This window comes from Choloepus didactylus, chromosome 1, assembly GCF_015220235.1.
Source record: "Choloepus didactylus isolate mChoDid1 chromosome 1, mChoDid1.pri, whole genome shotgun sequence".
In the NCBI taxonomy this organism is placed as follows: Eukaryota; Metazoa; Chordata; class Mammalia; order Pilosa; family Megalonychidae; genus Choloepus; species Choloepus didactylus.
Genome location: NC_051307.1, coordinates 119,106,985 through 120,260,417, shown reverse-complemented (window position 1 = coordinate 120,260,417; position 1,153,433 = coordinate 119,106,985). Strand labels below are relative to the sequence as shown.

Genomic DNA, 1,153,433 nt, shown 5'->3' with positions numbered 1-1,153,433 from the left:
AACTAGATACCAAATCATACATTAGTGTACTTGACTGCTGACGTTTCTATTTCCAACCCACTAGCAGACCTTATCACTGATGACAAACAAGAGGTATCCCAGCCCCTGACCTGCCTGGGCACAACAATCTTAAACTACAACCAGGTTCCATACACAACATGCCTGCCCCACATGCTGGGAGATGATCATATTTTATGCCCAAGCCCCAGATTTTGTTTCTCTGGCTTAAAATAGATACATGCATTTGTCTAAAAAAGCACAGATTTTTGCCTTCTCTTCCATATTTCCTTGGAAAGGAATCATTTACGGGAGATTAACACCTGTATAATGCCAATCTTGGGATGGCAGCTACTAATTCATTCAAAAGTTTTAATTTAATACTTATTCTAGACTTGCCATGGTTCTAGTGGAGAAAATAACCGCTTAACGAAAAGTGATGAGGTAGTGTAAGTGCTAATAAAGGATAAAGCACAGGGCGCTGAGGAAGCGTTGTGGAGGCCACTGACCCATGGAGGATTTGGGGATGTAACCTATATGTACAGAATGGACAAGTGTGTGTGGGGGTGAGGGAAGGTGAGTTACGCAGAGGAAGATGGGAGGCTGAGTAGGTAGACATGGGCATTCCAGACGGAGGTGTCAACATGTGCTGCGCTGCACCTTGAGAAGAAAGCAAACAGGGCACTTGCAGGGGATTGCATGGAGTTCAGTGAGACTGAAACAGTGAGTGAAGGCACAAGCAGTGGCAAAGGATGAGATGCAGAGCTTAAGCCAGCACCAGGCTGTGATGGTCTTGAATGCCATCCTCAGGAAGTTAGAAATTCCTAAGGATCTAGAGAAAGTATTAGAAGATTTTGAAAACAAGAGTTGTGTTTTAAAATGCTCACTCTGGCTGCAGTGTGCAGTATGGAAGAGGGACCACACAGGAGACAGGGAGACAAGCTAGCAGCTATAAGAGTCATCGAGGAGAGTGATCATGGTGGCTTGAATTAGGCAATCAACAGTGGGCGGGGAGGGAAACAGACAGATTCAAGATATGTTAAAAAGGAAGAACCTAAGATTCAGTGTTTAATGTTAAAAATGTCAGACAGAGGGATAAATTAGGAGTAATTTATATACATATATAAAGTTTCTGACTTGAGCAGTTGGGGTGCTAAGGATGCCATTTACTGATCTGGGGAAATTCAGAGACCTGGGAAACGGTAGGTGCATTTACACCAGGGCAGATGAGTAGGTGTCAAGTCATGGTTTGCCTGTGTGCAGTTTTGGACTCTACTACATATCCCAGTGAAAATATCTAGCAAACAGTTGTATGTATGGGTCTAAGGTTCAGCAGAGAAATCTGGTCTATAATTCTTCAAATTGTGACTGAATAGATAATAATTGAGGCTATTAATCATTGAGATTAAATCATGGAGGGAGAATACTTAACAGAAGAGAAGCAGGCTGAGGGTGGAGCCCCAATTCCTGACTTTAAAGGGAGAGGCAGAGCAGCTTGATTGCAGACAAAGAAAGAATTGGGGAGGAAAATCAGGAGAGTGCAATGTCACAGGAGCCACAAGAAGGTTAGAAGGACTAGTCACAAGTATCACACGGACTCAAAAGTTCAAGTAAGAAGAGGACTAAAAAGCGTTTATTGGATTTAACAAAAGGGTATCATTGATGGCTTGACAAGGGCAGTTTTAGTAATATGGGGAGGGTGGGTGAGATGTAAGGAATTGAGAAATAGATGGGAAGAGAGTAAGTGGAAGTAACCAGTATAGAAAAGGTTAGAAAAGTTTATTTTAAGATGCGTGAGACTCAGGTAGGCTAAGTGCTGGTGGGAAGGAAGCTGAAGAGGGGAGTTGAGGGAACAACAGGGAGAGATCTGAAACTGAAAATCAGTTCTCTGCGGAGGACAGAGGGTTGGAGTCCAGGACACAAGTGGGACTGAGCCAGGTTCTGATGACTCCCTCCCTCTCTTTTCCTTTTTCTGTCTCTCTCTGAATAGAAAGAAATGTCATATGTTGAGAGTGACAGATTAGGAGGTGCAGAAGGAGGTGTGAGGAGAGGGAGAAACTGTAAAATTGCCAATTTGATACTAGAATCGAGGGTTGCCTAGGGAAACACAGGTTTGCTAGGCAGTGGTGAGTGCCCAGTGGATGTGGAAGCCATAAACTGGAATTGGAATCGATTCTAGAGTTGTGTGATTTTCTCCATCAGTGCTCAGAAGCGCTGATGTAGAGGCAAAGGAAGCAGGCAGTGAAATCGATCCCAGGCTGGGGTGTGCCAAGCCCTGTGACAGATGAACAGAGGGCTCCAGGGCAGAGAGGTAGAATTCAGGGAACATGGAGCCTAGATGAAGAGGAGCTTCACCTCTTTAAATAAGATGCCCACATAGGGATTTTTGGATTGGGAAGACAGTGTTTACTGAGATTTTCTTAGGAAATTTATAAACTAGAAATAAATTAATTATAAATAATAATTCAGTTTTGAAACATTACATGGTTACACAAAGAAGCTGTATCCTCTCTCCTGGTAACATTTTAACAGTGGGCTCCTAAAGACAATTTATTGTTCAGAACATATTTTAGAAGGATATAAATGTTTAGCATTTTCGCAATCAAGAAACACATATTATAAACAATAGGAAATCATTTGTAAAATTGATACAAAGTAAGTATAGAAATCAGAAAATAATTTCTGATCATACATACATAATTTTCAAAGTCCTTTATCATTTATAAACTTTAGTTGTCAGCATAAATATTTATTAGGACCAATGAATATTGAGCAAAGCATATGGTTGTTTATGGTTCCTGAAAAATAAATAATAAACATATTGACAATTTAAAATATATAATATTGATAGCAATTCACCCCTGAAGTAGTTTAACTAATGTAAAAATTATGTATATTCCAGGTTAGAAGCAAGTGGTTTTGGAAATGAAACATTGCAAGATAGGGAGAAAACATTGTTTCCTTCAGAGTCTTTGTAAATACTGTTAAATTTCACAGTGCAAGAACAGTATAGAAGTCTCAGTTGGAAGGTACAATTATTCTTATTAAAATGTATTTTAAATTGTAATCAGAAAAATACTAGAGACTCTACAGTTGTTTAAATCTCATAGAATCACCAGGACAAGCCACTCAAGGACAAGTTGGCTACTTTTTAATGTTTCACTTAGTTTTTCTGCATATTACAGAAAAAAAGATGCTTTTATGCATTTAAAAATATTTCTAGGGAAAAAAAAAGTGAAAATGTTCCTTGGCAACCATTCAACCTATACATGGAAATCTGACTGAACCATATTTTAATTCAAATTGCTGTTAATACCACTTGAAGTTTCATGTTTTAAAAATGGCTAATAGTCACATTAGGTAATTTTTTTTCATAAATGCTTTAATGGTTTTAGTGTTGAACTCCATTAAGGTCAATAAGAGTCCTACAAATATAGCCTTTTCCCAGAAATTATTTTTAAGCAATTTGAAAAAATAGAATAATAGACATAAGGTATACACCAGTGATTGTTATCTTTTTCTGTGAGTGGTATTACAAAATTTTGCCTTTCCTCAAATATCTTTTATCTTGTTGTGATGTGTCTTCTGTTTCACATTATCAAAAGTCCACTTCATAGTAGCAAATTTTCTGGTATATGTGAGGAGGGGAGTGTTGTCGTTTGGAGCCCACTGTTAAAATGTTACAAGGAGAGAGGATAATCTTCTGTTATTCTTCCAAAAGCCTTCATCCCTATATGTAGATACATATGTGCATATACATGTGGGCAACTTCCTCTTCTTCTTCGTTGAGTGTAGGGGGACAGGGCAGTGGTATTACTACTGTGGAAGTGTGAGATATTGGCAGATATGGGTGAGATGACAATAAAGAGGGTGTGATAGTTAGGTTCATGAGTCAATTTGGCCAGGTGACTATGTCCAGGTTAAGCACTGGCCTAACCCTTACCGCAAGGACATTTGTGGCTGGTTAATAAACCAGAAGGCTGATTTATTAAATCACCAGTCAACTGGCTGCAGCTGTGACTGATGATGTCAACAAAGGGCTTGTCTTCCACAAGGAGAGAATTCAGTCAGCTGGATTTAATCCAATCAGCTGAAGACTTTTAAGTGAGACAGATAGAGGACCTTCACTTTTCCTTTGGCTAGCCAGTGAAGTGTTTCCTGAGGAGTTCATCTAACACCTTTTTTGGAGTTGCCAGTTTGCTACCTGCCCTACAGAATCTGGGCTCGTGCATCCCTACAGTTGTGTGAGATAGTTTTATAAAATCTTATATTTAGATATCTCTTGTTGATTCTGTTTCCCCAGAGAACCCTAACTAATACAGAGAGGAAGCATGGAAAAGGGAAGAATAATAAAATCAAACATTATCTATTTTATCTAGCTTTGCCTAGAGCTAGTCCTTTATTCTTGCATGCATTAGGGAAAAATGTAAAATCTTGGGGGCCAAAAATGGCTTAACATTTATATAGCCTTTTCAGCTTGCATACAGTATCTCTTTAGGGCTGCACAGAAACCTAAATAACAGATAAGGATCTCAAAACTCATTCTAAGTTACTTACACAGCTCTCATAGGGAGCACAGGGATTTGAATTCAGTTTCTGACGTTAGAATTTACACTCTTTGCATTACATGACAATGTCTTATAAAATGCCTAGTACAGTAGTCCAACTGTAGCAAAAATTATAAATGTTAACTTCATTTAATTCTCCCTCCCTGCTTTTATATCGTCTCCTTTTAGCTCTCTACATTTAAGGCTTCTAAATCCTGGGGTTAATACCATATTATTCAGCCTAACATTTTTGCAAGTGCTTTCCTCAAATGAGGGGGGAAGAGAAGGAGACACATACACACACACTTACTGGGAAAGGGGTGCTTTTCAGTGAACACTTAGAAATTCATAGAAATGTTTTTTCAGTTGCACATAGATTTTAGTTTTTATTTAAATAAAAGTTTTCTAGGGTGTAAAGCCCATGTTTTATTCTTAGCCTTGCCACTGACTCATTCTATCCCTTGGACACCTCCCTTAACACATTGTAACCTCGTAAGAGTTTTTTGCTTTTTTTTTTTTCAAAAACAGATTGTGTTTGGAAAGAGCAAACTTGAGTTTCCTTAATGTGATGTTCCTCCATTTTCTTAAAGTACTAGAGACCCTGGGTATCCTTCTGTGACTTGTTCAAGCATAATTTGCCACAGAAATAAGGTTGAAATATATCTGAGATTGCCCAGATTTAGTGTGAGGATCTCTTCAAAAGGCCTCTTTAAAGTTGAAGAATGGCTAACCTATAATTTTCTGTTCTATTGCCTTGCGTTGAGTCATCCCACAACAAAAGAACATTCGACCATCCGCTGCCCATTTCCCTATGAGCCTATAACAGTGGTTTGCTATGCAGCAAAGACAACTTGGTTACCTACACTTTTACCTGAACTTTGCATCATAAATAGGAATAGGATTAAATTGTGGTTCTCATTTTTAAGGTTAATAACTAATTTAGGTCTCTTTATGGCTATTTTCTTACTCGTAGTCCTTGTCCTTTATGACTGGCACCACATTTTTCCCCTCATAACTTTATGACTGTATATGCACTTAGGTAATTAGTCACTCACAGTTGTGAATACTAAGATCACAAAAGTTGACCATTAAACTTGATTTTCCTAAAGCATCTTTTTAATTCAATGTTAACTTTGCAACACATCTGTGTTACTGATTTTGTTCATTATTGGTTTTAATTGGTGTTTTGGTTTTGATCAAATTTTGCTTATATTTGAATACTCAATAAAAATTTTATTTTTTTGGAATACAAAAATACATTGGGTAGGTTGGAACTCATATGGGGTTGTAGAGTAAATGTACATTTAGACATGAAAGTTTTGCCTTCATTTCTGTATAGTCGGTACTTTAGATGGTATCAATTTTATTGAGATCTATTCACACACTATATAATCCATCCAAAGTATATAATTGATGGCTCACAGTATCATGTAATTGTGCACTCATTGCCACAATCAATGTTAGAACATTTTCATTACCCTGAAAATAACAAGTAAGTAAAAATAAAAAAGAACACACAAAACATCCCATACCCCTTATTCCCCTCTATTGTTTATTTATTTTTCTTAACTTTATTACCCATAAAATGGGTAGCAGGAGTGTCCATCACAAGGTTTTCACAATCACATGGTCACAGATAAAAGTTACATAGTTTTACCATCATTATCAAGGACCAAGTCTACTGGATTAAAGTTCAACAGTTTCAGGTATTTCCTTCTAGCTCTTCTAATACACTAGAAACTAAAAAGGAATGTCTATATAATGCATAAGAATAATCTACAGAATGACCTCTTGACTCCATTTGAAATCTCTTAGCCACTGAAATTTATTTTATTTCATTTCTTTTCCCCTTTTGGTCAAGAAGGCTTTCTCAAACCTGCAATGCCAGGTCCAGGCTCATCTCTGGGAGTCATGTCCCATGTTGCCAGGGAGACTTACACCCCTGGGAGTCATGTCCCACATAGGGAGAACAGTAAGTTTATTTGCAGAGTTGGCTGAGAGAGAGGCCATATCAGATGGTTTTTTGAGTGGTATCTATATGATAGGTACATTGTGAATGTTGTATTATAACAGTATGGAAAACCAGTTCCTACTTTCAAGGTAGTTATACTCTAGCTGAAGAAATATTGAATTTACACTAAATATCAGTGAGAGTTGAAAGCTATATTCATATAAGAGCAGTCACAAGGTAGTATATGATTAACTGTGAAAGGAGTGACCTAGGTAATAAAATATCATCTATGAGCTGGGAATTGAGAAGGTGTAGATAGGAGAGATGGACTTGAACTAGATATTGAAGGATTATGAGAGTATTTATTAGGAGGATAGAAATAGGGAAGGCCAAGCAGGCATTTGGAACAACCTGAATAAAGCAGGACATGACAAGGAGTATACCAGTTTAAGCAGAAAATACTTCCTAGGGAGAAGAGGAAATGAGATTAGTTGAGTAAGATGTATTAAGGAAACGGATGAGTTAGAGAGACAGAGAAAAGTTTGAGTATAAGGAGCCAAAGAAGACTTGATGGCAGAGGAATCACATGATGAAAATATCATTTATGGATGATCATCAAAAGATCATTTAAAAGGTATAAAGGATGAATTAGATAGAAGAGATTCATACAGAGACACCAGTTACGAGGAAGTTGCAGTAGTTATATAAGGAAATAAGGGCTTGAACAAAGCCAGTGAGAGTGGGAATGTTTATTTATTCATCCAGATATTCATATACAAAGCACAATATAGCAATATATCTAAATTTATTCAATTGAGTAAAGTAATAAGGACCTAAGAAAAAATAGGTCTGTAATAATGGTGAGTAATATAAATACCAAATTTATTTCATTAAAAAATTATTTATTTTTGTAATCTGTGGTAGTCAGCTTCTAAGATGGACACCAATAACCTCTGCCTCCTGGTCTTTATGTAATCCCTTCCCCCTTGAGTGTGGGCTGCACTTAATGAATGGATTAGGATCAGTCCAACGGACTAATGGTCTGGTCATTCCAATGACTAGTTTCAACGGATTAGTTGTAAATAGCCAAAAAAGTTTTTATGGCTTTATGAGCTTTTCTAAAGTCTAGAATATGGTGAAAGTGATGGGATTTCACCTTCAAGATTAGACTAAAAGAGATTGTGTCTTCTGTCTCATACACTCTTGCTCTCTCTTTGGTTTACTCTGTGGGAAGTCAGCTGCCATGTTACGGAGAAGCCCATGTGGCAAGGAGCTGATGGCTGACAAACCATGGAGGTATCTCAGCAAGGGAATGAGCTTGGAAGCTTATCCACTCCCAGTTTAGCCTTGAGATGATAGCAGCTCTGTCCAATACCTTGATTGCAGCTAAGCCATGCATGGATTCTTGACCCATAGGAGCTGTGAACTAATAAATGCTTGTTATTTTAAGCCACTGAGTTTTGGGATAATTTGTAACATAGCAATAGATAACTAATACAACTTTATAGAAGTAATACATTTTTCCACATTTACAGAACAGCTGACAAAATTCTAAAGGACCCTTCTACTATAATATAATAAAATTCAGCCAAAATACATTTTTAAAATGCATAACTAGGTTCACTACAATCATGGAAAGCAAGAAATAGCTACAAAAGTTAAACAAACAAGCAGAACACTATGGACCAAAAGCTTACCCTAGAGTAAATATCTGATTCATTCCTGGGAATAGAAGAGCAAGCCTGGATGGGGATCAGAAGGGACTCCTAAATAGCACTAAAGAGATTCCATGCGCCCCTAAAAGGTGTACCCAATTCAGGCCTTTAGGAACAACTCTGCCACCCAAAAAATATGAACTTACAATTAAAAGAAAAACAAGATATCTTAAACCACAATTTTCCTGATCTGTCTATTTTAGACAGTATTGCTTGCATTTTCACAAAGTAAGTTGAGGGATTTAATGTCCATATACTTTCTGCCATCTTTCTTTTACCCTCCTATTCTCAACTGCCACTTACCACATGATTATATTTTATATTACTGACATTCTGTTCTATAACTATATTTCATTCTTTCTTGCTATGTCTATAGGTAGTGTCTAAAAATAGAAATAATCATTGGCTAACGTGTATAAAATCACCCTCATGTACATATTCACTGCATATGATCACTGTTGGCCAAGCAGTGGCTTTTATTATTGCCTGCTCATGTGAAACTTGATCATAGCTACTGATAATATCATTACTTCAAGTGAGAGATGCACACTGTTGGCACTACATATGTTGAAGTTAATTGCTATTTAAAATATCATCAGGAAGAGTGCTCTATGGTTCAGAAACAATTTGAAGAGTTATTTTGTACACAGAAAAGCAGGAAACAGCAGTACGATAGGTGCTGAAATGTACATATAAAAGTTATTGTAATCAATATAAAATTTAAAAACTCAAAATAGTAAGAAACCATTGTTCCATAGTTTAATTAATGGCCTATTATTTTTGCTTAGTGGTAATAAGATAGTAGTACATCATTTAATTCATAGCTTTCTAAAGTCCATGAAATCTGGTTTAAAATTGTGTTTATTACAAGATGCTTTTATTTTCAGAAATATCTTTCATCTCAGTATTTGTGATAGGAATTTGCTTTCTTGTTGAATTTTGTACAGACCCCTTTAACATCTTGATCTAATTTGATTTGTGGATCTCTCTGACTGAGGCAGTGGCCCACCCCCCATATCTATTACCCCTTTCTAGAATAATAGAAGTTTCATTTGCACACATTTTCAATCTCTCTTGCAAGTAGGTATGAAAAATGACTAGGTTTTGCCCATGTGATGTGAGCAGAAGTGTTATATGGGATTCTTGGCTTATGCAAAAGAGAATAAAGGGAACTTTTCCCACCTCCCTCCTCTCACTGACCTCTTTCCCTCATCCCTGGGGCTGGAATGTGGATGTGATAGGGAGCCATCTTTGACAATAAATCCAAAGACAGCAAATCAAGGATAGCAAAATAAATGAAAGAAAAAGCCCTAACTCTATGAGTCCTCTTACTAGCATTGAATCATCTATACTTAACTGATACATGAGAAAGAAATACATTTTTGTTTAAGTTAATGTATTTTAGGGGACACTTTCAGAGTGAGAGTGTTCACAAAATTTGGGAGGATTAAACATAACAGATTTTCTATACCAAAATCTAATTTCACCTTTTAAATAATTTGTTCCTGGGATAAAGTTATTGAGTTTCAATCCAAAAATTACATTCCCTGGTGTTTTAGTGTCCTAGGCTGCTGAAAGTAATATACCATGAAATGGATTGGCTTTTAACAATGGGAATTTATTAGCGTAAAAGTCTACCTTTTTGAGTCTGTGAAAATGTCCAGATTGAGGCATCATAAAGGTGATGTTTTCCTCCCAAAGACCAGCTGCCAGCCATCCTGGACTGCTCTGTCGTATGGCAAGTCACATCGTGGCATCCGCTGTCTCTCCGTTCTCTTCTGGGTTTCACTACTTTCAGCTTCTTGTTTCTGTGGCTGCCTCTCTTTGTCTGAATTTCATTCTTTTATGAAGGACTCCAAGTAAGAGAATTAAGACCCATCCTGGAATGTATGGTTTGTGAATGAAACTGTTTAAAAAATAAACAAAGGGATACAAGTGCTGGAGAAAATGTGGAGAGGTATGTACCTAATCACTGTTGGTGGGTAAGTAGAATGGTGCAGCTCATTTGGAGGGCAGTGTGGTGGTTCCACAGGAAGCTAAGTATGGGGTTGCCATATGGTCCTGCAACCCAGTTATGTGGTATATACTTGGAAGAACTGAGAACAGGGCCATGAATGGACAGTGGCATACTGTTGTTTATGGTGGCAATATTCACTATTTGCAGTGGATGGAGGTGGCCTAAAGGTACGTCGATTGATGAACAGAACGGCAGAACGGTGGTGTATACATACAATGGAATATTCAGTGGCTACAAAAAGGAATGAAGTTGTGAGGTATGCAACTAAATGAATGGACCTTGAGGGCAGTATGTTGAGTGAAATAAATCAGAAATGAAGAGGCAAACATACTTCACTAATATGGACTAACTATAATGTGCAAACTCTGGTAATTGAACCTGAAAGCATAGGTTATCAGGGAAAGGCTTATGGTAAAGGTTCCTAGACTGCAGGCTCTTACAGCAGTCACATCTATGCCTGAGTTGTACTGGTTATTTCTAAATTCAGAGATGCTGAGCTCATTGTGTATAACCTGGTCAGTCTCTGGAACTTTGGGTATCTGTGTGACACCCGAGACTCAGAGACAGAGTCTGGTAGGTGTAAATGTCAGCATTTACCCTATACAGCAAGTGTTAAAGAAGATGAAAAAGATACCAAACTTCAATTAGAGATATGCAGAAATTGGACTTGGTTAGGACTAAGGTTAACTCAGACTAAAGGGTAAAGGATGATATTGACTATGTTTTAAAAACTACAACTTCTCTATGAGACCAAAGGAAGAGATGTTTATTTGGTGGAAAATCTTTATTTTCTGTAGCATGCTATATTTAACTTGTATGGTGAGTTTATTCAACCACTATAACTACATTGAACTTTGAAAAACAAGTGAGATCTTATTGGTTTTTCCAGGTTAATGTGTAGCCCTGATACATCCCAGAGTAATTTGAGCAGAGAATAAAAAAGTATTTGCAAATCCCCCATGAGGGACTGGAGAAAAATGTGGAAATATTAAACTTACCCACATGTGGAATTACTTATATTCTTGCAAGCACTGGGGACTACCAATTTTGTAGGCTGAACCCTCAATCTTGGGGCCTGCCCTTATGAAGCTTATTGCTGAAGAGGAGAGGCCAAAGCCTAATTTTAATTGTGCCTAAGAGTCACCCCAGAGAACCTCTTTTGTTGCTCAGATGTGGCCTCTTTCTCTAAGCCAACTCTGCAGGTAAACTCACTGCCAACCCCCCTACATGGGACATGACTCCCAGTGGTATAAATCTCCCTGGCAACATATGGGACATGACTCTCAGGGATGAGCCTGGCATCGTGGTATCAAGAAAGCGTTCTTGACCAAAAGGGGGAAGAGAAAAGAAATAAATAAAGTTTCAGTGACTGAGAGATTTAAAATGGAGTCAAGAGGTCATTTTGGAGGTTATTCTTATGAATTATATAAATATTCCTTTTTAGTCCAAAGTGTATTATAATAGCTAGAAGAAAATACCTGAAACTGTTGAACTGCAACAAAGTGGCCTTGTTGTTTGAAGACAAGTGTGTATAACTATATAGATTATACAGTGTGACCATGTGATTGTGAAAACCTTCAGCTCACACTCCCTTGATCCAGTGTATGGACAGTTGAATAGAAAAAGGGGACAAAAAATAAATGAATAATATGAGGGAATGGAGGATATGGGATGTTTTGGGTATTCTTTTTCACTTTTGCTTTTATTTTTATTATTCTTTTTTTTTTTTCCTTTTTGGAGTAATGAATGTGTTCAAGGACTGATTGTGGTGATGAATGCACAAATATATGATGATACTGTGAACAATTGATTGTACACTGTGGATGATTGTATGGTATGTGAATATATCTCAATGAAATTGCAGGGGGGATAAAAGACCCATCCTGAATAGAGTGGGTCACACCTTAATTGAAGTAACCTTATCAAAAGATCTGTTTACAATTGGTCCACACACAGGAATAGATTAACTTTAAGAATATGCCTTTTGGGGGTACATATAGTTTTAAACCACCAGAATTGCTAAATAATATTGGATTCTAATTTTGGATATTTATGAAAAAATCCTATGTAAATAATTATTCCACACTTACGTCTAGAGACCCAAGAACCATAGGGCATGAGAGAAGCAGGAAGATACATGTGTTACTTAAGGTAAACACAGTAGCTACTGTAACAGATATACCCGGAAAGCTCAGAGACTTAAATGCTTGTTTCTTGCTCATATCACAGTATAATATACGTCACTGCAGTATGGCTATGCCCTTATAAGTCTTCATAGTCTTTCTGTTCTTCAGTGGAAGGGGAAAAGTGGTGAAGATCATACCTGGAAAGCTTTCATGAAGTGGCACACATCACTTCTGCCCATATCACTTTGACCAGAACTGAGAAACATGGGACTGTCTTCAAGGTCCAAGCACATAGACAGAAACTCCCTTTAGGATCTAAAACAAGGGATTGGTTACAAGGCATTTAATATAGCGAATATTACATTTAATATAGCGAACCTGTGAAAAGAGCTAAGAAGCCAAGCAGCCAAGCACGGAACAGTAAAGCAACTCAGAGTTTAGCAATAGCAGGAAGCTGTTGCTTCCTCTGTTTGTAGTAGGCAGTGTAACTAGAATCCAGGTAATGCTGCATGTTGGAAGCTGGAATCATGGTGGGGTTTTCTGGATGGAACTGGAGCTGTTCTGAACATGTAACCACTGATGTAGATGCCATTCTGTTCTTTCCCCTAATACCTTTCTAGTATTTCTCATTTGCCAAGTCTAGTTTAAAACCACTATGCCAAGACTGGGAAAAGCACGCTTTAGGGGTCAGCACCCTTCAATGCAGAGCTGATCAGGTTAGGATCTGAGAGCAAACAGGACAAATTCCCTTTGGTCCTTGCTGCAAGAGAGGCTAGAAAATATAGTCTGTGTAGCCAGAGGGAAGAACACTGATGCTGCTGAGCTCTGTGAGTCTCTCCTAAGTCATCTTCTCTTGCATTCACTCCTGCACTAGATAAGGAAGGAGTCCAGAAGAACCCAACTTAAAGGAAGGGACTGAGAACTTCTAAAGTTGATTGGAGAATCCTTATTAAAAGATATCACATCACCACAGATAGTTTCTTTAAGCCAGCTTCTTGATATATATGGGATCTAGTCTACCAAAATCAGTTTAACATTCCAGAACTTTAAATTAATTTGACATATTTTTAGTATATTTTGAATAATCTTAGTAATTTCTCAGAAAATACTTTATTGTCAAAGAAAAGAAAAGAAAGATTTCCATTTGAACCGAATTAACTGTGCTAATATTCAATTTGTAGTGAATTGGGCAAGAGAAATCTGGGAATGTTAATTTCACTAATTAGAACATTTCAGTGTCTTCAATTCTGGATTCTAGAGCTAAAATATGTTTGGTGGTTTGCTTTTAGCTAACACAGAGGTTTCTTTTAGTATTGGTTAGAAATCACAGTAAGAACTCTTTCATCTCTTGCCTGGAGATTCATTGTAACAATTTTTCAAAGTATACAAATAAGAGTCACACCCTCCCTTCCTCTGACTATTGCTTTCTGGCTCTTTCCTTCATTTGACCCTTCCACTTACCTTACACACACCACCACTGCATGTTTATTTAATAAGTATCTTCAATAACTGATCTGTGACAAAGGATTGTTTCTGGTTGAAAAGAGCAGAGGGCTGTTCTAATCTAGTAAAGTGATCACTGTGGAGAAGGGATAAAATATGGATTTCAGTTTCAAAAAGGCAAAAAAAAATTGAGTAGAGATGATTGTGTGTCTCATATTCCTTTATTGATGAGTAATAGTCCATTATATGAATATACCAGTGTTTGATGCTCTCGTTGATGGAGTTCAGTTCCCAGTTTTCGACTATTATGTACAAGGTGACTTACAGTCATTCTTTCTGTGGACATAGGTGTTCATTTATCTTTGGTAAATATTTAGGAGTAAAATTTATGGATTATAGGGTAGCTATACATTTAACTTTACAAAAATTGCAAAACAGTTTCCCAAACTGGTTATACTACTTTATGCAACCAACAATGAAGAATGAGAACTCCAGTTGCTCCCCATATTTGACAGCATTTAGTATTGTCATTTGTTTTGAATCTAAACATTATTACAGTTGAGAATGACATCTCTTTGGGATTTTTAATTTGTAATTTTCTGATGACCAGTGATTTCAATTGCTTTTCATGTATTTATTGGCCATTTGTATATCTCCTTTTAAAAAATATTTGTTAAAATATTTGTCCTTTTTTTTTAAATTGGGGTTTTCACCTTTTTATTGTTTATTTGTAGGAGTTCTTTATTCTGGATAAAAATTTTGTCAGGTATACATCCTGCGAACATTGTTGTCTAATCTCTTACTTGTATATTTTGAGAAGCTGAATATTTTAATTCTAATGAAGCCAATTTAACATTTTTTTCTTTTATGATTAGAGTTTTTTTGCATACTGTCCAAAATGTAAATGTCTTTTATGTCAGACATTCTATTCTTTTTTATTTTTACTTGCTTTTTTTCTCTTTGTGTCTTCAAGGTCACTGATACTGCCCTTTCTGCTATTGATTCTATCTGATGAATTTATAATTTCTTCTGTCATATTTTTCATATGTAGCATTTCCATTTATATATTTAATATACTTATAATGTCCTTGCTGAAATTCCCCATTTTCATGTTTTTATCCACCATTTTTACTATATTCTTTAGCATTTTAGTCATAATTATTTAATGCCCTGTTTTATAATTCCAACATCTGAGCTATCTCTGTATCTGCTTCTATTGACTATTTCTTCTCTTGTTCATTGTTCATATCCTTTTGCCTTTTTTGCTTGTCCTGTAATCTGTCATTGCATGCCAAATATTTTTTATAAAAGAAAGGTAGAAACTGATGTAAATAAGTAGCCTGTAGAAAAGGGTAAACTTTTTAGTGCAGCCCCTAGAGTGGGAACTGAATCAATCATAGCTATATGGCTGGGTTTCTACTTTACTGTAACAATAGTTAATTCACTTTTCCAGCAGACTGAAATGTTTTAAGGATGGAATCAGGATTTCTCCCTCTATGGATCTTGGTGTCAGAGCACTACCAAGATCTGGAGACCTGCCTGTGCATCACAGCTGAGCCACCAGGTTTTGGATCAATGGGACACTTTTCCCTAGTTTCCAGCCTGATTGCTAGGTTTTTCATTTGCTAGAGAGTCCTCTTTATTCTCCAGGCCCCTGCTCTCTGAGCCTGTCAGGCTGTTGTTCCTCTCCCAGCCTTTTGACTTCTCTTTCAGCCTTTTGACTCCCCTTTTCTGAAGTAGACTTGTCCTTCGAAGAGGACGTGAACTCCTCAAAGAGGCTGTCTCAGCTCTCCTTCTCTGCCACACACTCATTGCTTTTGGTGTCTTACTCCCCACACTTGGTGAATGCCCACAAGTAAAAGTTGGTGGATGGAAGACAGATGCAGGTTTGGTCTGATGTTGGGCTTCCTCCAAATACTAGCCTGCCATGCCAAGCCAACCTACATGTGGCTATTACCAGTTATTTAAATTTCTGTCTAATTTTTCTGTATTCCCTTTACAATAACCGCACTCTTATGGCATATGCCTCTTCCTCAGTGGCTATGGGTCTATCGTCTTTCATGAAGAGCTTGGCACTTTTTGGATTTTAGTCCATATAGGTTTTCTTGAGTCCTTGGCTTTTCAGTGGGTTTAAAAACTATGATTATTGTTGTATATCTGGCTTTTTGTTGCTGCTATGATGGGAGCAACAGTCTCTTGTAATTTTCTTTTCTGATTGGAAGAGGAACTAGATTTATTTTGTTTTTAAAAACTAAAGTGAATTCATTATGTATGGGATCTCTAATATATAGATGCAAAAGATGTGGAACAGAAGAATCAATTTAAACTTCCTATTCTCACTAGAAAATGCTTACAGGAAATTAGGGTTTTTGTTCTCCTTAGCAAACTGGATTTTGTAGTACTTAAAACATGAGGGAATTCTGGAGAATGGCATCTCAATGACCCATACTCTACTTCTGGTTTCCTAAAATTCAAATTTGGAAACATTTAGCAGAAATATTTTGGTGTTCTGAAATGATGATGGTGTATATAAGATGGACCCTAATTGTCACTGACTCATTCTACAAAGAATTTTCTGTCTTGCATTCTATATCTTTACTTCTCTAATCTCCAAGAAATATTTTCCAATACTTAATTTCATATAATGCTCCTGTTTTACTTTACAAATTAAAACATCTTTCATATTTGTGGTCACAACTTTTTCAGACATTACATAATGTAATTATGCTATTTTTTTCTTTTTACTTCCAAACTTCATCTATTTACTTATTTTCTTCTTTCTTTATAATCAGTGTCTTAACTGCTTAATTACTTTCACTGTTACTTGAATTTGACCCAGTTTGTTTATATATGACTTCTGGTTCACTTAATGAAATACACCCAAACATAATCATGTATGTATGTATGCATGTATGTATATTCATATACATGCACATATTTTAACAGAATTTCTGTATCCACATAAAGATTTTGTGTTACATTAGTATCATTTAGACTCTGAAACAGAATGTACAGTTTTGTAACCTGTTTCCACCATTCAGTAGTCATATACTTTTGTATATATATTGACGGCCTAGTTTTCTTTCTGTTGTAGGAATTGTCATCTTTACAACTTCGAGAGGCACCTTGCCCTGATTGAATTCTGCCTGGACAAGGATTAAGCAGCTATCTGACACATATTTGTTTTCTTTTAGTACATATAAATCTTCTATTCTTGGAATGGAGAATGGGTCTCTCTCTCTCTCTCTCTTTTTTTTATTTTTAAATCATTTGTTTGCAAAACCTTCAGAGAAATTCCCATTCCTAAAATCTGCTTTATTGGTTTTATATTGATGGGTTTTCTGGGTATAATGGAAAATAAAATTGCATAGAAGTTGTGATGAATTGCTTTCTTTCTTTTTCCTTAATATCATGAGTATTATTTTAGTCTGATTGTCCAGTGTTGGATGGGGCCCAGTGGACACTGCTCCACAGATGATTTACTCTTCTAGGTTAAATCAGTCAAGATAGGGTTTGAAATATTGCATACAATTGCCAAAGAAAAGTGGACAAAAGTAAATCATGTATGGAAATCCTGATTAGGTTAAACTTGAAACATCATAAAGGGAATTTTCCTAGCTTTTGCAATTGGCTTCTTCTTCAGCACATGCTCCTCTGACACTGAAAATAACCTAGGATCTCTAAACAATGCTACTCTAGACCTGGGAAAAAGCATCCCTTTCCCTGGGCTAGCACATTAGATATTCCTGTATAGCACAAACACACACACAAATACAACATATGTACCAAAACAAACACAAAAACAAAAAGATGGCTCTGTCACTTGAGGTCTGCCTCTTAACACTGGTCCAACATGACCTATGACCCTAACATCCATTTTTGTGGCTAACTCTATACAGGCTCCAGGACAAATCTCCATCTCTTTGGCCTTATGTCCTAGAAATCCCAGGAGATTGCCTCTGAATGCTTATGCCTTTACCAACATCGGAAATTGAATCTGCTTTGTGATACAGGGAGGATCTGAGGGACAGAAATGCTTTAGTGAGAGAAAAGACACATTAATTAACTTGTCAAATACTTCCTCCCAGATAGCATGAGCGTAATAGATTTTGCAGTATTGTTTCTCAGTAAATGATGAGAGTTCTTTATTTTGCTTATTTTACTGTTCTAATTCATGGTTCTGGAGTTACTAATGAAATAGTGTGAAATTTACAACAGTTGCATATGATACAACAGTTACAAGAAGAAACCATTTGCATTTACTCTGAAATGGTAATTTGGTGAAAAGTGACACCAGATTTTTACATTCGCAACAGAATGGCCATTAAATGCAAGAATTGAGAATTGTTGTGGTTTTATTAAAAATTTTAAATTTGAAAAAATACAGATTGACTTTGAATATTGGCATTAGATCTTAATATTCATTATGGTTACTATGCATTTTAAATTTTAATAGTCTATTTAGAATATTTTAGAAGAAAAATAACTTTTTTGGAAGACATGGAAACAACTTTAAAAATTTGACAACACTGATGACATATATTAAAATTTTGTATATTTTAGAAATGATTATATTTATTTTTAATGATTTAAATCATTACCATCAACAGAATATAGATTATGTTAAAATCATGATCATAATGATAAAAATCACTGTTTCTATTGAAAGCAATAGAAATAAATTTATGTAATAAGCATATAATGTATGAATTATATTTGCATTTATATTTATTTTATCAAACAAACATTTTCATTTTTCTTTTTATTGTCTTTGTGGAACTCAGTGTTTGAGAAGGAAAAGAAGTATGTATATACTCCATTTTAAAATTAGGGTTTCACAGAAAAGTTAACTATTTCACTTATGAGGAATTTTAATTTTATCTTTGCCTTAAAAAATGCTTCAGAGGCTCTTTAAAAAGCTCTGGAGGCATTAGAGCACAGGAGTTAAAGCCCATGTGTTTCAAAATCAGTCTAACATGGATTTTAATTTCACATTTTCCCAGGTTGTTGACGTTAAGTTATTTAGCCATCCTAAATTTCAATTTTCTCATTTCAGAAATGACAGTAATACACTAACAGATATCATAACATCACAGTGAGTATTAAACAAAATAATGTATTATGCTTAACACAGTGCTTGAAACATAACAAGCACTCAGGAAAATGAGGGCTACTTAATAGTGTCAGCCAACATTAGTTTTGGGTTATAAGAAAATTATTTAGATATGCAATTGGTTGGTTTCCTTTGTTTATGGAAATAGATTATTGGTAATGCTTATAAAGCCTTTTTGTTTTTCCTCAGACGCTTAGTTAGTACTCAACTGAGTGTAGTTTTAGTCTTTCTTTCTTTCTACCATAAATTCCTGAAAAGAAAGTGGCTAACTGGTTTGGACCTGGTGAAGCTCAGAAATTCTGGGGTTCTCTCATTTGATATTTATGGTTGAGAAGACAACACTGTCCTGTTGAACTGAAGTGGCTGGTAGGGAGAGAGGTGGAGATGAGAATGGAAAGACAGGGAGAAAAGAGGAAGAGAGAAGAATAAGTTAAGGATTTAAAAAACTAAGTAAAGAAGACTGCCTCTTATCACTTAAAAAGGCAGACATAGGAGGAAAAATCTTCCAATTTTAAAAATAATTAAAATTCTCAAATTCCATAAGATAAGTAATTTTTTAGTATTAAAAATAAGATAGGATATACAAGACATACAAGATATACACAAGAAAGCTGAAGGTCAGAAAGAATTAGAAAACACATGTAAAAGTTAATAGCTGTGCCTTTTGCTCATAGCCTGGGATCAAGGTGGCTGAGAATTTCACTTATGGTATCAGTTAAGACAAAGATTGTGCAGAAAAAAAGATGTTATCAGTGGGCCTATTAATCAACAGACCAATTGGTAAGTTATTAGCACTTATGATTTTTCTGTAGCATGGCACAATATTAACTGAATACAAGAAAGTACTCTAAGGACTCTGAGAAAATTACACTGGGTTAAGCAGCTCATTTTGAATATCCACAGGGTGATTCCTAGATCTTCCTACATATAGTACTATACTCCTCGGCTATTGTTAGGGACTCCAGAAGCTCTGGGATGACTAGGACGGTATTCAAATATGTCCAGAAAAGTCTAAAATCAATGATATATGAGCTTTCTGGCTAAAACCTTGGAGCTATTTGCAGCACCATTCTCTCCACCTCACATTCCTCTATAAGTTATTCTTATATCGCACTCAATTCTCCTTTGCAGTTTCCAAAGAAAACCATAGTCTATTTTATTCCCATGCTGACAGTCTTTTGCAGTCTCAAATTCCAAGTGATATAGGAGAAGCAAGGAATGCTACCAAGGCGAAAAGCAAAGCAGTATATTCCTGGGCAGACCAAATGCCTGTGAGAGAAGGTGAATTCCTTTGTGAGATTCCACTGCATATTCTCTTAGTGTGAGGCTATAAGAGAAGGGGTTGATATCTTGTTTAACGCTAACCTTCTATAGAAGGTTTTCTGGTTGGTGAGTAGGAGAGAATGGGTCTTAAGTACCAAGGTACTTCTTCCCCGTGTAAACAGGAGCTGCAAAGAGATGATTCCCACAACAATTTATAGGAAGAAATATATCAGGGGAGCTAAAAAATTACCCCCCAAAACCCATTAAATTTGAGCATGGTGGCATCTCTTCCAGTGATCTATAGCATATGTGCTATGCCTGTATTTTGCTTTGGATGATCATTTGCTATGTGTGCTACAAATGAAGTTAACCTCCATGCTATAGGAAATGTGAAAGGGAAGCTTTGACAAGCTATCCTTTATTAAAAAGGGTTATTGTCCCTGGATGGTTACAGGAAGTACACCAGATATACATGGGAAAATCAATGACAAGAAGTTTGTAACTCAGTAAAAAATGACAAAGGAAAACAGCAATAAAACTAACAGAGATAAAATGCACAAATATAAAACCTATGTACTTTGGGAATTTTTGCAGTTATAGGACTTTCTATTGAAGTGTTTGAGGACTGCTTGAAGAAGTCACATATTAGTCTCACTGATGTACAAGGGAAGAATCATAAGCTCTACCACATGGGAAGAATCTTCTTAATATCCCGGGAGGAAAAAACTTACCATGATGACCTTCATCTGATGGTTAAGAGGCAGCTGCAGGTGACCCTGACCTGGGTGTGAAGAAGGCTTTTCACATTCCCTGGTCATGAGTCCAGATAATGGAAAACCTGCCATATTAGTTTTCTATTGCCACATAACAAATTACCATACAATTTGTGGCTTAAAGCCACACAAATTTGTTAGCTTACTCTTCTTTATGTTGGAAGTCCAGCTGGGTACCTGCTTAGGCACTCCCAAGGCTGAAGTCAAGGAGATGGTCAGGCTGGGCTCTTACCTGAAAATAGGGAAGAAATGGCTCATTCAGGTTTTTGGCACAATCCAATTCTTTACTGCTATAAGGCTGAAGTCCCTGTTTCCCGGCTGGCTGTCGGAGCAGGGCTGCTGTGAGGCTGTGTGCATTCCTTCTCACTGGAACCTTCCACCTTCAGAGCAGCGATGGCTCATAGATTCCTTCTCAGGCTTCGGAACTCTCTTACTTTCCCTTCAGCCCCAGTCGGGGAAAGCTCTTCACCTTTTTGGGTTCATGTGAATAATTGGGCTCAACGGGATAATCCAGGATAATCTTATATTAAGGAAACTGTGTGAGGTAACATATAATCATGAAGGTGATATTTCATCATCCTCACAGGTTTCAGGGATTATGGAGAGATGTCTTTGAGGGGCCATTTTAGAAGTTCTGCTCACCACACTTTCCAGGAGTTATCAGATTTGCTAATCCCACTACATTTAGGCTCTTTGACACAAGGGCAAACAATAAAGTTAGGGAAAAAAAAACAAAAAACCTGGGATATATCTTGACTGACATTGAAATCTTAGATAGAGGATGTTGAAGAAAAGATTTGATTTTCTGGTTTATATTCTGTACTAGAAAAGAAGGGCTCCTTGCAGAGAGTGCAAAGCCCCACAAAGCCCCGGGTGATCATGTTTGGCAGGAGGTTTAACATTAACAAAATCAAGAAAGCCTTAAATTTAGAAAGGAGAGGAAGAGAAGGAATGAACTAGTTATAACATCTAACTGGATTCTGCCCAGGACAAGTGGTGCAACAGATGAAATGTACATTAATCTTAGGAGAAATGAGTTGGAATAAAAGGTAAGAATTTATTTATCATCTTAGATGTTTAAATATTAATATTTGCTTGATCCTCTGCTCCCCCATTTTTCTTCTCACTTTAATTGAGGTCATTCTATCCCTACCTGCAGCTTTTCCCATCTCTGCTTCAAAGATCAATTTTGTCCTTAGAGGGAATGAAGGAGTTCCACTTCAGGAGTTTGCTTATTGCCTATAAGGACAGCCTCCATGCTCTTCTTGCCATTATTATTAGCTCCAATAGCAAGGCTTTTGTTTTGTCCCTGAAATCAGGCATTTGTCTTACAGCCCAGTTCTAAAAGTGTTTTCCCTCATTAAATGAGTTAATGCCATGTGCCTGGCATGTAGTAAGCTCACGTTAAATGCTAGTTTTTTATTAATCCTACATCCTTGACTCAACATGCAAGTATCTTTCATGTACACCAGTTGTACCTGTAGAAAGTGTTGTGATTGTGCATCTTTGTTCATTCCAGTTGTTCTGGAATATTTATTAGTGTACTTTTTTGCTATCAAAATTGTCCCAGTTTGGGCAATAAATTATATTGTCACCCTATCTTTAGACAAAAAAGAGAACATGGTTTAAGAAAAAATGGCCAGCTCTAAAGATGTAGTTTTGCTTTTCTTTCCTTTTTTTTTTTTTTTTTTTTATTGTTACAAAATTATGGCTAAAATCTTGAAGAAGAAAAGAGGGCAGTGGTTAACTACTACCCAGAGACCACTGGAATGGACTTCTATTTTGAAAAGGCCCATAATAAAGATAAAAGGGGGGACCCAAAACCAAAAGCACATGAATTTAGAATAATAAAGGAAGATAAAGTCTAGAATCACTGAAAGTTATACAGTTTCTAAAGCATAAAAATTGTGTGTATGTGTGTGGGGTGGGGTGCAGGGAGAGTTAAGGTCTTAAAAAAATCTACGTTTGGAAGAGTGTCCAGACCATGATTTTAGGTAGCTTGTATAATACTGATGAGTAGTAGAGAGAAAGCTGAGTCATCAACTCCTTTATTTAACTCTTTTCTTCTCCACTAAGGAAAATACCTTAGAACCTTCAGAATAAATCCCAGTGTAAAAGAGGACACCTCAAACTTCAAATGAATTTAAGTCTGTAGACTTGGACAAATCACATCTCTGAACACTGAAAACATTTGCAGATTTGATGGTTGAGTCATTCCCTGTCAATAATTATCTCTGTAAATGCATAGAAAATGCGAGAAATGCTGCTGCTGATTGTGAAATGTTCTAGTTTTCAAAAGCCTGAATATTTTATATTACATCAATTCAATATAAGTTTACATTGATCTTCCTTACAAAGATTAAAACATTACTAAAGAAGTGGTTTGGGGCACTTGAAAAAGAAAAAAGAATTACTTAGGTCAGATGGATTAGGCGAACAAGTCATTTTGGATGAATTGCGTTTGTTTCCTTTTTCTCCGTTCTTTTGGACTAGATTATTAGACTGACAGGAATGACTTTCCAGGTGAGTATGGGAAGGGTGGGAGAGGGTTCTGGTGTGATCTGGTATTTGGGGAGTAGGGATGGGGACTGCGTGGTGGGAATCTTGGAAGGAGTGAGTGTTAGAGCAAGAGTAAGTGAAAGAGGCAGTCTAAAAGTAGGATGCTCAGGAACCACAAAGCAGTCAGAAGAAGTACACAATCTAATAGGATTTATAGACAGGTGAAAGTAATCAAAGTGAAAACCCTAACCAGGATCAACTGTTGAAGGAGTTGGAAGAGTGAACCAGAAGACCAGCTTCCTTGAATCACACTGATATATGCAGAGGGAGGGAGCTTTACAAGTTGCCTATGGCTTCCCTCATTGTGCAGCAAGGAACCTTGGAGAGTACCCAGCAGAATCAGGAAGCCTCCTTCATTTGATAGACATGGAGCTCAATGGGGAAGACGCAGGAATGAGTGGGATGCAATGCTTCTCCATTCTTTCCTTCAGTTCTCATAACTGTCCCTAGCAAGTACATAAAAGTCTGATCAGAGACTACCTTAATTCCAGCTCAGAGAATATTTTTGGTCTCACTCTGCTTTCATAAACTTTGAATTTTTATCAGTTCATGCTTCATCAATTCCTGATTCATCAGTTCCTGACCTGTTTAGCTTGAGATCTTGGTCCTTGACATTTCACTTTATGCTGTTTGGATTAGGTCACCCTGCTTCAGCCTGTGCACTCTGTTCCCATGGAAGGAACTGCCTCTGGTAACTGCCTCTTAGCATTCTGAGCTGCCAGCATAGCTACAAGGCCCTGCTTCCTGGGACACTGCTGGCTGGATCCATAATGCCACTCAGCATCCTCTCATCTGATACCAAGATGCTAGAAGTAGAAACAGGAACCTCAACTCAGAGTAAGTAAGTGCTATTATAGGGGCACAAAGTGCTCTGGGAACCCAGGGGGTGGAGCAGAAAAATAGGCTTGTTTTTATTTGGCCTGTTTTTAAGACCTCTGAAAAGGAATTCAGCCTATTCAATGGGCAAGATGGTGACAAACTGTGTGAAAAGAAGTTGTGTTTTTTTTTTTTTTTTTCAGTTGTACTAACATACTCAAAGAAACCAAATAAAGTTGATCAGTGAAGTGATTGAGTGAAAACCTAAGTCACAGGATTTAATCAAAAGTAGAGTGAAACAAATGGATGTGGTAATGCTGACAAGGGCTCACACTTAGGGAAATAGCACGTACCACTTATACTTTAGTTCTACTGAAGCTTTGCATATGTTACCTCAATTAATCCTCTCAAGAATCTATGAACTAGATTTTTATTCTTATTTTTGACATTTTGGAAGGTGAAGTGACTTACCCAGACTTGCACAGCTAGTAAACACCAGAGTAAATGTTCCTCTCCCACACTGCATTGCTATTCTTGCATTTACTATGTGGTGTGGGATCCATTACTTATGTTGACCCATATCATCCTCAAAAAACCCAATTAATTAGGGTCTATCATTGTATCTATTTTACACATGAAAAAATTGAAGCAAGCTTAGCTCCAGAGTTTGGCTATCCACCATTAGAATGTACTGTTAGTTGTAATAATAACAGGTAAACATTTGGTCCAAGCTAATAGCAAAAGCTTGGTTAGAATAAAATCAAGGCTTGAAAAAACACACATGATTTATTATTTTGTGGACCAGAAAAGGGAAGACCTGGGTTGTGGTTCTTTTTATCATTTATTAGCTATACGTATTTATTGGCAAGTACGTTAAACTGTCTGTACCTCCATTTCATTATCTTATAAAGTGTGGAAAATAACACCAGCCTCCATACCTCATAAAGCTTTGGAAAGAGAAAATGATACAAGTTATATAGAATTGATTTTAAATTGTGAATGCTATGCAAATCTGTGCTTTTTTTTTTGTTATTATTTTGAAAAGACAACTTGCAGGGTAGAAAAATACTTAATAACCTGAAAATGTTGAAATAAAAAGGGTTATTTTTATATAAATTAAAATTGTTCAGACATGATTTTAAGATCTAAGGAAGTTGAAGTTTGTTTTTTCAATGAAAGTGAAACACATTTAAAAGTCAAATATAATAAGATAACATATGGGCCTGATGTATAGGTCTCCTTAAAATTCCTAGGGCTTTATACATATCAACTAAAGGTAAGAAACAAAACTTGTAAACAAGATAATTTGTGGGTAGCCACAGCCCAAAGGAACCTCCCCACTAGACAAGTACAATTTAGACTTGTACTTTCTTTTTTTTTAGTCTGACTCTCTGAAATGAATATAAATTTTCTATTTAGTTATAGAATTGCAAACCCACTTTCCCAGCCTATTATCAAGGCACAGTATTATTAAAAAAAATTTATAATTAATTATGTAAATTTTGCCTTTCTTAGAATTAAAAAGAATATATATATAAAAGAGAAGTTAGATAAATACTTGTTAAATTCTGATAACAGGTTTTTAAAAAGTTTATAATTTGAAATAAAACCTGAATTCCCGTTTTGTGGCTTCTTTTCCTTTTAAAATATATGGTCTTTTCCCTAGTTTAATAATTATATTCCAAAATCACTGGGATAGAAGCATCAACCTTTCACTTTTCCACATGCTTTAATCTTTGTAACTACCATGGAGAATGACCAAGTCTCAAGGATGTTCTCAACTTTGAAGGTTTTTAAAATTAGATGAAAATTTTTACTCCTATCGAGTCCAGGAACTTCCAATATCTGATAGCAATGAAAGGGTCTCTTGTATTTATATACAATACCAAAGAAGATGAAATCTGTGTAAAACTGACCATGTATGTCATCTTTTGAAGCTGTGACCCATGTGGGTCAATCGCAGAGCAATCTCTCTTTCAGAGAAGCATAGTCTAAACAAGAATTTCATTCTTTCTTCAGTTTTCTAGAAGAATATAAAGAATGGAGCCATATTTCACAGAAAACCTTATAAAAATTCCAGGTTGACTCCTAATATCTAAAATCCCACATCACTAAGTTGTATCATAGGGATTGTTCTGGTTTGCTAAAGCTGCCATTATGCAAAATACCAGAAATGGATTGGCTTTTATAAAGGGGATTTATTAGTTCACAAATGTCTATAAAAGTGTCCAAACTCAGGCATGAGCAAGAGGATACCTTCACTGAAGAAAGGCTGATGGCATCCAGAACACCTCTGTCAGCTGGGAAGGCATGTGGCTGGCATGTGCTGGTCCTTTGCTCCTGGGTTGCATTTCAAAATGGCTTTCTCCAAAATGTCTCTGGGCTTCTGTCTCTATTAGCTTCTCTCATCTCTCTGCTTCATTCTCCTGGGGTGTTTCTCCCTAAGCATCTGGGAGTCCTCTCTTAGCTTCTTCCAGGCAAACTCTGGGCTTCATCTCTTAGCTCCCATGCATCTTTGCGTGTTCTCTCAGGACAAACTCTGAATTACATATCTTAGAATCTCTCTAAACTGTCTCTTCCAGCTTCTCTGAGCTACTTCTCTCCTTGAGCTGTCTTAAAGTACTCCAGTGAATTAATCACTGGATGGGTGTGTCACACCTCCGTGGAAACAACATAATCAAAAAGTTCCACCCTAATCAAAAGGCTAATAAATCTGCCTCCACAAGATTGCATTGAAGAGCATGGCTTTTGTATACAGGAGACATAATAGTTTCAAACCAGCACTGGGATATTATGAGAAAGAAGTGATATTTATTGAATTAACTCATTATAAGCACCAAATAAACATTAGCAATAATTGACATTAGTTTAGAAGACTCATTCCCTGATCCATGGCTTTCCATCCTCCCCATTACTCTTCTTTTCCATCCCTAAAAACAGACTTCGCCCTCCCAATTAATTCCTCTTGAGTCAGTTTGCCTCCATCCCCACCTCCTCCCTCTTTGCCCACTGCAGAGCATGGCTCCTCTGTTACTCCTATTGTGTTTCTGTCTACAATCTACCAGCAAAATTGTGGCCTTTTTATGACTGGACCCTTTGTTTCCAACTCTGCAGTGCTGAAATCCAAGAAACTAGTCTGACAAGTGGCAGAAACTTCCTTAGAGGGCTGGGAAAGTCCAAAAACTGAACAGGTAGAGCCAGGACACCCTTTGGCAAATTGAGGGAGAGAAAAGATTGAGAGCATTTTTACTTCACATGTACATAGGGTCAGGACTTTGAAGTTAATTTCTCCTAGTCAGAGGGGACAGGCAGGACAATGACCTTTAAGGAATGCATACTAACTGGCAGCCCCCAATTTACACAGCAATTAATCATGGCCTTGGATTATAGCCAGAATCCTCAGTTTGCCGATTTGACAAACAAAAATCTGTTTTCTTTAAATTTGCATTTTTCTTTGGATCACTAGTAATGCTGAATCCCCCCACCCCCACCCCACTCCCTGAGGGATGTCTGTCTCATCAGTGTTGAATATTGCCATATTTAAAAATTTTGGCTGATTTAGTAATTGAAAAATAGTGCCCGTGTCTTTCATTGTTCTTTCTTTCATTTTTTATTAGAGATGCTAAACATTTTTTTTTCGTGTTTCATTGGCTATCTGGAAAATGCATTTTTCTAATTGATTTGTATGGGTCTCTAAATATCCATAATACTGAAGCAGAAATCTTTTAAATTATGAATGTTTGGTAGTATAGCAAAGACTTTCTCTTTCCTCCGTTTTCAACCACTAACATAAATATATAGGCTTATTCCAACTTCATTAAATTTGATAGCTGGTGTCCCATATTGGAAATTCTTTTAACTTTTTTTCTTAGATAAAAATTTACTACAACTTATAGGAAGAACTAGGTTTCTATTTTAACATATATATACATAATTAAATATAAATGTATATATGCACACATATCTATAATTAAATATATATATACGTAAAGCACGCATATATATAATTAAATATATATGTATATAAAGCACCCACATATATATAGTTAAACATATGTGTCTATAAAACACAAACATATATATATTTAAATGTATATGTATATTAAGCACTGTGATGATTAGGTTCATGTGTCAACTTGGCCAGATGATGGTGCCCAGGTGTCTGGTCAAGCAAGCACTGGACTAACCATTAGTTCAAGGACATTTGTGGCTGTTTAATAAACCAGAAAGCTGGCTTATTAAATTACAAGTCAATTGATTGCATCTGTGACTGATTACATCAATGAAGGGTGTGTCTTCTGCAATGAGAGAATTCAACCAGGTGGATTAATCCAATCAGTTGAAGACTTTTAAGGGAGAAGAAAGAGAACCTTTCCTGCTTCAGTCAGCCAGCCTCTCCTGGGGAGTTCATCAAAGATCTTCAATGGAAATGCCCCTCACTGCCTGCCCTACAAAATTTGGATTTGTGCATCCTGCCCATGGAATTTCAACTTGTGCATCCTGTGCTACAGAATTTGGATTCTTGCATCCTGCCCTATGGAATTTGGACTTTTGCATCATGCCCTACAGAATTTGGACTTGTGCATCATGCCCTATGGGATTTGGACTCGTGCATCCCCATAGTTGCAAGACACTTTTATAAAATCTCGTATTTACAGGTACCTCCTGTTGGTTCTGTTTCCCTAGAGAACCCTAACTAATACAGCTTGGTACCAGGAGTTGTTCTTGAAAAACAAAATCTTAAAATGGGCTGTTACAATTGGTTTTCTACTCTGATTAGATTCAAAGGCATTATTGACTCCATTTCCAATAACCAAAATGGCACTGAATCCATGGCGTGAGTTGGCAATGGAGATACGAAAATATCACCATTTGATTCTCCTAATCATACTCTTGCATGAGGCAAGGCTCTGGGCGATAGTGTTTTTGACACCTTAACAGAGATTTGTGGAGTTAAGAGGTATAATGTTGTTGGCTGGTTGTTCTTAGATATGCTGGATAAAGTTATAAGAAAAGGAGATGAGCTGAAGGCTTCAAATTTGAAACTTAAATGCTGTTTAACAGATGTAAAGGTTTCTACGCATGCCTTGAAAGAAATTCTTATTTCCTGTGGCTGCAGACTTGAGATCTCTGAAAACCAGACCCAGAGTCTCATTGTGCAAGTCACAGATTTACAAGGTAAACTAAAATCTCAACCTCACTGGGCATCTTCTGTTAAAATAAAGGCAATTGGAAAAGAATGGGATCCTGGAAATTGGGATGGGGACATACGGGATGATAATAATGGCAATGGGGATGTTGGAACCCTGGATTCTGCTGAGTCTTTGCTAGATATACCTTTAATGGTCTGTCCTGAGGAGACAGCACCCTCACCTCCAGTCTGCCCTGAGAAGCCTGCCATCCAACCACCTAAAGAGATTAACCCTTCAGTCCCTGCTAGACCTGTGTCCACTCCCCCTTCACTCCTCTGTCTGGAAACAGAAGAAACTGCAATGGAATGTCCTGAGGTAATTGGCTTAAAGGGCACTTCTAATTCTTTTCATGACCCACCCCCATCACCACTCTTTACTTCAAAACCTAAAAATAGATTAAAGTCCCAATGGGCCTTGAAATGTGAGGTACAAAGTGTAATCCATGAGGAAATATGCTATAATCCAAAAGAACTGCATGAGTTTTCCAATTTATATAGACAGAAATTAGGGGAATATGTGTGGGAATGGATATTAAGGGTGTGAGATAATGGTAGAAGGAAAATAAAGTTGGATCAGGCTGAATTTATCGATATGGACTGACTAAGCAGAGATTCTGCATTCAAAGTTGTAGCTTGAGGTGTTAGAAAGAGCATTAACAGTTTGGGTGGTTGGCTGAAACATGGATGAAAAGATGGCCAACATTAACTGAGGTCAAAATGCCAGAACTACCCTGCTATATGGTAGAGAGGGGATCCAAAGGCTTAGAGAGATTGGAATGTTAGAGTGGATTTATCATGGGAGACCTGCTCACATACCCCAGGAATGTCCAGAGGACACACCTTTTACCATGACTGTGAGGAATAAATTTTTGAGACTAGCTCCATTATCCCTGAATAGCTCTGTAGTCACCCTTCTCTGTAGGTCAGATATTACTGTGGGAACTGCTGTCACTGAGCTGAAATCCTTAAGCACAGTGAAGAAAATCAGATCCTGAGTTGGCAGAAACCATGTGGCAGCAGTTAACTGCCAAAGGCAAGGCAGGTGTGGCTACCAAAATGGACAGCAGGCTCAAAGCAACAGTCAAAATACTCTGACTCACAGAGACTTATGGAATTGGCTAGAAGATCATGGAGTACCTAGAAGTAAAATAGATGGGCAGTCTAATAAATTCTGATTTGATCTGTATAAGCAGAAGAATTCTAGGTCAAGTGAACAAAACTCTAACTTGAATTACAAAACCAGAGAGTCATGGCTTCTTAATCAATTCCCAGACTTGAGACAGTTTACAGGACCTTGAGCCCCTTGAATGAGGGGAAGGCTGTATACACCTGGGGAAGGAACCTGTTACACTGCCAAAAATTTATACTGTTAATTTTCTTCCCAGCCTTCCCCAAGGGGGCTTATGATCTTTTACCAGGGTAACTGTGCATTGGGGAAAAGGAAATGATCAGATATTTCAGGGATTATTAGACACTGGCTCAGAAGTGAAATTAATTCCAGGAGACCCAAAATGTCACTCTGGTCCACCAGTCAGAGTAGGGACTTACGGAGGTCAGATGATCAATGGAGTTTTAACTCAGGTCCATCTCACAGTGGGTCCAGTGGGTCCCCAGACCAATTCTATGGTTATTTCCCCAGTTGCAAGGAATGTACAATTGAAATAGACATGCTCAGCAACTGGCAGAACCCCACATGGGTTTCCTGATTCATGGAGTAAGGGCTCTTATGCTAGGAAGGTCTAAGTGGAAGCTGCTAGAATTGCCCTTGCCTAGCAAATAGTAAATCAGAAGCAATACTGGATTCCTGGAGGGATTGCAGAGATTAATGCCACTCTTAAGGACTTGAAGGATGCAGGGGTGGTGATTCCCACCACAACCCCATTCAACTCTTCTATTTGGCCTGTGCAGAAAACAGATGGGTCTTGGAGGATGACAGTGGATTATTGTAAGCTTAACCAGGTGGTGACTCCAATTGCAGCTGCTGTTCCAGATGTGGTATCATTGCTTGAGCAAATCAACACATCCCTTTGTACTTGGTATGCAGCTATTGATCTTACAAATGATTTTTTTCTCAATAGCTGCTAGTAAGGACCACCAGAAACAGTTTGCATTCAACTGGCAAGGCCACCAGTATACTTTCACTGTTGGGGTATATCAACTCTCCAGCCCTATATCATAATATTTTCCGCAGGGACCTTGATGATTTCTCCCTCCCACAACATTGCAATGGTCCAATATATTGATGATATCATGTTGATTGGACCTAGCGAACAAGAAGTAGCAACTACTCTAGACTTATTGGTAAGGCATTTGCATGTCAGAGGATGGGAGATAAATCCAACAAAAATACAGGGGTCTTCCACCTCAGTAAAATTTCTAGGTTTCCAGTGGAAGGGGCATGTCCAGATATACCCTCTAAGGTGAAGCATAAGGTGTTGCATCTGTCCCCTCCTCCAACCAAAAAAGAGGCATAACACCTAGTTGGCCTCTTTGGGTTTTGGAGACAATATATTCATTATTTGGGTGTGCTACTCTGGCCCATCTACCAAGTGACCAGAAAACTTCTGGTTTTGAGTGGGAAGTGGAACAAGATGAGCCTCTGCAACAGGCCCAGGCTGCTGTGCAAGCTGCTTTGCCACTTGGACCATATGATCCTGCTAATCCAATGGTGCTGGAAGTTTCAGTGGCATAAAGAGATGCTGTTTGGAGTCTTTTACAGGCTTCTGTAGGAGAATCACAATGCAGGCCCTTAGGATTTTGGAGTAAAGCCTTACCATCCTCTGCAGATAACTACTCTCCTTTTGAGAGATGGTTTTTAGCCTGCTCTTGGGCCTTAATAGAGACAGAATGCTTAACCATGGGCCACCATGTTACAATGAGACCTAAGTTGCCTATCATGAGCTGGGTGTTGTCTGACCCACCAAACTATAAAGTTGGGTATGCCCAGCAGCACTCCATCATAAAACGGAAATGGTATGCACAAGACAGGGCTTGAGCAGGTCCTGAAGGCACAAGTAAGTTACATGAGGAAGTGGCCCAATTCCCATGGCCTCCACTCCTGCCACATTACCTTCTCTTTTCCAACCCAGAGCTATGGCCTCTTGGGGAGTTCCTTACAATCAGTTGACTGAGGAAGAGAAAGCATTGCAGCCCCCTTTCTAGGATGTCCCTGAAGGAGAGTGGTGAAGGCAAATCCTCCCAGTGGGTAGAATTTTGAGCAAAGCACCAGGATGTTCGTTTTGCTTGGAAGGAGAACTGGCTAGAGGTGTGTTTGTATACTGATTCATGGACTGTTGCTAATGATTTGGGTGGATGGTCAGAGACTTTGAAGGAACATGATTGGAAAATTGGTGACAAAGAAGCCTTGGAAGAGGTATGTGGGTAGACCTTTCTGACTAGGCAAAAAACAAGAAGATATTTGTATTCGATGTGAATGCCCACCAAAGGGTGGCTTCAGCAGAGGAAGATTTTAATAATCATATGGGTAAGATGATCTGTTCTGTGGATACCAGTCAGCCTCTTTCTCTAGCCATTTCTGTCGTTGCCCAGTGCTCCTGAACAAAGTGTTCATGGTGGTAGGGGTAGAGGTTATGCATGGTCTCAGCAACATGGACTTTGTTCTAGTGTGCTAATGCTGCTGGAATGCAAAACACCAGAAATGGATTGGCTTTTGCATAAGGGAGCTCATTTGGTTACACAGTTACAGTGTTAAGGCCATAAAGTGTCCAAGGCAACACATCAACAATCGGGTACCTTCACTGGAAGATGGCCAATGGTGTCCAGAAAACCTCTGTTAGCTGGGAAGGCGTGTGGCTGGCATCTGCTCCAAAGTTCTGGTTTCAAAATGGCTTTCTCCCAGGATGTTCCTCTCTAGACTGCAATTCCTCAAAAATGTCACTCTTTGTTGCTCTTGGGTGTTTGTCCTCTCTTAGCTTCTCTGGAGCAAGAGTCTGCTTTTGACAGCCATTTTCAAAATGTCTCTCATCTGCAGCTTCTCTCTCAGCTCCTATGCATTCTTCAAAGTGTCCCTCTTTGCTGTAGCAAGCTCGCTCCTTCTGTCTGAGCTTATATAGTGCTCCAGTAAACTAATCAAGGCCCATACTCAATGGGCAGGGCCACACCTCCATGGAAATTATCCAATGAAAGATCCCACCTACAGTTCAGTGTTCACGTCTCCACGGAAACATCCAATCAAAAGTCTGCATCCCAATCAACACCAAAATGTTTCCTGCCCACACAAGACTGCATCAAAGGTAATGGCATTTTGGAAGACATAATACATCCAAACCAGCAAAGACTTCTACTCACAAAGGCTGACATGGCCACAGCCACTGCTGAGTGCCAAATCTGCCAGCAGCAGAGAACCACACTCAGTCCCCAATATAGCACCATTCCCCAAGGTGAACAGCCTGCTACCTGGTGGCAGGTTGATTACACTGGACCACTTCCATCATGGAAGGGGCAGTGATTTGTTCTAACTGGAATAGACACATACTCTGAATATGGGTTTGCCTTCCCTGCATGCAATGCTTCTGCCAACCTACCATCTGTGGACTTACAGAATGCCTTATCCACCATCATGGTATTCCATACAGCATTGCTTCTGATCAAGGAACCCACTTCACAGCAAATGAAGTGAGGGAATGGGTACATGCTCATTGAATTCTCTGATCTTATCATGTTCTCCATCATCCAGATGTAGCTGGGTTGATAGAATGGTGGAATGGCCTTTTGAAGACTCATTTATGGCACCAGCTACGTGGCAACACCTTGCAGGGCTGGGGCAGTGTTCTCCAATAGGCTCTGTATGCTCTGAATGAGCATCCACTCTATGGTGCTGTGTCTCCTCTAGCCAGGATTCAAGAGTCCAGGAATTAAGGGGTAGAAAAAGGAGTGGCACCACTCACTATCACTCCTGGTAATCAACTAGGAAATTTTTTTCTTCCTGTCTCTGAAACCTTAAGCTCTTTCAGTCTAAAAGTCCTACTTCCAAAAAGAAGGAGTGCTTGCACCAGGAAACACAACAATAATTCCACTGAACCGGAAGTTAAGACTGCCACTTAGCCACATTGGGCTTTTAATTTCTCTGAATCAACAGGCAAGGAAGGGGATTACTATACTGGCTGGGGTGATTGATCCTGAATATCAAGGGGAAATTGCACTGCAATTATACACTGGAGGTAAGGAAGAGTTTTCCTGGAATACAGGAGATCCCCTAGGGTGTCTCTTAGTACTACCATGCCCTGTGATTAAAGTCAATGGAAAACTGCAACAACCCAATCCAGGCAGGACTACCAATGGCCAAGAAACTACAGGAATAAATGTTTGGGTCACCCACTAGGAAAAGAACCATGGCCAGCTAAAGTGCTTGCTGAGAGTAGAGGGAATATGGAATAGGTAGTGGAAGAAGGTAGTGATAAATATGTACTATGACCATGTGAGCAGTTACAGAAAGAAGGATTATGATGGCATGAAGATTTCCTCCTTGTTTTGTTATGAATATGTTTGCATTTGTATATAAAGCAAATATCTTTGTTTTCTTCTCTATCTTATCCCCTTATCTTATGACATAAGTTGTATTGTTCATTTCATAGTATTTAAGTTATAGCATATCAAGTTTAAGAGTGAATGTTACCCAAGGACTTGCACCCTATTCTTGAGAGATTTAGTGCTTTTCCAGTTGTATACAGGGCAGCTGAGTATTGTTAGGTGAAACATGTGTCTGTTATTGTGTTCTATTTAGAGACTAAGTATGGTTTAAGGTGATGTGTATAGTTTCCAAGTTGACAAGGGGTAGATTGTGATGGTTAGGTTCATGTGTCAACTTGACCAGATGTCTGGTCAAGTAAGCACTGGCCTAACCATTACTGCAAGGATATTTGTGGATGTTTAATAAACCAGAAGGCTGGTTTATTAAATTATCAGCCAATTGATTGCATCTTGGCTGATTACATCAAAGAAGGGCATGTCTTCTGCAATGGGAGAATTCATTCAGCTTGATTTAATCCAGTCAGTTGAAGACTTTTAAGGAAGAAGAAAGAGAATCTTTCCTGCTTCAGTCAGCCAGCATCTCCTGGGAGTTCATCGAAGACCTTCATCAGAGTTGCCCCTCACTGCCTGCCCTACAGAATTTGGATTTGTGCATCCTGCTCTAGGGAATTTGAACTTGTGCATCCTGTGCTATAGAATTTGGACTTGTGCATTCTCCCCTATGGAATTTGGACTTGTGCATTCCCACAGTTTTGTGAGATACTTTTATAAAATCTCATATTTACAGATATCTCCTATTGGTTCTGTTTCCCTAGAGAACCCTAACTAATACATGCACACGTATCTAATTATATGTATGTCAAAATAATAGTTATAGAATAATAAAGTTATGAACAATTCACTAAAGTTAACAAGTGATGGACACATATACTTAAGGTAGAAAGCTTTGCACTGAGAAGCAACATTATTAACACGGATGTCAATTTAATCGTGTTTTTTTTAAACCTTTTCTCTAATGGTTATAAGGAAATAATATTATGGAGACAATGCAACTGTGAATGGACACTGGAAAGTAAATTGCTATGAGATTGAAACCTAATGGAAAGTAGGCACGAATTGGATCCTTAATGGTAACTTCTAAAAGCATTGCTAATCTGTCAGCATGAGGGTTTGATATTCATAGTATTTGCATGCACATTCACAGAATCCAGGCTCTATCAAACTTTTTCCATTAAGGAAAAACTCTTCTTCCATTAAGCAAATGAGAGGAATTGTTATGGTTTCAATCAACAAATATTAGCGTGCACATGCAAAACTTCTAAGGTGTATAAGGACAATTAGATTTTGTCTCTGTCCTTGTTGGGGAGGTTAAGATATAAATAGAGTTAAGCAATTCAAGAAAAGTTCACCCAATGTCTTAAAATCATAGGGGAATTAACTGAAAATAAATACTGGTATAAAAAAACAGAAAGCATCTGGAATTGAAGAAAAAGAAGGTTAATTGGTATGGCTACAGTGGCCTGGAACTCAGTCCTGGAGAAAATGAAATTTGGCAGGTTCTGAACAGTTTGTGTAGTCAGAGAGGAAAGGAGAGAGCATATTCCATTCATGAAGGATATAACTAACAAGGTTTGTTCAAGAAATTTGTTTGCTACAGAAATAGAGAAGTAAAAAGTTATAGAATTAAGGCTTCTGGATCCTTTACTCAGCCGAGAAAAGATTTGGGTGCAATGACTTAAACTAAGGCTTGTCAGGTTTGGGCTCTAAGGGGAGCAGCTTTGGACTATGGAGCATAGAATCAAGGGATATCTGAAAAGACAACACCAAGGACAAAAATAAATGAAAATCAAAGTGGCCAGGGCAGAAAACAATGTCTGAAGTAAAGGGACTATTTTTAGGGGGAGAAGAATGAAAGGAGCAAGTTTAGATGGGCACATGATAGGTAGAGGTTGAGGACTTTTCCAAAGTACTTAATGTGCAGTAAGGGATGAGACCTGCGGCCTCATCTCTGGTTGGTGATGGAGCTGTTAAGTATACCATGCAAGTTCCAACATAAAGTTGGAATGCTAGTTTGGGACCAGATTATAAGAAATCACGAATTTTAGGCTGGGGGCAGATATGAATTATGCCCTGGAGGCAATGATGATCTAGGGGTTTTTGAATAAGAAACGTACATGATGAAAAAGCTGTGAAAGGATGATAAAATCTGTAGTTTGCGGTAGAACTAACTGGTGCAAGGAACGAATAAATTTAGCAAGACCACTTAGGAGGTTATTTGTGTCTTCTAAGGTAAGTGGTGATAAGGATATGAACCAGAAAACTGGAATTGGGAATGGAAAGGATAGAAAAGATATGAAAGGTATTGACAAGGAAGAATCATTAAGATTCAATGACTACTTGGATTCCAACAGTGAGATCAACAAAACGAAATACATCAAAAATAATTCCAAAAACCTGATAATTGGGGACCAGGAGAATCTGCTGGGGCATGGGGTGGCTGATGGAGGAGAATGTGAAAATAACATTAGTTTCAGGTGGCAGATGTTGAAAGTAAAGTGTAGAGATAAATTTATTTACTGAATTTAACCAATGTAGAATTTGTGACTAATCCCATTGAATGGTATTCTTGGGAGCTAGGATGGGAAATGGGGCAAGTTTATGTTGTATATTTGTTCCCATGATTAAAAACAAAGAAGAGACAATGACAATTAAATGCAATACATTATCCTGGATGGGATCTAGCAAGGAAGGAGAAAAGGCTCAAAGGGACATTATTGGGACATATGAAAAAATTGGAATATAGACTTTAAGTTTTTTTTTAATTATTCAACTTTATTGAGATATATTCACATACCATGCAGTCATACAAAGCGTACAATCAGTTGTTCAGAGTACCACCATATTGTTGTGCATCCATTACCAAAATTAATTTTTGAACATTTTCATTACCACACACACAAAAGTAATAAGAATAAAAATTAAAGTGAGAAAGAACAATTAAAGTAAAAAAGAACACTGGGTACTTTTTTTTTTTTTTTTTGCCCCCATTTTTCTACTCATCCATGCATACACTGGACAAAAGGGAGTGTGGTCCATATGGCTTTCCCAATCACATTGTCACCCCTCATAGGCTACATTGTTATACAATCTTCTTCAAGATTCACAGGTTCTGGGTTGTAATTTGATAGTTTCAGGTATTTACTGCTAGCTATTCCAAGTCATTAGAACCTAAAAAGGGTTAGCTATATTGTGTGTAAGAGTGCCCACCAGAGCGACCTCTCGGCTCCTTTTGGAATCTCTCAGCCACTGAAATGTAAGTTTTTATCAATGTTAAATTTCTTGAACTTGATAACTGCATATAAGGTGGTAACAGAAGTGAATATCCTTGTTCTTAAGAAATGTATGTGGCAGCATAAAGTGTTCAAGGAGCAAAATGTATACACTCTATACTCAAGTGTTCAGAAAATGGATTGATAAATAGTTGAATAGATGGATAGATAAATATGTCACATGTAGCAAAATGTTGAAAGTGGTGGATATGTGTATCTAGGTGGGGAGGGGTATGTTGGAGTTCTCTGAATGGGGTTTATTATTATTGTAACTGTCCTGTCAAGACAAGAAGTTAAAAAAAATCTTCTATATAAATTTTTGGAAAAGTATTATGCAGGATGTACTATAATCTGCCTCTTTTATTCAATAATGTATTGTGAACTTTTGTCCATATCAATAAATATACTTTTAAACATTAAATATAAACATAGGGATATGACATTTATATGAAAATTAACAGGGATGAAAACCCCTAATTTTAGGTCATCTCTATTTTGTTTTTTGAGTTAAGTTGAATTCCTATTTTTCCTTTCTATCTAGCATGGTCTAGGGGGAATTTATTTGACTTATCTGAATTTATTCATCTGCAAAGATGGAAATATTATCTCCTCCATCTGTCACAGGGTTGTTTTGAAGAATCAGCAAAATATGCAAAGGAAGTGCTAGCACAGTGCCTGTCCAGTTGTAGGGGTTCACCAATAAATATGTTTCTTTCTGAATCATGAAAGCACATCTAAATTAAAGAATGACTATTTGAATTAATTCCAAAACATATGATTGCCTATTTATATCACACCAATAAATATTTCATTTTAAATTCTCCAGTCACTTTTCATTCATTCAATGTTTATAGGGCATTAATTGTGTGGAAAATATTGTACTGAAGTGGCAAAGAAGAGTGGCATTTTATACTGTGTTTCATATTTTCATACTGAAGGACACATTAGGCCTAAAACTGGTAAACAACAGACTCTTTGGGCAACTAAATTACAGTTTTTCTCCTTTGTAATGAAAATATTCTTTATATAGATGTCCAAAAATAAATGCTGTTCTCTGGTTGTTTGCAGTATAGTCATTTATGTCTCACTGACTAGAAGACAGATATTTGAAGAGCAGAAATCTTAACAGTTCTGCATTCCTCAAGTGCCTAACAGAAGTGTTAGGCAAGGAATGGAAACTGAATAAATTTGTGTTGATTGATGTAAAATAATGCATGTAATCATGTGGATGTTTAGTGACTTGAGCTGATGTAGCATCTGCAAAATTGAATTTATATTTATGCCCCTATTTAGTTGCTCTTTATACATACTCTTAAATTGAAACAAGCCTTTATTATAATCATACAATTTCTAACTATAGAATAAGTTATAAATACTATTATCAAGTCTTTGAAAAGCTCAGTGTGGGAAATTTCTGAATCTGGAATTATTTTCTATCCAAAGATTGAGTTTTCTCTTTCAGAAAAGTAAAATGCCCAGGAAAGACACTAGGAAGACAATCAGCAGAATGTAGAACACAACAAACAAAGAATAACTTTTAAAAATCCAGCAACACTACTTTTAGATAGTTACACTGGAAAAGAACTGAACTGCCATGGCATAGTTTGACCAGAGAGAGAACATATATAAAAGTGACATGGCATGAAGTATGTTAGTGTCTTCACAGCAGCTGGCTTACAGAGAGGCTGACGGGAAGGTGCACCCCGAGGAAGGCAACAGTGGTACCAGCTCTAGGACTCACTTTCTATGCCAATTTTTTCATCTTGTGTAGAAACAGAAAACATACGGTGATGGGTGCAACACATGTTGAATTGTTTTCAATGTGCCAAGCTAGAATGGGCTTTTCAGCTTTTGAAACAGGGTTTAAAAAGGAAATAAGGAGAAAAATGTCGCACAAAAGTAAGAAAGAAAAATATTTATGTAAAGAAAACTTCACAAGAAATGCTGTAAATTCTTGCTTGAAAATAGGTTGGCAAGAGGCTTGATGACATAGCTGAGGGAGACAGACAGGAGTTTCTGGATTTTATTTTTTCATAGTGACAATTAGAGACATCAGCAATTTGGCACAGTTGGGCTTTAGGGACGGCATAATTTTTGTCACACATGTTCCCGCTGCTTGCTGATTTATTGAGAGACAGTGGCACTGAAGTAAAGGAGGGTAATAGCCTATCTGTCTAGGGTGAGGAAGGTCCTATATAATGTGGCAATCACAGGGAGGTGGCAGGAAACTGACGGAGGGTGGTAGCTTCCCATTCCCAGAAGTCAAGGATGATTTAACATCAAACACAAAAGCTCACAACAATGAAATGAGAACATAGAACATAGATGATGTGAGTATAAAAAGCCTAGAGAGGAAGCCAAAAGACATAATTTCTGGGCCAAACTGAATATAAGTACATATAACAGTCTAGGAAATTAATAAAATGTCTATGTTCAATATTGAATACTGGTTATTATTAACAAATAATTCCTCAGCTTCCTGCCTGACTCTATTGGTGAGGATTGACTCATAATTTGTTACCTACATTTACCATTTAAGTACTAATCAACTATGGTCCTTTCTTACAGTCCATCACTATTGTCAGTCTAATCTGATCCTGTTGTGGAGTGGGTTGGTAACGAGTGCCAGAATGATCATGAAGAAGAAGCTACCTGTAGAAGAAGTTACCCGAATATCTAAGAAGTAAGTCTAGAAAAACAGTGACTTCTTTATTTCTTGTTCTTTGGAATCACTCATGCCCTTTGGAATAACTCAATACATTCATGATAGACCCTTAAAAAAGGAATATCAGTTATTGAACAATTATAAAATGATGGTTTCTTTACAGTTTGCAAATTGATGTTGCATTTGTCAGGAATTCAAGGGATTAGAATCCATTTTGAAAGGAAATTATTCTAATCTCTATTAATACTAACAGATGCAGGAGCCAAATTAATTCTGTTTCACAAGTGAAACAGTTGCTGTGGAAAAATAATTTTAAAAAATTTAAGAAGAAAGGAGCAATGGTAAAAAAAAATTCTAGAATTACAAAGAGAAATAGGAAAAAAGTGGGAGACTTTATTTCACATATTACTGTCCATGAATAAGCTAAATAACAAAATGAATAAGGTATACATCAAAATATGTATACTAAAACCATGACCTTTTCACATGTATGCAGATAATTCTCAAAAATCACAGACTAATCTAAATAAAGTTGCATAACCTAAACAGATTAGTTGCCATGGGAGAAACAAACTAAGTTTCTTAGAGAATCACCCAATACCCATGCTCTTTTCTCCCAGGCATCAGGACTAGAGGACCAGGTAGCATTACAAATCTTTAAAATTAATATATCAAAAGATAAAAGTAAAATGATTATCTCTATAGATTCTGAAAATGTATTAGATTATATTAAATATCTAAAATAAGAATTGATGCCTACTTCTATAGTATGATAAAATATGAATAGAGAAAATATTTCTATGAATAGTAATAGATGGTATTTCTGCAATATTGTAAAATTGGAATGGATAGAATTTTCACAAAGAGAGAATATAAAAATGATCATTATTAGCAGACAATGTGTTTACTTAGTAAACCTAAGAGGATCTACGAAAAACTATTGCAGATAAAAACTGAGTAGATGGCTATGTAAAAATGTAATATACAAATCAATAAAATTCAACTATAGAACCAAAACTAGAGGATCTAATAGAATAAATATCCCATTTACAAAAACAATACCATGATTATGCACCTACAATTAAACCTATTGAAAAATATGAATTATATATATATATATATGTATACACACACACATATACTTTTACATCTCTCTGAGGGATACAAAAAAGAGACATAGATGAAGTTCTTAGAAACAATCAATATTAAAATAATTTAAAGGGATAATGTCACTTAATCTACAAATTTAATGAAAGCTCAATGAAAATATTAGCAAGATTTTTTTTAAACTGGATGAGCTGATTCTAGAGTTAAAAAAATGATCAAACAAGAAGAGTCAAGAGAATTCTAATAAAGTAATGAAAGTGTGGAGCAACTAGCCCTACTAGAAATAAAAATATTTCAAATGCTTCTGGAATTAAAAACAGTGAGGAACTTGTGCATGAATTGACAGAGCAGTGGAACAGAGTAGAGAGTACAGAAACCAATCCAAACAAGTATGGAAATTAGTACAAATTAACATTTTAAAATTTTGATGAAAACAATAATTCATCAATAAATGGTTTTGGATCAATTGATTATTTTTTTAACATTTGAACAGGATTGCTTTATTGTGTAATTTAAGACACAACTGTTACATGAATTTAAAATGAAAATTTGAAAGATTCAGCAGCTATAAAAATCAGCATGCTAGATGTCACACCTCCCATGAATACTTTTAGCCTGTGTTCAATTACAGTCGATTCTGAATTGGCTCACCTCTGGATTAGACTTCTAAAGTCTGCACACAGAGTAACAAAAATGGATGAAGATGAAAGATTGTATTCTATCCTGTACTTCGACCCTGGAAAGGTATGGGTCTGCTTAAAAAGGAAAAAGAAGAAAACATACACATAATCGCAATAAAGCTTAACACTATGCGGAGCTTATAATCATTTTCAGCGACGAACAGCAAGCTGCGCTGTGAAGAAAATGCATAGCAGAGGAGAAAGCTGGGAATTTGGGAAACAGGTAAGGAAAACAGTGTCAACATAGTGGAAGAAGTGATTAAAACACATCTGCATCTACTGCCCAGCTAGCAGTCCTTAGAAGCCACTGTGTCAACTAGGAATGTCCAGTGTGCCCCATTAAGCTGCCTCCTCCAAAACTGTCTGAGAACTGAGCAGTTCCAAGGACAACAGAATACACACACTTTATGGTGTAACCAACATCAAGTGAAAAGGCTTTTTTTTGTTGTTGTTGTTCGTTTTGGATGTCTACTTTTAATACAAATTAAACGGAAACTTTCTATAAAGTTGGGCTTCCATGCAATCCCTTGCCTCAATTTCCTTAGGAAGAACTGAATAATGGAAGCAAGCAAAACAAGATTATAATCATGAATGATTGCACTTTAAACATGATTATCAATTTTAAGGGACAGAGACACTTGAATGTTTGTAATACCAAACATAAAAAAAAAAAAAAAAAAAAAACTTACAAAAACTGCAATTTTGTCCCCCTAATGTTTCTAAATATTGGTGTTATTTCTGCACAGACAGATTAATATATTAAATTAAGCCAAGATTTTAAAGACTGGCAAAGTTCTATTATTCTATTCTAGAAAACAAAGATGTTTAAAAACAAAAAATACAAGTTAGTTTCTCCATGTTACATTTCACAACTATTATGTTAAATGTTTTCTTTCTACAAAAACAGGGTCCTTGATGTCACAACTGCAATTATGTACTGCTAGATGTTGAAAATTACATGGGCCAGTGTTCGCCTGGAACCTGTTGATGGTGATGTCTTGAGGTTTTCTGAGTTTCAACCTAGGGTGTACCAGGTCCCCTCCTGGGACAACACTTGCAAGGGGGAGGGAGGGAGACAAAATCACAAAACAAGTTCCTAAGATTGTTTCATTCTCTTCGTGGCTTTCTGTTTCTCCGTGTTCTGTTCAAAATCTCATCCTCCTCTGCTTTAGATTTTCTATCTTCCTCCTCTTGACTGACAGAGCTGCCATCTTCTTCAGCATCACTTTTTTGCTTCTCTTCAAGTTTCTCTTCACCCTCCTCTTCATCTCCCTTGTCCTTTTCCTCCTCCTTCTCTTCCTCTTCCTCCTTCACATCTGGCTGAGGAGCATCAGTCTTCTTATACTCCACAGCACTGGGCTGTTTCTTTCCAGAACAGCAGAAGAGGATAACAAGAAATACAGGCGGAGCTACAGTCAAAATGTACACCACCCACAGCCACCCGCCCTCTTCCGCTGCCTGGAGCGTCTGCCCCACCACACCTGGCTCGGCAGCCCCATCAGCAGCTTTTTTCAGACCCCATCCATCACCGGCCCAATCATCAACTACTTGCCGATCGCTACAAATTATAAAGTCAAAAAAAATATCAGAGGTCATGGACCACAGCTCCAAACCAATGGCACTAAAAGGGGTCATTTTGAAAGGTTCCAAGATCTTCAAAGAAATCTGGATTTGGCATTTTTCTTGGTTTCAAGAGTCCCTAGTGGTTAGGATTGTCAATCATGGGAGGCTTCCATTTACGCTTATAATTGGGGTTGTCAATCATAGGTCGCTGCCCGACCCCACAACCAGGGGCCGATTTGTACTTGGGGTTGGCAATCTCTGGAGCTTCCCACTGCCCATCCATATCTTCATCCCAGTCCTCTGGTTCCTCTACATCTGGGTCAGGAATGTACTATGGCTCATCATCTAACCAGCCTTCAGGTTTCGTGGCCTCTTCATCTGAAATCTTAGCAGGGGCATCTTCATGCCAGTCATCTGGTTTGACAGTGTCCGGATCTGGAATTTTTGGTCTTTCTTCCCAGTCCTCAGGCTTCCAATCTTCTGTGTCCTCAATCTCACACGAAGGATTTACCGGAGGAGTCATGGCATTCAGCAGAGTTCCACTGTTCACGACAGATTGGTCAACTAATATTTCAAAACTATTATCTGGAGTCAAGATTAATGTATAAAGATGTGTTTTCTTATCAGTAAAATACGTCTTCAGATCTGCATCTGGCCTCTTAGCATGCTTTTCTTCATATGTACCTGTCCTTGGATTTTTGTGCCAGAAGATGAAGTGCAATTTATAGTCCTCTCCACATTTATCTGGACCAAACATAATCCTATAGGGTCGTGTCATGGAATTGATTCAGGCTGAGTTCTGGAGTTTTGAAGAGTAGTTTCACATAGGCACCACCACATTCTATTCCATTTGGAAATTAACCTCACACTGAACAAGGAGGGGCTTGGTATCAAACAGGAAAGACTTGTTCAGTTTTGCGGAGATGGCATGGTGCTTGGCTCGAGACAGCAATACGAGTCCTTTATCGCCTGGAAGCTTTGTTTCCTTCATTTCATCCACCTCCCAGTTTCCATCATATTTGGCAATTTCATCATCAGTATCTTTTTTTGGCTTTGGATAAGATCCACCCTGACAGAGTTCCTCTGTCAAAGGAATCAGCAAAATACACTTCCCCTGTTGGAACCGGAGCTTTGTAAGTGACCTTTGGAGAGAGAGGAGGAGCGCTGTTACCTGGTTTCGGCTTTGAGTCCTCTACGTTTTAAACGACATCATCGAGGTCATCCTCTATATCAATCATATTGTCATCATGTCCATCATGAGCTTCAACAACAGCGTTTCCAAGGACCAGGAGTACACACAGCAACCACTTCCCTTCCATGGCCTCCAGCCTCCCAGGACCGCCGGCGGCACTCGCGCCTCGTCCTGCGCGCACGCTCGCCCGGCCCCCGCGCTGCAGTGGAGACGGCTGCGGAGGCGGCCGACCGTCAGGTGCCGCGGCAGCAAGAGGCCTTGGCGCCCCCTGCCCTCAATTGATTATTTAAGTAAAGAATTTGAATTTAAACTTCACATTTTCCACCAAAAAAAAAAAAAAAATCCACATGGAACAATAATTCCAATATCATTAAAAAAACTTAAAAGAAGAAGGAAAAAAATTATGTAGGATTGAGGAAGTTCTCATTCATTATCACTCAAACTCTAGAAGCAATAAAAAGAATTCAATAATTTCACCATATAACTGCAGCATAATAAAAATAACCATAAAATACAAAGGCAAGTAACAAATTGGGGAAAATATTTTTGAATTACATCACAAGAATAATTATATCCTAATATATAAAAAGTTCTTGCAAATCAAAAAGTTATGTATAAAAATAGGCAAAGGCACAGTTTATAGAAAATAAAATATGATTTTTTTCTAAACACGTAAAAATATGCCTAAGCCCAGTCATGGTAAAAAAGAAAAATCAAAGCATTCTTAAAAATAATTTTCAATTATTAGATTGGAAAATATATGAAAAAGTTTGATTATAAAATTTGTTGATGAGAGTATGAAAACATGAGAGTATAATTTAGCATATTGCTGGTGTTTGGTAATACTGTGTTAAAATGTATATATCCTTTGGCCCAGTAATTCCACTTCCAGGATTTCATACTAAAGATATATTTGTACACATGAGAAATGACATACAAGAGTATTTGTTATAGATAAATTTTAACAGCAAAAGTGGAAACAGTAAAATATTTTTCTATAAGCAATTAGCTAAATACATTATAAATTCATCCATTCAAGGGTTATCTATGCAACTATATAAATGGATAAGAATGTTCTAAAGTAATGAAGTGGAATTACCTCAAAGACAGATTAATATAAAAGGTAATTTCAGAACAATGCAAATGCTATTGTATGTGTATGTGTAATGCTATATTTATTATTCTATTATATATTAATATATATTTACTTAAGCAAAAACATATTTACATATATATGCTTGCCTTTGTGAAGGATGCCTCTAAAAACACACACCAATTGTTAACAGTACTTGGCTTTGAAGTGGTGAGTTGGTTGAGAGACAGCAGGAGAGGAAAAATCACTTTTTATTGTAACTTTTTTTATCTCTTGAATTTTGTATGATGTGCATTCATTGTTTAAATAAGAACAACAAATCCAGACAGCTCTCACATCTCATGGTTCTGATATGCATGAATTTCAGTCATCAAGAATTAGTTAAATACTGTCATTCCCACAATACAGTTCAAATTTCAGTTACCTTTGGATATTAGCTATGAGTAATTGCATGAAGTACAAATTTCACTGCCAGCTCCTTCATTCACAAATTATTACATAAATAACAGATGTACATCACAATCAGTGACCAATCTTATCACTTCTTTTGTAGTTTGTTGGTGATTAGTCACTGCTCATCTGTTATTCACGCAGACAGTGTACCAGTTTGAATGTATTGTGTCCCCCAAATGCCATTATCTTTGTGGTCTTGTGGGACAGACATTTTGGTGCTGGTTAGATTTGCTTGGAATGTGTCCCACCCAGCTGTGGGTGGTGACTTTGGTGGGATACTCCCATGGAGGTGCGACCCCACCCATTCAGGGTGGGCCTTGATCAGTGGAGCCATATAAAACATGCTGACTCAAAGAGACTGGACGGAGTGCAGCTGTGAGTGATGTTATTTGAAGAGGAGCAAGCTTGCTAGAGAGGAATGTCCTGGGAGAAGCCATTTTGAAACCAGAACTTTGGAGCAGACGCCAGCCACGTGCCTTCCCAGCTAACAGAGGTTTTCCGGACGCCATTTGCCATCCTCCAGTGAAGGTACCTGATTACTGCTGTGTTACCTTGGACACTTATGGCCTTAAGACTGTAACTGTGTAGTGAAATAAACCCCCTTTTTATAAAAGCCAGTCCATCTCTGGTGTTTTGCATTCTGCAGCATTAGCAAACTAGAACAGACAGCAAACTTGTAATTGTGTTGTTGCTTGTCTCCAACTGATAAAACCATGTCATTTTACAAAATTGGATAATGTAAAAAGGGAATTGGCCAACAAAAATGGAAGTGCAGCAAAGAAATAAAAAGTGATAATGCTAAGTGAAATTTTAATGTAACATAAATACTTTATGGAAGAAATGGCTGACTATACCGCTGCTACTCAAAAGACTCTAGATATGTAGCTAAAGGAGCATAGGTGAACATTAATTTATTGACATAATGGGGAAAGTAGTTGTGATGAAAAAGGATTAAGAATTCCCAGAAGAGCTGAGACTGGCAACATACATCAAAATAAAGCAAATCTCAAGGATGTTTCATAACATTGAAAGCACAAAGGATAAAATTTTGCAAGCTGATACAAACTTAGAAAGGGCTATGTTTTTCCAAGGCATAGAAAAGATGCTCGCTCTTTATCATAACTTATACTATGAGAAGCAGAAGGCAAGAGTTCATACCAGTCTTGCTAAGTTTTTACAAACATATAAAACACTTAATTCTCAATATTTCTAATGCTTTTATTTACAGCATACTGAATATATATTGGTTTTACTATTTTTTTTTCATTTACCTGTACATTTATAACTGACAGGAAGAAATTTTTAATATTTGACAAACATTTGTAGGGGCCATGGAACATTTGTAATTTTTCCCATTGATTAAGATTGCTTTGCAGCTTCTTCTCAGCTTGTATGGTCATTTTAATGGCCCAGTACTACTAAGTAAAGCAGAGACTGCCTATACAGCATTTTAAAGAAACAACTGTAGCAACACTCCATCAAGATTTACTAAAGTCCTGGTTTTCCAGGCTGCTATCACAAATACCACACAGTGTGTTAGCTTGAACAATGGAAATTCCTTGACTCATGGTTTTGAGATTAGGAGAAGTCCAAAATCAAGGTGTCAGCAAGGCAATGCTTTCTCCACAATGCCTGTAACATTACAGCTCTGGCTGTCAGTAATCCTTGGGGTTCTTTGGCTTGTATCCCTGCCTCATATTGCATGGTGATGTCCTTCCCTTTCTCTTCTGGGTTCCATTGACTTCCAACTTCCAACTCCTCCCCATGGCTTTCTCTGACCATATCTGAATTTCTTCTGTTTACAAAGGATTCCAATAATGTGAATTAAGACCTAGCCTCATTCAGATGGACCCCACCTTAAATAAAAATAACACCTTGAAGAGATCTTATTTATAATGGCTTCATACCACAGAAACCTGGATTAAGGTTAAGAACGTGTCTAAATGGAGGTACATAATTCAACCTACCAAGCTAAATTGATTTAATAAGTAGATTTCTATAAACTATATAAAATCATCTTTGTTCTCCAGCTCTTATATGAGCAGGGACTTTTAATGTCATGACCTGGAAGTTGCACATATCACTCACACTTTCATCCCATTGGCCAGACCTGGCTTCAAGAGAAGCTGGGAAATGTCTCTTCTAGCTGGGTGACCAATTGTGCTGAGAGAGTGAAGGAAAATAGGAGAAAATGTAAATTCAAGGATAATCATAAGCCTCTTTGTCACCATATGTTAAATTCTCAACATCTGCTTCCAGGTGACAATTGAAAATGACTGAGGCTTTCTCTAATGAGCTACTTAGAATGGGAGAGAAAAAAAGAAAAAGAAAATAGTCCCTTTTCAGAGCCATTCCCCAGCTCCCCTGTTTTGCCAGTTAACTGGAGTTGGTACCCAGTTCTCAGTGCCCCTTTTCTTGGGGCACAGCCATTTTCCAGTATTCTGAGGTCAGCCATCTCCAAAAGCCTCTTTTTTTATTTAATTATTTTTTTTTTTCTCCAGCGACCCCACCTTCTCTCTGCTGGGAAAGACCTGTGTGTTATATTCCTGTTTGCTCCAGGATTCTCTGTGCCTGTAGCTTGTATTGAGTTTTCCAAATTTGTTAATTATAACTGCAATTAGAGCTTGGTTGAGTTACTTTCCCTCACTCCTGGGAACCTGCTTCTTTTTTTTCCACAGGGAAGTGTTCCAGCTCAAACTGCCACACCAGTGGGGGAGGAGTGCCAGCTTTGCAGTTCAGGGGGCTTTACTTACAGTTCTATGCTGTGATCTCAGCTGTTCCACCAAACAACTGAACACCATAAGCTAACCAAGTTGACACATAATATTAACTGTTACACCAAACAAGCAACTTATTCAAAAACCAGGTAGGTATGAAAGGATAGTTTAATAGTATAATTCAATAAAATACTCCACTCTATCAACAGAATAAAGGAGAAGAACCATATGATCATCTCAATAAATGCATAAATAAATAAAAAGGATTCCATAAAATTCATCACCTTTCTGTCATTAAAAGGAAACAAAACAAAATCCTGCCTTTTTTTTTTTTTTGCCATAGACCAATAGTTCTCAAATTTCAGGATGCATCAGAATATCTAGAAGGCTTGTTAAAAAACAGATTGTTCTGCCCCACACCCATTGTTTCTGATTCAATATATCTGAGATGGGTTGGAGAATATTCTTTCCAACAAGTTCCTAGGTGATGCTGATGCTGCTGGTCCAGGCTTGACACTTGGAGAATCACTGCCATAGGGGATGTGGGCCTTGTATAACTTGAGTTCTGATTTTTGAAAAGAAATCAGAAATATGGGTTTTATGTAAAATATCCAATTATTTGAAATATTGAATGATCCAGATCAATCATGTTTGAGGGCAATCTCTGACATCTGCATATTGCTTAAAAATCTAGGCATTGGTATGTTGCAATTCGTAATTTCCTTGCTTGCTTATGTCTGCCTCAGTTTATATTGCTATTGAAGAAGGCCTCTTCTACCCTTCCTGCTTACTCTTCAGCTGCTTTATGATCACTGATTTGACATACGTTTAATTGGTTCCCTATCACTGATTCTAGTAGGCTTCCAACACATAAATTCACTTGCTTTGGACCATGCACTGTGTTTACATAATTTCTTTTTTTCTTTCTTTTTTAAAATAAAAAATACAATGGTTTTTAACAGAAAAGAGGATTTTTTTTTTTTTTTTTGCATATAGATTTTTTTGCTCAATGGAGTTACTGCTCCGGTTTGCTGAAGCTGCTGGAATGCAAAATACCAGAAATGGATTGGCTTCTTCAATGGGAATTTACTAGTTTACAAACTTACAGTTTTAAGGCCATGGAAATTTCCCAATTAAGGCATCAATAGGACAATACCTTCTCTGAACAAAGGCCAATGGCATCTGGGGTTCCTCTGTTACATGGGAAGGCACATGGAGAGGTTTGCTGGGCCTCTCCTGGGGTTAGCTTCTGGTTTCCATTGCTTTCTCCAAAATATCTCTGGGCTTCTGTCTTAACTTCTCTGTCTCAGCTCCTGTGCATCCTTGCTTGTTTCTCCCAGGGCATTTCTCTCTAAGCACCTGGAGTCCTCTCTTAGTTCTCTGGGAAAAACACTAGATTTCATCTCTTAGCGTCTCTCCTGGTTCTGGTTCCAATGACTGTCTCCAAAATGTCTCTGGGCATTTTCTCTTTAAGCATCTCTGAGCTCTCTTCAAAATGTCTCTGCTTTTCATACTCTCACAGAGGATGCCAGTAAAGTAATTAAGACCCATCTTGATGGGCAGGGTCACATCTCCATGGGAATAATCTTATCAAAAGGCCCCACCCACAATTGGGTAGGTCACCTCCATGGAAACAACCTAATCAAAAGGTCCCACCCAGAATAGGTCTTGCCCCACAAGATTAGATTAAAGAACATAGTCTTTTATGGGGTACAAAACAGATTCAAACCAGCAGTTACTGATTCATTTTTATTCAGAGGAAAAAATAACACATATTAGAAGTGGAAAGTAGCTCTGTATTAGTCAGCATTCCACAGAGAAACAAAACCAACAGATACATACTAAAAGATACAGGAAATGCTCAGACGACTCTGGAGATTGGAACATCCAAATTCCATAGGGTCAGCCACACATTGGTAACTCCTGTGAAGATGAAGTTAAATTCCCCAGAAGAAGCTGAAAACTGAAAACTCCAATGAAGATGACATTGTATTCCCCAAGAGAAACTGGCTGGCTAAATAGAGATAGAAATTTTTCTTCTGACTTTTGAAACCTTCAGTTCTGGCTTTTGGGCCTCCAACTGATTGGATGAGAAGACTCCCCTCATTGATGAGGACAATCTCCTTTTTTGACTGTAGATGCATTCAACCTTAGATGCGGTCAACTGGTTGTAGATGCAAACCCATCTATGAAATACCCTTAGAGAAACAATCATGGCAGAGCTTGCTTGACTAAACAACTGAACACCGTAAACCTAGGTAAGTGGAAACATGAACTTAACCATTACAAACTCTGTATGCATTTAACCAGAATTTTTTGGTTATTCATGTGGGAAATCATGAGCAAGAATACAAGCATGTTAAAATGAGGAAGGTTGATAAGTGAATCAGTAAGCATTTTTTAAAAAGGTGAACATAAATAGATCTTATCATATAGTCATTTTCCCATGTCTTTCCTATTTTAGGTTTGTTGTTTCTGGTATCCAGAAGTGATGTTTATCATAACATATTGAAGTAGGATAGCAAGGGAGAAAGCATACAGTTTTTTTGTTCTTTAGCAACACTCTAGTTGATTTTTATATAATTATTTTTGTTCTGAAGACATTTATCTCCATGATGCGTTTGAAAACATGTTTCTTAAAGCTTAAATTAATATTTAAAAGGAAACAGTGATATTAATAAGTCTATGTTATTGACATTTTTCATAAATGCAAAATAAGTGTATTTTTAAAAAAATTTAGTGTTTTATTTCCACTTAAAAGGCATGGTGGCTGCTAGCGCTCCAGCAGACATGGTGAACACCCTAAAACCTGCTGGACCTTCTGTAAGAAGTGTGGCAAGCACCAGCCCCACAAAGTGACATAGTACACAAAAGGCAAGGACTCTCTGTATGCCCAGGGAAAGCGGCCTTACGACAGGAAGCAGAGTGGGTATGGTGGGCAGACTAAGCCAGTTTTCCGGAAGAAGGCTATTCTAGTTTGCTGATGCTGCTGGGATGCAAAACACCAGAGATGGATTGGCTTATATAAAGGGGGTTTATTTGGTTACACTGTGTGCCAGTTTGAATGTATTATGTCCCCCAAAATGCCATTATCTTTAATGTAATCTTGTGTAGGCAGACCTATCAGTGTTAATTAGATTGTAATTCTTTGAGTGTTTCCATGGAGATGTGTGATGAATCTGATTGGATAATTTCCATAGAGGTGTTCACCCACCCATTCAGGGTGGGTCTGAATTAAATTACTGGAGCACTATCTAAGATCAGACAGAAGGAGCGAGATAGCTACAGCCAAGGGGGACGCTTTGAAGAAAGCACAGGAGCTGCAGATGAGAGACATTTTGAAGATGGTTGTTGAAAGCAGACTCTTGCTCCAGAGAAGCTGAGAGAGGATAAATATCCCAAGTGCAACTAAGAGTCACATTTTTGAGGAACTGCAGCCTAGAGAGGAATGCCTTGGGAGAAAGCCATTTTGAAACCAGAACTTTGGAGCAGATGCCAGCCACGTGCCTTCATGGCTAACAGAGGTTTTCTGGACATAATTGGCCATCCTCCAGTGAAGGTACCCGATTACTGATATGTTACCTTGGACACTTTATGGCCTAAGACTGTAACTGTGTAACCAAATAAACCCCCTTTTATAAAAGCCAATCCCATCTCTGGTGTTTTGCATTCCTGCAGCATTAGCAAACTAGAACACACTGTTACTGTCTTAAGGCCATAAAGTGTCCAAGGTAAGTCATCAACAAATGGGTACCTTCACTGAAGGGTGGCCAGTGGCATCTGGAAAATCTCTGTTAGCTGGGAAGGCATGTGACTGGCGTCTGCTCCAAGTTCTGGTTTCAAATTAGCTTTCTCCCAGGATGTTCCTCTCTAGGCTGCAGCTCCTCTCCAAAATGTCACTCTCAGTTGCTCTTGGGTCATTTGTCCTCTCTTAGCTTCTCTGGAGCAAGAGTGTGCTTTCAAAAGCCATCTTCAAAATGTCTCTGTAAGCTGGAGCTCCTCTCTCAGTTTCAGTGCGTTCTTCAAAGCATCCCCCTTGGTGGTAGCTCCTCTTCAAAATGTCACTCTCAGCTGCACTGAGTTCCTTCTGTTTGCCAGCTCATTTATATGGCTCCAATGATTTAATTTAGACCCACCCTGCATGGGTGGGGCCATGCCTCCGTGGAAATATCTCATCAGAGTTATCACCTACAGTTGAGTGGGGCGCACTCCCATGCAAACAGCCTAATCCAAACATTCCAACTTAATCCCCACCAACATTCTGCCCCACAAGATTGCATCAAAGAACATGGCTTTTTCTGGGGGACATAAGACATTCAAACCGGCACAAAGGCTATAACTACAAAGAAGATTGTGCTGAGGTTTGAATGCATTGAGCCCAACTGCAGATCTAAGAGAATGTTGGCTATTAAGAAATCCAAACATTTTGAACTGGAGGAGACAAGAAGAGAAAGGGCCAAGTGATCCAGTTCTAAGCTTTATCTTTTGTTTTATTATGATAATAGAATCTTGAGTTTACGGTCAAAAAAAAAAAAAGGTGTGGTAACTTTAAAGGTACCTGTACGTAATTAATAAAGGACAGTAAGTGTCCCCACCCTATACTTCAGCCTGAGAATGGGACAAGTGCAGGGCTGCCAAAGGGCCAGGGGATGCGCTGGACCAGGCTCCAAATTGAACCTTATGTGTTGCTGACAGGGCGGCAAAGGAATGAAACATGGACACAGAGATAAGTTTTTATGGGAGCAGGGGACTCAGTGCCTAGCTGACAAAGAGTGCCTCTGCTTGCTCCACACCATGTTTATTAGCTTTATTTTATCACAAGAATTAGAGGAGTTAGTAACAGATTGGAGAAGGCAGATAAAGAAGTTAGTAAGATAGGGAAGTCAGGGACAGGCTATGCTTCTTGTATCAACAATGCGGGTGCTGCCCTGGACAGTGTTCCGTCCGGGCAGGATTTGGTGTTGCGATATCTGTATCCTTGAATATGTCAAGGATGCATTCAAAGCTCAGGCTATTTTCCCACACTTATATTGAAGAAAACTGTTTCTAAAATCTAGAATCTTAAAGAATATGATAAAAATATCCTGTGTCTTTATAATGTACTATTTCTTCTGTTGATGTGAACAAACCTTTAATCATCGAATAAAATTTTGGTGGTTTCAAGAAATACATTGATTGGTTATTGGTCTGAATTGAACGTAGTCTATTTCACTGCTAGGTGAAGAAAAAAGATATATTTTTGAAGAAATGTAAATTCAGTTTCTTCATGAAGACAAACACTTGAAAGCAGGGATTAGAAATGAATTGGATAATGGAAGTTATTTCTTTCATTTCCCTTGGCTTTTTTAGGATGGGTTTTCAAAATAAAAATGAAAAAGAGGAGAGATTTTGAATTTGGTATGTACAGTCAATTATTTGCATCCTCAGAATGTTAATTTTGATCTCTAATAATTAAAGTAAATCTTGATTCCATGGATTACTGTAAAATTTCAACTATCATTTAGACTTCTTGTATTTGGGTAGAGTTCTTTTTCCATGGGATGCTTTTTAAGTGACTTATATCCTATGATTTTAAATTATTTTTCCTCAGATCCGTTTGAAATTCAATTTTTAATTTTATCCCCCTTTCACTACCAAGGAAATCTGTACTTTAGTTTTATGTTCTCTTTGTATTCCCACATTTCTAGGTGTACATGGAGTTCTTTTTGATATCTTTTGACTTTCTACAACATGACAGCTTCATTTTGACAGATGTAGCCTCTAAAATTAGATGTGTGATACACTCAAACCTAAAATAAACTATTATTTTAGGATTAGGTGTGTCATACCTGCAAATAACCTCATTAATCTAGCAAAATGTATTTAATGCGTATTTTATAAATACCACCATTTCAGTGTGCTCTATAATACCATCTGTCACTTCTTTTCCTATAACACACAATTCAGTGTACCCCTTATTCCATTTTTTTCAGATGCAGAGTTCTTACACAAATCTCTACATACTGTGACAAGAATCCAGATGTATTATGCAAATTATATCAAATAATATCCAAGAAAAAATTTTAATGCATATTGAATCAAGTAGTATCTCTGTTGCTAAGATGCACGTCAAGGTAAGGTTTTATCATTGGCATCTTTCACCAACCTCATTTAAAGTATATCTGAAACACAGTATTCTAGAAAGTAGGAAAGTAATTGGTAACTGCTGTTTCTATTAGAGGAATGCCAGTTGATCTCTGGTTATGCCACAGGTTTCCTCTGCTAGAGAAGCAGGAAGAAGGAGAATGAAAACTTAAAGTTGGGTAAGTGGCATGATTTTTTTCTCATACCTTGCTTGAAACATTTTTTTTTTTTAACAGATAAGAATAAGGTCTTAATTAGATTGATATTCATAGGAATATAGATCCAGGATATGTATTACAAAAGGTTAGATCAACAAACATACATGGATCGAATGCTAAGAGCCAGGCTTTGTGCTAGGTTGAGGACCCTGAAATAGATCAGATCCCAGGTGCTGGTGCTCTAATGAGGAGACAGATGTACACGGGACTGTTACAGGGCACTGGGGTCAGTGATACAGTGAAAGACAGCCTGGGGGCTGTGGAGCTGCTGAGAGATGTTCCTTATTCATTCAGCCTCTGGAAAGAAAATGGGGCCAGGGAAAGCTTCCCAAGAGAGATTTTAACTAAGCTCCATTTTGAAGAATGAGTAGGAGTTAATTGTTTAAGTTGTTTTTAGATCATGTGTCTCCTAAGTAGTTTTAGAAAGAATGAAATAGAAATTCTGAAATTATCTTGTCATGCACAATTCTGTAGGTTGGATCAAAGAAGAGAGTTCATATCTCTTCCCTTTTGCTTCTTATACGTATATCCTTACGACACACCTGTGCTCACTCACACACGTGTAAACAAATGGAGGGACTGATTTTTATGTGTGGCTTTACTATCAACTTTGTTGCTTTATAATTAGAATTGTATGGTGTACATGTATGTGTAAGAAACATGGTAGGAATTACATATTAGATTATTACTTTATGTAGCTAAAATTACCTTCTAAAACATAATTGTCACACTGGCCTACTCTCTAAACACAATCAAACATGTTCTTAGAACGCAGACAATTCTAATGGCTGTGCTCTGCATTTATTTTGGGCACATTATCTCATCATTCTGGCTGATCCCTCTTTATTTCATATATCCTTAAAGTGAAATGAAGGGAATGAATGTATGTTGGCTTTGTGGGGTCCTTTCTGTGGAAACTAACTTTGATACTTTTCCATTCCACATTTTTGGAAGAAGAATTGATATCCTAGTACACATATCCTTTTAACCAAGGTGATTCACATTTTGTAAATATTCTTGTCACTGTAAGTCAGGTTGGTCTTACATACATTAAACAAGTCTAATCTTTGGCCAGGAGTTCACTTTTATCATGGATAGAAGCAAGTATCTTAAGAGATTATTTTAATCAGTTCAATACAAAAGCCTAGAGAAAAATACCCCTTTGATAAGTTGTTTGGCTGTCTTCTTCAGAGAAGAGCCTCTGGCAGGTAAAAAACAACAGGCAAAGATTCAGGAAGAGTGAAATACACTTTCTGGCATTTATTCCTGAAAGACTTTTTATTGATTCTTCTCAGATCCATCTTTGTAAGCTCTAACTAAGCCAACATAATTACTGTAGACCATAATGAGCAGTACATTTTCTCCTGTCTGGCTGGATAGTTTCATGGTGTTTCATTTATTTTGCTTATTTATTTGTAAAAAATACAAAAATACTACACTATCCTCCCTTGTGTCCACTACGCTTAACAAAGAAAGCATTACAAATACAGATGAAGTCCCCTTGTGTTTGGCTCCATGATTTCATTGCATGATTTCACACTAGTAACCACTATCCTTATTTGTTGTTTAATCTTCTACATCTCTTCATATTTTTACCACCTAAAGTGTGTATTTTTAAATAATATATAGAATCATTTTGCATACTTTAGTATCATAATCTATACATCTCCTGGCAACTTACCTCTTTTACTCAATTTATGTTTTGATTATATTTCATATTGATATATGTGGCTCTAGTTCATTCATTTGCATCATTGTATAATATTCTATCACATGAATTCACCACAATTTATTTGCCCATTCCCATGTTAATAGACTTTTAGATTCTTTTCAAGTTTTTGCTATTGCAAAGAAAGTTATAAATGATATTTTGGTGCTTATCTCCTTGTGCATTTGTTAAAAGTTTTCTAGGTCATATAATATAACAGTGAACTTGCTAATTTGGAAACTATGTCCCTTTAAAACTTTATGAATTACTGGCAAATTGATCTCCAAATCTTTTGCGTCAATTTAAACTTCCAACAACAATTTGCAAGAGTTCCTGTAGCTTCACACCACCACCAGCACTTGGTATTTTAAGACATTTTACTTTTTGTCAGTCCTGAGTATAAATCAATATAATTATTGTGGCATTTAATTTTTTCTCTAATTAGTAGCAAAATTAAGCCTGTTTTGTAAATGCCTGATCACCTTTTGTCTCTGTTTTTATTGCATTGTCGTCCTTTTCCTTGTCGGTTTCTAGAAGCTTTTTAATGAATTCTGAATATTAAAACTTTGTCCATTTTAGGAGTTGCAAATAACTTTTCCAGTCTGGTGCTTTCTTCTCACTCATGGTAATCTGTTACATTGGTGGCCACTGATGACCTATACCTACTGATGTTTCCTCCCTGTATAGTCCCTTCCATTTGTGTATCTGGGATGAGCCTGTCACTTGCTTTTTTTTTTTTAAGTATTTTTATTTAGATATACTCACACACCATACAATCCATCCAATGTATACAATTAGTGGTTCACAGTATCATCATATGGTTGTGCACTCATCACCATGATCAATTCTAGAACATTTGCATTACTCCAGAAAAAGAAACAAAAAGAAAAAAGAAAACTCCAAACATCCAATACCCCTTAAGAACACCCCACCCCCATTATTAATCCCTAGTATTGCACTCTACCCAATTTTAAGACTTACAATAAAGGTAGTTTAACTAAGACAGAGTAGTATTGTCAGAGATAAATAAATAGATCAGTGGACCAGAATAAAACATCCAGAAGTAGAGCCATACAAACACAAGCAACTGACATTTTTTTTTCTTTTCTGGTATATTGCTGTACAATCATTATCAAAGATCAATGCCACCAAATTACAGCTCAACAATTTCCAGTATTTCCTTCTAGCTATTCTAATACATTAGAAACTGAAAAGAAAAATCCATATAATGACTCAGTAGTCATAATCATTTGTTAAATCCTAATTTCTCAGTCATACCTCCTCCTTTTCATTTAATCATTCAATCTTCAGGGCTTATCTGGCATAGGAACAATCCAGAGGCCTTAAGTTTTTGAAAAAATAAACTTACTAGGTAAAACTTTTATAGAGTCTTAGATAGAGCTCAGGGTATTCTTTAGTGTTTTCAGGAATGCTGTTGGTTGGGGCTTGGCATACTGTGGTAATTTGTAATATCTGGCTGAAGCTTGCATTAAAGTAAGCTCCAGAATGACCTCTTGACTCTATTTGAAATCTCTTAGCCATTGAAACTTTAATTTTTTCCATTTCTTTTCCCCCTTTTGGTCAATAAGGCATTTTTAATCCCACGTTGCTAGGGCTAGGCTTATCCTTGGAAGTCATGTCCCACATTGCCAGGAGACTTACATCCCTGGGAGTTATGTCCCATATAGGGGACTGTTTAGTTGCATACCATGTATTTAATGTTGTGTTTTTATTTTCCATAAATTCAAACATTTTAAAAATTTCCCTTCTGATTTCTAATTTTCCCCAAAAGCTATTTATAGTTTTAATTTCCAAATTTCAGATATTTTTCTGTTATTCATTCTACTGTAATGTCTTTTGGTCAAAGAACATACTTTGTATGATTTCAATACTTGTACATTTACAGAGACATTTTTTATAGTTCAGCATATGGTTTATCCTGGTGAATGTTTCATTTGCACTTGAAAAGGATGTGCATTTTGCAATTGTTGGGTGAAGTGTTATGTAAATATTAATTTGCTCAAGTTGGTTGAAAAGGATAGTTGTAGTCAAGTCTTCCATGTTCTTATTGACTTTATGACTTGTCTATTAATTTCTATGAGTGGATGTTGAAATATTCAACTATAATTGTGGATATATTAAATTCTCACATTAATTCAATCAGTTTTTGCTTCATGTTTAGTGAAGCTCTGTTACTGATTGTTTACCCATTTAGGAATGTTTTGATCTACAGATGAATTGGGCCCTTTGACGTTATGAAATGGCCATTTTTGTCCTTGGTAATCTTCCTTGTTTTGAAGTCTGCTTTGTCTGACATTAATATAACCACTCCTGATTTCTGATGATTATTTTGTTTTCAGAAAGACCCTGGATATTAGGGTCAGATAAACCTAGTTCAAATCTTTACTCTGTCAAATGATATCTCTGAGTCTTGTTTTACTTATCTGTAAAATGGCAAAGTAGTGAGCTTTACATAGGTTGTTGTATGAATTAATATAGTAAAGTATCTTATATAAAAATCTGAATCACAGCAAGTACCCAGTAAATATTGTTCAATTCTTCTAGTCCTTTCTCCTTTCAATATCTAGATAGGTGGGTTTTCTTAGGTGTAATAAGAAAAGTTAAAATAACTCTCTAGTTCTCATATCCCAGTCAGCTGTTCCAGTACTTTGGTCCCCAGAAAGACACACCTGTTCCTCCTGCCCTCACAGATCAGAATCTATGATTAATGTTTTCATGGTACATTTCTTTCTATACTTTCACTTTAAACCTATATGTGCCTTTAAATTCTAAAGTTGTTTTCTTGTATGCAACATACAGTCAGTCTTGTTTTTTTTACCCAGTATGTCAGTCTCAGCCTTTTCACTGAAGTGTTTAGAACAGTGACATTTATGTTACATTTACATTTAATGTAAATTATTGATGTAATTATATTTAAAACTACTTTCTTGCTTTTTGCTTTTTGTTAATCCCAATAGTCCTGTTGTTCCTTCCCTCCACCCCCATTTTCCTCTTTCCTTTTGGAGTAAGTATTTATTATTCTGTTTTATCCCTACTATTGGCTTATTAGATATACCTCTCAGTTTTACTTCATTAGTGGTTACTCTGAAGTGCACAATATGCATCTTTAGCTTATTGTAGTCTATCTTGAGATAGACATCTTCTTAAAGAACAACAGAACAATTCTATTTCCTTCCTTCCATCCTTTGTGGGTTTTCTGTTATACATTTTATTTCTACATGCTATAAAACTCAAAATATATTATTATATTATTATTAATTAGGAAATTAAAGAATCTAAAATTTTGAGAAATTTAAACTTTCAAATTTATCAATTTATTTGCCATTTCTTTTCTTTTTGTAGAGTCCCCAATTCTATTTATTCCTCAAGAACTTTTTTTAACATTCTTTATAGTGTAGTTTTCTTGCAACAAATTATCTCAGGGTTTTTGCCTGAAAATTTTTATATTTTTCCTACTTATTTAAAAGATATTTCCACTGGATGCAAAATTCTATGCTGATGACAGAGGGGCAAGATGGCAGCATAGGGAGGAGTGGAATTTAGTTAGTCTCCTGGAGCAATGAATAAACATCCAGGAACAATGAGTAAATAATCTGGAACAACTGCCAGGGGACTACTGTGACTGTCCAGACATCTTACACCAACCTGGATTGGGTGGAATGGCTGAGATCACAGCATAAAATCTGTAAGTAAAAACTGCAGAACCCTGCCAGGGGTCCCCTCCCCCCGTGGCAGACTCTGCCACAAGACCTCACTGTAGGAGAAAGCAGCAGTCCCAGAGCAATGAATATAGCTCAGCCCAGCTCCAACTGGGGTTTTAATTAACAAATGTGGACTGCTGAATACAAACTACAAACATAGACAAACCCCTAACAAACAGACAGAGGCTTTTAGAGATGACTGACCTTAAAGAGACAGAAAATGCCTGTGTCCCAGGAAAGGGAGCCCAGAAGACTAGTTGTTCTCTCTGACTGACAGGCAAAGCTGGGGGGCCATGGACTGGCTCTGAAAGGGGGCTTTCTTGCCCTTTTTATCTCTCTCATCCTGAGTGGCTCAGTGGAGAGAGCCTGTGCCATTTTCAGTTCCCAGCACTCTGACCAAGACAGGGGTGGAGTTAACAGAGTCAGAAAGACAAAGGAGCTATTCAAATGCAGAAGATAGCTCCCTAGGGGTGTATCTTCCCTAAGAGGAAGGAGAAGGGGACCAGCTCTAGTGCCAGCCTCAGACCCCAGAGCCTGGGGGAAAATAGCCAAAACAGAAACTAAAGGAGTCATACCTCCTTACACCAGTCAGGAGTGACAGGCTGACAGGTGCCACCTGCTGGGCAGGTTAGGAAAAGCGGAGCAGCAGAGGCCTCACAGGATGATCTGTCATTCTTCCAAGACACACCCTCAGGGAGACTCAAAATTGAATATAATCTCATTCTGAGACCTGAACCCTTTCAGGTCTGGGAAAATCTGATTGGGCAACCAAGGACACCAGATGCCTAGACAACAGATAACTGAAAATTACACTAGGGAAAAACAAAGATATGGCCCAGTCAAAGAAACAAACTTACACCTCAGTTAAGATAGAGTTGAGATATTGTTTCCTTTAATGAAATAATCAATTAAAGATTTTCAAAGAAATATGCTAAATCAACTCAAAAACCAAACCAATGATTTAAAGGAAAATATGGCAAAAGAGATGATGGATATAAAGAAAACACTGGGTGAACATAAGGCAGAAATTGAGAGTTTGAAAAAACAGCTGGCAGAATCTATGGAAATGAAAGGCACAACAGAAGAGATGAAAAACATAATGGAGACACACAACAGCATATTTCAAGAGGCAGAAGAAAACATTCAGGAACTGGAGAACAAGACACCTGAAATCCTACACACAAAGGAACAAATAGAGAAAAGAATGGAAAAATACGAGCAATGTCACAGGGAATTGAATGACAACATGAAGCACATCAATGTACCTGTCATGGGTGTCCCATAAACAAAAGAGAAAGGAAAAGGGGCAGAAGCAATAATAGAGGAAATAATCAATGAAAATTTTCCATCTCTTATGAAAGACATAAAATTACAGATCCAAGAAGTGCAGCATACCCCAAACGGAATAGATCTGAATAGACCTATGCCAAGACACTTAATAATCAGATTATAAAATGTCAAAGACAAACAGAGAATCCTGAAAGCAGCAAGAGAAAAATGATCCGTCACATACAAAGGAAGCTTGATAAGACTATGTGCAGATTTCTCAGTAGAAACCATGGAGGCAAGAAGGAAGTGGTGTGATATATTTAAGATACTGAAAGAGAAAAACTGCCAACCAAGAAAAATATTCTCTGACAAACAGACAATGACAGAGTTTGTGACCAAGATACCTTCTCTACAGGAAACACTAATGGAGCACTGCAGACAGATAGGAAAAGACAGGAGTGAGAGCTTTGGAACACAATTTTGGGTGATGGTAGCACATAAATGTAAGTACACTAAACAAAGATGACTGTGAGTATGGTTGAAAGAGGAGGGTTAGGAGCATGTGGGACACCAGAAGGAAAGAGGAAAAATAAAGACTGGGACTGTATAACTCAGTGAAACCTAGAGTGCTCAACAATTGTGATAAAATGTACAAATATGTTTTTACATGAGGGAGAACAAATAAATGTCAGCCTTGCAAGCTGTTAAAAATAGGGTGGTATTGGGGAAAAAAATGCAAACTAGAAACTATAGTTATCAGAAATATTGTACTATGTTTCCTTTAATATAACAAAGACAATATGCCAAAGCTAAGTGCCTGTAAGAGGGGGACATAAGGGAGGGGTATGGTACTCTTGGCATTGGTGATGTGGTCTGACTCTTTTATTGTACTTTAGTGTAATTCTATCTTTCCTTATGTTGCTTTTTAGTTGTCATTTTTTTTATTTCTTTTTCTTTTTCTTTTGTCTCTCTCCCTTCTTTGACTCTTCATCCTTATTTGTGGATGAAATGGAGATGTCCTTATATAGATAGTGGTGATGGTGATGATGCATAAATACATGATTATACAGGGAACCATCAATTGTTTACTTAGGATGAAATATATGGTGGGTGAACAAAACCACCTTAAAAAAAAAACGGGTTGATGAAGAAATCTTGAGGGCACTATATTGAGTGATATAATAAGTCGGACACAAGTCAGACACAAAAGGACACATAGTGCAGGGTCTCACTGATATTAACTAATTATAATATGTAAACTCATAGATATGAAATGTAAGTTACCAGCATATAGCACAAGGCTAAAGAATGGGGAGCAGCTGCTAATTATGAGCAGAATGTTTAACTAGGTTGAACCTAAGTGTTTGGAAATGGGCAGAGGTGATGGTAGCATGTTATTGTGAGAATAACTAACAGTGCTGAATGGTATGTGAATGTGGTGGAAAAGGGAAGCTTAGAGTCATGTATGTCACCAGAGGGAAAGTTGTAGGTTACTATATGGTAATGTGTAAAACAGTGAATCTTGTGGTGGACAATGTCTATGATTAACTGTACAAATATTAGAAATCTCTTTCATGAACTAGAACAAATATATGACAGTATAACTAGAAGTTAATAATAGAAGGGTATATAGGGAAAAATATACCTATCATAAACTATGTACTGCAGTTAGTAGTATTTTAACATTATTTCATCAACAGTAACAAATATACTATACCAATACTATGAGTCAATAATGGAGGGGAGGGTGGTTAGGGGTATGGCAGAATTCAAGTTTTTTTTGTCTTTGTTTCTTTTCTGGAGTAATGAAAATGTTCTAAAAATTGAAAAAAAAAAATGTATTGTGGTGTTGGATACACAGCTGTATTATGGTCCTGTGGGCAATTGGTTGTGTGCTTTGGATCTTTGGATGATTGTATGGTATGTCAACAATCTCAATAAAATTCAGAAAAAATTCTATGCTGACAGTTTTTTCCCACATTTTAAGTATGTTATTCCATTATGTTCTGACATCCTTAATACCTTACAAAAAATTGGCAATAATTCTTATCTTTGTTCCTCTGTATATAATGCATCCTTTTTCATTGGCTATTTTTAAGATTTTTGCGTTTATCCCAGGTATTCAGAAGTTTATGATATGCATTGTTGTGATGATCATGTTTATACTTACTTATATTTACTACATTTCTTGGAAACTTTTACCAAAATAATTTTTTTAAAATGATGAACTCCTTTTCAATTCCTCTAGTTTCTGTTCAATTTTTATGAGTTACTCTTACTAATTTATTAAAATTAGACCTTTTACTTAAGGAGTCACACAAATATATAGGGGCTCAGTTCTTCCATTTTTTGGTACAGCTTGGTTCTTTTACTTACTTGTGTTGACTTAGTTCTTTGGCATGTTCTTTTATCATTGCACAAAACAGCTGTTAGATGTTTCAGATACTAGTATTCCTTTCCATCATAGCTCATTTTCTACTGAGTCCTCAGAGCTGTAGCTTCATATCTGTGATACAAAAGGCAATGATTGAACTATCAAAAACAAGGTTTGCCAGTTTCTTAGCTTGATGGATTTTCAATGTTGCTCCCCACTCTACTTCTCCTCAGCAATTACACATTTTAGATATTGCCATTTACAGTGCCATTATTTCTACTGACCTATATTTGCGACATTTAAGATTCTTTTTGTCGAAAGTTGACCAAACTGTCTTAAGCACAAAGCTTTGTTGGTTCCCACAGTGTAATAACCCAGGGCAGGCTTTCTAGTATGGCTTGATTTGGAAGCTCAGATACGTTTTCCTCTCTTTGTTATTCATCCCTGTTGCATTTATTGGTTCCATTTTCTATCAGGTTCCCTGCTCATGGTCACAAGTTTGTTGCCACAACTCTGAAAATTGCATCTTCATAAATTCAAATTTGTTCAAGAGAGCAACTGTTTTCTCATTAGACTAATTTAGGTGGCAGACTGACTCTGAATTTATCATAAGGGCAAGGAAATGCAATACTGATTGATTTAGGACTGGATCAGATGTCCTACCTATGGTGACTTAAACCAGTTTTACTGTAGGACAAAGACAGAAGGTGAGTTGTTCCTCTGAGAAAATGGAGTACAGTAACCAAGTATTGGAAACAGATGCTGAGCAGCTAATAAAATAATAAAAGCCACCATATTCCAGCACTAGAAAAAATTTCTACTAGATAAATCATTAATTCTTCTCACCTAAACATTTCTTATTTATAAAAATACCATCTCTTCTAGCCATACCAAATTATTTTCAGCACTTCTAGTCTATCACACTGTTTTATGCCTCTAAGATATTGTTCATAAGGCTCCCTCTACTTGGAAAGCCCTCTCTTCAACTCTCTCTTTTTGACCTCTTGTCCATCAGCCCCCAGTGTCAAGATGCAGCTCAAGTATTACTTCCTTGGTAAAGACTTTCCCTGGTACTTATCACCCCCTGTAACATTAAACACCAATCCTTTGTGTTTTCACTGAGTGCCTTGGAAGCATCTATCTCAACACATATTTTAGAAGATTTTCTCAACAATAAAACTAAATGAAGTGCTAGCTGTGGAATATTGTGGAAAATTAACGAAATGCCATTTACAACCTTCCTCTCTCTTGCCATCCTTTGTTGCAGAAGCTGGAAACCTAAGCTCTCTATTTCCCATCTTCCGTTATAGCTATGGTGGCCATGTGACCTGTTTCTGGTCAATGAGCTGCAAGTAGAAGTGTGTTAGGTATGTGTTTCAGCAAACTTCTAAGGGTAAAATCTTTTTACTCCTTTTGACCTCCTCCTTTTCCTACAGAGAACAAAGATATGATGCTTGGAGGAACCATAAATATTTGGTAACTATGAAGTGACGAGCAGAGGATGAAACGCAATAGAATGTTAAAGTAAAAAGATAGAAAAACTCAGTACATGGTAGCATTAAGTTGCAGCAGTAACAACCCTGTAATGCCTATCTTCAGACTTCTTGTTATGTGGAAGCAAATAAATGTTTATAGTTTAGGCAGATAATTGGATGCATAATTATTGACTCACTACTTAATCATACATAGAGTTAAAACTTTATATATTAACATGACTCAAAACATTTTTGTGACAATTCACACTAAATTATACAAAACTACTTTCTAATTTATTTACTCAAAATACTACATTGTAAATCATTATATACTTACTGCGTAGACCTAAATCTATTCAGTATGGTTTTACTCTTTCTCAGGAAAAAGATACTGGTGACAAGATTCATTAGGACATTTTTCTATGTTTTCTTTGCACATTCTACCGAGGGGAAAGAGATCATAAACTAGAACCATAAGAACCATCTTAGAAGGTTTCTGATACTTGGTCATAGCAGTTTGCGTGCCTCTCCTCATGCATCAGATTCTGAGTTCTTTGGGGGCAGTGACTATTTTTTATTTGCCATTTTAGCTCCAACAAGAAGCACTGTGATGGGTATAAAATAAGCATTTAATAAATGTTTGTTGAGAGAAAGAATCAACCAATTAATGGACTGATAAAATGATTGAATAACAGCTTGACAGGCTTTTGGGAGATGATCTAGTCCCACTGTATTTTCAGGAAAATAAATGTCTAAATTAGGATAATAGAAATCCAAAATAATTCATTTTTTTTGCAATACAAAGTTTGTATTAAATTAAATTTTCTTCTTGAATAACCATGTTTAATAAATAGCTAGATCTTACAGAAGAGTCCAGATAAGATTTGTGCTGTATAATAATTCTGAAGATTTTAAATTACTTTGAGGAAATTGCATTCATTTTTTTCCCTCAAGCCAACCATACAGCTGATATTATATAAAGATGTAATTGTCCACGCCTTCATGGGGCTATTAGATTTAGTTGGTGCTTTAGAAATTGCTTTCTTTTCTCCTTCATTATAAAGATCTGCAAAGCAATTGCCCATTTATAAATCCTATATAATATATATAATATATAATCCTATATTATATATATATATATAGCATATATATATATATATATATATATATATATATATATAGCATATATATAGCTTATTTATTCCTTATTCTTTCTACAAAGGTCATAGCAAATTGGATAAGACTGCCATCTTCTTCATTATTTTAAAAACTCCTTGCCTGGGAGAAGAAGCTAGATGCTTGCTGCATGGCCTCTGGACAATTGCCACTTTAATCTAGTACTCACTGAGCTTGTTAACAATTACAAAACCTGGTGGGATGTCAGCAGCATTCTGGAAAATTTTTTTGTGGGTTTTGTGAAGTTAAATTTCATAATATTCTCTACTTTTGGAGTTATTCCTTGCCTTTGAAACAAACTTATCCTAAAGCAGTGTTTCCCAAACTTCAGTCATTTATGAACTACCTTTATGATTTTTGAAAAATCCTGGGTATGACTGTATCTTTAAATATTTTTTCTTGAAATGAATCATATTTTTACTTAAATATTATAATTAAGGAATATTTATCTTTCTACCGGAATGGAAAAGTAACGTATCTTTTTTATAGATAGGTTACTGTAACAATAAATTCAATAGAAAGAAACAAAAGCAAAAATTAAATTCAAGGTAGGTGTCATTGTCTGCTAAAGTATGGGAGCTTGAAATCTGATATTTATTTATTAAAAGAAAAACAAAAATTAGCTCAGATTAGAGAAATGTTAAATAAATGTCAGCCTTAAATTGTGACTTCCTCTTTGACATGGCTAAGTTTGAAAGAAAAGGAAATAATGTTCTTGCTCTCTGGTTAATGTTATTTTTGCCATATCCTGTTATCAGATTCCAATGTTATCAAAAGCCATGTTTCTGTCACCAATGTAGTTCCTGACCTTCAATTTTGGGAAATACCATTCTAAAGAAATATCTTCAGGTATGTCTAACACTGGTTTAAAATTGCATGTGTGATGCATATGTTTTATAAAGGCATACAGATATCAAATGCTTATAACTTATACATAAATAAAAATATCTTTACAGAGATAGATCAGCATCATCAAATACAATTTTATGTATCCTATATTTTGTATAAACATCTTCCCCCAACTTTCTGATTTAACTGACTGATTTTTATTTAAATAGCTATATTGTCCCATATCAAGAAAGATCACGTTTTGCCCATTTTTAATATACAGAATGGAATTAAAGTTAATTCTGATTTTCCTTTTGCCCATTTTTGCCCTTAGGTCTCTTCTTCTCCTCTCACCTCCCCTCCCAGCCCTTCAGTAATTCATTCTCCACCCAACTGCCAGACTGATCCTTTAGGAAATCTGATAAAAAATCTTGGCTCTGCTTGAAAACCTTCCATATTTTTCCCATGCAGTTTAGAATAAAATTCAAGTGGATGCCTCATCCTAAGGATGTTCCCCAATCCTAGTTCCCTAGCTCTCCAGGTGGAGCCATCCTGGCTTCATTTCTGCTTCCAATCATGCCAAGTTTTCCTGCTATAGATGTTTTCCACTTGCTGTTTTTCTTTTTTCCTTCTTTTTCCTTGAAATTCTCTTCCCCTGGGACTTCACTTGTGGTGCTTTCTCTTCCTTAAATCTCAAGTATCTTTCAGTTTGCCCCTGTATGCCCTTTATAAAGTGGATCTATCCCTCATGTGGCATTCTTTGCCTGTTTCCTCCCATACTTAGCATTTTGAATTATATATTTGTTTCTTACTTGCTTATTTTCTATGTCCCTACTAGCTTTAAGCTCTGAGAGGGCTGGACTGATGGTTGTTGGTTTGAATTTCCATTGCATGCCATGTTCCATGTTCCAATAAAATCCTCGGTACATAGAAACATTCAGTAAATGTGTTGAGTGAATTAATCCTTTTCAAATAGTTGTTTTATTTGTTTGGTAGGCTGCCCTGATGGTAATCTCACTTTTAAAAAATGACTTGTTTAGGAAAGGAGTATGCACTGTGTTCAGTATTCAGAATGAGTGGAGTAAGCAATTGAATAAACAGCTTTCCCTAGTTCATAATAGTGCTTAAAACTAATTGTTGTGACTGAGCATAAGGGGCAGCATAAGCATCAAAGATATATGGTTTTGCAGCCTCAAAGGCAAGGCAGCAATCCTGTTTTAAATCTTCTTCTAATGATCTCCTTATAATTATGAATCCCTAAGAAGAAATTCAACTGCCTTCTGTGTTTGAAAAGCTGCTTAACTATGCTTAATTCTTTTGCTTTGGCTCATCTCCAGACTCAGAAACTTTCTTTGCTTAACTGGAATTGCAGTTGGACTTTCGGAGGAAACAGTTATTGTTATGCATTTGAAGGTATGAGCAGCAGCTTCTTGTGGAAATTAAAATTCATTATGTGATTTCTTAAAATTGTTCTTTTTTTAAAATTTTGTATCCATGGCTTTAGCCCTTAGACTTGAACCTCAACTTCACGATTGATTTGCTGTGGAAAATTTAAGCAATTGGTCAACTTTTTAGTATGTCTGTTATTTCACTAGTAAACAAAATTATTTATTCTTACTTTCCAAAAGGGGCCTTACTCAATATTTCTGGAAAGCATTTGGCAAATACACATAATAAATATTTGTGTAGAACAAACAACACACATCCACACCCATATTTTTGGCATGTTTTTTGTTCATGATGTGGCAGATATGGCCAGCTGACCATTAACAATTTGTTCCTCCCTTCCCTTGTGTGGAGTTGTTGCTGGGCAGTGGTCATCCTTCAGGGGACTACATTTCCCAGCCTCTCCCCCTTGCATCCATGCGGCCCCGTGACTAGTGGAACCTGGTGCATGGCTCCCCGGCAGAGACAAGCAAGCCTGGGATATACGACCCTCAGTGCTCTTTCCCTTCAAAACTGCTGGCTGGATGACCCTTGTGAAACTTTGAATGGGGTAGCCACAGAGGGAAATTAGGGTTCCTGAGTCATAGCTCATAGGTGAGCTGCCCTAGGTAAGTACCTCTCATAAGCATCAGATTTGAATTTCATGTGAGTGAGAAGTAAACTTTCATTTTGTGTACTACTGAGATTCTGGCTTCGTCCATTACAAAAATTGCAATATTTACCCTGATGAATACAATATAAATGTATCTGATGTATTATATAAATGTATGTATGTGTAGTATGTATGCATATACTACTCATTGTACACATGAGGAACCTAAGGAAAAAGGATGCTTTAAAGTGTTAAGCAAACATACCCAGGTTTCAGAATACATTGGTTAATGACTAAACTAAATCCAGTGCATTATCCAGTCTACAAGCTGTCAATAAAACTATGATCCTGTGATCAGATAGGGCCCAATGCCCATTTTTACAAATAAATTTTTTGGAACACAGCCACTCATTCATTTACATGTTGCCTATGTCTGCCTTCTGTTCTCAAAAGCAGAGTTGAAAGTTGTGACAGAGGTCACAGGGCCTGCAAAGCTTAAGGTATTTACTACCTGGCCCTTTACAGAAAAAGTTTGCAGATTCCTGCATTGTGTTATTCTGCTACTGACTCCCCAAGCTAACTATGAATATAAAACATAATAAAATAGTAGGCTCTAGATTTTACATCCCTTCCACATTAGTGGGAACATAGGAGGCTTCTTTAAGTCCTACTCCCTCCACCACTGCTGCTCCAGCTGAGGGGAAGAAAGTAGAAGCAAAGAAAGAAGAATCTGAGGAATCTGATGATGACATGGGCTTTGGTCTTTTTGACTAAACCCCTTTTGTAACATGTTCAATAAAAAGCTGAACCTTTAACAAAAAAGAAAAAAGAAAAAAAAAAGGTGCTCCATATTTCTACTCTTTGTTTTCTTTCACCCCTTCTGTATTTACCTAATGAACCAACCTACCTCTTTACTGCTATTTGGAAACTGCTGGATTCAGCATTTCCTCTTGCTTCTGATATTATCTAAGACACTGATTATAGAGACAGATTTCAGAGCGAAGCGCTGAAAGAATAAGTTGTGCTTTTCCAACTCTGCTCCATCCCCACCCTCATGCTGAGCCTGGGTACATGCTAATTAGTGCATTCCATCATTCTCTACTCCAAGGTATGTGATCAAAGGCCCAGGAAAACAAGAGATCTAGCATTTCTATTAAATTCAGAAAATTTTGCCCTAGTTTTTCCTGCCTACAAAGACCTGGTCTTTCTCTAAAGAGGTGTTTCTGAACATTTTTTACACACTGTCAGTCAGGACATATGACCCATGGGTACACTGGTAGGATAGCATGTAGGCACTGCCCAGTTCCAAATTTTTGTATATGTATGTATATAATCCCATCACTTTCCCTTCCACTTTACAAAAACATAGCAGAATGCAAGGAAGAGGTCCTTATTACAGGATTATCTTAAATCCATTACAATTTATTTCCAAAATTATGTAGACCTGTTGTTAATCAAACCATTTATAATTAAAAAAAAAACATTGTTCCACCAATCACAGCTGATTCTGCCAAACAAGCTTGCTGTAACACTATGTGTTATGGGTTGAATTATGCCCCCCTCAAAAAACATTGTTCATGTTCAAACCCCTGGTATCTGTGAATGTGCCTTTATCTGGTATGTTAAGATGAGGTCATACTGAGTTAGGGTGGGCTCCAGCCCAGTATAATTGCTGCCCTTGTGAGAAGAGACACAGAGTGAAGACAGCCATGCAAAGACAGGGCAGAGATTGGAGTTATATTCCCGCAAGCCAAGGAAAGCTCAGGCCACCTGAAGCCATAAGAGGCAAGGAAAAATTCTTCCCTAGAGTCTATGTAGGGCAGCATGGTCCTGCTGACAACTTGATTTCAGATTCTCGGCCTATAGAATTGTGAGACAATAGATTTCTGTTCTTTTAAACCACCCAGTTTGGGATCATTCATTGTGGCAGCCTTAGGAAACTAACACACCATGTATGAAGACAAGTCTGCATGAAAAAGAAAAATTTGAGACCCCCACAATAGGAAGTTCTGTTTGTTTCCACATTGTAAGGTGCAGTAAAAATTTATTTTATTGGACAACCCCCCCCCCTCCAAAAAATAAAATAAAACATCTTGGGAAGTCCTTTTGGGTTTATTTAGGTTAGGGAAAGTCAAATAGGAGGAAAGATGTGAGATCATGCTATTCTGTTTCCAAGGGGACATGAGAGGGAACAAATCCAAGTCAGATTCCAAAGGTAATGTTTTCAGAAATATAATAGCCTGACCCATCCTTGGGGCTGACAAGAAAAAACAAAAGATGTGTGGCAAATAGCTGGTGAAGTGTTTCTAAGACATCGTAACTTCATTGGGGCCAGGTCTTAGTGATGGCCCTTTCCAACTTTTCTTCCTCAGTGACAACTCTCATAATTCCTGCGTCATCTTGAAGCTGATGAAACCACTGTTCTAACTGCCAGGTAATTAGGGATGGGGTTAGAAGGGAATTTCCTACTCCATTAAAGCAAAATAGGATGTATTCCTGACATTTCTTAAAGAATCAATAACTGTAGTTTTCCAGAGAATCCTATATTTGCATAGTGTAAAATTTCCATATTTGTCCTATCATTCTGGAATGTATGGGTTAAATTTCTTTCTCTGAGCTGACCTGAGCATATATCACCATGGAAATCAGTGACAGTCTGCATTAAAACAGCCAACTAAATGTGTTTTAAGACACAACGCGTTGGCAATTTCAAGATTTTCTGTACCTTTTGCCTTTGTAATGAAAAGTTTGGTTTAGTGAGTGGTTAAGACTAGGTGGATTAGTCTTGGATGCTGTGTGTGTTTGCTTAGTAATATAATAACAACTGCCATAACAAAGGCCTTTTAATGGTGGTTTCATTTATAAATCAGCCCTATGGCATAGGTTATGAAGCCATTGCCAGAGAGGAAAACAGGTCCCTTTGTTTTATCAGTTTTAATGTGAATTACTAAGAAAATTTAGAACTACACGGCTATCAAGGCAAAGCTCCTCATTATGAAGCAAGTGGTCTCTGCAATACCTTTTTCTACTTTATTTTTTCAAAATTCTTTTCTTAGGTCCATCAAAAGTTGCTAACATTATTTAGCATTATGTATGACATAATGTTGACATTAAATCCATCTTCACTTGAGTATGTTCTTTACTTTTGACAACTTGTTTTAAGTGTTGACCAATAGATGGCCTTTGCAATGAAAGGGAAACACTCAACGAGAGCTTATTTTATTTGACAAACACATGCCTAAAATGTTAATAGCTTTTCTACACAGAAGAAAGTAAATACAATTGTTATGTTATCATAAAAAAATCCACATGCAAATAGTGACACAAGAGGGCAATTTTAGGAATATTTATAATGTGATGTGCTGACACTAACATAATAACTTTTCTTTTTTTATATCTAGCTTCAGTTGATATGTTTCATTTTTGTAAGTACTAAATCCACCAAATCTGTTTTTTAGAAAATTTATGCAAGAAATCAGACTATGGGTAAATAATAGTGTCCTTCCTCCTGATGTATAATTGCATTTTCTTCAATAATACAATTGGGAGTGAGATATAGTAAAGGAAATCAAATAACTTTTTTGGAATAATACAAAGATTTTTTTCTTCCTTTCAGATATACTTGCTTTTATTTTTAGAAAGCCTCCTCACCATTTTTTTTTTTTTTTTTTTTAGTTTTTTAACATTAACCTTCCTGTTTCATAGGAATGAATGTTGTTTTTTCTTTTTTTTTAGTTTTGCAATGCCAGCCCATCACATTTACATTTTTTTGAAGCAAAGGTATAATTTTTAAATTTGATTATAACTTAGCCTAACATTTTGAGCAAACAATTTTGCTGATGGTGAAAACTTCATTTTTGCTGATTCAGAATACAATAGTCATTTCTGTAATAAAACTTAGGCTTTTTGCATGTAAAATTCAGCTAAATTTAGTTCTTGTCATTTGTGGTTGCATCTTTGTGTTGGCGTCTGCTGAAATAATTTATCATCCATTCTCTTGTTCTTTCCCTATGAACTTTGACTCCGCCTAAAGGTGAAACAGGAAGCATATGAAATTTAAGAATCAGGGCCCCTTAGACCCATTGTAAGGCCTTGGAGAGACCCCAGAAATGCAATAAATTGTCAGATATATATTTTTTAATTTGCAAAAGTAAGAGAGTTTAACTGAACTTAAATCTTTACATTCTTTACCTTGAAAGAATTCTGAAAAAAATCTCAAATTTACAGAAAAGTTGAATATCCAGTACAAAGAACTCCCGCCCCCCCACCAAATCATTTGAGATTATGTTGCTGACATGGTGCCCCCATCACTCCTGGATATTTTAGGATTTTTTTCTGACAAATATTTTCTACATAATTACAATATAACCATTGAAAGTATAAAATTAATATTTATACATTCCTCAGGTCCCTTTCAAGTTTTGTTGATTGTTCCAATAATCTTCATTATAGCAAAAGTATTAGTTCAGAAATGTGCTGCCTTTAATGATCTTTATTCTACTTTTACATGAAGGACTTCCTCAGTCATTTCTTGATTAGATTGCAGGCCAATTAATTTGAGAATATCCTTCAATTTTGGTTTGTCTGAGGGTTAACTTCTGGTTATGTGCTTTCAGCAAGACTGTAACAGTTGTGATGCTGTGTTCATCCACTGCATCCTATCAGGAGGCACACAATTTCAATTTGTCCTAATATTAGTGGCATTAACTTTGACCACTTGATTCCAATGGTTTCTGTAAAGCTTCTCTACACTGAAGTTACTGTTTGTAATTATCAAGAGGAGGCACTTTGAGACTGTATAAATATCCTTTCCTCATCCCACTTTCCCTTTCCTCATCCCACTTTCCCTTTCTCCCTCTCTCTCTCTCGTCATAATGGACTCATTTCTTCCTATGTATCTTCTCTAACTATCATTTATTGTGATATTTAATCTGTCCCAGATTTCTGTGTTCTTTTGATATGTACCCATCATTCTTTGAGTACTCACTTAGCTTTGTGCTTTGCTTAGCAGAAATTCAACAGATGTTAATTCTATTCTTCCTTCTTTTTTTTTTAATTTTTTCTTTCAGTATCCTACCAACACATGGTTCAAGTAACCAAATCACCCAAGTAGATTTTAAAATTAAACTTACATCTTGTAGATTATTTTGTATATTCATATACACTATCCTAATTGATCTTCCCACCGACATAATGAGGTTAGTGGAAAAGGCAGAGAGGGTGCCAATCAAAATGGGCACTAACACACACACACACACGCGCGCGCACACACACATACACACAGGTTTAGATATGTTGGTATAACCCAGTTAATTATTATCCAATTTTTATGGATGCACAAACTGAGGTCCCAAATATTCAAGGTAACTTTATCAAAGCTGTATATTCCCTCCCTTTGTCATCCTTTATTTTGATTAACTCCTATTTGTCCTTCAAGACTAAATCATGTGTCAGTTTTCTCACCTTCCCTGCCATCTCCACCTCTGCCCATCTGGGTTAAGTGTCCCTCCTCTGTGTTCCCACTTCTTCCTATGCATCTTTCTCATAGCATTTATCACACTGCTATAATTATCTGTAAATTTGCCTGTGCCCTTCAAGAGATTATATGTTCCCGAGAACAATGAACATTACTTATGCATGGTCTTTTTGCACAGTGTTTTTAATGCAATATATTTAAATATTGTCCATTGAGTGAAAGAACAAAGGTCAGTAGTGCCTGGGAGATTGAGATTGTCATTCAGATGTATATGTGAGAAAATCTAGTGATTTCTTAAATTAGATGGAAAGAACTGGGGCCATTGATCTTTATTTATGGGACAAGGAGGGTAAAGACAAAGAGTATAGTTTTATTACAGATACTGGGAACTATATTTCCTTATTGCATCCTGAGGCTGGTATAATATGTGTATACAGACTATATCATGCTAAAATAGAAATTGTGAGCCTTGGAGAGAAATAGAAGTCGCACAAGGGCAGAATGAAAGTTATGTGTAGAAGAGGGAAGAGTCAAACTCATCTTTTGCTCTACTGACGGTGTTTTGCAAGAGTGAGTCATACTGAGGGAAGATTGACTCATTCTTCCCAGTCCCACCCCTCAAGGGTAACTTTCTTCTTCTTTCCTGAGAATCTCTGCTTTAGAGAAGTTAAGAATGGGGGGGGGGTTGTTTTGAGGGATATGGGGGACTTTGATAGCCTAATCTGACTCTAAAGGAGAAGAGAGAAAGGGAGAGGAAACTTAAGTCCAAATCCAAAGAGACTCCTTATTTTTCTTGATTCTCCAAAGGCTTGTCTACAGGGAGAGCTGGGAACGCCATGGAAGACTTTCTGAACTAAAATGGTCCAGAGTTCCTACTCAAAAGGCATGGTTATGTTGAGGAGAATCACTGTAGACTACATTTGCAGCTCTGCAGGAGGCTGCCCTCAGCACCCACTGTAGGGACAGTTTTGAATCCACCCACACTTTATAAAAAATAGAACAATTGCCCACAGATTTCACTTTGCTCAAGTGTCTTAATGATCTTCCCCTATGCCTCTGATAGACTTAAACATAATAGAAACCAATTTTGACTCTAATTCAATGTTCTTTGTAGGAGAGGATGACTGAAGTTTAATTACAATTCTTTTATACCAAATGTATGTATGTTCTCCAGCATTTGATGTGATTCCTCCAAATTTTCCATCTCAAGGTCAGCCTATCAGTAGAAGAGTCACATGCAGACCAGATAATTATAATGGGAATGTGATTGTTTGGGGCAGTATTCCAAACAGAACACTGTGGCATCTATGAAAACAGGCTTTTAACTAATAAGCCAAGGGCCTTTGTGCTATTTCAAATGTTTTTGTTTTGCTCTTCTCTTTTCCCCTTATGTGAATATGCTGAAGAGAGACTAATAAGAAAATGTTGGTTATACAGTCTTTTCTTGTGTTTGCCGGCCATTTCACTGACCCTAATTTTCTCTATCTCTGATGTGTAGCTAGTGATAAAGCTCACAGTTCCTCTGAGACCAAGAAGTTCAAAACATTTTCTAGCACATATTGAAATTAAATCATGTCCGTGGTTACCTTTAAAAACTAAATTTCCCTCATATCTTATACTTTTAGAAGAGTACATATAATGGACCATGTAGTGAGAGCAAGAGCCAAGTTTTATGCTTAATTTGTATCTCTTAAATCACAGACACAATGAATAATAGATACTAAATAGTAAATTACATTTCATAGATTAAATTTTTATTTTGTGGATTACTATGTATATTTTAAACATATGTATGTGGAGTGTGATGGTTTGGGGCTATATTACCCAAATAACACAACATAATAAAGTAAACAGAGAAGGCAGAGAGGCACCAAGTTGAATGGACACTATCAAAAATGTTGCTGGGTGATTTCTGGAAGTTGTATAAAGATGAAAATATCTCAGAGGCACTGAAAATCTTGAGGTGGGCTGTGGTGATTTGGAGTTATGTACCCCAGAAAAAAAATGTTCTTAGATTATACCGTTTGTGTGAATGTGAAATAATCATAAGTAGGACCCTCCAATGAGGCTGCTTCAGTTAAGTTGTGGCCTGCCTCAATCAAAATGGGTCTTAAACCTATTACTGGAGTCCTCTATAAGCAGAATGAAATTCAGACAGAGAGAAAGAAAGCCACAGAGGGAGCAGCCAGAAACTGAACATCAACAGAAACCAGAAGAGAAGTGAGAGGCCACAAGAAGCTTCCATGTGTATTGCCATGACACAGAGGATCCCAGAGCCAAGGATCACCAGCAGCCAGTTTGGGAAGAAAGCATTGCCTTATTTACACCTCAATTCTGGAATTATCCCAGTCTCAAACTGTGAGTCAATGAAATCCTATTTCTTTTGCTAACTCATTGCATGGTATTTGCTTGAGCAACCAAGGAAACTAAAACATAGACAAAATTCTATTTACTGGAATTCATCTGGTTCAGAGAGAATAAAAAACATATCCCAATATTTTGATGGGCCTCTTGGAGCTGAAGGTGAGATCCCAAGCTGTGTACTTGAGTGACAATAGATTACCAATAAACTGCCTCTAAGGAGGTGAGTCTGGTTAACCTAAAAGCTGTTATTTTGGTGAATAATGATATAAAAACATTTCACCAAAGCTGAATTTTTTTCAGGAAAGTAAGGCACGGTGCTCATTTTTCTCTCTAAATAAATGTTGAATGAATGCTTAAAGAATTCCATTTTAATGAGGTATTGTATTATGCACCTGTCTGGGATGCTCACAGGAGCTCAGTTGTGTATTGTCCTGTGTATGCAAGAGTTCAGCCTTATGAGTGGGACTGTACAAAGAGATCCAGAATCAGAAATGGGACAACTTCCAAGTAAGCATTAATGTGCTCTTTCATCTATGATATGGTCAAAAGAATGGCAAATTCCCTATGTAGAGGGCCTTAGAGGTTAAGTTTCTCAGTACTCTGGCCAAGAAATTGGATGTTGATGACATACAAGGTGAAGTGAGTGGTTCTAACAGGTGTTGGTTTCCCAAAGAAGCCAGATCTTTCCTTGTCTAATTGGGAGAGAAAAGGCATTTGGGTCAATGGATCTCCACATATCTTATAGATCTTACAATGCAGTAGTGAATCCTGTTTACATATCCCAAAGTAATAATAATTTTGTCCTCCCTTTGTGGATCTAGCTTGGATAGGCCCATTTCATATAAAGCATGGCCAAGTATTCTGGACGGGCCTACTCAATTCTTATAAACTATGCATCTAAAATCCAACTAATTCACACTTTCCAAAATAATATTAGCACTAAATTCAGACTGTTTTGCTATAAACACTTTGCATCAGTCAGTCTTATATTTAAGGTCCACTAACTTTAACTGCTTTTGTGGGTAATCTAGGGACTAAAAAATAAGTCTTATTATAAAGTGAAGTTTTTCTGGGGGACCCAAGGTCCATTGTGTGGTTTGTGTTGGGGAAGGGGAAGGTATCAATCACATGTGAAACAAACTCTCTCAAATGAGGCAAAAAGCATTTCAAAAATAGATTTTTTATTGTTTAATTCAATAGAAATTTATTGAACAATTTCTTTGTACAAAATACTATATGGAAAGTTAAGAGGAATTCAAATGAACTACAAATATGTCACCTGTATGAATTAGGATACTTTTGTTTATGCGAGTCAGAACAGGATATTCTTGCATAACAAGATGTTTGTAGAGAAAGTAGTTCCAGGGTCGTCAATTCAATTACTCAACAGGTTAACTGAGAACCCCAGATCTTTGCATGTTTCTCATCTGCCTTTCTGGGCATGTTTGTCTCAGGCTTGTGTCCTCACAGTCGCAAGATGGTCTCTATCTTCACACTTTAGCTTCCAAAGGCAGAAGAGAGAACTTTCATTTTAGTTCCTACTTTTGTAGTTGCTAGGAAACAACAAATCCCTAGCAGACTTCCCCACTTGTCTCACTAACTAGACTAACAGCACATCCTTATGTGTAAGTCAAACACAGGTAGGGACATGAATTGACTTAGGTAGCAATCATGGTCGTTGAGCCAAATCTGGCCTGGTCTTTGTATGACCCATGAGCTAGTGATTTTTACATGATTAATTGGTGAGGAAAAAAATCCAAATAAGAATACTTTTTTGTGACACATGAAAATTATGTAAAATTCAGTGTCCATAAATAAAGTTTTATTGGAGCACCATTATGCACATTCATTTATTTATTGTCTATGGCTACTTTCATGCTACAACAGCAGAGGTGAGTAGTTGCAACAGAGATTGTATGGCCGGCAAAGGCTAAAATTTTAACTCTCTGGCCCTTTACTGAACAAGTTAGACCAAACACAGCCACTCCCTAGGACTGAGGAGCACTCATTTCCCTGGGCTTTTAGGACTTTGCTAATAAGAGAGAGAGGGTGGGGGAGTGTTGTAGATTTGGATAAGGAACTAACAGTGTTTGCTATAGTATATGGCTTTTAAAACAAGATTCTTATTTTGAAAAACTAATAAGGTGGTTTCGAAATATTGTGGTATAATTAAGTTCCATTGGGTAGTTTTACAGAAACTTGCAAATTAAACATTTGAGAGTATTTTTAAGCATGGTCTTTAAAAAATTTACAGTTTTTCACTTAAAGGAAAAATTTTCCTGAGTCTGAAAATAGTGCTATACCATCCTGGAGCTAACAATAAAAAACTACACAAACCCATTGCAATTCAGAAGAGAGATCTGAAGAAGTTTCTCAGAGTTACCTCATAAGGACAAGTGATCCAGTCAAGCATTCATTGGTATTTCCTAAGGTATTTATAATGATGGGAGGATTAATCAGGGAAAAGACCATCAACTTGAAGGGACTTCTATGCATGTTACTCATTCTTTTTTTTTTCACTTTTTAAATTCAGTTTTATTGAATATACCATACAGTCATCCACGGTGTACCATCAGTTGTTCACAGTATCATCATATAGTTGTGCATTCATCACCACAGTCAGCCCTTGAACACATTCGTTACTCCAAAAAAAAAATTAAAATAATAATAATAAAAAATAAAAGTAAAAGTAAAAATAAAATAAAACACAATTAAAAGGTCAGAAAACAACACCACCACCAAGAATCCCATACTCCTTTCCTCTATCCCCCTCTTATAGACATTTAGCTTTGGTGTATTGCCTTTGTTACAATTAGTGAAAACATATTACAGTGTTACTGTTAACTATAGACTCTAGTTTGCATTGATTACATTTTTCCCCAATACCATCCCATTTTCAACACCTTGCAATGTTGACATTCATTTGTTCTCCCTTATGTTAAAACATTCTTATATATGTACATTATTAATCACCATCATTGACACTGTAGGTTTCACTAAGATATAAAGTCCCGGTCTTTATCTTCTATCTTTCCTTCTGGTGCCATACATGCCCCTAGCCTTCCACTTTCTACCATCCTCACAGTCATCTTTGTTCAGTGTACTTACAGTATTGCGCTACCATCACACAGCATTGTGCTATCCGTTTCTGGATCTATACAATCAATTCTGAAGAACATTCTTTACTCCTTCAGCATCAAATGCATGACCTCTGCCTTCCTTCTATCTCCTGATAACCTGTTCTCAGCTTTAACTCTCAAAGTTTGCTCAATAATATTAGTTCATATTAGTGAGACCATACAGTATTTGTCCTTCTGTTTCTGGCTAATTGCACTCAACATAACGTCCTCAAGGTTCATCCATGTTGTTATATGCTCCATGACTTTATTCTGTCTTACAGCTGCATATTCCATCATACATGTTCCAGTTTTTTAGAGCAGCCATTATGCAAAATACCAGAAATGGATTGGTTTTTATAAAGGGAATTTATTTGGTTACAAATCTACGTTCTAAGGCCACAAGTGTCCAAACTAAGGCATTACAAGGGGATACCTTCACTGAGGAAAGGCTGATGGCATCTGCAACACCTCTGTTAGCTGGGAAGGCATGCGGCTGGCATCTGCTGGTCCTTTGCTTCCAGGTTGCATTTCAAAATGGCTTTCTTCAAAATGTTTCTGGCCTCCTCTCAGAACTCTGGCTTGGTTCTCCTGGGGCCCTTCTCTCTAGGTATCTGTGAATCCTATCTTAGCTTCTCCAGGGCCAACTCTGGGCTTCAACTCTAAATTTAGCATATCCAAACATCTTTCTGTCTTCATCTCCCAGCTTCTTCAAGCATCTGGGTCTGTCATCTCTTAGCTTCTCTCCAAAATGTCTCTCACAGCTTCTCTGAGCTTCTCCTCTCCATGAGCTCTCTTAAAGGACTCCAGTGATCTAATCAAGACCAACCCTGAATGGGCAGGATCATATCTCCATAGAAATAATTTAATCAAAGATCTCACCTACAGTTTTGCGAGTCACCTCTCCATGGAAACAGTCAAGTGTTTCCATGCTTGCCCCAGAAGATTGCAAAAGAACATGGCTTTTGTGGGGGACATAATAAATTCAAACCATAACAGTATGTATATACCACAGTTTGCTTATCCCTGCATCTGTTGGTGGACATTTGTGCTATTTCAATCTCTTGGCAATCATGAATAATGCCGTTGTAAACATTGGTTTACAAATGTCCATTCATGCCCTAGTTTTAGATCCTCCAAGTATATATCTAGCAAACAGATTGCTGGATCATGTGGCATTTCTATCCCTAGCTCCCTAAGGATCAACCACACTGCCATCCTGAGTGGCTGCACCATTCTACATTTCCACCAACAGTGAATAAGTGTGCCTCTTTCTCTACATCCACTCCAGCACTTGTAATTTTCTGGGCTTTTTTTTTTTTTTTTTATAATGACCATCTAGTAGGTAAGGATGATCTCTCATTGTGGTTTTAATTTGTATTTCCCTAATAGCCAGTGAAGTTGAGCATCTTTTCATATGTTTTTGAGCCACTTGTATTTCCTCTTCAGAAAAGTGTCTGTCCATGTCTTCTGCCCATTTTTAAAATTGGATTGTTTGTCTTTTTGTTGTTGAGATGTAGGATCTCTTTATATATTCTGGATATTAAACTCTCATCTGATATGTGGTTTCCAAATATTGTCTCCCATTGCGTAGGCAGCCTTTTTACTTTTCTGACATAGTCCTTTGATGCACAAAAGTGTTTAATTTTTAAGAAATCCCATTTATCTATGTCTTCTTTCATTGCTTGTGCTTTGTATATAAGGTCTAGGAAACCACCTCCTATCACAAGATCTTTAAGATATTTTCCTACATTTTCTTCCAAAAGTTTTTTGGTCTTAGTGCTAATGTTTAGGTCTCTGATCCAGTTCTAGTTAATTTTTATATAAGGTGTGAGATACGAGTCCTCTTTCATTCTTTTGTATATGGATATTTAGTTCTACAAACACCATTTATTAAAGAGGCTGCTCTATCCCAGTTGCATTGGCTTGACTGCCTTATGAAAGATCAGTTGTCTGTAGTTAAGAAAAGCTATTTCTGGACACTCAATTTGATTCCATTGATCAGTATATCAATCAGTCTTTATGCAGTACCATCCTGTTTTGACCACTGTAGCTTTGTAATATTCTTTAAAGTCAGGTAGTGTGAGACCTTCCATTTCATTCCTCTTTCTCAAGATATTTTTGGCTATTCAGGGCACCCTACCCTTCCAAATAAATTTGGCTATTGATTTTCCTATTTCTGCAAAGTAAGTTGTTGGGATTTTAATTGGTATTGCACTGAATCTATCAATCAATTTAGGAAGAATTTATATCTTGACTATATTTAGTCTTCCAATCCATGAGCACCAAATGTCCTTCCATTTATTTAGGTCCTTTGTGATTTCTTTTAGCAATTTCTTGTAGTTTTTTGTGCATAGGCCTTTTGTGGACTTGGTTAAGTTTATTCCTAAATATTTGATTATTTTGGTTGCTATTGTCAATGGAATTTTTTCCTTGATTTCCTCCTCATTTGCTCATTACTAGTGTATAGAAACACTACTGATTTTTACATGTGGATCTTGTATCCTGCAACTTTGCTGTATTCATTTATTAGCTCTAGTAGCTTTGCTGTAGATTCTACCAGGTTATCTGCATATAGGATCATATCATCTGCAAACAGTGCCAAGTTTTACTTCTTCCTCTCCAATTTGGATGCCTTTTATTTCTTGTTCTTGCCTAATTGCTCTAGCTAGAACTTCCAGCACAATGTTGAATAACGATGGTGATAGTGAGCATCCTTGTCTTGTTCCTGATCTTAGAGAGAAAGCTTTCAGTCTTTCCCCTTTGAGTATGATGTTAGCTGAGGGTTTTCATATATTGCTTTTACCATAATATGGAAGGTCCCTTCTATTCCTATCCTTTCAAGTGTTTTCATCAAGAGAGGATGTTGAATTTTGTCAAATGCTTTTTCTGTATCAATTGAGATGATCATGTGATTTTTCCATTTTGATTTATTGATATGGTATATTGCATTAATTGATTTCCTTGTGTTGAAACAGCCTTGCATACGTGGAATAAATCCCACTTGGTCATGGTGTATAATTCTTTTAATGTGCTGCTGGGTTCAATTTGTGAGCATTTTTTTTTTTTTTTGAGGATTTTTGTATCTATATTCATTGAAGAGATTGGTCTATAATTTCTTTTCTTGCAGTATCTTTTTCTGGCTTTGGTATTAGGGTGTGTTAGCATCATAAAATGAGTTAGGTAGCTTTCCATCCTCTTCAATATTTTTGAAAAGTTTGAGCAGGTTTGTACTCATTGTCTCTTGAATGCTTGGTAGCATTCACATATAAAGCCATCTGGTCTTGGGCTTTTCTTTTTGGGGGAGCTTTTTGATGACTGACTCAACCTCTTATTTTTCATTGGTTTGTTGAGGTCATATATTTCTTCTTGAGTCAATGGTAGTTGTTAATGCTTTTCTAGGAAGTTGTTCATTTCATATAAGTTGTATAGTTTATTAATATATAGTTGCTCATAGTATCCTCTCATTATCTCCTTTATTTCCTCAGGGTCAGTAGTTATATATCTCCTTTCCCATTTCTGATTTTATTTATTTGTGTCTGCTCTATTTTTTTTGTTAGCCTAGCTAAGGGCCCATAGATTTCATTTCAAAGAACCAATTTCTGGTTTTGTTGATTCTCGCTAATGTTTTCATGTTTTCAATTTCATTTTTTTGTGCTCTGATCTTTGTTATTTCTTTCCTTCTGTTTTGCTTTGGGGTTAATTTGCTGTTCTTTCTCTAGTTCCTCTAGAAGAACAGTTAATTCCTTGATTTTTGCTCTTTCTTCTTTTTAATATAGACTTTTGGGGCAATAAATTTTCCTCTCAGCACTGTCTTTACTGCATCCCATAATTTTTTTTTTTAAGATATGTAAAACTTTAGTTTTTAAAATGTCTTCATTTCAAATTTAAGATCTGGGGATTCTCTATTACCTTATTGAAAGAATTAATCAACATGAACTACAGAGAAAATTCATTTAAAAATATTACTAAACTGATAAAAGATTATATCATAAGCATTAGTCCAATTTCCAAGAGTCAGTACAATCCTCAATGTAGCCAGAAATACAAGAGTTAGTAAAGTTGCCTCATGCTTTGGAATCATAACTTAATTCCTTCCTTAGAGCAAGGGATAAGAAAATGATATAATCCAACAAGGGAAAAACTGTTCCTGTAAGAAAGAGAGAGAAACAGTCATGTACTTGTACTGATGGGAAACTATTACACACAAAAAAATGCTCAGATAATTCACTGTGGTTCAATAAGTGGGGAATACAGGGATTAGGTGTGGAACAGTTTCAATTTTAAACTACAGAAGCTATTACAATATTGTACTGATTTAAATATCATTGATATATTACCTATTTGCAGTTGTTATTAATTAAATGTTAATTGGTTTTAACAGTAGTATCGCAAATTTTAATTTAAGGAGGTCAAAAGATCCTTGAAAAAAAATTTTTTTACAAGATCTGAACCTTCAGGAATGGTAAACTCCAAGGGCTATGAACCATTTGAATAATTCTTCTTCTGTCTTTCACATTTGAGAAGGGTCTTCTCTTCACTTAGTCTGAAATGACTCCCTTGGGTTGATCCCCACAATTCCCACTTGAGATGATGTTGGCTTTTCCCTTACCACTGATGTAGATATTTCCCCAAATGTCCTGTTATCACTCTTTATCTCACTTTTCAGCTGGGCAAATGGAAGCTTTCTTGGAACAGAATATGATATCGGGCAGTAAGATTTCATGTTTAAAAACACCGGTACATATGTGACTGAACTTTCAATGAAAATGCCCAACATGCTATCATATTTCCTGATGCTGCAACTGGTTAGAGGATAAATGAACTCAAAATAATTAAGCATCACTGGTTACACCACATCTGTTTCCCAGAAATAGTTCATAATGCTGGGGTTGTAGGTTATCCACAGTAGGCGATCATATAACTTTGACCCAGAGCCACAAATCAGCACAGGTTACAAACACATCATCTAAACTGTGAGTCAGCACCAAAAGCAGGAGGAGCCTCCCTAACACAGCAGAGACCGTCATCGCTTCAGACCATGATCCAAGGTATCACAGGAAACAGGAATCCCCACATATTTTGATATGTTGTTTTCATTTTTATTTGCCTCAAGATATTTACTAATTTCTTTTGTAATTTCTTCCTTCACTCACTGGTTGTTTGAGTGTGTTGTTCAGCCTCCATATATTTGGGAGTTTTATGGCCTTCTACCTGCTATTGATTTCCAACTTCATTCCGTTATGATCTGGTAAAGTGTTTTGTATGATATCAATATTTTTAAATTTTTTGAGACTTGTTTTTTGAACCAACAGTGGTCTATCCTGGAGAATGATCCATGAGTACTTGAGAAAATATGTATCTTGCTCTTGTGGGGTGTAGCATTCTATAAATGTCTGAGTTTAGTTCATTTATCATAGAATTCAACATCTCTGTTTCCTTATTGATCCTCTGTCTAGATGTTCTGTCCATTGATGAGATTAGTGTATGGAAGTCTCCAACTATTATTGTAAGGGTGTCTACTTCTCTCTTCAGTGTTGTCAGTGTTTGCCTCATGTATTTTGGGGCACTCTGGCTCAGGGCATAAATATTTATGACTGTTATGTCTTCTTGATGAATTGTCCCTTTTAATACACAATGTCCTTCTTTGTCTCTTTTAATTATTTTACATTTGAAGTCCAATTTGTCAGATATAATACAGCTACCCCCACTCTTTCTGGTTGTTGTTTGTGTGAAATATCTTTTTCCAACCTCTAACTTTCAACCGATTTTTGTCTTTGTGTCTATATTGAGTCTCTTGTAGACAGCATATAGATGGGTCCTGTTTTTTAATCCATTCTGTCAGTCTATGTCTTTTTATTGGGGAGTTTAATCCATTAACATTTAATGTTATTACTGTAAGGGCAATACTTTCTTCTACCACTTTGTCTTTTGGATTTTGCATGTCATATCTTATTTTTTTCTCTCTTTCCTTTTACCCTTCCTGATAGTATTCATTTCTACACTCTTCTACAAACCTCTCTCTTTCCTGTCTTTTCCTATCAGCCTGTAGCACTCCCTTTCTTGTAAAGCCAGTCTCTTGTTCAAAAACTCAGTGTCTGTCTGAAAATATTTTAAACTCTCCCTCATTTTTGAAGGACAGCTTTGCCAGATATAGAATTCTTGGTTGGCAGTTTTTCTATTTCAGTATCTTAAGTATCTCATATGACTGCCTTCTCACCTCCACGTTTTCTGCAGAGAAATTCATACCTAGTCTTATCAAGCTTCCCTTGTATGTGATGGATCACTTTTCTTTTGTTGCTTTCAGAATTCCCTCTTTGTCTTTGACATTGCACAATCTGATCAGTAAGTGTCTTGGAGTAGGTCTGTTCAGATCTATTCTGTTTGGGGTCTGCTGCACTTCTTGGAACTGTAATTTTATGTCTTTCATAAGAGATGGGGAATTTTCAGTTATTATTTCCTCAACTATTGTTTCTGTCTCTTTTCCCTTCTCTTCTCCATTCTGGGACACCCAAGACACATACATTCTTGTGCTTCATGTCGTCATTCATTTCCGTTAAATGCTGCTCATATTTTCCCATTCTTTTCCCTGTCTGTTCTTTTGTGTGTAGCATTTCAGATATCCTGTCTTCTAGTTCACTGATCTTTCCTCTGCTTCTTCACATCTGCTGTTGTATGTTTCCATTGTGTTTTTCTTCTCTTCTATTATGCCTTTCATTCTCATAAGTTCTGCCATTTGTTTTTTGAAGCTTATGAATTCTTCTTTATGGTCTCCCAGCATCTTATTTATATCCTTCATCTCTTTTGCCACATTTTCCTTCAGCTCATTGATTTGATTAAGAATATTTGTTTGAACATCTTTAATTAGTTGTTTCAACTCCTGTATCTCAGTTGAAGTGTTAGTTTATTCCTTTGGCATGCCCATATCTTTTTTTTTTTTTTTTTTTTTTTTGGCACAAGATGAGCCATTCATGTAAGGAAAAAAAAATTGTTTCCATAGGAACATATTGATAAAAAGAGAAAAAAAAGGTAAGATGTGAACAAATGCATACAAAATTTAGAGAAGAGATTCTCTCCTTGTCTGATGTTTTAACATAAACTTTTTGTTTTGGAATAATTTTAGCTTTACAAAAAAGTTGCAAGAATAATACAGTTCCTATATACCCCTCACCCAGTTTCCCCTGTTGTTAACATCTTAACATCAACGTGATACATTTGCAAAACTAAAAAACCAACGTTGGTACCTGACTATTAACTAAACTCCAGACTTGATTCAGATTTCACCAGTTTCTCCGTAATGTCCTTTGCTGTTCCAGGATTCACTCCAGGATCCCAGATTGCATTTAGTCATCACATCTCCCAGTCTCCTCTGCTCTGTGACAGTTTTTCAGTCTTTCCTGGTTTCCCATGACCTTGTCAGTCCTGGGAGCCCTGGCCAGGTATTTCATAGAATGTCCCTCAGTTTGAATTTTTTTTTAATATTCATTTTATTGAGATATATTCACATACCACACAGTCATACAAAACAAATGGTACATTCGATTGTTCACAGTACCATTACATAGTTGTACATTCATCACCAAAATCAATCCCTGACACCTTCATTACCACACACACAAAAATAACAAGAATAATAATTAAAGTGAAAAAGAGCAATTAAAGTAAAAAAGAACACTGGGTGCCTTTGTCTGTTTGTTTGTTTGTTTGTTTCCTTCCCCTATTTTTCTACTCATCCATCCATAAACTAGACAAAGGGGAGTGTGATCCTTATGGCTTTCCCAATCCCATTGTCCCCTCTTGTAAGCTACATTTTTATACAATTGTCTTCAAGATTCATGGGTTCTGGGTTGTAGTTTGATAGTTTCAGATGTCTACCACCAGCTACCCCAATTCATTAGAACCTAGAAAGGGTTGTCTATATTGTGCATAAGAGTGCCCACCAGAGTGACCTCTTGGCTCCTTTTGGAATCTCTCTGCCACTGAAGCTTATTTCTTTTCCTTTCATTTCCCCCTTTTGGTCAAGAAGATGTTCTCCATCCCACGATGCTGGGTCTACATTCCTCCCCGGGAGTCATATTCCACATTGCCAGGGAGATTCACTACCCTGGGTGTCTGATCCCACGTAGTGGGGAGTTGCCCATATCTTTTTGCTTCTTAGAATGACTCAAATTTTTGCTGTCTAGGCATCTGGTTTTCTTGATTACTTTATTCTTGAGCTCATTTTCACTCTTTTTACCTAGGGTTTTCTTGTTGGTTGGCTTTGTCTCTATCTCTTCTCTGGCATTCAGTTTAACCTATTCTAGATCTCTAGCATAGCTTCTGTTTAGTTGACCAGAATTTTCAGATCTTGTATTTCTGGTTCTTGCCCTGCCAATATGTAACTTTTTAATGAGGGGATCTCTCCAGATATGATCAACTCCAACCAGATTTTCCCAGTCTACATAGACTCAGGTCTCAGGAGGAGGGTATAATCCATATTATGTTTCCCTAAGAATGAGACCTAGCAGGTTTTAGACCCTCTTGTGTTGCCTCTAGACTCTGTGCTTTTCCTATTCTGCCCATCAGGTGACACTTGTCAGCCTGCAGCTCCCCACTGGTGTACAGAGATATGATGCCTCTAATTCTCAGCAGTCCCTGTCCCTGCCAGGTGTGTGACTGACTCAAGCTATTTCTGTTTCACTGCCCCTGGGATCTGAGTTCTGTGAAGGAGGACTGCCACCTAACTGGGCCCCTCCTACCCTTTTCTTGGGGAACGTATGCCCTTTAGGGAAATATCTCCCCCACTTGACTCATTGCTTTGTCTCTCAGACCTATCTTAGCTCAGCCCTTGCCTGGGTCTAGCTGCCAATTGAAAAAATCTGAGGCTTTTTCTAATGAGCTACTTAGAATAGTTTTTAAAAGAAGAAAATCTAAAATAGAAAAGGAAAAAAAATCCCTTTTCAGGACTTTCTCCAGCCCCCAGTTTTCACCAGTCAAGAGCTGGAGTTGCTACTGGCTATGCACCATCCTTCTTGGGTCACAGCCCCTTTCCAGCTCTCTGAGCTTGGCCAATTACAAAAGCCTCCATCATTATTCATTTTTATTAAATTTTGTTTTATTTTTTTCTGTCAGCCCTGTCTCCTCTCTTCTGGAATTAAAGCCAGAGTTGTAGCTTTGCTGAGTTACTTTCCCTTGCTCCCAGTAGAGAATACTTAAAGATGCACCCTTTAGGGAATTGTCTCCTTCATCTGACTAGTTACTCTCAGATATACTTTAATTCAGCCCTTGCCCAGGGCAGTGCTGAAACCTGAGAGTTCTAGCAGCTCTAATGGGCTATTGAAAACAAAAAATTAGGAAACTGAGAGAAAGAAAAGAAAAGAAAAAAAAACCCATTTCAGAGGCAGACCCCAGCTACCCAGAGCTGGAGTTGGTACCCATTTCTATGTGCCCTTTTTCTTAGGGTCCAGCCCTTTTCAAGTATTCTGAGCTCCTCCAACTCCAACAGTCTTTTTTATTTATTTATTTATTTATTTATTTATTTATTTATTTATTTATTTAGGTGGTGGTGGTTGTTAGCCCCATATCCTCTCTGCTGGGTTGAAATATCCTGGTTCCTTTCATGTTTGCTCTTGATTTATCTGCGCTCAGAGCTTTTATTCAGCAGTCAAAATTTGTTAATTAATTCTGCAATTGGAGCATGGTTGAGCCACCCACCTTGCTCCCAGCAGAGATTGCTTCTTTTTCCCACAGGGAACCAGCTCCAAAACTGTCTGCCATGCCACTGTGGGAGGGGTGCCAGCACTCTGGCTGGGGAAACTTACAGTTCTTTGCTACAATCTTAGCCATTTCACCCATTCCAGACTGGTGTACAGTGTGTGTCTGGTCACAGAATTCCCCCAAACTGTTGTTCCAGACAGTTCCTGGCTATTTACCAGCTGCCCTAGAGGAGTAACTAAATTCCACACCTCACCAAGTGGCCATCTTGCCCTGCCCCCTACTTATTCTTATTATTTATTCAGTATACACTTATTTATCACCTATTGTTTGATAGACCCTGTTCTAGGCACTGGGACAAGTGTGATGATTAAGAAAAATCAGGTCCCTGCTGACATGGAGCAACACATGGGAAAACTATAGTAAAATAGTATAAGGAAATAAAAAAAAAGAGAGAGAGAGAGAGATAAGCTTTAGGACCAAGAGAGAAGCGTTATGACCAAAAAATTAAGGAGAGAAGTTTTAGGACCAAGGAAATTAATATTGGAAACTAATTTTGAGGAGAAAAATAGAGCACAAAAAAAGCAGGTCATCAAATCTTATCTAGGTGCCATAATTAAGCTTTAGATTTGATTCTGAGTTTCCTAGGAGTCACAGCAATAAAGGGAAACATTATACATTGAGAAAATCCTCAAACCTCAAAGAAGGCAAGGTTTTTCTCAGTTCTTAGTTTTGAAAGAATGTTTCAGTTGGGTCTTTATGATAGTGTTATTGTCACCTGGGATGATTATGTAGCTAGAGAGTGCTGAGAGAATCTGATGTAACATCCATATTGTCATCTGTCTCACAAGTACAGAAAAAGGGTGTCTATGCTTATTCACTTACCTGTATTTATAGCAGTTAAAGACACCACTCCAAATATAGTCTAGGAAAAGGAAGCCTGTGGAGGCAGAACTTGGAGTTGAAGATGAGTATGTCAAAATAAAGTGCAACTATATATATACATAAAAGTAATGATTATCAACATGAATGATTCAATAATTTAAAGTTGAAGGTTAATTCATGTTAGTGTAGGTGATCAGATCAAACTATTTGTTATAGATAGTTTCACTCCAGTGTTTTGATACAGTAAAACCCAAAATTTACCCCAAGGTAGAACTTTTCCCCAAGTTTTTGCTTTGTGAATTTTATGCCTTTATTAATTTTATAAACTAAAAATGTGATAAAAATTTTAATTGCAATAAGCTGCAGTGTGTTTGTATAGTTCTTTACACTTTATAGAGAACACACACATTAATTCTTAATGGAATTAAGAGCGGTACTAAAATGTGATTTTTATAAATGTAATGCCCTCTAACAGATATAGATGTCTAATTTGGACCCCAGTTTTAACAAGGTACTGTAATTTTTTCAGTAAATGAGCCATAATTAAATTTATTCTTCCAACCACTGTACAAGAAAATTATGTGTTTTCACATTAAACAGAATTAGTTGATTATATTAATGTTATTATGATAAATGTAGATAGAACCATGTAGATGTATTATTTTATACTTTAAATACTCTTTCAGAGTGTTCACATTTAGTTTACAGTCCACAATGTTGCTGTTACAGTTAATGATGCAATGAAAATAATATGCAAATTGTTATCCACCTTGTCCCCCTTTTTACAGGGAAGCAAAATTGCTTGAGTAATGACTTTTAGGAAAGATATTAAGAAACACCTTATATAAATAGTAGTTGGCTTTGTATTTTCCTTTTTTTGTCTCCTATACCTCATTCTCATGTGAGATGAATGATAGAATTTCCCTGAAAGAGTATGTGGATATGAAAGTCTGGAGGGTTTGCAAGACCAAATTGGGCCCCCAATTGCATCACCCTTTGACATGTCATTTCCATCGTTAAAGATATATTCCTTAGGGTTTTGCAGATTTAGCTTACAAGAGAAACTTATTGAAATACTAGTATTCCTGGGAGAAAGAACATCTTAAAATGTAATCATCTGATGATTTCTTAGCTATTAATTAACCATAAAATGAGAGAAGAAACGAGACATGGGAGAGACTTTAGAGGTACAAGGGAAGAACAGTTAAATGGAGATAGGGAGGTGGATTGGCATCAGAGATGATGCATTATACCTACACTTTTTTAAGACTAACCATCTCATTTTAAAAGCTTTAGATTTTCCAAATATGTGGAAACAGCAAATTATAAAGGCTAATATATAATTGTATATATAAATCCACAACTTGGGATTCTGCTTATGAAATATTCATTAGTCAAGTGAATGGTAAAAATTCAGCTCTAGAATCCATAAAGAGAAACTGATATTTCTCATTATGAAAAATTTTTTGTAACAAAATTATTAATAATGCCTTGGGAATTATTTTTCTTTTGGTAGCCTGAGGTTTCCACACCTCTGTACCCTGGATTAAGATTTCCCTAGACTGCAACACCAAAAACACGAACAACAAAAGAAAAAAATGCATAAAATGGACTTCATCAAAATTAAAAACTCTTATACATCAAAGGACCACTATCAAGAAAGTGAAAAGACAACCTGCAGAATGGTAGGAAATGATTGCCAACCATATATCTGATAAAGGTCTACTGTTTAGAATATATTAAAAAACTGCTACAACTCAACAACAAAAAGACAAACAGCCCAATTAAAAACCGAACAAAACACTTGAATAGATATTTCTCCAAGAAAGATATACAAATGGCCAATAACCACATGAAAAGATGTTCAATGTCACTGATCTTCAGGGAAATACAAATCAAAACCACAAGGAGATACCACTTCACACCCACTAGGATGGCTATTATTAAATTAAAAAAAAAAAAAAAAAGCAGAAAGTAATGAGTGTTAAGAATGTGGAGAAATTGGAACCCTTACACATTGTGGGTGGGATTTTAAAATGGTGAGACACTGTAGAAATAAGTTTGACACTTCCTTGGAAAGTTGAATATAGAATTACCATAAGTGATGGTTTGAAGCTGTATGTACCACAGTAAAGATCATGTTCTTTAATCCATTCTGTGGGTGTGGAACCTATCTGTGGGTGGGACATTTTGATTAGGTTATTTCAGTTGATGCAGGCCCCAGGTGTATCTTAATCCTCTTACTGGAATCCTTTATAAGAGGATAAAACACTCAGAGAAGCATAGAGAAGAAAGCCTGAGAGAAGCTGAGAGAGGAAAGGACGCAGACACTCAGAAAGAAGGCCGTACAGATGGAGCAGCCAGAAGCAGAAAGCAACGAAGCCTAGGAGAGAAGGGACAGACCAGTGGAGGTCGCCATGCGCCTGGCTGTGTCACAGGGGAACTGAGGATCGCTGGCAGCCTTTCCTCAGGAAGAAGGATCATCCAGTTCATGCCTTGATTTGGACATTTTCACGGCCTGAGAACTGTAAACTTGTAAGCTAATAAATCCCCATTGTTAAAAGCCAGTGCATTTCTGGTATATTACATTTTGCCAGCTTTAAAACACTGCATGACCTGGCAATCTCACTTCATGGTATACACCCCAAAGAATTGAAAGCAGAGACTTAACAGACGTTGTACCCCAATGCTAATGGCAACATTATTCACAAAAGCCAAAAGGTGGAAGCAGTCCAAGTGTTCATCAACAGACGAAGGAATAAACAAATGTGGTATATACAAACAGTGTGTTCCTGTGAAAAGGAATGCAGTTCTGATACAGGCTACAACACAGATGAACCTTGAAAGCATCATATTGAGAAAAATAAACTGGGCACAAAAAAAAAGAAAAGAAAAAAAACACAAATATTATATGATCTCACTTATATGAAATATCTTAGAATAAGCAAATTTCAGAGACAGATACTAGATTATAGGTTACAAGGGGTCAAGAGAGGAGATGAAGAATAATAGGTATAGAGTTTCTGTTTGAGATGATGAAAGAGATGGGGTAATAGGTGTCAGTGATGGTAGCACGATATTGTAAATGAAATTCATATCACTGAATTGTACACTTGAAAGTGATTAAAATAGGGAATTTTGAGTAGTATATATGTTACTACATTTACAAGTTAAGGAAAAAAAGATTTCTCCAATCTGAAATAGCCATTCCCATTTCTATACCATAGCTCAGGCAAACCCTTTACTGCCAATCCTTCTGTGATCTTTGCAGTACCAATAGATTGCTCCATTCTCTTTTACCTCACATGTGTGGCTTCTCCTCCTAAGTTTGCACCTATTTAATTTGGACTTTTCTGATATTTAACTTGTTTTTCTAATTTGATTATGAGCTTCTTGTAGAGTGTTACCTTTTTATTGATATTTCCATCCCTGTGGTTTACATAACATTGTAGAAATGTTATACATTTATTATAGAAAAGAAATTTAGGAAATAAAAAGGAAAAAAAGAAAAATTGCATGTAATCTTACAGTGGAAATCAGAGCCTGTGGGAGTCAAAATGCTGATAAAGGGGAACCTTTCCTTCTGATTGGTGGAGTTATAATCCCAAGAGGGTAGGGGCAACCCATGTTGCTTTTTTCTCTCCGTGATCTGCCACTTGGCCCCTAAGACAGGCACAGGTGTGGATGTGTACAGCAGACCAGGATAATGAAAGCCCCAACTTTGAGGATAGAGGACATAAAAGGGGATCTCCAGGTCACTAGGAAGTATAGTAGAGACCATGGAGAGAGAGGAGCTTGGGGTAGTGACTCAATAAATTTATTTATGAACTCCTGAACTTACTCCAGAGCTTTCTGTAGGTGGATATGATCCTAATTAGCATGCCAAGACCTTGATAACTGAGCTAATGGATAGAGCATTGTCAAGGCCCAACCCTGGCCAATGGGTGGTATACAAATGGAACAGATGCAAATAGCACTGCAATGGCTTTGAAAACTGAACTGATATAGGAATCCACAGCCTATAGAAAGACTTGAACTTAACCTACTTAACCTGGTCTGTTGCCTACTAAAACAAAAATATTAACATTTCCCATAGGTTTTAAATTAGATGAGGAGTCTCAAAATATAATATACAAACTGTCCAAGATAGAATATGTATTTACTCAGCATTTGAAGAATCAGGAAGATCTCAACTCACCTGAGATAAAATAATTAATAGATGCCAATACTAAGATAACAAGAAGTTGAAATTATCTAACAAAGATGTTAAAGTACTTATTACCAAATTGCTGCAGCAAACATTTGTGAACACTCTTAAAATAAGTGGAAAGATAGAGGGTCTCAGAAAATAATTAGAACATACAGAGTACTAAATGAAAATTTTATAATTGAAAAATACAATAACTGAATGAAAAACTCACTGGATGCACCCAATAGTAGAATGGAGATGACAGAGGAAAGAGTCACTAAACTTGGAGACAGATAAATAGAAAAGATCCAGTCTGAACAACATAAGGAAATATAGATAGAAAAAAAAAAAAATAAACAGGACCTCGGGGACCTGTGGAGCAAGACAAAAAGTCATACTTTTATGTCATGGAGTCCCAGAAGAGGAGAAGAAAAGAGAGCAGTGTAAAATAATTATCTGAAGAAATACTGGGTGTTAGGGATTGAATCATACCTTAATCAAGTCCTAAGCCCTGGTCTTGCGTGTGTGAGCCCATTTGTAAATAGGACCCTTTAAAACATTATTATTAGCTAAGGTGTGGACTCATTATGAATATGATGTTCAAAGATACAATGCAGATGAAGCCAAACTGAATCAGGGTGGGCCTTAATCCATAGAATCAGAGTCCTTAAAAGCCAGAAGAAATTCGAATGCCTCAGTCAGCAACAGCCACAGGAGTATATTAAGGACATTGATATGTGACAGGAAGCAGAGATGTGAGGTAAAGAACCCCAAGGATCTTGGCAAGCCAGTACCAGAATGCTACAATCTACAGGGAGAAAGTACAGCCTTGCTGATGCCTTGATTTTGGACTTTTAGCCTACAAAACTGACAATAAATGCTGTTGTTTGAGCCAATACAATGTGTGGTATTTGTCATAGCAGCCTGGCAAACTAAGACACTTGGAAACAGGAAAAATGGACAAACCTAAATCTGTTCACACCAACGTACATCAAAATGGAACTGTTGAAGGCTAAAGAAAAAGGAAAAAAAAAATTGAAAGCATCCAGAGAAAACCAGCATATTACTTAGAGTGGAACAACTATTTGAGTAGTTAAATTTTTCGTTGGGAATCATGGAGGCCAGTAGGAAGTGGAAAAACATTTTTAAAGTGCTGAGAAAAGAGCTGTTAACAGAAAATTCTATATCCAGTGAAAATACCCTCCAGGAATGAAGATGAAATAAAGACATCTTTAGATAAAGTAAAACGAGAATTTGCAGCCAGCAAACCTGCTCTAAAAAAAAGAAAAAAAATGCTAAAGGAAGTTCTTTGGATAGAAAGGAAATGATACCAGACACATTAAATTTCAGCAAGAATGAAAGAACAGCAATAGAAATGGTAAAGGGACATTAGAGCAAACCTTAATACTTAATAGAATAGAAATCTCATAAAGTATATTTTGTGATGATAATGGAATTACACTAGAAATCAAATATCAGGAAGATGGCATCTCTAAACTTCCACTAGGGAAGAAAATCTCTAAATGCTTGGAATTTAACCAGCAGATTTCTAAATATTCCACAGGTCAAAGAGAAAGTCTCAAGAGAAATTAGAAAATTTTTTGAACTGAGTGAAAATGAAAATATAGCATATCAAAATTTGTTGGAGTGCTTATGGCAGTGCTTAGAGGGAAATTTTTAGCATTAAATACTCATATTAAAAAAGAAGAAAGTTTTCAAATTGATATTCTGAACTTTCACATTAAGATAGGTTAAAAACTTATGTAAAAGGACAAAATAAACCTTAAGCAAGCCAAAGGAATAAAATAATAAAGATAGGAGTAGAAATCAATTAAAGTTAAAACATAAAATAATATAAAAATCAATTAAATCTAGTCCCTTGAAAAGATCAATACATTTGATAAAATTCAATCAAGAGGATAAAAAAAAAAAGAGAAAATACAAATCAACAGGAGTAGGAAAGAAAAAGGGATATCAGTACTTACTCCCAAAATGTTAAAGGACATTAAAAGAATAGTACAAAAAACTGTCTGCATATAAATTTAACCACTTAGGTGAAAAGGATGTTGAAAACCACAAACTACCAGCATCATCCAAGATGAAAGAAATAAATGAATAATCCTGTAACTGCTTAAAAAATTGGATCAGTGGCTGACACCCTTCCAAAAAAGAAATCTCTAGACCCAAGTGATTTAACTGATCAATTTTAATTGTTCTGTGTTCTAATTATAATGGTGGTTTTACAATTCTATACATATTTTACAATTCATAGAACTGTATACCAAAGATTTCCATTTTACTTTATCATAATTTTAATAGTGAAATTTAAAATGTTAGATATCTTTCACTGGAAGGGTTAATTTATTGCCACTAACACTAACCTGGTTTATATATGAGATTCACATATTTTCTGACAGCATAAACTTTGAAATACATCAGGCTAAAAGAATAGCTATTTTTGTTCCCCTGGGCTGATCTTGTATCAGTGTTCTATTTATATAGCCTTAGGCAATGACGTCTACAGAGGCCCTATTTTAGGTAGATTGTAAACAAAGAGACCCCCCCAAATACAGGGCTCATACAAATTAGAAACTTATTTCTCTCATTTTTCTGCAGGGCAGGTAAGCATCTTGCCTCCATGTAATCTGGGGATCTAGATTCTCCCTATTCTATAGTTCTATGATTCTCTAGAATTTTGTAAGGTATGGTCACCTCCTGCTGGTGAAATTTGGGGGAGCAGGGGTTTACTTTAGGATTTATTTAAGGATCTAAAAAAATCAAGCCTTGATAGACCAAACAGTTAATCTTTGAAAGCATAGTCCCTTCAGAACCTGACTAGGTTTCCAGTCTCTTTGCATGCAGTCAGTTCCATTGAGTAATCAAAAACACAGATTTCATCTAGATGCAGATGTTAAGCCTTCCAATGCTCTTTTATTGACTTATTTTTGTAATCAGCTCAGCTCACCTCCTCTGCCTTATTCAGTGGCAGCTGCTGGAAAGAAATGTGTACTCCAATAAGAAGGCAATACTTTTAATATGATTTTTGAAACTGGGCTGGCTCCAAACTGTATGGGTAAATATGACAGTTGTCACCTGCTGTTTCATGTTTAGAAGCATTGGTTTTTCCAACCGAGGCCCCACTCTACTGGACTATCAGTCAATTAGATAAGGGCAGAAGGAGCCTTTTTTGGCAGAACTGTTATCTCTTCTATCTGTGCTTGCCAACTGGCTAATTCCTGTCTTTCTCCTCCCCTCTCCTTTAGCTCCTTGTTAAAAGTAGCAAAGAATTGTCAACACATTAATCAATAATCACCCCCTTTTCAACTGCTTCCCCTAGTGCTTTAAGGATAAGTGGCACATAGTTAGTCCTCTGATTGCTTGAAAATAAACGTTTGACTAAATGTTTTGCCATGCGGTAACAAACATCACCAACTTTCCAGCCTACAATGTCTATTTTCTCTTTGCCTACTGCCCAGCTACTAAGTCAGTGCCACATATTTTAAGGTTTTATTATGTAGCAGCCTACTTCTGGGTACCAATTTCTATATTAGGTAGGATACAGGTGAAACTGCTGGGAAAAAGAGGCCCAGGAATACACTAGCACACCAAAATAAAAATTTATTTCCTGGTCAGAGGAAGACAAATGATACAAAGCAAGTGGCTGTTTGCTCATGAAATCATCTAGGGGCTCAGGTTTCTTCTTTCTGGTTGCTTCTCTATACCTGGTATGTTTGCTGAAGGTGGCCCACCATCAGCGTGCCATGCTCTGCAAGAGGGAAAGGACTAGCGAGGGAAAGCAAATTCTTTTTAAAAGATGAGACCTAAACACTGCACAAGTAACTTCTCACATCTCATAAGCCAAAATATAACATGGTCACACTGAACTGTAAAGAAACTGAGATGTAGCGTCTAGATAAAGGCTCACATGTCAGCTAAATATGGAAAGTTCTTTTACTAAAAGGAAGGTGAGAATTTAGTCTCTGCCACAATCCCCTTCTGCTTCTTGGGTTTTCCTCCACCTGACTGCAGTACAAGGGAAAGTAGAAGACCTCAGAAAGGAAGGGCTACCCGGGTAGAGGTTCCTGTACCCCGAACATGGCAAAGAAGCAGCTGAACCGGAGAACGTCAATGCATTATTCTAGCTTGGACCATGAGTTAACAGCAAAGTGTCTGGAATAGAAATGTGGAGGGCCCTGATTATAAGACCCAAGACCTATTATGACCCAGATAGAGTTAAAAGCCTCAAAATGACTGAATTTGAAACTCAACTAGGGGTGTTATAATCAGACTCAGGCTCATAGAAAGAAATTAAAAATTTAAGCTTTCCTGCAGCCTAAGTTTGTGTTGGCAAATTAATATCCACTATAAGGGCCAAGGTTATCTCTGGGTGGTCGAGTATATTAACCATATGCTTTCATTTAGACATAATGTTCATGTTGAATGTGTTGCATTCTTTGCAGGTGAATGTGCCGGAAAAGTTGACTTTTGCACTAACATTTTTTTCTTTTCCTTTGTTTTGACTACTAAGTTCTACTCAATCCTTCAATTATCCCTAAAGTGAATATTAAATATTTAAAATTATTATTCTAGCTCTTATTCTATACCATGCTTTAGTTCTTTCACCATGTTTTCACCATCTCTCTTTCTATTTTCAAAATATTGCTTTTGTATTCTCTGAAAAAGATTTGGTGGCCCTAAGACTTGGCAGGTCACAGTCAGGCTTAGACTGAACATTGCTTGATTTTGGAGAGACATGATATACTTCTAGCCTAGTTTAGTCCTGCTCCTGAACCTCTTTATGTTTATGGTTGATAATGTTGCACATATCTAAAATATTTTTAGCTCTAAATATGTTTAGGAGGAGATTTGTCAATACCAAAAGCTGTTAATTAGGCATAAGAAGGAAAATCATGCTGATACTTTACTACCCAGAACACAGTAGGCCCAAATTAACACTGGCTGACTACATAATGGTGGCTACATATGTATATATGAGATGGATTGACCATTATTTTATTTTCCTGACTTTAACAATAATAATTAACTAATGGCTTACTGGTACAAAGCCTCCAATCTATTAATGAGTACTTTACATACTTTAACTTATTTAACCCTCACAACATCCAAGTGAAGTAGGCATGATCATTTTTCTCATTTTCCTGATGAGGCAGAAAGAGATTAAATAACTTGCCTTGGCTCAGGAGTGGTAGAGCTGGGATTTAACTCAGGTTGCCTGGCTCCAGAACCCATACAAGTAACAAGGACATACTCAAAGAACTCTAGAAACTTAAGATCTGTACTCTTCAGAATGAAAGAAATTTATGTTTTAATAGTATATTGCCCAGAGCACTCTCCCATGTCAGGCAAATCATTCAAAATATTTTCTATAGTGTGGCATTGTTAAGTAGCTAGTCTCATGATAGACTGTTAAATGTATGTATGTGTGCTGAGAGACATTTGAGGATCTGACCTCTGTAGGGAATTCTTAATCCTTTTGGAAACTCCTTTGTTGAGAGGCCTCTATTTAGTGATTGATTTTATACTTTGTATAACACAGATTTGCAATAAAAATTGGTTAATTTTCAGGTGTGAAAACTTTGGGAATTGGTAGCTTCTCCTTGAAGTAACAAATACCTTGATTACAAGACTAAAATTTCAAATAACATCCCTGCCATCACAATCAGGAGGCCTCATTTGATAAAGCCAATAAGATGTAATTACATCAGAGGTGTTATTGAAAACAAAAACCGACAAATTTAATTTATGTTGCAGAGGGTTATGGAGAATTTCACACACATATGTCTTTCCATATATGCACATAGATCATTATAAACTGTAATATGAAACAAATCTAAAAGTCAGATACTACTGAAACTTTACAAGATGATAACAAGAAATAGCCCTATCCCATATTTTAAAAAAGCAACAAAGAAAGCATTTTGCCTTTGATTTTATCACTTAGCCATTGCAGCTTATTTCTAGATATTGTCTAGGCTCATTTTAAATTTTGTATTAATTTCCTATTGCTGCTTTAACAAAGTACTGCAACTTTAATGGATTAAAACAACACAAATTTATTATCTTACCATTCTGAAGGTCAGGAGTTCAAAATCAGGGTTGCTGGGCTTCAAGTTAAAGTGTCAGAAGAGCTGGTTCCTTCTGGAAGCTCTAGGGGAGAGTCTGTTCCTTGCCGTTTCCAGCTTCTGGGACCTGCTGGCATTTCTTGGCTCCTAGCCACATCTCTCTGACCCCTGCTTCTGTCACTCTGCCTTCTTTACGTTGAGTTTCCTGCCTCCCTCTTATAAGCACCCTATGATTATATTCATCTCACCAGGATAATCCTGGATAATCACCCCATCTCAGGATCCTTCATTTAATCACAACTTCAAAGTCCTGCTCACCATATAAGGTATCATATTCACAGGTTCTGAGAACTAGAGCATGGGCATCTTTGGGGGACTTTATTTAGCCACCGAAAATCCTAGCATAATTTTTTGTATTTTATTTGGCTCTACCCTAATTGTTTCACTTCCTCATTTTCACCTGTTAGATAGCATTATTGCAAGAAACATTGAATAGATATTTTCTGAGATGTAAATTAATCAATCAGTTAAATCAGCCCATTTGAGCATTATAAACATATTCCAGAAAGTTTAATGGGGTTCTTCCACTTTGTTATCTTGTCTACCACCAAGAATTGGATGAATAGGACCCTTTGTATATTTTAATAGTATAAAGCATTTATCTTTAGTTGTTTGGCCTACATGTCTCCTTTTCTAGAGGTTTCATGTTTTTACGTTTATTCGATTTTAACAAGACTCCCTATTAAAAGCTATTGAGTATGTATGAAAAAGTAATGTCTTTAATAGCTGCCAGAAAGTACAACAGAGTTTAAAAGCTGAATAAAAAGTAAATAAAAGCAATTCAATAAATGCATTGCTAAAGTAACAGAATGGTGGGAGCCATGGGATTATCGCAAACCTAGGGAGCCAGTCATGGAAGAACGAACGGCAGACCACTGTGAGCTACTCTCATCAAGGATGAGTGTGATTCTGTGTCAGACCACCTGCACGTCCATTAATGAAACCTGAAGACATTTTTCTTTTCTTTTTTTTTTTTTTTGCCCATCAAACTACATAGGATAAGAATAAGTAGTTTTGTTTATTCACAGCAAAACATCCTATGACAATGAGTAAGGCTTCACAAAGGGACACTGTGGCACAGATTGAGAGCAAAATACCTGTTTTCTACCTTGTCAGGAGAGAAATTTTATAAAAATAAAGGAGTTAGCAGTTTTTACATAATCTTCTGGTACTTGAAGGTGTTTTGATTTGTTTTGGGAGGTGGTGATGGTGCTGTGAATTCTAAGGGATCTTTCTGGAAAGAATAAAAGGTTGTGCCTATAATTATCAAGAGAGTGAGAGAAAAAGGGTGCTTGGTAAATTAGTGAGCATTTTGAGTGCAATCTCTAGCCATTGGCCTAAGAAATAAACAGTTGGGAGAGAGGCTAGAAAAGAGCAAGAGCTCAGTGAGATTCAACAGATGTGGACAAGGGATCATAAATAATTAGATAGTACATGTAATTACGTATTGTGTACTTGATGTTCAAGAAGATGATAATATACATCTTGAATGAACAAGTCAGTTCTTGAGGAAATAAATAACTGGTGTTTCCCATCTGTTTTCTCATTATACTTTTTTAAAAAAAGCATTCAGAAAGTGTCTGAGTGTTTATCACGTACCAGGCACTCTACCAGGTCCTAAGTCAACAAAAACAAAGACCTAACTTTTCTGGGGCTGATAGCCCACTGGAAAAAGATGAGCATAAATAGATAAGTGTTGTTCTGGGTTAAGAAGATGGGTTGAAATTGCATCATAGAATTTTTCCTCTTCCCCAACACTTCACAAGATGGAAAATTTTAAACCACACAAGAAGAAAATGATCAACAGCAACCAAATAAGGAAATAAGCATAAACTAATGTAATAGCTTTGGAAACTGGCACCCTTGGAAAGAAACAAAATTCTGGAGTGGAATAGGGATGTTTAATAAGGCCATGAGCCATATAAATAGACCAAAAATTTACTGTATTGCAGGTTCTCACTAATATCCCCCAAACAGAGGAGAAGCAAATAAGTGGGTATCCATATTTTAAAAATTCTTACTGGGGAGTAATAAAATCAGCTGCTGGGAAGAAACAGGTAGTATAGAGACTAAGTTGGACTGATGTTTCTTATGAAAATGAAGGCTCCACAGCTACATATCCAGTGAATGAATAATCCAAAGAGGCGGGCACCCTCTGACTCCAGGTGGAGTGAGTGAGCTTTAGTATAGTATATTTAATAAAGTCTTAGAGAAGATAAAGCCCAGTTATTCCTAACAAGACTACAAAGATACCTCAGCTGAGCTTTTGCCACTACCGGCCCCAGGCTACAAAATGGAGATTGGATCAAGGACTACCTAAGTGTAACTAATGTGTAGTGGGATTGAGAAAAATTGGTTTTAGGGGGAGAAAACATAACCCAATAAAAACAAATATAGCCAAGGTGTTCATCTCACAGATGAGAGAACTCAGGGAAAGTAAGAATTTCCTGATTCAAAATAAAGAAGCCAAGGGGAAACTTTGGAAAATCTTCTTGTGTGTACTCATTAGCAAACAGAACTATTCTGGGGACACTCTGCAAAATAACGGACTTGTGTGCTTCAAAAAGGTCATGGTCATTAAAGAAAAAGACTGAGGATCTGTTAAAGATTAAAGTAGACTAAAATGACAACAACTAAATGCAGTGTATGATCCTGGATTGATCCTAGACCAGAAAAAAGGACATTAGTGGGACAGTTAGTAGAATCTGAATAAAGTCTGGAGATTGGGATAATAGTATTGAATCAATGTTAATTTCCTGATATTGATAAATGCATTGTGTTCATTTAAGAGAATGTCTTGCTTTTAGGAATGCACAGTGAAGAATTTGGAGGTAAAGAGGAGTTGTGTATATAAGTCACTTTCTAGTATTTCAGAAAAAAACAAAACAACAACAAAAAAAACCCAAACACTGGAAAGAATGAAAAAGCAAGTGTGGTGAAATGTAACATTTGAAGAATCTAGATATAAGGTAAATGGAACTCCTTGCATGATTTTTGCAAATTTTTTGTGGGTTTGAAGTTATGTCAAATAAAAAGTTTTTTTTTAAAATAAAAGAAAATAAAGTGAAGGTTAAAACCTGGACAATATAAAATTAATTTCATAGTTAATAGATATAGAAAGGTAATGGTAAAAGATTGATAGGAGTATCAGGGTGGTTATCTATTCATGTTCCAAGTAGGACATTAATTAAAACCATCTAAATCTAAACCATATTACGAAAAAAAAACCCCAGCATGAGTTCAACATCTTAATGCTTTTTGTAAAGTGATTTTGTATACTTGGGAAAATCTTGTAAATAATAATATCCCTTATAATGAAGAAACATTTATTTGAAGTTTAATAGTTCCTAAAGGTTATTTTAGTTTCTTATTCTTCTGTTAAAATTACATAAGTAAAAAAAAAAAAAATTACTTAAGTAATATCTATTATATGGTTATATTTTAATAAAATGTCAAAAAAAGCTACCTTTCTCATCTTATATATATGTATGTTTTGTATAATGGCTTGAATGATAATTATCTAATGGCAATAATGTTTCTTTCTGGGTGATAACACTTTGATTTTTTGAAAACTTTCATGTTTCTGATTTTCCATACTATTCAGATTATTTACATTGAGCAGAATTCATTTTACACAAAACAGATTTTCTTTAAAAAATAAAAAAGACCAACCAAAGGACTAAAACAAATAAATAAAAATTTAAAAGTGAGGGAATATAGATGCTTGTTACTCTTTTCTTTGTACTTTTCTGTATTTTTTAAAATTTGCTATATTTAAAATAAATTAATAACATATAACATAGTACAATATAATTTTACTGACAGTGACTTAGAAGCATCTAGTGTCAAGTGGGATAACACACCAGGATATGGTCAATTCTGAGCGGTCAGGAAATACTTACAATGTGTAGGATCCTTGAGCTGAGGCCTGAAAAATATAAGTGGATAGAGATAGGAGGGCATGGGGAATGCAGAAGCAATCTTTGGGATTGCAGAGTTGTGTATGTGTGTGTGTGTGTGTGTGTGTATGTGTGTGTAAGAGGCAGGGGGATATTGGAGTTTGGAGGGATGGACAGAGCAAGAGATCAGAATAGAAAACTAGGAACAGAACTCTGATGAGCTTAGGATGCCATAATAAAGGATGCAGACTTTATCCCACAAGTAGGTTTAAGATGGGGTTCTCCCTCCACAATGAGATCAGCAGCTGCAGGGGCTTCTGGGTGATGGAGTGGGAAGAGAAGGGGCAGAGGCACAAGCAGAGTTCAAATGCCCAAGCCAATTCAACAAGAGCAACTCTGAGTTTATCTCCTTGTCTTACTAAACTTTTGCTTTAAGGAAGGTTTTCTTTCAATATGCTCCAGGATCTACACCCCTTATAGTCATGATCTCTAAGCTCCTGAAGCAATTAAGACAGACAGCATTTGGCTTACAGTTTCTTAGAATATCTTATTACACAGATTACATTCCTCATGCCATAGTGTCACAGAGTACTACCTGGGTAGCAGAGGGGGTAGGGTAGGGGGCAATTCTGCTTATTCAGGTACCTGTGATTGTTGTCCTGAGAGTTTTGATATATTTCAAAATAGGCTATTACCAGACTCCTCATTGCCCCTTGGTAAAAACAAACAAATAAGAAGTCTCAATATTTAACCCTGATATGGGGAACAAAGGAAGAAATCTATTAGTGCTGATATCTGGCTATTAAAAGCTGTTCTGACATGAGGCTTTGGTGGAGTATAGAAAAGGTAGCAGATTTGAAATTTTTTCTCTGATTTTATATCAATTCCACTTTAGAATTAGATACCAGAAAGATTATTAGTGTTATAACTCATCTCCTGACACCTCTTGTGCCCCCCACCCCAGTATCTGATAATGGCCTTAGAGGGCAATGAAAAGCCAAGGGAGATATTTCAGCAGGGAAGTAATGGGATCAGAGTTGCATTTTAGAATCTTATTCTGGCAGAAATGAGGAAGGTATCTACATTTTCTGGAAATGGTACTAGAGGCACAAGACAGGAGATTACTGCAACAAGATGATGAGGGCCTGAGATGGAGAAGTCTATCCAGAAACACTTGCTAAATGAATGAATGAATGTGGAGATGAAAGAGCGCCTACACTGAGGCAGTGACAAAGGCAAAGTAACAGATCTAGATGTAAGGAGGCAAGGTTTACTAAAGAGGAAGAATACGGGGTTGCATGGGCTGGGTGTTGAAAGAAAGAGGAAGGAGGAGACCTGGTAAATTTATGGTGCATCATGTGATCCTTTTTTTTTTCCCCTAAGATAAGGAAATAGAGGAGGAAGTGAAGAAGAAGATAATAAATTCTGTTCTGGATAATTTGTGTTTGAGATAGGCATGAGATATCCACATAGTGATTTCATCAGGCTCTGCTGAAAGAATTTAGGGAGCCATCTAGTCTGAAAAGGAAGTTCTAGGGCTCACCAGCATAGAGCAGGTAATGGAAGCTTATTATAGGGAAAGAAATTGCTCAGGGATAATGTGTAGTGAGAAGAGGAGAAAAAGATGCTGAGGAACACCAACTTTAAAGAGAAATCAGAGGACGAGGAGCTAGTGAAAGAGAATGAGCAGAAATGATCAGATAGGTAGCATCCTACTCCACTCTTATGATAGGTTGAGTTATGTATCTGGACAAATACAATTCTTAATCTTAATCATTCCTGTGGGTGTGAAACCATTGTAAATAAGACCTCTTGAAGATGATACTTTTAGTTAAGGTATGGCCCAAGTGAATGAGGGTGGTCTTAATTTAGATTACTGAAGACTTTATAAAAAAGAAGACCGGGGAAGCCAAAAGTTGGAGAATTCCACACAGGAAGAAGCTGGAAGTCAGCAGAAACCAGAAGAGCAGATATTAGGAAAGAGGGATCACTGTGTGACTGGAGGCAGAAATACAAAATAAGGAATGCCAAGGATTGCCAACAGCCAGCACCAGTCCACTCTAGCACCAGGATGCTCAGACTCCAGGAAGGAGAAAGCAACCCTTGCAGTTATCTTGATTTTGGATGTTTTCTAGGTTTAAAACCATAAGCCAAGACAGTCTTGCTGTTTAGGCAAACCCGTGTTATTTGCTGTTTGTCATAGCAGCCTGGCAAACTAAGATTAGCCTGATCACATTGTTTGAGTATGTATCTTTTCTGGACTATGTTCTTTAAGGAGTGGAGCTGTTTCATATTTTCTTCCAAAACCTAAAATAGTGCAAAAACTAGATAATTAATAAATATTTTTCCCAAGTGAATATATATCATTTTTCATTATATAATTTGGTAACTCTTTACATGCTATTTCTCTATGAATTTGAAGAATGTTAGTATTTATAACTTTAAAAGATTATCCATTTTGTGTAGCATTTCATTAGTTATAATTATCGATCTTGCATAATCGTAGCTAGGGTAAGATTAGCCTAACAAGGCTGAATTTTAGGTCCAAACAGTAGTGGCAAATAGCTTGAAAGAGCATGCATGCAATAGCAAATAATTTTCACTGATACTTTTCTGCTTTTATAAACCACCAAGATGCCAATGTATCTCAGCCACAATTTGACTATGGAAGTAAAATACATGGAAAATAGGAGGAAAAAAAAACCCTTTTCTTCTATAAGGGTATTTGATATTCTGTACCACTCTTATAAATTAATTTGCAGTTAAAATAATAGTGTTTCTATGTATGCATTTTGCATTAATATGAATGTAGTTTATCATATTGAGGAAAATAATTTTACATTGTTAATATTGTGTCTAGCTATAACCTGTTCTGACTGACATTTGCTGCATACAAGGATGATTTCAGGAGCACTTGAAGGGTCCCCTCTTTCTTCAAGTAGAGTCCTCACCTGCTCTTTGACTCTTCTTATTTCCTTATTTTGTACAATGGTTATGAGATTTAAGGATTTTTCCCAAATACCCAGTGTAAAGAAGGCACAACAACTTAATTTTTAAATAACAAGTTATATGCAAATGTCAAACTTGGAAAATGGAATAGCCTTAGATTTGAGCACTGTTTTTAGAGAAAAATTGTCAGCTCTCATAGTGTAGTTAATCTTTGTCAATTATGCAGGAAAATATGTTCATTTGATCAATTTTTATAGCTTTTTACAATTGAGTCTCTAAATCCCAATTAAGAAAGTTAAGACCATTATATTGCAATCTCTTTGAAGGTAAGAACTGCATCTTAATCACCTTTATATCCTACCTTGACACTAGTGGTGCTCACAGAGACTTGCATAGAGAGAAGGGGTAGGGTGGTAAATACATCTCTATCACGAAGGGATTTAAGGTAGAGAGTATGTTCCAGAGCAGGAAATGGGTAAAGACGAAGGAATCTGGGAACACCAAAAATAAATGAGCCATACAAAGATCTGAAATGATCTGGTAACATGAAATATAACGATGAAGAAAAAGATAGGAAATATTTTTCCTTCGAGAGACTGTGCCCAGGATTCTTCTTTGGGAAGGAGGCTTCATCACAGCCATTGTTTTCTCCACAGGACATCAGAGAGCCACAGACAAGGGAAGGAGAAGCACCAGGGGATCGAAAACCTGATGCTAAGTTTATGCATGCTATTTATGAGACCAAAATGACATCTCTTTGGAGTCCTGGCTTTAGAGGAAATTGATAGAATTAAAAGTACATTTGACATGTTCATTAATCAGGGATATTAATCCATTATGGCAATTAATGTACTCTTCTGCAAACAAAAGTCTAAATACTAACTGAAGGAAGTTATAAAGATAAGTGATTTCAGGGAGCATTGTGACGTTTCCTTTTCACAAAGAAAACTGAGTACAATTTGATTTAAAAATATATATTTGACTCCTCAGAAAACAGAAAGAAAATGTCTGAACAAATGAGTGTTTTTCTCATCAAAAAATGATCACATACATCCAAGTTCCACTAAGTTTTTTAAACTGCTGTCATTTTTATTACAGCAGACATGAATAACAGCAGAGTATACTTTCCAAATGAGGACTAAGTCATCTCAATAAATGTTAAGCCAAATATATAAAGTAATATTTCAAATATGTAAAACAGAATTCAAATATGCAAAGTAACACTAATTTAAAGAAATATTCAAAAGACTAATGCTAACATGTGAGTGTGATTTTATATAAGGTCTATGAATTGTAAAGTAATGCATGTTACAATACTTATCTTCCTGAAGTTTCAAATATGCTCCAGTAGATTGAGTTACCACTAGGCGGCAATGTATTTGTTTACTATGTCCAAAAAGGAGTTGAGAGGGCAGATGGTAATATCACATATAAGTATGCAATAGAGATATAAAGGACTTTTCTTATACTGATTCAACTGTTCATAAGCAAAATATTAGGATATGGTTATGTAAATTTTGAATTTGCATATTGGAAACAAAATAGCAAAGAACATTTTTTCCCCAGCATAAAGATATGCTTAAAACATTAACATTTAAATTGCATGAATTTTAATAATGTATGTAAACAATGTATTTTCTGGCATTTATTCAGGACTGAGTAACACATGCTAAAATTTGTTTTGGTCAAATGCTTTATGGAGACTCTTTCTTGCCTGGTGTGCTTAGGAATGCCGAAGGCCATGGGATAAAAGATCAAATATTGAACTGAAATCAAGTACCAAATATTAGCCAATCCTAATATTTTATTTGTTAAATATACATGCAGAAAAGTGTACATATAGAATTTTCTGGATTTTCACAAGCTTAGTACATTTGTGTAGTGACTCTCCTCAGATAAAAAAATAAAAATAAAAAATTATGAGCACTATAAAAACCCCCTCTTGTTACCCTCTCATCATGATTTCCCCACTGAGGTAAACCACTGCCCTGATTTCTAACAGCATAGTTCAATTTATCTTGTTTTTACTCTTCATATAGATAGAATCACATGATATGCTTTCTTTTGTGTTTGTCTTCTGCTTAACATTATATTTATGAGTCATCCATAAGATTACCTCTAATTGTAGGCCATTCATTCTTCTTATTAAATAGCATTCCTTTGTGTGCATATGTGCCAGTTTGAATGTCTTATGTCCCCCAAATGCCATTATCTTTGATTAATCTTGTGTGGGCAGATTTATCAGTGTTGATTAGATTGTAATTCTTTGAGTGTTTCTTTGGAATGTGCCCCACCCAGCTGTGGATGATGACTCTGATTGGATAATTTCCATGGAGGTGTTGCTCCGCTCATTCGGGGTAGGTCTAAATTGATCAGTGGAGCCATATAAATGAGTTGACATAACAGAAGGAACTCAGTGCAGCTGTAAGTCACATTTTGAAGAGGAGCTACAGCCAAGAGGGACACTTTGAAGAAAGCACAGGAGCTGCAGATGAGAGACAGTTTGAAAATGGCCATTGAAGGCAGACTCTTTCTCCAGAGAAGCTGAGAGAGGACAAATATCCCACGTGCAACTAAGAGTGACATTTTTGAGGAACTGCAGCCTAGAGAGGAACATCCTGGGAGAAAGCCATTTTGAAACCAGAACTTTGGAGCAGATGCCAGCCACGTGCCTTCGCAGCTAACAGAGGTATTCTGGACATCATTGGCCATCCTCCAGTGAAGGTACCTGATTGCTGATGTGTTACCTTGGACACTTTATGGCCTTAAGACTGTAACTGTGTAACCAAATAAACCCCCTTTTATAAAAGCCAATACATTTCTGGTGTTTTGCATTCTAGCAGCATTAGCAAACTAGAAGAGCATGTATCACAATTTATCTGATCAACTGTGAGAATCCTTTGTGTAGTTTCCAGTTTGAAGCTATTTGGCTAGTGCTGCTATGACTATTTTAGTGCAGATCTTTTGGTGAACATATTCATGCATAAAGATAAATACTTAGGAGTGGAATTGCTGGGTATGCATTCAACTTTAGTATAACAGATGCTGTCAAACCAGTTTGCAGAGTGGTTATATCCCATCTTAATTTTTAGTCGACAACTTAGATTTGCCATCTACATGGACTTTTCCTATTTACTGCATCCCTGGTTCAATCTGAAATCATAAGCAAACCCCCAATTATTTCAAACCAGATTCTTGGAGACCAATGATTTCAAAACAAAGTGAAGTCCTATAGATTAAAGATATTATACAATCTACTTTATGTACCACAAAATGAATGAGTCTTGCCTCCTTACTTTGGTGACATTTCTCATCCATACCATTGGAATGGGCATAGTATGTCTAGGGAAATAGTGATTGCAGTTCCCATACTCTTAATATACATTATATATTCTCAATACTTTTTAGAGGAATCTCAGGTATTATTTTCCTCATTGTATGTGTAAGGAAACCAAGTCTCAAAGAGGTTAAGTGACTGCCCAAGGTGAAGTAGCTAGTCAGGGGCAGTGCAAAGATTCAATCTAGCTCTTGTCTGATTCAAAAGCCCAACCACTTCTACTTGGACAATTGCCTCTCACAGCACTATGCCACTGAGTGACTCTTTCCATCCTGAATGATGTAATAATGGTCCCTTTGACACATGGAGTGAGTTAATTGTGAACATCTTTGTTACTGATTCTGCCATGTTTATTGAGAATGCTTGCTTTCTGATAGATCATTTCCCATATAACTTTTATAATTAAGCATATGCAATATGAAAAATAATTTGAAATGTCATCCAATCTTTTCTCCAGTTAATACATATATGGACATGCAGTACTGTATCCACAGATGCAGAAATGATGTCATTACATTTTATTCTTTGTGTTTTTAGTAATGGTCACAATTTCATATTTTCCAAATATTACAAGTATAGGTATTAATACAGCTTCTTAAAAATCTCTTCCTCTTCTTGAGAAGATATGACCAAAGGTAGTTGGTATCTGTGACTATGATCAAAAAGGCTGTTCTCCCTTCCTGAATGCATTGAGACTGCATACTGGGTTACAACCAGAATCACTAGTCACAGACACATTTGTGGGTTGCCATTCTAATTCTCCCTTTTAGTTTTATAATTTTGCTCAAAATGTACCATTTTTCTTATACTTGTCATATTCCAAGATGTCAGACCCACGTGTTTGAAATGTTTCTTCTATATATTAGCTCCAACTCATCTCATCATACAGCTACTGCCTGAATATCCATCCTCTGTATATGTCAATCTCGTGAAGTTTTTGAGGCAAATAACATTAGTGGACTCTAAATACTCTGGTACCATTTCAGGACCTCCAAGTTGGTGATCCTCTCTTGTTAGTTAGTGTAATTACGACTTTAAGTGATGTTGGCAAGATGTGAAAAGAATAAGATGTGATTAATATAAGGGGACCAACTCTCTCACAAACATAAAGTAGATTATACAGTATTTTCATTCTATAGGCCTTTATTTTGCTCTGAAATAATTTCCTTAACTTTTTTTTCTTTATCATAATTAAGAAATTATCCTGAATGACCATGTTTGCTGTGAGAATGAATAGAATTATTTTACTGTGCTGTCATTCCACCCCATAGAATAAACCTTTGCCCTTGAATACCATTTGCCATTGAGTGCCATGGTGTTCTGTCCTTGGTCCTATGCATATCACTGTTGTCAGCAACATTTGGATGAAAGGATGGGACAACTGTTTATTAAATTTTCAAAATACTGGGAAGTATACTAAATTCTGTAATTCAGGGTTAAGCTTTAAAATTATTTCAGGAGACTGGAATACTCTAAAATAAATGGAATGGCATTTAAAATAGAAAAATGGAGAGTTGTGAATTTAAATGTAAAGGATTACTTGTATGTGTGAAAGATGTGGAACCTGTCCTGAAAGAAATTTCTGTAACAATTAGGAGGATTTAGTTCAGCTGGAATTAGGTATTATTCAAAAATACTCTCCAAGTACAATCCCTCCACAATTTTATTAAGAGTAACTACTGTTGTCAAGTGACTACTACGTATATGGCATCTTACTAGGCAATTTTATTTGTTTTCTGCAGAAGATAAAGAAAAGCATTCCAAGTGGTAAATCCTTAAACCTTGCTTAAAACTAGGAGCATAACACTTAGAAGTAAGTAACTGAAGGCATTTCTTTAGGAATTTAAACCAACGTATTCTAGGAACATGCCTTCTAGGCATGTAAATGAATGTAAGAATGAAATAAAGAACTCTGGTGGTTCATTAATGCTTTCTTTGACTCTAACCTTTTAAATTTCATTTGTTCAAGCTTGATTTTGGCAGTCTTGGTGAATTTATGTTAGCATTCTGGCACGTACCAGAAACAATATAATATAACTCTAGTTCTATTAAAAAGTAACTGCAGATATAGTCAGGGAAAATTTTTCCTCAAAAGATTTTTTTTAAATACACATGTTCTTTGCCAAGTGTTTGTGTGACACCCTAGAGTAATGCACCTTAAAACATAAAATAAGTTATTTCAATTTAGAATTGTGTTGATAGCTATTAGCCACCAGCTCCCTCATCTATAAAATGAGGTGACTGTTGTTCTGTCAAACTTTTGTGGGTGAATAGAACTGCACTTGATGAGTGTTTCAGTATGAGTTTGCTTCAAAATATGCCCCCAAGTTAGTTAAATTATCCGTGGCACACCGAGGAGACAGATTCAAACGTGGCTGGGCTCACCCTCAGCTAGGAATGCTGTAGTAGTGTCTGTATCCTAGGTCTCAGATTATACGTGCTGAGCTCTTCAGTCTTAGAAAGCCTATATTTAATGATTCCTTGTTTCTAGCCATTTATGAACATGGTGAATGTTAGTCACTTAAGCTCTGTATAACAGTATTAATACCATTCTAATTTCTGTTCATATCTGTTCATCCAACAATACATAAATTGATTCTAGGCATAGATCCAGTAGTATATTTGAGCACTTGGGTGAAATGGGGGTGGGATGACTAAAAAAATATGAAAAAGAATGAATTTTTATCATGAGAAACTTAATATTCAGTAAAAGCTTTAAGTCATTCCTATTACTCTTATTCAAGGGAATGGAATTTTTGTATGCATCTTATGAACATTATGGCATGGCCCTTAGGGTCCAGTTATATTTAACCATCTTTGGACCAGTTTCTAAGAAGCGTTCACAAAGCAACCAATATTATTCCAAATTGATTTTATGCTGTATAACATGGATGTCCATGAGAAGTAATACCAGAAATAATTTTTTATTAAATTATACCCCTCTTGAATATTTTTAAATTGCAGGCAGCAACTGTATCCTCCCTCTGGAATATATAGATATGAAGGGTAATAATTCTTATCTCTACAGAATCTAAAATGAGCCACCATAAAGGAATAGTGAGTGAAAGTTAAAGAGAACATCTAGCCCCAGAGGCAAGAGGTCAGAAATTAAATCTGCCTTTAGTTAAGGAGACCAAGGCAAACAATATCTAGGTACTAAAGCTGGTGGGTTTGAAAATACACTGAGACAGGACAATTTGAGTCAGGAAACCATGAGAACAGAAGAGTTTTTTGAGTTCCTAAGCACATAGAGAATATTTTAATAGAGCATGTCATTCTTCTATAAGCATTCTGCTTTCCCTTACAAAAAAGGCACACCTTGCTGTTTCTTCTCCTACACAAGTAGAACATTTTAAAAAAAATCCTTTATACTTCTTGGAAATGCCACCTTATACCGACTTTAAATTTATTTATTTTTTTCTTTTAGCAGTTACTTTATCCTACATTAAATTGAAATCTTTCAGTTTCTTTGTAAACCCATCTCAGATCTGAAAACAATGACATCTTTAGTCAGGTAAATTTCCATCTACTTTTTTGGGTCTCTTTTGCATTGGAAAAAAAATTGCCTACAAAAATATGATTAGATTTTTGGAGTTACGTGTGGAATGGAGCCTTTTTCTGAAGTACACCCCTACCTCATTATGAAAACAAATAGTTTTTTTTTTTTTTAATTTTCTTCTTAGTTAATTGCATATTTGGGCATCCTGGAATCAAGGCCCCCTGGGCTTGGAAGGAACATTAGATATCATTTAGTTCCATTACTCTCACGTTACTAAATGTACAGCATTTCTGTGAAATGTATGTTTTGTCTGACTCAATACTTCAGTGAAGGGAAATGTATTACCTTTTGAGATGATCTATTCATTCTTTGAAGAGTTCTGACCTATCTGGAAGTTATAATTGAATAAAGCCTCTGTCTAAAAAATAAAACAAACATGGTTTCTCTTCCCTTTCTCTTCAACCGTTTGCAGGTTGCTATCATGACCCTATGACCTCTCCACCTCGCCCCTATGACCTCTTCACCTCACCTCAAGTCTTTTCTTCTTCATTCCTTCCTAACATATACAGGTCTTTCAGCTGAATACTGTTTTGAATTCCTTCACCATCTCGGTTGCTCAACTCGGATAATTCTTCTTGCTGTATATTATGTGAAGCTTGGCACCTATACCTGATCACAATTGTCCAAGAATGTTTTGGCCAGAACAAAGTAGAAAAGAACTGCCACTTTGCTGGTTCTGTTAGTAGAAACTAAGATACTGTTAGACTTTTGGGTGACCGTATTTATTCCTCCTTACTGTGCACTAAAACCCCTAAAACTTTATTTGCACTTAAAGCTCCTAAGGAATAGATCTGATTCTCTATTTCCTAGGAGTTTATGCTAGTTTGGATGTATTATGTCCTGTGAAAAGCCATATTCTTTGATGGCTTTTAGATTGGAATCCTTTGAGTGTCTTTGTGGAGATGTGACTCAATCAACTGTTGGTGAAACGTTTGATTGGATAATTTCCACAGAGATGTTACCCCGCCCATTCCGGGCGGGTGTTAATTGAATCACTGGAGTCTCATAAAGGAATTCACAGACAGAAGGACCTCAGAGCAGCTGAGCCACAACTAAGAGAGGATAAAACGCCCCAAGAGCAGCATTTTGGAGAATGCCATTAGGAAATGCAACCTAGGAGCAAGCAGACACCAGCCATGTGCCTTCCAAGCTAACAGAGGTTTTCCGGATGCCAATGGCCATCCTTTAATGAAGGTACTCTATTGACACCTTACCTTGGACTCTTTATGGCCTTAAGACTGTAACTGTGTTACCAAATAAACCCCCTGTATAAAAGGCAATCCATTTCTGGTATTTTACTTAACAGCAGCATTAGCAAACTGGAGCAGATTTTGGTACTAGACAAGTGGGGTGCTGCTGAGTTTGCAAATACCAAATATGTTGGAACGGCTTTTTAGATGGATAAGGGGAAAATTCTGGAAGAATTGTGAGGAACTTGATAGAAAAAGCCTATATTGCTTTGAAGAAACTGTGGAAATATGGACTCTAAAGATACTTCTAATGAGGCCTTGAGCAGAAGCAATGACTGTGTCATTGCCAACTGGAAGAAAGACGATCTTTAGTTTAAAGTAGCAGTGAATTTGGCAGAATTGTGTCCTGGTGCTAGATGGAAGGCAGAATTTGAAAGCGACAACCTGGGATACTTAGCTGAAGCGATATCGACACTAAATATCAAGAATATGGCCTGGCTTCTTCCTGCAGCTTATAGTAAAATGCAAGCAGAAAGAGATAAGCTAAGAACTGAACTCTTGGGTTCAAAGATACCAGAAACTGATAGTTTGGAAAATTCTGGGCTTCCAAAAATAAGGCCCCAGAGGATACAGCCCCACATGAGGATTTAACCAAACATGGAACCCAGCTGCCATTTCAGTACATGCCAGGATTGGAGATGGAGTTATCCAGAAAGGATTTGTGGAAAGTTCTACTGTCTGAAAGTTTTGACCCTTATAAACTTCATGCCAAGCCAATGAGATTTTTGTGAAATCTGTATGAACAGAGCCACTGCCAGTCTGGACTGGAAGAGATGGAAAAGGAACAAATTGAAGGAAAAATTTCTTCAAAGACAGAGCCATGGAAATTGAGGTCTGGAGTCAGGACATCTCAGGCAGGGAGAACAGAGAACCCCATGCACACATGGAAAGGGTGAGTTTGCCCCAGAGGAAGAGCACAGGCCTTCTGCCTTGCTGCTCAGGAAGAGTGCTGCCACCCCAGTCCCCAGAGAGGTGGAGCACATTCCCTGGGGATTGAGGAGAGCCTGGCTGTCACCCCATTGTTCAGAAAGGGGAGAGCCTTTGCCCCAGAGAGACAGAGTCTGGGTGGCACCCCAATGTTTGAGGAGGGTGGGGCTGAGAAGAAGGTGGTCTTCCGAGTGTGTGGATATATTGGAGCACTCACCCCAGCATTTGGAGAGAAAAGGGCTGCTGTGTAAGCCTTTGGAAAGGGTTGGACTCCTTTTCTCTCAAGCCCCAAGCATAAAACATCCTTTCTATAAATGACTCTCAGACTTTGAAATCTAATGGAGTTTGCCCTATGGGTTTTAGGAACTGTTTTGGTCCCTTAAACCCTGTTTTCCTTCAGTTTCTCCCTATCGTAATGGGAATGTTTATCCTATGAATGTCCCTCCTTTGTGAATTGGAAGCAGATAACTTTTTCTAACTTTCACAGGTCCACAGCCGGAGGGGAATTTTGCATTAGGACAGATCATGTCTGTAACTGATTTTGAGGGGATCTTGTACTTACCTATTGTTACTGAAATGACTTAAGTTTCTGTGATATTGTGGTGGGATGAATGTATTTTGTATTTGGAAAGAATATGTCTTTTGGGGTCCAGGGAGTGGAATGTGCTAGTTTGGATATATTATGTCCCACCAAGAGCCATATTCTTTGATGCAATCTTGTGGGGGTAGAGGTATTAGTGTTGATTAGATTGGAATCCTTTGAGTGTTTCCATGGAGATGTGACTTAGTGAAATGTTTGATTGGATAATTTCCTTGGAGGTGTTACCCCGTCCATCTGGGTGGGTGTTAATTGGATCACTGTATGTGCCGGTTTGAGTGTATTGTGTCCCCCAAATGCCATTATCTTTGTGGTCTTGTGTGGGGCAGAAGTTTTGGTGCTGGTTAGATTTGCTTGGAGTGTGCCCCACCCAGCTGTGGGAGATAATTTTGATGAGATGTTCCCATGGAGGTGTGGCCCCACGCATTCGGGGTGGGCCTTGATCCCTGGAGCTATATAAATGAGCTGACTCAAAGAGAGGAAAGAGAGTGCAGCTGGGAGTGATGTTTTGAAGAGAAGCAAGCTTGCTAGAAAGGAACGTCCTGGGAGAAAGCTGTTTTGAGGCCGGAGCTTTGGAGCAGATGCCAGCTGCCTTCCTAGCTAGCAGAGGTTTTCCGGACGCCATTGGCCATCCTCCGGTGAAAGTACCCGATTGCTGAGGTGTTACCTTGGATGCTTTGTGGCCTTAAGACTGTAACTGTGTAGTGAAATCAACTCCCGTTTTATGAAAGCCTATCCATCTCTGGTGTTTTGCATTCTGCAGCATTAGCAAACTAAGACACTGTAGTTGTATAAAGGAATTCACGGACAGAAGGACCTCAGAGTAACTGACAGTGACATTTTGAAGAGGAGTTGCAGCTAAGAGAGGACAAAATACCCCAAGAGCAGCCTAGGAGCAAGGGGACACCAGCCACGTGCCTTCCAAGCTAACAGAGGTTTTTCAGATGCTAATGGCCATCCTTCAGTGAAGGTACTCTATTGATGCCTTACCTTGGACACTTTATGGCCTTAAGACTGTAACTGTGTAACCAAATAGCCCCCCTTTATAAAACCCAATCCATTTCTGGTATTTTGCTTAATGGCAGCATTAGCAAACTGGAACAGTGTTCAAAAATGTGCCAGAAATTGCTATTCAACAAGCAACTCATAGACCATCAAATAATCTTTGTTAACCTTATATAGTTACTTTAAAAGTTTATTGAGTCCATATTTAAGGTTAGAATCATAAAATAAAGAACTTACAACCTAATTCTTGAAATGAATAAGAAAATTTTAAAGAAATGCTGAAATGAGCTCACTAAAACACAATTAAAAATACTATGCATTTGAAAGAGTATCTTTAGCTAGGTATATATGCCTAGTTTGGACAAAATTATAGCTTCTTTAACATGTCTATCAAGTGCAAGTTTTGAGAAACCTTCATTTCTTTTACTTTCTGTGATTTACTTTAGGACTTATATAAAGACAGCCCTAAAAATAATGAATATAATAGAGTAAATGCAACTTTTGAATTTTTAGCAGCTCTCTCTCATTCTGGGTCTTAACTGGCTCAAAGTATTCGGTGATTTTATTTGTTTTAATAATGAAAGAGCTCTTATTCAAATCCTATTACCACTGTATTTTATTTGTTCTTTTAATTTCCTGAGCTCCAAAGTAAGGATAATCCTATCATGTTCATGTATGCTCAGTTGGCGTATATAAGCAATCAAAATAAAATGAGTATTTTAAAAGTCAATGGAACAATCAAGCAAAAGAAATTATGCATTTTACTTTGTCAGGTGATTTAACATCTGAACTTATCTAGAACATTGCCTGTATTGGCTCAAAAATACCATGAGCCATTAGAGCACAGGTTCAAATCATTAGTATTGCCCTGGTTCATTGGAATCAGCTAACGAAAACTATATTACATGTCAATCATTAGCGCTAAGGTTATATCTGAGAAAAGACTTGCTTAAAAACATGCATTTACAGGGAAAAATTTTAAATCACAAATAATAGCTATATTAGTCAGGGTTCTCTAAGGAAACAGAACCAACAGGAGGTATCTGTAAATATTATGAGATCTTATAAAATTGTCTCATGTCACTGTGGGGATGTGTGAGTCCAAATTCCGAATGGCAAGCTGCAAGCTGGGAACTCTGACTCTGATGAAGGCTTTCGATGAATTCCCCAGGAGAAGCTGGCCGGCTGAAGTAGAGTTGAAAATTCTCTCTTCTGACTGAAGTCATCACTTATCCTTTTAAAGCCTTCAACTGATTAGATGAAACATCTCTCATTGCCGAAAGCAATCTCCTCAGTTGATTGTAGATGTAATCAATTTACTGATGATTTAAGTCCATGAAATGTCCTCACAGAAACACTTAGGCCTGTGCTTGCTTGACCAGACACCTGGGTATGATAACCTGGCCAAGTTTACACATGAACCTAAAAATGACAATAGCCAAATGTAAGAAGTTTTATATTATATATAATATACACATATCAGTTCTTAAAATCACATGTGATTAAGATCCTATTAGCAATCCTGAAATGCATATCTATATCCATGTGTATAATATACCTATCAGGCATCTCTGAGATACCCAAGTTATTATGTGCTATGCTGACACACTAATGATTTACTCATTTAACCAGTAAGAATTGCTTCAGTCCTAAACAACTATTTTTGGCAACTCAAAAGACATTTAAATTAGTTTGGAAAACAAAAGAGTAAATATAATCACAACATAGCAGCATTTTAACCTTAGTGTATATATTATTCTAATAGGTTAATATCAGCACCTAATGGCAGCAATCATTTGAGTAAGCAAAATATTGGTTTGTTTTGACAACACGGGTACAAATTTCAAACAATACATATATTATATATGGACAACTATTAAGGTTCAGAGAAAGAGAGAGAGAGATTTAAATAATGTCAAGGCATGCCATTTCACTCTGAGTACATACCCCAAGGTTTGACTCCACTGTAGTTCAAAAGTAGTTCCTATTTGAGTCAGCATATAAATACACAGTTTTCATTATCCTATTATTTTCCCTTTTATGTTTCTACAGTAAAAAAGCAAAGCATTTCTACTATTTTCCCTGTAATAAAATCTCATATTTATGTAGCACTATATGCTAAATGCTGTTTTAAGGGCTTAATATTGTAATAGTAACACATTTAAATTTCAAAGCAAACTGTTAACCTAATTATTATTATTATTATTATTATTATTATTGCCCCATTTTCAAGATGAGAAAACTGAGGCACAGATCAACTAACTATCCTGTTCTAGGTCACATAGCTGTAAGTGTTCATGTAAAAGTTGACCCCAAGCAACCTGATTCCAAAATCTTCCCTCTTAACTACTATGCTTACACATAATACACAAATTCGCATATACACGTACACTATACAAATTGTTCCACAGCCATAAGGTGTGTGGCTTTCCAAAATTTATGTTTTAGGGTAATTACATGGTAGATTTTAAACCTCTGAGGCCACAGACCATGTTTTATTGATCTTTGTATTCCCATAACTCCTAGAGTAGGAATTTGCATACTTTGTGCTCTAAAGACATGGCTAGCTTATCAATAACTAATGATACTAATTAACATTATTTTTAATCTCATTTTTCCCAATTCCAACCCAATGAAATATAGTTTAAGTTCACTAAACTGGGACACTTTTGAGAGAGAAAGAGAGAAATTATTAACATTACATTAAGGCAACAAGGGTAAGCTTAGACTGTCCCAGGCCAATCAGGAAGGATGATCAACTTTTTTATATGAAGGTGAAAAAACAGAGACTCAAAGACATTAAATACATTGTCCAAATGGAAAAGTCAGAACTTGGACAGGTTTTATGGTTGACAAAGACTGTGCTTTTGCAAAATTATAACTTAGAATTGAAGAATTATAAAATTTTAGAAATAAAGACTTCAGAAACTGTATCATTTTCTAAAAGTATGACAGACCACCCACAATTTGGTGGCTTCACAATATCAATTTATTTAACTTGGGATTCTGCAGAGCAGTTCCTCTGGATTGAGCTGAGTTTAGCTGATCTCATATGGGCTCATTTACTTCGCAAGTTGGACTGGGAACTGACTAGTATCAAATGGTCTCACCAGACCAGGATGGTCTGGTGGTGGGCTGGCTGTTGACTAGGGTAATGGGTGTGAAGTGGACTGGCTGAAAGGTCTCTCATCCTCTAGCAGGTCAGCTGGAACTTGTTCAGATGTCAGGGTTCAAAGCGCAGCAAGAGAGGGCAAGCCCAAATGTGAATGCACCTTTCAAGTCTCCTTGTGTCACTTTTGCTGTTGTACCACTGGCCAAAGGAAAGCACATGGCCAAACCAAGAATCAGTGAAGGAAGAGCTGTTGAAGGGCAGGGATTCAGGGAGACTTGAAAAAAATTGGAGGCTATTATTATACCAAGCCCCCACAGAAACCCTGTGACCCTACCTCGTTTTCACACTTGAAGAAATTAAGATCCAGGGAGGTCAAGCGACTTCAGCAAGGCCACATAGCTAATTGGTACAATATCCTGAGCCATTATGATGCCTCAGGCCACTTAAGTAACAAATTAATTTGAACAATGTCTCTTCCATGTAATGAAATTTATTTTGGATCATTTGTATTGTACTATACTATGTGAGGTTAAATTTACTTGAACTGATCATCTAAACCCATAAACTTGCTATGAGTAAAAGCTGTTACATTTGTCTGATATGGTTTTGTGAATATACAGATATTTTAAAAGAATGTAAGAATTTTATATGTAATAAAATTAAGTGAAATTATTGGATGTGATGTTTCTTTTGTGAGATTACATTCCCCTAAAATTATTAAAAACTGTTCTTTTAAATCCCCTGTGCTATGAAAAACATACAAGGAAAACATATGTTGGTTCTTAAGGGAACACAGCTGTAAATCATACCTCAATTTTACCTATATTTTTGGTATGTTAGTCAATGAGTATGCTGATTTTATTGTCTCTAAACTTTGTTATGAATGTGTGGTTTGCATTGACATTTGTGGGATTAATATTGGTTCCTACCTATATTTTCCCTACACTTTTGTTATGACTGCTGATAAAATATGTCAGTTGTAGTCAAGGACCTGGGACCTTCCACACAAAAAGTTACTACACAGCTCTTGACTGTCATTAATGGAGTGAGTAGGGACATTAGACATAGATCCAGACAGTTTCACTATTTTGAACACCTTCTAAAGGCAGGATTTCTCCTGAATAAATCCAGTTTTAGGGTCAAGACACATAGTAGAGTAGGTGGCTATTTACTGCCATAAAATTATTATTTATGAACTAATTGGTGAAAAAGAACATTATGGACAACAGGGGAGAAGCAGTATTATATTTAGCTTATATCTAAAGATAATTGAAAGTTGCAGGCATTACTTAAAGGAAGAGCATGTTATGATAATTTTAGTTGTGCTAACCAAAAACCCCAAATAACAATGGCTTGAACAATTTAGAAATGTGCTTTTTCTTTTGAATACTAAGATCAAAGATTAAGTAAATGCTCCAGTGCTAGCATGGTATTTCACCATGCCAGAGACTCAGATACCTACGTTTTTACTCCACCATACATAGACTTGATCTCATGTCCGAGATGAAGAAACCCACAATTCAGGAACAATGATGATGGAAGGAAACAAAAAAGAGGGTAAAGGGGTCATATGGCATACTATGATGTCTGGGACCCAGAATTAGCTTGGGTTGCTCTCCCATATGTAGCCTTGACCTCATGGTTCTGGATGACAGCATGTGCTTCATGCAATGGGTGGGAAAAGGAGTGAAGGAAGGCAGATGGTATGTTTGTATAGTCTCTTAAAGACTATTCCTGAAAGCTCTCACAGGGCACTTCTACTTACATTACATGAACCAAAACATAGTAACGAGGCTGCAGTTAATCACAAAGGAGACTGGGGAATATAGTCTTTATTCAGAGTGGCCATGTGCCAGCTAAAAATTCTACTGTTATTATGAAGGGAAGAAATGGATATTGGAAGGCTACTAGGAGACTCTGCCATGTATGACTCTTAAAATCATACATATGAACTGATATAAGAAAATTACATATTTACACACACATTGGAAATTATCAAATAATAACATATATGATTTATTTTTTCTAACATTGCAAAGCATAGTCTTTCAAAAAATAAAGTTAGAGGCCAGTTAAACTTTACTAAGCACTTTAAAGCAGTACCTGAAGAAATAAAATAATCAGAAACAGACTCTTCCATTTGTTTAGTTTCAAAAACTGATTTGCAATTCTTGTATTATGTTTCAAAATTCTAGGTAGCATCTGTGCAACAGTGGTTGAAGCCATTCTTTCATATTTTTAACATCACTTAGTTCCCAGAGGACCATGCTTGCTATGAATCTAAAGTGCAGAGAAAGAGAGGGTAGATGGAGAAAGGGAGAGAAAAGAGAAAGAGAAAAGAAGAGGGAGAGGAAAGAGAAGTCCTTCAAGTTAGGAATAAATAAGAAATGTGATAACTTTTATCACAATAAAATGTGATAAATTTTATTGGAACTTGGATAACATCATCCAAGGTCATGTTACTAGAAGAGTGACAATCTCTTGCTTTGTAGTTTATAGTCATTTATGTCTTTGATGCAGGTCATATATGCAGCATAAGGAATCTAAGAAAATGAATTACTTCAAAATTTTAATATGTATAGTGCGTGGTACAATGAGTTTTACAGCAACTGGTAACACTTTGACAGTGTGTATTGTTTTAAAGCATCTTTTACGAAAGTCTCAAACCACTTTACATTTAAAACATTGAAAGCTCAAAAGAAAAACGTTAAAAATCTGAAGCAGTGGGAAGCAGAGATCAATTTGGGAGTAATTACTTCAATTATTTCTAATGAAATCATTTTGTATTAAGTGAAAATAGTCTTAAGTTTAAAACATTCATTAAGGATTAAGAGCGGCAGGCTCAAGTCTTTATCTTTGCATAAAAAATTGAGTCCCATTTTTCTATATTGAGTTTATAGATTTTGTAGGTTTTTTTTGGATAAAGGAAAAACACGATTTCTTAGACTAATCAAAGGGGGCTGCAATTCCATTTTTCTTAAGTGCAGTCACATTGAAATAATGGAAAAGCTAAGAATAAGGATGGCAAAATTCCTTCCAATGGTCATAAATCTGGGATGTGATTCCAACCCAATATTGTTACCCCCATTGTGATACTGTCTACCTTCATTTCTCTGGGAATGACCATTGGATTTACAGTGGTTAACAGTACAGACTCTGGAGCCAGAGTCCAATCTCAAAACTTACAAAAATGTGTGACTTTGGGCAAGAAACTTAAACTCTTTATGCCTCACTTTCCATCTCTATATAATGGGAACAATATCTTATCCTATTGTGTTGTTGCCAGGATCAAATATGATGAGATATTTAATGTACATAAAAAGTGTCATATAACAACATTTGTTGAGTTTAGCTATTGTTATTATTATCTCTAAGGTTCCTTTAAGCTCTATTGTTTTATGAGTCTATGATTTTCTTTATAATCTTCTTCACATCAAAACATGTTATTGACAGGTGCTTTGTGTGTTAGTGCATTTTATAAGCACTGATTGACATCATGCTGCAAATGTAACAGCTCATGATTATAACATATAGTAATTCAGTAAGAAATTAGCCTTAATATAGTATCTTCTGGGAAGGGTGCTGCTTAATTGGGAGGCCTATTTTAGGTTTATAGTACTCAGGTGGGATCCACAAGTCCAGGCATCTTTTTGTAAGAAATGTGTCATTTTTTTCCAACTCTAAATTATATATATATGTATGTATGTATATACTGTTCAGTGATGGACATTTCTAATTCCTCCTCAGTGAAGAACTGGTGAAATTCCTTAGGCAGTTGAAATTTCAGGAGAACTGTTACCCTTTAGGACCCGTTCAGGTGTTTATCTATTAGAAATTTCTTCTCTTTGTGTGCAGTTCAGATTCTTGTAATCATTTTTTTATTGTTTCCTAAGGCATTCTTGTTAAAGATGTAAGCTTGGCTATTTATGTGCTTGTAGCAAATAATTTAATCCTAAATACAAACAATTTTCAGCCATCCAGTCTGACATTGTTTAATGTTCAAATTTTAATTGCAGAGTTTTTATGAATTTTGTTTATGTTATTCTGACTATTTCTGTATTTCAGAAGGCTCCATTTCCTTAGCGTATCCTTCAAAGTATGGGGTAAAATATTTTCCTTCGTTACAGTATCTGATTGTATAACATGGTAATTATCAGTTCTGAGTTCCTTATAAGTTTTTATTTTGAACCATGTAAATGTTTTACCTATACAAAAATTTAATCAGTAATTGGGGTAGCTGGTGGTGGATACCTGAAACTATCAAACTACAACCCAGAACCCATGAATCTCGAAGACTGTTGTATAAAAATGTAGCTTATGAGGGGTGACAATGGGATTGGGAAAGCCATAAGGACCACACTCCACTTTGTCTAGTTTATGGATGGATGAGTAGAAAAATAGGGGAAGGAAACAAACAGACAAAGGTACCCAGTGTTCTTTTTTACTTCAATTGCTCTTTTTCACTCTAATTATTATTCTTGTTATTTTTGTGTGTGTGCTAATGAAGGTGTCAGGGATTGATTTAGGTGATGAATGTACAACTATGTAATGGTACTGTGAACAATCGAAAGTACGATTTGTTTTTTATGACTGCGTGATATGTGAATATATCTCAATAAAATGATGATTTAAAAAAAAAATTTAATCAGTAATTTAAAAAATACAAAAAAGAAATGAAAAGATATTTCCCAAATGGAGGACTTTGTCTTAATGTGTAAGGCAGTTTTAATAAAATATAAATATTAGATGAAGTTTTAATAAAAGCCTCTCCTTGCGCAAACACCTAGAGTTTTATTTTTACCAATTTTATGATTGCTCTCATGTAGGCCATACTCTCATCAGTATATTTCCAAATTAATCTTTTAAAGTTTCATTGCATATGAGAAACTTCTCTCCAGTTTTACAGAAGCTTTATTTTATAAATCAACTGGGTGCTCCGGCTACAGGGTGGAAGAACAAATTGATCTTCCATTCAGTGGCAGTAAAATCTGAAGAGTGTCAACTTTCTTCATGATGAAAAATAGTTTCCCATGAGGCTGACACAATGTCTGAAATTCCCACCATCAACATTGCTCCTTGAGGACTTCGTGGAGACATGCATTTTAATTAGATTAAGGCATTATATTTCCTGGATAAATCATTTGCTACCTAAACACAATAGCATGCATTTTTTTCCATCTTATTAAAACTCATTACCACACAGCAGAACACTGAGGAAATGACATGAGATAGAAAACAAGTGAATATTGCAGAGAAATGAGGAGGTAGAGAAAGGTCAGCTTCACAAGAGCTGCCAGGTCCCAGTGGGCATGTCTGAACCAAAGTGAACAGCATGGGGGTTCAGAAGTCTCTTCTGGTTTCTCCTAATATTTTCACTGAAATATAAAGATTGCAGCTTATTGGTTTTGTTGTTGTTGATGTTTTGTTTGTTTTTATAACTGGCTCCCTAAGACAAGAGCTACCCTTTTGGGATGAAGCGTAGTCTTACCCCTTTGCTGTTTAGCCATGATCTTAGATTCCTAGTTCTATCTTTGTGGTGCAGCAGGGACCTTCTTTTGGTCACACAGTTCCTCAAGATGCTGTGAATGCCTTATAAGACAAAACAAACCAGTAAACAAGATGGTAATGACACAGGCATGCAAGGGAACTGTGGTAGATTGAATTATGTACCCACAGTTGAACTTCTTTCAAAATTGGAGTCAAATATCTCAAGCCCAATGCTGCTGCTTTATCAACTAAGTTTGTGTAATATTCTAAATCCTTTGTTGCCATTTCAACAATGTTCACAGCATCTTCACCAGGAGTAGATTCCATCTCATGAAACCACCTTCTTTGCTCATCTGTAAGAAGCAACTTCTCATCCATTAAGGTTTTATAATGAGATTGCAACAATTCAGTCACATCTTCAGGTTGTACTTCTAATTCTATTTCTCTTGCTATTTCCACATCTGCTATGACTTCCTCCACTGAAGTCTTGAACCCCTCAAAGTCTTCCATGAGGGTTGGAATTAACTTCTTCCAAACTCCTGTTAATGTTAAGATTTTGACCCCTGCCCACGAATCACGAATATTCTCAATGGCATCTAGAATGGTGAATCCTTTCCACAGGGTTTTCAATTGACTTTGCCCAGATCTAGTAGAGGAATTACTATCTATGGCAGCTATAGCCTTACAAAATGTATTTCTTAAATAAGACATCTTGAAAGTTGAAATGATTCCTTAATCCATGGGCTGCAGAAAGTATGTTGTGTTAGCAGGCATGAAAACAACATTAATCTCATTGTACATCTCCATCAGAGCTCTTGGGTGACCAAATGCATTATCAATGAGTAGCAATATTTTGAAAGGGACCCTTTTTTTGAGCAGTAGGTCTCAACAGTGGGCTTAAAATATTCAGTAAACTGTGTTGTAAATAGATGTGCTGTCATCCAGGCATTGTTGTTCCAATTAGAGAGCACAGGCAGGGTAGATTTAGCATAATTCTTAAGGGCCCTAGGATTTTTAGAATGTTGAATGAGCATTGGCTTCAACTTAACATCACCAGCTGCATTAACCCCTAACAAGAGAAAAAGCCTGTGTTTTGAAGCTTTGAAGCCAAGCATCCAATTCTTCTCTCTAGCTATGAAAGTCCTAGATGGCATCTCCTTCCAGTATAAGGCTCTTTCATCTACATTGAAAATCCGTTGTTTAATATAACTACCTTCATCAATTATCTTATCTGCATTCTCTGGATAATTTGCTACAGGTTATACATCAACACTTGCTGCTTCACTTTTATGCAATGGAGATGGCCTCTTTCCTTAAACTCCATGAACCAACTTCTGCTAGCTTCACACTTTTCTTCTGCAGCTTCCTCACCTCTTTTGGCCTTCATAGAATTAAAGAGCATTAGGGCCTTTTTCTGAAGCAGGCTCTGGCTTAGGGGAGTGTTGTGGCTGGCTTGATCTTCTATACAGACCACTAATTTTTCTCCATATCAGCAATAAGACTGTCCACTTTCTTATCATTCATATGTTCACTGGAGTAGCACTTCTAATTTTCCTTTGCATTCACAACTTGGCTAACTGTTTGGTATAAGAGGCCTCGCCTTTGGCTTTTTTTAGCTTTCAACTTACCTTCCTCAATAAACTTAATCATTTCTAGCCTTTGGTTTAAAGTGACAGGTGTGCAACTCTTCCTTTTACTTGAACACTTAGAAACCATTGAAAGTGTATTAATTGGATTAATTTCAATATTGTTGTGTAGGGAATAAGGAGGCCTGAGGAGAGAGAGAGAGATGGGAGGAGAGCCTGTCAGTGGAGGAGTCAGAACACATACATTTATCATTTAAGTTTGCCATTTTATATGGGCACAGTTCATGGCACCCTCAAATTACTATAATTCTAACATAAAAGATCACTGACAACAAATCACCATAACAGATATAATAATGAAAAAAAGTTTTAAATATTGCAAGTATTATCAAAATGTGACACAGAGACATGAAGTGAGCACATGCTATTGAAAAAATGGTGCCAATGAAGGGTTGCTTGATGCAGGGTTGCCACAAACCTTCAATTTGCAAAAAACACAACATCTATGAAATGCAATAAAGTGGAACACAACAAAACAAGGTATGCTTGTATAGAATTGGGTCCATCTGTTATTTAGTTATTTTTGTATTCTTACAGAAGCTTTAAAGATATCTTTAATATTAAATATATTTAGAAAAACATAGGTAAAAGAGGGATCATTTTTAGAGGATTTAGAAGAAAGAATGAGAACAATTATTGTATCAGAAACCTTGGACAATATTATAATTGTAGTTTAGCAGAAAATTTTATCTGAGCATCTTGGCAGGAAAGAAAAGGCATGAAGTTATATATTTCTCATAGTAAGCATAAAAGTTAATCTTAACTGAGCAATCACTATATATAAGATATTATGAAGTGCAGTGTCTGTATTTTCTATTGGGCTCTCACAAGCCACTGATGGTGTTCCTTTTTTAAATATAAGAAAACCAATGTTTAAAAAAGTTAAACAGTGTTCAAAGTCAGAAAGAATTGGGACTAGGTCTCAAATCCCATTCTATCTGACTCCAAAGCCCATCATCTTAACTACGGTGCCAGTCTACTTTCGTCAGGTTATAGAAAACATAAAAGTTTATCTAGTGAGACAAATGCTTTCCTGTCCCTAAATTCTAGAGGAAATTTATTGTGTGGATGTTGAGTAACAATGATGGATAATATCTTCAAACCAGGTTTTACAGAAAATAGGGTAACATTTTTTAAATGGCCATTTCTTGTATCAGCCTTTGATAACAGCTCAGTTCATAACATTGAATCATAACTTAGTGCAGGCATTTCTATGGACAACTAGGCTGATATAGTTTAGATATATTGCTATCTATGACCAACTTGGCTTAGGGCAGTATTTGTCATATGCCTACTATGGCGGGGGGGGGGGCATAGGGAATCAGAAAGCAGGGCTTAATTTAAAAAAATCAGGCCAATTTCAGATTCCTTTAGAGAGGAAAGAAGTCCATACAGAAAAGCCAACGTGAGTTAGCAGTTATCTGTCCACAAAACATCCAAGATAGTCCACTAAAGGAAGGGCAGAGTTGGAACACGAAACTGGGTTGATTACTTGTTATCTGGATGTGAAACTCTAAGAGCTATGTGGAGTTCAACTCTGTGCCAAGTGAAAAAATGCTAGAGGGTGTGAGGGGCTTAAGAAACCTGCCTGCAAGATTCACCACTGCATCCTAGCACTCAGCAAACTGTTGGGCATAAAATGCATATTAGATCAGTATTTATGAAATAAATGAATGAATAATTGAATGAAAGAATGAATGGATGAGATGACCTACATATCCCAAGGACATAATTATCTTGGCAAATTTTTTATTAAATAGCTGTCTATGCCTCTTCCTGGCCATTCTCAGGACCATATCAAAAGTTTCAGACAGTGTACCAAGATTTGATTCTGGTTTAATTTTCAATGATGGGATATTTTTCCTGCAATTAATAATGGCAGCAATTATACTTTTAAATACAGACACTGTATGAAATTGTGGTTTTTTTTTTGTACACCATTTCAATAAATCTCCATCAAACTATTATATGTTAGTTTTTTTTTTTCTTTTACAGACCAGGAAAACAAAGGCCCAGTGAGGTTAAGGATCTTGTCCAAGATTACATAGCTGGCAAGTAGAGAAGCTAGAATTTGTGTCCAGTCTATGGCATCCATACCCATGCCTTTTATGATTCTGTAAACCAAACATGGGGCCACCATTTTTTTTCCATTTTACCTGTTTGAGAAATGCTTGTTATAAAGTTTCAACTAATCCTGATTCTAAAGTGGAAATTGCTTTCCTCTATGGGATCCTTTTTCCTTAGGTGGCAACTGACTAGCACAACTCAGGGACTACATGAACTGAGCCAATTATTTTTTTCAGAAGTAACTCATGCAGATGAGCAGAATGTTTTTACTATAGATACCCATTATCTGATCTCTAAAATGAGGATCCAATCCTGCTCAGCATTCTGTTTATTTACCTCTCTGTTCTTAGAAATATATGTTGTATAACTTTTACTTTCCTAATTCTTTCAATCTCTGCCAAATTCTAAGCCATTACTGTCCAGGTAAGCTCATACTTAATGTAACATAAGTGAATATAAAAGTGGGCTGACAGAAAATCTCTCCTGTTTCCACTACCAAATCTACCAAGCAACCTGGATCTGCCTCAATGCTAGTTTGTTTGGGATTCAATGGAGAGAGAGCAGGACATTGTGACTTTCTGATTTTAAAATTAATGAAAATGTGCTTGTTGGCCCCTAAAAATCCCAGGGGCCCTAGGCATTGTGCCTACTCACCTAATGGATAAGTCAGCCCAGAGAAAGAGACTTTCTTACTATCAAATGCTTATCCTTTTCTGTGCGCTGGATTACATTTCCTCCCACCTGCTCAAGGGGCACTCTATTTTTGTTCCCTCTTCATTATATCATCCACTTTTTCAAAAAATGGATTATTGCCATCAGTCTGATAATGAGCTTTGAAGCAAAAAAGAACAAACAACCCCTGTCCCCACTTCCATCTAGAGATAAGCTTCTCTCTGTTCTGCCATTCTTTGTGATTAATCAAATACTTTTATCAATAATTATTTTCCTTTATTAACTTATAGTCATACCTTATTATTTTAATGTTTATCCAAGAGATGTGCTCTGTCTCTAGCCTCCAGTGTGAACTTGAATATGGATGATGGGAGCAGTCATCCTTGCCTTTTTCATATCTTAGGGAGAAAGCACCCAATGTTTCGTTATTGCAAATGATGTTAACTGTAGGTTTTTTGTCTTGTTTTGTTTTTTCTTTTGTTGGAGATGCTTTTTAACCAAGTTTCGGAAGCTCCTTATATTCCTAGTTTGCTGAGAGTTTTTTTTCAGGAATTGGTGTTGAATTTTGTCAAATGTTTTTTCCACACTTTTTGAGATGATTTTATGGTTTTCTTCTTTAAACTACTGATGTAGTGAATCTCACTGATTGAATTTCGAATATTGAACCATAGTTGTATCCAAGGCATAAACCCCACTTGGTCATTGTGTGTTGTCTTTTTTGTATAAATATATGCATTTGTTAGCATATTGTTGAGGATTTTTGTCTTTATTTTTCAAATCAGAATAATGCTGGTTTCATGAAATAAGTTAGAAAGTGTTCTTTCTTCCCTTATATTTTAGAGGAGTTTGATAGAATTGGTATTTTTTCTTCCTTAAATATTTAGTAGAAATTGCCAGTGAAGCCATCAGGGTCCAGAGTTGCTTTTTTTTTTCTTTTTTTTAGGAGACATTTCAATAGCAAATTCCATTTTTTTTTGATACATATCAATCTAATAAGCTTATTGATTTGTTTTGAATGAGCTGTGGCCATTTGAGTTTTTCAAAGAATTTATTCATTTCATCTAAATTGTTAAATTTATGGACAAAATTATTCTTAGTATTACTTTATTATCTTTTCAGTGTCTGTAGTATTTGTCCTGATAGGATTTCTTTAATTCCCTATATCTGCAATTGTGTCTTTTCTCTTTTTCTTGGTCAGTCTGGCTAAAGGTTATTAATTTTGTTGATCTTTATAAAAGAAACAACTTTCAGTTTCATTGAGTTTTTCTTTCCTCAATTCATTGATAGCTGCTCTCTCTTTTCTTTCTTCTGATTTACTTGGATTTAATTTGCTCCTCTTTTTCCAATTTCTTAAGGTGAAAACTTGGATCATGTATTTGATTGAAGGATTTTTTTTTCACTCTTTTTACTCTTTGTCTTTCAGGGTGAGTAATTTGCATTGAATCAACATCTAGTTCACTAATTCCTTGGCTGTGTCAAACTTGCTATTGAGCCAATTAAAAGCATTCATTCTTCTATCTCTGATACTGTGTTTTTCATTTCTAGCATTTCCCTTTGACATTTTACTGATATGTCCATCTCTGCTAAAATTTCACACCTGTTCATACATTTTGTCCAACTTTTCCACAAAGGTCTTTAACAAATTATCCATTATTCTTTTAAATTTCCCAGATCATATATGAATCTGGTCCTGTTGACTGCTTTGTATCTTGACAGAGTGCCATATTTTTCTTGCTTTCTTGTGTATCACATAGTTTTTGCTTGAAAGAGTATTTTTGAGTAGAACTGTACAGACAGAGGTAAATAGTAAATAGTATATTCTTTTAGTAAGTAGTAAATAGTATGTCTGAAAATGGAAATGTCTTTTTTCTTTTTTTTTTTTTTTTTTTTGCTAGGCCTTTAGTGTGAGAGGTTGAATCTATTTAGTAGGGACCCGAACTTTTGTTATTTCTATGGTTACTCTCAGGGCACCACAGCCTCAGCTCTAGGCTCTTGTGCTTAGGGTGACTGGTTTATCATAGGGTTTTTCTCAATGTATGTTCAACTTGGGCCCTCAACTTTAAATCTTCTCCTTGCACTTGTACCTCAGAGTCTTTCTCTATGCTCTTTCCCTTCTCTCAGCAGTAGACTACTATTATATGTTACTCTAGTCTCGGTACACTAGTGGTGGGACAGAAGGGAATTGTAATTCTCTATTGTCCTAGTTAAGCTTCAGTATGAGGCAGGCATTGTGTCCCTGGACACCAGGAGAGGTGTCTTCTCAGTGATCCTGCCCTTCTCCCACAAGGGGGGCTCACTGGAGGTCTAGGGCCCACTCGCATTCCTGCCATGTGTAGAGGTCTCTCTGTTGTGTCTTCCTTCAGCTGTAAGGGTCTCCCGTTGCCTGAGAGTGACAAGGTATTTGTTCCTCTCCCCTAGGCTTTATGCTTTTTTTCCCCGGGGATATAGAAGAGAAGAATCTGGGTGGGCTTTCTTGCCATTCCTGCACTGGCCGCTGTTCCCCTTCCCCAGGCCTCCACCTTGAGGGCTGCTTTCTCAGATCTCCTTTGGGGTCCTCAGCGTTTCTCAAGAGCACTCAGCGAGGTCCTGCTGAAAAGCCACAAAGTGCAAATGCCCTTTGTGTATGTGGCCCCCAGTGAATGTAAAAGCGCAAACTAGCTCACATTCATCTTTTAGCCGTTCATTAAACATTTAGGGGAATATCTTCTTCCCGGCTTCTATAGGGTCTGGCATCTGCTTCAGGAAAGCAGGTACTCACATCCTGTCTCCTCGGAGGTATCTATTTTTCCTTAGATTTAAGGTTAGTTGGGGGCTCTATGACCTCAGCCTCTCTGATGAAGTCGAGAAAAGTGATTTTGCAGATAATCTGTTTGTTGTTGTTATTTTTGTCAGGGTGGAAGCAATACTTGCTCCAGCTCTCTCCATCTTGAGGGGACGCTAGAAGTCCTATAGCATGTTATGTGAATTTGCATTTCCATGGTGATTAATAAAGGTGAGTGCTTCTAAAAATGTTTTATTTTGTTAGGTGTTTATTAATTCCCTTGCCTATTTTTAAGGTCTTCTTTACTTTACAAGAGCTTTTAATATAGGTTCTGGATCTATTTGGGTGGACGATATATAAATTGTAAGTATATTCTCACTCTCTGTGGCTTTGCTTTTTCACTTTCTCATTTTATGTATTTTGAAGAACAGACATTCAAGACAAAGTTCAAGACAGCTTTTTTTGTGTGAGTATTGCCAAGGTGATTATAAAATTTATAGGGAAATGCAAAGAGTCAAGAATAGTCAAGGCAAACTTGAAGAAGAAAACAAAACTAGAGGACTTTTTCTACCAGAAATGAAGGTTTATTTTAAAGCTATAGTGATTAAGGCATTGTGGTACTGACACAATGATAAACAGACCAGTGGAACAAGACCTACAAATAAATCCAGAAGAAGACCTACAAATAAATATATCACCTTATTTCTGACAAATATTATGCTACCATGCAATGGGAAAGAATGTTCCTTTTAATAATGGCACTGGGTCAAGTGGATAGCTATATGGAAAAAACCCCCACAAATTTTGACACTTGCCACATTCATACACAAAAATCAATTCTGATTGTATATCTATATATGAAACACAAAGCAATAAAATGTTTAGAAGATTATCTAAATTGCATGTTTGAAAGTACATTTTGTTGATGTTTGTGATTGATGATAATATTCCGGGTGAAGATTTGTTTTTACTTGCATTGCTTGTGGGTTACTGAGTTTAATGAAACCAAGGAATCATATTTTTCATCATTTAAAAAATTCCCAGCAATTGTCTCTTTGAATAGTGCATCACTGACGTTCTTTTTACTGCTTCCTTATGGAACTTAGATTAAAGATAGTTCCTACCTGTTTACTCAATCCATTTTATATCTTAATTTCTCTTTTGTATTTTTTGTATCTTTGCTCTTGAGCCCTATCTTCCTAGTCAAGAATTCCTCTTTTCTGATATACCTATTCTGTTGCTTATCACAGCTAGAGTTTTTGTTCTGAATTTTATATTTTTCAATTTTTCTTGGTTTTGTTCGATTATTTCACATTCTGTACATATTCCTTCATTCTTTCCTTTGTTTATTTCTTTAAACATTTAAAATGTAACTAACCTGAATTCTATACTCCATTATTCCATTATCAGACTCCATAAATGTCTACTTCTGCTGTTTGTTGTTTCTGCTGAATATTGCTCCTGTTGCCTTTGATATTTTATGTGCTATGCCATTTGGGATTATGAGGTCCTGTTTGGTGATACTTTATGTTTTAGATTCTTGTATTGTAAGGCCTGTGCTGAAAATCTGTCCCTTCTGAGAGAATTTATGTTTGGTTCAGTCAGGCACCTGGATGGCACCAAGAAACACTTTTGTACTTAATTTTTCACTGGTGTTATAAATTTGAACCCTAAATTCAAGTGGGAGGGCACCTTTGAATTCTCAAAGGATCCATTGTTCCCCTGACAAAGACAAGCTAAGAGGTAAATTTCCTTGCTTTTTGACCATGATGGCAGGTGGAAAATTTTTATATATTTTATTTATTGTAGTGTAAGAAGTCTTTAATCTTCTATGTTACTAGAAATAATGTCTGTGGCTTCAGGATCTGCCCATAATGCCACCTGCAGTTCTAATGAGAAAATATCTAATTTTAATTTTTATTTTTATCCTTGAATTTTAGGTGTGTCCCCATAAATAGCATATAATATAATAGTATATAATAGCATATAATATGTGTGTAATATTTTATATGATACATATACATTAATCTAATCTAGTGTATATATGTATACAAACTGTCAAATCTAATATTTATGTGTTTTAAACGATGAGTTAAATGCTTTTACATATATTTTTATTATTGACATATTTAGACTTAATTTGTGCTTTCTATGTGTGATAGTTAGGTTCATGTGTCAGCTTGGCCGGGTGATGGTGCCCAGTTGTCTGGTCAAGCAAGCACTGGCTTAACATTACTGCAAGGACATTTGTGGCTGGTTAATAAACCATAAAACAAGCACTGTCCTAGCCATTACTCTATCCTCCATGATATGCTTTTTTTGGGGTGGAGGGGGGGCTTCTGTTTCCCTACTTTTTGTCATCTCTTAGATTAATTTATCATTTCCCCTTTCCTCTAATTGTTTGGAAGTTTATATTGAAATTTATTTGTTTGGTATTAGCTTCTATTTATTTATTTAGTTTTTACATTTTTTTTTTCTTACAGAAGTCATTTACAGAGAAATCATGTAGAAAATATTGGGTTTCCATATACTAATCTATTATTAACACCTTGCTTTGTTGTGGTGCATTTGTTACAATTGATGAAAGCACATTTTTTATAATTGTACCATTAACTATTGTACATGGTTTAACTTAGGGTTTACTGTTGTGTCATGCAGGTCCATAGATTTTTTTAAAAACTTTTATTCTAGTAACATATTTACAACCTAAAATTTCCACTTTTAACCATATTCAAACACATAATTCAGTGCTGCAAATTACATTCACAATATTGTGCACAATCCACCATACCAATTAAAGACTTGGTACATTTTAAGCCTTAAATCCTTATCCCCTACCCTCACCCAATCCCCTGATAATCTATATTCTAGTGAGATCATATATAATTGTCCTTTCCTATCTGGCTTATTTCACTCAACATACTGCCTTCAGGGTTCATCCATGTTGTCTCATGTATCAGAACTTCATTCCTTTCTATGGATGAAAAATGTTCCATTGTGTGTGTATTCCACGTTTTGCATATCCATACATCGGTTGACAGAAACTTGAGTTGCTTCCTTCTTTTGGCAACTGTGAATAGTGTTGCTATGAACATTGGTGAGCAAATATCTGTTAGAATTCCTGCTTTCAGTTCTTTGGGGTATATATTTATAAGTGGGCTTGCCAGGTCATATGTAATTCCATGCTTAATTTTCTGAGGAACTGCCAAACTGTCTTCCACAGCAGCTGCACCATTTTACATTTGTGCTAGCAGTGAATGAGTGTTCCTGTTTCTCCACGCCCAGTGCTTGTAATTTTCTGATTTTTTAAATAGTGGCTATTCTAGTGGGTATGAAATGGTATCCCATTAGGGTTTTGATTTGTTTTTTCCTAATGGCCAGTGATGTTGAACATCTTTTCATGTGCTTTTTGGCCATTTATCTATCTTCTTTTGGAAATACCTACTCAAGTATTTTTCCCATTTTTTAAAATTGGGTTGTTGGTCATTTTGTTGTTAAGTTGAAGGATTTCTTTATATATTCTGCATATTAAACCCTTATCAGATATGTGGTTTTCAAATAATTTCTCCCATTGTGTAGGTTGTTGTTTCAGCTTCATTATAAAGTCCTTTGAGGCACAAAAGTTTTTAATTTTGATGAGGTCTCATGTAGCTATTTTTTCTTTTATTTCTTGTATTTGGGCATAAAGTCTAAAAAAACTATTGCCTACCACAATGTCCTGAAGCTCAGCCTTCCTATCAGGAAGGTCAGCTCAAGGTAAATGCAAAGTGCAGGGTCCTTCCTGCCTTTTCTGGGCCTGTGTCTTTTCCTGGGCTTGTGCTTGCTAGTGGCCTAGGAGTTCCCCTGTTCACAGGAATTTGAATGACCTCTCTACTTCCCAGGTTCTTCCACTGCAGGACTTAAAGCAGGTAAGCCTTCCCCCTAGATCGTAAATTGTCTCTCTGGTCAGCTCCAAACTGTCCTGTGGAGGGGAGCAGGAAGGGGTCCGGAAGAGTCCCAGGAGCTTCTTCCATGGCTCCCCAAAGATGTGCTAGTTTTGACTCAACGCCTGCCCAGCAAATGCAGCCCCTCACTTCTCCTCTGACGCTCTGAGGAAGCTTATCGCCTTCAAGTTTCTTCTTCTACCTTTGTCCAGGGCAAGTTGGAACAACGGCCACACACAGAACTGGGCCCCCAGCAATTGGAAGTTGCTAATCAATAGCTGGGATCAGTGATCAGTCCACACCCTCCCTCCAGTCTTGGGGACTTGGATTTTTAGGTCCATCTCTGGCAATAGCAAGACATGTCAGGGCCAGGACCCTACTGCTGCCTACTGTGAGAGCAGGGAATGGACCATGGTAACTGCTTCATGGAGAGAGCAATTTACTTTATTTACCATAATTTACCAATCTCTTCCTCCTGCCCTTCCCTGGGTGCTGTACTGTGTTCTACTGGACTCCAGTGTTTTGAAATAGTTGATTCAGGCAGTTCCTGCCTGTGTAATAGTTGTTCTCGTGGAGGGACTGATTTCCGGAGCTTCCTACTCTGCCACATTCCTGCAAATTTTCCTCTGTCTTTAAATTTTTAACACTCATATTTGGCTTAATACAATCTGAGATTAAGCAATATTTCTACTCTACTCCAAAACAATACAAGGATTTTGGAATGTTTTATCTCTCCACACCTTAGCCCCATTTAATATAATAGTGTTGTCTAATATTTTAGCTCCACCTTTTTTATTTTTCAAATCCCTTTTAAAATGTCATTATGATTATTTTATCATTATTCTACACATTCAGTAATTGTTTAACTTTGCCCACAAGTTTTGCTCACCATAGCTTTTGACCTTTCCTGATGCACAGTATCTTTTTTATTCAATTTTATTGATATATATTCACATACCATACAATCATCCACAGTGTACAATCAGTTGTTCACAGTACCATCATTCAGTTGTGCATTCATTACCATAATCAATTTTTGAACATTTTCATTACTCCAAAAAAAAATAAAAATAAGAATAAAAATAAAAGTAAAAAAAACACCCCTAACATCCCATCTCCCCCATTATTTATTTAATTTTTGTCCCCATGCTTCTACTCATTTGTCCATACACTGGATAAAGGGAGTAGGAGCACAGTATCTTTAAAAAAAAAAAAAACTGTATAAAAACCAAAAACAAAAAACCCTCTCATTTTCTTTGTTTAAAAGAAACTGTTCTTATTTCCCCCTTAGTATTGAATGATAACTTTACAGATATAGGTATCTAGGTTTATGGTTATTTTTCTTGTAATACTTGAAGATATCATTCCACCATCTTTGGCCTTTATTATTCCTTTATTATTATTTATTATTATTCATTCTAATTAGATTATATATCTTTTCTCTCTTTTAGTCAAGACCACACTCTCATTTTCTTACATCTTTGTTTATCTCGTGGTATATTCATTTCTATCTGACTTTTAAATATTGCAGTTATTCAGGGATTTGTCCTGTTTCTGCTTTCCTTCTCCCTTCTCTCTTTAACAAATATCATCCTTTCCCACATCTTTACATATTATTTATATGCTAACAATTCCCAAATTAATATTTCTAGCCCACTTTTCTTTTTTATGTCTCTGTTTGCTATGTCCATGCATTTCAATTTTAATATGTCCAAAACAAAACTCTTGAACTTCTTCTCTAAAACTGTTCCTTTAGCAGTCTTCTGTGTTCCAGCAAATGGCACAACTAACTATTCAGTTGCACTTGTCAGAAAAGTGATCATCAATTAACTTTCAGCTTCCCAATGTCATCCAGGACTAAGTTCTGTCTAATCTACCTTCTAACTCATCATTTATCTTTTTTACCTCTGTATACCTATTTCACTACCAACTTAGTCCAGGTCCCCATCTTCTCTTGTTTGATAACTGACAGATCTTTTTAATTGATTTCCATGATTTCATTCTTGTGCTCTTAGGAAATCATTCTCTATATAGCAGTGATATTCATTTTTTTTAAAGCATAAATTGGATCACATCACCTTTGCATTTAATATTTTGATGAATTCCCTTTTCAGAGAAAATGCAAAATAACCTACAAGTTCTTAGAAAATCTGTTTTCTCTCCTCCTCAGTGAAGTTATTTTATGCTAAACTCTCCTCCATTCCATGTGCTCTAAGCAAACACAGCTTCTAAAAATTCTTCACTTGTATCAACTTCCTGTCCATTTCCAAGCCTTTGCATATACTTTTTTTTTGTTCTGTCTGAAAAATACTCCTACTTTACCTGGCCAACTCCTACTCATTTTTTAGGACTCAATCCAAATGTCACTTTCTCAGTGAGACCTCCCCATTTGTTCCCAAAACCATTAAACTGCTGGGAAAGACAGATAAAATAGTCAATTTTGAACATCACTATATTTCAATTTTATTAGTATTCATTGTGTCTTAAGAAAAAAAAATCATAGATAGTGGTAGTATACCAATAAAAATAGAAATAATAATAACATAAGCTAACATTTACTGAAAACATACTAAGTTCCAGATTGATCAGTCAATCAAAAAATATTGAATGCCCCCAAAAAAGGTCAAAAACTTGCAGAAGCTGGAGATAAAACGATAAATGTAAGATATAAATCCTTTGTCCTCATGGAGTTGGTAATCAGTTAGGATCCCAATAATCAGAAAGAAAGTTAGGATAATTTGAGAAGGATTTGACTAAAAGAACTATTCACAAAAGTATTGGCAAGATTAAGGGAACCACAAAGAATAGTGCAATAAACTGGCTTTAGTAGAACTGGGGCTGGTACTGACCTTTAGCCCAGAGAAAGGGTGTAATTGCTGGAATCAAGTGTTACACAGACCATAATCCTTGAACATTAGCATACCTAAAATCACCTGGGAGTCTTTGTAAAATGCAGTTTCTGAATCAGTAGGTCTGAGTTATGGCCTGACATTTGAAATATGCTCAGCTTCCAGGTGATGCCAATGGTGTGGTTCCTTGGACCACACCTTGAGTAGCACAGATGTAGAGGAGATTACCCTTGAGAAGAGAAGTGACCTTCAGGGGAGAAAAATAACTAGCCTGAAAGGATCAAGGGGAATAAATAACCTAACTTTGTTTTTATCCCTCCTTTATTCTGTTGGGGTTCCCCGGGAGTCAAACCTGACTAGATGTCAGAAGACAAGCGAGTCCTTTGATGTAATCAATACGGATGAGCCTCCTGGGGGCAAGAAGCAGAGCAGAGAGGGTGGAGGTGTTGCTTGAGGATCAAACAGAAGATTTCTGATACAAGAAAGATAGACCGTAAACAACAAAAATGCATAATATGCTAGGCATACTAAATGTCAGAGAGAAAAATAAAGCTCTGTTAGGGAGCAAGGAAAGGTTGTTAAAGAGGAGGAGCACTTAGTTGATCTTGAAAGAGCTCTTAACTAGGGTGATCACTGAGTTAAGAATTAAAGGAGGTGAGTGCAAGCCAAGTGTATATCTGGGGCAGGAACACTCCAGGAAGAGAGAACAAGTGAAAAGGCAAAGAAGGGAAGGGAAATGTGACTGGAACTTAGTTAGTTGGTAGGGGAGAGGGCAGTAGGAAATAAGGTAAAGTAAGAATGGGCTAAACCTGGGGAGACCTTTGGGTCATTTCAAAGACTTTGGCTTTTACTGAATGAGTAGTGGGAGCCAAGGAAAATTTCAAGAATATGAGTGTCATAATCTGATTTATGTTTTAAAAGAATATCTCTAGAAATATTGACTGTAGAGGGCCAGAGTTGAAACTGGAAAATCAAGTAGTCTATTTATGCAATGTTCTTGAGAAGAAAATGATGGCTTGTATCATGGTGATGGCCGAGGGTAAGTCCTATTTTAGGTGTTTTACATGTATTCACTCATTCAGCCCTCATAACTACCCTACAAGGTAGATGACATTATTATGTCAGTTTCACAGATGAGACATCTCTAGAAATGATGGCAAAACTCAGTTATTCAGACTTAGATAAATCTGTCATGGGAGAAGCATTTACTTTGTAATCCCAGAATCAATGTTCTGAACACTATCTTCTCTCTAAGACATGGAGCCCATGAGCACTTTTATAGATTACTGTGTTCTATGCTAATTTAGCTGCAAAATATTGTGAATATTATTTTTTAAATTCTGCCTCAACTTCTTGCCCTGTCTTTTAATGTCCCTTATCTAGCTCCTAAAAATCATTTACACTCCATCTATGGCTATGACTTCCTTTGCTGCCAACCAGCAACAGTTTGAATATGCTTCAGTTATTCTTTAGAGTTGCTGAGGACCACCAATAAGTTAATAAATTCATATCTAAATCTTTCTTTAAGTTTAAAGTTGAAGGATTTTGTTGGTGGTGCATTTGTATCTTGGGCACTTACTGAACAATTCAAATACCTGCTGTTAGTTTTTATTTTCATTTCAGAATTTATGATACTTTCTTAACTTCATGCACTGACTTCATGTATATACATGAGCTCTTTATTTATATTTCTGTAATAAATCTGTTTGGATTATTGTCTTTCGATATTCACCTCATTGTTTGCAGTGGCTGAGGCAAACATAGTGATGACTGTGGCACCAACTTTGTTTTAGAGCTAGGTGAGGATCAGGATGGGGAAGTTTTTCTGTCTTTGGTAAAATGAAATGTACTAAAATATATATATACATATACATACACTAAATTATATGTATATATACACTAATTTATATATATAAATATATACATATATAACACACTGTACTCTCCATAGGATAACTAAATTATATGTATATATACACTAAGTTATATATATATAAATACGTACATATATAACACACTGTAGTCTCCATAGGATAACTATACATTAAACAAGGTAAATTATTCCAGTCATTCAAATTCTATTAACATAATTTTTAAAAGACTCATGTCTGTGTCAGAGATTTGCTGACAGGTTAATAAAACCATAAGCAATGATTTTCAAAATTATCATGTTTCCTTGCTCACATGCTATGTAATTGATCTCTAGTGTTTAATTGTTAATGTTAAGATATATATATGTTCTTCTTTTTCTATGTTTTTAAAACTTACAACAGTTTACAAAATATGAGTGGGCAAAGACTAGAATGCTAGCTGTCCTGTCTTTCTCTTTTCATACTTTTTCATATTAAAAATTATGTTTCTAATGCTTTAATCTGCTTTGTAAATTTTGGCTGACATTACATCTGACAATAGTTAGGGTGCTGGGGATTGAATCATGTCCTCCACAAAAGGCATGTTTGGTCCCCAACCACTGGTCCTGTGGGTGTGAACCCATTTGTAAATGGGGACTTTGAAGATGTTATTAGTTAACATGTGCCCAAGCTGAATAAGGATGGGCCTTAATCCAATATGGCAGAAGTTCTTATAAGCAAAGGGAATTGGACACACAGAAAAAGTCACAGGGAAAGAAGCTGGAAGGCAACAGAACCCAGAAGAGGAAGGAGAAGACACCACCATGTGCATTGACATGTGATGGGAAAGCAAAGGACCTGAGGACCGCTCACAGCGAGACCCTGAATGCTGCAGTCTTTGGGGAGAAAGCACTGTCTCGTTGATTCCTTGATTTTGGACTTCTAGCTTCAACACCATGAGCGAATAAGTTTCTGTTGTTTAAGCCAACCCATTGTATGGTATTTGTTTTAGCAGCCAGAAAACTAAAACACAGGGCATGGTCTAAATTGTGCTGTAATAATAATCAGAAATTAGAGCTCCAGGAAGTGAACAGGTATTCAGCAAACTATGGAGAAAAGGTCAATGGCTAAAAAGATTCTTTTGCATCTATTTTGGTATCTTGAACATCTTTTGGCATTAAATCCTAGTCCATCAATACACGAATTCACTTTTTGAATCATGAAAATATAAGAAAAAAAATTAATCTTCATTAAAATTCCATTCAAAAATCTCCTCATTGTACACCATTTCTCATTGTACACCAATTCATTGCATGCTATTCCATTGTAATTTTTCTGGAAAAAAATGATAAATCTACTTTCATTCATTTCCCTTACTCTAAATAAAAATTTCCAAAACAATATTGACCTACCCATCAATCAATAAAAATGAATCTATACTGACCCCAGTAAGAAGGATCTGCAGTTTAGGTCTTATTATTATTTGTGGGTAGACTTTTTATAAACCATGTGCACACTCTTGTCCAGTGCTGTTAATAGTTATTTTAACAAGATGTACAAGAAAATCACTAGATGACCTCATCTATTGGATATACAACACAACTGAAATTTTATTTTCCTTATTCATGGATGTCCAAGATAGCATAATTTATCATTTATAAAAAAAAAATCAACAAAATTTGCTTTATACTTTTAGATGTCTCAGGACAAAGATTAAAACAGGGTCTTAATAATTCATGTTATGTCTTGGGTAATTTCTAGTGATAGGTATGTTGAGTAATTGAAAATTGCAAACAGTGAGCTATGGGATTTTAAAAAATTTCTAAGTGAATTGACAGAAGAATGTTATTAGCAGCAGATATAAAAATGTTTCAGAATTTATCCTTTACCTGAAAGTAAAGTGCCTTTTAAAATCACTCAGACATTGTTCTATCACAAACATTTTAAAATCACAGTTATTTTAGAGTCACAATTTTTCTAATGAATAAAATTTTGAGAAACAATTCTCCATGGTAAATATGCATAATTTAGTACATTTAATCCTTGTGTTTTATGCATTTAAATGAATGTAAATTTATCTATGTCACTTCATTGCTTTCTTGATGGTCATTTGGTTTCCAAATATGCATTAATTGGCTATCATTAATTTTAAATGTTGAAAAAGAAAACATTATCTCATCTGCTCTGCCCAATGGCTGAAAAAAATTGTAATTTAAATTTTGTGAAGCAAATTTACTAAAATTCTTCAATGGAATTTGATATTTTCCTTGAGACTGATTTTTTTTCTCTACCTGTTTTTTGATTCTTAGCTTTTTGTGTTTTCAATTAAGTAATTAATTTGATTAATTTATTTTATGGGCTCAGGACACCCAATTAAACTAAACTAATGATTTAAGTATTTACAGCCACATTTTGTTTCCCAGTTTCTCAATGTAATACTCTTAGTTCTACACCAATTTGATTAGTCACTCCTTTTTTGATTTTATGGAATTGTTATCACGGTGCCTTCTACGTAGAATGGCACTCCAGCTTCTTGGTTGTCCCTTTTCTCAGCAGTGAAGACTATTATCACTAGTTTAAATTAATGATAGTCTCCAACTTTACTGACTCTAACATAACAGACCAATGCTATATCTTTTGTTAAGAGTACTTTTTGGACTTCTTATCTGAAAGCCTTAATCGACCACAGGAACTCCAACATATGTCTCTTGCTGAGAAAATATTCTTTTGGCATCTGACATTGCAAATGATTATAGAATTTTATTCATTAGTTAATGCTGGGAAGCAATTTTATAAGTTGGCTTATATTTTATCTATGACCAAAATTAAACTTTTCAGCTTTTTTTTTTCACTCTGTAAAAACCTTTATTTGAACAAAATAGATAAAATTGGAATTGTTCTTGCTAAAATAAGAGTGGGTGCTCCCCTTCCCAATCTCCTTATCTATCTCTAAAAGGACTCCACAGAACACAACTTGAGAGAGAGAGAGAGAGAGAGAGAGAGAGAGAGAGAGAAAGAGAGAGAGAGAGGGAGATTATTTATATTGATTGCTTTTTGAAAGAATCTAATTTATATGGGGTTTGTGTGTGTGTATATGGAATTACCATTGACCAGCATATTTATTAATGTGGAAATATGTTGTTAAATGAAAGCAATAATAGAATAAGAGACTATGTATGCACACAGTAAATTCAGACCTCAGTCACTGTCTACCTATGTAACAGTAGGCATGTTATTTGTCCTCTATATTCCTTGGTTTTCTCATTTGTGAAATAGGACTAGTAATAATAACATCCTCATAGAATTGTCAGGAGATTTAAATGAATTACGACATGTAAAGACACACAGAATAGAGCTTGACAGCATCTACCAAGGACTCTACAAATAGTATTTGCTATTTTTCTCTTTGCTTTTTTATAATTTCTGATTTTTGTACATTAATAAATCATACCTATGTGATTTAAAAATTATCAAAAATGAAATATGAAAAATACTGATAGTGCATGTGAGCATGTGAAAATTCTTGCATTCTTAATCCTTAAAAATGTAAATGTCTACATTTTTATTACACCTCAAGTGTTAAGATTTCAAAATGTTATGGCTATTTTTGTATTTTGTATTTTTAAAAGAGATTGAAAATCTGGGTTTGTCAGGGCTCTGTGCTAAGGGACTTTTTGACTTAAACTAGAGACCTTTGATCTTGCTTCACAGAGCATTGGGGGTTCTGCTGAGGTTCATCTGGGGTTGGAGCAGAGAATGAAGGGAAGACAAGTGCATAGGGCCTGAAACACTCCACCTGTTCTTCAACTTGAGCAACTTATTTTTATCTGTTTTATATAGTAACTTCTGAAAGAAAACGAAAAACAATTGTAATGCATCAAATAGAACATGTCTTACAAATGTTTGAAGCCCCTGTAGCTTAAAAAGATGACTCGTATAAATGAGAAATATATGTGCAATGAACATTAGAGAATTTTCTTGGAATAAACACAACCTTTCAATTTTATGAGAATGATTAATGGGATCATTCTTTAATAAAAAAGGATTCCACAATGACCCAAGATCCATTAATTACTGTACAAAACTTCTGAATTTTACAGTGACTGTCATCAATTTTCTGAGTCTATGAACAAAAATGATTATCAGATCTTCTTTTATATTCTTAGAATTTTGAAGTTCAAGAAACCCTGATGCATGCAGTGCCAGTTTTCAGAAAGAAACTCAATTTCAAAAGAACCTGTAGGATTGCTATCCCAACAAGAGAGGCTTTTCCAGACATGACTCACTAAAACTCATTTGCTGGCTCAAGGTGGAGCCTCAGAGCCTCTTTGCAATACTGAGATTTTAAACTAGATGCCTCCAATCAAGGTCAATTCCAGGAAATGCTTGCCCAGCTTATACTCTTAAAAAACTGTCCAGAACCTTTTGGACTACACTCACCTATTCATGGAATGTTAAAAATAGAGGGAAAAGAATCTTTCTTTAGAAATCATTCAATTTTTCTCAAAAACCTCCTTGTGACATTGCACATGTTTGTCTTCCCAGCGAATACGAGGAATTAAAAGTGGATTTAAAGAGGTGGTGATTTTGCATGGTTTCTCATTTCAACTGGATGCCTTGATAAGTGACAGGTGCTTTATCATGAAGTTTAATGGCCATGTTAGAAAAACAGTATGTTTTCTTCCCTGTAACAAGTACTTTTCTGATACAGCCTGGAAGCTTGTCTTTTCAAATCCAAATGCTAGCATTTTCTAAGATGAAGATAAATAATCCTTGCAATTTTTCAGAGAAACAATGCAAGAGCAAACCACAGAGAGAAAGACCCAGATGGAAGTTCTAGGTCCTAGGTATGGAGATATGCTGAACAGTATGGGCAAGCAACAGCATTAAAGAAAACGATGTTGGTGTGAATGGAAAATTCAGGGGAGTTAGAGAAGAGCAAACACCAAAACAAAAAGGAAAAGGTGTAAAAGAAAGAAATCTTATAAGAAACATTGCACACTAGAAATTTATGTCTTCCCAAGTTTTAGTGTTTGCAGTGGAAGGGCACTGTTTGCTGCAACATAATACCATACTGATTAATATTGTTTAGTAATACTAATAACATTGATACTGTAAAATTTAATTAGCAAGATCAATACAATGTTAGGCTTAAGGTGGGAGTGATGGACCAAAAAGTGAAAAACAGACTGAGACAAACACCTAGTTCCAGACCAGAAAACAGTTTTTGTCTCCCTAGGGTAGAAGGAATGATGGTTCAGATGAACTTAAAATTGTATAATTGTCTTATCTATATTTGTAATGAAGTTGGGTACATTTAATTTAGCTGCTTCATTTGGGTATAATTTATCCATACTTCAGAGACTGCAGAATTCTCAGATAATTCATTTTTTATCTAAGCTCTTTTTTAAGAATAACTAAAATAGGTTTTTGGTTTTAAGGATGCTTCCATGTTGCTGCTAATAATGTTTCTATTTATAATAGAAATAAATGCATATGAGTTCTTTCCCATACTCAAAAATTGTGACCATTTACTTTTTCAAAAAGAACTTCTACCTCATTCTATTGCAGTAACTAGAGTATTTTAGGAAGTGACTTTCTTTATCAGTTCCTGGCACATATTAGACACTCAATAATTGTTTGTTGATGGAACAAAAGACAGATTCATTTCTTAACCACCTGCTACTTTTCCAGACTACACATAAAAAATTATTAATAAAAAGATCACCAAAAGATTACTAAATTTAAATAAAGAGAATCCTTGTGTTTTACTTCTTGATTTGTTTTTCTAGTCCAGAAATTTAAACTGGTGGATTTCTGTGTGAAATTATTTTTTTTAATTTTTCTTCTTACACTTTTATAATTTCAAGCTAATTGCAAAATTAACTTTGATTGAATTGACTTCCTGAAAGCAAGTTTATGCCTAGGCTAATTTAACATGATATGTTTGTTTTTTTTAAAAAAAATATATAGTCAGAGTAACACAATTTATTGTAACTTAGGCATAGATGCAATGTTCCAGGTCTAAACCCAAATTTGCAAATAGCTTAGAAACAAAAGTGGAAAAGTCATTAGTTAATGTTTTAAAAAATACTATAATTCATGGAATATTATTTTACCTATCAGTTAAGTTGAGTAGGGAATAATCAGTTCATTGTGTTAGTTGCCCTGATCTTTACTTCAACCAGCCAGCTTCTCCTGGGGAATTCCTCAAAAACCTTCAATGGAGTCCCCAGCTTATGGCCTGCCCTATGGAATTTGGATTTGCCCTATCCCCACAGTTGCATTAGCCAATTTCTACAATAAATCTTGTAATATTTACATTACATTTATTTCCTCTTGGTTCTTTTTCCCTGGAGAACCTTGACTAATGCAGTGGGTGTCAGTCAACAGCCATATCGTCAGACTTCTGCAGTTCCCTGTCATAACCTTGGCTGGGACTCACCCTTCTTAAACATAATTAACATCTGGTTGGACATTTCTCTACTTTGAACTAAGCGAGGTCCTGGCACTGGGGCCTTTGTTAATAATTGTCCTGACTTCTGGCATTCATAGTTATTTTAATTAGGAACACAAATTTAGGTGCAAAAAGCTTAATACAAAATCTAATCTATCTGGCAATATTGCAGCTTCTCTTACCTAGTACATTCTGTGCAACACTCTAACCTGACTCTCAGGTTTCCTGTATCCCATCTATATCTTAACATACTGAAAATTTTATATTTGGTACTTATGTTAGTCTTAATTAAGATAATTAAGATCAACAATGTTCTGTTTAATTATGACCAGAGACCTACAGACATCCTACAAATAGACTCATAATTTTCTATTAAATAATTAATTAATTACAGAAAATCATTTAAATGTTCTAGGTCATGCAGGGAAATTGTGTCTGGAATATTACATGAGTTGTGAGAACCAAATATGCTGTCATTTCTATCAAATAATTGATTTGAGTCATTCTATTAATACATTTTGTTTATTGAATATGGACTCTATTATGGGAGATTAAAAAGACAAATAACATAGGTTCCCTACCCTTAAGGCACTTACAGGCTAATGGATGGATGTGTCAAACAACTAACAAAATACAAATATTTAACAGAGAGACAAAAAAAAAATGGTCATGAGAAGAAGAAATTATATCTGCACCGAGCTTTCAAGCTTCAGTGACTCAGAGAATTATGTATTAACAAAAACAGACAAATCAATAAGAGACACTGGTTGGGTGGGGGAACAGGGTGAAGATGAGTTTGGTCTTGAACATATTAAACTTTAGGTACAAGTGACACATCATGATGGAGATAGTTGAAAAACTGTACTGATTTCATGAAGCAAAGAGAAACAATGTTTGAACTGTGTTTTGTTTTTATTGTGGAATATAACATAATTACAAAGAAGTGATAACTTTCCAAGTGCAATTTAACAAGTGGTTAGAGAGCAAATTTCAAAGAATATTATAGGTTATAATTCCATAGTTTCAGTTATTTCCTTATTGTGATATAATATACATGCAGAAAGGTGACAACTTTCAAAGTATGATGTAACAAGTAGTTACATAGGAAATTTCCAAGAATGTTATGAGTTATAGTACCATAGTTTCAGTTATTTCCTTATTGTGAAATATAACATATATACCAAAAGGTGATAACTTTCAAATTACACTTTAGCAAGTAGCTATATAGCAAATTTCAAACAATGTTATAGGTTACAGTTCCACCATTTCAGTTCTTTCCTTCTAGCTATTCTAATACCCTAGCAACTAAGAAAAAGAAAATTATATAGAGATTCAGTATTCATAATCCTTTGTTAAATTCTATCTTGTCTATTGCTACCACTTCCTCTAGTTTAATCACCTTCCCCATCTTCAGGGATGTTTAGGCAGTGACCACCCTCACATTTTCATGTTGAAAAGGGGTGTTAATATTATGGGAAAAGGGGACACAACTGATGTTGATGTTCTTGAAGAGGCTGTTGCCTCTGGGTTTGGGGACTTAGCTGGCATAGGAGCTCGCTGAAGGATTTAAGTTTCTGAAGAATAAACTTAGTAAGTGAAACTTTTATAGAGTCTCGTATAGGGACCTGGGTATTCTTTAGGGTTTTGGGGACTACTGTTGACTTGGGCTTATCATACTGTGGTCATTTGGGATATCTAGCTGAATCTTGCATAGGAGTAACCTCCAGAACAGCCGCTTGACTCTATTCAAAATCTTAGCCTGTAAAGCCTTATTTTGTTGCCATTTTTTTTGTGCTTTAAAGCAATGGTTCTCAACATTTTGGTCTCAGGACTCTTTTGTACTGTTACAAATTATTGCAGTCCCCCAAGAGAACCATTATTGTATCTAGTTTATGTCTATCCATACTTACCAGGATAGAAATTTAAAATGAGAAATTTTAGAAATTTTTTTATTAAATAAATTTAGCAACAATAAAAACCTTACATATCAAAGCAACGTATTTTATGAAAAACAACCACATTTTAAAAAAAAAGTGGTATTGCTTTATGGTTTTGCAAAACTCTTGAATGCTTGGCTTAATAAGTGATATTTGGATTCTTATATCTGCTTCTGTATCCAATCTGTGTGATACCGCACTTCATGTAGTCTCTGGAAAACTCTACTGTATACTTGGGATAAAATGAGAGTGGAAAAGGGCAAATAATGCCTAACTATTATTATGAAATAGTTTGATCTCACAAACCTCCTGAAAGAGTGCCTAGATCAACTTGGAGAACTATTACTGAAAAGGATCAGTAGGTTTAAACTGAAGAAAATGGGAGACAGAACAATTCAGGTGAAAGAAAGTGCTTGAAAAAACTATGAATTAAAAATGTGGGAGTATATGTAGAGAATTTGGATGCCTCAGTTTGGCTTGGAACATATAAAATAAATTATTAGAAGTAATGAAGTTTGTGACCAGAGCCTAAAGAGTGTCCAATGCCCAGTTAAAAGATGTCTACTTTATTTGGAAGGTATTAAGGAACTACTTACTGATGATAGAGATCAAACCTTGGAGCATTTTCTTCTTAGTAAAATATAAAATGGTGATATAAGTTTCACCTACCAATGATCTGATAATATTGTTTCCCATATAGTTTGCCTTTAGGGAGAGATTGAGCTGTACAACTGAATCATAACGTCTACTCTACTTGGCAGTTTTACTTCTTTCAAAATCTGTTTTGTCATAATAGATAGATATAGATAGATAGATAGGTATAGAAAGATGAATTATCTGTATAGTACATGATCTGAGGTTTGGTTCAGTGTGAGAGTAACAGAAATCCAAAACCCGCAGTGGCCTAAACAAAACAGAAATTTCTTTCTTTTTTGTGTAAACCATGTTTGGAAGCAAGTATCCAGATTTGATGTAGAGTTCTCATAGCATCAGGGGCCAAGGTTCCTTCAATCTTGTTGCTATGTTGTTCTTGGCTTTAATTCCCAAATCATCTCATGGTTCAAGATGGCCATTATAAGCAATTTCTGATCAACAGGAAGCAAGAAGAGATTAAGAAGGACATGCCACACCCTCTTAGGACACCTACCAAAGTGGCCTATAGCTGCTTCCATTTATTGACCAGAATGCACTACATATTCACACACTGCTGCAAGGAAGACTGGGAAATGTAAGCATAATTCCAGGTAGTCATGTAACCAACTAAAAAATTCTATCACTATGGAGAAGGGAGTTAAGTCATGGGGGACTATAACCAGCAGTTATAGACTAGCAGTCACTGCCACATTCATAAGTATTCCTGCATATAATTGACTCATACATAGAACACACTCACCCCTTCCTCAGGCAAGAGGACAGCCAAGTCCTATCCACTGTTGGGCTTCATCTCTCCATCCAGCACCTCTTGCAGATCAGACGTGTATCCCTCTCAGTCAAGTCCAGATGCAATGACCTATCAACATATCAACTATAAAAAAGTTGTCTATCTCCCACATAGGTGAAATGGTGGATTAGGATAAGAAAATCATAATAAAATCTCCCAATCAGAAAAGTGGACAAACTGGTCCTCAGTGATTTAATCCCACAGGGCAAGTATTACAAAACTACTTATCCTAGTTGTTTGTTCATTCTGGAAGCCCTAGATTCCTTTTTCCTGTGTGTGGCTTTCACAGCCATCATCTTGCTTGTTCAGGGGCCTGAGTATGTCTGGCGGGTTGGACAGCTATAAATTTTTCTGGAGATCAAACTTGTGATTTTGTTTTTATATTCTCTCAACACTGACTAAGCTTCCAATTTATTTGAATTCTAGTCATTTGCATCTGCAAGTAACCACAATCAAAAGGTTTTACATTTTTGTTTTTTCTAATTATTTTCTAATTATAATGAAAACTCAGATTTTGGTTATTGATCTCTCTGACTATCTCTAAACACTAACCCCATTCTAATAGCTTTATTGCTATAATTGACATGAAATAAACTGCATATATTTGGTAAGTTTTGGCACATGCATATGTCTTTGAAACCATCACCACAATCAAGATAATGAACGTATCAATTACCCCCCAAAAGTTTCTCTCTGCCCCTCTGTAATCCTTTCCTCCCATCCCTCATCACCACCACCCCATCTTTAGGCTACCACTGATCTGAATCCTGTAACTATAAATTAGGCTTCATTTTCTCAAATTTTATATAGAAGAAATCATGCAATACGTACTCTTTATTTGTTTTGTTTCTTTCCCTTAGCAATTAATTTGAGATTTATTCATTCTTTATGTGTATCAGTAATTCATTCTTTTTATTGCTTTGTAGTATTCATTCATTTTGTTTATCCATTGTTTATCCATTCATCTGTTGACGGGCATTTGAGCCCGTCATATGCTTTCACTTCTCTTGGGTAAATACTTAGGAGGGTAATGACTGGATCATATGGCAAGTGTGTGTTTAATTTTTTAAGAAATGGACAGATTGTTTTCCAAAGTGGTTGTACTATTGTACATTCACACCAAAGTGTATGATAGTTTCAGCTAAATTCTTGCCAATACTTGGTATGGTCAGTTTTGTTGTTGCTGTTATTGCCGTTTGTTCCAGTTTGCTAATGCTGCCCTTTTGCAAAACACCAGAAATAGATTGGCTTTTATAAAGGGGGTTTATTTGGTTACACATTTACAGCCTTAAGGCCATAAGGTGTCCAAGATAATGCATCAATAACCAGTACCTTCATTGGAGGATGGCCAGTGGTGTCCGGAAAACCTCTGTTAGCTGGCATCTGCTCTGGAGTTATGGTTTCAAAATGGCTTTCTCCCAGGATGTTCCTCTCTAGGCTGCAGAGCGTCTGGGCCTGTGTGGCTTTTTTTAAAGTACTCCCTTGATCCAATAATAATCCACGCTGAATGGGTGGAGCCAGACCTCCATGGAAACATTCAGTCACAAGGCTCCAACCTATTCAACACCAATACATCTGCCCCCACAAGATTGCATCAAAGATAATGGCGTTTTAGGGGACATAATACATCTAGACTGGCACATCATTCTAATAGGTATAAAGTGTTACTGGATTGTGGTTTAATTTGCATTTCCCTAATGACTAATGGTGCTAAGCAATGGAGCATTTCTTTATGTGGTTATTCACTATTCAAATATCTTTTGTGGTTCAGTGTTCAAATCTTTTGCCAATTTTTGAAGTTTGTCGTATTGTTTTTTCTTAATGAATTTTGAGAGTATTTTATGTGTTCTGAATAAATGTTTTTTATCAGATATGATCGACAAATATTTTTCCCAAGTTCTTTTGAGTTAATTTTTGTTTACAGTGCAAAGTAAGTTCTTTTTTTTTTGCATGTGTATATCCAATTTTTCCAATACCATTTATTGAAAAGATTATCCTTTCTCCACTAGACGTTTGTCAAAAATCAGTTGTCAGTAGAAGTGTGTGACTATTTCTGAATTCTTTACTTTGTTCCACTGACCTATTTGTCTATTTTTACAAAAATATCACACTGTTTTAATTACCGATGCTTTATAGTAAGACATGAAATCAGGTAGTTTTAGTCCTCCCACTTTGTTCTTTTTCAGTACTATTTTGACAATTGTAAGTCTTTTGCATTCCTATACAAAATGTAGAATTATTTCCTCAGTTTCTACCAAAAAAGTATGCTGGGATTTAGATTGGGATTGCATTGAATATTTAGATCCATTGTAGGATAACTGAATTAACAACATTGAGTCTTTCCACTAGGAACATAGTATACCTTTTCCTTAATTTAGTTAAAAATTTCTACAATTTAAAATTTCTACAATTTAAAAAATTCTCTGAGAATTTCTGTTGGGAATGTATATTGTATTTTGTCAAATATTTTTCTGAATCTCTTGAGATAATCATATTTATATTTAAAAAATTTTTTTTGGTCTATTAATATGGTGATATCATGGGTTAATTTTCAAATATTAAACCAACTTTGCATTTCTGGGATAAACCACACATGCTCAGCATGTATGATCATTGTTTTATGTTGTTGGATATTATATGCCACAATTCATTTAGAATTTTTACATCCATGTCCTGTAGTTTTCTTTTCTTGAAATATCTGGTTTTTATATCATAGCATGTGGATTCTCCACATTAGGATGTATTAACTCCTTTGTAATTTCCTGCAGAACATGTATAGAATTGGTATTATTTCTTACTTGAAAGTTATTAACTAGTGAAGTAAATTTGGCTAGGAGTTTACCTTGTGGAAAGGTTTTAACTAAAAATTCAATTTATTTAATAGTACTCAAGTTTTCTGTTTTTTTTTTTTTTTTTTTTTTTTACCCTGAATGAGATTTGGTAGGTTATGTCTTTCAATGAATTTGTCAAAGTAGTCAAATACATGGGCATAAAGTTTGTGTTAGCATTCTATTGCTATGTGGCAAATGACCACAAACTTAGTGAATTAAAACTTCATAAATTTATTATCTCACATTTTCTGTAAAACACAAGTCCACACACAGTGTAGCTTGATTTTCTGCTCTGGATCTTACAGATTGGAATTATGGGGTCAGTTAGAGCTGTGATTCTGATTTGGAGCACTGGGTCCTCTTACCAGCTTACTGATTGATGGATGAATTCATTTTCTTGTAGTTGCAGGACTGAGGGCCACATTTTCTTCCTGGCTGTCAGCCAAAGACCTCATTCTCCTACCAGAGGCCCCTCATAGGTTCCTGCCACTTGCTCCACACAGACAGTTTCCAACATGGATTTTGGCCTTCTTTCAGACTTGCCAGAGCCTGTCTCTCTCACTTTCTCTTCACGACTAGCTGAAGAAATTCCTCTGCTTTTAAAGGGATCACCTGATTAGGTCAGCCTCACCCAGGATAATTTCTCTTTTGCAATATAACATAATGTAATTATGACCGTGATAGCTCACTGTATTTACAAATTCCACCAACACTCAAAGGATAGGGGATTAAATAAGGACAAGAGTCAGTGGGGCCCCCTAAGATCAGGAACAAGACAAGGATGCCCACTATCACCACTGTTATTCAACATTGTGCTAGAAGTGCTAGCCAGGGCAATCCAGCAAGACAAAGAAATAAAAGGCATCCAAATTGGAAAGGAAGAAGTAAAACTGTCATTGTTTGCAAATGATATGATCTTATATCTGGAAAACCCCGAGAAATCAACAATACAGCTATTAGAGCTAATAAACAAATTTAGCAAAGTAGCAGGATACAAGATTAATGCACACAAGTCAGTAATGTTTCTATATGCTAAAAATGAACAAACTGAAGACACACTCAAGAAAAAGATACCATTTTCAATAGCAACTAAAAAAATCAAGTACCTAGGAATAAACTTAACCAAAGATGTAAAAGACCTATACAAAGGAAACTACATAACTCTACTAAAAGAAATAGAAGGGGACCTTAAAAGATGGAAAAATATTCCATGTTCATGGATAGGAAGGCTAAATGTCATTGAAATGTCAATTCTACCCAAACTCATCTACAGATTCAATGCAATCCCAATCAAAATTCCAACAACCTACTTTGCAGACTTGGAAAAGCTAGTTATCAAATTTATTTGGAAAGGGAAGATGCCTTAAATTGCTAAAGACACTCTAAAAAAGAAAAACGAAGTGGGAGGACTTACACTCCCTGACTTTGAAGCTTATTATAAAGCCACAGTTGTCAAAACAGCATGGTACTGGCACAAAGATAGACATATAGATCAGTGGAATCGAATTGAGAATTTGGAGATAGACCCCCAGATCTATGGCCAACTGATCTTTGATAAGGCCCCCAAAGTCACTGAACTGGGTCATAATGGTCTTTTCAACAAATGGGGCTGGGAGAGTTGGATATCCATATTCAAAAGAATGAAAGAAGACCCCTACCTCACACCCTACACAAAAATTAACTCAAAATGGACCAAAGATCTCAATATAAAAGAAAGCACCATAAAACTCCTAGAAGATAATGTAAGAAAACATCTTCAAGACATTGTATTAGGCAGACACTTCCTAGACTTTACACCCAAAGCACAAGCAACAAAAGAAAAAATAGATAAATGGGAACTCCTCAAGCTTAGAAGTTTCTGTACCTCAAAGGAATTTCTCAAAAAGGTAAAGAGGCAGCCAACTCAATGGGAAAAAAATTTTGGAAACCATGTATCTGACAAAAGACTGATATCTTGCATATATAAAGAAATCCTACAACTCAATGACAATAGTACAGACAGCCCAATTATAAAATGGGCAAAAGATATGAAAAGAGTTTTCTGAAGAGGAAATACAAATGGCCAAGAAACACATGAAAAAATGTTCAGCTTCACTAGCTATTAGAGAGATGCAAATTAAGACCACAATGAGATACCATCTCACACCAGTTAGAACGGCTGCCATTAAACAAACAGGAAACTACAAATGCTGGAGGGGATGTGGAGAAATTTGGACTCTTATTCATTGTTGGTGGGACTGTATAATGGTTCAGCCACTCTAGAGGTCAGTCTGGCAGTTCCTTAGAAAACTAGATATAGAGATGCCCTTAGATCCAGCTATTGTACGTCTCGGTATATACCCGGAGGATCGGAGAGCAGTGACACGAACAGATATCTGCACGCCAATGTTCATAGCAGCATTATTCACAATTGCCAAGAGATGGAAACAACCCAAATGTCCTTCAACAGATGAGTGGATAAATAAAATGTGGTATATACACACAATGGAATACTACTCGGCAGTAAGAAGGAACGATGTTGTGAAACATACAACAACATGGATGAACCTTGAAGACATAATGCTGAGTGAAATAAGCCAGGCACAAAAAGACAAATATTATATGCTACCACTAATGTGAACTTTGAAAAATGTAAAACGAATGGTTTATAATGTAGAATGTAGGGGAACTAGCAATAGAGAGCGATTAAGGAAGGGGGAACAATAATCCAAGAAGAACATATAAGCTATCATGGGTAAATTTAATGTTCTGGGAATGCCCAGGAATGACTATGGTCTGTTAATTTCTGATGGGTATATTAGGACCAAGTTCACAGAAATGTTGCTATATTAGGTTACTTTCTTGGGGTAGAGTAAGAAAACGTTGGAAGTAAAATAGTTATCTTAGGTTAGTTGTCTTTTTTCTTACTCCCTTGTTATGGTCTCTTTGAAATGTTCTTTTATTGTATTTTTTTTTTTTTTTTTTTTTAAAGTCAATGGGGATCATCTTAGAATTCAGCCTACTGAAATTTTTCTCATGTTATCCTGCTAATATCTATAGAATGTCACCTCTCTTCTTCCTTATATTGGTGATTTGTATCTTGTCTCTCTGTTTTTTGCTGACCAGTCTGACTAAAGCTTTACCAGTTTTATTGATTTTCTAAAAGTACCTGCTTTTGGTTTCACAGATTTTTCTTTTATTTTGATTTTCACTCTGATCCTTTCCTCTATTTAATTTGAGTTGAAGTTCTTGATGTTACTAATGTTAAAAGATGAAGATGAAGATAAAGATGAAGTCATTGTTTTTTAGATCTCTCTTCTTTTCTAATATAGACATATAGTACTATATTGTTTCCTAAAAGTACTGCTGTAGCATTATCTCCAAAACTTTGGTGTATTGTTTTCCTTTCCATTCAAATGCTTTCTAATTTCCTCCTTTCATTTTCTTCTTTGACTTACAGATTATTCAGAAGAGTGCTATTTAGTTTCCAAATATTAGTGGATTTTCTAGAGGTCTTTTTGTTATTGATATTAAATTTAATTCTGTTATGGTCAAAGAACATCCTTTGCATGACTTGAGTCCTTTACATATATTGAAACTTTGAAGCTTGTTCTATGTCCCAGAATATGGTATATCTTGGTAAATATTCCATGTGCATTTGAAGAGAATGTATGTTCTGTTGTATTATGTGAAATGTTCTATAAATGTCAAATTGTTAAGGTGGTTGATAGTGTTCAAATCTATGTCCTTGCTGATTTTCTATCTACATAGTCTATTAATTGTTGTGAGAGGAGTATTGAAATCCCTGATTATAATCGTGTATTTATCTGTTTCTCCTTGCACTTCTATCAGTTTTGCTTTGTGTATTTGTATTTTGAATTTCTGTTATTAGGTACATAAATATTCAGGATTGCTAAGTCTTCTTAATAAATAAATTTAATTCTTTATCATTATGAGAGGTCCTTTTTTTTTTTTAACCACTGTTAATACCCTTTGCTTTGAAATATACTTCACCTGATATTAATATAGCCACTCCAGGTCTCTTGTGATTAGTGGTAGCATGTATATTTTCCCCATTCTTTTAATGTTAACCTATTTACTTATATTTAAAGCACGTTTGGGGGAGTGCATCATATAGTTGGAAGTTGCTTTATGTTCAATATGACACTCTCTCTGTTTTTAATTGGGGTATTTAGACCATTTGCATTAAATATAATTATTGCAGTTAGGTTTAAATTCATCATTTGCTGTTTGTTTTCTATTTGTCCCATTTGTTCCTTGTTCCCTTTCTCCTTATTTTCTGTGTTTTTATAGATTCACTGCATACTCTTGTGATTCCATTTTATCTCCTTTGGTGGTCTTTGGTGGCATATTAGCTATAATTTGTTTATTTTTTAAGAATTTAGTATACAATTTTTACTTATCACAGTATACCTCCTAGTGATATTATACCACTTCATGTACAGTATTAAAATCTTACAATAGTATACTTCCATTTTTTCCCTGCTGATCTTTATGTTATTGCTGCCATGCATTTTACTTTTATATATATTGTAAATACACTATATTGTTTTTACTTTTGCTTAAACAGCCAATTACATTTTTTAAGTGATTTTCATAATATGAAAAATATTTTAAACATTTATCCATGTGGTCACCACTTTCAGTGCTTTTCATTCCTTCTTCAGATCCAGATTTCCACCCAGTATTATTTCCTTCTGTCTAAAGACTGCCTTTCACATTTCTTGTAGTATGGGTCTGCTAGTCATCAAAATTTTCAGTTTTTGTATATCTGAAAAAGTCATTATTTCCCCTTCACTTTTGAAAGTTGTTTTCAATGGTTATAGAATTCTAGGTTTGCAATTTGTTTCTTTCAGTACTTTGGAAATGTTGCTCTCTTGACTTCGTGCTAGCATTGTTTCTTACATGTAAGAAATTTGCTGTCTTCCTTATCTGTATTCCTCTGTACATAATGTGTCATTTATCTGTGACTATGTTAAAATTTTTTTTCAAGGTCTTGATTGATTACGGTATACCTTGATGTTATTTTCTTCATATTTGTGTTAATATTTGTTGAGATTCTTGAATCTGTGGGGTTTTTGTTTTTGTTGAATTTGGAAAATTTTTGACAATTTTTCTTCAAATATTTTTTCTGTAGCCTCCCCCATCCTCTCTTTTGAGGACTCCAATTAAATGTTCCATAAGTATACTGACGTTGTGCCACAACTCACTTATGCTCTGTTCATTCTAAAATGCTGTGTACTCTCTTTCTTTCATTTTAGATAGTTTTATTGCTTTGTCTTCAAATTTGCTAAACTTTTCTGCTATAATGTCTAATCTGCAATTAATCCCATACCATGTACTTTTAACTTCTAACATTGCAGTTTTCATCTCTAGAAGTTCAATTTGAATCTTTTAAAAATCTCTTCCATGTCTCTACTTAATATATTCAATCTTTCCTTTGGTTTCTGATTCTATAAAACACAGCTATATTAACTGTTTTAAAATCCTGCCTGCTAATTTTAATATCTGTACCAATTCTGCATTGGTTTTGACTGATTGACTTTTTTCCTTATTATGGGACATATTTTTCTGCTTTTTTGCATGCCTGATAATTTTTGATTGGATGCCAGACACTGTGAAGTTTATAATCTTGGGTCCTGGATATTTTTGTATTACTCTAAATATTCCTGAATTTCTTTCTGGGATACAGTTAAGTAATTTGAAAACAGTTTACATTTTGGTAACAGTCCCATAGCTATCACTGCTGTTTTCAATTGCTGTTCTCCACTTCTGTTACAAATTATGTATTAGTTAAAAATCAGTTGCTGCAACAAACACAAGTCTAGTTTGAGTACAGAAAAAAAAATGATTTGTTATAAGGCAGTTATCAATATCATTGGAAGGGTTAGAGGAGCATACTACAGTAAGCTACTAGGAATAACTCAACACAATCACATTGTTTCTACATGATTAGGAAAGCTACTCCTGCTTTCACAGAGAAATATCAAATTTGGAAATGCTGACTAAAGAATCAAACTGCCTTTGTTATGATGTATATCACAAAATGGATTCCTTATGACCTGTGTTTTTTTTCCCACTCATTTCTGAATTTAACTTTAAGGTAGGACATCTAATTGAGCAATGTTTTTACCATCAGCAACAGCTGCAGCAGGGAGCCTGGAAATGTAGTTCATAGCTTTAAAGCCTTTGCACTATAGAAAACCCACTAATAAAAGGCTGGAGTGGATTTCATCTGCCAAGTCCACAGTTTTGGGCCCCAGAGTTGTAGAGATAGGAATAACTATAGTCATTGATCTAAATATAGATTAGATAGAGGTATAGACATTAATTTCCGTAGGTTTGGTTTATGGTATGCAGATAGATAAGTTTCTAAAATAAAACACTATGGACCAGAATGTAAGCTACAATGAATTCACCTAAACAGTATCACATGTGGGGACCTGTTTCAAGAACTAGCCAGGCTTCTCCAGGTGACATTTCCGATATCTAATTTCCTCTCTTCCTTTAACCATAACTGGGATATGACTGTGAGAAACAGGGAGATGAGAGATCTGAAAGCCTGAGTACAAACAGCAAACTTAGCAGGGGTGTGAATGGAAAATAAGACTATATGGTTTTTAGAAAATGCATTACCATAAGTTAAATAGTTCCAGTTGATAACAGTTTAACAGCAGAGACTAACAAGTAAATATTTAAAATTTAGCATTATGATTGCCATTGTATTATACAAGACACAATAAGAGCAGAGAGGTAAGTTATTTAATCTTCCTGAGGGAGTCAGGACTGAGAATAGAAAAAAGTGATGATAGGCAAGAAAGTCACTGGTTTTGAGGAGACCAAGGACTTGCAGGGTCAGAGTATTAAAAGCGATACCATTATTAAATCTGAATTTATTGAACAACATTTCAAAGAAAAGGAAATATTTTTTAAAGAGCACAGACACATAGAAATTAAAGAGTATTTAATTTAATACAAAAATGTCACGAGGCAGTGAAAAAATAATTGTTAATACAAATAGTTATGGTGGTTCAAAGAATACGTATGCGTTAGAAATGGTTTCTGTTAAAGCTCCTTGCATCAGTACAGCAGTGCAGTGTCAGTCAAGGCAAAATCTAAAAAATTAAAAGAAAAAATACCAAACAAAAACAATGAATACAAATTTAATGCAGAAAAATGCCTTCATTTTAGATGGATATTTTTATACCTATCCATTCACTCAAATGCTTATGATAATAACATAAAGGTGTCCTCCTTACTAACTGCTGAAGATGTTTTTTTTATTTTTTTTCTCTCTCTCTCTCTTTTACATGCAAGAGTTCAGGGCCAGCAGACATGCTAGAAAATAACTCCAGGATGAAGAAGATGTTTAAAGATTGCTCTAAAATAACACAATCTGTGTTTAATCAAATGTAAAGATGTTCTCTTTTGGGCAAAAGTGTCATAAATAATGCAAAGAGTAAATTAACCTGTACATGCCAGCATAAATAACTACACCGTGACTTATTGTGTTAAGGAACTGAGAGGAAAAAGGAAAATATATTTTTCTTAAAACAATTATGAGCATTAAAAATATATTTAAGTATTCACAATGACAAAAAGCTAAAAGAAAGTAAAGCACACACATCATACACAAACCCACATCTTCTTTCTATCTATCTGTCTATCTATCTATCTATCTATCTATCTATCTATCTATCTATCATCTATTAATCATCTATCTATCTAAATATACATATATTATCAGGTTTGAAATACTGCTCTCAATTAGCACAGCATTTAAAAGCTAGAAGGGTTATCTTGCACTGTATTCTATCTCTGCATATAATAAACCTTCTCATAATACCCCTGCTTCTTACTTCAAATCTCCAAGTTTCTTAGATCTTGTGTCATTGTCCATCTTCTATGTTTCTTTTAATTCTTATTTATTGTACCTAATGACAGGATTGCATTCTTTATCTTTCCAGTTTTTCTTCTTCATCTGGTGGGCACTTTTATTCATGGTGATGAGGTTGCTCATATTCATGATCTTGTCTTTATCCTGGTGACTTCATTTCCTCTGATACGTTTGGTCTTGTCTATGGGTCCCTGCTCTCAGGTTTCTTCTACCTCCTTCATCTAACATCGTCCTGGCCTTTCTCAAATTTACCTAAGTCTTTAAGAAATTGTCATTTTTGAGGTGTAATTTACAAATATAATGTTCAGACTGAAGAGTTTTGGTAATTGTAAACTTGTACAAATTCAGCTCCAATCAAGATAGAGATGATTTCATCCCCAAAACTTCCCTCGTGCCCCTGCTTGGTCAATTTACCCCTACCAAGGATAATCGCTATCCTTCTAATACAATAGATTACATATGCCTTTCCATAGCTTGCATATAAATAGAATCAACTGGTATGTACTCTTTTGTATCTGGCTTCTTTCACTAAACACAATGTTTTTGAGATTTGTCCATATTGTGGAAATTATCAGTGGTTTGTTTAATTTTATTCCTGAGTAATATTCCATTTTGTGAATATATTATAATTTGCTTATCCATTTATTTCTTCATGGACATTCAGGTTGTTTCAAGTTTTAGATTTTATCAATAAAGTTGCTATCAATATTTTTAGATAAGTCTTTGTGTAGACATATATGTTCATTTCTCTTGGATAAATATCTGGTAGTAGAATTGCCAGATTATAGGATGTATTTATATTTAATTTCATAAGAAACTGCCAAATGGTTCTCAAAGATATTTGTACCATTTTACACTCCAACAATAAAATAATGACAGATACAGAGATGCCACAAACCTGCCAACACTTATAGTGTCATTCTTTTATCTTAGCCATCCTACTGGTCATAGTTATAGTTAGTATTTTCCTGAGGATTGATGATGCAAAACACCTTTCCTTGTGCTTGTCAGCTTTTCTAAATCTTCTTTTGTGAAATGACTATTAACATTCTTTGCCCTTTTTAAATGAATTATGTCACTTTATTGTTGATTTCTTTTCTTTATACTTTCTGGATATGAGTTATTTTTCTGATACGTATTTTGCAATTTTTCCCAGTCTGTAAGTTGACTATTTTTCTTAATATTATCTTTCAATATTTGAGATTTTTACCTTAATGAATGACAGTTTATTAATCTTTTTTTCTTTTATGTTTAATTCTTTTTTGTGGTGTGTCTAAGAAATCTTTGCTCACACCAAGGTCATGAGGATGTTCTCCTATGTTTTCTAATAGGCAATTAATGGTTCTACATTTTACATTTATATTAATGATTCATCTTAAAATGATTTTTGTGGATATGGTGAAGTAAGAGTTGAGGTTCGTTTTTCTTTCCAATGAATTTTTCTTTCCTTCCAAATTGTTATAATGCCATTTGTTAAAGCAAACAAAAGAAAATAAAACTCTTCTTTCTCAATTGAATTAACACCATACATACCTTGGTCAAATGCAATTTTCCATATATATGTGTGGATTTTACATGTATTTTCTGGACTATATGGTCTCGTGAGTTGATCTTTAGTCTCTCCTTACACCATTTCTGCACTGTCATAATTACTGTATCTTTATAGAAAGGTTTGATACCAGATTCATGTCTTACCACTCTTTAATTCTTTTTAAGGTTATTTGCACTTCTGTATAAATTTTAGAGTTGGTTTATTAATGTATAATGTAAATGTACTATTTTACACTCCTACCATAAAATAATGACAGATACACTACTGGAATTATGATTGGATTTGCCTTAAATATATATAGATCAATTGCAAAGAAATATCATGTTAACAATACTGACTTTTCTAATTCATGAGCACATTATAGCTCTTCATTTATTTAGATTTTCTTTACTTTCAATAATGCATTTTAGCTTTTAGTTTTAGGTCTTGCACAATTTTGTAGATTTATTCTCTGTAGTATTATGAGGATTTTGGATAGTATTATAAATGGCATTTTAAATGCAATTTTATTGAGATATATTCACACACCATAAAATTTATCCAAAGTATACAATCAATGGCTCACAGTATCATCATATAGTTGTACATTCATCACCACAATCAATTTTAGAACATTTTCATTATTCCAAAGTAAAGAAAAAATAAAAACAAAAATAAAAGAACACTCAAGACATCCTATCCCCCTTACCCTCCTATTCTTTATATATTTTTTGTCTTTATTTTATTACTCATCTGCCAATATGCTCGGTAAAGGGACTGTTAGTCACAAGGTTTTTGCAATCACATGGTCACATATAAAATCAAGAATCAAGTGTATTGGTATACAGTTCAACAGATTCAGGTATTTCCTTCTAGCTATTCTAATACACTAGAAACTAAAAAGGAATATCTATATAATGCATAACACTAACCTCCAGAATGACCTCTCGACTCTATTTGAAATCTCTTAGCCACTGAATCTTTATTTTATTTCATTTCTTTTCCCTCTTTTGGTCAAGAAGGCATTCTCAATCCCATCATGCCAGGTCCAGGCTCATCCCTGGAAGTCATGTCCCACATTTCCAGGGAGACTTACATCCCTGAGAGTCATGTCCCACTTAAAGGGGAGGGTAGTGAGTATGTTTGCAGAGTTGGCAGAAAGAGAGGCCACATCTGAGGGACAAGGGAGGTTCTTTGGGGGTGACTCTTAGGCATAAGTATAAGTGGGCTTAACTTCTCCTTTGCAAGAATAAGTTTTATAAGGGTAAGTCCCACGATCCAGAACTCAACTTATTAAATTGGGAGTCTCTAATGCTTGTGAGAATATTAGGAATTCCCCGGATGGGGAAGTTTAATATATTAATGGCATTTTTAAAAATGTATTTGTTTTTCCTATTCCTTTGCTTTGTTTTGTTTGGAAATGTCTTTTTTTATATATATAAATAAAGTTAATTAAAAAAAAAAGAAAGCAGATAGCAGGGTTTAAGGTTGGGGGTGCCCCAGACTAGAACACAGACACCAACAATTTAGAGAATAAGGTACATCGGAAGCTGTCTTTAAATAAACAGCAGCCTGGGTTACAAAGAAGGTGCTCAAAACAATGAGGTGAAGCAGGCCAGTGGAAGAAGCCTTTGATTGGCTCTGTCTGGATGGGATCTTCAACACTGTGGAGAAAATATACACATAAGGGACCACAATACGAACTAAACATGAAAATGCATAACAGACACCAATGGCCACACTGATGTTGATGGAGACATGTTTTTCAGAGCAAGTGAACTTTAGTAGGGTGGAACATCACAGAAGAACTGATGCATCTTCTTGGAACCACAGAAATTCAGAGAGAATGTCACAGCCAAGTACAAGATTCCCAAGATCCCACCATTGAACCAAGACACTGCCATCATCTGGACACAGACCCCTTTGGTCATGACAGCCTCATAGTGCAGAGGGTGGCAGATGGCAACATAGCAGTCATAGGACCTCATGGAGAGGATGCCAATCTCAGACTCTGCAAGGAATACCACCAGGCAGAGTTGCAGCAGCTTCAGAGCTAGAGTCAATGAAGGTGAAGGAGTTGAGGATGAATTTGAGGACTGTGGCAGAAATGAGACACAGATATAAGAAGGACAAATGCCTGAGGAATAAGTACATTAGGGTGTGGAGGTGTCAGTCAAGAACTGTGGGGAGGATGATGAGAAAATTTCCAACACTGTGACTAGGTAGATCAGTAAGAAAAGTACAACTAGTAGCCTCAACAGCATTCAATTCTCAGTAAGTCTTGTGAGCAAGAATTCCGTCATCACTGTGTGACCAATCATGCTTTAAATCATGTCATCTATTGAGTAAAGGAAATAAAGTTCTAGTAATATAAAAAATGTATTTCTCAAGAATTAATTGATAACATATAAGGATACAATATATTTTTGCATATTTATCTTATATCCTGCAACCTAGTCAATTTTGCTTTTTAATTGTAGTTAGGGTTTTTTTGAGGATTCATAGGTTTGTTAAAAAATTTTTAAATCTGGTAACAAAATACATGTTAAATTTCCCACTTTATCCACTTTCAGATATAAAATTTAATGGAATTAATTACATTCAAAATATAGTGCCAATGTTACAAGCATCCATATGAAAACTTTTCCATCACCCCAAAGAGAAATTCCATACCAATTAAGCATTAACTCCAATTCCCCACTCCTAACTGGTTCCTGGTAATGTGTATTCTAATTTCTGACTCTATGGACTCATGTATGAGATCCTACGATATTTGTCCATTTGTGTCTGGCTTATTTCACTCATGTTCTTTTCAAGATTCATCCATGTTTTAGCAAGCATCATACTTACTTCCTTTTTACAGCTGAATAATATTCCATTGTATAAATATCTCATATTTTGTTTATTCATTCAACTATTGATAGACATGTGTGTTGCTTCCATCATTTGGCAATTGTGAATAATGTCACTAGAACATCTATGTGTAAATATCTGTTTGCGTCCCTGCTTTCAATTCCTTGGAGTATATACCTGTCCAAAGATTGCCAGGTCATATAGCGATTCCATACTTAACTTTCTGAGGAACTACCAGGCATTTTCCACAAAAGCTGTACCATTTTACATTTCCACCAACAAGTATCAGGGTTCCTATTTCTTCACATCGTCTCTAACACTTGTTATTTTCCATTTTTTTAAATAGTAGCCATTCTGGTGGGCATGGAGTGGTATCTCATGTGATTTTTATTTGCAGTTCCCTAATTGCTAATGATGTTGAGCACCTTTTCATGTGCTTTTTCACCATTTGTATATCTTCTTTAGAGAAATGTCTATTCAAGTCTTTTGCCAATTTTTAAAAAATTGGGTTGTCTTTTTGTTCTTAAGTTGTAGGATTTCTTTATATATTCTAGATATTAAACCCTTATAAGATATGTGGTATCAAAATATTTTCTCCCTTTCTATGAGTTGTCATTTTATTTTTATAATGAAGACCTTTGATGCATAAAAGTTTTTAGTTTTGATGAATACTTGCCTAACACACATCCTGAATATGCTTCCCTATGTTTTTGCTTTGGTTTGCTAAAGCTACCTTAATGCAATATACCATTGATGTGCTGGATTTTACAATGAAGATTTATTAGCTTATAATCTGCTGTTCTTAGGCCATGAAAATGTCCCAGTTAAAGGCATCAACAGGATGATACCTGGACTCTGAAGACAGGCTACTGGCATCTGGGGCACCTTTGTCACAAGGCTGGTGTCTGCTGGTCCTTTTTTCCTGGGTTTCATTGCTTTCAGCTTATGGCTTCTGTGGATTCACTTTCTACCTATTTCTGCCTTTGAATCTAAGGTGAATCTCTTGTAAACAGCATATAGTTAGGTCATGTGTTTTTATCCATTCTTCCAGTCTCTGCCTTTTGGAGGGGAGTTTGATCCATTTACATTTAAAGTGACTATTTATAATGCAGGACTTTCTTCTGCCATTTTTCTATTTGACTTTTGTAAATCTTAAACTGTTTTGCCCCTCAATTCTTCCATTACTGCCTACTTTCATATTTATTTGATTTTTACATAGTGAGCCATTTTGTGTCCCTTCTCATTACCTTGTGTGTTTACTTTTCAGATATTCTCTTGGCAGTTACCATGGGGCTTAAATTTAGTATCCTAAGTCTATAGCAATCATGTTTGTTTTAATACCAACTTAACATCAATAGCATACACAAAGTATGTTACTATAGCCCTCTGTCCCCTCACCTTTTTGTTGTCTTTGTAACAAATTATATCTTCACATACTGTAAATATCTAAAATCATAGATTTACCATTACTTTTTATGCATTTTCATTTTAGAAACTGTAAGAAGTAAAAACAGGTGATACATACCAAAAAAAAAAAATACAACATAATAGTCCTCATATTTATTATTATCTAAAGGGCTACCTTTACCTGAGGTCTTTATTTCTTTATGCCAGTTCAATCCAGTATCTCATGTTCTTTCCTTTCAGTCTGAAAGGATGGTGGTCCACAGGTCTTTTGGACTCTGTTCACTTTTCTTCATTCTTTTTTTTCCTATTCTTTAGCCTGACTAATTTCAATTGTCTTATCAAGTTTACTGATATTTTCTTCTGTCAAATTCATATGCTGTTGAACCACTTTGAAATCTCTTACTATTTGAAATAATCTTTTGCCCGAGACCTCTTTGATTTGATTGTTTCTCACACTACTTAACTGTCCATAAACTGCCTCTGCTTGAAGGGCAAGTTGCAGGGTGGTGAGTCAGAGATGAATGTCCCGGTTCAGTCCTTCATGTTGCCAACCAACAGATCAACACTGACATATAGGCACCCCAGTATGTGCAAAGGGTTTATTCTGCTCCCTCAAGGACACACAATGATAGCACAGGCTGGCTCCACACCATGTTGGGGAGGGGATGAGAGAGGGATCTATGAGGGTGTCACAAGCTGTTCCCACTATTTTTAAATTGTGTTTTCTGGAGTCAGAGCTTGTCCAGTTACTGAAGCCCTTTAATTGTTTACTGGAGCTCTGAGGAAGATGGCTCTGCCAGCTTTTTTTCAGTTGTTCAAAGATTCTGTGGGAGAATGGAACACTGAAACATCTTCTGCTGCCATTTTTGTGGAACTGAACTCATCATAGGGTTTCTGTAATATAAAAGCTTATGTTGTACATGGAAAACATTTTACTTCTAAACTTCTCAGTTGTCTATGAAAAACATTTTTACTTCTAAATTTCTCAATACTTCATCATTATTTTGATTGAGGAATTTCTATATCTAATTTACAGAAAGTCTTATTTATGAATATGCAGTGAATATTATCAAATTCTTTTTGGTATTTACTAAGAGGATCATATGATTTTGCTTGATTATATTGTTAATCAGATGTATTTTATTAAGCAATTTTTGATGATTAAACCAACTTTTCATTACTGGGTGTTGAGGATTGAATCATGTGCCCCCAAAAAGCCTAAACATGCATTCTGGTGGGTATAAATCCATATTTAAATAGGTCTTTTGAAAATGTTGTTATTAATTACAAAGTGTGGCCAAGCTAAATGAGAACAATCCTTAAACCAATATGACTGAAGTCCTTAAAAGCAAAGGAAATTGGACATAGAAGTCAGAGGTCCAAAGAAACCAGAGAATGAGACAAATATTTATGTGGTGGAGACAAATATTTATGTGCTGGAGACAAATATTTATGTTAAGGAGCCAAGAACTCCAAGGATTACTGGCAGTCCAGCCCCAGAATGCTACAGATTCTGGGACAAAACATGGTTTGTCAAGACCTTGATTTTGGACATCCAGCCTCCAAAACTGTGAGACAGTAAATTCCTGTTTTTAATCAACCCATTGTGTGGTATTTATCATAGTGGCCCTGGCAAACTAAGACACTGGGATAAAACCTTCTTTGTCATATTGTATTACTATTTCTCTGTTATATAATGGGTCTTTTTTCCTCTAGGTGCTTTAGGATTTTCTCTTTGTTACTGGTTTTCAGCAATTGTGATGCACCTTAATATAGTTTTCTTTATGTTTCTTGTCATTGGAGTTCATTAAGTTTTTTGGGTTTGTGGGTTTATAGTTTTCATCAAATTTGGAAATCCTTTAGAAGTATTTCTTTAAGTTTTCTTCTGTCCTCTCATCTCTCTCTTCTACTTTAGTGACTTCAATTATACATGTATTAAGTCACTTGAAGTTGTACCACAGCACATTGAACAGAACAATTCTGTTCGTTTACTTTTTGACTTTTTGTCTTTTTCCTCACTGTGTATTCTTTTCAATAGTTTCCAATTGTTATTCTTCAAGTTTGTAAAATTTTCCCTTCTTTAGAGTCTAATCTATTTTTAATCACATCCAGTATATTTTAAATCTCTAGATGTTTTATGGATAGATAGGTAATCTTCCATATCCCTACCTAACATACTCTATCTTTTCTTTACCTTCTTGAAAATATTAAAATAACTATTTTAATGTCCTTGTTTATGGATTTTATCATTGAGATCATTTCAGGGTCTCCTTCTATTTTTTGATTATTATCCTCCTCATGTGTTGAATTTCCCTGCTTTTCCATGCTTGCTAATTTTTATTGTGTGGTAGATATTGTAGATTTTACCTTGTTGGATGCTGAATATTTCTGTATTCTTATGAATATTCTGGAGTTTGTTTTTCCTCGGGAGCAGCTCAGACTAGGATATTGTTTGATCCTTTTTCCCCCAGGTCTTAGGTATTTTTATGAGAATATAAGTGCTAATCAACACTCATGTGAAGACTGCAAGGGAACTTTCTGTAGATTTATACAGAGCTCTCTTTCTGTGCTGCTCTTTACTCTAGCCACCTTGGCCTTCATGGATTCCCAGCTTCATCTTATAAACACAGAGCACTCTCCCCTCCTTTTGCTGCTATCTGTAAGCTCTCTCCTGGCAATAAACGAGGGAATTTCAGGATTCCCTTTTTTACCTATCTTAAGAATCACTGTCCTGCATTGCTTGATTTCCAAAAATTGAAGGAGAGAGTTAGATATGATCTCTGTTACTTCATCCTAGCTAGAAGTTGAATTTCTCCTGCCTCATTTTGATCTCCTGCTAGTTCTCCCCACTGGTAGATCTCAACTTAGTCAATGGGCAAGGGAATCCCTTAATATAGACCATGAAGTCTGGTATTACGGAGTAGAGTGCAGAGTGGTGAAGGGAAGAGAGAGGATGTGAAGGAGCAAAAAGATGATAACCAGTATAATTGACCTCTTATAATTTGATTTTCATCTTAGTCACTTAAAATTTATTCTCATAGATAAACTCGACTATGTCTTTTGCCCTCATTTTCTATTCTAAGCTTTCAAAGACTTTGCAACATATGATAAAATCAACTATCCTACTATCCTACAACTCCATAGTTGTGAAATACAGGAATGTCCTGCTTTTTACATGTTTTTATTCCAATGCATAATTTTGAATATATAATTATTTCTACTATTTGTTTACCCACATGATTTTTTAATTCATTTTTATTGAGATACATTCACATACCATGCAGTCATACAAAACAAAGTGTACATTCAATTGTTTACAGTACTGTTATATACTTCTGCATTCATCACCAAAATTAATTTTTGACATTTTCGTTACCACCGACACAAAAAGAATAAAAATTAAAATGAAAAAGAACAATTAAAGTAAGAAAGAACACTGGATGCCTTTTTTTTTTTCTTCCCCCATTTTTCTACTCATCCATCCATAAACTAGACAAAGGGGAGTATGGTCCATATGGCTTCCCCAATCACATTGTCACCCCTCATAAGCTACATTTTTATACAACTGTCTTCGAGATTCATGGGTTCTGGGTTGTAGTTTGATAGTTTCAGGTATTTACTGCTAGCTATTCCAATTCATTAGAACCTAAAAAAGGTTGTCTATATTCTGTGTAAGAGTGCCCACCAGAGTGACCTCTCAGCTCCTTTTGGTATCTCCCTGCCACTGAAGCTTATTTCATTTCCTTTCACATCCCCCTTTTGGTCAAGAAGATGTTCTCCATCCCACGATGCCAGGTCTACATTCCTCCCTGGGAGTCATATTCCACGTTGCCAGGGAGATTCACTCCCCTGGGTGTCAGATCCCATGTAGGGGGGAGGGCAGTAAATTCACCTGCTGAGTTGGCTTAGCTAGAGAGAGAGGGCCACATCTGAGCAACAAAGAGGCATTCAGGAGGAGGCTCTTAGGCACAATTGTAGGGAGGCCTAGCCTTTCCTTTGCAGCAACAGTCTTCCCAAGGGCAAGTCCTGTGGTATAGGGCTCAGCCCATCAAACCACCAGTCCCCTATGTTTGTGAGCAGATCAGCAACCATTGAGGTGGGGAAGACCAACACCCTTGCATTCTCCACGAGCTCCTCAAGGGGGCTCTGCATATTTTTTCATTGTTTTATCTTGTTAATTAACATTTTTTTCAAATCAACTATATCAAAAAAATTTAAAATCATTCAATAAAAAAACATTTCCAACAAACCATAACAAGGGAGTAAGAAAAAGACAACTAACCAAAGATAACTGCCTTACTTCCAACATGTTCTTACTCTACCCCAAGAAAATAACCCAATATAGCAACATTTCTGTGAACTTGTTCCTACCATACCCATCAGAAATTAACAGACCATAGTTATTCCTGGGCATTCCCAGAATGCTAAATTTACCCACGATAGCTTATCTGTTCTTATTAGGTTATTATTCCCCCTTCCTTAATTGCTCTCTATCACTATTCCCCTACATTCAACATTATAAACCATTTGTTTTAAATTTTTCAATGTTCACATTAGCGGTAGCATATGATATGTCTCTTTTTGTGCCTGGCTTATTTCACTCAGCATTATGTCTTCAAGGTTCATCTGTGTTGTAATATGTTTCACAACATCGTTCCTTCTTACAGCTGCATAGTATTTCCTCATGTGTATATACCACATTTTATTTATCCAGTCATCTGTTGAAGGAAATTTGGGTTATTTCCATCTCTTGGCAATTGTGAATAATGCTGCTATCAATATTGGCGTGCCGATATCTGTTCCTGTCACTGCTTTCATATCTTCCAGGTATATACTGAGAAGTGTAATTACTAGATCAAAGGGTAACTCTATAACTAGTTTTCTAAGGAACTGCCAGACTGACTTCCAGAGTGGCTGAACCATTATACAGTCCCACCAACAATTTCTCCACATCTTCTCCAGCCTCTGTAGCTTCCTGTTTGTTTAATGGCAGCCATTCTAATTGGTATGAGATGGAATCTCATTGTGGTCTTAATTTGCATCTCTCTAATAGCTAGTGAAGCTGAACATTTTTTCATGTGTTTCTTGGCCATTTGTATTTCCTCTTCACAGAACTGTCTTTTCATATCTTTTGCCCATTTTATAATTGGGCTATCTGTACTACTGTCCTTGAGTTGTAGGATTTCTTCATATATGCAAGATATCAGTCTTTTGTCAGATACATGGTTTCCAAGTATTTTTTCCCATTGAGTTTGCTGCCTCTTCACCTTTTTGACAAATTCCTTTGAGGTACAGAAACCTCTAAGCTTGAGGAGTTTCCATTTATCTATTTTTTCTTTTGGCGCTTGTGCTTTGGGTGTAAAGTCTAGGAAGTGGCCTCCTAAAACAAGATCTTGAAGATGTTTCCCTACATTATCTTCTAGGAGTTTTATGGTACGGTCTTTTATATTGAGATCTTTGATCCACTTTGAGTTAATTTTTGTGTAGGGGGTGAGGTAGGGGTCCTCTTGCATTCTTTTGGATATGGATAGCCAACTCTCCCAGCCCCGTTTCTTGAAAAGATTGTTATGTCCCAGTTCAGTGGCTTTGGGGGCCTTATCAAAGATCAGTTGGCCATAGATCTGGGGGTCTGTCTCCAAATTCTCAATTTGATTCCATTGATCAATATGTCTATCTTTATGCCAGTACTATGCTGTTTTGACAAATGTGGCTTTATAATAAGCTTCAAAGTCAGGGAGTGTAAGTCCTCCCACTTGGTTTTTCTTTTTTAGAGTGTCTTTAGCAATTCGAGGCATCTTCCCTTTCCAAATAAATTTGATTACTAGCTTTTCCAAGTCTGCAAAGTAGGTTGTTGGAATTTTGATTGGGATTGCATTGAATCTGTAGGTGAGTTTGGGTAGAATTGACATCTCAATGACATTTAGCCTTCCTATCTGTGAATGTGGAATATTTTTCCATCTTTTTAGGTCCCCATCTATTTCCTTTAGTAGAGTTTTCTAGTTTTCTTTGTATAGGTCTTCTTTGGTTAAGTTTATTCCTAGGTACTTGATTTTTTTAGTTGCTGTTGAAAATGTTATCTTTTTCTTGAGTGTCTCCTCAATTTGTTCATTTCTAGCATATAGAAATGTTACTGACTTATGTGCATTAATCTTGTATTCCGCTCCTTTGCTAAATTTATTAGCTCTAACCCAATTTCTCAGAGTTTTCCAGATATAAGATCATATCATCTGCAAACAATGACAGTTTTACTTCTTCCTTTCCAATTTGGATGCCTTTTATTTCTTTGTCTTGCCAGATTGCCTTGGCTAGCACTTCCAGCACAATGTTGAATAACAGTGGTGACAGCGGGCATCCTTGTCTTGTTCCTGATCTTAGAGGGAAGGCTTTCAGTCTCTCACCATTGAGTACTATGCTGGCTGTGAGTTTTTCATATATGCTCTTTATCATATTGAGGAAGTTTCCTTCAATTCCTACCTTTTCAAGTGTTTTTATCAAAAAAGGATGTTGGATTTTGTCAAATGCTTTTTCAGCATCTATTGAGATGATCATCTGATTTTTCTCTTTTGCTTTGTTAATGTGTTGTAATACACTGATTTTTCTTACATTGAACCATCCTTGCATGCCTGGAATGAACTACACTTGGTCATGGTGTATGATATTTTTAATGTGTCTTTGGATTAGATTTGCAAGTATTTTGTTGAGAATTTTTGCATCTATATTCATTAGGAAGATAGGCCTGTAGTTTTCCTTTTTTGTAGCATCTTTGCCTGGTTTGGGTGTTAGATTGATGCTAGCTTCATAAAATGAGTTAGGCAGTGTTCCTTTCTCTTCAATGTTTTGAAAGAGTTTAAGTAAGATTGGTGTCAGTTCTTTTTGGAAAGTTTGGTAGAATTCCCCTGTGAAGCCATCTGGCCCTGGGCATTTATTTGTGGGAAGCTCTTTGATGACTTATTGGATCTCTTTGCCTGTGATTGGTTGGTTGAGGTCCTCTATTTCTTCTCTGGTCAGTCTAGGTTGTTCATTTGTTTCCAGGTCATTGTCCATTTCCTCTACATTGTCCAGTTTGTTGGCATACAGTTGTTCATAGTATCCTCTTACAATTTTTTAAATGTCTTTGGGATCTGCAGTAATGTCACCTTTCTCATTCATTATTTTGTTTATGTGAGTCTTCTCTCTTTTTGATTTTGTCAGTCTAGGTAGGGGTTTGTCAATCTTGTTGATCTTCTCAAAGAACCAACTTTTGGTGTTCTTCATTCTCTCTATTGTTTTTTTTTTTGTTCTCTATGTCATTTATTTCTGCTTTAATCCTTGTTATTTCTTTTCTTCTACTTGGTTTAGGATTGGTTTGCTGTTCATTTTCTAGCTTCTTCAGTTGATCCATTAGTTCTTTGATTTTAGCTCTTTCTTCCTTTTTAATATATGCATTTAGTGCTATAAATTTCCCCCTTAGCACTGCTTTTGCTGCATCCCATAGGTTTTGGTATGTTGTGTTCTCATTTTCATTCATCTGTACATATTTAGCAATTTCTCCTCTAACCCACTGATTGTTTAGGAGCATGTTGTTTAACATCCAGGTATTTGTGAATTTTCTAAGTCTCTGATGGTTATTGACTTCTAATTGTTTTCCATTTTGGTCACAGAATGTGCTTTGTATAATATCAATTTTTTAAAATTTATTGAGACTTGTTTTATGTCCCAGCATATGATCTATTCTGGAGAAAGTTCCATGAGCACTAGAGAAGAATGTGTATACTGGTGATTTGGGATATAATGTTCTATAAATGTCTGTTAAATCCAATTCATTTATCAGATTGTTTAGGTTTTTAATTTCCTTATTGGTCTTCTGTCTGGTTAATCTATAGGAGACAGTGATGTGTTGAAGTCTGCCACAATTATTGTGGAAACATCAATTGCTTCCTTTAGTTTTGCCCGTGTTTCTCTCATGTATTTTGTGGCACCTTGATTGGGTGCATAAACATTTATGATCATTATTTCTTCTTGTTGAATTGCCCCTTTTATTAGTACGTAGTTTCCTTCTTTGTCTCTCATAACATCCTTGCACTTAAAGTCTATTTTATGTGAGATTAATATTGTTACTCCTGCTTTCTTTTGGCTGCAGCTTGCATGAAATATTTTTTTCCATCCTTTCACTTTCAATTTCTTTGTGTCCCTGTGTCTAAGATGAATCTCTTGTATGCAACATATTGATGGTTCATTTTTTTTTTGATCCATTCTGCCAATCTATATCTTTTGATTGGGGAATTTAATCCATTTACATTCAATGGTGACACTGTGAAGGCATTTCTTGAATCAGGCATCTTATCCTTTGGTTTATGTTTGTCAGATACATTTTCCCCCTGTCTCTTAATGTCCTTTAATGTACCCATACTGAATCTCTTTAGTACTGAACCTTTCTCCACATCTCTCTCTCCTTTCTTCATTTCTCTGTCGGTAGGGCTCCTGTTCTGGTTTGCTAATGCTGCTGGAATGCAAAACACCAGAGATGGATTGGCTTTTATAAAAGGGGTTTTATTTGGATACACAGTTACAGTCTTAAGGCCATAAAGTGTCCAAGGTAACACATCAGCAATTGGGTACCTTCACTGGAGGATGACCAATGGTGTCCGGAAAACCTCTGTTAGCTGGGAAGGCACGTGGCTGGCATCTGCTCCAGAGTTCTGGTTTCATAATGGCTTTCTCCCAGAATGTTCCTCTCTAGGCTGCAGTTCCTCAAAAGTGTCACTCTTAGTTGCACTTGGGATATTTGTCCTCTCTTAGCTTCTTTGGAGCAAGAGTCTGCTTTCTCATCTGCAGCTCCTGTACTTTCTTCAAAGTGTCCCTCTTGGCTGTAGCTCCTCTTCAAAACATCACTCACAGCTGCAGCTGCACTGAGTTTCCTCTGTCCCTCATCTCATTTACATGGCTCTAGTGACTCAACTTAGACCCACCCCAAATGGGCGGAGCAGCACCTCCATGGAAATTATCCAATCAGAGTCATCACCCACAGCTGGGTGGGGCACATTCCAAAGAAACACTCAAAGAATCACAATCTAATCAACACTGATAACGTCTGCCCACACAAGATTATATCAAAGATAATGGTGTTTGGGGGGACATAATATATTCAGACTGGCACAGCTCCCTTTAGTGTCTCTAGTAGGGCAGGTCTCTTGTTAGCAAATTCTCTCAGCATTTGTTTATCTGTGAAAAATTTAAGCTCTCCCTCAAATTTGGAGGAGAGCTTTGCTGGATAAAGTATTCTTGGTTGGAAATTTTACTCTCTCAGAGTTTTAAATATGTCATGCCACTGCCTTCTTGCCTCCATGGTGGCTGCTGAGTAGTCACTACTTAGTCTTATGCTGTTTCCTTTGTATGTGGTGAATTGCTTTTCTCTTGCTGCTTTCAGAATTTGCTCCTTCTCTTCAGTATTTGACAGTCTGATCAGAATATGTCTTGGAGTGGGTTTATTTGGATTTATTCTATTTGGAGTTCACTGGGCATTTATGATTTGTTTATTTATGGTGTTTAGAAGATTTGGGAAGTTTTCCCCAACAGTTTCTATATATGAATACTCTTCCTAGACCTTTACTCTTCTCTTCCCCTTCTGGAACACCAGTGAGTCTTATTATCTATCATATCCCTGATGTCCATTTCGATTTTTTCAATTTTTTTCCCCATTCTTTCTTCTTTCATTCTTTCATTTTCCATTCTGTAATCCTCTAGGTCACTGATTTGCTGTTCAGCTTCCTCTAGTCTTGTACTATGACTATCCAGAATCTTTTTAATTTGGTCCACAGTTTCTTTTATTTCCATAAAATTGTCTATTTTTTTTTATTTACTCTTGCAGTCTCTTCTTTATGCTCTGCTAGGGTCTTCTTCATATCTTTTATATCCTGTGCCATGCTCTCATTGTTTGTCTTTAGTTCTTTGATTAATTGCTCCGAGGTACTGTGTCTCCTCTGATCATTTGATTTGGGTGTTTGGGCTTGGGTTATCCATATCATCTTGTTTTTTCATACAATTTAAAATTTTCTGTTGTTTTTGGCTCTTGACATTTGCTTAATTTGATAGGGTTCTTTTAGTATATGTAGACTGATTCAAACCCTTATCTCTAATTTGTCAGATCTACAGCTTTGTAGAGTACACTTTCTGTAACTAACCAGAAGATGGCATCCATGATCCACCTGTTCCCCTCAAGCCAGTTCTCCCCTACTTTGTCTTTGTGGTGAGTGGGGGTGTGAGTCTTGTGGGGTTCAATTGGTGCACCAAGCTTGCATGTATAGTTGGTGTTGCCTGCCCTGCATATGGGGTGTGTGTCTGAGTGGTTAGGAATGGGGGGTGGCTTTAATAATCAAATCTCCCAGGGAGGTTCTGGGCTGCAGGGCTGTGTAGGGGCATTCTCAGTCTGTTGAAAGGATGGCTGAATGGGGCATGTTAATTCCCCCCTTTTCACATAGCTCCACCTTCCCAGCTCCGGGACAATCAGCTGAGGGTGCAGAAAAGGCTATTGTCCGTGCCCAATATTGTGGTGTGTGCATGTGTTGTTAGAAACACTTCCTGTCACACTGGGTTGTTTGGGGAAGCTCTGGGCTATGGCACTGGTGCCAGGCAGGAGTGTTCCCAGCCCACCGGGAAGATGGCTGTAAGGGGATGCCTCCCTTTTCTTGGGAAGTTGTGCTGTTTAGCAAATTTTCTCAGCCACTGGGCTTATTGCTTTGAGTCTCAGAGCTCTCTTAGCTCTGCTCTTGTCTGGCCCAAATTGCCAGTCTTTGAGGCTTTCTGTAATGGGCTTCTTAGAGGTATTGTTTTAGAAAAAGAGGAAAAGATTAAAAAAAAAAAAAAAAAGAGGGGCCCTCCTTACAGATCTAATGGACTATTTAAATGCTAAGAGACAAGGAGATTAGGGCAATTAAGGAACAATCAAGAGAGCAGAGAAACTGGCTCTTCAGACAAGGAAACTCAACCTCTGGATTTGCATATGAGCCTGACTCTGTTGGAGTGGAGCCCTGCCCTTCTCTGTTCTATGTTCACCAGAACTCCAAAAAGTCTCTGTTTTTATTTTTGGTTTTTCTTTTTGCTATTTTTGCTAGCCCTATCTCCTCTCTGCCTGGCTGACTGCTCCCAGATTCTCTGGTGTCTGGTCTTGGTCTATCTGTGCTTGGAGTTTGGATCAGTGGAATGAGTTTCCAATAAGAGCTGCAACTGCAGTTCTCCCTCCTCATTCCCAGAGCTGACAGCCCCTCTTCCCATGAGACTGAGCCTGGCAGGGAGGGGTGTGGGTCCCCTGGCCACAAGAACTTACAGATTTCGCTGAGCTCAGCTTTTCCACGCACTCATGAGTGTTGCATGAAGTATGCCCAAAGTCAAATTGCTCTGCGGTGTCCGGTCCATGCAGTTCCTGGCTTTCTACCTCCTACCCTGGAGGAGTAACTAAAACCTACACCTCACCACTCTGCCATCTTGCCCCACCCTCCTCTTACCCACATTATTTAAAATAAAATATCAGTTTTATGAGTCAAAGAAAGAATTCAGAATTCAGTCTCTGTTTTTAATTTAGTTGTTTTTTGATATATAAACCCAAGTTCAATATGTGTATTCATAATTTATTAAGGAATGTCTGCGTAAAAAGGGTATAATATATGACTTACAGGTATTTTAATTGTTTAGTCCTCAAAGTACCACTATAAGGTAGTCATTATTATTTTAATACCTAATTTACAGATGAGAAAATTGAGATTAAAGTGATTAAGTATATTCACAAAGATTATGTAACAAGTAAGTAGTGGTTTCAATTCAAGCTCTAGTCTTTCTGACTCCAAATCCTGCTCTCTCGTTGCCTCTTTCTGCCTTGATGAAAGAGTAAGAAATGAGTAATACAGGTTCAAAGACTGTTTTCATTGTTGACAATGGTATCTAGAAAAAAATAAAGAGAAAAATCTTTCACATTTTCAATTACCATATGACGATTAACCCAAGTGTTCCTTTAGGCAACTTTCCAAGACTTTACAGTTTCTCCTCCATAACCAGTTCTTTCAGTCATTTGTGCCTCTCTCATGATAAAAGATGAGTCCACCTTCAACATTTTTCTGTAGTGAAAGAGAGAGTACTGAGCTCCAAGCCTTTTATTTAGTTGCAGCTTCTGAAATATTTTCAGGAATAAAGGCTGCAGAATTATACTCAAAAAAAGGGTTGTTTGGCATTTCAAAATGGTGCCAACTATGTAATGTTAAGAGCATGCTATACAAATCTTCCTTAAGATAAATTATATGATGTTTCAAGGACTCTTTTAATCCTAAAACTGAAGTGGTTATCCCTGTTATTTTCATCTTACAGTACTGCATTTGAAGTGACAAAAAAAGGAAGTGTGAGTCCAGCTCTGACTACTAGTGTGTTGTTATACCCAAATGGAGAAAAGAAGTCAACTCCTTCCATATTAGCATTAGATGACCTTATTGGCCTATGTACAATTTCAGTATTTTTTCCACTTCTAGGAATAATTTGTGATTTGTGTGTTGTGTTGTGTGTGTGTGTGTGTGTGTGTGTGTGTGTGTGTGTGTGTGTGTGTGAAAACAACAAATAAAGGAAAAATACAGGATAGACGATGAATGAGAAAAAACAAGAGGAGAAAATAGCTGTGTTTTGCAAACTGTAAACACAGGGCAGGTGAAGAGGAAGGGGCTTTCACTGTCTTTACAGTAAAGTCCCTACAAGTTATCACCATCTATAGCTGGCATCAAAATAAAACTCGACTACTTATGGGATCTGATATCAACAGGTGGACACATAGATAGCATGCGTTTATGAATTCTCTGTCATGGGAGATGTTCAAGAAGAAAGACAACTTTAGGGATATATGGATAATATTACACCAAATTAGAGGTTTGATTGATTGTGCTCAGAGGTTCCCTTGCAATTCTATTATCCTATGATCTAAAGTGATAGTTGGGTTAGTAAGTAATTCCACCCATATTATTATTGGTGTTACTGATGGAAAGTTCTCAGCATCACTAAGACAGCAGCATAAGTACATTTCCATTGCAATTCACATTTCTGGCCTTTCTGTTGCAATTCATAAAAGAAGTAAATTACAGAATTGTGATATTTTAAAATCATCATATCCAACTCTTCATTTTACAAAAGATAAAAGAGACTAAGAGAAGTGAAATGACATATTAAAGTTCCCAGAGCTATCTTGTGGTGGGCCTGGTAATTAAACCATGGGGGCTTTGTCCAGTGCTCTATCTTCTATATGTAATAGGATATTTTGTATTCATAGTTCCAGCATGCAACAAAGGGCTATGAAGTTTACAACTTCTTATGACATCATTGTTACATTGGTCACTAACATTCTATATGTTCATGATTACAACAATATAATGGATAAACTAATATCTTCTTCTAAGGCATATGAATGCTGGTTCACATTTGTAATTTTGAAATGATCTTATGGAAGCTGCTCCATGTATTCTAATTGTTTTACATTTTCATACATCAAGAAGGAGATGAAAAAGATAATTTTCAAAAACAAAGCATGGTCTTTCAGAAAACTTTAGGCATATCTGGGCATATAATAGGTTGTACTACTCATAATAAGCAAAGCATGAAGAATATACACCTTCATAATTGCCTTGAGTTACTTGCCGATTATCTTTAAACAGCCTACATCAATAGGTGGTTTCAGATTCTCTTAGCTATAGACTTGGTTATCTGAAACAATACTTGCATTCTGAGCCATCATGATAAATCACGATGATTCCACAACCCAGATTGTCAGATGAGAGACCATCTGCTCCTTGGAGATCTTCATATTGTGTAGAAGAACTCAACTCCATGACTTATGCAAACCTAAAGCTCTCCCAAGATTTCTGCAGATTTGCAGTGGGTTAGCATTCTCATGACCTCCTCTATCACCTGGTCCCCTGATTTCCCATGCTAATCTCTTACAAAATCCAACTCCCTTGACAACTGGACCTACAGCCACTCCAGCAAAAAACATCTGCAACATCCCTTTCAAAACATTCATGAACGTGGTATGATTATGGTAGAATTTCCTGAAGTGCTAAAGAAACTGGGTAATGGGAAGAGTGAAGAGGTGTCTTTCTATCACCCAGTAAATACTTTTGAAAATATGATTAGATATTCCCCTTCTCTGGAGTCCATAGGGTTCCTTTCTTGGCTTTCTCCCCATGTAACACTTGGTTACATTTTTCCCAGGCTCTTCTCTTCACCCTCCTCTATTCCCTTATCTTCTTCCTTTTCTCTGTCCTCTCTGAAGGGGAAGAAATCCTCTTCTTGACCTAAACACAGAAGTTTCACCCTGTCCTCTGAAGCTTTTGGAATACCTTAAGACCTTGTATAACAAGCTTCTGTAACGATACCATAACAAGTTATGTATATGTTTCTAAGCATAGACAGTTCTTTCTCTAGGAGAAGTTCTGGCATATATTTTAAGATGATAACTCAGTCATCACTTTTCCAGTTTGTGAGGCTAAAAAGAAACTAGAAATCCAGAATCAGCCTATAAAACACCCCAAAATTACCACAATGCTATACTAGAGCAAATTACATGCCTCCAGATATAGGGGAGAAGAGAGAGAATAGGGTGTGCGAATGACCATTTACCTCACTGAATGTTATTCAAGATACACTTTTATAAAGGTTATTATGCTTAATATTTTTTATTTAAAATAATCATAATATTGAAATCTGTAACCATTATAAGAAGTATATAACACTCAGTGATTTTATATACATCATTATACATGAGCTTCACAGAAACCTTCTGAGACAAATAGGAGAGGAAAAAAAAAAAATTAGTTCAGGTGTGTAGAGTATAGACTCCAAGAGGGTAAGTAAGTTGCAGAAATGATATATCAACTTTAGTCTTTCTGCATTTAGCTATTCAAATTTAGCTACTTTTTTATTCGTACTACAACTACTTCCTAAATGGTGACCTCCCTTCTGTCTTGAATTTCTCCAATTCAGATTTCCCTTTGCAAAGAGATATTTGAAAAATCCAGATCTGCTCATGTCTTGTCCTTTATTAAATTACTGCAATGCCTTCCCATTTCCTATAAGATTGAAGTTAAACTTCTCAACATAGCTTTTAAGGCCTTGTAAGATCTGACCCCAAGTCTCTCTTCATCCTCCTCTCCGTTCTTCTCAGCACTCTGTTATAGCCATGTGAAAATTTTGTAACTTCTCAATTGTATCAAACTAACTCTCTCTGTCTCTGTCTCTGTCTCTGTCTCTGTCTCTCTCTCTTTCCAGCCTTTCCACATACTGTTCTATTCACCTCTAACCCCCTAGCTCCCAACATGATGTTGTTTGGCTGCCTTCAACCAATTATTTCAGCACAAATTGCCTCACTTTTGAAGTCCCACCATGGCTTCCATAGCAAACTGTGCTTCATCATGGTGCTGGATATACCATAGTATGATTGTATGATTGCTTTTTCATTCATCTGTCTCTAACAGACTGGATGTTTATGAGGGCAGTTTTATTTGCTTAAAAACGTTTATTGAATAAATTACTACAGGGGTCTGCAAACTATACCCATAGGCCAGACCCAGCCAGCAGATGTTTTTGAATAACCCACAAGTTAAGAATAGTTTTTACATTTTTAAAGAGTTATAAGGACTGGGAAGAGAGGGAGAAAAGAGAGAGTAGTAGGGGAAGGGAGAGAGGGAGAGAGAAAGAAGAATGAGGAGAAGGAGAAGGTTTAAGAGGGTATGCAACAAAGACCATATATGACTCTGAAAGCCAAGAAATAATATTTATTTTCTGTCCCTTTTGCAGAAAAAGCTTGTTAACTTCTGAGTTAATAAATTAAATAGTAAAGGTATTTTGATTACAAATTCTTGCCTCTTTCAATAAGCCAGTGTACTCCTCAAATATATTCCAAATATCTTTAAACTCTTCTGATTACTGGGGCAGGGGAGGTGGAGTCACTATGTCTGTTATATGCTCATTGTAAATATCAGTTCACGTTATTGCTTAACAACAGTAATAAAAATCTCTGATGGGTATTGCCAGGTAACAGTGGCTGCTGCTGGCATTAACTAACTTCATAGATTGATTCAAAAGAGGCTGCCTTTTATCTGCCTAAAGTATAAGCCTGGCAGACTATGAGAAAGGGAGAATAAAACTGTTTTTGAGAGCAAAAGCAACCTGGTGATTTTAACTTGCTCTTTTCCTTTATTTCTCAAAATATTTTAAACATCAATTGGGAGCCCATATGTGAAAGAGAAGAAACAAATCTTTCATTTTTATTTGGTGGCACATCCTCTACTGTTTTTACAAGAGAAGTGTGGTCTAGGTAGTTTTCAAAGGAGGAAGACAGTTTTTTTTGTTTCTGTTGCTTTTTAATATGTTTTCAAAGTTGTTATTTAAATAGCTGGCATTGTTAAGGTCTATTATGCATTCAACCATGTACAGTTTTATGTATTTTGCCCTTAGCAACCATAGTTTCTTTCTTGATTGCATCAAAATGCAGTTATTTATGCAAAATTTCCCACTCTCCAATTTTCTCTGTACTTAGCAAATTTGCTGCATGCCTGCTGATTCTCTAGAACATCAATTACAGATAAGTGTCATTAAATAAAAAGAATCTTATTGGCAATTGATAACTATTTTGAAAACATACTGGGCACCAGAGTTTTTTGCAAACGGATGTAAAATATTTTAGTGCACATAGCCTTTCTTATGACAAAGTGTTTTAATAGGCATTGGGAAATAAATTCTAAAAGCTTCTTTTTATTAATTATCTTTATGATACTTATTAATTTGCTTACATGAATAATGCTATTAGAAAACTATAGCTCAACAGATTTTACAGTGCAATTAATGAAAATATATCCTTTTGTTCACTGGGTTGTTTACTGAAAGCCTATCAGTTTTGGGGTATGATTTATTCTCTGACAAGCAAGAGTGGAACCATAGAAACTGGTGGAGAGCAAGCCTGCCAAAGCTGGTCTGTCAGGGTTGGGGGAAGGTAGCTGGGATCAGGGAACAAGTAGGCTCTGTGCTAAAAACCTTCTAAGTTACTTCATATGGTGAGTATGAGTAAAACATTGATTGCCTGTAGTCTTAACATGCATATTCAGCTAATAGGGGAAATAAAATCAGAACGTGTAAGTTTGTTTATTGTTATTTGTTTAAATTCTCAGTTAATTTCTCTCTATTACCTGTAATAAGTGATAGGTAACATACAGTGTAGACCCAAGCTATGGTCAGTTCCCCCAACAAATCCGTTATTGGGACAGTCACAGAAAATGCAAGACCTGTTACTGGCTTAATTCACTCAAGTATCACAAACCATAGGTTCACCATTCAGGAATTAGGTATAGATATGGCTAAGAATATAGTAGCTGTCTTTATAAAAAAATAATTGTGTTTGTTCATTCAATCATAGCATCTTGGGGCACATAACATACACAGGAGATTTCAAGATGAATAAGATGCTGTGTCTTCCTTCAAGGAGTCAACAGTTTAATTTGGGAGAACTAACTATAAATACTGTAATTGCAAACTGTTAAAATGAAAGTATGAAAAATGGATTGTGAAAATACAGGGCAGTCTAGTCTGTCTAGTAGATGTTATAATGATGTTCACATTGGCCAATCACCAGATAACTGTGATGAAAGGATAAGAAAGGCAACTTCTAAATTGAAAAACAAAAATCCACAGAGAAAAATACTGAGACTTTTTCTATTCCTGCCCAGGTAATGACATTAAGGACAAGAAAGGTCTGGCAGACCCTGGTTTCATAAAATTCAATTTATAACTTGAGTTCCTTTGATAAAATGTATTATGGATGTGCTTGTTTAGTAATTTATTACTGAAATATAGTGAATAGTTGTTCATGATGCATCCCTCTTAATGTGAATGAAATAGCTGGTAATAGTAATGTTAATATCATCTACCTTTAATTCAGCCTTATGTTAGACACTTTGCTGAGGGTCTTATATACATATTTCCATTTAATATTTTCAACAGCATTATAAGCTAGGAACTATTATTATCAGCATTTTATAGATTAAGAAACTAAAGCACTTCAAGTGCAGATAGGGAATGTACTGGGAGAGAGAAGAGCTGGGATAGAGACCCAATGTTTGACTGGCTGAAAGGAGTGCTTTTAACTATGCATGTAAAAATAAAATAAAATTTTATGCATGTAAAAATAAAATAATACTCAATATGCTTATATCCAAAAAGTCAACAGCAAAGGACATAGGCCTAGAGTAACACATTTATAATTTGGGCATAGTCACTTAACATTTGTTTCTTTGAGAGTAAATAAAAATATCTTTTGCATTGTTTTCTCTGAGATTTTTTACCTACTGATTCCCAATTGTATGACTTTGCTTTTTCCTTATAGTCATTTTAGACTTGTGTATAATCAGTAAGTAGTAATTTTTGGATAGAGTGGGAAAGCACTGTTGGAGACAAACCAAAGAAAGAGGATTGATAAACAATAGTCAAGTGGTAGCTTTGAAACATTGTTTGTGGGTTTGATTACATAATATAAAGTCAAAGATGCTGGTTGATAAACAGCAATTTTTCCTGTTTCTCAGAAATATTTTTATATGCACTGTTGCCAGGGGTCACAAACTTGGACGAATCGTGAAGCTCGATGCTCCCTTTCCTCTTCCCACACCTCAAGACCCTCCTCCTACATGTTCCTTGCACCGCTGCACTACTTTTAAGGGACAGCATATCCCTGGCACCTTCCCTACTCCCTTGTGTGTCCCATTCCTATCAGTGTGTTCATTTCAGCATCCCCATTTTGACTCCATTGCTCAGCACCCAGATCTTTCTGCTGCATTGGAATTCAGAAACCTAGTTTTACATTTTCACCACAAAATAAGTTTTCACTATAGTTTCTCTATTAGTTTCTGATTGCTGTTGTAACCAATGAACACAAATTTAATGACTTAAAACAACACAAATATATTATCCTCTACTTCTGAAGACCAGAGGTCTGAAATGAATCTTACAGGGCTAAAATCAAGATGTCAACTGAACTGTGTACCCTCTGGAGGCTCTAGGGGAGAACTCATTTCTTGCCTTTTCCAGTTTCTAGAGTCCTCCTCCAATCCTTGGCTCATGGCTGCGTCACTCTGACCACTCTTCATCACATGTCCCTCTCTGACTCTGACCTTTCTACCTTCCTTTCTCCCCTATAATGACCCTTTGGTTACATTGGGCCCAGCTGGATAATCCAGGCCAATCTTTCCGTCTCAAGAGCCTTAATTAAATCACATTTGCAACATCTCTTTCACCATGTAAGATAACATATTAATAGGTTCTGAGGATTCAAATGTAGACATCATTGGGGGAGGGTGACATTATTCCATTTAATAGAGTATCCTTTATTTGGGACCATTTGATACTGCAAATTACATGGCAAAGTTTTCAAGGAAAGTATGTTTGTAATTTGTAAAATTTCATCAATCCTCTTTTTAGTTATAATTGGCCGCAAATAGTCACATTAGTTCTACCTGATTATTTCTATTCTCTTCATTCCTTTTATCAAGTGTTTGAACTAAAGCAATTTATTATAATATGATTAACTTTATAAAGTTAAATTATTTTTGTTTTCCAGCCTTTGGTGCCTCTTGCATTCACCAATGAAAATTACTTCACAGCCATTGTAAACTGTGGCATGGATCTTCCTTATACATCCATATTTTATGTTTCAGGAATTACTTGGACATAAAAGTCCATTGAATAGCCAACAGTAAGCACTGGAGTGAAGTTTATCCTTGCTTCCTTCATCCCTCTTAGAGCCTAGCCAATATTTGAGGAAAAAGTCCATCTTTTATTGAATGGTCATTTTGGTCATCCCAAAAGTCCATTCCAGATCTTTGTAAGGAGGCTGGTTTCATTGAGATACTTGGATCTCTTGCATTCCTTAGCAGAAATGGCTTCAGTCCTTCACCACATGATGCATAAAAGAAGATTAATGGGTTCCATATCCTTGGTTACATTCTTGACTTCTGCATTATGAAACACAACTTGGGCTGGAAGATTCTGAGAATAGGAATTTCATGGTGTGGAATAATGTGCAACTTATGAAGTAAACTGCCCCCTCTCACTTTGCCTCCTGCCTCTTTTTTTAAAAAAATCATATCCTCCTTTTGTAGAATGCAACACATATGCATAGAAGCGACAACCCTTCAAGTTCAATTTAACAAGTAGTTACAGAGCAAATTTCAAAGACTATTATAGGCTACAGTTCTACAGTTTTAGCCTCCTGCATCTTCAAAAATAAATTTCTGCATAGAAAACAAGAAGCAAAAACAGAGCTTGCTTTTGATTGCTTGATGCTCCAACACTTGCTTCACTTAAAACTTGTAAAATGTCATTTTATTTATCCATATTTTCACTTTAATAAAGGATCATTGACATGTAAATGACATTTTGTTATTACAGAAATAAGGGAGAAAAGATTATACAAAGTATATTTTATTTCTTTCTATTTTTTAAAATCAAATGATGGACATATATGAGTAATGTTTTTCATTTTATTTAAAAGAAAAAAATTGCTTAGCTTCTTTCTGTGGGCTGTCTTGCTCATGAGCCCATATCAGCTGAACACTATGAAATCCTGATACTTATATCTGGAAATTTGTCTATATATTTAGTTAGGTTCAATAAACAGCTGCTGGTTGCCTGCCTTGAGTTTAAGTACTATGTGATAAACTAGTACTGCAAATATACATAAAATATAGACCCTGCCTGCAAGTGTATAGTCCAGCACAACATAGAAATTCTATTCAAATACAAGTACAGCACTCCTGCCCAGTGGTGACACCAATGTAATTAAGCCTGATCCTTGCCCTGGGGAGATCAGAATCTAATGTGGAAGGCAGACAAGTGAATAAAAAGTAAAATATATTATGAGTGCATATGTGTTAAATGGAAGAGCTTTAGCTGTGAAAGACTCAGCAGGCAAGTGGCATCACAGGATTGAATGACATGAGGTGAGCAACTAGGGTCCAGAGTGTGTTTGTCACCCTTGAATATCCAGAACCTAGAAAATATCGATGTGCTCAGGAAGATGATCAGTCTCTCAGAGAAAGAAACCTAGCAGAGTTATCTGGTCACTGATGGGTAAGTCATCAAAGATGTGCTTTGGCCATGGTCAGAATGTTCATATTCTTTATCCATGTCACTCTTCCTTCTCATTATCAAGAATAATAGCAAAGATTTATAAACAGCTTATTATGGGTAATATATTTGCTCATTTAATCCTCACCATAAGCTTATGAGGTGGGAAATAATCCTCATTTCACAAGTACAGAAAGTAGAGTATAAAGAAGTTAAGTAACTTGCCCAAGCTCCTGTGGCCAGGAGAAGGAAGAACCAAGATCTGAACCCTGTTTTGGCCCTAAAGCTGACATTTGTAAATTTGAAGCTATATCACCTAATGGGTCTTTGGAACAGTTAATTTTAAAAATGCTTTCTTTATATGGGTTGTTACTACCAACTACAGTACAAGTGGCTATTTCAGGAAGATATTATATCTTCCCAAATTATGTGTTAATTTAAATAGTCTAAAATTGCAGAGGGAAAATTTATTTCCCTGGCCCTGTTTCTCATATCCCTAAATATTCCTTGAAGAAGCAGAATAATAAAAGTGTGAACCAAATACGATGGAAGCAAAATAGAGAAATGTAAATGTTGTTTTAAGGCCACATCAATGGACACATATAAATTAGAGAATATTTTATCTCTGTCATCCCAATATAGCTGACAGTAAAAAGACTCCAATTGGTGGAGGCAATATGTATATTGATAAGAACATATTTAATTTTCCTCCTCTCAGGGTTTGTCTGAAGGATCGCTCAGTGCCTTCCAGCCGTAAAAACTGGTTATGATTCCATAAACATTCCTTCCATTTCCTTGTGTATATAAAGTTCTTGTCTTAATTGTAGAGTTAATGTTATTTCCTGCCATAGCTATTAGCATTACTCTCTATATACAGTTTGCTTATTACAGTAAAGCTTGGCTATCTGGAGACCAGATGTCCTAAAACTTTAGGCTTTGATCCAGATCTGAAAAAAAGCTGATGAAAACATGCATACTCAGTATCACATCTACCCATTTCCCTCTTATCATAGAGACCTGTTTTCCATAGCCACTTGAAATAAACAAATGAGCAAGCCCAGAAGAAATGAAGACTCCAAGGTTACCTCCCCGTGGTTTGGAACTATATGTACCCCAGAATATCAAAATCATGTTCTTAAAGCTAATCCATTCCTGTAAGTGTAAACCTATTATAAGTAGAGTTTCATGAGGTTACTTCAGTTAAGGTTCAGTTAAGACCCAGAGTGGGTCTTAATCTTCTTACTGGAGTCCTTTATAAATGGGATGAATACAGGGAGAGAGAAAGCCTTGGAAGCAAGAAGCTGAAATCAAAGAACCCCAGAAGAGAAGGGAGATATGAGCAGACACTGCCATGTGCTTGCCACAAGACAGAATAGTCCAGACATCCTCAGGAAGAAAGCATTGTCTTGATGATCTACCTTGATTTGGACATTTCTCTCAGTTTCAAAATTGTAAGCTTGCAAGCTAATAAATTCCCATTGTTAAAGCCAACCCTGGTAACTACCTTCAACAGCCTAGAAAACCAAATGAGATTTTGGTACTAGAAGAGTGAGGTGCTGCTATTGCAAATAACAAAAATGTGGAAATGTTTTCTGATTGATAATGGGTAGAGCTTGGAAGAATTATGAGATGCTTGATAGAAAAGTCTTAGATTGCTTTGAACAGACTGTTGGTAGAAATATGGAGGCTAATATAAGGTGATTCCAATGAGGACTTAGACAGAAATGATGAATGTGTCATTGCCAATTGGAAGAAAGATGACCTTGGTTTTAAAGTGACAGAGAACTTGGCAAGATGGAATCCTGATGTTGGATGGAAGGCAGTATTTGAAAATGATGAGCTTGGATATTTCTCTGAGGAGATTTCCAAACTAAATGTGCAAAGTGCAGCCTGGCTTCTCCTTGCATCTTATAGTAAAATGAGAGAGGAAAAAGATAAGCTGTGAAACGAACTCCTAGGTACAAAGAAACCAGAAATTGATGCTTTGGAAAATTCTGAACTTCTGGAAAATAAGTCCCCAGAGAATAGTGCTCCATGTGTGGGTTTAACTGAACATGGAAACAGTCAGCCATTTCAGTGCAAGTCAGGATTGGAAAAGCAGTTATCCAGAAAGGATTTGTGGAAAGTTCCCTTCGTCTGATGGTTTGGACCCCTGTGTACTACGTGGGAAACCAGTAAGTTTTTTGTGAGACATGCATGAACAGAACTGCTGCCGTCCTGAGCTAAAAGGGACAGAAAAGAAACAGATTGAAGAAAAAATGTCTTCAAAGGAGAACCATGGAAGCCAAGGTCTGAACTGAAGACATCTTCTCGGGTCAGTAGAGTGAGCCCACCCATGTGTGTGGAAAGGGTGAGTATATCCAGCACTTGAACAGGGCAGGGCTTCCATCCCATTGTTCAGGAAGAATGTTACCACCCATTGTTTCCAGATGCCTGGGGGATTGAGGAGAGTTTGGCTGCCACCCCAGTGTTTGACAAGGGTAGAGCCTGTAGTCTGATGGCTGTCCTGATGCTTGATGAGGGTGGAACCTTTAGCCCACTAGTCAGGGAGAGCAGCACTTCAGTATTGGGGAGAGGATGACCACTGCACAATCACTTGCAAAGTGTGGGGCTGCTGCTCCATCACACCAGAGGACAAAATATTATTCCATAGATGACTCTCAGATCTTGAAATCTAATGGAATATTCCCTGAAGTGTTTTGGAATTTTTTGGGACCCCTGTTTTCCTTCCAATTTTTCCCTATGGGAATGGGAGTGCTTATCCTATGACAGTCCTTCCATTGTATATTGAAAGCAGATAAGTTTTCTCTAAGTCTTATAAGCCCACAGCCAAGGGGACTTGTGTCCCAGGACAGACCACACCTATAAGTGATTTTGAAGAGACTCTGTACTTAGTATTGTTACTAAAATGATTTAAGGCTTGTGGGATATTGTGATGGAATAAATGTATTTTGCAAATGGAAAGAACGTGTCTTTTTGGGGTCCAGAGGGTGGAGTGTGGTGGTTTGGAACTGTATGTACCCAAGAAAATCTGTTCTTAAAGCTAATCCATTCCTGTGAGTTTAAACCTATTGTAAGCAGTTTCATGAGGTCACCTCAGTTAAGGCGTGGCCCAGGGTGGGTCATGATCTGTCTACTGGAGTCCTGTATAAATGAAATGAACACAGGGAGAGAGGAAGCCATGGAAGTAAGAAGCTGAAATCAGAGAGGCCTGGAATAGAAGGGAGAGACCAGCAGATGCCACATGTGCTTTGTCATGGGGTAGAGGAGTCCAGGATCGCCAGCAGCCAGTCTTCCAGGAGAAAGCATCATCTTGATGATACTCTGATTTGGACATTTTTCTCAGCCTCAAAGCTGTAGGATTGTAAGCTAGTAAATTCCCAATGTTAAAGCCAACTCATCTTACGGTATCTGCTTTCAGCAGCCAAGCAAACTAAAACAGCATGTTTTAATTGACTAGTTTTTCAAGCAGAACAATAAAATCTACATAAAAAAAGAAATTTTGTGAGAAAGTATCATAAATTATACAATAGGAAACAAAGAGATGGGAAGGAAGAAAAGCAGAAAGAAGGAAGAGAGCAATGGAAATCAATAGTCCCTGGTTCCCTTACTGAAATGGGGAAAATGAGGGTAAGGATGGGCTGGTCAGTAATTAAATAAGGAATCCCAATTAAATACAATATAAGGCTGGAGGGATAAGTTCACCCAGAAAATTTTCTGTAGAAAATATCCAGATGTTGGGGATGAGTGAAGGATTAGGAAAATTGCTCAATCACCAAAGGGCCAGAGCCAAGATCAAAGTCAGCTTGGCCACCAGTATTGGAACCAGAGAGCAAGATGGAATAGAAACAAACTGAGATCTGAAGTAAAGAAAGGGGAGAGGATTTCTAAGCAATAGTTTACAACTCAGCATCATCTGGGGCTTGCTTGTTGGGTCAGCAGGAACTTTTTGCAATGGTGGATTAGTGTGGCTTAAAGAGTCAATGATGGGTTTACTTGCAGTCAAAGTTGTGATTAAATATTAATGAAGTCATTGAAGGCTGTGGACAGCAGACACTTGAACAGAGCTACAATAAAAAGCATGATTAGTTACAAAATTCATTATACAATGATAAAGACTTCCTAAACCTCAATTCCTAGTACCTAACAATATATTACTCTGTGTGTATGTGTATATGTATCTATGTATTAACAGTGATCTGTGAATCAATGCTGAAAACATCATGACACCACTGACACCTCAATGCAAATTGCCTTGAAAGCTCTTGCTCTGTATTAAACTTGGTTGAAACTACCTCTCACATGTACCACTGAACTAAGGAAAGATGAGACCATATGCTCAGTAACTATAGCTTGAGAACCAGTGCCCTGTTAGCTCTGATGGGCTACAAAGTCTATGCTGACATTCACTTCCACCAGCTTCCTCAGGTCATGTCATTATCTGTGTTAAATCCGATGGCCAATCATTATACTACTTCTTGGTATACATGCTTGACTCCATTGGACTCTCCTTTTATCATAAACACTTAGGGAAGCTGCAAAAGCGGTTAAGTCCATCTGTTTGCCCACTTCATGCCTATATCTGTGCAGCTGCATATGGTTGAAGAAAAACCCAATGCCCTGCAAATCTCAAGTGACTCCTTAATACTATTTCACAATACTACCATACTTCCCTAGTTCAATTATCCTCTCACTCTTCCAAAGTGAGAATCATCTAAATCCTTACTACTCAAAGCAATGACCATAGACCAGCAGCATTTTCATCACCTGTGAACATTTTAGAAATGTAAGGTCTTAGGCTTCATGCCAAATCTATTGAATCTAAATCTGCATTTTAAAAAGATCCCCAGGTGATTCATCTGCACATTAAAGTTTGAGAAGCATGGAAGTTCTGACCTCATCTTCTCCTAACTTCTCTCTTATTTATGCCACACTAACCACACTGGACTACTGGGTATTCCTCAAATATACCAGCATATTCCTGCTTTAGTGTCTTTGCACTGGTTGGTCCCTTTGCCTGCATTCTCTTCCCTCAGGTTTCCATATAATTAACTCCATCATTTCCTTAAAGCTTTGTTCAGATATAGCCATTTCATTGAGTCCTAACCTGACCACTCTATGTAGCATTCTAGCTCATTCTCCTCCGCACACATCATGACTCCCCTTATAGGGATGGTTTGTGATTATTTTTTCCATTCCACTCATCATTTTCTAGCATACTATGTCATTTCCTTGTTTGTTATATATGTCTGCTAGCCATTTGTTTATCATCTTCATCCTCTTGAATATAAATATTGTGAGAGCAGAATTCTTTGCCTATTAGTTCACTAATATATTACAAGCACCCAGAACATTGCCTGGCTCATAGTAGGCACTCAACAAATATTTGCTGAACAAGTGAAAAGCAGACAGTGTGGAAAAGAAGTGCCTGGGCCTATGCCCCAACCTGTAGGCCTTGGTTAAGGCTGCAATTAAATTCTGTTAAGGTTGGAGTATCCGCCATTATATAAGATGCTGACGGGACAGAAGCTATCTTTCCAACTTTGTTTTTTCCTACAGACTGATTCTAGTCCACGTAGCTTTCTTCTTTTTCTTTTTCACACAGCTACAAAAAGGTGTATACTTCTTCTTTGACCTAATTTTTCTTTAATTCCCTCTTTTCCTGAGCCCATGGAACTCCATGATTAAAATGTTCCTTTATGTTCTACACCTTTTCTCAGAACATTCTCTCAACTTTCTTTTCCTAACTGAAACTTGGCTATCCCCTGCAAACAACACATTGCTTGCAGAACTCTCACGTGGAAGATGCTTGTCCTTCCACTTCCCACTCACCTCAGGTGGTATTCTTGTCCACCTTGCTCCCATTAGCTACTTCCAGGCCATCATTACTTCCTTATATTGCACATCTCGCTGCTCCTATGCTATCTCACTTTCTCTGCCCTCACTGCTGTTATCAACCTCCTGATCATTCTTTCTCAGTCTTTAATGACTATGGCACAGTTCACTGTGTAAGTCCAGACAGACAGTCATTCAGTACTTTAGTGTTCATAACCTCCAGTTCTCTAGTGACACCCTACATTTCTCCAACTCAGCTACCTGACTTCTATGTCTATGCTCCTGATTTGTATTTCCTCAAACTCTGTTGTGATATCACTAATTCAAGCATGTCACCTCAGAGGACAACTTTCTGCCTTCAATTTATTTGCTCATCTACATCCACTACAAGTTTTCTGATTTCATCAGGATTTCCAGATATCTGTTCTGTCTACATTCTTCCTGTTAGTCACCTTCTGTTACCAGTTCCATCTTTATCCAACGTAAAGCCCGTGGACCGTAATTTTAACCACCTTTCATTAATACACTGAACCCCCTTGTCACTTATCTGGCTAAGCTGCAAACTTGAATGAACCCAAGTATACAGTTTTCCCTTTTCTGGTTTCTTGAATCTTATTTGAGAAAACCACACAATGAAGAGCTTTTTTCACTCTGAATTATTCATTATGAACTGATCAGTACTGCCAGGGAATTCTATTATGTTTCTAGCATCAGATCACTTTCTACTCTGTACAAAAATTATTTGAGTTTTCTGAATACCTCTTCTCTCCCCTCTATTTAGGACTTGATGTTGCCTCCTAATTCACCAAGAAAAAAAAAAAAAAAGGAACAAGTTGGTCTTTCTCGGAAAAGGCTTCTGTGACTCCCTAAGCAGTGTTCCCCATCCCCTGCCCTACTTCATATTAGGTAATTGCCTACTATTACTTGCTTTTAAATTCCCCTTTCTTCTCTTTCATTCTTACCACACATATAATTACTAAGCATTTGTGTAATTTGTTTACTATCAATGTCCCATACCAAACTCTCTGAGGTCTATGTTGCTCATTTCTATTTCACTAGAACCAAATACAGTATTGAATACATATAGTAGGTTCTCAGTGAATGCATGGAGGAATGACCATTCTTTTGTGTTCTATAATTACAACAGTAGCCACTCTTAATTGAGTGCCTATTGCGTGTCTGTAACAACCCCACCTGCTCTCTGTGTATTGCTTCCCAGCAGGCCTATCAGCTAAACGTTATTGTTACTGTATTACAAAGGCAGGAGTCAAGGCTCTGAAAAGTTAAGTCATGTGAGCTCATGTGCATGGTGGGAATGTGGTGTAGGTGGTATAGCACAGAGCTATTTGCTTCTTGATACATTGTTCATTCTGTCAGACTTGGGCTTGAAGAGAGAAGAGAAATCTCTTCCTTCCTTGAGAAACTCATAGTCCGGTAGAACAGCCAGAATATATAATTACAATAACATGGGATACCTGACAGGACACAATTAAAGACAACCTGTTAAGGGGCATGCATGCTTAGCATCCTGCCCAGGTGCATGGATTTAGGGTTATCAAAGAAGAAATTCTGATGCAGGTGAAGACTATTTCCTTGGTGGCAGTCATAGCTCATCAAGCCAGAATTCACTCATCCAAATCATCCAGAAAAGTATGACACTAATTGTAGTATTTTCTTTTTTCCCAGAAATCATTTCTGCCTGTAGCCTACAGAAAGTCAGCACAAACAGCTAAGCACGAAAACTCCAGTAACTAAGGTTGGAAGCAATCAGAGGTGGTGAGCAAGTAATCTGGATTCCATATTTTCTGTAGAGAGGGAGACTTTGTGAGCTAGGACTCAACCTGGAAGCTCCAATAAGCTATTGTTGAGCAAAAATGGACCAAACTGCCCTCTTCCTGCCAGAAAGCTTTAACAAGTTGGCTTCTAACAGCTGCAGCACAGTTCAGAGTGGCCGAGAAAGAGTCCAAGGCAAAGACCTGAAAACATGCAGGCAGAATGAACATTCCCAGGCAGTAAAGTGGCTGCAGCTGGCATTTTTCAGAGCCTTTAGAAGAGGAGCAAATCTTCTTAAATCCCAGGATTGTGCACACAATGGAGTAGCAGTATATCATAGCAATGTCATTGATAAAGCCTCCAAAGAGTCTGAATGTAAGGCACGTCTAACCAGGGAATCTGAGAATTCTCTACTATTAAAATTAACAACCTCGGCTCTAATATAATGTGGGACACAAAAAGTGTGGGATGCAAAAGAGGTCAGCAGATGGCAGCACCAGATGATGAGGAAGAAAATCCAAATGGCCCAAGACAGAACTATTTCCCTTGGGCCCCTAGTTAAGGGTTTCACAGGAGTATACACACAGAATGTATTATTTGTAGTTTTTGATATATATATATATAATGCATAAATATATATATATATAATGCATAATATATATATATAATGCATAGATTGATAGTTTTTTCAATACTGTATATGGATATTTTTACACTCTATGTGTTCTGTTATCCCATACTAATCTTTTTGTTTCTTCATCAATTTCCACATAGATTATTATCTTAAAAAATTATATTCCTTGCTGTGTGCTCTGCTTTACACAAGCACCATTCAATTGCTGAGTGGTCTTACAATGCTGACTAAAGCAGTCTGGTTTGGTATATTAAAGAGAAAGAGGAAATTGGCTTTCTTTATATGTGATAATGGCTACAAAATTCCATTAAGTTTATTGGTAGTTGTCAGAAAATACCATTACCTTAGAACCTTCTATTATGGCCAACATTTTAAAGAATCTTGAGGGTTGTTCATGTGGATGTTGAAGTTTCCTATGATGATGGGGAGGGACTGTAATGGAATGGAAAACCATTAGTCATTTTGTCAGAATTTTCAACAGGAGGAAGTGACCAGGATGTCAGTGATGACAGTAGCAAAGAATGATGGCAGTAAATATTACACATTGAATGAGGAAAGAATTTGCATTCAAGAGAAAAAGTAATATATCTGGCACCCAGGGATCCTCTCCTCTTTCTCTACCTACCACTTGGCCTTTAACAATTTAAGAATTTAGTGAATTCTTCATACTCACTTGCACGGCACCCAGCTGCCATAGCCTAGTGCTTTTATGCCCTGTACATTTGTTTTCCTCAGGTCAGCTATTCTGGTGGCAAATCTTATGCACCATGCAAACTAAATCCTTAAAATGATAGTCAAGTCCATTTACAAAAAAATGAATTTGTGCCTAGAAGAATCTCCTAATGGAAATTTTCCCTTCTGTAAAGATTACCTGTGGAGAGAGGAAGACTATTCCCCTGGTGAAATATGACTCTAAAGTGGGGAGCCCTGGCAAGCAATGTGCACATGAAGGAGCATTTCATCATTCTGGTTCATACTCCATTCTTGCAGAGGCCGGAGGGATCTCCTTCCTTTTGAAGTTTCTTAAGAATTTCAGATATGACCCTCTCTATCTCCATATACTCCTAATAAAATGCAATGCACAGAGGGTGGGGAATGTGGGGACAACATACCTCCATGAATTATGTCAAGTATTTATTTCTCAGTCTCATCTCCCACTGAACTTCAAGCAACCCTGGCTGGTAGCCAGATTCAACAATTTGCATACTTGTACCCTGTATGCTTTACTTCACTCTGTTTTCCACTCTTGGAGCATTCTCTTTCCTTCCCTCTATCTTTTACAACCAAATACAATACCTCATGTGTATATATCTCTTCTTCCCATGCTTGCCACAACTCAAGCAGGCTCACCAACTGTCTGCATGGAATGATCTGCCCTTCCTTGGATTTCAGGCTGCTTAGTTATCCTGCAAACTCAGCTCTCTGATGGGTTCCAGAAAAGTTACTATCTTGCAGGTTATCTGGCTTTTTCTTGTTCTTAGAGTAGGAGTGACCCTCTTTCCATATTTCTACAATGTAGGCAGAAGCACCAGACTCTGTAATGTCTTTTAGTATTTAATATATACTTTCTTTTCTCATGTTATGTTTTGGGTGAGATCTTTGGCTTTGTCCAGACTCGAGTATTTATGTCTTTGTTTTTGGATTTTTTAGTGATTATAATTTTCTTCTAGGATTACTTATTTTTCATATTTATCTGTTCTTGATTCATATCTAACAGGTTTTTTCCCTTATTTCAATTTTTTACTAATACCATTTCTTCCTCTGTTCTTTGACAATATTAAATATATGTATGCCAAGGTGATTTTTAGATTGCTCTGTTATTTTCAATTCACTAGAGCAAATTCTTCTCTTGGATTATAATTTTTGTTCATTGCTTTTCATATTAAATTTTTTCAGTTGTGCTTTGGAACTCTAATTTCAGCCTTACTTGAATAATTTATTTTTTTCTCTCTCTCTGCTCATCCCCTCTGTCAACAAGTTTTATTGGTGTCTCTACCCCTGGGTCCCTAATCCGGGATGAGATCTTATTTTTGTAATGTGGCACCCCTGCCATGTGTAGAGATATTGCAGATCTCATCTGCATACTGTTGGATGGCTTGGCCCATGCCCAGGTTGCACAGCTGCCTCTTCCCCTGCCTGGAAGACAGACCTGGGAAGGACTCACCATTTTTGTGAGTCCCAAGCTCTGACGGGGCCTGGATCTGTTCCTTGGCCATGCGTGGGATGCTTTTAGTCCCTCTTATTTTTAGGAATTGAACTCCTCTTTTGCCTCTTAAGTTCTTCCATTCCCAGAAGCCATCAGGCCTGTGGCATAACCCTTCTTACCACCGGATTTCTCTGGGACTTTTGGCCAGTGAAAGTGATTATCTTGCCTTGAACATAACCATGATGCTTTATTTCATTTCAAAAAATACTTTATCTGTTATTTCTATAAGTTTGCTGTGGAAAAGAAGACTTAAACATTTAACTCACAATGCCATTTGACCACAAATCTGGACCCGATCAATTTTACACTTACCTTTTGTAAAACAACTTGGATAATTATACATGGCACATACTGCATGATTAATAATAATGCCATACAATTTTACCTGAAGTTAATGAGTAGATAGACAGATGTAAATATGAATATATATTCCAGTCCCAGCAATTACTTGCTATGTGGTAGTTGCTGATTAAAATTTTTTCAAGTTCTTTAATTTCACTGTCTCAGTTGCTTTGTGATATCATGGAAATAGTAAATAGTACGTATTTCATAGGATTGTTGTGAAAATCATATGAAGAGCTTAGAATAGTGTCTGGTGCATAGAAAGCTCTTAATAGATGTTTTCTCTTATTGTGACTACTATTATTTTGCTTGTGTGTGTATGCAAAATTCGATGTATGTCTTTCTTTGCACTTTTATCTATTCCTAAGGCAAAGCCCGGGCATGAAGACTCAAGCGGCCATAGCCTCATGCTTTTATGCCCTGTGTACACTTGTTTTCCTCAGACCAGCTATGTTGATGGCAAACCTTATGCACCGTGCAAACTAAATCCATAAAATGATAGTCAAGTCCATTTACAAAAAATGAATTTAAAATATGCTTATTCATGACAATATGTTTAGTTTTAATAACTATTATATTTATACACATACATATATAAATATGTGTATATATATACATACATGATGTATTGTATTTGGTTGGAAAAGACAGAGGGAAGGAAAGGGAATGCTCCAAGAGTGGAAAACAGAGTGAAGTAAAGCATACAAGGTATGAGTATGCAAATTGTTGAATCTGGCTACCAGCCAGGGTTGCTTGAAGGAGTTCAGTGGAAGATGAGACTGAGAAATAAATACTTGACATAATTCATAGAGGTATGTTGTCCCCACATCCCCCACCCTCTGTATATTGCATTTTATTAGGAGCATATGGAGATAGAGAAGGTCATATTTGAAATTCTTAAGAAACTTAAAAAGAAAGGAGATCCCTCTGGCCTCTGCAAGAAAGGAGTATGAACCAGAATTATGAATTGCTCCCTTGTGTGCACATTGCTTGCCAGGGCTCCTCACTTTAGAGTCATATTTCACCAGGGAAATAGTCTTCTCTCCACAGGTAATCTTTACAGAAGGGAAAATTTCCATTAGGAGATTCTTCTAGGTGCAAATTACCTCCCTGTACCTGAAAGAACAAATACCCAGTGCTTTCTAGTGATCAAAATGTTTTAGTTAGCTCTAAGTGGCTAGTTAAATAAATAAGCAGAAATTTTAGCATATAAGAATATGGGTTTAAGGTAAAGCCTAAAAGGCTCCTTTCCATAATTACATCACAAAGGACACATCTTCTAATACATTTTCCACTGCTAGAGCACTAGAATAAGTATAAACCTGCTACTTCAGTCTTGGAATCAGGTGAATTTAAAAATCATGTTTATTATTTCTTATATCAAAAGCAGTACATTTATTTCTCTGAAACAGAAAAAATGAGAAAGAAATATGAGAGGGCAATTATCTCCAGCTTGAATCCTAAGATACTTTAATCATCTGTTTCCTTTGCATTGAATATTTATATTGATTTCCTAATACTGTAAGGGACACTTAACACCTCTATTTATATATAAATATTTATATAGAGATATATAAATGACTGGAAGAACACTTTTATACTTTCAACTGAAGTAGATATTACGAAAGAGGCACTTGATATTGCATGAGGAAGTAGATTGTTACTTTAATGTAGTCCATAAATTATAATTGAGCATATTTAAAACAAAACATACAGTTAGTCATTACAAACAGGGAAATGCTCTCAAAACCAAATTTTTGCTGTTTAAATTTTAACCCAGTCATTTAAGAATAGGCATTTTCCTATGGCATTTTCTTGCTCCTTAAAAAAAAATCTATTCAAATATTTTTATTTACAGAAAAAAAAAAAAGGAGTTGGATTTAAAACTCCATTAATGTTCTGGATCTCATCTTCTTCTCCTTTTCTGGACCTAAATACACATCTATCCTCTTTTTTTCTAAATGAATTTAATGTTTTCTGCGTAATATTTCTCTTCTTCTGACAAGCTCAGTTCTCCTCTATTTTTTTTTCTAAATTATCTTTTCTGGTCTCCACTACTCTTTCTGGTTAAAAGCCTAATCTTTCTTCCTTTTTTTGATAATCTAAATGTTTATGTCTATCTGTTTGTTCATTTATATCAGTTCATTCATTTGTTCATCTATTCATTCAAAACAAATATATACTGAATTTCAATCACTTTCAAGAGCCAAATCAAATACTTCCTTCTTCACAAAGAATTTTCTGAGTCCTTTTCCCCCTCCTGTCAGATGTCCTTGATCTTTTCCTTCTCTGAATTTCCTTTGCTCTTTCTTATTCACTTTAATTGTCTTGTTTCACACTTTGGTTATTTGTATGGACACTTTCTCTAAACTTCTAATTAAAAGTTTTTTTTTCTTTTTTTTTACAAAATTCCATTTTATTGAGATATATTCACATACAATACAATCATCCACAGTGTACAATCAATTATTCATAATACCATCATACAGTTGTGCACTCATCACCACAATCAGTTTTTGAACATTTTTATTATTCCAAAAAAATAAGAATAAAAATAAAAGTAAAAAGGAACACTCAAAATATCCCTTTATTATCCACTTAAATTTTGTCCTTATTTTTCTATTCATCTGTCCATACACTGGATAAAGATCATGTGAAAACAAGGTTTTCACAATCAGACAATCACACCATGTAAGCTACATTTATACAATCGTCTCCAAGAATCAAGGTTACTGGGTTGTAGTTCAACAGTTTCAGGTATTTCCTTCTAGCTATTCCAATACACTAAAAACCAAAAAATAATATCTATATAAGGCATAAGAAGAACCTCCAGAATGACCTCTTTACTCCATTTGAAATCTCTCAGACACTGAAACTTTATTTTGTTTCATTTCTCTTCTCCCTTTTGGTCAAGAAGGCTTTCTCAATCCCATGATGTGAGGTCCAGACTCATCCCCTGGAGTCATGTACAGTGTTGCCAGGGAGATTTACACCTCTGGGAGTCATATCCCACTTAGGGGGGAGGGCAGTGAGTTTACCTGCAGAGTTGGCTTAGAGAGAGAGGCCACATCTGAGCAACAAAAGAGGTTCTCTGGGGGTGACTCTTAGGCACAATTTTAAGTAGGCTTAGCCTCTCTTTCACAGTAACAAGCTTCGTATGAGAAAGCCCCATGATTGAGGGTTTAGCCTTCTAAACTGGTAGTCCCCAATGCTTGTGAGAATATCAGTAATTCCCCAGGTGGGGAAGTTTAATATTTCCACAATTTCCCCCAGTACCTCAAGGATGTTTTGTAAATATATTTTTATTGTCTGTCCAAATTACTTTGTGATGTATTGGGGCTTCACATTAACCTGTACAAACCAACCAGCTCTCACACCCTATTCAAAGTTTGAATCAACTGACCATACAAGTTAAATTATATATTGTGCTACACAAAATATATATATTAAAAGTTTTTTGAAGGTAGTGACTATGACCTGTGAATATTTGTCTCTTGTGTGCCTACTGATACTTTACTTAGACAATTCCCTTCATCTTATTAAACACTTACTAAACACTTATAAAACTTATTAAACACTTAGCATATGCATGACATTAGTTTCTATACTTTCTATTTCATCAGGCACAGTTAAAGAAGGAACTCAAAGTAGGATAAACAAACTAAACAAAGACTCAGAAGTGGCAAAGAATGAGATGTGGTCAAGCTGATCTGTTTATGCTAGTTTGAAGGAACTACACAGAGGCTAATGGGAGCAAAGTTGAAAACAAAATATGGTAATCTATGTGGCTATAGTTTATGTCTGCCCAGCAAGCTTTTTTATCTCCCTTTATCTGATGGTTATCCTAAGCTTTTCCCACATTAAATTCCACTGTATTTATCGTCACCATGGGCCCTCTTACCCTGATTTAAGGGTATAATGTGTCTTGGGCTTGGTTAATCAAATTACCTCCATCTCCAGCCACAGAAAGGAGCATGTGACCCAAGCAAAATCATTTAAAGTCCTCCACAGGATTTCTTTGCTGGAGATAACAAGGTAATTTTCCTTGGGGATATCTGGCTTGGAGTGAACTTGTGGAGTTGTTAACAGCCAATCTGCCCCCCACATGAAGAGACCTTGCCTGAAGACAAAGTCCAGCCAAGCCAAGGATTGAAGAAAGAGAAAGGAGAGAAACTTATGACATCATTTAGACCTCTGAATATAGGCATGATAATAATGATATGCACCCTGAACCTCTCAGTTATGTAACTCAATAAATTAAGTTTTGCTTTGGGGGAGTTTGATCGTTTTACGTAATTGGATTTGAGTGGGCTGTCAGTTGCATTAGAAAGAAGATGCATGATTTTGAAAGGTATCTGTATTTTTACCGTGAAAATGAAAGACCATTAAAAATTTTGAGAAAAGTGTAGGGTAATCAGAATTACATCAATTTTCTATTCATCCATTCTCTGATTAGTCTTCTTAACTCCAGCTTTCTTCCCCTTTTTTTCCTACTCAAAACTTTCCTTGAAGATAGATGCTAGATTCAATGACCCTTTCTTGGTTTGCATTTTCCTAGATCTCACTGAAATGTGTCATGATATTTATAATTTACTCTTAAGATATTGTCTAAGGATAAAGAGAATGGGCTTTGTTGCCAGACTTTAATTTGAGTCCCAGCTTTACAACCTTTTAGTAGTGTGACCTTGAACAATTCACTTAAGCAGCATGGTGGTGTTGGAGGTGGGGGAGGGGGGCTTCAGTTCCTCATCTATAAAATTGGGATAGTAAATCTACATCATAATTTAGGTGTAAGGATTTATAAAGAAAATAAATGGAGAGACTGAAATAGTGTAAGTGTTCAAAGTAGGATATTTATACGGTATAAAAAGTAGAAAGTGTAATTCCCCTTTCTCTCCCCATGGATAACCACTGATAAAGTATATGGAGTGCATGTTTTCATATCTTATTTTTATGTTTATGTGCAGTATTCTTTGACTTCTTTCTTTTATTAATGAATAAAATTCCAAATAATTAGTTTAGTCCCTTGAAATGTCTCAGACTTATCATTTCCTCTCTATTCCAACCCAGAAAAATTTCTTAGCCCATATATCTTCCTCTTCTGGTCTATGATGTTTTCTGCTGTTAGATTAATCTTTCTTAAACCTGAACTGTTTTCATAAACAAAACCTATACCTTTTTTTCTACTGTTGCCCACACCAAGTCCAAGCTCCTTTGCTTCAGCTGAACTCTTCCATAAAATTTCACATTAGTTTTTCAACTACTGATTATTTTTTAAACATTTTTACTTAGCTCTACTAGGGTAAATTTTACATAAAAAATCAATCCATTTTTAAGTGCAGAGTTTGATGAACTTTGGAAATTGTATGTAGTCATAGAACCACAACACAACCATCAAGATACAAAACATTTCCACCATCCCCAGAAGTTCACTCATGATCCTTTGCAATTGATCGTCTGCCCCAACCCTGGCCCTAGACAACCACTGATCTTCATTCTATCATTATAGTTTTTCATTTTCTAGAATTTCATTTCAGTGGAACTATACAATCAGCAGATTTTTTTGTTGGACTTCTTTCAGTTAGCATAATGTTTTTGAGATTTGTTTACATAGCGTGTTTCTGAGTAGTAATCCATAGATGGATGCAACACAATTCGGTTATCCATTCACCAGTTGATGGCCATTTGGGGTGTCTCAAGTTTGGGGTTATTTTGAGGAATGTTATGAAAACTCACATATGAATCTTTGTGTGGACATACTCATTCATTCTTTGTGTGGACATATTCATTCATTCTTTGTGTGTAAATATTTGTGAGTGGAATTGCTGCATCCTATGTCAAATATATGTTCATCTTTATAGGAAATCAAACTGTTTTTCAAAGCAGCTGTACCATTTTGCATGACACTAGCAGTGTATAAAATTTCCAGCTGCCATTTATACTTCAGATTTTTTTTTTGCTTCATTCTGTCACTCCTCTCCTTCTGGAACTTCACATACACATGTATTTGACTGCGTAACATTACATTTATTTTCTTTAATTCTCTCTGTTCTTCACATTGGATAATATCTATTGTTCTAGCTTCAAGTTCCCTGACTCTTCCTCATACACCTCTATTCCACTTTTAAGTGCATACTGTGAATGTTTTAGTTCAGGTATATTATTTTTCCATTTTAGAATATCCTTTGGTTCCTTTTTATCATTTATATTTCTCTGCTTAAAATAAAATAGGATTTTTTTCATTCACTGTGAGCATATATTTTACTTCATGAGGATATAGTTATAATAGCTGCTTTTATATATATGCTTTTTATATATATGCTTGTCAGCTCATTCCAACATGTAGATGATCTGGGGGTTGGTCTCAGTTGACTTTCTTTTTTCCTTGACAACACAATCCATTTTACCAGATTTTTGTATGTCAGGTAATTTTGTAGTATATCCTGAACATTATTAATGTTAAGCTTTTGAGGCTCTGAATTTTATTGTTTTTTTTCTCCAAAGGGTATTTATTGTTTCTTTTATTCTAGCAGGAAATTATCTTGATTAGACTCAAGTTGCAAACTGTTTTTTCGGGACAACAGCTCCAATCTCCTTTCAGATCTTTTTTTCTTTAACTGAACTGTTATGTATCTGTCCCACATGTGTGTGTTTCATGGGTCAACCAAAGATATGGACAGACAGGATGTGAGCATCCTCTTTCTGTCTTTTTTTTTTTTTTTTTTTCTTTTTCCTGGGATGCATCCTTTCTTTCCAGTTTCCTCTGAATTCAGTCTTCTGGTTCTCCAAACCAAGAAGTCTGCCGTGTTTATACTGCATTAACTGCTCTTGGCTCCAGGCTAACAACTACAAAAATGGAAACTCACTTTGTACAACTTCCCTTCTCTGTGTGTGGATTTGCTGTAAGAGTCTGCCTGTTTCTGCTTACTCTCAAATATCTTTAGGTAGCTGATTTTTGTCTAGAATTTATAATTGTTATTTGAAAGGGGATCAGTCTAGAAGGATCTTAGCCATTACCAGAAGCCAGCCCTTCATATTTCTTAAAAACTCTTGGGTCTATTTAGAAGATGGATTTATTCAGGCCCCTCACTCTCTATTCCTTCCTCCACAAGTTTAATTTTGTAAGACTAAAAATTTCATTTCTCAATTGAGCTTTTTCTAGAAGCAGCTAGGATTGCTCATCTCACTCTCTCTCTCTCCTATGGATGCTTATTAAGTTTTAGACAGTTCCTGACATCAAACACATACTAATCTCTTTTTAATTAACAACACAAACTATCTGGACTTCAGGCATATGCTAGAGATCTCCAGTTCAAATAGTTTTCTCCTGAACTCATATTAAATATCAACTTGAACCAACTAATATTTGAAAGCCATATTCTCAGAACTGTTCATTCCTTTAGGTTCAGGAGAGTGTGTGTTATTGGTAAGTTCATTGATCTTATAGTCAGAGGACATAGATTCAAGTTCAAACTGCTATACCCTGGATGTAGTCGCTTTACCCCTGAGTCTTGGTTTCCTCATCTGAAGAAGGATATTCTAAAACTCCTTACTTCATAATGGTGATATCATTGACAGCACCATTCAAGCTCAAAAATCAAGTCTCTCTAAACGTTCTCTCATGTTCTACAGCCAAAAGTTCCCAAATATTTTTTGTATTGAACCACTAAGTTTAATTTCTTGTGTTGTTGCTGTTGCTGCTGCTACATAATTCAGATAACCCCACCTCTTTTGTACTATTGCAGTAATTCATAACTGGCTTCCTTATCTTCAGTTTTGTCTCTCCTTCTCCAATCCACTCTCCATGCTGCTACAGATGAACCTTTCAAAAGACACATATGGTCACACTACTTCCTTGCTTAAAGCTTCGATGGATTTACTTGAAGGGTCAGGTCCAAACTTCCTTGCTTGACACACAAATCCCCTCACTGTCTGACCCTGCTTACATATAAGCTTATTTCTTGCCACTCCTCTACATGCCTCCCATGCTCCTGTGGAGCTGAGTTGTGATTTTTATACATGCTGCTCCTTTCCTTGGAATGTCCTTCCCTGGAAAGCCTTTTTATATTGTGCGTGAAGGTATCATATGGTCTAGCATTACCCTGCTTCACAGATAATGTACATTTCAAGTGGGAAAGCACCATGTCTCAAGGTTCATTTGAACCTCCAATAGTACAGTAATTTGGCAGAGTAGGGACTCAAAGGACTGGTGAGGATTCAATTACTGAATAATATAGAGCATTTTTGAATGAATTTCTAACTGCACAGTATTTTATAAATATGATATTTTGTTTTGAAAACTGCTTCTATTAATTGCAAATTTTTAAATAATTAAAAAATTAGAACCTAAGAAGGACATCACCTAGATACATTGTTTAAAACAGTAAAACTGAGAAAACAGCAAATGTGGAATCTAAGGTTTATGTAATAAAGTGCCATTGGCTCTTAAGTGAGCAAAGCATCTTTGCAAACACCTCATTGTTACTTGGTGGACACATTTGGGGCTCATACATGCTCATTCTAAACATTATCTCAAAAAGAGGGACCCATGCACTAAAATTATGCCTTTAATATATTTTAAGACATGCAACATAAAAAATTGTTTTTCAAGAACTTCTGAGCAAATTCTTACATCTTTATGCTCAACTGTTGGCCAAAGTTAGAAGTAGCCCATTATCATACCCCTGAAATTGCTATTAGTGAATCAAATTGACCTCATTCATTCATTTATTCAACAACACCACAATAAGTCAGGCATACTTCTAGGTGCTGGGAATACAGCAGTAAACAAAAAAGACTAAGCCTCTGATTTCATGGCACTTATTACCTTCTTGGAAGGTGGGAAGCAAATAATAAATAAAGAAACATAATCAGTTTGTAATAAGTGCTATGAACTAATTATAAGAGTTAAGGAGACATTGAGAGAATGGGGAAGAGAGTGCTACTTTACATAGTGAAGTCAGGGAAGACCTCGTTTCAAGATGACATCCAAGCACAGACCTATGTGAATGAGGGAAGGAGCATATAACCATCAAAGGGAAGAGACGCTTGGTGGAGTAAATGGTGAGTACAAAGGTACTGGGGTGAGAGAGTGTTCGATATCTTATAAACAAGGTAAGGAAGACAAAAGATGCAGAAATAATGATGTATTAGTCAGAGTTCTCCAGAAAAACAGAACCAACAGGATATATATGCATTATGTATACATGAAAATTAAGAGATTTATTATAGGAATTGACTCACATGACTGTGCCAGTCTGAATTTCTTAGGGCAGGCTGCAAGTTGGGAACTTGATAGTGACATTGAATTCCCCAGGAGAAGCTGGCTGGCTGAAGTAGAGATCAAAATTCTTTCTTCTTTCTTCTTTCTAACTGCTGAAATCATCACTTCTCCCTTTAAGACTGTCAACTGATTGGATGAGGGGACTTCTCTTATTGCTAAAGGCAATCTCCTTTGTTGACTGTAGATGCAATCAGCCATAGATGCAAATCAACTAACTAATAATTTAAATCTATCTAAGAAATATCTTCACAGTTTTGTTTTGTTTTGTTTTGTTTTGTTTCTGGTAAATAGAGTTGGTGGTTTCATAATCTAAAAGAAGAAACCAGTAGACTTGTCCTTGGAGATCAATAAATAATATCGTTTGGAAGAAATACAGAGATTAGGAAGGAGAGTAATGGGAGAGAAAGCTAAATAAAAATGTGTGGAATCGAGAGCACCCTGGGTTTGAATCCTAGGGTAAGAAGTTTGTATTTCACATGTTAGGAACTCCAGATTCATTGAAGATTTTTTTTTAAAGGGCTTGACTTGGTCAAAGCTAGAGAAAAAGATGACGAATTTGGCCATGCTGTACAGGCTGTGCAGGGCAGAAGGGTGGTTTGTAGGGAGATTAGAGTTGGAGACCAGGTGGACTATGTCCAAAAAGACACTACATGCAACCAGACCACACTGGTGATCCTAGAAGTCAGAATCTGTCTGTTCAGTACTAATAATGTCTGTATCTTTCATCCAGGTCTTAATAAAATGCTGCCAGGAAGCTATGCTACTGGTCCACTTGACAATGCCACAACAGATTATTAGGCTTTATTTTTTATTTCTTTCAGAACAAATATATGAGCTGTCACTGCCCCTATACTCTCTCAGTATATTATTTATCTTTAACTCATTTTAAGTACATATAATTTATGAGGAAATTTTCAGTAAAATTTCATCTAAGCATAACATTTTATTAATACTCTTTTTTCTTCAGCCCTTTGGAAAAGAAAAAAAAGTGCTGATCTGCTGTGAGTCTTTGGGATTTTCCAAAGAATGAGTAATACTCTTGCTATTTCTTTACTTTAGGATAACACACCATTTAATTGTCTTCATATATATATATAAAATTAATGGGGGAACAATCTTCCCACTTAATGACCTCTGAACTCAAAGTAAAGTGAGCCTGCATAATACAGTACCTGAAAATACAATATGATATTTACCTTCAAGTCTACCTTCCTTTTCCAATATACTCATTTTTATTTCTGGAAAAAAGAAATTTTAAAGCCACAACAGTTAGGCAGTACATATATACTTATAATATAAAGTTGACTTCACTCCTCCTCTAGTGACTATTTCCCCCATTCTCACCCAATAGTTTGGTTTTTCTACCAAGGCTCTTGTGTAATTTTGAGGTCTCCTTTCAAACCTACAGATAAACAGATGTGTTTGGGCAAAACTTCACAGGGTTTTTATTTGTATTTGACCTTACAGAGACTTCCAACAGTGCTCGACATGGTAAAAGGCAGTAAACTCGAGCATGGGTAATGCCAAATCCAGAAAGCCACATGATTTGCAATGTGAATTAAATTCATTTTCCTACATTTTATTAGTGCCATCATTACCAAGTCACATCTGTTTAACGTGACTCATCATCCACTTTTAATATAATCCCCCGAACTAGAATTAAATAATAACAGATATATATAAAATCTTAAGAAAAAGAGAAGGCAGCAAGGACCTAGCAATTACTCTTAAATAACTGATGACTTCTAAGTTATGGATATGATGTATTGCAACAAACTTTCCTGGTCTGTTTTCAACACAGAGTCCAAATGCCCCTACATATACTGGTGTTTGTATCAGAAAAGGGAACATACCACATGGATACTAAAAATAGAGTAAACAATGAAGAATTACTATCTCTTATGCCAAGTGCTTTACATGCATTATTTTGGATTGCATACATTAAGCAATATGCACCAGACAGTAGCAATTTCAAGGCATATCCAGGATTTGAACTCAGGCAATCTGATTCCAGAGTCCTAGCTCTTAATTGCATACCAACAAAAGGCATTAAAAAAAAAAAAAAACATATCTTTTTGCTATTTAATTGTTTAGGGGATCAGATAGTTTGCGATCCAATGGTTTGGGTTTAATTCTTCAAGGAGGTTTGATTGAGAAAGTGGAGAAGAATGGGCGAGAAAAGTTTGACTTGTTTGCCTATATTTACATGATTGTGATAAGTGCTGCTTGTGTGACAATTCTATATTGTTAAAATTCTTGGATTTTTTGTTAGAATAACTCATAAAAATGGGATAATAATACCCAGCTGTTAAAGTGTAACTGTGAAAGAATAACAAAAAACCACAATGGAACTTTTTAAAAATTGTTGATCTCTTACTATAAAAACCAAATATTAAAAATGAAAAATGTTCAGTTAGTACCTTTGGAGTTCTGATATTAACCTCAGTAGAGGCATTTAGTAAGTGGTACCCACAGAGAATTCTTTTGAGCTTTGCCATACAAGAGAGTATCTAAAACATTATATTTTATAAATTACAATGGACAACTTCATCCTTATTTCTTTTTTTAAAAATTTGATTTTGCAGTTGTCATACTGGTACCTTATTCCAGGTTCCCTAATTGTGTAGCCTAGTGAAAGTTGAAAGGATTCAATTAGTACTTTTTAAAATATTGGAATACATCTTTATTTCTCAACTATCCCAGGAAATTCCAGAGATGCTTCTCAGGTTTTCTCTTGTCAAATTAGAGAGACTTGGGGTGGGGGCATGGGGTGTTACTAGATCTGTTACCAAAACTCAGACACATGTTTAGTCTAATGAACTTTTACTTTCTTGGGAACAACATTGAAATCTACTGGATTTGCAGGCACATGATTTATAGGTCACTTAAAGAAAAAGGAAAAAGGACAAAGTGGACTGAATTCTAAAACTATGTCAGGAAAACGTGGCACTGAATTCCTTCTAAGCTAAATGAATTGTTACGTGATATTTACAATTGTTTTTAAAGATCAAATCAGATATGCTCGAATCTTAGGTTTCTTTTTTATTGTTTTAATTGTTGATACGTCAAGAAAACAGAATTCGAAGTATTGGTTAAATTCTATTTTAAATTTTCTTCCTTTTACCTGAAATTTAGAGATAAAAGCATAAACGCAATTGAGAACTATTAAGCAAGCTGTTAAGACAATAAGGAGAAAACACTTCTCTAGACCAAGTGTCACTGATTCCTTTGAGTGATTTCCTACCCGTGAATCTTTTATGGGGATATGTTGATTACAGGTTGCAATCAATTAATGGTTCTGTTGGCAGGGCCCTGTCCCTCAACTCACATTTAAAAATTTGCAGGGTGGTGGGCAGTGGGTAGTTGCAAACAACGTGCTATAGTGAATCACACCAGTCACAAAAACCAACACTGATTAGCTGTGATTTTTTTTTTTTTTAAATCACCTATCCCGTGGCAGAAGATATACACGCAGCTATAGAGGAGAGGCCCAAGGCAGTGGCACTACATTAACTCTACTCTCTCCAAATCGGGGCTACAACCGACGCTTCGATAGGAGGCTTACTCTGCCTCCAGCTGGAGAAAACGGGAAAATGGAGGGGAGTGGGGTGCAGGTACCGAAGAGGCGCAGTGGAAGGCGGCTGCCTCCAACTCTGCGCTCTTCTTCACCCAGACGAAAACGCCTGGAAGGGGAACACAAAGATGCCGACGAAAGGGAAACTCAGTGCGTCCGCGGCCTCCCGGCTCCGCGGCGGTTATCGGCTCATCACACGCTCCTCGGAGCGGTTTGGTGAACGTCACACGTGACGCCCCGGGCCCTTAACCCCTCCTGCCGCCGCGGGCGCTGCGGGCGGAGGCTGCGCTGACGCCGCGGGGGAAGGGAGGGAAGAGCGAGGCACTTGTAAAGGGAGGGACAGCCACCAGCACCGCGTCTGCCATCGCCGGCCTCGCGCCCCCGAAGCCCACCCCCATCACGATCGCCGCTTCGACCCCGGGGGCGGGGTGGCACAGGGGAGGGGACGCTGTGCAATAAAGCGGACCGGGAGGGGGAGACAAGGGAGGGACCCGGGCTCCGAGGGGGCAGGTGTGGGTCTAGCTAGATGCAGACTCCGGCACCAGGCATTGCTTCGGAGTTGGGGAGGGGGGACAGGGTGAGGGAGAGTGAGGGAGAGAGAGAGGAGGTTGTGCTGTGTGTGTGAGCGCGAGTGTATGCGCGTGTGTGTGTGTCTACAGGTAGCGGCGGCGGCGGAGACCGGAGCAGGGGACTCATCTGCAGCCACCTCCCCGCCTGTGATTTTCGGAGGCGATTGCTCACTTAGCTGACGGATCTGTAGCCACAGGAGATCTTCTCTTCCACTCTTCTTAAAGCGTCTTCCAGTTTCAAGTGTGTGTTTGGGGGATTTTATTTTGTTTTTTTCCTTCTCCCTCTAAATCTTCTCGGGAATTCTGCATATTGAAGCAGGTGGCTCCTGGTACGAAATCTTTGGATACATTTGGCTTGCCAAGTTTTTCACTCCCTCATCCCCTCCCGCTTTCAGAGGCATCTGTGGTGCTTTTCTTTTTGGATTTATATGCAGAAAACGTATATATATTTATATACCAACCGCATAATATATAAATACATATACACGTGCCCAAGAGCCTGGTTTTCGTCTCTCTTCCCGACAAAGCGGAATGTTTTGGAGCCGATGGATAAGGAGAACAGTACTAACATTCTTTTGAGTCTGTTTTTTAAAAGGGGGAGGGAGCGTGAAGAATTGTTTAACATTCGGTCATCGTTTGGCTGCACACTAAGCATCACGAAGTGTTTATGGTTGCAGATCAGGTGCAAACGGGGCTTAGAGAGAAAGGTAAGGAACCTTCTTGCGACCGCCGAGCTCCGACGTTTATCTTAATCCCAGGGATTGCCGTAACTTCTTACTCCCTGCCTCTCCCTCTCCTTCCCCACCTTCCACTAACCCTGCCCGTTCTCTTCTGTACACTCTTCCCCTTTTTCAATCCTATTGGGTTGTGGGGGAGGGGTTCTGGAAGTGTAATCGTCTGCTAGAGTTTAAATGGTACCCCCCCCCACTCTTTTAACTGTGGAACTCAGTTTTCCAATCCTTCTTTTAGTGTTTTGTTGTGTTTTTAAAAAATGCTGCTACCCAGACTAGATTACTGTCTTTAACATCTCTTGGTGCTAACCGCTCATCTTATCCTTTGGCAAAAATAAAAGCAATAAAAAAAATGAACTTTAATGAACTGGGTGATTTCTTTAGCACTTGGGTTCATAGAACCTCCCAAATGCTTATTTAATTTAAAAATAAATATAAATGGCAAACATACCAATACCTAAGGCTAAGTCCATAGTGGAGGAAATTCAGCTTCCGTTTCTATATAGAGTCAATTCATTTCATTTTTTGGAGCATAATTTTCCAGAGTTGAAGGAGATGAGCTCAGTCTAGGATAGAAAAAAACCACAAGGCAGTTAATTCCTTTTTAAGACCACCCTTTACACCGTGACCAGTTCCTGTTTAACTCCTGGTTTAGAGCCGTTTTCAGACCAGACCTTTTGGGGAGAGATGAGAACTTCCCCTTGTTTTTCCTTCTACCCGTTCACCCCCATTCCTTCTCCGCTCAGTAGCTCTCCCCCTGGCAGTTTGTAAATTGCTGGTTTTGCCCACCCTGCCTGGTGGGTGTTCTTTCTCCCTTCTCCACTCCTCCCCCCTCAGTCCTTTTATTCACTGGCGCTTTCAGAGCAGATTCGTCTTCTCTTTCCTTGAGCTCCCTCTCCTGCTCCCCCCGCTCCCGCTCCCACCTGCCCCAGCTCCTCTTGCTCCTCCTCCCCTCCTCCCCGCCGCTATTGACCCTTTAATCCCTAGCCCGGGCCTGCAGGCTGGGGGCGCCGGGTCAGTGCGCGGAGCACTAGGCAGCAGCGCCGGGAACGCGCCGGGCGGCGGGCGCCAAGTGCGCGGAGCTGCTGTGGGGAGAAGCGGCAGGAAAGGCGAGCCGGAGTGGATGACAGGAAGCCAGGAGAGCCCGTCCGAGCTAGAGAGACCCGGAGAAAAGGGAGAAGCCGAGTGTGCGGCGCGCACGCTGCCAGAGCCGGGGCTGACGAGCGCTGTCGCTTCCAAATCCTTAGAGCGGCGCCCCAGTCACTGCAGCTTTTCACCCTAGAGCTCTGCCTTGGGACCGCAGAGACCAAGAGCCGGGGGATCGGCAGAGAGGTACCAAAGACTTAAAGGAAAGATTACGAGAGCGCCGGGAGGGTATCCTGGAGAAATACGGAGGCTGAGCAGATAGAGGAACAAAGCCACCTCCAGAAGAAAACCCTTGCCTGGACCCCAGGCGGAGCGATAAGGAGCTGTCTTCAGCTCTCCGTTCTCGCCAAGGCCCTCAAGCTAGTTCTGGGGTTGGTTCCGCCTCTTAGTTTGACAGGGATAAGAAAGTTGCTCTTCATCCCCACAACATTTCCTGCGAAGCGATTTTCAGGTCTGCGTGGTTCAAGTCAAGATGTCACTCCCCAGATCTCCCGGGATGAGCAAATAGATGATGTATTACTGGGCACTAAACTCCCCTGGGAAGAGAAGGTAGTCCAAACATTTAAAAGGTTCTCCACTGGCTCCTGCCCGCGCCTCAGCACAATGCCTTGTGAGTAGAAATGGCAAACAGCCTGCAGTGAATTTAAAATTATTTAGGTTGAGATTTTGAATTGGGAGTAATTTATTCCAGAGGAGGTTGATAACGTGTTAAAGAGTTGGGGGAAATTATTCGTCCAATACTTGCTTTAGTCATTTTAAATCATAAACAGTTGGCTTCCACACAAATATTTTACTCTTTCCTTTTTCATTTCCAGACCATAGTGATACATGGAAAGCATGAATTCAGACAGCGAATCCTGTATCTATTACTCTGCTTTTCCATAGGCACTTTATACACTTATTTTTCTTCTTTTTATACTAACACTACAGTAGACTGATTTTTGATTAAATGAGTTCTCAGGCTGTTCATGAAAATAACTAACAATATATTTCTCAAAAATTAATTGTGCTCATTATTAATAGGATCACAGATATAAAAATGTCACTAAGGAAAGGTGTGAGTACATATGTTTGAGTGTAAAGTCTGTAAAATGTCTGGGCTTTTCAATCAGCCATTGTAACCTTCTAAGCTAGGAGAACACCAGCTCTTTGAAATGAGCTCAGTAGCAGGGCCATGTATGTATTTAGAATATTAAATATTAAATGTTAAATACAAAAAAATTTAAATTTACTTTGCCCTTGGCAAGAGAATGAATCTGAGTCTACCTGCACTGCTGAGTGAGTGATTGAGTGATTCTCAGAGATTGATTCATTGATTCTCAGGAAGTTAATCATTACTCAGGTCTTCTGATGACATGGTTTGATTAAAAGAAGTAACTGTTTTCTGTAAGCCTATTCTAGTTAGTCTTTCCAATCCTCTTAACATAAGCAGGAACTGAGGGGGGCAATCTTTCAGCAGAATATACTAGAGTTCCGGTATCTGGCATAAAAAAATAAAAGCTCTTTTTAGTACCCCTCCTTTCCATCATCTTCCTCAAAGTACTTTTCTGTCAATCTTTTTTGTATTACCTTAGTTGGGTTTCATTTTGTGAAAATTGCCATTTATATTTAGGTATAACATATTTTCAGTATTTTTATATTTTCAATATAAATATTTGAAAAGAGTCAAAGCAAGAATTGTTTTGAAATTGAAAGTGGAATATGCACTCATAGAAGGTAGGCTGAGAACTCCACTTGCTGCAAGTAAGGTTGAAGGCTTGATGACTGCATGGTTGGATGTCTTCCTTGAATCACTCTCTAAAGTCTCTTTCAACTCTGAAATGGTTACTGCTTATATTTTATTCCATTTTTATTACTTTTACATGATTATCCAGTGGCAGGATCTACTCTTCCTTCAGTTTCCTTCAGTTAAGTTATGTTAGTTTTTTTAAAGGAAAAATGGCAGCTGGAGCTAGAGAATATTGATATTAATTTAAGATCTCTCCAGTTTAAAAAAGTTACCATGTAAAATTTTAATGTTATTGACAAATTTTTGTGGGAAAACATTAATACAGATATAGGTATAATTGATAAATACTTCTATGGGTTTCCATGTGTTTAAACAAAACATTTTTTAGCATTTTAGCAAACCATAGTAATAATTTATCTCTAGAATTCTTTTTTTTTTTACTTAAGAACTTAACACAAAGGAATTATGCCATGCATTACTTAACATACTAATTTATAGTGTTTGTGGGTAAAACACAATTGAATCAATAGTAAGATTAGAAATGATAACAGTTCAACAATATACTTTTACCACATTGAAAGTTTTTTGGAGTGAAGTTTGATGACTTTCCATAGTTTTAGAGAGATTATAAATAGGAAGATAAGATCTTTGGTAATATTTTAATTATTTGTGATTGGAATCACCCAAGTCTAGCCCGTAGGACTTATTTTTTTTTTCCTACAATACAAGTTTGATGTTGTGGATATCTTATTAACAAGGGCCAGGACTTCTTGAGGCTACATGCCCAGAACCTGAATATTGCTTGTCTCCTATCATGTTTTCCTCAATTTCTCTTTTTAGACCAGAATACCCTCCACATGGCACTCCAACCCGGTTATATGCTTTGTTAATGTTAGCCTTTCTTTATGGGTTCCATCCACCAATCCCCACCCCAACCTCAACAATGGAAAGAAGATCTTTTATGTCCTCTACTACCTGGCTTCCTTCCATTCTATTCTTTCTCTGAACTCTCAGAAAATGTTACCCATGCCAGGAGTAGCTCACATTTCACACTTTATGATGGCTTATGATGGCCCCACAATACAGGAAGCTCCCTCACTAGGTAGTTCCCAGAGGTCAAAAACCATGCCTGATTTATCACTTCATGCCCCCTGTCTGAACGTAAAGTAGACCATAAATAAATGAATGTATCATTTAGAAATACATTTCACTATAAAGTAACAGGAAACCAGGAAAACAGTGGATTAAGATTTATGGGTTATCTCACATAAAATGTCTGGAGAAGACCATTGTTTAAGCTTGTGATCAGGGAATCCGGCTCCTATCAGCTTGGTACTTTTCTTTTTCATGATCACGTGATTGCCGTTGTGCCTCTTCCATTGAACAACATGTCTGCTTTATCACAGCCTGAACTGTATCAGATGGCCATTCCCAGGTTCAAGAGAGGTTGGGATATCTCATGATTTCAGTGTGGTATATTGCTAATTTGTATCAAAACATTCTGTAAGAAGGGTAGAAGGGGAAATGGGTTTGGAATTGGAAAACTGGAAACTGGCAGCATTTGTCACTATGACAGAATAAATTAATTTGTAAAACTCACCTAAATAGAAATTCAAATGGAAATGGAATTCCATTGAATTCAAATTCAAATGGAATTTGTAATACTCACCTAAATAGAAATTCTTTCGATTAACATAAAAGTAAATATCCATAAATGAGGGTAAATACAATTTTTTTTACTTGCTAAATGTTGATAAAATAACAATGATAATACTGTGATTTCCCTTTGGATACTTGGACAATAACTGGGCAGAACAGTGGTATTTTGTTCTTCCTAACATTTCTCTCATCAGATAGAGCCCTACTTCCTCCAGTCTACTGAATCAAGCAATAATGTTTGCTATTCCTACTTACAAATTAGTGGTCAATCATGTGAGAAATGTCAAAAAAGATAAAGAATATGGTTTGTTATTTTAATACCACTTTCAAGTGTTTTTATTTCACATGTTAGTGATGGCATTAGGTAAAATAATGCTTTCTTAGTATAAATGTGTTAGCAATGGACTATAGTAACTTTAAAATAGGCCACGTTAACCTTAGTTTAATAATAAGTACTGTTGGATACTTTTTTTAAAGACTTATCCACATTGCTGTGAATGGCAATTGTCTGATTACAGTGTGTTTTTGTTCCTCTTATCTTTGTCTTTCATTCTCTATGAGTTTGATGGATGACAATTTTTGCTTAGTTCTTTGTGTAATACAGAAGAATAAAATACTGCATCTGTTAGAAAGTATGCCCCTGCAAGTAACAGAAGACCCATCTAAAGGCATAAGCAGTAAAGAGGTTTTATTATCTTATAAAACAAGGATTCTGGAGGTGGGCTGGTCCAGGGTTGGTTAACTCAGCAGCTCAAGTTGTCAGGGCTCTGGGTCAATATTGCTGTAATTCTCTTGACTACCTATCGTGGAAGCAAGATGACTGCCATTGAGTCAAAGATCACCTCTTTACACAGTCCTACTCAAAGTAAAAAGAAGAAAGGGAGTCTTCTTTTCATCAGCATTTCTCTTTTTACCAGGAAGGAAAATTTTTCCAGAAGCTATCAACAGGCTTCCCTTTATGCTTGATTGACTAAAACTATGTCTCATCCCATTCCTAATCTAATCACTGTTAAAGAAAGAACACAACGCCATGACTGCTTTTTATCAATCATGGTTGATCCATTGAGGAAGGAAGAAAGGTCTGTTTTCCCTGTGCATGTGGCAGTGTCACACCTACCCAAAATCAGAGATCTGTTAACTGGCAAGAAGGTAATAATTGTAACCTAGGGCACTTAACAGGGTATGCCACAAACATCATGCCCTCAACTTTCTTACAATATGGAAAACCTACATTAGAATTAAATTTTAAAAAGTACTAAATGTTCTTTGAATCCATCGACTTTCATTATATACTACGGCTGGCTATGCGCTTCTTTGCTTTCATGATCTTCCCAGGATTAAAAAAAAAACAACTACCCGAAAATTAAAAAAAAAAAAAATGTAGGAATGGGTTAGAACAGAAGAATTGCAAACACTAAATTATGCTACACTACAGGTCTAAATAAAAAAACCCATCTTTTAAACTTATACCTGTATCATATAGTATAAACAAGAGTATGTCCTCCTTACCAAACAGATCAGGCATCCTCATCTTTGTTTGTCACATGATATTACCATTGTAATTCAGGAATCCTGTGAGAAACAACTGAATCCTTTTGCCAATTACTGTTATGAAGAAGGTATCAATTACACCCAAATAAAAGCTACCCCTCTGTTTTTTATAACTGTTTCTTTACTTGAGGGACCCAGGAGAGGGATCTGATTTTCAGCTGACATACCATCTCTCTCACTGAACATTTTTTTAAATAAGGAAAGCTTTGTTTTCATTCTTTTGCCTGGTTTCATAAAAGCTCAGAGCCAATTTTGTACCCAATTGATAAAAGTTCCTTAACAGTCTCCTTTTACCTCGTTTCATTATTTGAATCTGTTCTTTAACTTTGCTTTAAGATTTGATTGTATTTGGGCTTTTTATCATAAGAAGCTCCAAATTATTGTTGGAAGAAGGCAAAATATAATAAACAACTGTACAAACAATGGATACTGTCACACATCACTTAATAAATGTCTGTTTCATGAATGACTGTATGTTCAGAAATTAAAAGATACTTGCGTGCAATAAACTGCTGAATTTATGGTACACATATATGCAATAATATTTCAGGCAAAGGAGAGACTAGTGGTGCTGGAACAATTTTGATAGAAGTACATGGTATAGTTTGCAGACAGGTGGAAACTCAGGCAATATAGTTGAGAGAAAGTGTAAGTAAGATGCACTTATTATACTTGTTTTGCTCTATGATCACATATCAAGTTTTTTCAATTTTTTCCCTCTAGACTTAGAATTTCAATAACCTCATTTCTACCCCATAATTTCTTCCCAGATATAAAGGGACACATTATCTTTAACCAAAGCAAATGTAAAAGAACTATGAGCTAGGAAAAGAATGGGTTTGACCTTTTTCTCTCCTTTCATTCTTTCAAAGCAAATGTGATTGACATTGGGTAGCTTCTCAGTTTGTCTTCAGAATTTTAGAATGGGCTTTCACAGTGCCTCATCCTTCCCGTTGCAGAGGCTCTGTTTCCAAGCTCCATGCCTAAAACTTTTTGCCTCTGCAGTCATCACTTTACTGGGCTCCTCACCATTAAGGGAACTGATTTTTTAATCAAAATTGAAATGATAATTAGTAACTCCATGGTGTGTGTTGGTGACACACCATTACTTAAGAGTTCTCCATGATTGTGTTCAGAATTTTTTTTTCAAAGCTGTTGACAGCTTCTGAAAGATTCAATGCTGGTGTTTTGGCAACAATAGAAGATTTTCAAACAACGGTCAGGATTCATATTCTTTCCTTAAATTACCCTGAAATTTTGGGAGTAGTGGTTGTCTGGTCATGCCAATAGGAATACAACCAATTTTCACATACATAATTAATGGAAATTATGTCTCCACTACTGCTTGGCCATAGAAATTACAAAATGCATTTTGATTAAGAGATGTCAAGAGTTAAAAAAAACATGTATCATAAGGTCAATGAAATATGACCATTTTAACAATAAATATTTTATATAAGTTAATGTAATAATGATTAGAAGTTAATCAAACTAATCTCAAAGTATTTGGATAAGAGAGATTACTGTATAATTTTCAGAGAGTTTCATTAGAATCTAATTCTATTCCTTTTTATTTTCTTCTCATCCTCCCATTATGCAATACATAAAATATAGCTAGCTTTCCAAAAGTAAAGAATGGTAGGATGAAAAATGCCTTAGGCTGGGAATCAAGAGACCTGTGTTTGTAACGAAGATGCTTCTAATAACTGTATTACTTCCTGTAATTCACTTTAACTCTCTGGGCCTTGATTCCACATTTTAAATGGATGTGTTGGACTAATTATGTGTCTTTTGGATCAAAAATCTGTTTTGGATAAAGATAATCAGTAATAAAGAATGTTTACATTGATAATGCATTACATATTTTTAGCTGGTAGTAGATTTTATAGCTTTCAGATTCTACAGTTTTTTGGAGGCTTGCATTTACATATTTTATTTGTTCTTTAAAACAACTGTGAGCAATGCAAATGGTTTAACAGAATAAGAGTTAGGATTTCAGAACCCTGCTCCTCAAATATACCTAATGAGAAAGATTAGTGAATAAATTAAAGCCAAATAAAGGATATGAAAGTGGGAAGAGGCAAAGAGAAAATGCATTATCCATCAAGAACAAAGAAAACTTAACCAAGGAATTAACTCTATCACTATATATAAATGTTCTAATAAAAAGAAAGTCATCAGTAAAAAGTAAGAGAAAATTGGCAGGTAAAAATGCATGTTCCCCCTTTGATTTTATCATTCTTAAACCGTATACCACTGATTTTAAAAAATGTGAATAAAGAGAGGAGTCTTTGGTTGGACCAGTCAGATACTTTTTGTGGATGTATTTTGGCAGTTCTTACTGTGCAATTCCACAGACAACAGTGTTCCTTCCCTTGATTGTGTTTGAAAATTGCCACTGTTCTTAAGTGGTCCGAAAGCTGGGCACTTACTTTCTGATGAATAACAAGCTCTCCAGAGGTGTGCCACTCTCCTTTCTCTCATTGTAACTATAGTCACCAGAGAGAAAACACAATGTTGCCTCTCAAATACCTGTTTTGCTAAAAAAGTGAGTTGATTTATAGAGCATGAAGAAAACCCTTCTCTATTTTTTATTTTGACTAGATAATCTGGAATCTCTTTTTTTAATACAGCATATTAAAATGCTTAATACACAGACATAATATTGCTGCAAGAGAGTAGGTTTTAATTGAATTATTAATTAAATTATTTTAATCCTCTACTTAGGACACTTTGTCCATAAGAAAAATATTCAAAATACCATTTTTAGATGGAAAATATTAATGACGTAGAGTCTTAGACCACTGAATAGAGGGCTCTGAGACTATAGTCCCATAGCAATCATTTTTTTATGACTGTAGGAAAAATCGCAATTTTTGACCCCAGGTGTTAAGTAAAACACATTGTGAAAAGGAATAACTGATTTTTAAAACTTCAGTAAATTTATAATGGCCTTTTCAGATGAAAAGCTGAAAGGGCCATATGACTATTAAGACAATAATAGGCCAACCTCCTCAGTTTTCTGGTGACAAAACTGAGGCCCAGAGAAGAGAAGTAACTTGCTCTGTTTATACAGTGGTAGGGCTTGGACCTGAAACCCACTCTTCATGAAATGCCTCCCTATGTCATTTTTACATATAAGACAGTATTAAATACATCAGCTCCATATACCCAATATGATACAGATATAATATTACCATAATTATAGAATTATTAGAAGTATAGGCAATAATCATTAGATAAAAAAGGGAATTATATTTTTAGGAAGGTTTTGTGGAGAAGGAATTACTTAAACCGAATCTTGAAGGAGATTAGGATATGAATAAATGGAGAAGAGTGAGCAAAGCACTGCTTGAACTAAAGCAATGAAGGACAAGCAGAGGTCATGTAGCAGAGTCAATTGGCCATCTAGAATTTTTCAAAGATGAAAAAATACTAATAATTGAGAAATATTATTGTAGAAAAGAAAGAAAGGTAGTCATTGGGAAGCTTTGTATCATTCTGGTTCTAGTTTGGTTTAGGACTTCTGCAGATCAGAAATACTGAATATACTTTTATCCTGGGATAAAAGTCTTGGGAAAAAATGGTTCATATTAACCATATCAGAAGATGCTCATTTCTATGAGAAAACAAATGAAAACAAATGAAATTATTTAAAGTGGGACATATAACTTTCTGAATAAATGATATAACTGGTTAAGTCAAAATCAATTTTAGATCATTTGATTGTTTGTCATTAAATGAGGAGATGCTTCTTATCACATTCCTACCCAGATGCTCTTTTCTAACCTGGACATCCTCTCCCTGGGAAGTATTAGAAACACTCTGTACCCCTAAATATATCTTCTTTTTCATGCTCCCTTTCAATACTATGCACCAACCAGTCCTTTCAGATCTACTGATTATAATGCATTTGTAATCAAATGTCCTGTTTGCTTAAGAGAGAGAAACTAGTTGGTGCTAATCTGTCTTCTAACACACAGTGATCATACTCACCATCATTTAAACAATTATAAACTTTTAAGTATATGAGGTGCAATTTAAAGTGAGATATATTCTGTTTCTACTAAATTTCACATGAAATCAACGCATCTCCCCTGACTCTCCTTGAAGCAACTCTTCTGTAAAAACAGCAACTCATTTTGGGAGTCAGTGGCTAGAATAACCAGCACCCAGGGAACAGGAAGGGAACCAGTCAGGAGAGCATGAAGATGTTTCTATAGAACTCCATAAACATGGTCATAATTTCTCATAAATTGGTACATTACAACTCTGCCAGTCAGCAATATATTGGGAATAGTCCTAGCATTACATTTTGAATGTCATTTCATCACCAGTCTTCTCTAAAACTCCAAAGACATGTGAGATTTCACAGAACTACCTCCCTTCATGGGGCCCTGTCTCTACCACACAGACTCAAGAAGAAAAAGGGTGGAGTGATGCTGCTACAGGACAGAAGGAAGGGGCAATCATTGGAAACTGAACAATCTGTCAAGGAGATATGGAAAGTATCAAGAGCATCTTTAATTTTGCAATATCCTTTAATTCTACTGCTCCATTTAAGCTTGCAAACCAGTAACATATATATATATATATATATATATATATATATATATATATACACACATATGATTTAATTCAAGATAATAGGTGAATGCCTGGTATGAGAAAGAGTAAGAAACAAGTACTTTTCTTGGAAAGGTTATTAATATCTCATACATTCTATAGATGAGAGGGGAAAAGACACTGAGAAGCTTGTTCCTGTATACCAGGAAAATAAACCCAGCATTCATCTATCATTCCATATACTCTTTTCTTATTGTCGTGGATATTATTTCTTTCCCCCATACCCATGCCTACTGATCCCTGAAGTCAGTTAACAGCCTCTTCTGCTGAACCCAAAACCAGAACCCAAACTCAAAATTTCCCATAGCATTTGTACTATTGCAAATGCCTCCTAATTGCTAATGTCAACAATCACCACTCCAATGTGAATAAGTTTGTCTGAATTTTCCCCTAATGTGATATTTGGCTAAAAAGACAAAAACATAAAATGAATAGATATTGGTGGGGAAGGGCAGGAAGATCAGTTTAAACCAAGGCCATTGCAAATGAATCAAGCTGATGTTCATTGCCAGGTCCTTCCAGAGGATGCTTTAGAGACCGGTAGCAAGGCCAAAGGGAATCCCTAGGAACGGTAGGGGTTGAGGAATTGGAGCATGGAAAGAGCTGGAAGAAAAATAACCAAGTCTGAGGGGGCAGAAAAGTTGTTCCTCCTCCTTTAACCCACAGGGTGATGCTGCTGCTAAATGAATATTAAAATGCATCATTCTATGTGGCCTCTAGTCTAGTATTTAGTTTTTATATCTATAAAATAGGGTTGATAATGCCCATCTCCTGGAGCTGTTATGGGGATTAGATGAAATGATGTATTAAAGCACTTAGTGCCCCACACATAAAAAGTGTTTGAAAGTGTTCTCATTACCACAATAACCTTCCATATGTACATACAAACGTAGTCTCTGCTCACTCAGTATTGGCCATTTATCTAACTCTATGTATTAGGTCAGATGCGGTGCAAGTACAGTGGAGGAGGTAAAGACGTCAGGCACTTTCTCAAAGATTGTGGAGATCCTTTTTTTACCCTGGAGCTTTAGAATTTAATATATAGCATGTTCTACATCCCAATTTTGGCTAATGCATGGAAGTCAGGGCTGTTTTTATTTCACTAGCATATGGAAGGAAGGATAAAGCATTTAGAAATGGTGAAATTGGCAGCTTTAAAAAAATCAAGGACTCTATCAACATTAGAATGTGGAAACATTTGAGTCACAGGCTTGCTAGGGAGTGAGTGTTTAATAGGCACCTTTGTAAAATCTCCAAACTAAGCTGTATCATTTTCTATACATGCTTAAATCTCTTAATTACAAAGCAACTTTAATTATACATGAAGTATGCCTCTTCAATCATGTTTTAAACTTAAATTTATCCCAAAGTTATTTTCTGCATTTCAATTCTGATTTTTAAACTCTGGCATATTCTGTACTAAAAATTTGCATTAAGCTAATGTTTATGCTTGCACATAATCCCACACTTTCAAGGCAACACTTAAAATATTCAGAAGAGCTTCACAAGAGGGAGTAGTTTAATTCTGTTGTTGACTAAGAGCCATTGTTCTTCACAGTTACAACTCCACTGGCATAGGCTGCATATGGTCACTTGTTTTCTCAGTGTACAGAGTGATAATGAATTAACATTCTGGCTGGTGTTGGAGACTACAATGTGCTTTAGAGAAATAGATCAGGGAGGATTGCTGTCTCTTAGGCAGAAAGGGCAAGATCAATATGGGGGGAACCTATGGATTGCTTTAGACTAATCACTGTGGCTTTGTACCATGGTGAGTGACCTAGGAGATGTATCATTCCCTGCAGAGCTTTAATTTCAAGCACTGGCTGTCTGAGGGTGAGACTTATATTGAACACATGGTCATCAGAAACAATTATGCATTACAGACACAGGAGGAGATTATGCCAACCTCCTCCATCAAGGCTATTCTGGAGCCTTCAGTTGCCATTTGGAAAAGACTTGGTGATCCCACTTTTGCTCTTATCACTGCTATGTAGGCTGCAGGTCAAAGTGAAGTCCTGGGCTGGGGACTGATGTGTGTGCCAAGGTCCATTAGCAGTACTTTTGTCATTTCTTAGAGCATTTTCAGTAACAAGAATGGGAGACTCAAGTCAGAGTTTAATGAACATGAGTTTTCTTTTTACCCTTTGCAGTTCCCTTTGGTGTTTAGGAAATGAAGAAAAAGAAACCAAGGAAGGTACTAAGTGACAATGCTTATATCAGAAATGACTTCTCTCCATCCAATTTTATTCCATGTGAAATTGCATCCCTGGAATCATTTCTAGTAATGCAGGCCCTGAGGGCTTCTACCTACCTTTTCCTACTAACCTGGATTACATCTATGGTTGTGAATGAAAGAACTAATACTTGTAGCAGCACCAGAGGGAGCCACTTACATAGTTTTGTCTGAAACATCAACACAGCTGACAGTAAGCCTAGAAATGCAGAAATATTAAGATTTTATTGAATTTTCTAAAAAGCAATGGGAAAAAAAGTAGATGATATGTAAAATCTGTTAGCAGCAATTCCAAATTATGGGGCTAGTAGCAACCACTTCATTTCTCCCACTTGAAATATTTGCAAATGGTAATTGCCTGGCTGCAATCCAGAAAGTAAATCATATTTTAAAATGTAAAATTGTATTTGGAGCAAGAGGTATTCTTTCTGATCCTGGCATTGTCCCTTTTTCAGAATACCATTAGCAAGTTTGTATGTTTGAAACCTATGCCAGCGTACTGTTTTTGTAATGTAAATGATGCTACCAAAAATAAAGATGAAGAATAAAACTCTTTAGATGCACATGCCAATGCCCAACATTCTTTCTTGCTCCTCCTCCTCTTTCTCTCTCTCTCACTCTGTCTCACACACACACGCACACATAGACTCACAGAGACAAGCACACACATCCACATTATGCACACACATACACTTATTTACATCAGTGATTTGGATGTAAAACAATAGAACCAGGATTTCTGTATGGACATCATATAAGCTTGCTTTTGAGTTCTACAGCAGGAAAGAGGAATCAATACAAAAAAGAAAAATTAAAAAAGTATGTATCTTTGTGAGTACATTGACCTTTTTCATTAATAAACAGTGAAATGCATATGGTCCTGATTACCTTAATTACCACTCTGACAAAATATTTCAGGAAAATAGTTTCCATCAGTCCATTCTTGGAGGGGAGTCTTCTGTTATATCTTGGCCAATTCCAACCCAAACCATAAAAATACTTGGAAGGCAGAATTGCTGTCATTTTTCTTTGAACAAAGGGGCTACTTTTCTACTACTCCTCAGTCTCCTCAACTTTGGATTTACATCAGGTAAATCCCATTACACAGAATCACAAGAAATAAGGATTCTATAAAATAAAGTTATCTCTGTTGGCTCATGTGACGATACTTTGTTGATTTGGTTATAATAAAGTCTGTGGTGCAAAATGCTGACAACAAATGCTTTATTAGGTCTCTTTGCATGTAACAATTACTCTCTTCAAGAAAGTACTTGATTATTTGTGGTTTGCACTACAGATGGAAGGAGAAAATGAGAGTGAAGTTTGGTTGCACTTAACTTTCTGGCAGTCCTTTTCCTTTTCTCTCTGTAACAGCCCTTTACTCTCTTCCTGCTTTGCTCACCCTCCTCCAGGCTGCTCCCCTCACAAACTCCCCATATCTAATCCATTCATGAGGGAAGTGGACGGTGGGGGTGCTACTGGGGAAATGCAATGTCAATATGATTAAGTGTCCTTTTGCCTGTGGGGCTTTAGGTGTAAAAATTTGCCTCTGAGGCAAGGAAGCACATATTGTTTTATTCTGATGTTTGTTTTACCTATCTATTATATTTTTTGTTTTTAAAATAATACTTCTTAGTATAAAAAGAACTGTTAATTAGGAAAGGAGCCACATGAATTCTGCAGGGGTCTGGCAGGCATTCATTAGTACTTTCTCCACGAGTCCGGGCCCAGATGTCTAGAGATGCTCTGGACTGGGGCAATGGATTGAGTGAGAAGCCCTGGACCTGAAGACATCAGGAGATCTGCCACACCATAAGCAAAAAGATGAAAAGAAATATCTTATACCTAGGAAGAGAATGAGGGTGAAAGCAACGGTGATGGAAGTATGTCAGGTGGCTGGCGGAGGCCGAGGTGTTGGCATGAGTGCTGCATGGAGAGGGTGCCCCCAAAGTGCCTCAGTGGCATCTCTGTACTTACGTGGTATCAGCATCTGTGATGTATGGGGACAGGACTGGAAAACCAGAGAAGAGGGGCATGTGGTCATCTTGGGTCTCAGTGCCTCTGAACTATGTCTGGTAGCTGTATCACTGACTGAAGAGAGAGGACAATGTCTGAATATTGATTTAACCTTGAGAAAGGATGTGTTTATTACAAGTGCTTTTCTTGGTAGCATGCAGAAAGCTCAGGGAGGGCAGGGGGCAGGTTGAGTAAAGGACGCAGTTCGTTGTCCAGGAATAAGTAAATGACTATATTTGGATTGGACTGGAGAGGGAGTAGTCCTCCCAGAGCAAGGATACCAATGGATTTAAGGAATCAGTGTTTCTTCCTTTGCAATCTTCCCGGCGCTAAGGCTGTAGTTGGTTTAGCAGAGGGCCACAGACGGGCTTCAATTTTATACCTCAGAGGGAGATCAGGAATTTTGGATAAGAATCTAAAACAACACTGTATGCTTTATAACTTCTCTATTGTTAGTTTTGTTTTCCTCTTTTTTGCTTACCTCTTGTGATTAACAATAACATTCTTGACAGGAAATGGAAATGCACATTTATGTCTTTGGGGAGAGCATGGAAAGAGGATCTGTGGAGCTACATCTCACTTTGAAGTTGGATTGGGAGGAGCAGGACCACAGGGGAGGAGTAGGTGGTGGAGAGAAGGCTGAGGGTCTAGGACAGAAAAAGATAAACAATAGGACATGCATAGGAAGTCTGGCCAGGAAGGGATCCTGGGACAGAGCAGTGGAAAGGCCCTAAGACATCTACATGTGAATAGCTCCATCAGAAAGCTCATCTGAAACCCATAAACAAATTAAAACAAGAATTCACAATATGATGCAGAAGGAGGTAAGGTGGCAATGAAGGAGGAAACTGCAAAGTGAGTGAAACTTTTCCTTGGTCTTTGGTTCAGTGTTTGTCAGGCAATGTCAGAACATTTGGAATACTTTAACATCCAAATTTGTTTTCCAAGATAATTGTGATTAAATGGTGTTTTCAAATACTTAGATTTAACGTCCCTCCAAATAAGTGTACTAACTCAATTGTATATGGTTAAATTCTGGACCTTCAAGCCATGCTTTCAGCAAAAACCTTCTTTGTCAAGTGCAAAATAGGCAAATTTATAGCTCCCTATTATATAAGAATTGCTATTTAAATCTAATGAGATGGCAGGAGGTGGGAGGGGGTGACAATTTAAGGCAACTGAAAGGCATTATATATCTTTCTCTGATCCTTAATTTGGAACCCTCAACAAGTATGTTAGCAGTATGAAGACAAATCTTGGTTGTTCCTAGAAAAAGTAAGATGGAAAAGAGCTTGGTGTAATGGATAGTGCTCTGAACTTGAGGTTTGATGATGTAGATTTAAGTTCCACCTTTTCTATGTATTAATGATTTGGTGGAGGCTGCTTAACATGCTGAGCCTCAATGATTTCATCTATAAAATGAGAATGATGTGGGTTTTTTTTGCATGTTTCGTAGAGAAGCTTTAAGGATCAAATGAGTCAAAGTCTGAGAGGGATTTTATAAACTGTTAAGCTCTATACAAATATAGAATACTGTAGAGCACAGCAGAACAAAACGCAGTATCCCATAGTGAAGTCAGTAAGTATAGGGATTCAGGGCATAAGCCTCATTGTCAGAGGGGTCCACAGTTGAATTCCGGCTCTGCCATCCTGATGTTTCGCTGGTCTATGACTCAATTTTCTTATCGGTTAAAGAAGATAAGGATAGCTCTACTTTTGGAGCATTGCAAGGTGTAAAGGAAAAAGCATGTAAAATGCTTGGTGCAGAGCCAAATCCACAATTTGGTGCAAAAATAAAATAAGTATTACCTATCACTACATGTGATTATTGTGATTGATGTCACTGAGTTTATTTATCCTGGAAATAAACCATGAACTTTACGTAAAGGGACCTTGAAGCTTAGTATATTTTTGTATAACATTCACATCAGTTTATCTGGTATGTAATTTAAAATTTGAGGACTGAAAACTGTACATTTTACAACTAACAGTGTACAGGAGTAAAAACAATATATAGATTTTTTTTTTCATATGGGGAATTTGGTTACTCAGAATTTAGTATTATTTTATTGGGATAACTTTATCTATCTACCCATCCGTCCACACATTTATCCATCCATCATCTCTCCTTTATTATGTATTTGTCTATTAATTTTGTGGGTTGTTGCCTCCTTGGTCCTTCTGTAATAATCTGTTGTAGGTCATATATTTTTCAAGTGGGTAAATGAACATCGTGCTGTTTGGCCACAATGATGGAATCCTGAGAACACTCCTTCCACATTCTGTGGCCTCAAATGTGTTTGCTAAAGCCCCAAGGCAGAAAAATTTGTGATTCACTAATAGTTGATAGTTTAAAAAAGAGAAAGGCAGAGTATTCTTTCTTTTTCCTGTGTTCTTTCTTTTCCTTTCCTCTGCTATGATTTCCTTTATATTTTTCTTTCCTCCTTTTATTTTCTAACCTTTACTGGACCCTGAACACATTCTTCCCACCTCCTCTTCTTTTATTTTATCATTAACATAGACAGTTTTCTTTCCAGAACCATTATACATGTATTTATATTTTTAATACTTACAATTTTTTGCCAGCTGGTTGGTTTCTGCTTTTTTAAAAATCTTCTTACTTATGACTTGGCAGGTGTTCCGGTTTGCTAAAGCTGCAGGAATACAAAATACCAGAAATTGATTGGCTTTTATAAAGCGAATTTATTAGGTTATAAATTTACAGTTCTAAGGTCATAAAGGTGTCCAACTAAGGCATCAACAAGAGGACACCTTCAGGCCAATGGCATCCGGAACATCTCTGTCAGCTGGGAAGGCATGCGGTGGGTGTCTGCTGATCCTTTGCTCCCAGATTGTGGTGCTTTCAGCTTCTGATTTCAGTGGCCTTCTCTTTAAGTACCTGTGGGTTCTCACTTAGCTTCTCTGGGGCAAACTCTGGGGTTCATCTCTTAGCAACTCCAAACACCTGGTTTCAACAGCTGTCTCCAAAATGTCTCTCTCTGCTCTCTTCAAAATGTCTCTGTCTTTTATCCTCTCATAAAGGGTGCCCATAAACTAAAGACCCACCTTGAATGGGTAGGGTCACACCTCCATGGAAATAATCTTATCAAAATGTTCCACCCACAATTGGGTGGGCCACATCTCCATGGAAACAACCTAATCAAAAGATCCCATCCACAATACGTCTGCACCCACCAGAGTGGATCAGAAGAACATAGTCTTTCCTAGGGCACCCAACAATCTCAAACCAGCACAGCAGATGTGGTTTGAATTATGAACTGCAATTTAGACATATTCTTGGTCTTGATCTGTATTCCTGTGGGTGTAAACCCACTGTAAATAGGATCTCTTCAAGATGTTATTTTAGTTAAGGTGTGTTCTAGCTGAATGAGGGTGGTCCTTAACTCAGATGACTGGTGATTATGAGAAGAAATTCAGATGTAGAGAACACACTGCATCAAGGAGCCAGAAATTAACGGAACCTGGAAGATAAAGGAGAGGCCATCACCATGCAATGGTGAGGCAGGGGTACAAGCCAAGTAATCCCAAGGAACAGTAACAGCCAGCACCAGAATATTACAGACTTCGGGAAGAAATCATCATCTTGCTAATGCTTTGATTTTGGACATATAGCATCAAAACTATAAGCCTATACATTTCTATTATTTTAGCCAACGAATTATGTAGTATTTGTTATAGCAGTGTGGAAAACTAAGACAGCAGGTTTGCAAACAAATTCTCAGAAGTATAATAAACGCAAAGATTTATTTTATACCCTTATCTTTGTTGGCTTCCCTGGTTCCCAAAGTCTGCAATTCTTTCCAAAGCTAATATAAATGGAGCAACAGCTGCAACCTGGATTTCACCATAAATCCTCAGAGTATGTGCATTAAAGCAGGTGTTTAAAGAGCTCTGGGGTTTGAGAGTGCCACAAGTTAGTGATAATTTGACCTCTGCTTGGATTCTGAGAAACCATTCTAATGTCATCCTTCAGTTTGTATGGACCCCTAAAACTTGCCTGAGACTGGAGTCCAGCTACCTGCTCTCAGGTTCCCCTCAAGCTTTGGACATCAGTTCCCTCATCTATCACTTATATTAGTAAGTGCCCAGTATGTTGAGATAGGATGAGCACAAATGGTTTACAGCATTTCATTCTTAACTCAGCTTTTCCTGACTGAATATTGACTTGCTTTACTGGGAAGTTTATGATAGCTTTCACCAGAGGCTTGATATGTTAGATACTACTGGTGGCATCTATCCTTTCTCTTTTATTCTATTCCCTACATTTTTGTAGAACTCTTTTCATTCTCTAGATCTTGAGACATTAATTTCCATGGCAACAGCATACATCTTTGATGACGTGCCTTGGTAAATAACTTTTCTGGTTTATTCTTGTATTTGCATTTATGCTTCACTTTACTGTTTGTTTTTCACCAGATTCTTTAACACATCACCCTTTTCCTTTTACTTATTTTATTCTCCTGATTGTAAATTCATACCTCCTGACAGAAATATAAAATACAGAATTTAGACATTAAGATGGGAGTCTCTGGAAAAAAATAGCTGATACAAATCCACTAAGAGGATGAACATATATTCATATTATGGTTCCGACTGGTTGGTTAAGTCATGGACATTTTTAAAAATCAAGATTCCATTGCAACTAAACAATCAAGAGGTTTGGATAACTGTAATCATTTCAGAGGTATTTAAATTCAGGATAAAATTCTCCTTGGTGAGAGATGAACACAGAGGAAGGAGAGATGTGGGTTGAGCGAATTGAATCGTGAAAGATGACTAGAATTTAAAGTTAGATTCACTCATTCATTTATTCAAAAATATCTGTGGCACTATGATCAGTTCTAATCTCCAGGGTTACAACAGTGAACTAAACAGACAAAAATCCCTGTCCTGGCACTTACATCCTAGTTTGAGGGAGACAGACCATACACAAAATGAATAAATAAATCATATAGAATGTTCAAATGTTATACATGTGGTGGAGAAAAATAAAGCAAGGAAGGGATGTGGGAATTGTTGGCAGGTATCATTTTGATTCAAAGTGGGATACCAGAGTAAGCTTCACTAAGGTGATGGATGGAAAAGGTGTGAAGAGAATGGAGCAAGGCGTATGTGTATCTGGTGAATACACTGTCCGGATGGAGAGAATGTCAAGTGCAAAAGACTCCACTGTGAGACCATGGCTGTTGTGTTCTGGGGACGTAACAGGGAGCAACCAAGTCTGAAGAGAGGGAAGAGTCATAGGGACAGGAATAGGCTATTAGGTTATAGAAGTGAAGAGTGTGTGTGTGTGTGTGTATGTGTGTGTGTGTGTGCAGATTATGTTGAGCCTTATAGGCCCTTGTGAGAACTTTGGCTTTTACTCTGACTGAGATGAGGCCACTGAAGAATTTTGATCAGAAGTGACATAATCTGACATTTTTGAAAGGATAGTTCTGGTTGTCGCATTGATAATAAAGTGTGGGGAGAGCAAGTTTTTAAGCAGAGAGACAAGTTATGACACTACTGCAACAATCCAAGTAAGAGATATCACTAGGATCATAGTTTAGAGGTGGTAAAGGTGGTTAGATTCTGGACATAGTTTGAAGATAGAGCATACAGGCTTTGCTAATGGATCAAAAGTAGTTTCCAATAGAAGAGTTGAGTCAAGGATGACTCCAAGGCTTTTGGCGTGAGAATGAGAAAGATGAAGTTGCCATCAGCTGTGATGGAGAAGGCTGATAGTGCAGCAGGTTTTGGGAGGTGAAAACCAGGAGTTCAATTTTGGACATGCTGAGTTTGAGTAGTTTTTTAGATATCCAAGAGGGGATGTTGAGTAAGCATTTGGACAAAGGAATCCAGAGTTCAGGGAAGGGGTCTGGGCTGTTGTTGTTGCATGAGACTGGATTAGCTCATCAAGAAAATAAGAATGAGTAGAAGTCCAAGATCTGCATTCTGTCCCCCAAATTTATGGACTATATGACCCTGTTCAAGTTCCTTTTCCTTTCTGAGCCTCATTTCTTTATCTATAAAATGGAGCTAAGAAAACCTTCCTCACAGGATGAGAGGATTAAATGAGATAGTGTCTGTAGAATACATGGCACCTCGTTGGATTCATTTCATCCTGTTTTTCCAATGGTAACTTAACCTGCAGAGATGATACAGAAGAATCAAAGAAAAACAGGGCATGAGAAGCAGTTTCCTCATTAGTTTTAGTGCATGTATTTGTTTGTTTGTTTTGACTCACATTTCTCTTACTTTCTCAATTTCTAAATGACTCCCTGTTTCAGCTCAGAAAATACTGCCTTCAATCACAGAGCTGTTGGATATAATCCTGAGGCTTTGCCTAGTAAAACCAGAATTTACATGAAAAACAATGTGTTTGTTCCCTACTCGGATATCTTTCCAGAACATATGGGAATCACAATTGATAGTCCAAATAATAGTTGTATCTTTTAGAATTTAATATGATCAAGTGGATGTTGGCATGATCCACGTTCCTTTAAGATGTATAGTTGAATTGAATCTAATGCCCTTTGATAGAGATATAAGGAAACCCAAGAGTTTATTTTGAGCTCTTCTAAAAATATGTTTTAGAACTTCTTATAGAAGAACTGTGACATTTTGCATGTGTGTTTCAATTCCACTCTTGTGTCTAATAATATCAATATACATTTTTCTAATTATAACATTAAAACTTTTTAAAAATACAAATTGGTGACCAGGAGAATCCATTACTTAAAACTAGTACTTTGTGTTATTTGTGTTTGCTTATAGAAAATGATATACTTTTTCTTGTAATAGATATTACATCTGGCATTCTTCCATGTCACAAGATATTCCATATGGCCTCACAAATTACATTTGTATTTTTCATTCATATCATTGAATTTAAAAATTCTATAAAAGTCTAAGAGAGTTTGTGACCATAGAAAGCAAATGTAAAATATTTTTTTCTGATGATTTTTTAGATGGTCTTTTCCATTTTAAGAACATTGAATTAAACAATCATTTTAAAGTTCACTAATTAAAATCACTTAAAATAATTCATGATATGATGCTTCAGCTCAGTTCTCTAAAGAATCTATTTACATTGAAAAACAGTGCTTTCCTATTTTGATTAATTATCTGAATCATATGAACATTTATTTTTAATAAAATTAGTAATTCATATTTTTCTTATGTGAATTTAAATACTCTCTTAGAAAATATATATCAAATAATGTTAATTCTTTGGGGCTGCTTAATTTCATATCATACACTTGATAGAAATACAATAATTTATAACAGATTGCTTGTAAACAATGACTTGCACTTTCAGTGATAAGATGTTTGGGTCTCTATCAGTTATGGAATTCTTTTGTAACTTATAAATAGTTCTGCTACATGTAAGTTGCACAACACATATTTAATGCAAAATACGAAGAGAATGCATAATATGAAAAATTACCTACATTCCTTAGATATTTTATTTCTTCTTTAAGTAAATTTTTATTTTGTAAATTTTCTGCCTCATTTCTTAAATAAGTTTTCCTCACAACTTTATGTGGCTTTTATTATTTTTATTAAATAGGAAATACATGGTCATTTTATAATAATTAGGGAAAAAAACAGTTGTGCAAATAGAAAAAAAAACTAGAATCCTGTCATCCTGAAATAACTCCTTTTATTTTCCATTCTCTTTTTTCTCTGGCTTTCTCCTATTCTCTAATTCTCTTTCTCTCTCTCTCTGAGTTTCTATCATCTATATCTATCTATCTATCTATCTATCTATCTATCTATCTATCATATATTATATCTATCTATAGATATATCTAAATACAAAAATGATCTCTTAATGCTCTATCATACTTTAATCCATATATTTATATGTAAAGTATTAAATGACATCATTGTTAGTTCATTTTTGTATGCCATAAGTTAACACCTTATTATTTGAATTTTTCATAGTTTCTGTTTTTTTTTTCCCTGAAATCAACAATGAACATTGCATATACAGTTTTGCTGTTGCTCAGTTGTTTAATTATTTCCTTAGGGTAAATTCTTGGTGGAGATTTTTGAGTGAGGGGTATGAACATTTAAAATCCTTTCAATGTATGTTCTCAAGGTGCTCTTCCAAAAAGTTGTAGCCATACGTAATTCTTTTGGCAGAGGTTCCATGTGCCCTCCTCGATGCTATATGTTACATTATTTTTTGTATTTACTGATCCTCTAGGTATTTGAACTGCTTTTTATTGCCTTAATTGGCAGGTCTTTTGTTACTAACACAGTAAAATATTTTAAATATATTTATTTGCAAAATGAATTTCATCTTTGAGATTTATCTAATTTTTCTAACTGTTGTATCTTCATTCTGTTTATGTGAATATATCTGTATATTTCAATTATGGTTTCTTTCTTTGACATCATGCTTAGATTCTATAATACCAAATTATACACACACACACACACACACACACACAAAATAACCTATATTTTCTTTAAATACCTTTATGTTTTGCATTTTTTTTACAATTAAATTTTTATTTCAGTCAGAATTTGTTTTTTTGTAAAGTATGGTCTAGAGATCTAAATAATAATGTTGAAGAGCTCATTTTTTCCACACCTTTGAAGTGTGTTCTTTATCATACAAAATTCTTACATGTACTTGAATCTTCTAGATGTCTATTCAGCAGTGTTCATCTATCTGTTTATTTGGGCACAAATGTGCACTATTGCTTCTAAGGGGATTGTAAGATACTTTACCAAGATTAAAAAAAACAAAAAACAAATCATTATAACGTTAAACTAACAAAATAGTTTTGAATAATCTTTATACCACTGAATCTTCAGAGTCAGGAACACAGCCTATTTGTCAATTTATTCAAACAGTTTTTGTTATATTCTCTTTATTTTAAAACAATCTTAAGCTTACAGAAAAGTTGCAACAGTTCAAATAACTAATTTTTTCCTGAACCATTTGAAAGCGTTACCCCATTTCCCCTCCAAATATGTTAGTGTGTATTTCCTACAGATAAGGACATTCTCTTTCCAAATCATAATATAGCCATCAAAAGCGTAAAGTTAACATTGATATATTACTCCATCTAATCCTCAGACCCTCTTCAGCCTTTGCCAATTGTTTCTTTCCTAATGTCCTTTACAGCAAAAGGATCCAGTTTAGAATAATGCTTTGCATTTAGTTGCCATGTCTCTTTGACCTATTCAATCTGAGGTGGTTTCTCTATCTTTTCTTGATCTCAAAATCTTGACATTTGTAAGGATTACAGGACAGTTGTTTTGTATTCCCTTAGTTTGAGTTGGTCTGAGGTTTCCTCATGGTTCACTTTATAGCATGCATCTTTGGCAGGAATATCACAGATGTGATGCTATGCTCTTTTCACTGCATTCAGTCAGGTGGCACTTGAATAAGTTTTCTCTCCTCTGAAGTTATTCTCTTCCTTTTTGTAATTAATAAGTATTTTGGGAGAGCTACCTTAAAGCTATGTAAATATCCCATTCCCTACTGTTCTAGTTTGCTAATGCTGCCAGAATGCAAAACACCAGAAATGGACTGGCTTTTATAAAGGTGGTTTATTTGGTTACACAGTTACAGTCTGAAGGCCATAAAGTGTCCAAGGTAAACGCATCAGCAATTGAGTACCTTCACTGGAGGATGGCCAATGGTGTCCGGAAAACCTCTGTTAGCTGAGAAGGCACATGGCTGGCATCTGCTCCAAAGTTCTGGTTTCAGAATGGCTTTCTCCAAGGACATTCCTCTCTAGGCTGCAGTTCCTCAAAAATGTCACTCTTAGTTGCACTTGGCATATTTGTCCTCTCTTAGCTTCTCTGGAACAAGAGTCTCAACAGCCATCTTCAAAATGTCTCTCACCTGCAGCTCCTGTGCTTTCTTCAAAGTGTCCCTCTTGCCTGTAACTCCTCTTCAAAACGTCACTCCCAGCTGCAGCTGCACTAAGTTCCTTCTGTTTGTCAGCCCATTTATATGGCTCCACTGAACAAGGCCCACCCTGAATGGGTGAGGCCACGCCTCCATGGAAATATCTCATCAGAGTTATCACCTACAGTTGGGTGGGGCACATTTCCATGCAAGCATCCTAATCCAAATGTTCCAACTTAATCCCCACTAATATATCTGACCCACAAGATTGCATCAAAGAATATGGCTTTTTCTGGGGGACATAAACACATTCAAACCAGCACACCTACTAACTTTTAATAAGTTTTTATCAGTATGCACTTAGGGTTTCATATTTTATTTAATGTGTTGTAATCTGTTGCTATCATTTTTTTTTTCCTTTTTATACTCATCCTTGGAGCACTGCCTTACTTTCTGCACAAGAAGATATTCCAGATTCACCTTGTATTTTCCCTTTCCCAGCCTTGAATACAGTCATTTCTCCAAGGAACTGTTTTCTTTTAGGGAAAAAGGTTTTTAGAAGCCAAGATCTGGGTGCTAGGTGTTCTCATTTCTATTGGGATATCACTTCTCCCAGGCCCTCTCAGTGGATGGTGTCAGGGAATATATATACTGTATTAGTTAGGGTTCTCCTTGGAAACAGAATCAATGAGAGATGTCTCTGATTATCAAATTGTAAAGTGACTCACGCAACTGCGGGAGCGCCACGAGTCCAAATTCTGCAGAGCGTTGACAAGCTGTCAACTCCAAGGAAGACGTCCAACGATCTCCTCGGGAAATGAACCGACAACTTTGACAAACTCCTCAGGAACGAAACCAGCCAACTTCGATGAGCTCCCCAGGAAATGCTTCACTGAGCAGCTGAAGAAGAAGTGAAGGTTCTCTAACCATCCAGCTTATAAGCCTCCAACTGATCACCCGGACCAAATCCAGCCAATTGCATTCTCTCACTGTGGAAGCATGCCCCTTGATGAGTCATCAGTCAGCTGCAGTCAATTGACTGATGATCCGACAAACCAGCCCGTTGGTTTATTAACCAGCCTCAAATATCCTCACGGCAATCGTCAGGCCAGTGCCCACTTGACCAGACAGCTAGGCCACCTAGCCAAGTTGACACATGAACCCAACCATCACATATACATACACATTTGCATCAGCATCTATCTGTCTGTCTGTCTGTCTATCTACCTACCTACCTGTTGAAGACGATGAGTTTACATTTACACTCATGCTTTTAATTCCAATCAAATGCTACAGAATTCATTGTTTTGTTTTGTTTTTTTCTTTTTGCATAACTCTAATTTTCTTATCTGATAGTGAGAAACATAGCTTCCATTATGCTTAAGATACTTATTTATTTGAGTAATTTCCCTGTATGGAGCAATTTCCCATTGCTGTCACTGCTCCCTCCTCTTCATAGATGCCATCTTCACTCCACCTGGGCTCTGACACACCTCACTGGGCTGCCCCTCTGCACAAACACCCTCCTCATTGCCCTGGGATCCAGTAGCTTGCAACAGGCTTGCCCTTTGGTGGATGCTCTCCTTACCCTGCTAATATTATCACTCCTCAGACTGGGTTGCTTCCCTGCATGAAACGCCTGTCTTTGGGCCATCATGGAACCACCCTCTCCCCCATGAGGATATCTACTCTACTCTGCATAACTAATTACTCTCAGACTTAATTGTTCAGTAAGGGAAAAGAAGGATTCTGGGGAAAGAGTGCCAAATGTTCTCTTATGTTCCTTAGTAAAGTTTATACATTTGTTGTTGTTCTTCTTAGATTCCTAGAATTTTGTATTTTTGCTTGTGTCATGAACAGTTCTTTTTTTCCCTATTTTCTCTTTACTGATGGTGTATAGGGAAGTTTTTATTTATAGAGTGTTTAATTTACAATTAGCCAACTTCTTGAGCTCTTTTATTAAATAGTTTTTCAATTTAGGAATCATAATTTCATCTTCAAACAGTGATCATTTTGCTCCCTCCTCATATGTATTTAATCTGACTTTTCCTACAACATCAGTTTCTATATCATTTTATGCTTTTTTAGGAAGTTTTCCTAAACAAAAGTTCTTTGTAGATGAGAAGTTCTTGACTTAGGTTATATAATTTGTATTTGTATGAAAAAGATTATTTAAATAAATTTTATTGCTTTTTTATTAGGAATTATTTCTGAATTAATTTATAAACTTACGAAATTGCAAAGTGTGAGAGTCTTGTAAAGAGTATTCAAGAATCAGCTGAAATGCTTTTTGATTTTTAAGCTTAGCTTATTTTTTTTTGGGGGGGGGGACCAGACTACATAGAATTCTAGAATCAATTTTTTAAACATTTTTTTGTTGTGAAATATAACATATATACAGAAAAGTCATAACTTTCAAAGTATGATTTAATAAGTAGAGAGCAAATTTCAAAGAATGTTAGGGGTTACATTTCCACCATTTCAGTTATTTCCTTATTGTGAAGTATAACATATATATAGAAATGTGATAACTTTCAAGTACAATTTAGCAAGTAGTTATATAGCAAATTTCACAGAATGTTATGGGTTACTATTCTGCAATTTCAGTTATTTCCTTATTGTGACACATCACATATATACAGAAATGTGATAACTTTGAAAGTATAATCAATTATAATCAAAGTATAATCAATCAATTTTAATGCAAAAGCCTTAACCATAGGTGGGAGTTGGGAGTGTGGGAATTCTGAAATAAAATGATTTATTATGGTTGATTCATATTAGACAACTTTTAGTCATATCTGAATTACTCAAAGTATTCTTGCCTTAACTTTCCATTTTTCCTAAAATCTTTTAAAGATCTCAAAAGCAGAGCACAGTAGATTCTAATTTTCATATTCTTACTTCTGAAATAATAACTCAGCTCTCTTTACAGCAATGATTTTCAAATTTTAACATGCATCTGAATTACATGGATGTGGGGGCTGGGAATTTGTATTTTAATCAAACACTCCAGGTGATTGCAGATCCATGGGCTTAAGAAACATTTGATTTTGAGAGAGAAAATGCTTAAAGAAATATTTCAGCCAGTACAGTTTCAACATGGAGAAGAGTAGAGGTATTTTTCCAATGAAGATATCAGAAATTAGGAAATAAAGGCTGTCATGTAGTTGGAATCAACTGCACTCCGTTTTACCTGCTTCCCCAACATGCCATAGAGGTTGTTTGTCTATGGCAAAAACAGCTAAGTTCCCTTGAATGTTTCTGTCCTTTCTGAGCTTTTCAGCAGAGGGACACTTTATAAGAGAGTCTAAAAGGAATTGCAAAGCCACTCTGTTTTGTAGTTATTTAACCAATTTTCAGTGTTTAAGAAGCTTTCTTCTAGTCAAGAATAAGTTCAAAATTATCTGTGAATAGAGACAAAATAATAGTTGCTTGGAAGCTCCTAAGTATAGCACATGTTTTGAAGGAAATTATTTGGTCATTTGGTCTAATATAAAACTGAAAAGGTGGCCTGAAGTTCTCCCAGCAATTTAAAATATGTTGGTGTTCAGTTCCGCGTTACTAATGCTCCACATTCTCTGTTGGTCTCCTTGCTTTTTGTCACTTCTGAAGACCAGAGCTGTGAAGCTTGAGGCCACTCAGGTTCCAAATTTGTGACAAATCCCCCAGGGCTCACTGGAGTGGCAGTAAGTTCTCACGGTTTGATTTCCTTTCAACCATTGAAGTGTTAGAAAAGTAGCAACAAAGGCTCCCAGGAAAACAGCAATTCTGTTTCCTATCTGCCATAGTCATGACTTACCTCTTTTGTTCCATTGACTTTTTTGTTGAATAATTTTAATACATTTCTCCATATAATATATATGATAAAGCTTTCACAAGCAGGCATAATCCTTTAACTGTGCACTAAATGTAGCCTCTATTTCTCACATTCTCCCTCCTTCTAACCTCCATCATCTGCCACAGAAAAGTTGATCCTATTTTTTTAAAGTTCATTTACCTTTTTAAATTGTTATTTTCCTTTTAAATATATGATGTCTTTATGTTATAGAGTTTGGTTCTCTTTTAATACTACAGATGTGTATAATAATCTCAATATTTACTGTAGCAGCATTTTGCAATATTTTATCATTTCAATTAAAGCAAGTCATTTTTAGGGAAAAATGTAGTATAAGTCTATACCCTGAATCCAGTTAAGAAGGAAAGCAAACATCATTTTTAATGAGGGAAAGATATGCTGAAGAGGAAGTAATGGCTTTTGGGTCAGAGAGAGCCATCCTGGACCCAGTACAAAACTGAGTCTCTGCTCTTTGTAATTATACCCCCAAAGCAAACAAACTAATCTAAAAACAGCAAAGAACAAAATCAGATGGCACATCATCTACATTATTAGCCATATTGTTCTTTTTTAGACACATCTAAAACTCCCTTTTTAAATCAATGCATCAGATATTCAGTGAACTCAACACTTGTGCTGAGAAAAAGGACAAAAACGATATAGCCTTTGCAAAGAAATTAAGAAACAGTTTTAAATTACTAGCATTTAAAACAAAACAAATGTTCATTTCCACCATTCAAATATGCTGATAAGAATCTATAATATATTTCCATCTATTCAAGTTATTTCTAAGTATTTAGAAACAAACAAAAATTGCTGCCCATCACACATCTTCTGTTTGCTTTGGACAGTGGCTCCCATTCTTTGGCAGACAATGCCTAGAACACACACAAGCTCTGGAACACGTTTTAATAACTCTGAATTTCTTCCCACTCATGGCTCATTTCCCATAATTTGTGGTTCCCTACTATAGGTAAGCCAAATGGGGAAGGCTCTATGTTTTGGGCCAGGAGAATTTATTGGCATGGTTTAATTTCAAAGGAGATGCCCGATTGATTTTGATTGGATATTCATATAAACTTTTTAAAGAGGTGAGTTGATAGAGCTAACCCTTACCAGTAAGTTTTGAATTTATGTTAAGTTCTACTAAATCTGCTGGTTATTATTTGTTTGTGACCCCACACCACCTAGATCCATGATCCATATTCTACCATTGTCTCTGCCTTGTTCTATACCCTGATAGGCTGACCTTGATCTCTATAAGCTGCCTCCACCCAATAATTTAATTTGTTTTCTCACAGAAATGAACTTCTTCTTTTATGAGTGATATGAACTAATGTTTCCAAGGAGCAACCTAGGATAAATGTATAATTGATATTTCTGATCTGCAGAAGTCCCAAGCCAAACTACTGAGCCAAGATGAGATGTATCTTCTCAATAACTACCTCATCCATGCCTCCAGATCTAATAGCATTCCAGTAACACTATTTTTTTGTCTTGTCCCTAGGTTGGGTAAATAATTTCCTTCAGTTGATATTCTCTGGGTGCTGCAACATTCTTTTTGCGTTCCCTTAACTCTGCTCACACCTCTGTAAATCGTCCTTTATTAAAGTCTCTTGAACTGGATTCTGTTTTCTGCATGAATGACCAAGCAAGGGATATCTGTAAGATGCACTGTGTAACAAATTTGATTGTCAGAAATTTTTTTTCATTAATTTTTCTTATTAGAGAAGTTGCGGGTTTACAGAACAATCATGCATAAAATGCAGGATTCCCATATACCACCCTGCCACCAACAAATGGTATGGAACATCTGTCATATTTGATTGTATCACTTTTTTGTAATTGTACTATTTTTCTAACAGTAGTTACCTTTGTTACAACTGATCAAAGATTATTAAAATAGCACTATTAGCTATCATCCATAGTTTACATTAGGCATATTTTTTCCCATATACCACCCTATTATTAATACTTTGTGTTAATATTATACATTTGTTATAATTCATGAAAGAACATTCTTATGCTTGTACTACTGACTATAATCCATATTCTACAATAGGATTCACTGGGTTATACAGTCCTATGTTTCATCTCTTAATTTTTTACTCTTGTAACATATACAACCTAAGGTTTCCCCTTTTGCCATATTTACCCATATAATTCAGTGCTGTTGATTATATTCACAATAATGTGTTATCATTGCCACCATCTATTTTCAAACCTTTACACTAAACCTAAATCGAAATTCTATAAAAATTAAGGATCAACTCCCCATCCTCTAACCCCAATCTATCCCCTGGTAATCTATCTACTAGATTCTAACTCTTATGAGTTTGCTTATTATAATTAACTCAAATCAGTGAGATCATACAATATTTGTTCTGCGCTTGGCTTATTTCACTCAGCATAATGTTCTCAAGGTTCATCCATGTTTCTGCATGCATCAGGACTTCATGTCTTCTTATGGCTGAATAATATTCATTGTATGTATATATCACATTTTGTTTATCCATTCAGATCTTGATGGACACTTAAGTTGCTTCCACCTTTTGTAATGTGATAATGCTGCTATGAACTTCGGTGTGCAAATATCTGTTCAAGTCTCTGCTTTTAGATTTCTGGATATGTACCCTAGTAGCAGAATAGCTGGGTTATATGGTCCTTCCTATACTTTGCTTCCTGGAGGAAACTGCTGAACTGTCTTCACAGAAGCTACACCATTTTACATTCTCACCAGCAATATTTCTTTGATAGAGAAATAGGGTGGGAACTTAAGGAAGATTCCCAAGAAATGGAGTACCCTCTATTTGAAATAGCTTGACTGTTGCATTCCCTACAGCTCTTCAGTTCCTGCTTTCTCAGTTAACCTGTAGCCGTCTTCTTGCTGCTGGCATTCACTACCATGCCCAATGCCACCGTGCCTACTGTGGCAACAACTCCATCATCTACAGTGATGAGAAGCCTTTTAAGGTGGGATGAGGGAAGATGAGACTTTTTCTGGAACATTGGCGAAAGACAGTTGAAACAACCATGAAATATGCGTTGAGATTTATCCAGCACTTATGTGCATAGCTCTCTGCTCCTCTTGATATTAAACCTTGATGGATATGATATGGGTTCTAATCTCAGTTGTGCTTCTAGTACTTGGTATAGAGGTGGCTCTCTCTATCCTTACTTGTCTATTTATGTAGCTTAGAGCTTAGTGGACTTAGCCTCTTGATTAGTTACCGACTTTTAACTCCCTTCAATCCTATCTCTAGACTGCAAATATGCCAAGTATCTCTCAGGAGCCACGACCTTTGCTTCCTCCATTGCTGCTCCTGTGGCTTTGCACCTGTTGCTGCTTTTACTTCACACCACCATGTACAACCTGTACCTTCATTACTGCAGCTTCTTGGTCTGCCATCTTTGCCTTCTCTGACATAGCCTTCCGTACTATCAATCACCTGTATTAGCCACGGCTACCATCATCTCCACCGTCAAATCTATATTTTACACCTACTGGCAATTTAAGAGTGCCTTTCTTTATTTCTGCCACTGAACTGAGCTCACAAACATCTTAGTCCCCATGGATTATGAGGTTTGGGATTTTGGTATTTCTTTTATAACACTGTAGGCTTGATATAAAAGGAGGTTAGTTCTCATGGATTCATTAGTTTTGAGATTATAGCAGACACACATGAATTCATTTTTCTTTTAAGGCAATCTGAATAGCGTTTGATCACCTGGTTATTTTAATATAAATTCCATTTTAACAGTCTTTTTTCTCCCTCAGACTGTGTTTTCAAATAAAAACCCATTCCAATTGATAGTGGAGGAAATCTTATATCCTAGTTGCATAAATGTTTTCTGTGATAAAGTTTCTATAGCAGAAATCTAATTTCCAACTAAGATAGGAGTATAGTTTAAATAAGGTAATGAGAAGTGAATATTGAATACACACTTTGTCTTTCCTACTAAAACCATGTGTTAGATTGAATTCTATACCCCTAACATAGACATTTTTTGAAATGTTTTGTTGACATGCCTGCCCCTCTGAGACATAGACATGTTCTTAATCTTAATCCACATTCTTGTGAGCATGAACCCCTTATAAATAGGACCTCTGGGAACTATTTTTAGTTAAGATGTGGCCCAACTAAATGAGAATGTGTCTTTATAAAGAAAATAAATCAGAAACCAGAAGTTGGAGAAGGCCACAGGGAGAAGGCAGAAGTCAGCAGAAAGCAGAAGAGTAGACACAGGAGAGAGATTGCTATGTGCGGGGAGGGAGGCAGAGATGCAAGCAAGGAACACCAGTGATAGGAGCAGGCAGCGCCAGAATGCAGGCCCTCCTGCAATCTTGATTGTGGACTTCTAGCTTCAAAACAGTGAGCCGATAAATTCTGTTGTTAAACCAAACCAGTTTGTAGTGTTTGTGATAGCAGTTCTGGCAAACTAAGATATCACATAAGGAACAGAATGGAAGAAAGAACCAAATGAAAGAGGTCTACCAACTTTCTTCAGAATCTCTTCTCCAGATTCTGGGATATGCCTTAGTGTTGGGATCACAGGCCTGGTATAGCATCTTTCCTAAATAGTGTGCAATGTAATGTTCTTGTTTAAAGAACTAACATGATCCTGCTGTCTGTCAACAACTATGAAGCACTGAAAAAATTTTTACTTAATTTCTATAGTTTTATTTTCAAAAGTTAGAACTCTGGTTTTTAAGAAAGTCATAGACAACTGTAGAGGATTTAGGGAGCATTAAAAATGACTCAATTTTTAAAATGGGGCCTCTGAAGAAAGCTTAAGAGAATTAGAATTATTCAGTGGAGAGAAAAGATAAAGAAACTACTGCTTCAGGGGGTGAATGGATACTGGATATTCCTTTATTCTTCCTTGAATTTAAGAGGAGGGAACAGTGGTATTTGTTAGTGAGAAAAGCAAAAACATGGTTTCTGGGTGGGTATTTTTTAAATTCTCTGAAGTTTTTAAAAAAATAGGATTCTCTAGTAAAATTTTCAGCATTTCCCAAATTATATTCAGGAAATTACAATTTATCAGAGATACTCATTTTTTCTAAAGTTGCCTTGGAAGCTTAGGAAATGCTGCATATTAAATTTCCTTCTTGGATGTTAGCAATACATATTAGCATGTTAAAAGCTCTGAGAAATTCTGGAAAGAAAAGAATTTAAACACGCACGTCTGTTTAAAGCTTAAGCAACCAAGTTTCTTTGCATAAGGGAAACATGTTTTTCCCCATGGCACACATTAAGTTCTCTAAACTTGTTTTCCTTAACACCTATTTAGGAAGCCGTGATTTTAAGCCTGATGAATTAACTTTGAAACCTGCTGAGGCTCACTTAATGAGTTTTATGATTATATTAGGACATGGTTTATAAAATTCTGGAATTTAATCCAAGGAATGAATGGAAGTTTAATAAGAAATATGTGGGAAAATATAGGGAGGAATTACCTTGAAGATGAATAAATGCTTTATGATTCCATTCCCTTGAAATATGTATCCCTGGATAGAGAACACAAGGGAAAATGTGCTGGCTCCACATAATTGGAGAAACTGAGGTTTATTTCACACTGTCAAAAGCACTATCCAGTCACCTATAAAATAATGTATATGAAGTGTATGTTAAATCTGTGAGACCTCCAGGCCATGATGTAAATGCCTGAATGCCTTCTGCATTAATCTAATTTTAGTATTTCAAATACACTTAGAGAAAATTTTATTACAGAAATTTGTGGTGCATGTTAGTCCTGTTAACTACACAATGATGTCACTTGCACTCAAATTAAGTAAAAATATTTGTAAACAGCAATTAACTTAAATTTAGAGGCATGACAATGTCCTTATAGGTTAGAAAAATGCTAAAACACTTAGGAACTTAACACTGTTATCCATTTCCCTCCATGCAATGATTTCTGTTAAGTACATTATCAACCTAGTCTTGATTTTAATAGTGTTTTGGATATATGCAAAGAATTGAGTTCTTGTACTTACATTTAAAATGTGTTGAATGTCTATTTTCCCATGAAATTTCTAATCAGTTTTTCCATCACATTTTTCCAATTATTTTATTGTAGGATTGACTTGGTGTAGCCCCTCCTTGTAAAAAAGCAGATCTCATTTTTCTCATACTAAGCAAAAATAGTATCTAACAATTAAAGTGTGTAGTGTTCTCCAAGTAAAGAAACACTGATTTTTTTGTAATTTTACTGGTAGCCCATACATGATTGCATATAGATATGTGTGTTGAATTTGTTAAATCTCACGAGCTTTATTGTATATTTACAGAAATAATTGATTCTTAGCACTAGACTAGAAACAATTATAAAACATAATTTTCATGATTATAGTAAAACTTTTAAAAGAATTTAAGTTCTTTTGAAAGATACTTGATTATTCTATTAACCAAAATTTTGGGAGGGCCTAACATGCAAGATTTTATGATAAGATTTCATGGTAAGGAGATGAGATAACCTAGGATTCATGAATTTAAGAATATTGATAACTTGGCTGCCATGAGTATTGGTTATAAATATTTTAAAATTTTAGAAGTCTGCCTGATTAATGGATGACTTGGTCAAATAAATAGGATCCACATAGATGCTGACACACACACACACACACATTCACATATATATCTGTAATTAAGCAAACAGCCTTCACTACTAACTAAATAAAATTCTAATCAGCTTAGAGAAAATGGTTTGAAGTGGTTTGGAGCCATCTGTAATAAAACACTGTATCACTAATCTTTCTAGGGGAGGAAATTGGTTATATTTTAAATTGGAAACAGGAGATTGAAATTGAATGCCACATTTTTAGTTTTCCTTTTGATAGCATATGTGTTCCTAAGACAAATTGATTATGATTAAATTTTTATTTTTTAGAAAATGTACTTTATTCCCAATTTGTTTTCCATGATTATATCATTTATGAGTTCTGTTGCATTGAGATTTTTTGAAAACCTATTTCCTAATTTTGGAAGCATTTAACGAGAAATGGGAGATGCAGAAATAACATGTATTTGTATTTGCAGAATCAGTAAGATTTGACCTTGAGTATCTATTGAATCATGTGATTTGACTATATAGAGCCATTATATATTTGATTGTTCATAACAGATATTTTAAATTTACTTTCAGACTTGGATTTTGGATATTTAATTCCCAACTTCCAGCAATATTTACTTTTCTGACAGTTTATGAATTTCCATTGCTTTAGGAGAAAAAGAAAGAGTAAGCATTACTATTAAGATGGAAATTTTTTTATAGAGAACAATTTCATTGTATTTTATCAGTAGAAAAATTATTCCATAAGTTAAATCAATAGCCATTACATATTGTAAATCAAAATTCTATAAAGAACTAGAAGAGATCAAATTCTTTTAAGGTAATGTCATTTTGAAATAGATAATTTATACCTACTTGTATTTATTCATTGATAGCTTGACACTGTAAATAACTGACCAGTGAACATATCTTCTTGAGTAATAAGCTACATAAGACAACTGATACCTTAGTATTAATTGGCTCATGATTTATGCTCCACTTTATTTTTGGTGATATTAATATAAATTTTTAATTTGAAAAAATCTGCAAAAATACAGTTTTCAAAACCTAGCACACACTGGGCGTCTTTTAATGAAGCTTGGCAATATTACTGGAATACAATACTGAGATTATGGAAATTTAAAATTCAGTCTTTCTTATAAAACTCTGACTTAATCATTTTGTCAGAAAGTTCAGTGCCTGATATTTTAAGGTTGTTATAGAATCTGTTCCATCTTTGATATTATGTTGAATGCCTAGATGAAATGACTGATAGATTTCTGTGGCTACCTGTCTGTATAGCTGAAGGAGAGCAGGTAATGCTGCTCATCAAAATGGATAGGCTCTAATATCTATAAAATGGAAGACAAAATTTAGGTGTCTGCTTGAATTAAATTAGCCACTGATGTCACTTCATGCAGGTCTGGTATACATTGATTCCACTTTTACTTCTGCCATTCTCTTCTTTCAGTCCTGTCAGGGTAACTTTTGCATATTTTATTTATGACCCAGAAATTACAACTGTTACTTTAAGTAGAAGTATGTAGATATTTTCTCTAAAAATTTCCTTCCCCTGGTTCTCATTACTTTGTAAAAGTAAAATCAAAAGCCAAAAATAGAAAACCATTTTACTTTCTTCAATTTGGTTTCCCTGCAGAAATGGGTAATGCCATTATCATATTAGTTTTTGTTGTTGTTGTTCTTTCTTATCTCAAATGCTACTTGTCTGTAGCTATAGGCTTCAGGATCATGCTCAGATAGCTAATTTATTTTTTCATATATATCTATACACATATATGTATACATAAATCATATCTTACAGTTCTTTGACACTATAGAAAAATTGTGGAGTTTATATAAAATATTTTCTTTGGTATTTAGCTCTGCTGCTTCAGAAATCTAATATCTAAGGAAATATAAAAAAAACTTATGCATATGAAGAACCATTATGGTTTCCTGTCAATCAGTACCTTTTCTTAAATCTGGTATTATGTTAGAATGACCTGTTCCATATGTATAACATTCTCAGGTTAATTAAAGCTTAATTTCCAGGCTCAAAACTACTCTTCAAGGAAGGCGTAGATATTTCATATTATATAAGCAAAAAGTGAGACTTGGGGAGATGAGATAATTTAGCAGTGATCACACAGCTAGTAAATGACTGAGCTTGTTGTCCTCCCCATGCAGTGATCTCAGTTGTTACCCTCTTCAGTAATACATTAATACTTTCAGAGCCTGCTGAGGTATGCTGGACAGTTTGCTTCCACATTAAATGGCTTCAGATTGCTAAACCTTTGGAGCCATTGTGATTTCTATATAGCAGCAGCTGCCTTAACATTCTTGGTTGAACACAGTATGGTCTGCTTTCTTTGTGCTTCCACCAGGCAGCTGAGCACAGTTGGAGGAAATCAGAAAATAGGGAAGTTTGGGAATACTTTAAATCTATACTGACCGATCTCAGCTGGGCCCACAGCAACTACTGCCCTTCTATGCTCTCTCACTCTGTGCAATGAAGATTTCAAAACTTCTCCACCTTAACAGATATTTGATCTACTCACTCTCTCCCTTACTGAGAGCAGATTTCTCTCTTCCTTCTTCACAGATAAAATACAAGCTATCAGATGTAAATTCTGTCAACTTTCTTGCCAGTATTCACATTCATATTATCTTATTGCTGCGTTAAAAAGAAAGTCATATTATATTGAATACTTAAAATATGTGAAGTTTATTCTAGGCACTGTGGGTACAGATATAAACAAGCCCAACAGGTTCCTATTCTCATGGGATTGTCATTCTATACTAGAGACTGCTGATAAACTTGTATAAAGTAAATATAAATTATAATTTTTAAAAGTGGTAGGCTCTATGAAAAGAATAAAGCCAGTGACATAAACAGAGACTGGGGTGGGAGAAGGAAGCATTCATTAGGGCAAAGGACAGATGCCTCTTGGAAAGCAGTCTAGCATGGTGGTTAAGAGCAGACTCAGGTAAGATTCCACCACTTACTGGTTGGGTAACTTTGGGGAAGTTACTTAGACTCTGTTTCTGAGTTTCCTCATTTGTAAAGTTGAAGGTTTAATAGGACCTACATAATAGGGTTAATGTGAGGATTAAAGACAGGTAAAGTGCTTAGAATAGTGCCTGGATTACAGGAAGTGTACAATGATCATACCTATTGTTTCTCTTAACGAGCAAATGGCACACTCACAAAACTTCATCTGAAGAGTGTAATGAAAGGGCTGTTTATAAAAGTGTGAGTTTAGCTAAGGGAATCAATAGGAGAGGGTGAACCACCCTGGCAACAGCAACAGTGGGACACCTGAAGGGAGAAAGGGTAGTAACGTTGTATACCAGAGCCTGGTGGGAGCTGTGGCTGTAGAAGAGGGAACCCCTTACCCCTCCCCAACAAGAGCTGTGGCCATAGAGAAACTCAGCCACTGTCAGAAGAATGGATTGGTAGGAAGAGGTGAGGGAAGGGAAGATAGGTATTACTCTAGCCTCTCTTTTTCTACCCTCCAATTTCCCACCAGTGCATGCTTTTGGGGAACCCAACCAGAATTCAGGGACAAGGGAGTGGAGATGATGCAGTCGGTAGAGGTCATTCCTCTCAATGCACTGAGCAAGGCAGAGAAAGGTGGAGGATGAATTGGGGAGGGAATACAGTAAAGTTTCTTCTCCTTCCACTCCTCCTCCTTCTCCTCCTCTTCCTCCTCTTCCTCCTCTTTCTCTTCCTCCTCCTCCTCCTCCTTCTCTTTCTCCTTCTCCTTCTTCCTGAGAAGTCAGACCACTCAGAGATCAGGGGGAATAGTATAAGACAGAGAGAACAGCAAATGCCAGTACTCCAGTCAGGTCTGATGCATATGGCTGTGCAGATTTTGCACCATGTAGCACTAATGTTTGGAGCTCACAGAGGCTGTGTTAACAAAGTAGGGAGAAGAGTGTGGTTTGAATAAAATAAATAAGGGGCATTAAGGTAGAGATGCAATTGGACAAGTAGGCAGGGGCCAGATCAGAGAGATTCTTATAGTCATGATAAGGAGTTTACATTTTATTTTACATGCCATAGAAAGGCCCTTGGGGGTTTTAAGCAAGGAGATTACTTGATTTGATTTATACTTATAAGAGACAACTTTAGATGCTACCTGCATATTGAATTGTGGGCAGGCAAGAGTGGAAGCAGGCAGATTGTCACACTAGTCTTGGTGAGAGAATGTGGTGGCTTGGACTAGGGTGGAGTTAATAGAGATAGAGAGAAGTAGACTGAATCTGGATATTTGGGGAGTAAAGCCAATATGACTTCCTGATAGATTGACTATGGGGGGAGTTGAGGATGATGAAAAAAGAGGACTCAAAGATTATTCCAGGTCTTTGATTTAAATAACTAGTGGATGGGATTGGCATTTGCTAAGAGAGAAAGTTTGGCAATAGAAGAAATGTGTATTTTGTAGGTGGGGAGTGGGGGTGATAGGTAATAGTTACACAATAAAGAGTTCTGAGTCTTTGAGGCATCCAGATGGGCATATTAAAGAGACAATCAATCCAGAAGTCAGGGGTGGAATAAGACCTGAAGTATTCATTTGGGTATCATAAGCATATAGATGGAATTAAAAGCTATGCAGTGTATAGATAAAGAAAAAGATTAAGGACTGATAAATCTCAATTTTTAGAGTTCTAGCAAAGGTGAAGACAGCATAGGAGAATGAGAAGAAGCAGTAAGCAAGGTAGGAGGGAAACTAGAGTGTTTATGTCATTAATGTCAAAGAGAAAGTATTTTAAGAAGAGAGAGTGATCACCTGTATCTGGTGGAGCTCTCTTTTCTCTCTTTTCTTTCAGTCTCAGGAATCTTACCCCATTCTTTCTTCTGTGTCATTTATCTTATCTGAATCGGATTCTTCCAATCATCACTTAAATAGGCTGAAGCCCCTTCTCTCTTAAAAAGAAAAATGAAGGAAAAAACAAACAAACAAACACAAATACATCTTCAAACTCCAGATCCGGTAATACTTCTCCCCAATGTCTACTTCTCTTCAAAGAGCAGTCTAATGTTTCCAGGTCTTCATCAGCCAATAATTTCTCAATCCACTTAATTGAGTTGGGATTCTTTTGGTAGCAAGTTGCTGAACAACCAGTTCAAAATGATTAAAGATAAGGATTTATTTTTCTATGTTGGAAGAAGGCTAGATACCTTAGTTTCCAAGGTTTTTTAGTTCAGGAATTCAGGGATGTTGGTGCTCCGTGATGTTCTTGGGTTTTCCCTAGGGATTGCAAGGCAGCTGCAGCAGTGCTAAGGATTACGTCCTCATGTTACACTGTCTAAAGAAGAAAACGGAGGACATTTTTCTTCTTTCTGTTTCACATTGAGTTAAGGAAGAAAAACATTTCAAGAAGCCACCAGGGGGGATTCTGGGAAGATGGCATAGAAAGAAGTGGAAGACTTAGTCTCCCCCAGAACAATTTATAAATAAACAAAAAACCAGTAAATAACCTGGAATAACAGCGGGGAGACAAATGTGACTGTACACTCAACATCCACCAACCTGAATTGGGAGGAATGCCCGAGATCACAGCATAAAATCTGTAAGTAAAACTGCGGACCCACGCTGAGAGCTGAGAACCTAGAGCCAAGAGCCCCTCCCTTATGGAAGCCGTGCCGTGCACTCTCTCAGCCCAGCTCCAAGTGAGGTTTTAATATTAACTGCTCAATACAGACAGCGAATCCTCAACAAGCAGACAGAGGCTTTTGGTGACAACTGACCTTGGGAGAATCGGGGGACATAACTGTCTCAGGACAGGGAGCCCAGAGAATCGGGTGCTATCTCTGGCTGATGGGTGAACCTGGGAGTTTTTCTGTCCCTCACTCTCTCTCTGTGGAGAAAACCTCAGCTGTTCTCTGCCCGCAAGGTGTTGCAGTAAAGACAGCCTCAGACATTCTGCATTCTGAAACGAGCTGAGAGCCCTGCGGCACAGCCCAGCGGCCCAGGGCTTCCCTTGAGGGATGGTGCACACTGATGATGTAGCATGGCATTCCCTCGGCTGAGCTCCTGGAGAATCGCAGCTGGGAGGGGGGACCTGCTCGGAGAACCCAGGGGCGCTACGCCAAGTCTGGTGGTTTGTGTGACAGCGAGAGAGAGGGTCTGGGGCTAAACTGAAATGAAGGTGGCCTTGAATCTCCTGGAACCTGGGAGATTTGAATCGTAGAACTGCCCTTTCTCCCTGGCCACCCGTACACATGCCCCACATTCAGGGCGGACGGCTCCAGCAACACACCCAAACTGAGTTCTCCAACTGAACCCACAAGAATCGTTTCCCCACACACCATGGGAAAGATTGAGAACTGATTTGAGGGATATAGGTGACTCACAGACACCATCTGCTGGTTAGTTAGAGAAAGTTTACGTCACCAAACTGTGTCTCTGAAAAATTAGATCGATATCCTTTTCTTTGTTACAACTTGAAAGAACCTTATCAAGCAAAACAAATGCCAAGAGGCCAAAAACAACAGAAAATCTTAATGCATATGATAAAACCAGACGATATGAAGAATCTAGCTCCAAACACACAAATCACGATTTCGGAAGAAACATTGTACCTCGCACAATTAATCAAAGAACTACAATCGAAGAATGAAAACATGGCAAAGGATTTAAAGGACATCAAGAGGACCATGGCCCAGGATATAAGTGCCATAAAGAAGACCCTAGAAGAGTATAAAGAAGACATTGCAAGAGTAAATAAAAAAATAGAAGATCTTATGGAAATAAAAGAAACTGTTGGCCAAATTAAAAAGACTCTGGATATTCACAGTACAAGACTAGAGGAAGCTGAACAACATCTGAGTGTCCTAGAAATCCACAGAACAGAAAATGAAAGAACAAAAGAAAGAATGGAGAAAAAAATCCGAAAAATCGAAATGGATCTCAGGGACGCGATAGATAAAATAAAACATCCAAACTTAAGACTCATTGGTGTCCCAGAAGGGGAAGAGAAGGGTAAAGGTCTAGAAAGAGTATTCAAAGAAATTGTTGGGGAAAACTTCCGCAATCTTCTACACAATACAAACACACAAAGTATAAATGCCCAGCAAACTCCAAATAGAATAAATCCAAATAAACCCACCCCAAGACATGTTCTGATCAGACTGTCAAATACTGAAGAGAAGGAGCAAGTTCTGAAAGCAGCAAGAGAAAAGCAATTCACCACATACAAAGGAAACAACATAAGACTAAGTAGTGACTACTCAATGGCCACTATGGAGGCAAGAAGGCAGTGGCATGACGTATTTAAAATTCTGACAGAGAAAAATTTCCAGCCAAGAATACTTTATCCAGCAAAACTCTCCTTCAAATTTGAGGGAGAGCTTAAATTTTTCACAGAAAGACAAATGCTGAGAGCCTTTGCCAATAAAAGACCTGCCCTACTTCAGATTCTAAAGGAAGCCCTACCAACAGAGAGACAAAGAAAGGAGAAAGAGATATAGAGAATTTTAACAGACATATATAGTACCTTACATCCCAAATCACCAAGACACTCATTTTTCTCTAGTGGTCACAGATCTTTCTCCAGAAGGGACCATAAGCTGGGACATAAAACAAGCCTCAAGAAATTAAAAAAAAAAAAAAAAATTGAATATACTCACAGAACATTCTCCAACCACAATGGAATACAAACAGAAGTCAATAATTTTTGAACTGTAACTCCACTGTTTACTTCCTACATGATAGAAAATACGCAAACTCTAAGGACAAATCAGTGGTTTTGAACTCAATGTAAAATATGTAATTTTAGACAACTATATAAAGGTGGGGGAATGAAGGAGTATAGGGACATAGTTTATGTGCCCTATTAAAGTGAAGGTGGTATCAAAGAAAAGCAAGATTGATAGGGATTTAAGAGGTTAATTTTAAGCCCCACAGTAAACACAAAGAAATTATCAGAGAATATAACCATAGAGATGGAAAGTAGTTTGGGTTAAGAGAAATGGGGGAAGGGGCAATGGGGAGTTAAGAAAGGAGTGTAGGGTTGCTGTTTGAGGTGAAGGGAAATTTCTAGTAATGGGTGGTGGGAAAGAGCCTAACATCATTCTAAATGTGATTAATCCCACTAATGGAAGGCTAGGGAGGGGGTGGAATGGGAAGATTTAGGCTGTATATATGTTTCCACAATTGAAAAAAGGAAAAAAAAAAAGAGACAGTCTAACTAGACAACAATTGAATGCTAAGGATGAACTTGGATGGGATTTGAGGGTGGAGGACAGGTGGCTTGAAGGGACACAGTTGAGACATAAGGAAAAGGAAATATAGAATGTAAGCATTGTATCATTGTTGACTCTCTTATACTTCTTAGCTGCGCTTAATGAAATTACATAAAAGAATGTTCTTGTTCATGGGAAATGCATACGTGAATTACAGTGTATGTTCAAGGATGTGTGCAGCTAACTCTCATATGTTCAGAATACAGAGCAATAGATGATGGATGATAGGGAGGGAGGGAAAGAAATAGTGATGTGACAGCATGTTAAAGTTGGTGGATTCTGCTATCGGGGGAGGGGGGTCAGGGTATGATGGAATTCTGTGTATGGGGCTAGTATTGTTTTTGCAACTATTCATGTAACTTTGAATTTATTTCAAAAAAAAAAAAAAAAAAAAAAAAAAAAGAAGCCACCAGCCCATGTTTCTCAGGTTCCATTGGCTCCAATATTGGAACATATGATACATCCCTTCTCTGTCTGCAAAAGGAGGCTAGTAAAGCAAGGATCTAGCATCTTTAGCCTACGTAGTGGGAGAAGGGCTTGGTCAACATGAAAGAAAAGAGAGCAATTTTGTCGGATAGGCAACAGAACATTGTCTATCACAATATTCCAATATTATTTCCACCAGATCCCTCCACCAAAATAGCTCCACTGTAGTTTTCAGAAAATTAATGTCTGATTGCATTTAAGGAAACAAAATAAAACTATTACCAGAAAGGTATTTATGATAATGTTTACCTGGAAATTATCAGTCATACACTGACCCATTTCAAGAAAGTCCTTATAATAGGTTTGAGAAAGACAAGACCTAAATAATCTGGAATTAAACTCTATAACATGTTTTGTAAGAGTATCATACACATATTTTTAGTTTGTTTTAAAAGAAATTATAATCAGAGATCTCATTTTTAAAGCTTTATCCAGGGTTTTTGGGAATTTTTGAGCTATTATTTAAAAGAAAGATAGATGAGAAGCAAGATTTTTTTTAGCATATGTGGAAGAAAGTTGTTGATGCAGAATTATTGTTTTTGCTTTGAAAGTTCTTAGATACATAACACTAAAGAATAATTTTAAAAACAATATTTATTAATTAGTATGGTAATTAACAAATATTTAGAGAACTACTAATATAGGTCAGGCACTGTGGTAATTAAGAGTTGAATGCAAATTTCAGAGTTGGAATATGTCTTTTCATAATTCATGTAGGAATTTTTCACGTGCTGTAACTACCCTTTGTACTTACAGTAGTGTATTATAGGCATTCCTAGTTATTTGTGAAATATTCCTAAAATACCTGAAAGCATACTGTCAGAAAGAAAGAAACAATGTTAAATTAGAGGAGCCTATGTGTTTCATAACTAAGAAAACTGATGGACATATCCTCCAGAAAACTGTAAGCCTTCAATTGGCGTACAACTTAGTTGAGGTGAGCAGACAAATAAAAAATGATTTAAAAAATAAACTGGAATAGTAAAATGAAGACTATTACTCTATATACTTTTTTCAAACTCCAGCATTCCTTCCTCCTATAAAGACAGCTCAGATTGAACTGTAAAGGTGTTGGATGTTTTAGTCAAGTATTACCTCAGAGCTCAAGAATTCAAGGCATTTTTTATTGATTTTTCCGGGGAATCAGTAGGCGGTAGAACAGAGCAGCCAATTGATTGTTTGGAAAGCTTGCCATTGTCTATATTCCAGAATTTTTATTTCCCTGGCCCAGACATAAGTTGGGCCTATAAAGGGTAAATAAATTTTGATTTGGTCATAATCAGTGTGCTTGGTGTATATGATAATAAAAGAGAGGTGTTCAGAGACAAAGTGTCTGTGAAGTATGGACACTGGACCCAGTGTCCCAACCCCAGTTGATACTTATGTTCCAACATCATGAAGACTTGTCTGGTAATTTTCTCTACCCAAATCTCAAGTGCAGCTCTGTCCAATCTGAAACAGTCTTGCAGAGTTGGGTTTGACAGAGACTTAGGCCTTTTCCCCAGAGACATCTGGACAGCATCCCACCCCAGGATGAATCAAAGAGACAGGAGTCTGCTCTAGAAATTATTGAGCACCAGGGAGGTCCATTACAAGCAAGTCAGATACATCTCCCAGTCACCTCCAAGCAATTAACACCTATATGAGCCTTGATGTAAGGAAATCAATCAAACAGATTGAACTGTCTATGCATGGCTGAAATCCTTGATTTTGAATTAAAAGGGTGGTAAAGTACCAAAGTCAGAGCTTTTAGTAAGCACTTGGGGAATTTTACACTGTAGCCACTCATGAGATTATTAAATCCTCTTGGGGAAATACAGACTCCCTAGTTTACTAATTCCCCAACCCACCCCATTTATTCTTACTAATATTTTTTGAGACCTTGCATTAGCCAAGCACCATGCTGAGTTTTACAAGTACCGCATCATTTATTTCTCAAATGAGGAAGATTCCATTATCACGGCCATTATACAGAGGAAGCCACTGAGTCTTAGAGAGGTTATTAGCCTACTTATTTCACCCAATTAAAAATATCACTTGACTTTAGTACTCACTTTTCTGCCTAGTAATGTTGTACATGTAGTAGATCTTCAATACATTTTTAAGGAATTGAATAATAATAACAACCCACAGGTCAGCATTAATCCCATTCTTTCCATTTTCAAATTGGTTTTGGCATTGTCCTATAGTCACTTGTCATTTAGTCCACAATTATTGAGCCATGCTGCAGGCACTCACAAAGAAAACTAGATTCTTTCTCCAAGTCATGTTTTCTTCCTACCCTGAAAGTGTGCTGCAATATTCAATAAAAAATATCTTCCCTTTCTCTGCTGTTCCTTCCTCCTCTTTACTGTTCCAAATTTTCACTACCTATCTAGGTTAGTTTTCTTATCATTTAGTAGCTGTATGAGTTTGCTCAATGCCTCAACTTCACCTATAAAATGGACACAATTATAGCACTTACTTCATGGCACAGCTGTGAGAAATAAATCTGATAAATCATATAAACTGTGCTTTTCAAACTATCAATGGTGAAAGACTACTTTGTATTATTTATCATCACTTGCACACTGATACTTTTATAAGCACCAAAAATGAATTACAAGAAAACTGGAATGGGAAATTTAAAAATTGTTATTATTAGTTTCAGCAGGCAATGTTACTACGTCGAATTGCTATAAAAGTTTCTTAATGCTTACTCTCGTTTCTCGAGTTTCTATACTAATCTCACTGCAGACTGGTATCAATTAGTTCACTGACTGCAGCAATCTACTGACCCCATTTTGAGTAGCACTGATGTAAAGCTGCTAAAGAATGCCCCACACATATTAAATGTTCAATAAATATTTGCATTTCTTTTGAAAACAAACAAGGTACCAATGTCATTCTGAGTTCTCACTTTTCTTGACTTTTTAACTGTCTTTGTCCTCCAAGTCATTCTTCTTCACCCCAAATTTTCTTCCTTGGATTTTACACTTCCTGTATTTCTCCCTGCCTTCATTGCTCTTGCTAATTATTTTGAATGCCCGTTGAAGCTTAGCCCTTGGACTTGAGGCTCTCTCGTTTTTCATGTATTCCCTTGGGTAGTTCATGTCACTGCAAGATCACTTCTAAATCCATTTCAAGTCCCTCCTCCCTCCACCACCTCCTCCCTTGGTTCTGTTTCTTCCTACAGCCAGGCTACTATTCAGGAAATTCTTCCTCCAAGATGATTTTAACTTTCTGCCTATTTACTTCATTCCCAGATCAATGCAACCACCTTCTATTTCTCTCTCTACCGTTACTGTCTTTTTGTTTCAACTTATTTTGCATGCAGTGTTTATTATTCTCAATCACCATTTTAATATCCCCTTTCACTTCAAATGATTGACATTATCTCTTCTTTATTTTTTAATTTATTTTCTTCTGAGTTTATTTTGACCCCAACAATAAGTCATCTTCTGAGCTATTCTACAGAAATTCAAAATCATTCTCTTCTTAGTTTTCTTTAGCCACCCAGCATGCATCCTTCCATGTTCTTTGAGTTCTGCTTATAATTATGGTCATGCTGAGCTCTTTTTTGTAGGAGAGACACACTCTCCACCTTGTCCTGGTCCCTCTGAGACTAAGGTATTTTCTCAAATCTATCTCTGCAAAAAAACAAAAAAACAAAACAAAAAAAAACAACAACACAAAAAACAGTTATTCCCAAACTATGGAGAGTTCTAGAATGTTTGTAAGTGCTCTGTGACTCAATGTATACCTCAAGCATTGTCATCAAGTATTCTGAATAATTAACACTATGTTTTCTCTAAGAAGAGTCACCTTAAAAACCATCTGTAGAACATTGTTTATTCTAAGTATTTTAAAAAACAAATCAACACAAAATATAAATCAAAATATAATACTTATTTCCAATTGTATTCATAAACTTTAGCATCCCACATCTTCCCCATCCAATTTTTTCTCAGTTCTCATCAGTACAGATTATTACTCCTGCTAGCTTTGTCTTCTCATGGCATTTTAAATTGGATACAGTCAACTTCATATTCCAGCCTTATCCTCAGTCATTGCCACCACATAGAATATTCTCTTGTGGTTTCTCTTCCAATTACTATTCAGTCATCATCATCATCATTGTCATCATCATCATCATCGTCATCGCTATTACAACTGATTTGACTTAAGACTCTTTTCTTCCAAGCAGCTTTCTTGACTAATGTCAAGCAAGCACTTTTCAAAGTATATCTGAGGATCCCTCAGGGTTCCTGAAACCCTCTCAATTATATATCTGTATTTGGCCAGATTTTCTTCTAAAACTTCTACCAAACAACATATCACAATGGATTGAATGCAGAAGCAGATATGTCTTCTGTTAGATGTCTTCTTTGAAGCCCAGCATGAAAGCCACTTAGGAAAATGTAAACCAGTGCCATTCTTTTAAAAACTCTTTTTGTTTTTGAAAATACCATTATTTTATGTAAAGATGTGTTATTTATATTAATATGTAGTGGGTTTAATGTTATTTTAAAATGAATAAATAGCTGAAGGAAGATGGGGGCATAGAGAGGAATGGAAGCTAGTTAGTTCCCCTGCAACAACTAATAAACAACCAGGAACAACTAGTAAATAATCTGGAATAACTGCTGGGGGACAAATGTGACTGTCCACACATCATACACCAACCTGGATTTGGAAGAATGCCCAAGACTGTAGCATAAAATCTGTAAGTAAAAACTATGGACCCGCACTGAGAGCTCTTCCCCCATGGCAGCCCAAACTGTAAAGCCTCGCTGTGATAGAGAGCAGCACTCCCTGAACAAGCAAATATACCTCAGCCCAGCTCCAACTGGAATTTCAATTAACAAATGTTGACTACTCAATACAAGCTATGAATCCCCAACAAGCAGACAGAGGCTTTTAGTGATGACTGACCTTGGAGAGCTGGAGGACCTCTCTGGGAGGAAGAGGGGGCTCAGGGGACCAGGTGCTCTCTCTGGCCTATGGGTGAAACTGATGGTGGCCATGGACTGGCCCTGAAGGGGGGCTTTCTGTCCCTTTTTAGGCTCAGTGGAGAAAGCCTCAGCCATTTTCAGTTCCCAGTGCTGTGACCCAGACAAGGGTGAAGATAGCAGAGTCAGAGAGACTATTCAAATGCAAATGGTATCTCCCTAGGGGGTGTATCTTCCCTGAGAAGAAAGAGGTGGTGTCAAGCTTTACTACCTGCCTTCAATTCAGAACCAGACCCCAGAGCCTGGGGGAAAACAGCCACGGGCCTTACAACAGTCTGGGCTATAGGCTGACAGGTGCCACCTGCTGGGCATAAAAGCACAGTGGTTTGAGGCCTCACATGGTATATCAATCTTCTAAGACACACCCTTAGGGAAAGGGAAACCTTTTGTCTCCTGAGACCTGAGCCTGTTCTGGTCTGAGAAAACCTGATTGGGGTAATGAAACCAGATGCCTAGACAACAGAAAACTACAACCCACACTAAGAAAAATGAAGTTGTGGCCCAGCCAAAGGAACAAACTTACACTTCAGCTGAGATAAAGGAATTTAAACAACTAATGCTAAATCAATTCAAAAAGTTTAGGGAAGATATGGCAAAAGAGATGAAGCATATAATGAAAACACTGGGCGTACATAAAGTAGAAATCAGAACTTTGAAAACACAGCTGGCAGAATCTGTGGAAATGAAAGGCACAACACAAGAGATGAAAGACACAATGGAAACATACAACAGCAGATCTCAAGAGGCAGAAGAAAATACTCAGGAACTGGAGAACAAGACACCTGAAAGCCTACACACAAAAGAACAGATATAGAAAAGAATGGAAAAATATGAGCAACATCTCCAGGAATTGAATGACAACATGAAATGCGGGAATGTACATGTCATGGGTGTCCCAGAAGGAGAAGAGCAGGGAAAATGAGGAGAATCAATAATGGAGGAAATAATGAAAATTTCCCATCTCTTATGAAAGACATAAAATTACAGATTCAAGAAGTGCACCATACCCAGACAGAAGCGGTCTGAATAGGCCTACGCCAAGGTACTTAATAATCAGATTATCAAATGTCAAAGATAAAGAGAGATTCCTGAAAGCAGAAAGAGAAAAGCGATCCATCACATACAAAGGAAGCTTGATAAGACTATGCGTGGATTTCTCAGTAGAAACCATGGAGGCAAAAAGGAAGTGTCGTGATATATTTAAGATACTGAAAGAGAAGAACCACCAACCAAGAATCCCATATGCGGCAAAACTGTCCTTCAAATATGAGGGAGAGCTTAAAGTGTTCTCTGACAAACAGACAATGACAGAGTTTGTGAACAAGATACCTGCTCTACAGGAAACACTAAAGGGGACACTATAGACAGAAAGGAAAAGACAGGAGTGAGAGGTTTGGAACACAGTTTTGGGTGATGGTAGCACAGCAATGTAAGTACACTGAACAAAGATGATTGTAAGTATGGTTGAAAGAGGAAGGTTAGGAGCATTTGGGACACCAGAAGGTAGGGGGAAAGATAAAGACTGGGATTGTATAACTCAGTGAAGCCTAGGGTGCTCAACAATTGTGATAAAAGGTACAAATATTTTTTTTTTTTACATGAGGGAGAACAAATGAATGTCAACCTTGCAAGGTGTTAAAAATAGGGTAGGATTAGGAGGAAAATATAATCAATGCAAACTGGGGACTATAATTAACAGAAACATTGTATTATGCTTCCTTTAATGTAACAAGGGAATATACCAAAGGTAAATGCATATGGAGGGGGTATAGGGGAAAGGTATGAGACTCTTGGTGTTGGTAATGTTGTCTCACTCTTACTTCTACTTTAGTTTAATGCTATCTTTCCTTTTGTTGCTTCCAAGCTGTCATGTGTGGGTTTTTTTCCTCTTTCTTTTTTCTTTTTCTTTTGTATAACTCAGTGAAACCTAGGGTGCTCATCAATTGTGATAAAAGGTACAAATATTTTTTTTTTACATGAGGGAGAACAAATGAATGTCAACCTTGCATTCTTTGCCTTCTTTGACTCATCCTCCTTCTTTATGGAAGAAATGGAGATGTCCTTACATAGATAGTGCTGATAGTGGTGAATACATAAATACGTGACTATACAGGGAACCATTGAGTGTTTACTTAGGATGGAATGTATGGGGTGTGAACAAAACCATCTTAAATAAAAATGGGTTGATGAAGAAACCTTGAGGGCACTATATTGAGTGAAATAAGACAGACACATAAGGACAAATATTGCAGGGTCTCACCGATATGAACTAATTATAATATGTAAACTCATAGACATGAAATATTAAGTTACCAGGATATAGAACGAGGCTAAAGAATGGGGAGTGGTTGCTTATTTTGAACAAATGATAGCACATTGTGAGAATAACTAACAGTGCTGAATGATCTGTGAAAGTGGTGAAAAGGGTAAGCTCAGAGTCACGTATGTCACCAGAAGGAAAGTTGGAGGTTAAAAGATAAGAATGTATAAAACAGTGAATCTTGTGGTGGACTATGTCCATGATTAACTGAACAAATATTAGAAATCTCTCTCATGAACTGGAACAGATGTATGACACTGTAACTAGAAGTTAATAACAGAGGGGCATATAGAAAAAAATGTATAGCTATTGAAAAATATATATACTACAGTTAGTAGTATTTCAGCATTCTTTCATCAACAGTAACAAATGTGCTATACCAAAACTATGAATCAGTAATGGAGGGGGGAGTGGTTAGGGGTATGGGAGGATTTGAGTTTCCCTTTTTTGCCTTTATTTCTTTTCTGGAGTAATGAAAATGTTCTAAAAATTGAGAAAGAATTAATTGTGGTGATGGATGCACAGCTGTATGATGGTACCATGGGCAATTGATTGTACACTTTGGATCTTTGGATAATTGTATGGTATATAAACAACCTCAATAAAAAAATGAATAAATATTTTTAAATTTTCAAAATTTGATGTTTAATATTTGATAAATATTCATGGATAATATCCCATGTAAACAAAAGCCCTTTGGGCCTTTGATAATTTTTAAGGTGTAAAGAAGTGCAGAGACCAAAACTTTTGAGAACTGCTACTTCAGCAATAAGGCACAAAGGGCATTTTGTTCCTGTGTATCTGCTCACAGTCTCTCGTTTCATAAATAATAACTCCCACTAACTGAGAGTCTACTATTGTGAGGCATGTTATGTACATTATGTATAATCCACACACTACCATTTTTATTCTAATTTTAACATGTGGAAATGGGGTTCAGAGAAATTAAGGAATCCCTCCAAAGTTTCCCAGAAATGAAGTGGTAGCATCAAAATCACAGCCTTGCTTGACTCCAAATGCCTAGTATCTCTTACTGTTTAACATTAGTTTTCATAAATGCATGCTATTCCTCAAACCACCTTCCATAGTATCAGTTACAGTTCTGTACACAAGGAGGGAATGAACAAAATGATTATTGAATATCACCAGCCCATTTTTTTTTATGTCCTTAATGGCCAAGGTTAATCTTCAATTACCTACTTATTTTCAGTACTATTGTTTTTTCTATATATTATTTTCCATTCTAGATTGCCTCCTATAGACAAGGGCAACCAATAGGTTTCAAAGAATGAACAAAATTCATTCAACTTTTACTTAAAGTAAGCTTCCAAAGCTTAATTCTATATTAATTCACCTTTAGATACATAACTTGATGTGAAAATATTTCATAATTCCATTTCCTGATAATATACTTAGTAACTCTTCCAAAAAAGGAATTAAGATTTTCAAAGGATCAGTGCATAATTAAGATTTGTTCAATTCACTTGCCTCCTGCCTTGCTTGCAGGGTTTTTGCGTCCAGTGACTCAGGAAACTGACACAGCACCACAGAGGGGGCAGGGTTTTACAGACTGAACTAATATGAAAAACCTAATGATCAGAAGAGAAAACAAACACAAACACAGAAAACCTGACCAATCTATTTTATTTGTTCCTGAGAACTTCTTGTAGAAATGAGCTTTGCAGAACCACTGACTGAGCTTGTAATAAGGTTGTAAACCCTGAGCTAGGAGAGATTTTGGGAGATAAGACATGCTAGGGCAGCAGGGAGGAGAGAAACCCTTCACCTAACATACAGAAACACTGGAGCTGTCTGAGGAAGGGAATTTCAAGAAAGATAATAATTTTAGTTTTAGCCAAATTTGATGTAAAGTTTAGACTTTCAGGTGGATATGTCAAGTAGGCAGTTCAAAATCTCTGAGAATAGGCAAAGAACAGGACTGAATTCAAAGTGACTGTTTTTGGATTAGAGGTGAGAGATGAAGTCATACTTTAATTGGAAGGAAATCACAAAGAAATAAACTCAAAGAGATGGCTGCTAAAACTTGTTTAAAACCATTGTTAGACTGAGGGACAAAGAAAAGTATAAGATAAAGATGGTGTTTTGGTTTGTTAAAGCAGCCAGAATACAATATACCAGAAATGGGTTGGCTTTTAACAATGGGGATTTATTAAGTTACAAGCTACAATTCTAAGGCTGTGAGAATGTTCAAATTAAGGCATTAACAAGGGGATACCTTCTTTGAAGACAGGCTGCTGGCATCCGGGGTTCCTCTGTCACATGGGAAGGCACATGGCCACAGTCTGCTGGTCCTTCTCTTCTGGGTTTAGCTTCTGGTTTCAGTGGCTTACTCTCTCAGCTCCTGTGGGTCCTTTCTTCACATCTCCAGGGCAAACTCTGGATTTCATCTTTTTGTTTCTCTGAGCTCTCTGAGTTTCATCTGTCCTTTATCTTCTCACAAAGGACTCCAGCAAGGGTTAAGACCTACCTTGAATGGGCTGGGCCACATCTCCAAGGAAACAACCTAATCAAAACGTCCCACCCACAATAGGTCTGCCCACACAAGAATGGATTAAAAGAACATTGTTTTTCTGGGGTAATAATAGCTCCAAAATAGCACAGATGGTAAAAGAAAATATGGTAGAATATGAAATTAGAATATGCAGTGCCTCCAAAGTCTAGTGAGGAAGAAACTTCAAGAAGGAAGCTTCCATCAACAGTATACAATGTTCCAGAGAAATTGGAATAAAAAGGGGAAAAGAATATTGAAATTGTTGATAAGGTGGTCATTGGTGATTTGAATTGTTGGCATAGGAGCTAAATCTTATGTTCAGGAAACATGAGAATAGAAATAGGGAAATAGCTTAAGGAACTACTGGAAAGACAACAGTTACGAATAAAAAGGGAAAATGAATAAACAAGGTCTAGAGAAGGCTGGAGAGATGAAGTCAGAATGATGCAGATGAGTTGGGAGAAAAATGTCTTCATCTTTAGGTTGTGTGGTAAAAATATGAAATACATATTTATTGAGCATTGATGATAAACAGATACTCTTTTAGGTGCTTGGAAAATACAAGTGAAAACTGTAAGCCGAGATCTCTGCTATGGAGAGTGACATCTGTTTTGCATACTTACCAGATTCCTGGCCCTAAGCTAATTAAGCTCCATTAAAAGAGTCAAATTCTTAAGTTACATGTAATGATGTACTAGAAAATCAGCTCACTGGAAATTGGAAAAAAAAAAAAAAAAAAAAAAAAAAGGCCTGTTATTGTGTTTGAGGACTTCCTAGGTGTAAATATTCCCACCTTGTCCAATTTCAAACTTCCAACATGACACTACATGTGGAGTTTGGAAAGATGTTCAGAATGAGCTCTCATGAGTCAGTAAAAACCAGTATGAGCTGGTATGAACCGGGTTCAACATGTCACTAGTACTGGCATGCCTTGACTTATATTCGAGGTCTATTAATATATCTTTGCCTTTACTTGATTCTTCTGTAAAATGGGGAAAATATCTTGTAATTATTATAAAGAGATAATTTGTTGAATAGTTCAGGTGGAATCAAAAACAGGGGAAATGAAAACTATCAGAGTTATATGTGAAAATAATTTTAAATTTAGATTTGAAAACCACAGATAATTAAAAAATAAACTCACAGATGGTAAACAACTTTTAGAAATGCTGTAATAACACCTCATTTATCTAACATCATGAGGGAATGAGCTGTTTCACATAAGTAAATTTTCCAAATAAATATAAACTTACAGATTTAAGCACCAGCACTTTATTTTAACAGGTTTACGTGGAAACCTTTCAAAATGGATTAAAAATTTCTTTGCCATCTTTATTTTTATAACATATATTTTGAGTTTAAAAATAATGCATGATCGTTATATAACACAGTGAATATGCAGAAATATATAAAGGAGAAAATAAAAGCCTATTCCTAATGTCATCATCTAGAGATAATAAATGTTAACATGCTGGATTATTTCTTTTCCATTCTCTTAATTGCATACATATTTTTTAATTTGAAATATGTTGTATCTAGCATATACTACATAAATTTATTTGTGATCATTTCATCATTAAGTATTTCTAGAATGCTTGATTTTAATGACTGCTTACTATTTCATCAAATGGCTATATCAGAATTGTTTTAACTATGTACATATTGCTATTCAGTTAGGTTGTTTCAGTTTTTCATAATTTTCATAATTAAAGCTTGCTGCAACCTCATTTATCTATGCATACATCTATGACATTTCTAATAATAAATTCCTAGGCGTGGAAATAGTGGGTCAAAAGATAAGGTCATTGTTTTAGAATTTAATACAATTAGTCAAATTGCCCTTCAGAAAGTTTATGGCAATTAATACTTCCACTAGAAATGTATGAGAGTACCCAACCCTCTGTGTCCTTGCTATCAGTAGGTGTTGCCATCTTTGCATTTTAAAATGTGTTGAAAGTCATAATGACTCAGAGTCATCATCATGTATATATGTGAAATAAGTGAGATAATGTAAGGGAAAGCACCTAGAATATTTCTTGGCACATAATCACTATTTAGTAAATAACTGTATAGACTAAAGTTGTAGTATAGCACAATGAAGGTTTTTTCATCATTTACATTTCAGTATGGGTCAGTGAGGAGTCTGCTCCGTGTAGTCACTCAGGGATCCAGATTTCTTCCATCCACTGCCTCCACCATCACTTAGGACCTCAGAATCCTTTCAAAACTCACATTTGGCTAGTGGTGATCACAAGCATCTCTGTCATAGTTTTTAAATCAAGAAATCTTTGTTCTATTCAGATACAGTGATGATGCACTCATGATTTATTGAGGGCTGTAAACCTGTTGGTCATTGTTGTAATACATTCTGACTTTTTTCAGGGGAAGAATTAACCATTCTCTTCCTTGGGTTACCTTTATACTCCAGGCTAAGAGTTAGAGTATATGCTGCATGTTTGTCACTCTGCTAGATTAGAGGCACCTTAAGGCCAGGGGCTGAGTCGTATTCATCTTTGTTTTTTCAGTACTTAATATAGTATCTGGCACACAATAGGTACTCCACAAATGATGGTTGAGTCAATGAACAAATCATAGATTTATAAATATGCTGTTTGATCTGTTTTCTGCTTTTGTCGTTCTTAATTCTTTTCATGTGACATCAATCCATGTTCGTTCAGTAAGTCTCCATCCACTGAAATTACCCTAATTTTCTTCAAATATCTTGAAAACTTTTGGAATTGTATACCCAAAAAGAGAATACCAACTCACAGTGGGGCTGAAAAACTTTTCAAGGAGTTAAGCTTAGTAACTTTAATAAAATTATTTTAAATGACACTTGCTTATGTCCTGGACCATTTTTTTTTGCAGGACTTAACTTTATTTAGAGGAGAATGAAGATTTTCTAAGTAATGGAAGTCATATAAATAAATGTAAATGAGTGAGGCATATTTATAAATCAATGTAGGCAAGTACTCTATTACCTAACGTGCGTTATCCTATTCCTTCAGCAGTAGTATTTGACATTTTAATTAACTATGTTTCCATATTCTGTGATCACTGAGGGTCTTTTCTGGAATAGAAGTAAACAAAGAGCCCTTAACTCAGGATATTAAAAAAAAAAAAAATTCTGCCCATACTTTGAAAATATAGCACACCTGTAATAAGTGAATTTAATCAACTCAATTTCATTTAATTGTTGAAAAAACTGAAAATAAAATTTGTTCTAATTATTATTCACTACAGTTGAATTAAAGAGGAGTATAACAGTGCAGTGCTCTGCTCTGTATTCTGGAGTTGAAGAACTGATCTGACTCGGTGTATGACTAGGATGTGGTAGAAAGGGCTGCTACTTCCACTGCAACTAAAAGTGTGGTCTTGGGGAGACTTCATCGGAAAGATGAGTTTTGTAATATCTGTTCTGTCTTCATCATGAGATTATTAGGCTTGGGATTGAGATTAAGTATTCAGAAGAAATAATGTTATCAAAACTTTAAATATTACTACTTATTTAAAATAACACACTATTTATACTTCTTGTAATTGTATATTTTACTCAGAGTTACAGTATTTACTCTTAACATTGCACATAATTAATGCACCTTTTAAATAGTTACCAAAATCATTCTTAAAGACAGCAACTTTGTAACTTTCCAATTAGGCCTTTGACCACTGGTAGACCACTAAAATATGGTGACATGTTCCAATTAGTTCTCCTACTCCCACTTAACACTGATTGCGTCCTCATCGCTAGTGGTTCCTGGGGAATTGGTCCGATTACACAGGTTGTTGCATATTCAGTTGACCAGTTAATAACTGTCATTTCAAACTGCTCTTTGGCTTGTAGCACTTGTTTCAATAACCTTTAAAGATTCAGAAGAGTATTCCTAGGGTAGCTAGATTGAAACTGGCATTTGGGAGATGTCCGTGAAACAGAATTAAGTCCTCAAAATGTTGGTATATATACTTTTAAAAACTTTTTATTTCTAAATAATTTCAAATTTATGAAAAGTTGCAATAACAGAAAAGAATACATAGAACACCTATAAGCTCTTTACTCAGGTTCACCTATGGCTAACATTTTACCCTATTTGCTTTATCATTTACTTTCACTCCATATATACATTTATATAAAATTGTAATGTGATTATATATGATATATATTATAAATATATAATTATTTTCTGAACCAATCGATGGTAATTCACAGATGCTTCTGTGATCTCTGAACATGTGTTCTCAAATTCAGTTTTAGAATTCACTGGCCTTCTTCCACAAGCCATTGTGGTTGCATCTAAAACATAGACATAGTTGAGTGTCTCATGTTGAAAACCCATTGATGTGTCCTTTTTTATGCAGAGGGATCTCCATACTTCTTTGCAGGGCCTTTATTGTGCTCTGCATCTTGTCTAGGCTCCTGTGCAGTCTCTCTGGCTGCCACTAGGCCCCAGTAGGCCCTTATCTATCATCAGCGCCACCCACCCTGAACTTCTCACAATTGCCTGTGTCTGCAACCAGTTCTCTGGGGATTTCTTCCTCCAAATATAATCATTTCTGTTTATCCACTCATCATATTCATATTTAACCCAGCTTAAATGCATATTTTTTTTGTGATGACTTCCCTAACCTCTTCCCCCACCCCTAATGCATATGGCATTTGTAGCACAGTGACTAAGAGCATGGCTTTGTTGAGTTGAATCCTGGCTCTGTCATGTGTTAGCTGTGTGCATTTGGGTGATTTCCTTGTCTTCTCTTTTCTTCTGTTTTCTTGTCTGTAAAGTGAATATAATTATAATACCCAGCTCTTAAAGCTATTATGGCTAATATGAGATAATGCTTCTCAGGTGCCTAGGACAGTCCATGGAAGATAGTAAATGCTGGATACATGTTAGGTAGAGTTATTACAGCACATTGTCCAATGTGTTTTGATTAGTTATTTATATATTATTGTCCCTTCGCAGGTTATAAGCTTCTTAATGATGAAAAACCTTATTTATTCATCTTGATATCTCTAGCCCAGCCTTCAGTAGCGTTTACTCTTGAATGAGAAATACTGATATACTGGATAGGTAATGCCCTTCTTTAGACACAGGGGTTGTACAGGAGCCATCTCAAAAAGACACAACCAAAGACAAAGGTGAAATATGCACTGAGGAGTCTAGCTCCTGACTGCTTACACCCTCTGTAATGAGGAAATGAGAATTGTAATTTTTTTTTTGGATAATAATCAAATGAAAGACTAAGTTGAATTACAGAAAAACAATACTATTCAAGCTCTTGTTGTGGAGCGAGTTGCTACATTGTGGGTCATGGGGACACAGGCTGAGGCACAACAGAAACATTCAGCAAATGACTGCTTTATTACTTACACAGCACAGGAGGTACAAAAGAGCAGAAGAGAGCCTATCATGCAGGTGTCCCAGCTTGGTGGATGGCAGCTCCACAAGCCTCACTTTAGGTTGGAGAGGAGAGACCAATCTGTGCTGCCTGAGGGCGGGTTATTTAAACAAACCCAGGGGTATGGAGCCCTGCCACTGAGAGATACCACCCTGAGAAGCAGCTGGGGCTGCTTGTCGGGTGTGGTCAGGCCTTTTCATGAGACCTAAGGTCTCTTGGGGGCTGCACAATGGAAACACTTTGAAACACCTGCACACAATAGAAAGGAGGAAGAGCTTAGGCAACCGCTGGCAGAAGGCCTCCAGGTGTGCCCCTGACTTCCCCAGCACTTCTCATTTCAGCAGTTTATTGAGAGAAGATATACTTAGGGATGCCCATGGTTGGGTTCAGACCAGCCTCAAAGAAATACAGGCAATTTCTAGGAAATGACTCTAGGGCAGTGAAGGTGGCAGATATTTGAGGGAGACAGACTACAAAGAAACACATCCATTACAATAAAAATTCACAATAAGCCAGAAGTACCTCAGAATGAGACAGTTACAGTCAAAGTTTATTACAGGCTTTTAGAGAACATGTTTAAAGTTTATTAAGGCAGACTTTCAAGGCATGTGATTTTGTTCTTCCACTGTGCCTCCAATGAAATTGTTTTTGATATTGCTTTTGATAACCAAAGTGCTAAGATACTTAATATACTTAATGTTTCTAAATGTGTGTCCGTGATGTTTGATATTCCCGTGCAGTAGAGAAATTCCTTTCCGTACAGTTAGGTTTAAGATTGCTTAGAGATCACAAATGTGAACTTTTCTGAAGCAGGCCAGTTTGCAAATTTTGGCAGGGTTGACATTCCAAGAAGGTAATGAATTCCAGGTTCCAGAAATTCAAATATGATTATTAAGGCAAGAGTAGTTGGGGTTAATATAAAACTCACCCAAAATAAAATATTTAGAGGAACTGTGAAGGCGTCTTAGAAATAAGGGAGTTGGGGAATATGCAGAAGACCTTCTCTTTAGAAAGGGTAATTGTATCCAAAATAAAGCACACAGTATTCTCAGGCCCAAACACAAAGACAGGATGCTGGTTACATTAAGTACAAAATAAACTTGAAAATTCTTGGCCTCTTACTGAGCCCAGTGATATCTCTTAAAATATGACAACAAATGCATTTAACTGTCCCTTTCTTTTTTCTTGCTTTTTTTTCTTTTTACCTACAAAGAAAATCTCCCTTCTTTCTTGTTACTTCATCCCCAAATGGCATTTCAAAATGTCTTCAAGAATGATTTTACTGTTTTACCTCCTTAAATCTTGCCCTATATAGAATGTGTAAATGTGAGCCATAGAGGGAATGATGATACTTGCCTACAAAAGATATTTCAATTCTGAGAATTGAGTCTGAGAGCATAGGGTATCAGGGGAAGGCTTATTGTAAAGGTTCCTAGATTGTAAGCTCTTATAGCAATTAACATCTATTCCTGAGCTGTAACGGTTATTTCTAGACTCTGAGATGCTGAACTTTTTGTGTATAACCTGGTTGGTCTCTGGAACTTTTGATATCTATGTGACACCTGAGACTCAGAACCAGAGTCTGGCAGCTATGAATGTCAACATGCAGCCAATGTGAAAGAAGCTGAAAAAGAGATCAGACTTCAATAGACATATGAATAAAACGGACTTGTTAGGATTAAGGTAAATCAGACTAAAGGGTAAAGGATGATACTGACTGTTTTAAAACATCAACTTCTATGTGAAACCAAAGGAAGAGATGTTTATTTCATGGAATATCTGTATTTTCTGTAGCACACTATATAATTCAACTTGTGTGGTCAATTTATTCAAACACAGTAATTATATGGAACCTAGAATAAGAAGTGAGATCTGGTTTGTTTGTACAGGTTGGTGTGAAGCCCTGATGCATCCTGGAGTAATTTGGGCTGAGGATGAAAAAGTATTGGAAAAGCTCCCTTGAGAGACTGGGGAAAAATGTAGAAAAATTAAATTTACCCACCTAGGGAATTCCTTATATTCTCGCAAACATTGGGGCTACCAATTTAGTAGGCCAAGCCCTTGATCTTGGGGCTTGTCCTTATGAAGCCTGTTCCTGCAAAGGACAGTCTAAGCCTACTTACAATTGTGCCTAAGAGTCACCGCCAGAGAACCTCTTTCATTGCTCCGATGTGGCCTCTCTCTCTAAGCCAACTTGTTAGGTGGACTTGATACCCTCCCTGCTACATGGAACATGACTCCCAGGGGTGTAAATCTCCATGGCAATGTGGAACATGACTTCCGGGCATCATAGGTTGAGAAAGCCTTCTTAACCAAAAAGAGAAATTAAACAAAATAAAGTTTCAGTGGCTGAGAGAATTCAAATGGAGTCAAGAGGTCATTCTGGAGGTTATTCTTATGCATTAAGTAGATATCCCTTTTTAGTTTTTAGTATATTAGAATAGCTAGAAGGAAATACCTGAAACTGTTGAACTACAATCCATGTAGCCTTGATTCTTGAAGATGACTATATAACTATATATAGCTTACACGGTGTGACTGTGTGATTGTGAAAATCGTGTGGCTCACACTCCCTTTATCCAGCGTGTGGACAGATAAGTAGAAAAATGGAAACAAAAAAATAAATGAGTAATAGGAGGGGATGGGGGACATGGGATGTTTTGGGTGTTTTTTAGTTTTTATTTTAATTTTTATTCCTATTTTTATTTTTATTACTCTTTTTTTCTGGAGCAATGAAAACGTTCAAAATTTTTTGTGGTGATGAATGAACAACTATGTGAGGATACTGCAAATAATTGATTTTACACTTTGGATGATTGTATGGTTTGTGACTGTATCTCAATAAAATTGTGGGAAAAAAGATGTATCAAGAGTAAAATTTGCTTAAGGCAGAGTTAGGAATTATGTTAAATAGTTGGAATGGTCAATAGCTTCACTTAGCAAATTGTACTTCGAGTCTTTTGTTCATTTTTTAATTTGGCCATTTGTCTTTTTGCTCTTGAGTTGAAGGATATCTTTCTATATTCTAGATATTAAACCTTTATTGGATATGTGGTTTCCAAAGTTTCCAAATATTTTCTCCCATTGTGTAGGTTGTTGTATTACTCTCATGATAAAGTCTTTTGAGGCCCAAAAGTTTTTAATTTTGATGAGATCCTATTTATCTACCTTTTTTGTTTTTTTGTTTTGTTTTTTTTTTTTTTTTTTTTTTGGTTGTTTGTGCTTTGGGAATAAACTCTAAGAAACCATTGCCTAACACAAATCCTTAAGATGCTCCCCTATATTCTCTTCTAGGAGTTTGATAGTTCTGGCTCTTGCATTTAGGTCTTTGATCCATTTTGAGTTAATCTGTGTGTAAGGTGAAAGGTAAGGGGTCCTCCTTTGTTTTTTTTAAATGGAGATCCAGTTCTCCCAGCACCATTCGTTGAAGAGCCTATTCTTTCCCAGTTGAGTGGTCTTTGCTCCCTTGTTAAAAACCAGTTGGCCATAAATGTGAGGGTTGATTTATTTTGATTCTATTCCATTGTTCTATATACTTGTCCTTCTGCCAATACCATACTCATTTGATTATGGTGGCTTTGAAATAAATTGTAAGATTGGAAAGTGTGAGCCTTCCAACTTCATTTTTCTTTTTCGAGAGCTTTAGCTATTTGGGCCCCTTACCCATCCATATAAATTTGATGACTGGCTTTTCCATTTCTTCAAAGAAAGTTGTTAGAATTTTTATTGAGATTGTGCTGAATCTATAAATTGCTTTGGGTAGGATTCACATCTTAGCGATATTTAGTTTTCCAATCCATGAACATGGAATGTCCTCCTTTGATTTTTCTTTGATTTTTCTTGTAATGTTTTATAGTTTTTTGTGTACAAGTCCTGCATGTTATTGTTTAGATGTATTCTTAGATATTTGATTATTTTAATTGGTATTCTGCATGGAATTTTTTTCTTAATTTCTTCTTCTGATTGTTCATTGTCTGTGTAACTACTGGGTTTTTGTTGTTGATCTTGTACCCTGCCACTTTGCTAAATTCATATTTAGCTCTATGAGCTTTGTTGTGGATTTTTCAGGGTTTTATGTTTATAAGATCATGTCATCTGCAAATAGGGAAAGTTTTAGTTTCTTTTCAACATTTAGCTTTTTTTTTTTTTTTTTTTTTTTTTTTTTTTTGCCTAATTGCTCTGGGAAGAACTTCCAGTACAATGTTGAATAACAGTGATGATAGTGGCCATGCTTCCCTTGTTCCTGATCTCAGAGGGAAAGCGTTCAATCTTTCATTACTAAGTAGGATGTTAAGTGCGGGCTTTTCATACATGTCCTTTATCTTGTTGAGGAACTTTCCTTCTATTCTAGTTTTCCAAGTGTTTTTATCATGAATGGTGCTGGATTTTGTCCAATGCCTTTTCTGCGTCAAGAGAGATGATCATGTGGTTTCTTTCCTTCATTGTGTTGATGTGTATTATTTTAATGGATTTTCTTATGTTGAAACAACTTTGCGTAAAAGAGTTACATCTCACTTGATCATGGTGTATAATTCTGTTGGATTAGGATGACTAGTATTTTGTTGAGGATTTTTGCATCTGTATTCATAAGATGTACTGGTCTATAATATTCTTTCCTTCTTGTATCTTTATCTGGCTTTGTTATGAGGGTGATGTTGGCCTCATAGAATGAATTAGGGAGTGCTTCCTCTTCTCCAATTTTTTGGAAGAGTTTGAGCAGAATTGGAGCTGTCTTCTTGAAATGTTTGATAGAATTCTCCCATGAATCCTGTGGTCTTGGGCTTTTCTTTGTTAGAAAACAAAGTTTTTTATTGTTGATTCAATCTCTTTGTTACCTATTGGTTTGTTGAGGTCTTCTACTGCTTCTTTATTCAATGTAGTTTGTGTATTTCTAAGAATTTGTCTATATCATCTAGGTTTTCTAGTTTATTGGCATACAGTTTATTCATTGTATCCTTTATAATTCTTTTTATTTCAGCAGTTTCATTAATAATGTACCCTTTCTCATTTCTGGTTTTTGTTATTTGTGTCCTTTTTTCTTTTTTTATCTTTGTCAATTTTGCTAAAGGTTTGTCTATTTAATTTATCTTTTCAAAGAACAAACTTTTGGTTTTGTTTGGTCTCTGTTGTTTCTTGTTTTCTAGTCCATTTATCTCCACTCTAATCTTTATTTCTGACCTTCTCATTTTCGATCTAGTTTGTTCCACTTTTTCTAGTTCTTTCAGTTTTGAGATTAGTTCTCTGATTTGAAGTCTGCCTTCTTGTTTAATGTAAGCATTTAGCTATCAGTTTCTCTCTCAGCATTGTCCTCACTGCATCCCATACATTTTGTTATGTTGTATTTTCATTTCCATTTGCCTTAAGATAGTTCATAATTTCACCTGCAATTTCTTCTTTAACTCATTGGTTAAGAGTGTGTTGTTTAATTTCCACATATTTGTGATATTTCCATTTTTCCCTCTGTTATTGATTTCTAGCTTTATTCCCTTGTGGTGGGAGAATATACTTTGTATCATTTCAATATTTTTGAATTTATTGAGACTCCTTTTGTGAACTACCATATGGTCTATCTTGGAGAATGACCCAAGTGCATTTGAGAAGAATGTGTATTCTGTTTTTGGTGGGTGAAGTGTTCTATATATGTCTGTTAGGTCTAGTTGGTTAGAGTATCATTCCAGTCATCTATTTCTTTTTTGATCTTCTGTCTAGATAGTCTAACCATTATTGAAAGTGGTGTATTAAAGGCATCTACTATTAATGTAGAACTGTCAGTTCTGCCAGTATTTGCTTCATGTATTTTGGAGCTCTGCTGTTAGGTGTATATACACATATACTTGTCACATCTTCTTTTTGAATTGTTCCCTTTGTTAGTATATAATAGCTGACTTTTTCTTTGTAACTGTTTTTGACTTAAAGTCTATTTTATCTGATATTACTATTATCACTTCAGCTTTTTGTTACTAGCTGCATGGTATATTTTTTCTCATCCTTTAACCCTCAAATTACTTGTGTCTTTGACTTTAAGGTGAGTGTCTTGCAGACAGTGTATAGTTGGGTCATGCTATTTTATCCATTCTGCCAATCTCTGCCTTTTGTCTGGAGAGTTTAATGTGTTTACATTTAAGGTCACTACGGATTATGCAGGACTTTCTTCTGCCATTTTGCTGTCACCAGTGAGCTAGTCAGGGGCTGGACACCATGGTGGCCTGCCATGAGAGTGGGGGATGGGCATGGATAGCCGTCATGGGGAAAAAATAATTTATTGTTCCTTAGCATAATTTATCAGCCTCTTTCCTCTTCTCTTCCCTGGATGCTTTACAGTGTTCCCCTCACCTATACAGTTTCAAAATAGTTGTTTCAGACAGTTCTTATCTGTTTAATATTTGTTCTGGTAGAAGGATTGAGTCCTGGAGCTCCCTATTCTGCCATTTTCCCATAATTCTCCCCAACTATCCTTTTAAAATCTTCCTCATATTAAGGTTTCCCCCTTAATTATTTCATTTTTGTATGAAAAAAATTTAAATATTGTCTATAAGTTTGTGAATTCAAGCTATTACAAAGCAAATTTATATATGGGAGAGGAGAATCTGTGTTTTGGTAATTGTTGCAAGTTGAGAAACTGAAGTGTCCCAGCAAGAGAACCTGGCCTTTCCTAGAATAATGAAACTGTGCTTCAAAGACATTAATTTCTCTGTTCATTAGGATTGTTGGACATTGCATTTAAAGAAGGGATTAATTTCCTATTTGGGAAAATAAGCATTGAAATAAGGAAAAATACTGATTTGCTGAAAAGATTTTTAAAATAAATTCAGCTTTCCTGATTTAACCTTCAAATATGGGCCTTGTGTTCTAGGGAGAAAAATTTATCAACATTAAACTTCAGTAAAATAATTGCCAATTCAGGAATCTGAACTTTGTGGAGTATTGCTCTTCGATAGTATACAAACATGGTCTCTTCCAGAAACTCTCTTTTGCTACTCTGCTCCTCCCCATCTCTCCCCTCTCCCATTATCTGTTTATAAATAGAAATATAATAAAATGATTTTTTTGCAGTGTGCAATAATTCTTAGTCAATTTTAAAGTGTGCATTCCCTATTCAGTCCCTGTAGAAGTATTCTTAAGTCAGCATCTCAGCATTGCTTTGCCGGTCAGGAGGATAAACCTGCTGTGTGCTCTACAGCTGCTGTGATGCTGCCAGGCTAATCACACAGCACTGCCTTTAATGAGATGGCAGATTTCCTACCTCCTAAAATTAAGAACGTAGGTCTCTGCAGTAATTTGGCACAAGATTGCCTTTCCCTTATAAAATTTTTTTCTAGTATGAGTAGAAGGAGTGCCACTGTTAGCCTCAAACACAGAGCATACTAGAAGTAAAAGACGCTGTTGGCTAGTCTGGGTCTAAATGAAGTTAATAACACTGTATGTAATTTTTCTTCTTCTCTCCTCCCTTCCTCCCTCTCTACTCTACTACCCCCCCCCCACGCCCCGCTGCTCTTGCTTCTGAAGTTTCCTGTTTTTACTTGGGAGTCTTAAAACCACCCTCAACTAGTGTGCTCCAGGATCGTCAGTACTTTATAAAAGAATTGTTGTTCCTGTACTTGTGTACTTACCCAAAGTAAACCTGATTGACTCCTGACCCAATAAGCAGCTCTGGAATTCACACATTGGGAAAATGCTGTTTATTCTGTGGAATGTTGCATTATTCTAAAAATAATTAATTCCAACTCATTTTCCCAAAAATACGTATATTGTTACCTATATATAGCTCTATACATTATATATTAAAAGCATATGTTCTCACATATATGCAGCATGTAAATGAAATGTTTGAAGTTATTTGTGAAAACAGTTAAACCTGAGAAACACTTGCCTAATACGACATTTTAGAAGTTTTCTGACATACAGTTTGATTAATTCATGGTACTGATCGTCAGTTTTTCTCCGTTAGTTTCCTCATAAACATCTAATTTATTTTATGTCCTCTTGAAATAGCAGAAATTATGCATAGCAAGTTAATATAATTCTGATATCTGATTTTATTTGCAATCTAAAAATAGTTTTCACCTTATTGTTAATATAGCATCTGATTTACCAAAATAAATTTACACCTGGCTAATAGATTTTCCAGTAAAGAATAGAAAATAATGCAATTTCACTTTTTACTAATTACTTTAGACTTCCAAGTCATCACCTCTATGATAACTAAAATTCATGAAAAATAAGAGTATAGTTGGGAAAGTAATGTTACTGAAGTAACTTGTTCTTGTAGTTCATGCTATTTATGTAATGCATAACAAGTTACATGTATATAACGTTTTAAACACTTTTCTAAGTTAACATTCTGTTTTCTGATTAATTAGTAAAATCCTTCAATGAGATTATAACTAAGTATAATTTCTGTGTGTATGTTTGTGTGTTTATGTATACAAATATTCATTATTCAGTATTTAACATCTAACTACTCAGATCTCTTACATGCTATCTCAGACAGGTAGCGCTATTCATTGTTACTTTCATATCCAAAATCTCCAACAAAAAGTAGGAATTAAAATCTGCTGTCCAAAAGAAAAATACTTCATATAGTATGCTAAATTTTGCTTATAAGACTGGCCTCTCATTAGAACAAACCTTTTTGGGAGCGAGTTTACATCTTCTCGACTTTATGGTGACCAATATATGGTGGGAGCTCAACAAACATTTGTAGCATGAATTAATGAATCATTATTTACTTAATGAACAACAATTACTACTAATTTTCCCTCAATGTATGTTTTATCTTTTCTGACTAACCTTGCTACCCTTGGAAAGATTTATAAACTTTTGGAAGTGATGTAAATACTTTAATCTTTGAATTTGAAACAGTTTCTAAAAGAGACCAACTGCTAAATGTTGTTAGAAATCCATCAATTGGGTCTATTTATTAACTAAACAAGCACTGTGCTTTAAAAGTAGAGGTGGTTAAGTCCAGCTAATGGATGAAAGGAAAGGAGAAAGCCATTTTCTTCTCAGATAAATTGGTGGAGTTGACATGGTGTTATGATATTTTACGACTGTACTCCTGTGCCTCCAGCGTCTCATAAATATTTATTACTTGAGCACAGAGTGAGAGTTAAGCTGGAGAATTACCCAAGGAGAAGGCCAATAAGAAACAAAAACCCATGTGGCCGAAGACATAATTCAATTTGGCAGCAAGCTGATGTCTCCCTTTTCACCAGTACAGCATAGTCTGAGCAGGGATTCTGTTCTCTTTAGATGGTAGTATTGCTAGGAGATAAAAATAGGTTTCTGGGGAGATATTGGGAAAAAGTAAAAATTTTGCAGTATTTATATAAAGTGATTTTTCCAGTATTAACCCATATGTAGAAGAAAGGTTTGGATAAGATTAGTGTTTAGCTTTTAGAAATTAAAACAATTAGACAAAAAAAACCAAACAACTACATACATAATTATAAGTCTATTTGCCATCTATTTGAAAAATTGCTTTAAAGATTTGATTTTTTTTTTGTTTTATTTAATTATTATTATTATTATTGTTATTGGTGTGTTTGTGAGCCTGCCTGACACTGGGCTGAGGTTCCAGTAAGAACCAACAGGACAGTAGAGCCCTGGAGACATAAGAGGATATGGAGCATTTAGGGAACTATGTCAGGAGTAATGTCACCGGTGATGGAGAGAAGACTGAAGAAGTAGGAGGGGCCAGAGGATGAAGGTCCCTGTGTGCTAAACTAAGGATTCTGTGCTGTATCCAACATTAAACTGGAGGATCATGCTGACATCTCTAAGGAACATGAGTGAATGGGGCTTCACCAGAGAGAGAGACCAGTAATAGGATATTTCAATATGCTAGAAGAGGTAGAAAATTTATTTAAATGCAGGAAGTAGAATTGCTAAAACTTGTATGGTTTGATTATGAGTTGGAGAAAGAAGGAATAGGCTAAGGTATTACCCAGGTAAGGTAATTGAGGGAGAAATGGTGGTGACATTGACCAAGAAAAAGAAGGGAGGAGGAAAAACAGGTCAGGGGAAAAGACAACAAATTCAGGTTTTAATTTGTTGAACTTGAGATATCTGCATAACATCCAAGTGGAATGAGCATCAGTAGCAAGTTGGATATATCGCTCAGCATTCAGGAGAGAGATCTAGACAAGTAATGCAGGTGTGGGTATTGTTTATTTATAGGTGGTAAGGGAGCCAAAGAAAGTGAGATGAGACCAAGAATGAAATCCTAAGTAATGGCACATTTTAAAGGATAAGCATAGAAAGGGAGCCCCTGAAGATCCTAAGATTGTGTAATGTGAGAGGTAGGAGGGAAACCAAAAGAGGATGGGAGTATGGAAGCCACAAGAAGAGAACATTTCAAGGACTTAGTAATCAACAATGTCACATGTTGTAGATATGCCAAGTAAAACAAGGACAGAGAAGTGAACATAGGATTTTTAAAATAGTGTGCTAATTATGACCAATGCATGAGGCATTTCAAAGGAGTAATTGGGGTTGAAATCACTTGAAAGTGAATGAGCAGTAGCAAATGAAATATGAAGTAAAAAACAAAACAAAACAAGTATAGACTGTTTTTTCAAGAAGATTCTTGTAAAGGAAAATAGAAAGAGTGGAAGATAGGTAGAGCAGGATTTGCCATGGAAGATTTCTGTGTTCATTTGCCATATGAGAGAGACTGTATTTGTGCTTACTGAGAGCTCCAGATTCCCCTAGTCTTGTTTTAACAACCCCAAGGGAAAAGACTCTTCTACTCTCAATGTTGGTCTCTTGATCCAGAAATGATCTCTGTTTGACCCATCCTGGCCTTGAGTCTGCCCCAGATCAGACAAATTTGGGGGTAAGGGATCATGACTGACAGCCCAGCCAAGACCACAGATGTACAAGGGATGGGAGAGGAATGGTCTAAGTCTCTGAGACAAGGAAAAAAAAGCATCTGTCCATAACAAAGATAAGAAAAATATGGAATGATGTAAGAAAGGGCCTAAGTTTGAGAGAGTAAATACATGACCAGTTTTACTTTTATTGTTTGTTATTTACTTTTGTGAAGTAGAAAGATATGTTACATAGTATGGTTTGGAGTGAAGTCAGGGATTTGCAGATGGTGATGAAGATTTGTGGAGAGATTAAGAAAATTGAAAAGATACTAGATTTGGTTCAGAGGGATAGGGGTGTATTCTAGTGCTGACCCTTATCATCTGTATGAGCTTAGGCAACTCCTCTTCTCTGATCCTCAATTTTTCTCTTTTCATTTGTGCAAATGAAATGTGCAAAGCATGTGAAGCTCAGTGCTGGCCTTGAACTAAGTATTATATTACAGTGTGCAGAATCAAAATTGGGTGAATGACATTAAAGTGATATAGAAGACAAATGCATGGCTTACTTCTTGGGAAATAAATGAAGAATGAGTTTCCATTTGAAATTAATATATAAATTTCACTGAAGAGAAAATTTAAAATAAACCAAAGTTCACATTCCAATCTCCAGTTTAAAAATATATAAAAAATTAAGCTATATTGGTGAAGTCCTGCACACATGTGCTCATATTTAAATAAACCAACAGAGAATGTAAGAAGCGGAACAGGTCTGTGCCGGTTTGAATGTATTGTGTCCCCCAAATGCCATTGTCTTTGTAGTCTTGTGGGGCAGACATTTTGGTGCTGGTTAGATTTGCTTGGAATGTGCCCCACCCAGCTGTGGGTGATGATTTTGATGAGATGTTCCCATGGAGGTGCGGCCCCGCCCATTCAGGGTGGGCCTTGATCAGTGGAGCTATATAAATGAGCTGACTCAAGAGAGGGAAGTGAGTGCAGCTGTGAGTGACGTTTTGGAGAGGAGCAAGCTTGCTAGAGAGGAACGTCCTGGGAGAAAGCCATTTTAAAACCAGAACTTTGGAGCAGATGCCAGCCACGTGCCTTCCCAGCTAACAGAGGTTTTCCGGACGCCATTGGCCACCCTCCAGTGAAGGTACCCGATTACTGATGTGTTACCTTGGACACTTTATGGCCTTAAGACTGTAACTGTGTAGCCAAATAAACCCCCTTTTTATAAAAGCCAATCCATCTCTGGTGTTTTGCATTCCGCAGCATTAGCAAACTAGAACAAGGTCCACAACATTACTCATGGAGTCTGTGTAGATACTAAGACAGATTTATAGCAGTTACTTTCTGTATCTTGTTACATAATTACCCAATCAAGGACATCAACAGGATTTAGTCTGATTAAATTGGTAGTAAATGTAGTAAATTTTCTAATTTATCAATAGGAAAACTCTAGATAATTTGGCTAGGTGATAGCTCTTGCTATTTAATTATTCCATTTAATCAGTCAATCAGTTATCTGGTTTTCTAAGCTCTTTGGATAAATGTTACTTGCATTTAGTAACTGTGGGGTCTTTGAAACTACCTAGACCATAACCAACTGCACACTGTTAAGTTCATTTGTGTTCATCACAGGAAGTAAGATAAGATCAATAGGGTAATAAGTAACTCCTGTTTCACAAAAGCAACTAGCTTGTGTATGTGTATGTGTGTATGTACATAAATCTTTGTATTGTGTTTATTATGTGTCAAGAACTCTTCTAAATGTTTCATATATATTAACTCATTAAATTTTCAGAAATACCCTAAGACAGATATTATCTTTATTATTGGTAGTAGTAGTCCAGTTTTTCAAGTGAGGAATTGAGGTACAGAAAGTTGGGATTCAAACCCAGGCAGACTTTCTCCAGAGTTCATATGTTCAACACTACAGTAGTTAAGCTATAAGTATATGCTAATGCAGAGAGATTATATATAAGAATTTCATTTTTCCAACATTGATAAAATTTGGTAATGATTCATAACAAATAAAGAAGTATTTATAGTGGAAAGCCTCCTATTTTAAAGTAAGGTTTATTGTTTTTCTGATTATATAAATAATATAAATCATCATGGCAATGATAGAAGAGAAACTAAACATTACATGTAAAATACCACACAGTTAATAACTGTTACTGACTTTGATTTATTTCCTTCTAGTCTTTTTATTATGAGATTAATCTTTTATTTTACAAAATTTGAATCAAATTGAAATAATTTTTATATTTTGCTTTTTTCATTTAACATTTGTCGAAGACTATATTCTTATGCCCTCATGTATTTTTCAAATCAAGTGCATTTTTAGATATAACATTTTTATGTGGGCATATGTTAAATAAGTCTTTTATTGTTGGATACTTTTGAATTTCAGTTTTTAATTATCTTAAACAATAATGTGATGATCACTGTTTTGCATTTTGAAAAATTTTAAGGTCGCTACTTAGATATGGATTTTTTCAATTAAAAGATATGAAGACTTTTAAGGCTTTTTAAAAGATGCTCCCATATTGTCCTCTGAGAATATCATGCCAGTTTACATTCTCACCAGCAAAGTGTGAAAGTACCATCTCATTGTACCCCAATTAACACAAATATTCTTTGACATTTTGGTAAGTGACAAAATTACATTACATTGATGCTGCATTTCTTTTATGTTAATAAAATGAGATGCTTTTTTATGTTGGCTAATCATTTGTATTTCTTTTACAAATTGCCAAGGTCTTTGTTGTTTATATAGTTCTTGTTAATTTATACATAGTAACATTGTTCAAATCCTTTACTCTCTCTAAACTGTCATTGTTCTTCTAATTTTGTTTGTGGTTATAATTGATGTTTCAGTAGTAGGTAATCAAATCAAGTGGTCTTTCACATGTTATTTCTGATTTTGAGAGCATATGTGGAAAAGCCTTCCTCAAAGATTGTATTTATCTGTATACATTTCTAGTACTTTTATTTTTTCTATAATTAAATTCTGAAATATAAATTCTTTTTTTAAGTAGTATGTAAAGGGGCACAATATTTTTCTCCAAAATTCTTTTGACAATACTAAATTATCGTTCAATATAAATTATGTAATATACTTGTCCCCGCCCCATGCATCTTTTGGATTTTGTACTCTTTTAAATACCACCCTCCCCACCCTCACCAACTCTACACTCAAATATATGTAAATATTTTCCTTTATAGCTGAATTATAGGAACATTTGTCTCATTCTTCAAAATATCATGTAAGAATTTCAATTAAAAATTGGTTAAATCTCTTGGTATGTTGAGTGTGATCCTGAGCTTTAAATTTTTTAGGGTTTTTGCTTTTCTCCCTTTATTAGAGAAGCTGTGGGCTTACAGAACAATCATGCATAAAATACAGGATTCACATATGCCACTACACCACCAACACCTTGCATTGGTGTGGAACATTTGTTACAATTTATGATAGCACATTTTTATGATTTTACTTACTAATTAAAGCCCATGATTTAACTTAGGGCTCACTGTGTAGTGTATGTAGTTCCTTGGACTTTTTAAAAAATTTTTATTCTGGTACCATGTATACAATCTAACATATCCCCTTTTAATCACATTCAGATATATAATTCATATATTTCAGTGGTGTGAATTATATTTGCAATGTGTGCTACCATCACCACCATTGCCAAAAGTTTTCCATCACACCAATTTATGTACCAATTAGGCATTAACAATCCATTCCCTACACCCACTCCAGTCCCTGATAAACTGTATTCTAGTTTCTGACTCATGATAATTTCCTTATTCTAGTTATTGCCTATGAGTTAGATCATACAATTATTTGTCCTTTTGTGTCTGGCTTGATTCACTCAACATGATGTCTTCAGGGTTCATCCTTGTTGTTGCATGTATCAGGATGTCATTGTTTTACCATGGAATAATATTCCATCATATGTATAGACCACATTTTATATATTCATTCATTGATTGAAGGATATTTGGGCTGCCCCATTGATTTTTTTTTTTAATTTATATATATTTTTATTGATATTGTTCACATACCATACAACTATCCAAAGATCCAAAATGTATAATCAATTGCCCATGGTGCCATCATACAGCTGCGCATCCATCAACAATATTTTTTTTCAATTTCTAGAATATTTTCATTACTCCAGAAAAGAAATAAAGACAAAAAAAGGAATCTCATATCCTCTCATACCCCTCACCACACCCCCCTCCATTATTGATTCATAGTTTTGGTATAGTACATTTGTTACTGTTGATGAAAGAATATTAAAATACTACTAACTGTAGTATATAGTTTGCAATAAGTATATATTTTTTTCCCTATATGCCTCTCTATTATTAACTTCTAGTTACAGTGTCATACATTTGTTCTAGTTTGTGAGAGAGATTTCCAATATTTGTATAGATAATCACGGACATTGTCCACCACAAGATTCACTGTTTTATACGTTCCCATCTATTAACCTCCAACTTTCCTTCTGGAAAAGTTCTGAGCTTACCCTTTCTACCACCTTCACACACCTTTCAGCACTGTTAGTTATTCTCACAACATGCTATCATCACCCCTGTCCATTTCCAAACATTTAAGTTCACTCTAGTTGAACAATCTGCTCATAATAAGCAACCACTCCCCATTCTTTAGCCTCATTCTATATCCTGGTGTTCTAGTTTGCTAATGCTGCTAGAATGCAAAACACCAGAGATGGATTGGCTTTTATAAAAGGGATTTATTTGGTTACACAGTTACAGTCTTAAGGCCATAAAGTGTCCAAGGTAACACATCAGTAATCGGGTACCTTCACTGGAGGGTGGCCAATGGCGTCCAGAAAACCTCTGTTAGCTGGGAAGGCACATGGCTGGCGTCTGCTCCAAAGTTCTGGTTTCAAAATGGCTTTCTCCCAGGATGTTCCTCTCTAGGTTGCAGTTCCTCAAAAATGTCACTCTTAGTTGCACTTGGGATATTTGTCGTCTCTCAGCTTCTCCGGAGCAAGAGTCTGCTTTCAATGGCCATGTTCAAAATGTCTCTCATCTGCAGCTCCTGTGCTTTCTTCAAAGTGTCCCTCTTGTCTGTAGCTCCTCTTCAAAACATCACTCACAGCTGCACTGAGTTCCTTCTCTTTGAGTCAGCTCATTTATATGGCTCCACTGATCAAGGCCCACCCTGAATGGGTGGGGCCACGCCTCCATGGAAATATCCCATCAGTTATTGTCTGCAGTTGGGTGGGGCATATCTCCATGCAAACAACCTAATCCAAAGGTTCCAACTTAATCCCCACTATTATGTCTGCCCCACAAGATTGCATCAAAGAATATGGCTTTTTCGGGGGACATAATACATTCAAACTGGCACATTCCACCCCCTGGACCCCAGAAAAACATATTCTTTCCAAATACAAAATACATTTACTCCATCACAATATCACAAAAACTTAAATCATTTCAGTAACAAAAGTTAAGTACAAGATCCCATCAAAATCAATTATAGGCGTGGCCAGTCCTAAAGCATAATTTTCCTTTAGCTGTGGATCTGTGAACTTAGAACAAGTTATGTGCCCCCAATATACAAAGGAGAGACATTCATAGGATAAACATTCCCATTGCCATAAGGAGAAAGAGTAAGGAAAACAGGGTTAACAGGACCAAAACAGTTCCTAAAACCCGTAGGACAAACTCCATTAGATTTCAAAGTCTGAGAGCCATTTACAGAACAACGTTGCATCCTTGGGGCTTGAGAGAGCGGGAGTCTAACCCTTCCTAAAGGCCTTTGTGGCAGCCCTTTCCTCTCCAAACACTTGGGTGAGTGCTCCAACATATCCACACATTGGGGAGACCACCTTCTCGGCCCCACCCACCTCAAACATCGGGGCAGCTCCTGGATTCCCTTCCATCTCCAGGGCACATGCTCAACCCCTTCAGAACAGTGTGGTGGCAGCCAGGCTCTCCCCAATTCCCTGGGAATGTGCTCCACCCTCTTTGGGACCTGAGGTGGCAAAACTCTTCCAGAGCATCGAGTGGAAAGCCCGCCCTCGACCTCCAGGGCAAACTCACCCTTTCCATCTGTGTGGGCTGCTCTGCTCTCCCAGCCCGAGACCTCCTGACTCCAGACCTCAACCTCCATGGCTCTGTCTTTGAAGAAATTTTTCCTTCAGTTTGTTCCTTGTCTGTCTTCTCCAGTCCAGACTGGCAATGGCTCTGTCTGTGAAGATCTTACAAAAATTCTGTTGGCTTCGCATGAAGGATGCAGGGGTCAAAGCCATCAGACAATAGGACTTTCCACAAACCGGCACACCTGGTAACTCACATTTAAAGTCTATGGTTTACATACTATAATTAGTTCGTGTCAGTGAGACCCTGCAATATGGCCTTTATGTGTCTGTCTTATTTCACTTAATATAGTGCCCTCAAGTTTTCTTCATCAACCCATTTCTTTTAAGATGGTTTGTTCACACACTATACATTCTGTCCTAAGTAAACAATCATTGGTTCCCTGTATAGTAATGTATTTATGTATTCAGCAGCATCACACTGTCTATATAAGGACATATCATTTCTTCCACAAAGATGGAGGAAGAGTCAAAGAAGGCAGAGAGGCAAAAGAAAAAGAAAAGAGAAAGAGAGAAAAACAAACAAAACAAAACAAATTGATAGCTAGAAAGTGACAAAAGGAAAGATAGCATTAACCTAAAGTAGAAGAGTCAGACAACATCACCAATGCCAGGAGTCCCATACCCTTCCTCTATTCCCCCCCTCCCCACCTTTTGCATTTAGCTTTGGTATACTGCCTTTGTTATAATAAAGGAAGCACAATACAATGTTTCTGTTAATTATAGTCTCTAGTTTGCATTGATTGTATTTTCCACCCAATCCTACCCTATCTTTAACACCCTACAATGTTGACATTCATTTGCTCTACCTCATGTAAAAATATATTTGTACCTTTCATTACAATTGTTGAGTGCCCTAGGTTTCCCTGAGCTACACAGTCCCAGTCTTTATTGTTCGTCTTTTGTTCTGGTGTCCCACATGATCCCAGCCTTCCTCTTTCAAGCATATTCACAGTCATTTTGTTCAGTGTACCTACATTGCTGTGCCACTATCTCCCAAAATTGTTTTCCAGGCTTCTCACTCCTATCCTTTCCTTTCTGTCTGCAGTGCTTCCTTTAGGGTTTCCTGAAGAGCAGGTATCTTGTTCACAAACTCTGTCATTGTTTGTCAGAGAATATTTTAAGCTCTCTCTCATATTTGAAGGATGGTTTTTCTGGATATGAGATTCTTGGTTGGTGGTTTTTCTCTTTCAGTATCTTAAATATATCACCCCACTTGCTTATTGCCTCCATGGTTTCTATTGAGAAATCCGCACATAGTCTTATCAAGCTTTCTTTGTATGTGATGGATCACTTTTCTCTTGCTGCTTTCAGGATTCTCTCTTTGTCTTTGACATTTGATAATCTGATTATTAAGTGTCTTGGTGTAGGCCTGTTCAGACCTGTTCTGTTTGGGGTACGCTGCATGTCTTGGATCCATAATCTTATGTCTTTCATAAGAGATGGGAAATTTTCATTGATTATTTCCTCTATTATTGCTTCTGCCCCTTTTCCCTTCTCTTCTCCTTAAGGAACACCAATGACACATACATTCTTGATTTTTATTTTGTCCTTAAGTTCCCAGAGACATTGCTCATATTTTTCCATTCTTTACTCTATCTGTTCTTTTGTGTGTAGGCTTTCAGGTGCCCTGTTCTCCAGTTTCCTGACTGTTCTCTTCTGCCTCTTGAGATATGCTATTGTATGTTTCCATTGTGTCTTTCATCTCTTGTGTTGTGCCTTTCATTTCTATAGATTCTGCCAGTTGGTTTTTTGAACTTACAATTTCTACCTTATGTATGCCCAGTGTTTTCATTTTATGGTTCAGCTTTTTCGCCATATCTTCCCTAAACTTTTTGAATTAACTTATTGTTAGTTGTTTCAATTCCTGTATCTCAGTTGAAGTGTAAGTTTGTTCCTTTGACTGGACCATAACGTCATTTTTCTTAGTGTAGGTTGTAGTTTTCTGTTGTCTAGGCATGGTTTCCTTGGTTACCCCAATCAGGTTTTCCCAGACCAGAATGGGCTCAGGTCTCAGAAGGAAGAAATATTCAGTATATGGTTTCCCTGAGGGTGTGTCTTAGAAAATTGGTACACCCTGTGATGCCTCAGGTCACTGTGCTTTTCTGCTCAGCAGGTGGCACCTGTTAGCCTGTAATTCCAGACTGGTGTAAGGAGGTGTGGCCTGTGGCTGTTTTCCCATGGCTCTGGGGTCTGGTTCTGAATGGAAGGTGGGTGGTAGAGCTGAGCCCCACCCCTTTCCTCTTAGAGAAGCTAGACCCCTTAGGGAGAGGTCATTAGTATTTCAATGGTCTCTCTCTGCCTGTGCTATCTCCACCCTTGTCTGGGTCAGAGCACTGGGAACTGAAAATGGCTGAGGCTTTCTCCACCGACCTGAAACAGGGACAGAAAGTCCCCTTCAAGGCTAGTCCATGGTGACCCTCCAGTTCTCCAAGGTCAGTCATCACCCAAAGCCTGTGTCTGCTTGTTGGGGATTCATAGCTGGTAATGAGCGGTTCACACTTGCTAATTAAAACCCCAGTTGGAGCTCAGCTGTGCTATATTCGCTTGCTGGGAGAGTGCTTCTTTCTAGCACCACGAGGCTTTGCAGCTCGGGCTATAGGGGAGGGTTTCTGGCTTCGATCTGCAGTTTTTCCTTACAGATTTTATGCTGTGATCTCAGGCATTCCTCCCAATTCACATTAGTGTATGATGAGTGGACGGTCACGTTTGTCTCCCCGCAGTTATTCAGGACCATTTACTAGTTGTTCTTGGTTTTTTATTAGTTGTTCCAGGGGGACTATCTAGCTTCCACTCCTCTCTATGCCACCATCTTAAATCCTCCTGCCCCATTGATTTTTTAATATATCCTTGGATGCTGGCAATGACAATCCAGTAGAGAACTGAGTAAGTGAGAATGCTCCAGAACCATGCATACACATGAGGGAAGAGAGTTCTAGTTAGAGCTTGGTTAAGGAGATCATGAAACCTGATACAAACACTAATTTACTGAACACTTAAAACTGTGTACAGACACTTAACTATTAATAGCCATTGTCACATGGACAGAATCTTAGACCACTAAAAACTGGAAGGCAAGTTAAAGGTAACCATCTAGTTTAATACCTCTTTCGCTGGTAAGAATAAGAGTCTTGCAGAACTTAAATGTCACATAATAGGTCACATAATCAGTGGTAGAATTTAGAGTAGAACCAAATCACTTCACTCCCTCTTACATGTCCATTTTTCTTTATATCCCACCCTCCAACAATAGATTCTGCAATGGTCATGTGTTAGGAACTGTGGATTACTTATTACCTGTAAGAAGCCCCTCAGTGATCTGATGTAGTTTACCTCTGCATCTCTAAAAGACATATTCTAAACTTCCAAAATGTAATTAAAAAAACAGTTTTAATGAAAATGCAGTTTTCATATCAGTATATAGTGGTTAATATGCTTATAGTACTTATATTTCAGTATGATCTTTTCCATCAAATATATGCCAAGCCCATCTGATCTTTTATGACTTGACAACATTACAATTCCAGATGTTACTGTTACAGATTAAGTAGAAAATTAACATTAGCATTGTCTTTGTTTGCTGGGATGCTATGAGAAATTCCAGACAGTGGGTTGGCTTTAAGAACAACTCTCTCTTTCTGAGGTTAGATAGCCAATCAAGGTGACTGCAAGACCTTGCTTTCTCCTGGATTCCATAGCTTTTGGTGCTGGCTTGCTGCAATCCTTGAGGTTCCTTGGCTTTTAGGTCTGCCTGTCATCCTATGATGATGTCCTTGTCTCCTCCTGTATTTCTCTTTCTGTTTCTGTTGACTTCCAGCTTCTCTCTGTTATCTCCTCTAACTCACGAAATCCAAATTTCTTTTGCTTATAAAGAACTCGAGTAATACAGTTTAAGGCCCCGATACAGTTGGGTCATACCGCAATTAAAGATAACATGTTCAGAAGGTCCTATTTACAATGAATTCATACTTAAAGGAATGCAGATTATTATGACTGAGTACATGTCTTTGTTGAGGTACACAATTCAATCTTCCACAAGCATTGATGAGAAAATTAATTTAATCAATGTCATTAATCCTGCCCTATAACCTTAAATGTAAGGAAAATAACTTATTGTTTAAGAAAACAACTGATAATGTACTTAATAATTACATTTCATTTTAAAATGAGAAAATATAGAATCTACAGTTAAAGACAAGGCTAACTTTATTGAATTTTCCAAATATTGAAAATTTATTTAAAATTTCTTCTAGTGATTCTTAGAAAATTGTTCATATTAAAGAATTAAGCAAGCATTTCCTGATAAACTGTCTGAGTCCACTGATTTACAGTGTGGTAGGTTTCCTTTAAGATCATCTAGTCCAGCAGACAGATGAGGAACTGACCATAAGAAGGGCCACCTTTGCCCATGACCCTAAATGCCAGAAGCCTTGTGTACCACCCCCTCCATCACAGTCACTGTTCCTTTGAACTATATAAATGGACTTTCTGGACAGATTGAAGGGCACGCCCATCTCCAATTTTATTGAATATTGCCAAATTGTGCCAATTTACAATACAATCAGCAATATATGAGAGTTCTCATTTCTCCCATCTTCCCTGACTTTACGAAGTCTTCTACTGGTGGAGCTGAGCATCTTTTCATAGCTTTCTTGCCCTGTGTATGATTTTGTCCCCATCCTCTTTTTAGGTTTTATTTCTCATATAATTTTGGTTACTAAATTTTTAAGGAATATATGTATGTATTGCCCATAAACTCACTCAGTCTGTTGATCACCTTAGTACTTTGCTTGTGGAGCTTTTTAAGATTTAAGTGTTTTAATGAATCCATATTTATCAATATTTCCCATACAGAACGGATCTTTAATATTTAGTTTAAGAAATTATCCCTCTCTTAAGATCAAAAAGGTGCTATTTTTCCTAAAATGTTTCAAAGTTTTGAATTTCATATTTAGCTTTTCAATTCATTTGGATGTGATTTTGGTGTCTGTTGTGAATTAAGGTTATATTTATCTTTTTCAGAACAGATAACCAAATATCCTAGTACCATCTGTTCAATCAGTCACTCTCCACTGATGTATTCTGTACCAAAAATACATAGATTTAAGTTCTTTTTATTATTTCATTAGTCGATTGTCTATTTTTATGGTGATAACACATTATTTACTTTCTTATGGTATGATAATATATATTACTCTATGGCAGAGCTCTCCTTCTTCCTCTCAAAGTGATTGTGTTTATTTTTTACTCTTTTTCTTCCATTTGAATTTCAGTATCATCTTGCCACATCCTTTAAAAAAATTCTGTTTGAATTTCATTTGGAATTGCATTGAATGTGCCATGTTTAAAATATTGGCTGTTCCCATTCATGTACATCATTTTCAGCTCATCTTTTACATCTTTCATTCAATCCAGCTCCATAATTTTCTGCATAGAGTTCTTATACAGTTTTTAAAGAATTGTTTAAAGTGACTTAATTTTTTGTTGCTATTGTAAACAACAGTTATTTTTATAATGCCCATGCCCTAATAGATATATGGTTTATTTTTTTATATTTCCCTTGTATTTAGCAAGATTTTTTGGAGCTAGTTTTTCATATGTAAGTAATCAAATAATCTAAAAATGTCACATTTCTTTCTTTTTACTTTTTAAACATATTTTTTTCTTTTTCTCTTTCATTGATTTGGCTAGATATTTCAGTAAATGTTGTCTTTCTTTCTTTGAGGTCCTATCTTTTTCCTTTGTCTCTGAGTAATTTTTCCAGGCTCTCCAGTGTACTGTTGAATAGTACTGGTTATTTCATCTTAGTCTTCCCTTATCAATTTGATTTTTCTGTTCTACAATTACTGAATTTGAAATATTCAATCTGTTGTTTATTTTTAAATAGCTGTGCTCCTCAAATGTCTGTATCTTTCTTTTTCTTCCCTCCTCTCCCCACATGTTCATTTTCTTGTGAATAAATTGCCTACTCTGTCAAGCAAGGCTTGTAGGGGAAGCTTAGATGATAGCTCCCATTATCCCCCCACTGAGCCAGGGACTGAGGGGTGGGTGAACCATAGGGTGCAGAGTGAACCCCAGACAACACAAAATCACAAAAAATTATCTTGCACCATAGAATAAATCCTCATGACAAACTTTGCTCTTTGACCCTGGGGAGAAAAAAATCCTTCATATCAGGGAGCATATGAACACATGAAACAAAATTACATCTCTATTTTCACTATTCTCTAACTGAATTAGCATTTCTTTTAGTGATGGATGGAGGCACTATCACCAGTATGTATCACAGATGTTTTCATGTAATTTATAGTTATTGGAGATAACTTAAATATTATTTCTGCTTATTATTACTTTGAAAAATAGGTATTAAACTTGAGCTAACTTATTTTTTGCTCTATTTAAAAAAGTGCACGTAGTCATATGTCACTCATTTTAAAATATTTTGATAACTGAACTTCAACATAATTTATTTCCTTTGTAATGTTATCCTTTATTTTCTGTTTTTACAAATATTTTGAGATGAGATTTATCAGTTAGTTCACCAGATTGTCAGAGGTTGATGGTACAGAAAAGGGCTGAGAATCTTAGATTGTAATTATCAGCCAAGGGATTTGGAGCAAAAGCTGTGATAAAGACTTCATAAAGCCAGTTAGTTCCCCTTGTAATTTTCATCTTTTCACAAGCATAGGGATCTGGGACACTCTTGATTTTCTACTTTAGACACCTGAATCACAGCTCTGAGTTACTGCAACTCTTAGAACAGTCATTGTTTAGCTCAATACAATGGCAGGAGAAAAGACCATAATTTTAATCATTCTTTCCTATTTTGTCTTCCCATATTCATGGCTGGTTGCCTTCTGCCCAAAATACATACCCAAGCAAAACAGACAACTTCATTCCTGGAGATTGTCAGTTTTCTCAGTTTCTTTTCAAATAATCAACTTTGGGAGATTTATCCTCTCTATTGTAAGTTATTTATATTTTTCATTAATTTCTGTTCAAAGGGCTTTCCTTTCTTCTAATGATTTTCAATTTTTATATATATACACACACACATATATCTATCCTTTCTTCTAATGATTTTCAATTTATATATATAAATGTATATATTTCTTTAATTTTCTAACTTCAAGTGAAAAGATTAGTTCATTCTTTTTCAGTCTATGGTTATTCCTCTAAGAACTGCTGTAGGTATATCCCACAAAACATATGTTGTGTTCTCTTTGCCATTTCAGATCTTTATATTTACTAATTTCCTTTATAATTTCTTCTCTGACCCATAAATTATTCAAAGATATATTTATAAATTTCACACCATAATTTGGGGATTCTGGGGTTAAATTTTTGTTATTATGTTCTAATTTTGTTGCGTTGTTGTTAGAGAAGGTGGCTTGTAAGATATCAGTTCTTTACTATTTGTTAAGACTTTCTTTGTGATCAGTTTTTGTAGATGTTCTATGCATGTTTGAAAATAATGTTAATTCATTAATTGTTCTGGCTAGAGTTTTGTCCATATCCATCCATTATATATAATTATTGTTGTTTTCAAGTTTTCCTTATCCTAATATTGCTTTTGTTTGGTCACCTGCATTAAGAGCACCATGTTAAAATCTACAAATTCAATTTTGGTTTTTGCCACATTTCTCCTTGTAATTCTCTCATATTTGTTTATGTATTTTGCAGCTATGTTGTTGGGAATACACAGGTGAAATATTGTATTCCTAGTGAATTGTTCTTTTAATCATATGTAAATACCCATTTTACCTCTAATATTTCTTTTTGCCATGAAGTATATTTTGTCTGAAATCAATGTAAATATGCCAGTTTTCCTCTCAATTTCCCTAATTTCTCTTTTTTCATTCCTTTCTTTTATACTTTTTCTCTCATTATATTTTAGTTCTGTTTCTTTAAAGCAGCTCTGTGTTGTCATTTTTAATGTGTTCTAAGAGTATCTGTCTCTGGACCAATGAGAGTAATTTATATTAATTATGTTTATTGATCTATTAGAATTTCTTCTTTATCATCTTATTATATGCTTCATAATAATTAGTTTTCTTATTTTATTTTTTGTGTGTTTTTTGTTTGTTTATTTGGGTTTGGTTTAATTTTTTGCTTTTCATTCTCCATTCCTGCCTTCTATTTGATAGATGACATTTTCTTTGTTCTATTTTGAAAGTATTACATTTTATTTGTATTTTTAATAGTTACTTAATTTTTTTTATATTTTTACTTACCAAAACAGTGCCTAACATTAAGCAGTAGCTATACTTTCCTCTTTAACAGTACAAGAATCTTATAATACCATTTAACTTTAATCACTATCCTTTTTCACCATTTTATGTTTTATTGCTTCAATTTGTTTTAGTTTCAATGAGTTTTAGTATTTTAATTTCAACCTAAATTAACCCTGTGATGTGCTTTTATTCCTTGCAGTCAATAATTTTTTATATACATGCATATTTTCCATTTTTTTTGCTAGCCATTGTTTCTTATGTCCCACACTTGCCTCCGGAATTGAATTCCTGTTTCCTGAAGTGTGTTCTTTAACCTTTTCTTTGATGAGAGTCTATGAGTAGTACACTTGTGCAGTATCTGCCTAAAAAATCTTTATTTCATTCTCAGTTTTGAATTATGATTTAGCTGAGTATGAATGTTTAGGATAGCCATAATTATTTCCTGAACACTTTGAATATATATTCCATTGCATTCTGGTTCCCATTGTTGCTGTTGAGAAATCTGGTGCCATCTAATTGTTATTTGAAAGTAATATTTTTTTAAATTACTATCTCTGACTGTTGGTACCCACAGTGTGTTGTATTATTATTGTGATATGTCTAAGATTGATTTTTATTTATTCTACTTATGACTTTCTCTGAATCTGAAAAGTAATGTATTTAATCTATCATGAAAAAATTCTCATTCATTATGCCTTTTGAATTTTTTTTCCCTCATATTCTCTCCATGTTTTTCTTTTAGAACTGCTATTATCTGGTCCTTAAGTTTTTTCCAGTTTCCATGTCTTTATTTCTCAGTATTGCAGTGTGGGTTAATCCTTTAGATTTTTCTTTAATTTCATTAATATCTCTTCAAACATACCAATCTGAGTTTTAATTTAAATTTCTGATTTCCTTCCTAACTTCCTATTTGCTCCTTTTCAGCCCCATCCACCTTTATTTTTTGCCTACCTATTAAATATTTTTCTCCTCAGTTTCATCTTTGCTCATAGTATCTCTGGGAGACATGTTTGTTCTAGCCTTCAAGCATCACCTATTATATTTTTAGGATGGTTCTTTCTTAGATTATCTGGCTTGATACCTCAAAGCCACCTCAAATTCAGTACCAAAGTGAACTCATTTCCTTCCCTAAATCTGCTCTTATTAAAGCAGAACATGAGGTGCTGAAGGCAGTCTAAGGAGTCATGATAAATTGCCATTAATCCCTCAACTATTACATAACACCAGTCACCAAATCCCATTCATTCTGCTCCTTAAATATGACCTACCTCTATTCCCTCATTGCCTTAGCCCTCATTATTTATCACCTGATCCCGGGGTTCCTCCTCACTGAAAGGGAGGTAAGATAGTGGATAAGGGACAAGATCATTAAAAAAGGAACTGGATTTGAATTACATCTCTGGCTTTAATCTGTGATTTTGTATGATTTCTCCAAGCCTCAGTTCTTTATCTCAAATGGAAAGATAGTAACATGTGCATGGTGGAGCTGATGTAAGCCTTTTAAAAAGAAAATGAATGAAAAGTGTTTAGTGCAGTGCCTGGCATATGGGAAGTATCAATAAGTATTCACTCCTATTACTATTACGGATTGGCCGCCCTGTGTCTGCATTTAACAATAGCTGTGTGTAAGGTAGCCTAAGTATTTAATGTTATCATTCTTAGATATGGTGCTTGATTCACTTATGAATAGGGGCCTCAGCACAGTAATTGGTACATAAACACTATCACTAGATAGATGCTTACTTCTTATGAGTCAATCAAATGGTATTTGAATGCAAAAAGTGGTGAAAGTTATAAATGATAACATTTATTATTTTAGTATGAGTTGTATATCTAGGCAAGGCTAAATTTAGTGTGCATGTATGTCATTCATGTTTCTATTAAGTTCAATTAAGTTATAAAGAGATTAGAGTAAGAAGTTAGTCGTATTTATATCATGATAAACAAAATTGGCAAAGGAAGATATTTTAAAATATATTAAATCAAAACCCATTGCAAATGTAGTAGTTCACTGGATTAGAGAGCCAAAAGAAAAGTAGAATAGGTTGGAAGAACATGAAAAAAGAATAAAGGAACTTGTGACATTTGATTAAATCACTTGTACTGAATTACTAAAACAAATTATGGCATGAATAAATTGTTTTTTAGTCATTGAGCAACGAGACAACAAGAATGGTATCTTTTTGAATTTTCTTTGTTGGTAGGAAATGCACAGACATTAACAAAATATATACTCATTACTCTAAAAATAATTATACTTCATTTTTAAATTCTGGAGAGACTAATAAAGTACCTAAGAAGATGGTATCAACTCAAAGTAATAAAACATTCAAATTATATATATATGCATATGTATGTGTGTGTGTGTGTGTGTGTGTATATATATATATATATATACAGTATAATGTTCCAAGCATAATCCTTCTATATTTCTCAGAAACTTTTTTTAAACAGTCCATAATTTTTCTTTCAATTAATTACAGAGTCTTTAGGTTTATTCTACAAAAGTAACTTAGTAAAAAGACAAATAGTGTTCTCAACTCCTGGAAATTTAATTGCCCTAGTGCAACCCTCTGCTGTAGATTTAGAATTCGTAATACCAATATTTATCTTGGCAAACAGGAGTATTCACCTAGAAGTCCTGAGAGTAGGAACTTTCTGGATCTGTGTACCTGTCTTTCACCCACAGGACATTGATAGTGGTCCCTAAGACATTTCATCATTATATATCAACAAATATTTGTCAAGGAGTAATAAAAATAAGAGCCCCGCTTATTGAGTTTATATTATGTTATACTTTGTATTGAAAGTTTTAGATGTGTTAAATGTCATCATTCCTAAATTTATGCCTATGGGGTATTACCAACCTTATTTTACAAATGAAGAAATTGAAGTTCAGCAACATTAAATATCATGCCCTGGGTTACACAGCTGTTGAGTCACTTGTCTGAGAATTCAATTGTGGGGTGTTTACGAGGTATGAGCCACAGTCTCTGCCTTCTGGATATGTGCCGTATTTTGCCTAAGTAGTAAAGGGATTCATTTTCACATGCTCTCTGGTCCAAAGAATATAAAATAGTGTCATTTCAGCATCTGCTAACAAACATAATTTGTGTTAATCAGTTAAACCTGATAATAAAAATGAGCACCAGTTACCAAACAATGTAATGTGCCCTCTTGCCTGTTGTAAATATACATGGGTGGGGAGGTACGTAAGAGTTAATGTATATATATGTAATAATATAATAGATAACATTTTTAAGAATTTTCCATATGCTAGGCAAACTTCCAAGCACTTTATATGCATAAGCTCTTTTGATGCTTACAACAACTTATGAAAATGGTCTTCTTATTACTCATATATTATAGATGAGGAAATTGAGGCAAAGAAAGGTTAAATACTTTGTCCAAATTTACACAGCTAATAAATGAGAAACTGGGATGACAACTCAGGCAATGAAGAGCAAGAACTTAGACACTTAACCACTACTCTGAAACATACATAATGTTTAAACACAATATATTGAAGTATTTAATTAAAATACATAAAAATAGTATTTTCTAAGGGTATAAATCTTATTTTTTAAACTTTTTTGAAAATTTCTAAAGATTTATAAAGGATGAAAGAAAACTCTAATGAACTTCCATAAACCCAGATTCAAAAATTACAGCATTTTGCCTTATTTGTTTCATCTATCCCTTCTTTTTTCCTCCTCTTCTCTTCTCTTTTCTCTTCGTTTCTTCTGCTGTAGTAGTTTAAAGCAAATTGATGACATCATATCACTTCACCTCCTAAAATTATTCTCTATGCATCTGTAAAATATGAACACTTTTTCCATAATATGGTTGTTCTGGTTTGCTAAAGATACCATTATACAAAATACAATAAATGGATTGGCTTTTATACCAGGGAGTTTATTAGGTTCCAAATTTACAGTTCTAAGGCCATAAAAGTGTCCAAGCTAAGGCATCAACAAGAGGATGCCTTCACTGAAGGAAGGCCAGTCGTGTCCGGAATACCTCTGTGAGTGAGAAGGCAGGGGGCTGGTGTCTGCTGGTCCTTTGCTTCTAGGTTCTGTTTCCTGTTTTCAAAATGGCTCTCTCCAAAATGTCTCTGGGCTTCTGTCTTTCTTAGCTTCTCCCTCTCTCAGCTCCTGTGCATCCTTGCTTGTTCTCCCAGGGCTTTTCTCTCTAAGCATCTGGGGTTTCTCTCTTAGCTTCTCCAGGGCAAACTCTGGGCGTCTTCTCTTAGGTTAGCATTTCCAAACATCTTTCTTTCTGCATCTTCAAGGATCTGTGTCTGTGTCACCCCCTGAGCTCTCTTAAGGACTCCAGTAAACTAATCAAGATCTACCTTGATTGGGCGGTCAGACCTCCATGGAAATCTACTCAAAAGGTCTCATCTATTTGGGTGGGTCACATCTCCATGGAAACAACCTAATCAAAACATCCCACCCATACTAAGTCTGCACCCACAAGATTGGATTAAAAGAACATAGCTTTTGTGGGGGACATAATAGATTCAAATGAGCACAATCATTATCACATATAACACAGCAGTAACTTTCAAATATATAAAAACTATTGCATATTCAATTGTCTCCAATTGGCTCAAGAAATGTCTTTTAATTTTGGACAGATAGAAACAGGATCCAAACAAGTTCCACATGTTTGACATATTTGGTTGAATCAAACTGTAAACTCTTTCTTTTGGGCACCAGCTTCAACTTCAGTTTAATTCTTTTTTTTCTTTTCTTTGGATGACCAGTTTATTTTCTCTGTTGATGCATGATTCATAGGTCACCAGAGATTTGGACCTAGTTTATACACAGAATTTATAGCTCCTCTTCTCTGGCTCTCTCCTTTCTGGGATTCCTCACCTCTCTAGCAACTATGGTTGCCCTGAACTCTGTACTCTGGTTCTTTAGGCCAGAAAGATTGTGGATAATCAGAGTTTTATCCATTCTATGCAATGTGTGATTGTGGGCTGTCCTCAGTCTAAAAACAGAAACAATGGAAAACTCATCCTATTATCTGTAATTTTTTTCAAATTTCCACTGCCTTCCTAAATCTGCTTGGTTTTGTTTATTCTCTCAAGCTTTGTGGTTGTTGTGTTTGTGTTTTATCTAGGATAATTACTGTGTTCTGTGTGAGATACAGTGTGTGTGGAGCTGAACTCTTGCTTTGGATAATTTTTATTTTATTTCCAGTTGAAATCAGCATCAGAAAAGTGAAGTTATCACTGTTAAATGTGGTTCATTGCTAGAGTAAATTTCCTTTGCATTTAATTTAGATATCTTGCTAAATTTTCCAGGCTTCTAAAGTGCACATAAATGCAAATAAAATTTCCAAAGAAACATCAGCATCTTCAAAATTCAATGGTTGAATAGTAAGTATCCTATTTTTCAGACAGTTCTTTCCTAGAGAGGGAACTTGGCGTAGAATAAAAATTGCAGACTTTATGATCAGAGAAAATTTGGTTCAAAACCTGACTTTGCTTTTAGTATACCTTGATGAGTTATGGAATTCTTAGAGGATTTCCTCAGTTAAAAATTAAAACAAAATAACTAACTTCTGTTGTCATTTTGAGGGTAAAATATTTGTAAAGTGTCCAGAATCATATCCATTATGTCAAACTCAATCAATAAATCATAGCTATTAATATTATTGTAAAATTATCTTAGAAATATAATTAAATCTTGTTTCAGAAACTTGGAAAAAATCATGAAAGAATTTAAAGAAGGAACCGTTGCGTTTTTGGTCAAAGGCTGTTATTGACTTAAAGAGTAGCTAAATGTGATCTTTAAGGTAATCTATAAAGAAAAAATTGATGAAAATTTAATTCTCTCTAGGGCTATCCACATTCAATGGTATTTGAAGTCGTTTTTCATCCAAAACTCAAAAATTAATTAGAATTTAGTTAGTAAGAAACTATGTGTTAGACCCTGCAGGTTTTCTAAGAAATACAGGGTATAGCAAATTCAGAAGACAATTAGATAAGTAAAATATAACTATTAATAGAATATATTATCTATTATGTGTGTATATATATATAACAAAATGTGTACACACTGCACAGCACACCCCTATATCAGGTTTAAAAAATCTTGTTTCTAAATATTTCATTCTACTCCTTCAGAGTCAAGGTTATGCCTTACCTACAAAATCATGCTACACTCTGATTAAACTTCTATTACAGCCTTACTCCCGTGAATTACAATTATTTGTATCTATGTCTTAGACTTTGACTTTCTGTGTTTAGACTTTGACTCTAAACTTCTTTATTTCTGAGGTCTCTAGATAGATTTTTCCCCCAAAACAAACACTCACCCTTCTCCCCCTTCATCCTCTGGTAATATCTATTCTAGTTTCTATCTCTGCAAATTTGCAATTTCTTGTCGTCTCTCACAAGTGATATCATATAATGTTTGTCCTTGTGTGCCTTGCTTGTTTCACTGAAAATAATGTTTTCAGGATTCTTCCATGTGCAGCATGTCTCATAACCTCATTCTTTCTTGTGGCTGAAAACTGTTTCATTGAATGAATGTACCACATTTTGTTTATTCATCTACTAATTGGACACTTTGTTTCCACCATTTGGTTATAGTGAATTTTGCTGCTGTGAACACTGATACATAAATATCTGTTTTGAGACCCTTTTTTTTCACTTTCTTTGGATATATGCTTAGAAGTGGAATTGCTAGATCATGTGGTAATTCTGTATTTAATATTTTGAGGAACTGCTATATTGCTTTCCACAGTGGCTGCACAATTTTATATTCCCACCAGCACTGCACTAGAGTTCCAATTTCTCTACATCCTCTTCAATGCTTTTTATTTTCTGTTTTTTAAATAAGAGCGTCCTTGTGAGTGTGAAGTGGTATCTCATGGTGGTTTTGATTTGCATTTACCTAATGCCTAATGCTGTGGAGCAACTTTTCGTATGTTTATTGGCCATTTGTATTTCTTCTTTGGATAAATGTCTATTCAAGTCTTTGGTCCATTTTAAAATTTGGTTGTTTTTTTGTTATATTGCAAAAGTTCTTTAAATATTCTGGATATTAAGCCCTTATCCAAGATATGGTTTGACTCTGTTTCCTCCCATTCTGAAGTTGTCTTCTCAGTTTCTTTATAATTTCCTTTGATGCACAAATGTATTTTCTTATTTTGATAAAGTCAATTTATCTATTGTTTCTTCTGTTGCTCAGGTTTTTGGTGTTATATACAAGAATCTATTGCCAAATCCCATGTCATGAAGACCTGCTTCTATGTTATCTTCTAAGAGTTTTACAGTTTTGTCTCTTATATTTAGGTCCTTGATTTGTTTTGAGTTGACTTTTGTATGTGATGGGAAATTGGTGTCTAACTTCATTCTTTTGCATGTGAAAATCCAGTTTTCCCAGTACCATTTGTTGAAGAGACTTTTCTTTGCGCCATTGCATGTACTTAGCATCCTTGTCAGAAATCAATTGGCTACAGTTCAACTAGGATGAACTTAAATGTTTGGAAATGAACAGAGGTGCAGTAACAAGATGTGAGAATAACTAACAGTGCTGAATGATGCGTGAATGAGGTGGAAAGGGGAAGCTCAGAGTCATATATGTCACCAGAAGGAAAGGTGGAGGTTAAAAGATGGGAATGTATAAAACTGAATCCTATGGTGGGCAATGTCCATGATTAATTGTACAAGTATTAGAAATCTCTTCTATGAACCAGAACAAATGTATGACCCTACAACTAAAAGTTAATAATAGAGAGGTATATAGGGAAAAAATATATACCTATTGCAAACTATATACTACAGTTAGTAGTATTTCAATGTTCTTTCAGAAACAGTAACAAATGTGCTATACCAATACTACGAGTCAACAATTGAGGGGGGTTGGTTAAGGATATGGGAGGATTCGAGTTTCCTTTTCTTTTTTTTCTTTTCTTTTCTTCACAACTCTGATCAGTCCCTAACTTAATGTCCTTAATGTCTTGTACAAACAACATATTCCTGAGTTGAATAGTTATCTATAAAAATAGTTTTATAATTAGGTGCATCCTCACTTTTAAATGTTTGCCATCCTGCTCATTCTTTTTAAATCTCTAATATATAATCACTTGTGCAAAATATGATTTCTAAACCAAATGTCCAACTTCTACCAAAATCCTAAAATTTTATTCAAAAATTTCCTTATTTAGTTCATTTTTTCAATGCTTAGCAGCCCATTGATAATTATCTTACCCAGTTGAATGAGACAGTTGTAACAGATCTTGGTAATTGTTTACACATTGTATAGAATAGTGGCTTAAAATGTTAGTGTGCATGTGAATTGATTGAAGATCCTGTTCAAAGGAATACTGTGATTCAGTAAGTCAAGGATGATGCCTGGGTTTCTGTGTGATTGGCTTCCAAGTAGTGCTGATGTTGCTGATTCAAGAACCACACTTTGAGAAGCAAATTTCTAGAGTATACTTGGATTTGGAGGCGGGTGAAAGCTAGTGCAATAAATATTTCCCCATATGATGCTAGCAATAGACAAAATTTTATGTAAGCAAATAAAATATTGAAATTTATCTTCATCAAGAAGGTAGAGTATGCTGCAGGTGAACAGAACTCTCTACACACACACACTAAATTTTATTTTTCTTTACTTTGCAGAAAATGGGAATCAATTATTTCATATATAAATATATTTATCCAACAGTAGGAAAATCAGAGATACATTGAGCTCATAAACAGTGGAGATAGTGGAGATTCTTCAGTCAGAGAAACATTAATATTTAGCCTATTTTGTGTTGGTTGGCAAAGATGCTTTGGTTATAAGCTTGGAATATGAACATAATATGGCTGAGGGAGAGAATAAATACAGAATTTCTCTTAATGAGACTATATAAAACTAGATTGATAAGACTAATTAGTATTACTCATATAATTCAACAGAACACATTTATTTAGAGTAAGATTTAAAGATACATGACTTTTTATTTTAGCTAGAGGTCTTATTATTAATCTTTATTAAGTGCTAAATCCCTTTGTTAATCCAACTAAGGAATTTTGAAGCCTTGGGGCTTCTGTTATTCTACCAGCAGCTTTTTTCAGCTTTTCTTATCCTGTTCTTTAATATTTCTAGTAAAGAGTACTAATTACTTATAAAGTGTCAGGAAAAGGAAGTTATGCAGCAGTGTGAGGGCACTATTCTCCACGAATCACTGTAATTACATTTTCTTCAGACAAAGAATTTTTGTTTCTGACCAGGTTTTTCATTGTTTCTTCAGAAAGCCTTATTTATATTCTCTCCCAAACTTTTACTGATACACAGTAAAATAGCAATATTAGCTCACAAGATAATTTAGACACTCCTGTCTATAAAGATCTTGGTATTAAAATCACACATACACACATACAGCCCTTTCACAACATAATGCTTAATGCACAAACTGTACATAACAAAGTTATTAAGCAGCTACAAAGTGGTTTGTAAGCTACAGAAATTTTCTTTGAATCATTCCTTACATTTGGAAAAACCACGAATGCCAATTTGACATTTTATGAATTAATAGTCTATTAAAATTCAGTAATAGAATGACCATTTGCATTAGAAAGAAAATAAATCTGTATTTAAGATCATATTAGCCTAGGCTAAATATTTTTAATGTTTGCTTTAAAATTATGATCTTCATTGACTGTATCACTTAGTTTATTTTATGGTATCTAGGAAAATTAATAGTCTACATAAACAATGCTGCAATAAATTTCTCTATATATATATCTGAATAAATATGGTAATTTTAACAATGAAAACTCATTTGTTGGTCAGAAGATTGAAACTCTTTATAAGGCTTTAGCTATAAATTATATGAGGAAGCTATGATTGCCTCCCCTCAAATTTGTGCTAATTCACTCTTCCACCTGCAGCATGGGGAGTGCAAGTTTGCTTAAACAACCCCTACCCCCTTCTTTTAAATAGTTTTATTTTTCTCTAACTTCCTATTTTGGGTCCAGTCCTTTTGCTACAAGTTCTGACATCCTAGGCTTACCCTTTCTCCAGCACATACTTAGGACAGGTAGTTGTATCACTTGACCTACTGTTTCTATTCCTTGCTTTGCTGTAAGTGCTGTAAAGACATGAACCAGGTGTTCCTTATTTACCTAGACCCCTAACACAGTGCTTGGTACATGGGAGGCACTAAAGAAAATACCTGCTGTTTTCTAATGCTAATCTAATAATTAACTGACATCTACTGATTAGCTGACCTTCCAAGGTGTTGTCCTTCAGGTTTGTTGAGCACATTGCAATAAGATATCTTATTGGATGAACTTAAAAGTTTATGTCTCTCATTTCCACAGGTTCCTGTGATAATTACTTTGTAAGAATCTAGCAAACATTAAAAAACAATTGTACAAACAAACCAAAACAAAACCTAAAGTTAAAAATTGGAGAGAGCTTTCCCTATCTATTTCTTACTTAGAGCTCCTTTATCCTAGTACAATGGTTCTGTTTACTATATACATAACCATTCTTAGTAATTCTGAGTGACTGTTTTAGTCCAGTTTTGAGAAATGGGGGAAGGGGATGTGAGGAGGGAAATGACAGATAATTCCAAACATATTAAAACATATTAAAATTTTATTTTTTGCATTCAGTACATGTAAAAAACTTAAAATGGGAAAGACAGATAGAATTTTAATAAAAGAAAGTTGATTTCTTCCTGGCCCATTAATAATTGCTGAACAATCATTTAAAGAATATTGATTGGAAGGGTTCCAAACTATTAGCCTGCTCGGTACACCCAAATACCTTGGTGCAGTCATGATCCTATAATAAGAAGACAGTATATCTGAGAACCCACAGTTTGTAAGTCTATGGCAGATCCTAATACCTTATTTTCTCACTTACACTTGATTTAACTATATCTGATATGATCTGGACTTTGAGGTTGCTAAACATTAAAATTCCTATATTTTTTAATACTTTGATAATTTTCCCTTTTTTTTTTTTGTAAATTTAGACATTTCAAGTGGTTGGTAGTTCATCTTGACAGCAATCAGAGTCTGTTAGCAAGAATGGGAATTCTCTTTTTCAGTGTTCAGTAGTGATTATTAATTTTTTTGGCCATGAACATTAAAATCTAGTTCTTGGCAATTTTCCTAGAGACTTAGGAAGAGAGGATATGTCTCAAAATCTCTGAAGTGTATAAATAAATCTTCAGGTCTAAAGGAGTAATTTCAATGAAATGTGATACCTTTATTCATATGCGAACTCTTAAATGACACAGATTAAGTTGATTTGAGGTTTGTGCCATGTCAAGCTGTGTTTTGAATAAATGCTTCCAGAGAATATGAACTACTGCTCTGATGCTGCCACAATTCTCATTTTTTCACAAGAGGGCTATACATGTTGTCTAACTAATGTCTTCATCATGCCCACATGTTTCAAGTTGTGTGTTTGTGTATGTGTGAGTGTCACCAACTACTTATGTTGATTCTTTATGCTGAAAAGAATATGAAGGGTTTCTTTTTTTTTTTTTTCCATAAAATCAGTCACTTGCAGGACAGGCATTAATAATGTGCTGCAGCATATAAATATCGGGTGTAGATCAACTGTAAAAGAGAAATTGTAAATGGCACACATCATGGAATATTAATTGACACCCTCTTCCCTGGCAGTACTTATAAGTGCCTACATGACCTTCACAAAGGAATTTCATGTTAAAACATTTAGAGGAAACAATCATCAGTCTAGTAAAAGAATCTAGGAAATCCACTTCCAAGCTGTTCTGCCTATTTATATTTGAATTGCCATTCATTGTAGTTACATAAGCTAAAGATAAATTATGCATGAATTACATCATATTTATGAATTATATATAATTCTGTAGACCTTATTTGCAACTTATGAAGTCTTGTCATGAATAATGTCTCCTTTGTTCCCCAGAATTAACATGCAACGTATCTATTACTAACCCTATTTTACATATGAGGAAACTGACACTTAAAGACTGAATGACTAACTTGAGAATGCACAGCTATAAAGTTCCATATACAACTACTTGGATATTTAGAATCTTGATTAAATTCTACTAAATAAATATATAAGAACTAAACTATATGGCAACAAATAAAACAAATCCAGTAGCAAGTATTTATTGAGTGCCTACTGTGGACAAATAAACAGTGCAGGAGCCTCAATTTCTCAGTGCTAAACAGCACTTTCTAAACCCCTTGGCTGCTTTAGAGTTGCGTTTTCCATCATTATAAAGACATGACCCTCTCCTGGGCTTCAAGCCAAATACTGAACAGCATGAGATAATGTACAAAGGTTTATTCTTGTCATCTGATAATTTATAAAAGCAAAGCTATCCATGAGAAAGCTTTCTATAAATGTTTTCTATTAAATCATTTGTAAAAGATTTTACTTTTTGAATTAAACCATTTGTTTACACTCATATTTTAGATTTTGATAAATTTGGCCTACTAAGTTTTATAGAACCGAACATTGCTGACATCTACTGTTCTCCCTGGGAATGCTTGCCACTTCGTAGGAACCACAGTATTTTTAGGCCATCTGAGGATAGTTTATTAATTTGTTGTTTTACTACTCTCTAATTATCCTGAAAGATTTAATGCCATTTTCAAAGGTGCTATGGGAAGCAGTACTCTAGATCTGATACTTGTTGGTGATTTTCACTTTATATTACCTTTCATGGGAAATTCAGAATGCAAGTACGGGAGGGAGCCCTGGCTGGGATTCTTTTCTTCTTTCTTGTTATTACCTATTGAAGGCATTTTGTTTCCTTTGTTCTTTGAAGAGAAAAAAAATAACACACATGAGTTATTGGCAGAAAAATGGGAAAATAGCAACAGCAGAAATGTGGTAATTAGGAGGTTGATAATCGCACATATTGTGTCATAAACTTCCAATTAATCTTGATTATAAGAGAAGTAGTCAATTTTAGTTATGGATAATTCTGTCTTTCCAGAAGATCTTAACACCAGCCATTGTCTTTGCAGTGCCTAACTTTGCTTCTGTTTCATTGACCTTCTATGGGAATGTCCTTTTAATTCACTTCAGATTTTTAATCTGTAGACTATAGAGTGTTTCTAGTCATTAAGTATAATCCATACGGTTGCTTACTTATACATTATATACAACATATGTATATATGGTGAATTCATGAAAAAATATGTGTTCCACATTTTGAGATTTATTAAATTGATATATGTGCATAAGCATTTCCAGAAATTGCTGTTTTGATTTCCTTTAAATCAAATTTACTTTGAACTTACTTTTTCATCACCTCAATGATTCAAAATCCATCCTAAAAAGAGTAAAAATAGAGTTTGCAAAATATATATCCTACAGCTGAAATATTCTTATAGTATGAGAATCCTTGAAGACCTCTTAACCTTACGTCATTCTCTGTACTAGTCTTCAGCCATTCACAGCCAAAGGTTACGAAAGATCTATTTATACACAATATTTCCATGTCTTAAATTCCTAATCACTCTTCAGAATACTCCAATATGGCTTCACACAAACTCTGCACCAAAATAGTCTCAGAACACCAAGTCTCAGAACATGATGTTACCAAACATCTTTCATCTGTCTTCATTCTTCATCTCTTAGCAGCATTTGAACTCCATTGACCACATTCTCTTTCCATTATCATTTCTTCTACCACTCTCATTTCTTCTTTTCAAATTCTATGCAGCCTCATCTTCTTCAGTTTGGCTATTAATTGTCAAAGTTCCTCAAGACTTACAACTCCCAAATAGATATATACAGCCAACACCCTAATTCTGAGCACCAGGCCAGAAATCCAAGAGCCTGCATGGTATCTCGAGTTGGATATCTCATAGGTGTCTCAAGTTCAACAAGTCTATAACTATACAAAGTGCCTCCCCCCACACACAGACACACACCATATCTGGTCTTCCTTTTTTTGTTTTGTATCTCAGTAAATGACATCTTTCTTCAACCATTGCTTGTGACAGAAACAGCCATCCCCATTATCTAATTGCTGCTTTTAATTTCTAAATCCTTCTTCATTTTGCATATTTCCAATTTCCACCTCCATGACATGAGTTCAAGCCATGTTCATCTCTTGCTTAGATTAATGCATTAGCAGATCTTAACTGAGCTCCTTGCATCTAATCTAGCCACAGCATTGCAGCCAAAGTGAACTTTTTTTTTTTTTTTTTAGAAAAGCTGTGGGTTTGCAGAAAAATCATGCATGAAATACAGGAGGCCCATAAAACACCCTATCTCTTACAGCTTGCATTAGGGTGGAATATTTGTTACAATTGATCTTAGCACATTTTTATAATTGTACTATCAGTTAAAGCCATGGTTTAACTTGGGGTTCACTGTTTGTGTATTGTAGTTCCAAGGATTTTTATAAGTTTTTATTCTGTTACCTTATATACAATCTAACATTTCCCCCTTTTAATCATATTCAGGTATATATTTCAGTGCTGTTAATTGAATTCACAATGTGGTGCTACCATCACCACTATCCATTAACCAACATTTCCGTCATTCCTAATAGGAACCCTGTAGCCTTAACTTCCCATTCCCTATCCCCACCCCATTCCCTGGTAACCTATATTGTAGATTCTGACTCTTTGGGTTTGCTTATTCTAAAGGTTTCAAATCAGTGAGATTATACGATTTTTTCCCTTTGTGTCTGACTTATTTCACTCAATATGATGTCTTCCATGTTCATCCATGATGTTGCCATGTATCAGGACTTTGTTCCTTTATGCAGCTAGATAATATTCTGTTCCATGTATATAACACATTTTATTCATCCATTCATTGGTTGATGGACACTTTCATTGCTTCCGTCTTTTGGCAATTGTGAATAATGCTGCTATGAATATCAGTGAGCAAATATCTGCTCAAGTCCCTCCTTTCAATTCTTTTGGGTATATATACAGAGTAGTGGAATTGCTGGTCATGCGAATTTCTTTTATATTCTAGATATTAAATCTTTGCTGGATATGTGGTTTCCAAATATTTTCTCCCATTGAGTAGGTTGTTATTTTACATTCATGGTAAACTCCAATGAGACCCAAAAGTTTTTAATTTTGATGAGATCCCTTTTATATGCTTTTTCTTTTGTTGTTTATACTTTGAGGGTAAAGTCTAAGAAACCATTGCCTAACACAAGTTCCTGAAGATGCTTCCCTATGTTTTCTTCTAAGGGTTTGATAGTTCTGACTCTTATATTTGGGTCTTTGATCCATTTTTTTTTTAAATATGGTGTTGGGTTGGAACTCTCCTTGTGTTTTTGCAAATGGAGATCTAGTTTTCCCAGCACCGTTTGTTGAAGAAACTGTTCTTTTCCAATTGAGTGGTCTTTACCACTTAGTCAAATATCAGTTGGCTATAAATGTGAGGGTTGATTTTTGAGCTCTCAATTCGATTCCATTGGTCTGTCTGTCCTTGTGCCATTACCATGCTCTTTTGATTACTGTGGCTTTGCAATAAGTTTTAAGATCAGGCAGTATGAGTCTTCTAATTTCATTCTTTCTTTTCAGGATGACTTTAGCTATTTGGGACCCCTTACCCTTCCATATAAATTTGATGATTGGATTTTCCGTTTCTACAAAGAAGGTTGTTGGAATTTTTATTGAGATTTCATTGAATCTATAAATTGCTTTGGGTAGGATTGACTTCCTAATGATATTTAGCCTTCCAATCCATGAAGGCAGAATGTACTTCTAATTATTTAGGTCTTCTTTGATTTATTATAGCAATTTTTTTTTTTAGGTTCTTATGTACAAGTCCTTTATATCTTCGGTTAGATTTATTCCTAGATATTTGGTTCTTTTAAGTTGCTATCATGAAAGGAATTTTTGCCTTGATTTCTTGTTCTGATTGTTCATTGCTTGTGTACACAACACTACTGATTTGGGGGTGTTGATCTTGTACCCTGCCATTTTGATGAATTTTTATTAGCTCTAGGAGCTTTGTTGTGGATTTTTCAGGATTTTCTGTATTTAGGATCATATCATTTGCAAATAGGGAAAGTTTTACTTCTTTCTTTTCAACATTTGTGCCTTTTTTTTCTTGCCTAATTGCTGTGGCAAGAACTTGCAGTACAATGTTGGATAACAGTGGTGGCAGCAGCCTTTTTCCTGATCTCAGGGAAAGCGTTCAGTCTTTCACCATTAAGTTAAATGTTAACTGTGGCTTTCATATATGCCCTTTATCATGTTAAGGATGTTTCCTGCCATTCCTAGTGTTCTAAGTGTTTTTATCATGAAGAGGTGCTGGATTTTGTCAATGCCTTTTCTGCATCAATCAAGATGGTCCTTTTTTTTTTTTCCTTATTTCTATTAACATAGTATTTTACATTAATTGACTTTCTTATGTTGAATCAACCTTACATATCAGAGATAAGTCCAACTTGATCATGGTGTAAAATTATTTTAATATGCTGTTGGATCTGGTCTGTTCGTATTTTGTTGAGGATTTTTGCATCTATATTCATAAGAGACATTGGTCTGTAGTTTTCTTTTCTTGTGGTATCTTTATTTGGCTTTGGTATGAGGGTGATATTGGCCTCATAGAATGAATTAGGGAGTGTTCCCTTCTCTTCATATTTTTGGAAGAGTTTGAGTATAACTGGAGTTAAGTCTTCTTGGAATGCCTAAGTGAACACTTTAAGACCGTAGATCTATCACATCACTGCCTTACTTAACCCTGCAGTAGCTTCCCATCATTCTTATAATATAGTATAATTACCAAGTGTTTAATATAGCCCCTAATGCTCTGTGGACTTTAATCCCTGCCACCTCTCTAGCTTTATTCTGTACCACTCTCCTATTAAGCGTCTTTCAATGTATCAAGCTCCTTTCTGGCATATTCCTTTGGCATGTTCCATTCCCGCTATCTGGAAAGATCTCTGCACTCTGTTGTCTCTTATGACATCTCACTTCATCTAATGAATTCCAGCATATTCTTCAAAGATCAGTGAAGATGTCTCTTCCTCAGAAGCCTTTCCTGACCACTGAGGATCCTCCTATTGTAATTTCTCATTTGCTGGCTGTTTCCTAATGCTGCATTTAGCACAACTATTATTAAATAATGAATAAAATAAATAATTGTTTGAAGTTTTTCTCTCCTGATAGAATGTGTGCTCCATGAGATAAAGAACTGTATTTATCTTGCTCACTACTTTACAATACCCAAATAGTGCTTTGCCTATGACAAATTTTATGTGTATGTATTTAATGAATGACCAAATGAACATATAACATTTTAAACTATAACTGATGCTGGGTATTTCTAAAATCACCAGCATGTAATAGGTACTAAATAAATGTTTGTAAACAAATTAATGAATATAATAAAAATAGAGAAAACATTTTTGTTTAAATAATATTCCTGACAAAACTTGAACCCTGACCAGACAGTTAGCTATACCTTTACTGTCAAAATGATGTCTTCTACTTTTTGCTTTGGCAAAGGGACTTTTCCATCCTCTTGAAAACTCATTTATCAGAGAAGAGACCCCGGAATACTTGAAGGTCAACATACTAAAGCGAATAGTTACCACTGTTATCTAGGAAGTTTCGATAAATCACAATGTACATATTTCAGATTTTAACATAATTTGCTTGAATAAAATTGTCTGCAGCTCTCTGATTTAACTGATTTTGTCCTTATATGATTCCAGAGTTTTTTTAAGTCCCTAAGTGTTCATGGACAAATTCATCATTCTCTGCTGAATTATAGTATTTCCTTTAATCATGAACTTAGGCAACAAACCACAGTGGTACTAGATGTAATTGCAACTTTATCACCTATAGAAATCACAAATGTTTTCATATCAAATTATAGTTGATGCATAAACCTCAAAATGGCATTTTCAGTCATATCTACTTTGAAATTTTGGTGATTATTAGACCTGCTATTATATGTTGTTATTTAATGTGCTAACACCTACATAGATTACCATATTACAAATTTAACATATTTAAAATATTGATAACAATATGATTGGCTTCTTTGGAATCCTAGCTTTAAAAAAAAAAAGCATTTAAAAACATTATTCTGGAAAGTGATTCATAGGCTTCACCAGTTTCTCAAGTGGTCTACATGACAAAAATGGTAAAGAACTCCTGCATTACTCTATTTTTCAATTTGTGTTCTTCATTGTGTTTAATGTTTATTCAGGAAAACTCTTTAAGGAGGGATTCTGTTCCAGTTTGCTAATGCTGCTGTTATGCAATATACCAGAAATGGATTGGCTTTTATAAAGAGGGATTATTTGGTTACACAGTTACAATCTTAAGGCCACAAAGTGTCCAAGGTAAGGCATCAGCAATAGATACCTTCACTGAAGGATGGCCATTGGTGTCTAGAAAACCTTTGTTAGCTCGGAAGGCATGTGGCTGGAGTCTGCTTGCTCCCAAGTTGCATTTCAAAATGGCGTTCTCCAAAATGTTGCTCTTGGGGCGTTTTGTCCTCTCTTAGCTGCAGCTCCTCTTTAAAATGTCACTGTTAGCTGCTCTTTTTATAAGACTCCAGTGAACTAATGAAGACCGACCCTAAATGGGCATGGCCACATTTCCATGGAAACATTCAATCAAGAGGTCACACCCTAATCAAAGGTGACACTCACAGTTGGGTGGGTCACATCTCCATGGAAACACTCAATCAGAAGTTTCCAATCTCATCAACACTAATATGTCTGCCCACACAAGTTTGTATCAAAGAACATGGAGTTTTGGGGGACATAATATAACCAAACTGGCACAGACTCCAATCTTCAGAGGAAGAGTGAGAAAAAAAAAAAAAAAAAAAAAAAAAGAGTCATAAGTCCTTCATTCAAATTTTCTTGTGAAACTTTGGTTTTTCAAACTGTTTTTTCGGCTTCTTGCTTTCATATGCACTAGTTTTCTCCATCCTATCCTGTGTTATTCCCAAACTCTGCTCTCTTCATGCTGAAACTGAGGTTTTTAAGTAGAGCTAGGCCCGCTGAACACCTGCTGGTTCACACTTCTCTGCAGGGAAGAGATTGTTTAGGATTAAGTTTTTCACTTCCACTGATGGGAATAAATGCATGTTTGCTGGTAATGAGGAAGAATTAACCTCAAGCTCAGTCTATTCTGAACCCACAAATCCATGCCTCTGAATGGAAGGAGGATCCAGGAAGCACCCTTATCATTTCCTCACACTGAGAGTGGAGGAGTTGGTGAAGAAACCTTTTCATGGTTGGTAACTTGTCCAATTAAAATGAGAAAATGGGAGCACAATTACCCTTCTCTTATTAACTGGATTTTGTCATGGTTTAAATGGATTTTTTTCATTTCTTATGCTCATTTCTACCACTCATTAAGAGATAATATATTTAAATTCTATGGTTGCTGTTGAAATGATTATAGTTCCACACAATTTTTATCATGGTACAATGGCTTTCAGCAAACTGTCAATTAACCATTTTTTTCAAGTGAATCTTTCAGGAAATTTTTGATTATTTATGTAACTGCAGTAATTTTGTTTCATATATTTTATTGATGAAATTTGTTCCAAATACATTACATTCTTCCTTGCTTTCCGAAACACAGCTAGATGAATATATAGATATATAGATAAATGTTAATTCTTATCTGTATTCTAAGATGATTTAATTGCAATCATAAATATTGCATTATGTTAATTTTGGACCACTTTTTCTGACACTTATTAGATTGACAATAAATGAAAGCAAATGTTGGGTTTTGGGGAGGGCATTGATTCCAAAGAGGGCATCTTTGAAGTAAGATGCCTGGGTTTGCTTTCTGGCTCTTCTGAACATGCAGTTTTGTGACCATGGACAATTTATTTATCCACAGCTCAGTTCATTCAACTGTAAAAGGCAGGTGTTAATACTACCTCATTAATTGAATGAAAGAGTAGATACACAGTGAAAGGCACATATCAGGTAGCTAATAAATGGTAGCAATAGAATTAGTGTGCTGTAAAATACTGTCTTCAGGACAACTGAATACTTAGTGTATTTTCCTATTCTAAAGATCCATTCTAGTGTCCTTTTGTCTACATTTATTGGCTAACTTGTCACTGCTGAAAGAATATTTGTTACTTGTATCTGACTTCCTCATTTTTGCATTTGCTTTTCTTCCTCTGTTCTTTACTGAGGCTCGTAATTTTTAATGTTATGAGTAGCAGTTCTTTTGTCTTATAGCGAATGTTAGCCAATATGAGTGTCCCTTTGATTTGATCAATGAACTAATGAATCATGTCATGATGAATGTGTTTTTTTTTCTTCCTCACAGATTCTATTGTCTTGGGTAATTTTATGTTGTTAAGGGGCTTTTCTTTTTCATTTTTGATTAGTCTTGTTTCAGATTATGGAAACAAAGATGAATAAGCAAATCTAGTCTTGGGAAGTTGTCCAGTGTAATCTTCAATGTCCTCTAAGCTCTCCAGGTCATACATCTCAGAGAGTACCATTAAATCTTTAGGAGTGCCGGGGGATAGAGGGTTGGGGTGGAGGAACATGATTTTCCCTCTAGGGGTGCCTGCAACTCTACAGTTCCTCTCCTCTGAAACCCACCACCACTGTTTTCCCCAGTCCTCTGTGTGCTGGTGCTTGTGGACATTTGCCAGACTCCCCTGACTTGTCCATATACTAATAATTCAGAGAGAAGCCCACAGCCCTTCAATTTGTAACCCCCAGACATATAGTTCTTCAATGCCATCATACGTTCCTCTCCAGGACAGACAGTGTAGGCTGGGGGAAAGGGAGGCAGGCTGGGTAACGGTGCGGTCAAGCCCCACCCAAAGTCTATGCTTGGACTGACTGCTCATGCTGACACCTCGACCTGCTGCTCTACAAGCCTTTCTCCATCAAGTAGCTTCTCACTCATCAAGGAACAATTTTCCTTGAGAGTCCTGATGTCCTCCTGACATCAGTCTCATTTTCATAATTCCATCATCCGAAGACCATCAGAAAGATAGTGCTTCTGGACTGGGTTCAAGTTCTTTCCCAAAGGGTCCATATTTTGTGACAGTAAGTTCCTCGAATATTCTCTAATAGCTAAATGCACCCCTCCCTCCTATTCCCAAAGCTCTAAGTAAAATTGGATGTTTCCTATTCAGGTCTGTCTTAGCCAGAGCATACTGTTACAAAAATAAGTATGTATATGACAAGTCTTGGTGTTTTCAACATTTTAATACTTAAAAATTCTTTTAAAGTTGTTTTCACTCCAGTTGAAGCTTTCACCATTCAAAATTGAACCTGAGGACAGGTTCCTATTACCCTGTCTTGATGGATACTTTTTTTTAAATCCTCAGTCAGATTTTTGCTGTTAAAAATGTATTTTATTCATAAATAGTATTGCTCTATCCTGGATTTTTCATATTTTTTAACTAGCAATCAATAATTCAGGATTTCTCACTAAACAGTCTAGTATGTAACAGCAATTCCAAAATTCTTAGGTAAATTAATGAACATTAGAAATTATGCCTCATATGAAAATATAAAGTTTTATGTGCACGTGTTTTGAATTTTTTAAATATTATTGAACACTTTTTTCTTTTTCTCTTTTTATGAATCAAGTGTATTATGAATTTTTCATAAAGAAGTTGAGCTTAAGAGAATGAATTTGCTTTAGAAGTACGGAGCAAAATATCTAATTTCAATATTCAAATGACCCGTGATGTGAAGGAGATAAACATGTGGAAGTACGCTTCAGTACACAGAACAGGGTAGTCATAGTAATAGATTTGGTAGAAGTTATATAAAGATGTAATAGGAATTTACAATGTATCAAAGTGAAATTTTCACTTAAAGGATAAAAATATAGAATTAAATAGCTTCCATGTTTGCTTATTATGATGAATATGATGTTACTCATCATCTTTCTTTCTTAGGAATTATCTGCATGTGCCTCTATGTGAAGGAAAGTTAATTATTTTGCTATTATTTATTGTAAGCTGTTTATCTTTTCATCAGTGTTCACAATTTCATTTAACAAACATTTAGTCCATGAGAAATCTGATAAAGCTTTTTCAGGTTCTGTGGAGAGACAGAAATGAATAAGGTGTGAACCTGCACTAGCCCATAACCTAGTGGGGCAGAGAGACATACAGACATATAGAGCAAAAGGGAATGTGAGCCTTGAGAGTTATGCAGAAGAAGAGTGCTAAATCGGGCATGGAGAGGATAATGGTGTGTTTCCTGAGCAGATCCTTGAAGAAGGAATGGGATTTGTGGTTGCTGGGCCTAGCCTTCAATCAATAGCTTGTGAATAATATAGCTTGTCATTATGGATTGATTTTTCTGTTTTCAAGTATGATAGGTGCAAAAATTAAAAGACTGAAATCTAAGATTTGTGATAGGTGGAAATACATATGAAGCAATATGGCCACATTAGCTTCTCTTTGGGGAGCAACATGGAGTCAAGTCAGAAAATAAGAGAGTTGCTTTTCTCTGAAGGGTTCTTCTAGGAATCACTGAGCAATTCCAAGTTGAAGCTAGGTAATTACTCCAAATACATATAGCTTTCATACCAATGGTTGTGTTTAACTCCAAGCAACTCACTGGGCAATCTATCTAGTGAACAGAAATATGAAATTTCACATTGCTAGAGACAGATAGGAACTCCATAATTGCCTATTCTTGTCACTGCAGTTACCATTTCAGACAATCCTGATTAACTAAATCTGAAAGTTTGTTTTTTTTTTTGCTTTTTTCTTTTGTTTTGTTTGTTTTGTTTTTTGATAAATCCAACAGGGACACATTAAAAAATTGAACAGAGAAAAGATTTAACTAAGGCATGTTTCATATGTCCATTAGTTCAGTTACTAAAAGTTTTGCCACTTTGTTATGATGCAATACTAGTAAGTGCCTATATTCCCTTCTTCCAATTGCTAGATCTGAGAAAAGTATTAATCTTCCTTAGTACTAGAAAATTATTCACAAAATGATAAATTATGAGGTCAAGTTCAGAAGGAAAAGCAACAAAATATGCAAGAAAACCATGCTTCAGCATTCTCTCTTCCTTCTTCTCAATTTGATGGTAGTTTAGCATATTATATTTATTTCTGTACACATTCTTCTTTGGAGCAGGGTTATCTTTGTTTTCCTAGCAATAATTAAAATGATCCTTTTCTATAAAAGACGTTCGGTGAATACTAGATTGACCACATAAATTTTTGTTTCTCTAATGTCAGAAGTGATCAAATACCAATAATTTAAAATGACTCAACCTAAATTGGTTGAATAAATGAGGAAATCTGTAGAACCTACACTCTATAGATTTTTGTCACATAAACTCACCGCCTTCACTGGGTAGTATTCACTAGTGAGCCTTGTCACTCTAGAACAATGCTCTCTAAGCTCTCCAAGCTCTTTGAACACACACCACCATCAGTAAAACATGTTTGAGATTACACACCCAAACATTGATTTTTATAGCTTTATATAGTATGTGTATAAATAGATATAATAAAATAAGGTAGCAAATACTTATATAAAATAAAACATGACATATCAATGTAAAATTATTAAAAAGCAAATAAATAGAAAATTTTCCTTATCTTTTTCTTGCAATTCTATGTGTCATCTAGTACACCTTCTGGGGTATACATATGCCATTCTGGAGAATACTACTAACTGTTGACTTTTCTGATCCTTTCAGACAACTGTAAGTTTATTATAACTGGTATTCAAAATTAATCATTTCCAAATAATAAAACCCAAAATATAACTTCTGTCAAAATATTTAATGATGGATACTAATCAAAGTTTTCATAGCCAGACACATTAATTAGATAGCAAACAAGGGAGGCCTTCATACCTTCCAGCAAATTCTCTCTTCTATTTTGATTCAATTAAATTCAACCACTTTTTATTTCAAGAAGTGTTATTTTTAATTTGTGTCTAATGATTATTTCGTAAATAGCAATGTATTCTAGATAAGACTTAGGATTTATATAATTTTTACTTTCTCAGAAAATGTCTTCAATACTCTAGTCTACATGTATTTCTCTTTAAAAATTCAATCACAATCATAGCCATATACTGTTTTGTGTTGGGAGAACTAAGGAAGGGGTAGGGGCTCAAACTTGTTGATCTGCTAAGTTCTCTTCAATTCTAAGATTTTATACATCTCAGTTTATGAAAATTATTAGGTCTTCAAAGTCACCTTTCTCAATCTATACAAACCATAATCACAATTACTTTTCCATTTTTTTTAAATGAAAAGAGAATAAAGGCCTCTGGAGGAAAATTAGAGAAACTGAGATTTCAGAGCTTCCTTTTTCAGTGTGGTGATTGATACCACTCACCCGTCATATCACTTGGTGCTCTACATTTGGCAAAGATGACTTTCCATTAGGCTCAGTGAGTGACATCATCACTGTCCATGATTAAATGACACTTACGATATTGATTTCCCAAATTGTGTAATATCTTCCTAGTATGTCATCACTATCCCTATTTTATATGCAGAACATGGGCAAATTTAGCTCTGCGGTTAAAGGTTTGGATAGATAAATGGCAATATGAAATAGGGAGGTTTTAATTTGGCATTGTCATTTTTTAACATTCATAAAAAATTGTTTTACTATCCAGATGTTGGAAATTTATTAATTATCATATTGGCTCTTGGGCCGGGTTCTTGCAAGAACTATCATGAGTGCCAGAAGCTAAATAACCTTTTGTCATTCTGCTGAATAAAGGATGTTTGTGCTCTCTAGTTGATGAATAATCTCTGTGCCTTGTCATTATACAAAGAAACTCATCTTGCTCACGGGCCTGGCAGGAGATGAGAAGGCCCCTGAGAGAATCCAGAGAGTTTTTCCCTTCACAAATCATGTGTGGGTACTGTCTGGAAATACATGTGGAAAGAACCCACTACAAAGCTTAAGACTTTCATTATTACTGCTTGATATATGATAGATTATTACAAACTTACATGATTAAACATCTGCTTTTGCCAATACTAAGTTATTTTAAGTCTAGTAACCAGTTCTCATACAGACAAATGTACTTTGTATGTACATTGGAAAGAAAGGTAAAGCTTAAAATTCTAATACAGCTAAGATACTGCAATTGTTTTATGATCATTCTAATAATTTATGACAGAGAATGATAGAAACATATAGCATCAAAGCATATCATTGAGAATTGAAGAAAGTAAGTTATTCTTAAAACCTTATGATTCCACTAAATCAAGTGTGTTAAAACTTGTAATTTGGAGAATTGTTTTTTGTTTTCTTAATTAAGTAAGAAATAGTAGGCTCTTGTTTTTTGGTAAATCTTCCATCAGTTTCAATAATACATATCAATTAACATTGCTATGTGAAATAATAGAATTATATTGCAGTAAGTTATCTGCTGTCCATTTAAAACATACTAATAATTACACACACCAAACAATGCTTAGTATATGTCTGTTGCATCCTGAATGAGTTCAAATGATATTTTATTAGCATGTTTTTAAAAGCAATACACTAACATTTTTTATTAGAAAAGTTTTAGGTTTACAGAAAAATCATGCATAAAATACAGGATTCCCATATACCACCCTATTCTTAACACCTTGAATTGGTATGATACCTTTGTTACAATTGATGAAGGCACATTTTTATAATTGTACTATTAACTATAGTCTGTAGTTTAACTTAGCATTTACTGTGTTGTGCAGCTCCATGGATATTTTTAAAATTTATATTCTTGTAACATATATATAATATAAAATGTCCCCTTTAAAACACTTTAAAATATAAAATTCAGTGCTATTACTTTTGTTCACAATGATGTGCTACTATCACCACCATCCATTACTAAAGCTTTTCCATTGTCTCAAATAGAACTGTAAATTTTAAGCCTTAATTCCTTATTCCCCACCTACACCCTGTCCCCTGGTAAACTATGTTGCAGATTCTGACTCTGTGTTTGCTTATTCTAATTATTCCATATCAGTGTCTGGTTTTGTGTCTTGTTTATTTCATTCAGCATGTCTTCAAAGTTCATCCCTGTTGTCATATGTATCATAATTTCATTCTTATTTATGGAAGAATAATATTCATTGTGTGTAAATACAACATTTTGCTTATCCACTCATCAGTTGATGGATACTTGGGTGGCTTCCATCTTTTGGCAACTGTGAATAATTCTGCTCAGAACATCTGTGTGCAAATATCTGTTCAAGTCCCTGCTTTCAATTTTTTGGGGGACATATATACCTAGAACTGGGATTGCTGGGTCATATGGTAGTTCTATACTTAATTTTCTAAGGAAGTACTAAACTGTCTTCCACAGTGGCTGCACCATTTTACATTCCCACCAGCCATGAACGAGTATTCCTATTTTGCCACATCCTCTGCAACACTTGTAAATTTCCTTTTTTTTTTTTTTTTTTTACTAGTAGCCATCCTAGTGGGTGTGAAATAGTATCTCCTTATGGTTTTGATTTGTTTTACCCTGATGGCTAATGATATTGAGTATCTCATGTGCTTTTTTGGCCAGTTGAAGGATTTCTTTATATATTGTAGATATTAAACCCTTATTGGATATGTGTTTTTCAAGTATTTTCTCTCAATGAGTCAGTTATCATTTTACTTTCATGATAAAGTCCTGTAATGAGTAAAATTTTAAAACTTTGATGAAGGCCCACTTATGTATATTTTCTTTTGTTTTCTGTGCTTTAGGTGTAAAGTCTAAGAAACCTTTCCTAACATAAACTCCTGAAGATACTTCCCTAAGTTTTCTGCTTGGGATGTTATAGTTCTGGCTCTTATATTTAGATTGTTGGCCTATTTTGCACTCATTTTTGTATATGGTGGTGGTAGGGGTCCACCTGCATCCTTCTGCATATGGAGGTCAAATTTTCTCAGGGTCATTTGTTGAAGACCCTATTAATCTCAATTGAGTGTCTTTATCACCTTGTCAAATATCAGTTGGTCATAAAAATGAGAGTACATTTTTGAACTCTCAGTTTGATTCCCTTGGTCATTATGTCTATCTTCGTGCTGGAACAAACTTTTTTGATTGCTAAGGCTTTATAGTAAATTTTAAGATCAGGGAGTATTAATCTGTCAACTTCATTCTTCTTTTTCAAGATGACTTAGTCTATTCAGGAACCCTTTACTTTCCATACATATTTGACAATTGGCTTTTCCATTTCTGCAAAGAATGCTGCTTTGGAATTTTGATTGGAATTGCATTGAATCTGTAAATCACTTTGGGTAGAATTAACATCTTAATGAAATTTAGTTTTTCAATCCATGAACGCAGACTGTACTTCCATTTATTTAGGTATTCTTTGATTCCTTTTAGGTTTGTAGTTTTCTGTGTACTAGTCTTTTACATCCTTGGTTAGATTTATTCCTAGATATTTGATTCTTTTAGTTGTTATTGTAAGTGAAATTTTTTTCTTGGCATCTTCTTCTGATTATTCATTACTGACGTATATCAACACTACTGATTTTGGGGGGTTGCTCTTGTATCTTACCACTTTGCTGAATTCATTTATTAGCTCTAGGAGCTTTGTTGTGGATTTTAGAGGATTTTCTGTATATAAGATCATGTCATCTGCAAATAGTGAAATTTTACTTCTTCCTTTCCATCTTCGATGTCTTTCTTTTCCTGCCTAATTGCTCTGGATAGAACTTCCCATACAATGTTAAACAGTGGTGGTGACAGTGAGCATATTGTCTTGTTCCTGATCTTAGAGGGAAAACTTTCAGTCTTTCACCATTAAGAATGATGTTTGCTGAGGAGGAGCTAAGATGGCGGTATAGAGAGGAGTGGAAAACTGTTAGTCCCCCCGGAACAATTCATAAATGACCAAAAACCTAGTAAATAACTTGGAATAACTGTGGGGAGACAAACATGACTGTTCATTCATCATCCACCAACCTGAATTGGGAGGAAGGCCCAAGATTGCAGCATAAAATTTGTAGGTAAAAACTGTGGACCCACGTTGAGAGCCAAGAGCTGAGAGCCCTCCCTCATGGAAGCCTCACAGGGCTAGAGAGCAGAACTCTCCAAACAAGCTAGTGTAATTCAGCACAGCTCCAAGTGGGGTTTTAATGTTAACTGCTCAATACAGAGAGTGAATCTGCAACAAGCAGAGGCTTTTGGTAACAATTGACCTTGGGAGAGTCAGGGGATATATCTGTCTCAGGACAGGGAGGCCAGAGGATCAGGTGCTATCTCTAGCTGATGGATGAATCTGGGAGGTTTCTGTCCCTTTCTTTCTCTGTGGAGAAAGCCTCAGCCATTTTCAGCCTGCAGCGCTTTGCAGTAAAGAAAGCCTCTGCCATTTTAAAATCATAGCACTTTGACCAGCAGAGTCAGAGAAACAAAGAACTTACTGATATGCAGATGACCTCTCTGGAGGGGGCATAGCTTTCCAAGAGGAAAGGGAGGGGCCCAGCTCTACTGCTTGCCTTACCGGAACCAGACCCCAAAGCCTGGGGGAGGAGAGCAGTGGGCCACGCCTCCTTACACCAGCCTGTGACAGGCTGATAGGTGCACCTGCCAGGCAGAAAAGCACAGGATGTGTCAATTCTCTAAGAAAAACCATCAGGGAAATTGGATACTGAATATTACCTCCTTCTGTGACCTGAGCCTGTTCTCGTCTGGGAAAACCTGATTGGGGTGGCCTAGGAGGTCAGATGCCTAGACAACAGAAAACTACAACCTACATTAAGAAAAACGAAGTTATGGCCCAGTCAAAGGAACAAATGTACACTTCAACTGAGATACAAGAATTTAAACAACTAATGCTAAATCAATTCAAAAAGTTTAGAGAAGATTTGGCAAAAGAGATAAAGGGTATAAAGAAAATACTGGGCATACATAAGGCAGAAGTCGAAAGTTCAAAAAAACAACTAGCAGAATGTATGGAAATGAAAGGCGCAATACAAGAGACAAAAGACACAATGGAAACATACAACAGCAGACCTCAGGAGGCAGAAGAAAACACTCAGGAACTGGAGAACAATATACCTGAAAGCCTACATGCAAAGGAGCAGATGGAGAAAAGAATGAAAAAATACGAGCAATGTCTCCAGGAACTTAAGGACGAAACAAAGTACAATAATGTATGTATCATTGATGTCCCAGAAGGAGAAGAGGAGAGAAAAGGGGCAGAAGCACTAATAGAGGAAATAATCAATGAAAATTTCCCATCTCTTATGAAAGACATAAAATTACAGATCCAAGAAGTGCAGTGTACTCCAAACAGAATAGATCTGAATAGGCCTATGCCAAGACACTTAATAATCAGATTATCTAACATCAAAGACAAAGAGAGAATCCTGAAAGCAGCAAGAGAAAAGCAATCCATCACATACAAAGGAAGCTTAGTAAGACTATGTGCGGATCTCTCAGCAGAAACCATGGAGGCCAGAAGGAAGTGGTGTGATATATTTAAGATACTGAAAGAGAAAAACTGCCAACCAGGAATCCTATATCCAACAAAACTGTCCTTCAAATATGAGGGAGAGCTCAAAATATTTTCCAACAAACAGACAATGAGAAACTTTGTGAACAAGACACCTGCCCTACAGGAAGTACTAAAGAGAGAACTACAGAGTGATAGGAGAAGACAGGAATGCATGGTTTGGAACACAATTGTGGGAGATGGTAGCACAGCAATGTAAGTACACTGAACAAAGATAACTATGAATATGGTTGAGAGAGGAAGGTTGGAAGCATGTGAGACACTAGAAGAAAGGAGGAAAGCTAAAGACTGGGACTGTGTAACTTGGTGAAATCTAGAGTGTTCAACAATTGTGATAAAATGTACAAATATGTTCTTCTATGAGGGAGAACAAGCACATGTCAACCTTGCAAGGCTTTAAAAATGGGGAGAGATTGGGGGAGGGATGCAATCAACATAAACTAGAGACTGTAACTAACAGAACCATTGTATTATGCTTCCTTTAATATAACAAAGGTGATATACCAAGGTAAATGCAGATAAGAAGGGGTATGGAGAGGCATGTGAGATATTTGACATTGGTGATGTTGTCTGACTCTTTACTCTACTTTGATTTAAGATTATCTTTCCTTTTGCTGCTTCCTAGCTGTCATTTTTTTTCCTCTTTCTTTTCCTTTTGCCTCTCTACCTTCTTTGACTCTCCCTCCTGCCTTGTGGAAGAAATGTAGATGCCCTTATGTAGATAGTGGTGAAGGTGGTGAACACGTAAGTGACCATACAGAGAACCACCAATTGTTTGCTTAGGATGGAATGTATGACATGTGAACAAAACCATCTAAAAAAAAAAATGGGTTGATGAAGAAACCTCGAGGGCAATATCCTGAGTGAAATAAGCCAGACATATAAGGACAAATATTGCAGGGTCTCACTGATAGGAACTAATTATAATATGTAAACTCATAGACATGAAATATAAGGTACCAAGATACAGGAGGAGGCTAAAGAATGGGGAATGGTTGCTTAGTAAGAGCAGAATGTTCAACTAGGATGAACTTTAATGTTTGGAAGCAAGATGTGAGAATAACTAACAGTGCTGAATGATGTGTGAATGAGGTGGAAAGGGGAAGCTCAGAATCATATATGCCACCAGAAGGAAAGTTGGAGGTCAAAAGATGGGAATGTATACAACTGAATCTTATGGTGGGCAGTGTCCATGATTAACTGTGCAAATATTAGAAAACTCTTCCATGAACCAGTACAAATGTATGGCAATACAACTAGATGTTAATAATAGAGGGGCATATAGGGAAAAAATATATACCTATTGCAAACTATATACTACAGTTAGTAGTATTTCAACATTCTTTCATAAACAGTAACAAATGTACTATACCAATACTACGAGTCAACAACTGAGGGGAGTTGGTTAGGGATTGGTTAGGGATATGGGAGGATTCAAGTTTAATTTTCTTTTTTTCCTTTCTTTTCTTTTTTTTTCCTTTTTTCATCTTTCACTTTATTTCTTGTCTGGAGTAATGAGAAGGTTCTAAAAATTGAACAAAAATTAAATGTGGTGATGGATGCACAGCTGTATGAGGGTACCAGGGGCAACTGATTGTACAGTTTGAATCTTTGGATAATTGTATGGTATGTGAACAATCTCAATAAAAATTAAAAAAAAAAAGAATGATGTTTGCTGTGGGCTTTAAATATATGCCCTTGGTTATGCAGAGGATGTTTCCTGCCATTCATAGTTTTCTAAGTGTTTTCTTCAATTAGGATTGCTGGATTTTGTCATATGCCTTTTCTTCCTGAATTGAGATGATCATGTGTTTGTTTGTTTTTGTTTTTTTCTAACTTAAATTCCATTAATGTGGTATATTACATTAACTGATTTTCTCATGTTGAACCAGTCTTGCATGCCTAGGATAAATTCCAGTTTTTCATGGTTTATAATTGTTTTAATGCACTGTTGATTTCAGTTTGCTGGTATTTTGTTGAGTACTTTTGTATCTTCATAAAAGAGATATTGGTATGTAATTTCCTTTTCTTATGGTATGTTTGTCTGGTTTTGGTTTGAGGGTGATATCAGCCTCAAAGAATGAATGACGGAGTGTTCCCTCCAATTTAGTTTTTTGGAAGAACTTGAGTAAGATTGCTATGAATTCTTCTGGAATGCTTAGTTAAATTCCCCTGTGAAGCCATCTGGTCCTGGACTCTTCTTTGTTGTTTGGTTTTTGAATTCTGATTCAATCAGCAAATTCAAACATCTCTGCTGTTAGGGGCATATACATTTATAATTTTCACATCTTCTTGTTGAATTGATCCCTTTCATGGCTTTCTTATCCCTCATAAAGCTTTTTGACTTAAAGAATATTTTATCTGATATTAGGATAGCTACCTCAGCTTTCTTTTGGTGACTATTTGCATGGTATATAGTTTTTCATCTTTTCACTTTCACCCTCCTTATATCTTTGAATTTAAGGTGAGTCTTTTGCAGACAGCATATAGTTGGGTCATGCTTTTTTATCCATTCTGCCAATCTCTGCCTTTTGACTGGAGTGTTTAACCCATTTACATGTCAAGTCACATGCAGGACTTTCTTCTGCTATTTTGCTATTTAGTCTTTTATAACTTTTTTGTCCCTCAATTCTTCTGTTAATGCCTACTTTTTTTATTTATCTGTTTTGTATTGTACCTTATTGTGTCCCTTCTCATTTCCATCTGGATGTATTTTTCATCTCTTTTCCTATGGTTACCAAAGGATTAAAAATTAATATGCTAAATGTATAACATTCATTTGATACCAACTTGACTTTAATAGCATACACATACAGTTTCCATACTCCTCTGTCTCCCCACCTTTTTTTGAACTTGTTACAAATAATATCTTTATACAGTTTATGTCCCAGACAATAGAATTATCATTACTTTTTATTCATTTGCATTTTAACATCTGTAGGAAGTAAGAAGTAGTGTTATGAAACAAAAATTATAATACAATAGTACTGGCACTTATAATTATCCATATAGTTACCTTTACCAGAGGGCTTTACTTCTTTATGCTGTTTTGATCCACTGTGTAATGTCCTTTCCTTTCAGTCTGAAGAACTCCCTTTATCATTGTGTATAGATCAGATCTCATGGTAATGAACTCCTCAGCTTTTGATGTGAGAATTTCTTTATCTCTTCCTCATTTTTGAAAGAGAGTCTCATAAGATATGAAGATCTTGGTTAGCAATTATTTTCTCTCAGCCCTTTAAGTATCTCAACCCACTGCCTTCTTGCCTCCATTGTTTCTGATGAGAAAACAGTACTTAATCTTGTATTTAACACTTTTTCTCTTCAGCTTTCAGAGCTGTATCCTTGTATTTTTAATTTGACAGTTTGATCATTATGTGATGGGGTATTTTTTTCACATTTATCATGTTTGGTATTCTCTGGACTTCTTGGATACGGATATTCACATCTTTCCCTAAGTTTGGGTAATTTTCTCTCATTATTTCTTTGCATATTCCTTCTGCCACTTTCTCTCTTTCTTCTCCATCTGTGATTCCTAAAATGTGTATATAGGTACACTTGATTGGGTCCCAAAGGTCTCTTAGGCTATTTTGGCTTTTTATAATTATTTTTCTTTTCTGCTCCTTAGCTTGACTCATTTCAATTGTCTTGTCTTTGAGTTCACTGATTCTTCCTTCTGCCAGCCCCAGTCTAGTGTTGAAACCCTCCTGGACATTTTTCATTTCAGTAATTGTGGTCTTCAACTCCAGTTTGGTTCCTTTCTAAAAGTTCTACCTCTTTACTGGGATTATCTTATTGTTCATTCATTGTTTACCTGATATTCTTTAGTTCTTTTATGTATTTTCCTTCATCTCCTTGAGATATTCAAGATCATTTTTAAAACTCTTGGCCTGGCATGTCCACAACTTTGTATTCTTCAGTGATATTTTCTGGATTTTTATCCTCTTCCTTTGGATGAGTCATCATTTACTGTTTATTTGTCTTATAATCTTTTCTTTTACATTGTACTTTAGTATTTTAAAATGTTCACTCAGGGATTTATTCACTAAGATGTGTGTTTCTTGAGTTTATATCCAGGTATGACAGATTTTCTTGAGTGTCAGGAGTGAACAATACCAAGCAAACCCATACAACACACACAAAAACAACACCTTTCACCATCTTTGCAAATCGGCTTAACATTGGCTGATGCTCTACTGTTGAGCTAGTGCTTAACTTCTTTTCTTGGCCTGTGTCTTGTCCTGAGCTTGTGCTTGCTAGTGGCCTCAGGAGTTCCCTATTTTTAGGAGTTTGAATGCCACCTTTATTTCCCAGGAAACAGACCTTCTCCCTCTAAAAGTCAAGCATAGCATGTTTTTAAAAGATTATATTAATGAATAATTTTTATTTGAATTTTATTTTAGATACAGATTCCTTTGACTTCCAGCTTCCTTTTAATTGCTCACATGGTCATTGAGCATCTAATACGTGCAAAACATTGTCATAGGTGCTTCAAAGAATATGCTGATGAGTTAAACATCATTGCTGACAGGTGACAACTTAGGAAAAAATATAGCCACATATGATTTAAAAATGGAAAAAAGGAAGACTAGGGGACGAGATGGACATTCTAATCTATTTTTATTCATTGCATCCTTTAAACATTTTTATTGATTGTTCCTGAATCAAAATGTATAAACTGTACATCACTATTGAATTCCATGTCCACATTTCCAAATACTAGCTTCATATCTCCACCAGGATAGCTGCAGGATTATCAAGTTCCAGAAGGCAAAAACAGTACACATCCTCTACTTAATGTGCTCTTTTTCTTGTACTCCCTAAGTCAGTTATTAGTAAGTCAATTTATCCTGTCAAATTTTCACCCAAACTATTGAAATTAACTCTTCTTCCCACCTCCAGATTTTTCCTTCTACCACATGGATGCCAAAAATGATCCTTCTGTAATCTCAATCTGGTTATACCTATCCCACTTTAAACCCCTTAAAGGCTCCACAATGTCTAGAAAATCATGTCTAACTTTCTTAACACCACATTCAAATGCTGGTCAACTTATTGAGCTCTTATGTATGTTCTTCTAGGCAGTGTTGACATGGTACCCTCCATAAAACTGGTCACCTCTCATCATCCTGACACCAATAGGTTTTAGGATGCAAAGCACTATTAGGAAAAGAATATGAGTTTTAAACTCACAAAGAATTGAATTTAAAACCTGTCTCCAACCATTTGGTAGTAATGTGACACACAAATTGATTAACGTCATTAACTTCTTAGGATTGTGTTGAAGATTCAAAAGACTCATTCCCTCCCTCTCTCCCTCTCTCCCCCCCATCTATCTATCATTATCTATGTATCTTTCTTTTTATCTATCATCTATCTTTTGTCTACCTATCAATCTATTGATCTCTCAATCTATCATCTATCGTTACCTTTTTATTTCCCTATTCACCTAAGTATCTAATCTATTAATAGTCTATTCATATATCTTTTTTCTTGATCTTTTTTTTATTGGGAGGTTTTTGATGTCTGATGCAAACTTTTTCCTTATTATACTTTTAATAAGATACTCTATTACTTCTTTTTTTCTTTCTTTTTAATGCAATTTTATTGAGATATATTCACACACTGTATAATCCATCCACAGTATACAATCAGTGGCTTGCTGTATCATCATATAGTTGTACTCTCATTGCCACAATCAATTTTAGAACATTTTCATTACTCCAAAATAAAGACAAAAGTAAAAGTAAAAATAAAAAAGAACATCCAAAACATCCTATACCCCTTTTCCTCCCTATGATTTATATGTATTTTTGTGTTTATTTTATTGCTTATCTGCCCATGCACTGTAGTGTCAGTCACAAGGTTTTTGCAATCACACAGTCACATGATAAAAGCTATATAATTATCCAAGTCTATTGGATTACAGTTTAAAAGATTCAGTTATTTTCTTCTAGTTCTCTGATACCCTAGAAACTAAAAAGGAATATCTTTATAATGCATAAGAATAACCTCCAGAATGACCTCTCAACTGTATTTGAAATCTCTTTGCCACTGAAACTTTATTTGATTTCATTTCTTTTCCCCCTTTTGGTCAACAAGACATTCTCAATCCCATGATGCCAGGGCCAGGCTCATCCCTGGGAGTCATGTGCCATGTTGCCAGGGGGACTTACACCCCTGGGAGTCATGTCCCAGATAGCAGGGAGGGTAGCAAGTTTATTTGCAGGTTGGCTGAGAGACAAAGGCCACATCTGAGCAACAAAAGAGGTTCTCTGAGGGTGAATCTTAGGCATAATTATAACTAGACTTAGCTTCTCCTTTACAGGAATAAGCTTCATAAGGGCAAGCCCCAAGATCAAGGGCTTGACTTACTGAATTGGGATTTTCTAATGCTTGTGAGAATATCAGGATTTCTTTACATATTCTGGATATTAAACCATTATCTGATATGTGGTTTCCAAATATTGTCTCCCATTGGGTAGGCTGCCTTTTTACCTTCCTGACAAGTTCTTTTGATTCACACCATATCCAGTTGAGGAGAGCCCATTTCTTTTTCTTCTTTCATAGCTCATGCTTTGGATATAAGGTCTAGGAAACCACCTCCTATCAGAAGATCTTTAAGCTATTTCCCTACATTTTCTTCTAACAGTTTTATGGTCTTAGCTCTAATGATTAGATCTTTGACCAATTTTCAGTTAGTTTTTATACAAGGTGTGAAATAAGAGTCCTCTTACATTCTTCTGGATATGGATATCCAGTTCTCTAGGCATCATTTGTTAAAGAGGCTGCTCTGTCCCAGTTAAGTCTACTGGACCCCCCTATCAATTATCAGTTTTCCATAGATGATAGGGTTTATTTCTAAACACTCAATTAAATTCCATTGGTAGGTGTACTTATCTTTATGCCAGTACCATGCTGTTTTGATCACTGAAGCTTTGTAATATCATTTAAAGTCAGGTGGTGTGAGACCTCCCACTTCATTCCTCTTTCTCAAAATATTTTGGGCTATTTGGGGCACACTATCCTTCCAAATAAATTTGGTTATTGGTTTTTATATTTCTGCAAAGTAAGTTGTTGGGATTTTAAATGGTATTGCATTGAATCTATATATCAATTTGGGTATAATTGACATGTTACTCATATTTAGTCTTCCAATCCATGAACACAGTATGTCTTTCCATTTATTTAGGTCTTCCTTGTTTTCTTTTAGCATTTTTTTTGTAGATTTCTATGTATAGGTCTTTTGTGTCCTTGGTTAAAGTTATTCCTAAATCTTTGATTCTTTTTTTGCTGTTGTAAATGGAATATTTTTCTTGATTTCCTCCTCAAATTGCTCATTACCAGCATACAGAAACACTACTGACTTTTTTGTGTTGATTTGTATCCTGCCAGTTTGCTGTACTCATTTATTACTGTAGATTTTTTTTGGGGGGGGGGAATTTTCTACATATAGGATCATGTCATCTGCAAAGAGTGGAAGGTTTACTTCTCCCTTTCCAATTTATATGACTTTTATTTCTTTTTCTTGTGTCGTTGCTCTAGCTAGGATTTTCAGCACAATTTTGAAAAGCAATGATGAGTTGGGTATCCTTGTCTTGTTCCTGATCTTAGAGGGAAAGATTTTAGTCTTTCCCCATTGAGTATGATTTTAGCTATGGGTCCCTTTATCTGTTGAGGAAGTTTCTTTCTATTCCTATCCTTTGAAGTGTTTTCATCAAGCAAGGATGCTGAATTTTGTTAAATGCCTTTTCTGCATAAATCTAGATTATTATATGGTTTTCCCCTTTGATTTATTGATGTGGTGTATTTCATTAATTGATTTTCTTGTGTTGAACCACCCTTGCATATGTGTAATACAACCCACTTGATCACAGTTTATGATTCTTTTAATGTGCTACTGGATTCAATTTGCAAGTATTTTTTTGAGGAGTTTTACATGTATATTCATTAAAGAGATTGGTTGTAATTTTCTTTTCCTGTAGTATCTTTGTCTGGCTTTTGTATTTGGGTGATGCTCACTTCATAGAATAAGTTAGGTAGCTTTTCCTCCTCTTCAGTTTCTTTTTGAAGAGTGTGAGCAGGATTGTCACCAATTCTTTCTTGAATGCTTGGTAGAATTCACATGTGAAGCCATCTGTTCCTAGAATTTTCTTTTTTGGGAGCTTTTTGATGACTGATTCAATCACTTTGCTTGTGATTGGTTTGTTGCGGTCAGGTCTTCTATTTCTTCTTGAATCAATGTTGGTTATTCATAGTTTTCTAGGAAGTTGTCCATTTCATCTAAGTTTCTAGTTTGTTAGCATATAGTTGCTCATAGTATCCTCTCATTATCTCCTTTATCTCCTTGGGGTCAGTGTGTCCCCCCTCCCATTTCTGATTTTACTTGTTTGCATCCCCTCTCTTTTTCTTTTTCAGCCTAGCTAAGGGTCCGTCAATTTTACTGATTTTCTCAAAGAACCAGCTCCTGGTTTTGTTGATTCTCTCTATTGTTTTCCTATTCTCAATTTCATTTATTTCTGCTATAGTGTTTGTTATTTCTTTCCTCTGTTTGCTTTGGGGTTAGTTTGCTGTTCTGTCTCTAGTTCCTCCAGATGAGAAGTTAAGTCCTCAATTTTAGTTCTTTCCTCTTTCTTAATATAGGCATTTAGGGCAATACATTTCCCTCTCATCACTGCCTTTGCTGCATCCCATAAGTTTTAATATGTTGTGTTCTCATTTTCATTTGCCTCAAGATATTTACTCATTTCTCCTGTAATTTCTTCCTTGACCCACTGGTTGTTTAACATCATGTTTTTTAACCTCCATATATTTGTAAATTATCTAGGCTTCCACCTGTTATTGGTTTCCCACTTCATTCCATTATTATCTAAGAAAGTGTTTTGTATAATTCCAATCTTTTTAAATTTATTGATACTTGCTTTGTAATCTAAAATGTAGTCTACCCTTGAGAATGATCCATGAGCACTTGAGAAAAATGTGTATTTTGCTGTTTTGGATGCAGTTGTTCTATAAATGTTTAAGTCTAGTTCATTTGTCATACTATTCAAAATCTCTGTTTCCTTATTGATCTTGTGTCTAAATGTTCTGTCTATTGAAAAGAGTGGTGTATTGATGCCTTCAACTATTATTGTAGAGGTGTCTACTTCTCCCTTCAGTGTTGTCAGTGTTTGCCTCATGTATATTGGGGCACTCTGGCTCATTGTATAAATACTTACAATTGTTATGTCTTCTTGATGAATTGTCATTTTTATCAATACATAATATTCTTCTTTGTGTCTTTTAATTATTTTACATTTGAAGTCTAATTTGTCTGATATTATTATAGCTACCCCCACTTTTTTTTTGGTTGCTGCTTGCATCAAATTATCTTTTATCCATCCTTTCACATTCAACCTATTTTTGTTCTTTGGTCTAAAATGTGTCTCTTCTAGACAGCATACAGATGGGTCCTGTTTTTTAATCCATTCTTCCAGTCTACATCCTTTGATTTGGGGAGTTTAATACATTAACATTTAATGTTATTTCTGTAAAGGCAGTGCTTTCTTCTACCATTTTGTCTTTCGGATTTCATATCATATCTTATTTTTTTACCGTCTTTTTACCCTTACATAATCTTCATTTCTGTACCCATCTCCAAACCTCTCTCTCCTGACTTTTCCTATCTGCCTGAAGCATTCTCTTAAGAATTTCTTGACGAGCCAATCTCTTATTCACAAACTCTCTCAGTGTCTGTTTGTCTGAAAATATTTTAAACTCTCCCTCATTTTTGAGGGACAGTTTTGCTGGATATAGAATTCTTGGTTGGAAGTTTTTCTCTTTCAGTGTCTTAAATATGTCATACCACTGCCCTCTTGCCTCCATGATTTCTGCTGAGAAATCTATGCATAGTCTTATCAAGCTTCCATTGTGTGTAATGGATCACTTTTCTCTTGCTTCTTTCAGAATTCTCCCTTTATCTTTAACATTTGACCATCTGAATAGTAAGTGTCTTGGCGTAGGTCTATTCACAACTGTTCTGTTTGGGGTATGCTGTGCTTCTTGGAGCTGTTGTTTTATGTCTTTCATTAGAGTTGGGAAATTTTCAGTGATTATTTCCTCCGTTATTCTTCCTGCCCCTTTTCCCTTCTCTTCTCCTTCTAGGGCATCCATGTCATGAATATTTGTGCACTTCATGTTGTCGTGCAATTTCTTGAGACCCTGTTCATATTTTTCCATTCTTTTACCTGTCTGTTCTTTTGTGTGTAGTATTTAAGATGTCATGTCCTCTAATTCACTAATCCTTTATTCTGCCTCTTCAAATCTGCTGTTGTATGTCTCCTTTGTGTTTTTCATCTCTTCTATTGTGCCTTTCATTCCCATAAGTCCTGCCACTGGTTTTTTTCAAGGTTTTGAGTTCTTCTGTATGGTCACTCAGTGTCTTCTTTACATCCTTCATCTTTTTTGTCTCATTTCCTTCCACTTGTTGGTTTGATTTAGAAGATTTGTTTGAACATCTTAAGTTAGTTGTTTCAATGCCTGTATCTCATTTGGAGTGTTAGTTTTTCCCTTGGACTGAGTCATAACTTTGTGTTTACTGGTATGAGTTGTGATTTTTTGCTGGTGTCTAGGCATCTGATTTCCTTGATTTGTTTAATCTGGAAGTCTTCTTTTCACTTTACCTAGGGTTTTCCTGTGGGCTGGCTTTGTTCTCTACCTGATCTTTGACATTCGGTTATTCTAGATCTCTAGCATAGCTTCTGCTTAACTGATCAGAATTTTTCACTTCATGTTTTTCTGGTTCTTGCCCTGCCTATATGTGATTTGAAGATGGTCTCCTCAGATAAGGTCAACCCCAATCAGATTTTCCCAGACAAGACAGACCCATGACTCAGGAAGAGGATGTAATCAGTATCTAGGTTCCCTGGGGATGAGACCCAGCAGGTTGCTAGGCTTTCCTGTGAAGCCTCTCAATTCTGTGCTTTTTCTGTCCTGCCCAGCAGGTGGCACTTGTCAGCCCACAGCTCCCCAGTGGTGTAAAGTGGTGTGATCTCTCCAGAGCAGCTAGTAAATAGCCAGTAAAATCCTTTTCAGAGTCTGTCCCAAGTCCCCCAGTTTGCCGATCAAAAGCTGGAGTTGGTACTGATCTCTATGTCCTCCTTTTCTTGGGTAACAGCCCTTTTCTAGTATTCTGCATTCAGCCAACTCCAAACACTTCTGTTTTATTTCCCATTGGCCCTGCTTCCTCTTTGCTGGGAGACACCTCTAGCTTCCTCTCCTGCTTTCTCTGAGTTTTTCTGTGCTTAGAGCTTATATTCAGCTGTCCAAATTTGTTAATTAAATCCACAATTGGAGCTTGGCTGAGCTACCTTCCTTTGCTCCTAGTAAATACTGCTTCTTTTTCCCACAGGGGAAGGTGCACCAGTCTCCACAGATTGGGAGACTGACTTACAGTGCTGTGCTGTGATCTTGGCCCTTCCAGATGTTCAAGACTGGTGTATGATGTGTATCTAGTCATGGAGGTTCCCAAAACTGTTGTTACAGTTACTGGCTGTTTACTAGTTGCTCTGGAGGATGAATGAAATTCCAACCTCCCTATGCTGTCATCTTGCCCTGCCCACCTATTCATTTATCTTTAAGCATTGGCTCTGGCACCTAATTGGCTCTCAGTAATTGATCAATGTAATTATTTCTATTTACCACTTTTTTGTTCTCTCATAACACATTCTACCAATTTCTATTTAATATATTACATGAACTCTACTGCTTTAAGAGGGATATCTGTACATTATTTTCTAATTACTTAAATACATTGTCTCTCTCCCATGATAAACTTCTTTTTTTGCTTAAATGACTATAATGAGAATGGAATGCAGGATTTAGCATGGGAGAATTATTTTGGCCTTCCTTGGGGAAATAAAAGAAGGGATGAATGGGCTACACATTGTGGAAGTTTATTCATGGTTACTATCATCTCTATTCCCCCTTCTCAAAAACCTTGCATAGGTTCTCTGTCTCTGTTTTCTGCCTATCAACATTCTCATTTACTGCTCAACAAAATACAAAATTAATTCTGCTTACCTTACTCATTGATGAAATTACTTGTGGTTAATTTAATGGATTAAGTTTTAATACTTCTTATTTATCCCCTCAGCTATATTTGATAGGTACAGATTACTCCCTTCTTATTGAAATATTCCCTTCTTTTGCCTTCTGTGATACTATAGTTATTTATTTTCCAACTTTTCTTTCCATTCTTCTCTGTCTCAAATTTTTTATCCTCTCCTACCCCATAAGTCATAGTGCTCCTTAGGACTTGACTTTAAAGCTTCTTCTCTCTCCCTCTATGCATTTTCCCTGAGCAATCTCATCCACTTCCATGACTTATATTTTCAACTTTTATAGTTATGACTCCCATATCTATACTCTGGTTTAAGTCAATCTCTAACAGCTGCAGACCAGCATATTGAAGTGTTTTCTGGACAGCTCCACTAGGATATATTTTAGACAGCCCAACTCCAGACACATAACACTGAAGTCAAAGTTTTTCTCTCTAAATCTAGTCCTCCTTTTGTATTCCTTATCTCAGTGAATGGTATCTGCATACTAAGTTTCTCTAACAGAGAAATTTGCAATAATTCTTAACAACTTCCTCTTTCTCATCTCCAATATCTAATCAATTGCCAGATCTTGTGTATTCAAACTCCAGAAAATCTCTTGAATCTGTTCAATTTTATCCATATTTTCATATCCATTTTATTATCATCTGTGAATGGAATTGCTGCCAATATCTCCTCATTGGTCTTCTTCTTTCCAGTCTTTCTACCTTCAAATCTCCATCCTTCTTCAAACTCTCTGATAACCTTTTTGATGTTTCAGCCACTTTAAACTTCTTTTAAATGGATCAATAAGTTTTCTATACCACTTAAGTATATATTCATGTGGCTTTCCTTGATGGGAACTCATTTTCATTTCTCATTCCCTCCTTTTTGTCTTTTGGGTCTTCCTTAAGAAATCATTTCACAGCCATTCAAGTGTGAGTGGGGTACCCCTTCTATAAGCTACCACATTGTCCTGTGTCAAAATTATCACACTGTTTTATCACTGACTGATTGGTTGTCTCCCTCAATAGACTGTAAACTCCATGAGAGCACAGAGTTTGGCCCTTTTCACTATTGTGTCCCTGTAATCTACTACAGTACAAGACACAGAACAGGTGTTTAAAAATATTTTCTTAATAGACAAAAACTAAGATAGTCTACTAGAAAACAAAAATAAAAGTAATTGCAGAGATTTTTTGTTTATTTTTGCCTTTTTTGCAATTCTTCCCTCCAAAGATTTTTGTTCTTTAAAGACAGACAGAGGAGCCAAAGGAGAGGCAGCATTTCAAGCTGCTCGGGAAGGGGAGGAAGGGAAAGAAAGGAGGTAGCAGTAGGATGATTCTTAGGAAAGAGGTGGGAGGAAAGCATTGGAAAGAAGGGATAGTTCTTATTTATAATTGAAATTTTAAAAATATTTTTGTTTATTTTTATCAGCTAATATATACACATGGTACAAAATTCAAAGGTACTAAAGGGTATACAGTGAGGTTAATCTCATTGTGTCCCCTGTCACCCAGTCTTCCTTTTCCCCACCCTGGGGAAACCCCTGTGACTAATTTTCTTTTTTCCTTCCATATACAATCAATGTATTTCTAAACATATATATATACACACACACACACACAGACATGTAATTTTTATTTTTTGTATTTTATACAATCAGCAGTATAATACAGCTCTGTTCTCCACTTTGCTTTTGCAATCTCTCTATATCTATCTGTTTATCTATCAATCTATCTACCAATCTGTTTATCTATTATCTACCTATCTGTCAACATCATCATTTATCTAATTTGGAGATTATTCCGCATCAGTAATATAGTATGGCCTTGTTCTTCTTGAACTCACATGGAGTATCGTTATATGAACTTGTCATATTTTATTTAATCTGCTCCACAATGATGGACAATTTGTTCTCAATCTTTTATTATAGCAAAACACACTACAATGAACATCCTTATACAAGCATCATTTTACACAAAGAAAGAAAGAAAGAGTTAAAATTGGAAAAAGTGTGCATTTTCAATGTACATTTTTAATTGTGAAAAAGCTTACTAAGCTGGCCTCACTAGACACTGTACTGATTACACTACTACCAGTTGTGCCCTCATCTGCCTTTATATGTACTTGCACCAATGTGCTGTGTCATCAGGCAAGTTTATTTTTACCAAACAGATAGATTAAAAATGTTTCATTTTAGTTTTAATTTTCATTTCTGATAATATGAATGAGGTTCCTTCTAAGCTTAGAAGCCATATGTTGTTGCTTTTTTTCTTTTTGGTAAACAGCTCATATGCTTTGCTATATTTTCTTTTCTCTTATTAATCTCTGAGTCGTGTGATGATTATAACTTAAATATAGTTTTAAATAGTTATTTTTATAACCAATTGTTTTAAGCTTACTTAGCTATATATAACTATAACTACCTAAAAAATTATATATCTGTATACACATACCTTTTTGATATGTTGCAAATATTTCCTGTTTATCTTTCTTAAATTTTTTTATTAGAGAAATTATAGGTTTGCAGAAAAATTATGTAAAAATACACAGCATTCCCATGTACTCCCCATATTATCAGCACTTTACATTAGTGTGGTACCTTTGTTATAATTCATGAAAGAACATTTTTATAATTGTACTATTAACTGTAGTCTATATAGATATACTAGTCTGTATAGATATACTATTAACTGTCTTCTGAACTAAGGTAACATTTATCTTTCATCTTTCTATTTTGTTCATGGAGTCTCTCCCCACCACCCCAGGAGAATATTTTAACTCTATGTAGTCACATTTATTAGTTTTTCTTTTTTTGCTTCCGAGTTTTGTGTAATTCAGAAAGTCCTTCCACATTCTAAATTATGTTTAAAAAAATCCTTCTTTTTTCTGAGTAATTTTACAGTTTCTTCTTTTTGTCACATTTAGATCCTTAATTCATCATAAGGTGTGAGGCTGTTTCCAATGTTTTGTGTTTTTTTTTCCAGATAGCTACTCAGAGTCCCAACATCATTCATTGTATGATACATACATTCTCTACTGATTTGAAATATCATTCTTATCATATATGCCATTGATCATTTGCTAAATTGTCATATTCATATGCAATTTTAAGCTTTCTATTATATTCTAGTCGATGGATCTTTCTGTCTACTCCTCAACCAGGACAATAACTTTTCATTATTATAGATTTATAATATATTTTCATATATAATAGGGCTACTTCTACTGCATTACTCTTTATTTTTTACTAGCTAGCTTTGATAGGTAAGTTCATGGGTCAACTTTGCCAGCTTATGGTATCCAGTTGTTTGGTCAAGCAACACTGCCCTGATTGTTACTGTGAGGACATTTCGTGGACTTACATCATCAGTAAGTTGATTGCATCTATGACTGAGTACATCTACATTTAACTGAGGACATTGCCTTCAACAATGAGGGAAGTCTGATCCAAGAATTTGAAGGCTTTAAAAGGAAGTGATGATTTTAACAGTCAGAAGTGAGAATTTCTATCTCTACTTCAGCCAGCCAAACTCTCCCTGGAAATTTATCGAAAACCTTCTACAGAATTTCCAGCTTGCAGCCTGCCCTACAGAATTTGGAATTGCTCATTCCCACATTTTCATGAGACAATTCTTACAAAGATATTATAATATTGACATAGTATATACAAATACACATCTATATATATACAAATATATATTTATATACATATATATACATGTATGTATGTGTATATACACACACACACATATATATGTTTCCTGCCAATTCTGTTTCCCTAGAGAACTCTAATACACTAGCCTTGATTGTTTATTAGTTTATGTGGTCTTTAAATTAGACTATGTAGTTTAAAAAATTCTATTGATGTTTTTATTAAAAGCATGTTAATTATATAGATCAACTTAGGGAGTATTAACAGCTTAATGATTGCACATTTTCCAGGCTAAGAATATGGTTTCTATTAGCTTAAGTCATCTTCTGTGTCCCTCAAAGCCTTTAAAATTTTTACTCATATAAAACTTGTACATTTCTTCCTCATTTATTCTTACATATGCAATATTTTGTTGCTATTTAAGTGGTGTGTTTTCTTTATTATAAATTATAACTGGTTGTGTATATGTATGAAAGCTGTTGATTTCTACATTTTGTACTCAGTCATTGATTATTTTTGGGTATACAGATAAAACAGTTATATCAATTTTTATCGGAATTTCACCACCTCCCTTTCAATTTGTATTTCTCTTCCTTGTTTAATTGTATTGGATAGTACCTCGATGCCTATAACAAGTAATATTTGTAATAGTGGACATCCCTGTCCTTTTCCGAATTAACTGAAATATTTCTAGTGTATCCCCATTAAGCATGTTGCTGGCTTATGGTTTGCGGTAAATGTGTTTCATTCTATTTAGGACAAAATTTGCCATCCTTTATTATTAAGAATTATAATTAAGATAATCATATAATACAATTGGGAATATTCAAATGGATTTTGATTTATATAAAATATCTTTTAGTATACATGCACTTAATAATAATCATCATATGATCCTTCACTTTAGATCTGTTAATATTATGAATTGTATTAATTTCTCAATATTTAGCCTTCTTTTCATTTCTGGGGAAAAATCCCTCTTGGTCTTTGAATATGCTGCTGATTTCTGTTTGCACTTTGACTGATATGATAGGAATCGAGACAGAATTATTTTGAGGTACAGATGAGCAAATGTGGGAGCTTGTTGATTAACTTGGTCATTTCAATACTGAATTAAGAGGAGTTATAATCTGTTTATTCTTAAACATTTTAAAGCTCATGCTAGAAGCAGGTATTCCACTTAATGCTGGGGTTAAGAAGATGGACAGGACATTATTTCTATCTTGAAAGACCTCATAGCCAAGTGGGTCAGAAAAACATTCAACAAATCATAATGCAGCACAATTAATGCTCTTAAAGTGATAGGGACTATGGAAATTCAGAGGTCATGGCAATCTGGAATGTTTGGGAGAGTTGGGGAAGGCATTACAGGTGGTGACATAGGATGTGGTGTGAAAGGCTAAGTTGAAGTTTGCCACAGTAACTAGAGGGAAACAAATTCAAAGGAGAGAGGGCACAGAAGATAGGACATCCTGGAGTCATGATGATGTGCTGGAGAATTGAAAGCTTGATGGGAGATATCTCCTGGAGGAGCAACATGGTGGAGTTTGCTAGGAAACAAAGACATGGTTTCAGGTAACCCAGACAAAGACATGTCAACTTGAATTTAAAATATATGATTTTTATAGAGGTAAAATTTACAAATAGAGCATTTAATATAAAGATTGAAAGGAAATATAATATCCATTCCTTTGTATTTTGGCCACCTGGGTAGATAGCATTCTTCTCTGGCCCATGAATAAAAAAGGAGGGAGGGTGCTAGAAGAGACTGGTATAACAGCGTAGAACAGAAGTCGTGTGAAAGAGTCTAATGAGGTACTAGGACATCATGGCAATTAGCCCTGAGAAGACTAAGAATTACTCCACTATGTAAGGGAGAGGTATTGAGTACAATAACTCTGATGGTGTGAGACATGAGAAAGTTTTTGGATAGGGAGACTTTATGTAGCTAGTATTTAATGACCACCTGTTGAGTGCCAGGAAGGCACTGTTTATGTAAAATCCCTAAACTTCATGGCAACCCTGAAAGATAAGTATTTCATAAATTCATAAATGATGGATCAGATACACTTTTCAATTTGCCCAAGGCAAAAGCTGGTAAGTGACAGAGCCAGGATTTTCCATGTCTGCCAGGTTCTGCAGTATAGGCAGAGAACAGAAGCACTAAGCATAACACAGTCCAGGGTATGAGCAGGTTGTAGTGGAACACATGTGAAGCCAGAGTTCAACAAGGAGAAGATCTTCCTGAGGGACTAGACTTCTATCCCTGCAAATTGCCTCTGTTGGACCCTGGTTCTCCTTCTTGTGGCCACCGCGTCCGTACAAGTAGTGAACACCAACATGAGGGAAGAGCTCTAAAAGAGGGCAGGAAAGCACCTGGCTTTTTCCTAGAATCAGCACTGTGCTTATGGTATGATCTCTTGTTTTTCACTAAGTTTCCAACTCATGAATTCTTGGCCCCTTTTCTGATCCACCCAGTTTTGTCTGCTCCTGTAGAAAATTTGAGATCTTGTTTATTAGCACTTTATGTCCAGAACCTCTCAGAATAGTTAGGATTTCTAAGCCTAATAATACTAAAATGATAATATTTACATAGCATTTATTATTTGCTTGACACAGTTCTAAGCACTTTATATTTTAACTCATTTAACCCTCCCAACAGAACTAGAGATAGGTATTATGTCATCAAGAACTTTTCTAATGGAAGCAGATTTTGGACCCAGATCTTAACAGTGATATTAATTTACTGAGCATTTCTGTGTGCCGAAACACACCAGGTACTTTGTCTGCATTGCTAACTCTAATTCTCCATGAGGTAGGATAGCTGAGAAAGCATCTTACAGGTTATGCAATTTTCTAGTAGGTGACAGACCCAGGGTCCTTTAAGCCCAGGCCTGTTTGACTCCAAAGCCCATGATCTCTCATTCCCGCTATCCCTGAAGCCTATCCCTCAGTCTGAACTAGCTTGCTCTATCCATGTTAGCTTGTGAAAGAGGAGAATAAAAAAAGGGTGGGGCACTGACGGGTCTAATCGGTGGCCATCCAGAATACTGAATGGAGACAGCTGGAGTGTGAATGAAACAGAAGCTGAAATCCCCTGAGGGTGGAATGTTTTTTGCTGGGCAGTAGGTGTCACCCTCACACACAAGTTACCTGGAAAGATAATTTCCTCAGGTGTGCTTATTTAGATTGTTTTTAGATATTTAACCATCTGAATGAATTAAGAATTTCACTCTACGTAGTTTAGCACTTTTGACTGAGTGTTGCTGGTGTTGTCTTTTATCAGCAAGGAAATACTGAGTTAATCATCATTTAAGGTATTCATCTGCTGGTTCTATAATTTCTCAGCTTTTTACTCATAAATCTGAATCGATGCTAAGCAAAGTTCTGCTCTTTGCTTTAATCCTGAAGACACAGTCTAAATAATTACTTTATAGGTGGACTCTTTCTACTTTATCACTTTTCTTTTGTCAGTTGTTTAGTGTATAATTATATATAAAATATTCTTTGGTTTTAGCTGAAATGCTTTTCAGTGTTTGATGCTCTTTTCTAAATAAAAAAATTGACTTCTTCAGGTATTTTGATTGTCTTGGATTTTGTTTTAATTTGCATAACCCTCCAGTTCTCTGGCTTTTTTGAACCTTTTAAAAATCCATTTTTTTCCCTCTAAAATCTTTGCTGTTGCTTTATGCTTTGACCTATACTGCTCTTCACTTTTAACATATACTATTACCCTATTAGAAAATTTGTGCATTAATGTTTAATTTCTTCAAAATAACATACATTTCATAAATTTTATGATTGGACATATAAACTTAGAGAGTTATTTTATCTTGCTTTCATTATGTTTTTTATTGCTATTGCTTTTTTTTTTCCAAATACCTTGATGCTGAAATATTTGTGGGAAAATAGGTAAGGGTACATAGAAATGTAATATATGGTGATCTTGACTTTTCAAGAACTTTGAAGTTTGATGTAAACTTGGAAAAAGAGCCTGTGAGCAGAATCACATGTGCTATGCTAGATGTTGCAAAATCTTTTCTAGAATTTCAAATTATTGCTTACTCTCCAGCATATTAAAAACATGAGGAGCCTTTATGATATTCAATTTTAATAAAAAATATGTAAATCTCACTTTAAAATTTTCTTCTGTTTAGTTTTTCTAATTTAGATGTCTTGACTTTGATTCATTTTTATTTTCCTTTATATTGTTTATTTCATTCTTACCTTTGTGGAAAAATATAAACACATTTTTATAGATATCATGTTATTAGTCAAGTTTTCATTTCCATATCCCAGCTAAACTTCCAACTACCTATAAATCCAATGCTTCCTTTCATTGAAAGTCAAGGCAACCAATTATTTAAACATGTAATTCTCAATAGATCAAAGATTCCACCTTTGATTGGCAGCCAATCTAAATCTCTACCTTACATTTTATTCCTTTAAGCTGCCAGATAGGGTATTTGATCCTTGTCTAAGTCCTCTGCTCTTTTTTGCCCCATGTCACTCATCTGCTTGTAAAATCCTGCATTTCATTATTAGTTTCACAGAGACACACAAAACGCTGGTTTCTCTTATTATATTTCCTTTGGGCTCTTCAGCTAAATGGAGCTCTATTTTATAGAAATGCATTTCTACTCTTAACTATTAATATTTCCTTTCACTCATTTGCTTCGATTTCATTTTTACTAGATTTCTTTTGAATTTCCTTTAATTTGATCCCTTTACACATGAACTCACTGAAGTTACCCTTCAGATGTCACTAATAATCATTTCCTGGTAAAAACTTGAAGCTTTTTCTCTGTTCTTGATTTTCTTACACTCTTGAATATTTTGGGTGTATTTAAAACTCTCTCTGTCTTTGTCAATTAACTTTTTCTCAGCTCCAGAACTCTATATAATAGCAGATACATCCTTCAAATTTTTTTTTTAATCATTTATTTCTTTTGGGCTCCAAAGGCCCAACTGTGGATATATTGAGGTATAGCTGAGTCTTCTCCCTCTTTTTTTTTTTTTCAGGGTCTGGCAAAGTGAAGGATAACGAGAACTGCATTATAATTTATATTCTTTTTGTCCTATACTTTTTTTTTTTTCTCACTTCCCAAAGGGCATATCCACCAGGATAACTCATTGCCTTCCAAAATCAAATCAGAATTTACAAACTATCTAAGACATTGGACATTGTCTTACTGTGTATATGTATGTCTTTTCAGGAAATCTTACTAATTAATTAGATAGTATGTACTGTCTATATAATAATTATAAGCGAAGTCTCCTGTGTCCAGCACACAGAGCAGATTTCCCTTAAAATGATGTCAAAAAAGAACATGGTATCTAATTAATCAGTATTGAGCACTTGAAATGTGACTAGTGCTGCATGTTGAAATGATAATATTTTGGATGTATTGGGTTCAATAAAATACTATCACAATGAACTTTTCCTGTTTCTTTTTGTATTCTTAAATGTGGCTACTAGAAAACTTAAAATTACATTTGTGGCTCACAATTTACTTGTATAGTGATGGGATAAGGTTACACTGCAGTGATAAAATCTTAGCAGCTCACAGCTACAAAGATTTAATTCTTCCTCTTGCTACTTGTCTATTGGATGTTGACTCAAAGTTCTGCTCCATATCCCTTGACTCCAGAACCAAAGTTAATGGAGCAGCCACCATCTCCAACTCTGTTGGTCGGTGGGGCAGAGGGAAAGAGAATTTTGAGGGTCTTCCACTAATAATAAAATGTCCTGGCCTAGAAGTGGCTCCTTTATCACCTCCATTCTTGTTTTATTGACCAGAAAAATGTCACTCACTGTCTTTGCTCGCAACAAGACGATCAGGAGATACAACATTATTATATACTCAAAAGATGGAGAGCCAAAAATGTATGTCAAACAGCACTAATTAATAATATATAGTTTTTTTTGGAAGTTGTTTCTGATTGTGCTTCTCTGTTGATTATAGTCACTTTAATGCAAAATAGCCTCTATTGGATTGCCTGTTTTCCTATACTTGCTTACCTGAAAATGATACATTGGCACTCATACCATTATTTTTTATATCATAATGTTAATTTATTTAATCAGAAATACCTTGAATTGTCTTTAATATCTCATCAGGGCTTAGTCATAATTGGATAAGCCACACAAAACAGCTTTAGTTGAACTAAGTATGTATTAGAAAATTTAGATATGCAAATCATTGAAAAATTATAGCACTATCCTCTACGCTTGTAGATTGACTTCTTCATATCTTTTGCCCAAATTGAAGGACTTTGCATTCTTCAAAAGACTACAGAGATGTGTTTCTAGTTTAGTAGAGATTCTATAGCAATTAGCATTGTCATTAGCTAAAGTCATGAGAAGAACACAGCAAATACTGAGCTGTTTCCCCAGGAATGTAGGGGTAGTCACCCAGTCTGCAAGACTCAGCTGGCATTGGTGTCTCCTGGATCTTATGGAATATTATGTCTGTAATCAGATTCGCTCAAGTTCACTTTATGTCTCACTTAAAAATGATTGTGAATCCTATATATGGGGTTCACACTTCATGTAAACCCCTAAATCATGTTTGACATGATCATCAAGAAAGATCACTTAAGATAAAGATTGGGTTGAGAGGTGAAGGATAATAATGAAAACATCAGTTACTTTGAAACATAGACTTTGTAGCCTAGAAGCATCTCTGTGCCACTATTTGCTAAGCTGATTTTAATCAGATATTTAATCTTACTAAGCTCCATCTCCTGCCTGTAAAATGGGAATAATTCTTACCTTGCAGAGTTGTTATTTGTCTAACAGACTTCCTGGCATGTATTGATTACATGGTGAATGCTAACTATTATGAGAAGAGTTATAATGTAGCATCAGATCCTAATTGTTGGCAGCATAGAAAGCATATTACTTTTCACAGATGGATTCCTTTGCAAAAGAAGTGTTCTCATTACTAGTTTCTTCTTGATAGTGTTGTCTTTTTATCTTCCAATTCGTCTCTCCAACCTGTTTTTTATAAAGTGGTGTTATTGAGATATAGTCACATACCATACAACCCATCCAAAGTGTATAATCAATAGCTTTTAGTACAAGCACAGTGTTGTCCATGCATCACCACAGTCAATTTTAGAGCGTTTTCATTACTCCAAAAAGAAAAACCCCATAACCCTGAGCAGTCACCTCTCAATCCTTATTCAGCCCTGCCTAAGCACTAATCTAATCTGTCTCTGTAGATTTATTTAAGTTTACATTTTATATAAATAGGGTCATGTAAAAAAATACAGCATTCACATATATCCCCCTATAATTGACACTTTGCTTTATGTGGTACCTTTGTTACAATTGAAAGAATATTAAAATATTATTGTTAGCTATAGTCCATAGTTTACATTAGGTGCACCTTTTCCCATACACCACTTTATTGTCAATACCTATTATACTGATGCACATGTGCCATAATTCATGAAAGAATGTTCTTATATTTGTACTATTAACCACAGTCATCATCCACAATAGGGTTCACTGTGCTATACAGTCCCAACTTTTATCCTCTAACTTTCCTTCTAGTAACATAAACAGCCCAGAATTTCCCATTTCAAACGCATTTGCAAACATAATTCAGCCCTGTTAATTATACTCACAACAATGTGCTACCATCACCATCGTCCCTTTCCAAACATTTACAGTCAACCTAAATAGAAATTCTTTCACAAATTTAACTCGCCATTCTCTACCCCCATTTTATCCTCTGGTAACTATATTCTGAATTCTAACTCTATGAGTTTGCTTATTATAATTAGTTCATATCAGTGAGATCTTACAATATTTGTCCTTTTCTTTCTGACTTATTTCACACAACATGCCTTCAAGGTTCATAAATGTTGCCACATGAATCAGGGTTCCATACCTTTTTACAACTGGATAATATTCCATCATATGTACATACCTCATTTTGTTTATCCATTCATTGATTGATGAACACTTGGGTTGCTTCCATCTTTTGGCAATTGTGAATAATGCCACTATGAACATCAGTGTGCAAATGTCTGTTTGAGTTCCTGCTTTCAGTTCTTCTGAGTGTACACCTAATAGCAGGATTGCTGAAAAACATGGCAATTCTATATTTAACTTCCTGAGAAACTGTCAAATTGTCTTCCACAGTGGCTGCTCCATTTTATATTCCCACTAGCAGTGAATGAGTGCTCCTGTTTCTCCACATCCACTTCAACACTTGTAAATTTCTTTTTTCTTTTTAAACACTGGCCATTCTAGTAAGTGTGAAATGATGATCTCATGGTTTTGACTTGCACTTCCCTAAAGGCTAATGATGTTGAGCATCTTTTCATGTACATTTTGGACCTCTGCATATCCTCTTTGGAAAAATGTATATTCAAGTCTTTTACCCATTTTGTAATTGGGTTGTCTTTTTATTGTTGAGTTGTATGGCTTCTTTTTATATACTGGATATTAAACCCTTATTGGAGATGTAGTTTCCAAATATTTTCTACCCTTGAGTAGGTTTTTATCACTTTCTTAACAAAGTCCTTTGAAGTACAAAAGTTTTTAATTTTGAGGAGTTCCTAATTATTTTTTTCTTTCATTGCGTGTACTTTGGGTGTAAAGCCTAAGAAATCATTGCCTAACACAAGTCTAAGAAACCATTGCATAACACAATATCTTGAAGAAGCCTCTAAATTTTCTTATAAGAGTTTTATATTCATGCCTTTTATATTTGGGTGTGTGATCCATTTTGAGTTAATTTTTTTATAAAATGTGAGATAAGGGTCCTCTTTCATTCTTTTCAATATGAATATTCAGTTCTCCAAGTACAATTTGTTGAAGAGACTATTCTGTCCCAGTTGAGTGGACTTGGCAGCCTTGTCAAATACCATTTGGCCATAGATGCGAAGGTCTATTGCTGAACTCTTAATGTGATTCCATTGGTCAATATATCTATCTTTATACCAGTGCCATGCTGTTTTGACTACTGTAATTTCTAATATGTTTTAAAGTAAGGAATCAGGAAGTGTGAGTCCTCCAACTCTGTCCTTATTTTTCAAGAGGTTTTTGGAAATTCAGGGCCTCTTACCCTTCCAAGTATATTTGATGTTTGGCTTTTCCATTTCTCCAAAGTAGTATGTTGGAATTTTGATTGGAATTGCAGTTAATCTGTAAATCAATTTGGGTATAATTGTCATCTTTACAATATTTAGTCTTCTAATCCATTAACATTAAATGTCCTTCCATTTGTTTAGGTCTTCTTTGATTTATTTTAGCATTACTTTGCACTTCTTGGGGTACAAGTCCTTTATATCCTTGGTTAAATTTATTCATATATATTTGATTCTTTTAGCTGCTATTGTAAATGGAATTTTATTCTTGATTTACTCCTCAAATTGCTCATTACTAGTATATAGATACACTGCTGATTTCCACATGTTGATCTGGTATCCTACTACTTTGCTGAACTCTTTTATTAGCTCTAGAATCTTTGTTGTAGATTTTTCAGGACTTTTTATGTAGGATCATGTCCTCTGCAAATAGCGGGTTTTGCCTCTTCCTTTCCAATTTGGATGCCTTTTATTTATTTTTCTAACTAGATATCTAACTGCTCTAGCTAGAATTTCTAGCACAATGTTTAATAATGGTAACAGTGAGTATCCTTATCTTGTTCCAGATCTTAGAGGGAAAGCTTTCAGTCTTTTACCATTGAGTACAATGTTAGCTATAGGTTTTTCATATATGCTCTTTATCATGTTAATAAATTTTCCTTTTATTCCTGTCTTTTAAAGTGTTTTTATCAAGAAAAGATGCTGGATTTTGTCAAATAACTTTTCTGTGTCAATCAAGATGATCATGTTTCTCTCTTTTGATTTGTTAATGTGGTGTATCACATTCATTGATTTTTGTGTATGTGTTGAACCAACCTTGCATATCTGAGATAAAATCCACTTGGTCATGGTGTATAATTCCTTTAACATATTGTTGAATTTGATTTGCAAGTATTTTTTGAAAATTTTTATATTTATATTCATTAAAGAAATTTGTCTGTAATTCTCTTTTCTTGTAGTTTCTTTATCTGGCTTGGGTATTAAGGTGATGTTGGCTTCATAGGATGAGTTAGGTAGTGTTCCTTCCACTTAATTTTTTTGGAAGACTTTGAGCAGGATTGTTATTAATTCTTTTTGGGATGATTAGTAGAATTCACCTGTGAAGCCACCTGGTCCTTGGCTTTTCTTTGGAGGCTTTTGAAGGCTTTTTCAACCTCTTTATTTGTAACTGGTCTGTTAAGTTCTTCTGTTTCTTCTAGAGTCAGTGTAGGTTGTTCATGTGTTTCTATGAATTTGTCCCTTTCATCTGTTGTTTAATTTTTTGGCATATAGTTGTTCATAATATTCTCTTTTGATCTTTTTCATTTCTGTGGGGTCAGTAGTAAAGTCCCCCTTCTTGTTTCTGATTTTATTTGCGTCTTCTCTCTTTTTTCTTTGTCATCTAGCTAAGGTTTTATCAATTTTATTGAGCTTCTCAAAGAACTAACTTTTGGTTTTGTTAATTCTATTTTATTATTCTTAATTTCATTTATTTCTGCTCTAAACTTTATTTCTTTCCTTTTGCTTGCTGTGGGTTTAGTTTGCTGTGTTTTGTCTGGTTCCTCAAGGTGTGCAGTTATGTCTTCAATTTTAGCTCTTTCTTGTTTTTTTAGATGTATGCATTTAGGGCTATGAATTTTCCTCTCAGCACTGCCTTTGCTACATCCCATAAGTTTTGATATGTTGTGTTCTCATTTTCATTTGCCTTGAGATATTTACTGATTTCTCTTGCAATTTCTTTTTTGAACAACTGATTGTTTAATAGTGTATTGTTTAACTTCCATACACTCATGACTTTTGCAGTTCTCTGGCTTTTATTGATTTCCAGCTTCATTCCATTATGGTCAGACAAAGTGGTTTGTGTAACATCAGTATTTTTAAATATATTGAGGCTTGTTTTGTGACACAACATGTGGTCTATCCTTGAGAATGATCCATGAGCACTTGAGAAGATTATATATCTTGCTATTTTAGGGTGCAATATTCTGCCTATATCTGTTAGGTCTAGTTCTTTTATCATATTAAGTTCTCTGTTTCCCTACTGATCCTTTGTCTAAATGTTCTATCTACTGATGAGAGTGTTATATTGAAGTCTCCAACTATTATTGTAGAGTCTATTTCTCCCTTTAGTTTAGCAAGTGTTTACTTCATGTATTTGTGGCACCTTGGTTGGGTGCATAAATATTTATGATTATTTCTTCTTGGTGGATTACCCCTTTTATTAATATATAGTGTCTTTCTTTGTCTCTTATAACAGTTTTGCATTGAACAGCTCCTTTGTCTATTATCAGTAAGCTATCAGCTCTTTTTTGGTTATGGTTGTGTGGAATATCTTTTTCTAACCTTTCCCTTTCAATCTATTTGTGTCTTTGGGTCTAAGTTGAGTCACTTATACTACAGCATATAGGTGGATCATACTTTTTTATCCATTCTGTTAATCTGTGTATTTTGATTGGGGATTTTAATCCATTAACATTCAGTGTTGTTACTGTAAAGACAGTACTTACTTCAACCATTTTATCCTTTGGTTTTTATATGTCATATCTTATTTTTGTCTCCCTTTTTACCCTTTTAGTTGTCTTTACTGATAGTCTTCATTTCTGCACTCTTCTTTAAGCCTCTCTCTCCTGTCTTTTCCTTTCAGTCTGCAAAACTCCTTTTAGTATTTCCCATAGGACATGTCTCTTGTTGATGAACTCTGTTTGTTTCTGTTTATCTGTGAATATTTCAAACTCCACCTCACTTTGGAGGGACAGTTTTACTGGAAAAAAGAATTTTGACTGGCAGTTTTTCTCTTTCAGTATCTTAAGTATTATCATGCTGCTGTCTTCTCACCTCCATGGTTTCTGGTGAGAAGTTGACCTGTAGTCTTATTTTGGTTGCCTTTTATGTGATGAATCACTTTTTCTTGATGCTTTCAGAATTCTCTTTTTATCTTTGGCATTTGACATTCTGATGGGTATATGTCTAAGAGTAGGTCTTCTAGGATTTATTCTGTTTGGAGTACATTGGGCTTCTTGTATGTTTGTGTCTTTCATAAGAGTTGGGAAATTTTCAGCCATTATTTCCTCAAATATTCTTTCTGTCCCTTTCCCCTTCTTCTTCTGGGACATCCATGATGCATATGTTTGTATGCTTCATGCTGTCATTCAAACTCCTGAGACCCTGCTGAATTTTTTCCATTCTTTTCTGTATCCATTCTTCTGTCTGTGAGATTTCAATTTTCTGATCTTCTGGTTTGCTGTTTCTTTCTTTTGTTTGTTCAAACTCTGCTATTGTATTTTGCTAGTGCTAATTCTTCTATTGTTCCCTTCAGTCCCAAAATTTCTGTTATTTTTCATACATTCGAATTCTTCTTTATGCTCACCCAGTATCTTCTTAATATCCTTTATCTCTTTAGCTATATTTTCCTTAATCTCCTTGAATTGATTTAGGAGAGTTGTTTGAACATCTTTGATTAGTTGGTCCAAGTTCTGTGTCTCCTCCAAAGTTTTAATTTGTTCCTTTCACTGGGCCACATCTTCCTGTTTCTTAGCATGGCTTATAATATTTGATGTTTAGGCATCTGATTATCTTGTTGAATTTAATCTGAAGGTCAGTTTCTCTCTCTGGCCTAGGGTGTTATTGTTGTTTGGCTTTGTTATGGCTCTTCTTTGACACTTGGTTCAAATTATTCTAGACCTTTAGGATTGCCCATGTTTAACTGATCCTATTTTTTCAATTCTTATTATCTGATTCTTGCACTCAATATGCAGCACAATATTTAAGATTGTACTATATGTGCATTTTTTTTTAACCCCAGGGAAGCTTCCTTTCCTCTGTTCCTGCTCCAGGAATCATTATCTGTTCTGTTCATTTTTGTTCTACTTGTATAGTATTTTTCTTTTACTTTCCTAAGTTTTGATGTACCTTCCATATGTGTTCTCAAACTCATTAGGTATCCCTTCATTTAAATATTAGAGACTTTCTCCCCCAAGTTAGCCTCACAGCTGGATCTCTGACTTTGTTTCCCTCTTCACGACCCATTCCCCTTAGAACTTTGATTATGCCACTTTCATGGTATTTATTGCATGTGCCCTTGAACTGTATAACCTTGTGTATATGACATATTGCTCTGTAGATCTTAAGCTTTTGGGAGCAGGAACTATCATAATAAGAATCAACTAAAATGAATTGAAATATATTCTGTACTAAGTTCTCTAATGTCTTATCTAAATTTAAATCTCTAAATTACTCAATGACATAGGCTCCATATTATTTTCATTTTATGGATGACAGAAACTGAGGCTAAAAATAAATACCTAAGGTCTCATCAAGAAGATGTAGCAGACCCAAGATACAAATCCAATTCAGTCTTTTTTTGGCAGCTTAAGTTCTAAACCACTGCCCACATATCCTATTTCTACCCCTGTCCAACTCTTGTGGAATTCTCTACCTACTACAATATTCAACATAGTGCCTGGCTTCATGCTTTTTCTTGACTAATAAATGAATTCAACTTTTCTTAACTGCCATGACTTTATCAGTAGGTAACACTTATATTATTCACAAACGTCTGAGGTAAAAAAACAAAATGAAAGAAAACAAAAAGCTAATAACTTAAATTACAGAGAATTATATCCCTCTCCCCTATTGTCTTAGTGGAATGAGACCAATCACAGGGTACACTGAGAGGGCTTGTTTCAGTGATGCAGGAGCTGATTTCTAAACTGTAGTGCCATGCTCTTGATCTTTCTTCACTGTGTATGGCTAATCTTCACTATTGACAATATTTTCTTGTTATAGCTTTCATTTTCTCTTCACTTATTGCCTACTTATTACTTATACTTTTTAACTCTGGCTAAGTTTGTGGTGGCTTGCAAAAAATGCATACAATTTAACAGAATAGCAATGAATGATGAAAAAAAATTAGAGTAAAGGAAAATAAGATTAAAAATCAGATACTGCAGGGGTATGGTTAGTTCAAAAGGATACAAGTCATAAGAACCTATACAGTGACAGGAAAAGGACTTCAAATTTATGATAACCTTCTTTACAACAAAGTAAAGTAGAAATACAAAATGTCATGAAATTTAGTGTTCCAAATATGGAAAAGACTGCTTACTCAGGAAAAATTTGTTAACATACAAGGAAACTTTCTGATAGAGTGAAAAATATCCTACAGTAAATACAACATTACTTTTTCCATAGCTACTAGATACATTTTGCTTTGTGACAAACCAACATAACAGACTTATTTATTAAACACTGTGTATCTTCTTTCTCAATCACTGACTATTTTATTCTCAACTACATTTAGGTATCAGGCTACAATGACAGTACTGAGGTGGGTGCTTTGAGCCTTAGTAAGAAATAAAATGATATATGAGAGAAAAAAATGGAAGTATGGCTGAATCTGTGCTGTCAAGATTATCAGACACCACAATTGGGGTGATTTGGTCAAATCAATGTAAGCAGTGGCTGCAAATGTTGACTCACATTTGGCCATGATAGACACACCTTTTTAGTCATGGTTTCATACATGTTTAATACTTGCTTATATTTACATATTGTTTATTCAGTAACCATAAGTAAGTGTTATGATCAAAACAAGTAGGAAAAGCTGAAAATCAAATGACTATGGGATTTTGTACTTCAAAACAGATATTCAACTTAACTAAAGCCAAGGCCACATACAGATGGGTTTTGACAGAACTAAGAATAACTTCACAAATGTTATTCTCTTGTGGTCTGAGACTGATTTACCAATTTGCAGGTTGAAGAATATAAACCAAATTTTCCTCTGGATTGCGCTTTCACAGTGAGGTGGGGGCCTCAGGAAACTTGACTGCCTTAGAGAATCCCTTTCTCTTGACCCCTATATGCCCCTCCTGCATGTATCTATGGGGATGACAGGCTGGCATTGGTCCAGTTGGCTTCTCACCAATCACTGAGTTCTTCTAAGAGGTGAACAAGTACAATTCTTAGTTTCCTGCTACATTTTAATCAAGTCAAATTTGAGCTGGTTAATCATCCCTGATAATGAGAATTTAGTTCTATTTTAATTGTGATTTGGAGTTTACCTTGACTTTCCCCCAGCTTCCTTTTTCATCACTTTTGTTCACTAAGAGTTAATTACTCATCTACATTTGGGGAAAATGATCTTCTGAATTTTGATGTGTAAACAGTAAAATACTAGGGCAGTGTTCTCAAAGTGAGTCTGAGGATTATTCACATCAGATTATTTTCATGTGCTTATTAACATTCAACTTTCTGTCCCCTACCTCAGATTCTTGAGAACCACTACCATAGATAAAACTAGTGTAGCACAAAAGTGTTTTTTACTTAATCTTTATGATTCCAATTATTTAATCTTTTACTAGCTGCTTTTGTCCATGACTTACTATATTTTTTTTATGGAGATTATGGTCCAAGCAGCCTTACTCATCTGGGGTTCTGCAAGAGAATTAAACCCGAATTACTTAAGACTTGTATTACATATAACAAATTAGCATTTCTCTTGTGTCTCTAGAACAGTAATAGCTATGTACCACCATAGGGAGAATGAAGAAGATAATCACTCAATTTTCTGTCTTGTGAGGTTCAGAGCAAGAACCTTATTATGAAGGAGAATTAAAATTATTTTGTTGAACTTACACATTTGACATTTTTTGTCCATTAACAAAGAATTATGGTATTTATGTTATTTAGGAAAAAATAGAAACTTTGATTTTGATGTTTTAAAATATCTTTTTATCAAAATAAAACATGCACATGGTGAAAAAAATCAAATAATATTCTGCAGCTAATTTTTTTAATTTCCTCTTTTTTAAAAATTCATTTTTATTTAGATATATTCACATACCATGCAGTCATACAAAGAGTACATTAATTGTTCACAGTACCATTATATAGTTGTGTGTTCATCACCGAAATTAATTTTTGAACATTTTCACTACCACACACATAAAAATAATAAGAATAAAAATGTAAAAAAGAACAATTAAAGTAAAAAAGAATACTGGTTCCCTTTTTTTTGTTTTTTTTTGTTTTTTTTTTTTTTTGGCCCCCATTTTTCTACTCATCCATCCATACACTGGACAAAGGGGAGTGTGGTCCATATGTCTTTCCCAATCACATTGTCATCCCTCATAAGCTATGTTTTTATACAACCATCTTCAAGATTTATGGGTTCTGGGTTGTAGTTTTATAGTTTCAGGTATTTACTGCTAGCTATTCCAATTCATTAGAATCTAAAAAGGGTTGTCTATATTGTGTGTAAGAGTGCCCACCAGAGTGACCTCTCAGCTCTTTTTGGTATCTCTCTGCCATGAAGCTTATTTCATTTCCTTTCACATCCCCCTTTTGGTGAAGAAGATGTTCTCCATTCCACAACGCTGGGTCTAGATTCCTCTCTGGTAGTCATATTCCACGTTGCCAGGGAGATTTACTCCCTTGGGTGTCAGATCCCATGTAGAGGGGAGGGCAGCTATTTCACCTGCCAAGTTGGCTTAGCTAGAGAGAGAGGGCCACATCTGAGCAACAAAGAGGTATTTGGGAGGAGGCTCTTAGGCACAATTATAGGCAGGCTTAGCCTCTCCTTTGCAGCAACAGTCTTCCCAAGGGCAAGTCCTGTGGTAGAGGGCTCAGCCCATCAAACCACCAGTCCCCTATGTCTCTGAGCACATCAGCAACCATCGAAGTGGGGGAGCCCAACACCCCTGCATTCTCCACCAGCTCCTCAAGGGGGATCTCTGCAGCTAATTTTTGCTGCAGTGACAAGCAACCCCAAAATTACAGTGGCTTGTGCTGGCAAAGGCTTATGTCTTGTTTGTACTACATTTCTATCATGAATTGTCTGGGAGCTAGTGCTGTAGCATGTATTCTCATTTTGTGCTCCAGCTAATGGATCGACCACCAAAGTTTCTGACTGATTACAGAGAGATAGAGAGAGGGTAATGAATCATGCACTGGCACTTAAAGTTTCCACCTGGAAGTGGCTCATGTCACTTTCATTCACAAGTCATTGGCTGTCACTTGTGTGGGGACTATTGGATTTATAGAAAATGAAATATAATCCTACTATACGAGTCAAGGATGCAGCAAACTATATTTGTATCCCTATCATCATAGTGATAATATTTATTATGTTTTTGAAGTTTAAAACTAATGTAACTTGCTTTCAGAACATATGGTTTCATAATGTAAATATAAAAGTATTTTTAAGATGCCAATACTTGGATACAGCAGAGGAGGAGATGGGAGAAGGTGAAAGCCTTATTACCCTTCCTCATCCTACAAAATGGGGAGTCAGTGCATATTGTCTTGTTGTTTGTGCTTCATGAAATTTGAAATAGAGGTTTAGTTATACTGTTTGAAATAACAAGGGTATCTGCTGGGGAACTGAGGGTAGTGATTTAATTATATGTGGGTGGGGAGATTAACTTCCTGTGAAAAGAAGCAAGAAGAACAAACTTTCTGATTCTTTGCATATCTAGAAAAGTCTTTATTCTGCCCTCATACTGAATTGGTCATTTGATTTTACAAAGGATTCCTTTCTCTTTCCTGTTACAGGTCATTACTTCAAAAGTTTTATTTGTTTTCATACATCCAGTTATACTAGAATCCAGTCTGATACCTATTCTTTCTTTGGTGACCTAATTTTTCTCTTTAAATGAGTATGGGATCTTATCCTTGAATTCAAGAGTGTTAATTTTTGCAAAGGTGTTGTATTAGTTACGGTCTCTAGGGAAACAGAATCAATGAGAGGTATCTATGAATATAAGATAAAAGTGATTCACGCAACTGTGGGTTTGCACGAATCCAAATTCTGTAGGGCAGTCAGCGAACTGTCAACTCCAATGAAGATGTCCAATGAACTCCTCAGGAAATGAACTGGCAACTTTGATGAACACCTCAGGAAATGAACTGGGATCTTCGATGAACGTCTTCAATGAACTCCTCAGGAAACCTTTGCTGGTCAGCCAAAGAAGTGAAGGTCCTGTATCTGTCTCGCTTATAAGTCTTCAACTGATTAATTGGATTAAATTCAGCCAACTTCATTCTCTCATTGTGGAAGACACACCCTTTGGTGAGTCATCAGTCACAGCTGCAGCCAATTGACTGATGATTTAATAAACCAGCCTGTTGGTTTATTAACCAGCCATAAATGTCCTCACAGCAATTGTTAGGCCAGTGCTTGCTTGATCAAACAGCTGGGTATTATCACCTACCTGGCCAAGTTGACACATGAACCTAACCATCACAGTCCACCCCTTGTCAACTTGGCAGTTATACACATCACCTAAAACCATACTCATAACAACAAGGAGGAAATATTCATGCCATCATAGTCTTCATTTCTGTAACTGGTCACATGGCCATAGTTCATATTTATCATTACCTTCTTCCACTACCCATTCCATGTTCCCTTTACCTTCAGCAAGCACTTCAGCTGGCCATGGTTCTTTGCCTGGTGGGGTGACCCAAACCTTCATTCCTGAAGTTTCTTGGCCATTGATAGTCCTGCCTGGATTGGGTTGTTGCAGTTTTCCATTGACTTTAATCACAGGGCATGATAGTACTAAGGGATGCCCTAGGGGATCTCCTATATTCCAGGAAAACTTTTCTTTACTTCCATTGTGTAGTTGCAGTGCTATTTCCCCTTGATAGTCAGGATCAATCACCCCAGCCAGTACAGTAATCCCCTTCCTTGCCTGTTGATTTAGAGGCATAAGAAGACCAAAGTGCCAGGTGGCAGTCTTAACTTCCAGATCAATGGGATTATTGTTGTGTTTCCTGGTGGATGCACTCCTCCTTTTGGAACAAAGACTTGTAGACCAGCAGAGCTTAAGCTTGCAGGGACAGGAAGCAAAAATTTACCTAGTGGATCACTAGGAGTGACAGTGAGTGGTGCCACTCCTGTTTCTACCCCTTGATTCCTGGACCCATGAATCCTGGCTATGGGAGAAACAGCACCATAAAGTGGATGCTGATTCAGAGTATACACAGCCTGCTGGAGAACACTGCCCCAGCCCTGCAAGATATTGCCTCCTAGTTAGCACTGTAATTGAATCTTCAACAAGCCATTCCACCATTTTATCAACCCAGCTGCCTCTGGATGACAAGGAACAAGGGAAGACCACAGAATTCCATGAGCATCTACCCATTCCCTCACTTCGTTTGCTGTGAAGTGGGTTACTTGGTCAGAAGCAATGCTGTGTGGAATACCATGATGGTGGATAAGTCATTCTGTAAGTCCACAGATGGTAGTTTTGGCAGAAGCATGTTGTGCAGGGAAGGCAAACACATATCCAGAGTATGTGTCTATTCCAGTAAGAACAAATCGCTGCCCCTTCCATGATGGAAGTGGTCCAATGTAATCAATCTGCCACCAGGTAGCAGGCTGATCACCTCAGGGAATGGTGCCGTATCAGAGACTGAGTATGGGTCTCTGCTGCTGGCAGATTGGGCAATCAGTGGTGGCTGTGGCCAGGTCAGCCTTGGTGAGTGGAAGTCCATGTTGCAGAACCCATGCATAACCTCCATCCCTACCACCATAACCACTTTGTTCATGAGCCCATTGGGCAATGACAGGAGTTGCTGGGGAAAGAGGCTGATTGGTATCTACCAAATGGGTCTTTTTATCTACTTGGTTATTAAAGTCTTCTTCTGCTGAAGTCACCCTCTGGTGAGCATTCACATGGGACACAAATATCTTCATGTTGTTTGCCCACTCAGAAAGGTCTATCCACATAACCCTGCCCCAGACTTCTTTGTCACCAATCTTCCAATCATGTTCTTTCCAAGTCCCTGACCATCCAGCCAAACCATTAGCAACAGCCCATGAATTAGTATACAGATGCACCTCTGGCCAGTTCTCCTTTCAAGCAAAGTGAACAACCAGGTGCACTGCTTGAAGTTCTGCCCACTGGGAGGATTTCTGCTCACCACTGTCCTTCAGGGACATCCCAGAAAGGGGCTGCAGTGCTGCAGCTGTCCACTTTTGGGTGGTGCCTGCATATCATGCAGGACCATCTGTAAACCAGACCTGAGTTTTCTCTTCCTCAGTCAACTGATTGAAAGGAACTCCCCAAGATGCCATAGCTAATGGGCTGGGAAAGAGAAGGTAAGGTGGAAGGAGTGGGGGCCATGGGCATTTGGGCCACTTCCTCATGCAACTTACTTGTACCTTCAGGACCTGCTCAGCTCTATCTCGCATATACCATTTCCATTTTATGATGGAGTGCTGCTGTGCACGCCCAAGTTTATGGCTTGGTGGGTCAGACAACAACCAGCTCATGATGGGTAACTCAGGTCTCATGGTAACTTGGTAGCCCATGATTAAGTGTTCTGTCTCTACTAAGGCCCAGTTGCAGGCCAACAGCTGTTTCTCAAATGGAGAGTAGTTATCTGCAGAGTATGGTAAAGCTTTACTCCCAAATCCTAAGGGCCTGCATTGTGATTCTCCTATAGGAGCCTGCCAAAGGATCCAAACAGCATCTCTATTTGCCACTGACACCTCCAGCACCATTGGGTCAGCTGGATCATATGGTCCAAGTGGCAAAGCAGCTTGCACAGCAGCCTGGACCTATTGCAGAGCCTCATCCTGTTCTAGTCCCCACTCAAAACTAGAAGCTTTTCTGGTCACTCAGTAAATGGGCCAGAGTAGCACACCCAAATGAGGAATATGTTGTCTCCCAAATCCAAAGAGGCCAACTAAGCATTGTGCCTCTTTTTGGTCATAGGAGGGGCCAGATGCAACAGCTTATCCTTCACCTTAGAAGGAATATCTTGACAGGCCCCACACCACAGGACACCTAGAAATTTTACTGAGGTGAAAGGCCCCTGTATTTTTGTTGGATTTATCTCCCATCGTCTGCTACACAAATACCTTACCAACAAATCTAGAGTAGTTGCTACTTGTTGCTCACTAGGTCCAATCAACGTGATATCATCAATATAATGGACCAGTGTGATGTCTTGTGGGAGGGAGAAACAATCAAGATCCCTGTGGACAATATTATGACATAGGACTGGAGAGTTGATATAACCCTGAGGTAGCACAGTGAATGTAAACTGCTGGCCTTGCCAGCTGAATGCAAACTGTTTCTGGTGGTTCTTACTGACAGCTATTGAGAAAAAAGCATTTGCCAGATCAATAGCTGCATATCAGGTACCAGGGGATGTATTGATTTGCTCAAGCAGTGATACCACATCTGGAACAGCAGCTGCAATTGGAGTCACCACCTGGTTAAGCTTTCAATAATCCACTGTCATCCTGCAGGACCCATCTGTTTTCTGCACAGGCCAAATAGAAGAGTTGAATGGGGATGTGGTGGGAATCACTACCCCTGCATCCTTCAAGTCCTTAAAAGTGGCATTAATCTCTGCAGTCCCTCCAGGAATCTGGTATTGCTTCTGGTTTACTATTTTTCTAGGCAGGGGCAGTTCTAGTGGCTTCCACTTGGCTTTCCCACCATAATAGCCCTCACTCCACAAGTCAGGGAACCAACGTGAGGATTCTGCCAATTGCTGAGTATTTCTATTCCAATTATGCATTCTGGCAGTGGGGAAATAACCACAGAATGTATCTGTGGACCTACTGGACCCACTGTGAGATGGACCTGGGCTAAAACTCCATTGATCAGCTGACCTCTATAAGCTCCAACTCTGACTGGTGGGCCAGAGTGATGTTTTGGGTCCCCAGGAATTAATGCCATTTCTGAACCAGTGTCTAATAATCCATGAAATATCTGATCATTTCCTTTTCCCCAATGCACAGTTACCCTGGTAAAAGGCCATAGGTCCCCCTGGGGAAGGCTGGGAGGAAGATTAACAGTATAAATTTTTGGCAGTGTAACAGGGTCCTTTCCCAAGTTTACCCAGCCTTCACTTCATTCAAGGGGCTCTGGATTTGTAAATTGTCTCAAGTCTGGGAATTGATTAAGGGGCCGTGACTCTCTGTTTTTGTAATTGAAGGGAGACTTTTGTTCATGTGACCTAGAATTCTTCTGCCTATATAGTTCAAACAAGAATTTAGTCAACTGCCCATCTATTTTACTACTTGGTACTCCATGGTCCACTAGCCAACACCTTAATCTCTGTGAGTCATATTATTTTGATTGCTGCTTTGAACCTGTTTTCCATTATGGTAGCCATGCCCACCTTGTCTGTGGTGATTAACTGCAGCCACTTGGCTTCTGCTGACTTGGGACTAGATTATCCCCATTGTGTTTAAGGATTCCAGCTCAGTGACAGCAGTTCCTATAGTAATATCTGACCTACAAAGAAGGGCAACTACAGAGCTCTTCAGGGATGATGGAGCTAGTCGCACAAATTTATTCCTCACAGTCCTGGCCAAAGGTGTGTCCTCTGGACATTCCAGGGGTGTGTGAGCAGGTCTTCCATGATAAATCCACTCTAACATTCCAATCTCTCTAAGCCTTTGAATCCCCTCCTCCACATTGTACCAGGGCAGTTCTGGCATTTCAACCTCTGGTAATGCCGGCCACCTTTTGATCCATGTTTCAGCCAACCACCCAAACAGACTGTTAACACCCTTTCTAACAACTTGAGCTACAATATTGAATGCAGAGTCTCTGCTTGGTGGGCCCATATCAGTAAATTCAGCCTGATCCAACCTTATATTCCTTCCACCATTATCCCACACCCTTAATATCCATTCCCACACATATTCCCCTAGTTTCTGTCTGTATAAGCTGGAAAACTCATACAGTTCTTTTGGAGTATAGCATACACACTGTGTACCTCACCCTTTGGGGCCTGTTGGGACTTTAGTTATAGATCTTGAAGCAAAGACTGGTGGTGAGGGTGGGTCATGAAAAGAGTTAGAATTATCCCAAGCCATTTACCTCAGGATATTCTGCTGCATTTTCATCTCTTAAAACAGGATTAATCTCTCCAGACAGAGGAGTGAGGGCTGCTTTCTCAGGGGAGGTGATTACAGCATTAGCAGGCACTGAAGGGTTAATCTCTTTAGGTGGGGGTTGGATGGCAGGCTCCTCAGGGCAGACTGGAGGAGGGGAAGCAGCTTCCTCAGGAGAGCCCTCTACAGGTAAATCTAGCAATGACTTAGCAGAATCCAGGGTTCCAATGTCGTCACTGCCATTATTATCAATCCATATGTCCCCATCCCAAGTTTCGAGATCCCATTCTTTTCCAATCAATACCTTTACTTAACAGCAGACACCCTGAGAGGTTGAGATTTTAGTTTATGTTGTAAATCTGCTACTCACACAATGAAATTCTGCATCTGGTTTTCAGAAACCTCAAGTCTGTGGGTACAGGAAATAAGATTTTCTTTCAGGGTACACATAGAAACCTTTACATCTGTCATATGGTGTTTAAGTTTTGAATTTGAAGACTTTAGCTCACCCCTTTCTCTTACAACTTTATCCAACATATTTAAGAGCAGCCAGCCAAAATCATTATGCCACTTAATTCCACAAAACTCTGTGAAAGTGTCAAAAACATGTAGTGTCTTCTTAGATCTCTATGACATCTCTAAAAACAATGAGATGTTTTTAAAAGTCTCATTCTGTTCTCTATATGTTCTTTTGGAGTTGATTGTTGGTTTCTCTGTTTGTTTAGTTTGGCTTTTTTCTTTTATCACATTGCTTGTTTTCCTCAAATGTCCACTAATTATTGGTTGCCTTTCATGGTTAGAAAACGAGGCAAGTAAGTTTCCTAGAATCTGCATAGATACGGGCAGACTTGGTCACTATCTTCTTTTTATGGTGAACAGGAAAGAAGATAGCCTGTATGAATTTTCTTCATACATTTTCTTTAGAGAAGAACCCTCTAATTTTTTTAAGCCTGGAATAAGTGGTGAACTACTGGGTATTTTGCTGGATTAGTACTTTTGTTTAGAGAATTTCAATTAACCTTCTCCCCTTTTAGCTCCATGTCTGATTCTTCTATTCTGGTGTTATTTATCTGTGATTTTCCTTTATATTTAAAGATGTTGCTACTATAGTCGTCAGCTACTACTCTAAGAGTGACAGAAAATACATGTGACATGTCTATTATCCTTTCAATTTTGAATTTCTGTAAAATATATCCTTTTGTCTAAACAGCAATATTGGTTTCTGATGTTCTGATTAACGCTTCTTTAATTTTCCTATCCATCATGTTCAGCTGACCTTTATCAACTCTCAGTTCACAGTAGGTAGTCTAGTATAATGTACTGATGAAAACTCAATATTTGCAGATAGCATTTTATCTACCTCTACCGCTAGTATGCCTTTGCACAACTGAACTGAGTAGATCTGTGTTGCATACAACTTAGCTTAATTCTGCTTGATTTCAGGACATAATTGTATATTTTTCTTGCACAATAAAATGTCAGAAAAGTATGTGTTTGAATGAGAACTCTTCAGCCAGAAAAAAAAGAAAGTTACTTTTATAGCTTCTAGCTAATTTCACAGCATATGTTCTGATTTTCTACTTTTGTCTATTAGCATAACAGTTAACAATGTTTTACAAAGATAGCGAAAATGAATGTACTGCTTATGAAATCTGTCACTTGGATATGGGGCTTCCCTGGCACAACTTAGTAAAGAACTTTGAGCCTCTTCAAGATAATGATTCATTCCCAGCACTATTCTGCCTTTGCAAAGCAGTACATAAACTCCTGATGTATACTTATGAGCATACCCATTAAGATAAAATAGTTCTTGAATAATTGTTTTGAAGATTTTTGATGACTGTGACAGTGCCCATTGAGTGGAAAGTTTATTAGAAGATAGAAAGTATATCCTAATATTATCTTGTCTTCCGAAACATGGCTAAAATAGATTGAATAAAAGTCAGATCTCATAAGGGAAATTCTTGTGAGAGTAGCCAAAAAGCCTTGGATTTCTGAGAATAAAAGCTCAGGATTGATAACGATGATTCATTCATTTATACATGCAATTAAAATATTTGTTGAACTCAAAATCTGTGCTAGTCACTACATTAGAAGCTAGCAATGCAATAGTAAAGAAAATAGATGAAATTCTTGCCCTCATGAAATGTAAAGATGAGTAAATCAAGAATTATATTAAAATGTGATAGGTATAACAGCATTTCATTTCTATGGAAACATAGAGCATCAACACAGTAACCAAAACTTCAGTCCAGGGGTGAAGTCAGGAAAGACTTCCCAATGGTAATAACATCTTAGCTGAAACATGAACAACATACAGAAGTTAGTCAGGCAAACAAGAGGCCAAAGTTGAGTGCTTTACAGAAAAAAAAAAAAAAAAAACAAGGAAAATTTAGAAGTATGGGCAGGAACATGGTATAATTGAGTAACACAATTATACGTTGAATGACTGGAGTATCGTGTTGAATGTGGCATAATGTGGTAAGGCATAATACTGTGTGTGATGGTTAGGTTCATGTGTCAACTTGGCCCAGTGATGGTGTCCAGGTGTCTGGTCAAGCAAGCACTGGCCTAACCGTTACTGCAAGGACATTTGTGGCTGGCTAGTAGACCAAAAGGCTGGTTTATTAAATCATCAGTCAATTGACTGCAGCCGTGACTGATTATATCAATGAAGGGCATGTCTTCTGCAATGAGAGATTTCAATCAGCTGGATTTAATCCAATCAGTTGAAGACTTTTAAGGAATAGAGGGCGAGGACCTTCATTTCTTCAGGTAGCCAGTGAAGCATTTCCTGAGGAGTTCATCAAACACCTTCATTGGAGTTGCCAGTTTGCTGCCTGCTCTATGGAATCTGGACTCATGCAAACCCACAGTTGCATGAGACATTTTATAAAATCTTATATTTATAGATATCTCTTGTTGATTCTGTTTCCCTAGAGAACCCTAACTAATACAGTGTGTTAAGTTATAATAAAGATGTTTCTTGTATCCTAAAAGTAACAGGGAGCTCTTACTTACTTTTAAGTAGGAAAGTACCATGATTACATTTGTGTGTGTGTGTGTGTTGTGTGTGTGTGTTAATTTATCTGGCTTCTATAAGAAGAATGCTTTAGAGAGGAGCAGCATAGGATGGGAGGGTGACAGAAGGCTATGTAGTTATTTATAAAAGGGATAATTATGGTCTATATAAGGAAATGGTAACGAGGACAGAGAAGAGTACATAGAACAGAATAAAATTTAAAAGTTCTAGTTACTGATTGGTACAATGAATCTGGATAAAGGATTCAAGGAAGCACCACACTTCTAGCTTGGGCAACTGAGTGACTATCAGTACAATTTCCTGAAAAGGGGAATACAAGGAAAGGATTGGGTTTGAAGAACTCCCTTTGGACAAGTCTGAGATATATTGAGTTTGAAGTTCCTGTGGGAAATCCAAATAGAGATATGTAGTAGGCAGATAGAAAAATATAGATTTAGAAATTATCAGTGTACAGGTGCTATCTTAGTTTTCCAGGACGGCTAAGACAAATACTCCATGATGGGTTGGCTTAAAATGGGTTGGAATTTATTGTCTCACAATTTGGGGGTGAGAAGTTCAACATCAAAGTATTGGAAGGGCTTGCTTTTTCCAGAAGTCTGTAGCATTCCAGTAATTCTTTGTCACATGGTGATCTCTCTCTCCTTGTGTCTACTCTTGTGCTTTGTGCTGACTTCTGTCTTCTACTGGCTTCTGGCTTCTACTTACTGACTTTGTCCAAATTTCCTTTGCTTATAAGGACTCCAGTCATGTGGATCAAGGCCTGCCTTCGTATGTGGGAATTGGCCTTCTTTGAAGTGTTGTCATAGAAGAGTAGTGATAGATCAAGCTAGATTGATAAATAGATTAATTTTAAGTAAATTTTGTGACTTTTATACAAGTGACAATAAAATGAAAAGGCATATAAATTATATTCCACTAGATCTCTAAGGTCCCTGATTTTTTCCAAGCTATTGTTCTATGATTCTAGTATATTTCCCTTCTCATATACATGGGAATGATAAGCTTTGGCAATTGAGTTGTGCCATCAAATCCACTCTTATTGTTCAACTGATAATGAAATGATAACAAGCATCCAATATTTTTCCTTTACATATGCTTTCACTTGCACATCTAAAGTTTAACAATATTCACAAATCTACAAACAAAAGATATTCTGTAGCTTGGATAAAGAAGAAAATAATGAAATTCTTACATTCCTTAATATTTTTCCTTTTTAAGTACTATTTTTAAATTATAAAAGTAATATAGAAACATGCTAAAAATAGCAAACAATACAAAATTACAAGGAATAGAGTCTTTGAACCATTTGTTCTTGGGTTCAATTGCTATTTTCTTTATTTCTATTATTTTCATGACTAACTCAGTGAATATCAGTCTGAATCTCTCCAAATCTCCTTTTTTTTCATACCACAGACCACCATAAGCTGTCATTTGAATTCACTCTCATTCTGAACTACCATCTTCTAAATCTTTTATTCACTCAACAGGATTATAGCCCATACTTTGTGAGAAGCACTTCATCCTAATTAGTTCCACAGGTGCCTTTCTTTTAAAAAGGAAATAGTTTCCACACTGTCTCCAGAAGAATGTTTTTGGTCATTATCCCTTTGATAAATGAACCCATTGCAGAACCAAGGTTTCCCTGAAGGGTCTCTGTGATGCACAGAAATGCTGTGTTACAACTTTTGATCCGTGATTGCTCTAATTTTCTCAATTTATCCAATATTATATCCAGATATGCAGTCCCAGATCACCAATGAACCATACTGATGCTTCCTTGTTGATTGTATGCACTTATTTTTCCTCAGGTTGCTACTAAACATAAGTTCTTCTCTTCATACTGGGTATTATATGTCAGCTTTTACAGAATTAGATTGTTTATGGCCTTGGTATGAGAATAAAGTACTTACATACAAGGATTAATGGTTTGAATTCTTCCCAGGCCATCAGTAATCAACAGTTGTTAGTAGTCCTTTGGGGTCTATGTAAAATGAAGATATTCTGATTACAATTCCAGGTACTCATGTACTTCTTTCTCCAATACCCCCTATCTCAAAAAGTTCTTTGAGATTGTTTCCATTTTTCTTCTTCTCGACCAATGCTCACCAAAAACAAATACCTTTGACCTCTCACTTAACGTAGGAAGCCATCCTCATACCCGCGTTTCTCTGGACCTCATAGCTTATTACTTTGTCAAATAAGGGCTGTAAATCTACCTTTTCTCTATTAAATTAATTGCTGATCAATATAACAAGGAAGCTTTGGAGACATTTGACCAAGTCAAACTAGGAGATGAAAAACTTAGATGATTGAAAGGCTTACTAATATATCAGCCAGACTTTTAAATTCTGCATGCCTTAATATAATAAAAAAGTAAAATATATATCATTGAAGAAATTCAAGCAAACTGGAAACAGTGGTGCTTGGAAACTAGAATGTTTATGTGAAGCCAGCACTTGAACTTTTCTTTCTAGATCATGTGACACATCTGCAGTGGTTATAGAGGTAATTTGATCTGCTTGAAGAGCTAATGGGAGTCAGTGTGTTTTAAGTCAATTTTCTGAAGGAAAATACAGTATATAATTTCAGTTTGGTAATAAAGACAAAACTTTGATATTTATTGAAGTAATTTTCAAATTTTTTGACCAGGACCCACCAAAAGAAATACATGTGTTTTACATTAGCATCTAATACACATACACAAACATACACACATCCCCACATGTGTATAAATACATGTATGTAAATATATGTGTGTGTCTATGTGTTTGTGAAATAGATTTTATTAGACAATTCTTATTTTACTGTATTCACAACCCTCTGACATATTTTATTCCCTTCTATTCTGCTCTATTCCTTTGATAAATAACTGATCACATTCCATTAGATTTATTCCATTTCTTATTGATAGGTCATAAACTGAAGTTTGAAAAACATTGATGTATTGTGACTCCTTGAGAATTGCGAATATGTATTTCTATAGTTTGTCCTTCCTAATACAATTGCTTTCATTTCAAAGAAGATTTATGATGTCATGGTTAGGCACTGGGACTTTTTTTTTTTAACCACTAACTCTGAATTTCTGTTAGATTAAGGGCAGTGCATTTTTTCAGTGATGATTACAAATATGTTCACTATCCTTGTTGATTATAATAGTAACTATTCTGCTTTCACACAACTGGGTAGTACATCCAGATAAAATATGTATTTAGAGTATCAAGATCTTTCTGATTCATACTTATCTGTTCCCTGAATAAATGAAAGAATTTGCTTCCTAGAAAATTAACCCAATATTCCTAAAAACTCTAAATATTCCACAGCAAAAGACAAATGTAAACAATTCAAACTTTGCTTAAGCAAAAAGATATCTATCTTTCACCTTGTACATCTACTTCAATATAGTTTCAATGAGCAATATATTTTTTCCCTTGCTTACTGGTCCATACTCCCATGTCAATAAAAAAAGTTGCCTCTCATTTTATACTAAAATTTACCTTCACCCTGAGTGAAAATAGTGTGTCCCCTTTTTTTTAATCAGGTTAGATTATTTACAGAAGAGATGCTAAGTAATGCAATGCTTGTTATAAAAAGTATTTGGACCCGTTTTTTATGGTGTTTATATGATGAGTGGAAAATGACCATGCATATTTCTGAACCAAATATGGCTAGATCACAGCATTAAGCCCTAGGGTTTGGAGGACCAATCTTATAAATTTATCAATTATATTCATATTTCCTCTGCTTAGAAGTCACCCATCATTGCTCAATCTATTACAGAAGTCACTCACACAGTCTCTCGTAAAAGCTAACCTTTCCCAGGAGGATGTTATTGGTGACATACCTTATCTTCTAACTCAATGATGAATTCCACAGGTCACTGAGAAATGATGATTTTCAAAATGCAGAGGTTATGAGGAGATTATGAGAATCTGTGTCACTTGTGTTAGACTCTGAAAGCTGCAAAGGTGTCAGGAATCCTATTTTTGGCTCAGTCAAGATTTGACTTTTAATATCTCAATTAAACTTATCCATCCTGCTTCTTGCACACACCGTTATTCTAAGCTTTGCTTTAGCAAACTTATAGAGATTTTTTTTCCAAGGGAAATGTGTATAAGAATTATATTTAGACAAATAAGATGGAGAAAAGTTTGTTTTTAATATATACAGAGATCCAGATTTTAAAAAAATCAGTCATAATGTCTTTTTCTACCCTTAATTAGGTATGAGGTGTGCACATGTCATGTTTTTATAAAGAGCACATTTAGGCACACATGCAAGGAAGCATTTTCTGTTGTTATATCTTGCATCAGGCTTCATAAAGTGTTCATCAAAGAGTTATGCTAGATACTTATCTTACATTTTCCTTCAACACACACATCACACAAAGTTTACAAATGAACGAGGATATTAAGTAAATTTGAAAAGCCTCTGAAAAAATAGTGCTTGCTAAAATACTTTGAAAATTCTCAAGGTCCATGAACCGCGTTAGTAATCTGCAATGTCTTTTTGAGACCATTATTTCTGGGGGTTGAATCATGTGCCCCAAAAAATACATGTTCAAATTTTAATCCAGGTTCCTGTGGGTGTGAACCCATTTGTAAATAGGGCCTTTTGAAGATATTATTAGTTAAGGTGTGGCCAAACTGATTCAGGGGGTGTCTTAATCCATATAATTGAAGATCTTATAACAAGAGGAAATTTAAATGCAAGCAGTCAGTAGAAACCAGAAATCAGAAGAAGCCAGAAGTCAGAAGAACCCAGAGAAAGGAGAGAGATCACCATGTGGCAGAGATCTGCCATCACCAGAGACTATCTACCCTATGTGAAAGCATGGCCTTGCCAACATCTTGATTTTGGATTTCTAGCCTTCAAAACTGTGAAACAATAAATACTTGTTGTTTAATTCCCAGTGTGTGGTATTTGTCATAGCAGCTATGGCAAACTAAGACAATTATGCTACTATTCAGTGAAGTTAATTTTACTAATGTAGACTTTTATGGTAGACCAGTGACTTAACAATGGAATACAACCTAGCATACTCTTACGAAATACCTGAGACAGTGAGATATTCTGACTGGTTAAAATCTGCACTATGGTTTATTAGTTTATGGCTATAGCCTATAAGGAATGCATTTTGTTCTAAACTCCATGACATTCTTCCAAAATTTTCTCCATACATATATGATACCTTGTCTTTTCTCATCTTGAAATTTCCCATAAATAGAATCAGTTTTCCTCCTTTGCTACACTGTCACTTTTAAAAACCATTCTGATTTTCTTATCACCCCTACTTTTGTCTCACCATATTCTGCAACTTTAACAGCAGAGTCCCAGATTAAATAGGGCTGGAGTTACGGAAATGAAAAGAAGTGATGATCAAAGAAATAAGAGGATTATCGACATCTAGTTTAATTTTCAGGGTCTTACCAAATATTTTTATATGAAAGAAGCAAAAATTGGGAGAAATTAAAATTAAAGATCATTATGTCTTGCAAAATAAACTACAAAGCTAGGTCAGCTCAATGCTAACTTAAACACAGGAGCTTTTAGTTCTAGTAGTATATGTATCATGAATTCATTTGACTGGTTGGACACTCTTTTCCACTTGTTAATATGTGAAATTTAAATAGCTTAAAAATGGACTAATTGTTTTGTGTTTTAAAAAATACTGTGTTTGACAAAAATTCTTTAAAATGATCTCTGCTGTTAAGAAGTCTTATATGCTGTAAGGACAATCGGCATTTAAGAGATATTTGTCTTTTACAAGTACCCTGGATTTTTAGCAAGACAGAGTCCCTCAGTTTTAAAGTTTGTTATTTTCTTTAATAGGAAAAACATGTTATGCATCAATATGAAATCTTTCCAAAGGCAGGCAGGGTTGCATTGTGGTCTTGTTGCCAAAGTCATTTGGCTTCAAACCCAGCCAAACCATTTATTACTCGTATGATCCCCCTCAAGCTACTTCATACCTGTGAACTTCTGCTGCTTTTCTATAAAGTAGTACAAATTACACTTACTTTTTCAGAATTCCATACACATGATTACATTGTATGTAATAGACTCTCAATAAATGGTTAGTGGCTGTTGTTGTAATTAAAAGCTCTCTATATGGTTCCTAGGCATCTGTTAGTAAATGGTAGAAAACTAAGTACTAAGTATATCTGAAATGATAGAAAATGCTCTTTGTAAGCCAGCCACAAGAGGACAACTGTTAAGCAATCAAAAGATCCTTCCCTTTGTGAACATTACTTTTCCATATTGGAATAGACAAATTGGAAAAAGTCATGCCGTTGCCCATGAGAAAATTTCTGCAGTATGTATGTCAAATCCCTGGGAGAAGAAAATTCATTTTCACCCTTGTAAAAATATGGAGAAGGCATTTGATGGCAATAGTGAGAGTGGGCCACTAGGGAGGAAAGTCAGCCTACAGAAACCAGACTCTTGATTAAGAGTGTCTGAAGAAGTTATGGTGGTTTTAATTACTAGAAGTTTTGAGCAATTACTGGCCTCTAAATACGTCAAGCTAGTTTGAGAGAATACTTTTTTCTAGCTCAAAGAATCCGTACAGTAGATAGTAATTATTGGTAGTGGAGGACTAAAGTGATAATCTAGTTTATCTGACAAACTTGATGTTCTTGCATTAAACTCCATCATTTGTTTGTATTTGTGTGCTAATGTTAATGTTTTCCTTAATTATATGTTTACATAAAGTACAATGGTGTGAAAAAACATACTACATTTCTGAAACAATGAAATTTCTAATAAGGAATTCTATTTAGACACTAATTCCACAAAATGCCATCTGTGGATTGGAAACATAGGAGCTTGATAAAAATACATAATCTCAGGCCCTTCCCAAGAGCTATTGAATCAGATACTATATTTTAATAAGATTTCCAGGTAATTCATTTGCACATTATAGTTTGAGAGGTATTGGGTTAGATCACAAAGCTGTCCCTGACTTTGAGATCCATATAACTCTAAATTATAAATCCTTAAAGAATTTGCCTTACAAATATAAATTTCCAAAGTGAAGGGGTGCCTCACAGTTAACTTAGTACATTAAGAAATAAATCTAGAAAAGAAGAACTAATTGCATGTAGATATGTATGAAAAGGAAATCATATTGTTTACTAAGCCTGATACTAAGATCCAAATAACGACTTGAAGAGATTCTAAATATATGAAGGACTGTCCACTGGAAGAGATATTGAAATTACTCCATGTAGGTCCAGAAAGAAAAAGTAGGCCTAATGGATAAAATTTACAAGAAAAGAGATGTTGGTGCCAGATATTTGAAATGTACATAGTACAACACACTTCTTTACAAAGTAATACCCTTCCAGATACTACCCAGTTATCTTTCGGGGGCCTTTGTTGAAACAGGTTTGAACTGGAAGACCTCAGAGGTGGGTTTCAACTTTAAAATTCTAGGATTTGGCCACTCAGGTACTAACCAATGCTTGTGAATAATTGGATATAGTGTCAAGTGAAAAGAGAACTGTTTGAATGAACATAAGTAGTGGTTAGGTTTAACAACTAATAAGAATAATCAACTATGCTGCCTGTGCAGATTTAAGAGGCAAATTACATGTTTAACAAAGCTGAGTAACAGAGGTGCTCTTAGCTATTTTGTGAGGAATTGGAAATTCACTTATTGAGCCCTCTGCTGGGTGATATGCAGGGCAGTACTGATTTTTAGTTAGCAAAGGAGACTAAACATTTCCCCTGGGCATTATCTTAGTTAGTATTTGCTCATGAAAGAGTGATAGTGAGAAAAAACTGAATTAAATTGAGTTAGATGGCCCATGAAAGCCACACTTGGAAATTTATTTTTTTTTATCTTTGTAACAATAGTTGATTCTATTTCTGTAATATGGTAACACCAGCAAATAAATTTTATTTATTTTTTTAATATTTAAATCAACTTTATGTTCAAAAACCATGCTGAGAACAAAATTATAAAAAAGCTTTCAAAAAGTATAATTAATTAATAGTAGTTTCCTAAACTAAAAAATGAGAGAGAAATCAAAATTAGTTTTGAAGAGTAACAAAACTGTCTAAAGCTCCCTGTGGCTCTGGATGCTTAGAAGTAGGTTTGTTTGAAGACTGAATCAGCACTGAAACTCAGTCACTAATATTTTCCGAATATATGGTGATAGTGATGGTGGAATCCAGCATATGGGAGAAAAAGATATGCCAATATGGAACATTTCCATCAACTCAAAAAGTTCTTATTGTGTTGTTTTCTAGTCAATTTCCAATGCCTGCACCCCCAAGAAACTACCCTCCTCATTACACTTTAAGCACCATAGATTAGTTTTTCCTGTTCTTGAACTTCATTATAAATGAATGTAGTCTCTCTCGTCTTTATCTTCTTTCAATCTGAGAGATTCATTTAAGTTGTTGAGTTTATCAGTAGCTTGTTCCTTTTTATTCATGAGTAGTATTCCACAATTTGTTTATCAATTCTGAAGACAGACATTTAACTTGGTTTCAGTTTTTGACAAATTTAAATAAGGCTGCTATGAATATTCTATGCTTTTTATTTCTCTCATGTAAATATCTAGGAGTGGAATTGCTGTCTCCTGGATAAATGTGTAACCCTATAAGAATATACCATATTGTTTTTCATATGTTTTTCATGTGTCGAATGTTTCCACTTTCCCACCAGCAGGTTTTGAGAGTTCCAGTTGCTCCACATCTTTAGCAATATTTGTTTTTTTCAGTCTTTTTCATTTTAGCCCTATTAGTAGCTCTGTGTGTGTGTGTGTGTGTGTATGTGTGTGTGTGTCATTCTTATCTCTTTTTCAGTGAGAGGTCTGTTTAAATATTTGGTTATTCTTCTTGAGTTGTTTATGCATTGTTGTTTTGTTTTGTTTTGGCTAGTTGAAGCTATATAATTGGCTTAAGAAATCTTACAGCCTGTATGACAGGCTTCAGGGAGGAATGTAAAATGAAGCCTTTCTGGAAGAAATGCTGAAAATAATGAGCAATGCAGATGGACCAGATGTGCCTATGTTAGTGTGAACTGCTCATGGCCACACTAATCAGATGGGTTAGGATTTGAAAGGAGCTCTAGAAGTTTACCCCAGGAGCAGAAGCAGCTGTAGCCAAGAGTGAAATTCAAAAGTTATTTTGTTTCTTTACAAACCCCGGGATGAGCCTGAGTGGAAGAGGGGTATGGATAAGGTTTTTGTTCTCTTTAGAACAGTGCTGTCCAATGAGTGGAGCATTCTGTGATGATGGAAATGTTCGTAATCTGTGCCATCCAGCCTGGTAGCCACTAGCCACATGTAGCTACTAAGCATATGAGATGTGGCTAGTCCAACTGAGGAGCTAAATTTTAAATTTTATTTAATTTTCATTAACTGTACTTAAATTTAAATAGCCACATTTGGCTATTGGATAGTGTAGGTCCAGAATATCAGCTCTGAGCAGAGCCAGGCTGTCTTGGAGCAGTGGGGGTGACAAGGGCTCCACCATGCTGTGTTCCTAAGCAGGTGCCTCATGGGTCTCTCATCAGGAGGCCCTGGGGAATTTGGGATGGCTCTTGATCTGCAGAACCAAGCATGTTTTATCTTCCATCCATGGACACAGTCCCAGATCCTCCCTGTGCTGTTTGTCCTAACGTACTTTTTCCCACTTCTCTAGACACAGATTGTTTGTATTCCTTAATGGAACTGTCCTTGGCTCCTTCTGTAGATCATTCTCCAGTTTGGGGGTGAGCAGTAGCACCTACTGTCCCTGCTCTCATGTCCAACCTCAGTCTCCTTCCTATATTTCCTTGTACCATCAGTGCAAATATGGAGACCCAATTTAAGAATTGAAATTATCAAACATAGACTGTCAGAGCCAAAGGTGACCTCAGAGATTCTCAAACTAAAGGTGCATTAAAATCACTTAGACAACTTAATAAAATGAGGATTACTGGGATCCAACACAGAAATTCAGATTCTTTCCCTCTGCAGTAGAGCCCAGGAATCTGCATTTCCAGAGATTCTGAGGTAACCACATTTGGGCAACCAGCTATCTAGTTTGGGGAGGAGAAGGGACTTGTCCTTGGCCACATAGCAAGTCAAGAGTGGGGCAGAGGGCAGAAGTAAGGTCTCCTCTGCACTCTTTCTGCCCCAATAGGGGTGTGGCTGATTTGGTGTGAGCAGATGCACTGGTTCATAGCTCTTGACCTTCCAAATGGGGACTGTGGAAAGCAAATGTTTTGTTTTATTTTATATATTTATTTAATATTTTTATTAGAGAAATTGTGGGTTTACAGAAAAATCATGCATAAAATACAGGATTCCGATATACCACTGTTATTAACATCTTGCATTGATGTTGTGTATTTGTTACAATTGATGAAAGCATATTTTTACAACTGTAATGTTAACTATAGTCCATGTCTTAACTGAGGTTCACTGTTTTGTACAGTTACATAGACTTTTAAAAAAATTTTATTCTAGTAACTTACATATGTATATAACCTGACATTTCCCTTTGAAACCACATTCAAATATATAATTCAGTGCTGTTAATCATGTTCACAATGTTGTGCTACCATCACTGCCATCCATTACTGAAATTTTTCCATTGTCCCACATAGAAACTCTGCACATTTTAAGCCTTAAATCCCTATTCCCTATCCTAACCCATCCCTTGGTAAGCTATATTCTAGATTCTGACTCTCATGAGTTTACTTACTCTAATTATTTCGTATCAGTAAGATGGTATAATATTTGTCCTTTTGTGTCTGGCTTATTTCTTTCATGATGTCTTCAAGGTCCATCCACGTTGTTGCATGTATCAGGACTTCCTTCCTTGTACAGCTGAATAACATTCCATTGTATGTATATGCCACATTTTGCTTATCCATTCATTGGTTGATAGACACTTGGGTTGCATCCATCTTTTGGCAATCGTGAATAATGCTGCTAAGAACTTCAGTAAGAAAATGATCAGTTTGAGTCCCTGCTTTCAATTCTTTTGGGTATATACCTAGTTGTGGGATTCCCAGGTCATATGGTAATTCTATATTTTTCTGAGAAACTGCCAAACTGTCTTCCACAGCAGCTGCAATGAATGTATAAATAAAATGTGGCATATACATACAATGGAATATTGTAAAAAGGATTGAAGTCATATTGATTAATTATACAGGTTAGTAGGTCACCAAAACCAGTGTAATTGGACAAACCAAGTGCAAATCAATACTAAATAATCTGGGAATTAAATGACACTTGCAAAATTGGATTATTTGGTGAAACTCTTTAATAAAGTTCTGTGAAATTCTAAAATTTTGAAAATAATTTACTTTCTTTAAAATATTCTCACTCATTGCCCCATCTAATTTCTCATTAACTCCTACTCATCCTCCATGCTTTGCCTTTCTCAAGTTGTTTCCCCTACTCCCTCTGTACTCACATTCTCACAAATGATTAAGCATTTATTTGTCTGTGTGCTATTGATATGTCTGCTTCAGCAGTTACACACAGACTCACACTTATTTCTTCATGTGTATGTCTCCCCTCCTAAACTGCACATTCCTTAAGGAGTAGCTAACTATATTTTAATCACCTTTTTATCTCTAGGACTTGACAGACTGCCTGGTACATAGTGTGTCTACAAGAAATTTTAATTGCTTTAAAAAATGAATACACAAAGGAATGTTAAGAAATAAAATATTTCTATATTTTGAAAAATTAGCAAAGAGATGTATTCTCTATCAGATAAATGTATAATAAATTATTCTGATGTCAGATGGTGCCATAAGATGACACTAATGAAGAAGAAAAAAAGGATTGAATATAAGTTTCATTCTATGCTCATGTAGTACCTAAGGAAATTCACTTAACTTCTTTATTCTTGCTAATCTGTAAAATAAGGATGATACTACCTAGTCCTCTTATCTACTTTATCCTTGCTTGGTGGTTAGGAGGATTGAGAGAGTGTGTGTGAAAACTCTGAATACTGTAAAGGGACATACATGTAAGCATTTATTGCTATTTTGAAGAGGGCTAGTTTTCAATGAAAAAAAAGTTAAGGGAGTGATGACATAAGTTTGGTGACATAAGACATCCCTTGGACAATCTCCCCTCAGAAACAACTAATAAAAGGACAAATCCCACTTGCTTGGAACTCTGGATGATCATAGAGACTGTAGAAGGACTCCAAAAATGCCAAACTGAAGAAAAAGAGAACTAATTTCCAAAATCAGATAAGAGAGTTCTGTCCCTGACCTAGTCTCAACCCCTCCCTCTCACTCAGTCTCACACAGCTTGGGAGTTGCACAGAGGCAGCACAGCCTGGTTCCCTCTTGCCTTGGATGCAGATTATAGAGCCACTCATAGCAGTGAATTAGAACCCCAGGGATATCTAGGCATAGGGACCCAAGTCCACAGGAACCCAGGGCAGAGCACATACAAAAGGGCCCCTGGGAGGAATAAAGAGAGAAAGATTGCAGCAGAAGTGTTGGCAAGAGGTGGGTCCAGTCTGTTTTCTGGACCACCTAAATGCAAAAGTGGACATTTCTGGATTGATCCATCTTTGTATGTTGCCCCCATCTGGTTCTCTGGGTTGGGACACCCTAATGGGGAAGAAACCAGAAGCAGAGAAGCCTCACAGACAAAAAAAAAAAAAAAAAAAAAAAAAAGTGGGGGTGGGGTGGTGGGAACTGAATGGCTGTAAGAGAGGATGGGTCACAGAACCAAAAAGAATAAGGAAAAGGGGACATTGAGTGAAGGAGATAATTTAAACAAATCAAAGGAGCTGGATAAAAATTCTGCACAAAAGCAAACAGAACAGGTCAAGATTTCTGGAGAAGGAACAGAGGAAAGGAAACTCCCTTGGAGGTGAAGCAATTGCACAAAAAGTGCAATATTAAAAAATGTATCACATTTCCAAGGCATGAATCAGATGAAGAAGAGCTGAGAAAATCCGAACAGTTAAACATGGGCTTCTCCAAAGGTCTCAAATAAGTTGGACCAAGCACTGCAAAAGAGCCTTAACAAAAGCCAATCAACAATAAAACCCTAGGTGAGAGGGAAAAACTGACTTTCAGAGCCAACATATCAAAATAATCAGATCCCAGACATCAACAAAAATTACAAGCATTACTAAGAAACAGAAAGATATGGCTCAGTCAAGGAACAAAATAAAACTTCAGAAGAGACAGACTTTGGAACAACTAATCAAAGAAGTTCAAACAAATCTCCTAAATCAGTTAAAGGAGATGAAGAAAAATATGGATATAGAGCTAAAGGATATTAAGAACACAATATGTGAGCATAAAGAAGAATTTAAAAGTTTAAAAAGATACATAACAGAAATTATAGGGATGAAAGACACAATAATGAAGATTAAAAATACACTAGAGAAATACAACAGCAGATTTGAACAGGCAGAAGAAAGAATCAATGAACTAGAAGACAGGACAACTGAAATCATACAATCAGAAGAATAGATAGAGAAAAGTAGAAAAAATGAACAGCGTCTCAGGGATTTGAATGATAGCACAAAGCACTCAAATATATGCATCATGGAAGATGATGCATCTTTCAGAAGAGAGAAGGGAAAAGGGGCAGAAAGAATATTTGAGGAAATAATGGTCAAAAATTTTCCAAAACTTATGAAAGATATAAATATACATGTCCAAGAAGCATGATGTAGTCCAAACAGAGTAAATCCTAATAGACGTACTCAAAACACACACTAATCAGAAAGTTAAATGACAATGATAAAGAGAGAATTCTGAAAGCAGCAAGAGAATAATGATTCATCACATAAGGGATCTGTAATAAGACTAAGTGCTAATTTCTCATCTGAAACCATGGAGGTGAGAAGGCAGTGGTATGATATATTTAAAGCACTGAAAGAGAAAAACTGCCAGCCCAAAATTCTTTTTCCAGAAAAACTATCCTTCAAAAATGAGGAAGAGTTTAAAATATTCACAGATAAACAGGAACTGAGAGTGTTCAAAAACAAAATACATTTAGTAAATAAGAATTACTAAAGGGAGTTCTGCAGGTTGAAAGGAAAACACAGGAGACAGTGGCTTGGAGTAGTGTGAAGATGTGAAGATCTTCAGTAAAGGTAACTAGAAGGGTAAATGTAAAAACCAATACTACTGTATCCTCAATGTACAGCTCTACTCTTTAATTCCTGTATGAGTGAGAATACAATTGAACAAGAAAAAAGCATATTTCCTGATAATGGACACATAAAATACAAAGAAGTAATGTGGGACAAAAACAACATGAAGAGGGGAAACAGATATAAGAGCAGAGAACATGCATGCTATTGAAGCTAGGTTGTTATATTTTCAAATTAGTAGGTTATAGACATAGGTTGTATAATACAAACCCCAGGGTAACCACAAAGAAAGTATTTTAAAAATATACAAAAATAGAAAGGAGAAAAATATCAATCATATACAATTGATTTGTTTTGTTTTGTTTTCTTTTTTTTTTTTTTTTTTTTGAGATACAATTGATTTTTGACAAAGCTGCCAAGTCCACTCAGTTGGGAAAGAATAGTCTCTTCAGACAAATGGTGCTGGGAGAACTGGATATTCATATGCAAAATGATGACAGTGGATCCTTATCTCATACCATATATAAAAATTAATTCAAAATGGACAAAACACCTAAATGTAAGAAGCAGGAATATAAAACCCCTAGAAGAAAATGTAGAGAAGCATCTTTAGGATCTTGTGTTAGGCAATGGTTTCCTAGAGTTTACACTCAAAGCACAAGCAACAAAAGAAAAAATAGATAAAAGAGACCTCATCAAAATTAAAAGCTTTTGTGTGTAAAATGACTTTGTCAAGAAAGTGATAACGCTACCTACTCAATGGTAGAAAATATTTGGAAACCACATATCAATAAGGGTTTAATGTCCAGAATATAAAAAGAAATTCTGTTCAACAATAAAAAGACAAACATCCCAATTAAAAAACAAGTAAGTCTTAAACAGACATTTCTCCAAAGAGGATATACAAATGGCTAAAAAGCACATGAAAAAATGTTCAACATCATTAGCCGTAAGGGAAATGCAAATCAATACCACAATGAGATATAATTTCATACCCATTAGAATGGCTACTATTTAAAAAAAAAACAACATGAAGTTACAAGTATTGGAGAGCATGTGAAGAAATAGGAACACTCATTCATTGCTGGTGGGAATACAAAATGGTGCAGTTGCTGTGGAGGACAGTTTGGTAGTCCCTCAGAAAGCTAAGTGTAGAACTACCATATGAACCAGCAATCCCTCTACTAGGTATATACCCAAAAGAGTTGAAAGCAGGAATTCAAACAGATATTTGCACACCAGTATTCATAGCAGCATTATTCACAATTGCCAGAAGATGAAAGCAACCCAAGTGTCCATCAACTGATGAATGGATAAACAAAATGTGGTATATAATTATAAAGGAATATTATTCAGCATTAAAAAAGAATGAAATTTTGGTTCATGCAACAACATAGCTGGACCTCAAAGACATTATGTTGAGTGAAATAAGCCATAAGCAAAAGGACAAATAGTGTATGATATCACCAATATGAAGTAATTAGAATAAGCAAATTCATAGAGTTCTAATCTCAAATATAGGTTATCAGGTGCCGGGCTGGGGATAGAGAATGGGGAGTTAATGCTTAATTTGTACAGAATTTCTATTGGGTTGATTGTAATGTTTTGGAAACGGGTGATGGTGACAGTAGCATAACATTGGAAGTATAATTAATAGCACTGGATTATAAATGTGAATGTAGTTAAAAGTGGAAATTTTAGGTCATATATATGTTACAAGAATAAAAAACAACAGAAAAACAGAGTTTTGTACAACACAGTGAACCATATTGTAAACCGTGGGCTATAGTTAATGGTACAATTATAAAAATATTTTTCCATGGATGATAACAAATGTACCACACTAATGCAAGATGTTAACAACAGGGTAGTGTATGGGAAAAATACACCTTAATGTATACTATGGACTATATTTAACAGTATGATTATAATATTCTTTCATCAATTGTTAACAGAGGTACCACACTAAAGTGTTAATAATAGGGGAGGTATATGGGAATGCTGTATTTTTTACATGATTTTTCTGTAATACTATAACTCTCTAATTTAAAAAATCAAAAAAGAGAAAAAGAAAAAATACACAGAAAAGAAACACAGAAAGATAAAAAGGTAGAAAATATAGAGGAGAGGATAGGAGATTTAGAAATCTAGTAAGTAGGTCTAACATAGATTTAATTGGAGCCCCTAAATGGATAAGAGAGAGATTTGGGGAGAGTATTTTCTGAAGAGATAATGGCTGAGAAATTTCCAAAACTGATTGGAGACATCAATTCACAGATTTAAGAAGCCCTCCAAATCCCAAGTAGGATTAAGAAATATACACAAGTAAAAACGTTACTGAAACAGTGAAGAAAATAAGACACATAGGAAATTTTAAAAGCAGCCTGAGAAACAAAGAAAGAATACTTTTAAAGGAGTAAAAGTTAGGTTGACAGCTTGCTTCTCAACAGAAATGATGGAAGCCAAAAATTAATGGAAAGATATCATACAAATGATTAAAGATTATAACTGTAAATATATTATTAGATATAATATGTAAACGTTCAAGCTATAAGCTCTAAGGAACCACTAAATGAATAGTGTAAGATTAAATTTCTGATTCAATAGAGGAAAAATGTAATCATAAAAAGTCATAATAATTTAAACACTATTTTATGAGCAAGATATTATAATTTGAAATTCATATAAACCTAATAATGTAGCCTCCAAGTATATAAAGTGAAGACTGAAAAAAAATCAGGACAAATAGAAAAATCCACAATCATAGTAGAGTAGGAGAATTTCCTACTTATCTCTCAGTAAGTGATAGAAAAAAAGAGGCAAAAAATCACTAAAGGGGAGAGAAGTTCTAAACAACCCAATTTTAAAACTTGACCTAATTCATACGTAGAATACTGATATACAAATGCATAATTTTCACATTCTTTACAGCACATGGGACATTTACTGACCATATGTTGGGCATAAAAAAAAATCTTGATTGATGTTAAAGGGTTGAAATCATTTGTCATATGACTGTGATTAAGATAAAAATCAATTATGCAAATATAGAAAATACCGATATTATTGGAGACTTAAAAATATAGCTTGATATAACCAGAGTCAAAGAAGAAATTGTAATAAAAATAAGTAAACGTTTTGAATTGAATGATAACAAAAATCAAAACAACTGAACAGTGCTAGAGGAAAATGATAGCTTAATATTTAAAAAGAAGAAAATGCAAGAATTAATAGATTCGAGCCTACTTCAATATGTTAGAAAAAAGCGAAATTAATCAAAGAATAAATTTTTAATAAATATGACATTAATGACAAAAATAAATATGCAAATAGATAAGTTAATAAAGCCTTAAGTTAGTATGGTGGTTATTCTGTTTGATCCCCAGATTCATTCTCTGCCCTTGTCTGTCCCAGGGAGCTGATCTCTGTGTGCAACAAACAGGCTTCCTTGTGCTCTAGCTTCCGTTAGAGCTCAGACAAAGCAGGCACTGATAAGTGATAGGATGATACGAGGCAGAAAAGGACCAGAGCAATTATGCTCTTGTTTCCTCCCTGCCTCAGTGGCATAGTTATAGCAGGGGCTGGGTCCCTCCTCAAGTATACCCCCTGTCAGAAGACTGTCCTCTTTCCTTAACTCCTGCATTCACAGGGTTCCTTTCCATTGATGCTTTAGACCTAGTAACGGCAATGACTTCTTGTTAGTACCTGATTGCTTCAAAATTCCTTGTTGGTTTCCTTAAACCTGTCCGTACCTCTGGATGTTTCTAGTCATTAAATTCTCTATGACATAATTTTTAAGAAGTTAAACAAGACAGATTCATCAATTTCAAAAATCCCCATTTGATGTCAGGACAGAGTGTATGAATCATAATTTTGCTATTGACATCAAACCAAATTTTATTTATTTATTTTTCTTTTAGGGGTAATCTTAATAAGTTTGAGCTACTGATGGGAAAGAAGCAAAATTCTTTTGATTTTTTACGTTTTAAAAATCTGTTGTACTAGCTTCATTAAAATAAATAGAAATAAGAGAGGTACATTCTCATTCAAAGATTTTAATTTATGTTCTCTAGAATTCTTCAAATTCAAATGCTCACATTTTTATGTAATTGAAATCATAGCACATACTTAATTTTGAATAATGTTTCTTTCACTTAACATTGTATCTTGAACATTTTTCCATATTGATACATAATCTAATAATGTTTCATCAAGTGCATGTATCATAATTTACTTAAATATTCCAACATTCCTGAAGATTTTGATTATTTCTAATTCTGCTATTATAAATTATATTGCAAGGAGAATCTTCCTGTATATAGATTTTCCTTCTCTTGGTATTATTTCTTAGGATTAAACTTCCAAAGAAAGCATAATTAAATCACTGAATTAGGTTTACCTGCAGCAAATACCCAATCAGAAAAGGGGAAATATTTTTCTTCTTAATATTGAGCATGAAACTCCAATGCTAAATAAAATGAATGACAATTAATGATCATATTTCATAAATGATCAAACTATTAAACTACTAATACTACTACTACTAATAAAACAGGTAAATAAAGATAGCTTTGGAAGGAACGTAGTTTCCAGGACTTATTTCTTAACACTAGTTGTTTGTTTTCTCAGTGCTTTTGCCTGAGGGGAAAAATACGAAAATACAATGGAAATGTTACGATTCTTAAAAGTGTGATAAAATTACTTTCCAAAAGGATTTTATACTAATAATATACCAGTTTATCCTATCAGTTTTATGAGAGCATTATGCGCCATTTGCAAGTATGTTTTATTAGACAAAATTTTTAATAGTATTATTAAATTAAGATTTCCATGTAAATGTTTCTTCACAATCTATTATGTATTAGTTCCTAAATGGGAGCTTTTCACTTCATCTTTCAGTTTATGAATTAATCTACAGCCTTATACATTCAGTTACTAGGGGCTTCTATTAAATTTTTTCATTTCAGTATTTAAATTCTGTAAAACCTCTTCATTGTTCTCTTATGGATATATTTTTGGATAAGCCTATTTTTTGTTTTCTTAAAGCAATAGTTCCTCAAATCTCTTTAATATGTATTTTCTTCTGTTTTCTTAAATATATTTCTCATCACAGTAATTTTTACTATTTTATTTATCTGTTCTTTCTTTTTAATGCTATTGGTTTTCCTCAAATGCTTGCTATTTCTGGCTTTCTGTTTAAATTTATGAATAAAAGATTAGGCTGTTTAATATAGGTATCTGGCAAGGTTTTTCCCTCATGGTTAATGGAAATTTTTAGAAGCTGCTGAGGATCATGACTGTCCCATTTTTTGGTGATATGACTATAGCATATGCAGCATGTTCCACTGAAGCCCACTTCTGTGAAATGTACACAGTGTCCCACATCCATGCTTTTTAAAAGAAATGACTTGGAAGCAGTATTCATTCTTTCTTGCATTTCATCTTTCAATACTCTTATTGTGCTAATCAATAGGTTCCAAATGCTGAAAAACAAAGGAAGGAAAAGTAGATGACATTGTCCTTTTGGGAGCTTACAAAGAAGTGAGGGCAACCAGCAAAAGTGCAAGTGTGATAAGAGATAAAGGAAAGCATAGATTGAGTAAAATAACCCTAATCCAGCAGGGGTGGGGGGTGGGGGTAGGGGGCGGAGGGTTGATTGGGGTGGGGTTGGAGGGGAAGGAGTTCTGGATAGATTCCCAGAGGCAGTGCCGCTGAGGAAGTTGGAAAGGTGAATTGGTTGGAGGAAAGCACATCTAGAGAGAGAGCTTTCCAGTCACAGAAAACCATGTGCCAAGATCAAATACTTGCAAAAGGGCTTGATGGATTTGAAAAAAAAAAGCAAGTAGCTCAGCGTGCTTAGAGAGATAGTGTATGGCAAGAGGTATGGCCAAACAGAAAAGCAGGCCACTGATTTGGAGATGGAAGCTGAGACTATTAGCACCCATATGACCTTGGAGGCATCATAATATAGAGAAAAGAGCATTTGATTACCATCAAGAGGCCTGAAATCACAAGCTGGGTGGCTTGGCCCAATCACTTGATTTCTGAGGTTTCAATTTCCTCATCTGTTAAAAGGGCATGCAGGTTTCAAACAGGAGCCCCTCCTAGGAGCCCCTGGGTGCTGCTGCCAGTGGGAATGGAGGGGGTTGGTGGGAAGGACTCTTGGTTCCTCCCCCTTCACTTCTACCAGATCAGTTCTATTTTTACAATTTCATGTCATTTTTTTGTTGTTGTTAAAAATTTACCTCCACCAAAAGTATTATGTAACCACAAGACTAAGAAATCTCAGGACTTTCTGTATTCCATGCCAATTTAAAAAATACAGCAATGTCTGCTATTACAAAGAGCATTGAACTGGGTGTCTGAAGGTCTGAATTTTACAGTTGGCAACTCCCCTAAAGACATAGGAAGTCGATTTTCCTTTTAGTCAATTACTTCAGTTGTAAAAAACAAAAAAGGAAACAGTATTATCTCCCCTTCCTGTTAAAAGATTTTTTTTCATAAGTCAAATAAAATTATTTATGTTAAAGTGCTTAGTGAACTACAAAGTATTTTATAAATATTTTATATTATTAAGAAAAATATCATCTGTGGTAAACTGTGTGAGAATCTTAAATGTATGAGAATCTCATATCAAAGATGTCCTTGCCATAAAGGACCAGGTTATTTAATGGATACTCTCATGTCACATTTTACTTGGCTCAAATTCCCTTACCTAGACGGGAGATAAAAAAAATCTGTACTAGGTAATTTTCTCCAAAGCTTGCAATATGTATCAGAATGAGTTTCATTAAAAGAAAAATGATTATTAATGAGCATTATATATTTCATTGAAAAGTGATGGCGACCTTATATCCTAAGATGTTTCTTTGAGTTATTCATTCAGTTTGTGAGCATGTATTAAGTTGGCATGCTATCTATCTGCTGTTCATGGTATGCCTGAACAAAGCTCTGGAAAAGCAGGTTTAGATGTTTGGATTTTTTTCTTTGTTATTCCAATAGAGCATTTACAAAACCAACAGTCCTTTCTGTTATCATTACTGATCTTTCTCAATAACAAAACTTAGACACATGTTAGGTTAAAAGACACTTCCCTATCCAGTGTAAACAAGAAAAAGAATAAAGGTAAGGGAGATAGATAACTCTGTCTTTCCACAAATATTGCAGTCATTCCCGTGTTACAGATGAAGAAAGAGAAACTCAGAGGGAATAATCTAGTCAAGTAAGTGTCACTAGGAAATGACAAACCCACAGTTTGAACCAGGTCTTCTTGGAAGCAAATGCTGTGCACATCCCACCATTTGTAACCATTCAATGGGGTCTAAAATGTAACTTCTGGTCAGTGTTCTTAAACTTGGCTGCACACAGAATCATCTGGGAGAGTTTTTAAGATGTTGATGACCTAGACCTAGCTTCAGAGATTCTGATTTAATTGGTCTTGCAGGGAGCCCAATTAAAAGTATTTTTAAACCTACCCTCAAGAGACTCTAATATACAACCACGGTAAGAACAAACAATTCTAATAATAATTAAATAGAGAATTGATTTAATCAAATTTGTATTATAAAAAGGTAATTTTGGTGTCTATGTGAGAAATGTCTTGGAAAAAGTTAGATGAGATGAGGGGAGGCCAATGAGGAGGGTGTAACAGCCATGCAAGCGTGGCCTAATATGGGTTCTCATAAAAAATTCTGAGTGTTACTTGCAATTCCTGGTTTAAAAATCTTTTTGTTCCCATTATCTGTATTTTGCTTCTCTAACCTTAGTTGGCCCTTCTTCTGTCACAGTGGACCTATCACCCTCTCCTGGTACATTTGGCTACACATTTCTGTGCTGGTCTATCTGGGGTTTCTAGCTAGTACCCTTTCCCAGACAGTCAGGGAAACCAGCACTTTTGCTTGGGAATCCAAATTGTTGGCTTGGACAGCCTGGGTATTACTCTCATCTGACCAGTTATTTTAGGAGGTTTTTTCTAACTGCTCCCAAGTTGCATGGTCAAGAATGCCCTCCTCATGTGGTCCATTCATTGACTTGGCACCTAGTTCAGCTTCTTCTGGAGATGAAATCACGGTGCTTCACTCTTGGGAGACACCATCGCCTACTGCTCTTCAGAACAGTCGCAACACTAGTCTTTTGACAGTTGGGGTGACTCAAACTAACCCATGTCTTGGTATTATTCTTGCCACTAGAGAAGTGCTTGAGGTATCTCTTCCCCAAAAGGTGATGCCCTCTCTTATTGGGGGGACCTGAAAGACACTCCCACTGTCCATTCCATTCATATTAGCTCCTGAATGCTGAGTCATTCCTTCAGTATCCATATTCTTTAGCTCTGAGTTCACCACCCTTCACAGTGAACAGGAAGTGCAGGAGGCTTTGATTTATACTCAAGTTAATCTGTTTTTGGTGGCAGCAAATCACTTATTGTTACTGGGTTTCAGTTTCATGACCTGCAAAAATAGGAAAAAATAAATATGACTTTCAAGTGTAAGAACCGAATACAATATTAGTACAGAGGATGCATTCAACAGATGAGAGTTGGAATTATTTTGTTATTTTTATTAAGTCTGCAAGCCTTCATATCTGCTGAGAGTAGGTAAAAATGTCAGTCTTTGCAATGGTCAAACAGGGATATGTGTATCCCCATGTTTATTGTTATGTATGAATATAATGTGTATTGTATGTGTGTTGACTATATTTAAAATATTGAAATGCGTTTAATATATTACATAATATAAACATATTATGTATATGATATGTATAGGAAAAACAAGGAAGAGAGAAAGTGAGGGAGAGAAAAGAGGCAGGCTATACTGAAACCTTATTTTTTCTTTTCTGTTATTTTCCTTTGTCTGTTATATTAGCTTCTTTTATATTATATCTACTTCTTGATGTACTTGGGGAACAGGAGGATAGAGCAAGATTTTCTAATTACTTCAGGATTAGGGACAAAAGAAACTAGAGAATACTGCCATTATATCATAGAAGTTAACTTGAAATGTTTGCAGCCAAAATTAAGATTGAATTGTTTTAAATTTACATTAATTTCAAAACTTTGAATGTACTCTATTTACAATCTAAAGTTCTTTATAACTCAATTAAATACCATCAAGAAATGTCTTTTATAACAAAAATATAGTTAATTAATAAATTAGAAATCTTTGTGCTGTATCAGGGAGAAAACTAAACGAGTAGCCTTTGATTTCTATGTTGTAATTGGGGATAGAAAGAGAAATCTAGAGTTAAAATTTTATTAAAATGAATTAAAATTGATTTTTAAATTTAATATTTTAATTATTTAGACTAACTCCTTAGTAATAAGTGGTTTGAAAAGGAGTCATTGAAAACACTAATTCAAAAGACAGTTGATGGGTTCCAGTAGTCTGTTTCAAAGGCGAAAATCTAAGGTATGCTCCTACTGAAGCCTCTCATTTATATCCACCGTTAGACTAACTTGGTTAAAGGACAGGCCTGGTTACAAAATAAATTCGTTTGGAAGTCAAGGAAACCAACACCAATGACTTTTTTGATCTGCCATTCATAATTTTAGTAAAAAAAAATCTAGTAAAAAATAAAAATGAATAAAGAAATCATATACTTAATGAATACATGTGAACATTCGTTCTAGAATTTTGGATAATGTCAAGACTAGTAATCTTCAGTTTCTAGAATCTTGTTTGGAAACCAGTATAGTTACTAATTTTCATGGCACTTTTCCATGGTTCCTCAAAGATAATAGAACATTAGTTCCAAGAACACATCTTAAAGTATTTTTAGTGCATGATTAGGTAACTGATTTGGACCTGGAATCTTAAAACTAATTTAAGCCACCTTCAGGCTTTCTTATCATTTCCTCACCATCATATTCTTTTTTTAGTTTGAACATAATTCTTCTCTATGGAGAAACTGGAAACTGTAGTTTAATAGTTCTGCTTTTCTCTTGGTCATTTGTTCATATTACATCTTTGGCCCCAAGCAATGTTATTCTTACCCCATCTTTGGTTATCATTTTGCTCTGAAAATAGGAGAGAAATTTCTTTTCCTACTATCCTTAGCATTTTTCACAAACTTCAGCCAACTCAGTATCCTTAAGTAATCATACTCTTCTTTCACGATCTTTTGATTTTGTGTTTCTTTTTTGATCTTTCTTTTTAAATAGTTATTAAACATGAAGTTGTAGGAAAACTGCCTGTGTAACCATCCTGATTTCTTTAGTTCCCTCTATCATTCTTTATCTAGGTTATTACAGATAAGAGAATAATGTTTTAGAATCAGCTATGGAATAATAGATGAATTTTTTCTTTTTAGTTTGTTTCTTATCATCTAAGGCTATACTATCCAATAAGGTAATCACTAGCCATTATGAAGCTTTTGATCACTGGAAATGTAATTAGTCCAAATTGAGATGTGCTCTATGTGTAAGAAACGTAATTAGTCCAAATTGAGATGTACTCTATGTGTAAAATCCACATTGGATTTTGAAAATAGTATTAAAAAATGTAAAATATTTCATTAGCAATTTTAGTGTTGATTATATGTTGAAATAACATTTTTGATGTTAGGTTAAATAAAATACATTATTGAAATTATTTCATCTGATTCTTCTTCCTTTTTTAATGTGGCTACTAGAAAATTTAAATTTACACGTGTAGCTCACATTATGTTTCCATTAGGCAGCACTGATTACTCCCAGAATAAAAGAAAGCCTTTTGTGGTTTTTAATTAAGTATGTTAATTCCTGTTGCTGCTGCAATGAAACCGCAAAGTTGGAGGCTTAAAACAGCAAAATTTATTACCTTACAGTTCATGAGGTCAGAAGTCTAAAATGGGCCAGTGGGGTTGTGTTCCTCCTGGAAGCTGTAGGGCAAAATTCATTTTCTTGCTTTACTGGTTTCCAGAGGCCACCTGCTTTCCTTGGTTTGTGGCTCCTTCCTCCATCATCAAAGCAGTGTAGCATCTTCAAATTTCTCTCTCCTCTCTCCCTCTCCCTTTGCCTCTCCCTCCCTCTCTCTCTCTGACCTCTGCTTCTGTTGTCACATCTCTTATTCTGACTCTAACTGTCCTGCCTCCCATTTGTAAGACCTTTGTGTGTACCCTAAACCCACTGCTATAATCCAGGGTAATCTCCCCATTTCAAGATCTTTAGTCACAACCACAAAGTTCTTTATGCCATGTAAAGTAACATATTCACAGGTTCTGGAGATTAGAACTTGGGCATCTTTGGGGGTTGCATTATTATGCTTACCACATTAAGTATAAGGTTGTACTTTCTTGGTTTGTTAATTTCAGTTTTAAAACTTTGGTTGTAGTCAAATATTTAAGAACAGTGAAGCTTTAACACCAGCCACCCAAAATAAAAAGCAACAAGTCAGAAGTGACATGGAACAATGACTTTTCATTAGCAGTTCCACTAACCTGCAGTGTGGCCTTAATTAAGTCATAATTGCCTCCTTGAGCTCCCCCTGTTTAGTACAAGGTAAAGGTTGGATTAGATCTTTGGAGTCTATATGGGGGCTATAAAACTTCAATTCTTTGGGCTCTAATTCAAATCCATTCTACTTGTTTTAATGATAATTTGAGCCCCAGTGAGATGAATTTTCAACTCTAAGACGTTCTCTACATCTTCACCCGTCTTACCGATGATGAGAATGTGAGTTACAAATTGGTTTAATGTTCTGCACACCAGCCCAGAATTATACTCTGCCTCATCATACTTTCTGTTAACATGCAGAACTAACCTGGTAGTCTATCAACCTTGTGACTTATAACAAATCTTGCTTTGAATTTTTTTGATATTTCCTTCTCCGCGTAATCTACTTAAGCAACTACTGTTCTGAAATAACCGTTCTCTCTCCCAGTATCCTATTAGAATTTAGAATTAAAGCATCAAAATTTAAGTCTTTTTTAACAAACACAATTTATTAGCTTGGTTTGTCTCTGGGGAGGGTTTAGGAAATTTTTAGAGGAAAGGTCACAATTCTTAGGCTGAGTGGCACTAATTGCAGAATGGACAGTTGTAACATTCAACAACTCCTTATGTATTCGGTGTAATATGGCTTTATAATTCTATGTAAAGTATTATTTCCAGGTCATCAGAAATAATTTTATTCATGTGCAATCAGAAAAGCAAGCTCTAAAACCAAATGAAAGTTATTTTAGGAAATTATTTTTGAAGTATTTGTTGCATAATTCCCCAGTTTGGTGTTAATAATTGAAGATAAAGTAGTGAGTTTATGCTGAGAGAGAGATCCATTCTTTTGTGAAATGTCATTTTATGGTTTACTTTATTTGATGTTTTAAGAAATTTTGGAACTAAGTATTTTGAGACAGGTAGAAGATGCTCATTAAAATACTAATTGAACAATAATAAAAACTTAAGCTAACATTTCTTTTTAATTGTGTATTTAGCATAAAATTCTTTCCAGAGAAGGAAGAGTACCCAGCCCATGTCTGTGAAGTCAATGAGATGGGAATGCCACTGGGATATAACTAAAAATTTCCTTTTTCAGCTTGAACTCAGAACATTAATTTTTATGTGACATTTCCATAACTAGGTCAAATTTTATAGTAAATTTTGCTAATACTAGAAACATAGACTCAAATAAACTAATATGAAACAATAAATTTTAATGAATCATGTTCAATAGGATGCTTTTCTGGTTCTATTTTCTACGTACTAAAGGAAATATAAAGTTATTTTATATAATTTAACTTATTCTAGACAGTACTGCAATGAATTAAAATCATTAATGCTATAATGGAGTCAAAAGCAGCTAAAATATCAAGAGAACCTGCTTCTGAAGCAATTATAGGTCAGTATAAATACTATTTAATTATTTAAATATTATATACATATATACATTAAATTAACTAAAAATATCCTACAAAATAGTAATGTATCAAGCTATTCCCAGATAAGGTCTTTGAAGGTGAAAATTTATGTTTTTTTAAGTAAAGAATAATTGTATCAATTATACGTAAATATACTTTGTAAACAAAAGGAAGAAAGAAAGAAAGAAAGCTCCTTCAAAAAGAAACTAAACAGATTCTTAATTATAACACAATGGTACCAATATTTGGAAGTTATTATCAGGTCAAAATATTTTACAGTTGTTTTGAAAATCTGGATTTATTTCTGGCTTAAGCCCTTGAGGAGTCTCTTTGAGAATGTGTTTCAGCATCTCAAACCACTTAATGAAGAAGCACTCATTTCTTGATGTGGCAAAAGCATCCTAAAATATCTAGTCTTTATCATTACTTCCTTGACTGCCATTACCAGTCTTCAAACTATGGAATACAAAGATATATCTGGTAAATTTAGCCTCCAAGCAGGTGTGTTCTCCCAAGCTATAGCTGAAATATTCAGTATCAGTCAAGTATTTTAAGTAGTCTATTCTAATTAAGCAGAATTATGAGTACAGATTCTCCCCTATAGAAAGAACCTCTCGTGAATAGCCACCTTTGCAGTAGTTACGACTTGTTATGTTGCAACACTTTTTACTTTATGCCTTTTATAACTCCCAGTTGCCATTCATTTAGATTCAAGTCTTGAGCACTTAACATGAGATTGCATCAGGGGAGTTCTGAACATGGTACAGGACTTTTTTTCCTCAGACTTCTTTAGAAATGCATTTTAGTATTTTCTATTATTTCTTTTTTTAGACATAGAATACCAATCTTTGACAATATCCCAAAATGTTTGCAGCCAGGAAGAACTTAATTGATTTGAACTGGTCATAAAAGATACACATTTACATAATTTATCAAAAAACACACAAAAATCTTTTTCCATAATAATTCTTGGATTAAAAGCAAAGATAAACGCATGTGCATCTATATTTTTAGTTGAACATTTGTCATTTCTTCGCATAATTCGTTTGATAGAAATCAACAAAGCATTTTTTTAAAGTATAGAAATCAAGATAGTAAGTGTAACCTACCATGGGTTTAACCAGAACTGCAAATATAGTGACAATCATATTGGAACCCCTCATAGTTCTCAGGTTCCAGTTGCTGATCTCGGTCCTTAATTTACTATTATTATTAGGAGAAGGAATAGTAATTTTTCACTTCCCTCTCTATTAATTTCATGCCCGGAAGAGAAATTAGCAAACTCATCTAATTTAGGGAGTGAATTTAAGTTTTCTTCATATACCAACTAGTTTTATTGTTTAATCCATTTACTCATTCACCATTTGTACCAGGAGGGATACAAAAATTAAGTGAGTTTCTTTATCTTCTGTAAAATAGATACTCAAGATAAGAAAAGAATTTGATTCTTATTTTATCGTTAATTTTCTCCTCCTCTCTTTCCTCTGCCCTGCCTCTTTCTCTTAACTTTCTGTTTCCTTTTCGCCCTCACCCTTCATTGACAAATTTGACACGTCAAAGCAGTTTGCATTTAAATATAATGAAAATGAATCGTCATTATTAACTTCTAATACCTGTCCAGTATGGATGCTGAGGTATTAATTCAATATGATAACCACTAACTATTTACAATCAACAAATTAATCATCAATAGCACACCAAGAGTTTGCAGTTGTTCGTTTGTTTTAAATTCAACTCTCCTATGATATGTTTTACACTGTGTTCAGTATGCAGGAGGAATTAAATAAGTGGTTGCCAAAAGAATTTTTTGCCTTCTCCAAATTTCGGAAATACTACGTCTACTTATGCACTCATGCCCATTCTATCATCAAAGGAAATTAAATCTTCCTGTCACTGCTTTGGTTATTTCCCAGGAACTCTCAGGAAATGAGCTGTTTGATGATTCTTCAGGCATGTTTCCTGAGTTCAACATGAGTTGAGTGATATTAAGTGATATTTTACTTCTAAGATTGGGATCTTAGGAAATTCTTTCCTAATATATGGTATCTCCTCCTATTTTGTATTAATTATGAAAAAATATTATTTAGTAACTTTTAAATGAGGTTTATAGTTCTCATATTTCATATTAACAAGGACACCCTATTTCAATTCATATTTTAAATATTCTGGAAGAATTTTCTTTTGTGTTGTAGTTTAACTTAGGGCTACTCTGTCTTTGGTAGTTTCCTATTAACTAGTCAGAGCTGAACATGATCAATCGATTGCCTGTTTTACTGTTTCAGAGGTCCTGTGACTCTTAGATCAAAGAATACTACATGAAGGAACTAGTTGGGGGTGATATATGTTTTCCTATTTAAAGCATATTTTTCTCATTTAGTCAATATGTTTTAGTTTCTAACTGAAAATTCTCATACCCATCATAGAAATAAATACCAACCCATTTCCTGTTCTTAAAAAAATAAAAAAATTAATAACACAACCTTTACTTATAAAGCCACATTATGAAATTTTGAACTCTCATACTATATTTTTTCATTCTACCTATAATTATTACTTATTATAATTAGAAATTTTTATAACACTGTAAGGGTTCAGATAAATAATCTATTATAAACCTTTCATTTTAATGAAAAATTGCAGGCTTACATACAATTGAGAAAGTAATATTATGAACACTTGTGTACCCAAAATTCAGCTTGAGAAATAAAGCACTGCAGATGCTCATTGAAACTGTCTGTGATTCCTTCCCAATTCCATTAACCTCCATCCTCCCCAGAAGTAACCTCTACCCTGAATTTGATGTTGAGTACTATCTTCCATGTTTAAATACTTTTGCTACATATGCATATCATCATAAAAATAGATATAATTATTTTAGATGTTTTTAAACTTTATTATCTAAATGCTATCTTCCCACAGGCATCTTTCTGCAACTTGCTTTTGTTGTTGTTATTCTGCATTATAGTTTTGAGAGTCATCCATGCTAATTCACATAGCTCTGGTGCATTCATTTTCCCATTTACAGTTTCTGATACTAGAGTAAGTGAATATCCTATAAATTATTTGCCTACTTATTTATCCAAAAATGTCAGGTTATGTCCTGTTTCTTTTTGAAGTAATTCTGGAGTGAGCATTTTATGTACATGTGTCTTTTATCCATGTATGAGAATTTCCCTAGGAGTGGAAAGATGAGATTTTAGGATAGAGCATCTTCAACTATTGTTAAACTGCTCTCTGAAATTGTTGGACTATTGTATATTCTCCATGATTTCTCCACATACGCATCAATATTTGGTATCGCTGGACCTTAAAATTTTTGTCAGTTTGATGTCTGCAAAATGATACCTCATCATTTTAACCGGCATTTCTTTAAAACTAGGGAGCTAGTTTTTCAGATGTTTCAGATGTTTTTTCAGATGTTTATTGGACACTGAGAATGCTCTTCTCTCAATTGGCATCATCACTTTTGCCCATTTTTTCTATCATATTTTTTGTCCTTTTAGATTTATAAGAAATATAAGAAGTATTTTGTATATTAATACTTCTTTGGTTATATGCATTGCAAATATCTTCTCTTGGTCTTTGATGTGACTTTGTGATGTTACATACATTTTTAAAATTTTAATATATCAAATTAAATTTTTTTTTTGCTTTATGGACTTTGATTTTTGTGTCTTGTTTAATAAACCTTTCTCCTCCTACCCACCCAAAATCATAAAGCTATTTCCCCCTAAGAGTTGTAAGTTTTTCTCTTGCATCTTTAGATCTTTAAACCTACCTTAAACACATAATGCAGGTGTGACATGAAGTTGGGATGTATTGTTATTTTTTTCATATGGTTAATCTATTGTGTAAATAATTCATCTTTCCTCACTGCTCTTTAATGCCACCTGTTATTTATCAAGTTTCTATAAATGCATGGAGAGTTTTCTCAGCTCTCTATTTTATTCCATTGCACTATTTTCCACCACTGAACCAAAGTTACCCTGCTTTAATTATTACAATTTTATAGTAAGCTTTAATAGTTAATAAGGAAATTCCTCTCACCTTACTCTTCAAAATTATCTTGACTATTTTTGACCCTTTGCCTTGTAAACACATTTTAGAATTAACTTTTCAAGTTCTATAACAAATCGTAATGGGACTTTAATTTTAATTACATTAATTTTATAGATTAATTTATAATATTGAGTCTTCCCATCCAGGTACAAGTACACTTGTCTATTTGGGTTTACTCCTTAATTTTAACAGATAAATTAACCATGGACCAAAAAGTAACTGCTCAAAATCAGGGAGCCCATAAATAGAAAACCAGTTGTTGAGGGCATGTCTATTTATGAATAGCAGCTCTTACTCTAAGAACACTCATTTATTCAGTTAAGAAAGAAGATCTTGGATTCCTTGCACTTACTGCACCCACCAGCATGAAAGTGAACCCAACTTCCCTGATTTCCTGGGCCCTTATTAATCAACGTGTGTTCTGGTGTCTTATTAGAAATGCAGAAACTTAGCACCTCCCTGAATCTACAGAATCAGACTCTGCATTTAAAAAATATTCCTCAGAATGGGGGTAGGCAATGAGGAGATAATGCTTAACATGTATAGAGTTTCTATTTGAGCTGAGCGCACAACACTGTGAACATAATAAGCAACACTGAAATATATGTTTTAATGTGGCTAAAAGGGGAAATTTTAGGTTGTATATATGTTAGTAGAATAAAATATTTTTAAAAATCATAGGACTTTACATCTTTAACAGTGAACCCTATTGTAAATGAGGGACTATAGCTAATAGTACAATTATAAAAATATTCTTTCATTAATTGCAACTAATGTACCACACAAATGCAAGGTGTTAATAGGGTGTTATATGGGAACTCTGTATTTTCTGCATGATTTTTCTGTAAACCTACAACTTCCCTAATAAAAAACCCCATATATGTTTGTGAATATATATATATATTCCTCAGTGATTGGTAGGCACATTAAAGTTTGAGAAGTATTGCTTAGCACAACGGAGTCTGGAAATTCATTGTGTTGCCTCTTTCTCTCTGAAACCTGTCAGAAACACTAGTGGTAATCCTGAGTTACTGAATCGCAAAGGGTTCAAGTAAGCAGCATTGAGACCCACATAACACCCCTTAGATCTTGTTCTTTGACCACAGGCTCCTATGAGCCATACCTGTTTTGCAGAATGAACATCTTCAATTTAAAATGAGAAGAGATTGTTATATATATGTGTATATATGTGTGTGTGTGTGTATATATATATGTATACATATATACATATATATATAGTCTAAAAAGAAAGCAAAATGTTAAGGGTTTTTTAAAAGCAGCATCACTCAGGAAGACTGAGGCTTCTTTTGATCACTACACTTACTCAGGAAACAAATTCATTTGTTTTGAAATAACAGAGCCACCCCCAAATTGGCATTTTAGCTATTAAATACAATTGGGGAAAATACTGAAGAGAAAAGATGCAATACTGGAGAGACTGCAGCACAGAAGATCCTGTCTTTAAAAGTAAAAACAAAGGAGAAAGATCAGACGATTTATTTAAATAGTCATATACTATTCACGTTAATCTCAGTTCAGCCTTCTTCCTGTTTAACTACTACAGCAGCCAGTTATGTACTGGGGAAGGAAAAAAGTGAGGCCAGGGGATGAAAAAAAGTGAGATCCCTGCAATATCGTCTCCAGCCACTAGGGGTGTCTTTGTACCATTTTTCATCCTGCACCGATTTGGAGTAGAAACCTGTATTAGGGGAAAACCAGGGTCCTCGGCATTTTTTGCGAGCAGTGCACCCAGAATCCAAAAAGATTAAAAAAAAAAAAAAAAATGACGAAAGAAGGAAAGAAAGAAGGAAAAGAAAGAAACCACAGTTCTTTCGGTCACCGGAACAGGGCTACGAAATCGCTCCACTAGACATCAGCACCGAGAATTCATTTTTGAGGTCAATTTCCAATCGAGATAAATTTATTGGATTAGTAGGATTATTTGATTGCAGCTAGGAAGCAGCGTTGTTTGATCATTTGTATTTCTTGCCTGATGGTCGGATTTACATGGAGGTGGCTTTGGGTCTCGAGGATTCTGGATCGTGGTTACATCTGGAAAGGAAAAAGGATCAATCGACACGTTTTGGAATTGTCCGTGGGTGAATGAAAAGGTGGGGGGTTGAGGGGTGGAAAACTGGGGTTGCAGTTGCTTAGAGGGAGGAAAAAAGGAAGCGTTTTGAATCCTGAAACAAGAATTACGGAGTCCTCAAGATTTAAGAAAAAGCGTCTAGAAACTGGAAAATACTTTGACGATTTCAGCTTGAATTTGACGGCGAAGTGTTGTAAAAACTGTCTCCTTGAATTCTTGGAAGGGGCCTGGGGGAAGATGAGGGGACTTCCTCCGTGGATTTATTTTACTGAGGGTAAGTTTGTGGCTCTTTTATTTGGGAGGGGGCTGCCTGGGCTGGTGTCACTGCGCGGAAGGTGATGGGGACGCGGTGCCTGGCGATGAGAAGGGAAATGGGGACGTAAAACCAGCTCGCGCTTCTCCGGGTGGATCGCTGGGGAGCTACCCAGATCCTGGCGTCGGTGGGGAAGCCCAGCAGCCCTCCAAGCTCTCAACTTTGCCTTGAAAATCTCGCAGATGAGAGCTCCCTCCTGGATCCAGTGACTTTTCCTAATGATACTTTAAGGAGAGGAGGCAGCGGTGCCTTGGAGGAGCTGCATGTGTAGGGGAAAGCCCAAGTAGAAATTGCTCCTTGCTTCCAGGCGCGGTTTCGGCGACAGTCTTGCTTCTGGGGCAATTTTGCTGGGGGAATTGGCCGCTTTCATCTTGTCTCTCCTTCTCCCTCCTTCTCCGTCTCTCATCCTCTCCTTCTCCCTGCCCCCTTCCTCCTCCCCTTTCTCTCACTTGAGCACTAAAGGGTTACAGGGTCGCTGCATCGGATGGAGACAGTAGAAGCGGGTGACTGGCCACACATGTTGACTTGTAATTCACTTGCTTGACTTTCCATGATACAGTCCGAGGTAACTTTCTTCGAGTTGAACGAGTCCAGGACGGCGTTGCAGCGTTTTTGTCGAGGGCCCAGGCTGGCGAGTGCGCCAGGCAGCCGGCTGCATTTCTGATGCATCCCTACCCTGGTTGCCTTGCCACTTACTGGCTTTTCATTCCGACTGAGCTGTGAGCGCGTTCCCAGACATTTTCCTACATCTGAATTCAGGGAAATTGTTTTCCTATATTTTTATTTTGTTATTTTTTATTTTGTTGCTCTTAAGAAAAACTCATCTTCATTTGCAGACGAAAAGTCAATTTCAACAGATATAATTAAAATTAGTCACTCAAATGAGTGAATATTAATTGGCTTAGAAAACTGAAAGTTCCTTTAGAATCGAGAAAAACATATTATTCTATATCAATTTTGGAGTCTACATGGGTTCGGAATAATTACATGTAAATAACTAATTTATTTAAGAGATGGATATAGATTTCCCAGTCTTGTGTTAAATAGGTTAATGAAAGCCCCCCCTTCCCTCTGACCCCTCAATATCATCAATTTAGTTGGATTTTTCTATTTAAGACCATTCTTTAAATTTTTAAACCTTCAGACATTCAAATGCAGTGGAATAAAGTAGAGATAGATAATACTTAAAATATAAAATAATTTTGTATATTTTAATATTTTGAAGAAAGGCATCAAATATATTTTTAGGGGGTTCTATTTACAGATTGTGAAATATATACAGATACCTTTATGGTTTCAGCACTGGAGTGTCTCCATTATGTGTGAACTCAACAGAAGGCAACTCTTCAATGTCATCTGAAGCACACTCATCCTTCCAAATACTTAATTCAAGAATTCCACCTATATCAGACATTCTGGTTACTAAAAAAGGAACTTCAGCAAACTTTCTTCCTGGATTTGTTTGTGTATGAGTTTCTTAAATCTAAACCATACCTATATATTTTGAAGATGAAACAACAAAATATACAACTTTTGTCTCCCAAGAACACTGAAGTGGAAAAGTTAGATATTTTCTGTTTCTGCAGACTCTGTTCAAGCTTTTCAAAGGATTATAGAAATAACAAGAAATAGTTTCTGTGAGACCAATTGTTAGTCTTTAAGGAGATATCTGGGAGGCTAAGTTTGCCTTTAATTCATGCTGTTCTAAGTCACGTGCTTCACATGTGGTCTGGAACTAGTAGAATGGATATTACTTTCTAGCCACTGCTCTGGCCACACAATTCAGTAATATTTAACATAATTTTCAAAGTTTTAATTTAAAAAAAGGCAGCTAGCAAGTAACATATTTAATGAAACTAACCAATAAATAATGAAAGTGAATAGTGGATGGGTTGAAATTTCCCTTTTCAGAGTAATAGAGAATATGGCTGTTCATAATTGACTATTGATTTTAAAGTAAATGGAGAATTTAAAATATGGAAAAGCAGCATTTTAGAGGTTAATTTGCATATTTTGTATCCATTGAACTAATGGTCCTGGCATGTGTCATACATAGGGCTAAAGCAGAAGCCTTAGCTGAGGGTGCCTTTTAGTGGTTGAACAATGTTTTTCTCTGTCAAGAATAATTAATATTTTCTACTGACTCATTACATTCTCTTTTGGCAGTGAAAAAGAAGAGGGGGAAATTGACCTACTCTCTGGTATCATCTGCTTTGGAGGGGGGAGGTCTTCTTTGTGTCTTCAAGCAGTTCCTACGCAAACCTTGGATTAACTTTGTAGGTAGTAGATCCATCTTGAAAGTAAATACACCAATAAAGATGGAAATAAATATGAACAAACTGACACATGACAAGTTTTTAAAGCCATAGTCAGTAAATGAAGAGCAAGGTATCCAATTAGATAAATGTTCTCCACTAATAGAGTGGATGATTCTAAGAACTATTGAAAAAAGTGAAGAATTTCCTTGAAAAATTAATTGCATTTTGCTCTATCTTATCTAAAAACATGTTTTTGGTCATGATTATTAAAAAGAATATGGTGGCCTTGGTCAGTGGTTTTTATTTTGCTTCAGAGTAACACAAAATGGGTTAGTTTGGAGAAAAGGAATGGAATTCCTCAACTGGCTCTGAAAATTGGAAGCACATTTCCTAATGGAAATGACAAGAAATAGCACTGGATTCCTCAAAGCTTATCATTAGGGAAAAACTGATGTTGCATTTGCTGTAACATTGCTTGACAGATGCACCTGTCCCTCAAAAGCTTCCCATGTGTTCTAACTGGCCTAACATTTCAGGGAAGGCTGACACATTTGCTAAAGCTTCCTTCTCTGATATTGAGATGCTTAACTGCAGTTAAATGTTATTTTATATTAACCAATATTTTTAAAAAGAAAATTACTACACATATTTAATTGGAAAAAAAAAGAAAAGGGCAGTCCTTTTTTGAATGATATGTTGCAATTAAGTACATGGCATTCCAAAGTGTAAATTTTCCATCTCTTTTGCTTTATTAGGAAATGCAGAGGAAAAAAAAAAAAGGAAAAGAAAACTGGCAGTGATTTTGAAGTTTCAATTTTTAGATCTCAAAATTTCAAAGCTCAAAACAACAAAAATTTAAAACAGTGAACACTCTTAATGAATCTAAGGTATCCTTTAGTAATACCTTTTAGAAGATGATTTAAAAATTTTTGACCAAAGATAGCTAAACTCTTAATCTTGTGGCATAGCAACATTTCACATGTTTCTAAGAATGAGTCCTTAACAGGTTTGGTTATGTTTGTTTTGTTATTAATGAAATCACATTGACAGTAATTCAAGGATGTGAATGATCATTGCCTTCATGAATCCCCTCTCCCATCCTACACCCTTTTGTTAGCAAACCTGTATGGGAGAGAAAGACTGCCAACTCACTGTAAGCTTAGCTGAAGTCAGAGGAAATAGTAAATCACCCCAGGCATTTGAAATTATTAGACATTAAACTTTTGGGGGATTTTTATATGAATTCTTTTTACAACAGTCAATATAATCTCTTCTGTGCTTATTTCGTTGCATGTAAGAGAAATTCTAGTCAATGGCAAAACACTTTACTGCTGCCATTATTGCAGACTTTATAGATCAGAGATGTGTCAGCATGTTAGCTTTAGCAGTAATGCCTCTTTTGTGTGAAACCTTATGGGCCTTGCAGGCACTCTCTCATCCTGACACTCATAAAACGTTCAAGTTCCCGTATTTATTATTTAATTTTCTTCCTATATATAGCAATGGAGCACTTCAGTATATGAATGTGTAGCCAAAAAATGACAGGCAAGCATGGATGGGACCAATGAGTTTTAATAATACACATGTTAGGAATTCTTAAAGGAAGTTTAATTAAGAAAAACAAGTTGAGCATGAAATTCATTTTCGAACAAATGCAAGTTAAGTTGCTGCTACAGATGTAAAATCAAAAACCACAGTGATACATCACAGGAAATAAAGTTCTAGGCTGAGGCTAGACCTACTTAATGCAGTTAACACCCTAGGCCCTCCCTTTAAGATGATGAGTTTGGATTTGAAGTATTAAATAGAAAAATGTATACTTTTCACAGTGTTTTCACTTTTCTCTGGTTTCTATAGCAATTTTAGTTCAGTATTTTAACTATGTATCCAGCCACACTTTTTTTTTTGTGGTACAAAATACTGGTTACTTTAGCATGGGCCATATAGTAATCTTTTCTATTTCTGTAGCCTACTTTTCTAATGCTACATATGCCTGCAATTGAAGCTATCTGCTGCGGCCCATGCCCTGCCTTTGGGTGTGTTACGGGTGGTGCTTCAATAAAAGATCGGCTTATTTATCCATTTACCTGCATCTATAATTCTATTTAATTTTTTGGCATGCTTTAGAAAATAAGTAGATGCATTTATTTGCTTGTTTTCTTATTTATTATGGTAGTGGTAGTGTGTGTGTGTGGGTGTAGGAGTTGGGGAGCAGGTAGAACTTGGGGCAAAGATTTTCTTAGAATGAGGTTTTCTTACCTTTATCCTGCATCTAAATAGCATAGATGCATCCTGGAAAAAGTGAAGAAGTTAGGCAATAATAAGAAGGTCTTATATTTGTACCTCAACAACTGCCTCTTTGGAAATAGATGCTTGGGATCACTTATGTGTAACAGAAGTGCTTCTCTTTTGTTCCTTGATATACCCAATGAATGTTGGGTCTTCAGAAAAAAGAAGTTAGTTGTAATGTTTCAAAGAGATTTGAAAATTATTGTTATTTTTTTAATAGCAGTGGTGAATACTTTCATATTGTCTTATGAAATACCATGCTTGAAAATTGAACAAGGTCAAACATGAAATCAGAGAGACTGATTTCATAGACTCCAAGTTGGAATTACCACTAGTATAAATTTCCCTTATAGTACAATGACCTCTTCTGTGCAGAACTGACCAAGAAAATGTGATTGCTACATATGTCATTGACCAACAGTTGTCATAATAGTCACACCTGAAAGTAATACTTGGGCCATTTAATAGTTAACCATAGTGCTAAAAGGAATAAAGGTTCTGTTCAGTAACCGTTATGTTTCAAGTCAGTGCATCTGTCATTTTTAATTTAAATCCATATTACTTAGCTGTCCAAAACTTTACACACAAGTGACAGTGTTATCTATCCTCGTTCTCATGTATGAAAAAAGTCACCAGTTTCGTTACCTCCTGAACAGTGCCAAGTGTTCTTATGCATATGTGATTATGAGAACTGATGCCAAAATTCCTATTATTTAGAGCTGTGGTCTTTACTAATGACGTCTGAGGATTTGTGTATACAAAAGCAAAACAATTTGTATAGCTGAAAGAATACTGTAGTAGTAGTCTCTATGACTTCCATGATTGCAGGAATTTTTGTATGATTTGTTCAATGTTATGCATTTCTCCCCAGGACAGAGAACAGCACCTGGTACAATTATTAGTTATTAATAATTATTTGTTGAATGAATGAAGAGACATGTGCTCTAGTTCTAGAGGTCAATAACTAAATCTATAACTCCTTTACTTGACTAATACTTGGTATCCTCACTTTTGCTTTTTTTTAAACATATAATCAGTTATTATTTGAATTGACCAGAAATTTTGAAGTCATTTACAAAAAAAGTAGACAGGGATATATTTAAAAAATTGAGTTTTAATCCAAGATAAATAATTGGAACTTTTTAGTGATCTTTGTATATTTCTATATAATTTTTTTCTGATAAATTATTCACTCAAGCCTTACATTACATAATGGGATTATTTCTATTATAACTTGCTAAAAATTGCATTAGAGTCATTTTCTACCACAAAGAATATATGCTATCTTCATAATTAGTAAAAATTATTCAAACAGGTAGGAAAAATGGGCTGTAAGACAATTTGATTTAAAATATGAAATTTGGAGTTTGAGTCATTTAAGAATTTCTATCTTTTTTAAAAATATTTCTAAATTTCTAAATTTTACAAATATGCTGAACCCACCTAGTAGCAAGTGCCCTTCCCCCCTCCCTCCATCTCTTTTAACACTTTGTATGTCCATGCTTCCTATTGCTCAATATTATTCAAATGGTGAATTCATTTAGCAACTTATACTCCGTGTCTATATTGAATTCTTGATGACATCTATTCGATAATATTCCACTACACAAATGGCCCAGGAATAGAGCATTGTTTGAATATTGTTATTTTTATTGTTACTAATAGAACTGTAACATAGGGAAAATGAAAGATGTGGCTAACTGAAGAATGCTAGTGTAATATTCTTTGCCCTTTGCAGCACTGATTGAGATATGAGCTATGTCAGGAGAGACAGAAAGCCATTATTGCTGTTTGGTGCCTTATGTGAAAGGGTTGATAGTCTTAGTCCGGTTCCTTGTAGACAGCTACTCCTTAAATAATAGTCATTATAGTATTTGCCAATTCCAGTAGAAGCCTGAGACTGAATGGGGACAAAGGTTTAACTACCCTCTCTCTGCTAATCATCCTCCACGGGGTCAAGATCGACATTTCCTGGCACAGGGCCATGCTGAGAGACTTAGCACTAACTCTGCCAAAGTTGTAGCTATTCTCTGGCAACAAGGGATTTTTTAAAGAGGACTTTAATTAAGCAGGGCACCAGGAATGGCAATTCTCCACTCTTCCCAGGCATCAGCAACTCACTAGAAACAAAAGTAAGCTTAAAGAGGGAATTAAGAATGAACCACTGCTCTTAGGTTGTGCTAGCTTCTCTATAAAGACACTGGCAGGCATAATTAAGTTGCTTCTGGAAGCATGATTTGTGACCCAAAGGTGGCTCCCTTCAGAGAAAAGTATCAATTTAATATCAAGGGAAGTAATCAGCTCTACCTAGTTGTCGCTCCTGAGCTCTTGAGTGATTATTCATTTTCTTCTGGGGGTATCACAAGGTTGCCAACTGGTTTTAAAAACATGTCTTGCAGTATTTTACATATACATTAAAACTGTTGCCCATGCCTTTAAAACAATATACTCTCGCCGTGATTAGGGCCACTTGCACCCCTTTCACCCTTCTGTTCATTTGAAAGTAAGGATTCCTAAGTAGAATCTAAATGTAAAACTTTGTATTTGGAGATTTTACCTGAGAGTAGGTTCAGAGTAAATAGAATGTAAAACTTATTTAATATAGTTAAACGTTAAATAGCTTGTTTCAACTTTTTAGCTAAGCACACACATACAAATCAAAACCAAACAAAAGAAAACAGAGTACTCCAATACTTTAGCCACTAGTTTAATAATGGTAAGGCAGAAGGAAATCACTTTTAATCACTTTGTCTTTGGGTTGTCAGAAAAGCTGTTATGACATCTTATAATCCCATTGTGCACCAGAAAATAATGGAATTAGCCACCAGTCTCTATGGCCATCTACGCATACCCCCATGGGATGAGGAATTTTCCTTGAGCTTTAATTTGTTCCAGCCTCTTTGTTTTACTCAGTCTTGCTGCAACTCTGATTAAACTAATGCCTCCTTAGAGGCCAGGTATTACATACAGATGGATAAATAAAACATGGTTACAGGGTTAATTGATGAAAAAAATGGTAAGCTAATGAGTGGGTGTTTCATTAAACAAATATTCTCTGAGAACCCGCTATGTAATGCATTGTGCCATGAGTGGGTATTAAAAATAGATGATTCAAAAGACGCAGGCTCTATTGGCAAAAAGTAAAACCAGTCTGATTATGTCATTTTTGTGCTTATAACACGTCTCATTATACTTGGGGTTAAGATCTCAGATCCCTAAAATGGCCCTCAAATTCTTGAGTTATTGACTCTTCTGTCACCTTCAGTCTGTTGCCCCACTCTTCTCTCAGGTCACACAGGCCTCTCTGTTCTTGGAAACCCCACACTCCGTGGCAGTCGGTCTCCTCTCTCCTCTGCCTGACACACTGTGTTCCCTGGTCTTCACCTGCCAATTCCTACTCATCCTTTAGAACTCAGCTCCCAAGTCACTTCCCAGGAAGCTCATCCTTCCCACTCCAGACTTGTTCACTTCCCCTCTCTTCCCACCGTGTAGTCACCCTCATGGCACTCTGCATTATCCTTCTCGGTATGGAATTTATGATTAAATATTTTCTGAGTAATTATTTGTAAAATGTTTGTCTTCCCCATTGAACTACAGTCTCTATGAGAATGAGCACTAGGCCCTTCTCTTTCCTGTTAGCTTCCCCAGTGCCTGGCACCAAATATCTTAGTGAAAGGATGGAGAGGAAAGCTGAAGTTACAAATTACTGTGATTCAAAGGTACTAGGTGTTCAGTTACTAGAAAGGTACTACATACTCTGAGAGTTGAGAGAAGAGGGTGTTTCTGTGACTGGGAGGATTAAGGAAGGAATCCTCGGAACTAGGCCCTGAGGGATGCTAGCAAGGGTCCCTCCAGGCAGAAAGTTATGGGGAGCACATTCCCTGGGGCAGGAAACTCTTCGTGAACAAACTGGGCTCCATTCACTGGCCCAGTGCAGTGTGTTGCTTTGTGATGTCAGTATTGTTTAGTCCCTAGAGAGAGTTTGCTACAAGATATAACCTCTTCAATGTACTCATATTTTATTCCCTGTTAGTCTTTAAAATGTTTTGCTGGTAAAATCATTTCCCTTAATATTGTCAAAATCTTAGCTTGCCTCTTTTCTGTAACATTCTATTTTCCCTCTCATTTTTTGAAATCACTGAAGAGGTATATTTAGAGTGGAAGTAGCCCAAGGGATAAGGGGATGGATAGAAGCACTTACATTTTCTAGAGGGGAGGGAGAATGGGATGTAACTCTGAGAAATATTGAGGCCAGCCCATCCTATCTCCCAGAAGGAGGCTCTCGGCAAGATTGAGAAGTAAGCAAGGTTTATCTTTAGAGTCCATTAATTCTTCACTTTGTACCCCCTTCTATTTGTTGGAGCTCACTATGCCCATAAAATTTTGCTCTTGCTTTCTAAAGTTCCCATGGCTTTGAATTTCTGGCCTTTAATTTAATTGCCTGTTAAGTTATCAAAGAGAAGATCATTTCTATCCCATGGTATTTAGACACAGTTAAATGAGAGGTTACAGTTAACTCAGTGTCTGAGTACATACACATTGGTGCTAGGTGCTAATCCAGTTTTTAATTAATGATGGTCTTGGCAGAATACACTTGTCACCACATCAGTTCTCAATAGCTACATGTTGATATAGTCACAACATGGGCCACAGCATCCTTGGACTTCTACATGATGAAGGTCTTAAACTTTGATATTCCCATCCCAGAGTCTTAGAGTAGACCATATTTAACCTCTCTCTTTCTCTTTTTCCTTGTACCCTTCTGGTACTGCTTACTTCCTTACTCAGATTGAATTAATCCATTCAACAATAGATCTTCCATTTACAATAACCCTTGCTCTTTGAAATTCTATTGTTCTTGCTTTATTTTTCCCTAATTCTTACTTCTATCATCTACTGTCCCTGCCCCAGGCTATGAAACTTTGCCAGAAAGAGTCTGAATGCCACACTGTTTGTAGCTGCTGTAAATTATACTTATTAATTAACCCCAGCAACAGCATCTTGATTTCCCTTCTGTTGATGTTCTGTGTGTTTCAGTCCCTTAAATCCTCAATCTGGGCATATGACTTCTTTGAATTGATCTCAGTGGGGAGCAAAGCAAAATGGTGTGTATAATGAAGGTTCAGAGCATGTGCTTTAGAGTTAGACAGTTCTAGGTTTCTTTCTTAGATCTGCCTTTCCCTGGCTTTGTGGCCTTGGGAGAATAATCTAGCCCCCTTAAGCCTTTGTTTCCTCATATGAAATAAAAGTAATTGGCTTACAAATTTGTTGTGAGGAATAAATGCCTGAAGCATGTAAAGTATTTTGGACAGAACTTGGCAACTAATTGTTGATCTTGATATAGTTGCTTTTGTTATCATCATAGTAACATAAATGTGGAATCATCCAGCTGATACTTTAAATTGAATGTGCATTAACATTGTTTCTGGTTTTTTTCTCACTAACATCATTCACTAAGGTAGTGATTCTCACACTTTTGTGATCATGTAATCCTATGTTTTGGATAACCAAACCCTAATGAATATGAAGTATATACATATAATCCTACATAAATATCCCTATTCACATTGCAAAAATACCTAAAAATAGGCATTCAAAAGCCGAGAAAGATAAAGTCAATATTTTAAATGCCCTGTTTATTCTTGATGCCTTCATTTCATCATTAGTTAGTTTCTCAAGGCACATAGTTCCTTAGAGCACAGTTCACAGTTAATGAAATGGATATAAAATCCATGTTTCAAATTATCTTCTTGATGTTTTCAAATATTTTTATCTGACTTGTTATTATATCTGATTAGATAACTTTTGCTTTTAGTTGGGCAATGTAGCTGAAGAGCTTGTACTAGAAGTTTCATTTCTGCTAGTTTGTTTTTCTTTACTTACAGTTGTATTATTAGTATTTTCTTTAATCTATATTTGCCTTGTGAGAAAAATTTTAATGTACTCCAGTACACCATTTCATGAGAGTTGCTTTAATTACGTTGATTTTAAAAAAATCTATAAATCCACTTACCTAATGATGCACACTCTAATACATCTCTGTTCTTTGAAAATGAACAACAGCAGCGATGACAAAATGACACTACTGACAATCCTACTGCATTGTGGAACTGCCCCTTTCCCCAGAACACCTTGAGTTCTATATATGTATCACATAGCCATGTGAAGCTCCTAATAATTATTTATGCTTTGGGATTTTTAAATCTAGTTTAAATCATATATTCAGATCGGTGAAGTTTAATTTCTTTCTCTTTTCCTATTATATAAATATTATGATAAATAGAAGTTCAAATACTTCTCTTACCTCAATTGGTCATCTTATGGTGGGGTATATGCTTTGGAGATCCCTGCTACAAATACTGCAGTTTAATTTTTGAGTGAATAAATTTGAAAATATTATTCCCATGCCAGGAATATTTAATGACATTGCATCATCCAGTGAATAAAAATCCAAATTCTTAAGACTATTAAAGAAGGGCTTGCTTGATTTGCTCCAGCCTATCTTTACAATCTCATCCAATGTTCATTCACCCTTATTTCCTCTGTGGTCTAGCCCAACTAGACTGTATCTCTAACAAGTCTTCTTCCCTTCTGTCATAGGTCAGTTTTCTTGGGGTAGTGGGAGGAGGAGGGAAAGACTCTGAGATGGAGGTTTGTCTGCAGGAAACTTATTGGGAAATGTCGTTAGGAACAACACCTGTGAGGATGTGAGGGCATCACAACCAACTATTCCTCTGCCCAGTTCCACAGGGAGCTCTGGAAATGGGATGGCTCTTCAGAGTCATTCTGCCTTGAGGCAAGAAGGTTAGACCTTTGTGCACTTATGTGGGCCAGTCATTGAAATATGGGCTATCCCCAGGGATTGTGAGTGCCACAGTATGTGCTACATGTCCTTTCCTTCATTTCTAGAATGTGCCTTCTGCCTGGCATCCCTTCCAGGTCCATCGAAGTTTGTCCAAACCGTCTCCATGTCTTTGAGGTCCAGCTCAAATTCCCCCTGATTCATAAACTCTTGCCTGATCCATGAGTCTTCTTTTAAACCCTAGCCACGCTTTGTGCATAACTCTCTTGCATTCGTTTATTCATCTTATTTTTGAGTGCTTACCACATGAGTAAATTAAATATTAATTACCTTAAGTACTCATTTGCTGAAAAGACTCACAGGACTCAAATAGTTTATACTCATTGGCAAAAAATACAGTACAGCAACAACAGAAGGAGGAGATATGTATTGAGTGGAGTCGGGAAATTTCAGACTTTGTTGTTGTTCTACCACTGAACTACATGAGACATTCTTTGCCTCCAGGTCTTGAACCACCACCTGTATGCATATGAAATATCTTTGTACAAGGAGGCCCCAAATTTGCTACTAGTTGGGTGCTCTTATAGTAAGCTGGTCACATAGGCACATTTTAGCTATGCCACCAACCTTGGCTATCAAAAACCACTGTGCTCCATTGAAACCATGTGTGAATCATAAATCTAATTACTACAACTATACTCTTTTGATGCATTGGTGTGTTCTGACCTCAAACAACTTATAGACCCATGGTTATAGAACATTATCTTTAGTTAATATACTATATAGCATTGGCCAATTGTCACCATCATTCTCCCAGCAGCTCTGGCAGGATAGGGATGCAGTCAATCCACATCAGTTGAGTTTAACTCATGCTGGCACTATGTAAAGGATGTTTACATAGATTTTATGATGGATATTAATATATTTTTTAAAAGCCAAAATCTTTGCCCTCTAAAAGGAGATTCACTAGGAGGGAGTTGGGTTCAACAATAAAAACAAAGCAAGGTAGATAATGGTAAGTTGGTGATACATTTTTTTTTAAAAGATACATAAAAGACTACATAAAGTTAGAAGTCTGAAACCTCCTGCTGGGTCTCCCCATTCATCATGTGGTTATCGAATGCATGTCACATTCCATCCTGAATTAGAGCCATTTTTATGCAATTTATTCCTCTTTCATAATTGTAAGATACTTGGGAGCAATGACGAGTTCTTTTTCATCTTTAAATTTTCCATAGCATTAGAACAATAGCATGCACATTGTAGATACCTAATGAATGTTTGTTGAATGAATGAAAGATTGGATGAGTGTGGCTACCACTGTGATTGTCTAATGTCTCAGACAGTTTCCTCTACTCTTCCATTATCATATTTTGATCTGGGTCTCTCGGGAATAAGCTAGTTGACTGACCAGCTATTCTGAAGAATTAATGCAAGCAAGATAACATATTCCCAGATTACACCATTTTAATGTTATTTTTATTTCATCTTATTCCTTTTAATGGGACAATACATGCCTTAATCAAAAGGGAGGAATAATGGAGTAATTTACTTGCTAGTACCTCGACTAACTGCAAAATCAGGCAAGGCTAGTGCTATGTGGATGGGTAAGATAATTTACTGCTAATGCGTAACTTGTCTGGTCTGCTGTATAAGGCTTTTCTGACCCCATATAGTAATGTATTTATTAAAAAATATTTAAAATATGCAGAAAAGTACAGATAATTCCATGACAGGTGTGTGTTTATGTGTGTCTGTATTTGTCTATGTGCCTGTGTTTATGTATCTTCTGACACTATCAAATATTAAGGTATTGTCATACATGCCATATATTCCTCCTTACCTCAGTTATTCAATTATCCTCCTCCTTACCCAAGGATGATAACTACCTTCTTACTACATATTCATGTATCTGAATAATGTGTAGTAACATTTTGAATATTTTAAACTTTATCTAAATAGCATTTTACTGTATCTAACCTTCTGCATCTAGCTTTGTTCAAAAAATTTTGAAATGTATCTATGTTAATGTATTTTCCTCTAGTTCCTTTACTTTCACTGCTGTGTAGAATTTCAATTTGTGAATATATTGCAATTCATTTATCAATATGTATTGATGGACATTTAGGTTGTAGTTAATTTTATTTTGTTGTTGTTGTCTACTATTATTTAACATGATCTTGTGCAATCACATATGAACAGGACATCATTGCATTCATGTATAAACTTGTCATCACTGCATTTTACAGTAAAAGAGGTAAAAAAATGTATATAGCAAAATAAAATCTAAACATCCAATGAGAATAGGGTTGACTACCTACATTTCTCTGTTTCTATGATATTGTCAGGGAGTTCACCTAGACACTAACTTCTGAAGGGACACAAAACACTTTTACCATTCATTTTTAAATGCACCAGAATCGATTTTTGAAAAGTATTAATTGTGAATTGAGAGACTATATCATGTGCAATGACACAGAGGATGGCCTTTAAGTCAGATGCCAGTGGGTTTCTGGGTCTGCTATTGATTAGCTGAGAAACTCTGATCAAGGCATTTAACCTCCTTGAGTCTCAGTTCCTCATGAGTTAAAAGGGGATAACCACTGAACCTATTTTATAAGGCTGTTATAAGTGAGATGCGAATGTATGAAAACCAAAAGTTTGGCACATACTAAGCAAGCATCAATAAATATGTGAAAAAAATCTGTCAGCAAATTTGAGTGTCTGCCTAAGCGTGTGTGTATGTTTAATTTCAGTGATTGAAAGAAACTATATTAAACATAATATATTTTTATATTGTGCTATTTATGTTTTATAAATAGCAACTTTTCAAAAATCTTTGGGGTCAATACTGCAGGTCTCAATAGGGGCAAGCCCATATAAAGTATTTCTATAATCTCAGGAGAGAGGTGTTCATAGATAAAATTTGAAAATTCACCGTAGCATGCAGAATTCTATTCCTCCCCAAATTGTGTGAAAGTAGTGCATCAATGAGGAACAGGAGCCCCTTTATTTTTAACACAGTTCAGGATTTGTGAATACAAGAAGGAGTGTTATTTTGTTAATAAACAAAAGCATTTTTATTATTAAGGAGATACTAAATGTTTGAAAAGGAACTTTTGGAAATCACTGTACTTGAAAATTAGGCTGAATAAGATTCGGTGATGGAGACTTTAAGTCCTCACCACAGGTTCTCCATTTTAAGTGTCAAATGGTGTACTTAAACACCAAAAGGTAACCTAGGGAAGACATAGCCGTGCTGTGGCCCACCACGATGCTGCATAAGAATAAGCATAATATACTCTTAACAGAAATGGGTTTGTGTTGCTAAATTTTCAATAAATGCTGCAGATCTGGGCAGGAATTGGATGAGTCTAAGCCTGTCTTGCGAAGGTTGCTGTGCTTTTACAGCAAAGGAATTTGAATTAACACAGGCTGAAGTATTCTTGAAGAGAAACGTTTATCTCCTTATTGCCTTCTGAGATGGATTGTTCAGAGCTAAAGGAACACCAGGCCAGAACCAAATCTCCTGCTGCCCTATATAGTGTTTGCAATCTCCTTTTAAATAACACAGTGAGGGCAGCATACCTGCCAGACTGGCATGTTTTCAGGAATCATCCCATATTGTGAGAGGATAGAAACATCTCTAATACATATCAACACTATTATTTTCAAAGTGAGCACTTTAAAGGGTTGCTTGAACAAGGGAAGACACATTCTCTGAGTTATATGCTATTTTGCAGTTAATGTAAGATTACACTGTGAATTGCATTGCACTGAGTGTTAAATCTTATTCTGATGCATTTTAAGTTGAACTGTGTAAACAGTGTTAGATGTTTGATTAGTTGTTAATATGTAAGATGCAATGATTAGGTATGATTGTTCTTTTAAAATATCAAACTTTTTTGTATTCCTCCTTTGCTCTCTAATAGACTGAGAGAACAGCATTTGTAATTTAAAATATATTGATTTTGATCCATAAATTAATCTTCAGGTTACAAATTTATTGTTATCTAAAATAAATAGCTAGATGGTAAAATAACTTTTGTCTGCTAAAATGATGCCAGCTTCTATCTCCTACAAATTGCGTTTAAAGCCATTTTGTCATTTCAATTCTTAAAGCTTAATTTAAGGTGGGGGACTTATAGTGAATTATTTTGTAAAAACATTTGAGACAGCAAGGAGGTTGGCCTTGTAAGGGAGTTGTACCTGAATGATCATAGTTGAACTAATATTAGCTTTCTTGTTCTAACTCTGGCTTTGGTTTTTCTTTTTTTTTTTAGAAAGCAAGGAATAGTAGACATGTTTTTGTTTGTTTTTCCATGTGTACAGTTATTCTCACAGAGTTTATTTATGTCCCCCTAATTCTTAACTAATTTTGAAACTGTTTTTCTGTTGTTGGATTTTGATTTTGAGTATATCTGCTGATTCTCTAGTCACTTGAAGTGATTGACAACTATCAATAAAGGGGAAATTTCACACATAGTTGTCAATATTTTTAAAATACTGTATTAAAAAATACTGAAGCTGTGTATTTTAACAAGGCCTGCATCCGTTTAAATGTATGTAAAGTCTGCAGGCAAGTTTCTAATCTAATGATCAGTTATGTCCCCTGTCATCTCATATCAAACCATAATTTTCCTATAGTAGTATTTAACTTACCCGACTCTAGCCACTATTAATGTATTCCTATAGCTTGTAAAACACCTAGTTATCACTCTGTCTATTTTAACTTGTTCATACTAATGATTTATTTTCATTTCCTCTAGGATATAGACCACAGCTAACTGGATTTGATTTATAAGTGGGGAATCTACGGTCAATGGCCACTCTCACCACGTTGCTACTATGGGAAACAGAATGGTCAATAGAATATGGTCTGATAAATAGTGATGACTGAAGATGCTGCTTCAATACATGTGGAATCAATGGGAGATACTTGCTGCATGAAGAGCTTTCTGAGCTTTTCTTGATCAGCTCACTTTTAAGAAATCAGAGGCATAGTCTACCGTTACACGTTCTTTCTCAAGTGGATACAAATACGATTACCTCACTGTAACCAGACAAACAGACAACTAATGTGGGACCATGGCACTGCCCAGATGCACATGGCCAAACTTTGTTTGGAGAGCAGTGATGGCATGCTTGGTTCACAGGGGATTGGGTGTCTCGTTGACTCTCTGTATGTTTGGATGTTTGCTTCAGGCTGCCCATGTGCTCTCACAGAAATTGGATGATGTGGACCCGCTGGTGACTACCAACTTCGGCAAGATAAGGGGGATTAAAAAAGAACTCAACAATGAAATTTTGGGGCCTGTTATTCAGTTTCTTGGGGTTCCATATGCAACCCCACCAACGGGAGAACATCGTTTTCAGCCTCCGGAGCCACCATCTCCTTGGTCAGATATCAGGAATGCCACTCAGTTTGCTCCTGTGTGTCCCCAGAATATCATTGATGGCAGATTGCCAGAAGTCATGCTTCCTGTGTGGTTTACGAATAACTTGGATGTGGTTTCTTCCTATGTACAAGACCAGAGTGAAGACTGCCTGTATTTAAACATATATGTCCCAACCGAGGATGGTGAGTTTATTACAGGAAAACAGGGAGATACATTTATACTTTTCTTTTCTGTTCTCAGTTCTAACAATATTAATTCATGCATACTGGTAGCATGCATGGCTTTTCCTGTTGGCATGTAGACATATTTTACATGCGTGCATGCTGCTCTTTTTGTTATGTGTGTTGGTGTTATCTGTTATTTTTTTTCCTGTGCCTACTCATTTTCTTTCCTCCACAGCACGTATCTTTAGGTAGAAATGGGTTCCTAATTTCCATTTCCTACCAAATGACTTCTGAGAAGATGCATCAACATTTTTCCATTGCATGTGCAGGCTCAACGAATTGGGGATCTTTCGCACTCAGTATATGCAGGAGCATATTAAGTTAGATAGTGGTGTTGCATGTTCCAGCAGTCTGTGATGGAGCGCCATGTTATTTTCTAGTCTTCTATTCATTTTTCAGTAAAAAGAATATCCAAGGAATGTGCCAGAAAACCCGGCAAGAAAATATGTAGAAAAGGAGGTATGTATAAAAGTGGAAATAAAAAATGGGGGACAAAGCTTGCAGAGGAAGAACAAGATGCTCTCCCTAAGGATGATTTGCTGATGCTGGAAAGTGAATGGTTAGGTGATATTTGGAATTTAATGAGGCTGGTCAAGCAATAGAAAGATGGCTAAGGAAAGCTCTAGCTGAGCATGTAACACTGGCAAAGCTATTGATGGTGCTTTGTGTTCTTTCTGGTGCTAATAGCATCGACAACAGTTGAATCTGCTTTGAGTTTGTGTTTGGAGGAGAAGATACATAAGATACTGTATTGCCTGCAGGGAACCCAAACAAAGTTGCATTACCAACTGATAGTGATTTCTGTTCCTCTCAAAATTTATCAGTTCAGCCACGAACCTAGTTTTTTTGTTTGTTTAGCCTTACCTTCTTCTGAACACCCAATGGACTTTCTCATCAAAGGGGTAAATTTACGGAAACTATTGAACAATTGCCACTGTTAAGTAATGGTATTTTTTTCCAGAGAATCTTTTTACTGTCATTTACTTGTCCAGAAGAGACCGAGATTTTGCAGGTTTTATACTAAATATTTACAGTCTTAAAATTACTGTAACATTTTTATATTTGCGTTAAACAATTTTAAACAGAGAGAACATGACTCAGAAGCTACAATTAAATCAACCTTCAAATCATCCTCTAGCCAGATTGAACAAATGTAGACACTGACAGCTGCAAGCTTGCATCTGAATGTGGCTTGTCCACACTTCGGCTTTTTATAACATCCAGTAAATCACTCACAGGAGAGTACAATTTTCTATGGCAGTGAATCATCTAAGTGTTATTTTGACCTTATTCGTAACTTTGTGGAATTTCCAATCTTCATACAGAAGTCATATTAATACTCTAGTGCTGCACATTCTCTCTCTCTATGTTCTTCTCATCCCTTGACTAGACCAAGTCAGATTTCATTACAACATCCTTGTGGGGGTGGGGGAGTGCCTAAACTGTTCTCTTTTACTGGACTATATTATATTGAGGAAGCTTCATATAACAAAATTCTCAACTGCAGATCAGAAGTATTTGCATTACATTGAGTTTTGTTTCTTTGTTTATTTTGTGCTTATTTTTTTGATAATGCTGGTACTAATGGGATTCAATCTTTATATTTTAATCAATGCCGTGATTTGGATTAAAAGCCTGGGATACTTAAGCAGATAGATATGGAGGCAACAAGAATGTTTGAAGAAACTTAGAAAAGTCTCCTATCTTTCCCCAAACAAGAGAATAATAACTGCAGTAATTTACATGCCTTCAACTAATGTACAATACTGCAGTGGTTATTATTATGCAGCTCATCAAGCATGTGTAATTAGCTAAGTGACTTTCGCCTCCTATCACAAAGATGTTGATTCACAAAGTCATAAATAAAGATGCTATTGAAGAATGCATAAATAGAGCATAATACATAAAAATATGAACAATCAAGTAAAAGATAAAGACATGGAAAAGTAAGCTAGTATGCAAGAAAGTGACCTTTCTTCTCATATGCAACTTTTAGAGGGAAAGGGATTCATTAGAAAATTCCTCTTCCTTCATTCTTCTTAGAATTGTTGGTTCCATATTCTTTATAAGAGAATTGGCAAAGATGTATGTAGGCCTCTGCTATTTACTTGGCAAACTTTGAGTTAATTTATAATTAGCCTGTGGACAACATCTGTAGTTGCACACTTTAGTCTGTATTGTCTAGTCCTCATCTATGCTGTAAACATTCTGAAAAAAAAAATAGTTTGCCTTGAGAATTAATATGCTATTATTATTCAGTAAGTTCTGCTCATCTATTAGCAGTTTGCTTATCATCTCAAAGTCTAAAAAAGAAAGAATTTAAATGCAATTTTCCATATAATTTTTAAAAAATAAACAAAAACTAAAGTTTTGGTCTTTTTAATTGGAGGAGTAGAAGGTTTTTCCCAAACTTTTCAGTTTGTTTTTCTTCTTCTCTGTCATGAGGGGTCTATTTAGGTGACTTAAAAAATCATATTGTTTTGGTTTAAGAAATTATTAGTCATTTCTTATCTAAAATGTGCATATATATGAACATATATTATATATGAGATATGAGTTCTTCATCAGAATTCCAGAAATTTCTGAGTGATGGTTCAAAATTACAGGAATAATGATGTAGCTTCCTATCTAGGTGCTAATGAAATTATCGTTTATCTGTTTTTTAACTGCTAAGTACACAATTATCTGTGCATACTATATTCATTCAAAACTATTCCCTAATTCCATTTTATAGTCAGGTAGTATTCAAGGGAAACAGTAATGAATGACATTGATGAAAATCCCTCTTCCTGTGGAACTTACATTTTAGCAACTTTACAAAGAACAAACCATTTTCTTTGGTTTGTATAAAAGGAGGAAAATCTCCTCCCTCCTCCAAGGGCAGCCTCTCTTTTAAAACAGTTCCCATTTGTACTTTTTAATCTATCTTTCTATATTTTATAGATTTTGTTTTAATCATTTGTTAATTAATCTCTAGATATTTTTTTAGGGCTTTATCCTTGCTGAATTAAAAGGAAGAATGAATGCTTAAAATGAAACGACTGTCAACTTTAGGGCAGATAGTCAGAAAACATATATTTTGTTTAAAATAGTTTTATTCACACCCCATACAGTCTTACCAATGTGTATAATCACTGGCTCTCGGTGTAATCACAGAGTTGTGATCTATTGCCAAAGTCACTTTGAGAACATTCTCATAGCCCCAGAAAGAATTCTGTACCCCTTATATCCCCCGTTATTGACACTTGGCATTGGTATAGTACTTTTGTTACAATCTATGGAAGATTATTACAGTATTACTGTTAACTATTGTCCAAGTTTGCATTTGTTGTATTTTCCCATATACCACCATATTATTAACACTTTGTAATAATGACATACATTTGTTCTAGTTTGTGTAAGAACACTCTTACATTTGTACAATTAACCATAGTCATCTTCCACAACAGGGTTCACTGTGTTATACACTCCCATGTTTTGTCCTCTAGCTTTCCTTCTAGTGACATATACGACCCAAACTTCCCCTTTCAACCATAATCACACCCATAATTCACCACTGTTAATTGTACTTACAGTCATGTGCTACCATCACCTCTAACCATTTCCAAACATTTACAATCAACTTTATTAAAAATGGGAGATAATATTTTGACAGGAACTGGAATTTGGGTGGGAAGGACAGACACCTACTTTTATATGTTAGGTGCTTTGTATAATTTTTCCACTTAATGATCATAACAACTTAATGAGAAAAGCATACTTCTACATCTGTTTTTACAGAGAAGGAAGTAGATTCTGAGAAGTTAGGCAAGCTCACCCAGTTTCTATCGTTAATAAGTAGAACAAAGTTTGGCCTCAGTTCTTCCTTATATTAGATGTGTTTCTATTATATTAGATAACTTCCTGTAGATAGTTTCTATAGCAAAGGCTTGCATCTCTCCATCCTTTCTCCATCCCTTCTTTTGTACTTGCTAACTTATTGTGCATGCTTTTATTCTGTCCATTGATATAATTATGCAGCCTTAATGCTGACCTTAGTTGTTTTAGTCAAACTGATGTTAGCAACTGATTTCCAAAAAACATGCTCAGTATCCATTTTAATCAATATTTTTAAATGGCATGTAGGTTTCCCCTGATCACAGTCCTGAACATGATCCCAACAAACTCTTCCCTGCTGCTTTCACAGAGTTCTTTAACTTTCTTAGGTTTCACTTTGTTTCTCTAGGTTGCTTTCTTGTGAGAGTTGCTTATAAACCATAAGGTAGCCAAATATTAGGCAGTAAACATGAGAAGAAGGAACAAGGGATTCAGAGAAGCCACAAACAAATTGGCTTATGGATACTTTAGAGTTGTGTAGCCTTCTATGTCTCCAGCACTCTGATTATAATACAGAATACTCCTCTGAAATGAATACAGAATTAGTTTTCATTTCTGCAGTTGTGAGAAATGTTAACCCCCTTTTTTCATTTACCTCAATTTTTAATTTAGCAAAAAAAAATTAGAAACTTTGTACCTGACTCTGGTACAATTCTTCACTTCTTGAGCATTTTATTCCTGATTTTCATAAGTATTCTACTTTCTCATTCTCTGTTTAATACTGTTTACCTGAGGTAATATTGCTTTCATTCAAGAGCCTTTCCATAAAGTTAGGGTTCATTTTATTGGTTGTAGGACCAAGAGATTGATTTTTCCCTAATTAAATATGTATCACAATGACTCCTGTCATCTATCAGTGATTTTAGGATTTTTAAAAGGGAATTATTTTCTGGAATGCCCTTTTATTCTTGCTTATAAATCTCTAATTTATTTGTTCATTAAACAAATATTTATTGAGTGCTTACTCTGAGTAGGTTATTGTACTGGGTCCAACATAAATATCAAATATCAGTGTACAAAACCAAAAAAACCAAAAAAACAAAAAAAAAAACTTGCCCTCATAGAATTTATCCTGATGACAAATTGTATTCAATAAACACAATAAACAACTAAATTAAAAAGATGTTAGAAAGTTAGAAATTAGTAGAAATTAGAGGAGTATGGAGGACCCAGAGTGCTGGTGTGGTGGGTGAAGCTAATTTTTAAAAAGATGGTGAGGAAAGATAGGTCTCATTTGAGCAAAGACCTGAAGGGGATGAGATGAAGATTTGGGAAAAGAGCTAGTGCAAAGACATGAGGGTGGGAGAAAGCCAGGAACTATGAGGTTAGTGTATCTGGAATGGAAGACAGAGATGAAGTTGAGAAACGGGTGCTTGGAACACATCATGTTGGGTCGTGTTGGCGTATATGAGGACTTTGGGTTTAACTTTGAGTGACACAGGCAAACATTAGAGAATTTTAACACAGACATGCTACCACTTAACTGTTTTGGAAAGATCACTCTGGCTGATATTGAGAGTAGACTGTAGGAGAGCACGGAGAACCTGGGAGAGCAATTAGAGGGCTTCTGCAGACAAGAGATGACCCTGATCCAGTCTCAGACCATGTGGTAACAGTGGAAGTGGTAGATTCTGGATATATTTTGAAGACCGGGTTTCCTCATCAATTTGTTGTGGGCTGTGACAGGAAAAGGAAGATCAAAGAAGATTCCTAGGTTTTTTGTCTGAGTAACTGGAAGAATAAATTTGCTGTCAATTAAGATATAAAGGGAGGAATGTAGAACGGTTTGGAAAAAGCAAGGTAGAAAGATCATAAATTTAATTTTTAATGTTAAATTTGAGATGACTCTTAAGACATCTAAGTGTAGACATCTGTTTGAAGTTCAGGAGTGCAGTCTGGGTATAGGTATAAACGTGGGAGCCATTGCACTGTAGAAGGTAAATATTTGAATTCATGAGGTTGAGGGAGAATAAAAGGAAGTGAATGGAGATAGAGAAAAGAAAAAGACACCAAGGAATAAACCATGGGGGCATTCCAACATTAAGAGGTCTAAGAGAAGAGGAGTATGCAAAGGAGACTGAGAAGCAGTTACCTGTGATATGAGAAGTAAACCAAGATTTTTTTTATTGTCCTGGAAGTTAAGTAAAGAAAGTATCTCAAAGTAGACAAAGTGATCAACTCAGTCAAATGCAGTTTATTGGGATGGTGTGAATCTGACACACTGGAGTGGGTCTAAGGTAGAATCGGAGATTTAGAGGCTGAGCATAGATAACTACTATAAGGAGTTTTGCTCTAAAAAGCAGAACAAATGGGGACGTGAGGTCAAAAAAAGTTGTTGTAGATGAAAATGTAAGAAATAAGGGAATATTTGCATGTAGTAGGAAGGGAACAACTAAAAATGTTGGAAAGAGATGGTAGAATTGCTGGATCAATATCCTTGAGTAGGTGAGAGAAATGGGGTCTGTGCAGAGTTGGAGGTTTTGGATTGAAAAGAGCATGGATATATAATCAAAATTAATGTGCATAGGCAGAATATAAGAGTACATGGGTACAAGTTGTAGTGGGTTACCATCAAGTTTTCATCTGATTGTTTCAATTTACTGTTTGGCATGTAATATTAGGGGAAATGGAGATAGAATGAATATTGGTGAGCTCTTGCTATGCCCTAGGCATTTGGCCTTATTGATTTATTTACTATCACAGCAATCCTGTGAGATTCTTATCCTCACTTTGTGAATGCAGAAATGGAGGACTAAAGAGGTTAAATGCTTTTCCAAAATACACACTTCATTGGTGGTCAGCTATATTTCCTTTGAGGAGATTATTTTAGAGTGACAAGAATAAAACAGAACAACAGAAAAAATGCAAGTGCAACAGTAACAATCTTGTCTATATACAATCTCCAGATCAAATAGGAAATGAAATTGGTGACCAATATGCTAGTAGAAAACATCACTACACACTGTAGTTACAGTTTCTGGTTCTTTTAGGGTTTGAAGATGAATGGGAAACCATATTGAACCAGATTTGACTTCATATTTGAATTAGTAGCCTTGAACAAATATGGTCAGTTCTTCTAAAAGCTAAACAGCCTAAGTTGGAGCTCTGAAATGAAGTAGATCTAAAGGTTGTAAAATTTTAAAAGAACATCAATTGTTCCATTGTTTACTGACAGGCAGAGAGAGTCTCCTGAAGTAGATGATTAAAAGACCATTATAGTTGTCTTACTCAATTGTTCCAGAGAATAAATAGTTCTTTTTTTTCTTATAGAAATTGGGATTGAAGGTGAAAACGTTTAAGACTTATGCCATCAGTAGAAGAGTTATGCCACAAAATAAATCCTCTGTAGAAACTGTTATCCTTTCTCCAGTCCTACTCCTATCCAATGTAATAGCTTTTCCTTTTATTGTTTTCAAATACACTAGCTTCACAACTATGATGTGATCTTTGTTTTAATTCACTTCTATATGACTTATTATCACAGATTTGGCCTTTAATATTTTTTTTCTATAACTATCCCTCCCCCCCACCCTGCCTTGGTGATACCTACTAAAGTATTTAGGAAATGACCCACTCAAAAATCACGCAAGTATATAAATTTGTTAGTAACAGTCACATAATCTCATTCTGGATCTGATCATCTTAACCTTTGAGCTAGATATGGGAGAATATTTCTACCAATAAATCTTCACATAGCCCTTTATAAGTGGGCAGAGTACTTTATGTGACACTTCCACTTACTCTTTTTCAAACTGAATCCCTAGAATGATCCATCAAAATGGTGCTTTCCTTATGTCCACTTTCTGGTTGGAAAAGTATTGCTCATTGTAGTTAAGTAACTTGCTCAAAGTCACATGGCTACCAGTTGGGAGCACTGGGGCTCCTGTCCAAATCAAGGCCATACATTTCATGTGACATCCACCTTCACCTCAGTGGTGCTTCCTTTGCTTTCCTGAGAAGTTTCTTTAATTTGTTTTTAAGTATTTTTTCTATCGAGGTAGGGTACTATGTGGCACACCAGATGCTTCTACATATCCAACTCTTTGACTCTGTGTAGACAAAACGATCCAGATTTTTTTTCCTTTCCTTGCATTTTAAACATTTCATCCAGATGGTTGCTTACATGGAAACATGGTTTTAGTTAAAATTAAGATTCTACCAATTTAAAGAGTTGATTTTCAATTTCATTTCTTTTTGTCACATTTAGGTAATTGGACAAAGGTCTTTTAAAAATAATTTTTAATTTAAGATCTATTTTTTTGTTTACTGTAATCCTATTCATCTGGTACTATGTAATGATAGCATTAGAGCAACTTAATTATAGCCCATAATGTTCATTAGAGCATGCAAAATGCTGCAAAAATAAGTTTTAAACAATGAAAAAAGAATTCTTAATAAAAGGAGCTGGGATCATTGTGACCATAATGTAGTTTTCCAAAGCAGAAAATCTGATTAATCAACAACAGTCTTAATTTTATGCTTTGCCTCCCAGGACTGAAGGAAGAAGTCTTCATTCTGTTATTCACTTTTCTTTGAGGCAAAGGTCTTTGAGGTAGTTACACCTGAAAGGAAATGACATATTGTCTCCTTGCCCTAGCAGGATGACACAAAATACTTTCTTTTCTCTTTCCACAAAACAGCTCCCATTCTGGTTTCCCCAAAAGCTTCAGACTCCACTTCTAGAATCTTCTTTCCCCATTCCTTGAATTGGGGGGTGGAGGGAGGAGGAGAGGGTACAAGTGGATAGGAAGCCAAGCGGATAGGAAACCACGTGGATAGGAAGTGTTTGCAAATACCTTTCTCTGAGGGAAAGGGAAATTGGGGCCTTGTATGTTCTTCCTGATTTGGACTTCTGGGCCTCTCAAGAATAAATATGTTCTGTGAGGGTAATCCTTAAAAGAGGAATGCAGATAGCTAGTTCTAACTCACCATTTCTACTACTGCTAAGTTCCCCCTCACCATCTTCCTCTGTTCTCCATCTTTCCAGGCAGTGAACAGGTCAGGTCACCATTGTAGCTGCAAGCTTTCATCAAAGTGCCCTGCTATGTTGACTTGGGACTATAATTTACAAGTTGGGCAGATCCTGAGGTTGCTGAGGTATGTCTTTCTAGCAGCAAATTAGCCTGCTAAAACCTCTCTTGATCTTCCCCCAACTCCCCACCATCACGCACATCCATGCTCACATACACATACCCAACACTATCAGAACAGTTTTGCTTTCATCTCTTATACATATAAGGAGAGTTCACTTAGAATACCAAGATTTATTTATTTTTTTTTAAAATGGGGATGTTAGTGGATTCTATTGCTTAAAGAAATTTTAGAAGTCAGTTATTTTGGGAATTAAAATCATTTCAATAAAAATATTTTTTTAATTTATAAATTTGGATTCTAAGGGAAAAATTTCTCCTGTAAGGGTTGTGTTTTGGTTTGCTAAAGCTCCCAAAATGCAATATACCAGAAATGGGCTGGCTTTTTCACTGGGCTTTTATGAGATTACAAATTTGCAGTTCTGTGGCCATGGAAATGACCTAATTAAGGCATCAAGAGGAAGATATCTTCTCTGAGGAAAGGCTGCTGGCATTTGGGTTCCTCTGTCCAATGGGAAGGCACATGGTGATGTCTGGTCATCCTTCTCTCCTGATTCTGGTTTCAATGGCTGCCTCCAGACATCTCTGGTCATTTCTCTCTCTGCTCCCTGGGCTTTTATTATCTTTTATCCTCTTCACAAAGGACTCCAGTGAAAGATTAAGACCTACCTTGAATGGTGTGAGTCACATCTCAATTGAAATAGGCTAAACAGAAGGTCCCAACGACAATAGGTCTGCATCCACAAGAATGGATTAAAAGAACATGGCCTTTTCTAGGGTATATAACAGTTCCAAACCTGCACAGACTGCTTAAAATATTTTGTAATCAAACTTATTCTGAAAAATCAGGGAAGAGATTTTTGTTTTCTGTTTTATAAAGACCTTCAGCCACCTGTGGAGTTTAGCAAAGCACATTTTAAGAGGAAGAAACAACTTTGTGGAATGTTACTGGGGTCTCAGACTTTCATTAAATGGAAACTTTGACCATCTCAAGCAATGCTTTACTGTAATTAATTTATGCATTCTTCTTCTTTTTGATGGTATTCCTCTGTTTTGTGCTTTTGCCCAAAAGACACTGCCTCAGTTTTCCTTGTGTGGCTGTTGCTACTCTTATCTCTCAAAGAGATATCTAGCACTGCTGATACAGTTGGGCCAGACATATTCTTTGCCCTCAGGGAGCTTGCAGTACAATAACAGCTTGCTAGTAACAAAAATCAAGATATTTTTGTTGGCAGCCATGTCCATATTGCCAAGTAAATGTAAGCCTAATTTGTATTAAAATTTCAAAATAAAATGAGTGAGTTCCTATGGGTGGGGCTGGGAAGGTAACAATGCTGCTATTTGGCACTGTGTTCCCTATAATAAAACATTTAATTAAATCTTTAAATGTGTGTGGAGCACGAACTATGCACATCGGAATAAAATACATCAGGGGTAATGAAAACTATAATTATATCAGCCCTGTTTACTGAGTCCACCTTAGTTGTTCTGCCAAGAAGCAATGTTAAGTTTAAAACTTTCTATTCATCTGTTTCAGGGAAAGACAAAAAAAAAAAAAAAAAGGAAACAAAAGCCTACACCATACCTACACGAATCTCTTTAATGCTTAGGAATGCTTTGGCTACTGATAGAACAGCTGCTGAATTACTGGACTATAGGTTGTTGCTTCCAGAGGTAAATTAACAGCTGCTGCTCTTGGGTTCTTTTCACACTTTTTTTGAGTGTCTGCTCTGTACAGGGTCCTGTAGTAGGCCCCAGAGATACAGAGATGAAGCAGACATCAAAAAGCTGCCCTCAAAGAGCTCACTGCTCCTGAGGGAGGCAGATACAGAAAGAGAACATGGCAATGCAGTAAGTGCCCTGGGGAAGGGAAGCAAGGAGCATATGGGAACACAGAGGAGGAGAGGCACCTATGGTTTAGAGACATCAGAGAGAAAGGTGTCCCTCACATGAATGCCAATGATGAATATCATAGTCCGTCAATGCGTTTCAAGTCAAGTGCAGTTTCTGTGACCATTCCACTAAATAAATCCAGATTAAAATATTTTTGAGTGCGATTTAAAATTTTTTTTGTTTCTTTGTGTAAGTATATATGTATGTCTTCTCTTTCATCCAGATATCAGTTATTTTTTTCTCAGTTTTGTAATCCTGTCTGGCTTTAAGAATGCTATTTTCCCACTTCCTATGTGCTCCATCTGATCTGTCATGGCTTGGAAAACTGAGTAACCACATTTATTTTTTAAGACTTGTTTGTGAAATAAGAAGAAATAGACTCAAAATGAGAATCTCTACTGTGTGACACATGACATCTTAAACATACAGGCTTTGTTAAAAGGTCATTTTTTTGTTTTTTTTCAGATTTTATGTTCTGAATTACTGAAGCTGGTAAAGAGATAGCCTCCAGATGAGTGAGGTGTTTACTAACAGTGACTCTATAGGGGCCACCTCTCTCTTCACAGGTGACCTTCCAGAAGCATGCACAGGTATCATTCCTGATACCCAGGACACCTGCAGGCATGGGCCTTCTACCTTAGGTCACCCCTTTCTGCCTACTCCAGTACCCTTAGCCTTATCCAGACCCACCATTATTTCTTGCCTGAACCACTATAATAGCCTCGAACAGGTCTTTCTGTTTCCATCCCTGCCTCTTGCAAATTATATCTTTCACATAATAACCAGTATAAACTTTAAAGTCTGGAATCATATCATATCACCCTTTTCTCCATCCCTTTTGAGTGTTTCCTGTTGTTTTTAGGACAATGTAGAACTCCTTCCCTTGGTCTATAAGACCTTGCATGATGATTCATACTCACCTGTCTTATTTTCTGGTCTGCTGTGACAAATACCACATGACGGTAGGCTGAAACCACAGGAGTTTGTTGTCTCACGGTTTTGGAGACTAGAAGTTCATGATTGTGGTACTGCCTGACCATCCTTTCTCCTGGAGTGTTTAGTGTTATGGTGATAGCCTGCCAGCAATCCTTGGTGTTTCCTGGCTTGTAGTTGCATCGCATCTCATCACATGGTGATCTTTCTCTGCTTCTCTGGCTTCTTCTAACTGACTGTATCTGAATTTTCTCTGCTTATGAGGACTCCAGCCGTATGTATTAAGGCCCATCCGGATTCTATTTGGCTTCATCCAAATAGAATCTTTGAAAACCCTATTCACAAATGAGTTCACATCCAGAGGACCCGAGGTTAGAGTTTGACTATATCTTTGTGGGGGACATAATTCAATCTACCACATCACCTCTCCAATCTCCTTCCATCTGTTTCCCCCCTTGCTCTCTGCATTGTAACCTTGCTGATCTCCTTTGGATTACTGGAACTAGCCAATTTCTAGCCTACCTCAGGCTAGCATTTGCTATTCCATATACCTTGAATGTACTACATCTACCTCTTTTCATGCCCAGGTCTTATATATAATTCAAGCCTTGGCAAAATGCCACCTCATCAAAACAGCCTTTGCTGACTGTGCTCTTTCACCAGTTATTCTATTTTACATCACCCTGGTTACTTTCTTCATTACATTTTAATCTCCATATGAAATTATCTTGTTCATTGGTTTGCTTACATGTTTACTCTCTGCTCCAGGAGAACATTTCTTTTTTGTTCACCGCTATATCCTCAGCACTCATTCTAATGCCTGGCATGGGGTAGGGACTCAATAAATATTCATTGAAGATATGAACAGTTTTAAAAAACAATGCACCTTGTTGGAGAGAGCCTTCATGTCTTCCACCATCTGCATTTATTTGAGTAATTCTACACCTGCTATCATTCCTCACCAGACATAGTTTGTAAGAATAAATTCTCTTTCTCTGTGCTATGCAATCACCATTTGTTTATGGAACAGCATTCTCAAAATGAAGAATGTTTCAAAACCAACATCCGAGTCCTTAACTAAGAAATAACAGTGTTCGGTGGCTTAGTGTCTGACAGATATAACCTGGACTCTGTTGCAGGGGCCCTTGGGGCCGAATGGCTGCCAACAGCCAAGGCTCTTGGCTCCCAGCCTGTGCATGTTACTGCCAGCCTTGTTGCCTCTGCACTGAATTTATATTTCAATACAGGACACCAACAATGCATTTGTGTAATAGGAGCACGGAAAATGATTTTCCTTTTGTAGGCCAGAAGTTTCACTGTTCCTTTCCACCTTCTAATTAAATTTTCTTTACCTCTTACCCAACCCCACTTCCTTCCCCTAACAAGTAACTCTTTGATTCTAATCCTTTCATTTCCTTTCTCTTTGTTCTACCACCTACCTCTGTGATAGGGCTTTTTGCCGCTATTTCCTCTAACGCATTTCATTCCGGGTTACCAGAGGGGTAGAGCCTGAGTATTAGGTGATCTGAGAATAGATCTAATTGGGTGTGTTTGAGAGGTTTTCTACTTATCATGGCCTTTAGTTGGATCATATCACCATTAATATATACATCTGGCCAGAGGTTTATTTTGCTTTTTTCTTCTTTTATTAAGTATTAGCAACTACCAGCTCTCCCAGGAAAACGAAAAAATCACTTTATAGAGTGGAGCAAACCAGGAAGGAAGACCTTATTATATATGCAGCAACAGAAGCAGAGTTTTTGGAATGTGGTTGTTGCCCAATAAATGGTTGATAAGTGAAGGAGCATTTTAAGCATGGCAAATAATAGGTAGCTTCAATAAGAGAGAGAAATGGAGAGGCCACTGGCTTTTTCAGTGAACTGTGGAGGCTGAATCCTGGACAGCTACAGATGGAGAGGCATAGAAAGAGGAGTATAAACCTAGAACCTCTCAATCGAGTTCAAGAGACAAAGCTGGCAGTATGATAGACTAGAACTATGTCTTGGAAAACATTGCAGAGCTAATAGAGAAGGGGTGTTAGCTTCCCAGCAGAGCATCACAGGCAGGCTGGCTGTGCAGTCACACCTAGTCCTGTTCTCAGAACGGCCCCATATTTGGTTGAATGCTCTGCTGTCACTGTCCTGAAATTCTCAATAATTTTTGAACAAGAGGTAGGTCCCACATTTTCATTTTGCACTGGGCTCTGTACATTATGTTAGCTGGTCTTGCTTCCTGTCTTAGTTGGTATTTTCCCCACGCTGTGTAATTCTGGAAGATAGTAGAATAGAAACTCTCTGTGCATGTTGGGTAGTTAAATTAAATTCTCAACTAAAGCACAGAATGTTCGTATTTGTACCCTTCCAATTCCCTTCATATCAAAGGGGAATGGTGAAAAAAAAAGAGAGGTGTTGTGACTTGGAGAAATACATTTTTTTTCCTCCTCTTCCATCATCAAACAGTTATTGAGCATCTAGTATATCCTAGGGACTATGCTGGATGCTGAAGGTATAAATGATAAGACATGCTATTTGTCCATAAGGGACAATCAAACAAGGGATAATAAAACCATTATTATAGTAGCTACCACTTGTCCAGTGCTTACTGGGGCTGGGCATTGTTTTAAGCTATTTATATTAGCTGACTTAATCTCAGTCACCCTATGGAATAGTTATTAGTATCTCTACTTAACTTATGAGAAATATGAAGCAAAGAAAGTCTACACAGACTGTACAAAGGTTAGAAAGTGGCAAAGCCTGAATTCAAGGCCAGAAAGTGGTAGAGCCAGAATTCAAGGCCAGAGAATCTAGGTTCATTGACTGTGCCCTTAATCTGCATGCACCGTGATGGAAGTAAGTGAAGTAAGTATGGTAGGGTGCCATCCAAGGTAAGGAGTGGTCAGTGCTATCTTGAATGGGGACTGGTAAGAAAAGGCTTTATCATAATAGTCATACTTGCAATGGACTGTGAAGCATGAAGTGTCCTACCCTCTGAGGATGGGGATGCATGGGGATGGGGTGGGAGAGGGCTTTGCTAGCTAGAGTACTGCCTGTGATCAAAAGTACAGTAAGAGATGAGCCTGTCTGAGGAGCTTGGAGATTTTTTCTAAGTGATGAAAGGTCATTGAAGGCTGGACGTGGTCAGATGGGTGTTTTAGATTGTTCTCTCTCACAACAGCATTAATGGTGAGATCCAGTAATAAGAAACTAATGTAAGGACTACTTAGAAGATTGCTGCAATGGTGTATGTCAGTGACAATAAGGGCCTTATCAAAGGCAATAGCTGGGGGTGGAAAGGAGGAACTGGGGGATCACACTGGTTTATTGGCAGCTTGATAGGATTTGGAGATTGCTTACTTCTTGGGGAGGGATCAGGAAGGGATGGAACCTAGGATGGCTCTGGGATGATGCACTGTCCAGCCCTTTATTTCCTGACCTGCTGTCTTTATTTTTTCCTGGAAATATCAAATAATATTTTAATTTCTCAGTACCTTCAATTTTCCTTGGAATATAGCACACAAAGACAAAGACCTGACCAAGCAGTTTATTTATTACAACTTACAGTATACAGAGATGCTACTCTAAAAAAAAAAAAAAAAGCAAAAAACAAAACAAACCAAAAAAAACTTCAATTTTTTTAAAAACACAAACTATAAAACTCTAAGATACTGAATCAATCACATTAACTATAAATGCCAACAGTGTTATTCTGTCATGCTGATTTCAATAGTATTAGTTAAAAAAGGGAAGGTATCAACAATTACATCCAGGCTTCTCTGGCATGGCTTCTTCACCAGGACTCAAGAACAAAGGGCAAGACAGAGAGTGGGTTAGAATAAAGAAGCAAAATTGGAAGAAAAGGTAATTCTCGAAGGTGGAGGAGAAAGAGAAAGGTGGGGGCGGGGAGGGGTAGGCTCCGGAAAACGAACAGAGGGGTAGGATGGAATACTGAACAAATTTTTAATTACCTATATGACATATTTAAGATGAGCTCTTAAAAATAATGCCACACATATATAGATTTATTTTACTGAGTCACCTTTTAAAAATAGATGTTTGGAAAGAGATAAATACGTCAGAACAGGGCAGAGACATATGATAGAAGAGTGTGGCAAGGAGAGAGAGGAGAGTCATAACTATAACCTACTCTTGATTAGAGTAAGCTTGGAAAATGAGGATGAAGACATGCATAGACAGAAAATCACAAACTGTCAACTGGAAAGAAAGCAAAATCATTTAGTTAAATACAAATTACTAAAAAGAACAGACAGGTGCATAATTTATGTAGATTTGTATTAATGACTAGACGAATGAACATAATATTTCAGAACACTGGTAACTCAGAAAATACATGTTGACTGAATGCAACATGTATTTTCTGAGTATTTACTGGGTGGCAGGCCCCCTAGAAGGTATTCAAATACAAATCGAGTCTGTACAAACTGGCAGCACATGGAGACATACATATATACATACATTTGGGAACTTAAAATCTGGTATGAAGACAAATTATAAATAATCAAATAAATATGCTACAAGAGCAGAGAGCTCCTTAGGGAGATGAAAGGTAATGGATCTTCATAAGGACATAATATCTTATCAGGTTGGGCATGAGACAGAAAGTTTTCCTAGAGGAGGTAGTATTTTGGATCAACCTTAAAGGATGGGCAGGCTCTCAACAGGAAGAGTTGTGGGAATTTTGTCCAGCAAGAGGCAGAGCCTAACAGTGAGGGAGTCTGTAGTTAGTAAGTGGCCGGTTGGTTAGATCGCAGAAAATATTGGATTGTGATGAAATATTAGAGGTTCTAGAAGGCCAAACCAAGGGTATTGTACTTCATCAACTAGTAGGCATTAATGATTTGTTGACAAGGAAACATAATAATAGAAAATGGGCTTTTAGGGCAGGATGGACAGGGAAGTGCAGGCGGGGCAGAATCGATTACAGGGAAGGAGACTAGATAGGGGGCAATGGTGAGAAGTGGCTGACAAAGGAAATGGAAAGGTGACAGATTTGAGAGACATTTCAAAGTAGAGATTAACAGAATTAGAAACTAATTGCATTTGGAGGTGAAGGGTGAGCGAGGAGGCATTGGCAAGATTGACTGAAGATTGAATTCTATATGGCTGGGAGAGTAGTGCTGAAAATGAATCATATCTCCAGATCTACATCAGGGGTGGTAGACTTCTGAAATTTTCAGCAAAATAGATCATGGGAATGAGTTTACCATCCTTTTCTTTTAGTGTTATTAATATGAGGGTATAAGAAAAGCTATTTATGTCTGTGTAGTGTGTTCAAGTAAAATATTGACCTCATCAACTCAAGGAAATGCTCTGCAAAATCCCATGTTCATTTTTTACCAAAGAAAGGGGAAGAAAAGATGATGCATCTCTGCACTGAAATTTCACTATTACTGTCATTTCTAGTTGTATATAGCTCTAGATTTCCAAAAGAGAAATGAATAGGGTGCATAATACTTCTCTCAGAAAAAGGCCACCCACTGCCATAGACTTTGTGAGCATAATTCTCATTGACAAGCCAAGATTGAGAAATTTATACAAGGCCAATTGTACAAACTCTGCCTGTTTTCCCAGTTATTTAGGCTGTTATCAAGTGCTGTGTTTATTTGCATGGAAGTGGAATGGACCCAAAGAATTTGAAAGCAGTGAAGCTGCATGTGTTTCACTACACATGAGAAGTACCAATATGACTCTTTCCTAGAACTTGTACACCTAGATCATTAAACCTACATAAACCTCAGAGAAAGATTGAGAATATAGAATGTGGTACATGAAGTAGAAAATTATCTAAAGCAATAGCAGGACATCTGGCAAGATCATAGTATGATAGAATTCCCAAATCGCCTTTTGATGAGGACCTACTGGAATAAAGAAGAGAAGTAGTCCCAGGAAAAAGAGAGAGGAAAAAAATCAAACTCATCTTGAAATTTTAGGAATGTGAATGAACATTTGTCAGGTAATTGTGCTAATGTCAGGGCTGGATTGGAGAAGTGGTTTTATTTTATTCTATGCAGTCTAAAATGGCAGGCATCACATCCTGCATTTAGCTTTTTGGAAAATTATTTTCAGAAACAAATCTTGTGAAAATAATGTGAACAGTTTTCATACTTTGATTCAAATTAGAAAAGTATGTATTTTTGGCATTTCTTAAACATAAAAAAGGGAACAAAGTTACCAGCTGACCCAATTAGTAAACACAGCAGTTTCCCGTATTTCTGCCCAATAACAGATGCAGGCCTTAGGGAAGCTGCACGATGTCTTTCAGATCATTGAACAAATGACTTCTTCAGTACGCTAATTATGCTGAAAGAGTTAACAGAGCTTCTAAATGCATTCCAAACCCCAAGGGAGTGTTGAGTCCCTGGAAAGCTCAGCTGAATGAAGAACCAGGCTATGCCAATACCGTGTCTCATCTCCATTTCACAGCACTGTGTATTTCTCTCTGTTCACCTTGCTTGTCCTGTCCATGTTGGTGGCCTATTTTGTATTCTGTCCTTAAATGCTTAGGCATGAAAGTCAACAATACTGATGGGATGCTAGCATTAGCTAAGCCTACCTACTGTGTCCTCAAAAGAGCGCAATCTAGTGGGATAGGCAGTGAGGGCAGGTGCGTGTGCAATGTGAATATAAGGGAGAGTGTGATAATTTTCTTGAAAGGAGAAAAAGCAGTCTTTGGAGGGCTAAAGAAGGGAGGTATAGTATCCAGTTGTGAATGTGTGGACAAACAGAAAATTTAAGATGACCTTGAATAATACAGGTTTTTGACAGGTAAAGGTAAGCATGGAAGTGGGAAAGAACAAGGGCTGTGACCATCATGTAGCTGGAATTGAGCTGAAGAAGAGGTAACACATACTTGGGAGAAAATACTGATTAAGGGCATGTTGGGAAGGGCTTTGAATGCCAGCGTCAGGATTTTACATTTAATTTGGTAAGCAAAGGGAACCACCAGATGTTTGTGCATATGAAGGTGATGTGATTAAAACTATTTTGGAGAGATTAATTTGGCAGTTTCCTTTGGTTAGATTGATGCTGCAAGAAGCTGATGCCTGAGAAAAAAATAGGTAATAAGCTTTTGCAATAGTGTCCTCTGACAAGAAGCTGATCAGTAATTTTTTAAACATTTTATGACTATTTACATTTTCCTGCAGTCTCACTGATAACTATTTAAAAGACTTCAAAGGAATGGCAATAAACAGCATTAGCCACCCCCTTTCCTTTTTTTTTTTTTTCCCAAAGGAAGAGAGAAAGACATGATGTAAGAATCTGCACACAGTTGAGAGATTGTTCTCTGGGAAAGGGACAGCGTGCTCCAACCTCCAGCCAGTGCACTATGTATGGAAAGAACTCTGGACTCACAACTCCCTGTTTTGGCTCTGTTGTTGCATTGCTGTGTGACTTGAAGCAAGTCATTTTATCTGTTTGGGACTCAGTTAAAAATTGATTGTGGTGATGAATGCACACAAAAATTGCAATCAGTTTTATCTGTTTGGGACTCATGTCTATGGAATGAGGGTTTGGGCTCGATGCCCTTTTAAGTCGTTTCCAGATCTTACATTTCCAGGTTCTCTATAGGAATATAGGGCAAGGCAATGGATAAAAGGTTTAATATCTGTCTGTGCTTTCTTCTGCCTGTCTCGCTAACTTGCCAAAAATTCTAGTGAGGCAGATGAGTTGAAGACGTCACTTCATGCATGGATTTAATGTAGCATAAACTTGTTTCATTTGTTGCAACAGTTTAAATGCCATCTTTAATGTTTTCTTGTCATGCTACTGTTGCTGTTTTTCCTCTGCTTCCAAGAAGCCAAAATTTGCAGATGCCTGCTTCAGCAAATTACAATGAATTAAGGATACATTTTCTTCTTTGTATTTAAGAAGATTTAGGATACCAATTTAAATAAATTACCTATTGTGTAATATTGCTATATCTTAGTTTTATCTGCCAACATCTTTGAAATTTAGTGTGATTAAGTTTTCTTATAACTAGAAATATAGCTTTGGTAACTGAATTTATATTAGTAACTATACCAAAATGCATTTGAAATGTGTGGAGATCATTCTCTGTTTATAGCCGATGGATCAGGTCTATTTAGTGGAACTTTCTATGGCCAAAGAAATGTTTTATATCAGCTCTGTCCAATATGGTCACTTTAGTAGCCACACGTGGCTATTTTGAAACATGCTAATGTGACTGAGGGACTGACCACTTAATTTTATTTAATCTTATTAAATACAAATTCAAAGTTAAACAGCCACATGTGATTACTGGCTATCATATTTTTTTCTTTTTATATGCAATTTTATTGACTTATATTCACATACCATACAGTCATCCAAAGTGTTCAATCAATTGTGTATTAATCACCACAATCAATTTTTAAACATTTTTGTTACTCCAAAAATAGATAAATAAATAAATAAGAATAAGAATAAAAATAAAAGTATAAATGAACATCCAAAACATCCCATACACCCATTCCCACCTCTTATTGATTTACTTTTTGTCCCCATTTTTCTACTCATCTGTCCATACACTGGATAAAGGGAATGTAAGCTACAAGGTTTTCACAATCACATGGTCACACATTATAAGCTATACAGTTATACAATTGTCTTTAAGAATCAAGGCTGCTGGGTTGCAGTCCAACAGTTTCAGGTATTTCCTTCTAATTATTTTAATACACTAAAAACTAAAAAAGGATATCTATATAATGCATAAGAATAACCTCCAGAATGACCTCTTGACTCCATTTGAAATCTCAGTCACTGAAACTTTATTTTATTTCATTTCTTTTCCTCCTTTTGGTCAAGAAGGATTTCTCAATCCCATACCAGGTCCAGGCTCATCCCTGGGAGTCATGTCCCATGTGGGGGGGCGGGGGGAGTGAGTTTACTTGCTGAGTGCTTAGAGAGAGAGGCCACATCTGAACAACAAGAGATGTTCTCTGGGGTTGACTCTTAGGCACAGTTAAAAGTAGGCTTTGGCTATTGTTTCTGACAACCCCGATAAAGATGAATTTTGGTATCACCAGAAGAAAGATAAAAAATAACCTGCGATTTCCAAATATGAGTAAAAACAATCTCTGCATTTTCCCAATTTTTGCATTTAGAAGATGATAGCCAGCAATTATCACATGAAAGGTACTGGTTCAGCATAGGTTTATTTTAAATTTCTGACATTTAAAAAATAGACAATATAAAATGTACTTAACTATTATCAGATTATTTTTGCTGAAATTTAACCATCAATATTTCAAGATTAAAACAAAAATCATTCAAAGTAGTCTGCTAAATCAAGGACTGTTTTACATAGGGTGCTCTTGTCAGTATATATATGCATACATATTTCTTTTTTTTCCAGGAAGATATGTAGCTAAGAGCTTTTTTGTTTCTGGATCAAGGTGTTTAACCCATTTTCTCCCAGGGATAGACATCAATATGGGTCATATATACTAGCTACTTTTGAATTGGTCCCTGAGAAATGACTTCCTCATTTGGAAATATTTTTATTTATTGTTTTTATGGCTCTCAGCTTACAAACTTGTCACACATTTTATCTCTGGAGACTTTTAATTACTCAATATAACTTGACTTTTGAAATCATTTTCTAAGACTGTGCTGATGATTCATAATCTATTCGTCATTTCAGAAAAGTAGGTATTGCCCCAAATGGCAAAACTATTCCATTGGGAGAGAAAGGTAGATTTCACTCAGAAGCTCTTGAAAGTTTCTCATTGGGAAGCAAAGATATTTTTCCTAAGACCAGTTCATGAGTAAACCCATGTCATAAAAAAGCATCGTCTTCTCTCTTGGATTTCTTTCTTTATTCTGATGCCATCACTTTAAGTTGAGCACATTCTATGAAAACATTTGCAATTTGTGATTTTTAAGCATATTAGCCTGAGAGCCACAAATTCTTATTGTAACACATTATTTCACCTGGTATTGTGTTTTTGTTTTTAGAAAATGAGTTCATTCCAGCCCCTGGTACAGAAACTTGTACTTTTAAGGTCATTATTCTGTTGTTCATCATTTTCTAAAAAGCATCTTGAGTTTTTCTTAATCTTTAGGATGATACATGCTATTTATTTAGCATGAAGTCTATGCTACCTTTTCTTAAAAGGACTTATGATTAAGTTATTCAAGTGCTGGCTGTATATTTCATCCCTGTGAGACTTTTTTTTTTTTTTTTTAATTTGTTGCCTGTTCAGCAAAAGAAGTCATTCCTGAATATGAATTATGTCTGATTTCTTTGGTTGTCTTCCTTTAATGCTTTTGTTTATGCACTTGATTCCAGTATTTGTCCACTGTGCTCCACTCTTTTGTATTTTTCTCTCTAAAGTGAATGCTTGCTTCTCTTACTGTTTGATATTGCTCTCTTTTATCCATTTGCATAGCTGGGAGTTTAGGCAGTGAAAAAAAACCTGTGCTGACTTGAACTGGGTCTGTGTAGATAAGCAAGCTTCATGCGGCCCTGCGGTCATCTGGAAGTCTTTGATTCCTCACCCCTGGGATGACCTTGTGTGTAACATGCTTTTCTTAGTGGATACTGTTTTCTGTGCTTGTTTTTAGACCTGAGAATGCCATTTGGCATTAACCTTAGGGTGAGCTCACTCAGCTGGAAAAACAAAAACAATAACAAAATCAAAACCTCTCTTTTATTCTCATCACTGATTTTTTCTGCCTAAAATTTATGTGAAAATGCCTTAGGTTTTGCCTTTTATCAATAGTCATAGAGCACCCAACCTGTACTGAGCAAAGTACTTGGCCTTGTGAGAAGTTAAATATGAAGAAATCAGTGTAAGTACACAAATAGAGGAGTTAGAGGATAATCTAAATGAAAATTTTAAATATATATTCAATAAATATATAAAATATTATAGAGTTACTCTCTAGTAAATATGGGAAAACTCTTAGAGATAATTTGTCTTAATTTTTTAGGAGATATACTTACTTCGTCCTTGTTTTAACTTTAAAATGTTGTCCTAACACCTGAATATTATATTTTAGTTACTAACTTCACTGAGGTTGAAGCAGCTTGAACATTGCAGAGCATTATACAACTAGTTATTATTGCTGTAAAAGCAATTTTAAAGTATCTACATTTATTTTCTTTTCTTGATTCTTCAATGTGTGAAAGCACATACCTGAGTTGCAGAATATCTTGCTGCTTTTTTGTTAAGTCTTCTAAATAGGAGGATCTAATTATTTCCTCATGCATGGACAAATTCCCAGATTGGTGTTGATCCAATATTATTCAATTTGAGAAACATCATCATTTATGTTCCTAAATATTAGACTTCAAGAATAGCTAAATTATTAATTAACAAGTACATTCTAAATTAAAAATATATATCCTTTATTCAGAGGCATAGCTTTAGTTATCATTTGAAAAAGGAAAATAATAATTTAGGTTTAGAGAAAAAGCCATGTAACAACAGGTCTTAAAATATCCAGAGAAAGGTTATTTGAAACTTGGGAATCAGATTAATGATATTGCAAGTTGTATATTAAGTTACTATTAGACAATGTCTTTTGAATTATATATGCTAACTAATCCCTCTATCTCCAACTCATTTACATCTTGTTTAATATTGCTTGCTGGGGTAAATGTACCTTCATCACTTAAAAAAGAAAGGCTTGCCTGTGTTAAAACATCAAAGGTTTTATCAGTTCAGATTTTACCATTTCAGATTTTATCAGACTTATAAAATTTTAGTTGAAGAAGTCTTCAAAAATCAATAAATTCTTTTTCTAACCTTTATAGAAAAGGTTTTCTAAAATAACATAGTACAAAAATTCAGGACACATTGAAAAATTCTGAAGGTTAAAGAAGGCAGGTGTTATTTGATAAGGTATTTTCTGTTTTACAGACAAAGGAAAAAAGGAAAAAAAATGCATGCCTTTAGAATAAACTATGTTTCTCAGTTACTTATGAGACAAGCCTGAGAAAGTGAACAAAGGCAGAGCCAGTCAAGTGTAATTGGGAAGCTAAGCTATTTTGGAAGGTTATTACTAAGTCTACACAGACAAAGGGAAAAGTATTTTCACGTAAGTACTTAAATGGCTGGCATTCTTTCCAAAATATGGGAAAGAATTTTAAGGTACTGAGCTAATGTTTCCTTTTCATTGGCATCATGACAGTGAACAGTGATCACTATTTGAATAATCAATATGAAATTTCTAGAATCTCTAACTGTAATATTCACACTTTTTTTTTTTTAATTTTGGAGTAAGTCTGCTACAGTTAAGGGACAGCAAGTAATGGACATTTCAAAATAAAGCTGTGTATGATCTAAAAATGAAAACAAATTAAAAGTTAAAATGCTTTGTTAGAATATATGTGGATAGCAAGTTTTGCATTTTCCAAAAAATAAACTGGTCCAGTATTTTCATTTCAAGCAGATTCTTCCGACCTTTATTTTTTTTTTGTTAGTTTCACCATTTTCTTCAATCAGCCATTTTAACATCATTCTTATTTGATGACATCATCCTTCAAAACGTCTTCTCTACAGAAAGAAGCTTTACCCTTCATGGGGCTTATTTATTATCTCTGCAAGGCCATGTCCTAGTAGGCACCACTATTCCTTAAGAGTTCCTTCCTTACATGTTTCTATAATACAGAGTAACATTCCTTGCTTAAATTTCCTTTTAAGTGCCATAAATCTCTTGAATTTATTACCCCAGTTGACATGGTACCCAAATATCAGAGTTATTTGAGTTCAAAGAAGGAGACTTGGGAAAGGTGAGATTTTGGAGGTGTCTTTAAGAAGTGAAAGAGAGAAGAGGTGTGGTTTGGTGGAAGTTGGTCCAGATAAGGAGCTTTAGAGAAAATCCTAAATTAAGAGCTGGTAGGTAAGATGCCTTCTTGGGGCATGAAGGAAAGGTGTGACAGTTCTTAGTGATCTTTTCTGATTGGTAGCTTATTAGGTGGTTTTAAATTTAAATGATTGGGGGAGACAAGTCCAATTGTGTATGTGTGTGTGTGTATAAATCAAATTTGTAAACAAAATTCTTCTAAGCATGGAAATGGATGACTGTCACAGTGGAGAAAGATTGTTTATGACACTAACTGGAGTTGATCAAACTGAGAGATTAAGATCACAATCTAGATAGTATAGATGGTAACAGAGGAAAAAAAAATCCATAAAGCTATGCTACAAAAACAGTGAATCCTAGGTTAAACACTGGACTGTAGTTAAATAGTACAATTATAAAAAGGTGCTGCCATCAATTGTAGCATAAATGTTCCACACCAATGCAGGCTGTTAGTAATAGGGTGTTACATGGAATCCTGTACTTTATACATGATTGTGCTGTAAACCCACAATTTTTCTAATAATAAAAAAAAAAATCATAGCCTTCCAGATTGCCAGGTCTGCCCAAGACTTTTGATCCTAAACAAAAGAGTTAGAATCCAGCAACAAAGTTAAAGAAAAGATTCTACACAAGATCACCTTCACTTCTAACAACAAGTGCATATTCGAGGGTTTCTCAAAATCACCTTCAGGTTTGATAATTCGCTAGAAAGACTCACAGAACTCACTGAAAGCTATTATACTCATGGTTACATTTGTTACAGGGAAAGGATGATGTCAGCAAAGGGAAGAGACACATAGGGCAGAGTCTGGGGTTCCAATTGCGAAGCTTCCATTGTCTTCAGGATGCATTGTCCTCTCAGTGTAAATGTGCAACCACATGCATGGAGTATTGCCAACCCAGGAAGCTCACTTGAGCCTCCATGACCAGGGTTTTCACTGGGGTTTCATTACACAAGCAAGATTGATTAATTGCCCAAGTGTTGGAACTCAGTCTCCAGCCCTTTCCCTTCCTGGAGGTTAGGCTGATAATATGTGGCCCAAAGCCCTCACCCTAAATCATATGGTTGAGACTATCAAGTGTAACTATCGGGTATGGCTGGTCCTACCCTGACTCACCTTGTTAACATAACTTAATCAGTTGTGGTGGAGGGGCCCACATGAGCAGAAAATACACTGCTATCACTTAGGAAATTCCAAGGGTTTAGAATGCTTTCTTTCCTCTCCTCCCCTCTTTTCCTCCATCCCCACCCCCCACCCAGGAGTTAAGGACAAAGCCCAGACCTCTCTGGGGGAAACCAAGAGAAAATTCCTTACTACACAGATAAACAGATACTATTTGTCCATCCTTTCTAAGTGTAGAAGATTTTTGTCTTATATTGCTTTCTTTTGTTTTTGATTTGCAAAATTTTCCTTTGTTTTCTTTATATATATATGAATATATAATATAAATATACATATATATACATATATATACAAATATATAATATAAATATACATATATATACATATATATATATATACATATATATATATATAAAGCTTAACTTTCTTTTGGTTCCTAAATAGCAAAAATAACAACAAAAGGCTTTGTGTATGGCATGTGTGCATCTGTGTGTGTTCGTGAGTATGTATATTAGGGAAGGGTGTTTGTGTAAATTTATGTATATATGTGAAAAAGAAAGAGAGGCTACTAAGAGTCTCTCTTTGCACTTTATGAATGCTGATTTCGCCCCAGAGTTATTTTTGAAGTATATCATTTCACAACTTATCAATAAGCATAGATATTCATAATTATAATCATGGTTACAAGAGTAAATCTAGTCTAGGAGTAAAATAAATTCTGGATTAGTATAATTATTTGCTTGAAATTATTTCCAAACCTGCATTCAGAGTAGGTGAAAATGGGTTTCCATTTCATAAATTTCTGGTCAGTAGTTTTCTTGCATTATTTATTAAAATTTTGTTGTGGAACAAAAATCTTGAAATTTCTGTGTTTTGTGATTTGCAATTTCAAGATGGCATTTAAACTATTCTCTATTTCATAATAAACTTTAATATTTTTTCTCCTTTCTTAAGCCTCAAAACTTGATCCTGGAACAGATTTTTTACAGCTGGGTAATAAACTCTTAGAAAATGGTGTTTAAAATAGAAATGCTGCCATAACTTAAAATCTAGGAATGCTAGAAGGCAAGCTTCAATCTTCATGGATTTGCTGACAACATGGAAGTTTGTTTTCAGATACATCGGTAATGTCTATCTTGAGCGTTCCAGATTGTAGGAAATGAATTTTCTTACTCTCTAAGAGGAAAAAAGAATATATTCATTTTACTGAGAGCAGTATCTGTAGAAATGGGTTTGGTACGCTGTCCATTTCACTTAGTGATTTATAAATTTTGCAACATGGGGCTTCCCAAAGGGTCACGGTGCATACATGTGTTTGGCTTCATGTTTTCTCCGGATTGTCTGGGAAGAGTAGCTATGAAATTGCTGAGAACACAGTGAAGAACTTCATCTGCTTTTCCTTTCGAAAATTTTGGTATATTTTTGCCTTGTGAAACATTTCTGAAGTCATTGTGAGTTTATTTTATCTGAAGGAATACTTGTATCAGTGGTCTAAGTGCAGAAGCAAAAAGTGATGTTGGTTTACTTTTAGCTCTGTCATTTTATGCTTTATATTCAGATGAGGGTCAGAGATTTCAGTTAATTGGTTACTCGATATTTGAATACTTGGTGTGTGCTTGAATATTTTCATCCCCTGAAAATCTCAAGGAGGCAAGATTTTCTTGCAGACTCCAATTTTCCCTCTGGTGATTAAAAACCAAGGAAAACAGCCAGACATTTGTATTTCTCTAATATTGTGGAATCACCAGTGTACAAATGGGATGTTAGATAGCCTCAAAGGGCTTCCCTTGAATGAGTAGGTTTTATAGAGTAGTTTTTATAGTTGCTGTCTCCTAAAGAAGGGATGAGATTGGGCAACTTTAGGGTATTCCCTCTGAGAGCAGTGCAAGTCTAATTGCTTCAAGAATATTATTTGTACCCAAAAGTTTATACTTTGCTCTTAAACTATTTTTGACTTTTGCTATCATGAGATATTTATTGTGTAAAAGCATGTAAAGCATGGGGGAGATTACTGGGAGATGAAGTCAGAGAAATGGGGTGGGGGCGGGGTCAGGTCATAAAAGGCACTGTAGGATGTTATAAGTACTTTGGCTTTTATTCTGAGATGGAGAACACTGAAGAGTCTTGAACCAAGGATTGACATGAACTAACTAATGTTGGCCCCCTGTCATTCTGCTCTCAACACTACAGCCAAAGTGTCTTTCTAACATGATTCTGATTATTTCCTCATCCTCCTATAAACTCCATTGCCAGCTGAAAGCTCTTCTGTTGCTTTCAGTTGCTCTTCATATAAGATCCTCCATTGTTTGGGCTCTGCCAACTTTTCTAGCTTCGCCTGGTCCCTGCTCTCTTTGCTGCAGTCAGTTAGTCCTAAAAGAAGGACTGTCCTGATGTATCCCCACACTGGGTCAGTTTCCCCTATTATAGCTCTTGTCCACATGTAGCTGCCCTTCCTATAACCAAGTGACAAAATGACATGTTTGCAATTAACCTGATAGGAAATAGGAGATTTTTGTTAAGTTCTTGAAAAGAATAATTACATGGTCCAGAAGCTCAGATATGGAAGGAACTTCAGAGTTTCCTAATTCAGACATTTTATCATTGCATTATGAAATGGCCACAGGGTTCTTTGTATATGATTGCTGTGACAGACAGCGAACTCCCCACCTGCGAAGGAAATCCAGTCAATTGAGGAAGTGCTCTAGCTGTTAGAAATAACTTTTCAGAAAAACAGATTTCTGGCAAGGTCTATTGGGTGAGGAAAATTATAATTTTAGAGCCAGCAACAAAAGGGAAGTTCTTCATTCTCCTATCTTCTTATTCTCGTTGAATGGTACAGTATTTACAGAAAAGAGAATATACTGGGCTGAATTTCTTTCTTTTTTTTCCATAACCCTTTCTGATCCCCATAGCTTGTTAAATTTCTTACAATAATCCACTTATATTAGATTACACTCACAACAACACTACAAGGCATTGTTCTGTTACCCATTTTAATAAAATTCTGAGATGTGATAAATGACAATTTGCCTAAATAATTCCCTACTAGAATAAAGACAACCTAGTCAAGGCTAGATCTGCCAATAAAGGTGACCTTACCTAAATCCATATATTTAATTAAAAACACTCATGGCTTTTAAGTATGTCAAATTGCTGAGGAAATTACATGTTTCTTGTTAAAAAAAAGAAGCAACAATACAATATTAGATAAAATAAGTGAAACTCTTCCATTCACTTCCTCAATCTCACTAAATAATTTGTTAAGAATATCTATGGAAGATGTAAAAAGCAAAAATGAAAGTTAAAAAGCACATTATATACCCCTTTAAAATACGTGAGTAAATAAATGAAATATCTTCTACTGTGTTCCCCTAATACTGTCCTAGAGGTGTTATCACTATGAACAAATGCATGATCTCCTGAATTTATATACATTGCAGTGCCTCATGTGTTATATTTTACATATATATTGCAAATATCTATTGTATACATAAATATTTAATTTATTTTTTTACAAAATGTGGTGATGTAATTCATATTGTTCAGTACCATGATTTGTTTAACCATTTCCTAATCAGAAATATAGTTTTAAAATGCATGCTAATTATTATTTTATTTATTGAATTTATAGTTGAGCTTATTTACTGTTTTTAATGAAAAACATGCTTTAAGAAGATTGTTCTGTCATCAGAGTACAGGATGAATTTGAACTGGGGGAGAATGCGCATGGGAAGAGTGGTACATTTTTTCTCCCTGCAGTAATCCTGAGCTGTGATAGAGTAAGATCGACCTGGGTGAAGCAGAGGAGGGCCTGGGCTGAGAGGGGGAGGAGGCAGAATTGGGGAGGGAGCCCTAGGATGACACTAGAGCAGCTAAGTAGACATGTAGAAGGAAAGGGGAGAGTGCTTTGCTACACAATGCAGGAAAAATATCATTGTAACACATAGGTAAATTAATTTAAACCTGGGTTTTTTCTAGAATACAGCATACTTAAAAAAACAGAGCTGTTCATTGCAAAACTCTGCTTTAATTTTTATAGAGTCTGTGAGCATTTATTTTGCCTAAAAACATTAATAGTAATAAACAATAACAGAAATAATATGAACAATAATAAGAAATACCTACAGGTTATTGTATGTTACCAAACTGCCATTTTATTGTTGTGCACATACTGTCTACTCCCCACAATCCACCATGAGATAAGCAATATCATTCCTATTTTATTTTATCCATGTGGCTCAGAGATGTTAAGCAATATGATTTTATAGGGAGTTTTCTCTGGCACTGAACTGCCTCAACAGATATGGACAAGAAAGCTCCTATTTGCTGTAAAAACTCTCATTTGTTCTCAGACAAATTTCAGATAAGGCATAATGGCAATGGAAGTAGAGCCCTTTCCCTACTTTTGAAATACTATTATTCCTCTATTCTGTTTTTAATTTAAAGTTTGGGTTCACTTTTTCAGTTAGGTTCGCAAGAAAAAACATCTATAGTTTCTTAACTGTGTTTCTACCAGAAACACAAATAGCAATTTCTGAAGAAAATGACTTCAGAAGACACTTTTTTGAAAATAAATGTTTACCAAACCATTTGGAGAACTGACTAACATTTGAATTCTCTTTTATTGTTTGGGTGTTTTCTATACTCTATTATCTTAATTTTCTCATTACTGTTATTAATTATAAGATGTATTTTATGTCAATGAATAACTTGAAATATCATTTCTTCTTCCTCAAAACTATTAGAGAAGATATCTATAGGGATTTAAATTAATTCAATAACACATTTTTGAAAGGAGTGAGTTTTATGTTCAGTAAAAATGAGACCCACAATTCTATTCAATTACTTTTTACTATTAAATCTGTTAATAATAAATAGGCTTGGAAGAAGATAGTGATCAGGAACATTGGCCAGGCTCACAATGCAGAATTGCAAAGTAGAGAACTATGGTTTATTTATTGGCCATGCAAAGACATTAATAGTTTTTTAATTCCCAGCTTTGAAATTATTTTAATCTGGTGTTCGGTAAATTGCCTACTTTAGTTTCTGTATTTCTACTTAAAGATTAGAAAAGAACTTGGCCATAGTATTTATCAGTTTGTTGTTTAGTATAGTGTAACTAATTCATGTAAGGCAAAATGCCATATCTAAATTATATCTGTAGTTCTCCCCTACCCCACCCTTGCTTGCACTCTGCATGGGTTCCACATTTGGTCATTGCCTTTTGGTACTTCCACCAGTGGCAGAAAAAAAAAAAAAAAGGAACAGAAAAAGGAAAACAAACCCCAAACAACTTTTTAACAACAGCCTTTTCCACTGTATAACTACTAGGTCAGGGAAGTGGCTTTATTCTACTTAGGGATATTTTAGGACCCCAGAGAAAAGTAAGTCTCAAGGGGCAGGGGTGGGATGGAGAATAGATCATCCAAGGAAAGCATCATAACTGTTGTTCGGATTAGGAAACTGAGGTTCAGAAGTTGGGTATCTTCCCCAAGGTCACAGTTTCAGAGTTGGTTGGTGACCATTTCCTCTCTCTCTATCCTCCTTTCTTTTTTCCTTTCCTTTCCTTGCCTCCCTCCCTTCCTTCCTTCCTTTTTCTCTCTCTCCCTCCATTTCTCCCCTTCTCTTCCTTCCCTTCCCCTCCCTTCCTTTTCTCACCAGAACACCTTAATTCCACCTATAGAAGTCTTTTTTCTTTTTTCTTTTTTTTTTTTTTAATTTTACTGGTCAGATTGGGACATTCTCGAGTACACTATAGCTAAATTTCTAAGCTAAGAGAATTGGGTTCATGGCATAGCATTTCAGAAAATGATTACTGTACTTTCTGTTCTCTCCTTGGACTAGCTGGAAAAGTTATATGGAGGCTTAACATTAACTTGATGCAACTTTAAGGATGGATAGGATAACTATCCTCTTAGATAACTAATTACTCATATTTCTCTGAATTTATTCACCATTGGGGCCATTAAAAACCATAATGAAAAAGATTGTAATAAAAAATAAAATTAGAAATATTAAAAAAAAAAGAATTAGAATGAAATTATTTGTAGTAAAAAGAGATCAATAGGAGACACTTGGGCATCTCCCAACAGTGCTGTGCTTAAACTAATACAAAAATACATAAATTCTTAGTTGTTGACTTAAAGATTCAAAGTAAAAATAAAATAAGATAAATTCCCAGTAATTTTTTTTTCTGCCTCCCTACATTAGTCTAATAGTGAATAAGATAATTCAGATTGCCTTGTGATACCATCATAAGAAAATTGTTTGAATTGCAAACACTGGGTAATAAGGAAGACTCTTTATTCCCAAGAAAAGCAACTTGGTTGTGTTAGGTACTCACCTATATTCAAAATATGAAGGTTAAGGACAATAATTAAAAAGGCCTATGAGACTCTTTGAGCATATTATAAAAGGAGTGATTAGTTAACTATATATAGGAGATTGTATTATCATAAAATATCTTTGTAAAAATTCACAATTTAAAATATATTATGAATAATTTCAGTTTTCTCCCTGTTTTATCATCTGTCCTGTTGTTAATAATACATAGAGGAAATAGTGGTCAGAATGGTCCATAATTTGTCTCCGAATAGAATTCAAATAGAATCAACTATACTTGGTGCGAATCATATTGAAAATGATTTTTACCATTATTCCTTCATATGTAAGTTTTTTGATATGCTTTTGTTTTAGTTCCTATGAATGGTGAAAGTGAAAGATGAAGACACTAGTCAAACAAGATTATGTTAAGGCCCCCAGTATAACCAGAATTTGGTTTGTATTACCCTTAAAGGCTTACAGAGTGCTTTTACAAACATGGTTCATAGTTGGGATACTGAAGTATTGGGGTGATACAGCCCTGTCTACAGTTGCATGGATGCTCGCTCTCTGGAGGTTAAGCTCAAGGAAGCTTCCGTGATACCTTAAAACACAGAATTAATTTATGGGTGAAAAGACCCAGGATAAATTACATTGACCATCTGTACTGTTATGCAGGACCATGAAAACAGTTTTGAGCCTGGGTTACCAGATATAAACATCTATAGGTAGTTTTGTTTCTCTACATCGGTGTTTTGGGTTTGGCTCCTGGACCCAAATTCAAATCACCAGAGATGCTGTTTCATCCCTTACCTTTCAACATTTGGAAGTGGGAAATTGTGAAAGTTTTGCGGTAAACCACTCACTGCAGTTAAAGATATATGTTATTAGGTATATTTATTAGGTTAGATTTTAATAGAGACATTTGCCTTTCTACATGACCCAGAGATTTAAAACCTGGGATGTGATTTTTTTTTTTCTGTATAGGATAAAACTCTTATGCCACTTCACTTTTGTCAGTATGGTTCATTTTTTGTTTTTTTTTCACCAGTGAATAGATGGTGTAATACATTTGTTAGAATATTTATTTTAGGCAGCCATAAAGGTGAAAGAGCTTGGCTGTGCCTCTGTTTGATGTTCCAGGCTGAGAAAGTGTAACTGTGGTGGGGAAATGAGGTAGATGTAAAATGAGTTTGATGGCTCAGTCGCCTTCAGTAGACAGATGTCAATTTTATCTTTAAAAGGGAAAAGGCTATGCAAAAGTAATTCTAAATATAAAGGGACAATAAATTGTGTGTAAACATTATTAGAAGTGTATACAAGAAATTTAAAAATAAAACTTAACACCATTTCCTTTAAGTGTTTTGTTTTATTTTTAAATAATTCCCTATCATTTCTCCCTAAGTATGTGATGTTAGGTCTGGTAATCTCTGTAATATTTATATTCCTCACTCAGAATATGGAGATGATCCTTACCACACCATGGTTGATGAGCAATTAGATGAGAAAATAAGAAAGAGTTTTAACTCCAATGCACTTCTCATGCAAGGGATTATTTTATCACAGATGGAAGTTCCATGAAGGGAGTCTTCTTTATGGAATAACTATAAAATATCTATATTTAAATATGATTTCTAATCTCATAATTATGAGATAATTTCTCCTAAGAGCATTGTGAAAAGTATCCAGAGCATCTTTGGAAGGAGAAGTCATGGGTCTAGAGGACAATCATGCATAAAAGCATAAAATACCAGATTCTCAAATACCACCCTATTATTAATATAAAATATAATATTAATAATATGTGGTTAATATACCACCTTACTAACACCTTATATTGGTGTGGTAATCTGCTACAATTGATGTAAGCACATTTTTATAATTATTCTATTAACTGTAGCCCATGATTTAACTCAGAGTTCACAGTTTGTGAAGTGCAGTTCCATGGATTTTTAAAAAAAATGTATTCTATTACCATATTTAAAACTATTACCCCTGTTAAGCATATTCAGATATATATCTCAGTGCTGTTATTCACAATTACCAAAAGACAGATGCAACCCAAGTATCCATCAACTGATGAATGGATAAGCAAACTGTGGTATTTACACAAAATTAGATGCATTCATTTTTACACATTAATTTTTATATATGAATTGTAGATATTAATTACTATGAATTAATGATGGAATATAAGCATGTATTACAGGAAAGCATTTGCGACACACTGAAGGAAATGTTTGCAAATTGAAGTATATTCACAGTGTTAAAAACTCAAGAAGTGAGAAATAAAGGACAGGACGAATTTAGCTCTAGGTTTTATACCACCCATACATTTAAATTCTAGCATATACCTATTTACTGTTATCAAAGATGAATAATTCATGTGAAATGTTAGTTATAGGATTTTTTTTTTGGTTGAATAAAGGAAAGATGCTTATAAAAACAGAAAAAAAGATTTGGAATTTTAAAATGAGTGATTGTCATGTCTTTGTATTATTTCTAGGTATTTTCTGTGCTTAACGGGAATGCAGAAAAGATTGTTAGCACCAAGGAGATTGGGGAAGCGATTTTGCTGAGATTGAATCTTTGATACCAGATCTTTAACCCAATTATTAATATTTTTTCACTATGTTTGCTTTCTTGATCTAAATGTGAATGAAGCAGGTCACTATGAATAATCTAGTCTATCAGCAGTTTTCTTCGTGTGCATGTTCCTTCAGGCGCAGTTAGGGCTAAATTCTAGGGAAATGCTTCCAAGCGGCAATTTCTGTCATACCTTCCCAATAGGATGAGGCAGTCATTTGGGGTATTGTTGTCCTGAAAGTTCAACCAGGTAGGTGGCTGACTTGGGTCAAGAAGCAAAGTAAAGGATACAGAACTTGGTCAGGCAGCAAGCTAGGTTTAAGGCGAGCAAGCCATTGAGGCATCATGGAGGGTTGATAGAACTGAGCTACAACTCAGCTGCTGGGTGGCCCTGCAGCCCTGTGGTCTTTTGAAAACTTCGATGGTGGCGTGGTGGACATCCAGTCATGTGGAACAGAGCTGGGCATCTTCTCAAGTCATTGTTAGACATGGAGATTTGGGATAGGGATATAGTTACTGAAAATGAGGTTCAAGTGCAGAAATGCAATTTCTAGACAAGTTTTAAGATGGTTAGAATAGGACCAGCAATTGCTTTGACCTACGAATGTGACTCCTGAGCTACTGAGCTAAGTGTCCTGAAAATCTCTCAGCGCAAGACAAGGTTGATGCTAGAATATGGCGCTGGGTGAGCCCACAATTGGAAACCCTTGGCGCTGGTTAGGGAAAAAGTTTGCCATTTGGGAGCAATGAAAATTTTATAATGTTCACTGTGCAACCATCTGCCTGCTAACTTCCCTCTTTTCTATTCTTTTCCTTCATTTTTCTTTCCTCTCCTCTTCTTTTCTTTTTCTTCCTCTCTTTCTTCCTCTTTTTTCTCCCTGCTTCCATTCTTCTCTAACTCCCTCTCTTTCTTTTCTCTTCTTCCCCTTCCTTCTCCCTACATTCCTCCTTCCATACTTGGTTTTTAGTGTTGGTCTAAACTTCAATATTCTAATTCATTAAAAACAACAACTTTTTAATCACCTGTTTGCACGATGCTTAATATGTCATCTTTCAAGGATAACAGGGTGCATAATATAATGATGCATAATGCACCATGTATGTTACTGATAAAAGATGAATTGCAGATTATTTCCTAAAACTGCTTCTCAGTAAAATTATTCAGTGAAACAAACTAGTGATTGGATAGACTGTAAAATCAGTCACCTAAAGCCTGTTTTAATGAGGAGGGGAATTTTACATTTTATAAGAAAGTTCTACATTCCCCAGCAAATTTCATTTTGGACATTTAAAAAATTATAGAAGAGTACAATAAACACTCTCATATTCTTCACCTAATTCACCAATTGTTCAATTGTTAGCATTTTTTACATTTAATTTTATCCATCAGTCTGTCTCTTGATTTTTTTTAATTTTAATTTTTTTTACTTTTTGAATCATTTGAAAGTAAATTGCAGGTATCAGTAAATGTAGTATATACTAAAATACTTCAATGCACATCTCTAAAGTATAATGAGGCTATTATCATTTCTAAGAAAATTAGTATTGATTCAATAAAATAATCTAATATACAGTCTGTTTTGAAAATGTGCCAACTTATAACAAATAATATACTTTATAGCTTCAATACTTGAATTTTTCATCCAGAATCCAATCAAAATTCATTAACAGTTTATTTAATATTTTTAATCTAGTTCTCCCACATTTTTATTTTTTGTTTTTGTTTTTCATGACACTGATGTTTTTCAATAGTCTGTTCCAAGTGTTGTTCATAGTAACAAGCATTCTGTATTTGTTTAATTTGTTTTTTATAGTGGGTTGAGGCTAAACATTTCTGGCAAAAATATTACCTCGGTGATGTATATTTCTATCAGGATGCAAGTATTGTCAGGGTATACTAACATTGATGATGCTATATATTTGAACACTGTTAAGATAGTGTCTATTCTATCTTTCCATTTAAAAAGTACATTTTTTTCTCTTTTAATTAATAAGTAAACTGTGAAGTGAAATTTTGAGGTAGTTAAGATACTTTGAGATTGTGCGGATGTTCTATTTCCTGGTATCCATTGAGCCCTTTAGTGAATAAATCATTATATTAGGTGATGCAAAACACTGATTTTCTAATCCCTAGATATTCATGATTCTGTTTATTTCTAAATTGTTATAAATTACAATCATTAGTTTTTCTTACACTCTAATTTCCAAAGTTTGTCTAGTGGAAGCCCCTACAAGTCAGATCCTGTGTGTCCTTTTGATCCAACTATTATCTGAGTATTTTTTGCTTTTTGGTATAAGAAGTCCTAAGCTCACTTTTTATTTTTCCTGCCTCAGACCCAGAACACACATTTCTTCAGTAAGGCCTACTTTCTTTCAATGGAAAATAATATATTGTAAGCAAGTTGCTGATACTTAAAGGATTGCTCACTGATATTGGGTGGCATTGATCTAGATCAGAAATAGAAAAACTATAGCCCATGAGTCAAATCCGACTGGGCTCCTGTTCTTGTAAACAAAGTTTTATTGAAACACAGACATGCTCATTTGTTTATGTTATCTATTATTGCTTTTGCACTATAGTGGCAGAGCTGACTAGTTGAAACAGTGAGTCTAGCATGCAAGGCCTAAAATATATACTTTCTGACCCTTTACAGAGAAAATTTTGCCATCTAGATGCTTTCAGTGGATTATTGAGTACATTTTTTTTTTAATGTCATGATTTCACCTCTGCATTTGGCAGAGTAACAGAGACTGGATTTAACTTCTGTCTGAAATAATAAAAAAACAGCGAAAATTAGACAAACTACTTGAGACAAGGAGATTCAAGACATTGAAAACAGACAATGAAGATGAAAGAGGGTAATCCTTGAGAGACATGAAACAAACAAGGATCCCTACAACTGGTCCAGTTTATTGCCTTGAGATAGTTTCCAGAAGGGGGACCCAGGTGGAATCCTGTCAGCTCTCAGAGTTAGGGAGATGGAATTGAGTCCAGAACACCAAGGTGGCTGTGCAGTATGAAAGGTAAGAGAGTTGGATAGGGGGAGAACACTTTTGAGTACCTGACAGAATGATGAACAGAGCATGCATATGAGGAAACTATCCAAGAATATTTTGAATGAATTATCCAAAAGGATTAAAATGAACAGTGCATAATGTACACACAGGGTTAGAATCAATGTATTTTCTTACTAGCCAGATTGTTCAAAATCATAATTCATGAGGCATGGGGTAGATATCTTAAGAAGTTCTTGCCTCAGTCATGGGAAATAATGAGTCCTAGACTGAGCACTGCTCTGGACGCACCTAGCAAATCTTAAAGCAAGACATGAGAGACCAAATTGTTTCCATGTGACTCAAGTGAGTCCCATAAAAGGCCAAGAATATTTATAGTGATACAAACATAGTAAGGACCCTACAAAGTGATATTCAAAATGTTTGGTCTGAAATCACATCTTGCCAGAAACGTAAAGAAGCAAGTAAACATGACTTATAATAATGAAAATAGTCTGTTACCATCAAATTAGAACTGACCAAGATGTTAAAATTAGCAGACAAGGACAATGAAACAGTTATTATAACTGTATTCCAAATGTTTGAGAGATATGGAAGATATAATAAAGACCCATATTTAACTTATAAAGATGAAAACCACAATGTGTAAGATGAAAAATGCATTGAATGAGATTAAAGGCAACGTGGCATTGCAGAAGAAAAGATGTGAACTTGAAGACTAGTGATAGAAACAATTCAACATATAACTGAAAGAAAAAAGAATTAAAGGCATGAACAGAGGGACCCGAGGGACACCACCAAGAGGCCTAAATGGGTGTATTATATACATAGCCCTTATCTGTTGCAAATATTTGATTTGAGTTGGTCATTTGTCTTCTGTTTTTGCCTATGGTATGTTTAAGTATATAAAAAGTTTTTTTGTTGTTGTTTCTAAGGTAGTTGATTTCATCAGTCTTTTCTTTTAGTGTTTCTGGATATTTAGTCATAATTAAGAGCACTTTCCCCACATTCAGTTTATAAAGGAATTCATTCACCCATATTTCCTTCAGGGTATGTATGGTTTAATTTTTGTACATTTAAATTGTGGTTCATTTGGGATTTTTCTAGTGCATAATGTGTGGTGAAGATCCTGTTTAATTGTTTTACAAAGGAGTGTCCACTTATTTCAATGTAATATAAAAAAAACTAATCTTTTCCTCTATATTTTGAGATGCCACCTTTATCTTACACTAAATTGCCATATGTTCTTGAGTATATTTCTGGTCTATTTTGTTCCACTGAAACAGTATCATAGGGTTATGATTATAGTGGTTTTAGAATATGTTTTCTATATGGCAGGACTGGTATATCCAGTTTTCTTTTCTAGGGATTTCTTAGCTATTCTTACATGGTTATTTTCTTATGTAAACTTTAGCATCAAATTGTCTAGCTCAAGAACACAAAACCTTAGCATTTTTATAGACATCATGTTCAATTTATATATTGATATGGTTGATTAAAGATGGCTGCAAATTCTTTGCTACTCATTCATTGAGATGTGGAGTCTTATCCCCCTTCCCTTGAACCTGGGCTGCCTGCAGTGACTTGGTTGTGCAATAGAACGCAACAGAAGTGACATTATGGGACTCAGAGGCTAAGGCAGAAGAAGCCTTTCTGCTATTGCCTGGGCTTCTTGGAACTTCCTGGGACCCAGACACCACACTGTGAGGAAATCCTGGCAGCTTCATGGAGAGGACTGCTCCTGGCCAGCATCCCTGGCTGAGTCAACAGCCACTACCAACTTGCCAGCCATGTGAGAGTCTTCTTGTACATGGGTCCTCCAGCCCTAATCTAGTTACCCCAGCTGATGCTTTATGGAGCAGTGATGAGCCATCTCCACTGAGCCCTACTCAAGTTGCAGATGTGTGAACAAAATAAGTTATTAAAGATTATTATTGTTTTAAGCTCCTGATTTGGGTTATAGTTTGTGATATAGCAATAGATTGTCAGAGCAATTACCTTAGGAAGAATTAAAAATAGACAATTTTTAACTTCCCATCTAACACTAAGAAACCATTGTAAAGTCTTTATACCTTTATTTGCTTACCCTATTCTATAAAATAAAAAGAATACTGGGAGGATAGTGGTATGGTTTTTTAAAATAAACATTGAAATTTAAACACATCAGCAATGCTAGTAATCTTATACAACTTTGATACTGAATAACATAGCATTAGGTTTTTAAAAACGAGTAATTACTAACCATTAAAAACAATTTGTTTTACTACTTTTATCCTATCTCCTTCGAATAAGTGTTCAAGGCAGCTAAAACTATATATGCATTTGGTCCTTGCTGTAACAAATAGAGGGAAAAAACCTATAAAAAATAAAGAGGGAATTCAAATTATTACATTATTTTTTTGATTCTAAGGTTCATCTTCACACATTTTACACTTTTACATTTTAATATTTTAAATATTTGAAGCTGAGTGTTTCTTATGATTGACATAGGATTGAGATAGTGTTTCTCCTCCCTCCAAAAATTATTATTAAATCAAAGAAATATCTCAGAACTGAGGAACTATGCATACATCTTGAGGCATTTTCCTTTTCTTTCCAATATAAAATTAGCTTCTGTCAATAGCTATCCAGTAGCTGCAGGAAGATTTCTTAGGAACTTTGAAATGACAAGTGTAGACATATAAACCAGTTTGCACAGAAGATGAAATAATGTGCAGCAGTGTTCATTTTTCTCTGTTAAGATGTTGCCTTTTCAGCCAGATAGATAGATAGCAAAGACTTTATAGAGTGTGCCGAGGTCAAGAGCACAGATGCTTAAATCATACTGTGTTCAGATCCCAGCTCTTTCACAGTAGTTATGTGATCCTAGGAAATTTTGCTGGCATTATAATGTATGAGGATTAAATGAGATAATATTTATAAAACACATAGGAAAGTATCTGCATATAGTAAACAACATGTGAAAGTTTGTTAAATTAAGTAAAATAAAGGGTGGACAGAACCTCAAACAGCAAACATAGATAAATAAAGAGAAGGAAAAGATAACTCACAACATCGTAACAGGATTTATTTACGCAGCTGCTGTTCATTTACGTCAACTCTCTTTCACTAACCTGTAGCATTTCTATGACACTGGCCAAGTAGAGAAGGTGCTTATGAAAAGTTTTCAAGCCCTTAGAAAGTTTGAAGCCTAAATACATACAACTTTTTTGTATTGCAGCAAATTGTTCTGTTATGTACACATTTTAGTGCAGGTGGCTATTTTGAGAGCATGTGAGCAAAACTGGTTATAACAAATGAATATTGTAATCCCAAGATTTGTTTTTCTCTCAGTATGTTACCATTTTGGGCTACAATTTTGGAAGCATATATGTCAGGTATACTTACCAACTGTATCTGAAAGGATTATGTCTTGAAAAAAAAATCTGCCACTACAAACCTCTAGCTTCTTGTCCTTTCTTCATATCAAAATTATTTCCACATCAATTTGTTTACTTCATTTTCCTCAGGTGTATTTATTTATAATTTAAACCCTGCCTACTCCCCAAATGATTTTAAGATGGCTTATTAAAATTCATATATAATAAGAAAATTAAAAATTGCTCAAATGTAAGTGTATGTGATGAATGTTTCTCAGATGGAAAGTACACATGCCAAAAACCTTGATGATTTCTACTAAATTTAGTTTTGAACTCTCCAGTCATCAAGATGAAAAGGAACACCCATAAAAGGAGAAGTTTTCCAAGTTTATTAGAATTAATAACTATTTTTTTTCCCCTTCTCCTGAATTCGGAGAAGCCTTTGTTAGGTGTTTCCTGCCTATTCAGGAAAAATATCTTCCATAAGGCATCTTCAAAAGATGCAGAAAAGTTTCTTACCTTCCCACCCTTGATAAGGGTCAAGGTCGTGTCTTGATAATGTCCTGTCCTTCAAGAACATGCTAGTTGGGATTTTGTTTCTGACTTTTTTCTTTGTTTGTTTTTGGTGTTTTTGTTCTGGGGAGACTTGGCTAATTGTCTTATGCTCTGGGTACAATTAGAAAATTTAGTGAAGCATTTCTTGAAGGATCAATCCCCATCCCCACCCCTGCATTAGAATCACCTGAAAAGCTTGTTAAAATGCATATCCCAGGGCCTTTCCTCAAACTTAGTATGTTTTGGGTATGGGTCATCTAAATAAAACTCCCAGATGATTCGGTAAGCACTAAAAATGGCAAATCATTTTCTTAGGAAATTAAACCTATGGGGAGTTATCAGAAGGTAATCTAAGCTATAAGGAATCTGAGGCATGCAGACTTTGGATGCCATTATCCATGCTTTTACACCCCGTAAGTTGAATAATTTCACCTCAGTTTCTTCCTCATGTAAGAATGAGGGAAATGATTTTTTCTCATCTACCTGAATCATTATAAGGATTACATTAGGTAGACAATAAATGTAAAATGCTTTGAAAACCATGAAATAAAAAATGAGGGTTGGTTTTCATTGTTATGGTAAACTTGGTTTAATAACCTAACACAGTGGTCGCATGATGTAGGAGCTTTGGGATCTCATGATGGGTTTGATTCCTGAATTCACTGTGGGATTTAAGGTAAAAGCCTTAACTTCTGAGGGTGGGGGAATCTGGGGATCCTTCTGTTTCTTAAACAGACTTTCAAATAATCTTAACTTTTTTTAGACTTACCTTCACCACCTTTCCAAGTACTTGTACTGCCAATTCCTGGGCCATTTGGAGTTCTGCAGTAAAACTGGGTTGTTTTTTGGCTTTCTCTGCTGCCAGCCTAAGAATCAACTTTCTTAGCTAAGTCTATTCTCATCTTCCTGCATTCTAGCTTCCAAAATAGTGTTCTTTTCTATTTCCCCTTCTTTTGCTATTGTGGGGTTTTGTCTCTTAAAAAAGGTCTCTAATGTCATTTTAAGGGATATTGGGAGATAGGGAAGATTTCTAATCCAAATATATTGTTTGAATTTATTCTTTTAAAATGTAAATGCTTTCTCTTTCAAATCATTAGTTGGAAACTTTATTCACACTCTTATTTTAGAATGATTTAAAATATGATATATATATTTTGCCTTCAGTTTAAAAAGTCGGAATCATCCCACCCACTCCTAGTCCCAGATCCATTTACTTCATTCTCAGTAACATTAAAAATAAATAAATAAATAAAACCGCCAAGGCCTCCTGAGAAAGGAAGCTTGCATAATGGATATTAAGTTGGAAAAGTACTGGGTGGTGATCCTTGCTGGCAATATTCTTCCCAGAAGTTTCTTATGGTTTCACTCTTTTTTCTTATAAAAGCTGATAAATGTGCTCATAGGTGGACACCAGAAGCTACTAGGAGAGTGAGAAGCCTGAATCTGAAAGTGCATGGAGATTTTCACCCAAATCCAGTGAAGGGGACTGAAAGAGCATAGCAACCCAATCAATTAAACAGAAGTCATTGAGGAAAGAAAAATGGGCTACATAAAGGCAATTTAACAGAATGTACATATTATCATTCTGACATTGTCAGAGACCTGGTGAAATATTTGTAAAGGTGGTTTCAAGTATCTGTGGTGTATTTATAAAATACTCCTGCTGATAACTCATCTTTTGGTGGTACTTTTTTTGTTTTGTTTTGTTTTGTTTTGTTTTTGGCAAGAGGTTAAAGTTTTTCTGAGCCAATCTGAGGAAGAATGAGGATGGCACAGCTGAAAAATGGTTCAGCTGGATAGATTTCAGAAATGAAATGTGATTAAAAATGGACACTGGCTTATCTGTAACTAATAAACAAGTTCTAAAAATGGCTCCAAGAAGAATTTATAAAGATGTTTTGGAGCAATGAGCACTTTGACATTGGTTCATAATGTTTTGGGATGACCATTTTGAAAGAAAAAAATGTTTATCTATTTGTCTGGCAGGTGTCTTATTGGATTGTAGAGCTGAGGGGAGGGGAGTAACTTAGATATCAATAACTTATTTTACAGATTAGGTATCTGGCACTCAGAGAAATGAAGTGACTTTCCCAAGCTCATTGTACTGCTTTGGGGCTCAGTATTGTTCAAAGGTTAAAACAAATGAAGTTTTGAAACTTTTATTATCAGGGACATATTGTGCGGATAACACTTTAGTGACAGTATGTTTAGTGAATATTCATTAGATAGAATTAGCATTTCACTTTTGCACAAAGTGAACAATGATAAATTCATGGCCAAATGTTTGAGAGTTAAGACTGTGGCTATACATTTCTAGACTGTAAGTCCATAGATACCACATAATAAAACTATTAAAATCATGAGGGTCATAGGCCCTTGCAGACACAGGTCCAACTTCTCATTTTCTATAGGCCTGTCGCTACCAGGTCTTGTGATTAAGAATCTATGATACCTTAATTACTCTTTCATAGACTTCCTATTGAGTGTAATTGCATTAATTGTTTTATGGGGGAGAGAAGTACTTTGGGACAGGTAACTTTTGATGAAAACTAAGAAAAGCAATCTGTGGCTTGGGGTAATCCAGGATAATGGCATACAAGAATGATAATCTGAATTTGTTACATGCTAGGGTAATACTACTTCTTATCTCCATACTGAGCACTATGGCTGACTTTGAAGTTAATTTGGTAATAGCATATAACCCTTCTGTTCCTTTCAATGGCTTCCAATGTGTCCACTCTCAATTGTGCAGGCTCGTGCAGAGCTGGCAAAAATCAATCAGGGTAAAGAAGGTAAAAAAGTTCTGCCACTTTGCTTTGGTTAAAAGCTAAAGGCACTGCTAACCTTAGACTTTCCTGGGGGTTCATAGTACTAGTCCATCACCAGGGCCCTATTTCAAGGGTATGAAAGTGTGGTATTTGTTCCTGTGCTATAGAACAGTGTCTCTAAGTAGGGGCACCAAATGATCCAGTGAGCCCTAATATCTGTGTGTGGTTTATGATGTACATTATGAGCTACTCATACTGCACTACAGTTATATGATTTATACACTTGTGCACTTAGAATGGATGTCCATGCTCAAAACTGTAAAACAATCCTAAAAAGTAGGAAAGTTATTCAAAGAGAAAGAATCTACCAAGTATCCCTATATGATACTTCTTGGAAGACGATCACATTTGCAGTCATCTCTTCTTCAGTGGAGAAATATAATTCCAGGAACTTGGAGCCGAGGTTTGTCTGGGTAGGCAGGTGAATCCCTCAACTTCTATTACCTTTATTTATATATTTTAACCAAAGAATCTTGGCTGACCATTATTGTCAATGTGAGCGACAATAGAGACAAGTAACAATAAAATATCTGATGAAAATAAAACACAAATGCAGAAGAATTTAAGAGTTCAGAAAGATGCCAAATAAAACTGTGTGCATCCTCATATAATAGTTAATAGCCTTGTATAAGCTATCATTACAAAGTGAATTAAAGAAAAGGCATTTAATTACAAATTTTTAAATAAGCAAGTGGTGACTTCTAAGTCTGTTTTGTTTGTTGACTCCTCTTTTTGCTGAAATGCCAACTCTTCGTGAGAGCTGAAATGACAATCACTATATGACATAACCATCTCGCAAGGGTATGTCAGAAATATTAACCATAAGGGAATCATTTAGAAAGCAAGTAAGTATGATCAAAATCAGTTAGCACTAAGAAGATTCCAGAGCAGCGGTTAAATAAAATAGCCCTGGGCCGCAGGGTCTTCTTTGCCAGCTATTGTATTGGGTTTATTATATAAAAGGGATAATGTGATGATTTGATCCCTGATTCAAAACTCTTATAGCATTGCTAGCTTTAGATCTCGATGCCTGCATTGTGGTTGCCTATCTGTGACTCCTTGGGCTTCTTCCAATGTCTTTTTGGGGGGTGTGTGGTTTCTTCATTGCTTTCATCATTTGCATGCTTATATTTGTTTTTAGCTAAAAGTTTTATGACCATAGTTCTATATTTTGTCAGAATTCCTTCTAACAGCAGTCCCCCAATCCAATATCCATCTTGCAGGTTTAAGTGTGGTGCAAATGTGTTTTATTCTGAATTTATTTAAGTAAGTACTTCACTGATAGAAATTCAGTTTCCTTCCCCTGTACTCTGTTGGTTGGTTTAGTTTTCCTATTCTAGGGACACAGTGAGAAAAAAATGTGGAGCATGTTTTAGTAAAGTAGTGGTTTTTCTTGCCGTTCTCTAGAAGTCTCCATGACAGAGAGACAGCTGAGGCAGTGAATTATGTTCCACTATGTCACCCCTTCGTTAAATGGAGCTTTATCTTTTCCACCCAGTGAAAACATCTAGAGGGACTGAAAAGTAGTTTCCATTGTACAATGATTCACTCATTAAATTCAGTTGACCCCCATGGAACATTTGTTTCAGATATCAAAGCTATTGGGGAAAAAAAACACACAAAAACCTGGTTATCCAAGAAAGGTAGAATATCACAGTGGACCAATCATTCCTTTATTTTCTTTTCAAGTGAAAAAAAATACTTGGAAGGCCATTAAATACATTTTCTGGATATTTGCATTGAAATTCATGTCCTTCAACTTTCAAATGCTGTGTCATAAGTTTCTGAACATATTTGCATTATTATAACCTCTAGAAAATTATTGAAACTTTAAAGTGCTTGGATAATTGAAGAGCAACAACATTATAATCAATTAATATGAGAATACCATTTTGAGTGAAGACCATCAGAATATGATGTTTTATATACTGATTCAACTTTACAACCTGAATGCAAAACTTAAAAGAGTTACATGGGACGAAAACTGTTTTATTGCATTATTTCTTTTCAAGTAAACACCATTTGAATATTCAAACCTTACTACTAGTCTTAACTTTGAGGAATGCAGACCAAAATACGTAATGTTCTTCACTGCCATTCCCTTTGATGAAAAAAACGTTGGCTCATGTTTTACCTGAATCTCCCCAACCCATCCTCTTAATGTTATACTTGGAGATACGTTTGTATTCAGGAAAGAAGTTTGGCTCAGTTTCAGACTCATTCATTTACTCTTTGCATGTCTTCAAGTTAGTAAACTTCTCTGGAACTGAGTTTCCTTGCCTGTAATGAGGAGAATGCGAGAGTTCTCACAACACATCACTTGAAGAGACTGGGGAAGAAGCATGAGTGAAAGTGTCCAGTTCAAGGCCTATTACAATAGTCTACTTGAGAATGATCATTCCTTTTACTAGGTTTGGTAGCAGCAGAGGTAGAGGGCAATGAACTAAATACATATTGAAATGAATAAGATCAAGGGAATTCAAAGTAGAGAAGTGAATGAGCTAAAATAAATAGTAATTGCTCTAGGATTTCTAGAAAAGAAATTCATTTGATGACTCTATACTAATCATAATACCTAATATTTGTTAGAGACTTACTACTAGGTGTCCTAATACAAGGTAAGTGGCATTATCCACATATTTCAGATAAGGAATCTGAGATCAGAGAAGACAAGAACCTTGCCTAATGTTACATGTCTGATAAGTGGGAAGGTCTGGATTTAACTCTACACCTGTCTGACATCAAAGACTAAACCATTGCTTCTTAACCTATGTGGTAAGAGTACATCATTGTTTATCATACCACACAGTGGTTAGTGGGAGTATAGACTGCTACTAATTCCCTTTAGGATAATTAGTTTACTTTCCACCATTTGAAAAAAGAATTTCTTCTTTGATTAGATATTTGTCATGTATTTCACAGAACTATGTTTCAACAGACATAAGTCTTTGTTATGATTAGAGAAATATATGTTATTCCTTGTCCTAAGCTATCTCTCAATGCAGCTGCATTCATGACTATAAATTAGCCAAAATCATTAAGTAAACAGCATAATCCAGCATATATATGGCCACTTAGTACATGTCATTAGAATACCATTTTGTTGATTAAAAATAGAAGTTTACCAATATAGTTAATGTAAACATTGATCTGTTTATGCCATGTACCTGGTAACAGGGCAAATCAGAGCATGAAGCAGTGTTTGCTATGGCATTTGTGATCCTGGCTAAGCAGAGAATCACAGCTTTTTATTATCTGTGTTGCTGTAGGTTGATTGCCGAAGGCCCTGGTCTGTTGGAGCACAAATGGCAAGACTCATGCTTGTTTGTATATAGTAAATTCCTTAATCATTTCACTCTTCATTGTATAGCTTATAATTGTTACCCTTCCAATGAACAATAAAGGAGCATCTTTCACTTTAGCCCTGGTTGCTGAAGATCCCTTTCAGCTAAGCATTCATGATGAAAAACATTATGGGGTCTTAAAAAGAAAAATATTAAGGGTATCCAATTCAATTCCATTGTCAAATAGGCCCTTTCAGCGCTATTTGTGTTATCTTAAACCTAGTAGTATAGGATGGAATAATGAACTCAGACTCAGATAAGTTGCTGGCAGGCATAGTTCTGCTCCTTTATTCTTTATTTCAACCTTGACCAAATCACTTTATCTCTGATTCCTCATATATGAAATAAGGAAGTTGTACAATTTAAGGTATCTTTCAATGATAATATCCTTAGACCTGCCCATTCAACTGTGTTTAATTTAAATTAAATTAATATTTTAATTAAAAAATAGTGTAATAATCTATGTTCATTAAGGCTGATTCAGAATTTATCCGAGTATCTATTTTTTTCAGGCTGGCTACCTGCTTTCCTATCCTGTCCTGAATTATTCTTTATAAAATATCAGATGTTTGAGTCTCTATGGAGAATTGGAATCTTTTTTCAGCATTAGAATTAAATTTCATTAATTTCCCTTAACTAGGTCAGTGATTCTCAATGGGGGAGGCATTTGTCCAAACCCACTCCCAACCCCACTCCCTGGAGACATTTGGCAATGCCTGGAGACATTTTGGGTTGTCACAAATGGTATGTAGTGGATACCATACACTGGTATGTAGTGGATAGAAGTGAGGAATGCTGCCTTACATGCTACAATGCACAGGACAGCCACTGTACAGCAAATAATTATGTTGCCCAAAATGTCAATGGTGCAGCGATTGAGAAACCCTAAATTAAATATATATTCTATACTAGGGAGGAACTGCTCCAGAAGTCTTATTTTTGTACAAAATATTATAAAGCATAGTGTGGGGAAAACATCAATTACTTTATTAAGCATTTTAAAAACATCAGGCATTAAGTGAAACCCAAATGTAAATAATTATGTTCAGTTTCTACTGAGTAATTTGAAAGGCAGTGGGATGGATGATAAGAGTAGGAATTCTGGATTAGGCAGATAGGGGTTCATATCTCTACTTTGCCATTTGATATTTATATGACTTTGGATAATTTTTTTTTTTTCTTCGAGCCTCAGTACTCTCATCTGACAAGATGTTTAATTGTATCTGCCTTCCATTTTATGTAAGACTTAAAATAGATATTAAGTGCTTGTAAGTTAAAACAGTTTAAAACCAGCAAATGGCAATAATTATGTTAATGATAATTTTAGTGAATAGTATGGCTTTGTTAATTGATTTACCAAAGAAAATATCCTATGAATCAAAATTTTCTTTGCACAAAGTTGTGTGACATTAATGCTTTACAACAGAAAAAGAATACTGATACACTTGGGTTGCTTGTTGAAACAAAAAGAGAAAATAGTACAAAAACAACTTTTTAAAAAGTTTTCTTGTGTTTAAGAAATATGGAAAAAATGATTTCATATGCTGTAAAATTGAAAGTACTTGCATATGTAGCAATTGGTGCCAAAATAATAAATAGCATTTGAAATATAGTATAAAGAACTATGCTGAACAAGAGAAGCTCCTAAAGAGATCAAAACCACCCACACATGAATCAGTAAAAAACTGCATTTGAAAGATGACTAGAATGGTTGGCAGATGAGCCGAGAAAAGTCTTCAAAAGGCCTCATTTCTAAACATTCCATCTTTTCTGCACTAAAATGCCCTGTAAGGGTCAATAACTATAAAAAAAAAAATGGTCAATCATAGAGCAGTGAATTCACTGACACCTGAAAGCCAAGCTATTTGGAAATCATCAGTTTAAAATCTGTGAATCATTGCTATTCTTTTTCAATATGAGCAGTCTTTCTCCCAAAGGAATGCTGCCTGATGAGTAGGAGTGCATTGTTTGAAAGAACTGCAGAAGTACTTCTTAGGTATTTTTCCCCTTTAGCAAACTGTTGGGAAGATGGAGAAGTATTCAGCAGGAGGTATACTGTCATTATATTTATTCTGGGCCTTTTCAGCACTGTAATTTATTTCTGTGCCAAAACAATGTGAATTGTTAAAAAATGTACTTCTCCACAAAATGAAACAATAGGACTGGATCCCTATTGAATTATGTACATATCTTAGCTAAAAAAATAGTATTTTCTGAATAATAAAAATCACATCCATGTGCAAAAACAAAATACTTAAAATCTTTATGAGTGGATTTTTTAAGGGCTACTCTCCTAATTGACCCTAAAATAAATGTGAAAAATTTCAGTGGTTCTCTGAAGGCCTACCACATCTTTAATCCGCTGTCTCTTTACTACGACTGTTCCTTCTGGAAGTGAAAACTTAAATGGAATCAATCTCTAATTTTTAGAAATAGAGGTTCATTTTTATTGTACATAAAGACTCCTCCAGAATAAGTATGGGCAGATCATCCCCTTTATGACAAAGAAAAGGGCAGTTAAATGAGAGAAGAATTAATACTTTAAAAACTGAGCATGAGGCACAATTAGCAATTCCTGATACTGTGATCCTAAGGTAAAGGGTTCCGTTCATTGAGTTCCCACTGACACCTTCACAAGTGTTCTCATGGAATCCTCACAGCTGTGCAAATGAGTGAACTGTATTATGTGCATATGATAGATGAGGAGACTGAGCCTCCGAGAGGTCAGAGTTTGAATCCAGCTGTGAAAGTCTCCCAATTTTAATGTCCTTCCCTCTAAATCATACTGCTTGCAGTATTTATTGCTATTTTATATATTTTTCTTTTTAAATACTTCCTAAATTGCTTTGAATCACCACTGCTAGATGAGTTCTTTGATGTCAGGGGCCATGACTTGAACGAATTTCTGTGTTCATCAAATATTCAGTATAGTGACTGGCATATGGTTGATGTTTATTATAAATATTTATTAAATAGGTGCCAAGATTGAAAACATTATCAAAATGCATCTTCCTTCATTTGTCAAAGAAAGGTGATAAAATGGCATACTTGTCAAAGCATTTAGATATTCTGAAGGTCGATGTTATATAAACGTATAGTTATATTTCTGCTGAAGTGACAAGATTTACATAATTGATACTGAAGACTTCAACTTGTGTAAACAGTGCTTAACTTGCATCTACTCTGAATCACTTTACTCTCCCCCCAAATATCCTTTGAGTGTGTGTTCAGAAATAGTATTTGTCTAGGACAACATGGGAATAATAAAAAGATAATTGTTTGAAGAGGAAGCATTCACTTTTTACCTATGTGGCTTTGTGCATTTCTTAATGTTCAGAGGGAAAAATTAAACCATTAAAAGATCTAAAATAGTAGTGGCCAAATACCTTTGATAAATCATTTTGTTATAATTATTCACATTTTTTTTTGAATTCTTAATTGGTATTAGTTTCTAGCCCCTTTTGGCATTATAATGGAGTACTGCCCAACGCATGTTGTTTATATACCTACATTCTTCTGAATACATGGAGGGCAGAGACTGGCTATGCATCTGGTATCTCTGCAGATGGTTGATAGATGAACTCATACTTTGCCAATACTGTTGTATGTGATTGAGGAGGTGCACATTGTGGTGTGGTAGGAAAAGCATCATGCCTGGACTGGAAGCTTTCACTCCCAAATCTTCTTTTAAGTATCTCTTGATCTGGGGTTACTGATAAGTGAAATCAAGGAGTTGGAGTAGCTGTTGTAAAGCCTCTACCTGCCCCTCAACCCCCAACAGTGCTATTCTAATGACATAATAAACACAAGCTGGAGGATCCTCTTTGAAAAAGTTAAGTTCCCTATTAATGGGATCCAACAGATACAATTCTGGACCAAACCATAAGATAATAGTCATTTTCCCAAAAGTGTGTATAATGAGTTAAAAAAGAAGTTACATATGAAGGGAATTGAAAGCATGCCTGATTTACTGTTGTTGAAACAATTTATTGGTTTTGAAGGAAAATTGTGTTATGTCAGGAACAACACAGTTCCATTTTAATCAGGAGATGTCAGAGTTTAAGGATATTTTCTTCTGCACAGAGACGTGATTAACAGATCAATCATTCCCTAACAGGGACTTTCTTGATGATGCTCTCTTTCTTTGAAAATGATCCCAGTTCTTTTTGGATGTGTCATAGATTCGTTGCTATCCTGAGGGTGAAAAGTCAGTGCTCCAGTGACAAATTTTTAAAAAAACTTACATTTGCATGAATACTACAATGGCAATAAAGATGAGCAGTTTTATTTTTAGTATTAATCTTTTTTTTTATGGTCCCCACCACCAAAACATTTAGAATTCCAAAAACAACGTAGTTTTTAATTGCAAAATTAGAAATATTGAAAAAATAGATTAACACACAGAAACATTCTTTATCTTACCTCACAGAAAAGCAAATGTTAGCATTTTATTTTACATTGTTCAAGATAAATTCCTTTGCTTATATTCAGAAATAGGAACTTTTTGGACTTAAAAATAGGAAAATAAAGGAAAATATATTAACATAATAATAGATTTACTGTAGATGTATATTATTCTGCTTTTTGCACATGACAGTTGATTGTAAACTTCCCTGTAAGTCAATTAACCCAAAGTAATATCATTTCTATAGCTGCATAAAGATTTGCAAGGATGTAGCATAATTTATTTATTGGGTACTTAAGTTACTTCCATTTGAATTTTTTTAAACAATGCTTCAATGAAATACACACAAACACACACAACACATATGGCTTTGTGAACTTCTCTGAATTTTCCCTTAGAATAAAATTGATGGATCAACAGGTATGTACACTTTTAAAAAACTTTTTTTAAATAACTAACTTTAGTCTTAGAGAAAAATGGAAAAAAAACAGTGGAGAAAGTTTTCTGGTATCTTTCACTGACCTTTCCCTAATGTTAACATCTAGCATAACCATTAGTACAAGTATCAAAACCAGAAAAGTAACACTGATTACAATACTGTTATCTAAACTGCAGACCTTAATTGAACTTCAGTAGTTTTTTCTGTAATGCCTTTTTTCTGTACCAGGATCCTATAGAGACACCCGCACTGCATTTAGTTGTTATTTCTCCTTAGTCTACTCCAATCTGTGTGTGACAGTTGCTCAATCTTTTCTTCTCTTTCATTACTTTGACACTTTTGAAGGATATCAGTGAATTATTTTGTAGAATATCCCTCAATTTGAATTTGTGTGATGTTTTCTCATCACTAGATTGAGCTTACACATTTTTGACAAGAATATCACCAAAAAGATGGGTTTACTCAGTGCATCATATCCAAAGGCTCCTAACGTGCCTACGTCTTATTACTGGTGATATTGACCATGCATAACTAGTTAAGTGTGGTGTCTGCCAGGTTTCTCCACTGGAAAGCAGTGGTTAACAAGCACCTTGGAGGAGCTACTTTGAGATTAAGTATCTTCATTACTTATCAAAATTTTCCCCATTGATTTTAGCATCTGTTTCAGTTTCCTAATGCTGCCAGAATGCAAAATACCAGAAATGGATTGGCTTTTATAAAGGGGGTTTATGTGGTTACAAAGTTACAGTCTTAAGTTCATAAAGTGTCCAAGGTAATGCATCAGCAATGATATCTTCACTGGAGAAGGGCCATTGGCATCCGGAAAAACTCTATTAGCTGGGAAGGCATGGAGCTGACATCTGCTTGCTCCAAGGTTGCGTTTCAAAATGGCATTCTCCAAAGTGTTGCTCTTGAGGCATTTTGCCTTCTCTTAGCTGCAGCTGCTCTTCAAGATGTCACTCTCAGTTGCTCTGGGTTCCCTCTGTCTGTGAACTCCTTTATACCACTCCAGTGAGCCAATTGACACCCACCCTGAATGGGGCAGGGTAAAACCTCCATGGAAATTATCCAATGAAAATTTCATTCACAGTTGATTGGGTCACATCTCCATGGAAACACTCAAAGAATTCCAATCTAATCAACACTAATACCTCTGCCCCCACAAGATTGCATCAAAGAACATGGCATTTTGGGGGACATAATACATCCAAAATTGCACAGCATCCAGGAGTGAATCCCGTCTGTAACAATCATTACCATGATGTTTGCCAGTGGTGATTTTCTAGTTCCTTTTTCTCCTTTAATTTATGCCACACTTTTTAAATGATCTGTTTTTATTTTATTTATGGAAGATTTCCAAAAATAGGAGTATGCAAAGAGCAATAAAACAGGTATTTGTGCACTCCCCACCCTGATAAAAAAGATGGTAACATTTTGCCACACTAACTTCAGATATTTTACTTTTGCCTCTGGTTTTGTTTTGCTTTTTTTTTTTTTTTAGAAATAAAACAGCTAAAGTCTCTTCTTCAGTCCCTTTACCCACCTTTCCTCTCCAGGAAGCCAGTATTTACCATTCTCATGCATCTTTAAATTGTATGCATATGCATATAATCATAAATACTGTAGCATATTATCTGTTTAAAATATTATCTAAACAGTATCTTTTGTATGTGTGCTTTCTCTACTTGCTTTTTTACCTGTCTACATTATAGTTTCTTGATTTATCAGTGTTGATAGATATGGATATAATTCATTCACTTTAATTGCTGGATAGTAATTCACATTTTCAAGGAAATATGCTTAATATTCAACATTTATTCAACACATTTACTGAGCACCTAATATAGGCCACAAAATTTTCTAGTCACTGACTTTTTAGAAAGGACGCATTAAAGAGAGAGAGAATTTAAATTTTCTTTCAAATGTTGTAGCATTACTTGTAATAGCAAAGTGACAGTTTTTGAGTCTTGAAATATGAGACAGTAGTTGTCAGTTTGGTTGGGCTTTCTAGCAGAAGTTAAAAAAATAAAATATGAGCAGCAGTAATGAGCCGGGAAACTCCCAGTACATTAAAAGGCTTGCAATTCAGAATGGATGCAGAGATGGCAGATATGATGGTGGAGAAGGCTGGAAGAAGTGGAGATATCAAATTGAAATAAAACACAAATAGAAGCCATTTCAGGAAGGAACTTGCAGTTACTGTAGTTTTTCACTTGGTGGCTAACCATGTATGCACTGGAGGAAAAGAACCCTGGATGAAATCCTGCCTTGAACAATTCACTTCCTCACTATCTCAATTTCTTTATCTTTAATATGGGAATATTAATATTTAGTTCAAAGGATGTTTTGAGGATAAATAGGTATGGACAATCCCTAACATAATACCTAGCCCACAGTCAGTTATCAATAAACGTTAAAAGCAACATTGTTATGTTTGCATGCAAGGTTTAATGTTTTTCCTATAGACATTGGGGAGCCATTACATGGGTAAAATGATTAGAATCTCAATTTAAGGAAGAATAATGTGCTGACAGTTTGAGGAATGACCTGAAGGGATTTAAGAGACCATGAGATTTCTTAGAAAGAGCTACATTTCTTGGGTATGTAGAAGGTGATGTAGTGTAAACTTGCTACATATTTTTCTCTGATTTCAGAGTTAGATGGTCCTCTCTAGCCATTCCCCATCACTATGGTAATGATTGCAGGTGGGAATTCATAATTATTTTTCTGTTACAATAAAAGTTTTGTAATGGAACCAGCTGCCTCTGCTCATTAGTGCAAATGGCAAACAAACCCCACCATCAAATACTGGGCAAGTTTGGTATAGTGGAAAGACCTTCAGCCACGGGCTCAAGAATCTTCCCATTAGCAGTGTGTGCCTGAAAATATCATTCAGTGTTCTATTTTATCATTGGTAAAATTCCTTCCAACTTTGTATAAAATCCCTTTCAATTTTAAGACCCTATGATTCTAGTGTGTAGTGTTCCTTGAAGGCAATAAAGTAGAAAGCAGATATAGACATTCGATTCATATTGTTGGCCCAGAGCAGCTCAGAAAATGATTTTTAGTAAAGATATCTCTTCTATCTTCATGTTTACTTAGGCACAGTTATCTTTTTTTTTTTTTTTTTTTTTGGAGCACCAATTATCAATCCCACATTGGTGTTAATTAAGTGTCAAAAAATGTCATTTGTAACCAGTGAATCAGTGGCTCAAATATAGCTTTACACCATTTATCCCATTTAGTTTCAAAGAGCACACTATACTGCACACTTTGAAAAGGTAGATGTATATAACTTCTGTTATCTTATGCATGCATTCTTAAATCAGTCTGTTTAAAATGATTAAGTGATGGGACATCTTTAAAAAGCAAAATGCAAAGCCTCATTTACAGGATAATTAAAACTATGGAAGGAATATCCATGACTGAAATTTAATATACAAAGAAAGAAGAGTTGTTTTTGTTATAGTGGTAAGATTATGAAGTTTTAATCAAAATTGACCTTATACTATTTTTCCTATAAATAAGGAGGAAGCAGATAAACTCAGAACATCAGCTGATATTAAAGCTTTGAATCCTGCATCTTGATTTCCATGCAGTTTGAGAACTATCATCACTATTCTGAGTACACAGAAGCAACTTAATAAATGCTTGGTGCCTTGACGTGCTTATTAATATCACATCTCAGACGTGACATGGAAAGTGGGTAGAGTACTGGACTATCATATTGCATTCATTACATTTTTATTTTAGCTATTGGACCATTGTTTGATGCTGAAAGAGTTAACTTTACAATTACTTAGTCTCAGCTTAAAGTAAGGATGAAAAAGTGGCATGTGCCACATTCATTTACAGGAGGATTATGAAATATCATGGCAGTTTTTTCTGAAAAAATAATCTTAGGCACAGAATAAAAATACAGTGCTTTTGAGTGTGATGGGATGAGACATGCAAGTGCAATATTTGTTAATTGTGAGTTATTGGTGGTATTTTCAGAAGTTCTGTAGTAGATCTATTTAAAAATTTTTAAATGGACAACATATGAAGTTATTTTTAGGAACAAAATATCATTACTGAAGGTGTACTTATTCATATATTGAACCAATAAATAGTTCAGAAAGTCCTTTGCAAGTTTATCAAAATGTCATCTTCGGGTACTGGATTGGAAAATTAGTAACTGCTGGAGTGTGTTAATGTTGAAAGGAGTCACTATATGTGGGGCCTATCAGTCGTTAGCTTCTGGCACAAAGCAAAGATGTTAATCACTAGTGGGGAGATTTAAAATGTGAGAAGTTCTTCTCATGAAAATAAAGGCTAAATGCTAAGCATCTATTGTACTGTAAATCCTTGTGCGCAAAAGAAAACCTAATACTCAAAAGTACTCAGATAAGTACTTAAACAGTGCTCAAATAAATGATGATAGCTAAGAATGACATAGGCAGCAAGCAGCTTTGTACAGCATAATGTGAGATTCCTTAATTTTATTCTTAGGAGATGGTTTGCACTGACTTTTAATTACTATAGGTAGTCTGAGGGATGGTAAATCGTGAGTACACTCTTCACATCTATACCATTCACTCTGAATTTCATGTGACCATTACTACATTTGGGCAATATAGTTTTGCTTCCCTGAAAAATTCTTAGCAAGTGTTAGAAGCAGCATAAAAACTCAAATTAAATAATACAGGAATTGGATCATTGTACCTTAACCTGGTTAACCACATTGGAAGAGAGAAGACCTACATATGAAATAACTCCTTGCTTCACTATCCTTGTAATGATATTTCTCCTACCACTTTACATTTGGCACTTTGTTCAACTTCCCAACAGTCTCATACATACTTTTTCATTTGCTCCTCTCCATGAAAGGAGATAGGTAGGGAATCCCATTTTATAGATGAAGAAACTGAGGCTCTGATTTTAGGTATCTGATTCAAAGGCAAATAAAGGCTAATGCTTGAAAGACCTGGGACTAAAATTTGTGTCTCATAGGAGTTAGTACACCACTGCAAAGCATTGCAGTTGAAGTCATATTTCAAATGAAAAAGAAATAGTTATTTTTAGTCATAAATCTGTACTAATCTTTAAGGTTTTAGCAGAGAAGCACTTGGGGTTTATATACTATTTTTCTTCCAATGGGAATACAGGAAATGTTCAAATTTTATTAATCTACACCTGAGAGGTAAATATTGTGGCTGTCATAGTAGGTGAAGATGGCCCAGACTACTCAAGGGATCTCCATAAGGTCATTGTTAACAGCAGAGCCTGTTCTGACACCTGATGATATAGAAGCCCTTGACAGACCAAGATTAAATATTGACTGCATTTTCACTGGATTTGGACAAGTTATTTAACCTCTGAACATCTCTATGCCTCATCAGCAAAATACAGATTGGTTAGAGTTGACATCAAGATTAAATGGGAGAGCACATGTAAATTACCTAAAAGAGGCCTAATAGCTTTAAGAAGATACAGTCCTCCCTCCATCTCCTAACCACCTAAGCCACTTGCTTATTATTTCAACTTAGATCTTAATCAAGCCTAGTGACTTTATCTCATTATTATGTTCATAGTATTTTATAGTTTTATCCTCAAGTTTGTTTTTTACAATGTACTTCTTGCAACTGTTTTATTTTATCCCCCCCTGCTGAAAAATAGAGGTCAATGTCACTTCATAACAGCACAAATGATTATGTATTACTCATTTCTCAGGGGACATTTTAGAAGCAGACAGACCTTTAGGTAGTCTTAAGTTTTTGCTGGTTTAAGACTTGTCAATAATAAATGATTGATTTATCAGAGTACAGGGATTTATAATGAGTGAGTTGTATTTTTTAAAACTACTATGTTATGACAGGGGAGGTGGTTTTTGAAAAAGATTGCATTTTCTTTTTTGCTTTTAAGGACTAAATGGAGATTTTAGGAAATTATATGGGTGATTCAAAGATTTATGGTATCAGTAAGGATTTCTTTGCTGTCATAAACAATATGGGTTACTGAGCATGATCAGAATGACATTTTCTTGAAGCTATGAAATATACCCCTAGGTAACTGAGCAAGCTAAGTCACCAAATGCCATTTCATAGAGACTAGTATAATTATGAAGAAGTCTCCAAATATAGTGATTTTAATTTGAGCATAATTCACATTGAGTCATTCTTTTGGCAGTAACTAGGTACTAATATTAGTTAACCTTTAATGCAAGGCCTAACATGTAGTGATATGGTCATCTCATTCATGTAGAGGGAGATAATTTTTTCCTATTTGCTATGACAGAACATTTGTGCATTTATTCTGAAAGCATGATCAGAGCATTAAGTTATATGATAAGAGAAGAGGTGTTGAAATACAGCCTGTTTTCCTCCTTTTGAAATACTTGTGTTGTCTGTGAAGGTAGTATACCTGCTGACCACGATTTTTACAGTAATATTAAAATGAAAATTTGCAGAGTAGCAGGCATGGTGCCACTATCTCACCTTCATTTTTGCATTTAGTTCCCAAATAACCCTGTGATCTCAGTGGCATTATCCCATTTTACACATGAGAAAACCGGGTCTTGGAGAGAATAATTGTCTTGTTGATGTCACACAACTAGTTATATATCAGAACACAGTCACTATATGACTACAAAATCCATTTTTGTTTTTTGTTAATTACACTCAATTACCCAATAATCATAGTGTCTTCAGATACATGTCAAGACTGTAGAGTTTTGTTCCATTTTCTGGAGTAATGAGAGATCAATTAGAAGTATAAAAAGTTATAAACTGCTTTTGGCAAATTTCTGTAAATGGTTTCTGTAGGCTTTGGCTGAATATATGAGAACATATAAGAAAAGTCAATAATAAAATGGTTTTGTCTGAAATTCACATGTGAATTATTAGTCATTGTGTTAAGAATATTTATTTAGCCTGTATTATGTACCAAGAACTATGCATTCACATTATTATCCCAGTGAAAATGACTGAGGCATAGGAAGCTTAAATAACTTGCCCAAGGTCACAAAGCCATAACTGGAAAAGCAGGAATTTGAGCCAAATTCAGGATGACTCAAAATGTGTGCCCTTAATCACTATGCTACATCTTGGGCTGAAAGAGAAAGCCCTGTAGGAAAAAAAAAAAAAATGTGATAAGTTTTGAACATGTTATGCAAAACTATAGGAAAATTTCTTAAAGAAATAGAAGACTGTCCTTTCAGAAATGAATGGCTGACTCTTTATAACTCTACAAGAAACCAGCACTGGGAGTTAATTAAGGCAATAGTATATTATGGATAGAAATCATTAATTATTAGAATAGTTGTATAAATTTCTAGTGGATAGATCTTTTCTTAAATTATTTTTTTTCTACTTGAGGTAAATACAACATGGTGAAAAAACTTAGGGTCCCAGTTTGGGTGAGATAGGGGTTCAGAAACTTGTAGAAAAATGATTCAGGCATTGTTAGGTTTTCTGGTCTGCAGAGGTCTGTAAAGGTAGTGTATTAGTTAGGGTTCCTGATGAAAGCACTCTTCCTTTTGGAACAAAGACTTGTAGACCAGCAGAGCTTAAGCTTGCAGAGACAGGACACAAAAATTTTCCTAGTGGAACACTAGGAGTGATAGTGAGTGGTGCCACTCCTGTTTCCACCCCTTGATTCCTGGACCCATGAATCCTGGCTATGGGAGAAACAGCACCACAGAGTGGAAGCTGATTCGGAGCATACACAGCCTCCTGGAGAAAACTTCCCCAGCCCTGCAAGATATTGCCACCTAGTTGGTGCTGTAGTTGACTCTTCAACAGGCCATTCCACCCTTCTATCAACCCAGCTGCCTCTGGATGATGGGGAACATGGTAAAACCAGAGAGTTCCATGAGCAGGTGCCCATTCCATCATTTCATTTGCTGTGAAGTGGGTTCCTTGGTCAGAAGCAATGCTGTGTGGAATACCATGATGGTGGATAAGGCTTCTGTAAGTCCACGGATGGTAGTTTTGGCAGAAGCATTTCGTGCAGGGAAGGCAAACCCATATCCAGAGTAGGTGTCTATTCCAGGAAGAACAAATCACTACCCCTTCCATGATGGAAATGGTCCAATGTAATCAACCTCTCACCAGGTAGCAGGATGATCACCTTGGGGAATGGTGCCATATTGGGGAATGACTGTGGGTCTCTGCTGCTGGCAGATTGGGCACTCAGCAGTGGCCATGGCCAGGTCAACCTTGGCGAGTGGAAGTCCATGTTGCTGAGCCCATGCATAACCTCCATCCCTACCACTATGACTGCTTTGTTCTGAGCCCATTGGGCAATGACAGGAGTTCGTGGGGAAAGAGGATGATTGGTATCCACCAAAGGGGTCATTTTATCCACTTGGTTATTAAAATCTTCTTCTGCTAAAGTCACCATCAGGTAATCATTCACATGGGACCCAAGTATCTTCATGTTTTTTGCCCACTCAGAAAGGTCTATCCACATACCTCTTCCTCAGACTTCTTTCTCACCAATCTTCAAATCACATTGCTTCCAAGTCCCTGATCATCTAGCCAAACCATTAGCAACAGCTTATCCTTCACCTTTGAAGGGATATCTTGACATGCCCCACACCACGGGGCACCTAGAAATTTTACTGAAGTGGAAGGCCCCTGTATTTTTGTTGGATTTATCTCCCATTCTCTGCCATGCAAATACCTTACCAACAAATCTAGAGTAGTTGCTACTTCTTGCTCACTAGGTCCAACCAAAATGATATCATCAATATAATGGACCAGTGTGATGTATTGTGGGAGAGAGAAATGATCAAGATCCCTGCAGACAATATTATGACATAGGGCTGGAGATTTGATATACCCCCGAGGTAGCACAGTGAATGTAAACTGCTGGCCTTGCCAGCTGAATGCAAACTGTTTCTGGCAGTCCTTACTAATAGCTATTGAGAAAAAAGCATTTTCGAGCTCGATAGCTGCATACCAGGTACCAGGGAATGTGTTGATTTGCTCAAGCAATGATACCACATCTGGAATAGCAGCTGCAATTGGAGTCACCACCTGGTTAAGCTTATGATAATTCACTGTCATCCTCCAATACCCATCTGTTTTATGCACAAGCTAAATAGGAGAGTTGAATGGGGATGTGGTGAGAATCACCACCCCTGCATCCTTCAAGTCCTTAAGAGTGACATTAATCTCTGCAATCTCCCCAGGAATCCAATATTCTTTCTGTTTACTATTTTGCTAGGCAGGGGCAGTTCTAACAGCCTTCACTTGGCCTTTCCTACCATAATAGCCCTCAGTCCATGAGTCCGGGAACCAATGCGAGGATTCTGCCAGTTGCTGAGCATGTCTATTCCAATTATACATTCTGGAACTAGGGAAATAATCACAAAATGGGTCTGGGGACCCACTGGACCCACTGTGAGATGGACCTGAGCTAAAACTCCATCTATTGCCTGACCTCCATAAGCCCCAACTCTGACTGGTAGACCAGAGTGATGTTTTGGGTCTCCTGAAATTAATGTCACTTCTGAACCAGTGTCTAATAATCCATGAAATATCTGATCATTTCCTTTTCCCCAATGCACAGTTACCCTCATGAAAGGCCGTAGGTCCCCCTGGAGAAGGCTGAGAGGAAGATTAACAGTATAAATTTTTGGCAGTGTAACAAGGTCCTTCCCCAAGGGTACCTGGTCTTCCCTTCATTCAAGGGGCTCTGGATCTGTAAACTGCCTCAAGTCTGGGAATTGATTAAGGAGCTGTGACTCTCTGTTTTTGTAATTCAAGGTAGACTTTTGTTCACTTGACCTAGAATTCTGCTTATACAGCTCAAACAAGAATTTAGTAGACTGCCCATCAGTTTTACTGCTAGGTACTCCATGATCTACTAGCCAATGCCATAAGTCTCTGCAAGTCAGATTATTTTGACTGCTGTCATGAGCCTGTTTTCCATCATGGTAGCCATGCCCACCTTGTCTTTGACAATTAACTGGTGCTACATGGCTTCTGCTAACTCAGGATCTGATTATCCCCATCGTATTGAAGTATTCTAGCTCAGTGACAGCAGTTCCCACAGTAATATCTGACCTACAGAGAAGGGCTACTACAGAGCTCTTCAGGGATGATGGAGCTAGTCTCACAAATTTATTCCTCACAGTCCTGGTAAAAGGTGTGTCTTCTGGACATTCCAGGGGTGTGTGAGCATGTCTTCCATGAGAAATCCACTCTAACATTCCAATCTCTCTAAGCCTTTGAATCCCCTCCTCTACATTATACCAGGGCAGTTCTGGCAGTTCGATCTGAGGTAATGTCAGGCACCTTTTGATCCATATTTCAGAGCTAACCACCCAAACAAACTGTTAGCACCCTTTCTAACCCCTCGAGCTACAACATTGAATGCAGAATCTCTGCTTAGTGGGCCCATTTCAGTAAATTCATCCTGATCCAACTTTATATTCCTTCCACCATTATCCCACACCCTTAATATCAATTCCCACACATATTCCCCTGATTTCTGTCTGTATAAGTTGTAAAATTCATACAGTTCTTTTTGGAGTATAGTGTACTTCCTCATGTATCACACTTTATACCTCACCCTTCGGGGCCTGTTGGAACTTTAGTCTAGTTGTACATCTTGAAGCAAAGACTGGTGTTGAGGGTGGGTCATTAAAAGAATTAGAAGTATCCTTCAAGCCATTTACCTCAGGACATTCTGTTGCAGTTTCGTGTGGTGAAACAGGATTAATCTCCCCAGACAGAGGAGTGAGGGCTGCTTCCTCATGAGAAGTGATTACAGATTTATCAGGCACTGAAGGGTTAATCTCTTTAGGTTGTGTTTGGATGGCAGGCTCCTTAGTGTAGACTGGAGGTGGGGAAGCTGTTTCCTCAGGGCAGACTGGAGGTGGAGGGGGCTGTTTCCTCAGGACAGACCACTATAGGTATATCTAACAAAGGCTCAGCAGAATCCAGGGTTCCAATGTCCTCACTGCCATTATTATCAATCCATATGTCCCCATCCCAAGTTTCAGAATTCCATTCTTTTCCAATCACTGCCTTTACTTTAACAGCAGACACCCTGTGAGGTAGAGATTTTAGTCTATGTTGTAAATCTGCTACTCACACAATGAGACTCTGGGTCTGGTTTTCAGAAATCTCAAGTCTGTGGCCACAGGAAATAAGATTTTCTTTCAAGGCACACATAGAAACTTTTATATCTTTTATATGGTACTTAAGTTTTAAATTTGAAGCCTTTAGCTTGTCCCTTTCTCTTATAACTTCATCCGTGTATCTAAGAGCAACCAGCCAACATCATTATACCTCTTAACTCTGCAAAACTCTGTTAAGGTGTTAAAAACACTGTCACTCAGAGCCTTGCTTCATACAAGAGTATAATTAGGAGAATCAAACGGTGATATTTTGCATATCTCCTTTGCCAACTCACACCATGGACTGTCAGTTCCATCTTGATTATTGGGAATGGAGTCATCAGTGCCTTTGAATCTAATCAGAGTAGAAGATTCTGTTTTTCAAGAACCACTCCTGGTACCAAGTTGTACTATTTAGGGTACTCTAGGGAAACAGAATCAACAAGAGATATCTATAAATATAAGATTTATAAAAGTGTCTCAAGCAATGGTGGATATGCACAAGTCCAAATTCCATAGGGCAGGCAGCAGACTGGCAACTCCAATGAAGATGTTCGATGAACTCCTCAGGCAGCAAACTGGCAACTCTGATGAATGTGCTCAATGAACTCCGTAAGCAATGAAGTGGCAACTTCAGTGAACTCCTCAGGAAACACTTCACTGGTCAGCTGAAGAAGAAGTGAAGGTCCTCTATCTGTCTCGCTTAAAAGTCTTCAACTGATTGGATTATATCCAGCTGATAGCATTCTCTCATTGTGGAAGACACGCCCTTCATTGATGTAATCAGTCACAGTTGGAGCCTGTTGACTGATGAGTTAATAAACTAGCCTTCTGGTTTATTAACCAGCCACAAATGTCCTTGCCAGTGCTTGCTTGACCAGACACCTGGGTACCATCACCTGGCCAAGTTGACACATGAACCTCACCATTACAGGTAGTAATAGGGATTTGGGATCTACTATTATCATTACAAAAAGCTTAAAAATTTTTCATTTTCTGTTCATGATTAAATTATTCAAGCTCACTAAATTTCTTTGTTTTATTACTCAAAGTACATCAACCATGTGATAGCATTATTTTTCCCATACTGAGCAGATGTTTTGATTGGCAGGTATATGTCTTTAACTTATCAAAAGCATAAATATGCCAATTATTAATAAATGGTGCTAGTCATTAAGAACAAAAAGTCTTTTGATTCAGTATAAAATAGGAGGAGAGAAGTAACAAAAGAGAAGAAATCCTTGATGATTAAATGTTTGGAAATGATTGCACTCTTAAGGAAATATTTTTATCCTAACATGGATGAATGTCAATAGAATATCCCCCTTTTTTGGTGTTCAAAGTAGTTGATTTTCAAAATGCCAGAAACCTTAGCCTCATTTCATTCCACATTCTTCTCTCAGTTGCCCAACCAGTTCAATTTCTAAAACTGATCATTTTATCTTATCTAGAAGCTCCAGTTAACATATGTAAACTGAGTAATTTATTAGAACATACAAAAAAGCTCTGAGAAGTCCTTAGTAGAAGAACTCAGAGTAAGTATCAGTCTTATATGGTTAAACATCTTTTTAAAGAAAAAGTGGTTGCAACTGGGGAGAGTATCATTTAATCAACAGTTTTAACTAATTATTTTATTCTTAGTGGCTGATAATACAATATTAGGTACCATTTATTGATGCCAGGAACCATGCTAGATACTTTGCAAATATATAACAATATTGCAAAAGCCCTTTGAGCTAGGTGTATACATGCAAAAGAAGGTTAAGTAACTTCCCCAAGGTTAAATATCTTGGAAGTGAATGCAAACTTATCTGAGGCAAAAGTCCATTGTATTAATTAGGGTTCTCTAGGGAAAGAGAATCAATGAGAGGTGTCTCTGATTATCAAATTGTAAAAGTGACTCACGCAACTGTGGGTATGCACAAGTCCAAATTCTGTAGAGCCGTCAACAAACTGTCAACTCCAAGGTAGATGTCCGATGAACTCCTCAGGAAACGAACCGGCAACTTCAACGAACTCCTCAGGAAATGAATTGGGATCTTCGACCAACGTGTTCGATGATCTCCTCAGGAAACAAACTGGCAACTATGACGAACTCCTCAGGAAATGCTTCACTGGGCAGCCGAAGAAGAAGTGAAGGTCCTCTATCTGTCTTGCTTATAAGTCTTCAACTGATTAATTGGATCAAATCCGGCCAATTGCATTCTCTCATTGTGGAAGGCATGCCCTTTGATGAGTCATCAGTCACAGCTGCAGTCAATTGACTGATGATTTAATAAACCAGCCTCAAACGTCCTCACAGCAATTGTTAGGCCAGTGTTTGCTTGAGCAGACAGCTGGGTCACCTGGCCAAGTTGACACATGAACCTAACCATCACATCCATGGTCCCTTCTCTTATGCTGCTTTTAAACACAATGTACTGAAAAATGTAGTGATGGCACATCCTTACCATGGAATGCCACTCAGCAATAAAGATGACTGAATTATTGATAAACCTAACTTGCATAGCTCTCAAAGGAATTATGCTGAGAAAAAAAATGCCTATCTCAAAAGATGATGTGCTATGTGATTCCATTTACATAATATTTTTGAAGCTATTCTTGAAATGACAAAATATTCTTGAAATGACAAAATTATAGAAATGGAGAACAGATTAGTGGTTGCCAGGGATTAGGTAGGATGCATTGGGTGGGGAGCAAGAAGGAGGTGGATGGTATTATAAAAGGGCAATCACAAGATCCTCAAGATTGATATAGCTATTCTGAATTGCTTCTGGTTATGGGCATAAATGATATAATTGCATAGAACTACACATACACAAATACACACACACAATGAGTCCAGGTAAAACTGGGGAAATCTGTATAAGATTAATGAAGTGTATCAATGTCAATATCCTTACGTGATATTGCGCTATAGTTTTGCAATATGTAACTATTGAGGGAAAATAGGTGAAGAGTTTAGCAGATGTATTATTTCATACAACTTCATGTGAATCTATAATTATCTCAAAATAAAAAGTTTAATAAAAAAAATGGTGTGGCAAAGGAAACCTGGGAAGGGGAAATTTTGGTGAGCTTAGGGGCATGTTGGTCAAACAGCTAGGTGGCAATGATTGACAAATCATAGGATCTTAGCAGGCTAGCAGGCAGATCAACAGGACTGCAGGTCCACAGAGCCCAGATGGAAACTGGTATGTTTCAAATCAGTACAAATCCCATGTAAAGAATTTTAGCCAGTCCACCCTTCTTTCAGGGCTGGAACTACTCTTGGGCCCTGAAAGTGGCCATTCAGCCCTCAATAACTGCTAAAATATGGAGACTATAAATGCTGTCTTTTCCAGATAATATGGATTTTTTGCTGGCTTTTTCCCCAATATAGATAACATATTAATTGTCTGGCTGATTTATTTATATTTTTATATATTTTTATATAAATTCACAAATTAGAGAATGTACTTAATTGAAATGTGATTTCTATTGTGAAAATACAGTCATTACATACTAGAATCATTAGTAAATAATCTAGCTTTACTCTTAAGGATGCTTATGTTTCCACTGCACATTTCAACATACCCCAAATTAACCAATTGAATATTGTCTTATAATTACTTGTTTGCGTGTTTCTCCACTAGACATCAAGTACTAGGATTGTGAAGCAATTCTTTGTCACTGTTTGTATCTTTTTACTTCCTTTGACCACCATCATTTATCCTGGGCCCTTATGTCTGGCATGATACCAGACAAATGGTAGGTACTTAATATATCTGCCTGGAGCTAGAAGCTGTAATGTCATCTGGACATCCAGCTAGTTTAGAAACATGCTCAAAATTTAGTTCTTTCTTGCTTGCAACTCCATGCATCTCAATTAAATTTCTTTTGTCTCCTTTCAAAACTTTGTTTTCACTTGTCTGAATTTATTAATAAATGTCATTTAAAATCTTAAAGTTGCTTGTATGACATTTAGGAAAGAAGCTGATTTTGACTTCCTTAAGTGCATTTTTTTTAACCTAGAAAATTTCCTCACAGATGGACAGAAATACTGTTGCCTAGAGACCGCTGTATAGATTTGATAACCATATGTGAAGCTTATGCTGGGAGTGGAATTCTAACAATATTTTCTTATTTTATTGGCAGGACAACATGCTTTCTAATATAAACCCATTTTAACATTTATGTATATATATGTAAAAATATTGAAATCATGGGAGAAAGCACTACCATAAACAGACTGTCCACTCTGAACCAGGCATTGTGTGATAAGGACTCACAAAATCCTTTAGCAATCCCCCCTGAATTGTGAATTAATGTCCACATTCTGTAGGTATAGCAGTCAACCCTTGGAAACATTAAGTGATTGACCAATCGTCACACAATATTGGAGAAGGGGTTAAATTCCAAATCTGACTCCAGAGTCATATTCATTCTGCAACACTAAGTGGCATTTTCAAACCAAACAAACAAAAAATAATTGTCACGTATCTACAGTTTGTTGAAATATTTTTCTTTCTGTCTGATACTGTGTACATAAGTATGTATGTGTAATTTCCTCATACGTATATGGAAGTAATTACAATATATGGTAGCAATTACAGTATCAATTGTTGAAATAATTCTGAATTGAAATACAGTACATCTAGTTACCCTGAGGGCCCACTGGCCTTTAAAGTAAAAGGTAGTTCATTCTCACACTGTCTCTGATACAGTCATTCAACAAGTGTGTTTTAAATGCCTACTGTTTATCAAGACTGGTTCTATGTACTGGGGAAACTAAGATGAATAAGACACGGTTCTTGCTCTTAACGAATTCACACACCAATAAGAGAGACATGTAAGAAATGGCCACCACACAGGTAGTGAAAGCACAGAGTGGTAGAGGTAGAAGAAAAGGCTGGTGGTTGTTCAAAGAAGGGAGAGCCTAACTTTGCCTTATTATTTTGAGGGGCTGGGGAAAACCAGGCAGGCTTCACAAAGGAGTTGATGCTTGACCATGTATTAAAGGCAAAGTAGGAATTATCAAGTGGACAGGAGCTACTTCATTCCACAGGCTGTTTCATTCCAAACAGAAAGATCCGTATCATGGGGGTTGCATGGGTACAACAAATAGTTCATTGTTGCTATAATGACTGTAGAGTCAGAAAGTTAAGGACATAGTTGGAGATGAGGCTAATTTTTTTTCAGAAGAGTAATGTGTTCGGATATGAATTTCAAACAATCACTTTAGAATAGCGTAGGAAAGACTGGAGGAAAATGAAAGCAGAATACTAGTTGGGGGCCACAGCAATAATCTAGGTGAGAAACACTGGGGCTTCAACTGAGGAAGTGACAAAGGGAATTGAGAAGAGGGGTGTGCTTGTTTGAATGTATTATCTACCCCAAAATGCCATTATCTTTGATGTAATCTTGTGTGGGCAGACGTATCAGTGTTGATTAGATTGTAATTCTTTGACTGTTTCTGTGGAGATGTGCCCCACCCAACTGTGGGTGATGACTCTGATTGGATAATTTCCTTGGAGGTGTTACCCCACCCATTCAGGGTGGGTCTAAATTAAATCACTGGAGCCATATAAGTGAGCTGACAAACAGAAGGAACTCAGTGCAGCTGAGAGTGACATTTTGAAGAGGAGCTACAGCCAAGAGGGACACTTTGAAGAATGCACAGGAGCTGAGAGAGTAGCTGCAGCTGAGAGACAGTTTCAAGATGGCTGTTGAAAGCAGACTTTTGCTCCTGAGAAGCTAAGGAGGACAAACACCCCAAGAGCAACTAAAAGTGAAATTTTTGAGGAACTGCAGCCTAGAGAAGAACGTTCTGGGAGAAAGCCATTTTGGAACCAGAACTTGGAGCAGATGCCAGCCATGTGCCTTCCCAGCTAACAGAGGTTTTCCAGATGCCATTGGCCATCCTCCAGTGAAGGTACCTGATTGCTCATGTGTTACCTTGGACACTTTATGGCCTTAAGACTATAACTTAATAAACCAAATAAACCCCCTTTATAAAAGCCAATCCATCTCTGGTGTTTTGCATTCCGGCAGCATTAGCAAACTAGAACAAGGGGCATGTTTTAGACCCGCATAGGAGAAATTTTAGCTTAATAACATGTTGGAATTGAAGAGTTCGTAATAACTGGGTGGTTCCACTAATTGAGCTAGAAAATATAGTAAGAGGAACAGAGTTTGGTTGTGGGTTAATAAGTTTGTTTTAAATGTGTTGTTGAGTTTGAGAATACTCTGGAAACTGCCAAATGTGTTGACTTCATCTCAGTACAAAAATTTCCATTTCACTGTGTAATGTTATCTAGATGCAGGAAAATACAAGTAAATTTTAGAAATGATCTAGAGTTGATGAAAGCAAGCAGATGAATTGATTGAGATTTTTGGTGAGAGAAAGAATGTTATTCACCAGGACAAATAAAAATGAATGAAGACAGGAAGAAACTAATAGATCTCAGAGAACACAAGGCTCAAGGAATTAGAGGTTCTAGGATTTCAAAAAACAATAAGAAATAAAGCAGCTGAAAGTAGTTTTAAGATTTTATAGGCAGAAAAATTCTGAGTCATATGATTTTCTATAGATTAGAGTTATATGAACACATAGCTGAAATGATTTGGGACTAAATGTTATTAGATGGAGGAGATCAAAACAATGAGAAACTAGGAAATTGGATAGGTTATCACTATGTATTGAAAGCATTCAAGATTATTATGTGAGTTAGGGCAGAGAGGGAAACTCTAAGCCAAGAGTAATATTTTTTATGAATGTAGGGGAATGAACTAGAAGTCAGTAGAAGAAATTATTAGAGGGAGGACTGGAGGGTTGTATAGTCAAATTGTGTTGGCATGAAGAAAAGAAAGACATTTTTCAAGAATGGATTAATTGCATGCTAAAAGTTGAAGCCAGAGGCTGGGAAAATGCCAGGGCTGGTCCCTGAGTCTATTTTAGTAATTACTATACCATTGTAAACCAATCTATGGGTACCGTTGCCCAACACCGACCATGGATGAATGAGACATGGAAACGTGATCTACATATTAAACACTATGGCATGTTTTATGTTTAAGAACACTTTGGTTCTTTGGAAAGCAAAGGAAGTGGAAATTGCTAAGGGAATAATTAATTGATTGGGAGAAGAAGTTAAGGAATGTTCTTCAAAAGAGAAAATATTAGACCAATACTTTGAAGGTGTATAGGATTTTGACTGGAGGAAAACAGAGGAAGATGTAGGGGGACATCTTTTGGAATAGTAAATATTTTGAGGCTAGAGCAAAAAGAAGATAAAGATAGAAAGACTTTATCCTGCAGAGAAAATGAGGTTTGGAAAATTGTTTTGTTTTGTTTTGCTTTTTTCTTAGAAGGGGCATGAAAGGGGCAGCTTGTGGACAATAGAGTGGGAGAATTGTTTAGAACTCACAAAGAATAAAGTAAAAGATGCTGAGTTAGGGGTTAATTTATGTTAACAAATTGTCTCTTTCTTAGCAATTTTGCTTATATATTGTTTTTTGATAGAGTAATTTCTGTAAAGGTAGCTTAGCAGTAATTTTAAAAATGAAGGTGCTAATTTAAGTATGATCAGAAATATACTTTTAGCATAATAAATTACTACTGTCACAGTTCATGAAAGTCATGAAGTAAAAGCAAAGGGTGAAAGGTAATAATGTAATCTCTGAATTACTTTTAAAGACAATTGTGCTGGTTTGAATGTATTATGTCCCCCAGAAAAAGCCATACTTTTTGATATAATCTTGTGGGACAGACATTTAGTGGGGATTAAGTTGGAACGTTTGGATTAGGTTGTTTGCATGGAAATGTGCCCCACCCAACCATATCCTTTGTGTTATGAAGATGGTAAATGCTTGAAATTTTAAAAACATAAATTTATTTTAAATTCAAATTCTCTGAGTGTCAAGCAGCAGTATGGATCAAGGTCATGATCTTGTGTTTGCTGAATAACACCATTTTATGACAATAGTGATATCCCAGCATACATCTGAAATGTGTTAAGGCCAAGTAATTGAAGGAGAGGAAATTGTTTGACAATCAGCTTAGACCTATGTCCCCAGACGATATGCATGGGATCTGAGGTAACTTTAGGAACTGGATTTAAAGAAAGTTCTGATTAATTAAAAATTTGGTAAAATTATATGATATGATATGTTATATGAAATGATTGATATGATATGATATATCATGTCAGAGAATGCTCTTGACCAAGAATTCAAACAAGTGCACCTGTTTTAGCTTCAGTTAACGGGTTTGACATCTTGGAATTGGAATCTGAGACATGGGAAACTGGGTCAGATTTTCTTTCTGCTTCAGGTTACATTAAAAAAAAAAAAAAAAAAACTAGAACAATTCATCCTAAAGATTGCTCTTTGCTTCATGATAAAGCCATATTTATAAAAAAAAATAATGTTTACCAGTAGGGATTTTAGCTACATATTTTTATTTGAAATTTGTTAGACTATTGGATACATGATGACAGGTTTGACTGTCAACTTCTTATATGTTGAGACTACTCTCTTCAAAGTATATGCAGCATTTTCTGTCCTGTGAGATGAGATAAGCAAGCATAAGTTGTTTTATATGCTGAGCACTTATTTTTTAATATGGTAAGGAAATAGAAACATGAAATGTTTGCTCCAAGCCAAGGTAACAAAATGCCTTTATGGTCAGTATTGGGGATATGGAAGAGGAATAGAAGATTGATGCTCTGGAGGATAATAATCGACTCTTAGCTGTTCTCATTCTTTTAAAGGGAAGGATGAATTTGCACTGATGCTTCCTTGCTGTCATTCTAAACAATATATTTCCATCGCTCAAGCTGTTATCAGTAATCGTAAGTAGGTGTTTTTGTGACAGTCAGTCCTCTGGAGGCTGCGTTGATGAATCCGTCCTTGGCCTCTCCAGCCCTCCCTGGCTGATAACACTTGAAGTTTGCATCTGTGTGCTCCCCATCTCTTGGGGTGAGACCTATGCTGCTGCTCTCAGGCTGTTTTCAGGGGGAACTCCTTGAGCAAGAGGCATTATAAATTCTGTAATTGGAGAAGTCTGGACTCAGACTGCCAATGACCTCTTACTTGGTGTATGATTTGGTGCAAGGTATTTAAGCTCTCTATGCAGTTTTCTCCATTGGGAAGGGGAATATTGACAGGACCTACCTCACAGGGCATGTGGTCAGATTGAATCAGCAGGCATGCAAGGCCTTCAGTACACTGCTAACAAGGCTCAGTAAATGCTTCTTCTTATACCTAGTATGATGTTTTGGGAAGTCGCTTAACTACTCCAGTCAGCCTCCTTATTTCTGAAACACTTGAACATAATATCTGTAAAGGCTGCTGAGATTTTTGAAAGGAGCTTACTAAGAATTGACAGATGGCATAAGCCTTATTTAGTAGGAAAGTGGGCTGTGAAGTCTGTTAGACCTGATTTGAACCTGACTCTGCCATTTACTAGTGTTTGTCTCTGGGCAATTGTTTAAACTCTCTTTGATATGTTTTCATCTTCAAAACAGAAATAATAATAATAATAATAGTATCCACCTCTTAGGGTTGTTGAAAGAATTATATGGGATAGTGTATATAAACCACTGAACATATTTGCTGATTTATAATATTCAATAAATTATGACTGTTGTTATTATTAATATTATTTTGAAAATTTTCATTAAATGATTCCCTTTATGAAGTCATTTCAGCCCACCTATGATAACAATAGTTATTTCTACATAAGCCATGATTTTCCATATCTAAGAACTTAAGTCTTTTAAATTGTTGCCTGAGGTGTCAATGAATTATATACTAGAATTTCAAGGAAAGTTGAAACCTGAGGTTCACATCAAATTTAGATATCTCTTTGGATGAAGAAAGCAACCAAAGCCATTGTAATTTAAGGAGTTTTTTCCAGCATGAAGGATATTTGGAGATTTTTATTAAATTGTCATCCCCTATAAGTTGCTGTTCTTGCAAATGTTGACAGAGGTTAAAGCTACATTTTTCATTACAGGGCATTCTGTATACAGCATGTATTTTTGTGGTTAGTTTTACAAAGATAAATTTAAATGTTGCTTCCTTCCATTTAGTATTAACATGCAGCTGGCATGTATTTATAAATGATGTATAAGTAGCTATTTTTTTACTACTTTCAAAATACAGAGATTTCATTTGATTTGCTTTTCTTTCATTTTTACCCCCTTGTGTTCTCAGTGGAAGAAACTATCATTCCTGCACATTTCAACTGTTCTCCTTCCCCTCGTCCGCCTCCCCACCATGACTCTTATGCTGCTTCATGTACTGTGTGTTTGAAAGCACCACATTCAGTGAGTGCTGGTATTATCTTCTGGGAAATAGAGTTGAAATTTCTCCAGATCCCACTAAGCTCTCCTCAGCCTGTCACTGCTGTATATGTGGAACTGATTCCAGATTGAGGAATCTCCAAGTGACAGCAGTAGCAGTCGCTGAGACATGTAAAAAGTAGAGAATTACAGAAGAGACTGCATATGATGATCTAGAAATAATAACCTAAATTATGATTTCCTTTCCCTCTTCTTCTCACCCCCTATTTTCATGGTAATAAAGAAAACCTTAAGTTTTTAATTCTAAGTTAATCACTTAAAGTGAGCAAATTATTTACTCTTATTCAACCTCAAATACCATCCATACAATTAGAATACAAATAATTCTTCTGATTTGGTTGAGAGGATCAAGTAAGTCAATGGTTACTAAGACACAGAATAAACTGAGAAGTTAGGAGGGTGTGTTAAGTATATGCTTTTACTTTGCATATATTTTCAAACCTAATCATCATTTCAACCCAAAGAAATAAATATTATCACCATTTTTTAAATGAAGAAACAGAGACTAAGAATATAAGCCTAGTAAATGGTTGTAGGGCTTGGTTTTAATCCATATCTATGTGATTCCAGAGCTAGTGGTTTTTATTTTTTATTACAATGTGCAAATATAAGATATTATCTAATAATATGTAACAAGGGTACCTTATTTTACTTAGTGTATTGAAATTCAAAGTTTCTAAAACAGAAAATAGTTCCGAGGCATCATTCCCTTTTCAAAATAATACTTTGCTTTTGAAAACACGATAGCGTCACTTTAAATAGAATATTTTTTCTAGTGAAACTAAGATACAATTTGATTTTTAAAGACTTCATTCATATATGAGTTTCCAGGAACACGTGTGTTGGATATTCAAATGTGCCTCTACATTGGGTTCAGAAAATACATGAGGCACACTTGAAAAGGATAAGTGTGAAGGTTAAAAGTCAGAACTTGCATAGTGTACTTAAAACATGCTCACAATAGTGATAAGTGTACCTGGGTAATAAGATGTAAAAGAAGGTTATTGCTTTAATTTACTTACAGGCCATTAGCTTTCCACATACGGGATTTGAAGAACTAGGCCAAAAGAAAATATGCTTATTAAGTCCAAATAATTCAATTTTTAAAATGTGTCGAACTGTCCCATTAGATCTTTGAGCCCATGTGATACCCAATTTAGATCATATTGGAGTATCAGTGATTGAATGAGTTTCACTTCCTTGTTTGAATATCATATAATGTGAATTTACAAGACATAAGTATGTCATGGTAAAGGTATTTGAAATTTTAAGGTTATGCATTAGTTTAATTGACAATCTATATATATTGATGTCAGTTTATTATTTTCCTGTCCATAGAATGTAAGATCATACAAAGCTATTTTGAAACGTAGTGAAATGAACAATGGAGCATTAAAATTCAGTCTTTAAAAGTAAATAATCTAATCCTATCTGATCATTTAAAAGTTATTGTTTTTAATAAAGCTCTTTTGCATTGTAGATAATATATTGTTTCATACTGATAGAGCTTAATTTAAATGCCACCATTTTAATCATCTATGTCCCAGTATGGTGCCAATTGATTCTTAGCATTATGTTAGCTTTCATTATTAGACCATCTGAGGGCCTTTGCCTTTAATGATGGAAACTCATTTAATAATGTATGGTTTGTGTGACATAAAAGATAATTACAGGATACGTAGTAGTTGCTCCAGTTGAAAACCAATTTAAATAAGTTGCTCCCAATATTACAATAGATAAAAAATGAAGCTTATTGGTAATTACTAATCATGAGGCAAAATCATTAAGAACCCTGTGGACAAGGAGAGAACAGATTTGAATCATTTTTTATGTATGATTAAGACATGTTCCCAGGTTTTACGAGCTTTGTGGGCTGAGCTTACTAATACCTTATGAAAATTAAGTGCTAAATGTGTTTTAAATGCATCAATAATTTTAAGTGTCCTAAACACTATGGTAAAGACATTCCCAAGATTCCTACCCAAACAATATTGCTGGGCGATATTCAGTTAATCATTCTCACTGCCGCATCTCAACCCCTACATAGAAAATGGACAGCCAGGCAAACATAAAACCTGAAATAAAGGGAACATTAGTGCCCAATGATCAGACATAGGCTGGAAGTGAATGATTCAAGACAGTAAGCTATAAGCTGATAGGGCAGGAAGATAGCTGTGTCAGGTAAGGACCCAGAGCCAAGAAATTTGGTGAATCGATACCCAGATTGGGTGATTCTGGGTGACTCTGCAGCAAGGACTGGACTTTCTGTATATGCTGTGCCAAAAATGCAAGCATAGTGAGAGGATTTAAGGACAGATCATTTAACAATCCTCAACCTCTGATATCACCCATACAAGTGAAATAAAATTAATACCTCTCTAACTTGGTTTAGAGGATGGAAACCTGAACTCATGAGGGTGGGTGGGTGGTGGACTGTATCAAGCTGTAAGAAAGGTAGAAAGAAGGGGGAAAAAGAGAGGCATGGAAGATTCTGATCATCACTGAACATGCTCGCTTGTGGAGGTGTGTGCCAGTTCAATGTATTATGGCCCCCAAAATGCCATTATCTTTGATGCAATCTTGTATGGGCAGACATATTAGTGTTGATTAGATTTTGGAATCCTTTGAGTGTTTCCATGGAGATGTGACCCACCCAATTGTAGGTGATAACTCTGAGGAGATAATTTCATTTGCCTAAGAAGAAAATTAAAACAAAAACAAAGTAAAATAACTCCAACTGTTTGGAGTTTTTTTTTTTTTTTCTTTACTTTTTTTCAAAAAGAGGTTTAACTTTATTTCACTTTTATTGCACTTTTATTTTAAAATGAAATCAGAATACTGCATCCTTAAAGTTCTTGAATTCTGGAACTTAACCTAATAGGAAGAAAATGAAGGAAATGAAGTTTCTTGGTGACTTAATCAAACTATGCTTCCTGGGGATTTCCTAAGGATGGTTAATTTTTATGTTTTTCTCAATGTGTAAATTTCTGACAACTTCTAACCATAGATGTCATGTTGCTAATTCCATGCTTCTTTCAGCCATATGGAACAGAAGATCAGTAACCACACCTCAATGTCCTAGCTGTAAATAGACTCTCAAGGACCTCAACATTAAATCATAATTGTGTGTGAAGTGTAGTAACATGCGACAGGAGGGGTGGTTAATGTGGGTGGGAGAATGTATAGCACTGGGACTGCTATAGTCTACACATGCTGGGTTCTCCTGTGGTTGGAAAGAAACTCCAAATGGAATCCACAATCAGGTTGCTTTCCTTGGATTTTGGACTTAACCAAATGTTCATAGAATATATGGGGATGGATACTGTGCCCATTTGAATGCATTATGTCCCCCAAATGCCATTATCTTTGATGTAATCTTGTGTGGGCAGACCTGTCAGTGTTAATTAGATTGTAATTCTTTGCGTGTTTCCATGGAGATGTGCCCCACCCAACTGTGGGTGATGAATCTCACTGGATAATTTCCATGAAGGTGTTGGCCTGCCCATTCAGGGTGGGTCTGAATTAAATTACTGGAGCACTGTATAAGATCAGACAGAAGGAGCAAGCTGCTACAGCCAAGAGGGACACTTTGAAGACGACCGTTGAAAGCAGACTCTTGCTCAGGAGAAGCTAAGAAAGGACGAACACCCCAAGAGCAACTAAGAGTGACATTTTTGAGAAACTGCAGCCTAGAGAGGAATGTCCTGGGAGAAAGCCATTTTGAAACCAGAACTTTGGAGCAGACACTGGCCACGTGCCTTCCCAGCTAACAGGGGTTTTCTGGACACCATTGGCCATCCTCCAGTGAAGGTGCCCAATTGTTGATGTATTGCCTTGGACACTTTATGGCCTTAAGACTGTAAATGTATAACCAAATAAACCCCCTTTTATAAAGCCAATCCATTTCTGGTGTTTTGCATTCTGGCAGCATTAGCAAACTAGAACAGATACCCAGGGCAGAGGTTCTCAACCTGATCAGGCCCAATGTCTCCTTGCATAATGCACTTTTCACTCTACTGAAATAAAACTAATAGATGATATTCTTTACCTACACATGTGATTTAAAGAATTTAAAAATAATATGTACTTTATTATGTAAACATGTGGCTGTGGCTTCAGTAGAAGATATAATGAAGTTGTCAGATGCTTGCACTGATACATAGAATCACTAAGAAGGAACAACCAAAATGTAGACAGATATAGGTGTGCTATGCCATGCTGGTGACTCAGATACTACCAGCAATTCTGCTGCTAGTAGCTTGATTTTCCTAAATGATAAATGACTTTTGATAAAGTTCTGAAGAACAATAAAATAAAATAAGATAAAATAAAATAAAATCTTCCCTAGATTTATAAATCAGTTGCTTCTTAGGAAAGTTCATCTTTGTATTAAACTATCACAGAAATAAAATGTTTCAATGAGAATATGTAAAAAGGAGTTAGGTTATGGGCTCAGATAACTATACATAGTTCTTGCACATACATATATGTGCAGCGAGGTGTTTGAAAGTTGCTTGAAATGTGGATAATTCTTCATTATAGGAATTGTTCTTTGAATGAAGATATCTTGCATCTCTAATCCCCACCCATAAAATGTGAGTAGTGCCTGACAATCAGTGAGAGAGCCCTCAAAGTAAAACCAAATCAGTCCAAACCAAACAGTGAGAACTGTTGTTCTATACTAGTGTACCAGGTTCATTTAATCCCAATTAAATTTCAGGAAATATTAGTTCTCTGAGAAAGGTCAGAGTGGTAGAGAATGTACTACTAAGACATACTACAGGGTCTAAAAGGTCTGATATTATGGACATTTTATAGTTTATACATAAAAAATGTATGTGTTTAGTTAGGTTATAGACCTGGAATAAGTCTGAGTGAGTTGTTGCTGGTCATGTGCCTTGACTTTCAAAGCTCTTTTCTTCAAATACTAAATGATATTGCATGTTCTTTCTACTTAAGGGTCACATGAGATAATGTATGTGAACATGCTTTGTAAATTGCTAAGCCAACCATATATGTAAGCAATTCTCTTATTTAGATTTTTTTAAATACTGACAAGAAGATTTGTTAATGGCTCCTGAGAAGGCAACGAAATCCTCTTATTTCATTTGCTCTCTTGGGGTAGTAAGTTTTAAAAAGCATAGATAAATTTAATGATTCATTAGGCTTTGAATTCTGGCCTCCAAAACAACACTGTTTTCTTACGGCTTTGTATTCCTTTGAGTGCTGCGTGGCTGGGCAATAGAGAGTGACTAAAAGGTCATTCACATTTTCTTTGTAATCTTAGCAATACACTAGAATCATAGAATCACAGCTATTCAGAGAATCCTTAAATTGTTCAGTCATTAAAATAAAGCTGCTTATTGAACACTAAGCATGCTAAGTTATTAAAGATATTTTAGGAGAGACGTATTATTTAACTCTTACTCCTGCTTGGATGTTGTGGTGGTTTGAAGCTGTATGTGCCCCAGAAAGACATGTTCTTAAATTTAATCCAGTCCTGTGGGTGTGAACCCATTGTAAGTAGGAACTTTCGATGGGGTTACTTCTGATAAGAAGATGTAGTCCACCTCAATCAGGATGGGTCTTAACCTTTTCACTAAAGTCCCTTATAAGCAGAATGAAATTCAGAGACAGAGAGAGATTGCCGCAGGAAGCAAGAGACTGTAAAGGAACCCAGGAGAGAAGGAGGAGACCAGGAGATGCCGCCATATGCCTTGCCATGTGACCGAAGAATGGCGAATAACCAGCAGCCAGCCCCAGAACATCACAGTCTCTGGGGAGAAAGCAGCCCCTTGATGATGCCTTGATGTGGACATTTCCCCAGCCTCAAAACCATGAGTGAATAAATTCCCATTGTTTAACCCATCCCAATTCATGGCATTTGCTTCAGCAGCCCGGGAAACTAAAACAGATTCATAGGAAAACTAATTTGACTTGCCTCTACTCGTTAAAGATTAATTAAATATCCAATCTGTTTTCAATTTTAGGCCAAATATGATATGATAAACAGAAATTATATTGAGTATTCAAAATCATTGTTCAAAATCTCGTGGAAAAAAATGCTAGTTTCTGAAATAACCTCCTACTGCCTTTTCTCTCCCCAAAATAGTGTCAGGGAGAATTGGGTAAGAGGGTTACATAGAACACCTAATATCTGTAGTGAAAAAAATTGAGGTTCTCTGTTTCAGCATCCTCTTGCCACATTTGATCTGGGCACCTGTCACCGGGGTGTGCCACTTCTTCTGTTATGTCTGACAGCAGTAGCTGGTACAAATCATGTTCTGTTCTGATAGATCTGCTCTGACAGCCTGCCTTGGTGCCACTGGGCTCCATGGAAGGCAGACTTTAGTTTCTGCCCTGACCCACCTTCACCCTATGCTTTGGAGTCCTCTATATTACTTTGGTTGATTCCTTAGCAACTCTGCTGGTTTTCAACTTAACATCCTGGCTATATGGGATTGAGCTTGTAACATGGTAAATCAAAATCTAACAGTTTTCTTCTGTCTGTCCACCTCTGTTGTCAAGTTTATGAGATTTAGCTGTGTCACAGGACAATATGGGGTAGCCTAAAGTTATAAACAGAGACTGGGATAATGGTGGAGCTTGCAGCTAGTACAAGCCCCAATCTGATCTTAAGGTCACTCCTGCTTATCTAATGCATTTCCCCATCTCTTGGAAAATCTGGGAAAGTCAGGATATATATCTGTTGGAATAGCTGTCCTGCTTTACATTTCTCCTTCCTAGTGTTCTCTGGGGCCAGAAAGGGAAGAGTGGGATTTGGCCCCCCAGCCTTTACTTGCTGACAATGCCAAATCTAAGCCAAAATATTTTGACAGTCATTTCTGAAGATAATGGCTCAGTTCAAAAGGCTCATGTCTGCTGCAAAATCATATTTTGGATGTCTGAAGCTGAATTTTAACTTGATTTTTCTCTTTGCATTCCATTTGAACCATTCCTACAACTCACACTCTCTCTTGCCTCATTCAGTTAGGTAACTTGGGTAAACCACAATAAAAATTTTGTTCTCAAAAATGCAAATGAGAAAAGCACTTTAATAATTTTCAAAATATATCTTCCAGTAACCTTGGTTTGCGAATACAGTGGTGGAAGATAGATGCAGTCTCTACCCTCATAGAATCCACGTTCTATTTGTAGAGAATAGACATATAATAAATATGTACAAATGAAATAAATTGGGGTCAGTGTTAAGAAAGAAAGAAACAGAATTTGAGTTTGAGAATATTGAAGGTTTGAAGAGAACTGGGTGGCTGTTGGGGGACTGAATCATGTCCCCCACACAAGGCATGTTCAAGTCCCAACCCCTACCTAGTCTTGTGGATATGAATTCATTTGTAATTAGGAACTTTGAAGATATATTAGATAAGTGTGCTCAAACTGAATGAGGTGGACGTTTGTTCTATTTGGCTGGAAATTAGACATAGAAAAGGAAGCCTTAGGAAGCAGCAACAGGCTGGAAGTCAATGTAACCTGGAAGAGTAGGTAGAAGACACCATCTGTGTTGCAGTGTGACAGAAAAACCAAGACCAATGATCCCCAGCAGCCAGCTGCAGACTGCCAGTCTTCAAGAGAAAGCATCATCTTACTGAGGCCTCAGTTTTGAACTTCTTCTAGCTTCAAAATCATGAGCCAATAAATTCCCTTCATTTAAGGCAATCTTTGTATGGTATTACCTTTGTATGGTATTAAACAGTGGTTCTATTCTTTTGTTTATATTTGAAGAAAATAAACCTGGAACTTTGCAAATATCAATCATTTAATTACTGGCAGGATCAGGACTAGAGGCAGCACTCCAGAAACCATTCTGAGAGAATCCATTTTACAGGGGACTTTAAACAAAACATATCAAAACCAGCTCTGTGTTAAAGGTTCTGGCATGGATCCAAGTTGAGGTGGCTTTCCATAAATACTACGGTATAACATGTTACAAAGCCTCTGCTCCAGTTAAACTGTGTGGCTTACCACCCTCCCTCATTCATTAACCATATTTTCCTATCTCTATGCCTTTGTGATTTTTGTTTCTTCATTCCTGAATATGATGTCCTCTCACCTCTATGTATTTTCATTTTTGTTCCAGCTCAGATACTTTCTTATTCATGAGTTTGACTCTGATTACCACCTCTAGCAATAATCTCTTATCTCATGAAATTACCTTATGTGGCATTTTTTACATATGATCTGTATAGTTGGTTTGTTTCTCACTGTGCTGAAAAACCGCTTTGGTGGTCCAAATAATATACACTGTGAATTTCAGTAGGTCTTTTCTCACAGTTATCAGTAACTATTTGATGAGTAAATACATGAAGTATGTAATGAAAGCCCATAACTCTAGATTCTATAGAATCTCCTAGCACATAAATGGTCCAAAGACCTCATATAATCTAATCTAGTTAATGAAGGAGAGTTTATGCTTCTGTTTGCAACAACATTGACTGTGTGCAAGAATAAAAACAAATAGGAGCATAAACAAAGATACATGACTAATTACAGTTTGTATATGGAAAGATCAGAGTCAAGTGCAATTAGCAAAGAGAGCCAGATGCAGAACAACCTGAGTTTTAAACCATTTTTGAGGTAACAGGCTGAACAGGTTGTGGTGCATTAGGAAAAATGTCTTAAGAAGAAGCTATAGAAATTTTGGAAGACGTAAAATGGTGAACTAAGTTCTGTGTAGAGGATATTAAGCGGATAGGCCTGACTGAACTATTAGCTGGGGAATTTAGGTGATGGGGGAGTGGAAGCTTTGAAGCCTGTGATTAGGAGTTTTAATTATATTCAAGGGATAATTGGGAGCCATTGTTGGCTTCTAAGAAGGGGAACTTGAAATAACATTTAGGGAGTACCCCTACTCCTGTCCTTTGCTTACGCTGTTTTCTCATCTGGAAGATTTCTTTTCCTTTCCTCCCAACCTCTTTAGCCCATCTTCTTTCCAATCTTACTTCAGGTCCTCTATTTCTGAAATTTTTCTGATAATTCTAGGCAGAATTCTAGTCAGTCTCTCTCTCTCTCTCTCTCTTTCCCCCCTCCCCTCTTTCTCTCCCCACACTATCTGCATTTATTTCTCGTACCACAAAATTAGCACCCTCTCTTTTTAATTCTTAATTGGCTATTTAAAAGAATTTTGTTATTTATTATTGTACAATTATTCAACAGTCCAGATGTTGTTTATATCCTATGGAAAATAAGGTCTTGCAGGGATTGTATATTACGTTCTTGTATTTACCATCTAGCATAGACCTGTGGGTGTTTAATATGTGCTCTTTAACTTAAACTGGGAGAGCCTATGACCCAAGTATTAACTCAGAGATAAATGAAGTTTGAGAATTAGAAGGGACCTTGGAAGTCCTCTCCTGAGCTTGTTTTGGGATCACATATGGAATTAGTACCAACAGTTTGAATCACATTTTTGACTTTTAGTGGTGTTAGCTAGATAATTACGTAATTTATACTTGGTTATACATTATATAGGCTTGTCTCAAAAACAAACCAAAGTGAAACAACAGCAGCAAAATATTTCCTTTATGTGAAGTGTTTTCACTATGAAGATTTTTTAAAGCAATGTGTTGCTTAGGTATGGTAACTGAAAGTACAAGATAAATCCTCATTTGTGGAAGGACTTTAGTAATATGAAAGGCAAGATTTGTCAAGCACAATGCATCCATTTGTAAGAGAATACAAAATTAATTTTATTTTTCTTAGATACATGCAGTATTTTGGACACTGTATAATAAATAGATAAAAAATAAGTAAAAGATTTATTTTTCTGGTAGCAATAATCAGTAAATAAAATTCAAAGTACTGATAATTATGTCAAAATCTGACATCATTGTGGTCTCTTGATGTTTAATTATTAGAGGCAGGAAATTCTCATTTGAAATCAGCATTTTGTTAAGTCCATTCGTGTTTAAAGAACGAAATTGTTCTGCCATTAACCTGGTACACTTTATTACATCACTTACTTATATAGTCACTATCTCTTCAGATATAAAAGGAGGAAGCCGTAAAACTTGTTTGGCAGTTACCACTTCTCTGTGCATGGCAAGAGTCCATTTCTACTCAATTAATTAAAGAAAAAATAGCAATGACCTACTCAATTTGTGGAATGAGAATCAACTGAGAAGTATCTCTATAGCCCCCAAATGCCACGTGACTGACATATAATAAAGCAAGTGATTATTTATGCCTTTGAAAATGTAAAATACTATATAAATGCAAAATAAGACTTTTTCAACTACATTTCTCTGCAATACAGAGGTAAGATTGGACTTATCAAACATCTGCTGTGGATGTTGAAAATCCTTGGTCACAGACTACTTTAACTTTAATACTGAGTATTTTAGAAATGCATTTGATAGATGAGATTTAGAAGTGCACAGAAAGCTGCAGGCCCCTGAAGGCAAAGATGAGCTGCTTGAATTAAATATGAACTAATATGATAATACCTTATACTTAAAAGCCAACTTTTATGCAAGATACTCAAAAGTCTTTAGCTGCATTATCTCTAATTCTCAGGACACATCTGTGAAAACAGTCTCTGTGAACAGGGTTAAATGGAATGGAAAGAATACTGATGGAAATAAGGAGGGGTCACTTCCCATCAACAACTACTGTGTAGTCTCAAAAGTACATGCCTGATCTCAGAAAGAGCTGATCACAGAAATACCATCTTCACTGGCAGGGCAGTTCAATCAGAATCAAGTAGCCTTGCTGTTTTCACACGGCACCAATTTGTTGCCTAAAGAGATTTGTTACCTGATTTCCTCAAAAATACACTGTGAATGAGAGAAAGAACCAGAGTTATGAGAAACTGGCTAAGGAAACTTCATCAGGTAATTTTGTGGAAAAATAATAGTGAGAGATTTTGACATTCTAAGGCAGAATGAGGTGAGATGCTGGGGATCTTGTGACAGTGGAGGACATATTTTGGATGACCATGTGCCATCTGACCATAATACATTTTAATCATGAATGTATTTTAATCATGAAGTTCAGGGAGGAAATAAAACTTACTTACCAACTATGGAAAATGAGTATCATTAATGGAAATGCCTTCATGTGTAGGCAGGTAGCATAAATAACTTGTCAGAGTAGGAAACAATGGAGGATATTGGAACGTGGATAAAGGAAGAGTACATGTCCCACCCACAAGTATTCAAATCCAACTTAAATTTTACAATTGTGCCTAAAAACACAAAACACACGCAGATCTAATGTCAGGCTGCAGGATTCTCATTTGAACCCCCTGACATATGTCAAAGGGGTTTGCCAGAAATATTAAGATTGTAATTAGAAATTAAGTGAAGATATCTGAAATACAAGCTCATACTTTACCAATAGCTTCAAAAACTACAGAAGAACTTACTCTATGATATTTACAAATTTAAATTATCTGTACATTAAAAAGAATTTTTCTTACTAGGCATCACTTTGATGACCTAATTTTTTTTGTGTGTTTTATTAGAACTTTAATTCATGATAATCTTACTCTTCCCTGTACCCATGAATTCAATATCATGAACTAGAGACTTTTTTTCCTCTAATACTGGTTATAGAGGAAAGAATCACAAGTAAATAATTTTGGGGAGAAAAGATGGCCTGTAAAATAATGAAAACAAGAAGACAAGGAAAATGTGATTAGGAGAAGGAAGAGAAAAAAAGGTGAATTTACCAAAAAAGGTAAGGAACTAGGTTTTTCTTGTGTTTATTTTGGGTCTCTGGGATATCCAGAGCATATATTTTTAGACAAGGTTGAAATTACTGAATTAGAGAACAAGATTAAGGTGATTAGAAAACTATTAATATGGGGATTTTGGTTTAATCTATGCCACAGAATGAAATTTGTAGAGAAAGTATAAGGAACACACTTTAAAGACAAAACACTTGTGACACTAGGAAGAAAATAGTTCTTGGAAAAGTATAAGAACTCAGAGCTAACTGAAATCTCAGAGTATCAAGAGAGAGAATGTCTTCACATTGATAGACCCCTTTCTGTGGGATATATATTTGTTGTTACAGGTTGGAATGGTGAAACTTGGGAGTTTTTCTCTTTGTATTCTGAATTAAATAAGAATAGTTTCTAATTATGTTTCTTCTTCTATATGTTTAAGTCAATAATTCATTGTGATCAGAGTAGGTCAAAACATGACAAGGTAAACTACTGAATATATAATGTTGAGGTGCTAACCTAACTGAAAGTGGTTTGGACACTGGGCGCCAAGCAGGGTGCCAAAAACTTGTTTACAATGACAAAAATATCATTTAAAGTCTTCATTGGGACACTTTGATGTATGCAGTGGTTTGGAACTGTATGTACTTCAGAAAATCGTATTCTTAAATGTAATCCATTCCTATGGGTGTAAACCTATTGTAAGTAGAATCTTCTGATGAGGCTACTTTAGTTAAGGTGTGACCCACCCCATGCAGGATGGGTTTTAATCTTTTTACTGGAGTCCTTTATAAGCAGACTGAATATATATAGAGAAAGCCACCAAGTCAAGAAGCGGAAAGCAAAGAAGAAACGAGGAAGAGAGGGGAGAGACCATCAGAAGTCACCATGTGCCTTGCCACGTAGCAAAGGAACCCAGGATCGCCAGCACCAGTCGTTGGGAAGAAAGCACTGCCTTCATGGTGCCTTGATTTGGACATTCTGACAGCCTTTAACTGTAAGCTAATAAATTCCCATTGTTTAAAGTCAATCCATTTCATGGTATCTGCTTTGAACAGCCTAGGAAACTAAAATAATGTGTAAACTATTCATGGCTTCAAGGAAATCAAGGTATGAGTTGATTCAAAAGGACATATTATACTATCATACTACCTTTTACAACAAAAGCAAAGCAACATGCACAAGGTTAGGTTGTCTGTCAGACTGTATGGTTGGTAAAGAAGATGTGCTTGTGTTAATAGTTTCTGGTATCCAGAGTGAAAACTAGGCATTGTTTCACAGGTGGCATTGGAACTATTATTTGCCTCATAGATTCCAGCTTTTATTGTAAATTGAAAACAAGATAATTAACCCCGAGTCTACAGTGTATCCATGCAGTGTTCTTGATTGGATGGTAACTCATAAGTGCAATTTTGTGCTGCCTCTTATTGACTATGATATAGCACACAACAAATTCCTGCCAAAAAATTAGTCAAAAATTAATTCCAAAGGTAAAGAAAAGAACTATTTTTCTCTGCCAGGAGTCCACTAATATGTGAATAGATAGTTGAGATTAGTAGATTTATCAGATTCTACTAATGAATTCTACATTTATCTTTATTTGCCCTCAACTTTTTCAGTAATGGTATTGAGGTATTTTTCAGAGACCTTAGCTACATCTGTAGGTTCTTACAATCAAGAATGTGTAAGTGAGTCCTTCAATGAATCAATTTTTAAAAATCACACATTTTATAACCTAAAGTTGCCAAAAAATATTGCACTTCAAGATGAATTACTATGTAGGAGAAAAAGAAAATAATGTCTGCCTTTAGTATTTAGAAGCACTTTGAACACATTTTCTATAATTTTAAATGTTCTAACAAATTGAACATTATTAATAAAGTCAATCCCCAAGTTTCAAAGGAGTTGTGTTCTAACATTCACTTGTTAGTCAATAACTTGAAAATAAAAACATATTTTTATATAGAAAATGTGCTTTGGTTCCTTGACTGACCCACAAAATCTTCTTTAAAGAATAGGGCCACCCATGGGTTATCTTCACATATGGACTTTTTTTAATCATCTTTTTATTGTTTCGTCATTAGTAGTTTTAGTTGTAAAACTAGGCCTCATATTTGAGCCTTTTGATCCAATTATTTTCCAATGCTACTTCCACTAAAAGGTCTTTTTTTTTATTTTTTTTATTCTTGTACTCATTAGTAAGTAGTTCAGAAATTTTCTCCAAGTCAATATTATAGGAAACTTGTCTGCAAGTATGTTTTTGTTTTTTCATCACCACTTGCTGCAGTGAACCCTTTGGCAACTTAATCTCTCTGAATCTCACTCAGTTTCTCTACCTATGAAATGTAGAGACCAATACCTGTGACATGGGATGTCTGTGAGCATTAGTGAGAAAATTGGTGGAGTACCTGGCACAAGGCCCAGTACCTACTGACATACTCAACATATAGTAGCCATTTATTGGGATTCTTTATGCTGCCTGTGAAGAACCAAGTTCTAACCAACTTGACCAAGAAAGGAAATCTATTAGATCAAACAATCCAAGAAAAGAGTGAAGAGTATAACAGTGGCATGGGATAGGAGAAACTGGCCCTTAGAAATAACCACAATCGAAGATTCAAACACCAACAATATTCTCCCTTGAGCTTACATTTCTGCTTGTCTCTGTATCTCGATTTCAGTGCTGACCTGGGCATGCTAACTGCTCCCCATGGCATACTGGGAAAATGACTATGTTTAACTCCCAAGTTTTATATTTTACAGTTATGGCTGCTAAAAGACTCTCTTTTTCAGTCCTTACATCTTGGGACAGGACTTTGAGCAGCCCTTTTGATTCAGGTGGTCCACCCACTGCTAAATTAATCATGGCCAAAGAATGGATCCATTCTGAACTGATGTGAAAATTCATATGGTAACTGTCTATGAAATGTGTAGAAGATGGGAGAGGGTACTGGGCAAGCAACCTTGTATATGACACTTCTTTACTTCTTTTCTTTCCTCCACCTTCTTTCTTTCATTTAAATAAGAAGAATGTGGTACATTGACAATGAAAAGAATACCCATTTGGCTTGTTTATTATGAATTTTAGTCATATAAGAATGTTACTTTCTGTACACAAGAAAGCATGAATTTGTAAACAAGCCACACTTCCATGACTGTAGTACAATCTTTTGTATTTACCTGCAGGGTGTTCTGCAGATATTATGGGGTAAGCACTTCAACAGAGACCTGTGTTTCACAGAAGTATTTTACCATATCAGGTTAGGTTTATTGTGAGGAAAAAGAAATTTCTGTCCTGAAAATGGACTGTCTACTACAGCCATAAAGAAATGGCCCCTGCTATTTTTACTAAGGGTACTCCTCCAATATCATTTAAAAGAATAATTAGAAATAATATTACCAAATTAGTTTTGATTCTGAGGAAAGCTAAAAATTTCTCTCCAGTTTTTATGCTGCCTTCTCTTTAAATATATAGACACTTATTTAATTACAAGGAAATCGCATCAATACCTGTATAAGAATCTGATGAGAGGTGATTAGGCACAGTCTAAAAGCACAGGCTTTGGAGTGAGCCAGACCAGGGCTTGAGTTTTTTTTTTTTTTTTTTTTTTTTTTTGCTCTCTGTTTCTAAGCTATGTGTTCCTAAGCAAAGAATTTTACTTTTGTGGACCTCAGTTTCTACATCTTTAAAAAAAAATATGTGAAATAGCAGTGCCAACTTCATAAGATTTTTGTGATAACTAAATGAAATAATTCATGCAAAACACTGAACACACAGTATTTCAATATATGTTAGTGAGGATAGAGATGATTATAAGTGACTCTGTAGCCATTTTTTTCTATTGTTGTGTTGTCTGTTTTCATGAAATGTTTGCATAAAATTAAAAGAACATGCAAATGTCTATATAATTTGTTAGAAAGGTGGAGAAAGGAAGAAAGATTTACAACTCATTTTATTTTCAAGCCTATTATCTTTTTCAGACTGGACTCTAACTGTGATTAGGCAGTAAATTCTCACCTTTTAGTGGCACATTAATTTATTCAGATAACTGAGGGATCTTTTGTAAATGTATGCTCCAGTGCTTTGAATGGTAATTGGTGGCCTAAAAGCATTAAGGCAGGACTTTAAAAGTGAGAAACTTCCTATATGTTTCATTTTCAAGATAGTTAAAAAAAACAAAACAAAACTGTTTTCCAACATTTTAGTTTACCTGACCCATAAATCCTTAAGAGAATCACTGCTTTGTTGCAGAAAATGTCTTATTTGTAGAACTTTGTAGTCTATTACATATCTAATAGACACTCAGTAAATGCTACTTGATGATAATGGTGGTGGTATTTTTTCTGTGAAATGGATCCAGGAAAGAAAGGTGGCATCACAGTGCAATACCAAATTATCAAAGGGAAACTTGTTTTTTTTTTTCACTCTATGTGAGTGAAACAAAATCAGGGCTCAGGTGTTCTTTAAAATACTTTTTCTTCCACTGATAAGAGGCAAGAGACCTCTCAAACCATTCCATTAAATAGAGTGTGGTCATCTGAAAGGATTCATATACCTTCTAATGAGAGAGGAATCACACCCTTCTGATACATATGGCTTTGCCCACTGACTGCAAAATGCTTTAAAATGATAATTGCTTCTCAAAATCAATTGGCCACCATATTTATTCAATTAATATGTATTTTGTTTTATCCTATGCCCTGTGGAGCATACAAAAGAAATATTCCTCAAAAATATAAACTATTTTTTTTTCTATTTTATGGAAAAGTCTGAAATTCCAGCTATGCTGTCCACATCTATGCAAGGAAAACTTTCATAGATGAATAAATAAGTTTCAAAAAGTCTCCATTTTGTTATTTCCTAATATTATTTGCCTTTTTGGAGTTGGAAGAATGTCAATGATAAAATGGGGAGAAACACAAGACATAGTTCAATTTGAAGAGCGAGATGTTAAAATGAAAGTAAATTAAAAAAACAAACTATCCCCTCAATTATGACAAAGCCAGTTCTCATGTCAAAAATCTATTTGACCATACACATAAAACATGAATTAAATGCTTCTTCCAATGGCTGATCTCAGCAGCATCTATTCATTGATGTATTATCTAAAAAAGGGAATTAAGGCAAATGCCTGTTTAATAACAATTTTAGTTGGATTATTTATGCAATGAGGCTAACAAATACATGTTTTGACCAGGACTGTAGAATTACCTCAGCTGACCTTTGCATGCTTAGCTTAATAATCTCATGAGTTATTATATCACTGGTCACACTGTTTCTTATGAATTAATTAAAACAGATTAATTTAAAGTTAACCTAAACTAAGATTTTCATTGACACTATATAATTTGTAAAGCACATACATGATCCCACTACTTGCATGCTATAACATATCTGATTTTATTTTTATTTTTATTTGAACCCTTTCTAGCCTGTCTCCTTTTATTCATACTTGTAATCAAAACTGGATACTGAAATACATTTCCCTCCCCAAAACAGAACATGGCCTCACAAGCATGGAATACCTCATTTAAAACAAAAACAAAGACAAAAACAAAAAAGCCTTACAAAGCCTTAGCTCAAAATGGGTATTTATATGTTTTCAGTAACTTGATTGTTATGGCAATTTCAGCATGATATAAGTATATATAGATAGATAAAGATATTTTCAGTAACTTGATTATTAATGTCTGTAATGTATTATGTTTTATATGTGGTTTTTATTTTCCTAAAGATGAATAAATATTTTTCTTTACATTTATAAGGGAAAAAAGAGGGATTTAAAAAGTAGGCATCACATCCATCTTAATGTTGGTCTATATTCTATCTATTTTACCTATTTTTCCATTTCAAGGCCTAAATTTCATAATGAGATACCAAGCATGAGCATAAGATAAGAGAATTCAAACTGAATGACACCAATGAAGTTTAAAAATGTACATTCATAAAATTTAGAGCAAATCCAAAATCAACTTGACATTAAATATTTTAGCCTATACTTGTCAAGCTCTTCTCTCCTGGTTTGTTTTGACCTAAATTTCCAACCTGATATTCTTATTCAAATGTGTCATGAGGGCAGCCAGATGGCCTGATTTTTCCAGGGCAGAAGTAAAAATTGCTCTTCTTTCTCATGAGCTGCTTGAAATATGTTGCTCTTGCAGTGAATATAAATGGTAAACTTCATATGTCAGTGAACTAAGCAACAGAATGGAAGTTTTAAAGTCACAGATACAAATCCCTGTCTCCAGTACTGAGTCACTGCATAATCTCTGTGGCCTTCTGGCTTTTGAGTTTTGTTGAAAATGGAAATTACAATCTGCCAGAGAATGTTACATTTTCTAAGGTTTGTGGGGAAGGAAGATGCAGAAGGGTATGGGAGTAGCAGCAGGTAATTTTTTTGTGGACTGGCTAATAGAGACCCTGGTAAATGCCTAACAAGTAACGAGTTCTCCTCTCTCACCAGTGGGTAAAAAAACACTCACCATTGGGAGGTTAGAGGAAGATAAGAAAAGAAAAAGTAAAAAGAACTTTGCTGGTCACAGAGGTACCATTTAGTGCCCTGGAGCATAATTTATTAAGTGGACTTTTGTGACTATAAAGAGTTAATGCACCTACCAAACTGAGCAAATTTACATTCTTTCCATTCGAAGGATGAGACCCTGTATAGTTGGTTATTCATCTTCCGGGAAATAACTGGGTAAAATATAGGCAATAGAGTATGTTAGCAAAATGAAAATTATTCCCCAAATGCCAAAAGCCAGAGGCTTTTGGGAAATACACTAAAATATTATTGCTAATTGTATATCTACAAAAATTCTTGTAAATGCACTCATGTTAATCACTATTGCAGAATGCTGTATTTCCTTACTTTTTATAATGCTCCATTTCTTAGAAAAATACAAGATAATATGAAAAGCAATCAAGAAAGCCAGATTAGTTCATTTTTAATTAAATCTTACAGAAAACTGTCTTGTAATCTAGTGAACTGTGGTTCATAACTTTCTCAAGGTGAGAAAAGACATACACAGATCTCCATAGTACTGTAATGTGTGTTGTTCTCTACAGGTAGAAATAAATAAATTCCACCATCATTGATACTGTATGGAGAAACCTGAACAGTAGTAGTTTGTGTTTTCATAATTAGCTTCTTGTATTGCATGCAGTACTTCTGTCATATTTTCATGGAGTTTGCATAGCATCTGTACATAATGAAATACCTGTTTTCTCCTCTCCTATGCATGAACTTTAGGCAGAAATTTGCATTTGTGTTTTTGGTGTCTAGCTGTTACCTGAATCTAACCTAGTCTCCAAAGATTTGTCATGCTTATTTTCTGCATGTGAAAGATTTTCCTAGGAAAACCTATAACTAATAGATGGCAGGGAAATCCAATTATATAGAAGCCAGAATGCAGTGTTAAAGTGTTTATCTGGGAATGGCTAATCGAAAACTTAAGCTCCACACCTCAGCAAGGTGCCAGAAAATTCCATTAAGGTTTATCTAAAGTTTGATTGAAACAAATGGGCAAGACATTGTAACCAGTTTCTTTTTCCAGCATGCAGTGGACAGAATAATGCCTCCCACCCTCCTGCAAAGATGTCCAGGGCCTAATCCCCAGACGCTGTGACTGTGTTTCCTTGCTTGGCAAGAAACTTTGCATATGTGATTAATTAATTTTAGGCTTTTGAGATGAGGGGAAAATCCTAGATTATTTGGGTGGGCCTGGTGTAATCACAAGGGTCTTTCTTAAGAGTCTAGAAGGTGATGTGACAACAGTAGAAGAGGTTGGGGTGATGAGGCCACAAGCCAAGTATGGGCAATCTCCAAAAGCTGGAAAGGGCAGGAAATGGGTTCCCCTCTAGAGCCTCCAGAAGGAGCACAGCTCTGCTGACACCTTAGTTTTAGTCTTGTAAGACCCATGTCAAACTCCTGACCTCTGGAAGTTTAAGAGAATAAATCTGAGTAGTTTCAAGCCACTAAGTATGTAGTAATTTGTTACAGCAGCAATAGAAAACTAATACACAGTTGGTAAGCTGATTTTTCACTTTTATAATATATTACTCTGAGGTGTAAATGAGAACTAGTGATTCAGACACAATCCTGAGCCATACTCTTCATCTTTTTGAAATAATAGAGCTAGACTATAGCTTAGTGATACAAGCTTATTGCAATTAAGTAAAGCCAGAGGAGATAAATGACTTGCTCAAGGTGACACAGCTAGTTAGTGACCAAGATGGGACTAAATGTGGGGCTACACAAGGCCCTCAGACCACACTGCCTCTGTTGTATGAAAGCATTTGCTTACAAAAGTCAGTGTTTAAGAAATGTTTTCAAATGTTGTGCTAAGATGTCGGGATAAAGTGATATGGGGTTATAGGATAGGGCTGGGGAGAAGTCACTTCAGTACAAGAATCTATATATGTCCTGCTAAGTTCCAGACTGGGAAAATACTACTCCTGCCCCTTCTTGATACCTGTTGGCTAGGAAGATGGATATAAGCAAATATAATTATGATTAATTAATGAAATACTTGCACATTATAAGGTTCTACAAAGAAAAAGACTCCAATCACAATATATAAGGGGTTTTCCTTTTAATCTATATGTTCTCTAAATAAGAAGATAAACAAAAAAGAATTTAGTTTCATCAGGAGGCCAGCATACAATTTTGAGCTGTTTATCTTGTTCTGCATAGATTTAACAGTTGCCTTTTACTTGGGAGAGGATGCATACATGTGTTTTTCAACGTCTTTGGAAACATACTTGTGTATATTTTAGAAGCCCAGGTTTGTTGATGACACTCCATGGCAATGCCATCAGTTTCTATGGAGACACTAACTATTGTGTAGTTAGGGGAAAAAAAAGACTCCTCCGCTTCCCTGTGGCTTTAAAACTGTTTTCACTTGTCTTTCTATTCCACACATTCAAAAATAAAATTAAAATGGTTTTCTTTTCAAGCAATATTTGAATGCCAATAGGATTCTATTTTATTTCACAAAGACCATAAACATTTATGAATTAAATACAGTTCAACAGAAAATGAGATCTTCCCTGGCCATTCCATTCTAATGGCAAAGATACTGTTTTCCTCTTTGTGGTTTATAAATTTAGAATTTTTTGGCATTATGTTACTTGAGGTGCTTTTTTTCTAATAACTCATACATAAACAGTACCAATAACTTAACTTTGGTCTTTTGCACAGCTGTGGTATGTAGATAACTTCCATTTTTATTAACTAAAGTTGCTTTTGTATGCCAGTAGGAAAGTACCCTTTATAGAACCAAATTAGTACAAAGCTATGTTGAAGAATGAATGTTCTCTACTTAGGAGAGACATGGCAATTCTACTTGTAAAGAGAGTATACATTAGTGTCTGTTTCCTAGATGCTGATGGGTTCATTCTGCTTTCTTTTGAATCACTAATTTTAATTATTTTATTACATAAATAAACAACAGATAGCATTCCCTGATCGGAACTCCCTCTTTACACAGGTCTTATTTACTGGTTAGACATTTTGTCTCAATTTAATTCCTCTGAAAACTGGATTCTCTACCTAAGTTTTCTTTTTAATTCTTATGAACAGCTGCTTACATAAATATTAATAAATATTACAGTTGGTAAAAGCTTAAAACCATTTCCAAACATGACTATAAGAAAGCAGAAGAAATCATTCCTGCATTCACACATTTGAGTGTGTTTTAATATCAATGTTAAATGTTAAGTGTTAACAGTGAATCCATGGAGATAGTATCATACTTTGTACTCTAAGTACTTTTAAGTAGCACAAGGTCTTTCGGCATAATTAGCACAGAATATTGAACCCCGCCAGAAATATGGGATTCATCATTAAATTTAGAGGCTTCTTTATCTCTCTGAGTCTAATCATGTGTGCAGAAGACTAATTGCTAATGGCATGGTCTTTATTGCTCATAGCTTTTTTAATTTTAAATGGAATGGTCCGCTTTGTGAGAAATAATTAGGTTTTATAGGCCTACCTGCATAGAGGCTTTTGTTGAATGTCTTATGGTTTTGCAAATTCAAATCCTGAGAGCAATTAGAGGCTGTGGCTGAACTGTTCCTTAAATCAGACACATATCCTGTTATTGCCTGCCTTTTATTTCTTACCTGCAGTAGCAGATGCAGAAGCTTCAGTTACTTGAGAGTATGCAGCGTGATCGTCAGCCATTGCAAAGACTTGGTTTGCAAGAGATAGGCTAGGAAGAGGACCATGTTATGTAACTCTGGCACATGGCATTGTGTCTTGATTTCTGACATTGTCTCAACAGTAATTATTTTCTCAATTGTAGAAGAGCAAGTCTTTAACTGTTTCTTTAAGCAGTGAAGTGGTTTTGTTGTTGAAAAGAATGGTCAGAGTTGGCCAGCTGCAGTCTTTTAGCATGTGTGGAAATGTTCAACCAGAATCATTTATTTGCTTCTCATTCTCAGTTGGCAATTATTTGTTCCTCAGTGAGGTAAAAAAGAGGGACATTTTTCAAAAGTGATCATAACAATTGTAACAATCAACATTACAGAAAGACTCAGTTTATATGATGAGTCAGATTGAACTGGTGGGATCTGAGAGAAGTATCATCCAAAATGCTGCATTTAAACAGTATTTTGAAAGAAATTCATGTTATGGTGACTTATCTTCATCACTTTACCTACTTGCTTTGTCCATGACACTGAAGCACTCAATGGGAGCACTGTAAACAAGTTTTATGATTAGAAAAGTCATTGTTGCTTCTAGATCATGATATAAACTGCATGTTACCTTGGAATTGTTTGTCAAGTAGTGGTGAATGGATTGGTACTCACTTTTTCAACACTCTCAGCAAGTTCCAGTGAACTCTATGTGTCTGCTTTTCCATCTGACTTGAACTTAACAGTGTTTTGTTCTCTCTGTAACTTCAGCATATTAGCTAGTTACCATTTGCTGAAACAACTGCATTCTTACTACCATGAAATCAATTAACAGTCAAGGTGCTTTCAATCTTAACAATTTTCTTAGTGGAACACTTCTTTGCATAGCCTTTGTACCATTCCTGTTGGCAAGCCATCTTAATTTAAATCTAAAGTGTGAGACATTAGCAACCCAAAAAAGGTACTGATGGCCTGAGACTTCTGCATGTACAAATCAATATGATGTCTCAACTAATATTCCTTGGAAACATTTTTTTTACTGAACTAATAGGAGCTAGATGAATTTGTGACCTACATTTAGTGGCAAACTCAAGCTAAGTTTGATAAATGTCATATGAAATTGCAAGATCCACAGTGAAATATACTAGTGATTAGCAGGATGGGGGTACAATGTCATTTTTGATACATAAGAATAGGTCATTGTGAAAATGTGTTCATAGTAGCCAGCAGTACTAAGATGTTTATTTTCTGCTTTATTTTTTTGTTTTGTTTTTATTTTGGTTTTTTAACTTCTTCCCCTACATAAAGGAAAGAACAAGAAAATATCTATGTGCCACCTGGCAGAATCTATTTTGGGCAGTGGATTTCAGAGAGGCAAAAATGCATATTACTGCTTTGAAGCATACCTGAGATTTTGAAATCCTAAGAGGGGTTTATAGTTGTATAAGTAATTGTCTAATTAAGATATTATTGAAAGATTATTTGAGGGAACATTCCCTTTTATGGAAAAAAAGGAGATGAAGAAAATAGAAAACCCAAGAATAACCTTAGCAGGTAGAAAGTTTTATTTGAAATAATTTGACTTTTTTTTCATGAAAGGGAATGGAATAATTATTCTGTTGTCATGGAGAAATCCTAGCCTACCTGTCCTTTTATTTCTTATATGTGAGAGTATTTTCCATTTAGAGTATGATCCTTTAAACCTGTCCATATTGTTTTTGGCATTTTGGCCATAAACATTTTCTTTTGTATTCAAAGGATATAGGCTTCATGAAAAGAAGCTTTAGTAGTGCTATGTTTGTGGTCTCCAGAAGATCAAACATAACAAGGAAAAAATTCTGATGGAGGTTGGGGCTGTTTGAGTAATTTACCCCTTAAATGCAGTGGGATTTGGGAAAATTATGTGTTATGAGTTTAAGAAAACCTCTATTCTTAAAATAATAAAAATAAAAATAATTTACATGCTTCTAGCAAAAGGTTCAAGCGTTATGAGTGTTAAATAAACCACAAAAGTTTTATAGTCCTATTTCCCAGAGATAAATGTTGTTTATGATTTGGTACATACTTTTCCATACTTTTAATGCAGGAATACTGTATTTACTACCCTATCATTTGCTCTCTTCATTTAGCAATATAATGAAGACTTGTTAATACATATAGCTACACCACTTTGAAAAAACAGATATACTATAATTCATTTAAACAATTCCATGTAATTAAGATTTGGGCTGTTTTCAAATTTTTTCCATTATGAGCAATACAATAATAAATGTTCTTATGCATATATCTTTATACACTTGCTCAATTATTTCCTTATTATAGGTTTCTGGAATTAGATTTACTGGATCAAAGGTGGTCAGGTAAATCATTCTAATTTACAGTCCTATTAACACACATGGCAATTCTTCTTTCCCTATACTTGCAGAAATATTGCCCTTAACCATCTTTTTATTCTGTGTTACTGTGATAGGCTAAAACATATCTCATTGGTTTAAAATTTGCTGCCTTTGTTTTTAGTGGGCCAATCATTTTTTTCAGCCCTCAGATTTAACTGGCATTGCCGAAACATCTAGATACAGATCTAGACATACACACGCGTGCGCGCGCGCACACACACACACACACCCATTCACCCCTTTTCCATTATCAAATGTTTGGTTATGCAGTTTCATATACTTGGAAACCTTAATTTCTCCATGTTCACCTTGGAAAATGTGATTCATCCTGGGAGGCTAAGCTCAAATTCCACTCTCTTTAATGATCATAGCCTTTATGATTGCTCCTGCCAGAGATCTTATCTTTTTCCTCATAACTTCTGTGGCACCTTGCACTCTTCTGTGTCTCTTATCCTATTCTCTCTTTAATTTGACTTTGATGTGCCTCAGCCTCAGTATTGGTAAGTATCTTCCTTGACTGCAGGAACAATGTCTTCCTCATCATTTATCTTCCACAGATACCTTATGGTCTGGCAATACTTATTGCTTTGTGTAAGTTCAGTGTTGTGTGTATGTGAATTTCCATTGTTGTCTGCCGCAAGAGGGTTAATAGCTGAGTAGTATGCTGGGAGAAAAATGGGATTTAAATCAGAGGACTTGCCACTTAATTACTGCATGACTTTGGAAATATTCCTTACCCTCTCTGAATGTCAGTTCAATTCGTCTATGAAATAAAGGTCAGAACAATATGCTTCACAAAATTGTAATGAAGAATAAACAAGATAATGGTTTTCATAGATGCTTTGTAAATTTTTCTAAAAACTAAATTATATTACTATTGCAACTAAGACTTCTGAATTTTTATGTCAATAGAAAGCAAATAAGAAGACTGAGTCTCCCCCCATGCTCCCTGATGTGTACCCAATGAGGTGAATATTAAATACATGGGTGAATAACAAGATTGCAGATGTAAATGTTGTGACCATATGCATCAATCAGAAATTGTTTAGTAAAAGCAGAAAGAAAAATCAGCTCACAAATAGCATTATACTCTTTTTCCTGTATGAGAGAATAGTTAACCTAATGGCTAAATCTAATTAAGAAACTAAAAAATTATAGTACGCCTGCTGCCAATACTAAACCCAATGGACTGTGAGATGGGGATATGGTAACACTCCCAAATTACCCGACCATCGTTGAATATTAAGGCAGTTTTGACACTCACCCTTAGAAATAAAACAGCCCTTCCAATTGCATTTTGTAATTTGTTATTGGTTGAAAAATTAATGACTTTTGCTATAATGAATGGATCATCACAGGTGACAAAAACCATTTTAATTACAGTGATAGGTAAAGCTACTTACCCTCAGATTGGATTTATATTAGCAATTATAAAATAAATTATATTTTGATCATCACAGTTTTACATTGATGCCAAGAGTACTAATCATATACAACCCTGCCCCTAACATTTTGTGGAGCATGTGCAAATATATAAAAATTATAAAATAAGCTGGCAAACTATTAGATATGTTCTGCCTGCCTACCTTGACAAATATACTTTCATGATTGCCTAGAAGCCCAGGTTTGGATTTAGAATTTTTTGACCCCTTGGACTTCGATCAGAAGTAACTTAATTCACTTCCTTTCTCACCCCTGACTCACTGTTGCTCTACAAGGAGTCTTATGCTTATCTCTAGTGAACAGTATTTTCATGCTCCCTCAACACCACCTTCCAGCCCCAACTGAGTGTGTCTTGGCCAATCTTCTGCTCTAGGGATGCACAGACTATGAGAACATTCTACAATGAAAGGATGGGCTAAGATGAGGGGACTGCACAGAGTCAACATTGGGCTCAGGATCACTAGGACAAGACACGTCAGAAATTCAGGTACCTGGAGAATGTTTTAGAAGGGGAGTTGAGCACTCTAGGTGGACACATCCCCTTGGTTCTGAAGATTCCTTGCCCTCAAAGGAGGAGAGCAAGAGGGTAGAGATCACAGAGAGGCCTCCTAAAGCACAGGGCTCAAGGGGCCCATCTTAACTGGGTCTACTATGGTCATGATCATACATGAAGCTTTTGACTATATTTCATAGATATTAGTTAGATAATTCCACAACTATCTCAATGGTAATAATAAGTCTAATGCATTGATTTTAAATTATATATTCTTTAGGAAAAAGTAAAACCTTTAGTTTTAAACCAATGCATTATTCATATATTTTAATTTAAAAATGTTCTCAGTAACATTGTGATTTCTGTTGTATTATATTGTTTCTTTTTAAACATATCTGTAGGGCACTTTTATTGAGAAATCTAGGTTGCATGTGTCAAATCAGATAATTTAGACATAGACACAGCTCTAGCCATGAGTATGTATCAGTTAGGAGGGTCTAAGTTTTGTTGTGGTTACAATCACAGTAATTCAGTGATTTCAAACAACAGAATTAATTTCTTATTCACACTGTATATCTATCATGAGTCAGCCCAGGTCTCTGTTCTATACCACAGCCCTTCTACCTCTGGTATCCAGGATGACAGAGCAGTCACTGTTTAGACCACACAAGTCATAGTGGAAGAAAGAGAAGAGAACCATGGCAGGCCTTGCCTTAGCAACTATGTGCTCATCTCAGAAGTGACACATCTCTTCAATTAATAACTTGTTGGCAAAAACTAGTCATATGATCTTTGTGTCCCAGAAGAAGACAGAACCAGAATATTTGGCAAACATAACTATAACCAATACGGCACAATATGCACGTAGATATATCTAGGAAAGCACACGAAATGTCAGGAAGGATATGCAACAACTTGTTAACAATGGTTACCTTGGGGCTTGTGATGATTAGATTCATGTGTCAACTTGGCCAAGTGATAGTGCCCAGTTGTCTGGTCAAGCAAGCACTGGCCTGTTACCACAAGGACATCAGTCAATTGATTACATCTATAGCTGATTACATCCACAAAGGAAGTGCCTTCTGCAATAAGAGAATTCAACCAGCTGGATTTAATCCAATCAGTTCGAGATTTTTAAGGGAGAAGAAAGAGAACTTTCATTTCTTCTTCGGCCAGCCAGCCTCCTCTGGGGAATTCACTGAAGACCCTAACTGGAGTGCCAGCTTGCAACATACCCTATGGAATTTCTCTTCAGCCAGACAGTGTCTCCAGAGGAGTTCGTCAAAGACTTTCATCGGAGTTGCCAGCTCGCTGTCTGCCCTACGGAATTTGGACTCGTGCATCTCCACAGTTGTTTGAGACACTTCTATAAATCTCATATTTACAAATATCTCCTGTTGTTTCTGTTTCCCTAGAGAACCCTGACTAATACAGAGCTGGAGTGGAGATGGAATCTTTATTTTTTATTTTTCCTTTTTTGTGATATTTTTAACTAAGCCCAGAAGATAGACTTTAAAGGTGCAAATACCTAAGGCACTATCTATAAGTTAAAAGTTAAAATATATATTGTCCATCTAGCAATAGTTTCAATTTCATGCCATGCCAAGTGGCAATAGACACATTGTTCTGGTTTCAAAATGGCTTTCTCCAAGGATGTTCCTCTCTAGGCTTCAGCTCCTCTTCAAAATGTCACTCTCAGTTGCTCTTGGGGCATTTGTCCTCTCTTAGCTTCTCTGGAGCAAGAGTCTGTTTTCAATGGCCGTCTTCAAATCGTCTCTCATCTGCAGCTACTCTGTCAGCTTCTGTGAATTCTTCAAAGTGTCCCTCTTGGCTGTAGCAAGCTCGCTCCTTCTGTCTAAGCTTATATAGTGCTGCAGTAAATTAATCAAGGCCCATGCTGAATGGGTGGGGCCACACTTCCATGGTAATTATCCAGTCAGAGTTATCACCTACAGTTGGGTGGGTCACATCTCCATGGAAACACTCAAAGAATTACAATCTAATCAACACTAATACATCTACCCATACAAGACTGCATCAAAGATAATGATGTTTGGGGGGACATAATACATTCAAACTGGCACACACATCTTTAATTAAATTTGATATTTGGTAGGCACAACTACTTAAATATTTTTTAAATATTTAATGAATGAATATATATTTAATCTGATACTGTAAGAAAGTCAAAATGAATTCACCAAAAGATACAGTAAAATGAAACTTACATACTGCCGAAAGGGGCCAGTAAGATACCCAGCTTGCTCTTCTTGACTTTTTTGGCATACTGGAGGTTCTGGAATCTGGCTACTGCCATGTTTAACATTTCATTTTGTACTGTATTCCTACTCACATTTTAAAAAATCTATGTATAGATTTAATGGATTCATGCATTTGTTTCTTACTTAACTGTCCCTCACTGTCTAATTTTTCAGCATTTTAAAAACTAAATTAATTTTTTTTATTAGGGAGGTTGTGGGTTTATAGAAAAATCATGCATTAAGTACAGGGCTTCCATATACTACTCTATTACTAATACCTTGCATTGGTGTGGTACATTTGCTACAATTGATGAAAGCACATGTTTGTAATTGTACTATTAACTATAGTCCATAGTTTAACTTAGGGTTCACTGTTTGTGTTGTGCCATTCCATGAATTGTTTTAAAAATTTTTATTCTAGTAACATACACACAACCTAACATTTCCCCTTTTAACCACATAAACTAAGTTTTAAATTCAATATTTCTAAATAGTCTCATTGTTACCTACCAAAATGAGTCATATTGCTTAAAAGTAATTTAATTTTCTAAAACTTGGTTTATGAATATTCTGTAAGCCTATGCCTGTAACAACAATTGAACATCCCACAGCAACAAGTATAGTGCCTCTGACAGCAGGGTTTTTTTTAAAAATTAAAGAAAGCTTAATAATTAAATTTTTAATTGCATTTGTAAATTTTTCATTAATTGAGGACTTTTTTCATAATGAAATCCCTTTTTATCCTGGACCCTTTGGAGGTAATACATATTTTTGGAGGCATGGTGCTAATTCAAATCTAATAACCTCCAAAACATACAAGAACCAGTCAAGTAACATAAGAGAGTAAATTGGGGAGTCCATAAACAAATAGAGACTTGTGTGTCCTGTGGTGACCTGGGAGTGCCAGGTAAACTATTTTAAAAAAGTACCATGCGGGGGGTAACTAAACACCCTTGTGGGCAAGATTTGAGTATCTGACTACTAGTTTTAGACTAGAGCATAAGACCTTATTTTTCATTCATGTATATTTATGATTCAATATTTACCTGCATAGACAAGGAGGTCTATACTATACCATGTTCTAAATTGGGCAAACAGGAAAAACATGTGGACAAGATTAGCTAAAATTCTCAGAAAGAATAATGGCATTGATTTTATGATGGGTACATAGTTTTGTTGAGCTCAATCTGACCATATTTTTGGATTTAAAGGATTAAAGATAATTCACACGTATCCCAATTTAGAGGCTTTATAGCTAAGGACCAGCAGCAGGCTTGCTAGCTTATTTCTAGTGTCGTTAGGAGAAAAATCAGTGTGTAACTTGCTGTTCAGTTCAGAGAGACAAAGGGCAATCTCCCAAGTCAAACATGGAGCATAAAGAAAAGAAGTCCTTCAATGAAACAGACTGTAAAAGCTACCATTTGCTCCATGTCTGGGTTTCTTTTGCTGATGCATGAAGGCAGCAAAGCTCATTATTTTTATATGTCTGGGTTCAGGTCAGCAAAAGCTCTAAAAGAAAAATGGGGCTGAAGGGATTTGTTCTTTTGCCAAAGGGGCCTCTCCATCATGCTTAGCTCTTACCTGCTCCTAGGAGTGCCCATTAAGTGTCCTGGGCTGCTTGTGGTTGTTTTTGGAAGTGGCCTACCAAGATGACATTGAGCCACCATGAAATCGCAGCCCAGCTCCCAAAGAGGCAAGGTTAGAGACCAGAACCTAAATTGCAGCGAGGCTGCCTGGAAGCCTTACAGTATATTGAGCAAGTACCCTTTACATTTCCCCAGAGTTGGGGTAGTGCTTTTCTGAGTTTGGAGGGGCACTGAGGCTGAAAACAATCACTGAACAGGTCACAGAGTGAGCAACAGAAGACTGGGAGTTCACGTAGCAATACAGGTCATTTCAGTTTTGAATCTGACATTTGTTAAGAGTCAGCATGTGTTATTTGGATCCTGCTTTCAGGCAGCTTTAAAAAATGAACTAAATTCACATTAGTAAGTACATGGACACACTTCTATGACTGTGCTTAATAATAATTTACAAGACATATGCTATAAGCCAGCCACTGAGCGTGTGTGTGTGTGTGTGTGTGTGTGTGTGTGTGTGTGTGTGTGTGTGTTTAAGCTCATTCATTTAATTCTTACATTCATTGTGGTGGGTATCCAGATGAGCAAAATTATACTTAGAGAAGGTAAGATGCCTGCCTGAGAGGACATAGCTAATGATTCAAGTCCATATCTTTTTAATTTCAAAACCTAAGGTAGCCACTATTTATCAGCTATGATTTAGCTTGCTATGCTTCAGATTCTTAACCATTAAGCTTGACCAGGTCTTTAGCAGGAGAGCCTGTCTTATATTGCACAGTGGTTGTGATTTGATTTGGGGTCTAGTCAGGTTGCCTGGGCTCAGATCCTGCCTCTACCACCTACTACCTATATGATCTCAAACAAGTTATTTTACTTTTGTAAGCTTTAGTTGTTTGTTATTTACTGTAAAATGAGGATGATAACAGGATTTAATTCCTAGAGGTTTCATGAGTATTAAATGAGTTAATCCATGTGAAATGCTTAGACAAAATGCTTCCTGGCCCATGGTCAGTGCCCCATAAACAGTAGGAATTTTTGCTGTCATTTTCATTATTATTATTAATTATTGAGCACCATCAATCCTACAAGTAAGGACTAAACAATAACTTCATACACAAGTGAACTAGTTGTATTTTTTCCTTAAAACTTTAAGTATTAAAATTAATTTTTTGAAGTTAAGATAAGGAATATATAACCTATAAGATAAGTAAATTAATTGTAAAACTTCAAAACAGGCTGACGAGGGTGGAACCAGACAGCAGCAGCCAAGTCAGAGACAGTGATAAACTTAAAGACAGAGAAGGAAATAGACGTTTTGAGAGACTGCATAATACAATTTGCTCATGATTTCAAATGAACTATTACTTTAAGCAAGGTTGGACTTTCATACTTCCAGGTAGACATCAAAATATCCTGTCTTTTACTCAGATGGAAGCTGAAATTATGTTTTCCAAAAAATAGCCATCAGAAGGGTTACAGTATCATTGGGCACTCCATGCTAATGTGGACTCAGAATAAAGAGGGGCAGAAGTCCCTACAAGCAAAAATAAGAAAATAGATACTTTATTAGTACCCCCTTTGACTAATAAAATACTTCCATTGCTTGAGTTTACAAATTAACAAAGACACATGTCTTGATAATTTAGTTTATTTTTTTTTTAATTAACTTTTTCTTTTCTTTATCTTTGGAAAGCAAAGTGCTAATGAGTTTGTGTGACAGAAAAGAACAGCTGAAGGAAGGAGAAAGCTTTGTATTCACAAATTTGTGCCCAGGCCACTGATAATTGTCCTCATCTTTATTTTTAACAGGATTGTAAATCATTCCTATCCGCTCATGTACTTTTAAAAAAATCATAATAATACCATATTCTGTAGCCAGTTTTCCAAGTTTTGAGCTCCAGTGCTACGACTTAATACAGCTGACTCTATTAGTTTCCCGTTGTTGCTTTAACAAATTACCACAAACTTTAGTGGATTTAAACAACATAAATATATTATCTTACCATTCTGGATGTCAGAAATTCCAATCAGTCTCACAGTTAACTATTATTTTTAACTAGGCTAATGTCAGGGCATCAAAAGGGCTGGCTCCTTCTGGAAGGTCTAGTACAGAATCTGTTTCCCTTGCCTTGTCCAGCTTCCAGAGGCCAACTGTATTTCTTTGGCCCATGGTCCCTTCCTCCGACTTAAAAACTAGCAGCATAATATTTTCAAATCTCTCTGAATCTCTGACCTCTGCTGACATTGTCACATCTCTTTCCCTCTCTTCCATTATCACATCACCTTTGACCCTCTTGCTTCCTCTCATGAGGGCACTTGTGAGTACATTTTGCCCATTCACATAATGCAGGATAGTTTCTCTATCCAAAGATCCTTAAGTTAATTATGTCTGCAATATCCCTTTCTCCATGAAGGCAACATATACCTAGATTCCAGGATTTAGGATGTGTACGTCTCTAGGCATAACATTTTCTACCACGCCAACCTGGAACATCTGTTTGACCTTTCTGTTCTGCAGTCCCTAATCTGTAAATTAGAGTCAATGAGAATATGGGATTCTTATGAAATTAAGTGGGCCAATATATGCAAAGTGCTTACAATTAGCATCTTATAGTATCCATTTGCACTAATAAATGGTAACTATTATTAGTAGTTATTGTGTACATGATTATATTCTTCCGCTTACTTTGTATGGAACAAGTTACATATGTGCCCATTAGATATTACAAAAATACTTTAATGCTCTGTATATTATTCCTATAAAATTGTGTTTTTTATTGTTTACTACCTACTACAAGGTAGAGAATTGTCAAGGAAACAACGGCAAAGGAGAAAGAAGAAAACTACATTAAGAAAAGAGGAAGGATAAATGTTTGAATTCAAAGAGTAATGGGAAAGATATTGGCAACTAGAGTTAACATTAATAGAAAATAATATCTTTGGGAAACATTAACATGTTATGGTCCAAATTAAAACACTAAATTGAAGTGTTCATATTTTTCAATTTGCTTTTCCAGCTCAGCAGAGGTCTTAGAGTTTGAAATGCAAGCACTGATAAACTCTAGGGATATAAACATTCCCTCATTTGCTTATTTATAAAAACATTTTTTGAACATTTCTTAAAAGAAGCAGTATAGCACGGTCTTGAAGAGCATGGGCTCTGGAGTCAAACGGCTCTGTGTTCAAAATTCATTTCCATCACTGATAGCTATTGTCCTGTTTCTTGATTGCCTCATCCAAAATATTGGAACAAGGATGGTGTCTACCACAAAAGATTGTTGTGAGATTAATTGGGTTAGTTTTGAATCTGACATTTGTTAAGGACTTAAAACTGTGTCTGATGCTGCATTTGCCTTCAAAAAACGTGACTATTATAATATTGTGTTGATCCTTAGGCTAGGGGAGGCAATGATGAAAAAAGTTGTTGCTGTTGGTATCAAGCAGCTATAATCAACCTGGGGAGACTGGAAAGTAAGCGGACTCTCCCAATGCAGTCTGACAACTGCTCTGAAGCTGGCAAGCATGCATACAAGTTGCTGACCCCATTCAGTTTTAGGGGCTAAAGAGGCCTTTCTGGAAGAAGTGAGTGATCTGTAAACTGGATCCTGAGAGAATGAGATTTAACTTGCCAAGGGAATGGGAAAGAGTATCAAACCCTGAAAGAAGCACTTGCACCCAGAATATTTTTGAAAAAGTTCATGTAGTCTAACACTGCTGGAGAAAAATGAAGGAGTGGGCTGATGGGAGTAGAACAATTAGTATGAGATAAGGATGTAAATGAGCATGGATAAGATCAGGAAGGTTTTGCCATGAGCATTAAGGAGGTTAAACTGGCAGGCATTCCTCAGAATAATCACCCAACGAGATTTAAGCTTTCGCAATATTACTTTCCTCCAATTGGGTACAACTTCAAGAGCAGATGGAAGGAGGGCACATCTTCCAACAGGGCGACCACTTTGGCAGTGCCTCTTGAAATCCAGTCAAGAAGCGGTAGCAGTTCCCAAAAAGGATGTGGGGAAAGAAAGAAGTAGATGGACTCTACAGACTTTCAGGTACAATCTGAAATTGACTGATTACATGTCTCCACACTTCTTTTAACTGGGAATACAGATCTTCTCTTAAATGATTATTTCATAATCCACTTTTTCACTTTACTTCCTGAAAAAATGCACTGTGCTGCAGTTTTTCCAATAAGAAAGTGTAATACTTATATTCTGGCCTTGATATAAGCGTTGTTCACACCCAATTCCACAGCTATCAAGTGGAATATTTCCAACTTCAAATTTACTCTAAAGTCTATAGCTCTAGTACCAAGAGAAAAATAAGCATAATAAATAGGTCACTTCTTTTCCCTTTTTCCATAAGGAATGAATAATTTTCTTTGTGCGTGATACATCTCACTTATGAGTTTTAGTATTTGGAGGTTTTGTTTTACATTAAAACAGAATAAAGCTAGCAAAAAGGACCTTAAGTGAGCCCTGTCCCTCATGTATCAGGGGAAATGTTTTGTATCCTGCTTATCGCAAACAAACAACTTCAGTTTTCTCTTCATTTTCTACCCATTGAACAGTGTGTATGAGTTATTATACTTCCTGATATTACATTGCTGAAAAAAATTAAATTACTTAAATGAATAGCATCCATTGTTTTGGCAGATGAAAAGTTTATTAGTCAGAATATATACACTATTACATTCCCTGATTTGGCTGATAGTTTAAATGAAAAATAAAAACCTTGTCCTCTTCTCATTGTTTCTGTCTGTTTGTTCGATACTAGGAAAACAACAGGGTTTCAGACTTTTATTTTCGTTTCCTTATTTAAATTTTGCTTAATGCATTTTTGGTCTTGCTGAACAGAACATATTTAAATAAAATAATAAAGTTGTATTTTAAATTATTTGGTGGATTTGAAAATGCCTAATAATTAACATATTTATAATTTCCAGAGATAGTCATAAAAATCTACCATTAATTTAAATCTTTGAGTTATTTCACAAAACAAAATTGAGCAAATCTAGCATTTGAGTGGTTTCCTGTCAAAACTGGTTATATACAAGAGCTGGTAAAGACAATGAATTTGAACTTTCAGAAAAGAGATTTAAAGGAATTAGTCTTTATAGGCATTTCTAATTTCCAAATTTAACTATTTTTTTCATTTTCTGGAAAGACAGGCCACAGATTTTGTAGACACATTTCTTTCATCTAAATGCATGAATGCTTATTGATATATATGTTTATCTATATGTTGATATCTCTCTCTATAGATAGATAGATAGAGAGTTGGCATTTCAATTGAAGCACATACATATAAAATCTCTAAAATGTTTAAACTCCAGTTTCTCTCTTATAGCATCCTAAGTGCTACTAATATACAGGAAGCAAGAGGCAGCAGGGTCTTCACCTCAGGAACCCCTTAGGATTGCACCCCTTTGGAGCTCATCAGAGTACATTCAGGTTTATCCCAAGGGGTCAGTTGATGCACTGCCTGATTCTCCTTCTTCACAGAGGCTGCACACACAGCTTGAACAAGATACCCAACTCCTGCCGGCTTGAGAAAAGTGTTATTTTAATGATGATTATAATGAGCTTTAATGTTGCTGGGAGCCAAATGTATCCTCAAGTCCAAGAGAGAATTCTGCAATCAGGGTGAAGTATAATGTAACTTAGATTGTCATTTGATAAGTTGGCCTTGTAATTGGGGTTTTTTTCCTTTTTCTATATTCATTTATCACCCATTACTTCAAGGTGAATAATTGCCATGTATCTTTATGAAGATATCATAGCAAGTGAAACGCATCTAATGCACGGAAAGGAGGGGATGCATCAGACTGTTTATCCTGATGCATCCATCAGTGAAACTGCAGCTTTGGTCCCAGCGCCTGAATTCATTTTTATTACTTTATTTCCCCTCCAGCAGCCATTACCAGTTACGTTTTATTAAGTGACTCTAGCCTTTGCTGATGGCTTTTAACCACTTCTTAAGCCCATTCTTGCACTGCATTGTCATGAGGAATTGATTAAGGAAACATCTAAGAAAAGAAACTTTAGCCAGACCATTTGGTATGATGGTGCTTTTGCAGTCCTTAGAGTTTGTGTACTTTGAGTGAACTTTATTCACAAATGGAATTTGAGATCATCTGGTCTGAAATGGTTGTGCTTATTCTATCTTCTGGCAGACTTTAACAGGATTGGAAATTTTATGAAAAATAATAAAGTTAAGTAGTTTTTATTTTAAACTGTTTATATCTCTTAAGGGAAATACTGTGACTTACCTCATTTTCGATTTTACAAAAAAAAAAAAGTATCAAGCCAGTTAATATTGGGAATGTACAAGAGGCAGGAAACGTGGTCTTACTCCCAGCTTGCTTCATAGCAGTTCTAGACCAGTGGCTTTCAAACTGTCTGGGATTCATAGTAAATTCATAGTAAAACAGTTTACATGGGGGCACATATGTATTCAACATGTATATATGTTAAAAACTAAAGTTCCACAAAATAATACCCTTAGTACAGTCAATGAATTCTGTTTTCTATTCTATTCTATTCTATTCCATTCCATTCCATTCCTTTCCATTCTTTTCCATTCCATTTCTATTTCTATTTCTTAAAAATAAACAAACAAAAACTGCTGGTCACAAATAACTAAATCAATTTCACAATCCATGAGTGTGTCACAGTCTATAAAACACTGCTCTAGACCACACTTTCACAATTTACACACCTTAGAAAGGAGGTGGGGATACAATAAACTTCTAAACTTTCCTCTCAAATATAAAAATCCATGACTGACTAGAAAATGGATGCAGATTATGCTCCTCACATGTCATGTTACCTAATATCCCAAACAGGCCATGTTCCAGTTATGCAAAATACCAGAAATGGATTGGCTTTTATAAAGGGGATTTATTAGGTTACAAATTTACAGTTCTAGGGTCATAAGAGTGTCCAAACTAAGGCATCAACAACAGGATACCTTCACTGAGGGAAAGCCAATAGCGTCCGCAACACCTCTGTCAGCTGGGAAGGCACATGGCTGGCGTCTGCTGGTCCTTTGCTCCTGGGTTGCATTTCAAAATGGCTTTGTCCAAAATGTCTCTGGACTTTTGTCTCTCTTAGCTTCTCTCAGCTCTCTGCTTGGTTCTCCTGGGGTGTTTCCCTCTAAGCATCTGGGTGTCTTACTTAGCTTCTCTGAGTCAAACTCTGGGCTTCATCTCTTAGCTTAGCATCTCCAAACGTCTTTCTGTCTGCATCTCCCAGCATCTCTAAGCATCTTGGTCTGTGTCAGCTCTTAGCTTCTCTACAAATATCTCTCTCAGCTTCTCTGAGCTCCTTCTGTCTATGAGCTCTCTTAAAGGACTTCAGTGATCTAATTAATACCCACCCTGAATGGACAGGGTCCACACCTCCATGGAAATGATCTAGTCAAAAGGTCTCACAGACAGTTGGGTGAGTCATATCTCCATGGAACCATTCAATCAAAAGGTTCCACCCTAATCAAAAGACTACTAAGTCTGCCCTCACAAGATTGCATAAAAGAACATGGCTTTTTAGGGGGACATAATAGATTCAAGCCACATAGGTCAATAGATGCATTGCCTATCTGTGTGATCCTATTCAATGTATAGACCTAATGCAAACTGATTCTAGAATAAGGGTTAACAGATAAGACTTTTTCAAAGAGCTTTTTAATAATCCCCCCGCCAAAATGCTTATAAAAATACCTGAAACTTGCCTTTTGTACAATAATGAATAGATATTATTATTGGTGAAATAAATGTAAAAGTATTTTGCTTGGACCATTAAAATAAAATACTTTCTTATACTAATGAAGCGGAGTTGAAGATAACTTATGTAATGAGTCCCACTTTTCACACCGGTGTCCTTTCCCCTGTCCCCAGTGTGGACGAGGCTGTCATGGGAATTTCATGAGGACATGGACCATTCCTGTATTTTGTAGCCCAGTTGACCATTTTGTCCCCAAAGTTGGCACTCTTCGGGGCCCAATACCAAGAGAGTTGTTAGATATGTTTAGAGTCTATGAATGTGGATGAGTGAATGAATGAATTGGTTTTAGTTAAGACTTGTTCTAGATAGAGGAAATACAGTTTTCCTCTCATTTCTGATTTTCCTTTCTCTCAGTCCTTCCCAGATTTAGTTTCCCAAGTTAGTAATCTCTGGTCCTTTGTTCACTCTAAACTTTCAGTGAGTGCTGTCCTCTCTGCCTTAAGATATGGACTTTCTCCTTTTCTCATGTTCTTTACAAAACTGACTTACCCAATATCTGGTTCCTCAGACATCATTTAGCTACACACTATTTCATGGAAAAGAATGAAGAAATCTTAATGGCTTATAGTGTAGCTGCTCACAGGAGAATTTACATCTCAACCACAGCCTTCTGAAGAGTTTGTTATATTTGATGATGGAACTACTAGCACTGTTAGAAAGACGTGGGGAAGCTAGTAGGGTATATAATACATCAGTTCCCACAAATCATCTCAAAGGGTTGAAGTCCGAACTTTCTTCAGGAAATAAACTGAGATTATGCTGTGGATGGAGTTTAATGAGAAATCCTGAAAATGTTGAGGTGTTTATACATTTTGTTTTCCTTTCTATGATCTAAGTTAGGATCTCTCAAACTGTGGCTGTACATTTGGGGGTGCTTCTAAGAAATTCCAATTCCTGATTCCTGGTCCAGACCTACTAAATCAGAATTACTGAATGTGTAATATTTTGATAAAGTTGTTTTTTTTTTAAACTAACTCTCTGAAGTGATACCCATGCGTGCTGAAGTTTGAGCATCCAAGTTTAAATAATTTTCCATGCTGAAAATATTCTCTGATAGCTCATTTGAAAATAAGTTTAATTTTCATCTTTTCCAAGTTTTGGGTCACTTATTTTCCTCCTTTATTATAAATGGGCCCTGAGATTATGTGACATGAAAGCAAAGTTTAGCCAATAGGAACTTTTATAGGGAACTCTAGACTGTCTGTCAAGGCTTGTTCAAAGCCTGTCTCCATAACAAACATAAGCAACTTCTAGTATATTTATATCACAGATTATTTATTTAGCAAAGACAAAAGATGTTACATGAGAGGAAGATAGGAGTAGATGATTTTTAATCCTGTTTCAGCTCTAGAAAAAGAAAAATTGTTTCATTAGACCACATATCATTAGGAAGTTAAATCTGTTAAGGAGAAAACACAAAACTAAATGTTTTGTTTGTGTTTCTGTGCAAGCACATTTTGAATATTCCCTGTCTTTAGATTTTCTGTTTTAGTCTATTAGCAAAGATGACTGAATATTAAAGTTATTCTTTACACAAATATGATTGAATGCCAACTAGAGATCAGGCATTGTGCTAAGATATGGAGATAAAAGTTGTGAACAAAAATTTGCTACTTATTCTTGTGGAGCTTTTGATAACTCTAGGAAGATAATTATTTGTGAAATTAATTTTTATTGTTATCTAAGTATACTTGTGATGGGAAGAAGTAAAAGGCATGGGAGAGTATACCAGAATGCCCTAGCAGCCTTTGGGGTCAGAGCAGTCAGCCTTGAGGAATGACATTCAACTGGAGTCTTGAAGAATGAGCAGGAGGCAGCTGGCCAGGCAGAGAGAGCAGCATGAGTGAAGATCTATCCTTTTTTCTTAAACATCTGCTTTTTTGCACGTTCATATGCAGCACAGCATGATGATCCCAGCTTGTTTTAAGAATTATTTTTTCTTTTGAATGAAGCTTTAAGCTTCAACAGTGAAATCACTACCATGTTATTGAAGGAAAATTTTGCTAGAAACTGTACATTTTACATCACAGCTCAGTGTCCACTGCTTTCTCCCAAGTGACCTTGTGTCCAATCAGCAAGGACTTCATGAAATTTGGCATAACTTGTGATTTCTAGTATTATTCTTTAATTTCTGATTTCATATTTCTCTTTCTGGTCACTGAACATGAAGGTGAATATGAAAATGTAATAATTTATAGCAAGAATACCACCAATAATGATAACAATATGTACAGGGTACCTACTTAGAACCAGGTACTGCTCTAAGTATATTTATGGATTATGTCATTTCATCTCTACAACAACCCAATGTATGTTTCTGTTGGTTTCTTTAAGGCAAAACACACTATATAAATTTTCTGTAATTATTTACCAAGATTATTGCAGAAGGCCAGGAGATAGTAGAAAATTATAAAATAATTTGGTATCATCTCTGCAGGCATAATACAGCCACTAAAGTATAGCTTGCTTTTCACTATGCACAGCCATTAAATAATTTCGACAGATTAGGAATGTCCCCATTTGTCTAGGTGAAAGGGTCAGGCAAGCATTGGTGCTGAGCAGGGAGCTGGTGTGATTTCAAAGACACCACAAAGAAACCTTGGCCGAAAGAGGAACCACAATGGACCTGAGTTAGATATTCAATTGTTAGGGGTTTAGAGTCTTTTATCTTTTCAGGGGTCTTCTGTAAAATTATAAATACCCTAGATTTGTGAATTACCTTAATCAATGACATTTCTGGAGAATTAGTGAGAGAACAGAATTGAGGGTAAAAGAGCTCAAAAATTGATATGGAAAGACTGACCTGGTATTCTTGGCTCTCAGTAGTGACCTCTGTAATAATCTTGCAAAGTCATTAACCTGTACACACCCTTCTTTCTTCATCTGCATAAATGACCCCAGACTTGCACTCATATATTGAGTCATAAGAGGCAATAATATGGGAAGGTTAAGTGTGTAGGCACTGCAGCCACACCAAATCCAAGATCTGTCACATAACTGACCTCTGTGACTTTGACCAAATTACTTAACTTCCTGTGCCTTACTTTCTTCATAAATACAGTGGGAATGATAACACTCTCATTATCAATTATAATGTTAATTAAAATCATAAGGTTGCTGTGAAGATCCATTCATTCATTTATCCATTCAACCAATTTTTAACAGCCCATACTATTTGCCAGGCACTATCCTGCCCTTCAATGGAGGGAAGACAGGCAGTAAATAAAAGAACAAGGAAAGAATAGAGTATAAGAGAAATATCAGCTTGAGAGGGGCAAGAAAGGAGGGGTGTTTTAAATAGAGTGTGCAGGGAGGATCTCCCTGATCCGACGGCATTTGAACCTAGACCTGAAAGAAATGAGTGAGTGAGCTGTGCATGTATGGGAGAAAGGGGGTTTCCAGGTAGAAGGAACAAATTAGGGAAAGATATTAAGACATGAATGTTCATGACACATTCAAACAACTGCAAGACATTGAGCCTAGACTATATGATCCAAGGGGAGAACTGTCCAGGACAATTTCAGAAAGGTATCAGGAGGGTAAGAGCATATAAGGGCCTAGTAGAACATTGTAAGGACTGGCTTTTACCATCTATCATCTAATTTAAGATGTTTTTGATTGCTAGCTTCATCATCATTCCACGTATGACTAAGAAAAAATAATAGTGGCATGCAAATTGTGACACAATTTTTATTTTGTATTATTTAAAGAGCTCATGTAGTCTTATTTAGACAAAGATTCTTTTATATGCCATGCTGCCTCTGTGCTTTTTTGCATACACAATAACTTGTTGCAATGTTGAATCATAGCGGAAACTTATTGTAGATATTAAACTCAAGATGTATTGTCCCAACAGTGTAATAATTCAACTGAAGTGATGACACTATGAGCAGCTTTGACCACGTTTTTTCAAGCACAAGTAATGTTCACTATGTCACAACTGCCACCTGGCTGACAGGGAATATAAGACACTTCTTGATTTCATCTGGGAAAAATAAATTTGTATTAGAATCAGTTAAATATGAGGTGTTAGTGAGATGGAAAACCATAGGAGGATTTTGAAAATAGGTGTAGTAAATTAAAATAAAATAAGGGCTCTTTACACTGTCATGCAACCTCAGCACCTCAGACCCTGTTGTTAATGATACAGGGACTTTCTGCATTGCCTCTGGATCTTAGTCCCTATCATTAGGCCCCTCAGTGCCTCTACCTGACACCTGCATATACAAAAAAAAAACAGCTTCTTCCTCTTCTCCCCGCGACTTACCTGGGTTGATAACCCCCACAAAAGCCAAATACAAACTCCTCAATCCCCACTCTTGCTTTACCAGCCATGACATTCCCAGCTCTATACATTATAAAGGCCTAGTCATCAGGTCCAGTGTAACTTTTTAATGCCCACCTGCTTGGTTGAACCTACACTCCTGACATTTCTGCCTGTCACCCCTCTCTGTTCCAGCACCTGTAGGTACTAATAAACTTCTCTTTTGTGTGTCTCTGGTGTCACTTGTCCTTGCTGCACTTGACTATCTATGTAAAAATACTTAAAAAGCAATAGGGGCAATGATTTTCTTAAAGAATTGCTCTTGCTACTGTGAAGAGAATAGACTGACTGAAAGGAACATGGGTAGAAGCAAATATCTAACCAGGAGGTTTATTTTAATAACAGTCATCCAGATAGCTGGTAGTGGCTTTGATCAGAGCAGTAGTTATGGAGGTGGTAAAATGTGGTCATATTTTGATATATTTTGAAGGTAGAACTGGTAATATTGTTGATAATTGGATATGGGGTAAAGGGAAAGAGAGAAATCAGGGATGACCCTCAGGGTTTTGGCTTGAGATGTGGAAACTGTGGGAGGAAGAGTTGGCGTCCATAGGGAGACCAGAAGTCATTTTGTACATGATATATTTGAATTGCGTATTATAAATTCAAAGGAGATGTTGAGCAGGCAATTAGAAAATGAGTCTGGAGTTTAGACCAAAAGTAGTCTAGAGATATAAATGACTCCATCTCATAATAGATGCTATTTAATACTATGAAACAGGATGGTATCACCTAAGATAGTGTTTCTCAAGAATTTGGGGCCACTGTCTACATTTAAAATATCAACACCCAGTACACAGCCACACACATTGGAAAAAGTTGTGTTGTTTCATGGAACTTCATCTTACTAAGTGCAATATATTTTGTCCCTTTTATCTCATCTTTTCTTGTCTCTCTTTTCTTCAAACACCAAAAGTCACTACGCATTTCCCAGATTAAAAATACTGACCTATAGCAAGAATGAAGATAGAGAAGAGATGAGTTCCTTTGAGAAGTTCTCAAGTTCTCCAGTACTTAGAAATCTAACTGATGTAATATGCACAAAGATCTTCAACAATGTCTTATGCATAGTAAGTGCTCAAAACTGTTAGTTTTTACTATTAAAAGAGTCTCCCTTCCCAAACTATTCCTTGATTTTCTTTTTATCACGTCACAGTCAGAAGACTCAGGCTGTGGAGTACAGTACAAGAAACAGGCAGTGTAGTAGTTTTCTGTGCTGCATAATAAATTACCACAAACTTACTAAATTAAAACAACATGTATTTATTATCTCCTAGTTTCCATTGGTCAGGATTATGGGCACAGTTTAATTGGTTTCTTTCTTTTAGGGTCCCACAAGGCTGCAATCCCAGTGTCGGTTGGGGCTGCAGTCTCATCAGAGGCTCAACTGTGGGAAGTTCTGCTTCCAAGATCCCTCAGGTTTCTGGAAGAATTCATCTCTGTAAGGTTGTAGGGCTGAAGTCCCTGTTTTTTTGCTGGCAGTTGGCCAGGGGTCACTCAGCCTCTAGCAATCCCCAGAAGTTCCCTGCCATGTGACCCTTCCCATAGAAAGTTCACAGTACATCAGCTTACTTCTTCAAGGCTAGCAGGAGACTCTCTCAGGCCCCAATTTGCCAAGATGGGGTCTTATATAACAACATAATCATGGGAGTAATACCCTAGCATTTTTGTCTTAAAGGTCACTTAATCCAGGGAGTAACGTCACTTTTGCCATACTCTATTGGTTAGAAAAAGTAATTTGTTCTACCTAAACTCAAAGAGAGAAGATTATACAAAGGCTGGCTCTTTGGGAATCACATTAGGGTGTGTCCTCTATGGGTGTCTCATGGAAGACATTATCCTAGAAATAGGGATAGCTTTCTCCTTCTGTTCAGCTATTCCACACAGCCTGAAACTTGTGGAAAAAAGGAGAATTGTGTTACTCATCTTGATTATGAAATGGAAGAGCATGAATGAAAGATAAGAAGACCTGAGCAATAATCTTAGTACCTTTACATATATCTTATAAAATGACAAGGTAATTAATCTGACATAGCCTTTGTTTCCTCATCTTTAAAGTGGTGATGGTAGCATCTTTCCAGCATCTTTTCTCCCAAGATTTTCAGGGCTATTATATAAAGTAATTTACATATTATTGAATTTTAGGCTATAAAGAGGTGTACAACATAACGTGACACTATGCTTTATTGTGATGATTATACTCTGGTTCTCTGAGTTTTCATTGCCTGCCTGGGGGAATTGAGCAACATTATGAATGGCCTTTCACCTTGCTCTAACCCTTGTCCATAGGAAGCTCTCAAATATTTACTCACTGAATAAGTCGTTTTTCTCCATTTGGTTTATAACTAGTTTTTTCATCTTGGGAGCCATAGATGGTTTTACCTTCCTTTATAAAGTATGTTTGATTTTTTAAAACAAACCACAAATGTTGCACAGTTTGTACTAAAGGACTAGTTTATTGCTTTTTTTATTACCTGAAAAATGCAACAAAAGTTTAAAATTAATAACACCCAGTAGCAGGGAATAGGGATAATAAAACTTATGTTCCTTGCTTCAAAGCAACTCACTTTCCATTTCCTTATTAAAAAAAAGATCAGAAGACTGGTGGTTTTATCAGGGGAGTAAAAAAGGAGAGAGATAGAGAAAGAATGAGAAAAGAAAAAAACTTTTTAACTTAAGTCTTAACTTTTGTACTCAACATCTATCAATTTATAACAGACTTGGGAATTTGCTTGACTCACATGGTTCCTCCACCCCTAAAAATCCCATAGCAAAATTTTAGAGGAGAAAGCAACAGAAAAACATTAGATAGGACAACAGGTTTATCAGGACATAGTAAATCTGGATAGCATAAGTATTTCATGGGACCTTAAATGACCATTCCTGGAAATCTTATGTAGTATGCAGAGATGACTTCCCAAGAGAGAAACATTTTTCTTTGGAGACCAATATCCAGCTTGCAGTTATGAAAACATACAGAAACATTTATCAAACATATTTCCCACTGCTACTCATTTAAAACTTTGCCAATATCTTCCATTTATTCCCATCACCAATCTCTCTAGTGCTGGAGTTTCATGCCTTTTTAGCATCTTAATTGATCTGGAAGTGATATTGACACAGCCCAGGCTTGCCTTTCACCGTCTTCTGGTTATTTCCAAATTAATATTCTTCTTTCAATTGAAATTCACTGTGGGAAAAAGCTAATTTCTAACTTTTCAGCCTAGTTCTTACCCAACCCACTTTCCCACCTTTATCCTCACAAGAGCCTCAACACTGAGCATGTGCTGTGGACTCCCAGTCTAGAGCAAATACATTGCTGGCTTCATTATCCTTCATTTGGGATGACATTGTGAGCCATTTACAAATCCTTTCACCTCAGTTCTTTGATTTAAAATGCCTTTTGAGATGAAGGCAGGATTAATCTATTCAGTTTTTCGGTGTTGAGGAGATGGAGTTTCTGTAATTATTCCTCTTGCAAGCAGATCATTGCAATAGAAGAAATGAGGGAGTGTAATGGCACAATGAGCATGAGTTTACTGGAGATGAGATTTCCCACTGAGTTGTAGCAGAAGTGTATTTGGGTAAGAAAGTTCAGATTATAGAAAGCTGTACAGTTATTCTGAGGAGCTTAGATTTTACTCTAAATAACTGGGAGTCACTGATGACTTGGGGATTATGCAGAGTTGAGAAAAAAATTAGAAAACTAATCTCTCAGTGGTTTGTCCCAAAGATTGACAAGGCATAAGACAGGTGTTACTTTGAAGATATTATAGCTGGTATTAGATGGTAGGTTTGAGTTGAACTGGGAGTGAGAGAGAATGAATGTGAGAGGTGTGTGGTACAGAATAATGACTAGACTTAGTATGATGTGGCTACACTATATAAGTCCTGAAGAGGGATTAAAAAAAAAAAAAGAAAAAAACACCTTTAGCAGCAAGCTTTCTTAACGGCAAGTTTGGAAAATATAAAACAAAAATATTTGTTCACCTGTTTCTTTTATAAACCATTGTTTTTTGCCCTTTCATATATTTTCTCTGAAGCCAATTGAGCCCAGAAATAGTGAAATATCTCTAGTGTATTGAATAGTGTCCTCCCAAAATTCATGTTCACCTGGAGCCTCAGAACATAAATCTTATTTGGAAAAAGGGTCATGCAGCTGTAATTAGTTCAGAAGAAGTCTGCATCTCATCTGGATCAGTGTGGGCCCTAAATTCAATGACTGGTGTCCTTACAAGGAAAGGAGAGGACCTAGAGAGATACACACACAGGGAAGAGGCCATGTGAAGACACAGGGGGAGACTGGAGTGATGCAGCTACAAGCCAAGGATTGCTGGGATCCACTAGGAGGTAGGAAAAGGCAAGGAAGGATTCTTTCTTGGATTCTTCAGAGGAAGCATGGTCTCTGGAAATGTGAAAGAATAAATTTATGTTGTTTTAAGCCAATGAGTTTGTAGTAATACATTATGGCAGCCCTAAGAAACTAATACAGTATCAGAGCTACAACAAATAATAATTCTAATCAACTTTTCTTGAACAGTCAGAATGTGCTAGATTATTGTAACCAATGCTTTATCCAGATGAAATTACAGACATTTATGTTGTAAAGACTAATAGTATATACTTTTAAACTGAGGAAACTGATGTTTTGAATGATTTTTGCCTGAGGTCACATGGGTAGTAATTTGTGGAACAAGGATTCTTATGGTAGCAGTTGGACTCCAGAAAAAGGCGAATTGCCACTCAGCCAGTCCTTCTGCTGCTGAGCAACTCCAGGGAATTGTATTTCAAGCTTTAATGTCTCTAAAAATCATTTTTTGCTGAGTAATCTGATTCAGCAGTGGATTAAAGGGTCTTTATCCTGGTAAAACATAAAAGGTCTTGTTCTTGTGGTTAGACTTGGATCTCCTGTGCCTCTGAGTCTTTGGGGGTTTGGGGAACATCATTTTTTCTACTTCCCCCACATCCCCAGGCTTTGATATCTAAAGATTTTTATAATTTTTAAAATGATTTTATCCAGAGACATAAGTTGTGTGGGTGGTTTAAAATGCACACACTTCTGTAAACTTGAAGTCATGGTGAAACAACATGAAAAATATTTAAGTTTTGCTAATGATTCTTCTTAATTTATCATAATGCCTTTGATGCAATGGAAATCTGTGCATTAGAGTTTCTGTTGTTTACAGAAGAATTACACTGGCATGTGAGCCTTTTTTTTTTTTTAAGGAGAAATATCCCCAACATTGGACAGGAAGATTTATACATATCTTTTATAGTCATAGGTGTATATATTTAAGGAAATTAATTTTTAAATTTCCAGGTCACCCACATATTAGATCAATAACTGGGTGTTTTTATAATTTGATTATAAAAATTACTTATTTATTGCCAATTTCCATATGACATAAATGCTTCAAAAGTCCCATTTTTCATTTGCCTATACGAAATATTTCATCTTTGGAACTTTGTAGAATTTCTGAGTGAGGCAGTGGAGCAGATTGTCCTCTTTTTAACCTCCTACTATGAATTGCATTTAGTGCTGGAAAACTCATTAATTCCAGATACCATCAGGCACTATTCTAGATATTGAAAATGTAGCATTGAATAGGAGAGTAAAAAATGTGATTATGCTTTTGTGTATATAAGCATAAAAGAGCATTTATTAATTATGTGGGGAGTACCAAAATATAAGGGGAGCAGAAAATCAAAATCATTCTGGGAAATATCTTGTAGACAATATCAATGACTTTAGATCTAAACTTCTGTTCTCAAAGAAATAGAATGCAGGCAACAAATTTGAACCCTATTTGCAAATTTAAGTAGCTACACTTAAAAAGTAAAAAGAAATAAGTGAAATAAATTGTAATAATATATTTTATTTAACCCAGTAAATCCAAAGTATTGTCATTTCAAAATGCAACCAATATAAAAATTACTAATGAAATTTTACATTCTTTTTTTGTACTAAATAATAAAATTCAGCAGGTATTTTACACTTCTAATGTATCTCAGTTTAGACTGTCATATGTTTAATAGCCACATGTGGCTGAAGTGGCTACTGTATTGGACAGTTCAGCTCTAATGTCTTGAGTTTTTCCCAGCTGTTTCCAGTTGTGAAATGGGGGGAGGGTAGATAATTCATAGCTTTTTCCTCTCAACATTGCAAACTAGAAAGTGAAAAAAAAAAAAAGAAGCAAAGTTTTACACTCAGTTATTTTCTCTAATATTTCAATAGAAAAACATAATATAGTTATTTATTTAAAGGATTTAAAAATAAAACATAAACTAAAAATACCCAGTAGCTTAATTTACAAGAGCATCAAATTGGGGTACCAGCAGTAAATAATAAAATATCTGACATAGTCACTCTGGAAATATTGAGCAAATAAATTTTTTTTAAGTTTAGAAATTTAGAGCAATAGCAAATGCATAAATTTGCAAAAGGCTTCAAATAAGCCATGATAGGTACTTTGAGAGAGCCCTTGGCCAGAAGGTAGGGGTTGTATTCTCTCTTGTAGCAGCACTGCAGAGTAATTTTACCATATAACCCATGACTGTTTTCATTCCAGTATCTTGTACATTGAGTCTCAGATGACGATTCCTCTTTTTCTCTGGCAGAATTCAATACTATTTTATGCATAATTTACATTGTGTTATTACTAGACGGCTAATAGAAGAAATAGGTTTTTTTATAACCTTGGTTTCATTTTATTCTTAAATTTTGATGAGTTTTTTTGCATTTGTTAATTAAATATGATAATGAAACCTACTGATGAAATCTGGAGAATAAGAAGAGAAATGGAGTTACTTTATAATATCATTTCTAATATTTTGTAAAAATCATTTAAATATAGGAATGGACTATGTTCATTTTAAATCTTTACTTCAGATAGGCAAAAATGATATGAAAAATGTGTGGACTTTGGATCCCAAGTCCTATTAGGCTTATGAGTTTCCTCATTGTGAAAAGGGAGCAATAGTACCTACCTTGAAGAACTGTTAAAAGGATTGAATGAAATAAAAATGTGACAAATAGCATAGTCTGGGTATTATAGTAGGCTGTCAGTAAAGGTTAGTTACCTTTTCTTCCTTACCCCAATCACTGCTGGTTTGGGTTTTCTTTCAACTTGAAAAACAGCAGTCAAAACATTTTTACTTCTTACTTAAGGAAAGTGATAAAAGAAAAAAATAAATTTGGTTAAAAAAAGATACATCAAGAACAAATTTATAATTTATGTAGGTGTACTAATGTGTAAGTTGAAAGTGCAAAATAGCATGTATTTAGGATCTTGCATCATGCCTGATTACTTGAAGTAATCAAAAATAATTTTTAAGTGTGCATACTGCTCTTTGCCAACAGATTAAGATTAATCAAACTATAAAATCACTATTAATTACCTCAGTAAAAGTCATGAAAGAATAATCATTATAATTTTGGAATAGCTGATGTATATTTTTATCAAGAAAAGAAAAGACTAAATAATTACTTACATTTTTATGCACACCTCCAATTTATCGGTGGTTAGGCTAGTATTTGAAACTAGTTAGGATAAAATATTATCTGTCATTTGAGTTGTTTAAACGCCCTTCACTAGGACCCTAAATGCCCCAGTAGGACATCTTAGCATAACTAGATGTTTTCCATCTTTTAATTACTGTGACTAATTTTTTACAGCTCAGTTACAAACACTTGAAAATAATGAATATGGTGACACAATCTTAATTATAATGGTGAAACTAGCACCACTCTAATACAGTGAAGCTCGCATTGAAAAGGAATTTCCCCGGAATTGAAGCTCCTCTGATTGCTTTCCACATCACGTTTTAAACAAACACTGTGGTGCTTTAGCCATTACTTGGTTGCCTAGGATACACAGTCAATGTAGCCCTAAGATGCTGCTACGAGTTAGGTTTTGAGGCCATGCCTGTAAGTGCTGCACATAGCTGCTTTTTTAATAAATTAGAAAAAATTGAATGGAGACACTTTGGGGGTGGGAGGAAGATTTTGATTAATCAGCTGTCTTTTTGAGTAGTTACATTAAAGAGAGCTATTTTAGTTTAGTTTAGTTTTTTTATGAAAGAGGTGGAAGTGACTCTTTTTAAAGCAAATGCAAAATTTATTCAGTGACCTAATCATACAACACATTCTGAAAGAATGTAATTTTTTTGTTGTTGAAGTACTGGAGAAGGTAACTAGCTGAATCACAGTGAGTCATTTCCATAAGCTTCTTTATTTAATAGTGTCTTTTACTGTTAGATTTTTATTTGGTCTGTATGGTAAGAAACCATCACAAGTTATTTTTATTAAGATATTGAAAGGTTCATATATTATTATAAAAGTGTTATAAAAATATAATCAGCAAGAAAACATTTGTAACTTAGTAATTTATGACAGTGCCAATGCTAAACTATAGACATAAACACATTTTAACATCATATTTACATTTTATATTTTTCACAATATCAAGTTATCTTTCAGTTCCCCAATAGAACATTTTTAATGTTTCACTGAAAGTTTTAAACTAAAAGTTTCTTTTGGTTTAAATGTGATGTGGAAATACAAAGCTGTTTTTAAAATTTTGCAAAACTTAGGCTGTTTAGTTTTAAAACTCAGTAGTCATTTTGCCTATGCCTATGAAAAACTGAATCTGCTTCTTAGCTGATTTGAATGCAAATCAAATTGGAATTGTTGACTGAGTCAGAAGTACATTGCTGAACCAGCAGGTGGTGCTTGAGTTATGAGTGCATTTAGAACAGAATTTTTTTTTTTTTTTTTAATTTTGCAAAAATCCTTCAGGGATGTCGCTCTTATTTTCTTTTAATCCATAGTGCTCATTATATTTTAGAGGGGAAAATATTATTTGAGGCCTCTGAGTTATCATTGTAATTGATAGGTTTAACTCCTTCCCTTTCTCTCCCTCTCTCTCTTCCCCTTTTTTCTGTTCCCTGTTTTTACACTGGCTTTCAGCAGTTGTACTGTCAGGTTGGAAGGATGAAGGTTTTTCACTAAAGCAGAGCACCTGGATGATGGGACGGGAGAATGTACTGCTTCTACAGTCAGGTATACAGGAAGAGATTTAGGCACGTTGCCTACACAACTACTACGTTGCCTACACAACTACTACGCTTTCTCACCTAGGAGAGAATCAAGGAGGTTCCTAACTTCACCTTGAAATCTTCATTTATGTACATGACTCCACTTTTCAAGTTCACTCATCCGTGCTGCTGTCACTTTTTGCCTGTGGTTGTTAGCCTGCAGATGTCTTCATAGTGACCTCACTTTATTAAGCCTTCAAAATATATGTGGTCCCAAAGGTAACAAAGTTATGTCCTTTGGCATTTGTCATAGTAGGAGAGATGGTGTTTGTTTACTAATTTCCCCAGGAAAGAGTTGCCAATTTGGCCAAATTCAACAAGAAAACAAAAAAATATTGAATTTGATAGACTGAATTTTTGATTTAGATACACTCACCCTAGTGAATGAGCACAAAATATAATAACACAGGATGCTATACTGCTGGCTGCCTTGTATTAGTTCTTTTCATGAGTTTATCAAGTTTACTATTACATTTTAATTATTAAATATTAATCTAAAAAGAATCCTGAATGTCTATTCCCAGAAAAATAATCAGAACAGTTTATGTTTGCATTTCTTTACTTTAGAGAAATCCTTTTATTGGTTGTTTTGTTGTATTTATTGAATAATATTTTGTTTTAGGGCATTGATAGCTTTAGAATTATGACAATTTAAGGTCCCAATTTATTTGAATCTAATTTATTTGAACCATTAGGTTTTGGACATTTTAGTTTAAGATGATAGCTATTGTCTATTCCTAAAGAGATAGGTGTGCTGTGTACTCAGTCTATTGTGAATTATATCAGATAATTATTAAAGTATGTGGATAATTAACTCATTTTAAAAAGCTATCTAAATAAATCAACTTTTCCCCTCATATATTTTTCTTGTTTCCACAGTAGGAATTTTCCACACCAGAGTTATTTTCTTCAACCAATTATTTTAATAGTTTCTTCCTGAATTCTGATTCAGAGTGGTCAGACTAATTGATACAGGCAATGACAGAGTAAAATGAATAAAATTGTGGACCTTCCCTTAGATTATGTACAGCCCTCTTTTTATATGGTTAATATGACATCACATTACTTTTCAGCAAAGATTTTTTAATCTGGCTAAGAATGAAATTTAATACAGTATTTGTCAGTTATAAATCAGGCTATACAAATAGGGGTCTGCTACGTCTCTGAAGAAGGGAGTGAAGTTCAGTTGCCCATGTGAGTGCCACTGATTGCATATCATTAATATTCCTGTTTCCTTGTCCTTGTGATCATGGTTGGAGATAAAATGCAAAAAGTAAGGTGGTTCATTCAAGCTCCAGCTGCTATTGGCGGGGAGGAGGGGGAAGAAAAAAAAAGAAATTCAAAGTCCTAACAATTTTGGTGCCTTGTAGTGAATATTTTGTGGTTGTTTTTATACATGGGAGCTTACTTTCATATCTTTGCTCCCTATTGCACATCAGAACTGGTGAAACAAATTTCTTCTTTATCAGTTCATCTTTGACCACTTGAATTTACCGCAAAACTAGGGAAGAAGAATGTGAAATACTAATGAAGCAGTACCATCTCACATTCCATAGTGCTGCAAATCAAACTCAAAGGATTAGGAAAAAGACCTCTCTCACCAGTTTATAAGAACTAAAACTTCTTACCAGTTCATGAAATGTATTTAACTTTTCACTCTTCAGCATAGAAAGCTTGTCATCAGCTGGCTGATTCCTGAACTCCAGGCCAACTCTTCTGTGTCTCAAATCTGCATAGAGATAAGTTTTAGTGGCGCAGAGTCCCTTTGGGGATGAAATTTGCTTTTCCTATTCTCATTATTCCTTTTTCACAGGAGGCTGTATAATAGTTTTCTGCTCTAGAGTCTTGAAATAACATTAAAGATTGACAATTCAGTTAGGCTTGTCACTCTAAGGGCCAAAGTTGACTCACATTGCACAGAAGAATGGTGACGTCCATATGATATTTTAAAAATACCTTTGGAATATAAATACTATTTTTTCCAATTATGGGTGACATTTTGAAATGCTGTCCTGTATTGCATATCATTCAAACATGTTGTAAAAATACATAATTTACCTATGTATGCCCATGCTTTTATTTAGGGCAATTTTGGTCTTTGGAGTAGCTCTTAGAAATCTCTTTTTCAGGCAGACACAGAACAGTTGGAAGTACAGAAAATTTGGAAGACTTGGTGTTTTCAGAGCTGGGCACAGACTGAAGAAAGTGGGTGCTGTAGTTTAGAGTTAAGATACGAAGATAACAAATAAGATAAGATTGAGGAATAGATTAAAAAAGAATTCAGCTTGATTCTTTTTTAGGCTTTATTTTGACTAAGACAATGTACGAAAATGAGTATGACTTCTGCTTACGGTTCATCCATTATTTTGCCCTTCTTTCTTCCACCTTCTCGTCTATGGAGGTAAAATTGCTAATTACTTTCTCTGCCTAAAGAACAAGAATATTTTTCCTGTCCCCCACTCTCCTTCAACCAACCGTATAAAGTGATCACTGAGCTTGGGAAAACATATAGATTCAAGTATGTACTTTTTGTATGTTTTTTGCCAGATTGTGTAGAGACCAGCATACAAGATGCACACATGGAACCAATATCAATGGAATGGAGGAGAAATGCAAATGCACAGAAAAAGACCAGAATACAGTTATGAGATGTGATTAAGCCTCCAGTTTGTTTCTGTTTCTTAACAAAAATGGTTTGCCATTTCTCATGGAATCGTACCTTCTTTTAGGAGGTAGAATTGAGGGCTTGGAGTGGGTTGTGAAATGAGAAAGGAAACTTTGTAGTTAACAAAATAAGTTTTCATTTATAAATTCAGCCATCTATGAAATGTTTTAAGATGCTAGGAAGCTATTTATTATACCATAAAATAACTTTAAAATATGAACTTAATTCATATAATTTAACTGTGAGCTAAAAGTAGAAATATACAAGTGTATGTTCTGTGTAGATAACACCAGGTATAGGCCTGAAATGCTCATTACTGACATATTAAAACTATAAACATGTATATAATATTCCTATTTAATAATGAGCAATATCAGTACAGATAGTTTGAGAGCATATTTGAAATAAATTTTAATGGCTAGCAGTAAATCAGAGACCCTTTTTTTGATATGATTTTACTTACTCTAAAATGGCTGTTAACTTTTGCAAAGAACCTTTCAAGTCATAGCCATATTACTAAGCAGAACCTATTTGAATTAGTAATCATATGATGAGTTCAAAGATTAAAATCTACTGTAAGTCTGTTTGGAATTCAGATTTCATTTACCTGGTAGAATAGTTGGACCCATGTCAGCTGAGTTCTCACACTTACCAACAGAAGACAATTTCCTGTGCTATGGTTGACCTCTAGCACGATTGCTAATCTAGAGCAATCTTACTTGCTCTTTTTTTTTTCTACTATAACAGCTTAATTGAGATATAATTCACATGCCATAAAACTCACCTATTTAAAGTATAAAAATCGATGATTTTTATTATATGCAGAGTTGTACAACCCTCACCACTGTCAACTTTAGAGCATTTTCATTTCTCAAAAAGAAACTCAATACCCATTAGCAGTCACTACCCATTTCCTGCAAATCATTCCAGCCCCAGGCAATCACTTATCTACTTGTTGTCTCTATGGATTTGCCTATTCTGGATATTTCATATAAATGGAATAATACAGTATATGATCTTTTGTGATTGGTTTCTTTTATTTAGCATGATGTTTTCAAGGTTCACCCATGTTGTAGTGTATAGCAATACTTCATTCCTTGTAATGGCCAAATATTACTCCATTGTATAGACACACCACATTTTATTTAACCATTCATAAGCTGATAGACATGTTTCCACCAAATAATGCTGCAATGAACATTTATTTACAAGATTTTGTGTGAGCATACATTTTCATTTCTCTTAGATATATACCTAGGAATGAAGTGCTGGATCATGTCATAAGTCTATTTAACCTTTAGAGGAACTGTCAATCTGTTTGCCAAAGTGCTGGTACCATTTCTCACTAGCCAATCACGGACAATTTCCTGTACTTTGGTTGACCTCCAGCATAATTGCTATAATAGAGCCTCCTTACTGGATGCTCATCCTCGTCCAGAAGTGTATGAGGATTCCAATTTCTCTGCTTTCTTACCAACTTACTACAACTTATTATCTATCTTTTTAATCATAGCTATCCTAGTGGATATAAAGAGATATCTCTTAGTTTTTTATTTTATTTTATTTTATTATTTTCTTTTTTTTTCTCTTGGTTTTGATTTGCATTTCCCTAACAGCTAATGATGTTAAGCATCTTTTCATGTGTTTATTGGTCATTCATATATCTTCTTTGGAGAAATGTCTATTCAGATCCTTTTCCAATTTTTAGTTGAATTATTTGTATTTTTATTGTTGAGTTGTAAGAGATCTTTATATATTCTAGAAGCATTATGATATGATACATCAGATATATGATTTGAAAATATTTTCCCCCTTTATGTGGATGGTCTTTTCACTCCTTTGATGGTATCATCTGTAGTGCAAAAGCATTTAATTTTGATTAAGTCTAATTTATCTCTTTCCATTTGTGCTTTTGATGTCATATCTAAGAAGGCTTGACCTAACCCAAGATTATAGAGATTAACTCATATATTTATTCTAAGGGTTTTATGGCTTTAGCTCTGGAATTTAGTTCTATAGTCCATATTAGTTAATTTTCATATATGTGAGGAAAGGGTCCAAATTCATCCTTTTCCATATGAATATCCAGTTGACTCAGCACCTTTTGTTGACAAGACTATTCTTTCCACCACTTAGTTGTCTTAGAACCCTTGTCAGAAATCAGTTACCATAAAGCTGAAGGTTTTATTTCTGGACTTTCAATTTTATCCCATTGATAAGTATGCATTTTTCCACTGTCACACTGCCTTGTTTACTGTAGCTTTGTAGTAAGTTTTGAAACTGGGAACTGTGAGTCCTCCAACTCAGCTTTTTTCCAAGATTGTTTTTTCTGTTCTAGATCCTTTGAATTTCCATATGAATTTTAGTATCACTCTATCAATTTCCACAAAGAAGCCAGGTAGAATTTTGACAGGGATTGTGCTGAATCTGCACACAATTTAGGGAATGTTGCCAATTTAAAAATTGTAGGACTTCTGACTCATGTCATTCCATTTATTTTCTTCTTTAATTTTTTCAACAATGTTCTGTAGTTTTCAACTTTTGCATTTCTTTTAAAAAATTTTATTCCTAAAGAGGGGGCAAGATGGCAGCATAGAGAGGAGTGGAATTTAGCTAGTCCCCTGGAATAACTAATGAACAACTAGGAACAACTAGTAAATAATTTGGAATAACTGCTGGCAGACAACCATGACTGTCCACACATTGTAAACCAACCTGGATTGAGAGGAATGTCTGAGATTGCAGCATAAAATCTGTAAATAAAAATTTCAGAACTGTACCAGGAGCCCCCTCCTCCCATGGCGGGCTTAGCTGCAAAACCTCGCAGTGGTAGAGAGCAACACTCTCACAGCAAGTGAACATAGCTCAACCAAGCTCAAACTGGGGTTTTAATTAACAAATGTGGACTGATGAATAAAAGATACAAACCCCCACAAGGAGACAGAGGTATTTAGTGAGGACTGACCTAATGAATCAGAAGACTCATCTGTCCCGGAAGGGGGAGCCCAGAAGACCAGGTGTTACCTCTGGCCAATGAGTGAATCTGGGAGGGCCATGTACTGGCTCTAAAAGGGGGCTTTCTGTCCCTTTTTCTCTCTCTCAACCTGAGGCCTCAGCAGAGAGAGCCACAGCCATTTTCAGTTTGCAGGGCTCTGACTCAGACAGGGGTGGAGATAGCAGAGTCAGAGAGACTATTCAAATGCAGATGATAACTCTCTAGGGGGTGTATCTTCCCTAAGAGTAAGGAGGTGGGGCCCAGCTTTCCCTTCAGAACCAGACCCCAGAGCCTGGGGGAAAACAGCCAAAACAGAAACTGAAGGGGCCAAACCTCCTTACACAAGTTGAGAGTGACAGGCTGACGGGCACCACCTGCTGGGCAGGTTAGGAAAAGCAGGGCAACTAGAGACCCCACAGGAAAGTTTTCATTCTTCTAAGATATACCCTGAATGTAATCCCATTATGAGACCTGAACCTGTTCTGGTCTGGGAAAATCTGATTGGGGTAACCAAGGAAACCAGATGCCTAGACAACAGAAAACTACAAACTATACTAGGAAAGACAAAGATATGGCCCAGTCAAAGGAACAAACTTACACCTCAATCAAGATACAGCTGAGATATTGTTTCAATTTAATGAAGAAATCTATTAAAGATTTTCAGAGAAATATGCTAAATCAAATCAAAAACCAAATCAATGAGTTCAAGGAAGATATAACAAAAGAGATGAAGGCTATTAAAAAAACACTGGGTGAACATAAGGTAGAAATCGAAAGTTTGAAAAAACAACAGGTAGAATCTATGGAAATGAAAGGCAAAACACAAGAGGTGAAAAACACAATGGAGACATACAAGAGCAGATCTCAAGAGGCAGAAGAAAACACTCAGGAACTGGAGAACGACACCTGAAATCCTGCACACAAAAGAACAGATAGGGAAAAGAATGGAAAAATATGAGCAACATCTCAGTGAATTGAATGACAACATGAGATGCATGAATTACATGTCATGGGTGTCCCAGAAGGAGAAGAGAAGGGAAAAGGGGCAGAAGCAATAACAGAGGAAATAATCAATGAAAATTTCCCATCTCTTATGAAACACATAAAATTACAGATCTAAAAATCACAGCATTTCCCAAACAGAATAGATATGAATAGACCTACACCAAGACACTTAATAATCAGATTATCAAATGTCAAAGACAAACAAAGAATCCTGAAAGCAGCAAGAGGAAAGCAATCCATCATATACAAAGGAAGCTTGATAACACTATGTGCAGATTTCTCAGTAGAAACTACGAAGGCAAGAAGGAAGTGATGGGATATATTTAAGATACTGAAAGAGAAAAACTGCCAACCAAGAACCCTATATCCAGCAAAACTGTCCTTCAAATATGAGGGAGAGTTCAAAATATTCTCTGACAAACAGATAATGACAGAGTTTGTGAATAAGATACCTGTGCTGCAGGAAATACTAAAGGGAGCACTACAGACAGATAGGAAAAAACAGGAGTGAGAGGTTTGGAACACAATTTTGTGTGGTGGTAGCATAGCAGTTTTAAGTACACTGAACAAAGATGACTGTGAGTATGGTTGAAAGAAGAAGGTTGGGACCATGTGGGGCACCAGAAGGAAAGAGGAAAGATAAAGACTGGTACTGTATAACTCAATGAAACTAAAGTGCTCAACAATTGTGATAAAATATTAAAATATGTTTTTACATGAGGGAGAACAAATGAATGTCAACCTTGCAAGGTGTTAAAAATAGGGTGGTATTGGGGAAAAAATACAATCAATGCAAACTCAAGACAATAGTTAATAGAAACATTGTATTATGCTTCCTTTAATAGGACAAAAGCAATATACCAAAGCTAAATGCCTTTAAGAGGGGGACATAAAGGAGGAATTGGGACTCTTGGCATTGGTGATGTTGTCCGACTCTTTCATTCTACTTTAAGTTAACTCTGTTTTTCCTTTTGTTGCTTTTGAGCTGTCATGGTTTTTTTTCTGTCTTTTTCTTTTTCTTTTGTCTCTACCTTCTTTGACACTTCCTCCTTCTTTGTGGAAGAAATGGGGATGTCTTTATATAGATAGTGGTGATAGTGGTGAATACATAAATATATGACTATACAGGGAGCCATCAATCATTTGCTTAGGATGGAAAGTATGGTGGGTGAACAAAACTGTCTTTAAAAAAAGCAGGTTGATGAGAAGTTGAGGGCACTACATTGAGTGACAAAAGTCAGACACGTAAGACAAATATTGCATGATCTTACTGATATTAACTAATTATAATATGTAAACTCATAGACATGAAATATAAGTTACCAGGATATAGAACAAAGTTAAAAAATGGGGAGCGGTTGCTTATTATGATCAGAATGTTCTACTAGGTTGAACTTAAGTGCTTGGAAATGGACAAAAGTAATGGTAGCATGTTATTGTGAGAATAACTAACAGTACTGAATGGTATGTGAATGTGGTAGAAAGGGGAAGCTTAGAGTCATGCATGTCACCAGAAGGAAAGTTGGACATTAAAAGATGGGAATGTACAAAACAGTGAATCTTGTGGTTCACAGTCTCCATCATTAACTATACAAATATTAGAAATCTCTATCATGAACTAGAACAAATGTATGACATTATAACTAGAAATTAATAATAGATGGGTATATAGGGAAAAGATATATACCTATTGCAAACTATATACTACAGTTAGTAGTATTTTAATATTCTTTCATCAATAGTAACAAATATACTATACCAATACTATGAGTCAATAATGGAGGGGGGGTGGTTAGGGGTATGGGAGGATTTAAGTTTTCTTTTTTTATCTTTATTTCTTTTCTGGAGTAATGAAAATGTTCTAAAAATTGGAAAAAAAAATAATTCTGGTGATGGATGCACAGCTGTATGATGGTACCATGGGCAATTGATTGTGCACTTTGGATCTTTGGATAACTGTATGGTATGTGAACAATCTTGATAGAATTAAATTAAAAAAATTTATTTCTAAGTATTTTTATGGTATTGCAAATGGAATTGTTTTTTCAACATTATTTTCTGGTTGTTAATTGCCAATAAATAGAAACACACTTTATTTTTGTATATTGATCCAGTACCCTGTAAATTTGAAGGACTCATTTATTGTTCAAATAGGTTGTTAAATAGATTCCTTATGATTTTTTATATAAACAATATGCTATCTTCAAATAGTGATAGTTTTACTTCTTCCTTTCCAGTATGGACCCTTTTATTTCATTATCTTAGCTAGTTGGAAAGAACCGCCAATACAATGCTGAATAGATGTGGCAAGACCAGACATTCTTTTCTTGTTCCTGATCCTAAGGGGGGAAGCATTCAGTTTTTCCCTTTAAGTATCATGTCAACTTGGGGTTTTTCACAGTTGCCCTTTTTTCAGGTTAAGGAATTTCCCTTCTATTTCCAGTTTGTTGAGTGTTTTTATAATAAAGAGATGTTGGATTTTTTTCAAATGCTTCTTCTCTGTCTACTGAAGTAGTCGTGTGTTTTTTGTCCTTTATTCTGTTGATGTGGCGTATTACCTTAATTGATCTTGGGATTAAGCTAACCTTGCATTTTAGGGATAAATCCCATTTGGTAATGGTGTATAACCCTTTTTATATATTGCCAGATATAGTTGCTAGTATTTTGTTGAGCAGCATCCTCATTTTTACAATGCAAACATTTCTAAAATCCCTGTCAAAAGACAGATCATTAAGAAATACACTATGCATGTGTCCTTGCCTTATTTTTGTCCAACATATATTGTCACCTATAAAAACATGGACATACAAATCAGAAGTACTTGGTATTTTAGAACAACTATGTACTAATGGCATGACTAAATACAAACATAAATTACCAAAATTATGCCAATCCTAAGCACAGGCTGTAGAAAGAATAAACAATTTGAATCTGAATCTATGTGTTCTGGAATGATGCCCCTGATTTTTTTTTATCTATCTATCTATCTATCTATCTATCTATCTATCTATCTATCTATCTATCCATCCATCCATCCTTCCATCCACCTATCCATCTATCTATCTATCCATCTATCTGTCTATCCACATCATCCCACAAAACTAAGACACAGTTGTTGAATGCCACTTTCTAGGTCTTGCATGGAAATCAAGGGTGATTACAACAAACTTTTGTCCTTCAAGACACCTAGAAGGAACAAAATATTTAATATTATGATACCAAAAATGAAAATGAGAAGTAGCTTAAGAAGAGTGTCATAAAAGATGTATAATGAAACCCCCTTGCCTGTTTAAAGGAGAAGGAGATTTTGCCCATGAGGAACAAAAAAATACTATTCATGGAGGAAGCTATTCATAAAGGGTGATATGAACCATGAAATTGTGTAGGATTCTTCAAGCTGTGTTGGATGAGAGGGACATTGGTAAGAACATTCAAAATGAATAAAGCATTATGAACAAAAGCCCCTGAAGTAAGAAGCCTTGGGTTATTCTTAAAGAACATCAAGCAGTTCTCTTTGGCCAGAGGTTTGGATGTACGAAGGGAAGTGGTCAAAAATTCAACTGGAAAAACCAATAAGCATGACCACACAGGGGGTCCAGGAAGACCAGTGTAAGAGGTTTAGCATTTAAAACCACTGCAATCTTTTGATTGAGTACATGCTATAATAGAGGCTGTAAATTCTGGTTAGATGGGAAGCATGTGTATCTATAAAGATTATAACTCACACGAAAGACTATCTATTAAAGATCCAGGCTCTGACAACCAGCCTAGTAGATCTTCTCCTGGAAAACAAAGGGAAACATTGTTTATCTTGTCAAGAGAAGGGGTTTGCTTATATTAATTCAGGATTTAATAGCGAGCTAAGCCATAGGGAGTTGCTGCCATGATGAAAAACACCACTGGAGTCCTCGCGGATAAGGTACTTCTGATGTAAAAGACCTCAGGGAAAGGTTTCTGGAGAATCCATAATTAAATGTCACATCATGGCAAGAGCAGAGAAGAAAAAAAAATGGCTCTACTTGGAAAATGGTAAAATATGAATGTCTGGTCAAAATATTTTTACTGCTTGTAAAAAAAGCTGACTTTCTTCCTAGTGGCTCCAGACTTCCAAACAATCAGCCTCAGTAAAAAATAGATAAGTAAATAAAAGAAAAGAAAAGAAAAGAAAAGAAAAGAAAAAAAACTATTTGTTAACAAAACAAAGGTGGCAGGTGCATTTCAGCTTTGTTTTACTTGATAATACTGGTGAGAGTTCCTGAATTCTCAGTGGAATTCTTTTATTCTGGGTTGATGGACAGGATAAATTTTATCAGATTGATGTACCTACCCAGTGATCTGTTTCATAATAGACTGTTTGAAATATAATGGTAGCTGCTTTCCTTAATATAAAAGAAAAAAAAAAAAAAAGAAACAGATCTAATTTGGCTTTTTGTTGTGTAGTCTGAAAAAGAGTATTGTGATTCAAAAACAGTTGATTCCTCCAGATGGATCCAACTCACTATGGTAAACACATAAAACAAGAAGGCAAATAAATTAACAAGCAGTATTTACCACTGGAGGCTGCTATAGGAGCCAAGTAATTGAAATTGCTCATCAATTGAGCTAGGTAGTTAGAAGGAGTTCAGTGATTTTGTTTTGTCTATATTAGATCTAATCATATATTAAAGATAATTGAAAAATCATGACTTCTCTGTTCTTTAACAGCGGATTCCCAATTCTATCACCTTTTTAGTTGCATTTAATTTCTAAAGAATGGACCATTGCACATGGCCCATTAGGTTTTATGGCATATAAAACTCATATCTTGGCCAAAGATTCCCCCAAACCCTCACCCTCTTGTCCAAAGAAATGATAATTGGAAAGAGAAGAAACTGAGTTATAGATAAAAATAGAAACAAATCTCAGGGAAAGATTTTTTTTTTCAATACAGTAAAATTTAAAAAATTGAGAGTATGGAAAACAAAAATTAGGGTGACAGGCAATGACTTCTAAAATGAGATGTGAAGAAACACCCCACTCCTGGTACCAAAGCTGTATTAGTCAGGGTTCTGTAAGGAAACAAAAACAACAGGAGATATCTGTAAATAAGAGATTTTATAAAAGTGCCTCATGCAACTATGGGGATTCATGAGTCCAAATTCCATAGAGCAGGAGCTGGCAACTCTGATGAAGGTTTTCAATGAAGAGGAGAGGCTGGCTGGCTGAAATAGAAAGGAAAATTCTCTCCTCTAACTGTTGACATTATCCCTTCTCCCATTAAAATCTCCAACTGATTGTGTTATGAGACATCTCTCACTGTGAATGACAGTCCTCTTAGCTGATTGTAGTTGTAATGAGCCGTAGATGCAATCAACTTACTGATGATTTAAGTCCATGAAATGTCCTCGCATTAGCAGCCAGACCAGAGTTTGCTTGACCAGACAGCTGGCCAAGTTGACACATGAACCTAAACATCACACCATAGTTCATAGGCAAGGAAACACCCATATGTTTAATTCTTGGATAATGAAAGATCTTAGAATTAAAGGAGAAAAGGAAAGAATAAATTGTTCTCAAAAACTAGAGAAGCAGTGCATAGTGTGGAAAAGGTAACAGCTAAGGACCAGCACCAACAAAAAAAAAGCAAATGAAAGCAGATGAGATATACAGTCAAGAAGAGGACAAATTATTTTCTGTGACAACTTCAAGGCCTGCAGAAATCAGTTTGACCTTACAAAACCCACAATATATTATTGGCATCCAAAAGCAAGCCAGTAAACTTATGAGAACTCTTAGCATGTAGTTAAGCAATTAGTTATAAGAAAGATTAAATACAAAAAAGTTTGTTGTTATGATATGTTATAAACCAATAGAGTCTAATGAAGATAGTTATCAGTTCATAATATTACAATTTAAATATCAGAAGACTCAATTGAGTAATAATCCATAACATGCTACTTGATTTCCATTAAGTGACATCAGTTATATTCTCGTGACTCACACAATGTCTGGCACATAGTGGGCAAACAATAACTATTTCTTCAGTTCATATATGAAAAAGATCTAGCACAGTACCTTCACAGAGCAGATAATATTATTGGCCTTCATCCAACAAATATTTCTTATATTACTACTATGTGCCTGATAAAAGGGACATGCTGATGTGCCAAGGGGTTGATACTCTGAGAAATGGCATAAATGTGCTCATTAGCACCTTCTCTATTTACTATAGTCTTTTATATCATCTTTATAACTCATGGAAATGCAGTCATGATCCAGCTAGGAAAGTCCAAAATACAAAGACCGAGAAAACTGGGAAAACTTTTATTCTTGAAAAGTTGAAAAGTTGACTATGTATCTACACACTACATTCCTCTAATTCACACTTGTTTGAAGGAGCCAGCATTCCCATCCTCTCTAGATCTCCTGGGGAGCAGGCAGAGCCGGTTTCTCATCAATTCTTATAACTCAACCAAGTCACAGAGATGTGTCATAATTCCATCCTCTCTGAAACATGATTAGATTCATCCTGTCTCTATTTTTCCAGGACCCCATTCCACTTCCTTCTCTCCTAGGACAACTATATTACCTCTTCTTAGGAATGTACAGCATATCTATTTTCCCTTTATGAGACTGTTGACAGTTTTATCTTGAAACTGAAGACTCAAGCAGTCGTCACCAAGGGCACTGGGGAAGAAGAGGGAAGAGTGTGCATAGAAGAACTAAGATTCCCTTTTAATAATAGGGCCTGTGCTTCTGTACTAGACAGTAAATATATAATTGCTCTATTTGTCCCAATTGATTAAATTTACTTAGTGCCTTTACCAAAATACTTTTTTGTTAATTAGATAATGTGAGAAAAAAAAAAAGAAATAGATTTCAGGCTCCTTCTATATGCTAAACATTTTACGTGCAAAGTCTTATTTAATCTATACATATTTCTTTTTAGGTAGTTGGTGTGTGCTCACTTTACTGATGAGAAAACTGAATGTCAGAAATATTAGAAGATTTTCTCAAGGACGTATTATGGATATATCTCCAAATCCTTTTATTTTTCTTTATAAAATTTTCTTTGTGTTTAGCCATCTATAAAAATCAACCTCATTGTTCACATTACACTTTGATGCAAAAAATTCCCCTTGAGAGGTCAGACATACATTTCTCCATCAATTTTGATTTGTGCTAGACTCCTTTGCAAGAGGCCAAAGTTATGATTTTGTTCTTATGAAAGTGACTCCTGGTTTCTGTTTCCTCATTTTAGTTGAGACTTTAGGAACCTGTACCCACTGATCATCACTACCATTAAAAAAAAAGCAGAAAAAAAAAAAAAAAACATAATGTTACTTAACGTTTTTAAAAAAAATTCCTCTAGAATGGGGGAGGTTGTTTATATTATACCTATAAAATTATTCAAATATATTGTTTTTTTTAATTCATTTTCCCCCAAAATTTCAATATAGAGATTATCTGATTATACTTATGTTTTAATAGTCTCAACTTTGCAAGAGTAGATCAGAGAAATCCTCTGATTTCCTTAAATATGCCATGGCTACCAAAACTCACTTGTCTAGAATGGCTGTAGAGACAATTCTCTAGATGGAAATTTTCTGCTTTTGACCCTTAAAGTTTCATAATAAACTCATACTTGAGCAATAGATGGCAACAGTTGAATTCTGCAGTCTAAATTTAATTTATAATATTTATTTATAAATATTATTTTTATCATTAATATTTGATAATGACTTTAATATTTAAAACCAACAAGTATCTAACTAAGCGTGATGACATGTATAGAATCCTGAGTAGCTTGTCTTGGAGCACAGTCTAAATTATGTTCTCTGTGGGAATGATTTCTTAGTGACTAAGTACTCATCAGCTCTGGGGACAAATACACCATTTACTCTATCATGTTATATTTCCTTCTTTGAACAGCTGCTACTTATTATTCATATTACTTCATGTCAGTGCTTTGTACTATCGAATATATTGTAGCATCTACTCATATTTTTGCCTCCTTCACATAGAATTTGAGAAGAAAATCAGATTTTTTTTTCCTTCACAATTTCCTCCTCATTTTTTTTTTTCTTTCAGCTTAGTAACTGTAAGAGTGTTGCCATCTTTCTCTTTCTGTATCTAAGGAGGAAACATTTTATCATTGCCAGGGCTGCAGAGATGAAACAACAGAAACAGCAAGTTGCTGACCTCATGGGGCAGTTTAATGGGAGGGAGTAGGAATTATTCAGAATTGGCTCTGTCTTTTGAGGGGACTTTCTGCCCCTCCTTTGGGGTCAACTACAACCATTCAGTTGCTTTGATCAAACTGCCTTCGGGATCCAATGATCAGAAACAGGCACTCAGATTTCATTTTTCATAAGTTTAATGTTTAATATAGTAAAAAGTGTCAGATGAAGCATTGTCAACCCTCAGATTTCTTTAGACTGAAACATCACCATTTTTAAAATTTAAAGTAAACTAGTTGGTAATTATGTAATATAAAGAGGCAGCATGATATAGTAAGGAGTGATGGGCCAAATTGATCATTTTCTGAACTGCAATGATGGAAATAAGACTCATTTTGATGGATTATCATGAGAAATATGTTACACATCAGGACAATGGATAGTACACAATAGGTGTGCAAAAAGTGGTTCTTTCCCTTCTTTGTTTTTCTATTTCTTTAAACAGACATTTATTGAGCCTCTAGACACTATGATAAGATCTAGGGAGACAGTGATAAGCTAAAGCAGATTCACTACCTGCCCGCAGGGGTGTATTACCTAGTGGGGAAAGCACCATTAAACAAACAGTCATACATCTATTTGATGTAAACTCTCACTGGGCCAGGAAATGCAGAAGAGAAAGACAGATCAGAACATGTTTCAGAAGATTTGACCCTGTCAAGAAGGTCTGGGAAAACTGTGACAGAGTGACAACTGAACCAAAATCTGAAAGATAAGTAGGAATTAACTAAGCACATTGGAGAGTGAAGAGCTGCCATCATCATCATCATCATCATCACTACCACCACCATTATGAAACATAACTTTATACATATTCTTTATTTGCTTCTTCAGAGAAGTAAACCCCACCAAAACTATTATGAATCATTGACATTTCCTTCCACATTTTCCTATACATGCCCTTGCCTTTGGTCTCTTGTGTAGGCCACTAATCAGCAGAGATCCTGAAAGGCTATTATTCATCTCTCAGCCTCTTTGTTGCTCTGTTGGCATGGGACTGATAGATCCACTACTGCACACAACAGCTAAAAAATTAAAAATCTTTCTATCCTTCAGCAGAACCATATCAATCACTCTTTGTCCACATTGCCAACTCCAGATATTCTCAGCATTGTTAACAGGCCACCTATCTTTCTTTGCACTAAATTGAAATTGAGACATACAAGTGGATCAGTTGATCCACATTCTTAACAACTTTTTCCTAACCAGGGCAGATGATCCCTGTGTATGGGGCAGACTGTGGTAAATAAGAACAAAGGCAGTTTTTCCCTTCATGTACCATGAAATGTCTATAGTACTCACTGGTTTGATAATTCTGTTTTTAACATATTTTCTGTGCTCAGGGATGCCATGCATATGACTAATGTCCCTAGAACAGCTTAAATGAAGAAAAAGGGAAACGGGGAGCAGAGGACACCTTTCCCCCTGCATTGAAAGAACAGTCATTTCCTTTTTTATCTCCATGTACTCCCCCAACTATATTGCCAGATCATTTTTTAAAAGTATTAGATCCTTGGAGTTCCTACCTGGCTCATGATTAATTGGATTAACATTTAGTAATTAGCTAGTCCAATTAAATAAATTGATGATTCTATTTTCTACGTAAGTAAATCTAAAGCTTTTTCATAGGAAATAGTTGGCTATTTATTATGTATTTATTTATTTTAGACAGACATAAGTTCAAAAAAAGCTAGAACTGTTTGAGTTGCATCAGTGATGAAAAGAGGCAGGAAAGTAATATGCATTATTTAAGGACTGGAAGGAATTATTAAGATCATCAAGTCCATACCTCTTGTTCTATAGGTGAAATTAGGTGATTTGCCCTAGTTACAACGCAGGTATTCATGGGAATTACCAAGAATTAGGTCAGGTGATTGGATGGCATTTGACTTGGCTATTGGTGGCTGCAGTTACTTAGTCTTAGGGAAAGTCTGCTTCAGAAAGGAGAGGTCTGCTTGTCAGGATTCTTTTTCTTTATTTACTGTTGACAAAAGCTTATTGGAGTCATGGACTGTTAGTTTTAAAGAGATTTCAGAGCATCTATCAATCAGACACATTCACTTCACAGATGGGGAAACTGAGGTTTGGAGTGTGGCAGACACTTTTCCAATGCTGTGTAATGAATTTTCAACCAGAGAATTAGAATTACTCAAAGCTAAGTCTTCACTGAATGCCTTCTCTATGTGAGACATTATATTAAACTGTGAATCATGAAGATACTTATGAGGATTTGCTCCTCAAGGATTAACTTTTGTCTTCCTAATTCCCAGCCAGTAGAAGGAATGGAAGATTTACACCCATCCACAAAAAAATTGATTTCAGTTTATGGGGTCACCATTAAAAGCTTTCAATATTTTCTCATTGTTCACAGGACAAGGTTCACAATCTGTAATCTACTATCTATATGGCCTTTTACAGTTGGTCCTTCCCTTCTCAGCAATCCTGACTCATCATCTAATACATTCCCCTCAACTCACTGGGCTCTGGCATGTGACTCTGGCCCCTCTTTGTAGCTTATATTCAGGACTTCTAAATGCTGTTCTTTCTACACCAGATAGTTCAGACTGATTCTTCTAAGTCTGAGCTTAACTGTCATTTCTTCAGAAAAACCATTCCTGACTATCTTTCTAGTCTAGATTGCCTGCTGTGTTAAATGCCCCTTTAGAAGATTTTCACTTGTCCCTTATAGTCAGCGATGTAATGATATAATTATTTATGCAATTATTTGCTCAAAATCTGTCTTCTCAACCAGATCATACATAATCTCCAGTAAACAAGGATCATGTCTTTTTGCTCAATAGCAGCATATATAGGGTCTGGCACATAATAGGCCCTCAATAATTATTTGGCAGTGTTTGACTGATTGATTGAATGAATGACAAAACTTTCAGAATGACCTGTCCCTGCAACCCTTTGATTGACAGGGAGAGTTCTATTCTAATCTCAAGGGTGTGTGTTCTCACAATTCCTTCTATTCTTCTAGAGATATTTCTTCATGCATCCATTCATTCACTAATTGACACATATTTATTTGTTACCTGCTGAGACTAGTTATACAAAACAAATAATACACTCTTTGTTCCCAAGCAATTCACAGTCTTGTTCATTGGGGGATATTCTTAGGATATGTGCCTACATTGGGTACGGCGTAAAGACTATAAAACAAAATCTTCTTTCTCTTGAAAACATGTATTGAAGAGCTTAGAAGCATATTACTAATTAATATATTAGTGATCTATAAATAACTGCATTGTTTACTTTTGTTGTAAAAATGAAGAAATGTTCCATCTAGAAGGGTACAAATAATAGAAAATTTTAGGTGCAGAAGAGAGAAAACAGTTTATCCCTTGAATTTATTTTTGCTGGTGGCTTCCTTATTTTTATGGGCAGAGCATTATATCTGGGCGCACAGGGAGACTGGAAGTTGTAATGGAGGATGATATCTACCTAGTATGTTCAGAACAAGTTTCAATTCCTAGAAACAGCTTCTGAGAATAAAATGTCCTAGTGGAATGCATCTTCCCCAGAGCAATCCACCACTGACTGTGAAAAGAAATCAGTTGGATTTTTCTTCTCTGTATAAATACAGAGTGTTTATCTTCCCATATTAGAAATAGGAAGGGAAAATGAGAAAAGGAGCTGGCCTCATGATGTCTGACTTTGTCCACATATTATAAAAACCTCCAGATGTAATATAAAACAAAGAAAGAAAAAGAAAAAAAGCATTTCCCTATAAGATTGCCTATTAACTACTGAGAATTGTTTAATGTCGGTCTTGTGCTTTTTCACTTTTCATCTGCAGTATTCATATATGTAGACATCTACCTGCCACAATATCAAGACTCTTTAAGACACATTTAAAACAGGAATAATACAGTATTGAAATATTGGCATGAGGTCTGATGGAGGCTCTAAGTCCTTCCCAACAGGGGTGTTGAAGACTTTCTTTTTGAATTTGTCATGGATAGATAAACTGCTGTGATTTAATAATATCAATGTTGTCCTATATTTGAATAATCTTTGAAAATATATAAAGAGTTTTTAAATATGTTTCACATTGAATCTTTACAATGATTCTCTGAAGGATGTAAGCATAATTATTATCAATACCTTGATTGAGGTGACAGAGTTAATAAGCATTAAGGTAGGGACTCAAATCCAGGTTTTCAAATGCCAAGTTCTATTATCTGTGTATTATCATTTTATTTAAATCCTGCCCATCAAACATATAGCCAGTTAGAGGATAGTTTCAGAAATTTAGTGAATAAACTTTTAAAAGACATTGTCCATTCAGGTTCATCCGCTGCTAAGATTGCCCAGTGTTTTAGTTTCCTTGACTGCCAAAGCAAATACCATGCAGTGGGTTAGCTTAAACACTGAGAATTTATTAGCTCACAGTTTTGAGGACAAGTCTAATTCAAGGCATCAAGGCGATGCTTTCTTCCCCAAGACTGGCATTCTGGGACTGGCTGCCAGTGATCCTTGGTCCTGGGCCCCTCTGTCACATGGCAATGCACATGGTGACCTTTCTCTTCTCTTTTGGGTTCCATTGACCTTCACCTTCTGGCTTCTTGTGGGTTTCTCTTTCCTCATTTAAATTTCATTCTGCTTGTAAATCACTCCAGTAATAGTATTAAAATCAATCCTTATTGAGCTAGGTCACACCTTAAATGAAGTAGCCTCATCAAAAGGTCTTACAATAAGTTCACACCTACAGGAATGGATTGAATTTAGGAACATGTTTTTCTGGGGTACATAACTTCAAACCACCATACCCAGTATTTGTCTCGTTGGAGAAACTATACAAGTAAAACATGCTTTATACACGACTTAGAACTAATATTTAATTTATTTACAAAATTTAATTTGGTATAATTATTCATATATTCAGGGCACATGTTACATGTACATACTGTTACCACTAGGAATTCACATCATTGACTCAAGTATTTGTCAGTCTTTGGATATATTTAATAAGTTACAGGTGAAACGATAACCTAATGATTTTCTAACTTGCACTACTTTGTTTTGCCTCCAATATTTAATTTGAAATATTTTTCTCTTAACATTTAAAGCTTACCTTTTCATAAAATAATTGTAAGTTGAAGCTATTGCTCATACAATAAATTTTACTTATGTATATCTGGATTACTTATATTTGGGTTTATACGTGGGTGTGTGAAGTGGGGAGTTACCTGAAATATATAACCCTTCCCCATTGATGAAGAGAAATGTGGTAATTTAACCACAATCATCTAAAAATCCTTTGTAGAAACAGGTGGACTATAAATAAGTAAATGGCATGGCCTGTGGAAAAATGACCTTTGGACTCAGACAGACTTTCTCCGATCCCCAGTTCCACTCTCATTAGCTGGGTAACATTGAGGAGCTTTTAGCTCCTTCCATAAAATAAGGATGATCCCATTGATCTTGTGCAGTTATAGAGGAGATGAAATGATTATACACACATGCACACCCCCCCCACACACACACACACAGTGTTGTAGTGCCTGGCATAGTGTCTGACTGATACCCAATATTCAATATATATGTTCGAATATATGTTTATGCCTTGTTTGCTTATATTTGGCATCCTTGGTGCTTGATGCCATCCAATATAGTTTAATATGTGTATATCACTCAGGCACACTCAAAGGTTCTGGTACATGGATTAAATCTCTGTCTGCATTAAATGCTTTGACACCTAATTGACTCTGTGGTTGTCTTTTCCCTGTCATACTCTTGGACATGCTTTCTTTACTCTTTCCCCCTTTCCTTTATTCATTTATATTCTTCTTTTTGATGTTTCTCTTTAGGATACCAAAAATACCATAGCAGAGAAAGAAAAACCTTTGGTGAACTATTTATATTTTATTTTATGACAGTTTTCTCTAGTTAATCAAAGTCTAAAAAGTGAAAGAGAAAATATAAAGGGGAGAACTCAATAATTGGATTACTTCTACCACACATCTTTAAAATATGTTTATGTTTCTCTCACTTGCTCTTTCTTTTTTTTAACCTAGGAACCTTTTTGCTATAAATTAGAAAGGAAACTCGGCATAAAGTTACAGTGCAAAATAAAATGATTTATGGCCCACCATATTTACAAAGTCATTTTTTTAAAAATGATCAAATAGTTTAGTAGAAATCTATAGAACAGGTATTAGAAGTCCTATTGGTTCTGGGTAGATCAGTTTTTTTTATTTTGTTTTGTTTTTTTCCCCTAGGCTTCAGTTTCCTTATCTAAAAAAATGAAAAGGTTGCCCTAGCCAAATGGTCCTAAAGGTCTTTTCTAGTTGTAATACTATACATTTTACATTAGGTTATACAACATGAGGATTTAATATTTTACTGGCAAGTTTAATATAAATAACTCTAATGCCAATTAATCAAACTAAAACTGGTTATTTAATTACCCCCCTGCAAAATAAAATGTCAGCTTTCCACTTTGAAACAATACCCAGTGATTCTCATTTCATATGTAAATACAACATTCCTTTGACTAGTGCTTCTACCACATAACTCAGTAAAATGATATGAATATGTACATTTTGAAATATTTCTCTTCCAACAAAAGATTAGGATAACCCATTTAGTATTACTGCTACTCTTCAGTGACACCTAGTACATGAATGCTAAAAAATGAATGAAGTGCTCCTCCATTTCCTGATTTCTGGGAATAATCCCCTTTGTAACCGGGCAACTGTATTATAATAAAATTCTCATAAACCACATTAATAAGTTATCTGGGCATAAACCGAGTTGCAACTCAGTAGAAAGGATGCTGGTAAGTTTTGTATAACTTTTGTTTACTCATGCCTGGTTAAAGATAGCAGTGCCTATTCTAAGTAACACTGCAGTGAAGTTTTGCCCTAACCCCCTTCCTGTATGCTTTTCCTGTGCTTTGGTCAGAAGTGTGTGTAGCTCAAATTCTGGGGACCTAGATGGGGTTGATGCTGTTGTGCCCTCGCAGGCTTCTTCTAGAACATGGGAACTGCCCTGCCCTGATATATCCTGCACCAGAGCAATCTTTCTTAGCCCCTTGCCTTTCTTCACATGGGCAGAACTTCCTCTATGAATCTGTCACTGTAGCCCTGATCATTATTTTTGACTTTCTGTTGAAGCTTATTTCATGTTGTATAAACCATGCAATTTTATGCAATTTTATTTTATTCCATATTTAATGATATTTTATTATCATAGCAACGCTTTCCCCATGCCTTAGAGCATACTGTTATGCTTCTTACACTTGTTTTTAAACTCAGGTAATGAAGTTTCCAGTAATAGAGTCATTGGATGGCATTGCCTTTGCAAATTACTGAACTAAGATAGAAATGTCACTTCCTTGGCACTGTCAAAACATTGTATTTTGCACTTAAAACTTAACAAAACATCAGCTTACAGATTGAATGGGGTGTGCCAATTTTCTAAGAACTAGAACACAGTGTAGTACAAGTAGTAGTGTATATGTACCAAAATAATTTTATATCTATTCAGAATTCAAAATGCCCTTCTTGGCCTCAAAGGAATCATTAGGCACACTAATTATTATTGTACACTGCAGAAGTGGTGGTTAGTAGAGATTTCTTTTGATAGAAGGGCAGATAAAGCAACTTCCCTGTAGTCAATTCTTTAGATGGTGCATAATCCTTTTATGCAAATGTTGGTCTTCCTGCAGTTTACATTGAGATCTAAACTCCAACGGAGATATGACGTGGGGAAGAAAATTCAAAGCCAAAAATGATCTTTGTAATGTACTTGACCGTGGGATCATTAGAGCCTTTCCATACAACTCAACTGCCAGGAGAAAGAACAGAGCCTTAGAAGAGCTAACTATGGCAGTTGGGGCAAAAATCACACTAAGCACTATAGTTCTAGAACACCGTGTTTCAGAAAACAATTAAAGTCAAGGAGTTTGACTCTTTGACAAATACGTTCCTTGAAACTAGGAGTTCTGGTTACAAAAAATAGAAGTATAGCTTCAAGTTTAAAAATACAATTTCAGGATCACCAGAGTAGCAGCACCCCAGTAATGGGACTATACTAGTTATAATTATGTTTTGCACAAGGAGAAACTATTAACTTTTTTGTGAAAAAAAAAAAAGAAACTAGCATGAACCAATTTCAAATGGCCTAAATATTCTGCATTTCCACTTGTTGCTTGCCAAGGAGGATCAGGACAGCATGTGGTGTGCTTATAGATTTTCCAATGTACATAAAGAAATGATGGTCCTAACTTGTTTGATTAATCTAACACTGGTTGATTAATTTTCTAGCCCTTAGAAAAGGATCTTTACTTCAATCCATCTTTGTTATACATTTTTGTGTATTCAAAATATGCAAGCATTGCTTACATATCACTTCTCCCTAAATGCAGGCATGCTTCATTCATTTGTGTGATTCATTCAAACAAGCCTTAATTAACTTACTTCTATGAATGAGGCTCTGAGGTATGAGGGATCAGACACTGATTAAGACAGAGATTTCTAGCCAAGGCATTAACAGTCTAGATAAACAAATCAACAATTTTGGTATGTACAAGAAAGGAAGGGCATGTTCTTAAAAGAGAATAACAGAAACGAAGTCATGGAATAGTGAAAGTTTAATGGGATTTGGGGAAAAAAATAGACACTAAGCACTGTTCCAGACAATGTACTAGGAGCTTTATTTATATTATCTAATGTGAGTCCCATGACTATCCTTCAAGTATATTTTCCCTATTTTAAAGGTAAGAAGCAAAAGACCTAGGGGTTAAATAACTTGACCAAATTGATATACCTGGGAAATTGTGAAGCTGTGATGTGATGTGAATCTTTTCCTGGCTCCAAGTATGGCATTATTATTTTTTTTTCTGTAAACCTATGACTGCTCTAATAAAAGAACACAACAAAACAAAACACTATGTCTTAATGGTTGAAATGGGAAATATTGTGTGTATGGGTATATGTGTATGTGTGTGTGGGTGTGTGTGCAGCCATAATAAAACCAAAACAAACACTATGTCAATGTGAGTTGTTTAGCACAGCTGGAGAAGAGGGTTTTGGGAAAAGTGGCAGAATCACAATCTCTTTATGCTGTATTTGTTTTTATCTGATTCTCAATAGTTTATTCATTAATGTAAGTTATTTCCAGGATTATGGTCAGATCAAATATCTCTTCTGCCAGATATCCAACAGACAGATTAACAAATGTTTTCTGGTGTATTAGAAATATGGATGTGTTCTTGATTTGACTTCTTTTAACATGGAAAATTTACACAATTTTTGATATGTAGACTCAGTTTGTCCCCTGAAGTCTTCTCCTTTTTTCTTGCCCTTGACCTTATCTGAGCCATTCACTCCCAAAGATAGGCCTTAGATCTTGTCATAACCACAAATCTTCTCACAAACTCACTTTCAAGCATCCCACCCTCCAACCACCAGCTCTATTTTTCCCAGCTTTTCTTTAATGCCCCAAATCTATCTTTCAAACTTATCACCCAGCAATACAATTATTGACCCAACCAACTTTTCCTTGTTTCTCATCCCATTAATATCTTCTGCTCTCTCATTAGACAGCTTAAAGTCAATCTTCTCTCTTACTTACATTTACACTTATTTCCCTTGCTCCTCTCTCTTCCTAGCCCTTGATTATCAAAACCCCAACCAGGGCTAAATCCAACTCTGCCTGCTCTGCTTCTCCATTCATGCTGCTAAACATGGAAGGAAAACTCACAACCACATTGAGTGGTCCCCGACTCTAAATACACTGCCAAGTTCAAGTGGCACGCATGCAGCCCAGTGATTATTTTACAGTTCTCTTGTACATTCTCCTTCCCCAATTGACCTCTCCTCTTTCTCAAAATATCAACACTTTATGCCCTATTCTTGCTCTCAACTAATTACCTTGCTTCCTATTTCAGTGAAAACATAGAAGCAATTGGAAGAGAATGCTCACCCTACACCCTCTATTTGCCCTTGCCACATACCCCCATCTCTCTACCCTTATACTCCAACACAGGCCAAACCCTCTACTTGTGTACTTAGACACCAACTCCTTTTGCCAAATCATGGTCATTGTTCCAGAAAATCTCAGCTGCCCTCCTTTCCAGCATCATCTACTAGATAATGTCCATCAGCATGTAAATATACTATAGGCTTGATTCCTTGAACTTCTCTTTAAAGCTATATTCACTTACTTGTTTATTTCATCCAGGCTCATGGCTTTAAGTACTATCTATGAATTTATGATACTCAAATTTAAATCTCTGCTACAAGCCTCTCCCTTTGATTCAGATTTGAATGTCTCATTGCCTATTCTCAAACTTTATTTGGATATCCAAGAGTCATCTCAAATTTAACACATCAAATCTGTTCTTCCTTCCCTAAATGTTTCATGCCCCTCCCTATCTTGGTTAAAAGCAATTCCACACTTCCGGTGGCTCAGTACAAAATTCTTGAGGGCAGTCTTGACTTCTGTCTTGCTCTCACACTCAATACCTAGTATGTCAGTAAGTCATGTTGGCTATACCTTCAAAATACATCTGGAATCTGATTTCTTCTTACCACATCCATCTTGGACCAAAACACCATCATCTCTCACCTGGATTATTACAGAAACTCCTGACTGGTTTCTTTCCTTCCATCCTTGTGCCTTTAGTCCTATTCTCAACTCAGTAGCCAGAGGTATCATATTCAAACATAAGTCAGATCTTCTCAAGCTCTGCTTCAGACCGTTCCACCCAGAACAAGAGCCGTGTCCAAACAATGGCCTACAGAGCCTTACAAAATAATGCCCTGCTTACTTCTCTGAGTCATCTATTTTTCTCTCCATTCTCTTAGTATGCTTCAGCCACATTAGCCTCTCTGCTCTTTCTCAAAGAAAGCAGGCATGCTCCAGCCTCAGAGCCATTATTCTTGATGTTCTCTCCACCAGGAATGCTCTTGCTCCAGCATCTTCATGAGGCAGCACCTCAATGTCTTCAAGGCTTCTCTAAAGTGTCATCATATTACAGTTATCCTGTAACTACCCCATATGAAATTGCAATTCCACTTTCCCCCAGCACTCCCTATCTTTCTTTCTTTGTCACGTTTCTCTATAGCACTTATCACCATCTAAAATACACTATAATTACTTATTTGGTTTATTATCAGTCATTCTATTAGTGTAGGTATTTTTGACTACTTTTTTATTGTTGTATCCCCTAGACTTAAAATAGTTCTTAGCTCATAGTAGGTACTCAAATATTTGATGCGTGAATGAATACATCTGTAGAATAATTAATAATGATTTGGTCCCAAATTCAACCTATCATCTAAGTCTTAGCCCAAGATAGTATGCCTTTGTGGCCTACATTAACCTTTTCCTTTCACGTCATCATTTATTCTTAACAGCATACTTGACCACATACAGAAAGTAACTTTTTTTTACTACTTTTTATTTCAACATTTCATTCATTTCACTTTAATTTATACATCCATTTCAGTATTTGTCACCCTCAGTCACTCACTACAAAGTTTACCATAAAATGCCATCTAAAGATGAAAGATGGAGCCCACAATCTGTTTTTTGAAAGATGCAGCTATTAGATCATAGGAGTGCTTGTTTGCTTCAGAAGCAGTTATTGAGAAAAAAGAAAAAGCATCAATTGAATTGTTCCTTAATAGTATTTCCTTATAAAAACCTTAAAAATCAGGAAAAAAATTAAAAGGGCTAAATTTGCAGTACTTTGGTGATTTTGTTCAATCAATCTGTTTAATCTATTATTCTCTTTTCATAAAAAACTGGAGCAAAATTTTACAATTTCAATTATTATATGGTTTATCAACAATAATTCTTCTGATATAATATTGATATTATCTATAAATTATTTAATGCCAAATCCATCGTCAGAAAAACACTTATCATTACACTATTCTAGTGATAAAATATGATCTACCTTATTGACCAGTTAAAAAAAATATGGTGCTGACACATGAAAGCTTTAAAAAGCCATGTCTGCACTCTTTAAAGGCAAGAGATAAAACTTAAAGTAATTTTCCATTCCATATAACATTTGACATGTTATAAGTACTTGCCTTTTGAGGCCAGTTTTCAAGGAAGGCCCATGTAAGTTATCAACACTGGAATGGGAAAGAGAGCACTGTAATCTGGGCTGACTTTTGAGGTAGAATCAGGAGTGCATAGGAAGACTACCAAATCCAGTAGTATTGTTAGCGTAAAACTGAATTGCAAGGTTGGGGTTCATTCTTCAAATCACAAGTGAGTGTACTGCTCCAGTCTGAGTGGGTAAATGAAAAGGACAAGAACAATAAAGAAGAAGAACAATCAAAACCAACCAAGGCAAATATAAAAAAACAGTTTAAAAGTGCTATACTTTGTTTTCCTCTGACTCGACTCCAGAATTCTTTGTTATAGTCAGCTTGCCAAGCACACATTTGTGGGTGTTAAGCAAAGTTAAGTGCACTAACAGTTTTTCTTATTGATTTCTACTGATGTTTTCTTTAACTAAAATTCTGTTTCTATAACGGACAATGTTTCAAATCAATTCAATTGCAAGTTCAATACTATCCATTGGTAAAATGTCATACTAATGATGAGGGCATTTTTAGTTTTATTCATTCAAAATTATTTTCGACAAATAGAGCTATGTTGCAATCTTAAACTTCATTCAGAAACCTTACTGTTAGTAACATCTGAATTAATGTTTTGAGATTATACATACTCACATTTACAAATCTTTTAAGATCAAACAAATAGGAAATTGCATTCATGTTGTAGGATCCAAGAATTTTAGTCTAAAAGAAAAGTGGTACAAGTATAAAAATCAAAGAAGCTATGTATAAAATCCTTGGTTAATTTTGAGTTATAGACACCAATAAGAACTTAATGATATTTTTCTTTTCAAAAACATAAATATCCTAATTCTGAAAAGAAAAAAAAATCGCATTTATTAACTAATGTTGACATGAAGCAAAATATTTAACATAGGAGAAATAAAATGCAAGTATAAAAAGTAAAAAAGTTATCTCTTCAGTGAAAAGATCCACAAAATTAGAAATATGAACTCTCTCTCTCCACACACACACACACACACACACACACACACACACGCACACACACACATTTTAGCTCTTTGCACTGAAAAGCCCTAGAAATAAAGACATCACAGGAGCAATAAGCATAAAAACTGTGGTCCTTGAATGCCATTTTCTATTAATAGGAGGCCAAAGCTTCTTTGAAGAATGGCTGATTCCAGATCTAAGTCAAGAAATGTACAAAAAGAGTGAGGGACGTTTATTACACCAGAAAGCAAAGATGCCATCAAATATTAATAAAGTTAAGTCAAAAGGACAGAGAAACCTGAAGGGGATTCTATGGCCAACGATTTTTGAGTGTCAAAAAGAAAGACTGTAGTGGATACAAGCACTTGAAATATGTCTAAAATTGAAGAGTTTACAATGATATTAAGAAAGAGAAAGCCAAAAAACAGAAGTAAAACAGCAATAAATACAAGCTTATTGGTGGTAACTAGAACTCCAATTCCTTCCTTCAAAAATTGTTAATTAAAAGAATAGAATTAAGCATTTAGAGTTGATGAGAAAAAGGTCTTCGTTACAGAATAATTCTGTATATAAATTATAGGTGATATGACCAAGAAAGAAAATCAATGTTTTTCAATAACCAATGAAGTCACTGATTCAGGCAAAATCACCAGTGTATGAAACCAATGGAAGAAAAGTTGATGGGGAATCGGGATAGAGGGATCAGGTGTCACCATTTTGACCCACTGTTCAATCTTAGCATCACTAAGAGTAGGGTAACCCAACGGTATGTGACACTTATCCTGACAGATTGGAAAATACAGTACACAAAATTGCCTATGAAACTTTCTTGCAACAAACAAAAATGTTGCACCTGAATCTAATCAAGTCTTTAGATTTAACTGCTAGTTTACATGAAATACAGGTGATTTTGGAGCAAATTAAATGACAATATAAAAATAAAACAGGTATATTTAAGATACATATAGGGCATTGTACAAAAAAAAATGACTCAGTTTCTTGGGTAAGCTAATAATAGGAAAAATGCATCATTGTGAGAGAAAGCTTAGATTAAAACAAATTTAAGATATGTGGCAACCAAAAGCATTGTATATTCACTGATTACATCCTGATTCAAACAAAACTAGAAAAATAGCATTTTGGAGACAAATTTGAAAATGGTCTGGTTGTTAGACAATACCAAGGAATTATTGCTAATTTTATTAGGTGTGAAAGTGGTCTCGTGATTATGTAAGTAAAAGCCCATCCACTTCAAAAGTACAACTGAAGTGTTTCTGTATGAATTGATAGCTGGAACTTGCTTTAAAATACTTCATAACAAATAAAGAAAATAAGGAAACATGGTATGAGTGGCAAAATCTTTATCAAATTTGGGTAATGGATATATGGGAATTCATTATATTAGTTTCTCTAATTATATGTGTTTTCAAAAAAAAATAATATTCGTCTACTGAAAACATTTAACCCATGTCAATAAAAATAAAATATTATCTGAAATTAAAATTCTCACCTTGCTACTCTTTGCTCCTAACTGCCATCCATCTGATCTTGTGACTTTCCTAATAATATACCAGCTGCAGTACTTTGCAGCCTACAAGAGAAAGTCCAAACTCCTTAGACGGCCATTAAAAGTCTTTCCCAAAATTAGTCTTCAAATGAATCTTTCCAAAGATGTCTCCCCTGCTCTCTTGTAATACATCCCTATGCTGTCACCTAAAGAAATTAACTTTATTCCACCGAAAATGCCCTCTTCCTTCATTGATATTTGTAATGATTTTACCTATCCTTCAAGATCAGCTCAATTGTAAAGTTAAAATAAAAAAGATAACTAAACAGTTATTATGCCCAGTTGTACACAGCTAAACACATGACAGCATTGCAGGTTCTTATGTCAGCCCTCAATCTTTCCTTCCTAGGAACGGGTAATAACTCTTGATCAGCGTGGCTAAAGGATAACTTCTGAGAGAGCTGTAGACCCTTTCCTGTGGCTCTCAGACCAGGGGTCCCATTGGTGCCGGGATTTCTCCTGCTTTAATATCTGTACTGATGAGTCCTTAGTTTTGCTCTTATGTTCTTTCTCGATGTTCAGCCCTCAAGTATTGTGTTTTATTTTTCTTTTATCTTTCACATTGTCTTCCCCTCTTATACCATTTGTTTTTTCACACACACCCCAGGATCTCAATTATAACTTTCTAATACACATTCTTCTCCATTCTTTAATTTCCTGTAAATATACACACACAGGTTTTGAGTCTTTGGCTGAAAAAGCAGGACTACTTTATCCAGACTTCTCTGCATCTTGCTTGTTCTTAACAACTCAATACAGTAATCTCTCCACATTAGTTGATAGATATTTAATTCATTCTTTTTAATAACTTCATAATATTTTTCAACAGAAATAAGATACAGTTTATTCAACCATTTCCTTATTGAGGAGCATTCACTTTTTTTTCCCTAGATTTTGTTCCTAAAATAGTGCATCAATGAATATCCATATACAAGTATGATTTTAACTCTGTGGGAGTGGAATCACTGATATTTGTGTTTTTTAATTTGAACATATGCTTCCACATTGTTTTCTGAAAAGTTTGTGATAGTAAACAGTTTAGGCAGTGTATGAGAGTACTCTATTCTATGGGGTGTATGTTAGGCATTATAACTCTTTTGACCATATACACATTTATGGGGGGGGGAGGATCCATACCTAATGATTACGTTCATGTGCATTTCCCTCAGTACCTGAGGTGGTTCGTCATATTTCCATATGTCTGTTTGTCATTCAGATTTGCTCTGTATTGTCCTTTGGCCCCTTTTTTTACTATGATATCAGGCTTTTTATTATCAATTTTTAAGCTTCTAATATATTAAATATAACACTTTTTATTTGCATGAAAAATATTTGTTTTCTAGTCTATGACCTTTTTATTAACTACTTCAGTTAGATTTTTCCATATGCAAATTTTAAATATTTACACGTAAATATGATGATCTTTTGTATCATAGCTGCTATGTTCTCTGTCGTGTTTTTCAATGGACTCCCACTATCTAGGTTGTACATAAAATCTACCTAAGTAGGCTTCTAAGATTATTAATGTTTTAATAATTACATCTGTTATCAACGGAATTGGATGAGCAAAGGATGCAACAATATTTCTTTCCAATGGATTAGTTTGTAGCATCCATTACTAATTAGACAATTCTTCTCAAATCAATTGAAAATACCTCCTTAGCTAGCCATTATATTCCATTATTTACTATAATCTATTTCTGAGCTATATGTGCTTCTCTGCCAATGGCTTTAAAATGTTACTTTCATGTAAATCTTCTCTGCACTTGTTGGAAGTTCTAGTTTCCCTGATATGGAGCCCCATAGCACTTTGTTTTTACTTTTAAAGGCAATTACCTCTTCCTACTTTGAATTATAGTTGCTTATATACATGGCCCCTCTGTTTTATTGTATAATCCTTAAGGGAAAATCCATGTTTAATTATCTTGTGCCCTCCACAATTTCTTGAGTAATATAAAAACTTGTGATACAGTTATTGATTGACTATAACTATGATTACATACAAATTTTGAATTCATGATTAGTTTCATACAATTTTAGAAACCTACAGGGACCGTGATTCTGGTCAAGATGTGGCAGGTTTTCTTATTCCTGTTTTTACTTCAGAGGTTCTTGTTACCCTTGAATGGAGTTAAACCACGAAGTAATTTTATGTAAATCTCTTATTGTTTTATTCATTTATGCATAAATCTAGATTATCCCTTTCTACAAATATTCATTATACCAGTGGAACATGAAATACCATAGTACACTTTATTTAGTTTTATTTAGTAACATTTTCCACTTATTAAAATTATGAATGACATAGATAAGTTCTTAGGTCTACCAGATTCAGGAAACTTTGACAAAATTAAACCAAACCAAAGAAAAGCATATAAAAGGCAATTTGTTATTGTTTTTTCCTTAATCACAGCTTTTGAGATACAGATTTTGCTCTGATACAATAAAACAAACATGCTTATAACAACTAAAATATCTAGCTCATTAATGTGTTGGCATGATACAAACCATGATAGTCAAGTCAGCAAAATAGAGTAATTAACAGATGTTTACCTGGAGCTACCTAAAACCATGCAGCTTTAACTCTGGGCCTGTAACAATTTGTAGAAGAATTGTTTGTAGTAGCCTCTGGGTAAAATAAAACAGAAAATTCTGCTTCATTTTGAGCTGTTTTGTGCAGTACACTTAGAAGTGTTGAAAGCTGACTCAGTCTTGCCCTTTTGTTGGCTATAATTTTTTCTCTATATTCAGCATGTAAGCTAGTGTGGAATAATTTTTAATACTCAAATTGGCATGTAACTATAAAATATACTGAGATGTAGTCCTTGTGAAAAACCAACTTTATCTGCTTGCAACAGTAGAGTGTTCAAAGCTCACTGGAGTGACTCATTATTTTCTCTTATACTACAGAGAGAGAGAAGCTGTCTCTGGTGGCTGGCAGACTTTTCATATACTGAGGAATGGTTGGTCAGATAAATTGTCTTTGTGGCTATGACCAATGAATAGGGAGTAGATGATAAAATGTCAGAAAGCCCAGTGTCAACAATCAAATGTAAATTAAAAGTGGAGTTGAATTAGGGCAAAAGCTGAGGGCTTCTGATGAGACAGGTGGATTGACAAGGTTTATGGAACACTGCTGCCTTTTGAATATGGATATTTAGTTCAATTTGGGCAGGGCTTTCTGAGATTTCTACCTCCTATTCTTAAATAGATCATAATATTTCTGAGGTTGGGAGACCTCCACTAATGTTTTAATAGACTTCTTCTTCTCTAATGACATGAATTTCCTACAGAAATATCTATTCCTTAAGCCTAGTTATTTCAAAATTAGCAAAATGAGAAATAAGACCTTGGCCACTATTGTATGCATTGGGGGCTCTTTTCGTTCCCAGTTACCTTCCTTTTCTGGTTTCAGCTTCTCAATTATGATGGAGAATGGAGACCTTTTACTAGTGGCAAATCAGTAACATAAGACTAAATTAATAAACAAGCTAAGGTCAATTAATCCTAATATCAAAGTCTTCAGTGAAATATTGGCAATGGGCCAACAGGAACATCTCCTCAGAGTTCAAAAAAGAGAAATAATGCAAGAAAATAGCTGAGGTCTTAGAGCAGATTGCAGGGGATGCACATCCAATTGCCAGCTAATAATTTTAGTACTATTCAGTAATATTGAGGCATCATTCTGGCCCAACCCTGATTATTTCATTTATTTGCTATAGGACAGGAAAGCAGCCAGGGGCAGCTTGAGTGGTCCTGAGCTGAGAGGAGAGAGACAGAGAAGTGACTCCCTTGACAAGAAGAGAAATAACAGAAAGAGAGAATTGAAGATAGACCCTGAAGAATCATATTCTCTCATAAACATATGTGCTGGTTCTATATTGCCTTCCATGGTAATGAGGCACTTTAAAAAAATAAAATGAAATGAAAGACAATCGACTATAACAGTTTGTTGCTAAACATGGAATCCATCATAAAAGTGATAATAAAATAAACATTTGTACCTTTGAAAATGAAAATAAATAAAAAGAAGTAAAAAATAAAGTATTTGAGTGATTAAAATCTAAATGAGATGGAATATACTTAGATATACATAAAACATGCAACTCAAGTGATCTTTTTCTTCATTTACTATGTCCTAATGGTGGGGGGAAAATGTTACTTCTAATTGATACTAAAAGAAACTGTTTTATTATGTTTACTACACAAAGAGCCTGCCTAAGGCATTCTCCAGTTATGTTATACATTATTAACTGTTATAAACCATTACTCTGAATAGTACCCAAGTGGCCTGAAATTTATTTAAGTGCTTAGCTCACTACAAGAGAGTAACTTAGACATTGAAAAGAAGCTGCTTATTCATTCATTTTCATGCTGCCAAGAGTAGCATAAAGATTGGGGTGGAGCTGGAGCATGTTAGGAAACATAAAAAAGGAAACGAAGGTAAAGGGTTGTCCTAGTTTGCTAATGCTGCAGAATGCAAAACACCAGAGATGGATAGGCTTTTATAAAACGGGGGTTTATTTTGCTAAACAGTTACAGTCTTAAGGCCACAAAGCGTCCAAGGTAACACACCAGCAATCGGGTACCTTCACCGGAGGATGGCCAATGGCGTCCGGAAAACCTCTGCTAGCTAGGAAGGCAGCCGGCATCTGCTCCAAAGCTCCGGCCTCAAAACGGCTTTCTCCCAGGACGTTCCTCTCTAGCAAGCTTGCTCCTCTTCAAAACATCACTCCCAGATGCACTCACTGAGTTTTCTCTCTCTCAGTCAGTTCATTTATATGGCTCCACTGATCAAGGCCCACCCCGAATGGGTGGGGCCATACCTCCATGGGAACATCTCATCAAAATTATTACCCACAGCTGAGTGGGGCACATTCCAAGCAAATCTAACCAGCATCAAAAACGTCTGTCCAACAAGACCACAAAGATAATGGCATTTGGGGGACACAATACATTCAAACCGGCACAGGGTTAACCTCATTAAAACAAATTCCAAGTAATGATCTTATGATATTCCAGGGCATGTCAATTCTCCAAACAATAGGAATGCGTAAATTTGTATTTCACATACACATACACACGTGTGCGCACACACACAAATTATTACCAGGCATGAGGCATGCAGTTTCGTACTGTTCCAGAGTGCAGCCTCCCCCACTACGAATGATAGTAAGTTAATGACTGGAGAAATGGACAAGGTGTAGAAGGCTTACTTCTTTCTCTCTCTTACTCCAGGCTGTTAAAGCCATTTGGTCAGAAAACTTGCATCATTTTTTTTCCTGCGTCTCATATACTGACAAGGACAGAGAAAATTAACTGTTGATCTGTTGATTGCTAATGAGTATTATCCCAGCCAACATATAAGGAAAATTCCCCACCTTTTGTTTTTCCATCCTGACCTCCACTACAATGAATAAATGCATACTCCCTTGTTTGATTGAATTTATTCTTTGGTCAACAATATTTATTAATGTATATACCATGTGCCAGATAATGCGCAAGGTATAGCATAAGAAAAGACAAAGATATTCTGTGCCCTTTTGAATAAAATTGGGAAATGCTTAAGAGAAATTTGTGGTTTAGGTTTTTTGTTTGTTTTTGATTACCAATTTAATTTTGTTTGTATGGGACATTTATGTTTTTTTTTTTAGATTCTCTTATTCAGTTTCTCATTCATTGTGAATTTTTCTCTAAACCTGTGAAGCATTTTGATACTATGAATTTCCTCATTTTATTTGCATACAGGGTGTGCAGAGTGTGAGATTAGGTAACACAGACTAGAACTGCCCCATGCCTTCAACTCTGTTCTGTATTTTCTCCCCAGTGGACTTCTCCCTTCCACCATTTAGAGATTTAAGTAAAAGAAGAGATATGAGGAAGAAAAAAAAAAAAAAATGAAGAGAGAACATACAAAAACAGAAGGAAGAGAGAATGAAAGGAGAAAAGAAGGGTATGAAAGAGGAAGACAGGCCTTCAGACATGGCGAAACAGAGTCAGAGACGTCAAAGAAATTAACAAGCCCACATGCATTTATCATTCTATGCATCAAGCAGCGCAATTGCTCAGTTTTCTATGAGATAAATAACCATTTATATCTAGACATTTATAAGAAAACCTTTTACCACCTTTTACTGGGTCCAACAATCTAGCAAATACCTCAGAGATTGCTTTTAAAGAATTATAAAGTGCTCTTCATTTATTGCTTTTAAATCTTTTCACTGGGCATGATCACTGTTCGAAGTTGCCTGTGAAATTGTAATTTTCTCACAATGGGTTCACAACAAACACCACCAAACAAACTAACCAACCAACCAGCAAACAACTCTGCAGTTCAGGATGGGGAGAAGTTGTTTAGCAGGAGACCATGATGGAAAATACTTTGACATGGGAGTAGAGGAGTCATAAAAATGGGTTAAAGTATGATGTGGCCACCAAGTAAAGTAATAGAATCTTAAGTGCCATAATAGAATTACAATGTACAGAAAGGGGTGATAATTATACTCATCAGATTAGACCTACCTAAGGTTTTTCATTCACTCTAGTGGGCCTTGGACAGGCTATGCTCTGTTCAGAGGGGTGTGACCAGGTGAATGAAATACTACCTTCTCTGAGGTTTGGCTGCTGATTTAACAAAAAAGTAGAGGCAGAAGGCACCAAACAACTACCTTCACCTATTTGAAGGGCTGTCATGTGGAACAGGTACGTCGTTCATCTGTGTGGCTCCAAGGGGTTGGAGTCTGAAGTATATTTCAGCTCACTTCTTAGAGTTACAGTTGCTAGTAATAGATTGTGCTGTACCAGAAATTTCAGTACCCTCATACCATTGATCATATTTAGCATGATCTGGAAAACTACCTGATAGGATTGTTATTGAAAGGATTCAGTCTTGAAAAGTGTGGTTGAATGAGAGGGTTTCTGTTTCTCTTTATACTCTAAAATATAATTCTCTGAATAGGAATAGAAAACAAAAATATAGAGTTCTCCAATCTATCAAGAAATGTATTTATTAACAAAAATCTTAGTAGAGTTTTCCCAGAATAAATAATTTTTATTATTTTATGTCAATGAATCCAGCAGTCATTTGCTTTACTTTTATAACACTAGACGGATACCATCAGATGCTTCTTGAATAATTTCTATTTCTTATTCATTAGGAAAAAAATACCTTTATGTCCAACATTAGAACTTGAAGATGGATAATAAAAGGCATGTGCCAGAAATTGTACATATTGGTGTGTCTGTATGTATACACTTGTGTTGGGAGAGGTTGTTTATTCAGGGATAGCATTCCTTCTGGTTCATGAAATTAAGCTGGGTAGCAGAGAAATTTTAATTTAGTGAGGAAAGATACACACATTGATATGTTGCCTGAGATATAAAACAATGTGAAAGTTCCATCAGCTTGATAATAAAAAGTAATTGAGCAGACAGACAAGAGCTGTTTCTACATTGTGGCCTAAGCAGATTGAGAGAAGCCAATGATAGTCTTTCTGGAGAGATGGTAAAACAATATGCTCAGGAATAAAGGGAAAATTTACCAGTATGGTCAGAAGGTGCAAAAGAAATCACATCCTTTGTGTCCTGTTTTGAAATTGGAATCTTTCTTCCTGTGCCTTTCCCCCTTTCCCTAGAACTCAAAGGAGATGTGAGCACCCTTAGTAGGAGTGGCATCCTCCCCAAGGGAATTTTACATGCCATTGCAAACCATACGCTCCATTGGTCGAGTCTATCTTTAAACTCAGTCCAATTCCTTTCAACGCTTGGATTTTTGGAACGACCATTGGTACCACGCAGATTCCTAAGCTTCTTTTGTGTAGTAAGAATAACAAGGGGAATTGATTCTTGCATTTTTAGTATATGTTTCATTTAAGATAAAAAAAGTGTAATGACTGCCATTTCCTTAAAGCAAGTTTTATTTCAATACATATTTATTTGCTTGGAAACACTCATCTACCCTCTCCTTCTACCCTTTACCATTCCTTTCCCCTCTCCAACCATCTCCTCTGTCTTAAATCTGTTGGAGGTCAATCATGTTCAGGGATCTTGTGGTATAGTAAGGTGGGAAAGAAACTTATATTTTCTAAATCACTGCATGCATATAATCATATATATGCATATATACCATACATATATGCACATGCAAACACTTAGAATCCTCTTTATTTTCTTTTTCTATTCTCTTCCTCTTTTCTTCATTCTTTTGCTCATTCTTCTGTATTCTCCTTCCTCCTCTTCCTATTAGCAGTAATAGCAGTAGTAGAATCTTCCACTGATTGAACACTGACTACGTGTTAGGTGTATGTTTGACATCTTACATACATTAGGACATCTAATCCTTAAAAAAAAGCCCTATAAAATTATTTCTCCATTTCACATGGGTGGAAAAGGAAAAAGAGGCCAAATCACACAATCAGTAGAGCAGGATGGCTGATTTCAATAACTTGAGGAGTCATGGTAATATTGTAGCTAAAAATTCACATGTTGTAAAGTTAGGAGAACTTGCCTCAGTGGATACTGAAAGAAGTAAAGGGAATCATATGGTATATGCAAATAGAAATAAAAAGTCTTCATTTGTGTAATTTAGGAATAAGTTTATGGATCAAGGAGGGATATGGACTTACAGGTACTTTATGGCTATCATCTTATATAGACAGTATCTTAAATAATTCATGTGTTAATATGAAAAATGTTTACATAAATAATGGTTTTGAAAATCTGATTAAAAGTTATCTACTGAATCCCTCCCTAAAATTATCTTCCACGTTGGTGTGCCATTCTCTAGACCACTAATGAGAAAAAATAAATAGTAATTATAGTTTATCTTGAGAGGGTACTTTAAAACTTCAATTATAAGTAGCTGTAAATGTTTAATGTGTAATTATAATGTGGAAATAAATTAATAAAGTGGAAAAACAAAAGAAGGGACTGACATGTTTTCCTTCAATAAAAAGTATTTGTTTTTTAATAGTCTCTGAACGAGAAATACAAAATTGGTTCTTGAAGCAATACTTTAAAGGAATTTCTTATACTTGACCAAATTAATTCATAGCTTCTTCCAACAAGATAGAATCTAGCACAGTACCTGGCACATAATTTGTGTCTGATATATGTTGGAGAATAAGTGGGTGATGGAAAACAGATAGTTAATTTGTACTTAGGATAAAAGAATATTTTTTTTATGTAGGAAATGATGAACAAAATTTTAGAGGGCATAAAGATTTTTACAAGAGGGGCAGATTGATTTTTAACCACAAAGAAATGAAAAATAATAGTCCTAGAGAATTATTTAGACAGCTTAATATACTGACCCTTCAGGACCTCTCCATGGGAAGTTGATTGTTTGGTTTATACTACCCAGTGAATTTATTAAATCATGATATTTTTTTATAAATATAGTTCCATTGTTAACTAAATAAGAGTGGATCCAAAATTCCCTCAGCTCAATCTTACATTAAGCAATGGTTATTACTCAGAAAATAAGATACTGACATTAATTTCTATTTTTCTGTCTCTCTCTCCCTTACCAAATTGCATTATTTGTTTTAATTAATTTTCTTCCTTTTGCTTATCAAACATATACCACAATAAGCTTGAAGTGCCCAAGGTTACTAAATTCCTATTCCAGTCAAAAGCAAAACAAGCAAACCAAAACTAAAACTGACATTTTAAAGGACCTAGATAGGTCTGCATCACTCCATTGGAAAATCCTCTGCATCCAGAAAGCCTAAATTAGGTGGTACAGGTTTGCAGGCATTAAAAATGAGCCTTTTCCCCCCCCTTTGATCCATCTTCTCCACAGTTGCCAGAATATTACAGCTACCATGAAACTCCACTGTCTAAAAACCTTCAGTGGTTCACCATTTCCTCCATGATAAAGCCGAATCTATACACTTATAAGGGGGTCCTGACTTGACTCATCCGTCATGATCCACTATTGCTTGAGTTATATTTTATGCTCAAGTGATTCTAAACTACTTGGTCTCCTGCCCCACACTTCACCTCACAGCATTCTTCCCAAACATACATACTAGTGCTCTGTGTGTCCTGCCGGTCACACTCCTCCTCATAACCTAATGCTCAGGTCAGGAGCCTCTTTCGACCTTTTCAGCATGTGCTTCTTTGATGACTCATGCATGTGTCTGGAGTAATACATGCTATGCATGTTGCTGTCTGCCTCTCTGGGCTCTTAGCTATTTGAGAGCTGGGCCTTTGGCTCATGCATCTTGTGTTCACAGCCATCAGTCCAGTGCTTGGCACAAATAATAGAAGGTGAACTTGGAGATGGGCTCACCCAACTGCAAATCAATAAATGAACAGGGGAAGTCTTCCTGATCATGATGTAAGCTATCTACAAAAAGCTTCCAGAGACGGTTGACTTCTGCTACACTCTTCCTTCCCCTCACCCACCCCACTGGAAATGCTAAATGTGGCATTTCCACCATAGGACACTAGAAAAATATCCAGTAGCCTTGAAGTTTATAATTACCTCATCCAGAATCTGTAATTTTCAGGGCTCAAGGCAATTAATGACTGTCCCCAGGTTTCTATTATGTTCCAAAGATGCTATTACGTTTAGAAGATATATTCTCCTCCTGGATCTCTGGAAAATGGTAAAACCTTATATAAAGATTCTCAAGCCAGTAGGATCCTGAGAGATTTTGAGCAGTTTTTATTTTACAGGTGAAGAAACATTTGCTCATTTACCCATCTTCCATTCAATGGTTGAGCATGCCAGGAAAATGCCTGATAACTAGGATAAAAATGAGTAAGCATATCCTCCTCAGGGAGTTCATATATAATTTAAAAATAATAACAGAAAATAAGAAAATTACACAAGTATAAAACATATAGAACTTAAGCCCAAAGAGGTGAGTTGATTTGTACAAAGTTGCATGCACAGATATTGATAGTTGATCTAAAACCTTGAGTACCAATGAAGAATCCTAATTTCTTTGCTCTTTGTAAAATTAATAGGTTTAAAAAGTTTTGTAAGCCATGGGGTGATATATGGATATTTTAATTATTCTATTGTTGCCACCTGCTATTTTGCATTTCTATTGGTAGAATATTAAAGCAATATTTACTAGAATATATCTAGAATTCTAGTTCAGTGCTGTTTCTCAAGGACTCCTGATTCTTTTTTTTTTTTAATAATAAATTTTATTTTGAAATAAGTTCAATCTTACAGGAACAGTTGTAAAAACAGTACAAACCCCATACATAGAACTCCATCATACCTCGACCCCCCTCCCCCAATACCCCGATCCATCACCTTTAAGATCCTGCCACACCACTGTCTCTTTCTTTCCCTCCCTCTCTCCCTCTCTCCCTCCCTCCCTCCCTAACACCCATCATCTATTGCTATGTCCTCTGAACATATGAGAGCAAGCTGCACATATCTTTGAACAAACAATATAATTCACATATACCTTTCCCATGGACAAGAGCATTATTTATGCAATCTCATTAAACGCAGCTAAGAAGTTCAAGAAATTCAACATTGATATAAAGCTTACATTCTTTATTTCCTTTTTTTTTTTTTCTTGTGTCCCATCTGTGTCCCTTTGAGCCTCCTCTCCTCCAACCTCAGATCCCATCCAGGATCATCCTTGGCATTTAATTGTCATCTATTTAGACTGTCTTATTTTTCTTTTTTTCAATTGTGGAAAGATATATATAACCTAAATCTTCCTATTCCACCCCTCCCTAGCATTCCATTAGTGGGATTAATCACATTTAGAATGTTGCAATGCTATCACCTTCTGACCATCCATTTCTAGAAGTTTCCCTGCACCCCAAACAGAAACCCTACTCTCATTTCTTACCTCCCCATTTTCCCTTCCCCCACTTCTTGGAACCCCTACTCTACTTTTCATCTCTTTGGTCATATTCTCTGATACTTTCTTTGTGTTTACCATGGGGCTTAAATTTAACATCTTACATCTGTAACAATCTTGTTTTTCTTTGATACCAACTTAACTTCAATAGGACATGTAAACTGTGTTCCTATACTCCTCCATTCCCCCACCTTTACGTAGTTCTTGTTAAGAATTACATATTTTACATTGAGTCCAAAACCACCGATTTATCATTACAGTTTATGTATTTTAGATCCTGTAGGAAGTAAATAGTGGAGTTATAAATCAACAATACAGTAGTATTGGTCTTTATATTTACCATGTGATCTTTACTGGAAATCTTTATTTCTTCATGTGGTTTCAGTCAATTGTTTAGTGTCCCTTCCTTTCAGCCTGCTTAGGACTGATCTACTGGTGATGAAGTCCCTCAGCTTTTGATTATCCGGGAATGTTTTCATCTCCCCCTCATTTTTATCTTTCAGGTGTTTGTGAATTCTCCAAGTCTCTGATGGTTATTGACTTCTATTTGTATTCCATTGTGGTCAGAGAATGTGCTTTGAACAAATTCATTTTTCATTTTTTATTTTATTGAGGCTTGTTTTTGTGTCCCCGCATACAGTCCATTCTAGAGAAAGATCCGTGATCACTAGTGAAGAACGTGTGTCCCAGTGACCTGGAATGTAATATTCTATATATGTCTGTTGAAAGTCTCTATATCTCTCTCTCATTTCTTTGTTTCTCTGTTGGTAGGGCTCTCTTTAGTATGTTCAGTAGGGCAGGTCTTTTATTAGCATTTGTTTGTCTGTGAAAAATTTAAGCTCCCCCTCAAATTTGAAGGAGAGTTTTGATGGATAAAGTATTCTTGGTTGGAAATTTTTCTCTCTCAGAAGTTTAAATATGTCATGCCACTGCCTTCTCGCTTCCATGGTGGCCGCTGAGTAGTCACTACTTAGTCTTATGTTGTTTCCTTTGTATGTGGTGAATTGCTTTTCTCTTGCTGCTTTCAGAACTTGCTCCTTCTCTTCAGTATTTGACAGTCTGGTCAGAATATGTCTTGGAGTGGGTTTATTTGGATTTATTCTGTTTGGAGTTCACTGGGCATTTATGCTTTGTGTATTTATATTGTGTAGAAGGTTTGGGAAGTTTTCCCCAACAATTTCTTTGAATACTCTTTCTAGACCTTTACCCTTCTCTTCCCCTTCTGGGACACCAATGAGTCTTAAATTTGGATGTTTTATTTTATCTATCATATCCCTGAGATCCATTTCAATTTTTTCAATTTTTTTCCCCATTCTTTCTTTTGTTCTTTCATTTTCTGTTCTGTGCTCCTCGAGGAGGCTGAGTTGTTGTTCAACTTCCTCTAATCTTGTATTATGAGTATCCAGAGTCTATTTAATTTGGCCTACAGTTTCTTTAATTTCCATAAGATCTTCTATTTTTTATTTACTCTTGCAATGTCTTCTTTATGCTCTTCTAGGGTCTTCTTTACGTCTTTTATATTCTGTGCCATGCTCTTCTTCAAGTCTTTTATATCCCGTGCCATGCTCTCATTGCCTGTCGGTATTTATTTGATTAATTCTGCCAGGAACTGTGTGTCTTCATATCTTTTGATTTGAGTGTTTGGGTTCGAGTTCTCCATGTTATCTGGTTTTATCATATGCTTTAAGATATTCTGTTGTTTTTGGCCTCTTGGCATTTGCTTTACTTGATCTTCAACTTGTTAGAATTGCAGCTTGGTGACATACACTTCCTCTAACTAACCAGCAGAGGGCGTCTGTGAGTCACTTATTCCCCTCAAGTCAGTTCTCCCCAACTTTGTGGTGTGTGGGGATCTGATTCTTTTGGGGTCCAATTGGTGCACTTAATTTGGGTGTGTTGTCGGTGCTGTCTGCCCTCAATGAGGGGCGTGTGCCTGAGCAGTTAGGGAGGAAGGGCAGGTTTAATCATCAAACCTCCCAGGTGTTCCCGGAGATTTAAGGCTGTTCTCTGCTGCTGACACAAAAGTCCTTGGTATTGGTGTAGGTTCCCTGGGATTTCTGAGCGGTTCCCCCCTCCCTGCTGTGTTTTTTCCAGGACCTCTGCTGAGGGGGGGAGGGCTATGCCACGTCACAAGTGAGCGCCGGCCTCCAGGGAAGCTCTGGGCTGCTGGGCTGCGTAGGCGCGTTCCCGGCCCGCTTCAAAGATGGTTGAATGGGACGCGTTAACTTCCCCCTTTCCACACAGCTCTGCTCTCCCAGCTCTGGGACAATCAGCCGTGGGTGTATTCAAGGCCACTGTCCATGGCCGATACTGTGTCGTGTGAGCGGTGCTGCGGGAAAGACTCCCTGCCAGGCTGGGTTTCTCGGCTCGGCTCTGTGCTGTATGTTCAGCCCCGGGCAGGAGTAGCCCCGCCCGCTGGGGAGATGGCTGCAAGTCGTGCGTCTTCCCTTTGCTCCCCTGGACCCGAGACAATCAGCAGTGGGTGTGGGAAGGGGTATCCTCCACCCTAGACACCAAGGCATTAGTCCAGACCGCTCCCGTCTTATCTGCAGCTGTTCCCGGGCTTTTTTTTTTTTTTTTAAATGCCAACCCACTGTTTCCCCACACCACAGCGTGGCCGAGGGACTCAGCTGACTCACTCACTTGTTTCAGAATGCAGACTCCTGGTTTCACCAAACGCACGTTCCCTGTGGCTTTAGCAGAACTTGTCTGGCTGGTGCTACTCTGGAAGTGGTGTTCTGGGTCCTTTCTGGTTTTTTATCTAGTGTTTTCCACGTAGGTGTTTTTTTATTTCTCTCACCTAGTCGCCATCTTCTCTATCCCATTCCTCCTGATTCTTTTGAGACAAAGTATGGTATGGTGATAAAAAGAACAGGGCTTGGAAATAGGAGACACTTATTTCACAGTTCTGGTCCACCATTTACAAGAAATAAAAATTTAGACATATTAATTGACCTTTCTAAGTCTTGGTTTCCTTATCTGTGAAACAGGAATGGCAGCATGCCTACCACATGAGGATTTTAATGGGAGTAAATATGATAATGCATGTGAAGCAACTAGCAAAAAGTAAGCACTCAATCAAATGAAAAACAATACTGGCCATTTCTGTCATTTTTCCACGGAGAGCCCTTCAACTTTTATGGTAAACCTTGTGTGTCAAAAAGCACACTGCCAATAACCTCAGCTTTCACAACTGAACACAGATTTTATTTAGTTTTTAAAGTAGAAATCCTCTGTTCACTCGACTTTCAGTATTCTTTCACCTGTCTTAACTTCTCAAAATCCCTATGATTTTTCAATTTTCATCTCAAATGACACTTCTACAAAGAAGCCTTCACTGAGAACTCACAGCAAAATTAAATTCACTCCTTTCTCTTCTTTGCCATACTATTTTGCTTACATCACTTTGAGATCATTTACTTCAGTCTTCCAAATCTTAAAGTTGTACTCATGTCTGTTTTCCTATGGTAACTATGAACTCTATGAGCACACGGGGGGATGGTTGTACAATTCTTGTGCATAGTAGTTTCTTTAAAAAACATTTGCTGAATTGAACTAAACTGAATAGAAAATGAGGAGCTCCATTATTTTTTTACTCATCTTTAATTTTTCAATCTTATGCATCTTTTAAAAATAAATCTATAAACTAAAATGCAAGATGTGATGATTACAGTTTTTGAGCACATTGAAGAATTTCGTAATTCTAAAAACTGTAGAGGAAGTAATTTTCTTGACTGAATAGTAATGATAAATTCACTCATTTTTTATTGGTGGGGCTAAAGAAATATTCCTTGAATGAGTAAGTACTCAAAGGAATAACAGGTTATTTGAATGGTACCAGGATGGTGCATGAAACTATATTTTAAAAATAATAGCTAGTAAACACAGAAAATTGGAGCTTCATTCAATCAACCATTCATTTATCAAATATTTGTTGAGCTCTCAGAAGGATTAATAAGATCTCTTCCCCAAGAGCTCAATAAGCATAACTTTATTTTAAAAATTTTTATAATTCTCTTTTATGAACGTACTGATTATTACTGTTGACAAGAGGGAACAAAATTCATGGCATGTTTTTATTAGTCATATAACTGTGTTTTTCAGTTATTTAAAGAAAGAAGTGAAGAGATTTAAATGGTCATTGGCTAATTTCCATTTTCCCTTGTGTGGATGTTAATTGGTCTTGATTAATTTATTCTCATCTTAAATAGTATAAGGTAGAGACTTTTTAAAATTATTTTAAAGAACATTTTTATAATAAAATAAAAATCAAATGTGTTCACATTGTACTTATATTGAGTAATGGAATTTTTTAGAAGCTATTTATTTTAAAATGGAATATGAAAAAATGAATAAAACAAAAGTATAATCACTGTGCTTCTCAAATTTACACAAAATAAAATTTTCTTATATAGTTAAATTCATTTTTTCCTAGCAATTGAATATATTCAGAACTGTACAATCCCTTACTCCATTTTATTTTACTTTTGCAAATCGTAGATGTAAAGAAAATATATGATTTTATTCTTATTGTAAAAATTCAAACCCTGGCCAATCTCCTTCCCATCCCTGGAAACAATTCCTAATATTAGTATACCCTCTCACTGTCTATGTATTTACATCTCTATACAGCCTTTGAAAAATAGTTTTATGTATACTTTAAACAGATTTTTATAAATGTCATCCTGCAACTTTTTCTTTGATTTCTGTGTGTGTGCATTTAAGTTTTATCTCTAATGAATTTGCAAATAATTAATGGATTTAGTTTTAATTTATAGTTTATTTACTATTATGAATGGAATATTTTCCTTGTAATGTTTCCTAATTGTTCATTATAAATATATGTGGATGCTTCTGAATTTTATGTCAAACTTATCGAACTCTCATCCATTCTTATAGTTTGATTCTATTAAATTCTTTACATTAATAATTTCTATGGATATTAAAAAATGTTGACTCTTATTTTCCTATATATACATATTATTTCTTCTTTTATGTATTTATTTGCATAAAATCCCCCAGTTACATTAAATAGAATCAATGATGAAGGTAACGACCTATATCATTGCAATCGTAAGCAACAATTTTTTTTTTTTCTCTGTGTCCCTTTGGACCCACTCTATGATCTAGTTCTCATCCTTTGCATGAAATCTCTGGCAGGTCGTGCTTGGATGACAAAAAATCTTGCCATTTAGGGTATTAGAAAAGTCCAATTTTAATAATAAATATTCTGAAACCATGATAATGATCAACCCCCCCATACTTTACTTAAAGTTAATGTTTCTCTTCCCCAACTTGCTCCTGCTTCGAGTCAGAAGCCTGCTTGGTAGGCTGAGAATGTAATGGCCTTCTCTTCCCATTCCTGCCCGCTGTGACTCTCATCCTCCTTCTCCACTCATTTTGTGGGGTGCCTGCCTCCAACTGCAGCTTCCTTTCCTTCAGCCAGCCACTTACTGCTTACCTTACTTTCTTTACAAATGTTCCAGGTTGGCATCCCTACCATAAATTTCTTATCCAATCTCCTGGAAATATTCATCTTTGGCCCTCCATCAGTGGAGGTACAGTTATTGTTCAATGACAACATCCTGCCCGGCTGACACAGCCTACTTCAGTCAATATTTGCCTTTTTTCCACTGTGCTCAGGGAGCTCCAAGGCACACATATCTCAACTCACTTCCTAGAAGCTCATTAATGCTGGACTGGAAGTGAGGTGTAGCATCTCTCCCCTGCTCCATGCTGAGGGAAGGAAATATGCTTCAACAAAGTGACAACTTTTTCTAAATAAATTCTTCCCAAATAGAATCTTCCACAAATCTTTTATGTCCATGTGACTAGGCATGGAGTCACAAGTCAGCTCTTTAGTCATTTTATTTCAACAAATATGCTTGTACTTTCTCAGCATCTATAAGAAATATTGGGTTTACTGAATCTGTACTTAATTGCAGTAATTAAAAATTAAAATTGCAAGAATTTAGATTCTTAAAATACAATTACAAGACGGAAAATATTCCTTTTAACATTTTGTTTAAAAGACATCTTTGTTTCATTCTTGATTTTAATTGGTCTGTTTCTAATATGCTACCATTAAATGTGATGTTTGTTATAAATTTCAGGTAGATAATTTTCATTACTTAATTAGTAAGTATTTGTTAAATTAATGATTAAATTAAGTGCCTAATTGTGCCAGGTCCTTTTTTCAATGCTAGAAATTTAAAAAGAAAAAGTCCCTATTCTCACATTATAGTAGGGCAGGGGTGGGAGGGGGATAAAATATAAAACCACACAAATAATTCCATGTATAAACATATACAATGATTTCAGATGCTGATAAATATTATGAAGAAAATAAAATATTGTAATGTTGCAGAGTGACTGGAGAATAAATTTGAATGAATGGGGGGTAGGGGGAGAAAAGGCTTCTCTAAAGAGATTGTATTTATGATTTCTCTAAAGGCTTCTCTAAAGAAATGGCCCTGAATTATAAGATGGATCTAGTCATGTGAAGAACAAGAGAGAGTACAATCCAGGCAAAGGAAGTACCACACACAAAGTCATGAAGTTGCAATGTATCTGACATGTCTAATAAGCAGAAAGAAAGCCAGGATAGCTGGAGAACAGAGAGATTTGTTCAAATAGTAGAGCATGTAGGTCATGGAAGGGAGTCTGGATTTTTATTTTAAAAGTGGTTGGACCATTTTTAGGTTCTAATGAATTGGGGTAGCTGGTGGTAGATACCTGAAACTATCAAACTACAACCCAGAACCCATGAATCTTGAGGACAATTGTATAAAACTGTAGCTTATGAGGGGTGACAATGGGATTGGGAAAGCCATAAGGACCACACTCCCCTTTGTCTAGTTTATGGGTGGATAAGTAGAAAAATAGGGGAAGGAAACAAACAAACAAACAAACAAACAGACAAAGGTACCCAGTGTTCTTTTTTACTTCAATTGCTCTTTTTCACTTTAATTATTATTTTTGTTATTTTTGTGTGTGTGGTAATGAAGGTGTCAGGGATTGATTTTGGTGATGAATGTACAACTATGTAATGGTACTGTGAACAATCGAATGTACGATTTGTTTTGAATGACTGTGTGGTATGTGAATATATCTCAATAAAATGAATATTAAAAAAAAAGTGGTTGGAAATAGTTGGAGGGTTTTAAGCAGCAGAGCAACTTAACAGGTGTAAACTGAAATTCTCACAGGCCAATCTGGATGTGTGGTCACCCTAGAAATAAGACTTGAGGTAGCCCAGGCAAGAAATTCTAGTGGCTTGGACAAGTTGTTCAATAGTAGATATGGAGAAAACTTTTTATATTAAAAGGGAGTGGGGGAGAAAGGGAAACACTGTTAGAAGCCAATCTTCTGCCTGTGGGCGCTCGCTAATCTTACTCTGAGTTTTAAGCCACCTGGTCATCCTATCTTTTCAAATCAAATTTCAAAGTCCTGTGAAGAAAGAATGACTCTGTTTACTGGTGTCTGGCCCAATAGGGGGATATGTAGAGGATTCCACAACTCTTCCTACAGCATATCCCAAATAATTATTCCGTGGGTTCTCTAGACTCCCTTCTACTTCTATTATGTGCTGCCTCTGAGCTTGGTCCTCCCTTGCTGGACTTTTTTCTGTGGCAATTTTCTGCAAGTTTTTTGTGGTTTCTTAGGTCAATCTGATCTCATCTGCTCTCTCTCTTTCTAGGGCTGGATGACTCAATGTTTCCAAATAGTAGTCTTGTTCATACCTTTTACCTGAAATTTCTAGATATTTGGGGAATGAGAAAGGCTGTGTTTTTTGTCTACTTAACTGTATTGATCTAAAACCCTCCTAATGAAACTCCCAACACAATGCATGCACACACACATGCACACACACACACTGCATTTGTCTTGTATTCTGTCAGTTTAACAGAGTGCTGTTCTTTATTACCACAATATTGAATCCCATTCAGAACGTTTAAATACATTTCAACACAGTACCTAGTAGTTTTGTAAAAGACTCAGGTTTGACACATTGCAGTTGAATTTTCCTCAACTATTGAATGAATAAAACTTTTGCTTATCAGTGTATCAAATAAATGCAAATCTTAAGTCAATAAAATTGTTGTTTATTTGCTAAATTTCCTGTCACTTATAAGTTATGCTAACTGGTTGTAGGGAAACCCCAAACTAACTGTCCACAATATGAAAGCAAATAGAATTTAATTAATATAGATTATATGAAGAGTTTGGTAAATGTATTTAAGAAATCATAGCTTGTTTAAAATTATAGTTGCAGCTTTTTCATCTTTCTTTTTTTTTTTTATTTACAGAGACTTAGCTTCCTTCATAAGTATAACCAATTGACACCATTGATAACTTTCAATGTGCTGCAGGTTTGACAACCTAATTCAACTGTCATTACTCCAAGATTGTGCATGGGAAAATTTATTTAGTTGACTGGTCCTCAGCATTTGCCTTTGAGAATCACATTTTCAGTATTTTAAATGCGAGAGAAGGAAAATCAATTAAATGATTAAAAGGAATTTCCTCAGAACTGACCACTCCTGATGTTAAGTCAGATTCCTATGGAGAGCACAAGAGTAACTTGGCTATTCTATGTCTATTCTCTTTTATGCACAAAAATAATGTCTGTGACCTTAAAATGATTCCCAAACAGGAATGACAGATTTTGTCAGAGTGAATGCAGAAACCTCTCAGGCCTTTTATATGCCTAATTGCAAAAGATCTCTTGCAGGCAGGTAGGATAGATGGGTTTTAGTTACCATGGAATCGTCTCTCATAGCACAAAGTAAACCGAACACAAATCAAACCTGTGGCCCTGATCCCATTATGCCATAATCTTACCAACCCTGCCAATATATTTGGACCATGTAGGTCGCATAGGAATGTGCTGATAGATTCAAACTTTTAAAAATAAAACCCAGTCTAAATAGAGTATTTGCATAACTGAGAAAGCAATAGTGTTTGAAAACTCAAACTCTATAATACTGCCTTCCATTCTGGTTCTCCACACCTTGACTTGGCAAATTACTTAATCTTTCTATAAGTTTAAGTTTCCTCATTATGAAATGGAGTTAATTCAGTACCTACCTTGTGGGGCTGTTGAGTAGAATAAAATGAAACTGTTCATATAAACTGGATCCTAGTTTTAGAGGCCCTTTTTAAAGTTTGAAATTAGACTACAAATTGCCCAAAGAAAGTACTTTCAGCAAAGTACATTGCTGAAAAATAAAAGTGAAATAGAGTAGAATCATTGAAAATATGCAGCAGACTTTATTACGCACTGGTTTAGGAAACAGAAGTGAATTTTTGAGTGTGCCAATGTTTCCGTCTTGTTACAGATGGCTCTCGCTGGCAGAAGATAAGGGCAGGGGGAAGCCAATAAACTTGCTACATTTTCCCTAAGAACATACGAATAATATAACATATTGCTCTTAAAAATGAATTTTCCCATCTTTGTCTCCTAATATCTGTTACCTTTTGTTTATCTGCCTTTAAGTTTGCTATACATAGACAAGATTTAGCCTCTGTACTTGCTACAGAGAGAATGATACATTGCTATTGAATGGATTCTCTCTCTCAGTCTTTCCCCTTTTAACTAAGAGATTAATGCTCCAAAAATGGATGACAAAAATCAATTTTAACTGGCAATCGATGTTTTTTCAATAAGAAACTTAAATCACATCCAAGCTCTTCAAATATAGGAGCAAAAGTAAAATTTAGGATTTCACATTATGAAGAAAAAGAGGAGTAATCACTTGAAAAGATCCAAGATTGTGGTATCTTTATAATTTAACTAATGATTTACTGTGGTGAAATGTTCTTAAAAGTTAATATGAAATATACTATTCAGATTTGCATAACTAATATGTGCAATTTATGGTATATAAACAATTAAGATGAGTGGGCTGGCATCTCATTTAATGTTTTATTCATTAGAATATCAAGTATTTTCAAGAAGAAGAATATTCTTTAAATAAGAGTTTGTTGTACTTGATGTATTCTGTATCAATATTCCATATAAATAATTGGTGGATTGTAGAAAGAGTTGAACTTTGATAAGCTGGACAATTTTGAGTTTGGATTTTCTGGTTAATCAGATATTAATTCAATGATTCTTTCTGTTTAAATCCTTTTGTATAAACTTTCTTGAAAATATTAATTTATTCTTCTTAGTGTGTACAATGTATTGAAAGTACACTGCATTTTTAAATTTGTTTTTATTTTTTTCTCATTATAGTAGGTGTCTTAAAGATTTCATGATAATATTCTGAATATCAGTTATGATTAAACCATCTGATACCTGCAACTAGATAAGGAGAGATTTGCTTGAGGTTTTAGAAGGCATAGAGTTGAAGCTAAAGGTTGCTTTTTGATCTAAGCCATTTCTCTTGATGTTTTTTACTCCTCCCTTATTTATTAAACAATCAATTATTGAGTTCTACAATGTGTCAAACCCTAGGCAGATCTTCAAGTTCAAAGATGAATTTTCATGGTCCCTCTTACATCGCTCACGATCTTTTGGAAAACCAGTTATCCCACCAGCTGAAAAACAAGAACCATTAACGTGATCTGAAATAACTATTATGGAGCACAGAATAAATCTGCATATAATAAAAAATAATAAGATTAAGCCGAATGTGTTCCAGTTAAGTAGATTTTGAGAAGAGTTGTCTGCAAACCTAACTGTATAGGCCCCAGGCACTGGTCAACAGGCCTTTAAGGTCTTTAAGAATAGCAGCAGAATATGAACTAAGATAATGAACAATGTATTACAAGTTTCTCTTCAACAACTATTTTTGGAAGATTATATGAAATGATCATAGATTGACAATTCATTTTATAACTCCTTTAGCCATTTATCATTTATTTCAATTCTCTCAGGTTGTTTTTTTGTTTTTGCTTTTGTTATTTTTGCCAAAAAAAGTAAGTCAGTGAGTCAAGGAATTAAAATAAATGAATATAATTTAAAAATTGCCTGCATAAAAAACTACACATTTTCTAGACACCTGTCCATCTGATTTATAATTTGTTCTTTGAAAAGTCCATATTTAAACTTAAAGTTGACACTTGTCATTAATTTACTCTGCAATGTTTCTCACTTCCCTACATAGTTATGTGATTTAAAGATTGTATTACCCTACAATTGTTACTTGTCACTTGGTTCATATATTTAATAATGACTTACACATGCTTATGTCTATTTAATGCATAAATACATGCATATATGTGTATGTATGTGTTTTGTGGATCATAATGAATTAAAATGTCTAGTTTCCAAAATGTGGATCTCAAATCAGACACAATAGTTTTTCAGCTGAAATAAAAATTATGACAAGTGAAAGTAACTGAAGACTTTAAAGGTTCAAAGAATGTTTCATAAGACACACACATTTTTTAATTACCCGTCTGCACCTTCAATAGTATGTGCACTAGTAATCAAGACAATAGCACATGTCTTGCTAATCCAACCAGAATGTGATTCACAGTGGTGATTTTATCAATGAGGTAAAAATCCAACACATTTATCCCAGCAGAGTCTGAACTCCTCATGAGCATTACAATTAATTGGAAAATTAAATATTTATTCTAAGTGTTGATACAGATTTTAACACAAAGTCAAAGAATCAGAGAGCAGGAAGTAATCTAAGGGGACTGGACATTAAAGAGTATTTAATTGACTTGTCTCAAGTTTAAAAGCAAGTTAATAATTCTAATATTTTTAAGTGATAAAAATAGGATATATTCATGGTGAGATGTGCAAGCATTAAGAAGAGTGTTAATGAAAAAATAAAAGTGCAGCCCATATCCCCACATCACTATTTCACTCACTCCCCAGTGAAAAGTACTTACAATAGATTATTGCTTCCCTTCCAGGAAATGTCTATGTATGTTTAAATGTGTATGATTAATCATTTTTTTCTATAGAAATAGTATAATACTCTTCATATTGCTCTGAAATTTGCTTTTTTATATTAATCAGATATGTTAGTTAACTTTTTTTAATTAGAGAAGTTGAAGGTGTACAGAAAAATCACATAGAAAGTACAGCGTTCTCATAGACCCCCCTCAGACATACAGTTCTTATTATTAACACTTTTCAATACCTATATTTCAATTGATGAAACAATATTATAATAATCACATTATTAACTATAGTCTATAGTTTACCTTAGGGTTAATTGTATTGTATAATTCTATGGCTTTTAAATATTTTTATTCTGTTAACATATATACAGCCTAAAAGTTCCCCTTTTAATTATATCCAAATATGCAATTCATTGGTGCTAATTTTATTCAAAATTTTGTGCTACCATCACTGTCATCCACTGCAAAAACTTTTCCATCATCCCAAACAAACTCTGTACCAATTAAGCATTACCTCTCATTCCCTTCCTCATCCCCTGCTGCCGTATTCTAGTTTCTGATTCTATTAATTTGCATATTCTAATTATTTCATATAGATATATTATACAATATTTGTGCTTTTGTGGATGCCTTATTTACCTCAACATGATGTCTTCAATATTCATCCATGTTGTTGCCTGTATCAGAATTTCATTCTTTTTTACATTTGAATAATATTCCTTTGTATGTATGTACCACATTTTGTTTATCCATCCATCAGTTGATGGATACATAGGTTGCTTATATCTTTTGGAAATTGTGGTTAATGCTGCTGTGAACATCAGGGTGAAAATATCTAGAAAAAGCTAGGGTCCCTGCTTTCAGTTCTTTTGGTTATATACCTAGAAGCAGGATCGCCATGTCATATGGTAATTCTATACTTAGTTTTCTGAGTAACTGCCAAACTTTCTTCCACAGTGTGTGCACCATTTTATATTCCCACCAACAAAGAATGGGTGTCTCTATTTCTCCACATCCTCTTCAATACTTGTTATTTTCCATTTTTTTTAACAGTAGCCATCAAGTGGGTATGAAATTGTGTCTCACTGTGGTGTTCATTTGCATATCCCTAGTGGCTAATGATGCTGAGTATCTTTTCATGTGCTTTTTGGCCTTTTGTATGTCTTTTGGAAAATGTCTTTTCAAGTCTTTTTCCCATTTTCTAATTGGGTTGTTTGTCTTTTTGTTGTTATGTTGTAGTATTTCTTTATATACCCTAGATATTAAACCTTTATCAGATATGTGGTTCCCAAATATTTTCTCCCATTCTTTAGGTTGTCTTTTTATTTTCATGATAAAGTCCTATGATGCACAAACATTTTCAATTTTGATGAAGTACCATTTATTTATGTTTTCTTTTGTTGCTTGTGATTTTGGTGTAAAGTCTAAGAAACCATTGCCTAACACAAGTTCTTGAAGATGTTTCCTTGTATTTTCTACTGGGAGCTTTATAGTTTTGATTCTTTTATTTAGGTCGTTGAACCATTTTGAGTTAATTTTGCACATGTTGTGAGAAAGCGTTCCACCTTCATTCTTTTGCATATCCAGTTTTCCCAGCACCATTTATCGAAGAGACTATTCTTTCCCAATTGAGTGGATTTGGCACTCTTGTCAAAAGTCAGTTGGCCAAAGATGTGAGACCAGTTATTGTGAATTCAATTATTTCTGAATTCCCAATTCAATTCCATTGATCTATATGTCAGTCCTTGTGCCAGAACCATGCTGTTTTGATTACTGCAGTTTTGTAATAAATTTTGTTCTTCTTTTTCAAGATGGTTGTATCTATTTGGACCCCTTACCCTTTCATGTGAATTTGGAGAATATTTTTCCCATTTCTGTAAAGAAGGCTATTGGAATTTTTATAGAGATTGCGTTAAATCTGAAAATGACTTTGAGTAGACTTGATCTTTTAACAATGTCTAGTATTCCAATTCATGAACATGGAAGGCCCTTCCATTTATCCAGGTCTTTTTAATTTATTTCAGTAATATTTTGTAGTTTTCCATGTATAATCCTTTACATCCTTGGTTAAATTTATTCCTAGATATTTGATGCTGTTAGGTGCTATTGCTATTGTAAATGAAGTTTTTCTTGATTTCTTTTCAGATTGTTCATTACTAGTGTACAGAAACACGATGATTTTTGTGAGTTGATCTTGTACCCTGCAACTTTGCTTAATTCATTTATTGGCTTTGGTAACTTGAATAAATATATTCATATATATATGATCATGTCATTTACAAATAGGGAAAGCTTTACTTCTTCCTTTTGAATTTAGGTGCCTTTATTTCTTCTTCTTGTCTAATTGCTCTGGCTAAAACTTCCAGGACAATGTTGATTAACTGTGGTGATAGTGGGCATCCTTTTCTTGTTTTTGATCTTATGGGGAAAGTTTTCATTCTTTCACTACTGAGTGTGGCTTTAGCTGTGTGTTTTCATATATGACCTTTGACATGCTAAGGAAGTTTCCTTCTATACCTAGTTTTCTGAATGTCTATGTCAAGAAGAGGTGCTGGATTTGTCAAACACCTTTCTTCCCCAATTGAGAAGATCATGTGCTTTTTTTCCCCTTCATTCTATTAATGGTGTATTACACTTAATGGATCCTCTTAAATTGAAACACCCATGCATATGTGATACAAATTCCACTTTCTGATGGCATGTAATTCATTCAATGTGCTGTTGGATTTGGTTTGCAAGTATTTTTCTTTTTGAGGATTTTGCATCTATATTCATAATAGATATTGGTCTGTAATTTTCTTTTCTTGTGGTACACTTATCTGGCTCCGGAATTAGGGTAATGGAGACCTCAGAGAATGAGTAAGGAAATGTTCCCTCCTCTCTAATTTTTGGAAGAGTTTGAGCAATACTGGTGTTAATTCTTCTTTAAAATATCTGGAAAAATTGACCAGTGAAACTATTTAGTTTTATGCTTTTCTTTGTTGGGAGGTTTTTGATTACTTATACAATCTCTTTGCTTGTTATTGGTCTGTTGAGATCTTCTGTTTCTTCTGGAGTCAATTCAGGTAATTAGCATGTTTCTAGGAATTTGTCCATTTTTTCTAGGTTATCTAATTTGTTGATGTGCGATTTTTCATAGTATCCTCTATGAAATAATCCTTTTTATTTTTCTGGGGTCGGTAGTAATGTCCCCCCTTTCATTTCTGATTTTGGTTATTTGCATCCTCTTTATTATTATCATTATTATTATTATTATTAATCTAGCTAAGGATTTGGTGATTTTATGGATCTTTTTAAAGAACCAACTTTTGGTTTCATAGATTCTCTCTATTATTTTTTGTGTGTCTATTTCATTAATCTTAATTATTTTTGTTTTTCTGCTTGTGTTGCATTTAATTTACTCTTCTTTTTTTCTAGATCCTCCAGTTCTGAAGTCTGATTTGAGATCTTTTTTTCTTTTTTTATGTAGGCATTTAGAGCTATAAAGTCTTCTCAGCACTGCCTTTGCTACATCCCATAAGTTTTTTTTTTTTTTTTAAATCATCATTTTATTGAGATATATTCACATACCACGCAGTCATACAAAACAAATTGTACTTTCGAATGTTTACAGTACCATTACATAGTTGTACATTCATCACCTAAATCAATCCCTGACACCTTCATTAGCACACACACAAAAATAACAAGAATAATAATTAGAGTGAAAAAGAGCAATTGAAGTAAAAAAGAACACTGGGTACCTTTGTCTGTTTGTTTCCTTCCCCTACTTTTCTACACATCCATCCATAAACTAGACAAAGTGGAGTTTGGTCCTTATGGCTTTCCCAATCCCATTGTCACCCCTCATAAGCTACATTTTTATACAACTGTCTTCGAGATTCATGGGTTCTGGGTTGTAGTTTAATAGTTTCAGGTATCCACCACCAGCTACCCCAATTCTTTAGAACCTAAAAAAGGTTGTCTAAAGTGTGCGTAAGAGTGCCCACCAGAGTGATCTCTCGGCTCGTTTTGGAATCTCTCTGCCATTGAAGCTTATTTCATTTCCTTTCACATCCCCCTTTTGGTCAAGAAGATGTTCTCCATCCCACCATGCCGGGTCTACATTCCTCCCCGGGAGTCATATTCCACGTTGCCAGGGAGATTCAATTCCCTGGGTGTCTGATCCCACGTAGGGGGGAGGGCAGTGATTTCACCTTTCAAGTTGGCTTAGCCAGAGAGAGAGGGCCACATCTGAGCAACAAAGAGGCATTCAGGAGGAGACTCTTAGGCACAAATATAGGGAGGCCTAGCCTCTCCTTTGCAGCAACCGTCTTCCCAAGGGTAAAACTTATGGTAGAGGGCTCAACCCATCAAACCACCAGTCCCCTATGTCTGTGGTCATGTTAGCAACCATGGAGGTGGGGTAGGCAAATACCCCTGCATTCTCCACAGGCTCCTCAAGGGGGCACTACGTCTTTTTTTTTTTTTTTTCCCTTGCCTGTCTTTTTTCTTTCTTTTTTTTTTTTTTTAACTTTCCCTTCTTTTTTAAATCAACTGTATGAAAAAAAAAGTTAAAAAGAAAACAAACATACAATAAAAGAAAATTTCAAAGAGACCATAACAAGGGAGTAAGAAAAAGACAACTAACCTAAGATAACTGCTTAACTTCCAACATGTTCCTACTTTACCCCAAGAAAGTTACATAATATAGCAACATTTCAGTGAACTTGTTCCTACTACATCCATCAGAAATTAACAGACCATAGTCATTTCTGGGCATCCCCAGAACGTTAAATAGCTTATCTGTTCTTCTTGGATTATTGTTCCCCCTTCCTTAATTGCTCTCTACTGCTACTTCCCCTACATTCTACATTATAAACCATTTGTTTTACATTTTTCAAAGTTCACATTAGTGGTAGCATATAATATTTCTCTTTTTGTGCCTGGCTTATTTCGCTCAGCATTATGTCTTCAAGGTTCATCCATGTTGTCATATGTTTTACCAGATCGTTCCTTCTTACTGCCGCGTAGTATTCCATCGTGTGTATATACCACATTTTATTTATCCACTCATCTGTTGAAGGACATTTGGGTTGTTTCCATCTCTTGGCAATTGTGAATAATGCTGCTATGAACATTGGCGTGCAGATATCTGTTCGTGTCACTGCTTTCCGATCTTCCGGGTATATACCGAGAAGTGCAATCGCTGGATCGAATGGTAGCTCTATATCTAGTTTTCTAAGGAACCGCCAGACTGACTTCCAGAGTGGCTGAAACATTATACAGTCCCACCAACAATGAATAAGAGTTCCAATTTCTCCACATCCCCTCCAGCATTTGTAGTTTCCTGTTTCTTTAATGGCAGCCATTCTAACCGGTGTTAGATGGTATCTCATTGTGGTCTTAATTTGCATCTCTCTAATAGCTAGTGAAGCTGAACATTTTTTCATGTGTTTCTTGGCCATTTGTATTTCATCTTCAGAGAACTGTCTTTTCATATCTTTTGCCCATTTTATAATTGGGCCGACTGTACTATTGTCATTGAGTTGTAGGATTTCTTTATATATGCAAGATATCAGTCTTTTGTCAGATACATGGTTTCCAAAAATTTTTTCCCATTGAGTTGGCTGCCTCTTTACCTTTTTGAGAAATTCCTTTGAGATGCAGAAACTTCTAAGCTTGAGGAGTTCCCATTTATCTATTTTCTCTTTTGTTGCTTGTGCTTTGGGTGTAAAGTCTAGGAAGTGGCCTCCTAATACAAGGTCTTGAAGATGTTTTCCTACATTATCTTCTAGGAGTTTTATGGTACTTTCTTTTATATTGAGATCTTTGGTCCATTTTGAGTTAATTTTTGTGTAGGGGGTGAGGTAGGGGTCCTCTTTCATTCTTTTGGATATGGATATCCAACTCTCCCAGCCCCATTTGTTGAAAAGACCATTATGGCTCAGTTCGGTGACTTTGGGGGGCCTTATCAAAGATCAGTCGGCCATAGATCTGAGGGTCTATCTCTGAATTCTCAATTCGATTCCATTGATCTATATGTCTATCTTTGTGCCAGTACCATGCTGTTTTGGCAACTGTGGCTTTATAATAAGCTTCAAAGTCAGGGAGTGTAAGTCCTCCCACTTCGTTTTTCTTTTTTAGAGTGTCTTTAGCAATTCGAGGCATCTTCCCTTTCCAAATAAATTTGATAACTAGCTTTTCCAAGTCTGCAAAGTAGGTTGTTGGAATTTTGATTGGGATTGCATTGAATCTGTAGATGAGTTTGGGTAGAATTGACATCTTAATGACATTTAGCCTTCCTATCCATGAACATGGAATATTTTTCCATCTTTTAAGGTCCCCTTCTATTTCTTTTAGTAGAGTTATGTAGTTTTCTTTGTATAGGTCTTTTACATCTTTGGTTAAGTTTATTCCTAGGTACTTGATTTTTTTAGTTGCTATTGAAAATGGTATCTTTTTCTTGAGTGTCTCTTCAGTTTGTTCATTTCTAGCATATAGAAACATTACTGACTTATGTGCATTAATCTTGTATCCCGCTACTTTGCTAAATTTGTTTATTAGCTCTAGTAGGTGTATCGTTGATTTCTCAGGGTTTTCTAGATATAAGATCATATCATCTGCAAACAATGACAGTTTTACTTCTTCTTTTTGAATTTGGATGCCTTTTATTTCTTTGTCTTGCCGGATTGCCCTGGCTAGCACTTCCAGCACAATGTTGAATAACAGTGGTGACAGCGGGCATCCTTGTCTTGTTCCTGATCTTAGAGGGAAGGCTTTCAGTCTCTCACCATTGAGTACTATGCTGGCTGTGGGTTTTTCATATATGCTCTTTATCATGTTGAGGAAGTTTCCTTCAATTCCTACCTTTTGAAGTGTTTTTATCAAAAAGGGATGTTGGATTTTGTCAAATGCTTTTTCAGCATCTATTGAGATGATCAATTGATTTTTCCCTTTCGAGTTTTTAATGTGTTGTAATACATTGATTGTTTTTCTTATGTTGAACCATCCTTGCATGCCTGGAATGAACCCCACTTGGTCATGGTGTATGATTTTTTTAATGTGTCTTTGGATTCGATTTGCAAGTATTTTGTTGAGGATTTTTGCATCTATATTCATTAGGGAGATTGGCCGGTAGTTTTCCTTTTTTGTAGCATCTTTGCCTGGTTTTGGTATTAGGTTGATGTTAGCTTCATAAAATGAGTTAGGTAGTGTTCCATTTTTTTCAATGTTTTGAAAGAGTTTGAGTAAGATTGGTGTCAGTTCTTTCTGGAAAGTTTGGTAGAATTCCCCTGTGAAGCCATCTGGCCCTGGGCATTTATTTGTGGGAAGATTTTTGATGACTGATTGGATCTCTTTGCTTGTGATGGGTTGGTTGAGGTCTTCTATTTCTTCTCTGGTCAGTCTAGGTTGTTCATATGTTTCCAGGAAATTGTCCATTTCTTCTACATTATCCAGTTTGTTGCCATACAGTTGTTCATAATATCCTCTTATAATTTTTTTAATTTCTTCAGGATCTGCAGTTATGTCACCTTTTTCATTCATTATTTTGTTTATATGGGTCTTCTCTCTTTTTGATTTTGTCAGTCTAGCTAGGGGCTTGTCAATCTTGTTGATCTTCTCAAAGAACCAACTTTTGGTGATATTTATCCTCTCTATTGTTTTTTTTGTTCTCTATGTCATTTATTTCTGCTTTAATCCTTGTTATTTCTTTTCTTGTACTTGGTTTAGGATTGGTTTGCTGTTCATTTTCTAGCTTCTTCAGTTGATCCATTAGTTCTTTGATTTTGGCTCTTTCTTCCTTTTTAATATATGCGTTCAGTGCTATAAATTTCCCCCTTAGCACTGCTTTTGCTGCATCCCATAGGTTTTGGTATGTTGTGTTCTCATTTTCATTCATCTCTATATATTTAGCACTTTCTCTTGCTATTTCTTCTTTAACCCACTGATTGTTTAGGAGTGTGTTGTTTAACTTCCAGGTATTTGTGAATTTTCTAAGTCTCTGATGGTTATTGACTTCTAATTGTATTCCATTGTGGTCAGAGAATGTGCTTTGAATAATTTCAATCTTTTTAAATTTATTGAGGCTTGTTTTATGTCCCAGCATATGATCTATTCTGGAGAAAGTTCCATGAGCACTAGAAAAGTATGTGTATCCTGGTGATTTGGGATGTAATGTCCTGTATATGTCTGTTAAATCTAATTCATTTATCAGATTGTTTAGGTTTTCAATTTCCTTATTGGTCTTCTGTCTGGTTGATCTATCTATAGGAGAGAGTGATGTGTTGAAGTCTCCCACAATTATTGTGGAAACATCAATTGGTTCCTTTAGTTTTGCCAGTGTTTCTCTCATGTATTTTGTGGCACCTTGATTGGGTGCATAGACATTTACGATTGTTATTTCTTCTTGCTGAATTGCCCCTTTTATTAGTATGTAGTGGCCTTCTTTGTCTCTCAAAACATCCCTGCATTTGAAGTCTATTTTATCTGAGATTAATATTGCTACACCTGCTTTCTTTTGGCTGTAGCTTGCATGAAATATTTTTTTCCATCCTTTCACTTTCAGTTTCTTTGTGTCCCTGTGTCTAAGATGAGTCTCTTGTATGCAACATATTGATGGTTCATTTTTTTGATCCATTCTGCGAAACTATATCTTTTAATTGGGGAGTTTAATCCATTTACATTCAACGTTAAAACCGTGAAGGCATTTCTTGAATCGGCCATCTTATCCTTTGGTTTATGTTTGCCATATTTTTCCCTCTCTCTATTAATATCCTTTATTGTACCCAAACCGAATCTCTTTAGTACTGAACCTTTCTCCAAGTCTCTCTGTCCTGTCTTTGTTTCTCTGTCTGTAGGGCTCCCTTTAGTATCTCCAGTAGGGCAGGTCTCTTGTTAGCAAATTCTCTCAGCATTTCTTTGTCTGTGAAAAATTTAAGCTCTCCCTCAAATTTGAAAGAGAGCTTTGCTGGATAAAGTATTCTTGGCTGGAAATTTTTCTCACTCAGAATTTTAAATATATCATGCCACTGCCTTCTTGCCTCCATGGTGGCTGCTGAGTAGTCACTACTTAGTCTTATGCTGTTTCCTTTGTATGTGGTGAATTGCTTTTCTCTTGCTGCTTTCAGAACTTGCTCCTTCTCTTCTATGTTTGACAGTGTGATCAGTATATGTCTCGGAGTGGGTTTTTTTGGATTTATTCTATTAGGAGTTCGCTGAGCATTTATGATTTGTGTATTTATGTTGTTTAGAAGATTTGGGAAGTTTTCCCCAACAATTTCTTTGAATACTCTTCCTAGACCTTTACCCTTTTCTTCCCCTTCTGGGACACCAATGAGTCTTATATTCGGACGTTTCATATTATCTATCATATCCCTGAGGTCCATTTCGAGTTTTTCAATTTTTTTCCCCATTCTTTCTTTTATGCTTTCATTTTCCATTCTGTCATCTTCCAGGTCACTGATACGTTGTTCAACTTCCTCTAGTCTTGTACTATGAGTGTCCAGAATCTTTTTAATTTGGTCAACAGTTTCTTTAATTTCCATAAGATCATCCATTTTTTTATTTAGTCTTGCAATGTCTTCTTTATGCTCTTCTAGGGTCTTCTTGATTTCCTTCATATCCCGTACTATGGTCTCATTGTTCATCTTTAGTTCTTTGAGTAGCTGCTCTAGGTGCTGTGTGTCTTCTGGTCTTTTGATTTGGGTGCTTGGGCTTGGGTTATCCATATTGTCTGGTTTTTTCATATGCTTTATAATTTTCTGTTGTTTTTGGCCTCGTGGCATTTGCTGAACTTGATAGGGTTCTTTTAGGGTTTGTAGACCAGTTGAAGTCCTTATCTCTAATTAATCAGATTTACAGCTTCGTGGAGTACACTTTCTCTAACTAACCAGCAGGTGGCGTCCACGAACCACCTGTTCTCCACAAGCCAGTTCTCCCCTGCTTAGCCTTTTTGGTGAGTGGGGGAGTGAGTCTTGTGGGGCCCAATTGGTGTACCAAGCTTGCGTGTGTAGTTGGTGTTGCCTGCCCTGTATGTGGGGCGTGTTTCTGGGCAGTCGGGGAGGGGGGGTGGCCCTAACAATCAAATCTCCCTGATGATCCTAGAGTTTTAAAGCTGCTGCAATAGTCGAATCCTTCAGTTCAGTCCTGCCACAGTTTGTCTCTGCCACTGACCCACAAGTCTTTGGTATTGGCGTATGGCTCCTGAGACTTGCAAGTGGGCCCCTCTTCCAGGCTGTGCACCCCGGGTCCTCTGTTGAGGGATGACTGTGCTGTGTCACAGGTGAGTGCCGTCCCCCCAGGGCAGTTCTGGGCTGCTGGGCTGTGTAGGGAGGCTCCCAGTCTGCTCAAATGATGGCTGAATGGGGCTTTGTTAATTCACACTGCTCCACCTTCCCAGCTCTGGGACATTCAGCTGAGGTTGCAGGGAAGGCTAATGTCCACGCCCAGTTTTGTGGTGTGTGCCTGTTATTTGAAGCACTTCCGTCACACTGGGTTGTCTGGGGCAGCTCTGGGCTATGGGGCTGGTGATGGGCAGGAGTGTTTCCTGTCCACCAGGATGGTGGCTGTGAGCAGACACCCCCCTTTTCTTGTGAAGTTGTGTTGTTTAGTGAATTTTCTCAGCCACTGGATTATTGCCTTTTGTCTCAGAGCTCTCTTAGTTCTGCTCTTGACTTGATGTGCCCAAATTGCAATTCTTTGAAGCTTTCTGTATTGAGCTTCTTAGAGTAATTGTTTTAGAAAAAGAAAAAAGGATTTAAAAAAAAAAAAAAAAAACAAAAAAACAATCCTCCTCAGAGATCTAATGGGTTATTGAAATGCTAATAGACAAAGCAACCAGGGCCATTAAGGAAAGGTCCACAGGGCAGAGAGATCAGCTTTGCTTCGGGATTTGCATATGCGCCTCAAGGCCTGAGCTCCGCCCTTCCCCTTTCTGTGTTCACCAGAACTCCAAAAATCCTCTGCTTTTATTTTGGAGTTTTTCGAGTTGTTTTTTTTCTATGCCTGTCTCCTCTCTGGTGGGCTGGCTGCTCTCAGAGTCTCTGGTGTCTGGTCTCAGTCTATCTATGTTTGGAGTTTGAATCAGTAGAATGAGTTTCCGATAAGAGCAGCCACTGCAGATCTCCCTTCTCCTTCCCGGAGCTGACAGCCCCTCCTCCCCCGGGACTGAGCCTGGCAGGGAGGGGCGCGGGTCCCCTGGCCGCAAAAACTTACAGATTTCGCTGATCTCAGCAGTTCCATGTTTTCAAGAGTGTTGTATGAAGTATGCCCAAAGACAGATTGCTCTGTGGTGTCCAGTCCACGCAGTTCCTGGCTTTTTACCTACTTTCCTGGAGGAGTAACTAAAACTTACAGCTCACCAGTCTGCCATCTTGCCCCGCCTCTCCCCCATAAGTTTTTGTATGTTGTGTTTTCATTTTTTTTGCCTGCAAGATATTTTGTAATTTCGCTTGTGATGTCTTCTTTGACCAATTGGTTATTTAAAAGTGTTGTTTATTTTCCACATATTTGTAAATTTTTCAGTTCTCCCTCTGTCATTGATTTCTAGCTTCATTACCTTTTGGTCAGAGATGATACACTGTATAAGTTCAATATTTGTAAATTTAATGAGACTTATTTTGTGACCTAACATATGGTTATCTTTGAGAAGGACCTATATGCACCAGAGAAGAATGTGTGTTCTGCTGCTTTTGGATGAAGTGTTCTATGTATATCTGTTAGGTCTAGTCGGTTTACAGTAACATTCAAGTGTGTATTTCCTTATTGATCTTCTATCTACATGTTCTATCCTTTATTGTAAGTGGTATATTGAAGCCTCCTACTATTAACGTGAAAATCTCTATTTTCCCTTCAAATCTGTCAATATTTCCTTCATATATTTTTGGACTCTGATGATAGGTGCATGTATACTTACAATTATTATGTATTCTTGTTGAATTGACCCCTTTATTAGTCTATAATAAACAAAGAACTTCTTTGTCCCTTACAAGGTTTTTCCTTAAAGTCTATTTTATTTGATAATACTACAGCTACCCCAGCTCTCTTTTTATTCTATTTGCGTAGAATACTTTTTTCCATCCTTTCTCTTTCAACCTACTTGTGCCTTTGAATTTAAGGTGAGTTCCTTATAAACAGCATATAATTGGGTCATGCTTTTTTATCCATTCTGTCAATCTCTGCCTTTTGACTGGGAAGTTTAAACTATATTTAAAGTAACTACTGATAATGGAGGTTTTCCTTCTGCCATTTTTTCTACTTGGTATTTGTAATCTTTGCCTTTTATGTTTCTTCCCTCAATTCTTCCATGAATTCCTCCTTTCGTATTTGATTTTTTGTAGTGTCCCATTTTGATCCCCTTCTCAATTCCTTTTGTATATATATTTTTCAGATATTTTCTTTATGGTTACTATGTAGCCTAAGTTTAATATCCTAAATCTATGATAGTCACATTTGATTTGATACCATCTTAACTTCAGTAGCATACACAAATATCATTCTTATGCCCTTTTTATTACAAATTATGTATTTATACATTATGTGTCCACAAGCATAAATTTATCATTCCTTTTTATGCATTTGCATTTTTGAACCCGTAAGAAGTAAAAAGTGGGATTACAAAGTGAAAAAAAACAATAAATTTTCCTAGTATTTATAGTTATCCAAATGATTACCTTTACCAGCAATCTTCTTTTATTTTGTTGCTTTGATCCACTGCCTAACCTCCTTTACTTTCAGTCTGAAGAACTCTTTTTAGCATAATATTAAGGCAGGTCAAATGAAGAGGAACTCTGTCAGCTTTTGTAACCCTGTAGGGAATTTTTCATTTCACTTATTGTGGTCTTCAATTCCAATATTTCTGTTTGATTCCTTTTTAATGCTCTTTATTGGGATTCTCACATTGTTTTTGCATTATTTTCCTGATATCTTTGTTCTTTCTCTGTGTTTTCCTTTGAGAATATAGAATAGCATTTTTTTAAAAGTATTTTTCTTGTGTGTCCAAAGTCTGACTTTCTTCATTGATATTTTCTGAATTTTTATATCATTCCTTTGGATGGGCAATCATTTCCTGTTTGCTTGTCTTGTAATATCTTGTTGCACAAACAGTTTGGTGTGTTAACTCAGGGATTTAGTTCCTGAGCTGTCTGTTCCTTAAGTATGTGTACATCTAGTGATAAGAAAGAGGTTTCCTTGAGTGCCAGAAGCTGACACAAACACACACAAAAAATCCTTTCCCTGTTTTTACAAATTGTTTCTGTGCCAGCTGATCTTTCCTTCAGGGTTTACTCCTCCAATCAAGAATATCTGACTGAGGCAAAAGTGAAGTGCAAAGTCCTCTCCATCTTTTCTGAGCCTGTATCTTCTCTTGGACTTGAAACCCTAGCCTTAGGAATTCCCCATTTTCAGGAATTCAACTGATTCCTCTACTCCCTCTGTAATAGATTCTCCTTCCCCCCAGGAGCTCTATGGCATGTCTTAAAAGTCACAGTCCTTTACTCCAGTCTGCTTTCATTTAATTGTTTCTTTCTCTATGTAGCTGTCTGCAAGCCTGCAGGGCAAGTTCTGGGAAGGCATGTTGAAGACAGTGCCCTGATTTCAGGCTGCTACCTGATAGATAGGCACAAACATACGGGCACGCAAGTATGTGCAAAGGGGTTACTCTGCTCCCTCTGGAACAGGGCCAGAGGTCCACAATGTGTCTGAACATGTGTGTGAATACAGGCCAGCTTCACACTGCACCAGGAAGGGGGTGAGGAAGGGGGGAAGCTTCTCCAATGATTTTTCAAGTTGTGTTTTTCTTTACTTGGCACTTTCTTGGTTACTGCAACCCTCTGTTTTCTGATGTTCTGAGGAAGATGGCGACACCAGTTTTTGCTAACTATTCATAGATTCTGTGGGGAAATAGGACCATGGAGCATCTTATGCCAATATCTTGGTCTATTAATATAAGAATATATGGATCCACATAATTTATTTTATCGAATGGACAGTGTTTGATACACTTGTATTGGATATATGGATGATAGATTTTCCACTAGTTAGTGAGATGACTTTGGGCAGGAGGAGTTAACTCCCAATGTCCCAGTGATTGCATTTATAAAACGAGCATATTTATAAAGCTGGAAACCTCAGCCCTTGACTTACAGGTGGTTAGGAGAATCTAATATGCGATATATGCTGAAGCATTTTGAAAAAAACTGAAATCTTTTAAAATGTAATATGTTCTTAGTATCTATACTGTTGATAAATTATTAGTTCAAACCTCATCCATTAAAAAAAGAACTTAAGGGAATTTTATTTTATTAGATTAAACTTGATCTGAGATTTAACAGAAGGTTGAGATCCCACTGGGCAACACGCAAGACTGAGAAGATAAATTTGCCCCTTCTTGCTCCTTTAGTTATTTTTAATACCTACAGCCCTTGTGGATCTCACCAAAGCAATCCTACTGCCAGGGAGCCTTGGGAAGTTTTTAGTTATCTTTGTCTAATATGTATTGCTGATAGAGAAGAATAAAGTACAGGCACATGGAATCTCATTCTGTTTTCATGGGACAATTTGGGGAAGATAAAGGCAAGGGCAATGAAAGAGATAAATAGGATAAAATACTTAGGGCACCTAGCAACATTCCTGACCTGACCTGCTCATAGGAACTCAAATGTTAATTCCCTGAAGCAATATAGATAAACAAATTAATTGGAAGTTAGTAAAGGCAAAGGGTGATGGAATTATAGTTAAAAAAAAAAAAAAAAAACTTAGCAAGATACTTTGCTTTTCTACAAAACCATAGAAAAATACTGGTTATAAGAAAAAATTGTGTGTGTGTACGTTTCTTGGTAAACTGATACTTAAAATGGTAGTTTTGAGCACTGCATATTTTCAAAAAGTTCACTTCCTCAATAAGAGCTCCTATTTTGTGAACATTTGTATTTTGTGAACTTTTTGCTCCTGGGAGGAAATAGAAAAATAACTGTAGGTATTTTATCTACTCACTCTATGCCTCAGGCTACCCCTGGGAGAACGGGAAAGGGAGCCGGTATGGCCAGGCAAGTTTTATTGTGTTCTCAAAGCTTGCCTAATCCCTTTTCTTTAAATTGCTCCTTTACACCCAAGAATTAAAATTGGTATGGACATTTTTCAGCTATGGCCTTATATCTTGTTACTGCACTTTATTATTTTTTTTTTCCTTTGGTGTAACTATTCACAACTAATTAGGTTTCCTTAAAAAAAAATCTTGAATATGCAGCTACAAAAAAAAAAAAAAGAATTTAAAGCAAGCATGAGGAAGTTTTTCTTACACTGATAGAAAGTGTTCCCCGATATATGGTTCAGGTAAAAAAAAAAGGAACTGAACAGTGAATATAGTATGCTATCTTTTATGTAAAAAGAAGAAATAAAAGTATCCATTATGTATAAGTGTGTTGTGTCTATAAATTATTTCCTTGAATTTGCATAGAGAACACTGAAAGGACACACACAAAAAATAAAGTGATTAATGTGATATTTATAGGATAAAAGACAGGGAGCAGAGGAACTAGAGGTAGATGGGGTAAGAGCATGACTTTTTAATGTACCTTGATTTTTATTGTCTTGATTTTTGAATTTCATGAATGAATTATCTACTCAAAAGACTATTTTAAAAAAATAATAATCCATAGTGGAAGCAGCAAAACATAACTATCCAGGAAACAATGAAACTACAAACCTGAGGTGTGTGAGTCTTCATAGCATATTTGACTTGGTTGACTTTAACTTGGAGCAAATCACTGAGACTCTTCAGTCTCCCTGGTCTCAGATCCTCACATGCTCCAAAATAGGAGGTTGCAGTAGACCATCTTATGCCCTAGAGATCATTTTGAGCTCGATTTTAAGTAATTTAAGACTGTGTATAATCCAAAACTACTGGATTAGGGCCTTAGGCCACTGAAATCAAGGAAACACAAATGTTCTAATATATTTTTCCATCCCCAAAGCTATTATTTCTTTGAAGTGGTCCATTTCATGGTCATAGTCAAGCTGTATTAAAAAAAAATGAAAACATTGCATTAAATCATCTCTTCTTAGAATGTTTGATTATTTAGCATGTTTTCTTGGAGAATTTAAGTTTTCAGCAAAATTTCAGCCTAGAAATATGCAATGGTTAAAGTAAAAGAATTTACGGAGCACTAACAATGAGCTAGGTTGTGTATTAAGAGCTTTCTCTCAGTAACTTTCACACCCACCCTACCATAAAGATGTTTTTATTTCCATTTGTACTTGAGAAAATAATACTTAGAGACATTTAGATCATGAAATATTCTGATTGTGAAACTTGAGTGTCAACAAAATGTATTAGGTAAAGTAAGGAAAATACTATTAAAATTTTTCTACAGAATATGTTAAGTGGAACCATGTCTGCAAGTGAATAAAGGACTATCTGATTTCCTTAAGTGTTGTCACTGGCAGCCTGGGTCTAGGAGAGGGTTTTTATTATAGGAGTTTAGCTCATCTGCCTAGTCTCCCACACTAGCTGCTAGCCTAGTCTCCACAGGCTGCTCAACAGAGAACCAAACAAGCAAGTTGACACACGGTGACACCCACCTGGTGATGCCCAAACAGGTAGGGAGAAAGAAAGACATACCCAGGGACACTGAAAGAGAGAAAGATGCCCAGAGGTATACACAGAAACAGTAACACATGCCATCAGAAACACATACTCAGAGACACCCACCATAGACTCTGATAGAGTGAGATGATCAGAGACACACAGAGAGAAATACACTAAGGTCTAGATGGAATGGGACATAGGGTGTTAAAGATATTCAGAAGCAGAGAGGGAGAGACAGAAAATATATACACAAGAGATTGAAAGAAGCATGCACCTGGTCAGGGAGATATGCAAGGAAAAGACACACAAATAAACAAATATAACTGGGCAGAGGTTCTCATACATTCAAAGACATTTACACACAAAACAAGTAAGTGACATGTACCTCCACAAAGGGGGAATCAAACATACACTTAACTAGACAGAAAAATTCACACACATTCCCACAAAAAGCAATGCACACATAGGCAGATGTGATATCCACACTCAAAGATATAACATATACACATGGAGAGAGGCTTGGATACCCTCAACCTGTAGACAGAAAGAATAAGACTTCTATTATGGTTCTTACTTGTAATAATAGTTCAAAATCCTCCTGCTTTCTGGCTCCTAAACTAGACAGGAGGCCAAGAATTCCTTGCATCCCAGGCCACAGATGGTGACACCAACCTTAGGTCATTGTGCTACATTCTCGTTATATTTCTTTTTCTATTTTGTTATGTTCTGGGTGGCAAATTTCTCTCACTCTTTGGCATTTATTTCCCCTTGGATATTTCATGATACTTCTCACATCTTCTTTACATTATATTCCTCAATTTTCCTAAAAGTATGTTCTGAACTGCTTCATTTGGGTTAACTGCTTTGTCTAAAAATTATTTTCCTCCTTCCAGTCTTAATTTTACTAAAGCCTGGAATGATATGCATGAGATAGTAAGGTGGATTAATGATATTCTTGGTAATACTGTGGAACCCAAGAATCTAGCTTATTATCAGTATGAAGTAAATATTAAACTTATGTGGTATGCACTATTTTGAGGTAGACATTATTTCTTGACTAAATTTCTAAACGAGAAAGCATAGGAATAGAGCTATTTAATATTTTTAATGGCAATGGTGTGTAATATAGATGTATGCATGTAGGTTTATGTGTATGTGTGTGCATGTATGCATGTGTATGTGCATACTTTGTTTGGGAATAGACAACACTGTTTTTTTCTGAATGCTGTCTTCTCAAAGAGAAGATACCCTTTGAGTGGATCTTGCAGTCACACAAAACTTTCTAGCTAATAGATGTCACAGCTAAGCATGTCTATACCATGTAACCAATTTCATATATTTATATGCAGCTTTTTCTTTCACTCCCAAGTGAGAGTTAAAATAAGTAAAGAGTCAAGATCCGAAAAATAGAAAAAAAGGGTCTAGATCCCAAGTTTTCCTCAAAGTGTGGTCCATAGACCTCATTCATCAGAATCACTTGGATACTCATTAAATGACTGAATTCTAGGCTGAACCGCAACCAATCTCGGGGGGGAAATAAGGGTAGAAATTGTCATTTTTAATAAGTTCCCTAGGCATTTCTTATTCACTTATGTTTGAGAAGCATTGTCTAGAGAACTGAATTTTATTGATTTTTATACAGGAATTAATTCTGAAAGATATGTTGAATACAAAGGGAGAGAGGGAGATGTGGAAAAAGTATTCCAGCTGTGAATTTGTACATTCAAATTTTCCTGAATATCCCTGCCTGTTCAGGGTTTTTCCTTCCTTTTTCTTCTTCTTTAATGTTGAATCATTTTGGTCTCTCTAAATATTCCTATTCTCTAATGAGTTTTCTCATTGCCCTTCTACTTAACAATGTCCAGATTAATTAAGAAGTATGCAGAAGTAAATTTCAACTCTATTTCGATAAAATAATGCTGAAGATAACTAATTCTCAGTGAATAATTACCTTTTGATGAATCACAAAGGATATATGAACCCATGTATTGTATATGTATAATAGGTATGTATGAATACATACCACCAATACACATACATATACATATCATATATGTATATAATATTCATATTTATAAATCAAGCATTACTATCATGTGTAAAATTGTCTGAACAGATTCTAGCCTAATTACATGCAATTGAAACATTAGATACTGTTTCTTAACACAGATCAGAAGAGATGAGACTTAATACTAAGTAAATAGAGATGTGTCTATATTCAAAGTAAAAATATGTAGGAATGATAATTTATGAAACAGATATTGGGATGCTCATCCTTTTATAAAAAACATTTATTTATCCAAATAATTCACCACAGGCTGCTCAACATTGCATCCTCTCTCAGTGTACTTAAAATTTACAAACTTTGATTTATGTGCAAATTTTGGACACACATCTCTTGCCTAAAGTCAGTTGCACATTTTTGTAGCTTTAAATTTTAAATTTCTAGCTGTCTTTATTAAAATAAAAATCCCCTGATATTCAGGACAAGGGTGTTTATCTAAATGTAAAATATTTACCAAAATCAAATGTGATTTCCATAGATTTGAAAATATATATACTTTGGTTATAAAAATACTGAAGATTAGAAAAGCATTTATATTTAAATTGGCAAAGATTTTTTTTTCTTCAAGGGAAATCATGGTTGCCAACAGCTAAATATTAGTAGTAAATAAGTTATCTTTGATAAATGTTATTGTTCCGGACTATGTTACAAAAAAATAGCTTGATTTGAGGCATTTCACTAGCTTAAAGGGAAGAACAAAAATGCAGGAAAGAGAAATCAATGAGGCAGGGAGCCTCTTATACCACATTGATTCTTGTAATCCAGCAACCATTAAATACTTGAAAGATAAGCCTCCTTTAAGATGGTATTTTTATATTTTGAAGATCAAATGCCTTAATTTTGCTCCTGGGTTCCCCTCTCCCAAACATAATTCATAGACAAGATAGAATGTAAGCTTTCAGTTGCCATGCTTCCTATTACAGATGTTTTTAAGCTGAGCACACTAAAAGTGCATTGTGAGTAGGTCATCCTTAAGTAATCAATTTCTGTACTGCTAGTGAGTATAAATACCTTTTAAACATTTTCACAAATTATGAAAACAGCTATTATGATCATTGATATTGGTAAATAATAGAATTAGCAAAAAAATTTAATATTCAAATAATTATAAAGTGTGATTTCATCCAGAATATCATTCATACCTAACCACAAAAGTTTTTGGCATTTTTACTGGTTAAAGTATTAGAAATGCTAGCTTGTCCCAAACCTGTCAACTCTCTCCCTAATGAGTATTATCGTAATGGAAATAAAGAATTTCTGTGACATTTTGCTTTTCAATTTTCTGCACTTTTTTTCCTACTACTACAAACTTAGACCTGTCATTTTGCAAAAAGACAAAAAAAAAAAAAAGAAAAAGAAAAAGAAGGGTTTATTATTATCCTTATTTTCTGGTAATCAATTTCAAATCTATAGTGACTAAATATTAAACAGTAAATAGGCAAACAAAGGTTTTATTAAATACATTTGTAACCCTCACTTTTTTAAAGATACTGTCAAAAGAACTGCTCTTGCAAATGGAAAGAAGCAAACTGTATTAACAGTCTAATAATTCATGAATTGGACGACACCAAGTAAAAGTAGGTGTTCCCAAGCATTAGGGGAATTTATAGTTCAAAAAAAAAACAAAACACAGGGAAATGCCAGGCAAGTCTGTTCTAGAGGTTTATTGGAACATGGAGGCAGAGGGAAATTTGTTTGAAACGTATTGATCAGAACTTAGACCTTTGTTTCTCGTCCTGTTTCCTGTAAGTCTCATTCAAGCTGTGGGTTCCTGAAATCTGATTGCGTCATTGTGGGGTGTTCACCTTGTCTGCCTCTTTTGCTGGGAGCTGTTTTATAACCCAGGGCCTGAAGTTCAAATGAGCAATACCATAAAATATATAATTTTTCCATGCAATTATTCTAATGTCAATTAATCTAGTTTATTTCTGTTTTAGTTTTTCATTTAATGTGTTAGAGTAATATTTTTTGATATTTATTGTGTGCTTCATACATGCCAGGCGCCGTTCCAAGAGTACACATACATTACATCCTTAATGTCATAAGCTATGAGCTTGGTATTAGATGATAAATAGAGGGCCAGGGTTGTTGAAAAACTTGCCAAAAGTCTTTCAGCTGGTGGAGTGGTGGAGCCAGGATGCAACATCAGGAAACCTGATTCAAGACCTGTGTTCTTAATAGGCATGTAAAGATGTAAGAGGCTTTTAATTTATAAACATTTGAAAAATTAAAATATATAGATATAGATATAGAGAGATGTGCTTTTCTCCTTTAAGATAATACAAATATTCTTTTGAGTACATGATGCAGCGAGTTCTTTGTGTCACAGCCATGACCTTTGTAATGTTCTTTGTTCCCACTATTTCCAGTGCACTTAATGCCAAAGTGATAGAAAGCTTCCACGTAACATTTGAAACGCCTTTTACAACTGAAGAAATGAAAGCTCAGAGATGTGAAGTGAATTAAACAACGCCATACAGATTATCACTTAGTTAAGTGGCAGAGCTCAAACTAGAACCCAGGCCTTCTGTTACTCATCTGGAGCCCTTTCTCCACGGAGTTTGGCAGTTGAAATTTTGAGATGACCCATCTTATGCAGCTCATACCTTTTGTTAGCAGCTGACTCATAGTTTCATGCCTGGGCTCTAGAGTAGCTATGGAGTCTGCACCCCCAGGATTAAGTAACAGACTCAGGTTCAGATTTCATGTTCTTCATTTGAATAGACCATATTTCCTACCTTTGTCCTACCTGCCTACCTGCATGAGAAGCTAATCCTGTTCTGCTTACTCAACATCTCTGTTAGGAACAGAAAATCTATGAGACATCCATTCAGCAAAGCACAATACCCATACATGTCTTTTTTTTATTGTGTGCTCTCTCTGCTCGTACCATAGAATATGACCAAGCATACTTTGGCCTGTTTCATTTACTTTTTCTTTTTGTTCCAATGTTATAAATTCATAGTAAAGTTTATTCTGAGTGGCTAGGAAGAACCAAATATAAGCATAGTTAGGTATAGTGCCAAGCAGGCACTTTTTTGGATTTTAACTACTATTCTCATACTCTTCCCAAAGAAATTTTTGACAATTTTGTGATTTCCTCTTGTATCACTGAATAGCCCTGATGGTGTGAATTCCAGAATAACACAGAAACAAGCCCACATCCTGGTGCGTTCCCATGCACACACATTATTAGAAGATCTTGGGCAAATTAATCTTTCAAAACTCCAGATTCCCATTCCACCTCCCATTAAATAGAAATTATCAATCCAATGATTTGAAATAGTTTTGAGGAGTCAATGAGATACTCCATGCAGGGTAGTTGGCATTCATTTTCCTGAACAAGTTCATTAACCTCTATTTCCTCAGCTATAAAATGGGGATAATACCACCAATTTCATAACAATAGAATTTGCATTCTATCAAACATTTTCATCAATGACTAATTTTGTCCTTAACGACAGCTCCATAGATACATGCATTATTAGCATCCTTATTTCACAGACACAGAAATGGGGAGGGGGGGCAAGGGTAGAAATTATGATTGCAGAGCTTTTAAGTAGCTGAAGCAGGATTTGAAACCAGGTAGTCTAGAAGCTATACTTTTAATTGTTGTGCTATATTGTTTGACTTAACATGTAGATTAAAAATATTTGAAAAATCAGTTACCTGTTGGCTCATGAAATGGATGTTCAATACATTTTAGTCATTATTACTGTAGTCATGTTAATGACTTATTCAGAAAAGCTCTTACTGCCAGATTGTCATTGTCAAAATATGGGGACATATGTGGATAACAGGGAAGTTGCTCTTGGAGGAAGAGGTACTTCTATATAATCTTTCTTGAGGTCTGTGGTGGTTTGAAACTGAATGTACCGCAGAAAATCATGTTCTTAAAGCTAATCCATTCCTGTGGGTGTGGCTCCATTGTAAGTAGGATCTTTTGATGAGGCTACTTCAGTTGAGGCATGGCCCAGGGTAGGTCTTAATCCTCTTACTGGAGTCCTTTTTAAGAGAATGAAATATAGACAAAGAGAGAAAGTCAAGGAATCAAGAAGTTGAAATCAACAAAACCAGGAAGAGAAGGGAGAGATCAGCTGCCATGAACCTTGCTATGTGGCAGAGGAGTCAAAGATCACCAGCAGCCAGTCTGCAGGAAGAAAGCATTGACTTAATGATGCCTTGATTTGGACATTTTTCTCAGCCTCAAAACTGTTAGCTTGTAAGTTAATTAATTCCCATTGTTAAAAGCCAATCATTTTATGGTGTTTTAGCAGCTTAGCAAACTAAAACAGATTTTGGTACTGAGAGTGGGATTCTGCTATTGTTAATACCAAAAATGTTAAAAAGGCTATGTAATTGTGTAATGAGTAGATGTGGGAAAAATTGTGTGGTGCTTGATAGAGAAAAGACTGTTGGTAGAAATATGGGTGCTAAAGATACTTCTGATAAGGCCTTAGACAGAAATGATGACTGTGTCATTGCAAACTGGAAGAAAGGTGATCCTTGTTTTAAAGTAGCAAAGAGCTTGGCAGAATTGATTCCTGATGTTGGATGGAAGGCAGAATTTGAAAGTGATGAGCTTGGATATTTAGCTGAGGAGATTACCAAACCAAATGTGGACAGTGCTGCCTGGTTTCTCCTTGCAGCTTATAGTAAAATGTGAGAGGAAAGGGATAAGCTAGGAACTGAACTCCTGGGTACAAAGAGAACAGAATCTGATGGTTTGGAAAATTCTGAGCTTCTGGAAAGCAAGTCCACAGAGAATGGTGCTCCATATGTGGGTTTAACTGAACATGAATCCAGTCAGCAGTTTCAGTGCAAGCTGGGATTGGGAATACAGTTATCCAGAAAGGATTGGTAGAAAGTTCTATTGTCTGCTAGTTTGAAACTACCTGCAAAACCAACAAATTTTTGCAAAATCTGTATGAATGTAACCGCTGCCAGCCTGAACAAAAAGGGATAGAAAGGGGACAGATTGAAGGAAAAATGACTTCAAAGGCAGAACCATGGAAATTGAGGTCTAGACTGGAAGTGTCTTCTCAGGCCAAGAGAGTGGACCCATCCATGTATGTGGGAAGGGTGAGTATGCCCCAGAACTTTTAGAGTGTAGGCCTTCTGACCCCTTGTTCAGGAAATGCTACCACCCCAGTTTTCTCAGATGCTGAGAGTTTGTCAAGAGTTTGGCTGCCACCCCATGCTTGATGAGAATGTAGCCGAGAGCCTGGATGTCACCCCAGGGCTTGAAGATATTGGAATCTTCACCCCAATGTTTGGGGAGAGCATGGCCACTATGCAAGCACTTGCAAAGGGTGGGGCCACTGCTCCATCAGGCCCAGAGGAGAAAGCATATTTCCATGGCTAATTCTCAAACCTTAAAATCTAATGGATTATGCCCTGCAGGGTTTTGGAACTGTCTGAGACCAATGGCCTCTGTTTTCCTTTCAATTTCTCCCTATGGGAATGGGAATGTTTATCCTATGACTGTCTCTCCTTTATATATTAGAAGCAGATAATTTTTTCTCTGGGTTTTACAGGTCTACTTACTGAGGATAATTGTGCCCCAGGACAGACTACACAAATAACTTATTTCGATGAGACTTTTTGCTTAGTATTGTTACTGACATTACTTAAGGCTTTTGGGATATTATGATGGAAAGAATGTGTTTTGCATATAGAAAGAACATGTCTTTTTGCAGTGTGGTGGGTTTGAAACTGCATATATCCCAGAAAATCATTTTCTTAAAGCTAATCAATTCCTGTGGGTGTGGATTCATTTTAAGTAGGATCTTTTGATAAGGTTACTTCAGTTAACACATGGCCCAGGGTGGGTCTTAATCCTTTTACTGGAGGCCTTTATAAGAGACTGAAACTCAGAGAGAGAAAGCCAAGGAAGCAAGACGCCGAAAGCATGGAAACCTGGAGAAGGGAGAGAACAGTAGATCTTGCCAGGTGCCTTGCTATATTACAGAGGAGTCAAGGATTGACAGCAGCTGGTCTTTGGGAAGAAACATTTGCCATGATAATGCCTTGATTTGGACATTTTTCTCAACCTCAAAACTGTAAGCTTATAAGCTAATAAATTCGCATTGTCAGAAGCCAACCCATTTTATGGTATATGCTTTGAGCAGCCTAGCAAACTACAACAAGGTTATTGGTAGAAAGTAACATTTATATAGTCTACTACTGCTGCATGCCTTCTAGGACGCTTGGTGCTCATAGAATTAATGAAGCTTGCAGACTCTTTCCTTCTGAGAAATATGTTCCTTGTGCATCATAAATTTGTCTCAAGACTTTTCAAGGTAATTGTGAAATGCTGTAATTACTTGTTTTGCTAATATATTTTGGTCATAGGTTATTTGGAGAAAATGGATAAATATCAGTCTCCAATGAAATGTTCCTGTGAATTACGGAATGGAGACTGGGTTAAATGTATAAATGAGTGGAACAGTTTTCCTATGTATACACTAAACTACACTAAACATTAGAACCTATTAAAGAATTCATAATTAATCGTGATTTTCATTGTCATTATTTTATTTTCTTTGTAGGTCAGGCTATGTGTCTTACACTTATGACATTGAATCCTTATAACTCTGCAAAGTGGATATTGCCACCATTTTACATTTAAAGAAACTCAGTAATAGATAACCTAAGAAAATTACTAAGGTCACATAACTGGTAGGTGGCTGAGTGGGGATATCACCCAAGGTTTACCTAAATCTATAGTACTTTACTTTTAGTGCATGTTATACTAGAAGATATATGTGTGACTAAGGCATGTTAAGGATTTTGTTTGGGACACTGGATAGAAGAGAAGTGAGTGGCAAATTAATTAATTCATTAGTAACTCAATGTTTCTATTCCCTATACCAAGCCCTTTAATAGGTGCTGTTAATTAGCATAGTAATAGTTTTCATGGTGATAACATTGACTCTCCAGGGCTCTATGAGACTAAGAAATGTGTCCAAGATTACACAATTAACTTGTGAAAGAGCCAATATGCAAGCCTATCTATTTCTGTCTCCAAACCTTTTACAACATAGACATAATACCAAATGATATTAATATATAGTAGGAAGTACATTTTAGATTCACGGAGTCCTGGGTTTGGAAATGTCTCTAACAATAATGTAGAGGTGATACTACAGGAATCCCCTGCTATGCCAAGCCTTAAGTTTAGTTTTTTAATCATGGTACAGTTTCTTTAGTTCCTTAACCATGGTACAATAAGGACATCCTGGAGGGAGAGGACCAAGTTATAGGATCTTGGGTGTTGTAGTAGAGGGATTCTGAAGGTTCTGGTCATTAGTTATTTATTAACATGTATGAAAGCATTTCATATTTCATTGGCCTAAATGATCATCCATTTTTCTTACTTACTCTTGTCCTTCACTTAACTCAGGTTTATTATTTAATTTTTTCACACTTAAATTATTCCACACACCAGTTTAAAAATATGCACTACTGGGAAATTTTTCCTTTTAATTGAAATTACTTATTTGGTTTAAGCACTAGGATCTTCTGTCCTTCCAAATTGGCTTGTTTTTTTAAAGTTTTTTCTGTTTTTTCCTTTGAAAGGTATTTCTGTAAGTATTTCTTTTATTTAGATTTTAACCTACACTGGCATCTAAATGGAACAAATTGATTAGGGCTGTATATTTGTAATAAAATTATGGCAGATCTGCTACTTTGTAGTCTATTTAAAGAAGATCCATGATACATGAAGTACACCTACACCCAGTTTTTCTTTGTCTCTGCTTGTGTTTTACTGCTCTGTGGCATATTGGAAGGGAGCTAAGTAGATTGGGTGATAAGAAACTAGCTAGCTAGACCTAGCTTTGCTATAAACCAGCTTTTGTTTCCTCACCTGTGATATGCAGAGGTGTGGTAGTCATTCAGTAGGGTCCTTTCCAGCATTGGTGTCTTGTAGACCTGGGCACACAATCACCGGATTCACAGGTGTTTCAATAGGACCCAGTATATGCTTAGCATTTATTATATCAAGCAAGAGGGAAAATGCAGAACTATGATCCCAACAGACTCCAGTAAAAGAACAATCCACGTGGAGCAGTACACAGTGTAGAGAGTAAAACTGTGCTTCTTGGGGTCCAGGAATGATTAGAAAGTGTGGGGCACATGTGAGACCAGGAATTGTCAAGGGGGTCATCCCAGGGGAAGGCACACTTGCCACTAGTCCAGCCACCCTGGGATTCGAAGCTACGAGGGCTTGAACTTCACAGACATATTTTTCAATGAGTCCTACTCAGAAAATAAGGTCTTACTAACTACTGGCTCCATTCATTTATCTCACTTATGGAAATAAAATGTAATAATGCTGAAGAATTAAGGTATTTTTTATAATCGGGTCTTGTAAACAGTATAGAACTCTCTCTTATTCATATTCTGAAGACAGCATTTTAGGCCAAAACACACAGAAATACTCCTTTTTTCTCAAAGTGAAAAAATTATACATAATAGCCTAGAGGAGATTCTCTGTGTTTATCCAGGCTAATGCCTTTATTCCTATTCCGAGGGATGTTGATTATAATTAAACTTTAAGGAATCATCTTGATAGGATAAAAATCACACAGTATGAGTATGAGGTCACTTTTTTTACTGTAACATTGATAAGAATCACAATAAAAAAAGATATCTTTTGGAAAGAGGTAGAACTTAGAAGTAAAACCTGGGCAAAGTAAGGAGGGACTTAAGGGTCAGGCAAGGGCATTTAATCTAAGACTATAAGGAGTAGAATAGAAAAGACTTTTAAACAATGGGGAACAATGAAAGCAGTATTTAAAGGAGATTAATCTGTCATATTGCATTTAAAATATATTTTAAATGACTTGCTTCCATTTTGAATACAAAATCTTAATTTTGCTCATGCATTTCTAAAACATCAAAACGAGTGTTAAACCATATTTAGTTTTCATCTGTTTTGTTATAGCTATTTTAAAACTGACCATATGAGATTCACCATGTCTAAGGCTGTATGTGTTTCTGAGTTCCTGTTCCTTTGGAGTGCTTGCAATTTGGTCTTAAAAGGAGTTGAATGTGGGTACATTTAAGTAGTTGAGAATTTATGGTGATAAAATCGTTTTCTCTGAATTGGCCACTCTTTTGTTTACAACTTCAAAACCTATAGTATTCAAAATAGCTTGGAAGAAAGAACCTAGAGTCTAGATGATGGTGGGAGCAATATGAGGCTACTGCAGTAATTCAAGCAGGCGATACAAGGGCCAGGCCGAGGATGACAGATGGTGTTGAGCATCACTGCAGTGATAGCAGTGGAACTTCTCTCAGAAAATTGATGAAATCTGGGTAAGACCAGGGTGGGAAAAAGAGGAATGGTTGAAGATTAGTCCCAGGTTTAGAATTTGAAAGTAGAGAAGGGTCACACCTCTGAAAGAAAAATCTATGTTGGGAGATAAAACTGGCTTTAGAGGTGAACAATGAGCAGCTCTGTTGGACTGAGATGCTGGTGAGATACCCAATTAGAAACAGCTTGTAGAATATTCTCTTTGTATGAATGTAAGAAGAGTGAGGATATGTTAATTCTTAGGCCAAGTGAATTTAATTTTGAAGTATATATTTATTAGAATCTTTAAAAATATTTATAAAATTTCAGATGTGCTTTAAAAATATTTATAAAATTTCAACTTTTTGTTGATATTCTAATAAAGCTCTTCTTTTCTAATGAGAACATGATGCAGGCCTCTCCATAAAATATTTGCTGCCATATTTCTTAGAAGGACTTTGCCTCTTTCTGATTTTCTGTTTAAGATTCAGGTAGGACAGAGTGTTTAAACCTTTTAAATGTCTTCCCATTGCTTTGGGGATTAAGACAAAAATCTCCAGGCTAGAGGGGCTGTGTGTTCTGGTTAATGCCTTTCCAGTTTTCCATCCTCATCTCCCACTTCTCTCTTTATGCCAGCCATGCTGATCTCCAGTTTCCCTCTCCTTTTAGGGCCTTTCCATAGGCTACATCATCTTCCCACTCTGCCTTCACATCCCCAGGCTCTTTGCATGCCTAGTGCCCACTCATCCTTCAGACCTCAGGCCGTACTGCACTTATTCAGTGCAGTCTTTCCAGGCTTGGCCAGGTCCTCTCTTATAAGCTGTCATAATACCAAGACTTTTCTTTCTTCACACTTAACATAATTTATAAGTATATGCTTATCAGTGTGATTATTTGTTCAGCTTCTCTTTCTCCTACAGGTTTCAGTTTCCATGAAGGCAGGGACCTTGATTGTTTTGTTTACAATGTATCCTAAGTCCTTACCATAATACCCATTTTTGTTGAATGGCTGATGACTAAATACCACATCTCTGTCGGGGGGGGGGGGGGGGGGTTGGGCTATTGATGCCATTCCAATATTTAACCCTCTGAGTCAGCCCCAGATACCTGGTAGCACTTTTGTCCTTACCGTATGTCTGCTCTAGGTGAATCTCTGGATAATCGATGTGGAAAGCAAGGCAATGGAGGGTATGTCTTCACAAAGCACTAAAGGGTTTATGCAGCAGCCTTCCTCCAGATGAGAAAGGAACATTAGTCTGAGATTCTTCATGTGTAGAAACACTGCATATATATATATATATAAATTAAACACATGTAGTGTTTAAAGAAATGAATGTGTGCACATTTGGTGACACTCAGTGCAGGGATTAGCCTATTTTATTTACTTTTAGTCAAGTTAAAAAAGAAATTCCCCAGATCCTGTCACTTTTATTCTAGACAGAATTGCTTTTGACATCAAAGTATTGTAATCAAGGTAATTTTATGAAGGAAAAACTTATTGCTGTTTTCTATATAAGTATTAGCAAGCACTTCTCAATGTCCTGCAGCAGAGAAGCTTTCTTTTCCCTCTTTCCCAACTTTGACAACAGATTCTCTTTTTCCCAAAAGTCTTATTTTAAGCTGTGCCCTGCATCTGAAGACCTGTATGGAAGTATATAGTTTGTGTTCATGTAGGTCTTTCTTCCAACACAAAGATAAAAATAGGGTGCACTTGCTGCTCTCATACCCCGGTATCTAGCTCCTTCCATTCCATGTGTACAAATAAGCCACTAGTCTAAACAGGAAGCTCACCCCAAAAGATGCCCAGACATCATGAATGGCAGAGTATCCCCACTAAGATTTGCACAGATACAGTTTCTTTTGAAAGTGAAAATTTTCTTCCAGTATCTTGTGACAGTAGTTAGCATTTTATTTTTATTTTAGCATTATGCAGATTTATGACATTGCTCAAAAATGTTATGTTTTGTAATTGAAAGAGTTTCCAGAAATGTAGGAAGAAAATTATTTTGCAGCTATCATTTATTTGTATGCAGTTATGTGGTCAATAGTTTTAAGAAGTGTGATAACATTTAGTTAATTAAACATACTGATATCAAATTGAATATTAGCCCAAATCATCATTCTCACTCATTTCTGTATTCTCAAGAGGTATACTATACTAGCTATGTAAAATCCATTATCAACAAAATTTCAGTGGGTAAAATTCAATAGCTTTGCAATGATGACAACTGTTATGATATCTAGTTTCTTAAAACAGTACACTTTAATATTTGTCAAACATTGTAAAAAATCAAATACAATAATATACCGCTGTTGTTATTTCAAATGTATTGAATTCTGGCATTGCACTCCATGTGGAATAGGACAGATTTTTCACATTTTTGATCTAAGTTTTCTAAATTACATTTTGTCAAAAAGAATGCATCCCCCAAAATATTTAGCCTGCTTCCAATTGCTCCAGAAGAACAATTGCAACATCCTTTCAATTCTTCATTATGTAGAAATGGCATTAGGAATTCTTTAGTGTCAGTGTACCTCAAAGGCTTCTGGGGAAAGAGGATGGGGAAAGAGAAAAGTCAGGTCGCTAGCCAGGGCTTTCCATCTATTACCCAGGGACTCTCCAGAGCCTGGAACTCTAAATTATCCTGAAAATTTCAAAGGCTTGTTGCTGTGAGAAGGACACATTTCTAATGGCCAGCTTTCTAAGTCAGGAACTAATAATACTCTCGACCCACTTGCCTTTTGCAGATATGTGTGACACAGAGTACAGTTAATTTCTGCTGAATTGAACCTATAATGAAGGAATTTATAATCAGTTCTAATGTACTAGAGACCTAAAGTATATTAGCCCTTCATCAAAGAGAATGATAAAAAGCAGCATTAATATGGGTGGAAAATAATTATTTCAGAGTTCATAATTATTCATCAGTTAGAGAAATGCTGATATTTTTATTCCTTTTTTTTAATAAAAAAGCGTTGTGGTCTGATTCTGAAATGAATGAATGAATTACACATCCTTGGTAAAGGCTGATTATTGGAATTATGCTTATGCTAATTGTAAAGGAATTATTTTGGAATTAAATGAGTTCAAAATTCATGGTTAGGAATTCCCTTTACCTTTCTTAGTCCTGTTGTTTTAGAACTGAATCTATTTATTGCCTATGGGAGATATAAATATTGTAATTACTTTCACTCCCTTTCAAAATGACATGAGGTCTACTTCCTATTAACTCTAATGAGAGTTATGTGTGCATTCCTCAGGGAGGACAGATTCTATAGCGCTTCAAGGTGGAGTAAATCACTTCTACGCTCAGGTTATAGGGGTCTCTCATTTGCTTTATATTTTGGTCCTTTAACATACCCATTTAAACTGGTATTGAAAATGCAATATTTGTAGTTTAAAAGAAGCATAAGCTGTAGTTGGAATGTTGTTAACATCTATTATTTCTGTTTGAAGGATAAATGTTCTACCTTTTTGGAAAACATGTTGCTCAACTTAGGGGAATGTGTAGTCTTTAAAATTTGGTTGTTTAATTTACATAAGAATATTAGTAGTTATTTTCTCTTACAATATTTTTCTTTTTATTTTAAATGCTTTAACTTCAGCAGTTACATCAATTGTAACCGTTTAAAATGAAGTAAAAATGAACAGCATTATTGATGTTCTAAGAAAGAAGAGAGCTCAGGCAGTGGGCTGTTTTGATTTCAACATGGGAAAAAGGAATCTTAAGATTATGTAGGGATCTGTTTCTATAATCCACGGGCATAAGTTTACTCTTTTGAGGCCTCCTCAGAGAACCATCATTGATTCTCTCTGGACCCTTTCAGATATTCATTCTCAGTGTCTTTAGGCATAAAGGATAAAGGAAATCTGTTTTCCTTCTTCTTATAATCAGTTTTGCCAGAAAATGTTATCAGCCCTCCTCTTCCCAGGAAATCTTCGAAAATCAGATGTGTAGAAAGTTCTGAATGTTAAAAAAAACCTACAGTTATGTTGGAATAACTAAAATACTGCTGGAATGCATACGGTGGGAACAATGTATCATCTAATAATAAGGTGTTATTTAATATCGAATAAGTGGAATTCTTTAGTTGGGAGAGCTCTCTACTTAATCCTCCTTAGGATGATGATGTTCCCATATATTTATGATGCTCAAGTTACATCTGTGTGTGTTTCTAACTCTTCAGATTTACTTCAGTAAAATATGTCCTATGCAATGTATGCATGTAATTATTATCCCACATCATTTAAGAAGTATGCAGCTTCCTGTAATAGGAAGGAGATAATAGTTAATGTCATAAAAAATGGCTCAACTATCCTACCGATGAAAAAAAACCTCTCTCCTTATATCCAGTGTCATTTCCATGGCCTCTCTACTATGCAGATACAGAGTTAAATAGCAATAGAGAACAATGTTTCACAGGCAAAGAAGTGGGAGATCATGTTTTTTTTTTTTTTTTTTGCATTTATTGAATTTATTATTTTCACCAGGTTAACATTGTTTCATACCCCTTGTATAATAAGGTTTTTCAACAATTGGAAATTTATGTGTAAAAAATGTCAGTTTCTTTAATTATTGTTGTAGTATTTCACTTAAGAACATAGACGTTCTCTTATGAATTCACAGCAACCTTACCATAATCATTAAATTAACCTGTTTGTAGTACAAATATCTCATCTAGGGTCCAGGTCCACACCTCAACAATTACTCAGTCATGTCCTATAGACCAAGCAAAATGTAATGCTAATAGTAATAATAATGATAGAAATGTTGAAAGGCACAAAACAAGCACAGTGTCCAGTCTCATATCAAACATTGCATTCCTATTTCAAGTATATTTATTCTCTTTCATCTGAATATAATTCAATTACTTCCTTCATCTGGACATACTACAAAACTGCTGAACCATTCTTTAAGGAATATTCCGCAGATTGTGTTTTTCTTCATAGTTTCTTCCTGATGGAATTTAGTACTTGAATATTAGGCTGGATTAGCAGAATATTATTTTGCCTTCATGGTGATTATTTTTTAAATGAGAAGTTTAATTTTGTTTCTTTCATTGTATTCAGTTCATTTTAAACCTTATCTATAAATTACAACAACACAAAAACATCAAAAATCACCACCCTATAATAAAAGGAAAGATTTAGAAAAGCAAATAACCTGAAATAACTATATGCTTACCCTATTGCTCAAGTTTGCATTAATGGGTTACCTCCAAAGCATTTGATTAATGATATCTTATAATATAAAATGTACTCTTCATACAGTCCATGTGTTTTCCTTGGTGTATTTTTTATTGCTCCACAGTCCTATATTTTTTATTCCCTCTCTTGTCATCTAGTTTCAGTTAAACAACCTCCCATCCCTCATATCCATTTCAAAATAGAGGCTTCTCTGCTGAGCCTTGTGTGCACAATCAGCTACAAACCACACCAAGTGTTTGTGACTCTATTCCATTACTCCAAATAGGAATCCCTTTTCACAGGTGTGCCCAATATACAGCAGAAACTCGCAAGTTAAGAAACTTCAGGGAAGTAACCTCCCTTTGGCTTGAACCTTTGATTTGCTTTGGCAAAAATAATGAGGCTGAAGCAATAGTGTCCCAGCTGTAATTGTAGGCATCCAGAGGCATTACACAGTGCTTCTCACTTCCTTGGATCCATGTAGCCATCATTTAAGTAAAGGCAGAGTTAAACTTCTCAGGGTTCCAGGAGCTCACTGAGCAGCATGTCATTCAGATGTTTTCATCACTTCATGGTCACCAAACTGAAGAAGGGGCACTTCCCAAATATGGTTCTGTTGCTCAATGCAGCTAATAGAAGTCACACCGAACCCAGCGGGGTCTCCAAGGCCTGGCTACTCCCCGCCCCCATTTCCGCAGCCTAGGGAACTTTGCCTGACGTCAGTGGAGGCCTGGGCGGCAAGGTGGTGCCAGGGGCGGGGCTGCGGTGTCACAAGCGCTACAGTGAGAGATCATGTTTTAATAAGTGAAATCTCTTACTTTCACATTTAACGTAGATCTAAGAGCTAGAAATTCTGAGTGCATGTAAAGTGTGTAAAATTAAGGCTGGGACACTGAAGAACCTGCAAGATTTCCTGAAGCAGCCAGACAGATAGTATTGAATATCTTAGAGGAGAAAGGAAGACACTTTCATCGAAACTGTCCAAGAGAATTACCTTGTAGAGGCTGCACAAAATGAAGAGTGATTTTATTTAATTGGGTTAGGTTTACATGCGCCTCCAAATATTAGTAAACTGATGATTCAGCAATAAAATTTTGAGTTCACCTCAGTGGTTTTGTGACATGGCCAAGAATTAAGCAGTTTTAGTAGTTAAAATTGGAAACTAGACAGTGGCTTTGGCAGCAATAAATAACAACTACCACTGCAATTATTCTGTCTTGTTAACCAGAAAATAAAACCATCTGTGTAGCATCCTTGAAAATAGGAGTGCAAGAAAGAATATTTGCTGAAGTTTTTTTTTATTTACTGCTTTAGGTAATTATAGAAAAATAAAAGCTTTGATAATGTAATTTTCTAATCTACTTTTTGGTCATTGTGCATGATGATGTGTTAAAATTTGAAATATTCCAAATATATTCTTTTACATCAATTTTAAAATTTAAATTAAAAAAATATTTGTATTTTTCAGAAAAGCACCAGTGTTGTTGCATGAACATCAAATAATTCCATGGGTGGATTTTTTTTTTTTTTTTTGCATTTAAACAGAGTGATATGAAAGAAAAGCAGAATTCCATGAACATGCAACTAACTGAGTGCCAATGAACATAAGCTGTTGCTTTAACTTAAGTTTTCTCTTAATGAAATGATTGCTTGCTGCTGTGACTATAAAATTATGATAATTTATTGTGTACATTTCCCCAGTTTGTATTTGGAATGACCTTGAAACCATGACCTTTACTTTTGAGATAGTCAGCTGGTCCATTCAATTGCATTATCAATTTCTGAATTTCCTGTCTTTTGATCTTAGCCAGTTAATACTATTTTTTGAGGCTGTCTCTCTGTGCTGATGAAACACAGTTGAATGATGTATCATTTTTTTTTTTGCCTTTTTTTTCTGGGATGGTGGTTTTCATTCTTTGAGGGTTGTGATTGTAGGTTTAGTTTTGAATTACAAACATAATGCGCAGTAATCACTGAAAAGATTTAGAAATAGTTCTCAAAATGTTAACAATCCTTCCCTATGAAGTGTGCTTACAGTTAATGCTGCACCTTTACTATTTATATTATTGAAATTAACACATGATTTTCAGTACCTTTTGTCCTCCTTTTTCTATGAATGTTACTTTATGCATGACAAAATTCTCTTGCTTGCTGCTATGTGATTGGCTGTCTTTTAACTTGAGTGTCCTGTGTTTGCAATGATTGCTTTTTGCATGAGGATTATGAAACGTCATCTAAATTAAATGGTTGTGGAAACAAAAAGAGAATGTGGGGCTTCGCTTGCTTTTTTTGTGTGCCGAGTATGTCAATTATGTGACACTTAAAATTACTTTCATATGGCCTTTGACTTCCCCTTTGGTGTGTTGCTTTATTCTAGCAAATTAGCATTGTTAAGAATAATAAAACATTTATTAAACATTCACAGTGCTTTAATATAATTATTCTCCTAAACCATGATCCTATTATAAATAACTACAGTGGGCATGAAATTGCATTAGGGCATAATTCCATTATATTGCTAAATTGATTATGAAATATAAGCCCTGACTCTGAAACTACTTTAATAGCTAAGCATTGACTTCCACTGATGGTACCTTTCTCTGCCAGAGTGATGAGATTATCTGTTGATACATTTGCCCAGGTTGCAAAAGTCTTAAATCCACTGCAAATATTTAAATCAATGCACATGGGGGAATATTTGTGTAATAACAAGTAATTTTAAAAGTCACAGTTTGGAAAAATTCTTTTGAATTAAAAAATGTGTAAATCCCAAGTGTTAGTGCGCTTAACAAAAATAACTGAAGAAAAAAGAACACCCTATACATGTTCATGTCTTTGTTTTCCCAAATGGTATTATATTATCCCAAATTAAAGAATGAGTTTGACCTACTTTCTGTGTTGTTGTTGCCAATTTAAATTAGAAAAGACACTGAATAAATTAACTTCTTTCAACTAATAAAACTGTTTATATTTTTGTATGCAGTGGGTATTTTTAAAAAAATCATTTCTTAGCTTATAACTTGAATTCCAAACCATAATGTATTTTTTATGCTAAATAAATTCACAAACCAAATCTATGAGATATTTTGGGAATAGGGATTTTTTTTTTTCCTTAAATAAAGGAGAATCAACTTTGATGTAACCAATTCCCCATTCTTTTTGGAAATATCCTTGAGAATTTTAGTATTTACATTTATTTTTTCCCCCTCAGTCTTGTTTATTCTTGAATTGTCTTTTTTTTTTCCTCCATTTCTCCGTTTTCAATCCTAGGTCCCCTTACAAAGAAACAGACAGATGATTTAGGTGATAATGACGGTGCTGAAGATGAAGGTATTTTTTTCCACCAAATCTATTTGCATGACAAGGGCCTCAATCACTTTTCCCACCCCTTTCTATTTTTTTACTTCTTGTCTTTTTTTGAAGAGTTGTTTTTAATTCCCATTTTTAATGTGTTTTGTCTTCTTGCTTGTTGTTATATATAAATATACATTTTTAATTTTTTAAAAGAAATGAATGTTAAGTTTTACATTTTGCTGCCAATCATTAAAATATTTTAAAAAGAGGGGCATATTTTTGTTTTCTTGAACTGACTCTTGATATGTTTCATCCCACATTTTGACTGAAATTTGTCCGTATTCTTTGAACTAACAATCTCTCCCTTGTAGTCTCTGTACCCATTTTGCATGTTTCCTAATCTATGTAAATATTTTACCCAATATCAAAATGTGTTTCATTTTTGCATTTGATATTTGTTTAAAAGGAACCCACACCTTAAAAAAATGAAGGAACAGCTAAAAGCTGATATAAAGTGTTTCTTGAGCAAACGTTTTACAACCATCTAAGTTCTCTAGGTTCATAACAATGAGTGCTTTAGGTAGAGTTTCTGGTTATGTTTAGTTTTTAACAAGACTATTTAGACATCCTTTAATTTCAAAGGGGCATAATTTCTAAGATTGGTAAGTGAAAATAGCCTGATTTTCAAAATTTGTCAATTATAAGTAATAAAATATTCCCTATTTCACCAATATCAAAACTGTTCTCTTTCCAACTTTTCTGTCAGCAATTATGATTTACTCTTTTTTAAATTTAAATACTCACTAGATTGATTTGACATTTCTTATTCAATGTTGGTGTACCTTCAGCTGGTGGTAAATTGAGTGCATATAAAGGCCCCTTGATTGGTTCAGTTCATCTTGATTCCATTTAAGACTTTCTGTCTGTTTGCTCATTTTAATGTTACCCTAGTTATAATTTCTGGCTTACTTAATCCCAGATTTAAAACTACGTATCAGAAACTGAAATTAAATCTCATAAAGATATTAATAAGATGGCATGAAAGATTTTCCAAAACCAAACTAGAAGTTCTACTTCCATTAGTTACAAGAGAACTATGGATAAGTGAATCTTTACCAAACAATTTGTATTGTTCCCATTTACATACATATTTAATAAATTCCTTTACAGTAGAAAATTAAATTATAGAGGCAAAGTAGTGAAAGTTTAAAAATTATATTGTGTTAACATTTTTATAATGTTTTGAATAAATGTAATTTATGACATTTGATTAAACATTCATTTTCGATGAATACCAGCAGTGGATTAAAGATTAAACACAAAGCATTCATTAATATTTGAAGTAAATCATCATAGCTGCCCAGGAGTTATCACTTTGAATGCTAAATAGCTAAAAATAAACTTATAATATCAAAATACAAATTGTGAATATTTTTAACACTTCTCAGAAATCTGAGCTATTCAAACATTCATGTCTTTTATTGGCTTTGTAGAACATGGGTTACTGTTACCAGTGCTCTAAAGAAGTGCTTCTATTTGGAGATTTAGAATTTGCTGAATCCTCTGACAATCCTAATTCACCAATATTTATCTAAATAATACCTAAACAAAAAGGACTTCTTAATGTTTACCACCTTAAACTCCAGATTTTTCCAATATAGCTACAAGTTTAGTACACATCATTATTTTCCTTTAAAAAAATATTTTGATTGGTGACTCAATATCATTCCTTTTTTCCCTTGGTAAAGCAGTTCTGAGTAAGACATTTACATGTTAAAAATAGATACCTCTAAGCTAACCTAGTGAACTAAGTCCTATAAATGCGAATCTAGTTTATAAACCTCATTTGAAACACATTTAACATTTTTAAATAGCCATTAAAAACATCTTACAACCTCTTTAAATTGGCAGGTAGTATTCGGGTTAAGTACTAAGCCAGTGAGTCACAAAAGTTATCAAATCAATAAATGTTTTTAAATGCTCGAAGTGTAGGATGTTAACGCAGGGTCAGTCAATTCCTCTGTTTTGGTTTTGGAGAATTATTTAGAAAGCAAGAAAGATAAATTCAAATATCCCCCATTAAAAAAAAAAAAAAAAAAAAACTTGAAGCTACTCCTTCTACTTCTGGTCAGTTGTTAGAATTTTCCATTATTTTCAGTTGCCCAGCTCCTCTTCCCTAATTCCAGGTCCTTATCTCAGTCACTGCTTTCAGAGCCTACGTTGACAGGAACCTGTACCTCAACCCATATCTAATGGATGGTTTTCTAGTGGAGCGGTAATCTTTACTTCTAACTTTTGCTTGTGTCTTTACCATCACTTTTTTACCATCTTTAGTCCAAACATAATTTAATCATTTTTATTAATTTTAGAATACCCAAAAGAACTGAGCATTTACAGGGTATTTCCATAGATTTAAAAAGAAAATTTGTCTGAAGTGATAAAAATGGTTAAAAGCAACACCTCAGATATCTCCCAATTTATTCTGGCAATTTAAGAAATATTTTTCAAAATGTTAAATTGCCTATAATAAGAATTCCTTAACATTAATATTAACAATATACAAATGTGATTATTTTCTGACATAGAGCTTTTAAAAATTTGTTCTTTTATATTTTTGCATTTTTTTTTTTTTTTTTTACTAAAAATGTATCTTTGCTTGTATTAATTTGGTTTAACAAGCAAACATTTGGTCAACACTTCTATATTATTTCTGATAATTCTGAATGATAAGTGAGTTCATGAAGATAATTGAGGCTTAAGAATATTTTGAAAGTCTTTCAATATACCAGAATGGAGGGAATACTCCACAATTTTAAAACTGTTAACTGCCAAAGCCTCTAAAATATAGGCAGTTAAAAATTTGATAGATCCTTTAAGAAGAAAGAAACTAGTAAACATATTTAAGGAGTTATGTGAGTAATAATTATTTACTAAGAACATTAAAGGGAACTGTTATTCCAAATCCTGGTTACCAGCACACATAAATCCCTATTAACTACTTTGGGTCTATTGACACCTGCTACATCTGCTTAAAATTTTGGTTTATTAGAAAAATAAAATAGTTACAAAAATTAATAGTCAAGTGTCTACTCAGATTCCTAGTTTATTCTTTTTCTATCTGGAGAAAATTAAAATACTTTCTTACTATAAAAACATTTAAAAGAAAACTAATCATCAGGGCAGCATTCTTCCTCTTACCATCCCACTCTTTTCAAAGATAAGGTGCTTAGCAAGGCTTAAAAAATCACAAATAACAGAAAATATGAACACACTTGATAAACATTTGTAGTTTTACTGAAACTAACTTAAGTGTTAAGATCTCTGAGAGTGTTCTTCTGATTTTAGTGAAATCAGTAGCAGGAGTTTAGGCAAAGTCAGAAATTTTAAGTGAAATCTGTAGCATACATATTCCCATTTCTTTATAGGAAGGAAATGAGACAAGATTTAGAATGACAACTTAGCACTAATAAATTCATCATAATTGGCTAAATTACATTGAATACATTTTCACAGAAGATAAAATACTTCCCCCAAATTTTATTGCTAAAATGATAGCAATAGCTGATGCTAATTAATGATGGGTTATCTGATATGTAGATTTCCTTTTTAAAAATTCTGGTTCTTTTTTAAAAAGAAAGTATATAGAGATATAATTTTAGCTGCTTATATTTACATTAACATAAAAAGACCTGTAGACTGCAGAAAAATAAAGCTTAATATGGACTTCTGTGATAAAACACCATAAAAAATAAGTCTATAATGGATCTCTCTGCAAAACACTAAAAATATTCCAGCTGTTTTGTAACAGAAATATTATATTTTCTCAAACTTCACTAGCAGAAGAATTTTACCTATTTTAATAATTAATGTTCTTTATAGCATTAATATCAGGTTGCTTCAAGGAAAAATAAATATTGTTTAGGGCAGAGTACTAGAATTCTATGGAACTTTCTGGTAAAGAATTGCTTGGTTTATTAAGATCTTATGCAAGGCTGGAATCTTTGAAAAGTTTGAAAAGAGAAATTGAAAATTAAAATCCAACCCAAACTAGCAATAATCCTTTCAAGTCTAATTCTCAAAGTAAAATAAAGAGATACTCTTCAAAATAGCCCCTAGAATATATTGTCATATTTTTTAGTCTTTCTTGATAATGCCCACTTCATTTAGTTATTAGGTATAAAATGTGGCATGTCTTCTCAGTGTGTGCCTGTATTATTTTCCAGGTGAACAGAATGGTTCTACCAAGATTTCATTACTGTTCACAGTTGGTGCTCTGTAATTCTATGTAATTTTAATTAAAGAAGACTTCTGAAACAGCCTCCCTCTGTGCTACCTCCAAGCATACAATTAGCAGAGTACAGTGTCTGCTGTGAACAGTCAGTTAATGATTTCAGTTTAATAATTTATTATTGCTTCTTCAGTGCCAGCCATATGAGAAAAATAGGAAGCTAAAACTCTATGCAGCAGACAGTCATTTAAGGTCCATGCTTTAACAATTTCAAAAGGATTGTTTCCTCTGTGTAAGTCTAACATCTCCACAAGCTCCCAAATCTTTACAAATGAGTGAATATCATTTTCCCTTCCAAGGATACAAGAAGAAAATAAATTTGCTCCCCTCCTAAATGCAGCTGTGTCTAGTTGATGGTTTCTATGTCAAAGCATCCTTCTCCCACCGAAAACAAGACACTCTTCTCATGTACACTATTCTTTCGGGGGTGGGGGGAAGAGGGTAAGTTTAAAAAATGATATTAAGTCAAATTCAAATAGTCTTTTTAAAAAGTCTCCAAGTTCAGCAGTAAGCCATTTCCCCAACTTGAAAATTTGGACAAGCAAGTTGAGCTGCAATACCTGATCCTAAGATAACCTTTAATTTAAAGAAATCACTTTATTATTACAGTAGAAAAATCAAGGCATTTATATTGTTCATCCTTTTCATAGGAAAAGTAATGCAGCCTCTAAATAATCAGTTGTTTCAATGAATTTATTAGCCCATCTTGAAATCTGATGCCTCAATTGTAAAAATGTAGGGAAACTAAGTTTGACAAAAATTGTCAAATAAAGGAACAAAACTGTACTTTTAAATGACACTTTTCAACATTGGCACTAAAAAACTATAATACATTTGATGTAATTTGGTTTAAATTGTGTATATAAGGAATCACATACTATTATATAATAGTAATGTTTCATTTATGTATATATTCATAATCATAGACACATGCATATATAATATTTCCATCTATATAATAGTTAAACCATGTTTGCAAATATACAGATTAGCATTTTTATAGAAATTAGTGCATGTTTAATACTGATTAAAATTATCTCATATTTTTCTCATGTAATTTCCCTGGATGATGTTTGTACATAATTGTGGAGAAAGTATCATAGGAAGGCAAATACATTTGGTTAAAATTTAGAGCTGTAGAAATCACTTTAACATCACTCTAAATTTTAGCCCTTCACCTTTGGACTTGGCTTTATTCTGCCCAAAGTGGGGCTATAAAGCATAAATAGTTACACAAATTGGTGAAAACAATTTAGTTTAGTCTGTTCTCTCCCAAAGGGTAAACTTAGGTGGAATGAGCAGATGACCTGTACTTCCTAGTAAATATTTAAATGACAGTGCCCTAAATACAACTATAACAGGAGCAGAGATACATAGGACTTTAGTGAAGTTAGTACTCAAGTAGTGAAATGAAACTTCTTGCACACATACAACACAGTATTGTAATTATGTTTACAAATTGGAGCATAAATGATTTAGTGTAACCAAGTTGCATTTTTATTTTAAAAAATTGCAAATAATCTATACCCACCAAACAAATAAATAAAATGTTAGATTGAAAACAATGGATGCCTATTGTTTTTTTCCAAAAAGCGCTTCATACGAGTTGCTTAAGAAACACTTTAACAAAAGTAGCAATTTAAAGATCTATATTAAATCTATGCACTCTTATCTCCACAATGGAAAATGTATTCTCTGCTTCTTTAGTATACTTTTTGAGGATAAGAACAATTGCCAATCATTTGTTTTTCAGATATACGGGACAGTGGGGGACCCAAACCAGTGATGGTGTATATCCACGGTGGCTCCTATATGGAAGGTACTGGAAATTTATATGATGGGAGTGTCTTGGCAAGTTATGGCAATGTGATAGTCATCACAGTCAACTATCGACTTGGTGTACTTGGTAAGAAGTCTCTCTTTTTTTCACCATTAACCCATGAAGTATGTGATAGTTTTGTTTTGACTTGTTTTGTTTTGCTTTGTTTCTATCGTTGTTCTATGCTTGTTAACTTTGTTGGCAACTGTTGAAGCAAAACTTTGTGATATTTTCAGTGAATTCCGTAAATGCTTACAAATTACTTCACAAAGGGTAGCTAGAGTTGGTTTTAAGATTTGTAACTAAAAGGAAATGAAACTATTCAATTGTTGAGGAATGTTGTTCCTGTTTTGGCTTTATAGAATTGTAGAAGGCAATGGCAGGGCCTTAATAAAGGAGAGTTAATTTTTGGACACATTTTCCCTTGTTCTACTTTTCGTTTTTACAGTGCTATAAAAATTTATTGAGGTTGCAGTGGGCTTAGAAACATGTGTATGTTCACTTCAAGAATATGTATATGCACTGACTTTGGGAAACTGTTTGGTTGTCTTTATGGTAAAATTTGTTTTTGTTTTTTTAATTTGGTCCAATAAAAATTAGAACTGTTTTGACTGATGCAATTTGATTATTTAATATTGAAAACATGCATTGATTTCTAAAAGTGACAACAAGTTCAATTCAAAAATGTGTACTCTTTTCTAAACAAGTGTGAAACACTAAGTGGATATCTATAATTTTAACTGTAATATAAAGAAATTTTCACAAAATGACTTAGGTCCACTGACATACACCTATTATTTTATGAAGTAACCAATTTTTAAAAGGTAAACTTGTTATTTACATGTATAGTTTCATTTGTTATAAAACACCTTTATCTGTGGTATTTTTGCTAAAAGAGTACAGTTCATCACAAAATATTTTATTTTTTAATCCTAATTGTCCTCAAAGTCTTATCCATCCTACATATTTAAAGAAACACCATTTATAACATTATTCGGGGGCAAAGGGATACCTCACTCTCTAATTCTTTAAAATATTTTGAAAAGGAAATTGAAGTATATTCTCTTTTAAATAATTTATATTATGTATTTTAACTACATTGGGAAGCATAGATTTTTTTCCTCTTCAATTTCAGTTATTATTATTCTAACTCCTGTGTCATCATAATCCTAAACTTATGCTAATTTAAAAATATTTTAAAAAGGATAGAATAATTTTTGTCAAGAAAGTTTATATGTCTTGGTGGAGGGGAAAGTTTAGCAATGCAAAGGCTTTATCTTGATCTTTTTCTAAAGTTTGCTATTTTGAAATTTTGAGTAATGGTGGATAATAACGTAGATGTACTATATTTAGCATATGTCACTAATGTACATAGAGTTTCAGTAAGTGTAAAGTAATTCTGTAGCTTTGTTCAGGTATACACTGTGTCCCCGTAGGGTCTGATCTTGCAGTGCTTCAGGTGTTCTTAAAATTTCAGTGGACAGGAATGATTGTCTTCCCACCAGTGAAAACTCTGTATATTAGGTAACTTATGAAAGAGCGTCTATAATAATTATTACATATGTCACTGTTGTCATTTGCTTCTTATGATAGGTTTTTAATATGAATATCTTCAATATCTTTTATTCCTTTAATTAATTATAGTGATGTTTATAGCTCAGTTCTTTTTATTATTATACTCATATATATCTGAATTTCTCAAGTTGAAAATCCTGATGCTGATGATCAGTTTACTGATAAATTAAATGCCAAATTCTGATAATAGTGTTTGTGAGAACTTGAACATACATTTAGATAGATAGATAGATAGATAGATACATAGATAGATAGATACATAGACAGAGATAGATTTTGACGACACCTGTGTTACTTCTTTCTGTCATTGGTTGTATTCACATAAAGTAAGGATTTCTTATAAAGGCAAACAGCACTGAGGACTGATGATTTTCCCAGTTTAAATTCTTGGTCTAGTTCTACTGTAATCTAGCAATTAATCCTTTATTAGTTTTCTGTATTCCTCTTAAACACATCATACACTAATAAGCAACCCAAGGCTTGTTCTGTATAAATCTCTCAATATGACAAAGTGTAAAACAGTGTTAATGAAAGAATTTTAGGCCCATCTTAGGACATTAGTTCTAGAATGGTTGTATTCTGGTCACTTTCTTTCTAAAATATGTGTTGAGCCTTCTGAAAAATTTATTTAATTGAAATTATTCATGAAAAAAGAAAGATCAGAATTTTTTTTCAGTACACATTCATGTACAGTGCATCACACTAGACCAATAGTTCATCTGAAAAGAACTACAACAGTAAAGACTATAGAGCTTTTTCTGTTGTTAGTTTGCCTGGCAATAACAAGGTAAAGCTGAGGTTTCTTGGGTGTGTTTTGTTTGCACTTAGAAGAATGTTGGGAATTAGATAGAAGATAAGATTTGATGCCAAATCAGAGGAAATCCTGAGCTGTATTTTAAGCTGGGTATTTGGTATGAAGGAAATGAATTTTGGGGTCCATCTTACAACTTAATTATAAGACTGTTGTTCTCAGATGATTGGCAGACCTTAAAAAATCAGGATGTCTGAAACAAGTAACATAATTAGTGCTGATTTGAATTTTTCATCCCAGGGTGGAAATATTATGTGATTGGTTGTTTTTTTTTTCAATCTAGCATTAACAATGAATCAGTGATTTAATTCATTAATAAATTAATGATTCCATCGTAACATTCATACAGTTATCTAATGGCCACGGTTCCAGTTTAAAGCATTTCATGCTAAAAGTATTTTTTCATTATGAAGTACAAATGGCATAGAAGAAAAAAACACTTCTCTGATAGCACTGCTCTAAGGAAGCTAGTAATGGGTCAGATAGGACCAGGTCCCTTCTGTGGTTTCCTCTACAGTGGTTGGACAGGCTATCACTGTTACTATGCTTTATTTTGTTGTGTTTTGTTTTCCCATGGAAATGCTATTAGTGGTAATACGAAGACTGTTAGGTAGAAAAGAGGCAAGGGGATACAAGATTGTATCTGTTAGACTCATGTCCACAGGTTCATCTTAGAACTCTCTGTAACCTTGTCTCACACTTCTCATACACTAAATGTTTAGACTTTCTTTCACTTGTGATTATATACATTCTTTGTCCTCAGCCAGTTTTGACATAAATTATTTACTTTCTTTGTCCTCTGTTATTTAAAATACCTTTATATAGCCCTTTAAAATTGTTTTCAAAATAATTATTTAATAAATGCACTTTTTAAATACTCAAGGATATAGTCAATAAAATTGTCGTTGGAGACTATCAACAAATATTTTGGTGATGTGTTCTTAAGAAAGGAAAATAGCCAATATTAAATGCTATGTTATGATTTTACCTAGGGTAAAAGTATGTCTGTATATGAACAAGAATTGGAAGGGGATCTGAAAAAAATTGTTCACATATTAGGATGAGATATTGTGCAATAAACATTTTTAAAAATGTAAACTATTCACATGATAATATATTTTCAAATCTCAAAAAAGAAAAAAATGCATCAAGTAATTCAGTGTTAAAAATGTGTTTCAAATACCTCTCTAAATTTAGAATAAATTTTAAAGCTAATTTTAGAGACAAAGAAAAATTTTAGTACCACATTGAAGATCTAAGTTAGGCAAACATAGGAATATTACCTGATGAAAATGTATTAAGTTGCTTCTATCTTACTATGGATATGTCGGAGGCAATTATGCAATTTATAATTCCAGCTCATGATTTACTTTGAAAAAATTGTTTTAAGGATTTCAGAAGACCTGGTATCTATCTGGAAATATAGCAAATTTTGGGGAAAGGGTCTAATTAAATATTTTAGTTAATAATGTAATATCTACATCACCCTTCAATGGAAAATAACTTGAAGTGCTAGCCAACCTACCTGTATTTAGAGAATTACATTTAGTCTACTTTATAATGTCATGTAGAGCTAAATCATTTAAAACAGAATACGTTTTGTTAACTTTGCTGCCCTATCAATGTTAATAAGGACCTGGATTTATTTTTATTCTATTAGACATTGTTAATGATATTGTTGATTATTATAACTAAATTGTCTATGCAATAATGCTGCAAGAATTATCAGATAAGTTACAGAGGTAAATATAATATTGGTGTGATCAGTCATCAAATATATAATAATTTATTTCCAGTAATATATAACATCTCTGAGGGATAAAAATTAAGGATTATGGAGCTCTGATCTTTAAAAAGTTTCCAGTCTAATTGAGTGGTAATAGAAATACTCAGTAGAGAATTATAATTGATATTCTACTTTATATTTTTAAATAATATTTGTTTATTTACTTATTGATGACTATTGAGTGGCTTGATGAAATATTAAAAAAAAAATTAGAACAACAAAAATGGCAGATGGCATAGAATTTGAGTCTGAGCAGCCTAACAGCAAGGAGATCTGTTAAAGCCTATGTAATACTCATAATTTAAAAAGAAAACATATTAATTCCTGAAGTGGTACAAAGTTTTGTTGTTATTCTTGTTTGTTGCTTTTGTTTTGTTTCTATCTGGCTCTAAATACTAAATATTAATCTCAAATGTGACTTTATATTTGAAAGTAATAGATAATAAAATATTAAGTTCTGTTAAGATGATACAATCCTATTATGCAAGCAGATGTGTTCTTGGGAGGTAAAAGGACAGAGACTAAGTCTGTCCTTGAGGAATCAACAATTAAGCATGACCATGAAGAGTGGATTATACCTGGGATTAACTGAAGGGAAGAAAGACATTCTTTCTTTTTATTTTTAATTGATCATATTCTTCAACTTTGGAAAAGTAGAGGTAATTTGTGACAAAAAACCTAGATAATTAGGTTGCTAAAATTATGTTACAGTAGGAATGCATATAACATAGAGAAAAGATACAGAAACTTAGGCCATAAATAGGTATTTAATTGACCATAAATGTGTATCTGAATTGAATTTCCTAGAAGCAAGGTAAAAAGGATAATAAATTACATTTCATATTTCTCATTATCAGATAAAGGAAACATACACATTAATCAGAAAAAAATACATATATCAACTTTTCCTTATACTTTACTACAGAGAACTTTATCATATATGTCATTTGAAATTCTGAACAGAAAAGGATCATGTGATAGTGTCTTTCATATTATTAGAAGAGGCAGAAATATTCTCAGTATATGATTATTTATATTAACCCTCTGCAAAAGCCAAGGACATAGTAAATGCCCATAACTTTTATAGTGTCTTTTCTAGCAAAGAGCTAAACAAATGCAATGAAGGTAAGATATTTGGCGATTTCACATATAATAGGATAGAGCTAAAAAACAATATGAAGTAAGGAATGGTTAACTTGTTCCATAGATTTCCTCTCTCAAATATCAGTTGTGTCAACTGGGTTTTAATAAGGGCTGGATGGTAATCAGTTTTAGATTGAGTGCTAATGTGAACTCTTGGGGCAGAGATCTTGTTCTTTGGGAAAACACACACACACACACACACACACACACGCACACACACTTTAGATAGATAACTATCTCTTCATCAGTTTCATTCTACCCACTTCCTCCAAAATGATTTTAGGTCTCTTGCCATAAAAACAACTATTTAGTTATGCCAAAATCTTAGAAATAATCTGAAACGAAGCATGTCAGGTAACATGGTTGAAAGTGAAAAGAAAAAAAAGATACGTCCTAGGTACAGTCATGTAGGTTCATTCATTCATTTATTCATTCAACCATTCAATCACACAATATAAATTGAAAAATATTAGATTTCAGATATTCTGCTACTTAGGGGAGACTTTGTGAAAAACAAGGACAGACTTTTTCCCTGCCATCCAGTGAATTACTAGGTATGTAGGAAGATAGAAAACAAATTAACAATGACAAAAATTATATATTTAGATAGATTCAATGCTAAGTTGGCTTTCTTACAATTACCTATATAGTAAGTGCTACGGAAATGGCAAATGCAATGACAGAAGATGCTAATCTACTCCAGAGATTCAAAGAAGGTTTTCTTGAGATGAGTTTCAAGTTTCCATTCCTTTTACTCTACTGAGAAAGCCCTTGTCAAGATTCCCAAGGACCTCCAGATTGTCAATTCCATTGGTTCATATCTTACTTGATCTCTCCATAGCATAGGGTTCAGTTAGTTAATCCCTTCTTGGCATGTTTTTTCTGGCATCACCCTTGGATTTTCTCCTACCTCACTGTCTACTCCTTCTTTCCTAACCTGACCTCTAAATTTTTGAGTGCCATTAAGCAGAAATTTGGTTCCTTTCCCTTCTCTTTCTAAAATATCTCCCTATGAGACTTCACACATAACTCTAAATACCATCTCTATGGAAGTAACTTCCAAGACTGTATCTTCAAAGAAGTGACCATTTCTCACAATTCTAGACTTGTGTATACTTCTGCCTACAGATATATCCATTTGGATGTCTAGGGAATTATCAAATGTAACACGGCTAAAATATGTTGATTTTCACTCTCAGACTTCCTTAATTTTTTTTTCACATCCACATCATAATAATTGCAACACCAATAATAGCCACATTAATTTAGTACTTATCATATTCCAAAAGCTGTTCTAAGCACTGAACATAGGTTAACTTATTAAATTCTCACAACAACCCTATGAGGTAGGATTATTATTTTCCCCATTTTATAAATGCAGAAACAAATGAGTAGAGAGGCTAACATTCATAGTCATACATGTCAAACAGCACTTAAATGGTAGAGTCAAGATTCTAATCCAGGGAGGCTTCTCTTAAATGCAGAACTGTACAGATGGTATTGACGTGGCCATTCATCTAGATGATCAATAAAACTCTAGATTTTCATTTATTTGTCTCTCTCCTTTATGCCCAACATCCAGTTCAACAGCTTCTCTCACTGAATTATTCCAAAATATATTCTGGTTCTGCCTTCTTTCCATTTCCCTCTTTTCCAAACTAATCCAAGCCTCCTGAACCTCTTAAACCATCTCCCTTTTTTTCTCTTGGTCACTAACTATGTAATCCATTCTCCACACAGCAAAAGCATGTTATCTTTTTTTTTTCTTTCCTATATCTTTTAAATTCAACTTTATTGAGATATATTCACATACCATACAATCATCCATGGTGTAGAATCGACTGTTCACAGTACCATCATATAGTTATGCATTCATCACCTCAATCTATTTTTGAACATTTTTCTTACACCAGAAAGAATCAGAATAAGAATAAAAAATAAAAGTAAAAAAGAACACCCAAATCATCTCCCCCATCATCCAGCCCTATTTTTCATTTAGTTTTTGTCCCCATTTTTCTACTCATCCATCCATACACTGGATAAAGGGAGTGTGATCCACAAGGTTTTCACAATCACAGTCACCCCTTGTAAGCTACATTGTTATGCAATCATCTTCAAGAGTCAAGGCTACTGGGTTGGAGTTTGATAGTTTCAGGTATTTACTTCTAGCTATTCCAATACATTAAAACCTAAAAAGTGTTATCTATGTAGTGCATAAGAATGTCCACCAGAGTGACCTCTCGACTCCATTTGAAATCTCTCAGCCACTGAAGCTTTATTTCCTTTCATTTGGCATCTACTTTTTGGTCAAGAAGATGTTCTCAATTCCACGATGCCAGGTCCAGATGCATTCCTGGGAGTCATATCCTGCATTGCCAAGGAGATTACAACCCTGGGAGTCAGGTCCCATGTAGCGGGGAGGGCAGTGAAATCACCTGCCGAGGTGGCTTAGTTAGAGAGAGAGGGCCACATCTGAGCAGCAAAGAGGCACTCAGGGGGAAACACTTAGGCACAATTATAAGCAGGTTTAGCCTCTCCTTTGCAGTAACAAGCTTCATATGGTCAAGCCCCAAGACAGAGGGCTCGACATATCAAGCCGACAGTCCCCAGTGTTTGTGAGAACATCAGTAACAATCCAGGTGAGGAAGTCCAACAACTCTGCATTCTCCCCCAGCTCCTTGGGGCAGGGTGGAGGGGTCCACATATATATTTTTATTCTCTGCACAAATTACTTTAGGATGTGTTGCTATTTCACTCTAACTTATACAGACCTACCATATCTCACTTGCTACTCAAAGTTCCATGTAATTGTGGTGTTTGAATAAACTGACTGTAGAAGTTATATTGTTTAGAAAATATAGATTCTATGCCAAATAAACATCTTGGTCTCATATGGAAGTTGAAATTTTAACACACAGTCAGTTTCAACCGTTCCCCTTTGGCCTGATTTGCCCTAGTCCTAACCAGATCTGCTTCATTCATATCTCTAATTGAAGTCTGGGCTCTTTTTCAGCTTTTTTATTTTTTTAAGTTGCTGTATGTGTTAGTACTGACATTCATATCTGCCAAGCTCTAGCTCTGAGTTTCAGGTGTCACACAGATACCAAATGTTCCAGAGACCATTCAGGTTATACACAAAGGGATCAACATCTCAGAGTTTGGAGATAGCCATTACAATTCAGGAATGGATTTGACTGCTGTAAGAGCTTACAATCTAGGGACCATTACAACAGTCATTTCCCTGTTAGGCTGTGCTCTAAGATTCAATTCCGAGTTTACACATTGTAGTTAGTCCATATTGGTGAGGCATTATAGTGTTTGCCTTTGTTTCTGGCTTACTTCACTCAAAATGCTGTCTACAGTACAGGATCCATTCACCTTGTTGCTTATCTCACAACTTCACTCCTTCTCATAGTTGCTCAATATTCCATTGTATGCATACACCATAGTTCACTATTCTGCTCCTCAGTCAGTGTACCTTTAGGCCACCTCCACCCATTGCAAATCATGAATACTGCCTCGACAAACACCAGTATACAAATGTCCATTCATGTCTCTGCTCTCAGATCTTCCAAATACATACCACATAATGAGGTTGCAGGACCTTATGACCCCCACATACTTAGCTTCTTGTGGAACCACCACGCTGACATCCAGAAAGGCTACACCATTCTGCCTCCTCAACAGTAAATAGGTACATCCCTCTCTCCATGTTTTCTCCAGCACTTTTACCTCATTTATATTTTTTCCTACAATTTATAGAGATATATTCACATACCATGCAATTATCCACAGTGTATAATCAATTGTTCACAGTATCATCATATAGCTGTACATTTATCACCACAGCACTTGAACATATTGATTACTGTAAGAAAGAATTTTTTTTTTTGGTGAATAACAAAAAAAGATAATAAAAAGAAAAATAAAATGTCATGCAATGTAATATAATAGTAAGGACAAAAAACAGCACCACTACCAAGAATCCCATATCCCTCCCTTATATCCCCTTCTCATACACATTTAACTTTGGTATATTGCCTTTGTTACATTTAAGGGAAGTATATTACAATGTTACTATTGACCATAGACTCCAGTTTGCTTTGATTATGTTTTTTTCCCAAATGCCATCCCTTTTTCAAAACTCTGCATGGTTGACATTCATTTGCTCTCCCACATGTGAGAACAGTTTTGTATTTTACATATAGTAACAGTCATTGGCCACTCCAGTTTTTGCCAAGTTATACAGTTCCAGTCTTCATCATCTGTCTTTACCTCTGGTGTCATACATTCCCCTATCCCACCTCTTTCAGCTTTACTCACAGACATCTTTGTTCAGTGTACTTAAAATATTGTGCTACCATCACACAGTATTATGCTATCTATTTCTGGATCTATACAATCAATCCTGCTGAACATTCTGTAGTTCTTCAACATCAAATGCCTGATCTCTACCCTCTTTCTATCTCCTGGTAGCCTGTGTTATCAGCTTTTAACTCTCAAAGTTTACTCATTAATGTTATTTCATATTAGTGAGACCGTACAGTATTTGTCCTTCTGTTTCTGACTAACTTCACTCAACATAATGTCTTCAAGGTTCATCCATGTAATTATATGTTCCATGTCTTTGTTCTGTCTTACAGCTGCATAATATTCCATCATGTGTATATACCACACTTTGTTTGTCCCGTCATCCATTGATGGACATTTGGGCTGCTTCCATCTCTTGGCAATCATGAATAATGCCACAGTAAACATCGGTTTACAAATGTCCATTTGTGTCTTAACTTTCAATTCCTTTGAGAATAGCTGGGTCATATGGCAAATATATACTTAGCTTCCCCAGGAACCTCACACTGTCTTTCAGAGTAGTTGCACCATTCTACATTTCCACCAGCAATGAATAAATGTGCTTCATCCTCCACATCCTCTCCACTTGCAATTTTCTGTTTTTTGGACAATGGCCAATTTGGTAGGCGTGAGATGATATCTCATTGTGGTTTTGATTTGCATTTCCCTAATAGCCAGTGAAGTTGAGCATTTTTTCATGTTTTTGAGCCTTTTTTATTTCCTCTTCAGAAAACTTCTGGTTTTGTTGATTCTCTCTATTGTTTTCCTGTTCTCTGTTTAATTTATTTCTGCTTTAATCTTTGTTATTTCTTTCCTTCTGTTTGCTTTGGGGTTGGTTTGCTGTTCTTTCTCTTGTTCCTCCAGGTGGGCAGTTAGTTCCTCAATTTTTGCTCTCTCTTCTCTTTTAATATAGGCATTTAGGGCAATAAATTTCCCTCTGAGCACTGCCTTTGTTGCATCCCATAGGTTTTGATATATTGTGTTTTCATTGTCATTTGCCTCAAGGTATTTACTAATTTCTTTTGTAATTTCTTCCTTTAACCACTGTTTTTCTAAGAATGTGTTGTTTATTCTCCATATATTTGTGAATTTTACAATCTTCTGCCTGTTATTTATTTCCAACTTCATTCAGTTATGATCTGAGAAAGTGTTTTTTATAATATCGATACTTTTGAATTTCTTGAGACTTGCTTTGTGACCCAACATGTGGTCTGTCTTAGAGAATGTTACATGAGCACTTGAGAAAAATGTGTATCCTGCTGTTGTGGGGTGTAGTGTTCTATAAATGTCTGTCAAGTCTACTTTGTTTATCATACAATTCAACATCTTCCTTTCCTTATTGATCCTCTGTCTAAATGTTCTATCCACTGATGAGAGCAGTGTATTGAATTCTCCAACTATTATTGTGGAGTTATCTACTTTTTTCATGTTCTCAGTGTTTGCCTCATGAATTTTGGGGCACTCTGGCTTAGTGCATAAATATTTATTATTGTTATATTTTCTTGATGAATTGACACTTTTATTAACACATAGTGTCCTTCTTGTCCCTTTTAGTTGTTTTACTTTTGAAGTCTACTTTGTCTGATATTAATATAGCTACTCCCACTTTTTTCTGGTTGCTGTTTGCATGAAATATCTTTTTCCAGCCTTTCACTTTCAGCTTATTTTTGTCCTTGTGTCTAAAGTGAGTTTCTTGTAGACAGCGTATTGATGGGTCCTGTTTTTTAATCCATTCTTCCAGTCTGTGTCTTTTCTTGGGGGAGTTTAATCCATTAACATTTAGTGTTAGTACTATAAGGGAAGTACTTTCTTCTACCATTTTGTCTTTGGGATTTTATTTGTCATGTCTTATTTTTTCCCTCTCTCTGTTTTTATCCTTCATGATAATCTTCATTTCTACACTCTTCTCCAAACCTCTCCTGTCTTTTCCTGTCAACCTGTAGCACTCCCTTTAGTATTTCTGTAGCTCCCTTCTTATTCACAAATTCTCTCAGTTTCTGCTTTTCTGAAAATATTTTAATCTCTCCCTAATTTTTGAAGGACAGTTTTGCTGCATATAGAATTCTTAGTTGGCGGTTCTTCTCTTTCAATATCTTAACTATGTTATACCACTATCTTCTCGCCTCCATGGTTTCTGTGGAGAAATCTATACATAGTCTTATTGACCTCCCCTTGCATGTGATGGATTGCTTTTCTCTTGCTGCTTTCAGAATTCTCTCTTTGTCTTTGACATTGGACAATCTGATCAGTAAGTGTCTTGGAGTAGGTCTATTGGGGTCTATTCTGTTTGGGGTGCACTGTAATTCTTGAATCTATAATTTTCTGTCTTTCATAAGATTTGGGAAATTTTCTGTGATTATTTCTTCTACTATTCTTTCTGCCCCCTTTCCCCTCTCTTCTCCCTCTGGGATGCCCATACATGTATATTAGTGCACTTCATGTTGTCACTCAGCTCCCTAAGACCCTGCTCATATTTTTCCATTCTTTTCACCGTCTGTTCTTTTGTGTGTATGAATTCAGATGTCTGGTCTTCCAATTCACTGATCCTTTCTTCTGCCTGTTCAAATCTACTGTTGTATCCCTCTTTTGTCTTTTTCATCTCCTCCATTATGCCCTTCATTCCCATAAGTTCTGCCATTTGCTTTTTCAAGTTTATGAATTCTTCTTTATAGTCATCCAGTGGCTTCCTTATATCCTTCATCTCTTTTGCAATTTCTTCCCTTGGTTCATTGATTTGATTTTTGAATTAATTTAGGAGATTTGTTCGAACGTCTTTAATTAGTTTTTCCTTCAATTCATTGAGTTGATTTAACATTAGTTGCCTTAATTCCTGTATCTCAGTTGAACTATTAGTTTTTTCATTTGGCTGGTCCATATATTCATGTTTCCTAGTATGGCCCATTATCTTGAGCTGTATAGGCATCTGACTTTCTTGATTAGTTTATTCTGGAGCTCATTTTCTCTCTTTACCTAGGGTTTTCTTGTTGGTTGGCTTTGTTCTCTAACCTCTGGTGTTTAGTTCAGCTTATTCTAGGCCTCTAACTTAGGTTCTATTTAGTTGATCAGAGATTTTCATCTCTTGTTTTCCTGTTTCTTGTCCTGTCTCTATGTTGCTTTTTTGTGTAAGAGTTTCCTCAGATATGGTCAACACCGGTCAGATTTTTCCAGTCCAGAGAGGCCCAGGTCTCAGGAGGAGGGTATGGCGTTTCCTTGAGAATGAGATCCTCCTTTGAGGCCTTTAGACTCTGTGTTTTTCCTATGTTGTCCTGCAGGTGGTGCTTGCAAGCCCACAGCTACCCCACCAGTGTAAGGATGTACAGTGCCTTTAGTTCTCCTGGTGATCCTGACCCTGTTGGGAGTGTGACTGACTAAAGCTGGTTTCTGAATTCCAGCCCTTGGGGTTTCAGTTCCCAGAAGGAGATCTGCCACTGGAGCTGGGCCACACCCCCCTTTTCTTGGGAAGTTATGGTTTTTAGCAAATTTTCTCTGTCACTAGACTTATTGCTTTGTCTCTCAGAGCTATCTTAGCTCTGCTCTTGCCTGGGCCCAAATTGCAAGTCTTTGAGGCTTTCTGTAATGGGCTTCTTAGAATTGTTATTTAAAAATAAATAAATAAATAGAGAGAAAAAAGAAAAAGAAGAGCCCAGTATGGACTACTTACAGTCCTTGAAGTTCTGATGGGCTATTGAAATGCTAAAAAAAAGGAGTTGAGGGCAATTAAGGAACAATCAAGAAAGCAGAGAAACTGGCTTTTCACAGAAGGTCCCTGGCTTCCTGGATTTGTATATGTGCCTGATTATGTTTGAGCCTGGCGCTTCTCTGTATTATGTTCAACCCACCTCCAAAGGCCTCTGGATTTTTTTGTTTTGTTTTGTTTTTCTGTTTTTGCTATCCCTATCTCCTCTCTGCTAGGCTTACTGCTCCCAGATTCTCTGGTGTCTGGTCTCAGTTTATCTATGGTTTTTGTTCAGCAGTCTCTGAGTTTGTTAATCAGTGCTGAAACTGCAGTTCTCCCTCCTGGTTCCCAGCACTGATGGCCCCTCCTCCCTCGGGATTGTGCCAGGCAGGAAGGAGCACAGGCTCCCTGGCCACGAGAACTTACAGATTTTGCTGATCTCAGCTGCTCCATGCAGCTGAGGTGTTGTATGAAGTATATTCAAACTAAAATTACTCTGCAGTGTCCAGCCCATGCAGTTCCTGGCTTTATACCAACTACCCCAGAGGAGTAACTACAACCCACACCTCATCACTGCACCGTCTTGCCCCACCCCCAACAAATTATCTTTTTAAAACATACATTATCCTACCTCACTTCTCAGCTTAACACCCTCCAATGGCATCCCATTATTCACTTAAAATAAAATTGGAACTTCCTGCCTACCCTGTCTGACAAAACCCTGCATGAACAGGTCCTGGCCTGTATCTCTTAGTTCATTTGAAAACACTCTTCTCTTTTCCAATTAACTTTTGTTCCTCATACACACCAAACTCATTCCCATTTTAGGTACTTTATATTTGCTGTTCCCTCTGGCCCAGATCTTGGTGGGGCCATTTGAGCATTATCTCCTCAGACAGGCCTTCCATATTTACCCAATACAAAAGAGCAGCCAAGTCATAAGTTCCTATCTCATCTTCCTTTTAAAATCCTCTGCATTAAATTTATCATCACTGATTATTTCCTATTTATATTTGTATTGCTTATTTTTATTATTGTCTAGTCTCTAAAGTTTACTATAGTCTCTGGCAGATAATATTTACCCAGGAAATACTTGGTGAATGAATATAAACTGGATCTGAAGGGTGAATTGGTGTTGATCCAACATAGTCATAGAGTAGAGGAGGAGGATGCAGTTTCAAACATCCAGGTGAGAGAGTCTGCCTGAAATCCAGAGGAAGGAAGAAGCCTAGCTCTTAAGGAGCTGAGAAAACCCAGCTGGAATGTTTGAGTAAGGGGTGAGCAGTGTTAAATAAGGTTGGAAACATAGGCAGACAAATTATGCTACGCCTCAATAAAGATTTAGGACTTCAAAAAACAATGAGAAACAATTATAGGACATTGAGCAGGTAAGTGGCATGATTGGATTTACACATTAAAATGTGCTTTGGGCAGCCCTAAAACTTGACCAAAGTTGACATTCTGCTATGGATACAAACAGTAGGGCTTGTACCTCATGAAAGTGAGGTGCTTGAAGTTAGTCAATGAGGCAGGTATTTTACCCATAGAGGATTGAGGGACCAGGCAAACCCTTTGTTGACTCAGGTGAGAGTGGGAATCTTTTATACATATAGCAACACAGAGATTTGGTCAATTCTCCTTCCATTTTTTAAACAGAAATTAATCAAACCAGCATTAGGAGAAAGCCCTTTTGAATTCCAACTTTGAAGGAGTGTGAATCATTGTAAGTATTATTCCGGAGACTTGATAATATAAAAGATTGTAATAAGTTACTGCATTATGATGCCTCCTAATTTGTTTTTCTTAATGTTCCTATGCTATTAAAAATGGCCTCATTTAAGCTCTGAATTGTTCTAAAAATGAGGGATTTTTAAAATTAGTTATCTTAGTCTTTGAGCAAATTCTGGGAGGAAGTTGGGATGTGTAGCTTATGCTTTTCTTGAGATCTTAACGTTAGTGATTTGAAATAAGACCACAGAATACAGAATAAAAATTTCATTCATTCCTAGTGAGGGTGTTCTCCTAGCCCAGAATTAAACTACTTTAGGAACAGAAAGGACAATGACTAACCAAACCATAAACATAAAGATATTTAGCTGCCTTTCAGGACAGAGGTACTCTTAGATCATTCATTCATTGATTCATTTAATTTCAAAAGCATTTAAGTTACCACTATAGGCTTCAGGTAGTTGGAGGTCTGTGTATATAATCTTGAAAAAAGTCAGCCTCAGTCATTTCTCTCTGGACATCAAAGAGATTGAGGAAAACTGATATTAAACAAATAAAACTATTAATGCAATTTTTGTTCCTTTATTAGAGAATTGTGTGTTTACAGAAGAAACATGCATAAAATACAGGAATCCCATATACTACCCTATTATTAGCACCTTGCATTGCTGTGGATCATCTGTTATAATTGATTATAGCACATTTTTACAATTGTACTATTAACTGTAGTCTATGGTTTAATATAATGTTCACTGTGTAGTGTAGTTCCATGGATTTTTTTTTAATTTTTATTCTGTTACAATCTAATGTTTCCCCTTTAATCACATTCAGCACATTCACACATCAGTGCTGTTAATTACATTCACAATATTGTGGTACTGACACTACCATCCGTTACCAAAACATTCCCACCATTCCAAATAGGAACGCGGTACATTTTAAGCTTTTACTTCCCATTCGCTATCTCCACCCCATCCCCTGGTAACCTGTATTCTAGATTCTGACTCTATGAGTTTGCTTATCCTAACTGTTTCAAATCAGTGAAATTATACAATATTTTCCCTTTTGTGTCTGGCTTATTTTACTCAACCTGATGTCTTCAAGGTTCATGTATGTTGTTGCGTGTCTGAGGACTTTATTCTTTTTCGTGGCCAAATATTATTTCAGTGTATGTATATCACACATTTTGTTTATCCATTCATTGGTTGATGGACATTAGGTTTGCTTCCATGTTTTGGCAATTGTGATTAATGCCGCTTTGAACATCAGTGCACAAATGTCTGTTCGAGTCCCTGATTTCAATTCTTTTGGGAATATACCTAGTATGGAATTGATGGATCATATAGTAGTTCTATACTTAGCTTTCTGAGGAACCACCAAATTGTATTCCACAGTGGCTGCATCATTTTACACTGCTACCAGCAATGAATGAATGTTTCTATTTCTCAGAATCCTCTTCAACACTTATTTGCCTTTTATTTTTTAAGAGCAGCCATTATGATATGTGTGAAATGTTATCTCATTGTGATTTTGATTTGCATTTTCTTGATGGCTAATGATATTGAGCATATATTCATGTGTTTTTGGGTCATTTGTATTTCTTCTTTGGAGAGAGGTGAATTCAGTCTTTTGCCTATTTTTTAATTGGGTTTGTCTTTTTGTTAAGTTGAAGGATTTTTAAATATACTCTGGATATTAAACTTTTATTGGATATGTGGTTTCCAAATATTTTCTCCCAATGTGTATGTTGTTGTACTAGTTTCGTGATAAAGTCCTTGGAAGCATGAAGTTTTAAATTTTGATTAGGTCCCATTTATCTATTTTTTCTTTCATTGCTTGTGCTTTGGGTGTAAAGCCTAAGAAACCATTGCCTAACACAAGGTCCTGAAGAGGCTTCCTTATGTTTTTTTTCTAGGAGTTTCATAGTTCTAGCTCTTATATTCAGGTCTTTGATCCATGTTGAGTTGATTTTTGCATAAGGTGTGAGGTAGTGGTCCTCCTTTCTTTTTTGAAAATAGTGATTGAGTTTTCCCAACACCATTTTTGAAGAGACTCTTCCTTCCCAATTGAGTTGATTGGCACCTTGTCAAAAATCAGTTGGCCATAAATGTGAGGGGTGATTTCTGAGCTCTCAATTCAATTCCATTGGTCTATATATCTGTCCTTGTGCCAGTCCCATGCTGTTTTGATTACTGTGACTTTGTAATAAATTTTCAGATCATGAAATGTGAGTCCTCCAACTTCATGCGTCTTTTTCAAGATGGCTTGAGCTATGTAGGGCCCCTAAACCTTCCATATAAATTTGATGATTGGCTTTTTCATGTCTGCTAAGAAGATTATTGGAATTTTGATAGGAATTGCATTGAATCTATAAATTGCTTTGGGTAGGATTGACATCTTAACTATATTTAGTCTTCCAGTCCACAAACACAGAATGTCCTTCTATTTATTTATGTCTTCTTTGGTTTCTTTTAGCAATGTTTTGGAGTTTTCTGTGTACAAGTCCTTTATATCTTTGGCTAGATTTACTCTTAGATATTTGATTATTTTAGTTGCTATTGTGAATGGAATTTTTTTCTTGATTTCTTCCTCTGATTGTTCATTGCTTGTGTTTAAAAATGCTACTGATTTTTGAGTGTTGATTTTGTAATCTGCAAATATGCTGAATTCATTTAGTAGCTCTAGAAGCTTTGTTGTGGATTTTTTCAGGATTTTCTTTACATAGAATCATATCACCTGCAAATAGAGAAAGTTTTATTTCTTCCTTTCCAATTTGGATGCAATTTATTTCTTTTTCCCACCAAATTTCTCTGGCAGGCACTTCAAGTACAATGTTGAATAACAGTGGTGACAGTGGGCATCCTTGTCTTGTTCCTGATCTTAGAGGGAAAGCTTTCAGTCTGTCACCAGTAAGTAGGATGTCAGTTCTGGGCTTTTCATATATGCCCTTTATCATGTTGAGTGGTTCCTTCTATTACTATTGTTCTAAGTGTTTTTAGAAATAAGGTTTGCTGGATTTTGTCAAATGCCTTTTTTGCATCAACTGAAATGATCATGTATGGTTTTTTGTTCCTTCATGGTGTTTGTAGTGTATTACAATAATTAATTTTCTTATGTTGAACCAACCTTGCATAACCGAGATAAATCTTATTTGATCATGGTGTATAATTCTTTAAATATGCAGTTGGATTTGGTTTTCTAGTATTTTGTTGAGAATTTTTACATCTATATACATAAGACATATTGCTCTATAGTTTTTTATTTCCTTGTGGTATCTTTATCTGTCTTTAGTATGAAGGTGATGTTGACCTCATAGAATGAGTTAAGGAATGTTTCCACCTTTTCAATTTTTTTTGGAAGCATTTGAGCACAATTGGAGTTAAGTCTTCTTGGAAGGTTTGGTAGAATTCCCTTGTAAAGCCATCTGGTCCTGGGTGTTTTTTGTTGTTGTTGTTATTGTTGTTTTTGTTGGGAGGTTTTTGGTTACTGATTAAATCTCTTTTCTAGTAATAGGTTTGTTGAGATCATCTATTTCTTCTTGATCAATGTAGATTATTTGTGCATTTCTAAGAATTTGTCTATCTCATCTAGGTTATATAATTTATTGGCATACAGTTGTTCATAATATCCTTCTACAGTCCTTTTTATTTCAGCATGATCTGTAGTAATGTCCCCATTTCATTTCTGATTTTAGCTATTTGTATCTTCTCTCTTTTTTCTTTGTCAGTCTAGTTAAAGGTTTATCAATTTTATTAATCTTTTCAAATAATGAACTTTTGTATTGTTGATTGTCTCCATTGTTTTGGTTTTGTTTTGTTTTCTATTTCAGTTATTTTCACTCTAATCTTTGTTATTTCCTTCCTTCTGCTTCCTTTTGGTTTAGTTTTCTCTTTTTTTTTTTTTTTTTTAGTTCTTCTTGTTTTGAACTTCAGTCTCTTATTTGCAGTTTTTCTCCTTTTTTAATTTAAACATTCAGAGCTTTACATTTTCCTCTCAGTACTGTCTTTGCTTCATCCCATAAATTTTGGTATGTTTTATTTTCATTTTCATTCACCTCAAGATATTCCTAATTTTGCTTCTAATTTCCTTTTTTAGCCCATTGGTTATTTAAGAGTATGTTGTTTAATTTCTACATATTTGTGAATTTTTCATTTATCCTTCTTTTATTGATTTCTAACTTCATTCCATTGTTGTTGGAGAATATACATTGTATGATTTTGATATTTTTTATCAAAATGTGCACTTCAGAGGAATGTGTGTTCTGTTTTTGTTGGGTGAAATGTTCTATATATGTGTGTTAGATCTAGTTGGTTAGAGTACCATTCAAGTCTTGTATTTGCTTGTTATAAGGTCTTCTGACTGGATGTTCTATCCATTATTTGAAGTGATATACTGAAGTCTCCTACTATAAATGTATTTCTCCCTTTAAATCTGTCAGTATTTTTTTTTTCCATATATTGTGAGACTATGCAGCTAGGTAAATACATATTTGTAATTGTTACATCTTCTTGTTGAATTGTCCCATTTATCAGTATATGATGACCATATTTGTCCCTTGTAACTGTTTTTGACTTAAAGTCTATTTTATCTTATCTTAATATAGCTTACCCAGCTCTCTTTTGGTTGCCAGTTGCTTGGTGTGTTTTTTTCATGCTTTCACTTCCACCCACTTGTGTCTTTGAATTTAAGTTGAATCTCTTGCAGACAGCATATAGTTGGGTCCTGCCTTTTTTTTTTTTTTTTTTTTTTTTAATAATCCATTCTGCCAATCTCTGCCTTTTGACTGGAGAATTTAGCCCTTTTACATTTAAAGTCACTACCAATAGTTCAGTACTTTCTTCTGCCATTTTCCTATTTACCTTTGTAAGTCATAGAGCTTTTTATTTTGTTCTTCACTTCTGTTAATGCATAATTTATATTTATGTGTTTTTTTTTGCTGTTGTACCATTTTGAATGCCTTCTCATTTCTGTCTTCATATGTTTTTTAATCCATTTTCCTTTTCACTACTATGGGATTAAAATTTAACAACCTAAATACATAATAATCATATTTGGTTTGATACCAACTTAAATTAAATAACATGCATATGTATTTCCCTATACCTCGCTGTTCCCCCTCCTTATATATATACCACTTATATCTTTGTATATTGCATGTCCAAAAAATAAATTTTCAGTACTTTTTAATGCATGTGCATTTTACCAACTGTAGGAGGTAAGGAGTGGAGTCACGTTCCAAACAATACGCTACAATAATACTGGCATTTATAATTACCAAAACGGCTACCTTGTTTGCGGATCTTTATTTCTCTATGCCACTTTGATCCACTGTCTATAGTCCTTTCCTGTCAGGCCGAAGAACTCCCTTTTGCATGCTGATATGTCCTGTCTAGGAGTGTAGAACTCCCTCAGCTTTTGTTTATCTGAGAATATCTTAATCTCTCCCTCATTTTTGAAAGAAATTTTCTCCATATACAAAATTCTTGGCAGGAAGTTGTTTTCTTCTAGCTCTTCAAGTATTTCAATCCACTGCCTTCTTATTTCTATGGTTTTGATGAGAAATTGGTACTCAGACTGATATGTTGCTTTTCTCTTGCAGCTTTCAGAACTTTCCTCTTGTCTCTTGCATTCAATATGATCAATGTATGACAGGGTGTATTTTTCTTCATGTTTACCCTGTTTGGTGTTCTCTGGGCTTCTCGGATGTGCATACTCATGTCTTTTACTAAGTTTGGGAAGTTCTCTGTCATCATTTCTTTGACTATTCCTTTTGCCTTTTCTCTCTCTCTTCTCTTTTTGGAACTCCCATAATTCTTATATTGGTACATTTGATGAGGTCCCAGAGGTGTCTTAGGCTATTTTCACTTTTATTTCTTCTTTCTTTCTGCTCCTCAGCCAACTCATTTCAAGTGTTTTGCCTCCAAGTTCATTGATTCTTTCTTCTGCAAGCTTCAATCTGCTCTTGAATCCCTCCTGGGCATTTTTCATTTCAGTTATTGTGGTCTTCAATGCCAGTAGTTCTTTTGGGTTCCTTTTTTAAAATTCTGTCTTTTTTACTAAGACTCTTATATTGCTTATTCATTGTTTTCCTTGTATCCTTTAGTTCTTTCTCTGTATTTTCCTTCATCCCCTGGAGCATTTTTAAGATCATTTTTCAAAGGCTTTGTTTGGTACATCTGCAGTCCGGTCTTCTTTGTTGGTATTTTCTGGATCTTTATCCTCTTCCTTTGGATGGGCCATCATTTCCTGGTTCTTTGTCTTGTACTCTTTTGTTGCACACTGTACATTTTAATATTTTAAAATGTTGACTCTGAAATTTATTCCCTGAGATATCTGTTTCTTGATTTTTATAACCAGCTTGTGATAACAGATATTCTTGAGCTTCAGTCCTCTTATCAGGAAGTCTGCCCAAGGCAAATGCACTGTGCAGGGTTTTCCCTGTCTTTCTGAGTCTCTGTCTTGTCCTGGGCTTTTGCTTGTTAGCTGTTTTGGAGTTCTCCTGTTTACAGGAGTTTGGTAGTCCTCTCTGTTTCCCAGGAGATAGACCTCCCTCTCCTGGGTTTCTGAAGATGGCAGACCTTTGCCCCAGCTGTCAGCCTCTATAGTGTCTTATACTCCTTTCATTGTATCAAGCTGCTTGTGCCTGGAGGACAAATTCTGGGAGGAGGGGCTTGCCAGGGAGGATTTTCCTAAGTCAGTCTTTTCCAGATGAAAAAGGGCCAGGGACCCAGAAAGGGGCCACAAAGTGCCTTGGGAAAGGGAACAGGAAGGGCACCAAGAGCTTCTCCAATATCTCCCAAAAACTGAGCTTTCCTGGACTGACTAGCGAATGCATCCCTTCAGCTATCTGTCCCCCACAGACCTGAGGAAGCACTGCATCCTTAAATCTCCACCACTGCTGCCCCTGTCAGAGGCAGGTTGAAATAATGGCCACCCTCAGAGATGTACCCCCAGTGATCTGAAATTTCGCTAATAAAAAGCCATGATCAGTGATCAGCCATTCCCCTGTCCTTGACAAAGAGGATTTTTATGTCCCATTCTGTGACCTGTGAGCTAGCCAGGGGCTGGACCCCGTGGCAGCCTGCTGCAAGAATGAGGAGTGGGCACTGGTGGCTGCTATGTGGAGCAAGCAAATTACCATTCTGAACCATAATTTATCAGCCTCTTCTTCATGCTCTTCCCTGGATGCTGTACAGTGTCCTTCTGGCCTCTGGATTTCCATAATGTTTGTTTCAGGCAGTTCTTGCCTATTTAACAGTTGTTTTGGTGGGAGGACTGAGTCCTGGGGCCCCCTACTCTGTCATCTTCCCACTACCCCTTCCTTAATACAAATTTTGATAAGTAGTATTTCCAAAAAGAACAAGGTGCTAAGAAAAATGATGTTTGTGGAGGTGAACTGTAGATTGAGAGGTTCAGGAAAGGCCTCCTTGTACTTCTTACACTAACATTATTTTCTTTTCAAGCATTTATAAAGTTAAATATTAAAAGGCAGATAACATTTTGAAATAATTTGTTTTTAAATGTAAGATAATTGGAAGCAAAACAAATTGTTAAATCAAGCAGCTGTGCTGAAAATGCAGAGACTCAAACAAACAAACAGACCAGCCACAGATAACCAGGAGAAGTTCTCTTCCAGAATTAAATGAGCAAAAACTAATAGGAAATACCAAACATACAGGGGAAGAATCCCAGGGAAGGATCACTTGCCTTTTCTTATATATTGGTTCTCTAGAAGGAGAGGGTAATTGTAAGACTTCTCCCATTCCCTTCCTTAACTGCATCCAAGAAAAGACATGTACTACAATAAATTAATCAATCGTTGATTTTTTTTTTTTTTTTTTAAACCCAGGGTCAGTTTTCCCCCACTGCTCCAAAGAAACCTGAAGACTTGGCTTTTGCTTTTTAGTTTGGTTTTGCTTTCAAATGGTCCCTTCCTCCCTCTGATGTTTCCCTAACAAGGAACCAAGAAATTACTCCCCAACCTAGCCCCAGATCTAGCATCATGATCCTTTATATTCCACCCACTTTCACTGTTTTGCCTTAAAAATTCACTGTGACTTCATGCCAACTCATTCATTCTCTCTTTTTTCCTTTCTAAAGGATTTCCTTGAGCTACTTAATCATTTAGCATTTGATATTGGCCCTTCTCATTTTTTCTTTATATTTTTAATTGGCACAGGTCATTTTTTTCTAAATACCTCATGTTAGTCTCTTTCTGTTCCTATCACTGCTACCTGCTCATCTTGAGTTACTAAGGTGGCTTTCACTCTGTCCCACATCTCTTAATGGGAACCATGGGATATAGCACCCCTTCATGTCTTTTCCTGCCATTCCAGGTTTGTTGAAGTTTGTTCCTCCTCTTCTTGGCAAATTTTATCTTCTCTTAATTTTTACTCAAGACCCCTCCACTCTGGCCAAGCCAGCCTCTCACTGCCTACCAGGATCATTTCTGACCACTTATTTTTCCACACATACCCATCTTGCCCAATCTTCAGAACCCAGCTATCATCCTACCTTTTATAAATTACTCCAGGCCTGATTGATCTCTCTCATCTCCATGCTTCCATAGCATAGGCAGGCTAGCCTTCACTTTGGCATGCACAAAGCCAACTCTGCTCACTTCTGTTGCCTTTATTAATTGCTTAATATCTTAGACGCCTTGCTACCCAAACTAGAAAATAAACACCGTGTCTTATCGGATTTTCTAATTCCCTCAAGACTGGCAGAGCGTTCTGCATACGAAATTTAAGTCATCAATAAGCATGTAAATTAACTCACTGTTTTGCTTCATGGGACATGCACATCTAAGGATACAGAGCAGATGGATAGAGTGGCTGGTGGAGAGGATGCAGGTAGTCAAGAGTAACAACCATGTGCATGTACAAGCCTCACATCCAGAGCCCACCTACTTTATTTGTGGACTTTTAATGTTAAGCAATCCCTTGCCCAATGGCAGTGGCAAGAAAATCCCCAGGATCCTCTGGAGAAATGTCCTTTGTATGGGAACTCTAATGCATGAAAACAGTAATTTGCCTTAAATTGATTAGTGGTATCTGCATTTACCATGCATTTAATATTTGTATTATTCCATTCTGTTTCCTGCTTAGTATACGGTGAGTGAGAAGCTTGGTGCTTGTGAGCATTTGATAAATAACAAAAATTGTGTTGAAACACCACTCTTTGAATTAAAACATATACAATATTGCAGAAAGGATAGCTATTGACATATATATGTGTATATATGTATATGTGTGTGTGTGTGTGTGTGTGTATAATGAGCTGTGCAACCTGTAAGTTTTTCAGGCTCACCTTAAGGATGTTCTTTAGCAAAAGCAAGGAAAAATGTTTGCAGTTCTTTACCTTAACCTTTTGATACTTCTATCTTGAACTGAATTGCAGCTCAAACTATCGCCACAAATAGGAATCTGAGATGGAGGTTGGGATTGAGCTCTTAAACTGACTCTTGATACCCATCTACCCACCCAGACACCCTAACAGTGCAGTTAGAACCACAAATTAGAAAATTTTACCAAATATGGAATAAGTGATCATTCTTAAGTGATTTATATATTTGTAAAGTCACCACTTGAAAACTATCGAAAGAGCTGAGGCAGATCCTTGAGATGGGACATATTCAAGATGATATTAATTTGTGGGTTTGTATTTGCTGTCCTCTTGTACTGTATTCAAGCCTTAAAAAAAAAGGCACCTTTTGTAGAGTAAGTAGGTTCTTTTAGCAAATACATGACATACTCAAACAGAAGAAGATTCTTGTGGTAATGTCACCATAATTAGGATCAATTTTTCTGACAGAAAAGGAGATGTAGTGACTCTTACGTTATTTGATTATACCAGAGTTCTTGACTTTTTTTATTTTGTTTTAAAATAAGCTTTAAAATATGCATTATTCTTTGTTAATTGCTTCACTATATAGTGTTTTCCTTGAGATATACCACAATTTTATCTGTTTGAAGTCACAAGAAATGTGTTTTTAAGAATGCATATTTGGCTTTCTGTTTTACAGCTAATTTATAATATTTATCAAAGCACACCATTGATACTTACAGTTCATATTTGAGTATCTTTTTGGGTAGAACATGCCTAGAGGGACCAGAGTAGGCATATATAACTTTCCCCTAATTTCAGGCTGATCTGCATTCAAAAACATAAAACACACATAATCTCTTAGTAATGTTTCACCATAACTTATAGTCTGGATATTTAGAAGGTAATTAGTTACATAATTAATCCACTTACTTATTTTCACCCTTCTTTTTTTCTGTAAAGTATTTATGACAACTTATTGGAGCATATACAATAAAATTATGGTTAGATACTGGTCTAGAGGAAGTAGAAGACATAGAAAAAGCAAAAAATAAAATAGTCTCAAAACGTTTCCAAATTTGGTGAATTTGGGCTCTAAGCTAGAAAGTCTACCAAATTTTATTTATTTTAACCTCAGAAGGGATGCAATATGACAGTTCTTCATAAAAATCAAAAAAGTATTCTAGGCACTAAATTTCTTACATGAGAGTTCATGTTGAGGTGCTAATTATAAAAATAGAATTCTGTGGTTAAAAAAATGCTTTTAAAAAGGAACAGCCAGAAACCTGTAGTTTACAGATTCATGCCCCATACTTGTTGAGATTTGTTTTCTCGCAATCATCTACCCCAAGGGTTACCTTTCCTCTACCTGTTTCAGGAGTTGGACTCCAGGCAGACCTGTCAGGGAACTGTGATGGCTAAAGATCTAGCAAGAGGGATCTTCCAGATGCAGAAGGAGAAAGAGGGTGGGGACAGGGGAGATTGAAAATAAAGCAATGTAAAAAGGTAGATTTCTATGCTGTGTGTGTATTCTATCAGTGTAATTTCTAATGGGATATTTGTTTTGTATGAGAAAACTACTGATTATTTTACTTTTCTGATCCATTAGTATGAGGACTGAATAAATGGGTTTGGGTTAAAAAAAAAAAAGAGTTCCTCTGTGGCTAGCCCAGTTTGTCTGTGATCTTTAAGAGGACAGAATATTTTACTAAGTTTTCTTTTTTAAAAATGAATCATACAATCAAGACATCCAAATTTGTTTTCTCTTATTCTCTTTAGAATGTTTACTTGCTTTATTATCCTTTTTTTGTTTTTCCTGTCCTTTGCTTTTGCTCCAGTCTTTACAGTAGTTAAAAAATATGCTATTATTCTGAGATACAGTTAAAATAGGGTGTCTATAATTTAATGCCATGTCCATTAACCATAGTTTAACTTTTCTATAAGATTCATGTGATATACAGTAAATAACATTGGAAATGCTTAGTTGCATTAAAGTTAATGAATGCCAATAAAAATAGCCTTATGTTATTTTAAAATTGTGTGCTACATACTTTTTTTAATAGGTTAAAAAAATTGGTCTGTTAGTCTCCTTCCTCAATCTTGCCTTAGTTATGGGCCTATTCTCTTAAATGTTCATTTAACAAACCTTTTTATCCATCATCTAATATCTCTAGACCACCACTGCCCCATAGGAATATAATGTAAGCCACGTATGTAATTTTAAATTCTATAGTAGCACTCTAAAACAAAAGTAAACAGAAAGGGCAAGATTAATTTCAGCAATGTATTTTATTCAATCCAGTATATCCAAAATACTATAATTTCAACATGGAATCAACATAGAATTATTGGTGGGACATCTTTGTGTTTTTTTAATGCTTTGAACTATGGTGTGTATTTTACACTTACAGAACATCTCAATTTACATGCTAAATCTCCAGCGACTAAAGTGAAATGTACTCTTACAAAAACAATACATTTGTTCTTTAACAGAGAGAAAATTATTTCACACTACCTTATTGTAAAATTTAAATTAACTAAAATTACATAAAATTAAAAATGCGTTTCCTCAGTAACACAAGCCATGTTTCATGTGCTCGATAGGCATATGTGACAAACGGCCACCATATTGGACATCTCAGCTCTAGACTGTTGTCACAAGCCGTTTTGATTCTAAACACCTGTTAGGGAAAAATTTTGAAACAATCACCCAAAAGTCCTGTCTGTATTTTTATACTATATACATATACCATGGTACTAATATATTATGTACCTTATAAAACATACACAGAATTTAGGAATTTTAAAGATGAAGTGGCATTTTTTTCAATGACAATATTATTTTATTCAGTTTGTGAAAAAAAACCCTCTTTTTAATAGCTATGTGTTTGAAAGCTTCATTGATTTTTAGGTACCAGTTTTATACTTTGTCATCCAGAGATTTGGAAGACTTTTGCTAAGATCAGTTTAACCTTTAGTTTTAATGGCCATTACTGCTGAAGAAGACTCTTCACAAAGGCACAAATGTACAATAACACATTTAAGGAGCAGTTCATTATTAATCATAGTATATTTAATTCTACATAACGGTCTTCTTGATAATTCCAAGGGCTGAATTCTTGTCAGATTGGATAAAATTGTCATGGTTTCTACCTTATAATGTGGTTGGTTACAAATTCATTCTTAAGAGCAAAAAAAAAAAAAAAAGAAAGCGTCGGCTTTGCCATTTCTGTGTGGCTCATTGGTACTTGCAACGTCTTCAGCCTGTGGTTTATTTGCAGAAATCCTTTAAAGCCACTTTCCCCTTGTGAGTGTGAGTTTTATTGAAATTGGATAACATAGATGATAAATCTACCTAACTGGGCTCATGTCCTCTGCAACATGCCTTAAAAAAACTGAAAGTGAGCACAGTGGAAAAGGCTGCTGGCATCTCCTCCCTGCCCTCAGGACCCCACATGGACAGCTTATGAGATGGGTACATGACATGTGCACCTAAATGACACATTTAGGGAAGCCTTTAGTGTCATTCAGTATATTAGAAATGTTAATTTCTTTTTTCTTTGGTGAGATAACTATAAATACACATTTTGCTAGTGTCTTTGCACACTCTTATGGACTACACTGTATTGCCCTTGGGTAAGCAGATTCCATTATGAAGACTGCTGATCTAAGTTAGCAGGAGTATGATCTGTGACATTGAGCACTGATTTTACAGTTTGAGAATTTTTCTCTTAATGGTCATTGGTAGCAGTTTCAATATGTCTAATGTAAGTGACTAGAAGTATCTTTCATTGGCTAACACTGGACTCCATGATTTTCTTAAAGGAAATTGAAAATTTTATTCAGGTTCTTTCAGTTCTGTGAGTATATAAAAATCCTGTCCAGCAACCAGGCAACCTTAAAATGGGCCCAGATAGCCAGTTAGACCTCCTCAAACTGGGCCCAAGAGAAGAGGACAGAAAACTGTGCCAGCCAAAGAACTAATGCAAGAGTGAAGGAAATAAAATCTTGATTTTTAAAATTTTATTTCTCATTTTCATTCAGTTCTTAAGAATTCAAATTATGCTTCACTACATTTGCTGAAAAGGATTGTAAAAGCATTTTGGCAAAAAAACTAAATTTTTTAAGGGGTGTTTTAAAATGTTGATAGCATGACTAAATTTCATTTATTTTTTAAAATATATTTGAACACTGACCATTTATTTTCGAATGCCATGATGATAATGAACAATTCAAAAGATCTTTTTATCTCCCCCATATTTAATGGTGAGAAAACAGCATAAGAAAAATAAACCACTTCTTTTTCTATTTCAACATGATTGCAATTTTTCTATCCTTTGTTCAGCCTTGTTATATTTGAGTGGCTATGTCAGAAAAATGGATTTTGTTACTTAAGGTTTTCCCTTTTTTTTTTTTCCTGTTTTCTTCCCCAATGTATAAAGCCTTTAATTATTGAAAAAAATAATTGGTGTTTACACCCTGTTCACTAAAGCTCAAGAAGTTCTCAGTCAAATTAATTCGGTATCCATCTCTATCTAACTTGATCTTATTTACATGGTGTTTGATATGCTGTTTCCCACTAATAATATGCCATCTCAATTCATGGCCTCCTCATTTGCTGAGGCAGAGGAAAAGAGATCACAGAATTACACAGAGCTTTTTCTTTCCTCAACCCAAAGTAGCCCATGGCATAGCTCTGCTACTACAAGAGGACTGAGAAATACAGGGAAACAAATGGGATAGGTAGTGTGCATTATTGTCTTGGCCACAATGCTTTAGCCATTTGATCTAAGCACTACACTTAAACTTTCTGGGTCTGATTTCTCCAAGATTAATCCTGAGGTTCCATCTAAATATTTTTTTCTTGAAATGCTAGATTGCAGTGTTTTTAAAATAAGGGCTTGTGATGAGAGTGTTCAGAATGATTCATGCATTCATTCAGATTCATTCATTTGACAAACAATTATTAAATGTTTAACTTAGGCTAGAAAGATATTGAAGATACAAAGAGGAGTGAGACATAGTCCTTATGTTCTCAAGAAGCTTACTGATTAGTGTGGGTAAAAGACATATGAACTTCAATATTATGCTAGTAAATTCATTCTCCCATCAATTCAACAAGTATTTTATTCACACCTGTTAGGCCAGGTCCTGTAATGGGGGCTCAGGATATAGTAAATGGAGACTCAGGATATAGTAAAGAGGACAATGTCTCTGGGTCATAGTGATGATACTCCAGATGGGGAAGGAGGATGTGTATAGAAAATAAATAAATAAACTTTGAAAAAAGTTTTATCAGTGTGTGAGATCTGAGAAGCCAGCTGTTCCAGTTTGCTGTTTTCATTACACAAAATACCAGAAATGGATTGACTTTTATAAAAGGGATTTATTTGGTCCAAAATTTACAGTCTTAAGGCCATAAAAGTGTCCAAACTAAGGCATCAACAAGAGGATACTTTCATTGAAGAATGGCCAATGGCATCCAAAACACCTCTGTTACCTGAGAAGGCACATGGCTGGCATCTGCTGGTCCTTTGCTCCCGGGTTGTATTGCTTTCAGCTGCTGATTCCAGTGGCTTTCTCTCTAAGCATCTGGGAGTCCTCTCTTAGATTCTCCAGGGGAGACTTTGGGTTTCATCTCTTAGCATAGCATCTCCAAATGTCCTTCAGTCCCCATCTTCAAACATCTCCAAGCATCAGCAAGTATCTGGGTCTGTGTCAGCTCTTAGCTTCTCTCTTAAGTACTCCAGTGAACTAAACAAGACCCACCCTGAATGGGTGGGGCCACCCTCCATGGAAATAATCTAATCAAAAGTATCATCCACAGATAGGTGAGCCACATCTCCATGGAAACAATCAAGAGTTTCCCCCTAATCAAAAGACTAATAAATCTGCCCCCACAAGATTGAAAGAAAGAATATGGCTTTTTGGGGGACATAATAAATCCAAACCAGCACCCCAGCCATTCCTAGATCTGGGGGCAGAACATTCTAGGAAGAAGGAACAGAAAGGGCCAAGTTTCTTAAGCTATAATTAGGTAGAATATAGAAAGCAGACCAGTGGTTTTTGGAGCATAGCACATCAGGAAGTGAGTGGTAGGAGATAAATTTGGAGAGGTAGACAAACTCCAGATTTCAAAGGGCCTTATGTACTAAAGAGAAGATTTTGACTTCATTCTAGTGAAGAGTTGTAAATATGCACAGGCTATTTTTGCTGTACCAAATTGATTCTATTATCTTATGGCAGGGAGGGTATTAGTGAGGAAAAATTCTTGGGAGAATGAAGGCCTGAGCAGGATTTTAAAGAATGAATATTATTTAGCTAGCCAAAAGCGTTGGAGAACAGTACATGCTGGGAACGTTAAGTAGTGCCTTATTACTGAAGCTGAAAATGTAAAGGAAGGCAATGGTCCAGAATTATTTATTTTATTTTTGGAGGTCCCACCCAATAATTTATTAAACACACAATACTCTACCACTTCCCACATTAATATTTTATCTGTCAAGAAGAAAAAGAAAAGTAAAGGATGTTTAATAGTTTTCATAACCTTAATTTTGCTAAAACTATCCAAATGTGTATATAATTGCATGCTTTGAGTTGCTGCCACATTTGTAAACATATATTCATTTTGACATTGTTGCTTTCCTTCTATATTGTGACTCCAGTAATGTTTTCAGACTTAAACATTTTTGTAGATCTCTTAAAAACTTATGAAATCTTAAAAATAGACTCATAGTATTTAATCGATAAAACAATCCTGTTGAGGGTATATCTTCAGAATCAGGGATTCCCTTCTGAAGGCAGATGATTGGGAACTGTCCCAGTTAGTAAGATTCCCTCAATATTCATGCAATGAATATTTGTAGAACACCCTACCATATGCCAAACATTGTTCTAGGTACTAGGGAAAACAAAATTCTTTTCTCTATTGTACCTCACATTCTAGTAAGAAGAGAAAGGCAACTGACAAGATAATTAAGTAAAATATAGAATATGTCAAATAATGATAGTTGCTAAGCAGGAAAATAAATCATGGAAAGTAGTTGGGAGATTAGGATAAGGTATATCCATTTTTGATAGGGTGTCCAGAGAAGGCATTTGAGTAAAGACCTGATGAAGTGAAAGATGTGCCCATGTAGAGATCTGAGAGAAGAATATTACAGGCAGAAGGAAAAGCAAAGGAACTGGGCTGGAAGAAGAGCCAGTGTGTTTAAGAAGCAGCAACTTGGCCTTTAGGAGATGAGGGCAGATAAGTCATGAAAAGTGGGGACAGATTTTGTTGAGCTGCTATTGGAAGGAATTTGGCTTTCTTATATTTTTTTCCCTTAGTAATACCAACAGACATTGAAGAGTTTTTAGAAATCATGCCATGACCTAAATTACTTTTTAACATTGGTCTTTTGGCCTCCAACACTTTTCAACAGTGTTGGAGAATAGATTGTAAGAGTGCAAGAAGGGAGACCAGATCAGACATGATGGTGGCTTGCACCAGTGGTAAGTGATGAGATGGTGAAAAGTGGTTAGATTCTGGATATTTTTAAGGCAGAGCTGATGAGATGGAGGGATAGATTAGAAGAGTCCATGATGGCCCCAGGTTTTGGGACTTAGCTACCTGAAGTGGGAACAACTTTGTGGTGTCAAGACAAGAGCTCAGTTTTGGATATATTAAGCTTGTGATGCCTATTAGCTATCAAAGGGGATATTTCTACTTGGCAATTTCATACAAACTTAGAGTTACAGGATGAAATATAGGCTAAAGATAAAAATTTAGGATATCATCCAGATTTGGATCTACTAAGGGTTTCCATAATCCAAATATGCATGATTTTCGGGGTTTTAATTCTTCAGTAAGGTATTCCTGCTTCTTTTCTCAAATCTCTTTCATTCAAATTGTGTTTATTCTTTTGCCCCTTTGTCTTCTAACACTTAACATTCAACTTTTCTTATGTAATACTTGACCTTGAACGTGGTCATGTTGTTAGTGATTTTAAAGTAATGTGTGATGTTTCCTTCTTACCTAGAATAAATAGTTAATTGATCCCAAGATATCTCGCTGAATGATAGTAATATTTTCTAGATGAATTTTAACAGGTTATAGAATTATAGGGGCTGAGGGGTGTGTTGTTAAAAAGAAATGTCTTTATATGTAATTAATTTATCATATGTTCCCAGACACTTAAATTATGTTTACTTGAACTTACTTGAGCATGTTAAAGAGATATGTATATAATATAGAAAGCTATGCATACAGCCCAATCTGTACACATGAGATTCATAATTTTCTAATTTCATAAGTCAGTTAATAGTATTCCCATTCAGTTCTCAGGCTTTCATAACTTACAACATTCAACTGTATGTTTTGGTATGGTTTTAGCCAAGGGAAGTCATGTAACCAGTGAAGCAGAGAGAGGAAAGAAGATTGCTATACTTGAAACTGTACTATCAAAATGACAAAATGGGTCTATAATAAACAATAGGTTAGTGGCTTGATATGTCTATGGAGTCAATTGCAGTGCACAACAGGCAAGTTATTTATGAAATGAGCCTCTTGTATATATCACTCTTATAATATGAATCTCATTTCTATGTCTTTTCCAACAAAATAAATTGACATTATCCATCTATTTAAAACACATGGCTGCTTTATTATTTTCTAAAATATGATGACACCATATAGCTAAGAAATATTGAGGAAATCTATTCCAAATAACAAATGGAACACAAACCTATTTTGAAAAACTATCTCTTGTAGCATTTGTTTTTTTATGTTAGTTTAAAGAATTAAAATTAATTTCAAGAACTCTAAATAATCTATGCCAGTGTTATTTGTATATTATTTACATTGTATACAAAAATGCTAATGGTGAATTAACTGCAAATTTGCATATGTTGGTGTTTCAGTTTGCTAAAGCTGCCTGAATGCAATATACCAGAAATTGGTTGGCCCTTTCAATCAGGTTTATTAGGTTACAAATTCATAGTTGTAAGGCCATGGAAATGTCCAAATGAAGGCATCAAGAGGAGGACACCTTCTCTGAGGAAAGGCTATTGGCATCCAGGGTTCCTCTGTCACATGGAAAAGCACATGCTGACGTCTACTGGTCACTCTCTTCTGGGTTCTGGTTTCAAAATGGCTCTCGCTCTCCAGATGTCTCTGGAAATTTCTCTCTTGGCCTATCTGAGCTCTCAGAGTTTCATCCGTCTTTTATCCTCTCATAGAGAATTAAGACCCACCTTGATGGGCTGGATCACATCTTCATGGAAACAACCCAATCCAAAGGTCCTACCCAACAATAGGTCTGTCCCCACAAGAATGCATTAAAAGAGTGTAGTCTTTTCTGGGGTACATAAGAGCTCCAAACCAGCACAGTTGGCTATAAATGTTGGTCAACATGGCAAACACCCTGGAGGGAGCATGTGGATAACCAGTCCATGTCTACCTTTTATTCCTGACCAAAAACTTTACTTCCTCTTTGTTTTAGTTTGATAGGCTTCTATGGCAAACACTGCATAGTGGGTTGGTTTAAACAATAGGAATTTATTGGTTTACAGTATTGAGACTAGAAGAAGTCTCAAATCAAGATATCAGCAAATTTACATTGTACACATGCACATTTATACTCTGAACTTTCTCTTATATCTTTTATATTATCTATTTATTCATATGCCCATAACAAACTTTTTAATTAATTCAGATTTATAATATATTTGATGCCAGGCATGATTTATCCCTGCCATCCACCCCCATTACTCTTTATGTTGGAAATTTCTGGCCTTTCCAATGTATTATTTTTTTCTACTTGTATATTAGGATCAGCTTATCTAGGTTTTTTAAAAAATATAGTATTATTTCTAATTATTATTGTAATTTTTATTTTGTTACAATTGATGAGAGAATATTATTATAATTGTATTATTAACTGTAGTCCATAATTTAAGGTTCATTGTTTGTGTTGTACAATCCTGTGGTTGTTTTTGTTTGTATTGTTGTGCTTGTTTGTTTTATTCTAGCAACACATATGCCACTTAAAATTTCTCCTTCTAACCACATTCAGCTATATAATTTAGTTGTGTTAAATGCATTCACAATGTTGTATTACCATCACCACTATACATTACCAAAACTTTTCTGTCACACCAAATGGAAATCCTATATAAATTAAGAAATAACTGCCCACTCCCTACCCTCATTCTGGCCCCTGAAAACCTGTATTCTAGTTTCTGACGCTATGAATTTGCCTATTCTAGTTATTTCATATTGCTAAGATCATATAATATTTGTCCTTTTGTGTCTGGTGTATTTCACTCAACATAATGCCTTCAAAGTTTACCCTTTTCACAGCAGAATAATATTTCATTGTACTTGTATATACTACATTTTGTTTAACCATTTGCCTGTTGATGGCCACTTGGGTTCTTCCATCCTTTAGAAATTGTGAATAATGGCTCTATGAACATCAATGTGCAAATATCTGTTCAAGTCCTTGCTTTCAATTCTTTTGGGTATATACCTAGAAGTAGGATTGTCAGGTCATATGATAATTCTGTACTTAGCTTTCTAAGGAACCACCAAAGTGTCTTCTATAGCTGCTGCACCATATTGCATTTCCACCAACAATGAAAGGCGATTCTTATTTCTCATCCTCTCCAACATTTATTTGTTTTTTAATAGTAGCCATTCTGATGGGTGTGAAATCTCATTGTGGTTTTGATTTTCATTTCCTTGATGGGTAATGCTATTGAGCATCTTTTCATGTGACTTTTGGCCATTTGTATATCTTCTTTGGAGAAATGTTTATTCAAGTCTTTTGCCCATTTTAATTGGGCTGTTTGTCCTTTTATTGATGAGTTGAGAGATTTCTTTATATACTTTGGTTATTAAATTCTTATCAGCTATGTGGTTTCCAAATATTTTCTACCATTCTGTAGGTTGTCTTTTTGCTTTCATGAAGTCTTTGATGCACAAAAGTTTTATTTCATTTTATTTTTTTTATTTTTATTTTTATGAGGTCCTACTGATCTATGTTTCTTTTGTTGCTCATAATTTTGGTGTAAAGTCTAAGAAACCATTGCCTAACACAAAGTCCTGAAGATGTTTCCCTATATATTTTTTTCTAGCAGTTTTATAGTCCTGGTTCTTATATTTATGTCTTGGTCCATTTTTGAATTATTTTTGTACATGGTGTGAGATAGGTAGATTCTTCTGTATATGGGTATGCAGTTTTCCCAGCACCATTTGTTAAAGGGACTATGTTTTCCCAAGACTTGGTGCCATTGTCAAAATTCAATTGGCCTTAGATGTGAGGGTTGATTTTTGAACTCTCAGTTTCAATCCTAATGGTCTATAAGTCACTTCTTGTGCCAGTACCATGCTGTTTTGAAGACTGTATATTGGTAATAAGTTTTAAAATCAGGAAGTATGAGTCCTCCAACTTCATTTTTCTTTTTAAAGATGGTTTTGGTTATTTGGGGCCCTTTACAATCCATGCGAATTTGATGACTGGATTTTCCATTTCTGCAAAGAAGGCTTTTGGAATTTTGATTGGGGTTGCATTGAATCTGTAAATCAATTTGAGTATAAATGACATCTTTACAATATTTAGTTTTCCAATCCATGAGTATGGTATGTTTTTCCATTTATTTAGGTCTTCTTTGATTTCTTTAGTAATATTTCATAGTTTTCTGTGTAAAAGTCCTTTACATCCTTGTTAAATTTAATTCTAAGTATTTGATTCTTTCAATTATATTGTAAATATTTTCCATATTTTTTAGGGATTGTATTAAATATTTATTTAATGAAGAATTGACCTTTGGCAATGTTGACTTAACCTATAGAAAACAGATAGTTTTCCATTTGTTCAACATTCAAGTAAAGCTCATTTGGTTAATTAATTTCCACATTTACAAATGCCTGAAATTCTTTAAAATTCTCTAATAATAATAGATAGCAACAATTATTTCCACTTAGGGAGCACTTTATTCAAATGCTTTGCTAAGAGCTTTACAGAAATTATCTCATTTAATTCATATGTGTTTAGTCAAAATAAATGAGGAAACTGACATATAGAGAAGTTAAATAACTTAGTGATATTTGCAGAGTTAGTAGGAAGTAGCAGTGGTTATCAAACCCAGGTCTATGTGACTTTAAGACTCATGTTCTCCGTCACTGCTAACCTATATTTACCTCCATTTAATCACTCTTATTTATCAATAAAAAGACAGTATTATGAAACTGAGCAAGTTGTGTATCAAAGGTTAAATCCTGTGGACTTGCCGTAAGGAAATGTGTCTGTCTATGCTTTGTAGTAACAAACCAGAATAAATGTCATCACTTGTTCTGTGGTTAAGGAACTTATTACCAGCTGCCTAATTCTTTCAGTGGATGCTTACTTACATTTCCTAATAGTTAATAATCCCTCTAAGTCTATTACAGAGGGAATATTTCATAATATTAGGTAGAGGTTTTCCTACTAAGTTTCTTTTTCTTTACTGTCTTAATTTTGCTTGAAGTTGGTGCTTATATTTGCAGTTGACTCTGAGCATTATAAATATTTTATTAGAAATTTATTATTCTGCTTTAAACATTGCTTGAAAATGTTTTTTGCAATATCATATGTGGTTGTTTTATTATTGCACTATGCAAAACATAAGTGTTGATAGTGCATTGACAAGCACAAAAACAGGAGAGCTTTCTCAACAGTTTAAGGCTCACATGTTTTCTCGGGGAACACATTTCATAGTCAATAATCTAGGTCAATGGGATATTAATTTTAATTAGATGTCATATATATTGAGTAAAAACAAACGTGTACACACACACACACACCCCTTCTCTCTTCTATGCCTTCATCTGTCCACCAAACAATTTCAAACATTTGGATTCAACAGATATATTAACCTCAAGGTTTTTAGTATTGAATTAAAGTCATGACCCACAATCCAATAATACTAGATTTTTCCTTCTTTAGCGGGAAATGAGAGGCAGACATCTATTAATTTATCAAAGTGAGATATTTAGAAAAAAACATAAATCAGTAGAGTTAAGGAAGCTAAAAATGTAATATATTTATATATCACTTTGTCATTTATGAAGTGTTTTCACAGTTCTTATCCCTACAACATCCTGTAAAGTTGGCAAGTAAGCATTAATAACTCCATTCTTTGTGGAGGGGGTCTGAAACTCAGTACTGTTAGCGAGGAAGTTATTGTTATTGCACGCCAGATCTATAATTTGTAACCAGGTGTTCCTCACTCAGGATAAAAATGTAGATTCACAATGGTTAAGATAAATCTATTAAATAAATCTATACCCTCATGATTACAGGGATTAGTCATGATGAGACATAAAGACCCTAGAATGTTTTGGAGTACAGCCCTAACTTTATAATGCCTAATATATTGTCTCATTTGCACATAAGAGTCTTATAACATTGTCATAAGTAAAGCATAAATTGGAGTTTTAAAGTGTTATTCATACTAAGATGTTTACTATTCTTTCCAGTTAGCAACATATTACTATTATAACTGCTGTTATTATTATTACAACTAATGATCATAATTCTAATGAAACAATGACAATGGTTTCTTTATTCACAACTTTATTCTACATACATGTCAGAGAGTTTTATGTGTGTGTTTGTTTTTTTTTTTTAAAGAAAATGGGTAAATTCCTGACAATAGTTCTCACCAATGGAACAATATAAACTTGAAAACATAAATTGTAGTTTAATGAAAGTTTCTTTGTCAACTTCTTCCAGACAATTTAAATTTAATTGACTTTGTTAATTTCATACTTTATTGTAATACTATGTGTTATAAAATAACTTCCTGCAGTTTTGAAATTTCTACTTCTATCTCTTTTGTTGCTGAGAAAGAAAAGTTTTCAAACCCCATCATTGTCTACATATCATAATTTTCCTAAATTCAGGTAGTGTTGGCATCTAAAGTTAGAACAGTTTATCATTTCATATAACTTCAGATTAAAATGAACAGTTCTGGTTTGGATTTTTCTAAGACCATTAGTTAAGTGATAATGCTCACATGGGGAAAAGGATCCTGAATTATATAATTACTTACTAAATTGATCTAAAGGCCCCATATTGATCTAGTGGGTAACATAACATTCATTTTATAAAAATACCATGATCTGTGTTGTGAAAATCATCTAATATTTTTACATAATAGGTGCTAATATCTCCTTTGGAACTTTTGAATTCCTTTTACACATTTTCACAATGGATTGAATAATATAAAAATTGCATGTTGAAGAAACAATTGAATTCTTTTTCCCAAACTAAAAATAAAAATGATAAGAAAGAGGAAATTAAGAGTATGTTATTGTCATTCTTATTTCACTTCCTTGTTGTGTCATGCTTTAGCTACTTTATCCTTTAAGACAAAAAAAGAGGATTTTTAAATTATTAATACATATAAAATTAAGTAAAATCATACTTATACTTTAGAGTACCATTTCCATCAATAAGAAAAATTTTATATTTAAATGCATTCATCTTCATAGTAATTATTGAATAAAGGGAAGTCTGCTCTAAGAAAGTAAACATAGACAAGTCTAAACTCTTTATGAGGCAATCTGAATGTCTATTTTAAAAATATCTGATAATTCTAGGAAGACTTTTGTTCTATAATGATATGCATTGTTGTATAATACATTGAGCAAAAGAGATGGCTGTCACCTGAGGTATATTCTCTGGTTATCTAAGTCTTAGCATGGGAAAACAAACCCAGTGACAGTGCTGTACATTCAAATTCAAATTCCACTGCATAAGATGTTCTACATTTGTATCCATATATTGGATTGCTAATTAATTCTTTCTAGCTCAGAAAGTATTTCCCTAGCATACTTCAATATAAATTTAAACTGCTTTTCTTTTTTACTGTAACAAAGCAGAAAAATATGAAAGAATAATTAGCCAAAATGTATGTGTGTGGTGAGTGTCTTTGCCATGGGAAAAAAGGTGAGAGGAGGGTAGAGGCTGCATGCAATTCTAGACACCAGATACTTCTGATCTGATATTTCTATATAGTTTCAAAAGTCATTAAATCAACTTGTATTTTTGAAATTTTTCAAAAAGCAAACTAACAATGCTACACAGGTAAGTGAAAGGTAGTGATGACAGAATTCAGAATTGAGTCTAGAACCAAATATTTTGCTTCTCAATTCAAGGCTTGTTCCTTTACACAGTGCCTGGTAAACCTGAGCCTTTTGCTTAGTGTGGACATTTTGAAATTCCTATCACCTGGTCAAATTGTCATTTTGACCAGGGAAATTTTGAAAGAGATGTTTTGGTAATATACTACATAAGAACAAATTTTAATTTTATGTACCTTGACATAAGATTTTGCCTAATATACAGCCTTATGAAATAGGTATGTTACCCTCAAATTTTAGATCATTTGCATTTGTCATATTTCTTTAGCTTTGTGTTTGATCAACTGCAGATTCATTGGGATATTTTATCTTGCAGTTAACATACAGCATTCTTATAATGGTTTTCTTAGTTACTGATTTGGGTTATCACATTTATCAAATGTAAATTTACTTAGCTATTTTGGACACCCTTGGAAATTTAAGTTCTTGTTTAGTGTGTTAAATAACTTCTATCAACCATAGTCTTAAATTCGTTCTACTAGTCATATGTTCAATGCAAACTGGGGATCTGTCTGTCTGATTTGATGCTGAATTCCCAGCCTCTAAATCTCTGCTCATAATACAGGAGCCTTTCAAAAAACATTCATTGAATGAATGAATGAATGAGTAGCTGCTGCTTTTCTAAGAAACTTGTAAAAAAAAAAAAAAAACGAATGATTTTTTTAGTTTCAGAATATTTCTAAGAACTTTTGATTTGCTTAGTGAGAGAAAAAGGGGGGGGTAGATTGCTGAGGCAATGGATTCTATACTTATAGAGTGAAATTTTCTCTCTGTTTTGAAATCTAGGTGAATAAAAATGTGATAAGCGAGCATCTAGTTCTGACTGAAGCTTCACATGAAAATTCCTGCTGATACTGAGCTGTATTTCTTCTTCTGAATATATTCATCCAGTTTACAATGTTAGAATGTCTGAACTCCTTTTTACTTAGGAAACTGTGGTTCTTGTTTTAATTTTATTATCAGGAACCAAATTGTGAGGAGACTATCAAAGTCTTACAGTATTCTTTCTTTAAATTTTTAAATTGGATAAGTGTTTTTTTACAGGTTAGAATACAAGACAGCAGGTAACTTTACCTTAGTTTATGAGGATAGAAAAATATTCATCACTCTTTTCTTAATTCATTAAACCTAAGTCATGTGAGACAATAGTCATTGTTCTTTCATTTTCCTAACTTTTAATTTAGAGAACATTTAGAATGTTGCATTTGTATAAGATTGGTGTATTCTTAAACAATGTGTTTCCTCCAAAGTTGATGGGCTAGATCAAGTCATATGCATGACAACTCCATAAAAACCCTCAAGAGGCTTTAAAAACTAGCCTTACTTTAAACCTGAATTAAAGGGTTGTATGGATAATGTTTAGATAACCCAAACATCATCAATACTCAGGTAATAGAAAATTCAAATAGGCTGACAAAACCTACTGCTCTGCACAAGGAAATACAGTATTACAGCTATAGCTAACAACCCTACTGTTATCTTCCCCACTTGACTGATGAAGTATATATAAGACACAGAAAAATGTAACTAGAACTTTTCATACTGCTAGTAAATGGTGTTTGTGGAGATTTGTACTCAAAGGCAAATTGAGTCAGACATTGCTAACTTAACCTTTATACTGTTTTACAATTTACAGCCTCAACACAGCTAGGAAACCCAGAGCACAATCCATACAGGCCCCTAAATAAAATTATGGTATTTTATTGGCCAAAGTCCCAATTTCAACTACCTCTCCAGGTTCTAGATTCAAGACTTTTCCAAAGCTGCCTTAATAGAAAAACAAATATACTCAAATTCAAGAGGGGTGGGACAAAGCTTTACCAAATGATTCATTACAACAAGTAATTTTGTACACTATTGTGAAATTGTCTCATTTGACTGTTGTTTCGTATGAGCTATATATATTTAAAACATAATGAATGTGTGTGGACAGTTGATTGTATACCATGGATGATTGCATGGTGTGTGAATGTATTTCAATAAAACTAAATTTACAAAAATTAAAAAATTAAAAATAAAAAAAAAAAGATAATGAATGTGGTATATGAATTAGGGTTCTCCTAAAAAACAACAGAACCGACAGTGCATATATATGTATATGTATGTAAATATTAAGAGATTTGTTATAAAAATTTGCTCAAGTGACCACAGAGGGTTTGGCAAGTCCAAATTCTGTAGGGCAGGCCTAAAATTGCAAACTCAATGGTGACACTGAATTCCTCAGGAGGAACCAAAAGTCTGGAATTCCAATGATGATGATTCCCCCAGGAAAAACTGGCTGGCTAAAGTAGAGATAGAAATTCTTTCTGACTGCAGAAATCATCAGTGCTCCCTTTAAGGACTTCAATTGATTGGATGTGGAGACTTCTGCCATGGCTGAAGGCTACCTCCTTTGTTGACTGAAGATGTATCCAAACATAGATGCTAGGAAATGCCCTCACAGTTAACAATTAGACCAGGGCTTGCTTGACCAAACAACTGGACACCAGAAACTTGCCAAGTTAACACATATAGTCAGTTATCACAGTCCATCCCTTGTCACCTTGGCACCCATATACATCTCCTTAAACCATATTTAATCTCTAAATAAAGACAATAACATAGTTATACTTTTGCCTAATGTAACTTGATCTGTGAACAACTGAAAGTACGTTAATATATTCCCTAGAAGAGGATGCATGTTCCTAAGTAATATTCATTCTTAAACCTGATATCCTGTAACTTAAATACTATGACATAAAGTTAACGCAACTAAAATTACATAAGGGAATAAGAGAGGAAAGAGATCAAAGATATTTGCTTTATGTTATTCATAACAAAACATATTCATAACAAAACAAGGAAAAAATCCCATCACCATTACAGTCTTCATTTCTGCAGCAGTTCATGTGATTGTAGCTCATATTTATAACTACTTTCTTGCGCTACCAATTCCAAATTCCTTAACCCTCAGCAACCATGTCAGCTGGTCATGGTTCTTTGCTGGGTAGAGTTACCGAAACTTTCATTTCTGAAGTGGCTAGACTAGTAGTAGTCCTGCCTGGATTGGATTGTTGTACTTTTCCATTGACTTTAATCATGGGGCATGGTGGAAACTCTGAAATGCCCTAAGGTATCTTCTGTATTCCAGGAAAACTCTTCTTTATCTCCATTGTGTAGTAACAATTCAGTTTTTCCTAGTAATCAGGATCAGTCACCCCAGTCTGTACACTAATTCCCTTTGTGTCTGTTTGTTAAGAAGCATGAAGGGCCTGAAGTGGCTGAGTGAGTCTTAATTTCCAGTTCAGTGGCATCATTATAGTGCCTTCTCATGGGAACACTCCTCCTTTTGGAACTAAGACCCCTAGTCCAGCAGAGCATAAGGGTGTGTCTCCAGGGAGTAAAGAATTTTATAATGGATCACTAGGGGTAATATTAGCAGTGCCCCTCCCATTTCCACCCCTGGAATCCTGGCTATGGGAGAAACAGCACCATAGATTGGACTTGATTTGGAGCATATACGGCCTCCTGGAGAACATTGTCCCAGCCCTGCAAGATAGCTAGTTGGCACGGTAGTTGTGTCTTCAAAAGTCCATTCCATCATTCTATCAATACAGCTGCTTCAAGATGATGGGTAATATGGCAAGACCAGTGAATTCTACAATCATGTTCCCATTTCCACACTTCATTTGCTGGGAAGTGTATTCCTTGATCAGAAGTAATGCTATGTGGAATACCATGATGTTGAAGGAGGCATTCTGTGAGTCCGTGGATGTAGTTTTGACAGAAGCATTGCATATAGGGAAGGCAAATTCATATCCAGGGTACATGCCTATTGCAGTAAGAAAAAAATTCTGTCTCTTCCATGATGGGAATGTTCCAGTGTAATCAACCTGTCACCCAGGAACAGGCCAATCAACTCTGGTAATGGTGTCATGTCTGGGACTGAGTGTTGGTCTCTGCTGTTAGGCACTCAGCAATAGCTATAACCAGGTTGGCCTTGTTGAGTGGAAGTCCATGTTGCTAAGCCCATGCCTAACCTCCATCCCTACCACCATGGCCACTTTGTTCAAGAGCCCATTGGGCAATGACAGGAATGACTGGGGAAAGAGGCATACTGATTTCCAGAGAATGAATCATCCTATCCTCTGGTAAGCATTCACATGGGACACAAATAACTTCAAGTTTTATTCCCATTCAGAAAGATCTGTCCACATCTCTCTTCCCTAGACCTCTTTGTCACCAATTTTCCTATCTTTTTTTTTTCCAAGTCTCTGACCATCCAATGAAACCATTGACCACAGCCCATGAATCAGTGTACAAATGCATTTTGACTGTTTCTCTTCCCAAGCAAAATGAACAAATAGGTGCACTGCTTGACTTTTTGACCACTGGGAGGATTTACTTTCTCTACTGTCCTTCAAGGATGTCTCAGAAAAGGGCTGTAGTGCTGCTGCTGACCACTCTCATGTGGTACCAATGTATTGTGCAGAACCTTTAGTAAACAAGGCCTAAGTTTTCTCTTTCTCAGTCAATTGATCATAGGGAATGCCCTAAGAAGCCGTATCTGCAGGCTGAGAAAGAGAAGGTAATGTGGTAGGTGTGGGGGTGATGGGCATTGAGGTCACTTCGTCCTGTACCTTTGGGGCCTGCTTGAGCCTTATCTTGTATATATATCACTTCCATTTGATGATGGAGTACTGTTGCCAACACCCAACTTGATGATTGGTGGGTCAGACATCACCCAGTTTACGATGGGCAACTCTGTTTTCATGGTAACTTGGTAGCTCATGGTTAAACGTTCAATTTCTACTAAGGCCCAAGAGCAGGCCAAGCTGTTTCTCAAAACACAGTGGTTAACTGCAGATGATGTCAGGGCTTTGTTCTGAAATCTTAAGTGTCTGCACTGTGATTCTCCTATAGGGGCCTGCCAAAGGCTCCAGAAATTTTTTCTATTTGCCACTGACACTTCCAGTACCATTGGACCTGCTGGATTATACAGCCCAAGTGGCAAAGCAGCTTGCATGGCAGCCTGGACGTTTGCAGAACCAACTTTTGTTCCAGTCCCTACTCAACACTATCAGCTTTTCAGGTAAGTCATTACATGGGCTGGAGTAACAAACTCGAATGTGGAATATGTTGCCTCCAAAGTCCAAAGAGACCAAGTAGGCATTGTGCCTCCTTTTTGGTTGTAGGAATGGCCAGATGCAGGAGCTTATCCTTCAACTTAAAACGGATATCTCAACATGGCCCACACAACTGGATGTCTAGAAATTTCACTGAGGTGAAAAGTCCAAGAACTGTTGGATTTATCTCCCACCCTCTGAAATGCAAATGCCTCACCAGTAAGTCTAGAATAGTTGCTATAGTTGCTACTTCTTGCTCACTAGGTTCAATCAGTATAACGTCATTAATATAGTGAACCAGTGTGATGTCTTGTAAAAGGGATAGGTGGTTAAATTCCCCACAGACTAGATTATGACCTAGGACTGGAGAGTTGATATACCCCTGAGGTAGAACACTGAAGGTGTATTTCTTGCCTTGCCAGCTGAAAGCAAATTGTTTTTGATGGATTTTACTAATAGATATCAAGAAAAAAGCATTTGCCAGATCAGTAGCTTCATACCATGTACCAGGGATACGTTGATTTGTTCAAATAAAAATAATACCACTTCTGGGACAACAGGTAGAATTGGGGTCACCACCTGGTTAAGTTTACAGTAATCCACTGTCATCCTCCAAGATCTGTTTTCTTCACAAACCAAATAGGAAAGTTGAATGGGGAAGTGGTGGGAATCAACACATCTACTCCTATATCCTTCAAATCCTTGATGGTGACACTAATTGCTTCAATCTCTCCAGAAATGAAGTATTACTTTCGATACACTATTTTGTTAAGTAGAGGCAGTTCTAGTAGCTTCCACTTGGTCTTTCCTACTATAATAGCCCTCATTCCACAGGTCAGGAAGCTATCTGGGGATTCTGCCTGTTTTGGAATATGTCTATTCCAATTATGTTTTCTGAAACTGGGTAAATAGCTGTAGAATGGGTTTGGGACTCACTGGACCCACTGTGAGATGGACCTGACTTAAAAATCCATTGATAACCTGATCTCCGTAGGCCCCTACTCTGACTGGTAGACACGGAGATGTTTGGGATCTCCTGGAATTAACGTCAGTTCAGAGTAAGCGTCTACTAATCCACAGCACATCTGATTATTTCCTTTCCCCCAGTGAACGCTTAACCTGGTAAAAAGACGTAAGTGCTTTTGAGGGAGGCCCATGAAGAAGATTAACAGTATAAATTTTTGGCAGTGTATCAGGGTCCTTCCCCAGGGGTACCTGGCCTTCCCTTCATTCAAGGGGTTCAGGGTCTGTAAACTGTCTTAAGTCTGGGAATTGACTGAGGAGACATGATTCCCTGTTTTTGTGATATAGATTTAACTTTTGTTCACTTGACCTAGAACCCTTCTGCTCATAAAGATCAAGTAAGAATTTATTAGGCTGCCAGTCTATTTCACTTCTAGGTACCCCATGATCTACTAGCCAATACCATAGGTCTCTGTGATTCAGACTATTCTAATTACTGTTTTCACTTGGCTGTCAATTATAGTCATCATGTCCACCTTCTCTTTGGCAATTAAGTGTTATAACTTGGCTGCTGGTCATCCCCATTGTATTTAAGGATCCAAGTTCAGTAATATTTGACCTGCAGATAAGCATAACCACAGAACTCTTCTGGGATGATGGAGTTGCTCTCACAAATTTATTCCTTAGAGTTGTGGTGAAAGGCATGTCCACTGGACATTCCTGGAGTGGATTAGTAGTTTTTACAGGACAAATCCACTCTAACATTCCATTCTCTTTAAGCCTTTGGATCCCTCATCTGTCATTTCCACTTCATTTAATGTAGGCTGCTTTTAGTTCCATGCTTCACCCAAACAAACTGTTAGAACCCTTTTTAATCCCTTCAGCTACATCACTAACTTCAGGATGTCTGTATTGGGCCCATATCAATAAATTCAGCTTCATACATCTTTATTTTCCTTCTACCATTATCCCACAACTTTAACATCCATTCCCACACATATTTCCCTGATCTCTCTCTATATATATTGGAAAAATCATGCAGTTCTTTTGTAGTTTAACATACTTCCTCATGGGTTACTCTTCATGCCTCACCTTGTGGGCCTGTTGGAACTTCAGTTTAATTATAGGTCTAGAAGAAAAAAGGGGTGGTGGGGGTGGGTCGTAAGAGGAATCAGCAATATCCTGCAAACCAACTACCTCGGGGCAATTCATTACACTTTTATCTAGTGAAACAGAATTAATCCCTTCAGATGGAGATGTGAAGTCCCTTTCCCCAGGGAAGGCAGTTACAGGTTTATCAGACACATTTGGGTTAATCTCCTCAGATGGAGATGGATGGTCATTTCCTCAGGGCAGACTGGAGGCAGAGTGGCAGATTCCTCAGGTCAGAACTTTACCCAGGTTTATCTAGCAAAGAAGACTCAGTAGAATTTCAGGTTTCAATATCCCCACAGTCATCACTATCAGCCCATATGTCACCATTCCAATATTCAGGAACCCATTTCTTCCCAATCAATGCCCTCACTTTAACAGCAGACATCCTGCAAGTTTGGGAATTCAATTTGCATTGTAATTCAGCTGCTGGCACAATAAGCCTGTCTGGTTTTCAGAAATCTCAAGTCTTTGGTATAAGAAATAAGGGTTACTTTCAGGTCAGACTAGAAACTTTCATGTCTTTCATCCACTGAGAATTTTGAAGCCCTGAGCTCATCCTTTGACAACTTTACCTAATGTATTTACGAATAACCAGGCATCATCATTATTCTTTAACTTCACAAAATTCTATTAAACTATCACATACACTGTTACCCAGAGTCTTGCCTCTTATAAGCATTTGAGTAGTGGTATCCAATGGTGACATTTTGTGAATCTGTTTCCAATTCATGCCATAGACTGTCAATGCCCATTTGATAATTGGAAATAGTAATTAGTGCTTTTTAACTGAATCAATTTGAAGAACCAATGGGGGAAAAAAAAAAAGAACAAAACAGAACTAACTCAGAAAGCTCATCCTGAAGATTCTATCCTTAAGATTCTGTTTCTCAAGAACCACTCCTGGCACCAAAATGATCTGTATTAAGGTTCTTCAGAAAAACAAAACTGACAGGAAATATATATATAATAAGAGATTAATTATAGTAATTTGCTCACAAGACCATAGGGGGATTGACAAATCTGAATTCCTTAGGGCAAGTTTCAAGTTGGGAACTTGATGATGATGAATTCCCCAGGAGAAGCTGGCTGGCTAAAGTAGAGATAGAAGTTCTTCTTTCTGACTGCTGAAATCCTCCATTCTTCCTTTAAGGCCTTCAGCTGTTTGGATGAGGCAACTTCTCTCACTACTGAAGTCAATCTCCTTTTTTTGATTGTATATGTAATTGGCCATAGGTGCAATCACTAACTAATGATTTAAATCTATCTATGAAACACCCTCACACAGTAACAATCAGGCCAGTGATTGCTAGACCAAACAACTGAACACTGTGACCTAGCCAAGTTGACACATGAAATTAACCACCACAGTAGAGTTTTTAAATATTTCCAATAACTTAAGAATTCTTTAGAGTTTAGGGAAAATGTAATGACCATAAAGTTAACAGCTTCTATGATTACAATGTGAAACAGTCTGTATGTTTAGAATTATTGGAGTGGGGTGACATGTAGAATATTCATGGGGTGCTAGAAGAAATTAAGCTGTACAGGTAAGTTGAAGTCAAGTTGTGAGGGATTAAACCTGGGTTAGGGCATATGTCATAATGAATTTGACAAGCAATGGAAATCTAGTGACGATTTTTGAGGCAAAAAAAAAAAAACTGGTCTGAATTGTAATTAAGAAAATAATGGTTGACTGTGACTAGATAGATAATAGTGGAAGATTGTGAAGAGAATATGCAGTATCTATAGAGAAAGGAAGGAGGGCTGCACTTAGAATGTGTGGATGAAAAGAAGGGGAATTTGTAGTTGTTGTTTGTGAGAGATATTATGGGACTCTTACCTCATGATTGGATGGCAGAAGGAGGCATCAAAGAGGCAACTATGTCTTGTAGACCAAAAGGATTGCCCTGGCATTCACAGTATAGGTGAGTCAGGAGAAGGTTGCTGAGGGGCAGCAGAGACTTTCACATGATGGTTGAGTTTAAGGTTGTAATGAGATATGAGGTGGAGTTGTCCAGAGGTCAATAGCAAAAACTGGTCTAAACTTCTGGAGGGAAATTTGGGTTTTAGGAGTACATTTTTGATGGCACAGGTGAAGCCTTATGTGCAAATGAAATTACAGAGTGAAAAGTCCAAGGGCAGAAACATTATTAAAAACTGTACAAAAAGGAGGAATCATAACAAAGGAAATGGATTAGCATAGCCAAGAAGAACCACAAGAATGGAGGGAGATCCAAAGGATGAAATCCAAAGAAAGGGAGTGACCAGTTCTGTCTAAGAAGGCAATGGAAAAGTGCTGTGGTTTGAAGGTCAAGGGTGACATTTGAAAGCACAGTCATTCTAGAATGGTAGGGTCACAATTCAAATGGCAAATGACTAAGAAACATATATTTAGTGAAAAAAAAAACAAAAACAAAAAACAAAGACAGCCCTCATGGATTGCTTTTTCAATAAGTTTGATAGTGAAGAAGAGTTTGGAGGAGAAAACGAAGCTGAGGAAAAGTGTTTTACTTATTTTGTTTTTATTCAATGGTGTAGTGTGTGGGTTGTTTGCATGAGTATAGCTTTATTTGGAAGGGTGATCCTGCATATTTTTAAGGAAAATTAAAAAAAAAAAAAAGAGCAGAGGGTTGGTTTTGACAAGGGAAACCATAGTTGTCTGAACAAGTTTTTGACACAAGAGGGAGAGACAAAGTACCTAAGCCCAGAATAGTAATACCTCTTCCCCACACTGAACAGTAGAGCAAGAAAAATTTGCAACTGGTTTCATCTGCTTTTGTGTTTATATTTATTCAGACTGAATATTATAAGGAAGGAGCAATCACTAATAATGTTTTTCTGGTTTCATTGTAGGCACTTCATTAAGAGTAAGCATAGTTCTAGACTTATTTTTGCGTAGTTTTTCATTAATTTATCCATTCACCTGACAACTTTTATTGAGCCTCTACTATGGTTTAGACATAATTGAAGGAAAAAGACACAGTAGCTGAATTCAAGGAGCTCCCAGTCTTGTGGGTTGAACAGTTATAATGCAAAAAGAGTTCTGTCATCAGGATGAAGATGTGAGTTTATCTGATAATATCTGTGGAAATTCTTTGTACATGGTAAAATACCACGTATTTAAGATGGTATCTGGAGGGAAGTAAAAGGGCTTTGGGGGAGAAGATACTGCATTAGATGAAAAGGAATTTATTAGTGAACTTAAAATGATATGTCACTCTTCATTTTGTTAGTCCCACTGTTGCACCAATCCTGCTGATATTAGTTGGAAAAATTCTTATATATTAGCAGACTTTTAAAGATATTTATAGTGGAACAAATATATTTTTGAAGTAATCTCATACTGTGTAAAATGATTCTGTGTCTTAGTGGTCAAACCTGCAACTTTATTACACCGTTAATACGTAATAGAGAATGCTTTATTGGACCATCAATACATGGCTGTGTATGTTGTGAGGAAGTAGGTCAAACACCATCTACTTTCTACTATAGAAGATATCTATTAATGGTCCTCTATTTAAATAAAGCAAAAACAAACTACACACATACGCACACACACAATCAGGAGTATCTTAATGTTATTATAATGAGAAATTTCTATTATTATATAAAATAAATTTAATTTTTTCAAATATTTCTTTAGGACTCAGTAATATTCATTTAATGTAAGTGGATAGGTTGGTAGGTAGGTAGGTATGTAGAAAGATCACTCGATCAATTAATTGTTAGATAGATGAATTCCAGGAGCAACTTGATAGGAAATATGGAACATTAGAGCTGAAAGGGACCCAAATAGAAATTATCTAATCCAGTTCCTTCATTTTATAGGTGAAAACCTGTGGTGAGATGTTAGTAGAAGAAATGGTGCTGGAATCCACTTGTCTTTACTATTTTTCAGGGCCTTTTTCCATTAATATTTAGTCCTTTGCTTTTTTAAATTAAAAATGTCTTGATATCATAATATTCATCATCTTGTCATATCACTATCTATTTACTCATCTGTTTACCACTCACCTCTAGAATGGAAATTTTCTTGATAGGCTGGGGCTATGCCTTGCTTTCCTGTGTCCCTGGTATAAGCACAATTTCTAAAGCATAGTAGCCAATTCAGAAATATTGTTGTGAATGAATGAATGAGCTGTCCTTTCAAAATTCCAAATTTCTAAATTCTTCACTTTAAGCTCCATCCAGTGTTGCCTTTCCCTCCTGTCTGACAGATTCTCTGGTCTTCCAGGGTATACTCTCAGCAGACAATAGGTGACCCAGAGCTTGGGGCTTTTCCATAAGGCAAGCTGGTCCTGATATTTCAGAGATACTTCTGAGAGGCATATTCCCAAGTGGTGCAGAATGGTAGTTATAAACAGACATAAGAATTACATTAAGGGGCAAGGATTGGGGAAGATAGGATGAATGTAGCATAGAACCAAGCCTGAGATTATTTGTTAAATTCACAGCAAAACAAAGTTGCAAGTTTCTTGATTCTCTTGGCTATGACCAAGACTCTGACCTGCAGGTGGGGAATCCCATTTCACTGAGTGCCTTTTTTTCTTCCCTCACCTCATTTTGCAAATGTATTGAATTGAAGCATATAGCATCCTACTCAGGAGAGGTAGATGATATTTTACTTTATTGAGGAAGATATTGAGATATGGGAAGAGTGGATCATTTGTCAAAGGGTACAATGAGTTAGTGAGTTCATAGTACTCACACCAGTGTATCGCTCTGCCTTTCATGTACTACTAAATTAAATGGAAGCTTTTCCTTTAATATCCTTGGAAAGAGCAGAAAAGTATAATCCTTATATGTACAAGAATGAAGGATTCACTCTAGTAAATATCCCCCTGAAGTGTCCATGGTTAAAATAGTTTTAAAGCTTTCTCTTAGTTATACCCCTTCCTTTTCTACTGTTTTATTAATGCACCAGACAGGAAAATATTAAATTGCCCATAATGCTTAAAAAATATTTCAAAGTTGTTGACTTAAAGAGTACAACCTTAATTAGGAGGAATGCCTGAGAAGACAACATAAAATCTGTAAGTAAAACCTGTGGATCCAAGTCGCGAGACCCCCTCCCCCATAGCCTGAGCTGCAAAGCCTCGTGGTGCCAGAGAGAAGCTCTCTCCCAGTAAGTGAATATAGCTCAGCTGAGCTCCAACTGGGGTTTTAAGTAGCGAGTGTGAACTGCTCACTACAGGTACGCATCCCCAAAAAACAGACAGAGGCTTTAGGTGACGACTGACCTGGGAGAGCCGGAGGGTCGCCTTGGACTGGGTCTGAAGGGGATTATCTGTTTCTTTTTCAGCTCAGTGGAGAAAACCCCAGTCATTTTCAGTTTCCAGGGCTGTGACTCGGGGAAGGGTGGAGACAGCACAAGCAGAGAGAGAGAGACCATTGAAATGCTAATGACCTCCACCTGGGGGGTCTGTCTTCTCTAGGAGGAAAGGGGTGGGGCCCTTTCCATTCAGAACCAGACCCCAGAGCCTGGGGAAACACAGCCACACTGCCTCACACCAGTCAAGAATTATAGGCTAACAGGCGTCACCTGCTGGGCAGAAAAGCACAGTGACCTGAGGCATCAAAGGGTGGAGCAATTTTCTAAGACACACCCGCAGGGAAACCAGATACTGAATATTTCTTCACTCTGGGACCTGAGCCTGTTCTGGTCTGGGAAAACCTGATTTGGATAACCAAGGAAACCATGCCTAGACAACAGAAAATTACAACCTACACTAAGAAAAACAAAGTTATGGCCCAGTCAAAGGAACAAACGTACACTTCAACTGAGATACAGGAATTTAACAACTAATGCTAAATCAATTCAAAAAGTTTAGAGAAGATATTGCAAAAGAGATAGAGGCTGTAAAGGAAACACTGGGCAGATATACGGCAGAAATCAAAAATTCAAAAAAACAACTAGTAGAATCTATGGAAATGAAAGGCACAACACAAGAGATGAAAGACACAATGGAAACATACAATAGCAGATCTCAAGAGGCAGAAGAAAACACTCAGGAACTGGAGAACAAAACACCTGAAAATCTACATGCAAAGGAGCAGATGGAGAAAAGAATGAAAAAATATGAGCAACGTCTCCGGGAACTCAAGGATGAAACAAAGTACAATAATGTACGTATCATTGGTGTCCCAGAAGAAGAGAAGGGAAAGGGGGCAGAAGCAATAACAGAGGAAATAATTAATGAAAATTTCCCATCTCTTATGAAAGACATGAAATTACAGATCCAAGAAGCGCAGCATACTCCAAACAGAAGAGATATGAATAGGCCTACGCCAAGACACTTAATAATCAGATTATCAAATGTCAAATACAAAAAGAGAATCCTGAAAGCAGCAAGGGAAAAGCGATCCATTACATACAAAGGAAGCTTAATAAGACTATGTGCGGATCTCTCAGCAGAAACCATGGAGGCAAGAAGGAAGTGGTGTGATATATTTAAGATACTGAAAGAGAAAAACTGCCAACCAAGAATCCTATATCCAGCAAAGCTGTCCTTCAAATATGAGGGAGAGCTCAAAATATTTTCTGACAAACAGACAACGAGAGACTTCGTGAACAAGACAACTGCCCTGCAGGAAATACTAAAGGGAGCACTACAGGGTGATAGAGGACAGGAGTGCGTGGTTTGGAACGCAATTTTGGGAGATGGTAGCACAACAATGTAAGTACACTGAACAAAGGTAACTATGAATACGGTTGAGAGAGGAAGGTGGGGAGCATGTGAGACACCACAAGAAAGGAGGAAAGATAAAGACTGGGACTGTGTAACTTGGTGAAATTTAGAGTATTCAACAATTGTGATAAAATGTACAAGTATGTTCTTTTACGAGGGAGAACAAGCAATTGTCAACCTTGCAAGGTGTTAAAAATGGGGAGGCATTGGGGGAGGGATGCAATCAGCATAAACTAGAGACTGTAACTAATAGAATCATTGTATTATGCTTCCTTTAATGTAACAAAGGTGATATACCAAGGTAAATGCAGATAAGAGGGGGGGATAGGGGAGGCATGTTAGACGCTTGACATTGGTGGTATTGTCTGATTCTTTATTCTACTCTGATTTAAGGTTATTTTTCCTTTTGCTGCTTCCTAGCTGTCATTTTTTTTCCCTCTTTCTTTTGCCTCTCTACCTTCTTTGACTCTCGCTCCTGCCTTGTGGAAGAAATGTAGATGCCCTTATATAGATAGTGGTGAAGGTGGTGAACACATAAATGTATGACCATGCAGAGAACCATCGATTATTTACTTGGGATGGAATGTATGGTGAGTGAACAAAACCATACTAAAAAAAAAATGGGTTGATGACAAAACCTTGAGGGCAATATACTGAGTGAAATAAGCCAGACACATAAGGACAATTATTGCAGGGTCTCACTGATAGGAACTAATTATAATATGTAAAGTCATAGACATGAAATATAAGGTACCAAGATATAGGACGAGGCTTAAGAATGGGGAGTGGTTGCTTAGTATGAGCAGAATGTTCAATTAGGATGAACTTAAATGTTTGGAAATGAACAGGGGTGTTGGTAGCAAGATGTGAGAATAACTAACAGCACCGAATGGTGTGTGAATGAGGTGGAAAGGGGAAGCTCAGAGTCATATGTGTCACCAGAAGGAAAGTTGGAGGTCAAAAGATGGGAATGTATAAAACTGAATCCTATGGTGGGCAATGTCCATGATCAACTGTACAAATACTAGAAATCGCTTCCATGAACCAGAACAAATGTATGACAATACAATTAGAAGTTAATAATAGAGGGGCATATAGGGAAGAACTATATACCTATTACAAACTATATACTACAGTTAGTAGTATTTCAACATTTTTTCATAAACAGTAACAAATGTACTATATCAATACTATGAGTCAACAATTGAGAGGGGTTGGTTAGGGATAGGGGAGGATTAGAGTTTCCTTTTCTTTTTTTCTTTTTTCATCTTTCACTTTATTTCTTGTCTGGAGTAATGAAAAATTTCTAAAAATTGAACAAAAATTAAGTGTGATGGATGCACAGCTGTATGAGGGTACCCAGGGGCAAGTGATTGTACACTTTGGATCTTTGGATAATTGTATGGTATCTGAACAATCTGAACAATAAAAATGAGAAAAAAAAAGTACATTAAAGAAGTTTTTCTTACAGGTCTTCTTTTATCTGATTAAATCTTTAAAGAACATCTATTTGAAGTGAATTTGCCAAAAGACAGTTAAGTATGTTTTTGCTAAAAAAAAAAAAAATCTTGCTTTAAAGATATCTTGGGATTGCATTCCAAGTTAAGAATTGATGAATAGTTTTGTTTTGCTCTCTTTTTTTTTTTGCCAGAAAGACTGTTTATTCATTACTTATATCTCTCAATGCATTTTTCTCACATCTTAAAGATGGTATGCTTTTTTATATTACTTTCCAAATGCAAATTAAACTGAAAGGGAAACAGACATTTTGATCAAGTCCACAGTTCTTCAAGTAAATGTTTCCAACAATGACTAATACCAGATATATTTATAATGTTAACTTTAGAGACAGTGATTTATTCCAATGAGAAGTTAAAAATCAAAGACCTGTATTATTTCAGATACTCCTAAAATGTGTTTTCTTTATAAAATTGTATTGTAGGCATATAGATAAAAAGATAAAATGTATTATATTATAAAATTCATCTTACTTTCATGTCTTTCTGCCTACATCTATGTAAAATACAGCCTGGTCAAATGGGCACATTTTAAAAAACAGCAATCAAGTTAACTGTATCAATCGTTCCCCTTAAGAATATTGTTTTTCTTTATTGAACCAATAAGATGATAGCAGAATATCTTACATTCAATTCTATTTATTCATATAATTCAACAAATATTTATTGAGGACTTGAAAGAGATTAGCTGATTACAATGTTAAATAAATGTTAAATAAATGTTAAATAAAAGAAAAGTCAGTCATTAAAAAACCCTTTTCTCCTCTCTAGAAGCTCACAGTCTAATCAAGGGCATTAATAACAAACCAGTAAATTACTTTTCCCTGTATTGAGCATTTTACTTCATGCTATTTTGTTAAGGACAGAGCATGATCTCTGGAATTATATTGATTCTCCAATTGCTAGCTGTGAGAACTTGAGCACTTTACTTAACCTCTGTTTCTTTTCTGGAATGTAGGGGAAATAATATTACCTGAGGTAGCTATGATAATTAAATAAATTAAAAGGGTAAAGTTCATAAAAGAGTGTTTTCCACACAGTGAGTAAAAACATCTATCAGAGATATTAATAACGCGAATCCCCATTTCACATCTGTGAGGTAGGTCTCACAATCCCTGACAGGGACTTCCCAAGGCTGTAGCCTAGACAGGGCAGAGCCGTGATTCAGTCCACTTCAGCTCACCAGACTCTCAGCTGCACACTCACTGGTCTTCAAATTAATTTTAGCATTTAGAGATCTTCATGTCATTTATCTCACAAGGTACTGATAATATACAACTACTCTGTTTTGGTTTTCTACTGCAAATGTCATCTTTGTGAAAACTAAAATGGTTTATTCGTTCATTGCTTTTAACAATTAACAAAAAATAACAATGTAATACCATTTAAACTAGAGCTGTTAAGAAAGGGAGCATTTAAAATACACAATAGGCCTTTTAGAATATTGGTCCGCCTTTATTGCAATATAGACAATCACCTTTCAATTTGGAATACTTTGATTATTTTCTCAGTTAAGTTTTCCTCTAGTTTTGATAGACATTACATTTAATCTCTATGTGAATTGTTTTGCCTCCGATTGGGCTTCGACGAGATGTGAGTTATTTTATTTTCTGGCTTTTACAAAGTTGAATAGTACCTATTGACAATAAAAATTAGATCTAATTACCTACAATAGATTTCTTTTTAAACAAAACTCATTAAGAATTGAAAAGCAGTTTTCTATGCATTAGATATGGGGGACGAGATGGAAGAAGTTGCACATGAGATAAGCAATTTAGCTGTCTTAATTCTCCAGGCTGCTATGACAAATACCACACAATGGGTTGGCTTAAACAGGAATTTATAGGCTCAAAGTTCAGAAGCCAGAATTCCAAATCAAGGCATTGGTAAGACCATCTTTCTCCCAGGGTTGGTAGCGTTCTGGTGCTGGCTGCCAGAAATCTTGGGATTCCTTCACTTGTATTTTTGCCTCTGATCACATGGCAATGCCCTCTTTTATCTAGCCTTTATGACTTCTAGGTCCTCTTTATAAGGCCTTTTGTACTCCACATTAAGATCCACCCTCATGCTGTTGAGTGACCCCTTAACTAAAAATAACATCTTCAAGAGGTCCTATGTACAACAGGTAGACACCTCCAGGAATGCAGATATTAAGAATGTATGTTGTTGGGGTACATAATTCAACCTACCACAGGAACCGAAGAGGGAGGTCTGTGATATTTCATCCCTCGACTTGATAAGGACAATGTTTTGTTCGAATTGTCCTATATGTAGTGCCAAATAGATATGCACATTACCTTAATTTATGTAAATTAGTCACTTTTCTAAGTCTCTTCTGGCAGAAGAGATAAAATGTGTGACATGTCAAACTCCAGTTAACTCACCAATAAACTGGACCTGCCTGTGTGTCAGTCAGTCATCTGAAAAGCCATTAGACAATCAGGCAAGGCAAGAGACTACAGAGGAGCACTATGTCTTTTATCTGAATATGTTTGAACACTCTACAAACATTATTAGCATTCACATGTTACTAGAAGCTTGTTTGAAAGTTCATTTTGTTGAATTGATACAATGCTGTGTGCAAAATGTTAAGTACTTTTTAGGATTAGTAATTTCACATCATTTAGATATAAATTTGGTGCCATCTTACATGCTGCTTAGGGACACTGAGTCAGAAACTGTATTAGTCAAGGTTCCCCAGAGAAACAGAACTGACAGAATTTGTGTGTGTGTATGTGTGTGTGTGCGTGTGTATACACTAAGAGATTTACTACAGAAATTGGCTCATGCGACTGTGAGGACTGGTAAATCCAAATTCTGAGGGCAAGCCACAAGTTGGAAACTGGATGAGGGTCAGGAGAAGCTGGCTGGCTGATGTAGAGATAGACATTCTTTCTAATTGCTGGGTTCCTCAGTTCTTCCTGTAAGACCTCCAACTGATTGGATGAAGGATCTCTTCTCATTGCTGAAGGCAATCTCCTTTGTAATCAACATCTACAAAATATCCTCAAGTAGAAACAATCAGGCCTGTGCTTGCTTGGCCAAATAACTGGACACCATAATCCAGCACAATTGATACTTGAAATTAACCATCACAGAAATTACCCCTGTTCTGGCATTAGCATGCAGTGTGGATTTAGGTAAGTCATTCCAACATCTGAGGCTGTTTCTCCATACATAAAATTAAAATTATGACAGTTAGACCAGATGACTTCAGTGCTATTCTACTGTGATATAATTCTCTGATACTGTGACTATGAAAAATCAAACCATTTAATAGATAGATGTGTCCTTTGAATTGACTACATAGGTCATTTATATTTCCAAGTATATTTGAGTTCAAAGGTGATAGACATGTATAGTAATATAAATATATTTTTGGGGCATAATGTTTTATCCATATTATCTTATTTCCTTTAATTAAATATACCACACACACACACACACACACACACACAAATTTCTGCATATAAATGTAATACTTGCTTACTGTGGAAAATGCAAATAATACAGAAATACATCATAAAAATGTAAACAACTCTGAAGTCTCACCTCTCATATGCAGCCACTGGAAGTAACTTGGTGGACATCCTTCCAAGTATCAATACTTGAATAGATACACACTTGGGAAATTTAAAAAGATATATATATATATAAAATTCCTTATTTATGCACATACATATGTACTATATGTACAGAGTAAAATGTTTTTTTTTTTTTCCATTTAATAATATCACTGGGACATCTCTCCATGGTAATGACTATTCTTACTAATGATAATGTGCAATAACATGCAAAAACCACCCTAGGTGATTCTGACAAGTTCTCTCCCTTCTTAAGAATCACTGTTCTGAATTCTGGGTTTTGTGTTATGCTTAGATCTTTTAGATCTTCCTCACCACATGTTTACATCTATTTTATTTTAGTATTTCCTTTTTTTTTTCTTAATGTAAACTGTTTTATGTAACTGTTTCATTTTTCTGGAATTAGCTTTAGTATCAAGAGTGAGTTAGAGACCAGCCCCTGACCCTGATGGAAAGCCAATTATCTCTACTCTTTTGGTTGAAGCAAAACATTCTGCTTACTGATTTTAAATGCTTTTTAAAGACACATATTACATTTAAAATTTGGTCTATTTCTAGACTCTTTTCTGTTCTATTTATCTTTGAATCTTTTGTGCTGCTTATGCCATGGTATTTTTATTTATATTTGTAATGCAGTTTAATACCTGGTGGATAAAGACCAGTCCACACATACCACATACTCATCACTGTTTTTGTTTACCTTTTCCTAAGCAATTTTCACTTTTTTTGGGCTATATTTTAGACTATTTTAAAAACCTACAGCCCTAAAAAATCCTGATAGGATTATCTTTACAGTAAAAACCATTTATGAAATCCAATTTATAAAGTAATCTCAAATGTGCCTACAACAAAAAGCATGAAAATCAATGAATAACAACCACAAATTTATATGACTTAAATATATGTAACCAGGACATACTGGAAACATGGAGAGCTCTTTTGTGTTTTGGTCAGTTATAAGAGTAGTGTTAAAATAAGAACTAATGGAAATGTTAAGCTGTATATATGGTAACAGAATAAATTTTTTAAAAAGGAACTTCACTACACAATGAATCCTAAATTAAACCATGGACTGTGGTTAATAGTACAATTATAAAATGGTCTTTCATTAATTGTAACAGATGTTCCACACCAATGTGAGGTGTTAATAATAGGGTAGTATATGGAAAACTTGTACTTTATGCATAATTGTTCTGTAAACCCACAACTTCTCTAATAAAGAAAAAAAAGCAAAAAGAAAACAATCATATTTAAAAATAAAGAATTATTCATCCATTTTTAGTATGCTGAGAATCATTTCAGATTTAAAATTTTGTCAAATGAAAATTTTAATATGCAAATTTTACTATCACTCAAATTTTTAAAAATGTATTTTTTTCACCTATTGATATGGCAAATCAAAATATTTCCAATTAATGTGGGACTTGAAACATACAATTTGAAGGGTCCTCTTTAAATAACAGACTATAAAGTTGCATCTGAAGTGAATAGTTATTTACAATGGAAAAAGAAAAGGCATCTTGGAAGGGGCTCATGTAAGTAATAGTTATTGAATCTAAAGTTACATCAGCTTTCAATTAAATCCACATCTTGTCATGAATTACATTTACAGAATTTCTAACATTTAGCTAAGCTTCCATTTCTGAGAGGAACCATGATTTTGTTATGGGTAATTATTCATTAAAAACCCTTTTTAATTTGATTCATTATTAATGTTGCTAGTTCTTGCATCCCTATCCTTGTAAAATTTTTTCATAGCATCTTATTTTTTCCATGATACATTTGTAAGTTTTTAAAATCTGGGTCTTGTTGGTTTTGTAAGAACAAATAGGAAATAGCCTTTTCTTTCTCTGTAGTCTCAGTATCCCAGAGGAGCCTAAAATTCTTTCTTAAACTTATAAAAGTTTTAAAAATTATTGAAATTATCAATAATTGCCTGACTATTTTCTACTGAGGGATGTTCATAAACAACAACACTATCATCTTACTTTGAAAAAAAGGCATTTTTAAAATATCATCATGCTGCTAGAACATAAAGATGTTTTCTGATATTCTGTTAGCTTTACTTATGGTCTTTAAATATGTCTATATTATTGCTATTTCAATATGATTGCTGATCACAGATTTTGGGGAAATGAACCAATTTTTTTTTACAAATTTATATCCATGATTACTTCTCTTTGCTCACTATCTGTGAGACTTTAAGATACCACCACAAGTAAGATGCTTCATTAGTCAACAATGAAGACTTCTTCCCAGACTTTAGATGCAGGTTGTCAAGATGGTTGTACATCACAGACAGAATAGCTACAGGTGATATCTTTATAAGGTCCAGGTAGCAAACTATTTATGGAGTATAGAAAAAATATTTATATCCCTCATGTACTCATTATGCTCCAATTATTGGTGGTTATGGACTTAAAACAAAGAATCAAATCTAATTATGAACTTGTTAAATAGTTTTAGGGCATCTGAAAAGTTAGGAAACATGGGATAACTTTTTTATACACCATTAAATACATTTTTAAATAATTGGTTTCATAACTTTTTCTTCAAACTTCAGTCACCTTTCCAGGTGAAGCATTTCTGAATTTAAAACAAAAGACCCAACTATTAATCTAAAAATAGGTATAATAAATACACTACAGGGTGTGTGAAAAGTCTAGGAACACTGAGAAAACTATATTGTGACTTGATGAGTGATTGAATTTAACAAATAGATTGAGTCAAACCAACTCACTATCTGCTTTTTGTATGTGTCTACTAAGTACATTTTTAATATCTTGGATTAGCACTGAATATGTCTTTTGACAAACTAAAACAATCATGAAACCTATTTTAGTTAAATAGATAGACTATGTATCTGTTCATTGGTTGCTGGACACTTGGGTTGCATCCATCTTTTGGAAATTGTGAATAATGCCACTATAGTAACAGAATAAATATTAAAAAATATATATATATCTGTGAAACTATACTACACAAATAGTAAACCCTAAGTTAAACCATGGACTATGGTTAATGGTACAATTATAAAAATGTGTTATCATCAATTGTAACATTTGTTCCACACCAATGCAAGAAGTTTTTAATAATAGTGTGGTATATAGCAATCCTATATTTTACACATAATTGTTCTGCAAACCTGCAACTTTTCTAATAAAGAAAAATAAAAACATAGACTGTACAATCTTCATAGTTTCTGCAGATGTTGCTTGTGCTTTAGGAAGAGTCATGTTTTAAATATTGAAATACTTCAATCTGATGATCGGACAGGAACTCATGGTCAGCGGAAATAATAATGGTATCTTTTTGGATTTTATTGAAAATGAGCATGATAACCTGTTTATGAATTAGTTATCAAATGTATGCATTTTGATGATGATGTTATATACGTATGTATTGCATAGGTTATAAGCAATATGCATGTATATAACTTTAATCTCTGTGGAAATAATTATAAAACACTGATCAAACATTTAAGAAATGTAAAAAAAAAAAAAGTAGGCAAATGTTCCGATTTGCTAATGCTGCCCGTTATGCAAAATGCCAGAAATGGATTGGCTTTTATAAAGGGGATTTTTTAGATTAGAAAGTTACAGTTCTAAGGCCATAAAAGTGTCCAAACTAGGATAACAAGAGGATACCTTCACTGAAGAATGGCTGATCGTGTTCGGAACACCTCTGTCAGCTGGGAAGGCATGTGGCTGGTGTCTGCTGCTCCTTTGCTCCCAGGTTGCATTTCAAAATGGCTTTCTCCAAAATGTCTCTGGGTTTCTCTTGGCTCCTATCTCTCAGCTCCTTTGAGTCCTTGCTTCTTTCTCTCAGGACATTTCTTTCTAAGTGACTGGGGGTCTTCTCTTAACTTCTCCAGGGCAAACTCTGGGCTTCATCTCTTAGCTTAGCATCTCCAAGCGTCTTTCTGCATCTCCAAGCATCTCCGAGCATCAGCATGCATCTAGGTCTGTGTCAGCTCTTAGCTTCTCTCTTAAATACTCCAGTGAACTAATCAAGACCCACCCTGAATGGGTTGGGGACACACCGCCATGGAAATAATCTAATCAAAAGCATCACCCAGAGTTGGAAGAGTCACAGTTGGAGATCAAAACGCTCAATCAAAAGGTTCCTCCTTAATCAAAAGACTAATAAATACGCCCCCACAAGATTGCATTAAAGAATGTGTCTTTTCTGAGAGAAAAATGTATCCAAACTGGCACAGCAACTGTTACCATTTAAATAGTCAAGTTCTCATTTTATGTTTCCTACTATAGAATATTATGCTAGCTTTTTTAAAGCAAAAACCACCTTTAATGTTGTAAAAGTCTCTTCATAATTCAAATACTCATTTTCTTTTGCAGAGTACATCAGAACAGCTTTTAAAAGCGATAGTTACTTAGGAACTCATTTTAATTAAGGTAATCAAATTATATTTACTACCTAAATTAAATTTCCTATAACCACTCTACCATTTCAGTATATCCAAAAGGAAAATAGTACAAGAATGCCAACTGTAAGAACTATACCTTTTAGGCTTTTACCTGGAAGACCTTCTCCTTTGAAGCATTAATGAGAATAATGAAATTATGAAGAAATAATGGTGAGTTTGTCAACATGAATCTGTTCTAGCTTTTTGCAGCTGAGTCTACAATGAAACCACTTACAGCATAAACAGGGCATGAATCGCTAACTTTTGTCTTATTCACAAGATAACACATAATTCATTTAACACTTTTTTAATCAATGCTTACATTCATCATAATAATGTCCAAAGAAAAAAATTCCATGGTGAAATCAAAATTATTGATGGATAAAAATTATGGAAGTTTAGAAGGTAGATTACCTTTGAGGGTGATGTTTATTGGGAAAAATGTTATGGAGGAATTGGTATCTTAACTGGACTTCAAAGGATATTTAGCCCTGAAATAGAGACACAGAGAAAGGCATTATCCAATTTTGTAAAGATGAGATTCAGTAAGGTTAAGTTATAGCTGAATGGTTGCACAGCTAGTGGATAGAAGAGTCAAACAAAAAGCTTAAGCTATTTTTATCATACTACAGTGTCAAAAGTCAAAATGAGAAAGACTAAAGGCCTTGTTTCAAATCATGAAGAATTATTTTTGGTAGAGCAAAAATAATATACATATATTATTTAATAATAGTATGTTAATATAATAAATATATATATTAATATAATAAAAGACTATAACACCTTGTTTTTTATGTATTAATGCACAATACCACACTTCTCATAAAAGAAGAAAGGAAAATACAAAAATAGTCACAAAGGTTTTAAATTTAGCTGTGATTGAAATTTGCCAAGATGCAGCTGAATTTGTTTAAGAACACTATAAAGAATAAATGTTTATGGTGTTAAGAAGAGTGGTGATTTTAATAACTTACATTTTAAAATTTAGTCCTATCTGTAAGTGATACCAAATCACTGAATAAAGTCAAATCCTTTGAAGGATAATTACAATATAATTAATGTGAAAATAGTTTCTGCATTCCTATTGTTTTCTCTTGAGGTTTAAATATTACTATTCGAGTGTGTATGCCTAAATAAAATAAAATTATAAGTTTAAAAAATGTTCGTGACAATATTTTAAATTTTAAGAAATATCTGGACTCTAATTGTCTTGTAAATGTCAATTTTGGTAAATTAAGTAGATGCCAACTAATAACAAAATGCTCTTGATATTTTAAATTGAGAAAGACTTGGCAAAGAAGTTCCATTGCACCAAATTCTACAGATTTGAAACATTAATTTTAGATTCTTCTATGGCAACACAATGTATTCTTGTAGTTTTCCAAGATGTGCCATATTTTAGAATCTTTTCTAAGTGCCATAAACCAAGACATGACTAACAAAGTAAAGGATAACCATGACTGTACACAGAGAGTTGCCAGGACTTATGCTTTTAATAAACTGCTTTTATTCCATATACTTGGTTTGAATGTCAAGCAATAATGTAACTACTTATAACACAAAATTCTAAATAATTCCAAATACTGCCAATTGCCCCCAGTAGAAGTGAGGTAATATCCAAATTCAACTCTACAAATTAATATGCACAATTTTTTATAATTTATATTATTATAGTGGCCAGGTTGCACTTTGGATCCTATACACTACCACATTACTTTCATCCTTCTACACAGCCACATAATTGTAGGATTTCTCATCATATCAGTTACTTTGTGAAGAAACAGTGGTACTGTTCAGAATCTTCTCTCTCCCCAAATTTTCCTTACAACGTCTTATTTTTTCCCCAAGAGCAAGAAGCAAAGGGGCTGTTTTTCTATCCACTGGCACCAGTTTTTAAGTTGCTCAGCTGTATTCAGTACTCTGGGTCTTAAGGCAACTCCTCTTGGGGTACATTTTAGTGTGGATGGATACAAAATCCTCTTTCTATATTCGGTAAAGACTTCTCGAACTCCAACAAGCACTGTTAAAACATATTCAGGCTTTTGACATAGTAATAATATTAATATTATTCATAAGACATTAGTAGCCTATTAGTAGCCCTTTTACTATATGTTAATTACTGTACTATGTGTATTTTTATATTATCTCATTTAATCCTTAAAACAACCGTGGTATTATTTCTCGGATTAGCATAACTGAACTTTAAAGAGGTTAAAAACTTATGAGTCACAAGTTAAAAAATAAATAGTAGAACTGAATATATAAGGAGGATCTCTCCTAAGGTAAAGACTGACTCCAGATCAAAAGCTCAATATTTACCCACTGTTTGCAAAAGGCTGAAAAGCAGGAAGGAGATATATATATATAATGTATATTTCTTTAATCAATAACTTCTGCAATGTTATATATAGCAGATACCACAGTTTGGTCCAAGCTGGAATTCAGAACCAGCTCTGGAAAAACTGAGAGTTTGGTGATCCTTCATGGAATTTATCTGTGTAAATTCATATGAATGAGGACTGTTCCATGGGGAGTCTAACGAAAGTTACGTACATGGAGTTCTAGGGAGTGGTTACAATCTAGAGCATGGAGCAAATGGCATGAGGCTCAAGATATTGTCTTAAAGCCAGAGTTGAAAGATCCAGTTTCATGATAGACTTCATGAGACTCAGTTTAGGGTAAACTTTAGGGTCCAGGTACATGGGGAAATAGCATTTGCAGGGAGAAGTTACCATTCTTGCACACAATGCTCTTCAAATACAGGGGACTTAGAGAGTTTAGAGAATGTAACCGTTAGAGTTTGCCAAAGCTGCTGGAATGCAACATACCAGAACTGGGTTGGCTTTTACAATGGGGATTTATTAGCTTACAAATTTACAGTTCTAAGGCTATGAAAATTTCCAAATTAAGGCATCAACAGGACCATACTTTCTCTGAAGAAAGACTGTCGGCATCTGGGACACCTCCATCACATGGGAAGGCACGTGGCTGCCATCTGCTGGTCCTTCTCTCCCGAGTTTCATTGCTTTCAGAATCAGTGGCTTCCTCTCTCAGCAATTCTGGGGGCTTTCTCTCTCAAAACTCTCTCAGCTTTTTCTGTTCTTTATCCTCTTATAAAGGACTACATACAGTAAGTGGATTAAGACCCATCTTGAATGGGGTGGGTCACATCTCAAGTTGAAATTACTTAACCTAAAGTTCCCACCCACAACAGGTCTGCATCCATGGGAATGGATTAAAAGAATATGGGTTATATAATATTCATGGGTTATATTATCTCTGGGTTATATTAGCTCCAAACTACCATAATATCCTTAGCATTTTCAGAGGGCATTAGTAAAAGAAGCATTGGGGGGGGGGCATGGGAAAAATGAAGAAGCCAGATTGCTCATATAGTTTATCTTCTTATTCAGGACTCATTCTTGAGCATAGGTAGAAGTCCACTTAGAAACATGTAGAAATAACTGGAAAAGGCTTTGAAGTATGGCCTGGAGTGCAAGCTCTTTAAGTCAAGCAGATGGAAGTTAAGAGTCATGGTCATTTGCATGCAAATAGCAGTGTTCATCATAGTTGAACCCCCTGTCTGCTGATTCCTCACATGTTTCAATTCCAAGTATTTGGGGACTTCTACATTATTTGTGGCCAAAATCCTAAAAGCCTAGAGTCACTATTTGATGTTTTCCATATGCTCTAAATATCCCTAACATCATGGTTTTATTATCTTCTCTACTTAAAATTTCCTTCAATGCTACCTTTGAATTTTATCAGTGTTTTTTCCAATATCCAAATCAACTTCAATTTTCCTGATGGATGTTACTGATTTTCTGTCTCTCTTACCTTCTCATCCTATGAAGTGGACAAAAGTAGTTTTTGAATTGGTAATAGCACTATTTAAGAAGCTTTGAACATTGATCCACATGTATTTAAAAAAAAAAGAAGTTAATAAAATCATGTTCCCACCTTGGAAGAAAAAAAGAAGGATTAGATTTTGAAGTCTGTTGCCTCTGAAATAGATTCCATTTATTGGGCTATTATCAGGCAACCTCATGATGTTAATTAATATGTTATTTTACTATCAAGAAGCACCAAAGTCCCTTTCTTCCCCCTCCCAAATATTTTTAAAAACTTATTAAAACAACAGTGACCAAGAAACTAATAATAGAAAGAGTTTGAAAAAAATCTGTTTAAATTATAGTATCATTCTATGTACAAAAATATTTATCTTTGTTAAAAAATTAAAATCTCACTATTCAAATGACCTCATTTTATAATTACCTCTTTGTTATCATGTACTCATGCATGGTGAGTCTGGAAAGATTTCTAGTCTCTCCCCTTCCATTTTTAATTCTCATGGGATAGTATTGTGCTGGATTTTAAAAGATGCGTTAGTGAAGAAAGATGAGCTCTGTCAGATTTCTCTACTTTGGACTCATGTATTTTCCCTATATCCATACAATAGACAAAACAGAAAGATAGAATGATTAGTCATTTCCTGTTCTGGGTTGTTTAGTTTCAGAGATCATTTTTAATGTCTGAAAAAACAAACAAACAGTTACCTTCTGTTTTAAAAGTATAATCTAGTAGTCAAGCCTATGAAAAACTTGGGTAAAATGCTAAGATTTGGTTTATTGCAGAGAGCACTGCCTTTTGGATAAGTTTCCAAATTCTGAACTCTGTTATTCATTGCAGTTTTTGATTAAAATGCTTCATGATATCTGTCATTGGCTATCCCGTTGTAAATACCCAACTTTAATATCAAAAAATATCAGCATGGATGGTTCCCATGATGATCTCTAACTCATACATTATTTGATTTTATTTCATTTGGAATGTCAGTTTTAAACCTTTAAGTACTGAGCCCAAATGAAATTTTTATATGAGATTCTTGATTCGTCATTAGGACCAAATTGCGTATAGATGTCTCCAGATTTTTCATTACTACAACATGAAAAACACTTATCCTAGGTCTGAAAAAGTTCTTTAAATCATTTATTCATGGCTTCACAACCATAGAAAGAACACGAGTAGTGTCAGTAGTTAATTAAAATCATGGATCATGTCTCAGTTTGAAAATGTACAGGTTTTATCTACAATAAAATCTTCTAAATTTTTGCCTTAAAGAAAATCAAATTATAATATAAGTTGAAGGTGTTTCTCTACTTACTAAAATATGTATATTTAATATTCTATTTCAGTATGCTTTAATTTCACTTTTTTTTTTCCCTCACTTCATACAGCAATGAAGCCTGAAATGATTTAGGGAGAGAAAAAGAAAGAAAGAAAAGAAAGGAAATAGTCCTAATTCAAGGGCTTGGGTATTTTATATAATTTTACAGTAAAATAATAAATTACTTTGAGAACTTTTTAAATAACTAACACTGTGAAAACTATACCATGCTCTCAAAGAGCTTACAATCTACTTATACCTTAAAAATATTGATGTCCTCCTGATTGCATTCTAGAAGTTGTATTTCAGTTTCTGTTATTTTTTCTGCCTCCCAGGCATTTATAACTATGTCCTAGAAAGGTTATTTTGGTTTGTTTATTTGTTTGTCTCTATCATTAGCATATATATGCAAAAAGCCCCCCATGCTTGGAGGAGTCTAGGAAAACATTTTGGGGCTCCCCTGTTTTACTTTTTAGGAAACTGTATTGTTGTGTGTGACATGAACCAGTGAGACATTTTGGTGATTTTTTTTTATATTATTGATACAGTAAATTATAAATATAATCAGTTAATTATAACAGCATTTTCCCCCATTGGAAAATAGAATTTTCCTCTCTAGGCTTCAGTTTTCTCAACTGTATATTGAGAGAGTTGAACCAATGATGTATAAATGTGGCCTCTGTTTTATGAATTTGAAATTCTTGTTCATGATGTTGTGGTTAACACACACACTAAATATCATACATTTCATCCAAGTTTTTAAATTTACTGGCATAAAATTCTTCACAGTATTCGCATGATATTTTTAAAGCTCTACCATGTCTGTTATGTCATCCTTTTTAGTCCTTGTAATTTTTTATTTGTTCTGTCTCTCTTATTTTCTTTATCAATACCTCCAGAGGTTTGTTTTATATGCTTTTACAGAGTCAACTTTTGGCCTTATTGATCCTCACTATTGTGTTTCTTTATTTTCCTTATCGTTAGTGTTATTTTTGTCATAATGTTTCTTTCTTCCTAATTGTTTGTGCTTACATTGTTATTATTTTGTAATTTTTTCATTGAAATACTTATTTTTTCTAGATTTTCTTTTTTCAAATATATACTTAACATTATATATCTTCCCTAAAACACTGCTTTAGATGTATACCAAATAATTTTTTTTATGTAGCATATAATTACTGTTCAGTTCTAAATATTTAGAAATTTCCATTAGGATATGTTCTTTGACCCATGCATTTAGAAGTGTGGTTTTTAGTTTCTAAAAGAAATTTTAAGAAAGAATTTTTGGGTATGCTTATAATTTCTAATTTTATTGATTTTTCTAATTGTAGTCTGTACACTATCAATTATTTTGCTTTTCTTAACTTTCATTTGTGTCCCATTGAATTTATAAAAATATGATTTACTTTTTATTCCAGAGAATCAAAAATACTTTCTAAAGTTAATAAATGAAGATACAGATATAGATAAAACAGCAGGAGAAGAAAAACTCCTATCAGTAGATTAGTTAAAAAGCAGTTTAAAAGAGCAAAAACTGATCTTCTGGGCAATGTGTTCAGGATGATTTGTTACAGAATCCAAAAGACAGGGACATTTGGGTCCAGACCCCTATTCTCTAAGAAAGAGGACTGTTCTCTAGAAAAATGAAATGCAAATAATATTAACTCTTTATAACCTTGTTCTTAAAGAAGAATCATTTACAGTGTCAACCTCTAATTACCTGCCTGCCCTCCTCTGAACCAAAACAATAAAGGAGATTACCTATTGACATAACCAGATTATACATACACCTCAGTCCAAAGACCCATTCAGGAGACAGGCCTGTGGGGGAATAGGCTTATAAGACCACGAAGGAAATCTGTGCTAGTTGCCAATACTGTTAGCATAAATCTAAATTACAGTCAAGAAATATTATATGTCTTCTTGGAGTGGTCAAAGTTTTTATAATAAAAGTTTATGTTTTCTTCTCTCTAGCTCAATCACAGTATGTGATTAATACTCTACATGCTGTTTATTGGGTTTCACTTTTATAAAAAGTCACACTAGACTTCATTATATTTCAAAATTGAAAGTACTGCTTTAAATTTTAATATAAAAATAATTAAATTATAAAGCTAACAAAAATTGGATGGTAGAATTGTGTTATGAGTTTGAGAGAAAAGTGAGTTTTAAATTTCCTCTTATCTTTCATACTGTAAAGTCAATATATAATGTGTTATTTTGGTAAATCAAGAAAATGCGTGAAAGTGTAAAGCGTGAAGGCATTATGACAACCATTAGAAACACAAAAAGATAGCATTCTGCACTTTTTAATTTATACTCCTCTATGTGGTTGAAAATATTTAATCATGGACATGACTTGTAATAATTTATTAAATATGCCATATTCAGGCAAAGGAATACTGTGCAGATAAATAACTAGCTGGATCTATGTGCATTGATTTAGAAAGACTATAAAATACTAAAAGAAAAGCCTAATAAATATAATTATATGTATTATTTTATTCTAAACTTGTGAAAACAATGAATGTGCATCTATGTTTGCATTAGTAAATTTTATGCATAGAAAAGTCCAGAATGAGACATGCCGAGCTAATAGCAGTGGCTACTTGAGAGGTGTTTTACTTTGTATTTCTTTGTACTGTTTGTATAAATTTTTCTTTACTACAATGCATTGATTACATAAAAAAATTTGATAGTAAAAATAATTAAGAGCCTAGATAACTCAGTTGGCAAGATATCTAACCTAATCTAATTCAGTCTGAGTCTCCAATGTGTGGGTGATCACCTATATGGATTCAGGGATTCTCTATGCCTTGACCACTGCCCCTTATTCCTGCATCCAGCCCTTTAGCCCCACAGCCTATAATAGAAGCTCAGTACATATTGCTGCAATGAATTAATGAATATAAGCAAAGCACCAAATATAATATTTGCACATAGTACGTAGGTAATAGATATGTTATTTTGTTAAATAGTTTATGTGAACTAGCAAGTATTGATAGCTTTTAATAGTTAAAATTAAAACTCACATAGTAATAATCTCTCTCCTTCCTTCCTCCCTCCCTCCCTTCCTTCCTTCCTTCTTTCCTTCTTTCTTTTCTTTCTTTCTTACTCCTATTTTCCTATCTGTAGTTCATGAATTGTCTATTTTTATATCCATTACATTTTTTAAAATTAGAATATTATAAATGCATTTTACTCTGGATTTAAGATTTTTTAAAAAATACAGTTATTTGTGCCTTAAAAAAAAAATTGTTCCATGTTATTTGGCTCTCTTTCTTTGTGGTTTGTATTTAATCCAGATTTCTCCATAATGGATAATACATTTCCTAGAGCCTCTTCATTATCCTTCATGTCAGCAAAGCAACAGCAGAAATCTTTGTTTACTTTTAGTTTTCTGAATTCTAATAATCAGAGTAATGCTCCTTTTTTGTAAGTCCTGTCTACAATAAAATTGTTTTGATAACAAGAGTGAATAACGGTGTTTGCTTCCTCAATTAGGTTCATTGTGAATGCACTAGAACTTGCATCAGTGAAATTATTCTGAGTATCTTTAACAGATAATGAGCTCAATCATGACCAGAGTGAGGAAAAGGGAGGATATGCACATGGGCTGATTTGGTGGTTATGGCTTCGATGAGTTTCCATTCCCCTTCAGGGTTTCGACTGAAGCTGAAAGCAAAAGAAAAATACAAGACGCTTGAGGTTCCTCCCTGCTCTGACTTAGCTTTATGCAAATCAGCGTACTACTGGCAGGACTGGCACTCCACAGAACGATGGTGAGCATAATACAGTGACCCAGAAGATGAAGGCTGGGAGTCTCCTGGCAAAAGAGAGCTTGATCAGCTGTCATTGAGCCTTCTTCTTCTATTAGTGAAGAGAAAGTGATCAGCCTATTGCAACAGACACAGTTAACTCCCTCTTCAGACCCAAAGAAGAGTTTGGCATAGCTGCTTCTTATATGTGGATAATGGTTGCAAGAGGAAATTGGAAGAATAATGATCTGTCTCAATGGAGAATTTATGATCAGAAAGAAAAAATTTAACCATTTTTGTTTTTGTATAAATAAAGTTGTCAGTCCAATAATAGACTGTTGAATGGCTTGCTTAAATGCAAGAATTCAGCTTAGTATTCATGAAATATGACAGTATACCTCTTAGTATCATAAGCATAATACAAAAGGAAAAATAAGCTCTTGTCTCCATTTTAGAAATGAGATGTAAGTAACATATTATAAATTTGTCCTAGTTCATGGCCATGACAGTCAATAAATGTATATATTGACAATTTGCTTAGTAGATTATCATTTACTGTCACTGTTTAAATTAGAATGTGATCTTCCATTGTCTGTAATCTATTTACATCATGGATGACAAATTTCTTTCCCTTAGGCAAAATCTTTATTTATCATAAGGCAATTTTTACAAAAACTGTTACATGAAGAAGGAGGGATTCATAATTGGAATCATTTAACTTTTGAATTTTAAAACTCCTTGGCATCTTGAAGAAAAGAATGGAAAATATTTTGAGTGATTGATATTTCAGATATTTTTGCACATTTGCCTCCCCCAAAACATTCTTATTTTTATCCTTACCTTAAATATGCAATTATTTGTCCATTAATTTTGTAACCATGCCATGAATAATTTCAGTAGATTTAGACTGTTTATGTATGCAACAGACTCTTAATTGCAGAATGTAATTAAATATTTCTAGTCAGCAATGTGGGTAGGAGTCACCTACATGGTTTTAACATGGGCACATACTTCTCTTTATCCCATAAAGGAGCTGTTAATGCAAAACATTTCTATTGGTAAGAAGTGGTTATTTGTAGGAGAACTCTGGGAATATGGGTCATGGAAGAGGGAGATGGAAAACCAAATGAGAGAGTCTGAACTGCCTTTTGGGGGAGGGAGGGATATCACAAGTTTTTTTTACTGGATATGGTGGTATCTTTCCATAAGCTTTTACTGGGAGGATAAATAGAAATTGCTTATGAATGACGTGTGTTATTATTTCTGATTAGACTGCCAATTTATTGGTAGAGTTAGCTGGTGTTAATACCAGAGTAAGCTTGGGAGTTCTGTGTGGTATTAGTCAAAAGTGAAGGGCACTCCATATTAAATAACATTTTCAGCTTTATTTTAGACTTTGTGTCAAGTAAATATAAATTCAGTTGTTAATCTTTCACTTTTATTCCTTGTGTTTATTTTACTCAGTCCAGTTTTAAAAATTTTGAATTTTGAACTCAACTTCAACCCTTTAATCTCCCAAGTTCTTAAAATCAAGGTATATTATATGATCATATATGTACTATCATTTCAGAATCTCTAGGTAAGACAGTTCCTCCAAAATACTCTGCTACCAGTGACTGTGCCTGGTTCCTATGCATAAATGCTTATAACTGACATTTATTGAGGACATACCAGGTTCCAGGTGCCATTCTAGTTCTTTGCTTGTGAGATATTAAATGCTCAATCTTACAGATAGATACTTGAAGCACAGAAAAATGAAGAAATGTGTTCATAGTAACGCAGATGGGTAGTGAAGAAGTTGGGTTTTAAATCCAGGCACTTGACTTCAGAGACTTTGCCCTGAAGCTTAAACGTAGAGCTTTGATATTTTAAGATATAGATTCTGTTCCGCTTTGCTAAAGCTGTTATTATGCAAAATACTGAAATGGATTGGCTTTTATAAAGGGGGTTTACTTGGTTACAAAGTGATAGTCTTAAGGCCATAAAGGTGTCCAAACAAAGGCATCAACATAGGCTATCATCACTGAAGAACAGCAATGGCGTCCAGAAAAACCTCTGTTAGCTGGGAAGGCACGTGGCTGGCATCTGCTCCAGGGTTCTGGGTTCAAAATGGCTTTCTCCCAGGATGTTCCTCACTAGGCATCTGGGGGTGTTCTCTCAGTTTCTCCCAGACAAACTCTGGACTAACAAAACTCTGCTTTCAATGGCCATCTCCAAAATGTCTTTCTTGGCTGCAGCACTGAGCATCTTCTGTCTAAGCTCTTATAGGGCTCCAGTGATTTAATTAAGACCCACACTGAAAGAGTAGGGCCACACCTCCATGGAAATAATCCAATCAGAATTATCACCTACATTTGGGTGGGTCGTATCTCCATGGAAACAACCTGATCCCAATATGCCACAAGATTGGATTAAAGATCATGGCTTTTTGTGGGGTACATAATATATCCAACCTGGCACAGATGCCCTAGGAAGGTTGCCCTAGATGCAATTATTAGACATGACCTATGCTTCAAAATGAATTGCATGAGAGAAGGCTTTGGTGGGCATAAACTTGATGGTTCTTTGGGGGAGGAAAAAGGACAAAGACCTGAGACGCTATAATTTTAGAAACACAAAACCCTAACATCAAAATTTGGGTTATAAAAATACATAAGAGGTGTCTTGTCCTAACCATGTTAATCATGTAGGCCTGAAGCATGAGAAGTAAGGAGAAGCAGACTCCTTCTTCAGCTGATTCTAGTTCAACAGGGTTAGGCCTGTACGGTTGAACGAGTCCTGTAATAGAACCAGACACCTGTGACATCACCTACTTATGTTTTTGAAAGACCTGTTCTTTCACCAGAGTAACTGGTAGTTTGGTGGCAAGAATATCTTTGTGGAGTACTCTGCAAGCAGGTAATAAAGGTAGCTCATTGCCTTGAGATTTCCCACTGGTAGAGGAGGGCAGGCATTTGAAAACAATAAAGGCAACAATACTGGGCAGCTGTAATTCTTTTCCTATATTTAACTGATAGGAGCTAATGTATGATTATAATGTATATATATGAATGGAGGCATGAATAAATGAGAGAGAAAGAGAGGGGAAGAGAGAATAGTTACATTTTGTTAAGAAATTGGCCACATGATAGTTATTATCTATTATGAGTAAAAATATATTAAAATTTGAATATTTGACAATTGACTTTACGTAGTGTTGATTTTATATTCTCAACTAAGTTTTAGTCATTGTCAAATTTGAAACCTTAGCAGACAGAATTCAATTCATTTATTTGTTTTAGATATAAAGGAATTTCATAGAAGATGTGCTTGTGGTAAACAACATAGTGACTGAAGAGATCACTTTTTCAATAAAACCATGTTTTCTGATTTAAGATTCTCCATTAGGTTGGCAGTGGGGATTTTTGTGTTGATGATGTCAGTTACATAGGTACTGTTTTGGGGATAGTCATCTTCCTGTAATTAGACATAGTAAGGTTTAAATTATTCCAGAAAGATATATTGTATTTCTAATGCCTTTATGGGGAAAGAGGGATAAAAATGGAGGGAAGCTAAAAACTAGCAAATTACGTCATTCAAAAACTGTAGATTTCAAACTGAGTTTTGACTGTTTAGGGCTGTTTAGAAACAGTACTATCTTCAAACTACATAGTCTGTAATACTAGGAAGACCTAAGCTTCACAAAAAGGATCATTTTCTGACCAATTAAGCATTCTTAAAACTGATAGAAACTGTTGACTATGAATTTAAATGCAACTCCCCCAACCAAAATCTCTAGAAATGTTATCAGATCATGGCGTGATAATCGGTGAATTATCTTTCCTAAATTTAATTTCAAGCTAGCAACAAATTCATTGCCTGTGTTGAACCAGAGAGTAGAGACAAACTTGGCCTACAGGGTTGATAATCATACATCATGTAAAATGGCTACATTGCATGAGAAAACTGCGTTTTTCTGATATTTGCTTGTGGACATATTCAGAAAATATAGGCTCAGCAGCACTGCTAATTCATATCACTTTTAGGGTGGTTCTGACTTTCATCTAACATTGATAGGTAAATTGAATTTTATGGTAATTTACTGTGTATGAATAATTATTTTTCAAATCTAAATAGTAGGAACCTACTTTTTCAGAATTTTAACAAATCGTACCAGTTTTTAAAGGAGCATAAACAATATAGATACATTCTCTTGCCTCATGACTTTTTAGTAAATGAAAATATGGGTTAATATTGATTTATCAGAAAACTGCTAATAATCAATGAACATTTTGAACAAAGGTGGTTTATCATTGTTATGTGATGTGGTTGATGAGGGCACTTCAATTACTCTTTCAGTTGTAGTAAGGTAGGCACATTTGACACTAGGAAAATCACATGAAGAGACAAGGTGATGTAGACATATGATAGATTGGGAGGTTTCAAATACAGTTACTAAGAACACATGAATTCATGTATGTTCAAGTGTGGTAGGCAACTGATTCCTTTCTTGGAACTAAGAGTGGGCTTAACTTTAGCCATACCAGGTACAGCCCTGGAAAATATTTTTATGAGGCTTATGCCTACATAAAAAAAAAAAAAAAGTACTTGCTGTCCAAAAGCTTTAATCCCCACATGAGAAATAGTGAAGATCTTCTACACGTTTTAGTATTTTAAGTGGATTGGAAACCCGTAACTTTCTAATTGTTCCCAGTTGCATTACTAAGTGCCATCCAATTCATATCTGTTCACATCAGTGATTGGTAAATGACTAGTAAAAGTGCAATAGCTGGGGAGGCCTGAGCTTTCCAGCAGTTACAGAATCCTAGTGGTCCGATTACTGGGTGGAGGAAGAAGCGAGTTAAATGGGTGATCATGGGCACTAGGGAAGGGGAATACGATAATCATTTGGGATTGGATAACCAAGAGGTTAAAGGTAATATCTTAATTGTTTTATCTACATATGTTCAATCAACAATTAGAGCAGTGGCTCTCAAACTTCTCTGGGCATATCAAACATCTGTGGGGAAACTTGGTAAAAATGTGAACTTACTAGAGCCCTATTGCCAAAGAATCTGAATCAGTAGGTCTAGTGGGACACAACACTGGTATTTTAACAAGCACTTCAGGAAGTCTGCGGCAGATATTACATGGACCCCATATTGAGGTATGTCAGGAGGTTTTTGAAAAGAAGTGGGGAGAGAAGAGAGCAAAGAGAGAGAGAGAAAAAAGCCTTGCAAACATGGTTTGGACTGAAAGGCAAAAGTTATCAGTGGATTCTCAAAGAGCATAGAGATATTCTTTCTTCTCAACTTAAATGTCATTTTTCATATTTTGAGTATATTTTTACTGAGTGGTATTTCAAACTTTTAAGGAAAATAGCAATAGATCAGAAAAAGTTAATTCCAGCTACAGAAGATGTACCACTATTTTTTTGAAGTGCAGGTAAATGGTAAATGGCATTAAAACTAAACTTTGTGGTTTAAATGGCAGAAACATGAACTTCTAATGAAATTGTTATCAGACTTAGGAAGAAATAAAAATAATTCCTTTAAATGCATATTTGCACATATTTGATAAAAATGAACTATTTTTCTTACTATAGAAAATAGTAGATTCTATATCTTAAATAGAAAATAGTCTATTCCTTTAAAACTAAACTTACAAATAAAAAACGTTAGTAAAGAAAATCCATAGATGTAATGAAAAGTAAAACTAATCTTTAATTTTCTGAGATGATCATATTTAGGCTAATAATGGGGTATGTTAAGGGTTGTTGGGTTTCATTCCCTGCGTACCAGGAAACTGTAATATTTCATTGTAAGGAAAAATGATGATTGTCTTTACATACATTCCCAGAATCTACCCTTACAAGGATTCCCTCCCCTACTCCTTTTTTTTTAAATAGGAAACAGATGACAATCTTTGTCTGTAGGAAGTCATGTCTGCTGGTGGTCATAAACTGATCTGACCAATCAGGGAATAAAATAGCTCCTTGGTGAGGGAAAAGACGCCCAGAAAGAAACTGGGAGAGAGAGAGCATGGAAAAAAACACTTGCTTTCACTTCTACTCCACATATTTTCCTGGGATTAAAAAAAATATATCATGCAAGTGGAGCTCTGACTCATTGTCTCTTTGGTGTTTTGTTACTCTTTACATTAGATGCTCAATAGAGGACAACATACAATTTCAGACCATATAGAGAATTCTAACAGGCAGAGGCATCTGATTCAGATACATTAAGTATGCATTTGAAAGAAAGTCCTTTATTCTAGACATGGCTGACTTCATTGCTGGCTGTGATGTTCAGCAATAGATACAGAAGCTGGAAGAGAGGAAATGCTGACTAGTACAAATGCATTTCAATGTGTGAAGCACACTAGCTTATCACTAGCTTATCAGAAGGCATGTTCAGATAAAGTCCTCTTGATTTTTAGTGGAGAGCCTTACTTTTTATCAAATAACTGTTTTGGTTAACATGCATGTTACCATAAGTATTGTCTATTAAGTTGGCTAATTAATAACCAACGGTTTTTTAAGTTGCATAATTATATTTTTCCATTATTTTTATCTTTTTCTGTATCTACCTTTTAAATAAATTCATATATGTATTCCTCTTCCTGCTTTCAAAACCAAAAACTATAAATTGCACGAAAGTAGGGTCCACATCTTCATAAAAGTCTAATAAGCTGCATCTTTTCTAGTTGGTGTTTAATGGCTATTCATTGAGTGAATCATGCTTGCTTGGTTTGAGGCAGCTTGGAAAATAAAAAGGAACTAGAAAAACAAATATAAGCTGGCAATTGGTTTTAGAGAACAAGAAGTTAGCTCAGAGTTTTCCAATAGTTCAGCAAAAAGGGAACTAGTTTGTTTTTTATTTGAACGTTCAATGAAAGGAGTACTCAGGGTAAGAGGTTTACCTGGTTCAGAATTTAAGAAAAAAATGTATCAAGCTGGAATATAGTTGTAAAGGGACAAAAACAATCTTCATGTTTCTTGCACTGGCCTGAAATGAAAAAGGACCATGTGAAGTTACAGTTTTTCTCAGTGAAGACTTTGCATTAAGAAGCCACTAAGACAGAAAGATCTTGATACTTGTTTTCCCAGGCCTTAACAAAGTGTCTGGCACATCAAGGATCACAGTAAATGTCAACTGAATTATTTGAACAGCTCCATCTCAATTAAAAAGCAAGTAGATCTTGAATCACTGGTTTTAGTTTTCCAGAAGAACAAAGTTCTGCTAGTGCCTAGCCCTAAATATAATCCCTGAAATCCAAAAATGGCACAGTAGGGCCATGTCGGACCGCACGATAATATCTCAGGGCAAGCACCCAGCTCAGTTAAACCTGCCTATTACCACTTTTGTTACTTTCCATCCTGTAGAAGAATAGCCTAGTTGGAGACCATAGGGGCATGGCCTTGACGTTTCAGACAGTGTGTGAGATGCCCAGTCATTTTCTTGATTCAGCCAGGAACTTCTAGCACACTTCTTAGGATATGAGAATGTTAAATCTTGGGTGACATTTAAATAAAATATGTAATGTCCATTACCCATTGAACCTTTCATTTTCAAATTCATGGCACTCAACTGGAATTTAGAAGAAATAAATTATTTTGGTTTATCATTTTTATCATTTAATCATTTAAATAAATGGAGACTGATTTAATTATCTACCTGGAGGCAGGAAGGCAATGCTGGCTGCAGGGAGGGCAGGTGGGTAGTGAAAGAGGGGGAGCCAAGGGAGTCCCCAGCTTTACAGCTGGTGCTTACTTGCCTAAGCTAAACAGGCAGGAGGACAATTTGATTTGACTGACTGGCTGACTAGCTATTTAGTCTAAATTGAGCATGTGAGCAATGGAAGGGTCGCTAATTTGTCTCCAGTGTTAGGCCTTCATTAACAAGTAAGTGAATGTGATTTAGACTGCAGTGCTGTTTGAACTAAGATGGAACACAAACTCTAGAATTACAGATGGCTTTGGGACTGCTCTGGCATCTTTCCTCTATCTTTGTAGGCAGACAAGGCCACTGGGAAAATGACTAAATGATCACTGAATTTGTCCAATGATGTTATGACAAAACAAAGTTGTTGTGGTTATTGTTATTTTTTTCCAGGGAAGTTGTCTTTCTGCTACTTTTACTGTAGAAAAGTATGTGTGTGTGTGTGTTTCTACATGTGCGTGTGCACTCGTCCACCGAAACTTCTTAGTTCCCTGAGGCTAAATAGAGTCCCAATGCATAAGACTGTTCAATGTTTGTGGTGAGATGAAGCGACTTCAGGGCTGTCAGAATGATGGTTTTTCATCTCCCACTGAGGCCATGCAACTTGCTTCAAGGAATTTAATGTTTAGTTTCTATTTAGTTTCTCTAAATGTAATTTTGAAGTGGATTTTAAAGATATTAATCTCACTGAATGTCTGTAGTTTATTTCTCAATGCAAAAGGCTCTCATTTGGAATAATCTCTGGAACCTCTCCCCATCCCCACCATTGGTGGCTTCATTTTCATTCTTTATTACATAGGAGGCACAGTGGGGATATAGAAGAAGAAGGTGAAAGAGGAAATATAAGACAGGTCTTCCATCAGATTTTGATGATATGATGTCACTCACATTGTCATTATTGTGAATTGGCCCCAACACCCAAAGTCACCAGTACCCAGCACATACAGACAATTGATAGCTATTTGCCAAATGAAAGAATACATGTATGATGGATTTCTACATATTTTACATTAAAGCTAAGAAGATGCTTTAAAAAGTGTTTTCTATCAATATAATGACATTAACTCACAACTTTTCAAAGTTTTATGTATAAATTATTTGAAATTTTTATTCTATAGTTATATAGAATAAGAAATTGTTTAACAATTCTTGTTCTATTTCATTGTGGAATTTTTTTTCTTAGTGGAACAAACAGATTTTGCAAATGTTTTCTGGAGCTTTGTTGCACTCAAACTAGAATGGTTTGATCATCTGCAAAAGTTTGGTCTCTTAATTGTCATCATCTGGTTTCAGACACGGTGGTTTCTTCCTTTGGCCACATATTGTACCTCTTGGATCCCAGATTTTAGACAGTGACTATACTGTACAGTCTCAAGAGACTTCCTGTCTTCCCTCTGGAAGGGTGACAGGAATGTCAGCCTTTCCCTTTTAATAGGGGTTTTTGACAGTCTTTATGCCACCGACCCCTTTTGCAGTCTGGTGACTCCAATAGATCACTTCTCAGAATAGAGGTTTTTTTTTAATTCAGTTTTATTGAGATATATTCACATACCATAAAATCATACATAGTATACAATCAGCTGTTCACAGTACCATCATATAGTTATGCTTTCGTCACCCCAATTTTTGAACATTTTCCTTATACCAGAAAGGCAGAATAGAGTTTTAAATTTATAAAACAAATACATGAAATTATAAAGGAAGCCAATTATATGGAAATAGAGTTATCAAATATTTTTAAGTGTAGGTTTTAAGAATATATGGATATTCTTAACAATGTCTAGCAAGTGAGTCTAATAGCAGCAATCATTTCAAAGTAGTGATAAGAATAAATAATACTTTGGGATATCAACAATGGTAAGGTGATATAAAAATATCTGTGATTTCTATTGATGACAAAGTCACAAGAACTGCTAAAGCTACTGTGGCTTATTGCTACATTGAAAAATGGAAGAAAATGCAAAATTAGAGGTTGGTGATGATAAAATGCAATTTTTTTTCTTCACTCAAGTTCACAGAACTGAAATTAAAAGCCTGTGTTTTAGAACAATAATAAGACCTGCTCCCCACTGCATGAAAAGTTAAGGAGTTGGGGCCACTTAGGAGGATGTGTATTCTGAGTAATAAATCTGCACAGATCTCATCTCTTAATCATTTCTCTTTGAACCTAGTGATGTGTTTTTCACATTGGTGGGAAGGAGGGAGCAATCTGTGATTCCAGACAGAGGAATCCTTCTGTGGTCCCTAAGACAGTTGCCCTTTATAATTAATGGATTTGGGGGTGTTTGGGGGACAATGTGCATGATAGGCAATGCTGCTAGTCCTGTTTAGTAACTGTAGAAGGTCATTAGGCTTTTGGGTTTTAAAAGCATAATGGCAGGTAGAGGATAGAAACCAAGTCCCTCTGGTTCCTTGGGTGGCAGAGCAGGGGCTTTTTGCAAGCCTCCTCACTTCCCATGGGGCTTTGCATCCAGGACATGAGCAGCATAGAAGATGTCTGACCACTGCTGGCACAGACCCTGTGCTTTGGAGGAAAGGTATAGAAATACATGAAGCCACAGCAATCATTAGTTCTGCACATGACAGTGATTTCCAGCTCTGTCTTACTATCATCCAAACTTTTCTGGCCAGGCAGAATCTGTGTCTGGAGTCCTAATTCTGAAGATCTGTACTCAAGTCCTGACTTTGCCAGAGGACACTTAATTTCTTTCAGCCTTAGTCTATTCACTTATAAAATGGGCATAATAAATATACCTGTTCTGTCTTCTAAAAAGTTTTGTTTGATGAATGAGATGTAATGATATATTGCAAAATGCAAATGCCATTTCATGTAAATTATGGAATAAATACAAATATACATAGTAGAATAGATACTGAACATTGAACTAGCAACTGAAAATTAACATAGCAGGACGTTTTATTTATTCAAAACAACTTTAAACAAAGAAATGGGTACCAATGTTTTTTAAATGAGAAAGTATGATTTTAAACCTTCAGCCAAAAAAACACCTAATAATGGCCTGCGTTTTTATAGAGTTAAGCTTTTAATTGGTTTTTAATATTATAATTAAACAGGATGGGGTTCCTAGGTGTGCAAAAACTTCTGCCTCAAAGTTCTAGCAAGAATTCAACATTTCAACTGAACATTTTATATACTGTAATGACAGATTTTTATTTTTTTTATGATTAGGAAGCAAAATCTTAAATATAACTTTGCAAATGAAATCTGAATATCCAGTGAGAACTTAAGAGATGCTTACCAAGAGTTTAATGAGGTCAGGCTAGGGTAGATAAGAGTTTTAAAAGCTTAACACATGTGTTAAAAGCCTCTCAAGAAAAATCCCTGAGAAAATCTTAAAACTGAAGATAGTGATTGATGAATGTGATAAAATTCTAAGTATAGTAACAGTGATAAAGAGTTGAAAAATCAAATTGATTCCCTAGAAGGCAGAAACATATTAGGAAATGTCAAGTTGGTAGGGGTTCTTAGAGGAAACAAAATGTATAATTTTTGAACAGTAGGTTATGTTGGCTGTGTAGGTAGGTAATTTTGACAGTACATTTGTGGTGGTTTTGAGTCAGAACAGGTCAATTTACTTTTACAAAATACTATTTCCACTTAGTAACTTAACTCTAAAATGTTTAATTCTCATAATATAAAACATTTGGAGTGGCTTTGTTTTATTTTTAAAGTTCAGTAAGAATTAATTCTAATTAATTAAAATAATGTTTGGGGTTTTGTTTGCTTGCCTATTGCATTAAAATAATACTAGTTTCAATTTGGAATAGTTAATGAAGAGACTAATATTAAACCAGTTATTAGAGATTTTTAGAGGATGTTGGTTTACATTGCTGTGAAAGCAATATGAAGCATTTTTATTAGCAATAATCTTATTTAGCAATACATTGTGTGATTTTTAAAACTGTCATATGATTTCACACCTGGGGCAAGGAAAATATAAGAAGAGCCTGGGCGTCTCATGGTGCCACAAAATAAGAATATGCTAAAAAAAAAAATGTTAGGGCATAATGAAAAGGCAAGAAGCTAACCTGAAAGGGCTCACAAAAGCCAAAGTTGGAACAACTTGAACAATAAAATAAACAATGATATTATTAGATTATAACCACTGAAATAAAATAAGTATCTTTGCATCCATACTGAAACAAACACAAAAGTGCATAACTATATAACTGGGGTAGAAGTGACAACTCCTCACAGAAGAATTCCAATGAATAAATGTAGAAAGAATGAGGGAAATAGAAAATCACCATTAGCACACACCAGAGTAATAATTGCTATAGGCAAAACCACTTATAGATGCTAAATTAGTGGGTGAAAGTTTAAAAAGAAACAGGATATTTGCATATTCTCAAAGTATTTCTCCCCCACAATGTATATTCAGGGAAACAATAACTTTACAATTGAGAATCCTGGCAGGCACTACATTGACCAATGTCATATCATCTCTCTGTATCCATCCCAATAATACATAAGCTCATAGACGTCACAAGAAAACATGAGACAAAACCAAATTCAGGCACATTCTATGAAGAAACTGACCGGTACGTTTCGAAAGTATCAAGGTCATAAAAGATAAGAAAATTCCTGAGAAAATGATCCAGACTCAAGGAGGCTAAAGAGACATAATAAAATGCAAGGTGAGATCCTGGATTAGATTCTGGGACAGAAAAAAAGTTGTTAGTGAAAAAATATGGAGATCTTTAATAAGTTTGCACTTCAATAAATAGTATTACCAAGGTTAATTTCCTAATTTTGATAAATGTTTTATGGTTATATAAGATGATACTGCTAGAAGAAACAGGGTGAAGAATACACCAGAACTCTGTACAAATTTTGCAATCAATTCTTCTATTGGGCCTAATACTATTCACCATAAAATTAAAAAGGAAAAAAAAAAACAGGTAGTATAATAAAATTACATAATTAAATGGCATTGACCTGTTAGATAACTGGGGACTCTTAAATAGCAATATATTCCAGGCAGCCATTTAAATGCTTCATTTGTGTTGACTCTTAGAATCCTTATAACAATATCTTGTATCTGCATTAGTGTCAACATTTTATAGATGACGAAACTGAGGCAAAGGGAGGTAAATTTTTCCTGGGGTCACACTGCTAATGATGAAGCTTGGACTTCAAGTCAGGATTTTAACTAGCATATACAACCTTCATGAGTGTTGAATGGTCTCCAGGATGAATGACTTAGTCATAAGGCCTACAGTTGCCATAATCATGTTCTCTTTGCTTGAAACACCTTAGGACATACTTTCAGAATTTGTAGCACATCCTTTCGAATATTCAGAATGTCAGCAATTGTTTGTCCTTTGATAATGTGTTTGGTTTTTAAAATTATTTATGGCCAAGTAAACTTGGTTTGAAATAAAAAATGAGGTGTGATCAAATAGTAATAAGATTAGCAATCTTTTGGGACTTATTTTAGGTTCTATTTTTTAGTTTTAAAAAAGACATAGCCACATTACTCTATTAAATTCCATGAAATGTATATATTGTTTTGCAACCTGAAAATTATGAACATTTTTCCATATCTATAAATATTCATCTGCATTATTCTAATATGTAAAACATTTAATTATATAAATATATTAGACTTCATACTATCAAATCTGTGTTCAGTTGATTAGCTTTATTTTCTTAGAAACAATAGTACAATGACAATCTTTGTATAAACATTATTTCATTGTTTTCCATTTACACATTCATTAATTCATCCCTCTTTTCTTCCATTCATTTGTTTAAAAATATTTATTGTCTACTATATGTCAGGCACTGTTATGGGTGCTAGTGATGCAACAGAGAACAAAACAAAATAAATTCTTAACCTCAAGGATTTTATATCTCAAATGCTATATTCCAGGAAATGCAAATGCTGAGTCAATAGTTATATCCATTTTTATACCTTTTGACCTGCTTGCCCCATTGTTACCCAAAGAGTTGTACCAATGCAAAGTCCCACCATAAATATTTTAGAGTCCAGGAAAACTGATTCTTGAATATTTTCTTCCTCTGTTCTGCAGACTGGATAATTTCTATTGATCCATCTTCAAGTTCATTGAGTCTTCTGCCATCTCCAATCTGTTTACTCTATATAGTGAAATTTTATTTCAGATTATCTTCACAGTTCTAAAAGTTTTTATAGTTTCTGTTTCTCTGCTGTCATTTCTTTTTGTTGCATTAATGATGAACATAGTTTATCTTACGTCTTTTATCATAGTTGTAATATATCCCTTAAAATCTTTGTCTACTAGTTCCAACATCTGAGTCACTTTGAAATCAATCTTCATTAGTTTTCCATGTCTTCGTATTTCCTTTTTTTATGTACCTGGACAACAAGAATGATATGTTGTTGAGACTCTGGATTCAATTATATTATTCCAAAGTGTTGATTATCTCACTCTGGAACCAGCCTGTTTTGTATTGCACTTCAAGGGCCTTCAGATAATTGGTTTCATTTATTACCAAGAGTGCATAATTGACATCTGTGGGACAGTAGTTCCAATTGGAACCACTTGACCATGATCAGAAACCAGAATTCCATGTAAACTAATACTTGAAAGCAATTCTCAAAAGTATATTTTAAAATGCTTTGAGTATCAGAGTGTTATTTTGCAGCTAGATCATTATTTAGACTATAAAGTCTTTGGATTTTGTTTAAATTTCATAACTTTATAGCTTTATCTTATAATGAATATTTTTTTAATTTCTCATTTTTAAACCTCTTAAAGGGTTGATAATCAAAAGAAGTTTTCTTCCTCTAGAGAGTAGATCAACATTAAAAATAATAAAATAAGATAAACAATTAATTTAAACTGAGGCACAAAATATATTGGTCAAATGACACATAACTGACGAAATACATGGCTCATATATAACTCAGAGTGTAAAAAGAGAAAAAATTCAAAAGTAGATTTTTTCTCCTAACAATTTTAACTCTATCATTACCACTTTCTGATTTAAACCGATCAAGGCCATAATATTTTCAAAATCATTCTTTTATTTGTTATAGGGAAAATTTTAAAAGAAAAAAATTTGAAACACTATGATCTTTAAAGATGAATATTCTATCATTTTAGTAATAGCCACAGAGACACAAGAACATTGTCATTCCAGTATTTTCACTCTCTTTGAATGCTAATGTCCAATCATGATAAAGTACATATTTTTCTTTTGCATAAAAAATGAAGCAAACTAAAGATTGCTTACTGACATTTTTTTTTTTTTTTAAATCAAAAGAATCGTTAACAACTAAATCATCTTACGATTTGGCTTGCCCTTATAGTGTTAACCCACAACTCTTATTTGCAATACCTTACTAACTTATGTTGCCTTTGGAAGGAATTCTCTGCTCTGTAATTGACAAGAATTCTTTGAGGAGATAAAACTATAAATAGATATTTTAAAAAACTAAAAAGTGAGGCAGAAAAATAAGGTAGAAAGGATCAACTTCACTTACCAACTTTACTTCCTACAACCCAATTTCCATTTCTGGACAAACTAAAACATTCTGCCCCAGTATTAAAGTTTTATCTTTGTGTGCTATTTGTAATGAGATACAGGAACAATACAGATGGCTTTGGATTTATGAAGTGCCCTAAATCTGTTCATGGTGATCTTCAACTAAGAAGAATAAATATAACCTTTTCTGTAGTGTCTGCTAATTCATGTTTGACAGTGAGTGATAGATGTGACCAATTTAGGTTACTTGATAGGGACCTACTTACTTAGGCATAGGATGAAAATTTTATACCTACACATACCCATAGTATATAGAGAAAATCAAAAGGGAGTTCTCTACACATGCATCTACCTTAGACTCTTTATCTCTGTATTTATTTTTATCTCGTGTGAATTAAAATCAAATGAGTACATATATGATCTACCAATATTATAAGATTCATCTAAAATTTCACCATCCCCATGGCTCCTGAGGAATTTTCTCTGAAGAATATAGCAAATATTAATTTTTAATTTGAAATTATGCTGTGCATTTTATCTCTGCCCTTAATTTTATTATTTATTTTTTATAATGGACTCCCACACACACTTTAAAACATTACCCATATACTTTATTTTTTTCATAAATACATTTTATCTCCCCCAGCTCATTTGAAACACCTTATAAAAAGAAACTCAAATTACCTGTGCTAGACAGAGTTGATAGTTGTAGAATGTTTGTGTTTTATCATTTTTGTCAGTTACTGTTGTTATGATATTAAAGCCTAAAAAGCCAGGGAAAGGAATAGAGGAGTTTAAAAAAAAAAAAAAAAAAGCCAAGGAAACACTTTAAGATGTATTGTAAAGCTAAAATATTTAAAATAGCAGAGGGCGCTATTGTTAGCATAGCGATAGATCCTGTTAGAAATAAGAATTCGATATATTTACTATAGTAAATATACTGCCACTGAATTAATCTTTTTTATATTCTATTCGAAGCAACTGACAATATAAACATTAAAAATCATTAATGAAAAGGAAGGTCATTCAATAAATGGTTAAGGGAGAAGTGTCTAGAGGAAATAAAATTTATAATGTCATTTTCAATTCACTAAATTGCATGCAATCAAACACTTGAATATTTTTTAACTGCCTACAAAAACTAGAAAATATACATAAATGGACATCAAAACTCAGGAAACAGCAAAAACACAGGGAAGAAAGAAACTGCAGGGAAGAAAAAGTCAAAAATTCCCTGTGATATCGTTTTCAGCAAATAGGAAAAACGGTTTTAAAAATCTTTATTACCTAAAAAATTCAAAACTACTGAAAATATATTAAAACCCAGAAGGTAAATGGACAAAGGACATTAAGTGATAATTATGTGAAATGCAATTAATAAGTAAATCTCTAATAACTATTTAGCCCTCACTGTATTCAAAGAAATATAAATTGAAGTGACATTGAGGATCTATTTTCCAATCTCAAAATTAACAATTGTTAAATTATAATACATTTTATCATATCAGTTGCATTTTTATTGGTAAAACTTTTTTAGAAAGTAATTGGATGTATCCATGATCATACAATGGTCATTGTGAATATTACTTTTTTAAATAAAAAAAAGAACTAAGGTATAAAAAGGAAAAAGGAAAAAATGCCTCTTTAATACTGGAAATACTATAATGTGATTTCTTTATTTTTTAAACAATAATTTCATTCATTTTACTACTCACTATATTAAGTTTATTTTCTTATGGAGACAAAGTGCTTAACAAGTAAGAGATCAAAGGGGCAAGTGCAAGCATATCTCTGCTTCTCAGGGCATTCTTTCTACCACTTTTAAATTATAAACTGAGCCCATGAACTGTATGAGGCAAAATATTTTAAAAGCAAAAAAAATACTGGTTCATTTTACCAATAAAATGTAAATTATGGATGAGTGTAAAATCGAAATAAACTGATGGAAATATATAAATATCACTCTGGTGTTTCAGTTGAGGCAATTGCTGGAAAAGTGCAGCCTCCTGGCTCCATAGTAAGTATAATATGTGCATGACCGGAGACCATTGATATCAATAAAAATAACTGTCCACCCACCACATGCTCTTGCAATCACTTCGCATTATGATTCTTCTCATGCTATAAAATAGACTAAATACAGGAGAGTTCAAGGCAAAAAGTGGATTAAAAAATAGAGTGCTCTTATCTGACTAGAGCTCACACTTCTTTGTCACAAGAATCAGTCTTGAGATGTTCAGCTTTCAGCATGAAAATCAGTATTTGAATAGTCATTATCATTGCCATCAATTTTCTTAAGGCATAGCTTATTCATCTCATCTGAAACAAAATGCATTTCTTTACCTTAAACTATGTTCTTTTGGAAAAGCTTGTAGACACTATACAGGAGTGGAAATAGCTACCTTTCTTATTTGCAGGACATTACATGAAGAAGTTTTCAGTTGGAGAGACTCTAGTTCTGTTTTTTCGATCACAGTGCCTCTGGAATCCTAAACAGTTCAGAAATCAGACCCAGCATTTTGTTTCTCAATTTTTTTTTTCTTGACTTCTTTTACCATTGAGGCTAAACACTTGGACTGTAAAAACAAAGTCCACTTCAAATAGGAATGTATCACTTTTAGTGATCATGCAGAAGAATATTTGGTAAATTTTGTCTATAGACATTAAATAAATGTTTTAAGTTTTAGAACTAGAAGAAGTCTTGAAAAATGTTGTCCAATTCCCATTCTCCACTGCCCTAAAATTTAAAAAAAATTAAATGATTTGCTTAAAGTCCACAGCCAATTAGAGGCAGTGTTCTGACAAAAACCTAAGTCTCTTGACTCCTTCAGTGCTCTATCCATACATTATGTTCTTATTTAAGATACTTTTAATTCCATTTTTTCATAATTAGTTTCAAATACATCATTTATAAGCAGACCTGGACTTCCCATTCCATTGATTGATTTAATAATAGATATCCTAAAGCACAATAGGATACTAAAGTTCTTTCCCAATCATCACTAGTAAATGAAATTGTGTTGAACATATTTTCATGTTATGCTCATTTTGGTATGCACTAATCTTTTGAATATTTATAATGAACATATAATATATAATGACATTTTATTATTATGAATATTTGATTCCCCAGAACTTCTACCTAACATGACATATCAGAGCAAGTTTATTATGAAGTGTGTTATTTTTCCATGCATTATGTATCTACACGTTTTTTTTTTTTTTTTGATATTGAAATAAACATTAAGATGTTTAGGAGTATTTCTACTCTGAAGTATCGCAACTAAAACTGAGGTAGAATTCCTCATTTTGCTAACCTCTTTGTCATTTGCATATGGACTACTGACAGCTCACCACCTACATGACATGCACAAAGACAGGGTTATCATGATTTAGTTGCTAATTAACAGTTTTGGCTGGAAACTTTCTGTTATTAGGACAGAGTACTACACTTTAAAACAAGCATAAAAGTTTTTTATTTGTATTCACTATTTACATACAGAATAATTTTGAAATTAAAACTGAAGGCTTCTAATTTTATGTAAAATGACTGCTATGTATTTCCGTAAGTGTATGAGCATTTTGATATGAAACAGCTATTTTTCATTTGAAGTCATAATTGTTCTGTGTGAAAGTAGGCCGTGGAATTCATAATAATAATAATTTGCCTTTTCAAGATCATGGCAATAATAAGCATAATTTTTAGAGCTGCATATAAGCAAAAGGAGCTTTCCCTGCCAGCAGCATGACGAGATGGTTATTGTGGGGTGGAGGACTGTGCATTGCTGACAGGTAGATCACCCATCTTTGCAGCCATCTTGCCTCTCTGACCTTACTTTCTGCATAACTGTAGCCTCTAGCCAGATACCTGCCACCGCTTTGCTAGAGACTGTGACAAAGAGAGCAAAATAGAGGTCAGTGTAGGAATCCCAAGAGGTTAATACCTTTATTATAAAGCTCAGTAGCATGACCATTTAGTTGTGACATGTTGTTTTTAAAGCAATCTGTTTTCTTTAGAAGAATCCATTTCTCCGGGTTGTCCAAAAGTAAAATGGGTTTTTGTGGTTGTTAAATGGTGTTTTAAAACCTCATCCAATTTATATTAAAGAAGATACCTGTGATGATTCAGACTGAAAGACAGTGATACATGAAAAGGAAGAAAAAAACACAGCAAACATAAGGCCTGGCAAAGACTATGGTCGTTATTTGCTGCCAATAGCAGTAATAAGGACTAGTTGTACTGGCTAAGAAAGCTGTTTAATTCAGATGTGTCCAATAAAATGCACGCCCTTCAAAAGTGATACAGCGTATAAATTTATATTTTAAAAAGTGCCAGCAACTTGAAGCTTGAAAGACTTGAAAGAAAAAAACATTTAAATATAGCTTTGAACATCTGCAAGCTATATAAGTAGAAAAAAATATGTATAATTGTGAAATAGGTAGAGATTTTGCCAACAATAAAGGTCCATGTGCAAGTGTGTGTGTGTGTATGTGTGTTTGATAAGGTAAAATTGCATGAGTGCATTTAAGTCTGTAACATTTTCTGGTGACCCGGTAATCATTTTCAGTTACCCCTCTTAGCTGTAAGGAATATGGAGCAGCAGTCCAAAATTAAAAGCTGTTCCCTTTAAGATTCCCTATACATTAACCTGGACTGTGAGTGGAAATTCCCTTATAAAAATAAAGGATTATGATTTACATAGAGGACTGTCTTTCATGTGTTAAAACCATAACACTGACCCTCCTTCCTGGGACATGTCCCATCAGTTGTTTTTCACTTAATGGTGAGAGGTTTGTTCAGAACCTCCCACACATGCTTCTGTAGTCCCTGGGTGACCAACAGAATGCATTTGTGAGAAGACTGCCTGATCCGAGATGCAGCCTGTGCCTTTGGTACGGAGATTTTCCTCGGTGCAAAATCTACCTGGCCTTTAAGGATATTGCATTAGTGTCGTGAACAAAATGTTCAGCTGCCTTACTCTTGATCCCTTTTCCCTGACCCCAAACGAATACTTTCTGGAGTTATAAATGTGTGAAAGGTGGTCATTTATATAAATCTAGAGAAATACAAGGAGATAGCATTGGGAGAAAATTGTTATTGCTCTCTGATCTTGAAGGAAAATTGATTTATTATTATGAAATAACAAAGTACTCTTAAGGCTAAAACCTTCTTTGCCCTACTTCAACCTGACGAAAAGGTTTACTTCCCAGATATAAACCCATCCAAATTGTGGCCTCTAATGGAAAATCTGAGAGCTTCTTCACACATGCAGTAGAGCCACTGCACTAATAAAAGTCTCCATTAAAATATGGTCAGAATCTGTGTGTTGCAGCAATTTTCAGCTACAAATTGAAAAAGAATTGGTTACACCTGTAATGGGAGTTCAATTAAGTGATCTTGGAAAAAACTAGAAGGAAATTAAATATTGAATCCTTCATCTGTGAGTGTTTGTCTTGAAGGGAATAATGTATGGACTGGAGAAGAGAGGAGTGGAAATCAGCAGACATGTTCTCCTCTGTTTTTATCCTTTACTGCTAGGTAGCCGTTCTCATCCAATCAAGTCATTTCTCCATCCACATTTTTTTTTTTTTTTTGTGGTGAAATTGGATTGTACAAGATCACATGTTCACATCTATAATTAAGAGATGCCATAAAGTTTGCCAGGTAATGGCAGCAAAGCATTATGAATTCTTTGAACACATTAGTATTATTGTATACTGCTCATTATCTCAACTTTTGATCAAATGCAATGGCCTAAATAATCTAAAGTAGCAAATATGTATTTTGATTTCTCCATGCGCATCTGGGAGCATGTGGGCTGAGAACAATATCTTCCTATATTCTCTTTACCCTGATATGGTATTTTGTTGAATTTCCAAGTTATCTGCATAATCAAATAATTTTACTTATATAGCAAAGTATTGTATTTGGTCAAATTGCAACCTTAAAATATTCCCTGTTTACCATGTATGCTATGCCCCTTGAATTGTGGACACACACACACCCCTTTATACCTATCTTGGCCTTTATCTTTTCCTCTAAACTTCCCAACCCATTTTTTCCTAGGTGGAACATCTGTAAGCTTGCACACTGGGGATAATCTACTCCTCCCCAATCTCCAGGACCATTTGACAATCTCTCCAGCACAATCCCAAAATGTACCAGGGCAGTGGATGTGAGTAGCCCCCACTGAGAAATCCCGGGGATTCATCTCAAATCCAATAGATCAAATTTAGAAAGATTGGGCCTTTTTCACACCCAGGACTCAAATGCATCTAATTATACTGTCCCTAAATAAACCCTCCAGCTCTGTCCTAATCAAGTCACAATAATTCCCATCATGCAGAAAAGACAAAATTGCTTCTAGCACAGTGCCTCACACCTTGCAGTGAGTAATAAATACTTGATGAATGAATATGCAGGAAAGTGCGCTAAATGGTAGAATGCACATTCTACAGCCAAGGTCAGAGCAATTACGTTTCTGGAAGCGGGAGTCATCCCCATGACTAAATCACTAAACAGTCATCTAAATCACTGTGCTTAAGCACGTAAATGAAATGGTTTTGTTTATCGTGGAGGCTTGATACTTGACAGACATCATCTATTTTTATTTTACTAGCATTTACTTCTTTAAGTGTATTTTACATCTTTAAAACAATGTTTGTCACACATATTTAAATATATTTTTTTGCAATTCCTTAATTTTATGCTTGTTTGTTTTTCATATTGGTTCTTTTTTTCTGTCTGGGCCTGTGCAAGTTATTGCTTTATAAGTTCTATGTCATATCCTCTTAAGAGTTTCCTGCCATCTCTGTTCTCTGTTTTAATTTTAAACGGCTTCTTTTTCAGATACGTTGTATCCTTCCTAAATGTGGATTGGTAATATGAAAGATGAGAAGGGGAAAAACATTATTGAGATTTTCCTGTACAGCCTTTGGTATACATTATTTCCTCTTAACCTTCACAATAGCACTATTAGGTATCCATTAGTAGCTCCAGCTTACAGATGACAAAATTGAGTCTCAAAGTGTGACTACTCATAAGCTAAAAAGTGTCAGCTCCATCTTCAAAACCAGAAAAAAAGCAAAGCAAACAACAAAAAAAGTATGGTTAAGAAATGAATGTTGAGAAATTATTTTGAAGTAACATTCTTAACACTACAGATTGGAACATGCTATGGTTTTCAGTTGCTGGATACCAGTGAGGTCCTTAGCCAGTTCTACATCCTGATTATGTTTCAGGAGCCACTGACCATTGAAATGTGTGAAAGCAGAGGAAAATGACTGCAGCAGGTAGAGGAAAAGGAGAAGTGAGGAGTCCCAAAGAGGGGCTGCCATAACCCCCAGTTCTGTTTGGAGCTGACTCAGATGTTTTGTCTTTGACAGCCGTTGCAGTAGGTGGCGATATTGTGCTACCTTGGAGAGTTTAGCTGTTTTTCCTTTCCTTTTTTATTATTATTTTTTTAACCTCTGAAATTCATTTGTGGTATAGCCATGAATTTCCTGGGCCCCTGTCTCTTGATTGTCTATTAGATACAACCATTTTTGACCTAGCATGAGAATCAGAGAAGTAAACAGATATCTTCCATCCACGTCTCTCTGAGAAATCAGACCCAGAAATTTGGAAATCTTTTGGCACCTCAAACCCAACATGTCCCAAATTGAACGTGTTTCCAGTTCGCAGCTACTCATCCCTATTTTTTAACTTTTCTAATTAGAGGCACCTTGTCCACACAGTCATCCATGCCAGCAACCTGGATTTATGCCTGAGGGAGGCTGATGGACGCAGTGGTTAACAGCTTAGGTTTTGAAGTAAGTGGATTCTGAGGTCAATTGCCAGAGTTTGGATTTCAGCTCTGAGACGAACTGTGTGACTTTGAGAAAGTTACTTAACTTCTTTAAGTCTCAGTTTTTACATATGTAAAATGGATGTAATGATAGTAGCTTCCTCATAGTATTACTTTGCAGATCAGATGGTATAATCCAAGTAAAGTGCTTAACACAGTGACAAGCAGGTATTAAGAGCCAGCAAAAATTAATGGTGATGATGGTAATGATGATGCTAATGAATGGTGTCATTTTTCTTCAAGCACCCCTCACCCAAAAGGTCACCAAATCCTATGTGTTCTAGTAGCTAAATCCTTGCCAATTTTCACCTAATAATTGCCTTAGGTCCCAAATATTTTTTGGAAAATTATTATTCTATGAGCTCCTGACCTGATTTTTTTTACTGCCTGCTTAACCAACCAACATTTGTCCTTCTTACTGGCTCAGAAGCATAAATACAATTATGGCTTCCTCTGCTTAAAATTCTGCTGTAGCTTGCCTATTGGTTATAAATCCTAAACTCCTCTTTATGTCATAGCAAGAATTGCATTATATGGATCCTGAATATTTACCTAACAACATCTTTGGGCTTCTGCCACTCACACCTTTTATTTCCATTCATCCAGGATGTGAATGAGAAGAGGCCAGAGTCATTTCAACATGTCATTTGTGCCTTGCCTTGTGCCATTTACCGTTGCCTGAAATGTCCCACCAATTGCTCCAACTTTAAACTCCTAGTCACTATTTTATATTCCATTAAATGCCTCCACCTTTTCTTTCCTTCCATTCCCAGTCCCTTGGTATATGCTGGTTGTTCTTTATTTTATGTCATTGCTGGACATGTATAGACTTCCATTACAACACATCATGAAATACTGCAATTATTATTTTTTTAATTATTACATAGCTAGTAAGTCCTACTGGATGCCATCATCTAGCACACTGCCTAGCAGAGACCTTAGTGAAATATTTGCTAAAATACAGATTTTTTTAAAAAGGCATATAAATTAATTGCCAAACACAATTTGTTTTCAGAAAATTAAGTTTTCAGGAGTAGACTATACCTTAATAGCTGGTGAAATCTCCATCCACCTGGGGTGGGGAAGGAGTCTCTAAGTAATCCATTTTCCTGGCAGATTATATAAATTGACTCCTGTTCTTTATGTTCATTAAAATACACTTTCATAGATATTTGAGAATCCTATCGTGTATTCATTACCTATTCCTGCCAAGGAAATTAAACAGCTTAACACAAATTTATTATCGTATGGTTCTGTAGTGAAAAATTCTGGTGCAGGTCTCACTGGGCTAAAATCAAAGTATCAGCAGGGCTGCATTCCTTACTGGAAGCTCTAGGGGAGAATGTGTTTCCTTGCTTTTTTCAGGTTGTTGGCAGAATTCACTTTCTTGCATGTGTAGGACTGAGGTTCCTGTTCCTTTGCTGATTGGTAGCTGAGGGCTGTTGCCAGCCTACAGAGGCTGTCCACATTTGTTTTTAATCCCCACAGTGTCTTCTTCCCTCTTGCATCTCTCTGACCACAACCAGGAAAGATTCTCTGCTTGTATGGACTCATGTTACTAGATTGGACCCACATGAATAATCCAGGATAATGCCCCCTGCCTCACTTCATCTCAACTTCTGTAGCCTTAATCACTTCTGCCAAGTCTGTTTTGCCTTGTAAGGTAGCATATTCACAGGTTGTGGGGATTAGAGCATGGGCATATTTGTGGGACATTAGTCTGCCTACCATACATAGAAATAGGTAATTACTATCTGGCTGGTCCTACTGGGAGCTGGAAGGCTCTCAATCTGTATGGCAAAAGTCTCTGGTTCTGGGAAGTAGAGGATTTCCTTTGGGTTGGGTCCTCTGAGCACACTTTGGGAGGTATCTGAAAGAACTAGAGATAGACTCGAATATTTGGGTAGCAGGATTTTAGGAATGCTTGGGCGAGAGCCTCATGCCTTGGGAAGCCATTTTACTTACCTAGAACTTTGGACCTTACTTGTCAAATGTTAGTTTGATCTTACAGAATGCAGACATCTGGAGCAAAGCTTACGTATGCTCTATTAGGAAGTCTCTGACAGCTTTTAGTTTCTCTTCTCCATTTCAACCTCTGACTGTGGTTCCCATTCACTCCACAGACATTGGCACACTTTATTTCAAGGAGCCAACTAGCCTAAAATTTCCTTTCATCTCAACCCTGCCGTCTTATCCAGCATCACTTGTACCCCCTGCTTTTACCCGGTCACCCTCTCCCTTAGCTAAAGATGCTGACTCTCAATTCCCTTCACTCACACACTCAAAGACTCCCTTGCTTACTACACTCTCTGCTACCTTTTATTCAACTTGACTGTCAATTCATCAGTTAGTGGACCCAGACTGCCTTGATTCCCAAATCTACCACTAAACATAACCCATCAATTTCTCACCACAAACTAGTATTCTTATTTCTTACAAAATGGCTTTTTCAGAGTCTTCAAAATCTTTCTTGGCCAGAATACATGTTCTTTATCAAGAAATATGGCATATTTCTCTTTTGCATTTAGATACTTCCTTCATGAAACTCTCTAGTTCACTGACCCCTTTATATTTTACTCCAATGGTGTCTACATTTTTCCAAACTCTTTACCATCTTTCTTGATGTTTTTGCCCCACAATAAGATTCCCAAGATTCAGTTTCACCTCTTTTCCTTCTGGGCAACCCTTGTAGAGATCTTCACCCCTCCCCTAACCCATGTCAAGGTCTATGTGTTTTCTAGCTGCTAAAACAAATATTATACAATGGGTTGGCTTAAACAATGGGAATTTAGTGGCTCATGGTTTTGAGGAGAGGAGAAGTCCCAAACCAAGACACTAAGGGGTGTTGCTTTCAGTCCAAAGACCGTGGCATTTTGGGGCTGGCTGCTGGTAGTACTTGGTCCTTGGGCTTTTCTGTCACATGGCAATGCACATGGCAGCATCTTCTCCTTTCTGGGTTCAGGTTCCATAGACTTCCAGCTTCTGATTTCTCTGCATGGCTTCTCCTTAAGTGTCCAATTTCCTTTGCTTATAAGGACTCCAGCTATATTGGATTAAGGCCCACCCTCATTCATTGTGGGCACACCTTAACTAATAACATCTTCAAAGGTCTACCTTACAAACTGGTTCCCACCCACAAGACCAAGGGTTGGGACCTGAACATGTCTTGTGGGAAGACCTCTGTGTCTTAGCAATACATTCATAAAGCATTTACTATGCACCTAAATAACCACCATATGAAATTGAGATAATGATATTTGGTATCTTCTCTTGAAGAATGCATTTCATAATGCCACTTCCATTTTTAGCTCCCACAAATCTTTTATTAAACAAATACGTTGCACTGAAGCCCATTGCTACTTTGTGGAACCTAGAAATTGGGAGCCAAGTATGAATATTTAAGGTTGGATAAGATTTTTAGCTACTAAGTATAGTTTCAGTCATTAGCAGGCATAGCTCCTCATAATATAAGAGATTTTGCTTTTAAAATTTGCACCTGAAATCCATTGACACTTTACTTTGACCTTTTTATGTCTAGGTTAGATATAATGTAATTCTGATACCCTGATTTGAATGTAAAACAAGTCAAGCAATCTTCACTCTAACTAGTGAAGGCAAGATAAACAGTAAGTATCTTACAAGAGGAAAGTCTTGTTCATTAAACTGGATAAGCTTCAGGGACTCAGTTTATAAATAAGCCATAGATTTCTTCTTTTCTTTCCATGAACATCTACCACTCATGTTACAAATCAATACTAATAGAATAGCATGTGTTCTTACCCCCTTTAGACTACATGAATCATTTCAATCAATCAGATCTGCATTCATAAAAGCTATGGTGTACTGTAAAAAGATAACATTGAAAACAAAAGGATTTAAGAGTCATTCCTAAAAATGCATTTGGGGATTATACTTGAATTACCAGGATTTGAGAGAAAACAATAATAAAATATCAAAAAAAGGTTATGTCTTAAAATTTAACTTCTAATTTATAAATGATCATTTCTCTGCTATATCCCTCCCCCATTGCATGTAACAATTCTAAACCTAAATTAATTCTAAAGTGGATCTTTATTTGGAAATTATTCTAAAGTTGTGTTTGAGTCTAATATTTTGCCATTTTTTAATCATTTAGAGATTTTATTTTTTTTTTTTTTGCAGAAACATACATTTTGTAAAAGTAAACATAGGAAAGAGTTTTGTTTTTCAGTTGCTCTTTTAGATATTGGGAGAAAAATGACTACCATTTCTTAGTACCATCTCAGGCAGCACTGTGCTGAAGCCTGCTTGTGCCAATGTGCAAGAACCAGTAGTCGCATCTCTCCCCAGCTCTGCAATCAGGGATGTCATACTGGTAGCTTGAAATAGGCCCCAGAGGGAGTATTAACACTATGAAAATCAGCAAATGCTGCAAATCAGGGCTTTCCCCCCTTGAGACCCAGTTAAGCCTTAACCAGCATACTACTTATAACAGTGTATATGTCACCTCCTATAACAAGCTGTAGATCTGGGGAGCCAAGTTGACTTGTTAATTGTTTTTGTGTCTGTTTGGTTTCTGTTGTTGTTTTTGCTGTATTTTTACAGTTAATAGAAACTTACCCATTTCTACAGTGAAACTGTCAATCTGAACTGTGAACCCTTTTTTTAGTAATAGAGTTGTGTACTCTTTTGACATGGCACCAACCACAAATAGTCACTGTAACAAATGGGCTATCAGTCACAGAATCAACACACCTTGAGAGAGACCTCACAAAGCACACCAAATTAAAGTGGTCCTGGTGATTTTAAACAAACTAATTTTAAAGGGAATATGAAATTGTCCTGGGTCATTCAGATAGAGCTGTAAAAGAACAATGAAAATGCTAGTAACTATAAAAATTGTTTGATCAGTGGGTAAGGAGTTGTTTCCAAAATCAATAAAATTATTGGAAAATATTAAAAGTAAAAGGAATCCAGTTTAGAAAGAGAATGATAAACATATACATCTCTGAATCTTTTAGCAAAATAATGTAGACAAGAAGCTAGTTCCCATTCCTTCTACTTTTCCTCCCATGTTCCCCATTTCCACCTCATCAAACTGTTGGTTCCTATTAGCTTAGCAGACGCAAAAAGCTTTAGAACTTTAGTGGCTATATAAGCTTAAATCACCTAAGGATGTTCTCAGATAACAGAAATTTTACTGAATTTGATACAGTCAGCACAGAGTCTGCCTTGATGACTTGCAATTGAAATTAATATATTGGAAGTTTTTCAAATTAATTGTTAAAATTTTTTTTCAGTGACTTGCATAAGTAGACTAAATGTATTTAATGTTTGTTCAAAAACATTTTGAATAAGTCAAAACATATTTTATTGTTGTTGTTTTTCTTTTTTTTTTTTTTTTTAATGAAACTCTGCAGTTGGAGCATAGATGAAACTTTGGCCATTCTTTTTGCAACTCCTAGTTAAACTAATCTAGATAGACTAAAGCAAGGTTGGCAAACTATGACCCACAGGCAAAATCCAGTTTATTGTCTAATTTGTACAGCCTGTGAAATAGGCTTTTTAAAAACAGTTGAAAAGGGTGGAAAGAAGAACATTTTATGATGTGAAGATTATATGAAATTCAAATATCCAAAATTAAATTTTATTGGGACACAGCTACATTCATTCTTTTATATATTGTCTATGGCTGGTTTCAGTCCACAATGGCAGATCTGAGTAGCTGCCCACAGTCGTATGGCCAGCAAAGCCTAAAATATTTACTTATGGCCCTTCCCGTCAAAAATTTGCTTACCCATGGACTAAACCATACTTTTTTTTATTTGATGTTTTAATTCCATTCCTTTGACTTGACTCAAATTAACAAGATCAACAATTTTTAAGAGTACCAAATAACTACATAAGTTAATTATAAAACTTGTAAACAAGAAAATGAAATGATGCTTATGCAATCAACTGAGTGTGTAACAGATTATGCATTCAGACTTCCCCTTTTCTCTCAATGGTCTCCAGCCAAAGGCCCTTGAGCAGCTGGTGGATCTTCTGCTCCTCATGTTCCCTCCTCACCAGAACACAGAGGATAAAAGGTCAAAGCTTTGGAACGACTAAAAAGAGGTTAGCAAAGGTAACCTCAAGATAGAAAAAATAAAGAGAAGACCACATTAGATTTCGATGTTCTCGTTTCGTGAATATATGCATTCAGTTGCAGATACTGATGGGCTTGCAAGACCAGACATAGCACCCATGGTGCACTGTGAATGAATATTTTTAACGAATCCTAAAATCATCCTGGGGACAATGTACTTGTAATTGCATTGCATTTTATTTTTCTAAGTGCTAAAAGTCTTAATTAATCACACATGAAATTTTACAATGTGCCCAAGTTTTATAAACTCTGTTTCAGTGTTACTTCATTTTTTAATACCAAGAGACTCAAATGATTGGAATACTCTGATCTTCTCAGCCTCCCTGGGGACTTGCCCAACAGCTATAGGTACAATCTATGACAAAGTGGAAGTGAATGTGCCCAAATGTCCTTTGACCTGCTTATATACAAATGCAGGTAACCAGCCAGAGGAAAAGAAAGTAATTATCTCCAGATTAAGACTGGCCTATTGTAAACAAAACATAGATTTTGAAAAGATTCATGGTTTTCTCCCATGAATCCCTTTTTAATACAATCCTGATAATACTTAATGTGTTTTTGAACAACTCTATCTCCATCCCTGTTTGTCCGGTTTAGGTTTTCATAATGAAGGGTGGAGGCAGAGTTTGAGAAGAGGAATGAACGTCCCACTTTTTAACAGGCCAGGTTTATTTAGAGTTATTTGTCCAAATCTCAAACCCTCTTCAAGTCTTCAGAGTTTCATGGCAAAACAGACATGCAAAATACCAAGATACAGAATGAGAACTATTGATATTGAGATGGGAAAACGTGAATTTTGACCAATAAAGTAATCCTAGTATAACAGTAAAACAATTTAGACTTAATTCTCATTTGTTTATCATTTTGTCCTCATTGGAGCCCTGATAGGGGAGCATGTGTTATTTTCCCCATATTGCAGCAGAAAAAACTAGGTAATTTAGATGCATGAAGTGACTTTTTCAAAGTCACATGTGAAATAACTAAAAAGCCATGTTTTAAAGTGAAGTCTGCTGACTCCAAACTCATTTTTTTTATGGCTACTATTCAAGGAGAACTGTATAGTTCAAGAGAAGCATATAAGAATATCCTAATGGGATTTTATGACCATCTAATTTAAAGAATATTTAGTTAATGTCATTTCACATACTAAAATCTACAATATAGATTTATTTTCCCTCATTCTCCAGGAAAACCCCCTTCCTAATGTTTAATATGGAATTGTGACCAAGATGCATTAGGAATTCACATGTATGTGCCTTCTTAATATATTCTTGTACTGTGTGTGGCCCACCATGTTTATGTGGGATGTGGAGCGGAGGAGAAGAATTAATACATAGACTTGCTTCTGAAACCATCAAATAAAAATATATAGAGAAACAGAATATTTGGAAGCTCAAATATATGTTTTTTGGGGGTTGCTAAACAGTGGGATTTTTTAATGTCTTTTATTTCAGGGATGAGGCATTTTTCTTTATTACAAATTAGGTTTAAATAATGAAAAATTACACTCAAATCTGTTTGCAATCTTAGTTTGGAGTTTTTTCTATTAGCTGCCCTGTAAAGAATATTTCTTAGTTTGCTTATTCAGATTTTCATATTTTGTAGTTAAACTGTATATAGGTTCGATCCTTATTTCTAAGATTCCTTATGAAGTGGTAAAGGACTCTAATTTGCTAACTTAGGTATGAAATAGTGGTATCTCTCTTCTTGTTACTTAAGACATTTTGATTTGATCATTTCATTTTGGAAACTAAATTGGGAAATGATCTGAATTTACACAAGGGCTTAATTTCTTTTTCAAAAATAAGCCCTAAAATGCTGTAGAATTCTATTGATTTACTCTGAGAATCACTGCACTGCCCTTCAAGTAATCTGAACTGAATTGAAAGGATGCATTGCAGTTGCAGTGTCAGAAATGGAGCCATTTGTCTCACAACATTACACAGTATATATTGGAACTTCAGATCCATTTTGCTTGTCTAAAATATAGCTTTTATATTTAAGTCATTTTAATGACAAGCAAGTATAAAAACTAATGATCATATCTTCTGGTGTGGATTTTATTATGACAGGTTTGTACTCTGCATGGCATCCAAAATTTGGTTCTTTACACAGATAGCTTTTGACAGAATGTTTTTTGATTATCCTAATCAGTGCTCGTACTTTTTAAAAGAAACCTTCTAGTTTCCCCACTGGGCCATATCTCATATTCCTGATTTCTTTTAGATTAGAGATTTTAAACTTAATGTTTTCAAACTCCCATGGGTTTTGCTCTTGGACAAAAACCCTTGAAACAGAACTGGGTTGCCTTAGGGGTGTCCACTCTGGCCGGTGGTGTTGGTCTTCCCTCATGGCCATGCCATGCGCAGACGGGCTCCCCTGTCCCTGAAGCATGGTCAAAGTCTTCGCTCCCCTGCTTGTCTGGTGAGGGTTTCATGATTGACAGAGAAATAGCTTCTCTTTGGCACTGAAAAGATGATTTTAAGAGAGTTTGTGTGAGGATAAAGAAAAATGTGATATACCAAATTTACTGGTCAATCTGATTTCTTTTTTTAAAAAACATTATCAAAAAGTTAAAAAAAAAATTTCAAATAAAACAAAACAAAGGAATAAGAAAAAAATAATCCTAAAATAACCACATTGCTTCCAATATGCTCCTTCCATACCTCAAGAAAACTAACGAACCATAGCTATTCCTCAGCATTCCCATATCATTAAGATTACCCTGAATATCTTATTAGAATATCATTCCTCCTTCACTAGCTGCTGTCTATCCCTAGGTCCCCTATATTCTGCAATATAAGACACTTGTTTTACGTTTTTCACAGAATTCACATTATTGGTATCATACAATATCTCTCCTTTCGTATCTGACTTATTTCACTCAACATTATCCACATTATCATATGCTTCATGACCTTGTTCCTTCTCACTGTTGCATAGTATTCCATCGTGTCTATGTACCACAGTTTATTTATCCACTCATCTGATGTATGACATTTAGGTCACTTCCACCTCTTGGCACTTGTGAACAATGCTGCTATGAACATCAGTGCACAAATATCTCTTCATGTTGCTGCTTTCAGGTACTCTGAGTAAATCTGATTTCATATAGCAAATTTTCCTAATAGTTATTCTTACATAGCCTTGTCTTCCACAGGATTGAATAATTTAAGAGTGCATTTATTATTACATATTACCTTTGAGTAGTTAGTGGCTACTCAGTCTAGTTTTTAGGGTGGCAGATTGCTGGGAACTGTATTTTATCATTTTATAATAGATTCTTTCAAAAGATTGGATAGTCTCTCTGTCTCTGTCTGTCTCTGTCTGTCTCTGTCTCTCTCTTTGTGTCTGTCTGTCTCTCTCTTTCTCTTTTCCCATGGATGTAAGCACAGAGTAGACATGGAATAGTGCATTCTGGCTCTTAGAGATTTTAACAGTAACGCTGCAATTCATTTCATAATGCAAAGAAGTATGCTTATTTCTGGGCCCATTGAAAACATGATGGCAATTGCTTGAGACTATAACTATTCCATGAGCCCATAGCATCAATGCAAAGATATTATCAGGAGCATTCATTTAATAAATGTGAGTTTAATCACTACTGTTCTAGGTACTGGAAACACAAGTGAGTTACATTACAGAACTCTTGTGGGATAAGGCAGTTAAACAGAGTACTGTGTGATTAGTGCTTTAATAAAAAGACAATGGGAAGTTCTGGGTTTGCCACCTAACTTAGCCTTGGTGGGACAGGAAAAGCATCAGAAAAAGTGATGTCTTAAATTAAACTGAAGGATATATCTAAGATTGCTGAGTAAAGGAAGGTATATAGAGGAATTAGAAAGGGTATTCTAAGCACATGCAAAGATCTAGAGTTTAGTGTGAGTTGCACAGAGCAAGGGGTCAGAAACAAGTGAAGAGACTTGTTAGGTAAATAGTCACCTGGTCAGAAAAGGCACTGCATGTCCTCTTAAGGAGCTGATCCTGGAGCAAAGCAGCACCAACATGGTAGTTTGAAGTTATATGTACCCCAGTAAAACATGTTCTTAAATTTAATCCATTCCTGTGGGTGTGGACCCACTGTTAGTTGTATCTTCTGATGAGGTTACTTCAGTTAAGGCCTGATCCACTTCAATCAGGATGGATCTTAATCCTATTACTGGAGTCCTGTATAAGAGAATGGCGGTCAAACAAAGAGGGAGAAAGCCAAGGAATCAAGAAGCTGAAATCAACAAAACCTGGAAAAGCGGGAGACCAGCAGACACTGCTGTGTGCCTAGCCGTGTGAAGGAGGAGCCAAGGATTGCTGGCAGCCAGTCTGGGAAGAAAGCATGACTTGATGATGCTTTGATTTGGACACTTTCCCCAGCCTCAAAATAGTGAGTGAATAAATTCCCATTGTTAAAGCCAAAACAGTTCATGGTGTTTGCTTAAGCAGCCCAGGAAACTAAAACAACCATGGATTGGATTTTAAGAGATAATCTGATAGTCTTATCAGATCAAATAAGCAGCAAACCAAGAAAGAGACTGATGATTAGATATGAGGACAAAAATATTAGTATGTAGAGAAGAGGATGGTTTGGAGAGAGAGCAGACCAGATTTAACTACTGACTGGATGAGGGGAGTGAAGGAAATAGAGGTAAAGGTCAATAATGGCTCAGGCAGATGATGAACCCTTTACCTTGGGACATATATTTAATATATTAATGGAATGTGTTAATGGTAATAATTTAATCATCATGCTTGGAAATAAAGAAAAACATATTTATATAAAATATAAATATATTTCTTTAAATTCCTTAATCAGCAAAGCTCTCTACTATTGCATTTTCATATTTCTTTACTAGAAGGGACAGATGGCAGTCCCAGATTGGGAAAAGATGATTAAAAAGTGAGAATTATCTATTGGTGAGGCCAGCCCTACCTCATCAAGGCAATCGTATTCTAGATACAAAAAATAGAATAGAAGGTAAGAATCTATACCTGCAGCGATGGAGGGCCTTCTAAAACCACGAAGCAATTGCTGAAAGCTGAGACAGTTTGTCTTCTGTTTTAAAGTCTCAAATGAGAGTTGGTGTCAGTCTCAGCCAAATTCCTTGAAATACTGTCATATATTTCAGGGAGCTGTAAGGGGATCTTTTATTACTTCCTTTCAAATTCTGATGTGCCCTCTAGAAGTTGCCTTTAAAATCTTGTAGTCTTTTTTTCTCTCCAGCACAGATCCAAAAGACTTTTTTTTTTTTTTTTTTTTCATTTTTAAACAGCTACTGAGTTTACTTTTGAAGTAGAGATTTACTTTTCCAAGAAACTTTGAAGGTCTTCTATATGACAGTACAATTTTTTTTTTTTTTTTTTTTTTTTTTGTTGTTGCATTTTTTTTTTTATCATTTTATTGAGATATATTCACATACCACGCAGTCATACAAAACAAATTGTACTTTCGATTGTTTACAGTACCATTACATAGTTGTACATTCATCACCTAAATCAATCCCTGACACCTTCATTAGCACACACACAAAAATAACAAGAATAATAATTAGAGTGAAAAAGAGCAATTGAAGTAAAAAAGAACACTGGGTACCTTTGTCTGTTTGTTTCCTTCCCCTACTTTTCTACACATCCATCCATAAACTAGACAAAGTGGAGTTTGGTCCTTATGGCTTTCCCAATCCCATTGTCACCCCTCATAAGCTACATTTTTATACAACTGTCTTCGAGATTCATGGGTTCTGGGTTGTAGTTTAATAGTTTCAGGTATCCACCACCAGCTACCCCAATTCTTTAGAACCTAAAAAAGGTTGTCTAAAGTGTGCGTAAGAGTGCCCACCAGAGTGATCTCTCGGCTCGTTTTGGAATCTCTCTGCCACTGAAGCTTATTTCATTTCCTTTCACATCCTCCTTTTGGTCAAGAAGATGTTCTCCATCCCACGATGCCGGGTCTACATTCCTCCCCGGGAGTCATATTCCACGTTGCCAGGGAGATTCACTTCCCTGGGTGTCTGATCCCACGTAGGGGGGAGGGCAGTGATTTCACCTTTCAAGTTGGCTTAGCCAGAGAGAGAGGGCCACATCTGAGCAACAAAGAGGCATTCAGGAGGAGACTCTTAGGCACAAATACAGGGAGGCCTAGCCTCTCCTTTGCAGCAAACCGTCTTCCCAAGGGTAAAACTTATGGTAGAGGGCTCAACCCATCAAACCACCAGTCCCCTATGTCTGTGGTCATGTTAGCAACCATGGAGGTGGGGTAGGCGAATACCCCTGCATTCTCCACAGGCTCCTCAAGGGGGCACTACATCGTTTTTTTTTTTTTTTTTTTTTTTTCCTTGTTTGTCTTTTTTCTTCTTTTTTTTTTTTTTTTTAACTTTCCCTTCTTTTTTCAAATCAACTGTATGAAAAAAAAAGTTAAAAAGAAAACAAACATACAATAAAAGAACATTTCAAAGAGACCATAGCAAGGGAGTAAGAAAAAGACAACTAACCTAAGATAACTGCTTAACTTCCAACATGTTCCTACTTTACCCCAAGAAAGTTACATACTATAGCAACATTTCAGTGAACTTGTTCCTACTACATCCATCAGAAATTAACAGACCATAGTCATTTCTGGGCATCCCCAGAACGTTAAATAGCTTATCTGTTCTTCTTGGATTATTGTTCCCCCTTCCTTAACTGCTCTCTACTGCTAGTTCCCCTACATTCTACATTATAAACCATTTGTTTTACATTTTTCAAAGTTCACATTAGTGGTAGCATATAATATTTCTCTTTTTGTGCCTGGCTTATTTCGCTCAGCATTATGTCTTCAAGGTTCATCCATGTTGTCATATGTTTCACCAGATCGTTCCTTCTTACTGCCGCGTAGTATTCCATCGTGTGTATATACCACATTTTATTTATCCACTCATCTGTTGATGGACATTTGGGTTGTTTCCATCTCTTGGCAATTGTGAATAATGCTGCTATGAACATTGGCGTGCAGATATCTGTTCGTGTCACTGCTTTCCGATCTTCCGGGTATATCCCGAGAAGTGCAATCGCTGGATCGAATGGTAGCTCTATCTCTAGTTTTCTAAGGAACTGCCAGACTGACTTCCAGAGTGGCTGAACCATTATACAGTCCCACCAACAATGAATAAGAGTTCCAATTTCTCCACATCCCCTCCAGCATTTGTAGTTTCCTGTTTGTTTAATGGCAGCCATTCTAACCGGTGTTAGATGGTATCTCATTGTGGTCTTAATTTGCATCTCTCTAATAGCTAGTGAAGCTGAACATTTTTTCATGTGTTTCTTGGCCATTTGTATTTCCTCTTCAGAGAACTGTCTTTTCATATCTTTTGCCCATTTTATAATTGGGCTGTCTGTACTATTGTCATTGAGTTGTAGGATTTCTTTGTATATGCAAGATATCAGTCTTTTGTCAGATACATGGTTTCCAAAAATTTTTTCCCATTGAGTTGGCTGCCTCTTTACCTTTTTGAGAAATTCCTTTGAGGTGCAGAAACTTCTAAGCTTGAGGAGTTCCCATTTATCTATTTTCTCTTTTGTTGCTTGTGCTTTGGGTGTAAAGTCTAGGAAGTGGCCTCCTAATACAAGGTCTTGAAGATGTTTTCCTACATTATCTTCTAGGAGTTTAATGGTACTTTCTTTTATATTGAGATCTTTGGTCCATTTTGAGTTAATTTTTGTGTAGGGGGTGAGGTAGGGGTCCTCTTTCATTCTTTTGGATATGGATATCCAACTCTCCCAGCCCCATTTGTTGAAAAGACCATTATGGCTCAGTTCGGTGACTTTGGGGGCCTTATCAAAGATCAGTCGGCCATAGATCTGAGGGTCTATCTCTGAATTCTCAATTCGATTCCATTGATCTATATGTCTATCTTTGTGCCAGTACCATGCTGTTTTGGCAACTGTGGCTTTATAATAAGCTTCAAAGTCAGGGAGTGTAAGTCCTCCCACTTCGTTTTTCTTTTTTAGAGTGTCTTTAGCAATTCGAGGCATCTTCCCTTTCCAAATAAATTTGATAACTAGCTTTTCCAAGTCTGCAAAGTAGGTTGTTGGAATTTTGATTGGGATTGCATTGAATCTGTAGATGAGTTTGGGTAGAATTGACATCTTAATGACATTTAGCCTTCCTATCCATGAACATGGAATATTTTTCCATCTTTTAAGGTCCCCTTCTATTTCTTTTAGTAGAGTTATGTAGTTTTCTTTGTATAGGTCTTTTACATCTTTGGTTAAGTTTATTCCTAGGTACTTGATTGACAGTACAATTTTAACTTTAAGAATTTTGTAATATATTCAACTTAGGTGACTCTAGGCTGCCAATTTTATTTTAATTTTTGAAAAGTCAAATCTGAGGCTTTTTTTTTTTTTTTTTTACATATAAATTTTTGTGAGTTCCTTTAGGCACCTCACATTGTTTCATTATTGCATGGCCTTTTTCAGATAAAAGAGGTATGACGTAAAAATCTCCCTTTCTCACTTTTTTCTGTCTCCTTTTCTTGTATTTCCCTTTTCCTGGTTTCATTTTCAGTCCAACATATATTTATTCTTGGGCCAATTACATTTAGGGCATCGTATTAGCTCTGGAAACACAAAGGAAAAAAGAGGCTCTCCCTATTGTGAGAGGATTAGAATCTCTTTCTCTTCTGATTCTCTCTTAAACTTTCACCTCTGTTTTTTTTGTTTGTGTTTTTAACCCTTGCTTAATATTTTTCAGTCTGTTTTCTCATAAATGGGCTAACTTTAGTGCATCTGTGAGTACAGAGCTTTTTCTCTTCCATTTAGTTTTCAAGTCGACAAGCACAAATATGTGACATAGTACAGGCCACTGGATGTTTTTTATCTTCAAAATGGCAGCTGTAGGAGGATGTGGATGGTGCAACTTTTCATTTCTTCTGGGTCAATTCCACTTCTGGGTCAAAAGGATTTGGGAAGAAATGCCTTGGACTGGTTCTGGCCATATAAAGGCATGTTTGGATTTGTGTCTCTGCTGGGTAGTCAACAAAGTGACTATGATTAGATTTGACAGAAAAATGCCAACAGATTCAGAATGAGAGTGAGTTCTTTCGGTTAGGTTAAGGATACCACTTAATACTCACAGGCTACACAAAGCTGGAGATACTGCAGTATTTCCAATGAAGTGAAAGGGACAAGCTATCCTGGCTTTCCATGCCCCATGAAAAGAAGGTGCTGCTTCTGTCACCTTCTTGGAGTAAGATTCCCATCAGAACTTGGAAAACTACCCTGTCCAATCTCATGGGGTTTTGTAACCCACTTGGCTCCTCCAAACAGAAAAGGCAAATCTAGCTACCTGCCTGACACAAGTAATTGATAACACTTTTGGTATTTCTCTTAGTTTTGCCCAAGTTCTCTTCCCCAAGTGGACCATCCCCATAGAAGGACCAGCCTTGGGTCTGCATGAGGTCTAGTCCTGCAGGTCCCAACGTCTATTAATTTTCTACAGGTGAAGGACATTGCACACTTCCTACTCATTTCTTTAATTTTACTTTGCAGAGTTTGAATTTACAACTTTAGCCCAACTGTTAAAAAGACTCTAGACCAGGAAAGCCCAAGATTTCATATTAACTTCTAACCCAATTTTCACTGCCTGCTTAGGGCAGTAAGTTAAGGAGGATTCCGAGGCTTTGCACTGGTTCAGTGAGAGAAACCTCTGGTCTGCCAGGGATATTTTCCATCTGTGAGGGAGGGGGATGATGGCATGTGTCCCTGACATTTCACATTCCTAGGCTAGCACCATCCTAAATCTTTAAGAAAGAGGAAAACAGACCTCCCATGAGGCCCTCCCTTGGGCATACATCAGCCTATTGGATGCTGGCCTATGATTTATGTTACCAGATCTGCCAGTAATGATGGATGTGATGAGAAATACATCACTTGGGGCATTTCAAAGCAAGCACAGAAACATTTGGTAAAAAATGGATGAATCCAGCAGCACTTTTCTCTAGCAGATTTGCCTCTCTGATTACAAAGGAGATCTCAGGGCATAGCCTTTCGTTGAAGCAATGTGGCTGTCATGGTAGGATTTGTGGGTCTCTGAGAACTCCTGTCCTAACGGAAATAAAAATCTCAGACTGTGGGTGAGACTCAAAATGTAATCATGGGAAATGTATCCTGTGGTTTGCTAAGGATATGGAGCTATGCTGTGTAAATAGAGCTTGAATTAAAGAATTCTTGGAGTCAGAAGGGAAGCCAGAGTCACTGATGCCAATGCTAATGTTTTATAGTTGAGGATACTGATGCACCCTAACCAATTGGGTCTCTTTCATTCTGAGGGGAAATTAAATTAGTATTTATTCATCAATTACTACCAATCTATTTCATAGACTAGGACACTGAAAGTAGAGAGTTTCAGTAACTTGTTTAAGATCACATAGCTATGTCAGTAGCATAGTCAGAATTTGAATCCAAATTTGCCTGGCTTCTAAGCCATTTTGCTCTTTGCACCAGATCATACCACTCTCTTTTTTACTCTTTTGGCCACCCATACTCTTCCCTTCCCAATTCACTTCCTGTATATTTTAGCCTACTAAAATCTGATCTCTGCTACTTTGTATGTAGGGTAGGATCTGATAAACTACTTTATGATTTGTGTTACTAGTTGATAAGACTCACTGCCTTTTAATCCTTTTTTGTGTACCTATGTGTGATAGTCTCTAGGGATATAAAAGACGTTATGCACTGCCATCTATCTCGTCAATCTACCACTTTTTTAAAGCAAATTTGTGATAAAATTAGAACTTCATTTTCTAACATGGAGGAATCAGTGGCTGATTCTTTGGCCTGTTTCAAATCTGCCTCTTCAGTAACACTATATGTCCTATGTCCTACCTTTTTTTTCTCCCTCTTTTTATGAAATATCAGGGCTGTCCACCTTACTAAGGCTCTTTTTGATTAATTAATAATGACTTGAAAAGTTCTTTGAAAGCCCCAAATACTAAGCAAATTGTAAACTATTTTCTCGTAAAGCTTTTGGCATTTTTCTCCCTTAGGAACAGTTGAAGGTCTTTTCCTTAGTCTCTGTCTAGTCATCATTCAAATCTAAAGAAGTAGAATTGGTGGCATGAAATAGCTACTCATTATTGCCCCTGGTCAGGCTCAGCAGGCAGGAAAGATTCAAAACCCAGAAAGCCTATAACTTGGCTTCATTATAAATAAATGCCACCACCAGAACCTCTCACATCCCTTTCTGAAAGAATATTTAAGTGTAAGGATTTTTTCCCAGAAAATTCCTTGTTAGTCAGATTGAAATGCTATGTCAGGTTGATACCTTCTGACTCTGATGCACCATTTAAAATGTCTTTAGCCCCTTTAAGTTGGTGGAAAATAATCCATTTGTGTTATTTCCAGATTCGGGATTACACAGAGAATGTATTTAGAGTCAAGGACAAGCACTCTACTTCAGCATTTCCGTTTATCTCTGTTTTTAAGTGAAGTCATTTTCTCTCTTCTTATCCCATGTAGAGAAATGAGAGAACAGAGGGTCCTAGAGAAGGAATAACTTATAGATGCTTAGTTATCTCTTTCACCTTTCAACGTGCTATAGAGCTAAAAGGAGAAAACAGGACACATTCTATAGAAATACTGATAAAAATATGTCTATTAAAGCAATAACAATAAAGAAATAATAAGGCGCCATTTATACACACTAAATTAGAAAAAAAAGTTCAGTAAAATGGTAATATTCAGGCTGATTTGATTGCAGTGGAAACATCACATTCATCTAGTGGTGTTCGACCCAGAGATGCACATGAGAATCACCTGTTTTGCCAGGTACAATGCCAGTTTCCCCCACCCCAGACCTTTGCTGAGGGGGTAAAAAACTGCTTTTTAAAGGTAATTTTCATAATGTTCTTAAAGAGCCATACAATATTTGTATATCCAAAGCTTCATAATCTCACTTTGGAAAATTATCTTTAAAAACTAAGGAAAAAGCTATATGAGAAGTGTTCAGAGTTATTTGTTATACTTAAAATTGTAACAGCCTAATTATTTAATGGACAATAGTAATATCTTTTCCTGCACTCATCAATATAATACCACCTGCCTGTGGTAAGTTTAAAGCCTGTTTAAGACACAGTTGGCACTGGAAGTAGGTGGGATTCAGTTTCTGGTAACCGACATCTGTGACTCTAGTGGATCTGGCAAAGTCAGGGACAATTAGTATTGATGTTATATATATGGACACTGCTTACAGATGACTGTAAGGAAATGAAGAAAAATGAAAATGATTTGGCTTATTGAGATAGTGGGATCATGCAATTTTTTTTTTTCCATTTTGAATTCTAACATAATTTTAATGTCTACACAAACATTTTTCATGGGAACTATTGACAGGCTTAAAATATTTTTTTTAGATTTGTTAATTCATCTAAAGATTGAAATGTAATAGCATCAACTGGCCAGACTCAAGTAGCTTAAATCCAGAAACTTAAGGGTCACTATTTGTATCAACTGTCATAAAGTGTCTCTCCCCACTAGTGGGACTGGAGAATGGGTCAGTCATCATTAACTGGTGTATGTTTGGATTATGACATTGTCTCCCAAGATTAATGTTACTTATTTTTCAGGGAATTACAAGTATATGCATTTTATCATATATGTACCAGTTTGAATGCATTATGTCCCCCAAAACTCCATTATCTTTGATGTAATCTTGTGTGGGCAGACATATCAGTGTTGATTAGATTGTAATTCTTTGAGTGTTTCCATGGAGATGTGCCCCACACAACTGTGGGTGATGACTCTGATTGGATCATTTTCATGGAGGTGTTACCCTACCCATTCAGGGTGGGTCTAAATTAAATCACTGGAGCCATGTAAATGATCTGGCAAACAGAAGGAACTCAGTGCAGCTGTGAGAGACATTTTGAAGTGCAGCTGCAAGTGACATTTTGAAGAGGAGCTACAGCCAAGAGGGACACTTTGAAGAAAGCACAGGAGAAGGAGATGAGAGACAGTTTGAAGACGGCCACTGAAAGTAGACTCTTGCTCCAGAGAAGCTGAGAGAGGACAAATACCCCAAGTGCAACTAAGAGTGACATTTTTGAGGAACTGCAGCCTAGAGAGGAACGTCCTGGGAGAAAGCCATTTTGAAACCACAACTTTGGAGCAGATGCCAGCCATGTGTCTTCCCAGCTAACAGAGGTTTTCCAGACATCATTGGCCATCCTCCAGTGAAGGTAAGGGATTGCTGATGTGTTACCTTGGACACTTTATGATCTTAATACTGTAACTTTGTAACCAAAGAAACCCCCTTTTATAAAAGCCAATCCATTTCTGGTGTTTTGCATTCTGGCAACATTAGCAAACTGTCATATTAAGACACCAAGTCTTTATGGAATGATTTAAGGCAAGTAAGATTTGATTGTGGGAGGGGGAGAGGATCAGTTAAGATGTGAAAACAAGCCAGACCGTGCTATTTGGCAGCTTCAAGAGAAAATGGCGAACTTCAATTTAACCCTGAGTTCAACTAGTTAACAAGGTTAGCAGGCTGTTTGTCTTCTGTTCCATTTTGCCATCTTTTTCTTGAAAGAGTCTTCTAGGGGTCTGCATGGCAGATTACACTTTGTCATAGCACTTTCCCAAACAGAAGTATCCCATGGTTTGGGCATTTCCCTGAGCAAAGTTTAATTCAGAAGGGATTGTGTCTCTGTATGTGTGTGTGTGTGAGAGTGTGTCTATTCTGTGCCAGGTATAGCCCTGTTCTCCTAGACCTTACAATCTCATATCAAGACTCACTCATTCAGTCTCCACTTTTGAGCAATCAATTCACTTGAAGATGTTAATTATTGCTGGTGAATTATATTGTTATCTCACCCGCTGGTATTTGCATTTAAGCATGGACTCCTCAAAGCAGATCTTCCATATACCCACGCCTCCCCAAAAATTCCCTCCTAGTGAAGACATGGTAGGTCAATGGATGAAATATTTCTTAGCCCAGGGACCTCCTAATTGGAAACTATAAAGTCATTGCAGTCTTGATTCCAAGCACTTGAAACCAACTGGAGTTGACATTCAGTTTCTTTTCTATTCTTCTTGATCTTTGGTAGAAGTAAGTCCAGATGGACACAGTACTTCTCAAACATTAATGTACACATGAATCACCTAGGATCCTGCAAAAGGAGGATTCTGGTTCAGTCAGACTGGAGTGGAGCTTGAGATTCTGCATTTCTAATAAACCGTCAGATTATGCTGGCACTGCTTATCTGGAGACTACATTTTGAGTAGCAAGGAGCAAGGGAATGAGCCAAACCAAGAAAGATGGGGGAGGAGAAAATTCAATATATTCTTACAGCAAATTGGATATCAGCCTTCATTCCCCATTCCAGCAATCCAAGTGATCACTCTAAGTTTGAAATTAGAACTTTTGCTACCATTTCATTCTGCTCTATAGCGATTCTTTTTCTTTCTTTTTTTCCTCACCAACACAAGATAAAATGGGAATACTCAGGCAGATAATTCCTTAATGTAGGTCATATTAGTTTGATATCTTTTTATTTAGGAACTAGATATGGTAAGCAGATTTACATGCGACTTCAGCATATATATTCTTAATGGACGTCTTAAGACTCTAAAATTGCTAAACTTTTATAAATAATATATAATGCGCTTAGCTAGTGTTGTATTATGCAAATACTTATGTGCTTGTTTGGGGAAAAGAGAAACAGAACATTTTGGTAATGATGTAGTATAAAGAATCTATATTTGCTGTCATATGTCTTGATTTTAAGTTAAAGCTGTTTTCATGTGATTTGAACTTTGGCAATTTCGTTATTTTCTCCAAATGTTTTTTCCTCATGTGTACGATGGCTATGCTAATAGTATTGGGTGTTGTTGAAGATTAAAAGAGAAAATTTATGGGAAAGCACCTTACAAACTGAAAACACTACATAGTAGTTAAAAATCAATTAGTCATTGAGTCTCCATGTACCTCGTCTGAAATCACAATATGTTTTATTGCATTTTGCACATCAATATCTATGATCCTTATTAAATTTAAGTTTATGAGATAAAGTAAATTAAAGAAAAATAAAACTCCTAAACCTCACTGTTATTATAGAAAGAAAACAAACTGTTAGTTATAATGTCCACACAGAATTTATTAAAAAAGTAATCCCCCAAACAATAGAAAAGTCTAATTTTTGAAAAATAATTATTTAAGCTATTACAAGCTCCAGTGCTTTTATAGCTAACATTTTTTTATCTTCCAGCTCTGCTAAATCTAGTTTATCTCAATTATTAAGTGACAGTAATATATAAGTATCTAAGAGATGAAATAAATCCATACTAACCTTGTATAGAATAATGTCTAAAACAATGACCAAACTTCATAAGAATGCAAAAATACTCCTTAAATATGATCATCGTTCAGAAGTACTGACACATGTACCTAATGAGTCAAAAATATTAATTTCCTTTGTCTCTCCCCCAATATATGTAAATGTTAGCAAGCCTGCTGAAAAGGTTGAATCAGAGATTAGCTCAAAACTGTCAAGGAGAATATCAAAACGGCACCTTCTAGGGCATGTAGGCAAACCAAATACTTAACGGAGACAGGCTAATTTATCATAGTGCCGTTGCGATGGCAACAACAGTTCTTGGTGCCACGTGACCCAAAGCAGTTTTTGTTGACTGGCTCTAACTGACTGTCAGTTCAGCAAAGGTTCCACTGTTTCCAGTGAAAGAGAAAAGAGCATTGATACTTGTTGAAAAGGCATAATAATAATAGTGTATCTCAAGCCATGAAAGCATCCCTTTGTCTCCTTGACGTTTATTTTTATTCTAGCTAAAGAGACCCCTCTAATTTTTGTTACACAAAGACCCCTTATTTACTCAAAGATTAATTATGTGTTTCTCTGTTTACTAAGAATCCCGTCTATGCCAATAGAGTTACAAACAAATATTTAAATCCTTTCTGAGAATAATAGTATTTTATTTACAGTGTGATAAAATTTATACAGCATTTTTTCTAAGATTCATCACAAGAAATCTGGTTGAATAAAATATGGAGGCTGTAACTGAATTTCCCTGCATACACAGTTTTCTCAAATGTAAAAAGTGGAGCTGACAGTGCGCCCCCACCACCACCCCATCTGAAAGAGCAAGAGATCTTTAGGAAAGGTAGACAATAGATTTGCACATAATATTTCTTGTCTCCCTTTCGCTGATATTTTCATTGATGGGTGCGTAAAAAGGGCCAGTGAGATAGTCACACTCGTTGATTCAACAATTTCACTTTCAAGATTTTATCTTGGGGAATTTCCACTAAAGTAATAGCTGTACAACATAGGGGAGAAAGAATGAGATTTGAAGTCAGATAGATATGAATTTCAAATCCTGGTTCTGCCACTTGTTCACTGAGTGCCCTTGGGGAAGTATTTTACCTCTATGAGCCTCAAGTCTCATTTGTAAAACAGGCTGGAGAGTACCCACCCTGAACTGTGAGTGGGAGCCTTATCAATCATATGTGCCAAGTGCCTGGTGGTGCCCCATGTATCTATCAGCTCTCGGTAGGTGGTACCTCCCCATGCAGCATCAGCCATAAAGCAAACACTTGGAAACAACTCATATGTCCAGAAGTAGAAACATGAGTTAGTAAACTCTGCATTTGCAAATTCAGTGTATCAACAGAATTAGATATGATATAATCATTTAAATTTTAAAATTTTAAATCTATAAAATTTGGGGAAAACTTTATGAAATGAAAATAGTATTACAGATAGCAATAATAAATTATGTAATTTAGAATTATAGGTATATAAAATATATGTGTATACAGCCAAATGAAAGCAGTTTTTCCTAGGTAGTATGATCATAAGTGATAACTATATTAAAATAGAACATTTACTATCTTTTCAATTAAGAAGCATAGTGATATAAAAGAATGATGGTGGAAGTGGGAGTGGAGAGGGGAGTACCTCACCAGCAACTAAAATGCATCCTTGAAACCCTCTTCTTTCACTTCAGAAAACACTTTCACCCAAACTCCATGATAATCAGGGGTAAAGTTAACTAAAATGTGGGTCTTCTAACACTTTTCTGCACTTCCTTTTTATCCTTTGAGAAATGCTGCTTCAGAAAATTTACAAGAAAGCATCCACGTGTGAAAGAATTCCAGTTTATGCACTAAGGACACTGAGTAAGTGGGAGAGAAGTGGGAGAATGAAAGCAATTTGCAAATTTGATTAAAAGGTGTGATTTGCATTTGGAATGACTTTCCTTTCAAATTTAATGTTTGGTTCTGAGATACCCTGTGTATGGGAAGATTAGCTAAAAGTCCAAATTCTAGTGTTTTCCTTGGGATTACAAGTTCAATTATAACCTCTAACTAATGACCACAAGAACTAAGAGGCTCATGATTTTCTAGCCGTGGCTTTTTACGTAGCAGCTGAGCCTTCAGTAAGTGCCAAGTGCAGTGCTGACAGCTCAGAATGGAGTGAGGAAGACAGATAAGAAGGCAGTGACAGAGGCAGCTGGGCAGGCCTCACAATAAAGGCTGACACGCTCTCCTCTTAACATTCGAGCTAAACTGGCTAGTGTCCAGGCACTATTATCTACCCTGGCAAGGACAGGCCACATTTCACTTCATGCAAAAAGTGTGTCAGAGCAGAAGCACTCAGTAATAGTCAACGAAAATGCTTGATGCTGTAGTCTTATCTCGGCCGCCCTACTTCTGACCATGAAGTGGTGTTTAATTTACTTGAGGAGCCGCTCTCAAATTTTATTGTTACTTTTTTAAAGCAAAAATATATATATTCAAAACATTAAAAATAAGCACTGTTACTTCATCCTAGTGGTCTCAGTGGAAATTCCATCCCATTCGTTGTAGGGTCCCCTCTCTAAACCAGCACTGTGCCATAATCCGGGCAGTTTATATGGTATGCTCAAAGCTAGACAAAGGCACGTAAACTCTAGTCAAATATAGTCACCACTGGCATCCTCATGAACAAGGCAAACTGGCTTCTTGAAATTCAGGGGTTCTGTGCTTCCTTATCATGAATGGGACACTTATTCTTCAGTGAGGCTGAAAGCACAGGCGCTGGGGTTCTGCCTTCCTCGGCACCCCACGACCCGTTTCTCTTTGGGGTCTCATCTCTCCATAGCATGTGGCTAAATTCCCATTGCTGTGTTATCTACAGACTCTGCCCCCCCTCCGACCCCCTTAACCCAATCCTTGGGGAAATTTAATCATATGGAAGCTCTCCTCCACTTCAACCTCTCCCTCTGCTTCTTCTTCAAAGGGTTGAGGCTCTTAAATCAAAAGCCAGGAAGAATTACAGGCTCTGTCTGATTTGTGCTCTGCCTTATACATCCCCAGAGGCAATGAAGCATGAGCCTGCTGCTTACTTAACGGGGGGAAGGAGAAAATACAGGAAGAAAAAAAATTTAATATTATCCATTTTGATTCATACCTTCATGCTCCAGGACAAGGTAGAGAAGCTGTGGAGTGTAAGAGAGTGTGTGTGTGTATATGTGTGTGGTGTTATGTGAAAGTGAAAGCACAGAGGCACAGAGACACAGAGTCAGGGAGAGGCAAAGCAAACACAAATCAATAATGAGATCCTCAGGTTGCGTGGAGTAATGATTTGAGTTCCCTGATATGGCCCTTCAAACTACTGCTAGGTCAGGGTTAGTGATCACTCACTGTTTCATAAATCAATAACTGTTTCAAGTTTATTTGTTTTGACTTTGTTTTAAGTAAGAAGAGTGCCATACTGTGTGCATGGTGGTGTTCATTAGAGGATATGTCTGCATTTGAATGTGTCATGATATTTTGTTCTGAGTGACTTATAACCTCTGATTTTGTCTTTTTAAATAAGCAATGCAACTAATTGCATTAATTGTGATTTTTTTTTTAATCATTTAATCCTTAAGTTTGACTTTGGCCTTTTAGATTAGCTGGTTTGGGCACCATATTAAGAGGGCTAAAAACACAAGCATGAATTTCTTGGGGGCTTGCTAACCTGACTCTGTTCCTTCATTATAGATGGTCTTTCTAACCCAAGACTGCCAGCTTTTAAATGCATTCTTCTGGTCTCAAGGGGCATAATGTAAGAGCACATGAACAAATCGATGGAAATCAATTTCCTATTGAAAAATACTCAAATTTTATGACCTACATCTCATGAGTAACCAGCATCTTTGCATATGGAAGACAACTAATTAATTAATTTTCATATGTTGCTGTCTACATGAATGTTGGAGTAAAAATTTACATTAAAAAACATTGTTTACTTGTGACAGATCAGTAGACTAAAGTCTATACCTGCAGGCAGGAAACTTAGTGCTCTTGAATAATATCCAATTAAGCTTTTCAACAATTTCCAAGAGCATTCAGCCAGGGGAAAAAATTATACTCTCTTATTAATAATTTTTTGTCTTACAGCTAAACCAGGTAACTTCTAGAATTATTTTCACTATCAGCAATAGAATCTATTAAAAGTAATAAAGCAAAGAAGGCCCATTTCATCTTTTATTCCATGCAGATGCCGTAGGGAATTGTACTAAATGTGCCAGAAATAGTAATGGGAGCCTGCAGTTTTAGAGGCTCAGGTCACATAACTCTTCCTGCCTTCTGCTGTTACCTTATTCAGGTTTACTAGTCTTTTAAGACCTCTATTTGTCTATGTGTTTTTCTTATATTTTCACCATCCATGCAGTGATTTTTTTTAAGGCTAATGTTCCTATTTCAATCCTATACTAGTCTTTCCTACTACTTCTTTTCTGATTTTCTTTGGGATTATAATATCAGTTTAGGCTGAATCAAGATTGTTTGAGAAAGGTGGCAGGGTTTAGAAAATGAACTTGATTGTGAAGCCTAAGTAGGCCCTGCCTCTTACCATCTGGGTAGTCATAAGCACATACTTAAGTCCTCTGAGCCTCAGTTTTTATATATGTAAAATTTAAATAATGGTTTATAATAGGCTTCTTAGTAAGATCTAAATCAGGTAAGTGCATTGTATAAACTAGTACAGTGTTAGCATTGCACATAATAAAAAATTACTGTGATTATGATTACTTATTGTAATCATCAGGTATCAAGGGGTGTCCATCTAGTTACCTGTCAGCATCCCCATTAGTGCTGAGGTTGATGAGTGACCTCTAATGTGATGTGGAGCTCAAAACACAGTTGTTAAAACACACCAGTGGCATGCTAGAAATATTTCATTTATTCACTCCCTTGTTCACTTATTGGTCACCTAAGTAAAAAGGCCCTGAGAACAAAGAAATAATAAGCTTTAACTTAAAGGAAATATGGAGGGGAGACACATTTTGTATCAAATAATATTTTGTCACAATAGTGACAATAAGGACTGAATGAAGGCTTTTGCTTATGGTGATCAATTTATCACTGATGGCCTGCAAGAAAGCAATTTTCAGTGGAATGGTTCTTTTAATGCTATTTTAAACATTTGTAAGGCTAAAGAAGACATATTTTAATATGGGTTACACACAATGTATGAAAGATGGAGATGAAGATACTTTTTCATAAAATACTTGGATTTGGCCAGACTGAAATATAGCATAGGTGTGATAGTTTATCCATAAGGATATCCTAGTATTGTGAGGTTGAGGATGCATGTTGAATATTAAGAACAAATCTAAAATGCTTTAATCAGTATAATTTTTTGAAGATAAGAGCAAATGAAATTTTCTGAATGGTGGCCTGTGATTGGACCAAATTGTCAAAGGAAGCAGAAAGCAGGAAAGCCAGCTTGTTTTGTGTCAATTTGTGTGTGTGTTTAGGCTGTTCAGATTACAATTGTGGAATAGGCTGATTTCCAGCATACTACTTAATCAAGTGAGAAAGGGAACGAGGTACACATGACTTAAAAGTGAGTTCTATCAAGAAAATCCATATGTGTGCTCCAAAAAGGGAATTGAGAATCTATGTAATAGGGAGGAGTGCCAAATTTATAAAGGTCTAATTTGGAGAACCTGATTTTGCTTCACTGGATGAGAGAAAATTCATAGATGTTATCATACAGGAAGATTAAAAATAGACAACAATCTTTTGGGTGATTTTATTTTTCTCTGGGTTCATACTTTATCAAGGCTATTGGGGTCAGTCACACCTGTAAATTGATTGTATAATTCTGGATGAACTTTGTGAGCCTTACTTACCTCTTCTGTAAAAACTAGAAACGCTAATCTGTATAAAATATGATTGGTAGGACTGTATCTCTTAGAAGATGTGATGGTGACTGGCATGGTACAGGCACAAAATCAATATTCATTAAATATTCATTCAATTTTGCTTCAATTTCTTATATAGACACTGATGCTTCACCTCTTAAGAAAATAGCAAGACCTAGAACAAGGGTTGAATGCCAAAGCAGATTTTGTATAAAGCAAGAAAAAGTAAATATCTTTTTTACCTCCAAATTTGTCTAAGCCCTGAATTAGAATGGTCAATGCTGAGTTCTCTAATGATGGTTAGTTAGATCAATTGCTCCCTATTAAGAAAGATATTCAGACCAAAACCAAAGCAGAAATTCTGAGAAAATGGAGCTGCCGCAGACAGTGTCTTACTGCCTCCTCCTGATTGTAAAACCTCATATCTATGGCAAGATAAACTATTAACATCCAAAGTCAGGAACCTCATGTTTTTTTGCCTTTTTAAACATCCCTCATCTCAATTTATCTTTGGTGAAAGCCATGGGATTTTAAATCAGCAGACCATGGTCAACCTTTGACCTTTCACTTCCTTTCAATTTGTCCTTTTACAAGTTAGTCACATATACTTAGTCTCTCATCTGTAAAACTGCAGTATGTACACATCTAAGGTTGTTTCAAGAATTAAATGAGATCGTGTGTGTGTAAAATGCTTAACACACTGGTGCATAGTAAGTATTTAGTAAATTGTAGCTTTTAAAATTACTATTTGTTAAGATAGATCATACATTAATATCTTCCAGAGTGCAGAATTTGTGAGTAATCTTTTTAATATATTTTATATGGGATTGTAAGTGTCATTATTTAATGGTTCATGATGTGCTGTAATAATTTATTATACGGTGCTGTCTCAATTCTTTGTAGCTTGCTACATATTTCTAAAGTGTATTAAAACCAGAATTTTAAAACTCATACAGCAGGGCCTCTGCTGGTCCATTTCTTGTATTCAATAACTGAATTAGTTTCCCATTGCTGCTGTAACAAATTGCAACAAACTTAGTCACTTTAAATAATGTAAGTTTATTATCTTATAGTTCTGAAGGTCAGAAGTCATCCAGGGCTACATTTCTTCTGAAGGTTCTGTAATCTGTTGCCTTGACTTTTCCACCTCTAAAACCGTGGCTCATGACTCCTTCCTCCATTTTCAAATCCAGCAGCCCAGCTTCTTCGATCTTTTTCTCTCTGACCTCCACTTTGGTCATCACATCTCCTTCTGTGACTTACTCTCCTGCCTCCCTTTCCCTTACTAGGATTCCTGTGATTACAATGGGACCACTCAGTCAATCCTTAATCCTTAATTTAATCACATCTGCAAAATTCCCTTTGTCATGTCAGGTAAAATATTCAAGGTTCTGGGGATTAGAAAGAGGACTCTGGTGGGGGTGGGGACACGTATTCTGCCTGACACGCTGATATACTAGAGAATTTGGCCAAAAAAGTCATTTACTCCATTGGGGGAATAAAGGAAATATTAAGGGAAAGATTGAAGTTTAATTTTGTTCATGTTTTCATTTATAAGCATAGATAAAAGAGGATATAGCAGAAGAAACTTTTACTGAGATTTTTACTATGTGCCAGAATTTGTGCAAGACAATTTACATAAATTCATTCGATTATTTAAACCATAGCCACCTTATTAGGTAAATTTTGTTATCCCCATTTTACAAAAGAGGAAACATGGCTCTGCAGACAACTTGTCCAAAGTCATTTAGTTAGTAGTAGTCAAGAATTTGGAAAAGCCTGTCCAAATCTAAAGTCTATACTCTTTTAATTGGGTTATGTTCTGCTTATAATTCATTATACCTTAACTGGAAACGTTTTTAAAAGCATTCCTAAAAAATAAATAAAATGTTTACAGATTTTTATATTATTGTACATGGCTAGTCGCTTATGCATTTTATCTGTAATTTTAATATTCCATTGAACTAAAACTGGAATATATGCAAACAAAAAGTTCTATTGTATATACAGCTACTAAATAAATGCTGCTAAAATTGTTTTTCCTTTAAAACAGATAATGAATACTTTTTTCTAGGGTTAATGTAATAAATTATATAAATCTTAGAGATTATCCATGGATGCTGAAGAGCTTTGTACTAACTTTAATCAAAGGAATTTACTTGGATGCTATTCATTCTTTAAATTTTAGCAGGGGACACTACTGCAAACTGGCCAGAGTAGGAATGAGGCATTGAGAAAGTCAGCAACCTAGTATCTTATGAATCAGGCAATTCTAATATAAATCTTTTAATCTGAGAAGAAAGACCAAATACAAAAACATTAAGGTGGTTAAGGTGAAATGCAATAAAATAAAAGGTGATTGGATTATCACTCATGTCTCAAGTGTTCTGTTCTACATGAATATGTAGAACAGCCTAGCCTACTAATATTTCAAAAACTATTATCAAATGAATGGTCTTTGGATTGAATGATTCATCAACTTCTAAAGCAGGTGTTATAGAAAGATAGCAGAAATGCAAATGTTATTTCATCATTGAGAGTGCTCATAATAATAATGCAAAGTATGATAAATCTAAATTAGAGTTAAAAACTCTAACTCTTTGTTCCCTTCTGATTTGGGCTTAATATTATATCTTACGATAAAAGAAAATGCAAGGTACAGTCTAGCACATAAGCTACCCAAATGTCACAGGTGCAGATTGTTCCTGGTTGAAGGGGGCATGCTGACATTACACTCTTCACCTCATTGATTTGACTATGTTCATTTTCAGCCTCCTTCAAACTTATGAGAATGTGTATGTGCCCTCTCATTTGTTATAACTCACTCTTAAATTCAAAATAGAGACCGTTAGCTCATAATACTCATTTTAAAGTTTCAACCTTTTGCTCAACCTATAATAGTGTAGTTTTAAACTCTATTTTAAAAATTCACTTAAGATCCACCTGGTGAAGGAGGAAGGATTATTGAGAAAGAAAGACAAAGGCTCCAGATCTCCCTACCTCTTTCAATCAGATCTGTTCACTTCTTAGCTTGTTTTGAGTTAGAGGAAGAAGAAGAAGAAGAAGAAAGCAAGAAAGCAAGAGAAATGCTTGCAGATCTCTGGTCTAGAGCCTAGCCCTTTGTAGTTGACTGATAAATGCATAAGCATATCTAAAATTAGAAACTGTAGTTTCAAATATTGACTTATAAATACAAGGAACATAATATAACAGTGAATTGGAATTCAGCATATATGTTTCAATTTCAAGTAAGTTGACTTACTTTTTCAACTAAAATGCTTTGAAGTTTTGAGAATTTAAATGGGCTAAGCTTAAGAAAAAATCCTCCAAAGCAACTTGGAATGCATATGGAGTTCATGACAACAGATTTCATTTCAATTTGATGTTTAATTTATTTACAGTAGAAAATAATGCAGTTGATTTCAGTAATCTGCTATTTCAGGTGCACTGTGCTATCGTCTCTGTGTTCAAGTTCAGGTGATACTAGGAACACAGTTAGGGACATCCAAAATGGTTTTCTTACATCAGTCTAAAGGCTTCATTTCTTTTGTTTTGAGATCAATCTCATATATTTTACCCTAGGAAAATAATCATTTCTCAGCAACTCAAAATTTAATTGAACTTATAAATTTTCACTTAAGAGATTATCAAGGTATTTTCCCAACAGAATTTTACTATCCTCATGGGAAGCAATTAAAGTGTGTTTGAATTCTATGACCTGTCCCAAATCATACAGTAAGTGAGTATAAAAATGAAAAAGGAAACTGAAGTATCCTGGTAACTAGTATGTATTCTCTCCAGGATGTTACTTCTCTCTCTCTCTCTCTCTCTATATATATATATATACACATATAAACTTGGACAATACAAGTATCAGAAACTGACGTCATTAAGATTTATGAGACATTGATCTTTGTTAATTTTAGTAGTCGGGATTATTTGAATTATTTGACTGATTGAAAAAGACCTCTAGGGCATGGCATGACTCTTCTTACTTGCTACTCATTTTCTATCGTAAACAGAACTTTTTCCCTGCTGCATTCTGATTGCATTATGCCAACAGCTACGATAGGGCCAAGTTCAGGACCTTAGCAACCAGGGCAGAGCTACACATTCCTGAGCTTATCCAGTGCCTTTTGTGGGTGATGGTATTATTCCTTGATTATTTACTAAGTTTATCACTTACAAAATGTTTTAAGGAAATGGCTACATTGATCAAGTTAATAAAATTAGAAATCTTTGGGGAAGAATATAGAAATAGACTTTCTTTCTTAGAATAAAAATCAAGTTTTATAAAGAACTGATTATGTGTTTGTATTTTTGATCAATTTTTATGAGTAAACTCTCCATGGGCTTCAAATGGAAAGATCAGGAAAACATAGGTTATTTCCCAAGCATGATAGATGAAACAAATATGTATAAGTATAGTTCAGGCAATGTGCCTCTGGCTGCATGTTTGCTACAATAAATTCAAAGAGAATTATTTAGTCAGTTGTTTGCATGGCAAACATGTCTTAAGGTACATAGCCTAGAGCTTTGGAGGAAGTGTCTCATGGAGAAATGCAATAATTTTAGATTTTTTAGAAAATGAACTATTGGTAGAAGATTTGATGGCTTGTTAGACATATGTCTATGAAAGGTATCTGGTATGACTCAGTAATGACACAGTTATTTTAATTCAAGTTGCTGTCCTCAGATAAAAACAAAAAATATTGAATTGGCAAAAAGTGCTAATCAGATGTTTATCAAGTGACCAGAAAATTATAGCAACATGTTTGAATAATTTTAATCATGTTTTATTTTTCATCTAATATCAAACAGTTCACTATGACAAAATGAAAGCCAAAATCTCTTTTTTCAGCTCTTCCTTCAAACAATATAATCAAGCTATAAAACCATTTAAAACACCCAAATAAACTGATATTTTTGTGAAAATTTCTAGGTAGCCATTCAACCCTGGTGGCCAGTGGGTTAATATAAGCCACAGGCCAGTGGACAGAGTTCACAAACTTGCCGCCCACAGACACATGTTTTTATGGCCAACACAGGGCTTGTTCTGAAGAGCTATTGCTGCATTTTTTTTTAAAAAACACCCCTGAAATGCAGTGACTTAAAGCAAACTACATTTCTCTCTCATGGTTCTGTGGTTGACTGAGTTCAGTTGGGTGGTTCTCGCCCATGTTCCACAATTATTACAAATTTCAAAAAGGCAAGAGCAGAGCATGAAGATCTTTTCAGTTTGTGGTCTTGTACTGGCCAGGCAGGTCACATACCCACGAAGCTGACCTTGACTGTATTACAAGATATGTCGACTGCTGACACAGCAGCACTTGTGCCAGCTCTCAGTGGGTGGATGGCATGCGGATACAGGAAGTAAGGAGTCGATGGTGGCCAACTTGAAGGTACGCTAACACAGTGCCTTAAAAAGAAATGGAGATTGCACAATATTGTGAATGTAATTAACACCATGGAATTGTGTATTTGAAAGTAGATAAATGGGAAATTTTAGGTTGGATGTATGCTACCAGAATAAAAATTCAAAAAAAAAAAAAAAAAAAGCATAGAACTGCACAACACAAAGAGTGAACTTCAGTGTAAACTATGGACTATAGTTGATATAATAATAATAATAATATTTCATCAATTATAACAAAGTTACCACACTAAAGCAAAAACTGTGTGTGAGGTGGGGGGATTCTGTACCTTTTGCATGGTTTTATCATAAACTTTCAACTGCTGTAATTAATTTTTAAAAAGTAAAACAATGGAGTTAATGGTCAATACTGAAAATCTGGGAGATTTCACATTTTAAAAAAATCTCTATTTATTCTTTCAAACAATGGGAATCTCTAGCAACAGTTAGCTGTAAGTGAGTTGTGGCTCTCTTTCAGACAGGACTTGAAAGCTCTTCTCCACATTTTGTCTGGCTCCCTTCACACTTACGCTACCTCCCTGGCCACTGTAGGCATTTGTGTGTTACTGGCATAAACTGACATTTTAATTTTAAATTATGCAAATATATATTATAACTATTTTATAAAATTATGTGTGTAATATTATAAACAAATACATTTTTAAATTTTTGATTCTGTGCATTTATCATTCCCTCTTATTTCTCTTTGGTTTCTCTTTAGAGTAAATGATAGATTTAATTCAGTAAAAATATAATTTACATTGACAAAAACATGAATAAATTAAGAAGGCTTACATTGCAAGTGCTCTTTCATACTTAATATTTCACATAATAAAATTTATCATGGTAACATAGATTCTTATCTAATTATTTTAATTATGGCTTGTCCTGTTTATGGATATTAACCCATAACATTATGGTTAAAGAAACAAATAAGCAAAAATAAATAAATACTGACCAATAAATATTCTACAAATTGCATTTGCAGATTTTCAGAGCTGTCTGATGTGGTTGGATAGCTAAAAGAAACAGGGATTTGGATTCATGAAAGCTAACTTTACCATGTTAAACCAATCTTTGTTAGTGCCAACAGAGATTTACAAAGATTTTGCATCATAAATTCATAAGCAATTACACTTACTATATTTTTCTGTATATATTTAATACTATTTTTTTTAATAGTAGTATATCTTTAACCACATAACAACTATGAGATCATAATATTATCCCTTTACAACTTTTGACTAATTGCAAGTCCCATGGATATTAAAAGTGCAAATGTAATCCAATTAAAATTGATAAGAAAATTGAATGTCTTACAAATAAATACCATATCATTCACCTTATAACCAATCAGCTCACAATTTAGCGGGTATAGCTAATTATTTCTAAACAAATTTACTTATGTAATGTTAACTTTATTGGGAAATATAGCCCAAATTTAAAAAGAGCTATTTCTCTACATGTATGCAAAAGTATTTGCTCACATCCTGATATTGAGAAATTTTTCCTAGGAAATAGATAAAACATTAAATATTATGCTTATAAAACCTGTCATCTTATCCTGGAAATTTTTAAAAATTTCAACTCAGGTTGGATTTGCCTAAAATGTTTCTAAGCTGGTTTGTTTGTATTGATTTTGCACACATCTTCAAGTACTGCAGTTTCTTCTCAGAATAAGGGAGATGGTAGGTTTCTGGTTAAGATAATTGGAAAAAGGCAACTGGAAGGACTTGACTGGAAATAGCTAACTGCTTTGCCTTTTTTTTTTTTTTCTAATGTCATGTACCTCTTTTTTTTTTTTTAACCTGTTCTTCCTTTTTTAAATCAACTGTATGGAAAAAAAAAAAAAAAAAAAACAGGAAAAAAATAGGTAGTGCCCCCTTGAGGAGCCTGTGGAGAATGCAGGGGTATTGGCCTACCCCACCTCAATGGTTGCTAACATGACCACAGACATAGGGAACTGGTGGTTTGATGGGTTGAGCCCTCTACCATAGGTTTTACCCTTGGGAAGACGGTTGCTGCAAAGGAGAGGCTAAGCCTCCCTATAATTGTGCCTAAGAGCCTCCTCCCTAGTGCCTCTTTGTTGCTCAGATGTGGCCCTCTCTCTCTAGCTAAGCCAACTTGAAAGGTGAAATCACTGCCCTTCCCCCTACGTGGGATTAGACACCCAGGGGAGTGAATCTCCCTGGCAACGTGGAATATGACTTCTGGGGAGGAATGTAGACCTGGCATCGTGGGATGGAGAACATCTTCTTGATCAAAAGGGGGATGTGAAAGGAAATGAAATAAGCTTGAGTGGCAGAGAGATTCCAAAAGGAGCCGAGAGGTCACTCTGGTGGGCACTCTTACGCACAATTTAGACAACCCTTTTTAGGTTCTAAAGAATTGGGGTAGCTGGTGGTGGATACCTGAAACTATCAAACTACAACCCAGAACCCATGAATCTCAAAGACAATTGTATAAAAATGTAGCTTATGAGGAGTGACAATGGGATTGGGAAAACCATAAGGACCACACTCCACTTTGTCTCGTTTATGGATGGATGAGTAGAAAAATAGGGGAAGGAAACAAACAAACAAACAGACAAAGGTACCCAGTGTTCTTTTTTACTTCAATTGCTCTTTTTCACTTTAATTATTATTCTTATTATTTTTGTGTGTGTGCTAATGAAGGTGTCAGGGATTGATTTAGGTGATGAATGTACGGCTGTGTGGTGGTACTGTGAACAATCGAAAGTACGATTTGTTTTGTATGACTGCGTGGTATGTCAATATATCTCAATAAAGTGAAGATTAAAAAAAAAAAAGCAATTTTATTGAATAATAGCATGGATTTTTGTGGGATAGTGGTTGTGCTGGTTTGTATATAAAATGTCCCCCACAAAAAGCCATATTCTTTAATGCAGTATTGTGGGAGCAGACGTATTAGTGTGGATTAGGTTGGAACCTATTGATTCAGTTTTTGCATGGAGGTGTGGCCACGCCCATTCATCATGGGTCTTGATTAGTTCATTGGCGCACTATTAAAGCTCAGACAGAAGGAGCTCATGACGAGCTGGAGCTGAGACAGACATTTTGAAGACAGCTGTTGGAAGCTGATGCAGACATTTCGGAGAACGCCATTTTGAAATGCAACCTGGGAGCAAGCAGATGCCAGCAACATGCCTTCCCAGCTAACAGAGGTTTTCCGGATGCCAGTGGCCTTTCTCCAGTGAAGGAACCCTTTGTTGATGGATGCTTTATGGCCTTAAGACTGTAAGTGTGTAACTAAATAAACCCCCTTTATAAAAGCCAATCCATTTCTGGTGTTTTGTGAAAAGGTAGCATCAGCAAACTTGAGCAGTAGTAGATGCAAAGTAATAGCAAATAGACTGAAGTTAAATGCCATGAGTAAGTTGCTTAACTTCTTCATTCCCTATTTTCCTCATCTGTAAAACAGATATAGTATTAGTGCTCACTTCATAAGCATATTCTGAGACTTAAATACCTTAATATTTGTACTATATTTCTAATAATGACTGGCACATAACTGTTATATAACAGTCTGCTATATCATCATTGTCATTATTGTGGTTTCACATACATTTTTTATCATTTTTTTTTTCAGCAGAGCCTTACTTTAAAGTCAAAAGATATTATAGGTGGTCTAATCCAATATTTCCAGATGAGATAGATGGTCTAATCCAAATATTTCCAGACCTCATTTGACTAGTTTTTTTTTTTGTTTTTATTATTATTTTTTTTTAATTTAACTATATGGATCTTAAAAGGGAAGAAGAAAGAGGTTAGAAAACAGTCAAGCCAACATCACATTTGATAAGATCTGCGAGAAGGGAAGTTCAGATAGTAGAGACTGGGCTCTTTAGTAGATGGGCATGTTGGATGGGAATCATATTCTTCAAACTAAACTGGCAATATCTGGAGCATCAATAAAACTATTCAAACATTTCAAAACCAGTACTTGTAAAGAAATCAATGTCCACATCCTCAACAGTATAAATACCAGCTTAAAATGGATTTGCCTAAAAAAATTAAATATAAAAAATAAAAAAAAAATTTTATTGGATCTGCCTGAGAATATACCTCCCATCAAGGTATCATACCAGTGCTCCCTTTCTACCTCTCCTTTTTGTAAAGACTGGCACACAACTCTTGCTTCCTAAAGCTCTGCTCATTCATGTGGTTCGAAAATCTCTGGGGAGTAGTTTAAACATCTTCTAAGCTGGAACAATCTTGGGGAAATATTTTTAAAGTTTTCTGAGAGACATATAATCTCCTTCTCATGTCTCATGAAATCATCAGTATGCATCTGATAAATGGATTAAAACAAAAAGTCTTCAGAGCACTGAACAAAGGGAAAATTTAGGATATTGCTGATTGTATCAAGAAAGAGAATGGCTTAGTAAGAAATGCTTTTACAAGTCAGTTAATTTCCAATTCTTTCTTTTCTACAAAATTGAAAGAGATGTTAATTGAGTTGTCAGCTGAGACACCATTATTAATCAGGGTTCTCTAGAGAAACAGAACTGATAAGATATACATTTAAATATTAAAAGATTTATTGTTATAAGAATTGTTTCACACCACTGTGGGGATTGGCAAGTCTGAATCTGCAGGACAGGCTGAAGTTGGGAACTTGATGGTGTCATTGAAGCCACAAGTTGGAAACTCCCATGAGAGTGGTGATGAATTCCCCAGGAGAAGCTGACTGGCTGAAGTAGAGGTAGAAATTATTCTTTCTGACTGCTAAAATCCTCAATTCCCCCTTTAAGACCTCCGACTGATTGGATGAGGTTACTCTCATTGCTGAAGGCAATCTCTTTTATTGATTGTAGATGTGATCAGCCACAGATGTGATCAGCCGTAGTTGTAATCAACAGACTAATGATTTAAATCCATGAAATAGACTCACAGTGATTATCAGGTCAGTGCTTGCTTGACCAAACAACTGGACACCATGACCTAGCCAAGCTGACACATGAACTTAACTATCACAGTAATGGTTGGGTAATAAATCTTTTTATAAGTCAGTTAATTTCCAGTTCTTTCTTTTCAACAAAATTGAAGGAGACATTGAGTTGTCAGCTAAGATATCATTAACAGCATTTTTTTTTTTTTTTGTTATAGATCACTGTGAATTTTGGCATACAATGTGGAAGGCTTTCAAAGAATTGAATGTATTTCTACAACAAAACTCCTTCCATTCTTATTTATTTATTTTGTGGATGAGTTTTCTCAGATTGTATCTATAAATATGAAAACTAAGAATAAAATTTATGTTAACTACTATTTCATAATAGCAATAAAAACTTTCATCCATGAATGTAAGAACTGATTAGAGAAACAAAGGCCATCTATCTCATTAAAAATGAACTTCCAATACAGTTTTAATTTTTATGTTTAGCCATTATCAAATTTGCAGTATAGTAGGGCCTTGTTTTACACAAACTCAATACATGCAAATTCAGGTATATGTGATTGGCAATTAAAAAATAAAGGCAGAAAGAGAGAATTAAAATTTTTTAAAATTATTTCTATGATTAATTTTGTTTACTTATTGTTACTAGAGTGTTTATTTGCCTTATTTATAAAAAAGTGGGATAGTTATGTTCATATAAGAAATACTTATTAAATGATGGTGCTCACTGTTAAGCATGATTTTCAAATTATACAAAGGGTCTTAGAACATATTGGTAAAATGAGGTCCTATTGTATATTTATTTGTTTTATTCAAGTGTATACTAACAGTAATTATAATAACTAGACATAGGAAAATATTAACACATTCTCATGATCACAGGATTTTATTTCAGTTACTGTTTACATATGTATTTATTTTTTACCTATCACAGCATTTTTTGGAACATCTTTATTGAGATATAATTTGATTTGTCTAAAATTCACCCTTTGTTTTTTCCCCACATAAACGTTTCCCCTCCCCTCTCCCTTCATCCCCTGGTAGTCTGTAATCTACTTTCTATCTCTGTGAATTTGCTGTTTGTAGTCATCTCCTATAAATGATGTTCAACAATATTTGTTCTTATGCACCTTGCTTATTAACTGAGCACAACATTTACAAGTTTCTTCCATGTTGCAGCATGTCTCATAACTTCAGTATTTCTAATGACCTATTAATATTCCATTGTTTCTGTTACTACATTTTGTTTATTCATTCATTTGTTGATGGACATTTGGGTTGTTTCTACCTTTTGGCTATTGTGAATAATGTTGCTATAAACATTGGTGTACAAGCCTCTGTTTGAAAACCTGCTTTCACTTTCGTATTTTCAGGTCATATGGTAATTCTATATTTACCTTTTTAAGGAATTGCTATATTGCTTTCCACAATGACTGTACCATTTTACATTTCTACCAACAATGCACCAGAGTTCTAATTTCTTTGAATCCTCTGCAACACTTATTTTCATTTTTAAAATAATAGCCTTCCTGTGGGTAAGGTGTGGCATATCATTTTGGTTTTGATTTGTATTTCCCCAATGGCTAATGATGTTGAGCATATTTTGATATGCATGTTGTCCATTTTTATATCTTCTCTGGAGAAAAGTCTATTTGTACATATGTGTTTTTGTTACAGAAAATTAAGAAGATGATCAATTAGAAGTCTGCCAAATATAAAAATTTATCTCATTAAAATACAAGACTGTGGGAGAGGTGAAATCAAAACAAAGTTCAAGGAGGAAAAAAAAGCAAATTATTTTAACTCTTCAAGAGGATCTTGCTTATGTATTTCATTTTTAATGTGTGATAGTTGGTATTAAATTGATGTGACATTGAGAATCAGATACAAATAAGAGTGGAAAAGCCATTATTTTAAAATGCCAGTATTTTCAGTTTGCTGGGAGTTTCATATTTCCCAATGTTAGATTTATGATGAAACATTTTGATATGTTAACTTAAATGTATGAAACCACAAAATTCAAAACAAAATTATTTTAGAAGGCGTATGAGCCAAAATGTTCAAAAAGCACTGATTAGTGAAACCCTTCATGGAATCACTTGGATCTATGTTTGCATGACTATTTTAAAAACTGAAATAATATTCACATAGTGTATTAAATAAAATTTTATTTGGAATCTTATCCAGAAGTGTGTTAGAAATATTTGGCATTGTGATGTTTAAAAATTTATTTAGAAGTTTTTGCTTCTGCTTTGTGAATATTCTCTTTGGCAATTTGACATTCTTCCTAAGATAATAAAACAGAAACAAGACAACACACACACACACACACACACACACACACACACACACACACACAGAAACACAATAGGTGAGACTTTTGTTTTTGTTTTTGGTTGTGGGGGGCAATATGGCAAAAGCCAGAGATATTAATTAAAATAGCATTTAGTGTATTAGAAATTTCCCTTTTGTAGATGTTAATAATGTAATCTTTTTAAGTACTTAATTTAAAAATGACATTTTAGAGAGCCAAACACAGATGTTGAAAGGAATCACAGAGGTTCTTTTAGAGACTTTGGTATTTTGACAAAAGTTTCAGACTAACAACATTTTGAAGAAAAAAAAAGTTCATTAAAAAAATTCAAAGAGTAGGAATTCCCTGACTAACAAACCAGCCCAACATATGGGAAAATAATGAGGGAATCTACTGGGGAACAATTAAAAAGGCATCTACCTGGACCCAACAACTATCTTTCATGGAAATGTAGAGTAGTAACAACTATGTAGTAATTCTGCAAGTAACGCAGACTTGCCCAAATATACTCCTTTAGCTGCTTGCCTCACAGAACCATTGTGTTGCCGCTAATTTAGAAGCTAGAGGAATGACAGTCACATTTCTGGGTGCAGAAAAAAGAAAGGAAGGGAGAACTTGCTCCCAGAGCAAAAAGGGAAAAATAATGCTGGATTTTTTTCCTAAAAACAACGGGTCTGTTGACAAATATATCTGAAAATATTTTCTAAGGAGGCTAATTTAAACATTTCTTTCTTTACATTTTTTGTTTTAAAATATACCAAAGATATAAATGTTTAAATAATGGACATTTATAGTATAAATAAGAATAATAAATAAGCAGCTTAAGAATTAAAACATCCCAGCACCTTTAAAAAGTTGATTTTTCTTTCAAATAACATCTATGTCATTGTTCTGATTTCTCCCACTCCAATTAGGATGCAAAGATTTTCAAATATTAAAATTGTCATTCAAAACTTCTTTAGCTGTCATTCATTTTTATTTTTAGTGCTATCATTTTCATTAGATTTGTGGTGTACTGAAAACCTTATGATCTTACTATAATCCAATTCCATTTAAAAATTTTTAAAAATGTCTCTGGAATGAAATAGTTTTAGAACTTCAGGTCTAAAGGTATTAAAAAATATGATTTAAATTAACTTTAAGTGGTGTGATTTTTTTTTTTTTTAGTTTTGATTTCATGTTATCTATGAAAAAACAAAGAACTAGGGCAGAAAAGATGTCCTCCCTAACTGTAAGAGCTATCGCTTTGTATTCTGGAAAGGGTATTATAATATTATAATATTATAATCCCAAATAAAGTATACTGTGCAGCCTAAAAAAAAAAAGTCTGTCTCTAACTCTAGTTTCCCTAGCTAATCTGTTTTATTTTAGCATTCTTCCTTTCTGACCATAACAACCAAAACACAACTCAAAACTTCCCATACAGAAAAAAAGTTCATGTCGATCTGGTTTGCAGGGATTTCTGTAGTCTGAACTCAACCTCATTTCCCACTAAATCCTGTGAATAATCCACTTCAAACAAGCCTACAAGTTTTATACAATCCCACATCTGTCATTCTCCACCACCCATCCAGATTCTATCTACCTTAAAATTGTTCCCTCTCTGGGTCAGAATACAGGGAATCTTATTTCTTCAATCTCATTTTTATTGCCTGTACTATCATTCGTATCTATCATATGTTGTGTCTTGTATATGTGGCTAGATGCTCCCTGAAGGCATCTCTAACATGTTAGAGATTTTAAGAAACCGTGGGGTATGGGTTAGTGCGGCTGAGGATGAGAAGTGTGGGAGACTTACAGTATCTGTCTTGACTTTAATATGAGCCTTAACTCATTGTTACCAAACTTAAGGCAATCCAGTAACACCTTGAAAATTTTATCATAACCATGTTACTATTTTATTATCTGGACCCACAGTGGTAGGTTACAAGCAAAAAGCCAATTGACTCTATATTACCATTTCCCCTTTTAATCATCCCTAATCTATTATTTTTTCTTCCCATGGTTGAAGAATTCCTCAGAACTTTTCTGGTCCCTCTGTGAATTAGTGATTTTTTTTTTTCCATTTTTAGTATTTAAAAGTCTAGAATAGTTCAGTTATCAAAGATGAAATCTAAACTTAAAATCTCATCTTACTTAAAACCTCAGACCTGATGCAGGCTCAGAAACTTATAGGGAGGGATGGGGACACTATTGGTCATTTTTTGCTGTTCTTTCTGGTTATTTCCATTTCTCCCCATCCACTTTACCTCTGATTCTTCCTGAGCTGGGGAGGAGTGGGAAAAGTAATGAAGTTAGAAAAGAGCTCCCTTGAAAATAGTAGTCTTTGTACATTTTTCAAGAGTGGCCTCACCTTAGAATTGGGGAAGACAGTGGGGACCTGATACCTCGGCATTCCATTCTCAGTTGCTGCTCCTATATGCACATAAACACACACACACGCACACACACATGTACATTTACAGTCACTCTGATGTGCCAGAGAACCCAAAGCCCTTCTTCACTCTGAGCCAGGAAGCAGTTGTTGATGGGCCCTGCCCGTGTGACTGCTTTTGCAGTGATAGAGAGAGGGGCTCCAAGTTCTCAGACTTCTCTGAAATCCTGGTGGTTCCAGCACAGTACCTTGTCTAGAGGAAACATAGAACCTTCTGAGTAGTTGAAATTCCCCAACATTCAGGCTGACACAGATTTCTTGGTATACAAAAAATGTAGCTCATTCTCCATTTATTTTTACTGCCACTACCAATAAAGAGTTATTGCTATTATTCTAAATATCTTTAATGTAGAACTGCAGAGCTTACACACTGAGTTCTGAGTTACTTATGTTAAGTTCATGAATTGGTAAGTCCTTTTATTCCCTTACATGAAGAAACCAAGGCATGGCAAGATTAATTAATTTGCCTGGGGTCTCACATCTGTAAGTGACAGAGGCAAATCTTCATTCACCCTCTGAGCCTTTTCTTTCAGATCACCACATAGCCTTTTTAGTAATCCATTAAACTTTGATCACTTTCCATTTTGCCTTGTGAAAATTGATATGAGCCCCAAATGAGCAGTATATTTACTTCTGTAATCATGGACAAACCACATGAACTTTTTCAGTCTCTGTTATCAATATATTTAATAATATTCTATTTTTAAAATAGAATAATCTTAATAACACCTACCTCACAGGTTTATTATGATAATTAAGATCTATATACTTGACTCCAGGACTATGGTACATAACACATAAAAGGCATTTAATATTGGTTGAATTGAATTAAATCATACAGATGATACGAGGACTTTTACTTTAGTTTTCTGCTTAATATTTGTTTTTATTTTTTTTCTCTACCACCTTCATCAATGAAATGGCATTTACAAGTACTCTCAGAATAGATGTTGCAGAGTTAACTTGTGAGAGTAATAGAGTTTAAAAGAAAAAGTCAATTTTTATTATAAATAAATTCTTAGAAATATGTATTAAAGAACATCTAAGTTTTCTGGAAAACGTTGATCCAGAGGTTTTATATCAACTTGGCAAATTAGAAACCTACCTTTTACCCATTTTTCATGCAGAAAAGTTGCATGAAGTTTTTATATTTCCCTGATTTGTAAGTAGCAAAGTACTCCTTACATAATTCAGTGGCTCACAGTGGCTTCAGATGGGAAAAAAAAAAAAAAAACTTGTAACAGTTGCAAGATGATCAAGTATCTTCTTGTCATCGAGGGTTCACAATCTGAGTACCATATGGTTGGTGTCATTTATTTTGCATTCCTGCATCTTCTTTCTTTCTTGCAAATTACCAGCTAAATTGTATGTTCACCTTAAAGGAATTCAAAGTATATGACAGGTTGTCAGATTTGCCCACACGGTATTAGATGTCAGACCACCCACTGAGAGTTTTAATTGAAGTTACCTTTTGCTGAGTGAATGGATATTATGTGACTTTTGATTCCACAGCTATAATGAGATATTTTATAGAAGATCACTGTCTTATACCAAACAAGAAGAAAAAAGAGCAACTTAAAATTCCCCCAATTTTTTGTCTATTCTGGGAGGAACCAATCTTTTTTATTAAACTGTTTATCTATCCAATAAGTTTTTTTCAAATTAATTCCTTCCCAGGCCTCCCCTTCTCCATCATGAAACCTGATGGTGAGAGAACTAGTAGGTGCTTATCGTGGTGAGAAGAGAATATCTACCCCAGCATCTGCATTTGATGCTTTTAGAAATGATGAATGTTTTAGCTAGAAGACTCTGTACCTACTGGGAAATTTATACATTAATGTCATCTATCAAAAATGTAAATTGCATATTATTCTGGGTAGGGGCCAATTATTCTAATTATTATTATTTATTGTTTTTTAGCACCATCAGTGCTGGACCAGGTGACTCTGGTGAAAATGTTCATGTTAGAGGAGGAACTGTTATTTTCATATTTCCTAAGCAACATCAATTTGTATGGCTAACATTTTAGCTATAAAAAGCAAAATGTAAAACTGCAGCCTGCTGTGAAGGGAAGTCTACACATTGAATGAACACTGCAGGGACATACTCATAAATATTCATCAAATGGGGCTTCATTGAAAATGAAATTTAAGTACTTAAGGTAATGCAGTACAAGTAGGTGAAAAGCTATTCCACCTCAGCTGTGGAAACAGGATGGAATAAGATAATCTAAGAAAGGAGGATAGATTTTAGAGCATGCCTTTTTTACCCCAAAACATGAATTAAGAAAAGGGAGACTTATTTCATTGTTGTTTTTTATCCCGATATTTCTATGCCCAATCTTCATAAGAGGAAACACATTCTTTTTAGGGTATAGCATTTCCAGACATTAGTTTCTTAAGCATCCTATCATCATAAGCATGGTGTAGGTGGTTGTTGGCCCAGAGAGTTCTCTTGGAAGAGGTCATGAAACAAACGTAATGTCGTGGAGATAGCATTGTTGAAGTAGTCAAGGTGACCTGCTTTTTAAATACATGTGACCTTGAATAAACATTCTGATGTTGTTCCTACCTATAAAATGAAAACAAGGCTTCCTCTTCAATCATTTGGTCATTTTAAGGACAGCGTGTACGTAGAAGTGTTTTGTAAACTATAAAGCACCATGAAACTATTCATGGTTATAATTTTCTAGCATTCATTTCAATATATCTGTGGAATGTAGTTCGAAACTCCATGATAACTTAATTTATACTGACATTTTTACATTTGTTGTCTCCATTCTCTTCTCTTGTAATAAATAAATTACAACCAACAATTAAATTAGAATCTATTATATTTCAAGCATAATTCTAGAGGCTCAAGAGAAATCATGAGTTCAAAAACACTGTGGTGATGAATGCACAACTATATGTTGATTCTGTGAACAATTGATTGTACACTTTGGATGACTGTATGGTATGTGATCATATCTCAGTAAGGTTGCACTTTGAAAAAAAGACAAATCATGAAACAAAACAAAATGTCCAACCCTTATGGAGTCTATACTTTAATTAGGGGAGCTCAACAAGAAGCAAACATAATAAGTAAATAAATGATAAAGTATGTTAGTAGGTAAGAAGTACTTTGAAGATAAAGTGTGGAAGTGGGATAAGGAGTACAGGGGTGTGGGCAGGGGCAGAGGGGGGTTGGGTGCAGTATTTTCTAAATGTGTTGGTCATAGAAGGCCTCTCTTAGGAAATATCATTTGAAAACAGACACTGAGGTAAGTGAAGAAACAAATCCCATGGATAACTAGGGGAGGCCATTCCAGGTGAGGAGATGGCAAGTGCAAAGTCTGTTCCAGGTATTCAAGGAACATGAAGAAAGCCTGAAAGATTGGAAAGAAGTGGGTGCAGGAAAGAATGGGTAGAAATAGGGGCAGAGTAGAGGTCAGGTATGAAAAGAACTTGTAGGTCATTGAAGAACTTTACCTTTTACTCTGCATGACCAGAAGGAGATTGTTGGACAGTGTGACAAGATCTGAACTATATTTTAACAAAATCATTCTGGCCTTCATCTGGAGAAGATATGTGACCAGATAAAAGACTATTGTAATTGGAACTTTGAATAAGAAATGAGCTATGGTAGGCCTGTATAAATTAGAATGAAATAGCAACATCTCCTAAAGTAATTTGGGTGGAGCATAAAAATATATATTCAGGGCACCCCTGAAGAGCTGGGGGAGGATGCAGAGGTGTTGGACTTCCTCACCTGGATTGTTGCTGACGTTCTCACAAACATTGGGGACTGACGGCTTGATGTGCTGAGCCCTCTGTCTTGGGGCTGGCCCCTGTGAAGCTTGTTGCTGCAAAGAGAGGCTAAACCTGCTTATAATTGTGCCTAAGAGTCTCCCCCCTGAGTGCCTCTTTGCTGCACAGATGTGGCCCTCTCTCTCTAACTAAGCCACCTTGGCGGGTGACTCCCCTACCCTCCTCCCTACATGGGACCTGACTCCCAGAGGTGTAAATTTCCCTGACAATGCAGGATATGACTCCTGGGGATGAATCTGGATCCGGCATCGCAGGATTGAGAACATCTTCTTGACCAAAAGGGGGATGCAAAATGAAACAAAATAAAGCTTCAGTGGCTGAGAGATTTCAAATGGAGTCAAGAGGTCACTCTGGTGGACATTCTTATGCACTATATAGATAACACTTTTTAGGTTTTAATATATTGAAATAGCTAGAAGTAAATATCTGAAACTACCAAACTCCAACCCACTAGCCTTGACTCTTGGGGATGATTGTATAACAATGTAGCTTACAATGGGTGACAGTCAGTGTGATTGTGAAAACCCTGTGGCTCACACTCCCTTTGTCCAGTGTATGGATAGATGGGTGGAAAATGGGGACAAAACCTAAATGAAAAATAGGGTGGGATGGGTGGGGGGTGATCTGGGTGGGATTTTTATTTTTATTTTTATTTTTATTTTTTATTCTGATTCTGATTCTTTCTGGTGTAAGGAAAATGTTCAAAGATGGATTGGGGTGATGAATACACAACTATAGGATGGTACTCTGAACAGTTCATTGTACACCATGGATGATTCTCTGGTATGTGAGTATTTCTCAATAAAGCTGAATTAAAACAAACAAACAAACAAAGACTATTGAAATAATCCACGTTTGGAATACCAAGATTGTTTTTCTTTTTTAATCTTGGTTAGAGCAATGGTCTCATCAAATTTCTTAGAGGCACAATGAAAAACTTAAACTCTTAGCACTCTTTATGGCTGGCTGAGGGCCAGGAAATGACTGATGTGCATGATAAGTCAGGGAGCTGTGACTCATCCCAGACACTGGCTGCCTCAGGGAGCTGTATATTTTCCCTTAACTCATGTGTAAGTGTGAGAGTATCTGCAAAGGCGCCTTTGGTATAAATCACCTGAAGTCAATGGTGATGAGCATAACAATGGTGAGGGTGGTGGGTTGAGGTGGGATTTATTGGAAGTCTGTTTAAAGAATCACAGGAAGTTCTAAACTATCAAGTATTGAGAAGGCCAGCAAGCAGGGAATCTCAAGAGACTTGAGGAACAAGTAAGAGAGATGTGATAAGTGATGTGCAAACAACAGTATTATGTTTCACTGAATCAGTGAAATAAGTAGGAGTCAATGGTCAAAGACATGAGGAGGTAAATACATTAGAAACTCAAAGAGACATGGAAGTCATCCAAGAATTATAGGACTTGGAATGGAAAGGACCATGAATCAGAATTCCAAAATGTTCAGTGACTGATAGGATTGGATGTGAGAGACTGGCAACAGGGGAAAGGAGTGTAGAAAAGTAGTGATTTGGAAATTTATTGTGCAGAGAGAAGACCTGGTTCCCATCAATGGACCTGCAAGTAAGACAAAAATGAGCCGCTAGTAGCAGAGCACTTCACAACAACCACATTTCAGTTAAGTCCAGAATTTAAAAGTAACTGAGGATTAAGGGAGCTTGATTAAGGCAGATCCAGATTCTAGAGAGAGTGCATTGGAAAGTATACTGGTTTGAAGCTGTTACAGATCCCCAAAGAGCCATGATCTTTAATGCAATCTAATGCAGATTTATTACTCTTTCGATTAGGGTGGGATGTTTGATTAGGTTGTTTCCATGCAGATGTGACCCACCCAACTGTAGGTGAGACCATTTGATTAGTTCTTTTTCATGGACATGTGACCCCCACCCATTCTGGGTAGGTTTTACTTAGATCACTGGAGTCCTTTAAAGAGAGCTCACACAGAGCAGAGAAGACAAAATGCCCCAAGAGAAGCTGAGAGAGACATTTTGGAGAGAAGCTAAGAGATGGAGCCCAGAGTTTGCCCCAGAGAAGCTAAGAGAGGACTCCCAGATGCTTAGAGAAAAACACCCCAAGAGAACCAAGCAGAAATCTGAGAGAAGCTAAGAGAGACAGAAGCCCAGAGACATTTTGGAGAAAGCCATTTGAAACACAACCCAGCAGCAAAGGACCAGCAGACGCCAGCCATGTGCTTTCCCAGCTGACCAAGGTGTTCCGGACACCATCAACTGTTCTTCAGTGAAGGCATCCTTTTGTTGATGCCTTAATTTAGACATTTTCATGGCTTTGAACTGTAAATTGGTAACCTAATAAACCCCCTTTATAAAAACCAATCTATTTCTGGTATTTTACATAATGAGAGCATTAGCAAACCCTAACAGATTTTAGTACCAGAGAGTGGGATACTGCTGAGTTTGTAAATATCAAACATGTTGGAATAGCTTTTTAAATGGATAAGGGGAAGATTCTGCAAGAACTGTAAGGGGCTTGATAGAAAAGGCCTAGATTGCTTTGAAAAGACTGTTGGTAGAAAGAAATATGGACTCTAACGATACTTCTGACAAGGCCTTCAACAAAACTGATGAATATGTCATTGCCAGCTGGAAGAAAGGTGATCCTTGTTTTAAAGTGGTGGAGAATTTGGCAAAATTGAGTCCTGGTGTCAGATGGAAAGCAGAATTTGAAAGCATGGGATACTTAGCTGAAGAGATTTCCAAATTAAATATCGAAAATGCAGCCTGGCTTCTCCTTGCAGCTTATAATAAAATGTGACAGGAATGAGTTAAGCTGAGAACTGAACTCTTGGGTACAAAGAAACCAGAAGTTGACAGCTTGGAAAATTCTGGGGTTCCAGAAAGTGAGACCTGTGAGGATAGTAGTGCCTGTGAGGATTTAACCAAACGTGGAATCAGTCAGCCATTTCAGTACAAGCCAGGACTGGAAACTGAATTATCCAGGAAGGATTTGTGGAAAGTCCTATTGTCAGATGGTTTTGACCCCTATATGCTACATGCCAAGACAATTTTTTTGGGATGTGAGATCTGTATAAATAGAACCACTGCCAGCCTGGACTAACAGGAAGAGAAAAGGGACAGATTGAAGGAAGGGTGACTACAAAAACAGAACCATGGAAGCTAAGGTCTGGAGCTAAGAAAACTCAGGACAGGAGAGTAAACCTAAACATGCATGTGGAAAAGGCAAGTTTGTCCTGGAGACAGAGGGTGGGCCTTCTGCCTTGATGCTCGGGAAGAGTGCTGCCACCCCAGGCCTCAGAGAGGGTGCAGCATATTCCCTGGAGATTGAGGAGAGCCTGGCCACCACTACTGGAGAGAGGAGAGACTTTGCTCAGAGATGCAGAGTCCAGGTGGATCCCTGATGCTTGAGGAGTGTGGGGCTGAGAAGAAAGTTGTCTCTCCAAAGCATGGATATGTTGGAGCACTCACCCCAGTGTCTGGAGAGGAAAAAGTCACTGTGAAAGTCTTTGGAAAGAGTGGAACTCCCACTATCCCAAGCCCAAAGGATAAAACGTGATTCTATAAATGACTCTCAGACTTTGGAATCTAATGAAATTTGCCATGTGGGTTTTAGAAATTGTTTTAGTCCCTTGAACCCAATTTTTCTTTCAATTCCTCCCTATGGCATTGGGAACATTTACCCTATGACTGTCCCTCCTTTGTATATTGCAAGCACATAACTTGTTCTGTGTTCCACAGGTCCATAGGCAGAGAAGAATTTTGCCTTCAGAGAAACCATGACTCTAACTGATTTTGATAAGACTTGTACTTATCTATTGTTACTGAAATGATTGATGCTTTTGTGATATTATGATGGAATGAATGTATTTTTGCATTTGGAAAGAGCATGTCTTTTGGGGCCCAGGTGGTGGAATGTGCTGGTTTGAAGCTGTTATGGACCTCAAAAGAGCCATGATCTTTAACGCAATATTTTGGGGGCAGATTTATTAGTCTTTTGATTAGAGTGAGACATTTGATTAGGTTGTTTCCATGGAGATGTGAACCACCCAACTGTAGGTGAGACCATTTGATTAGATCATTTCCATGGAGATGTGACACCATTCTGGTTGGGTCTTACTTAGATCACTGGAGTCCTTTAAAGAGAGCTCACACAGAGCAGAGAAGACAAAATGCCCCAAGAAAGCTGAGAGAGACATTTTGGAGAGAAGCTAAGAGATGGAGCCCAGAGTTTGCCCCAGAGAAGCTAAGAGAGGACTCCCAGATGCTTAGAGAGAAACACCCCAAGAGAACCAAGAAAAGAGCTGAGAGAAGCTAAGAGAGACAGAAGCCCAGCGACATTTTGGAGAAAGCCATTTTGAAATGCAACCCAGGAGCAAAGGACCAGCAGATGCCAACCACATTGCCTTCCCAGCTGACCAAATTGTTCTGGACACCACCAGCCTTCCTTCAGTGAAGGTATCCTCTTGTTGATGCCTTAATTTGAACATTTTCATGGCTTCCAAACTGAAAATTTGTAATCTAATAAACCCCCTTTATAAAAGCCAATCCATTTCTGGCATCTTTCATAACGGCAGCTCTAGCTGGAAAGGAAGAGGTAAGAAATGACCAAAAGGATTTGCATCTTGGGTGGCAAATAACAAGAGCAGGCATTGGAAGCACCGTTTATTTAGCTTGCCACAAAATTACTCATTACTCAGACCCATTCGTACTTATACTTTGGGGAATCACAAGCACTTTGGGAGGAGTCAGATTTGATGCAATTGTTTATTGTTCCTTCTGGCCTTTCCTATGTCCTCTTTCAGGAATGTAAAGAGATGATAACAACCATCAGTTAAATCAACTGAGTTTTCTTGTGATATTTTATTTACTTTCTGCTAATTTAGACACAAATCCTATTAGACAGTGAATAGGTTATGCCTGTGTTGTGAATAACATCATGCAGATTCTCAGTGTACTCCATAAATGTTAATCTCAACTGAGCTCAAAGACTCAGTTTAGTTTTGATAGTTTTTCTTTTTCTTAAGATATTTGTTAGAACACAATCCTTTATATTGGGAAATATTTTCATTGATACCATGCTAACCAGGAGCTACATTAATATTATGTTAAAACTCAAATGGGGATTTTTTTTTTTTTTTTAATGGAGGATCAAAACTACTTTGAATAAATTTTTCCTATTCACTGGGCTGTTTAGCTTTCTGGCCTTTTCCTGAAGTACAGGTGGCATTGCAAATACTTACCTTCATTCCTTGTAACTAAGATTTCCTTCCTATCTTTCATACCCTGGTAAAGCATATTCTATAAATGAGTGAGTTGTTTTTTTTTTAATCAATATCAGAAATTTAAATCAACAGAAAAGCTATTGAGGGATCAGTCTTGATCATAAAATTAGTCTTCAGGTAAGCATTAAATCATAGAATGGGTTTAGGCCAGAGCTTTGTCATCATGTCACCTCATAAATATCTGATGCAGTTGATTTAAAAATGCAGGAATATATCTTAAAGAGGTAAGAAAGTATGTGTCCCTGTGGCAAGTTCCCCAATAAAGTAGCAAGCGTTTAGTTAAAGCTTATTGCCAGGCCCTGTTTTAGGTATTTTATTTTCAATGTTTAATTGCATGCTCACAGCATTCATGAAAGATAGGTGTTGTTAACTCTATTGCACAAATGAGCAAAGTGAGGTAGAGCAGTTAGGTCTGGCCTAGACCACTCCATTATTCACAAACAAAGCTGACTTTTCAGACTACTGCAATTCTTAAATTCTGCTCTTAGTTCCCTTCTCCGAGGAATACTAGAGTTTTTCTCTTTCAATCCCCACTGCCTCAATTTTGGATTTGCATCAAATCCAAACATGTGCTCTAAAAGGGAAAGTGTTTCATGATATTGTCTATGTCAGCTAATTCACTGGTAAACTATCTGAGGCTTAAAAGGTTAAGCAACTGGGCCAAGGTCATAGAGCTAAAAATATCAGAGATGGCATTTAGCTACAACTTAGTGAAAGAGAGATACAATTCTTAGTTAAGTCCTTGGAACATTATACGAATCAATTGTTAAACTATAATCTAAAACTTTTCTGTAGCCCAGCATGAAAATACGGATTTTTGTACCTGCTCTGAAAGTCAAAACATGCTAGTTTTATTGGAGCCCAGGAGAAACAAAAAATCCAATAATGCCACTCCTGTACAAAGTTAGCAAAGTTCCATCCCTTGAAGTTCAAAGTGGTTAGTCCCATTTGTTATGAGAATATGGAGTCTATGTAACACACACACGTAAAAGCTTTCTATTAAATTGGTTCAGACCAAAATAAAACATTTCCATTGAAACCAGAAATTAGATTTTGGATAGACTAGCCTAACTAGTTTGTCTGAGTTTTTGTTTTATTTTGTGTGTTCTTTGAGTCTTTTCTAATCAATTGTTAGTGAAAGAAGCAATGTTTTAAGTAACTGGGGCTCAAAAGTTATTGGAATTTGTAAACCAAGAAAAAATATTGATTTATACCATGGGGGAAGTTGGTAGCTGATACTGATTTTGAGGCTCCAAAGACATACCAATCCCCATGGATAGTGCAAAGCCTACAGAAAACTCTGTTCTGAGCTAGTGAAAAACTCTTAAGCATATTTTTCAAGATAATATCTCACAGAGAATATTGAATTAGTTGCCAAACTTCTTATAGACATGGATTCTGTTACATTTAAATGATCATTTACTTCATGAATATTTTTGTAATTCCACATTAATGAATTAAAATGAATGGTTAACTATTTTTATGTCATTTTCATTTTTTTTCCCAAACATTTATTATTCTTTCCAACAATTAGTACAAGTTCTAAGAGCAAGATCATCTAAGGCAAGGGTCAGCAAACTACAGCTTGCACACCCAATCCATCCTGTTGCCTATTTTTGTATAGCCTGTGAACTAAGAATGTATTTTACATTTTTAAAAGATCTAAAAGATTGTGAGCTAAGAATGTTTTTTACGTTTTTAAAAGGTTGAAAAGAATCATATGAAATTCAAATTTCAGTGTCCATAGGCAAAGTTTTATCGGAACACAGCCCCATCCATTCATTTACTGATTGCCAATGGCTGCTTTCCTGCTACAATGGCAGCCTTGGATAGTTGTGGCAGACACTGAATGGCCTGTAAAGCCTGAAATATTTAGTATCTGGGCCTATACACTAAAAATTTGTCAACTCCTGATTTAAGACGATGATCTTCAAATTTTCCAAAATTACCTTCAATTTGGAAGACTTCTGTTTCTCTTCTTTCCAAAATGTGAAGCTCCTTTGGTTTACTTTTTTTTTTTTTTTTTTTTTTTTTAATCTTTACATAATATTTATTTATATAATCTTTAACCTTTCAGTCAGCAAAATTATTTTGAGATTCATCCACGTTGCATGCTTCAATAGTCATTCCTTTTTATTGCTGAATTGTATTCCATTACATAAATAGATCACTATTCCTTTATCTAGTCACTTTTTTTTTTTTTTTTTTACAAAACAAATTGTACTTTCGATTGTTTACAGTACCATTACATAGTTGTACATTCATCACCTAAATCAATCCCTGACACCTTCATTAGCACACACACAAAAATAACAAGAATAATAATTAGAGTGAAAAAGAGCAATTGAAGTAAAAAAGAACACTAGGTACCTTTGTCTGTTTGTTTGCTTCCCCTACTTTTCTACACATCCATCAATAAACTAGACAAAGTGGAGTTTGGTCCTTATGGCATTCCCAATCCCACTGTCACCCCTCATAAGCTACATTTTTATACAACTGTCTTCGAGATTCATGGGTTCTGGGTTGTAGTTTAATAGTTTCAGGTATCCACCACCAGCTACCCCAATTCTTTAGAACCTAAAAAAGGTTGTCTAAAGTGTGCGTAAGAGTGCCCACCAGAGTGATCTCTCGGCTCGTTTTGGAATCTCTCTGCCACTGAAGCTTATTTCATTTCCTTTCACATCCCCCTTTTGGTCAAGAAGATGTTCTCCATCCCACGATGCCGGGTCTACATTCCTCCCCGGGAGTCATATTCCACGTTGCCAGGGAGATTCACTTCCCTGGGTGTCTGATCCCACGTAGTGGGGAGGGCAGTGATTTCACCTTTCAAGTTGGCTTAGCCAGAGAGAGAGGGCCACATCTGAGCAACAAAGAGGCATTCAGGAGGAGACTCTTAGGCACAAATACAGGGAGGCCTAGCCTCTCCTTTGCAGCAACCGTCTTCCCAAGGGTAAAACTTATGGTAGAGGGCTCAACCCATCAAACCACCAGTCCCCTATGTCTGTGGTCATGTTAGCAACCATGGAGGTGGGGTAGGCGAATACCCCTGCATTCTCCACAGGCTCCTCAAGGGGGCACTACATCTTTTTTTTTTTTTTTTTTCCTTGTTTGTCTTTTTTCTTTTTCTTTTTTTTTTTTTAACTTTCCCTTCTTTTTTCAAATCAACTGTATGAAAAAAAAAGTTAAAAAGAAAACAAACATACAATAAAAGAACATTTCAAAGAGACCATAGCAAGGGAGTAAGAAAAAGACAACTAACCTAAGATAACTGCTTAACTTCCAACATGTTCCTACTTTACCCCATTAAGTTACATAATATAGCAACATTTCAGTGAACTTGTTCCTACTACATCCATCAGAAATTAACAGACCATAGTCATTTCTGGGCATCCCCAGAACGTTAAATAGCTTATCTGTTCTTCTTGGATTATTGTTCCCCCTTCCTTAATTGCTCTCTACTGCTAGTTCCCCTACATTCTACATTATAAACCATTTGTTTTACATTTTTCAAAGTTCACATTAGTGGTAGCATATAATATTTCTCTTTTTTGTGCCTGGCTTATTTCGCTCAGCATTATGTCTTCAAGGTTCATCCATGTTGTCATATGTTTCACCAGATCGTTCCTTCTTACTGCCGCGTAGTATTCCATCGTGTGTATATACCACATTTTATTTATCCACTCATCTGTTGAAGGACATTTGGGTTGTTTCCATCTCTTGGCAATTGTGAATAATGCTGCTATGAACATTGGCGTGCAGATATCTGTTCATGTCACTGCTTTCCGATCTTCCGGGTATATACCGAGAAGTGCAATCGCTGGATCGAATGGTAGCTCTATATCTAGTTTTCTAAGGAACTGCCAGACTGACTTCCAGAGTGGCTGAACCATTATACAGTCCCACCAACAATGAATAAGAGTTCCAATTTCTCCACATCCCCTCCAGCATTTGTAGTTTCCTGTTTGTTTAATGGCAGCCATTCTAACCGGTGTTAGATGGTATCTCATTGTGGTCTTAATTTGCATCTCTCTAATAGCTAGTGAAGCTGAACATTTTTTCATGTGTTTCTTGGCCATTTGTATTTCCTCTTCAGAGAACTGTCTTTTCATATCTTTTGCCCATTTTATAATTGGGCTGTCTGTACTATTGTCATTGAGTTGTAGGATTTCTTTGTATATGCAAGATATCAGTCTTTTGTCAGATACATGGTTTCCAAAAATTTTTTCCCATTGAGTTGGCTGCCTCTTTACCTTTTTGAGAAATTCCTTTGAGGTGCAGAAACTTCTAAGCTTGAGGAGTTCCCATTTATCTATTTTCTCTTTTGTTGCTTGTGCTTTGGGTGTAAAGTCTAGGAAGTGGCCTCCTAATACAAGGTCTTGAAGATGTTTTCCTACATTATCTTCTAGGAGTTTTATGGTACTTTCTTTTATATTGAGATCTTTGGTCCATTTTGAGTTAATTTTTGTGTAGGGGGTGAGGTAGGGGTCCTCTTTCATTCTTTTGGATATGGATATCCAACTCTCCCAGCCCCATTTGTTGAAAAGACCATTATGGCTCAGTTCGGTGACTTTGGGGGCCTTATCAAAGATCAGTCGGCCATAGATCTGAGGGTCTATCTCTGAATTCTCAATTCGATTCCATTGATCTATATGTCTATCTTTGTGCCAGTACCATGCTGTTTTGGCAACTGTGGCTTTATAATAAGCTTCAAAGTCAGGGAGTGTAAGTCCTCCCACTTCGTTTTTCTTTTTTAGAGTGTCTTTAGCAATTCGAGGCATCTTCCCTTTCCAAATAAATTTGATAACTAGCTTTTCCAAGTCTGCAAAGTAGGTTGTTGGAATTTTGATTGGGATTGCATTGAATCTGTAGATGAGTTTGGGTAGAATTGACATCTTAATGACATTTAGCCTTCCTATCCATGAACATGGAATATTTTTCCATCTTTTAAGGTCCCCTTCTATTTCTTTTAGTAGAGTTATGTAGTTTTCTTTGTATAGGTCTTTTACATCTTTGGTTAAGTTGATTCCTAGGTACTTGATTTTTTTAGTTGCTATTGAAAATGGTATCTTTTTCTTGAGTGTCTCTTCAGTTTGTTCATTTCTAGCATATAGAAACATTACTGACTTGTGTGCATTAATCTTGTATCCCGCTACTTTGCTAAATTTGTTTATTAGCTCTAGTAGGTGTATCGTTGATTTCTCAGGGTTTTCTAGATATAAGATCATATCATCTGCAAACAATGACAGTTTTACTTCTTCTTTTCCAATTTGGATGCCTTTTATTTCTTTGTCTTGCCGGATTGCCCTGGCTAGCACTTCCAGCACAATGTTGAATAACAGTGGTGACAGCGGGCATCCTTGTCTTGTTCCTGATCTTAGAGGGAAGGCTTTCAGTCTCTCACCATTGAGTACTATGCTGGCTGTGGGTTTTTCATATATGCTCTTTATCATGTTGAGGAAGTTTCCTTCAATTCCTACCTTTTGAAGTGTTTTTATCAAAAAGGGATGTTGGATTTTGTCAAATGTTTTTTCAGCATCTATTGAGATGATCAATTGATTTTTCCCTTTCGAGTTTTTAATGTGTTGTAATACATTGATTGTTTTTCTTATGTTGAACCATCCTTGCATGCCTGGAATGAACCCTACTTGGTCATGGTGTATGATTTTTTTAATGTGTCTTTGGATTCGATTTGCAAGTATTTTGTTGAGGATTTTTGCATCTATATTCATTAGGGAGATTGGCCGGTAGTTTTCCTTTTTTGTAGCATCTTTGCCTGGTTTTGGTGTTAGATTGATGTTAGCTTCATAAAATGAGTTAGGTTGTGTTCCATTTTTTTCAATGTTTTGAAAGAGTTTGAGTAAGATTGGTGTCAGTTTTTTCTGGAAAGTTTGGTAGAATTCCCCTGTGAAGCCATCTGGCCCTGGGCATTTATTTGTGGGAAGATTTTTGATGACTGATTGGATCTCTTTGCTTGTGATGGGTTGGTTGAGGTCTTCTGTTTCTTCTCTGGTCAGTCTAGGTTGTTCATATGTTTCCAGGAAATTGTCCATTTCTTCTACATTATCCAGTTTGTTGCCATAGAGTTGTTCATAATATCCTCTTATAATTTTTTTAATTTCTTCAGGATCTGCAGTTATGTCACCTTTTTCCTTCATTATTTTGTTTATATGGGTCTTCTCTCTTTTTGATTTTGTCAGTCTAGCTAGGGGCTTGTCAATCTTGTTGATCTTCTCAAAGAACCAACTTTTGGTGATATTTATCCTTTCTATTGTTTTTTTGTTCTCTATGTCATTTATTTCTGCTTTAATCCTTGTTATTTCTTTTCTTGTACTTGGTTTAGGATTGGTTTGCTGTTCATTTTCTAGCTTCTTCAGTTGATCCATTAGTTCTTTGATTTTGGCTCTTTCTTCCTTTTTAATATATGCGTTTAGTGCTATAAATTTCCCCCTTAGCACTGCTTTTGCTGCATCCCATAGGTTTTGGTATGTTGTGTTCTCATTTTCATTCGTCTCTATATATTTAGCAATTTCTCTTGCTATTTCTTCTTTAACCCACTGATTGTTTAGGAGTGTGTTGTTTAACCTCCAGGTATTTGTGAATTTTCTAAGTCTCTGATGGTTATTGACTTCTAATTGTATTCCATTGTGGTCAGAGAATGTGCTTTGAATAATTTCAATCTTTTTAAATTTATTGAGGCTTGTTTTATGTCCCAGCATATGATCTATTCTGGAGAAAGTTCCGTGAGCACTAGAAAAGTATGTGTATCCTGGTGATTTGGGATGTAATGTCCTGTAGATGTCTGTTAAATCTAATTCATTTATCAGATTGTTTAGGTTTTCAATTTCCTTATTGGTCTTCTGTCTGGTTGATCTATCTATAGGAGAGAGTGATGTGTTGAAGTCTCCCACAATTATTGTGGAAACATCAATTGCTTCCTTTAGTTTTGCCAATGTTTCTCTCATGTATTTTGTGGCACCTTGATTGGGTGCATAGACATTTACGATTGTTATTTCTTCTTGCTGAATTGCCCCTTTTATTAGTATGTAGTGGCCTTCTTTGTCTCTCAAAACATCCCTGCATTTGAAGTCTATTTTATCTGAGATTAATATTGCTACACCTGCTTTCTTTTGGCTGTAGCTTGAATGAAATATTTTTTTCCATCCTTTCACTTTCAGTTTCTTTGTGTCCCTGTGTCTAAGATGAGTCTCTTGTATGCAACATATTGATGGTTCATTTTTTTTGATCCATTCTGCGAATCTATATCTTTTAATTGGGGAGTTTAATCCATTTACATTCAACGTTAAAACCGTGAAGGCATTTCTTGAATCGGCCATCTTATCCTTTGGATTATGTTTGCCATATTTTTCCCTCTCTCTATTAATATCCTTTATTGTACCCATACCGAATCTCTTTAGTACTGAACCTTTCTCCAAGTCTCTCTGTCCTGTCTTTGTTTCTCTGTCTGTAGGGCTCCCTTTAGTATCTCCAGTAGGGCAGGTCTCTTGTTAGCAAATTCTCTCAGCATTTCTTTGTCTGTGAAAAATTTAAGCTCTCCCTCAAATTTGAAGGAGAGCTTTGCTGGATAAAGTATTCTTGGCTGGAAATTCCTCTCACTCAGAATTTTAAATATATCGTGCCACTGCCTTCTCGCCTCCATGGTGGCTGCTGAGTAGTCACTACTTAGTCTTATGCTGTTTCCTTTGTATGTGGTGAATTGCTTTTCTCTTGCTGCTTTCAGAACTTGCTCCTTCTCTTCTATGCTTGACAGTGTGATCAGTATATGTCTCGGAGTGGGTTTTTTTGGATTTATTCTATTTGGAGTTCGCTGAGCATTTATGATTTGTGTATTTATGTTGGTTAGGAGATTTGGGAAGTTTTCCCCAACAATTTCTTTGAATACTCTTCCTAGACCTTTACCCTTTTCTTCCCCTTCTGGGACACCAATGAGTCTTATATTCGGACGTTTCATATTATCTATCATATCCCTGAGGTCCATTTCGAGTTTTTCAATTTTTTTCCCCATTCTTTCTTTTATGCTTTCATTTTCCATTCTGTCATCTTCCAGTTCACTGATTCGTTGTTCAACTTCCTCTAGTCTTGTACTATGAGTGTCCAGAATCTTTTTAATTTGGTCAACAGTTTCTTTAATTTCCATAAGATCATCCATTTTTTTATTTAGTCTTGCAATGTCTTCTTTATGCTCTTCTAGGGTCTTCTTGATTTCCTTCATATCCCGTACTATGGTCTCATTGTTCATCTTTAGTTCTTTGAGTAGCTGCTCTAGGTGTGTCTCTTCTGGTCTTTTGATTTGGGTGCTTGGGCTTGGGTTATCCATATCGTCTGGTTTTTTCATATGCTTTATAATTTTCTGTTGTTTTTGGCCTCGTGGCATTTGCTGACCTTGATAGGGTTCTTTTAGGGTTTGTAGACCAGTTGAAGTCCTTATCTCTAATTTATCAGATCTACAGCTTCGTGGAGTACACTTTCTCTAACTAACCAGCAGGTGGCGTCCACGAGCCACCTGTTCTCCACAAGCCAGATCTCCCCTGCTTAGCCTTTTTGGTGAGTGGGGGAGTGAGTCTTGTGGGGCCCAATTGGTGTACCAAGCTTGCGTGTGTAGTTGGTGTTGCCTGCCCTGTATGTGGGGCGTGTTTCTGGGCAGTCGGGGAGGGGGGGTGGCCCTAACAATCAAATCTCCCTGATGATCCTAGAGTTTTAAAGCTACTGCAATAGTCTAATCCTTCAGTTCAGTCCTGCCACAGTTTGTCTCTGCTACTGACCCACAAGTCTTTGGTATTGGCGTATGGCTCCTGAGACTTGCAAGTGGGCCCCTCTTCCAGGCTGTGCACCCCGGGTCCTCTGTTGAGGGATGACTGTGCTATGTCACAGGTGAGTGCCGTCCCCCCAGGGCAGTTCTGGGCTGCTGGGCTGTGTTGGGAGGCTCCCAGTCTGCTCAAATGATGGCTGAATGGGGCTCTGTTAATTCACACTGCTCCCCCTTCCCAGCTCTGGGACATTCAGCTGAGGTTGCAGGGAAGGCTAATGTCCACGCCCAGTTTTGTGGTGTGTGCCTGTTATTTGAAGCACTTCCGTCACACTGGGTTGTCTGGGGCAGCTCTGGGCTATGGGGCTGGCGATGGGCAGGAGTGTTTCCTGTCCACCAGGATGGTGGCTGTGAGCGGACACCCCCCTTTTCTTGGGAAGTTGTGTTGTTTAGTGAATTTTCTCAGCCACTGGATTATTGCCTTTTGTCTCAGAGCTCTCTTAGTTCTGCTCTTGACTTGACGTGCCCAAATTTCAATTCTTTGAAGCTTTCTGTATTGAGCTTCTTAGAGTAATTGTTTTAGAAAAAGAAAAAAGGATTTAAAAAAAAAAAAAAAAAAAAAAAAAAAACAACGGCCCTCTTCAGAGATCTAATGGGTTATTGAAATGCTAATAGACAAAGCAACCAGGGCCATTAAGGAAAGGTGCACAGGGCAGAGAGATCAGCCTTGCTTCGGGATTTGCATATGCGCCTCAAGGCCTGATCTCCGCCCTTCCCCTTTCTGTGTTCACCAGAACTCCAAAAATCCTCTGCTTTTATTTTGGAGTTTTTCGTGTTGTTTTTTTTCTATGCCTGTCTCCTCTCTGCTGGGCTGGCTGCTCTCAGAGTCTCTGGTGTCTGGTCTCAGTCTATCTATGGTTGGAGTTTGAATCAGTAGAATGAGTTTCCGATAAGAGCAGCCACTGCAATTCTCCCTTCTCCTTCCTGGAGCTGACAGCCCCTCCTCTCCCGGGACTGAGCCTGGCAGGGAGGGGCGCGGGTCCCCTGGCCGCAAAAACTTACAGATTTCGCTGATCTCAGCAGTTCCACGTTTTCATGAGTGTTGTATGAAGTATGCCCAAAGACAGATTGCTCTGTGGTGTCCAGTCCACGCAGTTCCTGGCTTTTTACCTACTTTCCTGGAGGAGTAACTAAAACATACAGCTCACCAGTCTGCCATCTTGCCCCGCCTCCTCTCCTTTGGTTTACTTTTATCAGCCTTCTTTCATGGGCCAGCATATTTATATCAGTAAAATTTGTAACTTCCACTATCAAGATGATTAAACACATAAATACAAAAAATATGAGGTTCTGGAAATCTCATTTTTAACAAAATAATAATAATAATAATAATAATTGCCTTTCCTCACACTAGATGTTCTAATTGAAAGACTATTAACTTTGACTCAAATTCCAGGGCAAGACATTGAATCTCTCTCATACATTGAATGGGGATAATTATGCCAACATCAAACGTTGGTTGTGAAGTATAAATGTGATATTGAATCAATTCTGAGCATATTGTTCCAGCTTAGAATAGATAGTCAATGCATATTAATGTTCCTTTTCTATATCTACTCTAATGCTAGGTGACCTCTCTGATGTCTTAAGGTTAAAATCAAATCTAGAATTCTGTGTAACATCTCTCGTAAACTAGCCTAGAGTGATGGTTTTGTTTTGTTATTATATGTTTCAAACATTTCGTCTGTTTTTTTTGTTTTGTTTTGTTTGGTTTTTTTCAGTTTTAAATCCAGTCTTTGCATGTGCTATCTCCATAAAGGAACCACTTTTCATCCTAAGTATGGCCATATAGGTGCCTACCTCCCACACTTTCCCATAAGTGTCTCACATTTCATGTTTATTACAGTGCATTTAATTTGCATTCTTTCAGGGCCCTACACTAAGGGTTTAAAACTTTCAGATTAGTAACACACTAAAAATAGTTTCTGTCATTTATTCTAGCATTGTCAGGGTAATTACATCTAAGCAGCGTGATACCATTGTGAATCCGTGTGGATGACCAAGATTGCAATGGCAGATGGCAACCCATGGACATTATTATTGCAATTTGCTGTAACATTTTCACAAATTTCTGAATTGAAATTCTCAGTTGAAAGGGTACCACAATATTGAAGAAAGGACCTTTAAAATGAAATAACTTGCATAAGCTTTCATGAATTGGTTCATTGGTTCTATCATTTTCTTTTTTTTTTTAATCTTCAAGGCATGTGCCTTCTTCTGTTGCACCACACTCATGATAACATTGTGGCTTGGAAAGGGAGACTTTCTTGTCTCAGATTTTCACTCTAAAATTGGTACTCTTGTTGTAGCATTCACCATTATGTGTTAGGTAGTTGGTAGATTCACAAAGTAGAGGATTTTGAAGTGACTCTAGTTTTACAATATCTGTCTTGGACTAATATATTTATTTTCATTGTCTAGAAATGTAACAGAAAGCACAATCATTTCTCCTTTATAACTAGAGTAGCATAAAAAATCATGTAAATTAAAACACATGGACATACACAAAAAAACAGTGAATGTTTTCTGAATTAACTTGTGACTCAAAATTTCGAACTATGAATCCAATAGATTTCTTCATTCTTTTCCATCTGCTGTCCCAGATTCCACATGGCAAATCCCAGACCACTTTGTGAGCAACCAGACCATCATGATTGTTAGAAATTTGACCAAAATTAGAATACACTGTTTCTGAGTAAGATCATGAGCTATTGGTTATGAGTGCATGATGTTTAGTTAATGAACTTTCTGGCTATAATAGCTACTCATGTGCCTTTTTTATTCCCTTCCTGGTTATTAACTGGCTCCAAGATAGCTGAAATATGAAATGTGAAATAAATTGCCAATCAATAAGAGGTGCTGAGATACGTACACATGAAACAAAGATTTTGGTGCAGAGAAAAATCAATAAATGTATTATTAACTTTAGTTCCTAATTTGGGAGATGTAATTTATAATTGGGTCCAGAAGTTCTCAATTATGGTATTACAAACAACAATTGTATCTTGATCAGATCTTTGTATTGCAAGTGATATACTTCCACCAAGAATTAAATAATCAATGTTTATGAGAGTTTTTTAAAAGATAATTAATTGGAAAGAAAAAGACAGAGATAAAATACAGGAGAAAGGATATAATCTATGACTTGGCTTATCTATGCCATAGCCCTTAGCAAGCAATTCCTAGCGATGAACCATTAATAGCTACTACATACTTGATGAATGATTTTATATCATCTGTAAAATCTTTGAACATCTTTGCTTTATATCTCTGGAATATGTTGGTATATTGTCAAAATGTAGTCAGCCCAAGGTAGAGTGGTAGAGATAAATGTCATCCATCAAAAAATGCAAAGCATTTGCTCTGGTCAATAATGTGGGAAGTTGTGTTTGTGCTTACATTTTATAAAGTTAATCCTTGATGCACTAACATTTCAAATGTTAACCTGCAATATACCAATAATCTAGTTGTAATGTAGTTGTTCTGATGCTAAAAATAATGATCATGGGTCTAATACTAAGTAAATATAAAAGGTTTACCAATAAACATAAATAGGTCATTAACTAATTTAACCAATATTTACTGAGCATCTATTAACTATGAAACACTGGAGATATGGAGATAAATAAGAGGAACTTGTCTTCATGGAGCTCACCCTCTAATATCTCTAGCATGGAAGGTGGAGAAATAGTGCACCTCATTTGAGTATGGTTGGGTAGTTACTAGTGATGTTCATTAAGAATTTCAGTTCACCTCTTCCAGGTTCAGAATAGGATCATACTTCTATTCCCTTGAAGTTAAGTGTGGCCATTTGAATTGCTTTAACCGATTAAATGTGAGCAAAAGTGTCAGTTCACAGTTGAAGTTTTAAGAGCCAGAGTATGAATCACCACGTTCCTTTCCCTCTCCACTGTCATGTTGATCATAGAAGCAGCCTGGGTTGTTGAGTTGTTAGGAGCAGAGGCCCTTTGATGCTCTGCATTGGGCATGCAGACTAGCCAAGAAGTACATTTCTGTTGTGTTAACGCACTGAGATTTGGGGGTTATTTGCTGCTGCAGTGTGGCTTAGCCCACCTTGATGGATACTGCTCTTTGTGTACAAAATGTCAAGGATGTGCACAGAAGGAAGTGCCTGTCTGGGAGAGTCAGATGTAATCAATCATAAACTTCGTTTCTCCAAGGCTATAGCTTGACAAGAGGACTAGAATAAAAACCTTCCAGAGGACAGGAGGCTCCTATCTGCCCTCTTCTCCTCTGCATCCCATCTGATCACTCCTACAGAGAAAGTACTGGGGAAAGGCATCACCTTAGCGGCTCCCAGCGTCAGTGATTTATGACACATATACTTGGTGGCAAGAGCTGAGTTGGGGGATGGTGATCTACACTGCTCACAATTTTTTATCTCTCAACTGAGTCAGGGATAATATTTGAGGCTGAAATGATTGAATCAGTGTTTCTCAAACCTAGCTGGTCAACATAATGGCCTGAAGAATCAACCTATTTTGAAAGTTAAATTAATTTTGAAACCATAGTGCCACATACAGTAATGCAAACTCTAGCAAAAGTTTTTTAAAATAAAATGTATAAAACACTTCTCCTCACCTGGACTGCAAGACTTACAGAATGAATAACTGTAAATAGTTTGTGCACACGTCTAGAAATATGCAATGCATGTATATATATGTAGCACATGATTAAAAAATACATATAGTGTATATCTTAAATCTCTTTTTTTTTTTTTTTTTTGCCAAATAAGTTTTTCTAGAACACTGTTATAGATGTTACTTTTGTCCTCTTAAAATATCTTAAAGGTTTTTAAGCAGATTACCAGGAGTCTCACGGGCTATGATTATGACTGGAGGAAAAATCCAGGAATATTTATATTGGAAAAACTCTCCAGGTAATCCTGATGGCCAGTTATTTTCAGCTCCAAGGTTTTGTAATTCTAAGATTATGCTCGCTAAAAGTATATAATTGTGCCATTGTTATTAGTTTTTCATATAACTAGTATTCATTTCATCTTGATAATTAAACAACTTTGATCCTGGATCGTCTCTGTGTCTTGCTTTGCTTTTCTTTAAGTGAGAGAAGCATTGCATGAACTTTGCACAACAGGCTTGTATAAATGAGTTTTTAATAGAATATTTTTTAAAAGTATCCCAAAAATGCCAAATTACACATACAAGAAAAATTACAGTCCACCATCTCAGTTAAAATTTCAGCTCAACCTGCAAAGTATGTGTGGTCAGAGCTCAACTGTGTTGGCCTCAACCAGTGACATTGATTTTCTGTGTTCTTCTCCCTTCAGCTGAAAAGAATCAAGTTAAATCTGTAGGGAATGAAAACTGAACAGCCCTTCACATAAAGGTTCTTGTCCTATTGCATTTATCTCTTAGGTTAAAATCATTCATTGACTGCTAATCACCTGTGGTTGTTTACACACAACAGGTTTCCTGGATAGTACAAAACCACAAGGAGGATTATATATACCACAGGAAGCAATCAATAAAAAGGGTCATAATGATCTTCCTGAGAGGAAACTGAAAGATTTTCCCTTTGTGACAGCCTGAATATATGTGTGTGATAGGATTATCAAAACGGAAGTAAGGGATTCCAGCTGGCAGAAAAATCTTTTTAACATTTGATTTCCTTATGCACTTTTCTTATCTCACTGTAATGATACTAAAATGAAAAAAAGTCATTTCAATATTTATTTTAATAGAGCATTAAATTATTGCTTTGCATTTGTGCCCAAATAATCGTGACTCATGTCTTTTGTCACCTTTGGAGTATTAATGTGTCTCTCTTTCTCTCTCTCTCTCTCTTTTTTTTTTTTTTTTTTTTTTTTGGCCTTACTAATGCCTAAAACATCCAGCCAAGAATCCATTTTATGATCTAAAAAGAATTGGATGATACTTAGCTTAGGATTCTTAACAGGGTTTCTTGACTTTTAGATACAAAATCAATTATTTGGTCTTAAACATAAAGCATATTGTGTATAATCAACTAAAACATAATGAAACTTATGTTTCATACACTGTGCTGAAAACAGAAAATAAGACCATGAATTAATTAGGGCACACATTTTAAAATTTCACATTCCAATAGTTATATCTTGTGGATTGCTGATCCACAGTGGATATTATGCTTACTTGAGTATTAAAACCTGTATATAAAACTACAGACTTGATATGCTTCATTCTGAGAAGCTGATCTGAAAAACTATATTTGGAGATGAAGCTTTTGTTCCAAGTCCTAGCTATAAGAACGAAGGAGACTGACTTATCTGAAAACATTTGTGCATAGGGAGACAGAATACCTCACCTAAAATTTCTGAAGAACTTCCAATAATCACATCATGTTATTTCCTGATTTCATAAAACTGCCTTTTAATTTCTCCCCAGATAATATTTAATAGTGACATAATTCTCATAATTGGCTTGAGATTATTGGTAGTGATATAATTCTCATAAGTGTTTTAAGATTATTGTCTCTTTAAGAAGATTTATTAGATAGATATTCTTGAAACCAGTCTGCTGCTTACTGCTATAAACTAAACATATAGCAAATACCAATGTATAATATACATTATGAATACTGAAAATAAATTGCTTAATGATCACTATTACTTTCAATGTTTCCGAAATTATACAACTCTTACTCATTTTTCACAATTTAAACATTTTAAAGTTTCAAATATTGTGCTTGGTAGTTTGATAAAGAGGCTTTTGGGGAGCTTTCGCGGGTCAAGTAAGGGAGGGGGAAAGAAGCAGAAGTTCCCTGTGCAAATGTGTATAGACTATGAGAGTGAATGTCAATATCTGCACACCAGATAATTTTGCTTGCTGCTCTAATTATCCAAAAATCACAGTATGAAATCATAATTTGGAATCATTATTTGCTCCCCAAATTTCCTAGGCCTTCCAGGACACTGACTGAAATTAAATCTGCTTGTGCATGGGCTTATGAAAAATTGAATGACAGTTCATTTTCACAACACATGACAAACATAAAAGAAATTATGAATTAATTTTAAACCCTGCTTAGCAGAGTCTTATCAAATTGATGGCATCCTTTGTTTCTCTGAAGTCAGGCATCAGAGTTGATGTGCTTAATTAGAATTGGGCATCTCTAAATGTTTTAGATTGACAGCTTAGATCATCCCATTGGAGCCCCCAATGGTTTGAAGCCTTAAACAAAACAATTGGCTTAAAAGATTGACTGAATATGACTTTCACTTCCATGATCTGCATTAAGCACATCAAAATGTATTATTATATTGGATATTCAAATAAAAGCCAAAGGCTTTTGAGGGCTTGTTTGGATGGATGGATGGATGGATGGATAGATGGATGGATGGATGGATGGATAGTAGAGATTTGTTTATTTATTTATTTAAGCGGTGTTTGGGTCTGTATGTCCATGATTTTTGGTTTCCCTTCAGTTTCCTTCAAGAGAAAACTAGATGAAATTAGAACTGTCATTCTGCTGTCATCTTTGGGTTATTTAGGAGCAAGTTATGTACTTGATGAATCTTTTGGGCTTTTGCATCTTCCTTTATGGGCACTATTCACTATTCATTAGAAACCATCATCAGATATCCCCTGGATAACATGTCTTAGATACATGTGCATTATCCATCTTAAAACAATCCTGCTTATGAACAATAGGCATCCCAATGGGGGCACTGCCTCTTTGTTCCCAGTTAAAGTGCTGACACGGACAGAGAGAGCTACCCCTCCTCCATACTTGTAGAACTTTGATGCCCCCTCACTGCCTAAGTGTGTTCTTGGATTTCAAGCATTTTCTCAGCCAAACATCATGGTCAGGAATATTGGAAAAAAAAATATTATCATATATTTTTTTGTTGGACTACTGCCTGCATTTTTTGGCAGTTTATAAGGCTGCTCTCAGCAGAACTCTTCCAGAGCCAAGTGTAGCTCAGACAAGTATAGTGCCACATCTACTTAGTTCACTCAGAAAAATAAATTCAGAGAAATCCCCTCTAATGGGATTGATTTGAAGCAATATATAATAATAATAATAATAATAATAATAATAAAGTTCATGTGCGTTATTCAATCAGGAATAGTCAGATAGCCATTATCAGAGGGGGGCAAGACAACTCAAGTTGGTTCAAATGGCTGTGACCTTGTTCAAGATTTTACTGTATTTCTAGCATATCCTGATCTCAGAATAGCAGCAACAACTACTGAAAATGTGGCATGAAGTTTATGGTTCAAATTAATATAGTCTCAAGTTTTCCTTATCAATTTGCAGAAAAAATACGTTTTCATTTATTAAGAGCAAAAGGTAATCATAGGAGATGTGGAAAAGTCTTATGCCTACAAGAACAGAGCTGTATTGATTTTCCTTTTGATCATAGTTTATATCAGCTTCAAATATTACTTTGTACAACTGAATTAATCTCCCCTCAATATATAATAGTTACAACAGGCAGGGAAAATATGAAATATACAGATCTACAAGTTAAAGTTACAATTAAATTTTCATACTGTAATTCAATTGAAATTTATTTAATTAAAATTAACTTATTTTAAAATTCCATTTATGTACGCAATTCTTTTTTTTTCACTGACAGTTTGAAATATTGGCAGCCTTAAAAGTAATAAAGGATACAAAATACTCAAACTTTTTTTTTCTTTGGAGTACATCAACATTAACTGCATACTAACAGGGATCTTGCAGGCTTGGGTGGGTGCATGAATTAGGAGTTCTGGATATTTACTGTAGAAAATTAAAAGAAAATAAAAGGAACCTTTTGCATTTCTGATTATTGCAGCCACAACCAAAACTTTGTTGAGTCAAGTATTCTTTCTTTATATTTAAGTACTATGTATATTAGCAGACAGTTCAAAGTTCAGTGCTGCCCGCACCATTTTAAACAGGAAACAAGCCAGTTCAGGAAAACACCTAACCCGAGACATCAGTGAAAATCTGCTCACAGTCAATTATGTTTGAGCTCTTTCCTCTTTCTTAGGTACTTGCTTTGTCTGCTCCCTCTTGAGTTGGGTAAGATTTTGTGTTACCCGCTTGTCTGAAGACTCTTGAGAATTGATTTGAGAGTTCAGAACTGGACCCTCACATGTATGTTCAATTGATTTTTGACAAGGCTACCAAATCCACTCAACTGGGACAGAATAAATGGTGCTGGGAGAACTGGATATCCATATGCAAAAGAATGAAAAGAGGACTCCTGTCTCACACTTTATATAAAAATTAAATCAAAATGGATCAAAGACCTAAATAAAAGAGCCAGGACCATAAAACTGCTAGAAGAAAATGGAGGGAAGCATCTTCAAGATCTTGTGGTAGGAGGTGGTTTCTTAGACTCTACACCAAAGCACAAGCAATGGAATAAGAAATATATAAATGGGACCTCCTAAAAATTAAATAACTTTGTGCTTCAAAGAACGTTGTCGAGAAAGTGAAAAGGCAGCCTATTCAATGTCAGAAAATATTTGGAAACCTCATATCCAAAAAGGGTTTAATATCCAGAAAATATAAAGAAATCCTACATCTCAACAATTAAAAGACAAACAACTGAATTAAAAAATGGGCAAAAGACTTGAATAGACACTTTTCCGAAGAGGAAGTAAAAATGGCTAAAAACACATGAAAGGATGCTGAACTTCAGTAGCTATTCAGGAAATATGAATTAACACCACAGTAAAATATCATTTCACACCTACTGTCAAAAAAATGGCCACTGTCAAAAAAACAGAAAACTACAAGTGTTGGAGAGGATGTAGATAAATAGGAAAACTTACTCACTGCTGGTCAGAATTTAGGGTGGTGTAGCCACTGTGGAAAACAGTTTGGCAGTTCCTCAGGAAGCTAAATATAGAACTGCCATATGATCTGGCAATCCCACTACTCTGTATATTCTCAGAAGAACTTGAAGCAGGTATGCAAACAGATATTTGCACACCTATGTTCATAGAAATATTATTCACAATTGTCAAAAGAAGGCAACAACCCAAGTGTCCATCAACTGATGAATGGATAAACAAAATGTGGTATATACATACAATGGAATAGCATTCAGCTGTAAGAAGGAATGAAGTGCTGATGCATGTGATAACATGGATGAACCTTGAGGACATTATGTTGAGTAAGATAAACCAGACACAGATGGACAAATATTGTATGGTTTCACCAATATGAACTAATTATAATGAGCACAGTCTTGGAGTTAAAATCTAGAGTATAGGTTACCCAGGAGATAGAATGAGGGTAGAGAAAGGGGAGCTGATACTTCATTTGTACAGAACTGTTAATAATGTTGATTGTAAATGTTTGGAAATGGATAGAGGAGAAGATGGTAGCACATTATTGTAACTGTAATTAACAGTGCTAAATTATGGGTATGATTACAGTTGAAAGGGGAAGTTTAGGGTCGTGTATGTCACTAGAAGGAAAGCTAGAGGATAAAACACGGGACTGTATAACATAGTGGGCAAGTGTTGTTATGTACAATGACTGCTATTTATTATACAGATATAAGAATGTTCTTACATGAACTAGAACAAATGTTTGCTACTATTATAAGGTTAGTAACAGGGTGGTATATGGGAAAAATACAACTAATGAAAGCTATGGACTATAGTTAACAGTAATATCATAATATTCTTTCATAAATTGTATCAAAGGTATTATACCAAAGATAAGTGTCAATAATAGGAGGGATAAGGAGTATGGGATTTTTCTTTTTGGAGCAAATGAGACTGTTCTCAAATTGATTGTGGGGATGAAGACACAACTTTGTGATTATAATGAAAGCCATAGATTGCACATTTTGGATGGATTGTATGGGTGTCAATAAAACTGTTTTTTTTTTTTTTTTTTAATTGTTAATGAAGCAGTGACTGAAGCTTTTGGAGGACTTCAGCCTCTTGAGTTTGGGAGTTTTATACTTTTGTGTTTTTACAGGCAGATTTCCTTCCCTGCCATCTTATTTTTCACATCTCATAGTATTCTTGCCTGTAAAAGTGAGAAGAGCATTTAGGATGTCCCACAAAACTTCCCAATTGTGAAGCTGTGACATTTTGTTATACCAGAATCACTTCAGGAAGTAACATTGTATTTCTATTAACATTTGATGTTTTCCAGCTGCTAAAGAATTATTCACTAAGTAGTAAAACAGAGAAAAAGCAATCTTTTCCTAACATCATTAGTAATAAATATGTTTGCTTATCTTTTCCAAGAGAAGAGACAAGAAATGCAGATAATGAGCAACTATTTAAAAGACATACACAAATGTGCCAGCCAACATTAGACAAAGCAAAAAAAAAAGTAAAGAACTGAAATATTTTTATCATTTCTTATAATGAAATCTCATTTTAAATGTTCAACTAATAGATTTTTTTGGTCCTTGTGCAAGGATGACTAAACCACATATCCCAGGAAGGAAGCATTGTATCACCTTCGTAAAAGTGATCAGTCCATGTAACATAATGTTCTTTCCTATTTTATTGTTTAATAGCTACAATGTGAGCTCGTTTAAAGTGAATGATGAATGAATACATGCAACAAAGTAACATGTTTAAAAAGTACAAATTTTGAACTTTTATTAGAGCCTTTCCTTACACAGCAACAACTACAGAGAGAAATTGGGAAGGGCAGCCTCTGCTGTTACTGGAAAGGATGATTGGGAAGAAGTGTTATCAGTCAGGTATCCCTCTCTCACATCCAGGATGTTTACTCTCAAGGGTTGAGTCTGACAAGCCAGGCTAAGAGAGGAATGTGATACCAGCTAGAAAGGGAGAAGCTCTAATCAAGTCTCTCAAAGACTTTTCCTACCATCAATTTAGACTCAGCTGGAAATACATAAAACTCCCCTGTAAAACTGTCCTCCTTTCTTCTCCATAATTCCCAAGATACTGGACCTAAATCTTTGCTCCTTTCTGGTGTTTTCTAGTATGGCAGTTTGTTGCACTGTATTTTTTTTAAGAGAGCATTTGTATGTTTATCAAAAAATCATGCAGAAAATAGAATACTTGTATATCCTCCCCCTCACACTCACCATTTTCCCCGTTAACATTTTGCATTAGTGTGGTAACTGTTAAAATTAATGTAATATTATTGTAATTGTACTATAGTCCATGGTTTACTATTCTGATAATATATACACAACCTAAATTTTTTCCTTTTAACACATTGAAATATAAATTCAGTGGCATTAATTACATTCACAATATAATTGTGCTGCCATCACCGCCATCCATTACCAAAACTTTTCCATCACCACAGAGAGAGACTCTATAGCAATTAAGCATTAATTCCCCATTCCATACCCTCTCCTCCACCTCTGGTAAACTATATTTTAGTTTCTGGCTCTATGAATTTGCTTACTCTAATTACTTCATATCAGTGAGATCATATGGTGTTTGTCCTTTTCTGTCTAGATTATTTCACTCAACATGAGGTCTTCAGGTTCATCATGTTATTGCATATATCAGAACTTCACTCCTTTTTACAGCTGCATAATATTCCATATATGTATGTACCAGATTTTGTTTATACAGTCATCTGTTGATAGACACTGGGGTTGTGTCCATCTTTTGCTTATTTCAAATAATGCTGCTATGCATATTGGTGTGCCAATATCTGTTTGATCCATGCTTTCAGTTCTTTTGGTTATGTACCTAGAAGTGGGATCACCATGTCATATGGTAATTCTATGATTAGCTTTCTGAGGAACTGCCAAACTGTTTTCCACAGTGGCTACACCATTTTGCTTTCCCATTAACAATGAATGACTGTTCCTTTTTCTCTACATCTTCTCTGATACTTCTGATACTTGTTGTTTTCCTTTTTTTTTTTTTTTCTAAAGAGCAGTCAGTCTGGTGGGTGTACAATGGTATCCCATTGTGGTTTTGATTTGCATTTTCCTAATGGCCAATGATGCTGAGCAACTTTTCATGTGCTTTTTGGCCATTTGTATGTCTTCTTTGGAGAAATGTCTATTGAAGTATTTTGCTCATTTTTAAATTGAATTGCTTGTCATTGAGTTGTAGGATTTCTTTATATATTCTGGATATTAAAACCCTTATTGAATATGTGGTTTCCAAATATTTCCTCCTGTCTTATAGGTTGTCTTTTTACTTTCATGATGAAGTCCTTTACGCACAAAATTTTTTATTTTGGTGAAGTCCCATTTATCTATTTTTTCATTTGTTGCCCATGCCTTTGGCGTAAAATCTAAGAAACTATTGCCTAACACAAGGTCCTGAAGATGCTACCCTACATTTTCTTCCAGGAGTTTTATAGCTTTAGTTCTTATATTTAGGTCTTTGATCCTTTTTGTGTTAAATTTGGAGGCGTGAGGGATGGGTCCACCTTCATTCTTTCATATATGGATATCCAGTTTTCCCAGCACCATTTGTTGAACAGACAGTTCTTTTTCCATTGAGTTGACTTGGCACCTTGTCAAAAATCAATTGGCCATAGGTATAAAGGTTTATTTCTGAAAATTCAATTTAAATACATTGCTCTGTATATGTGTCCCTGTGCCAATACCTTCCTGTTTTGATTACTGTGCCTTGTAATAAGTTTTTAAATAGGGAACTGTGAGCCCTCCAGCTTTGTTCTTTTTCAAGATAGGTCTAGCTATTTGGGGCCACTTGCCCCTTCACTTGCCCCTGCAGCCTGCAGAGAAGACTATTGGTATTTTGATTGGGTTTTCATTGAATCTGTAAATCACTTTGGATAGAATTGACATCTTAACAAAACTTAGTCTTCCAATCTGTGTACATAGGATGTCCTTCCATTTATTTAGGTCTTCCTTGATTGCTTTTAGCAATGTTTTATAGATTTCTGTATATAGTCTTTTACTTCCTTGGTTAAATTTATTCCCAGATATTTTATTCCTTTAGTTGTTATTGTAAATGGAATTTTTTCTTGATTTTTCCTTTAGATTGTTCAGTACTAGTGTTTAGAAACACCACTGATTTTTGCATGATGATCTTGTACTCTACCATATTGCTGAATTTGTTTATTAGCTCTAATAGCTTTTTTTGTGGATTTTTCAGGATTTTCTATATATAGGATCATGCCATCTGCAAATAGGGAAAGTTTTACATCTTTCTTTCCAATTTTTATGTCTTTTATTCCCTCTAATTGCCTAATTGCTCTGACTAGAACTTCCAGTACAATGTTGAGTGACAGTGGGTATTCATGTCTTTTTTCCAATCTGAGGGAAAGTTTTCACTCTTTTACAATTATGTATGATGTTGGATGTGGGTTTTCATATATGCCTTATATCATATTGAGGAAGTTTCCTTCTATTCTTGGTTTTCTGTTTTTATTAAGAAGGAGTGCTGGATTTTGTCAAATCCTTTTTTTGCATCTAGATGATCACTTTTTTTTTTCTTTGCTCTGTTGATGTGCTTTATTGCATTAATAATCTTCCTATGCTGAACCAAAGTTTCATAACTGGAATAAATCCCAATTAATCCTGGTGTATAATTGTTATATGTTGTTGGTTTCAGTTTGTTTGTATTTTGTTGAGGATATTTGCATCTATCTTCTTAAGGGATATTGGTCTGTAATTTTCTATGTTTGTGGTATCTATATCTGGCTTCTTCTGCCAGTTCCAATCCGCTGTTGAAACCCTATAGGGAATTTTTCATTTCAATTATCGTGGTCTTCAACTTCAGTATTTATATTTGGTTCCTTTTTAAAATTTCTGTCTCTTTATTGAGATTTTCATATTGTTCCTTCATTGTTTTCCTGATACCCTTTAGTTCTTCCTCTGTGTTTTCCTTTATCTCCTTGAGAATATTGAGGATCATTTTTTCAAAGGCTTTGTCTGATATGTCCAAAGTCTTGTCTTCTTTGTTTATGGTTTCTGGATTTTTATCTTGTTCTTTGAGTGGGTCATCATTTCCTGTTTCTTTGTTTGTCTTGTAATCTTTTGTTGCACACTGTACATTTTAATATTTTAAGATGTTAACACTGGGATTTAATCCCTGAGTCATCTTTCCTTAATATTTTATTCAGCTAGTGAAATGACAGAGATTTCCTTGAGTTTCAGTAGCTAAGAAAAACAAACCAATGCAAAAATAACCTTTCACGGTTTTTTGCAAATTGGCTCTGAACTGGCTGGTGTTCTCCTTTAGAGTTTTCTCTCCTGTCAAGAAGATCAACCTGAGGCAAAGGTAAAATGCAAGGGTCCCCCTTTCTTTGCGGAGCCCGAGTCCTGTCCTGGGCGTCTCCTTTTTTACAGCCTAAGGAAATCCCCCTCTTTTGCAGATATTTGAATGCCCCCTCCACTCCATAAATAGTAAGTACACCCCCAACTCCTGTGTGAGCTAATGTATGACTTGAAGCAGGTTCCAGGCCATTTTTACTTAACTGTTGCTTACACTGTTTTAGCTGTCTGCAAGCAGCTCCTGCCTGCAGTGCATGTTCTTGGTGGTTAAGCCAGAGACAAATTTTCTTGTTCAGTCTGTCAGGCAGCCACCTGATAGATTAGCACTGACAGACTGGCACCTCAGTATGCACATAGGGGTGACACCGTTCTCTCCAGAACAGAGCCAGGGACTCACAATGGGATGACAGGCTAACTCCACACCATACCCTGGAGGGTTAGGGAAGGGTCGGCATGGGTGCAGACCTCCTACTATTTTTAAGACTATTTTTTTTGTTTTGGCACTTGTGCAGTTACCTAACCCTTTATCTGGGGTTTTAAAGAGGATGGCACTGCCAGTTTTTGCTAGTTGTTCAAAGATTCTGTAAGGGAACAGGACCCTGGAATGTGTTATTCTGCCATCTTGGTCAACCAGAAGCCCAGTACACTGAATTTTTACTATTTGCTTTGTATCTCTCCTCACCCTGCTAGATTATTACTTCCTTGAAGGAAACAGCCATGTCAAATTCATATTTGTTGTTTAGAGCTGTGATTCAGTAATTACTAGTTACATAAATTAGTATATAATAAAGAGAATAGTTTTAACCCAAACTTTTTATTTGTTCTGACTGGCTAAACTTTTCTGAGTAACTTTATATTTGACAAACTTTGTGAGGAAAAAATAAGACTGAGGCCACTTTTTGAATAATTTAAGCCCTTATCCTCCCTTTATCTGGACTTAAGTGGAAACATGATTGGATTGCTTTCATCCAATCTGGGCTTCATTTGACCTGAGTTAAGTCAACAACAAGGTCTAATAGAAGGACTCTAATCTATGCTTCATCTGCTTGATTTCAGGAGTCTTTTGGAAATTCTAAAATAGATGGGCATTTTTCATCACATCTCTGCTTCCTTTAGAGGGCGTAATTGGAACAGGGGCCAGAAACCCTGGTGACACTGGTTTCATCTGTGCAGCTATAAGTGTTTCCTCCTACACCTCTATTCTAACAAATACATTTTTTGATGTGGGAGTAAACCTAACTTCCCTGTACATAATGTAAGTGCCCCGGGAGTGTGCAGAAGTTGCTGGAATCTGCACTCAGTGGTTTGTGAATAAAGGTTTTCCTCATCATTATTTGCACAGTCTGTAGTATTCAGCTGCCAACCCATGCCATATTATTTGTGTGATGCTTGGTGACAGTCTATGTTGAGTTTTAGCTATGATTCTTGACATAATTTAATGAGCTGGAATGCCATTTTCCCCTGTAAGAAACATGCACATATTTTCCATGCCAATAAAAAGTTGTTTATTTTACACATATATTATTTTTCTGAATCTGGGTTTGAGGCTTTTAACATATATTAACATTATATATGTGATATATAAAATGTCCATTTTTCCCACTTGCACTTCCAAGAGGTTTAGTCTTCAGCATAATTGGTTGCACAAGGCTTGCTTCTTTCCTACTCTTTCTAATTAGCTTTTAACAAGCTGTCAATCTTCCACTCTACATGTCACATTCGTAAAAAATGACAAGGATGAGTTACAGTCTCCTTGTGAAAGTAGACTGTGCTGCTAAGGGAGGCATTTCCAGGCTGTCAGGATGTGCCTTAGCACCATATCTTCGAGGCAAATACAATATGATTTTTGTCTGGTGCCCTAAACCGACGCTGAACACATATTTTGTGCCTGTGCCATCTGCCCCTTTCCTTAGAGATGTCATCAGCTTCTTCCACACAGACCACTTTAACGTAATAGGAAAAATCCATGCAATGTTTTTCCTTTTTTTATATTACATTTTTTAAAATAACATGTTTTTCTTTTGTCTAATTATGGAAGCAATACACATTCAATGTGAAAAAACTTAATTAAAAAAATTATACCCAAATAAACCAAAACCACCTGCTTATCTGCCACACAGAGATAGTCAATTTAATATTTTGATGTATTCCTTCTGGAGTTTACATAATGGTTTGTGCATGGGTGTGTGTGTGCTGCAGGGAGAATGTATCTGCATTCATACTTTTAGTGTTTACCTCACAAAAATAGTAGCATTTTATATTTTATTTTGTAGCATATATTCAATAGTTTAAGAACATTCCTAATATCAATAAGTATTTTTTATAGTATGATTTTTAATGACTGATTTTTAATACCATAGACTCATGTGGTAAGACCATAATTTACTTAACTGATCTTCTATTAATTGACACTTAGCTCATTTCTCATTTTTTGCTATTCATAAATTATATCTGTTTATATCTCAGACGATCTCTTAGGATAGCTTCCTAGACATGGAATTACTGGATCAAAGGATATGTATATGTTAGGATTTTTCTATCCATCTAAAAATTGCCCTACAGAAAGATTTACCAATCTTATACTTCCAATAGCAGGAAATGAAGGACTTTCTGTGCTGACCACTGCTCACTGGGACTCTCATTATTCTGTCATTGCTAATATGAAAAGTGGAACATGGAATCTTGTTAATTTATATTAGTGAAGTTAAACAGCTCTCATATGGTTATTGGCCATTTCATGTAGAAGGACAACCCAACATAGGTAGCAGTCTAGCATTGTATTTAAGAGAAGGGGCTCTTAGACACAATGTTGCACCCAAGCCATGTGGCCTAGGACAACTGTCTTAATTTATCTGTATAACATAGGCAATAGTGGTAACTATCTCACAAATAAGCTGTATTGTTAATATATTCCTACATGTAATAATAGTAAGAAAAATAAAAATATTATAAACATTTCTATAGCAATTGCTATGTGCCAGGCACTGTCCATATGGTCTTATATATGTTAACTCTTTCACCCTGTTATGAAGCTATATATAAAGCTCTTAGCACATTGCTCAATACATAGTAAATCCTCAATAACTATTAACTGTGTTTGTAATTATTATGCTTTTCTCATAACATGTGTTACCAAAAGAGTACATGGACTAATATTACCCCTGTAAAGTTAATCTTATCAAAACATCTTCAAATTGTCAACACGGAATTGCTTTAAAATACCCAATGCTGATACTGAATATTGTGAGTGCCTATTTTAAATTTGTTTTTAGCTTCATGTAAGACAAAATTATAAGAATAAATGTTTAAAACATAGATTATTAAATAGTATAATTACTATTGAAATAGCAAATGTCAATATCCCCATTCAAATTCATTCCTAGATTGGAAAATACAGATTAAATAAAGTATATCATTGAGCAAATATCTATTGAATTGGAGAAGCGAAGGCAATTCATCTACCTGGTTAGTAAAAAAATCCAGTGATTTCCCCTATTTTACTCAACTGTAGTACCTGCTGCTGTAAACAGTCAGGCAACTGAAAGTTAAAAATAGTTAACTATGTTAATCTGCTCTCTATAGCCCGATAGTTGGTGTTCTAGCTTGCTAATGCTGCCGGAATGCAAAACACCAGAAATGGATTGGGTTTTGTAAAGGGGGTTTATTTGGTTACACAGTTATAGTCTTAAGGCCATAAAGTGTCCAAGGTAAGTCATCAACAATTGAGCACCTTCACTGGAGGATGGCCAATGGTGTCCAGAAAACCTCTGTTAGCTGGGAAGGCATGTGGCTGGCGCCTGCTCCAAAGTTCTGGTTTCAAAATGGCTTTCTCCCAGGATGTCTCTCTCTGGGCTACAGTTCCTCAAAATGTCACTCTTAATTGCTCTTGGGGTGTGTGTCCTCTCTTAGCTTCTCTGGAGCAAGAGTCTGCCTTCAACAGCCATCTCCAAAATGTCTCTCATCTGTAGCTACTCTCCCAGCTTCTGTGCATTCTTCAAAGTGTCCCTCTTGGCTGTAGCAAGCCTTCTCCTTCTCTCTGAGCTTATATAGTGCTCTAGTAAACTAATCAAGGCCCATACTGAATGGGTGGGGCCACACCTACATGGAAATTATCCAGAGTTATCACCCACAGTTGGGTGGGGCACATTTCCATGGAAACAACCCAATCCAAAGGTTCCAACTTAATCCCCACTAATATGTCTGCCCCACAAGATTGCATCAAAGAACATGGCTTTTTCCGGGGGACATAATATATACAAACAGGTACAGTTGGCTTCATGTAGAGATGAGTGATTGCTTTTTAGGATTAGCAGCAGCATGTATGGCTCTATGATACAATGTCTCCCACTGCAGGCAGCACAGAGATGGGGCTAGGAGCACACATTTTCTTTTCAGAAAATCTACCTTCCAACTTCAAGTTTGCCACTTGAGAGTTGATTGACACTGAGAATGTTATGCAAATTCTCCAGGCTCTACTTTCTTCATTTACAAAATGAAGATATTTTACCTCAGAGGGTAGTTGTAAATGAGATAAGGAATATCAAGTACATAGCTCAGGGCCTGGGACACAAGACACATAATTAATCTGTTAGTTGTTGATTTTATAGTTACAACATGAACAAGGCTAGATTATACAACAGTACTTTGCTGATGTGTCAAGATTTGACTTTGAAGTACCTGCAGAACATAAACTTGGATGTGTTTACCTGGAGCTCAGAGGAAAAAGCTGAGCTTGAGAAATAGAATTGTCATTAGCATATGAATGGTAACCAAAGTAAGGGATGGACTTGTTTTAAGAGAATGTAGAGAGAGAAAACAGGAGAGGACCAGAGAGATACTATGTAGTAAGTGGTCAAATGAAGAGAAATGTGAAGAAATCCAAGAAGGAATGGCTGGTGGGGTAGGGGAAATAAGAATACAATGTCACTGAAGTGAAAGAAAGATGGTCTTTCAAAAAGTAGGGTGTATTTAACTCTGCCAGTTGGTGCCAAGAAGGCTAAGGAATGAGCAATGCCTGTTGGATTTAACACAAAGGACCTTGCTGGCCTTGGGGAGAGCAGTTTCAGGGATGTCTTATGGCGGGAGACTAGACTCTCGCAAAATGAGGAGTGAGGAGTGAGGAAGTTCAGGAAGAATTGGTAGACATCTCTTTGGAGAATTTTGCTCGTGAAGAGGAAGCAAGGGAGGAAAGAGAAGTTAAGAGAGTAAAACTTTCCACACACTGAAGGACAGAAATATAGTGAGTGAGTGAAGCTTTCTAGGCAGCAATTCAGGGTTGAGAGAAAGGAGTGCGTAAAGGAACAGAGATAGATGTTTTGGGGGAAAGATGGCTCCAGTAAAAGTAGGAGGGAATAAGGTCCAGGATGGAGGAAGAGGACATGTTGCATAGATGGGAAGAAGGATGGCTACGCCATTGTAACTAACAGGAAGGAAGGCAAAAATGGGTGCACACAAATGCATGAATATTTACGATATTTTCTTAAACAGCGCTGAAATTCTAGTACCTGTGCTTATGAATATTAAACATTAATGCTTTCCATCCTGGTTCTTCCTAAAGTTTTATTTAAAATGATCATGTGTCTGGAAGTTTTAGTTGATTATTATAATCCAAATTTAATGGCAGTTCAAAAAGGCTTGAGTGAAATAAAAGGATTTGGGCAAATTCACAAGTAATTGCATTTTTAAAGACTTTTTTTTTTAATGGAAGAGGCAGTTTGTAAATTTTTGTTAAATCATATTTTTATATCTCATAAAAAGGTGGGTCCCATGTGTAGACACCCCTCTTCATTCTGTTTCATACATGGTCAAGGTATGTCAAACATGTTCTTACTCTTAAAGAGGAACACCTAAACAATTATATAATCAGCATAAATTAGCATTAGGAAAAATATCTCCAAGCACATTCTCTCCAGACAGCAATTCCCTTTACATAAGGATAGCTTGTTTTTCAGATGCCTCTATTATGGCTTGTATATCCTCAAGTACTTTTGGAAACATAAATTTGCAATTATTCTTTCTGATTATATTCTTAAATTATTTCAATAATTGGCTGATAAAAAGTGTTTTATGAACGATACAATCTTTAATCATTATTCCCTTCAAGCAGAAATGATATATTTAAGTAATGTAAGATTTCTTGATCTACAGAGAACAAAACTGTAATGAGATATGATTATAAAGATTTATCATACTATATGACTTGGGACATTTTCCAAGTTTTACTTCTGCTTATTTATTTTTTCAGGAAAAAACCTACAAATAGTGCTATAAATGTCAATTTATAGACTCTGGTGTTAAAGAGGCGTCTGAATTGTTCTTCAAAACCTTGTCTTTACTACTTTCAGACTGAATGTGATGTATTGTGAAATAATCTTCAGTTGGTGAAACCAAGACTTAAAAAATGAAGGCACCAAATATACATTCAGCTTGAACATACTAAGAATATCTGCATAATACTTCAGAAAGTGAAGCATGACACTGCAATAATCCTAAATTGAAAATTAAATAAAACCAGAATTTATAGGAATTTATTATGGCAGTCTACCAGAGTGCTGCTTGATTTTAAGTTGTCAGAGGAAATCATTATGTCTTGCATTGTTGGATCAATTACCTTTCTGGTTTCTGATAAATTTTGTCCTCTGATTTTGATGGATGTTTACCCATCGGCTTCTGGAGAGATTTTCTATTTATGGAGCTGCAAAATGCTCCAACTGAGTATTTATCAAGTGTCAGTAACTGAAAGATACAATAGTTGTTTGACTGTGGTGGCTTAAATAAATGTTGGAACCATATGAACATTTCATATGGAGACTTAGTATCCTTTCATGGATAAGAAGAATAAGGGAATTCAGTAAAATTATTGTTTTTTTTATTACCTATAAATGCTCCAAAGAATAGTTAATATAGCAGTAGATGATAAGCTTTTAAACTGTATTGAATATTTCAAACCATTAGTAAATACTTTGAAAACTTGTCCTGTGGATGTTAAACTTTCATTTAGCCAAGTTTGTTTTGTCTCATTCATAAGTATTAGGTAAGCACTTATTGACAAAAATATAGTTTCTAGGAACTATAAAGTTTCTTTGCATAGATGCAAAAACATTGGTATTAAAATGTCTAAGTATATGTTGTAAATTTAATTTTATTAAATATATATTTTATATGCAAAAAGAGTTTAAATATATCAATGTTCAACTTATTCTTAAAAGGTCCTAAATAATAAAAAATAAGTATGTTATTAACTATATAATTGGATTTTAAAAAGAAGTATGTTTCTATCCAACAGAAAAAAAATTAAAATTCAGAAAATAGTTCTTTGGAAAATTATATGGTAGGTTTTCAACTTATTAAAATTATTTTGATACATGCATATAGTATCTGATAAAATCAGATTCAGGCTAAGACTTTTGCTCAGCTTTTTTAACAGTATTGATTAGTATATTTATTATAATGAAATCACAATTTAATCTGTCTTATATCTTCCTCTTCCTGTTAGATGCAACCTCTTCAAGAGCAAATATCATTCTTCTCTTTGTATTCTATATCATATGTCTTAGTGCCCTCCAACTAGTAAAAAAAAATTTTCATTTTGAATTTATATATTCCCTAGCATTATAGTAAACTGTAATATTAGTCTTCAGAATTCACTCATTTCACCATGGTTTAATGTTAAACCATTTAATGTAATCCTTGAGCATGATAACTCATGCACAGTGCAGTAAAACGTACATGTCTGTAAAGCAAGGGCATACTGTGGCAGGCCTCTGATATTGCCCATGATATTGCTCTGATATTTCCTTTCTTTTTGCAATTACACTAACTGTTTTTGGGGTAGAGTACGAAAATGACCTCTTTTCCACACCATCCATGCATACACTTTAGGTATGGCAAACTCCATCCTGCATAGCAACAAATGAGCATGTGGTCCAAGACTGGACAATCAGTGTACTCTACCCCACAAATGCCTGATCAGAACCAATGAATCTTAAGTCCTAGGGTTTGGTCAGATTCTTCCCACTGAGTCACCAAAATGGGAAATGTAGGGCTGGAGTCACTGCAGCCACACTGCCCTCAGGAGGCCAGATCTTGCCTAAGAATGGAGACAAGCACTGAGGAATAGTCCTGACTATATCCTTTGATTCCTGAATCCTGTCAGGTTTAATACAGTGCTATTCTGGCTTTTCAGTTATATGAACTAATCATTGGCCTTAATTTTGCTTAATCCTATTTGAATTGGATTTGTATTACTTGCAACTGGAAGAGTCCTGATTGACTGAGTAATCTGTACATAATTATTTCATCTACAATGTAAGGGATTGGAATAGATGTCCTCCAGTTTCCCTTTCAGAAATCAAAGTCTACGTTTGCAAACACATGAAATTAGTTACTGAGAACCTATATTTTTATAACTTCAGGATAAACCATAGATATTTATTGCTTTCCTTCATTTTATTTTTTGTTTTAACACTATTTTTTCATGTCCATATCTGTGACTGATTGCTCTATTGATTCAGAGTAGTTAAAATTATTTGTTAAAAATTCTAATAAAAGAGAATTGATGGCATTTAGTCATATAAATGACTAGTAAAGAAAATAACTCATATTTCTAAATCAGATTATTGCAGTAGGTTCTCTTATCTAATGTTTGCCAAATTTTATTATTTTTTCTACCACAAGAAAACATGATGTGAAAAAAAGTGTTTTAAATTGTCTTGCAGAAGATCTTCAACAGAAGAAAAGATATTGTCATTTTCTGAAGGAGTAAGAATTAAACTCTCTTAACATTTAGAATTGATTATTATTTAAATGAGCACTAAACTGGAGTGACCATATAATCCTGATTTATGCAGGACTGTCTTGGTTTGACTAAGACAGTTTCAATTTCTGTGTGTTGCCCTGGTATAATTACTAATGATTTTGATTTTACTATCCAAAGTATCCTAGTTTGGAGGAAAATATTTGGTCACCCCAGGTATGGCCACCAAAACCACTCTAAAGCCACGTTTTGAAGAGAAAGTTCTTGGTACATAGTTAGGTGGTGATGAACTTGTAGCCCTTTGCCATTAATTGCGGTATTTGAGAGATGTTTTACCACTACAAACAATGTATAGGAAAACAATTTGTAAAGTCTGAATGAAAAATGTAAAAGATTCTCGTTATTATGCTGTAATTTGCTGAGAGGAAGAATTTCATAGATGTATTTTCCTATTGCTAAGTTTTGTTCTGCTCAGTAAGTACAATCTGCACAAAGCTAATCTTCTTAAGAAACCAGAATCAAGTCTGACCCACAGGTAACACCAGGTTCATCTACGTCAGTGCCATCTGTAACAAAACTCTGTAATAAACAAAGCATTCTTTACTAATCATCTACATCAGTAGTCAACTCTAAGATCTTTTTGAATTGTAAATCTTGACATAAATGTAAAATGTTATTCTTGTTATTATCGTTACCATTGAAGTGCGTAGAATATAACCATTATCATTGGGACACCTGCATTTAAAATTTATAGGGAAACTTGTTTTGCAAGTTGATTTTGATATTTAATTTTCTAAATAACCTGCTAGTTTAAATTGGAGTCAGCATTTCATTATCTCTGCCAGCCATTCAAAATATCTTTCTTGATTCGGTTTTTTTCTTTTTTTTTCTCTTGTGCCATGGCCATCTTCATGGATGTTCTCTCAGTAGAAACATAGTCTTTCTGTAGCAATGAGAGAAATAATCTCTGATTCATATGGTCACTAAACTACGGATCAGAAACAAGCGGCATACTAAAACCAAGACTGCTATTCCTGGATTCTCTCTCTTTTTTTTTTTTTTTTTTTTTTAACATATTTCTATACTTCTATTTAAATTACCTTATATAGGCACACAAACATATATCCATACAATACATGCACATATATCAGAATTGTGGGCTAAGTGCACAAATATGAGAATTATCCATGAGAATCTGAAAATAATTCAGAGCATTTGAAAAATCCATGAACTCTCTCCTGGGTATCATCAGACTATAGAGAAATGATTAACACACTTTCTATAAAGGAGCAGATGTTTTAAGCTCTGTGGGCCATATGACCTCTGTTGAAACTACTCAGCTCTGCCATTGTAGCGTAAAAGCAGCCATAAGCAATACATTAATAAATGAAGGGGTTTATGTTCTAATAAAACTTTATTCATAGATGCTGAAATCTGATTTTCATATAATTATCACAAATCATGAAGTATAACACTTCTTTTGATTTATTTCGACCATTTAAAAATATCAAAAAGCATTCTCAGCTTGCAGACTATACAAAAGCAGGCAACAGACTGAATTTGGCCTTCAAGAGAGAGTTTGCTGACCCCCGTCACAGAATATTATGATATATGACATATGGCAGATGAATCCCCTATCAGGAAGAAAATAACTAATGAAGAATTGTGTGTAGCAGTCAACATACTCTCCCAAGTATGCTTCAGGAGCATATAACGTGTCTAAAAAGAGGTGCTTTCCTTTTTCTTCCCTTAGAAAATAGAGATTATTAGAGCACTGGAAAAATTGTTTAAAAGTAAGTTTTAAATTGTGTTTTAAATAAAAGAGTCCACGACAAATGGACTGTCAGAAGAATATTATTCACAGCCATGATGTCCTTGCCAATCGAGTACTGCTCTAGATAGATATGACATCATTTCTGGGCATTAATCATAGATTTAACTGATAGGTTGGAATATGGAATATAAACAGGAAACTAGAAAATAACTTCTTGATTTAAACTTGATATTTATTTGTATCAATAAGTTGTTTAAGTTAAATCAACACTAATGAGCATTGTCTATGTTAAAGCAAAAAGGGCAGTAACATGAAAAATTTCTCCCCCAAATAGACGTTTCAAATGCTGGACATAATTATGTAGATATACAAATCACAGCTCATTATTTTTGCATAGCTAGAGCCTGTTGGGCCTTTTTGAAATACAATTCTTCTGCTTTTCCTATTTTCTTTCATGGATTAGCATTAAATACTAACATGTAAATCTGTTCTGAAGCAAATATTGCTGGTTTCCCCCAATATCCAACCTCCCCTTCTTGGAGAATCCTTGATTTTTAGACCAGAATAAAGGCTATACCTTGTATATTCTTACAATCATTTTTAGAAACCTAACCAATCACTTAATTGGAGCATGTGCATAATTTTTGTCTACTGGAATACAAACAGAAGTGTGTGCATCTTTTAATTAGTCTCTTAATGGAAGGGACAGGCCCTCCATGCTCTTTCTCTCCCCCTCCTATGATCCTGATTATAAATGTGGTTGTGAGCAATCTTTGCCCAATCAGAAGTAGGAAGCAGCTAGGGATGGCAGAGTAACAAGAGGAAAGGAGCTTGGCTCCCCCATACCTTGGAGCTGCCATGTGGACCCATGGCTGGCCATGTTTACATTGGTACATGATCAAGAAATATGTTTTTGGTTTTTATAAACCTGACTTGTATATCTATCAAAATAATCACATAGTTTTTCTTTTATTCCCCTTATCCTGAAATTATAAAAGCTTTTTTCCTTATGTATTTAACTTTAATATTATTCACCTTGCAAGTGTTCACATCTGGTCCTACTTTAATAGGTATCACACAATTTATCAATGATAGAAAGTCAAGGTCTGAAATTTCATTCAAGTCTCTAATATTGTGATCCCTGTCTTCCTATTGAATTTGCATGATATATCCTTATCTATAATTTATTTTTAATCTTCTTATGGTGCATCATTTAGGTGTGTTTTTTATGGATAGCATATACTTGGATTTGGATTTTTGGACCAATTTGATAATCTATTTTCCATTTTTTGAGTATTCGCAGTGTTCCATATATACTTTCCTTTCCTTATTTATATAAACAAAAGAATATAAGTTTTTTATTTTGTTTTGGAAGGTATATAGCACAAAAATCATATAGTCCCACTTACATTTCACAAAAACAATCTTAAATGTAAAATTGTCTAGTTATCAAAATCAAGTTTTGTTTGATTCCTATTATCTAAAATGGGGAATTGAGGGCAATCTTACTTTGTTTTGTCTTCACACATTTCCAAATCTTTTAAATATTTCTTCATTTGCACAAACAAAATAAAATGGTACTTGACTCATGAAGTATTTGTGAAAGTTAATTTCTTAATCTATATATTATCATGCATTGTTATTATTATTGACACTAAAAAGTCAATATATATGCACAGATATATACCAAACTTTATTTAGAATTCTGCTCAAAGATGAGTTAAGCTTGGATGTCTACAATAATGCATTGGTAGCCTCTAATTTATTAAAATCTGATATATATGAAATATTCCAGTAGCTGTATTAATTTAATTAGGACTTTTAAAGTAGTTAAACACAGAAATCGGAACCAAACTTTTGTTGAACCAGCACTGCTGCATGGAACATTACTATTGGAGTACATTTAAAACCATGTCTCCCACACACTCTGGTTCCAGGGTCTTCCCTTCTCCCACTTCTAGCCTAAATGGAATAACTTGAGGAGCCCCCACCTCCTAAAAGGTAATATACTGTTTCCAGCCGATCTCCTGTCCCATTCCTTCTTGTTTTATTGCTTTCTGAGATTTATTGATTCTGTATGAAGTTAGAGAGAGAATACAGTGGAATTATTTGAAGAGGAACCTGAAAAGATGTGTATTCAAATATACACTGAGGCCATGTCACAGAGCTTGGGTTTTGGGAACATGTTGAATGGACTTCCAACTTTCCTAGCTACAATACTTTATAATTTGATTCCTCTGCCATCCCAGGGCTGTGAAAATATTGTTTAGGCATACAGATTATTATTTGAAAAGATTATAAAGTAGACACATCATGTTTGCTTGGAATATATGCACATGTAACTAGTTAACTTTCATAAACTACTTAGGATGATGACAGGGAAGGATATTAAAAATTTATATCTAATTTTGGTGTAGTTATCTGCAAACCTAATGGTAATAAGAGTACTCAGAGTACCTCAAAGATGGAAATGGGACCCTGTATGCAGATGGAGAAGGTCAGACTCCACAATGAATGGAGAGAGTCTGAGGATACAGACTTCTGAAGATTCTTTATCTCCTTTGACTGATTGAAATCAGTTGAGAAGATAACCTTATACAAGCCATCCAAGACAGAAAAGATTCATCCATCACTTCTACGATAAACTTTAACAAGGAGCATCCAAGTGTCTATTCACCTGTCTCCAGCCCCAAAAGTGACTCCCAGCTGATCTGTCACCCATGGAAATCTTTCCCAATTATCTTCCAATAGCAAGGCTTCTTTCTCGAGTTTCCCTTCTGCCTCCTGCTCCTGAACTTTCTGCTGGTCTCTGAGTAGAAAGTGATGGGAAACCAAAAATCGGTAAACTCTGTTTATAAAAGCCTTGAACTTTTGTACTCAGTTCATGAAAACTTTTTACTAGGAAGAGAGTCTTAAAAATGAATTTTGGATTCTGGGAAAATGGCAGCATAAAAAGAAGTGAAAGACTTAGTCTCCCCCAGAACAATTCATAAATGAACAAAAAAACAGTAAATAACCTGGAATAACAGTGGGGAGACAAACGTCACTGTACACTCAACATCCACTGACATGAATTGGGAGGAATACCCGAGATCACAGCATAAAATCTGTAAGTAAAATTGCGGACCCGCTCTGAGAGCCGAGAACCTAGAGCCGAGAGTCCCTCCCTCACAGAAGCCGCGTGGTGCACTTTCTCAGCCCAGCTCCAAGTGAGGTTTTAATATTAACTGCTTAATACAGACAGCGAATCCTCAACAAGCAGACAGAGGCTTTTGGTGACAACTGACCTTGGGAGAATCAGGGGACATATTCTGTCTCTCGCTCTCTCTCTGTGGAGAAAACCTCATCTGTTCTCAGCCCACAAGGCATTGCAGTAAAGAGAGCCTCACACATTCTGCATTCTGAAATGAGCTGAGGGTCCTGTGGCACAGCCCGGCAGCCCAGGGCTTCCCTTGAGGGATGGCGCACACTGATGACATAGCACGGCATTCCCTCGGCTGAGAGAGGATCGCAGCTGGGAGGGGGGATGCGCTCGGAAAACCCAGGGGTGCTACGCCAAGTCCGGTGGTTTATGGGACACCAAGAGAGAACTGACCTTCCTCCCTGGCCACCCGTATACATGCACCATATTCAGGGCAGACGGCTCCAGCAACACACCCAAACTGAGTTCTCCAACTGAACACACAAGAATCATTTCCCCACACTCTGTGGAAAAAAAGGTTGAGAACTGACTGGAGGGATATAGGTGGCTCACAGATGCCATCTGCTGGTTAGTTAAAGAAAGTGTACGTCACCAAACTATGTCTCTGAAAAATTAGATTGATATCCTTTTTTTTTGATACAACTTGAAAGAACCCTATCAAGCAAAACAAATGACAAGAGGCCAAAAACAACAGAAAATCTTAATGCATATGATAAAACCAGACAATATGGAGAATCCAGCTCCAAACACACAAATCAAGATTTCGGAAAAAATGTACCTCGCAAAATTAGTTAAAGAACTACAATCAAAGAACAAAAACATGGCAAAGGATTTAAAGGACATCAAGAGGACCATGGCCCAGGATATAAGTGACATAAAGAAGACCCTAGAAGAGCATAAGGAAGACATTGCAAGAGTAAATAAAAAAATAAAAGATCTTATGGAAATAAAAGAAACTGTTGGCCAAATTAAAAAGACTCTGCGTATTTACAATACAAGACTAGAGGAAGCTGAACAACATCTCAGTGTCCTAGAAATCCACAGAACAGAAAATGAAAGAACAAAAGAAAGAACGGAGAAAAAAATTGAAAAAATTTCAATGGATCTCAGGGATACGATAGATAAAATAAAACTTCCTAACTTAAGACTCATTGGTGTCCCAGAAGGGGAAGAGAAGGGTAAAGGTCTAGAAAGAGTATTCAAAGAAATTGTTGGGGAAAACTTTCCAAACCTTCTACACAATATAAACACACAAAGCATAAATACCCAGCAAACTCCAAATAGAATAAATCCAAATAAACCCACCCCAAGACATATTCTGATCACTCTCAAATACTGAAGAGAAGGAGCAAGTTCTGAAAGCAGCAAGAGAACAGCAATTCACCACATACAAAGGAAACAGTATAAGACTAAGCAGTGACTACTCAGTGGCCACTATGGAGGTGAGAAGGCAGTGGCATGACATATTTAAAATTCTGAGAGAGAAAAATTTCCAGCCAAGAATACTTTATCCAGCAAAAGTCTCCTTCAAATTTGAGGGAGAGCTTAAGTTTTTCACAGACAAACAAATGCTGAGAGCCTTTGCCAATAAAAGACCTGCCCTACTTCAGATTCTAAAGGAAGCCCTACCAACAGAGAGACAAAGAAAGGAGAAAGAGATATAGAGAATTTTAACAGACATACATAGTACCTTACATCCCAAATCACCAGGACACTCATTTTTCTCTAGTGACCACAGATCTTTCTCCAGAAGGAACCATAAGCTGGGACATAAAACAAGCCTCAAGAAATTAAAAAAAAAAAAAAAAAAAAAAAATTGAATATACTCAAATAACATTCTCCAACCACAATGGAATACAAATAGAAGTCAATAATTTTTGAACTATAACTCCACTATTTACTTCCTACATGATAAAAAATACACAAACTCTAAGGAAAAATCAGTGGTTTTGAACTCAATGTAAAATATGTAATTTTAGACAACTATATAAAGGTGGGGGGATGAAGGAGTATAGGAACATAGTTTATGTGCCCTATTTAAGTGAAGGTGGTATCTAAGAAAAACAAGATTGATAAGGATTTAAGAGGTTAAATTTAAGCCCCACAGTAAACACAAAGAAATTATCAGAGAATATAATCATAGAGATGGCAAGTAGAGTTTGGGTTAAGAGAAATGGGGGAAGGGGCAATGGGAAGTTAAGAAAGGAGTATAGGGTTGCTATTTGAGGTGAAGGGAAATTTCTAGTAATGGATGGTGGGAAGGAGCATAACATCATTCTAAATGTGATTAATCCCACTAATGGAAGGCTAGGGAGGGGGTGGAATGGGAAGATTTAGGCTGTATATATGTTTCCACAATTTAAAAAAGGAAAAAAGAAAAGACAGTCTAACTAAACGACAATTGAATGCCAAGGATGAACTTGGATGGGATTTGAGGGTGGAGGACAGGTGGCTTGAAGGGACACAGTTGAGACATAAGGAAAAGGAAATATAGAATGTAAGCATTGTATCATTGTTGAATCTCTTGTACTTCTTAGCTGTGCTTAATGGAATTACATAAAAGAATGTTCTTGTTCATGGGAAGTACATAGGTGAATTATAGTGTATGTTCAAGGATGTGTGCAGCTAACTCTCATATGTTCAGAAGACAGAGAAATATATGATGGATTATAGATAGGGAGGGAGGGAAAGAAATAGCGATGTGACAGCAAGTTAAAGTTGGTGGATTGAGCTGTTGGGGGAGGGGGGTCAGGGTATGATGGAATTCTGTTTATGGGGCTAGTATTGTTTTTGTGACTATTCACGTAACTTTGAATTTATTTCAAAATTTAAAAAAAAATAAAAAAAATAAAAAAAAATGAATTTGGACTTTGAAAATCAAATAAAAGACACTGGGTTTACAAAAAGGTGAAGCCATATATATATTTTTTTCAGTATGCCTCAATCTGGAGTTGGCAGGATTTCCTCCCAGAGTGAGGAAATAGGTTGTATTGGGCTTAGTATGGGTGTTAGGTGAACTTTATTAGTTTCCGTAACTTCAGACGAATCTTAGAGGTCATGTAGGAAGAGGTCAAATAAGGAACTTCTTAGTCAAAGCCATTTTAAATTGAAATCCCAGTGAAAGAGAGTATTTCACCCTTCCTTTTCCAGTACAACATATCAAGTCAAATCTTTTTCAGGCTACCTTTACTCTTCTAGAATGTGCTCTTGATGAAAGTACATAGACAGCTACATTTTAGTCAAAGCTTCCAGGATGGAGGTTTTTTTTCTTCCTTTAACCTGTGTACTAAACTAGAACGTAGTTATGAACTCTACAAAAATGCTAGAATGGCTCAAATATTCCCTAAATATTCTTATTTCAAATGGAAGTCTTAGTCCCAAAGATTAAAGTGCTGAAAGGATAAAGAATTTACTACATAATAAACCAAGAATTTCTCTACTATCACAAAAGCATGTATTTCCATTAACTAACAAATGTATGTTTGGATTTGACTCAGTAGCTACAAAGTTATCCTTCTGATATAGAATAGCCTAAGGGTGCTTTCTAATTAAAATTTCGGAAGTGTTGCTCAATATACCGTATCTATCTAAAATTCTAAATTAAGCCGGGATCTTTTATGTTCTTAGTTTATAATCTTTTCTTTCATGGCATTGTAGCAGTTGAAAAAAGGCTAATTTAGTAAATCAGATCAAGTTCAACCCTAAACTATTATTACTATAGCAAATAAAGTTAGTGGTAGTTATAGTCGAGTTGCAATTTATGGAACCTCATAATCCTACTGGTAATAAAAATAATAATTCCAACAATAATAATAGTCTACCATTTATTGCACTCTTGCTGTGATCCAGGCCCCTTTAAATGTATTATCTCATCTGACTCATGCCACAGCTCTGTGAGGGAGTTAGCATTTCAATTCTACAGTTAAAGCAGCTGAGTTGAGAAAACAGAACTGTTTTAACTAAGGTAGTGGTGGGAGCCAGGGGGTTGAATGGTGGGGTAGAAAGGGGATACATTAAAGAAATTTTCAAATCTTGTAGGTAAGATCTATCTTAGATTTTTAAATTGCTTTGGTGGTACATATGTGTCTTACAAAACATAGACAAATAAAGGAGAAAATAGAAGAAAATGAAAATAGTTTCATTTCACACATATTACAATTAACATGATTGGGAGATTTCCAGAAGTGACTGCCTTCCAAACTGTTGGATATAGGGATCTGGAGTTCAGAAGAGGGGTCTGGGTTATAGATGTAGATGAAGAAATGATCAGTATATGATAATATTTGAAGTTGTGGATATGAATAAGACATTTTAAAAGAACTTTGTAGAATGAAAAGAGGACAAAAGATGGGATTAGGGAATACTGACATTTAAATGGCAATAATACTTAGAGGTAACAGGAATGAGGATCAGGTGTTATCACCAAAGAATGGAAAATTTGAGGAAGTAGGGAATAACAAAAAATGTTGTCTTCTGCGAATGGTTAGGTAAGATGAGGCTTGATCAATCTGACAGTTAGGTAGGGATGTCCATTTACAATGAATGGAGTGGATGCAGGCTTGAGAACTCAGTGCTGTTGCGTGTTCAGAAGTGAATAGTAGGTGAGGAAGTGAATGGAAACCTTGTGGAAGCCAGGGTATGCAAAGAAATAAATTAACAGGTCAGTGGCTAGAAATCAAGAAAAGAGTTGTATGGTACTTGAAAACATTTCTCTGTGAATAGTGAGAAGGTGGAATCATAGGACACTCAGATAAATGATAGGGAATGAGGTTTTAAAGGATGCAACGTATGTACATCCCAACAGTATGTCCAGAGAGGGCTGCCACAGATGGCTGTGTCAGGCACCTAATGGAAGGGGAGAACAAATGCTGAAATCCGGCTGAGACTTGCTTGCCAACCATGTCAGCTGGAGGAAGGGGAGCTTTATTGTTAATGCTTCCTCCAAACAGGGCAACTATTTTATATGGTCTGCTCAGAGAAGACACCTTTTACAATTCATTCTGTCATAAGAGATGCTTTTCTTTTTTTCCTAATTAGCACAGATATAGGCTAGCAGCAGGCCAAACCTTATCATTTGGCTGCCACTGTGTTTTACATACCTTTGAGTAGCAAGAGACAACACAAAATCCTGCAGTTCATCTCTATAGCATATTGAAACTACAAAATGTCAGTGAAAGAACCTTGAGCACATTCAGGAGGGTGAGGGACTGGCCTAGGGTCAGGTGGCTAGATGGAGACAGAGCCAAGAGTAGGATTCAGTTCTGATTCCCAATTCAATGTCCTTTCCCCACACACCAGGAAACAAAGAATCAAGTTTATGCTTTAGAGTAGTAGGTTGTCAAAGCACTTCTTGTCAGCACCCTGAATATGGAATCCACCTGATAGAAGGGGGAAGCTAGAAAATTCATTCCTCTTGCTTTCTAAACTTGCGCTACTCATAAATACTGTATAAGTCAGCTATAATGCTGAATTCTTTTAATGTTTAATAGTGGCGCTTTCTAAATGGATAAAAAATTGGCATGGTAAATATATGGTAGCTTGATTTTGTGCGATAGTCTTATACATGTGTGTCCTTCAATGAAAATAGCTTTTTTTTTTTTAACCAAGATTCTTGCAAAACAAGGAAAGTGTTTGAATTAAACATTTTCAGGCAATACAAGAGGATGGGATTGGAAATCATACGGAGAAGAATTTAGAGATTTTGTGGTCACTGTTGAGGTATGAGGTCTGCATGGCTGATCTGTGTGAGAACATAAGCAGTCTGGGAGACCTATGCAGGATGGCTCTGAGAAGTGGCCATCTGCTGCCTTGGTTTATATTTTCAGCCATCACTTTCCAAATGGTATTTCCTTCATTGTTCATAGGCATTCTTTGAATCAAAAATCTGTGATCCACTGGGGCCATACTGTTACTATAGCCAATCTCCACCTCTGCTTGAAGATTTTAGTGCATAGCTAAAGACCTAAAGAATCCTACTGTAAAGAACCCCTATTTAACTTTGGTGAACCCATGGTTTCCAAACTTGCTTGACTACCAAGGAGCTTTTTTTCATTCTTTTTTTTTTCCTTCCTATCTCAAAGAAAGAAGTGTTTCACAATTGAGACTAAATTTTCCTAAGTTAGATTTTTTTTTTTTTTTTTTTTTTTATGTTTGGTTTGCTAAAGATTCCAGAATGCAATATACCAGAAATGGGTTGGCATTTACAAAGGGGATGTATTAGCTTACAACTGTACAGTTCTAAGGCCATGAAAATGTCCCAATTAAGGCATCAGTAAGGGCATACCTTCTCTGAAGAAAGGCTGCTGGCATCCGGGGTTCCTTTGTCAGATAGCAAGGCACATGGCTGGCATCTGCTGGTTCTTCACTCTGGCTGGGTTGCATTGCTTTCAGCTTCTGATTCCAGTGATTTTCTCTCTGAGTGTCTTTGGGTTCTCTTTTAGCATCTCTGGGGCATTTCTCTTTCTATATATACTCCCTCCAAATATCTCTGCCTTTTATCCTCTCAAAAAGGACTCCAGTGAAGGATTAAGACCCACCTAGAATGCACTGGTCACATCTCATTTGAAACCACCTAATTAAAAGGTCCCACCCACAATAGACCTGCCCCCACAGGTATGGATTAAAAGAACATGACATTTTCTAGGTACACAACAGCTCCAGACCAGCACATTTCAGGATCTTGTATTCAGTATCCAAGTTTTAAAGACACATTTGGATACCAATGCTTGTATTTTCCTGAAGCAAATGTGCATTTGCTGCACAAAAGCAAATGCTAAAACTAAATAGCTAAAGAGAAAATAAGACATGTTTCCAGAGTACATATTAATTCTATTAATACTGACATGTCAAAAAAGTAATTTAAAAACATGTATGTATACATATTTATATATTATGTGTGTAGGCATGTTTGTGTGCACATACTTTTGGGGGGCAATGGCTATAAGTGCAACTATCTATATTTTTAGCCAGGCTTACTCATATCTTGAGCTTGATAGTAATTATCTTATCCTTTTCATGAGAATGAAAGATTCTAACTTTGGATAGCATCAAATGATATTTCATATAAATATTATTTCCATCTCAGTTTGGCTACTTGTCCCTTTATGTGACTAGACAGCCTCTAGTCTTAAGGTTCCCCCTTTCCATGCTTAACTTCTGATCAAATAAAAAGTCCACAGCTCTGCCTTTCACAGTTCATTTCAGTACATCCCCCCTTCAGGTGATAGCATGATCCCCTAAATCCAAAAAAATGTATGTGGCTAATCTGAAAATACCAAAAGAGTGACTTTTTTTTTTATTTGATTTGAAATGCTTTTATGAAGTAGAAGATTGATCTTGAAGGCACTAGCATCAGAAACAGATTATGCATATTACTGTGTAATCAAACAACAGACATAAAGATAATTGGATAATAAGCTAAGATAGTACATGAATTTGTGCCCCCACCCATTTTTAATATACTTTATTGTGAAATTTAACATATATACATAAAAGTGATAACTTCCAAAGTGTGATTTAATGAGTAGCTATAGAGCAAATTTCAAAGAATGTTATGGGTTACAGTTCCACCATTTCAGTTATTTCCTTCTAGCCATTCTAATACCCTAGCTTCTAAATATATATATATTTATATAAAGATTCAGTATTCATCATTCTTTGTTAAATACTATCTTCTCTGTTGCTACCCTTTCCTCTCATTTAATCACTTTCTCAATCTTCAGGGGTGTCTGAGCAGTGACCACCCTAACTTGTTCATATTGGAAAGCGGTGTCAACATTATGGGGAAGGGGGCTGCATCTGATTGATGTTCTTGAAGAGGCTGTTGCCTCTGGGTTTTAGGACTTGTCTGGCTTGGGAACGCTCTGGTAGATATAAGTTTCTGAGAGATAAACTTAGTGAGTGAAACTTTTACAGAATCTCAGATAGGGACCTAGGTATTTCAGGACTATTGTTGGTTAGGGCTTGGCATACTGCTCCATCCATTTTTCATATTACATAAAAGAATACTGAAAACTGTGGACATCAATTTAAGAATGTTCAGGCATCAGCTGGTCACTGAAAGTACATGTACACACTGACTCTATCTGCCATGGATTGCCAGTCTTAATGATAAACAGCCTTCATATGTTGTGATGTCTGCTTGGTCAGCGGCATCAAAGTTGAAAATTTGATATATTAAAAAAGACCAAATTTGAATAGAACATTATATTAAAATGGACTAAATCTTCCTTCAAAATAGTGTTGCTTTAATATATTGTGACCTCGATAGTAAACCTAAACAAACTCAAAGATTGAAAGTTATTGAATAAACCAGAAAACATTTGGGAAGGTAAGTATAGAGCTTATGACATGTACCAAGCATTTAGGTTCATTCAGAAATAAAGGTTTGTGAATACATGATGACAATACCCAAATTTCTGTAGTAGATGAATTGGAGATTGAAAACTGGAAAAAATATATTATTCAGTTTCTGGATCAATTTCATCAACTTTGCCTACCAGTCATACTTAACATCAATGACAAGACAAGGTCAACAACAGCAGGGTCCTGGGACCTCAGCATGGAAGTCAAGCTTGCTGAAATTCAGATTTACTGGGATGGACATGTGTGGAAGATGGATAACAGCAAGGAGGTAAAGCAGCTGATAGATTAGCTGAAATGGAGTGATTGTAAGCACAGTAGGCAAAAGAAGTACTCTAAGGCCTTTAAGCAATGTGGCATAACTTCAGACTGCTGGACAGTGAAAGCAGCAAACAGACCATGCTGGCACACAGCAATCAGAACCTGTATGGGTCCCTTCCAGAGACTGCACTATGTAAACTCTAGGACTCTTTCCTGAACTGCAATAAAGCAATTGCGTAGGGATGGGTAATGACATGTTTTCTCTTTGAAATAGTTTTGGTGCAAACAGTTCTTTATTTTGTTGATTTGAACACTCCTCCACTAAAAAGGAATTCTATTCTACGTCTGTCATTTGGCATCCTCATAGCTGTCTTTTCTTATCCTTAGTTACCTGTAAACTGCCCTATAACCTCTGTTTCAGATTTCATATTACTACATAATTCAGTTCCTTAGAAATGCAGATTCATTTTCTTTCTCTTTTGGTTTGTTCCTTACTTCTGCTTTCAAGGTCTACTATCATTTTCAGTTCTTCCGAAAAGCATTTCATTCCCTTCCCCTCTACATGTTCTCTGCCTTATTCTGCCTAAGAATTTGCCAGTCCCATGAACACATACTTTCATAGGAGCTAAGGAATAAAAAAGAATAAAGAGGTCCAGTACACTCATGCCATCTCATTTTGTTTTCGTTGCTATTTCTTTTCTTCCTTAAAAACTTAGTATATAGTCAAACCCCAACTTGAAGACTTCCCAAACTACTAAAGTTGATTGGAGCATATTCAAGTTCAGATTTCTCCCATTAAGACACCTGGACTCAGGGACTTGTAAAGCTTAGATGGTAGGTGTTACGTGTCCCAGTAATACACAACTCAAATATGACTGACTGAAGCTTGTAGAAATTTTCAATTTTACCATTGTCTCTTAAAGATGGGTGTTTCACACTTACGTTTGTTTTTCTCTACATTGCAATAAAGTATAAAATTATAGTTTGAGAATTCCGCAATCCTTGAAAACATCTTGGAGTGTTTTTCAGTTGTAGAGTTTTAGTACAAGTCACATAAACTATATCATAAAGTTCTCAAGTCCACACTACCTGATCCAACTTAGTTACAATCAAGAAAATCTTTTCATCCCAGAGAAAATGACCTTTTAAATAATAACTTTTGAATTGGTATTTTACCTACCACACAAGTTATATGGTTACTGTATTTTGATTTTCAGAATTAATTAAACCTAATTTCTTTTAATGATTGATAATTTTATATATATATACACACAAGTGTATGTATGTATGTGTATATATATACCCCTAAAACAATTGTAGTTCTATAGACAATTTTGATAGTTCTAAATAATGGATAAATGCCAATTTTTACTTCTTTGACAAAATAGAACCTAGAGCTTGTAATAAAAAGAAAAAAAAAACACTTTGTAACCAGAAGATTTGCAGTGAATGCCTTATTGAATTCTAGGCTTTCTGGCAAACTATTACAGAATGAACTTTGATGTAGTCACTTTCTGTAACATGCCACTATCACTGAAAATCATCTTTAACATTACCAGAGTGTTACCTGGGTAAGATAAGAAAATATAAAGAGATTTTAAAAAGAAAACTTGCTTTCTTTTAATTGTCAGCTTAGTGAAATTTTTTTCCTCATTTATTTTTATATCCTACCTATTATTTAAATGAAAAAAAAATTGAGGATTATTTAAACATCAAAAAGTACCAAAAATAAACTATGAGGGGTTGTTTTTCTCTTTCTGGATTCACTTTTTTTTTATTAGAGATGTTGTAAGTTTATGGAAAAATCATGCAAAAAGCAGTTTCCATATATCCCCACCCTCCTGTTTTTAACATGTTGCATTAGTGTGGTGTATTTGTTACAACTGATGAAAGAATATTATCATAATTGTACTATTAACTATAGTCCATGGCTTACATTAGTGTTCACTGTGTTGTACAGTCCTGTGTTGTTGTTTTTTTTTCTAATTTTTATTCTAGTAACATAAATGTAACCTAAAATTTACCCTTTAACTACACTCAAATATATAATTCAGTGCTGTTAATTATGGCTGCAATGTTTTGATTTTCCTATAGTCAAAGCTGCAAGTACAATATGCTATACTATATTATTTTAATTACTTGATAAAAGAGTGCATATCAGTTCATTTGGAGAAACATTATTTCTTAGCACTGAATTCTAGATGGAATTTGTCATATGAATCCTTTAAAGGATCTTCAAGTGATATAACTGCAATATATTTTGCAGTAGAAGAGAAAATTTTCTTTAAATATTCTATATTACTGATTTATAAAAGCCAAGAATGAAATACCATAAGTAAATAAATGTGCCATTGTCTAAAATTTAGCTTATCTAGATTCTTAATTAATCCATAGATAGCATATATATAACTAGAGCAAGAATTATCCTGTTTCTTAAGCAGTCTATCTCAAATCTACCTGACTTAAGTGAGCTTGTTTTAGGACTAGCTTATAGTTAGTCAGTTCAGGGCTGAATTCTGTGATGAGTGTGAAAAGTGACAATATTCTGTGCTACTGATTCAACAGCAACCCATACCTTTACTCATGATAAAAGTCTGCAACAGAACTAACATTTGGTGTAAAAATTTGGGAACTTGATTTGTCTTCTCACCACTTTTGCACAGAGACCAGAATCAAAATTGTTACTAAAATAGTTTTGACTCATCCGAAGTAATTGCCCAATTATTTATTTGAAATCCCAGAGTCCTGCTTCATGAAGCATGGAGAGGAGATTTGGGCTTTAAAAAATTTCATCTTAAAAATAAAGTCTTTTAATGGTCTATTTTTATTGTACCACCATAATATTTTAAATGAATTATATACAAATATTTTAGTGCATTAAATAGATGCATATCATGTGCTGCATTTTTGACAGTTACAGTTTCTATTTTAACTGTTTTCATAGATTTTGATACCCGAAAGAGTAGGAGCAATTAAGGTTGGTATTTTCCTAACACAGACCAATAAAAATGTAGTCTATTGAGCACCTACAATGTGATAAGCACGTACGTTGTTACTAAAGACCAGCAGAGTACTAGCCTAGTGAAGGGTGAGACAAGTAAATGTTAATATAACACCTGTAATATTCTGTGATAGGTGTTATGAATGAGGCACGTCCAGGATGCTTCATGAGAAGAAAGGAAAGTCACCTCATCAGCCTAAGACCCTAAAGCATGTGGTTGTTAGGTGAAGGCCTTTCAAGCTAGAAGGAACAGCATTTTAACAACAGTTGAATCCAAATGTCAGAAGTTTTGTGTGGCTGTAGCCAAGATGTTTTATTGGGAGGCAGGATGAGATAAAGTAGGAAGGAATGTGGGAGCCAGATAATGAAGGGCTTTGCTTGCAATGGAAAGAAAGCTAGAATTTTTCCAAAGTGATAAGGCATGAATTATAGCTTGGGGATTTATAGAGGGGGTAGATTCCAGAGCTATTAGAAAAATGCAGTATAGCACAGTGGTTAAAAGACCCTGCCAGACCTAGGTTTAAATCCTGGCCTTGCCAAAAAGGTATGCTACTTGGGCAAGTTATTTAATTTATCTACAAAATATCTGCCTGGTACATAGTAACTGTGCAATAAAAATGTTGTTGGTGCTGCTGCTTGCTGCATCTACCATCTCTTAAAAGTGGTGCTGAAGATAAAGGAAGAATAGAGGGCTGCTGGAGAATTGACTGAGTATATAAGAGGAAGAGTGGAATTGAGTTTGCTGTTTTAGTCATGTTGAATTTGAGATGGCAAGTGAAGATCCAGCAGAGATATGTTAGGGAGTTATCAGCAAGGTGCGTTGAACAGTGAAACTGTGTGTGAGTGGTCATAGTGCCCAGGAAGAGGAAGCAGATGAGAAAATTTCAAAGGTGAAAACCCTGGTGTACTCTCTAATATTTGAGGAATGATCTTGAGGTAAAAAACTGAAGTCCCTGAATAAGAGAGAAGAGACCAAAAAAAGAGAAAAGTGGCATCACCAAAGTCAAAGAAAGGGAGGGATTGCTAATAATAATTATTGCCTTAGAGAAATCCACTTTGATAAGGATAGAACAGCATCCTCAGGAAAGAGCAAATAGGAAGTCACTGGCAACTTCTCCGAATAGGGAACAGGCTAAAGCCAAATTTCAGTGGGATGGGAAGTAACTGGGGCATACAGAAAAGGAGAGAATATAGAGATTTGGCTGAGAAGAGAAAGAGAGGCATCGTGCTGATTGGGGGCAGGGGCACATAATTAATTTAGTTTTTATTTGAGCATATTATCATAGCTGGTTAAAGAGAATAAGTATACAAGGATGTGGTGAACAATTTCATAACGGAAAGTTTAGTTAAAATTTTCCCTTAAAGCACTGAGAAACAGTACATGTGAAATTCTAAAGAGGGCACCAGACCACCCTGCAGAGATGTCAAATTAGGTTTCTCTGGCTTCCCTGAGGCCATGGTGTACATTCCCAGCAGTCATGGGGCCAATTCACACCAAGAAAGTCAAGCCTTTCCTTTGCACATCTAAAAGGAAACTGCACTCCAATGATTTGCCAGAAACAATAATATGTGCGAGTATATCTGAACCAGATATGGACCGCACTAGAGAGAGAGCTGGCATACAGTTATTCTGACTCCCATGGGGAGTACACTCCCAGGAAACCAGGATCCAAATGGGGAGCACAAGTTGATCTGCTATGCATTGGCCATATCATGGAAGTTGCAGTGGAAAGTGCCCAGCTGCAGAGCTTCTGAAGAACCCACAGAAACCCCCACAAAGAAAGGGTCAACTTTAACATATAACAGGGCTTGAGGGCAAAAAGCATCTTACAACAACAACAATCAAGTAAAAATTTTCCACCTTCACTCCAAGTAGGGAAGGAGTGAGTAAGAGGGAAAGAAGTCTACCACAGCTCCTTCCCCAAGGCAGGAAGCCGGTGTGCCTTCATCAGGAGAGACTTCAACTTGGTTGAGAGTTCAGAATTTTGATTATTATCTGGGACTGGATCATTATATAGTGGACACAATTTGTAATTTGAAGGGATTAGCTCTTTCTATTCCCTACAGATGACCAGAGATCATGGGACTGCTTGGGTTTTCACAACTATGATAGTGGAGGGGTAGGAATCCCACACTGAATAGATGTAAATGGGCAGTAGAAGACAAAAAAAAAGAATGTTGCATATTAATTATATACAACAAGTTGTGCTTATTCAACATATTGGTACACATGGTTGAATAAGGTCCTTAGGGGGGTTGTAGTAGTGGAAGGAATCCACATTTAGGAAAACCGACCTGGAAAAGCAACCTTTCACAAATACAGAAGACAAGGAGATAAGAATGAGTGAAGATAAAGATAAAATTAAGTTGGTGGAATGGGATGGGAGGGTAGAAATAAGTTGGGAGAGACAATACTTGCTGATGATAAGCTTTCCTGCTCAGGAAGAGTAGTGATGAAGTTGTGGTTAGGTTGCAAGATTCAAGAGAACATACGAGGCTTGGAATACGTAGAGCAGTAGTTATCAACACGTGTCTGGACCAGCAGCATCAACATTTGCTGGAACTTTGCAGGAATGCAAATTTGCAGTCCTCACCCAGACCAACTGTGTAGAGCTCAGTAAGGTGTGGTAGAGTGTTTAAAAGCAGGGGTTCTGTGTTGAAATCACAGCACTGTCAATTATAAGTGTCTTTTGCAAATTACTTCACCTCTCAGTGCCTCCATCTCTTTGTTTGTAACATGAGGATATCAAATAATAACCAACTCATTGGATTCTTGTAAAGCATGTATGACTCAATGCATCTTAAATCTTTAGAGCACTCTGACACACTGAAGTGTACAACAAATGTTAATTATTATTATTGTGGGAAAATGGAATAAAATCCTAAGTACAGGTTTAAAATTGGTAGTTCTGGTTAGTGTCGTGTGTGACAATTGCCCCCTTAGTGGCAGGGACTCATTGTTTTTGTCTCTTTCCACAAGACTGTGAGCCCAGAGGCCTTGCCATCTCTTCCTTTGTACCCTGTGCAATATCTCCAGCAGTGGGAGGCACCTGCTACAGGGACTGTTTGCTGAAAGCATTGAAGGGAGGGAGAAAGGAATGGAGAAAGAAGGGGATAGTGTGTGCAGAGCAATGCAGGTAGAATTAGTCAAACTCTGTAGAGGTTTTGAATAAATACATGATAACTAATTTTTGAGCAGTAAGATTATGTTTTGATTTTGTTTTGGAATACTTTAAATGTTTCTTTGAAGAAATATTGCTAGGAAACCATATCAAATGAGGTTGTCTGCTGAAGGACAATTTCTGTGTTAACTAGAGAACCAGGTTTCCAGTATATTTAAAAGAAAATGTCAATTTACATTGATTATTTTTCCATTTACTTGGAACTACATGGTTTTATTTCTCAAGCATTTAATAATGTCTTCCAAGACCCAGATCCTTTGATCCTAATGTTAGCTACATAGCTGAGTCTCCAGTAGTTCTGTGCTGAGTATCAGAGATAAAAACACATTTGCAAATCCCCTATTTGTCTCCTTCTGGTTACCCTCTAATAGGCTGGAAATGTGTAATAAAACACCCTAATGACTACACCTTGAGAAATAAGCCCCATTCTAATTGCTTTGATGCATGGGCTAGCAGGATAATTGATTGACACTAAGACCACTCAGTAAACAGCCAGCTAACAGAATTAGATTAATGAAAACATATGGCAATTACAACTGTGCAGAACAACTTGGAATCTACAATGTAGCCTCAGGGTAAATAATCAAAAGTCTGATCAAAGAGCAATTAGAGTTAATAAACATCTTATTGTGCGATTAGGATTATGAGATGCTGAAAGATAAAATTGTTAAGTTTTAGGAGGGTATTTGATGAAAGATTTACTTCATTCCTAAAAAGTTTTTTGGTATTCTGGAGTAATCTTTTAATTTTTAAGAGAAAGAATTCTCATATGGCTTTTCAACATTGCTTAACAAACATTTATTTTAAGATTCTTCTTACTACTTTAGTATTTTTTAAATAGCACATATGTACTTTTATTTAAATGAGTCCTTGGACCTAGATTCATTCATTCATCTGACAAATAAAATAATTATTAAGCACTTATTATATGCAAGACTCTAAATGAAACACACTGAGGTTACAGTCCAGCAGAGAACTAAAATTTGTTCTTAAAAGTCTTTGATTCAAGATGGAAAGGGGTAGAAAGACCTTTTAGAAAGGTATAGATAAAATACTTGCAAACTTAAAAGAAAGAAGTGATTACTTTTGTGGGGACCTCTGAGAAAGTTTTAGTACTATTTCCTGTCTTATAAATTTGATAAACTTGTTATACACATTTGTAAAGATATATAATCCATAGTTTTCATTTTTTTTAACCACAGGAATGTTTTGTTTTATGATACTCTCTAAAGTGGATCTTATTTCATGTTTTGTCAGCCCATGTGCATTGTCTTCATAATTGAAAGTATATATTTGGTTTGGTAGTCTTGATTATCTTATTTCCTAGATGGGTGAAACTGGAAGTATAGCCATCAGTCGTGAAATAGCCAATATTAGGCTTTCAACTCTTATTCTGATTCAAGAGCCACCCTGGGTATTAATTATTGGGTTCAATGAGTTCAAATTACAGTGGTGACCAAGATTGCATCACTCTAGGAAAGGAAAGAATATTGGGTACTAAGGCTTACACATTTTCAGAGCTGGGGCTCAGGACAGTGCTGGCAACAAGGAAATAGATTGTACCCACTTTCTGATAGTGGGAACATTTACAGCTGACATTAGATACATCCCTTGATGCTTCCTAAATGCCTTGGGCTAAAAATAATCTAGTTTATGTCTCCCTAACTTGGGGCTTCAGAGAAATTGGGGAATGAGTTCACATGGATATTTGAGGCCTGGGACTGAACATTGGGAAAAACTTCCAAATCTCTCCCTCTATGCTCCTCCACCCCAATCTGCTACCTCCTTTCCCAATCAGTGAAGAATTGTTGACTGGTGAAGGGAAGGAAGCTGTGAAGAGTGCCATCAGATTTATTTAAGGAAGAGAATGACAAGATAGGAATTATTGTTCAGAAGAAGGTGACAGTTTGGTGACCAGAGGATGCTATTGATAGCAGAAGGAAATGGTAATCGATTTTCAAAAAAGGTGAATACCTTAATGCTAGAACTTAAAAGTGTAACAGTTCTTTGAAATATGAAAAATGAATATATAATCTCTTTAAAAACATGAAGTAATGGAGGCTCAAATAGGTAGTGAGTCACCCAAAGTTGCACAGCTAATAGGAGTTACTATATTGAGATAATACCTCTGACTCCTCTTCCAGTACACCTTTCACTCTGAATCTGAGTGTCCAGGGCTTCCCTGACTATCCTAGTCATTGTCCATCAGATTGTCCTTTGTGTCTTCTTTATGACATTTATGTGTACATATCACTATGTGATTTTCTCATGTTTGTGTGTATATTCACATCTCCTCTGACTAGAAACTAAGTCTTTTGAGGTCAGTCATCTGTTGTGTTCATTGCTATTTACAAGTCTGGTCAACACTGCTGTATCCCCAGCACCTATCACAGTATTGGTCAGCCCCCAATACATATTTATAAACTGGCTATTGATTAACTACACAAAGTTGATGAACCGGTAGTAAGTCAGGGTAATCCATACTGAGTTATATGCACCAAGTAATACATATCAAGTAACAAGTACCCATTTTATGAGTAATGGAGATAACATAAATATTCTAAAATTCCCTGATTCTTCTTCACGGATCTGACTATATCATGAAAGCTGTTGCACTTTTTTCTGTAGAAAAATTTACATAAACATATACAAACAAAATTTTGCACAAATGGATTTAATGACCCAAGATAAGAACAGGGATCTATTCTAGGACAAAAAATTCAACAGACTTAACAACACAGTCTGCCCAGGTACAAGGTTCTGTACTAGATCCTAGGGGCTGCAATGATGAATAAAACATGGTCCCTTCTTTTGTATTCCTCATAGTCTAATAGTATGTAAAGTTCTTTTAGAAAAATAGAGTCAGAATTTCAGAGCTATTACAGACACTGTTCTGATGAAGAAAGTACTGCCAGCATATTTTAGTAATTGACCCAAAGTCAAGCTGTGAGTTAATAGCATAACTGGAACTGGAGCCCAGGCTTCCTGATTCTCAGGTCAATATTTTTTCTACTCTAGATGACTGTGAATTCCAATTATTCTTTTATTGCTTCTATACCATGAATAAATGTCTTACCAGAAAGAGCTTTCTCTAATTTTCATCATTTCATTTAGTTTTTTTGAATTATATGTAAGAGCATGACTCTACAAGCCAATGATTCTTTCCCAGGGATGTGCCCCTAAGGAGTCTATGACCTTTCATGATTCTTAATTGTCATCTTCTCAAGTAAATATTGACAGTTTTTCTTCATCTTTCCTCATAGATTACATTTAACCTTTTAATGCTTTGTTATTTTCTTAGTCAATTGTCAATTCACTAAGTATACATGTTGTCAATTCACCGACTTGTGTCTGGTTGGAGCACAGTGTTTCAAACTTCTGAGCAACACAGCAAAGACATTCATTCGCTCATTCATTCCTTTATCCATTCTTTCATTTAACACATATAGATTGAGTGCCTACCATGTACCAGGCACTCTGACAAGTACTGTAGATATGATAGTGAGCACATGTAATCAAAGTCCATGCCTTTACAGAGGTTCCAGCCTAGTGGGGTAGAAGACTTTAATTAAAATTATAGATAATTGCAACTGTGATAGATGTCACAATGAAGAGATATCTATGCTATGTGGACCTATAATAGGAACATTTGATGTCACCAAGTAGATCATGGAAGACTTCCCTGAGGAAATAGCACCTCAACTGAAATATGAAGCATACAGATGGCAATTAGGCAAATAGGGGAGAAAAGTATGTTTGGGGATGCGTGAGTGGGGAGAGAATGGTACATGTTCTCCAAGATTCTGTGATGGGAGAGATCTCAGAAAAGGATAGAATAAAGGGTCAGTGTAACAGTATAATCAGAGTGCAAAGAATGAAGGGGAGTTCTATCCAAGCTGGTAAGGTGGGTAGAGATTGGATCAACCAGGGCCACTCATAACATATTAAACAGTTTTTAACCCCTGAAAGAAATAGGCAGTCACCAGAGGTTTACAAGGTTTACAAAACTTAAATTTTCATATGCAAAAGTAGAGGTGCTGAGGATGAGTTTAACCATTCTGGCTTGTGCACTTGGATGTCTGCTGGTGCAATTTACTGACATGACAAAGAATGGAAAGAGTCCAGACTCTAGGAGGGTGAGGGAAGGAAAACCATGAATTCAATTTTGGCCATGTTGAGTTTGAAATGTCTTTGAAATACTCAGGAGGACCTGTAAAGTAGGCAGGTGGTTATACAAATTTGGAACTCAGAAGAGTGTTATGGCCTAGAGATATAATTGAATGAATCAGTTGTGACTAAATGATAATTGAATCTGTAGCATGGATAAGGTCACCTATGAAGATTGTATAGAGCAAGAAAAGGAGAGAGACAGAGGGAGCGAGAGCAAGTGCATGCACTAAGAAACAATCTTAGAAGCATGTCAACATTTTGTGGTTTTAAGGATGAGCCTGCCAAGAGAGTAGAAAGGAGTAGCAAAGAAATAGTAGGAAAACCAGGAAGAATTGTCTTGAAATCCAAAGGAAGAGAAAGTATCAAGATTGCTAGCATTTCTGAGACACCAAGTGAGAGAGAATGGGTCATGCCTCTATTGTTTTACAAGCAACAAATAGTTTTCACTGACTATGGTAATTGTAAATACAGACTTAATCTAGCTTCAGAAAAGTCTTGATCAGACAATGCCACGAACTGTATATCTTCCCCTGTCTGCCTTCTTTGCCATTGGCTCTATCTTCACCTCTGATAGATAGGATAGGGGGTTTGATTAAGAAGGGACTATTAAAGATAGATACCAGGTTCAGGTTTGTGTATCCGACTATATATTGGTGGTGTTTACTAAGTTGAATATACTAGGGGAAAAGCAGATTTGAAGGGAGCTCTTCAGTTTAATCATGAGTGTCGAGAGTGAGAGATATGTGAGACATCCAAGTGCCAATGTCGAGTCATCAGTTAGAATTGAGAAGGTTGCAAGTGAAGAAGGAGATTCCTTATAAAGACTGTAGATTGAAGTGATGAGATTCCATCACTTTCTCATTTAAAGATTAGGTACAGATGGAACAGCCAACCAATAAGAGGAAAAATAGCAGTCAGAGAGGAAGAAGGAAAATCAAAAGAATGTGGTGTCATTGAAGCCAAGGAAAGAGAAGCTGTCAAGAAAAAGGGAGCCATGAACCTTGTCAAATGTTCCTGGGAAGTCAAGTAAAAGGATATTGGTGATTTTATCAGGGGCTATTTCACTGATGTGGTGGAGGGAGAGGGTGGGGAGGATTAAATAAATTTGGAGTGAATTAAGAAGAGAATGGGAAAATGGGAAGTGAGGAAGTATAGACTGTGAGTGTAGGTAACTATTCCAAAAAATTAATTGTAAATGGAAAGAGATAAAGCAGATGTTAAAGGAGAAATAAGGATACAGAGAGGTGCTTTTGTTTGTGCAATGAGAGACACCTGAGCATGTTTAATGTAGATGGGAATAATTCAATAGAGAGGGGCAAATTGAACATACATACAATAAAAGGGATTATCCACAGATAGGAAGGAATGGGATTCAGAGCACAGGTTTTACAGGGTGGGTACAAGGTACAAAGTCAGAGGATTGTTAAACATGAGAATTTATTAAAATAATGACTCATAGAATCTACATTGAATAGGAAAGGAGTGAGGATAAGAAAGGATAAGAAGTAAAAAGAAATGCTAGTGATATGAAGGCCCCAGTGAAACATGTAACAGCTGTGATTAGTGTAATTGAGCACAAATATCTAAGGAATGTTCTTTCCTAGCATAGCATATGCTGCGCTTAATATACAATGAAGAATTTTCCAAGATAACCATGATCTTTGAAGTCTTCCCAAGGGACAGATTATTATCTTCCTATACTCTTACACTGCATCTTTTGTGTGTCCTTATTAGAATAAGATTAGAGTCTTACCATCAATATCCTTTTATTGATTGTTTATGTATCTGTATAGATGAATCTAGATTATGAGCCCCTAGAGTATTCCTTTATAGTCTCTCTTGAACCTACCAAAGTGTTTTAAGTATAAGTGTACTCAATAAATGTGTTCAAAGGATTGAGATGAGATTTCCCATTTGGCACCTTAATGACTACTATATTTGTACCTCTGAGATTGATCTTTAGTTCCTGAGTAGTGACAGTAGCATAAATTTGCTTCCATCACATCTTTGGGATTGAAGCATGGAAGCCGAAATTTAGAAGTAGTATCGTTTTGCCCCTCATTCAAACTCATTTATTCAATACAAATAGTTATGCCTCTTAGAAAAATGTAAATCTCTAGAGAGTAAATTTTAAACATTAGTCAATAACATTAACATATAAACCCTCCATTTAAAATATGTCTACTAATAAAAAGTAATATATAAAGGAATATTTTGAACAAAATTAACATTATCCTAAAATATTTGCTCTATTTTCAAGTTTCCTTCAAATTATTTTCAGCTTCCATTCACATTTTATATTATTTAATCATAGTATAAATAAAATATATCTCATTTCACTTTTCATTAAGTCATATTTTCCTGTTGCTATCTAGTCTTCATATTTATCATTTTTAATGACTGCACAAAATGTCATTGACATGATGTAGTATAATTTACTCAGTCATTCCCCTTTTGTTTGACAGTTAGTTTATTTCTGTTTTTTCCTCATTGTGATACTTTAATGAACTTCTTTGGGAATATAGTTCTTCAGTTTTGTTGGATTATTTCCTTAGGATGTATACCTACACACCTGTAAGTGGGACTACTAGGTTAAAAAATAAAGGTATTATTATGAGTGTTGGTATGCTTTCGAAAAGGTTGTATAAGGCCATAATATCTGTGTTCCAGATGCATCTGATCCTTGTCAGTACCAAGCATTAAAATTTTGTTAATTAAACACATATAAAATGGCACCTTTGCTTTAATTTGCTTGGGGAGAGGCAGAAGTTATTTCAAGTTAGTGTGAACATGCCTCCAAAATTTGAGTACCATGATTGGCCCATTTATATTTTGAAGACTATTGGTTATTTCTTATCAATTTGTTTGGGTATTTTTTTAGAGAATACAATCCTTTATACTTTGATTTATATATTTTCCCCAGTCCAGACTTTCCCAATTATTTCAATTATTTTTATTATAGGTAATGCTACATACAATTTTTAGCAACTAAAGTTATATCATGTCAAATATCTGCATTCAGCTATATTTCAGGACATGTTAGTGGCTGAGGCTGTGGGCATTAGAGTCACACAAAACTTGATTTGAATTCCAGGTCAGCCTCTCTAGTAGTCCTAAATGTGACTTAAACCTCAGAATTTCCCCATGATACAGCATGGCAGTTGTGAAAGTATTAAATACAAGGCACTTAAGCATTGTGCTCAGTAAGCTTTAGGTAGTAGCCAAGTCACTATATCTGTTTTTTCTCTATTTTTATCATCCTCTTGTAGAGTCATCAAGTCTTTGAGTTGATAGTATTTGAATGGCTTTCTAGCAGGAATAAAAAAGTAGAATGGTAGAACTTTCAGTAGGAATATTGACCAGATATATTTTCACATGAAGTTGTCTTAGCTCAGGGTGCTGGAGAGTTTAGGTCATTGCTCACACGTATCACTGATACACAGAACAACTCCAATGATTCCCAGTATATTAAAGCAATATCTCATTTCATTCAATGGGTTACATCTGTTCAATGACATTGGCTGGACATGTCTTATGTTTCTTATATTGCTATATAAGGGCATTGTTTAGATGTGCTGTTTATTTTGGGGTTGTTGGGTTGTCCTTTGTTGTGTTTTAATGGAAATAACACGTCTCTGTAACAGTGTCTGCTGTTTTTATTCACCATGATAACAAGTATATTTTCTTACATGTAATCATATTCTAATAATAACATTTTATTTACATAGAGCATTGTGGTTTCCAAAGCATTTTTCAAGCATTCATTTTCTCTTTGGGTAATAATGTTGACTGATTCAAGTTATATCCTATGAGTACCATAATACAGAGGTCAATTATCATACTGCTTTCTTTTTGCTTCAAGTAAAATGATTGCAGTGGCTGACATTTATGTACTACTTTTATGATTTTCGAAACACCCTTACTCTCACATTCAAAAAAAAAAATCTTCTTTGATCTTTCCCTTAAGCATATGAGGACTAGAGAGCAGATATGTTTATCTTTAATTTGTGAATGAGAAAAATAAGACTCCAAGGCCTTAAATGACATTTTATATGGTCAGAAGAATATAGACTGAAATAATCAGGACTAGGATCCAGGTTTCTAACCATTAGCCCTGTTCTAACCATTCATATGGGTCATTCTTTGGTTTGGTATAAATATAAATACTACTATGTTTCCTGACAAATAAAAGAAAATAGATAATTTCTCTAATAAACATACAAGGAGCTTTATTTAAAATAATAATGGAAAAAAAATTGAAATTTTTTACTTTTAATATTTAAATATATTTATTAATTAAATATATTTATTCCATATATGTTTTCTTTTTCCTTGAGAGAGAATGAGTAAGATTAATGGAAAACAAAGAAAATGTTTTTAGGAGAAAACATATATCCCCAGTACTCTGTCTCTCATTCTAATCTAACCAGTGTCTTTCAAGATTCACCCATAGAAGTAAAAGAGCCCTCAGAGAAGGAGCCAGAGACCATCATGGATAGTATATTTAGAATAACTAAAGTCAACTCTATAAGGTGAAGGATTGATCATTCTAGAGAATCAGAAAGCTTAGGGATAATAACAATGAATGAATAAATTGATTGATGGACACACCAGACATACCCTGTATCAATTTCTTCATCAATGACTATCTGTCATACTGATAAGTTTTGTTCTAGTTTGCTAATGCTGCGGAATGCAAAACACCAGAGATGGATTGGCTTTTATAAAAAGGGGGTTTATTTGGCTACACAGTTACAGTCTTAAGGCCATAAAGTGTCCAAGGTAACACAGCAGTAATCGGGTACCTTCACTGGAGGATGGCCAATGGCGTCCGGAAAACCTCTGTTAGCTGGGAAGGCACGTGGCTGGCGTCTGCTCCAAAGTTCTGGTTTCAAAATGGCTTTCTCCCAGGACGTTCCTCTCTAGCAAGCTTGCTCCTCTTCAAAACGTCACTCACAGCTGCACCGAGTTCCATCTCTGAGTCAGCACGTTTATATGGCTCCACTGATCAAGGCCCACCCTCAATGGGTGGGGCCACGCCTCCATGGAAATATCCCATCAGTTATGATCCATAGTTGGGTGGGGCACATCTCCATGCAAACAACCTAATCCAAACATTCCAACTTAATCCCCAATATTATGTCTGCCCCACAAGATTGCATCAAATAATATGGCTTTTTCTGGGGGACATAATACACTCAAACCGGCACAAGTTTCATACAGTTTTTATCCCCATTGCTGCTGTATCAGTAAAGACAATGTTAATATGTAGTACACAGAATGCTTAACTACCTTGTAAATAATTGGACTTTCTTTTCAAAGTTAAGTTTAGTCTCTAGTTTACTTTAAAACATATAGGGCCCCAATTCAGTGTCATTTGTTAAATCTCCTTGTGGCCAACAAGCTTCTCTCTGTTGTATGGCAACTTGATGCTGCTCATACCTGGGGAATCCATTTTTAAAAAGTTATGAGTCACTAGACAAATGAGTAAAATGTGCATAGTCATTTAAAGATGCTGAATAGAGTTAGGATGATAGAGAGACTTTCGGAGTTCTGTTTTTTCCTCATAAAAACATTTTCCTTGTTTTCTATTTCCCTTATTCTTTCTCTCTCAAGGACAAAAAGAACTACATATGGAATAATTAAATATTAAAAATACAAGTTATATGTTTCTTCTCTCTTTTTTTTCACTTCATTATTTTGGATAAGTTTCTTAGCATGTTTCTCATAAAAACTGTCAGTTTTCTTTTACTTCCCCTTCATATTTGTAGAACAGCACATTGCTTTGTCTTACGTGGGCATGCCAGGGTATATTGTCAACTGGCTTGTGCTAAAAAAGTAACTAATAAGCTACGTATTTCATGACTCCAGGGTGCCCTTCCCTTAAATCTTCCCACATCAGCTGTTGACTTGTTCCCAACTTGCCCTGGATTTATGCGCTGTGTTTATAAAGTACTGCTCTCACTCTGCTCAAGAAATTCTTCTGGATGTCAGCTTTGAGTCCAAGGTAGGCCCAAAGGATTGGTGAGGAATTTTTTTAAGTGTATTCTATGGACCTCCTGAATCAGAAATACCTGGATCTTTGTTTGAAAAGCACATCCCTTAGTCAGCCCCATAATTACTGAATCAAAATCTCTGGGATTGGATCCCAGGAAACTGACCTCAATGCCCATGGCTCTGCCCCTTGGTCACTGTGCCCCAGCCTTCTTTCAGTCTTTCTTCCTAGAGGCTATTGCACAGCTCTTCCCTTTGCCTGGATTTCCCATTTCCCAATATTCTCATGGATGGTTCCTGCTTATCTTTCAAGTCTCAGTTCAAATAACACCTCCATAGAGAAGACTTCATTGACTTCATGACCCATACTAAAGTAATCCCCCACCCTCATCTCACCACTTTCTATCTTAGAAACATGTTTTATGTTCTTCAAAGTATTTATCACTGTCAGAAAATATTTATTTCTATATATTTTAACGTTTAGTGTTTGTCTCTATTCACAAAAATTGAAACTCCACTAATGCAAGGTCTTTTCTCTGCCTTGTTCACTGCTATATTTGCAAAAGATGCTGAGTAAATACTTGATGAATAAATGACTGAATTTTTAACAAGCACCGCAGGATGTCTCAGGACTAGCATATGTTTCTTTTCTGTCTTTCCAGTGGCAAATCAAATATAATTTAATTGACTACTCCAAGAGTACTAGGTACATCCAGAAGCCCTTGTGGTAGTGTGAGAGTTTGCTGGACTGGGTCCTGGTTCTGCCAGATGTTATGTGTCTTTATTAGACCAAGCAATCAAAGATTGTAGACTTTAGGGGTTTGGCATAGATACTTTACCTCTTGGGGCCTAAATTTCCTCATATTCAAATAGGGGAATTAGACCAGATTTGTATTTCCCAATCTAGGTTCTACAGCATGCTAACTCATTAAGACCTAAATATTGGCTCACTAAAAATAAACACCCAGAATTTTAATGTTTATATGATAAATAACAGGTAGGAAATTCAAACTGCTATCTCTCACTGTCTCTAGAGACTCACAATTCACATTTTTAGTTCTAAAATACTGAACATCCTACAGGACATAAACCTGTTTAAATTTATTTAATGCAGCATCCATCAAACTTGTCTGAGCACAGCATTCTTTTTATCCTTCTATAACTATGAACTAATATTCTACAAAATTCAGTATGAGAACTGCTGGACTAGATGATCCCAAAGCTATCTTCTGGTTCTGGTTCTGGTTGCCCAAAAGTATTCTGTCGCCTTCAAGGATGCCCCCTGTCCACTGTAGAGGCTCTTCGACTGCCCTGGGACCAGCTTCTGAACACATTAAGAGAACTATGATGATTTGAACTTATTGTTATCCATGCTGAAACCATTCTTCAGCATCCACAAGGCTTAGAGCCATCCTGGGTGAGAACAATGCCCTTCTATTAGAGCAGGTGCTGAATGCCTTCCCACTCCATCCTAGCAAGTCCCGAGTCTCAGGAGCTAAGCAAGGGTTCACAGGTTGAGGCCTTGGAAACCCTTATCTGGGTAGCAGGAACTCATTAACATAGAACCATTTGTCTTTCTCTGTAGGGAATGGGGGGAGGGGGCAAAAAGAGGCGTTTAAATGCTTTCCTTTGGCTAGCGGTGACACAATATTGCCATACAGGTGACTCAATTTTTCTGATCAAGAAAATGCTTATACCCTGTAGTCACGCATTTGGCAATCAGGTGATTTTTAAAAGAAACTATTAAATTCAAAAAGTTGGAATCAAGTCTCTGAGTCCCATATACACACCTATCCAATTGTCAGATAAATTCCTCCCTCCAGACTGCCAAATATCTGAGCAGTCCTGGGGCCCAAGAGAGCAGGGAAGTGAATAATCACCCTCAGACCACTTCCTTTTCCTCAACTCAAGTTTTGGAGTAGAATCCTTATTAAGATGTTGGTGAACCTTCCTTTATGGTTTGAGTATATTTTGCTTCAGCCATAATAAGCAAAGATTAGAAGAAACTACAAAATTTGGAAAGATAAAAGGCACTTAAATTACTTCCCAACCAGGTTGTAAAGCCCCTTAAGGCTGACCAAACAACATTTGGCCAAAACTCTCTAGATTTTTTAAGTGGATGTGAGAAGCAGGTAATACAGAAAATTGAAGAGGAACTTGTCTGAAATTACTGCTAACATTGCCACCGTTCTTTGAGGACTGGACTAATGCAGTTCGACCTCTTCAGCCTAACACAGAAAGGTCAGAGCTTTAAAATGGCACTTGTAATAAAGGGAAGAGTCAAATTGCTCTTGTAACTAATTAGTTCAGATGTTACTTCAAATTGACTTTGGCCCTGTTATTGAATCAAGAAATCCAACTCTGAAGGAATCAGCTGTGAGGATGCTACCAATTAGGAAAATGAGATTGCCATTTTTGTTTGCAGTTAGAAAGAGAGTTCAGTGTCCATGATTAACTGCTGTTTAGCACTAATCTCAGTATGGCACGGTTGACAAAATCTGGAAATAATTTAATGGCGATATAAAAAATGTCAAGGCTTGAATCCAAATCTTTGTGAAAGTTGCCACCACTTTTTCTATGTTTTGATTTTCTGTTCACCTTTCCTTCTTATGTTGTATCTCTTAACCCAACTTACCTTAGTAGGATAATATCATCATCTACAACACCACCATCATCACCATTAACTTCATTTCACCAATGAAAGAGTCATTCAGTGCCTTACCATCCTGATGCTATGCCAAGAGCAGTGTGCAGACCCAACCCTGCCCCATATTTATTTATAATTGCAAGATAAGCCTCAATAAAAAAAATCCCAGATTGCTATATTGTGAGTATGTCATTCTGTGATTCAGTTGGACTTCCCAAATGACTTATTAATTATTTTTGGTTTTATCAGGATGGAGGATCTTATTTCCTAATTCACACTTGCATTGAGAATTAGTGAGATTGTCAACTGTAGTTATGACTTTACTGTCAAATATTCCAAATGCTTTTTCTTATCAGTGCCAGTATTTTAAAGTTCATTTTCATTTTGTTAAAGCCAGTAGTTTCTACTCTGGTTATATAACTAAAGCAATAACAAAGACACACAACTACTTTTGGGGGAAGGTCATTTTTCCCCCACCACCTAAAATTTTTAAAAATATACCCAATTACTGAATATGCCCATTTTTAAATGCATATTCATATATTTAAGAGTGCCTTTCTTATTTATTTTCCAAATATGTAAGAGAATTTGGGACACAAACATTAAGGTAAATATGAACAAGTCTATATAATGTAATCAGTCTGGTCTGATAGCCCCATTCAAGGGGATGGGGACTGAAGTCATCTATTCTGCTTTTCTTTGTGGGAAAAGAGTTAAAATAAGTGGCAGAAACTAGTTTAAATGTTATTTCTTTGGGTAGATCCAGGTTCTGTATAAGTTAAGGACAAGCTCATTTTCTAAAAGATGAAGGTGCAGTTTTACATTTTCTCCTCTATCATGTTTCTGTCTTCACCCATTCTCTACAGCAAACTGCTCTGTTTTCTTAGGGCTTCTCATAGTTGCTATTTTTAGCCAATTCCAGGATGAATAAGGAAAAAGAGCAGCAGGTTGCTCCAACATTAACTGGAAAACCAGGGCGGAAGGGTCTTACCTTCTTAGCACAAGCCTACCCATTCCACGACATGCTCTAATAATCATTAACAGTGCCTCTGGGAAGCACAGCTGTGCAGGCAAAATTTCCCTTCTCGCCTCCATTTTCTCTGTTTCCTGTTCAACCTTCCTGGAATCCATACACCATTAGCTCTGTTTTGAAAATTTATTCATCCTTAAATAATTTTTATCTAGTCCTTTCTTCAATTGAACTGTCTATCCTACTTTAATTTCCTACTAAGTGCAAGCTTTATTTTTTCTTGTCTTTCAGTACCGTTGGTCTCTCCTAAGCACCTTATTAACCTCCGTGCAATTCCTCTTACCATGCCTGTAATTTTGTTCAAACATTTCTCAACTTTGTTCCCTCTCCATCTTTATTGCCCAATCCCCCTTTGTTTTTCTCACTTTAGAAATTTGAAGGAAACGTGAAGCAGGAGAGACTAGCCATTTGATTGGCAATAAGCTTCATGAAATGGCATTTAACATGGTGAAGTCAGCAGGTTCGGCTCAGGTAACTTCATTCTGTCAGCCCAGGAGAACTGACATCTCTCACAGATTGTTACTCATTAACTAAGCCTGCAAAGCCTGAGGTATAGGCAGTTATCTTAGAATAAGAAACCCAGCAGTCACATGGAGTGATATAATAGCAACAGAACTACTTACACATTGCTTACCTATAGGCAAATCTACATGAAAAGTCACATGCTTGTGCTCAAAACAACCTGAGTCAGTTTATCTTAAGAAACGGATCCTCATCTAAGAGACTTCAAGTAACTCATATCCACTCTAAAGATAACTGACAACGAGCTCATAATACTTCAAGTCTGTTGCCAAAATTCCCTCTCCCATGGGCAGTATTCGGCTGGTCAGAGACAGGGTTTGTTTTTCACTCTGATGGTTCATTTTTTCATATACTACCATGTCTGAGCAGCCTTGCTTATGATTGACATATTTTTTATTTGGTTATGGTGATATACTAAGTCAAGTAATAGTCCCATCTAGGAGTCCTCTAACTTTAATATGACTTTGCAAGTCTCTGATCTCACCCATTATAATGGTTAGAATGTATTTCGGCCAAAAGTATCAGAAAATCCAATTCACAGTGGCTTAAACCACAAAGACATTTTAAAAGAAGTCTGACATTTTGCCATCTCAGGGCTGGTGCAGCACTCAATGATGTCATCAGAGACCTTCTCCTCCCATTTTTCCTTTTCCCCATGTTCAGTGTTTTGGCTTTGAATCTCATAGTCTCACGGCATCACATCCTCATATGGCAGCATGCAAATCAAGAAGTGAGAGAAGGTCATCTTGGAGCACTGTCTTATCAGAACCATTCTTGTGCTCACCTCCCCTAAGATCGCCCTCCCATGTTACTTCTCTTTGGATCCTGGATCACCAGCTCACTTCTAGACAAATTACTGGTGCATAAAAGTAGAATGGGCGTAATTGGCTTAAAGCAATAAGGATCCCTCCCCAGCAGCTAGGCACATTGCTGGGATGGGGAAGGATTGTCTCAGCAAGCAAGAAGTGGGAATGGCCTTTATAACAATGATTCCCACACCACAATGGGTGATTATATACTTTTACTCTCAGGGAAACGTGGACTTCCCTTATTTCTCAGTTCTTCAGATGCTAGGCAACCTCACGGTTTTCTGTTATTGCTTACATTACCTTGCTCTCTCCACCAGACTCTGCCTGTGGACTATTTCCTTGCTCTTCCGATCTTGGTTACGGACATTTTGGAAAAGTAATGTCTACAGTATCTTTAAGGAAAGATACTTTTTGTCTGATGCAAAAATACTTAAGATTGCAACTGTTTTGAACATTTTTGCAAATACGCATGCAAATTCTTATATGTCTTGCACACAATTACTGTTCACAATGTTCCATCTCCTTAAAGTTTTCTTTTTCAGAGAGTCTTAATCAATTTTAACTATTATTTGGTGCAATGAGTATCATGAAAGTTGTTTACTCTATTGGCAACTTTATTATTTCACAATTATAATGGCAGTTCAAGCAGTGTGCGTCTTCTTGAGATAATGTCATAATTTAAAGGTAAAATTAGTAAACAACTCACAGCTGTTTTGGTATGAAATGTGCTTTTATAGTGATGAATATTCAAAAATATTTTCTCCTAATAAAATATATTAACTTTAGTTTTTCAAAAAATGGTAAAGGATATTAGAATATAAAAAGTAATTTTCTTTTTGAGTATTTGTTTTTATATTCTTATTAAAAATAACTTTTTCTAAGCAGATGTAAAGTTTTGAAATATTAAGAAATCTTAATAATTAACATAATAGAAAATATTTTAAAAATCAATAAAAATATTGTCTATATGACTTATCTGCATATAAGAAATTATATATGATTCAATATCTTAAATTTAATATGACTATATTCAAGGTCCAAAAGAGTAAAGCCAATTCCTTGAAAAGCTCTAGAGCAAGGTTGTCCAATTAAACTTTCCACTGATGATGGAAATGTTCTCTATTTGAAATGTTCAATATGATAGCTGCTAGCTATATATGGCTACTGAGCACATGATATGCGGTTAGTGTAACTGGAGACCCGAATTCTTATTTTTATTAAATTTTAATTAATTTAAATTTAAATATTCACATTTGCCTGGTGGTTACTATACTGGACGTCACAGGTCTAGGAGGAACAAGCAGAAGGAAGAATGCTTTGACTTTCAAACATTATTGAAGCCCTGGACACCTCCTCCCAGTGTGTAGAAATGGTCTCTCACACAGAAATCCTCAAACACAGAATTACCTGGAGAACCAGTTTTACATGAAGATCCCCATCATCAGATATATTTGTTCAGTAAGTTTTGAGTGGATCCTAGGATCAGGTGATTCTGATACAGGTAGTCATAGAGCCACATTTGAGAAAACACTGTTCTAAGGTCTGCCTATATCTTTTACACTGCCTATACCTAAAGGCCAGCATCAGCAGCCAGTCTCACTAAAATAGTGACTTTCAAATATGTTTATCTTTTTCCCCACAACTCATAGTAAGAAATAAATGTATTGTTATCCTGCACATCTGCATGTACATATATTTATGTGTCTGTATGTGTGCATGTGTGTAAATATAACATGTGTATGTTTGTACACTATATGTATATACATATACACACATAAATGAGTGTGCATGTGCTTGTGTGGGTATATATACAAATAAAATGTTAAATTTCACCAAGCCATATATACCTTTATTAGTGCAATGAAATCTGATCTTTTTAATTTATTCTGCTTTAATTTTCTTTTTTTTTTTTTTTTTTTAAATCTGGTAGTGACTCACTAAATTGATTTTATGTTCCAAAATTTGTCAAGACCTAAATGAAAAACAACAACAACAACAACAAAAACATACTGCTGGATGGTCATGATTCAGGGCCTGTGGCTGCACATAGGACCTTGGGGCATAGGGAGAGCAAATGGAGAGTTTTTTGTGCCCCTTGCTGCACTGAGCATTTGGCATCCCCAGCATAGCTAAGAAACTCCTGATTTAATAAATGTGCCAGTGCTTCTTTTATTTTTTTTTCTTTTAAATGATTCAAGAGTAAATCACATATTACGGTCTAACTGCCATAAAAATCAAACATAAATGTCTCATGAAAGAATTACTTTCATAAGTAAAAATAGGTTTATCTTTTTTATGTATGATGATGAGTTTGTCTAAAAACAGATATTGTGGCAACTTTTTATGCTGAACAGTAAATGCATAGTTTCAACGCACTCTCAATGTATGTTATACTGGTTTTTAATACATTCTTTCATTTTTATAGACCGCAGAAGACAAGAAAATATTAAGCATACACATGTAGTCTATAGTTCTGTTCATTGTATGAACCTACACGTTTGTTATAGACCCTTATGCAAAGTAATACAACAATATTTGTTGTGTTTATTAAAAAAATAGCCTGGGGTACATTTCTGTTTACAGCAATCTTAGTCTATTTTTCCTCATCTTGGAATGGATCTTAATTTATCCATGTAGGTTGCAAATCTGAAGCAATTAAAATTAATGATTGTGTGGCATAATAGAACAAGAGGCTATTCAACCCCTGGGGGATAAATCGTTCGCCATTATCATTTATTATTCCTCCTGGTTCTTGTTAAAGTATGTAAATAAATAGAAGAGGGACACCTTACAGGCATTTTCATTATTTTTGATGTCACTGGGACATAGTTTAATATCTCATGAGTGGCCTATGCAGTCTGAATCCCATATCTAGTGATATAACATCTTCATAGAAATGCCCTACGTGTATTTTGGGAGCATGAAAATATTTTAAAGATCAGTGCCTCATGGATTTACTGATATGTGATCAAGGTAATTCACGAATTTAGTAATTCATGTTGCTATTTACAGTTTGTGAAAGATATACCATGTGTACACTAAATGATCCACTAGGTACTAATTGTATTTGTAGTGTCATGTCAGATTGAATGGACATATGGTTCACTCTCTTTATTGCAGAGCAGACACAAGTTATAGCTTAAAACAAATATGGCTACTTGCTGTTACATCAACTGGAAACAATGGGGGGGGGGGGTGGAGGGAGGCTGTTTGTGAGTCTTTGTGTGTCCCTAAGAATGCTTTGGTAACTTTTGGTCAGTAGATGGAGTTGCAGGTCCCAGACATGTTCATTTTCTTTTGTATACTTTGGCCTTCTCCAAAACAGAATATATATTTATAGATGTCCAATAAAGTTCAGAGATGAACAAAGAATAGCTTAACTTTTTCAACCAGTAATTTAATAGTGAAATATATATATAGAGAGAGACAGTCACCAGCAAGATAATTTACAGCAAACACATTTTGCCCTGTGATATTTTAGGTAAATATTTCAGGTCAATCAATGTAAGTAGATTACCATATATAATTTTGCATGTTTGATAGGAAAAGTAAAATAAATTATAAAAAATAAATGAGTTTCATATTTCACTTAAAATTGTGTAACAGAATATATATTGATATATTGGTAGATATTACTTAGTGACATTTTCTTTGGTGTGAAAATTTTCATTTTGACCTTGAAAAAAGGCAAAAAAAAACTTAATAAACCATTAACTCTAAATGAAAACCCATTAAAATTTAGTTCTTTCTCTTACATCTATCTGATGGAAAAATGTTAAGCTCCTGCATGATTCATGCTTCTTTTACAGTGAAATGTTTTGTTTTGAAAATACCCAGGCAAAATTAGGTAACAGCATTAATCCTTTATTTCTCTATACCAGCATCTAATTCCTCGGCTTTAATGTTAGAACTGGGGACATGTGCCTTGCCTGAAGGGGACTGTTATTTTTGTTTTTTAAATTCTGAACAGTTTTTGGAACACCATGAGCACTTCACAAATGTCAAATAATTATAATAATACAAAGCAGAAGGCTAGGCCAACATCAACAGCTTTCCAGAGGAAATGTCTGAAATTCTACTCTTATAAAGAGAAAACATAAGGAAAGGGATGAAAGCTAACAGAGTTGGGCACCAAACCTTCAAAACTACTAGATATTTTTAAATATTGACTTTCAGTGAAAGTTTCTAATGTTTGTTTTTGTCTTCCATTCTTTACATGTTCACTTCCGTGAAATTTCTTAGACCAAAGAATCCATCTTACCTGCTTCTAGTATTGTCAAAATTATCCAGCAGTAAGACTATGGTTTGCAATGCTTGGTTGCATGTGAAAGAAACTAGCGCTGACCTGATTTAAGAGGAGGTTATACTAGAAGATTATTCAGGTGTCATAAAACCCAAAGGCTGGAGTGTTTTTGTTCCCAAGGAAGCAACTACGGCCAGCAACTCAGAGATTGATGGAACTCTCTCCATCTCTGCTCCCTGCATCTCTCTGTGTACCTGACCCATTCTCCCCTCTGTAGAGCAGTTTTCTCTCCTACACAGGCACTGGGAAGAAAAACATGGTAGCCCTTCAGCTCCTACGTTTCTATATTTCAAGTCCAGTTGCATAGAGGGAGAACGCTTGAACCTCTATGAATCTTAATCCTAATTTCCTAAATGGAGACCCTGAGCTGTTGTAGTTCAGGTGCTCAGTGCTGGTCCATCAAATGCATCTAGAAGACATCCCATTGCACAAAATGGCACCAATAGACCTTCTGCCATGCGTGAGGAGGCAATTATGGAAGTGATTATTGGGAATCGAAAAGACACTCCAAGGGGCCCCAAGTGATGGTAGATTGTCTTGTGTTTTGTTTTTAATCATAATAATAACTTTAGTTAGGTCCAAAGTATCAGTAAATATTTATTGAATGCCTAAGAGGAGTGGAGTGCCAGTTAGGCATTAGTGTACTTGTTTTCTTTTTTTTTTTTTAAATTGAAAGGCAATACAAAATCACAAATGGTGCCAAATAAACACTCCAAATTCTTGCTTCTATTCAACGGTTCTGGCAGCCTTTGTGGTTTACACAGTATTTTCTTGTTATTCCATGTGTTAAATTATTTCTATTTTTATTTTAAGAACCTTGTTGTATATGAAGGTGCAAAGAAGTGTTATTTTCTTAAATCGATGGTTCCCAGACTTCTGAGTACCTCAGAATCACCTGAAGGGCTTGTTAAAATACAGATTGCTCAGCCCCACATCCAGTGATTCAGTAGGTCTGGAGTAGGGCCCCAAGAAGGTGCATTTCTAACAAATTACAAGACGCTGAGGATGCTAGTCCTGGAGCATGTTTTGAGATCCATTGCTGTAAATAAAATAAAATCCACTTCTTTCAATGTAGGCCAGTGAAATAAGACTCTCTATGTTGAAGCCTAAGTTTCTAACCACTGCTCCCCTGAAATTGTCCTTCCCCTTGAAGATCTCTTTGCTAATTAAAACCATCACTATCCCAGCAGCCTCAGGAGATATCCTTTAAGATTCCAGCCCAAGCCATAATTTATGTCGTAGTCTCCAGGAGCACCAATTCAGCCTATCTGGAAAAGGAGCACCAATTTAGCCTATCTGGAATATACAAACAAGGCATTAATCTAAAACAAGGGAAAATATAGAAAAAATATAAAGGATTTCATCTAGATCGAAAATGTTAGGTTATCCTTTCTCAGCTGGTGAGGGAAGGGGGTGTGGATCCCTGTAAGAGATGACTTCTTCATTAATTACCCACACAAGATCATATGGAGTAAACCAGGAATTTCCTCAGCAAGACCACCATAACAAGGTATAATATAGGCCCCCGATTCATATAAGATAATGGTTTTCAAACATTGGGCTGTGACATGTTAGTTGGGTGATTAAATCAGATTATTGGGTTTTGTCCATCATGAGTCTGTGTTTGTGTGTATATGGAATGGATTGGAAATTATCAGATTGCATCAAATTCTACTCAGGGCTTTCATTGTACAGTGAAATTTTTGTTTCACAACACAGATTATGGTATAAAAATTTATAGTAAACTACATTAAATGTGATGTAGAAGTGGATGAGATATAAATGATAGAAAAAACTTAATTACTTTGGAATGGGGAAATGGGACTCACAGGGCACTTTTTGCACAATAGTGATAATGGGGAGGCAATATTCCCATCTTAATGCCAATTTGGAGATCAGTTATTGAACAAAGGAGGCATTAGAAATCCTTATTAATTAATTAGAGTCCCACCTCTTTCAAATGTTTCAAAAGTCGTAACACTTTTGAGCTGGATGGAACATTTAGAATCAACTATTCAAATTACATTTATACTATGTTTATAGAATCCCAAGGATTTATAGAAGTTTTCACTGGTTGCTAAGAATTGTGAAATGGAGGCTAAAAGAGTGGAGTCCTTGGTCCATAGTCATACTTCAATTAAAACTCTTCATCAAAAGGATTTGAGGGATGATAACATTTATTGAGCCTTTACAATGTTCCTAGCATTATTCTAAGCAAGTGTTTATTCCTCCTAACAATCTTATGAGTATGATAATATAATTATCATCCCCATTTTTCAACTGAGGACACTGAGAAATAGATAGTTTAAGTAATTTGCCCAAGATTCCATATTGTCTCCTTATAATACAGCTTCATGATAGCTTATAACAAACAAACCCACTTTGAAAATATCCTGACTCTGTCCAACCAGTTAATTTAAGAATGAAGCTTTGCCAGCTAAAGGAAGTAAATTATACATTTACAAGGTCTTGACTATTCGCAATGCACCTTGATAGCTAATGTCCCTATGGGCAACATAATACCAGAAGTAAAATATTGCTTTATGGACTGAACCACACTTGGGATTCCCTAGGGGGAGAGTGGTAGCTATAGCCAGCCTACACAGTGTGCAGAACCTTCTCATATGCACTCTTGTTATACCCATTTTACAGAGGAGAAAGGTGAAGCCCAACATGGATACAAAGCTCTTCCAGTGTTAGCTTTTAGCAAGGGACACAAGCAAGCTTCACATCCTGGACAACCAGCCTCCAAAGCAGCTCATTCCTTTTCCTTTGTTCATTGATATTTTGCTTGCCAAGTTCTCCATTACTGTGTTATTTTTGGAATCAGAATATTGAACTTCAGAGGCAGCTTTCCCATTCTTATGTAATTTATACAAGCTTAAGGCACACTGTTACATCTTTAAGAGGGAATCTTGAGTTTAATAAGAGGAGGTAATTAATAATGTTATGCCTTCCCTTCAGCAGGTAGAAAAAATGAAATTAGAAAAATGTTAAAGCATAACCTCAATGTTGGGCTTCACTTGATAATGTGTACTAAATTAAAATTTTCACTTTTATTAAAACCCAAATTATGGTACTTTGATCCACTCCTTTCCCACTAAGAACCTAGTCACCCAGTTATTTCAGAGTCCTAGAATGTTGACATGTGTTCAGGATTAAGTCTACTTACATTGTTTTATTCTCATCAGGGAATCACTGCCTGCCTACCACTGCTCCGTTCAGAACACCGGTGGTCTTGCTGATTCCAGTTCTCTCAAAGCTGCCAACCCCTGAGATACCAGTTTTATTTTGGTTTCTGGGTTGTGGGTCCTGGACAAAGGTATAGAGAATATCATTCACTTATATGCACCCTCCAATTCCATGCTAAACATTATCACCTAGGTCTGAAAGCAGTATTACCCATGACAGAGACTGTTAGTGATTCCATGCAAACAGCTGCTGGTCTTCAGCATCTAATCCTCTATTGATAGTTGTACAGACCAACAAGGAATACATACTTACTTCTATAAGTGTAGTGCAGTCTTCAGGCATGGAACATGCTTCCTCCATTCTTAGAAACCAGAGGAGTCATTATCTGCAGAGATACAACTGTGGGTACCCCATGAAATAACTTCTTTGTTATTTGACAGAGCAGTTGAGTTTCTTGGAGATACAATTTCCCAGTCACATCCATTTCAGAAGAGGATAGCTGCTTGAAATTCACAAAATAGAAGGTCTGTTTGGTGCCAGGAACAGTCTGTCCCAAAGGGATTTTAAGGAGTTTTCAAGAAAGCTTTTAGATGACTTTTTTTTTTTCCAACTTTTACCCATGAAGGTTTTAAAAATTTGAAGACTGAATTTCATCTGAAGTCCTTGGTCATAAACAACATTAGATGAGTTCTAGGAGATTATTGTACATTTGATATCTTTGAATCCATGTTGTAAAAAACCAGAAATACAATTTCAACTGACATCCTGTAATAGTGGAAAAACTTACTGAGGGTAATATGATGCAAATAATAGAAGTTTCATAGAATATAATATTTGAAAAATAAAAATTCATTGACAAAAATAATTTTTTAAAGAATTACAGCTAAGAACTCAGCTATAATAATATACAATAAAAGTGTACTATACATACTTTTATTATAAGATACTTTTACTCCCCTACCACTATTATATTTTTTAAAACCCTAATGACATTTGGGGAATTTACCTCTTGGTTTGCCTTCAGGAGCCAATTTATAAGACAATGATGTCAATTTCCTTTCTAGTTAAACCTCATTTTTGCCCAAAGCTCAAATTTCCCAGTGTGATCACTATTTTATTCACAGAAATAGCTTCATTTGAGATTTAACTGATTCAAAAGAAGTGAATCCACCTTTGAAGAATGAAAACATGCCACTAATAAATATACTGGGCAAGGCATTTCAAGGTATAGCAGCATATCCAAAAGAAGGGTAAAAACTTATTTTAAATGTTATATAATTGCACAGTGTAATAATTGCTTTCTGGAGTTACTAATTTAAAGAAATAGCAGAAAATCTCTTTTCTGATATGTCTGGATCTTAAAAAGTCCAGTAAAGCAGAGAATCATGAGAAAGAGCTGCATGAACACCTTGAGTGTTTTATATCTCTAAATATATAAACACACATTTTTTTTTGGTCAATATTTTGATGCGGAGACCAATGACATTTCTTTGAGAACTGGTCTGCCAATGGGAATCCTTCTTACTCTTTTGCAGCTATAATACATGGACAACAAATTTCTGGACTCCATTTCTTTAAAGTGAAGTTAAACCTTAAAGAAAATTGTTCATCGATGTGAGAAAAGAATACTTCTTAGTTTTTCTAATTTTTCTTATTTTTTTTAATTGTTGTACCACCACACCTAATTTATAGAAATTTGCCTTTACTGAATTTTTCCAAAGCATTTAAGTTAGTTTTCACAGAAATAAAAATTCTTATTCTCATTCTTTTTCATCATTATAAGAAATAATTAATCATCATACATAAACAAATTCAACTAACATAAACAATGTTGGGAATAATCTTGGTAGGCAGACAATTCAACTTGTGGAAGCAAAAGTGGGTGGGGAAATCAAAGAGATTCCTACCTGCCTCCCACATTCTGTAAGCCTTGGAAAGCCATCAATAGATTTTACAAAGGCAATTAAGAGTCTGGATTAATCCAGGGAGTTGGCTAAATGTAGGCTACTCAAAATCCTCACGTAATTATTAAGAAATTACCTGTGCCTCTCATGTCAAATAAAATGTGTTAAGCTCCACCTAACACATGAGGAGGCAAGAATGCATGTGAAGGGGGAATGAGGTAAGACTTGACCTGAGAGGAACAATTGGGCAACCTGTGCAAGTACAGACATATATCAGATGTGCTCAGCAGTAGGCCAAGATTGCATTACTCTGACTAGAGAGAGTGTGGGAGAATGGACACTGGTCTTCCTTGGACTCTGCTGAACCCCTGGGAACCCAGGAGCCCAGACAAGGACTGCCTTGTATTTATGGTATGGTTCTCCAGTCTAATAACCCACCTCCTCTACCTGTCCCCCAGCAGTCCAATTCTTCTTTGCATGTCAGGCTTAAATGCAAAATTTAATTGTACAGAAGAGTCACCAGCAAATGACATTTGGAAAGCACTGTAATCCAATATTTTCTATGGAAGATAAAGTTGGAAAAGCAGATGGGGCAAGATTAAAATGGGCTTTCAAACTGCCAGGCTAAAATTTTCACTTCTATCTTTAAAGGCCATGACAGAATAATTTGTATAGGCAATTTAATGAGTTTAAAAGGCCAGGTTTTAAAAAGATTGATCTTTACTCAGAAAGCAGTATACATTAAAGGGGAAAAGTGATAAAAGGCTATTGGAAAGGCCCAGATCTGAGATGACCAGGAAAATGTTGCATTTCCAACCAAGGCAGACTAAACATTGGGGGGAGGGGGAGTGGGAAGGATGGGGGTGTGGAGAGCTGGGAGCTCGAGGGTCAAGAAGAGATAGGATAAATGATGACTGAGCACCAGAGTGAGAAAAAGAAACGGGATACCTTTGAAAAAAGTCAGAAAATTGGGAATGGAGTTAAGCTTCCGGAAGAAAAAAATACACTCATCGTTAGATATAATTCAGCTTGATAACTATTACTAGAGTACCTACTATGTGCCAGGAATTGAGGATAAGCCATTATGTGATAAGTTTTTAGGGGGCTTACAGCTTTAAGAGGACACTGACAACTAAAGAGTTTGGGAAGTAAAATATATTGTAGGGCTTAACAGCACAGCCCCTGGGGCCAGAGTCAGACAGATGAGGGTTTGTGCTCTATATCCACTAGTTCCCATGTCTGAGACCTCTGGCAATTTTTAACCTGTCAAGAAAAAAAACTATACTGGACAGTGTTAAACAGGCAAGGATGAAGTTATTTAGGGGCTGCTCTAGTAGGAAAAGAGAGTTGAACTCAACTCCCTGGAAACAAAACAAGCTTGGTAAGGGCTAGGAATGGGTTGGTGGAAAAGCACTGGAAAATGGTAAGGAGGGTTGATCACTGGGGTGAGGGATTTACTGAGGTTGCCATTAGGACCACTTTGAATGTTTTACTTTGCAGTAATTAGGCCTCCTGGGAGAAGGGAGGAGAGAGAGAAGGAGAAAGAGGGAGATTTCTGGCTTCTCAGGCACCAAGTCAGCTGAGGTGAGAAAGAAAGGGGAAGGTGAGGTTGGGAGAGATAGATATTTAGAATACGTAGTTAGGGTCTGAAGTTGCTTTTTTCTTTTTTCTTTTTTCCCTGCAGTCTGCGTTGTGTTTCTCTGCAATCCCACAGCTTCAAGGTAGTCAGGATAGGGGAGGGAGCCAGCAAGGAGTAAAGCTGGCAGCTTGGTCAACAGAAGGAAAACAGTCTTGGTCAATATCAGCTCTACATCTCTGCGCTTCAATATATTTGTCAGTAAAGTATTTACCTCATAGTGATGTTTTGAGGATTAAATGAGATAGAAAATACCTGGCATGTGGTAAGCACTAGTTGATGTGGTGACAGCGGAAAAGTACTGATGATGATGTAGGCGGTGGTTCTCAACTGGGGGTGATTTTGCTCCCCAGAGGACATCTGGAAAGGTCTGCAGAATATTTTTGATACCACAACTGGGGGAGTGCTACTGGCATACAGTGGATAGAGGCTGTGGATGCTGCTAAACATCTGACAACATAGAGGACAGCCCCAACACAAAGAATTATGCTGTCTAAAAGGTCCACATTGCTGTGGTTAAGAAAGTCTGATATAGGAGAAATGTTGTAACATGAGTTAAAAAGACACTATAGAAATAAAAATGAGGGAGTTTCAGAAGAAAGTGGAATAAAAGTTAGCATAATAGAAACACCTAGACAGATTTTTTAACATAGCAGTGCCCAGGCCACGCTTCGGACCATTGAATGGGACAGGTTGGTTGGGCACAGGAATCAGTTCTTTTTAAAGCTCCTCAAGCGATTCTAATGGCACTGCAAGTTCAGAACTGCTCACCCAGATGCAATACCTAGTAAGGAGAAGGATATATGAAATTGGACCTTGAGTTTTTACTCCCGAAAAGCAGATGAATGTCAGAGGCGACGGTGAATTTCAAGTGGAATTTTTGCCTAGTGAGGAAAATCATTCTTCACTACTCATGCTGAGAAGTTTGGGGGAAGGAGTGAGGGGCTGTACTGAAGCTGACTGTTGGGTGCTCCCCAACTCCCCTCCTCCATGGCACTGTTAGGGTGAAGCAGGTGGAAAACTGCTTATGGCAAGTAGTTCCTTTATAGGTTAGGATTTTCTGGCAGGTTGGGGTAAAGTCTTTTGAGTAATCTATGTCTCTAAAGGGAATTAGAGAAGTATATAGACCTTGAAGGTCTGCAATAAAAAGTAGAGAATAAAGCCAATAAAAAGATAGCCAAGAATTGTGGGAGGCTGTGGTGGCAATGACTAAATGAGACATGTGTAAGTCTGTGAGCCTTTGTGCAGAGAGAGGGCTCAAGGTTTGAGTTGAGGGGAAGAGGAAAGCCTCAATGTTTTAAAGGCATAAAAGTGACGTTAATCAAAAGCAATAACATCAAGAAGTCCAAAAGACTTGCAAGGAAGAGAAAATTGCAAAGATTTTCTTTTTTGAAAATTTCTTTTATTTTACATACCTTTAGTTAGAATTGTTTTTACATAATTGGCAACATCAGTGAAGTGGGGCTCTTTAAATTCTTACTACTCAAGGAGGATACATGGGCCAGAAGCATCAGTATTACTAGGGAACTTGCTAGAAATGCACAGCTTGAAGCCCCACCTCATATTTACAGGTGCATTGTGTATACATTAAAATTTGAGAAGCACTCTTTTCAATTTTGGAGTTCCGGTTTTGGTGGGTAGATGCATATTAAAACCAAGTGATTTTTGGAAAGCCTTTGCTTCTTATTCTAAATCCTGGTTAGCCTGAAAACAATTTTAAAGGATTTTATTATCTAATAGATATTTTTTTCCTTCAAGAATGCAGAAAGAGTATGTATTTTTAAACTCTACCATATCTCTTTATGTAAATTTCAATGTAAAAACAAGGTTGTTCTTGTTTAAAAAAATTGGATGGAAAATAAGATTCTTAAAGACAAACCACATTATCTGTTATACTTGAATATTACATAACTTCCCTTGGATTAATATGATAATTAGTATTCTTTATCCTTTGATCTTAAGATAATAATAATTTCCATGCAAAACTCAGGTTTTTAGAAGACTTTACTATGTATAATCAAAGATTAAAGTGCTGTATTTATTGGAATTTGTCTGATATAAGCATGCTCTAAAATATTTCAAACTTTTCATGAAATCATAGAATCTTTATAGCAGAATGGACCTTATAAGTGATCTAAAATAATTCACATCCAATTCTGCAATTCCTTCCTCTGTGACTATGGATGAGGTCTTGCTTATCAGTGTTATTTAAAATATGGCCCTCAGAATTGACTCAATTACCAGATCCACAGGCGATGATAACTTCCAGTGATCTGGAACCCATACTTCAATTCATGTAGCCTAAAAGTTTGTTAGCTTTGTTCTTACTACATCTTTATAAACATCATTCAGAGCATTTGTTTAAAATTATGTTTAATCAAAACTATCAGACATTTTCCTTTGAATTCTTGCTATACCAACCTACACTTGTACAATGGAATTTTTGGAGGTAAAAGCCTAACTGCTGCATTATAGGTTGTTTGGGTTTAGACTAGCTTGTTAGTATTTGTCAAGATAAATTTGAATCTTGATTCTGTCACCTCTCATAACAGTTATCCCTCCAAGTTTTGTGCCATCTGTAAATTTTATACATGTTTTTATATCCTTATTTAAATAATTGACCAAAATGTTCATACCCTATGGGAATGTTCTGCTAGCATCAAAATATTCTTGGTCTCTTATTTAGCAATACATTAAACAAAAATAGATGAGTTTAGAAGGAGGTTCTATGTGACCCTATGTTGGCTTCTTCTGTTTTGTTTGTTCTTTTTTAAATGCAAAGATGCTAATTTGATAAGCAATAGGAAAATATTTTCTATTTACCTTTAAAATGGAATGAACATATTGAGATTTCAAAAAGCAGAAATTTTTTTAATGCATTTGGTCAGAGAACAACTCAGTCCAAGGCTTAGCATCTATTGTTCAGAGTAAAATGGGGTGCAGAGAGGAGGAAATGTGGCCAGATATGGTTACTGTGGGAGTCGTAACAGTGTCTTGAATTATGTTCATATTAAATCTCAATCACAACACCATTTTACTGTAAGATTTTTGTGTTTAATTAACTACTGATTTTACAAATCATAGCTTTATTACTTCTAGTGAAAATGATAAGGGCTGTGAAGATCACCTGATGTATTTAAAATAGCAAGTCTGCCTGGGTCAAATCCAATAATTAATATTTTCCCTAATGAAAATAAATGAAAGTTTCTTATTATTAAATACTATTATATACTATCTTCATTTATTAATATTGCTTTGCATCTCCAATGTGCCTTTTATCCAAGGATATAAGAGTCTGTTATAATTTGATCTCTATTTCATTGATGGACAAACTTGGATATCAGAGATCTAATGACTTTCCTTGAATTGTTTGTTCCACTGATGATGAAGATAGTCTTTTTTAATCTATGACCTCTGATATCAAATAATTAATTCCATTCTTCATCAATTTGCTGGTGATCCCCTTAAGTGTTACCAGCCAGAAAAGCCATCAAGTCTGGATACATGTGTGTATTGTTTCTGATCAAATCTCTAGGGTCTAACGTGTTGCCTGGAATGTAGTAGTTGTTGAATAAATAACTGTTGAGTAGAGTACTAACAGAGTGTAATATATAAACTCTTTCACTTAGGAAATTTATTTGGACTTATTTGCTAATTCCAAATAAATTAACTTTACTCATTTCATCAACTTTCTCCTGTCTTATCTCTTAGGATGAGTACTCAACATAAGCCACATGCTTCATTTGTGCTGATCTTGGTGTACATAAACCCCCTCACCCCCTCATATCTTCCACACACACACATGCCTTGCTCAGTCTTACCCTTCTGAAATTGCTCCTGCTTTTCCAGCCACCTTAAATGAGTTTCTTTTTACCACCATATGCCAAATTCAGTTTATACAGAGAAACAAAAGAATGCCAATTAAATTTGTCTATTCCCAGAGTGAGATGCCTAGAGTAACAGCTAGCTCTTTCACTTTCTAGTTTTGTAACATAAGGCAGGATACTTTGCCTATCTGAGTCCCATTTTCCCCATCTGTTTAATAAGGATTATAATAGTATCCACCTTACAAGAAGTTTTAAAACTACATGATCAAATAGTCAACAAGGTTAGCTATTATTATATTTTCTACTGTATTTAAGACTTTGTTTATATACTCCTCTGTGCTAGGCAATCAAGCCTCCCTTCCTACCTCCTTCTTCATCCACTCTGCATCTGTCAGGGTTCTCCAGAGAATCAGAACCAACCGTATATAAGTGTGTATATATTAAAAGATTTATTATAAGGAATTGGCTCATACAATTGTGAGGGCTGGCAAGTCTGAATTCCCTAGGGCAGGTTGTAGACTGGAAATTCTGGTAAAGGTGATGTTGAAGTCTCAAGTTCAAATTCCTTAGCAGAAGCTGGCAGGCTGGGAATTCCAGTAAGGTTGATCTTGAAGACACGAGGCAAAATTCTTCTGATCTCTGGAACCGTTTGCTCTTGCTATTAAGACCTCCCATTGGCTGGGAACCAACACCATCCATTTTGGCGTCATCTTAACTAATAACATCTTCAAAAATCCCATTTATAAATATGTTCATGTTCACATGACCCAGGGTTAGGACTTGAACATGTCTACTTGGAGATGACAATTCAATCCAGGATATCTCCTAATTCCCATCCCCATTCTCTTCCAGGCTGCTTGATAAGGGTTACCAATATTTCCATGGTTTTCTAATTAGATGACCTTTCTCAGAATTTACTCTTTTCAATTTCTCTACTCCATAAATAGTTTTAAAGATCCCACTGGCTTTGTAAAATCTCTCTCTTCTTACTTCATGGCTCACTCCAGGATCTCTTTCTATCTCTCTGTACTCAATTTCTATTTTTGAGACTTCTATTTCTACTCTCTTCCAGAGTTTCAACTTTTTGTGGCCTTAGTTTGCCAGTGCTGCTATGACAGATTCCACAAACTTGCTGGCTTAAAAAAGAGGAATTTTTTGTCCCCAGTTTTGGGGGCTAGAAGTCCAAAATCAAGGTGTTTCCAGGTCATGCTTTCTCCATAGTGTGCTGGTGCTGGCTTGCCATCAGCCTTTGAGATTCCTTGGCTTGTAGATGCATCTCTGCCTCCATCGCATGGCAAACTCTGTCTCCTCTGGCTTCTACTTCTGAATACATTTCCCTTTGCTTATGAAGACTTCAGACATATTAGATAAAAGCCTACTCTGATTCAACTTGGCCTTATCCAAACAGGGTCTTCAAAGGTCCTATTTGCAAATGACCTCACACCCACAGGATCAGGGGTGTGGGTGACATGATTCAATCTACCACAGTCATCCAGTTTCAGAAAATAAAATTATCTCTATTTTCATCTTACTGCTTTATTGTTCCCTCTTCCAAGAATTATTCATTACGTTTCACAATTGCTCCATATGTATCCCTTTCTCTACCTCTCCACTGACATTTGCTTTACTCAGACCATCAGTTGCCTGTATTTGAAAAGATCTGTCCAATCTCTCTCTTAGTCCTATATTCTCCATGCAAAAATGCCAGATTGAGAGCTTTTTAAACCAGAGCTCTAAATGTGTGTTCCCCTCCCGAAAGCAGATTTCAATTCTTTCCATTTGCCAACTGGCCTCTACTTTGTTCAGTCTATTCACCTCTTCTCTCCTTCACAGTCCCGAACAAGTAATTTCCCATTCTGGACCTTTCTCCCATGCTCAAATGCTGCAGCTCTCCTCCCATGTATTTTCTACATGAATTTTTTTGTAAACCTAAAATTTCTCTAATTAAAATTTTTTTTAAAAAAACTACTTCCTCCTGAGAAATTTCCTAAATCTTTTCTGAGCATGACTGCCATAGCACTTTGTTTCACTCTCCCCTATGATGCATATTAGTTTATATCTCAGCATAGGTTATAGATGACTATGTGCATATTTATTTCTCCAGCTGGTGGTAACCTCCTTGATAACAGAAACCACATCCACTATGTATCACCTGTATACTAGGTACACATATATGAGACAAAACAGTGCTCAATAATACAGAAATAAGAACTGTATTTCCATGGTTTTCTGTGAGGGCAATCCTATCAATATTGTAAGTCCTAGAAAGCAAGAGTCATGTTTTAATGTCTTCTCACTGTATATATCTGGAGATGCAATTAGAATTTATATGTATTTGTGAACATACATAAACGACATGTTTATATGCTAGATAGATGTGTATAATTGTTAACTACTGAGTTCTTCAGAGTAAGTACATTGATTTTGCTGATTTTGCTGCCCAAACTAGTCTTGGTGTATATATGAGGAGGAGATGCTGCCATGGGTGTTTGCAGGAAGTTTTAATTGCTTAAAGAATGAACCCCAGAAGAGTTCTACAGTGGTCAACTTTTGCTTAGTTATGCCATAGTAATAACCCCCCAAATCTCCATTCTTGTGACAGCAAAGGTTGTGGTTTAGCTGTGCCTCTGTTCCATTCCCTGTTCATTTCTTCCAGGCTTATTGTGGAAGAAATAGATCAATGAAAGACCATACACTATCTCTTAAAGCTTCTGCTTAGATGTGACATACGTCACTACTCACATCCCACAGGCCAAAGAATGTCACATGGCCAAGCCTGAAGTCAGTGGGATAGGAATTATGTTCCAACAACAGGGAGAGCCCTTTATCAATAGTTTAGTTTTGAGGAAAATTTATGATTTGGAGAATTAAGGCAGGTAGAGAAAACTCCTAAGTTCCATTGCTTCCCAGCTCAGCATTTCCCTCTCCATTTTTCTCCTGTTTGCTTCTCACTTATGCTGTTGCCATAAACCCATTCATTTTTGACCCTTCAGATACATAGATTGGCTTATACAGGCAAACCCATGAGTAGAGGGGGAGAACATTTCCTGAATGTGCTCAAAATACCTGGTCCTTGCTCTACAGTACAGATTGTGTTCTTTGGCATTAAGGAGAAAGCCCAGATTGATGTAAATCAGGGAGACCAGGGATAAAGCTTCCTTATATAATCACCTTCACCATGAAAAAGCTAATGTCTTCATAAAACTTAGGGACATTTTGCATTCTGGATGTAGGAAGCATATTTCTTGGACAGAAGGAAAAAAAGCCCTATTGAATTAGAGCCTTGTTTCTTTTGTATTGTTTTAATTTTATTCTTTTATTCAGTCATTCATTTAATTGTTATTGAGCATCTTCCCTGTGTTAAATTCTGTGTTCCAGTATGAAAAATACCAAATAAGAGAACAGCTTACAGCTACTGAGTGCTTATCTTGTGTCACGCACCGTGATAAATGCATTACAAGATGCATTATTTCATTTAATTTTTACAAAAACCTAAGAGGTCGATACTATCATTTTATAGTAGAAGAAAAAGACTTAGAGAGGCTACACTACTTGGCTGTGTTCCTCCATCCTGCAATTGGTGGAGTCGGGGCATGGATCTGCCTTCTGATCCCACACTCTCAATCACTAAGTGTACATAGTTCTTGTTCCCTCAAGAACCTTATTTTCTAATTGGCAGATGAATGGAAGTAGCAGTGTCTAAAGGTCTAGGTTAAATATAAAGTAGAAAACAAAATATTATACTGTTTGTAAACTGAGTTCCATAGGAGAATAGAGAAAAGTAGGAGTATTTACTTTCAATATGTAACAGAAAAGGGAACCCTTCATTGAGAGGGCAATGGCTCACCTGGGCATAAAGAATGAGCAGGAGTCTAACAAGCAGATGGTGTTTAGACTTCAAGAAAGTCAAAGAGATGCAGCCATGTAGAGAGCATATGGCACAGGTCTGAGTGATGCTACATGAAGAGGCCACCTGGTAAGACTAGCGGGAAGGCTTGGATACAAAGGACCTTAGGCACTGTACTAGTATAGAATGTGGACACTTTTTTTTGGAAATCTTTAGGTAGCTATCTCCCCTTAAGTCAGTGTTTTTTAGGAGCATTCTAGGGAATGTGGAAGGACAGCTTTAAGGATGGCTTTAAAGTACCACTTTTCATTTTTTTTAAATCAGAACATAGTACCTCTGAAGACAAACTCCATAATGCTTAAGGCCAATTCAGTCTCTGAAGTTCAAATGAGCATGAATGGAATTAGCCAGTTGCTCTATTACAATGAGAGTGGATCTGTCTAATGTAGCTTGTAATTAATCAATTGCATGTAAATCATGTTCTCCTGAAAATTACTGAACTTTTATAAAAGGGCAGTGCCTTCACCATATTGATCACAAATACTGACCCTTTTTTTTCAACGTATTGTTATAAGATTTTTGACACATAACACAGCATAATAATACAATTATTATTCACAGTATGATAATGCAATGCCAAAAACTTTTCAATTGAATTAAATATTATGGAGTACTTCGGAATTAATCCTAGGCACCTATGCATAATATTGCCTATTCAATACACTACATTTCCTTCTGATTTCATTGTCTTCATGTTTTACATGTAGTCATAGTTCTTAATGACAGATTTTATATAACCTCTGAGTTGCTTATTAGTTAAATGTTTTATAACAGGTAAAATGCTGAATTTAAAAAATGAATTGGCAAATTAAGTTGGGCTTCATCAAATTTTCTAGTTTCGGCATGAAAATTGATGAGTTTGTTGATGATTCTTTGCATTTTCCACTTGGAAACATTTTATTTAGTGCCATAAGGTTACCATATAAAATATAAAAGGCTAGAAAAAGTAATACCATGTCTCTCTCAATTTTGATGATGGGATGAGAAGGTAAAATCTAAATCTCAGCCTTCAAGGTCAAAAAGAGATTTCTTGCCTGATTCAATTACTGCTCAATTTGATAGCAGTAAAGGAGTTAAGAGCATCTCTCCTATAATTTGGCTAGACTTTCATTATAAAAATAGAACGCATTAACAGGAAACCATTAAACACAATTTACGTGTGAATGGCCCTCTAGGTGGAAGCTTTGTTTCTGCCATTCACAGGATAAAGTAAAGGTAACTGTTTCACATCAATTACCAGTCACTGCAGATAACATACTTTTATTAAGTCTGTGATCAAAGCATTCGTATTTATATTTTAAGAATGACACAAATCCATTCTTTTCAATATTAGTCCACGACCCACACAATTACCGCCCTGACGTTTAATGGAGTAATAAATTGGTTTTAGTGTTTGTTGGCTTTTCCCCCCTTTCGGTCTTTCTGCTTTGCCGTATTGTATAATGTGGTTTCATTTTTTAAACTGACTGAAGGAAAAAATGATTCCAATTTCACTTGGTGAATGTGGCCCATTTATTTTCATTTCCTTTGTACCCCTGAAAAGAAAACAAGTATCTACATTCAGAGTTTCAATTCAGAACAACAATAATAAACACAAAATGCAAGCCATCTTTGGGAGTTTGGTTGAAAGCCTCTATTTATTGTCTCAGTTTTCATTTATGTTCCTTGGATCCACAACTGTACTGAAATGGTTGTAGCTGTGTAATTGTAATTAAGACACGGGGTTCAAGTCTAGGGACTGCTGCTTTTTCTTTCTGAAACTGTGGGGCTTTGTCAGTTCCCCTAAGTTCTCCAAGTCTTACTTTACTCATCTGTAAAATGGGGGTACAAATATCTACTTTTGTAGTCACTGTGAGAGGAATAAAATATCATATATTCAACAATATTATTTATTGAAGCTTAAATTGTACCAGACACTGATCTAGGCACAAATCACATCAGCAAACAAAATGTAGGCAGTTCCTCTCTTTCCCTAAAATTACATTCTACCATATAAGAAAAGTAAAATGCAATTTTATAGTATGCAGAAGCTGCTCACTATTTCCAGAACTTACCAAATTATGATTATAAAACAGAATCACATTTCTTTTAAATAGCCAAATTTTTATAACATGCAAGACTCTAGCTTCTCCTCAAAGCATCATCAAAGCCCCCAGGTACAGTCTAAGAGAAGCTCAGAGAATATGCTCAAGTTCTCTCCCTTTCTCTCCACAAACCAGCATAACATCAGTGAGTCTATGTAGCTGAACCTGTGCTGGGCACAGACCTGCCTTGTCCCATGAGTCCACCCCTCCCACCCCAACACTCAAGCTGTAGGGAAAGCAGAATGCATGCTGTAGCACTGTCCTATGGGCAGGAAAATATTTACACCCAACCCCATTCTTCAAGAGGCCCATCTCCCTAATTCTTATTTTCTATTCCTTAAATTGTTTTTTTTTTTTTTTTTTAAGTAGGAATGACTGTGGGAAATCTCACTGGTTTCAAAGGAAATACCAGTTTACCAACTCCTGCTTCTGACAAAACAATTAGCATCCTCTATTGTTCATTCTTGATCAACACTGTCTGAAGGATACCTATTCCCTAGTTCTGTCCTCTTTACCATTTTTCCTCCACTGTGTGGTGAAGACAATGCCTCCCTGCAGTACTTGCTCCAGCTTCTCATCTTTTGAAACAAACTCCTTGAAGTCTTCTAATTCTATCCTCATCATCATAATTTCAAAGAAACTGGAGTCAAAGTTTGGTCATAGCAAACTCTGATGATAGCAACAGATGATCTACTCCCTTTTACATGTCTACAGGGAAGATTGTGTTCTTCTCATCATATTCAGTAATTTTCTGCTTATTTGTTTTTTTTTAATAAGTTTGAGATTTTAGACTCTAATTTCAAGGGATTGTTGCTATATTACCATGGAAAGAGACAAGATTTGGATGCAATAATTAATCAAGAGATGTTCTTTATTTCCTTGAGGATTTTTGGTCTGATGTTAAGTTATCAAAGCAGAGCACAAAACTTAGAGCAGTAGAACTGAATCAGGTATGACAAGGGAAAGTGGGAGCTGTACTGATGTTTGTACCTGGGCAATAAAAGCACCAAAACTGTCGTTTTCAAATATGCAGAAGAGCTTTCACAAAAAAATGTGAGAGGATAGAAAATTCAGAAATAAGAGTAATTTTAAGCTGTGATGAGAATAATAGTAGGGTCTTTCAAATAGCTTCTCCGGATTTGGAACAAAACAGTGCATCTTGAGAGAGTCTACTCTCAGTTAAGGGTTTTTTCTTTGCGATGATAATAGACAATTGGAATTTTGAGTGCTCTTGAATAAAGTCCTATTTTCAGCAGTGTGCACATTGCTAATATTTTATTATTAAGATGTGAAGGGTTATGATGTTATCTGATTTTGAAATAACTGTTTATTTTCCCTCAAAATGACAACAAAATTGGTTTTAAGACTGATATTCATACAACTGGCTGAAATAATAAAAAATGAACAAAATGCTAAAATAATAGTATGCAGTTAAGTCAATGAGTGACAGTTCATCTTCAAGAGCAAATTCAACATAATGGTGTAAACTTCAAACTAGCTACCGGGTCATCTAACAATTGTTTAAAATTATTGGTGATTGACTAAAACATAAAATTCATGACTAATGGAGAGAATCAAAGCATGTGTGATGCCTTAAATATATTTTTAAGCCAGAGAAAACGTCAGAGAAATCTCCAGTTTTCCTATTCTCCCCTTGAATTTAGTGAATTCTAAAGATCCTATTTATAGTACTGTGACAGACTTTATCATGTACCCCAACAAAGATATGTTCTTAATCCTAATCTGCATCACTATGGGTGTGAACTCATTTGTAAATAGAACCCTTTGAAGATGTATTATCAGTGAAGGTTCAGAATCATTCATGAGTGATTTATGGGTGGCCCTTAATCCATATGACTTGTAGTCCTTATGAGGAAGAGGAAATGCAGACTCAGCCAGAGAAGCCAGAAGCTAGAAGTGAGCAGAAACCAGAAGAATAGAAACTTGGAGAGAGAGACCAGCAGGGGACAAAGGCAGAGATGCAAGCCAAGGAACCCCAAGAATTGTATCAGGCCAGTACCAGAACACTACCGACTTCAGGAAGAAAGCATAACCTGCTGATGACTTGATTTTGGTCTTCTAGCCTCTGAAACCATGGGATAATAAATGCTTGCTGTTTAAGCCAACCCTTTAAGGTGGTATTTTCATAGCAGGCTGGAAAAACTAACACATATCCCAAGCCAACTTTCCTTGGCATTGGAAGAAATGTTTTAACATGGCTTACAAAGGAAATCTGATTTGTAAAAAATATTTTTTCTGGTACAAGTCTTGCAAATGCCTTCATTTTGAACTTCTAGCCTCTGAACTTCGAGACAATAAATTCCTGTCGCTAAACCAACCAGTCTGTGCTAATTATAATAGCAGCCCTGGCAAAGTAAGACAAGTACAAATGTATGGTTGATGCTGATACATTTTAAGTGAATTAAAATTTTATCTAAAATATAACAAGTGTTGAAGAATAAATGCAATAGTTTAAAGAGGTTATCAAAATTGAAAACAACCCAAGCCCCATGAAAAAGTATAAAGAAGAGAAAGACAAAATAGCCAAAGGGCCTCCAAATATGGAAATGAACAAACTTCTGTGTTATCCTTTTTTCCCTATATAATAAACAATGAACTCCTTATCATGCTTTTTAAACCTTTTACTATCTCATGCCAATCTGCCTTTTTAGATTCACCTATAATTTGCTTAGCTTTAGCCACATCCAACAATTGCTTATCCTTGAACCCATGTATATGTTTTCTCCCTCTTTACCATCTGTCAACATTCTGCTTATTCTTCAAGACCCTACTCAAATGTTACCTCTTCAGGAAGAAATAATCATTTATCCTCACCTAGTGCACTTGGCTCATACTTCCATTAAATGTTCATTACATTTCTCCATTTGATTACACGTCAGTCTTTCCATGCTTCTTGTTTGTTATATTGTTAGTTCCAACAGGAAAGAGACCATGTTTTACGCCTCTCCTTAATCTCCAATAATATTTCATAGAAGATAGAGGCTCCACAGCCAGATAAGGTAGAATTCTGAAACTTGTTCACAAGTGTTATGACCCAGAGCAAGTCACTCAACCTTTCTGACTCTGTTTGCTCCTCTAAAAATGAGGGTAATAACGTACCTCTCAAACTTGCTATAGGAATCAAATGAGACACCATGTAGAGCACTTGGCGTAACACCTGACCCAGAGAAGATACTTAATAAAAAGTCATCACTACTCTTGAAGGGAGGGACAGGGGAAAGGGAGAACATTTCTAAGTCCATTTAGGTGGTGATGAAAGTGGAAATGGGTAGTGGAGGTGGTTTAAGGTGCAGGGATCATTGGCAAATGGAGTAGTTTGGGGAAAATCTCCACCAAATTACACATCTGAGTGATTTTCATATGGACAAGAACATAGTCTTACTCTGTGTTCCAAAGCAGGGAGAGGGGGGTTGAGCTACACAAAATTTATTTTTGCTGTATTTATTTTTATAATTTTTATTATAAAAATATATTAAGACATTTTAAAATTTTATGGCCATAACTTATGAAAAAGCACATTAGAGTCTTACAGAAATTTTAATTAAATTATATGCTATATACAAAAGTATTTGAATATTTAATTATAGACTCAAAATAATTTTAGATTTTAAAGGAGCATAGTTTTTTTCATTTATCCAAAGTCCCTTATTTTACAAGCGACAAAAATAAAAACAGGAGAGGGTAAGTGTCTTGCCCAAGTTCATTACACCAACTGGCAGATAAAATGGGACCCAAACTTAGGTCTTCTGATTCCTCATTGTATTAGTTTCCTAGAGCTCCTTAACAAATTATCACAAACTTGATGATTTAAGACAATAGAAATTTATTCCCTGACTGTTTGGGAGTCCAGAAGTCTGAAATCAAGGTGTAGACAGGACCCTGCTCCATCCAAAGGCTCTATTGTAGTTTCCTTCCTCACCTCTTCCAGTTTCTGGTGGTTGTTGGCATTGCTTTTGGATTGCAGAACTCCAATCTCTGTTCATAATGCGTATTTTTTCCCCTCCTCTTCTCTTTTAAGGACACTTGTCATTGGATTTAGGGCCCAACCTGATCCAGGATGACCTCCTCTCGAGATCCTTAACTTAATTACATCTGTAAAGACTGTTTTCCAAATAAGGTCACAGTCACAGGATCCAGTGGACATATCTTTTGTAGACCAGCATCCAACCCACTGCACTCAGCACATAAATAGCAGATAGAGCCACACAGATGCACCAGCCTCTGAGAAAGCACATGCAAAGGGATAATAAAGAAAAGAGCACAGAAAATTGGGGGAGACAAAGAAAAAAGATGAATGAGAATTATCATCAGAGGGGTGGTGGGAGATTGGGAAACAAGGAGACAATAATGTTCCAGGAGCAAAAGCAGCCTTGAAGGAAGAGCATATGAGACCACGAGACAGATTTGCATAAAAATCAACAACATACCCAACAGCCCAAGAATGGGGAGTACATAGTATTGTTGTGCAGTACCTTGTCACCCAGTGTTCTGAATAATATCTGAATAAGGACTATATAGATAGCAGGTTTACCCTTAGATTCAGACATAATTGCAAGCCTAGAAATGCAAGCTCATTAGATGACCCATGGAGTGAGAATGGAGAAACATCTGGTATATGATTTATTCTAAAACAAAAGAGATTATAAGGGCCAGAGTCCATGGGCCTAAGTTAAGGGTGAGTTTCATGATTTTAATAAGCTCTGCAACAGTTACTTAGACTGTTTTGTGGTTCCATTCCCTATGGGGTCATGCCTGACTCCCACAGCATTGTAATAAAGGAGTAACTCAGCCCCAGAATGAGCTGTTTCGTTAAAATGGCCATGGGACATTAAGTGTAACATCAGCAGCACTGGTGCCAGCAACTTTGGCTAGAGCTGGATCTCTTGGCATGGACCATACCACCTTCAATATTGGACCTCAGCAGACAGAGGGGATGCCAGAAGAAAGAACAGCACTATTTGTAGATACCTATAATTGGCCTGCTGATTTGGGCATTGGAAATGACAGTGAATATCCCCACCGCAGGCCTCAGCAAGACTGGAGACAATACCTGAAGCCACAGAGCTGCACAGAAGACTTGGTCACAGAGACCTGTAGGAACACCCAGCCTGCTGGGTAGGAATCTCACTAGAGCATTATTTTACCTGGGGCATTGGATTGGGTTCCAAAAGGAGCAGAGAGGAAAAAGATAGAGGAGAATGGAGACCAGACAGTCATGAGAGAGAGGGGAAATGGCTGATATACCTGGGAAACAAAAGACATAGTTCTTAACAAGAACATGTAGTCATGTGCAAACATTAGAGGAAGAAGTTTATATTCATACAACAAAATCTAATCAACAAGTAACTAACTCTTACCAGGTAGACGTTCTATTTTAATAGGCCTTGCAAAGAATAGGTACTCAGTATTTGACTGATGAATGTAGTCAAATGAATGAAAAGCCTAGGTCATAGGTTCACATCATTAATAAAATGTTTAGCTTGTTTTCTCATCCTTCTTTTGGCTGATATTAAGTGTCAAGCTATTTATTCATCATTATTGTCTGAAACCTTAGCAGAAGTCTATGGTTGCCTCTTAAATATCTTGTTCCAAATTAGGTTTGTGAAGTAGACCTGTATACCTTAATCTCTCGGATGTGTTTAATAAATCATTCATTTGGCAGTCTGTCAACATATTCCAATTAGTTAACAGCCATTCATACAATTTGTCTCTTTAGTAGAATTGCACAGTGTCTGGGTAAAGTTTATAGTCATTTTAGAATGGATTTGTTGTGAAGGATCTAAATGACTTCTCAAGCAGTGAGGTTTCATAGGTACATCAAGAAACATTCTTAAAATAAAATTAAAATTACATTTAAAGAGTGTTTTATGTAAGTCTGTGAAGCAGATAACTGATGCTGATTGTTCTCCGCATTTTTCCCTTTCCCCTGGAACTCCATTATCAGGTTAGGAAGCATGGGATTGCATATTACCTTTGATTACAGTAGCCAAATACTACTGTGTGTGATTTAGACCCCTACATAATGTGGATTACATGTGTGTGTGTTAATGTAACACAAATTCTTTTTTTAAAAACAGGACTAAATCAGTAAAGATCCATAAGCATTTATTTTGTAATATAAGAAAGAATAACCTCTTGTAGCATTCGGTTTAAATTGTTTGCATAGGTATGCATTAGGACAGATGGCTGACTGTAACTAGAATAATAATATATAAATGGCAGGCATGATAGAAACCGTTTGAACAATATACCTTGACTGCCACTGTAATTCAACCCTCAGTGTCTGTGTCACAAAACTGTATAATGAGCTTAACAGTCTTAAATGGCCTGTTCCTAAAAACTTGAATAAAGCCTCTAGGTGGGAGCTGAATTCTATGCTCTAATACACTGTGTTATGGTAGCATCTGCCCTCTTTGTATTTTAACTTAAATTTCTTTAGATATTTTTATTAAAAAGACAAATATCTTGAATAACATAAGTTTGTAGGTCACACATCCATCTGAAGCTGTCATTTACCCAAATTACAAAGCCATCATGTGTAATTTGTCTCAATTACCAATTTTATAGTTTGCAATTAACTTTACTGTTAATTGATTCTCTATATAATAAATTCCTAAGGAAATGAAATGAACAGGATGTGATTTTTTTTAAGGAGAAAAATTTTAAGTTGAGGTCTAAGCAAAAATGGCATTGCTTTGGAAGAACAATTTTTTTTCCTGACAAAATTTCACCAAGTAATTTATGGGAATTTGTATCAATTCTTTCTGAAGACTGAAAATTGTAAGGATAATTTTATTATTGTTTTACTTTTTAATTTTATTTTGTTAGAAATGCAATTTTATGTAATTTTTTTTAACATTGATTTCTAGGTCTTGATATACTACTATCTCTAAAAGATGTATTTAAATGTGCTTTCATAAGGAAATCTATTACAGTTAACAGACTGAGGAAGCCTGTGTAAATTTGTAAAGGATTAATTTTATATTGTATCTGAGTCATTCACTAATGCAAATGCTAATTTGAAATTTTAGCTTGTTGTTGAATGACAATATATTTCACTGTAGCAGTTTGTATTATGCTTTTTAGTGGTGGAGAAAACACTTCAGTTTAAAGATCTCATTATGTCTATGAATATATGGGAGGGATGAGCAAAGTGCAATTATAAAACAGTATCAGCAATTTAGCTGATATGATGATTGATGATGTCAGAATGATGAATATATTCTGACATGACTACTTGGAATCCAAAAGTAATTCTGTGTCCTAAGTTGATGCTAAAAGCAGAATTTTAGGGTGTGTTTTTTGTTTCTATATTGGGTAGTGGATTCAAAGAGAGGAAAGAACGTAAACTTGCGTAGTTCAGAAAGGGATGACAGACTTCACAACTTTCCCATAAATGATCTTACCCAATTGTTGCTCCTCTCATGCTACCTGCTCTTGATTTCCTGTTTTCGCTGAGCCTGTCTTGGCTCTGGTCTCTGGTAAACTGATGTATTGAGTAGAGTGGCAGTGGGGATAACAAGGAACTTGAAACAAGATTGTGTAGAGAGAGATCAATATATAAATATTGTCCCCACAGCAGTCAGCTTGTATCTCTTCATATCTTTGAATAATGGTTCCCAAGTACTGGTGCTGGTCAGTGATGATGCATTCATGGTTGAAAGGAAAACAATGAGTTCAATGTAATAGTATTCATAAAGCTATAAACATTCAACCTAAAAGACTGTCCTTTATTCTAAGATTATAAAATTCCCTTATTTGAATTAAAAAAGGTCTTTATATTTTGAAATGATGGTGTTAATAGAGGAAGGTGTTTTTGTTTGTTTGTTTGTTTGTTTTTAATGTCACTTCTGAGGAAAACAGTAAGATGGAAAGGCTAGTTTGGTCTCCCAAATATTTGTTTTTTTATTTTAATTTTACTAGTCTATGAAATCCAATAATCTTGGAAACAGTGAACTAGAGAATATAGCCAAGAGAACACAAACTGAGCTAGGTAAGTAGGTTTTTTTAGTAAACAAGTACTGCTGGCTAACCTCACCTTTAGCAGACATGGAGAACCACTGCTATCACTGTCAGGAGATGGATTTGATTTTGATGTGCGTTTTTCCATTTGAATAGTCCTTCTTCTCACCTCAATTATCCCTCATTTTTCCTTACTGTTTGTTCAACTTACCTCTTGAGCTCAGTTTCACAGCCCATCTATAAAGCATAATTTAGCACACCTGTGGGATGTGCCCTCACTCATCCCGTCCTCCTGACCTCCTTTTTCTTTTTGTGCAATATAGAATAGCCATCTCATATACTCTAACTTAAAACCGCAGTTTTCAGTTCATTTCTGCATTTGCAAACCCATAATAAACAAAATTCTTGCTTCTGATCAGGAAGTTGGAAACAAAGATACAGAACAGCAATTTCACAGGTTTGGCAAAATATAGAGTGTTCTGGTAAAACTCAATGCTTTAAAAATACTTCATTGAGGTCTCTTATATCCATATCAGCTAACTGGAGCATAAAGCTCCTTTGAACTGAAGATCATAAAGGCCAAAAGGCAGATTTTTAACCCCTATTTTCTCCTTTTCATTTTCCGGACCATAGCTAGCTCCTTATTTCAATTTTTTTATGCTTGAATATATTCTTTATTATCCTTCATTAGCGTCTGGGTTCTCTTTTGTATTAGCCAGTCCTCCCTCTGCTTGGCCCATACTGAGGCTCCCTGCTCCCCTCACTCCTAGAAATGCATTTGAGCAATTGCAAAAGCCTCTGGCAGTTGGTATAAAACCAAATATTTATCATGTGCATTCTTCAGTGTTCAGGCTTGAGGGGCAAGGGACCCAGTGACACTTGTAATCTGAGATGCTGCAAGTAGCTCATAGTAATAGCCTTCCTCTCAAGGATGAGTTGCTGCTGCTGCTGGAGGATCACCAGCTGTCTCTTGTAGAGTCAGTATTCCTTTGGAGAATTAGTTTGTTTCCCTGTCCAGGGCTCAGAATGCTTCATGAGGTAGGAGCTCCATCAGTGGTAGTGTAGCACAATGGTTTTTAACCTGTTTGTGTGTGGAGGGGGTTTAGATCCTTTCAAGAATGAGATAAAATCTGTGAAAAATGAATATATATACAAAATCAAGCATGATTCTCTCAGTCTATCTGTGGACTGTAATAATAATAGACACTCACTGATTGTTTGCTCAGTAATCCTACCTTCTTTTGAAATATCATCCTCCCACTTAGTAAGGGAGGAGACTGCTCCATCCTTTCCACTGTCCTTCTTACTCCATCCATGTTGTTCAAGAGTGAGCTGCCATCCAGAGGTGACTCGAGGGTGAACATATGGCCCAAGCTGGGCCAATCATAGTGAATCCCCAGCCATTTTCAAAATGAAATTAGAAGAAGAAAGGCAGTTCCTCTGTGTTCTGGTGGAGATGGCAACCTGGGAACTGCCAGCCATCACACTTCTGGCCTTGTGAATGAAACAGATCTGAGAGAATAAAGCTGCACTTAGAGAATCAGACATAAGTGGTATTGGGGGGATGGAAGGGGAGTCCGAGAGGTCATCATGTTTCTGTTTCAGTTATCTTTGAAGCCAGCTCTTCTCTAAAGTAATACCTTCCCTTTTTGCCTGTGATAGTTTGAATTGGGGTCCTGTCATTTGCAAGCAAGAGTGTGCAGGTCAAGGAGTTTCTGGAAAAGTCAGTCTCCAGCTCCCTGTGAGGAGCCCTTGAACGTTTTCTTCCCAGAGCAATGGTCACAGGTTGATATAGTAGGATCCTCACTGAGTGAAGGCCTCCATGGCTTTCAACCTCCTCTCCAGTCTCCACTGCCTTGGTGTTCTGCAGAAGGCCTGAAGGTGACAGGCATCTCTGCCACCTGCAGCACTTTCTGATACTCCATTATTTGTCTGGGTTTCTTAATGCATACTTGGTTGATTTCCACTTAGAAGAAATCTCATTTTTCAATTAATTTACTTTGGTATTTCAATATTTCCAATAATTCTCAGGGCATTGGCTCATCAGTAGAGTGCTGCCTACCTGCCTGAATGTGCACATAGAACCCTGCAAGTTCAGAGATGATGAAACAATGTCGAGCCCTCCCTGACAGTCAATTGGGCAGCCCTGGGGTCCTTCCTCAACCCTAATAAAAATAGCATCCTTTGGTTATTCAATCTTCTTCACACTAGGGCTGGGTTGAAATTTAACATGGTTTTTACTCTGTCATAAAACACTCCAGAAAATCTCAGAATTTCAAGAGGAGAAAGAATACATAAGCACTTAATTTCTCAAACTCTGTAAGTACAGAAATGAGGAGATTGGCACCTTGTATGATTCTCAACATATTATTTTTACATATTTGTATGAAACCATATCTTGGGAATCCTTTATTAAAATATATGTAGTATACTTTTAATTACATTTTTCTGCCTTCCTTTCTTTCTCTTCTGTTTACATATAGTCCCTACATTTCTAGTATTTTTAAGGTCAATTAAAGAATAAATTTTCCTTAATTCTAATCCAAGTAATTTACATTGTGTAGTAAGTTGCATAGTGAATTCATTCTAAAGTTACATATCTTTACCCTCATACAGAGGAAAATGTTATACAGAGTAAATTAATAATACAAACATGATAATTAAGGTGCTACCTAATTTTGAAGCTCTTTAAATCGCCATCTACATGCAAATAATTGATGTGCTAATTTTAGATCATTCAAATGTATACCTTAGAGTACCTTGATTTGACAAGCAAGTGTTTATGCATGTACTGTAGTAGTAATTAAAATCAAATATTTCAGTCACTCTCACTGACCATATCTCAAACCAAACTGAATAATTAGGGTTGCACCAATACCTCTGTGTTCACACACCAGAAAAATCTTGAGGTTGCTGGCACAAATAAATCCTGATGGTTAAAGGTTTTTTTGTTTTGTTTTGTTTTGTTTTTTCCTGAATGTTTAACACCACCACCTCTCCAGAATCCATGTCTAATAAGTGCCATGTGCCCAACAGTTTTGGCCAGCACTGGGTCATCTTGCCTCTTTGAAGCTGAATTCCCATTACTAAGACATTACTAAGATACCATTTATGTCATAGCTTGTAGGAAAACACAAGAGTCATCTTGCAAAGGTGGCCAAGAATATTGCTTCAGGAAAGTCAGGAAAGAAATTTCTGGAGTGGAATTCCTGCAATCAGTTGTTGAAACTCGGCTGTAGTTATTACCAAAGGCAGAGCTAGATGCCAATTGGAGAAATCATGGCTCTAAGTTTTCTCTTCTGGAAGAATATCCATGTGATGTATGACACATCTTTTGACCCTGGTACAAAAATTATCAGGATCCTTTAAATCGGCTGAGTACATTCCAGCTCTCTCAACACCATACAAACCTAGGAGGAGGCATGGAAGGGCTTCCGGAGGTACTAGTGTGGTTTCTTCCCCATCTGGGTATTTGTTACAACAATATGTTCACTTTGTCAAAGCTCATTAAGCTGTGCTCACATGATTTGGGCATGTTTCTCTGCATATGATTTTACTTAAAAAAATAAACTAAAAGGAAGTGGTACCTGATGTCAAGGAAAAATTAACAGAGGCAGGAGTATCCATGAATTACTGGAAGAGGGAGTCTCTGAGAGACAAAGAGGAAAAATCAAAAAGAAAAAGGAGGCAAAAGAAGCAACATGTTGTCAACATCCTGAGGGTCCTTGCTTCAGCTCACATTTATAGAACACCTATTGAGTGCCAGGAATATGCTCAGGGCTCTACCTATTACACTTCTTTTAGTCCTCCCAACAGTCTTGGGAGGTAAATGTTATCATCTCGATTTCACAAATGAAAAAAGAAAAAAAAAAAAAAAAAAAAAGACTCAGAATCCTAGGATAACAAACATAGTATCTCCAGGATCTGGGGGTCCCCTGGAGACAAATTCTTTCTCCTAGGAATATGTAATGCTTTGTAGTAATCACGGGAGCTCCCTTTTCTCAGGCTGGCATCTGCTTGCTGTTTTGCGAGGGTAAGGAATGGGATATGGGTAGAAAGGCATAGAATGAATATTGTGAAGTCTCAAGGGGATTAATGCCCATTACTTCCTTTGAGGTGGAAATCCATCATCACAGTGTGGAGAGGCACTGCTGTTAAATTCTCTGCCCTCTGCAAACAGCCATCTGTCTGAGATCTCCCTGAAGTGGCTGCCGTCCAGGATGACTGTGTTGCTGCAGTCTTTGAGTGGTTGGAGCACTGTAATGTCTATGTTAACAGCTAGGAAATAGCAGCAGCAGCAGCCAGACCACTCCAATGGAACAATCCGAATCGGGGTAAGTTTGATTGAGCAAAAAAAGCATGCTGACTGTGTGATGAAGAAGCAGAACTGGTAACAGTGACAGGCCTTGCAGTTAGCAGCTGCAGATTTTATGTGAAGGGCAGACTGATCTGGAAAATGGGGAGAGCTGACTGCCAATAACACCTCGGGGGTTTTGTTCACTGCATCCCCCATTCTTGTATACCACCCATCACAGGCAGGAGCTTAGGAAATAAAACATCACAGGATACAAGTAAGTATATGTGACTGCTTGTGTAGAGAGAAGAGAGAACTGGTTTTCATTGCAAGACTCCAAACAGAGTAGCATGGCTTTGTCCACTCCACTCAGAAGTTCATAGCCCCCTGGTGTTCCTGTCCTTCTTATAAAAAACATCATGGACTGAACCCTAGTTAAACTGCTACAGTAGAGCAGAGATCATCTATAAATTGGCAAATATTTTTGAGTACCTAATCTGTTGGTATTGGTATTTTGGGAATAGAGAGAGACCCCACACTTCCAGCCAGTAAGGAACTTGCAGACTAGATAAGGATGTTATGCTAGTCAAGAAAAGATAATTAACAATTCAACCCTGGTCAATGATAGCACGCCGAATGAGTAATACAGGCAATGAGGGCTATAGGAATCCCGTGTCTCTCTTCAGGGGGACAGGTTGTCAGCTGGGTAGAATCAATTATATTGTAATGGGTGAGAAAGAATCGGGAGTTGGGAATACTTTAGGTTTATGGCCCATGTATAACAACTCACAGAGTTGCACTTTCTACATTCCACTGAGAAAAATTCACTCCTTGTACACAGAAGGACAGTCATTTGTGTCTGACCTTCCATTGGTCTCCCCCAGGGCATTTCCGACAACTGACAAAGACAGTGGTATCCATAAATTACTGGAAAAGTAAGAGTATTTTATTATTTAAAAACTGAAATAATAAAATTAAATAAAAAATAGTTGCCATTTAAAGCCATGGAAGACTCTGAAGTCTTCTACCAGAAGCATTAAATAGACTGGTAAAATGTCCACCTTGAACCTGAATCTTTCATAAAAATCCAGTGACTCCTTGAATCCTTTCAGTTGCTGATTGACAGTATTAAATCTCAACTGCACTGTCTATTCAGCTGCCATTAAGTCATTGACTCTGAAGTGATGCCATTGGATTTTCTGCTACTTTTCAGTTAAAATACAAATCTTTAAAATAGAAAATAAACACATTCAGTTTTATCAGCATTTGTGCAAGACAAGCAAATAAAAATTAAATAATCATCTCTAAACCACACCCATCATTGTTCATGAGTCTAGGCTGTTCTTTCTTTAGCTTTTTCTGGCTATTAATACCTCAACTAGTAATAATAATAATGAATGCCCCCTGTTTTAGTTTACCAGCTGCTAAAACAAATATCACACAATGGGTTGGCTTATACAATGGCAATATATTGGCTTATGGTTTTGAGGCTAGAATCCAAAATACAGGCTTCAGATTTGTTTTAGCAGCTGGAAAGTCAAAACGTTTCCTGTGGTCAGGAATTAGAGGTGCTTTAGCAACATTATTCCATTTAGCTACATTTTCAGATTTTATTAATCTTAAAATTATGTAGAAATTTTCAGAAATCTAGTTTTGAAAGACTGATTAACAAATACCTAGCTAAACATATTTTTCAGATAAGGGTACTCAGGCTAAAAATGGCTAAGTATGTGGTCTTTTTGACCTAGGATTGCAAAAGTATGATTTCAATGTGATTCAAAAAGCACAAAAACAAAAAACCACAAACCATAAACAAATAAAGGATATGGCTAAAAGAAAATTAAGGTATTCTTTTCAATAAAGGACATTATGCACAATGCCAACAGAATGATGACAACCTAACAAGATTTTTCTGCTTTGGAAATTGATGAAGAGTATTATTATCTACAATATACAAAAAATACCTTCAAATCAGCAACAAGAATTTCGGGGACTCCAAGAGAAAATGGGCAAAGTATTTATGAAATTAGAGCTGTAGAAAATGAAGTGCAAATGAGTAACAAGTATATGAAAAGATATTTAATTTATTAGTAATCAAGAAAAATGCCAATTAAAACAGAGATAGCGTATCAATCAGACTGGTACTTAAAAGGTAAATATCAGGATTGCTGAGGATGTAGGAACTGGGAACTCTTGAAACTGTTGATAGAAATGCAAACTGAATTAGTCATTCTGGAGAAAAGGTTATTGAGGAAGAGAAGCATTTATGGCAGCTTTAAGACATTGGTTATGTGGCTGAACTTAAGTATGTAAAACTCCTATGTTAAAAATGTCACAAAGAGACAGCAGCTTGTATTTTGTGAGAAATATTTTTTTTAATGGCATAAGAGAGAAAGGAGGCCATTTTACCAGTAGATTCAAACCTTCTACTAGAAATCAAGGCTAGGAATTTTTTTTCAGATATAGTTATTTATTAAGCCCTGTATCCCAGAGTTCAAAACCTATGTCCATCACTATGCCTTGCATGTTCTTGATACTAATAAATAGTTTTAAATGAATAAATGAAAAAACTCAATGTAGATAATAAAAAGACATCCTGACACCTAATGTATGTATAGAGCGGGCAGAACAGATCTTAAAAATGATGAGTGAAAAATAATATATAAAACACAGCACAAACACTACCTATATAAATAAAAAATAGATGCAAATGCAGCACATATTTTATAAGCATCATTCAGGACATATATCTAGCATAGTAAAATGTGGAATCGGGGCATGTTGGATCAAAAAGGTGGTCAGAAACAAAGGGAGAAAATAAATTTACAAAACTTTCAGCATAACCCTATAATATTTACCATGATCAAGTGTCATGAACTGTTGAAAATAGCTAACCCAATTCTCTGAACTTGAGGCCCAATAAGGAGATAAACCCGTTATAGAGTTTGTTAACAGCAATTGAACATAAAGCAAAGTTGCAAGATTTTCTGTTCCTAATCCTATCCCCTTTCTATGTAATACACTGCTTTTGTACTAAATATTTACATAATACACTTATGCTGTACAGATTATTATAATTCAATTCAAGGACATTTATTAAGCAGTAGCTCTGTGAGAGATTGATTGTCCTAGGTGTCCAAATAGTATATAGCTAGGAGTGTAAGCCAAATGAAGTTTGGCTAACTTAAGTCCAGTTCCATTAAAAAAAGAAAGCGGGGGGCGGGGGGGGGGGGACAGAAATCTATCTCCACTAGCATTTAAAGCAAAATAAGTATTTATTGACATTTCTGAGTAATATTACCTACTTGAGATTTCTGCCCAAAGTTGTAGTTATTCTGCCAATTGCTCCCTCCAAAATGCATCTTCTTGGTCCCTCGAAAACTCCAGCCCTTCTCTCTCACACCTTCTTCTTCAACTTTTGGATTTATTTATTTATTTATTTATTTATTTATTTATGCCCTCTGAATGTGGCTACTTGTAGAGCTCTGCAACTCTACTCATTAACCTAATTAGCAAAACAAAAGGCTAGCTGGTAAAGTTCAGGGGGAAGATTATTAATACATACAAGTCCTCAATGCCTTTGGGTCAGATATGTTTCAAAATTCCAATTTTTCTAGTTTTAGGAAGAAATACGATGTGTAAGAAACATTCCCAAGAGGACTGGGTAGGACTAATGTGGTAACTATTACATTAATATTTCTGCTACAAAACATATGAATATTCACACTAGGTGGGATAGAGATTCAAATCAATTCAGGTCAGATTTTGCCCCCTAATCAATTCAGATCTTATCAAGTTTTGTGGTCAATTTTTACAGCTTTTTTGGATTATGAAATCCAGGATAAGGGAAGGATCATAATAATGAATTAATTTACATACAACTCATAGATCAGTGCATAGCTCATAATAAATACATAATGGATTTTGACTTTTATCATTATTAATAATAGTATACATTGTTATGGCCCTGGCTAATGCAGGCATTATTTCATTTAACCCTCATAACCACTCTTAAGGTTAGGTCTTCTTGCTACCCCTATTCTACAGAGGAAAACATTGGGACTCAACACTCTGCCCAAAAATATTTGGCTGGTTTGCGACCTTGTTGAACTTCCATGTAAGTGAATTTGACGTCAAAGCATATATTCTCAACCATAGATTATTCTGTGAATCCTGACTTCAAATAATTGACCTATGGTTAAAGAAGACAGATTGAACTTATATGTTTACTTATTTTCCTGGCTCATCTTAGTATCCCAGAGCTGCCATAAAAAAATACCACAAAGTGGGTGACGTAAAACAACAGAAATGTATTCTCTCACAGCTCTGGAGATGAGAAGCTTGAAGTCAAAGTGTCAGCAGGGCCATGCTTTCTCTGAAGGCTCTGGGACGCATCATTCCCTGCTTCTTCCTAGCTTCTGGTGGCTCTGGCCATCTGGCATCCCTTGGCTTGTAGCTGTATCACTCCAGTCTCTGCCTCCATCATCACATGACCTTATTCCCTGTGCATATGTCTATGTGCCCTCTCCTCTTCTTATAAGGACACTAGTCACTGGTTTCAGGGCCCACCCTAATCCAGTATGATCTTAATTAATTAAATTCATCTGTGAAGATCCTATTTCCAAATAAGGTTGCATTCTGAGGTTTCAGGTAAACATGAATAAGGGAGGGGGGATCGCTATTCAACTCACTACACTCTTGAAGCCCCACGAAAATAACAGTAGAAGCACTTTAAAAATGCTTAATTCACAGGGTGAAAAAAAGAATGGTAGAGACAAAATAGCAACAAGATTTTGGAAGTTGGAAAGCAGAGGAACAAGTTTTAAATGACTGTCTAGAGGAAACTAAATCCTAAGTTAATAATGCAGAGAGGCAAGAAGCAAACCAGTTTACATTGCAGAATCCCCAAAAGGCTCAAGAAACAGTGACCATGCTAGGTATCTCTGGAAATAACAATGAAATTGGGACTAAAAAAGAGAATATTGGTTAAAACTCTTTAGCAGAGTTTCAGAAGACTTTCTTCATTTTGCCACTCATCTAAAGTGCCTGACCCCCACTTCTCCACCACTATCAGAAAACTGGTTTGGTGGTAAAGAAGATTAAGTGAAAGCTTACATATTGAACACTGAGAAGAACTTCTACATTCTTGACACTCTCAGTGACCAACATTAGCATTCAAACTTATACCCTCCAGAGAGAAGAGAAGAAAATCCTTCTTTGGGAGAATCTAAGAAATCTTCAAAGAAAAGAAACTGAGAGGAGGGGCTCCCCTTTGAAATTACCTATCCTAAAGGTTTCACCCAATGAGGTTGCAATTATCATTTTAGTCTCTGTTTTTAAATGTAAGAATAAAGCCAACAATCATCAGACATTTGAGGAAAACCTTTATGACAAACAATAAACAAACAAGGAAAAGACAAGTTGAAAGAAACAGTTCAGAAGAAAACTAAAACAAACAAAAAACTGAAAAAAAGTTATTGTTGATTTCTTCAGAATATAAGCATTTATAATACCTCCATGAACAAAATATAGCATGATACAAAAAAGGAATGCTCAGAGAATAAAGCATCTTGTGATTTAAAAAAATCTATAAATGAAAAATTTAATACAATTTTAGAATAGAAATTGAGGAAAAAAAGAACAATAATAAGAGTTCCAGAGAGAATGAATTGAGAAAATAGACATTTTAATCAAATAAATAACTTAAGAAAATTTCCCAGAAATTAAGGGCATGCAGTTTCAGATTAAAAAGAATCATCTAGTGCCTGGTATGCTGAATGAATGAAAATATATCTACACCAATGCCTGTAATATACAATTTTAAAACACTGGGGGCTAAATAGAAAATTCTAAAAATTTCCAGGAAAACAAAATCAACTTAATAACAATCAAGAATCAAATAATTATTACATTTCATCAGCATCCCCAGAAAGCTAAAATAACAAAGAAATAATACCTTCAAAATCCTAAATAACAAATTATTTCCGAACTAGAATGCTCTAGACAGGCATTATTAGTTAGTTGAAAAGTAGACTAAAGAACAAGTTCGATATATAATACCTCAACAACAACAAAAGGTAACCTCTATGCACTCTCTCACAAGAAGCCACTGGAGTATGTGTTCTACAAAAACAAGGGAGTAAACCAAAAAAACAGAATCCAGCAAAGAAGGAAAATTTGAGAAGGCAATATTTTAACTTGTCTTAAAGTTTGAGGTAGACGAAAAATACCAAATTACACATTGGACCAATTAAATCAGAAAATCTAGGGATGGATCCATCAGTACATTTTTTCCAAGCTCTTCTGGTGATTCCAATGTGTATATAAGTTTCATAACCAATAGTGTAATGTCTTGTTACACAAAGTGTGGTACCTGGACCAGTAGCATTAGCATCACCTTGGAACTTGTTAGAAATACAGAATCTCAGTCCTCATATCAGGCCCACTGACCTGGAATCTGAACTTTTAACAAGATCTCTATGTGATTCAGCTGATCTAGGTAGGACCTGATGTCTGCCTTTCTAATTAGACCTCAGGTGATGTTAATGTTGTTGATCTGTAGAACACATTTGGAGTAGCAATGCTCTGCATTGTCAACTCTGGTAGTCACTAACTACATATGATTATTTTAATGTAAATGTAAATTAATTAAAATTGAATGAAATTGAAAATTCAGTCCCTCCATCACATTAGGCATATTTCAAGGGCTTAATAGCCACATGTGTCTAGTGAGTATCATATTGGCCAGTGTAGCTATAGAACATTTCATCATTGCAAACTTTCTATGAAACTGTGCTGCTTTAGAAAAGTGGTTCTCCAAACTTCTCATTAGAATTCTCTGGGGAGTTTTTAGAATATATCCAAAGCAACTGAAGCATCTTTAAAAATAGCAGACTCATCCCAAACCAATTGAATCAGTCTCTTGGGTGATGCTGTGTTATCTGTAATTTTTATACTCTTCCTATATGATCTTTATGCACAGTGAGGGCTAAGAACCACTTGTCATGAAGAACATTCCCAGGTTAGACAGGTGCAGCAAAATGAGCTGGATGGATATGGAACAACAAACATTAAGATCCTTGCTTCAGTGGGGTCATTCCCACAGGTCACCTCATCCTCCTATATGTACCTCCTCTATTCTCCATTCCAGTCAGCTTATCTTCCTATATGTACCTTCCCTATTCTCCATTCAGGTCAGCAGTTTCATAGGAGTAAGTATTTATTATGTTCTTGCAGGGGATGTCTGGTTTCAGTTCTGATACATAAAAAACTTGGAAGTTGTCACCCTTATCCTTACGAAAAAGAAGAAGATGGAAAAAAACTAAAAATCAGTGACTTTTCATGGACTATCATGAAAATGATGTTTCAGGACAAGCCACACTCTGAAATCTGGAGAGAGGCACAAACCAGAGCTGAAGCAGAAGATTCTGCTGGTAGACACATTTAAATGGTAATTTTGAAAAGTTGCTGGAGGCTGAATGTGGACAAGTGTTAGCATGAGAAATTCCTAGAGGTCACAGTTCTAGGGGAACTTAACATCCTCATGGGCTTTACCTCCAGGAATCCCATTAAAATCTCATAGTTAAGATCCAACAAAATACCCTTTCAGTTCTGACAAGGAGAGGGGAATGTAATCATTATGAAATATACCCAGGAGCTCCTCCATAACAAAGGCCAACTCTCTAGGGGAAAAATATTTTGCCAGATCCTTATCCCAGGGGTGGGGAGGACATTCTTATTTCTCCATGCACCTCTTGTCTTTCTCACCTAATGGGGAAAAACAAAACATAATCAACATGAGTCAAGGCTTCAAGGAAATAGATCAAGAATGTTCCAGTGGGGAATGGAGTAGGGGAGAGGGAAAACAAAGCTGTATCACTTAAGAAACACTTGTGAAGTTCATAAACACATAAACCTACTTAAAGAATGAGATTTAATCAGATGACTACAGGATTTTTCCTCTGCTTCCACTGAACGGCCACACCAGCTGGACTCCAGTATAATAACAGTGTATTACAAATGAAAAAGTTGTAAAACACAGACTCTCTCTGAGGAGGAATACATAGGGAAGCCCCCAAGCCAGGAGAGATAAAAACAAGGACACTAAAAGAATTTGAAGCCTCTGGCACTTATAGCTACAGTAAACATTAAACGCAGGCTAACTACTGGCCAGATTAGCATAAATACTCATACTAAAAACATATTTGTCTCAGTTCTTATTATCTGATACAGCATGTCTGGCTTTCAACAAAGACTATGGGTCATGCCCATAGGCAATAGAAAACACAGTCCAAAGAGACAAAGCAATCATCACAACTAGACTCAGATATGACACATGTTGGAATTATCAGACAGGGAATTTAAAATGAATATGATTAATATGTGAAGTGTTCCAATGAAAAATTAGACAACATGCAAGGACAGATAGGTAATTAAGCAGAGAAATGGAACATCTACAAAAAAATAAAAAATAAATGCTGGAAATCAAACACACTGTAACAAATCAAGAATTGATGGGCTCTTCAGCAGACTCAACATGACTGAGGAATGAATCAGTGAGCTTGAAGATAGGTGACTAGAAACTTCCCAAACTGGAATGCAAAGAAGAAAAAATAAAAAAGAATGAAGTAAACAAAACAGAATAAACAAGAACTGTGGGACAGTTTCAAAAGGTATTATGTTGTGTAATTGGAATGCAAAAAAGAAAAGAAAGAAAAAATGGAGCATAAGAAATATTTGAAGTAATAGTGGTCAAGAACACTCCAAAATTAATGACCACATAACCAGGAAGTTCATAGAACATCAAGCAGGACATATACCAAAAATAACTAAACTAGACATATCGCATTCTAACTGAAGTAAATCAAAGACAAAGAGAAAATCTAGAAAACAAGCAGAGGAAAACCATCACCCTATCAGTAGAGATACAAGTATAAAAATTACATGTGGCATCTCATCAGAAACCACACAAGCAAGAAGAGAGTAGACTGTACTATTTAAAATGATGAGAAAAGAAAAAATGTCACCAACCTAGAATTAGGTATCCACTGAAATTATCCCTTAAAAGTGAAAGAGAATGATGAGTGCACAACTATATAATGATACTGTGAGCAACTGTTTTACACTTTGGATGATTGTATGGTATGTGAATATATTTCAATAAAAAATGGTAAAAAAAATTTATGTGAAAGAAATACTTTCTGAGACAAACAAAAACAGAAAGAGTTAATTTCCTGCAGACTTGCCATGCAAGAGCTATTTTAAAAAAAAGTTCTTCAGGTAGAAGGAAACTTGATATATGTAAAGAAAATAAAATCTTGAGAAGAAATAAATGAAGGTTAAAATAAAATCTTTTATTTTTCCTATTCTTAATTGATCTAAAAGAGAGCTACTTAAAGAAATAATATTAACAATGCATTGGGTGATTATAATATGGATAAGTAAAATGAATGGCAGCAATGTTCTAAGGAGACAGGAGGAAGGAATTGGGAATACTTTTGTTATAAATCATCTACACTACATGTGAAGTGATACAGTTTTATTTGAAAATAGATTAGTTAAAAAAGTATATTGTAAACTCTAGTGTAACCACTGAAAAAATAATAAAGAAGCATAATTGATATGCTAAAAGAGGAGATAAATAGAATCACATACAATGCATAATTAAAACCAGAGAAGGCAGAGAAGCAAAGAACAAATACAACAAATAAAAGCAATTAAAAAATGTGGTAGATATTAATCCAACTATATCAATGATCACTTTAGTTATGAGTGTCCTAAACAGACCAATTAAAAGGAGATTATGAGAGTGGATTAAAAAGAAAATACAAGACCCCAATATATGTTGCCTAAAAAATTCACTTTAAATATAAAGATTCAGATAAGTTAAAAGTCGAGAACTAGTAGAAAAATAGGGACAAAAAGTAAATGAATAGTAGTGGGGGATGGGGAGGATGGGTTGTTTTGGGTGTTCTTTTTTACTTTTATTTTTAATTCTTATTTTTATTTTTAATTTTTTTTTTGGAGTAATGAAAATGTTCAAAAATTGACTGTGGTGATGAATACACAGCTGTATGATGATACTGTGAACAACTGATTATACACTTTGGATGATTGTATGGTATGTGTCTATATCTCAATAAAATTGCAAGAAAAAAGGAAAAAAAAAAGTTGAAGGATGGAGAAAGGTAGTGTATGCTAACCATCATCAGAAAGCTGAAGTAGTTATGTTAATTTCAAACAAAGTGGACTCCAGAACAAGAAGATTACCAGTGAATAAGAGGGGCATTCCATATCACCTGCCTTGTGTCTAAAACAAGGACAGGTTCTTTCACTCACATTATCTCATTTATTCCTCATGAAAATCTGTTTGGCGGCTGGCATTTGCTCTACCTTTGCATATAACAAAGTTAGTAAGATGTGGAAAAAAATGGCATTATGCCGTGTGTAAGAAAGGAATAAGTTTCGTTTTCACATAGAGACAGCATGGAATAAGGGAAATGGAGGCAAAACCAGTTTAAACAAGCCCCAGACAAAGAGAAGAGAGAATCTGCCTGATGTAAAGAAACATGAGGTAGTATCAGAGGCAGGAACTCACAGCAAAAAAATAAAAATTTGGGGGGGGGGCATTGGCTAATCAGTTCAAAATCTCAATAATGAGCTAGTTGGCTCTCTGGGATTGGCTGTACAAATTAAAATCTCAAAAGATGAATTAGTTAGTGTTCTCGAATAGGCTGTAACCTCTGTAGTACCCAGTCAATGGGGAAACAGGGGAGGGACTTGCGAATTAGAAGTAAAAGATTTAAACATCGCCATTCTCTTCCTCTGGCGCGCCAGCCTTCCGCGTGTTTGGCTGGACGCCCCATCTTACAAGATCGTAAATAAATTCTTTTCTCCTCCAGAACCGAGAAAGCGTTTATTCCCTTACAGGTACCACTTTATTTCCGACACCGTGGTCCCTTTTTATTAAATAAATTCCATAGAAACAGCTGCAAGCAGAAAATCAGTATTTGAGAATCACAAACAGAACTCCATACACTTTTGCATTTTTCAGTCTTGTATTGCATCAGTTATTCTCAGATGAGCCTAATCAAAATTGCTGACAGCATTGCTGCTGCAGACGGTGTGGCTGTCGGTGGCGAGTGACCTGGAAGATGTGGTCAGCAGACCCTTTCCCACCAGCCAGCTGCCATGTGGGGTCTGTGACCATCTTGTCTCATAGGCTGTTGATGCCATCGGCCTCTGTCACATGGAAACTTGGAGACGATTTCTACTGCTTCCCAGTGACTAGCAGTTCTTGCCACATGGCTTGCTGTGGTGTTCAGTATGTGCTCAGCACATTTTATCTGCCTGCCAAATTTGTGTTTACTCCAGTTAATGCAGCTTCTGCCTTGATGTCCTGTTACCATTTATCATCCACAAACATTTTGCCCTGCAGAGCAGAGCTGGAGGGACCATGGCTTCAGTGTTGCTGGGCTGGCTGGAATCCAGTCTTGTTGCCAGTGATCTGCAATCCCATTTAGTAATAAAAAGAACTGATGGTATTGTGGTGAAACTGCCAGAGGAATCCATGTACTGGCAAATTTACTTCTTATTATCACTGCCCTGTCTATCAGTATTTCAGGCCACTGACCTCATTCATGGCCACAGGACCACCAATCTCATATGCCTCCATTTATAAAATAGACAAGGGACTCGTCTGATGGGGGAAATGGGGCAATTTTTCATACCTTTGCCATAAAGAGACAGTTTTGTGTGTGTGTGTGTGTATTATTAAATGTACAAAGCAATTCATTAAATTATGCAAGAAACCAAAAACATTCATGCTGTATTAAAAATACTACTCTCTTTTTAAAAATGTCAGTCAGTTAGAGGATCTTGGCAAGTAAATCCCAGATCAGGCTCAAAAACAAAATAAAACCAACAAACGAATAGCTTAAGCCAGAAATTAATGCTATAGGCCTCCGCCAAACTTCCTGGTTTTTGAGGTTGATTATATATATATTTTATTTAACACATTTCAATTTAGTGATTATTATTTGCCAGGAACTGTTCTAAACATTTTACAAAATAAACTAAACAATCATGAGCAATGACTTATCTCCATTTTATTGATTAAAAAACTGAGGCACAGGGAGTTTAAGTAACAAGCCAAAAGTCACACAGCTAGTAAGAGTCAGAGCTAAGATTACAGACAGTGGTGTTCCATAATAAGTTTGTAACCAATTCTGCATTGTATCATTTGACACACAAGAGTATAACCCCAGTGTTAAATTTCAGCATTACTTCAAGTAAAACTCCTACTTCTTATGGAAATGTGTTGTTTACTGACTGCAGAGAAACTAGACATGACATAAAAATTGTCAGTTTAACACCAAACTAATAATTCATTCGAAAAGTGAAGTTTGGTGACTTGCTCACAAAAGCCAAATAAGACTTATAGAATCAAAAGCAAAAATCTGACAAGAATTATATTGTCCAGGATTGCACTGACTAGATACTTGAATAAACTTTTTAAAATAGTATAGATTAATACCAGTGAATTATACACTTAAAAATGGTTAAAATGGGAAATCTTGTGTTATACATATTACCACATTTTTTTTTTAAATGCGTGAGGCATCCTGGTGTAGGCAAAGACTATTATGTACTGGAATAATCATGTTATTTCGGGAACTGGAATATAATCCTGTAGTTTGGGAGTCAGATAAATCAAGTCTTCAGTCCTGGCTTCCCTTGTCCTCCCTGGGGTCCTTGAGGAATGGGTACATAATGTCTGACTTTCTTTTCCTTCCAAGCTGGCTTTGTTTCTACTTTCTACTTTGTTTCTACTTCTTTTTGCATTGCCTAACAACATCTAGTCTGACAAAAAAGGCCTTCAGCAGTTTTGATGTAATGAAATTGTGAGCACATATATATACCAGGCACTAGACTATGTAACAAAGCCCAAGGCTACGTTCTAGGAATAGAAAAGAAAGTGACAGAGATGAGGTCACTGTCTTCAAGAAGCTCAATCTAGTGGGAAAAAAAGATGTTTATGTGTGCTTAGGTAGAGATAGGTCAAAATTATTAAAGATATATCAAAATTATTATAGACTAGCAGAGAAAAGGAGCATGCAGGAAGGAGAGGCTAAACCTGCATATAACTGTGCCTAAGAGTCTCCCCTTGAGTACCTCTTTGTTGCTCAGACATGACCTTCTCTCTCTAGCTAAGTCACCTCGGCAGGTGAACTCACTGCTCCCTCCCACCCCCCCGCCATGGGACCTGACTCTCAGGGGTGTAAATCTCCCTGGCAATGCAGGATATGACTCCCAGGGATGAATCTGGACCCAGCATCATGGAATTAAGAACATCTTTGTGACCAAAAGGGGGATGCAAAATGAAACAAAATAAAGCTTCAGTGGCTGAGAGATTTCAAATGGAGTCGAGAGGTCACTCTGGTGGACATTCTTACGCACTATATAGATAACACTTTTTAGGTTTTAATGTACTGGAATAGCTAGAAGTAAATACCTGAAACTATCAAACTCCAACCCAGTAGCCTTCACTCTTGAAGACAAGTGTATAACAATGTAGCTTACAAGGGGTGATGGCATGATTGTGAAAACCTTGTGGATCGCACTCCCTTTATCCAGTGTATGGATGGATGAGTAGAAAAATGGGGACAAAAAAGTAAATGAAAAATAGGTTGGGATGAGGGGGATGATTTGGGTGTTTTGTTTGTTTTGTTTTGTTTTCTTACTTTCATTTTTTATTCTTATTCTGATTCTTTCTGGTGTAAGGAAAATGTTCAAAAATAAATTGGGGTGATGAATGCACAATGATATGATGGTACTGTGAACAGTTGATTGTACACCATGGATGATTGTATGGTATGTGAATATATCTCAATAAAACTGAATTTAATTTTTTAAAAAAGGAGCATGCCGGAAGCTTCAAAGAGGAGATGATGTTTCAGCTTGGTTTGAGAAATGAGTGAACTAGGTGAAGCAATAGAGAAGTGAGTGGTGTCTGAAGAGCCACGGCCTGTTGGAGAATGATGATAGCATAAAGAGTTTGGGGAAGAGGTTAGGGGAAGACATGTCCCATAGATTAGGAAGGTAGTGGCTTATTCATTTGGAAAAATGTGCTTATCAGTGATTCTCAAAGTGTGGCCTTCAGACCAGCAGCCTCAGTGTCACCTGAGAACTTGTTAGAAATGCAGTATTTCAGGACCCACCCTAGATCTACTGAAGCAGAGTCCTGGGTATGAGTCTCTGTTAACATGTTCTCCAAGTGATTCTGATACAGGCTAACTCACTGATTTAGAGTGAAAGGTAAAGCTCCCCAATACTCCCTTTAATTTGAACCCTATTCCCTAATTTTAAGCTGACTTTTCCATTGTGTCCTTTCCATGCAAATAAACACCTGTGGTATGATCTCAAACCTTACTAAATATGAGGAAGTTTGAATCAAACTACAAATCCAAAGGTGCAGAATTCCTAGGACGAGAAATTACGACACAAAAATAAAAGACTTTATCTGGTGATTCTTAGTGTTTTTGGAAGGAGGTTTTAACCTGTAACTCACATTGTTTAAGCATACTTTCATTCACCTCTGTTCATGTTTCAAAACTAAATATTGTCAGTGATATTTTCTCCATACACCCCATTCAGAAAGAAAAAGATGTACCACCTTTCTGTCAAGGGGGCTGATCTCCACCAGTGTGTCTGAACTCAAGAAAACCCTCTTGATGTTAGAAGTCACAATATTGATTCAGTCACCAGCACCAGCAAGGAAATGTCCCTCAGAGCATAAGGCTTAAAATACGTAGAGCTCCACTGAGCAAATACATTTAAACAGTGTCATAACACAATGTGCTGTTTACTAATAAGCACAGGTGAGGAAATGGGAAGCAAAAGTCTTTAGCTATTAGTTAAGGCTGATAGTTAAGGATGAACTTGATTTTGTAACATGCTTAATTGAGAATAATTATTTTTTTTTAAGGATAAACATATCACTAATGTTATTTTGCCTGTTCCAACACCTTTTCTTTCCTTTGAAGTACAGATGTGAAAATAGTAATTAAATAGCCATAGGCGAAGGTCAAGGCAGTGACTTTGAACATATTAACTGGATGTTAATTTCAATGATAAAAAAGTACAACTGACAGTGTGGCGAAACAAGTTATTGAAGAAGGGTGTTATGAGGACTGCAGTTTTAATAGGTTGAAGGAGAAGGTGTTGATGCAAAAAGTAAGGGCAGGGATAATGCCTGATATTAATGCCTCCCATAATGATAAAAATAACTGAATGACTTTTATGACATAGACACATTTGCAAATATGGAAAATTATGTTTCTTATTCAAAGAATGTTATGAGGCATGAAGCTTCCTGAAGTATATTAACTAAACTAAGGTAATAAAGAGAGAGAGAAAATGTAGCCCAGTTAGCGCCACTCCAGATAATGTAATTCCCATCAGATTTTTGCCTTCAACCCCATAAATCTTACTTGTCTCTCTGAGCAAGTGACTGAACTTTACTGCCCTGCCAAATTGTTAGTTTTGGGTCAAAAACTGAACTTCTTTTTACCCCATGTCTAGTTCCTCAGCAGCCAGCAAACAGTTGTGTAGACAGCCTTTTTTCCTCTGTGTGCCAGGCTGATTCACTGAGGTCTAAGCCAGTCCATCTCTGGCATAGTTCTCAACTCATTTACCATATCAACAAGGATTCTACTTATACCTTTTGTCCTTCTTGTAATGGGTGACATAGACTCTACCTGAAACACCTTTTCAGAAAAAAAATTCTCAACAGCAAGCCATTTCTAAAACATCCTAAGAGTGATATTTGCACCTACATATATACAACTAATGAAATTAATGTAAACTTGGGAGACCTTCTTGTACAAGGACTGTTCAAAATGTTCCTTTATTGTGCTGCATCTTATGGGAGATTCCCTCAGAGTTTTCCCAAGTCTAACACTAGGTAATGTGAGGAAACCCCTTTGTTTCGAACAAGTGAAACAGCTACTACCCAGAGTTAAAATCTTCAGCTTTGGAAAAAAATTATTTCTGGGGTCTAGAACAGTCCTAAATGTCTTATTTTCATTTCCTCAGTGTCCAGATGATCTTTCATCAACTCTTTCTTCAATGTGGTCTTCCTTGTCTTCTAGAAACCTTGAGGAAGAGCTGAGAAAATATACTCGACACCTTAATCACCTTCTTCCCATAAGTAGCCTGTGGTGCTTGATTATTTTGTATTTTGAGTTGTTCTTTGTTTCCTGTACATAGCTCTTGAAAAAGAAACAAAAACAAAAACTTGTGGCATTTTCCTTCTGTATATTCCATAGGACTTACCATAAACTCAAGCATCCAAAAAATGCTTGTTAAAGGTAACAGTGCTTAACAGTGTTGAATGGTCTGCAAATGTGGTGGAAAGGGTAAGCTCAGAGTCACATATGTCACTATAAGGAAAGCTGGAGGTTAAAAGATGGGAATGTATAAAACAGTGAATCTTGTGGTGGACAATGTCCATGATTAACCATACAAATATTAGAAATCTCTCTCATGAACTAGAGCAAATGTATGACACTACAACCAGAAGTTAATAATAGAGGGGCATATAGGAAAAAATATGTACCTATTGCAAACTATATACTACAGTTAGTAGTAGTTTAACATTCTTTCATCAATAGTAACAAATGTACTATACCAATACGATGAATCAATAACGGAGGGGGGGGTGTGTTCTAGTTTGCTAATGCTGCCGGAATGCAAAACACCAGAAATGGATTGGCTTTTATTAAAAGGGGGCTTATTTGTTTGCAAAGTTACAGTCTTAAGGCCATAAAGTGTCCAAGGTAAGTCATCAACAATTGGGTACCTTTACTGGAGGATTGGCTGGCGTCTGCTCCAAAGCTGTGGTTTCAAAATGGCTTTCTCCCAGGACATTCCTCTCTAGGCTGCAGTTCCTCAAAAGTGTCACTCTCAGTTGCTCTTGGGGTGTTTGTCCTCTCTTAGTTTCTCTGGAGCAAGAGTCTGCTTTCAAAGGCCGTCTCTAAAATGTCTCTGTAAACTGTAGTTCCTCTCTCAGCTCCTGTGCATTCTTCAACTTGTCCCTCTTGGCTGTAGCAAGCTTGTTCCTTCTGTCTGAGCTGATATAGTGCCCCAGTAATTTAATTCAGACCCACCCTGAGTGGATGGGGCAACACCTCCAGGGAAATCATCCAAACAAAGGTCTTGTCCACAGTTGATTGAATCACATCTCCATGGAAACACCCAAAGGATTCCAAAATCTAATCAACACTAATATGTCTGCACACACAAGATTGCATCAAAGATAATGGCATTTGGGAGACATAATACATGGAACTGGCACAGGGTAGTTAGGGGTATGGGAGGATTTGAGTTTCCTTTTTGTGTCTTTATTTCTTTTCTGGAGTAATGAAAATGTTCTAAAAATTGAAAAAAAATTAATTGTGGTGATGGATGCATAGCTGCATGATGGTACTGTGGGCAATTGTACACTTTGGATCTTTGGATAATTGTATGGTTTGTAAACAATCTCAATTAAAAAAACGTAACAGTGCTTTGCTTAGCTGGCTCTAATTTCAATAGAATTTCTTTCACTTATTAAGAAGCTCTTTGGCCTTTAGCAAAACAAAAGGGCCTCCCTTTGCCGCTAGTCATTTGGAAAGGAGGAATCAAGTCCCAGGGGCCAGTTGCCTCATACATTTTAACCTTCAGACCCAGAACAAAATTTTTTCCTCTCAAAAAAGGTGTTCTGGAGGCAACTCTTATGCATTATATAGATATCCCTTTTTAGTTTTTAGTTATTAGAATAGTTACAAGGAAGTATCTGAAATTGTTGAATTGCAATTCAGTATCCTTGATTCTTGAAGGCAATCATATAACTATATAGCTTATATGGTGTGACTGTATGATTATGAAAACCTTATGGCTCACATAACCTTTACCCAGTGTATGGACAAATGAGTAGAAAAAATGGGGATGAAAAGTAAATAATAATATGGAGGAGCGGGATATGGGATGCTTTGAGTGTTCTCTTTTATTTTTATTTTTATTCTTATTTTCATTTTTATTTTTTGGAGTGATGAAAATGTTAAAACATCTATTGTGGTGTTGAATGCACAACTATATGATGAAACTGTGAACAACTGTACACTTCGGATGATTGTGCGGTATGAGTGCTCATGGGAAGGGCTGTCTAAGATCCTAGTTTAATTTTTGTATTTCCAAAGCCTTTTCATTGGCTCTGAGTAATATTCCCCCCCTTGAAGATGAAGCATTCAAAGGCATCAGGTAAGAAAGACAAGCCTCGGTAACTTAGTGAAGCTATTGCAGCTTAGCACTGCAAAGGACAAAATATATACACCTGAAAAGTGTAAACAGCAACAGTAATTTATTTTCAGGACCAAAGCAGTCGGGGTTTCCGGCAGTGAGGGTAGGATCGGCAGGGTGTTCGGAATTATTTGTGTTCACCATTTCCTTTGTGGGCCTGTGACTGCCTGCATTTAGGAAGATAAGAAATACCAAGAGGTAACAATTTTCTGCCTAAGAATGTGAGAAACTTAAGTAAAATATGTAGGGCCTTCATGTTGCAACAATGGTAGCTGGAAAGCTTGTTGAAGTTGAGCTACTGATAAGCCCAGAACAGAAATAAGGCCATCCCTCTGGTGCCCCCACCACTTCCTTGAAAATGAGCTTTCTGTGGTCAACGTTCACAATCTCACAATTCCCCTTGACTTTCCATGGCATTTGACACTGGTGCCCCACTGTTCATGATAGTCTCTAATTTGAGACTGCTTTCTTCTGTTGTCTTTCTTTTTGCCTACTTCTCTGCTTCCTGAGACAGGAGGGGTCCTAAAGAAGGCTAGAGGCCCACCATGGATTCCTTCTGATTAGCTCTGTGTGTTGTGAGGGAAGAGGGAGAAGGAAATCTGTTACTGGAAGAGGTCAAGGACACCTTCAGAAGAAATGCCAGCAAATGGCTGTTGGCCAATTACATACAGGAGGGATAAGGAGAAAAAGTTATGTAGGAAAATCTGAGTGGATTCTAGAACCTTCTGAAAGGAGTTGATGAAGTAAGGAATAAAAGAATCATTGAAAAACAACTGTGTGCTAGGCACTCTGCACATGTTATTGCACTTCATTCTGAGAAAAACCCTGTAGGTAAGACTCATACTTACTCCTTTTCCAGAAGATGAAAGAACTTCGAAGAGTTTTAATTTTTTTCAACATTTTTTCTGAAAACGTTCAGTCAAAATGAAAGAATTTTACAGTGAATGTTCATATATCTATCACCTATGTTCTATCATTAACATTTAATTATATTTGTTTTATTAACATTTATCCAGCTGTCCATCCTTTTATCCATCAATCAATCCATTTTCTTTTTCGATGTAATGCAAAGTAAATTGGAGACATTAGTACATTTCTCCTCAAAATTTCAGCATGTGTATCATTAACTAGAATTCAAAATTTGTTTTCAGTTCTTTTTCTTTGCTTTACATACATATATACAATGAAATGCATAAATCTTATGTGCTTATTTAGTGAGTTTTGATGAATGCACTCACCATCATGCTGCATTCTGATTATTCTCAGCTCTGATCCCAAGAAGGAACCACTGTTCTGATACTTTTTCACAATAGATTAATTTTGACTGTTTTAGAAGTTCTGATAATTAGAATCAAATAGCATATACTTTTTCCTGTAAGCTTCCTTCTTTCATCATAATTCTTTTGAGATCTATCCAGATTGTTGGTGTTTTAGCATTCTTTTCCTTTTTATTATTGAGTAGTATTCCAGTATATTATTATACCAGAGTTTGCTTGTCCAGTCTCCTGTTAATGAACACCTAGGTTGTTTCCAAATTGAGGCTATTATTTGAAGTGTCTGTGAACATTATTATACAAATCTTCTTGTGAATTTATTTTTTATCCTTCTTATGTAAATACCTAGTAGTGGAATTGCTGTGTGATCTTTTGCCTAAGTGACTATGCCATTTGCATTCCAACAATATATATGTGAGTTGTATATATATTGCTCCACATCTGTCGACATTTAGTGTGGTCAGTCTTTTAATATTAGTCATTCTGGTGGGGTTTGTAGAGGTATCTCATTTTGATTCCAATTTTAATTTCTCTAGTAACTAATTATTTTGTGCATTTTTTCGTGTGCTTATTGGTTGTTTACCAGTCTTGTAAAAGGAATGTTAAAATATTTTGCCCATTTTTAAATTATATTATTGGACATTTTATTATTAAATTGTAGAAGTTATTTGTGTCCTGGCTACTAGTTCTTTATCAGATGTATGTTTTGAAAGTATTTTCTCTCAATCTGTTGCTCATCTATTTTTTTTTTTTTATGGTATCTTTTGAAGAGCAGATGTTTTTAATTTTGCAGTTTTATTGATCAATTTTTACTTTTATAATTATTGCTTTTGGTCATCTGTCTGAGAAATGTATTTTCCTCTACAGGTTTTAGGGTTTTTGACTTTACAGTTGGATCAGGGTGCAAATTAATTTTTGAATATGATCTAAGGTAGGTGTTGAGGTTTATTTTTTTTTCCATATGGATATCAGATTATGCTAGCACCATTTGTTGAAAAGTCTTTTCTTTCTCCACTGGATTGCTTTGATTCCATTTAGAAATTTTTTAATAAATTACCCATGATTTCACAACTATTAGGCAGCAGAGCAAATAGTTCAAGCTGCATTTGACTACAAAAGGCCATTTATGTTCTTAACGAAACAACTTTATAGCTAATGAAAAAGAACGCTAATAAAAATAGCCAAAATTACTAGTCTCTATACTATAAAAATTATTTTACCCTGTTTTCAAAGCATCACTTATGAAATCGACATTTTTATGATGCCCTCTTAAAGATAAGGACACTGAGGTATAGAGTGGTGAAATAATTTGCCAAGGTTTCACCGTTTGTAAGTGACAAAACCAAAATTTAATCCCAAATCCATCTGAATCCCAAAACTGCTTTCCCAACTAGTATGCTAGATTGCCCCATAATGAAAATTAACATGCTAATCACACATTTTACCAGGTGGAATGTGACTAAAGTATTAGCTATGATTGCTCCTACCACTTAGAAAACTGGCATCTTTGAAACTACACACTGCCTTGAGAAAACTGTATTTTCAAACCAGTATTCTTTGAAATGGTATCTTGATGTCTTTAATAACTTATGTTTAGATCCTTTGCACTGTATTTTACTGATAGTATTTTAATAAATCTGCCTGCATATGTGATTTAAAATAGTGTACCAGAGAATAAGTATGGAAAACTGAGCTTTTAAATCTTTTCTAATTTTTTCCTTATCTGTTGAAACAAAGAAGGCTTTTCACTCTTCTGGAATAATTTCTATGACCACAGTTCTGATTTCAAATCAGATTTTCTTTAGTTTCGTGAAGTCTGGAAAAAGTTGTTAAGATTTAGAGGAGCACTAGGGTAGAAGCTACATATGCATTTTTTTGGAGATTATTTGGTTATTATATTCTTAGTGCTTCAACAATGACTTAAAGGAAAAGGCACAATCTCGATATGTGTGAGATTTATTGTGAATATATTAGTAAGGAGAACCATAGCCTACTATTTTGCAAAAGCATGTGAAAAATAGAGACTCAATACTCTATTTTCTTAAATATAATTTAGCAGTGACTTGAAATTGCTTTTATATACAAAAAGATGACAATAGTATTTCCCCAAGTGGGTTCAAACACAAAGGTTTTGTCCTTTAAATGATGATGTAAAATGGAAATTTGGCAGGATAACACATTTTTCCTTACTATTAGAGGCCTTACTGCCTCTAATAGAAAGAATTTTTTTAAATTGTTTTCTTTTGTTTGTTTATGCCTCTATCAGTGCATGGGAAATGGGATTTTCTCATGATTTAAGAGGCAGATACCCCCTAGCCCAGTGTGAAATTCTACTGGACTCCAATTCCCTTCTGTCTCTGGAGTTGAGCCCACATTGCTAGGTTCAGCAAATACATGTTTTTCTGTGCCTGCAAGGAAGAGTGAAAACAATCTCAATGAAACGTTCTAGTATCTTTTCCCTAAGGATTACACCTTAGGAAATATAGATTTATACCTCTATTGCATAATGGGGCTCCCTTAACTCATACCGCCTACTTCATAATATTCAGATGACAAATTGAAGAAATTGCTGAATAGGCATATTTTTGTGACATATCAGGGTGAGTTCCACTGATAAACTTAAAATTGCTTTCTTATTCCTTAATTTTAGTGAGTGCCTTATCCTCAATCCAAGTTTTATAGGAACTAATAGCAAATACATACGAAAATTTTACAGTGTATTTGAAAGAATTTTTTAAAATGTTTTAGAAGTTTAAAAAGAATTCTACCTTGCTTGTAAAATTAAAATTCTTTAGCAAAGTTATCAATGACTAAAGGTGAGATTTCTGAAGTTTTAAAGATTTCTACTTTTACATTGAAAGCAATATTAAAGAGTGAATAAAATAAAATAAAATTAGGTCAGAGATTCTTGTATTTTTATCTGCCTTTGCTTACTATACTTTTTATATTTAGTTTATCTTAAGCACAAGACAATCTTACTAATATTCTGTATGTTAATATGCATCTGAATGTTATCATGTGGCCCTGATTTAAATACTGGCTGCATTTTAAATATACTTTTATGAGGTGCACATTTTTCTCATTTTTCCCAAGTTAGTGAGGAGACAAGATTCCATTAAAAGAAATTCATTTTATAGTAAACCCTGATACTACATATCTATCTTATCAAGTAAGCTTTAGCCAAGGTCAGGTAGACAATTCTATCTATAAGTGAGATGGTGACTGAGAATTGAGATATGGAGTTAGGGTTTAGTGATAGATTTTAGATTCATCCAAATCCATTTATTGAATTGCCACTATATGCACATAAACTATTGTATTTGCTTCAGAAGGTTGCAAATAGATTTTTTAAAAGATAATTCCAGTCCTTGGGGATTTTACAATCTGATAAGAGAGATAAGATAAATGAATACACCTTAAACACACACATATGCATAGACAGAGCACCAAGTATATGTAGTACCAAGTAAATAAAAAGAACAGTTAGAAAAGGCATGGTGTGTGGCTGGAAGTCTAGAGATCTAGTATCTAGTCCTATCTCTATCACCTATTTTTGTAGTTGTTGTTTAGTTAAATATTTAAATATTAGTTAAATATTTATGACCTGCTTTATTCCCCTCAAATATTTAAGATAGTCCACAAAATCAAAAATAATTTACAAGTATTTTTTTAGAGAAAAGTAATTGATTAAGTTTTTTGAAGAAAAAATTTGGATAGGAAAAAGTAATTTGAAACTAAGAGGGACAGTATAGTTCAAAACATGCTCTGATGTCTTAAAAAGTTGCAAGGCTGAGCAAAATGCTTGACTCTGAGCTTTCTAGAAGGCAATGAAAAGGAGATCTGATCAGGTTTGCCATTTAGCAGGTCCAAATAATCCAGTTGCACTGAAGGAACCCAACTATTTCCAAAACATAGCAATGAGATGAATGTTTTCTGTCCATTCTCAGGAAAATAACATTGTGGGCATCAACATCCTCAACAAGGTATTGCTATAAACACAACAAAATTTAGAGTATTGTTTTTATGACTTCCCTACAGGTAGGCTGCTGATTTAATATTAATTTGAACTGGATGTCAGTTGTGCTGTGTGATTTTGGACCTGTCACTTGACCTCTCATATCTTTAGTTTCCTCATCAGCTCCATGAAAGGATAAGACTGATTGGATAATTTAGACAAGAACTTTCAGCTTAAGGTGCTAATGAGTGTCAAAGGAGGTTGGGAGGAAGAGGTATTAAGTTTGGTCATAGGTAAGCCCACATCCTTGCAGAAAGTTTAAGAAGGAAGCTGGAAATAAGGCAACAGAGAGTCATCAGGGATGCAAACAAAAATGTGTAAGTCAGTGTCACAAATCACAAAATGCAGCTATGAGAAAAAGAGTTTCTCCTACAGGAAACATATAGATAAGAGACAAGAGCCAATCCACAAGGGATGCCAGAATAAGGGTCAAGAGAAGGAGAAGCCAACAAAGGTTAGAGAGAAAAACAGAGTTCAAGATTTTACAGAGAACTTAATGAAAAATTATGACCTTATGAATTGTAGTGAAAAAAAAAAAACTTGAGGATAATATACAATAAAAGTGTGATGAAATAAAATTAGGGAATTCAAATTAAATGCTTAAAATATTTACTAAATGAATAATTACAGATGTTAGATATTACAGATTTTTTTAAATACTGAGATACAGTTATTGCTCTCAAAAAACTTTATTTTCTATTAAAAATGATGCAACAAGTAAAAAAAAATAAATAGCCAGAGAATAATGTAGACTATCATAAATGACAAAGGAAAAGTGATCATATCTGGCTAACACATCCATGGTGGGCTCCATGATAGTAGAAAAACTCAAAATGATTGTCGAAGAATAAGGACAGGATTAAAGCAGGGATAGGGAGGCATATGTTTCTGAGCATCATTTTGGACAAAGGTTTGGAGGTGGGACCATTTTGAACTTGTTAGTAGGTAACTATGCTAGTCCAATAGAGGTTACTTAAATGAGTAGCTTTTGATATATTTGAAAAGGTCAGATTGAGACTCTCAAATTCTGTAATAAGAAAAGTTATATTTAATTTGTTGGATGATGGGGAGCCTTTGAAGGTTTTTGACCTAATAAGTGGCATGATCAGACAAATTCTTTAGCAGTAACAGGATGGAGTGAAACAGGATTAGAGCAGGTTGAGGCTGAAAAGGATGGGTTGTTAGGAAGTTGCATTATTGCAATAGCGTTAGTGGCCTGCACTGGAGAAACCACAGTGGAAATGGAAAGAAGGAGATTGCAAAGGCTAGTTTAAACATTACAGAACAGGCAAATTTGGTCAGCGATTGAATTGCTCTGTACTACCAGTAAATGACAGTATGACCTAAGACTAATTTCCTATCTCCAGTGCCATCTTTCCTACTTAGTAAAAATAGATTACAGTGTTTTGCTTCTACCTGTTTCAGAGATGCTGTCAGAATTGATTACACATATTTCCCCAAAGTAATCTAAAGTGCTTTAGTTCTTTGGAACTGGACACTATGTAAATAGAATTATTCATTATATATAAAAGAGGAATACGGAATGATGGATGTGCTTAGCCGATGTGAGAGAACTGTTTAAGAATATTGAGAGGGCAAATCTAGATAATCAATGCAGAGGGCTAAAGATGTTGATAGAAGAATACTGAGTGAAAGGGAAATAGAAAAGGATATTGCATCTGGGAGTTAATACTGATGAGAGAGAGCTACATTACATTAAATGATTTCAAGATAAATTTTAGGTTAACTGCCCAATACTAAGAAGTAATAGAAAAAAAGTTTAAAATGAAAATTAGAGGTCACTTGTAACATTTATGGAAAAGGACATGAAAATACTAATGCATGAAGGTGTACATTCTGAATTTTGTATAAAAGGTCACCAAAACTTGTATGTACAGATGCATTACAGAATATCATTTTCTTCCAAAGACAAGTCACTAGAGTTCTAGAGTTCAAGTGACCAGAAGTCAAAAGAGTAGACAAAGTTTTAGGCTACTGTGGTATTGACATTGCAGAGGTAGACACAAGAAGTGCCCAGAAACATTGCTTTAGGGTATGTTTTTAGCTGATATCTATATCAATAACCAAAAAAGAAAGAAATCCAGCTGTTAGTGAAACTTCATCCTTGAAATTTTGATTTCTCTGCTTTTTTCTGACATGATTATTAGGGAAATTGAGCTAGTATTTATTGTAGATTAAGAGTCGATGTTTCCACCGATCCATCTATCTTTCTCTGGCAATACTGAACTGTCTTAGCTAACCTACCTCTATTGTAAGCTTTAAAATTGGGTAGAGCGCAATATTCATGATCAGTAAGAGGGAGGGGTGAGGGGTAGGGGATTTTGGAGTCTTCTTTTTTCTTTTTATTTCTTTTTCTGGAGTAATATAAATGTTCTGAAAATGATCATGGTGGTGAATACACAAATATGTGATGATACTGTGAACCATTGATTGTATACTTTAGATGGATTGTATGGTGTGTGAATATATCTCAATAAAATTATGTTTAAAAAAACAAAAGAGTCAGTGGTTTAAAAAAAGGTTGGTGGTAAACTGTTAGAAAATGAGGCATCATTTGGTATAAAATAAGCTATGTCACTGTTTGGCAACTAATATTGTGACCTGGTGCAGAGGAGACTCTGCTTTGGCTTAAATAAGAAATTACTTGAGTTGGTCTTGTAGTCCTTCCTTCCATCTCTATCAGAACCTTACCACCCCAGCCACGCAGCCTCTTTCTCAACCTAGAATTTCTTTAAAGCTTTTTCGTCTATTAGCTGGTAATATCTTTAGAACTAAAAATGAACTCCCAAATGTATTATCACAGGAAGGAAACTACAACGGTGGAATAGTGGGGACTAAACCTGTTATATGGGAGCAAGAACTGGGCCCTTGTTTCTTTCTGTGAAGAAATTTATTATTCATGTAGCATAATCTGAGAACACTGAGGTGAAGTACTGGATACTGGGAAAAGGGAGCTAACTCTGCTAACTCTGGAATCCTACACTCAGGGAGGCATTTTAAGGGATGACCTCACCAGTGCTTCTAAGGATGAGATTGGTATAATTACTAGGAACTGCAGGGACATTTCACAGGGGGTTACGGTTTACTGGGCCAATGGTTGTCAAACAGATTCTGTGATGTCCTGGGGTTTCTTGGAGTTCCTTCAAAGCCACCATGTCGGGGGCACTCTTGCCCCTTACTTCTGCTTCTACCATACCAACTCTTCTTTTATCTGTTTTATATAATGAAATTCTAGGTAACATTATATTTAGAAATATGATTTTACTCTTAAAAGGGTTTCAAAATGCCTGAGATTTTTCAAACCCTCATTTCTCACATAAACTAATAGACTCGGGGAGGCGTAGTAACTCCCCTAAATTTCACCAGTCTCCATTCCAGGGTGCTGCCCACCAAGTTGTCCTATTGATTTGTGAAGAGAGTCCCAACAAGGCTCAATCGCATTGCCCCAGCTTGAAAGGGAGATTAACTGAAGATGTGGCATTCCTCCTCTGAAAGTTTGCCAGCCCTGGTTATTTCCAATGAGACTGTTCCATTCTCACCTGGATATGCTGGTCGGCTGCCACTGACACCAAGGAGAGCTCCCATTTGCTTTGTGTGAATTGGCTTTGCTACAGAAGTAGCTGGCTGCAAGGCAGATTTCTTACAATCAATTTGGGATGGGTCTGATATTCTCTTACCCTTCTGTATGACAATCAACTCTACATGAATGCCTGAGGGATGCTTCAGGGACCGGAGGATACGAATGGGCCTGAACAGCTTGTAAAGCAGCTCATGCCATGAAAACTGAAGGAAGAGGGTAATTATGGTACTCAGGGCTATGGGGAGAACTAATAGGATCAAACTAATAAAAGGAGATGTTTCTTGAGAGTGAGTGACATTAACTTGTGTAAGCATCTCAAAAATACTGCAGATTTATGTTTGTGTCATTAAAATCTTTATCCTGCCCACTCAGAAATGGGAATTATATCCCTGGGAGACAGAAGGGCCTCATATGCTCTTACTCTATCTAATTTTCTGTTTGTCTGAATAAAGATACAATACAATACAATTGAAAAGAAATGTAGATTTATGTGCTTGAAAGTAATAGCTCTAGACACTTGAGTTCTTTGCCCCTTCAGTGCCAATAAAGGACCCCCTTTCTCTCTGTCAGGAAATTCAGTTATTCATGTAGCATAATCCGTTTTAACACATAGCTTAAGGCTCACAAACCCCAAGCAGTTCTTTAGTAAGATGTTAATTTCTTTTTTACTTGCAGTCTCACACTCACATTGAGATGTCACTGGGCTTTTCTCCCATGAACCAATTTAGTGTATGTGCCAGGTGGGAAATGTAAAGTGAGATTGTCATTTCAGTCTGGGTGGAAGAGGAGGGCATGTGTTGGGTAGGGACAAAATTACTCAGTGCATGAATCTGTAATGCATTTGTAAGACATACTCTAAGACAGTTTGGGGCTCTTTGATAGCATGTTCTGTTTCTCCTTTTTCTTCACAAGAATATTAATTATTTTCTCTGGAGATTTCATAAAAGGGCTAACAGAATAGATTTTTTTTTTAATTAAGTAAGGAATCTACTTGCTAATTATAATTCACAGTAAATAAGCATCAAAACTTAGGAAAGCCACACAGCTAAGTTCATTGGGACCTGCTCATTTTTGAACTTGAATATATGAATAGCCATATTTTTTATAGCATATATTTCAATGCATTAAATAGGGTGATATATATACATATTTAAACATGGCAATAAAAAATCAAATAGTACCAAGCAAATTCATGTGATGGGGAGCCTTGAGGCTAATGTTTTACTGTTTAATTTATTTAGTGTTCACCTTATTAATATTTAATAGGACAAAGGTGAGGTAATTAGGTGTGTCTCTTGGGGGGTGTGCAGTGTTACCATCTGTATCACTGTCACTAATGGCAGAGATCTGTGATTTTTGGCACTGCATATTTGACAACAAAATTCACAATCTATAGACTTCTAACAAGATTCCTAATTTGACTTCATCTGTAAAGATTATTACTTTACATTGGTGACTGCTTTGTGCAAGTAGCAGCAATGCTCTAACAAAAATGCATCTAACAAAATATATGTGGCAGTAAATGTTTTATAGCTAACTAATCGGTACCTTATCTAGGGAGGACCATTATAGAATGAGGATCTCTGTACCCATGCTTATCCTAATACTATTGCTAAAGCAATAGGGCTTTATAGACTTACAACATTCTATCAAAGAAATATCATCTTTTTTATGGGTCTATTATAGTATTGAGGAAAGTACCTTGAAATTGGAATAGAAGAAATAAGGATGAATTGCTTATCTTCTTGACTTACTGTCATGTGATTTGGAAACAATCCCTCGGTATACCCCAACCTCTATGTGCCTATCAATAAAATAAGAGTAAAATTCCTTGCTCTACTCAAGTTCACAAGACTGTTATGATAATTAAACATGATGACAAAGGTGAAAGCAGTTTGTAAACTGTAAAGCAAGAGACAAATGACCATTACTATACTTTAAGAAATTTGTGCTTCTGAATGAGGTTGCAAATACAATTTTTATTAGCTATAAATACACCATTTGAAATAGTGTATATTTATATGCAGTTTTATATCATATTTAATGATTGTACTTTTTTCATTTGGTTGACTTGACTTCTATTAGTTTGAAATCATTATGAATAAACCTTTCTATATCTATGCACTAATTGATTTGATGGATTAATGACTGGATAAACAGCAATAAGTTGTGGGTAAAGCATAAATGATCATTGATCTCCAGGTGCTGTCAATTGACAATTTCCCTTTTGACTCCGGCTCTTCCATCCCTTGCTTTCATTCTCCCTAGAGCTATCTCTTTTCCTGACTACTGGTCAGTCCTTTCCCTCTTACTCTTTGGTTCCTCTTTATTATGCCACATTTTCATTGTGTGTCTAAAACTGTGTACTGAAAATCACAGCATTCCCTAAAATTGTGTACTGAAAAAAACTTTATCTTCCTGTGCTATTATTGAAAATTCTGAAACTTTTGATATTGGGAATATATTCATGCCAAGTTCCTTGAACATTTTTCCATATCCTGTACAAACCCAAATAAATTCCTAATTTAAGAATTTAAGTAGGACTTTGAGGGACATAAACAGTTTGGCAGACATTTGCAAAAAAAAAAAAAAAAGAAAAGAAAAAGAAAAAAAGAAAGAAGAAAAATAAAAACCAAAAGCTAATTTCTTCAAAATACAGCTTCATTGTGAACTATGGGCTTCACCTCTTGATGTGTTTCCACTAAGTTTTGAGCTACAAGGGAGCAGGGACTGGGTCTAATTCATGGCTATATCTCTGGTAGCTAGCATGGAGCTCTGAGTAACTAAACAAGATAGAAAGTTGACAGATTTGGTGTAGGCCTAAGCCAGTGTTTCAGAAAAGCAATGCAGGCTGCACTAATGCATCAAGAAAGCATCACTTGCTGCATGGAGTCAAACTAGACTCTTGCTAGTCAAATATTCACACACATATAATTTTATTCAGCAATTATTTGGCACTACAGTCTTGGGCAGTAGTGAGGAATACGAAGATGTCTAAAATTAAATCAGTCGTTGACAAAGTGCTTACAATCTTGAGGAGATGGCTTAAATAAGTTCTAGAATAAAAACCGTTACATTCGCCCACACGATTCTCTTAATCTGACCCTGCCCTCCCTACTTTCCTATCTAACCTCATTTCCTACCATTCTCCAACTGTTCTGAAGGACCAAAGGACTACTTGTTTTCATTTGTTATTTCTATTCCACTGTGGATGATTTGTTGTCCTACTGCATGTGAACAGTACACTGCTCATGCTATATGTGACTCACCATGTGAGTCCGACAATACCAGTTCTGGTCTGTGCTGAAGACAATCAAGTCCACAGATGTTTTGATGCCACAGCAGTGTCAAATTTCCATAAAAGCTTCGAATGCTTACTCCCAATTTCTGAACTACTTCTTTGTAGACAATTTGCCTGTAACTTGGTGGACCACACTTTTAAATAGCACTCTCATAAATCCCCTGCAGTTTGCAAACCAGATGGTGCCCTTTGTCATTTGACTTGTAGTTTCCTCTTCCTGGAATGACCCTGGCTTCATCTCCTGTCTAACTCCTACTCCCCACCTGTTAAAACTCAGCATTTGGATCGCCTCCTCCAGAAAGCCTTCCAAGACCATGAGTTGAAGCCTTGCTATTGTGCTCATCAAAAGCATATGTGGATGCACTCAACACCAGGGCTTTAGTATGTGGGTTCACTTTCCTGACTATGAACCTCCAAGGTAGGGCCTGTCTCTTCTCTCAAGTGCCTAAAAGTGATTGGTGTCCATTCCATTGTTGACATGCAATATCTAATCACTGAGTAAATGAATCATTGAATGAACCAAAGGACATGTTCAATGGCTCTGGCAAACACAAAATAGGGAGATATTAATTCTGGTTGAAGAACCTGGGGAAGATGCCACTGAAGAAACAGTAATCCAACTAGCTGTGGGAAGAAGAAGAGGAAGTCAGTATACGTAGGAAGAAGTAACATATTCCAGGTTGCAGGAATAGCAAGGAAAAAAGGCTCTGAATCACGAATTCATGATCTGATCAAGAAGTGGTGACTTGTCATGTGTGGCTATAGTATAGGGTCTATAGCAGATAAAGCTGGAGAGAAATCTGGTGAGGGAGTCATTTGGACTTAACTTGTAGTATGTGAGAAGTCCGAAGATTTTTGGACTTTTAGGGAGTTTCATTTATGTGTTCAGTCCATAGCTGCTAAGCAACAACTGAATGCCATGTGCTATGTTTTGGTCCTGCTTCTAAAATATAATCCCCATCTTCAAACAGCTAGTGGAGTAGACAAATAAGCAACAATGGAAGCTAGCTCAGATTTTTTGTGAGAATTAAAAGAGTTAATATGAGTAAAACATTTAAAACATTGCAGACACTCCAAAGATGTCACCAATAGTCACCCCGTACCTGACAATTTTTTCTTTAGTGTTATAAATAAATAAATTCACAAATCTCTCAATGTCAGTTATGTCTATTGTGGCAGTTTGAAGTTGTATGTACCCCAAGAAGGTTTTCTGTAGTGAAGTTTAATCCATTCCTGTGGGTGTAGACCTACTGTGGGTGGGGCCTGTTGATTAGGTTATGTTATTTGAGATGTGACCCACCTCATTCAAGGTAGGTCTTATTCCTTTTATTCTTGGAGTCCATTATAAGAGGATAAAACACATACAGAAGCTAAGAGATGAAATTAAGGAAAGCTCACAGAAAAAGCCCCAGAGAAGTTTAGAGAAAAAGTCACAGAAGGAGAAACCAACAGCAGAAGCAATGAAACCCGGGACAGAAAGACTAGCAGACATTGCCACACCTTGGTAACTGACAGAGTAGCCCAAGCTCACTGAACTGGTCTTCAGAGAAGGTATCATCTTGTTAATGCCTTAATTGGGACATTTTCATGGCCTTAGAACTGTAAATTCGTAAGTCAGTAAATCTCAATTGTTAGAAACCAGTCCATTTCTGGTATATTGCATTCCAGCAGCTTTACCAAACCAAAACATCTGCCCAACAAACAGAACTGGACTTTGAATTTGTTTTGTCTATACTTTTAGAAGTAGGTTGCAGCCAATTATCTCTGTCCCAGCAGAATCTGAGCATAAATTCTGCTTTCCAATAAGAACTAACTTGTAATGAGAGCAGACCCTATGCCAAGCATTGTGTGCAGGGCTTCACATGGGTTACCCCAACTCTTTAATCCTTACAATAACTCTTTGTGGAAGATACTATTATTATCTCCTTTTAAAGTTGAGGCACCTGAAACTTAGTAACTGCTTGAGGGACTTTCAGCACAAATCTGTCCTCGGAAGTCAAGCTCTTAACCAATGCATCTCCCTTTTTCAGCTTCACATTCTGGGGATTCTGGAAGTAGTGCAGATGAATGAGAGAAGACATGGATTTGGGCTTTTTTTTTTTTTAATAATCTATTGTTTCTCAAAATAGATAATTATTTTCTCTTTCTGAATATAAAATTACTATCATTCTCCTGTCATTTTAACAAACAGGTCTATTTGTTATTTTTTTCTACCAATTCAGGATCAGAATTTCCTTAAAAATTGAGTAAATCTTGAATCTCTCATTGGAGCAGTTTTTACCTTCTGCACAAAGGAGAATTCGAAGTTCTCATCATAGAGTCTCTAATATGAGTACACATGATGGGATTTTTTTTTATAGTCACTCTTCAAAGATAAGCAGTCATTTCTGTTTTTATTTTCCTGTAATAAACCATTTAAAAAAACAGTGAATTTTTTTTTGTCATTTGCAAATAAGCTCAAGTGCTATATTTTAGACTTTAAGAAACCATTCTCCTTTCAGGCAATTTTGATAAATTGAGAAGCCTTGTCATTTATTATAGTAAACATGAACTTGATCAAATTAATAATGAAGGGCCTCTAATTCATCTTTGGATGCTTCCATTCCCTTAGGGAATGCAGTTTTTCTAATGTGATTTTAAGCCACATTTTTTTTGTTGTTTTTTTTTTTTCATTTTTCTACATTAAGATTAATTACTTGCTGATTGACATTTTTGAGTTGGTTCCTATTTTCCTCCCTCCTAATTATATCCAATCATTTCGTTATCCTTCTACAATTTCATGACAACTCCACTGAAAGTATTGTAACTGTAGATTGATGTTCCACAGCTTCTTGTATTCTTGTAATTTAGGACCTATTAATGGCAGACTGGGGAAAAAATACAAGAACTTAATTGGTTTTAAATTGGTCTTAAATTGTAATTAGAGGAGAAGAGAAGTAAGTCATAACTTAGGATTTTTTATCACAACAAAATTGAGAGGCATTGATCTGGCAGGACATTGTTTTTTTTTGGGGGGGGGACTTCCTGGTAATTAGCAGAACAAGAAACCAGCAGCTGTGTAGATGCTTATCAGTCAGATTTTGGCAGCAGGGATGCCAGGGAATTCTGTACTAGCACCACCCAGGTCTGGGGGTGTCCAGGCAGAAAGGTAAAATGCATGATTTGATGTATAAAGAAAAATTCAAGCAAGACACATGGCATAGGAATGAGAATTTCCCCCATAAAGCTTTTTAATCTGTCATATATATTTTTGTCACCATGTTGAGGACAGTTCTGGCTGAAAGTATCATTGATTCTGCAGTGTCTTGGTGCGGATGTAGATGGGAGGGCAGCCGGCTGCCACATCTGTCCCCTATTGATTATGCTCATCTGGATTGCTAGATGGGGTTCCTTTCTATCTCCACCTTCTGCCTACATTCCTCCCAAAGCTCAATCAGAAAGGATGACCTCCCCATATAGAGTAGAAATCATCTTAAGACAGGGAATTCAGGTGGTTGAATTCCCTGGAAAGACTTTCAAAATTAGCTTTGCTTATGGGGGCAGATAACTTCCTTTAATTTGCTTAAATCCTTTTATTATTGTTATTTTAAAAAATGAAAGTAAGATATTCATAGATGTGAAGAAAAGTCCTTATAAAATCAGATATAGAAGGAAGCATATGAGATTTAGGACTGACATTATCCCAGGGAATTTGGTGTGAATTTGAAGGAATAGAACAGTTGTAGCTAAGATGATTTCTTTGCATTTGCAGTGAAGTGACTGTAGAAATGCAGCAACAATACAGATGGCAAGTGGTAACAAGGCAGGTAGGAATATATTTAGCAGTATTTTTTATGCTTCCTTTGTCAAGTGAATGAGTTCAGAGCCTTTTATATCATCATTCATGCATAAGCAGTCTGTGTATGGGGAATTAGCCAGAGAGGCAGTTTTTATTTTCACAGTTGACTTTTTAGAATTATGAAAACTTAACTTCTTTAACTCCATTTGCTTGTACATCGTTTTGACACATTCTGTAATGAAATTTTATGGCAAGGCAAAGCATTTATACTGGAGTACCTGTTTCAGTTACATTAGATAAAAGCACATGAATTGGGCATACTTCCCCTCCCATTGCAAATGAATCTCACTTTTACAGATTTTAGAAAAGAGTATTAGGAATTCCATGTTACAACACAAATAGAGAGATTCATGTATATCATCTTGCTTCTTTCTTATCTTTTCCCAGTACCCACCATATTGCCTGGTACACAATAAATACTCATAAATGTTTGCTGAAGTTTTTGTAAATAAGTAGATGAATCATAATTAAAATTATTTGAGAATTTGTACCATATTTCAACTTTGCATTTATTTTTAAATATGAATAAAACATTAATAAATCTCATTAATTTTACCTGTCCTACCTCTGCCTGGAAAGTATAAGGAGAGTTTAGCAATAAGCATGCATTTTCTCTATAGTTAGTGTAAAAAAAATGTATTTCTTATAGTGAGCTATACCATTTTTTTTCTGAGATTTTAAATCAGCAATTTTCTGTGGATAAATATATAAAACTATGGATTTGCTGATGCCTCCTTGTCTGTAGATAAGGTCTATTGCCAAAAGGTTCAGCATTTTCTTGGGCAAGTTATTGAGAACTCTTAAAGCAAATGTCAGCCTTTTTTTTTATATTCAACCCTGAAGGCTTGACGATGAAATGTGAATAATCAGATTTACAAATACATTCCCAAATGTGTTGAATAGTTGTATAGAGAGAGAATGCAAACAGTTTACTGTTGCTGTTTAATACTTTTCTGAGCTCCTGCAATATGCCTGGTTCTAACTGAGCACCTCTATTAGTCTCCATCTGTGCTCCCATCCATACCTGTCAGCCGTCACACTGCTTGGACCCCACAGCCTATGGCAGGGAACTTGAAAGAACAAATGACACAACCTAGTATTTCTTCCTGGGCTGGCCTAGCCAGTTAATCTAGAGAAGGGATCATTTTGTCCACAGTGCTGATTTAGACGGTGAAATAAAACCCATGGGTTGTCATGGCCTTAAAGACAAACTTGCTTAGGAAAGAGAATATGTTAGCATTCCATACAACAGTGTTCTCAGTGCCAAAGGGATGGAATGGCTTAAGATTGAAAGCACTATATAATGAAAGTTTTCTAATTTTATTTATTTATTTTTTGGGTGGGGAAGTTAAGTAATCATATATGTAGATGGGATATGAAATGGAACAGCCTTTATTCCTACTTTTACTCCCTATCAAATAGTGTGCTAGGCTAATCCAGATGGCCTTTTTTGCAAAGACCTTGAAAAAGTTGCACTCCTTCTTTAAGCTAATAGCCATTTTTTCCAGTGATTTGAGACTTTCTGTGGTGCAAATAGACATCTATAATTTTTTACATTGAGTCAAGTCAAATGCCTTATGATAACCACAATCATCATTTACTGAGAAATTCATTAAGTGGCAAGCTAGACATAGATTATTTATTTATAATTCTTTTACCAACTCTGCAAATTAGGCAGTATTGCAGATTGGCAGAAATGGAACCAGGCATTAGAGAAGTTAAGTAATTTTGTGAATTCATATGATCAGCAAGTATCTGAGCTACAGATGCAAACCTGGCTGCGTGTAGAAGAAAAACCTCCTTTTTGCGTGTGCAAATTGAATCTAACAGTTCAACGCCCTCATGGATCTAGTTTCCATGGCTTTTGAAATCTCCTCTCTGCCCTCTCTCAAACTGCTGGTGGGGGGGAGGCACCCATAGAAATTACTTAGCTTCTTTAAAGGAATTGAGGAATTGAGGCTAGTCCTCTCAAGGCTCACGATACCCTCAATATTGGACTGGAGGTTCTTGATTCAGCTGCTTTTTTTAAGAAAAAAATGTATTTCCACATGATACTCAGTATAAATTTTATAATAAAAATTTGGGTTGAGGGGATAAAAATGAATTGGAATGTTTCCTCTTTCCCCACTAATTGCAAACAGGTCACTCCATCTCATATAACATCAGATCACACAGCCTCAGCCACGCATAACTTAGAGTCTTTTGAAGTTGACGTGAAGAACCGGGAAGAGACAGGACTGGAAAGGAGAAAATGAGAAACAACCTAGAAACTGACTTAAAAGTGCAAAAGGAAGGACCAGAACATGTACACCCCACCCTGCTTACTTTCTTTGAGCAGTAATATTTAAAGCAAGTGAAAGTAAACTTTGCCTTGAAGCTCTTTCCCTTTACTTTCTCACTCTCCAAGCAAATATTCATTTTCTTGAAGGGGATTGCTGATCAAAATCAAACTCTCCCTTCCTCTCTCTTGACATTTCCCATTTTGCCCTACAATTCAACTTGCTTACTCTTATGCCTTCAAGATTTCTCCACTTTCAGTCAATCAATCATGTGAACAGCCATGCTGTAATTTTGTGCTTTTCACATCCTCAACTTATGTTACAATGGGATTTTAAGTTGCTTTTTGCTGGCTCAAGCTGATAAGAAAAATATATAAGAGTGTTGGCTTCTTGAGCTTGCATCAGTGTTGTGAGTTAAATAATGAAACCTGTCTCGGTTAGAATCCTAAAACTATTATCCTTGTAGCGCTGAGATAGGACACTAAAGGAGGCATTTAGTATCTCTTGGCCATTTATAGCTTGGGAAATCAGGTTCTTTCCCTCTTATAAAAGGTCTGTGGAGGGTAGTTATTCAACTTATCACATTGTCACTATTCTGCATTATCAGCCTTTCGGAAACTTATTGAATCCTAGGTATGATTTCTCCATAAGGTAATTCTGCCTCTTTAAATGAAGTCTCAGTGTCTATTCTGGCGGTGTTTGAAAAATTTTCACTTGGGATCGTCTGTGACCTTGGTGTTGTGTGCCATTTGTGCATCATTAAAAGGTTGTAATGAAGTTCTGTCGCACACAGGTTGTAAAAGGTCAAGCAGAAAGTTGGGAGCCAATGAGGTTGGGAAGAAAAATTCTGCTTGCTGCAGAAGTTGAGGGATTCATTATATTGATGCTATGGGGTTTTCAGCAGAGTAATAACCGGGTTAGCAATAGAATGTAAATCTTCTCAGCTACTTAGTCTGAATCTGCTTCTTCTTGATTTGTGGGGATATATTTTTAGCAGAGTACAAGGAAAGTCATTACACTCAGAGGAAAGCCAGTGGAATTGGTAAATGTACTACACATGGGCAGCCAAAAGAAGAGCAGAATTTGAGGGATAAAGCATATCAACCTTCCCAATTGCCACTGTAAGAAGTATTGTGAGCCCATATGAAGTAATTTTCTCAGAAGGACTTTGCATAAGTGATTATTTTAATTCTTAAAAGGATATAAAGGACTGTTTTTAGCTTTAATGGTCCAGAGGTGCAAGTATAGCTAATTAAAATGCTTAAAATAGCTATCAACAGAATTAATTAAAAGGACTTTAGATAAAAAAAAATAACATCAAAATAGCTGCACCAATAAGCCAATTTATTTAGAAAGGACAAGCAAGGTAAGCTAATAAGTTTTTGGCCACTCTAAAAGGGATAGCAATTCTAATGTTTTTAGTTCCCCCTTGAATATTCCCTGGATGCATTTTCTTAAAATGTGATTCCAGAAATTACATGCAAAAGTACAGCAGTTGATCACATGTCTCACAAACTTACATATGGAGTGAGATAATTTCTTCTTTAAACAAGCCCCAAACCATCTGTTAACTTAAGTCGATTTTCTGAATTTTGCTTCAAATTTTAATCAGAAGCCTAGCTATTTCACAAGACCAGTTAGGTATTTATCGAATTTATATGTATGTTTTGGGTGTGGAGTTGTAATAAAACTTTTTCTAGAGGAAGGATAAACGATTATCAAGGTATGTCTTATAGAATTAAGACTATTGTCAGGAATTTTGACTTGTGTCAGATCTATTGAACTTGAATTGATGATTGATTAAAAGTTCTAGGAAAGTAAATAAATTTTTAGAAAGTTTTTGGAGTTTGGGATGTAGGGCAATGGGAGATTACTGATAATTTTATTCAAAAGCTGTATTGTAATTGTTGTGTTAAAGTATCAGGGAATATAATCGAAAGGAGAGGTACTACCAATAGTTCTTTATTCAATAAATGACATGCTTTTTTATAAAGATACTGTGTTTTTTTTTTATTTTTCTTCTTTAACTATACCTCTTTGGGCTAAGTGGAGCTTGGATATCTCCTACTCTTGTTTACACACAACGATCTCAGTATATCTTACTTTTCATTTTCCAAAAATTCTAACAGAATAAATATCAACTAAGAAGACAGTATAGTTCAGTGGCTTGAAAATATCCCTTAAAAGGAAAGTGATGATTATATGAAATGGAATGTCATATCACAGTCTTTTAGAACTAGAATGCTCTCTATATATGATATATATCATTCATTCATACAGCCTCATTTTTCAGAGGAAAAAATCATTGCTTCTATTTTTTTTCCTCCAAAATATAGGCATCATTGAAATCACTGCCTTTGTGATTAAGGAAGCATAATCATGTATTACTATATTATTTCTTTATCACTTTATAAATTGACTTTTCTACTAAAATATGCACTCAGAATACAATAGCTACTCTTATAATTAAGATTTCAATGATAAATACGCATAATAATATTGTATTTATTATGTCCCTTTTTCAGTATGACTCTGTTAGTTGCAACCAAAGTCTTCATCCTGGCAATGGTACCTATCTAATTCATTCATTCATTCATTCACTCCTCATCCAATAGGTATTCAGCAATTGCTCTATGCCCAGCTATTGAAAATTAGTTCCCCGTTTGAGAGAACTGCTTATTATCTAACAGAGAACCAGATATGTAGGAAAATAATTGCAACAAGTGAGCTAATACATAAAATGGAAATCTCTGCATGGTATAGTAGAATATTTATCAAAAGGGTACTTGATTTTATATAGGAAATTAGGACAAAAGTGAGGAATAAATGAGATAATTTAAAAATATGTCATTCAGTAAGCCCTTGGAACACTTACAGTTAATTTGTTCACCATTTAACAAATATATATTGAGGCAGTGGTCCATCGACTGTACTAGACTCTTCAAATATAAAAATAAAGAAGGCAACATCTTGTGTTCACAGAGCTTACTGCAAAGTGGAGGAAGCAATTGAAGAATATTCTGAGGCAATAAAATAATTACAATCCAATATGGTAAATGCTTCAATAAACCAGATATGTTGCTTTTGGCATCCAGGAGGGGAAGACATAACTAGCTGCCTAAGTGGATTGGGAAGGCTTCCCTTCTAAAGAGAGGATGTGGAGGGAGAAAAGAAGAAGAAAATTGGGTAGATAATTGAAGTTGCTGGCCAAGTAAACTAAATCCAAGGAACACAAATAACAAATGTAGGAAGATAATCTGAAAGAACATGACAAGGAGGTATAAATATAGAGTACAGATTTTAGAGAGATGGCTCAGGTTGAGTTAACAGGGATAGGCAAGGTTTTTATCATGAATTTTCTTAACATTTGAACATGTACACTCTTCTGAAAGGCATAGATTTTTCATTTTAATTTATAATGTTGTGGATTAAAAATGGCAAGAGAAAGTAAAAGGAGACTTTAATATACCACACAGTCTAAGATAGGATAAACAAAAATAAGTTTAGAAGAACTAAACAACACAATCAATAAGGATGATTTTATAAATATATATACTGAAATTTGCATCATGATAATAGAGCATATACATTCTTCTCAAGAGCACTTAGAGCATTCATGAAAATTGACCATTTATTAGGTCACACAAAAAAATCTAAGTTACATAAAATTTCAATAATACTAACAACATTTTCTTATTAAATAATAAAATTAGAAATTTAATTTTTTAAAAAAGTCCCTTCTTGCCTGGAAAATTTTGAACCTCTATCAAGAAGCTTTTGAAGAAAAGAGGAAATACAGACCAAAATTTCTGAATTTCCAAACATGAATGTTAAAACAACACATATCCAAACCTATGTGATACAAATAAAGGAGTGACCAGAAGAAAATTCACTACCTTAAATATTTATATCAAGAAATATGAAAGAATGACATGAATGAATTAATTTAATTCAGAAAGGTGGAAACTCAATAACAATGTACACTAAATAAAAACAGAAACAAGAAAATAATGAAGAAAGAAGTATAGGTTAAGTAGAAAAGGGAAAAGCAGAAGAAATAAACAAACAGAAAGTCTGGCATTTTGATATTTTGATACTTCAACAATTTAATGAAACCACAAGCTTACTTGGTCAAAAGGGGAAAGTAAAAAAAAAAAAAAAAAAAAAAAAAAAAAAGGAAATAGGATATAATAATCATTGAAAAAGAAAAAACTAAAAATCACGAGATTACCTTGCCTAACTTTATGAAGATGTATTTGAAAGCTGGGATAACATAGATAATTTCCTAGGAAACACCCTGTGCAATAAATGATACTACTTTCACACAATGTAGTACTATACAAACATAAGAAATAGAAGGATCTCAGTAAAAAGATATGGAATAATTTCCAGGATATATTATGAATTGAGAAAAGCAAAGTGCAAAAGAGAGCATCTTTACAATATAATGTAGATTCCCAGTAATATATCATCCACTATGTTCAAAAGAACATACTATATATATATATATATGCAAGACATGTTAAAGCAGGAAAATATGATCCATAGTCAAATAAATGACAGCCAATAGAAACAAACCTTGAGTGACTTATATTTTGGAATTAGTAGAAAATAATTTTAAAGCAGCTCTTATAATTATGTTCAAAGATTTAAAAGAAAGGGTGTTCATAACAAATAAATTAATGGGGAAATTTCAGCAAAGAAGTAGAAATTTAAAAAAGAACCAAAAGAAAATTTTAGAGCTAACAATGAAAAAGCTGAAATTTTTAAAAATACAATCAGTGTATGGGCATAGCAGAGGATTAGAGACTGCAGAAGAAAGGATTAGTGAGCTTAAAGACCAATAGAAATTACTCAATCCAAAGAACACAGAGAACAAGATTGAAAAAAAATAAAAATGAATAGAATCTCAATGACTTGTGAGACAATGTCATGTGGTATAATTTACATGTGATATGAGTCTCAAAGGAAATGTAGACAGAGATTGGGACAGTTTGTTTGTTTGTTTGTTTGTTTGTTTGTTTAAAGAACTAATAGTTGAAAGTTTATCAATTTAAACAAACAAACAAAAAAAATCAAGTTACAGAGCCAAGAAATTCAATAAACGACAAGCAAGATATCCACAAAGAGAACTACATGCAGGCACATCATAGTCAAACTCCTGAAAGCATGTTAAAGTGAAAATCTTGAAAGTAGCCAAAGAGGTAAAATATCATTACCTACATTGCAACAATAATATGAATAACAGCAAACCTCTCATCAGAATTAATGGCGAATAGTTGACAATGAGTGACATCTTTAAAGTGTTGAAACGAGTGTTTGTTGGTGATGCTGGTGGGAAGATTATGAACCCAGAATTTTATTTCCAGTGACAATATCTTTCAAAAATCATGGTGAAATGATTTCATTTCATTTTAGATGAATGAAAGCTGACAGAACTGGGAGATGTGTACTATAAGAAATGCTAAAAGAAGTTCTTCATGCAAGTGAAATGACACCAAATGGAAACTCTGATCTATAGGAAGGAATGAAGAGCAGTGAAAATGATAATTTCAGGATAAATAGAAGAGAAAATCTCTTTTTCTTTTCTTTCATTTTTAAAAGACTACTGTCTGTTTAGAATAAGAACAATAATGCACTGTAAGTCTTATTCCATATATAGTTATAAAATATATGACAACAACAATACAAAGGATGGGAAAATAAGTGAAATTATGTTGCTGTGAGCTTCACATATTATGTATGAAATAGTGCAATTTGTTATCAAATAGTTTAGCAAAAACAACAATGTGAGAGGAAGAGAATATATATGTGAGAAAGAGAGAGGAAGAGTGTGATAAAATTTTGATGATTGTAGAATCTAGGAAAAGGGTTTATAGATATTTATTGTATTAGTCTTTCAATTTTTCTGTGGTTCTGAAATAAAGAAAAAAGTTTGGAGTAAAAGGCATAACAGACCCTGAAGAACCAAGAACTGGATGCATTTTAAGGATAAGGAAGAAACAGACAAGGAAAGCTCATAAGAAAGACAGATTGGAACTTGCATGAGGACAGCACTTTATTCCTAGCACTGAATTTAGTGCTGGAATTTAATAGGTGTGAAATATTTTTGAATGAAATAGTTAATAAGTCGGACTTTTAGAGATGGGAAAGTAGAAAAAGTAAAGGGAAAGGGAAATAATTCTGAATATTAACTAACCATCTAATTATCTAAACATATAGCACAGTAGTTAAGAGCAGGAACTGTAGAACCAGAACTCATAATTTAAATCTTGACTTCACCATGTATAAGCTGTGTAATATTGGACCTCTCTATGCTTCATTCATAAAGTGGATAATAAGCAATACCTAGCTGGTATTGTCGTTATGAGGATTAAGTGTCTTCATATAAATAAAATACTTAAAACAGTGCTGGGCACATCGTAAGTACTGTATAAATGTTAGCTGATATTATATCATGTTTAAAAACATTTAAAAATTTTTAGGAGAAAGCTGCATACTCAATGAGGTATCTAAATATTTTGTAAATAAGTGTAATATATAGCCCAGAAATAAAAAGCTTTTTGTTTTTAGGAATAAGTCATTCATCCATTATTTGATAGTTATTTAATCATATCTTCTGAAATATATTTGAGAAACATTCTTAAAATATGTGACGAAACCTTGACCTTTGAAAGAGATTGATGAAGAATCTTCTTGATGAAGAAGAATAATTCATACATGATTTAAACATTTTAAGTCATGAATTTGAATCCCTCAGTGTGGTATGGTAGACTGCTTCCAGAATGGCCCCCAATGATCCCTGCCCCATCATATTCATGCTCTTGTGTAATTCTCTCTCCTTATGTTGGGGCTGGACCTGCCAACTTCCTTCTAATGAGTAGAGCACGCTTAAAGTGACAAGATATCACTTCCAATATTAGGCTGTAAAAGAATGTGTCTTCTGTCTTGCCTCACTCTCTCTCAGGCTCTTGTTACTTGTTCTGAGCAAGCCAGCTGCTGTGATGTGAACTGCTCTATAGAGAGGCTCATGTGGCAAGTAACTGAGGGCAGCCTCTGGCCAACACCCAGTAAGAAACTGAGGTCCTCAGTCCAACACTGTGAGGAACTGAATCCTTCTAACAACCACAGGAGTGAGCTTGGAAGTGGATCCACCAGCTGAGCCTTAAGGTGATGCAACCGTGGCCACACCTTGATTGCAGTCTCTTGAGACTCGGAGCCAAAAGACCCAACTAAGCCAGCCTAAATTTGTGACTCACAGAAATTGTGACATAATAAATGTCACTGTTTTAAACCATGTTATGAGAGCCCCAAGATGACTAAATTTAGACACCCTTTTTTGAAAAAAATATTGTGGGTTAATTTTTTATGCAGTATTAGATAACTAACACAGTTGGGTTTATAACATGTTTTTAAAAAGCAAATTTGAATAACTAATTACCTTAATGACATTTTGGAGATCTTCATAATACCACTACAGCAAAATTAACACAACTTCACCACTGTGCAACTGACTCTTAGGCTAATTACTTGTGGTCATAACTAATACAAATCTGCAGAGGTAATTTATATTTTTGCCTCCCCCTACCCCATTTTGATCAGATGAATATAGTAACTAAAGTAACTTGAAAATTATGGACAATTTTTTTTTTAAGTTTCCAAAATTATCTGGCTCAAAGAAATAATTGAAGTGATATAAGGATATGGTATTTGAATTTGACATCCAGTCAAACTTTTAAAATAAGTTCTTTTCTTACTTAACTTTCACCATTAAACCAGATCTAAAAAAATTTTTAATGGATCATGGTAGCAAATTTGTGTGTGTGTGTGTGTGTGTGTCATAAGTTGGTTGTTTTTAGGCTATAGATATTTCTAGTATAGTGGACTAAACTAACATCTTGTCAACAAAGATATATTACATGATCCAGAGGTAAAATCACACTGTGATGTCTCTGTGACACCCTTCTTCACTAGGTGCAAAACAGATTGGTCCTTGCTAGGAGCTAGGTGTGTTTTGGCAGGACTTCATATCTGAGTGACTTGTTTGTATTGGAAAATATGACCTATACACAAAGGATCAGAATCAACAATCTGTTAAAATGACTGCTCTGGTTTTGATAAAAGGGATATTTGATAGCAAATACGTATTTCATAAATTCTCATTGAAACTAATGTGGATTTCTCAGACTGATATTCTTAATCACAAAAATTATAATATAGGAAAATTTATTTGACAGTCTTAATCTCAAATCCTTTTGCTACACCGTATTTTTTATTTCTTTGCTTATTAAACATTATAACCATTTAACTTTTTCACTTAGAGGCATTGTCTCAAGTAACTTTCAGATAAAGAAAAAAATTCAAAAACAGTCACAAAGGAAAAATAAGTAAATAATGATAATAATGTTTAAAATTATAAGAGTTGGAAAAATCTTGACGTTTTTTCTTCTGTTACTGAGAGACTGAAATGAATTTGATAAATCTACCTTTCTACCTCCCAAGCCACTTTAATTAATCATAGTACAAATGGGAATTTAGTAGAACTAGAATATATTTTGTGGGTGCATAATTACTGATTATAGAGGCAGTCTGAACTGTATTAACTTTTCCTTCTTCTAAGGATTTAGAAAACGTAGATCAATAATTGCAATTCAAAATCCAAAATTGAGTTTCTTCTGTTTTAAATTAGAGACAAGATTTACAATGGTGTTTGTTTAGAAAATGTGGCTTAAAGGTCCACATGGAAAGTCAGTGCTAACTTTCCTGTCAATGGCATTAGATGAAGTTTTAATTACTATTAAGGTATGCAGACTCTAAGAAAATAACTGTTCTTATGTACCCTCTAATCTGGTGGACATACACTGTTCAATCTGGAGGAATTTGGCAAAGGTGTTGTAAATCTGTAGAAACCAGCATATTTCCTAGTTTAAATAATCTGTTACACCCTATGCCAAGGGCCCAAATATGACTAAACTTAGATACCCTTTTAAAAAATGGGTTAATCGAATTCGTCTGTTTGAAGAAAATAGTATGAGACATTTGGGGAAAAATTCAAAAAGTTATAAATATTAAAGAAAGTAAACTGTGGAATGTTCAAGTACAGAGTATTGTCTTGAGATTAGAATGAGGACACAAAAGTGTTCTAGTATTTGTTCTATGAATAGCACAACTTGGTTCTTTACCGTGAAGCCATATAGGATTTCCTCTTAGTAGGTTGGCCAGAGGCTAAGCTGGGAAGTAGGTGAGCTTTCAGAATGTTTTTTCCCCCTTTATGTTATTCCTTGTAGCAATGTAGGTGCTTTTGCACTTTAACTGGGCTTCTTTGCTTTAACTACTGGAAATTGACATTTCAGGCACTGTGGTGATAGCCGAGAGGGAAATGTTTCTAGTAGAGTGGCATTTTAGGGTTGATACAAGTTCACCATATAGCTACTGCTGCCTGCTTTGCTTAAGAACTCTAGGGAGCACAGCAAAAATATTGTCTGAAATACAAGCCTCATATGAAATACATAGACATCTACTGAAAAGCTTCAGGTCTGTCCTACTCCCAGCAGGCCACTATGAGTCCAGCATGCTAGAAGACCTCAACTCTCCTTTCTAAGCCACATGTGCATTTTACTCAGACCTGGTTAAGTACTTCTTGCACACTGAATTAGCAAATCATTATTTGCTTAACAGAAGTATTCACCTTAGAACAACTTTAGAATGACTTTATTTGTAAGTGATTTTAGTTCATTTTTAAATATTATAGATTTAGAAATATATTTAGAATTGTACCTGAAAATGAAGTTATACTTGATATGATCTGAGCCACAATTTCACTTCAACTGGTCTTAATCACATTCTGCATCATTTTAAATGTTTAAAATGGCATTTATCTCCAATAATATGTGGAGAAAAAAAACATATTTTTTTTTCATTTTTAATGTAAAAACTCAAACTGAAGGCATTTTGTTGAATAGCAAATGTATTCTGCATTAAGGTATGTGGGGCTGGGGTTATAAATGCCGCAAAAACTTGAATCAACTTCTGATGCCAAGGGCAAATTGTAGTAACTCAATTCAATTCAATTCTGGCTCTGACTACCCAGAACTAGGCCATACTCCATAGGTTATGGCACAAGTTGGTGGCACCAGTTGCAAATTTGGGGTCCCAGGCATCTGCATTCCTGACCAACTGGCTACAAATTTGGGGATTCCCGCCATCCCCTTGGGTTTGAAAATTCACTAGAATGACCCCCAGAGCTCACTGAAAGTTCTATACTTACAATTATAGTCTTATATTGTACAAGGGTACAAATAAAAAGAAACCAAAAGAAGAGACACCTAAGATGAGGTCTAGTTGGGTCTCAAATACAAGTTTCCATGTCCTTTCCTTACAGAGTCAAATGCGTCTGGCACAGCGGATGTATCTTATCAATCATAGAAGCTCATCCAGTCTTCAAGTGTCCCAACTTTATAGGACGCTTCATTATGTAGTTATTATTAACAGAATGGATGTCCACATGGTTAAACTCAATCTCCATCTCCCTTCCCCTCCCAAGGTCAGGGAATTTGGGCTGATGTGGTGGCTCAAATCCCCAATTCCCTAATACATGGTTGATATTTCTGGTGTGACCAGACTGGCCTCACCCTGTCATCCTGTTATCATATGAATTATCAGGAATGGTCTGGGGGCCCACTGTAAATAACTAAAGGCATCCCTATTATGGGAAATTCTAAATTCTAAAGATTTAGCGGTCTGCTCGCAGGAGCTGAGCACAAAGACCAGCCAAGTTTTTCATTATACTACAAGAGTGGAGGGTATACAAGACAATTATTTAAATCTTACAATATTCCAGGTATGGAGAGAAATGAGTTGATAAGGAGAAAAGAGTTATTGCTCTACATAATAGTATGTAATTCTATGCTAAACTGTGGGATGGAGTCTAGGAGGATAACAGTGATTCAGAGAAGGGTCAGAGGTCAAGAGATTTGTGCAGGCTTTGAGAAGGTACACAAAAATGGGATTCACTGTTCTTGAAAAGGCAAGGAGGAGCCCCATGGTATAGAAGCCAGAATAAGCACAATTTTTCATAGGGCATAGAATAAGTAATATGTTATCTATAACTTAAACACCTTGGATGCTAAGTTAATGTGATCAAAGTGGTGTTTTAGAAACGTAACTCTGATAGCTGTATACAGACCAGATTAGAGGGGAGAAGACCGGTTGAGGGAGACAAGCTAGAAGTCTATTGCTGTGATAAGATAAGTGATGATAGTGGGAATGAAGAGAAACGGAATGTCCAGAGTGACATTTTGAAGGATAATTGATGAGATTTCATGCTAGATTACAGCTCATGAAGGAAAGGGATGCAATGATATCCCTCTTACCCAATTGTATGTGTATCATACATTTTCTTCCTGGGTATGGTAATTTAAAAAAACCAGCTGAGTGATCTAAACATATTTTGGAGCAAATGAACCTTTGAGGTTGGGTAGGAGAGAAATCAAATCAATTGGGCTATAAACAGGAGGGCACAAAAATGTGAAACCAGACTACACGGGACAGGAGCTCATTGATTTATTCATTGGTCCAGCAGCTTCTTCTGGCCTGGAGGTCAGGGAAAGATAAAGAAACCATCTCAGTGTGTCAGATAAAAAACAGGAAAGTAATTTGGACCTCAACCTTGATGTTATTTCTTGAAAAACTATGGAGTAGAATGGTTATTAACACAGACTTTGACGTCAGAAAGATCAAGTTTTGAGTTCCAGCTCTAAAACATCCTAACTGGGTGACCTGGGTTGAGTGACTTAAACATCTCTAAATCTGTAAAATGGAAACAATAATAGAAAACCTCCAAGGATGACTGTGAGGACTAAGTATTATATAATATTTGGTACATAGTAATTGATAAGCAAATAAATATTAGCTTTTATTGTTATTATAATGATGTAATCATTACATGGCCAGATGAGCATAGAACAATGGCTTGGGAGGTAGTTAAAAACAATGTTGGAAGTCTGATGTTTTTCTGCAACCCTAGAAGAAAACTGTGTCTGTGAAAGATTGAATTAATAGAACCAAGACAGAAAATTCCTATATAAGGTTTTTTCTATTAAATTGTGTAAAAAAGGTCCTACAACTAGGTATTGTAGTTGTTTATTATTTGCCAGATAATTTATAACATATGCCTCACAATCCCTGACATTTTAATATAAAAGTTCTTATATTAAATATTAGAACATTAATTTTAAGACAATTTTTAATAGAATGTCAGCACTGGCTAAATATATAAACACATAAATTACTATGAAGTTGTTGGACTCATTAAGAAGGAGGGTCAAAGCTAAGATATAAAATTTTAAAAAGCCTAAGGTCTAAAGAGCAAAAATCTTTTGAATTGCTTGGTGACCACATAGAAGAATAACAGAGAATGAATGTAGCTTACTGTTCTCTGTTCTGGTATCACTTGATAGGAATTTTCTTTTAAATGACTGAGTGGTTGAGCATGGAAGACTGGGAAATTTTGGTAGAATGTTGGAGGAAATAGGCATATGGAGAAGAGAATCAATTTAGGACGAGGTTATGAAAGTTTAGTTTTGTTGCATGGAATTTGAGGTAAGTGTAGGCTACCCCACCTGAGAAGATGTCAGGTAGACATTCGGAAATGTAAGTATGGCAGGTAGGTAAGAAATATTCTTAATTCATTAGTTGTTTATTAAACACATACTGTCTTAGTTTGCCAGAGGTGTGTTATGACAAATATCACACAATGAGTTTGTTTCACTGGAATTTATTGACCCACAGTTTTGAATCTAGAAATCTGAAATCAAGGCCATGCTATCTCCTGGAGTTGGTAATTTTCTGGCAATGGCAGTTCTCCATCACATGGCCATCTCTCTCTCTCTCAGTTTCTCTCTCTTTCTCTCTCTCTCTCTCTCTCTCTCTCTGTGTGTGTGTGTGTGTGTGTGTGTGTGTGTGTGTGTGTGCTTCTGGTTTCCCTGACTTCTGGCTTCCTCTAATTTCTGGCTTTTTCTGGTTTATGGCTTATTACTGAATTTCATCTTTTTATAAGGTCTCCAGTCCTGGGCCAACCCTGACTCAATTTGGCCACACCTTAACTAATAATAACATTCAAAGGTCCTATTTACAAATGAGTTTGCATCCACAGGAATGCAGATTAAGACATGAGCATGTCTTTCATGGGAGACATGACTTATTTCCCAAAACACACTTTCTGTGAGGAACTATGCTAAGAATTTCCACAGATATAGAGATACTTTTCTCCTCTCAAGTAGCTTGTATAAAGGTTAGATCAAATTATGAGATCAGGACAGCCTTCTGAATGAGACGGTGTTGAGAATAGCCTTTAAGAAAGAAGATTTTGACAGGCAGAGATTAGGGGTCATTCCATGTGCAAAAGACCATAATGGATAAAGGAGTGGAAGACATTCATGCATTGCTAACAGAGAAAGAAAAACAATTATGCTATGTGGCTACAGAAAAGAGCAGATGTAGTAGAGAATCTTTTGGGACAAAGTCTCGAGTTAGCAAAACTATTTTCACATTATTGCATTTATTACTCACATTTACTCTGATTAGTAATTGCTTGCTCTTTCCATTCTACAAATGAGATATTTGATAACCAAAGAGTTCATTGATTTGCCTAAAATCGCTTAACCAGTAAGTTTGATATAAGGACTCCTGATCCACACCCAAAAAAGACTCTGTTTTCTTAGGGAAAGGGATAAAGAAGGAGGAGAGGATTTTGATCTTGAGTGAACCAAAAGATGTTATTGTATAGGTGCCAGAGGAAGTCATCAGAAAACTAGCTTTGTCATGAGGATGGAGAGTTTGTTCTGAGATTAAGTAATGGGCGCCTGTGGAACATCCAAATCAAGGTTGGAAAATGCAGACTTGGAGATATAAGCTGATGACTGATAATAAAAACTAGGGAAATGATGGACATGTCAAGGGTAATGAAGGCAAAATAGAGGATGGTGGTACACTGGTGACATCTGAGTTGAAATTGAGCAATTGAATATGAGGCCAGCTGGACTTATAAATCTGTCTAGTTGCCTCTCACAGTGTTTTGCAATTCAGGCCAGTAACAGAAATAGCAGACACTGTGGGTGACAGAGAAAAGGGTGTTGGTGTGGCTGCTTCACACAAGATAAATGTCAGGGATTGGTGCTGGAGCCCCATTCGAAGAAGTGATCATAGAGTCCAAAGTGAGTTCATGGCCAGGGTAGCTACGAGGAAGCTAATGGTTTATGAGTGCATAGGGAATAGATGAGTGAATCATTTCCTATATTAATGTGTTCATACCTGTGAAGTGAATTTGAAACATAAATGTCTCAAATTGAAGACATTAAGATATATTGCTGCTCACAATATAAAGGGTATAATATTCCCTTATTAATAAAGTGAATGACTCTGAGTAAAACATGCCTTCTTGAGTGGAATTTCATGTAAGTATTAAATGGCTTCATTACTTAACTCCTTAGGTTATGTTTATATAGTATTAATATAGAATATATAACTCAATTATCTAATTGGATTCTCAAGAGAATAATGAATCAATAAAAATAAAATTTCAGTTTTAATAAGTTCAAGAGTCATAGATTGTCAGAGCTGGACCTAGGTAATATTTCATCTAACACTAGTTTTTCCAGATGAACAATGAAATTATACTAGGGAAATGGAAGACAATATTCCAACCAATCATAAGGTTTATACACAACTTTTATATATTTTAGTATTTTATTTAATTAAGATTAACTAAGAGTTTGTGCTGCATTTATTTCAATAACTTTGAAAAGCTAGTATTTCAGAGTTCTTAGAGGGGGAGGCCACTTTAGAATATCCAAAGAGCCTCATTATAAATTTCTAAGAGCGTATCTTTTTTTCATAGACTTGAAATTTACCTAAAATCATTTCCTTCACTGGTAGAAAATTGCAAACCTTAAAATAATAACTCCTTTGGATTAAGACAATGGTACCCTGTTTCAGTTCTCTTCCTTATATAAATCTATATAGGCAGCAGTAAAGCCTGAAGGATTATTTTCAATACTTAGGATATCGTAATGAAAATGATAATTCACTTCTTCATATTTGGATGAAAATATAACATTTCTAATCTAATGCTAATCAGATATTTGGATTAACTGTTAGTGACATCACAGAAATTCCTGGGAGCTGACACATTCACCTGAATCCTAGGTCTGGTCCTCAAAGTAGCCACATTGTTCACTTATTTGCACAAAAATTCAAAGTGATAGTCAAAATCTTTCAAAACATAAAAGCCACATGACAAAATAATAATAATAATAATACTGTGATCCTGGGTAGGAAAAAAAAAACAAAACACTGTTTCTAATTACTAAGAACATCCTGATTTAAATATAAATATTGTCCCAAATGAGAAAATAACTCCCACCAAACATAAAACTAGAGGTTAATTTATCAGATATGCTAATAGAAAGCAGAGACCCAGACAATACTCAGGAAAGGTGACAAATTGAAAGCAGCAATGAAAAGTTCTAGAACAGGATTCTTTTAGGAATGTTTGTAATATGAGCTCATTTAAAGCCCAGTATAGAAGGAGCATCTCAAAATAGTAGGCCTGACTCCAAATGGAGAATTGAGGATGTAAATGATAAGTTTCACATGCTTCAACCTAAGCCTGGCTCTGTTTAAATCCTTAGGAAAATTAAGACAAACAGAACTTATAAATTAGAATTATTTGCCATTTCTTATTGGCAAAGATGATATGCTATTATTTGTGGTTAAACTACTGTGGTTTCAGTGTTGCTTATAATTTCACAAAAATGTAAATGATGTCCATAGTAGTGGAAAATCAACACGAAAAAGGAAATTTTTAATTCAAAACTGGTTCCACAGCTATAACCCATTAAGAACTGAAAAGTTTTTTAAGTTTAATGTCTGGAATATTACTTATTTTCTGTTCAAAACATATTGAAAATCTGGGATAAAATGCAAATCATAACATTTAGGACCAGACATAGATATAACTTCAGCAAATCACACAAGGTTTATTTTTCTAATGGATGAAAAGGGAGGTTAGCACAAAGTTGACAGCAGAGAAATAAATGACAAATGTTGATGTAAGCTTCTGGGATTCCCCAATGAGACCTCACTCGAGAAAGCATAGCTATGGATGGTTCTCAGTGAGTGAGGGTCACATCAGACCTTCTGAAAGCCCAGAAGTCCCCTTCAGCCCAACCTTTTTGGAAGTTAAGCAGGCTGGAACACAGCCTTGCACAGATACTTGCTGGAGACCATCACATCTGAGTAAAGGACAGCTCATCGCTCTAAGGGTTGTCTAATGCAGAACATAATTATCAGAGTGTGGGAGGTACATTGTTCACTTAAGTCTGAACAAACTTCTTATCTATCACCCTTGGCCCTTCTAAGATCATCCCACTTGGCTCAAGAATGTTACTGACTTGAGTGCTGTGGAAGCAGAGTAAAGTTTAGTTACCCAGATATCTTTTGGAGTGATGCTAACAGTTCCTTGAATGAGCTAAAGGAGCTATTTGATGGAGGAGTGCAGAATCTATCCCAAATTTGGGTGGCATTTAAAGGGTGTTATTATTATAGTCTAACTTAATTTTTAACTCCTCTAAAAATAAGTTCAAACATTCCATCAATATTTGAAAAAATATATATTTTCATGCCCCAGAAGCTGGGAAAATTTAGGATACAGTCAATAATTCTTTATATTAAGGAATCATACTGCCAAAATAAGTCATTGCATGATAATTATTTTAAAGTTTATAATATTGGTTGATTGTGATCTTTAACATATGTGTGCTGGTTTGAATGTATTATGTCCCCCAGAAAAAGCCATATTCTTTGATGCAATCTTGTGGGGCAGACATATTAATGGGGATTAAGTTGGAACATTTGGATTAGGATGTTTGCATGGAAATGCGCCCCACCCAACTGTAGGTGATAACTCTGATGAGATCATTTCCATGGAGGCGTGGCCCCACCCATTCAGGGTGGGCCTTGATCAGTGGAGCCATATAAACGAGCTGACAAACAGAAGGAACTCAGTGCAGCTGAGAGTGACATTCTGAAGAAGAGCTACAACCAAGAGGGGCACTTGAGGAAAGCACAGGAGCTGCAGATGAGAGACAGTTTGAAGAAGGTCATTGAAAGCAGATTCTTGCTCCAGAGAACCTGAGAGAGGACAAATATCCCAAGTTCAACTAAGGGTGACATTTTTGAGGAACTGCAGCCTAGAGAGAAACATCCTGGGAGTAAGCCATTTTGAAACCAGAACTTTGGAGCAGATGCCAGCCACATGCCTTCCCAGCTAACAGAGGTATTCCGGACACCATTGGCCATTCTCCAGTGAAGGTAAGTGATTGCTGATGTGTTACCTTGGATACTTTATGGCCTTAAGACTGTAACTGTGTAACCAAATAAACCCCATTTTATAAAAGCCAATCCATCTCTGGTGTTTTGCATTCTGGCAGCATTAGCAAACTAGAACAATATGAATAATCTTAATTAATTAATGTAAATGATAATCAGAGCCCCAAGATTAAAAATAATTTTGATTAAGAGGTCCCTTAAAGTAAATGCCACACATGATTGAAAATGTCACAAAATGAATCAAACTTTACTGTGATCCTTGTTCTGGCAGTATAACTTTCCCAGGAATTATAGTTCTAACTGAGGGCAGAATGGAGCCACAAGGAGTAGACATTTCTGCAAATTCACCTGACTCTCTGCATTTTTTGACACTGTCTGATAAAAAATTGTGTATTGATGAATGGTTAGGAGAAAAATTAAAATTACTTTAAGGAATTACTTCTTAAAACAGAGTTAAGAAGAAAAATAAAGAGGACATGAAAATAATCCCTCAGTGATTACTGATTCTTGTGGATGTCAGTATTTAGATATAAATCTCAATGGGATTGAAAACAAGCTATTAATATGTTAATTTCATTGCATTAATTAATTTTATCAGTATCGAATCATGCTACTTTAACATTAAAAGTACACTCTTTACATTGTTATATGAGAAATCACTGTGGTGTAACAACATCTGAGCTAGTAATTAAACTATGCAGCATCACTTTATTTTACATATCTCTGCCTACACTATGCCATTCAATTAGCTCGTAATTGCTAACCCAATTAAATTATAATTTTTATTTTAATTTTTAGTCCAATATGCTTTGAAATTTTTTATGCCCCATATTTGACCAGTGATATTAAAGCAAGATGTCCTCTATTTTAAAAAATATTTTCTTTTCAAATGAATTTTTTCTTTTAAAAGTGATACAAGCACTCACTTCAAATTTTAGAATATATTTATCTGGTCTTCAACTATTAGATCCAATTTTTCTTTATTGGCTTAGCTGCTTTGTGGGCATATGGAAATAACACCTTATTCTTCTTCCCATCACTCTATTCAAACTCAGTGGGATTTCCTGAATAACCACAATGAGTCAGGAGCTGCACCAGACCCTGGAGATTCAAGGGTGGTCCAAGAAGACACATATGTATCCCTCTGTAGCTCAGCCAAAGCTTTCATCTCACCTGTAAATGCTCCTCTATCCTCTCTTTACCATACAAACTCCTATATGTCTTTTGCAATCCATTTAAATTGTCATTATCTTCTCTGAACAGGGAGAGGTTGAGTTAGTTCCTCCCTCCTGCAGGACCATACAAGGTGTATGTGTGTGTTTATGTGTACATATGTGCAGTAGTTAGAAGCTTTTATATACCCCAGAAAAGGCCATCTTCTTTAAATCCATTCCTGTGGGTGCAGACCTATTGCAGGTGGGACTTTTTGATTAGGTTATTTCAGTTGAGGCCTGCCCCAGGGTGGTTCTAATCCTCTTAATGGAGTCCTTTATAAGAGGATAAAACACATAGAGCAGCTCACAGGAAAAAAAAAACAAAAAACAAAAAAAAAACAACAAGAAAAACAAAACAAAACAAAACAAAAAAACAAAAGCAGAGAAGCTGAGAGAGGACACACAGAGAACAGAGAGGAAGTCACTGAAGCAAGAAGCTGAAAGCAATGAAACCCAGGAGCAAAGGACAAGCAGACAACAACCATGTGCCTTCCCATGTGACATAGGAGTCCCGGATGCCAGCAGCCTGTCTTCAGAGCCCAGGTATCATCCTGTTGATGCCTTGAATTGGACATTTTTACAGTTCAAAAACATATGTTTCTAAAACACTTGGAGGTTGTTGATTTAAGATTGACAGCACAATCATTCATTACCAGGAATAACTTATACTATTGAAGTACATTTGAGTCATCCACACTCAAAGGCAATTTAATGCTAAAGAAGCTTAAGATAAAGTCTCTTTTTTGCAGGGGTTCCTTTGAGTATGAGGAGTTACTGGAAGGTATAGAGTCTTCTAGGTTGAAAGAGAAAACCAAGTTCACAAACTACTTGTTTGCAAGTATTTCTTGTAAAATGCCTAAAGGGATCTCAGCAAAAAGGCATTTGGATCTCCATGATTTCAATAATTCTTGTTTTATTTTCTTATTCTAGATGTATGTTTATTTTGTACCAAGATTAGTGTTTGCATTTTTGTTCTTTTTCTTTGTACAAACTCAAGGTCCCACAAAACCTGGATCTTCCCCTTTGGAAATTGCAAAGTGTATTCAAGACAGCAGGTCACTGAACTAGTGAGTGAGCTCAGCATTTGATTTCTACCATCACTCCATTCAATAGGGTCTCAGTGGTCTTGCTGAGGTCCCATATTAGAACCATAAAATTCTTTGATTTTTTTTTCTTCTTTCCTGTTCATATACTATTTTTGCAAGGTGAAGTTTTTGGAGACTAAAAATTAAGGACATTGTAGTAGAGAAGAAGGAAACATTCTGAAATCAAGGAGATCAAAATTCAAGGCTCAAGTCCCAAGCCTAGCTTTTATGAGCTGGTATAATCATAACTAACAACTTAAAATTTCTGATCTTCTATTTCCTCATGTGTGCAAAGCAGATAATGGTGTCTACCCTGAAAAGTTTAGGGATGTTTAAAAGTGATATATTTAAAAATCATGGTACATCTCAGATAATCAAAAAAAAAAATGATATACCTGCCATTAGGGTTATTTATGCCCCAAGTAAAAAATGCCTGGGAATCTGTTTCTGCCCATCCATGTTTCATAATTCTAAGTGGAGTCATGGAAGAGACTGAATTTCTGCTAATACATCTTTTACAGCTCTTTTTAACAACTGGTAGCTTCTGATAAGTTTCCAACAATGAAGGACCACTAAGTTCTGTGTTGATGAAAAAGACATTGTCTTTCTTGGTTCATAGTATTTACTAGGCCAATCAGAAATATTAGGGAGAAGGTTGGAAGACGACACACAATATTTTTAGCATTTAAAGCAAACATGACAGTGAAGCATTCTTGTGTAATAACATTTCCTCTGTCTAGATGGTGGTACATTTGGGATACAGGAGAGAGTTAATGCATTCTTTCTGTAACCCCAGTTGCTTTTAAAGAATGCTGTCACCTGGCTGAGACCATGAAATTATTTGGTGCACTTGGAAATCACTACTCAAATAACTCAAACTTCTCTTATTGGAAGCAGCTCCAAGTATGTCCAGCTTATGAACAATTAACCTACATAATTCTCTGTAGCTGTCAGTAAGTTCTAGTTCATTCAAATAACTAAACAGTTTAAACTGATTCTCAAGAGAAAGTTTACTTCATGTCTCTTATATGCCTATTTTACTGCTGCATCAGCACTCTGATGGATACATCGAATGACAAATCATAGAGAAAAAGAGTGGTATTTTTTTTTCCTAAGGGAGAAAATCCATTCTCATTTTTAAAATGAGATTATGTAGAACACAGTGAGAAGGAAAAATGAAGCATCAAACTACTTAAAAAGCAATGCTCCACTAAGACTGGGATGAATCCACCTAGATACCCTAACTACTTTTACAGAAGTTTAATATACTACTAGAGCATTGAAATCTGTGAAATGGCTTCACTAACTTGGTTTTTAAGTGAAACATGTCTTATTTAAAAGAACCACTTTTCTTTCTAAAGTTGTGATAATATAGTAAGTAGGTAATGTAAAACTAATCATATAGTTAGTAGCAAATGAATGTTCAGAAAATATTTGAGCCACATGAAGAACATGGATTTATTTAGACCTTTACCTTCATTGCCCAATTTTCTTGTTAATAATGACCAGACAAAGAAGGTACATTTTTTATGGCTCAAAATATCAAAAATTTGTTCTTTGGGGGAAACAAAAATAACCAAAACTTTCAAAGAGTGTTGTTGTACTCTATTGAATGAAAACAGTTTCCTAAAATTGATAGATTCATAAGGGTGAGAAATGGGGGATCAAAACCGGTTAAAATTTTATCTATATATGACTATTGTATTTTTAGAAAAATAGTTACTATTTGGTGATGATTCTAAGGAAAGCAACCCAAATAAAACAGACCATTTTGCCAATTGATGCATAGCATGTAGTTCTAAAAAAGGATGACGAGCATATATGTCATTTAGTCTTTGAGGCTCTGTCTCTCTTTCCACAAAGTGGTCTTAAGAATGGAAATTATTTCCTCTATTTTGAGTTATAATCTCTCAGAAAAGGAGTGGCAATTTGTCTATTGAAAGACAATATTTGTCTATTAGAAAGACTGAATTGAATGGGTTACTTTTAGAGAAAGTTAATTTCAGTCATGCTTTGCAACTTCCTCCTCTGTATATGTCCTATGTAACCTTGTTCTTGACCCCTAACAGACCTGAGAGAGATTCCTTTAATATTTTAGATTTCCATAAAAGCAGATTATATTTTATTGTTTTAGTGAAACAAAACATCATGATATACCTGTATGTGTGTAAATGTAAGTGTAGATATATTTTTTCTGCTCCTTCCTGTTGGTTAGTGCGTTGCAATTCCAGCACATTTGGCGAAAGGCTGTGCATGCTCTCCATATATTTCATCTGATTAGCTTGGGCTCTTTTCTGTCAAAATTTCTGTCCAGTGTTTACATCCAAAATACATAGCGAATAGGACAGAAATGATAGACAAAATAAATTAACCCTTTCCTATGGTTGTGGTAAAAGTTAAGTCAGAAACCTAATGCTGCATTAGGTGGGCTGCTGAGCTTGAAGATGACATTCATCGTGAGTCTTAACCATGAGTTGTGAACTAGATGAGGAAAAGTCTGCTTTTTTCCATGCTTGTGTGCATTGGAGTGAGAAAGGCACACAATCATATTCATTTATGGCTTGGGAAAGGAGGATACTTAAACTATAGAAGCTCACCTTGATTTATTTAATCAAATTTAAGGAAATTTCCACTATCCAGTTTAGCGCATATCACAGAGCATTTGAAGGCTCTAATCTGAGTTATGAGGGTGGCAGGATAGATAATGTGAAATGTGCAATGGCTACAGTATTATTATTATTACTTGATGGCGAACTGCATTAAAATGAGGTTCTAAGAAATAGATTTCATTGTTGAAAGTATAATTTTGTATCTGCTTCTCTGTTTAAAGTAAAAATATTGAGCAACTTTAATATAGCCTTCTACTTGGAGATTTTCTCATGAGGCAAACCAGGCATTTACATAGCATCTATACATATATTACCAATGCTTTCTTGACATGACTATCTTCTTCTCCCTTTTTATAATACACATCCTTAATATTCTTTTATCGAAGAACTTTTTTAATCATTGGGCCAGTGGAAAAGCCATAAAAAAAGGAACAAGGTAATAAATTTAAAGAGGGAAATTAGATATTTATATTTTTTCATGCTTATTGATTCTAGCTTTAGCAATCATTCTACTGTGACTTTTGGTTTAAAAGCAGACCAATATGCAAGTAGTTGGTGGCATATTTAGACATTAACAAAAATCTTCATAGAGAACTGATTGGAGAAAAGTGTAGGATATAATAGTAAATAGAATAAAAGGATTTAAAATATATATAAATATGATTGGAGCTTTGTTTTAAAAAGCAATGACGTTTTTTAAAAAATAAGAAAATATACCAAAATATTAACTGTATTTGTTTTTATTGTGTGTAGCAGAATTTCTGATAATTCTTTGCTACTTTTTTCTATTTTTTGTAATGTTCTTTAACAAACATAGATTATGTTTTTAAAGAAAATAACATCTATATTACATGAACCTATCTGAATAGGAAGTGGTATAATATAGCAGAGCTGTTAAGCATGGAGACTCTAGACCAAGACTCACTGAGATCAGATGCTGATTCCCCTTCAGCAATTTGCCTCGGCAATCGGTACTTTTATTTTTTTTTGATCTGTAAAATGGGGATAATTATAGACATAATTCATAGGGCTATTGTGAGGAACAGATGTGTTAATGTATATAAAGCAACTGATATAGGGTGTAGCACATAGTAGGTAGTCATTACATATTAGCCATTATGATTAAATTTATAATTAAAAACATACTAACAATGTAAGACAGTCTAACATCCAGTGTTCCATGAAAATATAAAGCCCAAAAATTAATTTACAATATGCAGTAATACCTCTTATATGGAGATGAATTACATAGCATCCTTAATTATTTGTAACATAGTCAAAAATATGGATTTTTGAGTCTTTAGATATTTAAGAAACAGATGTCATGTGCTAATGCTCACGTCATTCTTTCTTTAAAAGCTCTCAAGCCCTGAATCACTGGATGTTTTTTTATTTTGCACCCAATGCTAATATCCAATAACCGTCTTTTCCCATATAACCACAGCGAATAAGAAGCATATGAAAAGGTGGGTGCCACTAGAAAGCACCCCGACAAGAATGAGGAGAGAGAACCAATAACCATAGTAAAGACAGAGACAGACCAGCTGTGCATTTAGGAAAAACAAAACAATGACAACAACAAAAGAATCAGCCATTATGTGCAGGGACAAACAAACTCTGGGGGGGGTGGGGAATATCTTATTTTTAGCAATTTTATTGTGATATGTTCACACTCCTTACAACCTATCCAGAATGTGCTATCAATGACTCAGTATAATCAGAGTTGTGCATTCATCACCACAATCAATTTTAGAACTTTTTCATTACCACAAAAAGAAAAAAACTCCCTACCCTTAAGCCCCCTATTGTTGACACTTAGTATTGTTGCAGTACTCTTGTTACAGCTGATGAAAGAATATTGAAACATTACTGTTAACTATATAACTATAATCTATAGTTTGCATTAGGTGTTTTTTCCCCATATATCACCCTTTTATTAACAACTTGTGATGGTGACATATATTTGTTATGGTTCATGAAATAACATTCTTATGTTTGTGCTAATAACCACAGTCTTCCTACACAACAGGGCTCACTGTTTTATACAGTCCCATGTTTTATCCCCTACTTTCCTTCTAGTGATATACATGACCCTAAACCTCCCCTTTCAACCACAGTCACATGCAATTCAGCACTGTTAATTAACTCAAATAATGTGCTACCATCACCTCTATTCATTTTCAAACATTTACAATCAACCTAATTAGAAATTCTGTACAAATTAAGCATAATTTCCCCATTCTCATTCTCTACCCTCATTCTATCTCCTGCTAACCTATATTCTAGATTTTAATTCTTTGAGTTTGCTTAATATAATTGGCTCATATTATTGAGGTCATACAATATTTCTCCTTTTGCGTCTGGCTTATTTCACTCAACATAATGTGCTCAAGTTTCATTCATGTTGTCACATGACTAAGGATTTCATTCCTTCTTACAGTTGAATAATACTCCATCAGATGTATATACCACATTTTGTTCATCTGTTCATTGATTGATGGACTTTTAGATTGATTCTGTCTTTTGACAATTGTGAATAATGTTGCTATGAACATCAGTGTGCAAATGTTTCTTCGTGTCCCTGCTTTTAGTTCCTCTGGGTGAATACCTAGGGGTGGGATTGCCAGATCATATGGCAATTCTAACTTGGCTTCCTAAGGAACCGCCAAACTGTCTTCCACAGCAGCTGCAACATTTTACATTCCCACCAGCAGTGAATGAGTGTTCCCATTTCTCCACATCCTCCCCAACACTTGTAGTTTTCTGGTTTTTTTGATAGTGGTTATTCTAGTAGGTATGAAATGATATCTCATTGTGGTTTTAATTTGCATTTCCCTAATAGGTAGTGAAGTTGAGTATCTTTTCAAGAGCTGTTTAGCCATTTGTATTTCCTCTTTGGAAAAAAAGTCTACTCAAGTCTTTTGCCCATTTTAAAATTGGGTCATTTGTCCTTTTGTTGTTGAGTTGTAGGATTTCTTTATATTTGATGGATATTAAACCCTTATCAGATATGTGGTTTACAAATATTTTCTCCAATTGAGTAGGCTGCCTTTTCACATTCTTGACAATGTCCTTTGAAGCAAAAAAGTTTTCAATTTTGAGGTGGTCCCGTTTATCTATTTCTTCTTTCATTGTTTGTGCTTTGGGTGTATGGTCTAAGAAACCATCTCCTACCACAAGATCTTGAAGATGCTTCCCCAAATTTTCTTCTAGGGATTTAATGGTCTTGGCTCTTATATTTAGGTCTTTGATGCATTTTGAGTTAACTTTTTGTATAAGCTGTGAGTTAGGGGTCCTGTTTCATTCTTTTGGATATGGATATCCAGTTCTCTCAGCACCATTTGTTGAAAAGACTATTCTGTCCCAGTTGAGTGGACTTGGCAGCCTTGTTAAATATCAATTGGCTATTGATGTAAGGATCTATTTCTGAACTCTCAGTTCAATTCCATTGGTCAGTATATCTATCTTTATGTCAGTACCATGCTGTTTTGACCACTGAGCTTTGTAATATGTTTTAAAGTCAGTAATTGTGCGTCCTCCAACTTTGATCTTCTTTTACAAGATGTTTTTGGCTATTTGGGACCCCTTACTCTTCTAAGTAAATTTGATAATTGACTTTTCCATTTCTGCAAAGTAGGCTGTTGGAATTTTTATTAGGATTGTGTTGAATCTGTAAATTAATTTGGGTAGAATTGACATCTTAATGATATTTAGCCTTCCAATCCATGAAAACAGAATGTCCTTCCATTTATTGAGGTCTTCTGTGATTTCTTTTAGCAATGTTCTGTAGTTTTCTCTATAGCTATCCTCTACATCATTGTTTAAATTTATTCCTAGATATTTGATTATTTTAGTTGCTATTATAAATTGAATTTTTTCTTGACTTCATCTTCAGATTGGTCATTACTAGTGTACAGATACACTCTTGATTTTTGCATGTTGATCCTGTATCCTGCCACATTGCTGAACAAAGCTCTAGTTGGTTTTTTTGTAGATTTTGGAGGGCTTTCTATAATATAGGATCATGTCATCTGCAAATAGTGAATGTTTTATTTCTTCCTTTCTAACTTGGTTGCCTTTTATTTCTTTTTCTTGCCCAACTGCTCTTGCTAGAAATTCTAGCACATTGTTGAATAACATTGGTGAAGTGGGCATCCTTGTCTTCTTCCAGATCTTAGCAGGAAAGCTTTCAGTCTTCACCCTTGAGTACATTATCTGTGGGTTTTTCATATATGTCCTTTATCATGTTGAGGAAGCTTTCTTCTATTCCTATCTTTTGAAGTGTTTTTTTAATCAAGAAAGGATGCCTTTTGTGCATCAATCAAAATGATCATGTGTTTAACCCCTTCAATTTGTTAATGTGGTATATTACATTTAATTGATTTTCTTGTGAACTAACACTTGATCATTGTGTATAATTTTTTTAATGTGTTGATGTATTTGATTTGTGAGTATGATGTTGACGATTTTTGCATGTATGTTCATTAATTTTCTTTTCTTGTAGTATCTTTATCTGGCTTTGGTATTAAGGTGATGCTGGCTTCATAGAATGAGTTAGGTAGTGTTCCCTCCTCTTCATTTTTGTGGAGCAGTTTGAGCAAGATTGGTATTGATTATTCTTGTAATGATTGGTGGAAGTCACATGTGAAGCCATCTGTTCCTTGGCTTTTCTTTGTTGGAAGGGTTTTGATGACTGATTCAATCTCTGTACTTGTGATTGGTTTGTTGAGGTCTTCTATTTTTTCTAAAGTCAATGCAGGTTGTGTGTTTCTAGGAAATTGTCCATTTCATTGAAATTGTCTAATCTTTTTGGTATGCAGTATCTTCTTATGATAGCTTTTATTTCTCTGGGGTCAGTAGTAATGCCCCCCCATCTGATTTTATTTATTTGCAACTTTTCTCTTTTATTCTTTGTCAGTCTAGCTAAGAGTTTGTCAATTTTTTGATCTTCTCCAAGAATCAGCTTTTGGTTTGTTGATTGTCTCTATTGTTTTTTCTTTCTCAATTTCATTTATTTCTCCTCTAATCTTTATTTCTTTCCTTCTCCTTGCTTTAGCATTAGTTTGCTGTTCTTTTTCTAGTTCCTCCAGGTGTGCTGTTATGTCTTTGATTTTAGCTTTCTTCCCTCTTAATGGAGGTGTTTAGGGCTATAAATTTCCCTCTCAGATCTACTTTCACTTCATCCCATAAGTTTTAAAATGTCATGTTTGTTTTCATTTGTCTCAAGGTAGTTACTGATTTCTCTTGCAATTTCTCATTTGACCTACTGATTATTTAAGAGTTTGTTGTTTAACCTCCATGTATTTGTGAATTTTCCAGTTCTCCACCTGTTATTTATTTCCAGCTTCATTCCATTATAGTGAGACAAAGTATTTTGCATAATTTCAATCTTTTTTAATTTATTTGAGACCTGTTTTGTGATCCAACATGAGGCCTATCCTGGAGAATGTTCCATGATCACTTGTGAAGGATGTATAGCCTGCTGTTTTAGGGGTACAATGTTCTGTATATGTTGTTCAGTCTCATTTATCAGATTATTCATGTTCTCTGATTTCTTATTGAGATTCTGTTTATTGATAAGAATGATGTATGGAAGTCATTGTAGAGATATCTATTCCTCCCTTCAGTTTTGCCTGTGTTTGCATCATGTATTTTGGGACACCATGGTTAGGTGCATAAATGTTTATCATTGTTAGTTTCTTCCTGGTGGATTGCCCCTTTTAGTAATATATAGTTTCCTTCTTTGTCTCTTATAATAGTTTTTATAATGTAAAGTCTTATAAAATAGATTTTATACTGTAAAGTCTTTTTTGTCCAATATTAGTATAGCTACACCAATTCTTTTTTGGTTACTGTTTGCATGGAGTTTCTTTTTCCAACCTGTCATTTTCAACCTATTTGTATTCTTGGGTCTAAGGTGAGTCTCTTGTAGACAGCATATAGATACATCATACTTTTTTTTTAGTCTATTCTGCCAATCTGTGTCTTTTGATTGGGAAGTTTAATCTATTAACATTCAATGTTATTACTGTAAGGGCAATACTTTCTGCAACCATTTTGTCCTTTAGTATTTATATGTAATATTTTATTTTTGTCTCTTTTTTATTATTTTAGTTATCCTTTCTGTTACTCTTCATTTCTACAATCTCCTCCAAGCCTCTCTCTGCTGTCTTTTTCTTTCAGCCTGCAGAACTCCCTTTAGTATTTCCTGTTGAGCAAGTCTCTTGTTGATGAACTCTGTTTCTGTTTATCTGTGAATACATTAAGCTCTCCCTCATTTTTGAAGTAAAGTTTTGCTGGATAAAGAATTCTTGGCTTTAAGTTTTTCTCTTTCAATACCTTAAATATATCATATCACTGCCATCTTGCCTCCATGGTTTATGCTGAGAAATTGCCACTTAATCTTATTGTGGTTCTCTTGTATGTGACAAGTCATTTATCTTTTCTCATGTGGCTTTCAGGATTCTCTCTTTATCTTTGGTATTTGACATTCTGATTGGTATATGTCTCAGAGTAAGTCTATTATGATTTATTCCATTTGGAGTATGTTGTGCTTCTTGGACATGTATATTTATATCTTTCATAAGTATTGGGAAATTTTGGGCCATTATGTCTTCAAATATTCTTTCTGTCATTTTTCCTTTCTCTTCTCCTTCTAGGGCTCCCATGATGCATATGTTTGTGCAATTCATGCTGTCATTCAATTCCCTGAGAACCTGCTTTTGCCATTTTGGATCAGTTATGTCCCCCAAAATGCCATGTTCTTTGATACAATTTTGTGGGGGCAGACGTATTAGTGTTGAATTAGGTTAGAATCCTTTGATTGTTTCCATGACTCAGTCAACTGTGGGCAAGACCTTTGATTGGATAGTTTTCCTGGAGGTGTTGCCCCACCCATTCAGGGTGGGGCTTAACTGAATCACTGGAGTCCTATAAAAGTATTCACAGTCAGAAGGAGGTGCTACAGCCAAGAGAGACACTTTGAAGAATGCACAAGAGCTGACAGTGGAGCTGGAACACAACCTGGGATCAGCAGACACCAGCCACATGTCTTCCCAGCTAACAGAGGTTTTCCGGATGCCATTGGTCTTCCTTCAGTGAAGGTATACTTGTGTTGATCTGGACATTTTCATCACCACCAGATTGTAACTTTGTAAACAAATAAACCCCCTTTATAAAAGCCAATCCATTTCTGGTATTTTGCATAATGGCAGCATTACCAAACTGGAACACTGCTCAAATTTTTCCATTCTTTTCTCTATCAATTCTTTGATCTTTGAGATTTTGAATGTCCTATATTCCAGTTTGCTGATTTTTCCTTCTGCCTACTTAAATCTACTGTTGTATGCCTCTATAGCCTCTATAGTATTTTTAATTCCTTCTATTGTGCCTTTCATTCTTGTTAGTTCTGTTATACTTCTTTTCATACTTTTAAATTCTTCTTTATGCTTGCCCAGTGCCTTCTTTGTATCCTTTTATATAGTCATATTTTCCTTCATCTCCTTTAATTGATTTAGGAGACTTATTTGAATAGCTTTGATTAATTGTTCCAAATTCTGTATCTCCTCTGACTTTTTAAGTTGTTCCTTTGACTGGCCCATACTTCCTGTCTCTTAGTATGGCTTGTAACTTTTTGCTGATGTCTAAGCATCTGATTATCTTGATGAATTTACTCTGAAAGTTAGTTTCTCTCTCTTGTCTAGGGTTTTGTTTTTGCTTGGCTTTGTCAGCATTTCCCAGCCAAAACAGGGCCAGGGTGCCAAAAATAGAGTGCAGATCAGTTCCAAAGGGCCCTGGGAAGAGGGTCAGGAAAGACACTAAAAAACGTTTTTATGGTTAGCCAAGACTGCACTTTCCTGGCCTGTTCATCAGATGGCAAACATCAGCAAGATTTTCCCAGCAGGCCTAAGAAAGCAGTGGGTTTTAAACATCTGCTGCCTCTGCCCCTGTCAGTGCCTCTCCACTTGCTGTCCTTGGAGAAGGAGTGAGTCCTGCAGTTCCCTACTCTGCCATCTTCCCTGGAAGTCCCCCAAATTATCATTTTGTATTTTGCAGTACAGTGAATACAAAAAGTGATGCTTTTACTAAATTATTGTCATTAAATTATAATTATAATTCACTATTTCACAAGGCAGCAATATGTTTCACATGTTTGGGAAGGATTTTTTTTTTTTAATTTAGTACATTTGTTTGGGATCAGGTATGGAAAGAAACAATCATAAAATATCTGATTCTTTAACAATTTCAAAAAATTGAGTACTAATATGAAAATTTCAAACCATATTTAAAAATTTTTTCTACTTTTGAGATTCTCATATGTTTTTCTACAACTGTGCAGGCATTTATATTACAGCTAGTCAATTAATTTAACTAACACTCTTTCCAGTAGAAGAAGACTCATTAATGGGTAGATTACAATGAAAATCCACATATCTTCTCATAGCCCTTTTTTTTATGGGTTTTACTTTTAAAAAAGAGTAAAGAATTGGAATGAAAAATCAACCGAGACTAAACATGTAAATTATATTCTTATAGCCTTTGTCCTCTAAGAAGTCACAGGACAAAGAACCCAGATAACCAAAATAAGGGAAAGATTATTGTCATGTTTATCAGTATTCAAAAGTCAAAAAATGGTGGAAAGGGATTATACTGGCCTAAATAAAGAGATAGTGTTGTCAACCTTTAATAACGTCCTTAAGAAAATACTGTTTCTGACATTTAATGCTCCCAAATCTTCCTGTAATCTTTCTTCCACCTTTTCATATGCCATAAAAGTCTACTCTTCTGTAATTCAATCATGATTCATGTTTTTATACTGGAATGGTGATCTTCAGTTTTGATGTCTTGTTAAAGTTAACTACAAATATTTTTTTAAAATATGTCTTAAATCATAAATTTACAAAATTTAAAATCATAATAGGAAGGCTAAATAGTAATTCATCTTCTTTGAATTACAAAATATCTTTGATTATAAGAATCACCAGCAACTTAATAACAATCCTTGAAAGAAAAATAAAATAACCCTATTTAAAATATATACTGGTTATGAGATGAAATTTGATATTATAAAAATTTAAATGATAAAATTTTAAAAGTTGTTTCTTAAAATTGCTCCTTAGAGATAGATAGACAGATAATATGTGATAAAGTAGTATAGTGAATGTTTGTTAAGTGTCCTTGATGTGTGAATGCTCACCATATTGTTTTGACTTTGCTGTCTATTTGAATATTTTCAAAAAACAATATTGGGAATACTATGCTTCTTAGAATGGAGCAGCTAAAAATTAATTCAAATTAAGAAAAAAAGCATTTCTTAGGCTTTCAATTGCTAGACTGAATTATCTTTCTATTATCACTTGTTTCTGAATATGTTTTCATAAGGATGGATCCTCATAAATCAAGTGTGAATTAAAGTCATTTATTGAACAATAGGCCATATAAGTGATTTCAATCTTATCTGTTAGTCTTGTTCAAATTTCCTTCTTAATGCCATTTTCCATGGTACTCAAAACTTCATGCTGAAGAATTTTCCTAACACATAGCTTTTCCCCTGTAAGGCACCTTCCATGCTGTAACTTATCTTGTGGTCATAAGCATTTCCAGGGAAGATCCTTACCGTTTTATCCTTTACAGCAGAAGATGATCAAGCAGGAATGAATAGACTGAGCAGAGAGAATTTTTTTTTCTTCCTTGAATTAAAAATCTGGTAAAATTCTCCTTATTTAACTGTTGCTAAATGTGAAATAAGTAGTATACCCAGTTTGTTGGCAGAAATAGATTTAATTTAAAATATAATTTAATAGATTTAATTTTAAATAGATTTTAAATTATATCTAAGTCTGTCTTTTTAAAATGAGTTTATTCAATCTATAATTTTTAACATACATTATTTGAGCTTCTACCACAGTCAAGAAAAGTCTTCAAATAGACACAGCCTTGTAATTTCCATTACAATGTTGTCAAATGATTTTTAATAAAATGAACATATCTTTGAATGAAATTATTAATAGTTATGCATAATTATTAAAAGGTCAAATAGTATAAAAATACATATAGTGGAAATTTATTCTTTTCTGTCTCCTGATCCAACTATCCCAACACTTTTCTTTCCAGAAATATTTGATGAAGCATATCTGTGTATGTGTTTATGTATACGCATAATTTTGGATTGTATTATGTGATTAACACAAGTTTTAAAATTTTTTGTTGGCTCTTGTGACATTTATTTAATTATTGATAACTTATAATATACAATCCAAAGGAAAAATCACATATGCAAAATGTTCATTATGACCTTTAAAATGATAAATGATAAGGATAATGTGTCATTAGAAACATGGAGAAATGCAGATAGTATAATGTTAAGTTCAGAAAATAATGCAAATTTTTAAGTCAATGTAAGTCATTATATACATCATATATTTACTTTAAATGCCTGGAAAGGAGAACTCAAAATTTTACTAGTCTTTGTACCTTTGTTTTCATCACAGGATGAATTATTTTTCATTCATATCCAAACTAAAAGAATCCCAAAACTTCTCAAAATATTACTATATTTATAATAAACATTTTAAATGCAACTGTAAGTAATGTGTAATATAGGCATCCATTTTTTCTTACTATAAATCAAAATATCATACCAGAATCTCCATAAAATTAAGTTCTTGTTTTATAATGTTTTATTTTCCTTGTCATACATTTCCAAAGACAAGATTCAGTCTCTTTTTTAAGGCAATTTTATTGAGATATAATCATATAACATACAGTCATTCAAAGTGTACAATCAGTTGTTCACAGTATCATCATATAGTTGTGCATCACCACAAACTTTGAGCATTTTCATTACTCTAAAAAATAAAATAAAAATTAAAATAAAAAAGAACATCCAAAAAAACCCCATTTCCCTCCTCCCCCCCCATTGATCATTTACTTTTTAAAATACGGTTTGATTGAGATACATTCGTACACCCCACAGTCATTCACAGTGTACAATCAGTTGTTCACAGCACTATCATACATTTGTGTGTTCATCACCAGAATCAATTTTTGAAACTTTTCCTTGCTCCAAAGTAAAAATAAAAGCAAAAAAGAACCCCTAACTCTTTCCATCCCCTTCATCCCACCCTATTCTTCACCCAGTTTTTGTCCCCATTTCTCCACTCATCTGTCCATACACTGGGTAAAGGGAGTATGAGCCACAAGGTTTTCACAATCACATAGTCACACTGTGCAAGCTACATAGCTATACAATCATCTTCAATAATCAAGGTCACTGGGTTGCCATTTGGCAGTTTCAGGTATTTCCCTCTAGCCATTCCAACACACTAAAAACTAAAAAAGTTATATCTATATATCACATAAGAATAACCTCCAGAGTGACCTCTCGACTCCATTCGAAATCTCTCATCCACTGGAAACTTATTTTGTTTCATCTCTCTTCTCCCTTTTGGTCAAGAAGATCCTTTCAATCCCACAGTGCTGGGTCCAGGCTCATCTCCAGGAGTCATTTTCTGCATTGCCAGGGGGATTCACACCCATGGGTGTCATGTCCCCACGTAGAGGGGAGGGTAGTGAATTCAACTGCCGAGTGGACTTGTGGGGGGGCGCATCTGAGCAACAAAGAGGGTCTTTAGGGCTGTGGGGCACTCCTAGGCACAATTATAAGTAGGTTTAGCCTCTCCCTTGCAGCAACAAGCTTCACAAGGGAAAGCCTCCAGACTGAGGGCCAGGCCCACTAAATTGGCAGTCCTCAGTGTTTGTAGTAAAATCAGCAATAACCCAGGTGGGGAAGCCCAACACATCTGGATTTCTCCCCAGTTCTTTGGGGTCCCCACAAATGCACATTTACTCTCTGCCCATATCACTCTGGGATGTGTTGGGATTTCACCCCAGCCTGTACAAATTCATCAAATCCCACCTCCCTTTCACAGCTCCATGCACTTATGGTGTTCAAACAAACTGATTGTACAGGTTGAATTGTCTAGTGTGCTAAGAAAATATAAATCCTGCACCAAATAAAACATCTCCTCCCTTGGTCTCACACAAAAGTTGTAGTTTTAAAACCCAGTCAGTATTGTCCTTTACCCTTGGGCCTGATTTCCCTTCTTCCTAACCATATCTGCTTCATTCATATCTCTAATTGCAGTCTGAACTCTTTTTTAGCTCTTTCAACAGTTGCTTTATGGGGCAATACTGACATTCATAGCTGACCAGGTTATACATAAGGAGCTCAGCATCTCAGGATTTAGAGATAACCATTACAACTCAGGAATAGATGTGACTGCTGTAAGAGCTTACAATCTAGGGACCATTACAATAAACATTCCACTGATAAGCTGTGCCCTAAGAATCAGTTCTCAGATTTTGCTCATTATCGTTAGTCCATATTAGTGAGGCATTATAATGTATGTTTTCTCATTTCTAGCATGCTTCACTCAAAATGCTGTACTCAAGATCCATTCATGCGGTTGCATGTCTCACAGCTTCATTCCTTCTTGTAGCCACTCAGTATTCTATTGTATATATACACCACAGTTCACCATTCTGTTCATCAATCAGTGTACCCTTAGATGACCTCTTTTCATTGAAAATCATGAATACTGCCGCCATAAATACCGGTGTGCAAATATCCATTCATGTCCCTGCTCTCAGATCTTCCAAGCATATACCCTATAGTGAGGTTGCAGGACCTTGTGACACCCACATACCCTGTCCTCCAGATAGGCTATACCATTGTATTTCCCCACCAACAGTGAATACAGACATCTCTCTCTCCAAGTTCTCTCCAGCACTTGTGTCCCTCTGTTTATTTTTTTCCCTGCAATTTTATAGGGATATATTCAAATACCATACAGTCATCCACAGTGTAGAATCAATTGTTTACAGTATCATCATATAGTTGTGTGTTTGTCACCACAATTAGCAATTACATGTATTCATTACCATCCAAAATGTGATTAATCTGGAGATAAGGTGTAAAATCTTTTCTGAAGAATGCTGCCACCTTTCAACTATTAAATTTTTTTTAAAAAAGTTTGTGGGGAGTTTGTCTGAGGAACTCATTTCCTTATAGCCATTTTGATGTATATAATAAGAGAAAGTGGATAACCCTATCAAATAGAAGTTAAGTGAAAAATTACAAAACAGCCAGTGTATACATAAATTGCTGCTGTAACAGGGAAAATTAAAAAATGTCTTAATTATCTTGATTTACAAAGACAGCATGAGAGAAAAAAAAAGTATTGTCAAGTGTTTAGTAACTGTACTAAATATGTTCCACTCTACCCCAAACCCAAACACATGTTTTAGACTGTTGTACACACCCATTCTCTGGGATTTTTCATGACCATATATCCTGACCCTTACATGTAATGAAAAGCTCTATGCCTCGGGCTACACCTGTGTTCATTACAAAATTAGTTTTAGTATGTTCACTTTTGCTCTTGTTCTTACACTTGTCTTCACAATTGATCACAAAAATCCATAGTCCCATGCTTTTCTCATTTCAGTAATTAGTTATCAGTGAGAATTATGATGATGAGTGGAATTTTCTTTAATCTCAATCTACGTATCAGAAAAAGAAAGCAAACAGGTTCTGCATTTTAGGAAAGAAATTTTATTATCATCTTTTGCTTTATATTTCTGCACTGTGGCACCATTGGCTGCTCATGGCAGAGCCTTTTAAATCATTATGAGTGCAAGCAAAGTATTAATAGGTTTTGCTACATGATACATATTTGGTGTCCATTAAATTTTGTGTCATTTCCTTCAAATGCCACAGTGTAAAATAAATATCATAGAATAATGGGAAAAACAATCCATGTTATTTCAAGATTCATTTTTGTATTGACATCAATAACATAATTGAATGGTTAATTTGAAGAAGAGTAAGCAGTTCATTCCAGGGGTCAGTAAAGGTTCAGCTACTTTAGGAAAGAAGACAATAAAATCCAGAGGTGAGAAAAAAAATTTTTTTAAAAAGGTGACTAGATGGGAAAATAGATTGTTTAGGTCCTGAGAGAATATGCTAACGAAAGGCACATTAAAAGTTTCCATTTTGCAACCTTTTTTGCCACATTCGGGGACCTTATTTCTCAAACTGTCGAAAGAAAAGGAGAGAAAGAGGAAGGAAAAATCATTATTCAAATCAAGATTAATTTTTATTCCTTAAAATTAAACAAGAACCCAAATCTTTCAAGATACGTTAAAGAAGGTGCCTAAATCACACACCAAGTGCAGGCCCCTTGGCTCTGAATACCCATTTTAGTTCAGATTTGAAACAGAAGTTGAGGATACCATAGAATAAGTCTATGGTCTCTTTTAAAAAACGAGTAGGTTTTAAAATCCCAAACACTCTCACTGCTGAGATTAATAAAAACCAAGAACCCATCCCAAACACGCACAATGACTTCTATTACAAAAGGAAAAATGAAAATGCCGCTATTACTGACACAGTCAATAGATCCCACCTTAGTATATACTGTACTTTATATATTTTTAATTTAAATGCATATAGTTCCAGGGACTGGAGCATGATCAGCATTTGTTTGCTTCAGAGCATAATGGAAAATGTAGAAGTTTACCCCATAAATAAACATAGAACCTGTCTTGGGTACCATTTGCTTAAAATATTTTCCCTGGAAACTTATCTAGCCATTCTCAAATTTGCTTCTTTCTGTAGCCTGCTCTTTTATTACTGCTTTCTGTTTTTCAACATGAACTTTGAAGAGAATATCATGAAATTGTGGTCTCTGCCTCAGGTTGAGGACATGTACCCCAGAGCTCACAAAAACAACAGCCTTGTTCCAAAATCAGAAAAGATCCAAAAAATTGACATTCAGATACTTGTTAACTTGAAGGAACACATGATTTTATAAGCATATGGACTTTTCCAAGTACCTGAAAACAGTTTTTACTCTTTGTGGTTATAAGCCCCTGGGGAAAGGGGACCCCTAAAGAAAAAGTAGTTACTATATATTAATCTAAAAGATCTTTCAGCAGCCGTTTTATTCATATAATGAAGGGTGAAGCCGCCAATAAATCATCCAAGAGAGCTCTGAAGTATTCATGTGGAGTGTGCAGCAGATCCATTTAATCCAATTATGTTCAAGAAGTAATTCTGTCACTGATAGGCATCCAGAATTTCTATGGCAAATTCACAAATGCATTCAGAGGGCAAAATATTTGCCTTGGAGACTGTATAACAGATTCTATTTCTTTTTCAACATAATATGTTATCTTGATAATATGTTTTTCAAGATTCAGGTTTTTGTGGAGGTACATTCATTTTATCCATATTTATCATTATTTTTCTTTAATCAATTAACTATCACCTGAAAAGCAGTCCAGTAATAAAATAATAAGGATTTGCCATTCATTAAGGGTCTACTACCATGTGTCTCCTAACACAGAGAACCACATAATTTATTAATTTTTGAACTAAAGCATAAAGGAAAATATTTTCCATGCATATAAGACAGACCAGAGCTGTTGTACAAGTAGAGGGAAATCAGCCAAGTCTGAGATGTTGCCTGTTGTAAAGAAGGGCATGAGTTCCTTTTGTATAATTGCCTATTTTGTGTTTGAGAATCAGCAAAATGTTCTGTCTACATTGGAAATTATATTGCATTTGAATTTCAAATAGAAAAAAAGAAAACAAAAAGACTAAGAGAATTCTTTTCAGCTATAGAAAGGCCTACAAGAGATATTTCAGGATGAAAGAAACCTTGAATTAATTCATGCTGTAGAGAGTTGGTCATTCGACATCCAAACTAAAAGAAAGTCTTGGGTGTCCAAACCAGCTGGTTCAGGTTGAATATAGGATCCCATAAAGATCAAAAATCTACAAGCACTGGCAACATTCATACATAAGCCACAGTAAGATTTATGAAAACAAAGATTTATTTTGCAGAATATCATAGCAACCCTTTGAGAAAGCCCAGGAGTTATTTAGTCCTGTGCTTCTCAAAGTGTGGTCCCCGGACCAGCACCATCGGCATCATCAGGGAGTTAGAAATGCCAATCTCACGCCCCATTCTGGCCCAGATAAATCAGAATCGGCATTTTGTCAAGATCCCTAGCGATTCCTATGCACTATAAAGTTGGAGAAGTACTGTTTTGCCTTCAAAAATATTTGTCACCCCCACCAGATTTTCCCATTTGTAAGTACTGACATGACGTTGATTGCACGGCTAGTCTATAAGCTCTTGTAGCCTGAGGAAGTACAGTGCTAAAGCTATGAGGCAGAATTTCTCTTTTCCAGACAGTTCCTACTGCCTAGAGCAGTAATTGATATTAAATACTTCGGTGCCTGCAGAAAATTAACCTGAAGTTGTGAAGCCAAGATGAAATTTGTGGTGATCTCTCATCAATCTGGCAAATGGTTGTTTGTAAGGGCTTCATAGTTGGTCATCTCTAGTTAAACCTTTTATAATAGCTATTGTTTTATACCTTTCTATTCTGATCACCAGTGCTTCATGTGGTTTCTATATTTAATTCACCAATTGTAGTATGTATACCCCCTTGAAAATTTTTTGCTTTTTTCCTTAGTTGAGTTATATTGATTTACACCTGAACAGAAATGCCTTTCAATTACTTTTAAAAACTTAATGTCTGCCTTCAAACTTTGTCTGTTGCAGAAATAGTTTCTTTAGCTAATACAGTACAGTATCTAGCCAGATGTTATGTTAAATTCCAAACTACTGTTTGGTCCTTCACAGTACTTTCTTTCTTCTTTCAAACTAAGATGTCATGCTGTGGTTACTAATATTTTAATCCAGAAGTCTTATTCCTTAAAAAAGCTCAATGAATCATTTATTTCTCTTTTTGGAAACTGAAAAGTATATTTGTGACAGGGCCAAACTTTTGGTTTTATAAAATAATGCATTCATTTTGTACTTCAGTTATTATAAAACCCTATGAAGTCTGTGTAATTAAACTTATAAATGTGTTTAAAAGGTAATTTCTAATACATGAATTAATAACTAATGGTTCATCTACCTCTTTCTGCCATGTAGGCTTTGATCATTTCACTATTATAAACCTGCCACTCCCCCAATGGTGGCCAAGTCCCAAAGTGAAGAGCAAACAAATCCATCAGATCTATTCTAAAAGCACTGTACTATGGTAGTCCTGGAATAAATAAATTAAACAAGAAATCTCAGACCTTGCTGAACATATAAAAGGACAAACAAATATGTCTAAATTACAAATAAAAATACACAAAATATAAATATGTATGAACAGAGAAACAAAATCCTTCAGGTGCCTAAAAGCCACCTGGATATATGTTATAAAATGAAGTTGTTTTAAGAAGGCACCAAAAGCAGGTGATCCTTTAAAGGTTGAAGGACAGTGGTGGACTGGAAGGAGAAACTTTTGAACAGGGAAAGACACATGAGATGAGGCAGAGGTAAGAGGGTATGCACAGAAAAATATGAAAGTTTGATAGATGAGAGAAAGAGAGAGAGAATATAATTTTACAAGTTACAGGGAACACATACCATAGGTATGTCAGACAAAATTGTTGTCTTTTTAGCAATTATAAGAGAATATTTTGTGGGCGGTTAAATGAGAATTTCGTTACATCAGTAATTTCATATACCAAATATGAATATATAATCATATATATATATATGTGGTTATAAAATATATACCAAATATGAATACAACCAAATGTACCCTAAGAGCTGTTTTCTTCTTCCTATTAAAAATTGTTATCAAGATAAGTTGCCATTTGTTAGTTTGGAAAAATGAAATAAAAGTTATACCGATGATAAGATCCTGTGTGTCACATTTTTTTGAAACAAACAAGAGCAACATTATTCATAACACTTCTCCAATTTTTTATTTCACTTCAGAGGGAAAGTGGGTCTCTAGAGCCTGGTCTGTTTCCACATAAGCACTTTGATGCATGACAATACTGGTTGTCTCATAAAGATATATAGTTAGTCCATAACTGGTATCCGTAAAGAGAATATGAACATTCAGCTTAATGGTTATTCAAAAATTATGGACAATTGCCAATTCAAATGTGGACCATAGATTCCAACCATGTCTTCTATTTCCCTACCCCATCCCTTTAATCCATCAAGTCTTTAAATTTCCCAAGCCATTATGAAGATGAACTGGATCTGTACCAGGATTCTAGCCTATAACAATGAGCAGCCCCATAGCTCATTGTTATTCCCCTGAGCTAGCCAGTCCCAGGGGCCATACCTAACAGCAGCAGATGCAGGAAATAAATCAAACTCAAGGATGGCTTTAAAAAGCTCAGTTTTCTTATGAAAATGAAACTTTAACCTTGCCTGGCACATCAGGAATCTGAAGGAATACAATCTTCCATTTATTTGCATTAGCCAGAAAGGCATTGTGCCAACACGCAGCCTTATTTTCAGCAAATGCAATTTTGCAGGAGAGAAGGAAAAGGAAGAATTGAGATATCTATCTGAAGTAAATTTAACCAGATACAAGGATCCAGTTATGGCTAAATAAGTGTCAGCAATAAAGATACATCCTTTCAGGGTAGTACTTTTTGTGATAAGTAAGAGCCTGCATAGCCTGTTTGAAGATTAGAATGTTTTAAAGGAACAGTTCCCCAGCTAAACAGCTACAATACATAACAAAGCCGTACAGGAGAAATTGGTGAGAGGAAGGAAGTAAAAGCAGATTTCAGTGAATTTAAGAAAACAAAACAACAGTTTGTCTCTCTGAAGCAAACTCATTACTACACACAAGCTCGCCAATAATGCTAATGAAAAGCAATAGGATAATGCTTCACATTTGCCTATTTGATATAAATGAAACTGTGGGAAAATTATTAAAGTGAAAGTTTGATTGTGTGATTGCCTCTTTCTCAAGTTTGACCTTATAATTAAATTGTTCACACCTCAAATATCATTCTTTCTACTATTTGGTGTACATTTAATATTTTGACAATCTTTTCAAAGTCAAAATAATATAGTTAATATTCACAATATATTACAAATATAAAGATTGAGCCTCCTTGCTCCACCTCATCCCCAACATACACCCATTCTAAAGCATTTCATTAATTTCCATTTTTTCCTCAATGGCCCTTTCTCCCTATATTCCCATATTTTTAATGAAGAAAATATAATAAAGTTTAATTATACAGTTTTGGAACTTATGTAAGGAAATTCTTTTTTCAATCAAAAGTAAATTGGGGAGATAAGTTCTTATTATTTGATCCTACAAGTCTAGACATTATCCAAGAAGGTAAAAACCTATATCCCTATTGTTCTGTACAGTATATACTAGATTCAAAGAGGTAGTGGCCCTAATCCAAAATGGGAGTAACAGGATGATTTTACATATTTTCTTAAACTTTTCAGTTACTTTAGATATTTCAGGGATGTACTATTTGATTATCTAATAAGCAATTTAAAACTGTATCTTCAAAATAGCATGAGGTAAAAGCATACCTGGAAGAGGTGCTTTCTACCTCTTGTTTTTCAACTAATATATTTGGACATTTGCATTTTAAGGACCTATTATTTTTCATAAAGAACTGTAGCAGCAAGGCAAAGTCATCATCTTGTAGCTCGATGGAAGCTGCTATGAATATGGGTCAAGTCCTTTTTTAACACTTTGCCTTAGTTTCTGTATTTGAAATGGGGCTTACCATTGTTGTCATTTACCTTGAAAATTTTATAGCTATCATTGCATTTCATTTTGGTTGGTCTCACATTTGAAGGCTATAACAAATCTTTGTGAGAAGTTCTACTTGAAACTTTCATTGTGTAGCATAATTGTCTTATGGAATAAATGTGGGATTTTAGGAATGTCTGAGCTTTACCACTCTACTAGGCAATTATCTTTTTCCTGAGCCTCAGTTTCCTCTTTGATAAAATCTTTAAAAATTAACCTCTATTTTATTAGATTGTGGTAAGAAGTAAATGAGATATGTAAAGGGCCCTTTGTAAATTGTAGAGTGTGCTACACATGTTAATCAATAATATCATTGTGGACATTGTAATTGACAGTTTTCTTATGTATTTTAAATAGCAAGCTTAAAAAATTGTATTCACATTTGAAATCACAATTCTTAAAAATAGGTATTCATTGTTAGGTAGTGTTCGTGAACACTTGGCCTCCCCCTTTTCAACCACAGCAGAAGTTCATGTTGCCTGCCCCTTTCCTGTCCACAGCACAGACCCGTTCATCTGATGCAGGGTTAAGTCCACATGTTTTACAATGAACCCCTGCTCTGCTTCCTTTTACTGAGGTGCCTCAAAATGAGAGGAGGAGGGATGCCAATTAAATGGAAATGAGACACATTTTCATCTTTTCAAGGTAGTCCTTTGTTCTTAGTAAACTTTCCTCCTCTTTCTTGCACTGCGTGAAACTGGCTTCTTATTTGACACTTACTTAACATTATTTAGACATCTTTTTATTGCAAACTTAACTTGTTGGCCAAGTTCTTCTCTCACCACCTGTTCTTGAATTCCTCAAATAGACAAGTTCCCATGGGGCTAACACAGGCTATTCTTTTTGCCAAGAATAATCTCCACATGTCTATCTCCTTTTCATCTTTTGGGTCTCAGGTTAGATATCACGTCATCAGAGAAGACATCCCTGACTACCCAATCTAAAATGCATCCCTTCTAATTTACCCTTTCCTTTTCCTCCATAACATCTATCTCATTCTGTAATTATATATCTATTTTTCCATTTTTCCCCTCGTCTAGTGACTGTGAACTACATGAGGAAGGGTCTGTTTTATTCATCTTTGTCTACCTAGCAGAGTGCCTGGTACCCAGAAGATAATCAACAATTAGTTAATTAATTAATGAATGAATGAAACTGAGAAAAATTAATCTTGAAGAGTGTTCATGAGAGTGCCAATTGTCCAGAGCCTCCATCTCAGAAGACTGAATTCAATAGCTTTAATTGCTGACTGGACATCTCCCTGTGGATCTCCTGCTAACATTTCAAGCTCTGTTGAGCCTTAAGCTAAACTCAACATTCTCATTTCTCTCCTCCCTATACTCTCCTCTAAGCCTTAAGTACTGCCTAAGTACTGCCTTAAGTACTGCCTAAACTCTTCCAGTGTTTCCATCCTCTTCTAGAGTGTTTCCATCCCCTTCTAGAGTGAGAATAAATTTGAGGATCATACTTAGGTCCTTCATCTTCCCCACTCTATACAGTCAAACAGATTTCCTCCCCAGAGCCTCTTTTATTCACTCTTACTTCATATTTATTTGTCTCTTACCTGAAAATCTGCATTAACTCCTGACTGGTCTTCATAACTCTAGAATTTATCCATTCTTATTTATATGCTTATATCCCCTACCAAATTATAAGAATCTTAAGAGTTATTCTAGTTCCTAAGAAAGGTGACTAACACATGGTTCCTGCTAAGTGTTTATATTGAGTTGAACCAAGATTCAATAGTTTCCCATATGTTTTTGTAGAGCCAAGTTATAATTTGTAATAATGATAACTTATATTTGTAAAGTTGCTTTTCAAAATATCTTCAGATCCCTTGTCTCATAGCTTAGCTTTAATTTGGTCATCATTCAAACATTATCATTATAAAACCTGATTCTCCTCTCTGTCTTGGGCAGTCTGCCCTGAGGATATAAACAGTAGTATCTATTATTTATCCTTTAGGACTCCCGTGTTATACCCTATTAAACCTTGATAAATATTCTCCCTCTGTGTTTCCAGGAAAAATAAATTGCCTGTCTGCTCAGCATTCCTTACCCTTATACACACACAAAAAAGGGAAACGTGGTAAGCCAGTTGCAAAGGCTATAATTTCTACCCCTCAGCAGGTGTGGAACTTGAGCTGCAGTGGTCCCTCCTTTCAAAGATGGCAGACCAGACCTAATCAGAGTAAAAAGAGGTATGGAGATCAGCTTGATCGGAGAAGGTTTGCCTATAGCACATGGCCACTCCTCGCTGCTCAGGAAGGGGCAAAGAGAGTTCATCAAGCATACAGTCACCGTGTCAGACATTCTGGGTGACTTCCTTGGGACGTTTGTCGGGGGGAAAAGAGAGGGACTGATGACTAGACAAGCCTTTTCCTGTTTCAGGACACTTTGCCACCCTGTTTCTTCACAGTCACAAACACTGAAATAAAATAATGTGCCAAAATTTGCTTAACAAGTTCTGAGAAATAGACAAATTAACCTTGAATGTGCTGAAGAAGTTTCAAAAATAAAAGTTATAAAGGTGTCTTGTGAAAAATAAATTACATGGGTGTAGAGGTAGATTACATTTAAGAACAAAAACCTAATATTAGTAACAATGAAAATCTAATTCAGGACAGTCTTCACATATCTTATCCATTGCCTTCCTGGAAATTTACTAGCAATTGAAATGATGTTTGCTAAATCAGACTGTATATATGTGATAGGGGAGTCACTTCCTTGTGTAAGAGCCTATATATAACTATAATAGCTTAGAGATATTACTTTAGGCACCATATATATGGAGTGGATTTTTTAACATTTTTAACAGCATGATAGTTTTTGATATGTTGTTTTTAATGGACATCTAAAGTATGAAATAGATAAAAATGGAACTACTGTGATTAAAACAGTTACGGGGAGGAACTGGAAACCTCATTCAATTGGCCTTCCCTCGCATCTCTCATGACGAACCCTGAAGGCACTTTCACAGAACATGAGTTGATTTAACAAATATAAAAACAATCTAAATACCGTAGTAGTCTAAAAATTTTTTAAATGCACTTAAATAATCTAAACAGTATATTCATGGAAATATTACTTAATAGAGCATCAATTACCTGAACCAGATCGTATCTCTTACCTTATTTTTGCAGCAACAAATCAAGAAGTAAATAAATATTTTCAAAAGCCTTATTGAATTGAGAAGAGCTTTTTTGAGGGAAATTTTGGAAAATGGTTTTAAGGAAAATGAGGCTCACATTGACTTTATTCTCCTTATAAATTTTCCTAGGAGGGTAGGGGCATATAGTTTCTTGGCATTTGGCGTTAGTATTCTATTTCCTGGAAGTGGATGGACAATATATTCATCTGTGTGCTACTTGACATAAGGGTCACAAAGAATATCACGGGTATTATGACAGTGCTCTATACATTCATGTTGATCGTAGATCAGAGTAGTCTGAAATTGGAAGACCAAGTAAAACAACTAGGAAATGCTATTTTTCTCAAGCTACTCAATGTATTTATCTATATTGAAGTAATCTTTAAAAACCCAATGTGCAGCTCTTTGGAAATTCCATTAACATTTAAAAGCCTGAATGGCAAAGCTCCTTCCTCTAGAGGGAGGTCAGAATTCACTTCAACCCCAAGGAGAAAGAGCAAATAGATTCCTTCTGTGCTTTATGCCCCAGGCTTAGAAAGCATCCTTGAGCTCAGAAATCAAGGTGGATCTAGGGTAAAGGAATCATAAGTGGACTGCTCAAGTCAGTCTCCAGTCTAGCTTAGCCATTTGCTTAAAGATTCCTGGGGATGCTACTTAACTAGGCAAGGCTTCAGTATAGGAGATTATACTAATATTTGGAAATGAAACAAACCATAGAGAGATATTTCCTAACATGGATTCATTACTAATGTAACAAAGATGCATGCAGAGTGAATGTGGCCCCAGAAACCTAGTGGCTTGTTTAAGATCTGAGCCTCCTTTCTTTTCTCAGTCACAACTATCCATATGCTCTTTTAGGTGCCTAATAATAAGTGCTACTATTTATATCTATACAGTATCCTTATGGACATAGACTACAAAATAAATCCAATGTTAAGAATGTATTAAAGACTAAAAAAAAATTGCCAGTGAGAGTTTTCAAAATCAATATGAAAAGGGAATGCTAAAATTGATGATGTGTTTTGCTTCATAGTAGTATGAGTTATGTGGAAATTGTTTATTTGCAGAAATTTTTGAAGTAATTAAAAAAAAAAAAGAACATCTACCCAAGTTAATAAGCATTTGCTCTATTCCCTCTTTCCATATTACTAAACTTTTTCTTCTGTCATGTCCCTGCAAGTGGCTTGTTGCAGCTTCATTAGGCTGAAAGAAATTCCTCTCCCAGGCAGACCACAGAATCTTGTCATCAGGCAGATTCTGGAGTGCTGGCTCACTACTTCTTTTATGTGGATAAGAATTAAGTAAAAAATTAGGACAACTGACTTAGAACATTAAAGGACCATCAGAGATCTAGGAATTCTTGGTTTCACATCCTTTCTTCTGCTTTGCTAAGTGTTGAAATATCATCTGACCACATTAATACAAGGTGTACTTCCCTGACTCCTCTTCCCAAGGTTGGTTCCAAGTTCTTTATTAACTCTCTAATTCTGCCAGGCTGGGTCAGCTGCCTCTCATTTCTATTCCTATATCCCCTAATGCTCACTTCACCATAATGCTTCTTGCATGGCTCAGGAACTATATGAGTGTTTGTCTGGGACCTCAGTGGACAACAGATTTCTTGAAGGGAGAGACCATGTGCTATTGTCACTATATCCTCGGTATCTAGCACAGTTCCTGGCCCGCTGTAGGCACTCAACTTTACATCAGTATAGAAACATTAATTTTTGACTTGATAAACTCAGATTATGCCAAGTAGCATTCTTAATAAATAAGCATGTAAATAAATTCCCTTTCAAACAATATGATACAAGTCCTGTATGCATCTGGTTTTAATCACATCAAATATTGATGTGGGAACAGGAAAACCAGCTGGCACTGTTGCCCCATTCTGTCCCTGAGAATGCCTCTTAAGAAATCTGGTTTTCCTAACATTGATACCTCCTACCATGCCTCATTTATCCAGACTCATTTTTTTTCTTCCTTTTACAAACAAAATTCCCAGATGAGAGTCAACTCACATGATAAATTTCCTGGCTGTGATCACAAATACCACAAAATGGGTGGGCTTAGCAACAATCCATGATTTTGAGGCTAGGAGAAGTCCGAAATCAAGGCATCAATCAGATGATAGTTTTTTCCCCAGACCATGGCATTCTGGGTTGGCTGCCAGCCATCCTTGGTCCTTGGTTTTTCTGTCACATTGCTATGCACATGGCAATGTCCTCTCCTTTCTCTCCCGGGTTCCCTTGACTTCCAGTTTTTTCTCCTCCCTTGTGGCTTTCTCCCTGTGGCCTCCCCTCTAAGACCTCCAGTAATAAGATTAAGATCCACCCACATTCAGTTAGGCCACACCATAACTAAAAATAATATCTTCAAATGGTACTATTTACAATGGGTTCACACCCATATAAATGGATTAAGATAAATAACATGTTTCTCTGGAGCGCATAATTCAACCTACCGCCCGAAACATAAGGATCAGCCATTAAATGTTAATTTAACAGAATAGCTTAATACCCAGGTCTCCTTAATTATTACAGAGGATACATGGAATGGCTATAAGAGGCTACAGCTTAATCAGAAGGGGTGTTACAAACTCAAGTGTTACGTGCTAATCTATGAGGTAGTAAGAGATTATGGCTATAACTTCCCTACCCAGAACACAACAACAGATAGAAAGTCAATTTGAAGACAGATAAATTCTAAGTGAGCAAACCCTCAAGTAAATACCTAGGTCATTAAGGGTGAACATCAGGGAATGAAATAATTGTAAATTACAATTAAATAAATAAATAAATGTGTGTGTTTTAAACCAATGACTTGTGGTTTTCACTACCACTGAAAATTCCAAGGGTTCCCATTTATGTCCTTACTGGGAATGAGTAGAGGGTTAATGAGACAATGGGCCTATGAGTGCCACTGTAGAAAGATGCTAGCTACATACAAATGATTATAATTATCCAATTTTCTGAATGTTTTTTTAATAAGCAGATGGGAAATTTCCATTGATGGCAAAGGATTCCAAAGGTTTAATCATTTCGTTTTTGTAACTATTCAAAATTTCAAATACAGCTCTGTTTAGAATTCAAATCACTTTTTAGAAATCATTCATATTTACTCCTCAGGGCAGAAATTAGTGAATGGATGCAAATAACTTTGGACTGTCTTACCCTCCAAACAGCAAGCCGAAAACTTGGCAGTTGTTCAATTTACTTGATCAGTGTAGATTGCCACATGGAATATTCATGGTCCAAAAGGGAGCCTTCAAACTTATTTGGATTTAGATCTGCAAAGAATCATTTTTATGTTTTGATATAATGTATGTGAGTCATTTCTATCAAGACCCTGTTAAAACAGATAATTCTGCCAGTCACTCACTCAACCTCTTGAATAGTCAATCATTAAATCCAAAATTATTTCAATTGATATGAATATAGGGCACGATTATCTAGTGTGTTGGAATCAGTGTATCCAGCTGTGAAAAAAAACAGAGTATATAATAGAAAAATCTCTGCTCTGTGTTTACAAAGAAAGCAGTTATATAAAGTAACTATTTCAGCTCCTGGAGTTTCACAGCTAGATCAAGTCCTGATGCAAGTGGTTCAGAGATGTGGCGCAGCGACAGGGATACCTGCTCATTAGCTTTCCACACCAGTTTAGCCTAATTAGGCCGTGATTCACTGTCAGTAGGTGGGGTGCAGTTACCAGCATTTGCTGCCCACCGTTTAACTAACGTAGTCTAAAGTATGTGTCTGGATTAGCTGTTTCATCAATAAATTCCCTAAGCACTTTCTCTGCAGCATTTCACTGAGATGGTATTAACATTCATCTGATAAAATCAAAGCATTTCCCCATAAATGCTGGGCCAAAGCAAACACATGCACAAGAAAAATAAAGAGGAAATTTAAATACAAATCGCCTTCATAATTTTGCTAATTTGTTGCTACTTGCAGTAAAGCTCTTAATGAGATTATCCAGGATTGGGACAATTACCACTGAGTGTTTCATTAGCCTCCCGGAACAGTTGTCCTTCATTTATGTCTCCATACTTATTGAATTTGATTGCCTATATTTTATAGGTTGTAATTCAGTTTTCCCAAATTTGTAAAATTTCTCCCTACAGTACAAGGAAAAAAAAATCAAGGGAATTGTGTGCATGATCAAAATTTTCTTTAGATGATAAATACATTTTTATATACCATTAAAATTATAGGAATGTCCATTTGCTTCTATAGACACCCAGGAAGGTGCTCGGTGATGGTACTAGGAGGCTCAATGGAGAATATTTTTACCGAATTCAGGGAATCTTGCCTCAAATGTTTTTCCAAGTATGGGAGACAATAAGAAAACACCTAAACCTTGGGAGGTCTGGTAGTCTCAGCTTTGTCCAGTCTTATTCAGGAGTGATCCAATAAATAGAGTGGTAGAACAGAGCTTCTTAAACTGTCATGTGCATCTAATTTAGATTTAGATCTAATTTAATCAGTCAAGGGTTAGGCCTGAGATTCTGTGTTTCTAACCAACTCCAATAAATGATGCTGGTTCTCAAATCACACTTTGGGAAGCAAGGGTACAGATTATTAAAATAATAGTAGGTAGAATATCTTCCAAGGTAAACAACCAACTATAGACAAGTGAGTGTTATAACCAAAAAAGAAGCCACAAATCATGACTGAAAAATGCATAAGCCATTAGAAAATTCATTACATAGGAGACTTGTTATGCATTTATTGTGAATTTAGACTTTGTTAACATGATGAAGATCCCATTAAATGAATGAAAATGCTACATAATGAAGGAATTGACTAAGTTGGGGTCCCTGATGTAAAATTTTGATAGTCATATTAAAGATAAATTACTTTATTAAAACCAGACATTTCTATTAAAATCAAAAGCATCCCTTAAAAAATGTATAAACCAAAAAGCTATTGTCCAAGGAAAAACAGGTCAAGTTATGGAACAGATATTTTAGTATGAGATCTTTATCTTTAAAGGTGATAAATAACTGGCCCAATCTCACAAATATAAGATTGAATGTGCTAATCCATGTATAAATATTTTGAAATAATTTAAAACTTATACCTAAAACATTTTTACAGTTGCATATATTATTTCCTGCTGTAAATACCAGGCCATGATATAGGCCAGGCAGGTGCATCTGCAAATTTTCAGTGTTTAAGTTTGTTTATGAGCTCCAGATTTAAAGATATGCAAGGGAGGGTAGCCAATTTTATTTGCTAGTGGCACCTAATTTCACCTGAAAATACGTTTAGAGATTCCCTATGCTTAGATTCCATTTAAATGTGTGATAACATGATTAGTTCTTATGCAGGCTTTCACTGGAGTTCTAAGAATTAAAGGAGAGAATATAATTCCATATTTGGGTCAATCATTAAGAAAAGTGATTACAATTTACTTAGTGATAGGGATCAGTGATTGTTTTAACTTGGAATATATGCCATCATTTTCACTGTTTAGTACAAAATGGTAAAGGAATTAAGAGAGAAGCTTTAATTAATTCCATAAGTAAAAAGTTCAAAAATTTTTTTCTGCCTTGAAATCAGCTCCTTTGTGAGAAGAAAACTTACTGTTATTTAATTCAAAAATCTCAAAGAGAGATAAGCTGTGAAAATATCTGTGGAGCAAATTCTCCCAGGTAATGGACTTTTGCCCTAAAACTTAAACAATGTTTTTCAGTGTTCACATATGGATTAGATGCAGCTGTGATGCTTTCTCCTGAGACAGGGATTCCTCATGGCACATATTTGTCATGGTTGATGCATCATCTTGAAAGATGTGCCTTAGAACTTTCTATGATCCTTGGTGGCTCTTAGACATTTCTGTAGACCATGGGAGGTATAATTTAATTTACTCAGATTTTGCATTAATTGAACTTGGGGTTTGTGTTCATTATTGAACATGAAGTGGGAAAAAACATGCCTTGGATTTTTCAGTTTTACATAAAATGAAAACCCGCAATAGAATTTCATGTTTTTGTTTTTGTTTTTCAATGCCAGACTATAGAAAACCAAAGAATCCTTTAACATGGCTTCAAATTTGGCATGAATCAACAAATTCTTGTATTAAAGAAGGTTAATTGTGTGTTATTATATAATGTCTACCATTAAGTGTAATTAATTTCATAAATGTAATTAAACACACTGTTACTGAGCTCTGCCACACTACTGGTGTAATCTTCCAAAAAATGCATGGCTGATCTCATCTCTCTGGATTTAAAGTCTTGCAATGACTTTGCTCCCCAAGGCTTTTGAATGAAGTTAAACCTCCCAGTGTGGCATGTAAGGCCTCTCATGATCTGGCCCTGTCTGCCATGAATTAACCTCCAATCTCTCCACTCTCACCCCCTTAACCTCCAGCCGTACTGAATCTATGTGTGGTTCCCCCACAGTGAGCCATCCTCTCCCAAGCCACCAGGCCCTTCCACAGGTTCTTATTTATGTCTAAAAGCCACATTGCTTTCTTTCTCCAGAATTCCTCCCTTTCAGTTCAGAAGTAACCTCCTGTCAGAAGCTTTCTAAAATCCCCATCGGGGTAAGGAAGGTGTCCTTTCTAGGTTAAGATTGACCATTTGGGCTGGTTTACCACAGACAGTTCTAATTTGTGTCTACTTTCTCAGCATCCCATTTGATTTGCACCCCCTTCCCTTTGCAATATAATTTATTGTCCTGCCTTGCATAATGCAGTACATGGTCATAGTGCTTCTTGGGCCCCTGTAGCCCCCTGTGCTGTGAGTAAACCCCAGGGCATGATGGTTTTGGAGTCAGCCAGGTCTAGACATAAGCATAGGCAGTCATGTGATCTCTTTGGCCTCAATTTCCTTATCTATAAAATTGGGACAGTAATATCTAACTTCTGGTGATTTGTCATTTTAAATTCAACCAAAGTATATAGCTTAATGCTGAGTACCTTGTGGGCTCTCAATAAAGTATGCTGTTTTTAACCAATAATAATGGCACTGTGTTGTATTTACCTGTTATCATTGTCACTGAACTGTGAACTTCATAAAGACAGAGTCCATGTTTGTCTTTTATTTAATTTTCCTCCATGCCCAATGCAGTAGTTGCCACATTAAAGATTTGTGACAGATGTTTATCAAATGGATTAAAGATTAGAAAAAAGACTGACTGAGTGGATGGCTAAATGAATCAATGAATGATACATTACCTGTCTACAAGGGAAGAAAAATACTTTTGATATAAACCATGCTATATTATAAATGCTTTAATAAATAAAGGACCAAAGAAACAGTGTAGAAATAGCATTTGTTTTTACTGGGGAGATCTGGGAATATTGATAGATGAAATTGCACTTCAGTAGGACTTCAACAGGGAGAGAGATGTGAGAAGCAATGGCATTCTAGTCAGAGATCATGAATTCTAACTTTAAAAAAATGATGAAGTGTATTTCTATAATTGTATGCAAAAATTCAGACTTTTCTCCCTCTGGAGTCGACTTTGTGGTCGCCATTCTTTTCTGTGATTTAAGTGTTACGAGTATGATTCCTCCTAAGTTGATTTTCAAAAATTCACAGCCAAATTTATTTATTTTTTCCTTCTCTTGGTTTAACTGTTGAACATTTGTGTGTGTGTACAGTGGGGGGAGTGATATGTTCATTTTCCCCCCTTTGCTTTTTAATATGATAATCATCTCTTAAAGCTACAGTTGAAATTAATAAAGATCTTTTTTCTAAAATTAGATGGATCTATTTGCTTTGACAAGTTCTAACTGTTTATAACGTCAGATTATTTTCAAAATATTACAGATGTGGAAAAGGGGTAGAACTAGTTTTGAGTAAAATTATGGCTTGTCTGCAGATAACACAATCAACCCTTCAAACGCAAACACCTCTTTCCAAGTATAGTTGTTAGGAAATGAAAGCCTTATTCAAATGCTAAATAAGAAAAATGATGATAGAAATAGAAACTGCTCTGGAGAAAAAATAGCAAAGAACAAAATTTTGGGCATGATTTCCAGAGATCCACAATTGCAGGTGCTACCTAGCTTTGAATGGTTGATTGGGTGGCCTTGGCTGTGTTGAAAGCCCATCAGAGCAGAGTTCTAGTTAATGGACAGCTAGTATCATGATTGGCTGGTGCCCAATCTATAAGAGGATGGAAAATCAATATTCTACTGGATTCCTTAGGGGAAGACAGGGGAGAGAAAGCATGCTGTATTTGCCTTCATCACCACAGCTACGCTAATTAGGCACTGCCTTACGATGAAGGGGCATTTAGAGAATTGAACTGGTGATGAGATTCAGGCTTAAATGAAACAACTTCACCATAAGGCACATTGGCAGACAATTAAACCTCTTTATCAGTGCAGCTTTCATCCAGAAATAAAATCTCATATGGCAGCTATAAAATAAATGGGGGACTGTGAGGAACTGTAAATCTTTTTCTCAGCTTTCAGTTGTACTTATAACTTCTGCTTTGTTTTGACATTTGGGTTTATTTTCGTTAAGTTAGTCGTGGTGAGTAACATTTCATTTTTCTACATAAAAGTTCCTGGTGTGTCACATTTGTTGAAATGTTTCAAGACACGTTTTGATTAAGCATGAAACTGATTAGAAATAAAAGGCAATTTCATCAAAAAAAATGGACTGGAAAGAGAAAATATTCTAAAAAGTAATAATTGCTGTTAGCATTTTACATATCCTTCTTAAAAATTTTCAAAGTAGTTAATTTTATCAAGTCTCAGTCTTACTTGTACAAATATCATCCTTTCCTCAAATCAAAAATTTTTCTTTAAGAAAGATAATCTCACAAAGCCAAAGAATCTTCCCATCTGAATTTTCAGAACTGGAGCAGATTTTATTTTAAACACATTGGTGCAAGAATGGGTTTTTATTAGCTAGTGAATGTTCCAGTGAATGGACAAGTTATCAAATGTGCAAATACAATACAGTAAAATACCATATCCCAACTGTATTTTATAAGAATATAAGCCTTTGAATCAGAGGCTTTTTATTATGTTGCAGTGTATTAGTTGTGTGGTAAAATATTGTACACATTATAACAATATTACCACCCATTAGAAACTCACATAAACTCCTCAACATCATATATTCTTAAATATAATTTCTACTCTATGGCATAGCTGTACATTTACCTGTTAAATTTATATATGCATGTCCTAAGAGTTTGAAGGAAAATGGCCAGAGCATACAGAACACAGCATCTTTTTTTTTTTTTCTTATTCCTCCGTGATACCTAACACTATGTATACCAAACCCTAGTTGTACTTCATACAACTGGCATTTGTTATTTTCCTTCTTCTGAATATAGGTTACTGATGACATTTCCTAGCTTATTTTTTGTGTAAAACAGAAAAATAAAAACACCTGGTTGTTTCTTCTCATCTTATAGAATAATGATGTTTCACTTTACATTTTGCTTACACTTATATAGTTGATTCAATTTTCCATTTCCCAGTCTTTCACAGTAGCTTCTCATTTCTTCTTTCAGCATCACAAATCATTCTTCTTTAAGCCTTTGTTCTTTCTTTATTTCTTCTGAAGTGACTTAGTTATTTGTCTTTTTCTTCATGTTCTTTACTTTGGCTACTTGAACTTAAAAAATATTGTAGTAATACATCAATCAAAGCTATCTTATTCAAATAGCTTTGATTGAGTTTATTAAATATATCGCACTGTTATATGTTCTTATACAAACATAGATGTGTGTGGTTAATCATTCATATACTCAGAAAATATCCACTGAATATTTAGAACTGAGTTTTCCTTTTGCACTGAACACCATGGAGCATACTGAGGATTTAAAAACTGTCTCATTAGGCTTAGATCCTAACCATATATATAGTTTGTGGATATTTATAAATAAAAAGTTAGACATGAAAATTAAATATAATGTAAGCACAAATGAAAGAAATAATATAATAGAAATATATTTGATGAGCTGTAGATGTACAGAAAGAGGTTATTTCTTTTTCTTTTTCTTTTTTGAACTAGGATATAAAAACAGGTTTCAAGGAGGAAGTAATATCTGAGTGTAGCCTTGCAGATGAGTAGGATTTTTGGAGATCAGGGAGAAGTGGAGAGATACTCAGATGTTTAAGGAGCTGTGTAAATCAGCAGAATTAGGATTAGTAGTTTCTTTGGACAGGATCATAGTTTGTGTGCAGATGGGTTGCCTGACATTAGGGTCAGATCAGAAAGTGTGTAAAGTTCTGTGCTAAGGGGCTTAGACATTGTTCCAGAGCCAATAGAAACCACCAAATATTTCTTCTGATTAGGAAATTACATGATAAGAACTTTGGGGATGCAGCCAGGTGCAAGAGTAGGAAAGAATGAGCAGCATAATGTGTATTTTCGTGATATTGCTAGCAGCAAGAGAATGAGGAGCAGTGGAATTCAGTGAGGAGATTATTGTACAAGTAAAACTGAAAAAAAATTACATATGTACTTGTGTTCCGGCAAATGGGATAAAGCTAGGGAAGAGGAGAATCTAAGAAGTAAGTTAGAAAGATATAATTGATAGGACTTAAGTTCTGATGACTGTGGAAGTTGAGAACAAGGTAGAAATTAAAACTGAGCCTATTTGGAGCACAGGATTTGGCTACCAACCTACATCAGTGGCACCAGATCACTTTCATTCTGGGCAAGTGACTTCACCATATTGAGGAGAGTTTTTTTCTTCCTTGGGTATATGCAACTCTTTCTGATTTTTCTGGTGCTTCAATCTTCCTAAAATCTTTTCCTGTCAATTCTTGTCACTTCTCCAACAGAAACTAATAGTGCACAGGACCCAGGGAAATATATGTTTTCAGTGATGTTGTTTTTGGAGCCACTGTATGAATGGTTACAATATCCTATGGCCATGAAATTCCTTTTGGGTATCATTGGTAAACTGATCAAGAAGGTGGAGGGTCAGTCATTGCCTAGGATGTTTGAATCCCTGAAAATAATGTAGTAACTACTATTGATTGAGAATCTATTTTGTCCTGGTTCAGTGATAAGACCTTTAACAAAATATATCATTCAATCCATGCAACAACATTAGGTAGCAATCACTCCTCTTTTTTTATAGATGAGGAAAATGAAGTTTGAAAAGGTTAAATCATCTGCAGTGGTTTGGAACTATATGTACCCTAGAAAAGCATATTCTAAAATGTAATCCATTCCTATGGGTGTGAACCATTGTAAGTAGGAAATTGTGATAAGGCTGCTTCAGTTAAGGTATGACCCACCTCATTCAGGATGGGTCTTAAACTGTAGTCTCTGATAAACAGGATGAATATATAGAGAGAAAGCCATGGAAGCCAGAAGTTGAAAGCAATGAAACCTGGAAGAGAAAGGAGAGGCCAGCAGACGGTGCCATGTGCCTCACCATGTGCGAGAGAAGTCAAGGATCACTGGTAGCTCGTCTTCAGGAAGTAAGCATCACACTGATGATGCCTTGATTCGGAAATTTTTCTCAGCCTCAAAATTTTAAGTTAATCCATTCCTATTTTCAAGCCAACCCATTTCATGGCATCTGCTTTCAGCAGCCTAAGAAACTAAAACATCATCTGACCAAAGTCTCACATCTAGAACTGTTCAGGAAGGATTTGAACTTCCAGATGTAGTGTAAACTACCCTGTTAACTTTTTGAGATTAGGGAGCTCTTTTATATACACTTTTTTTCTCCAAACACATAGCATTATGACTTGAATATAAACCTTTCTCAAAAACTCAGGATGAGTTACACTTTTCCATTATAAATCTGGGGTTTTCTATCTGATCTTTTATCTCAATATTATATCCAGAAGCAAATGTACATAACTCTTCCAGTCATCCATGTTCATGTTTCTTCAACAAAATATTCTCATTTTGTCTTTTATAGCAGTTTGAGAATGATTTTATTGCATTTCACCTATTCAAAGCAATTAATAGGCAGGCATGAATTTCTGAATTCCACATTTTTAATTAAACATTTCATTTTGAGATAATTGTAGATGCACATGCAGTTGTATGAAATAATATGGAGAGATCCCAAGTACTCTTTATGCAATTTCCCACAATGGTAAGGTATTGTAAAACTATAATACAATATCATAACCAAGATATTGATATTGGTATAGTCAAGATGAAGAACAGTTCCATCACCACAAAGATCTCTCATATTTCCCTTTTATAGCCACCCCTATGTCTCTCCCACCCCATGCCATCCTTAACCCCTTTGCCACCACTAATATATTCTCCATTGCTGTAATTTTGTCATTTCAAGATTATTGTACACATGGAATCTTGTAGCAAGCAAGCTTTTGGGATTGGCATTTTTCGGTCAGCATAATTCTCTAGAGATTCTTCCAGGTAGTTGTATATCTCACTGGTTTATTCCTACTTATTGCTGAATAGTAATTCATGGTATGTATACAGCACCTTTTTTCAACCATTCACCCAATTAAGGACACCTAGATTGTTTCTAGTTCTTTGATATTATGAATTAAGTTGCTAAAAATATTCATATATAGTTTATATTTTTTTGTTTGTGAAACAAGTCTTCATTTCTCTGAGACAACTGCCCAGAAATGTAATTGCTGGTTCACATGGCATTTGCAATGTATGAGTGATCTAGTTTCTCTGTGTCTTCATTAGCATTTGCTGTTGTCACTGTTTTTTTTTTTTGGCTTAGCTTTTCTGATAGGGATAGTGATATCTCATTGTAGTTTTAATTTGCTTTTCTCTAATGGATAATTATGTGGGTTATCATTTCATGTATGTATTTGCCATCTATATATCCTCTTCAGTAGAATGTTCTCTTCATGTCTTTTGCCCATTTTCTAATTATCTTGTTTCCTTACTTCTTTTTTTTTTTTTGCATTTTGAGAGTTCTCTGTATTTGTATACTCTAAAGACTACTAGCCCTTTGTAGTTTGCAAACGTTTTCTCCTGGTCAGTAGCTTGTCTTTTCATTCTCTTAGCAGGGTTTTTTTTCCACAGAACAAAGGTTTTCAATTTTTATTAAATCTAACTTATCTGGTCTTTTTCTTTTGTGGATCATATTTTTGGTGTCAAGTCTAAGTACTCTGGTTAACCCTGTAACCTGGAGATTTTCTCCATTTTTACCCTAATTTTTATATATTGCATTTTACATTTAAGTCTATCATGAATTTTGAGTTACTTTTTGGATAAGAAGTGAAAATAGGTTAACATCCTTTGGGATGTCCAGTCATTCCAGCACCATTTGATGAAAAGGATTTCCTTCCTCCATATGTTACTTTTGCTCCTTTTTCAAAAATAATTTTGGCCTATTTGGGTAGGTCTATTTCTGATTTCTCTATTTTTTCCATTGATCCATGTTTCTGTTCCTCCACCAATACTATGCTGTCTTGATTAGTGTAACTATATTTAAAAATCTTGAAATAAGGTAGACTGATTCCTCCTGCATTATTATTTTTCAAAATTGTTTTAGTTATTCTAGTTCTTTTGCCTTTCCATATAACTTTTAGAATTATCTTGTTGACATCCATACAAAATTTTCCTGGGATTCTGATAAGTATTTCATTAAACCTCTATGTCAATTTGGAGATAATTGATATTTTCTATGTAGATCCTTGCCATCCATAACAGGGTATGTTTCTTTGTTTATTTAGATCTTCTTTAATTTCTTTCATCAGATTCTGTAGTTTTCAGCAGGTAAGTTCTGCACGTTTTGGTTGATTTACATCTACTTCTTTTTTATTGCATTTTTACTTTTGGTGTCCACATGTTTGTTGTAATGTGTAAAAACACAATTGATGATTTATGTTTATCTTGTATTCTGCTGCTTTGTTGAATTCACCTTTTCGTGATAGGAGTTTAATTGGTAGATTCTTTAGGATTTTCTACATAGATAATCATGGCATCTGCAAATAGAGACAGTTTAATTTCTTCCTCCCACATAAATGCCTTTTGTTTCCTTGTCTTGCCTTACTGCATTGACTAGAATTTCCAGCATTATGTTCCATTAGAGTGGTAAGAGCAAATATCCTTGCTTTGTTTCCAGTATTGGGGAGAGGGTGACATTGCATTTCACCATTAAGTACAAACATGCCTCATTTTATTGTGCTTTGCTTTATTGTGCCTTGCAGACAGTGCATTTTTTACAAACTGAAAACATTATTGCTTAATGAGAATGCATCTGGTCACCCAAGAGCTATATTGGGGATGTACAACAAGATTAATATTGTTTCCATGCCTGCGTATACAACATCCATTTTGCATTTTGACATTCAAGTGTAATTATTTAAGAAATACATTTCACAAGGCTATAGCTGCCATAGATAGTGATTCCTCGGATGAATCTTGGCAAAGGAAATTGAAAACCTTCTGGAAAGGATTCGCCATTCTAGATACCATTGAGAACATTCATGATTCATGGGAGGAGGTCCGAATATCAACATTAACAGGAGTTTGGACTTTGATTACAGCCGTCACGGATGACTTTGAGGGATTCAAGACTTCACTGGAATAAGAGGTTTCTTGAGATGGAAACTACCCCTGGTGAAGATGTTGTGAACATTGTCGAAATGCCCACAAAGGATTCAGGATATAACATAAACTTAGTTGATAAAGCAGCAACAGGGTTTGAAAGGATTGACTCCAATTTTGAAAGCTCTACTGTGGGTAAAATTCTATCAAACAGCATTGCGTGCCACAGAGAAATCTTTTGTGAAAGGAAGAGTTGATCAATGTGGCAAACTTCATTGTTGTGTTATTTTAAGAAAGTTCCACAGTCACCCCAGCCTTCAGCAGCCATTAACACTGAGGCAAGACCCTCCACCAGTGAAAAGAGTACAGTTGCTGAAGGTTCAGATCATGGTTAGCATATTGTAGCAATAAAGTATTTTTCATTGTGGTTGTACATTGTTTTTTTAGACATAATGCTATTGCTCATTTAATAGACTACAGTATATGCACTGGGAAACAAAAAATTCATGTGACTCACTTTATTGAAATATAAACTTTTTGTGATTGTCTGGAACCAAACCCACAATATCTCCAAGGTATGCCTGTGCTTACTTTTAGAATCTATTATGTTATTAATAGTTTTTCATTTCTCTCTTTACAAATAACCCAGTTAATTCTATAAGCTTAGCAAAAGGAAAAAAAAAAAAACTATAATCAGACAATTCAGCATAAAGGTTATTTGAAATATTAGGCATAAGACTATAAAAACTTCTATTAAAAACTTGCATATATTTAACCATAAAAATAAATGAAGTTCTGATACATGCTACAACATGGATGAACCTTGGAAACATTATGCTAAATGAAATAAGCCAGAAACAAAAGGACAAATATTATATAATTCCACTTAAACAAAATAGCTAGGATAAGCAAATTAATGGAGATAGCAAATAGATTAGAGGTTGAATGAGACATTTTACTTAACCAGTACAGAATTTCTGTTTGAGGTGATAACAAGTTTTAGTAATTGATGCTGATAATGGAAGCACAACATTGTAAATGTAATTAATACCCCTGAATTGAACACATAAAAATCATAAAATATCAAATTTTATGTCCTATATGTGTTCCCACAGTAAAAAAAAAAATACAAAAACAATTTTCAGAGCAGTTTTTACTGTAAATATATATTGAATACTCACATGTTCAAAAATACATAGATTTAAACAAAATTGGAGACTCCTCTATAAGAAGCAAGTCCTTAACATTAATGTTTTATCATGAGAATGCAGCAATTCAGTCACATCTTCAGGGTCCTCATCTAATTCTGTTTCCACCACATCTGCAGTTACTTCTTCCAGTGAAGTCTTGAACCCCTCAAAGTCATCCATGATGGCTGTAATCAAAGTCCAAACTATGTATACCAAACCCTAGTTGTACTTCACACAACTGGCATTTGTTATTTTCCTTCTTCTGAATATAGGTTACTGGTGACATTTCCTAGCTTATTTTTCCCTTTATCTATTTGCAGCTTCTAATTGACTGTGCAATATTTTTTATGCACAACTTTCTAGTTTGTAGACTTAACTTCTTTTGAAAAGGCCAATATTATGTGCTGCAGAATGGCCCTCCTAGCTTTTTGGAGTCACTTTTCAATTTTCTTTGTCTATGCCTAATTTATCAAGACTCTCTCCTCTTGTTTGACCATGTACATTTTATTAAGCCACCAAATTTCCTTTAATATTTTATTTGATCTACAGCTGCCAAAAAGATTCTCTCTTCTTTCTTTTGATAGTATTTTTCTCCATTTTGGCCTTATGATTCCATAAAGAAACTAAGATAGTAAGACTATTCTTTTTTCCTCCTTTATTTTGGTTGAGTTTTTATTGGAAGTGAAAAAAAGTATTAGCCACTAATGTGCTATACCTTATTGGAATATTTATAACAAGCCAAGATGTGAAGATATTTTAAGCATCTAAATAATCCATCCAGTGTTACATTTGGTACTGTTCCCTAAGAACATATCCTTTGAAATTGAAACTTGGTTTCAATGTGTGCTGATGCTGTAGTATTTGTGTCTGGAGTAAAATCAGAATCTGTCCATAAATTCTTATCTATATATGGCTTGGTCAGTTGAAAAAGGAGACAATGCAAAGGACTTTTTGTGACTTAAATATAAGTGTAAATTTTTCAAAAACCTAATATATATTGTTTTCAATGGATTCTGTGGTGTTCCACATTTTATGGTTTTCAGCATGCTGTAGAATTGATCTGTCATTTTAAAAGTGGACATTTTGCCAGTACATATTTCCTCAGACTTGTTAAAGCTTGAAACTACAGATGTTCACTTGGGTGACTTCTCAGCAAACATTTCCCTGATCTATAGTTATTTAATTCTCTATTCCATCAGGTACTATGCTACATTTCCCTGTAGATTTGTGCTTGTTTTTCTACAGCTCTAATTCTGAAATGAACTAATCAACAACATTCAGTTTGGTTGTTTGCATTATTATTGAATCTGGTTTTACTGTTTTTTGGCTGGTTAAGGGGATGTTTATCCCCTTTTATTTTTTCAGGAGAGGTTAGATATTATTTGTTTGGTTGTTTGGATCTGGCATCCAGATAAAAAGTATAATAATCTGTAACCAATGGAAAAGAAGTGTTTTCAGTCCTTTTGATTCATTTTTTCAAGAATTTTCATCTTTGAGTTTAAGTATATGGTGAAAACAAATGAATTTTGTTGAAAGACTGTTAGTTATTATGATACCAACCCAAGGCAGTGCCTAGCACATATTAGGTACTCAAAAAATGAATGAACAAATGAATAATAGTAAGGGATAAAAGAATGTTTACTTGATGTTAACTGCCAAATTATGGCACAGGGTTGTTTTCCTAATATTGCGGCTCTTTGCCTAAATTGTCTGGATAAATGCTTTAATTTTTCAATATGTTTAGAGTATGTAAACAAAGAGCCTTGGAGCATTTTTGTTTAATCCAGGGAGAACTTGAAGTAAAATGTAGATGGGTTAGACAAATTTAGAGCCCTAAACAAGAAATATGTTACCCCAGAGAAAAATCCTTCTGTGGCTTTTAGTAAATAGTCACTGCTGCTTTTTAAAGGTCACATTCAGAAACACCTAAGGCAAGTGTTGAGCAATATTTATTGTCTGTCCTTCTTATACATGCTTGGGCACTACTGGCACTAAGCAGTGGTAATTTAATCTTCATGGATCAGCCAGAGTGGACCATTTATTAAATTATGAATTTAATCCAAAAGTACATTTTAAAGGTTGAGATGATGTGGTTTTCTTAGTTTTTAGATATAACTTTTAAAGTGAAATATTGGAGGGCATGTTTCTCATTCAATATATTGTTAAGATTGATCTGTATTGCTGCATATCCCTGTTGTTCATCTGTTTTTATCATACAGAGTTAAAAGATACATGAAGTAATTACCAACATTTAAAAATTGGAAGAGGAGAATTCACATAAAAATCCAAATTTCTAGCTTCTGTTAAACAATTGGAAGATCAAGAGATATTCGGTCAGCATTTATGCATATAACAATTGATCAGAGGTAAATAGCAGTTACCCAGTTTCCATGGACTTTGTGTTTCCCAAGCCACAACACTTCTTAATGTCTTAAGCCCTTCCTATTTCACTACCTTACTTGGTCACCATACAGAATATGAGTTGGTACCTCCTTTCTTTTGTAAAATGTAAAGTTATAAAATATACTTTTAATAAGCACATATAAATACAATAAAACATTAGAAAACAGAAAGCAAGAGAATAATGAGCATTTGGGATTCAGAATGGAAATTACATTTGGAGGGGGAAGGAAGGATTGAAGGATTAGAGATGGGTTATTACTGAGATCTAGTCTCATAATTTGAGTGGAGGGTTCTTGAGTGCTATTACATGTTAAAAATAACCAAGTAAATGACAACTAAATAAATAAGTGCCACAGATAAACTTACAAGCAAAGTATGTCATGAAATAAGGGTTCAATTCTGTGCACATTAAATCCAATTTAAAAAACATAAATCAGACCCATGTACTTGTGGACCCAGTGTTGCAGCCAGCAGTTCTCAGTCTCTGTTCTAAGAGGACGCAGCCAGCAAGATGATTATGTGGGTTCAAAGTTAATATACATGATAAATAGCAGTTTAACAGGATAATTTCAGAAATGCTACAAAGCAATATCTGAATAATTTCCAAATTAATACATAGGTGGTTGGCACTATTTCATGAATTAGAAAAAGCTCTAGTGGCACTGAGAGACTTCTACATATAAGAACTAAGTCTTGCTATATGGAGTAGTTTATATATAGACAAGTTCAGACTATCCAGTTGAAAATGAAATACCTGGATATTGAAATAGATAAATAATGACAGAGATAGATAGATAGATAGATAGATAGATAGATAGATAGATAGATAGACAGACAGAAAGATAGATGATAGATAGAGTGCTGGTTTGTATATTTATGTGCCCAGAAAAAGCCATATTCTTTAATGCATTCTTTTGGGGGCAGATGTATTAGTGTGGATCGGGTTGAAACCTATTGGTTCAGTGTCCATGGAGATGTGACCCACCCAACTGTAGGTGATAACTCTGATTAATTTCCATGGAGGCGTGGCCCTGCCCATTCAGTGTGGGCCTTGTTTAGTTTACTGGAGCACTCACTATAGAAGCTCAGACAGAAGGAGCTCATAGCGAGCTGGAGCTGAGACAAACATTTTGAAGATGGCCGTTGGAAGCTGATGCAGACATTTTGGAGAACACCATTTTGAAAAGCAGCCTAGGAGTAAGCAGACGCCAGCCACATGCCTTCCCAGCTAACAGAGGTTTTCCAGATGCCAATGGCCTTTCTCTAGTGAAGGTACCCTTTGTTGATGGACACTTTATGGCCTTAAGACTGTAACCTGGTAACCAAATAAACTCCCTTTTATAAAAGCCAATCCATTTCTGGTGTTTTGCATTTTGGCAGCATTAGCAAACTAGAATAGATAGATAGATAGATAGATAGATAGATAGATAGATAGATATCACTTTAAACTTTCTCTTTCTCAATTAACATATCCATATTTTTAAAAAATCCTCCCTATACTTTAAAAGGCTATTTTGTGTGTAACAGAGCTAATTCACAAGATAGAGTCTGAACTTCATGAATACAGTCATTCAAATAAATGTGGGAGAAGTCATCATCATTATTATTATTATTCTGAAATGATCACTACAATTCCTATTTCTCTTTTTTTGACTCAGTGCCATTTCAGTGATATTTGCTAATACCACTCTATTCTGCTCACTGTTCAATAGATCCGCGACACAGATTAACTGCCCAGGTTGGATGCAGAATGTACTTTATATCTTCAATTGTATTGAAAAGTCATTCTAAAATGTCACTCATTACTCCTGCTTCTCTATTAAAATGATGGATTCAAACAGAAGATCAGACTAAATTGATTTAGAAGTCCTTATTTATAAACCAATAGTATTGCATTTTTAAAGATATGCTAGAATAAAATCTGAATATGATTTGTTCTTTATTTTGGGTCCTTTATTGATCAATCTTATATCTGGTACAGTGATTAACATATAGAGGGTAGTCAATATATAGACAGTGAATGAATTAATTAATGTGTTTGGGCTTGGCCTTTCTCTTCATTAGTTGATCTTCAAAACAACTCAATAAAACCACAGACCTTTATGGCTACACACAAGTGTGCAAGTGTATGCTATTTTTAAATAGAATATGTTTATAATCATAGATACATATGCATTTATAATTTCTGCATTTCCAGTTTCAAGGAATATTAATGTTATCATAGGATAGGGAGGTAGTTAAGGAGAATACTCAAAACAAAAGTAATCCCACCACTCTTATTAGATAAGAATAGTTATATTTTGTGTTCCATATCATGGGCACATGCTTTGACATTTTTCTGTACTTAAATACATCACTCTCAAGAGCATTTGCTTATCAACAGTATACTATCTCCAAAAGACACATTTTACATACCAGTAGATTATGATATTAATTCCATATGCTTTAAAAAAAGCCTGATCTTCAAAGAATCAAACAGTAGCATACAGTGATTCTAAGCTCCAAATGTTTCTGAAGATAAAATGATAAAGTTAAAGCAATACAAAAATAAGGATATGCTTTATTTGCAAAATGAGACAAAGTTTTATGAGACATATTCTTTACCATTCACTTTAAATGTATTTTATTCTAGGATTTATTAGTAGAAAGTGTCAGTTAAAAGTGATTTAAAACTTTATCGAACAGGGACTTCCTCATGATTCTTGTATTCCTTAGCTAAAATGAATTTAAATCGCCCTTTCCTCTGAGGAGTCTGCAACAATTATTGTTAAAACCACCACAAATGGAGGTACTACGTAGTATTTCAGATCTAGTGGTAGGAACCAATGAGCTTAACTTCTGATTAGGTGCAGCTAAGAGTCACCGTCCCTGGGTTTGCATCCTTAGCTTTGCCTTTACTATCTGTGTGAGTATGTAATATTTAATTTCCCTGAGACTTAATTTCTTTGTTTAAAAGGTGGGTGAAAATAGCACTTATGTCATAGGACTGTTGTATAGATTTTGTAAAATGATTCTTGTATACGTCTTATTGTTGTGCATAATATGAATAATAATAATGATAATACCTTAAAATATTAATTCTGATATTTTGATTAGTCCACTGTTAAGTTTTTATATATCAGTAATTGTTAAGAAGTGAATCAACTTAATACTTGTAGGCTGAAAATTTGAAGGTTATATAACAAGCCTTTCTATTAGTCAAACTATAAATTTCTGGAAATCAGGATTTATGACATCAGTAAGGACAGAAGTACAGCACAGCAGTAGAAGGCACCACTCTACTAAAGACAATTTTTCATGTAACCAGAAGCTTTTTCTCTAACATTATCTCCTCCTCCTTCTCTGTTCTCTGATTAAGTGGTATAGAGATTAGCCAGAAAATTTCAACATATGTAAATGGAACTACTCTTGTGTAACCAAAATATAGTTATGCATCATATTTATTCAGGCTGAGTTACTGGTTTTGATTTTTCAGTTTTTACATGCACAGACTTTGGATTTTACACAATGAAATCCAACTTGCTTTATTTCCAGGCTGTTTTCACCCACATGGCTTTAAGGGTATTAGAAGTATTTAGGAATTTAAGTTCCTGGAAATTAGCTTGCAGTAATAAACATATGTTGTAAATATTAAAGGGGGGAAATTTTGTGTAATTCATTAAAATATCAATCTATGAATATCAACTTAAAGCCCACAGTAATATGACTGAAGTTGTAAAAATGATCTTGTCTCTCACTTTGCATAATCCCCAGATTTAGAGTGTCATATAAACGATTTTGAAACTCCCAGGAGTGTTCTAAATATTATAAATTGGATGCTTTATACCAGTTTATCTGATGCTTTACTCAATGAGGCTTTAAGTTTCAATGAGGCCAAGACACAAAAATAATTAATCTGTCAAAAAAAGAAAGAAAGAAAATGTAAGCATACTTTCTTTCTTTCAAAATCTGTTTCCTCTTAAGTTACAAATTTGGTAAATACAATTTCACTCATGCACCTTCTAGTTATGTTTGTCATGCTTTATATAATTCTGCTTAGTTTATATGCACATCTACATTATCTGTAAGGTGTTGTTATCATTATCTACTTCATAGATGTACCCAGAAAACTCATCTCTACCTCCCTAATATTCATTTTTACCCCAGCTCAAAGATTTCTAGCAGCAGTTCTAGGTCTCCCCACCTCAAGAATTCACCCAGCCTCTTCCAAGTCTCAAGAATCTCTGACTCTCCAAATTCCTCAGTCTCAGAACTGTCTTACAAAATGGTGGGCATCTTTATTCAAATATTAAACATGAGTAAATTGAGGCTCAGAGTGATTTGCTTGAGATTATATAACCAATAAAGAGTAAGGTTGAACCAGAACACAGGTTTGCCGGCTGTTGATGGGAATGTCTGTGCTGCCCAGTTACTGAAGGACTGTTGACTCCACTGATGTCTAAAATAGTCCTGTTCTTGTGGGCATCTCCTTTAAAATTAATTAGGATTTTGACTTTCCTATTTGCATGTTAAAAATCAAAGTCAATCGCATACTCATTGGAAATGTCCATTTAAGTTAAATTTAGGTTCAAATCCTGTGAGGCTGCTTGCTAGATCTGTGACCCTGGAAAATTATTTAAGCCCCCAGAGTTTACTCACTGGCCAATGAGATTCAGTGAGATAACTAAGGTACTTAGTTTAACACAATGCCTGATACTTAAGCTCAATAAATAGTAGTTTTTATTAAAAAAAATGTAAAATGCCTGGGGGAATAGGATTGGAAACCAGGAGCAGTATAGGCTCTAGCTCTGGATCTCCATGTCACTAACTGCCCCGTGACCTTGAGCAAAGCTTCCCTCCTGGATAATGTTCTCCTCATCAGTTACACATACGTACAGAATCATATTATGGGGTCCAGTAAAGGATACGTGATTCATTGAGAGGGCTTTAGAAAGCCTTGAGGCTGGGAGTCATAGAGATAACTCACCCAAGAAGTAAAAGATTTAAAGTAGCATGGAATAACTGACAAGAGAGAGAGTGGTAGGGGTACCTTAGAGACTAGGCAGAGAAGAAGAAGGTCTAGGGATATTCTTGTATCTTAGACAATGTAATGAAAAAGGCAAAGCATGGGTTTAGAAGTTTGGTCTCCAGTTTCTCCTCTAACACTACTTTGTTGTGTAGCCATAAATGCCATTTAATGTCTCTGAGCTTCATGCCCTCATCTACTCTATGTAGAAGTTCAACTCAATGACATGTGACTGTTCTCCTCCAGCATTAAGGTTCTGTGTGACTCTACATTAGATTGGTACATCATAAAGTATGTTCCATTAAATATTTAATATTCTACTTGATGTTCTGGGGTGAAGGAGCAAAATCTTCCCATTGGGAATTCTACATATGCCTACACTTGAAGATTCACAATATAAATTATGTCTTAAAAGCTCTGGGAAGTCCAGTACAACAAGAAAACTATTAACCACTCAATTTCTAAACTTTTTAGCCTCCCATTGAACTACTTTAAGACACTCTGTAAATGCTGCACTGGATCATATAAGAGATTTGAAAAGTGCAAAGTTCTAGCCAAATGTAAGGTGTTTTTATTATCACCATCCTCATCAGCACGATCACCAACACCACCATCATCATTGTCGTCGTTGTCATCACCATCATCATCACTATCATCTTACATTTACAAACACCAGTTTTACATAATGCACTGTGAATTGTGATACCTAAGGTGTTAGGAACTCACTAAGGGGCAAAAATAGCTTTTTAAACTAGATACTCACATGCCAGTAAGCAGAATTTTTATTTTGGACTTCAAAATTAGCTCAGCACCAGGATAGGATTAAAATGTTCTTAGATAATGACAATTGAAATAGAAGGCATACATGAGCCATATTCCTGTTAAATTTCATCTCAGTTCTGAATGATTTTCATTTATTCAATTTTCTCATTTCTTAAAAGAATTAGCAGAATGATGTATGTAATGTGATTTTTATTCCATAGGGGGAAAATATATATTGACACTGACAGCCTTATATTTTAATCATACAGTTTTCAAAGCACTTTCACACCCATTACTTTAGTTGATATTGGTAGCATTCACATGAAAATTGGCTTGGTAGATACTATTTTATCCATTTTATGGATGAGCAAACTAAGGAGAAAAGAAATAGTCACTTTTTCAGGGGAACAAATAATTTTGAATAATTAATGGTCATTTACTTTTTAACTTTACAGTCCACTTTGTTTTGCTACATTCTCTTCAATTACATTACCGTCTCTAATAGGCATTTATCAAAAAAGCTGATTCATATGAAAGAATGAAGATTTCAAATAACATCCAGACCAATGTTTCTCAAGTTTTTCATGTCACAGCACACATAGAAAAAAATCACTGGGAAAACAAATCAGCCCTTCTTATGGCTGGTGAAGAATGGGCCATGAGGTTCAGGAGGTCAACATGTATCACACCTATAAATTCTTTGTTATATTCACCACTGTCTACCATCTACCAGCGGAGAAGCCCTGAAACCCTTAAAAAATAAATGATTGATTTAGCCAAAGATTAGAAGGAAACCTATTTGCTTTCATTTTCATAGATAGTTTTTTTGGGCATTCCCATTACAAATGTCCTTTATTTAACACATCATCTTAACAAACACTCAAATCCAATACTCTATTTTAGGATCTGAATTGATCTGGCTTCAAAGAGAACCAAGAAATCCTATATGAAGAAAATAAATTTGCTTCACAAATAGATTTTTTTTTCCTCTGCTAATTAAGGACATCATGTCATTAATACATTTTTGCAATTGATTTTGCATTTACTTTTAAAACTGCTAACTTAGTTTCTTTCTTCTTTTAATCTATTTTTATTTTTAAAATTCATAAATTGAGCCATTATCATTCACCACTCAGGGTTTTGAGAGGTGGAGAGTGGGACAAAAAGCATTTTTCCAAGTTCCTCTTACAGTATTAATCACTTCCTTCTTAGTATTATACTTATTTGTATGCATTTCACTAGAGGAAGAGGGAGAATCTATGTTTGCTTCCACTTCATTGCCCCCAGGGAGCTTACCGTAGTATCTTGCATGTAAGCATCCTAATTCCATGACCAAAGCCACAATTTTCTAAACACTAAATTGGACACCAACTATGAACTCTGTTTTATGCAGGCTCTGGGATTTAAAGAAAAAAAAAAAAAAAAAAGATATTTTGGGAAATAGACAATTTAGTGATAGGGGCTAAGACTATACAATTTAAATGCCTGTAGTTAGTGTTCAAGTATACACTTTTAAAAGCATCATTTATTCACTGTCATTGGGGAAGAAGCCAGTCAGGAAATGATTCATGAAAAAGAAAAATCCTGATATTCTTGAAGGATTCTTCAATATGTAGATATGTAGTGATTTGGAGCATAGAAAAAAGGTTCTTACTAGCACAGGGAACAGCATGATCTAAAAGACATGTAAAAGAATAAGCATTTGGGAAGTTCTGGGACAAAGAAGTTATGTACAAATGGAGTGCAAAGTAGGATATTGGTGGAAGGTGAGGCTATAAAATTAATTAAAAAGAAACAAGATTGGAAAAGCCTCTGCGTTTCGCACCAAAGGCGATAGTATGGCTTTTCATGTTTGCACCCCTGGCTTTCATAGCTTCTGTAGCTGAATGCATTGCTTGACATTTTCCAGAATATATAGTAAATGACCCTGTGAACTCCCGATATCCTTCTGTATAGTATTTTTAAAAGGTAATAATCTCTAGCAAAGCTAGATGAAATAGGAAGAAAATATCAGAGGAATATGTCTTTTTCCTACTTGTTTAGAATATGTATGGTTCAGCCAAAATAAATTACAAATATAATACATCTGTTATTAAACTCTTAAATAATTTTTAGAATCAAAAGAGGTTATTAGAGTAGAAGCTGGATGTCCTACTTCACTCATAACTCATCATCGCACAATTCATCTTTTTGGAAATAACCCACCATTGAGAGTTTGTATATGTATTTCTAGGTCCATATCTATGCATTTCTAAATACAAATGTTCTTATCAATATAAATGGAATAAGTGTATATACATTTTCTGAAATTTGCATCTTTTCATTTAACAATACATCATAGACTACTTTTCCCCTCATAGATCTACCTTCCTCAGCTTAGATTTACTGTAATTTATTATAAAACCCCCATTGTCTTAAAATTTTGTACAAACCAATTAAACTGGACTTAATTTTCTAACTTCACATGGATCTGTGAAAACTTTTTCAAATATCTAATTTTTCTGTGGTCTTACATTAAGGTCTTCTGATCCATAAAATATCTTGTTGCTAAGGGCTTTAAATCTGCTTCAAAACAAGGGCTTCATCTAAATATGTCTTATTTAGAAGCTAAATTCTCAGACGAAAGCAAGACATTTTTGACTTAGAAAGTGAATATTTTCCAGGGACTCTATCACTATAGGATTTATCTAAATCAGAAGTTCTCAAACTGTGTTCTGTGGAATACTAGTGTGCCATATTCAGTGTTCAACCAAAAGGAATTCCTTGGTCAAAATAATTCAGTACTACTTTATTCCCCTTGGATATTTATGGTGCACTGCCTCATATTAAAAGTCTTAAAATTCCCACAGCAAATAAATTTATTTATCTCTCTTCAACCTATCTTTTCTCAATTTGACTGCTAAACCCTTTTTTCAGTAATATCTGTATCTTAAATAGCCATATTCACATTCTGAGAACCACTCATCTATATGCTCATATATTTCACAAAGTTTCCAGTAACATTAAAAATAATGAAAAGTGACCAGATAAATCCCAAATCTTATAAAACAAGAAAGCTAGACATCTCATTAAAAACAATTGTTCAGTTGTCCTGAGGACTACATGAGATAATGCATGGTGTCAGCACGTAGCAAACATTCAACAAAGGCTAAGTCATTATCATTATTGTTCTATCTCCCTGGTCATCTCATTGATTCATTTATTAATTTGACTCTGTAGAAAATATTTACTAGTAACCCATAATGCACCAGATATTGGACAAACCTCATTGTCCCTGCTCTGGAGAAGCTCCCTATCTAGAGGAAGAGATTGTTCTATCATCTGCTAAAACATAAGGTGAAATCACTGCTATGATAGAAGGAGACTGAAAATACTGAGACAATACTCTAGTGGAGGCAGAGAAAGGGAGAAGAGAAATTTCCATGGGGATGTCATTTAAACTAATTATGATGGATATATAGAATTTTTCAAAGCAATGGATGAACCCCTGAGAAGATATCTTTTACAAAGATATTAAGGAAAATTTAAAATTTACCAACATGAATGCACTGAATAATCATTAGATGCCTACCTTTGGGATGTGGAAGGTACAGAGCTTTTTGTACACCAAGAGGTTGCTGAATAAATTAGTAGCAAAATCTAGTTACACAAATGAACAAACACTTATATGTGGCACTTGAAACAGGTAATTATCAAGAACTTCTCCAATTTACTGCCTCTTTCTATCTTCTCCCTTAGAGTCTTGAAATTTTAGAATTGAGAAATGCCTTAAAATTCATCTAGTCCAAATCTATATGTTACAAATAAATTAACTAAGCCCCGGACTGGTTAAATAACTATAATCTTAATATGATTTGATGCTGAAACAGAATTAAATTTCACTTTTCTATCTATATTTAACTCCATCTTCTCAGTTAACACCTATTGGTTTATTTCCATGGACATAAAAAATATTTCCTTTAAACATGTACTGTAGGTTTTCCTTTCTCTGAGTCTAGTTCTTTTGATGTATTTTGGGTGAATTTCTGTTGGATATTGAGGTTTGTAAGTACCCAGGCCATTTGCTACAAGAGTGAAGTTGTTCTGCATCTCAGAGATTGGGAAGGAAAAGGTTTTGATGCTGGTTAATGAGCACACACTTAGAAGGAAATATGTAGAACCCAATTGCCTTTTAACCTGTTATCAAAACAGTTCTTGGAATATATGAATATAAAGAAGAAAAGCAAAACAATAGGAGGCTAAAAAGGGTATGAAGAAGCCAGACAATGAAAATTCTGCATGTCTTCCTATGGAGTTGAATTTGAACTTTATCTTGTGACATTGAGTAATCATTGGAGATTTTAAAGCAGTATATGATAGGGTCATGTTTGTGTTCTAGAAAGCTCCCTCTCTCTCTCTCTCTCTCTACTTCTCTGCCTCCCATCTCTCTCAGTGGTGTTAGATTCACAGAGGATAGTTAAGCTCCCAAAAGATAAAGTTTTAAGCCTCAAAAAGTTAGTTTCCTTAGTGACATATCCCAAAGTAATTTGGGTGGAGAATAAAAATGCATAAGCAGGGCCCCCTTGAGGAACTGGGGGAAAATATGGAAGTGTTGGACTTCCTCACCTGGATAGTTGCTGATGTTCTCACAAACACTGAGGACTTGTGGTTTGATGTGCCGACCCCTCTATCTTGGGAAGCTCATTGCTGCAAAGGAGAGGCTAAACCTGCATGTAATTGTGCCTAAGAGTCTCCCCCTGAGTGCCTCTTTGTTGCTCAGATGTGGCCCTCTCTCTCTAGTTAAGCCAACTTGGCAGGTGAAATCACTGCCCTCCCCCCTACGTGGGATCTGACTCCTAGGGGCGTAAATTTCCTTGGCGACACAGGACATGACTCCCGGGGATGAATCTGGACCCAACATCGTGGGATTGAGAACATCCTGACCAAAAGGGGGGTGCGAAATGAAACAAAATAAAGTTTCAGTGGCTGAGAGATTTCAAATGGAGTCGAGAGGTCACTCTGGTAGACATTGTTATGCAGTATATAGATAACAATTTTTAGGTTTTAATGTATTGGAATAGCTAGAAGTAAATACCTGAAACTATCAAACTCCAACAGAGTAGCCTGGACCCTTGAAGATAGTTGTATAACATTGTAGCTTACAAGGGGTGACAGTGTGATTGTGAAAACCTTGTGGATTGCACTCCCTTTATCTAGTGTATGGATGGATGAGTAGAAAAATGGGGACAAAAAACTAAATGAAAAATAGGTTGGGATGGGGGGGATGATTTGGGTGTTTTGTTTTGTTTTGTTTTGTTCTTTTATTTTTTATTCTTATTCTGATTCTTTCTGGTGTAAGGGAAATGTTTAAAAATAGATTTGGGTGATGAATGCATAACTATATGATGGTACTGTGAACAGTTGATTGTACACCGTGGATGATTGTATGGTGTATGAATGTATTTCTATAAAACTGAATTTAATTAAAAAAAAAAAGACAGTTTCTTGACCAAGCTATCAAAACTCAAAAGTGGTAGAACCAGGATAAGAGAGATCTACTTGGCTGTGATTCCTAGCTCCACTTCACACCACTATGCTGCTTATGTTGCTGCTTTTAGTAAAATAAAACCCAGCAGCCATTATTTGAGCTGCAATATATCTGAATCTGCAGAAAAATAGCATTTGTTATGTGAGCCATTCACTTCAGTAACCTAATAGTCTACAGCTTTCAAATTTCTGTAACTTATGTACTAGGAAGTACCTCAGAGCCAGAGAAATTCAAGTTCAACATGAATGATACCTTCAGAGTCAACTGGGTAGCCTTGTGTGTGCCCTACAGTTGGTAAAACATAGAGGGTTCAGGCCAAGCACATATGCTCATTATTTCTGCTGCTTCTGAGCAGTGACTAGTGACAACATTTGAAAGAACAAAAGCAGTGAATTCTGTCTGAGAGCTACTTGACCTTTTCAACTCTACTTGACCTGTACTCTGTCCAAAGGTCCTAAGTAGATGGAGTGTGCCTGAGAGTGCTATTGTCTGCAACACCATTCTAGTTTGAGATCACTGGCCAGACACATTTCTACCCAGTAGTATGACCTGTGCTTTGTGTGAAAATCCTGTATGGAGAGCACAGGGCAACATTGCTACACTGGTCCACATTTGTATTCTAGACAAGTTGGTAAGTATTTGAAAATAGTTAATACAATCAGTGATTGGGCTTGAGCTTCCTTTAGCCTTGGAAATTAGCTCTAAGGATGGCTCCCAGCATAGGAAAAGAAAAATAAATGCATCTTTTCTCCATACCTATGGGAATAAAATTTAGCTCTAAATAGATTCATTTCTGCATGTTCAAAACTCTAGTCCTCACCACTGAATCTTTCATCAAATATAAACAACTAGTTTTCACTTTCAAACTCCTACATCTCCAGGATCTTACACAATGAGAACTATACACCCACATAGTAATGCACCCATCATTTAAGGTACATGGGATTTTATGGGGACAAAACCATAAACTAGAGTGTACAACCAGAACATATGCTTTTAATTTCTTTACTTTGAAGAGCTGAGCCTGGATGAGCATATAAATATGAGAGACTGAACTAACTATTCTTGCACTTGTCATTCTCTTCTTTAAAACAAGCAGACTTTTCTGCTTCTAATTTACACCCACACTCTCTTCCATCTATTCTTTTACCCCATTTCATATATGTGGAAAATTTTCCCATATTTCATAAGTAAAGACTTCTCTTTCCCCTCTTTGAAATCCCTTCACTATAGACTGGCTCTTAATCATCCTGCGTTAGAATGTCCTGTGAAATTAAGGAAATAAATGAAGGAAGAAAATGTATAACTGTTTCTCAAGTCAAGACAAACTGCCCATTTTCAATCTCCATAAAAAATGTTACAAGTTGTTTAATTCCACCTGTATCAAATTATTTTTCCCCTTTTAGGAGGTAAGCTCCTTGAGAGCATTTTTTTTTTTAACCTGAAGTTTTAATTCATTTTCAAGACTGGTTTTCTGTATGTTCTGTAAAAGATAGAGCATGCAGAAAAGGCTTAATAACCATAAAATAAAAATAGCTGGGTCATAGAAAGGAAATGTAACCTTGTCTGCCTTCTTTCTTGCTTTAACTGAAAGAAGGGTTGTGCCCTCTGTTAGCTGAAAATCCACCAGGATCCCTTAGTCTTTTATTATCTTCTACCTAGAGGAGAAGATTATTTTTTTCCATCTCTCTGATGACATTTTCAAAATAATTCTTGTTCTATAATAACCTTTTCAGGGAAAAGGAAAGAATGCAATTTACCTTATCCCCATGATCATTATGTGGCAAATTTGCCCTTTAGATTTAACAATGACATTGTTTTAAGCCAAAACCTAGACCTGGTACTACCACAGCAATGATCATTTGTTCTGGTTTCTCCTTTACATGGAATATCATTCCTAGCTTCGCTTATTTTATTGGTTTTAAATAACAGGTTACTTTTTTCTGATGGCTGGATCCATCATGAACACTAACCCTGGTAGCCTTGGTAGTCAAAGAAGTACAGAGACAATCTGTTTCAATTGCATGTTATTAAAAAAAAAAGGAAGAAAACACATGCATACTTTCATTCATGCATACATAAATACACACACACACACTTCAATTCATTTTACCCCCTACAAATGAGATAACGAGAAAGTTTTCCAAAGTGACAAACATATATTCAAATATCCAATGATATTTGGGCACAGACTAGAACCACCAATGATGAAGATGACATATGCCACCAGTTAAGAATTCAGGTAGAAGGCAAGTGTAATCTTGGATGCTCAATTCATATCAAATTCACCTAAAATTAGACTCTGTGGGGTGGACTCCAACTTGTCAGGATTCATCACTGAGAATCCCAGCACCAAGAGTAGAGAGACATTTGAAGGCAGGTTTTTGAAGACGGAAACTATTGTCAGCAGCTAGAAAAGGAATAGCCACCAGAATAGGCAGAACTTTGGGGTTTATTTCTGGAGAATTACAGGAGATAAAAAGCTAAGTACCCATGAGGCCAGTGTGGTGGTCAAGGATTTCTGTGTGGGAGTTGGTGAGTGCTGAGTTTGGAGTCAAGTGGACATTTTGTTTTGCTTTGTTTTGTTTGTGATCTTGCCATGGCGTGTCTTCTCTGGATTTAAAAAAAAAAAAAAAAAAAATACTCTCCACAGACTCCCTATTCTTACAGTGGGTTTTTTTTTCACGCTCTTGTCTCATAGAAACATCTTTACATTTTTTTCTTCCAAGCTGTCATAAATTTCTGGTTTTTATTTCTTTGGAATTCTCTCCAATGACTCTCATTCATCCATCCCCACTGTCATTACTGAAGTTCTTGCTTCCATGCCTCATACATAAGTTACTCTCATAGCCAGAACTCATCTTATCCATTCTGCCCTTAGCTACCATATTAATCTTCCTATGAAACTGTATTAGTCATGGTTTAAAGCTCAAGAATCTGCAGTTATTCCCTAATGCTTCCTACATTAATTAATGCTTCCATTTGAATTTTAGACCCTTCTATGAATATATCTTATGTACTTCAATTGCCTGCTCACCCACATACTTCTGTCTTTCCTTAAACCTTTCGTGAGCCACCATTATTATTGCTGCTCTAATAGTAGCTACCACTTGAACATCAATTCATTCAAAGCTAGTTCTTGAGGACTTATTTTGTACAAGGCACTGTAAGAACAATGGGAACACCCCGGCACTGGTAAGTAAAACAGACACAGTCCTATGTTATGGAGCGGGCTTCATGGAGATATGGAAACTAAGCAAAAATTTTATATATATGTAATAAATATATATGTAATACATATGTGTAATATTTATTTATTTATATATATATATATGTAAGAAAATAACCCAGATTAGTCTAGAGGTTCTTGGAGGTTTTGAGGAAAAGTTGTCAGAATATACATCACGTCATGATCGTCGTGTCAAAAGTACACGTCATGGTTATATGCGAGACTGCATAAGAGAGAGGGTGCCCTGATAAAAGAAAGAGACTGAGGCCCAGCTCTAAGCCCTGAAAGAAATCAAGCAGTATCCAAAGAGAACAGAGGAAAGTTTTAAGCCTGTGGAGTCCCAGGCCGTAAGGAATGAGGATGTTTCAAGTAACGTCAAAAACTACTGTGCAGTCAAATAATGTGTAAAAGATAATGCTCATTTGATTTAACAGCCCAAGGTCCTAGTTTGGGGCAGATGCTGTGCAAGGTGATTTACATCTATTGTTAATTCTCACAATGTAGTAGGTATTATTGTCACGCTGCAGGTGAAGAAACAGCCTCAGAGTTCAAGGTCGCCCATTAAGGGGTAGGGGGAAATCTGAACTTCAAACCCAGGCCTATGATACTGGAGAGATGGTGTGCTTTCTTGAGTCTGCTGCTTAACCCCATACCACCTCTCCCTTCCCTGAACTGGCTTGTCGTTATTGCTGTTTGTTGATTGGTTTGTTTGTTTTGGCACTGAAATCCAGGTTATACAACTAGATTCTGCCTTATTCTCTTATTGTCATAGGTACAGTGCCTTTGTCTCTCCCACTAGATTTATGAGTTCTCTGAGGGCAAGCACTAGAGCATAGTGTAGGGAAAAGAAAATCGGCTTTGCACCCCAACAAACCTGGGTTAGAGTTGCAAAATTATAATGTCTGTGCAGTGTTTAGTGAAATGACAGGTATACTAATGAGCCAAGTGTTGAAGGATGTAACTTTTATTATTTCTTTTTTATCCCTTTTAAGCCCAATGTGCTGCACAGAGTAAAATTAAATAAAATATTTATCAGGATTAATTCTTAGAATACTGTAAGTGATAATAAATTTTCATTAGTTAATTGTAGCATCATAATTGCTAATATAGTTTAGGAGTCAATTCACTCCCAATCATGAAAACTTGCCTTACCCTGGGACTGAGAAGAAAAAAGAAAATGAGATACTCTGTTTTTGTTTTTCCTTTAACCTGTGCACGTGCCACATTGGAAAACTAGACCCCTGATAATAATGAACTCCTTGAGGACAAGATCCATTATTTCTCTAAGTTTTCATTCCATTGTACCTACTCTAGTGCCATGCAAACAGTATTTACTAAAATAAATAAATTTGATATTGATGATGAGAAGATTTCTTGGCCTCCAAAGAAAACCTGTAATGTTTTCTTTTCTGAACTATAAAATTTCCTGTGCTAAGATGGCATTCTAACTTTCTATCTACTATTCTAAACTCTATTTGTAATACATATAGTTATATATAGCTTATATGAATACATAATGGGATATCTCACCATCTTTTCCAAAAATGTCAGGGGAACATGACACATAAAGAAGCTAAAAATGTTTCATAAGACCAAAACTAAGGCTAACAAATAGTTTTACCATCATGACTCATCAAGCATAATATACTGATGTATTGTTTGACAAGTCTTCTCTGAATGGTTCAGTCATGCCCAGGTATGTGAGAATTTGATGGAACCAAATAATAGAGAGGTTTAAATACTTCTAAATTTCCTCTTCCCCCAAAGCTTTACAAGTATAACAACAACTTCATTATCCAAGTATACATTCATTTCCTGTTCTTTAGGCATTATAAAAACATAATATTTTAAAATATGTGATTCTGTTTTATGCTTATGTTCTTTTCTGGAGGATTTGTTGACCTATAATAGCTCATTCTCTGGGGAGAGTGACAATAGAACTTGCACCTTTTGGATATGTATAGGGCCATGAAATAATATTCCCTGTCTCATCCTATCTCATGCCAAACTGATCTCTTAAACATTCTCAGACATGGCAATTCTACTAACCCCTCCCTAATATTTCCTCTCCCTACTGTGGAAATTCCACTCCTTTCAAAGTTCAATTCCAACACTATCCCCTCAAGTAAGGTATACATAGCAGGTACTCAGTAGAGAGTTGAGTTGGGTTTAATGGAGCCATTATTTTTTTCCCCAACTTAATCTTTCATGTCCTATTAGAAATACAGTAAACATTGGATCCATTTAAGGTCTATTAGAACTTGAGTGAACTTGTATGAACTGCAAGTGTATTCCAAGGGTTACAAGCACAAATATTTATTTACAGGGGCCAGGCAGTTAAAATAAATGAGAATAGTGACCCTGATGGTCAGAATATAATATAGGGTGGGTGGGGAGACTGTGGTAAATCCAGAGAGCACATGTTTATGTTTAGAGGCAGCCCTTACTTGGTCTGGGTGATTTTGCTAGACTTTGTTCTATCTAGAAAAGTTCCTGGAACATAGTAGAACCTCAATAAATATCTGTTGTTTAATGATTGAGTGACTGACTGCTGACTGACAGAATGAGTGCTAAATGAGAGGTCATTGCTTTCAAATCTTCTAACTTCTTAATAAAAAAGAGAAACCCAAAATTTTTTAAACATCCTGAATTTTTAATTTTTATTACTAAATTTTAATCCATTAAAACAAGAAGTCTATTCTGATCAAATACATTTACAGACCAACCCTGGCCTAAGAGCTGGCAATTGACTATCCATCCTATATTCTTTCTTTGAGAAGGAATTCATTTCTAATAATTTCGTAAAGGGTAATAATTCAAATTTTACTTCCAGCTTCTCTCAGACTGCAGTCATGGAAAACAGTAAAATAACAATAGAAAAGATAATGCATAAAATAGATAGGACTGCTATTTAACATTTTCTGAACTGTTTTCATTTGGATTCTAACTTGACCTTTACAATGGCTTGGTTAAAAGGAAAGAAAGTAGCTATCACCTCTACTTTACTGCTTTTGTACACATCCAGTCTCTTCACTGCTGTTCTGATTGAATGGTGATTATTTATTGACCCATTTTAAAAGCAGCCCCAAAGTCCATGTAGTTCTGGTCTTTGTACTTTTAGTCACAGCGACTGTGCTTAGAGAAGCCATAGTGCAGTGCTTTTACCTGCTCAGTTGGTGGCTTGTAACTTGACCATTCGGGGATGAGCTATTTCAGTGGGCTTCATAAAAGAACCACCTGCCTGGACATTCAGGAAGGCTGGCTTCTTTAGATATGGCGCTACTTAAAGCAGCCTGAAAAGAACATCATAAAGCCTGTCCTGATTATTGCCTTCCTCACTGCCTCATCTGGCAAATGTGCCTGACTGCCAAATACAGCAGGCCCAAGAAATCAAAATAGAAACATGAAACAAAGGAAATTAGAGAAAGAGACAAGTTTTTTTGTTTTTGTTTTTTTTTTAAGAAAAATTCCTTGTATTGGGAAGAACAAGAGAATGCTTCTTCATTTTCAGGTCATTACTTAGAAGTCTGGGGCAACAATCGTCCATTAAAACCTAGAAGATCATAAATTTCAAAGAAGAAACATTTCAAAACAAGTATAGTTAGCATGTTGTCAAATCTAAAGTTAAGAGACCTAAAATAAGCAGAAAAAATGTCATATGAATGTGGATGTCCATCTACTCTTTTGTAAGCCCTCGTTTGGTTTGAGAAGCCTGGGCCTGCCAGGGAAATTTTCTATCATGTAACTTCAAGACCGAGATGTTCAACCCAAGCAATCATTTTTTTTGGTTCAGATTTTAAAGAGGTAAGAATCCCAGACATCTGATATGAAATTCAACTCACCATGTACACACGCACATGCAGATTTATTAATTCTACTGTGTCTAATAAATCATGTAAGTGGGTGTGAAAATATCTGTGGACCACAATCAGTTTCTTAGGAAAAGATGGGACTTTCTTCTAAATTCACTAAATATGAATTTATTAAGCCAAGGTGCAAATGACACTTGGGTTGTGAAAGGGGATGATAGAGTTCTTTCAAAACTTTGACTTTTTAAAATTTGTGCTGGCCAGACTTCAGCTGTGCTGCTGGATGGGGTACCTCAGTCAACAGTAGAGCTTTATCCTTAAGACTATGTCTGGGAACTAAATAAGTCCATACCACTATATACGGTAAAGAACAATTTATATTTAAAAATAATTTTTAAAAGTCATGCAAAGATAAAGTAGTTCATGTACTTTATAAAATAAGATATCTAAATATAAGCAAACAGATTTGCAGTGGATTCTAAGTATAATTTTTCACAGTCTGCACTAACACATTTGCCATTCAAAGTTAGTGTTTACTTTTACAAGTAAATAGTATCTTTAGATTTATTACTGATAGGACTATATTGGCCACTGAATCCACATTTCTCTTGCAACCATCCTAAGAGCTGTCCATTACTAGTTTGATGAGCACAGCTCCACACAGCACATATAAGCAAGGAGATTGAAAATCTAGGCAGAGTGCAGAAGGTGCTCTCCTGTGAGCGCATCACTGTGCTACAGGCCTACCAGATGCCCCTAAACCTTTCCCCAGTTCCCAAACCTAAATCTGTTCCTTGCCTGGCAAGTCTAAATCCTAAAGGATTTAAAATGGCTAGATATAAGTATAAAAAAATAAAAATAAATAAGTACATTCAGGTCTTTATTTATTCCACACAGTCTGAGGGCCTTTGATAAGTTAGGTATGCAGGAGACATAAAAATCAAGAAATTCTTGGGAATTTAGTAGGCCGAGCCCTCAATCTTGGGGCTTGCCCTTATGAAGCCTTTTACTGCAAAGGAGAGGCTAAGCCTATTTATGATTCTGCCTAAGAATCATCCTCAGAGAACCTCTTTTGTTGCTCAGATGTGGCCTTTCTCTCTTAGCCAACTTGTTAGGTGGACTCACTGCCCTCCCACCTACTTGGGACATGACTCCTGGGGGTGTAAATCTCCCTGCCAATGTGGGACGTGACTCCTGGTGATGAGTCTGGACCAAGCATTGTGGGATTGAGAAAGCCTTCTTGACCAAAAGGGGGAAGAGAAATGAAGTGAAATAGAGTTTCAATGGCTGAAAGATTTCAAATGGAGTCAAGAGGTCATTCCAGAGGTTATTCTTATGCATTATATAGATATACCTTTTTAGGTTTTAGTGTACTAGAATAGCTAGAAGGAAATAACCTGAAACTGTTGAACTGTAGCCCAGTAGCCTTGTTTCTTGAAGAGGAGTGTATAACTATATAGCTTATACTGTGTGACCATGTGACTGTGAAAACCTTGTGGCTCACACTCCCTTTATCTAGTGTATGGATGGATGAGTAGAAAAATGGGGGCAAAAAGTAAATGAATAATAAGGGGGGATGCGATTGTTTTGGATGTTCATTTTTACTTTTATTTTTATTCTTTATTTTTACTTTTATTATTATTTTTTTGGGAGTAATGAAAATGTTCCAAATATGACTGTGGTGATGAACGCACAACTATATGATGATACTGTGCACAACTGATTGCACACTTTGGATGACTGTATGGTATGTGACTATATCTCAATAAAATTGCAAGGAAAAAATAAAATTCACTTAAACATTAAACAAAAAGTATCCTTGGGAGATGGAGGGTAAGGAAGAATATAGGGAAGGTGCACCAGGAGGAGCAGGCAGCAAGCATAAAGGAGAAATGGCATGACAATATATTAAGAGAGTTTCAATAATTCATTATAGCAGAAGAATAGGCTATGAGGGGAAGAGATGTGAGAAAAGAGAATAAAAGCTCTATTTAGACATTGATTTTTGTACTGAAAACTAAGAGCATGCAGATCCTCCTCCAGTTAATAGCAGAGAATGCCTGTTCTGAAAGAACTCACTAGCAATTGTGTTTTTGTAGTGTCTGGTACTCAGTTTCTGCCAAATGCCCATGTGTTCAAAAAAAATGTCATGGGGACGCGGACATAGACTTTGAATGATCTTCATGTGATTCTTATTCATCATTCCCCCTTCTAAAGGGAGCAAAAATAGTATAATCAATATATTATCTATTCATTAAGCTTCATCTCTACATTAAACCAGGTTACCGGGAAGTGTTTAAGCATCATCATTTTCTTAGAGTCCTCATGTAGATAGAATGATATCTTTACCTTTCTCTGAGGCTAATTTAGGAAACAATCACACTTGAGAACTGCTATGCAATGTTCAGAATAACAAAGGTATTGTCTATCTCATTGTCCAAAATCATTTATGTTGAAGTCTTCACACCATATCCTCATCACTGCTCTGGTTTGTTCTATCAGCCATGAGAAAGCTACATAACCCACTGTGTCTCCCGCTATATTGTGGAAGATGAGAAGCCCAGAGCAGAGTTTCTATTTCAACAGCCATAATATTATTTTCCTCCTTAGTTGTATAATTTGGAGCAAACTACCTAAACTCTCTGAACTCCTGTTCCCTCATCTGAAAAATAGGAATAACAATGATAATATTAGTAGTAAAAATAATAAATAATAACACCTATATTACCTGAGGGTAATTTTCTTTTTAAAAAGTCTTGTGGAAAGAGTGAAATGTGAGTGTGTGTGTCTGTTTAATTAAACTAAAATCTATGCCTTAGTATTTGAAGGGTCCTAATCAATAATCTGCACTCCAGGGTTAGCAGGAAAGAATATATGGATGTTGCTGCCCTTTCTTAAACAGGTTTTTAGTGCCCAAGAAACTCAAAGCTTACTGTCCTCAGCACAGTGTTCAAGGTCTGTATGTCCATTTGATTCTTGGTCCCCCCATTACATGGAGTGATTTCTTACCTGAGCCAACATCTTGGTTTGCTAGAGGTGCTATCACAACTACCACCAACAGTTTTGACTTAACAAGAAGAATTTATTAGCATATGGTTTTGAGGCCAGAAGAAGTCCAAAATCAAGATATCAGCAAGGCACACTTTTTCCAGGATTGTGGAGCATTCTAGTGCTGGCTAGTGGCAATCCTTGGGGTTCCTTGATTTGTATCTCTGTCTCTTTTTACATGGCTATCTCTCTCTCCTTTGGCTGCTCTTCTGTTTTCCTCTGACTTGGGCTTTTTCCTGTGTGGTCTTCTGTAACTTCTTGGCTTCTGTTTTTCCTTCTTTACAATGCCTCCATAAATATGGATTAAGACCCACTTTCAGGCTTCTCCTCCTATGGAGAATGCCTGTGCTCACCTCCTTCAAGCATGTACTTTCACATTAAAAATTTTGGCTGTACATACTGACTAGTCCTTGAATTCTTCCCTGCAACTAAGTCAAGAACCCTCATGGTGCCAGCCTTTGGCTGAGGTCTCGATTTCTCCAAGAATTCCCAGGACTGTCTGGCATCAGCTTGACAACCACAAAGGGATTGATAGTGCCTCCTACAGCATACAGTGGAGCATGGGTCACCAATGAGCAAATCAAACTATGGGTGGCCACATAAGTAATAGGCAGTGCATCATCTGAACCAGTAGGCAACTTAACCTTTGCTGTCTCTGGACCCCAATCAGGGAGTATTCTTCCTTTGTGAGCATAAAACCTATCTTAGCTTACCGCTGTGATGGTCAGGGACATGCACTTTAGTATATGTGGTCCCGTTACTCAAGTTAAAAAGTGGAAATGAGCCTTTTCCACTCCCAGCCTCACAACATGTCATCCCAAACTGGAGAAGAAGAGCAGTCCCATTCACAACCCCACTCCTAGCTACCATCAGGATTGGAAGAGCTGTAGCTACTGGAGCTGCAGGAATAACCCATGCAGAGTGGATCCACCATAATGTCTCTCTTGAACTATCCACTAGCATCAAACAAACAGCCTTCGCCTTAACCCTTCTCCAATCCCAAGTAAATTCATTAGTGGGTGTCATCTTCCAAAACCGAAGGGCTCTAGATGCCCTTACAGAGGCCCATGGAGGAATATGTGCATTCCTGAGAGAGTAATGTTGTTTTTTTTAGAGCTCAAAAATAACACAAGATATTAACTCCCTTAGAGACCAGACCAATTGATTATCCACCCAGTTCCAAGATCTCCCATTTAATTTATTCAAATTTCTGCTACCCGGGACAGGTGCCATTCTTTGCTCCATCCTTTTTTGTTTAATGGGGCTGGACACCCTAGTTCTCGGCTTTGTGGGTTTTCATCTCTCTCTATCTTTTAGGATGCTGCACCTTAACACTAACAGCATGAGTCATGTTACAGACAGGACTCCCTTATAAGACATTGACAGAAAACCAAAGGGTTGCACCAGAACAGGAAAGATGCAAAACTGCAAAGAGATGCAAAAATCCAGAAGAATTATTAAACGTAAAAGCCAGAGAATTCCACTCTCATTATTCTGCTGACCATGCCCTCTCTGTCAGTAGGAAGCAGTTACAGAAGACTGACCTCTCCCCTTCAGCACCCCTTAAGATTAAGGGACAAAATTCTCTGAGACAGGAATGAGGCAGGTTAGATAGGGAAGAAGAGAGGAGGAAGTGACACTAAGACCCATAATAAAAAGTTCCTTTTTGTGTGCATACCTAGCCCTCACACTCTTAGCCCTAACTCAGGTCAGAACCTGAAGAAAATAATAAAAAGTGCCCCTTATAAATCCCTTATTAGCATTTCCAGAGAGGAAAAGTCCCCTCCAAATCTCTATAATGCAAGGATCCCAACCTCAGAGCACTTCTCCTCCTTTGGAGAATGCCCCTGCTCATACCCTTCAACTGTGTGCTTTCACATTAAACTTTTTGGCTATAAAAGAGGGGAAAAAAAGACCCTCTTTCATTCAGTTGGGCCACATCTTAACTAAAAATAATATCTTCAAGAGCTCTTATTTCCAGTGGGTTCATACCCACAGAAACTTGGATTAATATTAAGAACCTATGTTTGTTGGGGTATGTTCTAGTTTGCTAATGCTGCCAGAATGCAAAACACCAGAGATGGATTGGCTTTTATAAAAGGGGTTTATTTGTTTACACAGTTACAGTCTTAAGGCCATAAAGTGTCCAAGGTAACACATCAACAATCATGTCCCTTCACTGGAGGATGGCCAATGGTGTCCAGAAAACCCCTGTTAGCTGGGAACGCACTTGGCTGGCATCTGCTCCAAAGTTCTGGTTTCAAAATGGCTTACTCCCAGGACGTTCTTCTCTAGGCTGCAGTTCCTCAGAAATGTCACTCTTAGTTGCACTTGGAGTGTTTGTCCTCTCTTAGCTTCTCTGAAGCAAGAGTCTGCTTTCAACGGTTGTCTTCAAACTGTCTCTCATCTGCAGTTCCTCTCTCAGCTCCTGGGCGTTCTTCAGAGTATCCCTCTTGGCTGTGGCTCCTCTTCAAAATGTCACTCTCAGCTGCACTGAGTTCCCTCTGCCTGTCAGCTCATTTATATAGCTCTACTGATCAAGGTCCACCCTGAATGGGTGGGGCCACACCTCCATGGAAATATCTCATCAGAGTTATCACCTACAGTTGGGTGGGGCACATTTCCATGCAAACAACCTGATCCAAACGTTCCAACTTAATCCCCACTAATATGTCTGCCCCACAAGATTGCATCAAAGAATATGGCTTTTTCTGGGGGACATAATACATTCATACCAGCACGGAGTATATAATTCAATCTAACACAAGACAGCTCAAAAATTGGCTGGTCCTGCTATCAGAATGTTGCTGCAATTGCCTAAGATGTAATAGAAAAAGAATTTTGATTCATAAGCTGTTCAGAATTCCTGAGGCACAAGGGTGTGAGCTCCCTTGAACTTACAAGACAATGTATGACAATGCTTGTGTCTGCTTGCTGACAGATCTTTGTAAACAAAATTGGTCTAAGACTTGCTTTCATTGTTATATAACACTTGACAACCTGGAGAAGATGTCTAGAACTCCGAGTGCCACTGATAAGCAGAGGCTAAAGATATTTACAAAGCAAACCAACAATTGAAAGCAATGGCAGATCCACCTTCCTGGTAAGTTTGTAGCGTCAAATGAAATAATATTTGAGAAAGTGTTGTAAAAACTAGATTTAGGCAGCATAAAATTAAATAGGCAGCTAAACATGATTTCGTAAATAGATTAAAAAAATTATCAAAAGAAGTTGTTTTTAAGTATGTATCTTTGGACTTACCAATTCTACTCCAAGGAATTTTTCCCAAGGAAATCATAGAATAAAGCACAAAAATTGAAATACAGGAATGATTACTGCCACATCATTCACAGTGATGAAAACTGGCAATGTTCTAAGTCTCTTTCAATAGATTATTTAATAATTTATGGTGCATCCATTAAGTGGAATAATTTCCACCATTGACATGAATAAATAGAAGTTCAGTGTTGACACAGAAAGATGCTCATAATATACATTATATGACAGATTGCAAAAATATATAATAGTATAATTGCATATTTGTTAAACATATATAGAGAGAAAAACATCTTGAATGGTATACATAAAAATATTAAAAGTGATTGTCTAGAAGGCATAATTATGGGTGATCCCTATTTTATCTCTTTATAATTTTGCATGTTTTTGCTATTGGCATATACAGTTTTCATAATTAGAATAAAAAACAACAATAAAGTAAGATTTACAATATAGGGCAGAGTTATAAGGGAAAACTTCATATTTCTATCTCAAATCAGAGAACCGGAAAATAAGTTTGAGAGGTCACAGACTGATGAAATCACTTGAGTAACTCAAACTCACAAACTCAGATTTTCACATGAACTGTAATTTTAATGACCCAAGGAACTCCCATCTTTTTGTACTCATTCAATCCTTGGTTTTAGTATAATGTTGAAAAGGTCTGACCTAGAAAGATTAAGGAATTCTCTCATTATCAGAGATATCCTTAGATCTTTCTAATTTAATTTATTTCTAGGGTCTTATTCCTACTTCAAAGTTATTTACTGTTTAAGTTAGACCTCCCTCTTCACCCCATGTTTCTTGGTAGATGATTCTAATATGCATGTTGTGATGCTGTACCAGATTCTCTTAAAATGAATAACTGATGAATACCATTATAGTGTGTGAAGACAAATTACAAAGATGATCCTCTTCAGAACACCCTAAATCTTTGAACTATTTTTCAGATATTTGTTCCATGGAATTCTGCTATGTAGTAAGTATATCCCATCTGCTGTCTGTTTATTTTAATACTGTTAATGATCTGGAGACTTCCAAATGAGCATTTCTATTAATTGCTTGACTTCCTTTTTGGACTTACAATAGGATATCACTTAAGTTGTGTCTATAGTAGTAATAAAAATTATCACGTAATCTCCAGTGTAGCCATTCGTTCAGGGATGGATCACTAATGGATGCTAAACCATTATGGGAAATTTTGGTGGTGGGGAGAGAACAGAAGAATTGCAAGATTTCAAGTTATTACTCCACAGATTAATTGTTAATTGCAAGTGGGGAAATTTACTTTTACTATGGAGATATCTAGTGGGAACTAATCTAACCAATGGATCAAATTTAATGGTGGGTCAAGCTGATATTTTTTGCCTTCTGCTTTGATGCAATATGAAGGATAAAGTATCATATATTGAATAATCTTGCCTAAAGTGTTTAACTTAAAAATAACCAAGCCTTTAGATGTAACTTTCAGTTCACAGGAAATATAGAGGACAGAAGAACAGGTTAAACAACACCCAGATTAAACAATCAGAGAAATCCAGGTTATGGAACATTCTGGTTTCTTCAAAAAGTCAATGCAATGGGAAAAAAAAAAAAAAGTTGGAGACAGTTCTAGACTAGACATAGCAAACAAATGCACTATGGGATCTTGAAAAAAAGTAGGTATAAAATAGCTATAAAAGACATTTTAGGGATAATTGACAATATTTGAATTTGGACTGGATAGTGGATGATATTAGAGAATTGTTAATTTTTTAAGTGCGATATTATGGTCATGTAGAAAAATATGCTTATTCTTAGAAGATGTGTACTGAATTATTTGGGGAAGAAATATTATGTATATAATTTATTTTCAAATAATCCCCTCCCAGAATGAGGGGGACATGCAGCATAAACATGGCAAAACAATAATAATCATTGAATTTAAATGGTAGGAACATTAGTGTTCATTTTACTACCCATTCTAATTTTCTATTTGAAATTGTTCGTAATAAAAAGTGGGAGAAGGGAAGGCTATACCAAAAAAATCCAAGCCCTTTATATGAATACTTGGTATTCTGATTGCATTTTCAAACCAGTATTGTAAAGATAGGATATTCAGAATTTTCCTTTCGTGGTTCTTTTCTTTTAAAACAGCTTCAGAGAAAACAGTTTGAATACTCTTATAAATCTGGCCCTGTCTTGAGGGATTTATGGATTTTTCTCAATCTGTTTATAACCTTCTGTAAAGCCTCTGGAACCTTTTGGATTAATCATCAATAAACATTTACTAAGCACTTCCCAGAGTTCAAGGCACTCTGCTAGTCACAATAGGCTTAACACCATTCAGGGTAGATTCAGTCGCTGCCTAAAGTGTCAGCAAAATGAATCTGTTCTTTATCCAGTAATGAGGTTATCTTATGTGAAATTCAATTCAACAAATGATTGATTATGTTCCAAGTATAAGACTCAGTGCTCTGCCAAAGGAGTGGATGAGCTTGCTTAAAGGGCAAGTAGGTTGAGAGAGCCATAGGGAATGTTTACCAAGTGTGTAATCCAAGGATCTGCTAAGGTCACTCTGCCCCTTGGCTACAGGGTACATGAGGCTCAAACCCTGTTCCATGACTCATGGACAGTCCTATGTCCTCCCTAAGCTTGTTGTGAATTTCTGGATGCCATAGATTCTCAGACTTCAGTTACTCACTTCTAGGAAATTAATTCAGTTATGGATCCTCTCTCAACATTGCCTTGTGGTTCTTGTTCCATCCATGCCAGCTCAGCCCCACTTCTTGATTTTTATATGAAAACACAAGGTTTTTATTTCTTTATTATATATTTCTGAAAGATTATGTGGTCAATAACATTGATTGCATGTAGGAAAGGGAGAAATGTAAAACCAAAGGAAAAGCAGCTAAGAAGCTAAAGCCTTCACAGGTCATTTTCTCATAGAAGGCTCTGGATCCTAACCTGTATTCTTGTCTTCAGGTTGACCCTCTCTGGGAAATTGTCTTATCTTTATAAACTTTGACATCTAAATCTCCATAGACCTTTCAGGAAACCCCAACTATTTGATCTCTCCTTCAGGAGGCATCTCCCTTTACTCAGCCATACAAATCCCAAATCTGGGAAATTCAGTGTAAATTTATGCCCAAGTCACCCACCAGTCAATTCCTGGAGATTTTTTGCTGTTTAAATTAAACACAATTTTGGCCTTGGTTGGCAGGTGAGGGTAGAAGGAAGCAGGCTAAAGAGATGGAGAGATTGGCACTCTGAATCAGAGAAAATTAGATTAGGTCTGGAGGAGGTCTTTTCTAGCCTAGTCCACTTCAAGGTCTGTCTCCAGTGTGAGCTGAAGACTTTCTTCATCACGACTCTGATTGTAAGAGCAAACTCATGTACTTACCAAAGTTGAATATTAACTTTTTGGAGGTAGATTGTCCAAAATCCCATGACAGAAAATTTTTTCCTAAATGCTTTCTTGGTTAGCAAGCCCCTCTTTCTCACAATGGAGTATTTCTTGTTATCATGCAAAATGATGATTGTGTCTTTCCTTCATCTCTCCCCACCCCACCAAATAAACAGCACACACACACACACACACACACACACACACCTGTTTTTAATTGAGCCTTTTTGAGAATTAGAAACAGACCTGGGTAACTCTCTTAGTTATTGTAATCCTCTGACAAAGTTTTTGGGCCACTGTTAGTAAGGGTTTCAACTGCTAATATGCTCCTCATAAATTTTGACCTTGAAGATGAGGGAAGAGGACAGTTATGTTTTATGGTAGCCTCAAGATCAAAGAGAATGCCTGTGGTTAAAGGACAGAAAATAGGAAAGTGATAGGCCAAGTAGTCAACAGAGAAGGAAGAGTATCAAAAGGTCCATTCAAGAAAATGGTAGGTGTGACAGCCAGTTTTCAATACATTCGAAGTGGCTAGTTCATGGAGAATTGGTGAAAAACAGCAAAGCTTTTAGGAAGGCTGAGGTGAAACCATGAGAGAAACGGGATACGTCTTGTTTGGTTATCACCTCAACACTTTCATGTACATGAAGCAGTTTACTTAGCCAATAAATAAATAAATCATTTGGAGAACTTTATAATTTAAATTATATCTACATTTAGAGCTTTAAGGATTGAAATCTGTGTTCCTTCATAAACCCAGATGAAATGAACTGTCCCCTTCCTGACTTTGTACTGAGAGTCTAAGAAAGCAGTCCCATGATGGGTGCCCAACACGGTATTACATAGAGGGACTGAGGCATGTGAAGTAGGAAGAAAATCTTGATTTATCCTGATGTTTCTACATAGCTCCAAAGAAGCCGACAGCTTCAAGGTAAATGATTTGGAGCTGAGTAGTGTGGGTCCAGGAGATTCTAAGGAAATGCTCTTATTTCACGAAGTAAGTGAAAAATAGATCAATTTATCATATCCAGTGAAATGCTACCTGACCTGTGGAGCTATAGCTGGAAGCCCAGGTAAAGCAGAAGCCAGGGTCCAATCCTGCGTTCCCACAGATACCAAGCAAATTCCCAGAAGAGTATGCAAAAGAGATCCAGAGCTGTGCCCTTCTACTGTACTCCTGGAGGGGCTGGCATCCTCCCTGCATAGCCTGATATGGATCCTTTCTTTCCAGAAACAATTGTAACTACTTCTGATATATAAAAAGGCAAGACACTGTTCTGCCAAAGTTCTGAGATTATTAAAACCATTTCCCTAATGTCTTTACTATAATAGCTATCATTCTGATCATCCCACATGTAACATTATTGTTTCTTAAGATTTCTAATGCATGTTAATCAGACATTTGGTTTCCTAAATTAACTGTTTTTGGGGCAATTTGATGAAGGCTATGTTTCTCAGAACCCTTATTTTAAACAGTTTATTAGGTGAATGTCTGAAAATACTAAATAAACGGATAAAGTAAAACTTTTATTTCTATTTTTTGACAAAATTTTGAGTAGTTGGATAGAACATCCAGTAGGAGTGGGTTTTTGGTTTGCTTGTTTTATATTCTAATGTCAGGCATATGACATGTTTCAAGGTAACAGTATTAAATCGGCTTTGGGGAGGGTGGTAATTGCCTGGGAAAAGCATGGTTGAAGCCAAATATTTTATAACCCTCAGGTAGGTTTTATTGATTCCTATTAATAATCCAAATAAATGTGTGAAATAGTGAGCTCCATTGTTCACTCTGGTTTTGGTTAACAGGTTTGAAATTCTAACAGTCTTGACTTTTAAAAGCATAGCTATCATTTCCAGATCTTCCATGGAACAGAATGCACCCACTTATGGTGTTCTAAATATGGTCTACAGAATACCAGGGAATGCAAGATTCAGGCTGCAATCGTCACTGTGGCCATTTGATGCTTTAGCTTCATTTTTAAAACAAATGGAAGTTTATCTATTGCTAAGTTTGTAGCATAAGATGTACAGATCAAGAACTGTTTTGACCCGAGTAACTCTTGATTATTTTGAGCTAGCTGCTTTTGGAAAACCCGTTTTTAATATTCAGACCTAGATCAAGTCTGATATAATAGAGAAATGGAAACTATTCTTGGTATGTCCTTAGAAATTAAAATTCAATAAATTGAAAAATGACCATTATTTGCAGCCCGTTTCTTCTGTTTTCTCCCCAAACATGCCAAGTTTCTATTCTAATGTGTTTGAAGCTATGTATGCATGGAGAGGGCTCCAGTCTTTGTTCAGTTTGTAAATAATTCCCAAATCACAAGATTGGCACAGTCTTCAATTACTGAACATTTTGCAATTCAAGGGATAAAGCAGATGTCTATCAGCTCCAAAAATATATATCTTATGTATTGGTGGGATGTCCACAATAATATTCAGAACAGAAAAATGAAAGGCACATAGCAATACATGTGTCATTGTTTGTTATTTCCACTGTTCAGGTGCTGTAAGAAGGAGCCAAGTCTACATGAACAGTCAAAACTGTTTTCGTGAACTCCGATCCTAAGCTGATAAGTCTCAATATTCACAAATTTGGACTTAGACCTTTGTATTGTGAGGCCCCAAAGTCAGACAAGATATAGGGAAAACTTGACCAGAGAATTTGACACTTATTGGAATAGACAAAGCAGCATTGTTTTGACAGTGTAGATTACCCAAGCATCATTTTTGGTTTTTAAGTAAACCCTTCCTAGGACAGAGAAAGCTGGGGAGGGGATTCTACTAGAGACAGGGAAGAGACATTGGTTTTGTTGTTTGACATTTTTCATTACATTCAGGGAAAACAACTCTGTTTAACTTGAATAATTAGCTCTCTTCCATTTGAAAAGCTATCTGCTTCAGGCGGGTCTGCTGATTGCAGCTTCGCATTAGACTTTAGGATCAGGAATGGGCTCCTCTGTTAGGCTGATCCCTCTTAGCTCCTTAACTATCTCTAGAGTCAGTTATTGCCAAGGAGCACCTATCATTCCTAATGGTAATAGCACCCAAAAGCTATTTTGGCTGTATCCCAGATTCACCACCAGCATACCTTGTGGTGATCTATCCCTGTGATTATCCTGCTGTTGCAGCTCCAAGCCCAAGGATTTTATTGGATGTGCATTATTGCGTATTAAGTCACTGCTCTTCTATTCTTAAAGGACAATTTATCTGTAAACTTATTCACTGAAAACAAACTACAAGAAAAAAATAGTAGGAGACTTCAACTGAAGGTGCTCTTAGATCTATCATCCAAGGAGAAAACTAATAAAAATTATACTGAAAAAGGCAGAAGCACTTGTACACTCATTCATCCCTCATTCATTCATCCACTCATTCAACAAATGCCCACTCTCAGCCAAGTTCCAGGTACCACACACATGGTGAAGGAAACACAGTCTCTGCCTTCATAGGGTAGAGTTTAGTCACAACATTCTGCTGAAGATGTTAACAAGCATTATTCCTGATGTTTGAAGACCCACACACTTTCTATCATGAAAGTATTCTTCAATCAATACATTATCCTTTCCATTCATCTTTAAAAATGTGTGTGTGTGTGTGTGTGTGTGTGTGTGTGTGTGTAATACAGGTTTATCTAGTCAAGAGTGCAACCAGTTTTCCTGTGTTCAAGTGGAAGGATGTCAGGAGAAATGGAGTTATTGGCTCCTCTTTGCTCACTGTCACAGAAGATACATCTGTGCTCTCACCTGTAAATAGGAAATGGGGCCAAGCTCTTATCTTTAGTCTTCATCATTTATTTACCCAGTTCCAAGAAAATAACTACAAATTTATTGGAAATTTATTTTTGCTTTTAATGCAATGGCATTTTGCTCATAGCAACTCAATAATACCTAAACAGTTATATTTATATACATAAAGGTGCCAGGCAATGATTAATTTGGTTGGCATTACAAGATTAGTAAATTACAGTCCCTGCCCTCTGGGTGCTTAAAATGAAGAGTATCTAATCATTCAAAACTAGTAAAGAGCCAAGGCTTTACTAAGAAAAAAATAAAGTTAAAAAAATCTACAATAATTCATTTTCTATTACATTTTCTCTAAAGAAGTATTTCACAAATTGTTTTTCAAAGTCAATTGTTCAATCATTCATCAGAAGGAGCTGATGGTGAAATCAATTTGGAATATGACATATGTCACAAAGTTACACAGGTAGCTTTACTGCAGGGCTTATTAGTGTTTAGACTGTTGCAGAGGTGCTGAGATACCAAGTTTCTCAAACTAATTTGACTGCAGAATATTGTTTTTCTGGAACACCTATCAACTTCTGTCTCAGAGAACACATTTGTTCCATTAAACACTGTTTGGGAAACAGTACCAGAAATTATATTTCCTGGAAGAATGTTTCTATGTATTCTTAATACAGCAAAACTGAAAAATCGATATTCCAAATTCTACACAGTTTCCTAAGATAATTTAAACATTAAACTCTATAGCAAAGAGTTTAAATTTTAATCCAGACTCTACCTAATTTACTACAACCTTGGGAAAGCAAACTGACTCTCTGAACTTGAGTTTCTTCATTTGTTCCATGGGAATACCAATATCTATTTTGGCAACTTTGCTGAATTGCTGGAAATCTCAGATGAAGTCATGATGTGAAAGTAGTTTAAAATTCTTACACTGAGAGATTGTTATGCTATACCAGTAATACTATGTGTCATTTAACACCTTTGGATAACGAAAGTTTGTAAATATGTGTAATGAAACAGCATGGCCATATTTCTTTGGGAAAAATACTTATAGGTCTGTGTTACTTCAGCTATTTCATATGTGGGAAAACTTAAATATTGAAAAACAAAACCATTATGTTATGGTTTGAATCTGTTACGTTCCCTAGAAAAGACTATGTTCTTTTAATCGAAACTTGTGAGGCAGACCTATTGTGGGTGGGACCTTTTGATTAGATTGTTTCCATGGAGATGTGACACCGCCCATTCAGGGTGGGGCTTGGTGGCTTTGCTGGAGTCCTCTATCAAGGGATAAGAATCAGAGAGGCTTAGACAGAAACGCCCTGTGGGAAACAAGCAGAGAGATGAGAGAAGCTAAAACACATTGCCTCAGGTATTATTGGGCAGAGAAAGGCAATAACGTCTCTTCCTCCTCCTGGTTTCTAGAAAGAAACAAACAGACTTTATTCACACACATGGTGCCCAGACTGTTCTGGAATCCATTTTTCTGGTAACATTTGGTCAAGTGTCATACTACATGTTAACACCAATAACTTAGAAAAAATTGATCACTCCAGTTGCACTGCTAATCCATTTGACTCAAAGTTAGAGATGGCACTGCTTTCGAAACATTTTGCCTGTTAATCTACAAGCGTCAGTTTAGAAAACTAACTAGGAAGTTTCAGATCACATAAAATCTACCATAAGGCTTATGATAAAATGTAAATAATTTTTTATTCAAGTAAATTAAACAGTTTAACATATAGCATGTTTGATCTGGATAGAATTTGCCTGTATACTATGTATTATGGTAGTTTGAAATTTCACATAGAAATTTATAAATATAAGGTTTTGGGTCAATTAGTTCAGGTTATTTTAGTTGCTGAAATTTATACAAATTATTTGTAATAATGTTGATTTTTACCTTCTCAAGGTTTAACTCTAGGCTTTAATTTAGAATGGAATACTTATAGCTAGTTATATTTTGCATTCACTAATATAACGATTCTCTGCTTTTCTTGGCTGCTTAGCTGTAAAGATAGAGCATATTACTTGGCTTACCAATATTTATTTTCTTGTTTTTTGGCTGTTTTCTAAGTCATGGAAAAAAGGAAGAAAAGGGTCACTAAAGTTTAAAAATAGAAGCATCTAGCTGGTTTGACTCATCATTCCTAGGCAGTGACTTTGAAACTTTTTTATTGTTTATTTGATTTTAATTCACTAGCTGCTTTAGCATCATGGCTCTAGATCATACAGACCAAACATCCTATTTAATACCCAGTTCCAAATTTCATATGTAGAAAAATTAAAGTCTATATTTTGTTAACATTATTGTATATTGTTTAGTTGGTATCCACATACCAGATGTTTTCCTTTTAGAAACATTAACCATGACTTTAAGTTTACTTGTCACATGTTATTTACTGTATCCGACATTGAGGAGATTTGTGGTTTGGGACAACCAAACTTACTATAAGGTTTTAAACACAGAATTCATCCATGATTTTATAGGACTTCAGAAAATATTTTCCAGATGAATTTATACTCTAACTTGAATATTTCTGGTATATTTTCTAAATTTAGTTTAGTCATGTTCACATGTTCATTGTCTAGAGTTGGGCTTTAACAAATACTTTGTAAGAGACCCATCATTTCTTTCTCACTGAATTTAAGAGTCAAATAAACTAAGTTTACACTCAAAGTTTCATATTTTAGATAGGTAGTGGTAAAATTTATTGAGCATATAATCTATACTGGGGGTATTCTAAGTATTTCATATGAATTATTTCATTCAACTTTCAAAAGCCTCTGAGACAGGGAGTATTATTATCATTCCCATTTTATAGTTGAGGAAATGAGGCAAAAAGAAAGTAAATTGCCAAAGGTCATACAAATAATGGATATAAGGAATAGTGCCCAAACCTAAGCAATAGGGTCCTGGGGCTTATCCATTATATCACATTACTCTATGCAATATTCCTCCTCTCTGAAACATTAAAATTCCTGATTGATTTGGGTAGACAGCATTTCCTTCAGTTGTCTATTTGTAGATTACTATTTTTTAAAAAATAGTAATACTCCAATTAGGTTATTTTTAACCATAAGGATTCATATACTTTATAATCAAAAGTTGAAAGTTCTTTTATAATTTTGTGATTGGGGAGGGGGGAATTGTATTAGCTAATGACTCAATTCTTGGAAATGTTGTTAGGAATTTATTTTTAATCTCAACATTAAAGTATTATCATATGATATTTCTAGAATAATTAAAAGCCAAATTGTACAATTTGAGTACAGGCAAAATTTCAAAGTATGTACGTTAAATGCTTAATGGTATCTTAGCTTATTCTTACAACTGTTGTTACGCTTCACTTAAACTTTTTCTGATCTTCCTTTAATAATTAAGTACTTCGGGCTTTTCCATCCCATGTAAGTAATAGTTTCTACACTGATTTTTCATTAAGAAATCAACAAGGAAAAGACATTCCTTTAATACAAGCAAATTATTTTTCAGGCAGTTAACAGGAATAGGATTACATCCTTTAAGAAAGTTACAAGTAATTTTCCTTTCCAGTGATAGCATAGATGAGAGGAGGGTTGCTGAAGTGTTCCCTAATCTTTCATCATGTCATATTAATATTCATTTAAAATGCCAAAATTCAGAATATCTCCCATGAAGAAAATAAAATACAACATGGCAATAGTCAACTATACAACATGCCAATAGTCAACTATACAAGGAAGAGTAATGGATGTATCTACAAGAAACTCAGTTTGATAAAAAAAGGTTTTGATTCACTTATGATATATAATGTTGAACAAATCCAACTAAAATCTAAGGCCCTTAAGGGGAAGGTACATATGTACCTAAAAATATCTCTCCCAGAATTCTCTGCAGTTAGTGTACATCTTATAAATATCTGCTGGTGATTTAAAATCAACAAATAAATATATTTAGTGCTTACTAATTGTAAGGACTATTCTGACCTCAGCACTGAAGTAGAGAGTCGCGATACCAGCTTTTGTGAAGCTTTGTCTGGTGGGGAAGGGGGGAGAGATAAACAATAAACAGATCAGCAGTAAATTAATAAGGTATTTCATATGGTGATTAGCTGTGGGAAAATAAAATGGTATATGGTGACATAAAGACTTATGATCCATTTTTAAAGTATTAAATTTAAAATATAAAATTTATTCATAATTATTATTTATATCATTTATACCACATGTAGACCACATATATTAAACTTAAACACAGGTTCTTAAAATCTAGCTTAAGAAATAAAACATCTGAAGCTCCTACATACCTTTATTGATCTCAACCTTTCCCTGAAACCCCATCTCTAAAAGTTGCTACCATTTTGAATTTTTGTGTTTATTACTTGTTTTTGTTTTCCTAATGCTTTACCATATACACATATACCTAAAATAAATTGTTTAGTTTTGTATGTTTAAAAATATTGTGAAAATGTTCTTCACCCTACAAGATTTTTTTTTCTCTAACCTAACTTCTTGGGGTTCTATATTGTATTTCTGAGATTGGTCCATGTTGATGCATTTTCATTCATTTTAAATGCTAAGAATAGTATTCCACTTTTTGAACACCCATTGTCTTTATCCATTCTGCTCTCAATTCACAGTTGGGTTGTTTCCTGGTTGTTTCTTCGTTTGCATGACAGCTGACATAGCTCTGATCACTCTTGATCAAACTGGAACCTGATATATATGCGTAAGCATTTCTCTATGGGTATATGCCTAGGTGTGGAATTTCTTAGTCATGATACATTAACTTTCAAATTCTCTCTCTAGATACATGTGCTGGTTTTTCAAATGGTAGTACCGATCCACACTCGAAATAGGAGCAGAACATTCTGCGCAGAGGTAGTACAAGCACACACCCTGTGGGAAAGAGCTCAGTGAGTTCTAGGAGGAGAAAGAAGGGCCGAAGGGTCAGACATATGCAAAAGTCTAAAAGTAAGGAAAGAGCTAGTTAGAGTCTTGCAGGAAATATGCAATAGTGATCAGGATGAGGAGCACATGATTTTACGCAGCACACCAAATTATATAAACACATGCACACACATGTATACATAAACACGAGAACAATGTGTATTTGCTCTCTAGTATTTTTAGGGCATTATCTGGTTATTTTTAAAAGGGAATTTTGCTGGAGTAGAATCAAATACACTGCAAAATGCAAATATCAAGAGAAAGTAGATAAGTCAAAAGTAGTTAATTCACATGCAGATCAAAGGCAGACTATAACTCTGTAAGGAATGGCTTTACAATGTTAGTAATACTACTAAATTTTTACACTTCTTTTAGCTTGTAGAGGACTGGATATGTAGATTTTCATTGTTTAACACTGTGAATGCTGTTTCAAATTACCTTTACAGAGTTCACACTCCAATTTTCTCTTTGCTTTATAGTGCTACAGACTACAAAGCACAGAGAGACAAGTGATGCTACTGCTAGCCAGTGGGAATTTTTTTTAACTTTTACATTAAATTTTAAACACATGAAAGCTGTTATTACTCAATATTGTTATTTATATTATTTGTACCGTACACTATATGCCATTGAAAGTTGTGAAACCGAAGAGAAGAGAACCTCAGAAAACAAAGGTGCTATGATATTTGGCCATAACTTACAATTATTATTCCTCCAACATAAAATGCAATTGTTCTCCCTCAAGATGTCACCTCCCACAATCTTTCTGTTACAAATGGACTTGGTGTTGAATAGTCCAAGTAGCAGCTCCAGATTTTTGTGTAAGCCTTGCTAAGAAGCAGGAGCAAGCTATGTTGGCATAAGACACTTGTATTAGGTTCAAACTTAGATTTCTATGTTTACTTAGGATTGACTTGGTGAAGGGCTGATGGAGATTATTGTTTTAAAGTCTCTCCATACATTGTACCCCTTGGCACAACCACAGGGAAATGATCTAAGTATGAAATTCTGATTAGTTATTTCAGCCCCCAATGTGTATTTTCCTCCATAAGACTTGCATTTAGATTTCATTAATAAACTCTTCACAGCAGAATTAATTACTGATTAAATAACATCTACACAGACCAATAAAGCAATGTTACCTGATTAATTAGTATGTCTATCTTGTATACATAGAACAAAATAAAGTGGTTAAGATAAAGTAGTAAGACAAAATAGTTAAACAGAAAGGTGTTGAAGAAACCCATATTGCACTTGTTTTTTTAAATGAGTCATCACTCAATTCTTTGGCATTGCTACTTGAATTTGGCAGGGTATTTGATTCTATTCCAATAAAACTCTGTTTTTAAAATGACTAGATAATGTCCTAAAAGTATAAGAAATTATCGTCATTCATGGTTTGTAAAATTGTAATACTTTTTAGTAATGCTTTTTGCATTGTAATACTGAAGGAACACAATGTATTTTTAAAGTTTAAATGTAAACACCACTTCTTCCTAAAATTTTAACAGAATTTCATTATATATTATTAATTCTAATAGAAGGAAACAATATGCTATAAAGCAGTAGCTTTAAACTTTTTTGATGAAAATTCACAGTAAGAAAAATATTTTGCATCACTCCTAGCATAAGCATGTAAGCACTTGAACATACACACACACACCCACACACACACACACACACACACACACACACACACACACCTCATAACTGCATCAAAAGTGTATGTATACCTGGATATAACCACTTGTATTATTCTATTCTACTCTTTTCCTCTCTCTTTCTTTCCATCTTTCTTTATCTCTTTTTTCTTTATGCTCCCTCTCTCTCTCTTTCACACTACTGTAGTAGTTGAGAACATGACACTGAAAATCCAACAAAACTGGCTTCAAGGCTTGGTTTCACCTTTTACTAGCTTTGCAACCTTAGGCAAGTTATTACTCTTTAACTGTAAAGTTGGCATAACAATAGTACATACTTCATATGGGTTTTGTGAGGCTAAAATAGATAACGCAGAAAGCATTCAGCACAAATATATAGTCCATAGTAATTGCTCAATAAATGTTAGATATCAGTAAAAGTGTTAGTAGTTTTAATCTGAAATCAGAACAAATTTGTTATAAAATACCTCACTTGAAACTGAATTGCAAATCAGGTCTTTAAAAAAGTAATCCATAACATATAGTATTTCATTTCTTTTAGTAGTGTTTTCATAAAAACAGGTTTATGAGAAAAAAGAAAATTCGGTTCATGAAAACTATGCTTTAACAAGGGTGAAAAATACCTTTCCAAGCAGAATTAAAAACTTCTCTTCTTCAATATAGTTTATGTATGTAGGTACCCAACAAACTCTCCTGTAGCTGAGATGTTCATCCCCAGTTATAGAAATAACATTCTGGTTGCAAACAGTATTTTCTATTCAGACCAAATTCTAGCTAAAACCATAGACTATCAAGTTGAAATGGGGGTGTGTAAGGATGTCTTAAGCAGCAGCAGCCATTCATGTCCCACAACCAGAGAAGTTCTCTTTAGACCAATGAAAGACGAGCTCTGCCTCAGTGCATGGGCCTCACCCTACAGGTCTATTATGGCTCCAGCAAATTGTTGCCACACAGAAGTGTAGGGTCATTGTTGTCAGCTCTTCTAATTTTTTTTTAAAGAGACTTAGAAGTCTGGATTTTTGTTTAATAGCTCCCTATTTTTAGATTCTAGCAAATAATTTTTAAAATGCAACACTGTTTGGGCCAAACAAAGCACATTGCTGGCTGCATGAGGCCCATGCAGTGCCAGTTTAGAACCTGTGATATAATTCAGCCCTCAGATTCACACTTGCTGAAACCAGAGGAAGGTAAGGTGTGGGAATTAATTAGATTATTGTGAGTAAGAGTTTCTTAATATATTTGGAAAGACCTCTACTTCAAACACTGCATATGAATTATACATGATAATTACATGAATATTATTGTACTTTAAACACAAATGTACCATCACATTAAAATAGCTTCTAAATCCTCCTCTTGTTCTTAGATGCAGAACAAATTTGCATGCCCCAATTACCAACAGTTTGGTGTGCATTTAGCAGAAGAAAACTTCTACAAAAGAATGTGGGTCATTCAATGAAGAATGTAACATAACTGGGTTTCAAGCTACTAAATTGAACAATGAGTTTTTAATTTTGTCAGTGACAAACATTATTCACCAACTTAATTAAGAAGTATGAATGTTTTCGCACTTGCAGTTGTTGCACCCTTTTCCTTGTTAAAACAAAATAGGAAGACCTTAAAAAAATGTGTCATTTATGAATGTGTTGGTTTTCTGTTCAGTTTTAGTAGTTTAGATTAAATTCAAAAGCAACAAAATGTGTCCTGGGTAATACAAACTTGCACAAACCTCACACTGTCTGAAGATGTGGTAAGACCTAAGTAAATATAAACTAAATGTTAGATACTTCATTACTTATAGGTGCACAAATATAAAATATGCAAACGCTTTCTCTTTCGCTAATTTGAAAATATCTGCCAAATTGCCATGATCCTATAATTGCACTTCCATTTTTTTCTCTCCTTCCCACCCTCCTACCTATCTCCCTTCAAATAAATTTTCAGTAACATTGAATTAATACTTAGCAGCATAACTGAATTTACTAGCACTTAATTGTGATCTCCTACTTAAGTATATAGATCTGTTTGATACATACACCATCTCCACTTTTACATGTACTCTAAGAAATTTTACTTGTTATAAATCCAAATACGATTATTAGAGAGGTGTCAAAGAAAGTAAACCATTACAAATTATTGACGACCTTATAATAACTATTCTGGTGATTTCATTCTTTCATTTATTCATCAAATATTTACTGAGCACGTATTCTGTGCCTGGCTATAGGCCAGATGTGGGGGATACAGCAGTAAAGTAAAGCACTTACTATTTGTACTACACATTTCCACAATTATATTCTTGTACAATTGTAGACTTACCACAGGTCTACCAAACGAAGTACAAGCTGCCACAGTGTACCATGCAAACCTGTTACAATAATATACAATTTCTTTCCAACATTTTTCCCTACTCTTCTTTTACAGATACTGATGCTCCAGTCACATCGGATCATTTCATCAATTAGGGTACTTTTATTTGCAAGTACCAGGTGAACAAGGAAGTTCTGTAGGCTTACCTCACCCAGCAGGCATGACCTCATCCACCTCTTATACTTTTATATTTAATACAGAGAGAAAACTTTCAGAGTAGAATCAAACCCATTCCTGATGTCCTCCCAAGTTCCATTGGCCGGAATTGTTCACAAAGCCTGCCCTAGACAGAACTGTTGAGTAAGCCACCAATAGTGCATGTCACAACCACTTATTGTAACACAAACTTTCTAGCTCTCTCTTAGCTCTGTGTCTTCTCTCATGCTGGTTTTTTGAAATGCCTTCTTCCTCTGATACCACCACTTACATTTCAGTCACCAGCTTTATCAAGACTTCATGATTCCTCAGCTTCCCAAAGAGAAGTGACTTCTGTATTTTGAACATTTATTCTGTCCCTATCCTTCTTCTTTCATTTTTTTGCTTTGTTTAATAGTTTTTAACATGCTTATCTTAATTTGCATATCAAATTTCAAGTACCCTCAGTTCTTAATTCATGGCTTTTGAATATATCACCATTTTGTGAAAATGATTTAGGCACTGAACAAATATTTGATAAACAGAATAAAATTCAAAAATTTTAACCCACAGATCTCTAAAAATATTTGAAGTGATTTACATGTGAAAATTAAAACAACATATAATAAGTCATGGTAAAATAGACAGATGCTATCTAAAGAAAATGAGATTGGGTGCCACAAGATACCTGGACAAGTAGATCACTGAGTTAGGTATTTAATTGGTTTGAGAGCCTTTGAATAGCTAGGAGGAAATGGGGGCCGGGGTGGGGAGAATGCTAAATTACACCGGTGTTGCTTGCTTTCTCTTAAGTGTGCTTTACAAGTTCACGTTTTCCTAAAAATAAATTCAAGACATGGATGTTCAATACATGGGCAAATTTAAACTCTTATTTATTGATAATCCCTCACATTTCTCCCCATTTGTTCAAAAAAACTTAAAAGCATTATTTTTCTCACCTTCTTGTATTCTATAATTAAAGACTAGCAAAATAGTCACAATGTAGTTAACATAGTAGAAGAAGGAATGCAACAAATAACTTGGTCCATCGAGTAAAAACTTTATTATTTCTCTCAAGCATCAGAAATCAATCCATATATTGGATATCATTAACATTTTAAGTGAAAATATTTACTAACACCAGCCCAAAAATTGATTCTGCCCGCCCCCCCCCTTCTTTTTTAAATAACGAGATTCACGTGTTTCAGCAAAGTTGAATGTAGAATAAATGCTTCACCACTAGAGACATTTTGGGCTGGATAATTCTTTGCTCTGTGTGTGTGTGTGTGTGTGTGTGTGTGTGTGTGTGTGTGTGTGGTTGGGGTGGGGGGGCGGGGTCTGGGGGTCTGTACATTTTGGATATTCGGCAGCATCTCTGAATTCCCTACTCACTAAATGTCATTTTGACAAGCAAAATGTCTCCAGACATTAACAAATGTCCCTATAAGGCAAAATGACCCTGGTTAAGGACTATTGTTCTGTTCTTAGTGTCATGTGGGGACTAGGAGCTGCAGGTAGGAAAGTCACACAGAATAACATAATATGACACAATATGCATATATGGAGTCTTTTATATAATCTAAGTCTAGTTGGCCTTAAAGTACATGACCAGGATCCAGCAGAGCTTCAGGTGGAATATGTTAAAAAGAGATGGGAAGTCACTAGTTCTGTTTGGAGTGTAAAGTATAGGGATGGAAAGAGTATAAAGTCCCAACGTTGGAGACTACCGTGGCATCATGAAAGATTATATAAGAATTAATTCTTGCTAATAAAAACTCTCAAGCAAAAGTTAATTCTGTAACATGCTGGCTAATGTAGCGCAATAATTATACCACCTAACATTTTAGTCTCAAACTAGCAGGGCCTAAAACTACAGCAGATCATTTGTTTCTGATAGCATTTTTCTCATTACAGGGACTCTCCCTGCCTTAGAATTCCCTAGATCTTGGCCATTTCCCCCCAAGAAATATCTCTAGTCCTCACGCAATTCCCTTGTTCTACTCTGCCTAAGAATATATTTCTGATAGTGCTGGGTGGCAATATCCTGTATGGCAAGTGGTGGCATCTATACACAAAAAAACAGCAAAAACAATTTTCCTTCAGTTTGAAACTTTGAGTTACATAAAAGCAATTTCTCACTTATGCATACTTATACAAGCTTTAAATAAAATCTGTTTTAGTACCATAACTTAGGAAATGATGTTAATTCACAGAGTGGTTGCTATCTATTGATCGATGTATCTATACAAGTTAATATTTTTATTTTACTTTCTACCTTCATTACTGACACACTGCCTCTGACAGCACTTGAACTGCTTGCTGTCATATTGAACATGCTGGTCACATGCACAATTTTTTTCAAAGTCTTCTGACATATCTGCTATGAAAAGGTTGAATTGTCCTCAGGCCTTTAAGTTGGAACATATTTATGTTCCCAAATAAATTTCTCAAAAGAACTTATCACAGACTCCATAGAATATTTGTTCTTTGTAAATCTTTGCATAGCCTTCAGGAAACATGCAAAGCTTGGTATAGATTTATTCAGATCATTCTGTTAGGATGATGGATTTCCTCTGTGCAACCAAGTTCTATGAAGGTTCTTTGCATTCTGGGCTGAGTGACTGATTTAGGCCACATGGACTGCCTGGACCATTTGTGTATTAAATCAGAACCAAATATTCTTAAAGTCTTTGGAACAGTCAGGTTTCCTGTTTTGCTCTTTAACTGATTCCCACACTACAGATGGACAAGAGATTTATTTCAAAAACCCATTTCCAAGTTAAAAGTGAGCAGAGAAAAAAATATCCTGTGGACATTTATATAGCATTTTTGGACCTCATAATATGTATAGGAAAGAAAATGACTATGAGGGAAAGAATGCAGCAGGTACAAAAACATGGTGTATCAGTGCTCACATCAGAACTTTATGAAAAGGATTTAATCATGAGCAAAAACAGTCAACCAGAACAATTCTGATTTTTGTATTCTTCTGAATTATACAGTACAGTGATGGGAGAAATTATTAACTAAAACTAAAAATCTAAAATATTTAAAGTAAAGTGGAACTAAAGATTTCATCTGGAATTATTCCAAATGTACCGTGTACTACTCAAATAGTGAAAAAGTATATATGTCTGTCTATATCTATGTATATACCTAAATTTATTATCTGAACCATATTCCAAGTTTTTTCAAATATTCACCAGAAGGAGAGAACGTTTCAAGTTCAAGGAAACAATAAAATAATTTAAAAATGAATGGTACTTTGCTTATCAAATGTTTTAGTTTTAGAGGAAAAACCATTTAGGTTCTATGAATGCTATAATAAAATATGGAGACTTTTTCTATTTCAATCCCAACTAAGGAACCCAGATAATTAAATTTGTTTAATTATTTGTTTAAATTTCTTTAATGATAATCCTAAGCTATCCATTTCTGTGTGCCACCTGCCACCACTGTCTATTACCCATGCATCAGCCAGTATGATCATTTTTAAAAGTTTATCAACTCATTCAACTCATTTGCTTAAAAGTTTCCAATAATTTTTCATGAATTTAGAATAAAATGCAAATTCCTTACCAGGCTCAACTACATTCTGTATGATCTAGCCCTTGCCTACCTTACCAGATTTTCATCTCATGTCTCTCGTGACCCCTCTCTCACTACACTCCAGATTGCCTTGAAACACAGTTTAGATCTCTATATATGAATGAAGAAGCTCTTGGATTGACTAGCTTTTTAGTTCTCAAGATTCCATTTAAATGGCATTTCCTTGAAGAAGCTTTCAGCACTCACCTTAACTAGAATATGTCACTCTCTTTATTAGTTTCTTTACAATTTATAATTTTAACAAATCATGGCAGTACATTTTATAGGATTATGGTTAGTGTGATAGGTTTACTTAATGTAAGAATCTTAACATTTCAAGGACAATGTTAACCTGAAGTTCCCTCAGGTTTGGAAACAAAAATGTGCAGGTAGACATGAGGATTTTCACTTTCCCACACATGTTTAGAATATTAAGTGTAGCATTTTGCTTACAGAGATCTTAACTTTATTCTTAGTTTCTAAGATCAACTCCAAAACTTAATAATCACATTCATGTTTATACTTATTTTTTCATGATTTTAAAACTGCAATTATCTTTGAAATGATTATGATTCTATTAAATTTAAATTGAGTTAATATTGGCACATCATCACAGAATAAAACCACAGTACATATTGATATGATTTTAGAAGGATTTGAGATTAATTAAAACTGGTTTTTAAAAAGTTTTTAGTAAGTCACATTTTCAAATACCAAATGATATTTTAAAACAACTTCTTAGCACAATTGATTATAATGGTTTACATTGTTTGAATACAATCAAATTATCAAAATAATTTGGATAAGAAACCATGGAGTGGTATGAATTTCACCACTGGATATGTAAATGGAGGCAGTTTAAGTGAATTCAACTGAATTTTTTCCCCTTAAAGTAGTCATTTTTCCAAACACTGGCCAATTCAAAATGTCTGCTCATGTTTTTCTTTACCTATGTTTTCTGTTGTCTCTGACATTTACAAAAGAGTGAACGACAATGTAATCAAAATAAATGTAGATATGATTCATTTCCATGTATGATTAATGGCACATAAATTTTCAAGGTAACCCATCTTTGCTGAATTATATTAAGTTATTAGAGGGTCATGAAGGGTTCTAAGCTAGCATTATTCTTTTAGATAGGCATTTTTCCTCTCAAAGCAGAAGTCAGCAGAAAGCTTAAAGGACAGAAAATGGAGCACAAAGGAGATCATTTTCACTTTATTTTATAAACTACTTCAATATTATACTGATTTTTAAATAAATTATATCATTTAGTGAGCCAGCAAAAAGACACTTTAACATACTGTGATGAAAAAGTGAGATTGCATTTCTGTGGAAGCAAGTGTTGATATTTCCAATTTAATCTAGGGCTCTCTGTACAACAAATGAATTGTTTTGTAGGTGACATAAAGTAAGTGATTTGATCCATTCTACCCAGGATTTTTCAGATCAAGCTTTTATAGAGGAATATTACAACAAGGAATTTTACTTAACCAGAAAGTGTAAATGGAGGCTCATTGATGAAATGTGTTGAGAGGAGAGCAAAATGTGAAATGTTGCTGAACTAAAATGAACTTTGCTTTGTCTCCAGGGTAGCAATGACTTAATGAAATATGGCCATGAGCAGGATAAATCAGACTCTGCACAGAAAATTGACGATGAAAGTAGTATAAAAAAATAAAAATCACAATGTCCCTAAAATAGATTATAGATGTGTGTGAATATATATGTACATACGTTTATGTTTATGTGCATTTGTGTGTGCATATGCATATGCATATGTGTGTGTGTATATGTCCATGTATATAATCAAATATTTTCAACTTCCCTTCATAAATACATCTGAGATATTTGGAACATTTTGTTCCACTGTTATTGAGAGATCAAAAGCCCATCATTTTAACATCAAATAGCATAACTTGGATTTTTTTCTATTAAAAAGTATTTGTCCTTACTATGTCTTTCTCAAAGACAAGGCATTGGTACTCTAGGTAGAGGCTGTTTATGTTTCCTTCTTTCAAGAGATGCTTGACAGCTGCTCCCTGGAGAGGAGCCCAGACTCTTTAAATTTTTAGTAGGCTACAGTATTTGAAATTTGGAGAGTAGACATTAGCCTTTGAGGTGTAGTGTTTGATGGTATGAATCTTTTAAGCTATAGTACTGCAAGAGAAGATTTCAGAGATTTGCTACAGACCATTTGTCAGAGGACAATGAAGCATTTGTGAACAATATATAGTGAAAATATGCTTGCAAACTTTTCATTAGACAATATAGGAAAATCTCACTGGTATGTTTTTCAGGTTTCAATGATATGTCAAATAACATAGCCACTAAGGGTGTAATGGATTTTTTTTTCCTTTTAGTTCTCATTTTCAGACAAATGAAATGTCTCCCTGGCTAGAGTTGCTTTGTATTACTGAAGGAGTATATAACATAAATTGCAATGAAAATAAGCAAGAGCATGCAAAGTGAATAAAGAAGTTTAAAAATGAATAAAGAAGTAAAGGAGGCAAGAACTGGAGAGTTTGCATATTCACATTTTTTGTAATGCAAAGGAAACCTTACAGTGTTTCCAAAGAGCAAAGTAGATCTGGGTGAAATCCCTTTTATAAACCTACAGAAAGGAAAGGAAGTTATCCCTTTAATTTGTTTTTCTTTAAAAGTTTTTCTGTCTTTTTTGTACTCAATCCTTATTGAAACACTGTTCTGCAAAACACTGTTCTGCGAAACACTGTTCTGCGAAACACTGTTCTGCGATAATCTAATCTGGCAGGAGGCCAAATTTAAGACACACATCGATTATTTTAAGTAGCATGGTAAACAGGCTGTGAGAAGAAAATTTACTGCCTGTAACCAGTCATGGTTACAAAGAGGCTTTGGTAAAAAAAAAAAAAAAAAAAAAAAAAGTTATTTTATTTTGTTTGTTTTTCTAAATAACATCATACTCTGCTTCTTTTCTGCTCCAAGGGCTACATGGAGTAAATTCAGCTGATGAATTAAACACAATATTTGTTGGATGGTGACTTTAGGAATACCATTTATACCAGTCAGCTGCTTTAATACTATAGTGAACCTTTTTAAATAGCAGCGATTCACTGAATAGTTCATTTCTCTGGGAAAGCTGTCTAGGAGATATTTCAGTCAGGGTCCATTGAGCTCCCAGAAATATGTTCATCCTTGTTGCCTGGGTTTTCTTTTTCACCTAATATTTTGTTTTGTTTTATACCTTAATTCTCTAGTTTTTTGAACAAAAATAAGATGATGACATTTGAACAAAATTGTAGAAACCTCGTTCTTTCAGATACCTTATATAATTAGCCATCTGCCAATTAGAAGGGTGAGTTTTCCTGTAGAAATATATTGTGGGCTTGTAAATAAGATTTCATATTTAACATATTAGTGGTAATTGCTTTAAGAGTGATATTGGTTAAGAATTGGTCTAATTTCAAATATGAAAGAGTATCTAACTTCAGGAGGTCCTCATATATAAGAAGGTAAAGTGTAGTGTAGTTTCTAGTCTGCAAATTTGAAAAAAGTATGATAATTACGGTAACAATGTCTTGACATTTGCACAAAATTTACAATTATGCCAACATTTAAAACAAAAATCATCAAAGATAACATAACTGTAAAGCTAACCAGCCGAGGCAATTGAAAACTATATTTACTCTATTCCCACACTACTGTACAGCAGAAATATCTCACTGTCATTTTTAAGGATTAATTTTAAACCACATGATTTTTAAAATTATACTATACAAGCACACACACACATATCCATTTCTTAAATAAAGTGCATTGCCCTGTATTTTAATTATACATTACATTAACACAAGAATTTTAAAAGCCCTTGGTGAGAGGTAAGCCTAGGGATATTTTAGAGAGAAAATGGATGTTTTACTGCAAAGCCAATTTGACCAGAGGACTGTGAAGACAATTTTTACGTCATTTATATTCAAGGATGCTTTATAACAAGATGCTTATTTAACTGAAAACATAGATACAAGAACCACTATAATTGGGAACTTTAAAATCTTTTCCATTTTGTCTATTGCCATTGTTGTACATAAGCATATTAAGGAAAATAAGCCATATAGGGATATTTTTGTATGCTGTGTATACTTTTGCTTATTAAAAAGTATTACAAGTCATATTACTCAATATGATTGATGAAAAAAATTAAACAGCTCTTATTTCCCATCACCAATAGATTTAAATTATTTAGATTTTCTTTGTTATAAATAGGCTTTGAGATCTTCCACAGGCATTTAGTTTCCTTGAAACTAAAAGGAAAAAGAATGCCTAATACTTCGGTGGTACTCAATAAATATTATATATCGGTTGTGAAAGCAGAACAAGTTTTGTAAAAGAATTATGATATATGTTGTTTTGGTTTTTTTGAAACTTGAAAGTTTGGACTAGATAATTACAAATGTCTCTTTACGTCTGGAAGCTTCTGCCTGTACATAAACCTTCTCCACCTCCTGGCAATAAACTTCCCTAGTGGTGATGTCCCATCATCTCCAAGCATAGGGAAAGAGCAAGGAAAGAGAGTTCTGCAAGGGGATTAAAGACAGAATGGGACAAGGAAGAGATAAAAGGTTTTAGAGAAATGTAAGATTTTTCTCAGATCCCTTCCTTTCTTTTCCTTTTTCCCCCTTAGACCATTCTTACTTCTGCATAATTTTTCTTCATTTACATTTTATTTTTCTATTTTTTCTGTTACTTTCATGTGTTCTTTTTAAAATATTTTTTTAGAAGTTGTAGGTTTATAGAAAAATCATGCAGAAAATACAGAGTTCCCACATACCTTCCCTCACACACACACAGTTTTCCCTGTTATTAACACTTTGCATAAGTGTAGTGCCTTTGTTACAAATGATGAAAGAATATTATTAGAATTGTACTATTAACTAGTGTCCCTAGTTTACATTAGGGTTCACTGTTTGTGTTGTATAGTCCTACGGTTCTATAAAATTTTTTATTCTAATAACATATATACAACTTAAAATTTCCCCCTTTAACCACATTCAAATACATAATTCAGTGTTGTTAATTACATCCATGAGTTTGTGCTATCATCACAACCATCTCTTACCAAAAGTTTTCATCACCCCAAACAGAGATTTTGTACTAATTAAGCATTAAATCTACTTTTCAGTCCTAAAAGACACCTCAAGACTTCAACACCACTCACTAAAATTGCTTCTTTACCTCTGCCCTAAGTAGAAAGCACTTTGCCCAGGTCAAAGTCCCTCCTATTATGGGGCTTCTGGAGGGTGATAAGTGGAAGAGAATATTTGTAAGAAATAACATCTATGTTAAATGGCATTAGGACAGGCTAAAAGAACAGCAGTATGTGTTATACTTACTTAAACTGTGTTTTCTCTCCTGAAATCAATGATGATTATTATGCTTTATTTTATCTTGTGGTGCTAGCTAACAAAATTTCACATGTGAGTTTCTCTCATTATGTGAAGAACATTTTTATACAAGGATGATGTAAAATGATGCAATTTAAAGTAGAATTTATTTGAGCATGTGTTCTTGAAGGGCTCCTGCATATTTGCAACTCTGATTTATATTTAGTGGGGATAAAATGTAGCCAAGTTTATAGATCTGGAGAGGGTGGAAGACAGCATTCATAACCAAATAAACATTAGAGACAATATAAAACAGGATATAATTGAAATTCACCAGAGAGTCATTGCCACTCAAATGGTGGGCTGCAGACAGAAGCATTAAGCACAACCAGTAGCTTGTTATAAATGCAGAATCTTAGACCCTGCCCCAGACCTACTGAGTCAGAATCTGCTTTTTTTGTAATATTCCTAGGTGATCTGAATGCACATTAATGTTTGAGAAGCACTGATGTAGAGCAGTGTTTCTTGAGTGTGTGTGTATGGATTTCATAGTGTGAGGGACTGGGAATGAGAGGAGGGAGAAGAGGATCTATTTACTGTAGCTTGAGACAATCCTGAATCAAATTAGCAAAGCTGAGGACAACAGGCTCATCAGGTCCTAGCCCTAAAATGCCATCCTATAAACCAATCTCCTCATCCCTCAGGCCTCTCCCATCACCTTCCATGTGAATCCAGGCCATAGTAACAACTTCTCGCAAATTGGGTGTCCTCCTCTTTTTTTTTCAGTCTCTTTTTCTAAAATCATGCTTCTGACATCTTCAAAATGCAGGTGAAGAGATATCAAGATTCCCTTTCTTCAGAGTAGCATAGAATTCCTTCCTGATAACCTCTGGGTCAACTCTGGAATAGCTGGCTAATACTCATCCAGTATGCACTGGATACTGTTTTATCTGTTGTAAAATATTTTGAATAGCTCCCTAGGTTCCCACTGAAGTAAGACTCCTTCATCTTTATCCCACGGCTGTCTGAATTCAAGGCACTCTGAAGGCCAAATATGAAATAAAATATTTGAGAGATTTTTCACCCTTGGTACCCACACCTAAGTAACTAAGGTTACATTTTAATCCATATTTTTAAAAGTGGTAATGATCACTAACCTGCAAACAAACAAATCACTAAAAGGCCAAATGAAGGAAATAGCAATTTGAGGACAGGTTTAAATTGAAAGTATTATTTTAAAAATTCATCTCTAAATATAATATCATAAGACTCACTTTGTATTCACGCAATACAACTCAATTTTATAAAACTCACTTTTTTCTGATTATACAGACAATACTGGATAAGAAAGAAAAACAAGATCTAGTGAAAAACTGGAAGATGGAAAAGAAAAAATCCAAAAATGAAAGATATTCTATAAAAGAGGTGGAGAGAAAAAGAAATATTTGTAAAGAGGAGATCACACAGAAGGAAAAAGAAATTGGAGAGGCAGCAAGAGACAAGTTCCTTAGGCTGTGAGGTTGATGTATTAATCAAGTTAGGCTGCTGGTCCATTTCCACAGTTAGTATGTACTATAGTCATCAAAGTAAGTTATCACCTATTATCCTTATCCTTTGAAATTCCAATGAGTTTTTTGTCAATTATCCACTAGCCACTGCTCTTCAACTATTCTTATTTATGCTTAACCTCTGTAGGCATTTAAAAGGATAACATGACAGCCTCCTTGGGGGATTGATTTTGTTTGCTTACTTACATGCAGCATTACAGCCACGGCAGCATCACTTCATGAGTTCTCAGAGTGGGCCAAAGGAAATAAATTATTGAGGGATTTTCTTTTCCTGCAAAATATACATACAGTTTCTCCCTGAATTTTAGCATGTACTCTTTTCCTTTTGGTCCAATTCCAGAACCTAAAAATAAACACACACCCACCCACCCACACACACACAAGCACAGCCTCCACATATTTTCTTTTCTTTTTTAACGTATATTTTGAAATTATTTTTAATTTACAGAAAAGATTCAAGAATAACACAAATCATTTCTTGATACCTTTTATCCAGATTTCCCAAATGTAAACATTTTATCACATTTGCATCCTTTCTCTTTTTCTGTCTCTCTTTCTTTTTTTTTTTTTTTTTTTTTTTCCCTGAACCATTTGGGAGGAAGTTGTGGACCTGAAGACTGTAAGGTTTCCTTTCTCCTAAATACTTCAGTCCCCCACCCCACCCTGGTCCCCAGCAAAACAAAACAGAAGAAAGTGAGAATATACAGGACATTCTTTTGTATAACCATAGTAATCAGTTACTTTTAAACATTGTTTCTGCCATTAAAACTGTTGAGCATTGTCTGACCCTGAAGTCCTTATCTGCGATAAAATCAAGGGTTAAAGAACTTTTCTTTTTTAGCATTTTGCTTTCCACAAAAACTTACTTTGTGTTGGTGACATCTCATTTCTTCACACTCATCCCTATATGTCTGTGAAATATTTTGGAGGAAATGACTGCAAAGCATAAATCTTTGAGTGAACACTTTGGTTTCTTCTCTAAATATTCATTCCCATCTCCTTGCTAAGTTCTGGCCTTCACCTCACAAATAGTGTGATGCTATCTCATTTTTTAAATATACCAATATAAGACACAGTTTCAACTTAGTGGCATCTGAAGAACTGAAAAATGGTTCATATTAGTCTGAAAATGTCACATTCCAGAGCAAAAACCTTTCCATTTCTAATTTCACTGAAGTCGTGTCAACTTGGATGTCTACTATATAAGGTTGTTGTGAGGATTAAATGTGTTAATAAATGTAAAGCACACAGAATAGTGCCTGGCAAATAGTAAGCCTTTTATAAGAGATTCTATTTCTATTATGATTATTATATCAAATTATTCTTCAAAACCACCTTCCTCTCCTGTTATTTCCTTATTGATCTCCATGCTTATGTCATATTCCCAGCTGCCTAGGTTCAATACCTTGGAGTGATTGTAAACTTTCCCTCATCCCCTGCCACCTCAGCCCTACTTATACTCCTAGGCAAACATGTCTGATCATTTATCTTATTCTAATTGCGTTGTTTCTGTTGCTACTGCCATCAACCCAAGCCTGTCCTCACCACATTGCAGCTGTACATAGCATGAGCATCCTGGTTCCAATATTCTCCGCCCCCTTCAGTCTTTCTATTCAACGTTGTGAGATGACCTTCCTCAAAGACTGCTTGGAAACACATTCTACTACTTCAGTATCTTAACCTACATTTCTTCCCTTGATTTGGATGTATTTCTTATTTTACTCTGTTTATACATTGAATGAGAATTAGAATAGTTTTAAAGTACTTTGTAGAATATAAAGTCTTATTTGGGGTACTATCATGTTACATTTTAATTTTAATACTTCTGGCCTTTAATTAATTGTTGAAAGAAATTCATATTTAGTGTTATCTTTAATTCTATTCATGGACTAATACGGACATTTAAAATTAGTGTATCTTTAAAGGGCTAATTTAACTAATTGTCAATTATTGTAACATATTTATATATATATAGTCACTTCCATTTTCATGGAGAGAATTTTAAACAATATGATAATGCAGATTTGTGTCTGCCTTTTTTCTACTCAGTTGAGTAAAGCACTGTGAAGTCAGCTCCAAATCTGTGATGGACAACTACATGAATAATATTTAGGCTAATGAGTCATGCCTTAGAATAACAATAAAAAACAGTAGCAACCAAAGTAATTCACCTGAAAGCCATTATTCACTGTTAGAGTTGCACATGTCAGAACTACAATGTCTACATAGAAAAACATTATTTTATTTGGGGTCCATATAGACTTAGGTAATGTCTACATGATGCTTCTGGAGAGAACCTAGGGAGCAAAATATTTATTGCCTATCTACCATGTGCTCAATAAATAGGCATACTCATATGTGCTTGTATCTGTGCTTGTTTCAGGGTGATTTCAGATTTTAATCACTGTTAATCTCAATTTCTGTCTACTCCCATGAAATCAGGAATTCCATGGTTGGAAGGGCTTATATGGCAGGTCCAAATCTCCATCCAGAACAGGGATAGTATTTAGTTCAACAAACAATTACAGTTGACCACCCTGTGGTTGTCTAAAAAAGCGTCCTAGCCCACTTCTGGACAATTTAGTGTTTAAACCGAAGAAAAATCTGGACAAAACAGTAACTTTTACCCATGTGTTCTGGCTATGACTTTTTGAGCAGTATAAACATGAGTGAATAACACTCTCCTGCAAATAGAAATAAGAATTCTATGTTCCTCTTAGTTTGTTTTTTTGTTTGTTTGTTTGTTTTTCCCTCCCTCCAAGGCTCTATTTAGTTAAATCTTCTGTCCCTTACTAACATGAGATGAATTCTGGCCCGTAACACCATTTTATAGTTTGTCAAAGTGAAACATTCACAAACAAACCTAATAATCCAGGTACAGATTGAGCTTGGTGGAACTATAAATTCTCACTAATCAGAAGCTGTTGCCATTTGCTCGACTTCTTGATGAACACTTCACAGTTTTTCATTCATTAAGAAAATGATCAATGAAACCATCATTATTTGTTCTGCATTTTAACATTGCTATCAACTGACCTTTTTTTCAATTCTATATAGTACAATTGAGTTCTTGAATTTATTCAAGATTTTGCACAGTCTTCTAAATTTTGCATTGTTATTTTCTGAAGAAACTATTGGATTCCCTCATTTAGAGAATGGCAATGGATCCTGATCATGGATTTGTGCTAAAGAATGAATGGTACAGGTTGAGCCCTCTACCATAAGTTTTACCCTTGGGAAGACGGTTGCTGCAAAGGAGAGGCTAGGCCTCCCTATATTTGTGCCTAAGAGTCTCCTCCTGAATGCCTCTTTGTTGCTCAGATGTGGCCCTCTCTCTCTGGCTAAGCCAACTTGAAAGGTGACATCACTGCCCACCCCCCTACGTGGGATCAGACACCCAGGGGAGTGAATCTCCCTGGCAACGTAGAATATGACTCCCGGGGAGGAATGTAGACCCGGCATCGTGGGACGGAGAACATCTTCTTGACCAAAAGGGGGATGTGAAAGGAAATGAAATAAGCTTCAGTGGCAGAGAGATTCCAAAACGAGCCGAGAGATCACTCTGGTGGGCACTCTTACGCACACTTTAGACAACCCTTTTTAGGTTCTAAAGAATTGGGGTGGCTGGTGGTGGATACCTGAAACTATCAAACTACAACCCAGAACCCATGAATCTCGAAGACAGTTGTATAAAAATGTAGCTTATGAGGGGTGACAATGGGATTGGGAAAGCCAAAAGGACCAAACTCCACTTTGTCTAGTTTATGGATGGATGTGTAGAAAAGTAGGGGAAGGAAACAAACAGACAAAGGTACCCAGTGTTCTTTTTTACTTCAATTGCTCTTTTCCACTCTAATTATTATTCTTGTTATTTTTGTGTGTGTGCTAATGAAGGTGTCAGGGATTGATTTAGGTGATGAATGTACAACTATGTAATGGTACTGTAAACAATCGAAAGTACAATTTGTTTTGTATGACTGCGTGGTATGTGAATATATCTCAATAAAATGATGATAAAAAAAAATAAATAAAAGGCACCTATAAACACCCAAAAAAAAAAAAAAAAAAAAAAAAAAGAATGAATGGTACAAGTTAAAACATTCTTACAACAGTTCTACCATCCTGTGAATATGCCAGCTCCCCATGGGTGTGTAACCTAGTGTGTTATAATAGCCGATGATTCAAGAGAGAGGCAATCTGATTAAATAAGTATGAGGGAAAGGAAAGAAAAAGATCATTTTAACTCTGTGGCTGCTCCCCATCAAACACAGGGTTAGGTACATGAATTAGCACTTTTCGTTGTCACCTAACTGTGAGAAAGAGATATATACAGATCTATTCTCTTTCTACTCTGTCACACTGGATTTAAAGTCTGGAAATTTAGGCTCATATCTTTTATCTGCTACTTGTTAGCCATGTTTTCACATGCAAGTTCCTTGAGCTTTTATCTTAATGTGGAAAAGAACAGATGAGTTTAAACTTTGCAAAAATCATCTTTTTAATAAGTGCTGGCCATATTAAGATTATTACTAACTAGAGGACACTGTTATATGCTGTCCTAGAACATTTTCTAGATAGAGTTGGGGAAATCATCAACATTCTTCTGCAGGCTAGGAAATTACCCTCTTTTTTCTTTCTTTTTTTTTTTTTTTTCCTTTTTTCTTTTTTCCTTAGATCATAATTCACTACCCAAAGATAGTTCTAAATCTGACATCTCTAATCAAACTAAAGTTCTTCCTTTAATATGCAAGGTAAATTTCCATATGAATTAGAACCTACAACTGTTTGGTTTTCTTTCTGTAACACCTTTAATTTTTTTTTCAGTTAGTCCATCAATATTCCTCATCTCCTGCACACTTTGATAATAATTTTCAAAATTAAAACAGTGTTTCAAAACAGAGCTTTCCCTGGAACTTTTTCTCTTTTCCAAGCTGACTTGCTGTTGTGTCCCAGTAATATGTATTAGAGAGCACGGTGGCACGTGGATGACCCACCACTGTAATCCATCAGCAGGATTCCCTGGCTCCGTGATGGATTGTTGTATTACATCATCAGCCCAAAGGCTAACAGGAAAGAAAATGCTACCAACAGGTCTCTTTCATAAACTGTTTTAGTCCTAATGGAAAAAAAAAGACTCAAAAGAGTGTGGATGAGTAGGAATAATATACATATGAAAGGAGTCACCAAAACCTTCTTGGCTCAAATGGTAGAGTTCTTTCTTCATTTTAAAATTGTGATACTAGTTAATATGCATCACAAAAACAGGATTTTGCAACATCCTAAAGGGATTTTGGATAATTAAAAAAATGATTTAAGTAGTATTAGTATATGTTTCATATGTGCATTTGGTTTTTCAGTAATGTATCACACATCTGGTGTTGCTCTATTAACCAAATGTTTTATTAACCACATGCTAAATTCTATACGCTTATCTGATAACAGAATTATCACTGAACTTGAATGCTATTTACATATTTGAACATGAAAAATGTGAAACGTAATGGTGCATTCTAATCAAGGAAAACCAATCATGAACCCTGTTATCCATTAACTCAGTACTTGACACTTAGTAGGATTTCAAAAAGTTTGTTGAAAGAGTAGGTAAATAGATGATTAAACCTGTAAGTTTATTTCTTTATATTTAAAAAAAAAAAATCAATTTGGAATGTATAGTAATGCCGTGTTTTTCAGAGTAATAATATATGTCAAATAGTTTTGCATACAAATTAAGTGTGTTATACAACTCTTTCAAAATAATTTAAAATCAGGTGTTTAATAGGTTGTCATTAGAGAGGTGTATGGGAAATGTAGGCTATGCAAACAATATGCATTTTAATTTGCTTATTTTGTTCTTCTTTATTCCTAAATTAAATAGCATCATGAACTAAATGAATTTTCAAAAAAAAACAGCTATTATTTCTATGATCCTGAATATACCCCTTCTGCATCATTTTCCAATAGTAGGATTTCTTGTTAAAAAGAAATAGTGGCACACTTTATAATATTGGCAAAGAGAAACCTGATCTAGAATATGAGCTTGTAAACTAGTTTCTGCCCTTTTCTAATAACTCATTTAGTGTCCTAAAGAGATCTTTAATGTTGAAAATTAAATATTAAAGTCTTTAATTTCCTTCTGAGGCCGCTAATAAAATTGGGTAAAATGAGTTCATAAGCATTTGTAAGAGCTCTCATAATGCCAACCCTACAAATCATATCATACCTTGAGATTTGAAATTTTCAGGTATTACATTATACCCAAATTGTGAAACATTCAGTTGTCTTGATTGATTTCTTCTTTAAAGTTCCAGAGCCCTCTCCTTGTCACCAATTTTCCCACCCCTAACCCTGTCTATGAGCTTGAGAAGCTCCTTTGTTGCACATGTCAGGATCAAGAATATGGGTGGCAGTAACTCAATTCTTTTTCCCTCCCCCTAATTTTTATTTCTTTGCCAGTTTATTCACCATTCTGATTAATATAATAACCATTTCCCCATTTATTTCCTAAGTCCCAAATTCTAGTACAATCCTTAGACAGGATTATATTCAGATCTTCGAATCTCCAGATGTCATGATATTTCCCAAGGTTTTCTCTATCATGCTAAATATTTCCCATGAAGATTTTCTGACCTTTGAAATAGCCAACCACTACTTTAGTGACATAGATATTACTTATAATTATTATTAAATTCACCCCCCAGAATCTTATGGCATCTATTAACTCCCTCCACTTCACATATGCAGAAGGCTTATTAGCATTTATGAAGTGTCTCAATACTAAATCATTTTTTTTAAATCTGTGAAGTACCACAGATCCTTTTTTAGCAAGGAAAATGAACCCCAGGGAAATTGCCCAAATGGCATGTTTCTGGTGTAGTCAATAGTCACACCAAGCCTGTGTAGTTCCGTGCAGCAGATACCACACTGCCTTAACAACTCTGTCATGCTGGCTGCTGGCAAGATTGCCATGGGAGATGCCTTTGGGATATTTATTTCCCTCCACTCATAGTGCAAGATTAGATCTGTCCTTCCCATACACCTCACTGAGCACACGTTTTCCAAATGAAATACACATACACATACTCAAATAGCTCAAGGCTGAATAGGACTTTTCACTTATTACACATCCATAAGTTCTGTTTTGAGGTCAGGTTTCTTGCCCTGAAATCAGGTTTATTGAGTATTGTATTTTACTAAATGGTCAACAACTCGTGTTAGGAGATGGGACCTTACAACTGTAAATTTTTGAGTGCAAAATACCCTTAAGCCTTTACCTTAAAGTACCCAATTGTGGCCTCATTAAATATATTTGTATTGATTGAATAAAGAAGCCTAACAAGTCTCCCTAATTCTGTTACCTACACAAACGCTAAGGAGTTTTACAATAAAAATCCACAGTGTTTGAAACTTTTCTATCTTTGGTTAAGTCGAGTTGTACATAGATATAAAAGAAATAAATCAACAGTAGCATTTAAAAAGTTCCAACTGTAACTCCAACTGTGATGCATGGAACAACAGAACTTTGCATTTATGGTGAAGAGCTTTTCTGCAAGCCTTCAGATGTAAGACTCTTTTCTCCCTTTCCGTACTGAGCAGACAGCCTCCGTTAGAGAGCTGTTACTGCTTAGGATTCTTTTTTTTTTTTTTTTTAAGAAGGACTGTAAATTGTTTTGTGTTTTCCAACAGCAAAATAGCAAATAATGACTTTGTGATATAGGTTGCTGTCCCAAGGGAGCGGAACAAAGCCTGGTGACCTCATTTTAAATAGGCCTAAAGATCACAAGCATATACCTTTAAATGCAAGTGCATGCATTCAGTCTCCCAGTTACATACGCTCACCCAGTTAATATCATTTGGCTTCAACGTTAGCCATAATTTATATGCATTACAAAAGGACATAAAAGAGAGTTTCTCATAATGTCTATGACTTGCCACAGCCAAAAGGAACAAGGAGTGGGCTGCCTTAGTTTTGATAACTCTCAGAATTAATCCAGGCAAACTCATAACTGTGCAGTGCTAAATTTATGTAACACATAAAATAAAAAAGTCATCTGGTCAATCCTACTGTAGGAGTATTTTTTTATCTGACATGCTAATCATTTAATTTAAAATTAGGCTATTGTGGAAAATAGAGTGAATGCAGATAGAAGAGAAAATAAACATAATCTAACTGTGCTCATGTGTATATACTACAATCAAATTTGGGAACTATTTTGGAGTTTTTGGCTTTGTAGACATTCTACTTTTAAAAAAGGCATTTTCTTATTAAAATATGCATGGAAGAAATTTTGGAAGGAAATACACCAACCCATTATTTTTCTCCAATGGAAAGCATAATGGATGATTTTTCCTTTTATCTATATTTCTATTTTTCCCAATTTCCTATATCGAGCACATATTTTATAATTATAAGTTTTTAAACCCTGCTTTAAAAAATCATTATATAGAGTACAAAATTTTAATATTTACTGAAAAACTAAATGTCAGTTTTTATTCTAAAAGGCAATAACCACATTGATTGGCAATAAATTCTGCTTGACACATTTGGTTATTGGTTTTACATTTGAATACATATCACAGATGATAAATATGAAGGAATAACTAATCGCTAGTCAGAATCTTCAACAAAGAACATTATTGAAATTCACAGAACAGAGTTCTTCTCAGTTTTATAGTCATGAAGAATAATAAGGGATTGTCCTTTGATTAGCAGGTCTCAATAAAAAGAAAAATGCAAGATTTTGATATTGAATCATACTTGCACACAGTCATTATATCATTTTTAATCATGGCCTCTATTGCCTTTCATTGTGTTATATTCTCCTTAAGAAATATGAGTAGTCATGACAATTGAAGTAAAAACCTAATGACAATAAATACATTTTCAATTTATTCTTCTTGTTGCAATCAGTATTTGACCGTGGCATGCCTATGGCTTGGACAACATTGCCACTCGGTGATGTGTTTGTCTTGTTATGGGCCGGTACAAAAACGAAGTGAAGAGAGCACAGACTCCAGAGCCAGGCCTGAGATGGATTCTTAGCTCCACAATTCATTAGCTCTAATCTTCCTTTGCCTCAGTTTAATGTCTACAAAATAGGGACCAAAAAAAACAGAGGGTGGGGTGGGTAGCTAAAGTTCTTATCAGTACCTGGCCCAGTAGGACGTTCACAACAAAAACTAGCTACTATTTTAGTTATAATTAGTGATTCCATCCATTATGGGTGTTGATAAAGGCAACTCTTGAATACTTTGTGGGTATTGTCAAATTATTTATAAAGTGCATTATTTGTTTATATTTTCCACATAAAGTGCTGTCTTTGTACTCACAAAAAATGAGTGGAAAGGAGAGGGACACTATCTAGCCAATCTAGGGCAAAAGATTTTTCCTTTGATTTAATTAGATAACTGACTCCGTGTTTTCTTTTTTTTTTTTCTTTTTTTTGTACTTGACTTGTAGTTATAATTTTCTCCATTCTCCACACAGTATGTGTAGTCAGCCTAGGTGTTATTCAATAGACCTGTCCTAACATCTACTGTGATTGATTTATTTAGAAATACCTCCAGGCCAAAATGAGGATGAAAATAAATGTAACAGATGAAGGTGCCCTGCTGCAAGCAAGAGCTACAAATTGAGGTTAAGAGTAATTGCTTTGGCATAATTGTTATTTGTAATCTTAGAACAAATGCAAATTTCCCATTAGAAGTAGTAAATCCAGTGCTTAAAGCAGAAGATGAGTATTTCACTGCCTAGTGATGGAAAGCCATACCGGAATGCTAAATGCCACAATCGAAAGGTTCCCTCGGGTCCTCCATTTGGACTAATAATGTCGGGGATATGGTGGAAGTAGGAGCACCTCGGAAAATGAATAGCGAGGTATGATTTATTTGCGCCTGTGTACTTTCTTTTCCCAAGACACTTTATAAAAACTTTTTATTTATATTTATAAACTCACAGTGCTCTCACTCTGTTTATTAAATGCTTTATATTTATACTGAGTCTGGCTTCCAGAAAGCCTGATTTGCTTTTCATGGTTATTAGTCTTCACCCTTCATCACTGAAGTAGATAATAAGGTAAAGTTATTACCTTTATTTTGAAGAGATGAGAACAGGAGCATAGAGAGGTTCAGTGACTTCCCCAAGGTTATGAAATCATTCTGTGACAGATCAAGGAAGAGTATAAAGAATATGTGATTCAAAGTCATTTTAACTACAACATCATCTATTTTCAGATTATTTCTTTTGTCAGTAAGTTATTATTACCAGTGGGGATTATGATAATCATAATCATAAACCAAAGGTTGTCATTAGATTTCCCAAATATTCAACAATTGGTAGCCCAAAATTACTACATAAGAAATGCTTTATTTATTTTTAAATGAATTGCCTGCCTCAGAAGAGAATATAACTTTAAAATATTAAGTTAAAGCCTAGATAGGATGGAATTGAGTTCTTTGCTACATAGCAGGTTACCTTATTGTCTTTATTATGTAGAAATAATGAAATCTTCTGGTCCATGTATATCTACAAGAATATTTAGAAACATCAAAAGTTGCAGAGAAAGATTGGATAGTAAAATTGAATATATATGTTTAAGAAAGTGATGGGTGCAGTGGGAGAGAAAATATATTGCAGTGTTGCAACAGAATAATGAAAACCATCAATATTCAGAGTTTCTGGTGTATACATAGATAGCAGAGGTCAACTATCAAGTGGATGTTTTTTAGACTCCGTGACTCAGCACATCACCTTAATGTTGTTTCTTTAAATGTTGGCCCAAAAGAATTTTTAGCATGGCATAAATTTATTTTTAACTTAAAACATTTTGTAGCATTTTTAAGAAAATCAGGACTCCTTGAAAGGAAAGGGGCAATAGTCAGACTGTTACACAACCAGAGTAGTAAACATTGCTTTAGACAAGTGGATATTTTTGAATTCTAGAGAAATTGAACCTTTCTGAAGGTTAGTACCCCATGACTGCTATCCAAATATGATCTCGGCTCTCTCACCAGGTCTTTAATAGTTGAAGATAGAGTTTCAATTTGAAATCCATCTCTAAGAGGGAATGTCCACAAGGTCAGCCTCTGATAAATTCTTTTTATGTGCAACCTCTTACCATAGACCCCACAAAATGACACTTTTTGATCTGCATTCATAGTTTATCATTTATGGTGCCCTGGACTGGGGGGGACTTTCTTTCCAAAATAGTGGCAGAATTATAGCAATGTAATCCCAAGCTGATTCAGTGAGACCATCTATTTTTCTTTAATGAAATAAAATAAAGGAGCCGTCAAACACTACTTATGCCCCCTGCTACTATTTCTATATGAAAAGAACACAGCCCCTTCTTTCAATTTAGTAAGAGACAAAAGAGTCACAGAAGAGCTGGAGAAGAAAGAAAAAATTAAACACAATGCAAAAATGAGAGTACTTTTAGCATGCAATAGGGTGATGAGAGTAAAATATCAAGGCCAGAGGTAGTGCTGGCAATTGTTCTCTCACAAGAAGAAACTGCTGATGATTCAGGGAAGGTCTATGGCTTTATTACTTTTTCTTTCTCTTTCCTGTAGGCTACAAACTATTCAATTTTAGCATGAAACTGACCTAGCTGAATCATTGTATTTAGCTAACAAAGCAAATAAAAAAAAGTGCAATTTTATTTTTGAGCTATTGATGGAGAAATATCACGTAATTATAGCAAAAGCAAATGTGGAGTGCAGAAACTGTACAGGGTACAAATGGCTTTAATTATGGGCCAAGGTTGCTAATCCTTTCCCCCTTAAAGAAAGTTTTGAGTTACAAATGACTTATACGTATGAAACACATTTGGGGAAACAGCTCACTTTCGAGTTCTTTCTTTTAGGGATGATAACCTTCACCTTCACCACCAATTGTCTCAATTCAGTAATTAAGATCCAGTTAATATGTTTGAGACGATGAGTCTATTCTCTAAGCACCTCCTCCATGCCAAGCACTGTGTCAACTACTGAGGTGTTTTAAAAGATAAATAAGATGAAATTCTTAACTTCAAGTAGAAGACAGACTTTAAAAATGGAAAGGGCAATCCATGAATAATGAGGTGCAAAGAACTGTAGAGCTACAGAAAACGGAGAAGGAATGTAGGTTGGCTTCCTTAAAAAATAAATGGATTTTAAAAGATTAGTGGGATCCTAAGAAGTGATTGGAGTGCAGAGAAGACTGATTGAAAGCTGATTTACATCTTTGCAGACAAGGAACACGGATAACACTTACTTGCTGTGCTTTCCACGTGGGAGATATGGATTGCAAGAAAGCACCATGTTCCTTGACCCACAATAACCAAATCAGTGGCACTTGATAATATTATTTACTTGTACTTTTTAATATAGCAAACCTCGCCTTGGCTCTGCATACTGCTGCCACATGGAACAACATAAATTTACTGAATAAAGCATATAGGCCTTCTCCACATGGTTTTCTTACTGCCTGGAAGTCCATCCCGATCCTACCTTCTTATCCACTGGACATATATAGAGGCACTAGGCCATTTACTAAGCCTTAAGTTCTCATTGTGGGAGGCCCCTCTTCTGGGAAGCATTTCCTGAAACTACCCATCATAAATCTAGATTAAGTGCTCCTCTTCAGTGCCACCAAATCTCTTGCTCTTTCCTTTATCATGGCACTTAATTCATTGTATTTCAGTTGCCACTTTATTTCTCTACCTTATATCATATGAGCTTTTATTAGCTACAACACCTGGAACAGAGCATGCCCTGTAAAAGGCACCAACAATAAATATTTGTCAACTGAAGAAAGGAAAGATAGGAAAATGTAGGAAGAATGCTTCTGAATAAACTTGGAACATAATCCAATCTTCAGCTGGCCAGTAAAATTGGTAGGTTATTTTACTTGCCTCACCCATATATCCCATACTTGTCTCATCACTTTTCATATCTTTAATAAGTAGGGCTTGCCAAGCCTTTCTTCTAAATATTTATTTTCCATTTCTGCTCTTTTTCTGTGTCCACTATTATTGCCTTAAAGCAAGACTTCATTTTTCACCTGGACAATATTGCAATAACCTCTTAACTGGTCTCCCAGTTGCAGTAAATGTCTATTAAATTGAAATGGTTGGATTGTTCAAAGTAACACTCTTATTTGGAAAATAAATCAACTAGCAAGTACTTGCTACCCACCTACAATATGCTCCAACTCTGTTATGTACTATGGAGGAGTCAGAAGCAGCAGAGGATAAGAACTACCACTCTACCCTCAAGACACTATAATGTGGGCAAAGAGAACTGAGAAAACAGTGCTTCTCAAAGTGCATTGTGCATTGGAATCACCTAGGGCTCTTACTAAAACACAGGTTCAGATTCAGGTGCTCTAAGGTAAGGCCTGAGATTTTGCATTTTTTAGGTGATATAGATTCTGCAGATGGGTCACCACCCTTTCAGTAGAAAGATATTAAATCCATTAATGCCTTATTGTGTGCCTCATACTGAAGATTCTAAGATCAGGCAGGCTTCATGAAGCAGAAGGTGACACAAAGAAAAAAAAAACTCTCCATATTAAGAGAATAATGTGAGCTCAGGAAAAAGGCTTAGAAGAAACACTGTGCCCAGTTTCTTGCTCATGCTTCCATGCCCTATTCCTAGTCAGCTTGTAAGACTTGTTTTACTTCTCACCTCTTCTCTAATGTCTTCCTGAATCTCCCTGACACAATGTTCCTCTCTCCAACCCCTTTCCTACCCATACTCCAAAGTACACTCAAACGTATCTTTCTAAAATACAAAGCTGCCTTTGCCACTGCTAGACTTGAAGTGCTTCAGTTGCCTTTCCATCATCTTTTATATAAATTCCAGGTGGAAGCTCTTCCCAAGGCAGTCTTGCCCAACTTTCTGGCCTCACTTTCCACCACTTCCGCCTCACGTAGGCTGCATTTGACCAGATACCATGCTCTTTCTTACCTCTTTACTTTTTATAGGCTCCTGCCTTTGCCTGGAATGCCCTTGTCCCCATTGTCTACTATGCAAAATGTTCTCATTCTTCAGAGGAAACTCAAATATTCCCTTCTCTAAGAGACATATTTTGACCCAGCCAGGCTGAGTTAGGTACTTCAGTGCCCTTTTGAGTATTATAGCACATATCTCATTACTGGATCCTTTTAACTATTCCTACTGACTCCATCACTAAATTATGAGCCTCTGTTTGGAAGGATCTAAATCACATTCTTCGAATCTTCTACCCTTAAGGCTATGTTAAAAATATAAAAAGTGTTTCAGTAACTACTGGTTAAAAAAATAAAAGATTGATTGATTGACTGAATCCTAACTAATGACTTCCTCAGTCAAGCTGAATTTATCTCATTCCTGTTTATTAAAAAATAATAATTTGTGGCAGTACTAATAAACAAAATAATGCATGAAGTGATGGGATTACTATATACTGTAGAAGTAAACAGTGAAAGGAGAGAAGAGATAGAAGGTGAGGAAAAAAATGCTAAGACACAATACAATGAGAAGATGGGAAAGCAGAATTTATTGATTGTCTAGACTCCCTTCTACAAAAACAATAAAGATATTCAGAATTTAAACTCCCTTAGAAGCCTTACAAAATTTTAACTCATTCCCTGAAAGTGACAAAATAGACAGGAAAGTATGTGAATACCTTCTTTTCAAGTCACTTCATTATTTTCCTAGGTCCCAGAAGTTGTATCTTGGACATTGTATTAAAGTGAAATGAAAGAAGGTCTCATAATGAGAACAGTCAATATTCCTCTGATTTACAGATGCATAGCTGTACTAATAGACAACATATGTGAATTATTATTTTCCAGTTGAAAACAAAGCTCAATTCTGAATGTCAGGGAGCAATTCAAAGATGATCCTGAATAAAAATAAATCATGCCCCAGAGTAACATGAGAAAGCCACACAAATGATACTTGTAAAAGAGAAGGCTATCTTTAGAATCTTCTCTGGACAAAAGTGAAAAATACTATACAAAGTGATAAGCAATCAAAAAAGATGAAAAGTTTAAATGACTACCTCTTATTTACAATGAATAAATTATATTATCAGAAATCTCACATCATCAATATGAAAGGAACTTGGCAATGAGTAGAATGATTAAAAATTATTCAGTATCTCTCACCTCAACAAAGACGCTAAACAAAATTAAGGTCAAGAAGAATATCAATGCACAATTATTCACATTGTAAAGAATAGTGTCACATTACATAAGGATTAACCTCATGATTATTTCAAATCATATGCTGTAACAATTAAATATATGTAAGTGAATTTGCCAAAAAAATTATGCTACTTTTCTAGATAATCCTAGTGTTCATCTTTATATCCCCTGTACTTGAGTGCTGATTTTAAGTTGAAAGTATATTGAAGTTGAATTAAAACAAGCTATAATTAGTTACAGTGTCAATCAGTCAGCTGGCTTTTTCAGGACATCCAGCTAAATGCTCAGCGCTGTGCTGAGGGAAATGGAAGAAACAGAGGACACAGACTTTGTCTGCCTTTCCAGACGTTGGAATGGAGTCAAGCTCTACTGTATAGTTCAGAATGAAATTTCTATAGAGATTCAGAGAGGTCTTATAATTCAATCAATGTTTTGTGGGTTGTCAGGGGGAACTAGACATGGAGTGCAGTCCAGAGTGAAGAGATGTGAGGAGATGTGAAACTCTCCAGATTCAAGAAACAGCATCATCAGAGACCCAGAAGCAAGGTTGCATGTAGTACAAAGCCAGGCCCCTCTCTGTGTCACAACTAAGAACTAAACGGGACCTTTTAGAATCACAGCGTACATAGCCTATCCAACCATATTCAAAGGCCCTGACGTGCATCTCTTGGAACATGCTGTGCTATTTAAAGCCTCCTTGAACTTGCTTGATTCCATCCTTTGAGACCTGCAGCTTCTGCCTCTGTGAAGTTTTTCCCAATCCCCAACCTTTCACAGCACTCTGTACATTTATTAACAATTCTCTCCATATGTCATAATTATGTATTATATATAACCTTCATTCCACCAACTTCACCACCACCTCTCCCACACATATTCTAAATCAGCACTGTCCAATGGAACTTTCTGTGATGATGGAAATACAATGTATCCGCATTGTGCAGTATAAGAGCCTTTAGCCATGCATGACTACTGAGCATCTGAAATGTGGGCTAGTGAGGCCAAGAAATCCAATTTTTTGAAAATTGTATTTAAATAGATTTAAATTAAAATTTCAATAACCAATGTGACTGGTGGCTACCGTATTGGATTGTGCAATCCTAAACTCAGACTTTCTTGAGGGCGAGAACTGTGCATTATTATCCATATATCCCAGCATATGCAAACAGAGTGTGTACTAAATAAGTACTTGTTGAAGAATGAATGAATTGTCAAATCTGAGTAGATGACAATGTATGTCTGACAAAGTGATGAGTATAAAAATCAGATACATGAAAAGGTAAGAATTCTCAAAGACAAAGTATTAAGTGATTAATATGGCTTCCTTAAGAAAAATTGTTGGTAGTAGTGGCTTACAACAGAATTTAACAGAAAAAAAATCTGTTGAAATGCCGATGCTCTATGTTCTTTATCTATGCATATACATGCATATATATATAAACTCATGTATGTGTTTTATACTGCATTTGCACCTTTATATTGCATGATCTTTATTATGTGTAAATCTTCACACATTAGGCTGTGACTTCCTTGAAAATGGGAACATTTATTTCCACTGTATTCACAGTTCCTAGTATAAAGCCTAGAACTCAGCAGGCACTCAATAAATATATATTGGATACATGAAAGGAATAGCAAAACAAGAAATAAACTATTTTAATAAAATTAGCACAGTTGTTCAGAAAGGAATGATAGCTACTGCAAAGAGCCTAAGTGGTTATCATCAATAAAACTGTAACTTCTACTTTTTGTGTGCACATATGCCTTGTGTGAGAAACCTGCAAGTGTTATTTCAAATAATTTTTTTTCTAAAACAAAACCACAATTGTCTTTTACTCTCTCCCTCCCACCAGTTGCTGTAATACAGTTCCATTTGCCTTAATTTTAAATTTGATTTCAGACTCTTTGATTCTTTTACTGTTCTCTTTTAATAATTCCATGAACTTAAAAGAGTGGAATGGAGTTTCTTTTACTTTCTTGTAGGAGACGGTTAACAGTATGCAGGTATAAAAATGTCACCAAAGACTAATCAGAACAAATTGCAGGAGTTTCGCCTAATGCTTCTGCTTCAGCCCTACCATGTAGACTAGCATATCCAATTTATCATTTATGATAGGTTACAGATTCTGGTTTATTTTGGCCAGCCAGGGTAGCTTCTCAGAGCATAGTTTTTTACCCTGTCAGGTCAGAATGGGTTGTTTTTATGTCTCCCTTGAGAACGTAAAAACAAGTTTCTATCATCTTTATATCTTTCCCCTTTACTAGGCAGCTCAGGAAAATTAACAAGAAAACAAGTCTTTGTTTGTTGCTTAAACTATACTTAGTCATTCAAAAGGTAGTTATTGAACACTCACTGTGCAAGACCATGTTCTAAGTGCTTTGGGGGATATAGAGGTAATCACACATGAACCATGACCTCAAATAATTGGGTCTCTTCTAGAAGATAAGATACATTTATAATAGTTGTAAGTCAGAAATGGATAAATTTAATATAATTATTTAGAGTACAGACCTTGGAAAGAAGCTTTGGGTTTGTATTGTGGCCTCCATAAAGTAGCTGTGTGCCATTAGACATGATGCACAAACCTCTTAGAGCTTTACTTTTCTCATCTACAAAAGAGATAATACTTGTTTTGTCTAGGGATTATTGAGTTGTAATCTGAATAATGCCAAATTCTCTGGTAGAAGATGCGAAAGGCCAAGCAGATGCATGCCATAACATCACTCTGTCCCTGTCACACCTGTAAAACAAAAAGTGCCCAGCATAGAACAAAATATTTTCAGAGTTTAGACAGATAACACATTTGCTTTATAGACTTCCTGAAAGTTTTCTGAATGAGTTGGCATTTTATTGGAGACTGAAAGATTGATAGAATTTAGATGTAGGAAATGTAAGGGAACAGTATGAAGAGAAGGGCGTTGACTATACACAGTAATCCAAAATTCCAAGGGATACAGTGTAGAGAATTAGTTTTCTTAATAACCACATTTATCTAAATATTGAGTACCTACAATGTTCAAAGCACCATGGTAGTTACCTGGAGCAGGGTTGACCCCCCCAAAAATAGTCCTGACTCTCGGAGGACTAATTGAACTAGTAGAGGGACCAATATACAAATAGATCATTGAGGATGAGGAGGCAGTTCTTGAAAGAAAAGGGGACCAAAGGAGAATACTCAGTGAGGGCTAAGTGAGGAAGAAGTCAGCCTCGATGTCCCAAATCAGACCAGTTCCTTCATGATGTATCCTGTCTTAAACATTGTTCTTGCTCCATGGTTAATGACTAATTATTTTATTCTTATCTAGGAATCAGAGTGTGGTCCAGAGAGGAACCCAACTTTAAATCCCACCCACTGACATGGTTACTGACTCAGATCAGAGAGTTAGGTACTTGTGAGCATCCAGCTGCTTAGGAAATTTCACCAACCCTCATAGGGAGTCAACCAAACCCATCAGAGTCCCAAAAAAGCCTGGAGAGTTGAGGATGGAACCTCTAAATGGAAAGCTTCTTAGAAATCAGGAATGGCATTAACTATTCCTGGCCCCACCTTGACTTTATGGGCTCCTGTGAGAACCACTCCCTGTTTCTAACCTGCATATGGTTTTCTCATTGGTAGAATTTTGCTGGGAAGGTGAGCTCCTGTTGTCAGGGACTGTGTTTGAGTTGCCTTTGTATCCTAGACACCAAGCACAACTCTTGGCGCATAGTGGGTACTCAATATATATTTATTGAATGAGGCAATCAAACAACATACTGAATGAATATATTCTAGTGTTTACCCAATAGTAAAATAAAAGACTCATAAAATCATTTTAATAAATAACATTTTGAGTTCTATAATGTTAATACCTAAATGACATTTATCAAAGAGAATAAAATTTTGAAGGCAAAACTAATACCTGCCAAATGATTTTTGTAATAAAAATAACATTCATGTTGGTTGGTATAGCACTTCATACTTTTCAATTTCTTTTGGATATTTTTTCTGGTTTTGAGTTTTATTTTTGGCATATTTGTGAAATATGGTTTATTTTAATTTGTGTAAAGTAGATATGTGGTCACCCAAAATGTTTGGAAAATGAAAAGGCATAAAATAATAGCCAATAATAGTAAAAATAACAACAATAAAAGTGACAAAAACATGAGCTACCATTTATTGAGTACTTGTTATATTCCAGTCACTACAACCAAGTATTTTACATATGTAATCTGTCTTCATCCTCACAACATTACCATGAAGTAGGGAATAATTACAAGCCCCTGATAAAGGGGAGAAAACCAAGAGTCAGAAATCTTAAGAAGAATATCAACAGTCATGCAGCAAAGAAATGCCAAGACTAGAATTGGAACCTAGTCAGTCTGCTCCAAAGTCCATACTCTTAACCATCCCACTAAACTTCTCCCTCAGTCCTAAATAACAGCAACAACAATAAATAATATCACTTTAAAACCTATCCTGTGTTTCAGGCATCAGATCTTTATTGCATCAGTCATCCTCAAAACAACAACCAAGTATTGTAAGTTTGGTTATCCTATTTTCCAGATGGCAGACTGAGGCTTAAAGAATCTCGACTCCTTGTCCAAGTTTACAAAGGTACTCAGTGGCAGAATAGAAAATGAACCCACGTTCACTTCAAATAGCCAGGATGGTTCTCAATCACTACCTTATATCAATAATAATTAAATATTCTGGTTATGAGAAAATTATCATGTTTATGTGAGTGTTTACTATAGCTAGAATAAAACAACATACACTTCACTTTACAGTAGTACCAAACATAATTCCCTCTTTCCACAATGATTAGAAAGACACTTCAGAATCTTGAAGTACCTCATCATCAGGCACATAATTAATATATAATAATATTTTTTTAAGTGAGGGTATTTGAACCATTGAACTACTTAGCTTCTGAATATGCAGGATTTTGCATTAAATGTTTTCTTCTTCTATAACTGGGTCTGGATATTGAGAAAACAAGTCTTTGTAGAATAAGACACAGAGCAAAGTGTACTCTTAATCCAAGTCCTAAACCACCATTGGAGAAAAAAATACCACTTTCCTTGATGGGGCAGAAGCACTCTTGGGGGAGGGGAGCATAGCTCCAGTTTTTTTACTTTTTAAATTCTCTTTAGCACCTGTTTCATTTCATTAACAGGCAATACAACTAGTACTCCATTTGTGTAATTGCTAATAATCAGAATACACTCTCCATTTTTCAATGCTATTTCAATGAAAGTGAAACTTCCCCTAGCACCACAGCAAACAGAAAAATATTTAAGTTATGTAATATGAAAATGCTAGCCATTTTGTTTAAGGTATTGGGATTTAAATTATGTATATACCCATCTTTCTTCAGCATGTTTTAAAATCTGCTGTGTATTATCTTTTTTTACAACTAATATAATGTATTACACTAGTAGTCTAGTATTATGTAAATGTTTTACCCATATATGTAGTATCCATAAATAGTTTATTCTCTATATCCCTAATGCAGTATATCAAACAATAACTCATTTGTCAAAGGGAGACAGTTCATTAAAATGCAACAACCATTTGGCCAGGATAAAACAGCAACAGTATAAAAATTGATGTTGTGAAACTTAATAAATGAGGGAATAAGGAAAGTGCGAATCAGGAAATTGCAGGCCTGCCCTCTAGGGCCATTTTTAGGTCACTTGTCTGAATTTTAATATTACAATTGTTTTACAAAATGTCTCAAAGTTATTAGGCTGGGAGGGAAGCCAATTTACAGCTAGGTGACTTGACTATCAGGGGCATTCAATAAATGAGAACATGATGCCTCTTGGGACTTAGGGGTGGACAAGGTACAACACTTGAACGCTGGGCTGCAACTCACTTTCTAAAAGTGAATTATTATCTGACTTAGAAAGTACATTTCTTACTTTGTTGACTAGTATTTAAGTAGCATAGTGAGTAAAAGTTTTAGACTTTTTAGTTTTTGCTTTCAAATGCAGTATTTGCTCCATCCTTTTTAAAAGAAAGAAAATAACAAGCACAGAAATAGCACCTAGCAGAGAGTTGGACATTTTCATAAATGAACAGCTCAAACTGTGGATCAACTGACACCCATCCTGTTGTAAAACTTACAGTGTTAGAAATTGTAACCAAATGGTTCATTCTTAGCTTTAGAAAAAGATGAAAACATGCAGCCTTTAAAAGGTAGTCAGAGAGGCATATCTGTCCTTTGAGATGTATCCTTGAAATTAATTTAAATTTTAAAATAAAAGAATTTAAAAATTATAAAGCTAGCTGGCCTATTTTTTTAATTCAGTTTTATTGAGATATATTCACATACCATACAATCATCCAAAGTGTACAATCAATTGTTCACAGTACCATCATATACTTGCGCATTCATCACCCCAATCTATTTTTTGAACATTTTCCTTGTACCAGAAAAAGTGAAAAATAAGAATCAAAAATAAAAGTAAAGAAGAATGTCCAAAACACCCTCCCACCCTATTTTTCATTTAGTTTTTTCTCCCCATTCTTCTACTCATCCATCCATACACTGGATAAAGGGAGTGTGACCCATAAGGCTTTCACAATCACACTGTCATCTCTTGTAAGCTACATTGCTATACAATTGGCTACTGGGTTGGAGTTTAATAGTTTCAGGTATTTACTTCCAGATATTTCAATGCATTAAAACCTAAAAAGGGTTATCTATATAGTGCATAACAATGCCAACCAGAGGGGCCTCTCGACTCCATTTGAAATCTCTCAGCCAGTGAAACTATTTTGTTTCATTTCACATCCCCCTCTTGGTCAAGAAGATGTTCTCAATCCCATGATATCGGGTCCAAATTCATCCCTGGGAGTCATATCCTGTGTTGCCAGGGAGATTTACACCCCTGGGAGTCAGGTCCCACGTAGTGGGAGGGCAGTGAGTTCACCCACTGAGTTGGCTTAGCTGGAGAGAAAGGGCCACATCTGAGCAACAAAGAGGTACTCAGGGGGAGACTCTTAGGCTCAATTACAAGCAGGTTTAGCCTCTCCTTTGCAGTGACGAGCTTCATAAGGGCAAGTCTCATGATAGAGGGCTCAGCACATCAAACCACCAGTCCTCAATGTTTGTGAGAACATCAGCAATAATCCAGGTGAGGAAGCCCAACACCTCTGCATTCCCCCCCAGCTCCTCAGGGAGGCTCTGCATATATATTTTTATTCTCTGTCCAAATTACTTTGGGATGTGTCGCTATTTCACACTAACCTATGCAAATCTACCAGATCTCACTTCCTGTTTAAAGTTCCATGTACTTATGGTCTTTGAACGAACTGTGTGAGTTAAATTGTTTAGGAAATACAGATCTTGCACCAACTAAGCATCTCTTCCCTTGGTCTCACATGGTAGTTTTAAAACACAGTCAGTATTGTCCTTTACCTTTTGGCCCGATTTGCCCTAGTCCTAACCACATCTGCTTCATTCATATCTCTGGATGAAATCTGGATTCTTTTTCAGCTTTTTTAACAGTTGCTATATGTAGCAGGCCTATTTTTAATACAGATTATGTTCAAGATCATTTTATTCAAATAATTAATGTATTCATGTTTACATACACACACATTTACAAAGTAATTTCTTTGTGGTTACTTATGGGTGCTAGTTTGCACATGTGTACACAATTTATTAGTTAGCTATACAACTGTCAACCAAATAAATTTTTGTCTTAGGTTCTCTTCAATTCGGATGTTACCCACATGCTTCCAAACTCCCTTAACTTGCTGCCCACACATGTGTACGTACATAGTCATCAGGCAATATCAGACTGACTCTTCATTTCATGTATCTCCAAATAACTGATTCTTAAGAAATTTATCTTTCCAAAGACATTTTAAAATTCAGTTGGGTGCAGGGGAAATCTTTGGGATTTTCTTCAGTTCTCTTTCATTTGACTGTATATAGCATATAACTCTTATGTTCATATAATGTATTACAGTTGTTTTCTCCGTTAACAGACGCTTTTTTATATGATAAAGTGGTATGCATTGTGAAAGGAATTCAAAATGCCCAGACTTGTCTGGTCCATTCATGGATTAAGGCTTCCTTAGAAATCTACTTTCTGGTCTTCACAATTGTAAAGAGATTTTCATTTGAAAATAATAGAGCTTTTCATATGCAAATAAGCAGACTTGTATACATAATGATCTCCCTAACATATTTTTGCTCTATCAAAGTTCCACCTGCTATTACAAACTTGATTTCACAATCACTGCTCTGTAATACAAGTGAAAAGTAGTAATCAAAATATGGTATATAGTTGTTTATTATTATGTAGTGGAGTGGTACAACTATGTTTCCTTTTAAGCTTACAGTTTGTCAAATCATACAGCTAATAAACGGATAAATTTTGCTCTGCAGTTTTGTTCTTAGCAGAGATCAAAGATTGAGGCTCATTTGCATCTCTGTGACCTGTCATTTTGTGGTGTGTGCCTCTTGCCCAAAATGAAACTACAAATCGTATGTTGTTTGATGATGTTCGTGTACTTGTTGGAACAGGCCATTTTGTTCAAGCTATGAAAAAAGAGCTGACAAGTGTCATTAGTTTGTGAAATTACAATTATAACAAGCCATCGCAGGAGTGGAATCAGTAAGGATACTCAGATGCTGTATCCCAGGCTTTGGGTCTTGAGCTTTCAGATCTTCTCTTCTTTTCAATTTCAAATGTCGGTCTTCATATAAGATAATCTGAGTTGTGGAGCTCTGTACCTATCTATGAAATTTACTTCATGTAATCTCCATATTTCACTCCACAAATGAGGTCTATGAGAACTGCTTTTCTTTACTGTTTGAAGATGTCTGTTAAAACAAGCAAACATTAACATGTCTCACTCAAAGCCAATGAAAATTACCTTACTCCAATTGAGCCTAAACCCTTGAAATTTCATTATATGTTGAGCATAGCAGGACGCCTAAAGCTATGTGTTTTGTTTTTGATACACATTTGAGAAAGTTTATCTTGTATAATTCATGATCTTAAACAAAAACTGGTTTACTCTAAATTTAGTTTTTGAAAAATGTAGAAAAAAACAGGATTTTTGACTGTTTGATGACTAATAACTTCTATGAGTGAACACTACCTTTTCGGCTAATTGCTTGCTTTGGTGTCCAAAGACGCAATTTAACAGAAGATAAAAATTTTGTGGAAATCAATGGTACTCTGCAGATTTTATAACTCATGGATTTTGTTCTCAACATGTTAAGAGAGCAAATTGTTTATTTGTGTATGTGTTCAATACCCATTTTTAAGTACCTATTGTGTGCTTTGTACTGAAGTAGTTCTCAGAGAAATGAAGAAATACCTAAATAATGCAGACAGTATAGCCCCTGCTATAATTTATTGTTGTTCAGGGTTTTTTCTATATTTTTCTGTATTTTTGTTTTGTCTTCCCCATAGGCCTTCATAAGTTCTTAGGGACAGCTATTTAGTCTTATGTGTTACCCACAGAGCTTCCCACAAAGGACTCAACTGATTAATTTTTATTTTTATTTACCAATGAGGAGCATATATATGACCCAACTTCCTTCTTTCACTTCCTGTCACTCTCGCCCTCCTCAGCAACCTTCCTCTCCATTTACACAGAATTATTAACTATCCCCTGCACTGATACACCTTTCCATGTCTCTGGGCCTTTGTTCCTGCTAACCTACTACTCATCTCCTGCTAAAAAAATGTTCTATGCCCCTTTGTCCATAAATGTAATTCCTCCTTCAAACCCTAGCAGAAGTAGTTTCATTTTAAATGTATCACTATAATAGCACTTATCTTATTACTTATCTAATTGGTATATAATTAGCTGTCTTTCCCTTGACTAAGCAATTGGAGGTTTAGTATTACATATATATATTTGTATCCCCTGTGCCCAGCAGAATACCTAGTATATAAAATGTTTTCAGTAAGTATTTTTTGAATTCAATCTAGTTGGTGAAAATCACATAATTATTCTTCCATTCATTCACAAAAATTTATTGTGTTGATTATTTGCCAGCTACTGTGGGTAACATGCTATTTTAATGCCAGAGTCATATTGAACCAAATTAAAATAAATTTCAGCTTTTTAAATTTACCAAGTAATCTATAAAACAGATATGTATATACTATTCCTGATCCATACCCTATCAATGACCCATATCCCTAATATCAGATAGGTTAAGGGATGAATTAAGGTTCAAAGATAGGGTGGGAATCAGTGATGGAGCAGAGGTTAGGGAGAAGGTAAGAATGGGGGATGGGCTGAGCATGAGGTGATTTTACATTTTGAAACAGCCTCATCAAAATGACCATGTCAAAATATCCTGCCGCATATGAACATTTATAACTTGACATATAACACTTGGTACAAAGGAACAAGTAAGATGATATATTACAGTCAAAGCAAGTTGAGTACATATTGGGCTTTGTCCAAGAATTAGTCATTGTCAGCATTGGCTAAAGCATTTGGTAGGATATTCTGCCTTGTGGTTGCTTCCAACTCTCTATTCTTTAGATTTCTCTGCAATTCATATTTTCCAGTGTGACTTGCTTACATATTCTCTATCTCAAAATCCTCTCTCCTTAAAGTCTCCCACACCACATTTGAAAAAGTGATCAATGACATAGGGATGATAGTCTCTCCAAGAGTATTCCACACATAAATTACCTCAAACCAAAAGAAGCAGATTTTGAACCATGGGGTTTTAGGCAGCAGCAGGAATAAAGTAAGGGAAGTAGGAGCTTTCTCAAAGGTCCAGTACCACAACCCTAGAACTTCTTAACACACCGCAAGTGTCAATCCTGTACCTCTTGATGTGGCTTTCATGAGAGGAAAAAATGCTGTTACACAGGAAATGAGTTACAACTAAAATTATTTCATTCTGCCATGGAAAAATAGTATAGATGGGTATACAAGCAGACTGAATCAATGGTTATTATTTTATTTTATTTTTTTATTGAGATTGTTCACAAAGCATACAATTATCCAAAGATTCAAAGTGCACAATCAATTGCCCATGTTACAATCATACAGCTGTGCATCCATCACCACAAATTTTTTTCCAAGTTTTAGAACATTTTCAGTAATCCAGAAAAGAAAGAAAGACAAAAAAAGAAAACTCAGTTCCTCCTCTAACCCTAATCACCCCCTCTCCATTTTTGACACATAGTGTTGGTATAGTACATTTGTTACTGTTGATGAAAGAATGTCAGAATACTGTTAACTGTAGTACATAGTTTGCAATAGGTATATATTTTTTCCCTATATATGCCTCTATTATTAGCTTCTAGTTATAGTATCATACCTTTGTTCTAGTTCATGAAAGAGATTTCTGATATTTGTAGTGTAATCATGGACATTGTCCACCACAAGATTCATTGTTTTATACATTCCCATCTTTTAGCCTCCAACTTTCCTTCTGGTGACATACGTGACTCTAAGCTTCCCCTTTCCGCCACATTCACATACCATTCAGCACTGTTAGTTATTCTCACAATAACATGCTACCATCACCTCTGTCCACTTCTAAACACTTAGGTTCAACCTAGTGGAACATCCTGCTCATAATAAGCAACTGCTCCCCATTCTTTAGCCTCATTCTATATCCTGCTAACTTATATTTCATGTCTATGAGTTTACATATTGTAATTTGTTCATATCAGTGAGACTATGCAATATTTGTCCTTATGTGTCTGACTTATTTCACTCAATCCAGTGCCCTCAAGTTTTCTTCACCAACCTGTTTTTTTTTTTTTTTTTTAAGATAGTTTTGTTCACTTACCATACTTTCCATCCTAGGTAAACAATTGATGGTTCCCTGATAGTTACATATTTATGTATTCACCACCATCACCACTATATAAGGACATCTCCATTTCTTCCACAAAGAAGGAGGAAGAGTCAAAGAAGGTAGAGAGACAAAAGAAAAAGAAAAGAAAGAAATTTTTTAAAAATGTGACAGCTAAAAAGCAATGAAAGGAAAGATAGAATTAAACTAAAGTAGAATAAAAGGGTCAGACTACATCACCAATGCCAAAAGTCCCATACCCCTCCCTCATGTTCCCCTCTTATAGGCATTTAGCTATGGTATATTGCCTTTGTTACATTAAAGAAAGCATAACAGAAAGTTTCTGTTAACTAGAGTCTCTAGTTTGCATTGATTATATTTTCCCCAGTACCACCCTTTTTTTAACACCTTGCAAGGCTGACATTCATTTGTTCTCCCTCATGTAAAAACATATTTGTACATTTTATCACAATTGTTGAGCATTCTAGGTTTCACTGAGTTATACAGTCCCAGTCTTTATCTTTTCTCTTTCCTTCTGGTGTCCCACATGCTCCTAACCTTCCTCTTTCAACCATACTCACAGCCATCTTTGTTCAGTGTACTTACATTGCTGTGCTCCATCACCCAAAATTGTGCTCCAAGCCTCTCACTCCTGTCTTTTCCTCTCTGTCTGTAGTGCTCCCTTTATTTCCTGTAGCACAGGTATCTTGTTCACAAACTCTCTCATTGTCTGTTTGTCAGGGAATATTTTGAACTCTCCCTCGAATCTGAAGGACAGTTTTGCTGGATATAGGATTCTTGGTTGGTGGTTTTTCTCTTTCAGTATCTTAAATACATCACACCACTTCCTTCTTGCCTCCATGATTTCTACTGAGAAATTCACAAATAGTCTTGTCAAGATCCTTTGTATGTGATGGATCATTTTCTTTTGCTGCTTTCAGGATTTTCTCTTTGTCTTTGACGTTTGATAAGCTGATTATTAAGTGTCTTGGCATATGTCTATTCAGATCTATTCTGTTTGGAGTACACTGCACTTCTTAGATCTGCAATTTTATGTCTTTCATAAGAGGTGGGAAATTTTCATTGATGATTTCCTCTATTATTGCTTCTGCCCCTTTTCCCTTCTCTTCTCCTTCTGGGACACCCATGACACATACATTCGTGTGCTTCCTGTTGTCATTTAATATGCTGAAACATTGCTCATATTTTTCCATTATTTTCCCTATCTGTTCTTTTGTGTGTAGGATTTCAGCTGTCTTGTACTCCAGTTCCTGAGTATTTTCTTCTGCCTCTTGAGATCTGATGTTGTATGCTTCCATTGTGTTTTTCATCTCTTGTGTTGTGCCTTTCACTTCCATAGATTCTGCCAGTTGTTTTTTCAAACTTTCTATTTCTACCTTGTGTTCGCCCAGTGTTTTCTTTATAGCCTTCATCTCTTTTGTTATATCTTCCCTGAATGCATTGATTTGGTTTTTGATTTGATTTAGCATATTTCTTTGAAAACCTTTAATAGATTGTTTTGTTAAAACGAAACAATATCTCAACTGTATCTTGACTGAGGTGTAAGTTTGTTCCTTTGACTGGGCCATATCTTTGTTCTTCCTAGTATAGATTTTAGTTTTCTGTTGTGTAGGCATCTGGTTTCCTTGATTACCCCAGTGGGGTTATATTCAGGGTGTATATTAGAGAAACGACAAACTTTCCTGTGAGTTTTCTTGTTGCTGTGCTATTCCTAACCTGCCCATCAGGTGGCACCTGTCAGCCTGTTGCTCCCAGCTGGTGCAAGGAGGTGTGGCCTCCTTAGTTTCTGTTTTGGCTGTTTTTCCCCAGGCTCTGGGGTCTGGTTCTGAAGGGAAAACCAGGCCCCACCTCCTTACTCTTAGGGAAGATACACCCCTAGGGAGTTATCACCTGCATGTGAACAGTCTCTTTGACTCTATTATCTCCACCCCTGTCTGGGTCAGGGTGCTGGGAATTGAAAATGGCTGTGGCTCTCTTCTCTGAGCCCTCAGGTTGAGAAAGAGAAAAAGGGACAGAAATCCCCCTTTTTGAGGCAGTACATGGCCCCCAGTTTCACTCATTGGCCACAGGTGACACCCGGTCTTCTGGGCTTCCCCTCCCAGGACAGAGGAGTCCTCCAGCTCTTTAATGTCAGTCATCACCAAAAGCCTCTTTCTGCTTGTTGGGGGTTTGTATCTTGTATTCAGCAGTCCGCATTTGTTAATTAAGTCCCCAGTTGGAGCTCAGCTGAGCTATATTTGCTCCTTTGGAGAGTGCTGCTAATTTCTACCACAGTGAGATTTTGCAGCTCAGCCTGCCATGAGGAAAGGTGCTCTCAGTGCAATTCCATAGCTTTTACTTACAGACTTCATGCTGTAATCTCAGGCACTCCTCCCAATCCAGGTTGGTGTACAATGTGTGGATAGTCACGGTTGTCCCCCAGCAATTATTCTAAATTATTTACTAGTTGTTCCTTGATGTTTATTAGTTGTTCCAGGGGACTGACTAAATTCCACTCCTCTCTATGCTGCCATCTTGCCCCTCCTCCAATGATTATTTTTAAAAACAGAAAACAAAGAAGATTATTCATCTCTCCTTCCTGAAAATAGCACTGCTGTGCTCTCTTATATAAGTATGCATTAAAAATTTTTCTCTGGTATTATCTCATAACATTTTCCATTTGTTCTCTTCATTTATTTTCATTCAATCTAAAAACCACTAGTCACTCCAGAACTTATATGAATTGCATTTTGCTTGTTATTTACCCACATTTACATTTACCTATGGGAGTCCATACCATGCCATTGTTAGATTGTGTTTCTGTTCACCTGATCACTAGGTTCCTCTCTTTCTGTTATTTTATTATTAAAAGAATCACATCTCTCTTCGTCCAATGGAAGATTCACTCTCTTTGACTTTTCCAATAACACTGAGTCCGAAATCTAAATCAAAATTCAAGAAATAATCTCTTTCATTCCCTCTTATGTATGTGCCTATATATGTATGTGTATATGTATACGTGTGGAATATATATTCCACACATCCGTTTTCATTGCTTGTAACTAAATCATGTCTTTTGATTATAGCAAGAGCTAAAGCATCCCCAGATGTTCAAAATCACAAGGCTATTTAGAATTAAATTATGATAAACACTGTTTTCTAAAATTAAAACCAGCAAAAAGTGAGGTTATGTTTCTTTAAAAATAAAAAGAAATAAAATAATATATAATAAAATATAGATGTAGATACAGATAGAGATGTAGATACAGCATTATCTTTTAGGCCTGAAAGGAATCTTGGTGAAAATAAGGTATAACCTCTTCACATTGAAAATAAAGAAAATGGGGCCTAGAAACTTCAATGACCTGCTTAAGGCCATGTTTTTATTCACAGACCAAATATAGAACTCTTGACTATTACACTAATTCCCTTTACAGCATATGTAATAATTGCTGGAATATTACGTTCAAATTAGAATATATAGACATCTTTATGACCTATCTTGTGTGGAAAATGGGATCTTTAAAAAATATCTTTGATGATATTTCGGAGGCATCATTCTTAACATCAATTAACATTGGATTAGTGATGTATGAGTTAAAGAGCTCCAGTGAGTAGACATAGGATAATTGAGGCTTTATTTTATTAATACTCAAAGATAAGATCTAGACATAAACCAGAAATATAAACTGTAGGATATAGGAAACTAACCTGTCTATGAGATTGTCCTACAAACCAAATCCAGGATCTGAATTTGGACTTAGCGAGGGCTTAGAGAAATCCCCAGGGGCTAAATCTATTAGTTGTACATGACAGCAAAAGTGTCTGGGCATGAGCACTACTTCCAAGCCTGACATGCCATATTATCCAGATTCCACATGATTTATCTTGTTGGAAGATATGCTATTAAAGAACTGAGGGAACAGTAAACATGGTGCACCTCTTGGAAACTATCAGCAAAGCTGTCTGAAGTTTAGAAGAAGTTGCCAATCTCAAAGGGGAAGGGAAAGATAATCAAAAGTCAAGCTGGAAGTCTATTAACACAAACTGGTCAAACATACACAGGGATTCAGGGTAGGTTGCAATTTGATGGGCACATTTCAAGTGTACCAAGTACCAGGCTTCAAGAGTAAAACTAACTCCTAGACCCCAATCTCTGGTGGTCATTGGGCTTCTAAATCTTTGCCAAGATTGATGAGGATTAACCAGGAGGTAAGCAGATCTTAACCTGTAGGTTGAATCTTGGGTACCTTAAAAGATAGACTGTATACTAGAAGGCAGAGACTGACAATAACAAACTTAAAGCTTGATTCTTAAAAATACTTTTGTCAGTTTAATACATTCACTTAAATAGCATCATTTTAATTCACTAAATGCTTATTGTATGTCTGTCAATAGTCTTTAAAGTTCCCATAGGCACCATCAGACTCAGTTTTTATCCTCAGAACCTAGCATACTATCCAGCACATAACATGCATTCAAATTCAAATGTACTATCCACTTTACAGCTATTGATATATCAAAGAATAATACATCAAATTTTCTCTTATTTTATTCACTGAACAGGTAATCTGAAGATTGAATATCCCTGGCTCTCTCAATAGTCATGCCAAATTATACTTATTTAGATTTTGACTTACATTCATTTATAAATTAAAATGAAATCCATTTTCAAAAACCCTTATCTGGAGTTTTATTTATCTTGGCTACACTCTGCATGCAATACCATCAATTGAAAGGAGGATATATTCAGAAAATTGTTATAACCATCTATCATGGCTAATGATTTTAATTTTCATGCCCAAAACTGCTATTTCATCAGATTTTTTGTGTGTTTATATAGAATGGACCTCTCACTTCTGTAGCATTTTCAAGGATCATATGATGGGAAAGCACCCAGAAATATTTTTAGATTTATTTTTCTATAACAAATACTCGCATGGCCTTTAAACTAACAATTGGAAAAAATTCAGTTAATATTAAACAGATCTACAAAGTACAGAAAAGATAGCACTATTTCCAACACTGATACTATTACCTAAATTTTCAAATTTAAAAACTGGGACCTTATTTTTATTTGCATTTATTTGATTAATAAAAAGACTGACCATATTTTTGCAAATTATTTTTATCTTTATTGTAATTAACTGACATTCACTGAACCATAATCATCTAAGACATACTCTTGCTTCCCTGAGTTATTATTTAATGACAAAGGTAATATGCATGGAATCTCTTCTGATTTAGTCTTATGCTGGAATGCATATCCTCATGCTCATTTTACAGAGCAGCTTTGTGGGAGGCAATTGAACCCTGCTACACTGAGGGTATACAGCCCAGTGACAAGACAGTTCACCATGTGTGCCTCAGGCTCTTTATCTGTACAATGACAATGATGAGGCCAGTACATTTCTCATAAGTTTGTTGTGAGCATTAAATGAAGTAATCCATAAAGGGATTAGGACAATGCTTGGTTCATTGTAACTGTTTGATAAATGTTAGTATTATCAGTCATGGTAGTGGTAATAGCGTAAGAGTGACAATGGATGTGTGCTCAAGATTATCTTTTTTCAAAAGCGCTAGTTTCTAAGAATAAAACTCCTGCATCTGTTGAACTGTAATCCAGTATACTTGATTCTTGACAATGACTGTATAACTACATAGCTTTTATCGTGTGACTGTGTGATTGCAAAAGCCTTGTGACAGTGTATGGGCAGGTGAGTAATATAATAAAGACTATGTGTGTGTGTGTGTGTGTGTGTGTATATAATAGGGACCGTATATATATATATATAATGGGGGGATAAGGGGTATGGGATGTTTTAAATGTTCTTTTTTATTTGCATTTGTATTTTTTTTCTTTATTTTGGAGTAAAGAAAATGTTCTAAAATTGATTGTGGTGGTGAATGCACAACTATATGATGATACTGTGAGCCACTGATTGGATGCTTTGATTGGATTATATGACATGTGACTATATCTCAATAAAATTGCATTAAAGAAAAGCACTAGTTTCTGATTTTAGGAGATCTGGACTACAGAAGCTAACTTGCAGAGGGAAACAAGTGTAGACAGAGTAGAAGGGTTGACCTAGAGCTCAAAATCTAGGAGAGTAAGTACCTTTTGGAATAATCCTATCACTGGGGAGAAAATTCCATATGGCTGCTTCCATGAGATTTACTTTGCCATTAGGACCAGAGGTGGAGCTGCTGCACATACATGCTTCAAAAGGCTCATGGAAAAAGACTCTTTCCACATTATCATGTGATATAACAAATTTTGCTAATGTACTTCTGCAGAGATTCAGACTCAAATGTCATTCATTCGGGCCTACCAGGAGCTGTTCTATAAGTTTTTCAGACATCCCATTTCAATGTCATACAAAAATATACTCAATGGCTGTGAAGGGATTATTATTTGCAGAGTATTGTTATTTGCAGAGGAGGAAAGAGAAGCCACAGGGGTTTAATTATTTGCCCAAGGCCCCACAGTGATAGTTAATTAAGTCTGGCATTTTCTTCTTGTCAATGACCTTTGCTGGATATCCAGGCATGGAGATGTCTCTCTGGAGATTGGATTTAACAGGGGAAGTTTCTGGTCCCACCAGCAGGGCCTCAGGTCCAAAACAATGCACCAGAGTTCCAGAGTTGTAATCGAGCCCCTCTACCTCTGCCACTTACTCATTTTGTCACCTTGGACAAATTATTTAATCCTGTTTCCTTATCTGTAGAATGGAGACAATGGCAGCTACCTTCCAGTGTTAATGCAAGGAGGAAAGGTAACCTCTGGAAAACTCTTAGCTTATAATAGTCAATGAATAAATGATGGTTGTTGTTAATAATGACTCAGGCACAGGCCACTCACTTATAAGGCTTAAATACTATGTTCTCAATTCAGTTGCCTTTGCATTAGCGCAGAGTCAAACTCAAAGCTTAAGTCCTCATTTCCTGCCCCCAAAAAAGGCCTCCTTCACTCTTTTGTCATTTAAACATCACATGTAAGCTGATTTTTTAATTTGGGCAAGGGTCTGTCTGGATACTATAGAGGGTACGCAGTTTAATCAGACACAGATTCTGCATTGAAGGTTCTTATAGTCTAGCAGACAAGATGAGATGCAGACATCGATAACTCGTATACAGAGCACAAACTGATAAATGCTTCAACGAGATAGATTTCAGAGTAAGTGCTGTAGATGTTGAGGAGAGAAAGATTAATTTCAGCTAATAAAGGTGACAAAGCAATAATATTAACAACCCCTTCTATTTATATGAGATTTTGCCTGGAACTAAAGTCTCTCTCCAACTTCCCCCTTAGCATTGAATTGGGCAACTTTATCTACTTGATCCAAAACAGACCACTTAGCCCTCTTCTCACAGGAATTCTCCTTAGCCATCAGGTACAAATATTGTATTCAAATGCAATATACAGCACTGCTAACCTTTTTCTTTCACCCTAGAGAAGTAGTGTCCTCAGAATCCATATAGATGTATGTCCCTGAGTGGGAATTGGGCCCAGTTCCTTCAGTCCCCACCCTCCAACCCCCAATCAACAAAGTCTCATTTATTTAGTGGCACTGCTGGGAAGGAATCCAGGCCTCCTACCTTCCAGCTCTGGCTTCTTTTCTCTGCCCCACATTGCTTACTTCAACGACAGGTCGCTCAGCCCAAGGATAGGCAGGTTACAAACTGCAGCCTGAAGTTCCAGGAATTGCAAGTTTGAATGGATGAGGTTCAACCAGAAGCAGAGATCAAGAATTCAGAAAATCGTCAAGTTCTTCTCAGAACTTAAATAGAGAAGAAGGGGGCATTATGGAAGATTTCTCATAGATAAATGCTTCCCACTAGGATTGCCATCAAACTAAAGATCGTGCCTAGGGTGTGAGGTAAAGAATCCTCATTTAGGTGGACAAAATAATGAAGCTAAGAATGACTGCAAATTTCCACTGCACTTACTTCCCTCATTCCTCCGTTTTCCTTTTCCTAATATGCCCAGACCTTTTAAGGGAAGTTTTCTATTGAAGACAGTTTCTTTCCTTTGTCGTCTTTTAAATTCATATTTATTCCCATTCTTTTTCTCTCTTTCCCCCTCATCCCTTGGTCATTTTCTCTTTGTCTTTGCTTCCCTCTCCTCCCACTTCCCTCTTCTTCTTCCTTTCTCCTCTTATGCTCTCAACCCACCTCCTTCTTCTTCTATTACTATCTTCACACGTCTCTGTCTCGTTATCTCTGTATGTCTCTCTGCCTTTTTCTCTGTCTCCCCTGAGACATGTATTCTGTACACAACACCCTGGTACTTGAGGAATTGAGGTAAAATGACCAGAATCCAAGTACAAACCCTCTCACTGGACCAAGCTAAACTCCGAGGGCTCAGTATTTCACTCTTGTTCCCGAGCCTCTTAAATAGCCACGTCTATTTCCAAATGAAAAGTCTGCTAATGATCTAGCCAGTTCACAGTGTAGATGGAATCCAATTATCTGCTTTTTGGTGCACAATGGCCTTTGTGCCTGCCAGCCGGGCAGCAGGTGTTGAAAATAGCATGTCTGCTTTGTTCCTAAGCAGGAGGGTGTTTTACTACAAAAAAGATACCATGAAAAATAGTTTTGAAACTTTGAGTATTTTACCCAAAAGGTCAGAGATTCAATGGAATTCTATTTTCTTTTTCCTTGTTAAGTTGCCATTTTTCTGAATATTGGCTGCAGTGCGTATATGTTTTCAACCTGGGTTCTTTCCATCCCCTACTATTAGATTCTGCTCTAAACTCATAATCTTGCTTGCTTTTCAGAATGTTCATTTTCCCATGGCAACAGAGACATAAATGATGAATTATGGTGTTACTATGGGGAACAAGTGAAGGAAAACCTGAGTGTGACTCATGCAAAAATCTGATATTCAAGAATAAATATATGCAGCAGTAATAATAACTGGTCAGCACTCTCCCTCTGGCCACAGAATTCAAGAAGAGTTGCATACAGGTGGTTGAGGACAGGATTTTAGCCCTCAGCAAGTGCTGCAACTTGGTGAAGTAAATTGCCCTTTATTGTTGTTGGAAGTTCTGAATTATTTTCCTTATAAGAGAAAGCACTTTCTTTACAAGTTTTGGATTTTATTGACAGATTTGATAGTGTCACTGAATGGTGCGTGACTGGAACAGATATGTCTGTATGATGTGCTTGCTTATTGAAGCACACACTTAAGCTCTCTTCTCCTGTGATTATTAGAGTTCTTGGCCATGCCCATCCAGCATCTCACATCCCCGACACTAGCAGAAATTTCCTGATGCTTCAGTGGCTTAGACAAGTGGAGCGATTTTCAGCCCCTGTGCAGTCTGGCAAAGGTTACTATTCCAATTGCTACTAATGATTTCCTTCACTGAGAGATGTTTAAAATCCTTGTTGGAAGGTCCTGAGAGCAAGCAGGGGTTGGGGAGTGTGTTCATTCCCTCTGTGAGATGCATGCGTTCACTCCTCCAGATTAGCTGGTTGTGTGTTTGTTCTTGGTTAGCTGGAGGTGAATGGATCTCAGAAGAGAGGGAAGCCATCATTGTAAACATGCTGTCCTGGAGTGTTCTGTCTCTGGGCTTTCTTCTGTTGCCCAGGGCCCTGCCATCTACTATCAACCATGCTGTTTCTGCTGCAGAAGGCAGATGTGGAAACTGAGACATCCAGGGAATCCAGGATCTGAAATAAAGAGGATGAAAGATGATAAAACACTCTCCCATTGCCTCATCTTTAGCATCACCAAGACAGGATACCATCTTACATAAACATAGATGAGGACTGTGCAACTGTGGTTCATGAAGCAGGTCCTTGAAGGAGGCAGATTTTTCATAAAAAGCAATTTTATAGAACTTCCTGATTTCGGTGATATAGCTGTGGCTATTCTGATATTATCACAGACTTAATCCAATCATTCTTGTTTAATAACAAGAAATTATTTCCATAGCAACACAGACACAAAACAGATCTCCTGGGTAGATATTATAATTTGATTCAGATAATATAGCTCTTCTTTGGAGTTAGTATTTTTAAATTATAATGTTTTTAGAGACTTTTTTTCCTCAAAATATTAATATTTACATTTTCAGGGAACATTCCTCATGCAAAAATACATTTTTTATATCTCTGTATTAAACATAAGAAACAACCGACTTGTATCTATATCAGTTAAAATTAAATCAGTTGTTTATTAATGAAATATGAATCTTTTGCTATAGCAGTGGTTTCTTTGTTTCATTTGTAAAATTTCATTAGCCTATCACTAGCTCTTTATTTGACAACTACTAATGCCAGAGCAGTTTTGTCATTCTTTTTTAAGGATAATGAATCATAATATATGTTAACATTCAACAACACCCTAGACTTGTTTCCAGAGGGAGAAATAATTTCTGCATATCAAAAAAAATTTTAACTTAAAATGTAATTAAATGAAAGCATGGATTAATTGTGTTTCCACTGATGAAAAGAAATCTTTATTGAACTTTCCAGCTGATCAGCCATGGTCTTGCTGCTAAGATAAACTCATTCACAGTTGTAACTGAAGGCCTATGTGTTCTCAGTGAACTGTGTCACATACTATTGGTATTTGCTCCACTAGACATAGGATTTCTTTTTTCAATAATGAAGTTTGTGGCGAAAGTCCTAAGACAGCCTAAGCTCATGAAGAAGCAAAAATGTAGTCCGATTAGCAGAATTTGTATCTATGCATGGTAAATTATAGAAAATTGTATCATTTCTATGACTAATGCCCTGGAAAGGCTTCATAGATGAAGACTTTGGTTTTAAAGTCGATACTCTTTCATCTCAAAGACAGCTTAGTATCTCACCTACCACAACTTTCAAACATTTGAATTTCTAGGCAGGTAAAACATTAAAATGCATAATAACTAAACTTCAAACAGATTTTTTTCAGATGCCACTTATAAATCCTTTCAGATTACTCACCTCCAGATATCATATCCTAGTCTGCAGGGGTGTATTAAAAAGGGATTTAAATGTGATAGCCAGCAATGAGTTAGCAGAAATGAGACTTAGAAAGCTAGTCACATGATTGTGTAGGGAAGTCTCCAGGCCCGGAAATTATGAAATTGGCTTAACACAAAATTGTTAGCAAACTATTGTGGTAAATTTATTAATTTCAATATGATTCAAAATAAAGATCCATTTTTATATATTCAGTAAATATCTCAAGTGACATGAAAATATATGCAACAGTTCTACCCTTAGGAATCCAATGAATTTCCCTCTTAAGAAAACTAAGATATTCAAAACAAAGCACTTGAGGTTTTAACATTGATTCTGTCATACTCACATTTCAGAATACAATTAGCCGAGGTTAGAGCTAAATATTATATCATTACAATTTCATAAAGATAATAGAGATATTTAGAATTCCATTATGCACAATTACATCAGCATTTCTTTCATAATTAGTCTATACAATTCTCCAAAATGAAAATGAAAATTTTAAATTTTAGTTTAAATTTGATTTTAGTTTAAAAATCAAAATTAATGTATTTTTATTAAAAAGAAATTTTTATGCTTATTATGGCAGTCATTTTTAAAGTTTTCAACTCTTTTAAATAGGAAATACACTGGCACTTGAATTCTGATTACAAGGTATGCTATTTAATGTTGATGTGTTTCCACAATACATTCTAGAGAAAGACTCTGATTTAAAGATTGTGGCCAGATCTTCTAAGTTCACCCTTAGGAGTTCCGGTGAGGACTGCATGAGGTCCTCAATGCAGTGCCCATCCCCTGATGCCCAATAAGCTGCAGTTATTATTATTTTTATTAAATATTTTAATCAACATAGATGAAGTTGACATGGAAATTGTGTGGTTAATTTGATCTGTCTAGAACCCAAAAAACAGATTGAGCAACCAAGAAAATACCTCAGTTGTTCAAGTCCAAATACATTTAACGAAACTCTCCAGATGTGATGACCATATTTGTTTCAAACCAAAAATAAGAACGAGTGATCTGATTTCAAATCAAGAAAATGCAGCATGCATTATCAAAATAATCACAGATAATCTCCTTGAAGTCTTGGAGGGGGCATCATGTTCCTTTCTTCCTTTGACCTCTGCTGTATCTGCTGTGGCAGAGGAGCTCACTTCAGCTACCAGCCTCTCAAGTGCTGTCCAAGTTAAGGAGGCAGCATCCTGTGGAAGCAGGACCAATCCTTGGCAAATTGTGAACTGTGTTTTAGCTAGAGCATCTTTCCATCTTATGTGGAAGAGCCCCCCTTTTTTACAGCATTCCATTTTCCTTGACTCTTAGGCTTCTCATACCCCTCAAACCCTTTATTTGCTCAAGACCCACATCATTCATCTCCACCAAGGCCCTCCACTCCCAGAGAAGAAGTGTCTTGTGTTCTAGAGTCAGCCCCTCACTGTTCTTAATTTCCAACTGCTTTGGAAACATGTCAGTGCTCTATAACAGAAACTCTCTTTGTCTCCCTAGGCCTCCTTTTCTGCTCTGAGCAAAATAATTGATGCTAAGATCTTCTTTGCTGGGAGCTGCTTGCTACTATGCTTCCTATTTTAACTGGCATTCAAGCACTACTATGGAGTAGGAAAAAGAGCATTAGAACCTGGGCAGAATCATATATCCTTGTCCTTGTGAAACTGAAACTGACAGGCTCTGGAAGGCAGGGATGTACCTTTGTTTACCCAGTAAGACCTAGCAGAGCTCCTGGAAAAAAGTTCATACTCCACTGGTATGAGCCTCCTGAATTGTCAAGAGGAAAGATTTCTGGGTTGGGAGTTTGAAGTGTGATATCCTGCATACCTGCCTCATTTCATGCTTCCCCAATGTACTGTTCTCTGGGGACATGTTTTCTGAAAGCTCAGAATTTTCCAAACTACCAATTTCTTGTTTCTTTGTACCCAAAAGTTCAGCTCTCAGCTTATCCCTTTCCTCTTGCATTTTACTATAAATTGCAAGGAGAAACTAGGCTGAACTTTCCATATTTAATTTGGAAACCTCTTCAGTCAAATATCCAATCTTACCACCTTCAAATTCTGCCTTCCATCCAACATCAGGCCTCAATTTTGCCAAGTTCTCTGCCACTTTAAAACAAGGATCAGGATTACAATGGAAACACGCACACCAAAGACTCACAGTGGGTATTACAACCCTGCACCCAGCCCCAAGGCCTGCCCATGAGCCTTTTGCGGAAGAAGAGAAAGGATATTAAAAGTTCTCTTGCTCTTTCCTCTTCTTCCAGAGTGGTTAGGCTTTGAAACTGAATAGTTCTTGTGTTCTGAGGCTTTATATCTCTAGAGAACTAACCAGAGTCTGAGCAGAACAGACAGAACGGTAACTTTCAAATATCTGGGTGCTCAGGCTAAGTATATTATTGTTTAAACTTAAAGACAGAGAGATGTGAGGGGTACCTGAAGGCTTGCCATTGTTTTGTCTGACTCATCCAGGATGAAGAAAGCAAAGTTTGGGAATAAAAAGCCCTAATAATACAGACAACATACCTGACTGGTGTGGCCCACATTGTATCTCCTCGTTTAATAGCAGAGGCACCACAAACATAGGTCCTGTTTAGGGACCCGAATAGTAACCCAAGTTCTTCAACCACAGGCACAGGACTTGGCATGGAGTAGGCCCTTTGGTTAAATCCTCACATGGGGCACTGTTCTCTGGGGACTTGTTTTCTGAAAGCTCAGAATTTTCCAAACTGTCAATTTCTTGTTTCTTTGTATCCAAGGGTTCAGTTCTCAGTTTATCCCTTTCCTCTTGCATTTTACTATAATCTGCAAGGAGAAGCCAGGCTGAACTTTCCATATTTAATTTGGAAATCTCTTCAGTCAAATATCCAACCTTATCACCTTCAAATTCTGCCTTCCATCCAACAACAGGCCTCAATTTTGTCAAGTTCTCTGCCACTTTAAAACAAGGATCGCCTTTATTCCAGTTGGCAATGACACATTCATCATTTCTGTCTAAGGCCTCAAGGAAGTACCCTTAGCATCCATATTTCTAACAATAGTCTCTACAAAGCAATCTAGGCATTTCTTATTAAGCTGCTCACAATTTTTCCAGAATCTTCTCCTTATCCATTTATAAACCCATTCCAGCATTTTCGGTATTTGCTAATCACAGCACCCCACTTCTGGTACCAAAATTTGTTTTAGTTTGCTAAAGCTGCCAGAATGCAATACACCAGAAATTGATTGGCTTTTACAGTGGGATTTATTAACTTACAATTTACAGTCCTAAGGCCATGAAAATGTCCAAAATTAAGACATCAGCAAGATAATACCTGCATTCTAAAGAAAGGCTGCCAACATTTGGGGCACCTCTGTAACATGAGAAGGCACGTGACTGGCATCTGCTTATCCTTTGCTCCAAGGTTTTTTTGCCTTCATCTCTGGTTCCATTGGTTTCCTCTGTGGGTCCTCTCTTGGCTCCTGTGAGTTCTTTCCCTCTTAGCTGTCTCTAGGTGTCTCTCTGTGAGCTTTCCGGGATTTTTCTGCCTCTTATCCTTATAAAGGACTCCAGCAAAAGATTAAGACCCACCTTGAATTAGATGGGCCACATCTCAATTGAAACAACCTAATCAAATGGTCCCACCCATAATAGGCCTGCACCCACAGTAATGGATTAAAAGAACATGGTCTTTTCTGGGGTACATAACAGCTTCAAACCACCACAGCCCTCAATATATAATTGTCAACTAAATGCACCAGTACAATGATACAGAAAGAATGCAGTTGTGTTCTCAACTCAATTAGAAATAAAATGAAAATTTTTACCCACTACAAAAAAATTGATTTATATTGGCTTGCCAAGTCAAGTATATGAATTCAATGGATTTTATTATGGTCTAACTGTATATGGCTCATATACAGGGATGCCACAGGCTGTGAGAAATTTCCACTACAAAGAGAGTTTGCATTCCAGAATACTTTTCTTATCCCATTCTCCAACTAACATAGTCATAAAATAATTGTCCCCAAAGATATTTACTTGTACCTTTAAACAGCTGTTAATAATTCTTTGTATGTCTTACTGCCTCATGAAACTATAATCTCTTACTGCTCTTCAGACCCTTCACAGTATCAAGCATAGAGACTTGTACATTCTAGGCCTTCAGTAAAAGTTGAATTAATATTCTTGTTAGAGATATATAAATGAATTTTTCTTAATTCAAATATATGCAAACTAGAACTGTATGCCAAACTCTATTAAATAATGCAAACACTGCATGTGTTTGCTTTGCTTTCTTTGAATACTGCCTATATTTTTCAAACCCCTTGACACATTACAAAACAGAGCTTTAGCAAAAGGCAAATCTGTTTATTTAACAGAGACTTCTTAAGAATGCCTTTTGGGGACATGAATGAATGATAGAAAAAGGGCATCTACTCTTCATTATTTCTAGATCATGAAAATGTCATTCATTTCCAATTCTTTGTTTCCTGCATGACCACCCAAAGGAAGGCAACAATCTGACTTTGCATTCTCATTTCAAACAGGGAATAGTCTGTAGGAGGTGAGATGTGGCTGAGTTAAATGAGGTCAAACTTTATTTTTCTTAGCAAAGTTTGTTTAATATCTATGGGGCAAAGAGCAGGGATGGGGATGATCCGATGTGCTACCACAGTTTAGCAGGGAATTTATTCAGACACAAAGGGGTGACTGAATGGGTGGCCATCCAAATGATAGGTCAAGTCAAATGATACCCCTTTACCATAGCTGACATGACTTCCCATTTCAAACACCTAATTAAATCAGATCAGCATTACTTTAGAGAGCTAAATTTGGGATCAGATATAGGCTAGGCCCTCATAGAAAGTTCCCTAAGCCTCTCTAATATTGCTGGCACATAGCTTGCTTTAAGTAGCTTGCATTTATAAACCTGACAGCCTATCCATATGTTGACTTCAAAGGTGTACCATTATTGAAAGATAATGCTGCTACAGGGAGAAACGAGAATGATAGTTTATCAATCATAAGAGCCAAGAAAATAAGCACAATGCCGAGAACCTCAGTCCAATCAGAACTGGCCCAAAGGAAATCAGCAGCAGAACTAAAATAACTGACTGCTCATCCTTCTTTCTTTTTTTGTGTTTGTGAGGGTCTTTAGTATGTTTGCTGCAGGGGAGAAATGTGTGTGATTTAGCCTAGTGAGATGGGCAGGTAGTAATTCTATGATTTAAATTTAGGTGCTCCTACTTTTGTTTTGTTTCTCTATCTTTTCCTCTGTCTGCACCAGTACTGTGTTTCTTTTTATTGCAATCTTTAACACTGTGCATTATACATACTTCAGATCAGAGTATAGAAGATCACAAGTTTGTTGTATCTCAATACTACTGAACACAGAAATAGTCTTCCTCTTATATTTCCCAGTGGATCACAGCACCATGCAGTGGCAGGTAAATTCTTGCAGGAAAATGCCAGATAAAGTGGTTAGGTCAGATGAGAATATGTATCTGAGTGGATAGATATATTTTGACACTCTGGAGAAAGTGTAATCTTCATTACGTTGATGCACACTCCTGCCTATTCTGGTAACTGACTACCTTTCTACATTCATCTCCTCCCACCCCACCCAGATTGTCATGCTTCAGGCACCCTGGCATTCTCTTTCTAGAACAAACCAAGATCGTTCCTGAACTTACTGTTTCCTCCTCCTGGAATGTTCCTCCCCAGATTATCAGATATTGGTTTCCTTCTTGGCATTTGTGTCTTGCCTCAAATATCACTTCCATAAAGTTCACGTGGTCTACACACTCCCCACTCCTTGTCACACACTGACGCCAGTTTTTAACCTGTTTTGTGTATCCTTGTTTTATATCCTTTGTCACTTATAGCCATCTGAATTTAGCATATTTATTTCTTTATTTGTTGCCTGTGTATTTCTCTCTCCCCTCTCTGTGGAAGCTCTCTAAGATCAAAATCTTCATCTCCATCGTTCACTGCTGTATCTCCAGCAGCTAGAGGAGTGCCATCACACAGTGGGTAAACAACAAAGTTTTGTTTAACAAATGAATGTTCCCTACAGAGAGTAATATAGACAAGTTTGAAGGAAGTGATTGGTGTTAACAAAGATGAGTGGAACCACTGCACATTTTCCAAGATGACTATATTTTCTGAGGTCCTGACATATCGTAGAATTTAGAAGCTGGAGAGAACATGAGGCTTGAAGAGGTCCAAAGTCCTCTTCCTGCTTTCACTTTCCCTACCACACCTGTAACCTCCTACTAGCTTTGTAATAAGTGGCATTGTAAAAATTTGGAGACTTTTGTTAGTTTTCTATAACTGCCATGGTAAATTACTACAAATTTAGGAGATTAAAAAAATGCAAACTTATCATCTCATACTTCCCTGGGTCGGAAATGAACACTGGGCTAAAATCAATGCGTCAGCAGGACTGTGGTTCCCTTTTCCCCGTAGGGGAGAATTCTTTTCTTGATCTTTTCTAGATTCTGCAGGCTGGCTGCATCCCTTGGCTTGTGGACCCTTCCTCCATATTCAGACAGCAACAGCTGGTTAAGTCCTTCTCACATTATATCATATAGACCTTCTCTTCTCTTCCTCTTCCACTTGTAGCCCTTATGACTTCATTGGGCCTACTCAGGTAATCCAGAAAAATCTCCCAATTTTAAGGTCAGATGATTGGAAGCCTTAGCTCTATCATCTAATTCCCCTTCCTAGCATCAGGGAACAGATTTACAGGTTCTGGGGATTAGAATGTGGACCTCTAGAGAGTGGGAATTAAGATTGTAAAAAAATTATTTCTATGATTAATTTTGTTTCCATATTGTTACTAGAGTGTTTATTTGCTTTATTTATTAAAAGATGTGTAATGTGTATGTTTGTATGAGAAATACTTGTTAAATAATGGGATTCCCTATTATGCATGCCCTAAATAGAGCCAGGAAATGCGGCAACAGTCAGGGAGAAGGGGTGGAGCGGGTAGAACACTGACCCCATCGGGGTCTCCAGACAGCACCACTTCTCAGCTAGCCGATGTCAGGCGAGAGACTTTGGAGCTGTGCAGTTGCTGGGGCACATGCTCAAGAGAGAGAACTAAACTTTTTAAAATTATTTCTATTATTAATTTTGTTTACTTATTGCTACTAAAGTATTTATTTGCCGTATATTGGTCACATAAAACAAGGCCCTACTACATATGCTACTATTTGAGTTGTGGGCATTAATAAATTAATTGCATATATTTGAATTTATTAATAAATTCTGCTGAAAGGGTTGCCTACATCCATAGTTAATTCCTTCATTAGCATGCATTTTCCAAAAGCTTAAAAACAGGGTGCTCATACAACTGTAAGATAAACATGTGTCAAAGATTTCATACAACATATTAATTAATGAAGGAGCCATAATGGTAACACTGGTTCAAAGGAGGATTTGAGAAACAGAGATTTATATAACTAACCAGTCAAAGAAATGCTGAAACTTCTCTGCTAAATATTAAGAAATAAAACTTCTTAATGTCCTGTAGGATTATAAAACTGTAAGCTTTGCCAATTACTCTTTTCACCAGACAGAAATCAACAAGTTAACATGTACCTTCACAGTGTCTTCACTGTAATCAAATAGTAAATAACATATTCAAATATCTTGGTGCATTCTCTTAGATAATTTTTGATTCTCAGGTGAGTCTGTTAAACAATGGCATCGAAAGGAACTACAATAATCTTACTACCTTATTTCCAAGTTTTACAGAGTTTTCCTTAACATCTTAAATTAAGTTCTAGGAGTAGAATTATTGGTCTCTATTAAAAGAGTTAATAAGTACTTAATATCTTTATGGTTACAGGTTTTAGGGTTATCCTTTGAAATAATGCTTATATCTTGGGAGTTAACCCATACCTACATGTCCCCTTGGTACCTTTGTTCATTTTCCGAAATGGCAAATACCAAAACATCCAGTTACTTAGGTTTTAGAAAGGCTTCTGTTGTTTATATATATATATTTATATATATTTATAATTTATTTATATTTATATATATACACACATATATATATAAAACCTAGTATACTGATAGAATTACATCTGGCTATATTTAATACAGAAAACCAATATAACAGTGGCTTATAAAACAGATGATTATTTCTTTCTTAAGTGAAAGAGGTTCACAGATGGTCAGTAGGATTGACCCATGGCCACTGGGGACTTAGGAGTCTCTCATCTTAGCCTGGGTTCCATCTTCAAGGTCATCTTATTGTGCAAGATGGAAGATTCCTGGAAATTCCACCAAACACTTACCCTTATATGTTACTGTCTAAATCTTAGTTGCATTGCTGCCCAGAATAAAGTCAGGAAGAGAAGAGAAAAAATGGATATCCAGTGGTATTGGACAGTATCTGCAATACTTAATTATTTAATTATTTAAATTATTAGAAAATGTGGGGAAATTGACAGCTGAAATCAAAGTCAAGACTTGCAATTCAGTTCCAGCTATTAACTAGCACCTTTCCTTGGTTGTAACCTAACCTTTGAGTCTCAGGTCATCTCTGTTCTAAAGGGTTTTTCCCCTTTCAAACCCTGAATGACTCTATAATATATTGCAATTTACATTTTCCTATTTTTGTAACATTTCCTTCTTGGCCTAAGAAACAAATGATGGTTGGATTTAGTTGTGTCTTCTAGATCACTGAATGCTCAAGACATACATTGGGGACTTTTTTGGAGAAATATTTAATCACAGAGTGTCACTTGCTGTCCTACTAACAAAAACAGGATACTTTCAGAAGCATATGGCTAAGCCTTAAAGCAGAAATACCTATTTAAAATTATAACTCCTGACTATAATTGATCTGAGTCACTGAATGCTTTCTGTCATCTAAAACTTTGGGGACTATTTGCATATTAGGAGTATAAATCTTAGCTAATCCAGCAGGAGGGAAAATATTTATCTTGTATTGAGAAAATTTTGTTTCAGGCAGAGTGAAGATATTTGAGCGATGATTGTCATCTTTTATATACCTTGTAACTGTGATAGATGGTCTCGAGCTTCAGTGATTCATAATGGCATTTGGAGGTATTTAAAAAAAGTAGCTAATTCAAATGAAGGAGTCAGAAAAACATCACAGGAAATGTAGGTCGCAGAAAACCATGGAAACATAACAGAAGGGCAGTATGCTGCAAGTGAATATACTTGAGGATGGTAAAAGAAAACTATTTGTACGCTCATCGCTAGCTCCAAATAAAATACATTTCTACTGCAGCCTCCCAGTGTGACAACTTTTCTTCTCCATTGTTTTCTCCCCTCCAAATTCCCTCACCCCACAGAACCAAATAACCTCGTGCTTACTCTCTCTTAAATAGTCAAATCTGCTTAATTTTCACAGGACAAAAATGTGACCCAGAGGAGATTCATGACAATCCCAAGGGGTGGGTTTTGGCAGTACAGAGATCAGAAATCCAGTTTTACTGGATTTCCAATTCACTTTCAATTGCATTACTATGTTCTTTAAAAATTCCTATTAAATTCAGTCTTGTACAGGTTTGGGTATCTGGTTAGTAGCTGAGCTGAGTCCAGGATGCAGACTTTTCACACTAACTCCCTAGCACCTCCCTCCTATGCACTATGGCACCAGCAAATAGATTCACATTCTAAAATAAATGAAGGCTTAATGGAACCAGTAGAGAGAGAAACAGAGGACCACAGGGCCTTGCCAGCATGCACTCATGAAGACACAGCATATGGAATTTGCCTGTCATGAGGATCAAAGAGTTCAGGCTTTCTAGATGGATCACTACTGCATTCATTCTTTCAAATAGTTTTTAACACATTCTATGTCCCATAATGTATGGAAGGTGCTGGAGATTAAAACAAACAAACAAACAAAAAAACTCAGTTCTTCCATCTTCCAGTTGTTTTGATCTTCCTGAAATGGAAGACTGTCTAAGAAGCCAAATTGCAGAAGAGCAAGTATCCAGCAGAGTACCTGACACTTTATGCTCTCAATATATTTGCAATACTTAGAAACTGAAGTTCCAAACAAGACAGTTGAGATGTCAGGTCATAATTCTGGGTCAGCTCAGAGAATCCTGAAATCAGGATCTGTCTGTCATGCAGGAGTTGATGGGTGCCACATGCTCCTTACCATTTCAAAATATCAGTCCCATTGACCTGCCAGGTGTCTGAGTCACATTATTCAGGGGATTATTTCTGCTATGTCATTGTCTTCTGAATGCTTTATTACACTGGAAATATGTAAGTTACTCAGAAATAGGATTTTGACAAGTTAATCCCCATTAACACATGGAAGTTAGCTAGACCTCACACAGCAGGAATCAAGGAATGATAAACAAGGTGGGTAAGTTTCTATGAAGTGAAGGGGGTTGGTGAGAGGGTAGACAAGAAATGTAAAGGAGCATGGAATGAAGCCACAATGGCAGACCCAAATGGGGTATAAGGATGGGTAATCCTTGGTCAGCCAGTAGACTAAATTTGCCTGGGCCAAAAGATAAATGAACTTTAGGAGCAGAGTTTTGCAATTTAAAGTAAATTAAGACAATGAATACTTTCCTCAGAAAATTGTCTTTGGCTCTCTCACAGCTCCTTTATGGCTTACAACAGCTTTTTCGTGAGAAAAAATTAATACTTTAGACAATTTGAATCCTTACCACTTGAGTTCCCTTTAAATAATCAAGCAAGGTTAAAATGAGAATGTTCATGGTAATAGAATCTGCCATCCAGGGGACTATAGCTTACTAAGGTAACCATGACTGATGCTATTCCTCAATTACCCCTTAGCTTCCCGGGAGTAATAAGGTAAATTTGCAATAGGGAGGATTTAAAGGAGACAATAAAAATGTTCCCATTATAGTTTTTTGCAGGATTGCTGCATCATCTTTCCTTGAGGGAGATTAAGGAATAGGAAGATTATTGGAAATGATTTAAGTACAATGTTGCCTTACTTGGCTGAGTTTTATATTTTTCTGGGTTTAACCAAAATCCTTCCCACAGCAAATATTTTCTTTCTTCTTTCTTTTTTTGTTTTGTTTTTTTTGGTTTTTTTTTTTTTGTTTTTTTTTTTTTTGTTTTTTTTTGCTTCTCAGCACAAGCAGAGACCAATTGCTTTTTCAAAAAATAACTTTTATGACCTTAAGAACCCAACCTCACAGTGGTATTACAGTCAGAGACCATGCTGGGGACATCCCTCAAGACAAGGCACCCTCATTTTTGAGAATATTTTGAATGGGACCAAAAGTGACCCTTCAAAATGGCACCACTCTTCAGAGAAGTGCATCAGAACAGAGTAATTGAGGCCATACTCATTGAGCCTGTATCAGATAAGTAGCATACATTTTATCAAGCCTTATTTTTCTCCATGGGCTTCACTGTAACTTTGCTTTCTTGGTTCTTGACATTCTCCAAGTTTACCAGTCTATTCAGGGTTCCAGCTGACAGTAACCCACTTTTTATAGTTTGGGAGCATTTCATCAATTCACTGAAGTGGGAGCATTGCCTCCAGACTGTTCTTGCCATTTATTGAAATTGGGATAATAGTCTGGCTCTATCAGAACAATCCTGGTCTATGTTCAGCTGGTGATTCATTCTGACCTAGATCATTTTCTGCCATATTTGTTCATAATCAGTCTTCCCTCTGTAAAAGAAGTACAGAATATCCAAGTATATTTCAGACACCTTGTCAAAATATTTTTAAAAACTAGTTCCCCATTTTCTAAAATGCTAGAATTAGGACATCAGCCATTGCCATAATTATATACAGATTGCCTGGGATGGGAACAAGGAGCCCATGGAAGACACAGGTAAGAGGTTCTGCAAACAAGTGGAATGGAAATAGCAAGGATATTCCAGACACAGAGCGTGTTTAGATCCTGTTTCTTCCAGTCTTCAGTTGAGAAAGTTGCGTACCTTTCCAATCTTTCATTATCTTTCTTGCCTCAAAATAGGGATTAAACCAACTTCATAGAGTTGCCATAAGACAGAATTTCTCACAGCGTGATCCTCCAGTCAGCTGCTTCACAATCAGGGGCATTTGCTAAGGCAAATTCCTAGATCACATTCCTGAAGATTCAGATTCAATATATCTGTTATGGGGCCCAAGACTCTGCCATTTTAGCAAATATCCCCAGTGATTGTCCAGTCTTCCAAACTTAGAAATACAAAGGTAAACCACCTGGCATGTAGTCGGAGTCCAATAGAATGGATTTAACACCGGAGAGACCATAGGCTCCATGAAATCAGAGGTGATATCTCTTCACCCATGTATCCTGATGAGGAGTCCAGCACCCTGGCACACAGCAGATGCTCAATAAATGTTTGCTGCTGTAGGTGGTTAGAAATCACTAGCCAGAGTTGAAAGCAAAGACCAACAGAGTTGGGGAATGTGCGGTTCAAGTGAAACAGGGAGCAGAAGCAAGACACACAATCAAAAAATAAACAGGAGTGCTAACTGGAGTCCAGTTTTTCCAGATATCAGTTTTAGGACAGAAGAGCAACCACCGGGTATCAGACATATATAAAACTACCAACGATGGCAACTGAAGGAAGAAATTAGAAAATATAATGGTAACTGGGAAGTGATACAGCAGAAAGTCAGAAGGGAAAGCACTACAATCTGGAAAACAGAGACCTGGGAATAGGAAGCAGAAAATTGGAGCACCTGGCTGAGTTGGAGAACATGGCAGGAGGTTCTGGTGGGCAAAGCAAGATAGTTTCATGAGTGGTAGGAGACTAAATCAAAACTAAAAACATATTGAAGGAAAATCTTTACTAGTTCAATGATGAAATCAGACAAATTGAGCAGGCAGACTCCATCAAAGTTTTTGTTCTAGATCAGTATGGAGATCTCCTTCAGAAATATACCTGTTGGGGCTCTATTTCACACACTCTTCATTTGTAATCTAGGCCTACGAATATATAATTAATATCTTAAAATAGGTGTAGGCATGGTTGGTATTGGAACCATAACCAAATTGGAACTGTAACCTAATTGCGATTAGATGTTTATGCTCAGAAAATCCTGACAAAGCCATTCTTCAGCTACCCACGTAAGTCTGAAGGAAAATTTAGACAAATATAGGGTTATTTTAAAAATAATTGTGAATAGACCCGGTGAGAATGAATGACATTAAAAATTTGAAAACTAAGCCTGACGTGTGTGCAAAACTTTTTTCCTGTTTTGTTTGTATGTATAATTACCTCAGATATTATCCATACAATAAATGGATCTATTTTCTTCATCTTAACATAATGTAGTTTTCCAGGGGATCACTTTACACATGATTGTGCTTTCCCAGTACCTGAGTTATAGCCTTATGTCTTATTACCCATATAAAATATTTAAATAGCAATTAATCATACAATGTAGTATATTAATTACTTGCCTTTTTAAAAGTAATATGCCAGCAATCTGCAAAGACAACCACAAAGAGAATTCTATGGCATTACAAGCATTTGTATGTTTTTACAGATAAGTCCATTACAATCATTCATGAAGAATAAATGGCAAACAAAAATAGGATTTATTAGGGTAGAGCCCTAAGGGTTGTAGATGACACAGGAAAATCCAATTAGAACTGTAGGGAGTTGGTTCAATCTCTTAATCGGCACTGCAGCACAGCAGATTAATATTATTGCCTACTATTTAAAGTTTATTACTCCATTTTTCTGTCTGTGGTCCCCTGCTTTGCCAGCCCACCTTGAAAAGATGGCAGGCAGAACCATATAATACTTTTTATGGCCTTGGCATCAGCACTGTTTTGTGGCTTGAAAGATAAGTATCATTCTGGAAATGATGAGGTGAGGAAGCCGGCAACACTTTAGCTTGTTTTATAAGCCAGAATGTAGGGCTGTTTTCCCTGCATTCTAATCACGAAAGCCATCAGCACGAGCACTTTGCCAGCTCCTACTGACTGACAGCAGAATTTACAGGAGTCATTTTTCTATAGAATTATCCTCATAAAGTCAGAGGCAGCAGGAAACAGTGAGCAAAGGCTCCATATAGTTGATAGTTCTGAGTTCCAGTTACAACAAAGTCACAGATTTACCAAATGACCTTGGGCAAGTCATCACCTACTTGGTATTAAATGATCAAGCCTTGAGGCTTATTAAAAGCCAGATAACTGGATAAATAATATTTATGTGAACATATATAAGCTTTTTTTTAACCCAATTTTAGTGGGGAAATTAAATGATATGTTCCTAAATCTGAGGGTATTTTGATATGAGCAGCCATGAGTATTTAATTAATTTAAATCATGAGTCTTTCCATTAATGGTCTATTGCAAATATGAATCATACACTGAAACAGTTTGCTTAGTTTTATGGCACGTTAACTTATGCAGCTAGTATTTATTTTATTTGAAACCTCTTAGATAATTAGCTATAGTAGAAACAGATTCCATAATTACTTTGTGTAGTTTATTTTGTAAATCTTCAACTACCAATAGATTACTAGGATTAAGAGTTCATTCTTTTACTCTCAACTGTACACAATATATAGAGATTAACAGAAGTTAATCTAATAGAAGTTTAGAAAACAGACAAATCAGAATCTTCTCCTTCCCAAAAAAATCAATGCACTCATTATTTTATATGATATACAGATGTAATTTGTGGCTTGTAAAGCAAATAAGTTATTATTTCACAATAAACATGTTTCTTTACCACTTAATCATTTGTAAAATAAAAGTTCCTAGGTTAGGTTTGGGGCGCATTTTGCATTGACACAGGAACACATTAGTTTCAAATCAGTCAATATATCTGGCCAAATAAGATTCTTGTTTGGGCAAGCAAAGTTTACTTTTCTCTGAGTTTGCAATTCTCTTCCATTTTTCAGGTTCACAAGACACATGTAAATGTAATCTCCCTTCCACATACCGCTGGTTCATTTCTTTTGTGTGGTTCTTTCTAGGTGTTGATTAGACTGTCCCAGTTGCTGTTTGTATCTATTTTATTGTATGGAGTTGTTGAGTTGATATAAATGGAAGTGTTTATTTGAAAATATAAACTTTTTCTTGTATTTTTACCGTTTGAGGGTTGTACTTTACTTTGTAAAGTATACCACTAAATTTTTTTTCACATTTCAAAATCAATTCTCACATTTCCTCTAATTTGCTTGCCTAGATGCTTATGTCCTTTGTGCCACCATAGAGGGAGTAGATGATCTCAACTCCTTCTGTGATTTTTTTCTATTTCTTCTGTAAATCACTGAGAATATTTTGTTTTCTCCTTACAGGATTCTCACATTTTATTAAAGGAGAACTGACAACTTCACATTATTCTTATCACTTGCAGCAACCCATACCTCTCCCCGTAGCCTTGCTTTCTTACCTAAATATCTGCTTTATCTAGCTTACTCTCCCTTTCTGCCAAATTAAACCCAATAATTTGAAATAACTATGCTTTTCATAGTTATTTTTAATCATAGTTATTGTTAATGTAGTCATTGACTTTTTGTTTCTGATAAGTTCCTATATGGAAAGCTCAAATACTTGTAAATTTTTTTGGCACCAAACCAAGCAAGGTTTCACATTCAGATAAGTTCCTGGCAAGCTTGATCTTCTCCGTTAGCTTTCAGAATACTTCTCAGTGTCTTTTCCCATCTCCTTTTTCTCTCTCTTTCCCTTAACATTAGTAATCTCTAGGGTTTCTGTCCTCACTTTTGCTTTTGGTAATCTCACCCACTTATAGCTTTCAACTGACACCTGTGTACAGGCAACTCCCAAATTAGTGTGTGCAGTCAGATGCCTTTTCCTGACTTCTAAATATGTACCCTAGAAACAGAACCACTCTTTTTTGGAGAACTACACTTGAATATCTCATGTGTACCTTTTTAAGAAATGTTTTTCAAACTTTGTTGGCTGCTGCAATAGAAATAAATAAATTTTGCATCTCCAGCCACTAAATACACCCAAAGTTACCAAAGGACCAAATGACATGGTGGCCCCAGTAGCAAGACCAAATTTTAACAAATCATCATCACATCCAAAACTTGCTCTTCCTTCTCTATTTTCTCCCTTGGTTAATGAGACAACAATACAGAAATCTGGAAGTTTAGGCTTTTTTCTCCCCCTATTATTTCTCACCAAGTTGGCTAAAAAAGTCTTAAGCACTCTACTTCCTAAATATCTCTCAAGTTTAACCCCAATCCTCCATCCCACTGAATGGACTATTATTGCACAGTAATACTAATAGTTCTGCTTTCTCCTTACCTGTCTCATAAACATTTAATCCATTTTCCACAATGCTGAATAAATTATCTTCCATCACCTTCTGTTTGCTTACCTTTCTCCCTCCATATAGTAATCACTTTCTAGGTTCTCGATATAGCTGAGAAAAAATGCCTCTCCTGGATTTTACAATGCAGTGGAGGAAACAGAATTGTAAAACAATAAATATCATGCAGTTGTATATAGAAGGTGTTCTCACAGAGGTTTGAGCAATTCCAGTATCTCAAGGAAGGAATGGCATGGGAATCCAGAAGAACCTCCTAACATAACTTAAAGTTCCTATCTTGAAGAAGTAACTATTCATTCACCCACTTCCTGTCACATCTTTCTTTCTCTTTAGGAGTTTCATGAAGATAAATGAACATTTATCACTAGTCTTTCATCTTGGGAGCATCACTGAAATATCTTCCCAGAACCTCCAGGACTTCAGGGAACATGCTTTGGACAACACAAATTTAGGCCAACACAGTTATTTTAGAGATGAGGAAACTGAGGCCAAAAGGGTTCAGCTAATGAGTCAAAGTTCAGATAGCGTATCAGGGGTGAAGTCAGAAGGAAAACCCAAACCTGTCCAAGTAATTGCCCCTGTTTTGATTTTGGTTTAGATTTTGGCTCTTCCTCGTCTTTTCTTCCCTTCTTTCTTCTCCCCAAAAGAGAAAAAAATGTCTACTCCTAAGTATCTCAGTAATTCCATAACTGGGTCGGGAAGGGTTATGTGTGCAGTCTGAGATGTTGGTTACAGTATAATATTCTAATAATAATAATTAAAAAAAAAACACAGGACAGGAGTTTTTAACCTAGTTTGAAATTTTAATAAAATGTATGGTCACTTTCTGCAGGCAAACAAAAATATACATGGAATTTCATGAGGTTTCAGATCCCAGTTAAGGCTTTTCGGGGGTCCTGTGTAAAGAACCTCTGCCCAGAGGCTTAAATGGCCATTCACTTTATGTGGTAGGCAAGGGGAGGAGAAAATGCACAGCCAGCATTTGGTCCAGTCAACTTGCAACATGAATATCCATAGTGATATTATATCCCTTGTACTGTCATTTATTCCTGTAAGTCAAAAATCTAAGAGGGGAGAAAAATAGGGTTTAGGATCAGGACCATGAAGCATCTTCTTCCTTGGTTGTTCTTTGTTTTTTTGTTTGTTTTTCGTTTGTTTTTGTTTTTTCTTGTATCATTATAAGTAAACTCTAGAGTGACCAAGTATATTAAATATGTAAGGGAAAGGTTTCTAGAGCAGAAATACTGATACAAAATATAGCCCAAGAGCAGATGGAGCTTATTTTATTAGAGATGGTGCAAACATGATCACAAATTTCCATATAACTTTCTCCCTTTCTGAATGTCAGGTTTCCTATATGAAACAAAATTGAAACTCATTAATGGCTTCTAAGAGTTAATTATTCCCTGGATCATCAAAATCTGCTCAAAGAGATGATGAAAAGACAGATGGCTAGAATTGTCTCGTCTATGAAGAAAGCATGGAATTTCTTTATGAGTACAGCTAGGAAATAATTGTGAATGCCAGGAAAGTATATGATTTCTAATTAAAGGCACACACTGAGTCTTAGGAGGAAAAATTGGACCATTAACTACACTCCCTGGTTATCTAGGTGTGCCTGGGACTATCAGTCTCTCACACAGTGAAAGAAACTGGCCTGATGCAGGAGGAAGAGCTAAACAGGTCATGTGACTTTCCATATTGCTGTAACATTGGGGTGCTGTTAAAGACAATACATAAGGCACTTTGAGGCTAGTTTTTGTTGAGCTCAGCTTTTACAAGACTTGTGATGCATTGGATTTTATTGTTATTTCCTCTACTTTTTTAAGTATCTGAAAACATAAGAACCAGGTGCTGTATGTCTGAAACATAATTAAAAAGGGCCATATACCATCCACTAAAATTTAAAACAACAGTGAAATGAAAAAATAACTTGCTGAAAAGTTCCTTTGCAAATATTCACACCATTTCTTGGACTGCCTGATTAAGGCCATTCTATCCAAATTGGCAGTTAGGGGAATTATTCAGTTCTGGAGGTGGTGACGTTTTCCATTTGTCCCAGCTGCAAAGGAGTACATGCATTTAAATAAAGCTGTATTTAAAGATCTGGTATATTTACTACTGGTGTACAAGAAATGAAAACAGAGAGACATGGTGGGGTCCTTGACTTTTAGTGATTCCAATATTAAAAATCATCCTAGGCCTGGTCTAGTAAGGCTTATAATAGGTGAGTTAAGAGTAATGAGGATTAATTGCATAGACTGCCTTGAATTTATAAATGTGGAAGAGCAATTGTTGCACTTCAAGGTTCATATAGATTTTATGTGAAAAAGAATGCAAAGCAGCATTTATTACCTGTGCAATTAACAAATGAGCACTTAAGGTAATTTTAAATACTATGAATTCATTACACTAAACCAAATTCTTGTGAAATCAAGACTTAGAAATAACCACTGAAGGGAAGTCTTGCTACGTAAAGGAAAAAATAGGTATATTTAAGGTTGTTACTACCATTTCCATTGTAGAGATGAGGAATCTGAGGCTCAGAAAGGCTCAGAGAAGTCCACAGAGCTCAAAAGAGATCCAGCAGTGTTTCAAATGCAATTGTCTTTGACTCCTTAATCTCTTTTTTATTTTCTATAGCATTCAATAATCATATCATTTAATATAACGGTTTTTCTATTTGTACTTTCAGTTGTTTCATAAGTTATCAGTGCATCATATTTTTAAGCAAATGCAATTATTATAGCATAAAAAGAACCTCATAATTCATCTAGTTCAGCCCCTTCATTTTACAGATGGGAAAACAGTGACCAAAAAAGGTGAAGAAAATTTCCTAAAGACTCATAGATATAGGTGGCAAATGTGTCCAGTATTGGCCCTAGATTTCCAATAGTCTTACAAAAATATTTATTAAAAAACATTAATTAATTCAATTAGAATTATAATTCAGGTACAGATGATGGAGAAAGAAATTAATCTTAGCATGTTGTAATATTTAATTGATACATAAACATAGCAAATGTGTTGGAAATATCATTTGGCCTATTGCCTTTAGATTTGGCCATTGAGCACAAATATCTGAATCCAACTTGACATCATTTGTGCATTATATATTACTGTGCCTTTTATATATATGTATTAGTCCATATACTTAGGAATGTTCATATACCATATTTGAAGATGGTGAGAGTATTTGGTATTAGCTCAGAATAGTTATTATCTCTCTACTTTCTCACATTGAAATCATTTCTCAATTGGTTTTTCAAAGAGAACTTCTCAGTTAACTATGTAGTTATTTATTAAGATAATTGATTCATGAAATTAAGATTAGTTTTTGTTCATTTGAATTTGGAGGAACACAATGAAACATCTCATCATTTGCTACTTTTTTTTCCCAGTGAGTACTCATGAAAGAAATTAAACTAATACATCATGAGTATCTTTCCTGTAAAGTAAGAAGAAACAACTTTTGCAAATTGAATGCCTAGTTTCCTATAATAGATATTTGGCTCAATTATGAGTTTAATCATGGTTTTGTTGGCATAAATTGTCTACCTTCATCACCAGAGGCACCTATTTATAGGATACCTACTATATGATAGAACTAAGGACACAAAGTTAGAGACATTAATGTATTTCCTGCACTGTGTGTACAAGGAGGGCAGGGGGAGCATAACATTCAGTTCAGAAAATCAATGTGACATAGATGCTATTTGGCAAGGGGTAACTATATAGTTGTCATTTTATTCCTGAGTTAATATATTTCCATGAATAAAATGCCTTTTGTCTTTTACCTACATCAGGTGAAAAAGCTTATTTTCAAAGTGCATCATGAAATGTGCCCTTTCTTTTTCACCATTCATTCTCAGAGTATTTCCTGCCCTCATATAAGCATCTATGTACAAATCTTGTGTTGAGAATAATATCATGCTGTTTCTGGTATACCAGGTTTCTGTGGGAACCAAAAAAAAGTACAGATATTCAATTTGCAAGTAGACTATTTTATCATATTTATTACAAAGCAGACATTGATAATTTGCTGGCGGGTGTTACCTTGTAAAAATTAGTCTATGGTGTCATATGCCCACTGAAGATTAGATCAGTGATTGTGTCTACTTCCAACAGCACGACACGAGGCAATATGGTGTTGAGGTTCAACGTGCCGACTCTAGTTCCAGATTTCCTGGGTTTGACTCCCAGTTCTGCTATTTAATAGCTGTGCAGTCTTGGGCAAATTTTCACCTTCCTTTGTCTTCATTTCCCCACAGTAAAATAGGGGTAATCCTAGTTCTCATCACATGGAATTATTAAGAAAATTAAATGAGTTAGTATCTGTACAGAACTTATAACAGGGCCTGGCACACAGAAGTAAAGTAGGAAGAACTGGACTTTGGTGCCATGTAGTAATTTTTTTTTTTTTTAAATTAGAGAAGTTGTGGGTTTATTGAGCAATCATGCATAAAATACAGGATTCCCATATATACCACCCCACCACCAACACCTTAAATTGGTGTGGAGCATTTATTATGACTGATGATAGCATATTTTTATAATTGTACTATTAAATAAAGTCCATGGTTTAACATAGGGTTCCCTGATTGTGCAGTGTAGTTCCATGGATTTTTTTTCTTGTTATTAAATTTTACTGAGATTGTTCACATACCATGCAATTTTCCAAAGATCCAAAGTGTACAATCAATTGCCCACGGTACTATCATACAGCTATGCATCTATCACCATGATTAATTTTTTTCAATTTTTTGAACATTTTCATTACTCCAGAAAAGAAATAAAGACAAAAAAAAAAAAAGAGGAAACTCAAATCTTCCCATATCCCTAACCATCCCCTCCATTATTGATTCATAGTTTTGGTATAGTATATTGTTACTGTTGATGAAAGAACACAAACCTATAACTAACTGTAGTATATCGTTTGTAATAGGTATATTTTTTTCTTATATGCCCCTCTGTTATTAACTTCTAGTTATAATGTCATACCTTTGTTATAGTTCAAGAAAGAGATTTCTAATATTTGTACATTTGTGCACATTGTCCACCACAAGATTCACTGTTTTATGCATTCCAATCTTTTAACCTCCAACTTTCCTTCTGGTGACATACATGTTACTAAGGTTCCCCTTTCCACCACATTCACATACCATTCAGCACCCTAAGTTATTATCATCACCTTTATCCATTTCCAAATACTCAAGTTTAACCTAGTTGAACATTCTGCTCATAAGAAGCAACCGGTCCCCATTCTTTACCCTCATTCTATATCCTGGTAACTTATATTTCATGTCTATGAGTTTACATATTGTAATCTGTTCATATCAGTGAGACCATGAAATATTTGTCCTCATGTGTCTGACTTATTTTACTCAATGTAGTGCCCTCAAGGTTTCTTCATCAATTTGTTTTGTTTTTTAAAGACGGTTTTGTTCACCCATCATACTTTCCATCCTAAGTTAACAATCGATGGTTCCCTGTATAGTCACACATCTATGTATTCACGACTCTCGCCACTATCTATATAAGGACATCTCCATTACTTCCACAAAAAAGGAGGAAGAGTCAAAGAGGGACAAAAGAAAAATAAAAAGAAAGCGAAAAAATACATGACAGCTAAAAAGCAAAAAAAAGGAAAGATAGAGTTAATGTAAAGTAGAATAAAAGAGTCAGACATCACCAATGCCAAGAGTCCTATACCCCTCCCTTATGTTCCACTCTTAAAGGCATCTAGCTTTGGTATACTGCCTTTGTTACATTAAAGGAAGCATAATATAATGTTTCTGTTAACTATAGTCTCTAGTTTGCATTGATTGTATTTTTTTCCCCAATACCACACTATTTTTAACACCTTGCAAGGTCGACATTCATTTGTTCTCCCTCATGTAAAGACATATGTGTACATTTTATCACAATTGTTGAGCATGCTAGGTTTCACTAAGTTATACAGTCCCAATCTTTATCTTTCCTCTTTCCTTCTGGTGTCCCACATGCTCCCAACCTTCCTCTTTCAACCATACTCACAGCCATCTTTGTTCAGTGTACTTACATTGCTGTGCTACCATCACCCAAAATTGTGCTCCAAGCCTCTCACTCTTGTCTTTTCCTCTCTGTCTGTAGGGCTCCCTTTAGTATTTCCTGTAGAGCAGGTATGTTGTTCACAAATTCTCTCATTGTCTGTTTGCCAGAGAATATTTTAAACTCTTCCTCATATTTGAAGGGCAGTTTTGCCAGATATAGGATTCTTGGTTGGCAGTTTTTCTCTTTCAGTATCTTAACTATATCACACCACTTCCTTCTTGCCTCCATGGTTTCTACTGAGAAATCCACACATAGTCTTATCAAGCTTCCTTTGTATGTGATGGATCACTTTTCTTCTTGCTGCTTTCAGGATTCTTTCTTTGTCTTTGACATTTGATAATCTGGTTATTAAGTGTCTTGGCATAGGCCTATTCATGTCTATTCTGTTTGGGGTACACTACACTTCTTGGATCTGTAATTTTATCTCTTTCATAAATGATGGGAAATTTTCATTGATTATTTCCTCTATTATTGCTTCTGCCCCTTTTCCCTTCTCTTCTTCTGGGACACCCATGACATGTACATTCGTGTGCTTTCTGTTGTCATTTAATACCCTGAGACATTGCTCATATTTTTCCATTCTTTTCCCTATCTGTTCTTTTGTGTGTAGGATTTCAGGTGTTTTGTTCTCCAGTTCCTGAGTGTTTTCTTCTGCCTCTTGCAATATGCTGTTGTATGTCTCCATTGTGTTTTTTGTCTCTTGTTTTGTGTCTTTCATTTCCATGGATTCTGCCAGTTTTTTCAAACTTTCAATTTCTACCTTATGTTTGCCCAGTGTTTTCTTTATAGCCTTTATCTCTTTTGTTATATCTTCCCTGAACTCATTGATTTGGTTTTTGATTTGATTTAGCATATTTCTTTGAAAATCTTTAATAGATTGTTTCATTAAAGTAAAACAATATCTCAACTGTATCTTGATTGATGTGTAAGTTTGTTCCTTTGACTGGGCCATGTCTTTGTTTTTCCTAGTATGGATTGTAGTTTTCTGTTTCCTTGGTTACCCCAGTCAGATTTTCCCAGACCAGAGTGGGTTCAGGTTTCTGAATGCGGTTATATTCAGGGTGCATCTTAGAAGAATGATAGACTTTCCTGTGAGGTCTCCAGTTGCTGTGCTTTCCTAACCTGCCCAGCAGGTGATGCCTGTCAGCCTATCACTCCCGACTGGTGTAAGGAGATGTGTTTTGGCTTCCTTCAGTTTCTGTTTTGGCTGTTTTCCCCAGGCTCTGTGGTCTGGTTCTGAAAGGAAAGCTGGGCCCCACCTCCTTCCTCTTAGGGAAGATATGCCCCCTAGGGAGTTATCATTTGCATTTGAATTGTCTCTCTGACTCTGTTATCTCCACTCATGTCTGGGTCAGAGTGTTGAGAACTGGAAAATGGCTGAGGTTCTCCTCTGCAAATGGCTGTGACTCTCTCCTCTGAACCCCTCAGATTGAGAGAGAGAAAAGGGACAGAAAACCCTTTTAGAGTCAGTATGTGGCCCCCCCAGTTTCACCCATTGACCATAGAGCACCTGGTCTTGTGGGCTCCCCCTCCCAGGACTGATGCGTCTTCTGGTTCTTTAAGGTCAGTCATCACTAAAAGCCTCTGTCTGGTTGTTGGGTGTTTGTAGCCTGTATTCAGTAGCCCACATTTGTTAATTAAAACCCCAGTTGGAGCTCGGTTGAGCTATATTCGCTTGCTGGGAGAGTGCTGCTCTCTATCACAGTGAGGTCTTGTAGCTCAGCCTGCTGTGGTGGGGGGGGGGGGCTCCCATCTCGGGTCCACAGTTTTTACTTACAGATTTAATGCTGTGATCTCAGGCATTCCTCCCAATCCAGGTTGGTGTACGATGTGTGGACAGTCACGGTTGTCCCCCAGCAGTCATTCCAAATTATTTGCTAGTTGTTCCTTGTTGTTCATTAGTTGTTCCAGGGGACTAACTAAATTCCACTCCTCTCTATGCTTCCATCTTGCCATCCCTCAGTTTCATGTATTTAAAAAAATTTTTATTCTGTTACCATATATACAATCTAACATTTCCCATTTTAATCATATTCAGACATATAGTATGTTTTAATTGTGTTTAATTATGAAGTATGTTTTAATTATGATTCTGCTGTGTACTAGCTGTGTGATCTTGGGGACATTATTTAAAATTTTCAAGTCTCAGTTTTCTCATTGAGTCTGATTCATAACAGACACTCATCCTATTCCCTTTCCCCTTATCCTTAAAATCCTAGTTTGCAAACAACATTACTTGTGCCAATATCAAATTATGCAATCCTGACATTAATAAAAGTTAAATGATTCATTTGTTTTAGTTTGTTTGGTTTGAAGCATAGTATGCTTTCTTTCAGGTCTTTGACTTAGGCAAAGTTCCTATGATAATGAATGCTAAAAAAATTCTGGCAGATATATGTGTTTATAGGATTTTCTAAGTCTCTTTAAATTATGATTGGGATTTTTAAGGAATTTTCAATAAGGGATTTTTCAATTTAAGATTGCTTTTAATAAGAAGAAAGCAAGAAAATACATTTCCATTTTATAGTATTTGTGATTGCAGTGTTGGTTTTGAAAGGATTTCTTTTGGTAAAAAGATAACTACAATTTTTAGACCAGGTTTGCATAAGTCTTTATTTTTTTATTGACCAGGTACAAGATCTATCCACTCCTGTTAGAGTGGAATATACTCGAGCTCCCAATTCTTGTGTGATAATCTGAGGGAAACATGTTTATCTTGAATTGAAGTTCAAAGAAATTCTTAAATTCCTTCTTAACAAATTTTTCCCATTTCAGTACAGTATTCAGATACATTTTTCTAGGAAAAAATTCTTAGACATGAAGGCCTCATATGTCCATATATGGCAACGTCTTAAGGTACATGTATCACACACAGATATGTATTGATCACCTACTATGTGCTTAGCATCTTGCTAAGTGCCTTACTAGACCCTGGAATTAGAGAGGAAATATAAAATAGAGAAAGCACAACATTCAACTCTGAAAGATGACTCAGAATTGAGATTATTTTCTTTGGAAAATTTCTTCCAAGAAAACTTAAATGTTTATGAACAACTTGAGAAAATTTACAACCTCACTAAGAAATTTAAAAAAAAAAAAAACACAAATTAAAACAAAACAAAAGGTCAGCCTGCCCATGAAATCATCAGAGATGATTTCAAAAATAATAATACCCACTACTACAATTACAATGATTTGGATCCATCATTCATTATCATTTGAGTGTAAAGTGATACAGTGATATAAACTATCTGGAAGGAAATTTCACAATATACGTTGTTCCAAATTAAATCGTGTCCCCCACAAAGACATAGTCAAGTCCTAACCTCCAGGCCTGTGGGTGTGAATGCATTGTTATAGGATCATTGAAGATGCCACCAAGTGAAGATGAGGCCAAACTGAACCAGGGTAGGCCTTAATTGAATAAGACTGGAATTATTATAAGCAGAGGAAACTGGGCACAGTCATCAGTAGGAGTAAGGAGGGGACAGAAGGAGACATAGATGGAGGAGAGCAGATGGCCATATGGTGGAGGCAGAGATTGAGTTATGGATTGCCAGCAAGCAACCACAAAAATGCTACAACATCAGAGAAAGTGTGGCCTGCCCACCCCTTGGTTTTGGACTTCTAGCCTCCAGCTCTGAGACAATAAGTTCTTGTTGTTTAAGTCACCAGTATGTGGTACTTTGTTACAGCAGCCCTAGAAAACTAAGACATGTATCTACCTTAAAATAGGAATAGATTTTTGCCCAATGTTTTCGCTATTAAATGTCTAAAAATGATGAGAATACAGAAAATATATATTTATATACATGCATATTTTCTTCAGCATATTTATTTTAGCAAAATATTGCTATATATTCAAAAATAGAGTTTTTAATAAGATATAGTATATTTATATAATAGAGTATTATCCAGAAATTACCTATTATATTTTGAAATAATTTCAGTGGTTTATGATTAAATTTTTAGTGAAAAAAACAAATGCAAAATTGTGCACAATGTGTACATAAATATAAAAATTCATCTATCAGTTAGTGAAAATTGGGGTAAAGAAATTATGTGATGATTATTTTCATTTTTATGGTTCTAATTCTTCAACAATAATGTTCATGTATTGTTATTATGGTCATTTAAATTCCTTTTAAAACTATGGAACTATGAATACGTATGATATCATAAAACATAGCACTATATTCTAAAGCATTTCCATATGATTGTCTTGTGTAAATTAATGTAATACCTAGTCAACATGGCAAAAAGTAGTTTTCTACTCAATCCAAAGGGGAAGAAATTTTATCCCTTGTTGGAAAATATTTTCTGATGTTTTCTCCTAAAAGCATATCTGGTTGGGTGCTAAAGTTTATACTGCCCAAGCTCTAAGGAAGGCTTTGTAAAACTCTCCTGCCCTCTCAATTACAGCACAGCTAGGTTAATGAAATATCCTGCCCTATAGTTCTGTCCCTCTGAGGAATTCAGAGAGAGTCAGGGGATGTCCAAAGGAAAGGAAAACTAGAGATTATGATGACATGCATAATACTGAGAAATCACCTCAGTGAAAAGTTAGCTATCATGAGAGCTCTGGAAGCTGCTAATTGTTGGGTAGTTTTATACCTGTGAGCCACAGCAGAGAAATTATTGCACATCTGCCTTCTGCCTTCCAAAGAAAGCAGGCTGAATTAGGATTCCTCCTGGTAGTTCATCAGAGTTGGCCACTGGTATCTTGGAGATTCTGAGGTTTCTCTCCATTTTCCATCCCCAATGACACCTCTCCCTATCACTGATTTCTTAAAAACAATTTAAACAGGTTACTCAAGATAGTGTTGGCTTATAACTCCTATGTAGATAGATATAATTGCTAATAGTGTCCCCCATCACTCTCAAAAATGTCCTGGCTTGGTCATTCCTGGTGTCAGCCAAATATGTCTTTAAGAGTAACAGATTAAACTACTAATGGATTCTTGCAACAAACCACCCACTCTTTTCCTTTCTCATTATTATGGCTTTAGTTTTGGATGACCTCACCCCACACTAGAAATTATCCAATTCCCTGACTGCCTCTAGCCCTATACATTTCCAATATTTCTTCCACGTTGCTGCCAGACTAGTGCAAGATTCACATCCTCTCCTATTCCCCCTTGTGTCTTAAAGCCCTGCATTGAATTCCTCATGGTGTAAGGATAGAAGATAAGCTCATTAGCATGGCATTTATGATCCTTCATAATATGTTTCCCACTAACAACTCAAGCTTCATAAAATAAATTACCTGATGCATAGAAAATATTCAGTAAATGCTGGGTTTTGTCACTACTCTTTTTATTATCCTCCAAAACCCAGCTATATTACTTCCTCCAGGAAGACTTCCCTAACTCCTTCAAATTAATTATCCTACTTTTCTGTGCTATATCCTCTATTTGTGCTATGTTCAACTCTACGTCCATGTTACTAGTCTTCAAAGACTGGATCTTATTTGGCTCTGTATTCCCAGAGTGCCTAGGAATAGGTGCTGGTTTCTAGTTTCCTAGCTGCCAAAAAAACACCATGCAGTGGGTTGGCTTAAACAATGAGAATCCATTGGCTGATGGTTTTGAGGCTAGAAGTCCAGCATTAAAGCATCATCAAGTTGATGTTTTTACCCAGAAAACTGTAGTGTTCTGGGGCTGGCTGCTGATGATCCTTGGTCCTTGATTTTTCTGACATGGTGCTCAAAAGTGTATGTTTAGTTATGTTGAATTTAATTTGGGATTGATGTCTTTCTAATGGGTTAGCTTGCTGCATGGTTTCACAAGGGGGAAGGGAGACAATTACAGCCTTAGGAGTCTAAGATGTGGATGAGCAGCTTACAACAACAAAGGAGAAGTACTGATGGTAGAAAGGTGAGGCATAAGTAGTGTGGTCCCACTTCCACAGTTTTCCAAAGCATTGTGGCTTAGTTCAGGATTGCAGGTGGAAACAGTACTGGTTTTGGAGGAGTAAATTAAGTGGACTTTGTCTTTGATATTTTCCATCTTCTCTGCAAGGATCCTCAATTCCAAATCAAAATGTCTCCAGGCTTGTGAAGCCCGATCTCCAAAGCTCTTACATCTTCCTGTCAGTCCAGAACCCAACTGAGATGCTGCTCCTAAATCAGTGATAACTTGCCTCACGATTGCCTCCCCTCTTGTTTTGACTCCACCATGCAACGTTCTTCTTCCTGGTGGTTATTTGGAGGAACCACATTTCTAAGTCTCGATTCTATCCTCCATACAGTCGTGAAGTTGGACGTTCTTTGGTTTTATAATAGTAGTGAAAGGGGGCTTGTGTCAATCCTTCCTAGAGCATTTAACTTCTAAATGAGCATTTTCTTGAGCCAAATGAATGATTTGTGAATGTGCATATTTCAGCAGAGAGTTTTATTTCAGTGGATACAAAGTCTCTGAGGAGTACTCACCAAACATTGCCCTTCTAACCACTTAATTCTTTAATAATAATGGAAATCCAATATTTATTACATGCTAATTTCTAACTTATTTTGGGTTGTGCACATGACATTTTGACATATAGCTTCCTTTTACTTTTATTCTGTATGTGAGCACTTAAACTTTAATTTTCTATAGTTCTTTTCAGTAACCTACTTTAAGTTCCATGTGAATAAAAAAATATGAAACAATCATCTCACATTAAATCATTCAGTTATGCTTTTAGCACCAAATTAATGTAAGTTAAAAGTGTGCAGTACATAACCTCAATTTTACAGTATATAGAAAGTCTTCTCCCCCTTCAAATTATCTAATACCTTGAATTTTTTAGTAAACCTCTTTTACAGTTCTTCTCTTTGATGCATGTTTTTATATTCCATCCTTCTGGGATTTGTAAAATAAAGTAATCATTGTTCTCACTTTTCTGATAATATGTTTGCTTCATTTGACCTGAATTTCCTCAACCTGGTCCTGATATGAGACAAGAACTCAGATTTCATAGGTCCTGAAGTTGAGGTTGCCTCCCCCACACTCATTTAGAAATCAACATTTGAGGACACTTAACCCAGTGAAACCAGGAATTAAATAAGAACCCCACTTCCTTACCCATCCTTGGTACAGACAAAATCTAACTCCCACACTTCTCATTTCTCTTCAGGCCTTAGGCATGATGCTAACAAATCTCAGTGGGGCAGGTTTGAGGAAAAGGGAACAAGGGAGAGCATCTACTTCTTAATACCGTTACTTCTTCACACTCCAGTACTTCTCAATATCTGCGTGAGATGATGCGACTCTAGCTCAGCAGTTTAACAAACCTTTTTTTAGTGCATGTCACCCAATTATTCTCTTAACAATATCCTGGTAAGATACATTATATATTCAGAATCTTAAGACCCACAAAAATGTAAAACAGTTTTACATTAATTAAAACAGAAAATCCTCCTTAATAAGCTTGATATTCTTTTTATCTATTTATGTTCTTTGTGGTTCCAAATAAGATTTAGGATTGCTACTTTCATACAAAAAGTGTATTTGTTGACTAACCCTCTGTGTTACATTCTGAGAGCTTATGTAAAAAAAAAAAAAAGACAATTCTAAATAAAAGAATGTCTTGTTAAAGAGCAGAACTAACAATAGTCCAAATTCCCAGTAGCTTTGAGAAAAAATAACAAAAAAAAGCAAGAAATAAAATGGAGCTATTCCAAAATCATCTATTCCCCTTACCCTTCTTTATTTACTGGTTTATTTGTTTATTCCTGTCTCTGCCACTTAAAATGTAAAAGACAAGAAGATTGGGATTAGGTTTGCTTTGATCACTGCTTTATCACTAGTGCTGGGAAGATAGTAGGCCTTCAATAAATATTAGCAAATAAATCTTTAAATGTTATTAATATGCTTTTTGGAATCTATAAAGGTTTGAGGCCCGGCATATAATCAATTTTGGTTATGTGACATGAGTGCTTGAAAAGAACTTGTGTTCTCTATAGGATGCTTGTGGGTTCAATACAGACCCATTAATTAAACATATAATTACAAACAACATGTAATTCAAATCATACAATTCAGTTTCTCTATGTTCATTTATTTTCCTATGTAATCTGTCAAATGATTAAACAGTTATGTTAAAGTCTTCCAAAATACCTGTGATTCTCCCAATTTTCCCTTTTTTCTTAATCTTTCAAATTTGTATATTTCTAAGAGTTTTGTATTCCATGTTTTGATGTTATTTTCTTTTTCATATAAAGACTCAAAACTTCATTATTTTCACTGCAAATTGTAATTCTTATCCAAAAAAGTCCCTGTTTAGAAAAAAGAATCACTTTGTTGTTTAGTATTTTCATTCTTGAATTTTAGTTGGTCTAATTTTATCACTGTCCTCAGTGCTTGCTTTTAGTTGTATTTACTTTGTAAGGTTTTGTCCATCCATTGACTTTGACATTTCTTTGTATCTTTTGATGTGATGCCTGAAATAGCATGTATTTGGATTTTGTTTCTTAACCAGTCAGAAATTTTTCATCTTTTAAAAGTAGAATTTATCACATTCATATTTTTTTTCAATGTGTGTTCGCCACTTGAAAGAATGGTGGATGTCTCGACTCTGATCATTGACTACTTGGGTGCTGGTAGATGCCCATTTCATATCTACAGCTAGAAGGCAGAATGATGTACCGCCCAACTCTGAGAACTTTTAGGTCTTCATCTAGCATGCTTGTACTCTACTGTCTTCTCCTGGCTCCTTTGATATAGAACCTATGCAAAGAATGTGGGTTTTTTTAACTTAAAAAAGAAAAGCATTCACCTATATCAGAGGGTCCCTTCTTTCTCTCATTTACTGTAATACTTTGTTGTAGTGACTATGCTGCTTACAATTCAATGTACTATCACACCCAGCCTGAAAAAAAACTGAGTTGTTTTCACGCTCTGTTGTTTTCTGATCATAACAGTCCATTAAAGGATGTAGAAAGATGAACAAGAAGTGGAAGATAGGATATAGTACTCTAATCACTTAAAAAGAAAAAAAAAAAAACTGGGACCCATGACTTCTGTTTAAAGTGAAAGCTAGTTAGCAGCCACTAAAATATGTAAGAAAATACAGTAAAAGATAAGAATTCACAGAAACATCTTAAACTAGAACTGATAGCTAACCTGTTGACATTTAAAAGGTATTTACACTAAGTACCGTAGTGTTGTAACTGGAATGCACATATAATTCATGCATAATTTATATGAAGCAGGTGAAACTCCCTGCCTGACACCCTCAAATACCTGGATCAAAGACACAAATTTGGAACCAATGAGAAAAGTGGGTAACTGTTCTTCATTACACAGCACTACATTAGAAGCTACCAGATTGATATACACTCTAAAATATGCAAAAAAAACACACAAAAAACCAAGCAGACAAACCCACAATCACCCATATCTCTACTAATAGTCATTACCATATTCATAAATAATTATAAAAGAAATGTTGGGGGTGGGGAAGAGGAGCTAAAGGGAAAAGTGGGACTTGATCAATATGTTGTCTCCCTTCTAAAAAGCACTCTAAGAAGCAATAATGATAGGGAAAAAAGTGCTGGTAGCAGGGCATCTTAGGACCAGAGTTGTAATAAGCAGCTACTGTTTTTGACTGCCAATATCCTCTCCCCCTTCTTTTAGTCTCAGATCCTTGATTCTCCCCTGTGATACCACCCTTGGCCTGGCCTTGGTACCTTTGGCTTAGGAGATAGCTGACCCCGAGGATGTGAACATGACTCAGGCCTGGCCTAACCGAGCATTCTAAAACCCAGGAGGGAGTGATTGGTCATGAGTCCCAAATTGGTCATGAAATACCCTAAGAACTTTTCTAGAACTATTGGGTAAAGGAAGATCTATTCTCTTCCTGAGATTCCTCACTGAAAGTTTATTAGGCTGGATTTGGGGAGTCACTACCTGAAGAGAACCTGTCTGAGTATAAAGGCAAACCAGAGGAAAGCACAGTCAAGAAATGAGAGCGGGGCAGGGGAGAAGAGAGGAAGTCAGAGTCTTGATGGTAGGGTTGAACTCTTAGATCCAGCCATCCCTGATGCCATTACTTTCAGGTTATTTGATCATACGATCCAACAAATTCCTTTTATTGTTGATGCTCTTTTTGCTGGTATCAATTTGACTTTTTTCCTAATAGGAACAGAAAGAATCTTTGCTAAAACAATAGTTTTTAATTCATTATGTGTGTTAGCATGTCAAAGAGGGAATCAGTCCATAAAATTTGAGATGCTAAAAACTGGATCAGTGAGAGTACACATCAATGAGCTATCTGGCTTTAGACCCAAGAACGGGATTTTGCCAGTTGACCAGCTGACTGAGAGTAAATAATAACAAGTCAAAACTTATATTTGGACATGTTCGATATCTTGCTCAGAGAAGAAAAAGGCAGAAAAAAAGAAAAGAATATCAAATATAAAACTAAAATTTTCCTATTTAAAAATATTATCAAGCAAGAGAAAAAGGACACCATATTATAGGAAAAGCACATCTCTGAAAATGATACAAAACCGGAATATGACTTTAGAACTGTAACACTCTTCACAGAATGTATAATATATTACCTCTAAAACAGAGGTATAAATCAATTTGGAAAAAGTAGATTGAAATAAAAAGACAGCAGGCTGATATAAACAATGGGTAAATGAGATAAGGAATGATATCAAGAGAATTAAACAGTGATGGTAGACTTAATTCTACATTGACTGATGTTAGTAATGGGTAGAATCAATACAGTAGAAAACTGAATCTTTCATATGTAGGTCATACTTGAAAAGCTCTCTCATAATATGGGAAAAATGAAAATAGAGTTGAAAGTGAAGAGGGAGAAAATGATAGGTATGATATTAAAAATATGGAGATCTAACTTTCGAATAATAGATTTTTCTAAGAAAGATATAAAAATTGGAATAGAAACATAATGAAATGCATCATAGAAGAATTTTCTTAAGTTGAAAAAATGGCCAAATTAAAATATTCAAATTGAAAGAGCTTTTCTTATTACAAGCAAGGATCGAAAAAAGATACCCACATTTAGACAAATGCTGGAAAAGTTTCTAAATTAGGAAGAATGAAAAATACATGCTCTCAACATCCAGGCCAAAAATTTAAAAGTCCATAAAGGAAAGACAAAACAATAAACAAATGATGGGATACCTAGAAAGGAACAAAAATCACAGAAGCTCAACCCTCTCTGCACTTGATGCCAGATTATGGGGCAACATCATAGAGTTTTAGACAAAAACAATGTGATCCAAGAATATTACACTAGACAAAACTTTTTTTTTTTTCACATATTCAAGGGCTCAGAATACACATTACCCTTGAATTTATCTTGATGTAAAATTAAGGATTCAAGCACAGGATACATATAATATAAGAGGATTTGTGGGTCTTTTCATACTTAATTTGACCCCAACCTCCAGAATCCATGTGGATTGTGTCACGTCAGGTGAATTTTGCTACCCAGGGGATATGCTGGTCTCTACCATTTTCCTCAACTGTTTCTCTTCTATTTCCACACTTTCACCATATCCAAAATGTGTTGTTTGTGCCACATCTTCCACTTTAAAACTGAGATGACCTCTCTCACCTTATTTAAAAAGCATTTAAAAGAATAACAGATGCTATACTAGTCCAACACTTGCTAAAATGACTTAACTGAGTTTTAAGACTTGAATATGGCTTTGAATATTAATTTTTTCTCATTTATTTCTTTCCCAGAAAAGCAAAGGTGAATAAAAAAAACTTTACCTTAAAAATTCTCATGTCATAACCTGTTACTGTTTTTCTGCCTTCTGATATGAAACACAATAAATATCAAAGGATGGATACTACCTATTATCAAGTTCAGCTTTATCCATAGCTTCTTTCAGAGACCTGTGGATATGTCTGTGTTACCAGGCCAAAAACAAAACAAAACAAAAAAATTCAGTATAAAATATGAATAGAAAAAATCATGAAAATACCTCAAAATATTGAGTAATCACACATTACTGATGGGACTTTAGTTGATTCCTATTTTCTTCCTATGCTTTTTGCTATTTTTATATTATCTAAAATGGATACTATTACTACTTTTTTTAAAGGAAATATACAATATAGATATAAAATTTTTAAAGAATCAAATTATGTAAAATTCAAGAAAGAAATACTCTAAAATACTGAATGTTATTTTTCTTAGATGGTGGGACTATGGATAATTTAGTGTTTTTCTATTTTACATTTTTATCTTTACCTGAGTTTCAAATTTCCTTTAGGGTGCTGCTTTTATCATAAAATATGACAGATCTGATTAAAAGTTTGATAGATTTGATTAAAAGTTTTAAAAGCAGCTCCCACAAAATGAATAGATGGATGCCAACCAGGTGTAGACCTTGGACTTCTGAGACAGCAGTCTTTGAACAAAGTTTGTAGCCATTGTTCAGACATAACAAAAAAAGAAAAAGAAGAAGAAGAAGGAAGGAGGGATGGAAGGAAGGAAGGAAGGAAAAGAAGGAGGGAGGGAGGGAGGAAGAAAGAAAGATATCTTTCTGGTACTTAGCGTAAAGAAAAGAACAAAATCAGCATGGTTCTTGTCCTCAGGATTTTATTGTCTCTTGGGAAGACAAGTAGAAAGTCTAGCCACACATAAATAGACCCTTGTCAAATTTGGTGTGTGCTAAAAGAGGATGACAGCTCTGTTCCATGAAGTTATTTTGTAACCTGGTTAAGGTAGCAGAGCATACTGATTTTGATCATGGACTCTGGGGTCAGAAGGTCTGGGTTCAAATCCAGCCTCCACCACTTAGGAGCTGTGTGATTTTGAACTGGTCATAACACTGATCCAATAGGGTCCATTAGGATTGAATGAATCAACATTTATAAATTTCTTAGAATGCTTGGTACACTATAAATCATATATAGATGATAAATAAATAAAATCCAACTGGATCAATTGTATGATCAGTTCCAAGTCCTCCAAGATTCTTGTCAGAGTTTGACTCTCAGACTTGATTTTCAGTGTCATTTCAAGCTTTTCAGTTTCTCTTTGTCTTGATCATTATTTGGAGTGGGGGGTGGAGGGCGGGAATTGAGAGAACGTATGTTAGGTTTATTTGGGTCATTTTGTAGCCACAACCCTTGCAAATCTGAATAGAGTATCTAAGCAGGCCCAAGCCACTGGTGTATTTAAATTCAACTTATAAAGATTTCTAATATCCAAAAAAAAGTTTGTCTGCTGCCTAATGCTTTGATAACCCTTGTTTTCAAAAGCAGGAGGAGATCATATGAAACTCCTCCTTTCAAACTTGTCTTATCTTCCTAGAAGCAGTGCTCACAGAATGACTTAATGTGGCTTTCAATCAAGTGGGTAGGCAGACTGGGGATTTCATCACTATGGCAATGACGGTTTTTAAATAAACAGTGTCAGAAATCCCTTGTGGATCACACCCCCTTTATCTAGTGTATGGATGAGTAGAAAAATGGGGATAAAAACTAAAGGACAAATGGGGTGGGATGGGGGGATGATTTGGGTGTTATTTTTTCACTTTTATTTTTTATTCTTGTTCTGGTTCTTTCTTATGTAAGGAAAATGTTCAGAGATAGATTGTGGTGATGAACGCATAACTATGTTATCATACTGTGGACAGTGGATTGTATACCATGGATGATTGTATGGTGTATGAATGTATTTCAATAAAACTGAATTAAAAAAAAAAAAAAAACTGTCAGAAATCTAAGTAAGCTGCTACCACAAAGCAAAGATTCTAAACAACCAAACACAGAACCACACTTTAATGACTCACAAATTTTTACCTAATATTGAATTAGGTAAGTCCCTATTCCTGGGCCTTTCCTTTCTTGTTGTCTCTTTAAAATCTACCTCTGTAACCTTTTTTCTATCCCTACTTATTTTTAAACTTTCCTAATATATTCTCTAAAAGACATACTAGGTTAGTCAAATTTCAGGTTCTAGTCAATTACAGAATATGAAAAAATACAACAGAATAGATAGAAAACATTGTAGAAGTTCTTCCAGAAACCTATGTGAATTGTACCCTACAAAAACAACAAGTGCCCAGAGTATACAAAGTTAGTACATGTTAATAGATTTAGTCCTCTCGACAACCTGTGAAGTGTTGTCCCCATTCCGCTGAGGGGAACACAGAGTTTCACACAAATCAAAAAGCTCACTCAAAATTCACATCTCTAGTAAGTAACAGGACTTGACTTTGTACTCAGATTTTTTGGCTTATGAGGTCCAGGCTTTCCAATACTTCTGTCCTTACAAAAGAGATTAATAGTTTCAGTAAAGCTATTTTTAGTCATATTTTTAAAATTTTAATGTTTCTTAGCCATGTCTTTAGACACTTAAAGAGGAAAGTACTGATTTCAGAACAGATAATCAAGTGATAATCCTCCTGCTTAATTTGTGGGGAGTTTAAAAATGTCAAATATTATGCACAAGAATTTCCACATGCTGATAGTCATCTACTAAGACTTAAAATTTTAGTTTAGGAAAAACAGTAATTAAGATTGTGGTCTCTCTTTACTACAAACACTGCTTTTTCTCATTGTTGAAAGTTACGTACGCTCACTGAGGTGGAAATTCAATATAGGCTACTTGAATAACACTGTTATCCAAAAAAAAAAAATGTCTTTTTATTGTTCCTCTATGGGAGAGAAATGCTCTTTAATACTAAATAAAATGAGAAGAAGTAAAGTAAAGGAGAAGAAGAGTAGGTAAAATAATAGAAAAATAGGAGATAATGAAAAATGATTATTACTGCAAAACAGTCATGGTTTGGGGAATTGTAGAAAGGAGAAGTCATGGATGTGTAAAAGAGATGTATTGAATCTTTAAAAAGGCAGATTTAAAATGTTGCTAATTTCTGACCAGGTTTTAGGACAACGGGTGACAGAGAGCCCCCCATTAAAATGCTTGGTGAGCACTCCAGAGGCCGCCTTTGAGTTAATCGGTAATTTTTCACAGACGACATCTAATCTATGAGTATAAATTACTTTGCACTCTTATTATTCCTTAATTGAAGTGCACCAATGTGAAATTGCCATAGATGTCACAGGAATGATCCTAGCCTCAATTAACTTGGGTAGAATTGAAGTTCTTTTTTCCCTGAACTGGGACTATTGTCTGGCATATTGTATTTATTTAAATTGTAGCTAGAAAATTAAAGGGAGACTGTGTGTGACTAGGTGTTTTAAGAGGATGTTCTGGAGCCAAAGGAGCATCTACACAATCTATTTCTATTTTAAACTATACTCTTCTAATGCAGCTGTTTTGTGTAACAGATGTGCAGCCAGCGGTAGCTTAATCTTCCCAGATTCCATTTGGGAAGTGTAGATTAAAAGCACTCATTTTTTTCAAAGTGGCATTTAGAGTCTGTGATTTTTAATTCACAAGGCAACCACCTTTACTATTTTTTTTCAAAACTAATTCTTCTATATAGCTGCTGTTCATTAATATATGAAACACGACTTTAGCTTTCTCTCTAGATTGTGAAGAGCAACATGAGTGGATGCAATATTATGCCTTCCCTTCTACCAATTATAAAAATGGCAGGAAGAACATATTGCCAATAGCTGTTGAATATTAATAGGTAATTGATTTAAAATATATTCTTCTGTTTATTCCTGACACCGGTCTCTTTTGGGAAAATATTCATGGTTTATTAGTTTTTGCTTGGAATTAAAAACCATGAAGAAAATAAATCTGGTGGCTAATTACACAGTGACTAAATAGATATAAATATAATTAACTCCACAAAGGCTATAAAGTACTGATGAAATTGCTTCTCAATTCTCTGCATTACTAGTAAATATCATCAATATCAAGGATTGCATATAACTCTGTGTTTTCCAAAATTAAGTTTAAGTCTTCTATAATATGATAACAAATTGATCAATTTATGTTTTGATTCAAATATAGTGCCCAATTACTTTTCACGTTTTTAAGACCTATAAAACCAGCTCTGAGTGATATCTCCCAAAGTCTCTTACTATGTGAAAATGTTGCCTAATATGGTAACCTAATATGTTACCTAATACAGGACCTAACTGGCATTACTTGGAGATTAACCTCAAATTAGCCTTGACAGAACTGTGAGCATTTTCAGTTCAAGTCAAGGTATATTTATTAAGTGCCTATTTTGTGTCAAGCCCAAGGAATGCACATTAAGTGAACCCTTACTCATTCAATAGTAATCTAGTATAAAATCATTCATCAGATTATGTAGCTAGTCCCCAAACAAGGCATCTTAGGGAATGAGAATGGTAGTGCTGGAACTGGATAACACGGGACACCTCTGGGGCTAGAAAGCAGGAAGATTTTAAAAGGAAAAAGAAAGAAATGGCAAGATTCATGCTATACTCTTAGTTGTCTTTTTTGCTTAAATCTAGTTCAGTTAAAATGAACTCATTAATATTTCAGCTTATTGATTGTTTTATACATGACTTTCTTTCTAAATCCACTGTTTATCACTGCAAAACTAGCTTTACACAGAACAGACTAGTTTGTGGGAAGAATAGACAAAGCTCTTCATTTTTAGAGAAAACTCTGTGCTGACCCTAGTTCCTTTTTAAATAAGGCCATTTTCTGGATGCTAGAGGAAATGCACTTATGAAAGAATATATGGTTGGGTTTGTGCAGTAGGGAAAAATATCTCTGGATGATTAGCAGATGGCCACACTGATGGATGGGATTGGAAGGAACCAAAAGGGACCTTGTTAGTCAACTGCAGGAAAAATGACTAGTAAATTGAGTTAATCGGATTTAAGTACCCATCGATCCTTAACCTTATGATGTTATGTGCCAGGTAGGCATACAGAACAGAATAAAGAACAGAATAATTCTTAAGAATCAATAGCACAGAAGCCTATTTAATTGGAGATTTTCCAAATCTGAAAACTGATACATTTGAAGTGCTCTCCAAATTATTGTGACTCAATCATACATTTAAGGGAAAGTATATATGCTCTTTATAAAGCCAATTAAATATACATCATCATTGTTGATTGATGTTACTTGGAGAACAAAATCAAATATGATTCTCTAGCCACGACAAAACTGCATCCATTTTCAGTTCAATGTACACTTACTAAGTACCTAATACATGTCAAGCCTATCCTTGGCTTCCATGAGCTCACCACTTGGTGAGATATGTTTTTCATCATATCTGACAGAAGGTAGCCTGGCTATTTGTGAAAGAAAAGTCCACCTCCATTTCTTTGTTTAGAGTCTGTTCCTCAAAGCCTTTATGGAGGGCTTTGTGGCAGGTCTTTTTTGTTTCTGCTCTCTCTTACAACTCTACCTCTTATTTAGACTCCTCTAAATGATTTTATCAGTACTGACAAGAAGTCTCCAGTCTTTTAACTTTACTTACAGTTATCTATTGCCCTTGGGTAGTTGACAGCTGTCAGCTAGACCAACTTGCATTCATCATTCACCAATCAAGCTGCCCAGCTTTGAAAGGAGATAAGGAGCCTAAGCAAAGTGTCCATTAAGGCTATCTCAGGAAGCCACCAACAGCCATCTCAGCTAGAAACCTCCCCAGCCTGTGAAAGACTAGCTGTTGTCAGGCTCTACAGTGGTACCTACTGCTCTGCTTTGCCCCAATGTCTCTGACCTCATCCGAATAAAGGTTTGAGAGCATGTGTAAATCTGCCTGAAAATTTGCAAATGTGTGATGTATGTGAATTACAGATTCTTGAAAAAAATAGTAATCCACAGGATATGTTTTAGTTTGTACACAAGAAATAAGCAGACCAGGCATGACTCATTCATTCATGTTGGATGTGTTAGGGATTGATACGGATCAACGCACAGTTCAGCTTCAGCACTGGTCTTGCCAGACTTCTAGCTCCACCTTCACAATTGCAAATGGAGCTCAGCTAGATCATCAACAAGTGAGTGAATATGCATAAGGGAAGGGCAGAGTCAATTTGCTTTACGAGAAATGATACCTCAATTCATTTATTGATTCATTCATTCTATAAATTTGTACTTATAGCTTACTATGTGCTAGAAGCTGGCAGGGGATTCAAAGACAAATTATTTTCCTCTCCCCTGAATCCTTTCACATGCTTACAGAATAATAATGAAAGGAGTCATGCAAGTGGATAATTATTTACACAAATTAACCACAATAAATGTGTATAGTCACCAATTCAACAAATATTTATTGAACATTCACTATGTGTTAGGAAGTGTGCTAGGAACATACTGTATTATAAGGAAATGTAATATAAAGACAGTAAGTTAGATTACAGTGTGGTAGGCTAGAACCAAAACTGGGCAGTATAATCCAATATACAGTCTTTATATTAAAGTTTTTGTATTACTTCCATGCTGTCATTTTTCTGACCCTTGCTCCTCTGCTCTCTAGGACATGGCTTCTCCCTGCCCAGGAGGTTTGCGGTGGCTCTGCATTTGCATAAAATCTTCAGAGGAGGGTTGTGTAGAAAGAACCCTAAAGAGAGTATGATAATTATATTAGTGACTATATATGTCTTTTAATGGTACAGACTTAGACTTTGAATGAAACAATGCACACCTGAAGCCTTATTTTCTAGAGGTTACAAACATAACTTACTATAGGTACTGCTCCTCCTCCTCCTTTTATATTATGTCACTTCTTCAACTACAGACTGTAATGAGCCAGATACTACATTTATTCCTTTATCTTCATCATAATGTGATTGCTCTAATTCACATGTTGCTTATTTCCCATGCCTCTCTAAACTCAGTGTCACATGCTGCCAAATTTTCTTTTGAACTGAACTAAAAGACATGTTCTCAATTTCATTACGAGTTGCTTTCCCCACCCCCTTTTAGAACCATATAGCACCAAACAGAAAATATGAGGACTGAACCACTCAGGGCAAAGATCCAGCATCAGTCTCTTTAAGTTGCAGGACCAGGGAACTGGCCCTTTCTTGAAATACGACTAGACAGTTCTGTCCCCAGGAGCTTTAACTGACAGCCGGCTTTCTTTTAGATGAGTGCTCATATCACCTTAAACCAGTTCACATTCCCTTTAAAATTAATGTAGAAATGAATGAGTACTTTATCCACTTACCTACTTCACGAAAAGTGAGTCCTAATCTACTTAAATGAAGTCTGAAGAAACCACAAGTCATTAGCCCGGAAATACTTTTGATGAAAGACAAATTTCCTATTGAGTTATGTTTAAAACCAGGGGAGTTTTCTCTCACTTTCCTTTTTCGCTTAGTTATTTTTCTCTTCTCTGATTGTGCCTTTGTATTATAAGAAGGAGACTGCTGTGTTTCATTGTCACAAATGGGTCATGCATTTGTTCCAGTGTATGACCTCTGGAAAGGAGAAGATTATATTATCAAGGAATAGAAGAAAGCTATGTAGGGTGGATGATTTGTTAAAGGATAAAAAAGTTAAGTGTTCAGAGGAGAGGTGCTTAGAGGCATAGGAAAAGTAATCTTTTACATTGTTACAGCAAACGAACATTTTGTCTTTAAAAGTTCATAGATAAAGGTACACTTCATTGTCAACATATTAAATATTAAGTGGACACTTTTTTTTTTCAAGACAAGTCTTTAAATCTCAATCTGACATTAACTCATTAGTTGACTTCAAACTGTTATCTACTAATCAGAGCTATTATATAGATTAAATAAAATATGATATGCAGAGTAATTCATTTTGTACTTAGCTGAGGGCCTAAGCATAGAATAAGGTTCTCAATAAATTCTAGTTGCAATATATAGAACTAATCACCTTTATTATTAATTGCTATATAATAAAGGGGGGATTATTAAAATCAGGTAATTAGTCCATATTCTGGAAATACCGGGCAAATATATGTCTTAAAATTGTTTGTTTTTTTTTTTAATTTCAATTTTATGTGATTTGAGTTAAAAGGGTTTATTTGTGTTCAGGGAACTAATGGTTAAAAAAAAAGAGAAAAGTTTGCTCGAGGATTCAGAATCTGATGTAGAGAAACTTTAAGGTAGCCAAGGAAACATAAGTAGAACACTGGCATCACTGAAAGCCTGGAGGAAGACTGTGAGTTCTGGAAAAGAAAGGGGAAAGAATTTACACTGCCTGAATCAAAGAGGCAAAGGAAAAAAGAAGGGAGACAGAAGTCATACTAGTGAAGCAAACTTGGTGCTGGGCCTTGAAGCCGAGTTTGAGAAGTTAACATTTTCTACTTCTTGTCATAAAGAATTTAGGAGAAACAATGGCCCAGCTCCGGGAAAGTAGCAGCTGTGACCCAGGGTATATAGGTAATCAAATATTGATCCCCCATTCTACCCTTTAGAGCCTTACTTATTTCTCTAAGATATCTCTAGTTTGAAACTGACGTGCTGTTTTTCAATAAGGAAAGGTCTTTTTTGTTTTACTGTTGAGTACAAAACAACTATACCAGCTCAGCTAAGTAAGAAATTGAGGTTTGCTGTTTGTCAAACTTACACCTCTGACTGGTGTTGACCATTTTTTAATCAGTCAATCTATACTGTGTGCTTTCGTGAAATTATTCATTTGGATGATAACAATATCTACCAACTCAAATTTTAAAAAAAGTTAGGAAACTGTGTATAAAATAGGAAAATGCTTTTTTTGTAACTAAAATATTCACAGAAATGGTTTATTAAAAATGAAGAAAACTTCTCAGTGTTCATTTAATAATGGACCAATTTGCTATAGATATTCAATATATCATGAGTATTTTTTCTTTGTAAGAAATCGTAGGTGATGGGCTTTCTCTCCACATCTAGAAAAAAGTGTAAGCCTATTTACATACAAATCTATTGCTCACCAGTTGGCCAAAAATTCCTGTAGGATCCTTGGGCAAGGCTACCAGTAACTCATAAGGTACCTTTGGTCAAATTAGAAAAAGTTGCCTCCTTCAGGCAGAATCCCTTGTGCCATGCAATCTCCTCAACCATGAGGTGACCCTGGGAAAAACTGACTATTACAATATACCATTGTGCCTTTCCTCTTAGATAAACTTGAAAGAATTTTTAACATACTGCCTGATGATGTTTCTTCTGGCATGGATAAAAAGGAGGAAAACCTGAGGAACAAATTATTTTCTGTAGTACTTATAACCATCGCTTTCATTATAATTAACTTTATTCAAATAAATTGGAAATTAAACTACTATAACTTGGCTCGGATCAACAAATGTTCATCTACATTATGTATTTATCCATTTATCCAAGAGCTGGAGAATAGTTCCATACAGCATAGACAAGAAAGAATTGGATTATTTTGCTTGGAGAGTAAAGAATATTTGCCTTGAATATCCTGCCAGAGGAAACTGCCAGATGCTTTCTGTCTTCTCTGAGTGCAGAACAAAAGGAAACTGGCTTCAGCTACATAGATAATTTGGCTCTGAAAAGAATTTCCTAGCAAAGAGAATAATAAAATTAGTTTCTAAGAAACATTTTTAAGGTAGATTGTATCTTGGAAAAAGATTAAGGATTTTATTTGCCCAGATATTAAAATCCCATTTCTCCTTTCCTTTGGAAGTATAGGGATAATTTGTAGATAAAGTCAGCTTTTTCAATTGCAAAAAATATCAGTAAAGGCATAAAGTATAGGCCTCACACATCCTCTCCTTGTTATGGAAGAACTAATTTTTGCATGCAAAAATATCCCTGTTTGTCTAGAATAGTTAATGTATCTGGAAGAAAGGGCAACAGAATAGACAGTTTCAAATACCAAACTTTTGCCATCACAGTCCTATAACACAAAACACCACTACATAGAAATAGTTGAAAAGCAAAGCAAAAAAGAGAGGATATATATGTATTGTAATGAATTATTTGAGTAAAGAAATCCACAACTTCTTACCCTTTGAGTACTGTAGATACAATCATTGAACAGAAAACTGGAGTCCTAACCAGATGTGTGACCTCAGGCAATTCATTGCCTCTCTGATCCTCAGAGATTTCTGACCTGTAAAATTATGTGGTTGCACTAGTTGCTAAAGTTCCTTTCAGGCCTAGTTTGTTTTTGTTTTTTTTTTAATAATTCCTTACTTCTTTATATTCTGAACACCTCAGAATTCTCAAACATTTGTGTACATGAAAATCACCTGGAAACTTGTTAAAAATGCAGATTCACCCCCAGAGATTCTAGGACCCTCCTAAGAGATTCTGATTCAGCAGGTGGGGTCCAAAGAATCTTTTTTACACACTCTGAATCTGCTGCAGGACAGTGAAGCAAGACATTTAAAAAAACACTTGACTAAAACATAACTTCCTGGAGAACAGGGACAATATACTGTTAGACTTGCATGTTGAGTAACTAGCAGAGGGCCTGGTACAGAGGAGGTGCCCCAAATGGTATGATTTGATGAACTATTTTTTTTTCTCTTTTTTTAAAATCAACTGTATAAAAAATAAAAAAAAAAATTTAAAAATTTAAAAAAACAGACACTAAAAGAACATTTCAAACAAACCATAACAAGGGAGTAAGAAAAAGACAACTAACCTAAGATAACTGCTTTACTTCCAACATGTTCCTACTCTACCCCAAGAAAGTGACCTAATATAACAACATTTCTGTGAACTTGTTCCTACTACACCCATCAGAAATTAACAGACCGTAGTCATTCCTGGGCATTGGCAGCACGTTAAATTTACACACAATAGTTTATCTGTTCTTATTGGATTATTGTTCCCCCTTCCTTAATTGCTCTCTATCACTAGTTCCCTTACATTCTACATTATAAACCATTCATTTTACATTTTTCAGTGGATGAACTATTTTTGAAAGATTGATTGATATTCATGATATCAATTAATCTTCACCATTACCTGACTCTTGAATAGGAAAAAGAATATTTCCAACAGAGGAAAAATTGGATATATACAGGTTCCTCAGTAGCTACACATTGATGAGAATTGCTTTGTAAAATTAGCAAATTAAAAAAAAAAAAAGAAATCATCATACCATCTCTTCAACATACCTCCCCTCCAATACTCAATTTACAAAAACAATTGAATTCTGTCCTTGTATGCTTTTTGCTAAGTGGCATAATAACAGGGATGCTCTTTTTATTCTGAAAAGGACTAACTTTACGTTACAGTGCTAGAAAATCAAGCTGTGACTTCAACCCAAGGCAGCTGTCTCTTGTACCACCTCAACCAAATGTCACCCTTTCTCTCTGGGGTTTGATTCTGCTACCAGATCTGAGGGGAGTATGCCTCACTGCACAGCTTGTAACATCAGTCTCTGTGACTACAAGTCTCAGATTCCTTCTCATTTCACCTCATGTATGTTAATACAGAGATTAGTTTCACTTTTTTTCTTGAATAGCTAATCACTTGGCAGCCAACATCCAAATGTGGCATTGCAAGTCAAATCAGTGGAAAAGGACAGTGACTTCAAGCTGGAAAATATAATACTTAGTGAAAACTGCACCCAAGGCAGAACCTCAGACTTGTCACCCAGGCATGAAAGATTTATTTTCAATTACAAATCGGAGCTTAATGTGAGGGCACCCTGGGGTAGATTCAGATGACTGGTTCTTCTAAATTGACCTTCTACTTGTTTCAATATTTCCTTCACTAGTGAACAGCATCCCATAACCCTCTGAGTCGAAGACCCATATTGTAGGAATTGCAAGGCTAGGAGAACTTTTGAAAAATTCCTCCAAGTGAAGGCCAAGTTACATGAGTAATTTCTACTTGGTGAGCTTCTACTGGTTAATACAGCAATCATTTTGGAGCTCTGGACAGCACTTCTACTGGATTGCAGGGGCCAATACCATCTTGTTACTTAGGCTTAAGTAGAACCCAAAAGCAAAAAATTATGGCAATTTTCAATATTAGATGAATTAATTGTCAACAGCTAATTAAAATCTATCGTATATCCCTTTGGCATTAGTAAATAAGATTACCCGAGGCTAGCTGCTAGTCCCCGGAATTAGTGGTTTGCCTTAGGATATTTCAGATCCCTGATCTAGTGCCTTTATATATACTTAGCAGCTGCACTGTAATCCACACCATATGGCTCTAATATAGGGTTCACAAGCTTGTCTTTCCGAAACAGCTAATTGTAACCTCCTAGGAAAAAGACTTAATAACATTGTGATTTAAAATTTGGTGGAGTCAGTAGTTTGAATGATAAAACTTAGCAGAGATCTAATTATTGGGAAGTAGCTGACTGTATTTTCCTTATATTGCAATTTTCACTACTTCTGCCTTTGGACTTTTTCTACATGTGTTCCTGGACAACTTGTTTTCATCTTTAAGTCTAATTATTATGCCCATAACCATGTATATCTGAGCTAGATAAGAGTAAACACATTGCCTTCACTCAGTTTATGGATATTTAGTTTTTCCCTAGTGATTGTGTCTATTAAGTGTTAGGAAAGGTGTCTTATTTTCTAGTTTTTATCAACTACAGGACATGTGTGACACTGTGCTTGTTCAAATAATTACAACTCATTGTCAATACGTACTTAAAGAAAAATGCACAAAGTAAACTGGGCATGTAGAGGAAAGTGGACTCATTCTGTTTGAAGTCTTCCCAATGCAGAATATTTAGGCTGTGACTTGGAAACTGAACAGGAGTTTACCATTTAAACAAGCCAAAGAGCAGGGGTACTCTGTAAAGAAGAATCTGTGGATGAGAGTGGTTTAGTGATGGAATCAGAGCCAAGCTCCTTCTCGCTTACAATGATAAAAAGTTTTGATGACTTTTGAGATTGAAAAAGAATATTTGAGATTATTATAGTTTTCAGGCCCTTTCTTGAATAGAAAAATTTTAATTGAAAATTATAAAGGAAGTTCTAAATGTATTGAGCATTAGTGTATATTAATATTCTCCTTTCCCGTTGGTTGTATTTTGACAACCAAGTTAAAAGTCAAGTTCAGGGGCAAATCTTCATAACTAGGATTCTGTAATGGATTCTTTGATATGACACCAAAAGCACAAGAAACAAAAGAAACAATAGATAAACTCAACTTCATCAAAAGTAAAAGCTTTTGTGCATCAATGGGCATTATCAAGAAAGTGAAAAGACAACCTACAGAATGGAATAGTTGAAATCCATTTATTGGTTAAGGGCTTAGTATTCAGAATACACAGAGAACTTTTAAACACAACAAAAAGACAACCCAATTTAAAAATGGGTGAAGGACTTGAATAGACATTTTTCTAAAGATATACAAATGGAAAAAAAGCATATGAAAAGATTCTCAACATCATTAGCCACTAGGGAAATGCAAATCAAAACCATGAGATAACATTTCACACCCACAAGAATGCCTATTATTCAAAAAATGGAAAAGAGCAAGTGTTGGAGAAGATGCAGAGAGATTGGAACCCTAGTGCATTGTTGGTGGAAATGTAAAATGGTGCAGCCACTGTGGAAAGCAATATAGCAGTTCCTCAAAAAGTTAAATGCAGAATTATCATATGACCCAGCAATCCCACCTTTGTGTATATACCTAAAGAAAGTGAAAACAGGGACTCAAAGAGATACTTGAATACCAGTGTTTATAGCAGCATTATTCACAATAGCCAAAAGCTGGAAACAACCCATGTGTCCATTAACAAGTGAATGGATAAACGTAATGTGGTACATAAACACAATGGAATACTATTTGGCAGTAAGAAGGAATGACGTTCTGAGACCTGCTGCAGCATGGAAGAATCTTGAAAATATTACGCTCAGTAATTAAATAAGCAAGACACATGAGGACAAATATTAGATGATGTCACTTATAAGAGATGTCCAGAAATAGCAAATTCACAGAGATAGAAAGTAGATTAGAGGTTACCAGGGGATAGGGGAAAGGAGGGGTGTACATTTGGTACAAATGGAGTGTTTGTAAATAAAATTGAAGAAAAAAATATTTAAAAGAAGATTTAGCTAGATGCTCCCTCAGGAGAGAAAGCAGAGTGATAAAGTTCTACTAGGAAGTTCATTCATTTATTTGCTTGTTTGTTTGTTCATTTTTGGAACATTTATTCAATAATGATTAAGTACTAGGGACATAGTTGTTAGAGACATACAGTTGTCCTCTGTTTATTCATGGAGATAGACCAGTATACCAATAGTGGTACAATTTTTTAGTATCTATAATATTTATTATATTACATAATATATTATTCAATAACAAAATAAATTATGAAATTAATATTTGTTTCAGGGAAGAGTCATTAACAGATGCTAAAGTTAGCCGGGAAAGGTGTATTGAGAAATTAGATATTTACAACGTCTCAACGTATCTACTTTACACTTTTAACTGCAAAGAGAAAGCTAATAACTTTATAACAGAGAAACCTGGCAATTACCACCTTAACCAAGTGGTCGTGAGACAAACCAACATCATGTGCCTCCTGTTATGATGCATTGAGAAGAACACAACCTCACTTCTATGACCTTCCTGCCAAAAATTCATAACTTGACTATAATCATGAGGAAATATCAGACAAAACCTAACTGAGGGACATTCTACAAAATTGCTGACCTGAACTGTTCAAAAAATGTCAAGGTTGTAAAAAAAAACAAAGAAAATCTGATGAATTGTTCCAAATTAAGGAGATTAAATAGAAACTAAACTCAACACATGATCCCAGGTTAGATAGATAGATAGTAAAAAGTTAATATGTGGGTAGGAATCTGGGTGAAAGGTATATGGGAATTTCTTTGTACTGTCTTTAAAATGTATCTGTAACACTGAAGGTACTCAAAAAATCTTGAAGTCACTAAATCAGTCAAATTAGTTTTTAATAGAGAAGAATATAATACAATTAGCCCTTAATGAAAACCAGATTTTGCTAGTCAGCCACTAGGGTGACATCTATCTTCTCAAAAAATCCTGTGATATTAGAAAGAAAATAGATAAAATAATATGGTTTGGTCAATAATCATATGCAATCAGCTAAATTGTTTTGTTATTACCTTTATTCATTACCCAGACAGTATCTGTATCCTTTTTTTTTTTTTTTTTTGCTTTTTATCCTACTCTTTTTCTCCTACAGTTTAAAAAGTGTTACTAATCTGTTAGCAGTTTCACTAACTATTCCAAAATAATGAGTAGTTAGCAAATCAATGCCTTCTACTTGATTGTCATCACAGTATTTTGTCTCACAAAGCTGTTGTCATTATAATACAACCCAATTAAAATGAGTTGAATTTCAAGGAATTAAGCACAGCGAATGCAAACATGTTCTTTACTCTTAATAAGATTACTTAAATTTGTTTATATTATAACAAATACTCTTCATACCTAATTAAAATGTAGAGGGCAACATATATATTTTGAAGTATTTTGCCAACTATTGTCTGTAATTTAGTTTTAAAATATTTATGGTAAATTTAACTCTGTTGTTTACATACATACTTTTAAATTTTTGTTTTTTTTTTTTAAAAAGCATTTTTCCTTTTAATTCCTTCAGACTTTGTATACTTCCCAAAACAAATGGAAGAATGGTTTGCTGGCTTTAAAAAATGAAATAGATTTTTATTTTGTTGATTAAAGCTAAAATATTTTCCCCAACAAATATTAAGGCCTATTATGTGACAAAACATTCTCTCTTTTAACAATAACTCTGCAGGGTAGGTACTATTATTAATGTTGTCTACTGACTGTCAATATTGTCTGAGACTAAGAGGGACTGACTAACTTGCTCACTCAGTAATTGCTTACACACTCAAGTCGTCCTTCTAAGTCTGGTAGAACTGAGTCTTTCCATAACACTAAATATTGGAAGAATGTCAAATGCCTCTCTGGTGGATTTGAGCTATATGGATCTAAGGAAAACATGTTTTTTAATTTAATCCATTCTTGTGGGTTTGAACCAATTGTAAGTAAGACCTTTTGATAAAGTTATTTTAGTTAAGGTGTGGCCCACCTCAATCAGATGAGTCTTAATTCTATTACTGGAGTCCTTTATAAGCAGAATGGAATTTAGTCAGAAAGAGAGAAAGCCACAGGAAGCAAGAAGCTGAAGATCAAGGGAAGCTGGAAGAGAAGGGAGAGACCACGTGCACTGCTATGCGACAGAGGAGCCCAGGACCAAGGATCACAGGTAGCCAGCCCTAGAATGCTTCAGTCTTTGGAAAAAGCATCACCTTGATAATGCCTGATCTCCAAACTATGAGCCATTAAATTCTCATTGTTTAAGCCATCTGTTTGCACAGTATCCGTTTGAGCAGTGAGCAGCCTAGGAAACTAAAACACTGTCCAACTTCATGTTGTTGGCCCAATATTCTGAGCTAGGCCTGCCATTCCATGTTTCTTCTCTCAGGCAGCTCCTATCCAGGACTGTCCATTTTTCTCACTTTATAGCTACTACCACACATTCCATGGCTTCAAGCTCTTTTCCCACAAGATTGGCCGCTGAGAGGGTTGTCTCCAAGCTCCCACTTCACTCCTGCTATCAAAGAGAGACATCTAGATTCCTTTTGTTTGAAAGGTTTGAATACTGGTCTCCGTGTGGTAACAGACAATTATAACGTATTAATGCTTTCCTTCTTGCAACAAACATGTATAGAATGGCCATTTTGGGTCAGGTTCGGTGGAACACCTAGTCCAGAGAAGATTAAGACGAACAAATTATAAATACAATATTACAGAGTATACGCACATAGGTTACATTAGGAGTACATAAGGGAGACAGAGATAAACATTATAAAGTGAGAAATTTATAAAATTTTATAATCCTTACTGTCCGTAAATTATAGTTCCTGAAGACCTTTGTCATGTAGTAGCCATTGTAGTTCCTTTGATGTCATGCTTTGAAGTAAGCTATGCATTTAAATCACTAGACACATTGCTTCATAATCAGAACAATTAGAAATGAAAAAGGTGATTTCTTTTCTCTCAACACCCCTTTTAAAGGGAAATTTCTTCTTTTTTTTAACTTCTTTGTGAGAGCAGTTATTCATAACACACAGGAATTTTGTCAGGCTTGATACCTGGTTTGTTTCTCAGATTCAAATAGAAAAGAAATGTACTTTAGCTTAAATAGGGGAATATTGGCTAAGCTTTTCTTGACATCCAAACCAAGAAGTGTGAACCCTAGTGTTTTAGTCTGCTAATGCTGTGGAATGCAAAACACCAGAGATGGATTGGCTTTTATAAAAAGGGGGTTTATTTGGCTATACAGTTACAGTCTTAAGGCCATAAAGTGTCCAAGGTAACACATCAGTAATTGAGTACCTTCACTGGAGGATGGCCAATGGCGTCCAGAAAACCTCTGTTAGCTGGGAAGGCACGTGGCTGGCGTCTGCTCCAAAGTTCTGATTTCAAAATGGCTTTCTCCCAGGACGTTCCTCTCTAGCAAGCTTGCTCCTCTTCAAAACATCACTCACAGCTGCACTCCATTTTCTCTCCCCAGAGTTATCTCATTTATATAGCTCCACTGATCAAGGCCCACCCTGAATGGGCGGGGCCACACCTCCATGGGAACATCTCATCAGAATCATCTCCCACAGCTGGGTGGGGCATATTCCAAGCAAATCCAACCAGCACCAAAACGTCTGCCCCACAAGACTACAAAGACAATGGCATTTGGGGGACACAATACATTCAAACCGGCACACCTAGTATACTTGGGTTGGAACGGGGAATTGAGGAGTGGTGGTGGCTATGGAGCTGGAGCTGGAGGTTACTCTTTCCTAGTATCTTGGGAAATTCTTGAAATGGCAATGGTGTACATGACTCACAGCTGAGCAAATCATGGCCTGTTTTCTCTCCATTACTATCTATTTTCAGAAGAAATCTGGTAAAATAAGTATTTTAATCTTATTGGGGGGCGGGGTGTCACAATATGTTAAAATTGTGAGCTGGTTAATTTCATGTGTCATTCTGGCTTGATTATGGTATCCAGTTGTTTGGTCAAGCAAGCACCAGCTTGATCATTACCGTAAGGGTATTTCATGCATTTAAATCACTGGTCAGTTGATTGTGTCTATGGCTGATTACATCCACAATCAACAAGGGAGATTGCCTTCAGCAATGAGAAAAGTCTCATCCAATCAGCTGAAGGCCTGAAAGGGAGAACTGATGATTTCAGCAGTTGGAAAGAAGAATCTCAGTCTCTACTTCAGCCAGGCAGCTTCTCCTGGGGAATTCATCAGACACTTCACAGGAGTTCCCAACTTGCTGCCTACCTTATGGAATCTGGACTTTCCATTCTTGTGGTTGTGTGAGCCAACTCCTATCATAAATTTCTTAATGTTTGTGGGGAAAGAAATGATTGGACTTGGCCACTGAGAAGATAAGGCAAGTTAGCACAAAGGATTTCCAGTTGGATTTTTAATTGAGAGGGTTTGGCATTTTAATCCCATAGTTTTACATTCTTCTATGTTTAAGATGCAAAATCCTTAATGAGCAATGCAGTTGGTTCTGTTTCTCCTGAAAATCCTGATTAATACAAATTGAGGATTATATAGAGGGATCGATCTCACCTGCTTACCTTGGAGATGTTGAAAATATTGGGAATTTGGGTACTGAAAAACAAACACCTTCAGGCATTTCCCTTCCAGGCATCTCTTAGCAGTCACCTTCTTCTTTTCCATTGCATACCCCCCATGTCCAGCTATTAGTAATCAATAGCCTTAGTCAGTAACTCAGTTTGCTCTTCCAAAGGATGAGCAATTGAAAAGCAAATTATCTCACATCAAATTAATAAATAAATGTACCAAAATGTAAAATTTTTGAAATACCACCAAGTTGTTTGATAATAGCTATCAGAATCATTTCAGAGAAAGCTTTTTCCAGAGGCTGCAAACAAAAAGTAAATTATTTTACCTTACTCTCTGTTATTTCCTAAGAAGCATTCAAGAGAACACAACAGCAAGGAAGTTAGCTCGAGTCAAGCAGATGGGTAGTTAAATGGTGTAGTATGTTTCTTTTCCCTACCCAGAACCCAACTGTACAATTTGGGAAGGTGGGGGAGGGCTTAAAACATCATATTTTAAACACTCTTGACTCAAAGAGAAATAAATGTAAACTACCCAAACATGTCTTAGCATAAGGATTTATTTCATATAGCAGTGTACCCCCATCAGAAGAGAATATTTTTCAAAAGTCAGTCTGCTGACAGAAAAGAAGGTAGACTTGTTTGCTGGATAGTTGGAGGTTGGAGAAAATTTCACCAGTCAAAAAAGAATGGAGGAGGAATTAGTTTAGGTCAGTGATATGAGGTGGGTAGCAGGAGACAGAGAAAATGCAGAAGAAGTGAAAGGACTTGGCATCTAGGAAGGTAAGAAAAGTTAGCACATGGGATTTCCAGTTGGATTTCAAGCTAGGAGGATTTGAAGTTTTAATCACACAGTTTTAAATCTTTTTATATTTAAGATGCAAAATCCTTAATGAGCTATTTTTTCTGATCCATATTCCCAAGGCCCTAGAAGAATGCCTCACTATCATCCCAAGTCTTATGTCTGCAAGGCCGGCTCTTAAATGCTTGGTATGGTCTCCATTTTGAAGTCCTTAGCAATTTGACTCAAAGAGCCAGCCATAGTCATCTGTGTCCAGGCAACAGCGTTGATAAACATTACAAACGTCTTTCCTTCCTCTTCATAGCCTGCACTAAATAATGTGGACGCAAAAAAAATATATAAATGAATAAAAAAGAGGTATTCTATTTAATGTTTCCAGAAACTAAACACAAGCATAGACATTCAAATCTTTCCCTGCCAAATGAAGCACTGACTTCTTAAATTTCTGACATTCTAGACAGCATCTCAAATGTAAATAATCTGCATATTCCCTGGTCCCAGTTTCCTCTTTGAGTGCTTTTAGATTTTTGTTTTGTTTTGTTTTGTTTTCCCTAAGAAGCACCCTGCTTTCCTTTTGTTTTACATTCTAAAGATGTTGTGTCTAAGGTTGTATTGTAAGAGACCAGAATATAGATTTGTCCAACCAACAGGCTGCAGGGCTGTTGCTAGACAATTTAGCTCCTCTCATAATCCTTAGGATATGCCTGTCAGAGAGCTGAATGAGGTATGCACCAGGAGTTCAAGTAAATACATTGGCTTCAGTAATTATCTGTTTATTTTTTTAAATTTATTTTTCCTTTGCCCAATTTATTTTAGGCCTAACCTGAGTTTTTCATTTCAAGGGCCTATGGGCCCATGAATTCAATCGCCTGGTTTCTCTCTCACTCCTGAAAGTAATCCTAGTTGCTAGATCAGGTAAACATCAAATTGAGGCTAAGCCTGCTCAATAAATTGAATCAAAGCAGTAGAATTAGTAGTTCCATGCAGGCACAACAACCATGGGTGATATTTTTTGGCAGAATTGTTTTTGAGGTAAGAAAATGATATTTAAATGAATTTCATTTGAACATAGTCAAATGACAATTGTAGTGGATACAAGGATCTGTGAAATAACTATGAATTTTGAAAGTTAGCCTTAACTTAAAAGTAGCAATTTTTAAAAGTTTTATATTCTTCAGTCAAATAAATTAAATACTAGAATAAACTTTCTGCAGAATTTTGCTGTTTCTCCCCATAAAAAGGAAAAAAGTTTGTTTTTATTGTCATTATTGTTCCATCACACAAAATAATATCAACAAGGGTGAATATATTAGGGCATCAATTAGTCACACACTTTAGGAATTTATAATGAAGGCCAGAAAAGACTATTTAAGCTAGTGACTACCTGTTAAGAATGAGTTCAGTGACATTAAAGGAAAAACTTTCTTCCCCAGAATAATCATGGAGGTAAGCAGCATTTAAAGGTCGCTGCAAAATTGAGTACCCCTATGGCTGGGGTTTACTTGTGCAGTTCAATACAAAAAGTTCCAGCTAGAGTGTTCAAATGATTCTGCTGTTAGGTACATAGCATCTGAGTCAATTAAAAAAGAACTTTACATTAAAACTTCATTGGATAGCAAGGTATAAAGAATGTTGCCAATGCACATCTCCTGGATAATTAACAAACTGTCTCTTCTGAGGCAGCAATTTATTTAACTTTCCTCATCTTGTGCCCTTAGCTGAGCCATGGGATATTGTTTGAGTAAAGCATCAGGAATCAAAGAAGTTTTCAAGCATGAGGGATCATTTTATTAGGTCTAAAGAGATGTGATTTGATTTGCTGGCTGTCCTTCATGAAGACAGCAGCTATCTATTATTTTTTCCTAATATAAAAACTCAGAGTGGCTCTTTGACTTCATGCTAATGATCGATTGTGTAGGTGCATACATATATATAATTAATTTGTTTATATTTATACATTGTTATAAAAATATACATATTTTGTATGTATATGTACATTTGATATAGCATACACAAGAAATAGAAATAAAGAGTGAGGGAAATTTAGCATGAAAGCTAAAAATGGAGTTTGACAGAGTAATCTAGGACATTCCAAGCCTATTTACTTCATTTTCCATGTCATGGTTTAACAGTACAATTTTGGAATTGAATTGATTTCGTTTAAAACTTTATCTTGAGAATGCTACCACATTTCTTTAGGAGAAAGAGAAGTTGCTCTTCAGCGAATTGATGTTTTTACAGTATTGTCATATAAACACAAACTGTTTGACCTATATACTAGAGTAGTTAAAATAATGCTACTAAAAGTAGAATTATAGAGGTGATACTTTTTTGTTAAGAAGAAATAATTGTCTTTTTACTGTGGTTCTCTACACGCTACACACTGAATTATGACTATTCTATCAGTTGCTAAATCAATTTATATGGAAATAGAGATTCATAACTAGAGTGATTCAATATTATTTCAAGAGGAATTAAATACAAATTCTGGGTTTTGTGTTGAGTGGAATAAGCTGCATTCGGATACCAAATTTCTGCATGGATACATTTGTGATATAGAATTATAGATAAGATGATACCTAGAATGTTTTCTCATTCACTTATAGCTTCTCTCACTTTCTCTCTCTCTCACACACACACATACATACAAACTCACAACTCCTTTATCTTTCAACTTTTCTTTCTATCTAGTGCATAGTAACCTTTCCATAATATTGCTTTTCGAGTTCATACCATCGGTCTGTCTTTATAGATCAAAACATTTTTAACAGGATACTTCAGGAATTTAAGCTAATGGTTCTACCAAAATTCACTCAGTAGCAAATTGAGCTAAAAGAATTACCTGCTATATTTCTATCTTATATTTTATTATGCTCTCATTTGCATTAATATTGAGTATTTGAAAATGCTTCTCATAAAAGACACCATAAAAATTTCCTTAAAAATTTTATGCAGATTTTATAAAAGGTGGTGAGTGTGACCAGAAAGATATGTTTATTTGGAACCTATTTTTAAAAATTTAAACTCAATCGCAAGGATGATTTAGTATTTCCACTGTTGCACACACACACACATGCATGCATTCAAGCATAAAATTGCACTAGAGATTATCTTTTTATTTCTTAAAATTTTTGGTCTAGTGGGAAAAGAAGAGCTAAATATCTTCATTTCTTCATATCTTTCCAAGTTTTTTAGAAGGATTTATGTCTTTATCTATTGCTTTCGAGAATTATCCTAAAAAAGTTCTTGTCCATATATTCATTTAGGTTATACATTTATTTACTCAATTGATAAACACTCTTATCAAGTCTGTTTTTCACAAATGCAAGTGATTTCCTTGCTTATTTATAAAATAGAGGTATAATACACATTAAATGCAATAGTTTTCATTACAAACACTGACCAATAATGTTGATTTTCTATAATGGGTGTGCAATAAGAAAATAATCTTAATTTTTAAAAAATTAGCTCTGTAGATGTGTTGATACTGGAAATTACATCCCTGAGTATGATTAGTCAGTTCACATGTAATATAGCTGTAAATAGTTTCTACATAATATATGAATAGTCCATAAAACTGAATATTTTATTAAGTTCTTTTCCATTTATCCCAAATCCAGAAATATATCAGAATATGGGTGTTTGTTTTATATGTTACAATTAAAACATGTAAAGGCAATTGTCAATGAAACGAATGCACATGTTTAAAATATTGATAAGTAATGTCTTTGATTCTCCCCTCTACACCTCCCATCTCCTTTCTCAATTGCTTTTGCTACTCTGCCATTTGGATCCTTGTTACCTCTCCGTTACCTCTATTCTCTCCATTATTTCAACACATACTCATCACTGTCAGATTTATTCTAAGGCAGTTTCAAGCATTCTAGAAATGATATGAGCCTGAACTTTTCAAAAACCTTCAATCATTCTGCACTGCAGCTGGGCAAATCTCCTTAGTTTAGCATTTAAGGTATTCCATTGCATGGTCCCAAACAACCTCTAGCATAGTGATTCTTTCTTAACCATGCGCTATCATTGATAAAAATGTGTATATCCAAATACATGAGAAGTTTTGCATACAATTTTATGGAGTTTATGCAACCCCCTTCTCACTAGTTTCAGAAAAACATTCCTGCTCCACATAGTCATGGCCTGCCACTCTGCCACACATACTTTAAATTCCAGCCATGTTAGGCCATGAGCCACTAAAGGGCTGACTCAGTATTTTATGCAAAATGTGCATGTTCTCATGTGCCTCGTGATAATATCAAAAATGTCTCCACCAAAAGGCTTGACCTCCAGAATGTCTCCCTCCAGTTCTTTCAGAATGTTTTCATTTTCTTTATCTTCCCCCGGTTGCCTGTTACCTGAATAACTTTGGAAGCATTTGGGGAAGATACATGTCATTTTTAGGATTGCAGTCACTACCATTCCTCCTAAAGTGAATTATTTTATTCTGGCTAGATGGTTTTTAATAAGGAACTCAGACTTGACTCACCTTGATTAACATAGGCTTCCACTGTATTTAAATTCTATATCAATTCGATTCATGTCAACTCAAAAGGATTGTTCTAAGCGGTCTGTTTATTTCTATTTTCCAGGTTTCCTTAGTACAGGGGATCAGGCTGCAAAAGGAAACTATGGACTCCTTGATCTCATACAGGCTTTAAGATGGACTAGTGAGAACATTGGATTCTTTGGTGGTGACCCTTTAAGAATCACTGTTTTTGGATCTGGCGCTGGGGGTTCATGTGTCAATCTGCTGACTTTATCCCATTATTCTGAAGGTAACCGTTGGAGCAATTCAACCAAAGGTATTATGCAGGTTGCAAATTTTGACAATTTTGGTGTCTGCATGCCACCACCATCAGTAGTGTGTGATGCTCTGTATATATTTCTCTGTTCAAACTGAGTACTAGGTTGAACGCAATAACTGTTTAAAACTATGTTTCTTTAGCTTTTTTGTGCATGTTTAAATTTTTGTCAAACTCTTTTCTTTTGTATCCTGTGGAGCTTGGTAAGGATGCCCTTGCAAGAAGACTTCAGCATAGTTAGCATTATAGATAATTTTCTTCCCTCCAAAGAGTGATTCTTGGTTAAATCAGACAAAGACGTTCACTGTTCTGACATCTCGGTTTCTTGAGTCATCAAAATCAAAGATAAGAAATTTTTATTTTTTTAAATCCAGGGATTGTATATAATCTATTTTCAAGACAATAGACACTTAAAGACTTTTATTAGTACAATGCTAATAAAGAAGTTGTAAGGTGGTTTGTAAATGTGAGGTTTCATTTTTTGTAAGACTAGAGAATGGATGTCTGATTATTTTGCATGCATGATCCAAAATTGTCAAAGCATCGAGGTCACTAGTAGCGCTTTTAATTAAGAAAAATACGTTTGATTTTGTACTTTTTCTATTTCCAACTCCAAGTGTTATTTTTGCCTCTGAAGCTTGATGAAGCAGCCTGGAGCACTGAGGCTGCTTAAATCCACGAAATATTTGTTCTGTCTCCATTTTCTAGCCTTGCACCATTTTTTCCAAAGCGCCTACCCAAGATTCATCATGTCTTGTCATTCTTTATGGACTCTCATTTTACCATGAGTTTAGTCACCCATGCAAAATGCATTATTAATTTGAAATATCCACAAGAACAGAAGAGTTTTGTTGAAGAAGTCTGCAAGAGCAAATACTTTCCAATTATTTCCATATTATAGTTAGTAAGATACAGTATATGATGTGTCAATATAGATCATCCTGCATTTTCCACATTTTTATTGTCATTTTATATATATTAAGGAAGACTATCCTGGCATGTATAATTCATGAAGCATCTTAATTTGTAAGACTAAGTCTTATGAAATAAGCATAATACATAAAGTATTTGTTTTGTTATCAAAGATAAATTAATGTGGAATTTCAAAAAAAGTATTTGGAGAATTATATGTTATTATAGACTTAATTTATCAACAGTGTATGTAACATCTCATTTATATTAGTTGGGTTGTGACGCGAGATGATAAAATGGCACATATAAGGACATTTCCAATTGCATAGAGGTTTTGGTCTACAATGAAATGGCTTGTTTTTAAATAACAAACTGTGCTTTTTAAAACTAAACAGATTATACTGTTCTAGCCTGAGGGCTATGCTGGTAACAATATTTAGCTAGGGGTATATTGGACAACCTGTGCACACTTCCAGTATCATTTGATCTCAAATTTTATTTCCTCCTATTTTTTTCTATAATTGTTTCTATATGTAAAGAAATAATGAGCATCAAAGCCAGTTTCAGCTGGTATTAAACTAGCTTTGGATAAAGAACTGAATCGTTGGCTAACATTGCTATTCTTCAGCTGATGGTGCGGTAAACAGTGGTAAATGGCTATGCAAACAGTTAAAAATAAAACATTCCATCACACTCTTCAGTGAAATCTGTCCATACCTTGCCAGAGAAGTGGACATAGTGTTGGTCTAGACCTAAGACTCTCTCTACAGACCAAGTTGCCTGGTTTGACCAAGACATGCTCAGGAAACTGCTGGGACTCATTATGCTGATTTGATGTCTCCAGTGCAAACATAGACTTTAAAGGCTTTAAACTCCACACAAAGGGCTGTAGCAAAGGTCAGGCCTGTATCTACCAAGAATCAACCACATCTTGCATATACATAACAAGAACTCTCACTAATGATAATATACATGGTTTCCCCATCTACCATCCAGATAACATATTTTAGGCTATATTTAACATATTGTGTATTTTCCCCTAGATCTTTTTGTTATTTACTTAAGATATTATACCCCTGAAATGGGAAAGTATATTATAGAATAATATAGATGATAAATATACATCATCGATAATATAGATGATAAAATAAATCACCTTTATTTTAGTAGTAAAGTTTTCAATTAGCAAAACATTACTCTGAGTGTCTGCGCAAATGTTGAGAAATAAACATAATATAAATATATATATATATATAAATTGCCTGTATCATTTTCTCTAGCATACTTTGCTCTAGCAAATTAAAATTATATTCTTAAAGACTTTGGAAACCAAAGCAAATGTGAATTTGTATTGTTTGGCTTTTTGCATATTTTTAGAATTATCTAGGAACATGTTACAAATATTTTGATTATATATATATATTTGTGGAAAAATCTCATACTTCTAATTCAGACATTGCTTTAGCACCTTTGTGAGACAAATTCTTATCTCATATACACCTATGAATAATTGAGTATGTGTTTAAATAACTGAACTACAAAGCTGTATTTGGAAAATGATTTTTAATGGACATTTTTAAATGAAAATAGATAAATTATAATTTTGAAAACAGGAAATTGTAATTTAGAAAATACTCTAATGAGTAGATACAGTGCATTTGTAAATTTGAATGGCATGCAGCACTTATCAAATAGCCTATGTGGCTGTGATTTACAATACTGAAATGCAATTAAGTGAAAAGTAGTTTTCATTCTTTATGACAAAATACTCATGCACATTCAACAGAGGAAAAAGTTAAGTTACACACTTCCCCCCACTAAATCATTTTGATGGAGTTTTTTTTTTTTTTCTTTAACCTAGTGAAAGCACTTCAAATGTTATGTCTTTCCTGAAAGATAAATATTTAGCATATTATACCTGATATGAAGACCTGGAAAGAGTATGTCTAAAGTGATATTCTGTTTTGTGTACCTTCCGGGTCATCCTCAGGGCACTGTCAACAAACCCCCAACCCAAGTAGCTATAGGAGCCCTCAGTATTTCCCTGTTGAAATAAAATCTGGTTTAAAAAAACATGGAGAGCCATTTTGAAGGAAGAAATATGTAGCCAAATAAGAGGAAATATCCCAAAAAAAGACAATATGGTGACTGATGAAGAGTTTATAAAAAGGGGAAATATAGGTGTTAACATGATGATTGAAGAAAATCTTCTGGGCTTTTTAATCACTAATATTTACACCTTCTCTTCCTCTCCGTGCTTACTGCCTCTTTGAGATACTGCACAACTTAGATTTCTTGATCCCTGAGGCAGTTCCCACTCAAGCACTAAACTTAGGTCCATCTCTCCCATTCATTATACCCTGGGGATGGCATTGTGTACCTTTTCTTAAGGAAAAACATCTTTATTTCCCTGTTTCTTGAGTTTTATCTAGGTTTTTATATACATGTGTAAAATAATCACATTATTGTTTCACCACAGCATTATTTGAAGGTTATCTGAAAACTCTTTGTTGTTTTTCCTATAGGACTTTTTCAACGAGCAATAGCTCAAAGTGGAACAGCCCTTTCCAGCTGGGCTGTTAGCTTCCAACCTGCAAAATACGCTAGAATGCTGGCCACAAAAGTTGGTTGCAATGTTTCTGATACAGTAGAGTTAGTGGAATGTCTCCAGAAGAAGCCTTATAAAGAACTTGTTGACCAAGATATTCAACCAGCACGATACCACATAGCCTTTGGACCTGTGATTGACGGTGATGTAATACCAGATGACCCTCAGATATTGATGGAGCAAGGAGAATTTCTCAACTATGATATAATGTTAGGAGTTAACCAAGGGGAAGGGTTAAAGTTTGTTGAAAATATAGTAGATAGCGATGATGGCATATCAGCTAGTGATTTTGACTTTGCTGTTTCCAATTTTGTTGATAATTTATATGGATATCCCGAAGGCAAAGATGTTTTGCGAGAAACCATTAAATTCATGTATACTGACTGGGCTGACCGTCATAACCCTGAAACCAGAAGGAAGACATTACTGGCTTTGTTTACGGACCATCAATGGGTGGCGCCAGCTGTGGCTACAGCAGATCTTCACTCGAACTTTGGTTCACCTACATACTTCTATGCCTTTTACCATCATTGCCAAACAGATCAGGTTCCAGCCTGGGCTGATGCAGCCCATGGAGACGAGGTTCCCTATGTGTTGGGAATCCCTATGATTGGCCCTACAGAATTATTTCCTTGCAATTTCTCCAAAAATGATGTGATGCTGAGTGCAGTGGTAATGACATACTGGACAAATTTTGCTAAAACTGGGTATGTACCTAAGGAATGAGGTTTGCTCTAGTTTTAATAAAAATATCCTTTTAAGCATTTTACAATATATACTCTGTGTCCAAATTATTTAATTTAATAGATTAATACCAGCATTATTAAGTCCCTTTATTCAAAAGCAATTCTATGATATGTTGTTCAAGAAAAAATGCTCTATTAGTTCTTGCTTTTTAGAAATTTATTAAGAAAGGTGCATGATCTCTATTACATTAATCACCAGATGCGTATTATTTTGGCTTTTAAAAGTCACTGGGTTTTTTAATTACACAGGACTAATTATTACTTTTGCTCAATAGTAACAAATATTACTTTATAATCTTACCGATTTACAGTGTTGCATAGCCTTTGCCCCTCCCAAATGCCTTGTGAAGTGGGCAGGTCAGGTTGATGTTAAAACACATTCTAGAGACTTGATGACTTCCTCATCAGACTTTGAACTAAGTATTATTTTAATTAAGAAAATGAGTAAAACAGTTTTGTTCTCATAATTCATTTTTTCTTTCCTAGTGACCCGAATCAACCAGTCCCTCAAGACACAAAATTCATCCATACCAAACCCAACCGCTTTGAAGAAGTAGCATGGACCAGATATTCCCAGAAAGACCAACTTTATCTCCATATTGGGTTAAAACCAAGAGTTAAAGAACATTACAGAGCCAATAAAGTGAACCTCTGGTTGGAGCTGGTACCTCATCTGCATAATCTCAATGACATTTCTCAGTATACCTCCACAACAACTAAAGTGCCATCAACTGACATCACTTTCAGACCTACAAGAAAAAATTCTGTACCTGTCACATCAGCCTTTCCCACTGCCAAGCAGGATGATCCCAAACAACAACCGAGTCCATTTTCAGTGGATCAAAGAGACTACTCAACAGAGCTGAGCGTCACCATTGCAGTTGGAGCCTCACTGCTGTTTCTGAATATCTTGGCCTTTGCAGCCCTGTACTACAAAAAGGATAAGAGGAGACATGACGGTCACAGGAGATGCAGCCCACAGCGCACCACTACCAACGATCTGACCCATGCACAAGAAGAGGAGATTATGTCCCTCCAAATGAAGCACACTGATTTGGATCATGAATGTGAGTCCATCCATCCACATGAGGTGGTTCTCCGGACCGCCTGCCCCCCAGATTACACATTAGCTATGAGAAGGTCACCTGATGATGTTCCCTTAATGACACCCAACACCATAACAATGATTCCCAACACTATACCAGGGATTCAGCCCTTACACACATTCAATACATTTACTGGAGGACAGAACAATACTCTGCCCCACCCTCATCCCCACCCCCATTCACATTCAACAACCAGGGTATAGCCAGATAAGAGAAACAAACTCTATTTTTTTGATGGATTGCAGTATATGACTACTGAAGATTCCTTGGCGTTCAACCTACAAGACTCTTACTATTTAAGTAAGGAGGAATATTATGTGAATATACATATCAAGAACTTCGGGGGTTTTGAAAAAGTGAATTGTACATATACACACAATCAACTTTAAAAATGGATTTCAATTGCTTGAAACAATTGTTCTGAATGATACTTTTTCATTCACATTCAAGAATAATTTTTTGAAGATTTAAGTTACCTTATGGGATTAGGCATGTGGAACACCAAACAGGAAAGACCTATGTCTGAAATATTTAAAAATTAAAAAAAAAAACTATGAATATGCACAAGGGACACACCAATGGAATGTCAGATAATTTTCACCAGTTTTTATTTGGAGCTGTTTTATTGTGTAGAACCTATTTACATATTTGGATAATACACAAAGCACCAATGATGTTAATGGCCTTAGTGGAGGCTCACACTGAAATTTCCCAGTAAAACAACAAAGTTTAAAGACTGGCAGGTACAACATTATCACATAAGTGCTGTCAGTATAAAGTTGTGGGGATAAAGGAAACTGGATATTTTTAGCACGATGTGCATGATAATTTATATGCTTGGTGGCTGTGCTGCTGATTAAGCCGTAATTAAAATTCTTCTCATCCCATTGGAGTTTTTAATAGAGGCTTCCTCCATCAATTGGCAGAACCTAAAGAAGATTTTAAGGGGCAAAAGTAATTACAAAAAATAATTCATGGTAGTTTCAATAATAGAAGGAATTAGTTATTAAAGGTATTTGAAGAAATTTAGGTATCGTGGTGAATACTCGCTGATACGAATCCCAGAAAAAAAATTCCCATGTTTAAAATGTTCTTTTTCATTTCCATTTAATAATTTATAGAAATATAACCCTAACTGGACATGTGTTACAGGATCTATAATTTGCTGTGATTTTTGTTGCTCTGTATTTTTGTTCCTCTTGGTAAGATGAAGTGTGTCCAAAGAGTTATTTGCAACAGTATTTTATGATGCCCCAATATTACCACTCTGATCACAGGTCTCAGTTAATTGATTTACTCATGTTGCATGACAAAATGTTTATTAATAATTCAATATAAAGTTATGTCCCTCCTCACATCACTTATCTTTCTCACTGAGTTTCATTCACTGGAATTTGCTCACGCAATCTCAGTAGAGTGCAATGTAGATACAGAACCTAGGAGAGTCAACACCTGGAGGATTTTAATCTTACACATATATGTGATTTTAAACAAATATTCTAAGACCACAGGAAATTCTTCATCCCCCTGTTGTTTACCAGTAACAGTATATCACAGACCTTTCCAAATGTTTGTGTATGTAATCAGATGTACATTTATATGAAAAAAATTGAGATGGACTTAAAGAGCACATCCCTGATAAATACTTTCTCTCTTACCTGTACTATATTTCTATTAGACTAAAGTTATGTGATTTTTTTTTACATTTTTTCAGATGACTAGCAATTTTGATAGTTTGTAAGATAATGAAAAGAACTTTCTCTGACAAACTAACTGCAGTAACAGAAACCTTTCTTTTCAGTTACTCTTTTTCAAGAATGAAAGATTATTATACAAAAATAATTGTGTACTACTTGATGGAAACAACTTTGTACATCTTGGCCATATCACTGGTCATTGCGTGAAATAAAGATAATCTGGATAATGACTATTAGTCCAATGCTAAGAGACATGATCTTTGCTCATTAAAGAGCTAAAATGTTCATTGTTGTTTTGTCTTTTTTTTTAAATCAACAAAAAAACATGACTGTCTCAAAGAGTTGTTTTTCTAGACCAGTCAAGTTTTTGAAGACATGTAGTTGACTTCTACAGAAAATACAACTGCATATTTAAAGGCAAGTCTCATCTAATATAATGCCTGATGGAACTTTAATATTATGAATTTAAAAGCCCCAGGAACACATGATTAATAACAATTTTGTATTTTTAGATGCCTATTATGTGAAGTGTTATAGAAATAAAATGTGCCAGTTGTTTTCAGTTACAATACAGGTTCCAATTTTGATCATACAAGAAAAGGTTTATTGGAAATAAACGTGCAATATTTCATGGAATGCAAATAGCTAGGTTCATAATATAAGAGTAATTAAACTATCATAAAGTAATGGATATACAATTATCCTTCTAAGAGAATTTAAAAGCACTAAGGAAGCCACTAAACTGATACTAAAAGATAAAAATCTTCTGTTTCAAAGAATTTCTTTGCTTATAATTCCTCCTCCCAAGGGCATTAATTATTAATACCATGTAGATATTGCTCCATAAATTCAAATAAAAGTCTCTGTTAAAAGCAAAAAGTTTTCAAAATCCAGAGCAGTCTACATGCAATATTTGCCTGATTTGGTTATGCTTTTAAGACTGTGAACTGCCAATATAAATCAATAAAAAAAGAATCATTTGACATCTGAAATATTATTTAATCATAAAACTGTCTTTTAGTCTATGGATTAAACAAAAGATTAAAAAAATAGAAACAACTGGAAAATAAGATACGAATGAATACTTTTCATGTGCATTGCTTGGCAAAACCAAACATTCTATTATTATGTTTTGATGATGGCAATATTTATATCACTCTACCTATCTATTGCTCTATATTTATCAGTTGATCTATCTATACCATAACTGACACCTACTTTATATTAATTTAGGGAAATGATTTAGGAAATCAAGGATGGCCCTATTTTTCCTAAATTAATTTCTGTATCCCTGTAGTATAAACTTTGTGGAAGGTAAGGGAGCCTAAGTTTTATTACTGTTTTCAAGTCATGTGATAAAGTTATTGTAAATGAAATGTTGGTTGCTAGCCTCATAATTACAGCAGCTCATTTTCTGCGTGTAAAATGATGTCTCACATTAAATGGAACATTAAGATGTTTTTAAAGCTGAAACATAGCTTTAAATGCAAGAAATATTTTGAATATCATGATTAAATTTTAACCATCATGTTTAAAATGTATTTGTTTAGATGTTAATTTTCTTTAGGGAAAAAAAAAGAAAATAAGCCACAAAATTAAAAAGAATATTTTTCCATTATTTATTAATTCAGATTTTTCTGCCTGGGATTAAATTGCAAACAGTCAAGGCTGTTTAGCATTTATGCAAACATTAAACCAAAATAATGTTATTTCAGTGTTTTGCTATTATATAAAATTATTGCCAAATATTTGTCAACAGATTCATGCTGTATTTGAGTATGGGATTGGAAAGACAAAAGTAATAGATTTCATAGTCTTAAATTTCTATTGAATATGTTGACTGTGGATAAAATCTAGCTGATTACTACAGATACATCACAAGGCTCATCATTAACTTATATGAAAATTGGAACTTCATTTGCTAAAGATTTTAAAATTTGTGTTTGGAGAGATTTTGCTAAAAGCTCAAAGCAGAAAATCTAAGTAAAGTATAGATTATTTATTCCCCATTTAAAATTAAGATTAGCCTTAATGATGCTTTAATTTAAACTCTTTGATGTACAACTTGAAAATAGCAACAAAAATTTTAAAAAACCATCAACCACATGTAGTTCTAAGGAGGAAAACAGAATGGCAGTATTTTCTTACAGAAAAGAAATGACACAACTCAGTTCTTATATCTATAACATATTGTTCAGTTATTTTACCTGTTGGCATACTCATATTAACCCACATATTAATATCATGAAAGAATATATAAAATGTGTTAAGTGTGTTCCAGCTTTAAAGACACTACATATAAATTACTGGGATTCCTTCCTTTGGTGAGTGTGACTGAAATATTTTCACAGGACAAAATGGTAAATGGAATTCTTAGGAAGCTGTCAAACATCACAGCAGTTCTTTGATGTTAACAATTTTGTTTTCTTCCGTGTTATTGGTTTAAAGTACTGGCCTTTTCCTTCATTTCCAGTAATTAGTTGTTATAGACTATCACTTTTTAATGTAAGTGAAAATTAGATAATTTGGCTATACTTGTGAAAACATGTTCCCAAATAAATTCAATTAATGGGCACTTCCCTGCTGAGATTTTGTTATCATTCATTTAATTATCTTGTCAAGCTTCACTGTTACGACAATTGTTTTAGCTTTTTAGTCAATAAACTGAGGGAATTTCTCCAACAGCCTTACACCTCTCCTGCACTTGATATGATAACCACATACCCTTCAGATTTCCATCAGAGGTCTCTGAAGAAATTTCTTACTTATGTGAAACATTTGGTGACCAACTTGATTCTTTTTCATAAGCATTAGGATTTGATTTTATTCTGCGGCTTTGCTAGAATTATAACCACGCCAGACATCATTTCCATTTGATAAGGGCTGTGGAGAATATAGACTAGAATAATTGTGTGCAGGGTTTGAGTGCCTTTTCCTACTGCGACTTTATTTATTAAGTGTATCATTATTGTTACTTTTTGAATTTGCAGATTCAGATAATTCAATGTAAAAGGAACAAGAAGATGAGCATGTTCTAAGTTGCCAATAAGAATATTTAATTTAAGAAGTTATTTTCTTGCATTTAATTTGATTTTGTATGATGTTAAGTGGGTCCAAGTGATTCCTGGGAAAGAGCAAATGAAGTGACTTTTGGAAAAGGGGCAAACAATTGTCTAGGTGTCTGATTTTATGGCACTTTGGTATGGAAACTTAAATCTCTAGTAAAATTTAAATTTTTGCTAAACATGTAAGTTTAATTCCAAAGATGTCTGGAGTTATTAGGCAAAAGCCTAAATTAGATGGGCATATAATTTTCAAGCCAGCCATTAAAAATGCTATATGGCATATATACCCTATATACTTCATGGTGTATAAGACATTTCTGATGGCCTTTTGAAATACATATAATTATAAATGATATTGTATATCTCCATAGATTCATAATAATGTGACAGAATTAAGTCCTCTGTGGAAAGTTCAAACCAAAATGCTAGCATTTTTGTGTTGAAAGTAATGATAACAATTAAAGCTTTAAAGAAATTTGTAAAGGTACAATAATAAAAACTCAGCAGATGAAGTTAAAGCAAAGGGACTATTTTTAAATGTCATTTCCTGAGTTGACTTCTATATTAAATGGTGTGTTTAAAAGGATTTTAGTGTTTTTGATTCCTCCTTTCTCCCCACTCATCAGTCATTGGGAGAGATGTCATGGTTTTTGTAAAAAAAAAAAAAAAAGCCATTGGATTGTCATGATTCAGTTTGTGTTTGGACATCCATGGCTTTCAATAAAAATGCACTTAATATCTGAATAAATATTACCATGTTTTCCAAGTTGTGTTGGCTATTTTTAAACTCAGAAATAATTTCTTCTATGCTTGACATGCACAAAAACATTTCCAAGATAAGTATCCCCTTGCAACTTCTTCATATTGTCCACACATATAGATGACGGTTCTGTTTTGACATTGTTTGATATTTTTGATATTCTGTTTTGATATTTTATGGTCTGCTCATCTCTTGGTGAATGCAAGGAAAAAATTTGGAGAACAAAATTTGGTACTTTGGGCACACACTTACACAGCTTGTCTGAAAAAAGTTCAAGAAAGGAAGAAAGAGATAGGGAAGAAAGCAGTGAGGAAATGAGGGAAAAGAAGGAAGGAAAACTTATTAATTTTAAATTAAAGACTTTTTGCCTTCAAATAGTTTTTTTTTTTTTTTTAATAGAGATGAATGGCAGTTTACAAAAAAGAGAGCAGAGATTTAAATAATGCCCTTTAAACTGTAATCTATTGTCTTTAGAGAACAAGATTTGTAATAGTTAGGAAGAGAAATAAATGTAATCCTTGATCCAAGTCTTGGTCAAATTGAGTTCCTGGAAACAAACAAAAATGGAATTTACAGTGACATATTTCTAGTCTTGTACCAGCTAATCAATAATGGTCTCACTTTAATGGTTTAATGGTTATCTTTTTCCAATGTATGGCCCAAGATAAAAATGCAGCAAATATATAGGACATCACAGAATTTCCCCATACATTGCCTAAGGATCATGTTTCCAAACTGCTAAATGAACAAAATGCATTGTTTTGCAGGTCTCTATGGCCACATATAGCCATCAGTACCAAATAAATTGGACAGTTCAAAAACATGTTCCAACGGTTTCACATTCCACAAAAGTGTTTTGATGTTTTGTAGGATTTGATTTTGTTTGATATGATTACATTTCACTATATTTTTACTTTTCTTCACAAGTAACAGAATGTTGTTTCTGAGTTCAGAAAAAAATTTCCAAATGTTTGCTCTAAAACAGTATTTTTCAATAGGGTGCTATAATTTGAAATACTATAGCCCCAATCCTGGGGAGTTGCCTTGAATATTCAGTTACAACACTTTCTCTCTCTCTCCTCTGCAAATACTCAGCTTGTTTCTCAGGACTGCCTCCCTCCGCTCTAGTGAGGATCTTTCCACCAGCTATTGCAGCTTCTATTTCCATGACCTCTCCCATTACAATTTACATCTTCTCCAAGGGTGTGGAATTTGGTGGGAGGGAAGTCTTATATAGTGATTTCCGTAAGGAGTTCCTTCTGAATTATCTTCCTTTGTTCCTCTGGCTGGTTACCGCTAGGAACATCAACGAAAAAATGAGAAAAATTACGGTCATTCATTCACTCAACATGTGTTACCCACCACGTGCCAGACAATTTTCTGGGTATCAGACACATGGGCCAACTCTATGACTTACCAACTAACATACAACTTATGCCAAGTATGGAGCAGTTTCAAACACTTGAACTGACTCAGGTCATATTTTATGCTATCCACTGTACCAAACAGTTGCACAATACTGTGTTTGATCTATTTTATATTTTTCAAAACAGTAAATGTGAAACGGTATTTGTTAAGTTTTCAGAAACATTGGTTGAGTTACATTGAGCAAGTCCATCAATAAATATGGGTGTGTTACAATTCTTCTCAGTAACAAATACAGCCATATCTGAAGTCATGCTATACTATACTAAAAATAAATTGTGGAATCTGCAATTTCCAATTTGAAGCTTATCCAGTCCAACCTCTTAACTGAATCCTAACCCTCTACCAAAATCCCCATATCAAGCCCTCTCATTACACAATGCCATGGATCTGGAATTGTAAAGCAGCTGACTACAATTTGGACTGCTTGGAATTATTTCCTTTTATCTACCTATTGGTCTAAATTTTTCTTTTGAGGGTCATAAAAAAAAGTCTCCATTACCTGACTGCTCTTCAGAAATTTGAAGATAGCTACCATATCCTCTGTGAGTCATATTTTCCTAATACCAAAAATTCCTATTTACAATATGAAGTAACTTAGTCTGTTCACCATTCTGGTCACTGTTCTTTGAATATGCTTCCATGCCAAGATTTCTCAGGAAGCGTGCTGTCTAGATTATACATGATAAATGTTTCAGGTCTAGGTTGACTTCTGCCTAATAGATCATCATTATCAACTTCCTCATTGCAAAGAAGCTATATTTCCTTACATACAACTCCTGGCAGGATCACCTTTTTTAGTGGCCAGAGCACACTGATAATTCAGATTAATAATCCCTATTAAAACTCCTAAAAATTTCTACATGTGCCTCTATCAAGAGAATTCTGCCTTCTTCCTCTCCTTAATCAATTAGGTCTGGCCCCATGTTCATGATACTAAACGCTTTTAAATTCAACCTCATTAGATTCCGCATGTTACTCCAGCTTGTGAAAACCTTTCTATCCATCCCTCCATAAAGGCATCCAATAATGTAATCAACTTCCCTCCTATCTTGACCCAAGTTATTAGCAGAAATACTACACAGAATCAGGTGGGCAATGATCTGGAGTCATAGTAATAAAGATAGTGTGTGTAGTATATAGAAGCAGAATAGCTGATACTCACTGAACATGCACTATTTCTAGGTTCTTCTGTGTCACACTCCACAACAAACCACTGCAAACCTCCCTCAAAATATGTATTAAAGAATGTTTTGCATGTATTTACTCATTAACTTACTATTTAAAAGATACTTATTAGGGACCTATTATGTGTGTCAGTGACTGCCCATTGGTGAGAAAAAAGTGAATAAAATGTGGCCCCTTTTATCAACATTACTCACAGTTGGCTGATTACTTCTCATCTTATCTACACAGACAGCACAAAACACATTACTAGTTGCCTTTTCAGAATCTATTTTCTTCTATCTTAAATATTTGAGTGACCTCATTGTCATCCTTAGTAAGAAAATTGGAATAACTACTCTAGGCCTTCCATTCAGGGATTTATGAGATGCTGGTGCTTTATAATAAATGGTCAAAGATATCATGAAAAAGAATGTGATTCTGCCATTGTCATTTTATTCCCCAATTCTCCCACCAATTACTTGTCATAATTAAGATGCTGAATTAGATCAATCAAGTGTAGTCTTCAAACAGAATTTTTTAATAGAAAACAGCAATACATGTATAAGATAAACAATCCAAATAGGATAAAATATCTTACAGAGAAAAGTAAAAGTCCCTCCTACTTCAGCTCCCACTCCCTTAGTCTCTTTCCCCAGAGGCATTCACTGTTACCAATTTGAATATGTATTTCTACAAATATAGTATTCATACACAAATGTTTGCAAAGGTGTGTTGTATGTATATATATGTAGGATGTATTATATGTACATATTCTAGTTTTAACTCATCTGGAAATACAACATAGGAGCATACTATATTCAGAGTTACGGATAAAATTGAGGTAAATAAGTTAGGATACTAATTTATCCATAAATTCAATATCATTCTAATCAAATTTTAAAGTTTTTTTTTTTCTTTATAGACCTTAAATGGGTCAAGTTCCAAGAGTAGCAAAGACTATTTTGAAGGAACAGAATAAGGAGCAACTGCTTCAATAGTTATTATAAAGATATGATAATTAAAAGAGCATGGTGTCAATGCAGAGAGAAACAAATGGAGCATAGCAGAGAACCTATGAACAGAACTAAGGGAAAGGGGAAATTTGGTAGATTCTAGAGTGGTGCTTCAAATTAAGAGGAAATAATAGACTCTTTAGCCAAAAATGACTACCCACATAGGAGAACTACCTTAGGGCTTTCGCCTCAGTAGAGGGCTATCTACCTCATACTATGTACAAAAATCAATCCAAGCTATACTGAAGATATAAATAAGAAAAGCAGAATTTACTTATATTAGAAAAACATCTAGGAAAATATTGTCAGTCCTTAAAAAACAGGGAAGGACTTATTAAACAAAACACAAAAAAAGCATAAGCCATAAGAAATTACCATTAAATATCCAATACATCAAATAATAAGATTAAAAATTGACAACAAAAACTCACTGAAAGTAACTATTT

At 35.7% G+C, this 1,153,433-nt stretch overlaps 1 protein-coding gene, 1 long non-coding RNA gene and 2 pseudogenes across 9 annotated transcripts; 2 read left to right on the top strand and 2 right to left on the bottom strand.

Moving 5' to 3' along the window:
• Positions 1-43,885: 43,885 nt before the first annotated feature.
• On the bottom strand, positions 43,886-45,667 carry LOC119527051 (annotated as a pseudogene).
• On the top strand, positions 45,663-54,275 carry LOC119522291 (annotated as a pseudogene).
• A 128,113-nt stretch (positions 54,276-182,388) lies between these two features.
• Positions 182,389-270,460, bottom strand: LOC119537896. 3 transcript variants are annotated; one of them, XR_005217477.1, is made up of 7 exons: positions 270,421-270,460; positions 256,930-257,066; positions 234,440-234,520; positions 231,828-231,941; positions 217,355-217,469; positions 200,542-200,630; positions 182,389-182,755 (listed from the first exon to the last, which is right to left on the bottom strand). It is a non-coding gene; the product is annotated as an uncharacterized LOC119537896 (long non-coding RNA). The 3 variants fall into 3 exon arrangements; XR_005217478.1 differs by having other exon boundaries at positions 217,361-217,469; XR_005217479.1 differs by lacking the exon at positions 200,542-200,630.
• On the top strand, positions 217,948-1,149,292 carry NLGN1 (neuroligin 1). Of its 6 annotated transcripts, none has more exons than XM_037840470.1 (7): positions 217,948-218,659; positions 421,931-422,742; positions 637,636-637,695; positions 643,701-643,853; positions 1,138,276-1,138,488; positions 1,141,926-1,142,715; positions 1,143,241-1,149,292. In XM_037840470.1, exons 2-7 carry the CDS (start codon positions 422,250-422,252, stop codon positions 1,144,061-1,144,063), a joined length of 2,532 nt encoding a protein of 843 aa, XP_037696398.1. In that variant the 5' UTR covers positions 217,948-218,659; positions 421,931-422,249; the 3' UTR covers positions 1,144,064-1,149,292. The 6 variants fall into 6 exon arrangements, with proteins under 6 accessions (XP_037696398.1, XP_037696405.1, XP_037696390.1 ...); XM_037840477.1 differs by lacking the exon at positions 217,948-218,659 and adding an exon at positions 405,125-405,773 and having other exon boundaries at positions 1,138,276-1,138,461; XM_037840462.1 differs by lacking the exon at positions 217,948-218,659 and adding an exon at positions 405,125-405,773.
• The last annotated feature ends 4,141 nt before the right edge of the window (positions 1,149,293-1,153,433 follow it).

Excerpts from the sequence above, each read along its gene's own strand:
- NLGN1 (XM_037840470.1), top strand. The coding sequence starts at position 422,250 with ATGGCACTGCCCAGATGCACATGGCCAAACTTTGTTTGGAGAGCAGTG. Across the intron at positions 422,743-637,635 it reads ATATGTCCCAACCGAGGATG|GTCCCCTTACAAAGAAACAG; the intron begins GTGAGTTTATTA and ends TTTCAATCCTAG. Across the intron at positions 637,696-643,700 it reads TGACGGTGCTGAAGATGAAG|ATATACGGGACAGTGGGGGA; the intron begins GTATTTTTTTCC and ends TTTGTTTTTCAG.